General features: G+C 46.7%; 298 protein-coding genes across 298 annotated transcripts, besides 6 other annotated features; 142 read left to right on the top strand and 156 right to left on the bottom strand.

The window, feature by feature from the left end:
* Nucleotides 1-1,394: 1,394 nt before the first annotated feature.
* On the top strand, nt 1,395-3,938 carry N7487_011444 (putative transcription regulator BDF1; the record flags this gene model as incomplete). The annotated part of the gene is made up of 3 exons (XM_056879174.1): nt 1,395-1,498; nt 1,560-3,552; nt 3,606-3,938. The coding sequence occupies 3 exons, from the start codon at nt 1,395-1,397 to the stop codon at nt 3,936-3,938; spliced, it is 2,430 nt and encodes an 809-aa protein (XP_056724493.1).
* Nucleotides 3,939-4,586: 648 nt separating this feature from the next.
* N7487_011445 (uncharacterized protein) lies at nt 4,587-5,934 on the top strand (the record flags this gene model as incomplete). The annotated part of the gene is made up of 4 exons (XM_056879175.1): nt 4,587-4,730; nt 4,814-4,912; nt 4,988-5,571; nt 5,655-5,934. The coding sequence occupies 4 exons, from the start codon at nt 4,587-4,589 to the stop codon at nt 5,932-5,934; spliced, it is 1,107 nt and encodes a 368-aa protein (XP_056724494.1).
* Nucleotides 5,935-6,222: 288 nt separating this feature from the next.
* On the bottom strand, nt 6,223-6,471 carry N7487_011446 (uncharacterized protein; the record flags this gene model as incomplete). The annotated part of the gene is made up of 1 exon (XM_056879176.1): nt 6,223-6,471. One exon carries the CDS (start codon nt 6,469-6,471, stop codon nt 6,223-6,225), a length of 249 nt encoding a protein of 82 aa, XP_056724495.1.
* Nucleotides 6,472-6,772: 301 nt separating this feature from the next.
* On the bottom strand, nt 6,773-6,988 carry N7487_011447 (uncharacterized protein; the record flags this gene model as incomplete). Its single annotated transcript, XM_056879177.1, has 1 exon — nt 6,773-6,988. One exon carries the CDS (start codon nt 6,986-6,988, stop codon nt 6,773-6,775), a length of 216 nt encoding a protein of 71 aa, XP_056724496.1.
* Nucleotides 6,989-7,606: 618 nt separating this feature from the next.
* Nucleotides 7,607-8,031, top strand: dph3 (CSL family zinc fnger-containing protein). Its single transcript, XM_056879178.1, has 2 exons — nt 7,607-7,835; nt 7,919-8,031. The coding sequence occupies exons 1-2, from the start codon at nt 7,641-7,643 to the stop codon at nt 7,973-7,975; spliced, it is 252 nt and encodes an 83-aa protein (XP_056724497.1). The 5' UTR covers nt 7,607-7,640; the 3' UTR covers nt 7,976-8,031.
* A 790-nt stretch (nt 8,032-8,821) lies between these two features.
* Nucleotides 8,822-9,613, bottom strand: N7487_011449 (frataxin family protein; the record flags this gene model as incomplete). The annotated part of the gene is made up of 2 exons (XM_056879179.1): nt 8,822-9,097; nt 9,251-9,613. 2 exons carry the CDS (start codon nt 9,611-9,613, stop codon nt 8,822-8,824), a joined length of 639 nt encoding a protein of 212 aa, XP_056724498.1.
* Nucleotides 9,614-10,288: 675 nt separating this feature from the next.
* N7487_011450 (uncharacterized protein) lies at nt 10,289-10,677 on the top strand (the record flags this gene model as incomplete). Its single annotated transcript, XM_056879180.1, has 2 exons — nt 10,289-10,521; nt 10,566-10,677. The coding sequence occupies 2 exons, from the start codon at nt 10,289-10,291 to the stop codon at nt 10,675-10,677; spliced, it is 345 nt and encodes a 114-aa protein (XP_056724499.1).
* A 2,784-nt stretch (nt 10,678-13,461) lies between these two features.
* On the top strand, nt 13,462-14,259 carry N7487_011451 (glycoside hydrolase family 128 protein; the record flags this gene model as incomplete). The annotated part of the gene is made up of 1 exon (XM_056879181.1): nt 13,462-14,259. One exon carries the CDS (start codon nt 13,462-13,464, stop codon nt 14,257-14,259), a length of 798 nt encoding a protein of 265 aa, XP_056724500.1.
* A 683-nt stretch (nt 14,260-14,942) lies between these two features.
* Nucleotides 14,943-16,814, top strand: N7487_011452 (uncharacterized protein; the record flags this gene model as incomplete). The annotated part of the gene is made up of 2 exons (XM_056879182.1): nt 14,943-15,966; nt 16,036-16,814. 2 exons carry the CDS (start codon nt 14,943-14,945, stop codon nt 16,812-16,814), a joined length of 1,803 nt encoding a protein of 600 aa, XP_056724501.1.
* Nucleotides 16,815-17,275: 461 nt separating this feature from the next.
* Nucleotides 17,276-18,750, bottom strand: N7487_011453 (uncharacterized protein; the record flags this gene model as incomplete). The annotated part of the gene is made up of 3 exons (XM_056879183.1): nt 17,276-17,314; nt 17,395-17,418; nt 17,476-18,750. The coding sequence occupies 3 exons, from the start codon at nt 18,748-18,750 to the stop codon at nt 17,276-17,278; spliced, it is 1,338 nt and encodes a 445-aa protein (XP_056724502.1).
* Nucleotides 18,751-23,012: 4,262 nt separating this feature from the next.
* Nucleotides 23,013-24,858, bottom strand: N7487_011454 (DUF3176 domain-containing protein; the record flags this gene model as incomplete). The annotated part of the gene is made up of 3 exons (XM_056879184.1): nt 23,013-24,333; nt 24,421-24,679; nt 24,702-24,858. The coding sequence occupies 3 exons, from the start codon at nt 24,856-24,858 to the stop codon at nt 23,013-23,015; spliced, it is 1,737 nt and encodes a 578-aa protein (XP_056724503.1).
* Nucleotides 24,859-25,160: 302 nt separating this feature from the next.
* Nucleotides 25,161-26,450, bottom strand: N7487_011455 (uncharacterized protein; the record flags this gene model as incomplete). Its single annotated transcript, XM_056879185.1, has 1 exon — nt 25,161-26,450. One exon carries the CDS (start codon nt 26,448-26,450, stop codon nt 25,161-25,163), a length of 1,290 nt encoding a protein of 429 aa, XP_056724504.1.
* Nucleotides 26,451-26,860: 410 nt separating this feature from the next.
* N7487_011456 (uncharacterized protein) lies at nt 26,861-27,808 on the bottom strand (the record flags this gene model as incomplete). Its single annotated transcript, XM_056879186.1, has 1 exon — nt 26,861-27,808. The coding sequence occupies one exon, from the start codon at nt 27,806-27,808 to the stop codon at nt 26,861-26,863; it is 948 nt and encodes a 315-aa protein (XP_056724505.1).
* Nucleotides 27,809-29,560: 1,752 nt separating this feature from the next.
* On the top strand, nt 29,561-31,189 carry N7487_011457 (cytochrome P450; the record flags this gene model as incomplete). Its single annotated transcript, XM_056879187.1, has 2 exons — nt 29,561-29,871; nt 29,929-31,189. The coding sequence occupies 2 exons, from the start codon at nt 29,561-29,563 to the stop codon at nt 31,187-31,189; spliced, it is 1,572 nt and encodes a 523-aa protein (XP_056724506.1).
* Nucleotides 31,190-31,362: 173 nt separating this feature from the next.
* On the bottom strand, nt 31,363-32,805 carry N7487_011458 (fungal specific transcription factor domain-containing protein; the record flags this gene model as incomplete). Its single annotated transcript, XM_056879188.1, has 4 exons — nt 31,363-31,841; nt 31,896-32,122; nt 32,191-32,619; nt 32,675-32,805. 4 exons carry the CDS (start codon nt 32,803-32,805, stop codon nt 31,363-31,365), a joined length of 1,266 nt encoding a protein of 421 aa, XP_056724507.1.
* Nucleotides 32,806-35,755: 2,950 nt separating this feature from the next.
* On the top strand, nt 35,756-36,157 carry N7487_011459 (uncharacterized protein; the record flags this gene model as incomplete). Its single annotated transcript, XM_056879189.1, has 2 exons — nt 35,756-35,826; nt 35,881-36,157. The coding sequence occupies 2 exons, from the start codon at nt 35,756-35,758 to the stop codon at nt 36,155-36,157; spliced, it is 348 nt and encodes a 115-aa protein (XP_056724508.1).
* A 349-nt stretch (nt 36,158-36,506) lies between these two features.
* On the bottom strand, nt 36,507-38,121 carry N7487_011460 (sugar porter family MFS transporter; the record flags this gene model as incomplete). Its single annotated transcript, XM_056879190.1, has 2 exons — nt 36,507-37,174; nt 37,239-38,121. 2 exons carry the CDS (start codon nt 38,119-38,121, stop codon nt 36,507-36,509), a joined length of 1,551 nt encoding a protein of 516 aa, XP_056724509.1.
* A 1,161-nt stretch (nt 38,122-39,282) lies between these two features.
* Nucleotides 39,283-40,610, bottom strand: N7487_011461 (putative LPS glycosyltransferase; the record flags this gene model as incomplete). Its single annotated transcript, XM_056879191.1, has 4 exons — nt 39,283-40,042; nt 40,107-40,177; nt 40,229-40,372; nt 40,431-40,610. 4 exons carry the CDS (start codon nt 40,608-40,610, stop codon nt 39,283-39,285), a joined length of 1,155 nt encoding a protein of 384 aa, XP_056724510.1.
* Nucleotides 40,611-41,427: 817 nt separating this feature from the next.
* Nucleotides 41,428-42,855, bottom strand: N7487_011462 (FAD-dependent oxidoreductase; the record flags this gene model as incomplete). The annotated part of the gene is made up of 4 exons (XM_056879192.1): nt 41,428-41,727; nt 41,789-42,574; nt 42,632-42,669; nt 42,735-42,855. 4 exons carry the CDS (start codon nt 42,853-42,855, stop codon nt 41,428-41,430), a joined length of 1,245 nt encoding a protein of 414 aa, XP_056724511.1.
* A 363-nt stretch (nt 42,856-43,218) lies between these two features.
* N7487_011463 (MFS transporter) lies at nt 43,219-45,060 on the bottom strand (the record flags this gene model as incomplete). Its single annotated transcript, XM_056879193.1, has 5 exons — nt 43,219-43,446; nt 43,506-43,596; nt 43,677-43,923; nt 43,977-44,587; nt 44,642-45,060. The coding sequence occupies 5 exons, from the start codon at nt 45,058-45,060 to the stop codon at nt 43,219-43,221; spliced, it is 1,596 nt and encodes a 531-aa protein (XP_056724512.1).
* Nucleotides 45,061-47,075: 2,015 nt separating this feature from the next.
* Nucleotides 47,076-48,988, top strand: N7487_011464 (PAS domain-containing hybrid sensor histidine kinase/response regulator; the record flags this gene model as incomplete). The annotated part of the gene is made up of 2 exons (XM_056879194.1): nt 47,076-48,506; nt 48,557-48,988. The coding sequence occupies 2 exons, from the start codon at nt 47,076-47,078 to the stop codon at nt 48,986-48,988; spliced, it is 1,863 nt and encodes a 620-aa protein (XP_056724513.1).
* Nucleotides 48,989-49,204: 216 nt separating this feature from the next.
* On the bottom strand, nt 49,205-51,011 carry N7487_011465 (uncharacterized protein; the record flags this gene model as incomplete). The annotated part of the gene is made up of 5 exons (XM_056879195.1): nt 49,205-49,240; nt 49,308-50,347; nt 50,428-50,555; nt 50,636-50,786; nt 50,834-51,011. 5 exons carry the CDS (start codon nt 51,009-51,011, stop codon nt 49,205-49,207), a joined length of 1,533 nt encoding a protein of 510 aa, XP_056724514.1.
* A 415-nt stretch (nt 51,012-51,426) lies between these two features.
* Nucleotides 51,427-53,044, top strand: N7487_011466 (Zn(II)2Cys6 transcription factor; the record flags this gene model as incomplete). Its single annotated transcript, XM_056879196.1, has 4 exons — nt 51,427-51,715; nt 51,770-52,053; nt 52,130-52,254; nt 52,306-53,044. 4 exons carry the CDS (start codon nt 51,427-51,429, stop codon nt 53,042-53,044), a joined length of 1,437 nt encoding a protein of 478 aa, XP_056724515.1.
* Nucleotides 53,045-53,727: 683 nt separating this feature from the next.
* N7487_011467 (SRPBCC domain-containing protein) lies at nt 53,728-54,293 on the bottom strand (the record flags this gene model as incomplete). Its single annotated transcript, XM_056879197.1, has 3 exons — nt 53,728-53,961; nt 54,026-54,175; nt 54,240-54,293. The coding sequence occupies 3 exons, from the start codon at nt 54,291-54,293 to the stop codon at nt 53,728-53,730; spliced, it is 438 nt and encodes a 145-aa protein (XP_056724516.1).
* A 498-nt stretch (nt 54,294-54,791) lies between these two features.
* N7487_011468 (uncharacterized protein) lies at nt 54,792-56,540 on the bottom strand (the record flags this gene model as incomplete). Its single annotated transcript, XM_056879198.1, has 4 exons — nt 54,792-55,750; nt 55,825-55,978; nt 56,038-56,457; nt 56,484-56,540. The coding sequence occupies 4 exons, from the start codon at nt 56,538-56,540 to the stop codon at nt 54,792-54,794; spliced, it is 1,590 nt and encodes a 529-aa protein (XP_056724517.1).
* Nucleotides 56,541-60,598: 4,058 nt separating this feature from the next.
* On the top strand, nt 60,599-62,308 carry N7487_011469 (uncharacterized protein; the record flags this gene model as incomplete). Its single annotated transcript, XM_056879199.1, has 3 exons — nt 60,599-60,743; nt 60,796-61,104; nt 61,182-62,308. 3 exons carry the CDS (start codon nt 60,599-60,601, stop codon nt 62,306-62,308), a joined length of 1,581 nt encoding a protein of 526 aa, XP_056724518.1.
* A 752-nt stretch (nt 62,309-63,060) lies between these two features.
* On the bottom strand, nt 63,061-64,486 carry N7487_011470 (FAD-dependent oxidoreductase; the record flags this gene model as incomplete). Its single annotated transcript, XM_056879200.1, has 2 exons — nt 63,061-64,096; nt 64,188-64,486. 2 exons carry the CDS (start codon nt 64,484-64,486, stop codon nt 63,061-63,063), a joined length of 1,335 nt encoding a protein of 444 aa, XP_056724519.1.
* Nucleotides 64,487-65,107: 621 nt separating this feature from the next.
* Nucleotides 65,108-65,345, bottom strand: N7487_011471 (uncharacterized protein; the record flags this gene model as incomplete). Its single annotated transcript, XM_056879201.1, has 2 exons — nt 65,108-65,155; nt 65,205-65,345. 2 exons carry the CDS (start codon nt 65,343-65,345, stop codon nt 65,108-65,110), a joined length of 189 nt encoding a protein of 62 aa, XP_056724520.1.
* Nucleotides 65,346-66,096: 751 nt separating this feature from the next.
* Nucleotides 66,097-66,464, bottom strand: N7487_011472 (uncharacterized protein; the record flags this gene model as incomplete). The annotated part of the gene is made up of 2 exons (XM_056879202.1): nt 66,097-66,321; nt 66,453-66,464. 2 exons carry the CDS (start codon nt 66,462-66,464, stop codon nt 66,097-66,099), a joined length of 237 nt encoding a protein of 78 aa, XP_056724521.1.
* Nucleotides 66,465-68,507: 2,043 nt separating this feature from the next.
* On the top strand, nt 68,508-69,937 carry N7487_011473 (hydroxymethylglutaryl-CoA lyase; the record flags this gene model as incomplete). The annotated part of the gene is made up of 3 exons (XM_056879203.1): nt 68,508-68,944; nt 68,996-69,470; nt 69,641-69,937. The coding sequence occupies 3 exons, from the start codon at nt 68,508-68,510 to the stop codon at nt 69,935-69,937; spliced, it is 1,209 nt and encodes a 402-aa protein (XP_056724522.1).
* Nucleotides 69,938-69,956: 19 nt separating this feature from the next.
* Nucleotides 69,957-70,271, bottom strand: N7487_011474 (uncharacterized protein; the record flags this gene model as incomplete). Its single annotated transcript, XM_056879204.1, has 2 exons — nt 69,957-70,053; nt 70,186-70,271. The coding sequence occupies 2 exons, from the start codon at nt 70,269-70,271 to the stop codon at nt 69,957-69,959; spliced, it is 183 nt and encodes a 60-aa protein (XP_056724523.1).
* A 532-nt stretch (nt 70,272-70,803) lies between these two features.
* On the bottom strand, nt 70,804-77,725 carry N7487_011475 (type I polyketide synthase; the record flags this gene model as incomplete). Its single annotated transcript, XM_056879205.1, has 10 exons — nt 70,804-70,854; nt 70,930-72,432; nt 72,458-73,276; nt 73,342-74,964; nt 75,024-75,108; nt 75,162-75,280; nt 75,336-75,359; nt 75,418-75,996; nt 76,055-76,408; nt 76,463-77,725. The coding sequence occupies 10 exons, from the start codon at nt 77,723-77,725 to the stop codon at nt 70,804-70,806; spliced, it is 6,420 nt and encodes a 2,139-aa protein (XP_056724524.1).
* Nucleotides 77,726-78,545: 820 nt separating this feature from the next.
* Nucleotides 78,546-80,263, bottom strand: N7487_011476 (cytochrome P450; the record flags this gene model as incomplete). Its single annotated transcript, XM_056879206.1, has 4 exons — nt 78,546-78,955; nt 79,008-79,601; nt 79,652-79,991; nt 80,045-80,263. 4 exons carry the CDS (start codon nt 80,261-80,263, stop codon nt 78,546-78,548), a joined length of 1,563 nt encoding a protein of 520 aa, XP_056724525.1.
* A 440-nt stretch (nt 80,264-80,703) lies between these two features.
* Nucleotides 80,704-82,147, top strand: N7487_011477 (uncharacterized protein; the record flags this gene model as incomplete). Its single annotated transcript, XM_056879207.1, has 3 exons — nt 80,704-80,903; nt 80,957-81,694; nt 81,745-82,147. 3 exons carry the CDS (start codon nt 80,704-80,706, stop codon nt 82,145-82,147), a joined length of 1,341 nt encoding a protein of 446 aa, XP_056724526.1.
* A 230-nt stretch (nt 82,148-82,377) lies between these two features.
* Nucleotides 82,378-83,389, bottom strand: N7487_011478 (uncharacterized protein; the record flags this gene model as incomplete). Its single annotated transcript, XM_056879208.1, has 2 exons — nt 82,378-83,326; nt 83,358-83,389. 2 exons carry the CDS (start codon nt 83,387-83,389, stop codon nt 82,378-82,380), a joined length of 981 nt encoding a protein of 326 aa, XP_056724527.1.
* A 706-nt stretch (nt 83,390-84,095) lies between these two features.
* On the bottom strand, nt 84,096-85,806 carry N7487_011479 (uncharacterized protein; the record flags this gene model as incomplete). Its single annotated transcript, XM_056879209.1, has 4 exons — nt 84,096-84,339; nt 84,402-85,241; nt 85,295-85,536; nt 85,591-85,806. 4 exons carry the CDS (start codon nt 85,804-85,806, stop codon nt 84,096-84,098), a joined length of 1,542 nt encoding a protein of 513 aa, XP_056724528.1.
* Nucleotides 85,807-86,390: 584 nt separating this feature from the next.
* Nucleotides 86,391-86,820, top strand: N7487_011480 (DUF427 domain-containing protein; the record flags this gene model as incomplete). Its single annotated transcript, XM_056879210.1, has 3 exons — nt 86,391-86,471; nt 86,521-86,707; nt 86,786-86,820. 3 exons carry the CDS (start codon nt 86,391-86,393, stop codon nt 86,818-86,820), a joined length of 303 nt encoding a protein of 100 aa, XP_056724529.1.
* Nucleotides 86,821-90,582: 3,762 nt separating this feature from the next.
* N7487_011481 (uncharacterized protein) lies at nt 90,583-91,804 on the top strand (the record flags this gene model as incomplete). Its single annotated transcript, XM_056879211.1, has 2 exons — nt 90,583-91,558; nt 91,620-91,804. 2 exons carry the CDS (start codon nt 90,583-90,585, stop codon nt 91,802-91,804), a joined length of 1,161 nt encoding a protein of 386 aa, XP_056724530.1.
* Nucleotides 91,805-92,494: 690 nt separating this feature from the next.
* Nucleotides 92,495-93,739, top strand: N7487_011482 (uncharacterized protein; the record flags this gene model as incomplete). The annotated part of the gene is made up of 1 exon (XM_056879212.1): nt 92,495-93,739. One exon carries the CDS (start codon nt 92,495-92,497, stop codon nt 93,737-93,739), a length of 1,245 nt encoding a protein of 414 aa, XP_056724531.1.
* A 1,586-nt stretch (nt 93,740-95,325) lies between these two features.
* Nucleotides 95,326-99,622, top strand: N7487_011483 (tetratricopeptide repeat protein; the record flags this gene model as incomplete). The annotated part of the gene is made up of 4 exons (XM_056879213.1): nt 95,326-95,410; nt 95,471-95,621; nt 95,678-99,341; nt 99,497-99,622. 4 exons carry the CDS (start codon nt 95,326-95,328, stop codon nt 99,620-99,622), a joined length of 4,026 nt encoding a protein of 1,341 aa, XP_056724532.1.
* Nucleotides 99,623-102,078: 2,456 nt separating this feature from the next.
* On the bottom strand, nt 102,079-102,312 carry N7487_011484 (uncharacterized protein; the record flags this gene model as incomplete). The annotated part of the gene is made up of 1 exon (XM_056879214.1): nt 102,079-102,312. The coding sequence occupies one exon, from the start codon at nt 102,310-102,312 to the stop codon at nt 102,079-102,081; it is 234 nt and encodes a 77-aa protein (XP_056724533.1).
* A 317-nt stretch (nt 102,313-102,629) lies between these two features.
* Nucleotides 102,630-104,225, bottom strand: N7487_011485 (uncharacterized protein; the record flags this gene model as incomplete). Its single annotated transcript, XM_056879215.1, has 1 exon — nt 102,630-104,225. One exon carries the CDS (start codon nt 104,223-104,225, stop codon nt 102,630-102,632), a length of 1,596 nt encoding a protein of 531 aa, XP_056724534.1.
* Nucleotides 104,226-104,630: 405 nt separating this feature from the next.
* On the top strand, nt 104,631-105,792 carry N7487_011486 (Zn(II)2Cys6 transcription factor domain-containing protein; the record flags this gene model as incomplete). The annotated part of the gene is made up of 2 exons (XM_056879216.1): nt 104,631-104,670; nt 104,723-105,792. The coding sequence occupies 2 exons, from the start codon at nt 104,631-104,633 to the stop codon at nt 105,790-105,792; spliced, it is 1,110 nt and encodes a 369-aa protein (XP_056724535.1).
* Nucleotides 105,793-105,958: 166 nt separating this feature from the next.
* On the bottom strand, nt 105,959-107,713 carry N7487_011487 (TPR domain protein; the record flags this gene model as incomplete). The annotated part of the gene is made up of 1 exon (XM_056879217.1): nt 105,959-107,713. One exon carries the CDS (start codon nt 107,711-107,713, stop codon nt 105,959-105,961), a length of 1,755 nt encoding a protein of 584 aa, XP_056724536.1.
* Nucleotides 107,714-108,110: 397 nt separating this feature from the next.
* Nucleotides 108,111-110,220, bottom strand: N7487_011488 (uncharacterized protein; the record flags this gene model as incomplete). Its single annotated transcript, XM_056879218.1, has 9 exons — nt 108,111-108,426; nt 108,486-108,725; nt 108,801-109,029; nt 109,094-109,161; nt 109,217-109,310; nt 109,381-109,468; nt 109,530-109,694; nt 109,758-109,859; nt 109,921-110,220. 9 exons carry the CDS (start codon nt 110,218-110,220, stop codon nt 108,111-108,113), a joined length of 1,602 nt encoding a protein of 533 aa, XP_056724537.1.
* An 810-nt stretch (nt 110,221-111,030) lies between these two features.
* On the top strand, nt 111,031-112,354 carry N7487_011489 (uncharacterized protein; the record flags this gene model as incomplete). Its single annotated transcript, XM_056879219.1, has 4 exons — nt 111,031-111,118; nt 111,211-111,312; nt 111,374-111,534; nt 111,593-112,354. 4 exons carry the CDS (start codon nt 111,031-111,033, stop codon nt 112,352-112,354), a joined length of 1,113 nt encoding a protein of 370 aa, XP_056724538.1.
* A 3,168-nt stretch (nt 112,355-115,522) lies between these two features.
* N7487_011490 (uncharacterized protein) lies at nt 115,523-116,272 on the top strand (the record flags this gene model as incomplete). Its single annotated transcript, XM_056879220.1, has 1 exon — nt 115,523-116,272. The coding sequence occupies one exon, from the start codon at nt 115,523-115,525 to the stop codon at nt 116,270-116,272; it is 750 nt and encodes a 249-aa protein (XP_056724539.1).
* A 649-nt stretch (nt 116,273-116,921) lies between these two features.
* Nucleotides 116,922-118,852, bottom strand: N7487_011491 (serine hydrolase domain-containing protein; the record flags this gene model as incomplete). The annotated part of the gene is made up of 4 exons (XM_056879221.1): nt 116,922-117,708; nt 117,758-117,992; nt 118,148-118,261; nt 118,327-118,852. The coding sequence occupies 4 exons, from the start codon at nt 118,850-118,852 to the stop codon at nt 116,922-116,924; spliced, it is 1,662 nt and encodes a 553-aa protein (XP_056724540.1).
* Nucleotides 118,853-122,516: 3,664 nt separating this feature from the next.
* On the top strand, nt 122,517-122,795 carry N7487_011492 (uncharacterized protein; the record flags this gene model as incomplete). The annotated part of the gene is made up of 1 exon (XM_056879222.1): nt 122,517-122,795. The coding sequence occupies one exon, from the start codon at nt 122,517-122,519 to the stop codon at nt 122,793-122,795; it is 279 nt and encodes a 92-aa protein (XP_056724541.1).
* A 90-nt stretch (nt 122,796-122,885) lies between these two features.
* On the bottom strand, nt 122,886-123,776 carry N7487_011493 (uncharacterized protein; the record flags this gene model as incomplete). Its single annotated transcript, XM_056879223.1, has 2 exons — nt 122,886-123,536; nt 123,630-123,776. 2 exons carry the CDS (start codon nt 123,774-123,776, stop codon nt 122,886-122,888), a joined length of 798 nt encoding a protein of 265 aa, XP_056724542.1.
* A 125-nt stretch (nt 123,777-123,901) lies between these two features.
* N7487_011494 (uncharacterized protein) lies at nt 123,902-124,210 on the bottom strand (the record flags this gene model as incomplete). Its single annotated transcript, XM_056879224.1, has 1 exon — nt 123,902-124,210. One exon carries the CDS (start codon nt 124,208-124,210, stop codon nt 123,902-123,904), a length of 309 nt encoding a protein of 102 aa, XP_056724543.1.
* A 10,293-nt stretch (nt 124,211-134,503) lies between these two features.
* Nucleotides 134,504-136,184, bottom strand: N7487_011495 (peroxidase family protein; the record flags this gene model as incomplete). Its single annotated transcript, XM_056879225.1, has 7 exons — nt 134,504-134,834; nt 134,895-135,069; nt 135,135-135,455; nt 135,512-135,661; nt 135,717-135,747; nt 135,799-135,917; nt 135,971-136,184. The coding sequence occupies 7 exons, from the start codon at nt 136,182-136,184 to the stop codon at nt 134,504-134,506; spliced, it is 1,341 nt and encodes a 446-aa protein (XP_056724544.1).
* An 8,677-nt stretch (nt 136,185-144,861) lies between these two features.
* N7487_011496 (uncharacterized protein) lies at nt 144,862-145,717 on the top strand (the record flags this gene model as incomplete). Its single annotated transcript, XM_056879226.1, has 3 exons — nt 144,862-145,244; nt 145,300-145,367; nt 145,431-145,717. Coding segments are annotated over 3 exons (738 nt in total), but the record flags the coding sequence as incomplete, so codon positions are not given.
* Nucleotides 145,718-146,759: 1,042 nt separating this feature from the next.
* Nucleotides 146,760-148,914, top strand: N7487_011497 (GMC family oxidoreductase; the record flags this gene model as incomplete). Its single annotated transcript, XM_056879227.1, has 3 exons — nt 146,760-146,815; nt 146,879-147,307; nt 147,375-148,914. 3 exons carry the CDS (start codon nt 146,760-146,762, stop codon nt 148,912-148,914), a joined length of 2,025 nt encoding a protein of 674 aa, XP_056724546.1.
* A 438-nt stretch (nt 148,915-149,352) lies between these two features.
* N7487_011498 (uncharacterized protein) lies at nt 149,353-150,963 on the bottom strand (the record flags this gene model as incomplete). Its single annotated transcript, XM_056879228.1, has 1 exon — nt 149,353-150,963. One exon carries the CDS (start codon nt 150,961-150,963, stop codon nt 149,353-149,355), a length of 1,611 nt encoding a protein of 536 aa, XP_056724547.1.
* Nucleotides 150,964-151,679: 716 nt separating this feature from the next.
* On the bottom strand, nt 151,680-153,230 carry N7487_011499 (sugar porter family MFS transporter; the record flags this gene model as incomplete). Its single annotated transcript, XM_056879229.1, has 1 exon — nt 151,680-153,230. The coding sequence occupies one exon, from the start codon at nt 153,228-153,230 to the stop codon at nt 151,680-151,682; it is 1,551 nt and encodes a 516-aa protein (XP_056724548.1).
* A 3,093-nt stretch (nt 153,231-156,323) lies between these two features.
* Nucleotides 156,324-157,473, top strand: N7487_011500 (telomere length and silencing 1 family protein; the record flags this gene model as incomplete). Its single annotated transcript, XM_056879230.1, has 3 exons — nt 156,324-156,673; nt 156,734-157,113; nt 157,178-157,473. 3 exons carry the CDS (start codon nt 156,324-156,326, stop codon nt 157,471-157,473), a joined length of 1,026 nt encoding a protein of 341 aa, XP_056724549.1.
* Nucleotides 157,474-158,274: 801 nt separating this feature from the next.
* N7487_011501 (actin family protein) lies at nt 158,275-159,973 on the top strand (the record flags this gene model as incomplete). The annotated part of the gene is made up of 3 exons (XM_056879231.1): nt 158,275-158,437; nt 158,541-159,036; nt 159,097-159,973. Exons 1-3 carry the CDS (start codon nt 158,395-158,397, stop codon nt 159,971-159,973), a joined length of 1,416 nt encoding a protein of 471 aa, XP_056724550.1. The 5' UTR covers nt 158,275-158,394.
* An 821-nt stretch (nt 159,974-160,794) lies between these two features.
* N7487_011502 (ADP-ribosylation factor-like protein) lies at nt 160,795-161,668 on the bottom strand (the record flags this gene model as incomplete). Its single annotated transcript, XM_056879232.1, has 6 exons — nt 160,795-161,068; nt 161,143-161,214; nt 161,266-161,328; nt 161,393-161,412; nt 161,464-161,536; nt 161,619-161,668. 6 exons carry the CDS (start codon nt 161,666-161,668, stop codon nt 160,795-160,797), a joined length of 552 nt encoding a protein of 183 aa, XP_056724551.1.
* Nucleotides 161,669-162,682: 1,014 nt separating this feature from the next.
* On the top strand, nt 162,683-166,689 carry N7487_011503 (DNA-directed RNA polymerase I core subunit RPA135; the record flags this gene model as incomplete). The annotated part of the gene is made up of 2 exons (XM_056879233.1): nt 162,683-165,623; nt 165,680-166,689. The coding sequence occupies 2 exons, from the start codon at nt 162,683-162,685 to the stop codon at nt 166,486-166,488; spliced, it is 3,750 nt and encodes a 1,249-aa protein (XP_056724552.1). The 3' UTR covers nt 166,489-166,689.
* A 57-nt stretch (nt 166,690-166,746) lies between these two features.
* N7487_011504 (uncharacterized protein) lies at nt 166,747-167,147 on the bottom strand (the record flags this gene model as incomplete). The annotated part of the gene is made up of 2 exons (XM_056879234.1): nt 166,747-167,031; nt 167,055-167,147. The coding sequence occupies 2 exons, from the start codon at nt 167,145-167,147 to the stop codon at nt 166,747-166,749; spliced, it is 378 nt and encodes a 125-aa protein (XP_056724553.1).
* Nucleotides 167,148-167,340: 193 nt separating this feature from the next.
* On the bottom strand, nt 167,341-168,972 carry N7487_011505 (MFS maltose permease MalP; the record flags this gene model as incomplete). The annotated part of the gene is made up of 1 exon (XM_056879235.1): nt 167,341-168,972. The coding sequence occupies one exon, from the start codon at nt 168,970-168,972 to the stop codon at nt 167,341-167,343; it is 1,632 nt and encodes a 543-aa protein (XP_056724554.1).
* Nucleotides 168,973-169,976: 1,004 nt separating this feature from the next.
* On the top strand, nt 169,977-171,713 carry N7487_011506 (glycoside hydrolase family 13 protein; the record flags this gene model as incomplete). Its single annotated transcript, XM_056879236.1, has 1 exon — nt 169,977-171,713. One exon carries the CDS (start codon nt 169,977-169,979, stop codon nt 171,711-171,713), a length of 1,737 nt encoding a protein of 578 aa, XP_056724555.1.
* Nucleotides 171,714-173,542: 1,829 nt separating this feature from the next.
* N7487_011507 (Zn(II)2Cys6 transcription factor) lies at nt 173,543-174,765 on the top strand (the record flags this gene model as incomplete). The annotated part of the gene is made up of 2 exons (XM_056879237.1): nt 173,543-174,577; nt 174,643-174,765. The coding sequence occupies 2 exons, from the start codon at nt 173,543-173,545 to the stop codon at nt 174,763-174,765; spliced, it is 1,158 nt and encodes a 385-aa protein (XP_056724556.1).
* Nucleotides 174,766-175,706: 941 nt separating this feature from the next.
* Nucleotides 175,707-177,073, bottom strand: pre2 (proteasome core particle subunit beta 5; the record flags this gene model as incomplete). Its single annotated transcript, XM_056879238.1, has 6 exons — nt 175,707-176,042; nt 176,100-176,209; nt 176,277-176,325; nt 176,405-176,560; nt 176,640-176,747; nt 176,942-177,073. The coding sequence occupies 6 exons, from the start codon at nt 177,071-177,073 to the stop codon at nt 175,707-175,709; spliced, it is 891 nt and encodes a 296-aa protein (XP_056724557.1).
* A 474-nt stretch (nt 177,074-177,547) lies between these two features.
* N7487_011509 (Eisosome component PIL1/LSP1 family protein) lies at nt 177,548-178,973 on the bottom strand (the record flags this gene model as incomplete). Its single annotated transcript, XM_056879239.1, has 3 exons — nt 178,766-178,973; nt 178,065-178,571; nt 177,548-177,982 (listed from the first exon to the last, which is right to left on the bottom strand). Exons 1-3 carry the CDS (start codon nt 178,826-178,828, stop codon nt 177,548-177,550), a joined length of 1,005 nt encoding a protein of 334 aa, XP_056724558.1. The 5' UTR covers nt 178,829-178,973.
* Nucleotides 178,974-179,484: 511 nt separating this feature from the next.
* Nucleotides 179,485-181,499, bottom strand: N7487_011510 (uncharacterized protein; the record flags this gene model as incomplete). The annotated part of the gene is made up of 3 exons (XM_056879240.1): nt 179,485-181,059; nt 181,126-181,386; nt 181,464-181,499. The coding sequence occupies 3 exons, from the start codon at nt 181,497-181,499 to the stop codon at nt 179,485-179,487; spliced, it is 1,872 nt and encodes a 623-aa protein (XP_056724559.1).
* An 876-nt stretch (nt 181,500-182,375) lies between these two features.
* On the top strand, nt 182,376-184,274 carry N7487_011511 (putative MFS transporter; the record flags this gene model as incomplete). The annotated part of the gene is made up of 6 exons (XM_056879241.1): nt 182,376-182,571; nt 182,638-182,671; nt 182,740-182,904; nt 182,993-183,464; nt 183,542-183,869; nt 183,961-184,274. The coding sequence occupies 6 exons, from the start codon at nt 182,376-182,378 to the stop codon at nt 184,272-184,274; spliced, it is 1,509 nt and encodes a 502-aa protein (XP_056724560.1).
* Nucleotides 184,275-184,886: 612 nt separating this feature from the next.
* On the top strand, nt 184,887-185,233 carry N7487_011512 (uncharacterized protein; the record flags this gene model as incomplete). The annotated part of the gene is made up of 2 exons (XM_056879242.1): nt 184,887-184,987; nt 185,044-185,233. 2 exons carry the CDS (start codon nt 184,887-184,889, stop codon nt 185,231-185,233), a joined length of 291 nt encoding a protein of 96 aa, XP_056724561.1.
* A 136-nt stretch (nt 185,234-185,369) lies between these two features.
* On the top strand, nt 185,370-186,562 carry thiA (thiamine thiazole synthase; the record flags this gene model as incomplete). Its single annotated transcript, XM_056879243.1, has 2 exons — nt 185,370-185,715; nt 185,809-186,562. The coding sequence occupies 2 exons, from the start codon at nt 185,370-185,372 to the stop codon at nt 186,453-186,455; spliced, it is 993 nt and encodes a 330-aa protein (XP_056724562.1). The 3' UTR covers nt 186,456-186,562.
* Nucleotides 186,563-186,828: 266 nt separating this feature from the next.
* N7487_011514 (inositol phosphosphingolipid phospholipase) lies at nt 186,829-188,319 on the bottom strand (the record flags this gene model as incomplete). The annotated part of the gene is made up of 1 exon (XM_056879244.1): nt 186,829-188,319. One exon carries the CDS (start codon nt 188,317-188,319, stop codon nt 186,829-186,831), a length of 1,491 nt encoding a protein of 496 aa, XP_056724563.1.
* Nucleotides 188,320-188,638: 319 nt separating this feature from the next.
* N7487_011515 (WD40 repeat domain-containing protein) lies at nt 188,639-190,299 on the top strand (the record flags this gene model as incomplete). The annotated part of the gene is given in 4 exon segments (XM_056879245.1): nt 188,639-189,164; nt 189,225-189,388; nt 189,446-189,859; nt 189,877-190,299. 4 exon segments carry the CDS (start codon nt 188,639-188,641, stop codon nt 190,297-190,299), a joined length of 1,527 nt encoding a protein of 508 aa, XP_056724564.1.
* Nucleotides 190,300-191,585: 1,286 nt separating this feature from the next.
* On the bottom strand, nt 191,586-192,164 carry N7487_011516 (helix-turn-helix domain-containing protein; the record flags this gene model as incomplete). The annotated part of the gene is made up of 1 exon (XM_056879246.1): nt 191,586-192,164. The coding sequence occupies one exon, from the start codon at nt 192,162-192,164 to the stop codon at nt 191,586-191,588; it is 579 nt and encodes a 192-aa protein (XP_056724565.1).
* A 2,308-nt stretch (nt 192,165-194,472) lies between these two features.
* N7487_011517 (transient receptor potential ion channel family protein) lies at nt 194,473-196,674 on the top strand (the record flags this gene model as incomplete). Its single annotated transcript, XM_056879247.1, has 2 exons — nt 194,473-196,300; nt 196,373-196,674. 2 exons carry the CDS (start codon nt 194,473-194,475, stop codon nt 196,672-196,674), a joined length of 2,130 nt encoding a protein of 709 aa, XP_056724566.1.
* Nucleotides 196,675-198,113: 1,439 nt separating this feature from the next.
* N7487_011518 (uncharacterized protein) lies at nt 198,114-201,236 on the bottom strand (the record flags this gene model as incomplete). The annotated part of the gene is made up of 6 exons (XM_056879248.1): nt 198,114-198,247; nt 198,348-199,371; nt 199,435-199,598; nt 199,663-199,703; nt 200,854-201,132; nt 201,196-201,236. 6 exons carry the CDS (start codon nt 201,234-201,236, stop codon nt 198,114-198,116), a joined length of 1,683 nt encoding a protein of 560 aa, XP_056724567.1.
* Nucleotides 201,237-201,668: 432 nt separating this feature from the next.
* Nucleotides 201,669-203,899, top strand: N7487_011519 (GTPase-activating protein GYP1; the record flags this gene model as incomplete). Its single annotated transcript, XM_056879249.1, has 9 exons — nt 201,669-201,692; nt 201,763-201,778; nt 201,852-201,861; nt 201,942-202,058; nt 202,132-202,601; nt 202,654-203,048; nt 203,101-203,535; nt 203,586-203,678; nt 203,735-203,899. 9 exons carry the CDS (start codon nt 201,669-201,671, stop codon nt 203,897-203,899), a joined length of 1,725 nt encoding a protein of 574 aa, XP_056724568.1.
* Nucleotides 203,900-203,980: 81 nt separating this feature from the next.
* Nucleotides 203,981-205,390, bottom strand: N7487_011520 (dimethyladenosine transferase; the record flags this gene model as incomplete). Its single annotated transcript, XM_056879250.1, has 5 exons — nt 203,981-204,671; nt 204,752-204,816; nt 204,873-205,094; nt 205,151-205,188; nt 205,246-205,390. The coding sequence occupies 5 exons, from the start codon at nt 205,388-205,390 to the stop codon at nt 203,981-203,983; spliced, it is 1,161 nt and encodes a 386-aa protein (XP_056724569.1).
* Nucleotides 205,391-205,596: 206 nt separating this feature from the next.
* N7487_011521 (U4/U6-U5 snRNP complex subunit PRP6) lies at nt 205,597-208,599 on the top strand (the record flags this gene model as incomplete). Its single annotated transcript, XM_056879251.1, has 2 exons — nt 205,597-208,365; nt 208,456-208,599. 2 exons carry the CDS (start codon nt 205,597-205,599, stop codon nt 208,597-208,599), a joined length of 2,913 nt encoding a protein of 970 aa, XP_056724570.1.
* A 611-nt stretch (nt 208,600-209,210) lies between these two features.
* On the bottom strand, nt 209,211-210,759 carry N7487_011522 (TADA1 family protein; the record flags this gene model as incomplete). Its single annotated transcript, XM_056879252.1, has 4 exons — nt 209,211-209,884; nt 209,981-210,089; nt 210,152-210,426; nt 210,552-210,759. 4 exons carry the CDS (start codon nt 210,757-210,759, stop codon nt 209,211-209,213), a joined length of 1,266 nt encoding a protein of 421 aa, XP_056724571.1.
* A 338-nt stretch (nt 210,760-211,097) lies between these two features.
* Nucleotides 211,098-214,504, bottom strand: N7487_011523 (FUSC family protein; the record flags this gene model as incomplete). The annotated part of the gene is made up of 6 exons (XM_056879253.1): nt 211,098-211,198; nt 211,261-211,422; nt 211,476-212,576; nt 212,636-213,044; nt 213,102-214,409; nt 214,460-214,504. 6 exons carry the CDS (start codon nt 214,502-214,504, stop codon nt 211,098-211,100), a joined length of 3,126 nt encoding a protein of 1,041 aa, XP_056724572.1.
* A 359-nt stretch (nt 214,505-214,863) lies between these two features.
* N7487_011524 (WD40 repeat domain-containing protein) lies at nt 214,864-216,816 on the bottom strand (the record flags this gene model as incomplete). Its single annotated transcript, XM_056879254.1, has 3 exons — nt 214,864-216,594; nt 216,655-216,743; nt 216,801-216,816. The coding sequence occupies 3 exons, from the start codon at nt 216,814-216,816 to the stop codon at nt 214,864-214,866; spliced, it is 1,836 nt and encodes a 611-aa protein (XP_056724573.1).
* Nucleotides 216,817-217,202: 386 nt separating this feature from the next.
* On the bottom strand, nt 217,203-217,980 carry N7487_011525 (mitochondrial 37S ribosomal protein bS18m; the record flags this gene model as incomplete). The annotated part of the gene is made up of 3 exons (XM_056879255.1): nt 217,203-217,409; nt 217,502-217,737; nt 217,842-217,980. The coding sequence occupies 3 exons, from the start codon at nt 217,978-217,980 to the stop codon at nt 217,203-217,205; spliced, it is 582 nt and encodes a 193-aa protein (XP_056724574.1).
* A 235-nt stretch (nt 217,981-218,215) lies between these two features.
* On the top strand, nt 218,216-220,645 carry N7487_011526 (uncharacterized protein; the record flags this gene model as incomplete). The annotated part of the gene is made up of 2 exons (XM_056879256.1): nt 218,216-220,422; nt 220,477-220,645. The coding sequence occupies 2 exons, from the start codon at nt 218,216-218,218 to the stop codon at nt 220,643-220,645; spliced, it is 2,376 nt and encodes a 791-aa protein (XP_056724575.1).
* An 869-nt stretch (nt 220,646-221,514) lies between these two features.
* Nucleotides 221,515-223,747, top strand: N7487_011527 (uncharacterized protein; the record flags this gene model as incomplete). The annotated part of the gene is made up of 4 exons (XM_056879257.1): nt 221,515-222,211; nt 222,239-222,612; nt 222,666-223,022; nt 223,079-223,747. 4 exons carry the CDS (start codon nt 221,515-221,517, stop codon nt 223,745-223,747), a joined length of 2,097 nt encoding a protein of 698 aa, XP_056724576.1.
* A 500-nt stretch (nt 223,748-224,247) lies between these two features.
* N7487_011528 (cytochrome P450) lies at nt 224,248-225,967 on the bottom strand (the record flags this gene model as incomplete). The annotated part of the gene is made up of 5 exons (XM_056879258.1): nt 224,248-224,705; nt 224,759-225,331; nt 225,387-225,766; nt 225,841-225,904; nt 225,958-225,967. 5 exons carry the CDS (start codon nt 225,965-225,967, stop codon nt 224,248-224,250), a joined length of 1,485 nt encoding a protein of 494 aa, XP_056724577.1.
* An 841-nt stretch (nt 225,968-226,808) lies between these two features.
* Nucleotides 226,809-227,836, bottom strand: N7487_011529 (amidohydrolase family protein; the record flags this gene model as incomplete). Its single annotated transcript, XM_056879259.1, has 2 exons — nt 226,809-227,731; nt 227,782-227,836. 2 exons carry the CDS (start codon nt 227,834-227,836, stop codon nt 226,809-226,811), a joined length of 978 nt encoding a protein of 325 aa, XP_056724578.1.
* Nucleotides 227,837-228,368: 532 nt separating this feature from the next.
* On the top strand, nt 228,369-228,593 carry N7487_011530 (Glucose-methanol-choline oxidoreductase C-terminal; the record flags this gene model as incomplete). Its single annotated transcript, XM_056879260.1, has 1 exon — nt 228,369-228,593. The coding sequence occupies one exon, from the start codon at nt 228,369-228,371 to the stop codon at nt 228,591-228,593; it is 225 nt and encodes a 74-aa protein (XP_056724579.1).
* A 427-nt stretch (nt 228,594-229,020) lies between these two features.
* N7487_011531 (uncharacterized protein) lies at nt 229,021-230,529 on the bottom strand (the record flags this gene model as incomplete). The annotated part of the gene is made up of 7 exons (XM_056879261.1): nt 229,021-229,070; nt 229,136-229,274; nt 229,374-229,408; nt 229,480-229,902; nt 230,019-230,099; nt 230,177-230,289; nt 230,348-230,529. 7 exons carry the CDS (start codon nt 230,527-230,529, stop codon nt 229,021-229,023), a joined length of 1,023 nt encoding a protein of 340 aa, XP_056724580.1.
* A 499-nt stretch (nt 230,530-231,028) lies between these two features.
* Nucleotides 231,029-232,787, bottom strand: N7487_011532 (MDR family MFS transporter; the record flags this gene model as incomplete). Its single annotated transcript, XM_056879262.1, has 3 exons — nt 231,029-232,060; nt 232,116-232,260; nt 232,321-232,787. 3 exons carry the CDS (start codon nt 232,785-232,787, stop codon nt 231,029-231,031), a joined length of 1,644 nt encoding a protein of 547 aa, XP_056724581.1.
* A 1,064-nt stretch (nt 232,788-233,851) lies between these two features.
* On the bottom strand, nt 233,852-237,639 carry N7487_011533 (uncharacterized protein; the record flags this gene model as incomplete). Its single annotated transcript, XM_056879263.1, has 15 exons — nt 233,852-234,177; nt 234,232-234,323; nt 234,380-234,497; nt 234,568-234,787; nt 234,852-234,910; nt 234,966-235,050; nt 235,111-235,471; nt 235,529-235,555; nt 235,608-235,780; nt 235,846-236,024; nt 236,082-236,137; nt 236,189-236,235; nt 236,280-236,687; nt 236,756-236,805; nt 236,862-237,639. 15 exons carry the CDS (start codon nt 237,637-237,639, stop codon nt 233,852-233,854), a joined length of 2,979 nt encoding a protein of 992 aa, XP_056724582.1.
* Nucleotides 237,640-239,509: 1,870 nt separating this feature from the next.
* On the bottom strand, nt 239,510-244,046 carry N7487_011534 (uncharacterized protein; the record flags this gene model as incomplete). The annotated part of the gene is made up of 8 exons (XM_056879264.1): nt 239,510-239,635; nt 239,706-239,855; nt 239,906-241,652; nt 241,720-241,985; nt 242,069-243,104; nt 243,172-243,412; nt 243,478-243,775; nt 243,825-244,046. 8 exons carry the CDS (start codon nt 244,044-244,046, stop codon nt 239,510-239,512), a joined length of 4,086 nt encoding a protein of 1,361 aa, XP_056724583.1.
* A 450-nt stretch (nt 244,047-244,496) lies between these two features.
* N7487_011535 (SDR family NAD(P)-dependent oxidoreductase) lies at nt 244,497-245,381 on the top strand (the record flags this gene model as incomplete). The annotated part of the gene is made up of 3 exons (XM_056879265.1): nt 244,497-244,542; nt 244,595-244,837; nt 244,891-245,381. 3 exons carry the CDS (start codon nt 244,497-244,499, stop codon nt 245,379-245,381), a joined length of 780 nt encoding a protein of 259 aa, XP_056724584.1.
* A 54-nt stretch (nt 245,382-245,435) lies between these two features.
* Nucleotides 245,436-246,512, bottom strand: N7487_011536 (fungal specific transcription factor domain-containing protein; the record flags this gene model as incomplete). The annotated part of the gene is made up of 1 exon (XM_056879266.1): nt 245,436-246,512. One exon carries the CDS (start codon nt 246,510-246,512, stop codon nt 245,436-245,438), a length of 1,077 nt encoding a protein of 358 aa, XP_056724585.1.
* Nucleotides 246,513-247,591: 1,079 nt separating this feature from the next.
* N7487_011537 (zinc-dependent alcohol dehydrogenase family protein) lies at nt 247,592-248,700 on the bottom strand (the record flags this gene model as incomplete). The annotated part of the gene is made up of 2 exons (XM_056879267.1): nt 247,592-248,433; nt 248,487-248,700. 2 exons carry the CDS (start codon nt 248,698-248,700, stop codon nt 247,592-247,594), a joined length of 1,056 nt encoding a protein of 351 aa, XP_056724586.1.
* Nucleotides 248,701-249,315: 615 nt separating this feature from the next.
* On the bottom strand, nt 249,316-251,790 carry N7487_011538 (Zn(II)2Cys6 transcription factor; the record flags this gene model as incomplete). The annotated part of the gene is made up of 2 exons (XM_056879268.1): nt 249,316-251,476; nt 251,552-251,790. 2 exons carry the CDS (start codon nt 251,788-251,790, stop codon nt 249,316-249,318), a joined length of 2,400 nt encoding a protein of 799 aa, XP_056724587.1.
* Nucleotides 251,791-253,446: 1,656 nt separating this feature from the next.
* On the bottom strand, nt 253,447-253,773 carry N7487_011539 (Cytochrome P450; the record flags this gene model as incomplete). The annotated part of the gene is made up of 1 exon (XM_056879269.1): nt 253,447-253,773. The coding sequence occupies one exon, from the start codon at nt 253,771-253,773 to the stop codon at nt 253,447-253,449; it is 327 nt and encodes a 108-aa protein (XP_056724588.1).
* A 60-nt stretch (nt 253,774-253,833) lies between these two features.
* N7487_011540 (Cytochrome P450) lies at nt 253,834-254,625 on the bottom strand (the record flags this gene model as incomplete). The annotated part of the gene is made up of 4 exons (XM_056879270.1): nt 253,834-253,892; nt 254,039-254,118; nt 254,178-254,393; nt 254,435-254,625. The coding sequence occupies 4 exons, from the start codon at nt 254,623-254,625 to the stop codon at nt 253,834-253,836; spliced, it is 546 nt and encodes a 181-aa protein (XP_056724589.1).
* A 42-nt stretch (nt 254,626-254,667) lies between these two features.
* On the bottom strand, nt 254,668-254,963 carry N7487_011541 (Cytochrome P450 oxidoreductase; the record flags this gene model as incomplete). The annotated part of the gene is made up of 2 exons (XM_056879271.1): nt 254,668-254,841; nt 254,916-254,963. The coding sequence occupies 2 exons, from the start codon at nt 254,961-254,963 to the stop codon at nt 254,668-254,670; spliced, it is 222 nt and encodes a 73-aa protein (XP_056724590.1).
* A 36-nt stretch (nt 254,964-254,999) lies between these two features.
* On the bottom strand, nt 255,000-256,320 carry N7487_011542 (NACHT and TPR domain protein; the record flags this gene model as incomplete). The annotated part of the gene is made up of 5 exons (XM_056879272.1): nt 255,000-255,208; nt 255,248-255,401; nt 255,605-255,790; nt 255,821-255,997; nt 256,045-256,320. 5 exons carry the CDS (start codon nt 256,318-256,320, stop codon nt 255,000-255,002), a joined length of 1,002 nt encoding a protein of 333 aa, XP_056724591.1.
* A 137-nt stretch (nt 256,321-256,457) lies between these two features.
* N7487_011543 (tetratricopeptide repeat protein) lies at nt 256,458-256,989 on the bottom strand (the record flags this gene model as incomplete). The annotated part of the gene is made up of 3 exons (XM_056879273.1): nt 256,458-256,650; nt 256,698-256,761; nt 256,782-256,989. The coding sequence occupies 3 exons, from the start codon at nt 256,987-256,989 to the stop codon at nt 256,458-256,460; spliced, it is 465 nt and encodes a 154-aa protein (XP_056724592.1).
* An 85-nt stretch (nt 256,990-257,074) lies between these two features.
* N7487_011544 (NACHT and TPR domain protein) lies at nt 257,075-260,069 on the bottom strand (the record flags this gene model as incomplete). The annotated part of the gene is made up of 5 exons (XM_056879274.1): nt 257,075-257,340; nt 257,449-258,031; nt 258,086-259,363; nt 259,581-259,711; nt 260,012-260,069. 5 exons carry the CDS (start codon nt 260,067-260,069, stop codon nt 257,075-257,077), a joined length of 2,316 nt encoding a protein of 771 aa, XP_056724593.1.
* A 1,428-nt stretch (nt 260,070-261,497) lies between these two features.
* On the top strand, nt 261,498-263,759 carry N7487_011545 (uncharacterized protein; the record flags this gene model as incomplete). Its single annotated transcript, XM_056879275.1, has 11 exons — nt 261,498-261,718; nt 261,772-261,859; nt 261,918-262,055; nt 262,119-262,213; nt 262,278-262,483; nt 262,546-262,637; nt 262,699-262,743; nt 263,057-263,174; nt 263,230-263,494; nt 263,559-263,604; nt 263,667-263,759. The coding sequence occupies 11 exons, from the start codon at nt 261,498-261,500 to the stop codon at nt 263,757-263,759; spliced, it is 1,407 nt and encodes a 468-aa protein (XP_056724594.1).
* A 1,176-nt stretch (nt 263,760-264,935) lies between these two features.
* On the bottom strand, nt 264,936-265,349 carry N7487_011546 (uncharacterized protein; the record flags this gene model as incomplete). Its single annotated transcript, XM_056879276.1, has 1 exon — nt 264,936-265,349. One exon carries the CDS (start codon nt 265,347-265,349, stop codon nt 264,936-264,938), a length of 414 nt encoding a protein of 137 aa, XP_056724595.1.
* Nucleotides 265,350-266,719: 1,370 nt separating this feature from the next.
* N7487_011547 (uncharacterized protein) lies at nt 266,720-266,978 on the top strand (the record flags this gene model as incomplete). Its single annotated transcript, XM_056879277.1, has 2 exons — nt 266,720-266,755; nt 266,802-266,978. 2 exons carry the CDS (start codon nt 266,720-266,722, stop codon nt 266,976-266,978), a joined length of 213 nt encoding a protein of 70 aa, XP_056724596.1.
* Nucleotides 266,979-267,936: 958 nt separating this feature from the next.
* On the bottom strand, nt 267,937-268,185 carry N7487_011548 (uncharacterized protein; the record flags this gene model as incomplete). The annotated part of the gene is made up of 1 exon (XM_056879278.1): nt 267,937-268,185. One exon carries the CDS (start codon nt 268,183-268,185, stop codon nt 267,937-267,939), a length of 249 nt encoding a protein of 82 aa, XP_056724597.1.
* Nucleotides 268,186-268,734: 549 nt separating this feature from the next.
* Nucleotides 268,735-269,088, bottom strand: N7487_011549 (uncharacterized protein; the record flags this gene model as incomplete). Its single annotated transcript, XM_056879279.1, has 1 exon — nt 268,735-269,088. One exon carries the CDS (start codon nt 269,086-269,088, stop codon nt 268,735-268,737), a length of 354 nt encoding a protein of 117 aa, XP_056724598.1.
* Nucleotides 269,089-270,252: 1,164 nt separating this feature from the next.
* Nucleotides 270,253-270,771, top strand: N7487_011550 (putative integral membrane protein; the record flags this gene model as incomplete). The annotated part of the gene is made up of 1 exon (XM_056879280.1): nt 270,253-270,771. The coding sequence occupies one exon, from the start codon at nt 270,253-270,255 to the stop codon at nt 270,769-270,771; it is 519 nt and encodes a 172-aa protein (XP_056724599.1).
* A 194-nt stretch (nt 270,772-270,965) lies between these two features.
* Nucleotides 270,966-273,119, bottom strand: N7487_011551 (threonine/serine exporter family protein; the record flags this gene model as incomplete). Its single annotated transcript, XM_056879281.1, has 1 exon — nt 270,966-273,119. The coding sequence occupies one exon, from the start codon at nt 273,117-273,119 to the stop codon at nt 270,966-270,968; it is 2,154 nt and encodes a 717-aa protein (XP_056724600.1).
* Nucleotides 273,120-274,423: 1,304 nt separating this feature from the next.
* On the bottom strand, nt 274,424-276,250 carry N7487_011552 (glycoside hydrolase family 5 protein; the record flags this gene model as incomplete). The annotated part of the gene is made up of 5 exons (XM_056879282.1): nt 274,424-274,971; nt 275,040-275,350; nt 275,414-275,724; nt 275,823-276,110; nt 276,176-276,250. The coding sequence occupies 5 exons, from the start codon at nt 276,248-276,250 to the stop codon at nt 274,424-274,426; spliced, it is 1,533 nt and encodes a 510-aa protein (XP_056724601.1).
* Nucleotides 276,251-278,154: 1,904 nt separating this feature from the next.
* N7487_011553 (sugar porter family MFS transporter) lies at nt 278,155-279,930 on the top strand (the record flags this gene model as incomplete). Its single annotated transcript, XM_056879283.1, has 3 exons — nt 278,155-279,016; nt 279,083-279,202; nt 279,296-279,930. The coding sequence occupies 3 exons, from the start codon at nt 278,155-278,157 to the stop codon at nt 279,928-279,930; spliced, it is 1,617 nt and encodes a 538-aa protein (XP_056724602.1).
* Nucleotides 279,931-280,502: 572 nt separating this feature from the next.
* On the top strand, nt 280,503-281,297 carry N7487_011554 (alpha/beta fold hydrolase; the record flags this gene model as incomplete). The annotated part of the gene is made up of 1 exon (XM_056879284.1): nt 280,503-281,297. The coding sequence occupies one exon, from the start codon at nt 280,503-280,505 to the stop codon at nt 281,295-281,297; it is 795 nt and encodes a 264-aa protein (XP_056724603.1).
* Nucleotides 281,298-281,879: 582 nt separating this feature from the next.
* Nucleotides 281,880-283,131, top strand: N7487_011555 (uncharacterized protein; the record flags this gene model as incomplete). Its single annotated transcript, XM_056879285.1, has 3 exons — nt 281,880-282,406; nt 282,441-282,984; nt 283,072-283,131. 3 exons carry the CDS (start codon nt 281,880-281,882, stop codon nt 283,129-283,131), a joined length of 1,131 nt encoding a protein of 376 aa, XP_056724604.1.
* A 315-nt stretch (nt 283,132-283,446) lies between these two features.
* N7487_011556 (glutamate dehydrogenase (NAD(+))) lies at nt 283,447-286,835 on the bottom strand (the record flags this gene model as incomplete). The annotated part of the gene is made up of 5 exons (XM_056879286.1): nt 283,447-283,581; nt 283,642-285,721; nt 285,781-286,471; nt 286,527-286,673; nt 286,721-286,835. 5 exons carry the CDS (start codon nt 286,833-286,835, stop codon nt 283,447-283,449), a joined length of 3,168 nt encoding a protein of 1,055 aa, XP_056724605.1.
* Nucleotides 286,836-292,024: 5,189 nt separating this feature from the next.
* N7487_011557 (uncharacterized protein) lies at nt 292,025-292,243 on the top strand (the record flags this gene model as incomplete). Its single annotated transcript, XM_056879287.1, has 1 exon — nt 292,025-292,243. The coding sequence occupies one exon, from the start codon at nt 292,025-292,027 to the stop codon at nt 292,241-292,243; it is 219 nt and encodes a 72-aa protein (XP_056724606.1).
* A 1,493-nt stretch (nt 292,244-293,736) lies between these two features.
* On the bottom strand, nt 293,737-294,693 carry N7487_011558 (TFIIIC subunit 6 family protein; the record flags this gene model as incomplete). Its single annotated transcript, XM_056879288.1, has 2 exons — nt 293,737-294,579; nt 294,631-294,693. The coding sequence occupies 2 exons, from the start codon at nt 294,691-294,693 to the stop codon at nt 293,737-293,739; spliced, it is 906 nt and encodes a 301-aa protein (XP_056724607.1).
* Nucleotides 294,694-295,346: 653 nt separating this feature from the next.
* Nucleotides 295,347-297,185, top strand: N7487_011559 (uncharacterized protein; the record flags this gene model as incomplete). The annotated part of the gene is made up of 2 exons (XM_056879289.1): nt 295,347-296,690; nt 296,748-297,185. Coding segments are annotated over 2 exons (1,782 nt in total), but the record flags the coding sequence as incomplete, so codon positions are not given.
* Nucleotides 297,186-297,900: 715 nt separating this feature from the next.
* N7487_011560 (WD40 repeat domain-containing protein) lies at nt 297,901-299,882 on the bottom strand (the record flags this gene model as incomplete). The annotated part of the gene is made up of 3 exons (XM_056879290.1): nt 297,901-298,052; nt 298,121-299,477; nt 299,547-299,882. The coding sequence occupies 3 exons, from the start codon at nt 299,880-299,882 to the stop codon at nt 297,901-297,903; spliced, it is 1,845 nt and encodes a 614-aa protein (XP_056724609.1).
* A 544-nt stretch (nt 299,883-300,426) lies between these two features.
* N7487_011561 (STIMATE family protein) lies at nt 300,427-301,583 on the bottom strand (the record flags this gene model as incomplete). The annotated part of the gene is made up of 2 exons (XM_056879291.1): nt 300,427-301,099; nt 301,164-301,583. The coding sequence occupies 2 exons, from the start codon at nt 301,581-301,583 to the stop codon at nt 300,452-300,454; spliced, it is 1,068 nt and encodes a 355-aa protein (XP_056724610.1). The 3' UTR covers nt 300,427-300,451.
* Nucleotides 301,584-302,583: 1,000 nt separating this feature from the next.
* On the bottom strand, nt 302,584-303,308 carry N7487_011562 (putative pre-mRNA branch site protein p14; the record flags this gene model as incomplete). Its single annotated transcript, XM_056879292.1, has 5 exons — nt 302,584-302,684; nt 302,757-302,884; nt 302,944-303,000; nt 303,111-303,134; nt 303,277-303,308. 5 exons carry the CDS (start codon nt 303,306-303,308, stop codon nt 302,584-302,586), a joined length of 342 nt encoding a protein of 113 aa, XP_056724611.1.
* A 976-nt stretch (nt 303,309-304,284) lies between these two features.
* On the top strand, nt 304,285-308,571 carry jhd1 ([Histone H3]-lysine-36 demethylase; the record flags this gene model as incomplete). The annotated part of the gene is made up of 2 exons (XM_056879293.1): nt 304,285-307,626; nt 307,693-308,571. The coding sequence occupies 2 exons, from the start codon at nt 304,285-304,287 to the stop codon at nt 308,569-308,571; spliced, it is 4,221 nt and encodes a 1,406-aa protein (XP_056724612.1).
* Nucleotides 308,572-309,708: 1,137 nt separating this feature from the next.
* N7487_011564 (uncharacterized protein) lies at nt 309,709-310,439 on the bottom strand (the record flags this gene model as incomplete). Its single annotated transcript, XM_056879294.1, has 3 exons — nt 309,709-310,079; nt 310,158-310,208; nt 310,256-310,439. 3 exons carry the CDS (start codon nt 310,437-310,439, stop codon nt 309,709-309,711), a joined length of 606 nt encoding a protein of 201 aa, XP_056724613.1.
* Nucleotides 310,440-311,800: 1,361 nt separating this feature from the next.
* N7487_011565 (uncharacterized protein) lies at nt 311,801-313,686 on the top strand (the record flags this gene model as incomplete). Its single annotated transcript, XM_056879295.1, has 2 exons — nt 311,801-312,767; nt 312,878-313,686. 2 exons carry the CDS (start codon nt 311,801-311,803, stop codon nt 313,684-313,686), a joined length of 1,776 nt encoding a protein of 591 aa, XP_056724614.1.
* A 1,617-nt stretch (nt 313,687-315,303) lies between these two features.
* On the bottom strand, nt 315,304-317,004 carry N7487_011566 (putative hexokinase Kxk; the record flags this gene model as incomplete). Its single annotated transcript, XM_056879296.1, has 5 exons — nt 315,304-316,179; nt 316,251-316,658; nt 316,711-316,736; nt 316,790-316,912; nt 316,965-317,004. The coding sequence occupies 5 exons, from the start codon at nt 317,002-317,004 to the stop codon at nt 315,304-315,306; spliced, it is 1,473 nt and encodes a 490-aa protein (XP_056724615.1).
* A 542-nt stretch (nt 317,005-317,546) lies between these two features.
* On the bottom strand, nt 317,547-318,687 carry N7487_011567 (SIR2 family NAD-dependent protein deacylase; the record flags this gene model as incomplete). Its single annotated transcript, XM_056879297.1, has 2 exons — nt 317,547-318,512; nt 318,565-318,687. 2 exons carry the CDS (start codon nt 318,685-318,687, stop codon nt 317,547-317,549), a joined length of 1,089 nt encoding a protein of 362 aa, XP_056724616.1.
* A 431-nt stretch (nt 318,688-319,118) lies between these two features.
* Nucleotides 319,119-321,613, top strand: N7487_011568 (Golgi transport complex subunit COG4; the record flags this gene model as incomplete). Its single annotated transcript, XM_056879298.1, has 2 exons — nt 319,119-320,351; nt 320,402-321,613. 2 exons carry the CDS (start codon nt 319,119-319,121, stop codon nt 321,611-321,613), a joined length of 2,445 nt encoding a protein of 814 aa, XP_056724617.1.
* Nucleotides 321,614-322,481: 868 nt separating this feature from the next.
* N7487_011569 (ammonium transporter) lies at nt 322,482-324,332 on the bottom strand (the record flags this gene model as incomplete). The annotated part of the gene is made up of 3 exons (XM_056879299.1): nt 322,482-323,747; nt 323,827-324,158; nt 324,221-324,332. 3 exons carry the CDS (start codon nt 324,330-324,332, stop codon nt 322,482-322,484), a joined length of 1,710 nt encoding a protein of 569 aa, XP_056724618.1.
* Nucleotides 324,333-327,414: 3,082 nt separating this feature from the next.
* Nucleotides 327,415-328,077, bottom strand: N7487_011570 (uncharacterized protein; the record flags this gene model as incomplete). Its single annotated transcript, XM_056879300.1, has 2 exons — nt 327,415-327,903; nt 327,955-328,077. 2 exons carry the CDS (start codon nt 328,075-328,077, stop codon nt 327,415-327,417), a joined length of 612 nt encoding a protein of 203 aa, XP_056724619.1.
* Nucleotides 328,078-328,837: 760 nt separating this feature from the next.
* Nucleotides 328,838-332,098, bottom strand: pmr1 (Ca(2+)/Mn(2+)-transporting P-type ATPase PMR1; the record flags this gene model as incomplete). Its single annotated transcript, XM_056879301.1, has 3 exons — nt 328,838-329,412; nt 329,468-331,964; nt 332,069-332,098. 3 exons carry the CDS (start codon nt 332,096-332,098, stop codon nt 328,838-328,840), a joined length of 3,102 nt encoding a protein of 1,033 aa, XP_056724620.1.
* A 1,102-nt stretch (nt 332,099-333,200) lies between these two features.
* Nucleotides 333,201-335,020, top strand: N7487_011572 (kleisin alpha; the record flags this gene model as incomplete). Its single annotated transcript, XM_056879302.1, has 2 exons — nt 333,201-333,464; nt 333,518-335,020. 2 exons carry the CDS (start codon nt 333,201-333,203, stop codon nt 335,018-335,020), a joined length of 1,767 nt encoding a protein of 588 aa, XP_056724621.1.
* Nucleotides 335,021-335,818: 798 nt separating this feature from the next.
* On the top strand, nt 335,819-338,304 carry N7487_011573 (MFS transporter; the record flags this gene model as incomplete). Its single annotated transcript, XM_056879303.1, has 10 exons — nt 335,819-336,234; nt 336,301-336,410; nt 336,476-336,510; nt 336,566-336,843; nt 336,895-336,981; nt 337,031-337,440; nt 337,510-337,621; nt 337,699-337,832; nt 338,027-338,099; nt 338,238-338,304. The coding sequence occupies 10 exons, from the start codon at nt 335,819-335,821 to the stop codon at nt 338,302-338,304; spliced, it is 1,722 nt and encodes a 573-aa protein (XP_056724622.1).
* Nucleotides 338,305-340,578: 2,274 nt separating this feature from the next.
* On the top strand, nt 340,579-342,804 carry N7487_011574 (Zn(II)2Cys6 transcription factor domain-containing protein; the record flags this gene model as incomplete). Its single annotated transcript, XM_056879304.1, has 3 exons — nt 340,579-340,804; nt 340,866-342,724; nt 342,787-342,804. 3 exons carry the CDS (start codon nt 340,579-340,581, stop codon nt 342,802-342,804), a joined length of 2,103 nt encoding a protein of 700 aa, XP_056724623.1.
* A 628-nt stretch (nt 342,805-343,432) lies between these two features.
* fmn1 (riboflavin kinase) lies at nt 343,433-344,338 on the top strand. Its single transcript, XM_056879305.1, has 3 exons — nt 343,433-343,573; nt 343,674-343,883; nt 344,001-344,338. The coding sequence occupies exons 1-3, from the start codon at nt 343,466-343,468 to the stop codon at nt 344,301-344,303; spliced, it is 621 nt and encodes a 206-aa protein (XP_056724624.1). The 5' UTR covers nt 343,433-343,465; the 3' UTR covers nt 344,304-344,338.
* A 2,529-nt stretch (nt 344,339-346,867) lies between these two features.
* On the top strand, nt 346,868-348,442 carry N7487_011576 (dienelactone hydrolase; the record flags this gene model as incomplete). Its single annotated transcript, XM_056879306.1, has 3 exons — nt 346,868-347,243; nt 347,342-348,031; nt 348,102-348,442. The coding sequence occupies 3 exons, from the start codon at nt 346,868-346,870 to the stop codon at nt 348,440-348,442; spliced, it is 1,407 nt and encodes a 468-aa protein (XP_056724625.1).
* Nucleotides 348,443-350,136: 1,694 nt separating this feature from the next.
* N7487_011577 (uncharacterized protein) lies at nt 350,137-350,508 on the bottom strand (the record flags this gene model as incomplete). The annotated part of the gene is made up of 1 exon (XM_056879307.1): nt 350,137-350,508. The coding sequence occupies one exon, from the start codon at nt 350,506-350,508 to the stop codon at nt 350,137-350,139; it is 372 nt and encodes a 123-aa protein (XP_056724626.1).
* Nucleotides 350,509-351,679: 1,171 nt separating this feature from the next.
* On the top strand, nt 351,680-352,782 carry N7487_011578 (putative multicopper oxidase; the record flags this gene model as incomplete). Its single annotated transcript, XM_056879308.1, has 2 exons — nt 351,680-352,084; nt 352,141-352,782. 2 exons carry the CDS (start codon nt 351,680-351,682, stop codon nt 352,780-352,782), a joined length of 1,047 nt encoding a protein of 348 aa, XP_056724627.1.
* A 414-nt stretch (nt 352,783-353,196) lies between these two features.
* Nucleotides 353,197-353,736, top strand: N7487_011579 (cupin domain-containing protein; the record flags this gene model as incomplete). The annotated part of the gene is made up of 2 exons (XM_056879309.1): nt 353,197-353,490; nt 353,566-353,736. 2 exons carry the CDS (start codon nt 353,197-353,199, stop codon nt 353,734-353,736), a joined length of 465 nt encoding a protein of 154 aa, XP_056724628.1.
* Nucleotides 353,737-354,142: 406 nt separating this feature from the next.
* N7487_011580 (putative MFS sugar transporter) lies at nt 354,143-355,900 on the bottom strand (the record flags this gene model as incomplete). Its single annotated transcript, XM_056879310.1, has 2 exons — nt 354,143-355,038; nt 355,102-355,900. The coding sequence occupies 2 exons, from the start codon at nt 355,898-355,900 to the stop codon at nt 354,143-354,145; spliced, it is 1,695 nt and encodes a 564-aa protein (XP_056724629.1).
* A 2,004-nt stretch (nt 355,901-357,904) lies between these two features.
* Nucleotides 357,905-358,652, top strand: N7487_011581 (uncharacterized protein; the record flags this gene model as incomplete). The annotated part of the gene is made up of 4 exons (XM_056879311.1): nt 357,905-358,130; nt 358,192-358,318; nt 358,372-358,499; nt 358,552-358,652. The coding sequence occupies 4 exons, from the start codon at nt 357,905-357,907 to the stop codon at nt 358,650-358,652; spliced, it is 582 nt and encodes a 193-aa protein (XP_056724630.1).
* A 527-nt stretch (nt 358,653-359,179) lies between these two features.
* N7487_011582 (pseudouridine-5'-phosphate glycosidase/carbohydrate kinase family protein) lies at nt 359,180-361,960 on the bottom strand (the record flags this gene model as incomplete). The annotated part of the gene is made up of 7 exons (XM_056879312.1): nt 361,739-361,960; nt 361,453-361,661; nt 361,304-361,403; nt 361,207-361,248; nt 360,919-361,149; nt 360,566-360,866; nt 359,180-360,494 (listed from the first exon to the last, which is right to left on the bottom strand). Exons 1-7 carry the CDS (start codon nt 361,929-361,931, stop codon nt 359,180-359,182), a joined length of 2,391 nt encoding a protein of 796 aa, XP_056724631.1. The 5' UTR covers nt 361,932-361,960.
* A 32-nt stretch (nt 361,961-361,992) lies between these two features.
* Nucleotides 361,993-364,990, top strand: N7487_011583 (dolichyl-diphosphooligosaccharide--protein glycotransferase subunit OST1; the record flags this gene model as incomplete). The annotated part of the gene is given in 6 exon segments (XM_056879313.1): nt 361,993-362,213; nt 362,228-362,563; nt 362,665-363,706; nt 363,766-363,887; nt 363,941-364,022; nt 364,202-364,990. The coding sequence occupies 6 exon segments, from the start codon at nt 361,993-361,995 to the stop codon at nt 364,988-364,990; spliced, it is 2,592 nt and encodes an 863-aa protein (XP_056724632.1).
* A 365-nt stretch (nt 364,991-365,355) lies between these two features.
* cef1 (putative cell division control protein (Cdc5)) lies at nt 365,356-367,930 on the bottom strand (the record flags this gene model as incomplete). Its single annotated transcript, XM_056879314.1, has 4 exons — nt 367,883-367,930; nt 367,794-367,827; nt 367,381-367,721; nt 365,356-367,327 (listed from the first exon to the last, which is right to left on the bottom strand). Exons 1-4 carry the CDS (start codon nt 367,906-367,908, stop codon nt 365,356-365,358), a joined length of 2,373 nt encoding a protein of 790 aa, XP_056724633.1. The 5' UTR covers nt 367,909-367,930.
* A 284-nt stretch (nt 367,931-368,214) lies between these two features.
* Nucleotides 368,215-369,647, top strand: N7487_011585 (ribosome biogenesis protein NOP53; the record flags this gene model as incomplete). The annotated part of the gene is made up of 3 exons (XM_056879315.1): nt 368,215-368,348; nt 368,432-369,376; nt 369,431-369,647. 3 exons carry the CDS (start codon nt 368,215-368,217, stop codon nt 369,645-369,647), a joined length of 1,296 nt encoding a protein of 431 aa, XP_056724634.1.
* Nucleotides 369,648-369,957: 310 nt separating this feature from the next.
* Nucleotides 369,958-370,921, top strand: rex4 (putative 3'-5' exonuclease; the record flags this gene model as incomplete). The annotated part of the gene is made up of 2 exons (XM_056879316.1): nt 369,958-370,235; nt 370,318-370,921. 2 exons carry the CDS (start codon nt 369,958-369,960, stop codon nt 370,919-370,921), a joined length of 882 nt encoding a protein of 293 aa, XP_056724635.1.
* A 464-nt stretch (nt 370,922-371,385) lies between these two features.
* N7487_011587 (ribonuclease H2 subunit C) lies at nt 371,386-372,136 on the top strand (the record flags this gene model as incomplete). The annotated part of the gene is made up of 4 exons (XM_056879317.1): nt 371,386-371,539; nt 371,622-371,696; nt 371,788-372,005; nt 372,083-372,136. 4 exons carry the CDS (start codon nt 371,386-371,388, stop codon nt 372,134-372,136), a joined length of 501 nt encoding a protein of 166 aa, XP_056724636.1.
* Nucleotides 372,137-372,563: 427 nt separating this feature from the next.
* On the top strand, nt 372,564-373,697 carry N7487_011588 (putative mRNA decapping hydrolase; the record flags this gene model as incomplete). Its single annotated transcript, XM_056879318.1, has 3 exons — nt 372,564-372,645; nt 372,703-373,380; nt 373,456-373,697. 3 exons carry the CDS (start codon nt 372,564-372,566, stop codon nt 373,695-373,697), a joined length of 1,002 nt encoding a protein of 333 aa, XP_056724637.1.
* A 194-nt stretch (nt 373,698-373,891) lies between these two features.
* On the bottom strand, nt 373,892-375,307 carry N7487_011589 (putative integral membrane protein; the record flags this gene model as incomplete). Its single annotated transcript, XM_056879319.1, has 4 exons — nt 373,892-374,352; nt 374,425-374,489; nt 374,562-375,064; nt 375,155-375,307. The coding sequence occupies 4 exons, from the start codon at nt 375,305-375,307 to the stop codon at nt 373,892-373,894; spliced, it is 1,182 nt and encodes a 393-aa protein (XP_056724638.1).
* Nucleotides 375,308-378,120: 2,813 nt separating this feature from the next.
* On the top strand, nt 378,121-378,937 carry N7487_011590 (ubiquitin carboxyl-terminal hydrolase; the record flags this gene model as incomplete). The annotated part of the gene is made up of 2 exons (XM_056879320.1): nt 378,121-378,169; nt 378,237-378,937. The coding sequence occupies 2 exons, from the start codon at nt 378,121-378,123 to the stop codon at nt 378,935-378,937; spliced, it is 750 nt and encodes a 249-aa protein (XP_056724639.1).
* Nucleotides 378,938-379,187: 250 nt separating this feature from the next.
* N7487_011591 (uncharacterized protein) lies at nt 379,188-381,166 on the bottom strand (the record flags this gene model as incomplete). The annotated part of the gene is made up of 5 exons (XM_056879321.1): nt 379,188-379,559; nt 379,623-379,955; nt 380,003-380,159; nt 380,228-380,737; nt 380,940-381,166. 5 exons carry the CDS (start codon nt 381,164-381,166, stop codon nt 379,188-379,190), a joined length of 1,599 nt encoding a protein of 532 aa, XP_056724640.1.
* Nucleotides 381,167-381,674: 508 nt separating this feature from the next.
* N7487_011592 (MT-A70 family) lies at nt 381,675-383,189 on the bottom strand (the record flags this gene model as incomplete). Its single annotated transcript, XM_056879322.1, has 1 exon — nt 381,675-383,189. One exon carries the CDS (start codon nt 383,187-383,189, stop codon nt 381,675-381,677), a length of 1,515 nt encoding a protein of 504 aa, XP_056724641.1.
* Nucleotides 383,190-383,855: 666 nt separating this feature from the next.
* Nucleotides 383,856-387,370, bottom strand: N7487_011593 (putative RNA binding protein Jsn1; the record flags this gene model as incomplete). The annotated part of the gene is made up of 2 exons (XM_056879323.1): nt 383,856-387,147; nt 387,213-387,370. The coding sequence occupies 2 exons, from the start codon at nt 387,368-387,370 to the stop codon at nt 383,856-383,858; spliced, it is 3,450 nt and encodes a 1,149-aa protein (XP_056724642.1).
* Nucleotides 387,371-389,585: 2,215 nt separating this feature from the next.
* On the top strand, nt 389,586-391,987 carry N7487_011594 (putative signal transducer; the record flags this gene model as incomplete). Its single annotated transcript, XM_056879324.1, has 3 exons — nt 389,586-390,935; nt 391,019-391,556; nt 391,614-391,987. 3 exons carry the CDS (start codon nt 389,586-389,588, stop codon nt 391,985-391,987), a joined length of 2,262 nt encoding a protein of 753 aa, XP_056724643.1.
* Nucleotides 391,988-393,787: 1,800 nt separating this feature from the next.
* N7487_011595 (uncharacterized protein) lies at nt 393,788-395,204 on the top strand. The gene is made up of 3 exons (XM_056879325.1): nt 393,788-394,076; nt 394,208-394,267; nt 394,419-395,204. Exons 1-3 carry the CDS (start codon nt 393,868-393,870, stop codon nt 395,140-395,142), a joined length of 993 nt encoding a protein of 330 aa, XP_056724644.1. The 5' UTR covers nt 393,788-393,867; the 3' UTR covers nt 395,143-395,204.
* A 674-nt stretch (nt 395,205-395,878) lies between these two features.
* Nucleotides 395,879-396,718, bottom strand: N7487_011596 (uncharacterized protein; the record flags this gene model as incomplete). Its single annotated transcript, XM_056879326.1, has 2 exons — nt 395,879-395,905; nt 396,068-396,718. 2 exons carry the CDS (start codon nt 396,716-396,718, stop codon nt 395,879-395,881), a joined length of 678 nt encoding a protein of 225 aa, XP_056724645.1.
* A 4,565-nt stretch (nt 396,719-401,283) lies between these two features.
* N7487_011597 (uncharacterized protein) lies at nt 401,284-401,791 on the top strand (the record flags this gene model as incomplete). The annotated part of the gene is made up of 2 exons (XM_056879327.1): nt 401,284-401,384; nt 401,575-401,791. The coding sequence occupies 2 exons, from the start codon at nt 401,284-401,286 to the stop codon at nt 401,789-401,791; spliced, it is 318 nt and encodes a 105-aa protein (XP_056724646.1).
* A 1,687-nt stretch (nt 401,792-403,478) lies between these two features.
* On the bottom strand, nt 403,479-403,772 carry N7487_011598 (uncharacterized protein; the record flags this gene model as incomplete). The annotated part of the gene is made up of 1 exon (XM_056879328.1): nt 403,479-403,772. One exon carries the CDS (start codon nt 403,770-403,772, stop codon nt 403,479-403,481), a length of 294 nt encoding a protein of 97 aa, XP_056724647.1.
* A 2,892-nt stretch (nt 403,773-406,664) lies between these two features.
* Nucleotides 406,665-408,710, bottom strand: N7487_011599 (asparagine--tRNA ligase DED81). The gene is made up of 3 exons (XM_056879329.1): nt 408,645-408,710; nt 406,878-408,538; nt 406,665-406,802 (listed from the first exon to the last, which is right to left on the bottom strand). The coding sequence occupies exons 2-3, from the start codon at nt 408,482-408,484 to the stop codon at nt 406,676-406,678; spliced, it is 1,734 nt and encodes a 577-aa protein (XP_056724648.1). The 5' UTR covers nt 408,485-408,538; nt 408,645-408,710; the 3' UTR covers nt 406,665-406,675.
* Nucleotides 408,711-410,524: 1,814 nt separating this feature from the next.
* Nucleotides 410,525-412,792, top strand: N7487_011600 (putative differentiation regulator (Nrd1); the record flags this gene model as incomplete). The annotated part of the gene is made up of 1 exon (XM_056879330.1): nt 410,525-412,792. The coding sequence occupies one exon, from the start codon at nt 410,525-410,527 to the stop codon at nt 412,790-412,792; it is 2,268 nt and encodes a 755-aa protein (XP_056724649.1).
* An 817-nt stretch (nt 412,793-413,609) lies between these two features.
* N7487_011601 (Iwr1 domain-containing protein) lies at nt 413,610-415,471 on the top strand (the record flags this gene model as incomplete). The annotated part of the gene is made up of 3 exons (XM_056879331.1): nt 413,610-413,757; nt 413,898-415,181; nt 415,281-415,471. 3 exons carry the CDS (start codon nt 413,610-413,612, stop codon nt 415,430-415,432), a joined length of 1,584 nt encoding a protein of 527 aa, XP_056724650.1. The 3' UTR covers nt 415,433-415,471.
* An 11,171-nt stretch (nt 415,472-426,642) lies between these two features.
* On the top strand, nt 426,643-427,470 carry N7487_011602 (uncharacterized protein; the record flags this gene model as incomplete). Its single annotated transcript, XM_056879332.1, has 1 exon — nt 426,643-427,470. One exon carries the CDS (start codon nt 426,643-426,645, stop codon nt 427,468-427,470), a length of 828 nt encoding a protein of 275 aa, XP_056724651.1.
* Nucleotides 427,471-430,602: 3,132 nt separating this feature from the next.
* N7487_011603 (uncharacterized protein) lies at nt 430,603-432,240 on the bottom strand (the record flags this gene model as incomplete). The annotated part of the gene is made up of 4 exons (XM_056879333.1): nt 430,603-430,678; nt 430,735-430,844; nt 430,902-431,768; nt 431,935-432,240. 4 exons carry the CDS (start codon nt 432,238-432,240, stop codon nt 430,603-430,605), a joined length of 1,359 nt encoding a protein of 452 aa, XP_056724652.1.
* A 675-nt stretch (nt 432,241-432,915) lies between these two features.
* N7487_011604 (cytochrome P450) lies at nt 432,916-435,026 on the bottom strand (the record flags this gene model as incomplete). The annotated part of the gene is made up of 6 exons (XM_056879334.1): nt 432,916-433,029; nt 433,088-433,870; nt 433,928-434,046; nt 434,105-434,345; nt 434,397-434,729; nt 434,961-435,026. 6 exons carry the CDS (start codon nt 435,024-435,026, stop codon nt 432,916-432,918), a joined length of 1,656 nt encoding a protein of 551 aa, XP_056724653.1.
* A 171-nt stretch (nt 435,027-435,197) lies between these two features.
* N7487_011605 (glycosyltransferase family 69 protein) lies at nt 435,198-436,775 on the bottom strand (the record flags this gene model as incomplete). The annotated part of the gene is made up of 1 exon (XM_056879335.1): nt 435,198-436,775. One exon carries the CDS (start codon nt 436,773-436,775, stop codon nt 435,198-435,200), a length of 1,578 nt encoding a protein of 525 aa, XP_056724654.1.
* Nucleotides 436,776-437,356: 581 nt separating this feature from the next.
* On the top strand, nt 437,357-437,947 carry N7487_011606 (uncharacterized protein; the record flags this gene model as incomplete). Its single annotated transcript, XM_056879336.1, has 1 exon — nt 437,357-437,947. One exon carries the CDS (start codon nt 437,357-437,359, stop codon nt 437,945-437,947), a length of 591 nt encoding a protein of 196 aa, XP_056724655.1.
* Nucleotides 437,948-440,109: 2,162 nt separating this feature from the next.
* On the top strand, nt 440,110-442,186 carry mirC (siderochrome-iron transporter MirC; the record flags this gene model as incomplete). Its single annotated transcript, XM_056879337.1, has 5 exons — nt 440,110-440,330; nt 440,388-440,518; nt 440,581-441,315; nt 441,369-442,030; nt 442,091-442,186. The coding sequence occupies 5 exons, from the start codon at nt 440,110-440,112 to the stop codon at nt 442,184-442,186; spliced, it is 1,845 nt and encodes a 614-aa protein (XP_056724656.1).
* Nucleotides 442,187-444,388: 2,202 nt separating this feature from the next.
* Nucleotides 444,389-445,543, top strand: cdc42 (Rho family GTPase CDC42). Its single transcript, XM_056879338.1, has 4 exons — nt 444,389-444,500; nt 444,579-444,698; nt 444,800-445,178; nt 445,260-445,543. The coding sequence occupies exons 1-4, from the start codon at nt 444,481-444,483 to the stop codon at nt 445,320-445,322; spliced, it is 582 nt and encodes a 193-aa protein (XP_056724657.1). The 5' UTR covers nt 444,389-444,480; the 3' UTR covers nt 445,323-445,543.
* A 1,089-nt stretch (nt 445,544-446,632) lies between these two features.
* Nucleotides 446,633-448,007, bottom strand: N7487_011609 (agmatinase; the record flags this gene model as incomplete). The annotated part of the gene is made up of 3 exons (XM_056879339.1): nt 446,633-447,618; nt 447,680-447,806; nt 447,879-448,007. 3 exons carry the CDS (start codon nt 448,005-448,007, stop codon nt 446,633-446,635), a joined length of 1,242 nt encoding a protein of 413 aa, XP_056724658.1.
* Nucleotides 448,008-448,232: 225 nt separating this feature from the next.
* Nucleotides 448,233-450,262, top strand: N7487_011610 (putative beta-ketoacyl synthase (Cem1); the record flags this gene model as incomplete). The annotated part of the gene is made up of 7 exons (XM_056879340.1): nt 448,233-448,284; nt 448,731-448,897; nt 448,972-449,079; nt 449,132-449,203; nt 449,261-449,614; nt 449,674-450,042; nt 450,101-450,262. 7 exons carry the CDS (start codon nt 448,233-448,235, stop codon nt 450,260-450,262), a joined length of 1,284 nt encoding a protein of 427 aa, XP_056724659.1.
* A 418-nt stretch (nt 450,263-450,680) lies between these two features.
* N7487_011611 (deubiquitination module subunit SGF73) lies at nt 450,681-452,096 on the top strand (the record flags this gene model as incomplete). Its single annotated transcript, XM_056879341.1, has 4 exons — nt 450,681-450,708; nt 450,823-450,936; nt 450,992-451,630; nt 451,693-452,096. The coding sequence occupies 4 exons, from the start codon at nt 450,681-450,683 to the stop codon at nt 452,094-452,096; spliced, it is 1,185 nt and encodes a 394-aa protein (XP_056724660.1).
* A 776-nt stretch (nt 452,097-452,872) lies between these two features.
* N7487_011612 (mRNA guanylyltransferase) lies at nt 452,873-454,117 on the top strand (the record flags this gene model as incomplete). The annotated part of the gene is made up of 1 exon (XM_056879342.1): nt 452,873-454,117. The coding sequence occupies one exon, from the start codon at nt 452,873-452,875 to the stop codon at nt 454,115-454,117; it is 1,245 nt and encodes a 414-aa protein (XP_056724661.1).
* A 435-nt stretch (nt 454,118-454,552) lies between these two features.
* Nucleotides 454,553-456,503, top strand: N7487_011613 (NuA4 histone acetyltransferase complex catalytic subunit ESA1; the record flags this gene model as incomplete). The annotated part of the gene is made up of 6 exons (XM_056879343.1): nt 454,553-454,635; nt 454,722-454,749; nt 454,853-454,917; nt 454,980-455,014; nt 455,078-456,264; nt 456,340-456,503. 6 exons carry the CDS (start codon nt 454,553-454,555, stop codon nt 456,496-456,498), a joined length of 1,557 nt encoding a protein of 518 aa, XP_056724662.1. The 3' UTR covers nt 456,499-456,503.
* Nucleotides 456,504-457,596: 1,093 nt separating this feature from the next.
* N7487_011614 (F0F1 ATP synthase subunit f) lies at nt 457,597-462,970 on the bottom strand (the record flags this gene model as incomplete). The annotated part of the gene is made up of 10 exons (XM_056879344.1): nt 457,597-458,493; nt 458,538-459,329; nt 459,398-460,845; nt 460,905-461,072; nt 461,121-461,376; nt 461,428-461,696; nt 461,828-462,138; nt 462,192-462,219; nt 462,654-462,719; nt 462,775-462,970. The coding sequence occupies 10 exons, from the start codon at nt 462,968-462,970 to the stop codon at nt 457,597-457,599; spliced, it is 4,431 nt and encodes a 1,476-aa protein (XP_056724663.1).
* A 19-nt stretch (nt 462,971-462,989) lies between these two features.
* Nucleotides 462,990-463,472, bottom strand: N7487_011615 (uncharacterized protein; the record flags this gene model as incomplete). Its single annotated transcript, XM_056879345.1, is given in 3 exon segments — nt 462,990-463,082; nt 463,093-463,208; nt 463,295-463,472. 3 exon segments carry the CDS (start codon nt 463,470-463,472, stop codon nt 462,990-462,992), a joined length of 387 nt encoding a protein of 128 aa, XP_056724664.1.
* Nucleotides 463,473-463,494: 22 nt separating this feature from the next.
* On the top strand, nt 463,495-464,277 carry N7487_011616 (ETC complex I subunit; the record flags this gene model as incomplete). The annotated part of the gene is made up of 3 exons (XM_056879346.1): nt 463,495-463,730; nt 463,793-463,903; nt 463,968-464,277. 3 exons carry the CDS (start codon nt 463,495-463,497, stop codon nt 464,275-464,277), a joined length of 657 nt encoding a protein of 218 aa, XP_056724665.1.
* Nucleotides 464,278-465,531: 1,254 nt separating this feature from the next.
* N7487_011617 (deoxyhypusine monooxygenase) lies at nt 465,532-466,592 on the top strand (the record flags this gene model as incomplete). Its single annotated transcript, XM_056879347.1, has 2 exons — nt 465,532-466,001; nt 466,070-466,592. The coding sequence occupies 2 exons, from the start codon at nt 465,532-465,534 to the stop codon at nt 466,590-466,592; spliced, it is 993 nt and encodes a 330-aa protein (XP_056724666.1).
* A 12-nt stretch (nt 466,593-466,604) lies between these two features.
* N7487_011618 (DNA-directed RNA polymerase I core subunit RPA12) lies at nt 466,605-467,414 on the bottom strand (the record flags this gene model as incomplete). Its single annotated transcript, XM_056879348.1, has 3 exons — nt 466,605-466,747; nt 466,813-467,044; nt 467,117-467,414. The coding sequence occupies 3 exons, from the start codon at nt 467,412-467,414 to the stop codon at nt 466,729-466,731; spliced, it is 549 nt and encodes a 182-aa protein (XP_056724667.1). The 3' UTR covers nt 466,605-466,728.
* A 165-nt stretch (nt 467,415-467,579) lies between these two features.
* N7487_011619 (putative sister chromatid cohesion protein Mis4) lies at nt 467,580-473,089 on the top strand (the record flags this gene model as incomplete). The annotated part of the gene is made up of 4 exons (XM_056879349.1): nt 467,580-467,739; nt 467,801-467,990; nt 468,043-468,179; nt 468,237-473,089. The coding sequence occupies 4 exons, from the start codon at nt 467,580-467,582 to the stop codon at nt 473,087-473,089; spliced, it is 5,340 nt and encodes a 1,779-aa protein (XP_056724668.1).
* Nucleotides 473,090-473,683: 594 nt separating this feature from the next.
* Nucleotides 473,684-476,023, top strand: N7487_011620 (putative NADH-ubiquinone oxidoreductase 64 kDa subunit; the record flags this gene model as incomplete). The annotated part of the gene is made up of 5 exons (XM_056879350.1): nt 473,684-474,503; nt 474,566-474,906; nt 474,961-475,111; nt 475,174-475,905; nt 475,973-476,023. 5 exons carry the CDS (start codon nt 473,684-473,686, stop codon nt 475,987-475,989), a joined length of 2,061 nt encoding a protein of 686 aa, XP_056724669.1. The 3' UTR covers nt 475,990-476,023.
* A 537-nt stretch (nt 476,024-476,560) lies between these two features.
* On the bottom strand, nt 476,561-477,809 carry N7487_011621 (glucose-induced degradation complex GID8; the record flags this gene model as incomplete). The annotated part of the gene is made up of 4 exons (XM_056879351.1): nt 476,561-477,070; nt 477,283-477,478; nt 477,663-477,742; nt 477,795-477,809. The coding sequence occupies 4 exons, from the start codon at nt 477,807-477,809 to the stop codon at nt 476,561-476,563; spliced, it is 801 nt and encodes a 266-aa protein (XP_056724670.1).
* A 417-nt stretch (nt 477,810-478,226) lies between these two features.
* Nucleotides 478,227-479,966, top strand: N7487_011622 (uridine kinase family protein; the record flags this gene model as incomplete). The annotated part of the gene is made up of 8 exons (XM_056879352.1): nt 478,227-478,397; nt 478,454-478,581; nt 478,637-478,781; nt 478,837-478,879; nt 478,927-479,040; nt 479,096-479,137; nt 479,192-479,423; nt 479,483-479,966. 8 exons carry the CDS (start codon nt 478,227-478,229, stop codon nt 479,964-479,966), a joined length of 1,359 nt encoding a protein of 452 aa, XP_056724671.1.
* Nucleotides 479,967-480,363: 397 nt separating this feature from the next.
* On the top strand, nt 480,364-482,582 carry N7487_011623 (pre-rRNA-processing protein ESF1; the record flags this gene model as incomplete). Its single annotated transcript, XM_056879353.1, has 2 exons — nt 480,364-480,430; nt 480,508-482,582. The coding sequence occupies 2 exons, from the start codon at nt 480,364-480,366 to the stop codon at nt 482,580-482,582; spliced, it is 2,142 nt and encodes a 713-aa protein (XP_056724672.1).
* A 1,176-nt stretch (nt 482,583-483,758) lies between these two features.
* N7487_011624 (uncharacterized protein) lies at nt 483,759-487,373 on the top strand (the record flags this gene model as incomplete). The annotated part of the gene is made up of 1 exon (XM_056879354.1): nt 483,759-487,373. One exon carries the CDS (start codon nt 483,759-483,761, stop codon nt 487,371-487,373), a length of 3,615 nt encoding a protein of 1,204 aa, XP_056724673.1.
* Nucleotides 487,374-487,748: 375 nt separating this feature from the next.
* Nucleotides 487,749-490,342, bottom strand: N7487_011625 (putative sugar hydrolase; the record flags this gene model as incomplete). Its single annotated transcript, XM_056879355.1, has 6 exons — nt 487,749-488,885; nt 488,945-489,222; nt 489,282-489,937; nt 490,005-490,068; nt 490,125-490,239; nt 490,310-490,342. The coding sequence occupies 6 exons, from the start codon at nt 490,340-490,342 to the stop codon at nt 487,749-487,751; spliced, it is 2,283 nt and encodes a 760-aa protein (XP_056724674.1).
* Nucleotides 490,343-490,992: 650 nt separating this feature from the next.
* iml1 (GTPase-activating protein IML1) lies at nt 490,993-496,493 on the bottom strand (the record flags this gene model as incomplete). Its single annotated transcript, XM_056879356.1, has 2 exons — nt 490,993-493,636; nt 493,747-496,493. The coding sequence occupies 2 exons, from the start codon at nt 496,491-496,493 to the stop codon at nt 490,993-490,995; spliced, it is 5,391 nt and encodes a 1,796-aa protein (XP_056724675.1).
* A 3,641-nt stretch (nt 496,494-500,134) lies between these two features.
* Nucleotides 500,135-502,564, top strand: N7487_011627 (putative C6 transcription factor; the record flags this gene model as incomplete). The annotated part of the gene is made up of 4 exons (XM_056879357.1): nt 500,135-500,508; nt 500,566-501,402; nt 501,476-501,589; nt 501,634-502,564. The coding sequence occupies 4 exons, from the start codon at nt 500,135-500,137 to the stop codon at nt 502,562-502,564; spliced, it is 2,256 nt and encodes a 751-aa protein (XP_056724676.1).
* A 419-nt stretch (nt 502,565-502,983) lies between these two features.
* N7487_011628 (transcription factor domain-containing protein) lies at nt 502,984-505,650 on the bottom strand (the record flags this gene model as incomplete). The annotated part of the gene is made up of 6 exons (XM_056879358.1): nt 502,984-504,411; nt 504,468-505,029; nt 505,086-505,178; nt 505,279-505,295; nt 505,358-505,407; nt 505,473-505,650. 6 exons carry the CDS (start codon nt 505,648-505,650, stop codon nt 502,984-502,986), a joined length of 2,328 nt encoding a protein of 775 aa, XP_056724677.1.
* Nucleotides 505,651-506,003: 353 nt separating this feature from the next.
* Nucleotides 506,004-507,712, bottom strand: N7487_011629 (putative MFS transporter; the record flags this gene model as incomplete). The annotated part of the gene is made up of 6 exons (XM_056879359.1): nt 506,004-506,113; nt 506,165-506,296; nt 506,352-506,748; nt 506,811-507,037; nt 507,103-507,163; nt 507,215-507,712. 6 exons carry the CDS (start codon nt 507,710-507,712, stop codon nt 506,004-506,006), a joined length of 1,425 nt encoding a protein of 474 aa, XP_056724678.1.
* An 812-nt stretch (nt 507,713-508,524) lies between these two features.
* On the top strand, nt 508,525-510,280 carry N7487_011630 (uncharacterized protein; the record flags this gene model as incomplete). Its single annotated transcript, XM_056879360.1, has 4 exons — nt 508,525-508,647; nt 508,707-508,853; nt 508,938-509,480; nt 509,555-510,280. The coding sequence occupies 4 exons, from the start codon at nt 508,525-508,527 to the stop codon at nt 510,278-510,280; spliced, it is 1,539 nt and encodes a 512-aa protein (XP_056724679.1).
* Nucleotides 510,281-510,721: 441 nt separating this feature from the next.
* On the top strand, nt 510,722-512,971 carry N7487_011631 (tryptophan synthase; the record flags this gene model as incomplete). The annotated part of the gene is made up of 3 exons (XM_056879361.1): nt 510,722-510,857; nt 510,939-511,255; nt 511,307-512,971. 3 exons carry the CDS (start codon nt 510,722-510,724, stop codon nt 512,969-512,971), a joined length of 2,118 nt encoding a protein of 705 aa, XP_056724680.1.
* A 1,597-nt stretch (nt 512,972-514,568) lies between these two features.
* Nucleotides 514,569-515,855, top strand: N7487_011632 (uncharacterized protein; the record flags this gene model as incomplete). The annotated part of the gene is made up of 2 exons (XM_056879362.1): nt 514,569-515,643; nt 515,851-515,855. 2 exons carry the CDS (start codon nt 514,569-514,571, stop codon nt 515,853-515,855), a joined length of 1,080 nt encoding a protein of 359 aa, XP_056724681.1.
* Nucleotides 515,856-517,299: 1,444 nt separating this feature from the next.
* N7487_011633 (uncharacterized protein) lies at nt 517,300-517,539 on the top strand (the record flags this gene model as incomplete). Its single annotated transcript, XM_056879363.1, has 1 exon — nt 517,300-517,539. The coding sequence occupies one exon, from the start codon at nt 517,300-517,302 to the stop codon at nt 517,537-517,539; it is 240 nt and encodes a 79-aa protein (XP_056724682.1).
* A 401-nt stretch (nt 517,540-517,940) lies between these two features.
* On the top strand, nt 517,941-518,323 carry N7487_011634 (uncharacterized protein; the record flags this gene model as incomplete). The annotated part of the gene is made up of 3 exons (XM_056879364.1): nt 517,941-517,948; nt 518,050-518,226; nt 518,263-518,323. 3 exons carry the CDS (start codon nt 517,941-517,943, stop codon nt 518,321-518,323), a joined length of 246 nt encoding a protein of 81 aa, XP_056724683.1.
* Nucleotides 518,324-520,049: 1,726 nt separating this feature from the next.
* Nucleotides 520,050-520,819, top strand: N7487_011635 (M35 family metalloendopeptidase; the record flags this gene model as incomplete). Its single annotated transcript, XM_056879365.1, has 2 exons — nt 520,050-520,662; nt 520,728-520,819. 2 exons carry the CDS (start codon nt 520,050-520,052, stop codon nt 520,817-520,819), a joined length of 705 nt encoding a protein of 234 aa, XP_056724684.1.
* Nucleotides 520,820-523,803: 2,984 nt separating this feature from the next.
* Nucleotides 523,804-526,695, bottom strand: N7487_011636 (putative C6 transcription factor; the record flags this gene model as incomplete). Its single annotated transcript, XM_056879366.1, has 1 exon — nt 523,804-526,695. One exon carries the CDS (start codon nt 526,693-526,695, stop codon nt 523,804-523,806), a length of 2,892 nt encoding a protein of 963 aa, XP_056724685.1.
* A 3,779-nt stretch (nt 526,696-530,474) lies between these two features.
* N7487_011637 (hydrogen/calcium exchanger domain-containing protein) lies at nt 530,475-532,826 on the bottom strand (the record flags this gene model as incomplete). The annotated part of the gene is made up of 12 exons (XM_056879367.1): nt 530,475-530,487; nt 530,548-530,636; nt 530,697-530,750; nt 530,817-531,050; nt 531,130-531,440; nt 531,503-531,538; nt 531,600-531,847; nt 531,904-531,945; nt 531,998-532,045; nt 532,105-532,168; nt 532,237-532,761; nt 532,823-532,826. 12 exons carry the CDS (start codon nt 532,824-532,826, stop codon nt 530,475-530,477), a joined length of 1,668 nt encoding a protein of 555 aa, XP_056724686.1.
* A 4,438-nt stretch (nt 532,827-537,264) lies between these two features.
* N7487_011638 (glycoside hydrolase family 72 protein) lies at nt 537,265-538,884 on the top strand (the record flags this gene model as incomplete). The annotated part of the gene is made up of 1 exon (XM_056879368.1): nt 537,265-538,884. The coding sequence occupies one exon, from the start codon at nt 537,265-537,267 to the stop codon at nt 538,882-538,884; it is 1,620 nt and encodes a 539-aa protein (XP_056724687.1).
* A 921-nt stretch (nt 538,885-539,805) lies between these two features.
* N7487_011639 (mannitol dehydrogenase family protein) lies at nt 539,806-541,350 on the bottom strand (the record flags this gene model as incomplete). The annotated part of the gene is made up of 1 exon (XM_056879369.1): nt 539,806-541,350. One exon carries the CDS (start codon nt 541,348-541,350, stop codon nt 539,806-539,808), a length of 1,545 nt encoding a protein of 514 aa, XP_056724688.1.
* A 936-nt stretch (nt 541,351-542,286) lies between these two features.
* Nucleotides 542,287-543,695, bottom strand: N7487_011640 (uncharacterized protein; the record flags this gene model as incomplete). Its single annotated transcript, XM_056879370.1, has 2 exons — nt 542,287-542,623; nt 542,683-543,695. The coding sequence occupies 2 exons, from the start codon at nt 543,693-543,695 to the stop codon at nt 542,287-542,289; spliced, it is 1,350 nt and encodes a 449-aa protein (XP_056724689.1).
* Nucleotides 543,696-544,522: 827 nt separating this feature from the next.
* Nucleotides 544,523-547,515, bottom strand: N7487_011641 (WD40 repeat domain-containing protein; the record flags this gene model as incomplete). Its single annotated transcript, XM_056879371.1, has 3 exons — nt 544,523-546,406; nt 546,464-547,415; nt 547,439-547,515. The coding sequence occupies 3 exons, from the start codon at nt 547,513-547,515 to the stop codon at nt 544,523-544,525; spliced, it is 2,913 nt and encodes a 970-aa protein (XP_056724690.1).
* A 90-nt stretch (nt 547,516-547,605) lies between these two features.
* Nucleotides 547,606-548,664, bottom strand: N7487_011642 (uncharacterized protein; the record flags this gene model as incomplete). The annotated part of the gene is made up of 3 exons (XM_056879372.1): nt 547,606-548,044; nt 548,095-548,165; nt 548,497-548,664. 3 exons carry the CDS (start codon nt 548,662-548,664, stop codon nt 547,606-547,608), a joined length of 678 nt encoding a protein of 225 aa, XP_056724691.1.
* Nucleotides 548,665-550,141: 1,477 nt separating this feature from the next.
* N7487_011643 (GMC family oxidoreductase) lies at nt 550,142-552,022 on the bottom strand (the record flags this gene model as incomplete). The annotated part of the gene is made up of 2 exons (XM_056879373.1): nt 551,791-552,022; nt 550,142-551,737 (listed from the first exon to the last, which is right to left on the bottom strand). The coding sequence occupies exons 1-2, from the start codon at nt 551,995-551,997 to the stop codon at nt 550,142-550,144; spliced, it is 1,803 nt and encodes a 600-aa protein (XP_056724692.1). The 5' UTR covers nt 551,998-552,022.
* A 625-nt stretch (nt 552,023-552,647) lies between these two features.
* N7487_011644 (uncharacterized protein) lies at nt 552,648-553,778 on the top strand (the record flags this gene model as incomplete). The annotated part of the gene is made up of 2 exons (XM_056879374.1): nt 552,648-553,291; nt 553,358-553,778. The coding sequence occupies 2 exons, from the start codon at nt 552,648-552,650 to the stop codon at nt 553,776-553,778; spliced, it is 1,065 nt and encodes a 354-aa protein (XP_056724693.1).
* A 2,170-nt stretch (nt 553,779-555,948) lies between these two features.
* On the top strand, nt 555,949-557,573 carry N7487_011645 (uncharacterized protein; the record flags this gene model as incomplete). Its single annotated transcript, XM_056879375.1, has 5 exons — nt 555,949-556,068; nt 556,130-556,391; nt 556,460-556,651; nt 556,703-557,094; nt 557,150-557,573. The coding sequence occupies 5 exons, from the start codon at nt 555,949-555,951 to the stop codon at nt 557,564-557,566; spliced, it is 1,383 nt and encodes a 460-aa protein (XP_056724694.1). The 3' UTR covers nt 557,567-557,573.
* Nucleotides 557,574-558,479: 906 nt separating this feature from the next.
* On the bottom strand, nt 558,480-559,404 carry N7487_011646 (pirin family protein; the record flags this gene model as incomplete). Its single annotated transcript, XM_056879376.1, has 2 exons — nt 558,480-558,994; nt 559,056-559,404. The coding sequence occupies 2 exons, from the start codon at nt 559,402-559,404 to the stop codon at nt 558,480-558,482; spliced, it is 864 nt and encodes a 287-aa protein (XP_056724695.1).
* A 1,837-nt stretch (nt 559,405-561,241) lies between these two features.
* N7487_011647 (S66 peptidase family protein) lies at nt 561,242-562,303 on the top strand (the record flags this gene model as incomplete). The annotated part of the gene is made up of 1 exon (XM_056879377.1): nt 561,242-562,303. One exon carries the CDS (start codon nt 561,242-561,244, stop codon nt 562,301-562,303), a length of 1,062 nt encoding a protein of 353 aa, XP_056724696.1.
* A 2,234-nt stretch (nt 562,304-564,537) lies between these two features.
* On the top strand, nt 564,538-565,034 carry N7487_011648 (3CxxC-type zinc finger protein; the record flags this gene model as incomplete). The annotated part of the gene is made up of 2 exons (XM_056879378.1): nt 564,538-564,945; nt 564,966-565,034. The coding sequence occupies 2 exons, from the start codon at nt 564,538-564,540 to the stop codon at nt 565,032-565,034; spliced, it is 477 nt and encodes a 158-aa protein (XP_056724697.1).
* A 1,471-nt stretch (nt 565,035-566,505) lies between these two features.
* Nucleotides 566,506-567,863, top strand: N7487_011649 (E3 ubiquitin-protein ligase; the record flags this gene model as incomplete). Its single annotated transcript, XM_056879379.1, has 3 exons — nt 566,506-567,314; nt 567,373-567,614; nt 567,679-567,863. 3 exons carry the CDS (start codon nt 566,506-566,508, stop codon nt 567,861-567,863), a joined length of 1,236 nt encoding a protein of 411 aa, XP_056724698.1.
* Nucleotides 567,864-568,464: 601 nt separating this feature from the next.
* On the bottom strand, nt 568,465-572,804 carry N7487_011650 (ATP-dependent helicase dcl2; the record flags this gene model as incomplete). Its single annotated transcript, XM_056879380.1, has 8 exons — nt 568,465-570,892; nt 570,954-571,422; nt 571,729-571,970; nt 572,039-572,174; nt 572,229-572,481; nt 572,534-572,582; nt 572,638-572,666; nt 572,730-572,804. The coding sequence occupies 8 exons, from the start codon at nt 572,802-572,804 to the stop codon at nt 568,465-568,467; spliced, it is 3,681 nt and encodes a 1,226-aa protein (XP_056724699.1).
* Nucleotides 572,805-573,263: 459 nt separating this feature from the next.
* Nucleotides 573,264-575,327, top strand: N7487_011651 (uncharacterized protein; the record flags this gene model as incomplete). The annotated part of the gene is made up of 5 exons (XM_056879381.1): nt 573,264-573,462; nt 573,513-573,726; nt 573,785-574,351; nt 574,496-575,013; nt 575,101-575,327. The coding sequence occupies 5 exons, from the start codon at nt 573,264-573,266 to the stop codon at nt 575,325-575,327; spliced, it is 1,725 nt and encodes a 574-aa protein (XP_056724700.1).
* Nucleotides 575,328-576,417: 1,090 nt separating this feature from the next.
* Nucleotides 576,418-577,634, top strand: N7487_011652 (D-alanine--D-alanine ligase family protein; the record flags this gene model as incomplete). Its single annotated transcript, XM_056879382.1, has 3 exons — nt 576,418-576,789; nt 576,840-577,415; nt 577,482-577,634. 3 exons carry the CDS (start codon nt 576,418-576,420, stop codon nt 577,632-577,634), a joined length of 1,101 nt encoding a protein of 366 aa, XP_056724701.1.
* Nucleotides 577,635-578,600: 966 nt separating this feature from the next.
* N7487_011653 (GNAT family N-acetyltransferase) lies at nt 578,601-579,379 on the bottom strand (the record flags this gene model as incomplete). The annotated part of the gene is made up of 2 exons (XM_056879383.1): nt 578,601-578,860; nt 578,926-579,379. The coding sequence occupies 2 exons, from the start codon at nt 579,377-579,379 to the stop codon at nt 578,601-578,603; spliced, it is 714 nt and encodes a 237-aa protein (XP_056724702.1).
* Nucleotides 579,380-580,166: 787 nt separating this feature from the next.
* Nucleotides 580,167-580,572, bottom strand: N7487_011654 (uncharacterized protein; the record flags this gene model as incomplete). The annotated part of the gene is made up of 2 exons (XM_056879384.1): nt 580,167-580,425; nt 580,508-580,572. 2 exons carry the CDS (start codon nt 580,570-580,572, stop codon nt 580,167-580,169), a joined length of 324 nt encoding a protein of 107 aa, XP_056724703.1.
* Nucleotides 580,573-581,475: 903 nt separating this feature from the next.
* Nucleotides 581,476-582,529, top strand: N7487_011655 (oxidase ustYa family protein; the record flags this gene model as incomplete). Its single annotated transcript, XM_056879385.1, has 5 exons — nt 581,476-581,713; nt 581,776-581,876; nt 581,942-581,975; nt 582,031-582,161; nt 582,221-582,529. The coding sequence occupies 5 exons, from the start codon at nt 581,476-581,478 to the stop codon at nt 582,527-582,529; spliced, it is 813 nt and encodes a 270-aa protein (XP_056724704.1).
* Nucleotides 582,530-583,747: 1,218 nt separating this feature from the next.
* N7487_011656 (ankyrin repeat protein) lies at nt 583,748-587,200 on the top strand (the record flags this gene model as incomplete). The annotated part of the gene is made up of 2 exons (XM_056879386.1): nt 583,748-584,190; nt 584,245-587,200. The coding sequence occupies 2 exons, from the start codon at nt 583,748-583,750 to the stop codon at nt 587,198-587,200; spliced, it is 3,399 nt and encodes a 1,132-aa protein (XP_056724705.1).
* A 2,106-nt stretch (nt 587,201-589,306) lies between these two features.
* Nucleotides 589,307-590,939, bottom strand: N7487_011657 (FAD-dependent oxidoreductase; the record flags this gene model as incomplete). Its single annotated transcript, XM_056879387.1, has 4 exons — nt 589,307-589,619; nt 589,727-590,067; nt 590,125-590,693; nt 590,801-590,939. The coding sequence occupies 4 exons, from the start codon at nt 590,937-590,939 to the stop codon at nt 589,307-589,309; spliced, it is 1,362 nt and encodes a 453-aa protein (XP_056724706.1).
* A 2,067-nt stretch (nt 590,940-593,006) lies between these two features.
* Nucleotides 593,007-594,404, top strand: N7487_011658 (uncharacterized protein; the record flags this gene model as incomplete). The annotated part of the gene is made up of 2 exons (XM_056879388.1): nt 593,007-593,294; nt 593,349-594,404. 2 exons carry the CDS (start codon nt 593,007-593,009, stop codon nt 594,402-594,404), a joined length of 1,344 nt encoding a protein of 447 aa, XP_056724707.1.
* A 2,385-nt stretch (nt 594,405-596,789) lies between these two features.
* On the top strand, nt 596,790-597,713 carry N7487_011659 (uncharacterized protein; the record flags this gene model as incomplete). The annotated part of the gene is made up of 1 exon (XM_056879389.1): nt 596,790-597,713. One exon carries the CDS (start codon nt 596,790-596,792, stop codon nt 597,711-597,713), a length of 924 nt encoding a protein of 307 aa, XP_056724708.1.
* Nucleotides 597,714-598,002: 289 nt separating this feature from the next.
* On the bottom strand, nt 598,003-599,974 carry N7487_011660 (uncharacterized protein; the record flags this gene model as incomplete). The annotated part of the gene is given in 2 exon segments (XM_056879390.1): nt 598,003-599,444; nt 599,461-599,974. The coding sequence occupies 2 exon segments, from the start codon at nt 599,972-599,974 to the stop codon at nt 598,003-598,005; spliced, it is 1,956 nt and encodes a 651-aa protein (XP_056724709.1).
* Nucleotides 599,975-600,827: 853 nt separating this feature from the next.
* On the top strand, nt 600,828-601,619 carry N7487_011661 (uncharacterized protein; the record flags this gene model as incomplete). Its single annotated transcript, XM_056879391.1, has 1 exon — nt 600,828-601,619. One exon carries the CDS (start codon nt 600,828-600,830, stop codon nt 601,617-601,619), a length of 792 nt encoding a protein of 263 aa, XP_056724710.1.
* Nucleotides 601,620-601,629: 10 nt separating this feature from the next.
* N7487_011662 (serine/threonine-protein kinase) lies at nt 601,630-603,663 on the top strand (the record flags this gene model as incomplete). The annotated part of the gene is made up of 1 exon (XM_056879392.1): nt 601,630-603,663. One exon carries the CDS (start codon nt 601,630-601,632, stop codon nt 603,661-603,663), a length of 2,034 nt encoding a protein of 677 aa, XP_056724711.1.
* Nucleotides 603,664-604,582: 919 nt separating this feature from the next.
* Nucleotides 604,583-604,733: a sequence feature (Protein overlapping with rRNA (N7487_011663, KAJ5394022.1) was converted to a misc_feature.).
* A 31-nt stretch (nt 604,734-604,764) lies between these two features.
* Nucleotides 604,765-604,852: a sequence feature (Protein overlapping with rRNA (N7487_011663, KAJ5394022.1) was converted to a misc_feature.).
* Nucleotides 604,853-604,866: 14 nt separating this feature from the next.
* Nucleotides 604,867-604,876: a sequence feature (Protein overlapping with rRNA (N7487_011663, KAJ5394022.1) was converted to a misc_feature.).
* Nucleotides 604,877-605,179: 303 nt separating this feature from the next.
* On the bottom strand, nt 605,180-607,027 carry N7487_011664 (uncharacterized protein; the record flags this gene model as incomplete). The annotated part of the gene is made up of 8 exons (XM_056879394.1): nt 605,180-605,436; nt 605,503-605,532; nt 605,589-605,703; nt 605,765-605,852; nt 605,906-606,170; nt 606,222-606,576; nt 606,629-606,717; nt 606,769-607,027. 8 exons carry the CDS (start codon nt 607,025-607,027, stop codon nt 605,180-605,182), a joined length of 1,458 nt encoding a protein of 485 aa, XP_056724713.1.
* Nucleotides 607,028-608,618: 1,591 nt separating this feature from the next.
* N7487_011665 (uncharacterized protein) lies at nt 608,619-608,819 on the bottom strand (the record flags this gene model as incomplete). Its single annotated transcript, XM_056879395.1, has 1 exon — nt 608,619-608,819. The coding sequence occupies one exon, from the start codon at nt 608,817-608,819 to the stop codon at nt 608,619-608,621; it is 201 nt and encodes a 66-aa protein (XP_056724714.1).
* Nucleotides 608,820-609,581: 762 nt separating this feature from the next.
* Nucleotides 609,582-611,522, top strand: N7487_011666 (GMC family oxidoreductase; the record flags this gene model as incomplete). The annotated part of the gene is made up of 1 exon (XM_056879396.1): nt 609,582-611,522. One exon carries the CDS (start codon nt 609,582-609,584, stop codon nt 611,520-611,522), a length of 1,941 nt encoding a protein of 646 aa, XP_056724715.1.
* Nucleotides 611,523-612,035: 513 nt separating this feature from the next.
* N7487_011667 (uncharacterized protein) lies at nt 612,036-613,169 on the bottom strand (the record flags this gene model as incomplete). The annotated part of the gene is made up of 1 exon (XM_056879397.1): nt 612,036-613,169. One exon carries the CDS (start codon nt 613,167-613,169, stop codon nt 612,036-612,038), a length of 1,134 nt encoding a protein of 377 aa, XP_056724716.1.
* Nucleotides 613,170-613,648: 479 nt separating this feature from the next.
* Nucleotides 613,649-613,840: a sequence feature (Protein overlapping with rRNA (N7487_011668, KAJ5394027.1) was converted to a misc_feature.).
* Nucleotides 613,841-613,927: 87 nt separating this feature from the next.
* Nucleotides 613,928-614,037: a sequence feature (Protein overlapping with rRNA (N7487_011668, KAJ5394027.1) was converted to a misc_feature.).
* Nucleotides 614,038-614,133: 96 nt separating this feature from the next.
* Nucleotides 614,134-614,296: a sequence feature (Protein overlapping with rRNA (N7487_011668, KAJ5394027.1) was converted to a misc_feature.).
* Nucleotides 614,297-614,361: 65 nt separating this feature from the next.
* Nucleotides 614,362-614,544, bottom strand: N7487_011669 (uncharacterized protein; the record flags this gene model as incomplete). The annotated part of the gene is made up of 1 exon (XM_056879399.1): nt 614,362-614,544. The coding sequence occupies one exon, from the start codon at nt 614,542-614,544 to the stop codon at nt 614,362-614,364; it is 183 nt and encodes a 60-aa protein (XP_056724718.1).
* A 685-nt stretch (nt 614,545-615,229) lies between these two features.
* On the bottom strand, nt 615,230-616,682 carry N7487_011670 (uncharacterized protein; the record flags this gene model as incomplete). Its single annotated transcript, XM_056879400.1, has 6 exons — nt 615,230-615,453; nt 615,511-615,577; nt 615,638-615,925; nt 615,995-616,080; nt 616,150-616,213; nt 616,284-616,682. The coding sequence occupies 6 exons, from the start codon at nt 616,680-616,682 to the stop codon at nt 615,230-615,232; spliced, it is 1,128 nt and encodes a 375-aa protein (XP_056724719.1).
* Nucleotides 616,683-617,454: 772 nt separating this feature from the next.
* On the bottom strand, nt 617,455-619,073 carry N7487_011671 (uncharacterized protein; the record flags this gene model as incomplete). The annotated part of the gene is made up of 8 exons (XM_056879401.1): nt 617,455-617,537; nt 617,601-617,649; nt 617,705-617,895; nt 617,962-618,028; nt 618,086-618,328; nt 618,414-618,499; nt 618,556-618,619; nt 618,714-619,073. 8 exons carry the CDS (start codon nt 619,071-619,073, stop codon nt 617,455-617,457), a joined length of 1,143 nt encoding a protein of 380 aa, XP_056724720.1.
* Nucleotides 619,074-619,780: 707 nt separating this feature from the next.
* N7487_011672 (uncharacterized protein) lies at nt 619,781-621,434 on the top strand (the record flags this gene model as incomplete). Its single annotated transcript, XM_056879402.1, has 8 exons — nt 619,781-620,182; nt 620,243-620,306; nt 620,367-620,452; nt 620,521-620,805; nt 620,868-620,934; nt 620,990-621,207; nt 621,263-621,311; nt 621,376-621,434. The coding sequence occupies 8 exons, from the start codon at nt 619,781-619,783 to the stop codon at nt 621,432-621,434; spliced, it is 1,230 nt and encodes a 409-aa protein (XP_056724721.1).
* Nucleotides 621,435-623,612: 2,178 nt separating this feature from the next.
* N7487_011673 (uncharacterized protein) lies at nt 623,613-625,375 on the bottom strand (the record flags this gene model as incomplete). Its single annotated transcript, XM_056879403.1, has 4 exons — nt 623,613-623,924; nt 624,062-624,606; nt 624,664-625,060; nt 625,124-625,375. The coding sequence occupies 4 exons, from the start codon at nt 625,373-625,375 to the stop codon at nt 623,613-623,615; spliced, it is 1,506 nt and encodes a 501-aa protein (XP_056724722.1).
* A 2,771-nt stretch (nt 625,376-628,146) lies between these two features.
* On the top strand, nt 628,147-629,698 carry N7487_011674 (purple acid phosphatase family protein; the record flags this gene model as incomplete). Its single annotated transcript, XM_056879404.1, has 2 exons — nt 628,147-628,279; nt 628,338-629,698. The coding sequence occupies 2 exons, from the start codon at nt 628,147-628,149 to the stop codon at nt 629,696-629,698; spliced, it is 1,494 nt and encodes a 497-aa protein (XP_056724723.1).
* A 318-nt stretch (nt 629,699-630,016) lies between these two features.
* Nucleotides 630,017-631,441, bottom strand: N7487_011675 (uncharacterized protein; the record flags this gene model as incomplete). The annotated part of the gene is made up of 5 exons (XM_056879405.1): nt 630,017-630,463; nt 630,546-630,754; nt 630,811-630,950; nt 631,011-631,237; nt 631,307-631,441. 5 exons carry the CDS (start codon nt 631,439-631,441, stop codon nt 630,017-630,019), a joined length of 1,158 nt encoding a protein of 385 aa, XP_056724724.1.
* Nucleotides 631,442-632,131: 690 nt separating this feature from the next.
* N7487_011676 (GMC family oxidoreductase) lies at nt 632,132-634,055 on the top strand (the record flags this gene model as incomplete). Its single annotated transcript, XM_056879406.1, has 3 exons — nt 632,132-632,162; nt 632,335-633,048; nt 633,106-634,055. 3 exons carry the CDS (start codon nt 632,132-632,134, stop codon nt 634,053-634,055), a joined length of 1,695 nt encoding a protein of 564 aa, XP_056724725.1.
* Nucleotides 634,056-636,027: 1,972 nt separating this feature from the next.
* N7487_011677 (glutathione S-transferase family protein) lies at nt 636,028-636,681 on the bottom strand (the record flags this gene model as incomplete). Its single annotated transcript, XM_056879407.1, has 1 exon — nt 636,028-636,681. One exon carries the CDS (start codon nt 636,679-636,681, stop codon nt 636,028-636,030), a length of 654 nt encoding a protein of 217 aa, XP_056724726.1.
* A 482-nt stretch (nt 636,682-637,163) lies between these two features.
* N7487_011678 (SRPBCC family protein) lies at nt 637,164-637,646 on the top strand (the record flags this gene model as incomplete). Its single annotated transcript, XM_056879408.1, has 1 exon — nt 637,164-637,646. One exon carries the CDS (start codon nt 637,164-637,166, stop codon nt 637,644-637,646), a length of 483 nt encoding a protein of 160 aa, XP_056724727.1.
* Nucleotides 637,647-638,920: 1,274 nt separating this feature from the next.
* N7487_011679 (uncharacterized protein) lies at nt 638,921-640,001 on the top strand (the record flags this gene model as incomplete). The annotated part of the gene is made up of 4 exons (XM_056879409.1): nt 638,921-639,353; nt 639,412-639,620; nt 639,676-639,746; nt 639,974-640,001. 4 exons carry the CDS (start codon nt 638,921-638,923, stop codon nt 639,999-640,001), a joined length of 741 nt encoding a protein of 246 aa, XP_056724728.1.
* Nucleotides 640,002-640,084: 83 nt separating this feature from the next.
* N7487_011680 (uncharacterized protein) lies at nt 640,085-640,990 on the bottom strand (the record flags this gene model as incomplete). The annotated part of the gene is made up of 1 exon (XM_056879410.1): nt 640,085-640,990. One exon carries the CDS (start codon nt 640,988-640,990, stop codon nt 640,085-640,087), a length of 906 nt encoding a protein of 301 aa, XP_056724729.1.
* Nucleotides 640,991-641,458: 468 nt separating this feature from the next.
* Nucleotides 641,459-642,098, top strand: N7487_011681 (hemerythrin domain-containing protein; the record flags this gene model as incomplete). Its single annotated transcript, XM_056879411.1, has 3 exons — nt 641,459-641,545; nt 641,604-641,747; nt 641,814-642,098. The coding sequence occupies 3 exons, from the start codon at nt 641,459-641,461 to the stop codon at nt 642,096-642,098; spliced, it is 516 nt and encodes a 171-aa protein (XP_056724730.1).
* A 423-nt stretch (nt 642,099-642,521) lies between these two features.
* Nucleotides 642,522-643,033, top strand: N7487_011682 (uncharacterized protein; the record flags this gene model as incomplete). Its single annotated transcript, XM_056879412.1, has 2 exons — nt 642,522-642,606; nt 642,654-643,033. The coding sequence occupies 2 exons, from the start codon at nt 642,522-642,524 to the stop codon at nt 643,031-643,033; spliced, it is 465 nt and encodes a 154-aa protein (XP_056724731.1).
* A 424-nt stretch (nt 643,034-643,457) lies between these two features.
* Nucleotides 643,458-645,657, top strand: N7487_011683 (uncharacterized protein; the record flags this gene model as incomplete). Its single annotated transcript, XM_056879413.1, has 2 exons — nt 643,458-644,012; nt 644,101-645,657. The coding sequence occupies 2 exons, from the start codon at nt 643,458-643,460 to the stop codon at nt 645,655-645,657; spliced, it is 2,112 nt and encodes a 703-aa protein (XP_056724732.1).
* Nucleotides 645,658-646,472: 815 nt separating this feature from the next.
* Nucleotides 646,473-647,567, top strand: N7487_011684 (NmrA/HSCARG family protein; the record flags this gene model as incomplete). The annotated part of the gene is made up of 3 exons (XM_056879414.1): nt 646,473-646,646; nt 646,767-647,178; nt 647,239-647,567. 3 exons carry the CDS (start codon nt 646,473-646,475, stop codon nt 647,565-647,567), a joined length of 915 nt encoding a protein of 304 aa, XP_056724733.1.
* Nucleotides 647,568-648,123: 556 nt separating this feature from the next.
* On the bottom strand, nt 648,124-648,494 carry N7487_011685 (uncharacterized protein; the record flags this gene model as incomplete). Its single annotated transcript, XM_056879415.1, has 2 exons — nt 648,124-648,248; nt 648,305-648,494. The coding sequence occupies 2 exons, from the start codon at nt 648,492-648,494 to the stop codon at nt 648,124-648,126; spliced, it is 315 nt and encodes a 104-aa protein (XP_056724734.1).
* A 2,022-nt stretch (nt 648,495-650,516) lies between these two features.
* Nucleotides 650,517-652,507, top strand: N7487_011686 (uncharacterized protein; the record flags this gene model as incomplete). Its single annotated transcript, XM_056879416.1, has 2 exons — nt 650,517-651,172; nt 651,247-652,507. 2 exons carry the CDS (start codon nt 650,517-650,519, stop codon nt 652,505-652,507), a joined length of 1,917 nt encoding a protein of 638 aa, XP_056724735.1.
* A 586-nt stretch (nt 652,508-653,093) lies between these two features.
* On the top strand, nt 653,094-654,482 carry N7487_011687 (lactonase family protein; the record flags this gene model as incomplete). Its single annotated transcript, XM_056879417.1, has 2 exons — nt 653,094-653,485; nt 653,642-654,482. The coding sequence occupies 2 exons, from the start codon at nt 653,094-653,096 to the stop codon at nt 654,480-654,482; spliced, it is 1,233 nt and encodes a 410-aa protein (XP_056724736.1).
* A 477-nt stretch (nt 654,483-654,959) lies between these two features.
* On the bottom strand, nt 654,960-656,800 carry rfeD (uncharacterized protein; the record flags this gene model as incomplete). The annotated part of the gene is made up of 5 exons (XM_056879418.1): nt 654,960-655,640; nt 655,709-656,122; nt 656,197-656,348; nt 656,417-656,585; nt 656,687-656,800. 5 exons carry the CDS (start codon nt 656,798-656,800, stop codon nt 654,960-654,962), a joined length of 1,530 nt encoding a protein of 509 aa, XP_056724737.1.
* A 2,288-nt stretch (nt 656,801-659,088) lies between these two features.
* On the bottom strand, nt 659,089-660,099 carry N7487_011689 (type 1 glutamine amidotransferase; the record flags this gene model as incomplete). The annotated part of the gene is made up of 1 exon (XM_056879419.1): nt 659,089-660,099. The coding sequence occupies one exon, from the start codon at nt 660,097-660,099 to the stop codon at nt 659,089-659,091; it is 1,011 nt and encodes a 336-aa protein (XP_056724738.1).
* Nucleotides 660,100-661,407: 1,308 nt separating this feature from the next.
* N7487_011690 (TauD/TfdA family dioxygenase) lies at nt 661,408-662,796 on the top strand (the record flags this gene model as incomplete). The annotated part of the gene is made up of 4 exons (XM_056879420.1): nt 661,408-661,710; nt 661,774-662,039; nt 662,114-662,374; nt 662,433-662,796. The coding sequence occupies 4 exons, from the start codon at nt 661,408-661,410 to the stop codon at nt 662,794-662,796; spliced, it is 1,194 nt and encodes a 397-aa protein (XP_056724739.1).
* Nucleotides 662,797-663,809: 1,013 nt separating this feature from the next.
* N7487_011691 (uncharacterized protein) lies at nt 663,810-664,058 on the bottom strand (the record flags this gene model as incomplete). The annotated part of the gene is made up of 1 exon (XM_056879421.1): nt 663,810-664,058. One exon carries the CDS (start codon nt 664,056-664,058, stop codon nt 663,810-663,812), a length of 249 nt encoding a protein of 82 aa, XP_056724740.1.
* Nucleotides 664,059-665,013: 955 nt separating this feature from the next.
* N7487_011692 (anaphase promoting complex subunit 2) lies at nt 665,014-667,829 on the bottom strand (the record flags this gene model as incomplete). The annotated part of the gene is made up of 2 exons (XM_056879422.1): nt 665,014-667,278; nt 667,338-667,829. The coding sequence occupies 2 exons, from the start codon at nt 667,827-667,829 to the stop codon at nt 665,014-665,016; spliced, it is 2,757 nt and encodes a 918-aa protein (XP_056724741.1).
* Nucleotides 667,830-668,405: 576 nt separating this feature from the next.
* Nucleotides 668,406-668,909, bottom strand: N7487_011693 (V-type ATPase assembly factor PKR1; the record flags this gene model as incomplete). Its single annotated transcript, XM_056879423.1, has 1 exon — nt 668,406-668,909. One exon carries the CDS (start codon nt 668,907-668,909, stop codon nt 668,406-668,408), a length of 504 nt encoding a protein of 167 aa, XP_056724742.1.
* A 1,209-nt stretch (nt 668,910-670,118) lies between these two features.
* On the top strand, nt 670,119-672,047 carry N7487_011694 (uncharacterized protein; the record flags this gene model as incomplete). Its single annotated transcript, XM_056879424.1, has 5 exons — nt 670,119-670,644; nt 670,721-671,205; nt 671,260-671,605; nt 671,662-671,738; nt 671,802-672,047. The coding sequence occupies 5 exons, from the start codon at nt 670,119-670,121 to the stop codon at nt 672,045-672,047; spliced, it is 1,680 nt and encodes a 559-aa protein (XP_056724743.1).
* A 432-nt stretch (nt 672,048-672,479) lies between these two features.
* N7487_011695 (uncharacterized protein) lies at nt 672,480-675,104 on the bottom strand (the record flags this gene model as incomplete). Its single annotated transcript, XM_056879425.1, has 3 exons — nt 672,480-672,971; nt 673,032-674,726; nt 674,787-675,104. The coding sequence occupies 3 exons, from the start codon at nt 675,102-675,104 to the stop codon at nt 672,480-672,482; spliced, it is 2,505 nt and encodes an 834-aa protein (XP_056724744.1).
* Nucleotides 675,105-675,627: 523 nt separating this feature from the next.
* Nucleotides 675,628-677,809, bottom strand: N7487_011696 (glycoside hydrolase family 15 protein; the record flags this gene model as incomplete). Its single annotated transcript, XM_056879426.1, has 3 exons — nt 675,628-675,840; nt 675,907-675,971; nt 676,045-677,809. 3 exons carry the CDS (start codon nt 677,807-677,809, stop codon nt 675,628-675,630), a joined length of 2,043 nt encoding a protein of 680 aa, XP_056724745.1.
* Nucleotides 677,810-678,857: 1,048 nt separating this feature from the next.
* On the top strand, nt 678,858-680,732 carry N7487_011697 (putative nucleotide-sugar transporter; the record flags this gene model as incomplete). Its single annotated transcript, XM_056879427.1, has 2 exons — nt 678,858-679,310; nt 679,377-680,732. The coding sequence occupies 2 exons, from the start codon at nt 678,858-678,860 to the stop codon at nt 680,730-680,732; spliced, it is 1,809 nt and encodes a 602-aa protein (XP_056724746.1).
* A 478-nt stretch (nt 680,733-681,210) lies between these two features.
* N7487_011698 (DNA-(apurinic or apyrimidinic site) lyase APN1) lies at nt 681,211-682,998 on the bottom strand (the record flags this gene model as incomplete). The annotated part of the gene is made up of 5 exons (XM_056879428.1): nt 681,211-682,060; nt 682,110-682,244; nt 682,303-682,422; nt 682,484-682,520; nt 682,581-682,998. 5 exons carry the CDS (start codon nt 682,996-682,998, stop codon nt 681,211-681,213), a joined length of 1,560 nt encoding a protein of 519 aa, XP_056724747.1.
* A 416-nt stretch (nt 682,999-683,414) lies between these two features.
* N7487_011699 (putative checkpoint protein kinase (SldA)) lies at nt 683,415-687,225 on the top strand (the record flags this gene model as incomplete). Its single annotated transcript, XM_056879429.1, has 3 exons — nt 683,415-684,404; nt 684,511-684,943; nt 684,998-687,225. 3 exons carry the CDS (start codon nt 683,415-683,417, stop codon nt 687,223-687,225), a joined length of 3,651 nt encoding a protein of 1,216 aa, XP_056724748.1.
* A 1,763-nt stretch (nt 687,226-688,988) lies between these two features.
* N7487_011700 (uncharacterized protein) lies at nt 688,989-690,959 on the bottom strand (the record flags this gene model as incomplete). Its single annotated transcript, XM_056879430.1, has 1 exon — nt 688,989-690,959. The coding sequence occupies one exon, from the start codon at nt 690,957-690,959 to the stop codon at nt 688,989-688,991; it is 1,971 nt and encodes a 656-aa protein (XP_056724749.1).
* Nucleotides 690,960-693,012: 2,053 nt separating this feature from the next.
* On the bottom strand, nt 693,013-694,939 carry N7487_011701 (cytochrome P450; the record flags this gene model as incomplete). Its single annotated transcript, XM_056879431.1, has 6 exons — nt 693,013-693,449; nt 693,568-694,179; nt 694,239-694,307; nt 694,379-694,481; nt 694,518-694,649; nt 694,715-694,939. 6 exons carry the CDS (start codon nt 694,937-694,939, stop codon nt 693,013-693,015), a joined length of 1,578 nt encoding a protein of 525 aa, XP_056724750.1.
* A 903-nt stretch (nt 694,940-695,842) lies between these two features.
* On the top strand, nt 695,843-696,706 carry N7487_011702 (putative pyroglutamyl peptidase type I; the record flags this gene model as incomplete). The annotated part of the gene is made up of 2 exons (XM_056879432.1): nt 695,843-695,956; nt 696,017-696,706. 2 exons carry the CDS (start codon nt 695,843-695,845, stop codon nt 696,704-696,706), a joined length of 804 nt encoding a protein of 267 aa, XP_056724751.1.
* A 459-nt stretch (nt 696,707-697,165) lies between these two features.
* N7487_011703 (MOSC domain-containing protein) lies at nt 697,166-698,317 on the top strand (the record flags this gene model as incomplete). Its single annotated transcript, XM_056879433.1, has 1 exon — nt 697,166-698,317. One exon carries the CDS (start codon nt 697,166-697,168, stop codon nt 698,315-698,317), a length of 1,152 nt encoding a protein of 383 aa, XP_056724752.1.
* Nucleotides 698,318-698,789: 472 nt separating this feature from the next.
* On the bottom strand, nt 698,790-701,988 carry N7487_011704 (DNA-directed DNA polymerase POL5; the record flags this gene model as incomplete). The annotated part of the gene is made up of 5 exons (XM_056879434.1): nt 698,790-699,686; nt 699,736-700,035; nt 700,093-700,901; nt 700,970-701,549; nt 701,617-701,988. 5 exons carry the CDS (start codon nt 701,986-701,988, stop codon nt 698,790-698,792), a joined length of 2,958 nt encoding a protein of 985 aa, XP_056724753.1.
* Nucleotides 701,989-707,545: 5,557 nt separating this feature from the next.
* Nucleotides 707,546-709,389, top strand: nimT (putative tyrosine protein phosphatase MIH1; the record flags this gene model as incomplete). The annotated part of the gene is made up of 5 exons (XM_056879435.1): nt 707,546-707,796; nt 707,866-707,933; nt 707,986-708,208; nt 708,275-708,915; nt 708,938-709,389. 5 exons carry the CDS (start codon nt 707,546-707,548, stop codon nt 709,387-709,389), a joined length of 1,635 nt encoding a protein of 544 aa, XP_056724754.1.
* Nucleotides 709,390-711,093: 1,704 nt separating this feature from the next.
* On the top strand, nt 711,094-712,567 carry N7487_011706 (uncharacterized protein; the record flags this gene model as incomplete). Its single annotated transcript, XM_056879436.1, has 2 exons — nt 711,094-711,203; nt 711,415-712,567. 2 exons carry the CDS (start codon nt 711,094-711,096, stop codon nt 712,565-712,567), a joined length of 1,263 nt encoding a protein of 420 aa, XP_056724755.1.
* An 891-nt stretch (nt 712,568-713,458) lies between these two features.
* On the bottom strand, nt 713,459-715,252 carry N7487_011707 (CwfJ domain protein; the record flags this gene model as incomplete). Its single annotated transcript, XM_056879437.1, has 2 exons — nt 715,220-715,252; nt 713,459-715,166 (listed from the first exon to the last, which is right to left on the bottom strand). The coding sequence occupies exons 1-2, from the start codon at nt 715,231-715,233 to the stop codon at nt 713,459-713,461; spliced, it is 1,722 nt and encodes a 573-aa protein (XP_056724756.1). The 5' UTR covers nt 715,234-715,252.
* A 366-nt stretch (nt 715,253-715,618) lies between these two features.
* N7487_011708 (uncharacterized protein) lies at nt 715,619-723,475 on the top strand (the record flags this gene model as incomplete). Its single annotated transcript, XM_056879438.1, has 1 exon — nt 715,619-723,475. One exon carries the CDS (start codon nt 715,619-715,621, stop codon nt 723,473-723,475), a length of 7,857 nt encoding a protein of 2,618 aa, XP_056724757.1.
* Nucleotides 723,476-723,866: 391 nt separating this feature from the next.
* N7487_011709 (DNL-type zinc finger protein) lies at nt 723,867-724,487 on the bottom strand (the record flags this gene model as incomplete). The annotated part of the gene is made up of 1 exon (XM_056879439.1): nt 723,867-724,487. One exon carries the CDS (start codon nt 724,485-724,487, stop codon nt 723,867-723,869), a length of 621 nt encoding a protein of 206 aa, XP_056724758.1.
* A 229-nt stretch (nt 724,488-724,716) lies between these two features.
* Nucleotides 724,717-727,453, top strand: N7487_011710 (cullin family protein). Its single transcript, XM_056879440.1, has 4 exons — nt 724,717-724,800; nt 724,857-725,243; nt 725,297-727,167; nt 727,236-727,453. The coding sequence occupies exons 1-4, from the start codon at nt 724,756-724,758 to the stop codon at nt 727,405-727,407; spliced, it is 2,475 nt and encodes an 824-aa protein (XP_056724759.1). The 5' UTR covers nt 724,717-724,755; the 3' UTR covers nt 727,408-727,453.
* Nucleotides 727,454-727,841: 388 nt separating this feature from the next.
* Nucleotides 727,842-728,722, bottom strand: sld5 (putative GINS DNA replication complex subunit Sld5; the record flags this gene model as incomplete). Its single annotated transcript, XM_056879441.1, has 2 exons — nt 727,842-728,477; nt 728,546-728,722. 2 exons carry the CDS (start codon nt 728,720-728,722, stop codon nt 727,842-727,844), a joined length of 813 nt encoding a protein of 270 aa, XP_056724760.1.
* Nucleotides 728,723-729,439: 717 nt separating this feature from the next.
* On the bottom strand, nt 729,440-730,000 carry N7487_011712 (resistance to Congo red protein; the record flags this gene model as incomplete). The annotated part of the gene is made up of 3 exons (XM_056879442.1): nt 729,440-729,749; nt 729,810-729,920; nt 729,975-730,000. 3 exons carry the CDS (start codon nt 729,998-730,000, stop codon nt 729,440-729,442), a joined length of 447 nt encoding a protein of 148 aa, XP_056724761.1.
* A 563-nt stretch (nt 730,001-730,563) lies between these two features.
* On the bottom strand, nt 730,564-732,635 carry N7487_011713 (uncharacterized protein; the record flags this gene model as incomplete). Its single annotated transcript, XM_056879443.1, has 4 exons — nt 730,564-730,605; nt 730,660-731,649; nt 731,705-732,290; nt 732,376-732,635. 4 exons carry the CDS (start codon nt 732,633-732,635, stop codon nt 730,564-730,566), a joined length of 1,878 nt encoding a protein of 625 aa, XP_056724762.1.
* A 2,116-nt stretch (nt 732,636-734,751) lies between these two features.
* On the top strand, nt 734,752-736,752 carry N7487_011714 (S10 family peptidase; the record flags this gene model as incomplete). The annotated part of the gene is made up of 6 exons (XM_056879444.1): nt 734,752-735,205; nt 735,289-735,529; nt 735,590-735,605; nt 735,664-735,831; nt 735,886-736,039; nt 736,115-736,752. The coding sequence occupies 6 exons, from the start codon at nt 734,752-734,754 to the stop codon at nt 736,750-736,752; spliced, it is 1,671 nt and encodes a 556-aa protein (XP_056724763.1).
* Nucleotides 736,753-737,171: 419 nt separating this feature from the next.
* Nucleotides 737,172-738,885, bottom strand: N7487_011715 (unc-93 family MFS transporter; the record flags this gene model as incomplete). The annotated part of the gene is made up of 3 exons (XM_056879445.1): nt 737,172-737,439; nt 737,499-738,202; nt 738,265-738,885. 3 exons carry the CDS (start codon nt 738,883-738,885, stop codon nt 737,172-737,174), a joined length of 1,593 nt encoding a protein of 530 aa, XP_056724764.1.
* An 801-nt stretch (nt 738,886-739,686) lies between these two features.
* On the top strand, nt 739,687-741,056 carry N7487_011716 (N-acetylglucosamine-6-phosphate deacetylase; the record flags this gene model as incomplete). The annotated part of the gene is made up of 2 exons (XM_056879446.1): nt 739,687-740,055; nt 740,142-741,056. The coding sequence occupies 2 exons, from the start codon at nt 739,687-739,689 to the stop codon at nt 741,054-741,056; spliced, it is 1,284 nt and encodes a 427-aa protein (XP_056724765.1).
* Nucleotides 741,057-741,609: 553 nt separating this feature from the next.
* Nucleotides 741,610-743,292, bottom strand: N7487_011717 (GMC family oxidoreductase; the record flags this gene model as incomplete). The annotated part of the gene is made up of 2 exons (XM_056879447.1): nt 741,610-742,991; nt 743,046-743,292. The coding sequence occupies 2 exons, from the start codon at nt 743,290-743,292 to the stop codon at nt 741,610-741,612; spliced, it is 1,629 nt and encodes a 542-aa protein (XP_056724766.1).
* A 964-nt stretch (nt 743,293-744,256) lies between these two features.
* N7487_011718 (betaine-aldehyde dehydrogenase) lies at nt 744,257-745,837 on the top strand (the record flags this gene model as incomplete). Its single annotated transcript, XM_056879448.1, has 2 exons — nt 744,257-744,738; nt 744,823-745,837. The coding sequence occupies 2 exons, from the start codon at nt 744,257-744,259 to the stop codon at nt 745,835-745,837; spliced, it is 1,497 nt and encodes a 498-aa protein (XP_056724767.1).
* A 558-nt stretch (nt 745,838-746,395) lies between these two features.
* On the bottom strand, nt 746,396-747,988 carry N7487_011719 (uncharacterized protein; the record flags this gene model as incomplete). Its single annotated transcript, XM_056879449.1, has 5 exons — nt 746,396-747,265; nt 747,328-747,476; nt 747,545-747,606; nt 747,672-747,704; nt 747,897-747,988. 5 exons carry the CDS (start codon nt 747,986-747,988, stop codon nt 746,396-746,398), a joined length of 1,206 nt encoding a protein of 401 aa, XP_056724768.1.
* A 782-nt stretch (nt 747,989-748,770) lies between these two features.
* Nucleotides 748,771-751,884, top strand: N7487_011720 (putative beta-N-acetylglucosaminidase; the record flags this gene model as incomplete). The annotated part of the gene is made up of 4 exons (XM_056879450.1): nt 748,771-748,820; nt 749,027-749,145; nt 749,210-751,722; nt 751,774-751,884. 4 exons carry the CDS (start codon nt 748,771-748,773, stop codon nt 751,882-751,884), a joined length of 2,793 nt encoding a protein of 930 aa, XP_056724769.1.
* A 3,286-nt stretch (nt 751,885-755,170) lies between these two features.
* Nucleotides 755,171-757,044, top strand: N7487_011721 (uncharacterized protein; the record flags this gene model as incomplete). The annotated part of the gene is made up of 3 exons (XM_056879451.1): nt 755,171-755,319; nt 755,416-756,679; nt 756,751-757,044. 3 exons carry the CDS (start codon nt 755,171-755,173, stop codon nt 757,042-757,044), a joined length of 1,707 nt encoding a protein of 568 aa, XP_056724770.1.
* Nucleotides 757,045-757,828: 784 nt separating this feature from the next.
* N7487_011722 (cleavage/polyadenylation factor CFT1) lies at nt 757,829-762,348 on the bottom strand (the record flags this gene model as incomplete). Its single annotated transcript, XM_056879452.1, has 7 exons — nt 757,829-758,912; nt 758,978-759,053; nt 759,108-759,306; nt 759,366-759,731; nt 759,784-759,951; nt 760,004-760,317; nt 760,377-762,348. 7 exons carry the CDS (start codon nt 762,346-762,348, stop codon nt 757,829-757,831), a joined length of 4,179 nt encoding a protein of 1,392 aa, XP_056724771.1.
* A 564-nt stretch (nt 762,349-762,912) lies between these two features.
* On the top strand, nt 762,913-764,794 carry N7487_011723 (uncharacterized protein; the record flags this gene model as incomplete). The annotated part of the gene is made up of 3 exons (XM_056879453.1): nt 762,913-763,462; nt 763,523-764,530; nt 764,610-764,794. The coding sequence occupies 3 exons, from the start codon at nt 762,913-762,915 to the stop codon at nt 764,792-764,794; spliced, it is 1,743 nt and encodes a 580-aa protein (XP_056724772.1).
* Nucleotides 764,795-765,157: 363 nt separating this feature from the next.
* N7487_011724 (uncharacterized protein) lies at nt 765,158-765,826 on the bottom strand (the record flags this gene model as incomplete). The annotated part of the gene is made up of 4 exons (XM_056879454.1): nt 765,158-765,222; nt 765,289-765,353; nt 765,412-765,470; nt 765,524-765,826. The coding sequence occupies 4 exons, from the start codon at nt 765,824-765,826 to the stop codon at nt 765,158-765,160; spliced, it is 492 nt and encodes a 163-aa protein (XP_056724773.1).
* A 419-nt stretch (nt 765,827-766,245) lies between these two features.
* On the top strand, nt 766,246-767,894 carry N7487_011725 (Atg14 domain-containing protein; the record flags this gene model as incomplete). The annotated part of the gene is made up of 2 exons (XM_056879455.1): nt 766,246-766,873; nt 766,939-767,894. 2 exons carry the CDS (start codon nt 766,246-766,248, stop codon nt 767,892-767,894), a joined length of 1,584 nt encoding a protein of 527 aa, XP_056724774.1.
* A 538-nt stretch (nt 767,895-768,432) lies between these two features.
* Nucleotides 768,433-769,805, top strand: N7487_011726 (putative ZIP family zinc transporter; the record flags this gene model as incomplete). The annotated part of the gene is made up of 2 exons (XM_056879456.1): nt 768,433-768,574; nt 768,637-769,805. 2 exons carry the CDS (start codon nt 768,433-768,435, stop codon nt 769,803-769,805), a joined length of 1,311 nt encoding a protein of 436 aa, XP_056724775.1.
* Nucleotides 769,806-770,377: 572 nt separating this feature from the next.
* erg10B (acetyl-CoA C-acetyltransferase) lies at nt 770,378-771,819 on the bottom strand (the record flags this gene model as incomplete). Its single annotated transcript, XM_056879457.1, has 5 exons — nt 770,378-770,893; nt 770,957-771,449; nt 771,507-771,582; nt 771,642-771,691; nt 771,755-771,819. 5 exons carry the CDS (start codon nt 771,817-771,819, stop codon nt 770,378-770,380), a joined length of 1,200 nt encoding a protein of 399 aa, XP_056724776.1.
* A 289-nt stretch (nt 771,820-772,108) lies between these two features.
* N7487_011728 (U5 snRNP component Snu114, putative) lies at nt 772,109-775,287 on the top strand (the record flags this gene model as incomplete). The annotated part of the gene is made up of 4 exons (XM_056879458.1): nt 772,109-772,128; nt 772,196-772,335; nt 772,397-774,625; nt 774,725-775,287. The coding sequence occupies 4 exons, from the start codon at nt 772,109-772,111 to the stop codon at nt 775,285-775,287; spliced, it is 2,952 nt and encodes a 983-aa protein (XP_056724777.1).
* Nucleotides 775,288-775,574: 287 nt separating this feature from the next.
* N7487_011729 (iron-sulfur cluster assembly protein CIA2) lies at nt 775,575-776,263 on the bottom strand (the record flags this gene model as incomplete). Its single annotated transcript, XM_056879459.1, has 2 exons — nt 775,575-775,948; nt 776,053-776,263. The coding sequence occupies 2 exons, from the start codon at nt 776,261-776,263 to the stop codon at nt 775,575-775,577; spliced, it is 585 nt and encodes a 194-aa protein (XP_056724778.1).
* A 2,141-nt stretch (nt 776,264-778,404) lies between these two features.
* On the top strand, nt 778,405-781,396 carry N7487_011730 (Zn(II)2Cys6 transcription factor; the record flags this gene model as incomplete). Its single annotated transcript, XM_056879460.1, has 8 exons — nt 778,405-778,459; nt 778,516-778,560; nt 778,610-779,119; nt 779,187-779,528; nt 779,584-779,865; nt 779,937-780,490; nt 780,552-781,003; nt 781,072-781,396. The coding sequence occupies 8 exons, from the start codon at nt 778,405-778,407 to the stop codon at nt 781,394-781,396; spliced, it is 2,565 nt and encodes an 854-aa protein (XP_056724779.1).
* Nucleotides 781,397-782,493: 1,097 nt separating this feature from the next.
* N7487_011731 (CDC26 family anaphase-promoting complex subunit) lies at nt 782,494-782,724 on the bottom strand (the record flags this gene model as incomplete). Its single annotated transcript, XM_056879461.1, has 1 exon — nt 782,494-782,724. The coding sequence occupies one exon, from the start codon at nt 782,722-782,724 to the stop codon at nt 782,494-782,496; it is 231 nt and encodes a 76-aa protein (XP_056724780.1).
* A 196-nt stretch (nt 782,725-782,920) lies between these two features.
* N7487_011732 (uncharacterized protein) lies at nt 782,921-784,064 on the top strand (the record flags this gene model as incomplete). Its single annotated transcript, XM_056879462.1, has 2 exons — nt 782,921-783,050; nt 783,151-784,064. The coding sequence occupies 2 exons, from the start codon at nt 782,921-782,923 to the stop codon at nt 784,062-784,064; spliced, it is 1,044 nt and encodes a 347-aa protein (XP_056724781.1).
* A 210-nt stretch (nt 784,065-784,274) lies between these two features.
* Nucleotides 784,275-785,212, bottom strand: N7487_011733 (ribosome-recycling factor; the record flags this gene model as incomplete). Its single annotated transcript, XM_056879463.1, has 2 exons — nt 784,275-784,622; nt 784,751-785,212. The coding sequence occupies 2 exons, from the start codon at nt 785,210-785,212 to the stop codon at nt 784,275-784,277; spliced, it is 810 nt and encodes a 269-aa protein (XP_056724782.1).
* Nucleotides 785,213-785,614: 402 nt separating this feature from the next.
* Nucleotides 785,615-787,867, bottom strand: hscA (putative Hsp70 chaperone (HscA); the record flags this gene model as incomplete). The annotated part of the gene is made up of 7 exons (XM_056879464.1): nt 785,615-785,883; nt 785,942-786,422; nt 786,492-787,199; nt 787,258-787,423; nt 787,524-787,650; nt 787,707-787,757; nt 787,822-787,867. The coding sequence occupies 7 exons, from the start codon at nt 787,865-787,867 to the stop codon at nt 785,615-785,617; spliced, it is 1,848 nt and encodes a 615-aa protein (XP_056724783.1).
* Nucleotides 787,868-788,262: 395 nt separating this feature from the next.
* On the bottom strand, nt 788,263-788,852 carry N7487_011735 (uncharacterized protein; the record flags this gene model as incomplete). The annotated part of the gene is made up of 2 exons (XM_056879465.1): nt 788,263-788,696; nt 788,756-788,852. The coding sequence occupies 2 exons, from the start codon at nt 788,850-788,852 to the stop codon at nt 788,263-788,265; spliced, it is 531 nt and encodes a 176-aa protein (XP_056724784.1).
* A 138-nt stretch (nt 788,853-788,990) lies between these two features.
* Nucleotides 788,991-792,397, top strand: N7487_011736 (alanine--tRNA ligase; the record flags this gene model as incomplete). The annotated part of the gene is made up of 6 exons (XM_056879466.1): nt 788,991-789,216; nt 789,308-789,453; nt 789,516-789,542; nt 789,619-789,654; nt 789,714-792,122; nt 792,224-792,397. Exons 1-6 carry the CDS (start codon nt 789,003-789,005, stop codon nt 792,395-792,397), a joined length of 3,006 nt encoding a protein of 1,001 aa, XP_056724785.1. The 5' UTR covers nt 788,991-789,002.
* A 224-nt stretch (nt 792,398-792,621) lies between these two features.
* cyp3 (putative peptidyl-prolyl cis-trans isomerase) lies at nt 792,622-793,348 on the bottom strand (the record flags this gene model as incomplete). Its single annotated transcript, XM_056879467.1, has 4 exons — nt 792,622-792,813; nt 792,883-793,020; nt 793,070-793,215; nt 793,303-793,348. The coding sequence occupies 4 exons, from the start codon at nt 793,346-793,348 to the stop codon at nt 792,622-792,624; spliced, it is 522 nt and encodes a 173-aa protein (XP_056724786.1).
* Nucleotides 793,349-794,536: 1,188 nt separating this feature from the next.
* N7487_011738 (E3 ubiquitin-protein ligase RNF103) lies at nt 794,537-795,979 on the top strand (the record flags this gene model as incomplete). Its single annotated transcript, XM_056879468.1, has 2 exons — nt 794,537-794,723; nt 794,800-795,979. The coding sequence occupies exons 1-2, from the start codon at nt 794,575-794,577 to the stop codon at nt 795,977-795,979; spliced, it is 1,329 nt and encodes a 442-aa protein (XP_056724787.1). The 5' UTR covers nt 794,537-794,574.
* Nucleotides 795,980-796,682: 703 nt separating this feature from the next.
* On the bottom strand, nt 796,683-797,703 carry N7487_011739 (DUF3844 domain-containing protein; the record flags this gene model as incomplete). Its single annotated transcript, XM_056879469.1, has 3 exons — nt 796,683-797,270; nt 797,331-797,474; nt 797,533-797,703. The coding sequence occupies 3 exons, from the start codon at nt 797,701-797,703 to the stop codon at nt 796,683-796,685; spliced, it is 903 nt and encodes a 300-aa protein (XP_056724788.1).
* A 33-nt stretch (nt 797,704-797,736) lies between these two features.
* Nucleotides 797,737-798,096, bottom strand: N7487_011740 (uncharacterized protein; the record flags this gene model as incomplete). The annotated part of the gene is made up of 1 exon (XM_056879470.1): nt 797,737-798,096. One exon carries the CDS (start codon nt 798,094-798,096, stop codon nt 797,737-797,739), a length of 360 nt encoding a protein of 119 aa, XP_056724789.1.
* Nucleotides 798,097-798,587: 491 nt separating this feature from the next.
* N7487_011741 (uncharacterized protein) lies at nt 798,588-800,068 on the top strand (the record flags this gene model as incomplete). Its single annotated transcript, XM_056879471.1, has 4 exons — nt 798,588-798,823; nt 798,887-799,200; nt 799,251-799,386; nt 799,438-800,068. The coding sequence occupies exons 1-4, from the start codon at nt 798,693-798,695 to the stop codon at nt 800,066-800,068; spliced, it is 1,212 nt and encodes a 403-aa protein (XP_056724790.1). The 5' UTR covers nt 798,588-798,692.
* Nucleotides 800,069-801,001: 933 nt separating this feature from the next.
* N7487_011742 (cyclin-dependent protein kinase regulatory subunit CKS1) lies at nt 801,002-801,504 on the bottom strand (the record flags this gene model as incomplete). Its single annotated transcript, XM_056879472.1, has 4 exons — nt 801,002-801,038; nt 801,090-801,148; nt 801,208-801,352; nt 801,401-801,504. The coding sequence occupies 4 exons, from the start codon at nt 801,502-801,504 to the stop codon at nt 801,002-801,004; spliced, it is 345 nt and encodes a 114-aa protein (XP_056724791.1).
* Nucleotides 801,505-807,916: 6,412 nt separating this feature from the next.
* N7487_011743 (bromodomain-containing protein) lies at nt 807,917-809,847 on the top strand (the record flags this gene model as incomplete). Its single annotated transcript, XM_056879473.1, has 6 exons — nt 807,917-807,994; nt 808,188-808,363; nt 808,415-808,676; nt 808,741-809,242; nt 809,321-809,383; nt 809,432-809,847. 6 exons carry the CDS (start codon nt 807,917-807,919, stop codon nt 809,845-809,847), a joined length of 1,497 nt encoding a protein of 498 aa, XP_056724792.1.
* Nucleotides 809,848-876,056: the final 66,209 nt, after the last annotated feature.

An 876,056-nucleotide genomic window follows, 5' to 3' on the forward strand; every position in this document is an offset into this window, starting at 1 on the left:
CACTAAAATTTTTATGTCGTATAGTTTAAAGCATCTGGACTCCCATTGGGCAGATCTTTGAGATCAAAAGTACCCCAGGTCCCAAATCATGTGACATCCGTATATATGCCTAACCTGTAAGGGTCGAGGTGCAGCTAGCTGCCCATCGATGTAGTAAATGCAAAGTGCTGATTGGAAATTTCCAGGATGCTAAGCGGGGAATCAGGTAGTGACTAGCCTACTATATCATCTATAGGTGTTTCAAGATTCTAACACATGTTCCTTGCGCCGAATATGTACATATCCAAAAGTGATGTTATTGCTTATGTATGTATCAACTTTGGAATGATGTACAATACGTGTACTCATCATGATATAGTCACGTGAATTCTTGAGTGGTGACGTGACTCAGACTCCCGGCCTAACCCGGATGTAGACAGAACCCTAGGGCTTTGAGTCATCCGAGATATGCGTCCACTGGACTTTGACAGTTTTATAACACCTGCATAGAAAAAGCTGAAACGAAGAAAACAAAAAGAAATAAGGAAATAAATTATGTATGACTTTCATTTTATCATAACATATTAACCTTGATATAAGGGAAAGGACAAAGTTATGAAAAGAAAAGAAAAGAAGGAAAAAAAAAAAGTTCCAGGGGTATAGAACCAATCAAGGGGTAAGAAAGTCACAGAATCGGGACTAGTGTGGCTGGTGGAACTGGGTAAGAGGAGAGTGCAAGGCGGCCGTTTGTACTTAAGGATTCTGGCATCCCCTCCCGACCATTTTTCTGCTTCCGTCCTGGTTTCTCCTATTTTTATTCTCCTGACCGCCCTACAACATAACAAACGCGTCTTCGCGTCATTTCTTCCTTTTAACCGCCTTCACCCCCGAATTCTTATTTTTTATTTTTTTATTTTTTATTTTTATTTTTTATTTTCATAATCCCCTTTTATCCTGATCTTGCCTCAGGCAATCAATCGACCCGGGAACTTTTAGCTCTATCTTGGTCTATCCAAGTCATCTAGACCTGGCTTCAATTCTACTACATCACGTGACAGCTTTTATACCGCCTTCTTGGCAGTATAAATACCTCGTCTCCGATCGCATTCTCCACTCTTCCTATCTCTCGATCATCTCTGACCTCACTCTTCTCCCCCCCGCCCGTCGCGTTTTATTTGCGCCCACACGTTTGATATCAAACCTCATCAACCGTTGAGTCCATACTACGTGACCTTGGTTGCTGCTAGTGTTTGTTCACTCGAGATTGTTTGCACGCGGCAAGATTGTTACGCGGAGAGATCCCAGGGGTGTTTTCAGTTGATCACTAGCTTTCAAAACACCTTGCTATAACTCTCACATCTTCAACTCCCTCACTTTTCCCTAACTTGTATTCTTGCTTATCCAACGCGACCCCAATGGCGACTCCGCCTCCCGAGGTTCCTCCTGTCACTAAGGAGGACAAGCCTCAATTGCCTCCGTCGCCCACTGGTCCTTCTGCACTTGACTTCGCACCCACTAGGTAAGTGAACTAGCTTTATATCTGCTCTGTTCTTGATCTGACTGGTATGACGGCTACGCAGCGCACAAAATGTCGCAGTGAATTCCAGAAGCGACGCATCCGCGGATACCGAGGTTAAATCGCCTGCTCTGAATGGCCACACCCCTGTCGCGCCTTCGAACACCAATGGTACAACCGTTGCCACCTCACCGCCCAAATCCCCTGAGCACCAGACCGCCCAAGAAATGACCCAAGACAAGACATCTGCTGTGGGATCTGCTCCCCCCGCGGAGTCACAGCCGACCGAAGAAAAGATCAGCACTCCGCAAGGTCACGAATCTACCACTCCTGCTGCAGCCGGCGCTGCGGCTGAAAGTGTCGTTTCATCTACCCCACAGGCTGTGGTAAACGCTCCCACACTTCCTGCATCCACAGATGGCCCTAATGACACACCCGAGCCAATGGCCATTGATACCACTCAAGGAGTTTCGACTCCCGTGAAAACCGACCTTCCTCATCATCCTACCCCGGCACCTGCACCACCTGTGCTCACCGCGGCACAGCCCGTTGATCAGGAGATGAAGGACGCATCAGAGGCCCCGCTATCCCCTTCCAAGATTTCCCGACAACGGGATGCTGATCTCAGCGAAGAACCAGCCCCCAAGCGGACCAAGGTCGAGGGTGACGATTCGGTTATTAACTTTCAGGCACCTGGATTCAACTCCCCATCTGCTGCAACACATGGTCCAATCCGCACTAGTGGCGGACCGGGGCTCACTAAAATGCAACATAAGTTCATTTCAAAGAGTCTCACAAGCCTCAAGCGCATGCACGATGCACGTTTCTACAAGGAACCTGTGGATGCTGTCAAGTTGAACATTCCGCAATACCACACTATTATCACCCAACCCATGGACTTAGGAACCATGGAAAGGAAGCTCAAGAACAACCAATATTCTTCTCCTCAGGCAGTCGCAGATGACTTCGCACTGATGGTCAATAATACGATGGTCTTTAACGGTGCAGATCACTTGGTCACTCAAGAGGGGATCAAACTGAAGGCGACATTCGAGAAGCAGATGACTAACCTCCCCAAGCCCGACGAGGTTGAAGAGAGGAAGCCAAAGAAGAACGCTGAGAAGACGTCTGCTGCTCGCCGGGAGCCTCGGACTTCTCTACCAAGTCAGCCCAAGGCTGCTTCCCCGCAGTCTCAAACATTTGCACTAGGACCGGAAGGCCTCCCCGTCATCCGGCGCGATTCCTCCAACCCCGATGGTCGTCCGAAACGGTCCATTCACCCCCCAAAGCGTGACCTTCCGTATTCTACCAAGCCCAAGAAGAAGAAGTTCCAATGGGAATTGCGCTTCTGCCAGGAAGTCTTGGATGAGCTGCACAAGCAAAAGCACTACAGCTGGGTCATGCCTTTCTATTATCCTGTGGACCCTGTGGCTTTGAACATTCCCACATACCACAGCGTCATCAAGAAGCCCATGGATCTGTCTACTGTTCAATCGAAACTTAAGACCGGCCAGTATGAGAATGCGAAGGAGTTCGAGAACGATGTCCGCCTCATTTTCAAGAACTGCTACCGCTTCAATATCCCCGGTGACCCTACTTACATCTGTGGCCAGCGGGCCGAAGAAATCTTCAGCGCAAAGTGGAACCAGAAGTCGGACTACCTCGAGGCGCATGAGCCACACCCCGAGCAGAACACAGATTCTTCCGATGAAGACAGCGACGAGGATGCAGAGGAGAGCGAAGAAGATGACGAGAAACTCACCCTGCTTCAGAAGCAGATTGCCGAGATGTCTCGTCAGGTCGAGGCTATTACCAATAAGAAAAAGAAGACACCTCCTTCCTCCAAGAAGGTTGGCAAGACGAAGCTTGCCAAGAAGGATTCCAAGAAAATCAGCTCTGGAAAGAGAGACAAGAAGAGCAAGATCTCTCAGCCTGGCAAAACCCGCGCCATCACCTACACCGAGAAGCAGATCATCTCGAATGGTATCAGTAGTCTTCCTGATAAGAGGATGCAGCAAGCCCTCCAGATCATCCAGAACAATGTTCCTCAACTCAAGGTAAGATTTTCACGCGTTTAGTACACAAACAAATTCTAATATAGATTTCGCAGGGTACCGATGAGGCCGAAATTGAGTTGGATATCGACGAGCTTCCTAACGATGTTTTGCTGAAGTTGCTCAACTTCGTGAAGAAGCACGTACCGAATCTCATGGATGATGAAGAAGAGGAGGATGTCATCTCTAGCAGCGTGGCACCTCCCAAACCCAAGAAGAACAAGCCAATGAGCAAGTTCGAGCAGGAAGCCCAGATCAACATGCTCCAGAACAACCTTTCTCGTTTCCAGGGTGGCGCTCACTCTCCCGATCCAGTGGCCTCGGTTGAACGCAACGAAAGCAGCGATGATGAGTCTGATTCGTCCGAGGAAGAGAGCGAGGAGGAGTAAACATACTCTTCCAACTCAATCCCGCCATTTCCCCCCCATACGGATGATGGCTCTTCACTCTGACTTGCGTTCCAAGCGTCGTTTTTCCCCAGTGCCTATCTGAACAGTTTCTCGCCATATCTTTCTTTTTCAGTCACTCCGCTGATCCTGACGGGCTGCTTGCAATGCGCTATGCAATCCCCGCCAGCAACGTCTGTACATACTTTGATTTTGAATACCCCTGCACCAACCAAGGTTTCCACTGCCACCAACGAACCTTGCTCTCAAAATTGGCCGAACAGGATTCTATTCACTTAACCACTTGAATTTCCCTTTCCCTACGCCTGAGTGTACACTTTCCTCCCGTTTCGTTTCACAGCCAGGATAGGTGGATGGGGTTGCTTTATTTCCCCCGACGACGTTGCGGTTGGAAGAGGTGAACCGAAGCTTTGGCTTCAACTTGTATGATTACGAAAGAAACGCGGAAATGCAAAATGAATATGTACTTGTAATAGTAAGGTATCCGATTTTCTATTTAGTATGTAGTTTGAATATGTGAAATATTGTATTGCGAACCACCTCTTTCTCTTATTCTGTCATTGGTCGTGACGCGTCGGGTCTACATCGGCGTTCGGCGGTGAACTTCCCCAGTTTCTTTGCAACATCAACATGATTCCTCCCTGCGACCCCTCAATTCTTGAGCATAATCCCCAATTCAAACGACTATATGAGAATCTGACAATCTCCCTCCTTAATCCGGATGCCTCAACGCGTGCCCACAGCGCGAGCCCAGCGCGCACAGCTGTGGAGGAAGTAAGTTGTCGACACGCTGTTGCGCAGCATGTACTCGACAGATCCAAGCACAAACAGAGCTCTGACAACACTCTATCCACTAGGAGCTGAAAGAATGCCAGACCCAAAATGCGAAAAAGCGAATCAAAGAGCAAATGCTCCGGCAATTGGCCTTTGCCCCAGACAGCAACCTACCCGCAGAGGTCAGGACAACCCCGCCATAGGGCAGCAATCCATCGGGAGGAAAACAACATCCCTAACGAACCTACTACGTCCAGTGCCATGATAACCTCGCTATTATAACCCTCTACCTAGAGACCCCATCCAGCGCAATCGAAATCACCACCCCAAAGCCAGAAACCGAGCCCAAGAAACCAGATGAAGCACTCACCCTCCTAGCACCAGACATCGAAGCCTTCTACACCAATATCCCAGCCTTCATACTGCCTTTATCCAAAGCCCTCTCATCCGCCATTCAAGACCTACGCGCTCTATCAACCACAAATACAGACCCAGCCTCCGGGCCCGACGCAGATGTCCCCGCCCCACAGCACTCGAACCACAATGCACGTGCTCGAGCGCGCGACCGCCGAGTCCGGACCTCAATGGCGCCAGTTCCGCCGCTTTCGTCACAGCTGCAGGCGCGGGTGCGCTTGTTGCGTCACACACAGCTGTCCGAGTTGCCAGTCGCTCGGCGGAAGATGGCTGCTACGGCGGCGGAGGTTGTTGCCGCACGGGCGCGAGTCCTGGAGCGCACTGTTGTGATTCTGGAGCGGGCGAAGCATGGGGCTCTGGCGCGTGCGACGAAAGCTAAGGCGGAGCATTTGGCTGTTGTTGCGCAGGGCCTGGAGGGGAAATTAGAGTATGTTTTGTCTTTCCAGGTTTCAGGTTTCAGTCTTGCTGTTATATTTTTGGTAGGATTGGTCTTTTTAACAATTTGGACAGGGTTACGAAACTGGAGATTGCGGCTACGCTCTATACGCCTGAAACACTTGCTGCTCTTGCTCGGTATAGGCAGCATCTCAGGCAGACGAAGGAGCGCTTGCAGCACCGTCGGAAGATGACGATTCAAGAGCTGAGAGCTTATGGTGATGTAGAGGTGTCTGACCCGGTTACTGATGTTGATGTGGATGAAGGGTCTTTCGCGGATATTGCTCGTCGGTATGGGGTTTTGGCTAGAGAGGTTGAAGAAGTAAAGATGGAAATTGCACGATTAGAGAAATGAGCTATGACTACATACCTCAGGTAGTGCATAGTATAATTAAGATATTAAGATCCGGCTTCAACACATGCAGTGTTAGACCTGTGATCCGCAGACCACGGTAGCCCTAGGGACCTCCTTGGTGACCATGTAAGAGAGCCCAGGGCGCCCCAACCTCGCTTCTTCCTACAGTCCCTAAGCCTAATTGTACAAGTCTGGTTTCTACAGCTGCCATAGAGAAAACGCCAGGTGGCTGAGCTTAAAAACCCCGAGGTCTCAGTTCGTTATCATTCTCTCGCTGTTTGCTACCATTCAATCACCGCAATTCATGTTGTCGCATACTGCACCCTCATATTTGTCTGGCGCTAGGCACGCAAGAAGCACAATAACTGGTCCATACCCTAGAGACTCACACAATTCTCCCGTAGGATGGGTTTTGACGTCAATGAGCTTTGCTCTTTCGGCATCGATGTCATCGTTCGGTACCTTCTCTTCATTCTCGTCCTTATTGGGTTTCAAAACGAAAGTGGCGGCCTCTTCGTTTTTCTCGGCTCGAAGCATCGCCACGGTATGGTACTACTGTAGATGTCCATGGTAGTCACCCAATTGCATGATAATTGGGTCACCACTCCGGAGGGAATGAGCTATTCAAATGTGGAAATGCATTCCATGAGGCCAATGCCATCGTATCTGGAAAAGTCATTGTTAAGAGGCTTGGGGGATTGTATCCGAAACGCCAACGCAATTTTGTGGAACGAAGATATTCGACTTCCATCTATTTCGTGCCTTCCGCATAGTTGTCAGAGCTCATGATTGCATAGCCATTGTCGCTGTCCGTGAACAGTTCAACTGATAGTTGTTGTTATATGCTCTGCTGTATCTTGATGAGCCACATGGTTTCCTGAACTGCTGCGTCGAATGCAATGTACTCGGCAGAAGTACTTCTTTTGGCGACAATGTTTTCCTTCTTCGAAGCCCAGTTAACAGGACACCATGCATAAAAAATGACAGAAGTCTCAGTGCTCTTACCGTGTTCACAGTCATTGAATGAAGCGTCCATAAATATTGCAAGACCCATGTTTGGTTCAAATCTGGTGGACAGTTAGACAGGGGTTTCGTAGATCTAGACCAGAGATGACAAAATAAAGAACTTCCCTCTTAATCATTGCTCACGGGTCGATGATTCAGTATCCCACATGCCTGGGTATATGTGCTCAATGCCCAGTTCGTTGCCGCCTCTTTCGCTTCTAACCTCTTCCTCGCAAGTGCTTGACGCCCGGGGAGGACTTTGCGGTTGCACCAAAGTGGCTATAGATAAGCTGGTCCTTACCTCAGCCGTACACGGCAGGTGTGGCTTTTGGAGACCACCTTGTCGCTGTCATCGCTATCATCGCTGTTGATAGGATAGGGTATATGATGTGGCCATTGATACCCACGAGGTGAATTTGAAGATGATCAGTCAGGAATGACGGGTGTCGTATGAGACTAGTATATCCAAGACTCTTAATCAGAATAAGAATATACTGAGTATATAAGTCCGAGTATATAAGTTCGCCAAGATGAAAGTTCATAGTTCATTAACCCGCCAAGTCTTAAATCCGGGGATGTCCCCTGGCTTAACCCCGCGAATCACATGACCGCGCCAAACTTTTTCTGCCCGAAAGAGTCAACGCTACAAGATCTATTCATTCGCCACATTTCTCTTTGAAACATTCTGAGAATTATTCAAAATGGCCGACGAAGGACTGAACATCTACGATGAGATCGAGATCGAGGATATGACCTTCGACCCGAATATCCAGATCTACACATACCCTTGCCCATGTGGCGACCGCTTCGAGATCGCGATCGACGATTTGCGCGACGGCGAAGAGATCGCCGTGTGTCCCAGTTGCAGTCTAATGATCCGGGTTATCTTCGACTTGGTATGTGTTCCTATCGCAAAACCAAACGTATGTCGCTTTATGTGTTCAGTGGGCTAACTATACACCCTGCGGGGTATCCACAGGCCGATCTTCCCAAAGCCGATGCGCAGAGTACGAGCGGGGTGGCTGTTCAGGCTTGATTGTGCGACAACAGAGATTATGCAAAATACCCTTGAACCGATTCGAGTCAACCTCAACCCGAAGTGAAGGATCATGTTGCTGAATTTGGAAGTCAACTTGGCCGTTCTCATTACTTTGGCGGATGTGGTTCGAAGGATTGGATATTTTGCCATCCCATTGCTGCGACTGCTCTCCATGGACTGCATAATGCGCTTTCGTCGGGTCAAGCGGTTTTGATCCACCGGACTTCACCCCAAACACCGGATCGCGCGAGCATGTTCCATGCTCTGCTGCAAGTGCGAGTGTCGTCTACCTGCATCTTGCCAAGTGACTGGGTGCCTCTGGGGGGCTATTGGTCTCGGTGACTCGCACCAGGGTACCCGCCGTACCTCCTCAGCATATTCAAGATTGACTTGGTTGCTTGACTTTGCCTAGTGTGAGTTTTGCCTTGGGCAATAATATCACTTGGCCAGGCAAAACACCATTTCATTCATCACGTTGAGACTGTATTTTGGCTATGTACATGTTGCGTTCATTCAAAAAGAAAGAACAACACTTTGATACACCTTTTGAATTGGCGATAAATTGACTCTTTCTCCGCCTTCGAATTGTGTTCTCGCTACAGACAATCATTCTATACCTACCTAGTGCATTTACCTCAAATGATACCCGCAACTATGCTCCCAAATTATTTGTTCATCCCCCTCCATAGTAAATCTATGAGAAAGTAGCAGCACGAGAAAGATTTCAATGCAACCGCATCATAAATAAACACTAAACTACAGTATGTAACATCCCAAACAAAAGCTGGAACGGCAATAATCCTCTTCTTTCTAGGTAATCGATAGCCCAGCAAGACGGCTCACTCACTCAACAACCTCACTGTAAATATCCTTAGGCAAACGCAAGGTCAACTCAGAGTTCAACAGCTCAGTCAAGTTAGATCCATCACGCAGGTAGATCCACTGCCCACTAACGAAAGGCCGGGTATCCTGCTTCTCATGCATGTAATCGCCCTCGACAATCCAGTCATACCGCTTCGGCCCAGAGATGGGCGAGCTGAGCCAGATCTGCTTGTTGGGTGGTTGCTTGTTGAGTACATAAGTTCCGAGTGCGGGAACGGAGATGTTCAGAACACCAGCCTAGAAGAACAACGTGGGTTAGTATATTTTTATAGTTTATATGTCATGCCAGCAGAAGGTCTTATGCAAGTTAAGAAAGATAGGAAGAAGGAAGATGAAGAAGACCGGGCAAGATATAATATATAGAAAAGAAAAGAAAAAAACAAAACATACACTGTACTCAGCCTCAACATCCGATCCCTCCTCCTGTGCCTTCTCCAGCTCGCTTTGCAGGACGTTGAAATAATGCTCCGCGTACTCATAGTACTCCTCCGGTGTCAACGGCGAGGGCTCAGTGACATGAGCCGCAGCTCCGGCAACAGAACCCGACTGGGGGTTCGGGGCTGGGGGGTTTGCTGATTCTGGATGAATGCCTTTGCGGATTGCCGGGGAGGACTGGAAGGAGCGAGTGAATTGCGAGGCGGAGCTGGCGCGGATGGCGCAAGCCCGGGGAAGCAGAGTTGAAGTTGTGGTTGTTGTGCGGATGGATGGGCGCACGGAGGCGAGCAGAGCTCGAGGGGCTGTGCGGGATAACATTGCTGTATGAAGGTGTTTGGATTGGGACTGTGGAAGATAGTAATTGAAGGTTGGGGGAGCTGTTCTGATGATGGATGCGGAGAGATGGGATAATTTACATCATCGTTGTTCACCGCCTGCTCCATTAGGTGTGATGACGGGCAGTACTTATGATTGGATGGAGGTATAGATGACAGTTGCTTGATGTGGTATTTTATTTACAAAAAGTGGATTACAGATCTTGTGTACATATGATGATTTAGCTTGTGAAATACTTGGGTTGATTTGATGGTTGGCCAAGTTGAGGATACACTGGCTTGTGCAATAGGTCTGTCGCCACCACTGAGACTGTAGCATCTAAGAACTTCAAAAAGTAGGACTTGCGGTATATATTCGAATTTATTTCCTTCATGATAGAGTACTTGAAAATTTGGATTGGAAGATATGTGATATTTGCAAATGAGATTTGTGATTTCACTCCAGGGTTAAGAATGACCATTTCGCCTTCCAGTCATGACCTTGGATTGAGGACCCCGGTATAATCATAGGGGTGTATATTTTTGGGAGTTTAATAACAGCATATCCCCATCATTTTGTAATCTAGGTTATTGACGAAGCCACAGCACAGAGCTGCATATTCCGTAATGTTTACGTGGTACCTACATTTTCGAGTACCTATTTAATGGGCGGTAAACAATGCGAAGACAACAGGCTGAAGTTAGCAAAGGAATGAGAGGCCTAGTGTATGCTGTCGATGACACGATTTCTCATAATAACGCTGGCACGCATGCAGAGAAAATGGAATGCACCCAGGCAGACATGGAGGCTGCTGCCGCTGTAGATGTCGGAACAGCCATACCAAAGAGCCTGATGCCCACAGGAAGGAGATTGGTGTATAGTGAAACTGCGAATGGAGGAGATGTCCATGAGTGTGCATACTTGTCTGGAATCAACAAAAATAATGTGTCAACAGTGGTTCTAACATCAACACTGACAACGATATTTCCCGCGCTATTAATGATGACACCAAGGAGACTTGCATCGCGCTCGCCCTCGTTGAAAAACTGAAGGCACAGCAATGGTGAATATCTCATAGGAACACGAGGTAGACTTGTTATATCAGCCATATATGCATGATCTCGCACTTTCTTGAACCAATGAATGAGATCCTTTGAAGACATCTTCGCATAGGCAGCAATAGCTACCTAAACATGCCATAGAATCGTCTGGTGTCTTCGGTATATGCCCAGCGCCATAGGTGCCTGGTGTGCAAGACCACGCGTCACAATCTAAAAATGGCCCTCGATAGTTAGGCTGCTTGATCATTTTGAGGCCGGAGACTAGCCGAAACTAGCAGGGATAGGATCCTAGGACGTTCGTGTGAACAAGAGCGGGAAGATCCCCACAGAACGAGATTGTTAAGTCATGAGTGATGAATTTCCCGTATCTCTCCTATATTCATTTTCAGGAACTGTGAGATGTGTACGGAATACAGCGTGCAAAGCCAGCAGGGCTGCGCAGTAGGATGACGTGGGCAAGGCGCCGGGAAAGTGGGACCGGGGCTAGAAGCGAGTCTACGTTGTATCGAGACAAGCCACATTACTTGCCAACGCGGCCAGAACAACCCTAGAATGCGATATTTTCTTTTTTTTCTCTTCTCGGAGAAAATAATTATTAATATGATAATCCGGGAATTAATAGTCCGAAAAGTATGTTGTATAGTCTATATCTTTGAATGGGAACAAATTTATAGAGTCTCGGTTCACGTCACTGGGATCACAAAGAGATCGGTGGAATTTAGTCTGTTTCAGATCAGAGGAACCCTAGTCTTGGTCATGGGAATTATGGGAATAGAGATACAGACATGCATATGCCTCGGGACTATGTCCGGGACCTTGCGGTATAGGCGGGAGGTGACTGAAGTTTGATCTCATAGCGACCTTGTGATTTTCGCTAGTGGCAACTATTAGTCTAAGGGGAGTTACAATGAAATCAAAGAATGGATCAAACCCGGAGAATTAGTACCAAAGGAGACTCCGGATGATATGATCGAAAAAAAATTGAGAAATTGCTTGGCACGTAAACCTTGTGCTATCTGCATTCTGCAGGGTATACGGAGTACTTGTGTACCGACTATGTTTTGACAGCCTATAGGAGAATTGGGAGTAAGGGCATTGATCCCCAGTCATTATTCCAAGAGAATCACTCCTCCGTCAGAGGTGGCACAAAGCAACCAGAACCAAAACCGACGAAAAAGAAAATTAGGATACGCCTTTGTTGGAGAACAACGGGCGAAGAACATTCGAATGGGGCGCCAATCCTAATTGCGATGGATGTACCGGAAGAAACACCGGCGTGTAGTCCGGCAAGGCTTGTCATGGCCGTTTTTCGGCAACTGATCGGCAGGGGTGCTGAAGAGGGGTTGGTTTCAGACCGCGCCCCCTCTTTCTTCTAGCCCTAGAACAACGCCCCCAGTCGACCCAGAAGTAAGGAACGTACCGGACACCGGTGAAAGGGAGAGACGGTCTGGATCTTATGTTGCATGTGAAACATGGCGTTGATCGGGGGTTGGTGTCACTATGAGTGGGCGATTCGATCCATACTGTTTTGATGTGGTGGCGCCTTCATAGTCGGTGTGTCATATTAGTCAGTTTTAGTTGACGCCTATGATTGTGTTGTGATTTGTATGAATAGATGAGTGAGATTTTTTTTTTTTTTCTTCTTGAATCTGAGCTATTGAATCTTACAGTCTTAGAATCTCACACTCAGACCTTGGAACCAAGTTAAATTAATATAGTGCAATGTTTGGTGTTTTTATTGTGTTCCTAGGGTTGTGTTCAATAACACATTGATATGATAGGTTACCCAAAGACCCAGATGACGATGTACCTAGGGTGCACCTATCAGAGATGCTCCCCTGAATGGGAGCCAGGGAACCGCGCGGTCGAGTGCATGGCGAACCATTGAATGATGCAACGCCATCCGTGGTACGTTCTTGCCCCCACTGCACCCCAATTTATGTCGACTTTTTGTCATTGGGCTTTAAATCTCCCAAGGTTGTCTCTCATTGCATGCCTTTATATTCTGCCAGGGGCAAGCCAATTATTGTCCAGGCAAAGTTACAGGTACCAGGAACAGGGTTTCAATGTATTTCCTCGTCACTGCAAGTCAATGTCAAAACTCGATGTAACAAACACCACTATTGTTACCCCATTATGGTCCAGGCTATTGTGGAGTGACCTACGGATCTTGGCTGTGGAGTTAGACCAGATAGGAACTTATTTGATACCGAAGAACTGAAAGAATTAGTGTCAATTAGCGCCTTGGAGAGTGAATTCTTATTGTAAATGTAAGAAATGCCAGAAAAGACGCTCGGTTCAAGCCAATCACCGTGGTTCGAATTTCTGTCAACGGGCCATGGAGTCCATTCAGACCCATCCCTGCTTTCCCCCGCGCCAATGATATTTTTCATGCAACGTTTGATCTGGCCAGAGGCATGGATATGAGGTAGAACCCGCCTCCTCGGCCCCCAATATCCAATAGCCACTTCCTATCTCCACTCCACCGTGAAGAAATGGAATATCTTCCAGCCAGCGAGTTGGGCTGGTAGGTTTGACACACTGATGCCTGGGGGATTTAAACCCTCCGCCTCCCTTGATCTTTCTTTTTTTTCTTCTCTCTCCATCCACCCAACTTTCCTTCATTTATTTTCTGGTCTTCTAGTCCTGTGCCGTGCACGGTCTGAGCCTCACTTTCCTTCAAGACTACATTCCTTTTCACACAAGGTCGAGAACAGGTTTCTCACTCTTCCCCTCCTTTCTTTTTACAAGTCCACTCCTTTTGTGACTTATCTTTCGAAACTATCCAAAATGGTCTCTTTCACCAAGCTTTTCACTGCCGGCCTCGTCGCCACTTCGGCTATGGCCGCCCCCATGCAGGCCAAGCGCAGTACCTCCGGCAAGCGCGGTGCCGCCTACAACGACGTCACTACTGTGTCTGCTCTGAGCACTAGTGGCACCATCTCGTGGGCCTACAACTGGGCCGGCTCCCTCTCTGGCTCGCTCCCCTCAGACATCGAGTACGTCCCTATGCTCTGGGGCCCTAAGATGTTCAGTGGCTGGGTGACCGCTATCGAGACCGCTTTGTCTAGCGGCAGCAGCTACATTCTCGGATTCAACGAGCCCGACATGGCTTCCCAGGCGAATATGAGCCCTACGGATGCTGCCAGCTACTACCAGACCTACATCACCCCGTGGTCTGGCAAGGCGAAGCTGATTTCCCCCGCCGTAACCTCCTCTACCGAGACCGGAGTCGGCCTTGACTGGTTTGAGTCTTTCATCAGCAGCTGCAGCAGCTGCGATATTTCCGGTCTGGCCGTTCACTGGTACGGCGACAGTGCCGACGATTTCAAGACCTTCGTCACTAAGGCCGTCGACACTGCTTCCAGCTACAGCCTCTCTGAGGTCTGGATCACCGAGTTTGCTCTCAGCGCTGATATTAACGGCTCTGCTGACCCCGCTACTACCGCTGCTTTCCTTGAAGAGGTTCTCCCTTGGTTGGATTCGCAGACTGGTGTTACCCGCTACTCTTACTTCATGTGTGCTGAGAACTACTTGCTCTCCGACAGCACCCTCAACGCGGCTGGCGAAGCTTACGTCTCTGCGTAAGACTGTGCTTGTTTGACATGTTGAAAATAACAAAAATTAAAATCACGCAAATAAGAGAGCCCGAAGCGGATTCGAGCAATTTACATACCAAATTTACATTTCTTCTATGGGTTCTGCTGGCGATTGGTCGCTTTGGAGGGTCATGTCTGTTCATATTTTTAAGGAGTTTTTACGCAAATATCCATCACGCCATCTGATTTTTTTTTCCATTCCAAACCATTCCCCCGTATAAACGTAATTCTGTAGTATTAATTTGATGAGGTGGCGGGTTGGCAATGGCCACAATGGGATTCATGGCAAACGAGGCCCGCCACAATACATCACTGCAGGCAGATCTAACAATGCGACATTTAGCCTTAAGGTCTCAGTCCCATTAAGCTAATAATAATGCCGAAACTTGAAACTTCGCTTTCATGTCTATTCTTTGACTCTTAAGTTAGTGCCTGCTATCATATCTCATATCCTGTTCTTTGTTCCTTTGTTCCTTTGTTACTTTATGTGTCTCTTTCAAGTATTAACAATGCATATTGAAATATCGAGTTTCAAGGTCACAATGTATAACAGCTCTTTAGCCACAAAGAGAATTTCCAGTATTAAATAGTGGACATATTCCCTCACCGTCGAATTTCTAACCATCCAAGCATTCAAAAGCATCAAATCTAGCATAATTGCTCAAAGCTAACATGTCACTCCAGCCACCGTCACTCAAACATTGGCCACACTCCTTCGACGAGAGATATATATACAGGCGTTTTGACATAGAAGATAGCCCCGACGACCATCAGGTTCTCCATGGCTTAGCACAAGAGGTCTTTGATATTGTAGCGGTTGAAGCCCTCGACGATGGCAGAGCTATCAATAATATTTTCCGATCAAGTTACTCACGCACTAGAATCCAATTCGAGTGGCGCAAGCGAATACCGAGGTTACCAGCCGCTGTTAGAAATCACGTCACGGACGTTGATATTCTCACTGGGGCGCTTTATAAATACCTCAATTGTATCCAAGATGACTTACAAAAGGAGTTTGAGAGACAGCTAAAAGAAGAACGAGCAGCAAAAGCAGCAGCACAAGCAGCGGGCGGAACGATGGTACCTGGAAAGACAGTAGGTGGAAAGGCAGCAGGTGGAAAGACAGCAGGCGGAAAGACAACAGGAGGACAGGCAGCTGGAGGACAGGCAGCGGAACCAAGTACTGCAAAGCAGCCATCAGAAAGGTCAGTACAAAAGCAACCAGAACAACCGAAGAAATTTGACTATTGTCGGCCCTACATAGTCCCCAATGGTGATGTCCAGATCATCCGGGCAGATCACCCTGACATGCCGATTGCCATTAGGGTAGGTGACTTTTTAACTGAGAGAGAAAATCCACAGGATGTATGCCCAGATGGGGATTGGATCAACATCGCCAACATCAAATTCGACGTGTTCAGAGCAAACCTCGTCCAAGAAGGCTATCTGGTAGGCGGGGACACAATTTGGCTACACCATCTCTCTCTGGACCAAATTAATCCTGCGTTGATTGCTAACCCACAGGCTGGCGAGGTACGGCTGGCATCCTTCAATCTCGCATCTACACTCCTGCGAACTATCCGTGAGCATTGGCCTAAACTTCGAAATCCCTCCCCTGATCCCTATAGAGGTACTAGACGCTCACCTTTGCCTAGACCAAATATGACTATTATCATCCGGAGTGGAAATATAACAGGTAAGACCTCCTTTCTAATTCAGTGCTATTATTCAAAGAGATAATGCTAAAATTCTTCTTCTTCTCTAGGTGGTGCCCTATCTGCTAAACAACCAGCATTAGCTCGTCCCACTGAAAAAGTAGGTAGTAACACGCTCGCTCCTAACCGCCGTTCTGAACAGGTAGCCCGATATGCGGCCAGTAGACACGCCAAAACCAAGCGAAAGAGGGCAGAGGCGGAAGCAGAAGCAACAACAGGAGCAGCAACAGGAGCAGAGGTAGAAATGGCAGCGGAGACTGGAGCAGAAACCGAGGCTCAGATGAATGCTCCAGAGGCCCAGAGAAGAAAGATAGGGGTAGCACCCAAAACTGTCACCGTCCCCGCTGCTGGCCCTGCCCCTGGTCTTAGTCCTGGTTCTGGTCCTGGTCCTGCTTCTAGTCCTCTTTTCGTCCCTGGACCTGGCCTCAGTCCTGGTCCCACTTTCGCCCCTAGTCCACCTTTTGCCCCGGCCCCTGGCCTTAGTCCTCTTTTTGGCTTTGTCCCTGGCCTTAGTCGTGGCCCTGGTCCTGCTTTCGCCCCTGCTCCTGGCGAGGAGCAACAAGAGGAAGGAGGCGACCAAACATCTTCTTTGTTCGAGCTTTTACGTCCTATAATCGTTGAAACGGGACATGGGGGCGATTATGGCCTCGAGCAACAACCCCAGGAAGGTGGTTGCGATAATTCTTCTTTCCAGGCACTTTTAGATGCTCCACTCTTTACCACAGAAGAACTCACAAGCGATGATAGAGCTGCCATGCAAACATTCCTCGAGGAGAATCAATGGGCCGAAGAACCGATTGAAGAGGGAGACCCGATGGAGGAGGATTGAAAGGAGCAATGGGGACAAAAAGGTAAGGAGAGTAAACGACGTAAACGCCGACAGAACTCATTATTATTGTGTTTCCTTAATGCTATACTATGCGAATATTGTATTTTTTATCCATCTAAACTGCCATTCTCTGATCTTGCACAGCAACAAAACTCACGAAGATCATTCTTCCCCCTTGTAAATATAAAAATCCCAAAGAGCCCTGGATCTCAATGTAACTTGACTTTAAATGAATTCAAAGTCTCGCACTATAGTATATGTTCCTGTGGATGGTAATTTAGATCTCAAAAGCCACGTTTCCCCCCTCCATTCTGAATCCGTTTCCCTTGACTTTGAAGCCGTATGCTGTTGTTACTGTCCTTCCAAATATGGTAGATAGTGAGACTGGAAATGAGAGAAAAAGAGACTTCAAGAGTTATATTGAAATGAACAAAAGCCGTCGTCGTTCGTAAGTTGAATTTTTATATAACTAGAACCACAAAGCTGGGGTCTTCGAGAGACTGTAGTCATTGGGAAGGCAGAAAGACAGACATCACCATGTTGTTGCGATATTTCAAGCGCAGGTAAATGGTTTACTTACTGACCCCGACTCAAATTTATCGACCTACGAAGCATAGAGTCAGCAATCTTCCCTCGGAAGGTGAAAGGAATAAGGGCTTACCAGTTCAGAAATGCTAGCATAGGTGCCGCATCCAAAGATGATCATGCCCACCAGGAATACCACACCATTCAAAATTGCAGGCTTCAAATTGTGCTTTTCATACCATGCACCCTCTCTCAAAAGCATATACCACATGATTGGCGGGATATAGAAAGACAGACCAGACACGAACAAGGAAGAAATGATAGAAAGCAATTCAGAAAAGATGGGGATGGCCTCAGCAATGATCCAAGCTAGGAGGGTCACAACAAACACAAGACTAAGCCATGTGCTCCAACCCTTCGCGGTATTGACGAAGCGAACGACTGAGTCCTGGTATATCTTTCCATGGATATATCGACAGACAACAGTTGTATTGATAGACCCAGAAATGAAGATGACTGGAAGCGCTATGCCGAAGACAACCCTTGAGATGACGGGCCCCGCGGACAGCAAAGCAGGTGATTGCACCTCCTGCCCAACAAAGGCATAGATAATTGACCCCGTCAGGGTGTAGATAACAATTTGGATACCTCCTAGCCACCATAGCGTCTTGACATAGTCCTCGGGGGTATGCATATCTTCCATGAATGACGGTAGGCAACCAGCAAAGGAATATGCAAAAATAATATTATTGGTGGCTACGATAGCCGCAGAGAAAGTGAGACCAGGCTTCGGCCAAGCAGACCACGGCGAGAGATCCCCAGAAAGGTCACCCGAGCCATTCGAACTCTGAATACCAGTCGCAATTATCGTAACCCCAATGGCTATGACAATCGACGCGAAATCAATATAGCCCAATATCGCAATCTCCGCAAATGACGGAGGAATAGCGAGCAACATCAGGATTGCAGCAGATGCAACGCTAAAGATAATCGAGCACGAACTGCTCTGAGTAATATTCTGGAACGCGATCGCACCGGTCAAGCAATGCGACCCAATCACAAAGACAAGAAGGGCAACGAAGCTGCCCACGAAAATTTTTGATCCCAAATTCCCCATCAGAAGTTGGCCGACATCTGCATAATGACCAACTTGTGGATACCGCAGCTTGACTTTGCCGATATTGTAGCCCGCGTAGATTGCGACGAAGCCGAGCCCGACAGTTAAGATTACGCCTGCGACCATTCCCAGAGCTGCGAATGCAGATGGTAAACCTAGGCTCCCCAGGGCGATCGCCTCCACGATCGAAATGACAGTGAGTCGTTTCCAGCCCAAACGGCGGAATCGAGCATTTCCTTCTAAGATTCCTTGTAACTCAGGGTCCTGATCTTTAGGGAGAGCTTCGCTGGGCATTGTGTCGAGATCTCGTGGGAAGTTTATCGATGACTTGGCGATCTGTATATCGGACTGGCATAGGCGTAAGTGCAGCCTGGGGAAAGGAAATTTAACAGAAAAAAAGGAAAAATCAAAATGAACAAGAAAGGCGGATCAGATAAGATCAGAAAGGTAAAACCGACCGAAGGTCGGACCAGCAGAGTGGAGTAACCCCCTCAGTAACATGACACTCTACGGAGGATTCTGTACCCTTATGGCCTTATGAAGGCTGTCTAGATGTGGAGCACAGTGGAGTCAGTCAACACGATGTTTATCAATCACAGGGATTGAGATACGGGGAGGGACTGGTGATTCGCAAGATTCCTGGCGCTAGATTCGGTTAAACTATATTCTGCAGGAAAAAGATAGGCCGTGTCGGGGCAAGCCGCAAGAATAATGAGACACTGGCATCCGCTAGGCTTGTACTGGATAAGCACCTGAACTTCCAAGGCTCCTAATGAAAATTTGAAGGTCCCAACTCCCGAAGGTTGTACGTAATTGTTTTAGTTCGTGAAGAATATTTCTTACTTCCCAGGTCGTTTATGGGAAAGGGATTTATCTTTCTCCAGGTGATGTTGGTTTCTACCGCCCTTAAATATAATACAGGTTTGTCGATTTTTTCTTGTCATCTCCGGCTTGTCTGTCTGTTCACGAAACCATCTTCTCGAGATTGGTGATAGGAGACAGCCATGTTGTCTCCTGATTCCGCATAGTGAATGAGTAAGCACTTGATTTCTGATGTGTACAAAAATGGTATCAATAATGAATGAAAAATCCGATAATTGAGTGCACAAGGAATCGGGGACCACATCGCTTGTACATGTGAATGAAGGTCTGTAGAGTGGGAGCCCTGGAGGCCCCGCGTGATTACGTGATCATATCTAAGTTCCGGGAATTGCTACAGACACGGCACGTTTTGCTAGTAGCACGGCACATTAGGTAATATTCCCTTTACATAATCAATTTTGACCGAGATCGTTACCATACATTACCACAGCAACTACATTACTTACTACTGTAGCAACTACATTCTATCTACTACTGCTTCATTACTATAAGAACCCGACCATGAATCAATTCTCTCTAGTCAATCTTATTGTGCTTTTCATCTTATTTACATGCTTTTCACACTCTGCAGGAGCGGATTGTATGGCCAATTTCTCCACAATTTGAGCACTTCGAGGGTGCTTTCTTCTTAGTGACCTTTTGGTTTGATGTTTTGATGTTTTGATCTGATATGTTCTCTTGAGCTGATCTGCGAGTTGGTGGTGGTAATAGAGGATCTAGTATTGGCAGATACATAGATGACTCATTACTAAGGCCAATCCTCCAAAATTGATGGATATCGCTTAGTGGGATTGGTTGATGTTTTGTTAATAAACTAGCGATTCGGTGGGCACACGGAAGGCCCATTGTCCTAGTGAATATATTAGTGCAGTTTGATAAAGGTGCTTCGGGGTAGCTCTCTTAGCTATAGCAGCTTGATTAGAGATTAAAGATATTGAATATCGTGATGTTCTCTTTATAATATTCGAATAGAGAAAGTGGGAGCAGAAATTTAGTCTCTTAATCTTATCTTCTGTAAGATCAGATTCAAGTCGCTGATACTGAGCCTGTAAAGCATTATTAATTCTCTCAAAAACATGAAGCATATCACCTGAAGATCCCCCTATATACTTTTTTAAAAAAGCGTGAGACCCCTCCACTCTTGATGTAGCCCAGTTACCAAGATGAAGATATTGCCCTACCCAAGCCCTAATAAACATCTCTTTATAGGTTAGCCAAGTACTTTGAATATATCTAAGAGCATTAGGGGCAATTTGATTAAACTGCGTTGTGAACTTAGCTAATTGAGCATTATATTCATCAATATTTGATGAATTAATTAGCTCTTTCTATGACTTGATAAAAGCCTCAAATTCCTCATTTGAAGAGAAATATTGCTTTGTCTTTGCCAGCACATTCTTATTAATATGCCAAATGCATAGTAGATGTGGGCTTCTAGGACAGATAGATTTAATTGTACCTAATAAAGCAAGATCTCTGTCAGTGCAAAGAACTGGAGAAAAGGGTAAGGGGTCAAGCTATGAAAAAAAAGTCTGTAAAGTCCACTTATAGCTTTCTTCCTGCTCATTTTGCATAAAGCAGAAAGCAATACTATAGGATGAATTCGATGGCGAGAGACTAATAATATGTAAAAGAGGCATCTTATACCGATTCGTCTTGTAAGTACAGTCTAATAAAAAGACCCTATTATATTGATTAGCATACTTAATTGATTCAGGGTGAGCGAACATAAAAAATTGAATATGACCTTCTATATCTTGTTTAAATGCATATTTCCATTGATTCTGAATTAATATCTGTTGAAGAAGTTTAAGAGGTAAGTGATTCCTAAGCTTTTTCTGTCTTATACTACCTCTTATATTATAAATATCTTTTGGTCTTATTAAGATATCAGGTTGATCCTTTCTTAATAGACTTATAATATGCTGCGGTCGAGATCCAATATCTGATAGATGTTTAATAGTTTGATTTTGATCTTTAGTAAGCTGTGGACGCCTTGCCATAGGATGCCCTATCATATTATTAGTAGCTGCATGATTATGATTAGGATTTCTTACCTGGATTTCCCATTGATTAGTATCAACAAGCTTCTTTGCATAAAGGCGGAATGGGCAGTTCATCCGTCTAGTACTTGTCTTCCGGCGTTTTGCCCCTTCTGGGGCATCAATATGATCATGGTATATACCGCCTCTATCACAACCAAGACAAATATTCCTCTCCTTAGCGGAGTTGATGATAGTGATAGCATAACCATGAGATAGGGCATGCTGTCGTATCGAAGTAAGGAGTTGCTCTCTAGTCTCAAAGACTTGCTCAATTGGTGGCTCCATGATTAGGTGAAATCAAGTATCAATTGGATGAAGTAAGATCAATTGGATGAAGTAAGATCAATTGGATGAAGTAAGATCAATGAGAAGATAGAGTGGTTCTTATAGCAGAAGTAGATAGAATGTAGTTGCTACAGTAGTAAGTAATGTAGTTGCTGTGGTAATGTATGGTAACGATCTCGGTCAAAATTGATTATGTAAAGGGAATATTACCTAATGTGCCGTGCTACTAGCAAAACGTGCCGTGTCTGTAGCAATTCCCTAAGTTCCATGTTGCCGAGGTTCCCGACCTCGGGAGGTCAATTTTTCAAAAACTAAGCTAACCCAGATAGGCATAGCTGATTGATCTATGTATCCAGGAACGGCCACACTGGTGTAGACACCAATCTTCAAGCTACGCGTCTGAAGCTTGGAATATATCGAGTAGCTATCTAGGCAGAGGGGTGTGTTCCGTGGGATCCGGCAGTGACTATGGAACCCAAATGCTCAGTCATGACTTTATCAAAAGACTCGCACGAGAACTGGTATTCAATCTTGGTTGGGATCGAGTATATGGTATGACTTTCAGTAACTGGGTAATGCTGATGTCTCTCCATAGGTGTGCACATACCATGTGCTACGGGACCCTCCGCTTGCACTGTCTCGTGGGGGTTACGGTGAGATGGCGGTCCAGAGGATTGGGAGAGGAGAAGAGAAGAGGTGGAAGGGTGGGGGGAGGCCATTTATACCCCCAACGTCCCGTACCTTCCTAAAGTGGACAGTCTCCTGGCACCTTCCCTGGTTGTCAATGTGACATGTATCTAGAGGCCGCACCTTCCCGTAATTCTCTTCATTTGTATCAGCGCAGCCTGCGCGTGACAAACCTGAGAAATGCCCAATCTTGATCAGCTTATAGTGTTCAAGAGCACGCTATGTAGAGAGTTCTGTAAACTTACGGAAAGGCTTTACGAAACTTATGGCGGATCGCTTGGCCCGGCGCTATGAACAAGGGAAATCATAGTGACAGGAACTCTAGAAATCACAGTTGACTGATGTCTGCGCCTCTATATGAGATTTCTCAAGCTACAAGAATCGTTTACTCGCCACAGGTAGTATGATATTATGAATTTGGCTCACGAAGCAACACGGGCAGAACGTGACCCTCAAAGATATGATATAGCACAGGTCTATAGAATTGCAGGCAACACTGTTCGAGGAGCGCATGGAGGTAGATGAAACGTTTAAACAAGGTCAATAATCTCATAAAAGTCTGCTACTATACCCTGGATTGCCGGGCTTCGCATAATCGTGCATGATGCACATACAGATGAAAGTGAGAGCCCATAGCCATTGTGCTATATTCAAAAACTACGAACTCGGATGAGTTTTTAGACTGACTCCATTGGAAGATGCCTCCAAGCAGACATGCATATCATTTGATGCACTCTCCATTCCCTTGAGAGTCGGATCGGACTTGAACGGAAGTGGCTCGTCAACATGCACATCCGAAAATAATAAAGCCAATGGCGACGATTTCCAAATATACTGATGTCTCGTGCGGATGACCGTGACAATAAGAAAGACAATAGTCAGCACCACGAGAGCAATAGGAAGGCTCATCCACGGCCATCGCACATGAACGAAAGACTGGTTCGTCCAAGCTACACCATCGATAGTTCCGTCGCAGACCTTTGACCGGGCATGGGTTGTAAGCGAAGAAGCTAAGGATTTGAAAAGCGAGTTGATATCGGCATAGCCTCCTGATTCACCATACAATGCTTCAATGATATCGGATGGCCCATTATCGGATCGCCAGGCTGGCCTTCCTCCAAACGTATAGCCGTTGCCTTGGAGTAAGGGACCGACGGAGTTATACATTGCTAGAAGGCTCTGCCAGGCAACGTTGTATGTGCAGTTTTCGTTAGCTTGATATGGAGGTTGATGTCGTGTCCCATTCACGTAGCAAGTGTCCGGGGTCAACGCAGAGTCTTGGCCCCCAGATTTGGATAACAGATAATTTGTTTTGCTAGTAGTTAGGGTGCGCGTTTCTTCGAACTGGCCGTTTTTCACTGATGCGTTGTATGTATCGACGCAGAAGTAGAGCGCGCACTCCGTTGCGGTGATCGGGGGTGGCACCTTGTAGCCGGTAGCGCTGATGGCGGTAAAATTGATAATCAACGGTAGGTTTTGTGCATCCAGCTGAACTAGATCCAGCTCGGTTGATGTATTTATGGTAGTCATCGTCATTCCTGAATTCGTGCTGAAATGTAGTCCATTCGGCAGAGTGTAATTATAGACGAGAGTAGCGTTCAATGGAGGAGGAAGTGAATAAGGTGCATCTGCATGGACGGAATCGGTGATATTGATGCAGCGACTACAAAATCCAAGAGATTGGTATGGAGAAAAGGTACAATTTCCACTGGCACAGTCCATCACGATGGTTTTGCTGTCGGGGCTCTGGCTCTGGAAAATGCCTGTGTATATAGCGCCGAGAGTCACGAGGGGCACTTTCTCGGCGCCGGGGGCGGCGCCTGCTCCGACATCGGTATACAGACTCGAGTTGCAGATTTGTATTGACGATCGGCCTGGGGTGTGAATGGCCTGTTCGTTGATGGCAATCACTTGCTGGACGAATGGATCTGTGGCAACCGCGACAACGAGGATAACACATCCAAATGTGACCAGGTGCCTGTTAATATTAGCATGTTTCTACAGGTATGCACTTCTGCAGTATACCTTTACCAAAGAATCAACCGAACCATCTGTCAGAACTCACCTAGGCAGGAATCGGAAGAGTACCATCGCCGCCCCTAGTGGACCCCTACTGGCAGCATCCAACAGCGCCATATCGCCCAGATTTTTTCTCCGAGTAAACCATGACCATTTGAGTTGAGACAATCCTTCCGTGACGGCGAAGGCCATGGCGGCCTTCATGAAAGTGCTCAGCACTGATACCAACGCGTTGAGCGTGATACCACAGGGCCAGTCTGGTATTGGTTTTCCATCGTAACTCGCAAGCACAACGATAATCGCAACTAGAAAACCCAAGGATAATACACAGCTGAGGACTTCCAGGATCCAGTTGGAAGTCCAGCTCCCCAGGGGGTGGGGCGGCTTCGGGCTCGGGTGGAGCTAATGGGAGCTCCCTGGCATCTCGGAGCCTGTTGAGTTTGATATAGGGAAGTTTGGATCTGTCGTTAGGCCCCATGGTCATGGTACTCGTTCATAACGAAGATTTGGAGGGGCTGACCCGACACAAAACAAAACATGGACTAGTGGAAATAAAAAGGTTTAACGTGTGGCAATTAGTAGCGTCAGTAGTTAGCAAATCAGGGCTGTGCTGACCTGCAGGATTCCGGGGTGGGTTTGCACCAATCATAACTTATTTGGGGGCCATAAAATTGCTGATATATAGGAGAAAGCCCATGGCTGTATGAACCATGTGCACAAATAATGGAACAAGACATATAGATACAACAAAAAGTGTCGTACGGTTGGTCTTGTCATAGAAGACCTCTAATCCCGGAGCAACTCTTCATATATCGGAAGCTTCCAGCCCTTGACAGGATCCGCAGAGAACCTACTGAGAAGATCCAACCTCAAAAAGGCAGCAATTCCCATAAGATGGTTCATGAGAGCAATACCGAATGCCGTGGCCGAAATCCTATCCCAAAGCCCTCCGTCATCGGAAACACCTTCCTGCACCTGGCTCATAAAAGGGCGGAACTTCTGTTCATATGCCTGGAGTGCAGCCACAACAGGGTCTGTCGTATCGGTCCCTTCCACAAAATACTTCTTATAAGGTCCACCACAGTGCCTCTCAATCTCTCCAGCCAAGACATAGGCACCAACAATCCCAGAAGTGGTACCCATTCCTTTCATTGGCGACGGACAATATGCAGCATCCCCGACGAGCGTGACACGACCGCGAGACCAACAAGCCAACTTGACAAGGCCCATACGCTCACAGTAGAAGTTGTCGGCATCTTTGAGGGATTCCACGATCTCATCCGTTTTCCACCCCGCCCCTTGAAGCATCTCCTTCAATGCTTCCTTTTGCTCCGCAACATCACCCTGCAAACGGCCTTTGAGCTGCTCTGAATCCGCCCGGCCGCCAATATATGCCTGAATTTCGCGCGCATTGTGTCTTCGAGTCATGATACCTCGTCCTCCAGGTGCCCTGTAAGTTGTAGCAATATAATCTTCGCCATCTTTAATTGGCCGAGGGAAGGTAAAATATCCGACATAGAGACCGTTGAGGGGATGGAATGCATCGGGGGCTTCGCTTCCGAACATCATCTTTCGAGTACGCGACCCTTGGCCATCGGCACCAATCACCAGGTCAAAACGGCCTTCAGTGGCATTTGCAAATCGAACGTTGATCGATTTTTCCTCGTCGTTTTCCTCGAAGCTCTCAATTGATGTGCCGAAGATATAGTTGGCCCGGCTCTTTGTTACATCATAGATGATTCGACACAGATCGCCTCTCATGATCTCGAAGTTGGTACTAAAGCCCAAATTGACATTTGCAGAATCGTTGGCTGGGAAATAGGCTTGCCGTTTACCCGCTTTGTTGACTATTTGCATGCCCTGCTCTGGGATGGAATGGGCCTTAAAGGCCTGTTCGAGACCCATGCGTTTCATAACTTCGACTCCGTGGCTGCGTAGATCGATTTGGAGTCCCGAAGCCCGAAGGAAAGGAGAACGCTCGATGATTATGACGTTGTGGCCTAGCTTTGAGAGCCAGAAGGCGAGAGAATTGCCGGTGATACCTGCACCGCTGATGAGGATCTTCATTGGTGCCATGGTATTTCAAAATGTGGGTGGTCGACTTGTCGTAAAACAGAAGGGCAAGGTGGTCTCAGCAAGGCCAAAGGATATTGGCTCTGAGGAGTTTAAATAGTGAGTCCGGTATCAGTGTATAATAGTTGAGACCGATTATCTCCGCCCCGTATTAAGACCGCTGCTTCAGCCGATTATTGGAATCAGAAAAGGTTAGTGATAGCTCAAGGAAGACTTACTCGCGCAGTACAGATATTTTATTAGCATAATTGCGATTAGTTACATATGTAAGTTCTTTTTCCAGTATTACTGAGTTAAGATTGTACACGGAGTGGCAAAACTAAAAAAAATTACAAGGCCCCCTAGAAGAACAATATATATACATAGGACATAGGCCAGAAAGAGAATTACTATTGTATGAAGGTATGAAGGTATCAAGGAAACCCAGCATCTGGCAAAAGAAAGCCCCAGTCCAAGTCCAAGTCGTATCCAGAACCAGGACTTTCGGACCCATCATCAAGACTTGACCCGGATGCAAATCTACCATTGTCGGCAATTCCCAACAGTGAAGAGTCAGCCTGAGCTAATAAAAGGCCATGGCAGAATTCAAGGCTGTCTTTCGCACTCCGTGCCATAGCCAATTCACAATCGGCGCCCGTTTCCACTGCCTCGACCTTCGCCAAGATCATGCTGAGAAACATATGGCCCTTGATATTTGTCTCTCCATAGCGAATCCGCTCAGAAGAGAGAGTAATCAAGTTATTGACAGACTGCTTGAGAAGAATAATATAGTCGCAGTTGCGGTGCAATGTTCCGTCCATGTGTTGAGCTTCGAGCTGGGCTAGGAGCTCAGTGGTAAGGACAGCCATCGCGCACCAGATACCCTCTCTGAATAAGCCCCCACCATTGACCATTAGTTTGGAGAAGCCGTCATCTGGTTCAGGCGACATGATAGTCATGGCTGTTTCCAGGCTGACTTTTAATGAGAAGGTGAATAATGGGTTTGTGCGGGCTTTATTTGTAAAGTGACAATGCAGAGGGATCATGAATCGACGCACGAACCAGTCAAGTAGGTTTCGGTGGAATGGCGTTATGCTGGAACTTTGATTATCCTTCATGAAACTGTGGTATGCCTGAGACACATTGCTGAGTTCTGAACTCAAGGCAAGGACATCCAAGTAAGAGATTTGTGTGTTCAAACTGGTCAAGAGATGGAGTATCCGGAGGCGGACTGGCAACGAGTCAAGCAGTAAGATTTGGAATGAGGTAGTGGTGTAAGTGCCCTTGGGGTGAGGATGAAGTATCGTGGTAGTTTCCTTAATTTCATCGTCATTGATATTTGAAGGGGCTTCAGTGTCAGACTCAGGGATTTTGGCTGGCATGGCCGAATCTAAAGATGACTGCGCAGTCATTTCAATAATTGTGGTCCATAGCCTCCTACGGATTTCGGCCTGCAACAAAGATATCCCCGAGAGATGCTTGGGATCTCGGTGTAGGTTTATTTGCATAGCTTTGTGGACGAGAGTTCCCATGGAGGTCCACACAAGATCAGCGCCGATGGAGAAAATTTGTCGAGCTATAATTGTGAGGCAGTCGATTTGCAGCGCGGAAACACTCAATCGGTCCTTTTCCAGTGGCCCAGAAAGCCATGCCTGAGCAGCATATACCCATAGATGAACCGCTTTTCGGAGTCCGATCTCTGTAATTTCATCCTTGTGCAGACTTGACCCTAAGCCAATCACGAGAAGAATTTTAAGGCGTAGCTCATTGGAGGCATTATGCGGATCGTCCCAATATCTTTGGTAATCAGCCCAAAAGGAAGGTATATGAAGTATCCGGTGTGTTGACTCGAAGGATTGCAGATATAAGGTTACCATCATATCTGATATCTCGCGAGACGGGAATTCAAGGCCAAGCTGGGGATTCGATAGTGATCTGCTAGGCCGCCAGGTCTTGATACTTCTCGCTATGTGTTTGCATTTTTGAAGTAGATCACCGACTTGAACAAGAAGGGCTTTGGTTTCGGCACTTTTGAATGTTTTCACTTCACCTTTTCCAGTAGCCTCGGCATAAAATTCCAGAAAAGGCTCAAACTTGCGATATAATTAGTGGAATGATTTAAAGCGCATGTCAATGCATATCGTACCTCTTTAGCCGTACCCATCCACATACTCCATCGCATAGCTCTAGTTTTTGTGAAAATCCACTGAAGACCTTCTGGTTGGGACGGGCGGCCAAATATTTCCCGACCCGTCTCGGATAGGCCATGCACAGGTGTTTGTGCCGAAGATTGTTCTAGGCTCCGAACCCGTTGTAAAAGGTCTGTAATGGCTGATTCTGAGTCTTGGATTCGCCTTTGCTGTTCATTATGAATTTGACCAGGGAAAACCGAACCATGATGTGGTGTTCTTGCTGGTGTCGGAGTCCCTGTCGCAGTAATGCGAGGCTCTAATAGCTGGTCATGATCTCCAGATGTTAGGGATTCTCTGATTGATCGAGCATTTGGCGATGGTGAAGGTTGAAGGGTACCCAGTGTTGAGTGTCTTGAGGTGCCTTCTAGAGACTGTGGTGGGGACCTGGGTTGATCGCTGTAAAGTTTGTAGGTACATCGGATGTGGATGGAGGCACAACGCGTGCAAGGGTCATTTCGGTCACAGCGGATTTTGCGACGGCGACACTCAATGCAAGACCGAGCTGGCCTTCGGCGCCGATGGGGTTGAGACTCTTGAGACTCCATGGAGAAGTTGTTTGGATGTGATTTTGATAGAAAGAAAGTCTGCGAGAGCGGAGATTTCGGTAAATGAAAATGCCGCGTTATGGCCGCTTATCCCCGTTGACAATCAACCATCGAGAACAACTTTGTAATAATTGACCAATAAACCGTACTTGAATTCGGTTGTCTGTTCTTATTATCCAAAGTCTTGTAAGGTTAATGACCTGCAGGTTCTATGGTCCTTGACTCCTTGTGCATCGAACCTGCATATCTGTCTCATCTCCGACGGTGTTGCTTGTGCTCCGTCGGACGGATAGGGAACATGTGAAATCTGAAGTGCAACTGATTTGATTTAAAAAAGAGGAAGATAATGCAATGACCTTTAGTTCATCAATTTATTCAACTTTGATCAATCTATCAAATGGCTCTCCTATCCCTTTTATTCTCGCCATGGACTATGGCCGTGGCCATTCCCGTGTGGTTCGCGTTCTACTACATATACCCCTATTTAGTATCATACGGGCACTTACGTCAAGTCCCGGGGCCTTTTGTTGCTAAATTTAGCAACATATGGGTCGGATTAAGTGCCAGACATGGCCAGAAATATGCGGCAGTTGATGCGGCGCATCGAAAACATGGCAAAGTCGTCCGTATTGGTTTCAACCATGTGTCTATCGCCGATGAACGGGCTTTGAATGTTGTTTATGGGCACGGAAATGGGTTCCTAAAGGAGTAGGACATATTTCTTACCAGAATTGAGGTTTACTTGTGTTAACGAAACATCTCTAGTCACTATTATGAAGCATTTGTGGCGCGAACCCCGGGCATGTTCAATGTTCGCGACCGCGCCGAACACACTCGCAAGCGGAAGATTATATCCCATGCTTTCTCTCCCAGATCAGTCGCTGAGTTTGAGCCATTTATGGCAGAAAACCTACAGCGATGGATAACCCAGCTGGACCGGATCGCGGCTTCTCAGCCACAAAATAATGGGACGGGATTTGCTCGATACAATGCAATGCCCTGGTTTAGTTACCTTGCTTTTGACATAATCGGAGATTTGGCATTTGGTTCACCATTCGGAATGGTGAACAAAGGTAAAGACGAGACTGAGACGCAACTTGTGACCGGAGGACCCATTTCATATACCCCGGCAGTCGATGTGTTGAATAGACGAGGCGAGATCTCCTCGACATTGGGCCTTCTTCCAGCACTACGTCCATGGGCCCGATACCTCCCCGATCCATTCTTCAGCAAGGGCGTAGCGGCCGTGGAGAACCTGACAGGGATTGCTGTCGCCGCTGTCGCGTCACGACTGGATGCTGCGGAGAAGGGAATGATCGATTCGCGCAACGATATTCTTTCGCGCTTACTACAAGCAAAAGATGCCAATGGAAGGCCAATGGAGCGGGATGAACTCATTGCAGAGGCTCTGACGCAGCTTATCGCTGGCTCTGACACAATATCCAACACGGCCTGCGGGATATTTTACTGGATTCTGCATGGAGAACGCAGTGCACCGGGCACAATAATCCCCCGACTACGAGAGGAGTTGGACCGAGCAATTGACCCCGAAGCAAAGATCGCATCTTATTCTGAAATCAAAGATCTCCCATTCCTGCGAAGATGCATTGATGAAGCGATGCGACTTCATTCTACCTCAGCTATTGGTTTGCCACGTTTGGTTGCCGATCATAGTCCCGGTGTCGATTTCGATGGCTTCCACTTCCCCCCTGGAACTGTACTTTCAGTACCCTCGTACACTATCCATCATATGAAAGATATTTGGGGAGAGGACGTCGAAGAATTTAAGCCTGACCGCTGGCTGAACCTGACTGCCCGACAGAAAACTGCTTTCAACCCATTCTCATATGGTCCCCGGGCATGTGTTGGACAGAACGTTGCCATTATGGAGCTGCAGCTGATTATTGGAACTTTGTTTCGTCGATACGAATTTGCGTTGTACCAGCCAATCATGGAGTCACACGAAGGTTTCTCGAAGAAGCCCAAGGAGTGTCAGGCAGGTCTTAGACTGAGAGAGTGTAGTTGAAATCCCGGTTTTTTTAAATTTATATATGGAGTTGATAGGAGCGAATGGATCATATCAATATTTGTTAACTAAATTCAAATCACATTACCAAAGAACATATCTTCAAGTGATGGAAACTCCTGCTCGATACTCCATTCGTTACAACCCCAGGGATCAGTGAAATTTTGTACTGACTACGGCATATAGATCTCTGTGCTATTTTCTCCCATCGAAGTCACGCAGTCTTCTTGTTCAATGCGGTCTGCAACATGTTGCTTCATGATGTTTAGAGACCACCGGCTTACAGGTTCGGCTTTGCCTCCACATTGAATATGAGAGACAGCTTGTTCCATGAGAATGATTATACTCCCCACATCATCTAGATGAGCCACAAATTCGGCCAGTGTCACCATTGCAAATGAACAAAGCACGTTTTCGTAGGCAGGATGGATATAAGTGGTCAAATCTGACATGGAGACAAATAGATTCAAAAGCTGATGCGACTGGCTAATCGCGAACCGAATTAAGGGGAGTGTTGATTCTTCTGGTGTGATTCTGGAATTGCTCGTTTCCTCGGGTTGAGTTTCACTCATAGTATGTTGAAGTGCGCGACGTGCCAGGATCAAGTAGGTGCAGGAGTATGCAAACCGTAGTGGTTCAGAGGAATCAAGCTCTATGAAAATTGGACTTAGCATTTATGTAAGTAGTCATATTTGAAATTGCATACTGTATATGTTCTCCTGGGACTTGCGTAAATTGTCGATTTCGGGCCAAACGGCACTTCCTCTTTCTATCACGTTGGAGCTTATAACTTCCCAAAGGAGTCGGTATAACCTGACTCCAGCCAGTACGAGTTCATCGCGTGCATTGTATGATGGAAAATCTAGGACTTTGATGCATTGGTCAAAATACTGACTGGATATGATCGGTGGACGACCAGAGCCCACCGAAAACCTGAGATCGGTGTTAGAGATTCTTGACATAGACATCGAACGGATGGGAAGTTGGTCATTGTAACGCACTGTAACTGACAGAGACAAATCAGGTTCCACGTGCGCATTATTTCTTGTGCTTGGGCTCGTTCGCTTTCGCCGGCGTCGGTTGTGTTTGGAAGCTGCCCAAATGGAGTAGTCATAATCACCCGCATAGCAGCCGTGCCGCTGAGGAGCCACGAGGTACCATGATCAGGGCCTAAAGTTGGTCGCAGGTCCCACATGGAAAATATCAACATCGACTGTATTGTGTCGAGCGAGGCAGTCGAAGAAAGATGTGCCTGGCCGAGCAGTCCGTGAACATGGCGATACAAAGCTTGATGTGTTGATGACCCATGCAAAGAGGGAGTAATATGAAGACCTGCCAAAATGCAAGTACCAAACAGGAGTGGTGATTTGGTGCGTAGCTGGACGGGGTCTGTACTCATGAACAACCAGCGGTTGGATAGTTTCGAGAATCTGGAAAATCAGCCTCGGAAAAGGTTCCAAAGAACTGTATTGATAGCATACTCACCCTTTAAGAAGCATGATAGCAAGTTCCTCGGAAACCATACCGTTGATTATAATGTCTTCAGTGCTATCATCGCCGGCCGAGGGTTGTTCATGCAGCGTGATGTTCTGTCGGATCTCTTGGATAAGATTCATGGGTGCATCGCGTGCAGTTCGTTCAATAGTTGATGAAGTTATCTATAGTACCCAATCAATTATATTGCCAAGATGAGCCGTAGATATCCAAAATTACCCCTGGTTTATTCCGGCAGTCGCTATCACTGCGGACAGATAGTGATGCTTGGAGTTGACTCAAGGTAGTTTCCACCGCACAGAGCCTATTTTTCATCAGTATATTGCAATAGAATCTACAAAATTCAATTATGGGAGGATATACCGTGTATTGTACTCATCACGGCTTGTCATAGGATCCACCTCCGCGTCTACCAGCGGTTCGGGATGACTGCGCGAAATGGCCTGGAAAGAGCACTTAATCCTAAATATGGTCAGATATGAAATCCCAGTAACCCGATTTCTCAATCTGGCTTGCTACCGGAGAACCTCGCAGCGATGACATCGGTCAGAGTTGCCTGTTTCGCATCGCGTTTTCAAGCGCCGACAAGCCTCGCAGGATCGCGCTTTGCTCGCTTTTGGCTTGCCTGGAGCATCTCTATTTCGTCTTCGCTTCTTAATACATGGCTCGGGAAAAGGCATAGTTAGGTAATAATATGAAGTTAGTTAGGTGACATGGATCAGAGAGGAACGAAGATAGTGTGTATCCCACTCTTGGAGACGAGGAGACTGTTGGTTTCATGTTTGCCTGCAGATGCGGGCATATGCGCCTTGTTTGTCAGGCTCTTATGAACTGATCGACTATATATTACTACGTAATTCTCCCACTTGTGTAACGCCCATTGAAAACACATGCTCTAATATGTATGTTGTTTATGTGGATACCTACATCGCTGGCTTGAATCTCAACCCCCACCTTTGGCTTGCTATCACACTGATAACCTCCACTACTCCACTCAAAGTCTTCAATCTAAATTAAAGTCTTTATCTGATTACATCCACTGTGCTGTCATAGTGGGTGGGCCTAGCAAAATGGTAAAAGATCAAAGTATGGGGAGCCGAACTTTATATCCGCTGCCGGAACAATACAGCAACTTCACTATGAAGATTTTACTCGGATACAACATCTGCGAAATAATATTTGGTAAATGAATTCGATTTATCAACTTGTTTAATGAAAAACGCCAAACAAGTTACTGCGTAAAATGTGCTAATAGCGCCAAAGACCGAGCAGCCTCACCAACATCAACATCCAGTAAAATACAACCGAAATCCAAGCCTTTTGACACCCTACCTAATCCAAAGACTACCATCACCAACATCAGTATCCAATAAGACCAAGCCTTAAGCCATTTGACACCGTGGCCGACCCAAAGAAAAAAAAAACCCCCTAAATTAGACTGTATTTCCTGTTGGAGCCCCGAAAAAATACCCCGTGAGGGTCTCGAACGCTTCGGATATCGATGTCTTGTTGTTCAATTCGTAAAGATCAGAAGAGTGTATCATAAGATATTTTGATCAGGAATCAAAATAGGACTCCAATAATCGCGCATGCCTTCCCGCCAATGAGATAAGTGAAACCTATAGAATATCCCGTCAGAAATATCAAAAGATACAATGGTATAGGGGAAATGGAGAATAGAGAATTACCGGTGCTATTTGATGGTGGACCAAGCGCACTTTGCTCAATTGGCCCAACACCAGGCGAAGGCTGATCAAGACCTCTCCACGGAAACAAGTGTTACTGTCGGCCTCTAAGTCATTGTATATGACTGCTTTGAAATGCGGAAATTCCCTTCCAGCACTAGCCATCGTCTCAAAAGCGCCAAGTGAGGGGAAGCCAAGTGCGGAAGCACCATACTGATACAAGTCCTTGTAAGGGGTATAGTCGCCAGGACTGTTGAATGGCATTAGACACGACAAACCGACGGACCGACATAACTCCAAATAGCGGTGGACTTACTCCTTCGAACGCCACGGCCCGTAATCATTGAGATCTAGTTGGTGGAAAGCATAAGAGCTCCAATCAAGGTGAATATTGCATGCAAGAGAGTATGGGTCTGAATGAGCTGGACTATCGGGTGCACAGGCCTCCTTAAGTATCTCATCGCTGGGTTTCGGGAGGTTTGGTCTTGGCACAAAAAAGCGGGGCTTGAGCTCTGAGTTTTGATCGAGACTTAGTGGCAGAGGTTGACGTTAAACTCCTTGAGCCGTGTCGCATCAAGTTTGTGCTCTTTAAGGGCCGCTATGGATTCCTCAAGTTCTATTAAGAACCAACGCTGGTTTAGATGCTCGTCTGTTTCGTGGACTTTATTCTTTGAAGGCATGTTTTCGTAGATGAGAGGTTTGAGGTTGTATAGTGATCAATAAGTTGCAAAGGAGTGGTGGGTTTGAATAAGTAGAACCAGATGCCAGGCAGGGTTTTTTTTGGTTGGAGATCCCTGGCAAGAGCGTGGAGATAAGAGTGGTGGAGTGAAGGAAACTTTGCCATTGCCCGACACTACCAGCGCGAGGTTGTAAAGACCGAATCTGAAGTCAACCCTCAAGCCTTTGATACGCCTATTGCGGCTCGAACCCCTGCAAAAAGATCCCTCGCTAGCGAAGGGAATGGGTGGACTTAGGTTGGATCCCTTTGAGACTCCAACTAGAGAAAAATCCAACTCGTCATCTAGCAAACAGCTTCTTCTCTTGGACGATGAGAGCCCAAGCCCAAACTCAAGCTCGGATCTAAGCCTAAGCCTAGGCCTCAGCCCGCCAAATACAATCTTGCGGGAACTGGATAAGATTTTATACCCACCGACGAAGGACGAACAATTTGTGAACACAGCACTGATAGCATTTCTCAATGCTCTGACCACCCACTTCGATTTCTACTCGAACTGGACCTTGCACAGAAATCCATTTATCGCTACCTTTGAAAACGCTCAGTTTGAAGCAAGGACGGACGGCTATCTTGATAGTCCTGGTGGGGAAGACTAGGGTCCTAATCGAGGTCAAACCCGTCATGATATTTCGATATTCTACATAAATTCAGATGCAGGAGAGCGCCCAAATGGTCGCTTGGATTAGAAGTGATGACGACCTAGCCCAGAGCACCAACACCACGTATGCATTTATCTTTTCTTGGGTCAACCACGAATACTGCTAACATCATAATAGGCGTTTTCATATATCCCAAGGTCGACATCAGATCTTCGTGACCGTTGCTGAGTATGGTGAGAAATATCTCAAATACCTGAACGATAAAAACCCTTCACCTTCGGATGACCTTTCGACATTCTTAACTATGAACCAGTACGGTCCATGGGATACCTCGAAGAAATCATCTGTAAAAGAGATAGGGACGATTATATTAGCAATCACCTTGCGAACTGAAAAAGAAATCAAGGAAGAGATTAAAAAAGAGATCAAGAGGAAGGAGAACGAAGAAGTATAAGTTGCACATCACGTTTGTACCCATGTTGTGAAGGCGATTAACTACCTACTTGTGCATATCCTCCATTGTTCGTGATTTCTGACATGGCGGTTCTATTTATTCTTATTGAAAGTGTGTTGTATGTCTTGTATTTGCTATCTACCGCGCATAGAGCATTTAAATCAACTCCTAAAGATCTGATTTTCATGTAAACAAAAGCAAACTGCATCAACAGCGCTAATCTTACAGTTGATTCAATATTGGGTGTTGGCAATAAATACGACCGAACTGGAATTCTCATCATCATATATCTATTGTTAATACTATTTATTCGTTGGAATTGCATAGAACCCCAAATCTCGAAAAATGTTCAAGGCGAATATACCTCGCGAAGCTGAAGCTCCGGGCACTTGAAGTTTGGATCAAGTTCCTTCTCCGACAGGTCAATTGGCTGTTCGTGCTGAAGCAGCCGAGCAATTTTGACAGCATCCAAAACACCCCGCGAAAGAGTGAAAATCTTATCCATTTCCTCAAGACTGCGCCCGGCGGTCTCGGGAAACAGGTAATAAATAACAGGTATCATCAATGCATTGCAGCCGGCGAAAATGACAAAGTATGTCTGTCCCATGCTGTTGAATGCAATGGGTGTGACAGCAGTGAGTATGATGCTGACCGCCCAATTTATGCTGATGCTAAAACTGTTGATGGTCGTGCGTAGATGCAAAGGCGCAATCTCCGTGGCATAGAGATATGGTATTGCGCCAAACCCGATGATGTAGCTGAAATGAAACAGGAAAATGAAGAAAACAGCACCGCGCATTGCGAGTGGATTGTCCGCCTGAGTTCCGAGGCCAGCTACTAAAGCCAGACAGACGACATTTCCGATTGCACTGCCTAGAAGCAAGACACGGCGACCAAGCCTCTCGATTTTGAAAACACAGAAGATCCCACCGATGGGACCGACTAACTGATAAACTGCTGCTAGAACTGTAGATGTTGAATTACCTAATGAAAGGTTGTTTTCGAAGATTGCGGTTGCTAACGGGCACACAATTAGTCAATATGCCATGGGAATAGGGCATAGATGATTAGGAGTACGTACTGTAAAATGTGATAACCGTTGAGCCGGTGAGTTGTAAGAACAACATCGCCAAAGCAGCAATCATGGCTCGGTGGAAAGATCTTTGTGGGCCCATGTGGAATATTTGTCCAAGTGACTTTTCCTCAAACAAGTCCAGTGATTTTTGGACATCCTTGATTTTTGCTTCCACGACTTGATCACCGACAGATGTATCTTCGAGAGCTGCCAGGACTTCACTAGCCTCCGGGAGTCGACCTTGTCGGATAAGCCACCTGGGGGATTCTGGTAACAGGCAGATGAACACCAGAATCGCGATAGAAAGAAGCATCACAAAAGCGAAAGGAAACCTCCAAGCAACGTTGCCTTGCGTGAATGACATCCCAAAGTCGAGAAACAGGGCAAGGGCACACCCCAAACCGCTGAATATTCCCTTCATGCCGACGTGAGCACCACGCTTATTGGCAGGTGATATCTCAGATTGCCAAAGAGGGATTGTGGCTAGTAGAACACCAGTGCCTACACCTAGGATTACCCGAGATGTGACAAGTTGGGCGAGTGAGCCCGCACTAGCCATCAAAACAGCTCCAATGACTTGGACGACGGCTCCTGCCATTATTGTGCGTCGGCGGCCAAATAGGTCACCAAGCCATATGCAGGAAAGAGTTCCGAAGAAGCCTCCTATGGTGTAGGAGGCTACAACAAGGCCTTGTATTGTTGACGCATGTGGTTTGTTACTGGCTGCAGCAATGTTTATTTCAGGGAACTGTTCCTCGAAGCTCTTCAGTGTCAAGACACCCCCGAGTAGTGATGCATTGTAGCCTACTGTGAGGATGCCAGGCATGAGAACTCCCAGAATGGCTGCGATATTGAGGCTATTGCCCCGAAGGCCGAGGAATCGTTGCATATGTAGGAGTGGATGAGGATCAATGGGTAATATAATTATGATGGATCGGCAGGATTGGGATCGACACTGATCAACAGATCGACAAAGTCTTCTGTAGCCGCTGCCAACTTGATGAAATCCCCGAGATTTAAAGAAACTGGGGACAGTCAAGAACCGGGTATTTCGGCTCGTTAGTATCAGGCCCTAGACATTCCATCCTGTGGTGCATTATCTTTTCATCGCCATAGAACCAAAGTAGGATGTTTAAGCCACATGACCCAGAAGAGGACATGCAAGGCTAATGAACTCATTCTTCTCGATCCGCTCTAGAACCAATGGCTTTCAGTAGCCAGGCCGACAATATCGGGAGGGAAAGAGAAACACAGAACAGAAATGGCCCTTGTGACAGGGCTAAAGAATGTACAGAAAGGGAGAGTAGTAGGAGAGGGAAATGAGGGATTGGTAAACGGCTTGGTATGGCCGTTGCAGAAGACACCAAAGTCTGGAGTAACTGGCACCCAAGAGCCGACGCAAGGGGAAAGCTCCATATGAGGGCCTAGGCATCTCCAAACCAACGCGCTGAATTTTTGATGTGCTAAACCGTACGGAGTAGGTGGTCGTTTACTCTCACGTTAACCTTCGGCCTACAATAAAAGAAAAGTAAGGCTGCTGCGTATTGTAGATCACGCATGAAGCATTTGCTGTCAGTCCTTTATGGTAGTGAATAAAATAACATGAACAGATATATCCCTCGATTACAACAATATTCCGATGAAAGCCCGCCCGGGCCGACCCTAAAAGACCCCGGTTTTCTAAGTTCGTATGAAATAGAGCATAAAAGCCCGAAACTTACCCCAAATGCCAAGGGATCAAGAATTCCACATGGAATGATACCGTACAATTGGGTTACAATTCCTCTATGTGGTACCTTCCAAGGCTAACCTCTCATTCAGTTTTACAAATTGAAACTACACCTTTTGCAAGAACTCCTTTGGGGAGTAAGGGGATTTGAAATGATTTTGGTAGCCAAGATCGAAGATACACAAGTTGACCCAGTCCTCTGACCAGCCAGCTTTAACAAAGCTTAACCCTAGAGAGCAATGGTATTGTACCAATGTCTATAAATGTATAAATATTGCATAAAATCTAACTAGCACTTTTGAAATATGAGCTAAGGCAAGGTTAATTGACAAGATATCCAGTAGGATAAGCAAACTCCCTGTGCTTGATCGCTTTACTCGACCATGGCACATCCTCATCCTTCCATTGTGAGTAAACAGTTTCCCCACCAGCGACCAATTGGTGGATATTACGCCTGGTGCTGTATACCATATTCCAGGCCAGCTCTTCGTGGAATTCAGCCGCGTTGTTGCTCTCGATATCTGAATCCCGAGCAGCCGAGCCGGCCTTTCTATATGTACCAATCAAGTTGGGAAACGGGGCCCAGCATTCAATCTTTTCACGCCCATTAGCACCTGCGCACAACTCACTCAGGGCATCATCTACCGGCTTATCCAAATGATCGATGGAAAGCGCGGAAATAATTTTTCTAGCACCCTTAGTCGTAACTGCATAGCCAAACATGCAGCAGCCCATTTCAGCACGATAAATAAATCGCGTCGAATCCTCAGCCAATTCTGGATATTGTTGCTTCCACTGGTCGGTGGGTCCGCCCCAGGTGGCTCGGTGGTAGGCCTTTGGAACTGTGGGGTCCATGGGGATAGCGTAGAAGCTTGTTTCGTTGGCGTTCGGTCCCGAAGCACATCCACCAATCCAGAGGAGATCCCAATCTATTCCGTAAGGAGCTTCCTGGGATACGAATTTGGTTCCTTTCAAAGAGTGCAGCCCGCGTGCAAATTCCGCAAGCTGGGGCTTGAGGTTCACGTCCCAGTCTGCATCATCTTCCATAATCAAAGCAGTCGAGTAACCATTGCTTATCACACTGTTGGTTTCCACATCCACATGTTAGTACGGCCTCTGGATAATGGGGTGAATTATGACTGTACTTGACCAATGCGTTCATGTGCGCACGCCAACATGCCACAACAGTGGGCTTCACGAGTGAGGGGTTCAGTCCCTAAGAAAGCATCAGAAGATTCTCTGGGGATTATTAAACTGAAAATCGTACATCAGGCATGGCCTTGGGATGTAGATCATCCGGTCGCACTCCATCGAGCCATTCCACCTTGAACCCCGATACCGAGGCTGCCAGTGTCAGGAAATCGCGCTTGTCGGTCCGCTCTTTCATACTGATGGCATAGATATGCTCAAACTAAAATTCAATGTCCAAGTCAGCAATTAAGTCAATTATACAGTAGGCAAGGTCTCACCCCAAGAGTGTTGTTCTGGATATGTTCAAAGACACTATCGGCCATGTAGTTCCGCGAAAGATCGGGAAGCGAGGGAGACCATGATATATCCCCGAAATCTCTGACAAGCAGCGTGCACAGGATATAAGCAGTAAGAGCCGCTGCCACGGCCACTTGAAGGACGTTTCTCCTAGCGATCATGGTGGGCAGCGTGAACAATAATGAGGAATGATGAGAATCAAATAATTCACACCACCTCAGAAAGATCGAAGTCCAAGTAGATGAAAAGCATTGCGATAGAAAATAATTTTTCCTTTTACATCCCTCAAGTGCCGGAAACAGCTATGGATGCATCGCGATCGAGCTTGTCCAAATGCGGATCTGACATACACGTGACAATGTAGATCGGTGTTCGTTGCCTTACGTATAAGGCCTCTAGTGGCAGCTTGGCAGCTTAGTTATTTACTTTTCACGGTACATGGCCGGCCAGAATGAGTAAATGCACAGAAAACCTTTGGCACCGAGATAGATGTATGTTAGGATATGAATCGTATTATCGATGCTTCAGATAAATGGATATGGCGCCCGGACTTGATGCATAGTCCGTCCGTCAGCATGAGAACGTTCTCTTTTTGAGGTCGAATGCGCGTAAGGATTTTGATGGTTAAATTTGTTGAGCATCGGTATAAATCATTTTCATTGACTGGTTTGGATGCGCTCGATGAAGCAGTGGATGGTGAGGAAAGAGGCCCGATTTCGCTCAACCACATTATATTGGATAGAGGAGAATATTCCGGGGAAATTTCAGCTTTTCTCTGTAAAGCGACTTAGAATTAAATAGAAATCATTAAAAACGCAAAGTATTAGAACAAATGCAAACTATTGGAACAGAAGGTTTTCTATAGGAAGCGATGGTGATGTGAAGTTCACGATATCTGGTTTGATGTGTCCCCTTGGCCCCTTGCACGTGATACCACAGGGATTCCCATGTTTATTCTCAGGTCTAACACTCTCTCATCTACTTAATCTTGACTCCCAGCCCCTGTTTTGTCAATGGACTTTGCATAACACTTGACCAATCATGCAGCTTTACCGTGCTTTCCTCGCTTAAACGAACCTCCTCGCCTGTCCGCATGACCATCTCCTCCTCGTACGCCTGTATAGCCGCGGCACGTTCCTCAATGGTGAAATCACCACTGTTCCAGAATGACTCAATTGCCTTACATGCGGTGTAAGCGTCCTTCATAGCATGGTTGAGCCCCTGGCCACGCTGGAAAGTCATCGGATGAGCAGCATCACCTGCTAGAGTTACCCGGCCCTGACGATTATCCCACCGATGCTCCAACAGACTCGGGTCCCAGTTTCGAAGCTTTGAATACCAGACCTCGTGATCGGGGGGGCATCCACTCAAAGACACTGCGCCAGGGGTCGACAAACCGACGGGCCAACTCCTTCTGGTGTGCAACATGTTCTCGCATAGTTCGCTTATTGACATGGTCGCGTGGTTCTGGGAAGGAGATGTAGTGGGCGAAAGTCCAGTTCTCCGGGTGATCGATATCGTCCCCGTCATGGAGGCTTAACCAAGCACAATAACCCTCGGGATGAAGACCCACTTGGTACAACGGATGGTGGGGTTGAGTACGTAAGAATATGGCATGCTCTCGCGTATGCTGGGTGTAACAGATGGTCGAGGCGAAATCAGTCGGCGTGACTTTGGCAGCTTGCTCTCCAACTAGCAGTGTACGGGTAGTCGAATGCGGACCATCGGTGGCAATTAGAAGACTACCAGTGACTTCTGTGCCGTCTGTGAACTTCGCAGTGACGTGTTTGCCGGCATCAGAGTAAATAATATCACAGAGGGACTTCCCCCAATGCACGTCGAGGCCTTGGAGCAACAGTGCCCGGAATTTGTCTCGGCGCAGGCGGTACACTTTGGACGACTGGAGCTCAGCGATCAGAGCTCCATTCTCACCATTAATCATGGGGAGTGGACCATTTTCTGCATTAGAGATGTGCGGGTCAACCTGTGCCTGCTCGAGTCCAGCCAAAATGTCCGCGGGTACGAGGTATTGCAACGGCTCATAGCCCCAGTGCAGTGCTATACTCCAGCTTCGTTTGCGATTCGGTTCTTCTTCTTTTTCAAAAATTACAAAAGGGATTCCGGCCTAAAGCATAGTAGTCTTGTTAGAGAGGCAGATTTGACATAATTGTAGTCATCAAACCTTTTTCAATCCATGGGCCAGCGCGAGACCTGCCGAGCCTAAGGAGATACCAATTATTAGTTCCGAATTCAAAATGCAGATCAGGAAAAGGAAGAAGGCTTACCAGCGCCGATGATGATGACCTTTCTATGGCCGCTGATGGCAGATTGAGATGTGTTCAGAGGGACATGGGTCGCGCTGCTCTCTGCTCCCTCGTGTTTGGTTCGCTCCTCAGTTCCGTTCATGATGGTGATTTTTGTACTGATACCAAGGGAGGTAAAATTGCTAAGATTGCCAAAATCGAACTGCAGCTGCAGTAATGCATCAATTCCTCATGAGACCCAAAAGTCTTGGAATTCAATATGCGGTACTTTCTACATTCGGTCAAAGCGGGGTTAGAGCTATACCGAGAACTACATCCTAGTCTGCGAGCCTTTCGATATCATGAACAAACGCTTTCTATAGATTTATCCCCCTCATTTCCCATCATGACAACTAAACGCTAAATTCAACATGATTAAAGATGAAAATCAAAGAGAAAACAAAAGAACAGGTCTATCTATAATCTATCTATAAGAGAAAATCTCAAACCAAGTCGTAAAACGGATTTAGATAGCAACTGGGCCAGCACCCAATCTATCTTTTGGTCCAATACCTTTGTGTCGAACCGCAAACAAACCAATTACCAGCCCCAGCCCAGCTAGACCGACAGAGCACCAGAGACCGGTCGCGTATTGCTCCGCGAGACTGTGTCCTTGCTGGATGTCGACAGCATCGGTAACAGCCGCCGAGATAGCCAATGCAACACCAGAGCCAATTTGGAATGCAGTGTTGAGCTAGTTTAGGATGTTAGCATGTAAAAGCTAGATTACAGGAAAGGAAAGGAAAGACTTACCATTCCGCCAGCAAGACTCTTGACTTCGACTGGTACACTGGTAAGTACCACAGTACTTGTTGTGACGAAGATGAAAGACACGGATGAGATACTGATAAGGGATGTGGGGAGAACATTGAGCCAGCTGTGAGAGTTAGTATAGTTTATGCAAAAGGAAATGGTGATACATACAAGCCTGCTTCAGGATTGGAAGTCAAAGCACTTGAGATAGGGGCGACCACAGCCAGAACCAGTCCTATAATGAGGAGGTGCTTTCCATTCATGAATTCCAGAAGTTTTCCTGTTCCAAGAGAAACAATGAAGCCAATTGCTCCCATGGGCAAGAAGCGAAGTGCAGTATCACCAGCAGAAAGCTTGTCCACTTCCTGTGCCATAAGGACGATATAGTAAATCACGTTTTGGTAGGTACCATAGCCAGCTACTTATGATTAGCATTGCCCGAGGCATAAATTTGGGAAATAGGCAACTTACTGAAACCAATAACCCACAGACCAGCAAAATTGCGAATCTTCCACAAAGAAAGCGGCATGATAGGGTTGCTGACGTATTTTTCAAAGATTGTGAATCCAACAAGAAGACCAACGGCCAAGATAAGCAGCACAATAATGAACGGCTGGTCCCAACCATAGGTTCCACCACTGGAAAGCACGAATTGGAGAAGGATCAGCCCAGCTGTCGACATCACTGCGCCAATATAATCCATTCTTTCATGCTTCTTCTCGGAAGGAACATCGCTTGGAAGGACGATAAAGCCCAAAATTCCCAAGGACCCAGTGATTATGACGATCAGATAGAAGATGTACCTCCAACCCAACGATGAGGTCAAGAAACCGCCAAAGATGAGGCCGGTGCAGAACCCTAGGGTCCCCGAGGCTCCATAGATAGACAGTGCACGGGTGCGATCAACACCACTGAAGTAGGAGCTGATGATTCCAATAGCCGATGGCACAGTCATCGCAGCTCCAATTCCTTGGATGCCACGGAATACCGTGAGTTGAATAAAGGACTGCCCGAATCCAATGGCCAGGGTCCACACAGAAAGCCAGGCAAGGCCCAAACAAAGGATCTTCTTTCGTCCATAGCTAAGTAGGTTAGCATCGTGTCAAGTTTAGAGACAGTGGAAGGAAATATCATACCGATCGGATAAAGCACCGGCTAACAAAAGGAAGCCACCAAATGATAAAGTGTATGCAGAAATCATCCATTGCAAATCGGTACTAGACACATCAAAGTCTTGTTGAATTGACGACAAGGCAATGTTGGCGCTTGTCATGAAGACATTGTCTAGAAATTGAGAACCGGAGGTGACAAGCAAAATCAAAGACCCTTTCCAAGAACCGAGGCGGCCAAACTGATGAGGGATCTTCTCAAAAATAAGAGCATCTTCGCTGCCGGCTGGGGAAGGAAGCATGTGTGCAGGTGTAACAGCGCCCGAGAAGTCCGGACTAGAGATTACATTAGGCTCGATTACTTTTGGGGCTTCCATGGTAGGCGTTTCAGCACCACCATGTGCCTGAAGGCCACGCGGTCGACTGAAATAGTCAACAATGCCCATTCTGATTGTAAAAAATAGAATGAAGATGAAAACGGATGGCCAGGGTAGCACTGGCACCTACTTTCATACTAATATAGGATTTACTATCATACTAAAAATCAAAATCTTCAATTGATCCAGTTTAAAAAGTGGAGTGAGGCTTCTCGGATTACCCTTTCGAGTCAGATCTTAAAATGGAGCATGTTCTCTCGGGTTGCCTATTTGAGATAGAAGACCCACGATGAACCCACGAGGAGTGGAGAGGAGAAATCACTGGCCTTATCATTCGCACATGCGAGATAGTATAGGATTATTATGATCAAAATGTGGCTCTGATAACGCAATGCATATGCTTCGTGGCCCTGTTGCTCATATTTCAGAAAGCCAACGCATCAGCTGGCGTTCTAGAGATGGCTATCAGTTGATATGTTCAAATCTTCAATCTCCGTAAGAAAACTTAGCGCCAAACGTTATCGGGCCGAGCGCTAAGACCCACGGGATCCCGATAGGGCTTGTTGGCGAATTTGATGTTTTTAGGGCTACTTGATATTTTCCAAAGCTATATGGCCTCGGATATAACAGCTATGTAAAATTTCGCTATAATTTAGTCTTCACTTTATAGAAAATATACTCTATCTCTACTAATTTTGGTACCTGGTCGAAATTTGAGATTCGCCACGCCGAATCTGATTTTTACTCTCCCGCCCCGACAGCTCGTCCCACATACATCACCCACAGGGCGTCTTCTAGGCCTCTAGTTTTCCCCGAGTGGGGGAACCGGTCTTCTCCGCTGGTGAAAATTTCAAAATCTCCCCGATTTTCCTTTTGGTAGGTTGCGTACTCCGTATAGAGTACGGCTCTCTAGCTAAGGAGGAATTGCGGTTCCCACCCATTCTATAACGTGGCTACTGATAACATATTTCTCCATATTTACCGAACTTCCAAGGTTCCAACCTTGTCAAATCGATCAACTATGGATAAACTATGGTATCTACGTGACTACCCCTCCAACCCTCGGATTACCTTTGCCAAGCAAAACGTAAGCAAGAGGAACATTCTCTCCTGCATTGCCAAGCGGATCGCCAGTCAAGCAAAAGCTCTGACCACTTGGGCAGCCATTGATGATTTATAATAATCAACTGTTAGTCAACTGTTAGATTTACGAAGTAAAATTGGCGAGTCTTCATGTCATAAGAATACCATATCATAAAATTTGCGGTGCTGGCACTTGGCATGTAACTCTTACTGCGGGTGCTTCAGCACAGTTCAGCTTTTCTTGTGCGGTTTATCACTATGTTGTAGTATTATACTACATGCTTCTGCATAATCTCAAGGACCTAGCTTCGCACCAACCCCTCAATCTACTCTCTTGTTCGTTGAACTTATGAAATGCCTGACAGTCAAACTACCAGTAAATAGAGATTATGGATACAACAAAACCCCGAGTCTCATGACATGAATGAAGCAGAAAAAGCAATTACTGCTACACAACAACCTCAAACCAAAGAGAAAGCCCCCCAAAAATGCCAAATAGTGCCCGCGAAAACGTGCAGAGATCCGAGATTCGTCTAATTCGGCTATTGAAGTTTAAACGAATGACGTCAGTATGCAGGGCATGTGCCAAGCATCCAGGGTCACTGCCTAGTGGACACCAGGGGACATCACTCTGGTCTCTTTTACCAATCACAACAACCTCTGGGGGAATACTTCCTCCACATTGGAAGTATATCGAAGGGGCACCCCACAATGACGTACAGTATTATATATCGTCATATCTTTTCTTTTGACAGTTGCGAAATCTCATATAAACTAGCACATATTTAATGGCTTACATATTGGCTGATAGTCACAAAACATCCTTGAAATTTGCAGACTCGGGGAGCATCGACGATCGCGGTTCAGCCTCATCTGCCATGCGCGCCACCCGAACCTTTTGCGGGTAACACATACTCGAGCGGTCATCAAACATTTTCTATCAGCGTCCGACGCCTCTTCTGTTGATATTGGAAGAAGCCCGCCTCGGCGCAAAGAAATAGATGACGTTCACTTTCAATCAAAATGTCTCGGCACAGCAGCTGGCCGACCTCCTACCGAACGGCGTCGCCATCCTCACCCACCGATATGAACTAGTCTCCGTGAATCGCCGGTTCCGAGAACTCATACCATGCCCAAGCGTCAACTTCTCCGAGTGTTGGTTACACTCGGTCCATCCGGACGACTACGAGCGTGTGTCCAATGGATATCGCGAGGTCGAAACCTCCAAACAGCCGCTACGTCTCGAATACCACACCCGTGACCCGGACTCGATTTGGTGTGTCATGACTTTGGATCGATTGGATGATAAGGATGTACAATGCTTTGGGCTAGGCGACGGTGGGGTATTCATCTGTACAATCGCAGATATTACCCCGGAGAAAAAGGCGGAGCTCCTACAGAGGCAGGCGGCGGAAGAGGCACAGGAGCGCAAGAAGCAACAAGAGCGATTCATCGATATGATTAGCCACGAAATTCGTAATCCTCTATCTGCGATAGTTCATTGCACGGAGGATATTCAAGAGGCAATCTATAACAAAAAACCAGAAGAAATCTCAGTCATGAACATCAGCGAGGCAGCCGAGACAATTAGTCTCTGTATCAGGCATCAAAAGAAAATCGTGAACGACGTTCTCACCTTTTCGAAACTTGACGCGTCGATGCTGCCACTGTCGCCACGAAAAGTCCAACCACAGCGACATCTGACCATTCCAATGGCGATCTTCCGACCCGAGCTCCGAAAGCACAGAATACATTTCGAATACAAGGCCGATGTTTCCTATGCTGAATGTGGCATTGATTGGGTCATGGCAGATCTGGATCGAATGGGACAGGTTCTCGTCAACATACTCTCGAACGCTATCAAATTCACCGCCCAATCAGAGAGTGAGCGATCGATCCGAGTCTCCGTGGGTGCTTCGGTCGAGCGTCCAACTTCATACCCGCCAAATATTGTCTTCTTCGATTCCAGCGAATCGGCTCTCCGCAGCGACGCGACCAGCAATTCCGAATGGGGAAGTGGGGAAGTGGCGTATATCATGGTCTCCGTCAAGGACTCCGGTATTGGAGTCACCGAGGAAGCACAGAAAAGGCTTTTCCAACGTTTCAACCAAGCAACCCCCAGAACCGAGAGCATCTACGGTGGCTCTGGCCTTGGCCTCAACGTGTGTAGGAAGCTCTGCCACCTCCATGGCGGTGAGATTGGCGTGAGTTCCAAGAAATCTCACGGAAGCACCTTCGGGTTCTTTTTCAAAGTACGCAGAACAACCAACGATGGTGTCAAGGGAGATGAGAGCTTCGGTGTTTCTGCGATCGATAAACTTTGCGTTGATATCCAGACACTGGGAAATAGAATGAGCGGTGTCAATCAAACGACGGAAGATCCCCAGATGTCGGAAAACCCCCTGAAGATATCGTGTTTGAGGCGCAGCCAGGTGGCCCGAAGGACAAAGATACACTTCGTACCCACGAAATAGCACGCCAGGTCGAGAACGATCAGATCCAAGAAGCGAACCAGAAACTAACCGGTGATGGTCAGCATATTCTGTTGGTCGAGGATAATGTTATCAACAGGCGACTCATCTCGCGCAGGTTGAGCACACTGGGCTTTGACGTATCGGAAGCTAGCAACGGGAAAGAGGCCGTGGATGCGAATCAAAATACGCCATTCGATTGCATTCTCATGGATCAGCAGATGCCTGTGATGGATGGCAACTGTGCCACGAGAGCAATTCGTGATACTGAAAAGGAAAGTGGAGGACATGTACCTATTCTGGGAGTCACGGCGAATGCCAGAGACGAACAACAACAGGAAATGATCGATGCTGGGATGGATGATATCATCTATAAGCCTTATGCGACTCATGAGCTTGTTGAAAAGATCAATCGCATGGTTTCAAAGGAAGGCAACCCATGACGACCTAAGCCGAGGACTGTGAGGACTTTTGCACATTTTGAAAGCACACCAGATATATATTTGTACAGTAGGCAGAGAGAAAAATATACCAACATGATAAACACGATCGTCCATGCCAGAAGTCCTACAGCCGCCATCACAAAGGGCATCATTATACTGTGAAGGCCTACAAGATGCGGAAACTCAACTCTATCCCAAGAAATGCAACCAACGCATCTATGAACGTTCCGTAAACACCAACGGGCAACCATCCTATGTCAGTGGTTAGCACAAGGTACGAGGGAAATAATGCTAGAAGTGGGTTAATAGGGGTACTAACCATGGGAAATAGGGTAGCAAAAACTCGAATCTCCTCTGATTTGTCCGTGGCATGATGCTTCCAGTCAAGTTCCAGCGCGGCTTTCCCTATCATGCCAGCCATAGACAGCGGCACGTATTTCTTTGCGAGGCAATCGTGTGGTCCCGCGCCAAATACTAACCAATTCTTAGTCTTGGACCCGGCATCCCCGGAGATCCAACGCTCGGGATCGAAGTGATCAGGATTAGGGTAAACATTCGGGTCATGTAAAGCCGGATAACATGACGGGACGATCATGGAGCCCTTAGGGACGGTATAGTTAGGCGTGACAGGAAAATCCTTCGTTGCCAGATATGGGACCATAATAACGGGTGGACGGTGGCGGAGAAGCTCCTTGATAACTGCATTGGTGTAGGTGAGTGACTCGAGCATGGGAAGATCAAAAGACTTGTTTTTATCTCCACCGCGAGCGTCCAGATTTTCTTGGCGCAATTTATCGAGCACGTCGGGCCGCTGGGCGAGGATTTGGAATAGCCAGGTCGTGGCACTACTCGACGCATCCTGAGAAGCAAAGAGGAAAGTAAACAGCGTCTCTCCGATTTCCTCATTCGTGAACTCGCGGATTATGTTCGTTGGCTTCTTGGCGTCTGTCTCCCCTGCGGCGATTCTTTCGTGATATCGCTTGGATTCCATCATGTGGAGCACCCAATGGTCTACGATGCACGTTGGTGTCGCACCAGTCGCCATGTTTGCTTTGCATGCAGCTGCGCATTTTGCAAACTCGGCGTGGACGGCGTCGGCTGTGCGCTTTCCGAGCCAGGGCTTGGTAAACGGAATGTATAGCGACAAAGGCACATTGACTAGCTCAAGGGCAGCCGTAGCAAGGTAGAAGTCATCTGCAATCTTCTTGACCGCAGCCTGGGAGATATAATCGCCGAAAAATGTGCGGCATGAAAGTGCGCAGTTGATCTCGCGGAACATAGTCATGAATTCCTGAGGCTGTCCCCGATTCGCCTTGCTGGTGGCGACAAACTTGCCGAAGTAATCAGCTAACACCTTCTCTTGCACCGGCAGGTAAGTAGCCATGGCCTTGTTGGTGAATAGGGGGCCAGCCCCCTGCGGTACTCGACGTGATCTTTACCCTGAAGGAAGACCCATGCTTTGTGACCTAGGATATCCTTTGCGACCGGCACTATACATGGCTCGGCGTATGCGGGCGACTTGAACACTTTGTGGGCTATGTCTCTGTCGGAGGCTAGAACAACAAATCTATAATAAATTGTGTTAGTTTGGACGGTGTTACGGGTTTCATGGAGCCCGATCAAATGGTAATAGATGTGGGCGCTTACTTGTGGAAGACAGACACACAGCTGAGTGGTCCACTTGCCCACTGTGCAAGATACCCCTCAAACTTCGGGTGCAGGGCTTGTATAAATGGGCCCATGAGCGGAATCTTGAGTGGAGGTCCAGCTATAGAGCCTTTTCGTTTGATATACATCACTAGAGGGGATCAGCAAGATTCTTATCGGATCGAAAGCTTTCCTTACCCTGATCATAAACTAGTATGGCAATTGTAATAGTCACTGCATACTGCCATAATGAAAACCTCATCAAGGACGCCAGCAAGTAGCTTTGAGACTGGGCATGGTTGGCAGGCCATACCTGGGGCAGCGCATTCTGAGCGGTGGAGATGTTGGCCATCTCAAACGCCATGTTGGAGCCCATGATGGTAGATGGCAGGGGCAAGTTCCCAAACTGTTCCTTTTTTTTCAAATGGGCAGAGAATACCTACATAAGTAGGACATGTTCTCTTAGGAATGGCATGATATGGATGGATACTGCCGAGATATCCACAGCTTATTCATATTACCCGATTAGGACTAGACTCCGATGCCAAGCAGGGGTAAGGCGGGGTCTAGTCCTCTTTTGATTTGGGCTCGGGACATTAACCTGAGGTCCCCATATAACGAAATAATCGCCTGGGAAGTTCAACATTGAACCGACCTTCTGTCACTTACGTTTGCGACGTTCCAACTCTTTGTACCGTGTCGTAACCTCAACAGCGGTGTGGGGTTCTTGTTTGAGCTATTCCTAAAGCTAACACGTTCCCCCTTTGGGCGCCCACCAATATTCTTCCAAAATGCGTCAATCTCTCCGCCGGTCCTGTGCTGCATGTGCCAGGTCAAAGTCCAGCTGCGATCTCCGTACTCCGCGCTGTTCGCGCTGTGTCAAGCGGCAAGTCGAGTGCGCCTACGCGAATGAACCCTCGGCCGGTCCGGCAACTTCCGGATGGCAGAATAGGGCATCAACAAGCCCGCTAGATAGGTCCGGCGCTTTAACTAACTACACATTCGGGTCTCTTGATCCTTTTGAATCGTATCCACAGACTAGACTCCCCCGGGAACACGTTCAACGTCTGATTTACACCTGTGTGTAGGCCTCCAATGAAGCATTGTCGGTGAAAGCCTAGCTTACCTATTTAGTCCTCCACAAGATCGCCTTCCAATACTACCCTCTTGACCTTAATGCGACTTCAAATCCATTTCTGATCTCTTGGTGGCCACTTGCCCTGGGGGATCCTGCACTATTCCACGTCTCTCTACAGACGGCATGTCTCGACGAAGAGTTGTTGGCCCAGAAAGGCTTTCAGACCTCCGAACTTCTCATGGCAGACTCGGTGGCCTTGTTACGACGCAAGGTTGAATATATGTCATTAGCTGTTCAAGACGGGACTATGAACTCAGTCATAACCTTGGCAACCATTGAGGTGAGATACTACCATAAGCACTCTCTCCTCCTACTGTTTTTCTAAGAACCAATCCCTGATTATATGTAACTCTTAGTTCGGGAAAGGAAATATAAAAGTCGGCGAAATGCATGTCAATGGATTGAAAAAACTGGTCGATATGAGAGGTGGCATCAACGCAGTAAGGCAGACAAGCCCGCTTACCGCGAGAATGATCAGCTGGTAAGCCAACCCCGTTGTCACTCAGACGATGTATATTCACATGTTTCACAGGGTATCGATGCTCATTATGGGTCATCCTCAATTCGAGACCCAAGATGACTTCGGCATTGGAGATGGCATCCCTCCAATCCCAGAATGGCAATTTGACTCGACCGCGCTTGACGATCCGCTATTTGACCTCAGCACCATGGAAGTGGACTATGCCGTTAAAAATGTCTTCAATCGTCTGCGCAGCATCTTTCAGCGAGTGCGCAATATACCTTTCCCAGCTACACAACTTCACGACCTTACTTGTTTTGTTATCCACCGACTCCTCCTCTCCGCTCCAGCTACGACAATACCTCTGCCATCACCGATGACGGAATCCATTCGCTATGGAATTATACTTTACATGTTCATCGCTCAGGGGCCAACATATTACTCGCATGCAGTCATACTAAATACAATTCTCACTCGATTCATGGAGAACCTCGAGCATCTTGAGTCAATTCCTCATGTATATGATTCACTTGATGTGTGGTTTGCTGCGGTCGGGATGGTGGCTTCAGCTGGGACAGCTCATCACCAACAATTCATGAAGAGAGCACGAGATGTAGCTACCGCACTACAAGTGGGAAATTTTGGTGACACGCTCATTCACATTAAAACTGTCTTGTGGTTGGAGAGACCGCAGTGTGAGGATCTCTTTCGATCACATTGGGGCACTATCTTTAATCCCACGGATCAATCGGGAGTATCAGACCTTTCAGTGTCAGTTTCGCCATACAGTAGTAGCGTGGAATATATATGAAATACAGTTTCATTCAACGGTTTTTATGGACAGAGCACAACTTGTGTAGAAAATCCTTGATCACCGAAACAATCTTTCATACGCGATACCATCTATGGTAATGAGCACCACGACCCAAAAGACGATGGCTACGTCTGAAACGCAATCTCTACTAAATGGGTGTTCACTTAGCCCTTGGCTGGTCAGCCCTTTTCGAGGAATATATTTTGTTCCATCATGGAGGAAGTGCTACACTCTCTCAGTATGGTTCAATGCCACGAGTGTGGGGTGTAATGAATCATTCTGGCATCAATCTAACGACATGCCACAACTGCACTACCGTGTGAGACCCGGCCCCGACCAGCTCTATCGCGCCATTTCGGGCGAGCCCATCGCCGTAATATAGCGGATTTTATTTGAGACCGCTCATTATACAGTCACTTTGGTAGTTTAGATGGGAAGACACGACGTGTTTTCTATTTCTTTTCCATTAAGCTTCCAAGTGTCCATACCTCAAATACGATCAAACCGTGACCAAGATATATCTATGCGGCCATGTCCCAAAGCCAATCCCTTACCTACAAATATGTGTACATCGTACGCACATATGTAGTAGAGGCAAGGCGTCGATAACACAAACTGAAACCAAAAGTGCGTGTACAAAACAGCCAACTGTGCGTGTGCAACAAATCCAGCCCCCCAAATTATGCCCGTTCAGCGCGGGCCTTGAGATCCCTGTGGAAAATATCGAAATGGGCACGCATTTTCTTCCCAAGTAGAGAAGGACTCATAATGAACGCAAGGAGACCCTTGAGATCCTCACTCTGCGTGAAAACAGTCGAGGCACCCTCATTGGCTGGTTCGATATGGAATTTATGCAAACCAGCAATGGTAAACACGGGCGGGCCTTGCCAAGAAAACAAGCTCTCGGTATTCTCCTTTAGTGTTGAGAGTCTTCAGCTTACTTTTCTTTCTTTGTGTTTGGGGAAGTGTTATTCTCACCTTGACTTCAGCGACGAACTTGAAGTTCTCAATGTTGACTTCGATTTTGTCTCCCGAGGAAAGCTCTTGCGGGGTCTTGGTGGTGTCCTTGAGCTCGATCCCCTTGAGCCATTCCGTGTGCCATTCCGGGTATGCTGAGAAGTTGAGCAGCTAGGGGCGCGATAACTGGTTAGCTTGTTTCGCCAAGAATCCGGGTCCTAGGGCTGGTACATACAATTTCACGCACTTTGGCAGGCGGCGCGGCTATTTCGATTTTGCTTGTGATCATTTTGGCGGTGGTGTGGTTAGGGAGGTTGGAGGCGCGAGAAAGAGGGGATACAAATAAATAGTGTCAATATGAGAAAGAGTGCGTGGATGTAGGATAGTGCATATCCTTACTGCATCCATCGTGTGTCCCCACTCGACCTGCAGATAACCTCAACCCTTCTGTGTTTCTCATTCGTTTGATATCTTTTTCTCCAGTTAAATATGGATGCAACGAAGGCTAGATCAGGCTACATCCAAAAAAAAAAATATGAATGTTGAAAGAAGTTGTCTATTTTTTGGGTCTAGCGTCTAATCAACTTGCTGCAATATGAAACAAAAATCCAGCCACAGGATTATGTAGCAGTCATGAGATATGGTCAAGAACAAGATAATAAAAAAATCCTCCCCGGGGCTATGTACCCATGACGAGTCGTATATATACATAACAGACATGAAAACAAATATACATGCAAATCTTCATGTACTTCTAATAAGGCACCCGCATGTTTCAGAACAAAGCTCAATAGCCAGGCTCCGTGCTGATCCTGCTGACGCGCCGGCCATTGTTTTGCTCTCTGTCGGCAGCAAGCGTAGAGGCGAACTTACTCTTCGCGCGAAGCTGCGGTCCCTTCCAGTAGAAAACGTAGATGGGAGTCACAACCAGACAGGAAAGACAAGCCAGAATCGTCGTTGCATATTCAACATGCCACTTGTTGCCGATATTTGTGTACATAGGCGTCGCGTACATGGCCGAGATACCAGCGAGAAGATCACGCGCGAAAGCGTTACCACCCGTCGCAGAAGCGGAGTAGACACCATAGGAAGCGACCATGTAATCAACAGAGGATAGGTAGATGGCAAAGTTGGCGATACCGACACAGCCGGAGAAAATCATGGATCCGATCCAGTGAACGTTTTTCGAGTCGCCGAAGGATGTCCATGCGAAACCGAATAGACCGATAGGTTCGAGTGGTGCAAGGAAGAGCAGCCACTTGAGACGGCGCTCGGGTGGGATGGCGGCGTCACCATGTCTGAGTCGAAGCTTTTGATCACGCATGAACCACGGGAAGTAACTGAAGTAGGCGATGAAGTAGGCCGCGTTGATGGGAATAACTGCCCACGCTTGTGCGAGGGTACCGAAACCCCATCCCTGCTCGTAAACGATGGCGAAGCTCTCGAGGAAGGTGAAGATCAGAGCGTCGGAGAAACCGGACAGAAGAGATAGACAGAGGACGATGGGCTCGCGCAGAAGCATGTAGAATGGACGCGCCCAGATCCTGCCAGCTTCCTTGAGGGAGACACGGGGGCTCTTCATCTCGTTGGGTCCGTAGATATTCGGGTCTTCTCCGGTCTTGCGGCGGCGCTTGGCTTCTCTGTCCATGATAATAGTCGAACGACTCTCAGGCATGAAGAAGATGATGATTTGGGTGACTCCTCCGAAGATGAGTTGAATCCAGAAGAACCATTGCCAGTCAAGGACTAAGATCAAACATAAATGTTAGCAATAAGTCGCAAACCGGTACATAGTGACCTCGGGGGAAATGGTTGCTTACATCGCGCAATTGGTCCTCCAATCACACCACCAATACTGGTACCAATACAAGATGACAAAACGATGAATGCGAGAGGGAACTGTTGCGTTTCGGGCTCGTAGATGTCGGCAATAAGACCGAGAGTGACACTACCACCAGCAGTAGAGAGACCACCCTATATTATGTAAGTTTACCATATTACCAAGACGCTAGCTTGCCGAAGGAGAAACTAACCAATGCACGAGCGACGACAAGACTGCCCCAGTTAGGAGCAAGGGCTGCGGGGAGCTGCCAAATGTTGATCAAGAACATAGAAAGCTGGAGGATGGGCCAGCGACCGAATTCCTCGGACCAAGGAGCCCACAGCTCACAACCAATAGAATAAGTAACCAGGTAAGCCATTTGACCAGTCCGAGCATGTTGCTCGCTAATGTTAAAGGCCTCAGACAGATTTTTGACAGCAGCAGGATAAACCGAGGTATTGAAGTTCATAGAAACCTGAACGAACGCGACCGCAGCCAGATAAGTCCATTTCTTCCATCGTGGCCAGCAGTATCCCAGGATTTCATAGCAATCTGCTTCCTTCAGCTCGCGCTTTCCGTCGGCGCGTTCGCTCTCTTTTTCTCCAGCGCGGCGGAGATATCGACGGGGCCGCTAGATTCACTGTCCGTGCCATTGACAGATAGAGGTCTACTTTCGCTATGAACAGCTTCGGTGTCTTGATCTGGGGGAGACATCCTTGCGTGCGGGGGAAGGAGCAAAAGGCGTGAGAGGGAAAAGTTTTGTGGACCTTCTCCAGGTGTTATAAGTACGGAGTCCCTGGGTATGTACGGAGTATGCGCAGACTTTTTTTTTTTACTTAGGACTCCACGGGCTGAAACCGGATTTATAGTGGATCTACACTGCAGAGTGGTGGCGCCCGTGGCGTGCAACGCCGTAAAGATTAGATCTAGCGATGATAATTGCTATGATTGAAGGGTATAGGACATTTGAAGCTTTATATATATTACAACACATTCAGATAATCACAATATTGATTGTGTTTATCATATTCATAATCATCTTAATATCCTATGTGGAAATATCAAAAAAGAAAGAGAAAAAAAGACAAACGCTTATGGATTGATCTGCGGTATCCCGAGGTCCCTTCCCTTCTTGGCATTCCCCACATAGCCTGACGTCAGAGCACTCTTCTATGGTCCATACATATGTTGAATTTTGGTTATAGAAGATTCTAACGTTCGGGTGCCACTTATACTCTACCAGACCCAAACAATGAGATTTCTAGGAAGTCTTGGCTGAGCTGAGGGAATGTTGTTTTTGGCTCTTGTAAGTTGAAGTGTGTTATACACCTTACGATATATGTACAGAGTACAGACTCGATTACTATGCAGCGTATGAGGGGAAGTAGGAGGCTGAGAATAAGACATCGGGAAATTGACGTGAAAGCCACGTATGAAGTCATATCTGCTGGTTCCAAGGGTAACATGAAGTTAAGAACTACGGGGATCTCAAATAACCAATCAGGGCATATATATTCGTGTCAGCCGGGAGATCTTCGGGCATAAACTGAATTCGTTCATAATTGATGCACAGACCTCTACGAGCTCACCTCAGTTATTGAATCAGGAATCTTGAGTGATTATCACCTCTTAATCTGTGCAAGGTACATTCATAAGTGGAGGTCATTGTTGACTAAACATCGTGCTATCCCTAAGGTGGGTAGCGGTGGGCCAAAATGACATCATCATCCTGATAGGGCAAAATCCATGGATAGCGACATCGTCGGTGTGGACCAGTGCGAGCGTGGTCTCTTATTGTTGTGGCTATATCAGAACTAATAATAATAGGAAAGCCTAAAAAGGAAAAATAAACATGCCCCAAGTTTGAAACTCGATAAATAAATAAACAATGAGTCCATATTGGTTGGCAAGCTAGAAACAAATCCTTGGAGTGATACCACCTGGGTAGAACCGTGGAACTAGAAATTTGTGTGTGATAAGTGTTAGCATGTTCAAATATTCCAGATTACCAATCTAGGCAAAGGGGCAGATACTGAAAAAGGGGATGAACGAAAACAGTCAAGTTGGCCACTTCACCCGCCCGTAAGTAATGTGATGCATGTGACAAGGATATGCACTTTTTGAACGCAACATGGACTTTGCTTCACAAAATGCACGCACGCAGGGCTTACGGGATCCTCCAACCTAGGTCTTATCTACGCGCTTGCAATATTAAACTCGTTGCATCATGTCTTCTATTGCAGATTGTTGATATACCCAAGATTTTGATATTGGACCTCCCGCCAGACGCGTGCATTTTCAACATCTGTTCCGCCCTGGTCGCATGCAACCCCTGTCATACAAGGAATCTCCACGTTAGACTGTGATGAGAATAACCTTTATCACTACACATCGGGATGCTGGCTTTGGAGTGAGAAGGAACAGCTTTCTCGCCACTATATTATGTTTAGCCTAATAGACTTTAGCAGGAATGCGCACAGCGACCGAGTAATGTGCCCGGATATTCGCCAGGCTTCATCATACAAACGTCTTGGATCGATCTGCGAGTGTTGGAAACCCTCCAAAGGCAAAATTTATTTATCCCATCGCAAAGCACCGAACAAAGGAAACTTGCCAGGCCCTGCGCGGGCAGCGTTGAACCCACCTAGATGCTTTCTGGGCCGCGTTTAGCAAGACCATAACCTTCCAAACAGGCCACGTCAGTGGCACGGTTGTTCGATATATTCTCTCGCAGGCGTGAGACTTGCAATGCAATGGAAAGTGGGCCGAGCCTACAGAGCCTTCGCCTGCAGCACGTGCACACAATAAGCCAGGCGATTTCGATCTCACTTTTCTCAAATCCATTCTGATTTTGTGAAGAAAGCAATCGGTCCTAAACAGCTTAGGATAAGGATCAAGACTCGTGGAACACCACAACACCCTGTAGCTAGCCCGGAGGCTGGAATTGTCGCGCTCAACCCCGATGTGGCATTTCCGCTAGCAATTTCTTCCGGGTATTCACGGCAATGAATCTTTACGGCCCGGTCTAGTAATTCAAGCCAAATAAGCCTGATGCTCAAAGGAGCATCCAGTTTCACGAGTCCCATCCGCAGGGGAAAATCCCATTCAGAGTTGCTCGTCTTTATGGCTGTATGCTGGATAGAGCCTATGGTTGGGACGGATATATATTTGTCCAAGCCAGGAAGTGAACCAAGAATAAGAAGGGAAAGTTAGCTGAGAAGTGAGAGTTAAGAAAATCTTCAATGGCAAATACTTACTATCGTCACCATACACCTAAAATATCAATTAAAAGGAAATACAAGAACACAATTAGTTAGCAGCCTTAGACTAGGAAGATTGCCGACGCCCTATAGGGAAAAGGAGGGGAATATCTCTATGACAACCTTTCAAGTTTTTATTCGCAGGAATATTGGCGAATTCCTACTATTACTTTATGTAATTCCCTTTTTTAATTGAATTGCCCTTCAATTCTGCAACCATTTCCAATGTTCGCTATGTCGAGCGAGAAACTCATCGTTACTGAATATCTTGTCCCGAGCAGTCATATAGGAGCACTGTCACCCGGGAAGATGTACTGAAACTGAATGCCAAACAATGCACCCCTAAATACGAAGGTCCCGTTCCAGCTGGTGTAATTACTTTCATTGCCGATAATGGAGCTGGTCTGCTGAAGGTGACCTTTTCTTTAACCAGATACCTCATTTGACATGCTTAAAGCTTGGACACAAAAACTGTATGAGCCGCTGTGGGGCGAGCTGTTGGAACAAGCTGCTGCCTTGTGGCTTAGAGTGGGATAGAAAACGAAAATAAGCTTGGTATGAATTATATGCGATCACCATTTTATTCTTGAAAATCACCACAATTTCACCAATTTCCTAGATACATTGATGGATTTCGCGTGCGACCTCTTCCTCATGGCCAACCATTTTCGTTAGCAAATTTCACGTCCTGTAGTCGGAATTTCCCGCAGCTTTGGCGGAAATGTCATATTCATGACAAATTGACACCTCTCAACCTTCAGTAGCAACGTAACTACTGAAAATTTTCCAGGACAAAGCCAGGCTCGAGTACTCCGTACACCCATGTAGGTAATAATAGCCCCAAATCTTGGCGGTGATCCTTACTGGTTCAGTTGTTAGCGCATTAGAAATTTCGGTTATATGGGGCCGAATGGCGGGCGGCCCCACTCAACTCGCCCGCACATCGCCCAGGCCCCCGTATAGACCCGATATTATTGACTTACATTTAGATTCTCATCATTCCTAGAGAGGCACTCTGGGGCTGTATTTGGGTGATAGATTTTAATCCCTCTTCATATGAGGACTTGGTCTAGCATTGGATGGATAATAGCACTGGAGAGATTATAGAATGTTACAACTATCAACGTTGAGTCTGGCAAGGCTTGTCTTGACGTTTTTTTCTTGCGTCGTATCGCGCCTCTACACCGACAGTCCATATACATCCTAAGCTTTTTGTATTGATTGGTCAGTTCTATAATCCCTGCTAGCATGGTATAGTTCTGGGCCAGGCTCATTACGGAGAACTCCGTATTCCGTACTCAGGGAAGTGCCCAGGCAACATAGTAAACCGGTTGTTGTGGGGCGTAGATTATCAACAAATTCTTCGCCAAGCGTGCTACTGCTGGAGCTTTCTGAGGTTAAAAGGACACCCGTCCCCTGCCCCTCTGACTTTCTTCGGGAATTATCCCCCCATTCCCATACATATAAGTTTTTTATTTTTATTTTTATTTTTATTTTTGGTTTATTTGCATTATGGTCGAAATTCAGGACTATACAAAGGCTCTAGAGGTCCTCAAGGAGTATCCTGGGGACGGTCTCCACGTCGATACTCTCCTTGACTCGGATAGTCATGGAGCCTTGACCTACAATGACTTTCTCATTTTGCCCGGTTCTATCAGTAAGGCAACCAACCATGGTTGAGTGGGAGTTGTCTCTAATCTTCTGAATAGCTTTCCCAGCATCTGATGTTTCTTTGGAAACAAAAGTAACCCGGCGTTTCACCATCAAGGCCCCTCTCCTGTCTTCTCCCATGGACACTGTGACCGAACACAACATGGCCATCCATATGGCTCTTCTGGGTGGTTTGGGTGTTATCCACAATAACTGCCCGCCAGACGAGCAGGCCGAGATGGTGAGGAAAGTGAAACGCTATGAAAATGGCTTCATCCAGGACCCTATTGTTCTGTCCCCGGATACGACAGTCGGAGAGGCAAAGGAACTGAAGACTAAATGGGGATTTGGCGGGTTCCCCGTGACTGGTTAGTTGAATTTCTCCTGGGACTTTGTCTTTTATGCTTTGTTTTGTTTGGTAGTTCTTACCTTATCCCGTTCACAGAAAAGGGAACCCTCCATTCGAAGCTTCTCGGCATCGTCACTAGCAGAGACATCCAGTTCCACAGGAACCCCGAGGATCCAGTCACGGCTGTTATGGCGACAGACCTCGTCACCGCACCGGCAGGTACCACCCTCACCGAAGCCAACGAGGTCCTCCGGAGTTCGAAGAAGGGCAAGCTGCCAATCGTGGATAAGGATGGATCCCTGATTTCCCTACTCTCCCGAAGTGACTTGATGAAAAACATTCACTATCCTCTTGCATCGAAGCTCCCATCCAAGCAGCTACTCTGCGCTGCGGCCGTGAGCACCCACGATGCGGATAAGGTCCGTCTCCAGAAACTCGTCGACGCGGGTCTGGATATTGTCGTCGTGGATAGCAGCCAGGGCCACAGCAAGTTCCAGATTGCCATGATCAAATACATCAAGCAAATCTTCCCCGATATCGACGTTATCGCGGGTAACATTGTTACCCGGGAGCAAGCCGCAGCGCTGATTGCTGCAGGTGCAGATGGTCTACGAATTGGCATGGGTAGTGGCTCGGCGTGCATCACGCAAGAAGTCATGGCCGCTGGTCGTCCTCAGGCTGCCGCCGTGCGCAGTGTGTCTGCTTTTGCCGCTCGGTTTGGTGTTCCTACCATTGCTGACGGTGGTGTCCAGAACCTGGGCCACATTGTGAAAGGACTTGCGCTAGGTGCCTCAGCAGTTATGATGGGAAGCTTGCTTGCCGGTACTACCGAGTCTCCTGGTGAGTACTTTGTGAGCCGCGAAGGACAGTTGGTCAAGGCCTTCCGTGGTATGGGCAGTATTGCTGTCATGGAGGACAAGAGCAAGAGTGGCGCTGGCAATAATGCCGGTGCTTCGCGGTACTTCTCTGAGAATGATAAGGTCAAGGTTGCACAGGGTGTTGCGGGCTCCGTGATTGATCGTGGCTCTATTACTCAGTTTGTCCCTTACCTTGTTGCTGGTGTGCAGCATTCTCTCCAGGATATCGGTGTCCAGAACCTTGATGCCCTGCGTGACGGGGTGAACAAGGGATCGGTTCGCTTTGAGATGAGAAGCGCGAGTGCACAGACTGAGGGTAATGTCCATGGCTTACACACTCATGAGAAGAAGTTGTACTCTTCTTGAATATGGGAACTCTCTTTTCCTCGCATATTGCCTGGATTTCCTCCTGTCTCATAAATTACCAAAAGTCAAAATTTAGTCAATACACTCATATATATCTACGTTTTGTAAATTTATTATCTTCTAAAGACCTTTGAAAATGGGAGCTACGAGAACTCTTCATGCGTGATGCACGCCGAGCCACTACCCATGTAAGTGCCCTATATATTAAAGGAATTGGAGTTGTCGCCAACACGCCTCCACGCACAAATTACGGCCAATGAATTTACGAAACTAGACCCGGAATAAATGGAGCTCCCCTCAATCCAGATGAGCAGGAGATTCACGAGGAAAGCGGGTCTGGGGAGCGCTATACTAGTCATGCTCTACATAATGAACGAGAGAAAAACTCGTCAGACGAGTGAAGTGCCCTGATTAATACTTCGGATAGTAGTTGCCTGGAACGATTCAGGTTAATAAATGTACTAGTAGCTTTGATGGTATAATTGAACCGTACTCTATTAGTACGCATTACCAATCGCTTATTTTTGGATGCTTTAGTATTTAATCCCCCTTAATTAACGAGTGAAAGTTAGTAAATATAGATACGGGTGGACAATACGTTTTATTCTATTTTAAGAAGAAGAGAAATAATCGATGGCATGTCCATGATTATGGTCGCTATTAATTCGAATTACGGTATAATTTCCCCTTGTTTGATCTATAGAATAAGGAGAGAGATCGCCTAGAAAGTCTTTCTGAACTACACTATGTGTCTATTCGATTGCCTTCTCTCGCAATGGATGTTCCCACTCAACCGATGCCAAGAAGGGTTCGTCAACATGAATATAATTCAGTACCAACGATTTCCGAATCTCTTTGGCGGCAAGTGAGTTCAGCGTCCAGGTCAATAACCAATCGTAAGATAGAACATATCGACTCATAAAGTAAGAGAACCAATTTGCCCAGGCATGCATGCGGGAGAGGTAAAGAGACTGATCCCCGTCGGACTTCACAGGAGCTGATCGGGTCTGCTGGTAGTCTGCGAACATCTTACCCAGAGTGAGTAGATCCGGCAAATCGGCCTCGGATCTCGTTTCCAGTATCTCATGAAGTCGGTTGCACAGGGCCACCACATCCTGGATCCCATTGTTAAGGCCGCGTCCCGCGTTAGGCGTGAATTTATGACAAGCATCTCCAGTCAAAACTATTCGGCCCCAACTCCAATGCTTCAGGATGCCTTCCTCCAAATTTGCCATACCATCGGTCAGACGAGTATCATACACGTCCTTGACCTTTAATTTGTCGGTCACCGGGAAATCAGCAAATTTAGCTGCAAAGGCTTGTCGATCTTCCTCGGTATAGTCCATGCGGGACGTCGTCGGCTCAGACAGTCTCTCGTAAAGAAATATCCAACCCCTTTCCCGACCAGCTAAGAACATGGTTGACATATCCTGGGACTGTGTATCAGTGGCTTGTCCACAGTCGCCGACCCGAGGAAAGCTGCACCACATGCATTTGTAGAGAGCCGGGAAGGGAACAGCCGCATCCCAATCACGCTTAGGGTCTTCCTCCAGCGCTTGTTCGCGCATTATTCGACGAGTCTTGCTGTGTACGCCGTCTGCCCCAATGACAATAGATCCGTCGTAGGTGCTTCCATCGGTGCAAGTCACACGCACTCCGGTCTCATCGGATTCAATGGAATCAACCTTCTTGTTTAGAAGGTAGCGACCCTTCGCCACTGTGGGCAAGCTCTCGAACAGAGTTTCAATGAGCTGGGCGCGATGAAATGCGACTGGTGCAGTCCCGTGGCTGATAAGAGGTGATTAGCATATATCTCTTTCCACAAAAATATGAGAACCATAGAGCGGATTCCTTATCAAATACACCATGGGAGGCTTACTTCTTTTTCAACACTTGGAAGATTGCTTGAGAGCTAACAAATTCATGTCCGTCTCGTGTCATAGACTGGGTGTGCTGAAGCTCTCCTCCTATCTTCAACAGTCGTTCCAGAACTCCCAACTGATGCATGATTCTGAGACTTGGCGAAGATAACACAAGACTGGCACCTTGGTCTATAACTGCAGAGCTCCTAGATTCAAGGATTATGAAATCGATACCCGCGTGATGAAGGGCATGGGCGGCGGTTAGACCGACGGGGCCACCGCCGACGACAATCACTTTGAATGATTTAGGTACCATTGTGTTGACTTATATTTTTAGTGTACGAGACCAAAGGGCGTGAGAAGAAAATTGTATAGAATAATGTACATCACGAACGATCCTTGTTATTTGGACAAGGCTTTATAGTTGTTGTTTTTTTTTGGCTTTTCTTTTTACTTTCAAATATACTTTTATAGATCCACAGGGCCAACGGACCTCGGGAAGAAACATATCCGGTTTACTCAGCGGAGGTACCCGCACCACCCTGTCTTCAGGGCTACCTATGTGTAGGTAGCACGTCAGCGTCAGACTCCGCTGAGTCATCAACTAACGCCCCTTTTAGTGGGGCTATGCATCAGAATCGTGATCATAAATATATACGTGCCTAATAATCAGACTCGTTCTTGCAGGCGACAATTGTCATTGGACCTTAGAACCCGGCCATTTCAGAACCTGAGACATCGGGAGGAGTCACGTCCCCCTCCCGGTGGCTTAACTTTTGGTTACTATATACAGACGTCAATAAGGTTTAGTCTCCACCTTGGCCATGCCATGTTCGTACCTATTTCCGCCTAGTAAAGGCTGTACTCTTCGGAACTTTCTTATCCGACCTCTTGGAATGGGAGAGTTATTCAAGAAGACGGATAAGGTGGCTACAATTTAGTTAAGGCATACAGGAAGAGCCGTGAAAACGCCCACCTTGACATACTATGATGAGGTCCGAGGAAATGAACTGATATTTCAGTGGTGTAGTGACTTCATCGTCTAGTATGGCAGATTTGACGGGGTAGCCAGGTGGCATAGTAAGATCTTCAGAACTTTTAACGATCATATTTGCTAGACCGAGATCATCACAAATACGCTTAGACGGGCCTTCGTCGAACTCTGGCACGGTCATCTCTGGAATCAAAGATTCTAAACCCTTTAGCAATCTATATCGTAATAAAGCAGCTGTCTCTCCAGCGACCGAATTTGATTGATTTTGGGGCTATTGCCAGTCTTTCCCTAGAACATAATGGAGGTATTGCCAAGTGGTGGGGGATTCCTGCCTATAATATAAATGTGACAAACTATAAATATATTCGGAGTCTCGGGATATATAAATCCCAAAATTTTTTAAGCCTCCTGTCCGTAAGATATCATGAGCTTTCCAGGTGAGCGTACGTGTAGACACAACAAAATTGGTAGTTATTGCAGGTAAGCTACCAATCCGGAGAAAAAAGTCGATCTTGAATAGTTGAAGCATGATATTGGCCATCTGCCTGTATACCATTTCCATTGTATCATTAGAGATATCATCTTTTAGCACCCGTGAGCCATTTGAAATCAGAATGTCTTTGAGATATTTACCGTCGATGAAGATTATCAGTATGAATGGGCCTAAATCGAGGGGGTTCATATCGGCTACACCCTGGACCCAAACTTCTAGGACAGGTAGAGCAATTTCCTTGCGTATAAGATAGAGAGCCTCATTTTCCATGGGAACCTTTTCGTTTGCATTTCTGTGAGAAACACTGATAACCCGAGGGAAGCAAAGTGGCAGAGCGGTGCTATCTTCAAACAAAACCTTTTGGACAGGATTGTAAGACCCGATCAGAAAAATTAACATCTAGACGGCAGCTCATTTGCTGAGGGTGCAAACTTGAAGCTCAGGCGCAAAGGCTTCCATCAGAGCGGGCATTTACAACCTTTTCAAACCATATCTCTTCTGCCTCGCGTAGAATATCAATACGTTTATTATATCCCCTTGTGAAAGAGGTGAGATGTGAGAAGTGTGAAATGCAGAGGTGTGTGGATGGAAGAATGCGGCCATCTTGATTTGCACCCTGTTCTCTCCATGGCTCTCTTCCTCTCCCTGTCTGCTCCTCTTCAGCCTTTTGAGATTTATCGTTAAAAACTTCGTTCCACTAACTCCGGATAATTGCACTCAAGTTCGATTTTCTAATTGGCAGCTACCCATACCCCGGGCCCGCGTATAATGTGGGGTTTAAGAGGAAGTTCTTACCCTGCCGACCATGGGTCATCATGCACTAAGATAGACGGTAGATATGACAGCATCACTATTTTAACCACATAGCTGTCTGCATCTTAACATTCTCTCCGGCAAACAAGACAGTACATACGACCATAGGGTGTGGAAAACAGGGCTTCCCGTCCGCTCAGCCGTACTTAAGCCACACGCCGGTGAGTTAGTAGTTGGGTGGGTGACCACCAGCGAATCCTCACTGTTGTATGTTTTTGTTTTTGTTCTTTCGTTTGACTATTTATCGTAGAATTTTACTTTGTTAAATTGGGAAAGCCCCAGATGTATGCTGCATGCATGTAGCCTGGGAATGCCACAACGAGATGCATACGATATAAAATATTATATGTGCGGAGAAGAATTAAAAATCGTTCTAAACCCAATTATGGTATTGAAAATTATATGGAATATTTACATATGTATCTACGTAGATGTATCTCCTCTATCCTGACTAGTTGATCATCAACCCTAAATCCTCTATCCTCACAACCACCAGTACCCCCGGTACTTCTGGCAACTACTACTCAGGCCACCGTTTACCAAAGTACTCCTGTTGGTCACGGAACCGCTTTGGATGGAATGAATTCGTATTCCATGCTGGGTTCCTCATTCGGTTGCAACGATAGCGGAATGAATAAAGAGTAAAGAAAGTATGGACTCTGGTGTCCTGTGTCAGAAGGCATTGCAGGCACGTGAAAGAATATACAAAGCTCGTTGATTTGGTAATAAAATACTCATTCCTGTGATCATGTTCAATATCTGGTTGTTGTAAATGAGAATCTTCACAGAACATGATTTTGGATATTGGCGTTTCTACAGATAACATCGAGGACAAGAGCTTCTTCGCAGGACACTCGGCTCCCCACAAGATGCCAGTGCAAAGCAACGAAGAGCCTTTGGGTTATCCACAGCACGTGCGCTAGTCTGTAAGCTAGCATGTGAAGGTATACTATGTTTGAGTGGAGCATGGCAACTATGGGGACACCTTTCGAGCAAAATTGAATGTCTTAAAGCAAGAAGGATGTTCAAAGGGTCGATATAAGCAACAACACGGCCGCTTGTGGCGATCAAAATCAATCTCACGTGGGGTCCTCTATGGTCTTAAACAGTTCAATCCCAAGATAATTTAGAAGATATTGACAGGTTGAAAGAATTCCGGCTAAGTAGGTAATATTTTTGGACTTACAATAACCCGCAATATAGAGATGCAGTAATTTGTATGGCGCCAAAAGCTTCATACGGTTCTAACCTACCTACAACGCTAGTAGAACCAAGGTACTTTGATTATCAGGAGAATTTTCATAGTAATTCTAGTATTTTATCATTCTAAAATAAGCCATTTAGGCATCTCATTCCCCGGCAAAAAGGGGGGGGTTGACCTGTGAGCGCTATGGGTCTTCGTAGTGTCGGGTCTACCACTCCCCCTAGATCTAAGAATGATGAATCGGCTGCCATATTGAGGATGGCAGATATAATTTCCTAAAAATAGAGTCATCTCAGGATAAAATTACACCGTTGAAAGTTGTAGATCGACGTGTGAGCTAAGAAACCCACACACGCAAAGAGGTTTTAATTACTTCCTCATTTATTGATTGATCTGTATATAGTGATCAAATGCATACTGATGATATCATATATGATAATTACATTATACATATGCGAAGTATAGATAATATCAATTACCATGTGGCTTATTACGATATACTGGAATATTTGGATAATTTGGACCCACTAATAGCTGTACACCAAGCGTTGGAAGCACCAGAAAGAGTTATCTTACCTCGTATTAATAGGTTGTTTGATATACAACCTCGTTCTCCATTCCCATAGTTCTCCGGCCCAGCACGGACCGTGTGTCGGTGGGAGCCTCGTCCCGTGGGGCAACTCGATCCGGCCGGGCCGCGACTAGGTTGCATCCATATCTAGGGTATGATGACATTCGCCGAGGTCTAAATTGGTCCTCATAAATGTTTGATTAAACCAAGCCCCCCCAGATATTTCCATTAAAGTTATCTCCATCCATACTGCCGTGGCACAATGACCGTGCAAGACCTTCCGACCGTCCGAATCGTGGAAGTAGGACCCCGAGATGGGCTACAGAATATTCGAGATTATATCCCTACACCAACAAAACTGGAATTAATCAGGAGGCTAAAAGAGACAGGTCTGGGTACTATTGAGTTAACATCTATTGTTTCGCCTAGAATTATTCCACAGTTGGCGGATTCTCGGGAGGTGCTCGGAGATGAGGAGGTTAGGAGGATGGGTGGGAAGGATTTGAGGTTTCCTGTTTTGGTGCCAACTGTTCGAGCGTTGGAAATTGCGGTTCAATATGGGGTTAAAGAGATTGCTGTTTTTATCAGTGCTACTGAGGGGTTCAGTAAGGCGAATATCAACTGCTCTGTTGAGCAGGGCATAGAGAGGGCGAGGAATGTTGCGTCTTTGGCATTAAAATCAAATATTGCTGTTCGAGGGTGAGTGCGTACACTTACAGTTTCTCAGAATTATCATCCTGACAGCGGCAGTTATGTCTCATGCCTCTTCCTCGACCCATACGACGGACCAACGCAACCAGCGTCCGTGCTCCGCTGCGTGAAAGAACTACTCGATGCAGGATGCTATGAAGTCAGCCTAGGCGACACGCTGGGAGTTGCCTCTCTATCAAATGTACGAAGCCTCATAAGCTTCCTTTTTGATAATGACATTCCCCGCGAGAAACTCGCAGGGCACTTCCACGACATATACGGCCAAGCAGCAGCAAACGTGTGGGAAGCATATAACTGCGGGCTGCGAGTTTTTGACTCAAGCATAGCGGGTCTTGGTGGCTGTCCTTTTGCACCTGGAGCTAAAGGAAATGTAGCCACAGAGGACCTGGTTTATATGTTCCACAATGCGGGTATCGACACTGGTGTCAATCTATCGAAGCTCGTTGATACTGGAGTTTGGATATCCGAACAGCTTACAAAGGCGACTGGCAGTTGTGCTAGAATTGGCCGGGTCGTGAGCGAGTTTAACTGAAGCATTTTGTGCCTTGACTCATACTGAACTTCAATAAACTCCGGTAGAGAGCTATCTTCATACGTCACCCGAAGCGCGTCTTATCGACCAGGAGGGGGAAGACATCGGCCAGATGTTTCACAACAGGCAATTTTTCAATGGTCTTACGCTAGTCTTTCACGGAGTCACAAGACGCCGAGCTTAAGGTGACGGCGTCCAAGGCGAGAATCATTGCCCCGAGGGCTCTACACCATGAAATCACTCGCCACCAAAGCTCTGGCATAACCGTATGCAAATATAAAGAGGTCTTCGGTGTTTCGGAGTCGGCCGGTTACCTCCAATTACCCGCCACCATCGCCTTGCTGAGTGGCCTAAAGGCTTCGGGCCAGACTGCGGTATTCTCACCCGGTTCTCCCCTCGAGTCTCACACTTTCTATTACACCCTCACCCTTCTCACCTTTCGCATCTAAACTGCCAATTTATTCTCAATCAATTGACTTTATGATCCTCTCCCGCATTTAAAACGATACATACGACCATAGGGTGTGGAAAACAAGGCTTCCCGTCCGCCCACCCGTACTTAAGCCTATTATTCTGCACAATCCATAGTTAATGCACCCTTAGCACCTAAGCGGCACTCTAGGGTGAGTACAGGTGATATGGGTGAGAAGTCTCAATACTGGGGTGAGAGAGGTGAGAACGGGGTGACAATTCTCACCCTTGGGCCAACTCACTCTCAACATATGCCCGTCCCAAGAAAAAGACATAAATACAAGCCCCGAGGACCTTCTCTTGCTTTTCCATGATTTTCTTTGAATTTATTTGCCATTCAAAATATGTTCTGCGAAAATAATCTCCAGAAAGCACCCCAGGAGCGTATTGTGATACCAGGAACTAAGTGTATGTTATCTGGAGGGAACCCTAGCTCGATGAATTGCTTCAGCACCACGCGGCGACCAAGATAGTCAGTGTGGGTGCGAAATTGCTGCCCAGTCATCTTCATCCAAGCCGGACATGGTGACTTGGGCATTTGAGAGTATTTGAAGAGCCAAAAAGAGTTAAACAAGTGAATAATCGGTTTAAATATTGGCGTAGAAATGGATTTGTCTGTAGCAAGACATTTTTACAATACGTGTCGAATTCACTAGTACCGTGTATTCTCTGCTTTTTAACGTAAGAAGGACACCTACTCAGACTACAGGAAAACCCTGGATATGGATTAAAAGAGCCATGTATTCAAGAAAACCAAATATATAGACAGGTACAATCAAACCATCTGACGCCCAAGTTCCCCAAGTAATCCAATCTATTAGACATAACAGATGACCGGCATCTGCTATTTGGCGGAAGCTAGAATGAACTTCAACTTCTTGGAGAGCTCTCCAATCTACAACCCGTAAGTTAGCATTTGGAAGATGACAAAGAGTCTTCAAAGAAGTACTGGAGAAGGGAGAATACTCACATTTGAAGGTTGCATCATGCTGAAATGATTCCCGGGGACAGAGAAGGAAGAAATTTTGTTGGTCGATAGAAGGGATTCCCATCCTCGGGGACCGGAATCAGTGCGTTGGTCTAGAATCCAGCTCGCAGTGGCATCGGCAGCTAGTGAAGGGTTTGCTTTCCGCCTTGGGTCATTCAATCCATCACACACACCTTCTTGAGCCCATATAATGGATGTCCGAGGTGATGAACCAACCGATACTGGGGATCGAGCTGGATCGTAGACACCTAGGTTCTTGACAGTCGCGTCAAAGTGGTCAAGAAGGCGGCGTTTTGAATCTGGAAGTGCGGAGCCATCAGTTTGAGTTTGGCCCAGCACGCCGAGAGAACTGAGAAACTCGATAAGCGAAGTAGACATGGGTGCTAGAACTGTGGGACATGGTGAGTCGATAAGAACCAGGTCGTGCACTCTCTCGCCGGCGTCTATAAGTTGCTTGGATGCTTCATACGCAAGAACACCACCAACAGACCAGCCACCAAGATGGTACGGACCCGAAGGAGTGTTCCTTCTGATTGTAGACAAATATATTTTAACAACGTCCTCAATACCGTTGGTGTAGAGATTCGGATCGTTGACGAAAGGGCAGATTAGACCATAAACGTCAAAGTCCGCGTGAAGCTGTTCTAGTCCCGCATAAGACGCTGGGGATCCTGACCCATCGGGAAACAAAAACAGGGTTTTGCTGCTTGCTGGGTTAGACCGTCTCTGGAGAAGAATAGACTTTGCTTCAGGGCCTTTCGAGTCAGTGGGCGGCAAAATGTCTTCGGGCCGCGGAACATCGTTGCCGCTAGCCAGAGCCAGTGAAACTTCGTTCATTGTCGTGTGATGCAGGAAAAAGTCCATAGGGAGTTCAACGCCCTCTTCTCGAAGCTTTCCTAGGACGGCCAGGCTCATCAAAGAATCGATTCCCAAAGAGGCAAGGTCTGCGGTTACTTCTAGCTCATCCTCGGAGAGACCGGTCTCTTCCAGGATGATGTGTCTCACGAGATGTAAGGCATCGTCGGCTGAGCTATCTGGTGTGATGACCTCAACAAAAGAAGACCCTGAACTTGGAGAAGAGCTGTAGTGAGCAGCAGCCTGATCATTCAAGGGCCTCTCGCCCACTAGATCGTTCGAGGTAGCATTTGTCACCTCATTCAAAGAATCCAAAAGTTGAGAGATGGTAGACAGTTCAAGAAACCTGCTGTGGGTAATATCAAGGTCCATCTCCTCGCGAAGTCGGCTAACCAGTGTCAAAGCCATGAGGGAGTCAACTCCGAGCTCACTCAGGTTATCGCTGGGAGATATTTCGGATGCCGCTAGACCAAGCTCTCCGGCGATCAAGTCGAGCAGGGAGTTAGCTGACTGTTCAGATTGTCGTTTGACCTTCTTGGTTGTGTTGCTATTGACCTGCGTGAGTGGAGCTTGAGCCTTTGTAATAACCGGCTGCGAATGTTTCTTGTTCGGTGCGACTTGTTTGGCGGTCTTTTTTGGCGGCATTAACTCCAACCTGCGGGAGAAGCATGTTAAGAATGCTTCGTGGGACGCGTTGGAATCGAAGATCTTCGATCACACCGACAATTTCTCCCTCGTGCAAAATCCAGACGTCGCCCCCAAACATCGTTTTATCAACCGGTAACATTCGAACGTAGGTTTGGTATTGACCCCCAGAAACGAGGTTCTTAGCAAAGCGCATACTCTCCCATCCATGAGATATGTAAACAGCATCCTGGTAGTTGATGTTCTCATTGCCATTCATGACAAATCCTGACAAGTGGGCCAAAGAATCAATCCAGTAAGGACTGCATTGGAACGAGGCGTCATCGCCCCGTTCATCTAGGCTGACTGTGGCGGAAGCTTCATAAAGATTGCTCGCCAGGAGAACCTGACTCATTCGTTGGTACTCAGGTGCATAGTCCACCAGGCTGCTGAAAAGTCGATACGCCAGACGACTGGTGACTTTGCTGATTTCTCCCAGATTCGCCTTGTTTTCCAGTTCCTTGATGTGTCCTTGTACCAAATGAAGGCTATGCGACCAACGTCGAAGCCACTTCTCTGGCGAGCCATATTCGACAACACAATTGGCATGCTTGATTACTGCCTTTTGCCCTAAGGCAGTAGAAGTATATTCAAGACGTACTTGCTGCGATATTTTGTCGACGTGTGCAATCACTCGCAAGATGCGATTCTCGAGCTGTCTGGGCGACTTAATAATCAATGGCTGTGTTACCTCCATACCAGTAACGTTTAGACCGGGCAATTTAATACCGGCTTGACTCTGCTGCTGGATGTGATAGGCGATAGTCTGAGCAACATCTGCGTAGATGGACTATGTATCCGTATTAGTTATTGACATTTTGTTTGGGAGTTTCTTCAAAGAGAGGATTAACTGACAGATGGACAAAGAGCGGAACCATTGACACGATGTCCACTAACAGCGGCGTGAATTTGGGGATCCCAGAGATCAGTTTCGAAAACCGTGATCGGATTAGATCCATTATAGTTCTCTTCCACGACCCGATGAACAGAACTTGTCAGCTTCTTCGGAGATGGTTCAACTTCGTGCTCGGAGGGTTGAATGGTGGGCAAAACATCCCCCTTGCGCAGCGTCCAGTCATTTCGGTATTCCTGCCAGTATCGCTTGTTGTCAAAGGCATAGGAGGGAAGAGAGAGAAGGCGATGTGTGTGGTCGAAATCGCGGTGATACTCGGACCAGTTTATTGAGAGTCCCTGGTCATGCAAGGAAGCTAGACCGCTCACGATTATTTTCCATGGCTTCTCCTTTCGCTTCAATGTTGGAACTTTGAGATGTGTGTCGCCCAATACACTTCGAATCATGCCCAGACAAATTGGATGCGGGCCGATCTCAATAAATACCGAGGCTTCATGGACCAGACCCTGATCTTGCGATGACTGCACAGCATTGGCAAATTGGACCGTGTGCCGGCAGTGTTGGCGAATATAATTCGCATCAATTCGTTCATCCGCAGCGAGAGGACGGCCAAGATAAGAGCTCAAGATAGTAATTTGCGGTGTACCGAAATTAATCGCCTTGGCAACCTCTTCTAGATTGTCAAGAATGGGATCGACTTGGGCTGTGTGGAACGCAAAAGGAACTTGCAGCTTAGTACAACGAATGTTTGCTCCAGATAAATGCACCTCCAACTTATCGATCACTTCTCTTCTGCCGGCAAAGACGCTTTCCCGGAGACTGTTAGAGCAAGCAATTTCAACTTCTTCAGAGAAAGTTGACAGCAGCCCCCCAACAACAGCTGATGATTCTGATACGGCCAGCATAGATTGGGTATACGGCTGACAGTGAGTCTCTAGCAGACGCGCCCGGTGGCCAACGAGGAAAATGGCATCGCTGATAGAAAGGACACCAGCCACTTGAAGAGCAGCGTACTCACCGAGGCTGTGACCGATGACTGCAGTGGGCTTCACCCCCCATGAACGCCAAAGACGAGCGAGCGCAATTTGAATGGACACTAATCCGACCTGGGTTTGAATAGCCGATAGCTGATTGATATCGGAGACCGTCCCATCAATCAGGGGAATGAAAGACGGGTATCCTTGCTGCCTTGCAATCCCGTCAAATAGCGAGATATCAGCGCGGAATTGAGTAGACGTTGCGTGCAGCTCCTGAGCCAGGGCAGCATAGGTTGCACCCTGGCCAGTGAACAAAAAGATCACTGAGAGTTTGTGGCTTGACAGAAGTGAGTTATGTGGAGCCAGTCCCTGTTTGTTCTGCAGAGCCACTCGGATTCGTTCAATGGTCGGCTCAGCGACTGTTACTCGAAAAGGGTAATGGGTTCGACGAGCAGTTGTTGTATAGCTCAAGTCTCCTGGCGAGATATCTGGGTCGCTGATGGTGTATGCAATCAGTCTTTCGAGGTTGTTCTTTAACGCAAACGCTGTATGCCCGGAGACTGTGACTGCATGCGAGGGACGAAGGTCCTCTTCCTCGCAGGCACCGGGCTTGGGGGGTTCTTGAATCAACAGTGCAGTATTGCCACCCTGTTTAATTTTGTGGTCAGCATATGTGACTTTTTCTGTATTTCAGTAGAGGAGCTTACAGCGGCGCTGAAATTATTGACGAGCACCGTTTGCTTCGGGCCTCTAGGTGCCGGCAAGGGGGTTTTGGCCGTCGCGATTCGGACACTGTCAGAAAATGTCAGAGATGGCCATGTACATATTGTCAACGAAAGTCTTACTTCCTTGCTTCGAGATCTGGAAACCCCTTGTTGATCTCATTTTTGATCCCAACATGTGGTGGAATAACCCCTTTCTTGAACATCAGGATGGACTTTATCAAGGATGCGACTCCAGATGACTGTAGTCGAATTAGCCTTCCTCAAATAAAAATGGGAGAATGGCGCAGTGCTTACAGCCTCTCCATGCCCTATGTTTGCCTGAATTACGGAGTTATTATCAGACTCAACCACCAATATGAGAATTGGATCGACTCACCTTGATAGCCCCCACATACAATGGATTATTTGCTGGTCGGGCAGGACGAGCAGGAGCAAATACATCCGTCACTGAGCGCATCTCTGTTCCATCACCGGCCTGCGTCCCAGTGCCATGCATCTCAACATAACCAACATCGAAAGGGTCCACACCTGACTGCTGAAGAATCTCACGATACAAGTTAGACTGTGTTCCAGCATGTGGGTGCGTAATGCTGATTGCCTGTGCCGAATGATTCGTAGCAGCACCGAGAATCACTGCAAGAACATTGTCATTGTCGAGCTCAGCGTCACAAAGCCTTTTAATAACAACTGTTCCGACGCCATCTGCGCGACAATAGCCGTCGGCATCATTGTCAAATGTCTTGCATGGCCCGGTTTTCGAGAGGAACTGGCCTCGACTCAAGCCCGAGAAGAGGTCGGGCGATGTGAGCACGCTCAATCCACCAGCTACTGCTGTGTCACAATCACCGCTCCAGAGAGACGTACATCCAAGCTGAATTGCGGCCAAGCTGGAGGAACAGGCAGTATCGACGTTGAAGCTTGGGCCCTCGAATTTAAAATAGTAATTGATTCGTCCCTAAAAGAGTGAGTCATCTTAAAAGGTAGAAGCAACGAATAAGTATTCGGACACTTACAGGTCCAAATGCGCGAATTCCACCAGTGATGAAATAAGTTCCAATATCCTGTGATGAGTTCACATCACGGTAGTCATCACTAGTCTGGCCATAGAAGGTTCCAATGCGATTCAAAGCCGTTGATCGTGTTCTGTTGGGAACATATCCGGACATTTCCAATGCCTCATAAGCTGTAACAAGAGCCAATCTTTGCATGGGATCCGTCTGCAGGGCTTCTTTCGGGGACATGTTGAAAAATCGAGGATCGAAGTCCCCAGGTCGGTCAATGAAGCAGCCGTATGGCGTCCAACTGGTGTTCTTTGCCTTACCGTTCGTGTCTACATGCTTCTCAGCATCGAAGCGGTCTTTAGGAATCTACCTTAACCCATCAGCGCCTCGTCAATGTGACCAACTGCGAGGTGTACTTACCACTCGATGCATGTCAAGACCGGCCTCCAAAATACTCCACAACTCTTCAACACTTTCTGCGCCAGGGAATCGACCCGACACACCAACAATAGCAAGGGGGGCATTGTTGTATGCGCCCGATGGCTGAAACTGGTCCTTCCGGGAATCAAGTGTGATCAAATCCCGAGTAACGACGGCAGCTTCCGTTCTCGACCTAAGTACCGATGCAAGGCCCTCGGCTGCTGTATTTGGTCCAACCACATGCAACCCCACGGAGGTGGTGCCATTTGCTTTGATTCGGGCGACGAATTCGTCAGCCACCAGGTCGAAGCGCAATGGTGCTTGTAATGTGTGATGTACGACACTCTTAAACAAACCAAGAGAGTTTGGAGCATCGACCGGCCTTCCTGTCAAGGGACAAAGGAGAGTCTTCCGCATTGGGAAGCTAGCCAAAAATTCCGGGTTGACACCCGCTCGGTTGAGGAAACTGGGAAAGTCCAACACTGCGTGTATATGTGAAGCATGGTATGCTCCGTAGATCGGGAGCTCTCTCACTCTCTTGTTGGGATCAGACTTTGTCAAACTTTCCGTGAACTGACGCAAGGCAGGTGGTGATCCACTGACTGTGACACCGTTGAGGCCAATGGCACTGATAAAACATCGATGGCGGAGAGATAAAAGACCACCGGCGTCATAGACCTTAAGAGCCGAAAGTACTTCATCCTCGCTCATTTTCGAGATAGCCGTTGACCAGCTTTCCAGTGTTGTACCCTGCTCATGCAGCATACTGCTGGCAGTTGCTACCTGCAACCCCATCTGAAAGGCGATGGAGACTGTAGGCACAGCCAGAGCTTTGAGATCGTCAAGTGATGCGCTGCAAGCATATGCTGCAGCAACCAGTGATCCGGTGCAGAGACCAACGACTGAGATTTCATTATGATTCTCGGGTTGACGAGCCCTTGCTTCATAATATCTAAATAGTTGCAAGAATTGAACAATGGCCAGAAGAGTACTGGAGATAGCAGGATGACACGCCCCATTGCTTTCCTGATATATAGTTGCGAGATTGTGGATAGTATCAAAGCGTGGTAGGTGTTCCCGATGAAACGGACGAAGTCGATCACTTAAGAGGCTCAGCGTGGTGCTCACATCTCGAACAAAATCGCTCTGAGCAACACTCTGGGGGGCGTCTAACAATAGTCTCTTCGCCAGCGAAGAAACATTGCCCACTTGATCCCCGAGGAGAACCAGGTGACATTCTTGTGTTTGATTTGGCCGACGCATGGTATGTGCAAAATGTACAAATTGTGATGAGGGTATTGATGCTGGTGGTTCAGCTCCTAATTGATCTTAGGCCATACGCTGGGCTTTATAATAGAGTATAAGCAACATTGGCCGTCGGCACAACTATCATCGTTATCTCTTAGCTTCGATTTTCATCTCGAGTCCAGAGCTCGTATTCTGCGCATTGGACTACGTTGTGCCACACGCCCTTTCGATTGCATTCGCTCCGTTCTTCACAATGAAGTCTAGAACACCTGTCAAGCCAACCTCCAAGGGCAAAGAATCGTATAGACAGCGCTTTCGTTGCAATAGATCATATCACCTCATCCACGTGTCGCACGATCTTACGCATCGCTTGTGTCATTGCCTCTCCCTGAAAGAGGGGCCGCAATTTCACTGCTTGATGATGGTATCGGAGGATAGCATGAGGTAAATAACAGGAGATGAAACGAGGCGTTTAAACCCTCCGAAAGTATAATTTTAATCGGAATCTACTCTTCGTCCGTGTCGAACCTTATCCGTACGTTCCCTTCAGTTCCCTTCGGGCCGATATTTGAGTTTCTTGCACAAAGGTTTTCCTATTCTATTTCGAGGTGTACCCCGCCTACAGAAATACTCAGTCAATTACATACTAAGGCACTGGTTGTGGGGGCCAGTGGTTTCCCCAAAAAGCATTTAGGATCTACGTATACACAATGGCATGACGACTTGGAACAAAAAATGTTTCAATTTGCTGTAACTTGGAATAATATCTCTCTAGAAGCGGAAATTCAATCTAAGGCAAAGAACGTCAAAAGGACCAGCAGCATCGGGTTAAATCTTAACGACGGCGGAAAAGAACACGCGCGGTTTGGTTAGGCTTTCGAGAACGATCAAACCAAGAACCCTCAGGCAGCGTAGTTGGATCTTCAAGTCGTATATCATATTCCTTCAAAGCATGAGCCAACAATAGTTTTATCTCCTGTGCTGCAAAGAAGCGTCCAGGACATGCATGCTTGCCATGTCCAAAGTTGATGTGTGTCGGAGATGTAGTCACAAACTGGTGTCGATTTTCGTGGCCGGGCTGTTCTCGAAGCTTCGAAAAGCGGAATGCATCAAAGGTAGATGCATCTTGATAGATATTGTTATCCAAATACATCGCATACATTGGTGCCAGAACGTAGGAGCCTTTAGGGACTGTGGTGCCGTCAGAGAATGTAAAGTCTTGTATCACCGCGCGAGTCAGTTGGGCTGGGAAATAAGATGTTAGCTGTGAACTTTGATCCAGAAATATGAAGCTCACAGCTGGCAAGAGGTGAAAGTCTCTGGCTTTCAGTCAAAAAGCTGTCAAGCTTCCGCATTTGACTCAATGCTCGCCCCGACCATCCGTGCTCCTGGACTGCGCTATCAATCTCGGTTCGCAGCTCTTCATGAATTTCAGTATGGAAGGCCAAATCCAACATGGCGTTGAGATAGGTGACACTGGTCGTATGCACTGCCGCCACATTCAAGTGCAATAGACGAAACATCAGCCGCTCCGGGTCTCTTTCGCCGGAATTCGGTGCCGCGTCCATGACCCATTGAAGGGAATCAACAGGAGGCTTCTCAATAAATCCATCACTTTCTTCCTGTAATCGAGCTTTGATGTACGGGATGAGATGTTTTCGAGCTACTCGCTGCCGTTCCTTGACGTTGGTCACAAACTGTGTGACTGTTGAACGGAGGAACTTAGGCCACGCGCGAAGCTTGTCAGCTCCTCCAAATACATCTATCGTATACTTGATGGACATATCGAGATACTCCTCATTCCGACACAACGGTGCCCCGACGAGTAGTCTATTGGCAGTTCGGGTTGCGATCCGATGAGCTGCTCTAGACATCACGACCGCCGTCCAATCTACATAAAGATGAGAAAAGGCCTTTGGTTGACAGGGTCTGGAATCTCACCAGTTGGGTTTCCTATCTCGTCACCAAATGACAATTTGATTTCGTCGCGAAGATCATCGATTTTGTTCTCCAGGTTGGGCGTGAGATGTGTCTTGACAATGTGGAAATGAAATTTCTCTGCCTCGACGATTGGGGACACTGTGTATCTAGTTTGAAGCACCTGGCACTTTGGTGAGCTGAGTTCCCTCATTCTGTAGGCTCTGCTCACATCGTTTGCCGACTCTTTAGCGCTCAAATGCGTTGGGGGTGCGGTACGAATCTCATCCACAAGTTTAGGCGGCACAACTACAATCCACCGAATGGGCGTCCGAAGTTGAAAGAACTGCCCATGGCGAGAGAACTGAATTGATGGCTAGTGAGTATCAATTTTCTGCGACGACGTTTTGAAGTTACCTTTTCATAGCCAGCTCTCAAAGTTCCAGCACTGTCGTGAAGATAGTGCAACGAGTCTTTCCAGCGACCTCGCCAGCCCGAATACCTACTATAGACAGGAATATTGGCTCTCCGAGGGATCAATCGGATGCCAATGGTAATAGCGACAGATACCAATAATAAAATTGGCCAGTTGCCCTGGAAGAAAGCCCTAACTGTTGCATCTCTCACGATAGTCATGTTGATCTCAATTGCAGAAGAATCGAATGCATATCAACCGGGGAGTCACTTGATGTATACTCAGTATACCCAGTATACTCTGTTTGTTTCTTTTGCCGCGATACTCGCCATGTTTGTCTCGAGCGCCACAATTCCCCATGGAGGAATGAATGGATGATCGCCTCGCTTTGGCCTCTCGCGATTCACAAGATAGAGTTGCCCCTACTCAGGAGCCCTGCAAACGCTATTTTGGGCTTTTGCTGATGCAGATTATGAAGAATCCTGATGATAACATTCATGCAATCATTTGTGACATCTTATTTCCCCTGTTGGATTGGGATGGTACTTGCGGGACCTTTCTCGATATATTTCTTCGGGTTGTAGTTCAATTCATTATCCCATCCCGCATTCTCAACTTCCCGACCGAACACAGCAACTCAGCATTGAAGACAAAAAAAGGAATGGCCGACTCTATTCAAGAAAAGCTGTCAATTAAACTTCCCGATATTGAGGCAAACAGCACCCAACCGTCTGATGCGGAAGGAGAGAAAGAAGCCAGCCCATCTCCACCACCAGGTCCTTTGGTCTCTCCTCCACCAAATGGCGGACGTAAAGCATGGCTACAAGTAGCAGGAAGCTTCTTGATTGTTTTGAATACCTGGTGAGTGACATCATGTTTAAGATTGTTTAAAGCCAATTGTGCTGATAATTTAGGGGACTTGCAAACTCATTCGGCATCTTCCAAGCTTACTATACAACAACACTCCTACCTGAGTCCACCCCCTGCGCCATCTCATGGATTGGTTCTATTCAAGGCTTCTTGCTTCTTTTCGTCGGAGTTCTATGCGGACGTGCATTCGATGCTGGGTACTTTTTCCCGGTCTTGTCACTGGGTATCTTTCTCGAAGTGTTTGGAATGATGATGACCTCCCTGAGCACAAAGTACTATCAGATTTTCCTCGCTCAAGGCCTTTGCGTTGGCCTTGGATCTGGATGTCTTTTCACACCCGCCATATCGCTGGTAGGCACTTACTTTTCGACTCGACGCAGTCTTGCAACTGGAATCGCTGCCAGTGGGAGCAGCGTTGGCGGTATTTTGTATCCTATCATTATTCGCCGGCTAATTATGCAAGTCGGGTTCCCTTGGGCCGTTCGCGCTATGGCATTTATCATGCTGGGTACTCTGGGCATCGGACTTGCCCTGCTCAGACCAAGATTGCCGCCTCGTCGGTCGGGCCCTTTGGTAGAATTTGCAGCGTTCAATGATCCCGCCTACGCTACCTTTGTTGTTGGGTTGGCTTTGGGATTCACCGCGTTTTTCATTCCGTTTTTCTATGCGGAGAGCTATGCGCTTGACGTCGGAGTCGACTCCGAGCTGTCATTCTACATCCTGAGCATTATGAATGCTGGAGGCATGATCGGACGAATGCTACCCAATGCTACCGCAGACAAGTAAGGTTATATTTCCCTTCAGCTGTTCAGCCAGAAACTAACAGTCATAGAATCGGTAATTTGAACGTCATCGTGCCCTGTGGCTATATATCTGGTATTATCGTGCTGGCCTGGGTGTCAGTAAAAAGCCAAGCCAATCTCATCCCCACTTCCTTCCTGTACTCCTTATTTTCGGGAGGCTTGATGGCGCTACCGCCAGCCATTCTCATTGATTTAACGCCTGATCTCAGTCAAATCGGTGTGCGAGTTGGCATGGCTCTCACTGTTGGGTCATTGGGTGTACTGATCGGCTCTCCCATTGCGGGTGCCATTCTATCCAGCGAGAGTGATCCAGAAGAGCGCTTGGACTTTACAGGAACTCTAATCTTCACAGGCATTGTACTACTTGCAACCGGGGTTTTTATGAATGCCACTCGCTTCTTCAAGCATGGATTCAAGTCAGGCAAAGTCTGAGCTTCGAGCCGCAGACTGTGAGGACGGACGTGGGTAGATGACATCTATGTGTGGGCAATTGAATTAGACGGATACTTGACAGCGGTATATGGGATCAAAATATGTTCAAGTGATATTGTCTTAAATCGATATTATATAGACAGCAGAATGTACTGGGTACCTTTCAGTATACGAACGAAGAAATTCCATGAAAATCGCACCGTTAGTTCTATAATTCTATCTCAAAAATACTATGAATGTATTTCTGTCATTACAACCCGAAAATCAGCTATCAATGAGCTCCGCATCATATTATAAAGGTCCAAACCGTCCGTCTCATCAAGATTGCAAGCCCTCTGATCGAGTCTCTCCAACAATCGGGGAACCTTTCCAACATCGAGGAGAAAGATTTGCTTTTTCAACGACCTTTCATCCGCTTCATCTAATTGATACGAGCCCAATGTAAGTCGAGTAGCCTGAGGTGGACTTTCGAGGTGTTTCTCTGCATGTGGATGAACCAAAAGGTTGAAATAATCGGACTGGCCACTTGACGTAGGTGAAATCGATAAAGCCGGATTGGCCACGTGTATAGAATATGGGGCTGACACGGGATCCATCTCTGGTGTATTGATGGACTTCGCACTGAGTCGCAGATGGAAGATTATTTGGTAAAGCTTGAGGGATTTTCGAAGAAGTATTAGAATGAGGAGTCGGGTAGTGCTGTCATGCGAAATAGAGCATTTAATCGAGTTGCAGACTGTAAGCAGCGCATCCTTGTTATGTCGGAGCGCAACATCCAGACCCAAAGATTGTAGATCAGTTCTCTGGGCCTTTTCCAAGGCTTGCAAAGTTGATCCAAAGCATGCGCAAGATTTCTTATCATTGCCAAAATTGTTAAATTGCCGATCGGTGGGCGTTGAGAACGGTAGTCTCGTTGCGAACTCAGGAAATGCGATAACTGACTCTCCATAAAGAGCCTCGCTGATTGAAAGAGGATCCATAGAGACCCATCCGTTCAATGGTGTATCGAGTGTTGCCGTTTCAGGAAGAACATCGTCGCCAGTGAGGCCCTTTAGTGACAGATTTAAGTCGCCAGGCTCATCGTCCCCTTCGCCCTGAACCGGAGTGGACGTGGTTGACGCTTCTGGGTTGAATAGAGGATTCCTCGCAATTGGAACTCGACCCGGTCGACCGGGGGGACTGTGAAAACAGGGAGAATTCAAGCTAATACATCTTTGGCATCCAGATGGTGTTGGAACGCATTTTACTTTGGCTTGGTAGCAGTTATCGCACGCAGCCCGCAATGAGGGTTTCGGGGCGCTCATATCGAGACAGATATATCTGGGAATTCCAGAATAAATTGTGTTGGATATGACCTTGGCTTTTTTTTAAAGTCTTGTTCTTGGTACCCTGCGACGCTATAAACAGCAAGATCTTTGACCACACACAGAATGTCGTGCTGGAACAGGTACGGGTTTCAAATGAAGCTAAATCGTATTTTTATCACGCATTGCATTGTTGATGCGATATATATCAATGTTTATTGGTCTGTTCCCTGGTTAATATGATTTAACTCAAGGCTAATATCATAGGCCAGGGACAAAGAGGTTAGTGGTATGTGTAGAAACTGTTGAGGTATGTGCGCCCTATCTTGAATAGATTTATCAAGATACGAATGACGCCATAATAGCCCCCAATGCCATTCTGCAGCTGAATACGAGAAATGGAAATTCAAATTTAACTATGATCGATGTTTGATTGCCCCTGGTTGAGGTTTCTTGGTTTTTACTAACAATCTAGATTGAAAATGGCCAGGTTGAACATTCCGCTCATTCGTAACTTAATATTATATCCCACACCCTGAAAATCAAGTGGGGTATCACCGTCTATCTTCTACGAAGCAATCTCAAACCTTTGTCCATCACTAACATACCCTCCCAGCTCTTCCGTGCAATTTCACTTTCTCCGCCTATTGCGCTCTCTTCCCGCGACTTTCGAAAGGCAGTAGCACGCTGAGAATGATAAGAAGCGCGTACAGAGCAGCACAGACGAAAAGAGGCGTGGTTGTTTCGACGTTCGCGTAGCTTCCCACAATAACTCCGACAATTCCTCCGACGCGGTTGAATATCACACAGATGGCATACCCAGTGGCGCGGTGCGCCGACGGCAAAATCTCTGGAGTGTACGCATACATAGTTCCATAATAAATGTTCCTGTGACCAGCTAGTTAGACATGGTGAGGGCAAACAGTAAAACAAATGAGCTTATCACTTACGTTGCAGCAGATATGGCAGCGGACACGCCGACGTTTTGGGCTGGGGTCTTAATTTGGGTATACCCAAACTGTAAAACCATTGTCAGGAGTGCGCCCAAAGCCATGGTGCCTCGACGGCCAAACAACTTGGTTTCAACCAAAACTCCAGCAATGACAGGACCAACCAGGCCAACGACTTGATTGATGGCATAGTTTCTCCAAGTAAGATAGTTGGAGCTGCTATTGACTTTCACTCCCTGGGATTTGAGATAATATGGAAGGAAAACATGATACAAAGGGCTGACAATCCCAATCACGAACCAGTTGAGCATGATCACAAAGAATGACCAAGTCAACCGCTTGGTTTGAAAGAGACCACTGAAGTGTGCCTTGATCCGGACCACGGACCAGACTGACTCCTCTGTGTTCTTCACATCCCCTTCGCTACGGAGTTCTTCCAGAGTAAGATCAAAATTTCGGTTATATTTTACCGACAAATCTCTCAAGAACTGTATTACCTCTTCATCACGATTTTGAGAAACGAGCCATCGAGGCGTTTGCACGATGCGAATTAAAAGGACTCGCAATAAGCTCAACACGAGCGTAACGCCACCAATGGTGAAATGCAAGTACCGCCATCCCATATTATCTTGGTAGGCACATGTCCCTGGCGCCGCAGAAGAGGAACAAGTGTAGTTGCTCATGAATGCCCATGCAAGCAGACCTGTAATGGTGTATCCCACTGCCCACCAAATGGACATGAAGGTCACCAGCCAGGATTTATTCGCGGGCAGAAATTCCAGGAGAGTAACCGAGTCCAGGATGTAATTCCCGCCAACCGCCGCGGAGTAGAGCGCAACCCTATTGATAACATTAACAGACCATTACGGTGCATGAAGCAGGGTAAAACCAACAATGTCGCGAACGAAATGTATCCCGGCATCCCACCCGCGATAATTGTAAATATTGCCGCCAGTAATAAGGAAGAATTGAAAGCAAGTCGGCGACCGATGATATCTGCCGATAAACCCCAAATAGCCGCGCCCACCAGAAGGCCGATTTGGGATGCCAGGGCAATCCCCTTCAGGCTTTTGTCTGGGCTGCCGTATTGCATGGTAACTGCAGGCATTGCTATGGACTGACATATTACCAAGAGCTGGAAGATATTGTTAGCGGTCTTTTTGTCTGACCATGAATGCAAGGCTCTTACTGAGTCAACCGTGTAGCCAAAGCCGTTGAGGAAGAAAAGTTTCCATTGGAATGGAGTCATGCCAATTTTATCGATGGCAGTGTTGATAAGTGCCAACTTTTTAGCCAAAACGGGATCAAAGACGGCACTATCGAACACATCTTTGGATTCGACGACATAGTTCGTAGCTTCCTTGCTGGCTGGCTCCGAGGAGACAGGTTTTTCAGTTCCTGGCATGTTGTGCCTGTGCTTTCGCGAGTAACAGGTGTTAAACAAAGAGTGAAGCTTTTCAGAACACGTTCAATGGTTCTAATATATGTCTTCCATGAAGCAATATATTAACCACCCAGACGCGCGTGGAGCAACGCACAAGCACACTATAGCGCCATCGAAAAAGTCTAGCTTAACCTTAGATTACTTCCGCGTCTTCGCACCATTAAGCTATCCTAGTTGAAAAAGTGACATGTGAAGAGAAAGGCGCCATCAACGCGCAACATGAGTACTAGATTTGTTAGTTTAAGCCTTTTCGATCCCCAGACGCTATAAGATAGTGCCTGCAGGTCGTTCCCATCCTATCCGCCGTCGGAGCTTTGAATCGGAGGGTTGCAATGGCGCCAACGGGGGATTCGCATTGGCCCGCTCTTAGCGTGGGCACTGTCCCTCTCCGATGGCACACCTCCATTATGTTGAGTTGTATTCAAGAACAACAATATAGGAGAATTTCCATATAATTTGCCGTACTATATTGAAAATTCGAGATTCCGCCACTCGATAATCTAAACCCCAAACCGGCTTCACCTTCCTTTTCCCGAATCGTCACCATGCCCCGAGCACTCGCCAAAGTAGGCGACCGCATCATCGCAGAGACAGCGAGTTGGAGGACTGTGGAGAACAACATATATGTAAGTTTTCCGATATCCAATTCGCAATATTGGCTAACTTCAAATATAGTTTCCCCGCTCAGCAATTATCGATGATTCTATTTTGCAAGACTCCGATCATTCGACCTTTTGCTCTTGGAAAGGCTACGCCTCTTACTGGCATGTGAGGGTGGACGGGCAGACCCTTGAAAATGCAGCATGGTATTACCGGGAACCATACGATGCAGCGGCGGATATCAAGGATCATGTTGCTTTTTGTAAGTCACTTTTCGTCCTTTAGTTGGTCTTTGGTCGCGATTTCTTGCTATATCTCACACTCTATTTTGGATAAACAGATGGTAACAGTGTCAAGATATCACAAGAGCCTTGATAAGGAGGAATAGCATATAGTAAGGTTGGTTGGTGTGTGAACATCAATGGTGAGCATGCTGCATTGGAAGTTTTTCATTCCGCAGACTGGCCCCGGCGGCATTATGAGGGCTAGGACAATCATGTATAGAAATCTTTGATGTACGTCCCTACCCTATCTCTAGTATCGCTGGTTTCCTCGCTATTGGTAGCTTTGAACTTAGTGTAGCTTTTGGCAGCCGGTACCAACAATTAGCAGTTTTTAGGCATCTTATTTGGTCTCTTTGGAGAACCGGCATTTTTGTACTCCGTTTGACATGGAAATAAATATATAGATTAAAATACTAAGATGTGTTTAAACCGCTATGCCACATCTATTACCGAGATCTAACAGGGTGAGAGCTCTTGAGCGGGTGCAAAGATGGGAAATGGTGGTCATATTGTGTGTGAGAACAGTATCACTACACGTAGAAAAAGATGCGTGATTCATCCCCCTTCCCTTTCTCGTGATCAGCTGTCTATTGATAAAACTTAGATAGAAATTCACCATAGATATCCTTGGGCCACAGCTCACCAGACATATTGTGAAATCAACGACAACATCTTCCTCCCTCTCAATAAGATCCTTTTGTTTGGCAGTGGGTTGACCTTCATCGTATTTCTTTTTTAGCTCGGTCAAAATTTATCCAAACCACCCTCTCTGGGTATCTTTAACAACCATCATATTGCCTGGATTTCACGTCTCGATGTCGTACTAGGACTTTGGTTGTTTCTCAGGTATCCTCCACGTGATTATTTGCCCGTTGCTGTGTGTAATTATTCAAACTAATCATCTCCAGGTAGGCTATGTGCTCCAAAATATGGCATTAAGGAGGTATTCGTCTTCTAGCAACATTTTCAAGTGAGATTGACACAGTGATGGATGAAACTTTCTCATAGAGCCCAGGAAGTTCGGCACAATTCCTCAATCACAAAACCCTCGATGGTTGAGTCGGGTGTAAGCAGTGCATTCAAATACATGAAGATCCAATTCACGACATTCAGGTTTATACCAGCGTCTGGGTCCTCTTCCATGGTGCTTCTTTTATTAGTACAGTTAAACAAGGCCGCTTGTATCCACCCGACTTACCACTTTCATAACACATGCCTAATGGCGAACACTGGCTACACTATCTAAGGCGGCACTCAGCTATAACCATCTCAGTGATCCCAAATCAATTAACTTCATGGTTTTCTCTAAAACGTAGCCTGACACATACGACCATAGGGTGTGGAGAACAGGGTTTCCCGTCCGCTCAGCCGTACTTAAGCCCATTATTCTGCACAGTCAATACTCAATTTGGCCCTAGCACCTAAGCGGCGCTCCAGGGTGAGTACGGGTGATATGGGTGAGAAGTCTTGAGACTAGGGTGAGAGAGGTGAGAACGGGGTGACAATTCTCACCCCTAGGGTGATAAGGGCCAACTCATTCTAAGCCTATGCCGGCCCCAAGAAAAATATATAATACAACCTCTAAGGCTATTTTCTCACTCTGCCATGATTTTATTTGAATTTTTTTACCACTCACAATATGTTCTCCGAACAGAATATCCCGAAATCACTCTAGGAGCGTCTCGCACGTGCCATATCACGTAGCTTCATACGTGAATATTAAGACGAACAGGAAAAAGAGGGTAATACTATCTGCTACCCTAAGCTAGCGCCTGCTACGCTAGAGAAATACGATTATACAGTTAGCAACTGGGCCCTATAAGTTTAACCTATACTTCACCGATCTAAGTTCCTAATTATCAGCAGATGGAGAATTTCTCGAAACGAGTCTATAGACCTAGATTTTCCTAACCTACCTGTTCCGACTCCTGAACGTCTGAAACTTTTCGCAGAGTTTTATATTAAATCTTATAAAAAGCTTCCGTCTTAAAGATCGGCTTATGGTCACTTCACTAGCTTTACGTTAAAGTGGGAGCGTAAAAATTCTCGATCCCTTTCTAAGGAAGTTAAGGACGACGTTCTTAACGTAAGGGATAGCAACTATCCTTTATAGAGCTTACTGCTAATAAGAAAAACAAAAGTTTATTAGAACCGAACTAACAGTAAGATATAAACTCCCTACAAAGCCTAGAGAGCGCTTCCTAGTCAACAGAAAGGATATAGATTACCTGCTTCGACACCTTTTCGTGGATGACTATCACGATTATATATATAAAAGAGTACGTATACATAGACTGCGACATCGCCCGTCCATGGGCACTAGAAAGTGTCCACGGCCCGTGGGCCTTTTGAAATTCGACGCCCATCGCCCATCCTTATGCAAAAATAATGCAAAAATTACCCTATTCGGCGATTTTATGTACATAACTAGTTCTTGGCAGTACCCACCGTGCCAAGAGTGCCCGCATGTGTCTTGGCGACGCTAAAAATGTCTCCACAAAAACGGGCGTTGTCGCAGTCTACGTACACAGACTGGAAGTTCTCTTTCTTTATTTACTGGCTCGGGTATAAGAGCAGGGGCTATCATCGAATTAAGTACTTATCGTAAGTCAAACGAATGCTTATATTATAGGGTTTGTATCTTAATAATTATTATCTTTAATTATATTAAAACTGACTTATGTGTGACGATTGAGACTGAACTGCACTATCCTTTCTGCCAGATGTCTCCGACTTGTAGATGTTTGCATGGTTTGTATGAGGAGACAGGACCAGGACCCACAAAGGTCCTGCCAGGCAGGTTTCCTTTCTTCTTCTTTCCTTTTACTCCTTGTACTTAGTATTCTCGTTGAAATGCACTCTTTTGTTTAAGAACTGGCTGGTAACACTTTGTAGGCATGGTTTTTGGTCGGGGCGTGCTCGGTATGGGAAAATGCACGTGATCCTTTTCTTGCAGGGCGATTGGTTATGAAAGATCCATTCGATAGTCGCCGCCCTCACATTACTGCTTCTATGAATAATTCTCGGTTCAACCGCATCAACTTATAAATGTCAGATTACTCCCCTTACATCTAATCTAATTTGAACAGGTTTTTTAGTCTTTTAATTTTTTTATTTCTTTAGTCCCGCTGTGTTGTGGGGTCTTGACCTAGGCTAAGCATGCAGAATCGTGACTGCCCTCATTATTCGAGAATTAGATGCTGATCTTTCCCCTAATCTGGAATAGTGACTCTTCGTGCCTAAGGAATATCATTGGATATTACGTAGGTTGGATGGAGCGGATTATGATATTTCCCTAACGGGAGATAACACGTGACCTAATGAGGCAGACCAAGGCGGGGTTGATTTGCTATTGGTGCCCCTTCCGGTTGAAGTGGGTCCACGAAACTTGGCCTTGAGGTTGTTTCGGTGCGGCGCGCCCCGTCGCCAATTCAGCAGAACAGACTTCCCCAGGAATGGGGCTTCATGGAAGGTTACACTGATCGGATATCTCTGCCAACAACTGTCAATTGCATCACACAATAAATTGGACAAGATGAGTGCATTCCAAGGCTGATCTTGGCATTTCTTTGCTTCGATGGGGTGGAGAAGACGGCTCCTGCCAATAGCATCTCTTCTCTAACCGCCCGCTGCTGCACGTCGTGTTCATCATGAGGCTGAGCCTCTCCGGTTGGCAAAAATTTCCCTGGGTCTTAGAGGGTTTATTCCCTTCTCTCAAGCCTCCTCCGCTCTCCTTTGCTCATAGTGGCATATGTTACCCCCATGAGTTAGGCCTCTATTGCACACTAGACGTCAGAGCTTTAGAAAGGTCACGCTGGTAACTCATTCTCCGGGTTTTTCTCGCGTTGAAGCCATGTCAGATCCTGGGAACTACACTGTGGCCTGGATCTGCGCCTTACCCGTGGAATACGTTTCCGCACAAGAATTCCTCGATGAGGAGCACGACAAACCCCGCTTTGTGTCGCCAAGTGATACCAACGACTATACATTGGGCAAGATGGGAGAACACAACGTTGTCATCGCCGTCTTACCCGATGGTGAATATGGAACAGCTTCTGCCGCTAGTGTAGCGACAAACATGCTCAACAGTTTTCACAACATCAGGATCGGCCTCATGGTTGGGATTGGCGGGGGTGTACCAAGCGAGAGCCATGATATTCGGCTGGGCGATGTTGTGGTCAGTGCACCTCGCGATGGCGAGAGTGGTGTGTTTCAATACGATTTTGGCAAGTCGATCCAGGACCAAAGCTTTCAGCACACACGGTTCTTAAACCAGACACCAGCTATTTTGCGCGCTGCAATAGCGGGTATCCGAACTCAATATGAGAGAAAAGGGCATCAGCTTGAGGAGGCCATCTACGGTATTTTTGGGAAGAACATGAGACTTCGTCGGAAGTACAAACGGCCAGAACCAATCACGGATAGGCTGTTTCTCCCCGAAGTTATCCATCACCAAGCTGACTGTGCTATGTGTGTGGTTGATCCTTCCACGTTGGTACCACGAAGCGAGCGGGCTAACGACGAAGATAACCCTGCCATTCACTATGGCCTGATTGCTTCTGGCAATCAGCTGATGAAGGATGCTTTGATTCGAGATCGGCTTGCCGCGGAGAAAGACGTCCTTTGTTTCGAAATGGAAGCCGCGGGGCTGATGAATACTTTTCCATGTCTGGTCATTAGGGGTATCTGCGATTACTCGGACTCACATAAGAACAAAGAGTGGCAAGGGCATGCAGCTATGGTGGCAGCTGCATATACGAAGGATCTCCTACAGAGAATTCCTCTTAACAGAATTGAAGCCGAGCAGAGGATAAGTGCTGTTGTGTCTGGTTAGTCTAGCGCAGTCTTTTAATGATTTTGTCAGCAAATATTGACTTGGGCACTACTCAGAGGAGCTGAAAGGCATCCAACATCGCTTAGATCAAGCATACAGTCAACACGAGCGGCACTTTAGTGAACAGAAAGCAAGAGTCTTAACAGATCAACAGCGTCGTTGTTACCAAGTGTTCAAGGTCGTCAACTACGCGGAGCAAAAGAACATAAACCCTAAACGAGCTGAAGGAACCTGTCGATAGGCTTTCCGGAGCTCTGAATACATCCGTTGGTGGGAGAGCAAGTGCAACGACCTTCTCTGGGTATCGGCTGACCCAGGCTGTGGCAAGTCTGTCTTAGCCAGGTCAATAATCGATGATTACTTAGAGACCTCTCATCCAACTGTGAGAATATGTTACTTTTTCTTCAAAGACAACGATGACCAGAATAATCTTGCTACAGCACTATGTTCGGTACTTCATCAGCTATTTAGCCAGCATTCTGATCTATTGACATATGCCATTCCGTCTTGGGAAAAGAATGGGGGGACGCTCCGACAAGAAGTTGACGAGCTTTGGCGGATTTTGATAGCGGCAACATCAGCCGACATATCGTGTAAGACCATTTGCATATTCGATGCACTTGATAAATGCCGTGAAACGGATCAGCGCCGATTAATTGAAAAGCTCCAAGCGTTTCATCGCCAGCCATCTTCATCAACAGAGCAAACCTGTTTGAAATTCCTGGTCACCAGTCGTCCCTACGATCATATACAGGATAGCTTTCGAGCAATCACCAATTCTTTCCCACATATACATATCAAGGGGGAAGAGCAGAATGATAAAATCCATGAGGAGATTGATCTGGTGGTGAGGACTCGGCTGAGAGAACTAGCTGAAACAGTGCCACTGTCACCAGAGCTTCATCATCGACTTGAACAACAGCTGCTTCAAATGGAACATCGTACATATCTTTGGCTACACTTAGCCATTGATGATATCCGTACTACCTTCAAAGACAGTCTCCGGCCTACAGAGGATTGGATCACACTGATTCCGCCTTCTGTGAATGCCGCATATGAGAAGATACTCTGTCGAGTCCCAGCCTGTCTAATGGATAGAGTCAAGAAGATCCTAGAGATCATCGTGGCGGCACGACGTCCTCTGACAATACAAGAAATGGCTATGGCGTTGGGAATTGCCACTAGCTCAGGATCACCAACAATTAAACAGGCTGGGCTAGATCCAATTGGGTTAGACGGCAAGCTTCGGCGATGGTGTGGCCTCTTTGTCTTTACGAACAATTCGAAAATCTATCTTATCCATCAAACAGCGAGAGAATTCCTCATTGAGAAGGAAAATTCCAGCAATCCGAATTCTGCATACTGGAATAGCCTGACTGACGCGGAAGATCAGATGGCTAAGATCTGTTTGAGATACTTGTTGATGGAGGATTTAGAATACGATAAAGACGAATCGGGCTCCCTTACTACATGTTTCTTGGAATATTCAGCAGCACATTGGCCAGATCACGTACGAAAGATGGGTTTGACTCTAACCCAAAAAGAAACCTGCCGAGTGCATCGATTATACGACATAAGTGGGAAATCGTTCTCAACGTGGTATCCCATTTTTTGGAAAGCAATCCGACCATACGAGAGAATTCCTGTAATGAGTGCACTGCATCTGGCAGCCTTCAATGGCCATGAACATGAGGTACAGTATATACTTGGTGTGGATAAAAGTGATATCAATACACCTGACGACACAACAACATACCCGGTCATGTGGGCGTCATTAAATGGACATGATAGGATCGTGCAACTACTACTAGAGCGAGGAGCCGACGCCAACGCCCAGGGTGGAGAGTACGGAAATGCTCTTCAGGCTGCTTGTGCCAGAGGACACAACAAGATCGCACAGATGCTGCTAGAGCGAGGAGCCGGTGTCAACGCCCAGGGTGGATACTACGGAAATGCCCTTCAGGCTGCTTGTGCCAGAGGAGACGATAAGATCGCACAGATGCTGCTAGAGCGAGGAGCCGGTGTCAACGCCCAGGGTGGAGAGTACGGAAATGCTCTTCAAGCAGCTCGTCGGGGAGGATACCACCATATAGTGAAACTTCTCCAGAAACATCAATGTGCTGATCAGTCGACCTCCCAACCTCCCCCTTCCAAAAGGCTGAAGGTTTCATCATGATCCCACATCACCATTTTCAACTCAAACTTCTTAATACCTCCATATCGTCATTATTATTCTCTACCTAGGTAGTTGTGCTATAGTCCTTGCTCTCAGTACTGGAATACTTCGTCCATGATCCATAATCCTTGATCCAGCAATTCAAACAACAATGGGATAAGAAGCACACCAAATAAACCTGCTTGGTTTTTTTTTCAGTCGACCTAACCTTTGTTTAACTCAGTAACTACTTGGGCCGGCTGTCTGTTGCCCTATCCTACTTAAGTTTTGGACCCATGTGACAGGCATCAGATCAGGCGATATTATAGGATCCTCAGATAAATATGAAGCTTTCTGAATTGCTATACATATGCAGTAGAATGTATAAGCTAACCTTTTTTAAAGGGACAATTTTCGAACACTATCAAGCTAAGATATGTGGATTACTTGACCTGGAACCAATCAACGTACCCCTTGTGACAACAAATATAAGCTCTGATTGCAAGAGTATATGTTTGATTTATTTGTTTTGTTTTATTGGTAAATGAGCTGTTTGCACTGGGATACTGGGATGTATATGTAAGCATGGGCAAATCAGAAGGGCTGTAGCGAGTCTATAGGGCGACAAAGCCATAACAACGAATTGAACTAAAGACCTATCTCTTTTGGGGCTGTGTGCATATGCCAAGGGTCCAAACGTTTCAGGTTCAACTTGTAATCCAATTATATCACGCTCCGTGTCACTTTAGGAGGTCAGTGCGGGCGTCACGCTACCTACGCTTGGTATACAGTATTTTACGACATTCAGTCGTTCTAGAGCAGGAGGTAGCCCTGACCCAACCCGCTTACTGGGTCATCTACGTTGGATTGAAGGACTTGCTAAATATCAAATCACGGATCATCTCTAGTTTCAATTTTGGGAGGGTCGGCGCCATTTCGCTGAACGACAGTGCAAAGATCAGGTTGTTGGTGGTGGAAGCCTACTGACTGGTTGACCGATGGCGTAATAGGGCTTCTTTCAGTGAGCGTGAGCACGGGAAATATAATAGAGTAGTGAAGAAGGAAGATAAATGCGAAGATATATATAGTGGTTTCACACAAAACATGAAAATAAATCCTCTACTGCACCTGAATGTCCAGATGAAGAATATTCAGCTGGGTGAACGGGGGTGCCCTGATTCCCTTAAGAGTGCCGCTATAGCGCCGAGCCGCCCACTGCCTCGATTCGTGAGCGCTAGGTGACCACCACCATACTTATTGTATGTTTCTTATTTTCATAATCAAATTTTTTTTTGATTCGTCGCGGATACTCCCGTTGCGCCTTAGTATTCGATCCGTTCAGTCCTTTCACCTGAATGCCCTGCACACCACTACTTTGCACCTGAAGCGCTGACGTGTCCTTCCCCGCCCGTGCTGATTCTTTGTGGGCGTCGCCCAGGTGCGTTCGATACGAGGGTATCAGCGACGCCGCCACATTAACCCTCCTCGCGGCACGTGCAAGTCAATTTGATGTGTCAAAAATGGGCTGACTTTCACCATCTGCTGGGACTCCGCAGGCTCCAGACAATCGAGCCCACTCCTCTTTTGGATCATTCATTCCCAATATAATGGCCAGCATTTCTTTTGGGGACATAAACAGCGGTTATCAAGTTGGAATTAACAACGGACAAATATACGCCCCCGGTCCTATAGGTAAGATAAAATAGCATGCGAGGACACACTCATAATATTCTAATTACGACTACTTCCTAGAGCGACCTCATACCCCCACCAAGTCCGCTTTCACAGTCCCATTTTATCGTGATGGTGATTTCGTTGTTAACCAGCAGCTGCTGGACTTAGTGACTGAAAAGCTCTCAGCTTCAGGGTCTTTGATAGCCCTTGTTGGGTGTGGTGGTGTGGGGTATGTTAACGAAATCGAAGTATCCATTGACAGTGAGCGGGTACTAATTTGAACAGAAAATCTCATTTCGCCATAGAATACATATACCGAATTCGTCATCTGTCACCTACAACCTTGATATTTTGGATCTATGCGAGTAGCGCAGCTCGATTGGATCAATGCTACCGCGACATAGCTGACCAGTTTGACATCCCTCACCGCAATGATCCAGACACGAATATCTTCCGAATTGTCCACGATTGGCTCGAGGTGAACGAAGAGAAATGGGTCATGGTGCTTGATGGTATGGACTATGATTTTGATTTCTTCGAAATGTCTACACCGGGAAATCAAGAGGGTGGGTCGAAAGATGACAATGGCCGCCAATCTAAACCCCATCGAACTTATACTCCTCAAAGTGCACACGGTTCAATAATTGTGACCACAAGAAACCTAAATGTCGCAGAGAAACTTGCTCCTGACAGCATAATTGAAATTGGGCCAATGGAGGAGTCTCTCGCAATGACCCTCTTCCAGTGGAAACTGAGGAGACCTGCCAAGGAAGATGATATTATGCCTCTTGCAAGGCTGCTCGGCTTCCAACCACTTGCAATTGTACAAGCAGCCGCTTCTATCAAATCCAGATCTCCTCACTCGAGTTCAAGTTTATCGCAGTTTCATGAAGAGCTAAATGCCTGTCTGTCAAATATGGATGATTCATTAATTCATTGTACAATTCGTGCCACTTCACAGATTGCCTTCAATCATATAAGGCAGGACAGCCCGACAGCTTGGGACTTACTCTGTTTAATGAGCTTCCTTGACCCACAGGAGTTCTCTCAAGGCTTACTTCGTAGCCTGAGTAAAGGGCACTCCTTTTTCAGTGGAAATGCAATACGGGTTTTCAACAACGACCACTTTGACAACGAGATTGCAACACTACAAGAGTTTACGCTGATACATATCAGACAGGACACACAAACAATAGGGATGAGCAGCTTAGTTCAAAATGAAGTGAGAAAGTGGGTTGAAGCCCACGGGCAAGCCGATCGTTGGAAGACACAGTTTATCAAAAATCTTCTTCTTGAATTTCCGAGTGACCTCGAGAGCCAGAGAAAGTCTCGGTCCTTGTTTCCACATGTGAAGGCTGCAATGCTCCAACGCCCCAATCCGCTCCTCGAGGACTCACTTCTGGAGTGGGCTACTCTCATGCATGGAGGTGCACGTTATGCTGGGGAGATTGGTCAAACTGGAGACATGGAACACATGGCTTTAGAAGCGATGGAGGTTAAGAAACACCTATTAGGTCCTGATGACTCAGAAACGATAGATGCCTCGATGACATTGACATTGGCATATCTGCTGGAGGGTCGATGGAAAGAGGCAGAGCATTTGGCAGAGGCGCAAGCCGAGAGGTGCAGCCGAGTGCTTGGCGTGAAGCACCCTACTTCATTCTCAGCTACTGGCTACTTGGCATTGTCAAAATGGTATCAAGGGCGATGGCACGAAGCAGAGCTACCGAGTTTGAAGCTCCTTGAGATAGCCCAGCATGCCTTTGGCGCAGAACACCCAGACACATTGACCATCATGAGTAACCTTGCAGCAACATATGAAAGTCAAGGGCGAGGGAAAGATGCAGAGGAGATGAACACCAAAGTGGTTCAGGTACGCAAACGCACGTTAGGCCCGGAGCATCCAAGCACCTTGACTAGTATGAACAACCTGGCAGTGATCTTCCAAAATCAAGGTCGATTGGAAGAGGCGGAGAAGATAAGCCTGGAAGTACTCCAGACACGCATTCGTGTTCTAGCTGCTGAGCATCCAAGCACTTTAGCTAGTATGACAAACCTGGCGTCAGTCTACTACGCCCAGAGACAATTCACAAAGGCTGAGCAGCTCTACATCAAAGTCCTTGACATCTTCAATAAAGATCGGGGGTCTGAGCATCGGGATACATTATTGGCAATGGATAATTTGGCAGCAATATATCGAGAACAGGGACGATGGGCTGAAGCAGAGGTTCTCCAAACTCAGGTGCTTCAAGGCCGTCAGAGAATTCTTGATACTGATCATCCCGACACCCTGAAAAGTATGGTAAACTTGGCAGAAATCTATTGGCATCGAGGCTGGTGGGAAGATGCCAAAGCCATCCAGAACAAAGCGATCGAAATTCAAAAGAGGGTACTTGGTCACAACCATCCAGGTGTTCATTCGAGTATGGACTTTCTAGGGTTGATCTACAGAAGTCAGGGAGAGCTACTGAAGGCTGAAGCAATCCACCGCCAAGTGATAGAATATTGCCAGACATTTCTGGGGCCAGAGCATCCAAGCACGCTGGGTAGCATGGCGCAGTTGGCTCTCGTTCTTCTTGGCCAAGGCCGGTCTGAAGAGGCCAGAAAGATACAGACGACTGTATTCGAAAAGCAGACCGATATATATGGCGCGGATCATCATGCGGTTCTGTCGAGTTTAAATACCTTGGCTCTCATTGATAGAAGTGAGAAAAGATTGGAAAATGCTGAGAAGACTTTACGCAAAGTGATAGACTGTCGTCAAAGGATCTTCGGGTTGGACCACTCATATACGCTGGCTAGTATGGAGGATCTGGCATCCGTGCTATTCGAATCGAACCAATTGAAAGAGGCAGAAGCACTAGCGAGAAAGGTCAACCAGACACGAGGGAAGCTTCTACGAGAGGACCACCCAGATACACTGAGAGTGGCTAAACTGCTTGAGCAAATTTCTGAGATGAAACTCGCCAAATCGATATTCGATGACGAGGATGACGGTTCAAGCATGTCAGACTTTGGGTCTATCGTTAGCAGCTTCTCTTTAGCAGCAAGTCAATCTTCTGCTACAACACTTGATAACGCCACTGTCTGGTCTGCGGTTAAACTTTTCACGGATTTACTTTTGGAGATGGACAGTTTCAAACAGTTATGCAGGATTGCGCTTGAGAGCGACATATCGAAGGTTCGTATCCAGAGAAACCTGGGGAAAGTTCTTCGACTTTTTGCGTCTCATTTGTCTCACGAGGCAAAACTTGCCGATCATGCAAAAGTTATCAGATTTGTTCGCGGATCGTCGTCTAGAATCGCAAGTCAAACTATACTTAGTCTCGGCATTGCAAGCACCTCGGGACTCGGGGAATCTGATATTCGACAGGTCAAACAGGAAAGCTCAAGAGCCAAAATACTGGAATATCTTGGAGGGCAAGACACAACTAAGCCTGCCTTATTCGAGAACGTCTCCAAAGTTGGTTCAGAGGAAAAAACACCAAAGGAACCGGGGGGGCATGAGCAGGTCGTTTCCGATTCTGACTCCGATTCTGACGCGAATTCGATTCAAGATGCATTAGAGACACAGCAACCGACAACAGTGAATGATCTCCAGAGTATAGAGAGTATCATTTTCAAGACGAACGCTTTTGAAATCATGCAAACTGAATTTTTTGATTTTCTTTTCCCATCCCTGCGATCCATTCTGATGAAGTGGATTTCCAAGCAGCGGCGAGCTGGGGCATTAACGAGCAAGCAGCTACGGGACCTTGAGATGATAGTGAGTGAGTTGCAACACGTCGCACATCACCAAATATCCTTCACTCTTCATGATTCTGGTTCGATCATCAACAGTATCAAGGGTAAATGGGAAGGTTTCACATTAGAAACATGGGATTGGTGGCCCTTGAGCCCGTACATGCGCCCTCTCGCAAATGAGGAGGCTCGCATGCAGTGGCGTTGCGTAAGTTTACCTGACTCTCTAATATTTCATCACTAAGGACCAAGTCTAGGGTTGTGGCCGAGCTCGTTGGGCCGAAGTCCCTATTTCCTTTGCCAAGCAGGTTATCAATGCTTCCCCAAATTTAGACGCAGCAAATAGGACCCAGAATAGCCTAGGGCTTCAGACCCCAAGCCCTGCACCAGTTGAGCCAGGTCAGTCGGGATCCCAAACCCAGGGAGGTGATGATAACCCTTCGCCGTATCCACCTCAAGCAGTATCTCGATTTACCTCCTGCCGGTTAACACCAGAAAGAGAAATGAATCTCCATGTATTTCTCGTTGTCACGCACTCGTCGCTCTTTCGGAGGTCAAGACGCCTTGCCCAAACATCCGTGAATGATATGAACGATGAAGAATTTTTCTCGTGGATTCGCACCTCGTATTACCGTCATCGAGGTTTTTTCGCAACCTGGTTTGGGGTCCACAGATACTCGCATTGCGAATTTTTCAAAGTACGTCTAGGTTCATATCTTAAATGAACCTAATTTTGTTTCAATCACTAAAATTGGAGCAGTTTGAAAAATACAAACAGGATGGCTATGCCCCTTTAGTTCCAGAATTTCCATCTCCGCAGGAAATATCGTATCACTTTTATCCAAAGCCTATCTCTCCGGAACCACCTGTCTCCCCACACGAGTTTAATGACTGGTTTCTAGATCAAGTTTGGTACATTGTGCTTTTCCAACGTATCTCTAAAAGGATATCGAAGGCAATGTCATCCAATGCAGGATCTGAGTATGCTGTTGTTGATGAAAGGCTTCCAAAGCGGGATAGGCGTATTGAGGAACAGGATTCCGCACGCGAGGTTTTCTGGGGGTTGTACATTGTCGAGCGTCGGTCGACATTGATGTTGGTACTTTACAGCTTTATTTTTCTGGTTCCTTCGTTCTATTTTTTCTTTGCGTGGCTGTTTCAATGGGGTCATTCTGGTGATCTTCAGAATGCTTCCGTTCCATTTACTGTGGCATTTGGCTCACTGGGCACTTTTTGGGTAATTATTTCTTTGAAGTCACCACGCTTTGAAGGACACCTGAAAATCGACTGAATATAACGAGTTTGTGGACCACTGAGAAAACTGAAAAGAGGAGTAAGCATAACTGACACGACGAGTCAGTAATTGCAAACCAGAATTGAAAGTTTTGTGGTATGAATGACATTATTAGACTAAGAGGTAATTCGATTAGTTTTCTCTAAAACATATCCGGATATATACAACCATAAGGTGTAGAAAACAGGGGGTTCCCGTCCGCTCAGCTGCATATAAGCCCATTATTCTGCACAGTTAATACTCAATACGCCCTTAGTACCTAAGCGGCACTCTAGGGTGATTACGGGTGATATAGGTGAGAAGTCTTAAGACTAGGGTGAGAGAGGTAAGAACGCGGTAACAATTCTTACCCTAAAGGTGATAGAGGCTAACTTACTCTAAGCCTATACCCCCTCTAAAAATAATATATAATATAAACATAAAGGCTCTTTTATTACTCTACTATGATTTTCTTTGATTTTCCTTACTACTTAAAATATATTCTCCGAATAGAATATCCCGAAAGTACTCTAGGCGCGTCTTATATATACTATATTACGTGGCTTTATGAATTCTAAGACAAGAAGGAAAAAGAGGGTAATACTATCTGCTACCCTAAGCTAGCGCCTAGGGAACTCGGTTGAGTGAAACCGTAGTCTTTCGCGATCCCCATCACAGCCTCCTTTGCTGCATCTTTGGTAGCCATAATGCCTTTCCTGGGGCACTTTTATTGCATGGGATTTATTTGTAGGAAAAATGAAAGTCACCAATGACGGAAAGTGCTTCTACAGGAGGAACGAGGAGATCCAAAGGACCCCTATTTAGTTAGCCAATTTACATGCATATAATACCTACCTAGTGATCAACGGGACCATATTCCTATCACCCATTCCTACCTCAATCCGAACGCCCAATCAAGTCCTTAAAGCGAGGACTTCACCCCACCTAAAGCACCAAGTAAGCGCCGCCCGGGATCAAATTCAGCTAACCCTCATACCCCATAAAAATTCAATAAAAATACATATTAATCCTCCCTAGGGAGAACCAAAGTGAATCAGTCATGATTGGTGCGGGGCACGGCTGCATATCCACCACCAAACTCAGGCGATGACGGACACTAGATATATCGTATAGCTTCCTTCTTGAAATCGAATGACAGCTTGCGGTCTTACAGTCTTACAACTACTTGAGGTGGTGGCTTACGCGCAGGCATGGTTACGTGCCATGAACTCATAGCTTTGAGAATATTGGCCTCTCCTCCAGTACGGGAGATGATGTACGTCCCAAGGGGTCTGCATTTGCGATGGTAGGGATCCCACTGTCCATTGGGCCGATAATGACATCCAAGTTGAAGTCGGCAAGAGTCTTGTCGATCTCGTTGACTCTAGCTACCCCTTCGAATCATCTTGGCCCCCTCAGCATATTTTCCCTCGGACATTGTGTCATGAAGGGCCCCCTCCAGGAGCTGTTGATTGGGGCGAACTGAAGATCCCGTGGTATGAGTGAGTACCCGTTTCTTACATGCAGTCAGAGTACTTACCTGGAGGCAAGGTTTCGTCAGGATGCTGCTTGTTGAACTCGACAACGTCAGCTAATGAGTGGATTTCGGTGTCTTCATAACCCTTCAAGAACACATTCTATGGTTTCTCAAAGTCGTGATCTGGACTCATGATCAGCCGAGTTCCAACTTTAACCGCGGGTCCAGAACAAGGTGCTCACTCCACAGCAGCTCCAGAGCATCGTCGCCATCCAGAGTTAGTGGTTGCTGATTGATGAGGGTAGGATCTGGATCACAGATGAAGGGAACAAAATCCCACAATGTCAAGTCCACAAACCCAACTCGCTGTCCTTCCCAGGAGCCAGTAAGGGAACTTGCGAAGTGAGTCTCATTGGTGAGAACACTCATGTTAGGGGTCGATCTCAGCGCCGGGGCCCCACTTCGAATTTGTTTGGCTACCCCGCGGACATTATACTTGATCGGCGACTAGCATCTAAGACGAAACAATAGATCGCGGGAGCACTAGTCTCTTTGAGCAAATTGCCGCAGAACGACACAAAAAATAAGAGGCACAATTCAATGCGATTACTCTCTATCTCCTAGTCCTAGGGCTCATGTTGGACAATGATATCAACAATAGGCCAAGAGGCTAGAGGGAAGCATGAAGTAACTGCAGACCGAGCTCGAAGGGGAGGAGATACGTCGAATTTACCGACCATCTTTGATCAAGACAAGTTCCCAACCTCCCCACGTGTGTCCCGCACAACGTGGAAACATGCAACCCCATCGTTCGCTAGTTGTGCGACAAGCCCATACTCCCAGTCGAGATACCCTTGCATGTCCTTGCGAGCATTACTTGTTCCTTCATACGGCCTTTTATACACATCGATCGGCCGCGAAAGCCACCGCGATTCCGTCTCGAGGGGGTGACCGGCAGCTACCCAGGCACTTGTCCCTCCCGCCAAATACAAAATGTCTCGAGAGACTGACTTGCGTGCATCGTCAATATTCATAGCGGCAACGTCACCATCGTCCGAGGTCAGCACGATAGGGCCGTCGCCGTTGATAGCTCTCAGATCCCGGGTAAGTTCAGGTCCAGAAGCAAACCAGGCACCCGGAATGTGGCCCTTGCGGTAGGAGGGACTGCGGGCGAGATCAACGACAGTTGCGCCTGCGAGATTTTGAAGGTCATTGATTGTGATAACACCCTCATTTGAAGCATTCCATGAAGCGGTTTTGGGCCACGGAAGTCCATCAGGCACTTGGGACTGTTCTTCAAAAGCATACACGTCCCACCCGAGCTGTACGAGCCAGCTGGCAGTCATACGCGCTCGCACACCGTCCGTGTCGTATAGAACAATGCGAGCTCCTCGAACACCGACCCATTCATCGGTCGCTTGTACTAATTGACCACCAGGGGCATTAAAGAAGCCGGCCGGGTGTCCAAGGGCGTACTCCTCCGGGTCTCTTACATCCAGCAGGTACAAAGTCCGATCTTCCGACTCTGCGGTAAATCGAGTGAGCTCGTCGCCATTGATAAAGGAGACTCCGACGTGATTTGCCCATGATTCAGCGTATTGTCGTGCCCTTTGTGATGCGTCCACTGAGGGACTTGGAACACGTTCCGTCTTTTTAGTCTCCAGCTCCAAGCCCTCTAATGTCCACCCGATCGTCCCATTTCGGAGCGCGACCACTTTATTCGGGATCCCAGAGTTGATCAAAGATTGGGTTCCAACAATACTCCGCGTTCGACCTGCACAGTTAACAACGACTGTGGTTTCCGGAGAGGGTACAGCCTCAAAAAAGCGATACAGAAGTTCTCCGCCTGGACAGCTCCGGCCACGAGGGATGCTCATAGTATTATATTCCACAAAACGTCTGGCATCCAAGACAACCACATCAGCTTCACTCTCCAGGATATCCTTGACATCCCGCGCGGATAAGGATGGGGTGTGGTTGATGGATTCGACAAGCTCGCCAAACGCCTTTGATGGCACATTGACATCGCGATAAACCTCGCCAACGAGCGCATAGCCAGAAAGCCCCCCTTCCAGTACAGCAACATCCCGATACCCCAGAGCTAATATCCGGGCGGTGGCCCGATCTGCATAACCTTCGCCATCGTCGTAGACGACAATCGGGGCCGACAAGCGAGGAACTAACGGAGGCAACTTCTTCTCGATTTCTGAGACTGGCACACTTAGTGCAAATAGAGGATGAGACTCGGAATAGGGGCCTTCTTCGCGGACGTCGAGGAGGGCAATTTCATGGTGATTTACCCAATGTTGGCGCAACTCGCGTGCGGTTATAGATTTCGCCATTTCGCTATTCAAGTCCCAGAAGAAATAATTCTCTGATCATTTGAAGTTGAAAGGAACGTGCCGATCGAAATAACGGTGGAGCGATCTTGCACGATATCTCGGGTGTTTTTTCTCGGAGGTTTTTGGATGAACCCGCAACCCACGACAGCCCCAAACATTGATATTCAGAAGCACACGCAATCCTGGCGCTTTTATTATTCTCTACTGATGCATTTTATCATAATTCTTGATTTTGAATGATGCCTGGAATCTGTTGCTCAAGAGGCTGCTGTACCCCGCTCGAAGCTCGGTTGACGCCATCTCAGCGCAGGATGACCAATCGTGCGATTCCACCTGGTGGACATCAACTCCCCGACCTCGGGCCTTGTCTTGCTTGTTAGATCAAACTGACACATTCAACAGAGTATGAACCCCACTCGACAACGAAATTCCTGCGAAGCATGCCGTAAGCCGAGCCGTCCTCCAGTCCCTTGAATGTGTAACTAATGATAAAATAGGGGCACGGAAGCTCAGATGCTCAGGCGAAAAGAGCGGTTGCTCTCGTTGCCGAGGATTAACATTGACTTGTAAATTCAAAGACAAAGGAGCACCTGGAAGGCCGAGAAAACGTGCACGACAAGAAGAGCCAGACCATGATTTGCCGGACGGAGAGGAGCAAATAGGATCCTCAAGCTCCTCTCACTTCTCGCCCGTCGTTTCTCAATCACCTTTTGGTCCTCATGAAGCCGGCAACGTGCTAATGGCAGCCGGTGAATTTGACTCGTTACCATACGAGCTATCCGGGAACTGCGGATTTGATTCCTCCCACTGGGAGATGCTCGGGAACGGCGACATGTGTTCCTTTCCCCTTGGGTTATTGCAGACATCCCGCCAGAACGCATTACACGACCCCGAAATACCTCCAATAGCCTTAGAACCATACATCTCTCCCATGTCGTTCTCACAGTCATGTAAATGCGACGAAGAAGTCTCCGATCTAGTTCGGAACTTGAGCCGCGCGAATATGTCACACGATATCATTCCGATGCTTCGAACGGGCGTGTCCCTCACAGAGCGGCTACTGATCTGTCCTATGTGCTACGATGTGTCCAAGCCGCCCCGAGTAACGGTTCAAAATGTCCTTCTCATCGGCCAGCTCATGTTCGAAGTAACAACCGGCTACCAGAAGTATATCCGCTGGCTGGATAAACACTGCACTGAACTCGATGCCAGCAATGAGACTAGAACCGTCTATCTTGACTCCGAGCTTGGAGTCCCGTCAGAACTGAATTTACAAATCGGTGGAGAGAAACTCAGAGATCTCGTTGTGCACGGCCTCCAAACAGATGCCGAACGGCTTTTGGTGCTGGGCAAACAGTTTGCGCAGCGACAACGCAATCGGCATATGGTCGGCCATGAAACTTGTCCCAATTCTGAAGGTCGTTGTCGGAGCAAGGAGGATGCTGTTAATCACGACCCGCTCGATCTTTGCCCGCATGATCCAATAGCGCGGAAGTTGGTTCCGTGTTTCCGTATAGTTGATGAGGTTCGCGGGATGATCAAGCAAGTTGCAGATGCCGTTGTGTGATACCCCGTGTTTATAACATATTATATTTAAGTGTGGTCTTAAAGATCATGAAGGGGCGACATTACATTCGTTGTTTCTTTCAGTTGCCCGAGCCATCTCTTATGTCTTTCTGCATATCTAGAACGAGAAGCCAGCAAAACAGTATTAATTTAATCAAAGTATTCATCTAACCCTTACACGTTGACCCCGCACTGTGGCAACCATTCACTTTAGGCTTTCCACAAAACGAAGGCAATTTCCCAAGTCGGCAAAAGCATGACGATGTGATTTCAACATCTGCTTCCACAAGGGCAAGGGAAAGTTGTTTGTTGATAATATTTGCCTCCGCATGGCGACCCAAGAGTTCAAGGCACTCGTGATAGCCATGCAAAGCCCAAACGTTATTCGGGTGTTGATGGGCACGTTTATGGGTCGGATAAAGTCCCAAATCTTCAGCATAAGCCTGTGCAGCTTGTTCAACTCTACCCTGTTCCAATGAGAGGGCTGCATATGGATGCCGAGCTGGAAGCATCCACCCCCACGGCTCTGCGAAAGGCAGCTCGTCTTCCAGAGTAATTGCTTCCCGTAATCTGGAAAATGCTTCGTCATAATTGCCTCTTCGGTACTCAATTTCACCATCTAACATAGCAGATGCAACTTTGAGAATGTCGGTGATTTTGTTAGGGAAGTCGAGGCGTGTGGGAGGGACGAGCGTGGAAGCAATCTTGAAAAGCTCCCGTTCTTTGTCGGCTTCCTCGAGCTGAGACGTGGCTGCATACGCGATGGCCTTTCCATAGTGTCTCATAACATTCGTGACACAATATAGATCCTTATCTTCAAGCGGGTCGAGCTTCTTCAGTTCTTCCCACATCCCAAAGCGAATGAGCACATGGACTCTGACAGCCTTGAAAAATTCCATCCAATTTGCAAGTGCAGGCGTTTCGACTCGAAGAATTTCTTCCGTGATAGTCGCCTCCATTCGATCCGTCGCTGACAACGCCGCCTTAGATTTCCCACCAAGCATCGCAGCGTAGATGAGAGAGTGGTAGTCGTGTAGACGGTAGTAGCTGTAGAATGTCAAGCCGCCATTCTGTTCAAAGTATCTATCATCTGCGAGGGTCGCTTTCAGATTGTATTCGACCGCGCGGCGATAATCGCCCACAAGAACATCGATATGAGCAGGCATGTGGAAGGTGTGGCCTGTGTCCGGGAAGATTTCCCGGATCATCTCTGCTGCCGGCAGAGCAGCCTCAGGAGTTGCGGACATTTCCATTAAGTGGATATACATGTGCGCGGGGCCAGGATGGAGTTCGACTTGCGGCATCTTCAGAGCACGATCAAGCAGATCTTTCACTTCGAAAACCGGCGATGATGCTATCGGGAGCCCCGTGGAGGCATCGTATAACTTTCGCGGAGCACAATTCATCAATGCATCGGCGAAGAGTGTGATAATGTCGAAATCTTCGCGACCAAAATTTATATACACCTCTCTCATAGCATCGGCGTACGCTCTGCTACATCCGGCAAGATCCCTACTTGGATCATCGTTGGGGTAACGTTCTGCAAGAGCATTGATGAGCGCTTGCTCCCAATCTGATGCATTGTTTGCCCGCCTCAGCGCTTCTTGGGAAAATATATAACACTGCTTGATCGCATTTAGCCGATCTCTCTGATCGAATAGCGCCCATGTCTTGTTGTAATTGGAGCCTGAGCAAAAAGATATTCCCCAATAGGCCATGGCGCAATTCTCGTCGTGCGCAATTGCTTGCTTGTAGCAGGTGATTGCTTCATCATGATTAAAGCAATATGTCCATACAAGTGCCCTGTTGAACCATATCTGGGCTTCCTGGGAACTCGTGCTGACCTTGCGACCGAATGTGCCCAAATCAAAGTAGGGGTCGCTGGAAGCCCTTGTGGGTGGCTGGGCGTCAGCAATGTCCATTGTGCAAGCTAGATGAGCCGAGGAATAACTGTGCTGTGTCAGAAATCGTTCTGCGAATAAGAAATAATGTCGAATCTAAAATAGCACATGAAGAAGTTCCCACAAATTATGAGGGGTATGTATGGAGTCGGAGGGTTTTGATTAGCGGCGGTTAGATCGCTCGATTTTGATTCGACTCCTCGGACCTTTTTTTTAGAAGCTCATAGTGCGGAGTAATTGAACGTTGGGGTAAATAACATCATTTTCATATAATATCGTTTTTTATGAAGAACTTGTGTTATGGATTTATTGACTTAAGTTTTGTTATGAAAGGTTGGGATTTGGGCTCTGGTCTATGGGATAGAACTTGTATACAAGGTGGCCGCAATATATCTAGACTTCTCTATAGGTTTCCAGTTTAACGATTCTTCAAGTCATTGTCCACGACATCCTCCAAAATAGTCTCGCCTCTTTTTTCGGCCGCGATTTTAGCTAGCTTCAAGCGCCTTGTGTCACGCTCTGTATCCTGAGTTACCCACCATGTTATCACCGTCAAGATCGCGCAAGTACCCACAAGACCCATCGCCACAGAGAAAGGCACTGTGTAGTCTGGTGCGTACTTGCTTTGGAACAACTGTGGGCCAATGGCACCGCCAATCTGGCCATAGCTGTTGACGAATCCGATAGAGAAGGCAGATCCCGTAGCCCGGGATGTTGTTTGTACGCGCCACGGCCTATCACGTTGTGAGCTATACATGAACGTCTCGATCGGGGTAGGGTTTAGAAAACTTACCACATGACAGGATACCATCCTGAAGTCAAGGCATTTCCGATCAGCGTTACCGCGTAAATTGCACCGTTACTTGGATGGGCAACAAAGACTCCGTAACAGACTAAAATAATGAGAAGGAAGGTGAGTGGGTACAATGGCCGGGGAATCCGGCTGCGATCTGCCATAATTCCTGTAACTGCAATAAACAGGAGACCGCAGACCGTGATAGGGATATTGAGGAGTTGGGCTTGAGCAATGCTCCTGATAGACTGTCAGCAATCCTCCTTGAAGTCATCCTTGTCTTTCCATCTGAACGCCGAGGGGTATGCAACTTACGTGTAGCCGAGGTTTGCAATGACTGTTGATTGGTAGAAGGTGACACCGTTGGTTCCAACAGTAAAGGTAGCCCAAATGGCCGTAAATAGCCACAGCCTGCGATCTTTCAATGAGTCGATAACTTCACGTAGCTTAAAATTTTGCTCGCTTGCACGAGGAGCATTAGATGGCAGTCGGGCCTGGATAAACTTCTTCTCCCGTTCAGTCAGCCATTTGGCTGTCTCGGGAACTATATCGCATTTTGTCATGTTAGCCTCTGTGTTGTGAAAGCAAAAAAAAAAAGGGACCCTTACAATCTGGGAGCAGCAACCAAATCACAACTGAGAAAAGAACGGTTGCAATGCCTTCTGAGAGGAATAACCTAGAATAATTTTAGCACGTATTGAAGAAGAGGAGTGGATATAAAATTTGCTTACCATTGCCATCCAGAAAGTCCCCCTGCGCCAGATACGGTGTCAAACGCATACGCAAGAAGACCACCGAAAATACCAGAAATATTTCCGCAAATATCTTTATATTAATTGTAAGCAAAGTTTCATGCAGCGTGAGTTGATTTGGGAGCAGATCTTGTGCAGCTTACAAAAGTAGAGTAGTCGCAAGGACATCTCGTCCGGGCGATACCAGTAAGTCATTTGGAGAATAACACCAGGAAACTGTCCAGCCTCGGCCTGTTGCTGGGTTAGTGTGTTTTATTCTTAAATAATGGGACTTATTGGAGCTGCAACTTACTACACCTAGCAAGAACCGTGTCGCATATAAGCCGCCCTTATTCTTCACTGCAGCATTGCACATTAGAGCGATACCCCAACTCAACATAATCCTTGATTGCCATTTTGAGGGAGAGCATCTTTTGAGCAGTAAATTTGAGGGTGCTTCTAACACAATGTATGGAACCTAGGACGTTCGTGATTAGCGGCATGTCGCGGCCTCCAAGTCAGGACTTCGTCAAAATCTTACATAGTAAAGGACAGTCACAAGATTGTACTCGTTGGATGTAATTCCGAGCTGGGTCATTATATTTTGATCCGTTCCCTTGTTCATGATCCGAGCATTCGATGCCTGTGAGGCTGTAAGTTCTTCTGTAACACACGGGTATCCTGGAAGGGCTGTTCATACGCACATTGTTGCTGTCCAGGTTCTTGAACATGAATATGAGTGAACAAAGCGTCATCAAGCGCCAGTCAATCTTGCGTAGCAACTTTTTCTCTTCTGCCGCCGTGAGCAGTGTCCGACCACTCATAAGCTCCGGGTCGTAGCCATCGATGCTTTCCTGACTGGATGAGGCTTCAGCAAGAGCTTCACCACGTCTGGCAAAATGAAGATCATTATCGGTATTGCTTTCACTGGTGGAAGTGATATCAGTGGCTGTGGTTTTACCCAAGTCTTTGGATGAAGGGTGCCCATGTTCTTCGTCTGCCATTGTCGCAATGTTGCTTTCGGCAGTACAGTGCTAAAAGATCACTGTTGACAGTATGGTTAAACGCGAGCAGTCATTACTAGATATCAGTGTCTCTCCTTTATCAGCTCGGAAACCCTCCGAAAAACATTATCGAAGCTTAGACCAAGCTCCAAACCTAGCACAACAAATATTGTATCATAGTCCACAAGTATTGCAATTTATATGGCCTAGGCCATACTATTATTGAATTTGTAGATACAGCATCTACTCAATTGGATTTAATCTAGAGGACGATAGTCTATTCCAATATTTCGAAAACAATCCATAGTTTTTGTCTAATTATTCTCTTCCAGCAGGAATTCAGTCAAGTCCAGTAGTTAATTTAATTTAGTTAAGCATATTACTGAATAAATTATTAGTCATTTTGCAGGATATTCCAATAACACCCGGGAATAAATTGAATGGAGTGAAGTTGTGATTCACGGCAGAGTTCCTGATCACGCAAACGGAGGATATCATGATGAGATCTAAAATCCCACGTGCCGCACAGTGGAGATCCACCTACACTCGCACTCATAATCTCACTTTGTATAGCAACCTTGTGGGTTGTTAGTGGAATAGATCTTGAAATTGCCCGATTGGAATAGATCAACAAAGGATCAAAGGTCAGTCCCGAGACTGCTGTGAAGCCAAGGATATTGTGATATTGATAAACCCCCCCCATTTCTCCTGTATAGTGACGCGATTGTCTCCATAATAAAACCGTTTCACTCCAAGTTAGTGTGATTGGATTCATTTTTGCATATTTTGTACAAATCTCTTGCACAAACTATGGCAACTTTAGCTCAACCTCCAGCCCCAGTTCCTTCAGGATCTGATATCCCGACGTACAGTCAGGTCCCAGAGACTTCTTTTGATCGTATGTTTCCGTGACCTCTATTTATGCTCAATTGCATACTTTGGCAAGCCTTATACTTGAAATCCCATAACTAATGTGTGATGTGTATACAGTGGACTGGGCGGACCTCGCCACCTTGGATCTGTCACTGTTTGACCAACCTGGTGGTAAAGATCAGTTAGCCAAGCAGCTCTTCGATGCTATCCAGAACATAGGTCAGTATCATACGGCTCAGACCCTCTACTTTCCACTCTTGTAATACTTACTTAGCTCCAGGGTTCTTTTATATTACCAACTTCGGTCTCTCGCAGGAAGATGTTGATCGACAATTCTCTATTGGCAAGGAGATTTTTAAGCTCCCATTAGAGGAGAAACTCAAGTTCCGCGCGGAGCTTGAAAAAGGCGGCTACAATGGCTACAAGCCAATGGGTCTGCGGGTGAGTTGAAAATCGATAATATAGGGCAAAAAGGATCATCTCTAATATATTAGTATAGGAAATCAGTCCGGGTGTTTATGACAACACAGAAATTTACAATATCCCGAAATTTATCCCAGCCCTTGAGCTTCCACAACCGGATATTGTGAACCACAATCGCCCCATCATCGAGGGCTTCGCCCGCCATATTCATGACCAAATTGCAGCCAAACTCCTCACGCTCTTCGCCATTATCCTTGAGCTACCAGAGGACTATTTCCTGAAGGTGCATCGCTATGATGAAAAGAGCGACTGCCACCTACGGTACATGAAGTACCACAAACGTACAGCTGAAGAAAATGAGAAGGCCGCCGGAATTTGGTCCAAGGGCCATACCGACTTTGGCAGCTTGACCTTGCTGTTCCGCCAACCCGTTGCTGCACTGCAGGTTCGTACGCCAGAGGGCGAGTGGAAGTGGGTCAAGCCGTATCCCGGGAGCATCACGGTGAATCTTGCGGACTCGCTCCATTTCCTTACCAACGGTTTCCTCAAAAGCAGCATTCACCGTGTAGTGGCACCGCCGCCGGATCAGAGGAACATAGACCGTCTGGGTGTTTTGTACTTTGTTCGACCGGAGGATAGCCTCGAGCTGCGGCCGGTTGTGAGTGAAGTGTTGCATCGCCTGGGATATGATCAGACGGCTGATAATAGCGCGGTTGGTATCACTGCTGGTGAGTGGGTGAAGGCAAGAGTCGCCAAGGGAGTTGACAGAGGTGTGGCTAGGAGTGAAGTCGGAGATCAACCTATTATTGGAGGCGTGGTGGCTAAATATTATGATTAGAGATTCCAAGGTTATGTACATATTTATGTTTTATGTTCTTTATGTCATCGCAAGTGAGTACCCGTGGACGGTCGTGAGTTCCTCAACGATGTCAATCTTTGGGGAAGGAGCGGTCTTGGCCCCGAATAATTTCTTCCATCTCCCTACCTATTTCTCTTCGACCTTCTTTACTCCCTTTGTCAAATATCATCCAAATCCCAAAGGCACTTCCGCTTCATTTTGGCAATGGCCAACTCTATCCTCTCGTGCCACTAATAAGTAGCACGACCGCGAGATTGGGGAAATTCGGGTACCAACTTGAGCGAACTTGATTCATTCGACATCCAAAATGACCGAATAGAAGCTTTATGTGCACTGGTTCCCAGCGTACGTCAACATTATTTACAACAGAACAAAATTCCTTGCTAATCGTAGAAGTGGGTGCCTTTCCCCTTGTTATACAGTCCTAAGTTAAGATTCACGCATTCTATCGGCGCTCGACTTAGGCCTCAAAGCCATTGCTACCCATGTGATACCATCAAGTGGTTCCTCCATTACTCTCTAACATCCCTGCTTTGAGGGTTGTTAGAACAAGCAGAGCAGACCTCGGGACAGACATGTCAAGAGACCGCAGAATTGGTGGCATGGATCATGCACGACAACACCGGATGAGTTTTTGCTTTCATTCGTAATTCAAATTAGACTATGCATCTTATCAAACATACTATTCTAACCAGTTTTTATAGATTCCTGCTTATCTCACAAGACAACCATGAGATATTCCTGGCAGTTTGTCCTGGTAGCACGTCCCTCGTCGTCTCTCGTTACGACCAGTGCGTTATTCGACCTCGGGACGCTTTGCCCGCCAATATTTTCTCGAAATCACCCGATTGACGACCCCTGAGCGTTATCCCGCGCTGACCCCCTCGCAGGGGCGGTGGTTGACCAATTATCGCACCACGGCCACCCCAACTGTCAACCAAATCCAAGATTCAATTCAGACGGTGATATTTATCTTGAGAAAAAGCCAGTAGGTTACAGGAATACCTGCGTCCCCCCTTCGGCTCCTTCCTGTCGTCACAGAAGTAGGGGTATCAGAGTCAAGTTCCCACCTCTGGGCCTCTGCTCGGCGAGCGGGCGAAACAAAGGTCGTTGTATTCTTTTACATCACCAAATGTGGGTTGTTTTATGATGATTCAATTCTTTTACAACTGGCACATTTATTCCTTGTCTGTCCTAGCGCCTTTGTGGATGTCCATCTTGGAGGTACCCGCTCGGGACTCTGAGAAGTTATAGCAATAAACAAAATTAATGCACATGAGCACACATGATCATGTCTGCCTTAGCTAGGGATCTAACACATAGCACATATATTTGCTCTATGGGTGACCTATGGGCAACGATGTCTAATCACTTGCCGCTGTCCTAGAGAGTAAGAAAGTAGCTAGTTACTGCTTTGAGAAAGGATAGTAAGTATTGTCAACGCCTTGAATCCAATAATATTTCAAGTGCAGATTTGGGTATATCATTAATTTACTCCATGAGTTATCTCTCCTCGAGAGCTCCGTAGCACGCAATAGACTGGAGTCACGCACTCTAGAGCTGAATCTGAAGAGTTCCACGGGCCTGCCTATGCAAACTCGGAAGACGACGATCGAGAGCCCTGACCACGACAAAGATACATTAGACACGTAGTCGAGAGACAGTATTCGACTATCCAAGAAATTGATTTGCTTTTAATCCATGCAGGTATGGAAAAGTTGTACGAACTAGTTCCACGATGATACATCTCTAGTCCTCCCACAGGATAATCAAGAATACATTCTTAGCGGCGCGCATTGTGTTTGTAATCGATGAACTCTTTCCTCTGTGATTCCTTGACAGAAGTGGGCTACTGTCTTCATTCTACTTGATAGATACGTGGAGCCGAGCTTATTGTCAAAGCGCTATAGAATTACCCACACTAGCTGCTACAACGTGCATTCTACAACTTCTCTATCAAATCAGGCACCCAAAGCCACGATGATCGGGATTTCTCTTCAGCAGTTTCGCTGCCTTTTTACTTGCCAAAGTGGGATTAAATAGGGAGAACTCTGTCCAAATGGGCCGCCGTAATTGATTTTCTGGCATTGCATTAGGAAATAAGCATCCGCCCCAAAAGACTTATATTAAAATGACATTATATGATTTCATCCAATGCACTTGCGTATCTCACATTAATTGCGGAGTACTCCGTACTTACATGCTGTATAGAGCCCAACCTCTGAGTATCAACTGATTGGTTCGAAATCCCTGCATAACCATCACTTTTAGGCAAACTCGCATATATTCTCCACGTTTCAGCCTGGCCATACTGGAGCATCTCACGCAACAAGTATATATACTAGAGTGGGGCCTTTCAAGACTATTTGGCCAATTAAAACACGTTAAAAGCGAGCACACCAATCGGATATTGCCGTCACTAAGAATTAACTCCGATCAGCTCGATGTAACCCCATGCCAAATACACCAACTGGTGGGTCCCGAGGTCTTCAGTAGATCATGCAACTTTTCATACATAAGTTTGTTTACTATGAAGACAAAAAAATGTCTATTTAAATGTGATTAGGTTCTTCTGAGATCAAACAATCCACATCCAGTTCATATTGAGCTCTTTAGTATCACCATATCTGCGCTATCGTGAGGTAAAACAGAAGTATCATAAAGTCATCACACTCAGGGTAATGCCTAGCTGGTAAGGATAGGTGACATTATGCAGAAAGGCGCAGTTAATCAACTTGGATGAGCTAGCTGGATATGCAAGAGCCATTCTGCTCAGCTTTCAGATCATTCAGCCAGCCTTCACTGATGCATCATGCATCATACATTATCACCAATGGAGTATGGAGTACTCCGTATGCATCGATAGCTGAGCATGCACCTTGCACCAAGCGTATTCAGTGCGCAAAACTGAGGGCGTCATTCAGAGCTGCCCAAAATTGACTTGGATATCCGACGAAGAAATCATCTATAAAGCAGCTGCTATTTCCCATACATTCCAATATATCGCTTCAGTCAATTACGAATTCTTCCCTCAAAGCATCAGAAAGTAACAATCTTATCCAAGGTCATTGATATAAACTGAACTGCAAGGTGAGTAGCGTCCTCTTCAAGAGAACAACACATATACTTACTGCCTTTTGTTTCCAGATGGTGTATCAAGTTTACCTCAACTGGACTGGAGACCAATACAATGGTCGGGAAATTCTCGTCTTCCCAAACAGACACTATGCGGATGAGTTCTACAACCGGTGTATCACGACCACAGCTACCGGAACTGCCAATCCGCTCGAAGATATCGTGAGATACAGTCCTCAGTTCTGGACGTTCACCAAGGCTACACCAGAGTCTCGCCCTTTCTATTTCATTGAGTCAAATGCCAAGGATCTCGTTCCAACTATCATGGCTGCCCGAATCAGTGGATACGACAACAACCATGCCACTGGCGCCATGCCAATCATTCCCAACGACGCGACATCCAACGTGGAATATGTGTCAGGTGGTGCTTATTACATCCGCACCAAGTCGACACCCCACTTGTACTGGTTCCTTCAGAATCACGACAATGGAACAATCACTCTTGATCCCAGAAAGGCAACCAAGTTTCAAATCAATCGAGACGACTCTACCAAGCCTTCGCCCGCACCGGCAAACGATCGTCGAGTTCTTGAAAGAAAAGACGATATCCAATTGGTTGCACTGGGCCCAGATGGAACTCAAACCATCGGTGTCTCTGACGACCATCTGTCAACTGCTGCGGCTTCCTTCCGGTTCGCTTTTGGTAGCTTTTACAATGGAGACTTCGGAGTTAATTGGAGTGCTACATCCAACTACACCGGTGACCCAGCTCTGGCTTACAAAGTCCAATATGCCGGCCAGGAGTGGGAGCTTGTGAACTAGGATTGAGGCCAAGGCATAGCCAGATTCAATCCCTTTGATTCAACATCTTTAGGTCCTGTGAATATGGTTGACCACAGCAAATATTACCGTACACGATTGTTTATTTGTTGTGTTCTCAAATTGAAATTTACAAGCTAGTAGCAATTCAGATTTATTGATAACACTCTCTTGGGCAGTTTTGTATGAAATAGTATACCTAGCCATAGACGTTTTCTCTTTTGCGAAGGAGGCTAATTGAACTTTAACACATGTGATAAATATCATAAGCAACTAATAGTGTATTGGGCTTCAAATTTCCCTCCGAGGACGCGGCAACTGCGGCGGCAGGAACTGTACGGGAGCCTTGAGCTTTTGAAGTCTCCAAAATAAGTTGCCGTCTGACGCATAGCCGTCTGACACATGACCTTCTCGCCATCTATGTACAGGGTTAGACTAAAGGCTCTAAGTATTCTGAGACTTTGAGATAAAAATCTAAGAACGATGGTATTCGTGACAACCATCTCTTTTCCCTAGCGTATGCTCAGAAATACCTAGGTAGGCAATAAACATCCCAGGGCTGGTACGTAGAATAATTATATACAGAAACAAAAATACCGCCAAGTTCGATACTTAATGATGAATCATGCACCAATGAGAGCTTGCCGGTACATTAAACTCTAGCAAGAGTAACACGCAATGCCTGAAGGGATAAACTCGTCGCATCCCCATCATGATCAAGCGCGAACTCAAACTCCGGGAGACCAACGTTGCCATACACCATGGAATCAAGCAGAATCCAGGAAAAGCAGGAGCCAACAAGGGGTCCAACATCTTCCGAGACATCAAGGCTATAAATAACAGCCAAGAAGGAGATCCGCCCCGGAGCCTCAAGACCACTAGGCTGTAGACGAATGCTTATCGCAGATCTATCTGTCACCCCTTGCAAAGTCATCAAAGACTCGATCATGTCGACCGAGTTGCTCGTCCATGCTGAGACTACCAAACCAGGCCCGTCATCTGCCGTGATGGTAATGGAAGAATTGGAGGAGCCGCTTTTCAAGGCATATGTGCCCCCAAAGCGTTCAAGGGCTTGGCTTTTGGCTACTTCGTCAAGTGCAGGAAGCATAATATCGGCCACCATCTCCCCGATGGTGGATGTCATCGCGTGTGAGTTACCACCAGCGACTAGAACCGTGAACCCAGTATTGTGATCTGGTGAAAGGGCGATAGTACTGGAGTACAGTCCAATATCCCCAGCCTTGGTGTATAGGTCAACCCGACGAGGTGTCAAAAATGTATAGATTTCCCAGGGGGCGCCCACGGAATGTTGCAGGGATGATGTGTGTGCTATGGGCTTCATCCACCTTCTTGTCTCGGCAGGGTGAACAAGGGCGCTTGAAAGAACGGCACGGCCGAATGTGGCCATATCCTTTGCTGAAGAGAAAATGTTTCCAGCACTAGTAATGTGTAAGCTATGGGTACGTCCACTGGCGTATTGGCACTCACGGAGATTCGTCGCCACACTCATAATTAAACCAACTGAAAGTCTCATTGTGGGGAATCACCGCGAAGCTGGGGTCCGGGACATGAAGACTGGACCGAGTCAAATTGAGCGGCTTGATAAGACGGTCTATTAATATGTCTTCATAGTCGGCTTTTGCGATTGACTCCAATACATAGCCGAGAATTTGATATCCCGCGTTCGAGTATATCGGTGTCTGTGAAGTCGGAGTCAAGGGATCTAATAGACCATGTTAGGGGTATATCCAGATTCATGGGAATTACCTTACTCACGCGTTTCTAAAATGCCGTGGAAAAATTCTTGAAAACATTCCCTCTATCAGCCAAACAATTCGCGCGATAATGTAAGCAAACACAATTCCAAGGTTGACTCACCTTCCCTATCGCACGTATCCTTATTCCCACAAGTCAGTTGCTCATTTTTTGAAAGCGAAGGGAAACCCAAGCTTTGAAGAAGGTCCGACTGGAATCCAAGGTCTCCAAATGCATCTAGAATCCAGGGTTAGTTTCTTTTTGTATTGCGCATTTGGATCATCGGGGTATCAGTATCATACAGTCTCTTGTAAGGCCAGCTTGGTGGCTAGCCAGCTCGCCAATCGTCACATCGCGCCATTGCAAATAATTAATTTTGTCCTTTTCTTGTGCTGGGCTATACTTTGTTTGCAGCTCAGGGACGTATTTCGAAACAGGCTCGTGGAAGTACCGTGTTCCTCCCAAGGCCATGAGGAGAAACATAGTCCACAACTTTGATATGCTGCCAATGCGGAACACGGTATTCTCGTCTACCTCTTGAACCCCCACAGATCCTGTTTTAATTGGATCATCTGTGTGGTAGAAACCGAAGGCGGAATCATCCTCCTCGCTGCTGAAGACCTGCACTGCGAAAGATATGGAAGGCAGAGTTCCATCCTCAATGGCACCATTGAGCTTTGAGGTCAGCTCCTCAGCTTTACTGAGAAATGTTGGATCCTCTGACAAAGCGGTAGGGGCAGGAAAAGCTGGTCCCAGAAGAGGACACCCACTTGTTTTGACGGCTTGGGCTGAGAGGGCGAGTGCCGATAAAGTCCACAACACGCGCATTGTAGAAGAACGATCGATGTGCTGACCAGCGGATAGGTGTGTACAGATCCGAAACATCCAAAGCCGGGGGGATTGACACTCATATGTAGGTTCAACCGTAAATGTCTACAAAAAATGGACATAACTGGGTTCCTATTCGGGTTCTAGGGATGTCTTAGGTTACACTCCGGCAATCGTACTTTCGAGTAGTCTAGAATGCTTTGGCGCCGCGATCAAACTCAATTAAATTCATACAAGTTGACAGAATCACCCACGGGCAAATACACAGAGACAGCCCCAATATCGGAATCAAAGTTCAGGGCAATGAGCCCCACATAGTTAGTCCGCGCACTGCCCTGATACTAAGCAATCCTAGTCGTCCTAGCGATCATAGCACTCAGAGCCGTCCATTGATTTGTAGATAGTTCGTATCCCTCAGACGGGCCATTTGTTGTCATTACGAGATACGCACGATAGCTTAGAGCTATCTCTTAGTTGCATGAGGTGGTTTGTCCTTGGTATGTCATTGGCCGCATCACCTAATTAGTTCTCGCACGCGATATGCTACTTATATTTAGCCGGGCCTAGTGACCTTGGCGGATGAGAGTTCTTTGTTTGATTTTGTACGGAGTACATTGTAGTGCAGTGGTCCACAGCACTAGCGCGGGGCAGACCCCAAATTTAAGAGCTTCTCTTTCGCTTCCTTTCCCTCTCGAATCCAATCCCCAACTTTTGCCAACCCCTCCTTCGGCTTCAAATGTCAAGCTCGTGGTTCTAAGATATTCCCCACTTGGCGCCTACCGCTGGAGACAAGCAAGGATAAGCTCTGCGGTAGCCCCTACCAAGAACCCGATCTCAGGTATGTACCGAGACAATCACTAAATCGCACACTCGCACTCTGTCCCATAATTCCCGTGTTTTTTTTTCGCAAGGGCAGCTGTTCTAGTTTCAATATGGTGGATTTACGGGCTTGGCAGGCTGGTTTGTTTCTTTTGGTAAATTCTTGGGCGTTTTATGGTATGTGCATATTTTAACAACATTCAAGGAGTAATGGCAAGAAAACTCATCACTATCTACGGAAGGCCAACTAGAACAAATTGTCTCTGAATTTGCGGCAATCAGAGCCTGTGGTCGTCAGGTATTTTAATGTTGACCCCTGCGACTCCTGTAACAAAAAGACAAAATGTTGAGAGGTTACAAATGCAGGGGCCAGAAAGTGTGGAGAGAGAGTTGAATTCTATGTAGAGCTCCGCAAAGCCCAAAAAGCCTCAGCCCAGCCCAACCTGCAAATGGGCTGGGCTTTGGGCCCTACCTTTGAGCCCATCGGTGGGCTATAGGCCTAAGGAGAAGCCCACTGCGAATTAATAGGCCCCCAATTGGGCCCCAACAATACAAATATACCGAGAATCCAGAAGTTGAACCCCCTTTTTAGGATTTTAAAATTACCCTTCGTTTTACCCCCGTTTCTGGGCTTTATTTTAAAGGTAATATTTTATTGGTTTAAATTATTTGGAATCAATTGCTACTCATCTCTTTATATCATGTTAAAAAACGCGAAAAAGCGCGTTATGTACATAATTTATAAATTACAGAAGTTTACCTAGAAAGTGTGGTACTCCTATCTAGATCCTAGATATATATATTAAGCAATAAAATAACCATTTTTGTAGTATCTTGATCTCTGCTAGTCGAATTCTCTTTAAAATTGAAATATATACTTCTATAGCTAGTACTGTTATTATTAACACTAAATTTGAAATTTATATGATTCGTGAAAGGGTCAGAATACAATATTGCATAGCGATAACAAGATGCCGGTCGAGCCCCTTTTAATAGACTTCAATGGGGGCCTTATGGGCCCCGCCCCTATTGATAGGCTGTGGGCTGGATTAGGCTTCGAAGGTTAGACCCACAGCCTACTGCGGGTTGGGCTTTGGGCCCGGGGTTCGGGCCCATTTATGGGCTTTGCGGAAGACTAGTTCTATGGGGGCCGATCTGCTGACTACATACTATCTGAGGTGTTGATGTCTGAGACACCAACTATGGTGGCCTAAGGCCACCACAACACAAGAGCTATTGGACTATGTCCATCAGCCGAGCACTGAGCGTCTATTGGGTGATTGTCCTCATTGGCTCTTCGGTTCCGGTTCAAAGCCATGTCAAACGTACGTTAGGTCGGCTTGTCATTTGCAACGACTCATCCTTATATACCTTCGCTTCAAATTAGGAGAAGATTTCCCTTCGCTTGCCACAACTGCTAGACAATACTTGCACTATTGCAGAATACTAAGATAATGCACAACAGTCCTTACAAGCTATAATTGAGGCTGAAGGTTTTGATGCACAGGTGGCGGAAGAAAGTGAAGAAGGACGCAAACTCGTGGCCCGTGGCCGGGATTTTAATCATACTACCACATGCAGCTAGTCATACAACGCATTCACGTCCTTGATGCAACAACGCTTGCTTCCGAGGGCCCCATTGCAAGGACAGTTCTTTTCGTATAGAACTGGAGGATTCATCCCAATGTCTCCAATCCCATACTTGACGAATTTCGTGTTGGGCAAATGCCTAGAATTGCCACTCTTCTGAATGGGGTGGCCCCTTAAGACCTCTCTATGGTGAGGATGATGGGGGAACTTCTAAGTAGCAAATCACCTTAGTGAACCTCGAGTGTAGTCTTAAATATCGACCCCTTGTAGCCTAATCCTACAACTGAGGCAGGTGTACCAGACTAATATGAAAGCCGAAGATGAAAGAGTTTCACTCTTATGGCACAAAGCCCCCTCACAGCACTTTCGATGGCGCGCAACGTCGTTTAGCTCACTGCGAGGTTTCTGAAGTAGAAGCTTCTGGGCCCTACTCACAATCAGCAGGTATACTGTATTATTTAGGTAAATATACTCGTCTCTTTTATCTCATGTCTTCGTCTCAAAAATGTAATTGGACTAAATTGAAGAAGCTGAATCCATTGTAATTTTATTGCAGGAAAAAGAAATGCCAAGTTCAGAGTAGTGAATCAGTTCTGACATGTAAATCGGCCTCCACCTCCCGCAGATTTATAGGTTCCTCATACCTCGCGGTATTTGAGTGATCCATAGTTTACTCCGGCCCCTCCTCATAAGCTCTCATATAATAAATAATAACCTTGGGAATAGTAACCTTTGAAAAATATTGTAAATACATAACAGTTAGATTACTAACCAAATAAAAAGATAAAAAATGGGGCTCAGCCGGGAATCGAACCCGGGACCTCATCTAAATTAGGTAATTTCTTTTGAAATCAGAGATTTCTCCCGAAAGATGAATTATCCCACTAAACCACTGAGCCGCAGTGTGGATAATTTGACACTTCTATAATCATCACGCAGTCCCCAGAACCACTAATGCAGACGACACCAAGATGCCAACGTTTAGAACTACCATAGTTATGCAGGTCGCCATAAAATACTAACCTAAATAACCTTACATATTCCTAATATAATCTCTAAAGATTTATATTTCCCGTTCCCATCTACATTTGCTGGTCCCTAGTGTCTTAGAACAGCACCCCCCCTAACTACATATACCCAGCTCAGCATTTCACAGGAAGACAAGTCGAATTCTATTAGTAACATATGACAGAAATAGACGAGTACGACTTTCGATTCACTATATAAGACACTACTCAATTAGAAGCAAATTACCATGAGTAGTGTGGAACTTGGTCTAGCGATTATTGCTACTGTCGATCTCTATTTGAAGTGGGTTCAAGTCACTGGCTCACTGCTGAGAATCATGGTCTTGCGATACGATTGCAGAAAGCTGATCCTGGATTTCATCTTAAATTCCATGGAGTGGTTCGAGCAGAAGACCGCAAAACACAGAAGCCCCTATCCTATGGCTTTATCTCTTGGACACCCCAAGGCCACCATTATCCTCAAAGCCTTCGAAGTAACCTCCTCTCTCAAACAAGGTACTCTCTAAATGAGAAGATTAGTCTTGCAAGACAGCTTGCGATATCGGTTACCTATGTCCATATCCTTGATATTGTGCATAAGAATATTAGACCCGAGACTATATTGATTTTTTGAAAGTATGGGCATGGAAGATACTAGCAGAGGAAATGTCCATATCTTTCCACCCCTTTGACGCTTCTTGGGACACGGTAGAAGCTTGAATTTGATCCCCTTCAGAGTCCCTTCTCTCATATGATTCTGCGGTGGGGCCTTTGTTCAAGCTGAGTGGGCTCTCTGGACTAGTTCCTAGGGGGGTTGGATCTGAGACACATTCAAGCCAATCACTTCCAAGCGCCTCTGCAGCGGATGATCTCGAAGACGCATCCACTGCCAGCAGGGATGCTAAGAAACCTTGGGTTTTGGTGCTCAAATTATAGAACATTGCTTGAGTATGCGAGGGTGGGAAGCAGTGGGGCTTCTGCCTAGTATATGACCACAAACTGCCGAGGCTGGGGAACAGATAGGTTGAAGAGAGGATGTAGTAAGTTATGATACCCAGTGCCCATATATCGACTGCACTTGTATAATGGGGCTGGGCTTTGGAATCTACTCCGTGTTCAGCTTGAAAGATTCCGATGATTTCAGGCGCTTGAAACAGCGGTGTCCCCACCTTTGACCTTAGATCAAGGCTTTCGTCGTAACGTTTACTGAAGCCGAAATCTCCAATCTTGACCCACCAAAGAGGACCAGCCGACATTACAAAAACATTCTAACAAATTATTAGTTTTCAGTTGTCTTTCTGTATGAAAAGACATAAACAAAGAAACGGAAAGTGTGCCAGTTGCGCCGGTTGCTGACTTACTGCAGGCTTTAAATCTCGATGGACGAAGTGGTTGGCATGAAGGTGATCTAGACCCCGCAGAATTTGGATCGAGATTTGTTGTGCCTCATATTCCGGCATTGGACCATTCAAATGAGCAGATAGATCTCCTAGCTTGATATGTTCCATTATAATCGATATCGAATCTTCAGTCTCGAACCAGCCCAATGACTTGACAAAGAGCCCCGTGTACTGGTACACGTTAGTATTTGTCGCCTGGCATCAATAGACTCGGGCATATGTCTTGCCTTTTGTTAAGAGAACTTCGCGAGCGCTTCTAGTTCTTGAGTCAGGTAATCCGAATGGGAAGTATCTTTCAGCTTTCTTATAGTCTTCACGGCGCGGAACTTCGTTTTTGTTTCACTGGCTGTGTACCGTTCAAGCCATACATCTCCATACGTTCCGTGGCCTAATGGCCTCTCCTTCTTCCATAATTCCTTCCTCTGTGACCACCGCCCACCAGTACCTCGACTAAAGACTGGCTCGAAGGTGTCATGGTAAGTACCCTCCGCTGTAACCTTCGCGCTAAGCTTCATATCATTGACCAATTCCTTCGCCGCCATTATAGCTTATGAAGGCCAAAGGCTATGGCTATCGGGATGGTAGCAAAAGAAATACCAGAATAGTTGGTGAGTAATTCAAAGTGAGCCAGCTAAGGGGCTATCAAATTGACAGAAAACTACGGTATGGTATCACTGACAGGTGAAAAGAAATAATACTAGGGACAAATCGCGGGGTTGTATTGTCGGATTGGTCTGTATTGTAAATGTAGGGGTCCAATCAGTGGTATTCAACTCTCTGTATTTCTGTATCGGCTCTTGGTACAATTTATATGGAGCCATGATTACATAACATTAATTACAAAAATGTGTAGGATTAATAAATCCCCCGGTATGCCGGTCGTCATGCTCCGACACACCCCCTCAGCTATCCCAGTATGGGATTGCTGGACTTGTTAGATCGGCATATTGATCTCCATGGTTTAATTGACTAGGCCATTAGATAGCCTATGTCCACCATCCTGAGCATCCTTAGGAAGCTCTCATGCTTCTGGCGAGATAGCATCTTTGTGAGTCCATCTGCAACCATGCTCGCCGTCGGCACCCATCGCACCATTATGCGTCCTTCTCTAACCTCTTGCCGAAGCCAATGATGATGAATATCGACATGCCGAAGCTTCGTTTCGAAGGCAGTGTTCTTACTAGTAAGTAGGCTGATCGTTCTCTCGTTGTCGCAGTCGATCGTCATATTGTGGGAGGGTTCAAAACCGAGGCTTTTTAGTAGTCGACGCTACCATTGAAGTTGCTTCCCTGTCTCTGATAGGCCTAGCAGCTCTGCTTCAGTGGTTGACGTTGTCACGGTGGGTTGCTTACTCGCTTTCCAGTCAACTGGTCTACTATAAGCTTGACAGATGTAGCCTACAGAGCTCTTTCGATCTGGGTGATCTCCGTATGAAGTATCGCTTGCGAACTGTATGGAATCGATTCTAGTGCTTACTGCGTCTGCACTATATTCAATAGCTAGGTTCCGGGTAGTATATAGGTAACTGATGACCCGGTCAGCTGCTTGGTGGTGCTGGGGCCCTGGATTCGTCAAGAACTGAGCTAGTCGAGCGGTGGCCTTTGCAGTATCTGGCCTAGTGATAGTGGTGGCATAGCCTGCGGATCCAACCTTCTTTTGATAGAGAAGGATCTCCTTCGGGGTGGCTACGCCTTGGTAAGGCGTTAATTCGTTAACTGGTAGTGGCGTATAGACAGGTGGTCGATCTGTCAAATTGTAGCGGGTAGCAATGCTTGTTATATAGCTATCTTGATATAGCTAGAGCTTCTTCTGCTTCCTATCGCGAATGATTCGGATATTGAGAAACTATGATGCTTCTCTATGATCTGTTAGCTCCCAGTGGGCTTCTAGATCTCGCTCCAATTACATAGCTCTTGCCTTAGTATTTGTATGGCTAGCAATTAAGATATTATCTATATAGAAGAAGACTATTAGCCCTTCTCCGACGAAGATATAAGGGTCTTCTGGTGCTTGTTGCAGACCTAGTTTTCGGAGTACACTAGCTGCTTCTTGTTGCTAAAGACGTGGCGAGATCCGTAAGCTGTATAATGCTCGACGAAGCTTCTAGTATTTACCTAGGGACTGGAACCCTTCTGGTATCTGCGTATACGTCGGTTTCTCTTGGCTTAGCTTGCTATTCAGAAATGTAGTGACAGTATCTCGCTGACGGAGGTCTAGGTTAAAGGTAGCGACTAGTGTAAAGATTATTCTTACTGTTCTTGCTGCTAGCGTAGTAGCTCTCTTTTCTTTATAGGTAATCGTCTTAAGATCCTTACGAACACAGATTCGAGCCTTTAATTTTAAAAGGTAACCGTCCTGGTCGAATTTGTATGTAAAAACCTATAGTAAGGGAAGGATTTGTATCCCTTGATCCTTTGGCTTTTTAATGACTTCGAATGTCTCTTTTTCAGATAGAGAGTGGATCTCTTTCTTTATTGCTACGAGAAAACCTTGCTGAAAAGGATGATTTATGATATCCTTCCAGTACTTGGGTGGTGGTGGGAGATTATCTCGATGGCGGCGAGCGTTTGGTTTCTCGGCGTATAGACTAGCTGCAAATGTATGTAGTAGAGCCGGTGGCTCTTCTTCGTCAATACCCTGTACTATAGTGGTTGTATATGCAAAATCGTTATCTTGTTTTGCTTTGCGTATTCGATGTCTACTTAGTATGTTGCTGGTATCTATATTGCTGGAGATCTCTCTGCTTGGTGCTAGCAGTTCTGCCTGGAGCTGTCTTTCTAGCTCATTTTCTACCTCTCTATTGGGTTCTTTATTAGGTTCTCTATTAGCTTCTTCATTGGCTTCTTTATAGGCTTCTTTATGGGCCTGATCTTTACTGAGCAGTTGATTATCTAGATTATGCGTATCTACCCCCTGATCAGGGCCAGTTTCTACCCCTTGCTGTAAGCCAGTTTCTTCATTTGGTGGGGTTAATGGTGATGGATCTTGATCCTTCTGTATGTCCTGGATCTTACCGGCTTCTTTTCTGACCGAGGTTAGAAGTATAGGTGGTAGGCTTATTGGGGTAGGTATTAATACCTACCTGCTTACCCCCTGAAGTGGGGTGATCTCTCGGTAGTCAACCTCACTTAGCTGAATATCTTGTGAAGTATCTGGTAGAGTATCTGGTAGAGTATCTGGAAGAGTATCTGGTAGAGTATCGTCGGTTTCATCTTGTCGGTTTTGATGCTTACTTTCCGGCGTACTAGTTGCTTCCTGGCTAGCGATCTGATGGTTGATGATTTGCGCTACTTCGTTGGGCGTAATCTCTTCTGGCTCTCTTACTAATGGTAGTGGAATAGGCTGAGATTTCTTATAGTCTGGCGAGTATTTACGTGCTTTATTAATGACTGCATCTCGTATATACCTTACTTTCCTACTGTGTGGAAACTAGATTTTGTAGATATTAGATGCTAAGTATCCGACTAGGAAGCCGACCTCTGCTCTTGGATTCATCTTATCTGACTAAACCTGCTTCTTAATACGACAGTACGCTAAGCTTCTATATAATCTAATATTTGCTAGATTGATCTTTGGGGCTGTTGGAGCAAATTCTCTTCTTACTTCTTCCTATGGTATTAACCACTTGTTCTCAGAAGTAATATATATAGGGGTACGATTTAATAACCATACTGCAGCGCTTATAAATTTAGGCTATAGGTCTTTCGGAAGCTTGCCTTTAAGAGAGAGTATACGTATATGGGTAATAATTATCCCGCTAGATCTCTCGGTATACCTATTTATCTCTGAGTGGCTGGGTAGAGTATGATATATTAAGATACTATCGCTTGTCAAACTGTGCTCCGCTGTTTTGCCTGCTGCAGCTTTATTGTTATAGTAAAATGCCTTGATAGGTAGATTCTACTGATTCCTTACTAGCTATACGAACTGGTTGATCGCTAGCTGGTATTTAGGCTTCACTTTATATATTATTATCCAATGGAATCGTACTCCTTCTATATAGAAATGAGATATCTATCGGTATCTATTGTATACTAGCGGCAGTTATATGAGATCAAAGTGGATCCTTCTAAATCGTCTAAAAGTACGTCCTATTGGCCGGCGAGAGATCTGTTTTAGTGCTCTCCTAATATGATAGGTTTAGTATAATAAAGCTTCTTCTTACTCTACTTCCTAGAGGACTATACTATTACTATAGTAGTAAGCTTAGCTATAGTACGGGGCTTAATATAAGTAAGTCTTCGGTGCTAGACGTCGGGGGATACCTCTGATTTCTGCGGCTTTACTGACGTTCTTGATACTCTTAGTACCGGTACTAGTGAGCTTACGCTTACGGTATATGCTTGTTGCGGTAGAACCTCTCCTGGTTTATCGAAAATCCAGAGGTTAAACTAGTCCTATAGATATATATTAACAATAGGTAGATCCTTTGGATCTCGGATGTAGTTTGTACGTTGATACTAGGTGCCCCCCCTTCTTCTTTAGTATCGCGTACGATACTAGATTTATATAGAAGCTAGGCGAGTAGAGAGTATTACTTAATGTGATTTCTATTCTCCCTTTCTGTGGATGCTTGCCGACTAGTCGAACTTTGCCTCTCCCTAGTACCTGCGTAGTACTGTTACCAGTTGTCAAATCTATGACTTCCGGCGTAAAATTAATAAACAGTGCTCTATTATTGTATATATATGAACTGGACCTAGTATTAAGAATCTATCGATTGCGGAGAGAGAGCTCGCCAGTCTTTACAGCTGAGAGTGTATACTTGCCAATCTATATAGCTTCACTTAGTAGCTTGCCTTGGTGCTTACCCTGGGGCTTGCCCTGAGGCTTGCTCTGAGGCCTACTCTGAGGCCTGCCCTGTTGCTTACTCTGGTAGGTGGTGGCGAAGCTAACGTGGTTTGTAGATTTATGATGCTTTGATTTAGCTTTATTGACAGCTTTGTCGACCTATTGCTTCCACCTTGGATTATTTGCTAGCTTCTTTCTAGCTCTCTCTAGCTTCCCTTCGTTTAGGGTATATCCTTCTGGGCGTATAGCTTCATTTATAAGCTAGCAGTTGGCTACCTTGTGGTATGGATAACCATTACCATATAGACATTTTCTCTTCTCGAATGGAAGCTTCTCTTACTTCGCTTCCGGCTTTGCTTCTCGATGACCTTGCTAGGTTGAAAAAGCACTTTTTGGAGTATTAGTTGAGGTCATAGTTTTGACGCCTATCTCCCGATTTATTATACGGAATAATTCAAGAAGATCTCGAGTGTTATATTTCTTCTTATCTATAACAATCTCTTAGTATTTTCCTTGCCACTAGATTGGCAGTACCTCTTTAACTACATATAGGAAGTCTCGATTGGAATCTATATCGCTAATGCCGAGGCTAATAGCTTACTCTCTTAGTAAATTCTACTTTTGAAGCCACTACTCAATATTACCGGTTGGTTTCTGCATAGTAAAGACCTTCCAATTTATACGGATTTCTTCTTTGTACGCCGTTGACCGAGCAAATCTAGTCTTTAGGTATATAAGCCTCTTATACGGAGTACGATATATAATCAGAGCAAGGTAATACATTGGGTCGAGGTAGGTAAGGATATACTCGTTGACATCACTTAGTCCTTTTGCTTGCTTCTCCTACTTCGTGTACTTTATTTTATACACGTCTATTCGATCTCGCCAAATCCTTCGATCCTTGTCATCGCCGTCCTCTAGGTATTCCGGTTCCACCGGTTCTTAGAGAGGTATAGATCTTATTGCTTAGGATTCGGTTGTCGTCGGGGGATCTGGGTTGCAAAGGTCCCATACGTTCTTTTACATAGCATATAGCTGCACTTTTGCAAACTAAGTGAGCCACTACGGCGAGTCCTTCAGTTTTTCGCCCTTCATGGCGGAGAGAATTGATACTGCCTCCATTACTGGATAGACTGCGACATCGCCCGTCCATGGGCACCTAGGAGGTGCCCAAGGCCCGTCCACGGTGGGCCTTGGGCTATTTGGATTTTCGAGTGCCCGTCCATAACGCCCAAGGCCCACGGGCATGCCCACGGCGGGCATGCCCACGATGCCCACCATTGCATAAAGTCACCCAAAATGGACGTATAACTCGCTGACTTTGCATAATAAATAACTGTTATTTACACCTGTTTTGCCAACTCCATGTAAAATGGCAGTTTTAATCTACAACATCTATCAATTTTACTGAAATATCTATGTATATGAGAAACTAGTATATATATGATACGAATTGGAATAAAATTTTAATCGAAATACATCATGTTGTGTGGTATTTTTATTAACTTATCAAATCATACTGTAACAGCTTGAAGATATATATTCAAGTCAGTGGTATATGCCTGGCATTTTCCATAAGTAAAATACTACTTATGGATTCTACTTTATCTCTCACTCTGGTATATTTCTTATAGGTAGATCGAAAGATAATTAGTATAATTCTTATTTTATAAGCTTATATCACTAAATTCTGTCAATTATATCACTCAAAGACTTGTGTTATTATTCTGGGAGTTTTAAATCCTTCGATTGTAACTTAAGATGGGCGTTTAGGTATATTCCCATGGGCGTGCCTACGGGCGTGCCCACGGGCATGCCCATGGACAAAGACACTTATAGCCAATCAGCTTATAATATATAGTGGGTCTACACTCAATTTACGATCTATCAGATCTATACAAAGCACCCCTTTTACTAGTAATCCTCGTTTTACACGGTCGCAAGTTACCTATTATAAGTTCAGATCACTCACTCTCCTATAGTCGTTATATTATCCCTTATATCACATTAACTATGTCCCAACCTAGTGCCTATACCGCAGGGCCTTCTTCACTTCCTCCGAGCTCCTAACCAGACCTCTCCTACGTCGCCGATATATTTGATCCTAACCTTAATCCAAATATTGATCCCAGTCTCTTCAACAGCCAACAGACTTCTATCTCACTGATAGAGTCCGAGTTCACTCAACCGGCTATTCTTAATTACTCTCTTAAACGCGTCGGCCCCGATCGGAGAAAGCAGTTTATCCTCTACGACGCGATGAACAACGCGTCCAAAGTAAAGTTTATCGAGTGGTGGCGTACCACAGTACGCGGCAGCAGTACTAAGACATAACAAAGGCTACGATGGGATGCAAAACACATATCAGATATCTAGGAGAACTTCGACCAGGTAGCATATCATATTACAGGCGAACCTTTAGTCATGTGTCGGACGTGTGGGGTTACATTGCCTCATCCAAGTACAAAGCAAAGCGGCACCAATACACTTAAGCGGCATCTAGCCTCAGGCAAATGCCAAAAGGGTAGTAAAAGCAAGTCTACACAACAGTCGATTAAGGAGACTATACAGCATATACCGGTAAGTCTTATATTATTATACCCTTCAAGATAACTAACATATTACATATTAGGCACTGGAGTTATCTTATAACTCAAAATTCTCGAATGATGAATAGGAAAGAGAGCAGATTGAATATCTTACCAGTCTGAACCTCCCTTTCCGGATACTTAAGAGGAAGCAATTTGCTTCCTTAATTCGAATGGCACAAAAGGCTCCAGCTGAACCCACTTTACTCCATCCTCGCACTGCTCAACGCCGGCTCAAGAAATTGGTCGACGAGGAGCAACATTCAATTCTCGCTACCTTACCACAAGATGCGAAGCTCTCAATTGCCCTCGACTGCTGGACATCGCCTTTTCAGCAGGCATTTATGGCAATCACAGGGTACTTTATCGACCGAGACTGGAATTACCGTGAGCTCCTACTTGGTTTCGAACCACTTAATAGGGCGCATTCTGGTATAAATCTAAGTGAAGTACTTATAGAGATCTTTAAGAAGCTTGATATTACTGATCGTGTGTTAGCGATTACATCAGATAACGCGTCAAATAACACAACTTTAGTACAGGCAGTTCAAGACTCTATTGACTCCCTTGAACTACCGAATAGCCCGGTGGTTGTTCGAATCCCTTGTCTTACATATATTATCCAGCTAAGCCTTCGCGAGCTACTTAGATCGGTGAAGGCCGATCCCCAGAACGATACCACAGATCGGAATGTTTCAGATGTCCAAGCCCAAGCCCAAGCTCGATCGCTCCGTACTTCACAGAGTGAACAAGTCATTGTACAAACCCTTATTAAGGTAAGTGTATCACTTTGTTTATCACTTAATATATCTAATAACTATCTAGATTCGAGGGCTTGCTGTGTTTATTAATATAAGCCCCCAACGTCGCGATGATTTCTTCCGTCTCCAGACCAATAAAGCAAAACTTACGCCTATCCAAGATGTCCGCACCCGCTGGAATTCTACCTTCTTAATACTTCGTCGTGCGAAACGCCTCAGCAAGCCCTACGATGAATACTGTGATAACATTGGGACTCAGAAATACAAACTCAGTAAGGCAGAATGGCGGCAGGTCGACTACCTCCTGTATATCACAGAGCCGTTCTATCGCTTTACCACAGTGCTTTCAAAGACCAAAGAGATAACAGTACATCATATTTTTGGTATTTATAACGCCCTCTTTAAGCACTTCGAGGAATCGATTGCACGACTCACTCCGAAAACCATACCTTGGAAGAAGGCGATGCTACAAGCCCTCAATACTGGGATAGCAAAGCTTACCTCTTACTACACAAAGACGAAAGAGATCCATAGTAGTCTCTACGCGATTGGAACAATTCTTGCACCCCAGCATAAGCTTCACTTCTTCTCAAGTAAGGCGTGGGGTACATCGGAGAACGACACAAACTGGAGTGATCAGTATAAGGAAACGCTTCGCCAGTTCATAGCTCCTTACGCCCAAAGACACACTCAGACACGGTCCTTACGAGAAGAGCAACCCCCCAAGCGTCACTCAGCCAGTACAAGTGACCTAGACGCCCTCCTTGACCTTCTGCCTCACATCCACTCTGATCCATCAACGTCGGAGCACGAACTTGCTAGATACCTTGAAAAGCGTACGTTATATTCACTGTTATTACGAGCAGGAATACTAATACCTATAATAGCAAGGAGAAAGGTCGATCCTTTACAATTCTGGAAGGAATATAAGAATGAATTCCCAATTCTTTCCAGTATTGCTCGCGACATTCTCTCTATTCCTGCAACAGGCGCTGGAGTTGAACGTCTTTTCAATTCAGCACGGGATGTCTGCCACTACCGACGTAGGCGGCTGAGTGCGAAGACAGTCCAGGATATCATGATGTTCCGGTGTAAAACCCAGTTCGACATTGAAATAGAAGAACTACCCGATAAGGATACGTCCTTAGATTCAATGCAAGAAGCAGACGAACAGAGAGAGGCTGAGCTTACCACTGATATGCCTGAACCAATCAGCGATAGTGAGGATTCCGAGGATAATGATCCTGTTGGACTGATCGAGTATGAGTTTATAATAGAGAGTCAGCTTCCTCGTCCTTCTATAGTGCTAAGTACGCGGAAGCGACAGAGAAGTGAGCTAGTCGACAGCGAAGATGAGAGCAGTCCTCATCTCCCTTATTATAGAGATAAGGGTAGCACTCAAAAGCGCCCTGGTTTAAGAGAAGCAAGGAAGCGTGGCAAACCCAATAATGATCAATTTGTATCGTATTAGTGTGAATGTATGAATATAATGAATGCCTAAGTCATTATGCAAAGGCTTCCAAGGCTCATTTCTGACCCCGGTCAAAAAAGTGACAATGTGTCAAGTTGTTGTATAAAGGCTTCTAAAGCTCATTTCTGACCTCGGTCAGAAAATTGACAGTAGTATCAAGTCATTGTTATCAAGTCATTGTACATGTAATCGAATTACTCAAAAATACAGAGAAAAAATGCACAAATAATGCAGGTCACGAGGTCAAGAAATTCTGCTTACTAAAAAGGCCCATGGGCGCCCACGGTGTCCATGGACAATGGGCCCTAAGGGTAGGGCCCGTCCATGGGCGTATGGATAGTGCCCATCGCCCGCTTACATAAGGCCCGTGGGCACTGCCCAGCCGCCCGTCCATGGGCGATGTCGCAGTCTATTACTGGATTCAGGGGTAGCTGGGAATAGCTTCACAATTGCTAATTCAGGGGTAGCTAGGAGGTTTCAAGGGGTAGAAAGCAGGCTTCTAGTAGTATACTAGATACTATATCTCAAATAGTAATGCTTTCTTCGATGCGAACCGGGCTTATAACTGTCGGATTGGTCTGTATTGTAAATGTAGGGGTCCAATCAGTGGTATTCAACTCTCTGTATTTCTGTATCGGCTCTTGGTACAATTTATATGGAGCCATGATTACATAACATTAATTACAAAAATGTGTAGGATTAATAAATCCCCCGGTATGCCGGTCGTCATGCTCCGACATGTATTGACAGCCTCAATCCGCCCCGTCGGAGTGAAGATTTACGGATATTAGATGTTCCGACCAGTATCAATGTTCTCCAGCATGCAAAATGCAACTGGTGACTACTACAATAACATACTTTGAGTGGACAATTTTAGTATGATTCGAATGCTGCTATCCAGTTAATTTTCTGGTTTTATTTTCTGGAGAATCCTTTCAATTGATGGTAGGAAAGGCAAAATCCTCTCCACTAATAGAAACTCGGACGAAAAAGGGTCACGTATGGCAACATCTAGAATACCCACTACGAGTACTAGAACATTTCTCCTAGTAGAAGAAGAATAATCTATTTAGGATACTACTCCAGTGATCACCCCTACCTATTACGACCCACTTAGTATTTTCTATCCTGCATTATGCATAGTAATTGACAACATATCCTATTTAGAAAATAATATCTCAATCGTTTCTAATACCACCAATAATCCAAGTAATCCCATAATATCTAAAGCGAACCTTTGCTCTTCAGGGCACCGGGGAAGTCCTCTTGAAGCGCCTCCCATAGCGGCTTCCCTCCGATCTGAAGATCTTGGAATGCCGGGCAAGTAAAGTTGAGCAAAGGCACAGCGAGAATATTAGTGACAAACTCCAACGGCTTAGCTACGGTCGAATATATCCCAGCAAGCGCGTTGGGGCTGGCAAACTTCAACACTTCAGTCACGAAGCACAGCAAGTTATTATCCTTCAGCAGGCCGGCCAAGTTCAAGACACCACCTGTCAGGTCCCCTAGATCAACTCCGGCAAAGCTGTCTACTTTGCCCGTATTTCCTCCAATACTGTATTCAGATTATTGTTAGAAATTGCTCGATATGGGCGAATCTGACATGGGCTCTTACCTGCCAAGCTCCGGATATCTCGATATGAAGCCAATGATATCCAAGTTGAGTGAGATGAGTCCGTAGTCTACAGGTGTCTTGTACCAGTTCTCGGGTATCCTCTCCCAGCCTTCACGGTAGGTGAGATTATGTTCCGGGCCGTAAATGCCGTAGAAATTCCGGAGGTGGCTCTTAGCTAGCGTGGGCGTTAGCAAATCTCGCATAACCAGTCGCATTTAACAATCTATTGCATCAACTTACTCAGTGTTCCCTCTGGATTTTCGGTTGAGTGATTTCGAAACAGCCGACCTGCGAAAATGTAACCGGCGTTGCGTGCAATGAGCCCAGTCACAGGTCCGTAGTAGAAATCCGGGTTTGTATGGATGGTTTGATCCATACGGATCTTTGCGCGTTCGGCCATAAGACTCATATCGTAAGTCCCATCAGAAGACATATTGTACCAAGTCATGAACTTTTCCATGTTCAGCGCCCAGCTGTTGCCCGTAACGTAAATATCGTCTCGCGTGTTGGAGGAGTCTGCTTCGATAAAGTTGTGCGAGCCGATCAGGCCCTGGGGTTCACCTGCAGGTAATGTTAGCGGTCGATAAAGATATGCAACTAAGTAAGGAAGTTCTAACCGAGCAGACCGCCCAAGTTATTGAGAAGGTTGTTAACGCCAGTATCGGGACCCCCGATGGAGAAGCTGGGATCGAGAGACAGCACGTCCCCAGTCCAGACAGTACCCATGATCGCGAGGACAGTAGCCAGATCAACTCCCATGCCATAGACTATAGAACAAAGGTCAGAATATGCGACATCAGTACTTTCATGGGGCAATTTTACCTTTGTTGATCGCAGCAATCACATTTGCGAACTTTTCACGTTTAGCTTAGGAGTTCAAACCAGTTGCATAGGAATAACCTACCGATACCACTCCACTCCGCGGGATGTATCCATGGTTTGCGAGTGCATTGAGACCTGGACAGGGGCCTCTCTGGTCACCGTTCTCAAAGTTCGGGGGTTGGAATGTATGCTCGCCGGTAACTAGAGTTATTTCGTTACAAATTGTGACAGCGTAATAGGATTCTAGGACATACTATCAACAGGCGATTTCATCAAACTGAATAGAAACCGCTTTTCATGTTCCATCTTCGGCTTGCCTTGGTCCTGGGTGTTTGCGTATGGGCAACGCTTGTGCATGCCTTGATGTCCTAAGTGTCTATCGTGAGCGTTGATCGACCCTGGGAAGGCTGATACTAGATTGATAAGCGACAGTGGCCAGAGCAACAGCCCTGTAGTGAAGATGCGCATGATGAACAAATTTGTTGGTCCTCCACTAGAAATGTCAACTTCCCCTTGAGGTCGAAAGAATGATCATGTAACGAGTGGCCGACGAACACCGTTCTAGAAGAGTGGAACAATGTCTCCCTTAGATATTCCGCGGCAATTACGTGCCTAGGTAAATCTCCGAGTTGTACACATGCTGAGAAATGATGATCCCCTGAATGGCCCGTCCTAGCGCTGGAGTCCACTGTAAAATATATTCATTTATGGCCCAAAGGGGTACATCGTAAAAACAACTCGGTAGCCGTATGGTAGTTGTATTTCTGCCGCGAATAGCACGGCACAGACCCCTGATTTCTGCGCGGCTATCCGTGTGGCTACATCGCGGGTGGATTATGGATATATTTGTGTGTTCATGTTGATCGGACCTGAATTGGGAAGGAATGTTGGAACGCTCTTGTAGCGGACAACGAATCTCAGCGCACGCCTGGCGGCGTAGTCAAATCTTAGTGCAATGACAGTGTCGATCACGGTCTTGGGGGTTTAAGCTACATATGCGTCAAAAGTGGGTGTAGATCGTAAATATCGAAGGGGCCTTTCCCTCATGTAGCAGGACTGTAGACCCGCTACGGATAATAATCGGATGTTCTCCGTGGGGTGTAAGTGACAATGGGCCAGAACAGCCATTTTCCCGGAGCCTGTCCCGCTTGTGGGTCTTCCGAAAGACGGCTAGGGTCAATTATAGGAATGGAACGCAGAAACCCGTTCCGAGTGGGGGTGGAAGTGTCAAAATCCGAAGTTAAATCGTCGACTTGTCAAGCTCTTTGGTTTGCTGGATAAACGCTCGACCGGTATTTGCGGGCCCTTAAACGTCTAGAGAGGGCCAACAGCTGGGAAAAGCCTCGTACAAGTGCAGATCCCAATTTTCTAAATCAGCCACCATGTCCACGAGAGACAACTTCTCAATGGATCCCAAAAGACGCTCAAGATTACTGGTTGTATGGCGGTATGGAAAGTGCTTGTACGGAGAACCTGTGTCTTTTACATCAGGAACTCCTGAACCTGTAGACTAATTTCAGACCACGATGTGATGCTTGGCAGGGAGCTGAAACAGCGCCCGAAATGCCGACAACAACAGATCTGGTACCCAAATACCTGATCAAGTGGATAGGTAAGTTTTCAGCCAGGACGAACGCGGCATTTAAACTTGTGGTGTTCATACGCTAACAATCCCAACGGAGAGGCAGGACAACCCTTATATCCTAGCCAAGAGATCGTCATGAATCTCATAAGATTAGATTCTCCTGACTCGCCTGATCAAATTTGGCCAATGTCTTCTCTGTCAGTCTCTTGATCGCAAATGCATCCTTCCCTGTAAACTTCACCATGCGTTTGTTCAGTACAGCAGCCCTCGTGGCCGCCTTGTTCGCAACAACCGTGATAGCAGGGATGGAACAGTTGGCGGCCGTTTTACCCTCCTGCGCGGTAGGTAGTGCAGTCCTTCTGTCCCTCTTTTGGCGCGAACTGATAACCCTAATCCTTCAAAGCTCGACTGTATGATGACTTCGGTGTCACAATCATCCTGCGAGACAACCGACCAGGCATGTCTATGCAATGATGCACACTACACAGCTGTTCTACAGAAATGTGTTGTTTCTAGTTGCACAATTAAAGAATCTCTGAGTGAGTTCATAGTTTCATCTTTCATCCCACTGGTCATCACTCCTAACATACACAAGCTACAAAAAATGTCACAACATCGGCGTGCGGGGCTCCTATACGGGACCACACCAAGATTGTTTCTTATGCAGGGGTTGGAGGTGGAATTGTAGCCCTTATCGCATTCATTCTCCGGATGCTGACTCGATTGAGCTGCTGTGGTGGCGTCTTTGGTGCGGATGATTGGACAATGATATTGGCAATGGTATATACAACCTTCCCCTTTGCTCGAATCGAATTTTCTTCTCACTGGAAGTTTACAGGCTTTTCTCATTCCACTTTCAGCACTCTCGGTTGTCTGTATGATTCCCTTTGCAGTTGGTTAAACGCACGCTCACTCGACTAACCGTTCTATATAGTGGCCAATGCAGGTTTAGGAAAGGATATGTGGACCCTTCCCTTCGACAACATCACCCATATTCTTTATGTAAGTATGTTACAGAGAAGGCCAGGGACTAGTAAGTACGCTGGTAAAATCACTGTATTGCGCTAGAGAGAGAAAAAGAGAAGAAGCTATCTACAGATGCTAAGACTAATGTACTGGGAGCAAACAGTGATGGTCACGTGACCTTCCAACACCCCCCACGACTAGTGCAATAGTCGTCACAACATAGTTTAAACAACTCAATCCTCCAGTGTAAAAAAAAAAACCAGGTTTTGACTTTGAAATAACCCCCCATTTTTTGTATGTAAACCAGAAATCATGCAGTTTTATAGGGCACTAGACCCATCTGCAAGATCTATCTCCGGAACATGATCTTTCCAAGGGGCTTTGTCAATCCATCTGCTGCTATGTCGGCAGTGGGAATCTTGACGAATTTCACTGAACCAGCTGCCACTTCTTCTCGTAGGCGATGATACCTAATGGCAATGTGCTTAGTATTGATATGAAACTCTGGATTTGAAGCCAAAGCAATGGCTCCGTTGTTATCGGCATAAATGCAAATCGGCTTTTGTAGAAACCCAGCAATCCCAATCTCCGTCAATAATTGAGTGAGCTAAATAGCTTCCTGCGTAGTAAGCGCTTCAGCAATATACTCGGACTCGGTAGTAGACAGAGCAACACAAGATTGCTTCTTTGAAGTCTACGAAATTGCTCCACCGGCCATCATAAAAATGAAGCCAGACGTAGAGAGGCCTTTTTCACTATGGGGGCCAGCCCAATCTGCATCGCAGTACCCATATAAAGCATCATTTCTATGAAACGAAATAGATAGATACTTCGTGCCAGCAAGGTAACGAAACACTCGCTTCAATGCCTGGAAGTGTAATGGGCCTGGATTCTTGGTATGCTTCGCCAATTTAATAACGACAAACGAGATGTCAGGACGGGTCGAAACTATTAACTAGATCAGTATTCCGATTTTGGTTTGAAACTCTTTGATCTCTGCTTTTGAAGCGGTGCCGTCAAATACTATTAAAGGTTGCTTCTTATCCATTAGAGTAGCAACTGCCTTACAGTTTTTAAGACCGAAGCGAGTAAGGATTTTGTTAACGTAGTCGTACTGAGAGAGGTAAATCACCCCTTTATTGTAGTAGATATTGATAGTAAGGTATCGTTTAAGGACACTTTTGTTAGAAGTATCAAAGTGCTTAGCGATTGCGATCTTGAACCGTTGAATTTCTTGCTTAGAGGGTAACAGAATAAGTAGATCATCGATATAGATTATAATAAATAACGGAGCCTTCCCAGAGGCATACTTAATAAAGATTGAATAATCTAACTAGATACGGGTGAATCCTATAGAGATCAAGACATTGTATAGCAGTCTATACTACTCTCTAGGACTTTGTTTTAACCTATAAATCGTCTTTATAAGGAGACTAATATCGTCGGGATATAGCTCTCTTTAACCTTCAGGAAGCTTAATTTCAATTGGTTCTTTGAGTTCGGTATAAAGAAAGGCCGTTACGATATCGATATAATGAATTGGCTAGCCTTTAGCAGCCGTAATGGCTACGAAGATTTTGAAAGATATCGGCTTAGCGACGATAGTATAGACTTTATAAAAGTCTAGATCCTTAATCTGACGAAATCTACGAGTAATAAGTCTTACTTTATACGTGCTATTATACTTAATTTTGAATACCTATTGTAAGGAGAGAGGCTTTCGGCCCTTCGTATTCCTAGATGATCGAGGGATTCGACGCTATATACCGTTTTTGATCTGTCGAGTAAGTTCTTTATGAGTAGCATCTAACTATTTATCTTTCTCGATATAGGCTATTACTTCTTTCCAGCTATTAGGTTCGAAACCAATGTTATTAGCTGTCAATTTGGAAGATGTATACTGTGGCTCTTTAGAAGTAGCTGTAGAAAAAAGATTGATTAGTACCTCTAGGGTATCAGCTAGAAGCTGGAGGACGTTACTGTTAAAGAAAGATTGGCTAGCTAAGCTGTCAATATATACCTAGCTAGGCTTTTTAGGCCTTATCGATCGACGTACTGACCTAGGATCCGATAGATGCTGAGTAGACGGGACGTAGTCAGTATCGGGTAAATCATCTGGAATTGGGTCCAGATAGGAAAAATTAATTGGTAATTCCTAGTTAATAACCTGCCGAGAAGCTGGTTATAGCTCTACGAGAGCCCCTGCCTTACCTACGTTAAAGTAGGGACTATTATCCTTCCGTTGTACCTCCGTAAACCTGCCTAAACTACCCGCTATTTTATTATCGTCGCCGGGTAAATCGAAGGTATCGGGATCGGGGAGGGGAACGTCGATTATTGGAAGTAAAATACTTTTAATTTCTAGAATACGGTCAATTTCTGGAATACGGTATTCTAGAATTGAAGGGTTTGAAGGATCGAGTAGAGGGTTTACCGGAGTAAGAACTGTATTATCAATATTATCCTTAATAGAGAGAGGGGGCGGAGAACGAGAGTCACTCCGTATATTATATAGATTGTTAAGATATTGATGTATCTTACGACGATTATCTTCGTCGTAAAGGAAGTCAATTGGAACGTATTGTTTAGGTGATTAAGAAGCTAGTTGTTTATCCACCGAGTCGAAATTGAGATCGTACTTAGGATCTAGAAGTGTTGCTGGTGAGGGGTTCTTATTGAAAATGATATTGCGAGAACGCTCAATCTTTTTAGTGCGTATATTATATAATATATAGTTATTACCTTTATCGTAAGCGATCAACCTAGCTTCTTCTATATATAGATTAAGCTTTATAGGACGCTTTTCCTTTGGAATTAAGAACTAATATTGACAACCGAGAGTACGAAGGTTAGATAGGTTAGGTTTCCTGCTATATAGAGCTTCGTAAGGTAATATCTCGATTTTTGAAGCGTATAAACGATTTATCGTATAGTTGATTCTACTAAGTAAATAACCCTAAAGGTATTTCGGGAGTTAGTACTCCGCTATAATCGTAATAAGGGGTTTAACTAGGTAACGATTTTTGATCTCGGCGATACTATTTAGTTGCTTAGTATAGGGAGGGGTAGGGTCCTAAATTGTACCCTTCGAAGTAAGATTAGACTGCGCCAAAACCCGCAAACCCGCAAACCCGAAAAAACCCAACCCGCAAATGGGTCGGGTTTCGGGTCGACTTTCATAACCCGCAATGGGTTTCGGGTTTGTTTGGGTAACCCGCGCGGGTTTGCGGGTTACCCATGCGGGTTACTAAACAGTGCAAACATAGGAAGAGTCGTATCTACATAAATTATGCATTTCTTACCTGTATCTTGTTGTATTTCCTTTTCACCTCAAGGGGGTAAAAGCTCCTACAGCCCGCTCTAATTCCAATATACCACTACTATTTCTAACGGCTGTCAGAAATTACTTATGCGTGAAAAGCCACTTTGCCTATACTATTTCTGACCGCGGTCAGAGATAGTAGTAGTCTGAAGGGAGTTTTCAATGTATAGATAATTTCTGACCGCGGTTAGAGATAGCAGTAGTCTGAAGGGAGTTTTCAATGCATAGATAATTTCTGACCGCGGTCAGAAATAGCAGTAGTCGAAGGGTGCCTTAGACGTATAAACAAAACCGCCGTAGATTACTGTATTTTATTAGTATAAATCAGCATTTTTATACACTTCGCCATGGCTTAATTGGGAAAATTATGCAGCCGCGGGTTTTTGCGGGAACCCGCGCGGGTTACCCGCGCGGGTTGCGGGGCGGGTTGCGGGTTGGTCGAGTCTACCCATCGGGTTTGCGGGTTCGGGTTGCGGGTCGACTTCTCTTACCCATTCTCGGGTTTTGGCGCAGTCTAAGTAAGATAGGTGGCTAGTGGTTTATACTCTATTGTATCGTCACTATATACCTTCTTGATCGTGAACCCGAACTAGGTTTTTAAATAATTCTCTAGTTGAATGTAGGTTTCAGTAACCTGCGATCTGGATTAAAGAAGAAATAGCTATATAAACCGGCTAGTATCGTCAGTAAAGGTGATAAAATATCTCTCTCTACCGTACGAAGTAATTGAGATTGGTCCCTATACGTTAAGATAAATAAGATTACTAGGTTTTAATCTGATCGATCTCTCTTTACCGAAGGGGAGGGCATAACCCTTACCTTTAATGTATAGGGTATATAGAAAGGTAACACCGGCACCTTTCTTTAATTTGATGCTATTACTATGAACTTCTATCTTCTGTACCCTGTTCTCGCCAGCGTGACAAGCTCGACGATAAGCTAGATCAACTGAGATAGGCGTAGGAGAAGAACCTTTCTTTGTAGCAAAGACGGAATTAGGGGAACCCGAGACTAGATTGGAATCTAGCATAGTATCAATCTTATTAATACCAGAGCAGTTTAGCTAGTAGTGCTCTCCTTCGTAGGTAGCAAAACCGATAACTGATTCCGAGGACGTATATTGATCCTATAACTTGAACGTTATTAGGCCGTTCTTAACCTATATACCAATGTCTTCTTTGTCGAGAGCGGATATTGAGATCAAGCTAGCTTTGAGATCTAGAGCAAGCTATACCTTATGAAGGGTAAGCGAGCTAATAAGATTATCTGATTGTTTATTTGTCATTCGAAGAATGATATCTCTATATCCTTCTGTGTAGAAAACATCACCTATCGCTATTGATACAGGTAATATACATTGACGGAAATTAATAAAGACAGATTTGTGTAGAGTTATATAGGTGCTAGTGCCTGAATCGACTATCTATCGAGAGATATCGTCGTTACTAGTACGAAGTGCCTCGGTAGAGACTGTGTGTACCCTATATTCTTAAGTCTATTAAAACAAAGCGTTCGTGAATAATATATTGTACTTAGTAACTGGATCGTCAGAAGGAGGTCCTTGCTAAGGTAGTAGGTACGATGCCGGAGCATATACTGCATTAGCAGTGCGAGGTTGTTGATAAACCGGGATAATCCGTCCTTAGTTGTCAATCTGACCGATGATCTGGCCGGGTTGTGGGACAGTCACCTGCTATACTTGTTGTTAAGGAGGTTGTATGATTGCATTAGTAGAGCTAGTATTGTTCTTCAATGAACAGTTCCTCGAGTAATGATTACCCAGAGTATTATAGAACTTGCAGAAGATGACGTTCTCTTTACGTTCGAAGGGCTACTTCTTCTGCTTCTTATCCTTAGAGGACGAATCGTTAGAATCCTTATTCCTAGACTAGCCTCTAGATTTGTCATTGTTCCCTTTCTTATTATCCTTCTTCTTATTATTGAAGTTGTTAGAAGAGTTGTCTTTGTTAGACGACGACGAGGTAGAATTTGCTGTGTGTAACGAAGCATTGACTAGGCGGTTATATGTCTCCGTCTCTATAAACTCGATATATACCTTATCTATCCAGTTGGATTCCTTCTTATTGATTCGAAGGTTCTGAAGGAAGGCGGAATATCGTAGATTTTCGAAGATTGCTTTCTTAAAGTGACAGAGTTCGAGTATTGGGGATAGAGGCCTAGATGTAGCAGTCACATCTCGAAGAGCTTCCTGAAATTTGCGTATAAAGTCGGATACGGATCCACTCTTATAGCGAAGGTCAACCTACTTAGCAAAGTAGGTATAAGACTGTTGATACGAGGAACCGGCATACGTCTTCCGGAGCTTGCGGTATACTTCCTGTATATTAATAATTTGTGCTATAACGGATGTGGCTTCAACACCGAGGGTCTTACGAAGGTTGAGGAGTATCCTTATATTGCAAGATTCCTAGTTGTTATACTGGGAGTCATACTTCTTCTCTAGCCGAGAATTAATCTCTTGAAGTTCAATAGTCCTCGTGCGAATTTGAGAAGGTGTAATGACAATGTCAGCTTCAGAAGTAACTGCCTGAGCATCTTTAAGAAGATCTTCAGTGACTCCCTTTACCGTAGTGTCGTGGTATTGTGGAGGGGATGGGATCGGAATCCCGTAGGTGAGTATACGTGCATAGTAGCGATTGTTGGCAGTAAGTGCTAGGAACAGGGCGGTTTCCCAGTCCCTAAAATTGGACTGTCCCTTCAATTTAGGGACGGAGTCATGAAAATCAATCTCTGATCGATTGATATCGAAATTTTCAATATTAAATGAGCCAGCCATAACGTCTTCTTCGGCACCGGAGTGCTCGTCAATAGCTGTGGGGTATGTGAACGGCGGTCGACTGGGTCGAACGGCCAATGAGAGACGGCGGTCGACAGGATCGAACGGCCAAGTGTGGATAGTCGAAAGACTCGACCAGTGAAAACTCTGATTTGTGCGATCAAAGCTCCACAAAGTGGGGTGCCACGCAAAGCACTAAGGATTGGAGGAAAGATGGGGCGTGAGGCATACAGTGATGCAGAGGCTTCGACGGCCAGGTGCTCATAACCTGTTACAGAGAAGGCCAGGGACTAGTAAGTACGCTGGTAAAATCACTGTATTGCGCTAGAGAGAGAGAAAGAGAAGAAGCTATCTACAGATGCTAAGACTAATGTACTGGGAGCAAACAGTGATGGTCACGTGACCTTCCAACAAAGTACTACTATACCCCATGACTTGATGCTATTTCCAAGGCAAATTTGTCTAATTACCCTAGGTTTATTTTTGGGATGAATTGCTCTATTTGAGCATTCTCCCGCTGACCAAAATATCAATTTGCTGTTTCTACCTTCGTATCTTCCCTGATCGGACGTTCCGGAAAGCAACTTACGTGGCGATTGCATTGAATGTGGGCTACTGGATTGCCTTTGTCTTGATCTCGGTGTTCCAGTGTCGACCTCTACCCGGAGCGTGGCACCGCTGGTATGAAGAGGAGAAGTATAAGTGCAACCATATCAACGCACAGGGCTGGGCAGCGGCAGTGCTCAACATGGTCCTTGATATAATTGTCATGGTGCTTCCACTGCGCCAGCTATACCGTTTAAACCTTTCGGTCAAACGAAAATCATTTGTGATATGCATGTTTAGCCTGGGTATTTTGTACGCTTCCCTTCCAGCCTGTCCCACAATCTCATTGACTAACGCATGGGCTCAGTGTCACTCTTGTCAGCATCCTGCGGCTTAATTCACTCATTCACTTTGCTTCCACCACTAACCTAACATGTGAGTATTCCTTCTCTTTCTCTTTCCTCTTTCGATATATGCAATTTTATTGACATCTGTAAGGGGATTACGTGACAGTTGGGTATTGGAGTACTATTGAATGCGATGTTGGCGTTATATGTGCGTGTCTGCCGGCCATTAGATCCTTACTACGACGTGTATCCCCCGGACTCTTTGGCGATACTGAGCCGGCCAAATCATCATATGCTATGAACTCCCATTCCCGTGGGAATGGGTCCCAATTTGCAGGTATCCCTGCGCAGAGCAAGAATGCTGACCGGCAATTCTACCCACTTGATGAAGTGGACACGTCTGATGAAGCCCGGCTACATCACCCCCACCCGGTGTAGCTTAGGGGTCAAAATGGGGGGTGTCTTTTTACGTGGGGAAATGAATGTCTTTGATATTTCTCCATTTTATTTCTATTTTTGTATTTACTTATTTACTCCGTACAGTTATTACATTTTTGTGTCTCACTCTAAGAGATATGCATTCAACATAAGCATGATAAAAACTCTAGTTATTCACGAGTGTAATACTTTCTCTTGATATTGAATTAACCCCATATAATATAAGAGGGTGTCTCAACAGGCGTTAGTGAATAGGAACAAAGCAAGATAACATCGCTGCAGCCCCGATTCTGCAACAATAAGGGGCTTTAACTTTCAGGCACGGGGTAATCCTTTGCATGCCTTTTAACCGAAGGGTGGAGCAATTCACCGGTGGCTAGCTTTGGGGTCTCACATCCAGTATACAAAATATCAAACCCTAATATATTTATTCCGTAATTTCCCCGACAATGTGGCTTAACGGTACATCCGTATTCCGTACAACATATGTAGTCCGGATGTCCCCTGAAACTCTAAACTAGGGGTGTACCTTCACCGTTAGATTGGTGGCTGTTCGGTATGATCGGCATGTCAAACGGCATAGAGAAGACGCTAGGAGCTCGGCACGAATGGACAAGATCTAGAACATATTGATTGGCCGGCCAGCCCCACAAGCTAAAGGTATTCAACGTTTATTTCTACTTTGCCAAGGCACGGCTGCGCTTCGACCTAGTTCAATACGAGTGAGAGCTATTTCTATGTACTCCGTACAGAATAGTCTGTTACGGGATGGATATCCATGCGTGATACAGGCTAGTTCGGAAAGTGGAAGCTTATGTCGATCACTTGTAATGAAAAACGATGGAACATACTCAGTAGACAACCAAAGATTGTATTATGGGTGCTTGTGGTGCTTTTGCTTCTATGGCGGTCTTATATTAGAGCCAGGAGAAGGGGTCTGCGGGCATCCATATATCCCAAATAGCTCATTTTTTGTTTGCTTAGGATTTCTTCTTGGCTTTTTTGTTTTGGTTCTGGAGCACCCCGTCCTTTCTCTTTCGTCATGCGTCTTTCTGCAGTAGTTGGACTACTGTCCACCTTTTCGGCTGTCTTGGCTTCGTATGTGCACCTTCAGTCCCTGCTCAGACCTTAGTGACACAGAAGACTAATGCCGTAATACAGTGATCATGGACCAAATCATCGATATCATGACACGCACAAGCGGTCTTCAAATAACGAGAATTCCACCACTAAGTATGATTATGTCATTGTTGGCTCTGGCGCTGGAGGTGGCCCTGTAGCGGCACGATTGGCCATTGCAGGATACAAGGTGCTTCTTCTAGAAGCAGGAGATGACCAGGGGAATGCGACCCAGCAAGTTGTCCCCGCGCTTCAACTCCAGTCCACTGAATACGAGCCGATGAGATGGGATTATTTCGTGAACCATTACTCAAACTTGACTCGTCAAAAAGAAGACAGCAAGATGACTTACCGGACACCTACCGGTGATCTCCATGTTGGAAGCAATGCGCCCGATGGCTCCGACCCTTTAGGAATTCTATACCCTCGAGCAGGTACTTTGGGTGGATGCTCTGCTCACAATGCCATGATGTACGCCATATTTTCTCCGTGTTTTCTACCAGGCATGGCTATCGTATGCTGACCGGTATCTTGATAGCACTATCTACCCGTACGAAAATGACTGGGAGCAGCTGGCTAGTCTCACTGGCAATGATTCATGGTCTGCCTCAAATATGCGACAATACTTTCAGAGACTAGAACGCAACCGATATCTCCCCACCAGCATACTGGGCCACGGATTCGACGGATGGCTTACAACAAGTCTTACAGATTTGCGTCTCGTCATTGAAGATCAAAAGCTTCTGTCCTTGATCCTGGCCGGTGCAACCGCCGCGGGTCAAACACTGTTGGGTAAATTGATCACCACGGTCACAGGCCTTGCAGGAGTCCTACTACGTGACCCAAACAACCCCCTTCCCTCGCGCGACTATGAGGAGGGTCCATACCAAGTTCCTCTCGCGGTGGATGTTCCTGAGTACAAGCGTACAGGTCCTCGAGAATTCCTCATGAAGACAGTCAACGCTGTGAACTCCGATGGTTCGCGAAAATATCACCTTGATATCCAGTTGAACACCCTAGTGACGAAGCTTCGGTTCGATACCACCGGAGCCAAGCCACGGGCTACCGGTGTTGACTATCTTCGGGGGCAAAGTCTCTATCGTGCAGACCCTCGGGCTTCCCAGACATCGTCTAATGGGACACCAGGTAGCGTTAGCGCTGCTCGTGAAGTGATCCTGGCTGCAGGCTCGTTCAACACCCCCCAGCTGCTGAAGCTGAGTGGCATTGGTCCAAAGGAGGAGTTATCCAAGCTTGGAATTTCAACTCTAGTAGATCTCCCCGGTGTCGGTCGCAATCTTCAGGACCGATATGAGACAGGCACAGTGGGCAAGTCACCTACCGATTTCGTCCTCACATCCAAGTGTACCTTCTTGTATTCTCTTCCCGACCCATGTCTGGAACAATATGAGAACGATCCCCTCTTCAAAGGCACATATACCACCAATGGAATTGCCATCGCCATCATTCGCAAGTCTTCTGTCGCAGAGGATGAACCCGACCTTTTGATTTCAGGAGCACCCGTCAACTTCCCTGGCTATTACCCTAACTACTCTTATGAGGGTCTCAAAGATGCCCAGTACTGGACCTGGATTACATTGAAGTCTCGCTCCCGTAACAATGCTGGCACGGTTGAGCTCCGATCTACTGACCCGCGTGATACGCCCCTTATCAACTTCCACTCGTTCGATACCGGAGTGACCACGGACGGTGCAGATGATAAGGACCTTCAGGCTGTATACGAAGCAATGCAATTCTCCCGCACAATCTTCGATGACCTTATTCCCCTCGATGGAGGATTTGAAGAGGTCTGGCCGGGGCCCAATGTCACTACCGAGAGTGAAATGAAAGACTTCATTAAGCAAGAGGCATGGGGCCACCATGCCTGCTGTACAGCTGCTATTGGAGAAGATGGAGATCCTCAAGCTGTGCTGGATGCTGACTTCCGTGTTCGTGGTGTTGACGGCCTACGCGTTGTTGATGCTTCGGTCTTTCCCAAAATTCCGGGGTACTATATCGCCCTGCCCATTTATATGATCAGTGAGAAGGCTGCCGAGGTTATCATTGCCGATGCTGTATGATATTAGTACTGGTACTCTGTTCGCAAACATTTGCAAACTTCATGGCTTGTGTTTATTTTTTTGGCCATCTGTGACTGTGTCCATCTTCCATTCTTGTATAACTTCTTGACTTGAACATTTCTAAAGAGTTCCCAAAAGCATCCAGGCCTCAAGCCGTTGCGTAAAGAATACCATTGATAATTGGTTTTGTATTTTTCTTTCCTTCAAAATGATAGGATAGGATATGGACAATGCTAAGCTTAAAAAGTATCCCATTTGTATGATGTATGAGCGACCCAACTAACGCCTACTTTTTTGAACACAATGTCATCTACCATAGTAGGGATCTAGCATATCATCGTAGCAAAATGTGAATTTCTATGTATATAAAAAAGGTTCCAAAGATTAGATACCAACACCAGTAGATGCAATTACATCTAATTGATCAAATCATATAGATCATGCAGCTGTAGCCAAGGCAATAGGCGAAGCAATAACAGGTTCAATCTCAAATCGCATCTGCGGTGCGGTCGAATTGCACCAAGTGACAATACGAGTGATCTTCATCGTGCCCCTGGGGAATGAAGAAAGGATAAGACAAGCCGTAGCTTTACCCAACTTTGTCCCGAGGAGCTCTTGATACTCAGCACTACCATGCTTAAATACCATACAATCAACGCTTTGTGCCTGGGTCCATATGACACCCCATCTGGGGTATAGCTCATAGCATATATATGGGGCTGTTTCTTCATTCTCGACGTCAGTAAAGATAACATGTCTCAGAGTTTTCAAGTTAAAATCAAGCAGATATTGAGCTCGAGCAACCTCATTCCAATGAGGACCGTCTTCTCTGTAAATTCTCTCAGCAACAAGAACGCCACGAGCGACCCGATGTTCAAATTCATTAGCTTCGAGTGTGGTTGGCCCTGGATCCCGTCGGAGGTGTGTGTAGCGCCACCGCGGACCACCGCGAGCAATATTCATCGATTCGATATCGCCGCCTTCTAGTGCCATTTGCTCGACTGTGAAGTACGATTCATTGACTGCCCAAGGGATCAGTTGTGCTTCGTCGGTCATCTCCTCTATAGTTAATGTTGCTGGTTGAATTCGGCACCCTGGCGCTTGGGAATCGTCGATCCATGCTTGGTATTGTGCTCCTATATTTCTATACCTGGTAACATCCTTCGCTGTCGGTTCGATGCCGGTCCTCACCCTCCCGGTTGAGGTGTCGGCCGAGTCTTCAAGACGCTGGCGCTTGCTGCTGGCGCTATTGCCCCTCGATCCATAAAGGCCTCTGTGTTCAGCATCGGCTTTGGCTTGGTTATCTAGAGAACGCCGACGCCTCCTGTCACTAGAATCACTCGGCCATTCTTGGCTGGGAGTTTCGGGTTCTTCGGACTCTCCCGGGTCTTCGTACATTTCTTCATCATCATCTTGGTTCAGATCAAGGCTTTCTTCATCAGCTCCATTATAGTCATCTTCATCGGCATTGTATTCACCTGCACTCACGAAAAGAGAGCTTTCTCCTGATTCTGGGAATGATTCATATTGGGACTCACTGAGGCCAGCATCACTCATCTGGGGAGTAATACCTTGGTGTGAATTTCTTGTTGCGACAGAGTAAAAGTCATCACCAGATGAACCCTCGTTGGAATCAGTATCACTTACCTTGGGCGGGCTGTCTGTGTGCCGATTTCTTGATGAGAGGGAATATGGGTCATCACCAGATGAAGAGTCATCATCGAGATTTGTCTCGCTCATCGCGGGTGATATTCCTGTGTGAGAAACCTGGTCGAACATGGAAACCTCGCTGGGTGGGGGAGCTGGAGGATAACCATCCTCACTGCTATACTCATATTCACTGCTGACTTCACCTTCACTGTCAGCTTGGGGTTGGCTAGCTGGAGCAGCGCCTGCCACTACGTTCGTAGGAAGTGGTTGACGTAGGGCACGCTTTGGTGCTCTTTCCCGTGGGCGGTTAGGTTGGGCTCCAGAAGAATCGGTGTCGTCGTCACAATCGCACCGGCGTCTTGGAAAACACAACAGCGAGTGGCGAATCCTCTTCAACATTGTACTGGTATTTTGGTATAACTAAAATAATTGAAGTTAGGTTTAATCAAGTGTTAGCGTTGAATAATGTGCTTGGAAGGAAGAACATAAGACATGCATAGAGGGGTTATATAGGTAGCTTTAGACATTCGAATGGCCTTTGTTGGAGTTATTGTTAGCCTCATCGCGATCAAACACCAGAATTGCCATAAATAGGATCAAAGAAAATAAAAATAAAGGATGAACAATCAACAACAGCCCGACGACATGGACAAGGGATCCAAACATAGCCTTGGGAGACAAAAAACTCGAAGTGGAGCGGATAGCTTTGAGAAAACAATTGGAATGAGAATTTGTTCATGACAATGACATAGAGAATCAATTTAAAGATAAAAAGGCGAGAGAGTTGCAAGAATAGAGAACAAAGAACCTCACTTGAAGTTCTTTAAGAGCGTTGCCAATACGGTCTTTTGCATCAACTGGACAATCTCATTATATGGAAGAAGTGTGTAAGTATATCATGCTACCATGGTGAAAGAGGCTACTGGTTATGTTGGATCTCTAAAATCGAGGCGATATTAAACTATAGGGTAGAAGTTATAAATTTTTGAAATTTTTGACAGGCTCAATATGATGGCCTCATCTATTTGGAGTTGTACTCTAGTACAACTCATTTAATCATCATCGTCAGATATAGTATATACAGTTCGCAAAGTCTCAACAAATTCAATCTATATTTAAGCATCCTCCTTTTGTTCAATGGCGCCCTTCTCCTCGGTCCGCATCCAGACATCAACCTCAGCAGCCTCACCCTGGGGCAGGTGACGAGCCATGGAGACAATATCCCATGGAGTCTGGGCATCGCGGAAGACATGGTTCAGAGCCTCTAGGTTGCGGTTCATGGTCTCGGGGAAGAAGAAGTAAACCGAGATTGGAATGCAGGCAGAAATGACGGCGTACACGATGTAGTACTTATATCCAATGGTGTCGAGCGCAACGGGGGTGATCATGACAACCACGAAGTTCCACAACCAATGATTACCAGTGGAGATGGCGGACATGGCGACACGGAGACGCATAGGAGCGACTTCGGTACAGTAGAGGAAGTTACCGCCGAGGAATCCGACAGGATAGAAGGAGTTGAAGAGGAAGATGAAGACGGCCGAAACAATCGAGGCGTTTTTGTTGTCCTTAAAGCTGTTGGTGATGGCGAGGACAGTCATGCAGACAGACATACCAGTACCGCTGATCATGAAAATCTTTCGGCGGCCGAGTCGATCGATGGCGAAGAAGGAAATGAAGCTGCACAAGAACTTCCAAGTCATGGCACATGAAGACAGAATGCGAGCCAGGTCACTGTCCATGTTCAGGTTCTCTTCGAAGATTGTTGACACGTATGTCGAGATCAGGTTACCACCACACATCTGCTGGAAGAATTGCAGTGCGACACACAGACAGAACCGGTATAGAAGGCGTTCATCGTCGGGCTTGCTGAAGCTGAAGATATCCATGAGGGAGGTGCTGTCAACCGTGCTCTCGAGCGAGGTCTCAATGCCGGCAATTTCGACGCGAACGGCCTCATCCTCATCAGAAAGACCCTTGTAGGCAGCGAGACTGCTGGTAGCCTCTTCGATGCGGCCAACTCGCACGAGCCATCGAGGAGACTCGGGAAGCAAAAAGACCGAGAACACGACAACGAGGGAGAAGAATAGGGAAATAGCCAAGGGGATACGCCACTGCAATGCGCCCGAGACTTTGCTCAAGCCGAAATCAATCCAGTTACAGAGAACGTAACCCAAACAGATACAGATACCGTCCACAACAACGTGTTGTCCACGATGTTTGGCCGACGTGCACTCTGACTGCCAGACGGGGACGGCAACACTGAGTTGGCCGACACCGAGACCGAGGATGATACGGCCGACGATGAATTGTGGCAATCCATAAGCCGCAGTCTGCAGCACTTGGCCGATGATAGTAAGGATAGCACCCAAGAAGATAGTCTTGCGGCGACCGAGGCGGTCACCAAGGAATGTACACGACAAGGCTCCGAATAGAGCACCGAGCTGGAAGGATCCGATCACGGTACCCTTGCCTGTGGAGTGTTGTGCGCGTTCAGCGCCCGTGGTGTTGATTGTGTCGATTTCCGGGAAAACACTGACCCAGCTCTGCAATGTAGCCAGAGGGCCCAAGCCAGACTGGTTGTAACCGAAGACGATGAAGGCTGGTGCTACGATGAGCAATGCCTGCGCTACGCTCAGCGCCTTTCCTCGGAATAAGCTGACCATGTTGGAATGTGTGTAGAGAAGGTCACTCTGAGGGATGAGAGAAACAGAGAAAAAGGGCGGGTCTCTCCATGAGTTTATACCCTGCTTCGGTCAACATCCTCGTGGAGACCCCGCATCAGAAAAATTAACACATACTGTACTCGGTACAGTATGTATTCTGTACCTGTGGGCTGGAGAATTCCACAGTGGATAACATATCTCCACCATGGTACCACTTTTTTGGTCAAATTTCGACAAATGTCCGGCTGTGACTCGGCCATATCGCCGACTCCACGGGGTAGGTTTGGTCCCGGTGTGCAAGGATCCCGCCCCTGTGCCACTCCCGAGTGAAAGACCACTTTGATCCATGGACTTAGGGCCGAAAATCAAAGTTAAGTGGCGGGCCCGGGGGAGATGATCTTGCTGACCGTCTAGGATTGATTGGAGGAAATGCCGAAAATCGGAGCACAGACGGGAGCTCTGATCCCACCTGGGCATCTCTCTCATATTACCAAATATGGAATGAAGAGAGGGCAGGGGCAAAACCTGTTTAGGGTAATTTATTTTCCGACGAGTGCCGGGCATTAAATTTCAGAAATTTCCCACCTGAGCAGTTATTCGGTTTGGTTCCTGGCCACTCATTGCCTAGCTCGGGCCGGTCTCGGCATTCATAGGTCAAGAAAAGGCTTGAGCTAGCCTCAAAGGCTTGTCCACTTCTGCCAAGCGCCAAGATATCAACGAATCTAACCTGGGGATACCGAGGGGAAATGCAATGCACCCCACCATCTCGGTCACTCTCCGGATTTGCCCGTATTGTCATACACTGTTTCTTATGTATTCAAATCGTGGGGATTGTGTCATTGAGATGTCGACGAAAAAGAAAAGGAAGTCATTCTCGTTAAGCGAAGCCACCTTGTCCTTGACGATGTACATCGCATTTCCTCGCTGGTGGATCCCTTCCCGTGTTCCCCGAGAGATTTCCGAGTAGTATTGTTGAGAAAGACTCGGTCAAGATGACACACCTCGGTCCTCCACACCGTGGACGTATTCGGCTCACCCGCAGTCAGAGATTTCAACATTATTTGCGGGGTCTAGCGGATGTCTATGATAAGGGTAAAAAAGCTGACCAATAACTAAATGGATGTATTGAGCAAACCTATGTCAGCGGGTTTTGTAACGGCCAGATTGAAAGAGCACTGCTCACATCTACACCGCATAGCATAGAGGCTCAACCACCCTAACCTAGGGATCTTCTCGGCCTTTCTCTCCCGTAGTGCCCTGATACACTTTGGTTGTTTCCATCTATCACTTCCAATCCCTAATCAGACCAGACGATAGACCCCCATCCGACCCATCCGGTGTCATCTTGCAAATTTTTTTCATGGATAGCATCGGCAAAAACTTACATCGGTTAGGCGCGGAGTACAACTTTTCGTCTGAGAATCCCCGATCTCGGGAATCCTGCCCAGCTGAGCTCTGAAGGATTGCTATTATTTTATTAATAATATTCGAATTGGCTCTAGAAGCGAATTGCCCGCTAAATTAAGCGCGTCATATCCATGTGCCTTTATCGGGACGCGTGACCCAGCTTCCCGCCCGCCATAGACTACGACATTTGAAGATCGACCTTCCCTCGCGATTCAAGAGGTTCACATTTCACTTCGATAAAAAAAAAAATGTAGTTATCTTACCCTCGTGTCTCAACTCATCTGTGGTTAACATCCGAAATAATGTTACCTACTACAAGCTCAAGCTCCTCGGTCTTCTATGGGAGATATACTTGGTCCGAATTGCGAACCCGAGAGCCAAGGTATTATTAGTGTCCCGGGCCTCTTGATGAGGGTCTCTGCCAAGGCACATATAATGTACTTTTATCTCGTACGTAGTAAATCTGGTATATTATTACCTTGGGTAACACCATGGCTATTCGGTTATAATATTAATTAAGAAAATTGGATAATTGGGTAATTGGATTTAGGCGAGGCATAGGAAACCTCTTTCCGAGAAAAAAAAATCCACTGTCTCAAGAAGGCTAGCACCACTTGGGCACTTCCAAGGTTAAAAGTCTAATATAAACTTTGATCTCATACTTTATCCTCCTACAACACACAACACACAACACACAGTACATGTGTAGAGTATATTGACAGGGATTTCAAACTCATGTTACTAAAAGGAAATCAACCAAACATATGTTCCTGCCATAAAACAAACATTCAATCTATCTTTTTTTTTAAATAAAAAGATAAGACTAAAAAAAAAAGTGAGACCATCAGCTACAGGATTCAACTGTGCACATGAATATAACAGCTAGCATATGCACAGGAGGCCAAGACACCACATGGTATACCGTTTGGAGGCTGACACCTTAACCTATTATTGGGGAAACTGGCATCTAAGAATTGATGCCCAGTTCTACTGTGAAGCTAATATTATGACTGGATGGGTGGATCCTGAGATCTGAGGCTCACCGGACAACCTTCTCGACAATATCTCCGGTCTTAAAAATGATACTCATTTCGGCTCTCCACTGATTGAGATTGAGTATGCAAAATCATTTGGAAGACCTATTTGGTCACTTGGAGCTGGAAATTCCTGACAATTACCTTATCTGACCAGCTCAGTCATGGTAATATATACTTCAGTTATCTCCACTTGGTCTCACCTAGCTTCGTTATAGATATAAAATCGGCTGCATCATCGACTATATTTGAACTATTATATTAGCTACACCCTCGTGAACCCCCGATAACCATCATGTAGGCCTTGACCGCCTACTATATCTCTATTATCGCGGCCTCATATGCCTGGATTATTACTATAGGGGCCTGCGGTTCCCTCCAGTTGCTAGAAAACTAGGCCAGTCTCAGAAGGAGTTGCAGATTTATATTCTAAGATCATATTATAATTTCGATTTAAATTTGCACAAACAAGGGAGGTTACATGTTATGATCTCATTTTCATATACACAAGCCCGACATGGTAGGCAGAATAAAAGGCGGTCGGTAATGGGCGAATTGTCGTTTGTCTTCACTGCTGAATGACCTCACCTTGACAATTAATTTCCCGCTCGTCTTTCCCCTATCACCCGAGTTCACGTTGTCGCAAATCACAATGGACCCGCAAGAAGATGTTGCGCCAACCGAATCCCTATTTCGCCCAGCAAAAAAGCGCAAGTTCATGCGACGACGTCCCGATCATGACACCCCAGACACCGAAGAGGCCGATAACCAAAATGACAATCATGGCGCGTCACAAGCTCCTGGGGGCAATAATATCCGGCGTCCACGCGCAGTTAGAAAGGGTGGCATTGGATTTTCTACCGCATCACGACTAGGAGACTCTCAGGGCCAGCAACTAGCGCTCGTACCACCGGCCGGAGAAACTGAGGATGAGAAGATACGAGCAATGAATGAACGTTTCACAGGATATACTGGTCAAACAGTGGATGTTGACAAACACATGTACGAATCCTTTGCTACAGCTGATCGTCCAATTTGTTTGATATAGGCTAACGAGATAAGGATGGCATTCATAGATTCCGAGATGGCTAAGCGCTACCAGCCTCAGTCAAAAGTGGATCATTCAGATTCCAACCAACCGACGCAAGAGGAAGTCGCCGAGGTGCTGTCGCTGCCTGGGCATCAGACGCGCGAGCCTGCATCGCTAGGCAAACTCCATGAAATTGACCTCGGCCACGAAGCCACATTACGAAACATTGCGCGGACAGAAGCTGCGACTCGACAGATGGAGAAGGGAGAGTTGTCGACATCAGTGGATCATGCTGCGTCAGAGACGGGTCGCCCTGGCCCAGACGGCAAGTCATGGCGCAATCGCAAACAGAGGACAGAAGCAGACATCGCAAGAGATCGTCTTGTGGAGGAGGTACTACGTGAGAGCAAATGTGCGTGCCATTTCAATGTGAAATCCTATACGATCTATGTCTTTGCTCACACCAGCTGTTATAGTGGAAATTTATGATGAACACGAGGAGGAAACACAGCTTGATGACCAACAGGCTGCTGACGACCGAGTTGCTGAGCAATTCAGGCGAGACTTTATGGATGCGATGCAGTCTCGCCGTCGGACTCGGCCTGCAGCAAAACCGGTGGCCAATGTTGAAGCGCCTCGGGGTCCAAAGCTCGGAGGCAGTCGCAGTGCAAGAGCTGCAATGCGGGGAAAAAGAAGCACAGGCGGGAAAGAAATGATTGTTTCTCTCATCCAAAACGGCTGGTTTTCCTCGATATGGACTTTATGTACTTGATCCTCTGCGACATTTGTTTTTACTCGATATGCATACGATACCATAATGATTTCTGCGCCAATGCTATTTCTGACGGTTCTTTTCAAAGGGCTACTGACCAAGCACATGCACTACTATCAACCGTGGGTGACCTGCGATTTGCGGCCAATTACATGTATCCTTCTCGTTCCAAATATTAATATGGAGTAGAAGTATTGTAGTTTATCTTAGGTATAAGGTCTGCGATATTATTCCAAGCTAGCTAGATATTTAGTTCACGAAGTTTTTACATTCCCAAGGGCATCGGTGGTCTATTCTTTGGCATATATATATCCAGAGACATCCTAGATGGTCGATGCAGTTATTCCAACAGTTAAATGTTATTATTGCCCATACCTTGGAGCAGAATACAAGGGCAACAAGACACGAAAACCAAGCATGAGAAAAGAAGGGCAAAGGAAATGATATCTTGTTTATTTGGTACATCTTGTCCGGTATAACTAGATGGAACCTTTTTGCCTCGTTTCGAATTATAGTAAGCCACCTCACCAGTTTATCTTTACTTTCTTGTACAGCCCATTCTCTTCAAACACTCCATCTATCTCCAATATTTACAAATTTAACTATCAAAAAGATGCGAATTTAAGGAGGGTGATATTCGTGAATCTAATGTATTGAAGCGCTGCCCTGGTGAGTCAGCACAGCTGTTGAGCACGGATGACTAAGCCAGATCTTGAACTGCCCGTTTAGGTGCTAAAGCCAAAGCTACACCCTCACCAAAAAGACCCGCCCTTCTCCTGCCTCCAACCAGCCCCTCTAATTGTCCGTCCGATACGCATGGTCACGTCTTGATCTGTCTTCAGGCGACTCAATCCAAAATATCCACATACCCCTTTTGACAGCTACGACTCCCTTCCCAGATATACCCGCACAACTTTCGCGATGAACCCTTCCAACCCACCTCAAGCTGCCGAGTACGGTGGAGGTATGTGATCCCAGATATGCCATTCCAATCGCGCCTGCCGTTGCGATTCCAAAGAACGCTTGAGACCTATTCACTGCGCAAGATGCTAATCGCACGACTACAGATGAGGTGTCTGCTATTGTCCTAGACCCGGGATACTCAACCACTCGCGCGGGCTTTGCCGGTGAAGATGCTCCAAAGTCACTAATCCCAACCTACTATGGAAAATACAATGCCGATGGCCAAGAGAAACTCGTATTTGGCGACGACATATTCGTTACCCCACGACCCGGTCTGTCTATCCACAACCCGATTGGCAAGGATGGAATCGTCGAGGATTGGGATATGGCAGAGAAGGTGTGGGAGCACTCATTTACGTCGCGACTCACCGGCACGAAAGCGGGCAACCCCTTCCAGAACGGATTAAACGATGTTTCCGCAGACGAGCTCCCTACAGAAATGGAGGTGGAGTCAGAGGAGAAGCCCTTGTCGGACAGCCCATTGTTGATGACAGAGCCTGGATGGAACCCAGCGAAGGCACGCGAAAAGACCATTGAAATCGCAATGGAGAAATGGGATACCCCGGCCTTTTATCTCGCGCGCACTGGTGTTCTTGCGGCGTACGTATCACAGGCCCACTATGATATGTCTACCATTTACTGACCCAATTCCATGTGCAGTTTCGCTTCCGGCAAGGCATCCGCCCTTGTTATTGACATTGGAGCTTCCAATATCTCTGTTACCCCGATCCACGATGGCATGATTCTGAAACGGGGCGTGCAGCACTCTCCGTTGGGCGGTGATTACATCTCGTCGCAGATCAAGGCAATCTTCAAGGCCAACTCCCCACAACCCATCACAATCACGCCGCATTACCTTATCAGCTCGAAGTCGGCTGTCGAAGCTGGCCAACCGCCCCAAGCGAAATACAAGACCTTCCCGGCCGACAAGGCACCCGATGCATCGTACCGTGCTCTCCTTGAGGAGCGCACACTGTCCGAGTTCAAGGAATGTGTTGTCCAAGTTTGGCCCGGACCTACAAGGCTCTCAGCTCCTAGCCCCACAGGCGTCTCCAACGAAGATATGGCTAGAACTACCCCCGGTCGCCCATTCGAGTTCCCCGATGGGTACAACCAAGTCTTCGGCGTCGAACGTTTCCGCGCCGTGGAATCCCTCTTCGATGCCAAGGCTGCAATTCCAGACCCCGACTCGTCTTTCCCTCCCCCAACACCCGCCCAGACTATCCCAGAGCTTGTCAAGGCTTCTTTGGCTGGTGTTGATGTCGACCTCCGCCCCCACCTGTTGGCTAATGTCGTTGTTACCGGTGGATCCAGCTTGTTGTATGGATTCACTGATCGTCTGAACCACGAACTGATGCAGATATTCCCTGGCCCCAGGGTGCGTGTCACTGCCCCCGGTAACACCTCTGAGCGACGCTTCGGCTCCTGGATTGGAGGAAGTATCCTGGCTAGTTTGGGAACTTTCCACCAGATGTGGATCTCCAAGAAGGAGTACGAAGAACATGGGCCGAACATTGTGGAGAAGCGTTGCAAATGATTATTCATGTCTTCGCATTTCACTCGTGTCGGTTTTCGTTTTTTGATGTTTATGGGCGTTACTGCGCTATCTTGGGCGCTTGAAAGGGGGTTTTGAGCAACTCCGGATCTGGCCTGTCTGCAAGGAAGGACCTACAAAACTGATCTAGATATTTTGTGTACGACTAATGCCACTTGATTTGATTTGTCTGAGAATAATATGCAAGCCATGAAGGTGCACAGCAGTGTAGATCAACTATGTAAAGACAAGGCGTAGTAACAAGTACTAGTAATGATATCGGAACTATTTGAAATGGAATTATTTTTCTGGCTTTCATATCATCATCCACAATATGTATTTAATGCGAGATGTCCATTGGTGGGCATGCTTTATCCTTCTGCATCGATGTGTTGGCAGCCAACACATCAATGCCGGGGTGGTCCGTGTTTGGTTTATTTATATTAGCCATCCCTGCCCAAGTGGACTTTCTGACAATTTCTTTCCCCATGAGCATTGCCAAAATACTCTAATACACATCAATTCAGAAATGCGACCAAGGAGGGGGGAAAACGATAAAGAAACAGAACAGGGATCAAACGAAGCGCACATGACCATTAACATACATCATCATCATGAATACTCGAATTCATGAGCACAAGAAAAGAAAACAAGACTACATCAACATCGTTACATCCGAGGCTGCGGGCCAAACACGCTAGAGTCTACAGGATATGAACACAATCAAAATGCGAGACAGTCAAGGGTATGAAAATGAAAACGAAAGGGATATCGCGAGTCGAGGTCAAAGGTCAAAGCAGGCAGATACACAAGGGACAGTATCCTCATCGGTTAGCTCGGGCAATGAGCCAATGCAGGACAGCGTCAAGATTGGTCTCCTCCTTGGCGCTGATACCATAACAGCTTACTTCGCGATGAGTGATGGATTTCAGATCCATGGCCTCGATGATCTCATCAACAGACAGCTTGTCTGGAAGATCGGACTTGTTCCCAAGGACTAGGAGGGGGATACTATCCAGTGTGGGCTTTTTCATCAGGTCGTGAAGTTCTTCTGTCGCTACTGGGAGTGCGGCGCGGTCTGCTGCATCCACAATATACCTTTATTGACATTGGTTAGTATGCTGGAAGGGAGAGATGACCCAAGAAATTAGGAAAAAATAAGCCAGTCTTACACGATCGCGTTGACGCCCCGACAATACCGTTCCCACATCGGCCGAAATCGAGGTTGGCCACCCAGATCCCAGCTGCGGGGATATATTAGCGCCGCGGTGCTTGATCGGGAAGGATGAACATACCATTTCAATGTCACATGGCCTTTCTGCACTCTTTTGGTGTTGAATCCGATTGTCGGGATGGAGCTATAAGGGATTAGAGCCTGGCTGGGACAGAATGACCTCAGATGTGAGATCATCTATAACCTACTCAATAGTGAATTCTCCACCCTATTCCCTGTCAGCAACCGGGACCCATCAGGACTTATCAAATCGACTTACCGCCAACACACGCAGCAGAGAAGACTTGCCGGCATTCTGAAGACCGATCATGGTGACATCCATCTCGCTGGCCCTATATGGAGTTCAGCATGGCTTCATCTGCGGGGACGGGCCGTGGTCTCCCGAGAACTGCATCTATCAAACGGCCCACTTACCAGAACATCCTCAGAAGCCAGTCATAGATAGCACGAAATATGCCGGCCATAACGAAGAGAGGGGAATATGAAAACGAAAACGAAAATGAAAAAAAGGAGAGAAGAGAAGAAAAAAAGTGAGAGTATAGTTGAATAGAACTAAAAAAAAGAAAGCCAGTAGAAAGATTAGGAGCTGAGAAGTTGCCTTGTGTGTGGAAAAAGCTCAGGATGACAAAAGCCAGAGAGTGGGGTCAACCTTGTAACTGCGCAACAGGTTGATATTCTTGATATTCTTGGATTTCTGGATTGGATGAAGAGATAAAAGGTAAAGAGGGAAAAACAGAAGAAAAGAAAAAAAAAAGAGCAAGATCGTCACACCGTAACAAGAGATCAACCTAGAAGCAATAATTTTAAAAGGCCTATTATTAGAGGGGATATTTTAAGGGGATAACCGCCGGCAGATATCAATAAAAGGATATTCAAGGATATTGAATCTACTATTTTTCCATGGAGAATTGACCGATCTACCTACACACATGACCCGAGGGCGCTTAGGCTCCATTGGCCTCAAGGAGGGGGATGAACAGCGTTGTGCAGCATACCCAGCCCGTGTGGCGCTAGAAAATTTCCACATTTCTGGGTCGTTGGTGTTGTAAGTTTAATCAGGCTAGAGTTTACTAGGATTAGGGGTTCAAGAAAATGTCAGGAACTTGCAGTTGAGCTAAAGTTTTAGTATATTGTAGGGATATGAACGAGATGAACGGCAACCTCTTGAACGTCGAACATTCCGGGTATCGAAGCCTCAATTTGGCCTTAGGCCACAATGTATATCACCACGTGAGGATAAGCATCCGGATCCACCCTCGAAAAATTTCCCCAAGCAGAACAGACCTCTCGTCTTCGTTTGGCAGCTGCCATTGTCGGTTCAATTCCTGTGGTCTAGTGGCTGATATAATATTGGGCGGAGGAATCGAACCGATACCGTCGCGCTTTTATCTTTACATTGACGGTCGCATTTATTGTGCCGTTCAGTCTTTTTTTTCTATACCGCATCAACCGGCTTTTGAGAGCTGCGAATTTCAATCATGGCGCCCGCAGCCACAGATACCCAGTGGTCAGTCGAATACGACACCCTGCGCCGGGAGAACCTGTTCAAGAATCCTCCCACGGATCACACGGCTTATCCATCGCTGGCCGAGTCGATTCGACCGCATATCGATTCCTTCAATGCTCTCTTCGACGACAGCAAGATCCTGGAGGCAGGATTGAAGGATATCGGTATTAAGACCTTCCTCGATGGTGAACTCGAAACCTACGAGCAGAAGAAGGCCCGCCAAGCAGAAGGCGTTCGCCCGCCGAAGCGGAATCGCTTGAACGTCCGCGTGCGTGAAATTTTCCTCGACAAGCCTACCCTGCCCCCCACCAACAAGTACACTACCCGAAACCGTGAAATCTACCCCTCGGAATGCAGAGAGCGTCATGCGACGTACCGTGGTAAGCTCCGCGCTCGCCTCGAGTACCAGGTCAACAATGGAGACTGGATGGAGTCTGTCCGCGAGCTCGGTAATGTCCCAATTATGGTGCGCACCAACCGGTGTCACCTCGAAAAGGCTACCCCCGATGAGCTTGTTCGACACAACGAAGAATCGGAGGAGCTGGGCGGTTTCTACATCGTTAACGGTAACGAGAAGCTCATTCGTATGCTGGTCGTCGGCAAGCGCAACTACCCCATGTCCATCATTCGTGGCTCTTTTGTCAAGCGTGGTCAGACCTACACAAAGTTCGGTGTTCAAATACGATCGGTCCGTCCCGATCAGACTTCGCAGACCAACGTGCTTCACTATCTATCCGATGGAAACGTCACCTTCCGTTTCTCATGGCGCAAGAATGAATACCTTATCCCCGTGATGATGATCCTCAAGGCACTTGCCGAGACCAATGACCGCGAGATCTTCGAGGCCATTGTCGGTGGTGCTTCCTCCAAGGGCATGAACAACACTTTCGTCACAGACCGTGTCGAGCTTTTGTTGAGAACCTACCACGCCTACCAGAAGCACAGCCAGTACGATTGCCGATCCCACCTGGGCAAGGCTTTCCGTCCTGTGCTCGGAGTCCCCGCTGATATGCCCGACGAGGAAGTTGGCACAGAGTTCCTCCGCAAGGTTGTTCTCCCCCATCTTGGAAATGAGAATGTCACCGAGACTCAAGACTGGGACAAGTTCAAGTTGATCACCTTCATGATCCGCAAGCTTTACTCCACAGTCGCAGGAGACTGTGCACCTGACAATCCCGATGCCGTCTCCAACCAAGAAATTCTGCTTGGTGGCTTCCTTTACGGAATGATTCTCAAGGAACGTATCGAGGAGTGGCTCCGTTCATTTGGTCCCCTTGCCCGAGACTGGTCCATCCGCAACAATGGCGCAAAGTTCACGGATGAAGCATTCGAAAGAGACTTCCTCTCCAAGATCGTTAAGCGGTCAAACGAGAATATTGGTAATGCGCTCGAGTACTTCCTCTCCACCGGTAACTTGGTTAGTCCTACGGGTCTTGATTTGCAACAAACTTCAGGTTACACCGTCATTGCAGAGAAGATCAACTTCTACCGTTTCATCAGTCACTTCCGCATGATTCACCGTGGTAGTTTCTTCGCCCAGTTGAAGACTACAACTGTCCGCAAACTGCTACCAGAAAGTTGGGGTTTCCTTTGCCCTGTTCACACTCCTGATGGATCGCCTTGTGGTCTGCTCAACCATTTGTCGCATAAGTGTTTAATCTCTACGGATAACCTGGATGTATCTCATCTGCCCCGGACTCTGGTTCAGCTTGGTGTCAAGTCTGAGTCTTCTGTGGCTCTGGACGAGAGCGTGGTTGTCCAGTTGGATGGCCGAATCATCGGTTACTGCTCGCCCAAGCAGGCCCAGAGAATCGCCGATACCATCCGGTACTGGAAAGTCGAAGGCAAAAACAACATCCCTCGTGAATTGGAAATTGGATATATTCCCAACTCGAGCGGCGGTCAGTACCCAGGTATCTACATGTTCTCTCAATCAGCGAGAATGTACCGCCCCGTTAAGTATCTGGCGTTGGATAAGCTGGATTACGTTGGACCCTTCGAGCAGCCCTTCATGGAGATTGCCTGTGTGGAATCTGACCTGATCCCCGGTCTTTCGACCCACATTGAGTTCACGCCCACGAACATCCTCTCTATCGTCGCGAACATGACCCCCTTCTCCGACTACAACCAATCTCCGCGTAACATGTACCAGTGTCAGATGAGCAAACAAACCATGGGTACGCCAGGTACCTCGATTGCCCACCGTACCGATAACAAGTTGTACCGCATCCAAACGGGTCAAACGCCAATTGTGCGGCCACCTCTCTACAACGCCTACGGTCTGGACAACTTCCCCAACGGTATGAACGCAGTTGTGGCTATTATCTCCTACACCGGTTACGACATGGACGACGCTATGATTATCAACAAGTCCGCACACGAACGTGGCTTCGGTCACGGTACAGTCTACAAGACCAAGGTCGTCACTCTTGCCGATAACGACTCCCGCCGGACCAAGTCTAAGCGTGAGGTCACCAAGCTGTTTGGATTCGCCCCTGGCGACGAGGTCAAAGAGCAGGTGCGCCACATTATCGACGAGGATGGAATGCCGCACTTGGGTGCTCGCGTCAAGGAAGGTGACAAGATCGCTGCTTGGCACAATGTCCGCTTCGACCCTGCCTCCGACTCGTACGTCAATGTCGATGGAATCACCCACTACATGAAATACAAGGATGCCGAAGAAGGTTACGTCGACAGCATCCGCATTATGGGTTCCGAGTCTGGTAACGAGCCCGCTCAATCGCTCAGCGTCAAGTACCGCATTCCCCGAAAGCCCGTCATTGGTGACAAGTTCTCCTCTCGTCACGGTCAGAAGGGTGTTTTGTCTCAACTCTGGCCTGCGGTCGACATGCCCTTCTCCGAGAGCGGCATGCAGCCCGATCTGATCATTAACCCTCACGCTTTCCCATCCCGTAAGTTTCCATTGCTCTTAACATAAAATGTATACATTCGTCTAACATATCCCCAGGTATGACAATCGCTCAAATGATCGAATCCATGGCCGGCAAAGCCGGTGCCATGCACGGCCTCCCACAAGACTCTACTCCCTTCCAATTCTCCGAAGAAAACACCGCAACCGATTACTTCGGCGAGCAGCTCCGCAAAGCCGGCTACAACTACTACGGTAACGAGCCGTTGTACAGTGGTGTCACGGGCCGCGAGTTCTCCGCCGACATCTACATGGGCTTGGTCTACTACCAGCGTCTGCGTCACATGGTGAACGACAAGTTCCAAGTGCGTACTACTGGTCCCGTCAATGCGCTCACGGGCCAGCCCGTGAAGGGTCGTGCCAAGGGTGGTGGTATCCGTGTCGGAGAGATGGAGCGTGATTCGCTCATTGCTCACGGTGCGGCCTTCTTGCTGCAGGATCGTCTCATGAACTGCTCCGATGCCCAGCACACCTGGATCTGTCGCTGCTGTGGTTCCTTCCTGTCCACGCAGGTTGCTGTTTCCGGCTCGTCCCGCTCCCGCACTGCTATCAACCCTGGTGCTGCTGCTGCCGCTGCCAAGGCTGCTCCTAACCAGCAGAGCACCAATGCTCATGCTGGTGCTGCTATTGGTGCCGTTGGTGGTGTCAACGGTGTTGTGCGTTGCCGTCGTTGTGCCCGTGAGGCTACCTTCGATGACTCCCGTGCTGAGGTCTGGGAGGACGGTAATGGACAGCGCTACGTCGGTGGTGACAATGTTACTATCGTTGCTGTGCCTGGTGTGCTGCGGTACTTGGATGTCGAGTTGGCGGCTATGGGTATCAGAATGAAGTTCTTGGTGGATAACTGATATATCGGTCTCTGACTGGGGATCTCAAAAATTGTTTCCTTGTTTCAATGTCATAGGTGGCGTATACCTGGTTTAATGATTATACTCATCTGCTTCTTGTCTTATTTATTTTTTGCAAATATTCCTTTGTGTACGAACAGCATTTCCTACCAAAATCAGAAGTATTATAAGAGAATGGTCTTTGTATGGGCTACTGCCAGCTATAATCTTAGGAAGATATTCCATGCTGTGATTACTCTTACTACTACATCTTTTCTCTCATTGGTATACTCCTTCAGATGAGCTCTGAATTTGCAAGAAACATGTAAAGTAGAGTTCTGCATGGTCACCAGCTACAACCAGTAACCCTGAGAGGTAAAAAAGGCATGAGTGAAGGGCCATCCATTTTGGGAAGGTCCCTGGGACGTGAACATATAAAAGGCCTCCCCGCACCCTTCCACACCTTCTCTTCTTCTTCTTCTTCAACCTCTGGACCTCCATCTCACTGTAAACCCCACGAGACAGCGCAGGCAGAGGGTCCCGTAGCACATGGTGCGTGCACACCTATGGAGGGACATCAGCATTACCCAGTTGCTGAAAGTTATACCATATACTCGATGCCCACCAAGATCGAATATCAGTTCTCGTGCGAGTCTTTTGATAAAGTCATGGCTGAGCATTTGGGCTCCATAGTCACTGGCGGATCCCACAGAACACACCCCTAGTTGAAACAAGTTTACCAACGGATTCAAAGATCTTAGGATCCAATTATAACAAGATAAAATATTCATTACACTGATAAGTGTCGTACTACATGTCAATCTCGTTATACTTCCAATCCTTCCTCCAAATATTATACTTCATATATTAACCTCAAACTGAGCCCTTCTCCCCATCGAGGTCACTCTGCACCAAACCGGTCTTCGCAGACGGGAACTCCCTTGTGCGCACCTTGTTCTCAAACAGAACATCCAACTCCGCGTAAGAGCGGCCCTTGGGCTCAGGAAGTCTGAAGAACGACCAAACAAAGCAGAGAACGCACAGTCCACCCCAGAAGAATCCAGACTTCCCCCTCCAATTCCACGCATCCACGTTCAGCATATAAGGAATAATAATTCCAGTCACCAGATTGAGCACGTTATACGTATTCCTCGCCAGCACAACCGTCTTAGTACGAAGTCTCGACGACGGCATCTCCGAAACCAGCGAGAAACACACCGGCCCGATAGTCGAATCATAGATGAACGTATACACAAGCAGCATGGACCCCGTCGCCCACGAGAGCGAGGAAGTTGCCGGCGGGATCGACACAAATCCAATAACAAACAGGATAACAGCCAAGATCGACAGGCCACCCACATATAGCGTGCGACGACCAAAGTACGTCATAAACAGCCAAGAGCTAAACGTACCAACAACACCAATCGCATACTGCGCCAGCGACATCGTAAACGACTGCGAGTCTGCCAGTCCAGCACGCTGGTAGAAGACAGTCGAGTAGCCCATCAAACCGCTACCGCACAAACTCTGCACTGCCCAGACACAGCACGCAATCTCCGTGCGTCGCAGGTCAGTCCCCTTAAAGCAGTCCATATAAGAAGCACCAGTCTCGGCCTGCTGTTCCATGGCATTCGTATACACAATCATGGAGACCGTTTCCTCGGCGCTGAAATTGGGATCTGCGCGCGTGAGCCGCTTCACAGACTTGATAGCGTCTTCGCGTCTGTCCTTCCGAACAAGCCACCACGGACTCTCAGGTGCGAGATAGACTCCAATAAAGATTGGCACGGGCCACACCCACTGGATGGCGAAGGGAATGCGGTATGCCCACTGGTCGGTGTGTCCGACAAGGCCCTTCAGCACGCCTGAGGCGATGAGCTGTCCGAAGACCCAGCACAGGTTGACGTAGGTGGTGAGATAGGCGCGCAGAGCGACGGGACATACCTCCGAAGCGTATGTGACTGTGAGAGTCTGGTAGACGCCCAGTGGGATACCCATGAGGAACTCGCCGGCGACGAGAGTCTGGACGTTTGGCGCGAAGAAGAGGATGAAGATGAAGCCGACGGTTGTGGCGAGACAGGTCATTAGAGTTTTGCGGTATCCGTAGCGTTCGGAGACGATACCGTTAACGAAGAGGCCTAGGATCTGGCCGACGCTCATTGCGTTTGTTAGGCCTGCTTGCCAGGAGGCGGCGAGACCGTATTTGCCGTCTGACATGAGTTCGCCGTATTTCATGTTGAAGGCTGGGAAGGCGAAGAATGAGCCGATCAGGACTACGTCGTAGCCTTCCATGATGATGGCGCAGGAGAGGAGGAGAGACCAGGCTACGGCTTTGGGGTAGAGCTTTAGGGCTTGCATGGCGGTCATGTTGTGTTCTTTTTCGATGGCGGCGTGGGCTTCGGTGGTGGTTTGGAGGTCTGAGTAGCCTGGCAGGACATGGCTTGCTGGTTCGATTGAGTCGGCATGTCGCTCGACATGGTCGCTGGCTTGCTTTTCAGAAGCCATTGCTAGGATAGGGGTTGCCAATGGTGGCTCCGAGGATGATTCCAGATTGTTACTCGATGTGAACAGGACTGGATAGAAGAGAAGTGTTTCATGCGGGCATCGTCGATCATTTATATACAAAATTGTGCTAATGGTCGTCGATGGTCGTCCATAATGAGCGAGGATGGGGCCGGGGTTCCATTGGCCCACTCGTCCGTCGAGGTTAATCCTTGCTTAGTTCTTGCAACAAGCGAGAGGAGTGGCGTGAGAAGACTTTCCCCGGTTTTATTTGCACGGGGTAGGCTTGGGCTAGCCTACTATCCCCGGATTTTCTAGGGGTGTCGTGATTGGGCTGATGTCGGGCCGGGCAGAGATGAAGAATGATAATTTGTTCTCATTGGCCTTTTCATCCAGCCGTGCTTCGTATTGGCCGTTTTAGGGCTGTCGCTTCTCCCAATCCAGTTAGAGGGAGCCGGGGGATAACACGGGTTTGATTGGTGAGATGTCGGCCCGACTTGCTCCTTTCTTCCCCTCATTTCTTGTCGATTGAACTAACGGAGGTCAGTTAGGCCCGGAAAGAGAGACGAATCGGCATACGTACTCTCGGCATTTCACATGGTCAGACATTTGGTCTGTTCGGTATGTTTTCCGGGTCGTGGGATTAAGTGGAATTCAGTGGAATCCAGTGAAATTCAGTAATAATAAGTGGGAATCCCCTATCATACTGAAACAGCCCCCAACCATCGTCCAACATTAAGACACCCCGCGGGAGAAATGAGTGGCACAGAGCGTTCCTGATAATGATTGTCGGCCCGACATTCAGTCAATGAGAGCAATGGCCCTCCCTACATGATATCGGATGAGCATGGACTGCATCGTCGAGTCTTGGAGAAGTACTTAGTGCATTGATTATCTAAAATCTAATGTTTTAAGCATATATATATGGCCTCCTCGCATTCTCCTATTTTGGGATTTTATTTTCTCTTCTATTACCATTTCTTGAATTGCAATCTATTACATCCACCATGTCTCCCGCTATAATTAGCGAAAAGTGGTGGAAAAATTCCATCATCTACCAAATCTACCCCGCCAGCTTCAAAGATTCCAATGGCGATGGTATTGGCGACATCCCAGGGATTATCTCGTCCCTCGATTACATCACAAGTCTTGGTGTAGATGTGATTTGGCTGTGTCCCATGTACGACAGCCCGCAGATTGACATGGGTTATGATGTTGCCGACTACCAAAGCGTGTATGGCCCATACGGTACTGTCCAGGACATGGAGACCCTCATCGATGCGTGCCACAAGCGAGGACTTCGAATTATTCTGGATCTAGTGGTGAATCACACTTCAGACCAGCACAAATGGTTCAAAGAATCCCGATCTTCAAAGACAAACCCCAAGCGCGACTGGTACATCTGGAAGCCAGCGAAATACGACGCCGATGGGAATCGTCAGCCACCAAACAACTGGCGCAGTATTTTCGGAGGCAGCGCGTGGGAGTGGGACGAGCCAACACAAGAATATTATCTCCATCTCTTCTGTGTTGAACAGCCCGATGTCAATTGGGAGAATCCTGAGACTCGCCAGGCAGTCTACGAGGAGGCGATGGAATTCTGGTTACAGAAGGGCGTGGATGGTTTCCGCGTTGATACGGTTAACATGTACAGCAAGCACCCCGAGTATCCCAATGCTCCAATCCTTGATCCAAAGTCTGACACACAGCCTGCTTTCTCGCTTTTCTGTAACGGTCCTCGCATTCACGAGTACATGCGCGAGATGAACGACGTGCTTTCCAAATATGATGCCATGACGGTTGGCGAACTACCAAACACACATACCGTGGAGGGTGTTCTGCGCTATGTCTCAGCGGCAGAGAAGCAGCTGAGCATGGTCTTCCAATTCGATCTTGTGGAACTCGGCCAGGGCAAGGACTATAAGTTCCTGACCACTTTGCCGGGCTGGAACCTACGAGAACTGAAGACTGCCGTCCAGAGCACACAAGATATCATCAAGGGCACCGATGCGTGGACCACAGTGTTCATGGAAAACCACGACCAAGGCCGCTCTGTGAGTCGCTTCGGCTCTGATAAGACACCAGAGTTGAGGGTTCGGTCTGCAAAGATGCTTGCCATGATGCAGGGCACACTTTCCGGCACGCAGTTTATCTACCAGGGTCAGGAGATCGGAATGGTAAATGCGCCCCGGGAGTGGACGATTGACGAATACAAAGACATCGATAGCACCAACTACTATCGAATGACAAGAAAAATGTCTGGCGACGACCCAGCCGCGTTGAGCGTGGTTATGGACTCGCTGCAGCATTTGGCGAGAGATCATTCCAGACTTCCCATGCAGTGGAGTGCTGAGGCCAATGCCGGCTTTTCGCCAGCCTCATCGGCAAAGCCGTGGATGCGCCCGAATGATAATTACCCCGAGATCAATGTGGAGCTCCAGGAGAAAGATTCATCTTCTGTGCTTTCCTTCTGGAAATTCATGAATGCGCTGCGCAAGGAGTATGCCGATCTTCTGGTCTTTGGAGAGTTTGAGATCATCGACGAGCCAAATCCAAGTGTCTTCACCTATACCAAGACAAATCACAACCAGACTGTTTTGGTGGTTCTCAACTTCTCAGATACAACACAGAAGTTTGAGAAACCGGCTTCTGTGAAGGGTGAAGATTGGAAATTGCTGGCTAGCAATGTAGATGGGCACAAGGAGGACTTACAGGCGTTTGAGGGTAGAGTGTTTTTGGTTTAGGGCTGGGATATACTACTGGTTAGATAGCTCATACTCAAATTGGTTTAGATATCATTATGGGAGATTACAATCAATTTTCCTTCATGAATGATTCGAGTCAGACCTTTCTATCCAATTTTCTACGTAAATACTACCTGTATGTATGATATACCCGGTCTGAAGACACTGTGCACCCCAGTTTCACCCCGGACCACCCCGGATTCCCCCAGATTTATTAAGCTTTTAATTAATGCATCTATGTACGGATTAGGACTACCTTGGTAAGTTGCACATGTTAATTTCTCATCGCTCCCAACGACCAACTCCGGTCATACGGAAATCAACCCGGTGGCGCTACGCTGAAAGAGTCCTAAGTGCCAAGCCTTGACTCTTCAACGTCCAACGCGGGGAAAAGATGTACAGTGGCGTTGCATGAGTATTTGCACCCCAGTACCTCGGAAGGCTTAGGCCCCACTTATTTTCTGCCGTTTAAAACTTCTCATTTAGAAACACCTAACTAACTAGCTAGTAACTAGTATGCCAACCTTCGTATTTAATAACCTCTTCCACCCGGTGCGGCATAGTCTCTGCTAAATTTACAAAGTGGTGCACTGTCAGATTCTCCCATGCATACTGCGCTGCATCTACTAGCTCGGCCCAGGTCTCCTGATTATTAGGCATCTCTCGTAACCAAGGCCTTAGCCTTAAGATATCTGCCTTTAATAACGCCCAGAGGTTCTCAATCGGGTTTAAATCAGGTGAATAAGGAGGCCAATCCATAACATTTACACCTATCTCGCGTAGTAGTTCTTGAACTATATACGCAGTGTGTGTAGGTGCGTTATCATGTTGGAAGATAGCATCTTCATTTGCAAGTAAGGTAGGAAGGATACCACGGTAGAGACTATAAATAACCTCTTTTGTAATACCCTTCCGCTCTGCATTTGGATCTCCGTATAGAGGAATAAGGCCAGTTTTCCGTGGAGCACCTGAGAAACAGGCCCAAAACATCTGTTTTGACTGCTTCCCTTTCGAGAGTGTCATTTGAATACCGGAATTCCGATTTTGAAGCTGATCTTTAGGAGGAATAAAAGTCCACTCCTTCCGAGCACCTTGTCCACGTTCAACTGTAGTCTCATCCGACCAAAAGACCCTTTTCCAGTCCTCAGGTGTAAAGTGGCGATAGGTAAGGGCCCAATTAAGACGTTGTGCAGCGTGAATAGGCGTAAGATAGGGTCGATTCATCTTCCGCCATTTTCGAAGGCCCATTTCGTGGGTTAAACGCCAGATTGAGTGCGCTTTAACCTTATAATCGACCTCAGCAAGTAGATCCTCACGCGTAATATCAGGACGGGACTGAATAGCATCATACACACGATCTCGGTCCTCTTCAGTAAGCTTCCTTGGACCACCAAGGCGAGGCATTGAGATACCATGGGAGCGCTTTGTTTCCTGGCGTAAGGTGTAATGAATAGTTGAAAGAGGGATATGAGGGTACGCGTGCTTTTGAATACGTTTAGCACCCCATTTTGCTGAGCGTTTTAGCTCACATATACGCTCGCGAACGTGCGGTGGAAGCTCTGGGCCACGGGCCATAGTAGTAGAGTATAGAGAAAGAGTTAGAAAGGTAAAAAAATAGGAAGAAGAGGGGGTAATAGCCTGTATAATACTAGTATACTGCGCGCTGCGCGTAGTCGCGTAGTATACTAGTAGGAATAGGTAGGCGGTATAGAATAGCGGTGAAGTGACGGAAGTACTGGGGTGCAAATACTCATGCAACATGACTGTACATGTTTCAACTAAACATCAATCTACCCCTGGCCCTTGAAGTCCTTGAATTTGAAAAAGAAATGACTAGTCCAAGTTCCCAGTCGCGAGTGCCAAAAGCATGCGACCCATGTAACCGCCGCAAAGTTCGCTGCAACGGCCAGCAAAGATGTCAGCAATGCGAGCACCTGGATCTCATGTGCACATACACAGAAAACCGTTTATTGCGATCAAGAAAACACTCACTACGCCGAGGAGCGGTTATCTCAAAATACAAGAGCGCCAACCCCAAAACCACTAGTCTGACACCACTTCTCTCTCCACCAACAACTTCAGCAACTTCAGCCTCACCCCAACTACCAACCTCGTACTTTGAAAGTCTACTCCCAGCGTACATGTCCTATGTATACCCCTTCAGTCCAATAATCACCGAAGCAGAAGTGCGCGAGTCCCTCATAAAAATGAACACGGAAAGAGAGCACGCAGCCTTCATCTACGCCTTCACCGCAGTAACGCTGGACGTAACGCGCTCTTTTCAAGTCACGACAAAATCCAGCACCCAGCCAGCCTCAGCACAAATAGCCGACCTAATGCGCCAGTCCGTGGAAACCCAACAACCACTAGTAATAGGCTTCCGGCCCTCGATCCTACGCGCCACAACAAGCATCTTCATCCAGATGTGCGCTATGAGCCTGGGCCACTACGATCTGGGCTTCTTCCACCTCCGCGAAGCAATCAGCATGATTCAGATGCTTCGCATCAGCGACAAATCCGTCAACGCAAGCCTCACCACGGCTGAGCGAGCCCGCCGCCAACGACTATACTGGCAATGCTTCATCCACGAAAGATTCATGTCGATCGTGAATTTCTCTCCCGTGACACTTCCCCCGCACACGCAGTACCCAGAAGAAGATGCATCCTTGGGCGCAGAAATCCAGCAGGGCTGGACGCAAGTTATCAAGACGTTCTGCATGCTTGACGCGTCGTTTATTAGTCTGTGGATTGGCGACCGGACGCAGGTGACTGCGTCGTGGGTTGAGCGGAAACACCGCGAGCTGGACGATGCGTTGTGGGAGGTTGAGGTTTCTGCGCTGTCGGAGTTGCAGCAGGCGGATTTGGTTATTACGCGACAGTGGATGCGGACATTGTTGTGGCAGATGGCTATGTCGAATTGTTTGCTTAGTTCACATGCGTCATGTCCGTCATTGGAATTGGAGATGCCGTTGAGGTTATCGAGTCAGCTCAGGCAGTTTTTGACGAAGATCTCGCAGAATACGATTCGGGTGCATGGATCGTCGATGATTAGCAAGTTGTTGGAGATTGTTAATACTATTGCTGATGTGGTGATTCATGTGCCGCAGGCTACGAGGGAGGAGACGACGAGTCGGATTGATGATATTGTTTTTATGCAGGGGGTTGTGCTTTCTTTTCATAATTTGCAGGTTATGCCGAAGGATATTCTGTTAGATAAATTTCGAGTGATTAGGGGGAGGTTTCCGCATATTGAGGTGGCTATGAAATTAGCTGTTTAGTTGGTGATTCGAGATATTCTGTGAAGGGGACAGGAGAAAGACAGACCTACTACTAATGGGAGATGGATATAAGTTGAACCCGAACCCAGCATTCACACTTGAAGACTAAGCATAATTCAATGACATACATCAATAATATATTTAGAATCCGAAGATCCACTGACTGTATGCGTATGAGAACTTGGATTTAATGTAAGCAAAAGAGATTCACATGAAGATCTAATAAATCCAATCTCATACTATAGTGGAGTATGTGATATATATTTATCTCGGAGTAATAGTACACCACCACTAAATTTAGCTTGCTAATATAACATTTCATGGTGCTAGACAATCAAATAAGGAATCTCCCATTCATAGTTGATCCAACGAAATGGGAAAATTGCAACTTTACATGTACCCTACTTTATAGTTACCGTAATAAGTCCCTGGAACCCTTTTTTTACGGGCCGAGGATCTCTCAACCTCTTGACCCTCTGGGTTTCGACCTTTTTGCCTAAAGTCAGCAGAAGTGTTTCTATAGAGTCCCTCATCTTACCCAATTACTAGCCTTATACGATGAATATGTAGGAAGAATGGGAAAACGAGAAAGGAGAACCAGTCTTTCAAGGAAGTTTGACGGCTTATTATGTTAAACCTCAAAAGGCAAACCCAACTAGAAAAGGTAATTCATAGGTCTTCAGTTTACATACACAAATTCATTCCTCTAACCCGTTTACAACGCAGATGTCACGTTGGAGAACTCGCCCTTCTGGAGCTTTGTCTCCCAGAAGATAGGGTTCATGTCATCGAATCCGTGGTGCACCCATCCCTCTTCCTTGACGTGGTACAGGTTAATGAAACCACCGGAGTAGGCATCACGGTGCATGGCAGCCAGAATGGCTCGGCGGCCAAGGTTCAATGCCTCCTCCTCAGTCAGCTCGTATTTGTACTCGGCGTCCAGCACACCATAAGCGAAAGTCTGACCGGATCCAACACAGAACAGGTTACCGGGGAGACGGGTGCCGTCGGAGTCGATGTAGTACAGGGCGGGTCCTTCTTGGGGCGTCATCTAGAGCTCATTGTCAGTTACCGAACCTCGTGGCTATGTATGATGTATGGGACATACTCCTGCTAACATAGTTCCCATGCTAAGTCCGTATCCCTTGTAGGCGTAAGTGAGGTTGGCAAGAATCTTGGACGCAGCCGCAACAGTGATACGGCGCTTGTGTCGGATTTCTATATAGAAATTCATTAGCAACGTCCTTCCACTGCTCGCAAATATTAAGAACCGAGCTGAACTTACCATGCAGAGTGCACTGTTGACTCAAATACCGCAACCAATATTGACAATCCTAGCCATCCGCAACAACCATCAGCAACCAACATCCATCACACCATCACTCGTCATCATCGCTTGTGGTCCAAACTTACAGCTGCACCACCGGCCATCGTTCCCAGGAGACCTGGTGTAGGCTCGTTCGACTTCTTGTCCTCGCCCCGACTCAACCGCGATACGGGAATGACCTTCTTGACTGTCTGACTGGCAATCCAGTTGCCGGCTGTTGCTCGCGAATCAGTACACACGATCTAACCCAATATATCCATTAGCTCAACATGCTCCGAACCCAAGAAAAGCATGATATAACCGAAATATAGGAAAACGTACGATACCACCCTGGAATCGGAAGGCCAGGGTTGTTGTGCCGTGAGCGAGTTTGATAGGACAGCTGGGATTGGAGTGGTCATCGGTCATGGCACGCAGGAAAGCAGAGTGCTAGATAGAAGAAATCAGCGTCAGTCCATTATTCCGCTTGCCTCAATTATAGATAGGTTCTGGCGAGCGATTCTCTTGGACTTAGCTGTGATGACGGTGCAGCTTAGGTTGACGTCAGGATAGACGTACATCCCGCGACCGAACCACCATCCAGATCAAAGAGAATCTGCCCCCGGTATTCATCAGGAACTCACGTTGTCGACAGGAGGAAGGCTGAACTTCAGTGAGAGCGGAGGGACGCTCGCAGTGAGGTCCTGCTGCTCTTGCTCTGAGTACATCTCATTCTGATGGGGAGGGCGCGAGTATTGGGCAACAAGTTTATCCATTGTGTGCTGAAGTAATAGAAAATAAAGGGAAAATTAGAAAAAGATGCTGGAAAGACGTGAAAGGGATTCTGGTGAGACAGGCAAGTGATGGTTGAAGCTCCGCTGGAGCTCGGGGTTTCCGCGTCACTCTGGCGCCTGTGGTCACGTGCATCCTCTACAAATCGCAATACGGAGTATGCATTTGATATCATTTATCAGTTTTTAGGAAGAAATTGGAGGAAATTAGAATGAAAAGAATAAAACAAACGAATTAATGAATTAACGAATTAGCGAATTAAACTTTACAATACACAATTTGCATATTTCCTGAGTATAGACCCCCCATGTTCAGTGCCAGCCAACGCCTTTCCCGAAAACACCTCTCCAACGTTTGGTGCCCAATCTGAAGCGAAGAACCGAATTTACACATAACAGCTGAAGTATGTCCGTATCAAACTAAAAAAGAGACTAGACCTCTGAGAAGGATTGAAAAGATCACGCAGGCGCAGGCTCAACCACCATCTTCGCGGGCAAGGCACCGCTACCCACTGGTTCGGTGAAGCCCTCAGTCACAGAGACATTCTCGAGAACATCGGACTGACGCTCCGACGCATCATCGATTCCATTGACACCGGCACCGTTGACACCACTGACACCGTTTGCGTGAACTGGAGACTCCCGGCCCGCGGCGGTGCCGATAGGCTCAACGCTCGGTTCCCATTGACGGAGATCATTCTCAGCATCCTCGAGGATCTGGCGAGCCAAGGGCTCATGGTCATATGCCTGGCGTGCGTCGCCAGGAACAACAGGAGTGTCGTCAATGTAGTTGAGCAGGCGACGAGCATGGCGAGCCAGAATGGTCTGCTTCTCGGCGCGCTCAATAACGGCCGCCAAGTGGATATCATAGGCCTCCTTCAGCTTTTGGCGAGTCTGCAGATGGTATGAACGTTAGCCAGTCCAAACTAACCTCACACAACATACAAGGACAGGACGAAATCAGAATCAAACGTACGATGTTAGACAGCTGTGCCTCAGCAACCAAGTTCTGAGCCTCAGCTCGGACAAGCTCATGCTCCAGCGTAACCAGACGCTGGCTCGAAGGATCCTTGTACTTGAGCTTGGCAATCTCATCAGTGACCTTCTGGCGCTGCTCTCGCGATGGCTGCACTGAGGCCTCCATGTTGCGAATCTCCTTCAGGATACCACGGTAGTCCTCGAGGTTCTGCGCAAAGCTGTCTTCCTGTTCGCCGATCTCAGCAAGCAGAACGCCGAGCTTGTCGGAGATGTCGGAAACATTGTCGTCTTCAGTCGACTCGCCCCATTCAGAGAGCTGGGCGGCGATCGAGGTGCGCTCACGACCGGCAGCTTCGTGGGCGCCGATGGCGGTGTTTTCGCTCTTGATCAGCTTGGTCATCTTGCGGCTAAGCTCTGGCGCTTGCATCCCACGGAAGGTGGAGATGCTAAACCGCTGCCGAGGAGGCTCTCTGCGCGAGCGGAATGAGAGGTTGCGATTCCTAGACTTTAGTTTAGCCAAAGTGACATGTTGAGAATGTATAGTATACATACATATTGTTTCTTGTATGTAGATATAGTCAATACAAGTTAGGGTTATAGTAGAGGGGATATGTTAAGATGAGAAACCGAGAAAACTGAATCTGGGGGAGGTTATGATAAGTCGGCAGCGCCTTCCTATAGATGACGATGGTGACGAACCCTATTTCTCTCCTCGTCTCTTTTCTTTGCCAGAGGAAGTGCAGTCCCGGTGGCTGACGTCATGAACGGGGATGGGCGGATGTCAAGTTGAGCTGTTCATGCACGCACCTTTCCGATTGCGGACATTTCAAGTTTAACGTTGTAGAATAGTCGTGAGTGGTGATGGTCTTTAAATTTCTTGAGTTATATGGATCATGGTATCATGAAAAGATCTAAGGTTGATCGTCATTCTCCACCCTTGGCTTATATCAACGTACTAACAGTACTAGATCTGCAGACTATTAATTAATTATGATATTATATCCATAGATATTACATGAAATTCATAGGAATAGGTATATGATCATACACAAGGCATTAGTGTGCTCTTTTGATTTTCAGATTTTGAAAATGCGGCACAACTGCTACCTTCCTAATTGGGAAACATCTCATTCGATTATTCCTAAAGTGGAAGATGAGGTGAAAAATAGGGATTAAATTCATGAGAGATCCCACCCTCTATCCTCTCAATTAGAGGCAACTAAAAAAAGAAATTCGCAGGGCCAGAGGAAGCAGAATTCCTTCTGGCCAATCTTATGGTACACAACCAGCTAATCCTGCATAAAATCCAGACCCCCGAACAGCAAGCCGCAACGCCTGAAACAGACCAGAATGACTGATCCGCAGAATCATTCGTTAAAAAAAAAAACACTTTCACGTGAAAAGATCTCGGGGCCAGACTAGGAAATGTCGTCCGCATCAGGGTTGTGGGAGTGTTCATTGTCAGATGCATGGAATGCGTCGCCAAAGGCTGAGTTATCCAGATCTGGCAAGTCAAGACCATCGTTCTGCTCGCTATAAGCCGCCAAGGCGTCTCCGGCGCTGTCGATGTTGGTGAAGTCGAAGTCTTCACCGACCGGGCCATGGTCTTTGCTCTCATTGTTTACCATGACCCAGTCGTTGGCCTGGCCATTGGTACCAGCGTGGAGCTGGTCACCCAAATCCATGTCAACATCACCGGACATATCAGCGCCGTGAATTGGTTGTCCATTGACAGAAACACTGGAGACTGCGCCTACACCGACGCCTGGGCTGCCAAATTGGTTAAGTAGGTGGGAGTCATCGTCCATGACCATATCATTGGTAAATGTCTCAGGCTCGTCCTTGTGTTCGGGTTCAATCTTCTCCAATAAACCGCCCTTCTCGACGCAGGATACCTTGGGCTCGGCAACGATTTGGTTATTCCAGGCAGTCTCAACTTCCCGGACTATCTCGTCAACCCTGTATTTGGCCTTATCTTCAATGTAGTCCAATTGCGGGGTTTCATCCTCTGTTGGGATGACCACTCGACCCTCCAGCCTCCAAATTTCTGGGCCCTTTTCGGTGGGGTCGGCTGCAGACTCTCGGAGGCGCAACTCGGCATCCTTAAGCAAGGAGCTTCGGTTGAAACGTTGCATCCGGCGAGCATGCTGTTTCTTCAAGTTTTCGATTTCGGCGGTCATGTCAGCCACCTTTTTAGACACCCGCTCAGCAAACTCCTCTGCCTTGGCCGGCTCCATCTTGTTGGCCTGCGGGGCGTCACCCGCCTCCTGGCCTTCTCCCCCAGAGGTTCCAACAGGAGCATCGAAGAAGCCTGCAGTAAGAGATTCAAGCTCTCCCTTTCGGCCCAGACCCAAAGAAACTGGTGTGATTTGGGAGACGCTGTATGGCGACGCGAAGATTTCCTCCATCCACTCGTGATGTTGCTGGTATCGCATCTTGCTAACATCGCGCGGCGTTAAAAGATCCATAGCGTCACCACTAGATACGTCTTCATCTTCAATAGCGAAATCAGCAGTTGCAGAAGCGATGGCAGCCGACGGCGCACGGTGTCCGCGCGGCCCTTTGGCTACGGGTGCATTGGGCGCAACTGCACCTGGATGACCCTGGGGAGGGTAGAAACCAGGTCCACGAGGCGCCGCGGCTGGGTAAGCACCAGGTTGGGCGAAGTTCTGCTGAGCCATTTGAGGGAAGTTGATAACTGGCCAGTTGTTGCGATCATGAAGCAAAAAGTCCTTGCGGGCCAATTGACCTTGACTCTGAAGGAAGCGGCGCTGGCCCATCATGCCCTGGATTTGCGGTGTAAGTTGGATTCGATTTGCTGGAGCATGGTCCTGGGGCGCTGCGCGGGTATAGTGCACAATCCACAGTGATGGATCGGGCTGGGGTGCATTGGGTATTTTGGACGAGGTAATGCGGTAGCGCTTGCGGCAGTGTGTTGCCACGGGCTCATTGGGAGGATGGAAGCCGCTTCGGTGAAGGTACATCTCAACAGTCTGTATCCTCACATATTAGAATGGAATCTACGCGGAGGAAGGGAAGCTTCATTGCTGGATGCATACATAGCCGCGAGATTCAAAGGTAAAGGCTTGTTCCTGGTCGGCCCAGATATAGCCATCACTAGCAAAGTTATTGCCTAGGTGGTTTTGCGGTTGCCATGTAAGCATGACAGTCCCATCCGGGGGACCATCGAGGAATGTCCAATGCATTGGCTGGGACTGGCAGATCCGGGGTGCGCTCGTCAGATATTCGACGGCGGTCTCGGAGGGCATCATGTGCATGCTTGGGTATCGGTTGCGCGAAACCAGGTGCATGTGGGGGAGCTATCATAATTGCGACAAGGTTAGTGGGGGGTTACAGATCATGGGGCAATCGATATAGGAAGTTGTTGGGGTCTTACCAGCTGCCCCGGGATGCGTGTGGCCGGGTCATCCATATTGGGCGCTTGATTGCCAAGTGCAATCAACTTTGGGAAGGTATGAGTAAATTAGATTCAAATCAAGCCAGGCAATTGGGATGCGATGGAAGTAAACAGGGCGAGAGCAATGAAGGATGGGGGTGTTCAATGAACGCGACACTACGCGGGAGATTTTTGATACGGTAACCGATATGGACCTAACATGCATAACACCCGAATTTCCAGGCACCAGTTATTTTTTACCTATTGTCGCTCGAAATTCGTTCAATCATTTATTCTTGTATTTTTATAGAAGTAGACTGAGATAATGAATAATGAATGAATGATTCTCCTCAGTTTCAATAAGGAATTTTCCAAATTAGATGTTGACAGATGGGAAAAGGTGTGCTCTACTGTGCTCTACACCTTTTCTGGATTATACCCTTTTTTCGTTTTTCTTTGTTAAATAGTCAAATAGATACACCAGCCAAGAAAAAAGAGACACAAAAGGTACGATATATACGCTTTCCCCCTTGAAAGGAAACATACAAAGTGAACCAGCCTCGGCCTTTCACACCAAAGCGGCAGCTCTCCACCTAAGCTTTTGCCAATTCCTCCGCATTCTGTTTTCCAGTCTCCAACTTCTCCACTCAAAATCCCCCTTCAGCCATCCCAGTGACCAATAAATATCAATAGTTTCTGCAGTCCCACCAATCTCAGCTGAACTGGCCATTAGTTCCTATGTGATGTAGTACACCTCTGCCGATCCTGGCCTTTTTTCTTTCCCCTTTCACCCCGCGAATAAGTATGCCTCCACCCGGGAGTTCTGTCCGATCTTTTCTTTCTTCTCTCCTATTTTCACCTTAAGATCAGTATTCTATTGTCCATTGTGACATCTGATATCTCCAATCCACCATGGGCTTCTTGGAAAGGCAGGAGCCGCCAGATGATGTAATTCAAACAGCCCCTGATGAAGATGTTGAGAAGATTGCCGTGCCCGCTCACGAGGAGAAACCACCCGCTGTAACTTTGCCGGCTATTGACCCCGAGCTAGAGCGAAGAGTGGTAAGGAAATTGGACTGGCGTGTTCCAACGTTATTGGGATTTTTTTGTATGCTTCAAACTCCAGGTCATTAAACGAACTTATGCTCTAACCATGTATTTCTGAGATATCTAGATCTCCTCGCTTTTCTCGACCGAAGTAATATCGGGTTCGTCCGCAATAGCATATTTGGACCTGCATGCAGAATAGCATATCCGCTGACAATGTAAACCATAGCAATGCTAAAATCGCCGGCATGGAAGAGGACCTCGACCTCGATGGAAAAAGCTATGCTTGGCTCTTGACAATCTTCTATATTTCATATACATTGTTTGAATTCCAAGCACTGATGTGGAAGATTGTCAAACCGCATCAATGGGCTGCCTTTGTGGTGTTCTCCTGGTATGAATCCCACGTGCAATGCTGTCGATTAGCCGAGATGGCAAATGTATATGAGTCTATGGATTATGAACTGACGACTGATGGAAAGGGGTTTGATGGCAACGTGCCAGACAGCGGTCAGCAATTGGCAAGGCATGATGGCGCTCCGGTTCCTGATGGGCGCCTTCGAGGCTGGCTTCGGTCCCGGTGTGCCCTATCTGCTGTCATTCTTCTACCGTCGCCATGAGCTGGGTCTCCGTTGCGGTTTATTTCTGTCTGCTGCGCCGCTGGCAAATACATTCGCCGGTGCCCTAGCGTATGGTATCACTTCGGGACATGCGGCGTTGGCAAATTGGCGATTGTTGTTTCTGGTTGAGGGTCTTCCAGTCTGCGCGGCCGCCATATTGGCGTGGTTCTACCTGCCAGATAGCCCGCTGGACGCGAAGTTCCTGACCGAGGAAGAGAAGGATGTTGCGCGTGCCCGTGCACTTCAGCAATCCGGTGAACCAAATCGCACGGGCAAGATCCAATGGAAGGAATTAGCCATGACGCTGCTCGATGTGAAAGCGTGGCTTACAGCAGTAAGTCAGACATCATCGTCATTGTATCATCAGGGATATTGTACGGGGGACTTGCTAATGTTGAACCGCGTACCTAGTTGATGTACTTCAGCTGTAACGTCAGTTTCTCGTCTCTCCCGGTCTTCCTACCCACCATTCTCAAGGAGATGGGCTTCACGGCCATCAACGCTCAGGGGCTCACTGCACCTCCGTTCTTTGCCTCATTCCTGGCGACGATCGCGACCACCTGGGTGGCGGATCGCATCCAGCAGCGTGGATTGACGATCGCGGCTTTATCATTGGTTGGTGGCGTGGGGTATATTCTTTGCGCGACTTGCACATCAGTGGGTGTACGATACTTTGGTGTGTTCTTGGCGGCCTGTGGAGTTTTCCCCTCGATCGCCAACATTCTGCCATGGGTTCTGAGTGAGTCATTTCCTTTCCTGGTCATTAAGGTTTTTTTTTCTTGTGTAAAGACCATTTACTGACTGGACGTGTTACGTTCTGTGTTGTGCAGACAACCAGGGCTCCGATACTCGCCGTGGTGGAGGTATTATCCTGTTGAACTTGATCGGCCAGTGTGGTCCTTTCCTGGGCACCAATATTTTCCCAGATGAGCAAGCCCCAAGGTATATAAAGGGTATGACAATCTGTACTGCTTTTATGTTCTTCACTACATTCCTGGCTTTGTGTCTGCGTGTGCTCCTAGTATGGGAGAACCGGCGCCTTGACAAGAAGTATGGGCCTCGTGTTGATGAAGACCCAACAAAATGTGTGGATGTCCCGGTAGCGGAGGATAATTATGGTGCTAATTATCGTTTTGTGCTTTGATTTTTGCATCCAACAGAGATCACTGTATATTCTCTTGCGTTTTCTTGCGTTCTCCTATATATGCCCCAGCTAAAGGCTGTGATGACTATGATGTCAGAAAGCCCTCACAGGGCCTTCGAAGAGAAAATGAAATTTATTTCCTGTTGAATTCACGAACGCACTTAGCAACTTCAAGTGGATCTCATTTCAAATAAAAATTGCTCCCATTCTGTGATCCTGGTAATTTGGCCCCATCCTAGTCGCCCATACAAAGTACATCCGATGTACCAAGAGTCATGAAAACGCCCAATCTATATATCCAGACAAGCTGGAAACCAGTGATCCCACAGTATAGGAATTCTTGATCAATGTACTATGTTACTACCTGATAGTTTCCAAGAATTTATTATGTAGTTTACATATACTTATAAACGGTTGTACTCACTAGAAACCTAGTCCGTGGGGCAAGGAGGAGAAAGACCGGGGCAGAACGCTCCGGCCACTCGTGAAGCAACAAGCTAGAAAGACTAGAAACGTCACTTGAGAGCGATTTAATTCGTGCAACGTAGCTCACCGGGGAGCTCACCGGAAAACCGGAGAGAGTCGGAGCAGTATGACATCTCGATAGGTGGGATGGTGGGGTATGGCTGTTGGCATATAAGGTTGAGATGCCCGCACTGCTTTCTCCCTTCTTCTTCTTTTCATCATTCCATTGACGAATTTACATTACAACAGTAACTATCTACTACCATGTGTACTTGTTATACCCTCAGGGCTGACTCTCGTTTAGATCCCAAACGGACAAGTACATACTGCCCTTCCTTTGGGAGCCATGGATACTCTTTGGCTGGGCACATTATCCCTTAGGGATCAAGGTATCTCAGGTAACTTCTGGGTATGAGCCGGTGTTCGTTCTTGCGTCGGTGGTGGATCCAATGTCTCTCGGCATCAGATTCATCTTCGGCGTGGGTTCGTTCTGAGATTATACGGCCTTTAACTTGATCTGGATAATACCAGCGAAAGGATCATGCCCTCCCCCCTCCCTCTCCCCCAAACTAGAGTAGACAAACTAACCAAGGCTCAAAGTCATCTCTTCGACTTGATCTCTGAACCATTATGTCTCCTCCCGCTGCCATGTTTGAGTCTGCTACTGTTGCCCCTACCGGCATCAAGGGCAAGGTCATCGTCCCCGAGTCGGTGACCACCACCCTGGCCGGCCAGGGCCAGTCCAACCTCCTTGAGCAGTTCGGCAACAAGTGGGATGAGTTCAAGTTCGCCCCTATCCGCGAGAGCCAAGTCTCGCGCGCCATGACCCGACGCTACTTCCAGGATCTGGACAACTACGCCGAGAGCGATGTTGTCATCGTCGGCGCTGGTTCCTGTGGTCTGAGCACTGCCTACGTGCTCGCCAAGGCCCGTCCAGACCTGAAGATTGCCATCGTGGAGGCCTCCGTGTCACCCGGTTAGTCTTGTCCCATGCGAGCAGACTATCACACACTCTCGTAGACTTCCACCACAGAACCAACACAGTATCACTAACAAACATCTTGTATAGGCGGTGGTGCCTGGCTAGGTGGTCAGCTCTTCAGTGCCATGGTTCTCCGACGCCCCGCAGACGCCTTCCTGACCGAGCTCGGCGTGCCCTTCGAGGAAGAGCCCACCAACCCTAACTTCGTGGTTGTCAAGCACGCCTCGCTGTTCACGTCGACTCTCCTGTCAAAGGTCCTCGCCTTCCCCAACGTGAAGCTCTTCAACGCGACCTGTGTTGAAGATCTGATCACCCGCCCAGACGGCGATGACATCCGCCTCGCCGGTGTCGTCGTCAACTGGACCCTCGTCACCCTCCACCACGACGACCACTCCTGCATGGACCCCAACACTATCAACGCCCCTGTCATCGTCAGTACCACTGGCCACGACGGCCCATTCGGCGCTTTCTGCGCTAAGCGTCTCGTCTCCATGAACGCTATTGACAAGTTGGGTGGCATGCGTGGTCTTGACATGAACGCGGCCGAGGACGCTATTGTTAAGAACACCCGTGAGGTCGCTAAGGGTCTCATCATTGGTGGTATGGAGCTGTCTGAGATCGATGGCTTCAACCGTATGGGCCCCACCTTCGGCGCTATGGTTATGAGTGGTGTTAAGGCCGCCGAGGAGACTCTACGTGTCTTTGAGACCCGTAAGCGCGAGTGTGCTGAGTAAATTCGCACGCTCTTGTGCTAGCTCGCTTTGTCGTTTCTGCCTGCTTCTTGTTTGATGCTGGTGGACTCGGTGAAGGTTTATGCAGCTTTGATGATGATGATTTCTTGAATGCACTTCACACTCGTTTCGTGAAAATACTCTTCCGTACTCCTTTGTTTGAATGCGTAGAACAAGTACCGTATTACTGTATCTCGAGAAGTTGATCTTGCTTTCGAATTATGAATTAGTTTTGCCAGTTGAGCGTAATACTAGCCACGCATATGTTATACTACACTTTCGTAACCTAATATAAACAAGATAAGCCACGCAATCCAGCCACGTCCCCCACGTATAATCAATCTTTTTCCACAAACTAGCTTGTAAGAAAAAACAATCAATTATCCTTCTGTTCTCTCGCCGTTTCTTCCGATGCAGTACCCGCACTAGCCTCGGCGGCAACCACCAAGCTCCTAGCATTGCTCACCTCCCACTCAAACTCCTTCAAGGCACGTAACTCACCCGACATGAACAGCCCACCAATCAAACCATCCAAAATACCAGCGCCGAAGTTGAGCGTGCTAACTAGGACGAGGATGAATCCGATGTACGTGCGGCTGCCAACCCACCACACACCAACCATGCAACCAATAGAAACCACAATAGACACTAGGAAATGTGCCAGACGCCAGCGGCGCTGAGAGCGTTCACGGGTCACATATTTGTGGATGATTTCAATAATGTGGTCGTATGTTTCTGGTGAAAGGGCGGCATTGGGGGAGACGGGCTTTGAAGTTGTTTTGTGCAATTCAGGAGAATCAGGAGAGATTGGGGCAGACTCTATGGGGTGAGAAGGAGGGTATGTTGGTACCGAAGAACGGGTGATGACAGCCTCGACGGCGAAATGGTCGCTCAGGGAGCACAGCAGAGTGGGATGGCGCTGTGTCATGGAGATTTGAACTGACTCAACGGACCAGGTAGACGGCGGGAATGAAGGCGGGTAGCCACCGTCGCCGATGAAGATATAATCCAGACGTTTACCGCGCGGGTCTGGGGTATCCTTATCAATGACAATATCCTCACCCTTGGCCAGACGCTTGCGCATCTCCTCAGTCCAGCGCCAGGTATTAAATGACCCGTCGCATGTAGCTCCATTTTCGGCGAGATTGAACTCGGCGGTGGGAATAGGCCGATTCCGTGCTTTTTCTACAGGATCGATTGCTGCCGCCAGAGATGAGTCTGGATGCAGCTCGCGCCAGGCATCGCGAACGGGGCTCTGAGCGGTGATGAGACGGTGCGCGAAAGAGGAAGGCAGCATGTTAAAGTCGCCCAGGCCGATGACTAAATGGCCGCGCTCCGCAGCGCCGCGCATTAGCTTAGCGATCTCCCATGCCTGCGCAGTCCGGTGACAGAGATAGGAGTCGTTCGGTTCACGCTCATACGGCGCATGCAGGTGAGTGCAGAACACCTCGGCGACATCAGCGGTACCAGGGCCGAACCGAACACGTGCGCTGGCCACGCCCTTCCCAACGAACCAATCTCCTCTGAAGAATGCTGTTGGTCGGCCATTCAATGGGTAGCCGAACATGCTGCTTTCCTCGATGGGCCATTTTGACAGAATCGCCAATCCCGCGCCAAATATGCCCCCGTAATAGAATTTGCCATACGGCAGGATGTGTCGAGTCTGGTCGCGAATGCTTTCATAATCCTTCTGTGTCCAACATTCTTGCAGTCCAACTATCTCTGGCGGCGGGCTGGCTACTGCCAACTGCCGCCCAATCTCCGACATGCGTTCATGGCGGTACTTGGCGATGTATTTGAGACCCCAGCAATTGAAAGTGAGAATGCGGATGTCACTTGGAGCTTTGGATGGGATAGAGCTAGCCATTGGGCCTGGTATTGACCGGGGTGGGCTTTGAAAGCTAAATTTAGGGCTATTGATCGACCAGGAAGAGCTCAATAAAGTGCTAAACAAAGATCGATGTTGTTCCACCTGACAGTCTACGAGGGTGGGCCAGTTAGTATGACGCAGCCAACAAAGGGTGCCCTTGGGCTCACCGCTCGGAAAATACCACACCGCCTTGGTATTATGCCTCGCGACGCGTCCGATTAATTTTCATATCGGGGCTCGAAATCGGTGATTGTTGACATATTTTCGTCGCATTTGCTTCTGTTTCTTTGGATGCTTTACGCATCCCTCTTGTACAATGGATCCCCAGCCTCGCCGCCGGGACCCTCGCGCCCAATCTCCCGCCGAGTCCTCATCCGATGAACTCGCCGCCGGCTCCGACCATGACGAAGCCGAACGCCGTCGCGCCAGCTGGACTATGCAGAAGGGCTTCACCCCACTTCGCCCCAAGAAGTCCGGCCGCTTGTACAGCGAGTCCGAAAGCCCCGACGAGCTAGCTGTGGATGCCGACGAGTATTGGCGTTCCTCACGCATGCGCAACCGTCGCCGAAGCGCTTCGCCAATCAACCGCACTCCCATCCATGACGACCATTCGCAGGGCGGCTCGGATGATCATGTGGAAGGCGACGTGACTGGCTCCGATGAGAACCAGGCTGTCAATCCTAACGACAACTGGTCCGACCGTTCTGCAACGCCTCTTGCTGCTCCGCCACCTCCCAAGCCCGAGCATCTAAACTACAAGGAGAAGTTTGTTATGCGCGGTCACCTACGCGGAGTGTCGGCTGTTCAATTCTCGCCTGATTGTACTATGATCGCTAGTGCTGGTATGTTTTATACTTATGATCTAGCTACTACGTGACTTGTAAACTAACTTTGCACAATAGGCGCCGACGCAGCTCTCAGGGTCTGGGACACTGCGAGTGGTAGACTTATTCACGTCTTTGAGGGACATCTAGCTGGTATTTCTACCCTTGCTTGGACCCCTGATGGTGGTTGGATTGCTACCGGTTCCGATGACAAAACTATTCGCTTCTGGAACGTGAACACTGTAAGAAACCCATCTATTGTTTTTGTCCTCAGGTCTTTTACTAATACTTGGATGCAGCTCAGGCCCCACACAAAGGTCTTTGATGGTCACCATAACTATGTGTATCAAATTGCATTCGCACCGAAGGGTAACATCCTTGTCAGTGGTTCCTACGACGAGGCCGTGTTTATGTGGGATGTTCGCCGAGCCAAGGTTATGCGATCCCTTCCCGCTCATTCCGACCCTGTTGCCGGTATTGATGTTGTACATGATGGAACCCTCATTGTGTCGTGCGCTCTGGATGGACTCATTCGTATCTGGGACACTCTCAGCGGCCAGTGTCTCCGCACCCTGGTCATGGAAGATAACCCGCCTGCAACATGCGTCAAGTTCTCCCCCAACGGCAAGTACGTCTTGGCCTGGACCCTGGATGGCTGCATTCGGATGTGGAGCTATGTTGAGAGTCGCGTCGTTAAAACTTTCCAAGGCCATGTCAACGATAAGTACAGCTTGTCGGGATGCTTTGGTACTTATGGCCCCCCAACGTAACCTACGACCAGCCTCTGTGTTTCGCTGTCAGCGGCAGTGAGGATGGTTCTATCCTCTTCTGGGATATTGTGAGCAAGCAAATTCTGCAACGCCTTACTGGTCACTCGGGTGCTGTGCTTTGTGTTCATACGGGTACACTGAACGGCAAACGTATGGTTGTGAGCTGCGGAGTGGACAAGACTGTTCGTGTGTGGGCAGAGGTCGATGAGAATGCCACCGAATCTGACGATGATGCGGCCAGCGATGGTGTTACCCCTACCCCTGAGTCTCACTCGCAGAAAAGCACCCCTACACTTGATGCAGATGGTGACAATGCTATGACTGATGTTTCCGTCGTGCCTTCCACTACTGCCACTCCGGCGGAAGATGTGATGATGGAATGAGCTGATCTTTGTCATTTATCTAACGATTTTTCTTTCTTTGCATGGCGATTGCTTTTCGGGAAAAGGAGAATACCCCGGCGTATGGTGTTGTTCTCATATGGACAATTTGTGTTTCCCTGCTGTTTTGTCGGCATGGGCTTTTTATTCTTACGATGCAACCTCATCTGATTGATAACTTCATCTGATTGATGCTTGCATTGGATCCCAACATGTGACATATCGAGCGAGTGTAATTATCCTGAGTCAGATAATTCAATATTTCACTCCTCACATTGAGCAGCAGAGCTTAGTCTCTCTTTAAATTGGTAAAAGAATTACATATTTTTGTTCGCCCTACTCTTCCTGCGCCAACATTTAATTCCCCATTCGATTATAGGGAGCGGAAGGGAGAGTAAAGACTGCAAGCTTGGAAGGAAGTCAGACGTACAAGGCATGAACACAATGTTTGCGACAAACATAATCGACTAAAATGAAAGAATACCTACACTTGTACCTCAAAATAAAGACGAACCACATGGCTGTAAGTATGTCAATACTTGTCCTGCCCGTGCTACGTCCCGTTGCGTGACTATTTATAGAACAAAGCCGAAGCCCTACTTGGCCCTCATGATCTTTCCCTCCATATAGAATACCCCGGGAACTACTTAGGCAGGTACATCCAAGGGCAGAGATAATGAAGTACCGCTCGTTTGTAACCGTTTCTGGAACTCAAGACAAAGATCTAGCAATATTCATGTCATATTCTATTCTTGGGTCCGCATATGCCGCAAAAATAACTCCATTCTCGTATTTAACCAAAACATTTACCCCAAATGGATATGATTTACCCAGATCTTCGGTCTGACTACATAGTATGCTCCATTTTCTGTCTTAGGACCATGAACGGGTCTATTCTACTAGCATGTTACCTGCAATTTCTCACACTTTATATCTGAGACAATTAGCATGATACAAACAAGCCGCCCAAAAACAAAGACCCGACAAAGGCTCCCGGAATCAAGAAGTTACGTATGCTACCGGATTGATAATATAGTAATGTTGAACACACTGTATTTTAGATACTAAATGCAAATTGGGACTAATTGTCCACAATGTGACATTTGAAGCCATATAATAGCTTGCACAAAACCAATCCTACCACAAAAGATTCACTCCAATGCCCGTATGTCCCATATAACTTATATTTGTCATGACACGCTAAATAAAATTGGTTTGATAATAGAGCAGGTAGCCCCAAATGAACGCACAACGCCGAAAATCACAGGGTATCTCTTTCAACAAGTCGTCTAATTGCCGGCAATTCGACTCGCTGTAGCAGACGCAGAATCTGACTCGTTGGGTACTAGACCAGATCCAAAATCACCAGCCCAGCCAGCGGGAGGTGTGTCATATGACTGAACAGGGTGGGCCCCATCAACTTGTTTGGTAGCTCCTTTCCCAGCCAAAGAAGACCGACCAGGCGTCTGAGTCTTCCTCAGACCATCATCATTCAAAAACCGACGAAGCGACTCTTTGCCAACTTTATAATCAACCACCACAAGCAGTTCATCGTATGTAACTTGAGGATTCGCATGGAACGCCTCACGGATTCGGGCTCGATCTTCCTCCTTCAGTTTGGACGGTCGGCCAGAGCGGGCTTGTGAGTGGTTATTGACACGATTGCTCTCTCGGAGAATGGTTGATTTGATGGTTGAGAGGGGAATATGTGGATATTCATTTTGGATCTGTTTGTATGTCCATTTGGCTGTGGTTCTGAGCACACAGAGCCGGGTGCGAAGGAACGGATCGAGTTCGGCCCCACGTCGACGAGATTTTTTCTCGGGTTTATCTGGAATCTCAGGCTTCTCGAGCCCCTCAGGCCCCATGGTAGCAAGCTTGTGCCTGAGGAGAGAGGTGATGAGGGGGGTGGAATAGGAGTCTTTGTTGGTCACGATGTAGCAGGCGGTATGGATATCACATTTTCTGCCGGGTGCTTGGCTCTCACAGGAAGGGAGTACGGAGCACGAAGTACGGAGGACCTACGGAGTATGTCTCTCTCATTTCTGTCTCTGTTGTATACATTACAGGTTACACATGGTCGTTTGTAAGAATTATGCTTAACGTCACGAATATTCTGTCGTTTGCGATTATTATTAGTTATTTCAACGTTTGGGTATTAACTGTAAAAGAAAACAAGACATTGAAACATATATTGCAGCATGATCTTAGACATTATCTCGAGTTTAGATACGGAGTACATATTTAATATTAAAGTCATCAAAGTCCTATGTTGTCGTGCTTAGGTGAAACACATTGCTGGATAAGTAGTATGTTGTAGGCTATTCTTACAATATTTGAATCGTTGAGGAGTTTAAGAAAAGCATCTACGATTTATCTTAAATTTTTACTCTATACTTCGTATTTAACCCTCAAGTAGGAAGTTTTTCACGTTTCTTTCATTAAGATTTTCTTGGTGGACCTCTTCCTGGGGATGGGCCCCTATTTTGTAGTTGCTCCATTTAATATCATCTAAGGGTTTGTTCTGTTCATTGGTAAATAATTAACCTGAAACCATGAAATGAAACCAATCCGATAAATATCTGCAAAGTTTTCACGGATTACTCCGTAGCTATTCTCTAGCAACAGTGTAGTGTAGAATTATGTATGGATAACGAGTAAGCATGGTAGGAGGCTGTCATCGTGATAATAATCATAATTATTATTATTGAGGTGTGCTATAGGCTCTCAAAAAAGACAAGAATAGAATACCTGTGATTTAGGGCGGCACCCCAGCGCTTGGCCCTGTCTCACATTGATGATCGGACCATAGGGTGAACCCACACAGGTCTCAAATTTTATGTTTTACACCTTCATAGTTTCTGAGATGTGTGTGCAGTGCACACATAAATGTGATTCATATGTTGTTTGTGCCGGTAGTGTTCTGGACTCGATTGGTCGCGTGCACAATAACAAGATTTTCACCAAGAACATTATGTGTCCATCCAGAAGCCTGCAAGGGGCCCACCAAAGTAAGTCTAGAACTGGGATTGTGCGAGGATTTTTGATCGGCATTTCAGCCTGCTTGAGCCCTGCAGCTTTTTGTTCTCATCGGGGGCTTACGTGCGACACCCCGCGAGGGGCACACGTCATACATAAGCAGTGATAGGGATGTTCGATTTACACCTGGACCATATGAAGAAGCGGACCATGGCTACTCAAGTTTCGGCTCTGCAGGTACCATCGAGTTGGGCGAACTCCGTGATATATTTGGATTAATTTGAATGGTCGAATCATAATTCGCAAGCGCTAGAGATAATTGACATCCCGTGTGGCTTGGTGTGGCGTTATTTAGGGAAATTCCTCGATTGGGTGGGGAGGAATGCGTTTCCATGGGTGGGTGACCGGGAGAACTTTTAGTGCCACCTCCTTTGGGCTGATTCTTAGGCTGGTACCGTGGTAACTGAAGTGGTAAACCTTGGATCTGATCTGGAGGAAAGCTTTAAATCCCCCCGGGCCATTATGAGCTTCCAAGGTTCAAATTGTTTGGTTATGTACACGTCAACTCCTTTTATTCATATGGGAGCAGAACGATATTTTGGGTAAAATAATAAAGACAAAAAAGAGAATAAAATTAAAGTATAAATACCAAGTCTAATGGAAATAGTAACATACCGAGTGTTAGGTCTAGACTGAAACGGGCCAGAGCCAATCAGTCCCAAATTCAGGGGCCAAGTTTAGACTAATCGTAAAGTCGTGTAATCTACGGTCGAGACTTTCCTCCCTCTCTCTTTTCTTCTTTTCACAGATCATCGCATTGCGAGAGGGGGAAATTCCATTCACTAATCTCCAATCGCTTCCTCTCTCCAACCACCCTCGTTTAATTGTCTCTCGTTATTTACAGTTCCTGGTTGCTCGAAAACCAGTGTCTCACAATCCCACCTCGTCCTCGCGACCCCCTCGACTCATTTATTACTATTGATCTTTTGATTTCTTTTCTATAGCGGGTTGATCCTGCCTTTGCTTTTTGCTTCCCCCCCCTGTGACTTACCCACAGTCGCTCCATATATCGTTACCAACCCGCCCGATCATCGCGCCAATCGATCCCTACATCCTGGATGAATACGCGCCTCCTTGGTTCAAACTGTTAGAGTCAGATTGGTATATCGTATAGAATATTAATTGTGCTTGGCCAACATGCAGAACTTCGTCTGGGCTCTGCTAGGCCTGGCCATCGTGCCTCAAGCCCTGGCAGCCGACACCCTATCCACGAACGGATTCAGCCTATGCATGACCGATTCCGCAATCAACGTCCAAAAGATGGATGTTACCTACACTCGCTCTACTGGAGTAGTTGTCTTCGACGTGGCTGGTACCAACGCGATGGAACAGAATGTGTCGGCGTCTATCACCGTCACTGCCTATGGCAACGAAATCTACAGCAAAGAATTTGATCCCTGCGGCACGGAAATTCATGTCGACGAACTTTGCCCCGTCCCCAAGGGTACTTTCAAGGCCAGCGGATCCATGGAAGTTCCGTCTGAATACGCTAGCCAGATCCCTGGTATCGCATTCAGCATCCCCGACTTGGATGGTCAGGCAAAGCTTGTTCTTAAGTCCAAGGCAGCCCAGAAGAACGTGGCGTGTATCGAGTCCTCACTGTCCAACGGCCACACCACCAACGTCGGCGCGGTTAAATACGCATCGGCAGGAATTGCGGCGGGCGCTCTAGCACTGAGCGGTGTCTCTGCCATCGGCTCGGCGGGAACTGCTGGATCACCGTCTTCCAGCCCTGGATTTGGCGATGTAATGGGCTGGTTCCATTCCATGGCCACCAATGGCATGCTCAGTGTTGCCTACCCCCAAGTCTATCGCAGCTTCTCCTCAAACTTCATGTGGAGTACTGGTATGATCTCTTGGCCTGGTATGCTGCAGTCCATCGACAAATTCCGGGCGTCTACGGGTGGTAACTTGACCACGGAGAGCTATGACTACCTGAAACGTTCCCAAAGCACCTCGTCATCTACCAACACAACGAAACGAAGCTGGGATTACACCATCGAATTCGGCACGATGGTTGCTCGCTCAGTTGAAGCCTCTGCCGATGCTAGTGTTTCGAACAGCTCTTCGAGCAGCGACGAAAGTACATCCTCGAGCACGGTTAACGACCTGAAGCAAGTCGCTCAAGAACTGATGGTTCCTTCTGCTGACGTCTTCATGACTGTTCTCCTGATCTTCGCCATCGTCATCGCTGTGGTTGTCGTCGGTATTCTTTTAATGAAGGTCATCCTGGAACTGTGGGCGCTGTATGGCAACTTCCCCAACAAGCTAGCCGACTTCCGGAAGGATTATTGGGGCTTGATGGCGCGGACAATCACCAACATGATTCTCGTGCTATACAGTATCTGGGTGTTATACTGTGTCTACCAACTCCGAAAAGGTGACTCGTGGGCAGCAAAGCTGCTGGCTGCTATCACCCTTTCTCTCTTCACGGCAATTCTTCTTTTCTTCGCTATTCGCATTGTCTACATGGCTCGCAAGTACAAGAAGGCTGAAGGAGATGTCGACAGCCTGTACGAGGACAAGGAAACTTGGAAAAAGTACAGTCTGTTCTACGATAACTACAAGAAGGACTTCTGGTGGATCTTCATTCCCGTCATTGTGTACGCATTGGTCAAGGGCTGCATCATCGCCGGTGGCGAGGGCCACGGTCTATTCCAAAGCGCCGGCCAGCTGGCTTGTGAAATCCTTCTGTTGGGACTCCTAGTGTGGAGCCGTCCGTATGCCACAAAGGCGTCAATGGGAATCAACATCGCCGTCCAGGTCGTCCGTGTTCTGTCCATTGCTTGCGTCCTAGTGTTCGTCGAAGAACTCGGTCTTTCCCAAACAACAAAGACCGTCACTGGAATTGTCCTCATTGTCGTGCAGTCCACTCTCACTGCAGTCCTCGCCATTCTCATCGCAGTCAACGCCTTCATCACCTGTTACCGCGAGAACCCACATGCTAAGCGCAGAAGAGAAGCTGGTAAGTCAAGGCTACCTTGTGATCCAAGTCTCATCCCAAAATGTGCACATACTAACGATTCCTTTCTTATAGAAAAAGCAAACCGCGACATCGACGACCTGACCCCCTTGGACGCCCGTGACTCCCTCCTGATGGACCACCCACAACGCAAGCAATACGCCGAGATGAGCAACTTCAACTTCACCGGCCCTTACGAGTCTTACCGAGACGATCCCAAGCAAGCCAGATCACTAGGCAGCAACGAACGCGATGGCCTAGTCCGCAATGACTATGGCGTCGCTCACGGGCGCAGCGCAAGCCCCGAGAGCCACCACTCGCGAAGCTCTATCGAAGGTCGTCGTCCCACAGCTCCGGGATACGGAATGGCATATTAAAAAACGAAACAAAAAAGAATAAAAAACAATCAACGACAGCGTCACAGACTTGATATGACGTTACAATCCTTCTTGCTTCTCTCTACATTTTTACCTCCCTACTCGACAATCTTAGATCGGGCGCGCTGTGGTTTGGGAGTTACTTTTTTTGACGATCTTTTTAGCGTGCTTGAAAATGGCGGCTGGGCATTTCTTGATCTTCCCGCCTTTAGATGCATCTTCTTGTGTGATATCACTTCCATTCTTTTTTCATCTTGTCTCTATACATACCTCATTCATTACCATGTTTACCATCTATCATTTATATTACCGCTTGCAATTGATGAGCATTTCTTCCATATCCAGTTTCTTAATCTTGTTCATAGTCTTATAATTGGCAAAATGTATATATTGCAACTAAATAATCTCATGGTGGGATATATATCTATCCTCTTGGAAAACGGTCCTTGGGACAGTCCGGGGTTGAGATCGAGTATTCCCTTCTTCATATAAGTATTTGAACACAATCTCTTATACTTTTGAATGCGATATAACTTGTATTCTTAAGATTTTCCGGTTAAGACAGGTATGACAAGATAGAAACGTTGATTTGCATGGTGAAAGCGAGATGGATGGATACATAGATAGGGCAATCCGCTTTGCGGAGAGTCAACAGTCTGAACAAGCTTGTGAGCAAACACTCCTTGGTAATTCAATCCTTACATAGCATAGCATGTTGGAAGTTGGGTGCTTACATTATAAGGCCTAGTAAATCTTCAGAGATATATGTGAACTGGACAATCGCCAAGTCACGTGGATTGCGTGGCCCTATCTAGGAGACGGCCCAGGCCTGTTGCGCTTGTTCCCACTCATAGTTAGTTACCATGGCTGGGGAGCCTTGTAGGCCCCTGCCGCTTGTATTTAGAATTTCTAAGTATCCAACACCGAAAACCCTACGCCCTACGCCCTATGACCTAAGTCCTACGCCCTGCCGCCTACGGGACCACCTACAAATAACTCCTTGAGCACTTTCGACTTTTGATTGTGAGGCTAACATCACAACAAAAAAGTAGTGTATCACCGAGCTCGAACGAAGGCTGAAGACTCGCTGTCACTGATCACCGAACGATTTCCCCTCCTGCTTAGCACGGATAACATCAACCCAAGCTTTCCAAGGCTGACTCTCGAACCTCGCCACTCGCGAACAAAAGCACGAAAGCACCGTACCAGATAACCTTGAATCGAATCGAAGGATAGGGGCACCGCCAATACAACCAGCTCAGGGGTTTCCACTTCGCCTTGGCTGGCGGCCACGCAATTATCAATTCCTGAGGCCCAAAATCGCTGGCCTCGGGTAAAAAAAAAAGACTTAAAAAACACATGAAAGAAACGAAGTCGTATCTGAAACGAGAAGAGACTAGATGCTAGACGGGTCACTCGAAGGAACCACAACGGGCAGATTAGCGTTGGTAAGGGTGGTAATTGCGGTGTCCACCTCGGCCGCCACCACGGTAGTTCGCACCAGGCTTGCCGGCGTTACGGGGTCCAGTTGGAGCATTAGCAGGAGCAGTACTCTGGGGCTGAGGAGTAGTTCCTGTTTGAGAGAAGGGTTAGTTAATACGAGCCAATAAAAGATAAGAATGGAATTGGGATGAAAGAGGCACAATATGCAAAGACTCGTAAGAATCACATACCACTACCCGAACTTCCATTGCGTCTCATACCTGCTGGTCCAGTCGGGACGTGAGGCTGAGGAACTTCATCGTACATGCCCTCCCACGAAGTTGGGCCACCCTGCTGCTGGTAAGGAGAGAAACCGCGAGGATCCATGGAGCGGTTCATCTGCTGCTGTTCGTACTTCTGCTGCTCGAAGGCAATCTGTTCGGTCGCGTTGTATCCAGGTCCGGTCTGTCCTCTGGCTGCGTTTGGAGTTCCGTTGTTGTAGTTGGCGGCCATACCGGCGGCGTGGGGCACAGGGCTGGCGGCATCGCTGCCTGGACCAACGGGGGCATTGGCTTGGTTAGGCTGCATCATGGAGGGGTTCATCATGTTGGGCATGGCCTGCTGAGAGCCAGGGCTCTGAGGGCCGGGGCTCATAGCACCTTGCTGTTGGCCACCCATTTGCTGTTGCTGCTGACGCATCTGCATCTGCTGCATCTGCTGCATCTGTGCGATCATAGCGGGGTTCATGTTCATAGCGCCGCCCATGTTCATACCGGGCATTCCTCCCTGACCGGCGGCCATCTGATGCTGAAGCATAGTGAAATATTGTTGCATGCGTTGCCAGTATTGAGCCATCATTTGAGGAGTCATCGAACTACTACCTTGTCCTTGCTGAGGGGCTTGCTGCTGCTGACCTCCATCGTTCTGGTTCTGGTCGCGGTATCCTCCGTTGCGGTGGCCGCCTCCGCGTTGATCGTTGTTCTCACGCAAGTTTCCGCGGGGCTGTGCCTTCTTGACCTCAATTGGCTTTCCCAGAATCTCAAGAGGACGGGAAAGAGCCTTCTCAACAGCAGCATCACCGTCGAAAGTGACAAAACCGAATCCGCGGGGACGTCCGGTGTCCTTGTCCATCATAAGAGTGGCATCCACAACACGGCCAAACTGCATAAAGAATTGCTTAAAGTCCTGCTCAGTAGCCTCCTGGCTAACACCGCCAACGAAAATCTTCGAAGTCTTCTCCTGTTCGTCGCGGGGAATAGCACGCTTGGGATCAATCTTCGACATTGGTCAGCAACTTTTCACGTTGTCTAATTGTCCCAATTGCGAGGTAGCTCTTACAATCTTTCCATCCAGATAATGCTCCTTCACCATCACAGTGTTGACAGTCTTGGCGTCACGGAAAGTCAAAAACCCGAAGCCACGAGAGCGTCCAGTGGCACTATCCCGCATGACAGTGCACTCCTGAACCTCACCGAATTGAGAGAAATAGTCACGGAGGGACTCTAAATGAGGATCAAGATATGTCAGCCATATGACGCGTCTTCTGTGTAGAAAAGATATATTTACCGTCTGTAGTTTCCCAGTTCAGACCACCGATGAACATCTTTCTAGTAGACGAATTGTCATTGGTTAGCGGATAGTCATGGATCAGCGCATCTTCAGCGAGAGTGGCTTCAGCGAAAACATAATGAATTGAATATCAAGGGATATCACATTCAATGAACGGCATGATGAAAATAATGAATGTGGGAAAAAATGATAGTGGGGGAGGGTAGAGGAAGTAAATCAAGGTGCAAAGGTGGGTGGGGAGGTATTGCTATTCATGGGCTATTCGACTGTGAGAAAAGCCTCGCTATTCTGGTCACAACTGCCCTCGAACAAGCAGGGAACGTGCTAGGTCGGTACATAATCTTTGACCCTTGTAGCCACGTCAATGTATACTTGGATGGTCTTGAGCAATTTTGATGTTCATGACCGGGATTTAACGTCAAGCCCACTGGTTTACATGGGCCTGGATGCAGAATTCACGTCCTCCTCTTTCTGGATTGCTCAAGCCGGAGACAAGCGAGATGAGAAGCGTGGAGGTGCAAGTATTTCAGTCGTAAAAAGTGAATTGTCACTGTCTGTCTGTCTGACTCGTGAAAACCTTTGCCTTGTCTAACACAGAGTCTCAAGCTAGATAGCTACTTCTTGCTCTGCCCTATCAAGGTATATCGACAGGAAACTATATAGTATCGGCTGTACTATATATGAATCGTTTGTGACAAAGGTCCGTGGGTGGCGTGTGGCTGATTTGCGCAAGCAATTATCTTGACCAAGGGCTCCAGGGGATGTATGTGCCTTTTGAGCCTTTGCTTCTTTCCGTGGGTCGAATGTCGGAGCATCCCAACATATGATCTGTAGATCACCTTTGGTAGACGTTGATGGTTGTGCGATAGGGTTCTTCGATCAGACAGGTTGATTGGTCGCCGGCCCGCATTTTTTTTGTTTTCCCTCCTTTCCAAGGTTGAAACGCGCGCGTCGCCCACCAACCGGCTAATTTTTCCTCAAAACAGCCCACTGTCCACAGCCCAAAGAAATCTTAACCCGTAGCTAGGAGACTCCTTCCTGCACCCAGAATTGTAGTCGAACCCATGAATAGCAATTGACGCCACCTAGGCTTGTATCGGCGAGGTAAAGCCCGAAACCAAACAGATACATGCGATTGGGGTAGAGTTTGAACATAAGAGGCAAAAGAAACACAGTTAGTGGACTTACCCGTCTTCTTTGATTCCTGTTCCGTGAGACTCGGGCTCGACAGGAGGGGGTGCCTGGGTAGTGGCAGGGGCGCCATAAGCGTTTCCAGAGCCATTGTGATAACCTGGGTCAAACTCCGACGGCTGAGCAGGGTGCGATTCATATGTGGCAACAGGAGCAGGTGTGAAATCCTGCCCAGCGGATTCTCCAGCAGGTGCAGGGTTGGTCGCGCCTAGATCAGTAGGCTTCGGCGCCTCAACTGCTGCAGTGGTACGATTGGTGGAATCGTCAGCATCATAGCTAAAATGAGAAAGTCCAATTAGAATTTCATGATTCAATTTCAGGGCGAAGTAGAAAACATACAGATCAGCAAAGAGATCATCTCCGTCCTCTGGATCAGCCATGATGAGATAGTGAGCGGTGGATAAAGGGATAACAGAGGTAGTCACGGGAACACGTGTAACCCTAGGAAATCAGAGTAGAGTAAAAACAAAAGTAACGAGAAGAGTAGAAAATGTGAGAACAAGCGAAGAAGAAGTTCAGAAGTCCAGGACCGCGGGAATCCCCAAGCGGAGCGCTTACATAATACGTTGTTCTTCATGCCGGACTCGGGATGAAAGCTAGACATTTTGTATCTATACAACGTTAGAACCTACGAATTTGCTTTGATTTGCCTTTCATTTCGAGTCTGTTTGTCTCAAATATGCTCTATTGATCTTCTATTCAGTCCCTACATGGCCTGGCTGCAGGATATTCGGCATTCATTCTATTACAGTGCCACCCCGCACGTGTATTAGACTCCCGCATGAGCACACCACTCTCGGAATCCCCACACGATGGCGAACAAAAAAGGCCAGCAGGTATGTTGATCTTCCTAGCTCTAAGGCTATCTTGAATCCTTCTGAGACATTGAGCTGACTGTATCGCCAGGAAATGGTCCAGGTTGGTTCGTATCTTGTCCCTCCCCTTGCATTTTAATCGCAGCTATAGCTTACATGGTCTTTCTCACCATTTCACAGACAAGTCGGAGTAAGTGAAAGCTTTATATGCGCTCTTCTACAGCTATAAAAACAGCTGCCAGGTCTGTTTAATGCTAATGTCCTTTGAAGACGTGCTGAATCGCCCTTCTGGGCTGGCCGAAATACGTCTTTAAACCAGGGATCATCGAAGTTCTATGGCTCGAATACTGTTGTTGGCGCATCATACTCACATGCCAATATTGTACAGTATGTTAGCAATGCATCCTACAGATCTAGCAATTGATTGGGAACAATGGCTGACAAGTGTCTTCTTTCGCAGACCTACCTCCTCCCACTCAGCCCCGAGAACACCACCGAAGCCATCGACTACAAATTCTGCATCAAACTTGTCTCGCAGGCCAGGAAACCTAGTCGCCTCACCTCCCCGGCAACCCTACCCCGGAATTATGACTGAAGGGGTCGATGAGTGGAGCCGTGACCCCACGGAAGATGACGAAGATGATGATGATGACGACGAGATTGTGTACGATGACGATGAAGATGAATTCGGACTTCCTAGTCTTGCTAGTATGAGGAGGAAAAAATCTGCACCTTTGAAAGCTCAGAATATTGATTTCAGTGGTGGGGCAGCAGGAAGCTCCTCAACACTTGGGTATGGATTAGCAGCCGCAAACAGGCTGCGCGCGAACAGCGCAGATATTGCGGAAGAGCGTGGTGCTCCACTGTATCCAACTGCTCGCAAGGGGGATGGGAAGATCCTTCGACCTCAGTACAAGGACATCTTACAAGGTATGTATGAGTAGATGGCCGAAAAAAGGTAGGATCATGCTGACATTTATAGACCCTGCCAATGCTTTGAATCTCATCAACCACTCCGCACCTCCTATAGATGCTTCACCCAAAGAGAGGGACATCCATTCGAGTCGCATTACGCGAATTAACAAGTTCAAGCGCATCTTGCAAGCAAGTACAGTATCTCCCACCGAGCTGCGGGATCTCGCGTGGTCAGGTGTCCCCGAGGAGGTGCGGCCAATGACTTGGCAACTTCTCCTTGGCTACCTTCCTACAAACAGTGAGCGCCGCATCTCCACCCTGGAACGGAAGCGCAAGGAGTACCTTGACGGAGTCCGGCAGGCCTTTGACCGTGGTAGTGGGGCAAGCTCTGCAAACCCCCCTTCAACCAAGGGCCGGGGCAGAGGACTTGATGAGGCGGTTTGGCACCAGATTAGCATTGATGTTCCACGCACCAGCCCCCCACATTCCGCTTTACGGCTATGAAGCCACCCAGCGGTCTTTGGAACGCATCCTTTATCTTTGGGCTATCCGACACCCAGCAAGTGGTTATGTTCAAGGTATTAATGATCTGGTAACACCATTCTGGCAGGTCTTCCTGGGCGTTTACATAACCGATCTGAACGTCGAAGAAGGCATGGACCCAGGTCAATTGCCTCGGAGTGTGTTGGACGCGGTGGAAGCGGACACTTTTTGGTGTCTGACAAAGCTACTGGACGGTATCCAGGACAACTACATTTATGCTCAGCCTGGAATTCATCGACAGGTCAGGGCACTACGAGACTTGACAGTGCGCATAGATGCAGCACTTGCAAAGCACCTGGAACAAGAAGGTGTAGAATTTATGCAATTTAGTTTCCGGTGGATGAACTGCTTGCTCATGCGGGAAATGAGCATCAAAAACACCATACGCATGTGGGACACGTACATGGTACGTTTCCCCCAGGAGACTGTTTTGGATGATACTGATCGTCATTCTAGGCCGAGGAGCAGGGCTTCTCTCGATTCCACCTTTATGTTTGCGCCGCATTCTTGGTCAAATGGACAGATCAACTGGTCAAGATGGATTTCCAGGTACGATTTTGTAATCGAATATCACCACTATTAAACATGAACTAACATTCTTTCAGGAGGTTATGATGTTCCTCCAGGCATTGCCAACGAAGGGTTGGACCGAGAAAGACATTGAACTCTTACTCAGCGAAGCATTTATCTGGCAGAGTCTGTTTCAAGACTCACGTGCTCACCTCCGGCCTGCTGGTGATGAACCTCCTGAAAATGGTATCTTTTATTGATAGTAATCATAATTCATGATCCGAATTCCCAACTCCTATTTTCGGATGCTTTTCCCCCAGGGCAGATATGGCCTTTCCCGCTCAGTTGAAATGGATGCCCTTTTGGTTGAATGCCCACAGCAGCTTCAAGAAATCGTTCTCATCACACATTCTCGCGCGCCTATCCCCGAGCCCAGTGTCATCCTCCAGGACCTGGCGCACCTTCTCACGAACTAGCTCTGCAACCTTGCCACGCTTCTTGCGCGAAGCTCCATTCTTGAGTGCTGCTTCGAGGCGGGCATTTGTGCTCTCTTTGAAGAAATCAGGAACATCGTCATCGTCCATCTCCATGACCTCGTCGGCTGGTTCCTCGACAGCCTCTTCTTCTTCCTGCTCCTCGCCCATGTCAAGTGCCATGGCATCGTCATTGGCGACTTCGACCGGGCCATCCTCCACAGGAATGTCATGTTGCGCACACCATGTCCGATAGTTTGCCTCTAGCAATTCCATGATGCTTGACGTACCAATGAAACTGGACCGGAGAGTCTTGTTCTTCCGTACGAAAACAATTCGCAAAAGACCATCCCACTCCTCGTAGTTGATCTGTGGCCGTGGGTTCTTGGGGACCATCCGAATAACGCTTGACTCAACCTGAGGCGGTGGCTTGAAGTTGTTCTTGCCAACCTTCATGATATGATCAATCTTGGCCCACATTTGAGCATTGACTGAAAGTCGACTGTAAAGTTTGTCGCCGGGCTTGGCGAATAAACGCAGAGCGAATTCACGTTGGAACCTGTGTGGTAGGTTAATATGTAAGCTTTCAATTACACAGAACGGTTCTGAAAACTTCTAGCCTTGGTAACGGGGACTTACATGAGTACGCAGGAGCGAGGCGCCGGAGATGTAGCGAGGAGCTTGAATGTGAGAGGAGAAGAGATCTTGACCCTGTTAGACTCAGGAAGAACCTTTGGGAAATATATGGAGTTGTATGTACCTGGTAGGGAGTATTACTGATGCAGACATCAAAGTATGGGAGCTCCGTCTTCATGACATCTCCAAGAATGACCTCCAGGCGTTTTTGGTATGGGGTAGACTGGAAGCGCTTGGTGACTTCTGCAGCCATACGGGGATCCAATTCCACGGCAATGCATTTCTTTGCTTTTTCTAGAATCTTGGCTGTCAAGTTACCAGTACCGGGTCCAATTTCGAGGACGATCTGTTGATTCACACTATTAGTGTTTGTTAAACCAATCCATGTCTTTTGTAACTCACATCGCTTTGCTTGAGCTCGGCCTTCTCCACAATTGCAGCTAGATTCCCAATCTATTAGCTAGAGTAGATATAATGCAGTGAAGGTTAGTCCCTACCAGCAATACCAGGGTTCTTCAGAACGTGCTGGCCAATATCAGTGTTCATCTTGAAGATGCTGTGAGCAGCTTTTGTCTTGGCAGCAGCATCTGATAGACCCTGCGAAGCGGCGCTATTGCGCTTTGGCTTGTTAACTTTGGGCATCTTGGAGTAATGAGCCTCTGGAATTTGACAATTATCCAAAGAAACTAGAGAGAAAACGTGCAGCAACGAAGCACATGGACTTCAATGTGGGCGGGAACTTTTTTTACGATAAGATTGCCGGCGCCGGAATTACATTCCTCCGAGCCCGCCATTGCCTTCTGCGCCGTCGATGTCGAGCCAGCCCTTTGACTTGTGTTGTGCCCAACATGGCGTCCGGACGACAGGATTTCCTAAAGCAGGCCGCGCCCGAGAACTACGTCGCTGGTCTAGGTCGTGGTGCTACTGGTTTCACCACTCGCTCCGATCTTGGCCCGGCGCGTGAAGGACCCACGCCCGAACAGATCCAGGCTGCTCTAACCAAGAGAGCTCAGCTTCTAGGAGCTGCTGCACCCACTGCCTACGGCGCCACTACCCGCGAGAAAGGTGGGAAGGAGGAAGATAAGGAGGAGGAAGATGAGCGATTCCAGGATCCCGACAATGAGGTCGGACTGTTCGCATATGGACAGTTCGACCAAGAAGACGACGAGGCAGACCGCATCTACCAAGAGGTAGATGAGAAGATGGACAAGCGCCGGAGAGCTCGCAGGTTAGTTATATCCCTCCCGTTCCCCCTCCGAAACCATTTGTTTATCGGGTTAGCCCCGGTTGTTTGGACAGAGTACCGACTTGAATCGCTCGCCACCTACAGGGAAGCTCGAGAGAAAGCCGAACAAGAAGAATACGAACGCAATAACCCGAAGATCCAACACCAATTTGCCGATCTGAAACGCACACTCGCCACGGTATCCGAAGAAGACTGGGCCAACCTCCCGGAAGTTGGAGATTTGACCGGCAAGAATCGACGAGACAAACAGAATGCCCGACAGCGCCACTACGCCGTCCCAGATAGTGTGCTTGCTGGCGCGAGAGACTCAGCTCAATATGGCACGACAATCGCCGAAGATGGAACGGAAACGGCTATCGACCAAGGAGAAAGCGCCGACAGCACCATGACGAACTTCGCAGATATCGGTGCGGCGCGTGATAAAGTTCTGAAGGTCCGACTTGACCAGGCTGCGCTAGGATCTGGCGATAAATCCGGAACCTCTACGAACATCGACCCCAAGGGTTACCTCACCAGCTTGACACAATCAGAAGCTAAGGCCGGTGAAGTTGAGGTGGGCGATATCAAGCGAGTCCGTACCCTATTAGAATCCGTCACCAAGACCAATCCTAAGCATGCTCCTGGTTGGATTGCCCTAGCTCGTCTGGAGGAGCTTGCTGGCCGGATTGTTGCTGCTAGGACTCTTATCGCTAAGGGATGTGAGCTCTGCCCCAAAAGCGAAGATGCATGGCTGGAAAACATTCGACTCAATGAAGGCCACAATGCAAAGGTTATTGCAGCGAATGCTATCAAGAACAATGACCGTTCCACAAGATTGTGGACCGAGGCCATGAGATTAGAAACGGACACCCGTGCCAAGAAGAATGTTCTTCGACAAGCTATTTTGCACATTCCCCAATCGGTGCAAATTTGGAAAGAAGCTGTTAATCTAGAAGACGATCCGGCCGATGCGCGCTTGCTGTTGGCTAAGGCCGTTGAAATCATTCCTCTGTCAATCGAGCTGTGGCTTGCCCTTGCTCGCCTCGAAACCCCCGAAAATGCACAAAAAGTCTTGAACGCTGCTCGCAAAGCCGTTCCTACTAGCTATGAAATCTGGATTGCTGCAGCTCGACTCCAGGAGCAGATGGGTACATTCGCCAAGGTCAATGTCATGAAGCGTGCTATTCAGTCTCTAGCCCGAGAGAATGCCATGCTGAAGAGAGAGGAATGGATCACAGAAGCCGAGAAATGCGAAGCCGAAGGCGCTGTACTTACATGTGGTAGTATCATCCAAGAGACTCTCGGATGGGGCTTGGATGAGGATGATGACCGAAAGGATCTCTGGATGGACGACGCAAAGGCCAGTATTGCTCGTGGTAACTACGAAACTGCCCGGGCAATCTATGCGTACGCCCTGCGAGTCTTTGTGAACCGCCGATCAATCTGGCTTGCGGCAGCGGATCTGGAGCGCAATCACGGCACCAAGGAAGCTCTCTGGCAGGTCCTGGAGAAGGCAGTCGAAGCGTGCCCCCAGAGCGAGGAGCTATGGCTTCTCCTGGCCAAAGAGAAATGGCAGTCTGGAGATATTGATGATGCTCGACGAGTCCTCGGCCGTGCCTTCAACCAAAACCCCAACAACGAAGATATCTGGCTGGCTGCTGTCAAGCTAGAGGCCGACGCCAAAAAGACCGACCAAGCCCGAGAGCTTCTGGCCACTGCCCGCCGTGAGGCCGGCACAGATCGCGTGTGGACCAAGAGCGTTACTTTCGAGCGGCAGCTCGGCAACATCGACGACGCTTTGGATCTAGTCAACCAAGGCCTGCAACTCTTCCCGAAGGCCGACAAGCTCTGGATGATCAAGGGCCAAATTTACGAAGCGCAGAACAAGTTCCCACAGGCGCGCGAAGCATACGGAACTGGCACCCGAGCCTGCCCCAAGTCCGTTGCGCTGTGGCTGCTTGCTTCGCGACTGGAGGAAAAAGCGGGCGCCGTCGTCCGGGCTCGATCCGTCCTCGACCGAGCCCGTTTGGCTGTTCCCAAGAGCGCAGAGCTCTGGACTGAAAGTGTGCGCGTCGAACGCCGCGCCAACAATATCGCACAGGCCAAGGTCCTCATGGCGCGCGCGATCCAGGAAGTCCCAACATCAGGACTTCTGTGGAGCGAAAGTATCTGGTATCTCGAGCCCCGCGCTCAGCGCAAGGCACGCAGTCTGGAGGCTATCAAGAAGGTCGAGAACGATCCGATTCTGTTCATCACTGTCGCGCGCATCTTCTGGGGCGAGCGTCGGTTGGAGAAGGCGATGACCTGGTTTGAGAAGGCGATCGTCTTGGATAGTGATTACGGTGATGGCTGGGCTTGGTATTACAAGTTCCTTATGCAGCATGGCACTGAGGTTAGTTATCCCCATCTCCCCCCTTTTGTACTTCATTCCTTGGACTCTGTGTTATCATTGGAATATCCCGCTAATATCTATATGTTACAGGAAAAACGAGCAGATGTCATATCGAAGTGCATCTCGATGGAACCCAAGCACGGTGAGATCTGGCAGTCCATCGCGAAGGACCCGGCCAATGCCTACAAGACTACCGAGGAGATTTTGAAGCTTGTCGCAAATGCAATCAACTAGCTGGGATGTTCTTTGTGGGTGTGATATCTACAGGCGTTCGGGGGCAAACCGCCCATGGAATTCAATATTTGACGGGGATGTGTCTCTGTTAGACTTACGTCTAAAAAACCCAGTGTTCTAATATGTAACTACATATGCATGTACGGAGTAATGACTTCTCAATTAACTTAAGATAACCAAGTTGTAAAGTAGAATTCATGGGTATAGAACAAGCTTGACCTCATCTTCCAAATAGGGGTCATGGCTATTCAGCTTTTTAGTTTCTTTGTTTTCTCTGAGCTTTCCCTTTATCCTCCAGATGTCGACCGTTTCGCCCTGTCCCTTAAGAAGTGATACTGTACATGACCATAATAGGGAGAAGATGAAACAGGGGACAAGGTAGAGGCGATCGAGAACGGATAAGACAATATCTTCAAACTCCAAATCCGTATGCAAATCATGTGGCGTCACAAAATAGTGACAGCCTCCCTTGGTAGTACCCAGACGCCGTGAGCCACCATCCAAAACCGCGAGTATAGCAAAAAAAAAAAAAAAAAAAAAAAAGAGCAAAAAAGCATATAATGTGGCATGTATGAAACGTGGAAAAAAAAGACAACGGGGGTATAAAATTCTCATGCGGCCATGGACAGACACTCGTCGAGTAAAGAGCTCAACTGATCTCGATCACCAAGCGTGCCGCCTTCCCAGTCTAGCAGAGAACCGTCTTCGTCTTCATCTTCGTCCAAGTCCATCTCGTCTTCGGGTTTGATTTCCTGATGTGGCTCACCAACGCCATTCTCTAACCGCTCGTGTCTTTCAGTCTCGAGTTCGTCTTCGAAGTACCCGTTCATGATCTGGTCTACAATGAGTGGCATGTGGCCGAGGACACCACCGCCCAGCTCTAAAGTTAACCGCAGGTCTCTGACGCCCAATGGTTTTCGAATGTTGGCCTCTCTCGCTTCAACGGGGAGTAGACCGGTGGCAGCATCTTTCGCAATTTCTCCACGCGTGTATGCAAGCTCTTCGACTTCCAGTTGGTGTCGGTATTGACGCATCATCATGTTGTTGATTGTACCGGACGGGCCATTCGAACGGGTGCGCGAGAATACCGCGGACAAAACTTCCTTCACGAACGTTTCCGTCGCGATGGCCATGAACTCAGCGCATGGGAGCCCGGCACCGCTGGGTAGAGATTCCTCGTAACATATGGGGACCATGCGGGCATGGATGGATTCGGCATCGGGGAATTCGCCTGTTTCTGCGGCGAGGGGCTGGGCATAACGTTTTCGGATTTCCAGTTCCCAGTCTGTAATGGAGGAGAATGGTTAGGGATTATTTCCTGATAGGGAACCACGGGAACGGAGAGGATATCTCGAGTTCGACGCGAAGGGTTTCGCCTTACTAGTTTTGTTCAACCCGCCTGCACTTGCGGGAACCTGGCTGGGCAATTTGAATTGCTTAGCTAGATGGCTTTCTTCTAGCTCGGTGGGTACCTTCTCATTGGGATCTCGCTGGTGACCATTAGTTGTCAGTTCTGGGGTGAAGGTATTCGTCATCCTTTGCGACTACATACCTCTGGGATTCCCTTTATGCGCCGACGGTCCCTCGGAGGTAATTTCATAACCTCCGTCTTCAATCTTTGTTCCGCAGCATCTCCGGAGACGGGCTTCGACACCGTTGATGGTTTATCATTGGCCGATACCCAGTTTGCGACGCCATGATCGGGGAGGTCTCGCGTGAGGTTTCCGATGAGCGCGCATACGAAGTTGTTATGTAGATGTTCGTTTTTAGGGTCGGCGCACAGGAAGTAGTCGACTCGTGATGAGTATTCGCTCTGGTTGTAATGTCCTATCGGAAAACAAGAGGTCAGGAGGTGATCGAACCGAGGTCAACGCGTAGGATGGAAGGGGGAGCAGTCTGCGCGGAGCTCAAGTAATCGCTCTCCGAAGAAATTATTGCGCATCATGACACACCTAGTAAGAACAGAGCCGTGGCCTCTTTATACTCGGCCCACTTGTCTCCGATGGCGGCCTTCAGGTCCGTGTAGGCATGCTCGAGCTCTAGCCGCGGCACCGATATCAGAGCTCTGGAGGTCTTTGCGGATACTGAGCCGTTGGGTACGGCGCCTTTTGGATTTGAGATAGAGTCACTGCGACTCAAAGCCGCCGGATCAATCTGCATGGTTGCTGAACTCGCGAGAGCGCGACGGGCGACGCCGAAGGGCAGGGAATATTGGCACCTACGCCTTCATCAAGGAGGATTCTAGGGGTTCAAACTAGAAATAGAGGAAGAGAGGATGTTGTCATAAGAGAACCTGATGAATTGAAGATGAAAATTGATGGAGTGAAAGAGATGGCGATGGGTTTGGGTGGAAGGGGAGGTTCCGACGACGGTTCCCCGCCAGACGCCAGAAACGGATACATCGATGTGCGCCAAACTTAGCAGCGTTGTCTTGAATGTTTACATATATTTCTTTACATTGGAATTTTAGATGCTTTTCAAATTGATTAGCTAGATTTTCAAGCTAGCTGCACTACGTCTTCACTTAATACTCCAAATAGTTGTCCGATCTCCGCAATGATCTCGGTGATCTCGTTCGATAATTGGCCTGTCACCAAAACTAGAAGTACAAGGGTTAGTATATTGTACTGCATGTAACCCAGAAACCAAAGAAATACTCACTATAGGCATAAAGCAAAGCACAGTCCTCATCTGTGGTTTGTTGAGATGCTTCACGATCCAAGCGATAGCGATAGATGCGAGCAAGCAAGCGGTCTCTGGCATGCTCAATGCTAGGAAGCACATCACTCAAAGGGTACTCGAGTTTCATTGATGAAGCAATCACTGGAAGATAGTCAGCACTGTATCAAGTGAACGATAATTACAAGAGGACTGACCTGATAATAGATGGCTCACGCGGGCAGATAGCTGTTGGCGTTCTAATTTTGTGTATTGAAGAAGGCTGATTTCACCTTCAGTGGCCACATCATTCTTCATCAGCTCGATGTTCATAGTATGGAAAGAATTCACCATGCTGCGTGTACGGCGAACAATGTTGGCATAAGAGGCCTCAGGGAATGCACTCTTCAATTCAAATTCAGAGCCCGCCGCAGCTTGAAGAGTCTCCAACCGAGACAAAAATCTTTCAATCTCAAGCTTCTCTCGGGGCGTCATATATAAAACAGACCTTTCACCTTTAGCCATAATGGATAGGGGATCGCGTTTCCAAACAAGACTAAGGTGCAGCCAGATAAGACTTAGGCTCTCCTTGAGCCTACTTCTTGCGCTGATGGGCCAGATCAGTCGAGTGATGATGATTCCCCAAATGCATCCAGAAAATACAGCAACAACTCGATGAAGTGCAATTTCGGTCATGATTGGATGAGAACCACCTTCGTCTTCGTCCAGATTTGCTGCCTTCTGGGTGAGGGAATAGCCGTATAGCACGGAGAGGTTGTACGTGAGCATGATAAACCGGCCCATGGGCCCATTCCCACGAACAATGGTGATGTATCCAGTCCAGACCGCCATTATCCATCCCAAGAACGCAAGAGCAAATACATTTCCAGCGGTGATGTTCCATGCTAGGATAGCAGCTGCTGCTCCCAAACAAGTACCAAGGAACCGGGCATACCCTGTCGTGTTCGAGGCCCCGATTGTCATTGAGCAAACCAGCATGTAAGACAAGAGACCCCATTCTCCCCGCCAACGTCCATAGAACGGACGAGTTGAAGGAAGGAAAGCAGGCAGGGCGTAGATTGCAGCTCCTGCCCCAACCTTGATCGCGTATTTTGTATCATCTCGTCGGAAGAACCCAAGACATTTCCATAAACGGTAACCGAGTCTTTGTTTTGTTGTATCATGTACTGAAGGGCCTTTTTGTGTTTGAATATTGACAGGGAGTCTATCATGTGCAATCAAGCCGTCTGATGCATGTCTAGCATGTCCATGGAGGTGCTGCTCAGTAGCGGGTGAATTGGAGGGTCTGAAAACTGCTTCTGTAGGTAGTTAGCATCATATCCAAGTCTCAACGATTGGTATATGGAGATATACGTACCAGCATCAGAAGAGGTTATTTTAGTGGTTTCCGTATTTTTCGACCACTTCCAGACTTTGAGCCATGACCAGGTTCGCCCACTAGGCCGCTCTTCGACTTCCAACTGCAGCTCATCTAAAATGGAAAGCATCTCTCGGAGCTGCTCGCCAAATTCGAGGAGGGAAAAGCTGAAATGGCCGCAGCTGGCTGAGACTTCCTCAAGATCAGCTTCAGCTTCGCGTGTCTTCAGTTTCATGGTTTCCTTTTGTTGGTACAGTGCTGCGAGTGTGTTCTCGCGCGATTCTTTGTAAAGATCAAGCGCCCGGTCAAGACTGATTCGCAATCGACCATTCACTGAGACTTTGTAGTCCGGTGCAGGCCCAAATGGAATCTCCTTGAAGATTTCTTTCAACGTAAAGGCCAACGATCGCTGCTTTGAGTCAGCCTTGAATGTACAGTACCAAATACTTATCGAGTTCCAACTTACCATTGCAGGACCCAGGTGAGAGATGAATATAGTGAAGACATCTGCGGGAAGAAGTGCGGGTCTGGGTGTTGATTCAGCACTTCCAAGATGGTGGGAACCGCCGGGAGATAATTCCTCCTCTGGTCGCTCAACAATAGGCTCTAGAAACGACCCATCGGGGAATGACCAGGATCGCTCGAGGGGCGTGAAATAGTCCACATGAGTCGAGCTAGACTGCTGATCTTCCGGAGAGGCAGACTCACGCGCGATAGTCTCACGAATCAAACTGAACTGGAGGGAAGCTGCATTACGCAGTCCTCCCATGTTATGGGTGATATCTTGCACCCAGCGGACGAGGTTCTTTTCGAGCCTGTACTCTTTTTCAGTGCCTGCCACATAGTGCTCAAGTTTAGCTTCTCGGACGAGCCTGTCCAGCTGGCTATAGGCCTTGCGATGCCTCGCCTCTGCATCAAGGAATTCGGCCGATACAAGGACCTCCTCAGTCCCACTCAAGAAGCTTTCCGTGATAAGTGCCATCATGAGAGCTAATGTATCAGTCACCGTGACGAGGTTCGAGCGTAGCTTTTTACGCGCAGATATGGGGAAGACGAAAAAGGATACGACCATGACCGCGAATACGCCCATCAGGACCATCTTCAAGACTTGGAAGATCTTGGCAAGGGACAAGTCGCCGCTTTGCACAGAACCTTCCTTGGTCAAAAGGGTGATTGTTGACAGCGCAGTGAGTGAACATGCAACGTTCACTAGAGGATCTCCCAGTCGTTGCTTGGTCCAGCCGACAAAGCCAAGACCACCGCCACAAAATACTATCAGAACCACCGCATGACCAAGGGCAGGTGATTCCAATGTGTCCTGGAAAAACATCTCCACGAACATGCTGGTAATAGTCAAAAAGGTAGAATAGCAGAACGCCAGGAACGCGCAAATCAAGGCCTTGAACATCGCACCCTGAGATCTGGCAGGGTGAAAGTAGACCGTAACTGTAGCCACCATGTGTTTCCCATCCTGATGGCCCAGCATGGCCGAGATCGCGGGGATAAAAGTTGCGAGAGATCCAACCAAATACGCAAGACTGTACTTCAAGACCCCGATTCCCGGTTCTGACCTAACGAACTGATTTGTCTGCGTCCATTTCTCATGTATACGGCGCGTGAGCGCGTCGAGGTACCCCTCATAATGTTGGATCTCGTTTGTGAGCAGCCCACGCCTTTCCTCGGTGTCGTCGGATATGGGTGTGGAGTTTCGGAGGTTAACGAGGCCTTTCAGGCGCTGGCCTGTTTTCGGGAGAACAAATGTAGCCTGGCGGAGCTTCACCGACAGTTAGTATCTCTCAAGTCAGAAAATGCAAGAGTACATACCGTTGGGCGCGAGCGGCGGGAGCTGCTGGGAGTTCCAGACGGCATCTTTCAGGTTTCACGTACTTCGCGTGGACTCAGGGCGTTGTACAAGCCCCATGGCACATGTTTTGATGACTCGCCCTTTCTCCGCTATTTAAGAAGACGCCAGAGGGTTGTGCGGAGGTGCAGAGAGCTATGCAGGTGAATTTGTTGGCAGCGATTGGAAGGTAATTACGGCCACCTCCCATCTGCCATTGCCACGCACCTCTTTTTTTTGCTTTTTACCTTTGTCTAACTACAACTCGGACGGCTTGATATTAATAGATTTGATTCTCCATACTTTCGAATCCCTTTGATTAACAAAGAAAAGGTTAAGCTTGATCTTTATAATTTCGCAGCAAAATATAGCCACAGCTACTTCACAATTATTTCAAGCCTTCCACTTTCCACACCTTCACCGCTGCATCAGCACCAGCTGAAATGATCTTGGATCCTCCTGCAACCCATCCGACGCCATGGACACCCTCCTTGTGAGCATTCTGTAGCTCAAGCCAGTCGCCTGGCTTAGCCAAGCTCCAAACAAAGATGTTTGTATCCAGCGATCCACTCACAACGTGTGAGCCAGCCTCGTTCCAGGCAAGTGATGTGATTCGTGCAGTATGCGCCGTCCAGCGGTCCGTAACCAGACTGCCATCGGAAACCTTGAAAACCAGGACACGTCCCCGCAAATCACCCACGGCCAAGTGTGAGGCATCAGGGGAGAAGGCAAGAGCAGAGATCGCATTGCGAGAGGCATTGATGTCTGCCCGGGGAGAAAGCCGAGAGCTGGAGATGGCACAAATCTGAACAGATCCATTCTCACCTCCAACGGCTGCCTGAGAACCGTGTGCGGCTACAGTTGTAGCTGCAAAGTCGGTCTTGTATTCTCCGGTCTTCTTGCCATCCTGGAAGATCTCGACGGTTTCGGCTTCGCCAACAAGCACGGTCGTGCCGCCAGACGCAACATCCTTAGGCTGTCCATTGAGCTTGGAAGCGCTGCCAGTGTATGTTTTAGCAGCGACATCGACAGAACGGAGGGTGTCGTCCCAGCCGACACTGTAAATTCTACCGCTTCCCTCTGATGTGGTTGCAAGCCCGGCGACGTAACCGGGGTGGGCATCTCCTTCAATCTCTTCGGCCTTTCCTGAAGCTACGTCCCAGTTGCAGACTCTTCCGTCAAAGCTGCCTGTCCATAAAGTTTCCTTGTTATCCACAGTAGTCTGTGCCAAGGAGGTAATGCTCTTCTGGTGACCCGAGACAACCTGGCGGGGTTCGGGGGTTCCCTCGACCAGGTAGTTCAAGTCTCCGCTGAGAGACAAACTGATGAGCAGGTTATCGCTTCTGCCTGGGGGCCAGACCACACCAACTTGGTGGTCGCGAACAGCCATAGCACCCTCCTCTCCCAAGGTCCAGGTTTGTGTTGCTTTGCCAGCTTCCACATCCCAGATCTTGACAGTCCGGTCCGCACTTGCAGTAACAAACTTTCGCGAGTCCTTGGCCCAGGATACACCAAAGATACTGCCCTTGTGCTCTCCTTCGCCGATTTGACCCTTGGTCTCACCAGTCTTGCCGTCGTAGAGCCAGATCTTCCGGTCTGCGCCAACACTGACTAAGTGCGAACCATCCGGGCTAAAGCCAACTCCGTAGATGTAGTTTGAGTGTTTATCGGCAATTCCGTTGTTGAACTTGAAAGGCGCTCCGTGGTAGAAGACTGTCTTCCTGTCGTCACCAGCAGTAGCGGCACGCAGAGGCCGCTGCTGCCTAATTGACACAGTGTTGAGCTGTTGCGTATGGCCGTGGATCTCTCCAACGGTATTTCCACTATCCCAGGTAATACAGTGTCCATATCGCTGCTTGCCATCGCCGACAGCAATAATGCGCTGGGAGTCGCCATCCCAGGCCAAATCGTTGATTCGACCATTAACAATGCTGTATTCACCCTTGGTGATTCCTTCACCGACACAATCCCATACTCTCACGATTCCAGCAGCGTCGCCACTTGCAACGTAGAAACCAGAGGGGGCGAAGCGTGCGACAGTTGTCTGCGCCTTGTGTTCGGTGTACTGCCTAGCGACTGCGGGGTCGTCGATTGAACGCAGGAAGATGGATTTGTTGGACTATAATTGTTTGTGTCAGAACAAGGCAGTGTGATTGTAGAGATTCTTAGAATCACATACTGCATAGGCCAATCGCTCGCCTTTAGAATCAGAAGAGAGCTGGGTGGGTTGGCCGCGGGTGGTGGAGGGGCTAGGAGCCCAAATGGACTCTTTGGATATGTCAGGTCAGGATAATAAAAGATAATATGAGGTTGTCAGGTTCTCACCATTCGTAAGTGACATTGCTAAGGTCTGCACTCTCAACCAGAGGAGTTGGGAGAAAGCAGAGGGAAGTCCGTTAGTCCACTGTTTATTGACTGACGTACCCGGGCCACAATAGCGGGGAACACAGCCACGCCTTGTCTACATAAAACAAGCATTCGAGGATATGCAGGAAAAGAGAAATATCATGATCAACACATACAAAATATCTCTGGTAGCTCCAAATATTCTAGCACAAAGGAAGTTGAAAGTCGTAGCTCTCAATAAAATCAATGCATAGCGCTAAGAGTAATAATACACTAAGTCGTGCCCCCTTCCACCAGGCACCGGCCTGTACTTGTACAAGGAAATCTCCCCAAATCTGTCTAGAATCCCAAAAACAATGACTCCAAAATAGTATGTGCGGCTTAGAAACCTCCAGGGCCCTCCATACGTGCCCGCATCTCGGATGCGAGGATTTCAGGGTGTCGGTGGACACTAGGCATAAGACCCATGCCGATGGCTCTCCGGAGTGCCTTAGCAATTTTGCGCTGGTTGACAGGTCGGAGACCGGTGATGGATCGGGGTTTGATACGGCCCATGCTAGTCATATATTCAGACATGACGGAGAAGTTCTGTGATAACAAAAGAGCCAACAATTAGCTGCTGTTCATCATGATATATACTCCATCAAAACAATGGTTCCATTGGCTCGAGGACTCCGTACCTTGTACAAATCGATGGGATTGAGGTTCAATGCATCGAAAGCATCTGTCTGAGGGTTCTGGCGCTTTCCCCATTTCTTCATCTCGGCCGGGCTAAGATCGTGAGGGGAGTAGACATCTCCAGCCTTGAAGTCACGGGTTTGGTATCTCTCAAGGGCTCGGCTCTCGCCTTGCGCCTTCTGGTCCTCGAGGAACTTCAGGCGACTGGGTAAACGGCGCCGTTGAACCACTTGGGAGGCTATCGCAACACATTAGTCGCTGATCACACTCAAATAAATGTGTTCCATATCATCAAATGTGACAACAAATAGATCATCTGGGTGTATCGGGTCCATCACATACTCTGTGAGCTTGTGGCGCGCTGGGAAGTGAAAGCGCTCATGGCAGCGGTAGAGCTCCAGCGACAGAGCGACAGGCCAACATTGGCTGTGGTCGCAGCATTGCGGAGAAATGACGACGAGGAAAAGAGGTTCAAAGACATCTTGACCTTTCAATCCCCGATTAGTTGTAGATGTTGAAGACGGTGATAGGGAGACCGGGCAACGCGGAGATGAGATCTTTTTTTGCCAAGCCTTCTTCCGCCTCCAGGTCTCTCCGCGTCGCGAACCCCCATTTTTCATGATTCCATGCGGATTGCGAGTCAACTTGGGACCACACATTTCTATCCAATTCCTCTTGTTTAATTTGAGCTATAAGCTCACTCCACATCATCCATAATGCAGTCCCATCTCACGAGGCGGGTCTTCCGGGCAATTATCAACAATGAACCACTTCGGTTCTCCCAATGCCATCGAAATCGCCTATTGCACACAATCACTCCTGCCCGAGTACGACCTGCTATGTCGAGTCTCCCTTATACATCACGACGCAACCTCTTTGTCTTCAGCTCAGACCCCGAGCGGTCACAATCTACTTTGCCCTCTGAAAAGGGCCTGAAACCAATGGCTGACTTGATGAGGGCACTCAAAGACAGAAGCAGAACTCCTCCGAGCGATATTCTTGCAAAGGCATTCCAAACTTTTTTCACAATGCGGCTTGAGACACCAATGCTCATCAGTCATTTCCAAGCCCGCGCGCTGATCGTCACCTTCAAGCATTTAAGGGCCCAGCAAAACGAGATGGAGGAAGAAGACTGGCAGAATGTTTTCTCGACTGAGAACCTCGAAAAAGTGTTGGATGTACTCTCTGAGTCTGGCTGTGCCCCGCAGGCTCGTGAGGTGGTCATGAACCTTGCCCGATACGCATATCAAGAACTAAACCTCGATCACGGATTTGGTCCGGGGAAGATCAGCCGGCCGGCCCTTGGCCTCTATATCAACATCTTGGCTATGAATGGCAATCCGGAGGATGCTAGGCATACCTTATTGAAGTTTTGGGGTCAAATGAGCAAGGCTATCCCGTCACCGTGGCTCACAATTATGAAAGGATTTGCCATGAAGGACGATCTACGACAGGTGCGGAAGATTGTTGATGAGTGGGGAAACCACGGCAACAAGTTTGACCAAGCCTCGCATGGAGAGATCGTTAGATTTCTCGTCGACCATGGTCAATGGAAAGCGGCTCAAACTGTGTACGACTCCCCAATTGCCGGTGACTCAGAACCCTCTATGGCTGCGAGAGAGGCTCTCATCAAATATTATCTCCTGAATTCGCGGGTAGAGGCGGCGGAGGAGATCTTCAAGTCTCTCCCCAATGAGCCCACCGAAGATACTGCTGGCATAATATTGCTCTGGGAAGCAGCAAAGGGGAGCAATGCTTCTGCTCTTGCACAAAAGGTCCATGCATGGATTGCGAAGGATTCTCAACTCAAGGGCTCCATCAACATTGACCTTGTTAATAACCTTATTCAGTATGCAAATGCGACGCAAAACCCCCAGTTGGCTTCTGATTTCATGGCGCTGGCAGGCCAGTGGGGTCTCACCCCAGATAGCCAAACCCATATCTTAGAACTGGAGTCACGCATCCAGGCCGGCGATGTCGATGAGACCTTGAAGATCATCGAAGAGAAGGTTGACGCGGCTTTCCTCACAAGCCACAACCTACCAATTGCAAACAAGCTCATCGCGATGCTCTGTCGATCCGAGGAAAAGGACGCCTTATTCGACCAAATATCCTCCCTTCTAGACCCGCTTTTCCAAGAGAACGTGCGTCTAGAATCTGCAACCATCGCCGCATTGACACACATGCTCCTTTACCGCAACGACCTCGATGCTGTTTCGGAGTTGCTACGTCCACGACTAGGCAGCTACAGCGACGAACAGAAGATGCCGGTGCGCGATGCGCTCGCCGAGTACATTATGGACAAAAGCCAGCCCGATACAGACGTGTGGAATGCATACGAACTTCTGAAGATTGCATTCCCGGAAACGTGGGTCTCAGTCCGCACCAAAATCATGACCTCCTTCTTCAACCGGAAGCGCAGCGATCTTGCCGTCTTGGTATTTGGGCATATGCGTCAAGCCGACGAACCCGGCCGACGCCCTAAGGCAGATACTTATGCGCGCTGTTTCCAGGGCCTGGCTCGCACGGCAGATGGGACCAACCTGGAGCTCGTGCACAACATGTTGAAACTTGATCTTGAAGTGGATCTCAACACAAGAATCCTAAATGGTCTGATGATGGCATATGCCGCGTGCGAGATGCCAGAAAAGAGCATGGAAATTTTCAAACAGATTCTTCAGTCGGAAGAAGGCCCTTGTCACAAGACTATCACGATTTTCTTCAAGGTCTGCGAGAAGCATCACAATGGTGCCCAGGAGGCTATCAAGATGATGAATAAGGTTAAGAAGCTGGAGATCACTGCGAATCGCCCGCTCTATTCTGCGTACATGGAGGCCTTGGCAGCGCAATGCGAGTTTGACCTGGCCGTTGAGGCTATCAACAACATGGAAGCTGAGATTGGGCTTCCTCCTACAAGCAATACGTGCGTACATATTCATTGGCCCTCTTATGTTCTGATCGCTAATATATATCCTAGTATCGGGCTGTTCTACAACGCTATCCCGTATCAATACTGGAAGGATGAGGTGGAGAAATGGGCGAGTGAGAAGTATCCCGAACATTGGGAGCATCTGATGACGATCAAACGCACCGATCAAGAGGAAGGACTGGAGTTTGACGGCATCTCAAATGAAGTGTCGGTGTAATAATTTTTATATTTAAATAGCAAGCGAATGTATCATAGTCCCATAAAAGCACCGAGAAATCGTACTGTTTGAAACCCCCTTCCCTATTGGTAGTGTCTGTAAACAATGGGGGTGCTCGTGGCGGATATAGTGGACCCTTTGAGGACATAGCGGCATGCTGGACAACAAAAATAAAGTGGGCGAACAGGGAGAGACAAATATCATCAAAGTACACTTGTGAGAAAGATAGGTTAATAGACCTTTAGACATCCATCACGCCCAGACTCTGAGTTAAGATGGCCTTGGTGTTCTCCTAAATATATCGCTCTCTCCTTCATCGCATATATATAGTTCCCCCACGTAACAATGTTTGGGATTCTCCCAGTCTCTGCACCCCTAACCTTGGAAGCTAAAAAATGTTCGATGTGATTTCCCCCAAAAGTCACAATCTGCCTTTTGAAGCGGATGAATTCAGCACCCAAAGAGGGGCCAGACCAGGTGGTTGTTTGTCTTGTTTCAGCCGCATATTCTCGGCAGAAACCCGGGTCCATTGGATCATTCAACAGTGTGGGACTCCAGTGATATTGAGAAATCGGGATGAGCCATTTAGCGCTTTGGACTGGTCAACAGAGCTAGTATTCCTAACCAATTCCACACGGTCTATTAAAACGCCATCACAGGACATTCAATTGGCTGGGGCGCATGCATGCAGCACTGATTAGCGCCGAGAGGCACCAACCAGCTACGGTCAGCTGGGATTAATAAATGCGAATGGGTTTGCTTTTTATTGCTCCTTATTGAGGAAATATCTTCACCAAAGTGCAGCTGGCGTGGTTTAACCCCAGTATTTGTGAGTTTCTTTTTTTGATGCTATAGAACACTCGGGCACTATGGCTGATTCTTTCGTACGCTCGCCCACTGGCTTGACTCGTTCGAGGACACTTATCGATCTAGAAGACTTGGCTGCGCAAACTGTTCGTGGCAAAAGACAGATTCGGCCAAGGAACCACGGTCTCGCTAGCAGGATAACTGGACTTTTTGTGAGCCACCTCCCCCAAACAAAAAAGCTTCTTCAGAACGATAATAACAAAAACGTAAAGTCCCGACGCGATTCCAATTTTGATGAGATACTTAAGATTATCTCTGAAAAGGAGTCCCTGAAGAAGGACTACCTGAAAATCACCGGACGACCCAACCTAGGCCTAGTTGAACAAACCTTCACGTATAAAGCGACTGATGCGGAAGAACTTACATTTGAGAGAAAGGATACCTGGGACGTGTGTTTTGAGCGGTTACGCTCTGCTGCAGAGAAAAATGAGAATGAGTTGGAAATCTGTCTCGTTACCTCAGACACCACGCATCTTGGCCGCACGTTTTCCTTTATTCACCGAATCTTCTTTGTCGGTCACGATCGTTTTCAACAAGCTTATTCCCTGCCGAGTCAAATAGTCATTCGTATTCTCCACAAACAATGGATATTCAGTGATGAAATGATGGCTAGGATTACGGAAAGCCTATGTCCAAAGGAGGGTTCTCTCTCGGCATGGCAACCAAAGCTGCCATCTCAACGTACAGTACCTGACCCATGTAAGCTCTTATTTCCATACTAACTAGGCATAGAAGGTAATACAGCGCAAACAGAGGGCTCCGTCCAGGTGCCATTGAAATTTACGTTTAAATGGATTGATGCTCCGTACTACGCGACGGACCTTTCAGTTTATGTGCTTCGGCCATACGGAAGACATCCCCAAGTAAAAACCTTGGATGTTGTTTTAACCTCGATGCAATACGACCAGATTCGGCGGGCGATTGTGGTTGTCAACTCTCACAACACCCTAGCAGAGTTACGCAACTTGCTCCCCGAAGTATTTCAGCATGAAGTTTCCGGGCTTCCTTACATATTGCGGCTGTTCCGAGCTTTCTGTGCTAAGACCACCGATGAGACCGTCACTTTTCTAACAAAGGCATGCGACGATATCAATTATATGGTGAGCATTGCCACCCACGACAAAAAACCCTGTGCCGGGGCTGATTTGCTTAGGTCTACGAAGGACGGCTTCGTCCCTCTGGAAGCAAGATGCAATATCTTCGGCACCTGGAAGACTGCCACTATGTCGCTAAAGATTGCTGTCAAAAGAACCGATGTACCCTTCAGGTGCTGCTCGACCAAGTTCATTTGATTCAAGGACCACGCACTGATGACGAGACAAGCCTAATTAACGAGCTTGAAATGGCGAGGAATGATCTAGAGTACCTCCATGACGAAATTGAGTCCTCGTTGCAAAGAGTACCGGATGTATGTCGAGACATTCGCGAGCAATTGGATTTGGTCCAAATACGTCGAACAAACATCTTGGGAATTCTCGCTGGACTATACCTACCACTTGCGTTTGTGACCGTGAGTTCTTGATGTGACCCCCTTCGATCCATTTATTCTGATTCAATCAATTCCAGAGTTTTCTAGGTATGAATCTTGAACAATACACGCAGCTTCAACCATCTTGGCGCAATGTCACCAGGATTGATCCAACCAACCCGGACAACATCACCATCTCCCATTCCGAGATTGTGGACTCGGGAGCCAACCAAGCATGGTCTTTGGAATTATTCTTCGAGATTGCAGTGCCACTTATGGTTGGTACAATACTTATACCCCTTGTCATCGGAAGTATTACTCGAGCGTTTCTGCGAGCGGTTGGACATGGAAGAACTTGGTGGCGTCTTATATTTGCTTCTTTGGTCGTCTGGTCAGTTACCATCACTTTGAAGAGCTTCGGTGCCCCGATCGCTAACAGCCGTTGCCGCAGTTATTCCACCCTTTCATCCCTATATGCACCATACGTCACGGTGGGCCAGTTGATGTTTATACCGTTCTATTTGTTTATATTGCTCAATATTGCTACCGTGTGTATCCAAGGGAAGAGGATAAATCCGATTCCTCTCATCTACTGGTACATGAACACGGGCTTCATGACAGTGATTATGCTTTCTCCGGTGGATGATATAGGTGCAGCGATCATGGGGGCCATCTATGGCCTTTCTCTTTTTGTTTTCTGGTGGCTGAAGCCGGATCTCTATTACAGATGGGATCAAGGAAGAAGGCAGAAATCGAAGGAAAGCTGATCAAAAAGGTGTCCGGCGATTGTTCCCCTGTTCTATGCAACTTCTGACCTTGGATATAGGGGCCCAAATTAGAAAATATCTTTTGAGATTGGGAGGCCGAGTCTTTTGGTTCAGAGTCAATGGAAAGAATTCATGTCCTTGCCATCAAAATTGCGGATCTAGTCCTAGATGGACGATATCAACGGTAGAAGTCTATAATTTCCTTATAGATATCAAGGATCTCTGGCTATACAACAAAGTGCTCAGACGGCTTGAGCACAAATGAACCGACGTTGCTTGCTTGCTGCAAACCCACAGAACGCTGCCAATGGGCCATCCAGATATTTTAGCTATGGCAATAGATAAGACCAGACTGGAATTGAAGAAAGCTATACTAAACCCATACCGAGTATTGAGAGCACCTGGAAAAAGAAAAAGAACAACAGAAAAGAACATCCGATCATTCCCTTCCCTGACCACATCTCCATCAATGATTTCAATTCGTCTGTTCTGACCCTCAACTATCCCTCAGTGAACTTAGAAAACACATCCGTCGTCGCAGTGGCATATTCCCTCTCAATCGTAGCCCGAATGATCTCGTTGCGTACCACAGGTCGACAAGAATAATCTTTGGCACAGTAAAGGAAGCCGTGATGATATCCACTCACCGGATCACTATCCACCGGACCCTCTCCCGGCTGGAAGTCAAACGCCCACAGCAGTTTGGCAATGGCCAGGAACATGTTGCGCTCGGCGAGGTGGATGCCAGGACAGATCCGGCGCCCAACGCCGTAGCCGTAATGGTCGCGACGTTCCCATGTTCCCGCCACATAATCGGGAGCTAATTGAGGATGCTTGGCAAAGCGCTCGGGGATGAAAGCGGTTGGGTCATCCGGTTGGGACGGATCCATGTGCATTCCCCAGGTGTTGATTAAGACTGTTGTGCCTTTGGGGAGGAATTTGCCATCAACCCAGTCGTCTGGTAGAGGTGTTAGAAGTTGTGCATAATTTGAAAGAATGAAATATCCTTACCTTCTCCAAGTGCGTGAGGAAAACAGAGTGGAAGTATAGGCCTCCACCGGTGACCTTCCTTGACAATCATATTGATATAAGGAAGACGCTCAAAGTCCTCCCAAACAGGTGACCGGTTGTGGCCGACCACAGCATCAATCTCAGCATGGGCCTTTCGCTGGACATCGGGGTTCAGGATCAATGCTTGCACGATAGTTAGGGTGAGACTGGAGGTAGTGTCCGAGCCACCTTCCATCAGAACACCGCCGATAAAAGCCAGTTGGTGCCAGGGGAGATTATGTTTCTCCTGGCTATCCAAGACCCTGTCCATAAAAGTACCATTGTTGTGGCCATCCTCCCGTCGCTTGATCACCTTGTTCAAGATATTGTCGTAGAGGGTCTCCATCTGCACACCGATAGACTTGGCCCGGTCGATATAGTTGTTAAACATCCACTGTGGTAATAGTTTCAACCATGGGAACAAGTCTACTGGTGGTGTTGCGCCGGTTTCCATGACTTGCGACCATTCCTCCATAAGCTTATAAAGCCGTTGCATGTTTGATCCCTTCCGGTTGGCCGTGCGGATTCCGAATACTGTGATAGGGTTTTAGGGGTTGTTCACACAGTGAATCTATTATGGGAGACATACCGATTGAGTTGGTGATACTGTTACTGTACCGCTTGGGATGGGCCATATGGTGCTCCGGGTCGATCATGTAGTCCCGTACGAGTTGTATAGCTTCGGCGTTGACAATTTTGGTTTGGTGGGTTTCCACCATTGTCTCCATGAAGTGCTGGTGAACTAGTCGTCGGAAGGTGCGCCACTGGTCGCCATAATGCATGACCAGTAGGTGATTGCCCTTGGTGATGAGGTCGTGCGAGACGAAGGAGTGGGGCCGGTGGCTATAGATGCCACTCTTGCGATCGAGAACTTCTTTGACTAGTCGGCGATCGGTGATGACGGCCATATTGCCATTTCCGATCTTGAGCATGTATAGCCCGCCATACTGGGCAGCCCATTCGGTGAATCTGAACCCCGAAAGACAATGGCGGTGAGAATTTCCTGCGTGCTTTGAAGGAAAAGGGGAGGTCATTGGACATACTTGATATGGGTGTACTTCTTGGTGATCTGGTGAATGTTTCCAATAAAGGGTAAAGTAGGTGGACCTACCCCAGATGAGTAAATCCACTCTCGTTCAATCTTGAAACTGAAAACTCACCAGTGGGCATCGTGCTAGTCCGATGACCGTAGGTGAAGGCATATCGTATGAGCACGATGACTGGTAACAATACCAGGAGGGATAGCAATGATGGTTCCATAGTTAATGAGATCTATCCGGGTTGAATTCTTTGGGCGCTTGGATTCTTATGGAGACGAGTCCACCTGGGCACCTGGGCAGTGGGGTATGCTGACTTATAGATCGAAAGCGAGGGGCTTATGCCAAGGACCAAGGTGCATGCATAATGGAATTGGTTGTGATCGCCAAAGAAACTCGGGTACACATAGGAGCCCCAGCTAATATTCCACTTGGGGAAACATTCTTCTCTTTCATCATGTAGAATTAGCTCGAATATATCATAAAAGACGATTCTAGAGTTAGCTGACAACTGAAGGGAAGGAATTTGATATCCTAAACAAGTGCGTGGTTCGAAGCTCTGATGTCGTGAACGAGTTGACACAGGAGGCTGGGGCCCTCTATCTGAAGGGTGGATTTCATGGTCATCTGGCAGCGAGCGTCTATGTCTGACACAGAGTTTAGGAAGAATGACTGCATCATCCAGGAGGAAAGCTATCGATTCGGATTGTCTGGGTGTTGGATGGAACATGAAGTTATTAGAACTTGCTTGAGTGAATGAGGCCAACAAAGCCCCAATTTAGCATCCACAGACATATTGACCATACGTTGATAGTTTTCTCGACTGTATGATGAATTAAATGCGAATGGTTTTACTATTATATCCGTACTGTGCTTTATAAACAATCATAAGATTATTAGCAATATAGATTGATGAGCATCGGCCCCAACACTCGTCCAACAGCTTATCGTGTACAGCTAGGATTGGCCCCATTTCAGAGTTTTGCTTTATCCAGAACCCCCTTTAACCGCGGAAACAACTCTAAAGCTGCCCCGCTGTGTACCTGTCGTTTGGTCTCTTCTGGAAGCTCATACGCCTCCAAAAAGTCCGTGAAGCGTTGGATTGCGTCCGGCGGTGCATTTGGGAAGTCACTGCCGAAGAGCACATGGCCTGGTGCAGCGAACTCGAACAACGCCTTCAATGTGACTGGGTTTGATGAGATGGCAGTGTCAAAGTAGAAGGTCCGGGCAGACTCCACCAGCTCTTCGGTCGACAGACCGAGCGTGCGTGGCATCAATGGCAGCATGGTAGCCGCCCGATGGATGAGGTATGGCAAGGTTCCGCCCGCGTGAGAGAGGATGATCTTGCATCCTGGGTAGTCTTGCAAAATGCCACTTGTCAGCAGATCCATCGCGGCCCGGCCAGTCTCATGCGGATAGTCAAACATGGGCTGCGGGAGCCAGGTGTTTATGAGCTGCGTATCGACTGGATGGGTTGGGTGTATGAAGACCACGGCACCGCGGCGGCTGAGATCAGCCCATATAGGCCGAAAGTCTGCATTTCCCAGGTAATTAGACCCCTTGCCATAGCGGGTGAATAGTGTCACTCCATCCGCATGGAGAGTGGTGCAGGCGTAATCAATTTCCTTCAACACCGCCGCTGTATCAAACAGAGAGGGGACTGAGGCGAAGAAGCCATATTGGCGCGGCTGGGCGTCCCGAATGGCGGCCGCAGACTCATTACAGCTGCGCGCTAGGGCAGCAGCTTTGGTAGGATCAGGCTCGATACCTGGCCCTGGTGCGGTGACGGAGAGAATGGTGGTGGTCACCTTCATCCGTCGTGCCATATCTTGATCTAGCTCCAGCGTCCAGGGCGGCGTATACCAGCCCGAAGGATCACCACCTGCACGATCCAGGGCTATTAAAGGTTAGCCAATGGGGATCCGCTCTAACATGCGTGAGACTGACCTTGACGCATGGCCAGAGGATAGAAATGGTGGTGCACATCGATTTTCGCCATCATGGAAATCGATAGCCTTTGAAAGGTCAGCACTTGGTGGGCATTTCTTCCTCAAATACAGATCCCTGGCAAACATGCCATGTGCGACTGGCCACCTGCGGTATTCCCCTTTCCCTTGCATTCAGCGACCGTACCACCCTGATTAGCGATCATCATGATACCAGAGCAGGATCTTTGAACGCGGATTATTTGCAGGGGTTTCGGAATACTCCGAAGAAACGGACACATCGAGAAAGGAGAATTACGGTGTGTGCTTACGGTATCTGCACGCATATGTGCGCTTCAAAGTGGTGGTCTTCATTTATGGGCGCTTAGTCCTCTCATCACCCTGTCCTCTGCCTCCGAAAGAGGAAATATCCCTCCGAAACTCCTTTGGGGTGATCATCTTCCCTGCAGCAACAGTTTGTCCTTCCACTATAGCGCCTGATCTTAATCAGGCCTTGGCAGTGTCACCTTCAGGTGCTCGTCGAATACCCAGATGACTAGCCAGAGGTGGAGTTCCTGAGCATGGGTGGATATTTCGGCTATTAGAGAAATGGCAATCCCAGTGAGGGCTAAAATTAAGCTTCGCTTGCAGTCGCGCTCTCTACGCCGCGCTCGGGGAAATGTCACAATGGCGTTGTCTGACGCTGGCGTGCCACCGGTTATAAACCCCAACTGGCTCACCGATTCCATGGATATCGAACTCGCGGCGGCGGCTTTCAAGTGGACGCGCGACTTCTTCAATACCACTGCTAAAGCTCACTCTCATTGTTCCTGAATACTTCCCTCGTTCTCAGGTCGCTGCCGATGTGGAAATTCTGGATCATGTCCGGAAAAGCGTTGGTCCTCCATGACTCCTGTACCTGCCCGATGGGCATGGAAAATAATACCTGGGCGATTCTTGACTCCAAAGCTTGAGTCATCGCCGCTCACGCTCTACGGGTTGTGGATGCCTCGGTTTTACTATTACTACCACCAGGCTAGCCCACGCTTTGTAAGTCTTTATCATCCATTATAAGGTTATACATACATCTTTCAAATACCAAGTGGAGGTAAATACTCAATCTATCATGCCTTTCACACCTTTCACGCTCCATCCTATGCAGATTTCACACCTTCCCACCTTTCATACTCCTTTCTATGCAAATGCTATCAACATGACAAACATAATGGGATCTGTCCCTCATATGCTTTCTCATTCCTTACTACATGGTGATGACGGCACGGAACCGTACACTTCCCTCCATCATAGCCTCTGTAGGAAACAGGAAAGCACGTCAGAGAGAATAAATCAATTAACAAAGGAAGAGGATATCATACCGAATGCTTCGTTGCACTGTTCCAAGGGAAACTCCTTCACCAGACAGTTGATGCTATGTAGGTTGGCAAACGCGATGGCTTCCTCGGAATCGGTGGCATGACCACTGGGCCAGCTCCAGATGGATTTGCCCTTTCCGACCTGAAGTGAGATCAGTACACATTATCTCCATCGCTCAAATCCTCTCATCGTCTGTCTTCCTTTGCATCTGATTTTCAAAGGTAGCGAAATCCCACTCACCAACAAGCCAGTATGCACCTCAATACCGCCAACAACTATACTCATCAGCATCCAATCAAATACCCAGGGAACAAAATGCCTCAAGACTACCACCAAGGAAACCTACTAGATAGAATCAACAACTTCCCCATCACGCCGAGGCCCTGAATCAGCGGGTTAATAATCTCCGGCACAGGCGCCGTAGACACAATCAGCGAAGCGCCACCAAGCTTCTGCAAAGCAGCAACAGGATCCTCTTTACTCGTGTCAATATACTCATGCGCTCCCAACTTCCGTGCGAATTCCTCCTTTGTGGAGTCTCGCGAGAGCGCCACGACACGGTAGCCAAACTTGTTGGCATACTGGAGCGCCAGATGACCGAGTCCGCCCAGACCCTGGATGGCGACCACTTCACCGGGCGGGATGTTCATTTTGCGCATCGAGTTGAAGACGGTGACACCGGCACAGAGCATAGGTGCGTATTCGGCGGCATTGACATGGTCGGGAATGTGCACGGCGGCTTCGCGGCGGATGAGACAATATTCGGCATCTACCGGAGTAGAAAGGGTTATATTAGTATTGAGATATTATTCCAGTTAATGGAATAATAGAATACTGATATATCATGGGAGAAGGGAGAGAAGTAAAAAAAGGACAAAGACATACAGCCGCCATTTCGGGAAATTCCGTTGAACTGCCCGTTATCGCACATCTGGAAGAAGCCCTTCTTGCATGCCCCGCAGGTACCTGTCCAGTGTATCATGTATCAGTATGGTCTCGAAGGAACCGGCCGTTTGAAGGTCAGGAATGAATAGTATACGTACCATCGTGCCCGCCGTGCCATGCACCTCCTATCCGATCTCCTTCCTTCCAAACGGTCTCGCCCTCCCCAACGGCTGCCACACGTCCGATGATTTCATGACCGGGAACTATGGGACTGTACAAGAGCCAGAAGTTAGGTAAAGATTCATGTATTCCATGATGGGATGGCTCACAATCCTCCTCCCATGAGATTCGTTTGCGCAAAGTGGTCCGAATGACACACGCCGCAGGCTTCGACTTTGACCAGAATCTCGTCGCGCTTGGGAAGATTCAGTGTAACCTCTTCCAGGGTTAAGGTCCCGCCTTGTTCCTTGAAGGCCGCCTGCTTGTAGGTGCTGGGAATCGAGGAGCCCATGGTGTGTATTTTGTTGAAGAATTGATAGATGCGCGAAGTAATTTGTTTCTTCAACTTCAATGCGAGGTGAGAAGGTAGAAAGATGAGGACTATATATATGTTTATTTGGTCTTTGATCTATCTTAACTACTAGGTAGGATACGGAGTCGGAGTTTCGGAGATCAGTCTATCCCGAAGTCAAAGTAACAAATATTGCAGTTGATTATAAACCCTGTAAGGTATTCAGGATACCTGGAGCTTTATCAGCCGCACCTGAAACATGCCCAGGAAAATATCGGCCGTTGAGATCAGGTTATCTCCTATCTCCGGAAGATATTTTGATTACACTAGCTGGGTAAATTATGATTTATAAACAAAAGAAAACGAGGCACAGACCTAGAGACTTACCTCGCTCGAAAGGGAAAAGAAGAAAGGAAATCCCATTACCAAATACATCCTAGTGACAGATCCAAAGGGAGGTTTCCTCTTTCATTGGTGCTCCTCCCGCCGTGGAACGATTCTAAAACCGACGACGAGGCAACAGGCAGGATGCAACCACGTACAGAGCGCCCGCCGAAATCGCCATTACGTAGACATCACTGATTGAACTCACAATCACCTTCAGCGCTGCCGTCTTCAATGCTGGGGGCAGCCGCTCCATCAGAGTACTCTGGGCACCGGCAACGGCACCCTGGATGTCAGCCTGCGAGTATCCCTTATCGGCTAACAGAGAAGTGAGCCCACCAAGGGTCTTGGTCTGGAAAATAGCACTTGCGATGGCCAATCCCAGGAGCTGACTCTGGCCCTGGCCGATGTTCATGAACTGGAGACACTCAGCCACGCGATCGGGGGTCACAATGGCCGGACCCACCGCGTAAGCAGCCTGCGTTGTGGTCATACCAAGTCCCATCAGGATGGAGTACCCGTAGACATTGGCGGGCCTAGTATCCAATTTCACGGTGTACATCAAAACGGCTCCAATGAGCATGAAGACACCGCTCAGCAGGTACCAGATGATAAAGTAGCCGGTCTTGGGCATGACATAACCGCAAAGTAGAATTGTGGCCACATAGAAGCAGATAAACGGCAGTAAACGCACCGCTGACATGATGCCGGAGTCGCCGTGGACAAACTGGAAGTAGAGTGGGATATAATAAACTGCCACAAAGAGGGCTGCACCACCACAGGCCATGATGACATATAGGAGGATCATTGTGGGGTCTCGCAAGAACTCGCCGGGGAACAATCGGTCGTGTTTGGTGGTTCCCACGCAGAAATACTGACTGGCGAAGAAAGCAATAGTGCAGACGGCGGATACCACGTACAAAGCGATATTCCGCCCATCCGTCCAGGACCATTCGACACCGCCAAATACGATGAACAAGATGATGGAAATGTGCATTCCTGCGGAAAGGACGGTCCCAACCCAGTCTAACTCCACAAGCTTCTTGAGGAAGCTGCGGCCTTCGCCTGCTGGGCGTGGTAGAGAGGGCAAAAGGAATACATAGATGGGTGACATGACTCCAAAGATGACCAGATTGAGATAGAATGACTGTCCACTGCAGTTAGCATACTTGACCGGAAATTGCGAAGTGGATTCTACGTACCCATCGCCATGTGGCCGAGCTGTCGGAAAAGGCACCGCCAATGATAGGACCCAGAATACAGCCAGTGCCATAGATCAATCCAACCAGGCCAACATACACAGGCTGCTCCGTGGGGGTGGTCAGGATAGTGATCAGATTCAGATTTCTAGGCAATCATCGTTAGTCCTCACTCTCTTCCTGCTCTGCCTATCACGATGAAACTTACCCTAGATACATGCCCGCTCCTCCGGCTCCCGCCCATACACGCCCAACAATGATGGCATTCATACTAGGGGCAGCACCACAGAGGGCACTGCCAGCCGCAAACATGGTCAGACAGCCAAGGAAGAGCCATTTCGTGTCGAAGATAGCGTAAGCTTTTCCCAGCGGGAGAATGAAAACCACCGATCCCAAGGTGAAACCCACGCCGAGCCAACCCAGCCGCGTGTACTCATTAAAGTCACCCGCAATGGGAGCTTGGATATCCGCCACAATGGTATTATCCAGGCCATAGAGTAGGTTGGCGGAGAAAACGGCAATACAGACGAGCAGCCAGCGGAAGCCTACAATTTCCCTGGCTGGAGCTGCATCCTTCTCAGCATCCCTAGCTTTGATCGGGATTGATTCGTCCACGCGATCCAGGGGTTGGCTTTCGAGCACGCTCTCACTTGGCGTCGAAGTGTCTATACTCATGGCGGGAAGGGAACTGAGCGGTACTTAGTCGGCTGTTTGAAGGTCCACGGATTCAACTATCTAGGCACTTACTCAATGGAGTCGTAATAACGTGGAAATGATAGGTAGGAGTATAAATATCCGCTGGAGGACGTTGGCGAGAGTATTGATGTCCATATTGTTCGACTATGGGTGGTTATTTAAATGCTAGCACTGCTGGGAGAGGATATTTTGGTGACAGTTCATTACCTCTTTGGGACATTCATCTTTGTCAGTTGAGGACCTGACCAATCGTAGCTTACCATTTGACTTACCAACTCCGAATCTCCTTTGGGAATCCGAGTGGGACCTCGGGAATTCCCGAGATTACCCAATCATTTTCGGAAATGCCCAAGTGGGCCCACCTATAAAATTCAATTAAGTGGGTCGGGCTGGACCTGCATCTATGAATCGGCACTTGAATTTCTAATCGTTTCCAAGATTTTTTAAGATCGGAGACCTTGGTTGGTCATTAGTAGCTATAATACAAAACAACCTTAGAAATGTGGCACCGCCGAGTACTGTCCTCCACAGACATAGGTTGTTGTATTTACACTAATGCAAAAACCTCACTCAACCCGCCCAAAAAGAATACAGCACACTAACTACATCTTCACAAAAGATAACCAAAAACAAACATACAACAGCATGTGGAAAAGCGAGGTATCCATCATTACAAGGTTCCACCGAACAAATCCAACTGCAATTGCAAAGAGGAGGAGATAACGTGGGAGAGGGAATTGTATATGCGAAATCGCTGCTTATGGGTGGTTTCTTGTTAATGAGACCGATGCTTATTTTTTGTGGCAGTATGACTTGGAGTATCCTTGTCCTGCTAGCTGTTCGAAGACGACTAGTGGCTCTAGTTGCATATATTCCTCTATTTGGTATTTAAGATTGTATAATCTGGGCTGTCTTTACGTTACATGCACATGAAGTCAAAAACTGGATTCAATCACAATTTATTCGTCGAGTTATAATTTGAAAGCTTGTCTGAACTGCGTTTCCCCAAGAAACACTACTTTCCATAAAGTAAGGTCCATTATTCAGTCACTGCGCGCATTGAGCTGTTGGGCGAATCCCTTGGTATCATCAATAGTAGCCTGTCCACTCCGAATGAGGGATCGCAGTTCATTCGCCAGTGCAGGTGCCCGCTCTGCCTCTGGTATTTCTCCTTCATTGACTACCACAGCTTGGAAGTCTAACACTATGCCTTCTATCTGGTTATCAATTTTTTCTTGTAGTGACCCGAGGCTTTCGGCCATGAGTCCACCGTAGACATTCTTGGCATGTATAGAGTATTTGGAAAATAACCTGGAGTTTCTCAAGTGGTCTTCCATGTGACTCTTTCGCCGTTTATCACTACCTGATCCTGATATACGGTTAATGACTAATAACGATGTTGCCAAGATGAATTTTCGCGTACCTCCCTCACTGTTACAATGATTATAACATGGCTCCATGAGCATCGAGATAAATGAATCATTGTGATGCTCTAGCATGTCTCGCTTGGTAATTCTGGGAGATTATTAGACCCATTGCTTCACTCTATGTTCAGGTGAGGTTTGCCATACTGTGTCTTTAGGATGAGGTTTCTCATCTCATTCTTGATGTGCGTATTGATATTCTCTCGTCTATGTCCTATGTTGACAATAATGTTTCGTAGCGCGTGGGGTGCAAGATGCTGATGCTCTGTAAATATGCAGGATATTAGAACGAAACATTAAAAAACGAGTATTTTCAAAAGAGAATAACGACTTGCCTTGGATCTCGGAACGTAGTAGTTGAAATGACTGGTCAACTTCATCAGTCAAGGTTTCAATTCTTGACTCCAGCCAATCCATTATGTCTTCCCATGCGGGATCCAATGCTTCACGAGTTCGCTGCATGAGTTGCTCATTCCAGGGCCGCTCATTCTTTTGTGCGTTAGTGCTCCACGTGCCGTAGTGTCGACAGAATGCAGCGTATGAGGTGTGGTGCCACTAAAAGATCATTCAGTGATGTGCGACATATTTTCCAAAATATCTATCAAAAGGTGAGAATTACCTTTACCCAGCGCTGGCTGACGTTCAGGCTTTCTTGTTTCCACTGAGTTCGAGACGTATCTGTTTTATGAAGATTTCAGAGCTAGTGAAGGTAAGGAGAGGTGATTCTGCTTACCGATACAGAAGATAATAGAATTGTCAAAACGCTCTCTCAAGTTTCGAAACATGCAAGCTAAATGGTCTTCCGACGATTGGAAATCCTGTTAAATATCAGAAAAAGAAGCCTGAGCCATTCAAGGCATTCTTATTTCTAGGCATACCCGATGAAGAACATCTTGAGAATTACGCAGAACACGGCGAAGCTGTGCGGCCTTTTCTGCAGTGACCGGGTCTGTACCAGAAAGGGCCCATTGAAGAATTGAGCCCACCATTGCCGGGACTTCATCTTCCAGGAACGCTGTTGTTGCACGCATTTGAGCTTCAGCTGGGACTAGCTGGCAATAGCGGCGCAGCTCTCGTATACCAGTCAGCTCGAGATACCTATCTGCCTGGGTTGGGTCACTGTTCCGATGTTCAGAGTATAGTGTGTTGCTGACACAGAATACCTGGATGTCGTCATATTTCCTGCGAAGCTCGCGTGAAACGTTGAGGTTTCGCCGGTGGATGAGGAAGCGCGTAATGCTGCGTTACAGGTTAGTATCAAAGTTGGTATAATTGATGATCAAGGTATTGACTTACTCAAACTTCAATTCGTCTACCTGGTCACTGTCCTGGAGTCAACATAGGTGTTATGGCAATGAGGGAAAGCGATAGTCACCTGAATTCCGACTCCTTCAGGAACCATTGGAGCTGAACATCTCCCCGTGATTTCATTCTTTGCGACTTAGCTTTCACCTTTTGGGCATTGACCCTCTCGAGCTCATTGTTCATTTCCCGGACGCGTCGGCCGTCTGGCCCTTGCTCACGGGAGACCTCTTCTGGTGAAATATCCTATAGATACAGTCAGAAGGATTTGTGCAGGAATAAATGGGCGAGATTAGAGAGACTATACACACCTCTGAGTTTGTGCAAATAATTCTCCGAGGCTGATCCTGTCTACATCTTCTCATGATGTCACCAACAGATTCGTCAGTTCCAGCTCGAGAGATGTTTGCCACAATAAAAACCTCATCGCATTGATGAGCAAGGTATCTCTCGGTTGCTCGCACTCTTGCAAAATTGAGATCTCGGAGTCCTATAACGCATTAGTCAAGGCCAAAGTGTGAACCTGGTATATAGTTTCAACACATACCAGGCAAATCAGTCAAAACTAGCCCAGTCCTTAGGATAGGTGAGCTGAGATATACCCTGCAAAAGCATCAGATCAAAGCTCGTTATAGAAGACAATGCTTAGCGAACCTAATCAACTTGATAAAAGGCCATAATGCAGGGCCACCCCCTCCGGGCTATCATCAGCAAGATGGTCGAGAACAGATTTACATTTTTCGACGTCATCGGCAATGACTGAGTAATTAAGCGCATCAGACCCAACTTGTCGGTTTATTAAGCCGGCATATGCCCAGTCTTCCAGCAGCGCAAGGATCCCAGAGTGTGCACCCTCAGACTCATCTGATAAGAACTCAATTGTAAGTCTTGGCTGAGTCTTGAAAAGCGAGTGAAGTGTTTCCCATGACTTAACCGCTGCATCGTGGCATTTTCGTTGCTCCTCGATTGTCTTAAGCTCCCTGTAGATGGAACTAACGTAGTATTTTCGGAAGTCTAGCAGGAGATGCTCAAGCAAGTTCCCCCTTTCCTCTCTGTTCATGAAATCTGCTTCGATGCTAAATGGACCAGGATGGTCTTGATTGGTGTGACGGAATTCCGTCACCACACAGGTGCAGGCCGATCCCTCTCTGCTCTGTGATTAGGTGTCAGTGAAAGTAATTTCAGGATAAACAGAGAATCGAAATGAAAGCATTTACATACGGATCGTGCTATCTTTTGGTCAAGTAGTGAATTGATCAGCGAACTCTTGCCTGTAAAAACATTAGAGACGGTACCCAAATATGAGAATGCCCGAAAATTTCCATACCAACTCCAGAGTCTCCAATAAAGCCCACAGTACGTGTGACCGGATACTGGAATCTGCTCATCTTTTCAGTCTGCTTATACAGAGTGTACAAGCTCGTCGATTGATCTTGTGTCAATTCCGAAAGACGCATTGTGCTGGCGAGACTGGCCAGGTGGCCCTTAACGGCTTTCAGTCCATCCTGAAGTCTATTATTGTAGATTGGGGCTGGGGGAAGAGTTTCGTCCCGGATATCATTGGATATCCTCTCGTTCTCGTCCTCGTTCCCGTCCTCATTCTCATGAGATGAAGTAGCTGCTGAAGTACTGCCACTAGCTGCTGGAAAAGTTCCGGGAACTTGTGCATCTTCGGTATGCACAGAAGCAGCTACAGATTGTAGGTTTGAGCTACCCAATCCCCTACCAACTTGGTTGGTACTTAATGACCGAGAGGTGTTTTCTCCGGTACTTCGTCTCGGACGGCAAGGGTGTATGCGTCTCGGCCTTGGGCTTGGGGAGGCATTGTGTTGATCAGCATACGTGGATGGCGACCGACCGGGACTCAATTGTGAATTTGGTGAACTTCGTCGAGGGGTGGTGATTGATGATGCTTGATCTGGCTGCAGATTTTGAAAGAGACTTATCGGTGGTTGAGCTATGGGCAAGGTTCCAAGTACGCTCGAGGCTTCCCGAATTGGCAAACTTCTCTCACTGCCACTGCCGTCTTGAGACGAGGTTGGTGTGAGTATTATTCCCGACTCAGAAGCAGTAGCGAAGGTGCCTCCCGATGAAGTGACACTCATTTTGGTTGAAATGGGTTGGGTCTCTTGTCAACTACGTTCTTGGGATCATGGGGACTATTAAGTGAAATCTTTGTGATAAGGCTAGCATTCCCTGGCGTCTATTTCCAGTAAATGTAACACCGGTGCCCCGCCCCCCCCTTCATGTACGATGCTGCGCTCTCGGTTGGCGCGGTTTTAGTCGCAGATCACAATATACGGCTACCTTAGGCCTAGGGATTCACTTGAACTTGGGCCCTTCTTAAGATAATCAAAACAGACCGCCGCACTCCCTCTTTATTTGAGTAATTTTGCGTAGTGAACAGATGCTATAATCGGTTTCATCAATTTGTAGGTCCCTTGGGCCACTTTTAGCCCCCACGAGTTGGGTGACGCGCGCGCATTTCATCCCTGTAACAAAAGGCCGCGAACTCTTAAGTGCATTGTTAGTGACCAATGGATCCCATGAAACTTGAAACATAAGAGACATTGTTTCCTTTTGGAGACAATATAGATGTATGATTGGCCATATTGTATTTTAAAATTTTAGCGATTTTAACCTGCCCCATTACCGAAAAACATGTGCTTTCACTCGACGTGTTTTTGACTTAGCCAGCGTAATACTAGTTCTGTCCTCCTTTTGATCATCCGAAGAAGTAACCCTACAGTTTTGAGCCGCACGATGGCCTGGAATACCCGGAAGTCTTCTCCAGGAACCGAACTCAATCAATATTGGAGCAAAGTTGGGATGATCGTTACGAAAGAAGCTAAGGGTTAAATGAACTTCGGAACAGCCGGAAGGTGGACCCTTGCTCTGCTAACGCTGGTATGGAAATGGTCAAATAAGAAGTGATCAGCCAAGTGCGAAATTCCGAAGTTATAGATTAATAAACTTCTCCCTGACGGGTTACAACACGCGACCATCTCTCGATGGCGCTGCGCGGCAGTCTAAAACCAATAAATTCTATAACTAACATCCCTTTTGACAGAATCACTTTTTTCGTATTATCCTACTGGTGGCTCAAATCAGAATTGCAGCCCCCGGCTAAATACTCTCCCTCAGTTAAACCCCGCTCATGGTCGGCGGTTGCGCTCAGACCTCACGGCGCTTCTGATCATCGCATGAACTCTATTAAGCTGGAGCTTCGGTTAAGAAAAGCCATGGTAGAGGTTATACGTCTGTATATGGATAAATGGCGCCAAGTCTTACTCCACCTAACCCACTTAAGGCCTACATAGGCGTCTCGGCCGGTGGAGGCTTGACCAAGATGCAACTGACTACCTACGGACACGCCATTTGCCCTCCAGGGGGTTTCTCCGGGAGACTACGGAGTGTATGTCAAGCGAGTCCTGGCTAATACAGGACCGGTGTACTTACTGGCAGCAGGTCGAATTTCGATGAACTAGCTAAGGCAACTGGACAGTTACCTGGACCTGGACACCGTTCATGTAGCTTAAATTAATGATGATTATACACCTATGATGTGACTTTATCTAGTAGATACCACTGGTTATTTCAGTATAGGCTGTCGAAGAAACCTGTAACACTCGTCACGGCATATCATGTTGAGAATCGCATTTAACTTTCATTAATTCATTAATTACCACAGAGTTAGGGTTGTCTTAACCCTAACCCTGATCCTAAACCAACCTGGCTCTGTATACCCTCTTCGTTGTCATACTAGCAATATATTTTACAACGAGATAGCCTCCATTAAATCTCGCGATCACTCTAGTACTATAGAGTCAAAACTGACACCCCCAAAGCTTGGACATTGATTGCTCTATCGATCTATGTATTTTTTACTTTTTCTACTACCAAACAAGAAAACAACACCGAAGAAATGTCCTCTTCTATAGCCTGAGGCTGCAGCAGAGCAGAGTACATCTTCCATCAATGACGGCGCGTTTTGGTGAGATAGGTCATCACCAGAACCATGGTGAAATTGAACGCAATAAAGCAGATGAAAACGCCGATATTGCGATGCCGATGAGCAAATTCATAACCATATTGTTGAAACTATCGAATGATTAGTTTCAAGACTAAATGCGTTACCTTGATTTCTTCTGTCCTGATCAGAGCTACTTACGTATGATTGTCCGTCGCGATACCGGCAATATTGACACTCCATCGTGCTTTCTGGATTGAGCAGATATCCCGTCGCGGTTTTCAGAAAATCCTGAGCATACTGCCCACAGCTTGTGCCATTTACCGCGTAGAAGATTGAAACCTCCGACCCCTTACACCGTATAGGCAAATCTTGCAACACATCCGCAGTGACGCCCTCACCCAGGTAGAAGAGGGGGAGATATTGTAAAACCAATGCCAACCCGAGGGGGTCACTGGCTTTGGCGAAAGAGTCCCCGCGAAGGTATTGCAGAACATGAAGAAGAATCCATTGGCGGCAAAAGCTGCCTCGATGCTGGGCATCAGAGATGCGCACAGCTGAGCCAGACTGGTGGCGAATACCCCAAAGAGCTCGTACATAAGAAAGCTATACCCTGCGCGCGAGGGGGTGGTGAAATAGCCAACGGGGAAGTACCACAGCAGCCAATAGACCAACGAACTGAGAAATGTAAAGGGTAATTCCACGATAAATGAGGATAAGACAAACGCCATCCAATGGTAGGTCAAACTCTCTCGCTCCCGGTGGACAAAAATATCCCGCAAGGTCACAAAGCGTGGCTGCACCTGCAGTCCTAGTGGGGGGCCTACGATGAGTGACATGAAGGCAGAAAAGACCCTATTGTACGCCCCTCGCTCGGTGTTTGGGGACTGTAGGTACGTTAGAGAGTTAAGGAGGGAATTTCCAACGCTCATCCAGAGCTTCGACGTGACATAATCCGGCTCTCTCCAATAATACAACCACGTTCGTTGAACAACCACCCACAGTTGCACATGGAACGGTACTGAGTACATCGACTGTTGCTCTAGCTGCGGTGCGTACCCAGCGGCGGGGATTAAGCTTTGTTCTGTTTTCTCTTGCTCCTTGGTCAGTTGGCTGTTACGCCAGAGACCAGCCCAATCCATATGGGCGTCATTGCGAGATCCAGCCCCAATAACCGCCAGGAAATACTCTGCCGGGTTCTCCTCTGGGCTGCAGGGGCGACTCCGTGGGCGAAAATACTGGATTGCCTCCTGACAGCGTGTTCCCAGAGGACCGTCATAGACCAAATTCCCTCCGCGGCTTAGCAGATACAACTCGTCAAACTGGTCGATGAGCTCGGCTGCCGGTTGATGGATCGTGCACAGGATGGCTTGGCCCGAGTCCGCAAGACGACGAAGTAAGCGAGCGATCAACATGGCGGATTGACCATCGAGACCCGAGGTTGGTTCATCTAGGAAGAGGATTTCTGGTTTCGACGCCATCTCCACGCCAATACTAACTTTCTTCCGCTGTTCGAGGTTGAGTCCCGCCCCTGGAACACCAACCAGGGCATCTGCGATATGTTCCATACCCAGCCATTGAATCACCTTCTCAACGTAAGCATTCTTGTCTGCCACAGTGATGGACTCTGGGCGTCGAAGTCGTGCCGTCATTTGCAATGCCTCGCGCACTGTTTGAGTGGGAAGATGAATATCCTGCTGTTGCACGTATCCCATTCTACTTCGGAAGAAGGTGGGAAGCACTCGGCCGTTCAGTGCTAGTGTTCCTGTGAGATTCCCGATAGTGGAACGACCGGCGAGTGCGTTCAGGAGGGTAGTCTTCCCGGCCCCCGAGACACCCATCAGAGCCTTGAGTTGTCCACTCTTGACCAAACCACTCAGATTGCTTAGCAGACGTTGATCGCCTTCCTTACCTTTAATGTCAAGACAGAGATTGGTCCATGTAAGATTGTGGCTCTTGTCAGGATACTGATGTTCTTGTAATTGATGCAAGTCATTGCTTTGGCCAGCCGATGTCTCCAAACTTTCATTTCCGCGGTCCGATCCTGTTTCGCTATCGATTTTATCACGTCGGTGTACTCGTGGGCCTTTCCTGTAGAACACGGTAGCTAATTGACCCGCGGGTGTTTTCAGCATTTCCATCCCGATCCTGTTTTAACTGCAGTGTCAGTCATAGAAGGTCCCCATGAACAAGACTTAAGAACATGGTGACTTACCCAGAGCAAAGGGCAAAGAAGACGAATAGGGCCGCGTTAATCCCTACATTCCGCCAGAGGTGGGAGGGTTTAAATCCGTACTGAGCATGAATGTACGACGCCCCGGACAGGAGACGATCTCCAGGTTGCGATCCCACTACCGCACAGACCTGATGGGCCATGTCGGTATATCCTAGCCCCGATGGGACCAAATCTGAGGCACTGCACTGATAGCTTAGGTCTCTAAATTCGTTCACCATCACCGATTCAAATGCATAATATAACGGCTGTCACATATTAGCATGATTTGTTCAAACCAAATGACATGGTCTCCACTTGCATTTAAATATCTCAACCAACCGAGCCATACTTGCATCTGTGGTGGGGGCACGTAGAGCCCCGTGTAGAGGACATACATATTGAAGAAAATCCCCACCGGGAGAACAGCTCGATGCATATTGGGAGAGAAGATCGCCACCGAGCGGAAGAACATCGACAGGGTAAGATGCTCTATGTAGATAATCAGGAACCAAGTGAAGAAATTGCCAGCCGTACGTTGGAAGCCCGTCAAGAAATATAAGGGAATATTATAGCAGATGGCTGCCACCTTCCACACAACATCCGTGGTAATCAAGCCGAGCGCATAGGCAATCGGTCGAGATATCTGGTATCGTTTCTGCTTTAGGATGAGCGGTCGCTGAGCAAATCCGTTACCAAATTCAGCCATAGACTGCAGAGCCGGGACTAGGACCGAGTAGAATAAGGCAGATGCAAAAATGAACAGGGAATTAGTCGTCCGCTTCTGGTTTCGGAACAACGTACCCAAAACCAGACTTTGGACGACTATAGTGGCGAGCTCCACCGCCCACAAGCTGTAATCACTAGTGACGATACGAAATTGGCGGGCTGCGCAGTACCAGATCTGATACCAGATGGGTAGAGCAAATGCCGATGTCTTCACGAGGGGATTGGGGTGGGCTCGGGATTGCTCCTTAGCCACTCGCACAGACTTTTGCATTTCCTGGTAGATGGGACTCGCACTAAACGCACGCTCAAACTCCTCCGCTGTTCGTGGGACCTGGTTCTCCCTATTTTCCTGGGCTCGTCGCACGTCTGGATCAGCGGACATCACATTGAGGAAGTCGGTAATGGTGGTGGTTGATAAGCACTCAAACCCGAGATCCTCAAAATATGCCTTTGCATCCTGGACTGGGCCGTAGTAGATCTGACGGCCAGAATTGATCACTAAGACTTTGTCAAAGTAGGAGACAATCGCATCACTTGCTTGATACACACTCATCGCAGCGACACATCGAGTTTGTGTCGTCCACTCGCGCATCATCTCCATGAATTCGACCGCCGTCGATGAATCAAGTCCATGGGTTGGATTATCCAGGCAGATTAGGCTGTGAAGATGTATTAGTCGATGAATCCCAAATTTTGGTACTTAAATGAGCAGGAGAGATCACTTGCCGGGCACATGTGGCCAGGGCCTCGGCCAAAGACACCCGCCGTCGCTCTCCGCCACTGACTCCTCTAATCTTCGCATCTCCCACCTTGGTGTTCAGGACATTTTCCAGACCAACTAGCTTAACCAGCTTCACCACCATCATGTCAACTTCCCGGACCGAGACTTGGGGACCAGAACGTGCTCTAGTCGCAAAGCGCAGGGTCTCTGCCACGGTCAAGGTAGGAAAGTGGTCATCAGACTCGGCTAAGAGAGACCTTTCTGTCAATTTTTGTCCAACAAGCACCAAACAGCAAAACGCGAGGACTGACCACAAAAGAGAATATCTTGGGGCCGCTGCTTCATCACATCTAGTAGCGGATGACCACCGAGAGTGAGTTCTCCCTGGATCTCTTTGTATTCATCCCACAGGCCCGACAGCGTCTTCAGGAAAGTTGTACACCCACTCCCCGGCCTACCTAATACCAATAACATTTCTCCGGGGTTGATAGTGCCTGAGAATCCGCTGAGGATGGGTCGAGAATATTGCTTCCTTTGTCTGTTTTGCAGAGGACTCAACAGCCCAAAGGCCGACTGGGCTGCCGACGTGACGGTGGGTGCATCTTGCGACTATCAACCGTTAATAGTAATACCTTCTATTGAAATCAGTGGTACTCACTCCGGTTCCGCTTCCGACTGCTGATATCTTGTCGAAGACCACCCCGGCGTCGTCAGGAATGGTGGCCTGGCGAATTTCAAGGAAGTTCCTAACACTGTCTGCAATCGATTCCCCTACCGCTGCAGTTTGGGACGACTTCGACGACGGCTCGTCGGTTTCAACCTCATAATTCTGCATGGGTGTCTTTGTCTCATCTGATGACGGATGGTAATTATTTATCATTATGAAGATAGGAAGCGCTGCAAGACTATCACAATCCCTTCATTAACTGTAGAAGAATCACACTGCGGACTAAAAAGTGGAAATGGACGGGTTCAAAAGGAACATAGAAACAACAATCCATCTCTGTTACCTCCTTTCGCTGTCCAATCTAGATATATGGTTGTTCCCCAAAGGAGTTTCGGAGTTTCGAGACAGTCCCAATCGGGTAAGTGTTCTGGGCTCACTTCTAACTTGTGGCCCGAGGGAGAATGTTAAGGTGGATGGCCTAATGTATCTCTCAAATTGTCTGAGAGCCGATAATTATTTCTAACTTATAAAGCACAATGCTGCAAACTCTGAAGGGGGCCAAAACATATTTCGCCGTTGTCACGTCGTTTTGCTTTATCTATTTTCTACTCGTTCCCGTCTACATTCACATTCCAATTCCAATTCTCCAATTGATTATCAAGTATGGTGCTTTTGACCGGTCTTAAAGGCGCCCATGTGCTCATCACAGGTACGAAAACAAGAAAATAGATCAAGCTGCGTGCAACTAACGCGGGAGCTAGGAGGCACCCGGGGTATGGGAGAGGCAATGGTGCATAAATTCCTCCAGGAGGAAGCAAATGTATCCTACTGTGCCCGGACCGTCACCAACACTGAGTATGATGACTTCTACCCAACGCTCGCTCAGGGAAATACCGCCCGCGCTGTGGGCACGGCATTCGATGTTGCTAGCAAAGACGCTCTCGTCAAGTGGGTCGAGAGCTCTGCTGAGCGCCTCGGGCGAATTGATGTGATTATAGCCAATGGTGATTGCTTTCCCTGACATATCCTGGTTCGAATGCATACTAACTAGCCCTAGCGTCGCCAATGCATATGGAAGGCGAGACGGAGCATTGGGAGAGCAGTTTCGCGATCGATGTCATAGGCTTCGTCGAGTTGGCCAGAGCAGCCACCCCGTACTTAGAAAAATCTCCCCTGGCATCCATCATCGTGCAGAGCTCCTTCATGGGGCGGGAATTCTACCGCTCCCCTCCGGCGGCCTACGGGCCTTGCAAGGCAGCGCAGCTGCAGCATGTCCAGGAGTTGTCCCACTTTTTGGGACCGAAGGGCATCCGGGTCAATGCCATCTCGCCAGGACCAATCCTTTGCAAGGGCGGTCCTTGGGAGCTTTATTCAAAGAGCAACCCGGAATGGGTGGAGGAGCAGCGACTGAAGATTCCTCTTAAACGGCTGGGGGACCCGACAGAGGTAGCGGCCGTTGTAGTGTTCTTGGCTAGTCCTCTGGCCAGCTTCGTAACGGGCACGAATGTGCTAGTCGATGGCGGAATTCATGTTGGCACCCAGTTTTAGAGTCTAGAACACAGAATGAGATCAATGAAGCATATTTGAAACTCAGCCTAGTTGCTATGTCAAAAGAAGATCATCGCTCTGTTGACCCACGATATCCTGCCAATCTAGTTGGTTACTTCCAAACCCCTGGGATCGATGCTCCCATATCTCCTCCAGAACACCCAACGCGCGTTGTATATTCTGAAAATTGCGTTTTTTCGCCATGAGGCTTAGTCGAATACGGATCGTATCCATGTGGGAGCTATGCGTTGCCTCAGCTCCGACCAAGAACAGAGGGAAAAGAAGGGCAGATTCGGGAACATCATTCAGAGGGATATTGGCCACGTATTGCAGAGTTGTAGAAACCTCCACTGCAATTTTTGAGTTCAGAGAAAGCGTAAGATTCTCGCGTAGCTCCCAGGGGGTATCATCATGCATGGGCTTCAAACTGCGAAAGGTCTGGCGGTAGAGATGAACCAACGCAGCGCAGCGATATGCGTATGCTAGTGATTCTAAATTTTGCAATGTGCCTGGTGGGCACCTCCAGTTCTTTATTTTCTGCTCGATTGCTGACCACAAATTTGTCAGGTCTGGATTTTCCTCGTCTGATGAGAGGTAACCGTGTGCGAGGCTCGAGGTGTAGTGACAACTGATCTCAGAGATAAAGATCAATATCTCAGAACCAACCCCTATATATGTATCAACAACATCTGTGATTTCTTCCAAATAACTCCCTGGGATTAAAGGAGGTCTTCTGAGAGTGACACTGCCCAGAATATCGTGGTACGCGAAATTTCGTAGGACCCACCGCCCTTCTGGGCTTTGCCTCAGAGCCTCAGGTCCACAAAGCACAAGCCCATCCGCACCGACTGGTGATCGAGAAGATTCAATAATTTGCTGCACGCCTATAAGATGGTTGTACCACTTGGTATGATCTCCAAGGCACACTTCGGATGTTAGAAGAACAAGGCTAGCCGCTGCGTTCGTCTCCCGACTGGCAATATCCTCTGAGATTAAAGCCTTTGCTAATGCGCGGAGGGAAGTGGCTCGCGCCTCTAGAGCCGTTATATGATAGGCACTGTCATAAGCGGAGAGGTGGCCCGATGACCAAGCGATCAAGGCATCTGCTAGGGCGGGGGATTCTACCGCCATTGGGAGGAAGTCTTGGTGGAGTTTAGCTTTGAAATTATTTCTTGGTCATATGAAATGGAATATACCAGAAAGAAAAGAGTTGAACTGTTGGCTTACTGTTAGCAGCTCAGCCAGGATGTCGATGTAAAATTTCATTGCATATCGTCGCTTAGAGGATTCAGCCATTCCGGATGCATGCAGAGAAAGCGAATTGAGTGAATGATCCGAGGGCCTAGCTAAAGATAGACTGGTTTGCTCATATTGAGCTTCATCTTGCTCAAGAGATATCCTCGAGCGAGGTAATATCCGGAGAACAGGTTCGCGGACACACTCGAGGTTAAGGCGTCTGCATGCTCCACAAACAGGAAAGGTATTTTGAATACATTTTTTGCGTCTATATTCACATTAATTGAGCTTCTGTCAACCATTGCATTTATTGGGTCGAGGATACCTATGTCGACAGGTCAAGCAGCCAGTCTTGTCGTGTTTGGAGCCGTTTCGCCGTTTCACATTCTGAGCACTATCAGGCATGATAGTATAAAGATGAACAATAGTTCAAGTATGTAGTGCTTCTGTGCAAAATGCTCTTATACTATCTTCCGTCTGCATTCGCATTACTAGTACCAGATAGGACTGGGATAACAAGAATTGTTGTCATTGGGTGTTGTCATAGGGGCCTCGGGGCCTCGGGGCATCAGCCCCGAGCGGAGCGCTGACAAATCATTCCTCCTGTCCACGGGTCCACGGGTCCCTGCGGGTGTCGCTGTGTATATTTCATATTGTAATTACCAGTAGATTACCACTAGAACCCGTTTCGGACAGGGTCCTGAAAGCCCTAATGGCAAGAAGAGTTACATGTAGGAATTACTTGCAGAGCATAACGCAAGCATATTTGTATTTAAAATAGATGGCTAAAGAGACTTGGTTCAAGAGCAACTAGTCTGTAGTAGTGATGAACAATTGCTCTACGTACGAGGTCGATGGACATGAACTAAACTTGGTTGCAATTCAACAACGGAAAGTAAGGCGAGAAATAGTATTGATTGCAGGATGCAAGCACACTGAGCCTGAAGGCTATATTAGTTGCCAGTCGGGCTATATTAAGAAAATCGGATAACAACTTTCCCCGTATGCGTCGCACTCCACAAATGCTCATATGCATCCCTCGTCCTTCCAAAATCAAACACACTGTCAATCACAGGCCGAATAGACTTGGCTTGGAAACACTCCAACATATCTTGCAACTGCTCCTTGGAGCCGACCACCACACCACGCACAATGCACAACCTATCCAACGCCAGGAAAGCAGCATCCGGGCCACGGAGCTCTTTGCCAGCGCCCAAGGGATCCGGGTTTGTAATATGCCCGATACAATGTATAAGGCCGTGCATTGCGATGGCATCAAAGGATGCCTGTAAGGTGAGAGTCCCGCCAACTTCAATAATATGGTCGACACCATGCCCGTTTGTGATTCTCTTGGCTTCAGCCGCCCAATCTGGATTCTGTCGGTAATTGATTGTGTGTGTTGCGCCTAGCTGTTTTGCCTTCAATAATTTGTCATCGGATGACGAGGTGACAATGGTTGTTGCACCGGCTGCATGGGCGATCTGCAATCCAAATGTCGATACTCCTCCCGTGCCCTGCAAGAGAACAGTTTGGCCTGGTCGAATAGGGACCAGCCCGTAGAGCGCGTTCCAAGCCGTGAGAGCTGCACAAGGCAAGCAGGATGCCTCTTCGAACGAGAGGTAGTCTGGGATGTGAACGACTCCAGTCTTCGGAAATATAAAGTATTCGCCCAATAGACCTTGGATTTCACCTCCGAGCTGGGACAAGAGTGTTTGCGCATTAAGTCGGCCGGCTATGTGGTCTTGAGTGAAGTTGGCAAGAACCCGGTCGCCGACTTTCCACTCAGTGACACCTTCACCAACATCTTCCACGATACCTATCAGCACGTTAGACCAGTCTATGAATGCAATGATAGGCAAAGGATCATACCGGCTCCATCACTACCAGGAACAAGAGTATCAGGCCCAGGGAAAGGGTAAGTTCCCATGGCAATAATACCATCTCTCCAGTTCAGGGAAACTGCTTTGATTCGAACTAGTATCTGGCCGTACTTGGGAGCCATTTTGGGGACATCACGAAGGACCAAGCTATCAAAACCGGTCTTGTCGGGGAGAAAATATTGCTTGAAAGTTGGCTGAGCCATTTCACTAAACACTCGAGAGAAACAATAGAGGATTTGGTGTACGCCTTCTAACATTGCAAGAGACCTGATATTTATACATCTGATTTGTCGAGAACTGCATTTTGATTACGCCCATTACGCCCATTACGCCCATTACGCCAATTACGCCAATTACGCCCCGCCCATTGCGCCAACTACGCCAATTACGCCGAACACCCCCACGCTCCACTGAGCTACATGTGTAGAAACATCTGGTTGGGTATTTAAGGGAGCCATCGAGTAATTCATATTCCTAGTAACCTGCAACATCTTGATTATTCTGCGAGTCAGACTTGTAAGATCCCCTTGACATGTACATATCGATCAAACTGAGAATTTAAGCTACCTTTTTACAGTGAAGCGTGAAACGTTCAAAGCGAGGTATCATAGAAGATTGAATTGTGTAAGCAATATATAAATATGTACTATAAATCAGTTACCCATCTAGTTTATGTTTCTATTTCTCTCCATCTAGCAGGGCCCGCTGCTAGTTAGATACTATGTATCGATTAGAGTAAGACAAGGCAGTACTCTAAGTCAGACAAAATGTAAAATCAGCACCAAAAATCAACAATGAATGAAAAAGTAAAAGGAGAATCATAAGTTGGTGGTCCAGGAATCCATGACCATCGCACTCGCATGCAGCCACTGGGCTTCAGTGCTGATAGCCAGGTCAGTAGATGTGGCAGAGGGTATCGATAGAGACTCTGTCGTCCCTAAAGAAGGAGATAATTCTGGTAATGATCCAACAGGCATCATTTCCATTAAGTGCATGCGTGCTTCAAAGTTAGGCATTGGCTGATGTTGCGATACCTCCAGGGTGGCTGGTGGCAGCGCCCGCTCGAGTGGGTTGGACTGGAACTCCAGTTGGCCAGGGGTGAGGAACGAGTTTTGGTTCGACGGCGGCCTAGAATTCTGGGCCCTGGTAGACGCGGGCTGGCTGGCACGCGGTGCTTGTCTCCGGGTGAGACCTTGTTGGACTGTTTTGATGAGTCGATCGGCCTGGCAACTGACTTCGCGCACGACCTCTGCCGCATTTTTGGCTGCCACAAAGTGATCACTCACGAGATCTAGCGTGCGAATCGCCGTCTGCAGCGACTTGCGGGCAGAAGGGGTTGGTGGGCAGACTGAGTTGGCGAGCACAAATCCTAGGGTACACAGGATGGCATCCCACTGGTACTGGAAGATGGGTGACCAGCCGCGCAGCAGATCTGTCTCAGAGAGCACTTGGTTTAGGATACTTGTAATCGCCATGGCGTGATTCAGACAGGATATATTGTAACCGTCGGTCAGTGGGGTCACAGAGGAGCTCACAGGGGGAAATCGGATAAAGGGCCGCAATGTCGATATGACAAGATGGTGGTAGTGGAGCTCCAGCAGGAGGCGTTGGCGCTGCAGCCAGAGCGGGCTATACGGAGACAGATTCAGCGCATCCCGGTTGGTGGAGAATGGTTCCCCGCCCCCCTTGCGAGGATTACATAGTGACTGCGGCACATTTTGAACCCAGCTATGAATGGCTGTCATCTCCTGTCCGAGAAACTCGGCCAAAGTCTCGAGGAGGCGCGGGTCATCATATAGATCCTTGGCTTTATCCCCGTTCAGCAACTGCGAGCATTTCCGGTGCATTGCTGTCTGCACACCCTGGACGAGAAATATGAGCTTCGTGCACTGGACGTGGAAGCTAAGCCAGCTTATGTCCTCATGATTTGTGAGAAGAACTGTGCCAGATAGATGGGCGTGCTCGCGATCATCTCCGGGTAGCCCGCAGCTTACATTAGACATCTGAATGAGTGGCGGCCTACCCAGGGTCATTGAGAGCTGGCTGTCAATCCGATAGAGCGTCCACCAAATTCGGCGCTGTAACTCCTGCTGTGCGGGGGAGATCCCGTCCAGCGGGCGGATATGCAGCCGCAGCGCGTGGGCGATTCGCAACGTGGCACCCAGGTTAATATGCGCCGTATTCAACAGGGAAGTGTTGTACAAGTACACAATCGAAAAGATGTGACTCTGCACGAGCATGATGGTTGGATTTTCGAGCTCACTCTGCAGCAGCCTCTGGGCCCTCTGGTAGTAAGTTCGACTGGCTAGATTCGCGTGCTTGGCCTGCCATCCAGCATCGGAATCTCCCTGCTGGTTGTCATCACTAACGAAGAAAGTGCTGCTGTACTGCATACAGACCGCCAACAACACATCGACTAAGGCTGATGGCTTCCGGGAAGACAATCCATCTGTGGAACTTGACCATAATGAGTCATAATATTTCTGAAACTCGCGTTCATCGAGAATAGGGTATACACAATGAAAGGACTGCCAGAGCAGATTCAGAAAGTGTTCCTCTTGTGACCGATTCAGATCCTCGGCCTCTTCGGTTCCGTCTGGAAGCTGATCCGCCTGGCTGGCCGGACTTGCATCCCATCGAGACGGTTGATGGGTTGGGGCAACATAATGAAAGCGTGCAATGCATGCTTCCAGCTTCGAATCTTCTATTGGCTGGTCAAGTGCTTGGGAGAGATAGCGACTGATTCGGGAGACAAAATACGAGGACGACAAGGGCCCATAGTGAATCTGCCCTGTCTGCTGGAGGCCTTGCCATCCTTCTGTGGTATTGACGAGCTCTGCAAAATCGAACGAGGTGTGGGCAGCATCTGACACTGGTGGTGTCGCAAACCCCGTCTGTGCTTGGATTTGCGCTCCATCTTTGAGTTTCGCGATCTGATCCTGAAGGTCCTTGACTTTATTCCGTAACCGGTGCATCTCTCTATCGATACGGATCAGCGGGCCATTTACATTCATCCCGATGTGATCCTGAGGGAGATGTAGGTTGGTTTCCTACCGGTTTGCAGCCGGGAGCGAGGTGGCCTCCTGTGGCTTTGTGTTACTGCAAGAGGCTCCTCGATTCAAGCAGTTCTGACATGGCTGCTTGTCATCGCATCTGATGCGATTGAGCCGGCACCAGTTGCAGGCCCGAGCGACCTGGTTGCGCTTTGGTCGTGGAGCTGTAATAGGCGCGGCTGGTGTGTCATGGGAGGCGTCGATCGTGGTATTGAAGTTGGCGGAGAAAGTGGAGTACATGACGGAGGCGTGGGGTGGGAGAACAAAACAAATCCGATATTCATTCAGACCAGTTTCATTCAACTCCAAATGGCGGTCGGAACCTTAAAAGGAATTTCCCTCTGGACTACTTGAGAGCTTGACAAGGAGGGGGTGGAGGGAAGCGATAGATCGCGCAAAGGGAAGAGTTGTGCAGGGGTTGTGTTGGCGGCGGATGCCTGAGGTTGCATATCTTGGCCTGGACAAAAGTACCTGCAAAAGCAGTGATGACGGGCTACCCCTGCAAAGCATGAGACTTGCATAAAATACCAAAAAGGGAATAAGAAACGAGGAGCAGAGCGGGATGCTACCCATTTACATAGGTATACACCCCCATAATCCCGTTAGTGTGTTATCTTGTCAGCTCCAGGGCTATTCTCATGAATCCTTGGCTGAATTCGTCATATCACCTTGTCGGAATAATAAGTGTCTGATTCTGTCATTGGTCCAAAGTCAGTCAGATAAGATACGTAATGGACCTAAGATCCTTCTATGCACCAAGGTTGTAGTCAACAGGGAATCCAATCCTGCTACTTCGTATAGATGAGGGACGCTTTTATGAACCTATGATCTTGCCCAGCTTTTCAGGTATTAATCAAAAAGCTTGGCTTTATTTTCATAGAATTTCCAATGGTTGTATACATGGGTTCGACGTCTATCTTGCCATTGAGGTAGAGAATGCGCTAGTACTATATAATGAAAATATATATAATCCCGGTCAATACAGAACGTATATCATTTATGGTGAAGAAATAGACTTAATAAGCGGAAGAAACGTCCATAAATGATCCTGAATGAAAAGAATAAATTATACAATAAATTAAATGAAATGAAACCCTAGTGTGAGTCCTATTATGCTATGTACCTACCGTCTAGCGCTAAGGAATTCTCCGCGTTCACAGCATACTCACTCCCACATCCGATCCAGATACGGTGAACTCCAACTACATCCCAAAGGCGTGCTAGGGTAATCAACTTATCTCGAAAATTAGCTCCAATCTGTGAAGGAACCGGGGTGGCGTCCGTTATTCCGCTGCTCTTCTAGGCGGCATGCATTGGCTGAAGAAAACGGAGTTGCCATTATACCATTCCGTATAATACTATCTGCATTGGCGTACAGGGATGAAGATCCTTTTTTGCTAGATTTGGTGAAGGGTCCGAATTGCTTGTTCCAGGTACGATATAGTAACCATATAGGAAGACGAATATGCACCCGTGCACAACTGGACTATAATTTCATGTGGGACCGGAACAAACACTGAGTTTATGGAACACAAGGTTGGCTAGCCGCTTGCGGCTTTTTAGTGGCTTTCTAGGGGCTACGGACTGAAGCCATCCACCGCTGCAGGTAAAGTAGCCAATTTATTGAAGCGTGGGACGTAAGATGGATGTCAAGAAACGGAATACCACACCAATCAGGGACTTTGAACAAATTGAATAGATCCACGTGAAAAGCATACGACATTAATTATACGGATATGGATGATCTGATCTGCGTACAAATAGGGACTTGACGCCGAGCTGACATATACACAACATAGTAGCTTCACTATTCTCACGGGACCTTTTCAAAGAACGCACGATGGAGAGGGGGAGAGGGGTTGATGACCGCATTCCAGTGCATATCATTTAATCTAACTAATCAATTCCAGTGAAACCCTCTTGCGCCTCGGCAAATTCCCACATAATCATGTCCCACTTCTCTGGAGGGCGAAGACGAATGACACAGTCATAAGCCTCGGGGCAATGAAGAAATCCTTCACTAGCGCCGGAGTGAGCTGGAATATGATTGTCGTTGCCGGCGGGGTTCGAGGAACTCAAAGGTCCAGAACAGCTTGGCAACACAAATGATCGAGTTGTGTTCCGCCAAGTGGATGCCCGAACAGATGCACCGGCCCGCCCCGTAAACCAGATGGTCTCGGCGTTCGGACCCTGTGCAACCCGACGCCAAGGCTGGCGAAGCATTCAGGCTGAACAGTGAATCTGCTCTGGTTCCTCCTATCACTCATTATCATGATGCATGGCCTAGACATTAAGAACGATGCTTGATCCTTGTGGAGTGAGTTTACCATCGATGCGGTCATCTAAGGGTTGTTAGCTAGGTAATATCTTTAGGTTTCAGATTTCACAGCACATCATCTGTGATGACAGGCTTGGCAGGAGAGAAAATATCCGATTTAACCGCCTTTCAGCGACGGCATGAGGGAACACCCTAAAGGGCTTCATTGACGCCACCGGTGGGACTCTTTGATGATCATGTTGATATAGGCCACTTTGGGCCACTCACACCAAGCCGGGGAACGGTCATGGCTAATAATTGAGTAGATTTATGTCTGTGCCCTGCAATACCACCCTATTAGGTTTCTCACTTAACCAGATTAGGATGAAATACCCGATCAGCACACTTAGCCTGCACTTCTGGATACTCACTCATGGCCTGGATGATGGTCAATATGAGCGAGGACAAAGTATCGGAGCCTCCTTTTATCAGAACAAATCCTCGGAATTGGGGTCTGTTCTGGTGTATGCAGAACCCGATCCGTGGAAGAGTCGCGCTGAATACCGAGTTGATGGCGCTCCTTGACCTGGTTCAGTACAGTCTAGTAAAGTGACTGCATTAGATCACCTACCGCACCCACTGCGCCTGCCTGGTTCTGCCAGTTGCTTAGCAGCCATTGGGGTATATAGCGCAGCAGAGCAAACAAGTGGACAGGCCGGGTGGCGGCATTTCATGTACTCCTCGCAGACGATTTTAGCGCAAATACCAAAGATAAGCAATTTAGTGATGATGTTACTGTACCGTTTGGGATGCAGCATGTGATCATCTGTTTGTCCTCCGCTTCTTGGGCCTTGCAATGCTCAAGCTCGCAGCGAAGTTCCATGAAGCATTGAAGTATTGTTTACGTAATAAGCGCCATCACTGCATATACACTTCATGGCCAGGAGATGTTCGCTCTGGGTGATCAGGTGGGATACCAATGATGTGGGTCGGTGGGAATATGTGTTGCTCTTCTTCTCCAGTAGTGACTTAGTCTGTTTGAGAAGAAAAATACGGAAAACTACCAAGGGTCCTCATGCGCCCCACAAGGAGAACAGAGGAAAGAAACCAACCCTGTCCCCATAAGGCCTGCCCGTCTTAGCGCACACATTCCCATTTCTCTCGCACAATCAATAAACTCTATGGAACAATCTTAACTAGCATATCCGTCCTCAGAGTCAGAGTCCTCAATCAAACCATCTCCTAACAGCATAGACTTCATATTCCGAAGATCAAACTGAACACGTCTGTTCACAGCCTTGATATCCGCATACGCGGTCAGCGCCGCCGCAAAGTCACTCATGCGGTACACAGCAGTCTCTTGGAGAGGTGAATGATACCACGCGTAGTCATACGAAGGTCCTTGGCGGGGTTATACAACGTACGAAGCCGGGAGGGGACGGTCAGCGTTCTTTTTCTTTGCGGAAGCAGGTGTGCTTGTGGGATTCCGTTTCTTCGTGGTGGGATGTGTTGTGTCTCTGACCGATGTTGAGTATGCAGTATCACCAGGCTGACTATTCTGTTCAAGCGCAAGTAGAGCCTGTGTTTCTATTTCCTGTAATGAGGAGGGAGAGGAGACTGTTAATATAGCTACGCAGAAGCAAACTCTCCCTGAATTGCCGTTTGCTCCCTTTGGTAACCTGCACTGCAGCTTTTCTGCTATTCTGCCACTAATATATACAATTTCCATAATCGGTAGTAGCATCTTAGAAGGCTTTCTTGTGAGTTGGGCTAGAAATGCCCCGCGAAGGCCCATACATACTCAGCGAGACTAATTTGGCCGCCATCGGTAGAGTCCAGTTCCGGCTTGCAATCACCGAGAACCCATTCCTTCTTTAATTGATTCAACCACGCCTTAAACTCCATTTTCTCGCCGTCAACCAGCATGCCTCCGCCAGAAATTTCTTCTATTTGCGAGGGAATGCAGATGAAGTACTCAACATGCTAGTAAATATTTATCTTCTTGGGCATCACACCCTCCTCTATCTTTACGCAGTCCGCACACAATTGTTCCAAACAGATTGGGCAGATAGAACGTTCATTCTGAATGGCTACCCTTCGCTGGCATGGGCCAGAACACATATAAAGGGGGTCGGTGCCGCCTTCCGACCTGTGGGCAATTGAAACAATATTTCTGAAGTCTCCTGCTCTCTACAGAATAAAGTATAGTTCAGAAATAGTATAGTCTCTAGGATTACCATCGGACAGGATTTTAACGCTTCGTTGCATGGAGGGCCGGAAGAGAGCGCGTGCCCATCCGTCTTGCCTCGGAGGCGGCAGTAGATGCCCAAGTAGACGTCTGTCACGAATGCGCAGCTTAGTGAGAGATACTTCTGGCTTTCGTGGGCAAGCTGCTCAAGTCTGATCACATATTCTTCTGCCTCTGGGGTGTCGACTCCAACTTCGACTGCGTTACACAAAAACACGTGGGCCAATTTTGAGCAGGCGAGCTGTCTGATAATCCCTATCAACATCTTGGGGGAAGAGGAAGAGTATCTATCCATAATATTCTCTCAACACCTGATTGCCTTCGGGTGGTCAAAAAGGGTTCATCATATATTCGAGCGATAGCCATATCGAGCACTGCGGCAATCAACGTCCTCGATTCTCTTCAAGCTACCTTGGTCGTCATCTGCAGGCTCTCCAATGCGAATTTCAGGTCATAGGTGGCCAATGCGGCATCCGCAGCAAGCTTTGCCTTACCTTCCACACCAAATACGCTGCCTAGGAAGAATTGAATTAATTCCGAGAAATCCTCTTCCGGGACCGGAATTTTGCTAGCTTTCTCAACAATTTCATGGTAACTTCATAGGCACGATTGTCGTTAGGGTATGCAGAGGGGCTTCGATACAATTCCAGCAAGAGGGTGCATATTGATATGCCTCTTGGATGACCTCGAATTGTTTCTCCCGGTCCTCTTGTTCTCCAGAAACACGACCCATATGCTCCAGGTATATATGCAGATGCTCTTTTAGTGGCCCGTCATCTGATGACTCGGAAATTGCGTTCAGCAAACTTAGCCGAACTCGTCCCAAGAGCTCAGTGGATTTCTGCCAATCATTTTCTGAATCATATGTTTTTGCTAGCTCACACAGGGTCCGCCAATTGTCTGCATTGAGTTCCATTGCCTTGTTGAAATACATTAGGGACTCTGATTGGTACCCTGACTCACGCAGAGCGATCGCACATTGGTGAAACCACTGACTGGTCTTCACGGGGCCACCAAACTCAGCGGCCCTCAACCTCATCGTCCGCCGTTAGATCCCTATATTCATCATGGACCTCCTCGCCCTTAACCAACATTTGGTAGTGCCAGACTATAGAGACCATGCGAGTAGGACTAGCTAGGTCTTCCTGCATCCAGGCCTTGGCACAGAACATTGCCATTGGTTTGAATAAATCCATTGGATTCTCCTCCGTTGTTGAGATAAATTCCTTCTCTTCTGGAGAGATAAACTCGTGGACGTCTTGATCTTGCCACCATTGCCGAACAGCTTTGATGATAGTGGTAGAACGAGCAGATTCATTCCCCCAAATTCACCTTTGCATTGATTCTTTCGATCGAAAGGCTAACAGTAGCATTTTCGCAATTTCTCGCCTACTCTCTGGCGAGATTTTGGAGGAGAAACTTGTGAGCAGGAGACTACACCAATTCCATGCAGCGTGGCCGAGCATGTTCCCTGAATCATTGACCTTTCTTGCAAAGTCGGTATCGGTGATTAGCCTTAAGTAAGTCTTGAGCATATGAGCTTTGGCTTCGTAGTAGTTTACAATGACGCCAAAGCGGTTCCCTCTAGCAGACACCTTGCCCTCCGACTCATCGCGGAAGAAGTCACCAATGGATGCATGGCAGAAGGTAACGGTAGTTGTACGTTTTTTTGAGTTAAACTCCATGAAATAATCCTCCTCGGAGCTCTGATATTCATCCTCCCTTTCCTGGTTCTCGTCCCAGCCAAACACATCCAGATGTGCTGGGCCATTATCTAGCTCGGCGGTGGTAAGCCCATCCTCTCGGTGCAGGGTAAAGAATAACTCCCACTGGCACCGTAGGGCTCCTTCGAGGTCAATCATGCCATCCCCTTCGGGTGATCCCAATCTGGGGATCGTCTCTAAATCGGCAAGTTTCCATGGTTGGTCCGCGCAGGTAACCCAAAGCAATGTTTCATTGAGATACTCGAGCTCCTCCTCGTGAGATCTTTCAGAGAATGTGGCCAAAACATGTCAGAGCATCTCCTTAACTCCCCGAGGAGCCTGCTCCAGTGCCTTCCGCATACTACTCTCATTTCGTTTCTTGGTTAGCTCTTGTAGCATGGGATTCACCCAAAGGAACATGCCTTCTGCCCCAGCCGACAGATTATTAATGATTTCCTTTCGTAGCTTTGTCGAGACCCTTCGCAAGACTAAGGTCTTTCTGATGCTAGCGTGGATATACTGGGTAATATCGGCAGAGTTCTTCTGTTTGGTGACGTGAAGGGTTGGCGCCTTAGCCTCTAAGCCTTCGAGCAATTGATCACTGATATAAGGTCGGTCAACGATGGCTAGTTGCAAGCATGACTGGTTGCCATACAACTGCTTTGCAAGATTGATGAAGATCCCCCGGTCCTCATCTAGAGTTTCGTCAACTGCATCTAGTAGAAGATAGACGGTACTCTCGGTATTGGGTTTCTTCAGAAAGTTTTCAAAGGAGAGACGCCACGCACTTTCAAGGGTGCTAATCTTCTCATATTCCTCGATAGACCGGAGATAATCTCGGTAACCTGGTTCATTCTTGCTTATTTGAAAGGCTAGATCTCGTAAAGCCTGATGACAGGACCTTGTCTGGGGTTTGTCATCTTTGAAGAAGAAGTAGCCAATGGAGACCAGCGGGCTGCGCTGAAGGCCCGGGGGAAACTGCTCGAGAAGGAAATTGACCATGTTTGCCGCCAAAAATGACTTGCCCAAACCTGGATTTCCGGACACGAAAATGACGGGTGTTTCCTTATTGATCCAGGATTGGAAAACATCATCCGTGTGAACCCAGTCTCCTGTCCCATATACACGGGCCTTTTGGACCTTGTTGAACCATTCCTGTGCTGGATCAACTTTGGATGGTCTAAGAACGTGCTTTATGAGTGTTTGCAGGACTTCTTTATCCTCGCCGGTATCCTGTCTTTCCTCAGTCGAGGAGGTTATCAGCTTCTCTACCATCCCCTCTACTTCCAATACCTGTGCACTCATCTGGTTGACCGTCTTCCCGGTTTCCAGAAAATTCATATTGGTGGCGTTGACGGTCACAGATATACCGTCCACTACACGGCCGGCTCTCTTCAACTTGGTCAGGGTGTCAGCTCCAACTAGCTTGGCCTCGACCTGGGTGAGCTTGTCAAGTCTGACCATCGCGGCTTGAATGGCATCATCGTTACCCAATAGAATATTCCGGGCGTACTTAAGCAGTCTGCCCCGTCGAATGGTCTTGGATGACAAGGCAAAATTTTCGATCAGAGTAACGATGATATCGCTCAGCTTGTCGCTTAGAGCCTCAGAAATAGTTTCTTGTGTATGCACTTAGTTAGACGGTGAAATCCTACATTTGTTCAGAGCTCTGTCTTTTCCCATGTTATTATCTTCATGTGACTACATCGTAACCGCAGCATCTACATCAAGTCTTGAATCGCATCACACGAGGCCGATATTCCCTTCGCAGCACCAACCAAATACATCACGGCCCCGAATACCACACTGCTAGGGGGAATACCATCGACGCCGCTTCCCCAGCCGCAAGGTTGCTGAACAATTGCACGGGAATCAGGGCCGCTTCGAGAGCATCGAAGATAGCGCTTCGCTTTTCGCGGAACTCGCGGAAAGTGATTATCTTCTCGTCAATCTCTTTCGTGAGATCTAGTTAGACCTAGTCTCTGTATAAATTTTGGCTATAGCACCGGTTCTGCGGGACTTGTCAAGGCCCACTCTTGCGCGTACTGATTAAGGCGTACTTTCGTAAGGACTCGATTTTATATCTCTAGTGTTTGCGTTTTCGGCCGACTAGGGCAAGGAGCATCAATAAGCATAGTATCGGAAAGATTCTCACGACCGACTCCGGATCGAAGCCCTTTTTAAGAGCTCTCTCATAGATATGATTAATCATACGCTTCGAGAGGTCTAATTATTAAACGAGAGTAGCAGTACTAGCACCGGTAGCTTTGCCAAGCACTACAGCTACTCGATTGGCAATATTGTGGCCCATAGTGACAGTGGTAGTGGCAATAGTAGGGTAGGTAGACAGGTATGTAGGTAGTATATTGTAGGGAGGTTGAAGAGCAGAGAATCCAGTAGGGGGAGGGGTAGTGACAAAAGTACTATACAGAAGCATTACATACTAGTGTTTAATTCGAAGAAGCAAATAAATTGAGGGGGCAGAAATTTGGCATCAACCTCCGTAGTCAGATACAAAATAACACCAGAACAACTTTCCACTCCAATCATCAGTTACACAGTCACACTGCAGCCCCCACTATTCAACTACCTCACATCTACTTTTCAGCTGAAGCCACCACATCAAATCTCTAATGACCTTAGCTATTCGCATTCTGCTTTTGCTTGTCGAGTAAATCTTTCATTCGCTACTTCTTCATATGGGAAAACTACCTGATTTGTCGTACTTCATAGCATGGGTATCATAGCATGGTTCGACATAACACGTAATATCAATTCATCTCCTTTTCGGGGCGGCACGGGCCGCAGCGGTGAACAAAGTCGAATGTTGGGGACAAAGTAGCTCCTTCTGGTTTATGCATATTTAGCAAATCGTGTTGCAGATAAAAGTTCTCCACCTTAGCAGCTACCTATGCATACCGAATCCTCTAGTATTACCCCAGACCCCAGATTTACTCGTCAGCTAGAGCCACCATCAGACCCTGCATTAGGCCCACCGGGTATTATTTTTGTACAATGTCCTTCAGTTAGTTACCTGTAGTGAACCTTACTTGAGATCTACCCATCATTCTGCGTAGCTGCCTGAAACAGAGTCCTTTTATCGCCCTTAGAGAATAGGCTAATAGGTTTGTCATATTTCCTAGCAGCAAGATACAGTATGGATCAACCTGTAATGCACAATAATTAGTTGTGTTTCATTTATATCACATTCCTTTTATCGCCAGTTTGTCTATGTTGGTCGATATCGAGTGTTTCTCCATTTGACACAAAGCATGGATTGACGAAAAGAGTCGATTCTCAAGCATGGATAGTAGACTTGAGAAGCTTCTCGCCACACAGTACTGGATGAACAGAATATCTAGAGGAGAGTATAGGTTACATGATAACATGACGATAGGAATTCGGTACAAAGGTTGTATGACTGATCGACTAGCATTACACATACATTTGATCTACATTCCGACGCAACTCCTGATATTATCAAGCACCTCAGAGGTAAGTATTACTAACACCGCAATTTGATCACTCACTTTAGTGTCCCTATCGCATTCAAACTCAATTTGTCTGGTGTCTCAGCTCTTTCTTGGCTTAATGGTAATCTTCCTAGCCACAAGGCCGGCCAAATTAGTACTGCATGAAGTACTTATACAAGACTTGCTGCCGCAGCTTTTTAATGACCTCAATTAACTCTTCTCCTGAAAAATCTCAAATAACATTTAACATTACAACCCAATCAACCATGTCGTCTATGACCACTGATACCGCTGTTACATCAGTTCCAAACACAGCAAAAGACGAGCTTTCTATTTTACGTGTGCATACCTATGATCGAACTGCAGGCATAGCAACCCAGGAACGCGTTCTCCAGGTGCTGTCTGCGGAGCTTCAAAATGCCAAAAATGGAACATTGAAGGAGCTGAGGGGTGTTTTGATAGCAAAGAATGTCTTCAATTCTCGAACGTAAGATTTACAGAGTCGGTCGAGAACCAGCGCGGCGGCTTAAATCCTTTTAGCATCTCAAGCCCGTTCTGCGATATGAATGGGTCTGAAATGGACGATGATATTTTGACAAAGACTTACATCAAACTCGTTGACAGCGAGGTATGAAAATATATGATCCAACCTCTACAGGGAAGACTTTTTCTGACGTCACCAAAAGACGCATACCAAGATGACTAGCCTCGAAGACTCCCAAGTAGCCCCAGATGAATTGAGTGTGTACTATAAGAAGCAACCCACCGCAATGGATGATGCAACAAAGGGATTCCTCGACAAGCCACTAGACCTGGATCTTAAGGTGGGTTATCGGGCTACTTAACCCCCTCATAGTCAATAAATTATCTGCTAAATTGGTTCAAAGGAGGGTCAACAGTTGTCCAAGACGGACATTGCGCAGATCAAGTCTGCGTTTGAGGCAAAAACTTGGACAGCGGCTGAGAAGAAAACTTCGTTAAGGTTAGTGCTCTTGTTATACTTAAGTTTTGGTACAGATAACAAACTTATGAACCTATCTACTTAGTCACGCTGCCACCCTCAGTGAAAAGGAGTGGGATATCATTACCCGTACAAACTGTCTCCTCAGTGGCCACAAAATAGTTCAATTTGAGAAAACGATAGGAGGCTCCACGCCAGTCACTCCTAACAAGCCGGACAAGCCATCGAGTAGAAGTAAGGTTCGCGGCAAAACGGTCAAAGACTTGAAGGTTGAACGCACCCCCTACAACGGTACGCAAAAATTACATTCTGTGATAAGTCAAGACGAGTGGCTACTGATTAATAGCATCTAGCTTTCGCGCTGAAGAAAAGAGATCTTAAGTTATCAAGTTATGGCGCACAACCTTTTATCTCAATCCCTTCGGCAAAGGAAGGGGGAGCTAAGGTGAGATAAAGGGCTCTCTCAACTACCGCAGACTTTCGCTGACGATGTGTATGGCATCTAGCTTCAGTATCCGATCCCCCGATTCCGAGTTGATGACGACTCATATGTGAGTGTTTATGAGACGCAAAACAATCTAGAAAAATCACTTGCCAGCGGATCGTTTTCTGAGCACTCACTGGAAGCATCTGCGTAAATATAATGGAATGGTACCCTCATTATTGACGGTGGCTGACTTAGCTTTCATTATAGCGGTGCTAGTTTCTGGGGGGTATCTGCTGCAGCCAAGGTTGGAGGCGCTTGGAACAGCCAAGATAATGACCTCCATGCAGCATCTAGTGAGAGCAGAAACATGAATGTCAACTACAAGGCACGTTTATACCAGATATAGTCTTCAAACAACAATTGTTAACCATCAACAGTTTCCACGTGTTACTGTGTACCTTGACAAAGATTCTCTTGTGATCACTGACGAATGCAAGAGAGATATGGAGAGTGTCAAGACCAAGCAGGGGCTGATAGCTTTCAGCAACAAATATGGTTCGTAATTTATACCTATCCACTACGCAACCAGCCTGCTTATTGACGCTTAAAGGTGATATCTTCGCCCAACGGGTTCAACTTGGTGGTGTCCTCTCCGCGAGTGAAAGCAGCAATGCCACAACTACCCAGGACAAGGAAAAGCACGCCAATTCAATGAAGATCTCTGCAGCTGTCTCCTTCTCAGCATCGTTTGCTCAGGCTTCTGTTGGCACAAGCCACGGCGGAGGTTCCAACTCTGAGACTAGCACAACATCCCAGGACCGCACGAGTGCGATGGCCTGGGAAGCGACCGGGGGCGATACATTGTACTGTAACAAGTAAGTTATTCAGGAGCTTGGTGGTCAATATCGAAGAGAGCATATGTTAATGACGATATTACAGCCCTGCACAGTGGTGTGGAACTGTGGGTGACTTCTACAACTGGAGGGTGATTGATGCAAGTCAACCGATGTTTAGTATGAGTATATGACTTACTAACCGCGAAAATAGCAATGCGACGTGCTCCCACTGTCCAAGGTTATTGACTCCATCAATGGTGACGACAAAATCACCAAACAATTTGAGGCAGCCGCGAAGAATTAATTGCAGATTTACGCTGCTGAGGACCTGCAAAACAGCTCAGGTGCTTACAACCCTCAGTCGTCGCCAAGAGTAGGTCGAATCTTGATTCAAAGCCGGCTTTTTCGTGAATCCCTGTTAGACGAATTAGAACAGACAAATAAATATCAAGGTCTAAATCAACTAGGTCCCAAGTAGTTCCGTTAAACACCTCATCGGGAAAATGTTCTTCGTTCAAATCTACCATCCGGAGTTCATCAATTTCTACAGAACGGAGTATTTAGATGATTGTCTAGCCGTCAAGCCAAGTATACCATGCGTTGAATACTACTACCCTATATACAAATATCCAGCCGCCTGTTGTTGGTCGTAGCAACCAAAAAGGAATCGTGTTTTTGATCGAATTGGGAAGGTCTGGCAAGCCAGAACGGGGAATTACAGGCTCTGAGACCGTTTTTATAAAACACATACAAACCTTTTGCATGTAGGGCTGCCAGCTTGCCGGGAGCGAGAATTTCGCATTAAAAACTTGGACTTGCAGAGTCATATGAACTTGCGATATATTCAGACGGCGTCAGGACGAGGGCTCTACTGAACTACCCGACGCGGCTCTTAGTGAGGTAGCTATAACAGAGTAGGAATCAATCAGTAATTCAATAGTTCGATTAATCAAAGATGACCAAAGCAGAGTACAGACATCATAGACTAGCACTTATCATCTACATAGGTGCTTGGCAATAACTATTGCATTAAAGTTTTAAATCCAACTGAGATAAAAGTTGAGTTCAGAGCTTGATTGACTTGTAGGACTTCTAACATGGAAAAGGGATGATCAAGTGAAAATAATGGCAGGTAACTTGCAGGATATGCTTCATTGGTACACCTTTACAAGGGCTCATCAGCAGCCCTTGTAAATTAAAGCATATGTTGTTGAGCGAAGTTGCAGGATTGTCCGCCCAGTTTCAAGAGGCTATTAAACCCAATACAGCGAAGACCACTTGTCATGCAATAAGAATGGGCTACCTATCAAAGTATCATTGTCCTCTTCCATTTTAATCCGTGCGTACCGATCTCCAGAGAAAAAATAATAGGTACCATCATAGTTGTCAAGAATCGCGTCAACTGTTTCGAATTTGGCCTTGACAAGAGATGGCCACGATTCGGCAATTGTGCCATGGGAGACAAGCCGGTCATCCCAGCTCACGTCAATCCATTCCTTCCCCGAAAGAAATACATATTTTTCTCAGACTTCGGAACAACCATTGCCGCGTCGATTCTATCCCAACCTGCCCTTCCCAGGGTTTGCCAGCCGTTCGTAATTGGTGTGAGTCCGGTCTCCACTGTCGTCACAAGAGACTCGGTATCAAGTTCCAATTTCATGTAGTTGGAGCCAGAGAAGACATATAGGCGTTTTTCGTTTCCTGGTACTGGACAAACGGCATCAACGCTACCAATATCCTCATTGGCGAGGGCGGTCCATTTGTCTCGAACTCTGGAGGGGCCGGCCACTGTTTCGTCACTACCACCAGGTGTATACGTGACTCTGGCGTATTGTGTGCCTGACCAAAACCAGGCTTGGTTTCCCCCATGAATGTGATAGGCGGCTTTAACCATGATGGAGAATCAAAGAGGGTTTAACTTGATTTGGAATGAGATGGTCTCGGAAACAAGAATAGAGAATCTGAAATGGGTTTTTGAATATCAAAGTTTTTGGTCAAACCAAACTTGCTAATTCTATTACTACTTATAAAGATCTGTTTCGTAAGATTCATCGATTGAGCTTTCTGGTACGTGACGAAAATGAGTTCACCGTCTTTTCATATAGCTGCGGTGAATATGGAATATGGGATATGTATGCTATAATTGCAGAATTCCCCAACAAAATGCATTTTCCATTAGTCGGGTAAAAAGTCCCCACACTACCCTACAAATTAGGGCGCTGTTAGATAGTGGAGCAATCCTGCAGATGACTAGCCCTAGCTGTGTGATGAATTCGTTCAGTTGCTGATATTTATGACGAGGCTTAATGGTACTGGGTACCTATGTAATTACCGACAGTATTACCCCTCACCCCGCTAGCTCTGACACTCTAAAGTTTTCTCCACGTACAGCAGCGCTTCTTTTCACTCAGCATACACTGCCATGATTATGACTGTTGGACAGAAGCCAGTACGACTATGCATGAAGCAATAAAGTGGACTAGAAAATCTCTATATGCGCTAAGGAGAGAAGAAAGAACTATCTACATGTAGAAAACTAAATGTAGTGGGAGCAAACATATAGTGGCCATGTGATCATTTCTAACAACCCCTACAACTAGTATCGTGGTCTAGACTACGACATCACCCGTCCATTGGCACCTAGGAGGTACCTATCGCCCGTCCACGGTAGGCAGTAGGCTATTTGGATTGTCAAGTGCCCGCCTACAAAGCCCACGGCCCGTGGGCATACCTAACGCGGAGATACCTACTATGCCCACTATTATCAATTTACCTAAAATTAGACTTCGGCACAACCCACTCTAACCCGGACCCAACCCAAAATGGGTTTTGGGTCTAGGTAACCTATTAGGGCCCTAATATAGTATAAACTAGATAAATAGACTTCTAGCGTATAACTATATAATTAATATATTTTTCGCTTATAATATTAACTATTTCACTTATAGCGCTCTTCTAGAATAAATCAAGAATAAATGAAATAATTAAATTAGGATATATTTCTCTAATATCAATTAAAATCATAAGAGACTACCACGAGGTTAACTACCTGTTGGAAAATTGGCTACTACTAAGGTGGGGAGAAAGCAGAGGAAGAATCATGATGTATTCGATCTAGCAATTCAAAGTTTATATACCCTTGTAAAGCCATCTAAGCAAGGCTTAATCTACTAGTAAACAAGCTGTTGAATAGGAGATGGCATCTTGATAGGATTTCAGAGGATATCAAGATTGATGGTAATAGTATGCGAGTACTACCGATTGATGTTTGCGCTCAAAGAGTACGTTATTTCGGCCCCAGTATGTGTACGTGAATGTAGAATTAGAAGGTAAACAAGATCGGTAGGCTACCCTGGTTGCACCGGGTAACTCGACGGTCCCAATAGCACCTGCACCCTCTGATATGTTGTGCAGAGAGAGTTTGTCGAGCGAATCGAACGCAAAACTCCGCCGCGGTGCATACTGGTGGAGGGTCACTGTTATTGATTCCTTCGTCAATGGAAGAATGCAGCGAGCCTTGTAAGGACTGATTCTTATCATTCGTGTTACAATCCTTGCACTACCGAGTGATGGGGGTTGAGCTCGTCAAAATCCCCGTACTTCTCGCTGAAATGAATCCATGACCTTCCGTGGTTCTTGCACCAGCACCAGCAGGTCCAACATCCTCATTTTCACCCTTCACACTTTGTAGTCATCTTTCGGGTTGTCCTTGCGATCCTTGCCATTTTGAGGTGACTGAAATCATGAAGCAATGGAGAGAGGGACAAGAGTTGGTTCCGCTTGGAATATAGGGTAACAATGGCGTTCGAAGCTCGGGCTGCAGTTCATTCAAATTGCTGGAAACTTCTAGCTGTGGAGGCCCAGCTTCGGGAGCTGCCTACCTACGTCTGTAGGTAGTGGGCCTTGGCTTGATAAATTCGTTCTTTCTCCAGTCTATCATCCCGGTGTATAAGCAGCAGCTCGTCATCCGTTTTCACAATGATCATTCAAATTGATGCTGAAATAAACAACGGCTTTTTATGGAAAAGTTCTCGGTTTTAAGGGCTATGTTCCACTTCTGTGATGTAATATATCAGCGACACTCCTCAACAGAGACAGATCACATCAATAGGAAAGAGGATTAACCCACTTAAATATATGCAAGATCCCACACGTTGGAGACTCGACACTCTCAAGGAAGAATGGTAGCCAGGGGGTTTTGCATCCGGATTCAACATCCAGCGAGGATTGGAAACGGCAGCGTCACAAGCAAGCTCTGTTTCTTTTTGCGGTAACCAGCACTATCTGCCAGATATTCACCAGAACCTTGAACTTCCTGGAGAGAATATTCAAACTCAAGGTCAAAGTCATTAACCCTATTCTTTCTTGTGGCATCCCCGATAGCGAGCCATCGTAAGAGTGGAACTTGCCGAGGCGCTGATAGCTTACTAGCAATGCATGGACTTTATCTTCCATGCCTGGAGTCCTCTCGTTGTGACATTTCATAACATCTTCACAAGGTTTCTTGGCTTCGCAATTATCGCTTCGCGGTTTGCTTTCTCGCTGTCAGGTCGTTGAGCTATTTCTTCCGGTGTCGTCAGTAAAATGTAATTCGGGGCTGCACAGGCAGCAATACACACAATACCGTCAGTAGATAGATCCCCAATACTGTAGTAACAACTAAACACTCGAATAACCGGAAAGGTCTTGTTTTTGGGGCCTGGCAACCCCGTCCCATCAGACAATGCCATGTTTGCAAGCGTGTTTCATCTCCCGCAATCAACTGTTCCTCAAGGATTGAGTTTCGTGATCCCAGACTAGCAGTACGTATCGATCGTGCGATGGCTCCAACGTGTGCTCGAAGAAAGGGCGGCAACGACATCTTGCCCGAAGCTTTTCCATGCCATAAGTTCGCCCACGAAATTTCACTTGTAGATTTCCCTACTATTGGCACATTTTGGCCCTACTCGCAAGCGCGTGAGAGATTCTAGAAGCAGTTCTTGGGCTGCTAGAGGTATGATCCAAGCCATTTCTCTCAGCCTCCTCGATTTAGCGCAGTTGCTCGTTGTTAAGAGGTGTCTCTTGACAAAAGCCAGGCCATGGGTTTAGTTTTTGGGGTATTGTACCAGCGGTGTACCTCATCCCTGTATTAAGGCCTCGTTTAAACCAGATAAGGCTTTCAGGTTAAGGTGTGAATCCAGGATATTTGTTGCCTTGGAATTATCCAACGAATATATGCCAGCGGGTCTCAAACCAGGACTGGGGGTCCCAGCCGAATGATTTCCGGTTTCCCTTTGATGTCAGTTTTGTCTCTGGCACCGCCAATTCCTAGTCGTGCGCACTGCACTGTGCTCAACGGCACAAGGTCGGCGAGTCATGCTTGTTTCATCTTCTTTTTGGCCCTCTGGGGCATTGCCGGTAACCGTTAGGCTGAGCAGTTTTGCCTTCCAACACACAACAATATCGGTGCAACTGTTGACGAGGTTGATGATGATGCAGGGTGATAATGGAGATCTTGACGAGTTTTCCATATCCTGGATCTGAGCGAGTTTGTTTCGATGGAGGTCCGCCATCTGGTCACTGAATTCGACGAAGTCGCCGAAACGAAGTCGGCTCGCCGCCACCCAGTCAAGGTAGAATAGGAAAGGAAGCATAAGAGAATCTCAAAGAAAGACCAAGGGGCTCCGAAACCCATCGAACCGGCATGGCATTGGGTGTCGACTTCCATAATTCCCAGTCTCAGGGGAGTTGGTTCTACCCTGCGCAAAAGCTAGCCCATAGGGCTAGGTCGTCGGTTCATTGTATTGATTTGGTGCTTCCCTAGTATTGATCGGGGTGTGGTTTCGACCGCTTGAGTGCAAGGTCTGGATCCCGTATCTGTGCTGTCCTTTGGAATTATCCAACGAATATCTCCAGCTTGCGCATTCCATTCGCTATGTTGGATAGTTAGATATGTGACACCTGTTTAGGCTTCTCACTTACTATTTGCACCTTACCTGTTGAGGGAAACAGCTGCGTCTCCTTTCTTCTCGTCTCGGACATCTCTCTCTTGAGAACTTCCCCTCATGGGACCATATATAGCACATCTCCCTCGTTCACTCTGGTATTCGTGAAATGGAATTCATCAACAATGTAGTGTGAAGATCACTTCTACTCGTTTCGATTAGCGGGAGGGGTTAGTTATATCCTTGGATTTCAAATGATATGTCATCGTAGGTTGTGAACTCACCTGGCGGGATGGTGGAGACAGCAAGGTCACCTTTGGTCCAAGAATCAACCCGGAAGACTGGTGGGTTGTGGAGTCCTTCAGTCAATGGTCTTGCTGAGAGATGGGCGTAAGAGAAAGTAAGAAGATGGTTTAAAGAGGCAGTGATAATTTAAATAGGCAGCCTATGATTTTTTCATGTTTGGTTTAATGCCAGAATGTTCGAGGTTGATGAAAATGTGAAGTTGACGAATTGTGCTAAGAATATATATGGAGCTGGGAGATCAGATGGAGTATGTGAAAGAGATGTTTGACTATGAAAGGGGAATTCATGTGACCACCAGAGCAGCAGATAAACAGGAATGACAAACAGGTTTCCATAATTTATAGAGATAGGACGCCAATGCACTTTCATCAATGGACTGAAGGACTGAAGGATGTCTTACAAACCCGCCTCCACCCCCGCCAAGTCCGGAGATTACCCAATTCAGCCCCCAACTTGGAAGTCCCTAGCCCCCCGGGGGCCAACTACATGTTAATATTCTAAGATATTCTAAATACCCTCACTTAACCTATCTAAATTCTCCCAATCACCTAACAAATCACCTCCAAAATGGCCTCGGGTCTAATCCTAAACCCCCACCTCCTCCTCCAAACCCTCCCATTGGCAACAAGCACGGGAACCCTCGCGCACGCGCTACTAGAACTGACAACAAACACTGGCTTCCTCCTCCCCTCCCTACAACCCACCTCCGACAAAGTTCTGCCAAAATGGTACTCCCACGTCTTCAATCGCGCAGTATGGACAGTCCTCGCGCTGAATCTGGGCACGATAACCTCAGCCGCTGGCACGCTCTTCTTAAATCGCTATTACCCGCGCAAGCCGCTGCAGACGACGGCGTTTTATTGGATCGGACTGGCGGGCGCGATCGGACATTTGGTTTTTGTGCCGTTTGTCGCTGGCCCGGTTCAGAGGATTGTGGATGATGTTGGTGCTAAGGAGGATTTGGGGGAGAGTGGGGTTGGCGCGTCAGTTGATATGGCGCGTTGGGTGGGGATTCATCGGATTCGGATGGTTGTTGCAGATTTACCAGCTTGGATTGCTTTTGTGGGGGCTATATTGACCTTGTGATCTTAATGCTGGGTATTGGAATTGATGTTAATGTTAAAGTATATTGTGATGTGTTGAGATATGTAGTATGTCTGTTGGTGTAAATTGAACGCTTTCTCTGCCCTCTAAAATATCAACACGCTAATGCAAATGATACAGTATAAAACAAACAAAATATATCGCTAGATCAAACAAATACATGTACACGCCCGAATCTACAAACTAAAGATCCCACTCCTCTTCTTCCCATGGGGGTAAACAATCAGAGCGGAGATGAACAGCCCAACAGAAATACCAATAGCTGTCTGGATCATACCATATCCCAGTGAGGTAAGCGAGGTATTAGAGCTCGTACTAGTAGTACTAGAGGCATTTCCAGATGCAACAGCTTCGGCGTACTCCAATCCGGAAATAATCGACCCACTAGATGCAAGACCCGACGGGACGAGGGTAAAGATACCCGGAATAATAGCAGCAGCCGCATGACCATGCCACAAGCGACTATACAGGTTAGCCAGAAGGCCAATAGTGAATGCGCCAACCGTATTAGCGACCTGATTTGATCCGAGCTTCTTCGTGCTAAAGTAATTTGCGACATAGCCACAAACACCCATGAAGATCGTAATGGGCAACTGTTTCGGCTTGGACTGATTAATCAGCGCAGCGAAGAGACAGAATAGCGCAACGAAGGGGAAATGCTGGATATACTCGTTCCCCCAGACCTCCGGTAGATTCGAACATGTCGACTCCTTCGTAGCGTTGCGGTCCATTAGCCCGTAGATTGTCGTGCCGACGGTAACGCCGTACCCGAGGAAGAGCGAGTAGATAATCGTGAAGACGAGACGGATTGAACCCGCGTTCATCTGATGCGACTGTAGCTCGAGACTACTGCTTAGCACGGCGAAGCCTGGTAGGATCATTGCGATGGAGGACTGTGCCATGGCTGAGAAGCAGAAGACACGCTCGCCGTTGTGTTGGATGCTGCCGAATGCGCGCGCAATGAAGGAGGTGAGGACCGCGGCAATGACTTCTAGTACGTTGGAGTAGGTTGCTGAGCGTGGCGCGAGGACGTACTGCATAAACCCTACTAGACAGCCTAGTATGAAGATTATGGGTAGGTCCACGGGGCGAGCGCTGAAGGCGTATGGGCCGACGGCGACGCTGGCACAGCCGGTTAGGAAGATGAGAAGCCAGCGGTTGTAGCGTGGTTTGCGTTGCATGATCTCATCCAGGTGGTGGGTTGCTTGTTCGACGCCGATGACGTCGTGGACGACGCTTTTGAGGATGTTATGTGTCTCTGCGAGACGGGAGAGGTCTAGACCCTGCACTACGCGGATGATCTTTACCTCGGCGGTGCGGGTTAGCGGGTCGTCGAAGGACATGAACATGCATCCTGGGATGTACATGAACTGGGCTTTGATGTCCAATACGTTGGTTGTCATCATCATGTACTCTTCAAGGCGGTGGGTTGGGGCGCCATATTTCATTAGAGCACGACACAGTTGCATGATGTACTGTTGGCGGGCTAGGATGGCGGCAATGTGGACGGTAAGCTTGATGCTTTTCTTGCTTTGGCGCTTTTTCTTCTTTCGTTCTTTGGGATTCGCGGGTGGGGGACCCGTGGCTCCGGGGACCCCAACCCGACCCAAATCCATGGATGCATTGATGAGGGAGGAAGTATAGCTGTGGGTTGGTTTGTTGGGGTGGCTGCTGTTGTACCATTTCAATTTCTCTTTCTTTCCACCCGGTGTCACTGTGCCGGACGGTGGGATGCTTTCTGTATCAGGGTCGGTTTCTGAAGTCGTAGAAACAACACTCATCCGGCTTGCAGCCTGGAGGTTGTTAGCGTATACACGGAGCAATTGTGACAGAAGTCCTCCGGGTGGACTGCCGGGTGTTGCTGTCCCATCCGGGGTTCCTGGGGTTGTCCAACCAGAACGCGGTTCCTCGATGCGTGGAGGCCGTGCCTCGAACTGTGACCCCATTCGTTCCACCAAGAGCCGAGCTTGCGAATCATAGTCTGTTCCTGGGAGCCGGGCTTCTTCATCGGCTGCCTGGCGGGCCTCGAATCCTCGGATATCATCTGTTGCTCCATAGTCCTCTGGTAACATCGGCGAATCCAAGCCATCAGCCTCTCTTTCGTGAGGTCGGCCGAGCTTCTCGGCTATCGTGGCAGCCCGATTTCGAACCCGTTGGCTTGCTGTCCGCCATCTTTGGGAAGTCGAGATACTAGGCCTCAGGTTGGTTTCGTCTGGGTGAAGGGTTTCTGTATTGGTATCGGCATTGTCCTTGTCTTCAGCTCGGTCCCTCTCGGGTATCTCCGCAGAAGGACGACGGATCGGCGGAAACTTTTCTTGCTCCTCCGACATGGCGGGGCCGGCAAACTTCAATTCTTTCGGAAGTTGGCGGAAGTGTAGTGGCTTTCGTCCTTTCAGATATAGGATGAATAGGAAGTATCAGAGTAAGACTTCTTCCAGCGGACCCCCACAGCAAAGACTTATGTGGCAACGGTCTACCTACAACATAGGTAGTAACAGAGGGCCCCACAAACGGTCGGAAATGATATGTTGAGAAGAGAAAAAGAAATCGGGGAAAGTGGGTTCCTTTTGTCTGAAATGAGGAGAACCCGGTCTAATTTGCAGGCTCCACGTAATGCAATTTATGCATTGGAGTTTATGCCATCAACACGGCACAGAATTTGTTCCTGGCCTGACCCAATTAGGAACTGAACATATCCCAGTCTCTGATAGGCTGACTTAATTTATATGTGACACCCGTGGACCTTCAAGGAACTACCTACCCGGTGACATCTGACATCTCGCATAAGAAAATAAAAAATAAAAAAAATAAAAACAAGCTTCTCACCCAGCCACTAAACCGCACTAACTTCCATTTCTTGCTGATCTCTACTTTGTACATAGCATGTGCTATTAACACATTAGCACAGTTAGACTAACTACTTGTATAAAATTTTCAAAATATCCTATATAGAAAGCAAAATTTTTTCTTTAGTCTGGACTCTAGAGTCTAGACTGCGCCTCTCTAGGGCTATTATTAGTATATGGACCATGGTTCCACCTGAAGAATCAAGATGGTCATGCTGAAGATTCTAAATTGGCCCAGAGAGGCTAAGAGATTCTAACCAAATAAAATATGTAATATTGAATTAGTTATAGGTATGGTATAATAATGTTCAAAATGAGTTTACCTCTCTGTTCTTCCTAATCCGTACTGGGCGATTCTTCCATCACCATGTACATGTGGCACCTTTGATTACATTAATTGTATCTCCTAGCGATCTAGTCTAGAATATTTTTGCTCTTCTATCATTTAATAATGATAGCTTAGACATTTTAACTTGTACTATTTTGTCATGCAAATGACTGTCGAATACTACTAGTACGGAGTAATAGGTCCACGGGTAGTAACCCCGGGGAAATCCTCGGACCGCCACAATAGCGCCCGACATACGTATTAAGCTTAGTCAGTAGATTCTACCCCCGGGCCCCGGGCCCCGGCACCCCGGCGCCCCGAGTCCCCGACATCCCGACGTCCCGACTGCAACCGATTTTACCAGCGCTAATGTGTGAAGCAGCACGTCCAGAGCCGTAGAAGTTTGGAAATTACTATCTAGGACCTTTGGTTCTCTGAATTTTGAGATTAAATAAAACATTTATTCTGTTCCAAGAGTTCGCTTCTTCCTCTCCTTCTCCTCTGGTGACAGCTCAAAGACACCCTCCGTGGCAGAGTCCACACTAGGCAAGATGACGTTGCCGACCAACCGCTTATCGTCGGATTGCATTGTCGAGTAAAGCTTCAGCTTCGTATTCAATTCATCGCGGATCATGCAGTTTTCGAATTTCCAGCTGGCAGCAAGTGCATCCAGTTCTTCGAAAGACTTGTCGCGGAAGTAGTCTGCCCATTCTGGGATCATGTACTCGGCCATGGTGATACCGCGGATGCCCCGGAAGACATGCATGTTCATCCGCCACTGCCACGGATACTTCTTCCCATATTGCGCAGGGACGTTGTCCTCAAACCATTTGTGAAGAGGCCCAAACAACCCTTCCTGAAGATGGGCATCGTCGTAAGCCCATGAATCCACCGCCAGCTGTCGCTTTTTCTTGATAATAGGGTCCAGAAGATTGATCCAAGGCGTATTCGACTGCATATGCACAAGGCCCATGGTGTTCAGATCCTTGTAGGTCCATATGCTCCAAGCTACTCCATGGGAAAGAAAATCACAGTTAATGGGATGGTGCTGTGCGTATAATTATGATGGTACTTACCAATGGAGTCAGCGGTGTAGATCTCAAGCTGCTTCTCTAGCATGTTGTAGCGCTCCCGATTATGGACTTCCCAATCTGGATTTGTTTCTTCCTTTTCGTATATAGGGCCGAACTCTCCATTCCAGATAGGGACATTGTTCTTCTTCATAAATTCCACTTTACGGTCATACATCTTGCGAATGTACGCATCTTGTTCAGGCTTGCCTTGGTATCTTCCGATCCGGTTCGGGAATCCAAAGCCACAGTAATCATGGACGGAGTAGACCGCATTGTCGTACATACGGTCAAATCGAGAGAAGTCCATGCTAAATCTACCAGGGAATTAAAGTTAGCCACCCAAGCAAAAGAGAATGAAATCAAAAATCAAAACATACGTATTCCCTTCCAGGAACAGGATATGGTCGGGATCAACCTCACGAATGGCCGGGACCAATCGATCATAAAACGACAAGAGACGCACCCATTCTTCGTCCGCGGGCTCATTTAGTGGATTGTACCCAGCAACCCATGGATTACCTCTATACCTAGCGGCAATGACTCTCCAGAGATTAATCACTCGGTCCTGAAAGTGTTTATGATCCCAAAAGGCCGCATAGCCGGTGGGGTTATCGCAGTGCCAATCCTGCGACTGGCCGCCAGGGGCAGCATGAAGATCTAAAATGACATAGATCTTGTGTTTAGCACACTGAGAAATACAAGCAGTTAGGTCAGTGTTTCTTCGGCATCAAAAGGGAAATAGCTAGATTTCGGAACTATGTCTTGGATTTAGCATCTCAGACTTACAATGTCGATGACGCGGTCAAGGTGTTTGAATCCTTGTTCTTTGATTTCAAACGGGGCCATGTCATCCTCAAAATGGCGGTAGTTGAAGGGAAGGCGCAGGGAATTAATCCCTAGCGAGACCAAGAACTCGGCGTCCTTCTCTGTGAAGAAATATTCGAGAAACCGGTCGAAAAAGTACTCGTATTTCTCTACACCCAGGACATTCAAGAGTGCCTTGCGGATCTGGCTCTCTCGGCCAGGGAAACCGTTGATGAAGTTCTCCATCAGCATCCAGCCTCCCAGCGTTGTCTAAGTAGGTCTAGTTAAAACCGTAGAAAATCAAACGGGGGAAACTGAACATGAACATGACTTACACCTCGGAGAAGAACCACATTTCCCTTGGCATCCAGGATCTGGGTTCCCTGCGTCTTAAGAATTTCTGACGACATGGTGGGAGTGAATGGAGCTCAACAATGGATGACAATGCTTCTTGTGAAACTGTTGTATTCCCATTCCAAGGAGGGATTTGGAAGTTTATAAATTGATCGCCTGCCCTTTCCCCATCCCCAAGGCCCAGGACAACACTCACTAGTGGGGATGAGGGAGTGTAGCAGCCGGCTAAATCAAAAGATTCTACCTCTATAATTCTTACAACCAAGACGTCATTCGTTTATTTTTACTCGCTCACTACATTGCCTCCGTGTGAAGTTCGTGAACCCCCACGCCCCACGACGAGAGCTCCACCAAGTTCTCGGCTTTTTAACCTTTCGGGCTTGATGTTGAGTCCGACGATTGTAAAGCAAATGGATAAAGGCCAGTTTGCGAGCGCGTAGTGGTTTCTTTTCCACAATTAGGCTATTATGTTGAGTACCATACAGCATAAATGGCAACTAGGTAAATATTACCAGGTATTAACGCCCGGAATACAGATGGGCCGCCATGAGGGCGTGCTCCATACAAGAGTGCATACATTGTTCAATCAGTGTTGCCCGCACAGATTGTTAAAGCAACGGATTTTGTCAATCTAGGCAGTTAGAGAGAATCTTATATATGTCAATTTATATCATATTATACTCGATAAGACGCCATAAAGTATGGTAGACATCATATTAAAAGTCGAGAATGACTACGGAGTACCGTCAAAGTAGTTTTTACCTCCGACACACAAAGACTAGCTACTTTTGGTAACTCTGCCGCTGGCCACTATTATCAATATGCAAGACACTATGGAGGTAACATAATAACTTACACTAACCGGGTGATAATAGTGGCCAACGGTGGACTTACCAAAAGTAGCTAGTCTGTTGGTCGGAGGTAAAAAACACTGTCGGAGGTAAAAACACTGTCGGAGGTAGAAACACTGTCGGAGGTAGAAACGCTGTCGGAGGTAGAAACGCTGTCGGAGGTAGAAACGCTGTCGGAGGTAGAAACACTATGTCGGTAGTCGTGCTATTAAAAGTCCAATAAATAAATACCTCCGAGACAGATTCGTGGGGGTCATTGAACTCACCCCCTCAACACTCAGGTTCTCACATTCTCATTATCGATCCCGCAAATCAGGTAGAAGAGTACATTTACAAGCATGGTATATCTCTAAAGCCGCAGATATCGTAAGTTCTCATCAATTCATCTAGAAAAGGAAGAATGAAAAAGCATTCTCAACCAAATCGGACATTAATGAGCCGGACATTAGGTGAGCAACACATCTACGATACTTTCCGACGTAAGACCCGGACTCTATGTGCCAAGAGAGTAGGATCAAGAACACTTTGGCTAGTAGGCCCTAAGTTCACGCCTAAATGCTCACCGTATCCTTCGACTTGGACTCACCACGAGAGTCAAAGACAATGCTTTTCTAACAATAAGGTGGTATCCACGCATCAGGATCAGCATATAACATACAACATACCTAGAAGGCCTCCTGTTCCTTTTACCTCAAGGCGGAGGTGCTAACGCATGCGGTCACTAGTGGATCTCTTTAGCTTTAATCTAGTCGGCCTGGAAACACTATTTTAGAGTATTAGTGAGAACTTTAGGCTGATTCTGCCCTCGGGGTGGGGGTACTGCTGTATGCAGTCACTAGCGGATCTCTTTCATTTTCATCTAGCCGGCCTAAAGATACGGCCTTTTTCATAGGTATGTTAGTGAGATCTTTAGGCTAAATCTACCCCAGAGGGTGCCCCATTCTTTCTTCTCGATTTGTGGAGTTTTACAGTTTCCTCTATGATAATAATATGGGGTTCATCTGTCTATAGTAACTCGATCCTAGCATATATATTTCACTTCCATCGCCCCTGTTCCATTTGGTTGGTATTTTCTATCGTGCCCACAGCATTCCCAATCAGTCAATGAGATGGACGCCCTTCGAATGAGACTGCCTGCTCCCAGGCAAGCAAAGCTGGAGAAGCAATCCACGGTCAGACCAAATTCAGACCCCGTGGAACAGTCATTGGAAGCCACATTCGCCTCTCTAACGAAAGCCGAAGCTCCATGGTATCGAGTTGCGAGTCGCATCAAGTTATACAGCCTATTGTTCCCGGCAGCAGTAATGGCCTATGCAACCAGTGGATATGACGGCTCTATGATGAACTCTCTCCAGACCGTGTCGTACTGGGAAGATTATTTTGGGAACCCAGAAGGGTCACAGCTCGGTTTGATGAGCGCCATCATGGCACTGGGTAGTATCTGCTCCACGCCGTTAGCCCCGCTAGCTGCAGATACCTGGGGTCGGCGATGGGGGATCACCATCGGCAGCATCATTATGGCGATTGGGGCCATAATTCAGTGCGAAAGCAAGAACTACGACACTTTCGTGGGCTCACGATTCCTTTTGGGATTCGGATTAACTTTCTGCACGACCGCTGCCCCGAGTCTGGTCGCCGAGCTATCCCATCCAAAGGAGCGTCCGACGATCACGGCTATCTGTAACACATGCTGGTACCTAGGCAGCATCATAGCGGCATGGGTCACATTCGGTACTCGGAACATCCCTAGCACCTGGTCTTGGCGGATCCCTGCGCTACTCCAGATAGTACCAAGCGCGCTGCAACTGTCAACCATCTGGCTGCTACCGGAATCTCCGCGGTGGCTAGTTTCACACGATCGGGCAGAAGAAGCACTGGAAGTCCTAAAAAGGTATCATGGTGATGGCCGTGCCACTGAGTTGGTCATGATGGAATATCAAGAGATACGAGAAGCAATCGATCAGGAGAAAGGTCCGACTCTTTCCGCTTCAGTGTATATTCCTTCTCACTGACCATGACCTTTTACTCTCTCTCTAGTGTCCGAACAAACCACTTGGAAGTCGATGGTCCAGTCCAGTGGGAACCGCTATCGTATCTCTCTTGTTTTCTGTATGGGCCTCTTCTCACAGTGGTCCGGCAACGGTCTTGTTTCATACTGTGAGTGTTTTCTTTACCAGAACTGTCTTTCTATTTTTAATTCCTAGTGCATTTGTGTTGCATGTGTGCTAACTCATTACCTTTGTCAACCAGACCTATCTCAAGTGCTCAACACAGTTGGCGTGAAGAATAAAGACACTCAGTCCTTGATCAATGGATTGATCAACATCTGGAACTGGGCGATCGCCCTCTTCGCTGCGAATATTACAGACAGAGTAGGTCGCCGACCGCTTTTTCGCATCTCAACAGTCGGCATGTTAGTGGTTTTCACCGCATGGACAATTGCATCGGCGCTATTCGCACAGGAGGGGACCAACGCAGCAGGAATTGCCGTCATCGCGCTAATCTTCCTCTACCAAGCATGCTATTGCGTTGCCTTCTCCCCGCTTCCTGTGGCGTACTCGGTGGAAATCTTGCCTTATTCGATCCGCGCCAAGGGGATGGGGGTTTATGTATTTTCGACCAAGGCGGCGATCTTCGTGAATCAGTACGTGAATCCGATCGGGCTGTCGAGCATTGGGTGGCGGTTCTATCTTGTCTATGTGGTGATCTTGGTGATCGAGAGCATTATTGCGTATGGGTGGTTCGTGGAAACTAGGGGCCGATCCTTGGAGGAGATCAAAGAGATATTCGATGGAGAGGAAGAAAGTGTTAGGTTGGATAAGGGCGACGATGAGACCAAGGAAGTAGTTTCTCATTCGGAGAATGTGTCGGCGTCACTTCGATAGGGCTGGGGGGATTAGGCCTAAATATATGTACATAGTGAAAAGCTCCCTGGGAAACAAGAAAGGAAGAACACACTAAACTCTGAGGAAGCTAATAGTGTGCAATTAATTAGGTAGTACTCCATATTTGTTATCAGCATTGTCGTCTATATGACATCTCATGAAATTGGGGTGTTTATAGGATTCCAATTAGCCCTAGAGATGCTAAGAGATTCTATCTAAAGAAAACAGGCTATATTATTATGGGTATAGTACAGTCAAATTTGAAATCAGTTTTATTGTTTTTCTGCCAGAGCCCCTAAGTTGCGCTAATCCGTATCAGGGGATCCATGGATATTTTGGCCCCCATATATCGACGTACCTTCGATTACATTCATTGTATCTCCTACCATCTAGTCTAGAATAAGCTCACCCTTCTATCATTTAATGATATCCTAGCCGTATTGCATAATACGATTCTGTCGAATTGATTACAATATATTTTGTCACATAAATAATTCCCAAGATTATACGCCTGGCATCTTTATCCCCCACAGCCTCTACCAACATACAAGCTTCGTTCCAGCACTCTACAAATGGCGGCTGAATACCCAATCTCATATTTAAGTTGGAACGAAAATGGGCCCGCATCCATCGTTCTTATCCACGGCGCTTTCGTGACTGGCAGTTGGTGGGACCTCGTCGTCCCCCATCTCTCAACCAAATATCACATTTTGGCCCCCGACCTGCCAGGCCACGGCCAATCGACACAACAAGAATTCTCAGTTCAGTCTGCCGCAGATTTACTGGCACAACTTATTCGCGACAAGGCGATTGACTCGCACGCACACGTTATAGGACACAGTCTAGGCGCTCGAATAGCCATCCAGCTCGCATGTACCTATCCCGACCTGGTGCAATCAGTGTTTGTATCGGGATTCGTGTCAATTCCTCGCACCGTCTTCACACCTTACATTCCCCGTGCGATGTGGGCGATGGAGCATGTCGAAAATCTAATACCGAGGTCGGTGGTTCGATGGGCTATGGACGGCACCGATATTCCTCACAACACAAGTACTCCCACGCTCAAGCTTTGTCAGCAAATTGCGAATCCTTCGCCTGAATTGCAATGGCCGGAGCCTTGGGCTGCTAGGACTTTGATTGTGGTTGCTGCAAAGGGAGGTCTAGTACCCAGTGGTGATAGCAAGGAGATTGGCCTTCGGTTAATGGAGACTGGTCGCGAGGGCAATCCTGAGACGATCGCTTACTTCCATTCGGAGATGCGACATCCGTGGAATCGGCAAAATCCGAAGCTCTTTGCGGATACCGCCAAGGCCTGGATTGGAAGGGAAGATATTCCTGATGGGTTTGAAAAGCTTGTACATGAATAACCTGGGAAACCAGGTTGTCCGCTAAGTTGTTATCATAGATAGACTTGAGGGGCCTGTCTTTTGTGTGGTAAATCCAGTTTATTAACTAGCGAGTCTGGGCTGGAAAAGAACTATAGTATCATTAGTATGGCAGGTCAATAAGCAAGGAGGCCATGTGATATACAATACCATACATGGAGTCTAGAATTACGTACTTTAAAGATACTGAGGTAGATCGCCAAGAGATCTACTATAATTTAAGCTGATCGAAGGTACCTCGGTAAATCAGCGAATGTGCTATATCCGTTATGTCCGTTAGGAAACCTTGGATGCATTAGAGTTGCTTCAATCTTACTATTTGTATACTACATAGCCCACTTGAGGATTATAAGACTCGAAATTGAAAAATATTGTACAGCCCCTATCTATTCTACTGTTTATATATATCGCACTCGTAATTGGTGACCTCAGTGCTGTCATCTCGACACTTATCCGACACTCCCGACCCCACATCAACATCATGTCTCTCCAACTCTTCCCAGATCTTTACAATCTACACAATCTATATTATAAACCACCAATATTTACACAAAACCAAACCCCATGCCCATCTCCAAATCAAAATCAAAGTCTAACCCCCTCACATCCCCCGCAACACCAATAGCCCTCCACCCCAACCACCTTCTCTCCCCACCCGCAGACCTCCTAACCAACACCGCAACAACCCTAACAATAGCGCCCACCCAAGAAACCAAAATCTCCTCTCCCACATTCACAGTCCACCGCATCCGCGCACACGAAACCCCAGACAGCCCAGACCGCACCGTCCTCCTCTACACCGTGCACGGCAAATCATGGCCGAACACAAGTCGGGTGATCTGCGACAACGAGGACGTGCCGGTTCTCGTACTGCGACGGGCTTGGTTAGCGCGTAAATGGACTGCCAGACTTCCTGACCAAAATCAGGATTTATTGGTTGCTTCTGTGCCGTGGGCTACCGATGGACCTAGCTCGAGGGTTGGCGTTGGGGGTGGCGGGTTTAGGCTTGAAGTGCAGTTTGCAAATGCGCTTGCAGCTACGCCGGGGTCAGGGGTTGTAGGAGGGGTGGGAGGGGGAGGAGTGGGGGGTTGGTGTGTCTGGTTCTGACGAGCCCCCGCCTTATAGTGCTGTTTCTGGGGTTGGAGGTGAGGAAGGTAGTGGGGGGAGGAGTGCTCGTTGTGAGGGGAATGCGGGGATGGTACAGAGAAACGACAAAGTACATCCACCACCCCCCAATTCACATCCTGGGAGTCCAATAGCATCAACGCCAAGGCATACACAACACCCCAACTCTCCTTCCATTCTCCCCTCTTACGACTCTGTCCGTCGAGAATCGCCTAATCCTCTACGAGATCTGCTCGATGCACTCGAGCCACCGCAGGAGCCGGCGCCGGCTGCATTGTTCCCTGCGTCTGCATCTGCATTACGAAATGCCAATACCGGTCCCAGTTCCAGTTCCAGTCCTGCTGATGCAGATGCCAATGCAGCCCCCGGCTCAAAAGTGGAGTTAAAAATGGTGCATCAAGCTGCCTCGGGTACGGGTGTGATGATGGATAACCGGAAGATCATGCAGATCACGCGACACAATTCGATGGACTACAGTAAATCCAAAATGCAATTGAGGCCGAGGTGGGAGGTTGAGGTTTCCGAAGGTGTTGATTTGTTACTGGTGAGTTTTCCTTTTCGTTTAATTAGGAGCTGTGGGCTTCCCACGGGTGTTGGTCCTATTGATAGGATATACTGACATCCCATGTAGGCAGTGAACATCGTGTTGATTATGGCTGAGTCTGTGTCATCTCAGAATAGATGGAAGTAAGCATTGTTCAAGGGAGTTAATTGGTGTAAGCTGATGGGATTTGCATAGAGTTATGTAGGACTAGACTGCCTGTTTCCAATGGGTAAGAAATTCTGATTCTAAAGGATCATCTTGCCCAAACGGCCTTCTCTTCTCTCGCTCGCCAAACTTTTTAAACCATACATTCGTCAAGGGAACAAATCTTCTTTTGTTCCGTATTAAGTATTTCGTTGACTCCAGGAAGTCTTTCTCGTCACAAAAAAGGAAAAACAAAAATAATGTCAAAGCAGTGTCAAAACCAGCACTTTCGCATTAGGCATATCCAATTCCAAAAGCTTACGACTGAAGCTTAGCCATGCGCTTGGTCATAAAGTCGAAGAAGGAGAACTGGCTGGGCTGGTTGCCGTACTCGTACACGAAACGGCTAGCCAAGTAGCTGCCGAAGATGGCACGGAGGTAGTTCTCAGGGACCTAAGGATTGATTAGTGGGGATTCAAATTTAACATAGAAAAGAAAAGAGGGGAGACATACACGTTCCAAGATGGTTTCCAGACCGATCTTCGCCAACAGACGACGGGGTAGAGCGTCACCAAGAACAGAGCGACGGAGCGCGACATTGTCCCAGAGCTCAGTCATCTGAAGTTCCTCATCAAGCTTGGTGATAGCCAAGCTGAGACGGTCACTGAGTACACTGCGAAGCACACCAGTTTGCTGGTGTTCGCGCCAGATGGCCTCGAACTCGAGAGCGGCGTTCGACTGGATGACATCCTGCACGTCACGGACGTATTCCTTGTAGAACTCGGGAACGGTGCCGTCCTCACGGATGCACATGTTCTCGACGAACTCCTCGTCGTTGAAAGACAGCGAGGCGAGGACTTCCAGGGAGGAAGATGTCACACCACCCTTGTTAGCAGAGGCATCCTTGTACAGGATGCAGCCAGCCTTCTCGAGGCGCAGCTTGGCGTCCTGGGTGATGAACAGGTTGGCACCTTCGACGATGTAGGGGATGATGGCCTTGTTGTCCCTAATGAGCTTGCCGACGGATGCAAGATCGATGGACTCAGGGCGGCCACCGCAAGGCACGAACACGTCGAACTTCTCCTGTGAGCGCAGGTGGTATGTGTTACGGAAGATCATGCCGTTGTGGACGATCTCGCCGCTGGGGAGCTTGACGTTCTTCTCGTCGACCAGGACACGGTAGCCCTCGGGGGACAGCTTGGTCAAGTCAAACTGTGAGATCATCGCACGCTTCTTAGCCAGACGGAGGAGCTCCTCGTGGTTCAGACCGTTCGGGTCGTAGATCACACCGGATCCATCAACAATGGCTCCGTACTTCTCGTTGGAGAGAAGAATCTCGTTGGAACCAAGATCGCCGTCGGGACCACCGGTCTGCAGCTTGAGCTGTGTAGAGGGGTCGATGTTCAGCTTGCGCTGGATTCCGAGCACGTATTGGCGGACTGAAAGAGTGGTCATGCCGTAAGCGTCGTGGGGAATACCACCCAGCTTGGGGCTCTTGCCAGTGAAGAACGACTTCCACCAGGGAGCGCCACGGCTGCGAGCGTGCTCGGTGGCCCAGTTGACGAGCTCAGCGGTGTTCTCGTCAGGGCCCATGAAGAGGATCTCGTCCTTGCCGTGCAGGTCAACGATCGGATCCTTGATACCGGGGCTGACGGGGGGCAGGAGCAGATCGAGAATACTGTCAATGTACTTCTCGAAGGCGACCCGCGCCTTATCCTGGTGGTCAGCATCCAAGAGGATGACACCCTTGGCACCGCCTTCGGGGATATCCTTGTTCTTGCGCTGTTGGGTATTGGCCAAGTTGTAGTTCTCATCGAACAACGAACGAGCGTTGATGTTGTATGCTTCACCGTTTCGACTCTTCACAATACGGATACCACCACGAGCAATGTCGCGGAAGCGCAGGTGGAAACCGCGGAACTCGGAGCTGATAACCAGGAACATGCCGTAGAGGGGCTGGGGGTATTCGTGCTCTGGCAAGAAGTCCGGCTTCAAGCGGAAGCTGAGAGCCACCTTGGTCGGGGTGAAGAAGTTGGTCTTGAGGATGGAGGCGTTGAACACGCGGAAGGAGGTCATAACCATCTCGTCGTGCTCGTTGAGGGCGGTGCCACGGATGAGCTGCTTCAGCTTGGCGCCATCGAGGACCTCGTCGACCTGCAGACGCAGGTAACTGAGGGTAGGGAGGAAGTCGTCACCAGACCCCTGGGTCTGAACGTAGTGGGTGTTGGCGAAGTCAAGGTAGAGCTTGTGGATGAGCTCGGGGTATTTGTTGATAATCTCAAAGATGTAATCAGCAGTGAAGGTCTCTGTACGCAGACGCTTCTTGATCTTTGAGAGCAACTCTGCATGCACACTGTTGTTGCTGTCCAAAAGAGCAGCCAACGAAGTGTATTCTGAACCCAGACGATTGAGGAACTGTTGTACGAACACCCAGGCGCAGTGAGCGTAGATTGTCTCCTGCAAGCTCAGACGACCAGTGGCGAAGTGGCCCTGGAAGCGGTTCTGAGGGATACAGTACAAGAGGGAGACCTCCTTCATGATCTGGTGGATAGCAGCCTCAATGGGGGGAACTTGGCTGAGATCTCGGAGTTGTCTGAGGGGCGCAGGTAGAGCGAAATCACAGTGATTCCGTTGGAGAAGTTCTCCAGGTACTTGCGCGAGCTGGTCAAGCGGTAGTAGTGGTACAAATCTGACAGGGCACTGAACAAGCCCATAGCGGATCCCTGGCGGTACGCAATAACCAGACGCTTTTCCCGGCTTCCCTCGATTTCGAACATCTCGATGACGGGACCGGAGCGACCAACGGCTGTGGTGATGATTTCCTGGTAAATCGCCTTGGTGTTGGGGGTGGCCTTCTGCAAGAAGCGCTTCTCGCCAATAATATCGATGTTGGTCTCATTCGGTGAGGGGTTGGGGTTGGCAAACAGGCACTTGTACACGAAGTAGCAGCGGAGCTGCTGGCCGTTGTCGCCTGGCAGAGTGCTAGGCGAGCGGAAAGTCTCCACACGGTAGCTGTTGGCACCCTTGGAGTGGTTGATGTACTTCTCATCGATGCGCTGCTCGTAGCGTGGACCATCGACGGAAACCGTACCGGGCCGGCTGGTATCGATGTAGACAGCATGGTCCTCGGCCTCTTTGTCCAGACGAATCTCCAACTGTTTATCATCGCGGGCATAGGCGGCGACTTTGGCGGCGTAGAGGGACAGGATCTGGGTCACAATGGCATCCACAGACTCGGTCTGGAAGTATGTATCATCGATGCCAAGCTTGTTATAGAACCAGGTGGTTTCGGAGATGACAAAGTCACTAGGGAAGAAGCCCTTTTCCTCCAATATGTCCATAACTGCTGGGAATTAGCCAATTGGATCATCTCAATATTATCAATCAATTCTACTGACCTTGTTCCATCTGTTTCTGCTTGCCCTCGAAGGTAGCCGCGATATAGCCTGGGTCCTCTTCGGAGAGCACACGGTGCGGGGTACCGGGAATCCCCAAGTGAGTGGGCTGCGGGGACGGCTGTCGCAAAGCACTTCCAACGGCATGATCTAAGTGCTTGTTGTGGGGGGGAAGCGTTGGAAACCGATGGGGGTACCGGAGCCGGAGCTTCCATCCTGGCTCGCAAAGAGCTTAGGCTGGGGGCGAGAAGGCAAGCTCACGCCATTGCTATTGGGAGTCTCCGACTGCGGGGTAGATGCGGGAGACGACATGGTGTAGTATGTGAGAAAAATCTCTTAACACGTAAGAGCGAGAAGATGAAAGAAGCTATATTAAGTCAATTAGTAGCTGAGATGAATCATCGAGTCGGCACGTGTGAAGATGAGATAAGGCGACACAAAGAATGTTCTTATCTCAACCAGGTAAAGTTGAGATAGCAAGCAAGGAGGGAGAGACAAGAAGGAGAATGACTTACTTGCAAATACAATGATCACCGATCGTCGCCATGGACTGAAGGTGATGAGAAAAGGGAAAGATGGTTTTTGGATCAGAGCGAACCAGAAAATCCGGGGAACCCTAGACCTTTTATACAGAAACCTGATTGTTAACTTTGACAACTCTTAATAGTAATTATGTCTATTAATTCTATTATCTCTATTAATAAATTAATACATACCTCAAAATTGATTTCTATTATTATTCCATTTATGTCCCGCAACCCCTTGACCAGTTATAGCCGATGGTAGGCGGGAGGTTCTACCGTATAGAGGTCTCGAAGCCCACTGCGATCCGCCAGTTCCACTTTGTTCCACCCCAAAACGCTCATTCTCTGTCCACTTTTGACTAAGAAGCGGCGATACATTGCACGCTGATTGGAGCTTATCGCCCCTCCTTCCGAGCTCAAGCCGATAGAAAATCCCGCTGCGTCATGCGGGCCGATATGAGGGAAAAAAATTACCTCAAAAGCCTGGAACGTGGCTGAGGCGAACTAGTTCACAGGAACAGGGGCAAAAGAGAGGTGAGCGGGTGACCTGCAAGAGACTTGAACCTGAAAAAAGAATAGTCACCTGAGATGTCTTACTAAAGTGCATGGACAATAACTATACGATGGACGATGTATACAGGAGGACCTTGGAATGATGCGATCTCTATCGAACATCGTGGAATGCAATGTGTCATAACCCACTCGACTGGGATAAGAAACTTCGGGGTTTTTTTTTAGTTATGCTAAATGCCTCATTCTCAATGTTCCAGCCCAAATGGCGTACACCCCCAGATCGCATCGTGATCGACTACCCTACTCATTTTAGATCCACTGGTGGCTGTCTCGGTCCGGGGGATTTTCGCCATTAAGAGATAGTTTGACGAGTTTGACACGTTTTGCCAAGGTCAATTGCAATTCGATGCGATCTTTGCGAATGTCACCGGGCCGGTGATAGAAGAGCCGGTGACAAACAGTAATATCTTTCTCTCCATGTGTATGTCATATATCTCCAACTGGAGGGGCTAGGGCTGGTACCTGGATGACTTGCGGGGTAAACATAACCATTCATATTCTACTCAGTGCACAGTCTTCAGTTGTACCTCGTTATTCGTTAGAAATGGCGCATTGGAACCTCTTTACCCCAACAACTATATCGTCTACGTTTTTTTTTACGCATCCCAAGAAATTCATGGCGGGGCCTTTACGTGATAGCGGACTCTCGGCGGACCTGCGATTGGAAGGGTCCGCCGGCCACCGAGATATGAAGTAATTGCTGTCCTCTAGGGGAAATGATATTCCGTTCCCGTGACGTAAAATTGATAAGCCTCAGGCATTTGGATCGCAATTTTCAAGTCTAAAGACCCGGGAGACCACTCCAGCTCGGATAGCCTTCCGATCCCCCAGGTTTTCTTCAATTTACTTGGTTTTACCCGAGTTTGCTTGACACATAGAAAGTCTTCCCCATGTTTCCTAAGGTTTCCCAAGGTTTCCCAAGGTTTCCTGGTGCTTGATTGGTGTTACCATCTGACACGAGCTCGGGCGCTAAGTTCACAGCTATCAGGATATATTTTCACCGTTGGCAGTTAAGGAGAAGTTCGTGCAGTCAACTTCCAGGACACGGGACACTAGCAGGTCAGAAGATCATCTAGAAGATAGTCAGCTTGCATTTTTGAAAGCATATTCTCTGCAAGGTTGGAAGTGGCATAAAGTTCAGGGTTGCAGGTCCAAAGTAGGGCTCTCGTTCCCGAAAGATCGTGACAAGCCCAAGGGATACCTTATAATTAGATAAAGATCTTCGAAGACGTGCAAGGGCCCAAATAAAACGCGATTCCAAATCCGACAATTCGTCAATGCTAATCTGTAGATCAGGCACCCTTCCCAACAGAGCACAGAGTCGATTATCTGGTCTCGATCTTTTCCGATCGAAGTATCCCCTGCGTATCGATCGCATCAGCCCTGTATTCGCCTTATCATATATATATATATATATATATATATGTATGTACTTGGCTGGAGGGGTACACCAAGGTACTTATTGTAGGTATGCCCAAGACTGCCTACTACTAAGTCTATCACCCACGAGGATACCCCGTCTGTCGATAAGGCAGACAAGTTAACCTGAAGTGTTGGGTAGACCAACATTGATTCAAATATGTATGTTCAAGTAGTCCGAATAGCTAGTAGCCCATAATCACGTCAGCTCATAACCATGCATCCATGATGCATGGGATGTGTTGTACATCTTGTACCTGACGAATCCATCCCACAGTTAGCGCCACAAATGTCGAAAATGGTGTATCTAACAACACACTGGGCAGCCAGCTCATCAGTCCCGCTCTTTGGCCCTATCTTTACAATCTATCCCAAGTACATGGTCAAAGGTATCTCTAAACGAGCGGTGAAAGGGACAAGTCACCACGCCGAGAGCTTATCTTACGTGGTCACTAACGGACGGAAAGAATGTTATTATCTACCACATTTCACGGGGTACATGGTGCGCCCCGATACGCAAGTATATTAGACATAGCGCAGAGGTTCCTGATACCGCAATATGATACTCCGTGCTTTGTAGTATGTTAATGTTACTATTATTATACGCAGATACTACAACATACGGGGAAGCCCATCCGCGATCCAAAGAGGTCCAAAATTCCCGAGAAATGCGCCTTAGATCACCGTCGGAGACCCGGTACCCAGGAAATCAGGAAATTATAATCTGTGGAATGGACATTCTGGAGATTCTAGAGTAACACTCCCCCCTTTCCCCCAGATAACTATCCATTTGTGAGTACGTAAGTACCAGTAGAGTGGAGTGCATTGCATATTGAAAATAGTCAAATCGCTACGGTGGCCCCTTGAATCCGGGGGAGAAGAATTGTGGAGCTCTTTATTCGGACGTCGATCAACGGTTGAACGGCCAAGGGGATTTTGGTACTTTTGTTGCTCAACGTTTGTTCCCCTGAATTTACCAAGGAGGTGACGGTGAATCACTGGGGGGAAAAAAGCTAACCCCGAATCATGGATCGTATCCCTGAGTTGGGCATCGCAAACCCTTCGGCATCGACTTCGTATACGATGTAAACACATCTCAAACAAAGGATTTGATATGCGCCTCAAACTGTTTCGGCCCCTGGCATGGTCCACTACTCTCCCTTGTGATTTAAGCGAAGTTCCGAAAATATTACAGGTTTATTTGTGGCGCTATGCGATATACTACATATGTATATCGTACAAGTTTTATCGTGTGTTGGATTGGTGTTATACTATAGACGGGTCTACTGGTGCTTGAGATGCCCCTTTTATCACATACAGCCCGACGCAAGTGCCTTTGGTCAATCTTAATCAATTTTTAGAAGATCGTCCTGATTAAAAATGCACCTCGGGAAACGGTGAGCACGACAAAAGAGAAAAGGCCCTGATTTGAGTGCTTTCAATAGACGGTGAAAATGGAAATGCCTCTAAAATCGGATGATACCTTTTCCCCGGCAGAGCACAATACAAAGTATACAACAACACATATAATTCAGGTCGTATCAAATAATAGCTCCGATTCCTGTCGCCACCCCCAAGCCGATCCCCTACACCGCAACGGACAAATCCCTTCCATAACCCCGACGATCTGGTCGCTGGGCCCCAGTTTTTGTTCTCGAAAGGATCGCCCGTATCCGCTCTCGTGCCGAGGTCAGCAGCGAGGTTCCTCCGGGAAACGCTAGAAGGCATAGAATCATAGAAAACAACCCTTAAACTAGCACTAATTCATTAGTTTTAAATAGAGCCTTGCCGCTTCAACCGGTTTAATCGGCTTTCGCTAGCTGTTCCCGTCTTCCAAACTAGTTGTTTCCAGGGCAAATAATGTCAAATAACACAACACATAATATCAATTGATTCATCGATTCTCACCCCCTGGGTCCTCTCCCCCACACTAACGCGTCAGGCCCCATTTCCTTTGTTTTGTATTTCTCCCCGACAGGCTTTCCGGGTTGGGCTCCCGCTGTTCCGATGGGGAATGTTCCCCATCCCTACCTCGATAACTGGGTTATTGGGCGGTTTAGAATGAGGCGAATAGGCTTGGCGGGCAGATCTCTAGGAGTAAGCATTAGGCCTGGCCAGGTATGCGTGTACTGGGTACTTTCGTGCTTCCCCAGGGAATGTACTCCGTACTCCTCCACACTTTTACGGGGATGGCTTTTTTATTTTATTTGATTATCTGTTTTGGGGTGTCTCATATCTTTTTTTTTTTTTTCAGATTATTATTTATTGATAGGAGAAAAAAAAATATAAACGACCCGTTGACCCTGAAATCGTCTCACCTTTTTTCTCGTTTTGTTCATACTCCTGTGAAATTAATTTTCAAATACTATATATCAAGCACTGTCAACAGCTTTGCTATCATCGTTCACTTTGATCGTCTTCAAGTCTTCTACCGGAGCAATACTATCACTGCAATAATCAAGCTCCTCGAGCCTCTTCACAATCGTCACAACTACACCCTATCACCCAACGACCACGACTCACTTCTCGCCTCCCATCAACACTTGTTACTATTACATCTCGCAAATATCCGAACCTAATAATTCCTTTGATCCTTGTAAGTATAACTTCCGTCACCACTTGCCACCTCATATCGCTCTCTCCGATCCGATCCACCGAAACCGGGCCTCGGGCAACTTCGGAGCCACAAGCTTCATCTATACCGGAGCATATGCCAAATCCAAGTACAAAGCACAAGCACTCTGCACAAACAGAAAGCTGACCTTCAACCTCGTGAATATAGCTCTAATACTCTAGCCTTATACATTCCTCAAATTCCAGCCGAGGTTGCCGATCAATTCCATACTTTCCTCAAGTATAAAATCCAACAAACCAACAACTACATTCTTCAACATATTTAAACACCACAACTCAAAAGAGTCCTACTCTATCCTCTCAACCTCTACACATCTACACCTTCAATAAATCAAATTCCAAATCAATACAATGGCCAGCGTCGCAACCAAGACCGCAACCCCCGTTATGCCTCCCTCCTTCTCAATGTCGCAGGACATCTCCCGCGCCATGACAGCCTCAAACCAAAAGACAGAAAAGAACCGCTCAATCCTCATCGACGGCATGCCTCCCGCGCCTCCGCCATCGCCCGTCGCCTTCTCCAAGGGCAAGACCTGCTACAATAATATCCCCAGCTTAAGTCTGGAGTGATTCAACCTCTTCTTTTCTTTTCTCCGTTTCGGGTTCCATTATCGCCATCATTCTTCAATACCTCTTCTTCTTACCCTTCTCAAGAAGAAATCATTGTACCATCATCCAATATTCTCTGATAATGGTCTTACGCTCTTGGACTTTCGGGACTGCTGGGCGAATTCGCTCTCTCCTTTCCGTTGTTCTCTCCCTTTCCTCTTTTGCTATTCGTTCTTGACTTGATATCCGCGATGCTTGTTAGCATTATGTCTTTCTCTTTGGGTCTTTCCCTCTGTCTATCTTTTTTGTGTCGCCTATTGGATTTAGCGTGTTGCATGGTGGCGCGGACATTTATTATCTGGTTCTGGTTTTGCGCGATGGGACGCTTTTAAAAGTCTGGGGAATTGGTGTTTTTTTATTTTAATTTTTGGGGTTCCCTGGGCTTTCCAAATCAGAAATGAATATTGGATATTTTTATTATTATATACTACTTTTGTATACCTTTGTGTGTGACCTTGATAGGGATAATCCACATCATTTTTGTTTATGATTATTCCCGGTATATATTAACCACCGACTCTATGGTAAACTGTTCTGCTTTCAATGGCTTTGCTACTAAAATTTCTGATTGCTGTAAAATAGAATCCAAACAGCCCACTATTTGGACTCGACCTCGGGAAAGTCGAAGAAACGGTGTGACCATGCCTCACATAATGGTTACTAGAACACTACTTTCGTGGGAGACACAAAGTACCAGATACATACGAAAATAAACAGCCTAGAACCTGTAGTCCGACGCGAGCAACGAACCATCGACTTGGTGCATGTGAAGATCTGCCGATCCCGACGTCACCAGTCTCGCATTGAGGAAGGAGATGGGATCGCACAACCTGACGTGGTGTTCTATGGAGACGTTCTAGATGCCAAAAGGGGAGCACTGGATACAGGATATAATTGGTTCAAAGGGCAATATATGTCTTACATACTGTATCATAGTTTGCGTGATCTGTGATTTTTTGAAGGGCAATAAGGATTTTCATTCCTGCATTGAGTTTATGGATGACGTTACCCTCTAGATCCACCTCGACAATCAACTGGGCTTTTTTTTTAGCGTACTTTGTAGCTAAGATGGCTCCATCGATGGGCTGTTCCCTTGGCCAAGTTGGGTGGGGCTTATTTCCAATGATTGCTTGTTTTGAGAGGATTGTCCCGGGTTATGATGCCATTCCTCCGATATCGTAGAAAGAGAGAGTGGTGTCTCTCCATCATGAAAGTAGCCTCTTTACTTCCAGCAAGGGTATCAATATCATCTTCGTCAGCTCCTCGGTCCCGGCACTTCCACGTGACAATACAAGTCGGCTACGTAGCAATAGCGTAGAGACTACAATGCAGATCCAGTGAGATTCCGACATCCGGTGGTTTGCTCAGGGCTCCGGATGGTGGACTCAAAGACACAGGGTCTAGACCTAGACCCGAATTCTGTGTCGAGGTCAGCACACTGTCGATCTGCACATTCATGAAGTAAGATCATCGCTGTCAGATGTTAACTCCAAGTCGGAATCAGACTCTGCCTCTGCCTCATCAGGATTGAGCCCTTGAATCAGCATTTCAAGAGTCGCCTTGGCCCCCAAGTCCCCTCTCGAGGCACGTTCGTTCAGCTGCTCGATCTCAGCAAGCTGCGCCTCGGTACGGGCCCAGCCTTGCTGTCTGTCTGCCATATTCACCTGCCGACGTGTACTCATGACCGTGCGAACGGTATCACCCTCTCCCCTGGCGTTTTTGATCTGCTGCAACCTGTGGAGGAACTGTGCCTGGTGGGATGGCGCTGCGGGACGACGGGGGACACTGAGGGGTTCGGCGCCCTGAGAAGTCGCGGGATCGACGGTAGAACCTGTAGTTGAGGGTTCCTCGGCAGGGCCTTGGGCTTGTGCTAATCCAGCGCTGGGGGCGAGCTGTGCTTTCCGACCGAGGATCTTCACACTGTTGGCGGCTACAAGCTCGTAGGAGGGTCCACGGTGTAGCGGTTGAGGGAAGTGGTTGTCCGGGTCTGTTTCTGCGTCTGGACTAGCGAAGACTAGCTCAGTGCCAATTTGATCGGCCCAGGAGCAACTGAACATTTGGTTGTGGTATGAGATGATTGGGTTGCTCGTGTGGAGGTCGAGAATTTGGATTCGTTCGTTCGGGAGATTACCTGCCTCGGCGCTCTCGATCGGAGGATAAGCTTCGCTTGGAAAACCTTGGCTCATTTCATCTGCAGGGTTCTGTGTATCCTCCAGAGAAGTTGCTTCTTTTGGACGGCGGCGTGGAGGGCGCACTGGGCCATGGTGGGCGGTCAGGTCCAGGTTGAGATAAAAGCTCTATTTAATTGATTAGCGATATAGAGAGAAAATAGGGTTAAGTATTCCCACTTCAGTCTCTGTGCCATATTCATATTCATATTCTCCATCTTCGGAGTCAACCATTGCATCCATGATGAAATGCAAGCCAAGGTCTGGGATGATAATCCAATGGTCTGGAACGAAAATCGCAGATAAGATAAAGATTAGTCAGCTTTCTGCAAGCGGTGAGATAGCTGATCTTCCCCTCTTTTCCCAATTGGGACAAAATCAACATCCACCTGGTGGCAAATAATATGAGCAACATGTGCATTTTTAGATGTTTCAATTGGAGGGGGGAGGGTTATCCCTACAGAATTGACTTTTTTCTTTTTTCAGCCATAATACATATTAAAAAAAAAAGGATTAGAAATCATTTTGGAAGTACATTCATGTACATGTCCAAGACTATATGTCTAGAACCAAGAAAGTAGGTGCCCAGCCCTTCAGCCTTATGAAAAAAAAATAAGCCCACTATCTCACCGCAACAACTCCAAGACAATGAGAATGGGATCATCACTTTGTAAGTTCCCGTCGCTTCCGCTCCGGCTCTGGACGGATACGCCTGCACTCGGTATATGGCATCCGGCTTGGCTATGACTTTTGTGCATTTCCGCTTGCTCCCGGTCTGACAAGGTCAAAATATTGATTCTTGTTGTCGCTCTTTCCCTCTTTTTTTTTCCCTTTCTAGAAATTCTTGATTGGGATATATCATAGGACTCGGAACACCGGGAGTTCGCTAACAAAGGGACCTGCGTGTTTTTTATATAGGTAACCCCGCGGTCCTGTTGTGCGTCCTCCTTGTCCCAACTCTCGTTATCTCTCGTCCCACCATAGTTTCTGGGGAATTCCCGACCGCTGCAGCCCTACCACTTGAATCCCACTGCATTGAACCCCTAGCCTCGACTGCAATTCCCGAAATCGCAGTCTATGAACATACCCCACATAGTTCTTCGACCCTGACAGTCTATGTCGACTCGCTCCAGCAGATGACCCGGAAGGCCAAGGCAACAATTGCCGTGCTCTCGACCCTGATCGCTTATGTATCCATCAACAGCATAATCCACGTACTCCGGCCAGCTGCTTTTGTCTGGTCTGCGGAGGACTGGGAGGAGCGGAGCTGGATCGCGAGCTCGCGCTCGTGGTTCGACCGCAAATCCTGCCGATGGCTCGGCATCTGTGGTGCAGCCCATTTACAAACCGTACACGGCGAATTCGGATATCGCAATCCAGCGGAGTGGGGAAATGCGCAAGATGCCGAGCCAGAGGCACCATGGCGGTCCTTTTGGCTTAGCGGGGCTAGTGAGTCCGAGTGGGATGCCGAAGAGCGGGCTCGGCGGCAAATCCCGGACTATGTTTTCCACTATGCCCCACTCGTTCACCTTTATTCTGGCGAGCAGTTCTGGCCGGGAGACATCGCAGAGCACTTGCATCATACTACTCCGACCTTAAATTACACTCCGATTCAGGCCCAATGGGACCATCCGACGCTGGCCGATCTGGATGAATTGAACAAGTGGGGGCCCAGACACGTTTTCTTGACGAGCAATGATGATGTACAGACGCGTCCACCATGGTTGGAGGGTGACAGGAATATCCCGCAAACAGACGGGAACCACAAGGAAGAATCCTGGGCCGATTGGGATGGTCGAGTCGATGGTGACATTCCTGGTGACACGGAGGAAGATCGAGCCAAGTGGTACGATTTTCATCAATTGCAACAAGAGGCTGCAGATGCACGCGAACCAAACACCGATGAACATTCCCAAGCTCAGCAAATACTTAGAGAGGAGATCCGCAAACGCTACGGTGGAGAGCAGATCTACGATGGTGGTGCCGGTGGCCGAAGCGATGCCCCTGCAATCCTGGTGGTGATGGACAAAGGCAATGGAATCATCGATGCGTTCTGGTTCTACTTTTACAGCTTCAACCTTGGTAACACTGTTGTCAACGTGCGGTTCGGCAATCATGTCGGCGACTGGGAGCATTGTCTGGTGCGATTCCACAATGGCAAACCAAAAGCGCTCTTCTTCAGCGCCCACCAAGGTGGCGAGGCGTATAGCTACGAAGCTGTTGAGAAGATCGGACAACGGGTAAGGACTCAAATAACACAAGTAGCAAGTATAACTTGACTAACTTTACCTTATCAGCCCGTTATTTACTCTGCCGAGGGCAGCCATGCCATGTACGCCACGGCTGGAGTGCATGAGTACCTTCTCCCCTGGGGTCTGCTGCATGATGTAACCGACCGCGGTCCACTATGGGATCCCCTCCTCAACTCGCAGGCCTATACCTATGACTTCGACAGCCAGAATCTGCGAGCCTCTACCTTCAGCCCCTCTGCCCCAACGGAATGGTTCCATTACAGGGGCCACTGGGGTGACAAATTCTACCCACTAGGCGATAATCGTCAGTATCGATTTGCAGGCCAATACCACTTCGTGAACGGACCTCTTGGCCCGAAGTTCAAACATCTCAACCGCCACAAGGTGTGTCAGGGCCCCGATCGTGCTCCCTGCATCATCAAGAACTATGTCGAGCGAGGGAAGCGGCCTCAACGATGGGGCGTAAGCAGACCTGGAGAGTAGCCTTTTGTGGAGATCTATTCAACCTTGGAACCTCTTATGTCTCGCTCATCCGTTACGGCTATGAGCTATCTGCCCATCTCCCCTTCAACTGCCCTCGGAATCTTCTGAAACCCTCCAATTTATACCCAACCCCAAATTTAGCAAAACACCCTGGAGATGACCCTTGCTGAAATATCCTTTATTTCTTTTGCTGCGCTTTTTCTTTGATGTTTACCCCAGATACCCCCTTTGTTACTGAAAATCCTTAACCAAGGCCAACAGTATAGAACCCTCTCACGAATGAGATCATGACCCTTCATTTGATTTGACCCGACTTGCATGTGCTATGGCGTGTTTACTGGCTTTGATTCCCACCCTACTCTTATCTTTCTGATCCTGGGCGTTCTGCGTGTTTATTTCTCTTTGCTAGAAAGCTATGAACAATCTCAAAAAAACGATTGGTCTATTACGAAAGTACCATTGCGTTTTATTTTGGGTAAATCTTAGATGCTACCCTGCTTTTTAAAAAAATATATTGCCGTAGAACGAGGTTCGGATGATGCTTGGTATGCAGGCCAAGGCAACGGTTGAGATCCAACCCTAACTCTATATCAACCTTAAAGGACTACATGGATTGTAAGGCTGCAACAGTACAACAGAATGAAAGACATGTTCCACTATTGGGGTAGTAAATATATGACAAGAAAACATAAATATTTTATTCAGTACGGGGCCTCTATCCCCGAATTTCCCAGAGTCGGATACCACCTTGCTCATTACCAACAGCCAACTGCTCCGAGTTTGGTGAGATAGCTACCGAGGAAATGCGACCCAATGGCGTATTGGAAGTAGGCCAGTTACGGTATACCGTGCAGGTAGGAAGATGAACTAAAAGAAACACAGTTAGCAAAGAAACACGCAAAAAAACAGAGCACAAGTAGACTCAGAAAACATACCAAGACGCAAAGCATCACGCTTCCACCGACTCGCCATAACCATCATCTGTCCATCAGGTGCAAAGACCAAATGGCTAATGGGGGTAGTGAGCTGATCAAGCACACGCACCGGGTCAGGGTTACGCGGGATACCCGACTGAGCGGGAGAATCCTTCTCAGCAGCAGAAGCCTTCGCATACGCAGCGGCCCATTCACGACGATCATAAACGTTAACGATACCACTGGAAGAACCAATCGCAACCCAACGATCTCCACCAAGTTGAGTCCGGCCCGAGCGACCACCAAGACTGAGAACCGTCGTGCCGACAGCACCGGCATCGACCCAGCGCGCAGTAACACGGCCTACACGTCCATCCCACTCGGAGACCTCACCGTTCTTCGACACGACTGTCATACCCTCGCCGTCAGACCACCAGGCGAAGTCTGCGACACCGCCGCGGCCGTCGACGCGCACCTGTGCGATCCACTGCGCGGTGTTGGCGTCCAGGACGTTGATCAGACCGCCGCCCTTGCGGGCTGTGCCGACTAGGCCGACGAAGCGGCCGCATGGAGAGAGCTTGAAGCGCTCCATGGACTTTTGCTCTTCCTTTCGGTCGGAGGAGCCGTTGACTTTGTCCACTTTGCCGGTGTCCAGGTCCCAGATGTGGAAGTAGCGTCGGCGGCCCGAGGCGAAGATTTTGTTGCCCGTGGGTGCGGCGAAGGCGGACGTGTGGATTGGTGTGCGCTTGATGTGCAGGGAGGTGAGGAGGGGGTTGGGTGCGGGTGCGGAGGGAGAGATGTGGTGCAGGAAAAGGGTAGAGGCTGGTCCGGAGGAGAGCAGGAGCGGGTAGTGCGGGTGGAAGGTCAGGGAGTCGACGGACGAGGGTTGGGATTTGCCGATGTCCTTCAGTCTATGGATGTCGATGACTTCCTGGCGCAGCTTGCGCTTTGTGTTGGAACGCGCGTTGTCTTCTATGCGCGTCAGGTCGGAGGCGTTTTGGAGGAGCTTCGCGAGAGGCTGCATGGAGAGGTTCTCGTTCTCGTCGTCCGAGTCGATTTCCTCCTCGCTGCCCGAGTCTGAGTCCGTCTTGCGGCGCTTGAGCTCAGGCGTGGCCCACTCCGGTGTCGGGTGCAGGCGTGTGAACTGTCTGCGCAGTCGTCGGACGTATTCCTTGCCGCTGACGACATCTTCGGCTTCGGTGTTGCGCAGTTTGCGGAGTCTGGCTTGGCTTGCTAGCGACACGGCGAGGCGCTCGTCGTCGCTATCGTACCATACTGCGGGTTCGTCATCTTCTTCGTCGTCCTCGGCGTCCGACGGGGTTTCCGGGGATGGGATAAAATCAGTGGTGGGAGGTGCACCGGAGTCAAGGAAGAAAAGCTAGATTAAAACAAGATTGTTAGATCGAAATCCAGAGATCTGTAAACGCATGGGAGTAGAGTCGCATACGTCTGAATCGGCTAGAGCAGCCAAATCCTGGCCCTCGCCTTCCTCGGCATCCTCGCTAGCATCGCTCTCATCATCACTGTGCAGAGTGAGAGCCATACCAGCCTCGCGGTCCTGCTGGTTCTTCAATGCGCCCATGAACCCCTCATCGTCGCCAAAAAGCATACGCTCTAGCTTCTTCTCCGCCTCATCTTTCTCGGGCACATCGTCCTCATCCGAGCTAGTTTCGTCGCCCATCTCGACATCTGAGTCCTGCGGGCGGATATCGGCCGTAGTGTTCTCGAACGGAGACCGGGTGGTCGTCCGCTTGGACTTTTCTTTTAGCCCTACGTTAGGCATGGTGGTTGGTGTGAGGATATCTGCCAATCAAGCACAGCTGCTTGCAGACTCGGTCACCGAATTAGATACTTGAATGCAATAATGCAATTCTAGGCTGCGAATGTTCCTCAGGCGGAGCTTGAATATTTTTCTTCTTTGATTTTTCCAGAATGGGCAGATCAGAGCGGTGTGGAAGGCGGCATATATTATTGCCTTTAATTTAAGGCGACAATTCAGGATGTCAAAGGCCACCCAAATGACCTCTTTTTCGTCCTCCTTAGAAGAAATTGATGGGAAGAGACATACTATGAGACAAAGAGTGATGTTTTTCACATGAAAAACGTGGCAAGAGACATAATATCTCAATGGATGTCCAAGGTTCGATTACGAGTAATAAAACTAACAGTTATCCAAATGCGCAACCTAAATATATGCATGCACGCTATATAGCAGAGGAAACGGTGTTAATCATATTAATATTCAAATATTCAAAAGCGAAAAATCGTATACACGTTAAAGACTACTAGTAGCACCAAATATTGAAAACGAGGCAGGTATGAAAATTCCAAAGTCAGAACACAAAGCAATATTTAGCGATGTGTTACACTAGCTTTCGAGTCATGTTCATCAGCACTGCTACCCAAGCTCGGAGGTTCATATGGAGGAACAGGATTGTGATCCTCAGTAAGTAAATGCTCGGATTCCTGGAGAGCGTCCGCAGTAGCTTTCGGTTGCGATGTGGTTCTCGGAGATTTCCCGGGTTCTTCATCATCAGAGTCAGTTGAATATGACTCGTCCAGGCCAGCAAGAAGAGCCTCCCGACGATGAGCATCATCGTCTGTGGTAGCATCTCCGACCGTGTCATCCACTGTGTATTGCGAGACTGGTTTTTTGATGAATATGTCGATGATATAATACTGGATGGCGTTCATGATGACGGGGAAAAGAAGCATGACGAAGAAGATCTGGACAGCAGTGTTGCCTTCTGTCCACCTTAGAGCCCAGTCGCCGACCTTGACAATGAAAGGTAGGAGCTCGATGAGGAAGAACACGCATATCTTCATACCGAGCAATCCCATGAAATAAACGATGGCCTGTTTGAGCCACCATGTTACGCGTGGGGGTTGGCCATAATTGCCCGACTCTATCGATTCTGGGGGGTTTGCAAGAGGTGTGTAGGATACCAAATAGTTGAGAACACGGAGAAGGAGAATCAGAATGGGGATACCGAGGGTTGTCTGTTGTATCTGTTAGCCAGAAGCTCCACAAAAAGATATCAAAGCAATATTAGGAGAAACTCACGTCGATCCCCAGGTTTAGTAAGTAGAATGAGCATGGGTTCGGCTTGTATGAGCTTCGAATTTCCAGTTGACCCGCAGAAAACATCGACATGACCAGATTCAGCATGTGAAGCATTACAGATCCGAAGACTTGTTTTGAGACGTCAAAGGCCCAAATCTTCAATGGGCGCTGCGGTCGTTCTCTCCATCTCTTATAGACTAGAGATAATAATGCGAGGCCACCAAGGGCAATCTGAACAAACACAGAGAATGGACCAAGTAGTTTGCATTCACCTCCTTCGTCATTTGGATCCTGCCCTGGGCTTGAAGAATTTGTTCCATGATAGTATATTGTGTGTACACCAGAGGGAGTTGGAGTGGTGGCCGCGATGAGTGCGGTCGTCGCTATCGAAGCTAACGAGCTGGTCGCGGTGTCCATCATTTCTTAGTCTGGTAAAACCAGAAAGATAGTGAGGAATCTCAGTTGGAACGCGACATATGCTGGAAACCAGATGGTAGTCACAGTAAGCGCCAATCTTGGAACTTGGAAGGTTTATCAAAGGCGGAGACAGCCGAACGTCATACGCGTGACATCGAGGTGAGTGGCAATGAATCAGATGAGCGGATGAGTAGGAACAAGCCTGAACTTGTAAAAAGGATTTCCTTTCTGAGGGGGTAAGAAAGAAAAAAAAAAACAGGATATGGAAACAGAATAAGGGTCAAGTGAAAGGGAGTTTGCAGGGTGCTGCGCCCTAGGCGGTGTCAGGATCCCCGCAGCGGGATCGACAAGGCCGATAGCATTTCCCTTCCAGGGTTTTTGGATGCCAGTCCGGCTATTTTAAGGGTCTTTAGTCTTGGCATGATATTCTTATTTTATTATTTACTTGGATCTTGGATTTTGATCTGTTTTATACACATAGTCCAAGTCGATGCCAAGCTTAAAATTCCCCTGCAGAAGAGTGGGTACCTCTAAGTGATGCGCCAGCCTTACCTAGATAGATGGACCCTAGATTTAGCTTGATACCGTAGATTCAGATGATACAAAGCTCGAAAACAGCTCAAGACTCGACTACTTTGTCACTTCCAGTAGTATGGCACACGCAGAAACCCTCGCACCTAGCATCTAGCTATGGCACACAGAATGTTGGAGCAAAGTGGAGGGTCGAATTGACGAAGAGAGTAATAGTAGTAATGGTTAAATAGAATAAACATAAGAAGAAATCAGATCTCGCCGGCGTGTTGTAACACGATCATTTCTGGGTCAATATATGACGACCAGAACCAGCCTCGCCCACCATCAAACCCTCTGAAATAAGAAAAAAAAACCCAGGGAATAAAAACGCCGGAAACCCCTCAACCAATCCGCGGTTGAATAGTAAAGCCGTTGCAATACCACGCGCAGCTAAATGCTAGCAGAGGGAAGAGAAAAAGAATTCGTCACATCATTCTATCCCGTGTTGCTGTTTGAGCCGTTCTAAATTCTCCTGCCTTTCCGTAATGTCCTCTTTCGTACGGACCATCTTCTCTGGCTGATGATACAAGACTATAGATAACACCCAAAGTTAGTCATCTCCAAATAATCTCAGTGCTCATTGGATCCATATGCAATACGTACCAACCAAGTATCTGTTCTGGAAGTTGAAACCATTGAGTTTATCGCATGCCTGTTTGGCGTCGTGAACGTCCTCGTAGACGACAAATGCGGTTCCTTTGGAAGTGTTGGCGATACCCTGGCGAATTTGACTGCAAATGGAATGGTATTAGATCGGGTTCCGACACACGAGACTATGGGTGGCTATTACCGAATGGGGCCAAATTTGCCAAACAGGTCGAACAGTTGCTCCGCTGTTACGTTGTAGCTATTGAGAAAGATGTCAGCGATCTGGTCGCGATTGTAAATGGCGAGTTGCAGGTTTGATCCGCCGGAGAAGCGAGCCGGAGCAAAGCATCGAAATGATCAGGTACGTACTTGAGGTTCTTGACGAAGAGAATCCTGTTAAAGAAGAAAAAAAGGTTAGCGCTAGTCACTTCTAAATGACAGGGATCTGCAAGACCCAACGATCAAGCAGTTGATGGCGAAATGGCACTTGTGTCGACGATCGGGGGAGGGGCATGGAAAAAGTATTCTCACGTACCGATTGGCTTCGGGGGCGAGCTTTCGGCTCATTCTCAGAGGCGAGAGAGTCCTAGAATATGTTGAATGAAAGTGTTGACAAGAAAGATACGCAAGGTATCAGTTGCAGTGTTGGAATAGCGAAGAGACAGAAGATCCGAGCAAGGCGCAAGGACAACCACGAGGTTTGTCTTGGCAGTGCGCTTACTTATCGCGGCTTAGTGGCAGTTGGTTCGTAAACCGTATGTGACCAGGTCATGTGATTGATATGAGTGTAGTGATCGGCCAAACTTTGCACGTGATGGTATCGTGATGGTATCGGACTGTATCATCAAGACGGACGCTCTCGGCGTTGCCAACTTCTTTTGGACTACAGAGAATTGAGCATCGGGGGGAAAACAACCAAGTAAACGCAATCGCATGTTATAATGAGTACCTTTTGATCTTCATCTCTGATATATGCAATTTAAATCCTTTATAGTAAACAGTGCTAGTAGGACACAACGTAATGTAGCAGCCCGCAGCTGTACCGTATACATACCTTCAAAGTTGCTACTACTCGACTCCCGCTTCCTCCTTTGCCCCAACACCTCGCGCTCATCCGCTTCTCTCTCGCTTTCGGCGCTTCATCCATTCGCATATTTGTCATTTCCCATCCAGTTGGCAGGAAACGATTCCTGGCTACTGGACCTCATTCGATTCCCTTCCCTACCTGCCCGCAGGTTGCGGCGCGACTCTCGGCGCCTTTGTCCTCCCGCCGCTCGATTTGAACCCCCTCAACGCTCCGCGATCACCGTCGACCACCTACTTCGCCCTCAATCTTTCATCAAATATCAATCATAAACTTGCGGTCCGTTGTGCGCATGCTCTCCTGCCAGGAATGACATTCCCTTCGCCTGCGCCGGCCTCTCGCTAGCCCGTGTGGTCCAGTATCCCCGCTTTGCACCCACCTACCGCAAGCGCATCTTTTCGCACCTCCGACACTTCATCTTTCATTTTCTTTCACCTACACTTTCACTGGGTTGCGAAAATGATGAGCGCGGCATCATTCGCGAATCCCATCGGCGGTCGCCCGCCGCAGTACCGTACTCCGTCCCCTCCTCTACGCGCTGTCGAACCTATCACTCCATCCACAACCACGGATTTTCACTCCTCTTGGGTCAACCGCGGCCCTCCTCGAGCTGCCAGTCTCGATCGCGATCAGCGTCCTTCGAATCACAATCGACATGTCGCCGCAGAAGGTGGTTCACACCAGCGATCGGGGCATGGCCGCTCAAGTTCGACCATCGACACACTTGCGACGATCGCCCTCGCAACCAGTCCTACCTTCGCATCACTCCCTCCCAATCCTCCTTCCCCCAACCTTCGGTCGACAATTCCCTTATTTCCACCTGACTCCGCAGAGTCTGAACGACCGGCGAAGCGGGCACGGTCGGCGAGAAATCCGTCGCCCTACCGCCCGCGGTCAGGAATGCTGACAGAAAACCCACGCCCTGCTGGGCTTGAAAGCATGACAAGCATGACAACCGATGCAGAGCTTTTACTCAATCTCGCGCGGCCTACCAATTTCCACCCGGGCAACCACACTAAACGAGTCAGCATCGACGAGACCTACCACCATTATGCAGGCGATGCAATTCGTCAATCTCGAGTTGGTTTTGCTGCCGTTGGACACCCTGACCAGGGCGATGTCAAGATGAATCACAATTCTGAGGATATCCCTTACGCCCGCATGCGCTCTCGCTCTGACGGGTCAGCCTTCATATCTCGTCCTGCGATCCGTGGAATCCGCCCAACTACTAGCTCTGGCACTTTTCCGCCAATCGTTTGGGAGGATGAGCAGGAAGGCAAAGCTTGGCACTCACCAGCTGATACGCCTCATCATACTGCTTATGGCGCCCATCCTCCGGCCGACCCCCAAGAACCTCGATTCCCCCCAAAGCCCCTACCCATTCCACCAAAAGTGGAAGAGGAAGAGGGCGATACCAACCAAGCAATCTGTGGGGCATGTCATTTAGTGCGCATCCCAGTTGAGACCGAGGAACAGGACGAAGACACGTGGATCAGTTGCGATGGATGCAAACGATGGTTCCATATCATTTGCGCCGGCTTCAAGAATGATCGAGAGGTTCGCACAGTCGACAAGTTTATCTGTCGTCAATGTCGATCAGTTCATGGGCAAACAACTTTCGTCCGCAAGTCCTCGCGGGCCCGGACAGCTATTGACTACGCAGGCCTGAACCAAGGCCTCGTCAAAGCTGCCACTGACTCGTTGGAACATCACTACCTTGAGCCCATTCGACAAGGGAAGATCCGATTTCAACCTGAGAATTTTCCCCGAATGAAGCCTGAGCTGGTCACAGCAGAATACTTCGAACGAGGAAATGGGTGGACGGAGCCTATTGTGATACCTGCCTGCTGGAACTCCTGCGAGCCTGTTTCCTCGGAGAATTCAGACTTTGAATCTCTAGTACAAGAGGCTTCGTCTCAAGAAATGTTCGATGATCTTCTTGAGAACCACCCAGGGCAAGAGACCCATATTGAAGAAACTGTTGATTGTGGTCAAGACCTTTTGGGTATGGTCATTCCACAGGGTCTCACCGTCCGTGCTGTAGCAGAGCTTTACGGACCTGAAGAAAGGGTTGAAGTGATCGATGTCAAGTCTCAGCAAGGAGAGGACAAAAGGTGGAACATGCAGAAATGGGCCGATTACTACGAAAGCAATGAGCCTGACAAGCCTGTCCGGAATGTCATCAGCTTGGAGGTATCGCAGAGCAAACTTGGCAGACTCATCCGGCGACCGAAGGTTGTGCGTGACTTGGATCTGCAAGATGCTGTGTGGCCCGAGGAACTGAAAGCAATTGGCGAATATCCCAAAGTTCAGTTCTACTGCTTGATGTCTGTTGCCGACTGCTATACCGACTTTCACATCGACTTTGGAGGATCTTCGGTATACTACCATATCCTGAAGGGCAAGAAGACTTTCTTCTTCATTCCCCCCAAAGACAAACACCTCAAAAAGTACGAGGAGTGGTGCAACTCTCCTGCTCAGGACTCGATTTTCCTTGGAAACCAGACCAAGGAATGCTACCGCGTGGATCTCTCCGAGGGAGACACCATGCTGATTCCGTCCGGCTGGATTCACGCAGTTTGGACCCCAGAAAACAGTTTGGTTATTGGTGGCAATTTCTTGACCAAACTGAACTATGGAATGCAAATCAAGATCCTCAACATCGAAAAGGAGACCAAAGTCCCCAAGAAGTTCCGATACCCTTTCTTCCAAAAGATCCAGTGGTATACGGCTCATAAGTATCTGGAGGATGACCCCGTCCCGCCAAATGTGATGGAAGCATTCATGCAAGATGAGAACTATCGGTTCCACCGTCAGTATCCAATCTACTACGAGTTTGGAGAACGCGCCAACCAGGAACCTCCAGGTTCTCCCCATCACAATGCACGGTTTTATTCACAGGCGGAGTTGGAGGGCTTACTTGAGTTAACTAAGTATTTGCTACGGACTGCACTCATTGCAAGTGGCTATACCGTTGATGGAGTCGTTTCCATGGACGTTCGAAACGCAGTCAGACGCTCCATCCCCAAAGGCACGGGAGATCCCGTGGACATGATCAGGAAATTCGGAATTTGGGTCGCCTGGAAGCGTGGTAACGAAAAAGCGCCCCTCTGGACTCGACCTGGCGTCATCGAAAGCAATCACAAGGTTTCTATTGCGGACAAGAAGCCTGCAGGGCGACCAAGCCGCCGATCTGAACGCAACGTCGACAACCAACGCACCTATGCCGAGAGACAAGCGGTTCAGTGGCCTTCAGAAGAGGCCCCTGCAACTCCAAATCTCCCATCCAGCAGCCTTGCTTATACACAATCTGATGGAAGTGCAACACCTGCGCCATTATTCAGTATTGCTCCAGAAACGAACATCAAAGATATTGCTACACCCAAACCCCGGACTGTGCAGCGAGCGTCGGGTCTTGGTCCCAAGCGAGTTGCATGTGACGCCTGTCGCAAACGACGCATCCGATGCCGACACAAAGATGAACCCGGTGATATGATGCTCAATGGGCAAGTTGCAGTCAATGCCTTCACACCGGGCTCTGGGGTGAGCACGCCATCCTCCTTGGCACAAGATGCTGTCTCTGCTTTGAATTCTTTGGCAGCGATTGCATCGCAAACTGGGTTCCAAAACAATGCGCATCTTGTTGACCTGGAGCGATTCGAAAGCTCGGCACGATTTCAATCCGCGGTTATGGGCACCTCCACGATAGCTGCCAATCGTCTCGTTGATGTGAGCCCTGACGGAGCCAATGGAGGGAAAAAGGGCCGCAGCAAGGCGTGCGATGATTGTCGGAAGAGCAAGGTTTGTGATAGCCCTTCCTCCCAAACGCTTCTTTCACTCCTTTTCGTTTTACTAACCTAACACCAGCGCCGTTGCATCCACGATGAGTACGGTCGGATAGATCCAATCAAGGCTCAGGAGCGCTCTAAACCTCGTGCGAATGCTTCCGCCAAACGAGCACGCCCTGCCGAAGAGGATGACATGCCTTCCACGGCCAAAAGAACGAAGCAGGAAAGCACATCACCCATGACACAGCCTGCTGTATTCTTCGATCATGATGGTGATGAACTAATGGCGCAAGACGACCTGATGGATGCTTATGATCACGAGCCTTTCAGTCAAATTGACTCAGCTAAGCATCTGCCTGAGGCAGATCAGGCACCTCAGAATCAAGCATTGTACGCATCACCACCTGCTTTTCAGGCCGAGTCCCTGGATGCAAAGGAATTAAACTCCGTGTCTGTGTCTTCATCCAAGCCAAACACCTCCCTGGTATCACCGCCCACGTCGCTGGCCGACGAAATGGATGGGGTCCAAGAGGGAGAGGCCGTCCAGTCTGTGGAAGGGGAAGTGTCAACTGCTCTTCACACACCCAACTCCAGTTCTCGACATTCGTCTCGCCAACCTCGACACGTCGATCGGTTCGCGCCTGATGCAACTACAGCCCGGGCTCCGAAGCCGGCGGCACAAGCCCCATCTTCCACGATCGGGGCACGCAAGACCACTCCTGTTCCAACATCGACAAGAAAGCCTTCATCACGTCCCTCATCTTCACATGCGAAGAAGAGCTCTCCGATGTATGAAAAGCACTTCCATCGTCATGCCCCTACATCTTTGTCTCCGCGTCAGCACAAGCATACTCAACACCTCACTGGGGACGAAGATGCAGACGAGGAAAGTCTTCGTTTAATACGAGAGCTCCAGGAACAAGAATTTGGTCTGCGGAAACGATCGACAAGGGTTTAGTCTCGCAGAAGGGACGACCGGTACAGATGGGAGAAGTAGAATGGATTCTGCTTTATATTTTTCTTGTTATTCGGGATATCAATTTACCAAGGGTTCGGGATGGGAGATCCGGTGTTTTTCTTTTTTCCTTTTTTTTCAAGAATCACGTTTTCGTGTTATTTCTGGCGTTTTCTGGGTCTGGGAGAACTGGGGAGTTTTGTCTTTTGGCTTTTGATATCAATTGTCGTTTGCATCAGGTTCTTTCTTTGTCAATCTGCCTTGCTTTGCTTTCTAGGTCTGATTTCACTTTTTCCCCTAGTTTCTTTATTCTATTTTATTCCCTGTGGATTCTTTGTTTCATGCCGGGGCCTCTTCACAACCAACACTTTGCTTGATAATCGTTTGTTGGGCTTTCTCTCTCCCTTGGGCTACGCACAGCAATGGGGCATTTTCTGCAAGTCTCGTATATGTATTTCTTTCGTTTGTCTAACACAATCACAATCTGTGCGATTTATCCCCATGCATATATCAGCTATAGGGTTATGTAGCAATTTGTTGAATCTACGTTCCTTGGTATGTTTGCTATTGGGTTCTCATGTCGGTTGCTGCCCGATGATATGTGGTTGGTACTTGTCTATGGAGGTCTATCTATTGATTCGGCTTTCATTGCCATATCCAGCCCTTGATTTCTACTTGCAATTCCAAATCGAAACTTCAAGTAAGTGCTATATATTTTGGCTTACATGTAGTGAATGGCCGAAGCGCCATCGGTGCTTCTGAGATTGGCGTTTTCCAATCACATATCCTTGGAGAGAGAGATATTTCCAATTGACCTACATCTAACAATTTAGAAAATATGGGACTCCCATGTTCTGGAATAATCGAATGCAGCCTATATGCCGGATATAATATAGTAAGCGCTGGTTAAACCCCTGTCTTCCCCTCCCCCGCAATGTAGCCTAGACAACATAAAGACATGATACGTGGTAGCAAATTACTAACTGCATGACATCGTATTCAATATAATCTCTGGGTAGGTAGATCCGAGATCGATCCACTACATCGCCACACACCATACCACTTCCCGCTACGCATCGAGAACCCCCTTCTCCTTCCCCTCTGCTCCCCTAAATCCCAAGATATCCAAACCCAGCTCGGCTAAGTCAATACAGAGGCCGTCGCCGGCTCAGTAGTCCGTAGCACTAGAGGTATAGTATCCGTCATCGCCTCAGCCGAGCTACTCCAAAGCAGAGAGTACAAGCCGTCCGTGCCAGTTTGTCTTGCGTAAAAGTTGGCCCCGGTCACGGTGACTAGGACGTAGCTCCCATACGTGGACCACACGTTGCTAAGCCTAGTTGTGTTGGATTGCTCCCTTGCGGGTGCGCCGGTGAATCCAACTGGGTTGGAGTCGGTATTGCCTCGGTCTAGACACAGCATGTTGGTATTGGTCGAGAGGGTGGTGAAGTCCTCGGTGGAACTGGTGCTGTTACTGGGGTGTGCAACAAAGGTGTTTCCAGTAGCGGCAGTGACTATTATATGTATATGGTTAGATGTATATCTGTGGATTCCTGTGGTTTTCCAATGGGGTGAAGGGCTTCGGTTCCTACAGTTGATTGGGGTCATTGCGGCCATTGTGGCTGTGTCTACTTTAGACTCATCTGCAACTTGAGCAGTACCTGTCAAGGTGATATGGATCAGTCAAGACTGCTGATTTTGGTGGTTTGGGAGGTGGATTTGATACCATTCCTATAGAAGACAGGCAGTCCGCTAATGCCTGGGCCATACGCATACAGCTTGAAAGGCTCGGTTGTCCTTAATTGTCGCTCTTCAAGTGGGTGTGTAGAGCAAACTAGCCCAAAGGCTAGAAGAAGAATAGAAAGAAATAGCATCTTGCGATAAACAAGTCATACAATATGTTGGAAGGGGGTGTATACGGCAGTATGTCAGGATTAAGCAAAACTTATAGAACAGAAAGAAGTCACGAGGGCATAGTTGATGAGATAACAGTTGGTGTAATTAGAAGCAGACAGCACATTAGGAATTATCCAATGACATGTGTGGCTCCCATTGCTGGTCCTTCTCTTTATTTCCCAAGATTGTGATCCAAGCCTCCTTTTGTGATTTGGACCGGTACGAGCTGACGATGATACGTAATTTGCAACCTCATTCCCATGATCCCAGTCAAGGAGAAACACCCCCGTTGTCATCATCTGGCTGTGTTCCATGTTGAAATGCAGACCCCGGCTATTACATCCCCAATGGTCAGATCCATCATCCACTCACCATGCATGCGCTGCGTCAAGACTCTCACGATAATCAACAATCCTAGAGAGACCAGCTGAAATCTCAAAAGAAGAAAAAAAAATACGGAAACATCATGCGAGATAGCAATATTAATTCGCAAGCCACACACGTGGGGCACTCGTATACTCTGAGGCTGAAACGGGTTACACCAAGATATAACAGGACAGCGCGTCGGGGAGCATAACCCTAATACAGGCCCTGCGAACCGATCTGACTGCGATCGAACTAGGAAATAAGATTCCCGATGTTCAATCTCCGTCATTGGCTCTCTTTACAAGCTTTTGATTTGACAATCCGAGACACACAGCCCTAGTTGCATGGAATATCCACGCTCTCCATCTTCTCGATAGTACTCTTACGAGAGAACAGGCAGTAGCGAATATCTGCAGACTCAAAACAGCCAGTGCGCATGTGGTATGATAGACAGCGCAACGATCCAGCCGCTGGGAAGACCCCCGAACCGACCATATTCCTACGGTTCGAATGGCGGATGGCCTACGGGGCGTCTTGATCTTACTACCCGGGTATCCACTGAGAAAATAGCCTCAACACCCGAGCAGAACGATGAGGATGACGCTTCGCCATTCCTATTCGTCTGTCAGGTCGCATTGTGTATCACAAGATCATGTTTCCCACGGCATCACCGGTAGGGCTGCCCGGCCTATCCTAGTGAGGAGGTACGAATGCAGGACACCTCGTAAAAAGAGACATGGCGTTCTTGATCCTGGCCAAACCTCCCCTTTTCGTGCTGTATGATTCTGATATATAAGATACTGGCTTAAATAGAGGACAGTTCTCTTGATTGTGTATCAGCAAGTCTCATTTGTTTTCTTATACTCGAATTCTTTTGGGTTTCCGGTCTTGAAAGCTCTAAATAGAGCTTTATTCGTGACCCAAAGAGAATTGAGCGCTATACAAGTGCCCTGCGTGGGTAAAACTGGCAGTCATGAAGTTCCAAGCTCTTCTCCTAGCATTTAGCCTGAGTGCTTCTGTCGCGGCCATTCCACATGATCCTGTTGATTCAGTGAATATCCAACCACAATACCATAGACCCACGCCAACCAGTACCAAATCCAGAACCACCAATATCAACAAGCCAACAGGAAAACCCTGTGCAGGCAATACACCCCGAACACGGTCTAAATGGTGCCAGTACGATATCAACACCGACTACACCCAGATAGTACCAAACACAGGAGTAACCCGGGAGTACTGGCTCAACCTCGAAGAGCTACAAGCCGCACCAGATGGATTCAGCCGACCAGTAATGGCCGTGAACGGGACCATCCCGGGCCCAACTATCTTGGCCAACTGGGGCGACTGGGTCGTGATCCACGTCACAAACAGCCTTCACAAATCCCAGAATGGAACAAGTATCCACTGGCATGGAATTAGGCAGAACTTCACGAACGGCAACGACGGTGTGGTCTCTATCACACAATGTCCCACAGCCCCCGGCTCAACCATAACCTACAAATGGCGGGCTGCGCAGTACGGTTCATCGTGGTATCATTCGCACATTGGACTGCAGGCGTGGGAAGGGGTGTTTGGCGGGATTGTGATCAACGGTCCTGCTACAGCGAACTACGAGGTCGATAAGGGCAGTTTGTTCCTGACGGACTGGTCGCATCCCACTGTTGATGAGTTGTATTTGGAGGCTCAGACAGTTGGACCACCAACTTTGGATACTGGCCTGATTAACGGAACAAATGTCTTTGGGAATGGGACCAATTCTACAGGCACACGGTTCCAGATGAAGGTTGATCAGGGGTCTTCGTATCGACTGAGGATTGTTAATTCGGCTGTCGATACGCACTGGAAGTTTATGATTGATAATCATACGCTTACTGTCATTTCGGCGGACTTTGTGCCGATCAGACCGTATACAGCGAATTATATAGATATCGGAATGGGTATGTGATGTTTTATTTGTTTGATATCAAACCCCCATCTCTAACACCAACCCTCCTCCTCTTCCAAACAGGCAAAAAAAGCAACAACTAACAAAAAGGAATCCCCCCAGGCCAACGCTACGATGTAATCGTAACAGCAAACCAACGCCAAATCTCCGACTCATTCTGGATCCGCGCAATTCCCCAAGAAGCATGCTCCGAAAACGCAAACCCAGACAACATAAGAGGAATAATGTACTACGGAAACAGTCCAAGCACACCACCAACAACAAACCCCTTCACCTTCCTAGACGAATGTATCGACGAGCCCGTCACCAGCCTCGTACCACAAGTTCCCAAAACCGTCTCAGCAGCAGACTGGAACAACCTAACAGACGTGACACTGGGACGCAACAGCGCGAATCTCTTCCGGTGGTATCTCAACAGCACAACGATGCAAGTCGTCTGGGAAGACCCGACTTTACTGCAACTCTTCAACAACGAAAATACACCCAATTTCACGACATCGAGTGGCGTGATTGAGCTGCCACGGGCGCACGAGTGGGTGTATCTCATGATCAACACCAGTTTCCCGGTGTCGCACCCGATTCATTTACACGGACATGATTTCTTTATTTTGGCGCAAGGGTCGAATCCGTGGAATGGGAGTGTTGCGACTAATAACCCGCCGCGGAGGGATACGGCTATGTTGAACGGGAATGGGTTTTTGCTTATTGCGTTCGAGACTGATAATCCCGGGGCGTGGCTTATGCATTGTCATATTGGGTGGCATACAGATGAAGGGTTTGCATTGCAGTTTTTGGAGAGGGAGGATGAGATTGAGCCGTTGATTGATCGACAGGCTCTTGGGGAGAATTGTGATTCTTGGAATGCTTACGATGCGGCTTTTAATATTGATCAGGAGGATTCGGGGGTTTAGGGGGGATGCTAGGGTGTAAGGATGTGGTTTTAGATGGGTTTGGTTATTATATAGGTGTGTCTCGTATGTAGGTAGGTCGTGTTCTGATGTTTTATATCTTCAATTGATCATGTTTTGGCCATTTGTAGTTTCTTTCTTTGTTATATACAACCTGATAGTGGAGGCCAACTCATAGCTGAAATAAATATCAAAGTCGGTCCTCCCACCCAAATGTAAATTGCTGGGGAATACTCCTGGTATCACGAAGATTGGTATCCGAGAGGTGTCTGCCATGAACTTCTTCGAGATTATCACAAAGACCGTTTGCTATGGTTAAGTCGAACAACTGGCTCTAGATTCGAGAGTCATATGCCAATGCGAGCAAGTGAAATACATTGGCGACTAGACCAAGATCATCGCATTGACAAGCTGAAGTAGTCGGTAAAGAAAGCTCAAATGCGGAGGGCCTTGCGTAAGCCGGGCCTTCTTCTGGATCTAGCCACTTCAGCTAGAGATTCCACGCTTGCCAGTAGTAATGACTATATTGTAGATATCCATGTTCAACGTACTGCTTTGCACAGTACCTGATGTAAACTACCCAAGCCATAATGCCAGCAATAACAAGTAGCACGAGGCTAGCTATGATGGTAGCAATGTAAAGACAGTCATTCCCTGGTGCTGTAGCGAAGGGCACGTGGTTGCGCATCCCAGGCGTCGCATAACCCAGATGTGTAGCTCCCACGGTATATGGCTTCACAATAAACCGAGGTGTATGTCCATGAGCGGTAGTTGCCACTCACCCGTGGACGTGCCCGTTTATCATCATGATATGTATGGCTTTCAGCTTTGAGCAGGAACACGGTTTTATTTTTGATATTGTTTGCAATCCAGCATGTTCTCTATAGAACAGTATAGTGACGACAAATCTGTCTGTTCGGGTAACAGAGTTTCGGGGTTTTATACCGCTTGCATTCTTTTTATTCTTTGCATGTTATTAGTGGTTCTTTGGCAGTCGATTCAAAATAGTTAAGTATCTTGTAGAGATGGGAAGAGAAGGAAGCAAGAGGTGAAGGGACCTGGGCATGGGTGGATGAAATCATGAGATGTCTTTTGGGCTATCTTTTGAGATACATAACTTTTGAGATATATACACGAGGGATGTTTAAAAAAAAAAGCCCACTAAGCGAATGTTGCCGAAGAGAAAACGATGACATGACAATGCAGAGCTAAAACAGAATGTTATCCATGGATGTCTTATGCTTAAATCATACAGGCTGGTGCCAATTAATCTATATGAATATAAGTAGGAAAGTAGGTCAGGCAACAGATGATCGAGACCATGTGATACTGGCTACAATACATGGTTACCAAGGGGAATAATAGCACTATGAATATTCTATGGCTACAATACATGGTTACCAAGGGGAATAATAGCACTATGAATATTCTATTCACAAAGCCTTCCAAGGCTAACATACACAGGATTGAGATATCGTCAAAACGTTCATCAAACCCCCCGAATCAGATGGCACCACAATTTAAAAAAAAAGATATACTCCAACCCATCGGTAAGGGTTTGTCTTGTCATGGATCAGATAATAGTAATAGTCACCATCACCACTACAAAACTAGTCCCACTCAAAGCAGGGTCTTCATGTCATCCATATTACGGACACCAACGAGGTTACCGGCCTTGACACGCTTGAGTGTCAGGGCAGCAATCAGGGCAGCACCAACACCGGAACCATCCTCGGCAGCCAGGATGGAGACCTTGTCCTTCTCGGTAGGGGCCCAGTCGAGGATCTCACGCAGAGCCTGGGCACCACGCTCCTTGAAGAGGGGGTACTTGGTGAAGACGGAGCCGTCAGCACCGACGTGGCAGGACTCGATGTTCTTCTTGGTGCAGATAGCGGCGACTCCGCACGCGGACAGACGAGCGGCACGGGTACCGATCAGCTCGGCGAGACGGCGGATAAGCTCCAGTTCCGGCTCTGTGGGGCGGATGTTCAACTTGCTGTCGAAGAGATCCAGGGTCTCGGTCAAGTTCTCATAGGGGTCCTCTTCGATGTGGGCGAGGAAGGAGGCATCGAGCAGGTAGGGCTTGCGGAGCTGGGTGACATCCTGGCCGTTGAAGATCAGACCAGGGCGGTTGTCGACCAGGTCAATTAGTGCGAGACGGAAGATCTCGCCGAGGTACAGACCAGCGGTCATCTTCTCGAAGGCTTGCTGGCCGGGGCGGGGGGAGTCGCGATCGATGATGTCATCGTATTTGGTGAGGGGCAGGACCACGTGCTCATTGTCGAAGGCTCCGTATTCGCAGTTGATGGCGACGGGCATATCGGCGGGCAGGTTCATGTGGGCAATCTTGGGAATGGATCCTGCGTTCTCCATGTATGCGGCGTTGACACCGGTACCGAAGATGCAGCCAATCTTCATGGCGGAGTCGGTGTAAGAGGAAGCAATGAGGGTACCGGTGGTGTCGTTGATAAGGGCTGCAACTTTAATGGGAAGACCCTGTAGCCTTGTAAGTCTTCTGAACCTAGATCTGAATGGGGAGGGTGGCACCATCCCAAGGATATACATACCCGCTTCTTCAAGACCTCCTCCAGAGGGGGAACGACATCCTTACCCTCGACACCGTCAATGTCAAAGCCCTTGGTCCAGCGCTGCAGAATACCGTGATCGATGTACTCCTGTGTGGCGGGGTAGGAGAAAGTGAAACCAAGAGGCAGCTTGGTGAGGTTTTCTCCGGCGTGGTGGGTCTCGACGAATTGCTGCAAGCAGTCGGCGATGTACTCCCACAACTCTTCGGCAGTTCCAGTCCGCAGCTCCTCGGGCATCTTATACTTGGATTGTGTGATATCGAAGGCGCCCTTCTCCTCGGTCAAGGTAATCTCGCAAACACGTAGGTTGGTGCCGCCCATATCGAGGGCCAAGTAGGTACCCCGCTCATGTCCATCGGGGAAGTCCAGGACCCAGGTAACGTTCATGGGCTATTGTCTAGGTCAGTGGATGTTAAGGTCGGGATAATGAAGTCGTTCTCACAATGTTGCCGCCCTCAACGCTCAGACCTATTTTTGTTAGCGATGCGTATAATCGGGGAGCTGCGGATAAGTGATCTCACCCTTCTCAAGCTCCTTGACGAAGTGGTTCACGATCTCCTTAAGCTTGGAGCGATCGACGGTGAAAGCCTTCTCGAATTCCTTAATAGGCTCCAACAAGTTCTGGGGCAGCTCGTGCATGGACCCTGTACAACATAGTTAGTTTAGGAATATAGCCAGGGATTGGAAGAGCCTCACCCTTCCGGGATTGCGGGTGCTTAGGGCCAAGTCCAACCATGATGAATATGAAGTATATGGGACGAAAATAAGAGAAGAAAGAAAAAAAAAAGGTGGGAGGGGGGAAGAATGACGATATGGAGAATATAACGTGGGGCAAGTGTAGATGTCTTGTTTTGGACTGTCGGAGAGAAACTGAGAAAGTCAATTGGGGCTAAGGTGGGCTGATGGGGACTAAAGGGGGGTGTTTTGTTTTTTTTTTTAATTAGTAGACATCTTTGGACTATAAATATTCTACTTATTCCAGTCGAATATTATAAATAGTATCAATACCGAATTAATTGAGGAATATTAGTTATTTAAATCATCCATCAGGTATGTTCCGACTGCAAACGATTGCAAACGTGATGATCGGCGAGATTAATCTCTTGGCGCGACTATCTCTACGTTATCCTCTACGTTATCCCTACTATACGCATACGGAGCACATAGCTCCTAAATATCTACACACTCCATATATGTACATAATACACACTGTAATAAAAGAAGATCTCTCCTATTTCTGCCTTATTCTGCATATCAAAGTCATTTCATGAAATCATCTCAATGTGACAGCTTACGCGCCAAATGGGGAAAAACATGGCCGAGACCCTCAGATTGGCGGTGTGCCTTGTCGTGTGACTCCAGCTTTTCGCGTACTTTATTCTGATACGCATCTGTCAACCCCAGAGTTCGATCGACCTCCTCCGTTAGTCGGTCCACTTCGTCCTGCAGCCGTTCATCTCGCGTCTGTAGCGGGGCATTCTCCTCCGCTCTTTTCTGCGGGTCTGGATTGCTTTGCTCCCACAACGCCTCCAATTCCTCTCCCCATCCCATAGCCTTTGCAAACTTGCGCACACCAGCATCACAGTCCCCAATCACCAACACATCGTCACTTCGCGATCCAAGGCCACCGACACGCTCCATGTTGATGAGAACGCGAGGCACACCCTGACCAACGAACGAAGGCAGACTGGCAAATGGCTGGACGGATAGACTAGTTCCCATGACAATGCAAAGATCGGCTTCCTCTGGCAGAAAGCGGCTATCAAAGAAGTCGGATGGTAGAGCTTCGCCGAAGAATACAATGTCCGGCTTGACTAGGCCATTGCACTTGTGGCAGTGGGGTACCTCGCCCGTAGATACCATCTGATGCATCTCGTCGTCCGGGAAGGTCTCCTTGCATTCAATGCAGCGCTGTGACGCGAAACTGCCATGGGCCTCGACGATCTTCTCGCCTGGCACACCTGCCTGGCGCTCGAGGCAGTCAATGTTTTGAGTAAAATGCTTCAAGAGCATCCCTTTGTCGTAAAGTAGTTTCACAAATGAGTGCACAATGGTCGGGCGATAGCGTCCGGGGTAAAGCTCGTGCGCCAGCGCATAGAAAGGCTTGGGATTCTGCCGGAAGAAACTAATATCAAAGACTGCCTCGGGTTCTGGTAGATCTAGATTTGCCAGGTTGGCGTAGATTCCCGTGTCAGGTGAGCGAAAGTCTGGTATGCCTGCTGAAGTGCTGATGCCCGCTCCCACCTGCATTTGGTTAGCTTCAATGCACTGTTTTCTGGAGATTCACGCTGCATACCATTACCACAACTTTCTTCACATTATGCTGTTTAACATATTTGGCCACCGCCTCGATGTTGCGCGCCTCAAGCACCGTGGGGGATGTGGATTCATCCACCTGGGTCGATGATTCGTTGCCCATGGTGCGCCGGTTTGGACGTCTAGGTTTGCGACGTCCGATGATGGCGGTTGAGGGCTTGACAGATAAAAAGTCAAATCTTGAGACTTTTAGATGAAGGTCGCTAAAAGAGCAGCAGAGAAGGATAACAGGGGAAAAAAAGGAAAGGAAACAGAAAAAGAGCAATTGATATGGGATCGCGCGCGTGGGGAAAAATGACGTCGGCCTGATTCACAACGACATCAAAACACCAGATAAAAGGACAAACAAAGTACAAAGAAAAAGTCCAAGGCACGTATGGCAAGTTCTATTTGTTTTAGCAATTCAGAGTCCCAAACTCCCGTTGGTCTTGAAGTAGCACAGTAACTTCAAGCTTGAAGCTGTAAAACCAACTCTCACCGCCTGCAACCTCCCTACAACTGGCGTGGCATCAACAAACCAACTTGCGACAACCAATGGCGCCCAGAATGGCTGCAACCGCCAATGGGCATGATGCCATATCCCAAAGCCCTCCAGGCATCAATACCTCACCCACAGGGACATCCCCTCCGCCACAACCCGACATATTCAACGCCAGCTCCGTCGCCGAGATCAAAGCCACGTTGTCCCACCTACACACCCAAGAAGCGTCTGTAACCGCCCGCCTCGATGCCCTGGTAACATCCCAGAAAGACCTCTCCCGTGAGCTAGGCAGGCTGGACCTGATGCGCGCCAACATCGGAACCCACGCCAGCACAACCCGCTCCATCAGCCATGGAATGCTCTCCGAAGCCGCCGGCACCGCCGACCGGATCTCCAGTGCGGTCCGCCGGCTAGATCTCGAGCAGGCGCGGGTGAAAGCCACGCTTGAGGTTGTTGAGCAGGTTGCCGAGCTCAAGGCGTGTGCGCTGGGCGTGGCAGGGTCGATGGGCGCACCCCAGGACTGGGAGAACGCCGCCAGCTACCTGCACCGTGCAGCTCAGATCCCGGCTTCGGTAGTCAATGGCGCATTTGCTGCGGAAATGGTGCCTACAGCCGAAGTGCCAGACCCACCAAGTGTGACGCTTGATAACGCGGCGGAGTCGCTGTGCGGGCTGTTCCTGCGTGAGTTTGAGAAGGCGGTTAAGGAGAATGATGGGGCCAAGATTACGCGGTTCTTCAAGCTTTTCCCGCTTATTGGTCGCTCTGAGGTTGGACTCGATGTTTATGGTCGTTATGTGTGCCAGGGAGTTGCGGCTAAGGCTCGGGCTAACCTTAACGGGGCTACCGGGGGTGCTCAGACTAAGGATGGGTTCTTCTATGCCAATGCGCTTACCAAGCTGTTTGAGCATATCGCGCAGATTATTGATGGCCATGGCGGACTCGTTGAGCACCACTATGGTCCCCGTAAGATGGGGCGAGTGATCGAACGGCTCCAGGTCGAGGCTGATGTACAGGGTGGTATCATTCTTGATACCTGGAGCGATGAACGACACGTGGATCGCAAATTGATGGATATCAAATCCTATGCTTTCACTTTCTTGGTGCAGAGCTTCCTGCCCGCGCAGCGACCAGGCCCAGCTCGTTCACAATCCCCTGCCATGGGGGCGAGCACTGCTGCCGACGAGGAGGGAGTAGATATGAAAGAGATCGATGGTGTCTTGAATGAAATGGCTATCATGCTGGGTCGGTGGTCACTGTACTGTCGATTCCTGGCTGATACATGTAATGTGAGTTGTAACCTCTGCCCCTGCAATACCAATACTAACAATTTCTCTAGTCTTCTGGTGAGAATGAAGCAGACGACGATAAGCGGTTCGAGCTTCCCAGCTTCTTGCGAGAGTCACCTCTCGCCCAAAAGATCAATGACCGCCTAGTGTCCCCCTTCAACGCAATGACAACCTTCTTCTTCCGCCGTTCCGTTGAAAAGGCTTTCCAGCTAGACGAGTCCCCGTCAGGTCTCACGCTGAACCCCCAGCGTCCACTGAAAGCCGACCCACCACACATCACCTCAGCCATCGACGACATAATGTACATCGTCAACAAAGTCATCCAGCAGTCACTCGCTACTTCCCAAGAAGCAGTTGTGACAAACGTAGTGCCGACACTCTCACGAGTCCTAGGCTCCGATTTCATCGGCATGACCCAGCGCAAGATGCGCGACGAGTGTTACCCACGCTCAATACAAGGTGGACCTCCCGCCGAACAAACCACAATCTCCTTCCTAGTCCAAATCAACAACCTGGACCTAGGAGTCGACTACATCCGACGGATCGTGCAAAACAACACGGGTTCAAAACCCGACACCACAACCACAGAAGCAACCTCCCACCTCCTCACGATCTTCGCCAGCCCAAGCACCGCTAAAAAAGTGCACCAAACCCTCCAAACCCTCTCAACAACCTTCGAAAGCAAAGTAACCGACCTCCTAACGGACGGAATCCAAGTAATCTTCAACAACACCATAAAACCCCGCCTCCGCCCAATCCTAGCAGACGCATTCCGAGACATCGAATACACGCCAAACCCCAACACCCTCGAACCCGACAGTCCAAACTCATCCTTCGACAACAAAGAACTCGTCAAGCCACGCTTCACATCCTTATGGAACGACCTGTTAACACCATTCGCGCGCATCCTGACACCATCCGCCTTCGACCGCGTCCTCGGCGTGACGATCGCGTATCTAGCCCGTCTCCTGGAGAAGAGACTTTGGTCTTACGGGTCTCGGATTAATGCGCTGGGCGCGGCGCGACTTGAGAGGGATGTTGCCGGGCTTGTTGGCGCTGCTGTTGATGTTGGGTATGTTGCTGGTGCGCCGGGAAGATATAAATATCGTGAATGCTTTGCGCGGTGTGTGCAGATGACGCTTGTTATGGGGATGGATGAGGATGAGTGGGATGAGGTTCGGAGGGGTGGGGTTGCGGCCGAGGTGGTTGAGAAGCTTGGGAGGGAGGATTTGATTAGGGTTAGGGGGATGGTTAGAAGGTAGAAGGTTGGAGAGAAGCGAAGTCTTTTTTGTTTCAGGGTTGTTTTGATGGGGGGGATTCTGTAAAGATTGATGTTTTGTTCATTTAACTGGTTTTCTTTGTTTCGATTCTGATTTCATGTTTCTGTTGTTTGGGCTTTGGGATTTTATATTATAGTTATCGAGTTCTAGACTGTATGTAAGACTCGCAATGGACATGTTATTTTCCATATTTAACTACATATCCACATATCTTACATCCATCTACATAGAGAATGAGCTTTAAAAAAAAATAGTCTTAGATAATAGATAAATTTGTAAATCAGGCTGTCTCGCTCTATACTGCAGACGCAAAACCAGAAAACATAGACAAAATAGCAAGGTATTTCCCTCGCAATTCAATGAAGCACGAAGCAGTTTGTGTACACGTACAAAACCCAGTTTAATATCCCCGGACCATTACCAGGCCATAAAAAAGAAACAAAGAACCATGGAGCGCCAGGCCAAATTAGACCATAATTCAAGTTGCTTTTCCCGAGGGAGGTGTAGTTTGGTTTGAAGTTGAGGTATGTTTGGTAGCGCGGGAGTTGATGGGGAGGGTGAATAGGAGTGTGAGATGTTGGATGATATGTGAAGTCGGTAGTATAGAGTTGGTTGTGGAGGTGATCGAGGAAAGTCGAAGAGTGGGTTTGGAGGTATAGCAAAAGCCCCAGGCTTTTTATTGCAAAAAAGGAAGCACGCTCAAGGGATATCGAGATAAAGAAGCGAAAAAGCGAAGAAAGTCAAAGCTTGCTGGACGGAATGGCGTATGCAAAATTTATGCCATGCAAAATAGGAGGGAAAATGAGTTTGGGGGAAAAGGGCAAGAAGCAGGAGAATGTAATAGAGCTGATTAGTTCTCCGTCTTCTCTTGGACCGGTCTTAGCACAACAGGCTCAGCACTCTGTGCCTCGGCAGGATGCTGCTCAGCAGCCTGGCGAGGAGCAGGAGCGATCTTGATTTCGTGCAGACCGATGTCACCTTCACTGCCGCCACGGCTGCTCTGGCTGATCTCGCCATTGGGCGAGTGGCCCTCGAGCATCACCTCGCGCGGGGAGCTACCGAGCATCATCTCGCTGTGTTCGCCGATGCCGTAGCGCTGCGCGGCGGGGACCTGGTGGCCGTCTGCGAGCTGGTCGTGGTTCTGCGGGGTCCAGGCGAGGTAATCACGGCGGACCTCGACGTAGTCGTAGGCGAACTCGCCAAGCTGGTCGTCGTCCATACCGAGGAGCTCTGCTTCCTCAGAGGCGCGCAGGTTCAGGCCGGGGATGGCGTTGATTCCGTAGGCGATAATGGCGGACATGACGAAGGAGTAGGAGGCGGTAGCGACGATGTAGGCGATTTGAATGTACAGCTGCTTGTAGTTGTGGATAACCCAGCCACCGACACCGGTGCCGGTGTTGACACCGTCCAGACCAACAATAGCGTCATCACCGAAAAAGGCGTTGAAGAGCAGACCGACAATTCCAGCGATTCCGTGCTCTGCCAACACATCCATAGAGTCGTCGATTCGGATCCAGTACTTGATCTTAGTGGAGTAATTGCAAACGATACCAGTCACAATTCCGAGAACGACACTGGCCCAGGGAGAAATAAATCCAGAGGCGGGTGTTGCAGCTACCAGTCCTGAGATAGTACCGGAACACCAGCCGACCATCGACCACTTGCGAGCCAGACGCCAATCGAGGAGAACCCAAGTGATGGCTGCAAAGGCGCCAGTCAGGTTGGTGTTCCAGGAGGCCATGGTTGCGCGCAGGTTAGCTCCGAACGAGGAACCACCGTTGAAACCCAGCCAACCGAACCAGAGGAAGACTGTGCCGAGAAGGATGAGAGAGACGTTGTGTGGGCGGAAGTTGAGCATCATGCGTTCCTGTCGGCGACCGAGGACCATCGAGTAGGCCAGAGCTGTGAAACCGGAACCGATTTCGACGGGACCACCACCGGCATAATCCAGCACGCCGTACTTGAATGCCCAACCGTTGACGTTCCAGACCCAACAGGCTAGCGGACAGTAAACGATAGTAGCCCAAATGAAGACGAAAACCATGGCAGGGAGAAGCCGACCGCGTTCAGCGACAGCTCCCATAACGATAGCTGCAGTAACACCACAGAATTGCATCTAGAGATTAACAATTAGCACCCTGAGGACCAAGAAAAAAGAAAAACCAGATCAATGATTTCCCAATGTTCAATCGTACCTGATAGAATGCATAGAGCAAGTTAGGAATTAAAGGAGAACCGGGACTGGGATCAGCCAATGTGTTCATTAAACCGAAGTTGCGCAGGTTGCCGATATAACCATTGGTCGCGGTTGGGGAGAAAGCCAGTGAATAACCCCAGAAATACCATTGGAAGGTCACGACCGAGAAAGAAGCCATACAAGCCCAGATCATACTAAGGGCAGACTTTCGACGCGCCAATCCCGAGTAGAGAAAGCCGAGACCGGGGATCATGATCATGACCATGGCCGAGGCCACGATGATATAGGCCTGGTCACCCGATTGAAACCATTTGTTCACATTTTCGGTGCCTATAAACGAGGGAATCCATGTTAGACCATTATTCCCTTAATAAGATAGGATAGACGCATACGGGAATCGCCGCCCAAGTCTGCGTTGGTCGAAAGGTCGTAGTTGGCAGGAGCTCCAATCCAGTTGTAGGAGGCATAGTCCGGGGCGTACGGGGCTTTCCCGCTAAACGCCATTGTTAAAGGAGCTCGAAGATTTCAAGGATCGCAAGATTGGGGGGATATAACGAAGGTTGTCGAATGTCGTGTGGAGAGGGAAAAGAGAAAATAAAATAAGGATGTTCCAGAAGTTAAGGAAAAGAGAAGAATTCGCCACGAATATAAAAATAAGGAAACCCGAACTCTTCTGAACCAAAAATCCAAAGATAAGTCGAGATCGACACTGGTGGGTCAAATCAAATGGTAAGCAGAAAAAGCAATTCAGCACTTTCAACACAGATATTCTCTTCTTTCACTAGTCAAAAACCACTGCCTAGCACTGAAAAAGTTAAAAAGGAGATGAAACAATTTCCCCGTAATAAAAATATTTGGTAGGAAGGCGCGGCTGGGGGGAGAAAATCGGATTGGAAAAAAAAAAAAGGAAAAAAGTGGTTAAAGTGGTCTTGGGTCAGAGATTGTGACAATAGCAATGGGATAATCCCGATAATACTATATCACTCTCTCACTCTCTCTCTGTCTCTGGTTCTCTCCGTGTTTTCAAGTCTTGGATATAATATAAACTTTGCATTTGATTTCTGTATACATCAATTAACATAATAACACAATTGCTATGACCCTCGTCATCCCGGCGTAGATGGCCGCAAGATAGGGTGGCAAGGGATGATAAGTATGGGGTTTCCCCTGCCAATAGTTCAAGTCTTGGCCTTTTGAGGGATATACTTGCTCTCACAATGGGGAGATTACATGTAGATTATGATCCCATGTACCGTAGTCCAGGTGACTCAACTCCGGGGAATAGTTCCTGGGGTTTCGGGGGAAGTAGATTCCACAGCCTCCGCGGACATGGATCTACTGCTTATATATTTATATATTCTTCAGAAATGAACTCCTTTCATCTAAATAAGAATAGATAGCTTATCATAAGTATCCTGCAGTGAACCCCTCTCTTTTTTGCCTAGGGCATACGGAGTATACCTATGTTGTAGGGGGGATAGAGTCGGAGTTCCATATTGTAGAGATATCGGAAGAGAAACAAGGGAGCTTATCTTGTCTTTCGGATATCAGAGCTTCAAATTCCATAAAATTCCTATCCGCCACCAGCAATTGGACGAGTGTCGCTGTATTCTGATGCATCTGATTGGCTACAGATAAAGTCCAACTTGCCACTTGCACTAAGTGGGTCCAGACCGTAAGCTAAGCCTTTCCCTTTTTGTATTAGCGTATCGAAGTGGGAATGCGTCCAACGATTGGCGACAGATAAGGTCTCCCGTTTCGCCTCTTGGTTTCTCTTGGCTTTCCGTTTTCTCCCGAACGGGTCCGGCAAGGCATCTTCCTACTTTAATTTTTTCTTCGCCGTGTTCGGCTCCTCACCACCGATGCCGGAGTTTAAACCCTATCTCCAGAATACTCAATGTATTCGATGTAAACTGGGATGTGCGATTCAAATATTCAAATTCTATGCAGAGGAAGAAGGGGGAACATTGTCATATTTACGTGTTTCTGTTGATCTTCTATCTGGATGTTCGAAGAAATTACCTTATTTCCCTTATCAGTGACTTTCTGCAGTGTCAGCTAGGTGATCCACTCCCAGGGTCTTCAGCCTCCATCGGGGCCGAGACACTTCTCCATACATTTCGCACTTGGGGTATTTATAGCGAGGCTAGCTTGGAAAATTTTCATGTCTTTGGTATGGAGTAGACTCTCTACGGAGTATGCTGTATAGCTTGATTATATACAGACTTCGAAGTATATGTACATTCTCGCTTCTGGGAATTGCTTAGAATCCAAAATATGTAAAGCACGCGAGTATATATATATTGCTTCAAAGACACTACAATCCTCACAAATCCCAATTATACCCTCAACACCAAAGCAAAAATCAAAACCCAGGACATCACCACTACTACAATAATACTAAATAACGTATACTAAACCTGGATTAACGACTATATGACCAGTCCGCCGTGTATGCGGCCTTCTCATGTCTTTTCTGTAGTCCTCATAGATGTCTTTTTTTTTTTAGATATCTTCTCGCCTTTCTAATACTTACCTCTTCTCCTCCACCTCTCAAGGCTTCAATTGAATCCCTTCCCAGCTAGACAGCAATAGGTTTAAATCGTGCGACTTTCGATACCTACCCTACACAGGTAGATAACCTAGGATGAATGCACCAATGAGATGCATAAAAACCGTCAAAAGTGGGTCCACATTTTGCCTCGCTTACAGCGCACATTTTGACCGAAAGACCATAACAGCATGGCCGGCTGGCCCAATGGCAAGGCGCTTGACTACGAATCAAGAGATTGCAGGTTCGATCCCTGCGTCGGTCACTACTTTTTTCTTCCCAGGAGATAATATCACCAAAGAATATTTGTTTTTACTCCACGGGCAAGGGAACCACACCTAGGTGGTTCAATTCTTCTTCGATCACAGTTCAATAACCACATAAAAGGCCATCTTGTCATATTAACCCTAAGTGGCTTCAAGTCCAGATCATGATAATGTATCGAATGGTTGTCTTGTCCCCGGGTTCAAGTGAAGAACCAGAGAGGCCGAGGTCTACTGAAGTAAGGATTATCTTCCGTTGTTTTATCCTACGAAAACCAAATCTTTTTTTTTCTGGCTAGCTCGAGCTCGGAATATTTTCTTTCATATACCCCAACTAACCAAGTTTCCTTAAGGCAAACATGGTAATGAAAGAAATCCCTATTTTAATGCTACTGCGGGCATGTGTTTCTTTGTATAGCCACTCGGCCCCCCGACAGGACGAATGATCAAGGAAGGTATCCCCCAAGACTTAGAGGTAAATTGCAATTGGCATCAGCCGCACGATGACAAAAAGGGAGTATTTTCCCGCTAAACAGACATTCTCAAAAGGAGACATTGATGAAATGGTGCAAAAGCCTTTGATTGCCAAAACATTGCGGCCCTTGAAAGTCACTCGAAATAAATCCCCCGCGTTTCTTTATACTTCCCTAGCTTATGGTCTCTGCCTTATAATTGCAAAAAAAATAAAAGAAAAAGTCAGCCGGAAACTTGAAACCGAATTGGGATTGGCAAAATTACCAAAGCTTCCACGAAGGCACCCATGAATTCTTTTTCATTGGCAAAAAAATCGGGGGCGTTCTGAGTGCTTCAGGCCAAATATTCGAGCAAGTTCGTAGTCGATCCAGAGTCCCCGATCCGAATCACCCTGAATCAACATGTTTCGGGGATAATGATCAAGGTGTACAATCCCAGCCTCGTGGATTTCAATTAGGAGCTGATGGAGCTTGCGAGCTCTTTCCTCTGTGTAGTTATAGATATCAAACATGTTCACATCAGGAATATATTCCATCAGGACACCACCATTTGGGCGAGACTGGGGATCAAGACTCCGAGGAAAAGTTGCATCATAGAATTTCTTGAGGTGAGGTTGCCAGCCCTTCGCCTCGGGGTCGATATTCTCAACCACCCCATAAAAGCCAGGCACAGATCCTCGTTCACAAAAGCCTCGAGCCTTCAATCGACTATATGCGCCGCTCTCATTTTTGAAAAGATCGATAGAACGGAATGGTGGGTGGATCTTCTCCCATTTATAAGGAGGGAACTACCAGGTCTGTTAGCTATCGCAGGCGTGCTGTGTGACTTCCTCGCTTACCACTTTGAGCACGCAGTCTTTGTCTTGCCAGCGGGCTCGGCACAGAAAGGCCCTATCTATGTGTTTGATGATCTCAACGAGTTCCACGTCAGCAATGTTAATATTGGGTGCATCATAATCCATAATCCGAAGATATATTGTTCTCAAGGCAAGAGGTCTTGAAGCCAAGTGGGATAGCGAAAGAGAGACCGGAAGGGATATATAGTGATGGATGTCTTTCAAGGAGGCGGCGGCAGGACATAGTAGAATGGGGCATCTTTTCCTACGTCCATCTCGTATAAGATCCGGAGCTCAGTTGCGTTTGGCTTATGGTATCTGGGAACGATGGCTGCGAATGACAATCTATACCACGCCCCCTAGTGATATTGCGGCCTCGGCCAGTGTTGCAATTCTCTGAAAGAGTGCATGAGAAGATGTGATTGTACCTCATCTGTATGGTTTAAGAAGGTGGGACTGGGAATAATTGTTGAGTAGTGTGTCTATATAGTAGGAAGACTATCGAGAAATCAAGGGAATGGATTGATTTTCTTCATTAACACGTGTCTATCTGAAGTCCTAGAATCTCCTGGACAAGACTACCCAGAGGTTTTATAACTAGAATTCCAGTTAGTGGGGGATAAGTAACACTAACGTTATGATTTATGCAAGAGATTTCTCTATATATAACCTTTGACTTTGATGTCTAAAATACCACCAAAACAAACCACCAAGAGATAAGCAGCCGACTACATGGGAAAACACGACATATATGCCGACAACCGACAATTCTATTATGTATATGGGGGATATCAATCCAAATATGATAAACTACACACGCCTATGCCATAGACACCTCTAAAATCGTAACAGGCAATCCAAACCGTACACTCGTTGTATCGGTATATCAGACATTGACGCTATAACCGGAACCTACACCACGCCGGCGACGGATCGCATGCAGATACTTACGGCCTTCATCCACCCAGAACACCGAACTGGCAATGAAGACCAGCTTGACTAAGGACCCGAAGCTGAGAGCCTCGGTCTGGAAGATGCGCTGCAGGAAGGGCAGGTAGATCACGCAGGCCTGGCCGGCCAAGGATCCAAGAACAGCGTAATTGAACATTTTGTTTCCGAACAGAGGCATTTCACCGCGCAGGACGGACTTACCCTCGCTGCGGCAGCTCAATGCGTTGAACATGTCGAAGAGAACGAAGCAGGTGAATGTCATGGTGGTGTCATGCGCGGTGACGACGCGGGAGCGCTTCTCGACTGGGCTGCCGTCGGTGATATCGCCCATCTCGTGGATGTAGATTGACAATGTACCGATCATGATGACCATGGCTGAAGTGAGGACGCGCTGGATCAGGGGTTTTGTCAGAACACGGGCTGTCTTGGGTCGTGGTGGGCGGTTCATGATGGTAGGGTCGACGGGCTCGACACCTAGGGACTGGGCGGGCGGGCCATCCATGAGAATATCTGTAATAATTATTAGAGAAATACAGGGGATGGAATCAGATACAAGAGTACTCACTGATCCACAAGATCTGCATAGCATTCAGCGGATTCTTGAAGCCAAGAGTGGTGCTCAACAGTACAAGACTGAGTGCAGCCACGCTGGTACTAAGCTGGAACGTAATGAAGTTCTGGATGTTATAGAAGATGCCCTTGCCCTGTTCAATTGCCCGCAAGATAGTCGAGAAATCGTCGTCCGTCAGAATCATGTCTGCTGCCTCCTTGGCAACGTCGGTGCCAAGCTTGCCCATGGAAATACCTATGTCGGCTTTCTTCAGAGCGGGTGCATCGTTGACACCATCGCCGGTCATGGCAACCACATCTCCGCGAGCTTGAAGTGCTGTCACAATTTTCATCTTGTGGTCTGGGCTCGTACGGGCAAAGATTGAAACCGTTGAAATCGCCTGGGAAAGTTCGGCAGCAGTCATGCGGTCGAGTTCATCACCCCCGATGACCGAACGTGAATGTGGGGAATCACTGACTGGCATCCCAAGCTTCTTCGCTATAGCCACAGCTGTTGTCTCGGCGTCGCCAGTAATCATGATGATTCTGACACCACCAGTCATCAAGCGTCGAATGGATTTGTGAACATCTTTACGCGGTGGGTCATTCATACCCACAAGTCCAGCGAAGACCAAGCCGTTGTATCGCTCGTCATCATCACCATGAACGATTTTCGGGGATGACCGACTGCCAAAGCCTCTGCCACCTCTAGAAGTGTCACGAACAACACCACTGGCAAAAGCGAGGACCCTAAGACCCTCTGATGCCATATTCTCTGCCGCTTCCCGGATGATTTTGCGACGGGGTTCGTCTAGAATTACTTCCCGACCATCCTTGGTGAGATAGGTATCTGATCGCGCCAGGACCTGTTCGAGAGCACCCTTGATATAAGCAACATGGGGGCCTCCATTTGTACCACCAGAATCGCCGATAACAACACCCATCCATTTCCGCTCTGAGCTGAACGGGGTCTCGTGGACACGAGCGCTGATACGATCGCGAACATCATCTTCTCCCAGAGTATCCATTAGATCCAAGATTGCCACATCGGTAGGCTGACCCACCCACCGACTCTTGGCAGCAGCCGAATCACTGTTGATGGTCGAAGAAAGTACTGCGGCAGAAGATGCGCTGGCGGGCGAGTTTGCGTGCATCCGTGACAAACGAGAGTTGTTTGCAATATTACCAACGCGGAGGATTGTCTGCGCTGCCGGACCAGAAGGAATCACCGAAGTCGTTTCTCTTTGCACCTCGAATGGCTCTGGACAGTCGAAATGCCACATTTTGGTAACTGTCATGTGGTTGAGAGTGAGAGTTCCAGTCTTGTCCGAGCAGACGACATTGACAGAGCCAAGGGTTTCAACGCTGGGGAGTCTCCGCATGATCGCCCCCCTCTTAGCCATGCGCAGGACGCCGAGAGCGAGTGTGACAGTGACAATGATAGGCAAGCCTTCCGGGATCGCTGCGACGGCTAGAGACACGCCGATTGTGAACATTTCGAGAATCTTACGACCTTGGATAAGACCGATGACTACGATCAATCCAATAACACCGAAAGAGATATAACTCAGCTCCTGGCCCAAGCGATCCATAGATAGTTGCAGGGGTGTTCGAGGGCTCTCGATTTCTTGTAGCGAGGCCGATATACTACCAAACTCCGTCTTGGCGCCGGTCGAGATGACGATGCCCTGACCGTAGCCTGAGCGGACTAGTGTACCCATGAAGGCAACATTGTGCTGCTCGTTCAACCGAATATCAGCGCCAACAGCGCCGGTAGCCGGTGCATCATAGAACGGAGATCGAGGGGGTTCTATTCCTTTTGGCGCTGGAGTGGCCCTACCAGATGCGGTGCGCAAAGCTTCCGCATACTTCGCTACAGGCTCGTTCTCTCCGGTCAAGTTCGACTCATCAATGCTGAGATCTGTTGCAGCGGTGATTCGAATATCGGCGGGAATACGATCTCCGGTAGTGAAAAGAACCAAATCTCCGGGCACAAGTTCGTTCGCGGGGACAGTTGAAGAAGCCTTGACCGCAGCAGACGCTGAGCCTGGGCTTTTGCTCCGAATTTCATCCATTTCCATAGATGAACCCATGGGCGACGTACCGCCATTCTCAGTTGCCGTGGAGGAAGCTGTTGGAAGATCTCGGATCAAATGGGCATAATGGGGCACAAGTCGGCTTAATGCTTCCAACGACTTCTCCGACCGATACTCTTGAACAAAGCCAACTGTCACAACAATTGTTACCGCAAGAGTAATGCTGATGGCATCGTCGTAGTTGCCCATCACAAAAGAGATTCCAGCAGAGCCGAGGAGGAGGAGAATCAGCGTCTCCTTGAATTGTTTAAGGAACCGCAGCCAGAGGGGTTCTGGCTCATCGTGGGGAAGCTCGTTCGGTCCATCTCTAGCCAAGCGTATCTCTGCCTCAGCGGGTGTCAGGCCGTGTAAAAGGGAGGTCCGCAGTCGCTCGGCAGTTTCATGAGGCTCGAGCCACGAATACGTTGAGGTCGATGCCTAGAAAACAAGACCATGTGTTAGAAACTCCATTGTCTAGGGGTGTCGAGAGGTGGAGCAAGGATATAGCACACGTAGTACATCAATCAAGCAAGTATACTTACCGACGATGGAGCATTTGGCGGTCCGGTCATGTGTGTTGTGGAGGGAGGCCGAAGAAAGTCGGCGTTTGATGCATTATGCAAAGGCAATGAAGGTGTTGCGGACCTTGACATTGCTCATGCTTTGGGGGATGAATTGTGAAAGACAAGAAAATAAGACTTTAGATATCCCGAGAAGTAATTTTCATCCCGTCTCGATAAGAATTGACTATGCTTCGACAATTCACGTTAGTTGCGATCTGGCAGCAGCTTCACACGGGGGGGCGGTTAGACTAACGGCTAGATTTGCGGAGTTGGCGCAAGTCGGCCGACAACAAACAAGGGACGGATAGATGACTTGAGACCAAAAATCCAACTCGAGAGAGCCTTTTGCTATAATCCAAACCGCAAAATAAGTCCATTCAGAGTATCGAATCCACTTGGAAGAGGCTAAGTCCCATGATGATGCTTTACCCGTTGCGGCCTAGCTATTTCGGGTATGGAGTTTATCCGGATACTACATTTAGATTAGCGCAAGATATCACGTGTAGGGCAGAGTATTAGGATGTACTCTATAAGAGCGATGATTTATATAAGAGTTTTTTATGGTTTTCTGAGAAATATTTCTGGAAATTTTATTCATGATTGTTTTTTTTTCTCTATATGCATCCTGGATCACATAGTTTATTCACCAATAAAACTCATTGTTGTGGTACTTCGTCCTTCGTACTGCTCTGGTATTCCTTTGTGTACACTACACGTGACTCGACATTCCCAGCCCCCTCAATTACATCAGCAAAAATCCCGCCCAGGCCACAGCTGCCGCCTGATATTCCCACCGACGCGCATCTTCCGTTCCTCCTTGGTTTCTCAGCCAACTCCAAGATATCCCTCGCGCGCACATACCCTTCCCATCTTCATCGTCTTCGATGTCTTGAATTCACGCGATCGAGTGATAAACTTTTTATCCTTTTAGCTACACATCTATCTTTTCATACGATTACCGAGTGCGATTCTTCGCACAAGTCATTGTTTTCCCGGCTTCAGCGCGTCGCCCATCTGCACCTCACCCCCGCGCCGGGCGGGTCCTTTCCCCTACTGGATTTGGTGAAAGAAATTTTGCCCTTGTAAAGTATATCGTTGCGACAAAGACACCATGTTCTATTCCGAGACCCTCCTGTCGAAAACCGGGCCGTTGGCTCGCGTTTGGCTGTCGGCTAATATCGAACGCAAACTTTCGAAGTCGCATATCCTGCAGTCGGATATCGAGAGCAGTGTCAATGCTATTGTTGATCAGGGTCAGGCCCCTATGGCTCTGCGATTGAGTGGCCAATTGCTGCTCGGTGTAGTTCGAATTTACAGCCGCAAGGCTCGCTACCTCCTCGACGATTGCAATGAAGCTCTGATGAAAATTAAAATGGTACGCACTCTTTTGAATTAGTAATGATTTGATTCAATCTAATCATATACTAGGCTTTCCGTCTCACAAACAACAATGACTTGACTTCGACTGTCGTCGCCCCAGGTGGCATTACTCTTCCCGATGTACTCACTGAATCTGATCTTTTCACCAACCTCGATACCTCTCTGCTCTTCCCTCAAACCCTCGACCTGGAGCCTGCTGCGAAGCGCCCTGGTGGCATGGATTTTGGAAGCCAATTCCTCCCAGACAGTAGCTTCCGCCGCTCTGTTTCTCAGGAACCCGCACGCCTTGAAGACCCTTCCCTTGTTGATCTTGACTTGGGTGAGGATGAATTACCCCTTGGAAATGACCCGACTATGGAAATTGGTCGAGATGCTCCCGCGCCTCGCCCCGTGGAGGAGGATCTTTTCAATGACGCTGGAAAATTCAACGACGACGACGATCTTGGACTGGACCTTGGAGATGATGACGCTCTCGACAAGATGGACCTTGGCGATGATGTCCACGACAATCTGAATGACCTACTCCCAGATGCCCCCATGGACTTCAACAACGATGACGACTTTGGCGGTGGTGGCGAGACGCCCCGTGCTGCCGACAACCGATTCGACCGTGACTCCGAAAGCCCCCTTTCCGATGCTGGTTCTGATCAAATGAATCAACTGGAAGAGGAATTCAACCGAGATGTATCTGCAACCCCCGATGCCGTTAGCGCCCAGCAGGGTCAACGCACCAAGCGCCAGAAGCTTATGGGACTCGACAAGGAAGTCGCAATCTCCAGCTCTAAGATTAAGGACCAGCAAAACGATCGTTCTTCGATTTTGAAGCCCGCGTCATTCTTGCCTCGCGACCCCGTCTTGCTCACCCTTATGACCCGTCAGCAGAATGGCAACTTCGTGTCTAGTGTGTTTGGCGAGGACCGTGGACGTGGATGGGCACCCGAGCTGCGCGGCATGCTCTCTTTAGATTCCGTCAAGAAGGCCGGTGAGCTGAAGCGCAAGCGCGACAGTGGCATTTCCGATATGGATGTGGCTGCCGTTGACGTTCCTGCCCTGGAGCTTGGTGACGAGGAAGCTATCGTCCCGATCGACGAGGGCATTGCTCTCGATACGACTATGAACCTTCGCTCTGAAATTGAATTCCCTGGAGATGACGAAGATCACGTCTTGCACCTGAGTGATGACGAAGGCAACAATCAGCCCATGGACGAACTGGACGACACTATGGCACACACCGTGGATACCGAGCCGGTCTCAATGGGCACCAAGCACGCTGTGCATATTCTCCGCGAGAAGCTCGGTAGCTCAACCACCCAGCAAAAGCAGAGCGTGTTGTTCCAAGATCTCCTTCCCGAGCAGCGGTCTAGCAAGGCCGATGCCACGAAAATGTTCTTCGAAGTCTTGGTGCTGGCCACGAAAGATGCTGTTAAGGTTGACCAGGGCTCTAAATCTATTGGTGGTCCCCTCAAGATCGCTGGCAAGCAGGCACTCTGGGGCTCTTGGGCCGAGGAGAACGCTTCTGGTGCCATGAGCCAGCTTAGCCAGGCTCTGTAGAGGATGTGTCCTCTTGACCAAAATTTCCGGGATCTATTGGCGCATCTTTCTCTTCTTGTACAGCTCAACTTTGGGATGGAATATCTCGATTTGAGATCAGGTGTTTTCTTTGGGGATAGCGTTCAATTGAATGACTATCAGGAGTTTAGGGCTGGCTTGGAGACATAGGACCTTGGTTACTGTTAGGGTTTTTGTTTGGGCACCTGGTCCCTTGGGAGCGTTGATGAATTGATTCTGTTGCGTAGTAGTGTTAGCTCTAGCTTAATTGAACATATCTCTATCTCGAACATGTTTTATTTTTGTCTAGACCGTCTCGGGTCGGAGAATTATGGCTCTTACCACATGGTGCAACGTTCCCACGTGCTTTGTTCTTGGCGCCCGATAACAACCAAATGTCACAGTTAAAAGACAATGTGTGTTGTAGAATTTAGGTAGAATCTAGATATAAGTATCTATTGTTAGAATTATACTTGGCCATATCCAAGGCTACCAATCGGCTATTAATTATTAGCTATCGGGATCACCCCCGAGGTCGGCTTCGAGAAAGCGGAATTAGGACCCCGTGAACTAGTTTATCCCCGGGATCGCCTTGATTGATCAGCTCGGACTTTCGATTTCCATTTTAGACGCTAAGAATAATTCCCCTTCTCTTGCAATATACTGACTCACATATCCACCAGTCAATACATATACCTAGGCAGCTCCAGATCGATTGTTTTGTTTTCCATGACTTCATCGCTAAAACAAAACAAACCAGATGAGCAAGTCTGACGTTTGACCGCCATATGCCAATCAACCATGTCTCAGTCAAGTACAGACACATCGCAACCGGATCCCGGCGAAGAAAAAGCCCACATTGGCCCCGAAAGACACTCTAGCGATAAGAGTGACGACGAATTCGACCGAGTCAAGTCCGAGGACGTAACTTATGCCCCGATAAGCTCCCCGGGTCCCCACAATGAAGGCAGCGCACCACTCCAGAAACAGCGCTCAAACGCGTCTAAATCAGTCACATCCAAGTCCCTGGAACGCAGCTGGTCATTGAATGACGGTGTCAGCATTGGCGGCCATGAAGTCGACGAGGCCGCAGTGGCGAATGAGGATGAAGCGTATACTGTGGGCTGGGAGGAGAACGATCCTATGAATCCGCGCAATATGAGCAAAGCCCGACGGTGGTTGGTTGTCATTATTGTCTCAATGGGTTCGCTTTGCGTGTGAGTATACGGCCGGTTTCGTCTTGCTTTATCTACATCGTATACGTGCTGATCTACTGCGTGCAGGACTTGTGCCTCTTCGATCTATACTACGACATATGCCCAATTGATGAGTGAATTTGGGTGTTCGCAAGAGGTTGCGACGCTTGGATTATCTTTCTTTATTTGGGGTCTTGGTTCGTGCTGATATCGTCGTCTTTCTCGGGCTGGACTGTACTGACTCTTTTCGATTTACTTATAGGCATTGGGCCACTATTTCTCAGCCCATTATCGGAGGTAAGAAAATGTTTCGCAGAGAGATATTTGAGTTACCGGTCTAATTTTTGCTTAGTTTTATGGTCGGAGAAACATTTACATTTGTTCTTTCAGCTTTTTTCTTATTTGGATCATTCCATGCGCATTAGCTAAGAATACCCAGACCATGATTATTGCTCGGTTCTTCAGTGGACTGTCAGGCAGTGCCTTTTTGAGTGTTGCTGGAGGTACTGTCGGTGATATGTTTGATCGCCATGAGCTTGCATTCCCCATGATGCTCTACACTGCGAGCCCTTTCGTGGGACCTGAAGTCGGGCCTCTGGTTGGTGGCTTCATTAATGCATTTACCACATGGTATGTTTTCATATTGAATTCCGGTATCGATTGAAACTTATACCCCCGCAGGCGTTGGACGTTTTATGTGCTCCTGATATGGTCGGGAGTGATGCTCGCCTCGATAATATTCCTGGTTCCGGAAACCTATCACCCAGTGTATGTATCTCCAGATCCTGGAACGATTGCCACGCTAACTATGTTCTAGACTTTTGCGGCGTAAAGCGGAGAAGCTGCGCCAGGAAACCGGGGACGAGCGGTGGAAAGCTCCGATCGAAAAGTTGCAGCGTTCTGTGAGCCAGACTGTGCTGCTTTCCATGAAAAGACCAGTTCTGCTCTTAGTATTGGAGCCAATGTGTCTATGCCTTTGCATTTTCTCGGCCATCCTGTTGGGTATTCTGTACCTCTTCTTTGGCGCTTTCCAGCTAGTCTTTTCGGAAGTTTTCGGACTAGTAATATGGCAGCGTGGGTTGTGTTTCCTTGGTTTGTTTGTCGGAATGGTTATAGCCATTTTGTCAGATCCTATCTGGCGCCGAAATTACGTTCGCCTGGAGCGTAACCATGAGAAAGCCACGAAAAAGCTCGATGACTTCCAACCGGAGTGGCGACTGCCCCCAGGTAAGCTTGCCAACAAATTGTTCAGGTGCCAAGGTTCCAAGAAATCAATGGCTGACTTTGACGGAATAGCGATCCTGGGAGGACCCTTGGTTACTATAGGACTTTTCATTTTTGCTTGGACAATCTACCCTAATGTCCATTGGATTGCGCCTATCATTGGCAGTGCTGTTTTTGGTGCAGGGTAAGATCACCGTTGCAATCTCACCTGGCTGGACGATTATCCATTGGTATGATGCTAATGGACTGTGTTACTGTTAGGACAATCCTAGTCTACTCGGGCATTTTCACATTCCTAGTCGATGCGTATCCAACTTTTGCCGCCAGCGCTCTGGCGGCGAATAGCTTCACTCGCTCATCCTTTGGAGGCATATTTCCACTATTTGGAATGCAAAGTAAGTTTGTCTGTACTGTCTCGGCGCAGCGACAAGAATTAGATGCCCGTGCTTTCCATGCAGTGCATCTAACGATGCGGGTCGATGCGTTCTATTCTGAACAAGCCGATCTGTAGCTCTTCCTCAATGCTTGACACCTATGTTCTTGCCTGCACACAGTTGAGACGTAACGATTATGGCTAACGGCTATGCAGTGTACCACAACCTCGGATATAACTGGGCAACTTCCTTGTTAGCGTTCCTGACCCTTGTCATGACCCCTTTCCCGTAAGTGCTGATTTTGACGTACTTGGTTTACTCCTAAGTTACGGCCTACCGATCTACTATTCCAGTTGCATGTGGCCCTGACGACAAAGAACTCAACATAAGCTGTTCTGTCCACTGTTGTACTGACATCCATAATAGGTACCTATTCTTCCGGTATGGCAGCTGGATCCGAAGTAAGAGCCGATTCGCGAAATCACAGGCGTGATCGATCCTTCCGTGCATATATAATACCCGTACATACATTAATCTTAAGCGGGTTGGCTGCTGGCTGGATGGCTCCTTTACGAGGGGAACCACATGTCTACCCTCGGTGCCATTGCATCTCAACAGTTTACCAATCGGTTTCATCTGAATACGGCGTGCTGTAGGCGATGAACACGGCATCCCATGACCGGATGTTGGGGACCTCCTGGGCTGAGACGTTTTGTCTTGGGGATGGACCAGCACCTGGCCTGCAACCATAGATCAAGACCTAACGCCTGTAGCTGCTGTACCGTCTGCAGTTCAAAAGCCAATGCAGAAAACCATAGTTAATAATACGCATGATCGGCAAGGATCTATACTTCATATCCTAGCTTTACTTGATTCCATCTGTAAACATCTTGCATATTCGATCTGGCGGTTCCTAATCCCAGGCAGACCATGAATCCTTTGATAATACTAGCGTGCTTGACACAGAGATAAATAGATCCCACTCCAAGAATAGAAATTGGACGGACCTGGCCCGGGCTTTAATTCTCCGACGGCAACCCCCAGTCTGCCGGACCAGTTGCGAAGCATACGAGCGTCATGTGGTCTTGGAATACAGTCACAGGCAATCATCCCCAACAAACTTAACCCCCCCGGCTACAGACAGACATGACAATCCCTTCTTTGGAGGATAGCAACCGTCATAGCTGAGCGATATATTGAGAGCTTTCTAGCCTCGGCAGAGCCAACCCCAGCTCAGCCTCGGAACAAAACGGGTCGGAACACCATGCCGAGAACCGTGGAAGGTCTGGAGCGGGGTTTCTCGGAATCAATTCGCCTGTGGCAGAGGAGTAATGACTCAATTGGAGATACTTGCATTCAACGTTCATGGTAATTCAAAAGAGAACAAGGTATACAATCGACTTGGTTCCTGCACGTGCGCAATTGCCCCCGCGGGGTTACTAATAGTATAGGTCATCTGGTATGCGCGGAACCCGATCCGGTGCAGGATTCCAATATAACCAATCAGAGTCCATGAACGCGCTTAAATTACCTGTTGTTTCCGGTAATGTTGTGAAAGATGTAATACTTGGCAACATCAAATGCCGGGCCTCCAGTGACGGTTGCCCTGAACGTCAGCATGTGAGTATGATGTACATGTATATAGCTCTTTAGTTATTTTCTATTGAAGACGTTAAAGGACAATACTACTCTACGCTCTAGAAATTCATAATCAGAGATAGCTATTAAATGAAGTCACGCCCAACGAAGGATTAATACGTTGGGTAGCAAGAAAAAAAAAAGCCCCCAGTAAAATTAATTAGGTAAAATAGTGGCTGTTTTACGAAGTATAGCCAGCCCTGCCCAGGTGCGCCTTTTTTAGAAGTGCGAAATATAGCGCGAAAATTCTAAAAGAAATTGGGAAATAAATATTTTAAAAAATAGAGAAAAAAATATATATTAAAAAATAGTATTCCGTCACTCACGCGAGTCTCATTTAGTCCTTTACCAATCCTTTACAATTGGACTGTGTCGTGCTAACCTTGGGAAGTGTCTTGCTTAGACACCCAGTCACGGGAACACTCTGATCGAGAGCCCTTCTTGGGAGTCATCCACTTCTTCTTCGACCTTCCCCGCGAATAATATTTGCCTCGACTTTCATTTCTTTCTCTAGCTTCTCGGCCTCGTATCGGCACGGCTCTCGCGTTTGGAGAGAAATTTATATCTTCCCCGCAGCCGAACGAACTCCCTCACCTCTCCACTCCCAGTTCAGCCCCGAATCGTTGCGGGATTTTTCTGTCAGCTTTGCGCCAATTTCTCTCCATCTACAACCCACATTGAAATCCTTCAATGTGTCAGATTATTGTACATCCGTCGCATCTCCAGTCGATTGTCCCCCGTTACACCCGTGACTCGACTCGCCGTGATTCCGGTTCCGATTCCCCGCCAACTGAAGTCGCAAACGCGCGATTATAGGAACTACGAACTGGAGACTCCTCTGACCTTCGAGAGGTGACTTGGGTGGTTTTCAAGTCTCAACACGGACGATCAGCATTTTGCGATCGTTCTTTTTCCTCTGTCACAAGCTGGACCGAATCCTGTGCACGTGGATCCGCTGGCCCGCCGAGATCGCAGCGCGGATGGTATCATCGGTATTGTCGCCACCACGATTTGTTTCTTTAGATAAACACAGGAAGGCACGAGAAGTGGTTTATTCGGTTTGAACCACCGATTTACCTCACTTTTGTGGACGTGTCCATAGATCACCGTTCTCGGGATACATGCCGAAATGAACATGGAAGCCAAGCACGGCTCCCCGGTTCCTGCACGGGACTACAGTGGGGATCGCGACTCCGCTGATATCACGGAACACGAACAATCGGACGTAAAGCCCAAGACTAATGGCGATAGCAAAGCGGACCGCAAAGCCGCCAATGCCAAGGATCCCTCCCGACCGCGACGGAAGAAGGCCCGGCGAGCTTGCTTTGCATGCCAACGAGCTCATTTGACTTGCGGTATGATGATAGATTGATCGCAGCCCTTGTTAGATATTTGACTAATATATATTGGATCTAGGCGACGAACGACCGTGTCAACGTTGCATCAAACGTGGGCTTCAAGATGCTTGCCATGACGGTGTTCGCAAAAAGGCCAAGTATCTCCATGATGCTCCCGATGGGGCGTTGATGCCAGCTGTTAGTAGCAGCAACAACTCCAATCTATACAACAACACGCTCCGCAATAATCTGCCTATATCTAGAAATGGCACAAATGGTGTCAACTCCAACCAGCAACATAGTCAACAACACAGCCATCAACATAACCAACAATCAACCAACCCCACGAATAACAACTTTTATCCTACGCCTCAGACGCAGGCATCATCTTACAATCCCTACCAAGAATCCTCCATGAGCCAAAGCCCGTTTACCACGCAATCACCCGTTTCACCCACTTTTAACATGAAGAACAGCACCAATGGTCGAAACCCGAGTCTTTCATCGACTGTAAACCAGCAGCCTACCCCAGGTGCCCTATCTGGGGATACAAGTCAGTCTCAAAATCCTTTTGCAGGGCCATTTTTTGATCCTAGTGATCCAGCGCTCTTCAACTTCGATCTATCAAGCATGAATTTCGAAAATCGATACGGTGCTCTGGAATTCGGCATGCTTGGGCATATGGCCACGGGGGCAGCCGGTGACTCCCCAACCGATTCCGCAGGACAGCGAGGGTCGATCGGCCGCAGTGGGTCTGCCCAGTTCTCCACTCCAGCTCCTGGCTTTGGAGAAAGCCCAGGGAATCAACCTTTCATGTTCGGTGATCCTCTCCTAAATGAATGGTCGACCGGGCCGGCCTCGGGCCAGCATGTGAATGTTGGCGGTGTGTATGGCCAGAATGCTATGCTCCCCGACCACATGAAAGCAAACGCACCACATGCATTTGCAATTGAAAGTGGACCAGCAAGTTTCACTAGCCCTGGCTCGGCCCCAAGCCCGAATATTGCAACGGCTGCATTCGACGACGGCCCATTCAATAATATCGCTCCTGCTCCCAAGTCCAACAGCCTGGTGCCGAATGGACAACGTCAGGCGACGTCAGCATCGATCTTGAAGCACCCAAATCTGCAGGTTGGTCCTAAACGGCGCCACCGCAATCCTTCCTCAATATACGAAAGCGTGAAGGAGCCCTATGCATACACAAGTGGCTTCCACAATCTGACTGCTTTCATCCAACGTCGCTTTTCGCCGCAAAAGACCGTGCGAATTGCCAAGGCGCTTGCATCCATTCGACCCTCTTTCATCGCAACTACTAAGACCCTTAATCGAGATGATCTCATTTTCATGGAAAAATGCTTCCAAAGAACTCTCTGGGAGTACGAGGATTTCATCAACGCATGTGGAACGCCGACTATCGTCTGCCGACGCACTGGCGAGATCGCCGCCGTAGGCAAGGAGTTCAGCATCCTAACCGGATGGAAGAAAGATGTGCTTCTAGGAAAAGAGGCAAATCTCAACGTCAACACCGGTGTTTCGGGCGGACCTCAGTCCGGAACAACGTCGCGCGGTAGTTTTACACCGCGCGGCACAACATTAGAGAATTCTGGTACTGGACGCCCCCAGCCGGTATTCTTGGCCGAACTTCTCGATGATGACAGTGTTGTGGAGTTCTACGAGGACTTTGCGCGTCTGGCTTTCGGTGATTCTCGTGGTAGTGTTATGACCCGGTGCAAGCTGCTCAAATATAAGACCAAGGAGGACATGGAGGTTGCACAGTCCGATGATAACGGAAAGTGGAGCAACCACCTCCGCAAAGGTGGCATTGCTGGGGAGGCTGGCATGAACCAGCTCGGTTTCAAGGACGGAAAGGTCGAATGCGCGTACTGCTGGACAGTGAAACGCGATGTGTTCGATATCCCGATGCTCATTGTGATGAATGTAAGTCTCTAAGATCACACAACCTCTCAGATTTGTGCTCATGCTAACCTGGTCTCTTCTAGTTCTTGCCATGCATTTGATTTCATTTTTTTTTTTTTGAATTTGTTACCTGCTCTTGTTTCAGATTACCCTTTCATACCCTTGACAGGGCCTAACATCAGGCCTGTCTTCTTTTCTTCTGCTGTTCTACCTGGTACATATTTCCTGGTTCTGGGATTGTATGATTCCCTTTGATGTTGATTTCATTCGGGCCACTCGCCGACGGGGTCTTTTTTTGTTCTATGTTCTCGTATATACGTTATGCTTCTTGGATTCCTGGAATAAACTCCAGGATTGTCGATATGCTTTCTTGTTTTATTTTCTTTTCGCGGCGCTCAAAAGGGACAAAAGAGATATCTCTGGGACGGGATCGTTACTGTATGCGCATAATGCCATGATATTGAGTGGGGTCATTTCTGACCTCGTTGAACCCTGGACCATCCATGAATCTAAATTTAAACAAAGAAATAAGCTTAATCCAACCTTCAATCCAACATTGGAATTGCATGTGAATTGACGCCTGATAGACAAGGCACCTAATTAGGTATCCTTATCGCGATAACCCCCACCACACCAGGATTCGGTCATATTCAGACACACTCAACGCCGGCATCACGCCAAACCATTGCTAAATCACACAATCAGTACATACCTGTCTGTGCCAATATTCACGATTCACCATACCCTCACCCGAACATAATCATGTCCAAGCCGCGCGATCCGGTAGCTGGTCCCGACTCCCCAGAGCCTCCTTTCCCCATAAGACTGTCAGGCCCAGTAATCAAGGGATTTGGCCGCGGGAGCAAAGACGTAAGTCTATGAACCTGGGAACTCAACCTCGTTGCTAGAATCGTACAGCGCAACGGGCACAACAAGCTTATCGCTGACTCGCTCTCCCGAATGACTACAGCTCGGAATCCCCACCGCCAACATCCCCGCGGATGACCTATCCGAGAAGCACCCCGAGCTGACAACCGGCGTCTACTACGGCGTTGTAGCGCTCGACCCGAAAACATATCACCATGGGACATCCGAGGGCAGCACATCCACAGCGGTGGTTCTGCCTGCTGTGTTAAGTATCGGATATAACCCTTTCTATAAGAACACTGTGCGATCTGTGGTATGTGATATGGATATATAATAAACCCGACGAAAGGCCGCCAAATGTTGAAACCCGCATTTTGGTGGGATCTCGGTATTGGTATCGGTATCAGACTGACGTGGTTGCTCAATCCAGGAAATCCATATCATGCCTGCTCTCACGGAACCATCGCCCACTGCTGCGGGACAGGAGGGTCAAACTAAATTCAATCGCTTGCCTGATTTCTATAAAACGCGACTCAACCTGCTAATTCTGGGTTATATCCGGCCGGAGTTTGATTATGTCTCGCTGGAGGCGTTGGTGGAGGATATTCGGGTGGATTGTGAAGTTGCGCGGGAGAGTCTGCTGCGCGAGGCTTACAAGTGTTATATTGTTGACAGTGGTAAAACATCTGGGAAAGTCAGCGAGGATCGTGCGTGGTTGGTGAGCTTTGATTAAGTGGGGTCGGATATGGATATCATGCCATTCGGGAGTTGGTGAAATGATTATCCTGCATTGCGATTATTCTTATTCTTCTATAACACAGATCATATTATTTCGCTGTATAGACATAGAGGAAGCATCTTTTTGTTGATATGTTATCTGATTCTACTCGATGCATCTTCCATGCATGAAGATGTGCCCAGGTGCAGATTAGGGAGATTTCTTTTACTTTCACCCATTCGAAATACATAGACCGATAATAAAATAAATTTATCTTATGTTCTTTATACCCTCTGGTCATTTTTGGATCTTCGGCAGGTTCGATATGCCGGCCGTCACTGTTTAATAGCATTCTGTCAACTGCTTTTATAGAAATTACTCCCTTCACATAACGTTGAAAAATAGCCAGTGTGTAGCTTCTACTATAACGTAGCAATCTAAAGAGAAGAGAATAACCTGGTGTCTGTCAATAGGAAAGTTGAAATGAAGCCGAAGAGACCCTAAGAGCGGGTATGAATTGAGGTGTGATCAATACGGGGCAAAGTATGGACCGAATTCTTCACGGCGACGTTCTGACTTTTCTTCCCATTTATTTGATCGACAGGGCAGGGGTTTGGTTGGAGTTGGGTGCCTTCTTGTATCCAGCGGTATTCTTGATGAGAGCACCAACAACCTTTGCAACAACATTTGCGTTCTTGGATCCGGTAAGCCAATGATCAGCAAGAACAAACAGCTTGACACATGGGTTAATAATAGAATTCTTCTAGGCGTGACAAGAATTGGAAAGACTCAGACTTCACTATAGCACAGGACGGGTGTGGGTCACACACGTGACAATTCAACAAATTAAGACCAATTAAAACACAGTCCCAAGGACCCACATAGTATAACGTCAATATAGAATCTCGAAGGAAAAAGAGTTAGGTCATAGTGCATGGGTTTTGTTAATATTTTTTATACATTTTCAGTTCACTCATTATTCAAACTCCGCGACAACGTAGGGAGTCGAACGGCGATGGCACGTGACTGTCACGCAACGCCTAGTATAGATCAGTGTAATGATATGGTTGTTTTTACTCCACCACCCTTTACTCCGCCACCTTTTACTCCGCCTTCTTCATCAAGCTTGCGTGAATTAAAAAAAATGGGTAGCTTCTCTTTGATTGAGCGTGTCATCCTTAGTGCAGGGACCATGCTAATCTTCTTTGTATATTTTCATTTGACCATATGCCCCGAAGGACGAAATATCTTGCATTCGGTTCAATATAACCCCACTTTCTGGGCAGAAATAGACCGCCTTCCTAATTTAGCAGAAGTTATCCTTTGGCAGAATCAGACCGCCTATCAGCTCGGTCTTGACCTTAGCTACCTGCAAAACATGCCCAGGTGGGTTAGACCTCCGCAAAGCCTACAAATGGGCCTGGATCCTGGGCCCAAAGCCCATCTATGGGGACCTGTCAAGGCCCCTATCAAAGCCCCTATCAAAGCCCATTATTACGCATAACTACAGTCTAAGCTGATTAAAAGCTGTTTTCTTTTTACGTTTTGTTTCAGCCTGCATATACTAGGCATCGAAGAGCTAATGCTATACCTCTGTAAATTAAGGTTTGGCCTTAAGGCGTAGGAAACGGAGGAATTTAAGCAGTTCTTTACTTCTGATGAGGTCTAGGCGTCAATGGAAGAGAAGGATGGGAGGCTAGATACCGGGAACCAAATCGGTAAACTTGGGGTCAACGGCACTCCGAAATTCAGCCATCTTGACTACCCAGGTGGCATCACATAGTACCAGGTCCTCTAACGTCAGCTCTCTTTCCCTCTTTCTCCCCCCTGTGCCTTTTAGTCCACACCGAATACGCTGTTTTTTCTCTGATCTCTACCGTGTTACAATCAGTAACAACTTTTATCAACGCATTGACTCACTCTATTGGAGATGCCACAAGAGATAATGCATACTACCAGCCCGCATGTCAACCTCCCTAGGGCCCCCCACTGCAACCAACCGCCCGCGCGTCAACCTTCCCGGGCCGCCTAGCTAGCCGAGCGGGGCCTGCCAATGCTCCATCAGGCCCCACTCGGCGAGGGATTGATGCCTTGCGCTGGGCAAACATAATTCTCCTCCAGCACCAGCCTCGCCGCGAGAATGCCAATGTCTTGGAGTCGGGTAACCGGATGCTTTGGGTGGTGTGGATAGCTTTAATTTACAGTATACGGCTAATATTGGGCATAATCCAGGCATATCAAGGCATCAGCCCTACAAAATTAGGCTTTCGGCCTTTGACCGCTATGCCTCTCCGCACGCACTGTTTATGTATTTCTTTCTTTCTTTCTTCCTTTTTTTTAAATTCTGTCATCAAATGTGGACCCGATCACTGGTCTCCTTTTTCTTCCCCCAGAATAGACCAAGATGCCCACATGTAATGGCCTGTACTTGATGACGTCACCCAAGAACCCTAAGCATTGGCAATGTAATACCAAGAACAGCAGTCCGGGCATTCCGAACTCCAAGCTGATATTTCCACATATAAACAGAGATAATTGTCCCCCTGATTTAATTTAATCAATCATCCCACATTCAGACTATGGTCAACGTATTCCAACGCCTCACTCGACGCCGAGCCCAAAGCTCCGGCAGTAACCCAGCAGACATAGATGCAGATTCTACCGGTCCGAATTCCGCAGTATCTCATCCGCATGGAATACATCGGACAGTGAGCACCAGCTCCGCTAAACGCAATTGGCGATATGAAGAGCCAGCGCCCCGACACTTATTCCTGATTTCCGACACCGTGGCGTTCGATACCCACGTAGTCCACCGCTTACAGGCTGAAGGATTCGATGTGATCTATATCCCATTCCTCGGTAGCGGGAATGAAGAGAAGGACGCAAAAGCACTGAAGAAGGCCGTGCATGATAAAGAAGACGAACTCGAGAATGGAGAGCGGTATGCAATAGTCGGTACGTCTGCTATTCGGCTTTCTTTGCTTCGTTATTCGAATCAGATACCTCATTCCTTGCAATATATAACAGAAACTCAACTAACCTTATACTTACAGCATATCACCGACCCGCCTACCTCCTCCTAGCCCTGCACCACACGGTATCAACAAACACAAACCCATTCCCACACCTATGCGCCTTGATAGCCTACTATCCCCTCTCCTCAACAGACCAATTCACCTACAGGGAAAAAGACAACTGCGAAGCGCCAGGCTGCTCAGACACAAGTTCAATCTTTGGCCCAGCCTCCAAGTCAACATATATCCCAATCCAAATTCACATCCCAGGCCCACGAGTCCAGCCCTGCGCACTGTGGCCATGGATCGGTATTAGTCTCACAGAAGGCGACGTCACATACAAGAAAAAACATCGATGCTACGTGTACACGTACCCGGGGTCCAGAGCCGGGTTTGCAGAGCGGGACATTACAGAAGAGAAAGAAGGCGAGGTGGATCCGCAATTGAACGTCGAAGATGAAATCAGCTCACAACTGGCTTGGAGTCGGATGCTGGGATGTCTGCGACGCTCGTTTAATGTCGGGAGTCACTGGGCTGTTATTGATATCGAGACTGTCTGGGAAGAGTATTGGGATCGTGTGGTTGGTGAGCTGGAGTTGCGGAAACGGCATCTTGAAGGTTCTGGCTCTGAGCCCGCGGTTGAAATGTTGACTGGTCATGGCCATTATGGTGAGATGGGATGTCCCGCTGGTGAGGTTTTTGTCAAGTGTATTCCTACCGATGCTGGAGGTGAGTTCCCCCCCCCCGTTTTATTTTATCCACGATATGATTCGGGGATTTACTGATATGGATATTGCAGGCTCTGATATCTCAACCTTGAGAGATTTCTTCGCTCATGCGTATATCCCTGCTGGGCCGGTTGATCAGAGTGTCCGTCTCTTATCGCGCACTGTAGGTGTGGATCGCATCGTGGATGAAATGTTGTTTACTTGTCGACATACTGCTGAGATTCCATGGTTGTTACCTGGTGTTTTACCAACCAATCGAGAGATCAAGGTAATTGTTGTCGTGGTAGCCAGCTTCAGTGCCCGCCAGATTACACGTCAGAGTCTTTATTGGGATCAGGCTGGTGTGCTTGTGCAGGCTGGATTGTTGGATCCGGGACTTGTGCCGAGGTCAAAAGCCGCCAAAGGATATTGAGTCTTAGGTGGTGCTTTAATCTGTTTCTTTGTCTTGTAGATGACTGCATGGAAGTCAATAGGTGCCACCAAGATAATAGACATACTCATAATCAGCATTGTTTTTCTATTTATCTTGGTATCTGTCCATACAGCCTTTTGGGCGGCACCCTGTTCAACCGCTTCAAGAAGCCGATAGGAGCTTAAGGTCCCAAGGATGTGTAGTTGGCAAAGCCATCCGGTCGCTTCGACTGGGTCGACTCGAATGGCACTGTATAAGCTCTACTCTTCAGACTCTCTTTGTCTGAATTAGGCCGAGTGCATCTCAATTAGTGTAGGGAAGCGAGGTGGGAAAAAAACCGTGGGTTAAATCGAGCTAATGGCTCAGATAGAGAGAAGGAAGAAGAAGCAAGATAAAACTAGGTGGGGAGCAAAGGTCCTATCTGCCTTAGACAGCCTTGCTGCCTTGGCAATTAGATAGATGGGATTACTATTGGCAATCATTTCTTAAATCCCGAGTATATAGTCGAATACTTTTGGAAAGTGGTATGTATATTTGTTTAAATCCCTAGGAATATACACTTGTACTAACAAAAAGAAGAAAAAAAAGAAGAAAAACACTAGCGGCTCTGCTTTTGATTGCATTCAGGGGCAGGTCTAAATTGCCCAGGGAAATTTGAAAAACAAGGTCGCTAGTCTAGGCTTAGATAGATCTGGTTTGTGGTAACATAGGCGCCACTCTGATTGGCTTCAAAGTCAGGCGTGCATATTGACATACTTGCGCTCCAATGATACGCCATGTCTACAAAAATCACCAAAACAGGCAGTTATGCCTACATTGGGAAAACATAAAACCATATATTTACTCTACTTTTTACCTTCCAGAAAGCATCCAATTTCGACTTTCTCATCCCCTTCTCAAGTTTTTACTTGACCACCCTTTTGATGCAATTGCAGGCTTCTTGCCTCTAGTGTCTTCTACACCACGCTTCCCGATACAATGGGTCTCTCCGTCGAAGCTATTATCGCAATCATGGCATTATTTGTCGCTTTGATCCAACCTCTATGCGCTCTTTGGAAATACATGTCAAGACGGAATTCCAAGCGAGGTATGCCTAAAATTATGGTGTTCCAAGGTTCTTTTCATTGGCTTACTTTCTGTTTCTTTAGAGGCTCTGCCAATACATACCATCCAAACTACCTCATCTCCACGCATTTCGCAAGATCCAAGATGGCCTCATGATAGACACGGTATAACCTACCCAAGCGTGGGATGCATCCTTAAGACATGTGGCTAATCTATACCCCGTATGATCTAGATAATCCCCCGGGACTATACAAAGCGCGGAAGTGGGAGTGGGAATATCATGCATAGCTATGAGCGAAGGAATATACCACTTGGGACTCAATTATTATTGGCTTATGAATGGTTGGGATATCAGTTTAACCCCTAATGTTTCAAGGTATCTTCTTATTGTACGGGGTATACAGCAACGCGATACGTAGCGCGGAAAGTGTCGTATATAGAATTAGAAGAAGCGTCGCCCTAAAAAAGATTATTGATTTCATTTTCATAGGCTTCAAGATCAATGTTGGGTCGCCTAGCTGTTACAGTGAGGTGTAAAATATGTATACAAAAAATGAAATTAGCGCAAAGTATACAAATGGCATACGTGCTTGGAGAAGGCGGTGGTACATAGATTTCTATGTGATATATCACCTTTCCATCTCTTCCCTCCATTTCTTCGCATCCTTTCCCTCCATCTCTTCGCATCCCTTCCCTCCATCGTTTCCCTCCATCTCTTCGTATCCTTTTTCTCCATCGTTTCCCTCCATCTCTTCGTATCCTTTTTCTCCATCGTTTCCCTCAATCTCTTCGTATCCTTTTTCTCCATCGTTTCCCTCCATCTCTTCGCATCCCTTCCCTCCATCGTTTCCCTCCATCTCTTCGTGTCCTTTTTCTCCATCGTTTCCCTCCATTTCTTCGCATCCCTTCCCTCCATCGTTTCCCTCCATCTCTTCGCATCCCTTCCCTCCATCGTTTCCCTCCATCTCTTCGTGTCCTTTTTCTCCATCGTTTCCCTCCATTTCTTCGCATCCTTTCCCTCCATCGTTCCCTCAATCTCTTCGTATCCTTTTTCTCCATCGTTTCCCTCCATCTCTTCGCATCCCTTCCCTCCATCGTTTCCCTCCATCTCTTCGTGTCCTTTTTCTCCATCGTTTCCCTCCATTTCTTCGCATCCCTTCCCTCCATCGTTTCCCTCCATCCTTTCCCTCCATCTCTTCTCATCCCTATATCCCTACACCGCTACCTCACCCCATCTCAATCTATGTTTTTATTTTCATTTTCGGGTTAGCATATATATATGATACAATATGGGGGATAGCCCGAAAGTGTTCAGCATCTCTCTTTCTCCCTAATCAGAACCGCTAAAAAGAGACTTGACTTGAAGGATCTAGAAGCAAAAGCCGACACCTAGTCTTCACACACGTAGGATTGAATAGTCTTATATATAGATCAAATTCAGTATATAGGAAATAAATCTAGATAGAGAGTAAGAACCGATAATAGACTAAGAACTTATAAATTCAGCCCTAAAAGCCAAGCCCTAGACCTACATTCTCTACCACGGTAGTGGCAGTTCTCTACCATGGTAGACAGCTGTCACCACGCATAAGTCTTGGCACCTTTGGCCCCCATTCAAGGTGTGCTAACTAACACTTTGGGAAATGTTCTTAGTCACATCATCCTACAACTTGTAGGCAAACTGGACGGCACAGAAATCCCGATCTGGGGGCGAGATTGAAGCGATATCCTCGTGATGAGCGCTTTTCGGACGCCACTCGCCCGAAAGCATCCACGAGACGCTGCTTGTGACACCTATTGCATCATGTCGATGTCATAAATATAATAGCAATCATTACGATCAGTATCCCTCGGGCTTCGTCAATCATGCGAAGACGGATGAATATGTCGCGAATTATGTCGAATTTCTTCCCCAAACCGGTGGTAGCCAAGCAGCACCGCGCTCTTAGCGCCCTAAGAAACAAAAAGTTATTCCATCCTTCGTCCTATGCCCCATTCCAGCCGCCCCTTTTGCAAGCTGGAATCAGACAGACCAGGTGGATTTCGACAGGACAATCCAAAACTAGAGGAAATAGTCATGCAGGATACATTTCATCAAGATATTTTCTTGCTCTATCTGCATCAATCGTGTTCAGTGGGCTCCTATATTTTCAACACCAGGGCACACTCAAGATGGACTCGGCCAAGACCGAGCAAGCAAGCGGGTCAGACCCAATCCTGGTGCCCCAAGCAAATGAAGCATCGAGATTACACTCGGGCCCTTGCAATATCTCCGAAGAACGATGCAAAGACATCTCAAACCTCCCGAAAGAGAAAGCAGTGCTCACATCTGCACCAAATGTCCCTCCATCGATCACTCGAGACTACCCTGTTCTCCTCGAGGTGCCATTGACAACCTCCACCAAGGTGAAACAATTGACTAGTCAGTACAAGTACGAACAATGGAATTTCAATGGCACTGTCCCTGGCCCGTTCATACGAGCTCGAGTCGGCGATGTCATGGAGATATCACTGACAAACCATGACGAAACCGGCAACCCGCACAACATCGACTGCCATGCAATCCAGGGACCGGGGGTGGCTCTGCATTGACAACAGCAGAAGAAGGCCAGACCAAGACAGCAAGGTTTCAGCTCCATTGGCCAGGTCTTTATGTGTACCATTGTGCAGCAGCACCGGTGCCAGTGCATATTGCCAACGGCATGTATGGGCTCATGTATGTGCAACCAGCCGAAAAGGATCTCGCTCCGGTAGATCGCGAGTACTATGTGATGCAGAGCGAGTTTTATCACGAGCCGCCGGAAATCGAGGACGACGGAAAACCGTCGTCGAAAGTGGAGTTTTCGTATCCAAATGCGATTCGAGAGGAGCCAAGTGTGGTTGTCTTCAATGGACATGAGGCCGCGTTGACGAGGGATAAGCCCCTCAAAGCTTCCGTGGATGAGACAGTTCGCATATTTTTTGGAAATGCCGGGCCAAACCTTACGAGTTCATTCCATGTCATCGGGAGCAACTTTGAGAAGGTCTATCGCGATGGCGACGTTATTAGCCCCCCTGGACAGTTTGTTCCGACCGTTAGTGTTCCCCCGGGCGGCTCTACGGTTGTTGATCTTAAAATGCAGGTTCCTGGGACGTATACGCTCGTGGACCATGCCATATTTCGTCTTGAGAAAGGTGCTGTGGGATATTTGAACGTAGCCGGGGAACCAAGGACTGATATATACCACAGCGAAGAGCCACCTGCCCCTTGTGTTGGCTGTAAATTACATCCTTAATATCGTGATTTTTTTTAAACCCACAATTTACTGTTCAATTGATGACAATATTTTTTGTAGTGGATCAATGACGGTTAACTTTATTGATGTCCAAGATATATATGTTGCCAATGCGTATTGAGTGTCTGACAAAAAGACGATTTTACCTAGTGCTGTACGCAAGCGTAGGCAAAGGTTGTTAGAATTGTTTCAAGATAGTGAACAATCAAACCTATGTAAGTCTGACATCTTGGCGTGGATAGAAAGTAAGCTGATGTATCGCCGCGCTGAGATATGATTTGCTTAGAAGCAATGTAGACTATTAATATCGTATACTGACTCATCAAGGGTAAATATACTCCGTATTTGATTGTCATCTCTTTCCCGCTTTTGACTTAACCGTAAGCCCATCTTCACACCATCATTTTTACCAGCATGGCGAACAATCAATCCGCAGAAGAGATTATCAAGCTATTGAATCTCTCTCCACATCCAGAAAAGGGATACTACGTCGAGACCTTCCGCGACCGCAATTCATCAAACGGTCGCTCACATAGCACCTGCATTTATTACCTTCTCGAGGGAAAAAGTGGCCTCTCTCAATGGCACCGTGTTCTTGATGGCGTCGAGATATGGCATTACTACGCTGGCGCCCCCATGCAACTCTCACTATCCTGGAATGATGGAACACCCACCCGGGACACGATTCTAGGGATTGATTTTGCAGCGGTAAGTTATTTTTCTATTGTATATTTTTCTATTATGTGTATCGCGGCCACTTGACAATGCTTAATTTCTATACAGGGCCAGCAGCCTCAAAAGGTCGTTGAGCGCCAAGAGTGGCAGCATGCCCGAAGCCTAGGGGCTTGGACATTAGTTGGTTGCACGGTTGCACCGGCCTTCTTATTTGAGTCGTTTGAGATGGCTGAAGCGGGATGGGAGCCTCGCTCAGACAAAGATGCTAAAGACGAGTGAGAAGGGATTCGGGGACTTAATGATCTGCCAGACGAAATGGAAGCGTTGGGATGGATAGGACATTCCGCCTAACGGAATGTCAAACACCGTTAAGATTACTTGTCCATCCATCTATCCTCTACTAAATTTATCTTGCGATTGTCTCCGAGTCACTGCGCTGGTCAGATCCAGTGCCTCGGAAGGCATCAACGTCGTCCGAGGATTTTAGCACCAAGAGCAGGGCGACCAAGTCCCCGTCTGTCAGACTTCATAATAATATCATGGTAATGGGTTTCTACGTCATTTAACAGGCCTACATCCTGTAGTGGGTAATATCTAGGTAATTTAACAATGTGAGTGCAGGTGCTAAACATATCATCATGTCATAATGTACATATATATCAAGGAAACTAAACAACACTCCTCATCACCACATGGCGGGCAACTTTTGACCCTCATCCGGCACGCTGAAATACCCTCTACTCGCCAGGTGCCGCTGAAGTTCCCGGAACTTGCTGGTTTTAGCCCGCTTTTCAAACAGGATATCAATCTCCAAATAACTTAATCCAAATGTCTCCGGGAGTCGTAGGTAGCACCAAATGAAACACACGGCGCTAAATCCCAGAAAGAAGAAGCACGATTTGCCCTTCCAATCCCATGCTGTAGGATTCAGCATTCGTGGGGTAATGACATTGGTCAAGATAGAAGCCATATTATAAACGATACGGGCGAGGATAACAGTCTTGATGCGCAGCCGGGTGCAAGGGATCTCCGCAACAAGCACATAACATATAGGCCCAATGCTGAGGTTGTATATGAATGAGAGGAAGGTAATGAGGCCCCCAAGAGCCCATGACTGGGCATTTGTTGTAGGCAGACACCCGATACCACCTGCAACCGCGAGAATCACCATTGAGACCGCGAGTCCAACGAGATAGATCCTACGGCGTCCGGCTCGCCTCATCCAGAACCACGACAAGATCGCGCCAACTATAGCTATGCCGTACATACCGATAGAAAGGGTGAAGGAATTTTGAACGCTGAGACCGGCTTGTTGGTAGAAATATGCTGCGTAAGTCCCCGAGCTGGAGAAGGAAGCTTGCTGTGTAATCCAGATCATGCAGGCAATCTCCGTGCGTCGGAGATTAATCCCTTTAAAGCAGTCCAAGTATGTAATTTGACCGTTGCCCAGATGTTTTTCCGTCTCATTGGTATGTGTCATCATCGCTACCACCTCGTCAACGTTGAAAGCATCATGTGCTGTGGTAAGGCGTAGTAATGTCCTTCTGGCTTCCTCGGGCCGCTCCTTGCGAATCAGCCAGCCTAATGGCAGCGTAAGACTCAAATAATCGATAGAAGAATTGGGTTAGGGGGAACACCTCATACCTGGGGACTCGGGTGCGAAATAAACTCCGATTATAATTGGAACGGCCAAGGCCCACTGTAAGGCAAGTGGCATGCGATATGCCCACTCCGTTTCATTGCCTGTTTGGCTGCGGACTACTCCAACAGCACAGAGCTGTCCAATCAACCAACAAATGTTCATACTGCTTAGAATATATGCCCGAAGTGCAACTGGCATCACCTCTGCTGCATACGTTGTGGCTAATGTCTGGAAGATTCCCCACGGAATCCCACATAGAATCTGGCCAGCTAGGAACATCTGGACATTCACGGCGAAGAAAGGCAAGAATATAAAGCAACACAAAGAGACCAAGGCTGTCAGTATTGTCCGGCGATAGCCAAACCGATCTGCGAGGAAGCCGTTCATAAATAGCCCGATGATTTGGCCTACCACAGCCGCAGAGGTCAGGCTCGATTGCCACTTCGAGGAAATTTCAAAATTTCCCGGTTGAGATGGGTCTGGGGCTCCATATTTCTGATTGAAGACCGGGAATGTATAGAAACTGACGAGAAGTGTCGTGTCGTAGCCTTCCATAATGATCGTTGACGAGAGGACAATTGACCATAAGATTGCCTTTGGATAAAGTTGACAACCGGTGAGCAGCGACATCTTTCGCTCCGACCTAGTGGCTGCTCTGGCACCCGATGACAGCGGTTGTAGGCTGGGGATGCGCGCCGACAGATCGGAAAAGATGTCACCATCGTGGGAATTTGACCCCCGTTCCAGGGGAATCTCATCAAAGGAGACTTCCGCTAGGTCATCGCGAGCTTTGGATGCCATCTGATGACACAGAGGAGGGTTTACGAAAGGATGATCCCAAATATCAGGTTTGACGTTTATTCAAGAAATTGTTGTCATTCTTGGATTGAAAGGGGGAAGTTCAATGGAAATGGAAATGGAAAGGGGAAAGTATTTGGCGGGTTTTCCCCAATGGTCACTTTGGAATAAGCCCTGGCACACGTTGATGAGTCTCCGGGTACCACCCGTGGGCGGTTTGACTAGCCAAAGTGTGATGATTCGATATGAAGTGAGGAGCCATCGTCTTCCCCGGTTCTCTGAGAAAGAGGGTTTATCGACCAGGGCTAGACCATTTTAGACCTCACTAGAGTTTTTATTAGTCTTCATTAGTCCTCGCTAAAGTCTGGTCTTTGTGGAGTAAACCCACGTGAAAATGTGAAAATGTGAAGATTATAAGGTTTCCCCAGAGTTCCGCCGGCTCCGGAATGAACGGCTGTCCCGTGCCCAAGGTAGTTAGCCTCGCATTCTTCTGTATATTCCTATTTTAACAGAACTACCTAGGTATGTTGTATGTCGTACTTTCGCTTTCTCCTACTCTCGAGCATATGCGAACTGCCGAACACTTTCAAACTTGATCCTTCCTCGATTTGACTAATGGAAAACGTACCAATTGAAGCAACAGGCTGGCAGAGCCCTTATTCTAAGTAGCAGAATCCGGGGAAATTTCGGCGCTTGATTCAATCCAATCCCTTTATTACTTGTTGAGATGTTCGCTCTGAAACATTCTTGACTCTACGATACTTCGAATGTTTAATAGACCTGGATATGGAGAATTGGAGGGTTAAAAGAAGGCATCCATTACTTGAAAGACATGCTAGAGCGCGTCTTGAACGGGCTTTTCGAGCGGCGAAATTGGGATGTTGCTTGCTGGCATACAATTATAATGCAGCATTGATGATTTCCGCTCAACCATTAAGGCGAAAAGTAACGAAATATCTTCATAAACATGTATAAGAAGAGCATGGGAAACAGTGAAATGGTCTATCCGGGGCTACAAATCTGCTAGTCTAGCAGAATACACCTCCAAGCGCACGTCAACTCCGAGTCCCGGCTATAATAACAAAGTCTCACACCAAAACCTAATGGTATCGCGTGTGACGCGTGGCCGACGGTCACATGTCGCCGTTGAAGATGGTTTAGTTGTAATGCGACAACTAGCAGTTACCCAGAACCAAACGCTGAAGATGCAACAAGATGCTGAACGGGAAAAGGAGTTCTACTTTATACATCAATAACTCCAACATCAGTCTCATCTCCGGAGGTGTGGTTATTTCATACCGAGAATGTCACGGAGTCTCCCAATGCGCCTATCCAATTGCCTATTTGGGCTAATAGTGGGCGGGGCGGAAGGATTGTAGGATCTCCGCAGAAATCCGAAGTACCCATTTCCCCAAGTACCGAGTTGAGCTCCTCTTTACCCCCACATTATTATTAGTGTATAGTTGTTTTCACCCTGCCGACTACCGCATGGCATCCTTCTTTGTTATTTAGGTTACTTCGTCAATATCCTTCTCCGGTCAACCATTGACTCGTACTCTCTACTTTCGAGTCCAATTGTAATACCGCCTCATGTTTACTCCTTTGAGCTATTACCAGAGATCTCGGGGCCAAGATCCTACTTGAAACAGCCCGGTTTCATTGAGGAAAGATTTACGTGCACTGGGATGAGCATTCGATTCCAGATCAGGAAATGATCCGGGCATAGACAGGAAACGCAATTTCGCATAGTCCAAGTTAACAAGGAGAATAAGCAGTCTTCTCATAATACCCTTACGGGGTGCTTGAAATGAGGTGATCTTTTCCTATTCCCACACGGTCGTGAAAGAGCACCCCGATCACTCCCATTTCTGTTGCTTAAGCTATATAAAATATCAGGATATAAGAAGGAGCTTCTATCCTCCAGTTTCTTCCTCCATCAAAATCAAAACCCCCAGTCCCATTAAGAGCAGTCAAACCACAAAGCCTTTTTATCCATCCTATTGCAAAATGCAGCTCCTCTCCCTCGTCGGTGTCATGGCACTTGTACCTGCAGTGTTCTCATCTCCAGTGACCGAATTCAAGAATATCGCAGTCCGGGCTGATGATCGGGGTACCGAAACCATTTCTGGCCTGGGAGCCCGCAAGCAGGAGGTAGTTAACGCTGGCGGCAACACCCGTGACCTTGCGATTGCGATGCTGGAGACGACGACAATGACCACCGATTACACCTATGGTATGTACAGGTAGCAACAAGCTTGTGAAAACCAGTAGGGTGTTAACAATAATACCTACAGGTGATGGAAAGAGTGGCGACGCCACCAACTTCGGTATCTTCAAGCAGAATTGGTACATGTTGCGGCACTCTGCATCCGAATTCCTCGGACAGACCGTTGACGATGTTGATAACGGCGCAATCCTCAAGTAAGTCCTCTGGTTTATAGACTGCCACGACCATGTTGACTGATATGTGCTAGCTCCGATCTGGGCAAAGATATCCAAGCCCGCCACGATGGCGAGGAATACTACGGATATGAAACCTGGTTCAGTGGCCACCGCAACGGAGAAAGTGGTGTTAACAACCCCGGCACAGATGACATTAATGGTGAGTTTTCCTATTCCATGAATCGCTTGACTTATTCTTACATCGTGGATAGCGTACATCGATGCTGTGGCATGGATTCAAGAGCAGATTGAGAGCGATGAGAAGTATCAGTCTGATGATACCCGGTTCTGGGTTGATGTCCAGGCCATTTAGGGTGCTTGAGAAAGCACAAGGATATCCCCTTCTCCCTCTGGTTAGGGTCACAAGGGACACATTTGGCTTAGCTCCTCTGGAGATTTTAACTTGTGACACTCGTTTGGTCATAATACTTTTTGCAACTTTTATCACACAAATACAATTGTTTATCAATCAACCTTTCCTACCGTATCGTAAGGATTCTTACCATGGAACCGGTTCCTTTTTGTTGAGCTTTAAGGCAACCCAGCTGTATCGCCTAATAGGCTCGAAGGTTAGCATATCATGACTATGAATGAAGAGCTATTACCCCACAGTGGACCGCAGCCCTATAATTTGAAAGAACCGTTGCAATTAATCGGCCAAAACAGTGACGCCCGCTCAATCTTATGGCTAGGGGTGAACACTAAAATGGAAAGGTAGAGAGATATCTGAAATCCGATGTATTTTTACATTAGTCCGGAGACCCTAAGGCGCCCACTTCATATAGAGAACCTTTAGATATCAACGTTATTAGTCCTAAGGCCCTGTAGCAGCTACATCTATTACAACCCCAATAGGCCCCGCAGCTCAACCAAGTCCTTGCTCACACCTCCAGCGCTAGCCAATGTTTTACGGCTCGCCTCCTGAGCAATAGGAATGACATCCTCAACGCGCACGGAAGAGTCCTTAGCCAATCCAGCCACCACAACACCTAGCAGTGTATCACCCGCCGCATTGACACTGACAATGTCATCGGCACCTAGAATAGCAGCAGGCGGGAACAGACGCATGTAAACACCACCGAAAGGCACATCCGATGCAGGCGACGCCCGGGAAAGAATATACGGCGCAGACTCCGGATCCGTAAGACGGGGATCACCAGGCGGCAGAAGCTGGGTGAGCAGAGCACCCGCACCACCAAGCTTGGTAACGATACAAGGAATGAAAGGAAGAAGCTGGACAGTCTGCTGCGGAAGGCCCTCATCGACGAGAGACAGTGAAGTGATTGCAATGAGACGCTCACGCGAGCCCGTCGGAGACATATTCATCGTGTTAATGATATGCCACCATCCTGCAGACTCGAAAAGAGAAGATTCCCGCGCAGCAGTGTACATAGCCGCCAGCTCAAGACGGTTTGGACACGCAAGGCTAATAGCATTATCTGGCACAGTCTGGTTGGGACCGATAGTTGCGCCGGTGCTGTTTGCACCGCTGCCGAACAGACGTCGGGATTTGGCGGTTGAAACGGGCTCGAAGGCTACGCGTGCGCCGTGTTTGCGTGCTACAGCACTCCACTTGGCCATCACTTCGGGCCGCCAGTTTGCGTCGACGACGACCCAGTTTGGCTTAGTGCGTTCGAGAAGAGGTTCCCAGAAGCTGTCAAAGTCGAGTTGGGATTCGGGTAGCTCGACGATGCCCATGTCGGCCATGGCTACTAGGAGGTCCTTTTTGACGTCGTTGATTGCAATGTATTGTGCTGTGCGGGTGGACGGCGTCGCTGGGAGGACTTGAATGCCTGCGGTGCTGAGGCCTTCTTTTTCAAGGGTTGATAGTGCGGCGCGGCCGCTGAGATCGTCTGCAACGACGCTGCAGAAGAGCACATCGCTACCAACGTAGTTGGCGGCAACAGCAACGTTGTGGCCAACGCCGCCTAGGCTTTGGCCGATAATTGCTGGGTTGGAGGTGTGCGGTACTGGTGCAACCTGTGTAGGTTCATCTCCGAATGGAGTGTAGTCGCAGGATAGATCGATGGCTAGCGAGCCGGCTACCACGACATCTGCCTCTAGGGTCGGAGTAATGGGTGCCTCGGTGATGGCTGGTTTTGGGATATCTTCAACTTGACTTGGCAAAGCTACACCTGGGATTGATGGCATGTGTCTATAGGGAAGGAGATCTCCGAACTTAGCATTGATTGAATCTCGTATCTCGTATCTAGAAACAAAACTCACCGAGACCCTGTTCCTAGGTCAGCTTGTTCAAGCTTGGCAAGTTCCACGGCTACTAGGGTTGCACGCTTGACATTGGATTCAACCAAGGCCCGGTTAGCGACTACGCTCTTTCCACCGCTTAGTTCCTTGATCTTAGCAAGCACAAATGGCGTGTTGTCACTGCCGTGGTAACCCTCTACATGGGAAAGGCGGATAGCCTCTTCAATCACAAGATCCATCTCGGCTTTAGGGATGGAGTGCTCCAGGGGGACGGGGTTGGCGAAGTGGATTCCGGAGGCTACTGGTAGCTTTGATTGCGCGTCTGGAAAGTTTGTCAACGAGGTTGTAGCTTTCGACGCATGGGGTAAACTTACAAACTATGGCAGCAGCTTCGGCTTCATTTTGAATAACTCGGGGACTGCGGATGCCGCTCTCTCGTGTAAAGAAAGCAGGGAAGTCAACGGGGCCATCTCGGCCATCAGCAAATGTACCAACGCAGACACCTTCGGTCTCGAGGTATTCGAGCGTTCGAGGAATGTCCAAGAAACTCTTGCATCCAGAGCTGATTACCGTCACCGGGGTACGTCCAAGCTCGGTAAGATCGGCTATAATCATTTGTCAATAATTGGGGGTGCTGGTTTTGTTTCCACGGTTTTCCCTACCAGAGATATCCATTGAGTTTTCTCCTCCGCGATGCACACCACCTAGAGCAAGTCAGATAGGCTACATTTTCGATTGAACTTTGATCATTGGACTTACCTAGTCCACCGGTACCAAAGATCTTGATACCAGCTAGTTCTGACAGGATCATAGTGCCCGAGATTGTAGTACCGCCGTACATAGGCTTACCAACCATGCCCTATTACAAATCAGCTTCAGTCCTCTAGGCCATTGTAACAATGACTCACCATGCCACAGATATATCCGAGATCTCTACGAGACACTTTCAGAGCGCTCTTATCTTGAGCTGTCGAGGCCAGCTCGATAAGCTCTTCCGTACTCAAGCCAACTTTGGCCACACCACCAAGGATTCCTATCGTCGCAGGAACTCCACCATTGGCTCTCACAACAGACTCCAACAAGGCGGCGAGAGCAATATTATCGGGATAAGGAAAACCTACAGCCGATCAGTCTTGGCTTCCCCGCTTTTGAGCGAAGCTCTTCAATCGCAGGAATGAAAAGAGAAAGACTCACCGTGTGTATAGATTGTCGTCTCGAGTGAGACGACTGGTTTCCCTGTAGCAACTGCGTCGCGCACCTCCTCGGACACCTTAAAAAACTTGCTCTGGGCAAGACCATGATAACGACGAGCAGACGACAGTTGGGTTCCCTTCCAACAGCCGGACTTTAGAGCAGCTCGAGATGCGAACATCGTACGTGACAGCATGATGATAGCTGAAAAGAAGATCCAGCTATATCTCTAGCCAATTTGAACCTGCACGTCAAGTATGCAAGAAGTAAAGAAGCAAGACGAGGAGAAGCTCCCGAGATCAACTAGGCCCTTATCAGTGATAAGCCGGAGTGCGCGATGTGGCCGCTCCGGCGACCCTAGTATACAATGGGGACCACGTATCATCAGCTTCGCAAGCTTCCCAAGGTTCATCGACCAGACACATTCACAACTTGGATTCTTGAACCTTTTGAATCTTGGAGAAATTGAGTCCTCCAGGTATTCATCATGAGGTTTTTCACCGCCACGGTGCTCGGGCTGCTCGCGCCCAGCCTGTGCGCCGCAACCAACCTTACTACGCCTAGTCGATTGGATCTTCCGTCCGGCTTCAAACCACCGCAGGTTTTCAGAAACACAAATCTGGTTCGGAATACCAATTTGGAAAAGAGCTATGTGAGGGAAACAGTCAATGTTGTTGTGGAGAATATCGACAACAAGCCTCAGAGCGACTACTACATCCCCTTCTCTGCTGAGGTGTTCGACCGTATTGCAGGCTTCGAAGCGAGGGATAAGAAGGCCCCCGAGAAGGGACGCTTCAATGTGGACTATACTGAAGCTGTGTCATCTGAGTGAGTACCAATTGGGAGGCCAATGGCCATACCAAGGGTCTAGCCTTGTAATCGGCGAGGCACATACACCGTGACACCAATTCTAACATCGATTGAAACAGCGGCAACCAATACTTCGTCATTCACCTTCCCGAGCCCTTGGCCCCGAAGTCGCAGACTACCCTTGGAATCTCGTACTCGGTGCTTTCCTCTCTCAGCCCGCTTCCCGCAACCATTGGACAGGCAGACAAGCAATACCTCACCTACTCCTTCTCCGCCTATATGCCCTCCGCCTACACGACAGATACACAGAAGTCCAAGTTGAAGTTCCCCAGCACCAATGTGCCGGATTACACAACCACTGATGGTCTCAAGCCCGGCCCAGACCCCGAGCGCAAGGGCGCGACATACACCTACGGCCCGTATAACACGGCCAAGGTGGCCCCGGGCACCGATCACCCAATTACCGTCCGGTACGAGTTCACCAAGCCCGTAATCACTGTAAACCTTTTGGAGCGTGACTTGGAAGTCTCGCACTGGGGCGGCAACCTTGCAACCGAGGAACGGTACTGGCTTCGCAACAACGGCTCGGAGCTGACCACTCAGTTCTCGCGTGTCGAATGGACTTTCACCAGCTACCAGAAAGCCCCTACTTCAGCGGTTCGTGAGCTGACATACCCGCTTCTTCCTGGCTCTGTCGACCCTTACTTCATTGATGATATCGGCAATGTCTCGACCAGCCGCTACCGTCCAAGCGTTGGTAAGAGCGCAGGTAGCTTGGAGCTGAAGCCCCGTTACCCGATCTTCGGAGGCTGGAACTACAGCTTCCGCATTGGTTGGAACAACGACCTTGCTTCGTTCCTGCGCCGTGCCGCGGGTGTCGACTCCGACTCCTATGTCCTCAAGGCCCCGCTCATTGAGGGACCTAAAATGGCTGAAGGTATCCAGTATGAGCGTGTGATTGTGCGTGTTGTTCTCCCCGAAGGTGCTCACAATGTCCGCTTCGAAATCCTTGAGGGAGCCAACAGCAATGGCCTCCCTGGTGCGAACCACATTCACGCTCATGTCAGCTCTCTCAAGACTTACATGGATACCCTGGGCCGGACCACATTGACCCTGGAGGTTGACAGTCTGACCGATGAAGCGCGTGACTCCAAGTTCGTGGTATGTATTGATTTGTATTGTCACTTGTTTATCTCGCAGTTATGCTAACTTGCCATTAGGTTACTTACGATCACTCCATGATTGATGCTCTACGCAAGCCTTTGACTATCTTCGCGGGGCTGCTCACAGTCTTTGTCGCTGCCTGGGGCATTGGAAAGATTGATGTCAGCATCAAGAAGCGGTGAACTGCGTGAAATGGATTCATATTGATATCATATTGTCACTTTTCTATAGTCGTGTCCAAGAGGTCTCACCAATCGACTTGTATGTTTACAAAGTTTCCAGCTTTTCTTCCAACGTTCCTTCCAAAGTCCATGTAATCTTGAAGTTAGGGTCGCTCCTTCCTCTGAACGTACTCGCCAACTTGGGCATACACTATCAGATCGCAATTGTAAACAAACCTCCATATTGACTCAGGTATTTCCCTATTCTCCTCTGTGACTCCAATCTCCTTCTCTCTCCTCGCGCGTTCCATCCTCTGCAACCATGCTTGAGATAAAGGAATCGCCGAATAAACCTCGTCCACCCCCGGTGGACGACAACACCACGCAAAACTCGCCATCCAAAGCAAACCTAGCTGGCACGCGCGACCGCCTCGGCCCAGTAGTGTTATTCATCGCCCGAGCCTCAAACCTGACCGACCACGGCTATCCAAAGGCAACCCTGACCACCAAACAAATGCATGAATACCTCCGCTCACTTCTGGTGATCACCGTCACCGAGCACCGCAAGCGATTCGGTGTCCTAGGTCACCGTCCCCACAAGACGCAGACAATCATCCAACCCGGCCCGAACCGAATCTCAGGCATCAGTCGAATCGGCAAGTATCTCGCAATGGTCCTCGAAGAAGCCCGTGCGGCCAAGACTGAGTGCATCTTCGTCCTGCATGGCTGGGATGGCTTGACAACTGACAAGATGTCCATCGCTGAACTCTGCGAGCCATTCCGCGACGTCACTTTCTCCTTCCATATTTATGCCAACCGCGGCACGCCTCGTGAGTTCTTTGAAGTTAACGGTCACAAGGTCAATGCGTACTTCAGACACAGGGTTCGTGTCGATGATCCGGCTATTGTTGGTGATCGTTCGACCGCGCTTTTCATTCGCATGCTAGAGGTTCTGCCTACCTTGGGATATGGGAGATACTACCCTGTTCTTTCAGCTGCGGAAAGGGATACCCTTGCCAAGTACGATAAGCGGATTTCTGGGATTTACGAGCACGATGAGCTCGAGGGTTCTTCAAAGGTTGAAGATGCAAAGCCCGAGACACCAAGGCCCGGCGTTTAATATGGCATCGGCAAGTACGAACAGTAATACCCGGTTTGCATTTTACCAATGGATTCTAACTTTATTCTTCTCGTGTAGCTTGATATTTTCCAGAAGCATCTAGGAAGGATGACATTGATTCATGAAAGCGAAGCTGGAGAGGCTTTGGGGTGTTAACAAGTTGGAAGCCTTCAATTAGCAAGCAGCTAGTCCGATACGAAATCTTTATGAAAATCTCCATTGCACACGATAATTTGGGTACATATGTATGTCAGGTAACCTTCCAGCAAATGACCGCGTACGGTTCGTCAAATTAGACTGAGGTAGTAATTGTACAGAAGAGCAAGATATTGTGGTCATGACGCAGAACAAAAAAAGCAAACTACCTAATGCCATCCATTGACCGTACCCGTCCCAGCAAGAAGTTCATCAAGCTCATCTTTTCGGATCTTGTACAAATCCTGAGCCTCCCGCTCACGCCGCATAACGAACGACACCGCTTCGCGGAGTCTCTCAAGTCGCCGGGTCAAAGCTGATTCCTCAGAGATCTGGAGTGTACGGAAAGCGTCTAGCTCATTTTCAGCTGCGGGCAAAGCAGCACCAGCCTCCAAAATCTTCGACCGCAGCGTCTTGGCACGGTTCTGGTATCCGCCGTAGTGCAACGACAGTTTCTTTTCAAGCTTGTTTCCACGCTCAGCAGTAGCAAAGAGGGATGTTTGAACGGTGTCGAAGGCCGCAATCATGCGTTGTTCTTCTTGGAAGGCATCCTGCTCGTCATCCTCATAATTCTCAAGACCGGGCAGAGACTTGGCGCGAGCTGACGACCAGCCATCGTCGAATTTCTCTTGCCATTCCGACTGCTGTGCTTCAGCGGAAGCAATCTCTGCGGCGATAGAAGCTCGTGCTGCGTCCAATAACCGGTCATCCAACCGAGTCAACTTTGGTGCTTGGCCCTTAACCTGCGCGTCGGGGACGGGGAATTTGCGAGAGTCATGTGCAATCAGGATGGCAGCTTCGTTGGCAATCAGGCCTTCGATGGTGCCGGTGGCCTGGGAGGCACGTTGCAACAAAGCGTTTAGATCAAGAACAGCCGGACGGGGCAGGCCTCGCTGGTAAACTTGTGATTGACGCTTAAATTCAGCCTTGGCGGCCTTCTCCCGTGCCTCTTTATTACGGCGATCACGCTCAGCCGCGTCCTCTTCGCTGATGTCCTCAGATACGGCGGGCTCAGCGGTCTCAGATGGAAGATCAAAGTCCCACTCGGATTCTTTGGGCTTAGGAAGCGAGGCCAGCTTGCTGCGCATCTGTTGGCGAATGAGGTTCTGGTGCATTTTAATGTCTCGGGGTGTGCTGCCAATGAGCTGGGCACCCTCTCCCTCCCGATTCAAAGACAGATGGTCTCGCGGGGTGCGCAAGGGCGTAGCACCGACTCCAATACCGCCAGGCATAGGTGTTGCACCCAGGCCATTCGCCTGGTGGAATGGCGTGGCCATGGGGTTGGGAGTGACAATCGCCTGCCGCCGAGGAGCAATCCCATCAAATCCAGTTGATGAGCTACCCTCATGGAGAGGTGTGTTATCCCCTCCCAGGAGGGAAGATTGAGTTTCAGTCAAAGCTCGAATGTTCTTGATTTCGTTGGCGATGCGATCTTCCTCGGGGGCAGCTCGCGGGGTTCTGATGGGAGTTCCTCCAATAATAGTCGAGTAATCTCCAATGAGTTCCTGGGTGCCTGCATCATCGTAGCCCATTCGACTAGCTTTCTCCCCAGCCATTCCCATCTTGATAACATGTTCCAGTTCGCTTTCGCTGACCTGCGGTGCTGGCAAGTTCAATGCCCGTCGCTTGTTGCTCTGTTCAGCCTCGCGAATCTTCTGCATTTGTCCTGCTCGTGCAGCTGCAGCAGATGCGGCCGATGCGCTGCTTTTATCGTTCTTGCGCTTCTTGCGCTCCGCGTCATCGTCTTGGTCACCCTTTCTTTTATTTGCAAGTTGCTGCTTCCGAGGATCAAATGCTTCTCGTTGGCGTTCATTCTGATCTTTCTCTTCAATTGTATCGTAGAATCCAGGAGCAGCTGGCTTTTCGAATGGAATGTCTGCATTGTAATCCATCTGACCAGGCTTCCGCGTGACGACCTTGACGTTGATACCGGCATTCTTGAGTTCGCGACGCTTCTGGAGAACGGCCAGTCGACGTGACTCTTCTAATTGACGCTCTCGGGCCTTGCGTTTGGCCTTTTTACCCTGTGTATTGGCGAGACGAGCACGCGCTTCGCTCAGCATTTCTTTCTCGTCTTCATCCAGATCGATTGTATCGGGACGGGCAGGCTTAGATTCAGGGTCGGGATCGAGTTCACCGGGTCTAAAAGGAATCAGCAACACGAAAACCATGGCATTTCACAAAAATTCACGTACCGTAGGCGGCGGACATCGTCCGCACTGGGGGCGGCGCTCTCCTCGCCAGGTCCTCCCAGACCAAGCTCGTCATTTTCGCGAGATTCGGCTTCGTCCAAAAGTTTCTGGTAGCGTTCGAGACATTGTGTGGCAGTGCGCCCGACGATGGGAGCAATTGTGCGCCATTGCGTGGGCATCAGCTTTGCGAGGTGGAGCAGTTTCTCATCCTCTTCCCGCGACCACTCAACCTTGCGAATACCCGGGTCCAACCATTCAATCCAGCGCGCCTTGCATTGCTTTGGGGTTTTCCGTGCGAGCAAAGAGGAGACTCGAGCCCACTGGTTGAGACCATATTTGGATACCTACGATCGAGTCAGTTTCTGCTCTATCAAACCTTGGCTAGGGAGGTTCCCAGTGAGTCAAAAATAACGTACCGCTGCCCGAAGCACTTCATCCTCAATGTTGGTCCTAAAAGAATGTTAGCGACCAAACCTCGTGGGCGGATTCCACTGGTGGCACTTACCAGACACCTCCTTTGACGACAGGCATGACGTGCGATCGCGCTGAGCGCAGTGTCAAGCCTTTTAAAATCGATAGTAAAAGACCAAGGGAGCCACCAGAAAGATGGAGAATGACAACCCACTGGCGTATAGGGAGTTCACGCGCCGTAAGTGATGACAGCTTGAAGCGGAAGAAAAGCGAGTTCGCAGCCAAGCGCGGTAAACGTGGTAGCCGCGATCACCGCCCCCGCGCGTGATGAGATAAGCAGATCCAGAAATTTTTTGGACCGGAAAAAAGATAAGCCAATATTTTCATACTATCATCGTTGACTGTCTGTCTTTGTTGTTTTCCACAATGTCGACCTCAGTGGATGCCCCCCAGCAATTCAAGCAAACTTCCCGTAAGGGTAAGAAGGCGTGGCGCAAGAATGTCGATATCACCGCCGTGCAGGAGGGTTTGCGCGATCTGAAGGACGCCGAGATCACAGGGTAGGCCTATCTTCACTCTTTTTTCTCTTTTTTTCCGGCTCTTTGACTTTTGGACTGAGATTCTAATACCATTTGCCTGCTAGTGGTCTTATCTCGGAAAAGCCTTCCGACGAGCTTTTCGTTCTCGATACTGTCGGCAATGAAGATGTGCGCAAGTCTATCGCCAAAAAGCAAAAGAAGCCCCTCAAGTCAGATGAGATCCTTGCCCAACGGTCAATGATCCCCGCCCTGGACGGCCGGAAGCGTGTAAACCCGAACGTCACCGACGGAGTCATTGAGCCGAAGACGAAGAAGCCCAAGAGCGACTGGGTTAGCAAAAAGGAATACCTCCGCCTGAAGCAAGTAGCAAAGGAGGGAAACCCTCTGGGCAAGAAGACCGAAAATGACTTCTACGATCCGTGGGCGGAAGATGCCGAACCCACGCTCACGTACGACGACCCTCGCTTTGATTTCCTGCAAAAGCCCAAGCCCAAGGTTGAGCCAGTCACATTAAAACGTGCTCCGATCTCGCTTGCTGCCAACGGAAAGCCCATCCCCTCTGTTAAGATGCCTCACGCCGGAACCAGTTACAACCCTGTGTTCGAAGAGTGGGACAAACTGTTGGAGACACATGGTGCCAAGGCAGTCGAGGCTGAGAAGCTGCGGTTAGCAGAAGAGGCCAAGGAAGCTGAGAAGCAGCGTCTGATTGAGGAGGCCCAGAACGACAACGGCGAGGTGAAGTCGGATGACGAGAGTGCCTGGGAGGGCTTCGAAAGCGAGTACGAGAAGCCCGAGTGGCTGAACAAGAAGCGCCCCGAGCGAAAGTCCAAGACACAGCGCAACAAGGTCATCCGACGCAAGGCAGCAGAGGGGAAAGCGAAGTGGGAGGCCGCACGGATAAAGAGAGATGAACAGGCCCAGCATATTCTCAAGATCACCGAGGAAATCCAGCAACGGGAGCTCGAGCGTGCGAATCAGTCAGATGCAGATGATTCTGAAGAAGGTGATGACACTGCACTCCGCAGGAAGCCCTTCGGTGGCAAGAAAGCGTACGTTTCTGTTCATTTTCTTATATCGATTTTATAGCTAACAAGTCATTTTAGTGTACCCGAGCAGCCGTTGGAGCTGGTACTTCCTGATGAGCTGCAGGATTCTCTACGTCTCCTGAAGCCGGAAGGCAATCTCTTGGATGACCGATTCCGAACATTGATCGTTCAGGGTAAGCTCGAGTCCCGCACACCCATTACCCAGGCACGCAAGGCCAGACGACAGATCACGGAGAAGTGGGCTGCGAAGGATTTCAAGACTGGGTACGAATGATTTTGCATATTCCCTCTAAAAGCGCGTGCATTTTGTTATCTGGACATATAATGTGGTCCTAAGGTTAGATGAGTTAGGATCAGGTTTCATTTCAATATTTTTCAAGCACTCAAATCAGATTAATCGTTCTATTGGTAATAATTGTATACGTATATATTGTAATATAAATTGGACGTACCGACAACATAGTAAAGTCCAGTCGCTACCTGGTCAACTATCAACCCCAAAATAAAAAGTGGGTCCGGAAAATTTACTTGCTTATCGTCTTTTTTTATCTTTCCCATCTTCTCTCCCACCCCCAGAACACAGAATGGACAAGACAGCGCTTTCCAGTAATTGGAAGAAGCTGCAGGCGACGTTGAAGAAAGATCCTACTGTCAAGCGCAAGCCCTCCGACCGCGAATCCGGAGATGGCATCGTGAAGAAACGCAAGTTGACAGAGAAGCAAAAGCCATATAACCAAGACGCCAAACCAACCTTCAAGCGCAAGAGAATGTCTGATAAGAAAGAGACTGGCGATTCAGCCGCTGTACCCGCCAAGGTCGAGACGAGTTCGCGTCACAAGGAAAATGAAGGCCGTTCATCAACGTAAGTGCTAGATCACAGATCATACCGCCATACTATTTTGAACTTGTCCTTTGACTATCAGCTACTAACTATCCACCTCTAGCGCCGAACTAGGAAAATATGTCGCAATGGATTGTGAAATGGTGGGTGTCGGACCAAACCCGGACAGCGACTCCGCACTCGCCCGCGTCAGTGTGGTGAACTTCAACGGCGACCAAGTATACGATTCCTACGTGCGCCCGAAGGAGATGGTCACGGACTGGCGCACGCATGTGAGCGGCATTGCCCCGAAGCATATGGTGGAGGCACGAACCCTTGAGCACGTCCAAAAAGAAATTGCAGATATCATGAAGGACCGTATTCTCGTCGGCCATGCCGTCAGCAATGATTTGGACGCTCTCCTCCTCAGTCATCCCAAGCGCGACATCCGAGACACGAGCAAGCACGCGCCATATCGGAGAATTGCGGGTGGTGGATCACCACGGTTGAAAATGTTGGCTGAGGAGTTCTTGGGAATCACGATCCAGGAAGGATCGCATTCTAGTGTGGAAGATGCTCGGGCTACGATGGCTTTGTATCGTCGGGAGAAGGATGCGTTTGAGCGGGAGCACTTGAAGAAGTGGCCCGCTCGCATGATTGCCGACACTAGGGAGAAGGGCGAGGGCCAGAAAAAGAAGAAGAAGAAGAAGACCACACGCAAGCGCTGATGTGGTTGAATATTCGATATAGCTTTCGAAGAGACATGCTTAGATACTCTGTACATGTATACCCCGATCATTGCCAATTGAATTGTTTTGCATTTCCACGAGAATTTAAATGTCAATAATTTCTTTTACTATCACGACTTCAAATGTATTCAAACATGTATAATATACTTGTAGACATGACTAAGTAGATATTCGTACCTAGGTAAGTAGTCGTCTGTCCTCGAATTTCCACTTAACGCGGAGAACGGGAGAACGCGTCGCGCCTCACCTTCAATCTTTTGCAAGAATCAGCGCAACCACCCAAGACCGCAGAACCAAGGCAATACCTCTTCAATTACAGACTTCAACGACATAAGAAAAGACTGGCAACCAAATAATCCCAGCAAATATTCTGGATTACACTGTCACTGCCCCGCTAGCCCTCAGACCAGAATATCCGTCCTCTACGAAGAACAACCGACACAATGCCCGACATGTACGCCATCCAGCCAGCGAGCTCACAATCCGAAAAGAACCAATCGACTCTAAAATGCACACCTAATATCATTCCATGCCGGATTCACCACGACGGGCCAATTGATTCGTTGAATCGGTATTGGACAGTGAAAGACGAAAAGGGTATGCAGGACAGATAGCATTGGCTAGAGAAATCCAACCGGACCAATGTACAAACAAAAACTAACATCTCTTTTATATCCAGATAACACACAAACGGTGCATTTCCGCGGACGCAAACTTCGAGGTCGGCGCGTCGCCCTTCCTGATGGCTATCAAGGTACGAGAGAATGTCCAAATCAGCTCCCCAAAAGTATATAAACTGCAATTGAATTATAATTGGCTAACTATATACCATTGGGTATATATAGGTGTAGTCGCAACATCCACAGACCGTGTGTTACCCACAACTCAACGGGCAGACAGTGACGGCGCTGAGGATGCAGAGACTGAGCCCGAGGAACCGGTGAAGATTATGGAGATGCAGTCAACCTTTGATGAGTTTGTAGTATGGGGGCATGAGGCTCTTCCTGCGGCAGATGACACTTTTGTTAAGGGAGTGGAGGAGTGGCTGCAGTTTGCGGACGCGGTATGTTTTTCCCCCTCCAATCCTAGTCTATCTGGGGTGTTCTTTTTTTTCTTGATTCATTTCTGATTGTCTATTAGATGCATACAACCCCAACATCAGTGACGAATGGAAAGGAGTCTGCTGCTGCTTGAGGAAAACTTGTTGGGTTAGGATGGAGTTGGTGGAGGCTTTTTATGGGCTTTTTATGGGATCTAGGCTGTATATCAATGCATCTGATGGCTTAATTTTGTGGTATATACTTAATTTTGCTTGAGACTGAGTACTGAAAACTCCTTATATCCTTTATCAAATAAGAACTATGAACTGAAGATGGCTTGAGAGCAATTGCTTACAGTTCAATGGATATACTTGGGCTTCATGTATCAGAATACCAAAGCAACTCCACAGTCATATATAGATCATTCCTAACAATATAAACTAGATACTCGCATTGCAACAGAATCCATCTCACAGATCTACACCAAAACGATAAGCCTGACCGCCCCGCCCGATAAAGCTGGAATAAATCATACAAAAACATCTTAAACTTCGCTACAACCCATCATTAAGCCTCCAAACATGGCCGACACCCCAGAAACCGAGAAGCTCGCCCCGGAGGCCCTAATCAGCAAATTCCAAGTGACCAAGCTCCTCAAACAAGGTCCGCCTCATCCACCCCTCACCCCGCAACCAAAAGGCTAAAAAAAACCCCCTCCAGACCAAAACGGCCGAAGAATCGCCCTCCTAGGCACAATCGACAACACACAAGGCATCTTAATAGCCGAACGAGCCGTATTCGCAACCGAATCCCTAGAAATCCTCCAAGCCTTCCACGCCGCAATCTCCCGAATCAACAACCTAGGCGACAACGACATCTACCGGTGGTACCTCGCCTCGTCAGGCGGCCATAACAACGACCCAACACCCGCCGAAGCGGCCAACCCACAACAAGACCTCAAACTCAACCTTATCTGGCCTTGTACTGCCCGACACATCAAGAAGTACTCGGACCAGCAGCTGCGCATGGTAACCGAGACGGCGGAGATATACCGCACGCACGTGCGGCCGTACATGCAAGCGAAGCGCGAGGAGGGACATCTGGACTGGGTGTTTAATATTCTGGAAGGTAGAACTGAGCAGGAGGATGTGATTATGCGGGATGAGGGACACGGGCCTGAAGATGGGTTTTTGATGTTGCCTGATTTGAACTGGGATCGGAAGAGTATGGGGTCGTTGCATTTGTTGGCTTTGGTGCAGAGGAGGGATATTTGGAGTTTGAGGGATTTGAAGAAGAGTTTTGTGCCTTGGTTGAAGTATTTGAGGGAGAGGGTGCTTGAGGCTACGGTTTCTATGTATCCTGGTTTGGAGGAGGATCAGATTAAGCTTTATGTTCATTGTGAGTTGTTTTGGGGATTGCATTGTGTTCCATTTGGATATTGGATGGTGTTTTTCTGACTTTGAAATATCGCAGATCAACCGACTTACTACCATTTCCATATCCATGTTGTCCATGTTATGCTCGAAGCTGGTGCAACGCAGGCAACGGGTAAGGCCTTTGGATTGGAGAATTTGATCTCGCAGCTTGAGACTTTGTCTGGAGATGGGGATCCTAGTCTGGCTGATGTTGATTTGACATACTTCCTGGGTGAGGCTAGTGAGCTGTGGACGGATATTTTCCTGCCTTTGAAACAGGGAAAGCTGCCTAGTCGGTAGAGGGGAGGAGTTTTTTTTTTAGACTATCTCAGATACATATTGACTGAAAGCTCTAATGACTGAATGAATCAAATACAACCCATTCATGACTGTAACGCTATACATTATACAAAATACCGAAAAGAACGAAAAGAATTAATGGTGATAAAATATTAATATATACATTTTTTAAGTCATATCTACATTTTTTTCAATCATACATGTTCCCGCACAACCATCCGTTCAGCATCATCCCTTTCCGTCGAGGTCTGCGTAACCTCAAACGTGCGATGAATCCCCAACCCCAGATCAGGCAATCGAGGCGAAGGCCGATCAATAGTCAACCTCTCCTCACTGCTACTCGGGCTCGTGGAATAGGTATCTTCAGGATCTCTCTGGCTCTGGATAGTCGTGACAGTGACAGCCAGCTTGTCCGGTCTCAAGCGAGCCTGCCCGCTGTCGTCCAGCGAGCCTAAAGGAAAAGGACGATTTTCAGGTCCTCCTAACGGGCGAGAGGCAGACCGTGAGCGTCCGCCGGGAAATCCAGATGAGTAGTATGGGTCTGAGTGGGAGCCAGTCCAGATGCGGAGGAGGGGTCGAAGGGTCGCGAGACTCCCGGCTGTAATGCCGAGGCCTGCTTCCACGTTGGACCAGATGGCGATTTGGTATGTTGCGTCTAGAATGAGGGGGAGTTGGTTAGTTTTTCTTTAGGTCTTGAGTTATGATTCGGAGAAGGTAAGGGACATACAGAGGAAGTCGGGGTCATAGAATGTTGCGACAAAGGGAACACGGACGATAACCGCGGATGAAGCACTATGGAATCTCTTGTCAGTGACCTGGAAGAATGGAAACTCTAAGATGAAAAAAAAAAAAAGAAAAACATACATGCAAGCCATGCCTAAGATTCCCATGACGGCGATCTTGGTCTGGCGCTTCATGTGAAGTTTGCGGACGAGGAAGATGGGCAAGATGCCGACGGTGAAATCACACAATGCGGCAAATCCACTGTAGATGTAGGTCATGATAACGATGATCTTCATATCCATGCATTTTCCTATAATAGTAGGATCGTGGGCCAACTTCGTCCAGAAGTATTCCAGTGGCTTGCACTGGAGGAGCATAAGGAACATGAAAACCAGGCCGGCTATGACGGTCAAGGCCATGACGGTATAGAGGATCCAGATGTGGAGGGGTTTGATAGTGATGCGCATTAAGAAGATGCAGACGGAGATCTTGCATCCAACCGAGGCGAAGCAGTAGGCGATTTCACAGAGCCACCAGTACTTCATTGCGGTGAGGCGATTTTCGACAGTGAGGCTTTCGAGTTTATAACCCGTACCATAAATCGAGCCTCCGATCATGGTTCCACAGAGCATGGCGTACCATAGCTGTGGTAGATTGAGGTGGTTAGATTTCTGGTTATCAACTCCACCAGAACAGGTTCGGGAAGTTCGGAAAGGATTCAAGATTGAACATACCAATGCTATTACCATAGCTCCATCATCCCATCCAAATGCCTTTACGATCCAACCGCGCACATAGATGCGCAGCATTACCGTTATGGTGGCGATAGGCAGGAAGACCGCGGCGATGGTCTGAACCGCCGTCTTTCTTTGCTGTTCATCGGTCATATCGGCAGTGGTTTGACATGCCGAGAAGGATTCAAATGTGTGGGGGAGAAGGATTCTTAATAAGAACGTTCTCCTGTCACGACCCGCAAAAATCTATAAAACACAGGGGCAAACATCGAAGAACTAGAGCCTTTTTAGCCCTTGACCGGCCAAAAATGGGGTTTTGGTTGACCCAAGGGACTAACGCAAAGCTAACCCTGAGATGATCGACGACACGGCACACCTCATAGGTTTATTCAGGGTCAATTGCGTTGAATACGAGCTAGACCATATTCCCCATTCAAGTCATGCAAAACATAGGATATTAATTAACAATATATGATTGCAAACCGTTAAAATATTAAAAGGACCCTAGCTTGCCATGTGGGAGTGAGACAAGAAAACGGACATTTCGGCATAAGGAATTCCACTAGGGTTTCAGGAGGAGCCGGTTTGGGAAGTTTTCGGCAGAGAGTTACCACGCCGTTGGGTTCCATAAAGTAGCTTGATTTTGACTTCCCCCCGTTCCCATCCTCTTTTTTTATGAGCTCCGAAATTGACACGGGATCTTTAGTGTGCCAATCCAGCTACTACTAGTGGACGCTAGATGTTTTCAGAGAGACTTGCCACTCTTTTACCCGGTCTGTTAAAGCAGTCAAAGTGGCGATCATGATTAGACTGACGCTAACGGCTGACACTAGTCTTCCAAGGGAACAATGGCCTTGTCAGGTATCCTCACGTATCCGCCTGCCTAGGCATTTAGCGCGTAGCTTTGTCATAGCCCTGTTATCGTCCACTCTTATTTGTTCACATTCCCTCAACAGCGGGGACTCGTAGTGCCTCGGTAATTAGAGTTCTCCTTTTGGGACGTTGAGCGAGGTAAATCTTGATTTTATAGCAGGTCAATGCGGAAGTGTCAAATTTTAACGTAGGAGATTGCTGTTGCTATTAATACCTAGCCTACAAGGTATGTACAGTGGTGTTCCATGAGTATTTGACCTTGGGTACTTCGGCCGTGGGCCCACTTTGTAGGCCCACTTTTAATATTGCCAGGCAGAAACCTCGAAAATTCAATCCAATTTAATAGCTAGTATGCCAACCTTCATATTTAATAACATCAGCAACTCTATGAGGCATAGTATCAGATAGATGCTTAAACATCTCAATATCTAGCCCCTCCCAAGCTTCCTGGGCAGCGTCGACTAGTAGATCAAGCGTAGTTTCGTTATTTGGGAGCTGTATTAGCTCAGGGTGTCGCTTCAGTATTTCGGCCTTTAGGAGCGCCCATAGGTTCTCAATTGGATTTAAATCGGGCGAATAGGGAGGCCACTCCATAATATCACATCCAAGCTCATTAAGAGTCCCCTGAATGATATAGGCAGTGTGTACCGGTGCGTTATCTTGTTGAAAAATAGCATCTTGATCAATACTATTAAGAAGTGTTGGAAGAACACGCCGGTAAAGCTCTTCAATAGTCCGAGATGAAACACCACCGCGGCGAGACTGAGGATCACCAAATAATGGAATTAAACCAGAGCGTCGCGGAAGACCAGAAAAGGCAGCCCAAAACATCTGTTTAATCTGTTTTCCACGGGTTGGTATCATTTGGACTTGATGGCCCTCTTCTTCGTGCTCCCAAAGCTGGTCCTTTGGACGGGTAAATGTCCATTCTCGACGCTGACCGATACTACGTTCAATAGTACACTCATCAGACCAATACACACGGGCCCAATCCTCAGAAGTGAAGTGCTCATATCTTCGCGCCCAAGTAAGGCGTTTTTCAGCAGATAGAGGTGTTAAAGTAGGCCGTTGCATTTTCCGCCACTTTCGAAGGCCCATTTCATGGGTCAGCCGCCAAATTGAGGTACGTTTAACCTTATAATCGACCTCTGCGAGTAGGTCTGCGACTAAGATTGACGGGTTTTGTTGTATAGTCTCATATATATGGTCACGGTCGTCTTCAGTAAGCTTCCTTGGCCCCCCTGAGCGTGCTAAAGACTGTTGCTTTTGACGCTTTGACTCTTGAGTAAGAGTATACTGAATAGTTGAGCGTGGAATATCTGGAAATCGCTTCTTTTTTATAGTTGTTGCACCCCAACCATTGGTACTATGCAGTTCACAGATCTTAGCTCTAGTAAGACAGTCAAGCTCTGGGCCTCTTTTCCCACGTATAGGAGGCATGTTTTAGTATATAGAATAAGAAAACAGTGCGAAAATCTCTTCAAAACGCGTTAATATACAGCGCATATGCTAGCGTGTTTAGGACGCGCGAGATTTAATATACTAATACAGTAGGCGGTCTAGAATGGCGGTCAGATCCTAAGGTGGGACCCGAAGTACCCAAGGTCAAATACTCATGGAACACCACTGTAGGTATGTAGGCCCGTACATATATGTAAGGGCGAACGTACCACGTGAAAACGGCAAACGGCTGCAAACATGTTCTGCCTTGAATAACCTTATTTTTCAGGTTTCCAAGATCCTTACTCCAATTGCACAACCCGAGTACATAAAATGTTTCATATTGATTCAGTTCATCTATCTCTTTTCGAGTCCAACATCAAGAGTTATCATGGATTATACTGAACTGTAAAAGTTCAATTAAAGTACAATCGAAACTAATTTAAGCTGCAATTAAAGCAATCGAAGCAATTAATATCGGCCCCCATAGAAAACGTGGAAGCTAACGGACCCCGCAATCCTTCGGTCCCCTCTCAAACCTCACCTTATCCCAAAGACATACAACAACACATACAACAACACATACAACAACACATACAACAACACATACAACAACACCATAACCATAATCACCACCGAAACATCACAATAAAATGGCCCACGTCGATGTCCCAGCCACCCAAAAGGCCTTTGTGCCACTAGGTCCGCGCTCTCCCCATTCCCCATCCCCCAACGCCAAACCCCAAACCCCAAACTAACCCCTCACCAGAAAACAACCCCGAAGTAATGTCCCACCTAGTCCACCAACTAGGCCTGGCCCCAACCCTAGGTTTCACCGATGTATTCTCCATCGACGAGCCAGACCTCCTAGCCTTCGTCCCACGCCCCTCCCAAGCCCTCCTCCTCGTCTTCCCCGTCTCGCAAACCTACGAAGCCTCCCGCGAAAGCGAAGATGCCTCCAAACAAGCATACACAGGCTCCGGACCCTCCGAGCCCGTAATGTGGTTCAAGCAAACGATCCGGAACGCATGTGGACTGATCGGACTCCTGCACGCGGTTTCAAATGGCGAGGCCCGGAAACATGTCATCCCCGGCTCGGATTTGGATACGTTACTCCGTGAAGCTGAGGGGCTGGAGCCGATTCAGCGTGCTGATCTGCTGTATGATAGTAAGGCGCTGGAGAGTGCGCATGCTGATGCGGCGAAATTGGGGGATACGGCTGCGCCGGCGGCGGAGGATAATGTTGATTTACATTTTGTTGCTTTTGTGAGGGGCGTTGATGGGACGCTTTGGGAGTTGGATGGGAGGAGGAAGGGGCCTTTGGCGAGGGGGGTTCTTGGGGAGGGGGAGGATGCGCTTAGTGAGGCTGCGTTGGAGTTGGGGGTTAGGAGGTTTTTGAAGATGGAGGCGCAGGGTGGGAATCCGGATCTGAGGTTTAGTTTGGTTAGCTTGGGGCCTTTGTTTGATTAGATTGGGATGGATTGGGGATGTTTCTGGATCTGGTATTCGGATACATGGGATGTCTTTCTTGAGCTGTGCCTTGAAGACAATGAATGGTATGTTATTAAGTAAATTTAATAATATGTGTCTGCGTCTGACATTCCGCCAAAAAAAAAGTTATGATATATCTGAGCTGCGATATTTCCAGATATCGCAGACATTTTTGCTCTTCAATCCCAATGCCGACTCTCTTCGAGACTAAACAGGTCAACCCAGTAGGCTACCTCTTCTCGTGCTCGGTGATATCAACAGTAGAAGAAATAACAGAATCCGTATTAGGAGTATCAGCTGTCTTCTCGCCAACCTCCTCTTCGGGAACCAACTGCTCATTTTGCGGGACAGAGTTGCCCTGTTTACCGATTGTCAAGAACGGCACCAAAAGCAAAGATGCTCCCGAAGCCGCAGCCGCAAACCAATAAACTGAGAGGTAAGGCCGAATCGCAGGTGTGGAGGCGGTCATACGAAGAGCGACCGAGCTCTGCACGGAAGTAGCAATACCAACCCCCAGGTTGCTACACAACTTGATGACGGTGTTGAAGATGCCGCCGGCGACGGATTGCTGGGATGGCGGGAGGGTGGACATCACGTACATCTAGATGAAGTTGGTCAATACTCTCAAAGACAAGGAATGGAAATAGCATAGGGCTGAACGTACATTTGTGACGTTGAATTGAATGTCAGCGCCAACAACGACAAGAACTAGCCCTGGGAAAATAAATGCCCAGTAGCTAGCTTCTTGCTTCATGAAGCTCAGGATAAGGAACGCGGCTGTATACGCCAGTGCTCCGATGCCGGTTAATATTTTATTGCTTATGCGGTGCAGGACCAGACCGCAGACGACATTGACCAACACTCCGCTGACAACCATTGGGAGTAGCTGGACGGTAATCTCAAGGGCAGCCAGATGTTTCAGGTTTTGAAGGTAGAGGGAAAGGAAGAAGCTGACGGCCGAGAAACCCATGAAGCCAAGGGAGCAAGTTCCAATGAGCTGAGCAGTTAGTTTCGATATATATCCTGGAAAGTGAGCACACATACAAGAGAGAAGTTACGATCTCGCCAGACCCAAAGAGGCATGAGAGGGTTTGTAGCAACGGACTGCCAATACAGAAACACCATGAGCAGGAAGAACCCCACAATAAACAGAGCAAGGACATATCCCGTTTTCCAGCCATGCGGAGCATCTGCAGCCAGCCTATATATAAAAATAGTCAGCAGATATCCAAAGAAGAACATGTATCCAATTCAGGGGGAAAAACATACGAAAGCGAACTCGAAAAGAACGCAAACCCAACAACAACCAACCCCATCCCAAGAATATCAAACTGCTTCAAAGTCTCAACATTCAAAGGCGCCCTAGAAAACCCATCAGCCGGCACCGTCCAGACAGTCAAAACGGTAAAGATAGCATAAACAACAGCAAGAGCCCAAAAGGAAGCACGCCAGTTATACAAATGCGCTGCGACACCAGAGATGATCATTCCGCCGACAAAGCCCAGCGGATTTCCCGCGCTGAAACAGGCAAAGGCAAGGTTCTTGCGTTTTGAAGGTTTCTCGTAAGTAGCACCTAGAGCGCCGACCGCGGGTGGGACGACAGCAGCTGCGAATAAACCTAAAACTCCAGAGAAAACATCCATGTAGATGGCGTTTGTTGCGAAGCCGGCAATGAGTAGGGAGATGGTGAAGCCTCCCATACCGATTGTGAAGAGAACTTTGCGTCCGAACATGTCGGCTAGCTTTCCGAAGGTGAGTAGGAAGGCACCGCTTGTAAGGCTATTTGGGGTAAGTGCATGGTTAGATAGTGTATAATAATATATGGTGTGTGACGTCCACGGGTATGTTGTATGATGTACAACATATACGGGATGGGAACTTTGGAAGAGATCGAGATCAAAATCAGATCAGATCAGATCAGATCAGATCAAGATCGAGGGAAACTCAAAATTGAGTAGAAAAATGCGGGGGAGAAACGTACGAAGCACCGGCATTGATCCAGGTAATCTCAGCGGAATTCATATGTAAATCCTTGCCAATTGATGCTGTTACCCCCACAATACAGCCCTGGAAGAATGACTGCTGGCCAATGGCCATCGTGGCAGTTAGGACGAAGAGAACTTCTTGGAATGTGCTATTGAAGCATTTGGGGCGTTCCGAAATATTGACCGCTGAATCATTGGCACCATTTTCTTGATCTTTCGCCATTTCTGGAAGATCTTCCACGGAGTTTGGAAAATTCTGTCTATTTAATGAGGCTTCGTTCGGCAGGTTTAGGGGGTTACATACCTCAATCTAAGCGAGAGTCTTTTCCCACGTTTTCTCAAAGAATATATATATTGCAATAGAAATCAGAGATGCCATTTTATTACTTATCGAGTGTTACATTCGCAATTCGAACCAAAAATATGAAAGTCTTTTGTCAGCGCGGAAGGCCGCCGCGCTGATCGTGGGATTTGGCCCCCATTGAGGAATAAGGATGCGGTGTGCTAGGTCCAGACTCAGACTGCTCCGATGTATACACCTGGGCATGCATGTACAAATATGTAAGCGCCACACATCATATGTACCCTGCACCGAGTATGAATCATCCATCCATGGGTGAATGACCTCGTACACATAAGCGCTGAGTCAATAGGCAATCCCCGCTTATTGACAGCATTGGAAATCACCCAGCGTAACGCATGTGGCCGACCTAAAAACATTATTTGCATGGTTATGCACATTCATGTAGGTCTGCCTCTCCCTCGCCCCCAAGATCGACCCAGCACTCACGAGCGTTGAACCGGAGGACCTCATTCCCAGCAGCCCACCAACCAGCGGTCAAGTTGCGCGCAAAGACCTCGAGTGCAGAATACTCCTGGAGTTGACCATTCTCCATGAAAAACACATCCTCAAAAATAGATTTCAAGTTCGGTTTTCGAGAATGCAAGTCCGGAACCGCAGCGATGACCCGTCTCATCGTAATGGCCTCACTCACCCGTGTCAGATCATCAATCTGAGACAGGGGTAGTGTATTGTCTGCGTTTCCGTTTCCGTTTCCGTGTCCGCTGACATTGGCATCATGACCACTCTTGCGCCCAATGACAAGAATCTCATATGGTTTTCGCCAAAGACTGTCCAGCGCTGAAATGGGTTGCCCGTCCCACGTAGTCTTGACCCAGACCCATTCCTCGCAGATACAAAAGCCCGCGCCGCTCAAGGCCTCGTATGCTGCTCGTCGGGCCTTTTCTGCATTCGTGATCCATATCGCAGCTATAGACTGTTCGCTTTGGATCGGGGGTTCCAAATGGAGCTCAGATGGATGTAGCCCCTGCTTTGTTTTCGTGTTGTGCGAGTGTACACGGAGTATATCTCGTAACCCTTCGGTAAGCACATCCATCTCTGAATAGTGATGTGTTTGGTAGTGCTTACTGCGTCGCACGGATTTGTTTGGCCAAGGCGGGTCCATGAGGATGAGATTGAATTTCTGATGATGGGGAAGTCCGGGGATGGGATAGTTATGAGATGTAGATGGACGGTCGACTTCGGCATCAAATAGAGGTAGTGTACAAAGCACAAAGCTCGACTCCGGTGGGATAATATATTCATAAGGAGGACTTTGCTCATCACCGTACCCGCTTCCAACCTTGATTATGGCGGGCTCTGGTGATGGATTTTTGACGATAGCAAGATCTGATAAGGCCTCAAAGTCATTCGGCGAGGTAGTTGATAGAATCATTGGTGGTTCATTTTTAGTCGAGACATGGCTATCTGACGCAGACCCCAAGGGCGTATAATCGTTTCCCCTCCGGCGCTTCCGTGGATGCTGATTCGGCGTTGTGCTATCATGAGGTTCAGATTCACTAGGCACTGCTCGAGCCTCACACCACCGGCGATCATGGGAAAATTCAGCCTTGATAGCTTCGAGGGAATCCCTTACGAGTGGCAGTATCAGTTCCAAGTGGAACCGCCTCTCAGACACAGGAATGGTGTCGAGGAGCCTGGCGAGAGCAGCGGGCGTTTTAGGCTCGGTAGAGGGGAATGGCTCTTTGATAGGTGAGCATGAAAGTAAGTTCAGTGTCTTTCTGTGTATTCTCTTTTCTGCTCCTGAACCGGATTCTGGGGCTGGTTGTTGGCGTAGTGTTGGTCTTCCTTCTTGCGCGAGCGTAATTGAATGTGGAATGTCGAGTAGGTATGTATTTGTATCCTGGAAGAGAATCGCAGTCTCCTCTTGGGTACTATTGCTCATTTCTGACCTTGTATCTCTGTTGTTGATGATGATGGAAATGAGTGACGGATTTCACCGGGTAGTTGTGGGGGTTTTAGCTCTCAGCCTCATAAATTCAACATCGGAGGTATTTTGGTATAAAATTGTTTCTTTTCATTTTGATTGAATTCGACTTATTTACATTCACTACAATGTAGTCTCTTTTCACATCTGCATCAATTCACTATGCTCCACTAGGCAGCCAAAACCTCGATCTTAAAACAATAGGCAGAAGAGAGAGAAAACCCTATCGTAAGATCACAAGATACAAGGTCATCCAAAAAAAAAAAAAAAAAAAAAAACGCTGAAGATACAAAACTGGGCCTCCACCCAGAAGAGACACAAGACTTTTTCACCACCGATCCCCCATGCATCCAGTTCCTCCCCGGTCCGATTCTCCCCTGCCGGCGATCCAGCGTCCGATCAGGGCGAAGAGATAGGACAGTGAAATCACAACACGTAGCTAGATAAACCCGCTTGGTCTCCATGAGAAACTTCAAATATGAGATAAAAAATAGAAGATAAGATGATCAAGAAAATTTATACATGTAGATGGGAAGGGCAGATCGATTAGAAAATCATACGCGAAGATGGCATCAACGCTGGGCGCAAAAAGGCATGTACGTTAGTATTGCCGCATTACACGGTTTAGGGACGATCCGAGAATGAACTCACCCGTCCACGTCGGCCTCCGCCCGACTGCCCCTGCACAGGCTGCGCCTGGGGGTAGTATTGCGGAGGGTATTGATACATCTGGGCAGGGTTGCCAACGGGGCTGAACTGTTGGTAGTTGTTCTGGGGAAGCATCTGGTTCGGTCCGGTGGACAGCGGGGGAGCCTGCTGCGGTTGCATAGATCGCAGGTTATCCACAGCAGGCGAGCCAGCTGGGTAGCCATAGTTGGCGCCTGGCATGCCGGGATAGCCCGGGGAAACCCCACGAGCCTGTGCGGCGAGGAAGGCTTGGTATTGCAGTTGTTGCTGACTCAGTGGTTCCTGGCTGTATGCGCCTGCACCACCAAGACCGTTCAAGTGGCTTCCGAGTCCGTTGCTAGAGTATGGATCGAGGGGCGGGGGGTTGGACTGCTCGGCGGAGATAGGACGGTTGTCGGCGTTCTGTCCAAACGCGTTGGGAGTAAATTGCCCGTTATACTGTCTGTCCATGGCCGGTTGGGCTGGATAGCCTGTGCTTCCGTGGCGAGAGGATTGACGGTGTTGCGATTTCTCCGGGGTGGAGTGCTCACGTCCATGGTGATGCTCCCGACCGCTACCTCGTGAGGAGAGGCCGACTTCATCCATCAGACGCTTATAGCCTTGGCTTGGGGAAGCTTTGAGCTTTGTGAGAACCTTAGACACATTCTTCACGACTTCAGTCCGCATAGACTCGTCAAAGAATGGGGTGGTCAAGACCTTGAAGATCAGAGTCGCACCAGACGTCTGGTCGCTCAGGATCTTCTCCAAAACCTCATCGCCAGGGCTGAAGAAAAGTGCCTTTAGAACAATGTCGCGAGCATCCGGCTCGTTGCGCTGGTTGATCACCTTGAGGACAGTCAGGTAGGCAACCTTGTGGGTGCAGAGGTGAACAAGGTGAGGCACGAGTCTCGGGGCCAACACTGTGCGGCGGTGAGGGAAAGTGCACGTATCAAGGAACCAAGTCAGCAAAAGAGCTCCGTTGGCATTGGTAGCCAACTGCACACTGTGAAGAGCGATAGCAGATGCAAGCATCCGCTGCTGATCCTTGGTGGCATGGTGGCTTTCGAGACAGGCTCGCATCGCTCGGGCACCGAAACGTCCCTGGGCGATTTCCCACATGCGGCTGAGCATAGACTCAAAGATAAAGCTATTGAAGGGGCTAGCAAATCGCAGACAACACTGCAAGACATAGTTTCCATACTGATCCAAGAAAAGAGGAACAGTATAAGGACGGAGAGCATCAACAATCAATTGCATCTGCGCAGGAGTCTTCGCAACATCAATGATCTTCTGTGCAGCCCAAGTTCCATTCTTGTGAACACCAATTTCGGAGAGGTGGGGTGCAATGTGAGTCAGCATCTGCTCCTTGGTAGATTCAGAGCAGAATTCAAACAGTTTCTGAACAACGGTGTTGCCCAAGTAATCGGACGCTAGCTCTGCAACTTCAGGAAGCATGGCCTCTGCAGTCTCCTCAATCTCTTGGATCGAGCATGCGCCATTATCAATGCGCTTCCGGATGTCACGGAGACGAGGGGCGTCGAACATCCGGGACTGGCTCGTTTCCTGGACCGAGGGGATTTCATCCTCGAAAGCTTGGAACGCGATGGAGGTCTGGATGCTTGCCGTGATGTTCTTCAAGTCATCTTCACTTGCGCCGAATTCTTGCACGATTTGCACCATCTCAGGCAACAGATCAGCCAGAGCAGGAATCTGAGGGATAACGTTAGCGTTGTCCGCTCGATCCGCCCCATCTGCAGTTGCAAGATTTGATCTGAAGTTTTGGTCAGGGGTTGGGGACGACTGGATGCCATTTGCACCAGGAGTGCCGGTGGCTGATGCACCGGGAACCTTGGCATAACCAATTCTAACAGGGCCTGCGCCTGGGAAAATCTCTTTGCCATTGAGCAACGACTTGGCTTGCACGGCGCTGTCAAGGCGATCAAAGTTGACAAACCCGCAGTTCTTGTGGGTTAGAACACGAGTCGACTCGATCTTTCCGTACATGCCAAAGATGGCCTCGAGTGACGTGACAGTCGTGGAGACGGGAATGCTACCAATCCAAAGTGCCCGGGTAGGCCCATCCTGGTTGTTCTCATCTGCCATTTCACCGGCCTGTCGGCCACCCATGGCTGGAATACCGTTACCGCCAAGATGCATCAGTTGAACTGCCTCGGACAATTCGTCATATTCTCCATTCTCCGGGATCTGCAGGTCAGCAGCACTGAAGCTGTTGTCGAGGCGGGAAGGTGTGGCGAGGTAGTTGCGGATGGATGATCGCTGGGGAGGTGCCTCCAAAATGCCAGCAGTTCGCGCCCGGGGTCTGCTAACAGAGGCATGGCTGGCGAAAGCCTGGACAGCGAGATTATGCTGGTGAATCTGGGCCTGTGTGGCGGCAAGTTGCGCGGCAGTTGCAGCGGCGGTTGGCGTCATAGTGCCGGAGGGAAGTTGGGAGTAACGGCTCTCATATTCAAGATCCTCGTCATCCGCGTACTTCTCCTTGGCATTGACGGAGTATGATCGGAATCGATTATTGTTCTTCATCATCGCCAACTCAGCCAGGAGTGGCGGCAGCGCAGAAGCTTGCTGTTGCTGCTGCTGCTGCATCAAAGCTTCCATCGAGGGACGTGCAAGAGAGGACATTCCCTGTTGGGGGGTCTCAGCAAGCCCCAAGTAATCCAAGGTCTTCACATCGGTGTCCGCAAGTCCATCCCTCGAGAAAGCAGAGTGGCTGGGCGAAGTCGGCCCTTCCGAAGATCGAATGCTGGTTAAAGGTGTGGCCCTCTCACGACCCGTCGACCAGTTGGTTGAAAACAACGATGGGCCGAAGGGGCCACCACCTCCCAAGAAGTTGCTTCTTTGCGGCATCGAACCAGCTCGAAGGCGAGAGAGCGACGCCGGGTTGGACACACTGGTTGTACTCGCGATCTTGGAACTTGTATCTATACCGGAAACGCCGGGAGGCCTAAAGGGACTAGTTGAGGGTGTTGGCCGTGAAGTCTGCGGCATATAAGGCTGCTGGAGATCCATCTCATTCAGTGTGCCCATTGGAGGGAAACGGGATGGAACCGTTCCAGCGCGAGCTCGGCGACCGGGGCTGTCCATTGAGCCATTGGTGGTAGGCATCAAATCGGGGAAGCTATCTTGACTCGGCGACTCGGGGATATTCTCGCGGAGCGGGGTTGAATGACCGCTAGTAGGAGGTCCCCAAATACTAGGAGAAATGCCTTCCTGGGCTTGAATTTCACGGGCTCTGCGAGAAGAGTCAAGATGTCAGCCAATTGTCGCGTTTTCATGTCCCATAGGAAGCAAACCTACCGCTTCGAGTATAGACGTGATGCTAAATCATGAGAAGGGGAGCCAGCCCCCGGCCTCGAACTGCCAATGGACCCCGGAGAAGGTCCAAACGGCATTCTTGGGTTCCCAGACCCGGCCAGTTCACTGGGAGAGCTGCGCCCCGTCGAGGTACCCGACATGGGCTGGGTAGTTGGAATGTAATTGAAATTCATCTGACCATCAGGTCGCGAAACCGGCAACATTATGGATTATCACTTTATGCCTTCAGCAAGGCAGTGCCCGGATCTGTTCGAAAGTATGACCTCCGCGCGAATGCCAAAACGGAGTAAAGTCGGAAATTAAATGTAGCTTGATCGTTCAGAAGTGCGGGACAGTAATCATGGGATAAGGATAGAGTGAAAGATCGAGGACACTAAAAACCGAACTCGAAATTAGTTGATGTTCAAAATATGTGTTGGTATCGGGGGGTCGCAAAGTGGGAGGGGTCGACAAAGCAATTCCACACAGTTAAGATGAATTATGGGAATATTTCGTACCGAGTCCGATGCTTTTCAAGTGCAACCACCACTGTGTAGTGTCGAGGGTCTTTGATGACAATCTCACCGTTTGCTCGGGGTGTATGACAATCTGCGGGTGCCCCAAAGCAATCGAGTTGAGCTAAAGAAAAAAAAAAAAAAAAAGACAAGTCCTTTTCTATGGTCGTCAAAGGCTCAAAAACACGGCGAATTCACAAGGATGGTCTGGCACAAAGTGCGTCAAGTGAGAAATAAAAGATGGAAAGGATGATCTGGGTCCAAAGGGATCGAGGTGGCTGGAAGTTGAGTTAGTGTTGCGCTCGCGAGAGTGTCATTCAACACTAACCGAAAGTTGAATTCACCCTAAGAATGCAGAAAGCCAAAGGAAAAAAAAAGAAAGGTGAGAAAGAAGTCAAAGGGAGGATGAGAAGGGGAGATGAAAAGAAGGAGAAGAGATGTTGGGGAGCTGGCCGGATGCCCGAGGAAGATGGCTGTGGTTGGTGGAGGGCCCTCCTTCAGCTTCACCCACAATTCGATTGTTGATTCAGATGAATTTTGGGTTCAAATACGGATGACTGAATGATTGAATGTAATTGGATCCATTTACGCTATGACTCTTATGGTTGGTTTCATTTTCTATCGATTTCTGGCATATCCAAGGTACATAAGTACCTAGACGGATATCTAGAAGGACTCCCATAATGCGTCTTGTGTACATTCAAGCATCCGAACATCCAAACGAGAATAAATATCGGGAATCGGCATCCTCCAGGCGTTTGGCATTGGCACAGCCCCATCGATGTCATTGATTTCAGGCAGACTCCATTCGGGTTAGACATGGGGAGGTATCAACAAATCTAGAAGAGGTATGTATATCCATATCCATGGATGTTTAGTACAGATACAACACCTTTATAACCCCAGCATTCCCTCCAGAAAGCCCAATTCAAGGTTCTGTCGGAAGAAAAGCGATCATGGCATGACCACGAAAAGAGAGACAAGAGTGGAAACGAAAAAAAAAGCCCCGCATTCCAGTGCGTCATGCCTTTACGCTTGAATCCTTGACAGTTTATAGATAAAATAGGCTCATCGCGAATGCAAAGATATCGTCCTGGCGTATGGGATATGGCACAATTGGTCATATAAGGAAAACATTGAATTGACTGAGGTTTGAACCTATGAGACCACAAAACTATGTTTTGGGTGCGCGCAAGGGATATGGGTCAGGTACGTGTCCTCGTCCTTGTTCCCTACTAGAGGCGTCAGGCCTAGAGCCCTCTCGGGCTGGTCAATAGTGGCTGTGTTGGGGACGTAATTAGACCAGACTCGATCTGTCGACTGCTAGCTAGCTTGAAGAACTCCAGGGAGCTTTCTGGATCTTCAGGGTGTTCGCCAAGCTTCGAGAAGGATTCGGTATGGCGGAAGAACCGGGAGATTCATGGCATGGTGATACATAATAAGATGAATTGTCACTTCTAGGATACTAGTTGAAGTAGTATCAGTCACTATGCAGTGCAGGTAGGACCAAATGAACTATCAAAGAAACCTTGTGTCGTTGCTTCAAGGTCGATGTACTTTGTAAACACGTTAGTCAAGGCCATTGGTCAGACCATTTCTTCTCGCCTGAGGCACCAACTTTTCTTTCGCGCCACTACCTGTTCAAGCCACTCTCCTTGCCAACTTGCCCCGGTATTTTTCCATCACTTCAACTGCTCATATTTAAACGTGTGGCAGAGTCCACATTCTATATGTTATAGTTTTCCAAATTTGGGCTGATCATTCATACGCGATTCAAGCCTAGTTTGTCGCGCGCGCGTCCCCTTCTCGCGTCCGATGCTTAATCGTCCACTTTTAAGGCACCTGCCACCCCAGTAACACCATGGCCGATATTATGGAAGAAGACCCATCGTCTGGGCTTCAATCGTCGGAAGAAGAGGAGATGCCCGTGGAGTCATTGGTCAAAGGGCGCGCGAAACGAAGTACCGCAGGACTGCACATGTCTGCCCTTCTTGAGGCCGCCGCGGATGACGACTTGGCGCTTCTCTTTGAAGAAGTTGAAGACGATAATGAGTTTGCGGATGAGTTAGACCCCGACGCAGAGGATGAGTTGCTTGAATCGTCGGACGAGGATGAAGACCAAGGGCCGAATGCGCAGAACGACTACGAGGGCGAACAGAAACTACAAAAAGACGAGCGCAAGAAGCGCAGAGCCCAGAATGACCTCCGGTTCCAGACCTTGCGCAAACGAGTCAAGATCGATCCGACCGCCCCATCCGCCATGTCCGCCGCTCCTCGCCCGAAGAAAAAGTCGGAGCGTATCTCGTGGATTCCTACTGTGGAGGATGGCCCTACTCGGCAATCATCGCGTCGACAGACCATGGTCAACAAGGAGCTTACGCATGCTCGTCTCAAGGACAGCCAGGAAAAACGAGTCCGCATCATCGCTATAATGAAGGAGGCAGAGAAGCGGAAGGCCCATCTCAAACCGAAAGAGATGACCCAGGAAGATCATCTTGCGGAAGCTGCAAGAGTGGAACGGCTGAATAGCAAAAGTTTGAACCGCTGGGAGCTATCGGAAAAAAGAAAGGCGGACGAAAGACGAGCGAGGATCGAAGCACTACAAAATCGCCGTCTTGATGGTCCGGTGATTTCCTACTGGAGTGGTGTGGCTACATGGACGAACGGACGTCTCACAAGAGTTGGCAAGATCGACATCAAACCAAAGGCAGATAAGGAGGAATCGAGGAAGAAAAAGAAAGAGAAGGAAGATAAGGAGAAGGCTGCAGCAGAGGCAAAGGCCTCGGGGTCTGCAACCATTGTTGGACCCGCCTCTGTCTCTACCACAGGCACATCACAACCGCCACCAGACTTCCATGCAGTTTCTGCTCCCACGAATCCAACTAATCCCGCTCTACATCCTCCCACCTCCACACTAGACCAAAAGACGCCTGAAAACAAGCCACCCGAAAATGCCGCAGCTCCGACAGCAGAGAATACAGAAACCCCCGTGGTATCTTCTGAGGCGATCGTCAACCAACCAGATGTAAACTCTTCAGAGACGAAGACCATCACGACACCTGCCGAGCAGAGCAAGGACAATGCTGCGGAAAGCAAAGCTCCAGAGGTTGACGCAAATACACTAGTACCACCCTCTGGGCAAGATCAGTCCATCGCCACCGAAAAGCAGTCCTCAGAGTCGTCTAAACAATCGGACAGAAAGATGTTTGCTGTGGAAAGTTCAGCGTCTCGTCATGGATTAGATTCCGCGGGCAATGACCCTACTCAAAAATTGCCCGAACCGTCCCCCCCAAGAACGACGATGCTATGGATATTGATCAACCTCCAGCGGCTGCAGCGGCTGCAGATTCTACCAAGATTGATCAAAATATTCCAGAATCAGCAGACCAGGCAAGCTTGGCCACTCCACAGGTTGCTGGTGCCCAACCGACTTCCACAGAGACGCCTACATCACATGCAGCGGGGACGGTTGTACAAGAACCGCCAGTGGACGAGTCTCGGCCAGTTGAATCCGCCACTGCTATCAGCCCTGGGATTGCACTGGCCCCTAAAGCCTCGCCGGCCACTGCAGCACCTGGTCAAGCCACGGTGCCCGAAAACGCCCCAGTCCAGAGCCTAAACCAACCCTCCACATTACAGTCCGAATCACAATTACCAAATGGAATGGTGAATGAACCCGCACAACCACCACAACCCGATATTCCAGAACCCCCTCCAGTGATCGAGCATACGGGGCGCTGTCTCACGATCTTGGAAAACTTTGATTATGCGACCGTCAACCATCGCAAATACAGCATGTACTTCAACGCCAAGAAACCTGCTCGTTTGACCAGTACGTATCCTTTCGCTTCATTCTTAGGAACCTGTTAAGGCTAATCTCACACAATAGAAATCTCGTCATCGCTTTGTGTCATCACCTCATTGCCTTCGCGTTACCGCGATCCAGACACCGCTCTTCCCTACGCCAACTCATACGCATATGGCCAAATCCGCCGTCTGCTGTCGGAAGGGTATATCTGGAGCTCGATGCTTGGATGTTTTGTCGGCCCGGCCCAGGCAGCCCGCGGAGTGCCCGAGCGTTTTACAGGCAAGCCGGGTCCAGGTACAGTAAAACTGCAGACCGATAAGGCTGAGGGCCAGGCCAGGTCTACTACAGGGAAGAGCATAGACAGAATGGCTATCAACAGCGAGGTTCCCTCGACGCCTACCCCGTCCGCGACTCGCGCAGCGCCTCCAGAGCCAATGGAGATTGATAAAGCATGAGAGATTATTTGTACGATATTTAGTAGATACCCAGATAGAATCGAGACCTAATAACCCCAAACGTCAGAATCACCTCTACTCCACATTAATGGACTTTGTCTAAGACTCTATAGACTTTTCCACGTCAAAGCTTCACTCCTATGATGTATTCTATGTTGACAGATGTCACCGGCCCCACTGTAAAAAAAAATCAATCTCAAATTCGCCCTGTGATATTTTATACCCCAATCTGGGTCATCCAAGGAACGAATTCGGGATCCGGCGGAAAGCAAACGGGAAAGAGGAAAAAAGACCACAAACAAACTCCTAATATAAGAAGGTTATCTTCTGATGTAAACAAGTCGAAGAATATCTTCCGGGAATTGTTCTCGAAAGCCCCGGTTTTCTCCATAGACCCGAAACACGGAAGATCGACGATTAGCAGCGTCTCAAGGCCTGGAGTGATGCCTAGGCAGTCCCACATCTCTCTGACGAGGCCCCTGCAACACTATATCGTAATAGGTAGACGTGTCCAGGGTGTGTGTCTGTGTGTGTGTGTGGCACTTAATATCCTATCCCCACAGAGATTCTCGATTGTTCGATCGATTTTGGTAGTCGCCGTAGCCGGCAGTTATTCTCTACCATGTATGGAATTCTAATTATCTTAGACTATACTTTGTACAAATGTTTTTTTTTAAAAAAAATAAGGTGTGTTTAATGTAAATACTGGGGCGATGATGTATTTCATACCCACCAGTTCACGCCATCTGGGTCTTTATATGAAATTTGAAATCGTCGAGGCAGTTATGGCGTCATTTAGAATGTAGATTTTCTTCCATGGCATATGATATATGGTATGTACAAAATTTATACTCCAAGTTATTAAGTAGATTGTGAGGAATGCTGTCTATCGATCACGCCAGATCCGATCCCCTCCGGAGATATGGTCCCTGCGCTACTGCATGCATATACTTGGAAGTGCGCATCTGTGCTTTTAGGACTAGGATCTGAGAAAAATGCAACATCCCTAATGAAGTGAAGTGGAGAATGACAGATCAGATCCTAAGAGATAGAAACATGCCATATAACCAAAATACCAAAATACAAGACCGACTAATTATGGACAGCCCTAAAGGTGCTCGTCACAAGTGACTCAGCTGGTCTAGATCGGGGATTGCGTGTCGAGGGGCAAGTACCCTGGGAGTACCCGGTAAGTACCCGGTAAGTACCGGGGAAGTATTATTTTGCCGGGAATATACCTATAAACTCAATCGGGAGTGACTTACAGGGTACTTGATGTCGAATTATGTTTCAGAGAGTCTAGACGTGATCGTCTCATCCTACCGCAACAGCACGTTTCTCCTTCTCTTCTTCTTCTTCTCTTCAGGGCTGGTTTTCCACCCATCCACTTTATATTTTATGTTTATATATATTCCAATCCATTCCCCCTCTTTTTTTAATTAATTCCTTCTGTGTCATTCACTTTCTTCAGTCTCAAGTGCAACTTTATAGACTTTACAGACCTTTCCCCTTTGGTATGTCACACCTTATCTCTATCTCCACCTTATCTCTCCCCACTCACAGGCTAAAGATAGCCCCGTTGCATCAACCTTGGAAGTGCTCGTGTGTGTGTCAGATGCTAACGCCTTATCAGCATCGACTTTTCTTCACCCCACGTTTCTCAATTATACATACTCCGGGATTTCTTCTATTTTCTCCCCAAGCATTTTGTATTCCCAATTGCACCGACTCGGCACATTCCAGTTGAAATCAATACTTTGGACACAAATCCCTCAGTCTGTGCTCCCCCAGGGGTCCTTGTGCTCCACACTGGCTCCAGTCTCGGCGATAGAGTCTTCTTGATAAGATAGTGAGGCATTTGAAAGCCTTCACCGCCACCCATGACTCAAACAGCCCCCTTTCAACGCCGCTTCCCTTCCTCTCCTCATGCCTCTAAGTCCAAGTCTACTCGTCCAGCTTTACATCGACGGGGGACATCCAGTGCCAACGTCTCAATCTCCAAATTGGGCTCGGGACAAAAGGGAGCGAGCAAACCACCGACGTCTACGGACGATATCGAATTTGAGATGGCCAGTTTCTTGAACTTTTGGTATGTGATCAACCCAAAACCTCTTATCTTTGAATCCTGCAGGGATCATTTCCCTCGCATGCCTGTTGCCGTCATTTGTGTTCCATACACCGATCTTTTGTTCAATGGACATAAAGCTGACCCAATTCCAGTGCCATGTGTGAGAACCAAATTACCGTTCCCAACAACACTTTATTATATTGTAGCGAAAGGTATGTGACAATTGCTCCCCCGGCCTATATTTAGATCCATCGATATCCTCTCCTTTCCTCTCTTTCCTCCCTCCCGATTCTTTGTTTGGGACCTGCATTCATTCATATATCTTGGTACTCGAATACTTATCATTTCCTTTCATCTATATAGTTGCCGCCGCAAAGACTCCCGCAAACCACTCTCAGCATCATTCCCATCCATGTCCTCAATGTCTTCCAACACTACACCTCCCACATCTCCTCCTCTCTCTCCACGCACAATCGTGGCCCCATTGACCCCAACCAGGGTGCCAAGCCACCCCATCCCTGCTATGCGGATACCCAGCCACATGCATGATGCCAAGTCAGATCTTGACCCCACCGAATGGAAGCCCGTATTAACGCGCAATGCCTCATCCCTGGCCTCCTCCGACGCATGGAACTATCTCTCCCAGTTCCACCGTGGCAGCGGTGAGCCCATGCTCTCCCGACCCACCGTCCAACGCAGCAGCTCCAGCCTTCCCGCCCTGGCCGGAGGTGTGGCCCACAGCCACAGTCACGTGCCCAGTCTGACCAACACCCCGTCCACCGTGGCTTCGTCCTTCAGCAGCACCGCCTCCGACTACCTGGGCAGCATGTACGAGGCTCGCCCGCTGCCCCCGCGCCACAACCCGTACTTCTCCGGTACGAGCGTGACCAAGGGCGTCGAGCTGGTCGTCCCGCACATCGCTTCTGCGCATGAGGATCTCGGCACCATCGGTGTCTCGGACAGCGGCTCTATCTTCCCGGCCAGCAGTGCTGTGTGGGAAGATGGCTCGTATGAGAAACGCTCTGCTCCCATTTGCATGGCGCGGGGTATTGGCGGCCGGCCCGTCGAGACTTGCGTGAAGAACTGAATTGAACAAAGAAAAAATGGACTTGTTTGCTGTCTCGTAAAATCAGATGAACTTATATTTGCTCTTTTTGTTTCTTTTTCGGTTTATTTCTCGCGCTCCCCCGTGTCCGTTTCTCTTTTCTTCTCTTTGAATTCTGGATCTGAGCGAGGTGTGGCTCTTCAGCGTCGAAAATGATATGATCTGATGGATTTTGCTGCTTACTTTTTTATTCCCTACTATCTATCCGAGCGAATATAGACTTTTTTTAATGCGGATATCTCTGGTATCTAGATCAAATGAACCTCTTGAGATTATTTTCATCCATCTCTGTCTCCGCCGAGATCCAGTAAATTAAGCAATGTTAGTCTGGTTCTTTAATTCAAGCTTATTTATTTGTGGATACATCTAACACTAGATCTAAGGTGCTTATCTACGGTACAGATGTACTATATGCATGTAATGTACTATGTAGTTGGGTTCAGGCTGATAGGCCGGTGGCGTAAATTAGGGCTAGTCAATCTCAGCGCCGGTGAACCTTTCTATCCTAGTCTATACATCCCATTCTTAGTTCATCTAATGAATAAACACATAACAAAACGAAATAAATATATTCTAAGAAAGGCGGGCAATACTAAAATATCGACCAAGAGCCTCACAAAGAAGTATAAGAATCAAAACAATAGATAGATATCCTGAAACCTTCGAGATCCATCTCATTTATCATCGCTCTAATGAGAACACCAAATAAACCCATCTCTCACAGCCCAATATCTAGATCCAAACCCTAGAAATCAGAAGTAAAGCAGCACATATAGCACCCCTTAGCCGGCTTATAGACAGCCGAAGACTAAGAAGAAAAGTATTAGTAAACCAAGATACACATATTTACCTCTATATACCTGTATCTCATACACAGGAAGAGGAAAGAAAGAAAAAAAAAACTCACATAAGGTTTCGCACACTTCGCCTGACTCTCCTCCTTAAAACAACTTCCAGTACAGAAAGTATTCCCCTCATCCTTCCCAAACTTGGAGTTCGTGAACAGCGCAGGCGGAGCAACCTGCGGTGCAGCACCACCCGATGCTCCGGCCGAAGCATCCTCGTCCTCGTCCTCTAAATTGAATGGTAATCCATAGGACCGACGGGAATCCCGGGACTGGTCTTGGTTGGATTCCGGGTGCTGGGGAATATGAGCCCGAGCTGGAGCCTGCTGGACTGGCTGTGTGGCAGGTGGTTTAGAGACAGCCGGGGCTGGGTAATTGTACTCGTATCCCGGTGCTGGGGCCTGATACGGAGCAACGAATGCCTGGGAAGGGCGCACGACGAATGTACTGTGGATCGGGGTTGGCGATGATGCTGGGGCTTGGATTGGGGTGTGAGGACTCGGGAGGAGGTTTTCATAGTCGTTGTGGTCGGCGTCGTAGTTGCCGAGGTTGCCATTGTGGTCGGGGTTGTAGTTCTGGCCCTGGTTTTGGTTTTGGTTTTGGCCGTTGTTTGCGCCGTTGAGGCTTTTGAGGTATTCTAGTGCCTCCGGGCTTGGGCCGTATTGTGCCGAAGCGAGAGAGGCGCTGAGGAGGAGAATAGTGGAAAGATGCATGTTTAAATTGATCTTTCTGTTTTCCTTATTGCTGCTGTTTTTTGTTTCTTTTCCCTGTGTTTTTAGGTGTATAGATTGCGGCCGGTTGTCGGTTGTTGTCGTCAGTTGGCGTTGGTTGTCGGTTGTCAGAGGCGAAAGTGGAATCAACGCGCGGGATAAGGGCTAATTATTAGTGTTTCACGCGTACATTGGGAATGGAGGGTTGTTCTTAGGTGTTGCGCTGGTGGCATTTTTGGGTGGCTGTGGAATGTGGAATTTGTATACATTGGCATGCACAGCATGACTATATGATACAGTGTATAAACTAGAGGTTGTCGAATTGAGTAGTTAATCTATTGGTTTGTTTAGCCAGTAGTTAATTGTTATTCTTATATTTGATTCCGACCTGGCAAGGAGTATGGACTTGGCTCATGATAGTTACATATCAAAGTTCGCGGAAGTGGATTGATAAAGAGGACAACTAGGGGTCCCTTGATTAGTATCACTGGGATTTTTAAGGCACGTGTGTAAATTGAGACAATATATATCGGAGATTTTATGGTGGAAATAAAGTCCAGATCCGTGTAGCCCCGTAGAGATAGGTGTGGATTATATGCAAGGTTATTAGAGTCCATCCATGGTACAGTGAACTTAACCTAAAATCACTGCCAAATCATCAGGTCATCTGCCCAGTGGCAGCCCCGGCAGCCCTGGGACATCGGGCCCCGGGACCTGTCATGTTCACGTAAGAATTTTACGTAAGGCTTCTAGGCTTCCCAACTTTGCAATGGGCTTGATGCTCTTAGAGGCTGACACAAGGCTGGAAAGTTAGGTAACTCAGGGCTATGATGAGCCACTGACTCACTCTCTTCCCCTCATCGATGTAGGTAGCGTAAGCTCTTGCTGGGTTTCAAGGTTATGTTCTATGTTTTGTCAGAAATAGGAGATCTACTAGCCCTATCTATTTCCCCTTGAGCTGTGGACCTGAATAACAAATTCGTCAAAAGAAAACTGAAAACTGAAAACAACATGAAATGAGAAATGAGACAACATTAAGACAACATTGGAAACCACCTAGATAGATCAAGATGACCTAGCCACGGAACATTTGGTGCCACTGACGCATGGATCCTCATCAAGGATCGACCGCCATGTTCTTACGGGGTCATCAAGAGCCTCCATATTCTGCTGTTCGTGTTGGTTCCGCCACTGCATTGGTGGTCAGAAGTGAGACCTAGACCTTGAAGAAGACCCGTCCCGGCCCGATCACAGGACATTCTCTTGACGCTTGTCCTCCATGAGAACTTCTTAACACACCCTTCCACCTTCGCATATCGGCGGAGCTCGATCTGGACTCCAAACTCCTCGTGAGCCATCAATGTACATTCTAGAACGCAAGTCTGACACTAATAAGCGTATTCCAATATTGGGGTTGGTGGAGCCCCCATAACCTCGCCAGGAACTATTTTCCTCGTTATGGGTGGATCCAATTGGACGGGGTGAAGGATAGGGCTTTCCCTTCCAAGTTGTCCTTCCATCCCCTAGGGAAAGCAGACTACCTTTCTTATGGTGGCTGCTCGTGTCATTTCAGGGAGAAATGACAATTGGAAAGTCTCGAGGTGTACTCTCGAGATGAGGTTGTACCCGGGAAAACAGCTGACATCGCTTGGTGACAGGTATCCTTCCAAGATTACCTCAAAGTGATGTCGAAGGGGTCAAGCCTTCCGCTTCGAAGTCGGTAGACCTCACACCTGCTTTCTCACTCAAGTTTGGTATCTATCCTACCCCTGATACATCACCATTACCGACAATAAAGCCTCATCTTGACGAGAAAACAACCACAAGAGGACCCTGCCCCGGTCATGCATCGAGCTGACCCAATGGGGTAACTGCCTACCTACCTTGGAAGGTTACCGACCGTGTCGTGTAATGACTGACTCGGACAGATCGGATGTTACCCATAGGCTACAACGGATGAGGACAGGGCTGCTTGTTCTCAGGGTTCCTAGAAAACACGACAACACGCTTTTTTGGGCTGTGCACAGAGCCACCGTCAATGCCCATCACGGCCCCCATCGAAAGCCCGACAACACCAAAGCAATCTTTGACTTGGCCCGAATGAAACGGCCTCGAATCACCGATCAATGCTCCCCTTATTGGTATGGCTCAGATGATCACGGGGTTCTTGTACTCCGTGACGATGGGACCTCGTGCTCAAGTTGACATCTGACCCGAAGATGGTCTTCAAACATGGACTTTTCCGTGGCTTGCAAGATTAACAGACATAATTCCCCTTGACCTGAACCGACATGAAACCACACACGCTTCATCGTTGATGCACAAAGATGCCCCACGACAACGTCCACAAAGAATAGTTTTGTGACGGTGCCTTTGGCCCCGTACTGCACTACCGGTCACTTACCTTCGTTCCAGTTCCCGTTCAGTTCCGCGAAACACCTCCATCAAGCCCACATGCCCCATAAATACCCGGCAAATATCCTGGAGTCGACGGAAAGTGAGATGATCCACCGGACTCAAGACACGCTATACTGCGGCGGTAAGGACGTGCTTCATATGGCCAATAACCGGAAGCGTTGGTGTAAAGGACTGGTACCACATCATGCTCGCAGAGAAGGACATGGGAGCCAGGGGTTGGGTTGGGTTGGGTTGGTATATCATACCATAACCAACGCCAGACTCCGCATCAAATGCTAGTTCCATGTCAACCCCCCAGAGATGTGGTATTCAATCCAATACCCAGGCACTGCCAACTGAATATTACCATGGAGTGTTGGTGAATCGGTCCTTCCGTCTAGCCGCGTCCATGGCCCTCATAGCCGGACGGCCATATCATTATAACCCTTGTTCTGGTTTCAGCGACCTGCAATCTATGCCTAGACAGTCTTATAAGACATTCAAGGCGTGATGCTCAAGTTTCAACCCCTTCGGAGGTCGTGGTGCCGGGAACGAAATCTTCGGGGTCATGCAATGGATGTTTGGGGCGAAGAGCCAGCCGTGCTCTCTTTATAAGTGCGGCCGAGTATACAGAAATGTATACAGTGTGAATATGGAGGATTCGATTGTCAAAAAGACAAGGAGAGGGAGCAATTGGCTTGAAGGGTCTCGACGTTGGAGAAAGGGAATGCGGCGCTAACAAAGGGTCCTAAACGGAAAGAGCCAGTCAGTACGCGGTTTCTGTGAAAGCTGAATGCTGTTCAGACAAGATTGAGAGAACATTACCTCTCCAATATGTTTCCTTGAGGGGTGAAAGAAAACAGAACCCAGTCCCAGCGATACCTAATAACCCGTTCGGGTTGGGAGTTGGCAAGACAACGTTTCGGCAGATTGTCCACAACCAGGATCCACAGCTCCAGCTTCAAGGTATAATGAAAGGTCCGTCTCAACAAGTCATCGAGATGGAGGGTCGAATTCCATCTTTGCTAAAGATACTTGCAGTCAGTCTAATCGCAGTTAGTTCGAGTCCACTTGAAGAGTCCAGCCACCCCAATTGGCTCCCGTGTCCCGGGGTCTTTCTGGAATAGTGGAACAAAACAGTGCAAAGTGCTGTCACTGCACCCCTCGACCCCTCGACAAACAAACTACTTTGAACAGAAAGTCCAAATTTGCCATGGATGCAAGAAAAAGAATGTCTTTTGCCTCTTTGGAATCAAGGATCTATCCGGAGAGAGATATCGGCAACCCGAATACACATGCGAGGTACACAAATCCGAATACATGGCCTCCAAATTCGCATCATTTTCCCAGTAAACCACCGACCAGGACCAAAGCTCAAAGTACAAAAACCCGGCGAAAAAAAAATTATGATCAAAGACGTGAGCTTAGGTTGGACGAAATATAATGTTTGAATGGTTTCTCTATGGAGAAAACTACGGTTGACGATTGGCTGGCAGTTTTATCCGGCTGATTCGACGATCCTGAACAACTACAATGCAATTCTTCTTTGATTTTTTGGAGAGATCTTTTCTTTATTCTAACTCCGGGAATTATCCAGTGATTGTTAAACCGATACAACCTGGAGAGCCCTAACTTGAGGATTATACCATTAATATTTCCCGTTTCCAATTCCCATTTGGGGTACGGCCTAGTACCTAAAGTACCCCCCCAAAGGGCCTTTAGGTACCTTCAACTGCCCTTTTAAAAGGTCCCACATTTCCCTCTTTGACCTTCTCGAGTTCCATCTCCGAATCCCATTTCCCCCAACCTTTCTACGAATTCTATGTATAAGACTATCTCCCTCCAAGTTGGGTGACACTTGCCTATAAACACGTATGGCCGACCGCTCTGTGCCCCCACCCCTCATATCTTGTCAATACTCATACTTCGCCCTCTTAAACCCCATTCATCCTTTAGAATCCGTCGATTTATCCCCCAAAATGGCCAGTAGTCCGGTTGCTAATTGTTAAGAAGTTGTGATATTCTATAGGTAGACACAGATCGGATACCAGGAATCCTTCTTGATCAGCTTCGAGCAACGATAGCCCAGACTATCCCCAAAGCCATTTCCCGCATAGGAACAGCACCCTTCCCTCTGACAGCACGACCCTGACGCAGTCCCAAACTCCAATATGTCAGATCGGACCGCAGCAAACTCTGTCGATGGCCAGGGAGGCCAGGGAGGCCGCAACGAAGTCCAGCAGACTGACTCGACAAGCGAGAATGCAACACGGTGAGTAGTCATCTTTCCCCGATCCCCCCCCAAATTGCAAAAGAGACCTTCCTTCCATTTTCTCTCTCTTTATCTCTCGTTTTTTTTTCTTTTCCACCCAAACGCATCTTCCTCCGTAAACAAAAAAAAACCCCCCTTCCAACAACCCTTGAATGATCGAAAGCTGAGATCTCGTGACCTTCCCACGCAGCCTGAATTGGGAACACAACGACTCACCTGAGCGCCGCCAGCAGATCCACCAGCAGGAACTCGACCTGAACTACTACCGGAAGTTCCTGGAAGATTTGGTCGCCGTCATGCGTGAGGCTCATAGCGATTCTGTCGCTCATCTTGTTTCGCTTATTCGCTCCGGGGCGTCGAACGAGGAGATTCACAACACCCTTCGACGCGTCCAGGATGAGAGCTGAACAGAGCTGAACGGAGCTAAACGCCACACTCTTCAGTACTCGACTTTGCAATGAGAGCCTACGCCGTGGTCTGTGGCTTTGGGTGATTTGCCTTGTTGCTTTCTTGGAGCGTGGCTCAGTGAATTGAACCTTGGGAATGGGGGGGTCGACATAATCATGAGCTGCCCATGCATGTTGATGCCTTCTAGACGAACGATCATGAGAGAGCCCTTATTTTTTTTTTTTTTTTTTTTTTTTTGGCCCAGGTCTTGGAAAGGACATAGGACAAATCAAATCCTGCAAGTCGGATGGTAGTCGATATAGCTCCCCACTCTTTGAGCTATTTTGGGCCATCTATGTTCTTTTCTGGGGTGGTTTGCCCTATGTGATTTGAATGTATGGTGTGTCGTGTTCTGTCACATGTCATATCGCTCTAGTATTGTCCGGGGGTATGCATGAATAGGGTTATTGAAAAGGAGAAGAAAAAAATGACCATGTGCCCGACTCAAAAAGAGCATGAAACACTAAAAGAAAAAAGTACTTGTACCCAGTGGCAACGACCTCAGGCGATGCTGAACCAACAGCTGTCATTTCGTTGATATGGGAACGTTGATATGCCTCCGAGGTCCAGGATGTCAAGCTGCATAATATATACCATATCCCGGTATCAAAAGTGAAACACGATCAGTGACGGCACAGCTTACCACTAACCCGAACTTGTGTGGGACCCGATGCAAGCCAATCGACCAGTACACGACAAATTGTCATTCCCGGCAATGGGAATAACATCGGAACGGGGATGAAAAATGATGTGAAGATCAAGATCAACACCTTATCCCAAAGAACCCGACGGGGACGTGTCCCGGGGGTGAATGTGGACTGCGAAATTGAGTGTCTCTATGGGGGCGAGAGTTGCGGTCAAAACGGACAGAAATCGGAGGGGAGAGGTAAGCTGTTGAGGTAAGCCGTTGACGTTGCGCGCGTCTATACGATGAACATGAACCGTCAAAAAAAAAAAAAAAAACACGGAACACGGAACACCGATCAATTCTCTGCTCCCTTGGACAATGGAAACGGAAATATCCTATAGAGACCTAGGGCTGCCTAGTGGTTTCCTCGAAGGAGCTCAAGTGGAATGGGAACCCTTGTGGGCTCACGGATTCTATCTCCGTGCAGTTTCGAGCAATGGAAGCACAGGATGTAGTGGATCACCCTTACGCGCTTGTTTTTCTGTAGACGCCTCTTCTCTCTTACCCGCATAAGGCAATCCTGGTGCCCAGGGCACATTGCTAGAGATGTCCTCAAGGCTTTGGTCTGTTTTGAAAAGAGGGACTCACCCCATCCCAGAGATCGATTTGGGGGTTCATCCTTGCTCTGTCCGTTTCTGTTTCCTTTAGACGGAGAGAGAGACCCAGACTCTCTTCGTCTCTCACTCCCTTTCCTAGAGGCAAGTATGACAAGAGTACACAAGAGTCCCAAGTCCCTGTCCAATTCTTTCCAATGAAAAGTCCGTAGTAATACATCTCCCATGGTTGACTGTGGGAGATGATGAAGAAGAGGTGGACCAGGGAGAGGGTTTCGCGCGGCCCGAGACGATGACAGTAAGACGACACCACGCCGATTCGATCCCCCGTGACCATGACCAGACTTCGTCGAACTCGAACTCGATTCCGATCTTTTTCTATACACAAAATGACAATCCTATATCCTATCCTCGATCACAGCCGTGCCGTAACAATACCTGTTCCCTACTGATCGCAAGCCTGGTTCGCAGCAGGCAAGCATCATCAGCATCATCAGACCAGACAACTGGATTCCATCGGTGGGTCTGGTTGTTGTAGCTGGAAGATGAACGCAAAAAGCCAAATCTAACGCCAACGCCGACGCCAACACCAGCACCAGCACCAATGTCGAGGCCAATGCCAACGCCAAAGTCCACACCAAAGCCAAAGAATGTCAAATCCAACACCAAATTCAACATCAACATCAGATTTACCTTCATCTTCACCTTCCCTTCCTTCACCGGTCAGGGGGCAATGGAGAGGCAGAACGCACAACAGATCGTGTCACGCGGCGCGTGAACAGTCATGTTGTGAATCTAGCTAAACATCTATGCAGACAGGACTCGGTTTGAGGCTGTATGCGCATGCATGCTTCCGTTCTGGATGGTTTTGGAATCCCAGGTGACAGGGTCTTGGGCTGGGTTTCGACGGCAATGGCAACAGCAACGGATTCGGGATTGATCCTTGGGTTTGGAAACTATATTCTCGGATGTCCTATAAGTCGAAGACTGCTCAAAGGGGGGGCTATGCATATGTCAGAGGAGGGAATAGAAGACCTCGGGACTTGGTATTGTTGGGGGGGCTGTAGCGTGTTAGTATATCACGTCCACGGGTTAAAGAATTTTGCAGTGGCAGGCCTAGGTCGGTATCCATATTATCAAGGAGACAAGCCAAATCTACGTGAATACTGCGTACCTGGGTACGTAACAAAGAAAAACAAAGAAAATAGAAACAGAATCGTTCTTATTGATCTGAAGGAAATCTCATTCTTCATCCATTGTAGCACCCATGCCACATTCCCGTGCCTATCGTGATCATGCTTACATAACTTTTGTTTTTTAACAGGGAATTGCTACAGACACGGCACGTTTTGCTAGTAGCACGGCACATTAGGTAATATTCCCTTTACATAATCAATTTTGACCGAGATCGTTACCATACATTACCACAGCAACTACATTACTTACTACTGTAGCAACTACATTCTATCTACTACTGCTTCATTACTATAAGAACCCGACCATGAATCAATTCTCTCTAGTCAATCTTATTGTGCTTTTCATCTTATTTACATGCTTTTCACACTCTGCAGGAGCGGATTGTATGGCCAATTTCTCCACAATTTGAGCACTTCGAGGGTGCTTTCTTCTTAGTGACCTTTTGGTTTGATGTTTTGATGTTTTGATCTGATATGTTCTCTTGAGCTGATCTGCGAGTTGGTGGTGGTAATAGAGGATCTAGTATTGGCAGATATATAGATGACTCATTACTAAGGCCAATCCTCCAAAATTGATGGATATCGCTTAGTGGGATTGGTTGATGTTTTGTTAATAAACTAGCGATTCGGTGGGCACACGGAAGGCCCATTGTCCTAGTGAATATATTAGTGCAGTTTGATAAAGGTGCTTCGGGGGTAGCTCTCTTAGCTATAGCAGCTTGATTAGAGATCAAAGATATTGAATATCGTGATGTTCTCTTTATAATATTCGAATAGAGAAAGTGGGAGCAGAAATTTAGTCTCTTAATCTTATCTTCTGCAAGATCAGATTCAAGTCGCTGATACTGAGCCTGTAAAGTATTATTAATTCTCTCAAAAACATGAAGTATATCACCTGAAGATCCCCCTATATACTTTTTTAAAAAAGCGTGAGACCCCTCCACTCTTGATGTAGCCCAGTTACCAAGATAAAGATATTGCCCTACCCAAGCCCTAATAAACATCTCTTTATAGGTTAGCCAAGTACTTTGAATATATCTAAGAGCATTAGGGGCAATTTGATTAAACTGCGTTGTGAACTTAGCTAATTGAGCATTATATTCATCAATATTTGATGAATTAATTAGCTCTTTCCATAACTTGATAAAAGCCTCAAATTCCTCATTTGAAGAGAAATATTACTTTGTCTTTGCCAGCACATTCTTATTAATATGCCAAATGCATAGTAGATGTGGGCTTCTAGGACAGATAGATTTAATTGCACCTAATAAAGCAAGATCTCTGTCAGTGCAAAGAACTGGAGAAAAGGGTAAGGGGTCAAGCCATAAAAAAAAAGTCTGTAAAGTCCACTTATAGCTTTCTTCCTGCTCATTTTGCATAAAGCAGAAAGCAATACTATAGGATGAATTCGATAGCGAGAGACTAATAATATGTAAAAGAGGCATCTTATACCGATTCGTCTTGTAAGTACAGTCTAATAAAAAGACCCTATTATATTGATTAGCATACTTAATTGATTCAGGGTAAGCGAACATAAAAAATTGAACATGACCTTCTATATCTTGTTTAAATATATATTTCCATTGATTCTGAATTAATATCTGTTGAAGAAGTTCAAGAGGTAAGTGATTCCTAAGCTTTTTCTGTCTTATACTACCTCTTATATTATAAATATCTTTTGGTCTTATTAAGATATCAGGTTGATCCTTTCTTAATAGACTTATAATATGCTGCGGTCGAGATCCAATATCTGATAGATGTTCAATAGTTTGATTTTGATCTTTAGTAAGCTGTGGACGCCTTGCCATAGGATGCCCTATCATATTATTAGTAGCTGCATGATTATGATTAGGATTTCTTACCTGGATTTCCCATTGATTAGTATCAACAAGCTTCTTTGCATAAAGGCGGAATGGGCAGTTCATCCGTCTAGTACTTGTCTTCCGGCGTTTTGCCCCTTCTGGGGCATCAATATGATCATGGTATATACCGCCTCTATCACAACCAAGACAAATATTCCTCTCCTTAGCGGAGTTGATGATAGTGATAGCATAACCATGAGATAGGGCATGCTGTCGTATCGAAGTAAGGAGTTGCTCTCTAGTCTCAAAGACTTGCTCAATTGGTGGCTCCATGATTAGGTGAAATCAAGTATCAATTGGATGAAGTAAGATCAATTGGATGAAGTAAGATCAATTGGATGAAGTAAGATCAATGAGAAGATAGAGTGGTTCTTATAGCAGAAGTAGATAGAATGTAGTTGCTACAGTAGTAAGTAATGTAGTTGCTGTGGTAATGTATGGTAACGATCTCGGTCAAAATTGATTATGTAAAGGGAATATTACCTAATGTGCCGTGCTACTAGCAAAACGTGCCGTGTCTGTAGCAATTCCCTTTTTAACATATCTAAGGAGTGCAACGGCCAGTGTACCGGGGGTACAGTGAGCAGTCACGGACGGTATAACGAGCGCACAGCCAGGCCAAGAAACGCTCGAGACCGAGACCGTAGCCACCGTGAGGGGAGGTACCGTACCTATTGTTCGAATGTTAGTATGGACGAATAAACGATGAATGAAGAAAAAAACAAAAGCAAGATATCAAAACTTACTTGCGCTGGTCAGTGTACCAGTAGTAGGGAGAAGGGTCCATGCCCTCGTGCTTGTAGGCGGCCATCAGCTCATCCCAGTCGTCCATTCTCATACTACCACCAACAATCTCGCCAACACCGGGCATGAGCACGTCGACACTCTCGGTGACACGGCGGTCCTCGGGAGCCTTCTTCATGTAGAAGGCCTTGATATCGGCGGGGAAGTGAGTCAGGAAGATGGGCTGGTTGATGATATCAGTCATGCGACGCTCAGCAGCCTCGGCAATATCATCACCGAACTGGTGGGGCTGGCCCTCCTCGTTGGGGATTTCGTGCTCAATCAACCACTGGATAGCATCGTCGTACTTCATGCGACGGAAGGGACGAGACGGGGGCTTGAAGTCCGGGTTGAGCTGCTTGATATATCCAGCAATCTCAGGCTCAGCCAGAGTGTAGTCAATCACGCGGCAGATGATATCCTCGAGGTGGTCGAGCAGATCAGTGAAAGTGATGAAGTCCAACTCGGCTTCGATGTGCGTGTACTCAGACAAGTGGCGACGGGTCAGGGACTTCTCGGCACGGAAAGATGGGCACACACAGTACACATCACCCAGGGAGGGGAGACATGTCTCGAGGTACAGCTGCGAGGACTGGGTCAGGTAGGCGTTTTCGCCGTAGTAATCGAATCCGAACAGAGTGCTGCCACCCTCAACCTGGGTCTGCACCATGGCGGGAGGGGTCACCTCCAGCATGCGGGTCTCCTCGAAAGCCTTGCGGAAAGCACGCAGGGTAGCGGCGCGCACCTTCATGACGGAGGAGGAGGTCTCACCACGCAGAACCAAGTGGCGGTTGTCGTAGAGAGTCTGCGGGTCGGCGTCCGGCGCCACACGCGTGGTAATAGCCTCCTTGTCACCAGCGGCCTTGCCGATGATCTCAAAGAAGTCGGCGTGCAGCTCGCGGTCGTTGGGAGCGTGCTGCTTGGGGGGCACGGCGCGCATCTCACCGTGGATGGACATGGAGGTTTCGAGGGTGAGGGTCATGATGTCGTAGGTCTTGACCATGTCGCCGGTCAGGACACACTGCAGGTACCCGTAGCCGTCGGTGAGAGTGATGAAAACGACATCCTTCTGGGCGCGGGCACGGTGAACTCGGCCCAGAACGCGGACTCGGGTGCCAGCCTCCTCGGACTCGGGGGTGCGCAGCTTGATGATGGCCGGGTCAGTGACGTCCAGACGAACGCGCACAGGCTTAGGCAGCGAGGTGTCCTCCTTGATCACGACCTTCTTGGCTTCCTCAAGGACCTTCTGGCGCTTGTCGGCCTCGGCCTTCTCGCGGATGGCCAGTTCCTGTTCCTTGGCGGCCTTCTTCTTGCGCTGCTCCCAGAGGTTGTTGGCCTTCTTCATTGCCGACTTGGTGGCGGGCTTCCACTCCAATTTGGCTGCGGGGTCGACATCCTCACCGGCGGCGTCGGTCTGGGACTTGCGTGTGAGGTACTGAATGCCTTCGGTGGTGGGGGGGTGTTCCACGTAGGCGTGGACGAGGGTCTTGTAGGGGGCGGTCTCGGTGCCGTTGGCGGGGGACTCGTCTCTACCGACGTCTTCGTCGATGTAGATGGTAGTGGACGCCATGATTTTTGGTCTAGTCCTTGTAGACCGAGGCTTTAATCGAGTTGCGGAAGAGTTCTGTGGGAGCGATAATTAATATAGGGTCTAATCTGTGAGTCATACACTGCAAGGCTAAAAGAATCCAGGTAGGACAGATTAGAATGTGACAAAGAGCCGACCTCACCTGATAACGCAGAGAATGGAACTCTTATCTCTTCCCAATTGCAAGTTGTCCAAGGGAGGAATCGCACATTGAGGTAGAGGGGTAAATTTCCGATAGATGCGGAATTCCCCACGGGTGCCTGAGGCATTAATCGGACTGTATATCTCGGATATCGTTCGGAGCATATTTTTTGGGGGGTTTGGTATGATCCATGGCTGACTTGATTTACTCATAAGTATCAAATATCAAACACAGATTCCAATCTGATTTGAATCTATTCATCTATATCATTTTATTACTCTCACCCATACGATGTAAAGTATATATATATAAGCTTATAGTATACCAAGGGATATACCACTTAATTGAAGCAGATCAACTTTTTAAACTCATCCACGAGTTGAGTCAGAACCTTACCTAGGCAGATTCCCCCTATCTAGTTCGTGCTTATGACAGAGCTGATATAGAATATTGCAGTTCCCAGGTAGTCATTGGATAGATGTATAAAGGAGGCCACGGGACATGGACTCCTAGTATGTTCCCCGGAGAGACTACGGAGATTAAAAGAAGAGTATTTAAAAGACGTACTATCGGTAGTACTACTTGGTACTCCATATAATTTCTATTAATCCCATGAACATGTCAGGGGTAGAAGATTGAGTCCTGATCCAGTTCTGCAGGAGCCACGGGAACTCGAAGTTTGGGGAACCCAAACAGTTTTGTATATTTTATATTTTATATTCTTATATTCTATATTCTTATTTTTTTATATATATATCCTCCATATATTATATTCAATATACAATATATTCAACATCAATCAGCATAAATATACAATCTAATAGAGGACAACTGCATATCTATAAATCCAATATCAAGAATATACTGAAGTTAGTCCCGCCCCCCCTTTAACCCACTCTCCTATTATCTTTCTTCCCCCTTTTAATGGTTTTTTTCCCCTTCTCATACCTTACGTGGATTCACTTCCTTGCCTTTCATTCCTTTTCTCTACGCTCTTTTTTTAACCCTTTTTATTTCTGTTTCGTTTATTTATTTTTTAAGGATTATTTTCTAATTTTTTTGGGTCAAAAAAAAAAACTAGTCCAAGCCTGTCAACTGTAAACTCTTCCCCCAATTTCCCCCCAGTCTTACCCCCTTTTTTTTTTTTTCTTCAGGTGTTTTTTTTTTCCCTTTTGGATTTCCTAACCTCTTTAAGCTAATGGTTTTTGTTTGTAGTCTTGCATCTTGAACTTGAATTCTTCTTCTCTCCTCTCTCAGGAAGTTGGATATACTTGTTCTGCATGGGGGATTGACATATATATGTGGCATTCTCTAAGAGAAGAGAAAGAAAAGGACAGGTTTGTCTTCTATCCCCATTCCCCAATTCCACCCTGATTGAATGAAACATTCCAATTGACTTTGCGAACTTCATTTAGACACGTCTCCATTTGAAGAGCTTCGTCTTTTTTTTTTTTGTTTGATAATATTCCTTCTTCTCCACCCGACTCCTCCCTATTTTTCCCTCTTGGCTGTGGAGTCATCTCCTGAATGGTGATCTGATACTCCCTTTATTTTTTATTTTTTATATTTTTTTCCTTTTCTCTTCCTCAGAGCTTCTCAGTCTGGTAGTCAGGGCCTCTTATCCCCGACTAAGGCTAGGTTCTTGTCTTTGGACAAGTGTTGGATCTATCTCGCCATGCAAGCCTCGGATGTATCGAGCATCCCGAATAATTCGCGTCTAATCCCCCCCCGGGTCTAAATACGCGCTGAACGGTGACACTGGCTTTTCCCACGGAGCTTACAACAACAACCACCCCAACCCTATCCAAGGATTCTCGGATCGGAACGCTCGTCGCGCCAATATCCCCGCTATAAACACTGCCGCCGGCCAACACTCCGATATGGCATCCGGCTTCGATATGAACTATACCCCCCTTCTCCCCTCCCAGCTGCTAGTAGGCAGCCCTTTCCAACCAGGAACTCCCTCAGCTTTTGCGTCGCCTCAGTTTGCCAATTTTGGTGGCTTCCCGCAAGCCAATGGCAATGGACACGCCCAAAACAACCAGAACCATGTGCACAGCCCAACGCAAGGTATGCAGAACCACAGTTTGTATGGGATGATGTCACCTGATGGTATGGGTGCCTCTCAAATGATGGGACCTCAATCGCCAATCAATGGTCTGGGAGGTATGGGCAATGCGGCTCTCGGTAGCCCCCAAGCTTCCGTGGCCCCGGGCATGTTGTCGGGAACCAGCCGTACCGTGTATCTTGGAAACATCCCAGCTGAAACATCTGCTGAGGAGATTTTAAATCACGTGCGTAGTGGTCAAATTGAGTCGGTGCGCCTGCTCCCTGATAAGAACTGTGCCTTTATCTCCTTTTTGGATAGCAGCTCCGCCACTCATTTCCATTCAGATGCCATCTTGAAGAAGTTGGCCATCAAGGGAAATGATATCAAGGTCGGTTGGGGCAAGCCTTCACAGGTTCCCACCTCTGTTGCCCTGGCTGTACAACAGTCGGGCGCGTCGCGTAATGTTTACCTTGGAAACCTGCCGGAGGAAACATCTGAGGATGATCTGCGGGAGGATCTGGGAAAATTTGGGCCCATTGATACCGTGAAGATCGTGAAGGAGAAGGCGATTGGATTCGTCCATTTCCTGTCGATCAGTAATGCCATGAAGGCCGTCACCCAGCTCCCCCAAGAGCAACAATGGCAAGCGCCAAAGCGGGTGTTCTACGGCAAGGACCGTTGTGCGTATGTGTCCAAGACTCAACAGCAAAATGCTGCGCAGTTCCTTGGAATTGCACCCGGATATGCCCACGTGCTGAACACCGCGGATCGTGATCTGATTTCTAATGCGCTTGCGCAGCAGTCTGTTGCCGCGGCCGCCGTGGCAACCACAGCCGGCGGTGTGAACAATCTCGGCAACCGCACCATCTACCTTGGAAATATTCACCCCGAAACTACTATCGAAGAGATCTGCAATGTCGTCCGCGGAGGCTTGCTGCACCATGTCCGATATATCCCAGATAAGCACATTTGCTTCGTTACATTCATCGATCCCACCTCGGCCGCCTCCTTCTACGCCCTGAGCAATCTGCAGGGGCTGATGATCCACAACCGACGCCTGAAGATTGGATGGGGCAAACACTCCGGCCCTCTCCCGCCCGCCATTGCGTTAGCAGTCAGCGGTGGTGCCTCACGCAATGTCTATATTGGTAACTTGGACGAGGCCTGGACGGAGGAACGCCTTCGCCAGGACTTCTCGGAGTACGGTGAGATCGAATTGGTGAACACACTACGCGAGAAGAGCTGCGCCTTTGTCAACTTCACAAACATCGCCAATGCCATCAAGGCTATTGAGGGAATGCGCAACCGGGAGGATTACCGGCGATTCAAGATCAACTTCGGCAAGGACCGCTGCGGAAACCCACCGCGTCAAGCCGGAAACACCCAGAACGGACAGCAAAACCGCAACGGAACCGGCATGGAAGGCCAGTCACCACCATCTGTTCTCAATGGATTCCAGCAGAACCTCAGCCAGTCTGGCTCCCAGTCCAGCCCGACTCGTCCTGCCCTTTCCCCAGCATCGGGATCCACCGGCTCCCAAAGTGGACAGCTCCGCCACCCGCTGCAGAACGTGACCTCTCCCTCTGGAGTTCTGAATGTCGGCTCGAGCAATCCGCTGACCATGTACCTGAACCAGATGTCTGCTCATCAGGCACAGGATCAAGAGAACCAGCTCAACGACTCCATGGCCCTCTCTAGCTTACAGTCCCAGTCACAGCAGTCGCTGTACAACAGCGTCAGCAACGGCGACATGTCAAATGGACACATGGACCCGCCTATGCACCAGCATAAGTCCACCAACAGCTACCTGAGTGTGGCAAATGGATCAGGGCACGGTCACCACGCAAGCACCAGCAGCCTTAGCGTGCCCCGTGCTTCGCATTCACGGGCTGTCAGCTTGCCTTCATTCTCCCAGGAGCCCTTTGGACCTGTCTCTGGTCAACCCAGCCACACTCGCGCAGGTGCGGCCCACCAGCCTCAGAGCAGCTTCTCCAGCTTCTCTGCCCTTGGTGGACTCAACCACTCAGGATTTGGCCTGGCCATTCAAAACGAAAACTCTCTGCCCGGCTGGGCTGAAGAGGAGATCGGAGCTAAATAATTATCTGCGCACGCTCCAAAGGATTCAGCCTTTGACTCATTGTCCTCGGTGAACCTAATGCCACATTATTCTCTTTTCTTACATATAGTCCCTTCTTGATTGTCATGTCTTTCCTCCCCCATTCTGATTTGATTCGTTTCTTGTATTGGTCATAATCTCTTTTTTTCACTTTGGACTCTTTGCCATTCACTTTCAACCCTTGTCTTTTCTTTACTTTTTTTTGGCTTTTTTGGATTTTCCCCCTTCATCCGGACATATTCCGTTCGCAATGATTTTATATTCCCCTATTAATCCTTTTCACGCCATATTTTCTCCTTTTACCACCTTGTATTGCTAGCTGGCCTTGAGTCTCTTCCTTTTTTCATCTTTGACTTTTTTTTCTATCTCTTTATTTTGACTGGGGGCTGTGAGTACGCTGCATGTTTCACTGGATGATGACCATGGAGAGGGACGAGCGTGGCGGCGATTACCACGTTGCATAGCGACTACTTTCGATTTGGTCCTATTGGCTTTTATTGCTAGCAGAAAAATGGCCATCTACCCACCACACTTGAAACATTAGTTAGAAATGTAAATGATCATCTATCTATAATAGAAATCAGCCAGATTTTACACATGAAAACGTTGGGTCAAGGCACATGTCTTTCTATTGTATTGTCCTATTGGATTCATATTATGTATAGATACAGCCAGTCTTATTTTTGATTGGTTTCCCCTCATTTTGCTCTCACGTAGATATCTGTCGTTAACATATACAAAACCAATGTCACGTGGTTGATAAAACCAAATCGGGTAAAGATCGGACACATGAAATTGGATGCTTCAAACCACCTCATCCATTCGTCTCTCCTCCACAACCCCAAGAAAGCCATCGCAAAATCTACGTTATCTTTGCATCATGGCGCTTCCACCAGAGCAAATCAATATCAAGCGTCGGCGCGAGGAAGAGCCGGTCGAGACCCTATGTACGAGAACAATCCCCTTGTTTTTTTTTGCCCCGCAATATATACCCCTTTAAAGAGATACATAATCCCATGGAAATGGTTGTGCCTCGAGATGAAACTTCGACCGACACATTGACAACAGAAACTAACTTACTCCGCAGTCATTCAATCTGCACTGCACCAAACCAAGCGGCGCTTCACAGACTTCGTCTTCCACAGAGTCACTCTAAAAGCCAGCGAGAGCGCGAGTGGAGATGCATCCCCAAGTCCACCAACAACGCCAGCTGTGCAGCGGCTCCTGCGGAGCCCGCGCTCAGTAAGCAGTCTTCATGTAAACCGGCGCGCGCCAGCATCCTCGATGGGCGTGCCCATGGTGCGGGCCACCTCACCAGGAGCAGAATTCCGCGAAGCGCAGCGCATTGCAAATGCACGCAAAGAAGCGGAAGAAAAGCACCGACGTGCCGTTTACGGGGGGCCCTCTCCTTTCACTGATCTACAGCCCAGCTCTGATGTCTCCCACCAACCCGTGGTGCGTGACAGCAGCCCATCATCAGAGGCATCCTCCAGCCGCGCGCAAGCCTTGCGTCGCTTCCAGATCTCGCGCTCAAATCTCGACTCACTAAGAAGTTCCCCTGGTGGAATCCAGAAGCGACGCGCTGGTGGTCCCGCTCCAGGTGTGGCCGTGCTCGTCGAGCAGCTGCAGCGGAATGCGCACTCGCGCAAGGCATCCATGGTCTCGGATCTGGTAGCGGAGGCACGGTCTCTTTCGTTGAAGCCCAAGGAATTTGTCCAGGACATCGACGCCAGGCCCCCGTCACCAGTTAAGCCACGCAAACGCCCTGTCGTTAACCAGGCCGAGAAACGGTGGCGCGAGGAGCGCAAGGGTGCCATCTCGGCTGCGAAGCAGCATCTGTCAGATACCTTGGAGAAATCTGCTCAGACACAGCAGAGGAGCTGGGATCAGGAGTCTGAACGTCTGGCCCATGATTTGGAGCAGGTCGCGCTGGAGCTTGAGCGCGAGGCTAACCACGACCATGGTATGGATATCGATGTCCCTGGAAAACCGGCCCCTCCCCCGCCTGCATCCTTGCAGCATGCTTTCGGCGCAGCTCCCAAGCCCCCGTTGAAGCATCAGCCCCGGCAGCCCAAGGGACCGAGAGTCGCACCTACACCACCGCAACCTGCGGAGCAAATTGAACAGGCTGTAGAGGAAGACGACGAAGGCGACTATGTCTACGATGTTTACGTCCGACGTCCACTATCGGAAGCTGAGATGCTGAAGAATCCACTTGCTGAATACGAGTCCGACCAGCAGCAAAAGGATATCGCCAAGGCTCAGCCTGGAGTCGGTGTTATTGTCATTACCGCTGAGGACGAGGAGTACTGGGATGATTTCATCGAAGATGACGAGGAGGAGTGGGATAGTGAGGATGCGGACTCTAATGGTATGTGATGCGTTCCCTCCTTTTGCCCCCTTTCTATCCTTTTTGCTTGCCCTCGTCCTTTCCCTCCCATAGACTTCCGCTAACACTCTTCGGCTACAGCTGAAAACCACCCGGCCAACGATTACCCAGATGAAGAAGCGTCGTCTGATGAAGACGAAGACTTTGACTTTGACGATTCAGCGAGCGAGGATGGCGGGACTGGGTACATGTCTCGCTACCGTGGGCACGTAGACTCGGATGAAGATTACTGATTCCTGATTTGGTTGTTTATGGCTAGCATCAAAATAGTCCGCCGTGCAACACTGCCCTTTTCCCACCTCTCTCTCTATCTTTGTTCTTGCTTTAGCAGAGCTCTGTTGATCGGGCATTTGCTTTGATTTACCTCGGATACCTCAAGTTCATATTTCGATCAAATAAACCAAGCTTCGTTTGTCCTTCCTTACCTGCTGCGGCTACTAAAAGTCAAGACTTGATCAATCAATTAAGATGATACATTGAGAGCATCAGCTAGAGACGGGGAAAAGGTGTCTGGGACTAATATTGAAACGCCTAGCTCAAGGTATCTACGGGCTATCCATAGTCTACATGCCCCACACACTGTCAACTGAAAGAGGAAACTGGTACCTCAAGTACGGGCAAACGAGCGCTGCATAGATGTTTAACGGCGTATGATCCCTAGATTAGACATGTCGTATACCTGTCCTCTATACCTCCTAAAACATTAACCTACCATACCTAACACGCATGTGTTCTCGGTGGAATAAAGAGTCATCCCCGGACCTAACAATATCCCCGAAACAAAGAACCAAGATGAAAGAAAAACCCCCTCCCCCCACCGCCGATCCTGCATTGAAATTGAAATATGAAACGAAGCCACTACAAACTATACAAAATACCACCTTGCTATCCAGTATCCCCAGCCGCGTAGGGATGCATACATACAAGACACGCCTTGGCAACCAGTAGCACCAAACTCCCCCATCCAACAGCGTCACAAAAACAACCCTAACTTAACCCATGTCTCCCCACCACAACCACGCATTTACCAATTCCATACCTATCCCCGAACAGCATTCCACGCATATCCCGCCCCCTCCCACTAAAACCGCAAAAAAAGTATATACCCAAAAGTACTCTGCGTAAATGCCCCTCGTTCAAGGGGTGTCGTCGGAATAACTCCGTGCATGGAAAGTGATCAGGCAATCGAAGTTAAAACCGCACGAAGGTGTGTGTGGGCCAACGTTCAATTCTCCGATCTACCCCGGGCGAACCAACCAAGGGGCACGGGTTGTGTTGGGGGGCGGTGCGGCTTTTTCGTTTGTTTAATGTCGAGATAGGAAGGAGTTAGTTATCGTGCCACGTGGGTTAGGTTTTTGGTGCGATGCAGTCATCCCAAGATGTGATGAGATTTAGGGATGGGCCGGGGGCCGGCGTATTGCGGGGTAGATATGCAGATGAAGTCATTTGGAGGGTGTGCTGGGCGGGTAGAGAAGTTTTGGTGTTGGAGTTGGTTTGTTGAGAGATGGTTATTGTTATGATTGCGTTGGTGATGATGATTGTTGTTAGGTCAGGTGTTGAGATATACATGTCGGTGTGTCGATCTTGTATCTAATACGTGATAGGTATGGAGTTCATTGGCTAGAGAATATATTTACTGTTGGTCATTTCTCTAGTTGGTTGGTTTTATGACGATTTATAGTGATCATCTATATTAACTATAGTTATTGTATACATGGATGTATACATCCATGTAGTGTACATCTTGCTACGGATTACTCCGTACAGACCGGAGTTTGGTGTAGCCAAAAGCCGAGATATTCTTCGCTGTACGAATCAGTCTACCTGCATACCCCGAAACAGTGAACTCTGCATGCTGCAGGAGATCTATCCTATAGCGGTCACTAGTGTAGCGCTATAAGCTGTTGAGTGCAGTGACCTAGTAACCCAACGAACGACGAACAACTTCTATTTGACATGAAATAGAATTCAATAAATAGTTTTATAGTTGCATTTTCACGTGCTCACGCGTTCCAACGGCGCTTGGGAAATGTATAATAGCCTTTCAGGCAAGGCTGCATATCAGTCTACATGCGGACACTCAAAAAATTTAAGACAAGGCTACCAAACCCCACTACAACCTGCAGAAATAGCCCCATGCCTGCCGGAAACGCGGCCTAACACATGCGAAGTGTCGAAGATCATAAAAAGATAAAATTCGGCACGAAACCGGGAAGATCCCGGTGCACGATGCCAGATGTCTTGTAATCTTCACGCATTTACCTTTTAGGTACCTTTAGACGACAGGGAAGATCAACTGAAGAAAATACGTAGTTTTCCGTGTTCTCCGGTTTCAATAAACCCACATTGATATTATTCACGTTTCGGCTACCCCGAAGTATTTCCATGGGTGGACACAAAACTATGTTATAGCTCGGTCTTGTTCCATGGTTGACTTTAATCTACTGCAATCTAATATCTCAATTCTGGTTGGGCGGATATAACAGGCAAGAATCTTTGTGAAGAGGTGAGGCTCTGCAAAAGGAAATTCAAAAATAAAAATAAAAATAAAAAACCCGTCACGCCAAAGGTAATTTATTAATCCACGGAAAAATATTACGTGTTATGAAATTACATAGTACTACACCATAAAATACAAGCACAGATCATTTTACCCCGAAATCCTTCAGCCCCTTCGTTGATTCACTGATGTACTGTGTACTGCGTACTCCGTCTGTACGTTTCCAAACATGAAATCAACCGTGCAACGTTCTGACTCGCAAAATGAGACTTTATGGGCAAGACCAACGTCACTCCCGAAGAGAATCCACTTTATTCAAACCTGTGCCCCCCCCTGCAATGACCCAATGGGAACATTAAATATCAAAAGAAGGCTGTTGCCAAACAGAGTCAAGATATGCGAGTTGTCGTCAGGTTCATGTGCTCGGGCAATCTCAAGGTATCCGCTATTAGTTGGGCTTGAATATCCTGCAGCGGTCGGAGGAACATCGGAGAGGACAATTCGTCCCATTAACGAGGATAGATACACTTGGTATCCATGTGATGTTGCAATCTTTGAAGCGATCCTTGAAGACTCATATCTATGGTGGTATTGAATTACCTGAAGATCAATGCCAAGTCTGCTATACGATAGTGCCCGATTATTATACTTTGGCAGGTGCTAATAATATTTGAAGGGGTAAATCGACCTGCCAAAGTGGGTGTATATGGAGTAAAATGGATCCTTTGAAGTTTGGGACCTCGTACGGAGTACTCTGTACGAAGTACTCCATAGATAGTATGATGATGATTATACTTCAAGCTTATTATTACTCGTTCTGAATTTGACCCAGAGCTCGGAGAAATCCATGAATCATCAAGGGAAAAAAAAGACTATCTAACGACCTGCTAAACTAGGTATAGTTTCCTTGATGCAATCAATGTCTGATGTCTCCTTCCAAAACAAATACGACCTCAAACTTCAAAGCTGAGAACGAAATACTACACACCAAAGACCATAGTGCGCCCCTCCCCCCTCCTTTTGAACCACTCACCACTCAGACGAATCCCGAAGCGACACATTCCGAAGACCAGTATCTGATACCCGACAGGCTCGCGAATTCAATCCATCAGCTGAAACATCGAAGTGCAGAAATAGCTCACGCCAGAAGGCCCGATCCCGGAGCTAATGACCCGGGTCTCTGGCTTCGGTGTGATGATGGCAGCATTAGTGCTTTGCCTTGTTGTCCATGCCCGGGGGCTGATTGGTGTGGCTGGTGCAAGAAGTACTACGCACGTGCGGGCATTGACTTGATCGGTGTACTCACCGATAGTTTATAAAGGACGCCGTGCATTTGACTGTTTACTGCTTTAGGGAATCGGGGGTGGTCCAAAGGGGGTGTACAATGTCCGAATGTCAACGCGCGTGCATTCAACCCATGATCTCCGCGGTCGCTCATGATCATAAGTCAAAGATGCTATTGTTGTTAATAGTCTTATTCATTCTGACGAATGGGAGATGATTCTAACTGTTGGTTTCTTGGAACTTTTTTTTCCCACTTTTCTTTTTGTGGGGGGCTTTGTTTTTTTTTTTTTTTTTCTTTCCTTTTCGAAGGATCCTCCATGTCACATCTCCCCATACGCCAACCATCCACAGACACACACACCCTGGTCACCCCCTTCTTTCCTGACCCAAACCCACATCCAATCCAAGTAGCGTTCATAATACCTTGCAGTGAAAATCTCTTTCTCGTTAAATCATAGGCTGTGGTCCATCGTAGATATGGCGACATCCCATCGTTTCACTGCATATCCTTCGATCGGGTGCCGTGTAACAGATTCCGTGCCAGATCAGGCCGCCAGGGCTGATTGAATGAATCCACTCTAGGAAATTTGATATTCTACAGGATTTAGTGTGTATTCACGGGAACCAGGGTGCCTTTTGCAATACCTTATCCCAGAGTAATCTTCCATAGAAAAAGAGACGATAGGCCAGAATTATCCTATCTGGATCTGACATTGACATTGTTCTCCACATGATGGATGAACTTTGCATATACGCCCTATCAAATCACAATACAAGACGGCTATGTTTAACCGGCAGTTGGTGGGCCGATTTAATTTAAGGTCTAGAGACTGGTATACGCTACTCTGTACAATATGTATATAACTATGTATGCTCATACGACCGTACTGCACAGACCAAAGTTGAACCAGACAGATCGTGTTCTCTGGAGCTGAAGAGTTGTCTGCAGATCAGAAATGGTAAATAAAAATAAAAAATAAAAATCTGTTTCGTACTATGTACAATATATTGTATGCCGTGTAACCATCTCCTACATATATATCCGTGGACCTCCGGGTGAATTATGCACACTTGGGAGGCCTAAGATAAGGCAACTCCCCCTATACAATCACGAGATTCTAGAACAATAACCAGGACCAAGCTAACGACAACGTAAGACGAAAAGAAGAAATAGATCATCTAAAAAAGGGAAATAAGCACAGCCTCCGTGAGTTCGTGACGAAATCCCACGTGTCACTAGTGCTTATGAGTACTCCTCATCTCTCCACAGCCAGGATCAAAGCAGCTTCTTGGCTTGGGGGGCCGGACAATGGTGACTATGACACCTAGAATCGGGATTATACACTCCAGAATTATGCCGCACAATATACGGAGTATATTGTACTCCATCTTGATAGCCACTAACCCCCAGGAAGGGAAAGGTAGGCGAGAAACAAATAACCTTGGCACGGAAACTGAGGTTATACCCACTATGCCCACTCGTGAAGAAGATCGGCAAGGGAAAAATAGACATCCAATAGTCGACTGGAGATTATAGTATTATCGAAGGACGGGAAGACATCATGCAATAGCTATTTCTTTTTTCCTTTTGATTCTAGAATTCAATAGAGGGTTTCTTGTGGATATCCCGCGTAGCGGATTGGTGCGTTTTGACAATTCTTGTATATTAATGTCAATATCGTGACTGATGTTATCCACGTTATCGACGCAGAACAATGTGCCATACAAAAGGAGTATGGAGTACAAAATACGAAGTACAGTCAAGCTGGTTGATAGGTAATATCACACAATATACTCCGTACCTAGGTACTCGTAGCCTTACTTTCCATCATTATCCTAATGCGTACTAGTGTAATCCACTATTTGCCCAGTAATGTGTAATTAACGTAATGGAAATATAAAATACACTGACATCTAAGACAGCTTATGTATGTACTCCGTACAACCAAAAAAACTTGAAGCTAACCTTGTATTTTAGTATTTCCGGCCGGAGATTCTCATTCGCTGCTTCGCTTATCATTTCGTTATGATTTGCGCGTTGATCGATTCTAGAAGCGTAACTCGGAGTCTAATCCTTTGAACTGAACTGTGGTAATTTCTTTTTCAAACCCAGAAAACTGGAAAAAATTCCGCCTTAATTCCGTCTTCCGTCTTTGTCCTTGCATTTGCCGCAAAACCTACAGACCCTCTTCATGACTTGCCGAAAAGTTAGATCTCCCTTTAGACAAAGGTGACAAACAAAGGTGACAAGAGTACGGAATACTCCATATCTACCTCCCCCTAGACTAGATACGGAAAAAGAAGCTGGAAGCGCTAGTAGATACTGGATATTGAACTAGCTTGGCATGTCATTTTCTCTAATTATGATTCGTGAAGCTGGCATCCCGTACCTGGTCCAATAATATAATGTTGCAGGGATGTATTAAATTAGTATGATGCTAGCATGACGATATTGAATATCCAAGGCCGAGTGCCGAACTAGCACAGACACAATCAAAAACCGGAAGATGATCGTATTCAATTTCATTGCGGGTGAGCAACGATGGATCGAACCGTGCAGGATTGGGCCGGCCCCCGTTTAATCGTTTTTAGTGGGAATGATGGCATGGGGTCCAAGAAGCGGAGATATGCGGATATAAGACCTTCCACTAATATCTATTGCACATCAACCATAGGCTAGTCTATCTGCATCTATTGTATTAAATGTGTAAGTATATCGCGGACACGATTACGGAGTATGTATACTTTAGTTATACTACTACATGTAGTAAAAACGCCTAGTTGATGTATGGGATATACAGCTAATGCTTCTACTAATGTGGGCGTCGTGTCTAGCGCGAGAGGAGTCTTGCATTGGTACCATGCGGCTGAGATATACACCGAATCTGCGTGGGTGAAAAGGTAGAAGCTGAAGCTACGCCCCCCTCCCCGTATGTAGTTAGATAGGCGGACTCGGATCCGAATCGGAAGGCCGAGAGGAGTTACGGGGTGTTCCCAGATGGGACATAGTTGATTATTAATTCTTATTTTTCCCTGACAAATTTCCCACCCTATGGATTCTAAGGTTCAAAGGAGAATAGCCAAGAGATAGTTCGTTGGAGATTACCCGAGACCCATGATCTGATGTTGCAACACTGGCGCCCGGCTTTTACGCCTTTAGCGGGCCCCAACTGCCAACTGCCAACAGCGCACAGCCAACAACAGCCAACACTTTGCGGCATTACCGGGGGTTTCGGGATGGTCGCTCTTGCATGCAGGAGGTCACTGTCAGGTGTTCTCACGCCAATGCAGGATTCTCAATGCGCTCAGCACTTGTTTTTAGTGCAATCGGTAGCTTGTTAGTTTGTTGGCTAGTTGGCTAGTTGGTTAGTTGTATAGGTATTATGTACTCCGTAGCCAACAATGTAACCAATGTACGGAGTACAACGTGCATGCTCCACTAATCCAGATTAAGCACTATCCTGCGGTCTTAAACGCTCAAGGCCAGTAAAAGTATCATGCCACGCGTTCTTAGATCTGACAGTTCGGCGTAGTTCGGAGGATCGACTCCGATCCAAAGTTCGCTTCGAAAACTATGTGAGCCTCAATAAGCCCGATCCATGGTTGGAAGATGAGGGGGTTTTGAGACCTGAGGTCCGAGTAGGAATTATCCCTAGCTAGAAAATATTTGGAATCAGAATCTCCTCGGAGATGTACCAGGCAATATCGGTATCATTGTAAACCGACTTCCACATGCATCAAGGGGGATTGCCTACTTCTACAGAGTACAGATAGAATTACAGATTGGAGAACGTTTTGTCTTGTCCGTTGCGGGGGAAGAGGAAATCTACGTATCCCCCCTTCCTCTCTAGGCAACGATTCTACCCGCTCTGAGATTGTGATTGTGGGTTCCCCCGAGTGTTGCGCAGTCACTGCGCGTCTCCGGTCCAGGGCCTATCCAAGACATGTTGGATCCTGATATCCCTACCATGCAGCATCCATGGTGCATTTTTCGGAAATTTGCGCATCAAACGAGTCATTTTTACCCTTGTCGGGATTACCCCGTTTCAAATGTGGGAATTGGAGATTTTCAGGAAATGAGCTCGAGAGTACTCCGTAGAGTCCAGAACTAAATGGGATTCTAGATCGAGGTCGAAAAAGGCCCCCAATTAAACTACAATCATATCTACGGAGTAACAACATGCACAAGCAATCTCGGATAACATAATAAGAAACTGGCACCCGATATTACCGAATTAATTGCGTGCTTTGGTCGTGGGGCAATCGGCGGCTATCGCTAACGTTTAGCAACAGGACATAGCGTTCTTAGGTTGCTGACTTGGGCCAGCTGCAGAAAGACCTGGAGAAACAGACAAGAATTTGGAATTCAGAATCCCTGCATATACTAGGTTCTCATAATTGAGGAGCTATAAACAAAGGAAACTAAAATAATAATAATAATAATGACAAAGAGAGAAAAAGTACAAAAAAAAAGGGAGTTTCGACACATCTGATCTACGCGGCTCAGACAAAGAAAAAGAAAATATGAAATCATCAGATATTTAATGATAGGAGAAGATAATTGGTTAGATACATATGAATTTTGGACCAATCTGCCCACGTTCTGAATTTTAAATGAAATTTAAAATTAAAAATATATCAATTTCATTTTTTATTATTATTTTAGTTTGGACGCCCTAACTGATGGTTGGCCGTTAAGAGTGCTAGGACATGCCAATCATGCACAACATGACTCGCGCGAATGTGACGATAATTAAACTTGAAAATTACCATGTTCTTTTGCTGCAACCGTGGATTGAGCACCGGCGATATGTCACTATTCAGGAAGGAGATGATCACTGGGTCGCAGGCGGGGGGGTCAAGCGCGATGCATAGTATGTGCATATACGGCTTTAGTGTACCACTTTTGCTACGTTGTCTGATGGGGATCCAAAAAAGTAAATATGAGGGAAAATGTAACCACTGGGACTAGTATTGGACTAAAACCATTATAATACCACTATAACCTCACGTGATTGAAACGGGCTGCGGCTACGCGACTGACGAACGCCAGAGGTATTGTGATTGGACTTGGTGGAGAGCGGCAGACAAAGAAACCAGAGTGGGGGAGGAGGGGGGGAAGGCTGGTTTTAGTCCCGGGGGGAGCCATGTTGATCCGATCTGCACGGAATCGGGGCTTCAGGGACTAGGATTGTCTGTGAGGAGAGGCTTGCCAAGGGGGGGTCTCGGAAATAACGGGCCATACAGAATGGGTGGACGACGCCCTAATTGAGTATGGATTTCACGCTTGCGCAAGTTGACTGCGCCGCAGAGATACGATCACAACGCTTCTGCCTTTGCTTGTCTTGTTCGTTTCTGGCCAATTTGAGGAGATTGCGTGGATTAATGTCTCCGAGTGATTAGAACATATTTATATACCTGATACAATAACTATACTTGGGAATACCTAGGAATACTTAGGAATACTTAGGAATACTCATGAATACCTACATAGATCCTATATTATACACTTTTATTTTTTTAAAAATTTTTTTTAAATAAAATAGTCTAAACGGTAAAACCGTGAAGAAAATCCAAGGAAACCGTTGGCGGCTGCAGATGACTGACGATCGACCTGGTCAAGGCGCAGATCGAGGGCAAAAATGGCGCAGAGGAAAAATATTATCACGCGAGTAACATCATATGTAGTAAACAGGGGCGGGTCCAGAAGTGGACATGTATCGGCACGGATTTGATATTCTGTTTGAGGCAATGCAAGTTGACTGCGCGGGAAATCCGCTCTCTGTATCGGCTGCTGCCGAGTTGACGCTGGAGCCCATTATTGGATCTCCCCAATTCCCCCCGCGTCCGGTGTTTGGAACAAAAAAACAAACCATGGTTCGGTATATCTTGGTCAAGATATGTGATAAGAACAAGTACATAAGGTATAAGGTAATTATGTATAAGAATCTCGAAAGCGCCGTAAAAGGCCCTGAAGAGGATAGTAGAGAGGGAAAACTATGTGCTACGGTCAAAGATCTCATCCCTCTTACCTCATAATGCGCCTGGCAACCTGGGAAAGACAGATGTGTTGGCAGTGCCAAATTGAGCTTGCATTAGCTCCTCACGCTCATTCGTCCTGGCATCCCAGGGCCATGGCGTACGTCGCAACAGATGACTTTTGCGTCTACCAATAGACGCCGCGCGTTTGTGTTGGTTTTTTTTTCTTCTCTTTAATTTCTGCACTCTCCCCCCCTTCCCTTCCCACATCCATGACCCTCGAAAAAAAAAAGAAATGGAAGTAAAAAAAAACTAAAAGAAAAACATAGTCAACACACCTGACTGTATCAATTAGTCTATCCACTTCTCACATGAACGGGTACTTAGTAGCGTTGGACAGCGCAAATGAAACACTGTCACTAAAACAGATAATGCACACACGATTTCATTTCTCCATTTCTCCATTTTCTCCATTTCTTCGTCTGTTTATTTCTATTTCTGTTTTTATTTTTATATTAACTCATATGTGTCCCCAAAGTTGAATCTCAATCGAGCCTATCACCTAACCGCTCATGCAGTAGCAAGGCTGCATCCTGTACAGAGAGAAAGAATTGATGGGAAATCGTTCATTTACCCTCGAATGTTCTCGGGTAACTACGTTTTGATATTCGACAGCAAACCAAATCCGGGATTTGTCATTCATAAACTTCGCCTTGGCGCTAAGATTGCAAAAGGCTAAAGGTAAATTGTAATTTTGGTTACCGCGTGGCCCCCGTTTTTTTGTAACTTGCATATATACAATACACGAAATGAAAAAAAAAGAAAGGAAAAAAAGAAAAGCAAAATTAGAAGATCGTCCAGATTGTGTCATAAAGCTAGAGGAGCTATCAACGGTATAGCCAAAATTGCCGCCAAACTTTACTTTACAAAGAAAAAGAAGGACTCGAAATAAAAGAAAATAAAAATGTAGGAATCGGAGTAGACCGATGCCATTGCCACAGCAAAAGATATCACATTAAATTCGTGGCGAAAATAATAATATTAATCACCCTCCATACGGTCTCTCCACTAACACCGAACACGGAGTAACAGTCCGGTTCACCGGTCCATTTAATTCCCTTTATTATTATTTTAATATTTATACATTATATATATTATATTTTATTATTTCGAATAGCAGTCTCTCTGGGGGTGGAACCGAACCTCCAAAAAAAAAGGACCCCTGTTAGCCCAGGAGCCTTGTGTATCCGCGGTACACAACTATACAGGGGGCCAAAGGAACACAACCAGACCCAGGCAGTCGGTCCAGTGCACCCAACAGCGCTGTTAGTCTGAGAACTATTTTATTTATTTTTTTGGGGGAATTTCGGAATCCTTTTTTTTTGCTCTCATTTAAGACCGAGTTGTATTCCAGTATCTTTTCTTTTTTCTAGAGTTCCGAGATCTATAAACCTTGCCCGTTACCCCAAAGGCATATTATACTTCCTTACTTTCTGTACTTCACATCATCCATTGGCTCTCTGATATAGAACCTCTATATCCCCACATCTATTATCAGACCTGGTCTGAGCATTCGGAGGGTTCCAAAGCTTGGTCTCTATAAATTTCATCTTCAGCCAAAACTTCCTACGTACTGGCAACAACCCAAAAAACCCCCCCAAAAAACCCATGATCTCCAAAATGGCAACACACACAGAATCATACTCAACACTGCCATCAGCTCGTCAAAGCAAAATGAAAATCGACGCCTTACTCAACCCAGGCGATGGAGAAATCTCTCCACGAACTCAACACGCCTCAATCCCACCATCCCACCGCCACAGCTATCACCAGCAACCCTCACCAAGCTTCCCTCCAAGCCCAAACTACTGGTACAACCGCTCTTATCACGACACCAGCTCAGGCGCACTCTCAAGCACAACAACAACCACCACCCAGAGCACTAGCACAAACGCCAGTCACCACAGTGTAAACCCTTCTCAATCCCACCAGATGTTCTTCACCTACCGCCCCTCAAACAGCGCAAACGCACACCGCGCAAGCGCAAGCACAAACCAAAGCTCGTTGTCCGCGCCCTCTTCGCCGGACCCTTACCATCCCCGCGAGCGCTACTCAAGCGTCTCGAGTTCGTCTTCGACGAACGGCGACCGTCGTCGTCCTCCCCGTCCAAAGTACGAGGAAGAGGAAATGTACTTCATCTGGTACCACCGTGTCGATCTGTGTCAGGAGTGGAAGGAGGTCCGGGAGGCTTTCAATCGCCAGTTCCCGGACCGTCAGAGACGTGGCTTCCAGGGTATCCAGTGCAAGTTTTATCGCTTCATTAAGGAGAAGAAGTGTCCGACTCTGCGTGAGCAGAGGCGGATGCGGGATGGGGAGTTCCTGAGAGAAGGGGCTTCGGCTGCGCTTGCTGGGGATCATGGAGCAGCGCCCAAGTTTGGGGTTAGGGAATATACTAATGTTTGGTATCCTTGGATGAGGAAGGAAGGGGATGTTGCGTTGCGACGGTGATTTTGTCTTTTCTTTATTTTGGGGATATGTTGGGATATGTTTTTTTTTTTGGGAGGTCAATTTGTGTTCTACTGTCTATGTTTTTGCGTGGGTCGGTCTTCGTCTTTATTTAAGATACCTTCTGTTCAGCGTGGGAGGTCTGCTTGTCTTTTTGATGTTCTCTCGTTGTTCAAATCTTCCACCGGGGTTCCTGTCTTTTCGTTGTCTTTTGACACTCTCACTTCCTACACCCTTTCAACCTTGGAAGTTTGTTTTCTTGGGTATAATATCTACAATACGCCGTATGGAGCAATCCATACCTGTGAGAATCACATTCAGATTTAGATCTAGATATTATGATACTATAAAGATTCGTTGAATTCGAAATTAAAATCATTCCCTTTCTAGTCAGATATTCGGTATGACGAATCACACATAATCTCTGCATTATTGTTCAACCACATCCACATCCCCAGATAATAACCCTTGCTTTTCTTGTCCTTGAAGTATGCATCTATGCATTCCAAATCTTGACGCACATGGTCCCTTCCTCACCTTCGATATTTGGCTCAGCCCGGGCCTCATCTGGCCTCCCAACTCAGGAAGGATAGCCGGAGGAACCGTTGAGTTCAACCCGTTGAGATCATGGATTATAGATCATAGATCATACATATCATACATATCATACCAAGCATCGCATCTGCTTGGTATTTGTTACATATGCAGCACCAACCACCCACAGCCATTGTGTGATTCCCACTAGAACAAAAGAATATTTTATTTTGAATTCCGAACTCCGTTCTCTGTACGGAATTCAACCCGCTAATCAGCACAGCCGGCCGGACCGTACTAAGAAAAGAACTTATTTATCCACAGCTCGGCCAATCCATCAGATCCGTCGATCGTGGGGGTCCTGATCCTTCACGCCATATTTCGTCTAAGTGCTCCATATCCGTACTAAGTACTCCGTATGAAGATCAGGTTCTATGGATTCTCTCCGTGCGAGCTTGACCATTTCTACTACATTAAGGGGGTGGGTACTTTTATTTTATTTTTTGCAACACCCTCGTATTCTCTTTCCTATCTCCATTCTTCGACTTACAGAGTATGCAAGAACGCAAGAACGGCAGAGCAATGTACCTGTATGGATTAGTACTTCCCATTGGAGCTTTCCAAAACCGAGGCTACAGGCATGCTAGGGGCTTAGGCTAAAGGATTGTATTGTTAGTTCATGGTTCGTGGTTCATTGGTACTTATGTACAGTTCAATATATACATTGGGGGCTAGTTGTCATGCTTTTAACCGGATAATCAGGGGTGTTGTTTGATATAGAGTGAGTTGTTACTCCATAGACAACCAATATATAGATACCTATTAAGGAGAATCATACTCCGCACGGAATACTAGATTGTAGAATCTATACATGTTCTAATAGTTTATATTCTCGGCGACGAGTCTAGCAATAATAGACAGACTAAAACAGAATTGACGTGTCGCACTTCGGCATTTGCTTTCTTTGCTTTTGTTTTTTGGCGATTGTCTCCTTTTTGATCTTATCTACTTATTTTCCTAGTTCGATAACTATGGATTGTAAAATAGAGATCGTCGAAAAACGAAGAAAAGAAAACATGAATGTAAATGGGGCCAATCCTGCCAATTCCTAGCGTGTCCAGTTTCAGGGATGCACCTGTGGGCTCCATGAGTCCTTTTTTTTTTTTTTTCTTTTCACTCTCTGACAGAAAGATAACTTCCGATCCGATGTCTCAGCCTCATTGTTTTTGGAGATTGTTGGATGGTTGGTGGGTGTTATTCCGGGCTGTGGGGCTACGAACGCAATAAGGGGGCCGATATGTAAGTGAGGCGTGTTGAGTATGTTGTAAATGCGCCCATAGGAAATGCAAAAATGTGTTATTATGTGTACTAACGGTCTATAATGGAGAATCTATGAATTGCCGAGGTATTGATATTTAGATAGTATGATAGTATGTTGTACCTGAGGTGATTGGTGGCTTTCCAGGGGAAAATTCAGGCGGAAATGTACTTGGGGCTATTGTATGTTTTGTATTATACCGAGGTACGATCTAGCTGTTTCAAGCGAATTGTGGATTTATGGGTTTTTTCATTCGATTGCAACATTTCCACACTCGGTGTAGAAGTATAGAAGTGTAGAAAAAAAAAAGACTAGGCTCTGCATTATAGAAGTGGTACAGCCTATTGTGTGACAGTGCTGCGACACAGGAACCAATTCGAACGGAGTAATACTGCATATGGGGCAATTTGCATGTATGTTTCAAAGGTTGAACTGGCCTGGATTGGCACTCTAGTACAGCAAAGTGGTGTATAATGTATAATGTATATTGTTTATTGTACTCTGCATACGGAGTACATACTAATATACTACAATACCAATCCATCCCAGAAAAAAAATAAAATTTAGACAATTCGAAAGCTATCCACCTCGGTTCGACATCCCCGGCACTACAATTCGCACTAAATTCCCAAAACTCCACAATAAGCTCCAATCGACCACTATCCATCTTTCGCACTGTCGAATTCCATCAGCACTAATATGGAAAGAGCAAGAGGGGCACTACAAATGCCGATATAGTTTGTGACTAATCTAATTTCATTCGGCCAATTAAGTAGGGCTTATTATGTATATGCTTCTTTGGCGCAATTGAGTTCTTTGGTGTCGGATATTTTCCTGAGACGGCATTGAGGTTGTGCGAGAGTGTACTGCGTAGGGATCTAGGTGGTACGGCTAAGGTTGTGTCCACAGGTGTATGTCGGGCTGTGGGCATTGTCATGGTTGACCTGCATGTCGATGTTGGATTGCTCCTGTAGCGGCTGCTGTACACCGTGTATGGTGGGGTGGAGGGGTTGGGTTCTACAATATCTGGTGGCTCCTGTGTTCCCATCAAATCCTCAATTGAATGTTAACTTGTATTTCATTGATTGGGCTACGCTAGATAGAATCAGGTCCTAACAAAAGGAAGAATCACTAACTGAAGACCCATCGAAAACAAATAGGAAGATCTGAATTCAGAAGTGATAGCTTTTAGCTCCCTATCTCCTTCACTGTGATCAAATCAAATAGTCAAAATGACTATCGACACCGCCGGGGCTGTCGATGAATATGGAGTTCATATCCAACTACTCCACGGCGAGGATTGCAGAGAACATCAAGTTGGGCTCATCCATGAAGTGGAATCCCTCAGAAAGAGCGCATCTGGTGGAATAATTAGTAAAGAACTCACGTGGTGGAACTGTAAACCGGTAACCTACGGGTCAACTTCGAAGCTGGCAATGCAGTCGTACGCTCCTTCCTTGATGCTATGCAAGAAGTCCCAACCGTCGTGGAGGTCATAGAAGAAGACTTGAACATCAACACCAGCCTTAAAAGCTAAGTTAGTAGGGACAAAAAGCATAGAGACACTGGCATCTAAACTTACCTCAGCCTGTTTGATCAGAATATGGTCAAAGCCCTTGCTGCCCCAGATAGGGTCAGCGGAAATGCCCAAAATATTCTCGTTGTCGCTAGTCCTGAAGCCAGTTGCAAGACCTGAGAGAGAAACGACACGGGACGCTCCCTCTTCAACACGACTCCAAAGCTCGGCATTGTCCGGCAGACCTTCCTCCGGCATGGTAACGGAAATGATGAGGTCGTCGTCACCATCTTTCAACTTGATGCCGTCGGAGTGGTTCTCATGGTATTTGACACAATCGTCTTTCTGAACAAACTGCACAATGACCTTGCCGTTCTCACTCCAAGCGCGCTCGATAGCACCGCCGTAGACAAGCTGTAGGATGCTAGAGGTATTCGCCCACTCGGGAAGATTTCCGAAAACTATTCGTCGAGGAGGTCCAGCAGGCGCAACCTTGGGTGCCATTTGCTTCTGTAATTGAAGCAAACGGAATTGCTTCATGAAATCAGCAGGGGCAGTAAGGCCTCTGGTCTGCTTGGGAGAGCCAGTGGACTCCTTGTCTCCGGTGGACTCAAGCTTCTGGGATGCCTTGGAACTACCAATAGAGACATTGTCTGCATCCTTACTCTCGGTATCAGCTTTGGCAGGAATTACCTTCTTAGGTCCAGTAGTCGCCTTGCGAGGAGTACTCTTCACAGGCGCATGAGCGACTTCATCCTTGGGACCAGGGGCCTTGGCGGTGGTTGCAGGAACAAATGGCTTAGCGCGAGGATCAATAACAGAAGTCTTCTGAGCATCGGGGGCACGCGAAGTGCTGACACGAGAAGGGGCATCCTTCAGAGTGACAACGGGGGCACGGGAGTCAGGAACACGAGACGCAAGGGCTTTCTTGTCCTATGAAAGATCAGTGTGGGACAAAGTAACAAAGAGACAAGAGTGTTATTCTCGAGGGTGGTGGCAGTTGAAGGGGTCGATGAACAAAAAAAAGAGTGCGTCAAGAAGCACACGAACATATAGTGGAAAATATCGAGGTGTGTATGGGGAGAAGAGTGCGACATACCCTGTTGAGCTTCACGGCCATCTCAATATCCTTCGAGGCATCATAGAGCTTGGAGGGGATATCCATCTCCAGCTGGGCGAAGCGATGAGCCTTGAGGCGAGCTGACACTGTCTGCACTCCAGCAAGGCGATCGGCGCGAGCCTGCTTGCGAATAGCAACAGGGGCATGGATGCTCTCCTCCAGACTGATCATATCGCAGTTGGAGATCACGTCGTAGATGACCTTGGTGGTGATACGAATATCAGCTTGCTTGTCGAGAGTGATTGGAGCAAGACCGTTAGGTCCAATAACCTTAGGTTTCTCCATGATGCAACAAAAAGAAAGAAATCAGGATGAGGTGGAGAAGAGGAAGAGAAGAAGAGGAGGAAAACAAAACATTTTATTTTGGGAGGTTGGACGCGCGTAGAATGTTTTGGGGTGGTTGTGTCTTTGACTTGAGAAGGCACGAGTCTTGCCTTTTGAGTTGAGGGAAGGAGCAGTCAACTTCATCTATACTAGTCCTACTAGTCCTACTAGTATGGAATACTATGGATGTTACTATAACGGGTACTGCCTTTCTCATTCTTCCAAGACCAAGTCTGAAGATTCGGACATGGACATCAAGATATAATCACCCAGGCATATATCATGTATATACCCTTAACATGTTTAATGAGAACAGGTCTCTAGAAAGACAAACTATTAGCACGATATCTAACAAAGAAATCTCCCGGTGTGAACAAGCAGTGCTCCTGGTTACTCTTCGGGAGGTTACTGGTGCTTTCATCAGCCTGTCTCATTGTGTTTTAGGTGAATCTTGTTCGCCAGGCAACTAAACACCAGAAGGATGGTTGTGATATCTTTTGAGCTCGCTAGCAAGGTAGCTTCAGCTATTCTTATCTACAATATAAAACCTGGTGGGTAAATATAAACGGAAATTGTATTGCCCTTTCAACTTAATTTTATATTCCTAACATTCCCTCTTCACGCCACTGCCTTACCTCATGATCTTGCTATAACCTCGTTGTTATGTGTCAACCTCACGTCCATGTTCTTTTGTCTCACAAACCATGCATTAATAATCTCCCATTCTGCGCTAGGATCATTGAATTCAATCTAAGGAGCCCCAGTTAGTGTCAGATCCCAAATCTCGGTTCGAAAGCCGTATCCTCACCTTGTATCTTAGAAATAGCGACGGAATCAACTTATATATCTCAAGCAGACTGATATTCTTGCCAATGCAAGTCCTCGGTCCAGCCCCGAAAGTAAATGTCGCACGCATCATCTTCTGCTTCCTGTCCTGGAAACTGGTCTCAGACTCAGTATCCATCTTAAGCCACCGCTCTGGGACAAACGACTCAACATTCTCTCCAAAGACGTGGCTCCGATGTACTATCCACGGATTGGCACCAACTATCGTCCCAGCTGGCAAAAATGGTCCGCCACCAGGAAGTTGGAGTCCCTCAGCGGGAACGACCCGCTCAAGCATTAATCCTACGGCTGGGTGAAGACGTAGTGCTTCTTTGATCACCGCATCGAGGTAAGGGAGTTGCTCTTGGCTTTGTTTCCACGAGACAGGTAAAGAGATCTGATTTTCTTCCAAGGCGGTGGTAAGCTCTTGCTGCAGTTTCATACTTGCTCGCGGGTTCTTAAGGGTGTAATAAAGAATTGCTCGGAGAGATATCGCCGTTGTGTCGGAGCCAGCATTCATATTGCTGATTGTGTATGAGAAGACTTGGTTATCGCCCACAATATTCGGGTGCTCATTTCTCGCTTCCAAGAAACGATCGAGAAAGTCCTTTTGCTTATTGGCCACGGGTGATGTGATTTTCTGGTTCAACCGTTCGTCTAGTCTTGCGCGAGCAAAGCGAGCCACAGCCCCAGTTGAACCCCCTCCGAAAAGACTCTTGAGAGGGTTCTTGATGAAAAGGTAGTCGAGCCATGGCATCTGCCCAATCTATGCCCCAATCTCATTAGCTGTGAAGTCAATTATCTAATACGTCGCAATGCCAACCTTTCCGGAATAGTCGAGCATATGCTCCAATGCGACGATGATTCCATCGATATCTTTCCCTTTTTCGAGGAACCCAAGTGGCTTACTGAACGTCAATTCTCCGATGACATCAAATGCATCTTTTGAGCTATGTTAGATCCTGCTCTCATGTCACATGGGAAGAAAGAGACCACTTACAGTATTGTAGCCAAGCAGCAATATCGCAGACTTTTGCTTCAGCTACAAACTCATCCAGTTTTCCAAATAAGGTATGAATGGTCTTATCCACAAAAGGCTCGAACTCGGTCAAGGTACTCATTGAGTAAGCTGATGAGATAGGTCTTTTAATAGCAGCATGGAAAACCTCATCGGTTGTAGTAAATAGTGTAGGTGTCGGTCTGCCTTTGGCAAGCTGCTGCTGAACAGAGTAGAAATTTGTCTTGCGAATGTTAGCGAAAAGATCAATTTACTTCTTGTAACTTGAACTGACCTTTTGATATCCCTTATTAATGCCATATATCGTTTTCAAAGCATCCAAATTCTGCACACTGACTACGTTGGGTCCTAGTCGAACGTAGTCCCCATGTTTTTGGTGAAGATTGTAAAGGGTCACTTCTGCGCGACCATTGGCGACATCGATAAACCTCCAAAGGTTTGTTAACTTAGCCAGTAATGGCCCGGGAATTGACGTTACTCCTGGTTTGAAATAGTTGCGAGTGAAGTGAAATAAGGTAAGAGTGACAAGGATGGCTGGTAGATGTGACCAGATTGAGATCAATACTTCCGAGATGATAGCCATGGTGAAGTCCACAGGTATTGTCTGCTAGTGTCCTAGTATACCTAACTAATAGGCATACTATTTATGTATACACCGTCGATTTGGGAAATGCGGGGAAATGCGGGGAAATGGGAGAATTCCGCTCTTGTAGCTACCTAAGTACCTGCGGAATGAGTCTCGCCTGAAGAGTATAGCCGTAGTAACTTAGGAGCGTACCTACATGGGTAACTATATATCTTTATATGTAGGTAGTGTCGGAGGATGACTGCATGTAACAATGCTGCCCAGGTGAACGGACCCGGAATAGTGGTGGTACAGGCTGGTGGCTCCAAAAGCGGCCATTTTTGTCAACGCCACAGGTGCTCAGAGATATAAACATTGGTCCACATATTATTCATTTATCTAAAGCTCCTAAAGGTCTCTCCAACAAAGCTATCAATACACCAAAGACACCAAAGGATAAGGAAATCTATATAACAAGAATGGGTAGAGTGGGTATTTGATTCCAGAACATTAAAGCTTCATCGATGGGACAGGAATACTCTCGAATCCTTTCTGTCCGGGCTTACGGTTTTCAACAATAACTTGAAGACCACGACGACCACAAAAGCCGTCATTGCCCGCAACTCGATCAACAACTTGGAAAGAGCCGCCACCGTTGTGTGCAGCATTTGGAACCCACACAGTCTCCTGCACAGTTTGACCGGGGACTTCCGTGCGACGGGGATTGTGCCAAGGTAGACCGACAAGGTGGTTTCCAAGGTTATGGAGGAACGCATAGAGCCCCTCGAAACGGCGGGTGATTCCCAACCAAGAGAGAGTGCGGTGGTCATAGGCGGTTCGCACGAACGGGTTCATGTAGATGCCCGTATCGGTTATCTCGTCAACGTTTGTTGGCGGGTCTTGGATGTCCGCGTGGATGAGGCAGCATTCGGAAGCCTCCCAGAAGAGATCGGGACCGGAGCGGAAACGTGCTGGGTTGGGGGTTGTAGGCGGCGGCGATCCTTTTTGGAAGTATTTGGCATCAAATGCCACCATTCCGCCCCAGCAGCTGCGAACACGCACTGCGTCTTTGCCGGCCAGGACATCTCTTCGGCTCTCACCTTTGCCGGATGTAGTGAACCATGGGTAGAAGGGGAGACCCATGCTGTAACCTTCAAGATCGCGGGTGGCATATGTGTCGTAGAATTTGATGGGGTTGTCGAAATCTACAGCACAGGCTGCACGGTATTGGGCAACGCCATCTTCATTGGCATTTGTTGAGAATAAGAGCTGGGGGACCTCGGAGGGGTGGAAGAGGATATCGTTCAGATATAGAAGCTTATCGAATTTCAGCTCCGGGTGGTCGGTCAAGGGCTGTAGTGCTCGGTTCCGAGCCTGGGCTAGATATTCGATGCGCTTGATTCGCTTTGATCCACCAGGAATGGTCACAGTCGGCATACTCTTCAGGTCCAGGTGCTTTTCAGACACAATTGATTTCTGGCACTGCACTTTCTCCTCTAACGCGCGTAATGCGCGCTCTCCCTCCTCACCGCTGTCGTTCTCGTAGATACTCAGGAACACATTGTCAGGCCCAAGCAAATCAATCAACTCCAGGAGTTGTGTTCCCCACTGGCCCTGGGCAAGCTTGCCACCACCATCATACAGACTTGCTGCAATAAAGACCTTCTCTTGGCGGGGATTGCCTCGTCCGGGATATGAGCTTTCGAGTATTGATTTGCGGAGTGTAGAGTAATGCGTGGGCAGATGGGTATAAGATGGGAAAAGCATCGAGGTGAAAAGCGCGAGTACAAAGACAATACCGGCGACAACGGGGAGGTAGCAACAGCGGCGAATACAGAAACGTCGAGAACAGCTCGGTCGTGGTGTGCCTGCGAGGGCCGGTCTGGAAGGGTTGTTCAGGCGGCGATAACCTGCCGATGCCGAAGAGAGAAAACGGGATAGCCAGGGCAGTTGGCGTTCGCCAAATTTGGATGAAGAAGGGACTTGGGCTTCAAAATCAGCCTCGTCGAGGTTGAACGTCCCCTGCGAGTCAACTGAGGACCGTGAGGCAAGTTCCCATTCATCGGGATGGAGTAGTCGCGCAGTCATGGTGGACCGTGTCACCAAATGGGTATAAACCCTTGGGACTATCTTCAACTGCAAATTGATCCAATAAGATGGCCCGTTGCAGCCATTATTGGTGATAATGAAAAGCAACCTGTTTGGTGATTTCGCCCGCGCCGGGCCCCATTGAGATCTTACATCATCAATATATCACGTGATACCAACAAGTATATGATAGATGTACAATGTGTAGTTCAAATATTTCTGGGCTTAAATGAGTATGATTGTAGATAGGGAGATAAAACACCGAACAACAGGTTTAGATGGAGACCCTCCTTGTATATTTCATCATTTGGGTGACTCCAGTAGAAAACAAATGTGTAACGTGATTTCCCGATGGAGGTTCCGATATGTAGTGACGTAGCTGTAGTCGGGGCACCCGTGGACAGCCAGTTCTGTTCGCGCCCAGATGAAATCATTCATCCTCCCATTCACTCTCTGTGTTCACTTGCTTTGAACTGCCCCATCTTACACTTAACCTACTCACTTGCTCAAATATCTGCGGCGTGGTGACTGAACATACTTCATCTGTGATCATACTGCTTCCCCGCATTCCACAGCCCACCATGTCGCAATCGCAATTCAAATTCGTCAACTCAGATGCTGAAGTCCCAGGCAATGGTACTCCTCCCCCAGAGTTCACCATCAATGCGCCAGCTTCCACAGATATATGGGCCAAGCCGCCCTCCACCACCCGCTTCTCAGCCCCGATCTTGTACAAGTCTGTGTCGTTGAAGTCATTCAAGCGGATCCGCGTCGCCTTCAATGCCCTTTGGGAGAAGAACTATGACCAGGGTGGCATAATTCTTGTCCTGAATACCGCCGACGGTGGCCAGAAGTGGGTGAAGAGCGGCATTGAACTCACCAACGGCAGACCCCACCTCAGCGTTGTCGCCAAAGACAACTGGGCGGACTGGAGCTTGCTTCCAGTGCCCTCGGGCGGTGGTGCAGCAACTCTTGAGTTGGTCAAGGAAAAGGACAATAGTCTGTGGATCTATCTTGTTGAGGGCTTGCAGAAGTCCCCTATCCGGGAGGTCACTTGGGTCTTTGCGGAGGAGAATGTGAAGGACTTCTGGGTTGGTGTCTATGCTGCCCGGCCATCAAGCGAGGGTGGGAAGTTGCCTGTCAATTTTGGTCATTTGATTATAGAGGAATAGATTAGTGGGATGTTGTTAGTTATATGCCCCAATAAGTAGATGGCGATGGCCACTACGAACAATGATGATATATGATGAATAGGATGATTCGAATGAAGTGAAAGTAAGACTACTCTTGACCCTGGAACACAGCAGGACATTCACGATCTATTCAGGTAGAAATAAAGATACCGGCTTGCTGCAGATATACTACGGCTCCACAGAGTTTCAGGTCCACCTCTGCGCCAAAGATGACTGAAATAGTGCAGATCAGCCGATGTGCGAATAGGTTCCAATAAATTGATTACATTTTAGATTTATTGTTCGACCTTTGTCATGATAGATGATTGGCTATGCTGCGGGGTTACTACCTAGGTTGCATGAACACAGCAATTAATGTTGATTTATACATGGCGACAAATGTTGGGCTTTCCAAGTAGTACATTGTGCGCATTAGTTAAATTACTTGTGAGTTTGGCTTTATCAAATGGAACTTACAATATGAGTAGTGGGGTGTCTGTCTACCTTATACGGACTACTTCTGGACCTCTACTTATATGTGGCTATATATGTAGACTCTAGGATCCTCTTTCTGCTCATGTTCTCATTTTGATATTAAACCAATGTTATCCTATATTTGTACACTACCCGCTAGAGACCATAAGCTTACACCTTCCCAATCGGAGTTATCTGATCCTACTATATGGAGTACCTAGTGCAGTGTAATCCCGACAATCGGGTGAATGCGCCGCACAAGACCTATTTCGGATGCCGAGGTCACACCAGTCGCGTGTTAGTATGACACAAGTGGAGAAAAAGTAAATTGGATATTCCTTCCATTGCTTCCGTTCTTCCGTCCCTTTTCCAAATTCCCCTTTCCACTCCAAAAGATATCAGATATTGTTCATTAAATGGAGAACGGAAAATGATATAACCCCTGGTCAAGTGACCGGGTCTGTCATTCCAGCAGTGATCTAATGGGTTTTCCCTAGATCGAAGTCAACTGACAGGGTAGCAATGCATGTTGCTGCCAGATAGTGGAGACCGTTTAAATATATTATGTAGCTATGCAGTTAGTTCCCTTGGTAAAAAAAACAAAAACGAAAAACGAAAAGAATGAACTTCCATAAATCAATAGATATAATTCCAGATCAAAAAAAAGGAGGATCAAACTTCCATCTTATCTGATGAGGTGAACCAGGGTCAAGTGACTTGGCAGTACCAAAGACTCAGCTCATGCCACCAAGTGAACCCAAGTGAGCACAATGTATTCCGCGGGTAGCCCCTCCGATTGTAACAGTCCCCGTGCCCCCAAAACTCCACCTTCTATTTTTTTAATTTTCATCTTTGACACATCTTTACCTTTCAGGGAAAAATATATACTGGGAAACACCTGGGCCTTTCCAACATCCTAGAATGATGACTGGGTCAGGACTGTGACACTGTTTTCTTAAACTGTCTTGGTGCATAATCCTGGAATGCAAGAGATGAGCTGAGATCGGACCTCAGCCTCTCACCTCACCTCTTACCATCATCGACCCCATCCACGTGCATAAGTGCGACTGACGATCGGGTTTGGTGTCATTTTGCGCAGAAAACCCAAGACTTGCAGACCTAAAATCTTCAAGGCCTGCTTTCCCCTTACATTTGGGCGTCTTCCTCCGAAGCACGGCGGATCTACCCATCCGCCAATCTGCCCCATATCTGCCTACGGGATCCTTCTTACAATAGCCCTTCATGGGTTGACCCCCGAGGCAAGCGCGCTTCAACTTTATTTTACATATTGCGCCCCATATTTATTTCCTTCTTGTCCTGGCCTAATCCGGTCTCCGATTCGCTGTTGACATCTCGTGTTGTCGTTTCTTTTTCCCGGTGGACCTGACTGGCTCGGGTTACCTGAAGAGCGCCGAAAGTACTTATTAGAGCAGGCTTTCATCCCTTTTATGTGATACGCCTGCCGCTACTTACATCTGATATCGCATGAACTCTTTTTTCTTTTTTGATGACCTATTTTCCGCTTAATCGCCGCTTTTAAGATCACCGTCTTTTGTATATGGTTTCTACCAATCCCAGACCGAACTCCCTTACCGGTTATTCTTATTCTTATATGGACGCTGTTCATTAGAGAATAACCCCGTTCAAAACGTATACGATCTTCGTGGTCACCGTGCATCGGTCACGAGATGCCACTTCTCGATCCACGCTCAGGACCGTCCTACGGCACTATCGAACACGAAACCGCCGGAATGGAGCATGAAAGGGATCAACTGTTGCAGGATGATTACGAGATTGAGGGCCAGCCCAGTGGACTGTCTACACCGGATGAAGTGCAGGAGGGAGTTCAAAAGATTGAGGCTATCAATCTGACTTGGACAACTAAGTCTTTAATGGTAGCCTACGTCAGGTTCGTGTGGCTTGCAGTCCCATGCTTTTGCTGAACCCTTGCTGACTTGGCGCGAAGTATATTCCTCATGGCATTCTGCACATCGCTGGAAGGTCAGACTGTGATGTCGCTGTCTGCATATGCGACGAGTGCATTCAGTAAACACGCGTTGATCTCGACTGTCCTCGTTGTCCAGAATGTGGTTAATGGTGAGAGTTTACTACCCCGCTTCAAATCAATGAGCGGCTGCTAATCTTTTATCGATCTCTAGCCGTCATTAAACCCCCTATGGCTAAGATCGCCGACGTATTCGGTCGCTTCGAGGCTTTCTGTCTGAGCATCCTTATATACATTCTGGGATATATCCAAATGGCCGGCTCCACCAACGTCCAGACCTACGCCTCTGCCCAAATATTTTACTCCGCCGGATCGACCGGCTTGCAGATCCTCCAACAAGTCTTCATTGCCGACAGTAGTGACTTGCTGAACCGTGCCTTCCTCACCCTTCTGCCCCAATTCCCATTCTTGGTTACGGTCTGGCTCGGACCGACCATTGCGGACGCGGTGCTGCGCACTAGTTCATGGCGATGGGGCTATGGAATGTGGGCTATTATCCTGCCTGCATCCTTCCTGCCACTCGCTCTCACGCTGCTCTCCAACCAACGCAAGGCCCAGAGATTGAATTTGATCAAAAAGCGGACTAGAAGACGGACGAACTTGGTTAGCGTCATACGTCGGACCTGGTACGATTTGGACGTGGGCGGACTAGCCCTTTTGTCTGCTGCCGTCACATTAATTTTGGTGCCTTTGACTCTTGCGGCCAGCGCAAAGAACGGATGGAAGAATGTCAATATTTTGGTCATGATCGCGCTTGGTGTTGTTTGCCTGTGTCTGCTACCGCTCTGGGAGTCTTCACGGAAATTGGCCCCCAAGCCCCTGCTATCTCTACACCTCCTCAAGCAGAAAACTGCTCTTGCGGGATGCGCATTGGCGTTCTGGTATTTTAGTAAGTTGATAAATTCTCTTGACGTCCGAGGTGTCGTTGCTAACCTAACCTAGTGGCCTTCTACTTTTCGGTTCAGCCTTACCTCTATTCCTACCTGCAGGTGGTACATGGGTACGAAGTTGCCACTGCTGGCCGCATAACCCAGACATTTTCTTTCACCTCAACCATTGCCGCATTCAGCGTATCACTTCTTATCAAGTATACCCGACGATACCGCATCTATATCACGATCGGATGTGTTGTGTACATGACCGGCCTAATCCTGATGCTCCTGTGCCGAGGACAATCAGCCTCGCACTTCCAAGTCCTCGGCACACAGGTCATTGTCGGCATCGGTGGCGGTCTGATTAATGTGCCCGTCCAACTGGGCGTCCAAGCATCTGCCAGCCACCAGGAAGTTGCAGCAGCCACTGCGATGTTCCTGACCTCCATGGAAATGGGTGGTGCAGTCGGTGCCGCTATCTCAGGAGCTGTTTGGTCCTCTGCCATCCCACGCAAGCTTCTTCAATACCTTCCCGAGGAAAGTAAAGGTCAAGCTGCTGAAATCTTCGGCAAGCTGACCACCGCTCTGTCGTACCCAATGGGATCCCCAACTCGCATTGCTATCAACCGTGCGTACCAAGAGACCATGAACCGGCTGCTGACGCTGGCTGTCATTGCCACCCTCCCTCTCATTCCGTTGAGTCTTCTTATGGTCAACTACAAACTTGACAAGGTAAGTTGCCAATCAGTGATTTCCAGCGATCCCTTCTAACTTCATTTGACTTCATTCTAGATGGGCTACGGTAGTCCCAAACATCAGAGCGACCCAGCTCTAGTTGAGGGAGAGGCAGAGCCCAACTCGGATGATGGACACTCCAAACGAACATAACCCCCCAGCATTCCTGTGTGCATTCACCGCGCACGACAATTACGATCTTACGAACTGAACTTTTTTGTGTAGTTTTTTACGACTTAACTTTTTTTTTTTTCCCTATTTGCATCTCGACACAAACCATCAAGCGGCGTTTTCGGTTGTTTGAGCAAGGTACAATACATCTTCGATATATTCTGTTCATCCCGACTGGTTGACGAGCCAGTCCACCATCTGCATTCGGCGTTATCATTTATGTATTCCTGGGGTTGGATGTATCTATCTTTCCAAGACTGTGACAGTTCAATAGACCTAGATAGGTATCAATCCTGAAAATTTGAATAGCCAAGCGGTAAAGAAAAACTTGCCCTACTACACTGCACTGCACATTATAGTACTTTGTATCGTCGACAAAGATAAGACACCCATGCTGACTCCGGGCCATAACCCATAACCCGGTCAAGCATAATCCGTACCCAACGCACTCTGACGGGCTCAATCCACCAAACATCAAATTTCCACCAAAACGAAGCGATTGTTCCGATCCGGCCGGCTTGCCGCTCTAAGACCCTCGAGCTGTGACATGTTTTTCTCCTACAGTTACAGCCTAGTGGGTTTCATTTCCCTGCAACGGTCAGGAATAGAGTTGGTTGCCCCTGTTTTTCACACTTGACAAGGTACTTTATATTGCTTATACCAGCTCATATCCCAGTCTAGTCCAATTCAAACTTCACGCATCGCGGCCTTATATCCACCATCTATCCGCCAATGCGGGAAGGGTTTAGATTTGAATTTGGATTTGACCCTATTTGAAATCTCAAAAACCTTAGCTAAATTTGTAAATATTGAATTTTGTCTTTCCCTTTCTCTTTTTCTTTTCCTTTTCACTCCGTACTAACCCCCTCTCGTCTCTCCCCTTAGCCAACCCCAGTCCTTATTCAGCTCGTATACCACGTATATTACCCGTGCACGTACCTGCATATATGCATGCATGCATACCAGATACCGCAACGGAAGGGCTTGGGGATACATGAGATACGAATTGACCCTGCTTGGCCCCCCTGGTATGTGCATGTGCTTACTGTGTAAATGTATACCCCGTACTGTCCGGAGGTACTCCGTATGGAGGAACGCGCAGACTGCAATATCCGGATATCAAGTCAGACCGTCAGCTATCGGCTATCAACCATCAGCACTGTGTATACTTGGTTAGTAATGTGAGTCACCTACCTGGACAATGACCTCAGCCACGCTGTGAAGGTGAAACTTGTGGAGAGATTGGATCTGGATCTGGCTGCCAAGCTGTGACGGGAACAAGCCACTTACCAATAACGGGGTAGGTTAGAATTAGAGTGTTCTGGGTTGGATTTGGAGTGTACGGAGTGTACTATGGATTGTATTTTTATTGTATCCAACTAGGTCCTAGATCTCAGACGTAAAACGGCGGTTTGCGAAAGGGGAGATTTAGGGCCGAGGGGAGACGGGAGACCGGGAACCCGTAAATGGTGAAACGGGATTGAAATTGGGGACTTTTTTTTATTAACTTGCTTTTTTTTTTCCCTTTTTTTTTCTTTTCTGTGTCACGGGAAAAGGGAAAAGGGTGAAAGAAATGAGTTGACTCGAAGAGAAAAGGGGGTAAATACTCCGGTAACCTCTCTCCTTTTGTTCCTCGACGGCATTTTAGACGCTTATCTTCTAAGACTTATACTTGGTATTATTGGGGTAATAGGTGTTTAATACTTCTGTACTGCTGTACATATGTAGACAGGTAGACATGATGGGTTTTGGTTTAAGAATGTGATCCTCCTATAAAGAGATCAGATTCGAGTCTAGAGATCACAGCGCTTAGCCGACAGCGGCTGGCCGTTTATTATAGAGTATTTATAATACTTTATAGTATTTATAGTATTGGTAGTATTTATAGTATTTATAGTATTTTTTTTATAGGAGGTCGAGGGAGAATGAGGAGATGAGGAGAGATAATGATACCGTTCTCTTGGCAGTCAATGACACAAGAGATATCATATTAATCCATGGAGATGATCATATATAATTGTACTCCGTAAAAATAAAAATAAAAAGGTATAAAAAGATCTATTTCTTTTATATATCTAAAAATATTAATAAATACCATCGAGACTGTTAATCAAGCGAAGAACTGTACAGACCGTGTATCGAAACTAGCACCGTGTCTAGACTCCATACTCTGCGGGTTGCCCCATTCAATCCAGACCACAGCTTCTTCCTCCCTTTTTGTCTCCCACACTCTTCTTCTCTATCACTCTTACATCAATACTCCTCATTAATTCAAAATGGTCGTCGCTACCATCAAGTATGCTATCCTTATTTCTCTTCATCCCCCCTTGCCGAGGCGAAAACCCCCCAGATCTCATGGCTAACCCCAACCCAGATGTGTCGTGGTGGGGGACGGTGCAGTAGGAAAGACCTGTCTGCTCATCTCATACACAACGAACAAGTTCCCTTCGGAATATGTCCCCACCGTCTTTGACAACTACGCCGTGACCGTGATGTAAGTCATCCTCCGAAAAACCCCCTCCCCCGAGAAAAAAAAAATTATACGTCAGTCCAACCTCAAAGAAAGACTTCTGACCGATCGATCTCCAAATTCAGGATCGGCGATGAGCCTTACACCCTGGGACTGTTCGATACCGCCGGTCAAGAGGATTACGACCGCCTGCGCCCGCTCTCTTACCCACAGACTGACGTGTTCTTGGTCTGCTTCTCCGTCACCTCACCTGCCTCATTTGAGAACGTCCGCGAAAAGTGGTTCCCCGAAGTCCACCACCACTGCCCCGGTGTTCCCTGCCTGATCGTCGGTACCCAGACTGATTTACGCGACGATGCTGGAGTCCGGGATAAGCTTGCCCGCCAGAAGATGTCCCCCATCCGCAAGGAAGACGGTGACCGGATGGCAAAGGAACTTGGCGCTGTTAAATACGTCGAGTGTTCTGCCCTGACACAGTATAAGCTCAAGGATGTCTTTGATGAGGTACACCGAATCTTCCACTTTTTTTTTTGCTGCCCGATATCTCTACACCGCTACTGACACGTTATTCTTTCTACTTTCTAGGCTATTGTCGCGGCACTCGAACCCGCGCCTAAGAAGAAGTCAAGGGGCTGCCGCCTGCTGTGAGCTTATCCTTCACGGACTTATCGCAACAGGTTGGTCCGAGTGCGACGGATATGTTGCACTTGGGTTGATGCCTAGTTGACGCGCGCCTTGAAGCTACGATGGAATGAACCTGTTTATTTCTCTTTTTTTCCCTACTCTTTCACGTTCTATTGGGCGGCAAATATTTCTGGCTGGACTTTGTTTTCTGGGATATCCAAATTCAGCGACAAAAAAAAGGGGGGAGTGTGGTCTTGTATTATGGCTAGCGATGCTATCTGAAGCGTTCCATATCTACGTTTTCCAGTTGAAAATGGCTTCTGTGCTTTCTCTTGATCCCCTTTTTTCTCTTATTTTTGTTTCTGTTCGCATATCCCAGTTCGAGCTCTAGCCTCTCTAATTTGCTGTGTCCCTTGTCTTTTGGTTCTGCTTCTTCTTTTCTTGCTTCGCCTGGCTGCGTCTATCTGCCGTCTTCAACGACCTGGTCTCGAGTTACTATTGGTACTCGTCTCCTTCTCACCTTTCAATTTCCCCGATCCTCCACCCTCATTCCTCTCCTTCACGAACTATAGCGACAGCAATTTTGACCTTCTTCTCCCCTTTTTGTCGCGTCGACTACACTCCCCGCATCCTACCTATTACCTTCTCCGCACCCGGCTCTTTCACCTCTTGGACCGTCTCTCTCGGCGTTGGACGTCAGGGCGTCGTGTTTTGGCTTTTGGCTGGTGGACGGTTTCCGTCACTGTGATCACTCCCCCCATATCCCCCCATGCCCTGTCCTTTTTTTTTTTCTTTTTCACGTGCTATTTATGTACCCCCCAGCTTTGCGAACAACCCGGACTATGATATTGAGCTTGCTGTACCCTTCTCTTGCAGATCCGGCTTCTCGTCGTTTTTCCCCCGCCTCTATGTGATTTCGCCTGTTCCAATCTGATCTACTATCGCCATTACTCTCTATGCGCGCGCTCTCGATACAAGCATATCCATTCATGTTCTTTCTGTGATCTCTTGCAGTCTTTCGAGTTATGTCTCACTGAAGAGCTACGTTGTTTCTGGTTCTTAGACAGTCGCAGATAATGGACTCCAATTCAATCAGTTCTATCAAGCTATTTTGGGGTTGAGAGTGTATTTGTTACTAAGCTTGTAGTATTTTGATATTGCTTTTCCAAGGTTCCCGAGCTCTAAGTCTCTGATATCATAGGCTAAGCTCACCTAATTTGTACTGTGTCATGACATCACTCCAGTTTACAGATATCAAGACATCATTCAAGAAATTATATGTCATTCATTCTTCACTTCATTCCACATGCATCTCGTAGACCTTATCCAAAAACTCAAAGCTCATCCTTGCCCTCCTTCTCCTGAGCTTCCTCCTCCTGAGCTCCCTCCTTCTCCATCCACCCATACCACCCACCAAGATCCTCATCAACACCAGACTTAACAAGACTAGTAATAATCTCAAAAGCAACCTGCGCGGCCGCAAGAGCAGTAGTCTCCCCCTTATTATCATAGGCAGGCGAAACCTCCACAATATCCGCACCCACAATATTCAACTTCTCAAGTCCACGCAGAATCCGAATAAACTCACGCGTAGTCCAACCACCAGGCTCAGGAGTTCCAGTGCCGGGCGCGGTCGACGGATCCAAAACATCAATATCAACCGAAAGGTAAACAGGCTGCTCGGGATCAATCCCCGTACGAGCAAGAATAGTCTCAACAATACCCATAGGCCCAAGCTCATCAATATCATCAGCATGAATCCGAATAAATCCCTGCTCAGGACCCGGGTTCGTATAATCCCCAGCATCAACACCAGTAAGACGAGTCCGGAGTCCAGCATGTGCAGAAGTAGCATTACAAATAAGTCCCTCCCGACTCGCCTTGTGGAAGAACGACCCGTGGTTAAACTGCGTCTGCTCCGATTGCCAGTACGCGCTGTACCGCACGGGGTTCCAGGTGTCGAGGTGCGCATCGAAGTGCACAACCGTAATGGGCTTCTGGTAGATCTGGTGCAGAGCGCGCAGAGCAGGCAGCGCAACGCTGTGATCTCCACCAAGCGTTACGAGCTTGGGGTGTTTGGCGCCGATCCCGTTCGACTTGGGTGCTTTGTTCACGATGCTGCGTGAGCCAAGCTCAAGGAAGGCTTCGTACATCTGGCGCTCGGCAAGCCCGTTGTCGAAGGGGGTGATGGGGATGTCGCCGCAGTCCGTGATCTTAGCCCAAGATTGGTAGGGGTTGATTCCGGCGCGCGTGTTGTAGCTTGTTGGGGCCATCTGGCGCGCGCTGGCGGCGCGGATTGCGCGGGGTCCGAAGCGGGCTCCTGTGGGGGATTTTGTTAGTATTGCATTTTGACTGGCATTGGGAGGGGTTTGCTTTCGTACCTGGTCGGTAGCTGACGGCTGTATCGAACGGCGCGCCAATGACGGCGATGTCGTAGTGCTCATCGGGCTCGATAAGACACTTGACGGGCTTCAGGTGGGCGAAGCTGGCAATGCCGGAGAAGGACCACTGGATAGGTATGTGTTAGGGATTTTTTGAATCTCATTTCTTGGATATTGTAGCATTGCCGCATTATCATACCTCCTGGTCCCATTTCTTGAGTAATTCCGCCCGCTCATGTTCGGGGACTACCTCGCCGTTATCGTGGTGCGCGCATGAGGCCGCAGAACCGGCCAAGGCCAGTGTAAGGAAGGTTTTCCAAGTAGGCATGGCTGGAGTTATTTGGGAAGTAAAAAAAGGAAAAGTTAGAAATGAAGATATTTATTGTCTTTTCTACATGTCTCTTGTCTCGTCAAGTTTCCTGAAGCAGTAGTGTTGTAAAGGGAAAGACGAACAGATAGGGTCCCGATCGTGCAGACTTTCCCTTCTTGGCTGTGGCCCGCTTTTCGGTTTTCTTTCTTTTGACAACTCCTCAGCTTTGATAGCTACAATGCAATGCGGCGAGTTGTTGTAACCGGTCTTGGGGCGGTGACACCGCTAGGTGTAGGTGAGTTACTTTCTCTCTTTTTTTTTTTGGTTATTCTTGTTGTTATGTTGGCATTGATAGCTCCAAGGTCGTTCTTGGAGCTCATCCGAGAATGTTATCGGGTACAATGCATGCATGCAATTACGCAATTCCACAATTCCATCTGCCAGCCAAGCAAATCCCTGCCGGTGTGCCCTACCCATGTCTGATTGTCCGGGAGTCCATGCGTGATATCCGATATCCCCAGACTCTGGGCTCTGGGCTTTCGAGCTCTACATTCCCCACTTCTCACTCCGGAAGGGGAAGGTTGTGACAGCCAATGACGGAGGGCATACAGACCAGTGTGGGACACTTGACGATAAGAGACAGTACCCGCTGTATACTGGGTTTCATTTTACGTGTTTGATTGTACTTTGGTATTTGGTATTTGTGAATGCTTCTGTGACTAACACTGTGCTTGGCTGCAGGCATTCGGCGTACATGGAAACGCTTACTAGATGGCCATTGTGGTGTTGTTAATGTGAAAGATCGCGATGAGCGCTATGCTGAGCAGCCCTGTCAGGTGGCTGCTGTTGTGCCAGAGGGCAGTCGCAAGAATGGGGGGTGGACTGCCTCAGAATGGTTGAGTCGAGTTGTACGTCTTTTTTCAACTAACTTCAATTTTCGATTTGTGTTTTATTTGCAATGCTGATAATTTGGGGTGGATAGGAGGAGCGGAAGATGGCCAAGTTTGCGCAGTATGCTATGGCGGCGACAGAAGAGGCGCTTCAAGATGCAGAATGGAAGCCCGAGCCTTTTGAGCAGAGAGAGGCGACGGTATGTGTAGGAATGCGTGCTAGTGTGACGACTATACTAACCATTTTGATAGGGCGTTTGTCTAGGATCAGGCATTGGCAACTTTGATGAAATCTACAACACAGTTATTGCCTACGACAAGGGGGTAAGGTCCTTCCATCGTACATGGGCTAGGGAAACCTACAACTAACATGTTGCACAGGGCTACAAGAAGGTCAACCCCCTGTTCGTGCCAAAGCTGCTGATCAACCTTGGCGCTGGTCATATATCTATGAAGTATGGGTTCATGGGTCCGAGCCATTCCGCAACGACAGCTTGCACGACTGGTGCCCATTCCATCGGCGATGCAGCCCGGTTCATTGCCTGCGGTGATGCTGATGTGATGGTCGCCGGTGGTGCCGAGTCATGTATCCATCCTTTGGCCATTGGTGGCTTTGGGCGTGCAAGAAGTCTATCGACAGGATTCAACGACGCTCCAGAGAAAGCGTCGCGCCCGTTCGATGCCGACCGTGCAGGATTTGTGGTTGGCGAAGGTGCAGCTGTTATGATTCTAGAGGTATGTATCCTGTCTCTTGTGCGCATACTACCACCTGATACTGATGTCTCAAAATATAGGAGCTAGAACATGCCCTCGCGAGAGGGGCGCGGATCTATGCAGAACTCAAAGGATATGGCTGCTCCAGCGATGCATACCATATGACCTCGCCCAAGGAAAATGGTGAAGGCGCGTTTATGGCTATGAAAAAGGCGCTTAAGCAGGCTCAGTTACGCCCTGCTGCAGTTGACTATGTTAATGCACACGCAACTTCGACTATTGTTGGCGATGCTGCTGAGAACGCTGCTATAAAAGCACTTCTACTTGGCCCCGATGGCAAAGGTAAGGCTGCTGAGGTGAACGTTAGCAGCACAAAGGGTGCCCTCGGCCATCTGCTTGGTGGTGCTGGTGCTATAGAAGCTTTGATCAGTGTACTTGCAATCCACGAGGTGAGTTGCAGCTGTGCACTATACATACTGTGTTAGAGGTTTTATTAACAAGGAACAGAATACTATGCCACCTACTATCAACCTAGACCGCTTGGCTGATGGGTTTGATTGCAACTATGCGCCAAAAGATCCCCAGTCACGACAGATTGATGTTGCCTTGACAAATAGCTTTGGCTTTGGTGGTACCAACAGTAGCCTTTGCTTTGCACAGTATTCATGATCTTTTTTCCAGCATACAATGTACAATATTTCTGTTTCAGCTACAACATAGCTATGTGTTTTTAGGGCCAGAAGCTTGGCAGGTACTGATTCACCCAAAACAATCGCTGCCTGATTCATCTCATCGACCAACGATGTACTATATTAAGAGATATGTTGAAAGAACATCAATACTCCCACCCATTGGTCATTCTCAACAATAAACTGAAAATGTTACGCCCAAATCATAATAGAGGCCAAAATGCCTATTCAACAGATCAATAGATGGCACGTGACCTATCCTAATGCGGAGCCCCAGCCCGACCTTGACTCCGGAGACCGAACTCATTCCTTGATAACCAACCCCACGCCATTTCAAAGGCTTTCCGAGTGACAAGAAAGCGTTCTGTCTCTCGGTACTCTCTCAGTTTGCGCTCACCATGGCGAACAATGGTGACCCCGGTCAAGGTACGCAATACCTGGTTCCTGTCAAAAGCGCAAAACACCTGGAATACTTTGACATCAAGCTCCGCGCATCTAAAGTCTATGAGTGGTCCAAGCTAATTCTATGTTTTTTGACAGGACGGGGAAGTCTGGTTGATGCGTCCGGGTACACCTTCACGGACAAGGATACCAAGCCCGGCAAGATCAAGGTGAAGAAGACATCCAAGGCGTCCACCAAGAAGAAGGCAGATGGTACAGCTCCCTGGACATGCTTCCACGGGCATTGAAGATACTAACAAACACACAGAGGTCAAAGATGGACCCATCGATACCTCCCCTGCCGCATCTCCCCTCCCCACCCTCGACAGCAAAGTCGTCTCCGTGTTCCCGACCGGCAAGCCGCGTGAAGATGACCTCCTCGAAACCGTAATCTGCAAGCATTGCAAGCGACCTACTCTCAAACAAACCGCTGCGGATCATGTCCGCGGCTGCTTGAAGGCCAAGCAGGAGAAGGCGCGCAGGAAGAAGGAAGCCCGCGACGCGGCCAATCGCCTGAAGGCTGGCGACGATAGAGACGATGACGGCCCCGACAAGGCCGACGGAGAAACTCACAACATGGGTCAGAAGAGCGCCAAGAAGAGCGCTACCAAGGGCACCGAGGATGGCAACAGGAAGGGCAAAAAGCGCAAGGCTGACGAGGACGACGGCAAGGAGTCAAAGAAGAAGAAGAAGAAGGACGAGCCCAAGCAAAAGACGGCTAAGCCAAAGGGTCCTGTCGATGTGGAAAAACAGTGTGGTGTTACTCTCCCCAACGGCGCGCAGTGCGCGCGTTCCCTGACCTGCAAGAGCCATTCGATGGGTGCTAAGCGCTCGGTACCTGGCCGCACACTGCCGTATGATATGCTTCTCCAGCAGTATCAGAAAAAGAACCAGGCTCGCCAGCAGAGTAAGTTCACTATCATCTTGTTTAGTATAGATCACGAGATGACTGACCCGTTCGAACTACAGAGGCTGCTATCGATGCCAACGCTCCTCTCCAGGAAGATATCGAGAATAGCGGTCCTATTGACTCGGATGAAGAAAGAGATGCCGTCATGGCCGCCATTGCCCGTTCTGCACCCCAACCCCTCGTTCGTCACCCCATCATCACCACTAAGTCGAAGTACCGATATGTCCGCATCAAGGAGCAGATGTCGCATGCCATGGGAGTTCGGAACGGCGGTGGACTTTTCTCCAACGACGACAGCCAACCCCTTTTCGGTGGCATTCTTTTCTCGACTGTCGCAGCCGATTTGGACTCCTCGTCTGTTGACGCCAATGGAGAAGCTGATGTCTCCACTGGCGGAATAGATGCAGGCAAGAGATCCTCTATTTCAGGTAACCGCAAAACTCCGGTCACTGGGGCCTCTTGATTGACGTCTCGGTCGACTTCCGCATATCAGGCGATGATTTATGACGACTCTCTTTTCGTTTGTGGTTGGGTTTGAGCTTTAACCGGTTGTACTGGATGCTGGCGTTCATGGGTGCAGGAGGGCTACTGACCATCGCACCATTCTTCTTCGATTTCTTCGCATCATTTTATTTCTTCGATTTCCCTGGATAGGCCATGGGTACAGGCTGGTTCTGTCTGCTTTGAAAGGTCACGATATGATACCCCGGCTGGCGTGATATGTACATTTGAAGTTTCGAGAGCAGTTGCAATTGAATACTTTCCACTTTATTGAGTTCTGTCTGGTATGTCTGTAAACATACATACTACATGTAGTCATCTAGGACATTCTAATGAATGCGCTATGCAGGATCACCTAGCTCTATAGCCCAGTGAAGCTATTCAGATTACGTTATATGTGCCTGAGGCATCAGGACAGGCCATTCCGTTCGCCGATCATGCATTGTCTTTGAAACCTAACAGCATGAGCAAAGCGAGCCATACTAATATAACCCTTGGGTGAGCTTCTTTATTCATTCTCTTCAAAGCCACCTGCAGCTGAAAAGCATCTGGTTTATATTGTCGCGATTGCGGGCGAGCGCCCTTCGCATTCGCTATCACTCCACCAAGCTCTCCGAGTCTTATTGACCGCAACTCAACCCCCCCTCTCACCTCTTGAGGAAAGTCTGAGCCTTTCAAACTCATTCTTGAGTTTCTTATACCATTAGCCCTACCCCTCTAAACCTTCGGCCCTTCACAATGGGCCACGCTGTCCCCGATCTAGACGCGATAGGCATCAAAGCCGAGCATGACCTAGCTGATCAGTTTCGCCGCGAAGTCGCCAACCTCCTCGGGCGCAACAATCTCAACTTCCCTGGAGCACAACCAGTCAGCTTCTCGTCGCGACACCTCACCGAGCTGCAACGGGAAGACTACTTTGTCTGCGAAAAGACCGATGGCATCCGCTGCTTGATGTACTTTGCGCGCGGAGATCCCGACTCAGACATGCCAGAGATTCACTACCTGATCGATCGCAAGAACGACTACCGCTATGTACCCGGCCTACACTTCCCCCTACCAAACGATGAAAGTTTCCAGGGATACCACGTCGACACCCTGGTTGACGGCGAGCTTGTCAACGACACTTACGAGGATGGGACCACGCAGTTGAAATATCTGGTATTTGACTGTCTGGTCCTGGACGGACAAAGCTTGATGCACCGTACCCTGGACAAACGGCTGGCGTACTTCAAGGAAAAGGTGCTCAGGCCATACAATGCCATGTACCGCAAATTCCCAGAGGAGAAAAACCACCGCCCCTTCGCAGTCGAGGACAAATCCACACAATTCAGCTACGGCATCGAGATGATGTTCCGCGAAATTATCCCCAAGGTCAAGCGCATCCACGGTAACGATGGTCTCATCTTTACTTGCCGCAGTACTCCGTACCGCATCGGCACCGACGAGCACATCCTCAAATGGAAGCCGCCCCAAGAGAATACCGTTGACTTCCGCATGCGCCTCGAGTTTCCTACTCTCGAGCCAGATACCGAGGACGAGGCTGAGGGTATCACCCAACCCTACGTGGACTACGACGCTATCCCAACCTGCCACCTGTTCGTCATGCTCAATGCTGGCGAGTACCGTCTATTTGGAGAGATGTTCCTTGAGCCGAAGGAATGGGAAGATCTCAAAGCCATGCAGATTCCTCTTGATGATACTATTGTTGAGTGTGCCAAGGATACGGAAGGACGCTGGCGCTTCTATCGTATTCGTGATGACAAGAACGATGCGAACCACATCTCCACTGTTGAAAAGGTTCTTGAGAGTATCGAGGACCGCGTCACTGAAGAAGATCTCATCCGTCTTGCTCCCGTCATCAAAACAGCTTGGAAACAGCGTCAGCAAAACATGGCTGCCGGGGATGAGGAGAAAAAACGGAGAGCCCAGGCTATGCCACCATCGGCGAATCCGAATGGTGTCAAGCGGAAGTTTGAAGGGTGAGGAAGATGTGTGTAGCCTCTTGGTTACATGTGGCTTCTTTCTCAACTTCTCTTCACCTCCGATTCATTGCAAGGCGCTTGGCGTTGGTTTGGGCTTTGTATTTTATCTACAAGATCATGGCATGGCAACATGGAAGGGGATGCAAATCCCGAAAACAGGAGACGGTGTTTATGGCATTATTATTTGGACTGGATCAAGCAATGAAAAAAAAAAATTTAACCTCCCTCTCGTAATCTACTTAAATCTTCAGCAAAAATAGGTGTATAGCAAGTCCTGTATAGATTCGGAATGCCCGATGCGGAACAGCTTACATAACAACCACCCAGTTTGCTCCCTTTCCCGCATCATTTCCCCCATCAAATGACCACAGAATCTGCTCGATTCCATCATTCCCATCTCTGATATTGCTTCAGTCCCTATTGCTAGTCCAACAAGATGGGCGTCCGAGATTCCCACGGGGAGGCGACGGGGACGCCCGACCCCGTTGACAAAGGGTTCGCCACACTCAATACTATCAGGTAGGTCGCTTTTTATGTCTAGAATAATTAGCTTCGGGGTTTTTATGTCTACTTTTATCGGTCGCAAATGCTAACTAGCCTTATAGAATCGGTGTGAAGGCCATGGTGCAAAAGGTTCGTTTTGACCGCGTCGCAGATTTTGGTGATCGTGTCACGTGATTATCAATCACCGTGGTCATCCTCCAACTTGGACTTTGATACTGACTATTCTGTATAGGATGGGGAACTGCGAAAAGCTGAAATTCTGTCCATTCGACAGCGGAAGGATGGCCCCTCCTTTTAGTATGTTTGCTTCCGTTGATATCATGTCTGCTTTTTGAATTGGTACTGATATAGAATCCCAGCGTACACTATGTCGATTTCAACAAGCGTCTTGATGGTAAGTTCTCATTCCAGCAAGTGCACTGACTCGCGTTGAATTTTCTCTGACTTCTCTTTCTAGAATGGGTTGCGGCTGCTCGCATCGATCTCTCTCAAGAAGTTGAGTGGCCCCAGCCAGACAAGGCTGATAAGAAGAAAACTGCTGCTGCCAGCAAAGCAGCGCCTAGCAAGAATGTGGGTGCGAATAAGCGTGCCCGAGCTGACAGCCGTGACTTGTCACAAACACCCGACATATTGTCTGGCAAAAACATGAATGTCGGCAAGATATCACGGCCCTCGAAGGCTGGAGGGAAAGAAAACCTCGGTGCTGATACACCCGGAGGAGACACCTCGTTGTTCCCATCTGAGGCCGTGTCAATAGTCGGCACGCCAAAGGCCACTGAGTCAGAAGACTTCGAGATGGCAGATGCTGCAGCGGAAAGCAAATCAGTAAAAGAAGATCAAGTCCAAACGGCAACAGGTGAGGTTATAACGCGCGGGGAGGAAATCGAGCGACTCCGTACAGGTGGTAGTATGACACAGAACCCGACGGAGATCCATCGCGTGCGAAACTTGACCCGTCTCCAGATGGGCAAGTACGACGTCGAGCCATGGTACTTCTCACCGTACCCGGATTCCTTCTCGGACGTCGACCTTGTCTACATCGACGAGTTTTGTCTGAGCTATTTCGACAATAAGCGTGCATTCGAGCGTCATCGCGCAAAATGCACGCTGACCCACCCACCCGGTAATGAGATCTACCGCGACGACTACATCTCCTTCTTTGAAGTCGACGGCCGTCGCCAGCGTACCTGGTGTCGGAACCTGTGTCTCCTGAGTAAGCTCTTCCTCGACCATAAGACACTTTACTACGATGTCGACCCGTTCCTGTTCTACTGCATGACCACGCGTGATGAGACAGGTTGCCATTTCGTCGGCTACTTCTCCAAGGAGAAGGATTCTGCTGAAGGGTATAACTTGGCGTGTATTATGACTTTGCCACAATACCAGCGTCGCGGCTTCGGTCGTCTGCTCATCTCGTTCAGTTACGAGCTTAGCAAGCGCGAAGGCAAGCTCGGCTCCCCCGAGAAGCCACTCAGTGATCTGGGTCTACTTGGTTATCGACAGTACTGGCGCGAGACGCTGGTGGAGTTACTGATCGAGCCAAACCGGGAAGCTATAAGCGAGAACGAGCTTGCGGTGCTCACTTCCATGACTGAGAAGGATGTTCACGAGACTCTGGTTGTATTCAACATGCTCCGATACCACGTAAGTTTGATTTTCCACGTGTGCACTGCAATGCAGCACATACAATACCGTGCAATTTACTAACTCTCTTTGCAGAAGGGTAATTGGGTCATTGTACTCACGGATCACGTCGTGGAAGAACACGAAAAACGTCTCAAGAAGGAGGAGATCAAGGGGGCGCGCAAAATCGATCCTGCCCGTCTTCAGTGGAAGCCTCCTGTCTTTGCTGCTTCCAGCCGGACCTGGAATTGGTGAGAGGGGGACTTTTGTGCTTACTTTCCTTTTGTTAAATTTCCTGCGAGCTGATTTAAATATGCGTGGTTATCTAATGGATATTAGGGCTTGGTTTCGGGGCGTTACACGGACGTCGAAACAATGTTCATCTTCGGACTTGTGGTATCACAGATGCCACCATGTCTATTGATTCGGTTGTTTTGGCATTGCAGATGATCGGGGCGGCGTATTCGAGGGACAAGGCGTTTTTTTTTTTCTTGAGCCTTGTGAGGGCTTTCCTCGGTTGATACCTATCATTTGTGTAAATTATTTGACTCTCTTCTACTTATTTTGAACCTTTTTTTTTAATTAAAAACCTTTCATTACTCGAATATCAAATCATCAAGATCATATCTCCATTCCTGCTGCATGCTTCATATATATCCCTGGCAAAGTGGACGAAAGCTCCCGGGAACAAGAGATCTCCCAGGGCCAAGATGTAGGTGCCTAGCAATTCTGATGTCCTAAGAGATTCTCATTGGGCACTCTGTGGAAATAGTACATTGACGGGATATACACGTGATTCGGGGGGTGAAGGCACACTACAGCAAGACAGGCTTCTTTACCTATGTTAGGAGCTGGAGACTACATCTACACTGATCAAAGATGAAATTGTGTAACAATGGAATTCTCTTCGTAAGTATCGGTGCGGATTTGCTTGATACTCGGCAACATGAGGCAATGTGATACTGCTAGGTCGGGACAAGCATGCACCACTCGGGAAATGACCGCGCAAACAGGACGTTTAATCGGCAGACGATGGTCATCCACACATAGAAAGCCAAAAGAAAGGCCGCAGTCCTAATTGAGTCGGGGGAGGGGACACAATAGGCGAGAAATTGAAAATCACAAGTACATGAGAAACGCAAATGCGTGAAGGGGGGTAGAGGAAGGATCTGAATGGTGAGCCCAGCTCCAGAAAAGAGTACCGGGTTGGGCGGCAACAAGAGTCGGAAACAAATGTTGATTAGGAGTTGGCGAGAATGACCCCCAGGTTCTCGCCTCCGAGACAATATGAACCAGAAAGAAGATGCCGGAAACGCTTGAAGATAAACCATATGATTGCAAGACCGAAACTTCTTAACGAGAAGTGGGCGGTTCTGGGCTCCAGCCCGACCGCTGACGGGGTTGCTGTCGTGGGACGGTGTTAGAGGTAGGCTTCTTGTTGCCATTACCAGAAACTTCGCCAGACTTGTTGATTCCCTTGCGGGGTCGGATATTGGTGTTAGAATTGCGGCCTCGAGGCGGGCCAGACTTGCGTTGGATGAGCACGACTTTGGGCTCAGAGCCGCCTGGAAGTAGAATCGAAGCGCGAATATTCCCATGATTGTCCCGATCGTTATGACCAACCAGGAACGGCTGAATGGTCTGCGCTTGGACCGGCTTGAAGTTCTTTCCACGGGTTCGCTCTGATGGACGAGTTGCGCTCCAAGAATTTTGGGGCGCCATATTCGGCACACGAACGGCAGGCAGCGAACCCGGTTCACGGTCTTCAAACATCTCATCCTGTTCATTGACTTGTCGAACAGCGAAATCGCCATCGCCAGCCTGTGAGCTGATCTTGATCTGCGGAATAGAAACAGATACGGCAGTAGCATGAACAGGAAGAGGTTCCTTGGTAGCTGATGTCACAGCTAGGACACTCTTCTTCTGCGTAGGGGTGGTCTTGCCGAAAAGTCCATTGATCTTGTCCTGCCACGACAGCGCTGTGGAAGGAGGCACCACGTTACGCGGTGGCGCAGCTGCCATAGAAGCAAATGTTGGCGGGGGGACGGGAGCACCAATGGCCTTTGGGGGTAGCTTAACAACGGGCTTCGGAGGCTTAGGGGCTGGAAGATTAACGTGGGGTCGCTTCGCGTCTCCGTAGTAGGCAGGGTGGCTAACTTCCTCGGGAGGAGGAGGCGAAGGACTGCTGCGCTCCTTCTCAGCGACCTGGCGCTTCGACTGTTCAGATGCCGGGGGAAGAACCGGGAGCTCCTAGTAGAAACGTTACCAGCTGGGCGAACGCCGATGTCAGACACATTGAGACTGTCCATGGGGGTATCGAGAGTCGTAAGAGGGTTGGATTGCTGGTTGACGGCCGCCTTGGCTTTCGCGATGTCGTCCTCATTATTTACCACTCTTTCGGTGACCCGGGTGACGACTCGTCTGCCATCTTCAGTGGCACGGGTCTTCTTCCAAGTCTCAGTGAAAACCACGGGCGCAGGTGGAGGGGCTGAGGCTCCCTTCTGTCTTTCATTAAGTCGCTTTAGGAACTCCTTGGCGTTCTGAGATTCCTTCTCCAAGGCGTTCTCGTGGAAGTTATTCCAGTCGTTGATGGCACGAGCATTCCGTGTGCTCGGCGGTCCGATTGGGCTAGGGCGTCCAATTGGATTGAGGGGTTCAAATGAGGGGTGACGTGCCTCAGGTGATGGCAAAGAATCAGTTGTCTCCTTAGGAGCAGAGAACTTGGGAGGGGCAGGCATATTTGATGAATCTAAGCCGAGTTGGCCTAGAGGGTTTTCACGTGATGTAAAAGTCCCTAAGGGTTGGTCAAAGATGCCGTTACCGAGAGTTGGGGTGCGGTCACTGCCAAACGGTTTCCACAGATTTTTCGCGGATGTAGATGGCACAGCAATATTAGGATGAGACCAAGGCGAAGTAGAAGTTAAATTGCCTTGCCACTGAGTACCGTGCTCATCGAGCTTTGGATCAGATGCCTTGCTCTGGACAGGTGAGTGAGGTTCAGGTTTGAGGTGTGAGGTAGATGAAGGCGCAGAGTCACGATGGGGTTCTCGGTGGGGTGATGAGACACGTCGGTTGAGATGTTTGCTCTCAGATGTCCGGTCATGCGCACCAACGAGTTTCTTGACAGAGTCGGGATGATGCACTTTCATCATACCATACTGTTTTGGTTCCCTATTGGGTTCTGGAACAGGAGGTTTGGGTGGTGAAGAAATAGAGTGGATGGGTTGGATAGGAATTTGGGAAGGGGTGGGAGGAGGATGAAGAGGGTTGGAGTGAGGTTGGGGTTGGGTTTGAGGTTGAAGAGAGGGGGGTTGCGCGTTTCGGGAGCTTTCTTCTCTGGCGCAGGACCCATTGCGGCGAGACGTTGCCTAATCCTCTCCTTTTTAGCCGCCTCCTCTTTCTCCTCCTGCTCAATTCTTCGTTGCCGCGCCTCTAGACGTTTCTCCTTCATAATCCGCTCTTGCAGAGCAACAGGGTCCTCCTGAGGTTCTTGCGAAACTTGAGGGGCCTGAGGAACCGCTGGCTGTGTTTCCACGGGAGACATACCTACCTCGACAGCTGGACGAGCTGTACCATTTGGACCAGACGGAGCAGTCTCGTCTTTGCCATGGTGCTGCTCGTGGCCCATTATTGCTGAATCACCCAGGCCATTCACTTGAGAGCCTCTTCGAGCATCATTGTATCTCGGAGGGGGATCAAATCGGCCAGCTGACATCCTACGGCCAAATCCTCCGCTTCCTCCGCTCACGTTTGATGATGTGCGACGACGGCCACCCCAGCCCATGCCATCCTGATGGCTAGACCTGTGCGTCTGGAATGCAGCAGATGGCTCTGCTGGTCCACTTGGATGGTCGTTTGGTCTTTGCAAAACCGCAGGAGCACGGGGGTGTTGGTCATGACGCCAGGATCCTCTCCTGGTTTCTGCTACCGGCTCGTACTGGGAAGATCGAGGATTGAAAAGCTGAGGCAAATCTGACTGATCTTTCCATGCACGGTTGAAATCATCAGCTGCAATCTCCTTGGGTGGTGCCATTGGGGCATGATGGCCGTCGTCTCTCTGGGGGTACCTCGCGGGCATACGCTGTGGGTGAGGCTGAACCGGGGCATTCACTGGAGACACTCTTTCGACAGGAGGCAGAGCGGCCCAAGGAGACTTGGATGGCGGTGCTGGACTTGTAGAGCTAGATGGAACTTTGTCATTTGTGCCGTTAGAAGAAGCACTCGCAGTTCTCGCTTGTCGTTCAGCGTTCGCTCCAACCTTGAGCACCATAGCCCGAGGTCCCATTGATATAGCCGGCTTCGGCGCAACCTTGACAGGCTCCTTCACAATGCTCGGCTCTACGGGCGGTAGCTCTTTCTCTTTAGGCTCCCGATGACTAGGAGCCGGCGGGGGTTCAGTGTGAGGTTGAGTAAGATTAACCTTAGTTCCATCTGTCCACTCAATCGTCTCAGGGGCCCAATCATCTTCATCGTCATCAATATCCGCCCACTTTGCTTCGGAGCTAACTGCCCCATCTTCTTGGATACGAGAAGTCATATGAATTCCGTATTGTTGTTTCAATTCTTCGTCGGTCAAGTGTTTCGGAGGAGCGGGCACAACAGCTATACAGATATCAGAGTCAGTTTAAGTGATTCCACTGTAAAGAATGACCTATACATACGTCTGTTCTTATTCCACACCTGATTTGGATCAGGCCCTGATCCACCAGGCTTGCCTCCACCTGCTCCGGTCTTCGAAAACGAATCACGCATCCCGAGTGTAGTCTTCGCAACCAAGCGCGGTCGAGAGCTTGGCTGTGGGGTGCCGAGTGGTGTTGTAGAGGTTGGCGCTAAACAGGTTAGAACCAACTATCATGAATGTTTGACAGAGAACATACCTTTTTCGGGCACCTTGGGCGGTGCTGGAGCCCCCGGGACCTTGTTTACCGAAAACTTAGCAAATGAGACTGGCTTGAATCCTGCGGATTTTTTGACTGAACCACTGCTAGTTGGATTCCTGCCTTCTGATCGGCTCGCATCCGACTCCGAACCACCTTGTGATGCTGTGTCTTCTCCGCCATCCGATGCCGAGGCCAATCCATTAAGTTCAAGAACTCGAGTCGCAACAATTCCGGCGCCCTGCCTAGAATTATCCTGCGTCCATATTAGCAAGTGCCTTGGAGCGCATCCAGAAGCAATGCTCACCGTCGTTGGGCCTCCAGCGTCCTTGTCACCGGCGGCTTTTTCTCCCCGCGAGTCAAGAGTGTTCGTTTTCTCATGGCTTTGCTGATCATTCAAGTTTGAGTTATTCGATGTAGTGGTCATTGCGATATGTTCGGTCTTCCCTGCGTCCCCTCCAGCAGATAGATTGTCGTTGGTGCTCGCAGGAACGTCGGAAGGCGAAGACTCGCCGCCCGACAGGGTCTGATCTACCACATCGCGGTTGATCTGCTCTGCCATAACAATACTTGATTCTGTTCCATACAATAATTGCGACGATGTAAGCCAAGTGCCCTGACAGTGGGGAGATAGTTCCGGGGACGTAATAGGTAGTTGCAGATCGAACATGCCAGATTCCAAAGAAGACATACCTATCGTCAGATACCAAGGATCGCCACAGTTGCACTGGTCCCTTGACTGGTTGCACCCTGAATATATGGGATATCACAACCAGCGATAGTATCGAGCAACTCTCTCGGATGTTGATGAGAAAGCCCGTGTGAGGTTGGGCTCGATGTGGAGCGAACGATCGCGGAATCGATAGGCGCGTGTGTCTTGGGAAATCCGCAGCCCAAGTGGTCCCAGGATGGGAGTAGGGCAAAGAGGGAGGGAGTATGCGTAAGGACGGTTGATGATACAAAGATAGGGAGGATGATACGGGATTCAAGAGTCAACTCGGGTTGAAGCTGAGGGTCGCTGCTTTCGGTTTAGCGTGGCCCGTACGAAAGTTGTAAAGTCTGCCCACACACCTTGAGATCTCACTTCGAAAGCGCTGGTCTTTTAATATTTTGATCAGTTTAGACGATGATTTCGTTGGGTGCTGTCGTCACTTGTAAATAGTAAATTGTCCGGACGTTGTTGATTTTGGTGTGAAGTTTGTACGTGATGAAAAACTATGGAAAGAGCCCGTCACTCAAGCTTCTATGTTATGTGTTATACTTCCAAATCTACAACTACGACAGAATGACAAAGTATAGTAAATCTGAATATTGAAACACAGTGAGATTCTAAGACTCTCGCTAAAACCACAGTTTTCCCTTGCACTAGGACAGAGGATCCAGTATATACATCAATCCTCCACCTATTTGATTGAAAAGAAAAGCTTAGTGGGGGTGGTTCTTGTGGTGACCTAGTCAAAAATGAAATAAAGTCAGTGATGTCCCAGCTATAAAGAGGGTACATAAGCAGTGTAATAGCCGGAAAACACATACGCAGGTGGAAGTAGTACTCCATGCTGTAACCCAGGATCAGGATACCGCCAATAGCGTGGATAAGGGCTGGATCACAATTAGTACCTGTATCGATACAAGGGGACAGGTGAAGAATACGTACGAACACCGGAGGCGTTCTTGCCGTTGAAGTAGCGGGCCTGGTAGCGACCGATGAGGCCGGTAGGCTTCACGGGAGCGGCAGGGCCACGGGGAAGGCCAGCGTAGAAGGTCACAACACGCTCCATGCGGGCGGCATCCTGGGCGGCACCGATGGCCTGAATTGATAGTATGTCAGTTATGAAGGCGGAAGACAACATTTTAATCAAATCGCGGGCTTCACGAAAAAGGCTTCGGGGCGGGACGGGTGCGGAAGGGATGCACTCGGTCAAAGATGGCAGCGCGTGGGTAACTCACGTTAGGGGAGGCGACCTAGAGGAACAATTAGCATTATTTCAGGAGTCGGAGGAGTACAAATAGTCATCAATGGGGGGCTGCTCTTACCTTGGGGGGGGATCAAGGTCGAGAGACCTCGGCGGGCAATGTAGCTCATCTTGTCTAGGCTGAATGGGGTCAGAAATTGGTCGCACTAAATAAAGCGACTCTCAATGAGCATTCGTAGGGTGGTAGATACGTGGACTTACGTTGATTCGCGACGCAAGTGAACCAAAGAAAGCTGATGGAGGAGGAAGGAGGAACAAACCGAGCCCTGCGGGTGTTCGGCTTGCCAAGCCCGGCTAAACCCGATTCGGTGGTGTCGTGACCTGCCTGTAATTCGCAACCAAACCACAATTGAAGGGAGTCCTCACTGGCAACGACCATTTCCCGCATCCAAAAAGACACAATGTCGCTCTTCAGAATCAGGGGTGCTGCTGGCCTTCGGGTCAGCCGACTTTCTGCGCCTGTCAATGCCCGTTTCCTCTCGAACGCCCCCAAGGGAGTTCCTTCCGTGAAGACCACCACTGCGGATGCTCCCACCACGCCTCCCAAGGACAGCTCCCTGATCACCAAGGAGACCCCCTCCGAGGCTATGGCCCGTCACCAGCCGGATTATGAGGCCACCATTGACCACGGCACCTCGTACGACATCCCCCTCTGGTTCCGTCGCAGATCTTTTCACTAACCCTTCGGCTTCAATTAAGGCAATTTTCCCCAGTGCCCAAGCGTGTGATGGATGGTAGCGAGCCAGGCGACACTCTCCCCGCGGCCGTCCTCTCCGGAGCCCCTACCGATCTCCAGGCCCGCAATGTCCGGTACGTTAGACAAATTTCGAGCAGTATCACCTAGCTCTCACACACTAACCCATGACTCTCACAGTATCTACCGCCCTACCAAGGCCGCAACACAGTCCGGTACCTGGCACCAGCACCACTGGCGCATGGATTGGGATATCTTGCAGCGGGGCCACCGCTGGGAGAACTCCCTCATGGGCTGGCAATCGTCTGCCGATAGCATGCAAGGCACCAACTTGAAGTTCAAGTCGAAGGAAGACGCTATCGCTTTCGCCCAGAAGCAAGGTTACGAATACTTTGTCCAGGAGCCGAACGAGCGTCGCTTCGTGCCCAAGTCCTATGCCAACAACTTCGTCCACGAGCCCAAGAAGCTCAGACATATCAAGACCAAATGATCTGACTTCGCGCTGTATTATGTACATATTTGCCAGTTTACCACTCGAACTCAATTTCAAGCACTTCCAAATGTCGCGTTCCAATATAGGTTATCTCTAGACTTCATGAGTTAGGGCTAGCAACTACGAGTCAACTCCTATTTAACAACCAGGAGCAGAGGGGAATCATGTCAACTCTACATCTGTGCGGTGACATAGTATTATTATTTTTTAAAAGGTCTGCAGATTTATATTCCTCGTGTGGCATTATTTATAAAATTCATGTTCAAATTAATGTGTTCGCATTCAATGTAACTACGGCATCATGGCCCTCTTTGCTAATTCCAAGGCAGTATGCTCATTATATCAATTACACAGCATCTTCAAACTTCGTTTAAATAACATGGTCTCTGTGAGGGTATAAACAAAGACTGGGAAATCTTTAGATGTGCAATATAAGACTACAATCAAGAAATCGAGTTCCAGACCAATGGCATTGTACTGTGAGATGAGCATAGATGGGTGAGGGTCTACTGGGCATAACGCGACATCATTACTTGGTTTGTTCAATATTTAATTTTAGTTTATGGCATTGAACAAAAGTTGCCTAGGGAATTCTGTCAACCAATGCTTGTGGCTCCAACCGCCCGATATTGCTCGAAACAGCTATGCTCGGATCTCGATGTGCTTTTTATAGAATCATACAACCACTGAGTTCATTGCATCAGCATGGTTCGACAAGCAACAATTGCTAAAGGCTATAAAATAGGGCTAGTTTTAGTTACGTGGTATTCTGAGCTGACCCATTTGAGCTTCTATTTCGATATGGACTACCAAGTATATATTTTGGGACATCTAGATGTCTCGCGGTATGTATATAACAAGCGTGAGGGCATATGTTTAGTTTTTAGTCAATTTTTATCTTAAAGCCTAAGGGTCTCACTAGATACACAAGAAAAACTAGGTTAACGTTAGTTATATATACTCCAAGATCAGCGCTCCCATCTATGAGACCCCACATACTCGACCCTTAAACTCACAACAATACATGATTATTTAAATGTAAGGGTATTTAAACCCGCAATTATCAATAAATTATGGCTTGGGCTTACGCCGGAAGCATGGAAGACAATAACGTACGAGCAAAAAAACCCCTGCGTAACTAAAGCCTGAATGGGCCCCGCCACCCCCCACTCTAAAAATTGATAAGATCAAAAAGATTAACAACTTTTCTTTTTCACCTCTATACTCCCCTGTCCAACTACACCCCTTAAAATGGCCTCTGAAACCGATAATACCGTTCCTACTCTCCGCAAGGTGCTGGTCTCCGAATCTGAGCCGCTTGCTCGCCGCTTCCGCGCTCTTTTCTCCCTTAAGCACTTGGCCTGTCTACAGCCCACCACAGACCAGACCCTCCCCGCCATCGAAGCGATCGCCGCGGGTTTCGCGTCGCCCTCAGCTCTGCTCAAGCATGAGCTTGCCTACTGCCTCGGCCAAACTAAAAACTTCGAATCCGTCGCATACCTGCAGCATGTAGTGAAGGATACCGAGGAGGATGCGATGTGTCGCCATGAGGCCGCCGAGGCGCTGGGCGCTCTTGGATACGCGGATAGCTTGGACATCCTCAAGAGACTGAGGGATGATACAAATGAACTAGATATCATTCGCGAGACCTGCGACATCGCCGTGGATCGAATTCAGTGGGAGAACTCAGAAGAGCGCAAGGCTGAGAAATTGAAGCCTAGGTACGATCTGCGCAGGAGATTATTTACCATGAAGAGAAATGCTGACATTGAGATCTTCTGATTTACAGTGATTTCAGTTCTATCGACCCTGCCCCGCCTATGCCCCTAGAGGCCAGCGCTGAACCTTGCATCCCAGACCTGGAAAAAACACTGCTTGACACAAAGCTCCCTCTGTTCCAAAGATACCGTGCGATGTTCGGTCTGCGCGACCTTGCTTCGCCCCCAGATCTTCCCACAGCAGTCGACGCCATCAATGCGTTGGCCAAGGGCCTCAAGGACCCCTCTGCTCTCTTCCGTCACGAGGTTGCCTTTGTGTTCGGACAACTCTGCCACCCTGCCTCAATCCCCAGTCTCACAGCCTCGCTGAGTGACCTGTCGGAAGTAGGAATGGTGCGACACGAAGCGGCTGAGGCCCTCGGCAGCTTGGGCGAGGAGGATGGTGTAGAGGAGACCTTGAAGAAATTCTTGAATGACCCCGATCAGGTGGTCAGGGACAGTGTCATCGTTGCTCTTGACATGGCAGAGTTCGAGAAGAATGGCGAAACCCAATACGCGCTGATCCCGGATAGCGCTGCACCCGTTGCTGCATGATGGATGTCTTGCAAAAAAAAAAAGAAAATTGTCTCGTGACGGTCGTGATTTTAATACTCTTGTCCCGCTAGTTATACAGCCTTTCTCCAAAAATAGACTTTTCCCCACATCTTTTGTACAATCTGTGATTCCAAGATTAATTGTTGGAGGTTTCCCTGTAAAAGCAATTAGTAATTGTCGGGCAGGCATAATTATGTGCTTTCGAGGTGGGTGGGCATACTTGAATCCGCAGACACATCTGTAGAACACGGTACTTCCTTCATCGGCACTGCGCAGTTGCACTGTAGTGTAGAACATTTCCTTCCTCCCGCATTCGTTACATGTACGATCGATGATAGCCTCAGTCTTCCGGTCCTCTGCTGACAGGGTCTGGACTGCCGATCGTTTGGCTCTCAGTGCTGAGGGGAATGCGGAGGGCTTGGACTCGGACACGATTGTTTGGGGGATTGTATCTGCAAATTGAAGGTTAGAGAGGAATCTTCTAGTAGCCTGGTAAGAAATGAGAAAGGCTTGTATTCACTCACCTTTATTCCGAGTGCCGCAGACATCACAGTGCAGAATCGCATCCGCATTGCCGGTAGATTCTCGTAGGAGATTACCACAATCCGTGCAGAAAATTAAGGAACCGATGACAGACATGTTGATAGAGTGTAAAATGAACTTGAGGGTCTGAAAGCTGCAGAAGACCAACGGTGTAAGCAGAGTGACAACGAATCGGACCTTATGCAGCGAATAATCTATGCAACTTTTTTTTGACGCACGAGCCTCTAGATAAGCGGTCACAGGCGGCAGTAGGGGTGCCGTCACCCATACGGAATTCATGAACGCATTTGATCGTAGCTCAGTTCATTTTCTTTCAGATTCTGGTCTTTTCATTACTTAAATGATCTAGGGATGTCATAAGGCGCCTGCCTTCTTTGCCATGTCTCTACCAAGAGCATGTCAAACTTATGACTCGCGCCTACTTCTTTTGACTTAACCTTGACCATGGACCATAATGGACAACCCGCCGTGCAGGTGGTCATCAACGGCCATGATCAGATGCCACCATATGGCTCCAATATGCAGTTTCAGAATCAAAGGCCGCTATCTGTGGATGAAGCACTCCAGTACTCATCCATGTCCAGCGCGCCTGTCTTTGGTCTCGGTTCGTTTGTTCTCTTTATCTCTGCTGTTCTACCCAATTTACTAATGGCTTGTATGCACAGATTGTATCCTACGCCCCGATGTTGGTCGACCTTCAAATACCACTTCTATAAACCATGTCCTCCAAGAAGGCCGCAAAACACTGGGTGAACTTGACGCGGAAATGCAATCTGGACATGATGATTCTAGTCGCTTAGAAACGTCTCGAGAATATATTCAACAGTTGCTGGATGGAGACCAGCTGACAGAATTGTAAGGAAACTTCAAGTCTTTCAAGCGCAGTTAACTAATTTGGATTTCATAGCAAATTCAAGCTTCCTCGGGTTCCTTCGCGAAGTCAACAGCTGCGCCCAAATGATCCTGATGATGCTACTTCCGGTCGCAATAGCCTCGGTTCCTTCGCACGGATGATGCTTAACTCTACAGACATTGCATTCAGATGTAAGCCCTAAGATACCACAGAAGTCTGTACATAGTTAATTGACTGACCGACCACAGATCCCGAAGCACCCCCAAAGACAAAGCCCGAAAATAAAGACCTCATCCCGAAGACGACTACTTCCTTGAACCAGCGCGCATATGCTGCGAACAAATCGAACTCGGTGTCTTTCTCGGCCTCTGTTGAGCAGAATCGCCCTCCTTCATCGAGCCAACTATCCGTCGTTATTCCAATCAAAACCGTGCCTCAACATAGCGATTACGCAAATGCGCAGAAGCTTCAATTAAAACCCCATGGCCAAGAAGCTATGGCGGCGGTGCGACTCAAGGACCAAAAAGAGGAAGCAGATGCAGCTTTGCAAAAGCTCCAAGATCTCCTTCACGAGGTTTTTGAAGCAGAAGACCAGATTGAACCCGACACTTCGACTCCCCCAACTTCTGACATACCGAACCCCATTTTCGTAGCCCCAACATCTCTAGAGGTGCATGGGTTGATACTATCATCTGATACTCATACTCGCCTCCAGAAAGCGTTTCGGAAAGTTGCAGGGTTTGACCGACTCCAGGACATACCGTCTGATTATCTCAACCGTATTCAAAAAATGTGCGAAAAGCCAATCATTGCTGCACAGTCTCTCGACATAGGTTTGGGCGATTCACCCAGTGAGCTTGAGTCCCAGGAGTGGCTGAGTAAGATCGAGGATGATTTGAATGCACTATTTGCAATCGGAACGCTACTGCAGACGATGTCTGGGCGTCAGACTGAGCGAGATCTTTGTCCAGAAGATCTAATCGAGGCCATTCCCACCGTTCTCAATCAACTATTTGATCATTGCATTATTCCCGCAGTGGAATCGCGTCCCGGTGGTAAAGACGGCCAGCATTTTCACTTCTTCTCGGCCCAGAAGCGGATCATTGGCACTCTTGTTCACCAGAGCAAGAAAGTTCTCACTCTTTTTGCAGACTTTTTGTCTCGCATCGATGTCTCTGAAGGGACGATCACTGCCGCGGAATTCTTTGCTGCAAAGCTAATATTTGTGGAAAATGCACACAATGACAAAGACTCCGCTTTAGGGTATCAGAAGTATGAGCCTGCGAGACGTGGTGCAATGGATGTGCTTGCAAAGGTGTTTTCCAAATACCCTGAGCAGCGACCCTTCATTCTGGATGAGATTCTGGTCTCATTGGAGAAACTTCCGACCACACGGCAGAATGCCCGACAGTTCAAAGTTGCGGATGGAAAAAACATCCAGCTACTCACCGCACTAGTCCTGCAGCTTGTCCAGACAACTACGTTGGAGACACCTTCGCGATCAAAGACCAAACGTCGAATCAAAGCACAAGCCGATGACGACGACGAGCTTATGGGCGATGGTGAGACCCATGCCAACGGCGAGTCTGATGAAGATGAATCAGACGAATCGTTGGAACGCCTAGCGAACAAGGCCAACCGACTCTACGACAATGCTATGCGCTCCGCACAGTACATCGTGAACTTCATCGTTCAGCGTGCTATGAACTCGACGAAAACTGGTGACCAGCCATACCGCAATATTTTGGACCTTTTCACCCAGGATCTAATCAATGTACTGGGCTCGGCTGATTGGCCTGCTGCAGAGCTGCTTCTTCGGATCTTGGCCTTGCGCATGATTCAAATTACCGATCAAGACAAGAGCGCGGCCACTGCGAAGAGCATGGCACTTGAGCTTCTTGGCTGGATGGGTTCTGCTATCTCAGATCTGATAGCAACCGCTCAGCACATGCTCCCAGCCCTGGAAGATTCCGACAGTGAATTGACCGATTACCTCAAACAACAATTTGAAGAATTTTCTTCTGGCGCATTGCATCACCAAGACCTCATCACACCGACAGGTCCGTATAGGATTGCACTCGAGCATCTTTTGCAAGACAAGAATTCCGACAATTGGCAATTGACCAGCGCACGGGGCTACTACTTGGCTCAATGGGCCAAAACAGCCTGCGCCCTATATTACAACTCCGAGGAACAGGAAGAAATTACACATGACGAGGTGACTGACGATTTGGTTACTCTTTTAACAAGATCGTTCTCAGACCCACGCTGGTTAGAGACACACAAAGAATTCGACAAAATCCCCAATGTCCATGGCAAATTTGCCTATATCCTCACAGTCTTGAATTCCAACTTCGGAAAAGCATTCGACGCCATTCTCAAAGTTCTTTTGGCCTCTTTCCTTGGTGACTCGGCCAAGGTTCGCAGCCGCAGCTTGAAAAGTGTCATCTACATGCTCGAAAAAGACCCGAACCTTCTTGACAGAGATCCTTCCGTTTTGCGCGTAATACACCGGTGTACGACAGACGCCTCGCCCATGGTTCGAGACTCTGCATTACAGCTGATCGGACAATGCATTGGGCTGAAGCCTAAGCTCGAAGAAGAAGGATGCCGAAGCATTTTGGCCTGTGCAGCCGATCAAACAGCCGGTGTCCGGAAACGTTGCATTGGGCTTTTAAAGGAACTTTACCACAAAACTTCTCGAAAGGAATTGAAGCTGGCTATTCTCGACAGTTTCCTCCAACGCACAGGCGATCTTGAGGAGAGTGTGGCATCCTTGGCTCGCCAAACCTTCGAAGAAATATGGCTCGTTCCATTCCACGAATCCATTGATTCCTCGTCCGAGGGACCAAAGTTGAAAATGGCTCTCGGAGAGCAGGTAGGCCTCATCGTTGGCCTGACCGAGCGCAGTGAAGCTGCCCTGGAGTCCCTTAGCGTCTGTCTGAAAGCTGTCCTTTCGGACAAATCCAAGTCCGCTGCATTGAACTTCAAAGTTTGCAAAGCGATGGTCTCTACCATGTTCCAGAGACTGGTGGAGGATTCAGATGGATCCAGCAAGGAATTCCAGCAAGCGCTTTTACAGACGATCACCGTCTTTGCCAAGTCAAATGCGAAGCTGTTTACCCCAGATCAGCTGGAGGCTCTACATCCTTACATCGGACACCTTTCTACCGCAGATGACCTTTTCATATTCCGATCGGTTGTGGTTATCTATCGTTGCGTCCTGCCATTCTTATCCTCGTCCCACAATACCCTTCTGAAGGAAGTGCAGAATGACCTTTTCAAGAGTGTTGCCAAGCTCGCCCGTTCAGAGTTGAACGAAGTCATGGCTTGTTTGTGGACCATCAACGGTGTCCTGCAAAATACGAACAGACTGGTCAAATTGACAGTTTCTGTACTAAAACCATTGCAACAGTATAAGAGTGTTGATCTCTCCTCAACTACACATGCTGCAATTTTGGCTCGTGCCAAGAGTTACATTCGTATTGCAGGTTGTGTTGGGCGGCATTGCGATCTCGAAAAGTATGCATCTCATTTCAAGAGTGAGTTTCCCACCTGGGGCGGTGGCTCGGTTGCAGGGCTGATGGTTGACTCCATTATTCCCTTCACTGCATCAAATTCGCCCTTTGAGTTGAGGGTCATGGCACTTGAAAGCCTGGGATCTATATGCCAGTCTTGGCCTGGCCAATTCGGCAGAGAACGCACACGGCAGACTTTCGCTCAGGCTTTCAAGGAAGATGCCCCAAGCCTACAAAATATCGTTCTCCGATCATTTGCAGATTTCTTTGCCATCCATGAAGGAAAGTCCGAAAAGGCCGTCATGCCAACTGCAGAAGCCGCCGCCCAGGAAGACACCACCAGATTGGGTGGTTCTTTGAGAGCTAGCGACAATGATGGCGCTGCTGCTTTGATCGCCCAACACTTCCTCTCAAACATGCTTCAGGTGGCACAATCGCGCCAGGATACTTATTCACTGACTGCCATTGAACTCATTGCGAGTATCAATAGGCAGGGCTTAGTGCATCCAAAGGAATGTGCTGGTGTTCTCGTCTCCCTAGAGACTTCTACCGTTCCCGCAATTGCGAAAATCGCGTTCGACACGCACAAAATGCTCCATCAACAATACGAATCCATGTTTGAGCGAGAATACATGCGGGCTGTGCAAGAGGCGTTCTATTACCAGCGTGACATTGTTGGTGACTCCAATGGCGCTACTGCTCGGCCCTACGTCTCGAAGCTCGCACCGTTGTTCGAGATTGTCAAAATCAGCAACAGCCGTTACCAGAAGAAGTTCCTCGCAAACCTTTGCTCCAAAATCAACTTCGAACCGAAAAAATTGGATATAACTGGCAACCCCCCAGAACATCTTCTATTAGCACGCTTCATCTCCCAAAACCTGGCCTTTTTTGACTACGGTCAATTGGCTGAAGTGGTGCCAACCATTGCGTGTATGGAGCGTATCGTTTCTTCAACTGGTACTATCATTGCACACGCGATTGAGACGGACATACCCTCCACCCCGATTGGTCCGCCCCAGTTAGATGCTTCAAATGACATGATGCCAGGGTTTGCACCTGAGATACCTCAATCAACAATCATACCGCGGCAAGCCAACCCTGGGACACTGAGATTGTTAGCAACTGCCGCTGCATCATTGTCAATGCTTTGGGAAGCTCGAACTCACCTTCGTCGTCTCTACGGAGTTAATGCCCACAACAAGAACAAAGAAGGGAAACCTGTAACGAAGGAGCTCAATAAAGCTGCCACCAAGGTGCACGGTGTGACCGGTGACAAGTTCTGGGAAGCCATTGCCAGAAATATGACAGCCTTAGACAGCGAGGAAGCGATGCACCAAAAATGTCGAGAATTCGCCACGTTACTCTCCATCGACGAAGAGTTCAGGGTGGATGGAGACGAGGACGCGGAAGGGGACAGCCTGGATGCTGCCGGAGATGTCGATGAAACGGTGGCTCCTCGGCCCATGAAGCGCAAGAGCTCCGTCTCCAGCTCAAATCTCAGCAAGCGCCCTAAGAGCCGGAAGAGTTCAACTGGAAGGAAGAAGTCCAGCGCTGAGCCGGACGAGGATCTGGATTGGGACTGATTTCACGTACCCACATCATCCATCATACAGGTGATTTTTATTATTATTATTTGCATGTCAAGCGAGGTCGGCGTTTATTTATTTTCCTCTGCACATGAAGCATTCCGCGGGGAATGACCTTTTTATTTTTATTTTCGAGACCGAAATGGGTGGTTATGTTTACACCCTTTTTCATACATACTCCGAGCTTTTGAGGCTTTCCTCAAAGCTCGGCCCGATATCCACACCCATTAATTATGGGTATATAATAGAATTCCACGGATTCATTTCCATTGGTACACAAAAAGAGTGACTTATCTAGATATAGTTGTCGGTGAATCTACAAATGGAGCCCGGAGCTGTCGTATGAGTTCAAAGTTTTGATGCCGGGTTCCCGAGTAGCCCCTATCACGTGACTGCCCTTAAGATGACGTCGCCGGTGATAGTTGGCGTCGTATTCTTGTCCTGGGTTCTTAACTTTTGTGAGATAGACTCATTTTTGTCTTAGATTGCTTCAAGGTCGCTCGTTATTTGAGTGCACGGGAACGGATCATGAGCTTCTTCGTCTCGTGTTTCCATCCCTGAATATCCTCTACGCAAGCTCCCCTTCTTGTTATGACAATGCTAAACGCGATGTTACGCCGGACCCGTGCGGACGGCGCCGCACTGAAGTCAATGGGGTCATTACCAGGCCGAATCAATGTCTCGAAGGCATTATTTACATCCCGCCAACCTCTGTCCCGTTCTATACACACTGCTCGTCGCCGACCAGCCCCCCAATGGCGAGCCTTGGCGCCGGTCTCCATGCCGATCCGGTTCAAATCAGAACTCGCAGCTAAAGTTGCACCTTTGAGACAATCCCGTACTTTAATTGCTATACGCAAGGTATTTACATTCTGCGGGTTCTTCATCATCACCACCGGCGCTGTGGTCGTCGCTTTCTTTATCTACGATGCTAGTACATACCACGAAGGTGGCAGCGGGATGGATATCCCAGTCTCGGAATTGGCTCTTAATCCTCGACTCGGAGGCCCGAAGAACCTGCCTATCGCCGATGTACTGGTTGGCGACTATGACTCGGAGGCTATGCTTCAGCAGAAGGATAAGCCTCGTCTGGTTATCCTGGGAACGGGCTGGGGTAGCATCGCCCTCCTCAAGAACTTGAATCCTGGCGATTACCATGTTACTGTTGTTTCCCCTACCAACTATTTCTTGTTTACTCCCATGCTACCTTCCGCCACGGTTGGAACTTTAGGTCTGCGGTCGCTGGTTGAGCCCGTTCGGCGCATTATTGACCGGGTTAATGGTCACTTCCTCAAGGCTTCCGCGGTCGATGTCGATTTCTCTGCGAAGCTGGTGGAGGTATCCCAGGTTGGTCAAGATGGTCAGACAAAGAACTTCTATCTTCCATACGACAAACTCGTTGTCGGAGTCGGTATGTTGTGCCAAAGAATAAGCAGGTTCAAGTTCACAAGTATTGACGTTTCTATGTACTAGGTTGTGTAACAAACCCACACGGTGTGAAGGGCCTTGAAAACTGTAACTTTTTGAAGACCATTGATGATGCTCGTCAAATCAAGAACAAGGTTCTAGAGAATATGGAGTTAGCCTGTCTCCCTACCACCTCTGATGAAGAGCGCAGACGCCTTCTATCCTTTGTCATATGTGGCGGAGGCCCAACGGGTGTTGAATTTGCTGCCGAGCTGTTCGATCTCTTGAATGAAGATCTGCTTCATTCTTTCCCTCGCATTGTACGAAACGAGATGTCTGTTCACATCATCCAAAGCCGAACTCACATCCTGAACACCTATGACGAAGCACTCTCTAAGTATGCCGAGGTATGTTTTCTCCACATTGAAAGCCCCCTTAGTTCTGGTACTGACGCATTGTAGGGTCGATTCACTCGCGATGGTGTTGAGGTGTTGACCAACGCCCGTGTCAAGGAAGTCCGCGGCGATCGGGTTCTTTTCTCCCAGGTGGAAGACGGCAAGACCGTTGTAAAAGAAATCCCAACTGGATTCTGCTTGTGGTCTACTGGAGTCGGTTAGTGCACTAACGCCATAACCCAATATACTAGTTCTTAACAACTACTAACATATCTTTAGCACGAGCCGAGATCTCAGAAAAACTCTCTGACAAACTCGAGGGACAAAATAACAAGCACGCTCTCGAAACGGACTCCCATCTCCGCGTGATTGGCGCTCCCTTAGGTGACGTCTACGCAATCGGCGATTGCTCAACAGTACAGAACAATATCGCAGACAATATCATCAGGTTCCTCCGCACTGTTGCCTGGGAGAAAGGCCGCGACCCTGAGAAAGTGCACCTTACTTTCTCCGAATGGACCGAATTCGCTACTCGTGTTAAGAAACGCTTCCCGCAAGCCTCGAACCATCTCCGTCGCCTGGATTTGCTCTTCGAGCAGTACGACAAGGACCACTCCGGCACTCTCGACTACGGCGAGCTGTCCGAGCTCCTGCACCAAATTGACACCAAGCTCACGTCCCTGCCTGCCACTGCCCAACGCGCTAACCAGCAGGGCGTGTACCTGGGCCGTAAACTGACCAAAATTGCCGCCGCGCTTCCTGGTCTCAAGGCCAACGAAATCGATTACGGTGACCTTGACGAGGCTGTCTACAAGGCATTCAAGTATCGACACCTTGGAAGCTTGGCGTACATCAGCAACGCCGCCATCTTTGACTTTGGTGGTATGAGCTTTAGTGGCGGTGTCATTGCTATGTACCTTTGGCGTAGTATCTACTTCGCTGAGAGTGTTAGCCTCCGCACGCGGTGTATGCTGGCCATGGATTGGGCCAAGAGAGCGTTATTTGGAAGAGGTATGTCTTTTATTTCCTTATTACTGTTCTATCAATGTTCGTGTTTTGCTAATACTTCATTCTCCAGATCTCATGAGCTTCTAAGGAAGCCAACGTTGTTTCTCAATTGTGTTCTGTCATTGGTTCATCTAGAGACATTTCCAAGCTAGAGACATTTGTGATTGATTTTGATTTTCGATATTCGGCAGGCGTGAGTCCGGAGCCATTTTGTTTGTTTTTAAAACTCATAGATCTTTCTTTTGTTGCTTCTTTATCAGTTTTCATAGCCACGCTTGATTCATATTTGCGGTTTGGATTTTATGGTGTGAAACAATTATCTTTCTCGCTCCACTGGGTGACGCTGCATACATGGTACTGTTCGTATCCATTCTATCAATACCATTCTCAAATAGTATAACCAAGCAATATTATGCTATAGAACTACCATGTTTAGGATCAAGGTACGTGACCATAATTCAGAATTAAAAAGCCATTTGCATTGGAAGGGGCCGAGATGCCCATATTGGAGCTAGCGAAATACCATCGCCTGAACACCTAGAAATGTGGATCCAAGACGCCGCGCTAGAAGAGCAAAGACAGAAAAAAAGAGGTTCTGCCGAGACACGACAAGGGAAATTTGAATGACAATCAAGACCAGCTTGAGAGGAAAGTGGGATCAAGAGATCATTGGATCAATGTCACTGTTGTTCGACATCAGAGTGTCACGAATGTTAGTAGCAAGGTCATTACTATTACTGTTGTCGCGAGAATCGCCGACCAAGCCAATGTCCAGGGTTTCTGGGATGTCTTTTTTGGTCTCTCGTGCCTTTTGCTCGGCGTATGCCCGGGTCTTCACAAGATTGCGCAGCCGGGCCTCTTTACGAGCACCCTGGTTCTGCAGAATTGCCTCGTTGACTCGGGTTGCGATTTCTTTACGAAGTGCAGGGTCCAGGAGCGACGCAAGCGAAGGGGCCAGTTTATCACTGGGGAAAATCAGAAGGGCAAGAGTCCGCTCGAGGTCGGCCAAGAACTGAGGGTTTGTAGGAGCGCGTGGTGCAAGTTGTGCTGTCGCAAAATCCAGGGCAGGAGTAATATCGCTACCGGGGGTGTCCATGCAGGTGCGGATCAACTCAACCAGCTGCAGACGCAGGAGGGCGAAATGCAAGGATGGGTCTTCGTCAAGGATCTATTGAAGTCTTGTTAGCTATGGCACTTGACATGAAGTGTGATATGCTGGTAAAATTCAATATTTGGCAGTTGCTCATACTGAGGACTGAAGATGTTTGTTTTTCTGCAAATGTCCCGGAAGGGAGTTTAAGAGTGGTGCATGAAACTTGGTATAATCATAGCAAGTGGGGCCAATGGATGTGAAGTAGACTAGTGGGAGAAATCTCTTACCTGAGGATTCAGTTCGTTGATCTTTTCAACGGCCGCCTGGATATCACCAGAGTGAATCGCAGTGCGAATTTCAACCCGCTCTTGGATGGCTTCAAGATCCGTTCTGAGTTGAATGTTGGCCTCCACTGCGAATTTCTTCGCAGCAGCGGGATAGCCGTTGGTGATGAGGTAATCCATGACCAAATAGTTGATATCACTGTATTATAAATTGTCAGTAACCATTGATTCAACGGATTATTGAAAATTTTGCAGTGGTGACGTGAATCAGAAGGATAAGTCAATTTGTTTCTCCTCACATGTTTTCAGAGAGATTCCCAACTTAATTTCAAGAACATCATGTCACGGCGGTGGGCAGGTGGGGTTGATCAGAGGTAACTCACGTTTTGGACGGCTTAACCTCCTCGAGCTTCCGCTCGAAGTGATGCCAAGTAGGCGTCGCAGTCGAGGGAGTGCGAGACATCTGCATAGTGTTAAAATGCCAGCAACCACGGGTGTCAAGCCGAGAAGCATACAAGATTAGCAGACATTATGAGCTAGATAGCCAGTCTTGAATCTGATCTGAAGCTATCCGTAAAGCTGGAAGTCAACCCAAGAGACGACGGCCATGGGGAAAGGCAAATCGCTGTGTGGGAGAAGACCGGGTTGGATGAGGAAGAGAAAAGGAATTGAAAAGCTCGCGGCGGAAGAAGTAGCTTAAGCGAAGGTAATACGCTAGCCCCAAACGGGCGCTTATGTCATACCCGCTTACGCAGCACGTGAGCAGCCACAACAATCTTGGAACCTTCCAGGAAATGAACCTCGACTAACCCGCTTTTGGACTAGAGCTTAGGTAATTATTGTGGGTCCCGCATGGGCAGCTTTCATGGCTATCACAATCGATATCAGAGGGGTGGAGAGGGTCAACTTGGAAAATACCTACAGCGTTGTATGTCGCACACATAGCCATGGAAACAATTTCACCTTTATACTCTTTGCCCACCGAAGTGCGATACTCTCCACCATGGCAGGACTTGAGCATTATTGGCATTGCTGGCAGCTCTGGCTCCGGTAAGAGTTCTGTGGCAATGGAGATTGTCAAGTCTTTGAACTTGCCGTGGGTGGTGATCCTTGTAATGGTATAGCTTGTGGGCTGTGGTACATCTACCTTGTTGTTCTAATATATCCCCTGCAGGACTCTTTCTACAAAACCTTAACTCCCGAGCAACATCGCAAGGCCCATGCAAATGAGTATGACTTCGACTGCCCAGAATCGATTGACTTTGATATTCTGGTGGAGACCCTCCGTGATCTGAAGAAAGGGTAAATTTTTTATTCTTCCAGGAGTCCCTATCTTCGACCTGACTGGATACCACAGAAAGAAAGCGAACATCCCAATTTACTCATTTTCTGAGCACCAGCGACAGCCCAATACGACCACACTCTACTCCCCTCGTGTGATTATTCTCGAGGGAATCTTGGCGCTCCATGATCCTAGAATCGTTGAGATGTTGGATGTGAAGGTATTATAGCTACTTCGCTATCCTTATGCTTATCGGTGCTAATACGATGGCCTAGATCTTCGTTGAAGCAGATATGGATGTGTGCTTAGGTCGCAGGAGTGAGTTGCCTCGATCATGCTACCTTAGTCCCACTAACAGTATATAGTCTTGCGCGATGTCCGTGAGCGAGGGCGTGACATTGAAGGAATCATCAAACAATGGTTTGAATTTGTGAAGCCTTCTTACACTCGATTTGTGGAGCCTCAACGCCCTATCTCAGGTTGGTATATGAGTTTACGAAGCGTTAGAGACTTTTTGTTGACTTGAAATCTTAGACATCATTATCCCGCGTGGTATTCAGAACACGACCGCTATCGGTATGCAGTCCCCTGAATCTGCTGGTTTTGAGAGCTGTACACTGATTGATTTAGACATGGTGGTCAAACACATTCAACGCAAGCTGCAGGAAAAATCCGACAAACACACCGAAGCGCTTCGCAAACTAGGGTTGGTTGCAGCAGCAGTTGAGCTGCCTTCAAATGTGCATGTCTTGCCCTCGACGCCACAGTTTGTTGGTATGAACACTATTTTGCAAACCCCAGAAACTGAGCAAGAGGATTTCATTTTCTACTTTGATCGACTGGTTTCGATCTTGATTGAAAAGTATTGCGCTCCCTCTCAATATCCACCTTATCCTTACTTTACTGACATCACTATTTTAGGGCCTTGGATATGACATCGTATGTATCCGCAAATGTGGAAACACCACAAGGGAGCACATACCTCGGTTTGCATCCCAAGGGTACTGTATCAGCCGTGGCTATCTTGCGGGGAGGCTCTTGTATGGAGACCGCACTTAAGCGATCTATTCCCGACTGTCTTACTGGTCGTGTGCTCATCCAAACGAACGAGAGCAATGAGGAGCCAGAGTTGCATTACTTGAAACTTCCCTCGCAGATCGAGGAGCATGCAACTGTGATACTGATTGACTCTCAAATGTCCAGTGGAGGTGCTGCACTTATGGCTGTTCGCGTCTTGATTGATCATGGGGTGGAACAAGGGAGGATCGTTTTCGTAACTTGCGCGGCAGGTGAACGGGGCCTCAAGAGGCTTACTGCCGTGTATCCCAGGATCAATGTGATTGTTGGGCGCATCGAAGAAGAGGGAGAACCGCGCTGGATAGAAAAGCGGTACTTTGGATGTTGAAATGTTTACCGAGTTGTTTTTCCTCTAACTATATATATTGATCTGCTCACTATGATTTATTTTTGAGATTAAGCATTGCGTTACCATGATTGATACTTAACAAGAACATATTTATACACACATTGAATATTTACTGAAATCTAACCAAATACTATTACGATTTATGTTGTCAAGTTGTCTTGCATGACAGTGGCCTCGAGAAAGTACCAAAGATAGACTTGCCGTTTTGAGAATGCATGTCTGACCGCCCTGACTTCGGCGGGCAGAAAAAAGAAATAATTTATCGGTCTCGACTATTTTCACTTGCAGAATCCGACGATCTCTACTGATACTCAGGCATTGGAAATATTTTCTTGCGCGCTTGTAGTGTGCAAAGTGAAATTTCTCAGCGCTCACAATGGCAGGCTCAGACAAGAAAAAGTCTAAGGCCGGCAAGCCCAAAGGCGAAGTTGGTCCAGCGATCAGTACGTGCAGTGGAAACTTAACACTTATTTTCAGGAAACCCCATGACCATGATTACTGACTATTTGTGTCTCTGCAGCGGATCCTCGATTCGCCAATATCCAGACCGATCCCCGCTACCGCCTTCCTAGCAAACGCCAGACTCATGTCAAACTCGATAAGCGCTTTGCGCATGTGCTTAACGATAAGGATTTCTCTAGCAATGCTCCCGTCGATCGCTATGGACGAAAACTCAGAAAAGATGACACCAAGGAAAAATTGAAGCAGTTTTACCAGGTGGATGAGGACGAGGATGAGGAAGAGGATGACGACAGTGCCGACGACGATGAAGAAGTCCAGAAAGAATTGAAACGGGTCAACGCTGCCTCCTATGATCCTGCCCGTGATGGTGGATTCGAGTCCTCGTCATCCGAGGAAGAAAGCTCTAGCGAAGAGGAAGACGAGGCCGAAGACGATGTGATCGAATTCCCGGACGAGCAACGGTCCGATGTGCCGCTTGGCGAAGTGACGAATCGGATAGCTGTCGTCAACCTTGATTGGGAAAACATTCGTGCGGAGGACTTGATGGCAGTCTTCTCCAGTTTCCTTCCGTCTGGAGGGCGGGTGTTGAAAGTCACAGTCTACCCCAGCGAATTCGGAAAGGAGCGTATGGAGAGGGAGGAGGTTGAAGGCCCCCCGAAAGAGATTTTTGCTTCTGGGAAGAAAAAGAACACCAGCGAGGATTCCGAAGAGGAGGAACTCGACTCTGATGAAGAAGAGGAGGAAATTAAGAAGTCCATGCTGAAGGCTGATGACGGCGAAGAATTCAACTCTACACAGCTACGGCGTTACCAGCTCGACCGACTGCGGTATTACTACGCCATTGTCAAATTTTCTTCAAAAGAGGTTGCCAAGCATGTCTACGATTTGGTGGATGGTGCCGAGTACCTCTCTAGTGCCAACTTCTTCGATTTGCGCTTCGTACCCGAGGACACTGACTTCTCTGATGACAAGCCTCGGGACGAGTGTTCCCGGATTCCCGACGGCTACAAGCCTACCGAATTTGTGACGGATGCTTTGCAGCATAGCAAGGTCAAATTGACATGGGACGCGGATGACAAAACAAGAAAAGAAGCCCAGGCACGTGCCTTCCGGGGCTCACGACAGGACATTGACGAGAACGACCTGAAAGCCTACCTCGGTAGTGATAGTTCCGACAACGAAGATTCAGATGACGAGGACGGAGGCGTCGAAGTTGTCGATAATACTGCAGGAGAAGCCACAACCACAAAGCTGTCCAAAAAAGAGGCCGAGAGACAGCGTATGCGTGCGTTGCTGGGTCTGAGCGCCGAGCCTACCCGCACCAAAGCCGAACGCCCCGTCGGCGAGATGGAGGTTACTTTCACATCGGGCTTGGCTGGTGGCCATGGCAAGGATACGATCTTTGAAAATGAACCGGAGATCGAAGAAAGTACAATTGACAAGTACGTGCGGAAGGAGCGTGAGCGTAAAAAACGCCGAAAGGAGAAACTCAAGGCCTCCAAGCCATCTGGAGAAGAGGGTGCCGCAGCGGACAGTCAAGACAATGAAGCTGCTCCGGCCGAGGTGCCACAGCAAGAGGAAGAAGAAATGGGATTCAATGATCCTTTCTTTGATGACCCTGATGGAAAGGCCACAGCGGGCTCTCGACGCAAGGAGGAGAGGCGCAAAAAGCGTGAGGAGCGTGCTGCCGAGGAAGCCGCGTCAGCTGCCCAACGGGCTGAGTTGGAGCTGCTGATGGTAGATGACAAAAAGGTTAACATCAAACACTTCGACATGAACGAGATCGAAAAGGCCGAGAAACAGGCCCGGAAGAAGGGCAAGGGCAAGAAGGGCAAGAAGGTGGAACCTGCACAGGCAGATGACTTCCAAGTCAACGTCAGCGACCCCCGTTTCTCACGTCTGTACGACACTCACGATTTCGCCATCGATCCTACCAACCCCCGGTTCAAGTCGACTTCTGGTATGAAGGCCTTGTTGGACGAGGGCCGTAAGCGCCGACGTACCGGTGATGACGCGGAGACTGAGGCTCCAACAGAGAGCCGGGATGTCAAGAAGAAGCAGAAGAAGTCCTCCAAGGAATCTAGTTCTGAGGAGTTGAAGCGATTGGTTGCAAAAGTCAAGCGTTCTCACTGAGAGTATAGTGCTGAAATGATTTGGAAGTTAATGTACACTGGAGTTCAATGAAAGGAATTGAACTGCGAAATATGATCTCTTTTACATATGTACATCGACAATATAAAACTAGATACTAGTAACATGCTATCTAGAATAACTGACAGTCAATGTGACGCCTTGTGTCAACTTACTACGATGGGAAAAGGACCGGCTGAAGGGCAAAACCTCGTGGAGAGAACAGCTTCAGCATGAAGAGGATCCCTTCCCGCTAGGGTCGGGGTATTTAGAAACATGATTACAGGGCCTGTCAAGAGGTGTGGTATCTGGGGTTGCAGGCATGGTGCTTGTATCACACGAGGTATGAGTGACGGTGTAGAAATGACACATGTGCCCATAATGAGTAATATTGGGAGATAAACCATTTCCCATCCAATCCCAAATTCATATCCGTCTCAAATCACACAAATCAGCGCCCCTCGAGTAACACGATTTCTTGCAAATCCGACTATGCGGTGACACGAGGACGGTAGAGAATAGCGACATGGTGGCTTGTAGTAGTGATTGGTATACGTATCATTGGATGTAGTTCCGGTATTCGGCAGTACCTAGCCAAGGTAGGCTATTCCTAGGTCCAAACTGTGTACCGCGTGATGATTTCCAGGGCTGCATCCATCCAAGTCAGAGCATCAGATCTATGAGAGAAGACCAAAAAGGCCACTATCCTCTACCGTTGATCGTGAGGCTGAGATCATGTGACTTTCTTCACCGCCCTTTCGCGTTCCCTCTCCACTGCCCCCCGGGTGGTTTCTCTGTTCAAGGAACTGGGTCCCTTAAGAAGCTCTGGGATTATTTCATTATTTGACTTCCTGGGTCTCTACACAATTTTGATCAGACAGTGGAGTCCTCGTGGGTGCAAAGCCAATTCCTAACTCCTAATTGCTGATCTAAGCCCCACTGCTGCACCTCATCCCACCTTCCACTCCCTCCCCTCATAACTCTGGATATTCTCAATTCCCTTCATCGTTTGATGATGATTCTTGCTTCGTTGAATTAAGCTATGGGTGGATGCAGCCTAGATATTCCTAGCTGCTTGATACCCATCGTTACACTGCGTGAATTCGACCGGCCCGTTTTATTTTCCCTGCATCCCCAAGTACCTGTTCTCTCTGCGGGTTTCTCCCGTTCTCATTCACCATGCTTGGCCGACTCTTGAGTACCGCTGCGTCGACTTTGAACCCAGCGGCATATTCTGGACGAAGCAATGGAACGCCTCTTGAGTCCGTAACCGAAGAGGAACATACCTCCGGTCTTCTTTTCCCCGACGCCAGCCTCCTTCGACGTTCCAATACCCATGCCTTCCCATTGCAGACAACCTTCAATTCCCCGAATGCCTCGACTGCTGGTGCATACGATGATCGTGGGGGAATGGAATTGGATGCAATCAAAGATTTTCGTGTGATTGTTGCACAAAATGCATTGGGTGACCGAGATGCATGTGTCTTACTTGACACTCGTGCGTCCGATTCTTCCCCCGCCGGTCTTGGAATCGACCCACAAGGCAATGAACAGCCTGGTCTTAGACATACTCGGGCGGCCTCAAGCCTTTCTCGTGGAACACGTCGCACTCTTCTCACCCAATCCTCCCTCGTCGAACCGAGTCCACTCTCCGCAGCTGCAGATGCACGCAGGTCGTCACCAGCCGGCCCGGGTGCTTTTTCCCGGGCCCGAGGTCGTAGCTCTACACTGGCACCACCGGGCACATGGCATGATCCTGGTCTATCCCGTCACTCATCTGATTCCAATGATACCGGCCTTCTGAACTGCATCTTCGGTAGCAGCGCCTTCAGTTACCGGGGGTCGTCTACAAAAATGCACATAATTTCCGCCGATGAAAGCCCGGCAACTGGAGTAAGTGCATCACCTGCTGCCCGCAGTCCACTTTCCCGGGCCTATACCACAGGGAGTCCATCGGCGCCGATAGGAGTAGCTCGAGGAGTGGATGACAAGCCGCCTGCCAAAGTCACAGTTCTCTTGACTCGCATGTTTAGCGTGAATCTTCCCGAAGGAGCGGAAGCATCGGCCGAGCGACATGACTATGCCAGTGCTCTCTACCAAGAGTCATTGCCCGAGATGGAGTTCCCATTCCCGGATGTTTCTAAACGCAAGAAAATCAAGGAGAAGAAAACACCCATGTACGCGGTTGCAATTACCATTCAGATCCCCTTGCTGCCACGCAACACCGGACGTCCTGTATCGAGATTTAGTACTCCAGGCCCGGACTCTCCTCGGCCAGGGTTTTCAAGCTCGCTGGATTCTGATCACCGTTGGCCGGGTGCATTTTTTGATGATAGCCTATCTTCTGCCTCGCCCCCGGCTAGTCTGGATGAGCGTCTGGACTTGTTAGTTGATCATTGGGACGTCATTACTCGTACACTCTCTCACCTCGAAAGACTTGTTCGCAACGAAATTCTGTTTCTTCTGAAGAAGGTGGATTCTTTATCCGGGCCGCACCCAAAGCCTGCGAAGCCTCCCAATATGCAGCGAACCAATCAGACCATTGTGCATTTACCTGCCAACATTCTATCGGTCAATTCAAAGCTCAAAGAAGAAGCCCTTCGCAGCTCCCGCCGGATCAGCCTTGCTCTTCAAACCCCATATGTGGTCACTGGACAAAGTCGTTGGGGCGTTTGGCGGGAGGAAGGACGCTCGATTGTCCGCGGTTTGGGTGACAAAGAGCAGAACTTCTTTTTCTTAGTGGCTCTCACAGCATTTTTGGGAAACCACACCGAGTGGCTTAACAGCCTTGGCCCGGAGTGGTATCGTCGCCGCCATAACCAGCAACACAAAGCTCAGCAGGATGGCGAACTCATTCTTTCAAACAGAACAGTCATTATATGCCCAGATAAGATGACTGCTCGTCGCCTCGTGTTCTTACTAGCCGCTTTCTTGCCCTCCAAACAACGCTTGGAGCCGTTACCTTCCCCTATTAGACCTGGTACATCGGCCTCAATGCGTGCCGTCTCCCAAAGCCCACCGACTGTGCCTGTCCTCCGCCAGGAGTCTCTTCGGAGAGCGATCGAACGACGAGCTCGTGCTCAACGAATGATCATGGGCGATAATGATCACCACCAGCGATCAGTGAGCGTTTCATCTCAGGAGACCGCCCAGCGGTCGATAGATGGAGCCGAAATAACCCCGCCGGCCGAACATCTGGCCTCGGCCCGCAGAGGGTCTGATGCTCGCTCCATTAAACCCCCTGGCGCAAATATCCACCCAAAGGATGCCCGGGTTATGAATACGAGCGGAGCAACTACTTCTATGACCACTCAGAGCAGCACTGTTCCTGTCCCCCATTTTACTTCTCAGCCAAGCCATTCTACCCAGGCTGGAACAGAGCGCAGCACAGCTGAAGGCAACGATAGCCTAGCATCGGAGACTCTACTGAAGAGCCTCCAACGAAGTGACAGCTCCGCAGTGAGCACAAATGGCAGTCTTTCCTCGGCTGGAGGCCGCTGGGGAGGTCTTTTCTCTGGTCTTTGGAGCTCTCGTCAAGGCTCATCTACCGAAAGCAGCGAGCCATATTCCTCATCTGAAGCTCGCAGAAGGTCCACCTCTGCGATATCTGGTCCTGCTAGGCGCGGGTCAACCACTTTGACTCAAATGGTCAAGGAAGTCACAGAACATGAGGATGAGCATCGGCCCGAAACAGCTCCTAGTGGAAACATCTCAATTCCAAGTGCTTCTGCTACCGCTCCTCACAACACCGAGCCTGCCTCACCAGAGCCGTCATCACTCACCAGCCAAGTTCGGGAGTCGCCTTTGAAGTTGTCAGTCCGAGCAGAGGAAGGCGTGGTGGATGTTGACCTTCCACTTCCTGGTTTCATGTCACTTTCTTCGTCCGGCGATTCGACTATTGCCTCGCCAAAGAAGACTCGAACCTCCGTCACCAGCATGGATGCAGTTGCTTCTACGCACAGCAGTGGCTCCGGATTTCCTGGTACGATGAAGGATAGCGATGGACCGACTTCCCATGTGGCTGGTTGGTTGAAATCTTTCCACCAAGATTTCTCGCTCCAAGCGGTCCGGCCTTATGCTTCTCTTGAAGCAGAAATCAAACAGGCAATGCGAGCTGAACCCTCCCCGTACATCCCCTCTACATCTGACGTTGACGGATCAGAGAAATGGGTAGATGTTGCAACAACATTGATTGCAGATACCAAGGCTTCTACGGTGAAACGACTCCGCTTGCGACGCAAGATTATAGTCGGCTACAGCTCTGGGGCTCCTCATACACCTCCTTCGCCTGCCGGCGCTACCCCCCGTGGAGGTGCCTCGGCCTCGCAATTCACAAACTTCTTTTCTGGACATGAGAAACCCCCTCACTGCCCCTCTGCCGATGAGCGGGACCAGAGCTTCGTGGAAGAGCGGTTCGTCGAAGAGCCTGTGATGGACCTTGACGGAGTTCTAGTTGATGCTGTCGAGCGTGTCTTGGGACAGAGCGGTTACTCGTCAATGGCACAGTCACGTGCCCCTTCGCCTAACCGCGCTCGTAGAGCCGAAGACAAAGGCCCCTCTTCTAGAGGTGATGAAGTCCCTCCCCCTGAGGTGCCTCGTGGTGAATGCCGCAAGATGGTGCTTGGGGCCCTCGAAGAAGTTGTCCGCCTTGTCACCGCCGAACACTGCCGTGAAGATGTGGACAGCACACTCGGGATTGCTGACCGCGAGCGGAGAAGAGCACTAGCAGGCGCTGATAATACATTGCGTGAAGGAATCCGAAAGTGGCTCCTTGACGTCGAAGAGGTTTGGTGATTCCATTTTACCAAGCTTTGATTTCTTTACATTTGCTGATTGCATATCCATGCATATTGATTGCACTCATGCATTATTCTTTTTTTCATTCCCCTGCCCAATAGTTCGTGATTTGGTCTCGCCTGATACGGTAGCAGACTTGGGCTCTGAGTTTTCTTTTTTTTTTGCTTTTTCTCTTCTTTGCCTTTTTTATTTTTTTTTTCCGGCTTTGCCTCTTGCATTGCGACCTGATTTGAATATGATACCCACCCACTTCATACTGAAGTTTAGTTCTGCCTGTGGGGGCTCTTCCCCTACATTTTTAATATGAATCCTGACCAATCTGACACCAAATGACATACGTTCCATGAAGTTCATTCTCTATTTAATACGGATCTAGGCAACGTAAACCAATTTCACACTGTGACCACTCGCTTCAACCTTTCCATCTTCAGTAGGAGAAACTCGGACAGTCTTCAATATCTCATCTGCCTGAGCCGAGTTGACAATTTCGACCGTAGTCTCAGCCCGCAGACGCCCATTGACCAACAACTCAATTCCCTCCAAGGCATCATCATCAGGGGCCTTGATCGTAGGATTGGTGACAGTAACAGAGCCGGGACGGATCAAAATGGGCATGGTATCAAAGCCGTGAGTCTCCGTGTACCAACGACCGGACTCATAAGACTTGGAATGATCAAACCACGAGATCCATTTCCCAGCCTCATCATCAGGAGACCGAGGAACATAGAAAGTAACCTCACCCTCCTCGGTAAACACCGGCGCAACCAGCAAATTGGGGCCAAACAGATACTGTGTATCAATAGCATATGTGTTAAGATCCTCAGGGAACTCCAAGAAAAGCGGCCTCATAAGCGGCGTGCCGTTTTGATGTCCCTTAAGCGCTTCTTGCAGAATATAAGGAGTAAGCAAGATCTTGCGCTTAACGCAGTCCCGCAGCACATCGGAGCAATCCTCTCCATAGATCCACGGCACACGGAATGAAGACGATCCATGCAGACGCGAGTGCGTAGACAGCAGACCAAATTGCACCCAGCGCTTGTACAGCGCTGGTGGTGGTGTACCCTCGAAGCCACCGATATCAGACGCCCAGAAGATATATCCAGACAGCATCAAGCTAAGTCCGCCGCGCAGCGACTCAGCCATAGCCTCGAACGTACTCTCACAGTCACCGCCCCAGTGAACTGGGTATGCTTGTCCGCCTGGTGCGGTACTGCGCGCGAAGAGGAGACCCTGGTTGCGTCCGACGCGGTTGCTGAGTGTCTCATACACGGTCTTGTTGTAGAGAAGGGCGTAGTAGTTGTGCATGCGCTCGGGGTCGGCGCCATTGTGATATTGGACGCCTTTAACTGGGATGCGCTCGGCAAAGTCGGTCTTGAAGCTGTCGACGCCCATCTCTGCTAGTCGCTCTAGGTGCGCGTTGTACCACTTGCTGGCGGCGGGATTCGTGAAGTCCACGATTGCCATGCCGGCTTGCCACAAGTCCCATTGCCACACTGAGCCATCGGTGCGCTATGAATTGTTAGTGGGGTTCTTTTCTTCTGGTATCATTCTCTTGTGTGCTAACATACCTTGATGAAGTATCCGTTCTTCTTGCCCTCTGCAAACAGTGGTGATGCCTGGGCGATGTACGGGTTGATCCAGACACTGATGCGGAGACCGCGCTCCTTAAGACGCTTGAGGTATCCCAGCGCATCTGGGAACATCTCCGAGTCGAAGTCGAAGTCGCACCACTGATAGGACTTCATCCAGAAGCAATCGAAATGGAAGACGCCGAGGGGGATATCGCGGTCACGGAACCCATCAAGGAATCCAGTGACGGTCTCTTCGTCGTAGTTGGTTGTGAAACCTTTGAAACAAAGTCAGTTTCTTTTATTCATCACATAGCAAATTATATCTCGAACTCACTAGTAGTAAGCCAGAGGTTATAACTCCACGATGGAACCAAGGCTGGCCGGCCGGTCAAAGCAGTGTACCGGTTGAGAATGTCCTTTGGCGTAGCTCCATACACAACAAAGTACTCAATCTCCTCGCCAGGCACAGAGATATTGACGCGAGTAGTGCGCTCAGACTGTACCTCCAGACTAACCTTGCCAGGATGATTGACGAAAACACCATATCCCTTGGAGCTGATATAGAAGGGGATATTCTTGTAGGCCAACTCGGAAGAGGTACCGCCATCCTCATTCCAGATATCGACCGTCTGTCCGTTCTTGACCAGAGGCCCGAACCGCTCTCCAAGACCGTAGACCTTCTCACCAACGCCGAGGTCAAGGCCCGCGAGCATATATCCCTGACGCTCGGCATACATGCCGTCCTCATAGCGATGTTTTTCAGTGCGCTGGTCGCGCACGTATCCGATAGAGCGGAAGGATTGACCAGTCAGCTTCTTACCGGCTGGAGACTGGAATTCTAGGGCCAGTTCATTGGCGGAGGTGTTTAGAGCCAGGTTGAGTGACCCGCTTGTGTAGTTAAGTTTCTTTTCGGCCTTGTCGTGCTGGATCTTGGTGTGTCCGGTGGTCTTGTTCAGGTGGTAGTGAGGACCGTTGTCGTTTTGGCCCGCCCTGGATGCTGTTAGTGGTTGCAAACATCAAACTTGAGAGCTCCGGTTTGAGCCCTTGGGGTAGTTACCAGTGAACAAGCTTCACGCCGATAATTCCCTCTACCGGTGAGGTGAGCGTCGCGGAGACAGTCGCTGTATACTTTTGTTAACCTTTGAATTTCTATATCAAGGGAGGATTGAAAGCGCACGCGAATTGAGAGTGTGCCCTCGGTGTGCCTGGAACTTGTTCAACAGTAGATTGACCGAGTCGTCTTCAATTGAAAACCGCTCCACGTTGCTCATCCACTCGATGTTGACGCCTTCCTATATGGTCCGACTCTGTGTCAGTATTCATTCCATGCCAACTTTATTAACCAGAAGGGATTGGAATTACCCGCAGGAGCCACATCCCGTCGGTGAACCTCATCTTGAGAGAAAAGGCAGGTAATCCCACTTGAGTTCCTTCTCCTTGGAATCAGTTCTGTATAAGCTACCCCAGAGATATCTGGTGGCTATCTCTCAGCTTGGGATAGAAGAAAAAAGTAGAATAGAACAAGGAAGTGAATGATAGAGAGGGCAGTCAAGCTCTTTTTGTTTTACGTCGGTACGCCATGGGGAAGCTAGACTTGCTTCATTCGACACGGTGTATCGTCCGCGATGGCCTGATTCTGAATAGCGCATTCGCCAGCAGTAGAGCTCCGCTATTTTCTGGAGCTCGGGGTAGCACATAAGGCGGGGCTAAAACCTCGGGGATTTGGGGATGCCGTTGGATTGGGATATTGACCAACCAGAGCGTGTGGTTAAAATGGCGGCTGAATGGTTGATATCAGGCTAAAATGCTTGGTGGCTTGCTTTAGCCTGGATGAGGGGCTATATTCATATGAAAGACTGGATAGGTTTTTACTCCCCCCAAATCAATATCGAAATTTGTAAAATCTGTACGGAACTACGCGGGTTCGAATAAAATAAAGTGACTTTTGTTTTTCACACACAAAAAAAAAAGACAATAATGTAGCTAATATCGTATTCCACTTGGGTACAAAATCATCAGAGCGTCAAATGGGTATCTTCGAATGGTTAGATCAAGGGTCGTAAGCTGCCACTCCTAGGGCTTGCATTGTAGCTGAGACTTTCCCCTCGAGCCCTGGCCCGTGTAACTTCCGGTGACATCAGTCCCTCACGCGACTCACGGGTGATCCGGGATGGTAATCCTGGCGGCGGTGATATGTGATGACTGACTACGCTCGCAGGAAGCTCAAGCGACGGGATCGATGCATCCATTACATTTGTGGTAGTCGATTCCACCTTCGTAGATGACGGCCGAGCATGTGACTCCGAGTAGAACTGTTCTAGTTGGACTGCATCGCCGCAGAACTCGGCTAGGGCGTTAAGAACGTTTTCCGGTGCGCGGTATAGGTTCGCCGAGTCGATGCTTGCTGATCCGGATGGGGTAAGTGGGCTGCCGATACTGCCAATGTCATGAACGGGCCGGGCAATTGGAGAAAGCCGGGGTGAGACACGGTCAAGCCCGTCGTGATTTGCCGCACGGCCCCGGAAGTCGGACCGATTGTGGCTCTCAAAACGGCCTACGTCTCGAGTCACGGCGCTGCGGGTACTCACCAGCCGATTGGCAAGGAGGAGGAAATCGCCCTCGTCGGTGATCTGCGCGAGAATGCTTCCAGTTCGGTGGATAAATTGCGGGTAAATGTAATCGGGCTTTCCCCAGGAGTAGGATACTTCAACGTCTGCGGGGAATGCAGAGGCGGCTTCGAAGTCCAGTACAAAATCAAACTTCCGTAATATGGCTTTCTGGTAGTACAGGCGATCCGGCGGACCAGGTTGCGCAAACGACGCATTGTTGAACACTGTGTGCAGTGGTCCCTTGGGTGGCGGGACCTTGAGTTTGATTTTGTAGGGTTTCCGGAATGGCTGCGTCTTGTCGATAGCACATGCTTCGGCGATCGGCACCTGTACTAATTTCAGCCCGAATTTGTCGGCAGTCGAGGCCCAAGAAAGCACGGTATCTTCAATCAACTTGGGAGTTGTGCTCATCCAGCTGAGTTCGATATGGAAGCAATTCTCGGGGTTATGTAGTCGGTCCCAGTGGAGATCAATCACTTCCGGCCGATTCGATCGCTTGCGTGGATCAACATCGAATTTCATAGATTTGGACAGCATGATTGCGACCTTGTTCTTCGCTTTGGAGGGAGTGTTGGGGGTTTGTGGTATACGCTCGTCGATGCTGTCTGATCGAGCTTTGAGACTGGCGGGAGAGTCCTTGGCAGTCCCAATGGCGGGTGTTGATGGCATCGATTTGTCTGGTCTCAGTTGAGGGAACCAGCTTCCCCGGGACTCTGGGCGAGTGACACGATAATCGGCACAGACTTGATAGAAATAGTTGCCATCTCGGAAATTGTGTCTCTTCTCCACGTGTTGGAACAACCCATGATCGATTAACTCGTTGCCAAATTTGACTGCTTGTTCACGGGTATCGATATCACGTATGTTTTGCAACAGCCAGGTTGTGAATTCAAATCCGATAAAGCAATTGTAGTGCAACCTCCAATGCCACCGTCGGTCCATCATCCGGACACCCTTTTCGCCTTGGATAATTTGCGCTAATGACATAAGACTGATGCTGGATCTGTCCAACAGTTCTGACTCGGGTAGGAGCTGAGCAGGGGCATTGTCGAGCCCTGGATCTGTAAGCAGCAAACGGTCCAGCTCTGCTGTAACAATCTCAGATGGATTGCGCGTTTGGTACATGATGTTCAAAGGATTCTGATCTCGCTTAGGATTCGACTTCTCGAAAAGCTTTTCCTCGGGCGAAACGTATTTGTACCGTTGCCAGATATGGGTTAGTTGGCTGATCCCAAGCAAATGAATTTCTTCCTCATTATCCTCATGGGAAGTCTGCAAATTTCGCCGAGAATTGGCATGGAGTTGGAGCGGAATCAAGACGTAACGGACTCGCCAGAAATGCAGCTGCTGGGCCGGGTTTTGGAGATAATCTCGATGACCAGCCACATAATTATCGGCATAGTTCCAGTTGTATTCTTCGGAAGTTGGATCCAGCTTGATATTCTTCACTTCATATTCGGCGCTCAATATTGTTTTCATCGCCGGTTGATATAGAGTAAAGGTAGGCTTCTTGGGAGAAGTGATTACCGCAGAGTTTTGATGCGTAAAGCGGGTCACTTCAACTTCTCCCCCTTGGATGCAGACAAGGCGGTGGATCGTGTTGCCCTTGGATAGAAACAATGTGAGCCCATCGCGCTCTAGACCTCGGAAGTCGAAGACGTTCAAGGATTCAAGGCCGGGCTGCGCGGAAACTTCGGCTACATGCTTTCCAATGATGATTTGGAAGCCATGAGAAAGCCGTAGCGAGATCATTTCTCGTAGAAGTACTCCGCGTGTCTTTGGTGCGTCAATGCCTTCAGAATCTTCATTTGGAAAGACACGATATGGTGTCTGTAGATAGTCCGAAGCAAGCTCACTGGCTGTTGGGAATTCCTCCGTCGTCAATGGAAGCACTGCAGGAGACTTTAAGCTCTTCCACTTTACGACCGCCACATGTGGAGGGCGAGGATACGCATGTTGCCAACGGCCAAACCAACTAGTATCCCGCAGCACATCTTTAGGGGTATTGCATGGATTGACAGATCGGACCCATGGAGACAAGGCTTTGCTTGGGGAGTTGCGCATATGTAGCTCACGCGGACTATGGTTCAGAGTGATTTCGATCTTGTGATCGTTCGGATGATCTTCAGCATGGTCCCGACCGACTTCATTCGCTGGCGTTTCCACCAACAGTGATCCATGGGGGCCCACCTGCTCTGGCGTTTCGGATTCCTTTGATGGATTTTTGGGGGCATTTTGATGGAGATCGGCTTAGCGGGAGTCTGGGAAGGCTTGGAGGGTGTTGACGACGGCGAAAGTATCTCGAAGACTGACGTAGTCGATGCTGTCTCTGACGGGCTTAAAGAAGTAATGCTCCTTGCATCGGAAATTGATGCGGCAGGAGTTCTTTGGTTTGTCATGGGCATGGCACTGGCATGTTCCACATTGACCCCTGTGCTTGCCACGGCTCTAGGTGGAGTAGCGCTTAAGCCTCGAAGCGCAAAGCTAATCGTCCGGGAAATCCGTGAGGCCATTGGCGCTGGCGCCTTTTTTAACGCTGGTTTGATGGGGGACATGCTATTGCCCGAGCTTGGGCTTCTTGGTGTGGTCATATTCGAGTCAATTCTTCGAGGCCCAGAGTGCAGAGAATCATTCTCGTCCGCTGGATTCGTTTCATGATGGCGGAGGCGCGTGATGGAGCGAGCAGATAACCGTTCATGCACTCCGCCCCCAGCAGCCTGGACTTCTGATTCACTGGGTCGCTTTGCCTTGAGCGCTTTGGTGGCCTGGCGTCGTTTCGGAGAGACGGTGAAAATGTTTTCATCGTATTGGTCCATCCAAGACATCACTGCCTTGCGTGAACTCTGCGTATCTTGAGTTTTCGACTCATTTTGGCCGGCCGCGTTTTGAATAAAGGATCCCGGGCGGAGACTATCGCTAAGTTGCCCTTTGAAAGATGAAGGATTCGCGAAACGGGTTTTAGGAGGAGCACGACCACTTGAACTGTAACCGGGCCAAGATCCACCTGGTCTTGTTACACCGCGGCCTTCAGTAAGGTAAGGGATTGTGATGTTTGCTTGTTCACTTTCCATGACCCCCATCATTTGGATCTCATACATACGCACTCGTGGCGTGAACGCCTTTGAAGGCCGAGTGACAGTAAGAGAGATGGGCGCATTGGGGTCCTTTTTCAAGATTCGCCGGGCCTCTCGGTATGTTTCAGGGTTCCAATAGGAGATGTCAAGCCAATGAGGAATACCAAAGCTCCAGTCTTTGGCTTGAGGTGTTGCCCGTTCCCTCATTCTAGTTGCAGACAGGTATGAGCTTGGAGAAAGATATGATGATCTGCTCACAATGCTGGAAAGGGAATGATGGATGTCAGAAGACATCATGTCCCTGTTAACTCTGCTGGATCCAGGCCCTCCCGAATCCCCAGGATGTTCCACTGGCTCCCGGTATTTGAAGAGTGGGACAGAATGAAGAGGCATCGGACTCAAACAGACCAAGTCAATCGCTATGCCTCGGTTCGCAAGGGCTTCTGTTGTAGAAGCTAAGGATTCGTAAGAGACCTCGAAAACGCCGCTACCAGGGGTGATGACAATGATCGAGGTACCAGTGTGGACCATGTCTCGATCGATATGATCGAAAGCCAGGTGAGCAGAGGCGAGATGAATGGCCTCTAGGATGTTTCCTCGTAGAGCCGAACTTGGGTGTCCGGCAATGGTGGCTATATTTGGCTTGGAAGAGCTCTTGATACCACTGCTAGATACAGCATCAATGTCGTCCAGTTTCAAGATTGACACATCTCGCAAAAAGGTCCTGAATTCCCTTTTGAGTTCGTCTAGGATGGTTGTCCAATAGCCACTTGCCATATCATTTACTACCACACGGTAGAAATCTCGAGTCGGAACTTTGTTCGGCCCAGACTTGCTGTTGAAGTTCCCAGCACTAAATTTAGGTTGACTTGAATGGGTGGGCCTATCATACTCGACTCGGGTGAACAGCACAATGGTCACCAAATGTTTTGCATCCGAACTAGCCCATCTCTTGAAGAGCTCCGGTAGGAAACCATTGATAACCCGACTGAAGAGGATGTCACCAGTTCCCTCCGCGTCGAAGTTCCACATTTCTTTCGACATTTGGATGAATAGGACATATTTGGCGGACTCGCTTCGGAAAATAGGGATCGTTTTTGGCGAGAAATATCCCGAAAGGCATTTCTTCTCTCGGATAAAGATGTTCTTGACAGTGGCTTTGATGCTCCCCATAAACATGATCTTTTGTCCTTTGTATATGATTTTATCTGATAATTCCGACATGACTAGTCTCCACATGTCCGATCGGACCATGTATTGATCGCGAAAGGCGATGTCGACATGAGATGCCGCACATTGCTCTCGATCCACAATCGACAATAGAACCTGTGTTCTATTTTTGAAACCAAATATGTTGGCAATGTTGTTTGTCACTGAAATTTCTAATTGAGGGTTCCGAGCCTTGGTTTCTGGTGGTAAGGCCTTCACCACAAATAGACAGCGGTTTTGAAGTGGAGTCTTGAATTTCGAGGTGTTATCCGCTTGAGACGCCGAGTTGAGTTCGGCATGACTCTCGCGACCAGCCTTCGACGCCGCATCGGGCTTTAAGGTAGAATAACCAGTATCGCCAGATACCCGCATAGGCAGGATCTCGACAACGTCACCAACTTGCACCTCAGTTTCGCCGAAAGCCGTTGGATTCAACAAAATTTCTTCACGTGAAAACGTCTCATCATGCACCCAAAGCGTGCATTGATGTCGTGTCCAGCTTGCCGAGGATAGCCTGACGGTCCGGTCATCTGTAGCTTGGTCGTGGTCGTGGCCATGGTTCGAGGTCTCCAGTGAGTGGGTGGAGCTGCTCTCCAAGCTCGCCGCGCTCACTTGCCTCAAGTGCGACCGCCGCATGGGCCCACGCAAAGACATTTCTTTATGCCTTTATGCTTGCATTTCACTGCAATTAGTCAATTCAAATATCAGAATACGTTCATAAGTTCTTGCGAGAGATAACCTTTGCAAAGGGGAGATACCAAGATCACGTGAACAAACTTGGTCACATGATATTTATGCCTAAGGCAAAATATACACCTCAATCCATGACGCATACAATAACAGCCGTTGATTTCTAGGTATCATATGAATTGAATCAATGAACTTGATGGATAATAAGTTCTTTGCTCTCCCGAAAATCCATTAGGAAATAATGTCGAAAATGGTTGAATTCTGGGGGAAAACTAGTTCTGAGCCCTAAACCGCATGTTTCTAGAGTTAGCACTGTGTATAAAACAACCACGGATGCACGACTGTTCCAGCCGACAGAGTGGCACATATTTTGCTCCCCAACTATAGGCATGAAAAATTGAAACTTGATTTTATAGCCTACACTATGATGGGTAGATTATCTCTCGGGTTGAGCTGGATTCATAACAATAGTCAGTTGTAGAACCGAACAATCCGCTGAGACCGATAAAGTCAACAAAGAAAAACAAATCCTGTGACTATGACCTTTGAAGATCTCTTTTATGCCCTTTTGTACCGGTAGCTTTTGCCTTGGGAAATTTGACAATTCGACCATAATATGTTGAGACCAGTGTCGGCTTACATGTCAGCAGAGGGCTTGGAAGGGGTGCCTGGCAGATCAGGCTATAACCCAGGATGGGGAACAGATCGTTTGCAGATAGTTTTGGAAGCTTGTCTCCCCTAATACAACTCTCTCCTCTCTCTGCCCTCTCGCCTTGTAGGCTCAACATAACATCATCATCATAACCCGGTCAAGTGTATGTATGCCCGGGCGGCATTGAGCAGACAGAAGTGAAAAAAGCAGAAGAAGATTCTTGGAAAAAAGAAAGTCCAGCGAGCATCGTATATATAAATGTTGTATAGTAGCATATATCAGTAGCAAAAAGTATGATTGCGCCGCGCACGGTGCAGGTTGTGATTATTGTAGGTGCGACTGAGCCCACCGATTGTACTCTGTAGACTCAAATGCTCTGCCTTTTGGGGTCAGCAATTGTATAACAAATCAAGTCATTCGTTTTGTAATCACATAGACACGCACACGAAACCCTCCGGAAGTGGAATACCTAGCACGACACCCCTCTCAGTGCAATCTTGACCAAAGAGGCAAATTTAAACCCCCAATCTCCTTCTTTGGTGTTTGGCATGGTTCTCCGCCTGCATCAAAGAGGAATGGAAAGCTTATCTCGTGAGTTTGGGTGTACTCCGTGCTTGGTCGTGGTTCCCTTGAGCAGGGTAAGACATGGCTTAATTTCCGTAATCCACAGGATTTTCCATGGCGCAATTGATAGGCTGGGATCGACAATTCGAATTTTGCCTGAATTACAGGGGCGGAAAAGCTGCACAGGCGATGTTGATCTCTTCTATGGGACCCTAATTGGTTCGGATGCCATTCGGAGTTGGTTTCCGGGTTGCCCCCCCGAGTCTTTGTTTATCGCCTCCGCCTAATTTGAACGACACCTCTTGTTACCCCTAACACCGAGCTTGAGGGAATTTTTTTTTTCTCAATTCGTCTCTGGGATTTCCCTAAAAGAATGACTCTGAATGATGGCCAGCGAATTTGCATATGTTGCACTCACAGGAAAAGCAAGAGCAACGGGCGCATTGCTCCCAAGTCCATCCCTATCCTCACATATTAAAGCACCTTGAGGGGCCAGAATTATAACTGCTAGTACCCGCTGAAAATGTCTGGTGTATATTTCATACTCGATGGTCAAAGTTGGTCGTTGAGGCTTAGTTCATGCACCGATGCACTGTCACGGAGGCTGACAGTACCGTGAAACCCTGGGGATCAAAGCTTAGCGCCTCGAAATTAACCGAAATCACGAGGCGCGATCAACGATTAATCTCGAAACCTTTCTTATGGAAGTGAGGAAGTCCATTTTTCGTTCTGGTTTGATTTCGGTGATAATGATGATGAGGATGGCCATTTCCTTGCATCGGAGCCCTCTCGGTGTGATCTAATCAGGTGGTGGGCCAACCTTGGTTCGACAGTATCACAGAATTGCTCATGCTTCATGCCATCAACATGTCCCCGGGGCTTGGGGTCACTCCTATAGCCTCGTGGCTCGTTAAAACTGTATAGCACAGCTGCAATGGGGTGTAAACACCAAGACCGTTGCTTTCGTTCACGTTTGTGTCATCTGTCTTGGCTGGTTTAAATGCTCATTGCAGAGTTTCGGTTCTCGAAATGCCTCGCAGATCATTATCGCGTATTACTAGAAACTCGAGCATTGCAGCCAGAAAAAGGGCTATGGTTGGGCGAAGACTTCTTGATGAGCATTGTCCAACTATAGACAGGTCCGGTCCTTTGGGCCCGTGCCATAATTTTACCACCAGAGTTAGCATCACCGTTGATAACGCATAGGATGAGTGCCCTCTTCTCTTCCCTCGAAGGCCTATCGCGTTCTTGGATTACTCTCTTCGCTGCAATGCCGCAGACATCCGACTGCTGATTATCTACCGTAGGATTCCACAATCACACACGACCCGCCGACTCGTTGGTATACAAGAGTTCCGGAAATCCAGCAAAAGTCACAGCAATCAATAAGGTCATGATTATTTGTCGTCTTGTTTGCCTCTGGGGTATAATGAGCGTGTCGACATTGGTGGGTCTTCTGTTTTGCTGGCGAACGAGTACCAACCCACCGAAACCGAGGCAAGTCAGAAGGGCAAGAAGACTATTTGATTGAAAGAAAAGCATTGACATTTTACCTAGTCATGCCTTGTTACAAGCTTCAGTTTTTTTCCGGGGGTTTGAAAGCACAGCAACGATCCTCTTGCAAACTGTCCCAAGAGCCCTGAAGGGAGAGGAGATCCGACGGATAGTCTTGCTGCCGGTGGTATCTGGTTCTGATCACCAAGACAATGTTGCCTCGTGAAATAGATTCATGATATATCCCGCCAGGTCCTCGAACAAAGATGGTCGTTTGAATGCCAAGCTATCATCGATATTTGGAATACGGGTGATTCTCGGACCGAAAGAGGGCGATACGACTCAGAACGTTCCACGTCACTGACCTGTCCCTAGTACAGGGAGAGAGTCAATCTCTCGTGGCATATCGGCGAGCAGGTTTCATATGGAAATTCTATCCTGGGTGCTTCAAGGCTTGTACAGACCACATAGGCCAATGTTCCTGCGATACAGCACAGCCATATCCACAGGAAAGGTTTACAATGACCATCCTCATGCGTTCAAAAATACCAAATTGCAGAGCAAAGCGCTTATTTTCTTTAGCGCTACTCTTAGTGGCAACCCGGCAAAGACCTCCAGCATACCAGAGAGCTCCATTTCGGTTGAAACCCCACTTGTGAATACCCACAGGAGGGGGATCTACTATGTTGTACTTTGTACTTGGTATTTTTTTTTTTTTTTTTTTTGACTTTTCGTTTTTTTATTATTAAACTCTTGTGCAAGGGGGATAATTCTTTCTCAGTTCTGCTAGTGTGGCTTATGAGTGTTCCGCTAGCGTCTCACGTCGCGTCTGGCGACAAAACCCTTGATCGTATCCTTCCTATGATCAAATCCTTTCGAAGATTATATCAACAATATGAGTGAGAACTTTGGTACTCCGTATTCCGAATATCCGAACGTGGAAAATGAAATCAATTATGACTGGGCCGTGCCTGGATACCCGCAACCTTCTCCTTTCGAGTTCAATACCGAAAATATCCCTCTTCATGATATCCGTGATAACCGTGATATCCGTGATTATCTTTCAAACGACCGCGTGAATGCTAAGGTGGCTATCCCCCGGAACGCACAACCCAGTAGTTGGACTAGCAGTGGTCGAGTCAGTCGGGCTTGTGAAAATTGCCGTGAACACAAGGCCAAATGTAGTGGCCATCGTCCAACCTGTCATCGATGCCTAGATGCCGGTGTCCCGTGCTCCTATGGCGATCGGAAAAGGGAAAAGATGGTGAAGTTGGTAACCCTTTCGCTTAGTTTTCCAGTACTTTTTTTTTCTCTAACAGGTAATAGGCAGTTGAACGATCTAACCACACGGGTTGAAACCTTTGATGCCTTGCTCCGCGGTCTTTATCCCAAACTCGATGCCTCGTCGGCCCAACAGGTCGATCAAACATTGAGGGAGCTAAATGCACGCACTCCGCTCACCCAAGTCAATCCCTCTACCCCTATCCTTGCCTTATTCACCAACCCATCAAGCCCCATCAACCAACCAGTGCTTTCTTCCCGTACAGATGCTAGTCCTATATCTATTCCCTCAGGTACTGTAGACTACACTGAAGAGGACTTCAACCGTGATGAGAAAGCACAGGCGACGGGATTTGTGGGTGAACATTCGGAGATGGTATGGTTGTACAGACTCAAACGCGACCTTGACCATAAAAGTTTGAAAGGACTCAAAAAGACCACCGAACTTCCTTCCATCTCTTCTGTGAACTACTTCCAAAACGACTCGGAAATTTTGTTTCTGGACGATATCGACCTCGCCCATCGGCCTCCACAACAAATCGCTAATAAGCTCGTTGAGACCTACTTTCACGTCGTCCATCCTACTTTTCCGATTATTGGAAAAGCAATATTTCTAAACCAGTACCGATCCTTCTACGCGAATCCGAACGTGCGACCTGGGAAACGATGGATTATAGTGTTGAACCTGGTGTTTGCCATTGCGACCAGACATGCCTTCCTTGCCGATCAACCCCAACCGAATTGCGATGACCATCAGATTTATTTTGCACGGGCATGGAGGCTAAATGTAGGTAGCGTGTTGCTCCATCATCCCGACTTGCAACAGGCACAGGTGGAGGGCTTGGCTACTTTTTACCTCCTATCTGTTGGCCAAGTTAACAGGTTGGTCTTTCCTTTTCAGCCCTTATCTATTTCTTTGTGATTTATATCTGACCTGTCGGACTTCTTCATCTAGATCATGGAGACTCATTGGACTTGCAATTCGATCGGCGGTGACCATGGGTCTCAACATTCGAAGCGAGAGCGAGAGCATCACCCACTCTTCGAAAAAACTTCGATATCGGGTTTGGTGGGCGCTCTTTACGTTGGATATTATGCTATGTGAGATGACAGGCCGTCCACCTGGCACGGGGAGATCTTTTGCTCTACGCCCCTCCCTGTGCCCTTCGCAGAAGAGGATTTCTGGGATAAGCGTGTTGCGCAAGTTATTACCGACCAAAGGACTCGAAATGCCTTCTTCGCCTCTTTAATCTCCGATACCGTGACGGCTTCACCAGAAGAGAGTACAACTTTAAGGATACCGGAACGACATGGAGCAGACAAGGGGAAACAAGAAGAAAGGGCCAGCCAGACGGGCGCAGAGAATCTGACACCCAACTCTTCTCTGTACTTTTTGTATGCAGTGGACTTAGCTCATATCTTACGGGAGGCGATTAATACTCTGTATGCTCCTAGAGCAATACGGCAGTCATGGCATGATATCGAAACCGCCATTCCCACGCTAAACAACCATGCTGACAACTGGCTGTCTCGTCTCCCGGCGGAGTTTAATTTCACAATGCTAGACACAACTCATCAATTTCTACAGCAGCGTGCTGGTCTTGCTTTTCGATTCTACGCTACTAAGCTGATAATCTTGCAACCCTGTATCCAGCGTCTATTTCAACAATCTGAACCAAGCTCCCCGGGAACAGTGTGTGATCAGATGGCATCCTTGTGTGTTCAGATAGCAGGTCAAATGCTCGAACTGTTGCCCAAGGAGCCAGACTCGACTTGGCTGTATGGCGTCGCTCCATGGTGGTGCATCCTGCATAATATCATGCAATCGACTACCATTCTCCTCACCGAGCTCCTCACTCGCACCCATGTAGGCACCACCAAGGCTGTTGGTATCACTAAGAAGATCAACAAGGCAACTCGCTTCTTGAAAGTGATGTCATCCAAAGACCTTTCTTCCAAGCGAGCCTGGCTTATCTGCATGGACCTTCTTTCACGACATGGATCGAAGTTTGGGTTCGATGTTGACGTGGAAACCGAACTCTAAGCGCTCGGGTTCTTCAACGTGCCTCATATCTCATGTAGTTATGGAAGTTTGATTAATACCCTGACTTGATTGGCGAGGGAAGCGGCCTTGGGCGATGCATTTGCTTTTGCCTGCTGGTTTTAATGACATATAAGATGCAACTCATTCTATCTATCATGCGTCCCTTGTCATGTTGGAAATACGTGTTCATCTGACGTCTCAATTATGATTTCAGTTTATCTTCGTCAATACGCTTCTTTAAGTTGGCTGTGTCTTATCACAACAGTCTTGTATATTTTCATAGTATTGTGTCCTGCATTTGCTCACAAAAATACCATCTTTGAGTATTAGAGTGTCGAGTCGCTCAGCTTAAAGCAGAACAACTAGGTCTAGAACGTGCATATACTTATCGATGACTCATTCGCCCTGATTAATCCCGGTCAAAACTCATGGCATGTATATAGATTCTCTGCCTCGTTGAAGAATGTATCAACAGGGTGCAACAGCCCAAGATCGATATCTGACTGCGCCAGGAAATCCTGCATGGTCGGCTCTAGAAACGCCATTTCGGTCGTGTACCCGCCGACGGTATCCCTCAAGGGATAGGTATATGTATCGATGTCATAGTTGTGGACAGTCTGGGTGGCAGAAGAAGCAAGGACATCATGTGTTGTGGGTATTAACGACGGTGGAGGTATAGATGCCGACACCGATGCCGATGTAGATGTGGGCGGATTCAGCGGCAAAGTGTTCAAAAAAGGAGTAGTAGCCGTTGCCAAATCGGATGAAGGCCCAGACAAAGCTAGCGCACCAGTGCCAGAGCGAGCATTACCACTAGCATTAGCGTTGTTATTAGGTACCACTCCTCCACCAGCAGCCACATCAGCACTCCCCTCACCCCGCCTCAAACCCCGATACGCAGCCAAACAAACCTTCACCTGCTCGAGGTTATGGTAGAATTCCGCGGCAGCTAGATTCCCATTCTCGGTCATGGAGCGTAGTAGATCTAGTGCGGAGTCAAATCCGGTCATATCAGTCGGGTTGCCGATCGGAACAAAGCTGGACATTGCCAAGATCAACGCGGAGGAAAAGAGGTAGTGGGCGTGGAAATAGCCGAAGGTCGGCATGGATCCGTTGATCCACCGTGTCAGGATCATGGAATGGGAGTGCCGTGCTGCATGGATACATGCTTCGCTCAGAGTGAGAACGGGCTGGGAAACAGATAGCTCTTCGCCTTCGGCTTCAGCCCCGGCCCCACCGGTATTATTGGTGGTATCGGGCCGGGGTTTGCTTTTTTTGCTTAGTGTCATTAGGAGGTGCAGTAGCGTTGGCCGCGTAGTTAGGATCACGCATTGGTTGAAGGACAGATGGAGGGAGACGATGGGTTTCTTGCTCGATTCCAGGTCTTCCATGTTCAGTCTCAGGGATTCGGGGAGTGTTTCTACCCAGTGTTTCAGGGCTTTGAGGATTTTCTGAACGCGCTGTAGGAAGGTCTCTTGGTATTTTCGCCGGCTGTATAGTTTGGTGATTGTCTCGCCGACTATGCGTGCCAGCTTGATGTTGGCGGTCATGTAGTCTGAGTCGGAGAGTTCCTCTTCGTGGCGCCAGCGTGGAGAGATGGTTGAAGGCATGTCGACATGGATATCATCATCGAGGATTTGCATTGGGAGGCCCATTTTGGATCCCCACATCCGGTCGAAGATGTAAATTGTCCACCATATTTGGATCCGGTGTTGGCGCTCCACTGGGTCGATGACCTGTGATTCTAGGATATTGTGATTCAAGCCGATTGTCAGCCCCATCCGCATGGCATTTCCGATCAGCACGTACGCCGAATGACGCCGGTTGAGATAGTATGAGAAAAGAGACTTGGGATATGGTAAGTACTGTGATGTCCAACAATAGTACATGCTGAGCCACATACCAACAACAGCAGGGTTTCCAAGTGTGTAACACTAGTTCTCTCCGGTAGGATCTGGACCAATCCCATTGATCGAGCAAAGTACGATGTGCCCGGTACCCTAGAGCCGGAATTGGGCTCAGACCGGATTGAATAGGCCTGGCCAAAAGCGAACAAGGCGAAGAATTTACACTTGTTAGCCGCGCAGTCAAAGTCTTGTGTCCTGTAGATCTCTTCTAGCTTATCTAACGTTGACTTGCGCATCATGAGGTGGTATAGATGCCCAATCTGGTGGATCGCTATTCGAACCAACAACCGAGCATGGTGGAGACTCGGCCACTGGATATCGGATTCATTCGCCGTGGCGATTGTCTCTTCGCGCTCATACTGAGTTCGTGGAATATGTGGCATTGCACTATTGCCTGACAAGAAACGTCGGAAGCGTGTTGCGAATGCTGAACATGCTGCCTCGCCGATGTAGATGGGTGGCGAGGAGGGATCATACCGGTGGAACCAGGCACGATCTCCAATCAATGGATTTTGAATTTCTGTTCCATCAGGAGCATCCGCTGCCCTGGAAGGGACTCTGTTTTACGTCTCAGCATGTTGCGGGTCATCTTTGGGAAGTCAAAGGATGTCTACCTCTGCGCCGGGTCGTTGATCTCGGCAACTTGAGCCGAGCTGATCGACCGTTCCTTGAGCCGCTGATTCTCGGCGAGGAGCTGATCTAAATAGCTAATTGGAGAAGACAGTTTTAGCCTCTGGCCCGACAAGTGCAATAGACAAGCTTTTTATAAGGCTTGGTCTAATAATAGGATGCGGCTTAATCGCATACTTCTCGCTAACTTTCACCTGTCGATCCCGAGTAGCATAGCTACATTCATCAGCGAGTCCGACTGTACAGCATTTCCTACACGGCTGATCTCCAGAACACTTGATTTTATGCGAGTGGCATCTTCGGCAGCTGTTGATACCATACGTCAGTGCTCGGTGGCTTCGGCGTGAGGTATATGCAGGTGGAATACGCACGCAACAAATTTCCTTTTTTGAGACTCCCGACCTTCCTGCTCTTGCTCTTCTGTTGGGGCACATCTTTTTCGCGCCATCTGATACTCCCCCTCTTCTCGCTATCATCGGGCTTTTCAGATTGTGCAAAAAAAGAAAATCGCCGGATGCGGTCGGAGAATTGAAGTTCTTTGCCGATCATTCGGTGATTTAGGAGTTTGGCCGATGTATAGCTGACTAATCAATTTGCTGGTGCCCACCTGGGCACCCAGGCAGCAACCTTGAAGGCCCAACCTTGAAAGTGTGCCCAGACGAGCCTAATATGCTGTATACCTGCATTAAGTAGGAACGAAGAAAGTGTATTTGAATGTCTTGAAGCTGATTTCTCGAGTCTCTATATGTTTAAATCTATGTATTATATTCTAGGAAATCATTGAGCCATGTCTGTCTATCGCGATCTATATAAGCTAACTCTATCATGCAGGCATTTCATATCGCCTCGTATGCAAAAACATAAATCAATCAAAGTGAAAAAAAAGCGTCATTTTGTTGCGGTCAAGACTTCGCATCAAGGCTGAACTTCCTTTCAGACCATCGCTGCATATCAATGCCCCATTTTGTGATAGCAAGCACAAGGAAGCCTCCTATTATAGCGAAGAATACGCCTGAATAATCGTTAGATATGTCCCATTCATGATCTCGTCAAGAGAACTCACAGATTGTAAATGTCCACCCTACCCCGATAGCGCTGATTAACGGCTCAACGACCGCTGTCGCTCCGGCAGCAAAGATATACTGCACTACATACTTTGCGCTGATGACCTCCGAACGAACATGTGGTATAGCCTCTGCAAGATATATGGTTAGCTCGGGGTACTTGCATATCAAATAGATAGCACTCACCAGCCGTATAAGTATTCAGTCCATTGAAAGAACCCATAAGCCCTACGCCTGCAAAGAAAGCGGCGATAATTGGCACAACCATACCTCCCACTTCTTCCTCTAAGGTCCAGCCGTAGATTAATGTTGCAATCGGGAGGACCCCAAAAAGAGTGGCAATACCACTGTTCAATCGGTCCTGAGGCAGGCGCACCCCGTTTCGTTTGATAATCCATTTCTTCACGGCGCGGTCGGATAGCTTGCCACCGACCACACTACCGACCAGAAAGCCTATTCCCGGGGAGAGGTAGAATAGGCCGCTGATGAGGGGAGACGTCAGGTTGAAACGTGGATTGAAGATTGAGCGGGCTGATGTGAGAATTGTGTATTGGAACGTGGCAAGGAGACCACATGTGAGGCACTGTTGCTTGTTAGTCAATCACTTGACAAGGTACAACCCCAGTACTGGAAGATGATGCTTACTGCAAAAAAGACATTGGGATACACAAAGTGACGGAAGACGCGCATTGGGTTGAACATGCCCATAACAGTGCAAAACTTCAAGGGTTTCTCGGAGTCCCGTTTCTTTTCCTGGATACTTGGCACAAAAAGAAAAGACAAGATGAGGCCGAGTAAAGTCATCGCGAATTGAAGCCAGTAGATAATGCGCCATTGAGCAAATGTGACGATGATTCCGCCAATACAGGGTCCTAATTAAACAATTAGCCACTTGGGTCCGACGACACCCATAGAAATAGTGACAATTTAAACATACCGATTGCAGGCCCACTCACAGATCCAACCATAAAGCAGCCGACGGCCGTTCCACGCACAGTCTATCAATCCCGGTAAGTAACCGGCAAACAATCGGAATGAAACTGACATACCGGTTCAAAGATATCCGCAAGAATAGTTTGCCCAGCAACCATGAAGAAGGTACCTGTAAAGCCTCCCAAAATGCGCATTGCGATAAACATATGCAAATTGATCGCCGCGGCGGTACCAGCCGAGCATGCACAAAGCACAAGTATAGCTGCATTATAGGCATTGCGACGCCCGAATAGGTTGGTGATAGGACCCCAAATAAAAGACGAAAAGCCCATGGCAATTAGAACACCAGCATTGGTAACATTGAGAATCTCCGATGTAGTAGAAAACTCGGTAGCGATCTCCGGGGTTGCGGGCAATAGTGAGGTACTGGAGAATGTGACAGCCAGTGTCATCCAGCTAACGATAAAAAGGATGAGGCATTTTCGCCATGTCGGGATACCATAGGCGTTTGAGAGCTGCGGTTTTAGGGCCAGGCCGTCTTCTGATTCCGAGTCGTGGGGAGAATCGACCTGTGGGGTTGGTTTTTGGGACTCAAGGTCTGGTCTGGATTCCATGATTAGGTATTGAGGGGGATTAGATGGTATATTGTGGATGTAAAAGGTTGATTGATGATTTCCTCATGTCTAAAGTAGTAAAATGATGTACACAGAAAATAATTTAACAGGATTCGGTGGACATTTTGTATGAAAAGACCCCTCGGCGTGTTGAGGTTGTCGCCGAAGCCTGGTTTTTTTGCGCGTGGAGCTTTTTCCTCCGATGTGGATCGATCGGATAGGGCAATCGGCTTCGGTGGCCGACATCTGTATTTTGCATATGAAGTTGTGAGTCACGTCAAATCGATCGGGCATAACGAGATAATGAGATAACAGGGGCAATGCCAATGATTGCGACTGTGTGAGGCTGAAGTTCATCTGCCATTTCGGGTTTTGATCCCTGAAATATCAGGCGTTAATTTTTTCCCCTGTCCACCTCAGCACCGATTCAACAACACACAAATTCAAGACAGTCTTCAATACAATTGCTCATAATCTGTTCTAGATGCAGAATATGTTGGGGAACATTCTCATGCTTTATAGACTTGCTCCATGTTACGCACCAAACAGCCCACAACTGACCCCAGGGCCAAGCTGACGCGTCCCCATGCAAGCTTTCCCCTGCTCGTACAAGAAGATCGGCGAAGAGCTTGGCAAAATTAAAGCTTGCAAGCTAGCCCGCCAAGATATCTTGTGTCGCACAGCTGTAAAAAAAAGGGGAGACACCAACGCAACAGCGCAAGGGATAGCAAAAAGACACACCCCAGCTCTTGGGAGAGGCCCTTGATCACTAGCCCTAGAGACACAATATACTGACATAATATAAGTCAGCTATGGACCACCAGGAAGTAAAAGAAGCCGAAGCATCCCCTTCCTTCTTACCCCCAATGGAAAAGCACCATACAGCTCACCTTGTCTTGGTCCCCCGGCCTAGTGCTGACCCCCGTGACCCTCTGGTATGACAGTAGACCCTCGAACATCATTCGTTGAAACCGAACTGATCAAATCCTTCCAGAACTGGCCTATCATTCGCAAATATGTACTACTGGCCGTGTTATGCCTCGCATCTTTCTCCGGTGCCATCGCGCCCTTATCGGGACAGCTTAATCTGGCTGATCAGGAGAAACTGTACAACAAGACGAAGCTGGAAGAGTCATATGCGGTAAGTCTACAACTTCACTTTCTTCGAGACTCTAAACTCTGCACGGTTATCAAATCGAGTTATCACCCATCTAACATCCACTAGAATTCAGCCGCCCTAGCTGGCATGGCTGCGGGCCCATTCTTCTTTGCCCCGATATCTCACATGCTCGGTCGCAGCTCTGTGATCTTCTGGTGTGTGCTATTTACGCTAGTATGCCAGATCTGGGGCGCCGTCATGACCGACCCTAGTAACTATATTCCATATGTGATCTCCCGGCTCTTTGCTGGCTTCTTCGGTGCCGTGCCTACGGTGCTTGGCCCTCGCATCGTAACCGATATGTTTTTCTTGCATCAGCGTGGCCGCGCTTTTACTGCGCTGCACATGGCGTTTTTGTTCGGAACGATTGCCGGTCCGACATTCTCGGGTTTTGTTTCTGCGCACTCTTTTTTCCCCGTTGAGTTCTGGTGGACAGTCGGTCTGCTGGGATTCACGCTTATCTGTTGCTTCTGTTTCCTCGAAGAAACTGGATTCGATCGTGAATGCTTTGAAAGGAACCCAGATGTTCCAACTGGAATTCTGGCCAATAGATTCGCTACTTTCTTCTTCGGGCAGAGGGTTGTCTTGCCGACTACCTGGAAAGAAACGGTATGTACATGGAAAGCCCGATGCTGTGTCCCATATCATAAAAAAATGGGTTCGATCTAACATTAGTCGAACAGGTCAAAGTTGGAATCACCCCATTTCTAATTGGAATGTGTCCGGTGACGATCATCATGGGAATATTCACACTCATCTCCTTTGGATTTTACGTGGGCGTCAACGCACTCACGCCGGTATGGCTCCAGAAACCCATCTCCGAAGGTGGCTACGGGTTCTCATTGGAGCAAAATGCGGCATTCACATTCTGCCATTGGATTGGCATCATTGTCGTCCAATTCTACGGTCACTATCTGAACGACTGGCTGCCTCTGGCACTGGCACGACGGTACAACGGCGGTGTCTGGAAGCCCGAGTATCGACTGCATGTCCTATGGCTTCCTAGTCTTGTGGTCAACCCTATTGGCCTAGGGATCTTTGGTGCCGCTTTGCAATATCATTTGCACTATATGGTTCTCGCGCTGGCTGTTTTTATTGTGACTATTGGGTCGCTGGCCAGTGTTCCGGTCACAGTGAATTATGTTGTCGAGTGCTTTACGCGGTATCCAGCTGAGGCAGGTATTGTTATTGGTGCTTATCGCATTGTCTATGGATTGACTATTAGTTTCTACATCAATCCTTGGGTTGAGGCTGTTGATGTTGGCTGGGTTTATGGTATGATGGCTTTCTTTGCAGTTTTTTCCTACATGTTTGTTATGTTGCTCATGTGGAAGGGACATGCTATTCGCAACATTCAATTTTCGAGTCTTGGATCTAGCGAGGAGGGTGAACAGTTGGTAGGTAAATAGCTGAACTACTAGGTAGGCTGGGGGGTCGGAACGGGCCACTATGCTTCACTTGGTAGTGCGATCGTTGATTCGCCATGGCACATATAATCAACAGTCTATACTCAAAATTCAGAGCCTTGCAAATATACTAATAAAATCAAAGCCATTGGGAGAAGATATTTTGAATGAATGGGTATAGACGAGAGAAAAATGTTCTGACCAGACGAGAGGATATGGGGAACAAATAAGCAGACATTAGACAAAAATACCTCCCCCACAGTATATCGAAGTGAGAAGCTGAGACTGTAAGATCAAATAATTCCAAGTCACCTCCCACCTCTCACCCCTCGCCTCTGTTTCTCTCTTTCCTTCTTTCATCTCTTCCATCCACTATATTGTGACAGTGCGACAGCACCTTCGACTCAACAGGGTATCCGTGTTATCTTCTTAGTCTACCACAATATGGAAGTCATCAAAGAAGCCTTTGCAAAATGCAAGGCCAAAAACCGCGCTGCCTTGATCACCTACGTGACAGCTGGCTATCCCACTGTTGGCGAAACACCGGACATCATGATTTCCATGCAGGCCGGAGGTGCAGGTATGTATTGTTTACTCCTCCCGTCTTTTGTGACATGTACCATCCCATATTCAATACCAGCTAATTATAACCCCTAATCAGACATCATCGAACTTGGGATTTCCTTCGCCGGCCACCCCATGACTGAAACCCCAATCATCCAGCAGGCCAATGCCAAGGCTCTCGAGAACGGCGTGCAACTTTCATACATCCTACAGATGGTCAAGTCAGCCCGTAAACGAGGTCTGGCTATCCCCGTTCTGCTGGTGGGGTACTACAACCCCGTGCGTGAATACCCGTACGGAGAGGATAAGCTACTTCGAGACTGCAAGGCTGCTGGTGTAGACGGGCTCATCATTGTCGACCTTTCTCCCGAAGACGCGGTGCGGTCCGGTGACCTGTGCAAATCCAAAGGGTCTGTATATCCATCTTTCAGGCTTACATTTGCATTTGGCTAATCCAGATCCCAGACTATCGTATATCCCCTCGTTGATCCTTCTACCCGGAATGCTCATATGGAGATGCTTTGCAATATCGCTAACTCATTTGTTTGTATTGTATCTAGTATGGGAGTTAGCGGAACTCATGAGAAGCCGTATGGGAGTACGGGGGATCTGGTCCATCATGTGCATGATTGCACTGGGAACTCAATCCCAGTAGCTGTCGGATGCGGTCTCAACACCCGACAAGATTTTATTGATATTTCTCGTGTCGCTGAAGGAGTCGTCATCGGCTGCCCAATCGTCCACGTACAGGGAAATGCAGCTCCTGGAACTGGTGCTCAGACGGTCAAGGAGTATTGTCTTCGAGTTGCTGGACGCACTGAGAATCAAATTGTCATACCAGAAAGAAAGCAAGCTAACCAACCCATGTCTTCCACTACGGTCTATCTTTGCTATGATGGCGCAGGTGATACACCCGAAGACACCGACATAGTCACCAATCTCAGAGACACATACACTAGCTTGAGAAACTTCGGCGGTCAATACATCCCAGGATCCCTCACGGAAGGCCTCACAGAGCTAGAAAATGGCTTCAACACAGCAAATGCAGACCCAGCCTTCTGGGCCGAAATCAACTCCTACGCAGCATACGCCAACCGACCCTCTCCCCTCCACCTAGCTTCACGCCTATCAGTATACGCAGGCGGAGCAAACATCTGGCTGAAACGCGAAGACCTTAACCACACAGGTAGTCACAAGATCAACAACGCGCTAGGCCAAATCCTTCTCGCACGACGACTCGGCAAAACCTCCATAATCGCCGAAACAGGCGTTGGCCAACACGGCATCGCGACAGCAACTCTATGCGCACAATTCGGCATGAAATGCACCGTTTTTATGGGATCCGAGGACTTTGAACGCGAGACTTTGGCTGTTATGCACATGCGCATCCTCGGCGCCGTGATTATCCCCGTTGATGCCACATACGACGGCGGAAAGGGTACCATCCGCGACGCAGTCAATGAGGCCTTCCGTGTCTGGAGGGAGGAGCTGCAGACCACGCATTTTGTTATCGGCTCGACATTTGGTCCGCATCCGTATCCGACTATCGTGCGCACGTTCCAGACTATCATTGGCACCGAGACTCGAGCTCAGTTCACTGCGATAAATGGTGGTAGACTGCCTGATGCGGTTGTTGCTTGTGTTGGTGGTGGATCGAATGCTGCTGGTCTGTTCTACCCCTTCCTTGATGATTCATCTGTTGCTCTTATTGGCGTTGAGGGGGGTCGTGGGTGCATGGCGGGTCCGAGTGAGGAGTCCATTGGTATCGTGCACGGGTTGCCCACTTTTTTACCTTGGCACGAGGATGGAGAGAATGGCAAAACACATTTTGTCTCTGCTGGGCTTGACTATCCTGGTATTGGACCTGAGTTGGCGAGTTGGAGGGAGTCTGGTCGGATTGTCATTTCTCCGACAACTGATGCGGAGGTCCTGAGGGGATTTTCGTTGCTCAGTCAGCGTGAGGGAGTAATGCCTGCGCTTGAGAGTTCTCATGCTGTTGCTGGGGCTGTGCGTGCTGCGAAGGAGTTGGGGCCTGGGCACAATGTTGTTGTTTGCCTTAGCGGACGGGGGGACAAGGATGTGGAAACTGTGGCTCATATTTTGTCTGCTATCAGGGTTGATGATGCCTAAAGGTTTCTGTTGACTAGGTGGAACAGAATTGTGAATTGAAGTCTGAATTCTGAAATCTTTTGACCTTTCCCTGATTGAGGTTGATCGTTGAAAATAACTACCATGTCCGATACAAAATGAAAAACTGTTGAGAATTGTGAGAAGACGAGCCATCGTAATAGTAGATGGAGATAATCCAGGGTTCAGTACAAAGTACCACGTCAGGTAGGAAGATCATTTTCTTCCCAGACTCTGAACTTAAGAAACGCGATAGACATGTTTAGCATGAGAGTAACACCTTAGCGCCTGAACAAATACTAATTGGTCAATGGTTGAACTGACGATGTGCGGTCATTCTATTCCGCGCTTCAATATTTGAATATTGCTGTATCTATATCACTATACATATGAATTGCTATTTCTTGACCTGATTAAATTCTGACATCACATTTTAGCCTCGCTCCTTCCCTACCATTGCTTTCCATGTAGTCTACAAAACAATTCCATGCGCGCATGTAGGAACTTCACATTCAAATAATTTTGAAACGTACTACACGATCAAAATGTCGTTTTATACTGTTTCTTTTATCTCCTTTTTTTCCCGCGTGCTGGCCGGTAAGTTTGGACTCCTTTTGGGGCTTCTTTTGGGAACTCTTTCTGACATGTTTGATAGCGCCGATACGAAAAGGCGCCGGTAACGACAATGAAAGTTAGGTCGGAAAGCTAATTCGTTTGGCCTCTAAGAAAAGCCCACAAACCATGGCCTCCATCATGCTTACAGTGGTGGGAGGGATGCTGCTGTACTAATTTAGGCGGCAGCTCGTCTACCTGTTTTGTTGGGCTGTTCGGCAGGAGATTTCGAGGTATGTTACCTGGTCGCTATGTGAGATTAGTTGGAATAGCACGTTGGCATATGATGTAGGCGACGGTAGGGCAGCTAGCAGAAGAACAGTAATGGGGTCAGCATAATGGGGGACAGCGGAGGTTTGATCCCTTTATTGATCTCTCTCCGTCTTCTGACATATTTTCTAGATGCGAGGCAATTTCCCACTCTCAAGAAAAGCAAGTTGGAGAAGAGCTGGATGGCTGCCAGAAGTTGACCTTCACATCATTTCAAGGTGAGTTTCGGTCAGGCTGCGCACGACGACGCCATAGTCATGAGCGGGGAATGTGCCCAGGTGGGGGTGTAAGAACGTGGGGGTGTGGGGTGTGGGGGTACTTCCAAACCTTATCGAACCCATTTTCGAAGCGGAGACCTGTGGCCTCGACGAAAGCCTGGATTAATTTTGCACATTCTCAACATTATAGTTAGTAGCTATCTCATAAGTTTGATGTTTCTCGTTTCATTGGTGAATATCCTTCATGTATGTATGGCTCTAAATGTATGTATTTAGCTTTGCTAGATCCGGTAGGATACCGAAAACCTAGTTTTCCGATATGACGGGCGTGGCGTGGTTTGGGGTCACCATCTACGACCGGACAAGTTTCCAAATCGGGAAGATACGGTATGCCGACTAAAGCCGACATAGCCCCTCGTTTATTTCCATTAACCGACCACCCTTATATTCTCGGTGGCAAGCGACATTACCTTGCCAAGTTACCTCTACTATCGTTCACAATGACCAGAATATCCAAAGATGAACACCCTACCCGGGCCAACAAGTCCCAGAATGGGGAGGCACTCTCAATGGAATCACTCAAAAGCCTTGACGAGTTTGAATCTCTCGCCACAAAGCAAATAAGCAAAAAGGCTTGGTCCTTCAACTACGCGGGCGCTGGAGACCTGATCTCCAAAAGGTTGGACCAAGAGGTCTATCGCTCAATCCTCCTCCGGCCACGCGTCCTCGTCAATGTCAAAGAATGTGACCTGTCGACGACAATCATCGGCGAGAGAGTCGGTCTACCTATCTTCGTATCGCCTATGGCAATGGCCCGGTTAGCCCACCCCACAGGCGAAGCTGGTATTTCAGCCGCGTGTGGAGTGTTCGGTGCCATGCATATGATCTCGAATAATGCATCGATGACTCCCGAGGAGATTGTCGCGGGAGCCACACCTGAGCAGGTGTTTGGATTCCAGCTTTATGTCCAGACGGATCGCACTGAAAGCGAGGCTGTCCTAGCGAGGATCAATAAGCTGCCCGCGATTAAGTGCATTGTCCTCACCGTCGATGAGCCCGTCCAAGGGAAGCACGAGCTCGGGCCGAGAGGATCTGAAATATACGACGATGCGCAGACCGAGGTTTCAACTCAACCAGAAGAGTCATCCCAACCAAGCACAGACGTCAAAGTGGCCATCCCATCGGTCTCCGGGGCGGCTTCTGACGCCGAATGGGAGATTACGTTACAATGGCTCGCGAAACACACCTCGCTACCAATAATCATAAAAGGCATTCAGACCTACGAGGATGCTGAAGTCGCTGCTACGTATGCTCACGTAAAAGGCATTGTCTTGTCGAACCACGGGGGACGTGTCCTTGATACTGCGCCGCCGGCTATTCACACCCTACTCGAAATCCGCAAATACTGCCCAGAGGTTCTAGAGAAGCTGGACGTGATGGTCGATGGGGGTATTCGACGCGGGACAGATGTTGTGAAAGCGCTGTGTCTCGGTGCGAGGGCAGTGGGTATTGGGCGACCGGCGTTCTGGGGTCTTGGTGCCGGTGGTATCGCTGGGGTTGAAAGGACGCTCCAGAGTAAGTGCTTCATTCCCGCATCTATTGTAGGCAGTGTGTGTAGTGATGCTGATTTTTCTTTTTTCTTTTTCAAAAGTTCTAGCACAGGAAACGAGAGCTTGCATGAGTTTGTTAGGTGTGCGGAGAGTCGCAGATCTGGGAATACGCCATGTAAGTCTAAGTTGTCTTTGGTCACACATGTTCTTAGGGCTAACGACTATCTTACAGGTTAATGCGAGAACTGTAGAGCAGCAGATTTATAACACGGATTTGATTTGAAAAGGACTTGAAAAGAAAAGCGACACTAAAGTGTAGCTACAATATATTTCACCTATATTTCGCCGCTCTTCTTCCATCTAAGTATCTGATATAGCCCGTCTAGGTCCATTGAGTACCTCTGTACGTTCCCCAACTAAGTCCAATAAATGTATACAAACTCATCATTCTCCCTATCCGTCAAATCCATAAACGAACTCCCACCAAGCTGCTCCCCGCCCCTATTTTCATCCGGCGCATAGTTCTGCATAGACATAATATATAAACTAATCGAATACATTATGCAGAATCTAAAGGCACTTTTCAGATCAACAAATAATTTCAGTCACTGCTGGCAGAGTAGAATATTGGCGAACTAGATTCAGGCCCGATCTTTTTCTATTTCCTTCGATTGATTCGTCGTCTTGCTTTCCTTCTGGTCTTCATTTACCTATCGATGAATCATACCGCTAATTATATTTCTCTCTACCATTCTCTCCCTTTCCCTATTTTTCTTCCCCTTAGAAAAGCCTACGAGCAAAGCTATATCCCACTCTTACTTCCCCCAAGTCCTAAGATTTGATTCCTACCTCTACCCCATCAACTAACTGTGTTCTGTTTGACTGTAACTACTTATATCTACCTCTTGGACTAGCGTCCAGGGTTTCCTGCAAAGAAGTGACAGCCAAGCTGACAATTGTTTCCCTCAAACGCAATGGGATGAGCTCTGTCAAATTAATTCAGGTCTTGCTAGCCATATAGAGTGCGTGACATTAGATTAGGCTGCTAGCGGGGCTCAATAATATTGTGCATTTGCTAGAATTCCCCGACATGACTCTTATATGTGACTACTAGCCAGAGTGAATTTACTTTGAGATCAAATCTAATCAAGCAAGGCTTCAATGTGAAATAATTAGGTCATCGTCAAACCTTTCTGGTGTCGGAGGTGTAAGTTGACATCACTCTCGATCAATTTTATTAGACCAAGCACAAACCCTCAAGAAACATTCTTCATCCTCAAATTCAGTTGACACGTTCCAACATCCGAGATGCCGATTTCTTTCCCCCGTCGTAAGAAAAAGCCGAGCCGTAATCGAGCACACAGAAAAGCACACGGGGCACTGAGGGGTGATAAAAACCATTGGGAAGTCGGCCTTGAACGATCTGGCGATATAAATAATCTCCAAAGATACCGCTTGCATCAATACTTTGCCGAAGTCAAAAGAGACAACCTTCAGCCTCCTTTTATCTCGTATAAGCTTCTCTTTACAGAGGAAGATATCCGGGAAGTTGTTCAAGAAGAGATATCTATCAAAGAGGGACTTGCCTTGACCAAAGATACTAAAGAGAGACTTGGTATCTTAAATGCTAAATACTGGCTTCTAAAGCAAAAGTGGTGGCATTATTATGCCCGTCTAGAAGATGGGTATCAAAGAAGAGCCTTTGATCTATGGCGGTCGCATCCTAAATGGTATATGCACCGTATACTTGTTGAAGATTGTGCTAGCCGACAAGGATGCTGTGCTCGTGGATGTGGCTGTTGTATTGACCGCAAGATTGATCCTATACGTGGACTTGGAGTCGGACATTGCACTTTTAAATGTGGATGTTGTCGGAGAGCTCGAGGGGTTGATATTTGCGACGAAGAGACAAACGTGTTAAAAGAACAATGGCGCGAGGAAATAAACTATCTTCCTAGGCACCGGATTATGCGAGTTTCAATATGGAGGCTTGTCGGTGATAGCTATGAGAGCCCGTTTGATATGATTGATATACCATGAAGCAAGTTATGGGCAGGTTGCAAAAGATGAGGCTTCTACAAAGAAGAGTGATAAGACTCGCTGACTGAATTCGACCTATGAATATTGCTGTATCTTGATGAATGTACCTACCTGATTAAGCTCTTACATCATACTGCAGGCTCATACCTTCCCTACGAACAATTATAATCTTGTACTTTCCTTGTAAGCTATTGCCCCCTTCCCCTATGTACAAAACGGTTTCGTAGTCCACGTAGGAACTTCACGTTCGCATCATTTCAAAATATGAGTACTGTCAGCAACATGACTCTGTTAATCGTTTTTTTATCTTCTTTTATGGCTCTGCCCTGGCTAGTAAGTTTGGTATCTTTCCAGGTGTCTTCCCAGACCTCTTTCTGACACGTCCTTTTAGCCCACTTCCCCTCGCCCACAGTGGCAACGATGATGGAGTCGTCGTGGAGATTCTGCGCATGGCCGCTGAGAAGGGCGTAGATACCGCCCTCAAAATCGGCGGCGTTATCTTGCTGTTCCTCTTTCTGAGGGACCTGATCGCCTTTTGGTTTTGGTGGGGACGTTCGGAGCTCTCGCGGTATGTCACTTAGTTTCCATATTAGCTCTGTATCAGCAACATTCTGACCGTTGAATCTGTGGTATATTGCCCGAGGATTGCCGGCGCCGCTGGTTGAACCGGGAGGAACTCTGTCTTGGGCAAGGGGACCGCGCCCCAATTATAAATAATTATGATAGGAATGTGGATAGGCAGAGAGGAAACATCGGTCGTCGAAACCATACAACCCGCTAGCTGAGGTTGATGAAATGAATAATATGAGATCCAAGTTCCCCAATGATTCATCAAACCACGAACCAAGAATCGCAAAACAACATTTCCCATCCCCCAAAATGCCTCTCACCTCACAATTTTCCCGTCAATGCCAACCCCTACGAAGACGTTTAATTTAGATCCACTCTCACTTTGCAAGTAGAAACAAATTAACTACATGGTATTACTGGATCGGTAAGTGGGTGAATGGTACCATGGATACCAATCCGACGAAAGCTCAGATCGAGAGATTACTACAACTCTCCCACCAAGCATAGGGCGTCGCCGTTAACCCCCCTCCCCTCCTATAAAATCCTCCCTTTACCGCTTACCATTTCTTCTTGCTGGCGATTCTCAACTGGATTCTCATCCCTAGTCGCGTGATGTTCGCACTTCCGCTTACCATCTGCTCAATTGTACACTGTGCTATTTGACGAGGTAATCAATGGAAGGCCAATTCCGATCATCAACCATACATGGTTATTGGGCCATGAGCGTTTGAGTTGGTTTCTGGGCACTTGAACCAAGTTCATTCAATGCCAAGACAGAGCTAAAATCCGCGAAAATACCGCAGCGTCGTAGCTGTGTGGAATATAATAATGACGACGTTTTCGCAACCTTCTAACGATTAGAGCGTGCCTTTCTGCAGCAGCTCCTCCTTACTTACCAAATATGCCCGTCTGCAGCACTCCGAAACGTTAGGGCCATATTTCGTACTAAATTTTGTAATCATTGGCTAATATGTGTTAGACGAACCCAACAGTCTCTGCCTGTGTTTGAATATGCAGAGATCTTCTTAATAACTACCCGCTTAGTATTCTCGGAATCAAAAACATGAGAATCATTTAACTGCTCAAACCACAACAGCCTAAGCCTATGTCTGACACTAGTATCACATCTGATATATATTTAGGGCCGAGGAGGTTGCGATACATCGTTGAATTGCCGATGGCACTAGGAGGGGTCCATTGCCGAGAGTACCCCTGAATCTCTTGGCGAACGCCGATCACGTCTCCACTTAAAATGAGCTTCCAGTCGACGTAGGAGGCTGGTGCTTAATAGTGTATAGTGGAATCAAAATCTTTTTGCGTCCCTGGATCTCGCTGCCCGGTGGGCCACTAATTCAGTCTCGACACTCCTATTACCTAGGGTGGATTCGTGTGCGACTCGTTGGATCTTGGCTGGGGTCTGTGGGGGAAAAGACTCTGCCTGTGAAATGCTAAGAAAACTCGCTTATTCGGAAACAGGGTGTTGAAACCATGTCATACCTTAGGTGACTACAAGCACTATGCTGATTGGCCACTGCATCAGGGGCTAGGTATATATTGCCTCGCTTATAGGATGGATTCATTTAGATTAAATTTAGATTTAGTTACTCCATGGGTTCATTTAATTTCATCTATTCAGACCTACGACAAGGCTTGCCGATGGAATGAAAGAAGATGAACTAATTAACTCCAAGCCCTCATGGATAATGGATCTGTTAGTCGTATAAATACCTTAGTAACCTCTTCCTCTCTTCTACTCACCAGGAGGTCCATTTGTCCCTTTTTTCAGTCACTCTTTAGCCGATACCATAGTCGCTCTTTACAATGCAATTTCCTTTCGCCCTGTTCACCGCAGCTGCGCTGCTGACCCCTGTCTATTCCAATGGAATCACCCCGATGAGCCGCCGCGAGACTGGCCTCAAGCTCGAATCCTGCACTACCAGCCAACAGGCCGTAGTCGAAGCCGCCGTTCAACGCGCCGCCTCTCTCGCCAAGGCCGCCGCTGACGCCGCTATCAATGGCGACGCTAGTATCTTCGAGGAGTACTTCCGCACCACTGACACCGCATCCCGCCAGGAGGTCGCCGCCCGCTTCGAGGCCATCGCCAACGAGGCCTCTAACCTCAGCAGCGGCATAGTGACCTACAACTGCGGCAATGGCACAACACAGAGCGACTGTGGCGGCAACGGTGTCCTCGCCTACGCTGTCTCTGGCAACAACAAGATCGTCAACTGCCCGGACTGGTATAAGATTGTACCCGCGATCGACGACTGCGGTGGCACTGATCAGGGCCTCGCCATGGTCCACGAGCTCTCGCACATAAACGACGTCTACAGCCCACCCACCCAAGACTTCGCGTACAAGTACAACGCCCTCGTCGAGCTTCCCAAGGAGCAAGCTATCCTGAACGCCGACACCTACAACCTCTACGCTGGTGGTGAGTTTTGCTTTATTCCCCTGCCCATCATGACATGCAACTCGCTAACCGACTTCATCATCCAGCCATTGATCTTGACTGCCAGATTGGTGAGAGCAAGGGCGTTGAACTCCCGGATTGGATGGTCACTGAGATCATAAATAACAACAGTAATTAGATACCTATTTGTACACATCATCGTCTGATTTTGCTAGATAGATGCTATGGGAATTATATATGATTTCTTTTTACTGTCTCATATTAGTTCGTTATCATTAGGTTTTGCTAAATCTAGGGCTTTGTTGCTTTGTGGTGCGGAAAGGAGCAACGGCAAGCCAATTATATTCCTATCCTGGATCCTCAGTATCATTTCTCCAGGAGTAGGTATGCAGGAACCCCGCTTGCGAAAGGCGCCTTCGGCACAACCTGCTCTCACCCAAACCTAACCCAACCCAACCCAAAACCTACTGGGTAACCCATTGGGGCCACCATGTAGTGTGAACCAGCCAAATAGGCTGCTAGCGTGTGACTATAATATATGCATTTTCCAACTCTAATATTAGGATTTCGTCTTCCCAGCTTCCATCATTCGGGAGATATATCTACTCAAAGGAATAAAATACAGACAACAGACCTGGGTACGGTAACTCTACACTAAGTGACAAGTTAGCATAATCGTTCATGGATACTAACAAATAGATAGCTGACAAACCAAAGGTCCATGCCCATGGCGTCCCCAACCGACAAGCACCAACCAGTCAATATCGGGCCCCAAGATTTGGTGCCGTTGGTACAACAGAAGAAACGCCAGGCTTCTAGGCAAAACGTGCAATTGAGTGCGAATAGAAGCGGGGGTTGACAGCCAGCCTTGCACAAGGCAACCTGCTATACCGCCTTGTCAGAATGCCGCTTCGAAGAGGCCAGTCTTACAACTCAACAGTAAGAACTATTGGGATCACCTGATCCTATTTGTCAGGACTGGCAGCTACAAATAGCTTCTTCTCCCTCTTCTTCTCATTTCCCCCTTCAGCAGTCAGTAGCTTCAATGCAGTCAGATTGCCTACTCTCTCTTCTCCTCTTTCCCCATCAAGAACCTCAACAGGAGGCCATCCAAACAGCAGCCAGTTTGACCGCCAAATCGGGGCCCACAAAACAAATATCGAGGCACTCACTGGTAGGACAAGCGCTGGTAGGACAAGCCATTAGGGAATTGGTGGACGAGAACAACTGCTGTGATAGCTACGCCAAGCTGGATGACAAGTTTGCTAACTGTGTCCCGGTGCCCGGAATGGCAGCCTGACCGAGTTGCTACCTATTCTAGTGGTGTTTCAGGTGCAGCTTCGCAAAGGATGCAAAGGAAGGGCAGCAAATCGATCCTAAGGAAGCGAGGCCTCGAAGTCATGCTTGAAGAGATGAGCGACCTTTACGACCTCGAGTGCAAAAAGTTAAAGTAGGGTGAAACTCTTCATCATATCACTATTGAAAAGCATGGTCTGGTATAGGCTATCGTGGAGGAAGACGAAGGGGTTGGATACATTTGAAAATCAATCCCTAGCAGGGACATTGCAAGGAACATATATATACTTCAATCGGATCTTACAAGAACCATTTATACAGCCCAAATATTCGCATTCTATGATCCTTTCCTGCACGTAAAATGATACATACGACCATAGGGTGTGGAAAACAGGGCTTCCCGTCCGCTCAGCCGTACTTAAGCCACACGCCGGTGAGTTAGTAGTTGGGTGGGTGACCACCAGCGAATCCTCACTGTTGTATGTTTTTATTTTTGTTACATTCAGTCTATCTAGTTTTTGCTCTAGAAAGTGGGATGGGATGGGTGTTGGTGTATAAAATAGCAAGAGTAGTCTGCGGCTTATGGCTTTGTGATGTCTTTTTGGTGATTTTTTTAAATGTCTTTCAAGTGTATATAAAGGCGGCGAAAAAAAGCACACTCTGTGCAAGAAACTTTTCTATGTCTAACTTTTGAAAATAGTCGGCTAGCTAATTTTGTCACCTCTGATCCTTGATAGTGACGATGTATGACGTGTATTTAATATTAAGAATCCAACCTCGGGGATTGGTACATAGTCCGGCAACAACCACAGAAGGTCTAACGCTTAAGACTTGGCGCGGATATCAAGATATTAATGACATCCGTCTTATATATTTATCCCATCCTTCGGACGAAAAACATTTAGCCGAGGAACGGCATAAAGTCCAACAACAACACCCGCGGTCCGCACATAACCGACGACTGCACATGTGGATACTAGTATCTCGTCGGTATTTGCTCAGGGCTACAGCAGTGACGTTTACAACGAAATTTAGATTAGGTTTACGTTGAAAAACCCCCAAATGAAGAGTAACAAAAGCAGCCATAAAGGCAGATAAATTGACCCAAGAGAATTGCAGTGTGCAAGACAGACAAGTTCAACGCCTAGGCTATCATAACGCATCTCCAAAAAAAAACATACCTCGACCTTTGAAAGGTCGGAAGAGGATACATAAAAACATAAGAATCGACACGGAGAAAATAGATCAAAGTCGAAAAAACCCGGGCACACTGCCAGGTTTGCTTGCCATCCCAAATTTCGCTCGAAACAAATCAATAAAGAAAAGGAAAACCATTTGACGGTAAATAAATAATCAAACCCGGGTTTCACGGCCACCTTGGCTGGAAACCTCAGGCAACGCCTTGCGCGCATTTTGAACTGCATAACCCAAACAAAGAAAAAAGCATGTGGCAAGTAAACAATATCAAAAAACCAAAAAAGAAAAAAGAAAAAAGACGAGGTCGCGCGCACTGGGTATAGGTGAAAATCAATCTTCGTGATCCCGTTTTCCACTCCCGGTCTGAACCGATACATAGGGTGGTCAGACCAGGAAAGGAAATGATTGGATTTGGAGTTCAATTCGCCTGCCTTCGGGTACTCAGGGGATTTTCCGCTGGCTTGAATGTCCCATTTTTTGGAGTCACCGGCGATCATAGATAAAAGAGAGAGAGAGAGATAAAGAGATGATCGTACAGTACGTAAGACGTAACGGACGAGATAAGTCGTAAAGAGTAATAATACAATGAAGCACGGCGATTGGTGCCATTGCTTCGATGGGCGCCGGCCGAAGAGGTGCGACAGAGATAATGGCTCTCTGGTGGGAACTCTAGCGGCTGAATGGAGACCAGACCGTGCTCAGCCAACCGGCGGGAATACCGATCTCAGAAGGCGCGAGCATGGACAGCTGACTCCATTCAGACCCATCTAGGAAAGCGAGGACATCGTCTCCGCCGAGACTTGTTGATAGTAAGTTTGAGTCTGGGAATTCGGTTGAGGTCAGAGGCGGGGAGGGGGCCAATTGGGTGACGGATCCCGGTGGGGGGAGGACAGGGATGGCGTGTGAGGCGGCTGCGTTGATGGGAGGGAGGGATTGAGAGTACGGCGGGGGAGGGGCCTGTGGGCGGGCCGGGAGCCAGGTGTTGATGGGATTCAGGCGGTTGCCTGTTGCCGTCAAATACTGGGAGGGGGATTGTGTAGGTGCAGATAGAGAGGGGAAGCTGGGAGATGAAGTGGTGTACATCGGGCCGTCTGGGTGATGTTGCTGAAGAGATGGAAGAGAGTAGGGGGATCCGGATGGCATTTGGCGGCTGTTGGGAAGTGGTAGGCTGGGACGGCGATCGCCTTCATGTCCAGGTAGCGACAGACCGGGGCTGTTGACTGGAACCCATGACTCGCGACGACCACCAGCACCGTCGAGCATCTGGTCACCGGGATCACCGGTTTCACTCCTGACGGCGTTGCTTCCAGCGTCACTCATGTTGGTGCGCTCGTACATAGACTCGCTGGCTGCAGGCACTGCGATACTGTCATCGTCCATCCCAGGCTCTGCCAAGTGGTCCTCGATGCTTCCAAAGTCTAGGAAAAGCTTTTCAAGCAACTTGAATTCCTCGAGGCCACCACCAGCGCCGCCTTCACGAAGGGGGCGAATCCCATTGAGGCCGTGGTCAGAGGCATCCGACATGCTATCCAGGCGATTCCGTGAAACCCGGCGGAAATCACGCTTGACTTTGGAGAAGTAGCTGTGAAGGCGGTTCAGAGTGCGGAACCAGCCAGTCGCCATCTTCAAACGAGGCCGCATTTCCCGAATGATATCCAAGGCTTTGCGTGCTTGTGCGACACCGAGCTGGTGGCTATCATGGCTAGCAGGGGGCGGCTTGGTTCCCATCAATCCATCCGGATCCATGTGTGGGAAATGTGTTCCATAAACACCAACAAAAGCGGCATTGTAGATGGCAAATCCGACCAACGGGTTCTCAACAAGAGCACCGCGGGCTTGACAGGTAGCCACAAGGTCGATCATCTGACGCGCTGCCTTGAAGAGTTCACGAGCACTATCCCGCCAGAAACCGTCAGGTGGGCCGTTGACCTTGTCGACAGGGAACAATGGCTCGTCCAGGGGGCCAGAAGGCTCATTGCAGCGGATAGGTAGAAATGGGATATAAGCACGGTGAAGGACAATCACTGATAGGAAGTAGACAACATGCATCACGGTATATGAAGCCAGAGTGGTCTTGTACATGATATGCGTGTCGGTATTTCGCAGGGAATATTGCAGGTTGCGAGAAAGACTATCCTGGAACTCATTCAGCCGCAGACGGAGCGAGGCGAAGTGAGATTCAGGATGCCAAGGGGGGTATTGCTCTGTGCGTCGACCGCCGGCACAAGACCATTTGGCGATACTTCCCCAGATACGAATGATGCGAATAACTCGACTGAGGACCGACTCCTCGGCGCCAACCTCCCATCGATCAACCTCCTCCTCGCTCGAGTCCTTGCGGCGAGAGATAGGTGACCAGGGCTTGTTATCTGGAGTTCCATTAGGCCCTGGAAGCTTTTCTTCGCCAAAGCCTCCTATACTTTGGCGGATGCTGGGGATTTGCATGCTTTGGGAACCAAAGCTCTGCGGGCGCCGAACGGTCGGTTCGTTAAGTCGGGCCGTTCGAACCCGCTCGCCGAAAGCAAAAGCATTGTCGCTCGGAAGCTGAATTCCGAGTTCCTTAACTCGAACCATCCGAGGCCGGTACTTTCCACTGCTGAGGCATCGGTCGAGGATGAAACAGGCCCAGAATGTCCGGCGTTTGGTCTCTTGCGCAATGATATCATCGGAGGTCGGCTCCCTGAGCTCTACACGCCGCGGCAGACCAAAATGATCTGCTTCGGTTTTGAAACCGGGGGACGAGCGTGAAGGATCTCGAGCAGGGAATTCATTCTCAAGTTCAAATGGCAGACCCATGGCCTGTGCAAGCCGGATGGCCATACCCACGTAGACCCAAGCACTCTTACCTCGGCACATCCCCCACTCGTGCAAGGCTAACATCAATAGCGCCTGTACACGCGCAAGATCAGGTTGAGCGAGGCAGGAGCCATCTAAGCCGGCCAGCCGGCTGCGGAGGGCTGCGGCATAGTATTCCGATGCGGCAAGCGGGTTCGAAGAATGACTAGGAGATGCTGGCGAGTGAGCTGCGGCCAACGGAGGGTGAAAGCGAGCAGTCAGGGCTAGTACCCCCAGCGGAATGAGTGACGAAGACGGATCCACCTTGTATGTGGGATTCCGGGGATCTTGTCCATCGAAGGTCGCGGGAGGAGGAGCGGGAGACGAGAGCTGTCGAATCTGGCCGAGAAAGGTCGCGGGATGTAGGAAAGGTAGAAGAGTTGCAAAATGCGACTGGAAGAGATCGAAAACGGCCTCCCAAACTTTTGTTGTAAGTATCGATGAATCAAGCGCATCCACACCAAGCTTGGAACCAGCCGATGAGCCGGACATGCCTACCACCTTGCGTGAACGATGTCGTTTGGGGCCATCCCAGTCTCCATTTCGATCTTCGCCTTCCGCCAGGGTAGCCAGATCTCGTTTGGCGGCGCTCACTCCGATTGCCGGGGTTGGGTAGACACATTCGCGCCCGGATGATTCGCACGCGCGGCAGGTTGTATCGATGCCAGCATTGACGCACTTAATTTTACTGCGCCGGCATCGAGCGCAAGCGATACTGGACCGCATGATGTATTGGATAGACCCGAGGCCTGCAGATATCCGACAAGTCGATTTGTGCCAATCGCAATTCTCCCATTTACCGTCGGTATTAGGGTCAAACGTAAGTTATATTTTGCGGGGGAAGAATCTCGGGGATATAAGCCAAGGGAGGTTCTGTTTCTGAACGGTTAGCATTGCATATGCTAGGGAGTAGCTTGGGTGAACTTACTAGCTATCCAAGCGTATGTGAAAGGAAAAGGAAGTAAAGAGAACGAAAGAGGGAAAGGGCCAAGGGAGAAGAATAACGGAGTTGGCGGAGTGTGGGGGAAACTCAAAGAGTCGGGGCACCGGACCGGGAGAAACACAAGTCGGGAGGGAACGGGGAATGTCTCTCGACCGGGGAAATAGAGAAAGGGAAAAACAAACGAAGTCAGAAAAAGGGAAAAATGGGGAAAATAATAAAAAATAAAAAGAAAATGGAGAAAATGGAGAGAGAAAAAAAAGTGTGAGAGCCGCTGAAATTGCGGAGGACCCAAAGTATGCAAGGACGCGCTTTTTCGTGGAGGTGGAGCCCCCCAGTTTTCCTGCCGATTTAGTTCCGTATTGGACTTATACGGATATTATAATATTATAAATTATATATATATATATATATTATATGGAGTATAAAGTACATAAATACCAGACATATATATACATATAGAAAATATATAGAAAAAATAAAGATACAAATACATATCTCAGGTTACAATCCCTCGTTCATCTAATATAAATATACCTTGTATACCTTCTCGGCACGGGAAATAATACTCTGAGGCCTGTGCGGCCTACATAGAGAGACCAGAGAACATACCCCAATCCTGACCTCTGATCTCATGATCGTCATTTCGCATCTCTACCCGACTCGGGTCAGCTCACGGTCCGAAAATAAGAAAAGAAAAAAGACAAAAAAGCAATCTGGTCTGTCAAGTAGGACAGTGTCTTCACTACTAGACCAAATCCAGATTCAAAGTAGTTGCAATAACAATACCCGTCCACTCGCCGGCCGGTTGTCCTCCGGCCATTTTCCGGCATTTTTTTTCCATATTGGGCCGTCAGGAGGAAATCTGGGGGATCGGTGGATTTGGGACATCATACGTACAATATCGTACACCCTAGTTCCATGCCCGCCTAGAACTCTATCCCGACTAGGGTACAAAAGTACCCTTCACCCTCTACCTAGGCTATTGACCAGATCTTCCCCGTGGCAGCTGATGTCCGATCGGCATTTGTCTGGGCGGGAATCCATACACCGTCTCTTCCCGCGTCGGGAACACCAGAATAGGCAAGCGAGAAAAGTGTACACAGATGGGGGGGGGAACATTCTCGGAGAGTACAGCGAGAAATCCAGAATTGGCGAGTCATAAGAAAAAAAAAAAGAGCGGAAATCCGAACTCCACAGGATTGCCCAGAAATTCCAGTGGACCGGACCATAAGGCTTTTGCTTCCCACATGGTATTTTCTTTTCTTTTTTCCCCCTAAGAGGGGTATCTCGGCCCATTTGGATCCCTCGGGTATAGCTTCGTCCCCAGAACATGGATAACCTGCCATCCACGCAGCCTATCAATCTGGGGGAGAAGGGGGTATAAGCATCCAATCACCGATTTCCAAGACCAACCCTGGTCGGAGCTCCCCGCAAAGAAAGCGAGATCCTAGATCCTCACAGGAGTTACATTGAAAAGTTACCCTCTTGATTGGTGTCGGCTATGAACCTTCTCATCTAGCACACCCGGTATTCGACGGACTCCGTGTGACGTTCCTACAATGGGGGCTGGTTGTGTTTCCCCCGCTTGCCACCGGTCACAGGTGAAAGAGTCGGGGAAGGGATCAGGTCGCTCGGCAGAGGGTTGAATGAGTTGCCATCCCTTCGGAAGAACACGCATATTTCACGGGATAAGGAATTGGACTGACTCGACCCAGTCCTTACCTCCGTGCTTCTGCTGCCATCCATACAATCCTTTTATTCTTAATTCCACAATTTGTATCCTTGTAGAAGTACAAACAGGCCGAGGCCGACTGCATGATCCAGAGGTTTTATGTTTCATCCCTTACGGAATCCATGGGAATCCAAACCTGGTGTAGTTCCGAGGTTATACACATGCTCAGGAATGTCACACATCGGAAAAGTTCATACACCGAGTTTTTCCCCGGTCACATTTCGGCCCCATCCGATTCAGCGATTGGACCGCGGTCTCCGAAGCACAAGCGATTGGACCCCGGATAACCCCGCATTTACTTTATATTAGGTAAGAAGTTCGAGTCTATTTTTTGGGGGGGAGGAAGAGTTTTATAAAGTATGGAGTAGGTAGTATTCGATGGAATTATATATCATCTAGTAAGCGAGACTATACGAAGTAGTATTTTATATTATATAGTAACCTTAGAAGAGGGCACCAATAGTCATGTGCCCAATATTTTCCCTTACAACAGTAAATCTCCGACTTTATATTTTGTACCCCGGTGGATAGTAGTGGGGAAGCTTAAAAGGGAAATTGAACAGTTTTCATGACACTTGATTAACATTGCATACCCCGTACCCATTGGTAATCTGTACTCTGTACGGAGTACTTGTGCATACGGCATACGGCGTACAGTCCTTTCTGTCCTTTCAGTCCTTTCCACATTCTTGGCATTTACCCCACATATGGAGTAACTTCTCAGGTGACAAAAATTAATAAAGGAAACTTCCTTGTCCATCTTTTTCTTCTCGCCTTTCCAAACTTGATATTATCCGAGACATCCCGTGCCGCGCACCGGATTCCCGTATGGTTTTGGAAAAAAAAAAGTAAGAAAGAAATTAGTCCAATCCAATTCATAATACAAAGCCTCCAGCGCCATAGTGGCTTTAAGTAATATTTCCCAAAACCAACGGACGGGATTAAATCTTCTTAATTTTCCTTTCCTGTCCCATCTCGGCGCGGAGCAGTTGCCGACATTCGGCACGTGGTTCTACTAATTTCATGATATCACCACACACAACATGATATTTTAGTGTTGGATACTAGCCCAATGTCTTAATTTCTTTTTTTTTCAGGCTAAATGCTTCCAGAAAAGGAATTTAAAACCCGGGGAGATCCCGGATTCTATTATTCCGTCCGGAGTCTCCGTAGTTAAAACGAAAAGGATTCGAAAAGAACCAGGAACCTAGCCTCCCCACATCGGCTCGGTCAGAACATCGAACATCGGTGGGATACCGAGTCTCCCGAGTCCGGATTTGGATAGCCTACCGGTGCATGGGACTTTTTGCCCGGTAATTCCCCGAGGGCTAAATGGCGGAGAACTGTGCCTTAATGTACTGTGATAATTAGCATAATTGCTCCCTGCTTACTGGTGCACATCTGCTGATTTCCCACAGTTTCTGAATTCGTCGGGGATTCAATCCCGAGTGGCCAATCCCCCCACTCGGGCATAACTTACCGGGTTAGTCAGATTTGCTCTTTAGCCTGATCTGAATTGATCTGGTCCGGCTAATTAGTGGTACTTTTTTTTTACTATGGATTATTGTGAAATGCTCTTATGGAATCACCAGTCAATTTTATCTATAAAGAGTCGGAGAAACGAAATAAAATGCGTCGAACATGAAAAGCACCGCCGTAGTGGGTATATTATGAGCGATCATAATAAAAACCAAAACCAAAACCAAATAAACATTGTATAGAGAAGAAGAATAATAATAACCAAAAAGAGTCCACAGGATGGTAAATTAGAAGATCGATATCGTATCGTCAACGAGGACCCAGCCCGATGACTATAATGAGTGTAAGGGGTTAAACAAAGAACCTAGAGACGCAATTAGTAAGGGACACGGACACTTGTCAACAATCGCGAATAGCCACATACCAAGCCGCCAGAGCGATAATCAGATACATCATCATCAACAAGACACCCTCGAGCCAGTGAGACTTGCCATCGCCGATGAGGTAGTTGACCTATGAAACAACAGTCAGTATAATGAGATCCCCTCCTCGCCCTAAACAAAATCCACTTACCAAAAGAACAGACATGAATAGCACAACCACCTGGAAGCCATCAAAGTTGAGAGTCTGTCGTAGCTGCAGTCAGTACCAGCGTCTAATTCCAAAGGCTTTTTTCACAGGGCTTATCCATACCATGCCGTCCTCACCAATAATCCACCCAAGAACAACAATCAGCGGCAACACAAGCAGCGCAATCTGCATGCTGGATCCAACAGCAACACCAATCGCAAGATCCATCTTATCCTTGCATGCGACAGTCACCGCCGTAGCGTGCTCGGCCGCATTACCAACGATAGGCAGAAGAATCAACCCGACGAATGTCTCGCGAATGTTACCGGTAGCCGTCAAAGCATCGATGGATTCAACCTGCACAGAAAAATGAGCTCATTGCAACACACAAAGCAAAGATCTACGACAGATCGGAGAGAAAACTGCAAATACATACCATGAACTCAGCACACACAGCAACAAATGCAGTCGAGATAATCAGCGTAAGAATGGCAGTCACAACAGACAACTGCGGCTCCTCGGTTTCCTCCTCGGCTTCCTCCATCTGCATGTGGTCGGGACTCTGTCCAACCAATGGTGCGGCAGTCATTTTACCGATCTGGGCAATACCCCGGCTGGCATCGCCTTCACCGACCTTCGCGTGGCGCCGTTCGACCTTCTCGCTGGGTCGGTTGTATATCTCGGCATGCGACTTCAGCTGGAAGAAAAGGTAGCAGCCGTACACGATTAGAAGCAGGACGCTGGTGCCTGTGGTGTGGTGTGAGTAAGAAAATAGGTAAAGCGATAGACACAGACAGGCTAGAACGTACCTCGGGACATAGCTGCGGTTCCGTCGACTTCCTTAACTATAATCAATATTCTTGTTAGTTCTCGTGTCGACGGTCTTGGGATGGAGCCATAACTGACTGTTGGACCACTTGTGGTAGGCAGTGGGGATGATCAAACTGCTAACAGCTAATGCGAGCATACTCGCGGCTGTCTGGGCAACTGTTACGTTGAAATTTTGCTCTATGCGAGGGATACCGCCGAGGAAAAAGCACATGCCCATCACCAGGAGCAAGTTAGACAAAATACTTCCGATGAGCGAGGTCTGCACGATGAGGGTTTTGCCCTGGACCAGTGCGATGATTGCGACGATCAGTTCGACGGCGTTACTATATGGGTTAGAAATGCTGCTGTGGAAGGGGATAATGGATAGTGTGAAGCATACCCGAACGAGGCATTCAGCAGACCACCGATTGTTTCACTCGTGCTAGAAAAGATATCAGTATAGATCGCATAGAATCGGATACATTAAAGCATACCGAATAGCAACCTCTTCAGTTGCGAAACTGAGCATAGCAGCAAGGGGACTAGTAGATGGTTGTTAGTCAAAAGATCCTCGACCATGACCGACGTATAACTCGCTTACATGATAGCAATGAAGTTAACCACAAAGACCGCAATTGGATTGGCTCCAACGGCATAAAGCGCAACTGCACAAAAATAGAATTAGCCCATGCACTTCCATACATGAACAGCCAACAAGAGAAGCAAGACATACTTCCAACAGGGGCAGCAATCAAAAGCACATTGATCCACGAGTTCAAGATAGTAGCCTTTAACTGCGATGCAAAAGTGAAGCTCTTGTTACTCGAAAGCGACTTCTTATCCTCCCACTCATCGTTATCATGACGATGCTTGAACTTGCCCAAAATACCACCTTTCCGCTGACGCGCCTGCGCTTGCACCGATCCAACAGTGTCAGAGTCAACCCCGTGCACTGACGAGACATTGATTGGATCCTGGCTAGCCATGGACGGTTCAGGCGGAGACTTATGTGTTTCATGCTCGCCGCCAGCGAATTCCGGCGGGAATGTGTTCGAGTACTCTGGGACGGTAATGCCTTCGTTCATTTCCTGTCGACGTTGCTGGTCTGCTGGGAGCTCGTCCAAGGTCTGGGCGTGAGATAGTCCATCCTCGAGCTGCATGGAGTTCGATCGAGTGGGCCTGCTTTGCATGCGCTTTTGGAATGGGTTGAAGGAGGGGCCGTACCATGCTGAGGTGCGGGCCGCATGGCGAATTTTATCTAGTGGGATTATTAGTATGGCTGGCCAGTTGAGAGGTTGAGTATTCATAGATGTACTTACGCATGATGGCGGTGGGTTGATATGGGCTTCTGTGGAGAAATGGGTTTGTGAGTAAGCGTGGTCTTGCGAGATGTATTTAAATATCAAATGAAAGGACAAAGCCACAGTGATTGAGTGAAAATAGAGCAGCAGTGAGCCTTGGAGGTTATATTTGGCCCAAATAACACGCGCCACAGAGCGTGGCTTGGACCCGCGACGCTTAGGATGGATGCCTATTGAGAAGAGCTGAGGGAACACGTACCTACTAACGAGTTCGAGATGTGGGTAACTCGGCTTGTTCACAGGCTGAGGCGGTTACGGCAGTTTAAGCGCTAGATGTGGATTTGCCTCAAAAATACAGCCACAGCAGAATGATGAATGGCGGATCCGTGGTGTTCAAAGGGGATCCAAAAATGGAACGCGCACAGGGGAACGGTGAGAATAACGCGCAAAGCAAGGGGTAGACTGGAAGTCAACAAAGACTAAACGAGTGACAATTATGAAACGAGGACGGTGAGGAAAAGAGCAAAAGGAGTGACTCGAAAATGAAGGGATAGAAATTGCCTGGTAACAATTTCCTGGGTGTCCTGAAGGAAACAGACTTCGAGAAGACTTGAAAAACACAGCCACACTGATGGTGCGTACCTAGGTATTGGTATAGTGTGTATAGTGGAGTACCTAAATACTATAAGCTTGGCGTCTAGAAAAACAAAAAACAAAGCTCGGATCGCGAGACTTGTTGGTATAAAGTGTAGTTGGTAGTTGGCAAAGAACCGGTCAGAATAAGTATTTGTTTCAAGCCCAATTTTATAAATCCTTGTGCAGACTGCGTCAGACATCGTGAAATGGTGAATTTTGATGCGCTGGATTCATGAAACTCCAGCGCCACTCAAAACCTTGGAACCGAAAGCTTCGTCAGTGGAAGCTTTGTTCTCTGTGCTTGGGTGACTTGGCATAAACTTGTTTCTTTGAGATCGGCCATTCTGCTGTCTTCAAATAGCATGGTCACACCGCATTTATTGGATTTCTTCGGGCATTCCTGCAGATGTTGACATACGATGTAGCGGTGCAATCGTGGCACAGAGACCAGGCCACAAATATGGGGCTTCCGTTTATTGGGAGCAAATTTCATCCACCGCAAATTGTGTAGGGGGTGTTGACCCGCTCTTGGCAGTGTTTGGATCAATCAAATCTCGAGTATTGATTTCCACAACACGCCTAAACGCCACAACCCCCTTTTCCTTTTTGTCATGGTGTTGCTTCCCCAAGCCAGATGCATGATGAAACAATCACGTGTTGATTTTCAAGGTGTGGTTTTCAAGGTTGTTGGTTGGTGCCCATGTAAGCACGCACTGGGCAGCGCCGGGGCTCCCGTGGTCACCTAAGCAGGTGCCCTCGACCCCGGGGAGCCCTTAGGGTGTCCTATTAGGGGGGCACGCTCCCCCCAACAAGGGGATTGTAATCCTATCATAAGGCATCTCGAGGTCAATATTGACACTTGTTATAGGCTGACTCTTCGTAATGGGATCATGATCAATGATCAAATGGGCCTCGAGCAGATAGTGTGGGCGTCAGTGGCTTGCACTTGCTCTTTGACCCTACCAAAGTAAATGGCCACCATCATCCCGAGGAGATATATATCCATGAAGACTCAGCTCACTCAGCTGCACTGCCGACGTAGTTGGTTGTCATCCTTCCGGTTCTGTTGCGTCGGTGCCTGCGCCGTAAGCTTTGCGGACGGATGGCGAGGCGAAGTGTAGAACGAGGCAGAGTGAGAAGGAGTAAAAAGAAAGTCAAAAGCCTCAAGAGCAGCTAATGTGCTAAAGAAATTCACCGAAAAGGAAAAGAAAAGTTCAGCCCTATGGATTTTGGGGGAATGTTAAAGGGTCGAAAGGGCCGAAAATAGTTGCTGCCTACCTCGCGCTAGCCGCTTCGAGCCATGAGCTCTCCACCTGGACCTAGACCTGGGCAACCTAGGGCTAGGCAGGGCTGGAGGGCTTTGTGCCTGTTTCATTTGAAATCTCTCTGGTTTAATCCGTAGATTGTTCGCATTATCTTTGAGATAGAGGATAAATCTCACTTCTTCAACCTTTGCTTATTGGAGCTTGTGGAGAGCCCCCCATACCTGCTAGCTTGTAATATGCGTGGAAGGCGCTTAGGCTTCCCATCCCTAGTTGAAGTACCCCGTAGACTGCGAAACTACGACGCCCCAAGCTTTGGTTGATGACGTGGGGGTGAAAGGGGGTTCCTGTTTCTGTTGGAATCGAGCATTGCAGGAAAATTATCACAGCCAAACGGATGGAATCTACTCCCAGGATTATATGATGTTGCAAATCCCGGAGGTCTTAGACACTAACCAGGTTTGGTCGTTGATTAGCCCGTGGCTCTTACTCCCCGCCTGATAGCACGAACGGGCATCGCTTACAAGGCACTTATCAAATGCCTACCTACCATCTTTAGCGGTGTGGGGGCGAGCATCGCATACAATATTGCCCGGGGATACTAGCTTGATCCCACTTCCGGCTATAACGGCAACGAGTCAAATAAACATATTCTGGACTTTGGATATAGTGTACCTTTCACTGCGGTAGGTCGGTCCATTACAACGCCGTAGAACATATTATCAATATCCGGGATAGAGGCCCTGTACGGAGTATGTGCTGTATATATATGTATTTAACCGACATGTTCAACGTGTACCCCAGTTTAAACGACAAAGGGGGATTAGTCTGTATTTGTCCGTAGAGAAAAAAAAGAGTCAACATCTATCTACCCTGTACCACGTAAAAAAAGAGTTTTGTCTCAGCCCCAGTAGCCCGAAAATATCTCATACAACATACTGATAATGGAGCAAAGAATCCACCTGGACTCCATACAAAACGGGTTATTCAGTCGCCACAAAGCTTGGTAGAGCAAAATATGTACGATGAAGCCCCGAATGGGAAGGGACCGACTATCTACTCCGTAGTACCCCCGTATATCGTATGCTCAAACTGGACCCGCTTTTGACGTGATCTATGATATTCAGGGGTGCAGCTACCCCTGAGTTGCACTGCCTAGTCCTAGCCTCGAATGGGATGGTCTGCGTTTAGCTCTACAGTATGCTGTACTCCGTAGATTGTCTTTTTTTTTTTTTTTTTTTAGAAAAAGACCCGGGTTATGCAATTATCCCTACGGCGTTTACAACATAGAGAAGAGAGCTATGATAACCAAACGGGTGGAAATATCGGTGCCTACTCTGCCGTCTGATCGCCCCTGTAAATTTGAGGATGTGATGGATATCGATAATTTTTGTCCTGAGTGAAATGAGATGAATAGAAAGTTACTGGATTGTACAATATGCGTAAAACTCCGTACAATGGCTATGGTATTGAGAGATCCTAGAATATCTAATGTTATCCTCCGTATACGGAGTATTCGATGTTGAAAAGTAGTCCCTCTTAAGCCTTTTCCCGGCTTTTTCTACGGTCTACCTATGAATATTGAGAAGGGGGGGAAGATAACTAAGAAAACGTCATATTAAAAAAAACCATGGATAAGATATAGCAAGGCCGCATAAACAGCCGACTATTTTTGTCACAACTCATGGATACTCGTAAAGTGAGACATTGGGCTAAAATGTCCCAGAAGTACGGAGTACTTGGAACACAAACTCTTTAGGGCGTAGACTTTGATACCAATCCTACCATGAGGCCTGTATTTCTGTTTCAATTGACACAATTGACAAGCCTTAGCCAAGGATGCCCAGAATTCATGCCACACCACGTCATAGCATGGATCGCCCTTGGCAACGAACAAGCTTTCCAATGTTGAATATCGTGTCAATAATACAACATTGTATCCTATACACCTTGCGAGCCGTGTCTGAATGAGCAATAAGACACATACAGAGTAGATTAATACCAAAAAATGAATGTGAGATTCCATACCCTCCAGTCAGGGTTCACCAGGGTCCTTAGTGCAGCATCGGCCGTCCACGGGTTTACTAGCGCATACGCTTGTTTCAGGGGCAGTGGCAAATAAGCAAAGGATGTAACGGAAAAGGCTTGAAAGAAGGGAATAGTGGAGGATAGTGGAGGGTAGTGGAGGATTAGTGGTGGACCAGCGCAGGGACAGTGGGGGGGATGTGGGAGAGAGGTGGAGTATCAGGGCCAATGACCGGGGGAATATCAACTTCTTCCACTTTGTTTCTCTTTATATTGCCAATCATATCTTTCATTTGATTTACTGAAAACAAATATAGAATAAAAATATAATATGATGATATGCAACCCATATACCCACATGAATGCGCGTACACACAACCCCTTGGGTCCTCCACTTCCCCCTTCCAGGGTCTCTTTTCTTCTCTTCTCTTCCTACCACCTATATTTTCTCTTTCTTTTTTTCTTATTTACATTCGCTATTCTTACAGACGGTGTGTACCCGTCAGACATTCTTTAGGATTTCATTTTCCTTGCACAATGAAGGCCTCTATCATCGCTGGTCTCTCCCTTCTGGGAGCGGCCATGGCTGCTGATGTCCCCTCTATTGAGATTAAGGGCAAGAAGTTCTTCTACTCCAACAACGGCACCGAATTCTTCATCCGTGGTGTTGCCTACCAGCCCAACTTCACTGGTCGCAATGGTGCTTCCGGTACTGACTCATACACCGACCCTCTCGCCATCGACAGCTGCAAGCGCGATATTCCCTACCTGACCCAATTGCGCACCAACGTTGTCCGTACCTACGCCGTCGACCCCAGCAAGGACCACGATGAGTGTATGACCGCCCTCGCCGATGCCGGTATCTACCTCATCACCGATCTGTCCTCGCCCAGCGAATCCATCGTATCTGACGACCCTACCTGGAACGCGGATCTCTTCACTCGCTACTCCCAGGTCGTCGATGCCTTCGCCAAGTACCCCAACGTCATCGGCTTCTTCGCCGGAAACGAAGTCGCCAACAAGGTCAACAACACCGACTCTATGGCATACGTCAAGGCCGCCGTCCGCGACATGAAGTCCTACATCAAGCAAAAGAATTACCGTAGCTCCCTCGCCGTCGGTTACGCCACCGATGACGATGCCACCGTCCGCGAAGCCGTCTCCAACTACCTGATCTGCGACGAAGCCGCCGACTCCATCGACTTCTTCGGTTACAACATCTACGAGTGGTGCGGTGACTCCTCCTTCAAGACATCCGGCTACGAGGAGCGCACCAAGGAATTCGCAGACTACCCTGTCCCCGCCTTCTTCTCCGAGTACGGTTGCAACGAAGTCCGTCCCCGCAAGTTCACCGATGTTCCCGTCCTGTACAGTGACAAGATGACCGATGTCTGGTCCGGCGGTATCGTCTACATGTACTACGAGGAAGCCAACAAATACGGTCTCGTCTCCGCCTCCGGCGACAGCGTCAGCACCCTCCCCGACTTCAGCAACCTCTCCAAGCAGATGGCCTCGGTCACCCCGACCGGCGTGCAATCTGCCAAATACAGCGTCTCCACCACTGTCGGCCGTAGCTGTCCCACCGTCGGCGCGGACTGGAACGCCGCTAGCAAGCTGCCCCCTTCGCCTAACGCTGACCTCTGCGAGTGCATGTACAACTCCCTCGAGTGTGTCCCCAACTCCGATATCACCGACAAGCAGGTCGGAACTACCTTCGGCTACCTCGGCGGCGAGGCTGGTGTCATGAACGGAGTCCTGTCCAACGCTACCTCCGGTGTCTACGGTGCTTACTCCATGTGCTCGGCTAAGCAGCGTCTGGCCTGGGCTATGAACGTCTACTACCAGAAGAACAAGGCCAAGGCTGGTAGCGATGCTTGTGGCTTCAACGGTGTCGCTAAGACCAAGAAGTCTACCTCTGCCTCCGGCTCCTGTGCTACTCAGATGAGTGCTGCTGGCTCGGCTGGTACTGGTGCTGTCAGCGGTGGTCTTGCTGCTAGCACTGGTGCTGCTGCTTCTGGCTCTGCCTCGGCTGGCGGTGCTACCTCCTCCGGTATTGCTGCTGGTACTGTTCCCCAGGCTGTGCACATTGGTGCCTGGCAGGCCGGTGCTTATGCCGTCGCTGCTATTGCCTCTGGTGTCTTCATGATCATGCTGTAAACTGGTTGATTTATTTGCATATTCATGATTTAGACTTGGCTTTTTTTGGACTTTCTTACATAGCCTCCCCTATCCAAATTGGAATTGTGGGATTTGCTTTTTTTTTCTGTAACATTGTTTATACATACTCCTTATTTAAACTGCTAGCGGGTGTTCTATTATCCCGGATACTACTCCGTACTTCAAAATCTACTGATGAGATATTTTAAACAAATCTTCCTTTTCTAGCTTTGTATTTGGTAACTACTCCGTACTCCGTATATAGTTATAGGTTTGAATTGGCCACTTAATATGTATGAATTCTATTAAAATATAAACGCGATAACTACCGACTACTTGATTGGTTATGGATTTCGTGTTGTCATTGAGCCATGTTGATAGCTCATAGAATAAGACGATTGGCTTGAGCATGTCCAGGTGACGTCCTCCAATTTTCCTGGGTCTCACTTTGCTTTTTTTTTTTTTTTTTGAAGCGCTCATCTCTATTTTCCAAGTAAAATTGAGCACGCTCATCGAGAGGAAGTGATCCCCGGGACCACAAGGTGTCTACTCCACATCCCAACAATTGGAAAGTTGCTCCCGAAGTATATCGAAAAATTGTCAATGTAATTATTAAGATTCACGTTGATCTAAACATCATAGACCTCCATGGCTATATCCCCGCCCCACAAAATTCGTAGCTCAAACAAACACACCTAAAAAAACAACTCGTCCCAACCAAATCTGACTGGCCTCTCCAAAGCGTGAGATCCATTCCAATATACAAGTACATACATATAGTTAGATAGATTTTATCTACCGTCTATCTTTATGCCGTATTTTCTCCAAGGTATATCCACTCCTCAGGAGGCATGTAAACAAAATGTAAAAACAACGCTCACAAGACGCAACATGTAACTTTTTCGCCAAAACCAACAGCGATTAGTTGGCGTCCTCAGGGAAGTACTCCTTAAGTGTTTCCAAGACGCCCTTTTCAGAGATGTCTTTCATGGCCTGCTCCATCTCATCGGTGAACCGCTTATATCCGCGCAAGTCATCACCGAAGAGGCTCTTGATTTGGAGCAGCCCGTGGGGGCCCTTGTCATCCCCAGCTGCAGCCAAAAGCTCATCAAGCATGGGGTCAACGACGTCGAATTTCGCGCCGTGGTCATCAACACCTCGGATGTATAGGAACCAAGAGGCCGCGACGAAACACAGGCGGCGGAAGGGGTAATCACGTTTCTCTTCCTTGCTCGCCATGATCGCCTCGGCAATCGATGGCATGATAAACTGTGGGATCTTGCCGGAGGCATTGAGGCAGACGCGAGGCAGCTGGTCCATGATTGTGGAGTTGGAGAAGCGCTTCATGAGAGTTTTGCAATAGTCGTCGATGTTGACACCTGGAATCTCGGGCAAGTGCGGCTTCACCTCCTCCTGCATCATCTCCCACACCAACTTGCGCAGCTGTGGGTTGTTCATGACTTCGTGGACGTATTTGAAGCCTGCCAGTTGACCCGGGTATCCGATGGCCGAGTGGCTGCCGTTAAGCAGACGGAGCTTGTGCTTCTCAAACTGCTCGACAGCGTGGACGTTCTTGACAACCTGGACACCAACCTTCTCGAAGTCTGGACGGCCGTCGGAGAACTGGTCCTCGATAACCCATTGCATAAAGGGCTCTGTGACGACGGGCCATGCGTCCTGAATTCCAAAGTCCTTTGCTAGTGTATCTTTGTCATTCTGTGATGTTTGAGGGGTGATGCGGTCAACCATGGCGTTGGGGAAGGCGCCTTTCTCGGCAATCCAATCCGCGATCTTGGGGTTGTGCAAGCGCGCGAATGACACTAGCATGTTGCGTGTGATGGAGCCGTTCTTCTGCATGTTATCGCACGACATGACGGTGAAGGGGTCGCGTTGTTCATTGTAGCGTTTTGCCAGGGCAGCGTATAGGAAGCCGAAGGTTGTGGACGGGGCGTTCACGTTTTTGAGGTCGGCCTCGATATCGGGGTGGTCACTTATCAGCTCGTGTGTGTTTTCGTTGTAGTAGTAGCCGCTTTCGGTGATGGTGAGCGACACAATACGGGTATCAGGGTGGGCCATCTTGTCGATGACGGCTTTGCGGTTGTCTGGGGCAAAGAGGTAGGAATTAATGCATCCAACAACGTGGGCAAAACTTCGTTTGTCAGAGCGCTCTATGACGGTGTAAAGGTGGTCCTGGTCTCTCAGGACATCACGCATGCCAGCATCGAAGGGTTGCAAGCCAACGCCGCAGATTGCATAGTCAGTTTCGCCATGCTTCTCCATCAATTGGTCGACGTAGACAGCCAGGTGAGCTCTGTGGAAGCCGCCGACACCGACGTGGACAATTCCCTCCTTGACTGGGACATTGCGGGTGCGATTGACCTCACGGTGGATTGGGATCTGGATCTTTCCTTTGCCTAGCTTCCCAATGGCTGCCAGGTTCTTGGTGCTGAGCTTTAGGGCTGCCATTGTGATCAGAGGGATTGGGGGAAGAAAGGAGTGAGCTTGCCAAAAAAAAAAAAAAAAAAGATGAAAGGTTTGCGGCTAAATTAACCAGCATGCGAGGGTGACCGCTGGTTTTGACCGCTGATCCTGGAAAATGTGCTGGGCGAATATTACATCATGTGGACACAAACCGCCACCCCTGAAGGTGTCCACCTTCCTGCGAATGCAAAGAGCCATATGGAATAATCCTTTTGGCATCTGATTAGTTTGTTTTTGGTAGTGGACCAGTCTGCTCCCAGCTTTGGAAAGTTGTGACCGTCTAATAATAAAAAGCGCCTTGCGTCAGAGCTATCCGCTTCCGATCTCGGGGCCGAGAACGTTCTTCTGCCGATGGCACTGGCCCCTTTCGGGAATTTTGTGCTCTCGGGAATGTTTTTTAAAGATCAGGACAACCTGGCAAGACATGGCATGGGGTTTCCCTGTACGGAGTAGAGCTGAAGGATGAAAACTCTGGCGGACTGAAAAGTACAGTTTCAATCTATTGATCCTATCTGTGAGATCATAGCTGAAATGGGAAAGCCCCACCCGAGACAATCCGGTCTGGACTTGCCACTTTTGTTTTGGAATTTGGAATGAAGGGATGAGATGTAAATCATTACCAGCCACCTCCTTTCATCATCACTGGTAAGATGGCCGAGTTGGTCTAAGGCGCCAGGTTAAGGTATACCTTGACTCCATAACTAGCAATAGTTTCCTGGTCTCGCAAGAGGCGTGGGTTCGAATCCCACTCTTATCATGTCTTTTTGTTCTTTCTTTTTGGTCCTTGGTTTTGCTTCTTTTCTTTTCCCATAAGAGGGTTGATTAAAAATATTACTAAAAAAAAAAACTTTGTAGATGAATACAATCTCTAATTCCTATTCCTTTTTTTTCAACCCATCATACATAGTCGCAGCTCCAAATCTATATATGCGGGATGCTAGACAACCAATCCGGGGTAATGTAAGAATCAGCTGGAAGCGCCCTCAACGACGAGAGCATAAGCGCAAGGGTCCCAAAACGTGCTATAAAATACACATACAATGATCCATCGGCAAGCACAATCTCGAGCATTGTGACGGGAGAATTCGGATCCCCCAGGCTCTTCACGCACGAAGGGAGCAGTTTCTTTTCCGCAAGCCACACGGCGATCAGAGGCCCTTGGGCAACAACCAGTGGGATGAAGGATGATGAAATTGCAATTAACGTGAAAACTCGCCATGCTATCTTTTCAGCTTCTGTGGGGAATGTGAAATTCCATCTATCAATTTTAAGTATTAGCCCTAGCCAGACCGAGGTATGAATATATATATCGCTTACCCAGCAACATGAATCCCACTAAAAAAAATAGCAATGAACGTGGCAAAGACAGCAGTTAAAGCTTTCCCGCCATGAGATAATCGCACTGCACTATCTTCACTGGGAGAAGGAAACCGCGCCGGTCCATCGGCAAAGAAAAATGTGAAACGCCCTGAGCTATCCCTTGGGGCGGGCGGAGGTGTACTCTCAGAAGGAAGACCTCGTAGGTGAATCCAGCTCTGCGGACTTGCATCCATAGCCCGCCTGATTTCCTCCGGGATATTGCCTCGACTATATCGTAAGGGTATGTTGATCGTGGTAGCCATATCCTTGGGCTTGTTCCACCAGAAGCCATAAAGAAACATTCCACAGGCGACATATGCGACCGTCCCTAGCTCAAGCGGCGATATAGACAGCGAGTAAGCCGCTCGTGTTACGATATTGCACATCGCCCAGAGGCTCTGTAAAACCGTGACCACCATACCCAGGGCATCAACCTTCGCTCGGTCTTGGATGTCCTCATCATGAAAATCAGAGCAAGTAATTATCCCAGCTCGGATAAATACCAGTATATTCCTTGGTGTGATGGTATACAGCCAGTCATCCTGCGTCTGTAAAGCTAGACCGCCCATTTTGACACAATACCCCTGAGTAATACTCCAAGAGGGCACCGGTTGCCTTTGGACTTCGTCTTTTGGCTCATTCACCAAAGACTGAGCAGAATTGCAAGAAGTAGCTATACTCCTCGCCATAAACATCTCGACTACCGCACCCCAAGCTATCACTTCGGGACAGAGCACGGTTAGCAGCCATAGGGTGATTTTGACGGCGTTGCGCTGGACTCCATTCCAGCTGCGGGGTGGGACATCGATGCGGAGAACAGTCCACGTGCAGGCGAGGATCGTAGAAAAGCATGTCCACACTATCGTCCATGTTGATCGGGAATTGTCATCGAATTGCCAGCCTTCGAGATTAGTGTTCGTGCTGGCTTGCGAAGGTTGCACGAGCAGACAAATACCCGGGAGTAAAAACATTGGAGGCACTCTTATATAAAGCTCATCTTGGCCAAAAAGGGGGAAATTATTAAAATAAACATAAGCACCGAAGAAGTGGGGGGCTTTGACGTTGCTCCACTCTAGGGCTTATGTAGTAGGGAATAGTGTCATGCGGGTCAATACGTCTAGATATGTCCTCGAGAGATAAAGAATATAGAGACCAGCGGAAAAACAAAAACAGCCTGAAAAACCTGTAGATATGCCAGGAAAAAAGGGACTTACAATGTACCAAGCAGAGATATTAGACAGAAGCCAGTACGACTATGAAACAGTAAAGTGGATTGTAAAAATCTTTATATGCGCCAAGGAGAGAAGAAAGAACTATCTATATGTAGAAGACTAAATGTACTGGGAGCAAACATGCATATATCACGTGACCACTTCTGACAAGAGACTAACTGTAGTTATTTATACCTAGATAGCCTCAGAACTGGGTAGCAAACATCAAGGTCATATGACCTACATCTAAACGGCGTTTTTAGCTGTGCGTATGGGGTTATGTTGTTACCATACCGCAGGAGAGTCCATGTATTTCTCTTGTAATGATAATCTGATAGAAATAGAGATATACTTTGGGGATGGCATAAAAGGGAATTTTGATTGTAGGTTGGATATAGTGCTATATGCTATATCTCGTTCGCCAATACTATTGTTATTATATCTGGTCAGACTGGCTAAATATTGACGTAAGTTATGAAACCAGACCAAGATTAGATATAAAGAAAATGGACGGATAGGTTCAGAGACTTCCAATTGTAAGGAGGAGTGTGGAAAGTATGAACATGGAAATCATTTGATGTCTACCATTATCGAAATTTCATGTAATAAATGCGCCCTGATCGACATCCCAAACCTAGTGTTCCATCTCCAATCGCCGAACAATAAGGCCGAGCCTCAGGGGGAAGCCATAATAACTTCTTCCCATTCAGGGCTACCCACTGTTCCTCCCGTATTGATACCTCTAGACTCGTCTGGGATGTTTCAGAATTATAATGCCCACTTCTGGGCTGGATATCGAGGGATCCAATATTGGTTCTTAAACACGAGCCATCACCGGAGAATTCCATAAAAGTCACCACTTCGTCGGTTTTTAAGGTCTGTTGCAGGGCCCATGTCGTGGTGTCCCAGAGTTGCACTATGTGTTTGGTATGGGCGGCTAGTAGGCGGCTGTCGGACGAGAACTTAACCGATGAAGCCCAAAGCCAAAAGTCCCCGAGAGTGTGCCGTAGAACCCCTGTCGTGGCGTCCCAGAGTCGGATCGTATGGTCACAGGAGCCGGAGGCTAGTAGCCGGCCATCAGGCGAGAATGCCACCGAGTTAACGTCATATGAATGACCCTCAAGAGTCCGTTGTAAGACTCCCATGGCGGTGTCCCACAGTTTGACAGTATGGTCGCCGGAGCCAGAGGCTAGGAGGTCACTGTTAGGTGAGAATGCTACTGACCAAATCGGCATTGAATGACCCGTTAGAGTCTGTTGTAGTGCCCCTGTAGCGGTGTCCCAGAGCCGGACGGTGTGGTCTTTAGAACCAGAGGCTAGTAGTCGGCCATTAGGCGAGGATGCTATCGATATAACGAACTCTGAATGGCCCTCAAAAGTCTGTTGTACGACTCCTATCGTGGTATCCCAGAGCCGGATCGTATAGTCATGGGAACCGGAAGCTAGCCGCCCATCAGGGGATGATGCTATTGAGGTAGTACTGCCCGAATGACCCTCGAAAGTTTGCTGTACGGTCCCTGCCACGGTGTCCCAGAGTCGGACTTTGCTGTCACCGGAGCCGGAGGCCAGCCGGCCATCAGGAACGAATACGAGCGAGCGAACATCGGAAGAATATACATGAAGAGTCTGTTGTAGGACTCCTGTCGTAGTATCCCAGAGCACGACTGTGCCATCGGTAGAGCCGGAGGCTAGCCGGCCGTCGGGCGAGAATGCTACCGAGTTAACAGTATCTGAATGGCCCTCGAGAGTATGTTGTAGAGCCCCTGTGGCGGTGTCCCAGAGCCGGACTGTGTGGTCCCATGACCCGGAGGCTAGTAGATGGCCATTAGGAGAAAATGCGACGGATTTAACAACTCTAGAATGTCCCTCAAGAGTTTGTCGTAGGACCATTGCTCCTATTGTGGTGTCCCAGAGCCGGATTGTGTGTTCAAATGAGCCGGAGGCTAGTAGCCGACTATTCGGAGAGAATACTAGGGAGGTAATGTTGCAAGAATGACCCCTAAGAGTCTGTTGTAAGACCCCTGTCGCGGTGTCCCAGAGTCGGATCTCGCTAGACGAGCCGGAGGCTAGTCGGCCATCCGGCGAGAATGCCAACGAGTCAACTTCGTAAAAATGGCTATCTAGAGCCTGTTGTAAAGCTCCTGTTGCCATATCCCAGAGTAGAACCGTGTGCTCATGGGAGCCTGAAGTGGCTAATAGGCAACCGTCGGGTGAGAATGCCACCGATCTGACATCGGATGAATGGCCCTCGAGAACCTGCAATTCTGCACCCCATGTATTCTCAATCCATGGCACCTGGGCCATCCACTGTGGAATATCTTCATTAAATTGTTTCCGAATTATTGAATTTAAGGGTGCAAATGCAAGCCCTGAGCAGTAAATTTGCAGTGGCGAATCATCAACAATCCTATGGGTTTTCAGAACAAAGCGTTTTGCATCCCGTAAAAACTCTGACATTGTGCCATGGCTGCTCTAAATAGGCATATTTATTAGTGCATGTAGTTTTATATACTTGTGCAAGCAACTTACAGGTAGAACTGTTCCCAAAATATTAAGAATACCCACCACTTCTGCTCCGAGACCTAATAGGTTCATTGCTTCCATCCAATGTAGGAAATGTCTCTGGAGAAATAACAGAGCATCGTGCAGTACACCAAGCGAGTCCATGCAGTGCATTAGATGATGTGCCCAGTATCGACAGGAGTACTGCAGTTCTGGAGAAAGATAGTGATCGATTGTCTCCTGATCAACCTCCGCACGTTGTGTTCCATCACTTGGTAATTGGCATATATTTTTCCTTAAATTTTGACACATAAGGAGGCAACGAGTGGCCAACATATAGTGCACTTTCTTCTCATCTATCCAAAGTGGTGTCTTCTCGCGTGTTTCCGGATCAAGAAGATAGTCTCGGAATGATAGATGGAAGGGCCGTACTGGCAAATTCTTATCATCTGGTACACTCAGAACCGAGTGTAATAGGCTCAGTCTGATATCAACAAGACGCTGAGGGAGGCCAATAAGGTTCGAAAGTGAGATGGCTGAGAGGGGACTCTGTAATATCACGATTGCACCGACCACTTGTTGAAATTGACGAACCATTTGGTTTAACTGCCTTTTGCTTTGGTCACACAAAACCCGTTTGAGCACAGGAAGGTACGTTCCATCAAGCTTTGATGTATCGTTTTCATGTGTCAATATCTCATTGAGGCTATCCTTTGGGTCCCAATAAGGGTCCTCAAGGATACGGCATATAGTGGCGGCGAAAATAAACAATGGTACGGACAATGTCACCAGATATTGGAAATTAGTATTTCCAGGCCAATCGACAGGTAGGGTGCGGTTAGTCCGTATAGCTGAGAGTCGGTGCTTCAAGAACAAAGATATGTCGTGCTCTATCACTGGTTTGGGAACCTCATGAAGGATCAAATCTTGGTGTTCATCGGGGATCCTTGAGAATTCTTGAAAGATTGGCCATTCAGGCCTGCTTGTCAAGAAAATACGTACATAGACAGTATCAAGCTTCTGAAGCTATGATAGCAATCCGAGTATGAGTCGCATATCATCGTCCGAATCACATTCATCTAGTGCGTCGATCACTATAACCACAGTTGGGAGAGTGGATAAGACTAAGCCTTGGAGTGGCTTAAGGAGCAGTTTATCAAATTGTTCCTTCAGTCCTCTTTTGAAATGTCAGAGTTGTCTTGAAGTGCTTTCTGGACACCGGGGAATAGCCCAGTAATGCTCCTCACTAGTTGTCTTGTAATCGTCGGCAACAACTTTGTCGCATTCCCCCGATCCCCTTCACCCCTTTTAAAGAAGAAGTTTTCTCCGAGTAGATTGGTCTTGCTCAAAGTCTGTGTTATCGTTCTCGAGATGGTTGATTTGCCAGTCCCAGCTCTACCATTCAACCAGAAAATGCCTTTTCCGCTCGGAGAACTAGCCCATTCCTCAATTTGACGCAGGAGGGCTACTCTGGTGCCCGGAAGACAATAATCCTCATGTTGGTTCTCATACGAGTCGAACTGGGCCCCCTGTGCCACTAGTAATTGGCTTAGGCTTGTACGATAGTCGATTCGGTCGGTAGTCTCATGTATACCGGCGACGACGGCTCTAAACAGGTGTCAGCTAACTATTAACTATTGAACGGTTTTAACACCTACACTTGATCAATATTTAAGGATAACGTGAATGTTGATTTGTATCCCTGAAGATCTGATACGATTTCTTTCACCTGTTTCTGTTTGATAGGCCATGCTAGCGCGCGAAGCCCTAGTCTCTTCATCGCCCGCTTTTCTTTTCCTGGCCTAATCATCGTGTTACAGAGAAGGCCAGGGACTAGTAAGTACGCTGGTAAAATCACTGTATTGCGCTAGAGAGAGAGAGAAAGAGAAGAAGCTATCTACAGATGCTAAGACTAATGTACTGGGAGCAAACAGTGGTGGTCACGTGACCTTCCAACACATCGCTTGCAAGCATTTAAGAGTTAAACAGCAACGAGTGATAGAGCCAGAGATGGTCTGGGAACTAGAAATCCTAGAGCCGTTGGGCCCTTGGAGAAGCACATTCAGCTCCCGGAGAACTCCTTCGAGATCCGTGACGGCTTGCTGAAGCTCTAAAATTTCGTCCCTAGCTTTTTTTACCTCTTGGATGTAGTCGCCGCAAATCTTCACAATACTCCCCGCCAGTTGTATGACCGCGATAACGCTGGCTGCAGATGACAGTCCATCCATTGAACAAGGTGGATATAACAGAAGAAACTGGCAGGTTGGATGTGGTGGGATAAAATGGAGACTAGAAGGGATGAAGTGCAATACCAGAGGTATCGAGAAAGTGAAATACTGAGAGAATGATATAGAATAGCAAATGGTAAATTGGGTCTGAGACAGGAAAACCAGGGTGGATCTGGATCATGGCGGTCAACAGAGATTACGGTTGGTATTTTATGATGGCCTGCATTTCCGGCTCAGTCTAAAAAAAATATGTGACTCGAAATTAATCGGGCTTTTTCCTGGGCTGTTTGCACTGCATTAGATGACACGAGGCACTATGCATGACATGCATGACGTATGACTCGGCGTCTTAACAAATAATTCTGCCAATAAAGTTTTTGTTCGATGTAAGAAATTACAAGAGTTTAAAATACATCGAGGCTGAGCCCAAGAGCAGTAGCTTTAACTGCCGAAAAGAAGAGTAGCCGCCGAGAGTGCGCCCAAGTGACTACGATGCATCCAAGTGCCGCAATATAGGACCAATCATTGCTCGCCTTTGCTAAAAGCCTTGTATAGATAGAGACATGTCTGAAAGAATACGAGGTTCATCAACAGTACAAGTCTCAACATTGAAGCTAAGGCTATTTCCAAAGATGTCACACTCCCGCTCTCCCGATTTCTGGACTGAACAATTAGAATTGTTGGTTGGATCGTCGGCCCGAGCCGACCGCGTTCAACCATGGAAAGCTTCTATCATTATGACGGGTCTAGAAGGCGGTATTGTGCTTGTCTATGAAAGACAGTCAATAATATCTCTACGAAGACAACCACCTATCTATCCTTTGACCTGTGGACTCCTTTTGTTCTTTCTTCCGTAACGCCAGGTGGTGGAGCATCCTCGGGTGAGAGGTTTCCGTCGCTAGCGCCCCGTCTAGGCAGAAAACAGAAAGAGGGATATTATGAAACCCCTCTCCAGTTCCCGTTGCTATTCTTAGTTCTTTATCCAATCAACCAACAGCACCAAAAATTTGATTCGCCTCGAAGTCGGTCTCGTCACCTCAACCTGTTCTTAATCCTTGCCTAGGACCGGTATAGAACTTAAGTGTTTGCTTTGCCGCAGACCCACCTGGGCGCTTCGAGCCTCATCGAATTTGATAAGTCACGATTAAATAACTATGGAGACAGGGGGGAGGGTTGTGCGTGTGCGTTGAAAGAAAGGTGCTTGGATGATTGTAACGAGTAAGTTGATCGAGCTTCCAAGGGCCATCATCTGTCAAGAGAGGGAGACGTCGCATGGTAATACGTTAGAGGACTTCATTGTATGTCACCTTTCTGAACTATCTCGCTGTAAAACAATAGTTTCAATTTGCCTATAACTATACAGTCTAGAGAAAAAAAAAGTCGTATGAAAAGTCGTATGAGGGAGGTATTCACAACCAGAGGTCATGACTCATATCCACCAGCCATGCAATATGAAACCTCAAGCCCAAATTTGACTTCAAGGATTAATCAAATCTGCCGCCCGCTCTGCAACCGCATAAACAGTAGCCTGAATATTGCCACTAGGCTCAAGCGGGAAAACACTAGCATCGACAACCCTCAAGTTCTTCGTTCCGTAAACTTTCAGCTCAGAATCAACAACGCCCCCAATCTCCCTCGGCAACATAGCACACGAGCCCGCGGGGTGGAAACATGTATACAAGCGATCCTTCACGATATCCTTCACGTGGTCCAGATCACTCAAATCGGTCGTACTCTCAGGCATGCGTTTCCCGGCCTTGAGCAAAGTAGAGAATGGCGCAGTCTCAGCAATGCGGCCCACGAACTGCAACTGCCGAGCCATGATCTCAAGATCGAGCGGGTGCGAGAGCAGGTTCGGGTCGTAGGTGGGTTTATCTTCACTATTTCCGGAGGAAATATGGACCGAACCGCGCGAGAATGGATGGTTGTGCAGCACCATGACGGCGATGTAGTTCTCCGGGAGAGTTTTAACCAGGACATCGGCGAGTGTTGTTCTGCCTGGGTTCATTTGGAGTTGGGCAGGGAGGAAGAGGTAGTGTGAAGATGGGCCATCGCTTTGGAGGAGCATTTTGCGGATATGAGAATACTGCGCTTGCAGGTTGGGTGGGGTATTATCGTTGTCGAGGTATTTGGAAAGCAAGGCCTCGATTTGTTCTTTCGGAACGGCACCAGTTCCATCCATCAAGGGGAGGTAGGCCATGCTGAGGGGCATGCCTGCCAGCGGGCCTCCGTGTGTCTCCTCGTAGAGCTTGATGAGTGCCTGAACGACGTTTGGATCGCGCAGGATATCTCCAGAGACCTGGTCATCGGCGACCTCAAAGTTGATGCTTGTGATGGCATGGTCTTGGAGGTTCTCGCCTACGGCCGGGTTGTCAATAATTACCGGAATGCCATGGGTTTGGAGAAGATCTGCACGGCCGATGCCCGAGAGCTCGAGCAATTGAGGGGAATTCAGGCTGCCTGCGCAGAGAATCACTTCTTTCTTTGCCTTGATCTCGTATGAACTGTCTTTCGTCTTGACCTGCACGCCTGTAGCTATAACCTCTCCATCTTGTTGAGTGAGGAGGATTCGCTCAACCATTGTCTCCGCAAGAAGTCGCAGGTTCGGCCGCGCCGCGACCTCGGGGGAGTAGTATGCCGCTGCGTACCCTCTTCTCCCCGTCTCGGCATCGACGCTTAGCGGGGAAGTAAAAGCGCCCAGCTTGTGGCCATCAAGAGGATCGGCCTCTGATTCCCAGCCCAGTTGGGCAAATGTCTCATCCCAGGCTTTGTTAAACGGCCCATACACATCTGGTAGAGATACAGGGACAGGACCATCACACCCTTGGTTATTTACTTTCATGTACCGGCTTGTGCCGAGTAGTTCTGCCGTCGCCTCGCTGGGCGCGGTGTACGAGTGGAATTTGCGAAGATAGGGGGCCATATCCTCGGCGCCCCAGCCCTCATTTCCCAGGGCCTGCCATGCGGCAAAATTTGATGCCGTAGGGTATACAACTGCAGAGAAATTTAAAGCGGAGGATCCGCCGACGACGCGACCGCGTGGCTGGCCGATCTGGCGGTTTTTTGCATGAATCTATTCATGAATTAGCTTTAGATACGAGATGACGATGTTGAGAGCGGACATACTTGCGGAACACTCATGTAGTCCCAATCAAAGTCTGGGTTGCCATACATCGTGCCTAAAAATCCAGGGGTCTCGATGCGAGGATCGCCCATCCGATTGGCACCAGCTTCAATGAGGAGGACCTTGATGGAGACATCTTGGCTTAGACGATTTGCCAAAACAAGTCCGCCGATTCCTGCGCCGATGATAATGTAGTCGTAGTCATCCATCTTGCAGCTTAAGAATCTTTAATTAGCATGGAGGGGAAGTGAAGATTATAGGAATATTTTGGGAGGATCCAGAGCGGACTGACTACTGATTGACTGACAGCGGATACGCGGCACTTACGGAGTACAAGATTCCCAAATCTTGTTAGTTTCAAGTTAGCTGTTACATACATTGCTAGCTTCACACTCAGTAATTTGCTCAGAAAAACGCTTATACCCCTCAGTGAGGCTAGTACCCACCCTAGGGACAAGTGAGGTAGTATACGGAGTATTATTTGATCATAAGCGAGCCAATGGATCCAAAAGGGGAAATGGCATTTGCAAGTTTGACTTGGCTTCAACTAGTTGAACTAGTCGATACTCTGTCCAATGACAGTCGATTTCTTCAGCCTTCTAGTCCGAGTCCGGTAAATTAATTTCGGTCTAAAAAAACGGCCCGCTATAAAGATCCATAATCCCCTGCTGATCTTTTTACCTGGTCAGTTAATAGTTAGTCTGGAACTCTAATGTGTAGTACTTTGTACAGTAGATGGACACAATCGGGATTGTTACCCGGACACTGGCAGCTATTCACGGCCCTTAAAGTTTCTTCACCTTTTATATTTTACAAAGTATATATACAGACCAAAAATTCAGACTTTACGAATGGGAAAATGCAATTATATAATGTCTTCGCCTTCCCCATCGTGCGCGACCAGCTCATCGCCAACACAATCTTCGTCGCACTTGCCACTGTTCTGGTGATTTTGCGTGGCATCTCCCGACGAATTCGAAAAAACCATATAGGATGGGACGATGCATGCTGCGTCGCAGGGCTATTTCACACATATGGAATGCTCGCAATGCATTTCCACTATGCTCGTGTCGGGATGCGACACCACATCAAGACTATCCCACCGGAGAATGCTGTGTTGATTGCCAAAATGCTCATGGTCTACCAAATCGTCTACTACAACGCCATGGTCTTGGCTAAGTTCTCCTATCTTGCCTTCTACCTGCGGATATTTGTGTCAAGGGAATTCCGCATCCTGACGTGGGTCTGTATGGGCTGTGCGGGCGCGTACTGGACGGGGAGTATGCTTCAGATTTTCCTAATCTGCACACCCTTCGAAAGGAATTGGAACCCGACACTGCCTGGTCATTGTGCAAGTCAGAATGTGGCATTTTCGACGATCGGAGCCTTTAACCTTCTCACCGATGTGATGATCATGGCATTGCCAATTCGCTTTGTCTGGAAATTGCAGATGTCTCTTGCGACTAAGCTGGCGGTGGTTGGAATCTTTGGACTGGGTATCTTGTACGTTTTTTGGCTCTCCTTTTCCCCCAGGGTCCCCGTCCCACAATTTTAATCAATACCATGCAGTATTTCCTCCATCACCATCATCCGAATCCGTGTCCTCACCACGGTCGATTTCACCGATTTGTCCTACTCGATGATCTGGGCTGCCTTCTGGAGTGTCACGGAGCCAGCTCTTGCCATTTCAAATTCTTGCGCGCCCATGCTCCGACCGATTCTTAAGGCCGCTTTCCCGTCCTTGTTCTCTAGTGTCCGTGCTCCATACTCGACACAGCCGTCGACGGGACCCGTCCTGAGCAAGAATAGTACGACGAAACGGGCGTATGGCATAGATGAGATGGATAGTGAGTTTCCACTCACGCAATTGGACCAGAGACCTGGATCGGCGGATGGAGGGTCGTTGAATGATCAGTCGCAGGATGGTCGCTTGCACTATACGGCATATCATGCCTCTAGGTCTGTCATTGGGATGCCTAAAGGGTTCTAATAACATTGCGCACTATCAATCAAATTTCTTTTGTACATTTTCTCTCGGTCTTCTTGATGATCGTGCCTATTTTGCCTTCAAACCACCCCACGCTCCCTGCGTCGATGGACTATGCATTCTCTTCTTCCTAAGTTAATGCGCATAGTGGTATGCGATACGGAGACTCGGCAGCCTATCAGGCGTTTTAGTGTGCGTCGAGCGAAAGGTTCGAGCGGGGTTGGGATGGTATGATGATGGTATGATCTGTGACATTTAGCGATGTAGCGCGGCGTGGAAGTCAGAAATTGACAGTATAAGATACCGTGATGAATTGATGACCGATGAGGCGAAGGCTTGACTGCTGCACTGAGAAAGAGCTATGTGGGAGGAGATTCCTAGCCTAACGCCCAAGGCACCGGGCTCTCAAACAATCGCGTTAGTGTGCTGTCGTTTCGCTCTCAATAGAAACCCCTCATTTTTCTCTCACTTTAGATATCTTCCAATTTACAGGTATTATGACCGGACAAGGGAAATTTCAATGAGACGGATCAGAAACTGAATTTCCCAGGCCAGGCACCGAAAGGTGCATACATCTATGGATGCGATGAGGTCCCATTCTTGGCTGGATGTAGACTTTGGACGACTCGAGCTGCGATAAACATTTTAGTGTTATTTGCCTCTCCTGCAAGACCAACTCCCAAAGTAAGAATGGCGATAGAAATGAAGGTAGGCCATTTCCAGCCGAAGATATTAGACATTTGGCCGAACATAGGCTGAACCGTGGTTTGACTGGCAAGGTAATCATTGACCGCCCAAACGTATAGCAACTTGGAGTCTAGAATGTTGGAGATTGTGGGTAGTACTGTTGAAAGTACTGAGGAGTCACAACGCATAGACCGGGAAAGATGGCCTCAAACCGCCGCCCGTAACCCCTCTTGATTCTTGATTGGCCTCGGCCTTCTTACTTTGTAGTTACAGTTTACTGATAAATGTATAGTTCGGCTTCGGCGAGGTATACCCAATACCTAAATTGGCCAAACCTCACCGAACGGTTGCTACCAAAGAGAGAAGCAAAAAAAAAAAAAAAAAAAATGTGAAGGCATAAAAATAAATGCCTGGTGACCACGAACAGTATTTATGCATCTGTGCTTGAGAAACGAAGTCTCTCTGGGATGTGTCTAACCGTTATTTTTGTATTGGAGATGGCGGCTCACTTGGGGTGGCGGCTCGCTTGCGAAATAGATTAACTGGAAGCGAACAGACCCCTAAATGTGAAAAGTTCAATTGTTTCCCTTACATATGATAAAATGAATTTCGTACCAGCTTGAAGGGCGGGGATCTTGAAAAGTTAGCACATACCCGACCGTCTCACCTAAAAGGATTAAAAGATGCGGAACTCCAACCTTTTCGCGGAATAAGCACATTAAACTAAGAAATACTTAAGCCACTCAGTGGAAGTCACTGGTTTGCGCCACCACTAACGTATTTCTCTTAAAATTTTAGGTAATGGTAGATTATGGGTTGGTCTCCATATGCGGCCCTAGGTTTGTCCGAGGGAAGGGGTCTCACAACGGGGCGTACAATGGGGGTCAATGACACGTACTCCAAATTTGAACGGTAAGTCTAGAGAAGTCCAATTGGCCAAAGTATGGAACCACCTTCCGAGAAGGGATAGAAAAGCCACCCCCAGATAATTAGTGGGGATATCCCCCAAGAAGATTGAGGGATTTGAGAGGCAAAGCGACGTAATTTTGAGTTTCCCCGCATTAAGAAAAAGTGGGTAGACCTCGGGAGGTTGGGGGTTGGACTAAAACGTGTTGTGGGGAAAATGTCTAGGATCCTAAATCCGGAAATACTACTGCCTCACACTACTTCATCGTAGTTCAGATAAATATTTCATAGATAAAGATGATTGACTAAAGAGCAAAAAAAAAATTGAGACTAGTTACAAGCCAAAGATAAACAGTCAAGCCTTTAGTTCTGCACGGGTGGCGTGTCGGAACGGCTCACCCAATCTCAAGATCCCCCTGAACGCCCCTGAAGCCTGAAATCTTGGCTGATGACGATAAACACCGCACTAGTCTGGGCAGACCGGGCAGACCGGGAAATCTAAACTTAACCGGGATAGAAGGTTTAAAGGGCCTCATCCCCGCCCTAATTACCATTATCTGCATTTTGCAATTATTCCACTATGGCAGAGAAGCAAGAGAAATCATTAAGTCCTGTCCCTTCACGTGAAGGGGAAGTCCTTGAGGCTCAACATGATGCCGTTTTTGGAGAAATCACCGAAGAAGGTCCAAATTATCGCGATGTATGTTGCCTAACCTTGTAACTCTTTTGGTGCCGTGTACTAATCACTCAATACAATGTAGGTAGGATGGCTAGGAACAGCCGTCTTGATGATGAAAACTCAAATTGGTCTCGGTGTCCTTTCAATCCCCGTCGCTTTCGATTCATTGGGCATAGTTCCTGGCGTAATATGCCTATGTGCTATTGCAGCCATCACAACTTGGTCTGACTACATAATCGGTGTCTTCAAACTTCGACACCGCGAGGTTTACGGTATTGATGATGTGGGCGAGCTGTTACTCGGCCCCACGGGAAGAATCCTGCTCGGAGGTGCATTCGTTCTCTGTGAGTTGGATCCTAAAAGAAAATCACAATGCACGAAGTCATAAGAGCCACTTGCTGACCCACGATAGGGTGGGTTTTCGTCGCCGGCTCGGGAATGCTAGGAATCTCTATCGGTCTCAACGCTGTCTCCGACCACGCTGTTTGCACGGCAGTCTATGTTGCCATTGCTGCTATTGTAGCATGCATACTCGGTAGTATCCAGACATTAGGCCGTCTCTCTTGGCTCGCCTGGATTGGTCTGTTCTCAATCTTGACTTCAAGTGAGTATTCCTCTCGTGCTCTTTACGCCTAATCTAACATGATCCTCCTAGTCATGATCGTCACCGTCGCTGTTGGTATCCAGTCTCGTCCAGCAGCCGCACCGACAGACGCTGTCTGGGTTTCTGACTACAAAATTGTCAACAATCCAGACTTTACCGAAGCCATGACAGCTATATCTACTATCGTGTTTGCATACGCCGGTACTCCAGCATTCTTCTCTATTGCAGCAGAGATGCGGGAGCCCCGTCATTTCAACCGATCGTTGTTCCTCTGCCAGGGAATTGTCACAGTGTTCTATCTTGCCATCGGCATTGTTATTTACTACTACTGTGGATCATACGTTTCATCCCCTGCTCTTGGCTCTGCTGGTCCAGTTGTCAAGAAAGTGAGCTATGGGTTTGCTCTGCCAGGCCTGCTGGTCAGCACATTACTATTCATTCACGTATGACTTTCTATGGATAACAGCAAATCATCTACCTAAGCTAACAGGTATCTAGATCACTGGAAAATATGTCTTTGTCCGCATACTACAAGGTTCCCGCCATTTGGCATCCAACACTATCACCCACTGGGTGGTCTGGCTTAGCTGCACTATCGGAACTGCTTTGGTCGCTTATATCATTGCTAGCGCCATTCCCGTGTTCAGTGATCTCGTCTCTCTTGTGGGCGCTTTACTAGGTACTCCCATGTGCTTCCAGCCAATGGGTGGTATGTGGCTGTATGACAACTGGAGCCGTAAAGAGGGTCGCCGGTCGCCCAGATGGATTTTGATGGTCGGATGGTGCTTCTTCATCATAATAGCTGGAACTTTCTTGATGATCGGAGGTACTTATGGATCTGTTGTCAGCATTATTAAGAGCTACCAGAAGTCCGGAGGTTCGGCTGCCTGGTCTTGCGCCGATAATTCCGCTTAGATAGTGGTATTAGATTCTTTTTTTGAAATCAAATTTCTTTTTCCTCACATATTAAAATACTATCAAACTGAATAGTTGGCGATGCACATATGTTCTAGTAAGGTAAAAAATGCTTTCAACCAATTGAAGTACAGCGCCGCATCTGACCAAATCGGGACCTTCATCGTACCCCACTTCTTCTTCTAAATATTTGCTCTTTTCCTTATACTAGCAGTCTTTTGGTTATCACTCTCGATTCTCAGCGTCTGTCACTTACAGTAGGCAAAGATATGGTATCGATTGGACAGTTGGCAGTTTTAGGGCTCACTGGGTCTGATTGCGATTCTGCGAACAGCCTTTGTAGAAAGGAAGAGAGTCAACCTGCCTCCAGGGCCAAAGCGTAAATTTATTATCGGCAATTTATTTGATATTCAATTGCCAGGAGCACAGGAATGACAAGATTGGTTGAAGCACAAAGACCTCTACCGTACCGTCTTATGTTCGTCACTTCTGACCAGTTGACCAGATCTAATTATTCGACGACGTCACCCAGATTTTGGCTCACCTGAGCTATTTGAACTTAAGCTGTGCGACTGTAGCTTCGTTGTCTGAATTTCCTCACGTTTTTACGTGCCTAGACAGGTCTGATCACAACAAGTCAATCAATCAACTTCAGCACCCACCAATTCAACTATTTTTAGCCAACAGGTGTTGGTTTCTGTCTGCTATCACTCGAAAGAATGACACACTGTAGATAAATTCACAGCTAAGAGCAAGGGCTTAGAGGCCTTGTCGCAAAGAAATGCGAAACAATACACGAGAAGATGAACAATGTAAAAAGCTGATAAAGAGCACAGATATTTCATGTTTGCCTTTGAGTTCCTACTATACATAAAAGGTCATCACCGAAAGCTCAGTTCGAGAGAGATAATTCTCAGTTGCTATCCAGCACAATAACCTCCGCCTCTACTTCCCCGACACTCTCTACACGGAGCGCATCTCCAGCATTTACCATTGTAACAAAGGCCCCATCGCCCTCCTCAAGAACGGCATCCTCCCTACCATCGATCATAACCTTGGACTTGCCCTGTTTGGTCATGGGCAGGTGAATGTAAACATTCCGCTTCTTCTTAGACTCGACAGCTTCTCCGGCGCCAACAGTCCACTTAAATGTCGAGGCCGGCTCAATAATTCCAGCTCCCATGACGAAATCGGCATGAATGGGGATAGTACCGGGAATTTTGGGCACGGCAGCATCTTCCTGTGCTGGGGTAGCTTCGGGTCCTGCAGCAAGCGGAGATAAAATAGGAACAAATGCTTTGCGCTTTGCTTCCTCGCTAAATGTCATGGTGTGGTACTGTGGCTTGAGGCCCTGCTTCCAGGGAAGTGCCCAAATTTGAAGGAAGTGAACCGACTTATTGGATTCGTTCTGCTCCGAGTGTGCGATCCCTGTGTTATGTTAGCTTCAATTGACTAACTATCGGGTAAATTAGAGGTTTGAGAGACTTACCCGTTCCGCCTGTGGTGAATTGTACATCTCCCCGCTTCATTCGGTAAAATTGTTTCCCTTGCTCCCCCTCGGAACCCTTCTTAATCATACTATCCCGGTGCGTGAGCTCACCATTCAGGATGTAGCTGAAGATTTCCGCATCGCGATGCGGATGCGTTGGGAATCCATTTCGCGCTGCAACACGGTCCTCATTTAGAACGCGCAGGCTTCCGAAATTCTGGAATCGGTGATCGTAATAGCTGGCGAAGCTGAAAGTATGGAAAGATTTGAGCCAGCCGCCATGTTCAGCGTATCCACGTTCACTGGATCGGCGGAGAGCAATCTTGGCGTGGGCGAGTGGGTTCGTCATTGTTTTAGTTTTAGGTCGGTCAAATAATAACACTATTGAAATGTGATTGAGGTTATTCTTTTTTGTGATTAGAAAAAAATCAGACGTGGGTCTGAGGGTTTATATAGCTTGAGATCAAGTCGTCTAGACGGCTCAAGAACCTTGGAAATCCATCTCATCGGGATTATGGAATCATTAGCCATCATCAATAAGAGTGACACTAGTCCCAAATAGGTTTAGAGCTGGATGTAATCACTGACATTTGGTTAGAAATTTCTGAGTCATCCCTTCATAGCCTCAGGCATCCATCCATGGATAATTTCTCGAATTGTGGTTCTTCCCAGACAATTGAAATAGACGACAACTCTGTCTTTTATTAACTCTAGTTTCTAGCAATTTGTACCTCGTTATACCTAGGTAGGGGCTATAGCTGACTAAGGACAAAACATTAACAATAAAACCATGGGCAATCTCGATAACTTCCCTTGACATACTCCGTAGAGTCACTGTTCACAAGTCTTAACACCCTATTTAGTCCCACATATTTACCGCCGTCTTAGTTGGTAGATCTAATTGCAGGTTAAAACTGGCCTGCCCCATTACCTTCGGGCAAAGTTTCGTCCACATATGAAGCATTTATGAGGACGAGAGTTGGTGTGCACCATGATATAGCGATTGAGATGCTCTTTCCGCAGGAAAGATTTGCCGCAATTGAGATTGGTACACATATAGGGAACCGAAGGCAATGAAAGAATTTGACGAGGGGGTATAGAATCCATTTTTGTTGACAGTCCGGTTGGGCATTAGTGAGAAGGAATAAGTGGTGATTGTTGGTGATGGCAAGGAAGCAATAACATGTAAGGGCCACGCAGATCAAGCAATTGCTGATGCGGACAATGGCAGAGTAAGGAACTTGGGTAGCTAGCTTCTAGAATGAGTCGATAGAAGTGTTCTTGCATATGCCTCGTTCTTCCGCCGGGCTACATCGGCAGAATTTACATACATAATACTGCCTCCTGATACTGTTTGTTAAGGGCCTTGTCGTTGCATGTACGAGCAAACGCTTCCAAATGCCTAAGAGGACTTTTATGGCGCAACCGCCTTACGAATGGGCCTATTGATGGATGAAGGTCAGTGCAGCACGAGGGAAGATCTTTCTCTCCCTGAAAATTCCGAGAGGGGAAACATGCTACGTAGCTTAGGGTTACATCGTGCCGTATAGTTGATCAGTGGCGGAATTTCCATTGGGTCAGGTGGTTTTTTATCTATAACTATTTGTATTACAACTTTAATAGTTCTATTATTTATGTTTATGCCTAAAGAATGATTACGTATGTTTATTTTTTTTACCTAGTGCGTTCTTTTGCGATTGAGACGACATTCAACTGGCTAGTAGTTTCGCCCAGTGAATTTACTGCTCTTATTTGATCATATAAATAAAATCAGTTAAGAATTAACCCCAGGTCTTGTTCCTGATATTGAAAGTCGGTATACAGGTTTGATTGTTGAAAATACTTTTTTTGGACATCCAATGCCCGATGAAACCATTGACTAGCCGCTACTACCAGTTAAGGAGCGAGCACGCAGCGATAGGCAACTAGCTGGACCGGATTCAGGCTCGGAAGATCCCTGCCTGTGGGAAGTGTGGAGCACCAATGCGGATAGTGCACCACTTGGTTATCGAATGTCAAGCATGACAGCACTAGCTAACTAAGCTTTACAAGGCGCTATATCGAGCTGAAATCGCGAGACCTGCGGCTCGTTAAGTACATTAGTTACCATAAGACTCCCTATCAGATTTCCAACCATTCCCTCCTCCTTGACTCTTGTGTTACAATATCTACTCAGCGCCCCAAAAATGGACACAATTATCCCTAAAGCTTTAAAAAGAGGGGACACAATCGCCTTTATCTCGCCCTCCGCGCGCCTCAATGACATCCTACCCACTCCCCTCGCGCGAGGAAAAGCTTGCCTGGAGTCCCTAGGTTTCCGCGTGCAGATCATCTTCACTAGCCTAACAACAACCACTATTACACAATCAGTTCGCATTCGATGCGAAGAATTCCATGCCGCATTCCGCGACAATACGATTGCGGCCATTATTTGCACAATTGGTGGCTCTCACGCCAATGAAATGCTGCCTTTTCTCGATTATTCCCTTATTAAATCGAATCCGAAGATATTCGTCGGCTACAGTGACACTACCTTCCTCCATTATGCGATTCAATCTCGAACCGGCTTGCGCACATTCTACGGACCTAGTGTTCTAACAGATCTTTCTGATTTCCCCAAGCCCATACAATTCACAATCGACCACTTCCTTCGTGTGCTGACTGAGGTGGGGAATCCGGTGGGGCCACTTCCTCGATCGCCTATCTGCTCAGTGGAGCACAGCGACTTCCTTCTTGGAAATGAGACATCCGACAAAGTGCGCGAAGTCATTGAATCGCCGTCGTGGCGGTGGCTCCGGAAAGGCCGAGCTACTGGAAATCTATATGGGGGTACTATAACCTGTGTAGTGCGACTTCAGGGGACTAACTACGCTCCTGCCTCCTGGAAAGGTAACATACTTTTTCTTGAGTCTGCGATGGGCGATAATCTGCAACTTCCGTACTCTGTGTCTGGGTTCCGCAATAACCTTGTCGATCTTGCTCTGTCTGGCATGTTACATGAGATTAGGGGTCTGGTTGTTGGACGAGGATACAAATATGATGGCCTTATGCAGGATGAGCTTGCTGGTGTGATCGAGGAGGTTTTTGATGTGATCGTCGGTCGAAGTCGTGAGGAGGAGCTACCGATCTTGATGAACGTCGACTTTGGCCACACAAGTCCACTCCTAACTTTACCCATCGGTGCACTCGTCAGACTAGACTCTGATATGGATAAGTTTGAGATCATGGAGCCTGGAGTGCAGGCTTGATGACTATGGCCGGGCCACACTGGTCTATGATTCGACGAGTAGCAAATTCACTAGTTCTAGTAGTGATTTACTACGTCAACTATAAGAAAAGATCCACTCTTATAAGCCATGCGTTGACTGGGACATTCGAGCGCGTGTGGGACTCATCACTCATTTTCTATGGCTCGTATGTGTAATACATAAGACCGGGCACAAAGAAGAGAATATTTGACAGAGTATATATACCACGTGCTTAACCTGAGTATCAACTGCATAATACAGATAGCTCGTTGGTCGTTGGCAAACTGACTCTCATCACACAGCTCTCGGGGCTCTTACGTTCATTATTGCTATAATCCTTTTATGGCGCAAAAGATATAAGCTTAACGACAAGTTAGATGGCACATTTGATGCTTATATCAACTAATCACTGGTGTCACAACAATCCGGCCTAGCATTATGAGTGACTTCCAGTACAAACCACCGCTCTATCTATTTAAAGCTTGGGTAAAACAAAGATCTCTCTCTGCGTAGCAGCGTGTACATAAATGGGGATAGCAAAATAAAATAAAAACATACAACAGCGTGTTCAAGGTAGTAGTCACTTAGCGGCTCGCCACTCTATTTATGGCACTTAGAGCAGATATTCAGCCCGTGTAGCAGAAGGTACATTTTCTAAAATTAACCAAGGATCCTATAAGTATCCTTCTTTCCCCCTCCGTTCTCGTCTCTCTAGCCTCGCTTTATCTCTCTAAACTAGCCTCCTTACGAGTAAGATACATGGTAAGTATAACCTAACGTTAAAATATATAGCTAGTATTATAGATGTCGGGGAGTCCAGTAGTTATAAAATCTAGCATGTAGTACTACCGCGAATAGAATCTCGTTATAGTTATAAGTTACTTATTTTCAATAAGTCTTAGCTAGGCCTTGACAAGTCCCGCAGCACCTAAGCAAGTTTGGTGATTATTAATTATTAATTGTAACTTATAGATTTTTTAAAGGTTGAGAAGGGCATGTGTCTTAATTTTATCCTAGTCGTGATTTGTATAGGATGATTTCCAGTACAGGCAAGAGAAAAACAAGCCTCACCATCACGCAATTATACACGTGAGACTTAAATAATGGGGCTGGAACGTAGACAGCTGTCTGCTTTGTATCAAGGGAGATCTGGGCAAAGGCAAAACAATGCTCCTATGCAACAATCATTGATGAGTGACCTCAATAAAATATTGAGGCCGCAAGTATCCCATTTTTCTTTTTCTAGTTTCCCAATATCCGCATAAATAGCGCAACAGCTGTTCTGTGTGACGTGATCTATTCGCTTGTCGACAAACAGTCATCTCTTATCTCTCACACGCGTCGACCGTACTATCGCAGGCAAGCAAGTTTTTGAAAATACAAACGTGTGGAAGGCTTTGTCGAGGATCCTTGCAGATATTCTAAAGCTCTAGACTCGAATCTGCCGAGAACTTGTCTAATAATAAATGTGCTCGATGAGTGTAACACTGGTCTTCTCGCTGTAGTTGTTGACTGGCTATTCGAGATGTACGCTTTTCCCTTTCTGGTATTATAAACAGAGTGGTGTTTTAATTCAATTAGGAAATAGATCTGCAACCTGAACGTTCAGCATCGAACCACTTCCGCTCGGCGTGTCTAAAAAAAAAAAAACGCATTTACTAGATAGTTTGTCCTTTGATCGGCCACCCCTTCAAAATGCCGACCGGGCCTGAGGATGAGCAATAAACTTGGAACTACACGCTTTCGAACTATTCCGTAACCCCCAACCCCACCGTAATCATAAATTTAATTTGACACGTTGTGTAATATGCATACCATAACAACACTGCTTACTTGTGATATAATTTGTTCAATCTAGTTTTTTTTTTTTTTTTTTGCGTTTCCCTTGACACTACGCTTCCGCATCGGGGCTTGTAATTAGCCTGCTTTGATATTGTTAACCCTGGGGAGTTCACAGTAATTAATTGGCATTGAAGTAAGTGACAGGGTCATGAGCTATGTGCGTTGGTCTGGAGCATTCGATTGTGGGTATATTGGGCTATACGATTTAATGCAGTGCAGATACTTTATGTCTGATAGTAAAAGTTTGTTCCCGCCCTTTTTAACTATTACTATAACTATATCCGCCTCCTCCTGGTCTTGTGTTTTTTTTTTTTTCAACACGAACGCATCATTTATCTCTTTTCTCAAGTGGGGTGTTCATCCGATTTCCGAGGTAAGACCACTGCCTCACCATGGAAGACAACGCCGAGCTTGAATTGTTCCGCCGACAGTGGCGGGAAGAGGTCGCACGTCGATTGAAACCCAAAGCCTCTCCTACTCCGACTGCGGCCCCAACTGCTCTACCTATTACTAGGAGGGAAAAGCCTATCGCAACACCTATTACGAAGAGGGAAAATCCTATCGCAACATGGTCTATGTATCCAGACCTTCACGATGAAGTATCTAGTTTGCTGGCCGAGACAGATCTTCATCTTGGATTTTGTGAAGATGATGATGAAATAACTTTCACTCAAACGCGTGACACAAACATTATGGGCAGTTTTGTGTGCCATAACCGAGCATGCAAATCCAAAGGATGGTCGAGCAAGATGATCGCCATCACGATACGTCTATATCCAGGGCAAAACTACAACGCGAGGGTATATCACCAACGCTGCAGAGTTTGCAAGTCGCCCAGTCAACCGGTGTTGGATCAGTCATACGCCGAGAGGATCGTTTACTGGATTAATAAGTGGAACGGAGTACGGGTAGAGAGGCCTCCAGTATCCAACGACAGCAGAGGTCCGCATAACCGTCAACTCTGTGAGGGATGTAGAGCTGGGCACTGCTCTCAATCTGGGGAGGATTGGGTTGCTCGACTAGATAGGTTTGTCAGTCCCAAGCCAACACATATGATTGACTTTCTAACCTATTATCAGGTTGACTCTGTAGCTAGCTGAAAGTCTATCGCCGATTTAAAGAATGCAAACAAGTGGAAATCCTTTCGCAATATTCCTCTATCGCAGAACCACACCAGAATATGGGCTAGAAGACCACCAGATGTCGCTAAGACTAGACCATTTTGGAGTATACAAGAGATTCCTAGAGCTTTGAGCTCCCATAATTTACCAAAGCCCCCATTTTTTAGACGTTGTCACTCATGGATATATTCTGCCGGTAGATTCTATTGATACATAGGCTTCTCTTGTCTCGCGAATGGCATACTGGAATTGGCGATTAAACCCTAATTCCCGTTACCCGTTACCACTATGATAGGCCACAATCCTACCGGAAAATTAATAGGATAGAAATTTGACTGAACCTCACTGGCATGAGGCTCTCAAACTCCGAAGGTTGTTGACGTGAAATGAGGAACGCGGTTATATAACTAGACATAAGCTTCACTGAATATCCACCAACAGTATAAGCATCCTCACCGGGCTTTCGAACAGTTGTATACGAGCGGAGGTTTGCCCACCAAAATTCGAGTTTTATGGAATATTGAAATTTCTCGCTGGAGGTATCTTCTTGTCCGGACAATCTTGGCAGATCATGTCAAGATTGCACTGAAATCATATTCCGGGCAATGCCTAGAGTTTTTCCACTTTCTTCGATTCTGGAAAGGAGCCTGAGAAACGGGTACCATATCTAAGGAAGGCAGCAGGCGCGCGAATTACCCAATCCCGATACTGTAAGGAGACATGATCATTGTTGAAGCCTCTGACGTTTTACGGATCCTGTAAAATAGATCAGTCCCTAGTCATCCACCCCTTGCTCGCATTAGTGAAGAAGATAGCCGAGACTTCGAGCCAGTCTGGTACCGGGCGGGGTAAAATCGATAGTCTTGTTCTTTTAGTTGCCAAGATGAGCGCCCAATTGGGCGGAAGACGTGAATGGGGCTATACGAAACTAAGGCGCCAACCTGCGGTGAATGTTTGGGCTTCTTCTTATAATAAATCCCAAAGCTAGTGTTTTCAACGATCTTCATCACTTAATGCTAAGATTATCTACCTCATATCATTCAATTTGTCACGACGGCCTACTTGTTAGAAGTGGACCAGCCTACAGCTGAGTTGATCGTTCAAATACAACTCCAAGATGCTGGCCGTTATTCGGAAATCTCTAAAGGGAAATCTCGGGATCCTACCGACGAGGAGTTGGCCTTTCAGTTACAAAACGAGCAGTTGGAAGCAATTTCTAATTTCCTCAAAGATAGGCGAATGGCCAAGAGTTTCGCAGCTGCAGTTCAAGCCGATAGACATATCCTGGCTCAGACAAAAGTGGAAGAAGAGAGCGCGTCTAAAGATCGAGGTATTGCACGTCGATGGACGGACGATGAGCATCTAGTCTTGAGCAATGACTTCGAGGCAGAAACAGCAGGTTTAGATGACGAGACTCTGGCAAAACTCGAGATCTTGTATGTGTCCGGTTTGGAGGGATACTACGACACAGAGGATGGGGGAATAGCTGGGGCTGAAACTGAGCAAGCCGAGTCATCTGCTTGGGCAGCTCGACGACCCCGTCAATCACGACCACAACTTCGTCAATGTGTGGCCTGTGGAGATGATACAGAGTTTTTCAACGTGGCGCGTGTCCCCTGTCAACACGAGTATTGTCGTTCTTGTTTGGAGGATCTTTTCAAAGCCTCAATAACAGACGAATCGTTGTTTCCTCCACGATGCTGCCGGCAACCCATCAATTTGAGCACGGCTCGGATATTTCTCAAGTTTGATCTCGTCCAACTGTACGAGAAAAAGAAGGTTGAATTTGAAACGCCAAACAGAACGTACTGCTACTCTACCGAATGTTCCGTTTTCATCGGGGAATCTCATATCGAAGGTGAAGTAGCTACATGCCCCGACTGCCAGCGCACGACCTGCACAAATTGCAAAGGGCGAGCCCATACGGGAGATTGTCCAAACGACTCTGCTATGCAACAGCTCTTGTCAGCTGCACAAGAGAATGGATGGCAACGCTGCTATTCATGTTGGCGACTAGTGGAACTGGATCATGGTTGCAATCATATGATGTCTGTGCCCCCTTTCTTTTCTCTCACAACTCTGATTTCTGACGGAAAATGATGATAGATGCCGCTGTGGTGCCGAATTCTGTTACAATTGTGGGGAAAAGTGGAAGAATTGCGCATGTGAACAATGGGACGAGCATCGTCTCCTTGCGCGTGCATACCAAATAGTCGATCGAGAAGTGGCCTATCTGCCTGCCGCCAACCCCCCACCAGATATTCCTGAACATCGGCTGGAGGATCAACTTGAACCAGACATCGACGAACCTCACATTGAAATTCAAGAGACACAACCAGATGAACCTCGTATATTCGCGGAAGGTTCAACATTGTCTTTGACGCAGGGGCATCGAGATACTTTGATCGCAAGAACGATGCAAGAGCTCAGAGACAACCACGAGTGCTGGCATGGTCGATGGAAATATGTACGGGGACCCCATCGATGTGAAGAATGCTCTCATTATTTGCGTCAATATATATTTGAATGTCGTCAATGCAGGCTCCAAGCTTGCAACCGCTGCAGAAGGAATAGACTCTGATACAGCCATTCCGTGAATTAACTATAATACCATTGTCTTCCTACTGTGGCTGCTGCTTAATTACTAGAATAAAGCAACAATCGAGCTCAGAAGCCAGGGCTCATGAGTCTCGCTCACTCGAATAATTGAAACGCTAAAATCCATCATCTTTACCCGAGTATAGGTTGAGGTAAGTGTTGACCGGTTCTGCGTTTGGTTTTCTGAGCACTCATTCCCGCCAGTGACTTATAAGTAGACTGTGCTAGGTAAAAAATACCAACGACACCAACGAGATGAGCATATAGCCCTTTATTCTCTGGCAAATATTCATTCATACATTGATATTAACGACGAGTCACCCAAAGGACCTACGCGTCTCTCGCCTGAGTAACGGTTTCCTCTAAGCTATTTGGATGTAATATATTGATATTAATCCCCTGCTTAGCAGCGAATAAGACTCAAGTCAAGTAAGGTAGGACCCAGAAACAGCGGTGGCGTTTTCCTTGATAGCTATATTATTGCTTTCTCTCACGAAAGTAAACTACTCGGGCTATGCGATGGACTAGTAATACAAGGGACTCGATGATCAACACTCTTGGAATTGGTCTCATCAATTCTTCCTTTCCTTATAATCAAGTTCAAGTTCGTGACAAAAACAACACCGTCGCATCGGCGGCTCGCACCAACGCTTCGGCTTTTGATGAACAGTGATTGATGGACGCCACTTCTTCACCTTCTATCCAAACAGAGATATCGTGCGAGCTACTCTCGGTTTCTTTCACCCGAAATTCGGCTTTGCGTGTACCTATGAGACGATCCATAGCACTCTTTGGGTGTTCTACCTCCACATCATGCGCCACGAAACGCTCAAGATAAGCCATCAACTCGATACGTTCCAAGAAGCGTTCACATGCTTCCAGGTCACCTCCACTTTCAACAAAAATTGCCCCAATAGTGCTCTCAATGAGGTCTGAGTAGAACTTGGATGCTCTTAGCTGGGCAAGCAGGGCCCAAGGATATGAGCGCCCACTTTTTAGGGGTTTCTTGACTGCATCTCCAAGCATGCGATATATCTGACTACACGATGCCCAGATATTACTAACATCTTCAGAGTCATGTCGCATGAACATCCATAATGCGGTATTTCTTGGTTGAACGGTCATCCCAAAATTGCCTGCCGTTATCTCCTGCCCATAGTAACATGTCTCGGCGAGAGCGAAATCCATGCAGAGGAATGCTAAGAAATCGGCATTTACCAAAGCAGCTCGGATTTCCGTCATTCGACCTTCCGAAAGCTTTGGGACCTGATTGTGCAATTTTCTTGCAACGAGAAAGTCCAAGACCGCATCTCCTAGGAATTCAAGTCGTTGGTAAGACCCAGTTGTTTGGTCTCTTTGCCATGATGGGTGTGTGAGCGCCTCCCAGATTAGAGCCCGATTTTTAAACTTGAAGCCAAGAAGTTTGTCAAGCTTGATTTCCAAATGGACCGGAAATTGGCAGTTTTTCTTTGGTGGTTCGTGGGGAATTGGCGTGAAGCCGGAAATCTCTGGTAGAAAAATGTCGACAAGATTTCGGGAGAGCGAAATTCCACCATGTTCATAAGCAGCCGCTACGAGAGCTTCTACCACATCGGCATATACTTTTCTCGGAATCTCTTTCTCCACGGTGTTTCCTTTATTCTGCCAAAAGATTGGATGTTTTCGCGTGATGAAATCTGCGCAGATAAATTGTTCCAAGTGAACACTCACGGCCGCGCGCGTGAGTCTCTCGTTTGAAACCAGCAAATCTTTCATCTTTGATAAGTAGCCTTCATGCCATCGAGGATAAGTATGAAAGACATGCGTAGAGACCAAGAACTTGATCAGAGAGTCACCCAAAAATTCCAGTCGCTGATAATTTACCGGCCATTGAGAAGAAGGGGATGTGATTGCCTCCGCTAGAGAACTCAATCCGATTTCAGGCACATCTCCAAAAATTTCAACGCGTATAGACTGCGCCATCAAATGCTGATGCAGGCATTGTATGATTGGCGGAATCAGGAGGCTGGTCTGACCCAGTTCCCAAGGCAGGAAATCAATGGTGCATTCAGTGGCAGCTATACAGGTTGTTTTGAAGAAAGTTTGTGTGGAGATTTGATCTGCCAATATTGCTTGCCGAATGAGGTTCCGCCTTTTTTCAAATGGTCGACATTCGATCGCAAATCCCTTTGCATCCAGGTTTCGAATCCACCTCACAAAGATGTGGGGAGTGAAATGAAGCCTAGGGCTTCGGATGAAACCATCAACTGAAAGAAGGGGCACACGAGTTTGCTCCCTCCGAATAGCAAAAGATCCTCGGTTGATATCAAGCCAGTCTTCTAGCTCTTCTAGGGGGAGGTCCGGAGTAAAGAATGGAAGATACTCTGGATAATCTTCTTGCGGCGATTTTCCTCGAGTCGAATGCAGCAATAAGGTCGTTATCTCAAGAATGACGGACCTTAAAAGAGTTGATAGCGTTGTTTCAAGGTTGAAGGGCTGCAATTTTACCGTAAAAGTTGTTTTATTATCCCAGTATAGGTCCACATTTGCATCAATTGGTAGCTTTACTGGTGTAAAAAGAGCCATCCCAAGATCCGGTTGTACTTCCCCATTCTTAGAAACCTCGATGCGACACCTGTACATTGTTCGTTCGGTCCAATGGCCTGGAATGGCTTTCCAGAAGCTGACAAAGTTCTCCACTACGGGCAGTTCGGCAGCCACTGTTTTTTGTTGATTCATCTCAGCCGATGAAAAATCTTGGAACAAAGGAAGGAAATGGTCATTGATTAGATTTTGGCGATGCAACGCCTGAACGGCCTGGAAAGCCGCATCCTGTCGTGCTGACTGCTTTGTGGCCCACCAATGGTGCCCTTTCGCTACTCGTAACGAAGTATCAACACCACTCGGCAGATAGACTGTAGATCGAAAGTGATTTTCCTCGTTACTCTCCAATGAGAAAGAAGGAGAGTTTTGGCCTGGTGTGTCACTTCGCAAAGTTGTGCAGAAATGGTATATATGGGATATGGCATTCTCTGCTGTCAGCAGCGCCCTGAGAACAGAATTACCTTGTGTTAGCCATTGGGACAGAAATTATGACAGAGTAGACAAACCCTGTGTCCAGAGATAAATGGAGAACTATTTTTTCAGATTCTCCATCGTCTATCTCCACTATTTGAGGACGTCGATGATGGTCCAAACAAAGCTCCTGCATTCTCCTTTCAAGCACATTCCATTGACGTGATTGACGTGACACTAGGGATTCATGATTATCTTCTTCCATAATGACAAATTCAGAGATACCCTGTCGTGCTCGGCCCCGGCGTTGGATGTAGGATGTGATGTTTTCTGGAAGTTCGAATGAAATGACTAGATGACATGCTGGAATATCAATACCTTCTTCCAGCACATTGGTAGCGACAATCAAATTATTTGTGCCGCAGCGGAAGTCATTGACTACTGCCTCACTGTTCTTTGAGATCGAAGAGTTATGTGTCGCCCAGTGATCTGAGTGAGTAGAGCTGCTCACACAAGGCGCGCATCGAAACAGACCGTGGGTCAGTGGGTGCTCATTAAGCAACGCTGATAGAATGTAAGCGGTCGCTCGCTCTCGAACAAAAATAATCCCCGAGAGGCTTGCACAGGCTTTTTCCTTCAGAAAAAACAATAGTCGCTCAACTTTATTGGACATGTTACCGGGCGCTTGCATACTGACGCTAGTATCGTCAGAGATATTTCTCAGCAAAGATATCAAGCTTGAATATCTGTGGCTAAGCCACCAAACCGAGGAGGGGCTCTTCGGCCCAGCAATTCGCCCGGAAATATAATGCCAAATTCTAGTGAGAAAGTAACTAGAAGCCCAATTGCCCAATTGATACCAAATCATACAGGCTTTTGTATGGAGGCTGGAAACCTCGTCCGGGATGGTATGGCCCTCGGTTTTGCTGTCTTCACGCAGTTCCATCACAATCTCTTCTAATCTTTGTAAATAGAAAGGTAAGTCTGCTGCACCGTTGTAGTCTCGAGAATAGACAATCCTGATTAGATTCTGGTCAGAAACATGCTCCGCTAACTCCTGGCGCTGGACCAGGGGTGCGCGACAAGTTGCATCCAAATTCTTTTCAAGTTCCCTTTGAACCTCATTAGTATGATTTATATTTAACTATTATCAAATCTTTTTTTTTTTTCATTCGCTCACCGGGCTTTCTTTGGATCAACGGAAGCTGTCAAGCCAAGAATGCTTGGAACAGCTGCATTGCTGTTCTCGGTTTTAACTCTGTGATAAAAATCACGCATGATACGGTTTCCTGGATGTGATTTCACGCAATGATGAGCTACGCTAGCGTCAGTTTTATTAGATATCAAAATAAGTACTTTTGATTTCTCACCCTCATCAAAGACCAGCAAAGCCAAGTCTTGTAATTTAACAAAGCCGTGCGTGAGCGCATCGGCGAGGACAGCATGAGTAGCAAATACTACCTTCAATCCCCGAAGAGCGGCATCCCAAATCTCTTGACTGCTCCAACATTCCACTCCATCGTCCCCTGTTAGCATTCTCATGCTGACTGCGGGCATGTGACGCGAAATGTATGTCAATTGTTGAATACATAATACCTTTGTTGGAACCAAAAACCAGACCATCTGAAGACGTGTTTAATAGCAGTCGTACTTGGGCCTCGAAGCATTAGCTTACCTGGTTATCTTGGCAGCGCTCCAGTTCTGCCATAATCCTCATGCTAGCTCTAAGAATCGTTATTATCTTTGATATTGCTTGGTGGGATGTCAATTAATCCATACATGTAGGTCTTTCCACTTCCAGTGGGCATCTAAATTAGAAACATTAATGTAGGGGTCAATAAATATCTCAGAATTTAAAATGCAAGACTCACCACGGCGACAATATTTTCTTCCATGCTCATCTCAAACATTTCGAGTTGATAGCTACGTGGCTGGAGATTATCCATGTTTGGGACAGTGTCAGTAAGTCTGTTTGTTTTGACAACGGCGAGCTGATGTTTCAATTGCTAGGAATTACCCCCCTGCCGACCCCCTCCTTTTAACCTTGACATATGCCTGAAACGTGGTTATCTTCTATAGCCTGATTTTCATGGGATGTGTGTACTGATGCATATGACATGTCGAATATGCATTTAAATTCCTAGAGCTCCTCATCCGAACACCAATCAGGCTATGCGACGTGGTGCGCACTTGTATAAACGATAAATGCTCGCTGTCCAGATGCACGGTCGCCTTCACAGACCACATCTTTCATCGACAGCGTGGGAATTTGAATATAAATAATTTATCCACTCTTGTCGAAAGCACCATGAAATGTGTTAGGTTATCATCATAATCATCATCATTACCATCAACAACAACACTATCTTCTCCATTGTCATCATCTTATTCTTCACTTATTAAGCATGGGCGAAGCATCCAGGGATTTCATCCGAAGGCTAGTCGGATGTCAAGAGTTATCGGAATCGGAAATCCATATTGCTCTTACCGCAGCCGGAGTAGATGAACTAGTGCCAGACGGAAACAGAAAACTATCTCAGTTGGGCCTGGGAGCCACTGGATTCCTACTTGATTTCAGCTGCGCTTTGATGGCGTTATCTCGAGGTAAAGATTGCCCAATCCACTACGTGCCCTACTATATTAACAACCTCGAGATTTTACGTCGAAGCTCAAGTTCCGAGTCAACGGCATTCAACACCGCGCAGATATAGCCAAACGTACTGGCATTGACCAGCACTTAAGGTTTGATTCTCGGCCCGGTGGACGCTCATCAGGTGTTCTTGCTCTGGCGACAAGTGCCATTATTGGAGCTATATACCTGAAAACAAAAAGTTTTGAGTCAGTGGCCAGGGCTCTGTATGCTCTCGGGTGAGTTCATTCTGACAAAATCAAAATATATGGAGAATGAATTTCTAATAATAAGTAGCGTCCTTGATGAGAATCTCGACAAGCTCAACTTGATGGAAATATTCAAGGACGAGCAAGGCGATCTGCTGCCTATGACTTCCTTGATTGAAAGTGAGCCTCCCCAGACTAGCGAAATCTGTTTTGGGAGTCAAGATGTTACCCCCCTTCCAGAGTTTGTAACCCCCCCAGACTTAGGGGGCGTATCAAACTTTGAAAGCTTTTACAATGAAAGCGGGGAGCTTGAGCAGTCTTTTCAAAACGGAGTTTCCATCACCGACCTACATTCGCAGTCTCCGTCAACTGGGGAGTCAAATCTGGCGGTAGAGGGGAGGCAGATGCTTGACGTTGATAGCCGGGTTCATCCAGAAATGCATGTGGGAAATTTCCATGATATTGGAATATTGCCCCGACCAGCAGAACAGCATGCCATCCCTACCGAATTCAATGTCGCTCTCATGGTCTGTGAAGAGTTGTGCCAACCACATGGCTCCCCAGGCCAGTTTGCGAATCAGAAGTCCTCAAGTCAGCATTCTCCAGGGAAGCGAAAAAATACTAGCACTATGGAATTACAAAAGAGAAAATACAAGTGTGTTGACAGCGAATTCAGATCATCACTGTGTCGAGAAACTGCAATGAGTCTCACTCTGGGGTTGCTAAGCCCGAAAGAAACTTATTTCAGGCCTGATATTGAGAACAAGTTGCTAAATCTAGATTCAAACTTGTTTTCTAGGTTGTGTATGTTTTTAATTGAGGTGGGCAGCTCTCAATCACTTATTGCTCTTCGAGCGGCCCTTAGATATACAAGAGAGATGGGGGACCAACTACAGAGCGTCCAAAGCCGAAGATGGGTATCGCGTGATCTCACCAACAAAGAACGATTCAAAGTCATCGGTGAAATTGAGGAGAACACAGCTTTTCTTCAAATATTGCGATATAACCACATCTTACATTTTTATCGACACAGCACCGGGCCTGTTGAGCGTACCTCGGATTTCGCTATAATGGCAGCGCCACACAATAACCTTACCGGCCAGCCGAGAACAAGAGGCAATCCAAGGAACATTGAAGTGGCTACAGCAGTCGACAAAACTATGAGGGATATTTTCCCCGACCTGGAGCGCAGCTCAGATATTTACAGAAGGAAGCGTCGAGCTGTTTTGGATTGTCGCAAATTCGGACAACGTCTACACATTTTAGCTGAATGCTTCGGGCATGCTGTTTTGGGCCTAATTCATTTTGATCGGTCTGGTGAAGTGGCCAGCTCCATGATTAGCGAGAAAATGTGAGTCAATCTCACCGATGAGAACTGTGGCATAATACAAACTGATTATCCAGGTATTATTGCTCCGGCGGATGAGGCGTTTGGAAATTTCGTGAAGATCCTCGAGGACTCGCAGGGAGATCCTCTTCGGATGATGAGCACGGCAGCGAAGCCAGCCTTTGAGCATATCCTTTACGAAGATATGAGGCAGCAGAATCTCTTTGCATTGGAACGGCAGATACCCGGGGATATTCTTAAGTTGCCAAAAGGCTCCCAGGAGCTCCGAAATCTCTTGCAATAGCCAACAATCCTGTTTAGCTATAGTAGCTATGCCATTCTGGGGTCGTAATACCTAACTGCGAAATCACAAATAGTTACGTTCAGGATCTAAAGATAAAGTCGATCTTTTCTACTTTGGGTGTACCGTAGCATGAGGCCAAACCTAGTTTCAGACTTGTTCATTTTCTGTCTAGGTGGCGTCTTCTTAACGCAAAAAAACATACAACAGTGAGGATTCGCTGGTGGTCACCCACCCAACTACTAACTCACCGGCGTGTGGCTTAAGTACGGCTGAGCGGACGGGAAGCCCTGTTTTCCACACCCTATGGTCGTATGTATTATGTTAGTTCTTATAGAAGATTATAGAGCACAAATGTTTTAGGATCAATTGATCAGAGATGAGAGCGTGCAATAAGTAGAGAGTGAAAACTAGTTTCAACTAAGTAGTTATACTAATTTCTAACTTTATAATAATACAACACCCTATAAAGATAAGATTATTTTTTTTTAACCCGGCACATGTTCCGAATTGGCCTTTTACAACAAGTAGATCATAATAACTCTTAGGATACACCTCAGAAAGGAAAGGCTTAAATATTAATAATAAATGCATAATTAGTTTCCGACCCGCCGGTATACCTTTGCATATGTACGTACCTGTAAAGTGAGAGTGGATCTAAATTACTGCCCGGCAATTATGAACCAGTGTCATACTTAGGTCGCCCGTACCCAACACCCGAATGGGGGGCTTGCTTGACAAGAACTGGGCAGAGGACCCTTGTTATGTGAGGGTCTATCGTTTTCAGACAAAAATGCAAGGACCGGCTACTACATCCGAATTCCATGCATTCTTTGGCGTTATTCACATCTCAAAATTGATTGTGTCACCTTCCTAAAACTAACTAGGGATCCAAAACCGGCGGTCCAGCATATTTATGCTTATAGAAGGCTGCGGTCTCTCATGTAACTCTTCTGCTGTACGTCTTTTTCAGATCGAAACTTAAAATGATTGAACTTAATCCCTAATCAGACCTAATCTACGACTAAACCTATCTTATCCTGTTCTTCTGCTTTCTTACTATTATTGGAACGTCTTTTCTACCGCCCACAACATGACTAAGTACAAAGAACCTATCAGTCTAAGGGTAGCTCTGATCTCCGAGCAGCGGTCAAACTATCTTGAGCGCGGGTACTCCCAGGAGGAATGCGCAGCACTAACGCACGACGGAGAAATCCAGGCGGTCTTATCAACTCTCGAGAAGCTGGGCCATCACACCACCCTAGTTCTAGGCGTCGAGTCCCTGGTCCAGCAGCTGGCGATCGGGAAGCATAAGGACTGGGACCTGGTTTTCAATATGGCGCAGGGCTTCTACGGACCCGCGAGAGAATCTCACACCCCTGCACTCTTAGAGGCTTATCAGGTTCCCTACACCTTTTCGGATTGCGCTACGATGGTGTTGTGTCAGAACAAAGCAAACACAAAGGTAGACATAACTGGCTCTTTTTCTATTATGAGTTGGCTAACAATTTTTAGATCATCTTGTCCCATCATGGGATTCCTACTGCGCCCTTCCTGGTGATCCCGGCCAACGAACCGGCTAGCAGCGCGCCCAAGTTCACCATGTCCGGGCCCCAATATCCGTTTTTCGTGAAGCCAGTCACTGAAGGCTCATCCAAGGGCATCGACACGTTCAATAAAGTAAACGACTCGGCCGAGCTGACTTCCGCCGTGCAGGAGCTGAAATCGAAATTTCCAGGCCAGGATATCTTAGTGGAATCCTATCTACCTGGTCGTGAGCTCACCGTGGGCATTCTAGGAACGGGCGAGGATAGTCGCGTGATTGGCGTTCGAGAACTAATCTGGAAGAACCCGACTGACTCTACCAACGAAGTCGACGGCAATTCCCAGTTGGAATTTGCCAGCAGAGAGAGCAAATCTAGCACAGGCAACTTGCTCGTCTATCAGGATCACGATTTGACCCACCCACAAATCCAAGCAGCCTGTCAGGTTTCCCTGGATGCGTGGAAGCTCCTTGGCTGTCGGGATGCTGGCCGTATCGACCTTCGGTTTGACTCAAACGAGCCGGACGCCGTTCCAAATATTATGGAGGTGAGTATGATGATGCCCTCCTTTTTGTTCTTGTTGTAGAGATTTACTCATATCTTAATTGCGCAGGTGAACCCAATCTCCGGCCTACTTCCGGTCCATTCTCCGTTGCCAGGCAGTGCGGAGAGCAATGGGACCTCATATGCGGAGCTATTGGAAGCCATTATTGAAAGTGCCCTCCGACGATGCCCTCCCGCGACTCTTGTCAATGGTAGCTCATAGGTTATGTTTTGTGCTTTGTTTCAAAGGCTGCTCTACCTCAAGCAGAGATCAGGTGATTGTCCTAGGCTAGCAGAGGTCGAAATGACGTCTCCTTCTAAATAATATTGCTCAGGTGACTATCTTGTGATGCTTAATCGGCTTATGTGTTGGAAAAAACACAGCGTATCCTACCACTATACCATAACAAAAGCCAAGGTTCTTTGTTTAGGGCCTAGAGGAGTACCAAAGTTGACATTATATAATGATCTGAGAGCGGGTCAGAGTGTTAGGCAGCTTGCTCAATTTTACCCTGTGATCAAAAAGCGGCAAGAGGTGAACACTAAAACGGAAGGGAAAAGGTCTCGAGTGTCAGACATTATCCGGTACATATAAAATGCGAATTCTGAGAAATGTTAAGCCTGCGTTATCCTGTATTCCAGGGGGTAGCATAGAAGATGTGAAACGCTCTGCTTGAAAACATTAACTTCCAAGTCATATATATATATATACCGGTTTTGAAAATTTAGATTTGAAGACTTCTATCTAAAATTTCTTTTTGTACATCCGAAGATTGAATATCGTTAAATTAAAGCCTTTTGATCTTCGAAACTTGCTGCCGGTGAGAGTATATAGTAGTATATAGAGGTTTCATAGGAGTAGAATGTCTAGTAGTATTAGGCTTGAAAGTTTCCGAGCTTGAGAAATAAAGTAGCTGAGGCATGTTAGGAATCTACGCTAGGCTATGTCTTCTTGGTTCTCCGTGGTAAATAGTGGTAGTGAAATTATATATATATTTCGTATGGAGTAATGTAGCTTCAAAACCGGCTGCTATACAAGGTTGTCTACAAAAGAGACCGTTTCTCCCTAAGCCAAAATTGGAATTGATATTGAGAATGTATGAAAAATTTGTCCTGGATCTATGGCTCTTCCTGAACGAACGCCAGTCGTACTTGCTGCTTTGAATGTTTCGGTTAAGGGTTTAATCCATCACTTAAACGAGCTAGCCTCACGATACAAAAGCCCATAGGAATTAACATCTCCCTTTGAACCACCCCATTGCTCTAGGTCAACTGTCACCCGATCAACCTCTTTAAATCCATGCTTGAGATATAACCCCAATCCTTCTGGAGATGCCTCAGTGTAAGCAGGTAAACCAAGTGTATCCGCTTCATAAACACCAAATTCCACCAGCAGACCCCCAAGCCCCTGGCGCTGATAATTCGGAAGAACATATAATTCTTTCAGTTCTACCAGGTTCAAGTCATTAATCGTGATGCTCGCGTAAATTCAGTGGCCACAATGAGCAACTTACGGAAAAGGTCCTTCTCCCCAAGCAGCTCTGCTCGCTTCAGGTAACGTACTCCTCCCGTAGCATCCATCAGCGCACCATTCATGGTCGGCGGGCGATATCGGTTGCTATAACCCTCTGCCCATTGTGCTGCTGTCTTGCCCTTAGAATGAGCCCAGCATGCAAATGCCACCGGCTTGTTGGTGGCTTCTTCCGTTATCAGCAGGTATATGTTTTTAGGATCTCCAAGCATCGGGATCATGCGGCGGATTTCGTCATCTTGTCCATCTGATGCTCTCTTTGGGCCCTCAACCTTGGGCTGAAGGTGAGCTGGCCAGAGTAAGGCTCCAATTGAGCTATTATTCTTCTTATTGCTGTCATTCTGCGCGGCCATTTCAATGTCCCAGATAGTGCGAGCTCCTTCCTCAGTGGCAGGAACCCGGGTTACTTGAAAGCCAGGCTTTTCTGGTAGCACCATGGTGTTAAAAGCTAAAGGTTTTCATAAGATTATGAGATATGGGGAGAGGCAATGGCCGATTTGTTGATCATGGTGCGAGGGCGTAAGATAATAGAGTAAGAAATGAGTGGTAGGTACGCCACGTTACCTCCCGCGACAATTCCAAATAAAGCCACAGCTGCTGTAGTCAAATACTAGGCAACCAGATAAGAAACAGGAGCAGGACTTGATACGGGCTTTCGAAAACGTCGAGGACAGGCATTAAACGTGGTCTGCATACGAGTGGTCGGACTCCGGATAGCTCCCCGATGTTGATGTTACATGTGTTTATCTTTACCTGGCGGCTAATCACCGAGGCGGAAAACAAAGATAGAAAGAGGGGTAAGTTATTGGTGATAGCAGGAGAGGCACTGGATCATTGTACATCATAGATTGATATTCGGAGTCTAAAGAACTTCCGAGGGGTCAAAGTGTAATTAAAAGTGGCCCTGGTATATTATTATGGTCAGCTCTAAAGCTTGTATCCCCCACTGCAAATGGAAAATACAAAAGGACCCTATGTACTAAAAATGGATAAAAGTGCTTCTACCATTTCCATAGGTATCCACTTAATGCGTGATGGACGACTCACGAAAGCTTTCATACATAGCTTAGAAGTTGAAAAAATAAAGTATAGGATCGGCAGCACAGATTACTTGGGGAGACCAGAATACAGTATCAATCCTTCATCACATGGACATCTAGATTTTCCATTTTCTATCAATTTACCCTCACTGCTGATGTTTGTCGGCCGCTATCCATTAGCTTCCTAGTCATAACGGTCGTACTTGACTTTGCTGCTGTCGCGCGCATCGACATCGTGGACCTCGTATCGGTCGTACTTGATTTTGCTGCTGTCGCGCGCCTCGACATCGTGGACCTCGTATCGGTCGTACTTGATTTTGCTGCTGTCGCGTGCATCGACATCGTGGACCTCGTATCGGTCATACTTGATTTTGCTGCTGTCGCGTGCATCGACAGCACGGGCGTCATATCGATCGTACTTGATTTTGCTGCTGTCTCGGGCCCTGATGTAAATTAGAGATCTGTATCTTACTACTCTGCTTCTCATATTTCTTTTAAAAGAAAAAAGTGTCATAAATTGCTTACACGAGTCCAAGCACGGTGTTGGAAGCAAGCCCCAGGAGGATAACAGAAAACTTCGAGAAGTGCATGGCAGCGAGATCGATATGTTGATCTGGACTATGCAATATCCAGAACAGTAGGCTTGGGTTCTTGAGAAACCTTATACTAGGTATGAGGATTGTGTCTGGTATTTAATAAGTAGCTTGTTGGACGGGTTAACTGGAAGACGGAGAAGAGGAGTACCTACCGATGAGGCACCATTTTCCTTTTCTGTCAGCACGCCCGTATCTCTTATATTACAGCGCAGGACCCACCTCAGCACATCATCACAGTGCAGAATTAGCTCAATGAACTTGGTCTAATTGTCACTTTGTCTGGATTTGGAGTGCAATTGCCCTTATAGTATTAGTGGTTTTGTTAGAGACGTAACATGTTAAAGTAGGAGTTGAAGAATAATCCAAGAATCCCATCTGTATGTTTGTATATGTTTCCGCTATCGAGGAAGGCAAAGGATCGCCTAAGTCAGAGCACTCGAGTGAGAGTGCCCATCTGTCGGCAATATACTTGAAAGCTATGGTGGAGGCATATTGAGGGTATACTGTATGAGTACTCCGTAGTCACATTCAATTTCCTCCGTAAGAAGATCCCATAATCTGTTTTGCAGTGGATCATCTAGAGCATACTTCTCTCAACTAGGCTCTAAATCCGCTCAATTTGCATATACCGATGTAACATAATGCAGAGGCGGTGGTCACTCCCAAGAAAGGTCAAATGCCCGACAGCTCACGTAGCAAATCATGGATTTCTTTCTATTATAGATTGGATGGAATGAGTCTTTGAGGGGATGTAACATTGCGATATGACATGTGAAAACTTGGTTTAGAACTGGCCATCAATTATCCAGAAGAATTCTCTCAATCGCTTTTTCATTTTTATCCCAACACTCACTTCCATTGTCACTTGAAACCCCCATGTCTCTACCGAACACAACCATGAAAGAATCCTATACTCCCCTACGGGCTGGATCCGATGAATACGAAGGTACACCCGAAAACCTAGCTTTTCTACCAGAATCACGGCAATCGTTGAAGCCAGTTTGGAAGAAATCAGGAACTCTTCTCCTCATTGCCGGTAACCTTCTTCTCTTTGTGGTCTCTCTTGGTTTTATGGCAGTTTCCTTAGCGAAGGGGTGCTCGGAGCAATATTGTGCGGCACTTACCTCGAGCTATTGTAAGATTTTGGGTAGTCTTTGTTGAAGAGAACATTTTACTAAAAGATCCCTTCAAACACAGCACCCCTCCTAGAATCTACGGCAGGCGTCATTGAATATGAAACTGTGATGTTTCATGGAGCGCTGGAGTATGAGAATGTGTATAAAGGCAGTCCGAATAAGGTCATACGAACAGTCTGAACCTATCGTATTCCACAAACCTTGTCAACTGATATTGCTTAAACTAGGCCTTGGACGACGCATGGTCTTATATCAAGCACAGTAAGTTGGAGTCGAATTCTTCGTTTCCGTCAAGCAGCAACTAAAATCTCTCTAGTGGGTTCAACTCAAGTTGATGCTGAAGTCCTTCCACGAATCAACAAGTCTGATATTGCCGTCAAGTTTCCAGCCGAATATGGAGGGAAATATATGAGTGGAATTGAAGTGTTCCATCAGCTACATTGCCTGGTAAGCTGTCGCCGCTCGAAAGTTCTCGGATATCCAGGAGCAACGCTAACGAGAATCAGGACCTTGTGAGGAAGTACACCTACAGAGAATATTATGATCTGTCGGAGAATAGACCAGAGGAATTCACGGACTCAGAACCAACACTCAGGAAACATGTTGATCACTGCATTGACATGCTCCGCCAATATCTCATGTGTGCTGGTGATGTGGGAATCGTTACCATGAACTGGGTAGAGAAGTTTGGAATCTACCCTGACTTTAGTACCCAGCATAAATGTCGCAAGTTTGACAAAATAGTGGAGTGGGCAGACGAACACGCTGCCCCGTCTCTACCATACAACGGGGGGGGATCCGACCTCGAGTGCTGATTCGGTTTTTTTGCCAACACCACCTCCTTAATTGTTTAGAGCTTGTTATATCAATTTGTTTGCGACTGAGACGATGTCACAATTACTGTGAAAACCAAAGTCTGAAACTTGCATCTCCGACAAAGTGAGGTTAGACATTTGTACATACATGAGTTGACCCAAAAACGCCTGGCTAAGCCATTTCTGCTTTATATCTCCAATTTACATGACACAGACAAAAGGGGTTTCAAACATCCTCTTACATATACCATGGAAGAAAAGCCCTGCTCATTTGTTCACGGGAATTCATATGGCATCAAACCCAAAATGATCTCAGCGTCATGTAGTATCTGCATGCTATAGATTGCCGGGGGAAACGGCCACCACCGTTGACTTAGTAAAAGAGGAAGAGACGAAAATTTCAAAGAAAAACAAAAACATACAACAGTGAGGATTCGCTGGTGGTCACCCACCCAACTACTAACTCACCGGCGTGTGGCTTAAGTACGGCTGAGCGGACGGGAAGCCCTGTTTTCCACACCCTATGGTCGTATGTGTTATTTTATGTGTAGAAGAGAGTCATATAGGTTTTTTTGGCTAGGGGTGACAATCCTTGGGGGTAGTACGACCGATGCACTGACCCTCCGCGCCTGGGGTCCGCTAAGAGATAGTAAACGTAGGGAGAACGTAGGTTGAATAGTTAAATAGCAGCTTTTGATCTAAAACAATTAATTGCTTGGCAGCTGCATACAGCCATCCTAGCTACACTAACTCTGTGAAACCCTTTGATAAACTTAGCGCGAGCTATCCCGAAACACTGACTAGCATAGCTTAACCTAGTAGTTAGATGGGTAACCGCTAGCAAGCCCCTACTGTTGTATGTTATTTTTGGTGTTACTGCTGCCTGTTCTTCTGCTTTTTTTTTTTTTCTTGTTGTGCATGAATACAACACTGTATTTGCAGCTATGCGGGCTGATAAACTATATCTTGTAGATAAACCCTTGGAGTAAATTAGCATGGCAGTTCCATGGTTCTAAGGTTCCAAGGTTGCTGGAGAGGCTTACATAACCTAGAGCTGACCCCGGGCCCCCGGGGCCATTTTGCCGCCATTTCCCATCTGTGTCTGTATTTCCCAATGTGCATGTATCAGCCCCCCCCCCCCATGTGATTTGGCGCTAATCATCTCAGCCCCCCCTCAGCCCCCCGCAATGTCTTGATCCTTCATGTCTCAAGTCCCCCATGGACCCGATATCTGTGGTCGGGTTTGCTTCGGCAATTGTTCAAATTCTAGGCGCACTTACTTCAACTATTCACGGCCTCTATGAACTACATGGGAAATTCAGCGATGCCGACTTTACAATCCACTCGCTTATTCAGGAGCTGAGCTGTATCCAGACAGCACTCACGAGTCTAAAGGAATGGCATCGGTTCAGTTCTTCGGATGTAATGGTATCGGAGGAATTCAATGAACAGCTCGTTACAGCCATGGGTGGCTGTCGAATCATCATGGAGGTTCTCTCTGAGGATGTGATGAATTTGGTTCAGGGCAGTCGCAATGATGGCATAGTTGGATTTAGATTGCGCATTAGAGTCATTTGGAAAGAAGATATTATGAAAGGACACCAGGAGAAACTACATGCGCAAGTGATGGCATTGCAGCTATTACTCCAAGTCTGTCAGTGGTGAGAATATCCCCTCATGCCTGGAAACCACACAGGAACTTATAAGCCTTCAAGTCATACATCACAAGAACAGGTCCGCTTGTTGAGACAGGCAACGACTCGTCGCATCATGCGCAGGGTTCGCGACGACACCGAAACACTAGTATCCGCACGGAGTCAGGCTACATCTAGCACGGCAAGCATCTCGCAGAACAGCAGTTTCACAGCCACTGACCGAGTTTTTGATTTCAACGATGCTTTCACAGATTTGCCGGTATATCGCAGTTCACCCCAACAACTCGTACCATCGATCAGGACCTCTATTAGCCAGACCGACAGCAATAGTGGCCGAAGTGCATTCACAGATGAAGGTTATGCAGACACACCTACGCGTAATAGCAGCATTACAAGGCCATCGGTTGATGCTACTCCACCCCGCCAACATCATCTTCTCTTGCCCACTAGTCCATCGGCGCCAGTACATCCAGTTCACAAGAGGGCAACATCCTACCAAGATGCACCGCGTCCAAACTTGCAACATATTTCCCGGAGCAAGTCAGATACTAAGACATCGAAGACACCTGAGAGATCTGCCTCTAATCTGGAAAGGATATCTTCTCTACTTCGCTTGAATACCTCTAGTCGTCTAAATCTTGCCTCTTTGTCCTCCAAGGGCTCACCGAAAGTAGGCAATGGCACAGCTTTCACAAGAGTAAAGCCTAAACGAGAGCAAAATCCCCATATCAGCATTAATCTGACCGGCGCGGATGCTGTGTCTATTCCACAGATTGTGAAGGCCGCCCAGGCCGGTTCCCAAAGTGAGGTGGCACGGCTCATCGAATATGGCATTAACATTGAAGAGCGACATAAAGCATCAGGTCGAAATGCATTGCTTGTTGCTGCGCACTGCGGAAAAGATGACGTTGTTGAGCTTTTGCTTCGACATCATGCTCGACTAGATGTGACCGATGGGTCTGGCTGGACCGCACTTCATCTTGCAGCTTCGCGTGGTCATTGCGGTGTAATAAGCTTACTCATGGAGGAGAGCAACATTGCCGAAGTTCCAAACTATCAAGGCCGTACAGCACTGCGAATTGCCGTTGACCGAAGTCAGCACGAAGCCCTGAAAATGCTGCTTATGCATAATGCCAAGGTCAACACTCGTGCTGAGAATCAAATGACAACTTTGCACGCTGCAGCAAAGCAGGGCGATGCTGAAATTGTGTACATGCTTGTGTCAAATGGCGCTGATATCGAGGCCAAGGACGCTACCATGATGTCGGCATTGCACTATGCATGCGAAGCAGGCCATGTCGAAACCATTGCAGTGCTTCTGGCCCACAAAGCTAATATAGAAGCTGCCGGTCGTGATCGCAAGACACCATTGATATGTGCTGCCGAAGCGGGCCGGTCACAGGCCGTCGAATTCCTATTGAAATCTAAACCAAAGGCTTCGTCAAGTGGTACGGACGACACCGGGATGACTGCCTTGCATTGGGCTGCGTACAATGGCCACGAAGAGACAGTTGAAATTCTTAGTCAGAAGAAAGGATCTCTGGCCAAGGTTAATGCAATGGGACGAACAGCTTTGCACTTATCCGTTATCCGGACCCAGTTTGCTGTCGTCGAGCCATTACTACGCAAGGGTGCCGACCTCAACAGCCAATGCGCAACAGGTCTTACTCCGCTTCATTATGCCTGTATGGCGGACAGCATCGAGATAGCGACGCTGTTACTCTTAGAAGGCGCTGACATTGAAGCGCCGGAATATCAACACCAACAAAGACCTTTGCATATCGCAGCCGCGCGAAGTTCAATACACCTTCTGGATCTTCTTTGTGACAAAGGAGCTTCTTTAGACGCTCGGGACAGCGTCGGAGACCGGCCTCTAGGCGTAGCATGTCGCTGTGGACATGTGGCTGCAGTACAAAAGCTGTTGGATCGAGGGTCTCCTCTCTACCAGAAGCACCAAGCTACGTCACGCAATGACTCTCCTTTATGCTTGGCTGCTATGACAGGCCACCTACCCGTGGTCTCGCTGCTGCTAGAGCGTGGAGCATCGGCATCCAAAAAGGACGAGGGCGGCTGGCAGCCTTTCCGCTATGCGGCATATCATGGCCATCTGGATGTTCTTCGGGCGCTCTTGGCTCGCACTAGGATACCCGATATGGATGTCCCAGATATCATTCGCATGCCTGAGACAATTGGGTTCTCGCCAGATGCCATTATCTCTGAGGACTGCAAGGCTCGGGTGGGAGAACTTCTCAACCAGGCTTTGGCGGACTCTGGTTTGATGCCTCCAAGTCACACCCCAAGTATGCCCCAGAATGTTAATCAGGGGAATTATCCAGCTCAGTATTCACTGCCCCCCAATTCACGAGACCGCGAAAGCTTTTTGCCTCAGGAGCTACCTGCAACTCTAGAGCATGGCCTGCCTAGCAGTCGTTCAACAACTCCTGAGCATGGTTACCGGGCTGAACCTCCACAGTCCATCGACCCCTTGTCGCATATTCGTATGCGACCCGGTGAGCAAATTTCACCGCTGGCAAACGCGCAAATTGCTTCCGTTCGCGATGGCTCTCGTGGGGTATCCCCTATACGTCAACCCGAACAGGGTCCTACTAGGAGGATTCTTAGTCGGCCTCCAGCCAGAGCAGAATCACCGATGTCGGCCACCTTCATTCCTCGACCAATCTCTGTCTTTTCCTCTCAAATCCCCCAGAGATCTTCGGGGATATCGTCTCGCGCCCCGAGGGCTGGAGGCTCTGCCACTGAAAACACGCCAGTACAGTCACATAATCATAGTCAAGAGAATAGCATTCCTAGGACAATTCTTCCTCGGCGTGAAAGAGACATTCCGACTCCGAAGCCCGAAGGGCCATCTGAGCGTACTCAAGATACCGTTGGTGATCCTTCAGACTCAGATTCAGACTCGATATCTTCAGTATACACGGCACCTGAAGGGGATATGGACGCCGGTGCTATCTCGAGGATGAATGATCGAAGCGGGCCATATGAAATGACTGCATAAATACCATCATAGAAATTCCAGATGGTGTAAACTCTTGAAAGTGTTGAAAACCCAAAATAGGATTTGCAACTGTGCCTTAGAGAAACGTAGCGCTACTGCTACATGTTTCTGGTATATTGTTTCAGATTGTATCACGAGTGGCTAAACCGGAGGCCTCGACTCAAGGTCAAATTAAATATGCCTACTAAGTGAGTACTTGCTTGGTCCTAACAAGTTGTCACTCCGTTCTCACCTCCTCTCACCTATATATACCACTCACTCACCCACACCTAAAGTAAAAACAAAAACATACAACAGTGAGGATTCGCTGGTGGTCACCCACCCAACTACTAACTCACCGGCGTGTGGCTTAAGTACGGCTGAGCGGACGGGAAGCCCTGTTTTCCACACCCTATGGTCGTATGTATCATGTTAGGTCTAGAAGAGAATCATAAAAGCAACCGACTGAGAATCAATTGGGAGTTTAGGATGAGAATGGTGAGTGTGCAACAGACAGAGTGAGAATCTAGGTGAGAATCACCTGAAGTCGGGCGACTACTGCACTAACCCTTTTAACCAACCAGGAGTGGAATATTATTGGGCAATATACATCCCTGGGTTAGTAGCTTGCTGCTGTTATTCCCTAGTAGACCTCCGCAGAGCCCATAAAGCCCAAAGCCCAACCCGGGCCCACCGATGGGCTATGGGCCTAAGGTAGAAGCCCACTGCGGGTTAATAGGCCCCTAAACAGGCCCGAATTTAGATTCTAAGTAAAGTTGAACCTCCTTTTAGGATTTTCAAAATTATTATTCGTTTTACCCTCGTTTCTAGGCCTTATCCTAAAGGCAATATTTTAATATTTTAAATGATTCTAGATCCGACACCACTACAAAAGCGGTACAGAGTCAACATTGATTGGTATTGGTCAGTCATTGTGGAACGACCTGAGACAATTGACAACAGAAGTCCACCACACACCCGTGGACCCTAGTCCCGCTTATTAATGCTCATGTAAACCTCAAGGGCATCTATTTTAGAAGATTGGGCGCAGGCTTTCCCGGAATGGTGATATATAGAGGATATCAATCTAAAATCTTTGTTATCTCACTTCGGATGACAGATGACGATGTTGGTATTCTCAACACCCCGCGGTTCCCCACTACCATGACACTATGCCGTAAGCAAACTGCTTCCATGATATAGATCGCAGCATGACTCCTGATCAATACTGTTGGATGCCTGAGGCATCACCATGTGATAGAACCCATAGTAGATAGTATACCTGCTCTCTCTCCTCCTTTCTCTCTCCTGTCTCTGTCCCACTCAATACATACAGTCTTTTCTCTATGAGTACACTCGCACTGTATCAAATACTTATATTTACGGGACTTCTTGGGGTATATATTTCACACACACATGGCGCAAATACAGGCCAAGGGTAAACTCTTTTTGTCAATCGAGATCGTAACTTCAACTGTGCTCCTCAGTACTTTGATTATATCGTCCCATTGATTCCAATTTCTTTACCATGATTTCAACCCAGAATAATCGTCCGAAATATTTAATCACTCAGTCTGATGTGGAAGGATATACCCGCATCAAGCATGCTTACGTTCCCACAGGGGACAGGATTGAATTATGTACCGATCTTTTGTTGCTATTCTCTGCATCCCAGGATAACACAAAAGTTCCTGTCATTTGCAGCATGGGTCCTTCTTGTATAAATAATCATGCTGCTACATTCGGGTTGCCGCAAACACCAATCTATGCCGAGATGTACAAACAGATCAAACCGCTAGGGCCGGACGCCTGCTTCGAGTTGTGTGGGTCTACTATCTGGGCGCATAGCTGATTTGACCCTTATCTCAAACCATTTATTTATCAGGCTGACAATAACTAGTGAAGGAAGTCCGGATATGCCTATTTCTAAGTTGATTCACGTGGTATTGGAAGCAGTTAGGGGAAGTTGGATTCCTTTGTTCTGGAAAGACTTTGCCAAACGAGAATGCCCCTGTGCTCAGTTCACTCTACTATTTTGAGATGCCACGTTAAGAAAATAAAAATTCCGAGCTATATCTTGTCTATCAATTGTAGTATCTAAGTTTTTGTGACAAGTTCACTTTCTATCTAGGACCAGTCTCCTTCATCTTGAACAGGGTTGCCACTCTCTGAAGCGTCCAGGAGCTCTTGAACAGTCCACGGCTTGTACTTGTAGCCAGGAACGGAATTCGTGTTCTCGAATGGTGCACCCCTGAGAAGGTGCTCTGCACACTTAGCGTAGTTCTCATTTGCATACTGCGCTGGGTCGTGGTGGATCAGCCAGTTTCCGACCATCTTGCCCATTACCTCCGGGTTCTTGGCAACTGCATCCCAATCAGTGTTGTGGAACAGCTCGCGGTTCTTGAATCCGAGCTTCTGGGCGCAAGAGACCCGTTCGAACCTATGACAGGAGCATGTATGATCAGCCTCTGTAACACGTAGCATTCTTCTGTCCCCATTCAACCCAGGACTAGCTACTAAGTCCTAGCTTCATGGGTTGTTACATACCTCAAGTGGTTGTGCACCTTCGTTGCGAGGGATACATCGTTCTTCCCGGCTATTTGTAAGCATGCAGCTAGGGAGTACGCATCTTCCATGGCCATTGTTCCGCCGCTGGCCGAGGTCGGCAGAAATGGGTGCGCGGCATCACCAATTTGGACGATGCGGCCGCTGGGCGACGCCCACTGCTGTTGAGGGTTACGCCAAACCAGCTTCCATTCAAGAACGGTGTGATTTGGTGTCGCATTGATAAGCTCAGTCATGAACGGTTCCCAGCCTTCAACGGCCTTTAGAGCCTTGTCAATCGACGTGGTCTTGGCCCAATCTTCTTTGTCGTCACCGCCATCCTCCTGGGTGACATTAGTGTCATATCAGATAACGGAGGCTTGAAGTATGAGTGAACATACCCTGCGAGTGAGCATCCAACAAATTTCGTTTTCCGATTTGCAAGTAACCACATGCGCCCCGGGACCGGCATGTAGGAATGCGCGGTCCCTGAATCCTTCAAATTCCTTCGCGATGACTGGGTTCTCGAGCGCCGGTGCCGCGGGGAAGGTGACTCGATACAGGATGAATCCCGAGCTAATGGGGGCGTCTTTGCTGCCGACTACTGATGCCCATGATTTGGTCCCAACCCCATCAGCAGCCACCACTACGTCTGCCGTGAGCCTGCGGCCGTCAGACAGGATCACACCGCCATGGTCCTCTGCCTCGAAGAAATCCGCAGCCGTCGCAGAGAACTCGACCGGTATTCCGAGCTGTAAGACATACTCGTGGAGAACATTATGCAACTTTGATCGGTAGATAGCTAGGGAAGGGACCTTGGGGTCGCCAATTGGGAACGTTCCGATCAGTGTGCCATCGAATTTCTTCATATTGAGCACTGGAGCAACCGCCTCTTGCCTCGCCCGCTCCATGAAGCCCGGCCATTTCTTTGGAGTGTGGAGAGCTGGAGTCGTGATTACGATCATTTCACCTGCATCAAGAATCCATACGTCACTTGGTCAGCCATATGTTCGATTTTGGGGGCTCCTGTCCAGAGGGAGGAAGTCCACTGCCAGCTCGCTTCTGTTCCGTGCTTACCAAAAGTCTCTCCGCGAGGTCGACGTTCGATTACCCGGACATTGTGACCCTTACGATGAGCCTCAATAGCGAATGATAGACCCGCAATGCCACCTCCAACAACGAGAATGGAGATTCCTGTGTCTTCTTCTCGCTTCATGGCTGATCTTGACAATGCTGACCTCTGGATCTTTGAAGGAAACCCGCTTGATTCAAATACTTACTTTCTTCGGGGTATGCTCAAATATATATAGCTCATGCGCAGATGTATCAAGCCGGATCTCACGGGAATGGATGGATACGGAGCGGACGAGCCTAGCTCCGTACCCGGGCAGGCCTCGACCTACATAGATCATTAGTGCTGGCCAAGGCCCGGGGCTGAAGATCTCCATTGGCTTAGCCAGGTACCTTGGCAGCGTTAAAAGCAATGATTATACCCGTACGGACAACTAAGAAATCAGATGAGAATCCAAGACTATCTACTACTATCCTGAGCTTGGGAATGGTGATTCAGATGTGAATAACCAAAGGGAAGTGTTACTGCCGTAGCAAATGAAAATAAATGGCATGGCTCATTCTGCAGATAAAACGTGCATGCTCTCAACAGGTACATCTACCTATGTAATAGCCTAATAAGCTATCGGTCCGCTCCTAGCCTCGCCCATGGGGCGGCCCCGGGGGCACCCATTTGTTAGTAAGCGGCATTCGGAACACGGAGGTCACAGTTAGCAAGGACGATCAACCTCCTGTTACCTACCTAGGGAAGTCTCAGGAGAAACAATATCGTCATGGAAGAAGCTTCTCGATTTTTTCTTGAAGCTAGCCCAGGGACTATAGTACTATTTTGATCTGCTCCACTTTGGGTGAAAGAAAAGAAAGCATGGCAAACGGCGATCACAATTACGGGCGACTAAGTATGCCACCGGTTCATAACTCTGACATTGGATATTACCTCCCGTCTTCATTCATCGCCAGAGGCATATACAAGAATTGCGATCAGCCGCTTACCTTGTTATATTCATTTTAGATGTCATTTTAGATACATACGAGGGCGGTAAAAAAGTATATTCTATATAAAGGGACTTTCCCTTAACTTTCTCCATGTAACCTTTGACTACATAATTAATCAACTTTATAATAGTACAACCAACCATTAATCTTAAACCCTATAAGGATCAGATTATATCTCTTGTTTAAACCCGCGTTATCTTCAACTATGTAATTAATTTGTTTCTACTGTAAAGTGAGGGTGGATCTAAATTAATGCCTAGCAATATGAACCAATGAGAGAGTTATGAACCAGTGGCATAATTAATCGCCCGTACTCAAGAGTCAAATGCACAAAGGTGCAGCTAAAATTGTGCATAAAATAGTCGGAAAGTTCCAAGGTTGTTGCCTATGTCGTCTGACCTACATTGCTGCCTGGTTCTTTAGGCTATCGACTGCATGTGTGTTTGCGTGTTTGCCGGGGTGAAGGTTCTACCTTCCTCCCTTTCTCTTTGTTTTCTTCTTCAATTCTCTGTTGGCTTATATTCGAATGATCATTGGCTGTGCTCCCTGTTTCCTGCTTCCGGCTACTGGCAAATATTTGCCCTTGTCCCAACCATCAAACATTTTCTCTTCGCCAGGTAATAAAATACCATCATAGTTTAGGACATGAAGGCTGAACTCCGATCCGCCTATGTACTTACCTCCATATGCGAGGGAAATATCACAGCCGGCGCAGCACTGAAAGTACCTCAGGACCTGAGTTACTAGAAGCTCGGGTTTCAGGCTTACCAAAATGTGGCTCCGGGGGTCAAATCAGCTTACCCCGAATCTCGGATACGATAAAAGATTATTACCAGGCCTACATTAGCTAGCCCTGGAGTTATCCATGGAGTTAACCTGCACACTCTAGGTCCAGTGTCTTCCATGGTTACTAAGAGTCACTACCTAGTGCCCTGGTGGATACCTTGCCACATTAGCGCCTTGTCAGGTACCTCTGATTGGCCAAGTCAATAACTGAACCTCGATCATTCCACGCCCTGTGGATGATTTCTCCATATAGCTTGGCAGCTTATATTTGTTTAAACTGGCCCCCGAAAGCTTCCTGCAAAATGTATGTTATAGTGAGCTGGGGATTTACTAAATTTTATACTCATCACAACATTTGAAAGCTTCATCTACTAGGGCAAGATTTCCCTACTTGTTCTTCCTTTTGTCGTGGTCGACCTCGGCTCTGAGAATGGAGGAAATTACAGGCTCACATTTGACAAATGAGCCTGAGAAGGGGCTGGGGACCCCAGCCGAGGGAATGAGAGGCGGCACTGATATGTCAAATGTTCGTTATGGGACGCAACTCCCGCCCATGGATGGTGGAATGAATGCCTGGCTGTTCCTCGCTGCGTGCTTCGTTATGGAGGCTCTCGTCTGGGGGTTCGCCTTCACCTTCGGTGTCTTCCAAGCGTATTACAGCGACATGCCTCAATTCAAGGACTCCGGTAATATCGCCGTCATTGGAACCTGCGCTATGGTAAAATTGAACATTTCATGCTCCAACCCGACGCGAGCTAACTCCTATCCACAGGGAATCATGTATCTCGACCTCCCTCTTGTGTTCGCCGCCTACAGACAATGGCCAAAATATCAACGCTTCGGCTGCGCCCTAGGTGTTTTACTAATGTGTGCGGCTCTCGGCCTGAGCTCCCTCGCCACAAACACCAACCACCTTATCGTCACTCAGGGGATATTCTATGCACTCGGCGGCAGCATCGCCTACGCTCCATGTATCCTCCTAATGGAAGAGTGGTTTGACCGGCGAAAGGGCCTCGCGTTTGGTGTCATGTGGGCCGGCACTGGAATCGGCGGTGTTGTTCTCCCTATCGTCATGGAACAGCTGCTGGGCAAGTATGGGTTCCGGATTACCCTACGAGGCTTCGCAGTCGTGTTGTTTATTCTCACGGCACCGCTGGTCTATTTCGTCAAGCCGCGTGTACCTATCCCAGATAACCGACCCAGTCCGCCTGCCCCAAACTTCCGGTTCATGTTTACATCCACCTTTGCTATCTTCGAGTTTTGCAATATCGTCGAGGCGCTCGGCTTCTTCTTGCCATCTATCTACCTCCCGACTTACGCAGGCATGATCGGTGCCTCGACTTCCCCCCAAGCACTGACTGTTATACTCTTCAACTTGGCCTCCGTCGTCGGCTGCGTACTTATGGGTGCCATCATCGACAAACTAGACGTGACGCTCTGCATCCTCATTTCAACTGTCGGATCCTCTATCGGCGTTTTTCTCATCTGGGGCTTCTCTACATCCCTCGCTCCTCTGTTCATATTCTCGATCATATACGGTCTCTTCGCAGGCTCATACACCAGTACCTGGCCTGGTATTATGCGCGAGGTAGTCCACAACAAACCCTCCGCTGAATCAAGCATGGTCTTTGCCTGTCTTGCGGCCGGAAGGGGCGTCGGGAATTTGGTTTCCGGTCCCCTTAGTGAGGGTCTTATCAAGGGGTTGCCGTGGGAGGGGAACGCTGGGTACGGTTATGGGAGTGGATATGGAACCTTGATTGCTTTTACAGGCGTTACAGGCGTTGTGGGTGGTGGGAGTTACGCTGCGAGGCGTATGAAGTGGTTGTAAACCCTGCTAACCTACCCCTACGGCCTGCAAACCTGATAGATATTGGTAAATTATCGTGGATTACCGGGGATTATCCGACAACAGTTGATATACGAGCGCCACTACCTTTTAGTGAGATTCTAAATTGCACAGCCAAAAATATCTGTTCTTCCCCGTGTGTCCAAGTAATAATTCTATGGACTTGATGACACGAGTAACAATTCTCAATGAACTTGAGTAATCATTCAGCCATCTCTGTTTCAATGTCATTTTACGGGCGACTAAGTATGCCACCCGGCACATAACTCTCTCATTGGATTATATTGCTAGACAATAATTCAGATCCACTCTAACCTTACAAAAAGTATAGTCTTTATAATTGTATCAACTTGCATGCCATATATATGCATTTACTTAATACCTTACAGGAGCATTTAATTGATAACAAATATTAAAGCTTACTGGGTATACTTCCACCGTACCTAGTTAGCCGTATTGAGTAGACGGGCCCCAGGGGTTCTTAATCAGCTTATATGATTTACTATAGGATGGATCGCCCGGGCAGGTAGGTATCCATAGATAGATCTATAGGTAGATAGATCTTTGAATCATCGACCATACCATAACACCATTCTATATTCTTCGTCTTATTTAATGATTTCACTTTATATAAACCATTATTACGAGATATAGGCACTACAGGATTGTGGACCTTATGGAAGGGATTTGGTACGAGGAGTCAAGATCTTTGCCTCGTCGATGGTTCCAAGGTAAATAGTCAAGGGTGCAAACTACTGGTAGTTGATCTTTATGGTAAAATGATAAGAACAAGAATTTCAACAAACTGTGAACTTTTGTATGAGATTCAACCATTGTATTTGACAGATTTTGACAGAAACTTTAATTTAATTGCGATCTATTACTATGTAGTTACACCTACTAGATACCGGGAGCAACCTTGGAAGTTATGGCATCGTCTCGTTTCTTCCTGTTGTAATGGGGGCACTACAGTGGGGAGATAGATGGAAGAAGAAGAGTTGTTATTTGTAAGAACTAATTAAATAAAGGGTTTAAATACCCTTAGCACCAAACATCATCTGAAGACTGCTCAGTCTGTCAAACATCCATGCCTGCATGTTCAACACTTCCTTCCATACCAAATGCTCTAAAGCCTATGATGAATCCTCTCTGGTCGGGCAACGAACTACTCCATACCTAGACATTCTAGTGATCCTAGCAACCGAGACCACAACACACTTTCTCAGGACATGCTTCAATTACGCGCTACGTTCAACTTACTCAAGAGAGGAAACGAGAGTGTTTAGGCTCGTATTTCCTCCAATTCGACCGCCTGGGATACCCTTAATAACACTACTTCCGTCCTCCTCACCCAGCAAGGCCGTATCCTACGGGAAAGGGACACCCGCGATCTAAAACGCGTCGCCCAGCGGTGAAGGGCCCACAGCCAGACTTTGCAGACTACCTTGACCACTGTGGATAGTCTACAGGAGGAAATCGAAGGGATTCTTATCCGCATGGAAGAACGTATTCGGCAGTTCCGCGGGTAGGCATCTGAGACTAGCCCCGCGTCGCCAGACCAGCGTAACCACCTTGAACAACGCATAGTATAAGGAAATTAAAGAGCCCTACCGTGTTTTATATTTTTATCTTCTATTTTTGTAGGGTTTCTGGCGTCTGCTAGTCTAAATAGAGCCCCTGTGGTTGAAACGCAATAAAACACATTCTTTAGTAAGTATATTATAAGCGATAAGTAGAAACATAAGCTGCAGAAAAGGAGGTATATATCAATAAGAATTTTCGCTTAGGGGTTATACTGGGGCTCTAGAGCTGGTGTTTAATAAAATTTGATGGAACGAGAGTGATTGGTTGCTATGTAGTTGTAGCGGTAAGCAGGGCTCTCTCCCGAGGTGGCTAATCTATGGTTGCCGAGCTCTGGGTATTGTAGCCCCAATTTCTCTAAATAGCTTTCAGCTCTCCACCCCAGAACCATCGTGGTCCGCTTTTCACCTGTTTAGTCTGGATATTCATATGAAATGGCTGATTCAAAGAACTTCGGTTTGTTCTTGATTATAAATGTATCTTTGCACATAACTTTTTACTGGAGTGTACAAGATATTATTCAAATAATAAAGTAATTAATACTCAGCGCGTCTTGGATGTGGACCCAAAAGGAACACGCTAAAACCTCCGAATTCGTGGCCTTCCCCAATAGATATCCATCTCTCCGTCTCCACTACTCGTGAGATTAAATTTGACAGGGTCTGTTACCCCTTTCCCTTTAGGTATAACTCGGCAGGACTGTGCGGATGACCGTTCCTGTTTAAATATTAAAACTTTTCCCCACTTTTGGACATGATTAATTTCTTACCTACGCTCGCTACCATCATGATGGCTTATTTCTGGGTCTCTATTGTCCTATTAATTCCACGGGCTCTAGCAGTCCTTACTGAATCCATAGCAAGTTCTGCTACAGTCACTACCTCTACTGCCGCGGCACCAAGCTGTACATCCTCCCTCATCGCCAGTCTCTGCAGCTACTCGAAACCGGGCCCAAACTTTGCCGTCGCCAGCGACAGTAGGGCCTCCTGCTGGGACTACTGTAATGCCCACCCTCCCTGCAACTTTGTTATCTTCGTTGCCGGCAACCCTTACACGGGCACCGGCACGTGCTGGTTGTACCCTGGTGAAACGTTCGATGCGAGTAAAGGTAGTTCGGATTGTGCCAATCCCAGCCTGTTCGCCTACAGCCAGCCCGTGTGTGCTGGCGGGAGCGCAACCACCACTGCTGGCGCCTGCGCCGCCACCGCGACCCCCTCTGCTATTGCCTCGGTCTGCGGGTACCCGGCGCCTGGTGACTGCTTTAACGATTGCATTGCTAGTACGGGTGCATCGAGCTGCTTGAGTCAATGTGCAGAGGCCGATTCCTGCAGCTATGTCGTCTTTAATCCGCATAATCCAAGCAACTCGCCGTATGCCCCGGGCAATTGCTGGATCTTTCCGAACGGCACATTTAACGCTGGGTCTGTGACCACTTGTAGTGGCGCCCCTGAGCAGTTTGTGTATAACAACTTGTGTCCCAAGCCATCGTCCTCGCTTTTATCATCTGCTACGGAACGCTCTAGTGGCAACGGAACTGCATCGACAACTCCGGACTCCACTACTAGCGCCGGCACGGGCTCTAATGGCACTGAAACCGCAGTTAATACTACGGGCTCAACTACTACCAGTGAGAATTCTGCGCCTGTCGGCCTCTCGCCTACTAATGCATTAACTGTATGCATGGCTATATTCATATGGCATGCCCTTTAGCGATATCCTTGTATGCATTTGTTGTTTCCTCTTTGTTCGGCTAAACAAGCTATTGGAAACGATATATTATTAATGGACTTCGTCCGATAACTTCTAAACAAGCCCTATGTCTCAGTTCAGTTCCAAGTAATAAATGAAGAAGGCTTGCCAAAGGTGTCAGCTAGTATATCTAAGCCAGATAAAAAAATATTCCCACCCTTCGTAACATCATGATCGGGCCTGCACCAGGTCCTTTGGGATAGCACGTAGCGCCTTATTGGAGAATATTTTATGTTCTCCGATCGGCTAACTATAAGGGGTGACTAGAACTCATTGCCCTTTCCATATCACCCAACTTCCTCACGATGTTCTGCTCTAGAGTTCTCTGTAGTCGAACTGCTATCGAGGTTCCAGACTCTCCATCATAGACTGGTCTCTCCACCTCATCAGCGCGCAAACACAGCTCGACAATTTCCCTATATGAGTCACCAAGTTTACTGGAAATTTGTTGTAGGCAATTGTCAAAAACGTCCTCTTTGAGCAACCGCTTTTGGACAGCGATCAATTCTGAAGGCCTGGCAGAATCCAAATTATCGAAATCGAGGAACTCATGAATTGGCTTCCAAGTTGCTATTTCTATCAGCAAAATACCGAGGCTGTATATGTCGTACGATTTTCGGTACTCTCCGCTGTTTTGAGAAGACTGTGCGAACGGGTGTCGATAGATATCCTCACGGGGATTGAATCTCGGCTTCTCAGACAACTCATCTAGGATATTAGGTCGAGACAGCTCGTATCCTAGCACGAACGGTTCTTTAAGATCAAGATTCAACAGTGGTTGTGAAAAAAAGACGATTTTCTCACTCCGCAGCCCCTTGTGGACCCAGTCAACAGCATGGAAGGTGTGGACACACCCAGCCAGGGTAGCGCATAGAGAGATTCGCATGGAGAGTGAGGGTACTGGTTGTTGCTGGAGAAGCTGTCGAAGTGTCACAACTTGCGTTATAGGACGATGTGGAAGCTTCTCGAAAACAATCCCGAACCACTTTTGGTCGTCGTGGTTAAACGCAAGGTACCCAAGACAGGGTGGCAACCGAAAGGCTGCTGGTATTTCGTCGCAGAGGAGATCGGTCAAGAGACGAATTCGATCCTCAAGTCTGGAATTGGCCGAATCGTCATGTGGCTGGTTGGAATGGTAGCTGCTCCATTCAATCCAGATATTTCGGCCGTCATAAGTCGCAGAAATATGGCTTTCGGGGAAACCCTGATCAATGGCTGGAGAGTTGAAATAAAAATGCGAAAGATCCAACGGCTTCCGGCCTGATATAACAGTCTCCGCGCCCATCTGACCGCCAATCTGTTTGTACTGTATCTTTACCTCGGTGAGTTTCTTGAGGTACCTTTGCTTCTTTCTTTGTGCTTCCATCTCTCGTAAGAGTGGTTGCCGAATATGATTGTCGTGCAAGATATCTCCACCTAGCGACGAATCTCTCTCATCGGCCCCATTACTTAACGCCTCGACCAATCCAGATAACCCCTTGATATCGTCACGAATTTGCAGAATCTCGTTATAACTTATATCCATAGCAAGCTGCAATCGTTCGACTCGCGCACTGTCAAGGAGAGATATAAGAAACGAGTTCAGAACTCCAAGCTTCGCAATGACGTTCTCGAAACTTGATTTATCCACAGTTGCCCATACTAAACGTTTGGGCTCCAGTGCAATAGTGCGAAGGTTTTTTCCAGTTTGTACTATCCCTTGCATTACCTTGCGAAGTTTTTTCAAGCGCTGATGTTTTTTTCTCGTCAGAGACAAACGAGGCACCGTCTGAATCGTCCAAAGGTAGGCAAATTAGAGTGACCAGGTCAGTCTCCGGTTCCCCCTGATCACCCCATCTAGTTTCACCTTGAGTTTCCTCATATTTTCCATTCCTTGTTGCATAATCCTCAAAGAGCGTCTTTATCTCAGCAAGCACTGCCAGAAGCAAGGAACTGTTGAGTCGGAGTGTTTCACACAGAGTGCCATCAGTATAGAGGACTCCGGCTTCAAGCCCAAAGTTTAGGAAGCGCTGTTGTTCCGTTTGGAGGCGGATCTTGCAATAGCGGTATTCATCTGGCATGCCTACCGCCTTCGCGTAGTACTGATATGCTGGTGAAGAAGTTAGCCGTGATGGTACAATAACAAATATCATGCTTGTACCTTTGATGCATTCGTCTAATGTCTGAATAATTAAAGATGTTACACCCACTGCCGCACCCAGGATAGATAGAGGGTCTGCCATGATGGAAAAATAGAAACTAATCGAAACTTAGATTGGACAAAGCAATGAAGAAGGCAAATTTGAAATTATTTGTGAGAGCCAAAGGGATAAAAATAATCCATTAAGCGTGAACTATTGAAGATATTGGTTATTGCGTGCGGGGTTGGTGTTAACCCTCCCCTTCTACGGAGGTCCACGGGTCACAATATTGCTTATTTCTTAGTTTCCACTATCCCGAATTCAGCCTAGCTAATACATAATACACCCGGCCCCTGAGCCCGTGGGTCTACCATCGTCTCCACGCCTTCTACTTCTTAGCCATAGCCAAAATGGCTATCAATAGCTCAATACACACGTTGTATCTAACCACCCTTTCTGAAAGGACTTTTGCTGCTCGAGTGGCTTGAAATACTCAAATATTCCAGAGCGCAAATTATGTATAATAAATAATAAATTACACTCAGCTGAACCATCACACAGCGTACTAGTAATGTAGGAAAAAGCAACGTTGTTTTTTTTTTTCTTTTGGCCCCCCTCCGTACATACTGGCTGTGTGGGTGATTAATATTGGGCAGAAATATTATGACATAAGCATGATTGGTGTGGACAGCTGAATTCCGATTGTCAACACTCATCAAGATGATACACGATCGAGTACTACAACGTGACTGTAAGTGCTTCCTGGAGATATGATACTGCTGTGGGCTAAAACATGTACAATAGACTTTGGAGCCCCGACCAAGCTTCCCGACCGTTTTTCCACACCCGATCCCTCGTGGAGAATAACGGGTACTTCTTGCCCCCGCTTTACCGCATACCACACGGCGCCGTACTGTGATTAGAACCTATCAGGGAAAATTCACATTTGCACATAATGGGCTCGCCCGAAGGAATACAGAAACAGGCAGAAAATCTGTATGGTCAGAAAAAATACAAGGAGGCCGAAAAGCTGTTCGACGAGGTAGTACATTATCGGGAGACGACCCTCGGCAAGGACCATAAACGCACGCATTTCAGCAAGGATCGGCTGGCACAGACGCTATATCATCAGGGAAAATATCAGGAGGCAGAGAAAATGTACTACCAGCTAGTACAGGGACATGAGAGGGCCCTCGACAAGGACCATGAACACACGCTTACCGGCAAATATTTGCTGGCACAGACGCTTTATCGGCAGGGAAAGTACCAGGAGGCACAGAGGACATTCCAAGAGCTAACAGATACCCGTGAGAAAACTCTGGGCAAGGACCACGAACATACGCTTACCGGCAAATCCTGGCTGGCACGGACGCTATATCAGCAGGGAAAGTACCATGAGGCACGGAGGATATTCCAAGAGCTAGCAGATACCCGTGAGAGAACTCTGGGCAAGGACCACGAACATACGCTTACCGGAAAATCCTGGATGGCACAAACGCTATATCAGCAGGGAAAGTACCAGGAGGCACAGAGTATATTCCAAGAGCTAGCAAATACCCGTGAGAGAACTCTGGGCAAGGGCCATGAAGATACCCTTGCCAGCAATCAACGATTATTTCAGACAAAATTGGCTGAGCGGCAAGAGTCCCAGAAGGCTGGAAAGCCATTCGATAGAACAGTATACGGACAGGAGAAGATAACAGGCAAGTACCATGGGGACACACCTAATAGTCAACAGCTAACGTAGGCTGGCAGGGATGCTGCTAAATGAGAACAAATACCGCGAAGCAGAGGAAGCATCGCGCCGGGAAATACGAGCCCGTGATGCGTTTCTAGGCAAGGATGATAGGATCACGCTTGACCTCAAACTTAATCTGGCACAATCACTACTTGAGCAGAATAGACACCAGGAGGCAGGGAGTATATTACAAGAGGTACAACATGTTCGTGAGAGAACTATGGACAAGGACCATAAAGATACGTCTGCCAGCAACCAATTTTTACTTCAGACAAAGCAATTTGAAGAGCAATACGAAGCAGAGGAAAGATTGCGCCAGAAAATACGAGCCCGTGATACGTTTCTAGGCAAGGATGACAGGATCACGCTTGACCTCAAACTTAATCTGGCACAATCACTACTTGAGCAGAATAGACACCAGGAGGCAGGGAGTATATTCCAAGAGGTAGAAAATATCCGTGAGAGAACTCTGGGCAAAAAGTCTCCTGCAGATTCTGTATCTCTTGCACGTTCATTGCCTCTGGTGTATGGCACTACAGCCATATCGCAGAAAGTACAGTCTCCTGCGGACTCACTGCCTCTGGTGCATGGCACTACAGCTATATCGCAGGAAATGCAGTCTCCTGTGGACTCACTGCCTCTGGTGCATGGCACTACAGCCATATCGCAGGAAGTGCAGTCTCCTGCGGACTCACTGCCTCTAGTGCATGACACTACAGCCATGTGGGGAGCCGGGTTAAACACCTTTTTCCTAGCGCCAACGGAAAGTCGAAAGCCTTACAATGACTCTGAAATATCTCAAATATCTACACTACTACGACAAACTAATTCCGCTTGGAGCCGTGTCCCTCGCACCTATATCATACTACGGACGATTGATTGCTTGCATCACCTCGACGAACTAATTGATCTTGGGTTTTCTGATTATTGGCTCCCTGTCAATCAAAGCAGCGTACCAGATTGCCTATCACCCAAGATGCGGAGCCTCTTCCTAGGTACTCAGAAATTGATCTTAACGCCATCAATAAACCTGGAGAAGGGCGCAAAGGGTCATCATTGTCATTTCGAAAGGGGCGAGTCGCTTCCCTTCGAGAGCAGAGGAGTCTTAGGTAATGGAGGGTTTGGTCAAGTTGACAGAATTCTGAGCCGGATCAGCTTCAGGGAATACGCGAGAAAACAAGTTCCGCGGAAACGAGCGTTTGGTAGACTGGACGTTGCGGCCTTGAAAAGTATTATTGGGGAGATTGAGGCAATGAAAAAACTGAAGCATCATCATATTGTGGAATTTGTGGGAAGTTACACAGATCCTAAATACCTTAGTGTGATAATGTATCCAGTTGCCGAGCAGAATCTTTTTGACTATTTGAAGGCAGCCGGTAGTGCAAACCATGGAGAGATACGAACTTTTTTTGGTTGTCTCGCCACCGGGCTTCAGTTTCTCCATGACCGCCAGATCCGACATAAAGATATCAAGCCACGCAATATCCTCGTTGACAAAGGGCAAATTTACCTCACTGACTTTGGCCTGTCACTGGATTTTGAAGATGCCACCGGTAGTACTACTGTTGGGACGGTGAATTTCATGACCGCACGATATTGCGCTCCCGAAGTGGCACTGTGGGAACCTCGAAACACGTCCTCCGATATCTGGTCTCTGGGCGTCGTCTTCCTGGAGATGATAGTTGTTCTGAAGGGCAGGACAATAGACTGGATGGATGACTTTCTCAGAGCTCATGGGTCACATCAGACCTTTATCCACTCGAATCTAACTGGGCTTGAAAAGCTTTTGGCTGAACTGAAACAGACGGTGAATCTCTCTGACAATGTGGCCCTGGTCTGGATACAGCAAATACTGCAGAAACAACATAAATCGCGTCCAACTGCAGCAAGCCTGGCTACATCAATTACTCAGCCTTATATTCATGGGGGCCCGGATACTATTTTCTGCGGGATATGTTGCCTTACGCCTGGTGACACAGATTCTGATACTTCCGATGACCCCGAGGCGGAGAACTTTCTGCATGAATTTTCTTTACGCACGTGCGTACAGTAATTGGTGTCTGCTGAATACATACTTGACTTCGATGTTCACAACTTGAAACAGTGAGGTCATTTTATTTTTTTGCACATGGGTAGAAAGGGCTTCAATTTTTGTGGCCTCAAGTGCCCTCCGCACGTCCCAATTCAAAACTCTTATAATTATTGGCGAAAGAACATATGTCCTGATTAGATCTTTCGTATTTCATCCTTACTGCCTGTCGTGGACGTCCCCTGGCAGTTCACATGGGTCATAGGATGGGACTGTGGAAAGTTATAAGCCAAACCCTGCATTTGCTATTACAGATAACAGAACCTTAGACAGAAGAAACATGCGCCAAATGACCCAATAACCAAGGCAGGTCAACAGATCACACAAATGAAGGGTATGGGTATGTGCTAGGCTGAAATCCAGTCCAAAATTTTGCCTAGATAAACCAACATCGCACGTTGCCTTGACTGTCATGTATTCACGCAGCTATCGCTCGCCTCCAGTGACATGCTACAATCAAGCGTTGAAGTGCTTGCAACAGATTCACAATCGGGCACAGGTAGCAGCACGGACATACACACATTTACCCCGAATCCAATTGATATTTCGCCTCTCCTATTTAAGGTCGCAGATCGTAGTGGGGGGGGCTCTGTGTTGGTCGAATATGTAGAGTTCGATTCGAGGCCTCCAAAAAACATATGCCGAGATCCTCAGGACAATTTGAAAGCTTTATCATGACTTAGAAGATTGAGAATGTCGATATCTTCACGAAGATGGACACTGCCACTTTGGGGGGCCCGGACAAGAAGGGACTACACCAAGGCGGTGGCCAGCTAGCGGATTGACAAAAAAGGATGAGGCAGTACAACTCTCGAAGATTCTGTGTTTTGAATCACAACAACTGACCTAAATGCATTATCTATTTCGTTCCGCAAAACACCTACTACCACCATAGCAACTTGGAAATACTTATTGAGGTAAAAATAAAAACATACAACAGTGAGGATTCGCTGGTGGTCACCCACCCAACTACTAACTCACCGGCGTGTGGCTTAAGTACGGCTGAGCGGACGGGAAGCCCTGTTTTCCACACCCTATGGTCGTATGTATCATGTTAGTTTTCACAGAGGATTATAGGGTAAAATAAATCTAGGACTCTTGGTGAGTTTAGCGTCGCGGGTGAGAGGTGAGTGAGCAACAGGAAGGGTGAGAACTAAGGTGTCCTACCAATTTTCATATTTCCTGATCATATATATCTATGCGCGCCGGGGAACGAGCGAGAGACCGAGAAAGATAAAGAATTATTGAATTTTGAGATTAAATTGAGGTTGACTACCAATTATATATAATCCAACCTAAGAGGCAACACAATGACTGTGGCCAATTGCATAGTCATACGCCACTAGTTAGACTGCAGCAGGTTAATTGAATTTTGATTGATTGATTGAATGACCGTGGCCAAACACTTCTTTGTCACTACATGCCAGGAGTTTTCTAATTGATTGCTCTGACTGAGATTCTCACATGGAAATCTCCAATATTACTCCTCAGTAGGATACACAACCACCCGATCCAAATCCGCACCCTTGTGATCAAACCCGTTATATAGTCCCCCGACTGTGATGGTATTCTTCTTCCCTTTGTTCAGTGTTAACTGCAGGGGTGTAGAGAGAATGATACCTTTGTGTGTATCTCGTTGGTATAGAGTCTGCATGCTCGAAGGGTCTCCGTTGACAACCACGCTACTAATTCGACGTAGCTGCCACGAACCACCGATTCTGTCCGGGGTACCTCCAGCTATTGAACGTATTAGAATATCGGAACCACAATGTAGCTCAAGGCAATATGTTGAAGGCTACTTACGTTGGTCGCCGAAACCCAAGTCGTCAGTGTCTAATCGTAATGTTAGTATCGTTCAGGGAGACTAAAATTAAGAACAGCCGGCGCACTTTGATAGTAGAATGACACCCATTGCGGTTTTCCAGATCCCTCAATATTTTCAAACGTAACAGTGCTGTCATTTCCGTATATTCCAGTGAGAATAATGCCATCGGTAGCAAAGTTCTTCCAGCAAATCCTATTAGCCAAGATAGTCCGATGCCTGAAATGTTATAATTATACTCACAGCCTCCTGCTTATATGCATCACCGTGCGTTTTTGCCTCTTTCGCAGGGTATGTTGTTCCCTTGACAGGTTTCCAGTCCCCGGTTTTCCTAAATCCAGTTAGTATGGATCACACGGCAAAGGTAGAAGAAAGCACACGTACACGTCAAGATCGTAAACATCGTGCCACTCTAACTCAAGAGTCTTCTTATACTCATCAGTCTGAATTGGCAACCAGATATAACGACTGTCCCAGACAGAATTGGAATCCCATTGATCTCCGATGTATAGGTGCGTTGTCCTTTTTGTACCATTTATTCTGAGCGTGTATCCAGACTGCGAGTTGAAAGTCCGTGTGTTTAATGGCGCGACAATAAACGGCTGCGACCAGGGACCGCTTAGTGAGTCAGCCCGAAATGCCACCACGTCTGAAAGGTTAGCCAAGCAATTCATACATCTTCAAGAACTAGGCATCTTACTATTTGGTCTATATCCAGTTTTGTGGCTCATAAGTGCCCAGTAACTCTTCTCTGTTTGCATGATAGTAGGAGCCTCAAGATCGAATTTTGGAAATCGGTACACGACCTTTTCGAGAGCCGTGAGGTTATTATTCATGCTTGAGAGATACACATCTCGTCCATCTCGACTATCTCCGTTCGAGTATAGGGCATATGACTGGCCATCCTTGTAGTCAGTGAACAAGCCGAAATCCTGGGACCAGTTTCCAAGGGGCGCTGTTGCGTCAACGAAAGTGTATGGCCCACCGATTGTGGAGGATACTGCGTGGCCTTGGAGAAGGAGCCCGTACGTCGAATTGTCTGCATGCCACCACATCTGTTTAGTTAGTCTTGGAAGGCAAAACATTGAGGGAGGTCTGCATGCATACATGATAGTCCCCAGTCTCGGGGCTGTAAGCCACTTTAGGTCGTTGGATCACGCCACCAGGAGCAATGTATGGGTGTCCCTTGATCGGGGCTGTACATGTTAGATTATTCATTGATCTCTAGTATAGTGATAGAGAGTTACCTAGGGCCAGTCCCCCCGACTTCCAGGTACTCAGATCTTCCGAACTATAAACAGAGACACCTCCACCTTCTGGCTCCTCTTCTGTCTTATGTTCGCCAAACCACCAGAAAAGGCCAGACTTCTGGTCAAAGGTAATTCCGGCACCGTGCGCATTGATGAAGTTCCCATCTGTGTCGCGCCATCTGCCCCCAGGGACAATATATTTACTTTGCGCCGAGACAGCCAAAAGGGTAGCCAGAAAAGCTGACAACAGTCGCATATTGACGGTGTTGTGCCAATTGTTTTTTGGGATGTCAGAAATTATGCCAATTCGTCAAATTGGAGTTGATTTATACTCTCATCTAGTTGTCGGCCTCTATTGTACCGACATTGCGGGGTAAAAGGAAGACGTTATATCCTTCATCTTGGCAGGAATATTTTGTAGTTTGGTGTTTAAAACATTCCCTTTCATGATTTTGTTATGTTATACCCTTCGCGCGTCTAGGAGGTATGTATTTAGTACATATTTGGACTATTTGATCCACCTAGGTTTGCCATTTACGTATACTACCAACTATCCTAGTTCTATGAAAATTATCATAGCCTACACGGCCCTCAAATGCCAAGAACCTTGGTAATTTCACTTCGCAACCTTGGAATAAACCGGGGAAGCAATAAAATAATGCGGATCTCCTATTGGATACCCTGAAGAGGCTAACGGGCGACGGAAGTTGATTATCCGTCTATTCCATGACAACAGGGACTACCTAGGCAAGGACTGGACCATAGGTAAACGCTATCCTTTGAGGTTAAGCAATCTACGCCAGTGGACAGTTCTACTTCTAAATGATTGCAGTGTTCAAAGCCAGTCTAGTAAGAGAAGAAAGAATAATTCAATGACTGTGGAATAAAGAGAGCTTAGACTTTGGACAGCAACATCTCAGCAATGCATGCCTTTCATGTAGTGGTTTAGTCTGAAAATAATCGCACCTAGGGGTTCATCGAACATAAAGGTCTAAGAGGTGTAAGAGGTACTATTAAAGATACATAGGTATTTACGTCTATTTTCGTCTTAGATTTGAGCCAAACTACTTGTCAATAATTTGACTAGATTACAGGTATTTATGGCGTAGGAACATCTCTAGCCCCTCCTCTCTACTCTGAGGGATGGGCAGTCTAGAAGTAGCAAGATACTGCAAGGACGAATGAAAGTAAATTAAGAACATGAGCTTGCGTTGGCTTCAAAAGGCTACTAGTCAACAGCACCACGTAGAGGTCCAAGCTCGTTGCTGTTGGATCCCCTGAAATGCCCACTGCAGTCCTAGGAGACCCCGGTCTTCCGCAAAGACCGGTCGGATTATTTCTCCTTGGAGCTAACCCGTTTGTTGTTGGATAATCTCAGTCGGGATCGGGATCGGGGTCGCCACGAGTCGGGCATTGCAGACACACGTCTTGTAAGATCTCAGTTGGATCGGGGTGGATATATAGTTTGAAGATTTATTTACTTTCCCTCTGATGTACTTCTCGGCTATATTCTATTTACCACTATATACATAGTTTTCTCTATGTATGTGACGATCTTCCGTATTTCTACAGGAAGTCGGACATCCATGTCACGTTGACAAGCTTTGGCAACCTACTCGCATAGCGTAGATTTCATGTGATACAACGCTGCAATGACATGAATGACGCTGCATCTAGGCACAGAACAAGCTCATAGATGGTGGTCCATTTTGCCAGGCCGGACTTGTCGTCTTTGTAGTCAGTTGATCTTCATCCTCTTAGTTCATACGCCCGGACTTCCGTCGCGCAAAGCCCCTCGTGGAAAGTTGGCTCATTTCGCAGTGTTTTTCTCGAATCCTATACTATAGCTACCAGTCCTTCTCAACAGCCATGCGCACATTGTGCAAGTACATAACCTTGAATATATCGAAGCTGACATTTTGACTGTAGCCAAGTTCGTGTAGTTGCTGATCCAAATACACTCGCGTAAAGTTCGTCACGGGCCATGCTGTTTGTGTTGTTTGTGTTGCTAGGGGATCTTCATCCTGTTCAAGGCCTAGGGTGGCCATATTCCTAGTTGGACCAAAAAACAATAGGAATGCTACACGAGATGTATCCACACATACCACAAAAATTAGAGAAATAAGTAGTGTTGATTGTTCTCACAATGTACTAAATTCTCGTAAATAGAACGCTGAAAGGATCGATTAAGTTCGGAAGGAATGATATAGTTGTGCCATTGTCACATGCTAAAACGGTATTTGTTTGCATTGTTTGCAAAAGTGGGGTTTCCAACTTCCAGGGCTTTACCGCTTTACCCTCCAGGGTTGTCCCTCCAGTTCTCACCCTTCTCTCCCCATCTCCAGTATCTTCAACTGATCAGACTCTTTTTAATCAGACCTGAAACGCCACATTATTGAACCTCCGAATGATAGGGATTTCAGTGAATCTGCTTACGGAAAACTCACCGCATTGTCTTGGCAAAATGAACTGACACCCAGCCTTTGTTCTGGAAAGGAGAAACCCCCGAAATAATGTGGATCCATTTTAAGGATCAGCAGGGGTGTACATACGGAGTACATATGCAGTACGAATTAAACTACCGATGATCGTTCGGGAATTGTCCCTGGAAAAGTACTAGGCCCAACTGTCTGCGGGTAGATCGCCATGAACTAGTGACAGCCGCGGCACACCGGCCTTGTCTTCAACGGCTTTTGTAAAAATGGAGAACAATGCGGACAATCCCGTTGTTCAGGGGGAAAACGGTGCATAAAAGCTGGCAGGATTTCTCTTTTGGAAGCCCAACTCACTCATAGTCATTCTTTGTCAATATGATTCTTTCTTATATCTTTGGCCTGCTGGTCGCCACGTCCGGCCTGGCCAAAGCCGTTAACATCACTGGTTATGAATATGTGGTTGTGGGTTCCGGTGCTGGTGGTGGTCCTCTGGCTGCCCGCCTCGCTCTGGCTGGCCACAAGACATTGCTCCTTGAGGCTGGTGATGATCAGGGTGAAAACTACAACTACACCATCCCTGCCTACTCCGCCAGAGCCTCTGAAGACGAGAAGCTTTCCTGGAATTTCTTCGTTCACCACTATGAAGATGAGGAGCGTCAGGCTCGGGATTGGAAGGCTAGCTACGACACGCCTGATGGCGGGATATACACCGGCCTAAACCCTCCCGAGGGCTCGACCTTGAAGGGAACCCTCTACCCTCGCACGGGTACCCTCGGTGGTTGCACTGCCCACAACGCCTTGATTGCAGTCTACCCACACCAGTCTGACTTTGAATACATTGAGACTATCACCGGCGATAACTCTTGGACACCCGACAACATGCGCAAATACTTCACTAAGCTGGAGAACAATGGTTACTCCCTTCCTGCAGTTAAGGGCCACGGTTACGACGGCTGGTTGTCGACCGAAACCGCGCCCCTTAGCATCGTGTTGAAGGATACCCAGCTGCTGAGCATGCTCACCGGCGGTGCCTTTGCGCTTGGTAACTTGACCAACAGCATCATGAACATTGGCACTCTACTACTTGGCGATGCCAATGCTGATAAGAAGACCCGTGACACCGAGCCCGGCTACTACCAGATCCCTATTGCCACCGATGACGCCCACCGCAATGGTCCCCGCGAGTTTATCATTGCTGTGCGCGACGCTAAGAATGACGATGGCTCAAAGAAGTACCCTCTTGATGTCCGTATGAACACCCACGTCACTAAGGTGACTTTCGACGAGACCGAAACCCCTCCCCGTGCTACCGGTGTGGAGTTCCTTGAAGGCGAGCACCTCTACAAAGCTAGCCCTATGTCCAAATCCGCTCTTCCCGGTACCCCCGGTTCCGCCACCGCTTCTCGCGAAGTCATTGTTGCCGGCGGAGTATACAACTCTCCCCAGATCCTCAAGTTGAGTGGCATCGGACCCGCCGAGGAACTCAAGAAGTTCGGTATCAAGGTCATTAAGGATCTCCCCGGTGTCGGCACCAACCTGCAGGACCACTATGAAATCTCCGTCCAGGGCAAGATCGAGGAGGACTTCTCCTGCCTGGACAAGTGCACCTTCAGCATTCGTGACCAGGACGACCCTTGTATCAGCGACTGGGAGTCTCCTATCCTTGGTGACCGTGGCATTTACTCATCCCCCGGTCTTGCCGCCACTATGCTGTACAAAAGTTCCACAGCCGGCGATGACTTCGATATCTTCGAATTCGGTGGTCCCGTCAACTTCCGTGGTTACTTCCCCGACTACAGCATCAACGCGACTGACGAACACAACTGGTTCACCTGGGCTATTCTCAAGGCTCACCCCCGCAACTCCGCTGGTACCGTCGCTCTTCAGTCCGCTGATCCCCTTGACATGCCTAAGATCACCTTCAACTACTTCGACACCGGTGTCGGCGACTACGATGCTGATCTTACTGCTCTCTATGAAGCCATCGAGCTTGCCCGTGACGCGTTCAAGCGCCAGCTCGTCAACGTCACTGAGGTTCTCCCCGGTGCTGATGTCCAGTCCAAGGAGGATGTCAAGGATTACATCAAGGATGGCGCTTGGGGCCACCATGCCTCCTGCACTTGCCCTATTGGCGCTGACGATGACCCACGGGCTGTCTTGGACTCCAAATTCCGTGTCCGCGGTGTCTCCGGTCTTCGTGTTGTTGATGCTTCCGTTTACCCCAAGATCCCCGGTACCTTCACCGCTGTGTCTACTTACATGGTTGCCGAGAAGGCTGCTGATGAGATTCTGAGCGAGCTTAAGGCCAGCTCTTAATTGATTCGGGCGTGCTTATATATGTGAAGTTGCGAGCTTTGTGATTCTTTTGGATGGAAATGTGCTCGGTGCTCTTGCTGTCAAGCCATTCATTATTATGTGTGCATATGTATATTTAATCGATCGTTGACCAAATACAAAGATCTTGTATATAATTCTACTGGATTGATTGGTATTTCTTTACTCACTGCAACTAGCTTGCTAGACGGTTGATTCATTCGCCATCCAGGCCTGGTGCGCCCTGGCCAGGGCCAACTCTCAGGTCAGGCTACTACTTACTGCACTACCCCAAATTCAACCATCCATCTAAAACGGGATTTGTGCATTTGTTCTATCAGAGTTCCAACCAGCTCAGGTATTTATGCTGATCAACATCACATATAACAGCAGGTCTATCTCTGATTAATTAGAAAAACAGGAATTTCATTGGTTCGTGTGTAGTTCGTGTGTAGTTCATTAAACGATAATTCATACCAAAGGCGTCATTTCATAAAGCAAAAATGGCATACCCATTCAGTGTTTCCATCTGCTCCTACATGTTGGACATGTGGAAGCGTTGTCTGTTTCTAGCCATTGGTCGATGCATTGTTTGTGGAAGTTGACTCCACAGCGCGCCTTGCACCAAACCAATTCTTCAAGGTGTTCATGACCATCCGCATCATTATCGTCAGCATCGGAATCCTCATCGTCATCAAAATCAGAATCAAAATCAGAACCATCATAATCATCCTCGTCATCGAGGTCATCGCCACTACTACTCTCGCTATCCTCCTCTTCGTCCGAGTCCCCATCTTGCGAACTATGCAAATCGCACAAACAGATACCACATTCTCCTTCGACCTCCCGGCGAGTTGGCTGCGGTATTCCATTCTGGCTGACCGTGTTACCAATTCTACTGGAGGCGCGAGCCACAGTTGGTGTGCTCGCTGGTCTTTGACTCGAAACAGGAATAGCGCTTGTTTGACGGCTGGCCTGGGTTTGGACTGGCCGAGGTACTGGGATCACTGACTGATTGGTAGAAGATTCCGTCGAACCTCTTCTCAATGGTTCGTTAACATGATGTACTGGAATATTTTCGCTAGATGCGCTTCCCCCGCTACTGGAATTGACGACCGCACTCGTGTTTCTTCCCTCGCGATGACGAGTGTTTGTAGTAGTCGGTAGGACAGATTGAGCAGCCTCAAGGCGTCTGATCTTTTCCTCGGCCTCACGGAGTCTTTGCTGAAGAACGGCAATTTTCTCCTCCATTTCTGCAGCAGCAGTCTCTGAGATCATTCGGGATGATGCTCTTGCTGGCCGTGTATATGGTGTTGAAACAACCTGCGAATCGAGGTATGTACGGACTTGTCTTTTCCAACGACGCACGAGATCCGAAGCCTGGTTCTGGTGGAACCTTGTGCATAAAACATGAGGAGCCAGATCCTCTAGCAGTATATCGATGTTCCAACCTGCTTGCAGGTCTTTGGTACCCTCGTTGAGAAGCATCATTGCCGAACGGCGACCGCGTGCATTTGTGCGCATGTGACAACGACGGCCCTGTGAAGGAGCGTAGCCGGCACACCAAGGTTCTTCCTCCGGTTCGAGTTTGATGATAGCGGATAGAGGAGCCATGGGGAAGGTTGCGACACGGGAATATCGTGAAGGCATTATGGATTTATAGATTTGGGGAATTTAGAAATAATCCATCGAAATATGCTGTTGGGCACGGAGGGGTTCTGTTCGGTTGCTATATAGCATCCGGGGGAGAGCCATTTGTATTAATCGCTTCAGGCTGCACATTGAGCCTTGCAAGTATCCCTGTAGACATGGCAGGGTTCTATGCCACAACAGCGTGGCTCAGCCCCCAGAATAGAAACTAGACAGCGCTAAAGGATTGAATGAGAGATGCCTGAGGACGGACACCAATGAGCACTGACACTATGAGGTATAGTGCATAGCACTATCTTGGGGCTGTGTTTGCGTTGGGATTAAAAGAGGGGTTATCAGACCACTGTTGGCTCCCAGCGGCTTTTGATAGGCTCTGAGAGACAGATGCAAGGAACTTTTGTCATACGCAGGGACGCTAAGTTAAGTACCCTCTTCATTATTGGCTACTATAGTTTTATGACTATGGGAAGCACATGGGAATGCGGGCCGCGCCACCAAAGCCAAATCGCGATTCTCGCCTTCTCGTCCTGTCTATGGCGGACTTATCTTTTTATATGCCCATATCAGCTTTGACTCTATTATGTTCTCCGACACATAACATGATACATACGACCATAGGGTGTGGAAAACAGGGCTTCCCGTCCGCTCAGCCGTACTTAAGCCACACGCCGGTGAGTTAGTAGTTGGGTGGGTGACCACCAGCGAATCCTCATTGTTGTATGTTTTTGTTTTATCTTTTTTGTTCTTTGGAAAGAAAGTCCTTCTTGCCGCCCTACTCTTCAGTCCATTCAGCCCATTCAATTCACCTGAATGCCCTGAACACCACTATTCTACACCTGAATATCCTGCACGCCCCTGAACCGCTGACGTGTCTTTCCCCTCCCGTACTGAATTTTTTCTCACAGGTGTGTTTGATCACAACTCTCTGGTACTGATTTCTACCGGTTGACACATGTCCACCTAGGATTCAAATGACAGTAGGAAAGAAAAAGAAGGAGGGCCACCTAGGAGAATCAAACTTGATATTGAATATAAATTCGCTGGAGGTCACCCACCACACTACTAACTCACCGGCGAGGGGCTTATGTACAGTCAATAAATTAGTTTGGTGGGTGTCGCCAGGGTGAGAAGTGAGTGAGCGCCGCCTTAGCGTCGCGCGACCGGAGGGGGACTGCGAATTACCCTCTTAGGCTTAGTCTTGACCCTTTTGGTTTAGCGCTTTTCGTGTTCGGTCTCGAACCATGGAACGACTGGTGAGCAGAGCCCTGTTCAAATCAGTGATGGTAATACTGGGTGCAGAATAAAGCGCAGACATGCAGTTATCCAGGAATCGTAGCATCATTGTGGTATGATTCGGGGACGCGGTTGCCCGCATCTTGGAGATCTACGCAGCCCTGATCAAAGGCGCCTTGTTGTGACAGAAATTGTCGTTGCCTTGACGGTTGATTAATATGGAGGATGAGATGAACGGATAAAATGTGGTTTATTCTGCTGCTACTGCTGCTGCGTCATATAGACCGGGGATAATGAAATTTGTCTCCGTGATGCTCTGTTCTGCGCGTTTGCCTTTTGTACCAGTATCTAACTGGGAACAATCCTTCGTCATTTAGTAAAGATAGATAGGTATCTACGTATCCATTGGCGCCATGTACTACTAGAATTAGAAACGATCGTAAGTGCATTCCATCGGATGCTCTGACAGAAACTTGCAAAAGACCGGATAACCACTTGGAAGATTGAGATGCGTAGATCTCTGACCTGTTAGTCAATACGTGATGTTCTCATAAACCCAGGAAAATGAGATGTCACAGTCCACAGGGCCATGTCCCATTTAGCTAGCATCCTCGAGTCCCTTGGCATACCCATCCAGGTAAACAGAGAGCGCGGAGTCTGCTTGAATTAGAAAAATCTCCAATGGTTGCTGGTCAATAAAAGGGTTACTAACAGATTGAAACACTATGATCTAGGTTGAGCTTCATATACTCTGGGAATTTCTGTCATCCATTTCATCAGTCAATCGGAACCAACAGCTCTTCCAAACATCAGTTCAAATCATTAAATCATACCGCAAATTTTGCACCGCTTTTGAGCCATTTTTCAACCTCACGAGCGTCAGCGGTTGTTCGAGTCCAGTAGCCCGCAAGGAAATTCATCTTTTCCGTGAAGACTTTCAGTTTGTCATCCCCTAGCTCCACAAGCTTTGCGCGTGCCTGCTGGATTATCTCAATCTGCTTTTCATAATCGGCTTGCTCCTTTTCCTTCGCACTTATTTCATTGGAAAGCACTGAGGTTCTTGTCAGATAAATTCTACTAATGAGTTAGTTCCTGGAAGCAGACATACCAGACATCTCGGCAATAAGTCCTATAGCAGTGGCAAGCGAGGCTCCAAGGAGGAAGATACCTCCAGCCTGGTGTTTCTTGGGTTAGATATTCCAGTTCTCCGAGAGATTAGGCAAGTGAAACCATACAATAAGTACGATACTCCAAGGTCCGGGGACCGCTAATCCACCTGCTAGAAGGAAACCACCGACAGTGGTACCGCCAGCGCCGACCCCGATTAAAGATGCCTGGACCTTTGCCAGTTTCATTTTCAACTCTCCAATTTCCTTGATAAGGCCTGTGACCTTTCCATCCATTTCGCCTTCTTTTTTGGTGGCCCATGACGCGAACCCTGCGATAAACTTGGTAAAGTCGGTGATAAGATCCTGGAATCGTTCCTCCATTTTGCTTGACCGTGTCTCGAAATCAGAGGCTTGCTATTTAATAATTAGCATCAATGGTAGTTTTGATCATTCCCCGTGACCGAAGAATAGGGGCGTAGCAACCTGAATAAATCTCTGAATCTGTGTAATCCTGTCTTCAACCTTGATACTTTCGTCCGCGCAGAACTTGACAATAACATCGTCAAACTCTAGTATTGGATAGATGTGTTAATTCAAACGTAGAAATAAGGCCAGTATATAACAGAAGCGAGACGCACCCTTTCCATATTGACTGATGTCCGTAGCGAGGAGTCGACTGTCGCTGACGAGAGTATTAAATGACTTCAGAGAGCAGCCTTTTTAGCAACACATTCCAAAGGGGCTTATCGAGCGTGGAGTGGTATGGTCCAACCTTTTGATGGGTTTCCAGCTCTGGCATGAAAGTGGACTGGTGAATATTGTCGATCTCAGTTATCTTGAATATGAGGTCTTGAAAGACGACCTTGATCTCTTTGACTGCCTCAGTAGCCTTGTTTGCAGCTTCTTTCAAGTGCTGCTGTGCCTCGGCCGTGGATGCGGTCTTCGCAACACCAAGGTCAAATTTAGCCCTATCTTCTTCATTGTAGGTAGGTAGCGAGTTATCCGAGTGCTCTGCGGCAACTACCTTGAGATCAGTGGTGTTTAGGGTCCCCACAGCCTGTAAGAACTTCTGGGGATCTTTGCTGTCCCCTAGCGTAGAGCTGAACTTTTTGATGACTTCATCGTAAGATGGGGGAGCAGCTCCTTCGGAATACTCAGGTGCAGAGGGCATGATATAGACTCGGTATCGAAACTTCAATGTTGTGTCAACTATGGATATTCTGAGACGAAAGAACGGAAGAGGGGGCTCATATATAATTTACCTGTCTTCATTAAGACATTGCTAGCACTAGAAATGCATCGCGGTGTGATATCATAACTACACCGGCAACTTCCTATTGAAGAAAGTTACATCTACGTCTATGCAGAGGAGATGTGGACAGCTGAGAAATTGGGCTATGGCCTCGTGTTTTTGTGAGATCCTCTCTGTCTCCACTGTGGACTGCAGATAGGGGCCGTGTGGGTCTCATCGATCGGCATCTGGGAGCTAGCACGTAGGGACGGTCCGCCCGAGGCAACCAGCCAGGTTCCACCATCTTTCATATACGTGTGCATACATTATGCCCTTAGAAATCCATGGCTGAGATCAAGAAAGTCTTTTCCTTAACGAGCTTCCCACAGAAGTAGTTGACGTTCGAAGATGCATGTGCAAGGTCTCCAGCTCAAGTATACTTTCAGCTACGCCACGCCAGCAAAATTTGACAGTTCATCACAGGTCTACGGGTGTCCACCATGTTTCAACTTCAAATACTACCGGTTTATCACATACTAACATGTCACCCGTGCGTCTACTGACTATGAACACCCCCTTCTACAGCAACTTGAACCGGTTTCCATTATTTTTAGTTATCACATTGTGTAGATTTCGATACAAGATACGGTATGTAATCAATGCAACATGGCCAGCTGTATTGAGATATTCTATGAGTGGATTGTACTCTCCATCACGCATCTAGTCTCCACTTCTCCACATGCATTTCTTCAATTCCTTGCGCATACCCTTGAAGATACTTTGCCAAGGCGGAGTCTGAAGTAACGTGGGTCAGCTATCGACGAGCACTTGGCTATGAAAGAGCGGGTGGATACGAACATAATTTAACGCTCTTGTCGACGTTTAACTTCATGTATTTTGGCCACGCCTGTAAAACGTCGTCAGCACCCAAGTCATGCTTGCCTCCGAATATGCAGACGCACGGCCATACGAGCTCCACTATGGAGCCAATCTTCAATCTCTCGAGCATCCAATATACTATTGAGCCAGTATTGCCCCACTCCATCCAAGTTTTTTCGAAAAGTATCCAAAAACTGAGCTGCCGTGTCGTTGAGGGTTGGCGTAGCTGACGCTTGCGTCATGGACACCTGCAGCTTCTCACTGGGTTGCGCAACTATACATGTAGTAGTATGCGATGAGTTTTTTCCTTTGTTTTATCAAATCGGAATCATTCACTTACCAGCACAACTGACGGCCAGACTCGCATTTAAGGCGGCGGCAGTGCCAAGACTAGAAAGGCCTCCAATCTGTTATGCATAAGTCAGTTTACCGCGGATGTTACTAGTGTGATATCAGCTACCTACTGTCAAAAAGGCAGCCAGAGGTCCATAGAGAGAAAAGGCCAAGGATAGAATCGGCAAGCCCAAGTTCACATAAGGTCCAAATTTGCGGACTGGATCTTCGTGCGGGGTTTCCTCGACCTTTGAGAGCACGAAATTCAGCCCAGCCGAGCCCTTGGCCTCTGCAATGAGGTGAATGAATGACGAACGGAGCTCTTCTATTTGAGCCTGGATTTCTTTCGATTGTTGCTCGAACTCTTGGGTTTTCTGCGATATCAGTGGTGAGTACCCATTCAATGTTGATGTCATCACACATCGTTAGAGGAGTTTTAGTTTCAGCCAAAGGACGCACCGAAATATATTCCGCGATGATGGCTTTACGTTGGTCAACGGAATAGTTCTCATTCGCACAGAGAGGAATGACCTCGGAATCGAATTCTATAGAAGCTTAGAAACCTTGGAATGAGCAAGACCTGGCTAGTGTCGGTATTTACTCTCTCCGTACTGAGCAATCTCTCTTGATAGAGGAGTGCTTTTTTGAAGTATTCTGGCATAAGTCTGTCTGATGTCAATCATGGATATTTTCTTTCACCCCCCAGTCGCCACACTCAAAGCCTATATCCATACTCCAAAAATACAAAAGCAAACTTACACGCACAATCGGTATCATTTGATACGCAAACTGCGTACGGTACCATTGGTCAAAAAGAAACAGCGCAAAGCTGGCTTGCATGAATTCCATATAAACGTTGTGTGCGTTTTGGTAGGCGTCCTCCGCAGCCTTTTTGACGACATCGTCAATTGTGCCGGATGAAACCATCTGTGCAATACCACAGATATACTGCTCTTTCTCTGTATCGGTGAGATTGATCTTGTTTGAGGAGTTGATGATCGTCTCTGCTTCTGCTTTGGACAGCATTTGCCCCGCCCCAATGCACCTTTGAGGGGTGGGATGCTTGCCAATGAATCCGGAAATATCCGCCAACACTTGAGCAATGGGAGTCGAAGACATTTTGGATAGACTTCTTACTTGGTCACTATTGAAGAGTAAGTTTTTGAGTAGAAGTTTGGAGTATATAGGTAGTGAGAAACTGTTTTTCCTTCCCACACGAACAATGCTGGCTTAAATAGGGTTAAATAGACACTCCGTGACTTACACGTAATAACATTTTTTTGACTTGTGGAAATTTTGAAAGAGCCCTTGGAGGTTTACCATCGCGCTAGTATTTACTGTGAAACGTCCTCCTGAGCGTCACAGCGCAACTGCATATGCGCGTTATAAAATATTCAGGTTTTAGGGGGTGGGTTCTGTAGCTAGTGAGAGATGACCCACCAGTCTGAACAGGATATTGAGTCGCAGTGAAGATCCTGTATCAATCTCGTCAATAGCTGAAGGATCTACATAGTTTAGTACAAGATTCACAAACCTATCCCTTACAAGTGTTGGGATGTTACTGGTTGCTGCTGAATTTCACCCATGTGCTGCCAAGATGTACTCCTTTTGAGTACATATTACCTATGCAGTATTGGGTTTGAATGACGCCAGTGGAGATTGTACTCAGCTGAAACTTGCGTCATGCTAGCTAAAGACGATAATCATTTGATCTCAAAGCGCTGGGTGTTGAGGATACCCTGGCTGCTTGGTACCGGGTATATAAATGAAGTTAGCTAACTACAGGGTTTCCTCAGATTGATACAGTCATTCATCTTTATTTCAATATGGCCTACCTCGATGAGTATACGCTTGCCAGCCCTCCACCCCCCTACGAGGAAGTAGAGAAAAAGGTTAACGACCTTATTGGACCCAACCCAACGGTGGACAAGGTGCTCAATGCCACCAAAGGCCTTTCTCAAGGGGATCTCGTAACCCTCATCAAAGAATCCGGTAATGAGAAGCGCTTTCCTTTAAAGACTGAGAAACAGAAGGAGCACTTTGCCATCGCACTTTCTCAAACTGTGTCATCCCCGGATTTCAAGGACAAAGTCAAGCATTCTTCTTCGTCCGCCTCTCTAGCGGCAAAGGAGATCAGCGCCATTTTCCAGCGGCTACATGTGAAGGTTGTTCAGATTGATCAAATTCACAAGTCTACCTTTCAAAAGCCATTGCGAGACATTCAAGGGGTATGTCTGTGGTTAAACTCTTGCTAGCTGGCATTAACTTATAACAACACTTTTGAATAGACATACCATACTCTTTTGCGGGACAGTCGTACGACTGCAGTCGAGATTGCTCAGTATGGAACTTGTGAGTCACTATTCCATTATGTTCACGAGAACTGAATTCAAGAGTCTTACAATTACTTAGTATTCGATGAAGTCATTATAAAGCTCTGCGCTGACGAGAGCTTGTTAATCGAAGAGCGCAAAGTATCAATTAATGACTATATTGCGGTAACAATTACTCTTTCTTTCATTTGCCAATCTCATTATTGATAGAACAGGCTGACAATAGTGTACAGAAATCGAAGACGTTCAGCGATGAAGCAAGTAAGCTCGACGAGCGTTTCAATAACCTAATTCAGACCTTTTCTGACTTTGTCGACACTTTCTCTACCTGGGCACAGGACAAAGAGAAGGAGATTTCCGATGAAATTAAAGCGCTGAATGAAGATTTGAAGAAACTGCGAGCAAAATTAACAAAACTCAAGATTGCGAGGGATTCCTTCGTCACCGTTGGGGCTGCTGTTGTCCCTGTAACAGCCATATTAATCGGGGTCTTCGATAAAGTCGCGATTCCGCTTGTGGTATGTTTATACACGGTCTGAAATTGATCTACTGAGGATTCGCAGCTGATTACATTGTACAGATCGGAGGACTTATCGCTGCTGGCGTCACTCTCGCGATTATAGTTGGCCTCAGCGCTGCTATCACTGGTACGACCCCCATGCCAAATACCCGCTGAGATTTATGGATATTGACAAGCCACAGTAACGGAGGGTGAAATAGACGAGAAGACAAAAAAGAAGGAAGAACTCGAGACGCAGCTTAAGCAGATCCAGCAGGCTCGACAAGAGCTTGAGACACTTGGAAACAACTCTCTCCTATCGTTCAAGCTATCTGCCGGAATCCTGGCAGGCTACTGGCAGACCACCATGAAAGATGCAAGGGAAATCCAGTTTTGGCTTAACGACGGAGCCAAGAACGCGGTATGATAAGCCTATATTTTCATTTAGAATGGAATACTGACAAGTGAGGCCATAGGATCAACCCCAATACATGAAGCTGAACTTGAACAAGTCCGTGGCAATCTGTAAGTGCACTCTACCAGAATCTTGGTATTTTATATTGAATTGTGTCTTTTAACCGTGCCATAGACAAAACCATCGCGGAGTACATGAGAGAATATGCTCGGGGTGTTGAGCCGAGCGGATAACCTTGCCGGGTTGCTACTGAAGCTAAATACACCCTTAGGACTTAAAGTTCAAGAATGGAAGTTGAAGTAAAAGGCGATTGTTGCTCAGAACGGTGAAGGATCTTGGTAAAGTTGTTTCAAATGTTCTTTCAAATGTTCAATACGGAGATTATATCGCTGTAGGGTTCAGCTTATATCAGGCGGAGGGTCAACACTATCAGAGCTTGATGACTGGATGTAGATGACCGTGAGGTATTACGTTTTCTGTTGACCATGGCCGGCTGTGGACACAAGGCTAAAGCCTAGACAGTTTAAATTAATGAATTTGAGGTGAATGTCGAGATGAGATGAACGTTTACGTCCTGGTGGAGGAGTGGCACGAAACGGATAGCGGCCTGACCCCGCTTCCTTACAGTGCGTCCCAAAGCGACGAAAAATGGAGCAAAATTGGTATTCGGATTTCCACACTCCAATGGAGATTAAATGGAAGATAGAGGGGTAATTATTTCAAAAATCAACTTCGGTTCCACTCAGACTCCTAGCGACCTGATTTCCAGTTTTCTAATTCACTAATATTAGATAGAATAGATAGATATAGTATTACTGTAGATCACTAGGGGATATGCAAATTTTAGAATATTAACTCTCCGGGCTTTAAGATTGTTATTATCGCTCTTAAGCGCTACTATATAGCTATACTAGTAAGGATTAAGGAAAGGCTTATAAAGAGTGTGATCTCTCTAAGAAAAGAAGATACGAAGCTATAGAGCTTGTTAGGGAGTCACTAGTATCCCCTATATCTTTTGTCTCGAACATTTCTTCTTTTTCGGATATGTCTTCGTTGTCGGATATAATAAATCGGCTGAGAATAAAAAGAGACGCTAAGAGGTTATCTTAGCCTCTCTATATATATGATTTTAATTTAGCTGTATCTTAATTAATTAAATAAGCTTCGTAATAATAGGCTCCAATCTCGCTTTCTGAATTGATAAATTGAGTCCTCCTACCGTTAGCGAATAGGAAAATCTACTAGTATATAATTAAGTCAAAAGTTTAGCGTATTTTATTAATATTACTAGTTTATATTCACTTTAAGTCAAAAGCTATAAGAGAATTACTAAATATTATAGGCAAAAAATATAGTAATTATAAAATCACGTAGAACTAGCATTATTTATACTAATTATTAGGGAATAGGCCCCTAATAGGACCCTACGATAGGCTGTGGGCTCAAAAAGAATCCTAAAGCATATTATAGGTCCAAGAACCGGGCCCAAAGCCCAGTCTATTCGTGGGTTGGGCTGGGTTAGGCTTTATGGGCTCTGCAGAAGCCTACTTGTCAAGGCCTAGACCTACTTATCGAAAATATGCAACGTGTGTCTATAACGAGATTCTGTTTGTAGTAGCACTACCTGCTAGATTTCACTGTTACTATACTCCCCGAAATCTATAATATTCGCCATATATTTAACGATAAGTTATGATTAGTCCGCATTTTGCTCGTGATAAAGCGAGGTCAGGTTAGAGTGATGAAGCGTGGTTGTAGTGATAAAGCGAGGCTAAAGAGATAGAAACGGAGGGGAAAAGAAGGGTACTTGTATCTTTTTTGGTTATGATGGGAAATGTGCCTTTTGCTATACGGGCAGAATATCTGGGTGAGCAATATTTAGGTAAGTAAATATCTGCGCTGAGTGCCCTGAATAGAGCGGCGAGCCGCCCACGCCCAAACCGTGGGCGCTAGGTGACCACCACCTTAGACATGCTGTTGTATGTTTTTATTTTCTTTTTGCGTACATTTTTGCTAGCTCCATGTAGGAGGGAGGAGATGGATGGGGTTGAAGGAAAAGCCAAAATGACCTGTTCCATAATTCAATGCCTGACAAATTTGCAGCGGCTCCCTACATCCGTAGGACTTTAGGAGGCGATCTTGTTTGAACCATGTGCAAGGCAAGACACGCATAAAAATAGGTATGGACCGTCTAGAATAAATTATCCTGTATACTAAAGTTCACTCACCCAACTAGGGAGGACATTTCTTTATCTGACGGGGTTGTTTCTGAATATTTCGAGTACTTGGACACTAAAATGAATATATCTATGTGTATATCTATCTCCTGGGTTTGCATTGTCCGCCAATACTCCAATCTAGACCTGCAGTCATCATATGAAAGCGCATAGTTGCATCGTGACACTTTCCCCTCAATATACGTACTCAAAATTCGGGTTTTGTATATCAGTCAAATCAGCGAAGGCCGTGGAATCGGCCATTAGCTCAGAGTCGCCTCCTCTCTCCCGTAATTCGTCGCGCATCTTCTCCTTTCGTCGGTTCTCCCAGATAAAGGCGTAACGGAGCACAAAGAAAAGCATGAGCTCAAGGCAGTTGGCAACCAACAGAGAGCCAATGCCCAGGGGATATGCCGGCGCTTGCTCAGATTTGTAAAAGAAGGGACTGGCAATGTTGCCAACGCACGCTCCAAACCATATCATACCAGATACAATCATTTTCTTGGACTGCCCACCGGTATTAGAGGTAACAAGGGAAAGGGATATCACAAAGGAGGCTTGATATGACCCAGTGAGATAGCTGTATATTGGGTGATTGATCAGTTACTGCCTTGTAATCAAAAACGTCAGTTAAATAGACTTACAAGCAGATCAATCGGCCGACGTATGCATTGTCGGGGGGCAAGCAAGAAACCAAGGGCTCCCGCAATAGTCGGGACCATGAACAGTGCGCAGACCAGGGTACGGCTATTCTTCGGCATATATTGGTTGGCGTATCCTCCAAGCACAATCCAAATGACGACGATTACTCCCTGGGGTATACCAAGAAGTGCCGTATTGAGTGTATCGAATCCGAGACCTTGAATGACCAAAGTGGAGAAATTGGAGATTCCACCGTTTGGAACGTTGGCAAGGAAACCCAAGATGGTGAATAGCCAAGTCTTATAATCGAGGTACGCCTCTTTGACCTGGCCCCAGTTAATTTTCCGTCCCTCAATACCTGTTTGATTGGATCGCAGTCGCGCAATCATCATGAGCTTCTCGTCACGGTTGAAGCCCCAGAATGTTGCTGGCGAGTTGGGCAATAGGAGAGCCAGTGCAATTCCCCAGGCTGCACAAACAGCGCCGATAATGAGGAACTCGTAGCGCCAGGATTGAAGGCCTCCTTTGATATTACCGATTCCGTAACCTAAATAGCGCAATCAGCGCGTGCTACTTAACCCAGTGCAACAATGAATGAACCTACCAATAAGACCGCCGCCGGCGATACCGATACCATTCCATAAATAGTATGCCGAAATACGCCAAGGTTGCTCGGCACGAGTATAGTATGTAGAGACGACAAGCATGAATGCAGGGTCAGCAATCGCCTCAAACGCACCGGAAATGATCCGGAGTGCCGCAAGTGTAGCGAAGTTATGTGATGCAGCCTCACACATGAGAATCACGCCCCACATGAAGATGTTGAAGGCGAGATACCAAGCCATCCGGCTGCGTTGCATGAGGAGGTTAGACGGGATTGCCCAAACTAACCATCCAAAGTAGAAGATACTCGACAGCCACGAGTATTCTGAGCCGGACAGATTGAGGTCATCTTTGATGCCAAATATTGCTGCATACGAAAGTGTCGTCTTGTCGACATACTGTTAGAAATGGGGGATGTCAGTTGTGACCTAGACAGAGCGAGCTCGAGACGATCAACATACGTAGAAGAAGTAGCATATACCAAGAAGTGGAATGAGGTGCATGTCGAGCTTTCGTTTCAACTTCTTTTCTGCCTCTTTGTCGATAGCCTCATCATTAGGATATCTCTGAATTGCTTCAAGATATAATTCACTGTCCTCTCCTTGGTTGATTTTGTCTGCCATCGATACCTTCAGGTTCTCCTCTATGTGTTGGACATCATGTCCGCTTTGCGGCTCCAGTACCTCGGCGAGGTTTTCCTTCTTGTCTGCCATACTAAAGCACCGGGTTTCTTATTCAAGGTCGGTATTAATCGGTGTAATCAGTGGAAGGGGTATTGAAGAATGACGATTTACCAGTAACAATATATAGGACGACAAGCGTAATATAAAGGCATTGCTTGAAAAGCCGGCAATCGGCAATGAAAGTTGGGTCGCATGGCCATTGGTGGAATAAATTTTGCGGGGATGTGGGATTAGCGCAAGATTTGGGGTCAAGTCACTAGGGCGACTCTGTTTGACTGTGTATACTGTGATGGACTATATGCATGGAACATGGAGTGATTTGACGGCTTGCAGGGTTGATGAATTTCCTTGAGTTTGTGCTTGTGCTATTCAAGGCAAATACTCGTGATCATGAGAGTAGAATAGGAATTTATATGTGCTGGGGTTACAAGCTGTAGCAAGACCGGACAATCTCCGAGTATTGATGTCAAAAAATGGTTACAATACGACAGCCGACGATGTCATTCCTCCTCGTACCCATTCCCGGCTTTATCCGGTGATTGAGTACATATTGTAGCTGTGTGCTCCGCTAGGATATCTAAATGATATTGGAATAGGTGTATATTCTTCGATAAGTATATCCATAGCACATGGAGGTAGGAAACCCGCATACGCGGCCTTGAGCTGCTATAGGCGGCCACAATGTGATACAAAGATGTGAATTCTGTGCCTATGCGCTTAGAACCTCTTGGGTTTCCGATTGTGGATCGGGTACAAATATATATATCTGTGGGGGAATGGGGGAATGGGGGAATTGCGTCGGAAAAAGCAACGTGGGGGCCGTGAATTCCCCAGGGTGGGGGCCACTGCCGAGCAATGGTAATGACCGGGATAATTGCCGAGCAATAGCTTCGTGCAGCCACAATATCCATAATGAACCTTTTTGGAAATTGGTGGTAGAGATCGGCATATGAATCAGCCCTTCGGCATTTGGGTGCTTCCAAAAGTCACATGAACTGGAAACCAAAGTACATAATAAGGGATCCACCCGATATACCACAAGTGAGTCCGAAGGATCCAACATGGTCACTAGGGAATTCAGCAGACTGAGGAAATTACCTTTTAGCCCTGTTATTGGGCCGTTTAAGGTTCCCAAGGTTGCCTCAAAAAAAAAGCCAGCTAACCTTCCGGGGCCCTGCCCAGACATGGGGCTCAGTGGCTGGTCCTCGCCAAGAAACCAACCCCTTTATCCCAGTTTCTTGGCGAGGGCTGGTTAGAGGCTTATCTCGCTCTTTCGCACTTTGGATCGCCTTTAGATCAGCATCAATACGGGAATGCTGTTTTTGGGTTTGGTCATCTAGGTGCTTCTACGCTATATAGTTTGCAACAAGGCGATATCTGATACCATTTCTGGATTGCTCGATTTATACTGGCGCCGACAGCTGGGATGCAGGATGCGATGGGTAGATGCATGTGATTGAACTTCATGGATGGCAGATCTTCTGTTGTGGGGTGTCATATCTCCCTGGGCATCCAGAGATATCGAGTTGCCGTCCTGACCGTCGAAGAGGAAAACTGGCAAGGAGATCGAGAGGTATAGATAGGGCCGGCTCCGTTTAATCTTTACGACATGCATGCTTCTTCGGTTGCTCGGGGCATACAAGCTTCTAAATTGAACATTTAGCGTGACTAAACAGCCTAATTCGGGTGTTGCAAGAAACTCTCCTTTCTTCTGATACAACCAACCCCCAAGCGTCCATTAGTTGAAGATTCCTGGAACCTCCTAGCCCGAGATCAGACCTATATTTGTTGTTTATTGTCTGCGAGCCTAAAAAAGCCTGGGGGAACCCAGACCACGTGATGGTATAGATATTGATACCTTATTTATCAGGCCAGAAGAATAATTTTTGCATGTGCTTATGAGGGTGGAAACTTCTTCTCTTCTTTTTTTCCCCTACTTGATAGACAGACCTGTTATTCCGGGGACCTAAAATTTGAATCCATAAATCTATATATACTACCAGCCAAGTATGTATACGGTCGGGAATAGAGTGACGATCCCGCATTTTATGCATCCCCGGAGTTTCTGTGTCGGGAATAGACTTACAAAAGTAGAGGTTTAGTAAGGCGTATGAATATCAGCTCTACTTTGTACGAGACGAGTGCACAAGCATCAGAATTAGATTAGTATCGTTTGCGCCCCGAATTGCGCGAATTTTGTCATATGACTATGGAGTCCTCCGTTTCCATCCCTTTTACTCTTCTCATTTCTTGCTCTCTGGACTGCAGTAGACACCACGTGCATTAATTTTTCAAGTGCCAGCAATGCACATTTCGTCAGGAATTCAGAACAAGCAATCAGGTACTCCGTAGGTAAATTAACCAATTTAACGATATTTTTCTATACTTTTCGATATTTTCTGGAAACCCAACCGATCTGCCATGTTGTTACACGTGCACACTAAGCCAAGTCGGCCAATAAATAACCTCCGATATCCAAACCACCCGTCGCCGAAAGTTGATCCATCTCCGAATTTTCGCTCTCGATTTTATCTGCCCTAAACCTAAACTGCTATAGTGGTTTTTTGTGCCTAACAAAACCCCTGGATTAAGGTGATAATGCATAAAAACGATCTGCAGGATGACCGACGTGCGTTACATTTCGGGCATGATTGGCCCTGATGGCATTTAATCAAACGCGAATACGTGATGTTTATGGTACCTGAGCCGAGGCTCAAAATTATATATAGAGTCGAATCAAGAAGCTTTTGTGATAGAGTGCTGAGATCTCGGATTCTGTAAATAAATTACATTATTCAGCCATGGGTGGAATTTCGTCGCTCAAATTGCTGCCCCTTGTGGCTAGCTGCGCCTTTGCTGGTGTGAAATATCCTGAGATTCCGACAGATTTGACTACACCATTCCAACAGCGATTGTCAGTCTATGGACCTAATGGTAAGATGACTGCTAGATATAGTGAATTTGAATGAGGGCTTACATTATTCGTCTTTAGCTGTCTCTGTTGGTTGGAACACCTATGGACAGCTAGAACAGAGTTGCGTCAGTTATGGCTTGTCAGAGAGCAACCTGAACACCAAAGCTTGCTCGTCTTCGTCGACCACCTACGACCCCTCCCGGACGTGGTCCAATGTGGCTGTCCTAACAGGCCTGACACCCGCAACAACCTACTACTATAAGATCGAGTCCACCAACTCGACCGTAGGCCATTTCCTCAGCCCTCGCACGCCTGGCGATAAAACTGCGTTCAACATGGACGTGGTCATTGATCTAGGTGTCTACGGCAAAAACGGCTTCACATCTAAAAGCGCCAAGAAGGATACCATTCCAGTGGTCGAGCCAGAACTAAATCACACCACAATCGGTCGCCTCGCGAAAACGATTGATGACTACGAGCTTGTCATCCACCCAGGAGACTTCGGTTACGCCGACGACTGGTATCTCAAATTCGCAAACTTGTTCGATGGCAAAGAAGCCTACGAGGCTATCATCGAACAATTCTACGACCAACTCGCACCAATTGCAGGCCGCAAGCCCTACATGGCTAGTCCAGGAAACCACGAAGCAGACTGTTCCGAGATTCCATACTTGAACGGCCTCTGCCCCAAGGGCCAAAACAACTTCACCGAATTCATGCACCGTTACGAGAAAACTATGCCGCAGTCTTATGTTTCCTCGTCATCCAACACAACAGCCCAAACCCTGGCCCGAACGGCCCGTAACCTTTCAAACCCGCCATTCTGGTATTCCTTCGAATACGGCATGGCCCACGTTGTTATGATCAATACCGAAACAGATTTCCCCGATGCACCAAGCGGCAAAGATGGCTCCGCCAAGCTGAACGGTGGGCCATTTGGCACTCCGAACCAGCAGCTCGATTTCCTCAAGGCTGATCTCGCCTCCGTTGACCGCTCTGTCACCCCCTGGCTAATCGTCGCTGGACACAGACCATGGTACTCAACAGGAGGATCGTCGAACATCTGCGGTCCCTGCCAAGAGGCGTTCGAAGGCTTGTTCTACCAATACGGCGTTGACCTCGGTGTTTTTGGCCATGTACACAACTCGCAGCGATTTGCGCCTGTTGTTAATGGCACTGCTGATTCCAATGGCATGAAGGACCCTAAGGCGCCCATGTATATTGTTGCTGGTGGCCCGGGTAATATTGAGGGTCTAAGCTCCATTGGCAGCAAGCCTGCTTACACGGAGTTTGCCTATGCCGATGACTATAGCTACAGCACACTTAGGTTCTTGGATGAGCAGCACTTGCAGGTTGACTTTGTGAGGTCTTCTACTGGCGAGATCTTGGATTCTAGTACTTTGTATAAGGAGCATGCGACTGATTTTGTGGATCAGTGATAGAAAACTGGGGATATATCTCGCATGTGACAAGCTAATTTTGTTTTAATGAAATGGTGGGGGAGGGGGGTGTATTTTAAGGGAAAATATGTAATATGAAGACTTATTCTGGCCATGAAAAGCAGTCCAGTTCTACAAGAAAACTAATTTGCTCAAAAAGATACCAGAGAAATAAAGTAGGAAACGCCGTGAATGCCAATATCCACAAAAATCCATCCCATAATTATATACACCTTGGCCAATATCTATATTCTATGTTCATCAAGGATCTAAAATAACCAATTATACAAGTATAACATCTCATGTTATATGACTTTCTTATCGCTGCGATAATCGACTCCTCCATTCCTGCGGGGGTGTCGTCGAGGTACCCGCGCCGGACCCCTCTTCGAGGGTCCATGGCTCACTGCGTACCACAGTCTCTGAGACCACAGTAATATCCTTCGAAGAAGGCTCAGACTGGGCGAGAATATGCTCATCACTGCCCCAAGCAGAAGTTTGCATATGAGTTGGCGCAGCAGCGCTCGTCTTACTCTTCTTGGTATCGCCTTCACCGCGGTTTGTCAAGGTCTTTATACCTCGACTGGAGAGCTGGTATGGGTGTCCTGATATCTTTCCCGAGGAACTGAAGACGTCGGAGAGACCGATCTTCCTGAAGCCCTTCCGGATAAGTGGTTGGATGATGGGCAGGTTGGAGACAACAATTGAGACAAAAGTCTCACGACAGGCCCATTTAGAGCCAGATACAGCGCCATCGGCGGTCCCCTATAGTATATATGTTAGATACGTGGCAAGTGATAAATGTGTGTGTTTCTGTAGGGGTATAGTATCATTGCATGGTACATACCCTCATAATTGTAGCGGCCCGAATAACACCCGCTATCATGACAAAGGTGGCACCGGAAAAAAGAACCATGAGAGGGACTTTTCGTTTCAGGTTGAGGTTAACAGTCCAGAGAAGGGGGAGCGGGATTGAGAGAAGGTAGATGTCCGTGAGAATGTTGAGTATCACGACAACGAAAACATAAACATGTGAGTGAGTTGGCTGACAGAAATCTGTGCAAATATAGTAAGATAAGAATGCCATTATATCTGATAGCGGAGGAACTCACTACCGGGGTCAGGATAAATCTGCCAAAATGCATGGAATGGCTGGCATGATAGTAGGAGGGACAATGCTGTTGCGATGTATGTCACACCTAAAATAAGATATCCCACCCGAACTCGCGTGGGGAGATGTTGGAGGCCAGTCCTGTAATATGGTTAGCGCATTGGTTCATATTTTCAAGTTGATGTGTGATGTGAAGCGCACGTCAATCGGGAGTAGAAAACTGCCAAGCTGAATTTGACTAGCCAGAGAATAGCCACGTATAATGACCATCCAATTATTTGGATTTTGGATCCAGCAACACGATGGGACCACTCAGTCGAATTGGGGTCAAGCGTTGCCCGCTGCTCAGGTGTCATGTAGCTGTTAGTTAGGCCCTCGAATTTGGCACCGACGAGGTACGCCGCTACTGTTTCGAGGACAAAGAAGATCTGTGAAATAAAATTATGTTAATTATAAATTCTTTCAATGTTGCTTAGAAGACATTCGAAACAACGTACTCCTGCCAATGGCATAAGATAATCATCAAGTTGGAAATTGGCCGGCCCAACAAGCTTCCATCGTACACCGACACGCACTAAGATTATAACAAGAGCCAGGGACAACAATGTCCATGCCTCGGCGTTACTGGCCATTCTAGCAAATCCTCAGCAAAGCAGAGCACAGAATAACGGAAGATGAACGCGGGAGTTGGAAGGAATTAAAAAGAAAAGGATCCAGCCAGACCGGCCCACTGGGAATCCTCAGGACGCAAAGGTTTACTAGGTACTCCATAGGGAGTATCATGTAACGTTATCCAACTAGTTTGTCAGGCTAACTACATAGTACGAGTACCTAGGTAGTCAACCCCCTGGAAGATCATCCATGTAAATTTGCGTCAGTCCCACCCTGACTCCACCGAACCCACTCCGCCCAAGACCTCCACGGGAGGGGCGGACTCTGTAATTGGTCCGGGCCCGACGATCCGTGTGCCCGACACGGGAGGCACCTGCGGGCATGTCCCGACCCTCGGTCGTGGCTGTGAAACCGTTACAAGACGTTGTGGGGATCTATTACGAACCAACATCCAAAGTTATCATTGGGCAATTCATGAAGTAGCTTGTTCAAGACGTTATTCTGCTTCAAGAATACTTTAGACTACCACATTGGGAATAGATCCCCCCTTATTGTCATCTCCGCTGTTCTCCGATGGGAAATCATGTATTTATTTATTCTTCCATCCCTCCTAACATTTTCAAACTCAAGATTGGTCTTTGCTGTTTGTATTTTCGATTGATTCCACCTCTATTCGACATCTGCGCCGTCTCGTCAGGTCATTTCGCAACATGTCCGCCTTTGACTTTATCGTTGTCGGGAGTGAGTGATCTTCATTGAGCCCTAACTTCGTTGGGCCTTACCCCCACCACGGACCTCATTATCGCAAATGGAAAAATCCAACTTCGATAATAAGACCTAACCCCCCCCAAAAACAAAGCAACCAACCATTCACTCAATCCACAAACCCAACACCATCTAACGCATCTCACAGCTGGCCCATCCGGCTGCGCCCTCGCCTCTGGCCTCGCTAATTCGACTGCCAAACCCCGCGTCCTCCTCCTTGAAGCAGGTGACAACAAGGACGATCGCAATCTTCGCATTGATGGCCAGCGATGGCTCACCTTCCAAGACCAGTCGATGAATTGGGGATTTAAGACTACTCCGCAGGCGGATTGTAACAACCGTGAGATCGATTATAGTCGCGGCCGGTGCATGGGCGGCTCGAGCTCCATCAATTTCGGCGTGTATAGTGTTGGTGCGCGCGATGATTACCAGGAGTGGGCGAGAATTGTTGACGATGAGACTTTTGCGTGGCCAGGTGTTCAGCAAAAGTTCAAGGAGCTGGAGACGTTCCATGGGGAGATTCCCGAAGGCATAGATAGAAAGTATGTGGATCCGAAGATGGAAAACCATGGAACTGAGGGTCCGTTGCATGTGGGCTTTGCACGGGAGTGGGAACGGGATTTAACAGACGTCTTGGATGTCTTCGAGCAAGCTGGGTTCCCGTTGAACCCAGATCATAATTCAGGAAATCCGATTGGCATGTCGGTACTGATTAGCTCGGCGCACAAGGGATTGCGCTCGACTGCAGGAGATTTGGTCAAGGAGAAACTGGATAATTTGACTATTATTACTGGTGCCCCTGTACAACGTGTCCTCCTGGAAGGCAAAAAGGCCGTGGGCATTGAGTCGAATGGGAATAAATGTGAAGATGCGACCTACCCTTCCTGCGAGTCAACCAGATACTAATAGTTGCGAACAGACTACGCTTCAAAGGAAGTCATTCTATCCGCCGGCTCGCTAAACGATCCCCGCATCCTGATGCACTCAGGCATAGGCCCCGCCGCCCAACTCCAACAATATGAAATCCCCGTCGTCCATGACGTACCCGCCATCGGCCAGGGGCTCCGCGATCATTGCTTCGTGCCGATGGTTAACACTCGCACGGCAACCAGCACAGACCGAAAAGCCTTTTACGGTGACAAAGCCGCCATGGATGCTGCACAGAAGCAATGGGAAGAAGACGGCACAGGCCCTTGGGCCAAATTTGCCTGCGAGTTGGGCATTGGCTGGTTCAAGCTGACCGAGCAGCTTGTTTCTACTCCAGAATTCAAGGCCCTCCCCGCAGACGAACAGAATTATCTTCTACAGGAAACCGTGCCCCACTACGAGATCCTCACCCATTTCCCCGTTCACTGGGTCATTCCTGATTTCCCGACCGAGGCATTGAACTACTCCTGTCTGCTCGTCTTTTTGTTCAACGCACAGACTCGCGGAGAAGTCACATTGCAATCATCCGATCCTGACTCTCCGCTCTCTTTTAACCCTAAGTTCCTGGCCCATCCGTTCGACCGTCGACTAGCGATCGAGGCCTTGCGCGACTCGTTCCGTGTCGCCAAGCATGAAGCCTACACAAAGGACAACGTGGCAGAGCTAGCAATGCCTAAGGGCGAGTCAGACGAGGAGCTACTTGAATACTGGCGACAGAACATCTCATCGAGCTGGCACATGACGGGAACCGTGAAGATGGGCATGAAGCACGATGTGGATGCAGTTGTGGATCCGGATTTCAGGGTGAAAGGTATTGAGAATCTGCGTGTTGCAGATATGTCAGTTGTACCGGTGTTAGTGAATGCGCATGTGCAGGCTGTTGCGTATGTCACCGGCGCAATTTGTGCAGAGAAGTTGGTGAGGGAGTATAACCTTTCTTAGACTCAAACCTTCTACCAGTGTAAGTGGGCACTGGATGGTACAAATACCCACTTTATGGAAATGGTACATTTTATATTTTATTCTTATATAAAAGGTGCGTAGAAATAACATAGACCCACACATAGGTATTTTGGTTAGTCTCATTGTTATCATATCACTTCGGCATGCACATAAAAATTTGAAACTATTAGGAGACCAAGCAGGATGTTGATCAAGAGCTTTGTTGATATCGGTATCGATGTTATTGGAGGAAATGTTTCCAATTGTCTCGCTGTGAAACGAGGTTTCAGTTTTGTTGAAAGCCAAACTTGGAAACTGGTGTTTTTTTCGAAGGTTGTTATCAAAAAGTGGAGAATGTGCCGGTAAACTTAAAATTATAATTATTAACTTTGGAACCCTATTAACTTTGGAACCCTATTGTTGTAATATAAAGTGGGGCAACATACCTAGGTAAATACATACACCAAATTAGACCGCTAACTACTTATACCAAGGAGCTATATGTATGCACTAGCGTGGCCACGGCGACTTACCAATTGAGTAAGTGGTATGAAGTCGCATGTCGTCGGAAGTCCACGCGTATGCTCATCAATCCACTTAAAATCATAGGATCGTCAGGGAGCAAAGTGCTTCGAAACCCTTTGGGTTCCTAAGAGGTTGATAAACTAGTGAGCTTGACATTTAGGGATATTCTCGGATGACTAGCATTACAGAATTATATTTTGGGGCCTCTCCTACTCAAATTTGCTAATGTCTAAGCGAATCAACCCAGGAGCACAAATTCAACGAAATTATCGAGCTTGACAAGCAAGTGGGGTTGACTGTGCACACGTAGTGGGGCCAGTAGGCGATCTGAGAGTTCTCAATAATACATTGTGCTTGTCGGCTAAGCACAGTACGGAGTAGTTTGCTCACGAGTACATGTTTTGTAGGCTCATTATAACTAAGAGTAGGGGGTTCGATAATAGTCCGTCCCCGAGTGCCTAACCTAGGGAATAGTACGGAGTATGAGAACTCCTAATCTCCGTTGCCTATAATTAGACTGTAACGAAACCTGAATATATGTTGTATATGTCAAAGACCCCCACCTAGGAACGAACCCAAGGCCCGCTGTGCGGGCTCGCCCCGTTAGGCATATGAAGCTCAACTTTGCACAAAATTTAGGTCTTGGCAGCCATGAAACTGTTAATTAGTCCTGATAAGATACTTTTATTTACCATTATTCTATACTGTAGTCACGTCATCTCTATCAAAATGTGAAACTAAATCACATAGGAAATCAAAGAAAATTATTTTCAATCGCGATAAAGCACAAATTATGGAGAAGAAGCCAAGTCATGTGCTTTGCATAGTGCCTTGTGCCATCAAATCCGGTGTGAATAGCCCAGCAAAAAACAAGGCCCGATTAGGGCTACCTACCCTACACTCACCTATATATCTAGGCCACCATAGAACACAATAGGCTATCCAGATTGCGATAATATATTATTTCCTCTAATTCCACTGATTGCACATCATAGATCTTGTATTCCAAGTCGGCTGGTATACATATCCCCCTCCATTATATTCGTGACATATACAACAAGTCATATACTTGATGATCGTTGTTGTTCGTATTTGCTTTGTTTTCTCCTAATAAGCCATAACTGCGGGCCCACCTGGGCAGGTGCTTGATTGGCTTGACGAAGTGGTTTGCTACATCCATGGGTTCCTCTCACATGTAGGTCTAGCGGCTACCACCAAAGTAGAAAATGTTAACAAGGTGCCAAGACGTAAGAAGCAGACAGTGGGCTAGTTGTTAAGTATCATATCAACAAGTATCGAGACCTATGGAATTATACACAGGAGCTGCAGGCAGGGCTAAATAAATGTGTTGCAGAGTGTGATGGGCTAGTCCCTCCGAAGTTGCTTACATTTTTCATAGTACCACTATTCTGTACAAAAGAAAACTTGTATCGACATAAATGACCTATCACAACTTCTTGGGCGCCTCAGACTTCGCACCTAGCCCAGCGATCACCGAAGGCCGCAACTTCAACCTGTTTAGCCACGCATGAACATTGGAAAAGTCCTTCTCTAAGTTAATTCCATCGCCTGCCACCCAAGGCACAACTTCAAACCATGAAACAAAAACAAGATCCGCATAACTGCACTTGTCGCCCACCAGGTACTTGCGGTCCTGCAAGACTCCATTCAGTACACCTGACACACGGCGAATCTCATTGATGTAACGATCGACAGCAGACTGCAGCTGTTCTTGATGATGTATCTTGAACCACACAGCCTGGCCGAAATACGGGCCCTGTCCCGACGCCTGGAAATGGAGCCACTGTTTGGCATGGTAGAACTCTGAGGTATCGGCTTGGAAGCTGATCACTTTGTTCTTGTCGTATTTCTCGACCAAATATTCGATGATTGCTCCAGATTCCCATAGAGTAATACCCGTGTTAGGATCTTCAATCGCGGGGACTCTTCCGTTGGGGTTGATCTTTTCATAGGTAGGTTGTTTCATCTCCGGAAATTCGAGGAGCTTAATTTCGTATGGAATTTTCAATTCTTCCAGGACCATCACCACCTTCTTAGGGTTGGGGCCTGCGTGGTGGCCGTAGAGGATAATAGACTTCATGTTTGGTAGGGGAGGATAATTGATAGCAATTGTGTAGATGTAGTAGGTTGAAGTTGGTGGGTTTTGGACTCAGCAATTCAACGTTGTTAATTTATTCCTAATCCGCATTCTATATACTATTCTTCGGTCTCGCCCTCGGGGTTGTATTATGCAACAGACCGACGCTGACAAGAACCTTGGCTGGTTCTAGCTTGGGTTCAACCGTGGTATGATTGAGAAAATGGTATTTGATTGGCCAGTTTCCTTCCAGTGGAGCTCAAAACCTTATTCGCGGATTAGTGTTCAGACCCGAGCTGTGTCATTCTTCGCTCCTCCGTTCACGGGGCGACCTTCGAGGTCATTCGATCTTGGCAATGCCTTAGAATCTTTTTTCTCTACATAAATATATCACCTTTCAAATCTCCAAACTCACCCATTTCACACATCTCACACATCTACTTCACACATCTCACACATCTACTTCAGATATTGACCATATCATCATGTCTACAAATAACATCGCATTCACTGCCCCCATTAACCCTGCTGGTGCGAGCCCAAAGCTCCATCAAGACCAAATTTGGGCGGGGCTTCGCTTGAAAATCCGATCCGCAGAAACCTTCGTTCCAAAAGCCATCCAATCAACCACTGTGATCTCCGACTCAATAGATCCAACCACGGGGAACGAAGTTACTGTTCGAGAGGTCGTTTTTGTCGAAAATCAGCGCAAAGTCCAGGAGACCGTCACAGCATATGAGCCTTCCAGGGCCGTCTTCATCCAGCCTGATGGTAGCACCATTGTCAATGTGGTTAGCGAGGACGCTGACGGGGAACTCCACATGACCTACACCTTTGAATGGAGACATCCTGGTGCCTCCAAGGAGGAACTAGCGGCGTTTTTGGAGAAGGAGAAGAAGATGAGTCGGATGGCTGTGGAGGGGACAATTACTGTTCTGCGGGAGTTGGCCAAGAATGGGAAGATCTGAGAGTCAAAAAGTTGTATTTGTCTGATTATTGGAGTTTGTCACATAATACATGGATTGGGTTTTTCATGGATGATTCTAATAAATGTAGAAAGCCTGTCAGGATTGAATAATTGTTTTTATGTATATTTGCTAGACGACCGGCCGCTAAGTCCTTTACCGAAGCGTCCTGCCATGGTCAAATGTAATGAAATTTTTGTTTTTCCTTTCGCCAATGTGTTCTGTGTTAAGGAGTACATATGCTTACTGCAAGGTGGCAAGACTAGATACTAATACTAGTGCATCAATTGCAATTCGTCATTGATTGTTCTCCACTGTGGTCACGTAAACGCATGTAGTAGACTGTCAACCATATAGTAAACCTTGACTCAACTTAAGAAACTCACAACCTCATCCCCGATAAGACATCTTGATAGCTCCATCCTACCATACTACAACAAGCAAAAGCGGAACCCGTCGGCATTGAGGATCGCTAATGATCTCGGCATTGGCTACAGCCCCGAGGGGACCGATCTGTCAGCAAGGCGGGGCTCACAAGCCCCGACTCTCCGACTCATGCTATACAACGCAGCGTATATTATGCAGTCCCACCACTATGCCAATACTTTCGAACCAACACCATGGGCTGCAGTTAAGAGAGACTCTGGAGAATGGAGTTTGAAGAACCCGAGAAAGGTCAGTCGTGGGCTTTCGCCATATCTCGAAGAATCGACATCGGGAGTGAGATAGGTCTGTCTGTTGGTGCAGTAAAACTTGTAGAACCTAGAGAACCTCAGGTATGTTAAAATCCTGAATTTGACTCCACAAACTTGAAAATCTTACTAAGGAATCCATGCCATAAAGTTACCTAGGTCATTATCTATCTCTAACGTATTACATGGGTGTGTAGAGTTCTTCAGAGATTCAAGTCTGTTCAACTATGGCTTGGCCTTGTACTAGTTCTCGAATACCGTAACAATTTCTAAAATGCTCTTGCGATCGCTGTGGACTATCAAAGTTAGTATCCCCTTCCAAATATATCAATCGAATAAGAAGAATTCACATCTCTTCATGCCAACCACAGCAGGGTCTTAGGCGACGGGTGCGACAAACTGGGACGTATTTTCCAGATTAAATAGTGGCAGTACAAATTATGCACGTATTATTGAGCTCCTTTTTAATGTGGCATAGATGACTGTAGTAATGATGTCATTTGGCTGGAAACCTCCCGCATATAAAGAGACTTCACTGCCCTCAAAAAAGTTCAATTTCTATTTACTTCTGATACGTATTCCATAATGCCAAGATCAATTGCAATCATTGCTGGTGCAGGGCCAGGAACCGGTAGCGCTATTGCCCGCCGTTTCGCCAAGGCCTACCCAGTGGTACTTCTTGCTCGATCGCAATCATCCCTTGACCCTTTGATTGCTCAAATTACGCAAAGCGGTGGCTCTGCCATTGGTGTCCCCACGGATGTCAGCAATTCCGCAAGCATGACTTCGACAATAGACCAAGTCAAGGCCAAGTTTGGTTCTGATGTGACAATCGCCGCCGCCATTTACAACGTGGCGAGCAAGTTCACGAGAAAGCCCTTCCTGGAACAAAGCCAGGAAGATTTCCTCGGGAGTCTTGAGCCATCCGTCAAGGGTGCTTTTAACTTTGCCCAAGCTACACTGCCCCTAATGCTCAATCCCGAAAAGGGACAGTCTCCACCCACTCTCATTTTCACCGGTATCGCATCCTTTCACTTAAATTTTTTATTAAGATATTTCCTTACTGATTCCGATAGGCGCAACGGCTGCAATGAAAGGTGGCTCCGGACTTTCCGGATTTGCGATGAGCAAGTTTGGAATCCGTGCTATGTCCCAATCTCTCGCGCGTGAATTCGGCCCGAAGGGTATTCATGTTTCACATGCGATCATTGATGGCATCATTAACACTGAGAAGACTAAGGGTTACCTTGATGATGTTCCTGATGCAAAAATTGATCCGGAAGGGGTAAGTGAAATTAAATCTCATTGCCGCCAATTCTCACACTAATCAACAATCATAGATTGCGGAATCTTACTGGTTTTTGCACTCCCAACCTAGGACTTCGTTTACTCACGAAATCGATCTCAGACCGTATGTAGAGACCTGGTGAGAGACTAGAGATCGAATAGGACGATTGTCTTTACAATCGGTTGTTCTTGGTTGAGAGTGGTATAGATATAGGGCGATCACTGGAAAGCGTATACATCTAGAGCTTGATATATGCTATGCCAAATTAGGATAAAGACTTCAAAATTAAAGTAAACAATATGGTATCTTTCCAGTAGCGAGAAACCCGAGTAATCACTAACCCAAGCCAGCGCCGACCACGGTATCACCCGCAATTAACAGAATGCCGTCTCTAGTTGGATAGATATCCAAGCGACAAAAATATTCCAATTACCTCCTCCCCTTAACAATTTGACAGCCACTCATGCCTTGTTCTTGTGCTCTCGGAAGAAATCCTCGAGTTTGGTCCAAGTCACGTCGGGATATCGGTTATTATCGAGCGGGTCGAGTTTCCCGGCCCCAGAAAACATATTCGCCATATATTGCATGCCCTGCCAAACGGGGAACACATCATTCTCACCACCAAATAGGCGCATAACCCAGATCATGAACTCCATGAGTCCCACGGTGCCCATCCAGCCGGGCTTGTATGGCACACCTTCGACATTGCTCTGTGCCTGGGCGATATCCTTCACAGTGACAGTGTCACTAGCGATGCGGAGGAAATTGGGCGTGGGGTTGGGGTCTGCAGCCACGGCCGCAGTATATGCAGCCGTATCCACCATAGTGGTAAAATCAAGCAGTTGCGTGGTCTTCCCGATATAGGCGACCTTGCGGCTCTTGTGATTGATCATCGGCGAGTCGCCAACCATGAGATCCATGAAGCCGCCGTTGAGGATACTCGTCCATTTGATACCGGAGTTTATCAACTGGGCATGAAACTCGCGGCGTAAATCAAGGTTGCGGTTAGATCCAGGCTTTGTCTTGGTGAAGTCCAAGGAGAAATCCGAAGGGATGAATCTCGGCACCTTGGCGGCTACAGAGGCCTCGAGGAGCTTGCTCTGAACGCCGTGTATGACATCCCTCAACCCCTGGAGCGTAGACACAACACACATGGCCCCATCCAGTTCGCGGGTGAGAGCCGGGACCGCGGAGAGATCCACCGCAGAGATGGTCACGCCGGCGTCGCGGAGCTTTTGGGTACGGGAGGGATCGGTGTTGGGGCGGACGAGCGCTTTCACGGCCACGCCTCGTTTGATCAGTGCCATTGCAACAAGTTGGCCTAGACCACCGGCAGCACCGGCGACGGCGACAAATGGGGAAGTCATTTTGCTTCTCTTCAATCAATTAAGAGAGATAAATATTTTTGGGAATTATTGAAAGGAAAGCATTCTAAGAGCGAAAGGACTTTGTTTTTATCTGTATCAATAATTTTAAGCTACTCGATTACCACGCAGAATTTCCTTGGAATTCTCACCAACTCCAAAAAGGACTGTTAACTTAGTCATGGCGGTGGTTCGGGACTGAGATGAACCCCGGCGGCCCACCCGAAGTGGGCACCATCAGAGATAGAAATCTCTTGGAAAATAGAAACATGGAAATTGATGCAAAATCTGATTATATCAACTCGGCTTATCGCCCTTATGCGATTACCGATTTACCAATCCCATTCTCGATTCCTATATCAGGCCCCCAGGACTGGGATACAAAGACCTGGATATTACATTACAAAATAGGCACACACGAGCTAAAGTACCGACAAGAATTATCCCGACTATCTATAAACTTTCCTAACGATGGCCGGTCACTCCTCTGGGCTTCCACCCCTAAGCGACTATGAGTTTAAGTTATACAACCGCATGGCAGAAAAGATGGAGGGATTTGTGCGTACCCTGTTCGCAGCGTTGGTGCTTTAAAATATCATGCTGATTAACTCCACAGCATCAATGGTTTCGAGCGCGATGGAACATAATCTACGACGTCGCAGAATCATCACAACGCCCCGCTGGTATGTCTATCAAGAGCTACCTTAACATGTGTTTGGAATTTTGTGAAAATCTCGAGACACACCACAAGATTGAAGAGGTAAGAGTTCGTAGAACCAAGTCCCACTCGATTACACTTGGCTCGGTTTGAGTGACAGTTTTGCAGATCCGAGTTTTTCCATACCTCGCTACGCGGATGCCTGCTTTTGCCAACAAGGATGAGTTGATTAAGCAGCATAGAGTGATTCATAAAGGACTCGAGAGATTCGAGTCGCATGTTCGCAATTGTCTACGGGGTAATGCTGATCTACGATGGGATGAGATCAAAGATATCTTGGACTCGTTTGGAACGACACTCTGGGACCATTTGGACGATGAGGTCAGGGAACTGGGAGCTGAACAGACTCGGAAGTACTGGTCAAAGGAGGAAATGATGAGGATGCCGATGTAAATGGGTTATATTATTGTATTATTGTATTATTATTAAATATTAGATATGCTAAAGGGATTATCCTAAGTGGAAATTTTGCATCAGCTCCTCATTAATTATCTACGAGAGGGTAGCTTATCAACTGCGATGGGACGGTGCTCGGTGTTTACTGCGTGATCTTACATACTATATGACCAGCCTATACCGGAACACGTAATTTTGACAGTGATTTTCGTGGCAAGGGTCTGTAACTATGGTAATCATATTACATAGCCACCGTTACATATAGTCGGCGCTCGGCATTGCCCATGAGGCCGATATATTTAGGGTCCACCAAGACCTTTACCACCATTGATAAACATATCCCCGTTCTAACTTATATCACTCTACAATCACAAGTGGATCCAGGGCAAATTTTCCATGTCACTTCCAATCAAAAATATCATGAAGCCTATCCCAATTATAGTGTGCGGCAAGTCTGCGCACGTCGCCGTTGGTGTGAAGGAAGGCATCAGACCAGCATATGAGGGTGAGCTATCGACTTCCAGATACTGTTGTTTTAATTACTGCAAATAGCTGACCAACTGCAAGCACTTCATATCGTTCAGTCTTTGGAAGCTGGGGTGAGGGACATTCCATCCCTTTTGGAAGGACTCGCGCCTCCGTCCAAGGAATGGGCAAACCTTGGAACCCAGGAGTACGGGAAAAAAGTCGCAGCAGTTGTCGCTGGAGGTGGATATGACGATGCAGACTTCGAACAGCTACGAAAGGCTGGGGAGGGCAAAAACAGTATACCGTGGCTGCGTCACGACATAAGCAAGGATATTGACCCAAGGCAACCTAGGCCCAAAGCTGGGATTGAGTATGGAGAGCAGCTTGCAAAGAAAATAGTGAAATGCTTACAAGACTTGGAAAAAGATAAAAAGATGGACAAGGATGGGGTATATTGGTTCTAAACGATATCATAAAACACATTCTGATATCAAAAATTGTGTACCTGCGTTTATTACCGCTTATTCCTGTGAATCTTGTGAGAAAGCAAAGAAGAACAGGAGGTTAAGATTCAAATGGATCTAGTCTGGTTGTGTATACCCGGGGATAAATAAATGAGGCAATAACATCGGGGGTATTATTGTGTATATGATATTTCTTTGAATAGTAATGGGTATTTCAGTTCGATTATGGGTGATATATATATACCTCTCTCTACATAACTAATCCGTTGAGGGAATCGGAGGTGAAGATCCTCGGGCTCCATTACATAAGCAAAAACGGGGGCACAAACGTCATGAAACAGATTATTGCAAGAAATTATGTTTGGCTTTGCAAAACATCTTGAGCTCTCCTGAATTCCAAGGTTCAAATCATGATGTCTACCAAATGGCTCAACCGGCAAATCCTGTGAACTCCAGTCTTCCTCGCGAAGGAGTATCGACCTTGATTAATCGCAGTTGCAATGCCTGCAATCGTAGGAAGGTCAGATGCAACAAGAAATCTCCGTGCGATAACTGCGTGAGGCTCGGATATGAATGTAATTTTCCACCACCTGGGCGGAAGGCCCGGACTAGGCCAACAAAATCATCTAAGGCTGAGTTGATCTCGCGATTAAGCCTGTTGGAGCGGGAAGTCCAGAAGCTCGGCGCGCAAAAAGTTGGGGCTGATATCCCTGTGGACAGCCTGGAAGATCAGGACATCGAAAAGAGCCAGGAGAGCAGCCGCACTGCACCGTCATGGCCGCCAAAGACCCCTGCGCGTGTAGAAGCGGAGGTTGATGAGGATGGAACCGGGATTCATGGGGGTCAGATTGTACCAGAGCTGAACCCTAGCACATCGGAAAGCACGCTGGGACACCAATTTGGACGGTTGGTCATCGACAAAAGCAATGGGACAAGCCGGTACGTGGACCATCGGGTCCTAACGGATCTAGGAGATCAGGTAAATTGTGCCCCTCTTTTTCTACAGATTAACCCGGTTGGGGCTTTACCAACAACTTGCTGAATCCCTTTCGCGCTTGTCTTTAAAGATCAAGGAACTCCGTGATGCTGTCGAGTGCCCGCCATCGCCGACATCATCATCCGAGGAAGAAGATACTTTATCTCCAGGTTCTACCGCTACATACTCGGAAACACATAGTCCTTTTATATTCGGTTACCGTTCTTCGATTTCTTCACTACATGAATACCATCCGTCGGCCGCCATCAGCCATCTACTTTTGAATGTGTTTGAAGAGAACATAGCACCTATTATCATGATTATTCACAAGCCAGCGTTGAGGAGCCTTATCCAAACATTGTGGACAAATCACGAGGAGCTTGATAAAAGCTCCGAGGCATTGGTCTTTTCTGTGTACTTCGCTGCAGTCTCGAGCATGACGCCAGAACAATGCCTCATCCAGTTAGGGGAAGACCACGCTGTCGTGGTGAAGCGATACCGCTTCGCTGTCGAGCAGGCACTAGCGCGCGCAGGCTTCTTCCACACCCACAAACTGCTTGTGTTGCAAGCAGCGGTCCTCTTCTTGACCTGTGCCTGTAATCCAAAAGATACTCAATTTGTGTGGACCATGATAGCTGTGGTTACCCGGCTTGGGCTTGGCTTAGGGCTACATCGTGACGGCACCCACTTTGGTCTCAGTCCCTACGAAACCGAAATGCGGCGCCGAGTCTGGTGGTACATTTATCTATTGGATGTTCAAACATGCGAGTTCCAAGCAACGAGTCCCCAGATTCGGGAAGGGGACTATGATACGCGATTGCCGTTGAATATAAACGATGACGACCTGTCTCCGCATTCGGTGGATACTCCTCAAGAACGGACCGGCTTTACGGAAATGACACTAACCCTGGTCCGCTGTGAGATTCTAATCTCCCGTCGCAAGTCTATGCAAATGACATGCCTAGGGCCTGATGGCCCGAACGTCTTGTTCAAGAACCGCAACCTTGCAATAGATGAGTCCAAACGGCTCCTTGACGAAAGATATCTCCAATTTTGTGACCTCAGCATCCCTATCCATTGGGTTGCAGCAACAATTGCACGAGTTGCGCTTGCACGGCTATGGCTGGTCTCCCATTTCTCACTCCTAACCGCGCAAGGCTTTGAAGCAAACAATTGGCCCGACCGATGCGAAGTTCTTATCTTAACGGCCATCGAGGTCCTTGAATTTGTCTATCTGCTTGAGACCAATGTGAACACCGCCAAATGGTCCTGGCTGTTCCAGGGATATGTTCAATGGCAAGTCTTTGCGTTTGTTCTATCGGAACTCTGCGTGCGCCCGGGCTCCTCGTTGTCTGATCGTGCGTGGGCGGCTGTAGACCGGGTTTGGCAGCGGTGGAATACGACAAGGACTCACAAGGATAGGTTGATCATGCGATCCCTCGAACGTCTGATGAAACGGGCTTCTGCGAGCCGGACTCAGCTAATTGGATCGGAACTGGCTCCTCCCATTGAGTCCAACCTGACCGAAATGGAAATCGCAGACCAAACAATGATGGGCCAATTAGAGGACCTACCTGGGGATCTGATGGCTATGGATGCTGCATCTTTGGATCTTTTTAGGGACGTGGTGACAAATTTGGGTCTATAATGAGGCCATGGGAAATCCACTGGATCATGGTTTGAGTTTGGGGTTGGGATAACGAAGGAAAGGATCCCTAGGAGCTATGTACGTGGGTGGGATACGACGAATACCCTGGAACTGGTTGGCTTTGGCTTGGTGCCTCGGGGCTCTGAACAGCCCCGACTGTACTCCACATCTATGACCGATCCCGAGGTCCCCCCCAATATACCAAATTTAGATGTATTTTCCTCGCTATAACGCTATTCAATTCATAAAAATCACTGTGTATGTCTCTCTGGACATGTCTCTCTTCTATGTCCTAGTTCAGACATTCTGGCCTAAGGCACGATATATACATACGTCATCGCTGATTCTGGGCCGAAGAGCTCAGAGCGTCTCGGTGCTCGGGACTGACCACAAACCCGGGGTGGTGACGGAACAACTAGTTTATTTCCCGTGGGTCTGCTTCACCACAACATCATAGCTATACCAGGTATCTAGGCCAGGTGCCTAGGTAACCATGGGCTTTTACTAAGGCATTGCCACCTTTTCGGGTGTCCGGGGTCCCGAATTCTTCAGCCTTCCAGAGTTACTGTACGATTTTACTAAGGTGGTCGGTTTTGACCTGATGCCGAGCTTATTCACCGCGTCTTTGTCTCGAGAGACCTCATTCGCCTGTGGCCAAATTTAAAGATTCAGAGTTGAACATTGAAATTATAAAAGCTTCCTCGATTCCTCGACAATCTGGAATATATCATCAACCCAGACTTCATTACTACATTCCTCTGCCTCATATCACTCAATTTTCTCTCTTCTCAAAGCAAATTTATCCATCCTTCACCATGTCCAAGGTCATTACTATTTTTGGCGCCACCGGTAACCAAGGTGGTTCGGTTATCGACGCCATTCTCGCCGATCCCAAGCTCTCCAAGGAATTCAAGATCCGGGGTATCACCCGCGACACCACCAAGAAAACCGCACAGGACCTCGTCAAGCGCGGTGTCGATGTTGTCTCGGTAAGCTTGTATTTTTTCTTGTATTTTGGATTTTTTTTTTTTTCGTTGCCTTTCATTTCCCTGCTCTTCCTCATGAAGTGATCATATAATCGTCATGGGTAAAGACTAACATTCCAACAGGCTGATCTGGACTCCGTCGACTCTCTCACCGCAGCACTGAAAGGATCTCACACCGTCTTCCTCGTCACGAACTACTGGGAGACTATGAACGCCGACGTCGAGTACTCTCAGGGCAAGAATGTCACCGATGTCGCCAAGGCCGTTGGTGTTTCCCACTTGATCTTCTCGTCTCTCCACCATGTCACCGAGGAGACCAAGGGCCGTCTCACCAATGTTCCTCACTTCGATAGCAAGGCCAATGTCGAAAAGTACATTCGTGCTTCGGGCCTCGGATGTAGCTTTATCCTTCCAGGTTACTATATGAGCAACTTCACCCAGATGCTCGTCCGTGCCGAGGATGGCTCGTACCAGCTCTTTTACCCCGTTGGAAAGCAGGCCAAGTTCCCTCTCTTCGATGCTGCCCAGGATACAGGTAAGCCCCCTTCTTGGCTCTTCCTACTTTTTGATATACATTAACTCACATATCCCCTAGGTCTCTTCGTGAGAGCTGCCCTCAAGCACGGCGACCAGCTGAAGAACAAGCAGATTTTGGCCGCTGCCAAGTACTACACCCCTGATGAGATCGTGGACATTTTCTCCAAGGTTACCGGAAAGAAAGCCGCCTTCATCCAAGTCTCTCCCGAGCAATACAAGGCCTCCCTGCCTGCTGCTATGGCCGATGAGTACCTCGATAACCAGCTGTTTGTAGAGGAGCCTGGCTACTACCTCGGAGAGCCCCTCGAGCCCAGCCTGAGCCTTCTCGATGGTAAGCCTACTACCTGGGAGGAGTTTGTGAAGAAGAACATCTCCGCTTGGAAATAGGTCGCTTGGAACGAGAGTGGTCGCGTTAAATAAGAATCATCACTTCAAATAAGAGTTTGATCTTGATTCGTATATATCTATCGTTTTAAATGAAACTCTTCGATATCGAATTTTCTCAAGTATGGGTTAAACCTTTAAATCAGAATGTCTAAACAACCATGGCTTGTTAGATACTATATTTCTATCTATATACGTACCGTTCCTTTCTCGGTAATTGAAAATAACTACCAGTGGGACGCCTGATATATCATAATCATAGCGCGATCGTGTATCCGTCAAGATCAAGGGCCCAATAGACCGAAGATCTTCACTGGGATGCTTTGCATAACTTTGAGATCTATTGTTGGCTTTATATTCATTGCAAGGCGAAATGTAGATCGTAACAGATATAACAAATTAATTTCCGAGAAGCAGATATCAAAACTACGGCTAAATAATAATACCAAGGTAATTCAGCAAGAATGTGTCGGAAGTAAAGAAAAAGAATGTTTGTTGTCGGTCTCTTCACAAACTCAATGTTAGCAACCCGGTCACTCCGGCAAGCACGATGATCCTTCTACGTGCCAACAACCCAGTCAGTATCTTGTTGCTTCTGGCTAGGTTGCTCCTTTGCCCCGGGGTGCTTTCCCTGGTGGTGTGGCCATCCCCAAATGTGGTGCTTCTTCGGAGTTGCAACATTATCTGTATGATATTGTTATTATATAGCAGACACGAAAGACGGGAAAGTAATATTATACCAGTTGCTACACCAGCGAAAGCTTCATTAGCGTGAGATTGAGGCTGAGCAGACTCGGACGTTTGATTCTGCGGCTCTTGCTCGAGAGGCTTTGCCGCGCTGGGAGGATCAGGGGATGTAGGGACATCCGTTGAGTCGGCTGAGGATCGACGACGGAACGCGTCAGATGCTCTACGGATGAAGTCCGACATAGTGAGTATAAATGCTTGCGGTATTGTTTGTGATAATTGTGATAATTGGTTGGACGATATTTCTTGGTATCCGTACAGAGGCAAATGACGATATAGAATTTCTGTTCCCTAAAGCTCTCTATATAGTTGAGCTATAGCAAGGCGAATGATGTCATACGGCCCCATTAGTACAAAGATCTCATGATCACTCTGTCATTGTTTTACAGGTATAGGTCTAGCCCATAATGGCTATTAGGTATATTGAACGGTAGGTGAGGTCATGACATGCGACAACCCCGGCGCAGAAGAGTTTTAATTCGTGTTCCATAGTGATTTTACCGCGGGGGTTAGGAGTGAGTTTCGTATTTCTGTGCATATTAGGTTTGATAGGCCATGCCTAGGTAGAAGGGTTTGTAGAACCATGGTTGAGAATTGAAGAAGGTCACTTGAGTTAATTCCGATTTACTTTTGTCCTTTCCCGTGGCCATTTGTTCATTCGCGCTGGATGCAATCATAACGGTCTCTAGAAATAAAGCGTCCATTCTATAGACCTATTGCAGTGCAAGAAGTTTAGATTGGCCCTTCTATCTCATCTTTACTGTTTATCCTTCTCCCCTGAATTTAGACCTCCAAGTTTCAATTTATAGGAACGGAAGGCCAAAATATCAGTTTCGAAATATTTGACCGAATACCTATAAGAAAGCCTCCGCTAGCCGATTAGACGATTGCCTCATTGCCGAATAAGATTGATATTGGGTACGGTGATAGTTACTTGGAGGTTTCTTACGGTACGGAATGTCCGGCTTCGTTCAAGGATGATTTGCCAAATATATTGGATATAGCGGATAAGGGGCACTCGAATAAAAGAAAGCTTAACGTACTATTTCTATTGAAGGCTTGCGCACGTCGTCCGCAAAGGGCGAATAGACGAAATACACTCGAAGGAATGGCGCGAGAGAGCTATATGTACAATTTACAGTGCATCTATAAACTTAGTCTTTATTACGATGCTGATTTGAACTTAAATTCGTCTGGGACCTCCTCAGCCGCGTAGTTATGAACCGGTTGCATACTTCTTCGTAGTTGCCTCATGCACCAAGAATACGCAAACCATGCAGATTCTCTCGGGAGCATAAATGGTCCCTGAAACACTCTTATGAAGCGTTATAGGATTCCCTCCACTTTATCAGCTTCACGCGCAGGGTTTAAGATTAGTGGTTGGTCGTACTATTATAAAATTAGTTAATTATATAGTCAAAGGTTATAAGTAGAAAGTCTAGGGAAAGTCTCTTATATAGAATATAAGAGTTTTACCACCCTCGTATATATCTAAAAAGATAGCTTTAAAGATACCCCAAAAGACATCTAAAATGAATACAACAAGGCCGTATAGGTGGCTGATCGCAATTCTTGTCTTGTATATGCCTCCGGCGATGAATGAAGCGGCGAGGTAATATCCAATAAGGGAGTTCTGAACCGGTGGCATACTTAGTCGCTCGTACTTTGTAGGTAATCCATGTAGAAATCTGGTAAAGTAGCCTAAATAAATAAACATTCTGCGAGTTCCTCCGAACTGTTTCCGCGACAATTCCGTAGCGAATCCGAGCCGAAGAGCGTTCCACTACCCGAACTCCCTCCGCTGTAGAGTAGATCCTAAATTTACTTCTCAGAGGCATTATATTGACTTTGGTAACGATAAAATGCAGTCATTATATCCACAACTCTTTCTTCTCTTGAAGGCTCATACCAACGATGCCAGCTTCTGGTGGCGGAACCCTAACATATACAATGACCTTGGGATATTATAGTGCGATCTAAGTACGTAGAAGACCTACTGATATAAATCATGGTAAATTCCGATCTTAAATTAAAATAAAGGACATAAAGAAGGCTATACTCGACTCTCGCTATGGTGATATTTTCCTGAATAAGCCCACGCCTTTTCCGCCGTCCACGTCATATCTACATACATTTTATATACCAACAGACATATCTGCATTGCCATCTTCCTCCCCTCATACTACTCCTACCTATATCTCCAATATGGGTGTTAAACCCAGAACCGACCGCCCCGTCGTAGTTGTTGGTGGCGGTGTCCTTGGCCGCCGTATCGCCTGTGTCTTCATCGCTGCTGGCTACCATGTCCACATCCGGGATCTCTCGCCGATGGCTCTCCGCGACGCGGCAGATTACATTGATCGCCATAAAGCCGAGTTCTCGTTGATGCCACGCATTCACAAGGCACGCGAAGAAGATAATGGGGAAAAGACGGATGGAGCTAAGGAGGAGGCCACCATTTCCCAGGTTAATCTCGAGTCGTATACTTCCGCGCCCTACGGTAACTGCAAGACTTTCACCGAGCTCGAACCCGCCATTTCCAACGCTTGGTTAATTGTCGAGGCTGTGCCTGAGATGCTACAGTTGAAGATTGATGTTTTGGGGGAATTAGATAAGTACGCTCCGGCAGATTGTTACATCGGCTCCAACAGCTCCTCGATGAAGTCAACCTTGATGCTTGTTAAGGTCTCTCCCAAGCGTCAGCGCAAGGTTTTCAATATTCACTTCGCTATGCCTCCTTCTATCCGCATCGTCGAGCTGATGACTTGTGGAAAGACCGATCCCGAGATCTTCCCTTACTTAGAGACTGTCTTGGGTGAGTGTGGCATGTTGCCAGTGACAGCCCGCCGCGAATCGACCGGGTATGTATTATTCTTCCAAAAACAAAAAGAAAATCCATATATCATCACAGCATACTGACTCAAACCCCGTATAGATTCATCTTCAACCGCATCTGGGCGGCTGTCAAGCGCGAAATCATGCAAATTCTCTCCGAAGGCGTCAGCGACCCCAGTGAAATCGACTTACTCTGGGAACACATGTTCAGGAATGGCCCTCTCCCATGCCAGCTGATGGACCAAGTCGGCCTCGACACCGTTGCCTTCATCGAAGAAAACTACATCCAAGAGAGAGGTCTTCCCTCCGCCCAAACCGTCGACTGGCTACGCAAGGAATATATCGAGCAAAACCGCCTCGGCAAGAAGAGCGAAAAGGGTGGCCTCTACCCCTCGCTCGCTAAATCCGCTTCCGCAGAAGCAACCCCAGCAAACCCGCACAGCGCGGCGAAAGACATCTACCTGCTGGATTCCGGACTCGGCGGAAATGCCAAAGATGTCTCGCAGGTGCACTCCAATGGAAAAATTCTGCGTCTCAATCTCGCAACACAGAAACTCACCCCCGTCGTTGTCGGTCTGAACATGCCCGACGGTATCGACGTATCATTGGAGACGCAGCGCGTCTTCTGGTCGAGTATGGGCCGCAACACGGCAGCCTGTGATGGCTCCGTCTGGTCTGCTGATTTCGACGGCGGCGATATGATGTGTATTGTCCCCCTTGGAGGGGTACACACACCCAAACAGCTCGCTGTTATCGAGTCGCGGAAGCAGATTTACTTCTGTGACCGTGAGGGCACAAGCGTGCATCGCTGTGACTATGATGGTAGTAACCATGTTATCTTGGTTCAGCGCTGTGTGGATCCTTGTACCAGTTTGTTGGAGCAGATGACGCTTTGGTGTGTAGGTGTTGCTGTCGATGCTGAGCGTGGTCTTTTGTACTGGACACAGAAGGGGCCTTGCAAGGCTGGTCGTGGTCAGATCTTCTGTGCTGGCTTAGATATTCCTGAAGGTGAGACTGCCGAGAATCGGACTGATATCCAGTGTCTGTGGAAAAACCTCCCCGAGCCCATTGATATTGAGTTGGATGGCGAAAGTCGGACTCTGTGTTGGACGGATCGTGGTGAACACCCTTTCGGCTGCACGCTGAACCGCGCTTATGTTGGTGGTGAGGAGATGGATTTCCAGAAGGTTATTCTGGCGCGTCACTTCCACGAACCTATCGGCTTGAAGTTGGATAAGGCGAGCAACATTGTGTATGTGGCTGACCTGGGTGGTAGCTTGTACTCGGTGTCACTGGATGATGGAGTTAAAACTGAGCTTGTGCGCAATGATGTTTGCTATACTGGATTGACTCTTGTTTAGATAAATATGTGAATTACGTATAGAATAGATTTCCTTTCGGTCTACCCCCCTATTCTAGTAATGAATAACCCCCACGCAACATGGGGTGAAGGTAAGCTAAGAAAGTCAGAAATAGTACTCCGTACATTGCATAGTATGTTGCAGTTGCATTTGAAATATTATGCATGTACTCTGTACTCTCGCTTTATGACGATGTGGCTGGGGGGAATAGATGCGATCATACCTAATTGCCCCCTTAGCCCTAATTCATTAATTCCCGCTATATCTCCGTCTTACTACGGAGCACTCTGTACGATATGAAACTAGTTTGCATATAAGCATAAGCACACTATAAGCACAATATACGGAGGACAATATTGCACAACTGAAACAGACTAAAGCAATACTACCTAAAGACAATGTCACCCTTTCTCCCCGTTTCCCCCTCGATCCATTCCTGCACAGGGACCGCCGATCCCCCATCGCGTCTCTCACATTCCCCTCATCGTCCGGAGTTCATCTACTCCGTACTACATCTACTATTTACATACAATTCCATCCCACATCAAATCTCACAGGTAGCAACAACCTATCAATTTTCCCCAAAATGCACCTTCAAACCATCCTTCCCATCCTATCCGCCATAGGAACAACATCAGCAGCAATTGCCTCCAAACCAGCCCACCTCTGGGCAACCCACTACAATGGCAATGTCTACAGCCTAACATTGAAAAACAATAACCTTTCCCTATCACAAACACTCAACACCTGCGGTGACATGCCAAGTTGGCTTACCCTAGATCCCCACACCCGCACTGTCTACTGCTCCGATGAGACTGGCACGGCCGATGCTTCCACGCACGGCTCGCTGACGGCCTTACATGTCAAGCCAGACGGCACACTACATGAAGGCGCTGTCGCAAAGACGATCGGTGGCGGCGTGAACAGTGTGATCTATGAGTCGGATGCCGGAAAGAAGTTTATTGCAATTGCTCATTAGTATGTTTTTTCTTTCTTCTTTTTTTTTCTTTGTTTTTTGTTTTTGTTTTTTTTTTTTTCCCTTACTTCTTACCTACATTCTTTTCCAAGATCAAGGTTTTGCCTTGCGTTGGTCATGATTGTAGTGAATGTGGGCCTGTGCTAACAATCTAATAGCGAAGGATCGGCCATCTCAACCTTCGCCCTACCCATTAAACAAAACCAACCAGCCCTGCAAGCCTTCCATTTCAACTTGACCAGGCCGGGTAAAGTCGCCCAGCAGGACTCCCCACACCCACACGAAGTCTTCCTCGACCCGACGGGTTCGTTCATCCTCAGTCCGGACCTGGGCGCGGACCTGCTGCGCGTGTACGCGATCCAAGATGGCCCGTCGGGAAAGCTCTCGGAATGTCCGAGCCTGAACATTACCTACGGTAGCGGCCCACGACACGGTGTTTTCTGGACAGATGGCACTGGCCGGTCGGCTGGGGCTGGGTCGACGCATTCGCGGAAGGTGGCGGCTGTCGGCGAGACGATGTTGTATCTTGCTAACGAGATCGGGGGTACGGTGATGGTGTTTGATGTTTCGTATTCGAGATCTGGCTGTTTGTCTTTCGAAAAGACACAAACCCTGGTGCCGTACCCCGGGGGTGTTATGCCTGAGGGTGCGACGCCGGCTGAGATTAGTAGGATCGGGAATGAGTTTTATGTTTCGATTCGGACTGATCAGGGGTTCAAGCCCAATGATTCCATCGTTGTGCTTGATCGGTCGCCGGTGGATGGGTCGGTGGAGTTGCGAGACTCGTCTTCCGCATTTGGGAAGGTGCCGCGGACTTTTGTGATTAATCGGGCCGGGGATCTGGTTGCCATTGGGAATCAGGCTTCTGCGACGGTTGCGATTGTGCGTCGGGATCCGGAGACTGGGAATCTGGGTGAGGAGGTTGCTTCTCTACAGGTTGGTGAGCCCGGGAAGGTGGGGACTGCGGAGGGTCTCAGCAGTGTCATCTGGGATGAGTGAATTGATAGTTATATAAATCAAGAATTGGATGGCGGGGGAGGACAGGTTGCCTCCCACAGCCACAGCTCTCTTCTATAAACAACGCGGAATCATTGCAGTACAAGTTCGCATCACATGAAAGACTTGAAAAAGCATCAAAAGCATGTACCTCATGACCAAAAGAGTATGTCCACATGAACCAGAATGCGGAGAGAACGAAAATGTAGACCTTGAATGTTGAAGACCAGCTTCTTCGGGATTTTGACTGTCGGAAACCTGCACCGAAAAGACCTGGCCTGGAAAAAGCAACTCCTGCAACATCGTCTGGGTGATGGATCCTAGAATCCTACCAGATCGCAATGAAAAAAACCCCCCACAAAATCAAAAAAAAGCCGATCGAATGATGAAGAATAAATAACAATGTAAGAATGAACGTGGATCAAACATCAGTCGTAAAATGCGTAAAGCCAAAAATGTAGGCTGTCTTATTGAAGTCGTTCACTTGATGTCGATTTGGAAGGCCTTCCATTTGCCTCCGACCGTTCGACATCGTGGACATCCGCGAGGGCCAGGGTAACTTGTTGGTCCTTGTGGCGGGGCATTATTTAATGGGCCATTCCCCGGAGTTCGGAATGAAGCGGGCGGACTTGAAATGAACATGCCCACGCAGTCGCGGCAGACTCCACAGATGCACTCCGTACAGGCATAGCATTCGTTCAGTGCCGAGGGTCGTTTGCACTGAGCGCAAAACACCTGAACCTCTTTGTTGCGGAAAGACGCCGGGGTAGGATTGGAGAATCGGTGTTGTTGGCGCTGGGAAATGGACGGGATAAGATTCATAACTGGGCTGGAATCAGAGTTTATGGACGGCGCGACTCCCGAAACCGAGGATGCAAAATTTCTGCCGGATGCTGAAGACATAGAATCCAGCGATGATTCAATTGATGGGAATGGTTCCAAGTCGCTCTCACGGCTGCGGTGGTTCTCGTATGGTGGTGGAGTCAATGATTTGTGCAAAGGCGAGGCGGCATATGAATGTGGTGGGAATGGCCGATGTGAAGAAATAGGAGGCAATCCTGCGGATTGGAAAGCGGGTGGTAGCGAGGATCGATTTTTCGCTCCAGAGGGAGCAGACGTCACGTTGGAAAGTAGTGGGGCAATCGTTGGGGACCGACCAGCCTAAATTTGGCGCATCAGCACCGGGGAAAAAAGAGAGAGAGAGAGACCAAGATTGTATTCAAACTCACCTCTGAATAGGGCTCATCGTCTACTTCGGTTGCTGACGTCGCAGCTTCAATCAAATCCTCCCAGCGCTTGCCTTGCGCCCAGGCCGCGGTTTGTGGCTCTGCCGAAAGCGCTTTGCGGTCACCGAGGCTGGGTCGCCGCCCGAATTCTTTTGACTTGGGGCGATCTTGCTTGGGTTTGCGGGCAGATTGAGTGATGGACGATTTGCGCGGGCGGCAAAATTTGTCTCTCCGCTGGATTGGCGGTAATGTGGATGAGCGACCGGGTGGGGAGTGATTGAGGATGGATGGAAGAAGCTCCCGGGGGCGAGGCGTAAACGGTGGAAGAGATTCCTGCTTGAAATGATCGCGGAGCGGGGGAAGTTCAATAGCTCCGCGCAGGCGAGGATGACTCAAGTCGGTATCCGAATGGGTATCCTGGGGAAATGCGGGTCAGTGCCACTGTGGAGAGACTCAGGCCTCGAAGCCCACAACAGTCTGGAGCGACAAACCATGTCTGTATCCCAGTCCGAGGCCAGTCGATGGTGGTGTAGTTGTGCCAGAGCAACTGCTGCAGTAGCCGCAGCTGGGTGGGGTTCATCCAGAGCTCGAGGGGTAGCCGGGGAACCGTCAGCGACATAGATGTCCCTTTCCGGTGCCACATCTGTAGGTAGCCGTCAGTATATTTAGCTATTTAGAGAGAAAACAGAGCAATCAAAGTAAGAAACTCACCGTGGGGTCGTCGGGGTTGAGCGGGTTCGGGGGGTGACAGCTGCACCCGTTGCTCGAGCGGGGTGTTCACCATCATCAGGAAGCTCTCCTCGGTAGCCGGGAGCTTCGGGATGTAATGGTTCGGGTGCGCACGTCGAATGTGCTCCTGCATGGAGCGATAGCGTTTCTCCTAGAGCACCAACCAGATTAGTTCAAGTTGAACTCCCAAGTTGTACGGGTATAGCTCTCGCAAGCAAGGTGGTAGGCGGGGGTTCCAGGGCAAATACTCACACCGAGGCATCGTTTGCGACAATTGGAATTATCGTTGTTCTTCAAGGGACAGACCACCTCATTATTAGCATCGGTTACCGAGAAGGAGCTGGTCAGTGAGCTTCGAGGAGGCATGGTGCATATGTTTCATCCGAGAGAGAAAAAAAAAAGGAGGGGCGAATGAAGAGGTCAGCCAAGCACAGACAGGGTTTATGTGAACAATAGACAAAAATGCAGTTCAACATGCTCTGGTAAAAGAGAAGAAGGGAAGAATTGGAAAATGGTAAAAAAAGAGGAAAAGGATGAGAGGGCGGCTCATACATTCAGAGAGGTTACTTGGAGTGTGGGAGTGCACACTGGGGGTATTACGGGTAATTACGCAGACTTCGCCTTATTCTATTTTTTGCCCCGTTCTTGTTCTTGGGGGGTTATCGGGGGATTTTGATTTTGATTTTATTTTCTTATAGTTAAATTGGAATTTAATTCTATGAATTCTAGTCAGGAACAGCTCTATTCTAACCTTTCTATATTAGTTGTACTCTAGTTAACTATGAGCACGCATACGTGGCTATCGTTCCCTATCGAGTATCGATAACCAAAAAGAGGGGCGTGCAGCTTTGAGCTTCCCTTGTAAAAAAATCCCCATTCTTGGAATGTTCCACGCTACATAGTACATAATATTACTGATACTATTTAAAAAAAAAAGGGAGAGAAAAAAAAATTGAGGGGGAAAAAAAGAGAGAAGAAACCGTACGGTACGAGTATTTAAATACCGAATAGCACGGCTTTTCGGAAACCCCGGTGGAACACCGAGCTTCTAGCGATTTTCATTGCGTTTACTTTTTTTTTATGCGACATCCTTAAATGCTTCTAATTTCTTATTCGAACTATTATTCAAACACACCAACTTCGGTAGCATATAAACATATAATTCACAGCTTCGGGCAAAAGGAAAGAAAAGAAAATTACGTCGCGATAGGCGCTATCAGCGGCCCCTCCGAAGCTCTCCCCAGCTCCTGAGCTTCATTCCAGAAGGGAGGGAAGCTCCGGGTGGCGAACTAGCGCCACGTTACAGTGTAATATTACGTGTGGTATTATTGGTTTCCACGGTTTGTTAATTGTTCTAATTTTATAGAACGTCCACGGGTATATATATTGTCAGTGTACCTCTAGAGAGCTATTCTAAGATCGAATATACAACCTTGGAATAAGTACTCGGTATAAGCATGTACATAGTAGTAATGCAGAACAAAGAAGGGGCCTCGGGAAGGTATTCTCAGGCACTGACAGTGCTCAGGTATAAGCACGCGCGTGACTGATGCCATGAGAATTTTCACTCTTATATATGTTGTACATCTCTCAAATATTTCTCAAGTTCCTGTCCCAGCTCCGATCTCCTCCGTTTACCCTTAACTCTAATCGAATAAAGGCACAGCTTTCCAGATTACATGAATGCCTAAATACGAAAATACCCCCTAATACACTGTATAACCAACTACCGATGAAGAGCATCCCAAAGCAGCCTGATTGGCCCCCAATCCCCACCGAGTCACCAATTACCTTCATTCTCATTGGTGTAACTCTTACGCCATCCCGGTTCTGGGTGGCCGTGCAGGGATCAACGGAAAAGTCTGAGATTTTCAAGTTCGAGGGTTTTGGTTTTGGTTTTGGTATTCCGTAGACGTATATAACTAGTAATATCTGACAATAATATATGTATAATATCTGTAATATATGTTAAGAGAATATTCACAATACAATATGTATGGTATAATATAGTTGTTATCAGACTTATACACTATCTATCCGTACACTGGAAATGTCAAGCATGTCACGCTCCACTTAATTTGACGAGGTGGAGAGCTTGCAAAGTCGAGACTTTCATTGTCGTGGGCTGTGGGCTGACAGTGTATCTGATCTTAGAATTCATCTAACGTTTAGCTTTCATGCAGTCTATAATAAGTACTCCATACATGGGACAGATCTAGGAACTATGATCATTGTACTCCGTACTCCGTACCTAATTCTATTTCCATCCTTGTACTGCATTGATCCCTTCCTGCAGACCAACATACCACGTCTCAGCCATGCAGGGTCCAACATCATCATGGTAACCCAGTGTGTCGCCACTAAGGGGTGGCTGAGAGCTGAGCACGAACTATAATTGTACGCAAATCCGATTCGTGTTCCATGCTTAGCATCATCCGAAACCCTTGCCGCGCGGTTTGCCTTACAAGGGATTCAACCTGAACAAACTCGCTCAACTGCAGAATGCTGAAATACGAGAATGCAGAAACCAGCTTGGACCCAAAGTCACCAATAACAGGTCGAAAAACGTAGCTCTCCAGTCGATACCGCTAAGTACCATACACATCCAAGCATCATCACACCTCACCCCGACCGTAAAAAAACCCCCGGCCCAATCAATCCAGCGGAGGCGTCATAATACCAGTACCACCACCACACTCCTTCAAGTTCTCATCCTCCCCAGCGAAGAACAGCAAAACCGCTTCAGCAGCAGCCTTAGCATCATCGTCATCATCCTCCAAACCAGGAATGCGCGAGCGATAAATCTGCTCCTGATACTCTGCCACAACAGCCGCTGGCCAACCCCCACGACGCCCAAATTCGTGCATTAGCTCCCCATTGGCAAAGGTATCAAATTCAAAGTGACCCTGGTACGTCAGGACCCGACCGGGGTTATAAAGACCCTGGATAGCACACTGCGCACTACTCCCGATACTAGACCATGGGGCCGGCAGCGAGACTCCCGCCTGGTCCGCGGCAGCTTCAGTCTCGAGGGTCGGTACAACTGCATCGCTGTGGATGAGCTGGATGCGGAATGGGTTCTCAGCTGTAGCGCGCGCAAGAGGTGGGAAGCGCGCAGTGAAGGAGGGCTGGAGGGTTATGGGTTGGATGCCCATTTCAAAGCCGGCGGGAGACTGCGCGACGTGGAATGTTGATGTTGGTGAACTGTTAGGGTTTGCTTTGGTGCTGAGGAGGGATTGGGCGATTATCTGGTGCCCGAAACAGGAACCGAAGAGCTTTATGTTTGGGTAGTGGGCGTGCACTGTTTGGATGTAGGATTGCATTGCGTGGATCCAGGGTTTGTCTTCATAGGCTGAGGATGCTGAGCCTGTGATTAGGATTGCATCTATTGGACTCAATGGTCCGCCAGCATGAAGCTCGGCTGAGGACTGGGGGTTGGTCCGTAGAGTCTCCAGAGGAGGTAGGGACCCGCCTACGGCATCAAAGGCCGTTACATGGACGGCGAGAGGTCCTTTTTTTAGGGTTCCTGGTATTTTGTTCAGGCGCTGAGCGGCTGCTTGGAGCAGGACGCGGAATTGCGAGCTGTATAAACCTCGCGCCTTGTATACCGAGAGGCAGGGAATGTCGGCGTCTAGCACGGCCACATGGATCTTGTGTTGAGCCATAGGCTTGGATATCCTCTATTCAAGTGAATGCAAAGTTATAAAAGAAAGAATATGATATGTGAGTCTACAAATATAAAAATTGAAGTTGTCAAAGGGCGCTCGCATCGCCACTCCCGATAAGGATTTGGGTAATCTGGTGGGGCATCCCAAAGAGGAAAGGCAATCCTTGTCTGCAGAAGATCTGAGGATCCGTGGATAGCACCAGGAACATCAGGAACATCAGGAACATTAAAAGAGAACAAAATCATGAAATGGTTAGATTGATTAACGACCTTGAAAGAGACAGTGAACAGGAAAAGAAAAGAAAGGAAAAACAGGTTAAAATAGTGCATTCAAAGAGCATGAAGAAGTAAAAAAAGTAAAAGTTCTAGAGAGCAAGAACAACATGCCGTATTCGAAGGTACATATGCAGCTATATCAGAACACAAGTGCTTGGAGATAGATCCATGGGTATAGTGTGAATTATCAACTGCGACAGAAGAGAACTGTGTGGTTAATAAGGAAAAAGAACGGATTACCATGTGCTCCTCCAAGCCCTAAGACCAACCCATATTTAAGGTAGAACGCGAACAAAACTTAAACCTCTCGCCCGATAGATTATTCACATGTATGGGTTCGAAGATTGACGGATGAGATCTACCTAGAGTGTTTCTTCTTTTGGATCTAATCAACCCGACTAGCCGGTTCATGCACGACGTACACGACTTGCTGGTACGGTTGTGGTCAGAATATGTTGTGCTAGAGGATAATGGATAACCTTAGTCTATCGGCCGAGACTGTGACTGGTTGAATATTAGGGATGTGCAATGTATATTTTAAAGATATATTATGTGAATATATCTATACATTACTAGAATCCTCTCCCTTGCCCTTATTCCAATGTGAATAGCTATATCACTACTTTACAACTAATCTATTTACTATACTCCTACCTCCAATAACTACTCATCAACTGTCCCATCTTCAATATCTTCAATATCTCAATTATCACCCAATCTCTCCCAATATACGTGATCCCCCACTGTCATCACAACATCCTACCCCGCAAATTGCGCCATCCCGGCCCTTCAACTTCCAATCAGCTTCATTTGTTTGGTAGCGGCACTCATTCCGCTATACAAGAAAATCCTAAGAAAAGACCAAGAAAAGACTAAGAATGCTCTTGCGTAAAATTATCGGATCTCGTCACGCCATATAATCCACTACATTGCTCACCATCTACATAGATCAGACAAAATATAAATAACCAACGACCCTGCATTTTAGTGCTTCATCTGTACATCATATTCTCTGTAATAACTGTCCACCATGGCTCCCGCTGCTACTTCTTCTCTCCCAACTGCCCCTCACAACCTCGCGGGGCCCGTCTCATGGGATCTGTTCCCCGATGGACTGAAAACCACTGGCCAACATCCCCCACTATACGACCACATCATCCCCTTCGACAAGTTCCCCAAACAAATCGACGGCCCAACAGTCTGGAAGGCCGAGGATTACCGCGAGAACCCAGAAAAATGGACGCATGTCTTCACCCAGGACCAGATCGATGAGCTGAGCACAGCATCGGATGCTTTCCTCGCATCCAAGACCCCGCTGACCGGAATCTCAAAGGTGAGAATGTCACAGTTCATATCTAGAAATCTATTAAATAGAAACTAACCATCCTTCCAATAGGCCAACTTCCAGCTCCCCAACCTAGCCGCCTACCTGCACGACCTGCGCGCAGACCTCATCGACGGCAAGGGCTTCATCCTTTTCAAGGGTTTCCCCGTCGAGAAATGGGGTAACCACAAGTCCGCCGTGGCATACATGGGTCTCGGTACATATCTCGGCTACTTCGTCAGCCAAAACAGCCGCGGCCACGTCCTCGGCCACGTCAAGGATCTCGGCGAGGATTCGACCCAGATTGACAAAGTGCGCATCTACCGCACCAATGCTCGGTAAGTTTCATCTCTCTCCAGTGAATACACAAGCACAAAAAAAGAAAATCAATCAACTAACACCCCCATCCTAGCCAATACTTCCACGCCGACGACTCCGACATTGTCGGCCTCCTTTGCATCGCCAAGGCCCTCGAAGGCGGCGAATCAGACCTCGTCTCCTCACACCACGTCTACAACACCCTCGCCACCGAACGCCCAGACGTCCTCAAGACCCTCACCGAACCAATCTGGTACTTTGACCGCAAGGGTGAGACAAGTAAGGGACAGGAAGATTACATCCGCACCAGCGTGATCTACCTCGAGCGCGGCGAGAACCCCCGTGTCTACACAAAGTAAGCCCCATCAGCACCCCTCCCATCTCCAATCATCAGTATCTAACAATAATACCAGATGGGACCCATATTACGTCCGTTCCCTCGGTCGTTTCAGTGACGCAGGAATTATCCCCCCGCTGTCAGACGCACAGCAAGAAGCCCTGCGCGTGCTGGAAGAAACCTGTGTGCGCTTGTCTCTGCACATGATCCTCGATATCGGTGATATTCAGTTCTTGTCGAATGCACACGTTCTGCACGCCCGCACAGCATACACCGATCATGCACCCCCTGCCCCCCGTCGTCACCTCATGCGTCTTTGGTTGGCAACGCCTGAGAGTGAGGGTGGCTGGAAGTTGCCTTTCTGGGATAGTAATGAGAAGAAGAGAGGTGGAATTCAGGTTGATGACCAGGTTCCTGTTGCTCTTTTGGATGCCGAGTAAGATTTAATTTGCTTTGGTTATGGTTATAGATTTTAAATGATACCTTTTTTTTCTTCCTTCTTCATTTCTTTTCTGAGTTATTTGGGGCTGGGTTGGCACTTAGTAGGGCTGTTGTATGTATATATAGGAAGGCAATGAGCTTTTTCCATATCAGCGCTGTATATACCGGTAGCTTCGATAACATTTAATAGTGCCCCTGGAGACTTTTGGAGACAGCTGAAACCCTTCTTTCCTAATAATTAATTCTAACTCGACGCCTCTGCCGTTCCTCGAGTCTTGCTTTTTCTTTGTTTTCTTCTGACGCCTCTTATCCTATCGCTACTATAAGAATAGTCGGCCGCATACCCAGATCCCTTTGACTCAAGATGATATCCGAAACGTTATATTTGACATTATATTTGAGAAAGTCCTCAGTTTTCTCTTTGTATCTAGGAAAAGCAAGAAAAGGAAGAGCAAAAAGACAGCAAGACATGCACCTAGTCTAGTGGTAGGCCACTCCACTTGGGCCAGCCCTACGTCTTTTCTGTGATTGGTCCATGGCACGAAGAAAGAGAGTGAAATCGCTACTTCCATGATATGATATGATATTAGTAGCAACTTCTAGGAGGTTCAGCAATGGACAGGTTATCGACCCCTTATTCTTTATCTTGTGCGCTTCGTTCGCGATCAGCCTTCTCAAGCCATTTGATGCTGCCCGGGTTGGTTCGTTGGCAATAGCACGATGTTGCAACGATGTTCGGGATTTGTGTCTCGTAGGACTTCGTGCAGTTTGACCGACGATGCCGCTGTCATGACGGTGTGTGAAGAGTGGCGTTGCGGTGATTCTGCCCATCACACAGAACAGCATATGAGTGACTTACTGCGTGTCATGGAATAAGCCAGATGGTGGTAAAGATGATCCTATCACTATGTAAGAAGCTAGGTACATGACGTTCCTTGCTTAATAATGGATGCTTAGCAATGGGAGACCCTGGCCCCAACACTGCGAGAATACCCCGTTCTGCACGACTGGCTCAGGTCACATCTTCTTCTCCACAGCGTATATTGCATGCCGATTTGAAGGCGGCCATCACCTTGAGAATCATTTGAGACGTTGCTTGGACCGCGGAGAGAATCTCAGAGTTGGCTGAGTGTGGTGAATTGGCGTTTACGGATTGCTCGGGGCCTTTTTGCTGAGTCTGGGAGTCATTACATTGGTTCTTCTGTGCCGAAGTTTGTTTTTCACCATCTATGGCAAACCGTTTCGACAAATTGACAAACATGTTTCGGACCGGTATCCTCTGTGCAACGATGCTTCGGCGCTTTCTCTTCGCCCGCTGGGAGTCACGCTGGGTTTGACTCGCTGCCCAGGCAGCTTCTCTCTCCTGTACGACCTGCTCTTGGCGCTTATCTTCCGCGGTCCGAGCTTAACAGCAACCCCTGCATATTCAAAGCGAGATCGTGGAGAGGAATCGCCAGAGCGTGTCGAGGAAATGACTAGAACCGGGACCAAATTCTTATAGAAGCCCCCACCAAGCTATCGGAGAAGCCCTCATCACCCGTTGTAAACTCCGATTTTAATCCCAGCAGGAATTCAAGGTTGTATAGAGAGTGAGATGAGTGAAAGGTGAATCAGGATAAGAAGCCCATATCGACATGCTACCAGCTGTAAGCGCTGAAAGCTGAGAGGAGAAAGGAAAGAGGTGAGGAAGCGGAGGTGACAGGAACTGACAGGAAACTGACAGGAAGCTGAGCGGATCTGAGGGAGCTGTCCAAGTTAGGAAAGAGGTATCATTGCATGTTAGACCCTCCCGAGAATAGGAATATATCTCCATAGTTGGTTCTTGCCGTAGGAGACACTAATCGGATAATTGATGCGGTCCAGTTAGGTTTGAAACGAGGTTCGGGTCTTGGTCCTAGTTTTGGTTTAAGGATTGTGGGGGACTGGCAAGTCAAATTGCCTGAAGAGTGGAAATTGTGTCTGAAGAATGTGAGGAAAGATGGTTTATGGTTTACGGGAGGGACGAGGAAGATATACAGAAGGGGAGAGCGGGGGGGGGCGCGCGTTCGAGAAATGCGAAGATGAGGAAGCCAATATGACCCTCCGCTGTATGCATTTACCTAATTGGTCCCATCTATCATTCATAAATCATATTCTTTCAAGGGTATTCTTATACATCGGTTCCAGCAACGCCAAAAGAAGAAAAATGCCCACACTCGACAGACGCCTGGCTGATACTAATGCAGGATCTTGTAATTACCGCCGTTAACAATCTCTAACTTGCCCTTTGAAACCATCCCGGCCAAGAACTCGCGCAACTCTTCGTTGCTGAACGGGAATCCGCCTGGAACGGCTATCTTCAACATCATGACAATACGGTCCAGAGCCATAGGTCCTTGATTCGTAAGCATGCCCACAATGAACTGCCAATGCACATTCATTTTCTCCATGGCAGCCGCCTCCGCGGATTCCTTTGCTGCTGCGGCCGCCGCTGCTTCTGCCGCTGCCGCAGCGTTGGCCGTATCACCGCCTTCGCTGTCCGAGGCATCGCTGAAGTCGCCGGCTGCGTGCGCATGGTGTTCCTCGTCTTCTGTGGGGAGAATTTCCAACACGCGGAAGGTATCGCGGTGGACCTCGGTGAGAATGCGCTTGCTGACCCAGAAGAGACAGGCGCTGCGCACAAGGGGAGGTGTCATCTCGAGCTCGTCCGCGAGTTCCGGGATTGTTTTTGTGGCGGGTTCGCTTGAGTCGGACTGGAAGGCATAGATTACGGTTGCTTGCCAGGTTGTCACTTCGTCTTTGAAGGTGTGGTTCTCTAACTCCAACTCGACGGTGACCTGGCCCAGGGCGTTGCGCCACATGAGCTTACGCGAATCCTTGCGCCTTTCGAAGCATGCCGCGTACCGCTCTTGCAGTTTATTAATTTCATCAGGAACCTTAAATTCTTGTTCTTGGAACTCCGGCCAGAAGAAGCGTGATAGAACCTTGGCGTGGAGTTTTCCGACACCTGCTTGCTTCCGATATCCGGACAATATCTGATCATTCCGCATGGTGAGATCGAGACGTCGCGAGTCGGAGATATCTTTCAGCATCACCTCGCATGCCTGTAGTGCCGAATCACCGAATCGGACCTTTAGAAGCTCCAGTACTGTAATCTCTTGGTCGTAGTTCTGGCGTTTCTGGATAAGACGGTCTGCAAGAAGAGTCTGCATTTCCTTCACGAAGGTCTCCTTCGAGTCGAACAAGCTAACCAGACTGTCAATGACATCTGCACTCTTCGATTTTTTGTAATCAGGGGCGGCATCAACCGGATCGGGCACCCAGTACAAATCGTCATAATCTAGCTCGCTCCTATTGTTTTGCATGGAATGCTGGTGGACCTTGGTCAGCTCTGCCGCCAGCTCTGACAAGGTGTCGCCGGTAGCTGTCGGTCCGTCGGTTGCCGCGGGGTCCGCCAATAGACCACTAACAATCACCTTGACGGTGTCATCGCGGTCTCTCAAGTATCGCCGGATTGGTCGAGCGATACGATCTAGCAGAACACCTTTAGGGTCCAAGATATGAAATGCTCGAATGATTGAAATGTAAACCTGCAGAATCTCGACTGTAGAAGCACCGGGATGCAACAGTCGCTGGAGCAAGTTGATAGAAAAGAAATGCGTCACGTATAATCGTGCTCCAGACGAGTTGTTTGTGAAACGTCGCAGATCCTCCACCGCCCCGCTGCTTGCAGGCCAATCAACAACCACATCAAAAAGCTCGCTGACTCGAAGCTTGCCCAACCGGGCAATACCCATTGCTCGCCACTTTTCCACGTCGCGCAAGCTCACTTCCATTGCTCCAGATTGGGTTCCAGTGGGGTCAGAATGGATGATGTCCAGAACCTGTACAACGAGCCGTGCATAAACGTTTTCAACCCATTGTTCCAGGTGCTGCGGCGCCGTTGAGGGCGACTCCCATTCGCCGGCGTAAGCGGCACGAATGAAGTCTCCCATCATGATGTTCATCACATTGGCGAACACCTTCTGGGCCTGGTCTCCGCCGAGCCCGACAAGCTGCAGCCCGTTGAGAAACGCCAAGAGTCGATCCCGTGCAATGGTCACGGAGCCACTTTCGCCCTTGACCATCATATGTGCCTGGGCTTCAGGTGATTCTTGCCTCCAATCTTTGTACGAGACAGAGTATGCCCGTTCCATCTCTGTTCCATCGAGACTCATCCTGTCCGCATCGGAATCTTCATCCAGGGTATCGATGCCCAAGATGATCACAGCATCTTGCGTAAGCTCTCTGGCGAGAAGTGGTGAAATCTTTTTCCAGGGTAAACTGTATTGAACCACCGTATGAAAGGCACGCTGTAGTTGAGCCAAGAACCCTCCTTGGTGGGGAGCAGCTATTAAAGGAAGCAGATGGTGGACGACGGGAGCGAGGTAAATTCGACGCGCAAGCTGTAAACAGTCCACAATTGTCCGGAGCAGACCTTCTTCCCCGGGGGACTTTAACAACTATAAGACCATTAGCACGGACCTACCCACCAAATTCAAATGATGCACAGCGTCCATACCTTAGATAGCCCAGTCCGAAGATTGACCAAGAAATGCCTCCTAATATCATTCCCATACCATTCAAACAATGTCCACGGAGAAGTTCGCATAAGATACTCCAGCGCCTCGGCTGTCTCCTTCGACGGAGGGCTGAGCCGGTTCCATTCTTTCAATACTTGACTTCCATCGGTATTCCGGAGTTTGTAAAGCAAGTCGAATCCCAGATTGGGTACAGATAGAAACTCTTTCGCCGTCTGCCGCGCCTGGTTCAATGTGTCTTCCTCTGGGGATGCAGCGTCCGTCGATCCCCCAATCGTTGCGAATGAGGTTGATTGCGAGTCTGCTTTGAATGTTGACGTGGAGTCGATTGATTCTTCGAATGACGCGACTGGGGTCTGCTCACGTTGGGAATCCGAGGTCGACTTCGGCGGATGAGCTTCGAGAGACGCGGGGGAGAAGACGGAGCCGCAGACGCGCCTACGTCCCACATTGAGGGGTACGGTTGAGAGCATTTTGATCAAGGGACATCGGGCATTGTGAGATGCAGCTGGTATTTTTGGTTGCTGCGAGGGTCGTGTTTGATGGGTGTCTCTGTTATGTTGCGACGGAGTTCAATGTTTGGATTGGAGGGTGGTCACGTGGATGCTTTGAAGCTTCAACTCCGATTCAATTTACTTTGCTTTGTACGGTCGATAGAATAGTTTTAAAATGTTATTGTTAATGGATGTATTCAAAGAGAAGGAGGATCTTAGGTTCCTACCAACATCAAAATCAAGCGCGAGCTACTGTAAATTGCACCATCTACATAGTATGGGGTATCGCTCCGAAACAAACAGACAAGAGGGCATGCGTATGTACGCGGTCAAATCCAAAATCAAATCCAAAAATCAAAGCCAGATCCTAGCCAGATCCTAGCCAAGGCACGCAAAAGGTCGACATAGAGTTTGTATCACCATGAACGCGTCCTACGCATTCGTTGAGGGGTCCAGGACCTGGTACACATGCAGTGTGCAACCATGTTCCACCAAGCTGAGAGTGTAGATATTTCGAAGCAAGGTATATGTGTATGCTTGAGTGCCAAGTGTCCCTCAAGACTTAGTATCATCAACCTTCTCCCACTCGCTATCGGTGCTTCCATACCCGGACCCCTCACCACCAGTGCTGAGCCGCTTCTTCGGATCGCGAGCTGTGGGCAGCAACCCGGACGTTACACTCCCGGTCGCAACGGCACTAGACTTGCCATCTGTCTTCTTGACATCGAGAGCTTCGGTCTCCGTATCGCTGTCGGCGCTTTCTCCCACAGCGGGACTTTTCCGCGTCTTCGCGTCACCCCCCTCAGACTCTTGTTTTTCTTTTTCAGCTTCCTGTGCCTGCTGGGCAAGTTTTACCTCAGCAGCGAACCAGTTGATAGACCACCATAGTCCAGCACTAATGATGGATAGGGCGACGAAGTGAAGGCTATAGGTGGCTAGGAGGAGGGCGAAGAAGATAAGCTGGAGGGCGGCGAAGGTGACGTTGGTCGCGATCAAGAGGGTCGGGGTGGGTCCTGGGGTAAAGATGCTGGACCACAGGTCTTCCATGAAGGAAGCCATGATTTTCAAAAAATGAAGTTGGGAAATCCGGAGGTTGGAGAGGAGAGGGGTCGGGAACTGGAATCCGTGGGGGGAAAATGGTTACCGGAATGGACACACCAAGACACACCAAGGGACACCGCTTAGGCAAAAGTGGACAACGAATTCCGAGGTTTTTGATCAAAAAGGTAGATTTGGGAAGTTTTGTTTATCGTGGGAAATCTGTTGTGGATATTATCTGGGATGGTATTCTACTTTGTGCCTATATTCTATCTATTCTTTGTATTGTATCTATTGTATCTATTCCTGTTAATTCAGTCAGATGAATCCTATGTCTTACACCTACACCATCACGGGATAGATCGGCTTATAGTCACTTGACTTTCCGAGTGTCCGGCCCGAAGTGCCCAGAGGAGAACTTGGCAGGTTTCGTCTGGAGTATCCGGTATGATATAGTTTGTAGTGACATTGCTACTTGGATTGTGAAGTATGGGGTAGAGAGAGAGAGAGAGAGAGAGAGAGAGAGAGAGAGAGATATATATATATATATACATGGGCACGAATAGAAGGCACAGAATTAGTTGATATCAACATTGAATGGAGTTGGATACTAGATAGTTATTTAGTTGGAATGACATGGCTATGATTCAAAAGGAAACGGATCTATATTTCCTTTGATGTTGCAGAAATCAGCTTTGTCGATCTTCCATAAGTTGACCTATGCCTATTTCGTATACATACCCGGTCTGGCCAGACACACAGTTATGGCTGCATGCCTTATTTCTCAAAGGCCGAGTATAGACCCAAGAGGAAGTTGAAACGTTGAGCTATGCCGATAGCCGCCGCCAATGGAAGACGTGCTATTATGTCGCTTCTCCGTGTTTTCCCCACAATCGCAATAGCGCCGATCTTCCCCAAACCCGCTGGCCGAACCGTCTACGACTCCGTCATCTACCCCGACTTTCATCCCACACCTTGGTCCTCATTGGCTTTCCTGACCGGGGACCCCCCCCGACTTCCTATCGGTCCCGATTTACGGAGGGAACAGACCCCGGTATACTACCCACAGCGAGGTAACCCGGGGGAAAATGGGAAAATGGGTATAAATATCCCTGGAGTGCCTCCGGAGGTAGGGTTTGGAATATCAGAGTGTTTGCTGCTTCAATCAAGGAGTTCAAGAACTTTTAATTTTCAAGTTTCTTTTAACTTGCTTCTCAATCTCCATTCATAATGGCTGATGATATCCCCGCTACGAAAAAACTATCCCATGATCCAACGGTAGAAGGCTTCTCCCACCATGCCGACGACATTTCCTCAGACCGTGAGCCTTATGGCCCACCCGGTCTGCGTGGTCTCGCAGCCAACCCGTTCGTGGTCCTGTGTGCTGCCTGCTCGACGTTGGGTGGTTTGCTTTTCGGTTATGACCAAGGTGTTGTGTCTGTGATTCTGGTCATGGATCAGTTCTTGACGGAATTCCCCAGGATAGACGAGGGTAATCCGGGCTCAGGCTTTGCAAAAGGATTGTTGACGGCGATGATTGAGCTAGGCGCTTTGATTGGTGCTTTCAACCAGGGTTGGATTGCGGACAAAATCTCGCGACGATATTCAATTCTCGTCGCTGTTGCTATCTTCACTCTTGGCTCTGTGCTCCAGACGGCTGCCTATGGTTATCCTATGTTGACAGTAGCTCGGCTGATTGGTGGTATCGGAATCGGAATGTTGTCTATGGTTGCACCATTGTACATCTCCGAAATCAGTATGTCTTCCTACTCGGAGGGTTCTTTTTTTTTTTGAACCTTCCTCACACATGTGATATAAAATACTTATTCCAGTCTCTTTTATTAGGTCCCCCGAGTGCCGTGGAACCCTCTTGGTTCTTGAAGAATGGTGCATTGTCCTCGGCATTGTGATTGCCTTTTGGATTACCTATGGCACACAATACATGGTCGGTGAATGGGCCTGGCGTCTCCCTTTCCTGCTCCAATTGATCCCGGGTTTTGTCCTCGCCGCCGGTGTATACGCTCTTCCATTCTCACCCCGTTGGTTGGCTTCAAAGGGTCGTGACGAGGAAGCTCTTGATAGTCTTTGCAGACTCCGTTCCCTACCAGCCTCCGACAGACGCATTCGCCAGGAGCTTATGGATATCCAGGCTGAAGTGCGCTTCCACCAGCAAATTAACAGGGAAAATCACCCAAATTTACAAGGTGGTGACATAAAGAGCTCCATTCTACAGGAGCTTTCGTCGTGGGCCGATTGCTTCAAGAAGGGCTGCTGGCGCCGGACTCACATCGGTATTGGACTAGGATTCTTCCAACAGGTCAATTATTCGTATGTCAAAGACATAACCAACACATGCTAACTATATGGATAGTTCATCGGTATCAACGCTCTTATTTACTACTCTCCAACCCTCTTTGCGACCATGGGTCTCGACAGGAGCATGCAACTTATCATGTCCGGCGTTCTCAACGTTGTACAGTTGGTAGGTGTCACTACCAGCATCTGGACCATGGACGTTGTCGGTCGTCGCAAGTTGCTTTTAGGTGGTGCAGCCCTCATGGCCATATCCCACATTATCATTGCTGCTTTGGTCGGGATTTATTCTGTTGACTGGCCGTCCCACAAAGCAGAAGGGTGGACCAGTGTTGCATTCCTACTATTCTATATGCTTGCCTTTGGAGCTACCTGGGGTCCTATCCCGTGGGCTATGCCTTCTGGTACGTATTCTTTATCCTTTCATCATGTTTACCAGGCTTCAATCTGACATATCCAGAAATCTTCCCTTCTTCCCTTCGTGCCAAGGGTGTTGCCCTTTCAACTTGCTCCAACTGGCTCAACAACTTTATCATTGTAAGTTTTTCGTTACCATTCTCTGGTCACTGAATGTATCGAGCGTACTAATTATTTCTGAAGGGTCTCATCACCCCTCCTCTTGTCCAAGACACGGGCTACGGTGCTTACATCTTCTTCGCCGTCTTTTGCTTGCTCGCCGGGGTGTGGACTTACTTCTTCGTGCCAGAGACTAAGGGCCGAACCCTCGAGCAGATGGACCATGTGTTCAAAGACAATTCTAGCGAAGAAGAAAAGGCTAAGAGGCGTGTGATCGAGGCCGAGCTAATTCGTGCCCAGTATGAGAATGTGCATCAGGAGTTTGCATGAACCAATCTCCCTTTCCTTGAACATATCAATTGAACACTAGCGTACCCTCTCAGATACCCATTGTTTTACCTTACTTAGCATAAACAAGGCAATCCTACGATATTATGACTTACATGAGTGAAAATTAGAATAATTAATCATCAACCCATTATTCCAGTAGCTGTAGCACAATTTACCGCTCTCGGCGTTAAGCAAGTTCTCGAGTGTCCCTTGGTAGGATCAGATGTACAATGGATACCTAGGTAGGTATGTATCGTAGTGACAGTGACCCATTCAACCTCAGAAATTCAAAAAACATGTCATTCCAATGTTGATAAATAACCTTAGTGCTAAGTTAAAACAGCCATGGTATCCCGTTAACTCTCTGTTCCCCCTTAAAACTCCACAAATAGTCCAACACCCGCGCATATAAAATGCAAGCCCAACATAAGATCACAAAACACCATGACGCGCCTTGAAAATGGATACCTTTTCGTCGTAAAATAGAATCTCCTGTAGCCGGTACCGAATCCGAGAAGCACCCTGTTCTTCTTCGGGCTCGGTGTCGTAGTCATCCGGGTCACTGGAAAGGAGATCTGTGTCAACTGCCCCTGGGCCATTTTCGTCGGAATCATCGCTGCCTTCATTGGATGCGTGGTTCGGATCAGCCCATCCTTCATCCTCATCTTCGCTATGCGCCGGAGAATGATCAATCGTGGGGTGGTCGTCAAAATCTAGTGGGTTATCGTCGTGTCTTGCTTCAAGAATTTGGTAGCATTTGACGTGAAGACCAATGTAGGCGATCTTCAGGTCTGGGCGTATGCTGACAATGTCCAAAACTTGCAGCGCAAGCTCTTTCAGGTCGCGTTGGACGGTATGGTGAATGCGAGGTAGATACAAAGCACGAAGCTGGGGCATATTCGGCAATCTTTGGAGAAAGAAATGCTGCAGAGTCATTATTAGCACAAGGCCTCCCGAGGTTGAAATATTCAACGCTTCTCTTACCCAATCGCGATAGTGCATCGCCATTCCCAGCTCTTTCAACTGCGGCATCTTCCCACTCGTGACAAATGATACCATGTCGTGGTTGAACATCCACTTATGCCATCGCGTGCCTGAATATCCGTTGCCAATGATACGGTCAGTGGCATCAATCAGCACCTTTCGCAGACTCTGCCTGTGCTTTCGCAGAATATGCCTGTAGATAGCGTCGATCTGTACAGCAGATTCGTGACCTGGAGCTTCATGCAAATAAACACTTTCCAGGGTATTCGGAGCCAGAGCATCCTTGATAAACAGTATGAGATAAGGCGAAACAGTGTCCGTGCGAATGTGTTTCAAGTTTAGTGAGTATTCAGCTGAGCTGGTACTCGCTCGATGCTCTGCGTCCTGTGGGCGTTTTGTTGGCATCACAGGAGGAGCATACTTGCGGCGGAGAGCCCTCCACAGCTTTTCATGATCCTCGCATCGCATGATGGTGAGGGTGGTCAGTCCAGTCCAGTCAACAGCCGGCAGTAGTGTCGGCACAGAAAGAGGTACACGTTCCAACTCGAGTATTTTGAGATAGAGCATCTCAGAGTCAGGACTATCGGAAGGTAGCGGCGAGCATGCACTCCGATTAGGTAAACCAGAGCCTGGCGGGGGCTTTTTGCTTTTAGTGCTGGGAGGCTGTTGCTCGCCATTTGTGGTCAATGGATATAAGCCCTCGGTAGAGTTTGGTGACTTGCTTATCGAATTCTCAGATGGCAGCGACTTCTCGTCAGAGGAGGCGACTATAGCATTGTCCTGCTTGTTGTCAAGATGCTGCTGTTTCAAGATCCCAAGTATGCCATCAGCTCTAGGCCAACTCGTTGAACCATCTGAGTCCTTCCCACACAGCAGCCACGCACTCATATGGGCCTTTTCGGCAATACCAATTCGAAGTTCGGACAGACGACAACGAGACCGCTCAATGAGAAGTGCCAGCTCCTCCACGTAAGCGGGTTCATCTATGTCAAGAACAGCCACACTCTTGAGGGGAGGCAATACCGAAAAAGAGGGATATTCCACGTGTTTGTACTTTTGGAAGAGCCTCGTTGCCGCTGCTGACGAACTGCGTAGAGCATTCTCTGAATTGTCATGCCAGCGCACCCAAATGCGCTCCAGGCGACAATCGTGACCTGGACGCTCTGCCAATGATGCAAGCGCCAGCCAAATTTCACGGACTACTCCAGTCGGCATATCCCAAATGAAGGCTTCAAGATTCACCATCCGTGCAACTGCTAAAGCTACCAGCGTCCCTAGCATCTTACCCACTTCTTTGGTCACCGAATATTCTTGTACCCAGCTAAGCGGACCATTTCCGATAGAGAATGTGCGGGTATACTGTGCATAGTGATTGCCTCGTCTCGACCGGAAGCGAACTCCGTTGTCCGCAGGGACCGAGTCCGGCTGATGATGGAGGTTATCGCAACCACAATTCACACAGCTATTTTTAACTTGACCAGATGGAAACAGCGGCAGATGATTGAATACATCCTCGCCCATGACCAATGTGGAAAGACCATATGACAGAGCATCCACCCCCGAGTAGTCATCTGTTGATGGGTTTAGCGACTCGGGCCAGACGATATCGAAACGGGAGTACATGTGCGGAATAGCTAGTGAGTGAAGAGCAGAGCAAGTAAGGGCGAGTGAGGTCAGGTCAGTCGTATGGGTCACCTATATTGTACATTAGGTCTGTTTGCTATCTATTCACGATCTGCGGGGAAGACGTGTTACCTCTTTGATGATCTCTTTCAAAATATCCAAAGGTAAGTCTAGCAGCTGCAGAGGGTTGTTGGCCATTTCAAATTTTGGAGGGGTTTGATTTGGGCCTTCGGTGCGGGGAGTTGTTGGAGTCGCGTCCTGTTCGGAGGATTGATTCAAGCCCTCTTGCTCCAAACGTAGCTTCCCCAAAGCTAGTGTCAGATTTTGCTTAGCAGCACCTTCAAGCTCCTTAGAAGCAGTACTTGGGCTGGAAACAAAGCCCTCCTCATCCGATGACAAGGCGAGATCGGTGTTAGGCTTATCAGCCCAATCCAAGCTGGCGCCTGCCATTAGACAAGTGGGGATTCCTGTAAGATCACGGGGGTAATAAGGCACGATCGGTTGGCGAAGAACATCTCCAGCTAGAAGCTGAAGAGAAACACACCCCGACAGTTCCTTTGTTCAGATATGTTTGTTTTGCACAAAGACAGTCAAAGATGATAATAAAGGGAATCTGGGGTAACTGCCTGGGAGCTGCCGGGTGATCATCCGTTCGGTTATGTAAGCATCTGTCTTCCAAGGTTCCAAGGTTCCAAGGTTCGCTCCAGGCCTGGATCATCAGGATGGTTCACGACGTTTACTACATTGACTACATTGACTACATTGACTACATTGACTACATTGACTACATTGACTACATTGACTATACTATAATTTATGATCGAAATAACAAAAAGAAACAAATTTGTATTCTGTTTTCTAACTGTAAACAAAAAATTATAGAATTGCATCGAACAATCTTTTTTTTTTTCCAAAAACAAAGTGTCATAATCAGTCTATAGTTAGCTGTCACCGATTGAGCGAGACATGACTTCTAGTCACCAACTCGCCCAATTCTTCCCAGATTAATTGCAGCACTGATACAGGCCAGGTGACTGAAAGCCTGTGGGGAGTTGCCCATCTGCTCACCAGAAATGGCCACTTCTTCAGAAAACATTCCTAGGTGATTCGCGTAGGACAGGATGTTATCAAAGTGTGAAAGTGCGAGTTTCCAGATATTTGGAATAGGCACATCATATTTGGCAGCCTTAATTTTCAATTTCGGCCTTGGTTAGCATAGTTCGTTCATTTTTGTGGGTTCCATAAAACTTACACGAGCCATGGCTTCGACAAGCCAGAAGGTTACCATGATGAAGGCACCCTCGCCTCCTGTCATACCTGTGTAACGGGGGCATCAGCAATTGTTCTAGAGTTTGATAACCCAATATTAAAGACCACAAGAGATGCCTACCATCGTTGGCCTTCTGGTGGTCATATCTGAACACCATCTTAGCGCTGGACAAACCCTCCTTCTCGGGGCTTTCCAAAATCCTCCTCAACGTGCTGATGAATCGTGGATCATTGGGTGCAACGAAGAAGACCAAAGGTGCAATCAGAATAGATGCATCTAGGACCTCGGGGCTCTCATAGCTCTGACAGAAATGGCCACGCTCTTCGTTGTACCCCTTGGTCATGATTTCATCGTACATGTCGTCACGGACCCTGATCCAGTCAAAGCGATCGGGGCATGGCAGGCTAGCACGTTTCTCTGCAAGGCGGATTCCGCGATCCAGGGCCACCCACATCATGATCTTCGAATAGATAAAGTTTTGGATCTGGCCGCGCGATTCCCAAATGGACATATCCTTCTGGTTCCGAACACCGACGACGTAGTTGATCATACGGCGGATAGAGTTCCATTGGTCATAGGTGATGGGGTTGCCGTGCTTGTTGTACAGATAGATACTGTCCAACAATTCACCGTAGATGTCCAACTGCGTGTGGAAGACGGCAGCATTGCCAATACGAACAGGCTTGCTGCTTTTGTACCCTTCGAGGTGGTCCAGTTCCACCTCTGGAATGTCATACTCGCCCCGAATAGTGAACATCAGTGGCAAGAAAGGCTTTTTGCTGTTGGGATCAAGGTCTTGGGAAGCATGCGGGAAGACGCGCTCGAAGATGAAGTTGACATACGCTTCCGCTTCTTGGCTGTATCCCATTTTGAGAAAGACATACAGCGTGAAGGCTGTGTCACGCACCCAGGAGTACCGGTAATCCCAGTTCCTGGCGCCTCCCACATTTTCGGGAAGCGAGAAGGTGGGCGCCGCGATAATTGCACCCGTCGGTTTGTAGGTCAACAGCTTCAGAATGAGGAGACTGCGTTCGACTGTCTCTCGGTAATGACCGCGGAAGGCACACTTGCGTGTCCAATCAGTCCAATAGTCAGAAGTCTCCTCCTCCATTTTCAAGAGGTAGGCAGCCATAGTGGCCGAGCTGGGAACAGCCTTCTCAGGGCTGTGCAACACCAGATGAATGGTCTGACCCTCCGACAGACGGATCCAGGCTACAAACCCGCGGCCACGGAGGCCATCTCTTTCTTCCAGTTTCAAAGATGCCGAGGGGTAACCAATCTTATCTGGCTCCCGTGAATCGGCAAAGATCTCCAGTTGCAGCCGCTCTGTCTCACTCTCAAAGTGGACGGTCTGCAGCCGGTGCTTGGACATGTCGTTTTCCAGCTTTGCGCGGGTGTTGTGCGATTCTCGTGCATAATTAAAAGCTGGGAAAAGCTGCACTTGCAATTCCATGGAGCCACGGCTACACTCCAACTTTCTGATCAGGCCCGAGTGCTGCAGTCCAGACTTGAAGCGATTGGTGCCCGGTTCATTGCAAGGACAGTATCCTGACAGCAACCGGGATGACTGCGCACCCTTTTTAGGTGTGACAGGGAAGTAGTCCAGCAATGTCGCAACGCCATCCTCGTTGGTCCACCTGGTTTCAAGCAGGTTCGAGTACGGAAGATACCGCTGCTTGCTGTGGGCATCTACCACCGTCTTGTAGGGCTTCACGGAGAAGAACCCTCCTTTCTTCTCGTCTAGCAGGCGACAGAAAACGGTAGGAGAGTCAAAGACTGGCCAGCACATGTAATCCAAACTACCGGCCTTGCTGATCAGGGCACATGTGTGCATGTCCCCGATCAGGCCGTAGTCCTCAATGGCATTGTACGCAGGCTCACTCATGATGGCAAGGCCAGTAAAGTAGTTAAAGAAAACCGGTGAAACTTTTGATGAAGGTCAAATGCTATTTTGCAGCATCGAGCCAGGGAAGAAGATGATGAAGGAGAAGAAGAAAGAAAAATTGCAAGCAACGAGGTAGACGCAATGCCTCCCGTTGTCACTTGTCATCCGCATCCTCCGACATATATTATTCCCGGAACTCATGGGAGACACCACGACATGATGATGATAATGGTTAGATCTGAGGTCATGGCTATGCCGGGTGGGTATAGGGCTTCTTCTTCATGGGAAATAACCTTGACGAGTTCGGCCAGAGACAGATTGTCGTTTCACCAATAGACTCATATTGAGACTAATGAATATCTGGCCTTTTCTGTTAACAAGCTGTGTCAAATATGAGGCCGAGGTAAGTAAAATGATCAATGGAGTTGGGCTTTCGTATACAACTCCAAGTCAAGGCCGGAGGTTCCAGTCCACCAATCAGAATCAAAATCAGAGAAGATCTCTCAGGCGTGTCAAACCGCTCGACCCAGTTCAAATATCGGGGAAATATTGAAATATTGAAATATTAAATATCCTAGTATCCAGATATCCCACATTATTTCCCTTGACCCCGGATCGACCGGACAGTGGAGACTCGATATAAAATGTGTAACCAATGAGAAGGGGGTGTGAAGGGAAAAAGGTGAGGAAGGAGAAGAGAGGTGAAGAGGAAAATGAGCATCACCGCCCTTCAATTCCTCAATTTTTGCCATTTGAAATTCCCTTTGGACTACAATTTGACCCTTTACTCTCATTTTCATCCCTTTTTTTCATTTCATTTCTTTTGGTTTCTGATCTTTCAATTTCTTGACACGTCCAAAGGGGGTTTTCCCTTATCAACCGGATCCCCTCTTTATTTCTTTGTCAGCATATTCCCCTGTCAACTTTCCCCCCGAGGCTTTTGCCCTCGTGCACTGTTGTGTGACGAACTGGTTCCATCCACGTTAATGGAGATACATCTCACTTCCGCTCTTTTACTTTCTACCTCGTAACTGTCCCAGTCATTAGGATGGGGCTCTCCGCCGGCGCCCATCACCGTCGGCGAAGCTCCATGCTTACCGGGACAGGGCGAGCCTCACAACCAATTTCGACAGAGCGCAGAGATGACACACTCCGGTCGCATGGAGACGGAGGGAACAATAAACGCGAAGAACAAGAACCTTTGACCGCCGAAGATGACACTGATGCGTCCGATGTTTTATCCGCCGCAGAGACTCTGGAGTTAGACCCGATGAGTTCGGATGATGACCAATATGACGAGGAAACCGGACTCACATCACATCAAAAGCGTCAGCGACGTCGACGGCGAAAGCAGCGCCGCAAGTTGGATGCTCGAATCGCAGATGTCAAGGGCCAGGGTTCTATTCGCGAGATTCTGTCGGACAGAAACGTTGTCAAGAAGCTACTAATCAACGGTGGGCTAATCCTGCTGTGGTATTTCTTCTCGCTGTCCATTTCAATAGTAAGTGGTTATTTGCAAGCCGTATTGAAAAGTCGAGAAATGTACTGACAATTGTCGTGTTTGCAGTACAACAAATGGATGTTCTCCGAGAACGATATCGTCTTTCCTTTCCCTCTTTTCACCACGAGCTTACACATGGCTGTCCAATTCTCTCTCTCTGTTATAATACTCTGGATCTTCCCATCGCTTCGTCCGCGACAACCGACAGGGTCTGCAACTACATCTCCCATCGATGGCCCTGAGGAACCACAGCCCATCATGACCAAATTATTCTACTTCACTCGCCTCGTTCCGTGTGGTGCAGCAACCTCGCTTGATGTTGGTCTCGGGAATATGTCCTTGAAGTTCATCTCCCTTACTTTTTTAACCATGTGCAAATCATCTGCACTTGCCTTCGTCCTGTTATTCGCCTTCCTTTTCCGTCTCGAGTCACCTTCGACAAAATTAATCATCATCATTGCCACAATGACAGTAGGTGTCGTGATGATGGTCGCTGGAGAGACAGCTTTCAATGCGCTTGGCTTCGCACTCGTCATTGCGTCTGCGTTCTTCTCGGGCTTCCGATGGGGTCTGACACAGATTCTCTTACTTCGCCACCCGGCTACTTCAAATCCATTCTCAACTCTCTTTCTCCTGACTCCCATCATGTTCCTTTCCCTTATCACCATCGCGCTATCTATCGAGGGTCCTCATGAGATTTACCAAGGATACCTCGCGCTCGCCAGCAAACATGGGAGCCTATTTGGCTCGTTCCTTCTGATTTTCCCTGGGGTACTTGCATTCTGCATGATTTCCTCTGAATTTGCACTTCTAAAGCGTTCCTCGGTTGTCACATTGAGTATCTGCGGTATCTTCAAGGAAGTAGTCACAATTAGTGCCGCAGGTATTATCTTCCATGATAAGCTCACAGCGGTTAATGTGACCGGTTTGGTCGTCACCATCAGCAGCATTGCAGCCTACAACTACATGAAGATTTCAGGTATGCGCAGCGAGCTACCGGAAGATGATTCATCAAGTCGCGAGTCGAGTCCTGCATCTGACACCGACGAAGGTGAGCATAGCAGTGGCGATCCGGGAGGTTATCGCCGAGTTGCCCATCAAGACTCTAGCATCATTAGCCCTGCACCGGGTGGTTACATCAACGATGATTACCAATCATCATCATCATCATCAGCCGGTGACCAACGGCGCTCATTCCGAGTGCGCTCTAGTGGTGCCAGGCGCGGTCTCTCAATCTCGACTTCTATCATTCTGGAAGATGATGGCCAGCCTTCTCCTCTTAAATCAGCACCTGCGACTATCACTACAATGGCCGAGGCAGGGTTCCCTCACTTACATGCCCCTGATCGTGAAGCATCGCCGGGCGTGCATTCGAGCTCGTCTGTTTCGCCCGTTCGGAGCCAAAATTTCACTCAGCACTAGCATTTTCACTCATTCTTAACTACTCCTCTCTTATCTTCTTTTACCTATATTGCACATCCATGTGATACTTTTTACGTCGCCTATACTCTCTTTGATGTTGGAGGGTCTGTGACCTACTTGAAGAGAACCTAGTGTGGCTCTTAGAATCGCAACTCTACTCTTCACAGATATGATTTGGTCGAACTCTGGATTGGCCAGAACACGATTTTCTATTTCTGTGAGCATGAAGGGGGGTTGTTTGGATTTTGGCTTTGGCTTAACTGATACCATCAATTGAATTTCCTACTTTCAACACCTATATAAACGTATCATCTTTGCTGATTTATATTTCGAGACCTTTTGAATTGTTGTTATGATTTGGTTCTTTATTATTATTTAGTCTGAAAAATGACATAGAGAAAGTACACAGAAACCTAGCAAGTATTTTTCATTGTACTGCCAAACTTTTACTCTGAGCTCAAGAAAAAAAAATACACGTCTACTCCTTCGTAGCACCACCCTTCATCATGTCCTTAAGACTCTTCTGTCCTTTGGCTTTTCCCAGTCCCTTGGCTTTCTTTTTCTCGTCCGCCTCGAGCTTACGCTCATACTGATCCTGGTGTTTCTCGCGCTCCGCACGACCCTCCTCTGAAAGGCGAGCCTCAAGAGCCCGGAACTCTTCGCCCTCGGGGTCCATACCAATTAGCGACTCAAGTAGTTTAATCTCGCCCGCCCATACACCCGGGTCGGGAACAGCAGCTGCACCCGCACCAGCAGGTCTCTTGGGTCCCTTCTTTGGTTGTTTCTTCTTCCCAGAGTCGCTATCACTGCCCTCGGCTGCATCGTCTCCAGTGGCTGCATTCTGTCCCGGGACACGGTCAATAGGTGTCTCAAGGACCATAGGTAGCCCCTCAAACCGTGGCTCGTTCATAACATTGTGGAACGCGCGCAGACCTAGGAATCCCGTGCCGATATTAGCATGGAGGTCGCGTTTGCTTCCGCGCGGTGCTTTTGAGTCATTGAGATGAAGCGCTCGGAGGAATTGAATTCCGATTAGCTCGTCGAATTCGGCGAGGAAGGCTTTGAATCCGGCCGGTGATGTCAAATCGTAGCCGGCTGCGAAGCTGTGGCATGTGTCGACGCAGATGCCGATACGGGAGTGGTGCTCTTTCGGGATTAGAGCTAGCAGGTCGCGGAATTCGGACAGCGCGCCCCCAATTGAGTTGCCATGGCCGCACATTGTTTCCAGGACGGGAACTACGGTCGTCGTTTCGGTGATGGCCTGGACTAACATCTCTGCCAGGCGGGCAAGTGCTTCGGGAAGGGGTGTCTGATTTGTACTTCCGGGGCTTAGAGGGGTTAGTATGGGCTGAGATGGTTGGCAGAGAGTCGACTCACTGGAAGTTGTAAAGTGTAATGCCAAGTGCCTCGCACCGGCGGAGATCATCCAGAAAGGAGGTGTATGCTTGCTTGGATTTGGCTTCATCATCTTGTGCCAGATTGACAAGATATGAGCCATGAGGGAGAACGTGTCTGGGCAGTAGATGTCAGTGATCCATTCGGGTTCAATCAGACAGGGGGGGTTATTCACTTGGCTGCATCATAACCCTTTTCTGCACAAAGTTTACGGAATTGATCGCGATGGTCGTCCTGGAGAGTTGGATTTTCCCATTTGCGCTGTGACTTCAAGAACAAGGCGAATGCATTTCCTCTAATTGTAAGGTTAGACCCAATTTCAAACTTGGATGTACTTGAAGGACCCTCAAACTTACCCAATGTTCTCACTATTATGTACGGAATTAAAGACACCTGCTCGATAAGCATTGAGTTATTATCGAATTCAGACGATGGGGTGCCGAGAACACTGACCTTTTGCAGCACTAACGTGAGCGCCGACGAACATACGCAGACCCTTAGTCCGCGGCGCCAAAGGCATACTCTCAAGTTCTTGGTCTTTCTTAGACTTTCTCGCCTTTTTAGGTTTGACGTCTTCCTTGGACTCCTTCTTAACTGGGGCCTTTTTAACTGGAGCCGTCTTTTTTTTCTCCTTGGCAGTATCAACCAGAGGTTTGTCGTCAGTCTCTTTTTTCACTACAGGAGTAGATTGTTTGACCTCTGACTCTGAGGTTTCTGGAGAAGAGAGTTCTTTCAAATTCGTAGTGGATTTCTGTCGTTTGGATCGTCTCGGTGGCGAGAGCTCAGATGTTCCATTGCTGAGATTTCGTTTATGGTTGACCTTTGACCCAGAGTCTTCGCACGCTGGCGACTCAGAATCTTGGCAACACATGGCACTCAAAGTGTGTAGAGCCTCTTGAGCTGAGTGGGTACCCTGATCGAAGACCCGAAGAAGTTGATATTGCCAAGCCTCGAGGATCAAGATAGGATCTTACACACTGTGAAGACTCAAAATGACCGAAATACGGATGAAGTATGTGGTCATAAAATCAAATTGAGCTTGTGGAATAGTTTATAACTTGAGTATTCTATCCTCTGATGCTGTCAATGAGAGTATAACGCAAGGAACCCAAGGAAGAAGTAAGAGCCACGTGACTGTCTCCCGGGCAACAGTCATGTGATGTTTATCGATAACCAAAGAATCTCCTTGCAGCCCCGCCAGAGTAATTACTTGCCCTATTTGAACTTTTGGTCCTCGACAGAATCTGGGATCTGTGTGATCTCATCTCATCTGTCGTTGTCGCTAACATGGCAGCCTCTGATGACTTGGTCGATTTCGATATCATCGAAGCACAAAAGGAAAACGTCCAATCACTCCCCGGTGGCCGATCAGCTAGAGAACTCGCCCGGATATTTTCAGCCGGCAGCAATAGCGATAAGATTCCCTCCCCATCACCAAATGGCACCAGGACCATCAACGATGCTATACGCCAAGAATTTGAAAGTGAATTGCAGTCGATAGGAGAATCGGACGATCCGCTCGATGTTTATGACCGTTATGTCAAATGGACCCTGAACGCGTATCCGTCCGCACAAGCGACCGCAGAATCTGGCCTTCTTCCCTTATTGGAACGGGCAACCAAATCATTCCTTTCATCGTCACACTACAGGAATGACCCTCGGTATCTACGACTATGGCTTCATTATGTTCGACTCTTCTCAGATGCCCCACGCGAAACCTTCGCATTCCTTGCGCGCCATCAAATCGGCGAAAGTCTGGCTCTTTTCTATGAGGAATTCGCCGGGTGGCTAGAGGGTGCTGGTCGGTGGTCACAAGCCGATGAGGTATACAGGCTCGGCATGGACCGTGAGGCGCGACCAGTCGAGAGGTTGGCACGGAAGTACAGCGAGTTTCAGTTACGATACGACCAGCGTCCGCAAGATACCGGGCCCTCGTCGCCTGCTTTGCCAAAAGTCCGTCCCGCGCTGGCCGCCAAGATGAACCCGTTCGCAACATCAGATGCCTCTGCTGACCCACAAGCTTCACGGATCCCGCCTCAGACGGGCAGTACCGCAAAAACCAAGTCTGGAAAGCCTAAGATGGCTATTTTCTCGGATGCTGACTCTGCTGCGCCGGGCCCTGCAACTGGTGGATCGACAAAGGGATGGGAAAGCATTGGGTCGATTCGGGACCGCAAGAAGGAGAACGAAGTGGAGGCAAAACCATGGGCAGGAGAAACATTGAAGGTTGGGAAGAAAGCAGCGCCAACACAAAAGATGGCCATCTTCCGGGATGAGGTGAGTTCCTATTCCAGGATGCCCTTTCCCTCTTCAGACCTCCACATATTTACGATCACAGGACTAATTGCTGGCATGAACCTATGGTGTTTTATTATGTATTCAGTCCAATCCAGATATTCCCTCCAAACAACCAATTCCACCCAAAGAAGTACCCGAACATCACGTAAGGGAAGCGATTAACCCGCGGACCGGCCGGCGCGAACGTGTATTTGTCGACCTGGAATCTGTATACCCTGACCGCACCAACCCTGCGCATGAGATGAGCTTTGAAGAGCTCAGGGCTATCAAGCGTGGTTGGATGGACAAGAATTGGCGGCAACAAAAAGACCCCTTGCAACAAATATCTGGGAACGCAGGCAGTACTGAGTCCCTACTAGGGAAATCTCATTTGCCAGAGGAATTGCCAGAGCATTTAGGTCAAAATCTCACCGCAGCTAGTCACGCTCAATCTCCATATCAAGACGATGGCCATGGAGGCAAATCTGGCAAAGCGAGTCGCACCAAGATCAAAGGGGAAATAACACAAACACAAACAGGTGGGTAGCAGCAGATTTTTATTCTTTGGGCAGGTTAAGCTTACACCTGTGCAGTCAAAATGAAGTTTGACTCCCCGTCCAATAACAAAAAGGTCCGACGAAAGAGTACTCGGGAGCCGACAATGACCATGCACACTCGTGCAGCGACAGATGAGATCTATAGCATTTTCAATCAGCCATTGAAAGCCGAGACTGAAGAAGACGCAGATAGCTTCTGCGGTAGCGATTATGAAGATGACGACTGCGCCAGTGCTGGGGATAGTACAGGGACAGGGCACATATCAGCGGCTTCAAGCGACTTTGGAGACGAGGAGACCCAAACGTTCCACAAATCCTACGATGACACCGACTATGCTAACACCACACGAGCTGGGAGCGTCGATGGCGATGGCAGCGATTGGACAGAGTTCAACCCAGATCGTGATATTCCAGATATTGCAAATTCGGAAGTCACTTCACATTCTGTCGTCAGCGATGGGGCGGAAGGTAGCTCGACACATGGAACACCGGAGAGAAAAGGATTCATACCAGAAATGCCCGAGGATTATGCTCCTCCATGGGGGACCTACCGTGACCCTGCGATCATGGCCCAAAACCGCCTTCCCTTTATGACACCTATCGTGGAGCGAACGGAATCCATTCCTTCTTTGACGGCCGCTCGAAACAGCATTTATAACGCGAAAACGCCTTCAAAACCTCGATCACCGGCCGGTAACCTTCTGCTTTCCAGTCCACTGGGAACAAACACACCGTACCAAGGAGATCATACTGTTGGGTCTACGGTCGATGTACCATTCAGTCCCATGGCCTTCAAGGCCCTCGCACCCATACTTCGGAGAAGGGAGCCAATAATTAGGGATGCACAGTGCAATCCGACTGACAAGGGCATTCGCAACACGATTCTCAATTCCCTGGAAAAGCCACTTGCAACATACACGGGTTATCACGGTCATGTTGAAGATAGCAACTATGCTTCGATGATCCAGAAATTCGTCAAAACTAACACCAGGCGATCAAAGAGTGGCGGGGATGATGCATTTGACACACCTATCCTCGAATTCCCAGGAGCGGAACGAAGCTACATTATCAGGCGTGAGCTAGGAGCTGGTGCATATGCCCCCGTCTATCTCGCCGAGAGTGTCGACAGTCTTGAATCCTACGACTCCGACTCTGACGATAGCACATGCCCTAACGGCAAAACTTCCCAACTGAGAAAGTCGAACGCTTATCAGACTCCCCGATTCCCCTTTGAAGCCGTCAAGGTCGAAAATGGACCATCAAGCGCGTGGGAGTTTTACATGATTCGCACAGCGTATAACCGCTTACGACAATCTACGGAGTATTGTCGCGCCACTGATAGCATTGTTCGCGCACACGAACTGCATGTCCATCAGCGTGAAAGTTTCCTAGTGGAGGACTATCGAGGACAAGGCACCATACTCGACCTCGTCAACATCGTCCGCAATGAAGCTATTAACTCTAACCATACCTCTGAAGGCGGTCTCGAGGAAGTCCTTGCAATGTTCTTCTCTGTCGAGCTGTTCCGCACTGTGGAAGCACTCCACGCCAACGGTGTCCTCCACGGCGATATCAAAGCCGACAACTGCCTCGTCCGCCTAGACGACCACAATCACAACGAACCACCCTCCAAGGCCCTCTCCCTGCTCGACCTCGGGGCCGATGAAACCGGCTTTGATCCTCGCGAAAGTATCCACTACTCCCCAAGCGGCTCCCATGGCTGGCAAAAAAGGGGCCTAGCTCTGATTGACTTCGGCCGCAGCATCGACATGCACGCCTTCTCGCCAGCCGTGCAATTCATCGCCGACTGGGAAACCGGTACGCACGAGTGCAACGAGATCCGTGAGATGCGCCCCTGGACCCACCATATCGATCTGTACGGTATTGCCGGCGTGATCCACGTCCTGCTATTTGGCAAATACGTCGAATCAACTGCCATCGATGGTAGCGACGGCAACCCATCATCCCGCACCTATCGCATCCGCGAGTCCCTGAAACGATACTGGGACCGTGAACTCTGGGCTGGTGTCTTCGATCTCTTGCTGAACCCTGGCGCTGAGCGCTGGCAACGCATTGAGCGCGAGAACGGAGTCGATGCGGGTATGTCCTCCGCGCCTATTCTGCCTGTCTTGCATTCCATGCGGCATGTTCGTCGCGGCATGGAGGAGTGGCTCCTTGCCAATGCTGAGAAGAAGGGTCTTGCTCTTCAGATTCGGAAGATTGAGGTTCTCCTTGCGGAGCGGAAGAAGAAATTGGAGAAGTGATTATTTTTTTAGCCCGCTTCTTTGTTGTGTTGAATTGCCTCATTGCAGATATCTTTATAACTTATACCCCCATTTTATTCTCATGTTACCTGTTGCTTCTTATTTTCATTCTGGTTTACTAGAGTTTGTTAATATGCCTGTCTGATCTGTAGATAATATCTAATATTCATTCTTCATCACACTAAAGCCGGCTATTATTCATTGACCGTCCAAGTATCTTGTGCTCCTCTTCCTCACGTAGCATGTGTTCCAGGACAGAGTATAGGGATCTATCTACTGCCAATGATGCCTGCAAAGTGCACATTGAGAATGATCAATGTGAGAACTGAGGGGATCTGCTCCAGAATCCAGGTACGAAGTCACCAGCAATTGATGGCCTACAACCGAAAAAAAGGGATAAAAAAGGTAAAGGTGATAATTCAATTGGCGGGAGCAAATCGATCAAACAAAGCCATTGCTCTAAAAGATCAACCCACGCGGAAAGATAAATCAGAAGAAAAATAGATAAAACGGCCAAACTCTCACAAGCTCCAGAGGAAGATCACAAAGATCCAGCAATAAAGGCTCTGAAGAAAAAAGATAGACATCCATACGCCATGAGACGCAGAAGAGGCAGGAAAAAAGACCGGAGAAAAAAAGACACGCGATTATCCGGATGCAAACCCAATAAGGCTCGCCACAAGGGGAATCATGGACCGCGAGCTGAATCAAATGGAGAATCGGAAGCATGGGGTAAATCGTGGATCACCAATCGAGAAGGAGAAATATCCGGGGAAATGAGCTTCAAGATTGAGATCATGCATGCAAATTAAGAAGAAATGGGGATCGCTGGCAAAAGAAAACCAAACACCTCGCTTGCGTATAGGGATGTCGTTGGTCAACTGCAATATTCATGCGCGTTCGTTTCGTTTCAGTTCGTCTATGTACTTGCATATGTATCGTTGCACATTCGCTTTTTGGGGGGTGCATTGCCATCTACGTTGACTGACGAGGGTCAACATAGAGACAGGGAGTCGTTTCCATGTGTGATGGGTAATTCGAAAGACGACCATTATCAAGTCGGGTAGCATCTCCAGGGGGACATTGTGGGAAAGGTGTGTTGTCACATGTAGGAGATCCAGGGGATGAACGACTAGACAAGGTCTGGGAAAAGAAGATAAAAGAGAATATGTAAGGAGCGTGGGTCGCAAAAAATAGCGAATGGTTGCTGATTGGTGACAGCAGATATGGGGTTTCGGGTTGTTTTCAACTTTTTTGGGTGTATTTGGGTTTTTTTTTCGAGGTGAAACCCCGTTGGAAGAAAAGGAAATGGTGTGGTGAGTGAATGAATGATGAAACTGTGCTGGTTTCACCGAGTAAAATGGGCCAGAACCACACACACAAGGTGGTTGTTGATACAAGACCAACGAGGTCAATGTTCGTAGGCAGGTAACCAACAGCCAGATATCGATGTACTGTGTGCGGATTTCGACCAAATGGAAAGTGGAAAGACCCATCACTTTGTTTTTGTTTTTTGTTTTTTTGTCGTTGGGGTTTCAGTATTGTGATGTTGAAGGTTGAGCGTGAGGAAAACATCTCAAACGTATCGTTACAGTCGTGGATGGTGTTGCTGTCGTAAAAAAAAAGGCTGGAAATGCAAGGGCCGTACCAGGGCCATGTCGGTATCTCGTTCAAGTCATAATGCAAAGGGGATAAAATCTCGCAGAAATCGACGCCACGATGAAACGGATACTTAGGAATTCGACAGCAAAAACGGTTGCAACTTAATTGCGTGTGAAAGGCATATTCAATATTTGCCGGCGGATGCGCTCAGCATCAGAAAGGCCGTCCTCTGAAGCATTGTATGGCAAAGTATCCGGTGCTTTATCATGTACTTGAGCCGGAGAAACCTGCATGGGAGAAGTACTGTCATCAGGTCTGACATAAGAAGGACCACCGCTCGAGAATGGGTCAGACAGTGCAGGTGCTTGTCTGAGGACTCGCTTCGGGGCTTCGCGACGCTTGTGTCCTCCTTCGATCCGGAAGGGTGAGCCAAGTCGTTTAATGTTTTCGCCAAGGTCCAATAATGGGTTCATAGGGGGTTTCGGGATGGGTGTCGTCTCTTCGGGTTCAATTGGGCCTGAGTTGAGGGACGAGGGTGGAGAAAAGAGTTGGTCCATATCTCTAGGATTGACAGCGCTAGTGGTAGCTCCACGGTTACGAATGCGGACCCGACCATGGCCCATGTCTTGGAATTTGTTTTCACGAACATAGTCCTCCAAGCGACGTTCAACTTCTTGGTCGGAAGGATTCTTCTGTTCCCTGGATACGCTCGCGAAGACATCGTCAGTACCAGGCAAAGACTGGTCGAAGTACGTGTTCCGTCGGGCACGGTAGCCCGGAACATGAACGGTCCCACGTCGGGCAGTGGGATCATGAACCTGGCGATTTGATCCACCGGGCCCCCATGTGCTGTACACGAACGGAGATCCCAGACGAGGTATGCTAGGAGCAGATTCCACACGAAGATGCTGACTGGGAGTCTTGGCCACTGGTGGCTCGACATGAGCAGACACTGGGTTGTTAAACCAATCCGTCGTCTGCGGCAAGTCTTGTGTAACTTGAGAAAGCCGAGTCGGTTCGGATGGTGTGACAAGAGAAACGCCGAGGTCACGAGTAGTGTAGGCCGAATTATCAGCGAAGTCTTTGACGCGGGTATCCGTAGGAGGGCCGAACATCTCCGCGACAGGCTCGGGAGTGCGAGACTGCATGATCCGCTGATAGTGGGGAGAAATTGAAAATTTGCGTCGACATAACATTTTGAGGCGTCGTCGGGTCTTGGAGTCAGACTTGGGCCAGGCTGGCTGCGACCCTTCGTCCATAGCCTTGGGTGTAGAAATTTCAATGGGTTCAACAGACTTCATCGAGACAGATTCAATAATACGACTGCTCTTTTGAGACCATGTCTTCTTGGCGCGTCTCGCAACACGCGATGTGACTCCTAGAGGGGGGATGCTGCCAGGTGTCATTTTGAATGGGGTCATAGTAGGATCCTGGAGGTAAATTTGATAGGTATTCCACAAGTGGGTATCCATCTCACGAGTCCAGGACTTCTTGGACACTTTGATATTTGCCGACTGTTTCTGAGGTCGCGAAGGCGACTCGATCTCAGGTTCTTTAGACATCTCCAAGGGGAAGTATGAGTCAAACAAATCGCTCTCGACACTGGTGAAACTTCCTACAGATGGTCGCGATGCGAAAGTTTCAATGGATTCAATTGAAGAATTTGACAAGGTCGAACAGACTGAGTCTGGGCGCTTGATGCTGTTTGGGCCAGGTGTCTGATCCCACGATGGCCACGGGTTACCCGTGTCGCAGGAATCAAAAGGTGTGCCGCGGATCTGCGCAGGTGGCGTCTTAAAATCCATTCGCGTGCGAGGAGGCGCGAGATATCCCTCATCATTGGCGAAATCACGGAATGAAGGCGCCTCTAATTCAGTCGATTGGGGCACTTCAATCGAAGGCAGTGGAACATCGGAGCCGTGGAATTGGAACATGTCCATGTCCATGCGAGCGCAGACATTAGTACCAGCGCGAGCCCGAACTCTAGGTAGACGGCCACTAGATATTGAGTGACGAGGTGGCGGGGGTACATTCATAGTGGTGCGAGGGCGCTCGGGAGTCTTGGGTTCGTTGTCGCCGAGAGAGAACGTGAAGTTCTTGGGAAGAGTGCGCGAAAGTTGACGTTGAGCCATACTGGCAATCTTGCAGTCTTGCGAACCGCAGAATGTGGGTCAATGCGACTTCTAGGAAGAACTCGAGGACGTGTCGGGGGTGGGAGTTGAGAGAAGATGAGTACGGCGCGAATTCGAGTCGAAGCGCGCAGCGTCGCGTCAATGTCGTGAATCGTGAAGGGCAGAAAAAGGAAGGAAAAAAAGTGCAACGAGAGCAAGAGATGTAGGAGTAACGTGAAAATAGAAGGGAAAAAAAAACCGAGGTCTCGGTCGTGGTGTGCTTCCTGAGGAATGCGGCAACTTGAAATCGGGGATCACCAGATCACATCTGCGGCTCCATCCCGTTCGAGTAGTAGGGAATGAAGGATTTCGTCATTACCCGAAAAAAAATAACACACAAAAGAAAAGAACTTCCTCCTCAAACGGAGAAAGAGTGCGAGAAAATATCTCGCGATAATGGTGGAAAGGGTTGGTAGAGAGAGGGAGAGAGAGAGAGAAGGAAGAAGAGGAAGAAGATGGGGGATTGGGCGTAGGGTGAGGCGGGAGTGGGAGGGGGGTACTTGGTACCTGCGCTCCCCGTGGTGAACTGCCTACTAAACTTGGTACCCTATACTTAGTGGACTTGGCCCACTGCGAAAATCTTATGCGTTGTTAACTACGGAATTTAAAAAAAAATTAGTATTATTATAACAGTCTCAAGTATGAAGTCTTCAATTGATTCTCTCATTTCTCTCTCTTCTTTACAGAGTTTTTTGTTTGGATTTTCCTCAAGTCTTTCCTATATAGAATGACTGTGGACACATCCGGGCCTTGCTTGATGCATGCACTGTGGACAAATAATTTAATCACAGGACTGTGAAGCGAACCGCCTTGGGAGGTAAGGACACCTGGAGCAAAGAAGGTGCTTTTCTAGCTCTAGGGTTTGTAGGTATTAATAACTATAGGCTGTACGGAGTACAGCTTACAGCTTACTCTGTACTCCGTGTTGTAGACTTGATAAATGAGGGGGGCTGGTGTTTGAGATCAGGTACCATGTATGGAGTACTCAGTCCTATGTATCGTAGATCGAGTCTCCATCTTCAAGACATTGTCTCCAGCCGCTCACTTCATAGCTGCAAGGGCTTGTACAGAACAGAACGGAGAACGGTCAGCCTGCGTATAGAAGTGCAGCTGATGGTCGTCTGCACTGATATTCTTGAGCTCATTTTTCCTCTTTTTTTTAAACTTCCAATCACATAGCTGTAGTCAAGCCTTGAAAAGTAAAGGTTCCTTTCATAGTGAATTAGTTTGTTGCGTTCAAAGAAACGGAAAACCACCTTGGTACGGGTACCTGAGTACCGTAGATCAGCGGTCACATTTTCTCATTGTGCGGTCTGGATCTCTGGAGCCCTGGAGCCCGAGCTACCCAAAGAGACAGGGCCAAACAAGACCCATATAACCCCATTGGGGTGGTGGAGGCGTGGAGGCGTTGCGGTTGGAGAAGCTTCACGTTCATCTTTCTCCACTGACGCGTGACGCGTTCAACACACGTGTTGAAATATTACTGTATATTGACTGTGTACTGACTGTATAATTACCAGTCACGTGGTATCTTATACTGTGAACCCTAAAAGGGATCGACTTTATATATGTGGATATGTATACGGAGTATGTATATATGAATGCTACAGACTACGGAGTATATGGGTGACTTAAGGCACTGTTAAACATTCTACATTGAAATTTGGGTTCTGAATTATCCGATTCAGAGATCCATTCTCAACAGATTTAGTACTCCGTACTCCGTACCAAGGTCTCATCTCGCTTACAATGGATAGCCACAGTATACCCGCAGAACTGTGGGCCAGATGCCAATCAACTCCACTTTCGAGGAGCCAAGTTATATCTACCTCGAATACTTGAACTTGACCTTTTTCAAACTCGATAAGATTCAAATGGGTCCAACAAAAATCCAGCTTATCCCACAACATGTAAGTCACATCATATTGCCGTGGTGACAAAACCCCACAAAACGTAGCGAGTATCCAATATGTATAGAACACAGAGGGGGGAGATCGTTGCTTACATCCATCCACTACTCTCCTAGGAAACCTAGGTCAACCTCTGACTTACGGGACCGAAACAGAATCTGAACTCGTGGGTCGGTGATAGACTCAACCCCGTTTTCAATGTTTGGAGGTCGACCACCGCTCTGTAGTTTCCAATCGTACTTCAGAAGCAAATGAAGGAGCATGATTTTGGTTTCACTGGCAGCGAAGAACCGGCCCGGGCAGGCATGAACACCATGGCCGAAGACGAAGTGCTCACTTGTCGTCGCGACAAACTGATGCTTGTGTTCGTTGCCAGGCTGCTTGCGTTTGTTGTAAAACCGGTAACCATCATAACTGGCAGCATTAGGGTAGATAGTGTCATCTTCCAGTATTTTCGTAGAAACGAACATGTTGGCGCCTTTAGGGATCACAGTTCCATCAGAGAGCACAATTTGCTTAAGGGCGAGGCGGTTCATGGAGGCTGTTGTAAAGTGTCAACAAGTCATTCTTTCAATAAAGAATGGGGGGAAATTGGGTTAAATGAATAAAAAGAATCGAATAAATATCAAAAGAGTACCGAAAGAACGTGGGTAACTTACTCAAGGAGAGTGGGTTAGTACGCTGCGATTCCTTCATCACACTGTCCATCAACTTCAACTTGAGCAAACTAGTCTTCTTCAGAGTTCCATCCTCAGCAGCAACCGCACAAATCTCATCACGTAGCGGCTGGATATACTCCGTGTACGCCGCGAGGTCATATATGACGTTGGTTAACAAGTTTGACGTAGTATGGATAGCCGCCAGTGCCAATCCAACCTGTGCGCAAGACTGATCAAAAGTCATGTTATTCCGGGCTTCGGCGGTTTCACGATACCAGTCCAAAGCATCAGGTTCACGGGGTGGATCATCTGCAGGGAGCCTGCCCGCGCGGATCAACGCTCGCCTGTCTATCTCGCCACTAACGATGGAGCGAGCCATTTCCAAGTGTGTGCGTAACTTCTGGGCAGAGGGCAGGAACCAGTGGACGATTGGATGAAGAATGGATGGCCATTCTCGTAGATCGCGCATAGCCATAAACGCATCGATGGCATAGTTCACGGAGACATCAATCCACTCATCGTCGTGGGAGATGGTCTCTCCAACAAATATCAAAGAGGAGAGGCGGGCGACCATGTACGGTATCTTGTGCGCGATGTGGTAAGGCTTCCATTCTGGCAGAATCAGAAGTGTCAGTGGGAGGATTTTATGCAAATGGGGTGCTTAAGCATACCATCGGTGGGGGGCAAGTGTTCGTTCAATATCGCACCTGACTCTTTTGAGAGCCGAAGTGAAATGGACCCTATGTAAATGGGAAAGATAAGTCAATTGTGTCGGTTGGGTGAGATCTGAGGTATATATATAAAGACATACCGAGCGCCTGTGTCAAACTGGTCCGCACGATTTCCACAGTAGCTTTCAAAGCAGTACCATTATGAAATGGTCCAAATCCAGGAATGCGATCATTAAAAAATGTCTATACGCAAGTTAGCCATGGTCACCAATTATTTACAGCTTCATAGCCTGCCTTTTTGATCGAGTCATCAAAACTTAGGTCTGGGTTGCTCTTGATTTCATCGACAAACTTCGGGTGCAATACAACTATCGGGCTTGTGGCTCCGATGATCTGAAAGACATTGACTCCCTGCGAAGGTCTATTAGCATATTTGAGGGCAGAGAATGCTGTCATTGACCTCTGTTGAGGCTCACCTTTGCAAAGCCTTCGGTAATAAGTTGACGACATGACCGAGTGAAGCGTTGCCGGGCCTTTTTGTTGGTAAGCTCCCACCAGGTCTTTCCAACTAAAGGAATGTGCCTATGTGGAACCCCGTTTGCTATATCTGCCCATACACTTGTTATGAACACCGCCATTAGGGCGATACACACACTCTGTACAACATAGGGAGTATTAAGCAATTCAGTGATGACTGCCATAGTCAAGGTCAAACCCAAGGCTGAAAAAGGGAAGAGGGGACAAGAGAAGCGACACCCTAAATTTCCAAGACCTGATATTCTCCGAGGACTTACTCATTTATAATAGTTACCGAGCCACCGGCCAGTCAGGAAAACTCCATTTCTCCCCCAACCGACCTTAGACTGGATATTCAAACCAGTGGGGCCCACGTAGGGTATCAAATGCTGTCCAGTTGAACCAAACCGAGCCAAAGCCAATCGCTGGAAAGTTACAGGTCCAATAAATTCTAAGCGAGCAATTCTATTCATCCAGAATGTCAAAGCTTCGATCAACAATATTCTTGGCCTACATCGATGTATACCTAGCCTGAAATGCGAGAACGAGAGCCAAATTAAGCGATCCTTACCCGAACAGGCAATTCTTGAATGGGGGTTTCTATTTCACCTGGATCCACTTGCATATGCAGATGTTTTCCAATTTATAAGCGTTCCAATGATAATAGAGGCCTGCAAATCCTGCAAGTTGAACGGTAGAATCATTGAAGGGGAAACCAGCTCTGTACTCCGTAGTACAAGGATAAGAAAGCCTCGGTAGCCTAACACCAGAAAAGTTCATTTTTGGGGAGGAACAGATGAAAACCTAACAAGTAACACTAACAAAAATATTTCACATCTAATAGCTAACAAGCTAACTAGCTAACTAGCTACTAGCTAACTAGCTACTAGATATCATACATAAGCCTCAAATAATATAAAGCCCCTAACTGGTCACCTATATATATATAGCTTAACGGAATTAGGTTAGTAAGATCCATGGGTTGCATCCCGCCAAGACCCCGCATTCGTCTGAGTGTCTTCCAGGGTTCACTTCCCCGCTTCGCAATTCATCTTCTTCTCAACTTCACCTCAAGAATAACCGTGAATATGGGTGATTCCGGGGCTAATGCTCCACATATACTCTCCACTCCAGTCGGCAACAGTCCGCCACAGCCCTCGGCCTCGCCTAATGAGATATCCGTCCTAATAACAGGCTTTGGGGTAAGTGATCTGCACTTCGGATGCTGCTAGTATCCGACCCGAAACTAACTGTGTAACTAGCCCTTCAAGACCAACCTTGTGAATGCGTCATATCTGATCGCTTCCTCCCTTCCATCATCTTTCCTTTTCCCATCACCTAAAGGCCACGACTCGGACCCACGTCGCGTTTCACTCCATGTGCATCCCACTCCGATCCAAGTGGCATACGCCACTGTTCGAGAGGCTCTTCCGTTGATGCTGGAGGAGTTTGCGGCCTCTCACGGTGGCCGCAGACCCGATCTCATTATTCATATCGGCATTGCAGCTCCACGGCAATATTACTCCGTTGAAAGTTTAGCTCATCGAGATGACTATAAAATCACCGATGTCAATGGTCTCCCCGGTTATGTAGACGGCGAGAAGCGATGGAAAGAGCTGGGTCTGCCACCGATACTCACACCAGGGCGCGCTGCAGATGATCCCTCCTCTTCTTCGCCCTACCAACCCGACAACCAGTTCCTGGAGACGTGGCGTTCGTTTGCTCCCGAGTCGGATCTCCGGATCTCTCAAGATGCGGGCCACTACCTGTGTGACTTCATTTTCTACACCAGCATGTCTTTGGCCCAATTACAGGGCCAGGACCGCAATGTTCTGTTCCTCCATGTCCCTGGGGCATCTGACGATGCGAATATCGAGCAAGGTCAGATCGTCACACTTGCCCTAATTAAGGCAATGGTCGCGTGTTGGCTTGATAAAAAGCATCCGGCATAACCAGATCGCATCACGGTCAACTTTATCTTAGGCATATACCCCCTTCAGGTGGCCTACCTAGGTACATGTTGTTGGTCTTGTTTTATATCCAGTATTTGGCTTCAAGGATTGCTTTTCCTGGACTTGTCTGCATTTCTAGTTTCCTTTCCCTTGGGTTTTTGTGGGTTTCATATATGCAAGGTGTTTGCATGTGGTATTTCCTACGTACCATGTGTCTAATTCATACCTCTGGGTTTTTCTATTATTGGACCTAAGGCAACTACCATATATAAAATAGCAGGATAAGGCACAACATATCAACAACGCACTTTAATAACAAACTGAATGTGCCACATCCCCTTACTCAAAGCACCTCAAAACTAGGAGTCATAACATCATATGAAAGGCGGCATCCCATGGCAAAATTGACTTATCACTTCCAGGACTGTATAACCCGAACATCTTCCCAAAGTAGCAAACATGCTTCAGTCGCACAACATGGCATCAGCGGTAATATTAGGCCTCATAATCCTAATTCCAATTCTCCTGATTACTCGCTTCACAGGATGGCCCAACTCAGCCCAATCGCCAACCAAACTTCTCCGCATATGGCCCCGCCCGAAACAATCCAGCGAGATCATCTCGTTGCGCATGTACCCCATTAAATCTTGTCGTGGCCTAGAAGTCCAATCAACATTCCTAAAAAAGCATGGTCTTGATCTCGACCGCCGCTGGATGCTCATCGACTCATCTTCAAATACTTTCATAACAATCCGCCAAATCCCCGATATGACACGCATCCGCACCGCCCTAAGTGTCGACGGCGACGAGTTGGTCGTGAGTATCCCAAATCCCGAAGCAAATGAATCCAGCCAAGGCCAAGGCAAAGACCAAGACAATCAATTCCACACAATCCGCATCCCTTCCCATCCATCCCCGCAATGGCTAGCGGAAAATACAAATTTGGGCCCCGCCCACATCTGGGACACGGAGACAGACGGATACAGGTATAGCGATGAAATCAATGCCCCCTTCTCTGCCTTCCTGCAACGTGATGTCGCCCTCGTCTACAAGGGCCCAACCCCACGCGTGCTGAAGGGTAACGGCGCTCCACGTCGTCTCGGCCGTGTCCAGACTACCGGTTTTCCGGATGTGCACCCGGTATTGATTGCGTCGGAATCTTCACTAGCAGAGCTCAATGTTCGTCTGGGAAAGGTGGGTGTGGACCCGATTACTGTCGAGCGGTTCCGTCCGAATATCGTTGTTCGCGGAGGCGCGCCATGGAGTGAGGATTCGTGGAAGTTGGTTCGCATTACTGGTCGGGAGCCGAGCGGTATTTCTGGTGATTCTTCTGGTTATGGCAAGGCTGTTATCCAGTCGCCGCTTGATCTAGATATTGTGGCTCGCTGTGCGCGCTGCCAGGTGCCTAATGTCGATCCAACTACGGCGCTCAAGAACAAGAAGCAGCCGTGGGATACGCTTGTTTCGTACCGTAGGGTCGACGAGGGGATTAAATACAAGCCTTGTTTCGGGATGTTGAGTGCGCCGCGTAATGAGGGCGCTATTGAGGTTGGGATGAAGCTGGAGGTTTTGGAGGAGACGACTAAACATCGATACCTTACTGGTTTTTAGAGGGGGAGAAGGAGGAGGTTTGTTCAATGGATCATTACGATCTGAATAGAATATGGCAATGTAAGATTAGATGTTGAATGGCGTGAAAAATATATATATATATATATATATATCTATTTCCCACACTGCATTCTCCACTCTCCTTGATATATTTTAGAAAAATGTCCATGGGCATCTCTTTTCCAACTCGATACTAACACGCAACAAGAAATAGTGTATGACTCTAGGCATCTTCGTTCGAAATCCAGAATGTCCCGCAGAAAGTTGAATATAGGCTAGACGAACACGCCATCCTCAAGTAGTGCATGAATGACACTGCACATAGGCCCATATATGCGATAGATCCGATTCAAAAAGTAAGGTGGTAGACTACATGAAACCGTTGAATAAACATGATAATGACATTGATGACATTGACATTGAAAACTAGCGACATATCATACTCGCAATCTCTATACAAAAGAACCCATCCTCACTTCAACTGTTTGCTTGCAGAAACACACCAGTTATTCCACTCCGAAAAGAACGACGGCTGCACATGACACTTGGTGCTCATAAGTTGATCCTTACGAGTAGCAGCATAAACATCCACAACACCCGCAATAGAATCCTTATCATGCGCAACAAGAACCTTGGTAACAAGCAAACTAGCCTGGCTGCAAGCAGTCGCATGGCCCATAGGCCCACTGTGGCTAGCCTCCTTATGAACAGATCGGAGCAGCTCCCAGAGCGCCTCCGCCTGTGCATCATCCTCGATCTTCGGGAGCGAGTTGCCCTTGCACACCTTCGTGTACTCGCGCAGCACTCCGTTGGCCTTGGTGGCGATCTGCTTCACGCTGGTCCGACGAGAGAGTCGGAGCAACGGCAGGAGGATATCCAGGGCGAGGGGCCGGGTGTGGCTCTTCTTTACAAAGATCTCTAGCAGGTCCAAAACACGGTTCTTGAAGTTCACCATGTTCTCGCGTGCGTCTTTCTTGTCTTTGCGGTGGGAGGTTTCTTGGCGACGCGCACGGAATACTTGCACCAGTTTGTCGTCTAGTTCGTCCATCTCATCGTCGTTCATGTCGGCATCGGAGTCCGACTCATTTTCGTCTGCGCGGTGGGAGCCGAGAGCTGCGGCTAGTTTGGCTTCGAAGGCGGCGACTTCCTGTGCGTCTTCTTCGTTATCTTCTTCTTCTCCCTCCTCCTCGTCGTCGTCCGAGTCGGAGCCGGAGCCGCCGGCTTCAACGACCTCAACATCGCTGTCAAGCTCATCCTCGTCGACATCCATCATCTCCTCATCATCATCTTCTCCTTCTTCCTCGCCTTCGTCGTCTTGCTCTTCGAACATCTCTTGCTGTCCGGCAAGACTCTCCTTGGCCTCGAGAATCTAGATCTAGTTAGAAAATGCAAGTCGGTTAAAGGTTGAGGCAACATACCGAGGTCAAAGATTCCAATCCGTTCTCGGTGATCTGGTTGGCAAATGCACCAAACACCTGCTCACTCATACGACGGAAAAGCTGCGATTGCTTAGATGCGAAACTGAGAAGGATCTCAACCAACGCATCCGAGGCATCGCCGGCATCTTCCGTTTTGGTCTCCTTGTCGCCCAGGAACTTGGTGTAGCAGAACTCCAGCTCATCAAGCATGGATACCGCGTCTGCGTCTCCATTGTACACCTGCATGATAGTCATAGAGTAAAGCAGCTTAAATGCGGCCATGCCCTTCTCTTTCTTCTCCTATGTGGTAGTCAGTATAAGTGGTCAAAAGATCGACGCAGGGGGGGGGGATCATACCCTGCTGGACAGCTTCTTCAGAGATTTGAAAGCAGCCTTCACTGATTCTGACAGCTTCTCATCGATAGCAATGATGAACTTGCCGAATTCACCGGACTTGGCTGCATCGCGAATCTGCTTGACCACAGCATATGGGAGCGTAGCAGCGAACTTTTGGTTGGAAATAAGGCTGTTCAAGCAGGAGTTAATTCGATTGCGCAGGAGTTCTTGTGTTGCTGATGAGAGAGGAGGCTCAGGGGCAGTGGAGCCCTTGCCGGTATCCATGAAGTATGCAAAGCGCACGAAAATGGACAGAATCTGCTCAAGGCTTGCTTGGAGGTCTTCAGCATCATCTTCATCGGCAGAAGCCTTGGACCGCACAATTGTCAACAGGAGACCAGCGACAAATTGACGGTTGGATGCGGCGGTTTTCTCCTCGGTTGTGCCGGGGGTCTGAATGAGTTGTTCGAAGAATGGGACAATCTCTTCCAATGCCTCGAAGTTGGCTTCGGCAACAATCTTCTCAACCGTCTTGGTCTTTGTGGCCTGGTCGAAATTCAGCGTGCCGCTAGTTCCCATCAAGCCACGGATGGCCGCAGCTGCGAATTCGGGTTCCTTGGACACGCGGGCCTGGATTGCCTTGGCCACTTTAACGGCCATTCGGTGCAAGTACCGGTCCTCCACGGCAAGCTGGTTCGTCAAGCATCGCATAAGATTCTTGGTGAAAATCTGAGAGGCTTGCTGCGGTGCACCATCGTTGAGAATTCTGTTGAAAAGAAGGAAGCCCCAGTATTTGCGCTCGTCCGAGGACGCAGCAGCAAACAATCCATCTATAAAGAGTATTTTTTGTCAGTTCCATATGTATCATGTATCAGCCCATCGCTAGATAGGTACTCACTGTCCACAACCTCAGTCCAGAAATCAGCGAAGGTCATACGAGACTTCTTCGACTTATCCTTAACCTCAACACTGGTCCGAGACAAAACTGCATCCCAGGCGAAGTGAAGCTTGTTGTTCCAGACGCCAGATGACTTGGCAGTGTTCACCTTGGTCTCACCGTCGCTGGCCGCAGCACCCGATTCCTTCATGATCTTCGACAAGCTGCTGCGCTCCTTCGTATCCAGGGGATCATCATGCTTCCAGACCTTGCTCGGGAAGGTAGCATTGGGGAACATATCCTTCGTCGCCAACCAGATAGCAACACCCTCGGGCGACCGGGCGAGGTCGCGCACGCAGAGCTGTTCCAGCGCAGACTGTATGTACTTGGGTTCCATCTTACGTGCGGCCAAATCGTAGACACACTGGTAAATAATCCACCCACACTCTTCACGGATCCATGGCTTCTTCTGTGCAAGCTCGAAAACAAGATCGACGACCTGGGTCCATTGCTCGAAGGGCACGGTGGGCTGGAACAGAACGGAGGATTTGATGATCGCTTCAGCGCCAAAAAGACGGCCGAAAAGGTGGTCGCGTTGTTCCTATATGAAACGAAAGGATACCCCAATTAGCGCATGCGACGTTTTTAAGTCATGTGTGGCCACCAACCTGTCCCGACTCGCTGCCGTAGGAACTGGACTGAGACTCCCAGAGGTTCAGCGCATCCGAGAAAGTGAAGCGTGATGTCTCTCTCGGCGATGAGAAGACTTGTGTTAGAATCTCTGTCAAGGCAATTGAGAATCCGATTCGAGCAGCTTTGCGGCTACTGCAGAGACCGCGGAAGAGCCTCGATAGCACCTTCTTGATCTGTTCATCGGCAGGGTTCTGGTCTGGAGTGAATTGTGACACTAGGGCTTGGGCAGCCTTGAGCCGGATATCATCTTTTTCACTAGCGAGATCCTCGTAGAGTTCCACCAGCTTCACGTCGACATTGTGAGGTTCGCGGCGGCGCTTCTTTGAACCGGCGAAGGGGGGGCCCATTGCTGAGACTGGTGGGATTTTGAGATGGCAAATAGGTGCGAGGTTCAATTAGCGATCAAACTATTCGTTCTTAGGCCTTGATAATGGAGATCTGCAAACCAAAGGCACGTTCAACACTCCTTGCGGCCGTTCAAGTTGCTCAGAAAAATTCATGCTTTAGCCTATTTAGGGCTAGCGCGTCCCGATAAGCCGATAAGGATTTTGGATGCTCCCAGAGACCGGGGTTGAACAGCCAAACGACCTCATCAAACATGGATTTTTTTCCCCCTCTAGAGGCTTCAGAAGAGGATATCTAGAACTTATGATTTACTGACCATTTCAAAAAAACCGAGAATGGTGGTGTGGAGCTATATATCCAAAGCTTCCAGGCATATATATATATATTGTAGTATCTGACTATTCTCCGCAAAGACGTTAGGACCTCCAGCAAAACCAATTTTCATCTGTTCATTGCAATTCTGAAGGGAGATTCAAAACCACTAAATCAAATTTCATGAATAAACCTACGATCCTAGCCAAGAAAAAAAAAAAAAGAGTACAGCCCCCAAGGCCACAAGACTATCTCTAAGTATACAGAGTACTCCGCGGAATATTCCGTATCTCAAACGTAGCCCCTGGAAGCCACAGCAAAGATACCTCAAAAACCACGCAACAGATCGGGCATGACAACATGCAACCAACGTTTCAATAGACGGAAGAGCATGGTGTATTCGAAGCTGTCAGAGAGACCGGGATCCAAAAAAAGGACTGATTCAGGGGTAATGACGAATCTCAAAAACGAGATCAGGTTCCAGACCATTCAACCTCAAACCACCAGTCCAGACGCAGAACCATCCTGTTGTCAAAGGCAACCGGGAAACCAACGCCCATTTATACAATCGCATGTCGCCGAGGATAATCCGCTAATTGCGCTGGATCCGAGCTTCAGGATCCGGGCTCCGCTTGCGCTGATTTCACGGATGCACCGACCCGCCCCGGGGGCTGATCTGTATACGAGTAGACCGAACAAAGCGTCATTTCTTGGTATGTTGTAGGTAGGAAAAAGTAGGAACCATGCATCGAACTATCAATTTGGCGCGGGCGAGACCATTTTGATATCTGACAGAATCAATATTATGGAGCTTGGAAGAAAATTACCTCTGTATCAGAATTGATGTGTTGGAACGGATGGGATCGTCTGCCGCGGATCTGCATGGTTTAAGTAGTTTTAGTTTTAGGTAGTCGTCGTGCTGGTAACAAACATGTGGGAATGGATTTCGTGGGAATTGCCCAGGTGGTTTTGATGTAGGCGGATGGGTCTCGGAGTGAATAATATATGGAGTCCGGCGTCTTGGTGGGCCTGGGAGTCCTGGCAACCGTTGTGATAGATGTAGAGTCGGGTGTCAGATTTTGACACGTTTTCAGGGGCTTGCCTGATTATGCCACTATCACCATATTGGACGGCTTTGTGTGACCTGGGAAGTTGTACGGAGTACAAAGGTTCGGAGTGGAATTTGGTTGAGTACTAGGATTGGGGAGTGTACACGGTGTTTAAGTAAAGACGGGGTTGGCCACAGGTTTAGCTTAGGGTGATCTGGATACAATTGTTATTTTTAAAAAAACAAAAAAAAAAAAAAAGAATATACATTAGAGTGATCAAGAGAGATTATTCTGTGCGACAAAAGAAAGTCTAGACCGGTAAAAAAAGATGGTAGAATCTACCAGTCCAGCGGCGCCTAGGTAAGCCTCTTGATCTATCACGGGTGTGTATTTGACAGAGATACGACAATCGGAGCTGTGTGATGTGGGGAGTCACCAGGTTCCAAATATGGAGGTAGGGCGTCGCTAATACGTGATAGCACGATTGAGAGAGGGGAGCTGACAGGCACGAAGCCGATGAGGCGCGCATAAATGACCGGGGGTACCAATAGCGGCGCTGATCGGGGACTCCGAGCCGGGAGAATAATAATTTGACAAATATAGAAAAAATCAGTGGAAATACATTTAGGGGTAAGGGTATTTCCAGTATTGAAGGAATGTATAATACCCAAAATACAGAGAGAGCAGGTTCCAGTTGAGGAAATCCTTGGGGAAAAAATATCTTTGTTGATGTCAGGCGTGATCACGGGACAACGCATTAGTTTCGTGTAAGAGTGCTTGGAAGCTTTGCTTTGTTTACCTGAAGTTTGACCCATATGGGTATATCAACAACATCGTGACATCACATTGGACAATAAGAGGGTAGAATCTTGAGAGAGGGGAAAAGGTCTGGCCCTAACCATGCAGGGAATATCGGGGACACGAGGAATGTGATGAACCCCGCAGCGAAGAAGTCGGCTGGAGAGCTGACATGACTGGCCCCATCGCACATGGCGTTGTGATGCAATTGACCGGTCACATCATCGGGGTGCTCTCCGACCCCACCTTAGCTGCGACTCTGCAGCCGTGGCGCAGTGAGATAGTTAGATCGGGGCAATTGGGCTGATACGGTCAGCATTTCAGAGAGTTTCGCATCTGCAACCGCCTGGAAAGAGGATGCTGATTCGTGAATGTGTGTTCCAGTGTTATGGTCAACACATCAGCACATCAGCACAACTCAAAACAACGCGATCAGAGACATCCCTCGAAGGTTTCAAGACGGCGTCTTCCAACTTCCAAGGCTAATAATGGAGATCTATGATTAGTACATCAGGTTTCCAATGTGCACGGAGCACAGATAGGTTGATGTTCAGTAGATATGACGTAGCATCGCGGGCCAATAGAATCCCCCGAACGCGTCGTGGGAGTTGCACACCGCATCCCCGGCCACGGGGGGAGGAGTGGTGTAACAATGCCTTTGAGAGAGAGAGAGGGACCTACATCCTCTGTACAGAGGAGAGGGAAATCAATTGTTAAAAATTCGAAAGGACAGGGGATCGATGCAGCTCGGATCGGATATACCAGGATGACGCAGCGAAGGTCGAGGGGTTTCACGAGACGGCTTAGAGTAGCACGCCGTGGGGTACTCCGTACAGTGGTGAATCATGAGCCGAGTGTCCACTATGACTGGGCCACACTAAAGCCGACTCCAGCGGCTAGTAGTTTCATATGCCATGCTTTGTACAAAGTGGAAACCATGTAGCAAATCCGAGATCTTGCTGTGGACTCCGTAGTAAATATCGCATCTGATAGCCCAAATGAGATTGAACAGAGATCTCTGTTGATAAACTTGTTCAAGGTGTGGACGAACCTTGATTTTCGCGCGATTCCCAGGTTTATCGCGTTCGTCGCATGAGTTTGGACCCCGGGCTCATCCTTACTGTTGTGATTAGTAGCCCTAGCCCAAGAGTGGCAAGTGAGATGCAATTGAGATGCCATTGCTTTTCGTCGGTAAAAAGTGCGCCAAAGACCACCAGAGATGAAGGTTTCAATAGAACTACCCTTAGGCAATTAATGTATATTGAAGTCAAACATCCTACCAAGGGGGATGGAAGGGATGCGCGACATTGGAGACCATCGTGAACCCTTGATCAACAAGAATGCCCACGCAAGGGCAGCACGGGTATGTATGAGTAGAGCACTATAGCGCCTTCAATCTCAAGAGGAAGAATGAGATTATCTACCATTCCTTACTCAATACTACGTTGTACGTTCCGATCTTGCAGCCATTGAATGGCCATCTCTAATTCTTTTGTCTGCCACCTTGTATTCCATACTTCGCCCAACCGATAGAGATTCCAAAGTTTGATCGGCTCTTGATATCACCCAATGGGGTCTAGATAGTGCGAACTCTTTGTTCATTTCGGAGATGAGGAGATCTTGAGATTCCACGCCTCTCTGCCGTGTGGCCAATCAATACCTCGGTAAGATGATCACAGGGCTTCTTATCGGGCTAGTAGAGTCGATCGAGCACTACCAAATATATTAGCATATTAGCATATTAGCATATTCACATCGGATATTAGCACTAGAATCAAGTCGGGGTATTTAGGATGAATTGAAGCATATCGTGACGTTATGTCAAAGCAATAAAGAAGCCGTTCTCAATCGAAGCGCCCTTGCTTCCTCATCACTTGCTTCCCATCACTTGCAGAAGCTTTAAATTTTTTTTTCTCCCGAGACCAGGAAAAGTGGATATCTTTTTTTTTTTTTTACATTAGACTCGATCTCTTTGGGGCTCCGTTTTTTTTTCAGCTCACCTGTGGTTGACGCACAGGTGACGGACACACGGGAAAGAAAAAGTTTTTTGGTGGATACTATTTTGTAAGCCATTGAAGAAATGGATAGTAGACGGACTACTCTCTGTACGGAGGTAGAAGAAAGGTAATAAATACAGAGACAATCCTCCTTCCATAGAGCAGGGGAGTGAAAGCTAAACCCAAGACATACCTAGTATAGTACCATGTACTCCGTACTCCGTACTCCCGGAAGAAAATAGGTGATGAGCTCTGATAGGCGCTGGGTTGCTGCGGCAAGGGAGCCCCGGGCAACCAAGATAAAAAAAGTATTTGACCCCCTAGCCAGAGCATGGGGAGTGTCTATCCTTTACTCTCTCTGGTTACTGCCATTTACTTTAGTATTGCATACCTATTTCCCCCATACAACAGATATAATAATATATTATATATATACGTATACGTATATATGTATATTTAAATTCAGATTTCCTTTTTGGGTCGTCATTGTTACCATACAGGTTCCATATACAGGTTCTTTGTACAGCTTCTTCATGCAGGTTCCCTACCTAGGTATACTCTCTCTGAAGATGGAACTAGAGTGTTTTACCTTCCATACCTTGGAATTACTAGATATGTACATATAGATTACCTCCCAGTACTTCCAATTACCTCCCATTACCTCCCATTACCCTTCAATAATTACCATACCCCCATTTAACCCAAATTTAAATATTAAAAAATTCCCGATTCCATTGGAAAATCGGAGCCGCAGTAATATTCAATTACCCAATTTACCCAATTTACTCAATTACTTTTTGTACATTCGGAGATCCTCCCCACCTGCGTTGCCCATTGCAACAAGCCCATCCCTTCAGCTTCACGGTTTCTTTCTTCAAACCGCTTTATTCCTACTTCTTCTTCTTCTTGTTAACTACTCTCGACATTCCTCAAACCATTTGGGAGCTTCAATTTTGGTTTTCTATTGTCGACAAAGCCATATCATATTCTGGGACCTTCCCCTCAGTCCTGCAGCACCCACGAGCTTCCCCCGACCCCTCCAATCACGAACATAGTCACCAAATTCACTCCCCGTCAAAAAACCTCCGAATGCTTGCCATGGACCGATAAATCCTCGGACTTCACAAAATACAACTCTCGCCGTTGGTGGTTAGGGTCTGGGACCTAGGATTTTTTTTCCGGAACTGGTTGTCACGGCGATCGTGGGGACCCATAACGTTGAAATTGCAAACGTGGAGACCTGCGTTGAGACTTTTTTCTCTTTTTTTGAACCTCAGTTTGTAGGACCTAGTACTGGGTAGACTGCGGTCAGGGCCTGATTGCCTCTGTTCTATCTGTTCCGGTTGCTTTCCCAGAAAAACTGTACCACGTCGGCTTTGTGGTCCAGTTGCAATTCGTCGACCATGGAACACTCTTCACCTCTCGCTGCTATGCAGCCTCCATCTGTCATGTTCGGCCATTGCTTTCGTTCAGAGGCATCCACTTCTTATCCTCTGGGTTCAATGTCTGGCTTCACTGGGAACCCGTTCAATTTCAAGGAATTGTCTATGAAGAAGTCTAGTTCGGACTACTTTAACATGAAACCCATTCGAGGATCTTCCCCCACAGCCAGCTTGGCTGCTGATCTTTCCCAGAACTTCCATATTGACCAGAGGTATGTGGAGGGGTTTCCATGGGTCGTTTCATGATCAAAGGGACAAAGCCCGGCTAACTCTATATTTAGTCCTCAATTAGCCACACCCCGTCGGTCGTTGTTCACGGCCAGCATGCTCGGTCAAACCAATGGACGTGGTAAGTAAAGACCACAATGGAACGGTGGAGTAGTGACTGATTCGTTATATAGACGATGTGATGACCACACCGCCGCTCCCATCATCTTCTCCAGCTCCGGCTATGGACGTGATGGAAATGTCTCCACTGCCTCACAAGCCGGCGTTTTTTGTGACCGCCGAGATCGAGATACAGTCTCCGACTCCCGGGGGCAGTCCTATGGGATCGCCAATGGGGTCTCCGCTACCCAGCCCTTTGCAAGCGTCTCCAATGGAGTCTCCTCTATGCCCAACTGAGTAAGTGCACGTGATACTCAGCCAGCCACCATATCAGCTCCGCTAACATGAATTTCTATCTGGCAGGAGGAAGCGGCCCACGTTCCTGCGTCCTAGTCTGGCCAGGAGTAAGGCGCAGTCTTTCCAACTTGGACTGACCCGGCCTGCACCGGAGAGCAAAGCACCGCCCTTCCGATTTGGCACTGGAGCCAAGACATCTCTCAGCACGTCAACCTCTTTGGAAGATATGTTTGGGGACTCGCCTCCCCATGAGCGTCCCATCTCTCGCAATAGTTCTTCTACTCACCTGGCGCCGCCCCGTATGCGGCCATCACTCCACCATGCCCGTAGCAGCGGCTCGCCCGCCCCCAGTTCAATCCGCAAACCCTCTCATTCTTTGATGCGTCCCCGCAAGCAATGCCGACGATCATTGAGTATGTTTGAGAACCCAGCAGATGTTATTGCCGATAAAGAGGCCAAGGTAGCGACAAATACACCCGTCCAGTCCATTAGTGACATTTCGAGCCCGCCCAGCATGAAGCTGCCTCACTTCATCCCTGAGGATCGCGCGGACTCTCTGCCTCGCATCGACAAGAGCACTCTTCTGGAACTCATGAACGGCAAGTTCAATGATCAGTTCGACAACATTCTCATCATCGACTGCCGCTTCGAGTATGAGTATGAGGGTGGCCATATCACCGGCGCATTGAACTATAACGACAAAGAACGTCTCGCCGGCGAACTCTTCAGTGCCCCCCCAGGCCCGCACTGCGTTGGTCTTGCACTGCGAGTACTCTGCCCACCGGGCTCCTATCATGGCCAAGTACCTGCGTCACCATGATCGCGCCATCAATGTTGATACTTACCCTCACCTGTCATACCCCGATATGTACATTCTGGATGGCGGATACAGTTCATTCTTTGCTGAACATCGCTCTTTTTGTTTCCCTCAGAACTATGTCGAAATGAGTGCCAAGGAGCACGAATTTGCCTGCGAGCGTGGACTTGGCAAGGTCAAGCAGCGCTCCAAGCTGAACCGCGCCCAAACTTTTGCCTTTGGTGAACAATCACCTCAAATGGAGGACAGCCCAACTGGACGTTGCCGACTTGGCGACAACGAGCGAAACCGCTACCTAAGCTCTCCATTTTCTCAAAGCCCAGTCCCTGCCCGTACCCCCGGCCGCCGGATGCTTTCCTACTAAATCGACTCGCCAGCACCTTTCCTATTTTGATGCTCTACATTTTCTTGCATCTCATTTTTATTATTTTTTTTTCGTCTTGTCCTTGGAGCGTGGTGTTTGGCTGATGCATTCCAAGATGCTTTATGGCGGCATTTTTCTTTTCTTTTCTTTTGCTCAACTTCTCTCGACCATTTCCGTCCTGCTGAGGTCTGATTTGTGTTGGGGTGCTGGATCACCTGCGCTCTTCACCTTTTCCCCCCATCTCTTTGATACCTGCTATCAGTATCGTCCCCTCCTTCGCTCACCCTGTTTCCATCATGGGTTCCTGCTGTCTCCAATATTTCCTTGCGTGGCATGTTGCCACATCTCTCTATGACCATCGCCCACGATCTTCCTCGGGCAATCGACTCTCATGATCCATTCGAATCTGAGTGTCCCCTTTCATATGTCTATTTAACGACCTCGCAACTTCGAACTCGAAAATGCGCACGAAGACGGCCTATCCTCGCCAGATTTCCATTTTCTCATACCTCGTGGGTCTCCGCGAAAACAATACCCCCCCCTACGACGATCTTCTTCAAACATTCTGCCGACACTTTGGCATGTCCTTTTCTCCCCGAACATTCTTTTGACACCATTATCGCCCTTTAATCCACAATTTGGTCCTTCTCTGTACAGACTTTCTACTGTGGATCCATCGTCATTCCACGCTGTACCAAATTTGCATCTTGATGCTTCCACGCCAGTCATATTGGCTCAATTCTTCCGGAGCATTTGTATTTCAATGCATTGTCCGATAATATTCCCCCTTTGCCCTGTGTCATTGGGGTAGGAGGATATTGATGTAATATTGCATCGAGAGCGATTTCACAGCTGTACATAACGAGAATTGCCTGTGTATTACAGATGATTTCTCTCTGGATGTGTTTCCTGAGCTTTTAATTGGGTCTGGAAAGGGTAATCGGAGGAGACAACCAGTTCACAAATGTTTGATTTTTTGTTTCCTTTTGTGAGAATGAAAAAAACAATTTCAAAATACCTTCATATCCATCTCCTTAAAATGTAGAAAAAAGTAGGGGAAAAAAAGATCGACAGAATGCATTAATGAGGATAGTCGTTTCAGGTGTCTCTGATGAACGTGATAGGCGGAAAGCGGGGAGAACTATGGGGGCGGGTGGAATGTTCGTGTGTCAGCCCTCTCTCCAGGGCTCTCTCTCTCTCTCTGCTCTCCTCGAAACTGCTGTTTCAGCAATTTCAACCCACTTTCCTTCAAGGCTCGTTCAAGACTCCTACACTCTTTTGAAGCTCTTTTAAAGTGGTCTCTTATCATTTTGAGATCCTGCATTGTTTTGTTTCGTTCCTTGGATCCCCCGCTCTAGGGTCTCACTCTATCGTCTTTATCAAATGTTCTATTTTGGTAACTTGCTGCCTGTTCGATCCACCTTGAGCTAGCATCAATATTTTGCTACATCCTCACTTGATATTGAATCTACGCGGCTGTGACTTGAAATCTACTTTGTACTCTATTATCTCTACTATCGCTACACTCGGCATCGCGCCCCTCCCACTACCTCCGCGCCTGGGTACGATTGTACATACAGTTCAATCACACTGAACTAGGTCTTATTTCACACTGGAAGGCTCTGGCCGAAGGCTGTTCCGCAGCCATTGGCAATCGGATGATTCCTTTTCTCTCGTCTTGTGCACCCGCTATTCATTTCCAAGATGAGTCCAGCAAATATTACACTATGGGTTCGAGACACCGCGAGTGATCTCGAGTCGGTTCCAAGCACCTTTTCCAGCTGGGACAAATGTATGACTAAAACCTACTGCAAGTGAGTTCTTCCTGAGCGACGTGCACCCTCCTTTCCCATTTGCGCATGGTCTGGCACGATACTAATTCATTGGCGCAAGGTGGCCCGTAATTGTTGGTATCATCATCGGCTCAGTAGTTCTACTCGCCGTATTAGGTTGCATCATCAATTGTATGTGTTGTGGCTATCAATGCTGCAAGTGCTGTTGTAGCTGTTGCTGTCCATCGGGCAGGCGCAGAAACAAAACGCCTAAACACTTTGATGACCCTCCGTTCCACCAGCCTCCACCACCAGCTCCGAATCCGGTCTATCAAGCGCCGCCAGCACCACCTTCATTCCGCGGCGCGCAGCAGACTGCGCCTCAGACTGCGCATTTCGACGCGCCCAAGTCCCCGGCCGCTCATGTCAATGAGGACGCTCTGCCCGAGATGCCTACTTGGGCTGGTGCCGTTGATAAGCATGTGGAAGACCCGAATCATCATGACGATGTCGAAATGGAGCCATTGAATCCCCCGGACCGAAAACAGGGTGCCGGCACACCTGGTGCCGCTTACTCTGACTATTCACCCAACCCAGCCATGGGCGCAGCCGCGGGATACAGAGGATTTGGACCTACCGATCCGCGTGCACGACGGTCTCCCGGCCCGGGAGCAGCATTGAATCCCGTTCAAGATCCCTATGGTCGACGTTCGCCAGGCATGCCTTCCTCTGGAGCAACGATTGATCCTTATGGGAGAAGGTCCCCGGGCCCGGCGGCACTCGGTGCTGTCCAGGATCCATACGGACGACGTTCCCCCGGCCCAGCGGCAGCGTTGGCTGCCACTCAAGATCCGTACGGGCGTCGCTCGCCTGGTATGATACCTTCGGCCGCAGCAGGTGGCTATGGTGCCGCAGCGCACGACCCCTATGGTTCGCGGTCTCCCGGCGGAGCAGTTCACAATCCTTACGACCAGCAACCATACCAAGACTCCTATAACGACAACTCTTACGGCGCAGGCAGTGGTTACCACGCTGTGACCGCACCCTCGCCCGTGGCTGCATACAAGCCGCACACCAACTACAGCCCTGTGCCAATGGCCTTCTCCCCATCCTCGGAGATAGACCATTCCGCAGCCGCGGCCCCAACACCAGGCTTCCAGCGCCAGCCATCTTTCGGCTCTAGCCAGTATCCCCCATCCTACACTTCCCAGCCTCCATACCGCGGCTTCGCCCCCGGTGCCCCTTCTTCGCCCCCTCCTGCTTTCTCGGCTCCTTCGCCTTCGGAGTACACTACCTATAACCCCCACGCCATCACTACCCCAATTCCCGAGCCCGACAATACCAGACCTCCGAGTCTGTTGCAGAGCGGGAGAAGACCTGCTGTCAATGCTTCCAGCAACTTTTGAGTAGGACCCTCGTCGATCGAGGCGGTTTTATGAACAGAACGTTTTCTTTCTTTTTTCCTTCTTCATTCGCCGTTTTTTGATACCATTCTGAGGCTGTATTGTCTTCCTTCATCTTACATACATACCATGACCCCAGGCTAAATTTGGGCTTTGAATGAAAAAGAGTTCTTTTCTTTCACCATTTTTCTCACTTGCCAGTTGCACTCTTTTGCATCCCCAGGTCGGCTTTGATAGACTCGCTTGATACTCTTGTATGGCAGTCTTTGGAGGAAAATGCGCGGTTTGCCCTAGCAGGAAATGTCCCACCTTTGATCTACTTTGATATAATGGATGACCTCCAGAGTTATGAGGGGTTATAGATTGTTGATTGGGATATGTTGGGTTTGTACTATGTATACCCAGCAGAGGTAAACCATTTGACTGGCTTCATACCTATGAATCTAGCGTTAAGCTTCGAAAGGATCTTGATCTAGGGTTAGCACTGTTAGGCTGCGATGGGATGCTCGGGTATCTTAGCAATAGTCCCACAGTCCTAGACCTGGCAGTAGGGGTTTGGACATCTCAGCATCGAGCATCCGAGCACAGCCCAACATTGGCATCGGCACATTGTCGCACAGCTTTCTTGATGTTTCCATTTCCAGCCAAAACAGCCTAGCAAGACGCGTAAATATGAGTATCTCTTATATGCGTTCTGTGTGGAATCTGTAAAATTTGTGAATTTTGGATTTAATTTTGAACTCATTTGTCACATTTCATCGTACTTTACACAAAGGGGAGCTTTCCGAAAACGCTCCCCGTCAAAGGATCCCTCCAGGGCTTGATCACCATACCACACCGCACATTTGTCATGTATGAATCTGAAAAAGAAAAAAAAACTTGCCGACCAAGAATTCACTCCTCAGTTTCCATCGCGAAATCATGTTTCTTGAAAGCCTCCTTGAAAGCATCCGCGTCCATCGTCTCCTCTTCATCCGTTTGCACACAGTCCTTCCAGTTAATACGATCATCCAGATAGAGCACCTTACCCATAACCCGACGACCGAATTGCAAATCAAATCGGTTCTCCGGCAGGATTTTCATAATGATAACATTCTCTTCTCCAGATTCAGTCTTCCACACGCCTTTGTGCTCAGGTGCAGACCAATTATCGGGTTCAGCTTCAGCTTCAGTGCTAGGCGTAGGCGTCCAAATGAAGACTCGGAAATAATCGATCATATGGTGATTGTGCATTTCATCGGGATTTGGCACGGTCTTGAACGTCGAATATTCCAGGTTCGACGCTTCCTTCTTGAATGCCATTTCCACAAGCCGGGAGCGAATTTTCTCCACTGGCATCGGCAGGAATTGCCAATGTGTGTGGATACCGTTTGAGCGGCTGACTTCCCATGTGACAGCACCGAGCTTGCCACCTGATCGCTCGTTCAGCATCTGGTGCAGGGATTCGCGGTACCGTTGCATCTCCGCGAAGGTCGAGGCTCGGGTGGCCGGATCGAAAATTAGGTCGATGGTCGGACTGTGTTCGAAGGGGATGATGAGCATATGACCTGGGAAGCCCAGGGAAGGGTAGAAGTTGTTTGGGGGCAAAGGTCCTTTAGCAGTAGTGACATAGCTGTCATTGCCGATGGAGGTGATGAGATGGGTGGCGATGTTGGGGTTCGAGAGGCAGAAGAAGCAATTCTCTGGGCCTGGCGGAGGGGCACGTTCTTTGTGTCGGCGCTGGTGCCCCGGGTCTCTATCTCTGTCGGAAGGGGCGTAGCGCTGGTATGATTCATTTTGGCTTGGGAGCGTTTTGCGCCTGCTTTGTGCCGCCGACCAAGGGCAGATGGTGGATCCTGGGGGGATACTGGTTGGGAAAGGTGCTGTTGGGTCCAAGGTAAAGGCATAAATAGCATTTTTCGTCGAGCCGAAAGTAGGCAATGAAATAAACCTAGTGAGTGGGTAGACATCTTGACCCTCCTCCGTTGGCATGTGAAAGAAGGGTTCACGCTCGAAGAAAGCAGCGTCTGACCGAGAAAAGTGATAACGCGGTTTCAGAGTCGCGCAGACATCAGCAATGCATTGCAATTCAGCCGGTACGGTTGCTTTATCCCCAGAGACCTCGCAGCTAGATCCTAAACGAACATCCTTCGGCCATTGATTGGTAATGAGAATGTCGGTTTTGTGAATCCCGAACAGTGCACGAGCATCTGATTCACTGTATGTCGGCTGGAATTTGCCGCTAGCGTTGCTCTCGGGTTTGGATCTACCCTCTGCCTCTCCCATGGTTCCACCGAGAGCGACAATACGGATACCATCTGTTGTCTTCAAGGTCCCTCGCTTTCCCAGGAAGAACAAGTTGGGGCACACTTCATCACTTGCTTCAATCTTTTCGACCACTTGAGGGGGAAGTGGTCGGTTACCAAGGGTGAAGTAGGTTGGGCATGCCACAGTGATATTTCCCTGTATCAAAGCGGTAATATCTTGGAGCTCGTCTTCAGTAGAACCATCACCGAAGAGATCGCCAAGAATGATCGCAAAGGAGAAATCCTGTTTTGGCTGCAGCTTGGCTAGCTTAGTGAACACGGGCCGTATCTGACCGTTCAAGCTGCCAAAGACAATACTATGTATGGATTGGTTAGTGACTGGAATATATGCAGACCTGAACATACATACCATTTGGGAGCCATTTGGTGCTCTATCTTGGTGGTAGGTTGGGTTGGCAAAGGAAAAAGTTGCGAATTTTTGATGAAAATTGATAAGAAGATAGTGGAAAGGTGGAAAATAGGAAGACGAGAGACCCCAAAAAGGAAAACGATTTTTTTCCCCAAACACCCAAACTGTCCAAAGATGCTACCAGAGATCAACTACATGCGACTAGACGCAGGATAGAACATCTTGGGTTCTTGAAAGCAGGAGCTTGGGCCACCTTATCAGCACGTGATGTGAATAGATATCTTCATCGGAATAACAAAGTCCCGCCCCGAAGAACTTTTTTGTATTCCATGCGGATCAGCCAGAAAAAAGTGACCAGTACCTTTCTCACGAACAGTGCTGCTCGTCAGACCAGTCAAGATGGTGGGGACAGGCTCAAAACCGAAGCCTGTTAGGCGCCTGAAAACGGGCACCGAAACCACAAAAAACCATCGATTCGAGGGCTTTTCATCACGAATCACCAAGCTCAAAATCGACCCGATCCACCGCGTGCGCCGCGCCAGTTTCGGCGAAGATGAGGACGAAACATCCTCTTATTTCCGAGCGGCCCTCGATCACTGGTTCGAGATGAACCTTTCAGACAATTTTACACAATTCGTACGGCGTGTCAACCCTCTTTCCGAGAGCTTTGCGCAAGTTCTGTATCATGAAGAGAAGATCATGGGTCTATTGGTGGAATTCATCGAGAAGAGAGACCAGCTCTCCATGGAGCCGCTATTGAGCTTGCTTGCGCAATTTGCTCGGGACCTGGGCGTCAAGTTCGAAAAACATTTTGCTACGGCAGTGACACTGGTGTCATCTGTTGCGGCAACACACCCCGATATTGAGGTCGTTGAATGGAGTTTCACCTGTCTTGCATGGATCTTCAAATTCCTTTCTCGTCTGTTAGTGCCCGACCTGCGACAGCTGCTGAGTATCATGACCCCATATCTCGGAAAAGAACGACAAAAGCCATTTGTGGCGAGGTTCGCCGCGGAGTCGATGTCGTTCCTTATCAGAAAGGCCGGCCTTGTTTATTACAAAAACAAAGCACCCCTCGAGACCGCCGTCTCATTCCTCTTCGACGATATCTCGAAAGCCGCCGATGACAACAAGGATACCGAGAACTACAGGGAAGGACTGATGACCATGTTCTCCGATGCTATCAGGGGAGTCAACAACGGGCTTCACTCTAATGGCATGGATATCCTCAGCTGTGTTCTAAGTAAGATCCCGCCGACTAGTGAAAATCACAAGGATCCTGCAGAAGTTGTATTTGGTCTGGTCGTCAGTCTTGTCCACGCCACGACTCCCGATACTTTCGGACCCATCCTCGACACGGTCAAGGCTTATATCGAAGATCGCTCAGAATCAACCCCAAATCCCAATCTCTCGGAGTGCTGCCGTATAATGTTCCTACTTGTGACAACTCGTAAGGGTGTCAGAATCCAAAACTGGAAGATCGTTCATCAGATTCAAGTGTCCCTGCTTCAGCAGGTGTCGGCGTCTGATGTATCCTCAGAAACGATATCACAGATCCTTACAAGCGTCGCATACGCCCTTCAAATGTCCCCCATGGATGAGTTGCTGCCTTTCCTTCGCTCTATTATGGACCTGGTGTCCACAGGCCAGCTTTCAAAATATTTCCTATTCTTCTGCACAACATTCTCGGAGTGGGGATCAGAGCGATTCCAGAGCTTGCTTCTTTCGCCTTTCCAGAAGTATATCAACTCATCATGGCAAAAGTCAGAGTGGGAGACTTGTTTCACCTTGCTACGCCTGCATGAGGCTGGTTGCATCACCCCCGAGACCTCGCAACCTGGCTACATTTCATGCCCAGATGCCTTCAAATCTCGCATCACTGATTCATTGGAGTACCCCACAAAAGATGAAGCCTTCTTGAATGCGCTGGTGAAGCTTCCAACTGCTATCTCTTTGTTTGCAGATTCTGCTACATTGTCCAAGATGGTTTCTAAGTTGCACAGTAACCTCTTATCGGCGTTTCAAGATGGCGCAGCTGAAGGCAATACCGGCCAGACAAAGGGCCTGGTGTTTTTCCTTGGCCAAGGATTTAAGACGTATGTCGAACTCGCTAACAAAGTTGGAGAACTTGACTCGAATCTCTTGAAACCAATCATTGCCACTGCTACAAAATACTCCCGCTTGCCAGTCTTTTTGGAGGGTGCACTTGCTTTCATTTCCTCTCTCCCAGAGTCCGCGGACCTCGAACATCCCACCCTAGAAGACTTTGCTCAAGATTTAATTGTGAACCTGGCAAGCCCCTCGCACAGGCTGAGGCTGGTATCTCTTCAGCTTCTACGGGAATTAATTGTTCGTATTGCCAAAGACGACCCCTCGCCCGTGGAATTGGCCATTGAAGTCGAAGAGAGCCCGCTGACAATGGACTCTGTGAGAACCATCTCTATGCATATCCGCAAACTTGCTATTCTCTACCCCCAAATTGCTTCCCGCAGGTGGATGGCCACCCTGGTCCCTTACTTCTGCTTTGGATTGTTCTCAAAGAAGTTGGCCCCACTGTGGGATGACTCTGCTGCTGCATTGAAGACTATTAGCGAAAATCCTCAGGGAGAGAAGATTGTGTCCGATTTGTCCATCCAGTGGCTGTCAGAACGGGATACCGAAGCGCCCAACGATGCACCAACAGAAGACGACGAAAGCTCTTTCGTCAAGAGCCACTTCAAGTGTTACAATGTTGCGAAGGTCGAAAAAGTACTCGCTGCAAATACCAAGAGCACAGAGGATCCTTATCATGTCCTATCTCAACAATTCAACCAGGACCACACAGTCGCAAACATCCTTCCAGCCTCCCCACGAACCCATGCACTTCGTGTCTTAAACGCTGCCCCGGGCGTTGCTGAGAAACGCTCGCGCCAGATTGTGCCCTTGTTCTTGTCCTGGGCATTGCGTGAGGACCAAGATGACGCGCCCCCAACTGGCGAGGCGAAAATCGAAGACATTGGGACTGATGATGTGCAAGTGCGTTGGGGATTCCGGGATCGATTGTCCATGCTTGCTTTGTTTGCACGATTCCTCAACCCCATTGTGTTGTTCAAGGCCCCCGAGGTTCATGCGGCAATCCTAGGACTCCTGTGTCATGGTAACTCAGACCTACAGAAGCATGCGCTCAATGTCCTTTTCACTTGGAAAGATCCGAGTGTGCGCCCGTACCAAGAGAATCTACTTAATCTCTTGGATGAGGCCAGATTCAAGGATGAGCTTGCCGTGTTCGTCCATGTTGGCGACGAAGAAAGTCTAATTAAACAAGAGCACCGCGCTGTTCTCCTCCCCGTGGTCCTTCGACTACTCTATGGTCGAATGATCTCTAAGGCTGGCTCGGCCGCTGCTGGCCAAGCCGGCAGACGAAAGACCATTCTGCGAACCATCTCGCACCTCTCAGAACACGACTTTGGACTTTTCATGCAGCTGTCCTTTGGTCCTCTTGCAGATGTGCACGTTGTCAAAGACAACGGTGAGTGCGATCAGACTGCCTTCCAGGAAGAGTTGACCAGCCCAAGAAGACAGCTGGGTCTGCTTAAGCTGATTGATACTGTCTTTGACACGCTTCAAACCCGGATGACTGAATTTGCATCGCAGACGATGGATGTGGTTGTCTACTGTTTGGTACGAGCATGCCGGGCGATTTACAACGAGGGTAGCGACCGCCCTGATGAACGCCTCTTGCCTGTGTTTCAAAATATTCGTTCTGCGTGTATTCGCTGTCTCAATTTGGTCTTCTCGATTGTTCCGAACCACGATTGGACTCCCTACGTCCGTATCATCTTCAAGGAGATGATTGACAGCAGACTGGATCAGTTCCCTATTGAGACAGCACAGGGTGTTTCAGGCCTTCTACGATTGTTCTCCACCTGGGCCGCTGCCCCAAGGTCAACATTCTACTTGGTGCAGCACAATGACAAGGTCTTGACTAAGGTGATTGATTGTCTCGCGGTCGAGTCTGCCCGCGATGAAGTGAAGAACTTTATCCTGGATGAGGTTCTCATACCGCTGGTTGAGCAGTCTATGGGCAAAAAGTTGCAGGAAATCGAAGAGATGCCGGACTTCCCAGCTGAGCAAATTAAATCCGAAGTACTCTCTCCCTACCTGGAACACGCTCTCTTCCATCTCGGCCGTCTTCTCAAGAGAGGTCCCTCGAAGCCCGTTCTTTATTCAGGAGTCAATGCTCTTTCCCTGATCGCCCCCTGCGTCGAATCCTCCAAAGAGACCGCCAGTCTTGTCGGAATTACGACGTATCTGCTTCGTCAGCCCGCAGATCGTGTCAGCCCCAGAACCAAGTCTGGTTTGTTGAAAATTCTCGAGCACTTTTTGCCCTTGTGGGACCCCAAGGAAGATCCCGAGCTTGCCCAACAAGTGTTTGATGCGGTGTGCTCGATGTTCGACTACTTCAAGGATGACGCGAACAGAGAAGTACTGGCCCGGGTTTTTGGTGCTCTTGCTACGCACGACGAGAACCTCAAGATTGTTGCCGACTTGTGCGCAGATCTAAACTCTCGCTCAACTAAAAGACTCGAGCCCGATTATGCGAGACGTCTGCAGGCTTTCAGAATAGTCAGCGACGAGCTGTCTCAAACTTTGAGCGCGAAGCAGTGGAAACCTCTCCTCTACAACATGCTTTTCCATTTGAGGGATGAAGATGAGCTTGCTATCCGATCTAGCGCCTCCTTTGGTTTGAGACGATTCATCGACAGAGCATCCACGGAACCAGACACAGACTTTGAGGCACTCATCAATGATGTTCTCTTCCCCTCTTTGCAATACGGCATTCGGCAGAAGTCCGAACTTATTCGCTCTGAAGTTGTCGCTGTCATTGGCTACTTCGTCAAACTCAATCCCACTAGGCCCTCTGTGCAAGACATGCACGTTCTTCTCGTCGGTGATGATGAGGAGGCCTCTTTCTTCACCAACATTCTCCACATCCAACAGCACCGCCGACAACGTGCTTTGCGACGTCTGGCTGGAGACGCAGCTCAAGGCAGCATTCAGGCTACCAATCTGGGCACCATTTTCATTCCCCTCATTGAGCATTTCATCTTCGAGGATGCTGCTGATGAAAATGCCCACAACTTGATTGCCGAAGGTGTGGCGACCCTTGGTGTCCTTTCCGAATGGCTGGAATGGGGTCAGTTCCGAGCAAACTTCCGGAGATACCGCAGCTACATGACGAGCAAACCTGAAAAGGAGAAAAACATCCTCAGACTGCTCGGCCGCATGTCCGATGCACTGTCTAGTGCTATGAACCGAAAGAAGGGGACAGAAAACCAGGCCAATGATGAAGTTGACAAGATGGATGTTGTCGAGCAGCCCATGTGCACGCTTGCCAAGAGTGTTCCTTCTCTTGCAAAGGTCTCAACGGAATTGACCACCAACTTCATTCCTTTCCTGACCAATTACATCCACCACAAACAGGAGAAAGAGATGAGTATGCGCCTGCCAGCTTCGATTACCACTGTCAAACTTCTCAAGATTCTCCCCGAAGAAGAACTGGCGATTCGTCTTCCTCCGGTCCTGCTCGATGTCTGCACAACCCTCAAGAGTAAAGCACAGGATTCCCGTGACACTGCACGTAAAACCCTCAATGAGCTCGCTCTCCTTTTGGGTCCTGTCTATTTCGGCTACATCCTCAAGGAACTTCGGAACGTTCTCGCACGAGGCTACCAGCTTCACGTTCTCTCATTCACCGTTCATTCCATGCTTGTCACCACCACTGATCACTTCAAGCAAGGAGACCTAGATTACTGTTTGAAAGAACTGGTTGCAGTTGTGATGGACGATACCTTTGGCACAGTCGGCCAAGAAAAGGACGCTGAAGGGTACACCAGCAAAATGCAGGAGGTCAAGAGCAGCAAGAGCTACGACTCTATGGAACTTCTTGCTAAGATCTCCACTATCAGCCAATTATCGAACCTGGTTAGGCCTTTGCAGGCACTCCTACGCGAAAAGCTCAATTCGAAGCTCGTCAACAAGCTAGATGAGCTCATGCGAAGAATCAGCATCGGTCTTCTGAGAAACCCTGATGCCGAAAGTCGCGACATGTTGGTCTTCTGTTACGAAGTCATCAAAGAGGCCTATCGGGACAATTCCCCCGATGCGGGTCCAGCTCCGCCCAAGACCAGGTACGAGGAACGGTTCTTGATCCGACTGCAAGGAGCCAAGCGGGGCGAACACAGGGGTACGACATCTTCTCATGTCTACAAGTTGACCCGATTCTCGCTGGATGTGCTTCGTGCTATCCTCAGCAAGTTCAGTTCGGTCTTGACAGCTTCTAACTTATCGGGCTTTATTCCTATCATTGGTGATGCGCTTGTTCAGTCTCATGAGGAAGTGAAGGTTTCCGCTCTCCGTTTGCTCTCCACGATCATCAAGCTTCCGCTGCCAGAGATTGACGAGAACTCACATGTCTATTTCACTGAAGCAGTCAAACTTGTTAAGGAGTCTCCTAGCACCAACTCTGAAGCCGCACAGGCCTCCCTAAAGCTGATTTCCTCCATGCTGCGTGAACGAAAGGACACCAAGCTCCGTGACGGACATCTTGCATACTTGCTCAAGCGTCTGGCCTCCGACATCGAGGAGCCGGATCGCCAAGGTGTGACTTTCAACTTCATCCGCGCCGTCATGTCCCGGAAGCTCGTCGTTCCCGAAATGTATGAGCTTATGGACAACATCGCGACCATGATGGTGACGAACCAGACTCGGTCTGCCCGGGATCTTGCCCGTGGTACCTACGTCCATTTCCTGATTGAGTACCCGCAGGCAAAGAGTCGCTGGACCAAACAGCTCGCTTTCTTCGCAAAGAACCTGGACTACAAGCATCAGTCGGGGCGGCAATCAGTCATGGAGGCGATGCACGCGCTCCTGTCAAAGACTGGCCCAGAATTAGCACAGGATATCATCAGCACCTTCTTCCTACCTATCGTCCTTGCTATGGCGAACGACGAGTCGCCAGAATGCCGCGAATTGGCGGGTACATTGCTAGGAGAGTTCTTCAACCGTGCCGATCGGGAACAGATGAAGACTATCCTCACTCCCCTTCGGTCTTGGTTGGAGCAGACCAACAACATGGCTCTATGCAGTATTGGATTGCAGGCCATGCGGATCTACTTCGAGGCCGAGCAGACCGAGAAGGATAAACAGGCTCATTTCGTCATCGACATCCTCCCCGGCTTAATGCAGCCTGTTCTTGATGACCATGAGAATGGCAATTGGGAGGCTCTTTACTATGCCCTGCAACTTTTCACAAAGCTTTGCAAGACGGCTTCCTCACTTGCTCTGAGCCCGGAATGCGCTTCTATCTGGACTTCTGTCCAAGAGTGCTTGTTCTTCCCCCACGCATGGGTCAAGACTTGTGCTGCAAACCTCATAGGCTTGTGGATGGCCGATCTGGCCAAGACAAATGCTGCTACTGGTTACGCTTCCCTTCCCTTAACCGGAAGTTCCGGTCTCGCCATGGACAAGCCGGCTATGCTGCAGCTTCTTCGTGCCAGTCTCCGCAGTCTGCGCACCCCGGGCATTTCCGAGGAACTTGCCATGCAAAGTGTACGCAACACAGTCTTCCTCGGACGTTGCTGTTCCCAAAACGGGCTCGAACTTCCAAAGCTGGCAAGCGAGGATGTTGAATCCGAAGATGAAGACGAGGATGAGGGTGCTGATAGCGAAGCTGAAGGAGAGGCAAAGGAGAAAACCAAGGTGGAATACAACAGATCTGCCATCCACTACATCTTCAAGCAGGTCTCCTCCCTTTTGCGGCGGGAAACTATCTCCGGCCGGGCAAACGCCCTCATCCCCAAGACAGCCTCCATCACACTCCTTGCCGCGCTCATCCGCCACATCGAGGTTGAGCAGATCCGTCCTTCTCTGCGCGTCATTCTCATTCCCCTGCAACATCTGACGGATCCCTCGATCCCGGCGCCACGCTCCTCGGATGAGACCTTCCAAAACACATACAAGTCGCTCGTCTCCAACTGCCACGAGGTTTTGGATCTACTCCAGAAGAAACTCGGCACCACGGAGTATGTGGAGCAGATCTCTAGGGTCCAGGCGGCTATTAAGGAACGTCGTGAAGGAAGACGGGCTAAGCGTCGCATCGACGCTGTTGCTGACCCCGAGAAGCACGGACGTGACAAGATGAAGAAGAACGAGCGGAAGAGAGATAAGCGCCGTGAGAAGGGCTTGGAGCACCGTGGAAAGAGACGCGGTTGGTAGAGGATTTGGCATTTATTTGCATTTCTCATGAAATGGTGTTATTGGCATACAAAAAAATGGGCGTTTTGGTGGAATGGATGACTATATTATACTTGCATTGTATATACCTTTTCAGAACAATTCGATGTCTTCTGTACAGATCTTGTCTTCTCTTTTAGTCTTTTTAAATATCGAATTTCCCATGAAATTAAGGGGGTTGACTGAGAATTCAGTCGAAGTGATTTCTAATATACAAAGTCCCCAATATATCCTTTTTCTCGTCGATGCTTGGATCCTGCCATGCTGAGAGTAGAGAGTCTTTCATAATATACACGCCCAATGAGACAAACAAAACACCTCGTATGCACCGAATCCACCAAGAATCCATACAGAAACCTCACTTCAGATGGACTCAAGTCGACTTATCATCACTGGACTTATCATCACCGCGTGCTCCTAGGATCTCCTTGCCCTCCAAATCATAACTCTTCACAGATCCATCCTCCCAGAATTCCAGATTACCCTCGGTGTGGCCGTGGGTCAATGTCTGACCCTTTTCTTTCAGGATATCTTCCAGGGTTGTTTTCTCTTCAAAGAAAACACCAAGGTGATCACTCATGACATGGCGCGAGTTGCATGAGGGACACTGAATGAGGACAGTTCCACGGTGGTAGCCTTGCTTGGACATGCGGTGCGATGAGCGATTACCACACGGCTTGCAGGTGAATGTAATGCGGTAGGCTTCCTCATCTTTGCGACGCTCCTGGTTCTGCGCTTCCCATTCTGCCTCTTGCTCGGCCTGGCTCTTAGGTGATTCGGTGAGAGGGCGAGGAGCACGGGAGTTGTATCGGAGTTGAGTCTGCGCGAAGATTCGTTGCGGGCGAGGGAAAAGAGATGATGGGCGAGCTGAGTGTAGAGAAAGGGATTGTGTTGAGAGGAAGCGTGAAGATTGTGTACGCGCAACAGCAGTGGATGACTGCGCTTGCGACACAAGAGCGTTCAATGGGCGGAGACCCGAGGTGAAAGAGCGCATGACGATGGTATGTGAGGGTATTTAAAAGCTGACAGAGAAAGAAGATCAAAGATAGTAGAGATATTTGCAACTCAAAGAGAAACTCAGGGAAGAAGAAAAAAGAAGAAACAGTGAAATGACGATGCTCGGTCAGCGACAGGCGGAACTTTAGAATTTCCGGGGTTGGCCTCCGCGGAGAGAAGAGAGCAGTTCTCCTTCACCTTTTTTTTTTTTTTTACTTGAGATCTCTATTCACTCACATTCTCTTGGTTTTACTGTTGCCTTCAAGATGGCAGCAATGAGGGCTCGTCACAAGATTCGAGCTCCCCGAAGGGTTCGTTGACACCGCGGGGTCAAAACTATGAGGCTATCCACTAACTATACTTCTAGGGAGTCTCCCATGCCAATACTGAAGATTTCGATTCTATATGGACAGTCCTCTCGTCGTCCTTGACTGAAATTAATACTAAAAATGCCTCAACCCTGGCATTCGAAGAGATCTACCGCCACGCCTACAAGATCGTGTTGATGATGCGGGCTCCCGATCTTTACGAGCAAGTCAAACAACTGGAACAAGACTGGCTGAAAACCAACGTCCGAACCCTCGTCGTTGATTCAATTTCGTCGAGCTTAGTGCGTGCGCAAAAATCTACCGATGCGCAGGACCAGTCGAGTGAGAGGAGGGAAGCGGGGGAGAAGTTTCTCACTGTGCTGAAGGATGCTTGGGAAGATCATCAATTGGGTATGGGCATGGTTACCGATGTTTTGATGTATATGGTGAGTTTTTTACACTCCAAGGTATTGCTACAATGTTCTAACTTCTTACCCAGGACCGTATGGTAGCAAGTCGTACCCATCCACCTATCTATGTGGCCTGCATGGCTCTATTCCGTGACCATATCCTACGAGCTCCCGTCCGTGCCGGCTCTGCTTTGACTGTTATGGATGTGCTCGAATCCACGATACTATTCATGGTCCAACTGGAACGTTCTGGGCACATAATTGAGAGGCCGCTCATCCGCCACTGCATCCAAATGTTGGAGGGCCTCTACGAAACTGCCACAGAGGAGGAGAGCTCAAAGCTTTATCTGACTGAGTTTGAACCAGCCTTTCTTAAAACGAGTAAGGAGTTCTACCAAGCAGAAGGGCAACGACTGTTAGAAATGGGGGATGCTGCCACGTTTTGCCGGCTCGCAACCCAGCGGATCACTGAAGAGGAGGAGCGATGCCGTTATATGTTGTCAGTCACGACAGAGCCGAAGGTCCTTGAGCTGCTCGACGAGCAGCTAATCCGGAACAATATTGAAGAAGTCGTCAATCTCGAAGGAACCGGTGTCCGGCGCATGCTAGACCACGATCAGCTGGATGGGCTACGGAATGTATACATGCTCAATAAAAGAGTCGACAAGAAGAAGCAAGCTTTGACAAACATGGTTAACAAGCGGATTGTGGAAATGGGCAAAGAGATCAATACTTCGTCTATACTCCTTCCACAAGCCCCAGCCCCATCGGCAGAGAAAGATGGCGAAAAGGAGAAAAAGCCCGAGAAAGGGAAGGACAGAGAAAGACCTCAGAATCAGCAAACAGTGTCAGCAATCCGCTGGGTCGATGACATTCTCGGCCTGAAGCGGAAATTCGATGGCATTTGGGAGAATGCCTTCGCCTCCGACCAGGGCATGCAGAGCTCAATTGGGGCTAGCTTCGCCAACTTCATCAACATGAACTCGCGCAACTCGGAGTATCTGTCTCTCTTTTTTGATGAAAACTTGAAGAAGGGCATTAAGGGAAAGACAGAAAGCGAGGTAGATGTTCTCCTTGACAACGGAATCACACTTCTGCGCTACATCAAAGACAAGGATCTATTTGAGACCTATTATAAGAAGCATCTATCACGCCGTCTTTTGATGAAACGCTCTGTCAGCATGGATGCAGAGAGGCAAATGATTTCCAAAATGAAGTTGGAGGTCGGCAATCAGTTCACTCAACGCATAGAGTCCATGTTCAAGGACATGACCATCTCCGAAGATCTTACCACCAATTACAAGGAGCACATTGCGCGCAATGGTGATCCTGACCAGAAACCTGTGGATCTGGAGATCAACGTTCTCACCAGTACCATGTGGCCGATGGAGATAATGGCAAGCAAAGAGGGAACAGTCCAATTGCCTTGCATTTTCCCACGGGAAATTGATACACTGAAACAAAGCTTTGAGAGGTTTTATCTCGACAAGCACAGCGGCCGCAAACTGTCGTGGCAAGCCAGCATGGGCACTGGCGATCTTCGAGCCACCTTCGTACGCTCCAGTGGGAAAGTCCAGCGCTATGAACTCAACGTGTCAACATATGCCATGGTCATCCTGCTATTATTCAACGACATCGCAGATGGCGAAGCTCTCACATATGACGATATTAAAACTCGCACCCGGATCCAAGACCACGACCTAATCCGCAACTTGCAATCGCTTGCCGTCGCCCCAAAGACTCGGGTTTTGAAGAAGGATCCTATGAGCAAGGAGGTAAAACCCACCGACCGCTTCCTTTTCAACCATGATTTCCACAGTCCCTTTGTGAAAGTGCGTATCGGAGTTGTCAGCGGCGGTGCGAACAAGGTCGAGAATCAAGATCAACGCAAGGTCACTGAAAAGAAAATGAATGACGAGCGCAATGGTACTATCGAAGCTGCCGTCGTCCGCATTATGAAGTATGTGCCTTTCTCTCCTTATATCCTTTTATCCCTCGTATATGATCTGACCAACTAACCTCTGCCAGACAACGCAAAACGCTTACTCATTCTCAACTAATGACTGAAACCCTTTCGCAACTTTCCGCTCGCTTTGTTCCAGATGTGAACATGATCAAGCGTCGTATCGAGAGTCTGATTGACCGCGAATACCTGGAGCGAGTCTCTGAAGAGCCGCCTACCTACGGGTATGTCGCATAAAGTCAGACCATCTCAGTGATCATGGCAAGCTGCCCTTCGATCTGGACTACTCCTTTACTCTGGTTTCTTATGATTTTACGATCTGGGATGTCCTCGCATCTCGGTGTTTGTGTTGTTTTTCTTTTCTTTCAGTGCGTTTCTCTGAGCTTAGCGATTGGCGTCTTTTACGGGATTGAAATGAAATTCACCGAAACCCATCTGATTTGATGTTTTGATATTTACTGACAGCCAGGCCAATGGAAACTACCTTGGCAGGACTTTGCATCGTATCTCTCATCTCTCCACCAATTGTCTAGATCATAGAAATAAGACAATATATCATAAAAAAAAAAAAGAAAGAAAGAAACACCCCAATAACGCCACTCCGCTATGATGAAGTCGAATATCAAACCCAGTCCAAAAGGACTCCAAAAAATGAATGGAAAAAAATGAAATCACAATAACTCCACCTCCCCTCTCTCCCAAGCCCCCTTAACCCCTTCCCATCTCACAACCCAAACATCCCCCATCCGCATCGTAACCCCCGTCTCATATTGCTCCTCCTCCCCACCAACCACAACAGGAACTTCGGCCCCAAGACACCGAACAAAGACAACTTCCCGCAATTCCGGCCCCTGGATCATACTCGTTCCACCGGCATTATCATCTAGCCGCCTCAGCTGCCGCGGGAACGCCCCCATAAATGACCCCGCGTAGTGGCCCGCTAGGAGCGTCTGATGTGCATGCAGGAAGGATGATTCCGGTGCCGACAGCGGTGCCAGATCTGTCAACTCTGATATATCCGGTACCGAGTCCTCGGGCTGCTGGTTTGGGTTCTGCGAGGAAGCAGTTGATTGTGTTTGCGAGGCGAGGGGGTTTTTGTTGCGCGAGGCGAGCAGGACTAGGTAGTGCATGCTGTATTTTGTTATCTTGGCTAGTCGGGCTCGTAAAAGACTGCGCACTATGTATTGGCTGCGGGCGAGGTCGGTTTGGAGGATTGAGAGGCGGAGGTTGAGGTTGGGGTTGTGTGTGTTTGCGGTTGTTGGGAGGGTTGTGTCTGATGATGCGGCGAGATCTTCGATTGTTTCAATCTGTAAATGGCGAGATTGTAATTAGCAATCTGCATTTTAGGGAGCATTGCTGGGTAGCTGCTGTGTACCTGTATCCGCACGCGGTCCATTATGCGCTCCATCAGTGGCGCCGGCCATGGTAGTACCTCCGACACAGCACGTTCGGCTACCCAAAAGCGCGTGAGGAGCTGGTGGTCCAGCGCTGCAGACTCCGGACTGGCGCCTGGACCGTGGTCCACTGATGCGAGAATGTCATCGATATCCATTTGGAGGTTGTCGCATTGAGGAAAATGCAGGGCGGAGCGGGATATAGGGCGGAGATGGGGTGCCTGGGGCACTCATCCGCTATATCAAAAAAAAATATATCAATCAGAATACACCTATGGATGTTTACGGATGTTCACCAATCTACGAGGCTGATTTACAATTGAGAACTGAGTTGTTAAATGGACGAATCCAACCAATTCAGTCTCAAAACATTTGCCAATTGGGCCTTCTGTTCTGAAACCGGGCGAACAAATTACATAGTGTCCCAAAATGAATCAATTAAGAACCAGTCAAGTTTGAATAGATGGTGTAATTCTAATTAGGATCATTTTATTCAAATCCATTTGGCCGTTCAAGATATATATCATTAAGAGACAAACAATGTACGCGAAATCTCAGAACTTCATAAACCCCAAGTTCCATTCTTTCAGGAATCTCAGGCTGCAGACCAAATGCTTGAACTTTAGCTGAACTTCAGTTAAATGTGACATGGGAAACATAAGGAAGCATTAAGTGGTAAAAGAAAAATAAAGGGAAAAAAAAGATAAACTAAAACATCCACCCACGCGGGTATGCGATCAAATCAAAAAAAGGGCCATGTTTCGCAGTTGACAACGCCGTAAACCATTAACTTCCAGCATATTTATCGAGAGACATGCAATATCGGAAGACCTTCAAAGCCATGGAGATTAAGCTTTGGAAAGATGCGTAAAAGTTTAGTCCTTGTTGCCATTGGGCGGCGGGCCAGGGGGCGGCGCATATCCGTGGACACCGTACGCATTCGGAGGCTGTTGCAACTCGATACCTTGCTGCTGTGGTGGTGCACTTTGCGCACCAAAGTAGCCATGATGCTGAGGGTTCGGGCTGTATTGTGGGGGCGCATTTTGCTGGTAGTAAGGGTCACCATAGGGCGGTTGCTGGTAGATGGGTTGGTTTGGCGGAGGAGGACCCGGAGGAGGAGCCATCCACCCGGTTCCTGTGAGAGGGCGTTGACCATGATTTCGGCGGCGGCGTGCGTTGAAGCATCTGGAACAAGGCTTCATTAGGATCGAGAGGTATCGCATGGAAGACAAGGGTAAGACTCACGCAAAACTGAAGAAAAGTAGAAAGGCTACACCGACGATGACGGCGAATGCTACCCAGCGACCCCATGAGTCCCAGGTAGAATAGCAGTCATCACTTCCATAGTAACCCGAGCTGTGAGGGAATCAGTGAAATGTTGACAAGTTATCATATTATCATAGTACTTACCAGTATCGAGGGTATATGACTGGCATGGCTGATTATGAGAAGAGAGAAAAAGTGAAGAATCCGAAATCTGGGAGAGAAGAATGTAACGCCAAAAGATATGAGATGCTCGACGTCAATGGGGGAGGGCTGGTATGAAAGCGGTGGGTCCTTGGCACTTTAGGCTGCAGTTTCGGGAAGGAAGGTACTGTGACTTGTCTGCCCGCCCTATTTTGTATGGTGAGGTTGGTACTGGTACTTGGTATTAGAAATCCAGAAAATTGGATTCCGTTGAAGAATGTCTTTCAAATAAAAATAATAAAAAAATAAAAAGAAGAAGAAGAAGCAAAGTGAAAGAATTTCCAATCCAAAAAATGGGGAGACTGGGGTGGCGCAGTTGGGGCGCAGGGCTGACGCTATACGAATACCTCGGCAGGAGTCCAGAGTATACGTAGTATCGAGTATACTACGTATACTCCCGTAGTCTTCTATTAAATATCAAAAATTAAATGAATACGCACATGGCTGTGCATGTTAGGTTGAATTCTCTATAATTTTATATCTCTATATCTCTCTTATAATTGACACCCAAGTGGTGATGTACTACTCAAGCTTATGCACAGTCGATCAATCTAGATCGATGTTCCAATGCAATCTGTATACTAAAATCAGCAATGATGAATCTGCAAAATCCATCGTAATAACTAACCGGTGAAATGGATGGCGGCACAGCCGGCAACGCCGTGATACTCGACCCGAGTTCACTTTTTAAATCCAAACTCGCCTCTCTCTCACCTACCCCATTAGCTTCCTCATGCGTCATATGCACCGATAGAACATGGATCCGGGGTGACATGTCAGGTTTTGTTTTGAATGAATAGGTAGGTAATACGTCGAATGTCTCCTGTACCCAGGACATCTGTCTATCCAGGTCCGGCCCGGAGACGGTGCCGTTGCCGTTGCCCCGATTTTCTAGGGTAGTAGAAGACTTGGTTCGGAAGATGCTGCTGGGCCACTCTTTCGTCTTGGCGATCGGGAGGGTACAGCACGCGTTCTTGGATACGCTATCCCAGGCCTCGACTACGCGATCTGTCTTCAGGAACTGGGATATCTGTTCCTTCATGGTTTCTCGGCCGTTCGTGAGTTGGTTGTGGGCTTCCTGTCGCGCTTGTGTGGGTGATTTGACTGTGGATTGTCCGGTTCGAGGGCGTGGGGTGGTGCAGAATGCCCGGAGTTGTTCTATGGAGATGTTGCGCGAGAGTCGTGAGGGTTGGGAAGGTGCTGTTTTCGGTCGACTTTGGTCCAAGTCGATTTTCTCGCTGGCAGATCTTTTTGGTAGTAGGAAGGGCCTGGAGAGCCTGCGCTTGAGCCTTCCGGATGTCGATGGAAGGGGAGGTGGTGGTTCGTTGCTGGCGCCTGCGCTGGCATCCGCTATAAGAGCACTGCATGATCTGGCCCGGCTCAAGATCCTGCGCCGAAGGCCATCGCCCAGGATGGGTTGATCGGCGGGGGTGTCGGATCGATCTTTAGCTGCAGGGGGACTCTGAAACTGCTTGAAAGCTGTTGATGTCCTCTTTGGTTTTGATAATGGATCGCGAGGAAGAGGTTTTTCTGATGTCGGCCGTTCTCTATCAAACAGTCTTTGTTTGACTGACTTTTTTCGGTTTACAGCCTTGCTGGTCTGTTTAATAAACGATCGCTGTGTGATGGTTAGCTGGAATTGAACCCTCCAAGACCAAGGCTGGTGACCTCACCACATCCTTTCTACTCGCTATCCCCACCCGTCGCTGCATTTCTGTAGTCGCCAAACCAAGTTGGGCCAGGGCCTTTTGAAGAGCAGTGCCCCGTCGACGAAGCTTTGAGATGGCGACAATCCAGCCCTCCATATTATCCACCATGGCCTGCTGAAACGCTTTGAGGCTCTCGGACTTAAAGCAACCCTCGTCTGTAAGTTTGCGGAAGTAGAACCACAGGGCACCCAGGGCCTCCTTTGCCTTTTGTAGGTCCTTAAGTGAGTCTGTAATGGCAAGGGTGAATCGCTCAATGGAATGCTCGATCTGATCGTTATAGGCGACAACCGATAGCCGGAAATTCCGGTCTTCCAGCATTTCATCGAAGACATCGAGATTTCTCAGTGGTAGACCGAGATACTGAATTCGAGTGCGAACGTCTAGTCGGACAATCAAAAAGTCTTCGGTGGTCCTTTCCAAAAAGCCATCCAACTCATTCACATGTTTCTGTAGAATCTTCATGACCGAGACTTCGGATTTTGCCAGGCTCTTGGATAGGAGGTGGACTCCGAAGACCATTTGGGAAACCAGTTTCCAAAATGGATGATATCTGGATGGTTAGGTTAGTTCGGTTTTTTTGTGGTTTTTTTGTGGTTTTTTTTTTCTCATACTCGACGGAGTATGGGTTTGCTCACTTTTCAGAGGCCCTTTGGCGCCATTTCCGCCCACACAGCCGCTCATATTCATCATTCTCTAATAGATCGCGCCGCCGTGTTTGTGCGTCAATGTTGACAACCCATTTAGTTAATGAGCCATCGGTCGTCTCCACGATTGATTCTTCAAACGCGCCCTGAAGTTGGGTAATGGGATGGGATGGGTAAGGAGATGTTTTCTGGACTGGTTGCTCGTTCTCAACATCCTCGGGCGTGTGAAGGGGAGTCTCCGTAGAATCCATGACCTATCACACGTGCACGGTCGACGTTCCAGAGTATATATGTATAGACCGTCTCCAAATTCGGGGTGGCACACTTTAGATATATGAACTTCTCAGTTGCAAATCAGACAATAATTTTTGGAGGCTTTGATATAGTTGGCCTCCCCCCTATCCATTTATAAAATCACAATCGCAACCAGCCCAAAGTGACTTTGGTCATGGTGTAGATGGGCTGGACTGGAGATGGCTGGTGTTGGGATCATGCAAGGGTATTACTTTTGATATGGGATCAGAAGAGATCGAGAATCAATAGAAGTGGATCTGACTTACTTTGAATACTTTGCTCTGTTTGATGTCCTTGGAAGTCTGGAGACACAGTTTCACCAGTGAAACACCCCAATTTACATGTAAACAGGGAGCATTGGAGCCCCTTTCAAGTCAAGAACGTGTGTATCGGAGCAGATGCCATGAGAGGAAATGACTACAACCATTTTATTTTCTTTGTCCTTATTATGGGGCTGTTATTACGTGTAGCCAGGGGGTCAACGCCCATCTTTGTTCGGTATATTTCCACTTATTCGCACTTATTCTCACTTATCCCCACTTATTCCCACTTGACACACCAGTTGAACCAATCATCATCGATCGATCCATCGTGGAAATGAATCCAATCAACTGGGGCTGGGACGATCGGAGAGTCTGAGACCGCACCTAATTTCGGATCAACGGTTGTTCCGGGTTTAGCTCCAGGGGCCCTATGTTCTCTTCTGATCTCCCTCCAACATAGACAGGTCCTTTCAATATTGGTGTGAAACGTGGCGAAGATAATACGAGGCTTGGGTACATATGCATGATGTGGCTAGGCAAAGATGACGTTAGGGGAAAAGAACCTATAACCTCTTACTCCGTATTTTTAGTTCTAAAGAAAAGAGGAAAGAGGAAATAGGAAATGATAGGCAGAAATTCTAACCATTCAAGTCAGATCGGCAACTCTCCGGAGTAGAAGCAGTCGATTTGAAACCCCAATGGAGTATACTGTACGGAGTATACAGCACATAATACAGGAGACTTTCAGGTGCCTCAGGCTTCCACACATATGTCCTATATAACCAAATATATAACTAGTTGATGTCGAACCATCTCACACCAGATGATATAATTATATATATTATATAGTCATTATATATTATATTATATTATATATATACTCCGTATATTATCCCGCTTTGTTTTGTCTGCTTAGTCATCTGGATGTTTACCTAGGTAGGCACTCGAGTTATATAGGGGTCGGGTTCTTCCTCCACTTCTCTTCTTCCCATCTTCATTTTCAATTGGCTGTATTTGTAGAAAGATCTGAAAAGCATTTGGTTGGTTGACTGTACAATTCCTTTTTTTCAAGTCCATCAATTGGCCTATTGTGGGCTTATATCTAATTATATCCAAGACCCTTCCTACGTAGGAACCACAGCCGCAAGAGCTAGACTATATAAATATCGCTGGTTGTGGCTATAATCTACGGTCTGACCTATATGCTATGCTACTCGAGGCCTGTTCCTATTATCCAGAGTGCAGGCAACACCACGTTTCTATTAGCTCTATTAATGATAATTTCATAAAACACCAATGGATAAAGATATGTCTATGTTGGAATATTTTCCCATAAGAAAAAAAAGTCCATAAACACATAAACACAGCACGTCATAATAGTTTTCTTTGCCAAAAGGTGACAATCCTTGTCTCGTTGGAGCCTATAGCTCCTTGGCACCAATTGAGATCCCTGTTCTTTGGCGACGAGAGACACAGCCCTGTAGGCTGTCTCCAAGTACAATCTAGCGCCGTCGATCTTTCCCCTCAACACCCCAACTTCCAGTCGAATAAATGAGCCTCCAACAACTTTAGGTGGAGTTTTTACACTTTTCCCCTCGTAAAAACAATGCTACCTTCCTCCGGAACTCCAACGGAGATCGATCGAATGCGCCGTTTACATTTCACCGACCTTTTCCCTAATCATTGCGTGAACTGCTTATCATATACTCTGTACGATTAACTAGTTTATTTCCCCCTCTTCTGGGACTATAAGTATCCCCGCAAGCCCCCCAATAATCTGTACTTATAACGGTCCCCAAATAAGCCCATTATGCGTATCTCCCATTGGGTTCCACTACTGCCGGCTGTAGCGGCACTCGCAGTGCCGTCGGATGATAGCTTAGAAGCCTTCTTCCGTCGTCAGCTGCCCGAACACCCAACAGATGTCAAGACTATAAAGACAGCTAATAATGTCACCATTCGCTATAAAGAGCCGGGCAAAGAGGGTGTGTGTGAAACTACCCCGGGAGTCAACTCTTATGCGGGTTATGTGGACCTCTCCCCCACAGAGCACACTTTCTTCTGGTTCTTCGAGGCTCGCCATGACCCTGAAAATGCGCCAATCACTTTGTGGCTAAATGGCGGACCGGGTAGTGACTCTTTGATCGGATTGTTCGAGGAATTGGGCCCCTGTGGTGTCAACAAGAATAATGAATCGTATATCAACAAGAACTCATGGAATGAGGTCTCAAATATGCTATTCCTCTCTCAGCCACTGGGTGTTGGTATGAAAAACTTTTTTTTTTTTTTTTTTTTTTTTTGTTTTTCTTACTCTCTTTTTAACCATCGAACTAATATATAATCACAGGTTTCTCCTACGCCGAGAAAGCAGCCGGCACCCTTAACCCTATCACCGGCTCATATGAAGACCCATCATTTGCAGGTATCGATGGTCGCTATCCAGTCATCAACGCTACCGCAATTGATACAACTGTACTTGCTGCCAAAGCTACCTGGGAAGTCCTGCAGGGATTCCTAGGTGGTCTCCCCAAGCTGGACTCAAAGATCAAGTCGAAGAGCTTCAATCTATGGACCGAAAGCTATGGAGGGTGAGTTTGCTCTGGTTTTGAAAACACCCGTTGATGTATCTGATGATTGACTTCTTTTAGACATTATGGCCCTGCCGTAAGTCAACCGCCTGTCTAACTCATATTAGATCCGCTGAAGTTCTAACACTAGCAAGTTCTTCGATCACTTCTATGAAGAGAACCTTAAGATTGCCAACGGCACCAAGGATGGCATTCAACTCGACTTCAACACCTTGGGGATCATCAATGGTATCATCGATGAAGGAATTCAAGCCAAGTACTACCCTGAATTTGCCGTGAACAACAGTTATGGCATCAAGGCTGTAAGTCTTCGAAGGGTGCCATGATATAGTTTCACACTAACAAGGAATGTACAGATCAACGAGACAGTTTACAACTACATGAAATTTGCAAATGAAATGCCAAACGGCTGTCAGGACCAAATCACAACCTGCAAGCTCACAAACCGCACTTCGGTATCCGACCTCGCACTTTGCGCCGAGGCAGCCAACATGTGCCGAGACAACGTCGGTATGTAGATCATGCCCATATACCTCTACATATAACATCTACGCAAAGTAACTGACAAAATTCCCCCAATCTCAGAAAGCCCATATTACATGTTTAGCGGCCGAGGCACCTACGATATCCGCCATCCGAGTGACGACCCAACCCCAGAAAGCTATTACCAAAACTACCTCGCCAAAGACTCGGTAATGAATGCTTTAGGGGTCGATGTAAACTACACACAATCCAACAACGAAGTCTACTTCGCCTTCCAGCAAACCGGCGATTTTGTCTGGCCCAATTTCCTCGAAGACCTGGAAGACATCCTCTCCCGCCCCGTCCGCGTCGCCCTCATCTACGGCGATGCAGATTACATCTGCAACTGGTTCGGTGGCGAGGCCATCTCCCTCGCGGCAAAATACAAGCACAGCAAGCAGTTCCAAAAGGCGGGTTATGCGCCCTTCCTCGTCGATGGTGTCGAGTATGGTGAGACGAGGGAATATGGTAACTTCTCTTTCACCCGCGTCTATGAGGCTGGTCATGAGGTGCCGTACTATCAGCCAGAGGCTTCATTGCAGCTGTTTAACCGTACGCTAAATGGGTGGGAATTGCCCAAGGGAGAAAAGAAGTTAAAGCAGAATTCTGGCTCATCTGGGCCCAAGTCGGCGACTCATACCCAGTCTTCGGTACCGTTGCCTACGGCGACCAAGGCCTCTAGGTTTGGTGAGTTGCATTGAGTGAGGTCCATGGGTGGATCTGATTGAATATTATGAATATTCAAAAGCATTGCGGTTTGAGATTTACATTATCATGTACGTACGCATTTACCAGAACCATAGTAAACCTAAAGCATACCCCCGCGAATGAGAGTCACTGGCGCATAGAAAGTAGAGCCACCCCAAATAATGTACAAGATCATCAAAGGAAACAGAATTGACTGACATTAAGTATTCGTTGAGTATGGTCCTCACGACCCCTGGTGCACTTGGGGACCGGGATTTTCGCGAGTATGAAAAAAAAAAAAAAAGAACCCAGCACGCCTCGTAAATGCAGGTATTTCATCACAATGTAGCGAGGATAAAGAAGGTGATTAAATCAAATATTAACCGCGTGGTGATACATATCATCGGCGGGGATTGAGTCCCTCAATAGTTCATTATTGGGTGGTAGTCTCCTCGTGAGGGTCACGGAGAGTCTCGGTAGGAGTGTGGGTTTCGGTATGAGGCTTATCCATCTCAGACATTTCATTGGTATGGCCCAGGACTTCGGCGGCGGTTTCATCGGAGAATCGCAGATCGTCCTCGACGGCAGTGCTGTCCTTGACCTTGAAAAAGATCACAGGAGAGGCGAAAAGCATACTACCAACAAGAATACCCCAGCAAGAGGCGAATTCGGTCATGTATGCGGTCTCCTGTGCATCCAGGCTAGGCGTTTGTTAGTTACAGAAAGGACAGAGGGAAGAAAAAGAGCAGGGGTTGCTTACCTCCACATTCCAGCAGCGCCAGCAGACTGGATGCCCTTGTAGAAACCAGCAAAATTGGCCAACTTGCGGCTGTTGTTGGAGAGAGAACCCATGTACCAATAAGTGCAGGTCTGGAACGCAGCGTCATAGAAGCCGTAGAACATATACAGGAACATGGGTCCAATATAGTCGCTGTCAGTGAAATCCGTATCGAGGCCCTTGGTTTCCCTAGTATAGCGCTTTTGGAATGCATATCCTCCACCCCAGATGCCCATGGTGATCGCGAGCAGAACGCCAAAGTTGAGCTTGGCGCGCCACGGACGCGAGAGACCCTTCAAATCCAACAATTTGCCGAAGACGAACGCACCCACCATCTGCATCAGCCAGTATAGGAGACTGTTTAGGGCCCGAGTGCGCACGTTGAAATAGGCAAGATTGACTGCGTTGAAGTGGTACGCGTAGAACCAGTTGCTAGCCAGAAACATGGGGAACATCATGACAATGTACGAATCGTGGATCAATGTCTCCCAAAGACCCAAGAACTCGGACTTCCAGGTTGGGTTCTTGATCACAATCACACGCGAGCCGTCTTTGCGCTGGACGTGCTTGCAATCGACGAGACACCAGCAGAGAGCGAAGCCAATGGCCATTAGAACAAGGAAGGCGATGTAGGTGCCATTGTTGACGTTACCGGCGGTCGAGTGCATGTTTTGGCCGAGAGGGACCTGTTGATATATTAGTATGTTGTTTGGTTTGTGGGAGTTTCAAGGTGTGTAAATCAACATACCAAGCTACCAATGACACCCCCCAGGTTGAAAATCACCCAGAAGATAGCAATGTACTTTCCCTTCTCATGCTCATGTGGATAACTCAACATGACCGCACCTTGGGCACACCACAGCAGACCAGCACAGACACCTAGTAGGGCTCCGGCGAAAACGAGGAAACCCGCGTTTTGGTTGATATTGTACGAGAGAAGCGCAGCCACGTAGAGGAAGTACCCGAAGCCACCCAGGGAAAGGGTGAGTCGCAGACCAATGCGATTAGCAATGGAGCCGGCGAAGAAACCGACTACTGCGAAGGTACTGTATAGTGCAGTGTTGGCATTGTTCACATCGTGAGTGTTAATCTGACCACCACCACCGAGACCACTGACGGCATTGAACATGCCGGGACATAAAAAGCAGACAAATGATACCAGATATAGCTGCATCTCCGGTGAGGCAAAGTAAGGAGCCTGCCATTTGCCAATCTTGAATAGTGACTTGTACATCCATGCAGGGCCTATTACCGCTTGGTCCACACCTGACTCGGGATCAGGAGAAGACATCGAGGCAGCCATCGACGCATATTGTTCTGTTGGCCTCTCGGTTTGTTTCTCTTTTTCTTGCTTCTCTGGTTCAGTCATGGTTGTAGGAAACAAGATCTACAGGGGGGACGGGAAACACAACAAAGAAAATAATAGCAATCAACAAGCGAGCCAAGGGGCTCGAAGAATGTTCTCCACGTGAAAAAAACAAGCTGAAGAATGGTGAAGAATGTAGATTGATCTCTTTGCCAAGGCAAATTCTGAAATAGGAAAGGGGGTTTTCTTTCTTTTTTCCTTTTTTTTTCTGTTTTAGAAAAGGAAGCTAAGGCTGTTTCAGTAGACACAACGAATTAATATAACCGAGTCACACGAGGTCGGCTTATCTTAGGATCCATTATTTTTTTCGATCGTGACATACATGACTGATGTCGGTTGATTGAGGGATAAGAAACGATGGAGTCATTGATAATTTAGAGACAAATCAGAAAAGAGGAAGATTATACAACATAAGGAGCTTTGAGGATGTTCACTTTTGCCAATGTGACGGAAAAAGAGAGATGTTGCATCGAGAACCCGCATGCGGGTACGTCGCATGCGGGGGTGTGTAAGATCAGATACGGTATTGTCAACGGGTTCTGTAATTTACAGGCCGAGTATTTATCTGTATGGATACAATTTTATATACAAATTTGATACAAATTTAATACAAATTTATACAATCTTATAATACCAGTACTACAAATGTATACATGCACTATGCTATACCACATCGGCATGCCGAATGTCACACAGTCTACTGTTACATCATTGTAAGATCTTTATGTCTTTATGTACCTGGATTTTCCCTTTCTCCTTCGGTCTATTTTCTTTCCCATGCTCTAATCTGATCTAACATTCATAATGCCGGGCAAGACGTCTACCCCGCGCATTACCAAGTTCACCAACTGTCGCCTGGTGTGCGGCTTGAACTTGATCGAGCAAGATCTCTGGATTGACTCTCTGACCGGAAAGATCCTGAAGGATCAAGAGGCTTTCTATGGATTGCACCTGTCCCCCGACAATATCATCGACCTCGGCGGCCGTATCATTGCCCCGGGCATGATCGATGTCCAGTTAAATGGTGCCCATGGCTTTGATTTCTCTGTACCCTGTGAAACAAAAGAGAAATACGATGAGGGTTTGCGCGTCGTGAACCGTGGATTGGCCCGAACCGGTGTCACTTCCTACCTGCCGACCCTCGTGAGCTCCACCCCCGAGGTATACTGGAAGGTAAGCAAAGCGCAAGCTGCTCTAAGCAACTCGAACTTCTCCCCGAACGAGAAAAAGAAAAGAAATATTAATCTTGATTCTTTCAGGTCCTCCCCTCCCTCGGCCCAACAGCAGGAACTCATATTCCCCAAGATGGCGCCGAGTCACTAGGTGCACACGCCGAAGGCCCCTTCATCAGCCCCGGCCGCAACGGTATCCACAAGTCCGAAGTACTGCGCGCCGCGGAAACCTTTGACGACCTCGTCTACTGCTACGGTGCCGAGAATATGGGCAGCGCCAGTCCAATCAAGATGATTACAGCCGCTCCCGAAGTCGGGAACATGATGGCCCACATTCCTGAAATCGCCAAGCGCAACATCATCTACTCAATCGGCCACTCCGACTCAACCTACGAGCAGGCTGTTGCAGCCACACACAAGGGGGCCCGCATGGTCACCCACCTATTCAATGCCATGCGGCCCTTCTACCACCGCAACCCGGGTATCTTTGGTCTGCTGGGACAGAGTGAGCGCCGCAGGCCGTTCTACGGTGTCATCGCCGACGGCATCCATTTGCATCCTACTTCCATCAAGATCGCGTACAATGCGCACCCAGATGGGTTGATCTTGGTTACCGATGCCATGCGTCTGTGTGGTCTGCCTGACGGTGTCTATGAGTGGACAAATGGCGAGCGGATTGTCAAGACCGGTGCACGGTTGACGCTTGAGGGCTCTGACAAGATTGCTGGGTCTTCAGCTACCCTTATCGAGTGTGTTAACAACTTCCGCCGTTGGTCGGGTGCGTCGACGGCTGCGGCTATCAATGCCGTCACCGCTACACCGGCGCGTCTGCTTGGATTGGAGGGTGTCAAGGGGTCGTTGCAAGGTGGTGCTGATGCTGATCTCATTGTGTTGAGTGAGAGTGAGGATCCCTTCACTGGTCCGACCTTGACGGTTGATCAGGTGTGGAAGCTAGGTGCTAAGATCCACGATACTGACAAGGCGGCCACTGTGGGGGTATGAGGTCGTTTTCGATCTTGGATGCGATCTGTTTCTTTTCGGGGGTTTCTTCAGTTGACTTTTTTTTCGGACATACCTTTGTTCAACAGCTCTTCTATCTTTATCTTGGTTCCAGGCGTTTTGAGGTTATGGTTTTGCATTGAGCATAGAATGCAAGCGCATGGTCACAGCGCAACTCCATCTTCAGTTCGAATAATTGTTTTTAAGATTTTCAATTTCAAATTTCAAATTCTTTTCAAAAAAAAAAAAAAAAAAAGAAATATACCAACAAAACAACAAAACAACAAACAACAGAACAAAACTTATCATTGGATATCAAGTTTATCCAAGTCAATTGTATGTGTCAAGATAAATAAAAGATACAGGTCTGTCTCGCAGACGTTGGGGAGAACCAGAATTCGAAAAGATGCCCGCATTCAAAGGCGATCCCTCCACGACTCTGGCGGAGCTATGCGCCGCTCGCTCATATGCTATAATAAAACCAAAAATGAAGACCAAAATGAAGAAGTAACTTTTACATACATATCAGATCTTTGACGCGTAATAAGCCCCTGCTTTACAGACGGGGCTGGTTGCGAGACCAACCGGCCTCGCCAGCGATCAGCTCGGCAGCACGCTCACCAATGGTCAGGACTGTCAGCATAGGGTTGATGCTAGGCATATCAGGGAAGACACCGGCATCGGCAATACGGATGCCCTTCAGGCCGCGGACCTTCAGGGTGGGGTCCACAACCGCCATGGGGTCGGTGGCAACGTTACCCATCTTGGTAGTACCAGCGGGGTGGTACACAGTGTGGGCGACACGACGACCGTACTCAGATAGCTCCTCGTCAGTCTGCACCTTGGGGCCGGGGGCAACCTCGCGCTTGATCCACTCCTTGAAGGGAGACTGCTTGGCAATCTCACGAGCGGCCTTGAGACCTGCCACGATGGTGGCGGCGTCGTAGCCCTCGGGGTCGGTGAAGTAGCGGAAGTCTAGGGAAGGCTTCACGGAGGGGTCGGCGGAGGTCAGGAAGAGACGACCGCGGGAGCGGGGGCGGGGGATGTTGGGGGTCATGCAGAAGGCGTTCACGGGCTCGTCGTAACCGAGACGAGTGGTGTTAAGGGTGAAGGGAATCTGGTAGCAGTGCATCATCACGTCGGCGATCTTGCCGTCGAATCCAGCGGCGTCGGGCAGCTCGCGACGCAAGAAGATACCGGCATCAGAGTCCATGGTGGTCATGTTGTGATCCACGGGGCTGTTGAGCTCCCACATGATGATACTCTCGGGGTGGTCCAGCAAGTTCTCACCAACACCGGGGAGATCCTTCACAACGGGAATGCCGAGTGCGGACAGCTGTTCACGGGGACCAAGACCAGAGAGCATCATCAGACGAGGGGTGTCGACAGCTCCGGCACACAGAACGGTCTCCTTCTTAGCACGTAGAGTGTGCTTCACACCAGACTGCAGAGTAACATCAACACCGGTCACGGTATCACCCTCAACGTTAACCTTGCTAACCCAAGCGTTGGTGAGAATGGTCAAGTTGGGGCGCTTCTCATCACCACGGAGAATGGGGTGGATGTAGGCGACACTGGCACTGCTGCGGCGGCCGTCATCGGGGTTGTAGGAGATGTTGAAGAAGCCGACACCCTCGGTCAGCTCACCGGTCTTGCGGATGTCATCGTTGAAGTTCTCAATGACAGGGATTTTCATGGCGGTAGAGCAAGCCTGGATCCAGTCCTTGCACAGCTGGTTACGGTGGCGGGCATGCACTGGTTGGATAGTGTTGCGCAGGTTATCAATGATGCGGGTGAAGGTCTCAAAGTCCCAGCCCTTGCAACCCTTGGAAACCCATTGACGGCAATCATACTCGAAGGGACGGAAAGAGATGAGCGTGTTGTGGCTCGAGCAACCACCGAGGACCTTTGCGCGGGAGTGACGGATATTACTGTTACCTGGGGATAGTCAGCACAAGCTTATTTAGAATTTTAGGGAAATAGTCTCCTTACCCATGGGCTGCTCGGTGGTACCATAGTCATAGTCAAGCTCTCCTCCAAGCAAGCTGAGCCATTCCTTCAAGTTCAGAACGCGGTCATCCATGAAATCACTGGGACCTCCCTCAATAACCAGAGTCCGCTTGTTAGGGAGGTACTCAGCCAGGCGTGCCGCAATCACACAGCCGGCGGTACCGCCGCCAACGACAATATAGTCGTAGCTGTTAACATCGAGGGCGGGGAGCTCGTTAGTGGTGGCCATGTTGAATACCGGGGAATGGATAAAGTGTGTGAGGAGAAGATTGGAGAGGATTGGGGAAGATTGGAGAAGAAAGGACTGCCTTTTTCTAAAAGAGAATTTTCTACGTAGCTTCGGGGAGGGGGCGAGGGTGGTCTGATCGGGAGAAAGGCCTTTTTTTTTGACCCAATCTCTAGCGATTACCCAGCTTCCTTCAATTCTCTCTCTTTCTTTCTTTTTTTTTTTTTTGTCCTTTTTCCGTTAGACTGAACCTTTGAAGGACTCTGAGTGGTGGCGATCATTGGGAAGTGGAGAGAGCAAGTCAGACAATTGGCCCGAATACTAAGCTGGTCCACTACTGTCCACTTCTCTAAACGGCCAACCTTGGATGTGTATCAGAACCTATCAGCCCTTTATCGGCATACCTATAATTCCAATTTCAATCTAGATCTTGATATGAGGTCTAGAGAACAGAGAAGAGGTCCAGGATAGGAATTCCCGTCCGATACTAGTTTCAAGAATATATAATAGGTATAGATAAATACAAGATAGAGAGTGTACGTAACTTTTTGAACTTCATGGTTAAGATATGCCTTTCTTAGTATGAAATTCCCTAGAGGGGATATTCAAACCATAGAGAGCAAGAAGAAGTCCCAAAGCTACCTAGGTAACCCCCCGCGCAGAACTTTGTTCAGCCATTTTTCAGCCACCGTCAGCCGCTGACCGGATGGCGTACTTAGTACTTGGCAGTTACGTATAAATTATGCGTGGCAGCGGAGTACCGAGTACATACATACTCTACTCCATACATAATGTAATCCCCCCGGGCCCCCGGGCCCCAACGGGAAACTCCGGTTTTACGTCGGAGAAACTATAAGGCGGTGTGGATGATTCCGTATCACTTCTCTTATCTTTTTTTTTGTTCCGATTATAATCTTCTACCTATACGGAGTAGCTAAGCTTGGAATTCATATACCATTTTTCAATCATGTCCCTCTCCTTCCCACCTCGTCAACTGTATTACAACGGTAAGGTCCAAGCTGCGACCTCCGGCAAGTCATTCCAAACTATTAATCCCGCCACTGCAACTCCGTTGGCCGACATTCAAATTGCCTCCAATGCGGACGTCGATGCCGCTATTACCGCTGCCGATCGTGCATTCCCCTCATGGGCGCAGACCCCACTAATTGCTCGCGCCCGAATTCTTCACAAAGCCGCTGCTCTACTACGGGAACGGAACGATGAAATTGCCCGTGTCGAGACTTTGGATTCCGGCAAGGCCTTCACGGAGACTAGCACCGTCGACGTCACGACTGGTGCCGATGTTTTGGAGTACTATGCCAACTTCATCGGTGGTGGTGGTCTGAACGGCGAGACTACTCAACTCCGTGAGGACGCCTGGGTATACACTAAGAAGTCCCCTTTGGGTGTGTGTGCCGGCATTGGTGCTTGGAACTACCCCATCCAGATGTAAGCTCTTTCCTGCATTTTCAGTTGAGAAATAAAAGAAACCAAAAAAAAAAAAAAAAAATATTAGCTGACCTAGATACCTAGTGCCCTCTGGAAATCTGCTGCCTGTTTGGCCGCCGGTAACACAATGATCTATAAACCCAGTGAATACACCCCGCTTCACGGTCAGACCCTCGCAGAAATCTACACCGAGGCTGGCCTCCCCGACGGTGTCTTCAACGTGATTAACGGTGCCGGTGATGTCGGTGCCTACCTGACCAGCCACCCACTCATCGCCAAGGTCTCTTTCACCGGCCAAGTGGCAACCGGTATGAAGGTCGCAGGTGCCGCTTCGGGCAGCATGAAATACGTGACAATGGAGCTGGGTGGCAAGAGCCCCTTGATTGTCTGCCCGGACGCTGATCTAGAGAGCGCCGTTGATGGTGCCATGATGGCCAACTTCTACAGCACAGGTCAGGTCTGCACCAACGGCACCCGGGTCTTCGTCCCGCGCGCCATGAAGGCGGCTTTTGAGAAGAGCCTGCTCGAGAAGATCCAATATGTGCGGGCTGGCCCGCTCTTTGATGAGCAGACCAATTTCGGTCCCCTTAGCTCCAAAGCCCACTACGACAAGGTCGTTGAATACATTCGCCATGGTATTGAGTCTGATCGCGCTACCCTGCTTTGTGGTGGTGTCGAGAAGCCCTCGGTTCCCAAAGACCTGCAGGCCGGTTTCTGGGTCAAGCCCACTATCTTCACTGACTGCATTGACTCCATGAGAATCGTGAAGGAGGAGATCTTCGGTCCCGTGATGTCCATCTTGTACTATGACACCATCGAGGAGGCCGTGCGACGCGCTAACACTACTGAGCTCGGTCTCGCTGCTGGTGTCTTCACGAAGGATTTGAACCAGGCCCACCGCATCATTGACCAGCTGCAAGCTGGTATTACCTGGGTGAACACCTGGGGCGAGAGCCCTGCTGAGATGGCCGTCGGTGGCTGGAAGAAGAGCGGTCTGGGTGTGGAGAATGGTCGTCGCGGTATTGAGGCTTGGCTGCAGAACAAGAGCACTCTGGTTGATATGAGCGGTGCCGTGGTCAGTGTCTTCGCCAAGCTATAACGTTAATGTATCATGCAATGTACTCAAAAGCAAGGAGCATAAAATGTACAGAATATAGAACAATTTGAGCGCCAATTTAAGGAAGTATTTTAGCTCTTTTGACATCTTCATTCTATTACTTGCACATCTACATATATATATATTTCCATACTGAAAGCACTAACAAGATCCCAGCACTCTTAACGATCATATATATAGCATATGTTGGATGAGATCACGCTACACAAACACGTAAAAATTTTGAAAACCACAATTAATTGTACACAGCTTGAATTATCCACAGCTAAAATCTTTTGATAAGATCACTTGACTCCTAAAAAAAACGCACCGCATCTATCAAGTCACAAATAATCGAAATGACCAGCGAAACCCGTAAGCCAAAGCAGTAAAAGAGACCATGCAGATATGATTTGCAAAGGCAGAACGCATATTTCCGTTCTCCGTAAAAAAAAAAAAAAGAAAAGGAAAGCAAAGTAAAGTAAAGCAAAAAGAATTTAAATCGAAAAGGGAAAAAAGAAAACCCCGAATGAAAATGCCATGAGTTCGAGAGGTCCACCATCAGAGTGTAGTAATTCTTGTGCCCATGCGGTCAAAGATAAGGTCGCTCTTCAGTGCACCGTCAATACCCCCAATGGCCGAGTCGACAAGGCGCGAGGACATGCTATCCGGGGTGAGCTCATCCTCTTCCAGTGAGCGGCGTTGCAGCTCGGTGTTGATACGAAGATCCTTGGGCACCTTCTCGGGGGTGCCATCGGGAGTAGGCTGCTGGGACTTAGGCGTCCTAGTTGGCAGTGGGGCCGGGACATAAGTCCGAGGACGGTAAACGAGAGCCGGTCCTTGGGTGCGGGCATCGGTGCCGGCCTGCTCGATCGATTCGAAGTACCGCACGGTCTTGACCTTGAGTTCGAGAGTGGCGTCGCGATCGCAGACGACGAGCGGGTGCTGGTGCAGCTGCAGAGCAGAGAGGGTCCACATGTGGTTCACGCCATCCTCGAGGCCCTTCTGCACGGCAAAAGCCTTGTGCGCTCCGGTGGCTACAATCACCACCTCCCGGGAATCCATGATAGTCTGAATACCAACAGTCATAGCCATGCGGGGAACCTTGTCCGTATCGCCGCCAAAAAAGCGGGAGTTTGCCAGGATGGTGTCGTAGGCCAGTGTCTTGACGCGCGTGCGGCTGCTCAGCGAGGAGCCTGGCTCGTTGAAGGCGATATGGCCATCTGGTCCAACTCCACCTAAGAAGAGCTCGATGCCACCATAGCGGGCGATCCGTGCCTCGAAAGATGCACACTCAGCTACAAGATCGGCTGCGGTGCCGTCCAGGATGTTAATGTTTTGCGGTGGGATGTCCACGTGGGAAAAGAAGTGCTTGTACATGAAGCTGTGGTAGGACTCAGGGTGATCGCGAGGCAGACCGACATATTCATCCTGTATTGGGGGTTAGGGGGTGGTTTCTTTTTTTCCTCTCCCATGATCTTTGTTGCGCATACCATGTTAAAAGTCACGACATTCTTGAAGGAAATCTCGCCGGCGCGATGACGCTGCACGAGGATCTTGTAGATAAGCTCAGGGCTACTACCAGTAGGCACACCAAGCACGAACGGCTGCTCGGGTGTCGGATTGAACGCTTTGATACGGCCTAAGATGAAAGAGTTAGTCTCAGCATGGGTTACGCGCATCAGGGCGAGGATCGGGATTTCAGCTTACTGATGATGTAGTCTGCAATATAAACAGACACCTCACGAGGATCTTCTCTGATAATGACACGCCTATATCGAGAAGCCAGCCGGTTAGTATCGAAGGCAGGATGCGATATATAGAAGATGTCACGAACATAATTACGTCAGTGTTTGGATTGGGCGTAGGGCTAAGAAGTATGGGAGAAGAAAAAGAGAAGGAGAAGTTCTATCTAAGGGAAAGAAAAGAGAACAATAAGGGGAGAAGGGACCATATGGGTTACAGTGTGGAGTGTACGACAGTGACAGAAGAGAAGGTCGTATAGAGAGAGAGAGAAAGAGCCACGTGCAATATCCCCTCTATGCCTCAGATAGGAACTGACGTCGGGTTACCGCACAAGGAAGCGTTCAGATAGCCCATTGACTTCATTCCGATTCCACGGTTTCGACCAAGGTCCACTCGGGTGTATTCCATGTGGTCCAACAATCAAGCCAAAAAGGGTGACACCGGGGGAAAATAAAGGATAGGGCACTCTGATTGGAGTATGGAGCTCCATATTGCGCATGGTGTGTCTGAAGGTTCCATTTGAGAAGTGTAGGAGTTGCATCCGGTGATGTCGGTAAAAAGCTGAATGGACTGAGATATAGAGTGGCTCAGTGCAACCCTACGGAGTACTGATATGTAACGATGGTAGCATTGTAGCCGTATGGTATTGGTATTGGAGATGTCACATGACTGGATATTGCATCCGGATTACAGTTACATACAGGTCACATGATGACATACTGTATAGGTAATGCTCGGATGTATATGTATATGTCATACTTACCTACATACGTACATACATACATAGGGATGTACCTAGGTAACTACATATGTAGTGAAATATAAATATGTAATTATGGATATGTAGTTATTAATATGTATAATACAATGTAAATGTAGAAGATGCCAAGATATAATCCCGTGACCTCAGCGGGGGAACTAAGCTCCTATCTCGGGGCCCTTATCTCTTTAGTCCCAGTTCCTTTCCCCGACATTTGCGGCTCTGGGGGAAAAGACAAAGCTCCCGAGGTCCAAATTTTGACTCCTGCAACCCTTTTACCCCTTGTCACCTGATGCGTGCACGCGTGCACTGGTGCACTGGCTTCATATTTCTTACCTGTCAGACGTTTGCGGCCACACCTTGAATCTCCCGACACTGCTCCCTTTGCATCCTACCTTTCTGGGCCGCTGCAGGCATTCCTCCTCGGGCCATGGCCCGGAAAGAGGACATGCTGCCCCCAGGTTGGGAAGACCTAGATAGGTATGTCGATCTCCTTTTTTGCTTGGCTCATCCCCTATCGGCGTTAATCCTCGCCCCCCCCCCCTCTCTCTTCCCTCCCCCTCCTCAAATCTGCCTGTCGGGGTATTTCCCTTCATTGTGGAACGTAGTTGTCAATCTGGGGAGGGTATTTTAGATTATTTCCACTTTAGGAAATATGACACCTCGGGCGCGCTGACATGGCACAGGCAGATGGGTCAGCTCTTTATGATGGGCTTTGATGGAACTTCAGTCAATCCACAAATTCGATCACTCATTGAGAATTATCACTTGGGTGCCGTGTTGCTATCTGCCAAAAATCTAAAATGTATCTTTTTCAAAAGGACCCTCCATCGCCAGTAAACTTTGGACAGTCACTGATGCATTTACAGCGGCCGAGGATACAACCAGATTGGTTCTGGAATTACAAACTATTGCGCATGATGCAGGCCATCTCGTTCCATTACTAATTGCCCTGGATCAGGAGAATGGTGGGGTCAACAGTTTATATGATGAGATCTATATTCGCCAATTCCCTAGTACTATGGGCATTGCAGCCACTGGGTCCAAATCTTTGGCCCACGAGGTAGCTGTCGCGACAGCACAGGAACTCAAGGCCGTCGGGGTCAATTGGATCTTAGGACCTGTTTTGGATGTTTTGACCAATGTGCGGAATCAACCATTAGGTGTTCGTACCGCCGGTGACGATCCTCAAGAGGCGTCTCAATACGGTGTCCAGTTCATGAGGGGTTATCAAGAAGCAGGGTTAGTAACCTGTGGGAAACACTTTCCATCCTATGGTAATTTGGAATTTCTCGGCTCCCAGACGGATGTCCCAATTATTAGGGAATCTCTGGAGCAACTCAGTCTCAGCGCGCTTGTACCCTTTCGCAATGCTATAACCCAGGGCCTGGACGCCATGATGGTCGGAGGTGTTTCATTGTCATCTGCTGGGATGAACGTGATGCACGCCTGCCTGAGTGATCAGGTGGTCGATGAGCTCTTGAGAAAAGATCTTCAGTTTCAAGGGGTGGTCGTTTCCGAATGCTTGGAAATGGAGGCACTCACACATAACATCGGCGTAGGAGGTGGCACAGTGATGGCCAAGAACGCCGGCTGCGATATCATCCTTTTATGTCGGTCATTCCCCGTCCAGCAAGAAGCCATCAATGGGTTGAAACTTGGCGTGGAGAACGGTATCATCGGCCGCCAGCGAATTGAGCAATCGTTGCGCCGCGTTTTAGATTTGAAGGCGCGGTGTACCTCATGGGAACAGGCACTGAACCCTCCGGGGCTTTCTTCACTTACACAGATGCAACCCTCGCATACCAACCTTTCCACCCGAGCCTATAACTCTTCCATCACAGTGATGAGAGATAAGAATAATCTACTTCCGTTGTCCAATGTCATCGAGGCAGACGAGGAACTTTTGCTTCTGACTCCGCTGGTCAAGCCACTCCCAACGTCCGCGGTTTCTCTTTCGGTCGCGGAGTCTGCGCATGGGTCACTGGATCCATTGTCTTCGGAACGGACCTCCTCGATTCTGAGTGGCGAGGGGGTCTTCAAGGAACTTGGACGATCACTCTCGCGGCAGAGGAATGGGCGCGTGTTGCACACCTCCTATACTTCCAACGGCGTGCGTCCCATCCACGAAGACCTCATCCAAAGAGCGAGTGCTGTAGTCGTTGTCACGGCAGATGCCAATCGCAATCTATATCAGCAAGGGTTCTCAAAACACGTCTCCATGATCTGCCAATCACAGTATACCTCATCCGGTGAACGCCGCGAGAGGCCATTGATTGTGGTGGCCGTTAGCTCACCCTATGATTTTGCCATGGATTCATCCATTGGTACTTATATATGCACGTATGACTTCACGGAAACTGCCCTTCAAGCATTGGTCAAGGTCTTGTATGGCGACTTGACACCCTCAGCGGCCCTGCCTGGCTCCATTGGTCGAACGCAGAAGATTCATCAGTCTCGACAGCACTGGCTTGTCGAAAATTGGAACGAGGATCGCGACTCTTTCGCGTTGGATGCTCTGCTCGAGACTGTCCGTGCCGACTGCGCACTGGGCCAGCCATCGGAACTTCTTGGAGTTACCGCTAGCAGCTTCTTGCTACGAAAGGAGGATGTCGACGAAGCCCATTTCGTTGTCCGGAACAGTAGCACGCAGGCCCTCTATGGGTTCTGCGCGACCTACTTCTTTCGATCAACAGGCACCGGTGTGCTTGCATGTCTCATTGTGGACCCTTCCCGAAGGAAACTATCAATCGGACATTCCCTTCACAGCCGCGCAATTCGGACTTTACTTCAACGGGGCGGGATGAAACGCTTCCAGCTAGGATCCCGATTACCAGGGATCTACCTTGGAATTCCGACCGTCAACCCTGTTGAGCGCAAGCGGCTACGGCAATGGTTCGCGAACATGGGGTGGAACACCGGACTTTCACGACCAGTGTGCAGCGTGATCCTCCGCAACCTGTCGACATGGGTGCCGCCCGAAGGACTTACTGTGACCCTGCAGAGTGCCGAGGTCACATACGACCTCGTGTATGGCTGGGACTTTGCGCCCACCATCCTCGATCACATTAAAACATATGCGCGACAGGGTGTGGCCGATATCTACCGCATGGCTCTGGGTGGCGCGCCTAACTGCGGGATCATTCGGGCCAAGCGGCCCTCCGACGGGGTCATCCTCGGGAGTATCGTGATCTACAATGAGCGATCTGCTTTGGCGGAACACATGCCTATGTTGCGCGCCACCCAGGGTTCTGTCGGAGGCATTTCATCCCCGGTCATTTCTCCTTGCGGTGAAGATTACTCCACGGTTATGCAGGGCCTGATCCTGCTGGCTATCAAACAGATCCGGAAATTGAGTGCTAATGCCGTGGTTATGGACTGTGTACGTTTTTCGCTTCCTTCCCCCCTCCATTTATCCTCTAACAAAAGATAGGTCGACGGCGACAGTAACTTTGACAATCTCTCCATGATGGGCTTCACTATGCTCCACAGCTTTGAGGAAGTGAACTGTGACGCAGCTACGTGGACGATGATGCATACGTAGTCGAAGAGATCAGACTTGACTCGATTCCCCTTTTCATTTTCTCTTTGTACTCTTTTCGGCTCTGTTTTCCTTACGTCTATGATATCCATATCGCATTGGGTTTGGTATTTATTTTATCCTATTTTCTTTATTTCTTTCTTTTCATTGGATCCAGTCCATTTTCTTTGTTTCACACGATCCGGTAACGGTTTCTTCGGAGGAGTTTCTTTTGATACATATTGACTCATTTTTCATTTTGGGGGCACTTGGTCTGAGGTAGGACGGAAAGTTTGTCCTGGCGTCATTTGGTCCAATCAAATAAATACATCTATGATCATCTATGATCACAGGGTTCCCACTGGCGATCAACAGAGATATATGTTGTATATCTGCATTATAGAAGTATGTGTTCCGTAAATGTGGAATGTTGTATGGCTCGTGGGGATTCGAGTTGAATGAATTGACTTGGATGGATTCATGTATATCCAATATGTACGGAGTATGTACTCCGTACTTTGTACTTCTTACCTAGACTAACTAGACCGTCGGCTACGAGTTCCATCCATACTTGTTATGCAAGATTTATATTAATTTACGGGCAATATGAATTCTAATTACTTTTTAGCTTTCACAAGGCATCACGATTAAAGCTGTGATCTTACTGGACCGGAAGTCCGTTGGAGCTCGACCTTGGCTAAACTATAGATGTACTTCAAACAATGCGCTTCTAACTTCAGGGTCTTACGGGGGAAATTGTGGGAAATTGTGGGAATTGTGGGCTTAGAACGGAACTCCGCTTTGGCGCCGGGCAGAAGCCAAGCATCCACTTTTTGGGGGTCAAAGAGGAAAAAAGAAAGAAGAAAAAAACAGGGTGTTATGAGTGTAGTATTTTTGTCTTAGTCTTTGTTTTTTTTTTTTTTTTTTTTTCCTTTTCGTTTTTACGATGTGACATTAGAAGGGAATTAGTATATAAAGAAGAACCCTTCTCTCTTGCCCTAGTCGTTGTCTATATCTTCTAATCTTCTACTTCGTATAAAATCAAAGATTCAAACCAAACAGGTTTCTCGGGCCTCGGGGCCTAACTTTGACCCGGGCCAATGAGTTTTCTGCGTTCAGAGTTTGAACCAATTTAGTTTTCTGTTTGCGTTAATAATTCCCTCAGTTGTACAAGCGGAGCTTCTTTTTATTTTTATTTTTTTTTTGGGCTGAAGCTGAATTGGTCTCCTAGAGGTCTCTACATTCCTAATCTACGATTCCAGGAATGTTACAGAGATATTTCTTAGAATATAAGCGGTACATGATCCATACATTCTCATACTACATGTATAAAGCTTTTCGGGATTTCAAGCCCAAACCCAAAGGATAGATTGAGACCGTTGAAAGAGCTTCCAACCTTGGAACCTTGGAAAATTAAACCTTGGAACGAGCCCATAGTTAACCATGGATGGCTCCCGTGGTCAGAACCTTGGTATACATTTGTAGGCTGCATCGGGAAACGCGCCGGAAGAAGAATGAAAAAGGAAAAGAAAAAAGAATGAAAAAGAATGAAAAAAGAAAAAAAAGGAGATCATTTCGGTAATTATCAAAACGGGTAAATGCACATTACTCTTCATTGGTGCACATGCGAAAACGAGGAAGCTTCTCTCGCCACTCAATCTCCCAGTCTCTCTTACCGTCTGACATCCCCGCTGGACCATCCTGTATCTCCTTCCATAATGGATTTTGTTTTATTGAAATCTGGAGAGTTTCCCCAGATTATTTATTAAGACAGCTTTAAAAAAAAAAGGTGCACATTTATTATGGATAGGGAACTATACATACTACACTAAGAAAGTATATGAAGTATGAAATTTGAACCTTAGACCTTTGTACGGAGGACGGAGTAGATCCACGGACATCGCCGGACCTGAGGCCAAACAGCTCAACTCTCTAGGCTACCGAGGCACTTATCGCTCACAATATTACATGCATGATAACATTGCAGATTGCAGATTATTATTACCGTTTTCAGTGGGGCGCTAATAGCCAAAGTACAGGGTCCAGCAGAGTACGGGGGGCACCGGTTTCTGATCCAATGCGCCGCATATTCTGATTGGATGCCGGTTGGCCCCTACAGCTGCAGGTCAGACGGCCGATGATGATCATCCTTAAGGCGAATGTGATCACATTGTTGAGATGTAAAAAGGGAATTATGTGTAGATATATTGTAGAAAGCAAGCTTAGACAATTATATATTCATTCCGACCTTATACAGTAGACATACGAGAGTACCGACCTTTCGGTACTCTTCACTCCAATATTATGAATTATATTATTAATATGTGGCGTTTTCAGGAGGGGGGGGTCGACCCGAAGCAGCAGTACCTTAATAGGCAGGTGGGTATTCGTTAAAGGAATTTAATATTTTTAGATTATACCTAGGTACAGACTACTTGTATCAGAATTGCCAGACAAAAGTAATGGGAGTGATTGTACGGAGTAGATAATATCAACCTCCGTTGATCTTCAGGGCCCAGCGAGAGAGATGATTGCCGAGAGCCGGCGATCAAGTTTTACCCCATCAGTGCTGAGGGATTTGCATGTTTAATTGTTATTGGATATGAGTGTCTGAGATACTCCGTACTACTCCGTACCAAAAATGATTTAAAAGAAATTATATTTGATATTTGATATTTTGTATTTAATTTTTAATATTTAATATAAAATGCTAAATATTAAACAAAAGGTAAATCTATAAACCTCTAAACCTCTAAACCTCTACTCCGTGTACCTAGGTAAATTATATAAATTAGATAAATTATCTATAAAAATAAAATAAAAGCTGACTCAGCGCTGCGTTCGTTCTCCGCAAAAACCGCGGCTCCACTATTCCCCGAATCCGTTGATCGTTTGGGTGCAGAAGGTCGAGATTCCTCTCTTTCTCTCTCTCACTCACTCACTCTCTCACTCTCTCCGGTGATTTGTTTCTTTTCATTTCTCTTTAGGGACACACTTTAATACCTCTCGATACCATCTATACCCACTATAATCCTGACATTTCCATTTCCGTCTCAAATGTCCTCTCCGCCTTCACTCCCGCCTTAGCCTATCTTTCCGCTCCGTTGCTTGCAGCATTCCCCAGGTCTTGTCTACTCATCCTTGGGCTTCTCTTCGTCTGACCTCTTTCTCTTGCCCTTTCCCTCTCTTCTTTTACTTTATTCCTTTCCTCTCCTCTTTCTCTCGCTGTCTTTATATAAGAGACAATTCTATAACTATTCCTCCCCCGCATCGTCTACGGGTGTGCCTCCGTATCGCATAGGCTCTTACCATGGAGGGCTTCGATACTATGGCGATGCCGCCATATTTGGCCAGTCCCTTGTCACTTGGGAATTTGCAGAGTACCGACTATCTCAATGCCATGTCTGGCCTGGATCTACCGGATCACCGGTCCAACTTCGATTCCGAGACCTTTGTTAGGTGATTAGATCTCCAAGTGGGACGAGAGGGGGTGGATCATCCACTCCCGCTCGACGGTTGAAATTGTTTTTTTTTTGCTAATTTAATATACAATAGTGAGGATCTCGCTAACTTTGCGCCTCCTAATTTGTCACATCAACTGAGACGTTTCTCTTCCGCATACGATGACCCTTTCACCGAGATGGTGGCGCCCTTTGACCCAGCGCCTCAGGAACAACCCCAGGACTCGTCGATCGACCACAATAACAAGCTGTTAAGCTTTTCGGTACCGATATATCCCTTCACACTCCTGACCTATTCCATGCGCCAAATCCATTTATCGGTGGCGGCACAGTTGCACGGGATGTTCTTTCTCGCCGAGTCCCCCTACACAACATCCCCTTCGGAAAATGCCCCGCCACAACAAGGTGCCGAGTTGACGTGTTATCGTCGCAATCTGTTCCAAATTACCGGTTCAGTAACTCTGCCCCGCGGGATGCGCTATATCATGACCGACCAAGGCGACCGAATTCCCATCCTCGCACAGGAACTCACCGTATCAGCCACAGAATCCGTGGAAGGAAACCCGGTGAAGATTATCTCGGTGCCATGGAAGACCCCTTCGGCGGCTGCTGCTAATTCTGGCACGGTACCCGAGGAGAATAACCCTAGCACTGGCGCTAAGATCGAGAAGGAGCCTCCCCCAATTCCCTTGGACATCATGGCGGGTCAGGACATGGATTCAGACTACGCAACCTTCCCTATCGCCTGGAAGCGTCTACAATTCCGTGTCGCGACCGCCAACAACGGTCGCCGAAAGGAGCTACAACAACACTTCGTTGTTCGCCTCAAGGTGGTCGCGACTTTATCCACTGGTGTGAAGATCCCCATCTCGGAGGTGCAGTCAGGCCCTGTCATCGTTCGTGGTCGCAGCCCACGCAACTTCCAGTCACGCAAAGATCTACCCCTTAGTGGGAGTGCTGCCGCGTCGCGCAAGAATGCCCAGGCCAACTCCTCGAATTCCGCTATGAACCGCACACCGACAAGCGATTCCGTCCCGCGTCGTGCCAGCGTGACTCCCGCCAAGACGAAGCCAGGCGCCCAGAGCAGCTCTCCTGAAACAACATCCGTTCCCCCGCCGAGCATTATGCAGCAGACCAAAGCAACCCCGGATTGGACCCCCATCCCCCAGTCCGCATCAAACATTGTCATGTCTCATGCCCCCAAGTCCATGTTCCGTCATTCCAGCCCGGAGCAACTCTCTCAGGCCGACTCACATCGCCGTATCAGTTCCACAACAGCGGCCGCTGCACCGATCAATTTGTCGTTACTAGACGAGGAAGAAGGCAGTGACCCTAATCTCCATCTTGACCAGAAGATGGTGTCCCCTTTCGCTACCGAGTTGTCACATCAGCGATCGCTGAGTCTCGACCAATCTGCCCCCCTTCTAAGATGCGCAAGCTCTCTCATGCTGTCTCTCAAACCCCCTCGCGGAGCGTTGCTTCATCCATGCCGTTGCTAGAGACTGCCAACCTGCCCCAGTCATTCGCATCATCGCTCCCCTTTCCGAACGAAAGCACTGATCTTCTCTACGAATACTTCCCCCTCGGCATGGATGACTGGCAAGCCCCTGTCGATGCTGTCTACCGACCACATGTAGTGCATCATACCAACATGCCGGAGATGAAATTCGTGGCCTCTAGAGGCCGGAGCAAAAGGTACTTTGCCGCAGAAGACGTGTTCTAAACATCCCCAGTACTGGTATGTTGGGTTAATGGCGCTGGGTGGTGTCTGTCTCTTCCTTGCATCTGCATTGTCACACTGGGATGAGGTGTTTCTTGAATTTTCTTTTTTGGGGGGTTGTCATTGCTTTTTTATTTTTTTTTATTTTTTTAGATTTGGCTTTGTGTTTTCCCATAAAACACAAAGTACGAAACATGGTTGATTCCAAACTGACATGTCGAATGTGTTACTGATCTTGATGCTCAGTCGGGAGGGGATGGATGGTTTCAAGGATCTGATTTTAATCTTTGAATACGAATCGGGCAAGGCGAAAATGGCGAATGTGGCGTGCTTGGGCGTTTTCACTTGATTTACTCGGTTATTTTGGTTGAATTTTTTACATGTAGGAATTGGACGGGGATGGATTTTGGATGTACTTGGATTACCCACGTTGGGATTGGCACTGGGATTGGGGTTGGCACTGGGGTCTGGTTTTTTTTTTCCCTTCCGTTTTTGTCTTCTTTTTTTGGATGTGGTTTAGTGGTTTAGTTATATCCCATTGTGTTATGATATCACGCTATTTGATCGTGATGGGGCTTCTTTGGTGCAGCGAGAACCCTTCATTCAGCTATGTTCTCGTGGCCATACCCCATGCTATATATTGAAATCCTATCTTGGGCTGCCCACTTACTTCTCTTTTATGTTCCGGAGAATGTAGACATGATAGAATCAAATTGCAACAGTAAGCTCACTCAGTGAGTCGATTTTTGTCATTTCCTTCTAATGCACCGAAAAGGCGTTTCCGGCATCATAGATATCCGAGTCCATCACCGCCAATAGTCTCCAGATCAGCCTTGAGTTCCCATTCCGTCGCGCCAACTCGGCCCGCAATCTCAGTCTGTCGCTGCTTGCCCATATTCAGCCATAGACGCAATAGATTGCCATCAACCATACCACGGCCAGCAGCGCCATCGCTTTCTATAGCCCGGAAAGCACGCGGGTTCAGACCGGCAGGATGGTCGACGGTGTTGATCAACTGTGACTGTAGTGCTGATAGTCGACGGTATGACTCCTCAGCAACCGACGTCACAAGTGCCAAAGACCCATTTTGCGAAGCGATAAGAACCTGGTGTTTGGCGAAGGTCTCATCCACGTCCATTGCTTCTTCAGATGACTCGGTGAGCTCCGATGAAACTGCCGTGCGAGGCAGAAGAGTGATTGATGATGCGAAGTTGCCAGTGTAGAATTTGCTTCGGCTGAGGAGTCGATCGCCGTTGGAGGATTTGGGGTCTTCCGGGTCGTATTGCAGGACGTGCAGGTTGCAGTCGCTATCAGCGACTAGCATGTACAGCTTGTTCCCGTCCGGAAGGAAGTCGGCTGCCACCACCTCCAGGTACTCGGGGTCTTTTCCGAAGAGTGTCATTCTATATGGCTCCTCTGAGTAGCCGGCGAACCATAGTCCCTTCACGGCATCTCCTAGGATAACCATGCCGGTGCCCTTGAGCTCTTTGGCAACATTGACGTAGCATTGCATGTCCATAAATGCAACGGGAAGAAGGCTCCCATCTTCCTTGAGACCTCGGACCATGCACTTCTGTCCCTGGGCTACGATTATGAACCCTTGGCCACCGATGCCCGACAGGGCGGTCACTGCACCCTTCACGGACTCCTTGCCAATCAGCTTGAGTTTGCGGCCTGTCTCCGGCTTTTCGGGATCTGGGGCCACTTTGATCACATCAAAGACATAGATCGTCCCGCGAGCTGGCATATCTTCCCCCTTAGCAATGGCGGTTCCGACCACGATTAGATCCCTCCGTTCGTGTGTATTCTCCGAAACCTCAATATTCACGTTTTTCACCGCTGTCACCTGCTCATCGGGATCCAGAGGGTAACTAGATATATTAGTCTTCGGAACTGTCACATCTTGAGTTTATGGATGAATTTGGGGTGGATTTACCTGTCAATAATGGACCATGTCTTTGGACTGACGACCTTGATGCTACTTTCGGGGATTTTTGGACAAAAGGATAGCTCTTGAGATTGAATTAGCATAGCATGATGGGAAAACGCTTGAAGCAATCACGAACCTTCATTCCGCCACTCAGGGTGCAGATCATCACTCTCCGGCAACTTGAAGTCACCTTGGCGGCTTGTGCCGAGAACATAAGTCTCAGAAGAGGTCGAGTAGGCCAAAAAATCGACTTGCTCGTCAATCGGAACTTTGCGTAATGTCCACGGGTAGTCAAATTGAGTTTGAGAAGGTAATTGACAAGCCCGAAGACAACTCTACAATGACAGAATTAGTAAATGGAGATAGCATCACAACGGTGAACGAAAAGTCTCACCTGGGAATCAACGTAAATGAACCCATTTTCACAGCCAGTATCGGCCGAATCAAAGGAACTTAGCCAACGTGTAAAGCCTCCTCTAAGGCGAATGATGTGTGGTGAGCTCTTTGCAGTCTTAAATACAAAGCTTGATGAGGCTCCCGGCATAAAGATGGTGCTAAACCCCGAGACATTAGGAAGAACCCTCAGGGGTCTCAACCGCTGTTGTTTCTGTATTTGAGAGGATACTTCCCCTGAAGGGGTTTTTGGTAGAACATGATTTGACTCTCGGAATAATTGCAAGCGACGAGACGATGCATGACCAGCATTTGCCGGGACTAGGCTTGGTTTATAGAACACTAGATCGTCATTTCCGGTTCGAACCTAGGATGCTTGAGTTAGAGATCAGAAAAGCCATTGGCAAAAGGTTTCTTACGATCAGATAAGGTGAAAGGCTAGAACTATCACCGAGATTTGCAACAGCGAATTCCGTCAGCGTCTCCCGATTATTAGATCGTTTGGGCGGCTCGGTCGACAATATGGGTGGTAAGCAGTCGACGCCTTCAATGATCGCGATCAACTTCATGTCAGAAAGTCGGAAGATCTGTAATCTAAGTCAGAACCAATGCCTAAATCTTCTTTTTGCGGCCACCTACCGATAGCTTATACTCCAAATTCAATAGGAATAGAAGCACCTCGCCTTCTGAAAAGTCCTTCGACGATGAGCCTGCAACGCTGAATGACTGTGAATTATCATGATAAAGGCATCCGGAGCGCCATTGTGACGAGCTAATCTCATTTGAAAGCGGAACTTCATCGAGGTCACCACTTTCATCCGCCTGCAGAAGCAATACTGATGAATCATCCCGAATAATCACAAGATAAGGATCAATAAAGCTGGCGCTCACAGCCACACGCTCATCACTGGTGTCTTCATCCCAAACGGGGTAAATCTGTGACAATCCCAGGTCTGTAAAGTTTCACCATTAGCTTATGCAATGCTTGCCAGCAGGCTGGAGTAGAATGTACCTATGTCGTAGCTTCGGACTTCATTCCGCAGAACCTGAACTAGACGAGTATCGCCTGCTAAAGATCCAATATCAATTGTGGAATCTTCGTTTGGGTTGAACTCTGGTGCTTTAAAAGGGCTCAAGCTTTGTTCTTCCACGATGAAGACCTCATTCACCTCCTGCTCCGAATCTGTAGACCGAGAGATAACCACATATCGACGAGAGGGGTTGTCTATACTGAAAGGCCCTCTCCTTTTTTGGACACTGGCTGACCAAACACCATCCGCGTCATCGACTTTCAGAGACATGGCAGTCAAAGGATCAATTTCGCGTTTGATGACTACTAAGCCACCGCCTCTGTCTGAGCCCTGAGATGCCACCAACTCCAGTTCTGCGGCAACAGTTTCACTTGCAGTTTGGCCTTTGCGATCCGTATTCGAGAAAGCTTTGCCCAAAGTGATGTCCCTCAATGGACCAATGCTAGGAAGTTGATCGTTCAGTCGAAAGTTATAAAATTCGGGGGTTGAGTTGTCGGTCCCCATGCGATTATCGACTTGTGTCGGCCCAGGCACCGAGGAATAAAGGTCATCATCTTCCATCTGGTCATCATCATCCGACAGACCATCCGGACCATCCGCTGTTTGTTTCAACTCAAGCCGAGCTTTTTTAACAGAGGCGGATGAATGCGACCATTCTAGGAGCACCGAGTCGGCATCTTCGCTGCCAATGAAAACATTTCCATCCCCGAGACAAGTGGAGCAGGAGGCGGCCGACTTCAAAATATCCCCACCTGCATGCGCCGGAAGGGAGTGAACAGTGATACCGGAGACAGACCGACCATCAAGTTTGAATTTGATCAATGCCATGTCGCCGGATGCAAGTGCTAGGAGGAGGTCACCGCTATCACCACCAAGTCGTTCAACCACGCAGCCTTCGAGGCGGAACGCCAAGTCCGATTGGTCGGTCATTGAAAATGAAGAAACCTGCCTTGAAAACTCATTAACTCCCACCGCATTGGTTTTACCGGCTTGGTCCACATGAACAATTTCATTTGAGCCAAGAAGCAAGGCACCTCCTACAGGAAGTGGGAGTGCCACGACTTTGAATAGATCACTAGGAAGACGAGATACCGAAAGAAGAGTGGTAGAAGCTCGTTGCTCAAGGTCCAGTGTAAACACGGCGTAGAATACCACGTCCTTTCTTTCATGGAGAAGGGCAGTAGAGGTTGCGACTTGAGAATATAAAATTCCAAACGTCGGCTCCCTGTATTCGTATAAGAACGCAAGACTTATGGGGTGTAGCAATGAAGGGTCCAAGGCAGTCAATGGCAGGACGAAAGACGAGGAGTAGGGTGTTTGGTGTATTGGTCCTTCTTTGCTATTCTCAATTTGTGCTCCTCCACCAGAGTTCTGATTTGGGCGTTCTCCGTCAAGCTCCGAATCGTAGTCGTCCATAACCAAGTCATCACCTGCCTGATGAAAGGGCAAAATCGCAAGGTTGCGAATTCCAAAATTGTACACCGCGCATCTGCTGCTTGGGTCAACGCTCAGAATGCTCCCACACCGGCTCAGGTCAGGCACCCAGGGGCTGCGGGTCAGGTCATCCCGCTCGTAGTAATGGATGGAAATTGTTGAGATTCCATGACGCTCAGGGTCCCACTCAATCAAGCTGAGCTTGGCGTTGCGGACTGCAATCAATATGGCTTCTCCACCACTCTTGGTGTTCAAGATTTTGACTCGGCTTAAATCAGTCACGGTTCCGGAGAGCTGGTATTCTTTTTCCAGTACTAATTTCGTTTCTGGTTGAGAAAACTGCAAAGATTGGGGCTCTGGACTTTCCTGCGGTTGAGAGGAGGCCACTTTAACGAGAGAGAAAACTTGCAATAGAGAGGTTCTGATAACAATCAAATTGCTGGCGGTGGCTGAGGTGAAAGGAACTGCCAAAGCATGGGTGACCCCCGTGGGGGGTAATAGCTCTGTGTAGCACTGCATTTGAAGACTTTGTCCACTGCCAAAGCTTGCGAAAGGCCTGATACTTCTAGGAAATCGCCAATGAGCTAAATTGTGTTTTTGATATGGCCTGAGATGCACATTGCAATTGTAAACCTAGCGGCAGAAAACCAAGAATGTAAAGCCTTCCAAGCACCAAGAAAGATGGCACAAAGAAAGGGGTTTAAAATAGACACGAGAAGCGATCAAGATCAAAATCAAGATTGATCTCTGCCTTGTGCAGTCAAGTTTGTAGCTCCTTTGAAGCGGAATTAAAGCGGAGATGGGAGCGGGTCAGCTGACTGGCCTGGCAGAATTGAGCGGTTAATATATTCTGCTGGATAAATCCTACCGCCCTTTGCTGCATATGCCTCAAAATAGTTTAGCGTCAAAACAATCAATGACGACATAGGTGCCTGCGAGCTCCGGGGAGATCATTTTTCTTGATTTGATGTTTTTGATGTTATTGTAAGTCACATTCCTGGCATCATTCCTTCAGTATTTTGCTAGGAGTATTAATGCAGGCCCCACAACCAATGTGTACAGCGTGAACTGCTATCCTTCAATATGGCACTCCTTCAGACTTCCCTCATCTGGGCTGTGTATGGGGTGGTGATAGCTATTCTACTGGCAGTGGCGTCGGTGTTTATCTATGTCTACCAAACTCCTCGCGACCGCTCTCCTTCAGTTACTCTGACTTCCATCATTTCAATTACTAGTCTTCTTGCAACAGTGCTCTTGCTGCCTGTCGATGTCGCTCTGGTATCATCCACTACGTCGTCCAAGTTAGGCCAGCGAAAGGACTGGGCAACACAGGATGTAGTGGACAGGATCACTCATTCCTTGACCATTATCTATTATCTTCTCTACTCCTTGGATGCCCTGCTCTGTCTGCTCGTTATCCCCTTTACATATTTCTGGTATGAGGAATATGATGAAGTTGCGACCGAGGAAGGGGTCCAAACTTTGGGCCAACGAATTTGGGGTGCCCTGAAATACACACTTTCATTCGTTGCAATCGTCGTGATCTTGTTCCTGGTTGGTTTCTTCGTTCCAGTGTCACAGGGAAAGAATGATATGGATCTGGATTACTTCAGGCGCTTACTGACTGAAAACCGTGAGTATTTGAGTATTTTGGTGTTGAACAGAACTGTGAAGCTGATGTAATTCTGAAAAGATGGCGAGCGTGCTCTCACTTTTGCTCTTGGTCTGTTGATGACGATTGGGCTTTGTCTTTATGTCTTATACACATCCGTGGGACTGGCCCTTCTGCCAATCAGCCTGATCAAGACGGCACCATCAATCTCTAGTGCTACCCTGCGAGCGAGCACTACGCAGCAACTTGACACAAACCAAGAGCGGCAACGGCAGCTCGAGGGACGATGTGCCGGGGATCCCGAGCTTCTGTCTTCCAAGGACCGCCGAGAACTTGATACACTGGTGCGGGAAGAAAGGACCTTGATCCGGCGCCAGCGTCTAGCGGAAGAATCTCAAGGCGGGGGCCGCAGCTGGTTGATAAGGGCATGGTACAAAATCGGCGCAGTGTTCCGGCCATTCAAGCTCCTGGGAGGCATCTTGCTGCTATTCATTGCTTTCCTCACGTGGGTATCCATGCTCTTAACAGCAATTGACAAAGCAAAGAACTCGATTTGCAAGCACCGTTGTGGATACATCCTCGCATATGTCAATATCTTTAACCCCGTCAACTGGGCACTTGTCAAATCTGCCAGGTTCTTCCCCATTGATTACGCTATATTTACCGCACTTGTATTGCTATTCTTCTGCAGTTCAGTGGTTGGAATCGCTGTGGTTGGAATCCGCTTCCTATGGATTAGGATTTTCCAAATCAGAAACGGCCACACATCTCCCCAAGCTCTACTCTTAGCCACCGCCATGTTGATGCTGATCATTTTAGCCCTGAATTATTCCATTTCGATGGTGGTCGCCCCCCAGTATGCCACATTTGGCCCACAGACATTCTGTGATCGCACGCCGGGAAGCTTCATCGGACAGCCAGATTGCTCGAACAACAAAGAACTTATCAAGCCATGCTCAGAGTTGGCTGAGAATCCTGCAGCGCAGCAAGTTTGCACACCCAGTGTCGTGAGCACATTCTTGAACCGGATCACCCTGAATTACCCATTCTTTGGAGTGGTATTCTTTTGGGCTCAGTTCTTCTTCCTTGGTGAGTTTAAATCTTGATCCGTTCCTACCAGATTTCCATTTTCGTATTAACCTGTATTAAACTAACACCAACACCGCAGGCTTATATCTCATTGTCTTTGTCACCTCCCTTCTCCGTTCACCTCAGTTGGATGAAGCGCAACTCGATGAAGATGCAGAGGAAGCCGAAGAAGAAGGCTTATTGGCTAATACTGGTAGACGCTTCAATGCCAGCTGGCAAGACATCACGGGGAGAGCTGCCCGGAGTGAACGCTCTCGGGGCTAATAATCGAGGTCTTCCAAATTATGACTACCTAGGTAGAGCCCAGAGCCTCATGGTCACCAAGACTAGGAAATAAATCAACTTGTAATTCCGTTGCCTGCAATCATGGTTTGCTATGTCCCTAATAGTTCATTTTGAATGACTCCCAAGGATTCCAACTGTGTGATTCCAACTGTGTTTTTCTTTACTTGTAGTACATTTTGGGGGGAGGGGGTTTAAGCCATCATATAAGGGAGGAAATACATAATACATAATGGATGGCTTCCTGCATACTGGTTCCATTCCGGTCTTGGTAGATCGATTCTCATATAGAAGGGACTGGGTAACATAAACTCATAATTCATAAATGTCGTGTCGATCATGTGCTTAAATCTTCATTTGATCGTTCAGCAAGGCGAGAGCATTTTGGAAAGCCTTCACTACTTCCGCATCTTAAGACAGATGAGCAATCAGACCTTGTTTTCGTTTTCAAGTCCAATGGACAAAAAGGAACTTACAATGCTTTTTTTTGTTTTCCACAGTGACTTCGGAATTTTGAACGTGCTGCATTTGGGTCTTGAACCTGTAGAGGATTGATAATTCGTTCATCACATCTTAGGCCAAAGCTGGGTTGATCAAACCTTTTCAAAGCCCTGTTCTCATCTTGCGAAACGGTGGTTTCGGACCATGCCATGAAAACCTACCAGTTGCTCAGACATGAAATTGCAGGTAAGATGTGGCTCTAAAACTTACCTCAAGAAGCTCGGCTGTTTCAACACGAAGATTCTCTTCGACTCGGCCGTGTTCCTCCATCGCATCGGCATATTTGCCCTGCAGCTGTTCCCAGTTGCAGTCTTTGAGACCTTGTGTCAACCTAGAGACAAGTGGAATCTCATCATTAATAGGTGTAGATGTAAGAGCTTCAACTGGTGATTGGGAGCTTGTGTTCTCTTGGGAGCTCCCACTGCCTGGAGGGCTTTTGCCTTCTTGGTTAACACGGGGTGACATTGCCCCCGGTCGAGGGATTTTGCTGGTCTTGTTTGGTGTTGACTGCATACTGAATTGGCTAACTTGGTACGATCATGTGTTAGAATAAAGACAGATCAAAATCAATGATTCAGTAGAATTTGGACTCACTGTTGTTTTGGTGGATGTTATCCAAAATGAGCGATAAGATTGCGATAACGGAGTGTCAGGTGACGTCGACAAGTGCATGTGCACATCATCCCGTCCTTGCTTCTCTTCCATCCTCTGAAGAAAGATTGGCTAAAGGTGATGTCTTGAGGCCGGTCATATCCTTTATATCAACATATTATTTGAGTCATGTGGGATTTGCATCTCTTTGATGACCCCTTCTCACTCCTCTATATGGTTCTCGGCGACTCAAGTAGCTCCCATAATTATCCTGGAACGCAACATGGAAATGCCCCTTACCCTCCCAAAGAACAGCTGAAAATTAAATCGAATTGTCTGCGATGAGCTGTTCTATATGCTCACGTGCTCCTCATTCCCGCCTTTCTTTCCACTGTCCGACATGTGCCCGCAATCAGCTATACCAACTACGAATCGACAGCACGCAAGTTCTTCTAGAGAAAGAAGTCCTTGGGAAGCAAATCGAGACCGCTGTTACTTGTGATAGCTCCTGGGATAAGCCTTCCCCACCTGGACAAGAGCTGCTCGATACGGACAAAGCTTGCTCTCCTCGCTGGGTCCTCCAAACGATAAGCACTCGGCATGCAGTGTCTTTAGCAAAGAGAGAATTGGTTTCCCATCAGCTCAAGGCTTTGAAATTAGAGGTCGAAGCCAAAAAGACCCAAATTGTCAAGCGAAAGGAGGCCCTAGCACGCAGACAGTCAGATGCTGAATCTGCCAAATTTCAACTAGAAGAGCGGGAAACCGGAGTCCTGGCGGGCGTTCAAAATACCAGCAAACGAGTGGAACACGTTTGGCATTCCCTTCATAGCAAAACTGCGGAGTCACGTATTTATCTTTGTCGAGAAGTCGCCAATCTATATGGCCTGCGGAAGGCTACGAAGAAGGGCCAAGGTCGGGAAACATATGTGCTTGGATGTGGATTTATCGTTGACTTGAGGGATATGAATGGCAAGTTTCCACTATCACTTCTAAGCAGTTATTCATCTTGTGGCATACTAACAGGGCGGGTACAGGTATTCCACATGAACAGATATCCACGTCCCTTTCTAACATCGCTCATCTTTTGATCATTGTCTCGCACTATCTTTCCTTGAGACTGCCCGCCGAAATTACACTGCCTCACAAAAACTATCCTGTGCCTACGATCTACACCCTCTCAGCATCATATCGCTCGCGCGACGGTCACGATAGAGCTGATTACCAGGCATCATCAAGTCCAGCTGCATCAAGGACGGTAGACCCGCGCACCTACACACCACACCCACGGCCTCTCTTCATTGATAAGCCACTACCCCGGTTAGCAAAGGAGGATCCCACAACATATGCCTTCTTTCTTGAAGGGGCCACCCTCCTGGCATGGAATGTTGCATGGTTATGTCGAACTCAGGGGATAAACCTCTCATCGGACTCCTGGGAGGAAGTCTGCGATATCGGGAAGAGCTTGTGGCAACTGCTAGTTGCCCCGCCAGCCCATCCTTCAACTTTGATGCGAGCCTTTGCCGGCCGAGACACGCAGACACAAATGAAATCTGCCAAAGACTCTCCCAGAACCACGATTCAGCGAACAACATCTTTTCCCATGTTGGGTCACTATTCTCATGGCACGGCGCATTCTTTCCTGGGAGCATCGGAAGGAGTTGAATTCATGCGAATGTGGAAACTCCCAACCCCAACCAAGATTGTGGATAAATTGAAATCCAATCTTCTAGGGGAAATGGCCAGTGCGGAATGGGAATTGTTGGAAGAAAAAGAATGGGATGATGCGGCCATGGAGTCCCCTCGGCCATCTGTTTCGCAAAGCCCCAAGGTCGTTGTCCCGGACTCTCAATCCGAATCTATGGAAACAGACAGCAGAACTTCAAAAACACGTTCTGGGAGGACTCCAGGCCATGAGGATGCCTCTTCTCCGCGACCTAAAGGTACTAAAGGATGGACTAAGGTAGCAGGTAGAGGTCATGGATCAGTGTAATCTTTATTCCGTCTATCACATTCAAGGTCACTTCAATAAATCACAGGACTCGTATTGCCCACGTGGGACCCCCTCCGGCCTTCCAAGGCTTGGAGGTTTGTAGCATGACTAAGCGAAGGGGAGTTCCAAGGTTCCGAGGTCAAGACTCACTTTATCGTCTGTCCGAACAAACCACCCTGGTCTGGCCTTTTTTTTTTTTTTTTTTTTTTTTGAGGTTTTGCTTTTAAGAGAATACTTATACTTGTGATATTAGCTTCCTAGCTGATATATTATTTTGTGCAATCTCATCTTTGTCTTCACTCAATTGCGTGACTTTCCGTTCCCCGGCCTACAAACACTCATTCCCCTCTCCAACTGGGGATGTAGTTACAGCTCAACAGGTTTGAGACGATAACAAAAATGCAGAATGCCCAAGACTGGCAGACTGCAAATGATTTACCCTCAGGTTAGCAATCTCTACGAATTGATCAAGAGCTATCTCTAACTATCTTGCGAGCAGACTTGAAGCGTGCCCTCTCCGCAATTTCAGAAATCCCCGATGCTCTCTTGCGAGCAGAACTTCTTCGGCGCGATGGAGCTTCAGATGACACGCCGGCATGCGGGTCCAAACAACGGGGGGGCCTATAACACTCCGTTGCATGTTATGGCACTTTTCCTCATCCTTGGGCTGAGTACATTCGGTATGCACTAGCTTCTCCCAGATCTCTCCAGTTGGCCATTGCTAATGTTGAAACTGCAATAGCTTGCTCCTTTCCGGTTCTAGCGCGCCGTTTCCCTCGTCTTCCGATTCCACGTCGGTTCCTTTTTATATCGAGACATTTTGGAACGGGTGTATTGATTGCGACGGCATTCGTCCATCTGCTCCCCACAGCATTCGTCTCTCTGACTGATCCATGTCTCCCTCGATTTTGGAGTCAAACATATCGTGCTATGCCAGGGTTTGTTGCAATGATATCGGTGTTTGCAGTCGTCATTGTGGAAATGTTCTTCGCGATGAAAGGCGCAAAGCACGTGCACGGAAGCGAATATGATAATCTCATTGGCGAGGTTGGGCATGACTCAGGCAGTGATGGGGCAAATCTAGATCTCGACTACTCGAGGCTAGAAGCCCGGCAGGTTTCAGATAATATCAATTTAGATAGTATCGGACACAACTCCAAGTTGCGAACAACAAGAGCTTCTTCCGGTTCGTCCCATGAATCGGACCGTCTTCGCCTGGCGGACTCAACATCACCGGATAAAGAGGACGATGGGGATGACCTTGATGGGCTGGATGACTACATGGACGATGACAGACTCATCAGTGGACAGCCAGCCCATTCTGCGCAGTCACAGTCTGCTCGCCGGCATCGACCCCGTGTGAGCGAAAGCCACCGACAGCAGACCGACACAGAAGGGCCAATCCAGAATCCACAACGTCAGCTTCTGCAATGCCTCCTCTTAGAAGCTGGAATTTTGTTTCACAGCATCTTCATCGGCATGGCGCTTAGTGTTGCGACTGGCACTTCCTTTGTCGTCCTGTTAATTGCAATCAGTTTTCATCAGACCTTTGAAGGTTTCGCCCTGGGGTCTCGGATCGCGTCGCTCATCCCAGATCTCTTTGCACCGAATTCCATGAAACCATGGCTCATGTCACTGGCATACGGAACGACAACTCCCTTTGGTCAAGCTATTGGTTTGGTTCTACACAATTTCTACGATCCTGCCAGCGCAACAGGTCTGCTGATGGTTGGCATCACCAATGCCATTAGCAGTGGTCTTTTGCTCTTCGCGGGTCTAGTGGAACTCCTTGCTGAGGACTTCTTGAGTGAGTCAAGTTATGAGACCCTCAAGGGCAGACGACGTGTTGAGGCTTGTGTGTCTGTTGCCTGCGGTGCTCTCCTCATGGCATTCGTCGGAGCCTTTGCTTGAAAGCATTAATTATTGGGAATTATCGGTTATAATGTCTGATAGATTTAACGAAGCGAGCGGTCTTTCCTTTCTCTAAAAGTGTACCAAATTAATAATACTCTTCATTTCAGGCTTTCGAGGCTATACCCCGGGGCTTCTCACCTGGGCAGAGTGACTACTCTATATAAGTGTATAAGTATCTCTGAACCACTCTATTGAATATATTGATGCTGCCCAGGATTCGCGTAACCAATGAGTCGAAATAGAGATGGTAAGAGAATACGAGAGTGCCTTAGCTTTGAAATGCTGGAAGATCGGCCCTCAAAGCTGACTCGGTCTTGACCCGAGACCAATGTGAAACAACAAGTGGAAAGCAGGATATAAACACACAAGGATATCTTATTAACTATTCTAGATACCGAGAAAATGGTACTGATACTGCGAATATTCGTCGCTGCAGGATGGGGTATGTCTGTCAAACACCGAGTATCTTCCCCGTCAAAAATGAACTTGGTATTTCACATGCAAAGATCGAAGGTCGTTTCACATCTCCGTTTTTTGTTTCGTTAACAGAGTTTACTCTTTAAATGGATTTAAATGGACTCAATCACCAGGGCACTAGCACCGCCGCCACCGTTACAGATGCCGACGCAGCCAAGCTTGCCACCCTTGGCGCTTAAGACACCGAGGAGGGTAGACACAATACGGGCACCACTGGCACCGAGAGGGTGTCCAATGGCGACTGCACCGCCGTGGATGTTGACCTTGTCCTCGGAGAGACCGAGGAGCTTCAGATTGGCAAGAGCCACAACACTGAAGGCCTCGTTGATCTCAAAGGCATCGATGGAGTCCTGGGTCACACCGGCGTGCTTGAGGGCCTTGGGGATAGCCAAAGCAGGAGCAGTGGTGAACTTGCTAGGCTTATGCGCAGCATCACCCCAACCCAGGATCTTGGCAATCGGCTTGAGGCCGAGCTCCTTCACCTTAGCCTCGGAAACCAAGACAACGGCGGCAGAACCGTCGTTCAAGGGCGAAGAGTTGGGGGCAGTCACAGTTCCAGTGCCGGGGATGAAGGCGGGCTTCATGGCGCGGAGCTTCTCGGGGTTAAGCTATAGGCGAGGAATGATCAGTCAAAGTCACAATAATCTAATGCAGAAAATAAGGGTACTCACGTTCTTGGGCTCATCATCTTGGGAAACAGTCACACCAGGCTTGCCACGGAAGCCGGGGATCTCAATAGGGGCAATCTCGTAGTCGAAAGCACCGGCCTTCTGGGCAGCCTGGGCCTTCTCATAGCTGCGGATAGCATAGTCATCCTGCTGGGCACGGTTGAAGCCGTGCTCCTCGGCGCACTCCTCGGCCGCAAGACCCATAAGGTCCTGCTTGCCATAGGCATCAGTCAAACCATCCTTCTGGATACCGTCAACCAGGGTCTGGCTGCCAAACTTGGTACCGCTGCGAGAAGTTTGCAGGTAGTGAGGGGTGTTCGACATGGACTCGGTTCCACCAGCGACAACAATATCGGCATTTCCGGTCATGATAGTCTGAGCACCGAGAATGATGGCCTTCAGGCCAGAAGCGCAGACCTTGTTGACAGTAGTGCAGACGGTAGATTCGCTAAGGCCAGCACCGATGGCGCACTGTCTGGCGGGGTTCTGGCCAACACTAGAAATGAAAATATCAGTCTCAATTGCGGGATAAACTGTAACAAAGACAACTTACCCAGCAGACAAGACGTTACCGAAGAAGACCTCTTCGACATCAGAGGCATTGATGCCCTCAGCCCGCTCGACAGCAGCTATAAATTATTGTTAACATTGAAGATGGGTGTGGTATAGTTTGGATGATATTTCGTACCCTTGATGGCATGTGCACCAAGCTGGGGAGCAGTCAAGCTGGAGAGGGAGCTATAGTAATCAATGTCAGATTAGTCTTCAGGGGGGGGGGGGGAATAATATAGGAATGCTCACCCCAGGAAAGAGCCCACGGGAGTACGGGCAGTAGAAACAATGTAGACGGGAGGAAGAGAAGACATGGCTGTTAAAAAAAAGGGGGGGGTTGAAGTAGATGAGATACAATGAATATACAGAGAGAATAGAGAGAAGTAAAGAAAGATGGAAGAGATCAAAGAGGGAGGGGCATCTATAAGAGTAAATTGTATGGGTGGGGAGTGAGGAGCTGTACGGTGTAGGCACGAGTACTCAGAAAAGACGCTCGGACCAAGTGAAAGTTGAGATCCTCAACTTCTCCGGCATCACGCGTTTAGAGCTACGGTCCCCTTTTTTTTTTTTTTTACCACACGTACACGTCCTCTGTAATTCATTATGGACGACCTCTATGATGAGTATGTCGTTTTTGTTTTAATATCTTCTAACCCTCTCTAAATCCATGACCTTGCTAATTGTGCCTAGGTTTGGTAACTACATTGGCGATGCGGAATCCGACGAGGAGCATCATGAAGATGCCCAACCTCAAGCCTTCAAGTTCGATGAGGCGTTCGATGATGAAGAAGAAGAGGAAGTTAATGATCAACAGTTGATGGAGGTCGATGGTATGTCGACATGTCTTATTCACAGTCTGCAATCTTGCTAATATCGTGTCTTCTTCTGCAGAGGGTCCGTCGAATGCGGTCATATTGCACGAAGACAAACAATACTACCCTAGCGCACAACAAATCTATGGCGAGGATGTCGAAACCATGGTCCAGGAGGAAGATGCCCAGCCATTATCAGAGCCCATCATTGCCCCCGTCCAGCAGAAGAAATTTGCGATTTCAGAGACCGAACTCCCACCCGTACACTTCTCTCGGGAGTTCATGTCTGATCTGCTGAACTTCCCATCACAGATAAGGAACATCGCCATCGTTGGTCACCTGCACCATGGAAAGACTGCTTTCATGGATATGTTGGTCAAACAGACGCACGACCTAACAGAGCGACTGGAGAAGCGCACAGGACGGAAGAGAGAAGAACAACTGCGATACACTGATGTCCATTTCCTAGAGAGAGAACGCGGTGTCTCAATCAAGTCGGCACCGATGAGTCTCGTTCTCCCAAGCACCAAAGGCAAATCTCACCTGCTCAACCTCCTTGATACCCCCGGGCATGTGAATTTTGTTGATGAGGTGGCTGCCTCTATCCGCCTAGCTGATGGTGTGGTCCTGGTTGTGGATGTTGTGGAAGGTGTTCAGGCCAACACTGAGCAAATTATCAAGCATGCAGTATTGGAAGATCTCCCCTTGACCTTAGTCGTCAACAAGATGGATCGCCTCATACTCGAGCTCAAACTACCTCCTAATGATGCCTACTTCAAGTTGAAGCATGTGATCGAAGAGGTCAATACGATTATCGAAAACATTTTGCCAGGGCAAGGCGAACGACGACGATTGAGCCCCGAAAAGGGCAATGTTGGATTCGCCTCAAGCTCGATGAACTGGTGCTTCACATTGCAGTCATTTGCCCGGATGTACGCAGACAACTACCCGAGCTTGGACTCGACGGAATTTGCTGCGCGACTTTGGGGAGACATCTTCTACAATCCCCAAAGCCGAAAGTTCACACGCAAAGGAGTGGAGGAGAACGCGAAGCGGTCATTCGTCAAGTTTGTCTTGGAGCCAATCTACAAGCTCTACTCTCACACACTAAGCGAAAGCCCCGAGGATTTGAAACAGACTCTGGCTAGCGTCGGCGTCAATTTGAAGCCATCTCAACTCAAGACCGATGCTAAGGAGTTGCTCAGTCTAGTCTGCGAGAAATTCTTCGGACCAGCCACTGGCTTTGTGGACATGGTTGTTCAGCACGTTCCTTCCCCGGTGGAGGGTGCCCAGAGAATATTGGAGCGATACTACACTGGGCCTGTGGATACCAAGGTTGGGGCCTCAATGGTCGCTTGTAATCAAGACGGACCTCTGGTTATCCATATCACCAAACTCTTCAGCAGTACCGACGCCGGAAGCTTCTACTCCTTTGGAAGAATTATGAGTGGCACAGCGCGGCCTGGTCAGCAGGTCCGTGTTCTCGGCGAGGGCTACACGCCAGAAGATGAGGAAGACATGGTAGTAGCAACCATATCCGACACGTGGATTGCGGAAACGCGTTACAACATCCCGACCAACGGTGTCCCTGCCGGAAACTGGGTTCTTTTAGGTGGCGTCGATAACTCCATTGTCAAGACTGCGACGTTGATGCCTCTGAAGCTCGAGGATGACGAGGAGGCGTACATCTTCCGCCCGATTCGGCACATGACTGAATCAGTGTTTAAAGTTGCCGTTGAGCCGGTCAATCCATCAGAACTCCCCAAAATGTTGGATGGATTGCGGAAAATCAACAAGAGCTACCCCCTCATCTCCACTAAGGTTGAGGAATCTGGCGAGCATGTGGTTCTAGGAACTGGCGAGCTCTACATGGACTGTGTGCTCCATGACCTCCGAAGACTATACTCAGAGATGGAGATCAAGGTCTCCGACCCCGTTACACGCTTCTGTGAGACCGTGGTGGAAACCTCTGCCATCATGTGTTACTCAATCACGCCGAATAAGAAGAATAAAATCACCATGATTGCGGAGCCTTTAGATGATGGGATTGCAGAGGATATTGAAAGTGGTAAAGTCAGTATCAAGGACCCTATTCGGAAGGTTGCTCGATACTTCGAGGACAATTATGATTGGGATAAGCTTGCAGCGCGAAGCATCTGGGCATTTGGACCGGATGAAATGGGGCCCAATATTCTTCAAGATGACACTTTACCCTCTCAGGTGGATAAGAAGCTTCTCGGTACTGTTAGGGACTCTATCACCCAAGGCTTCAGCTGGGGTACACGGGAAGGTCCTCTTTGCGAAGAACGTAAGTGTTTTTTTTTTTAACCCCCCCCCAAAACTCTTATACTCCAATGATCTTGCAGTTTCGGCGCAGATGATGAATGTGATGCTAATTGAAGTTCAGCTATTCGAAACACAAAGTTCAGACTCACAGATGTGTCCCTGGCCGATCAGGCTATCTACCGCGGTGGAGGCCAGATCATCCCTACAGCCCGCCGTGCTGTATACTCGTCGTTCCTCATGGCATCTCCGCGTCTGATGGAGCCGGTCTATTCTGTCACAATGACAGGACCTGCAGACTCTGTGGCTTCCGTATACACGGTCTTGTCCCGCCGAAGAGGTCACGTCCTGTCAGATGGTCCCATTGCAGGAACGCCGCTTTACTCTGTACGTGGTTTGATCCCAGTGATTGACTCGTTTGGATTTGAAACCGATCTCCGCATTCACACCCAAGGTCAAGCTATGGTAAATCTTGCGTTTGATAAGTGGAGTGTGGTTCCCGGTGATCCACTGGACCGTGATGTCAAGCTTAAGCCCTTAGAGATGGCGCCTGCCATGGCCACGGCCCGGGACTTTGTCTTGAAAACACGGAGACGCAAGGGTCTGGCCGAAGATGTTACTGTGAGTAAATTCTTGGAGCCGGAACTTTGGAAGGGTTTGAAGGAAAGTGGTGTGCTAGACTCATGATCTTAAAATTTTCACTACACATGTACGCAAAAATAGGGTTGGCTACAGGCAAAGTGGGAGGAGTCCTTTGGTCCGGTGTCAACAATCTTAAGTGGTAGGAAAGTTCATATGTACTTTTTAATACTCATTCCAATGCAAGTCATTCAAACTCTAGGGAGTTGTTCGTCGTAGGCGGTCGTCACACACACGAGAGGGCCTGGTCTATTTGCCGGTGATAGGTACCTAGGTATTTTGCATCACCCATGCAATCAGACCCCGCTTATAGTACAAAGTGGAGGTTTAGAATTTCAGTGGCAAGTCTCCATCATTTTGGCAATGACCCCCATCAACGCACCATTCTCCAAGGCCGCGGCAACCCGCTCCTTGTCGGCGAGCTGCTTGTTGACTTCATCTCCGGTACTGTGTGTACCTTCCTTGATACGCACATCCATTCGGAATCTTGAGGGGAGAGACTGTTCCAGACGAACGCGGACGCCAAGACCAATGACGGTTGCCAGACTGCAGTGAGTGATTGTAGGTGTGATAAGCACGGTGACGGTTTGTAGAGGTGAATCGGGGACGTCGGGAAGGGTTGGCTTGATCGCAATATCTGGGAGAGATACCACGGCTAATTCACCGAGGGAGATAGGGTGTTCCGGGTCAGAGATCGACGAGATGAGATCTGATCATTTATTTTAGCGTACTGAGCTAGGCAATCATCTCCGGGGATATATATAGGTTTTCTTTTCTTTTTTTTTCCCCTAGAGATGCATGAGAGAGCCTTACCATATATTTCCTGTTCATCAATAGGCTCCTCCAGCAGGTTGTCGTCCTCTGAGTCAGATGACGGGGTACTCTCGAAGTCTACCGGGGCGAGGGGTAGGGCGGATGTGAAGATACCAGCATATTCGGACTTGCGAGTGGTGGTGGGTCGCAACCGCGTGGGGAGATCAGCGGCGTTGAGGATTGTGGGGTTTGAATTTTGCATTTCCGCCATGATGAAATCGGGGGTACAAGGACCAGGGTAAAGAGTGTAGTCACAGGGTGGTCAAGTGGTCAAGTGTGGCCAAGATGAGGGGAGGAAAATTGCGATAACGTTTATCAGGTTCACGTGCAACCTTGGAAGTCCTCGGTAAGGACTCCGTACGGAGTACGGAGTACGGAGTAGTACATACGCATATGTATTATATTAGATTAGATTAATAGGATTACAAGTGTATCCTTATGGGGATATATATGGATATATATGGATATATATGAATATAACATATATGGAGATATAAATGCAGTTATCCCCCCAACCTAAGTAATAGTAGGGATATCATTAATTAGTCTATACCTGCAGGCCTATCTAATAATCGGACTCAGCTTAACTCCGTACGTTCTCCGTATGTAACCTGACAATCCCAGCGGCTCGGGATGATCGACAAGCCGAGTTTAAAATCGTTTTTCTCTTTTTTTTCTTTTTTTTCTTTTCTTTTTTCTTTTTTGCCCGAAGTCTCCCCGGCAATTTTGGCCTAATTCTTCAAGGTTTCGTAGAACGTGTCTTTTCCGAATACGGAGTAATTGAGTTTCAAACTACTTTAGAATGGGGTTATGATATGTCTTTTTGACATGATTCCATAGGTTATACCTAGGTAGATATATACATACATACGTATGTAGTATGTACTCCCTGTACTCCGTATAACGCTGTACTTCCCTTCCCATATATAAGTACCTCTGTACATAATAATAAATCATGATAAATCATGGTAAATCATAATAATCATAGCATAAAACTCACAAGTTGCCTAGGTAGGTACTACTGATTCACTAAGGTAACAGTATCACTCTTAAGTGGAGACGTTCTCATCCCTTATTCACCAACTACTATACCTAGGTATAACCCCGACCTTATATATACCCATACGTTGTATGTTTTACACAACAAAAAAAACAGCTGGAATAATTCCTTGATGGTTCTAGAATAAATCTAGGATTAGATCTCAATCTAATATAAGAAAAATAAGATAGAAAATCACCAATATATCCGGATCGCCCCTCCACCGGTAAATCCACCACAGCGGGCGCTATTGGATCCTCTTCCACACTTGGCAGTACCTCCCACCCCTCAGCTTCGGATCTTCTCTCTCTCTTTCTCTCCCTCTCTCACACAAGCTCTAATTTTTCCCCTTTTCTTCTTTTTTCCCCTCTCCCAGACATTCTTAAAATACAGCTCATTCGCCAATGTCTCCATGTCTCCACTTATGATGGGTTGCTCTTCCTAATGCTTCGCGCTTCTTTCACATCTTCTCTCCCAATTGAGATGCAATGCGCCAGGCTCGTTGATTCGAATGTGGAGTACTTTGCAACATTGATATTGATGGATATGCACCCGAAACCTTTCTCCTTACCCGAATTGTAAGTAGCTACCTTTGGCGCACTCTCCATATTCTATGCGATCTTGTTTGATCTGAATTATATGTGTGGGAGCCAATGCTAATTCGCTTTCTACGTATTACAGCGATCAACTATTTATTCACCACATCCATTCGAGCTCCAAGACAACCTGATTTTCGCCCTGTGTCTAGCCTCGCGCAGTTGATATACATTGCATTCGGTTTGCCGCGAGCGCAAATCTTCCAGTCCACAGCAGCCTTACAAAACAACACTTGCACGTTTGGGGACTTTTGCGACTTGTGCCGATCAAATTTCCAGAGCCTCGGCAAGTTGGTCGCGGCATTTGGACAACCTGAAGTCATTGAACAACGCCTCCAACCCTTGATGCGACCATAACCGTTGTCTGTCCCCGATTAATCCACTTGGGCTTCGAGACTACTGCGGCATCCCACGATCCTACCTGTGCTCTTCATTCATCCTTATTGTCTCTCGGCGCAATTGGATCGCTCGCGACAAATCCCCTTCTCGCGGAGCGAGGTTTGACCTCTGCCTTCTCTTTCGCACATCGACAAACGTCCTTCAATTTCCCGAGGCAGGTCCTTGTGGATAGAACTTCCAGAACAGTCTTTTCCTTGCCTTTTCTTTTTTCCCTTTCTTCTTTCCATTTCTTGATACCCTGATAGTCGCTGAGTTACCTCTACCGTCACACTTTCCGCCGTTTTCAAACCCCCGATACTTTCTATCGAACCAGCAAGTATGCAAGGTTATTCATTTGCGCCCCCATCGGGCCCCCCAAGAGAAGGCCAAAAAAGTATGTTCCTCATAATCTATCACTTGCATGTTGGACTAACCATTCATCGGCGCTAGACTATGTATTTGTTGATGAGCATAACCGCCATAAGAGGCTGAAGGGTATGCAAAGCGTCCAGCACAAGCCAACAAATACTGACAAGTCGTTTAGTGATGCGAGCCTGTAATGGTTGCCGGAAAAGGAAAATCAAGTGTGACGCAGCCACGACAAATACGTGGCCTTGCTCTGCGTGCACTCGTCTAAAGCTGGTTTGTGTCCCTCCGACCATCGGACAAGATGGAGACTTTCTCCCTGATGGCCAGGGCGAGTCTACTCTAGAGACTGGAGGACCCTCCAATGCAGCGGAGGGCTCTCACACATTTTCAGCGGCCCCAGTTTTCAAGGACAACAGTCAATCAACCATGAACACTATCCCCCACTATGATCAAATGAGCATGTATTCCCAATTCGTCCCTCAGGCTCAGCCCAGCATCTACAACGATCTTCAGTCACCACCAATGGCAATGTCACACCAAACTTTCCAACAGCCTCAAATGTTCCCCGGGCCGCAAACTCCATCGATAGGATCAGATCGGAATGTGTATGTTGATAACGATCAGTCAACTGCAGAAAACCTCAGTGATGTACTAGGGGAGTTAAAGATTGACGAGAGTGGGATTGGTATGGCACATTGTTTTTCTACGGATTTTCCCGCGACTAATGGCTAACACCCCACCTCCTTCGATAGCCCCATACATTAGAAGGCAACGCACCGATCGAATTGAGCCCGATGCCCCTGTCCAGGACGAGGTTGAAGAGCAATTTCCACCTCTCAGAACCGGTTCGGGTGTGACGATTCGAATTCCCCCTGAGCTCATGCCTGCCGAAGACGACGTTATGACATATTTCAAGATCTACTTTGATGAGATACACCCCTATGTTCCTGTCGTATCTCGTGCTCATCTGTACTATCAATGGCAGCATGATCGCCATTCCATCTCTCCCCTTCTTCTCGAGGCCCTTTTTGCCTGTGCAGGCCGTTTATCTGATGAGCCCGCAGAAGGCGCCCAGTGGCTTGCCTTGGCCAATAGTGAGTCCATGCTGAAAATTCGTCCACCTCATCTTCAAAAGCTGACACCTCTTAGGGCACGAGACTAGCTTTATGGACGTGCCCCGTTTGAGTACTATCCAAGCATTACTTCTGCTACTAAAAGCAAGGGAATCATTGCCAAAGAAAGGGTACTATTACCGGTCCTGGCAAACTGTCAAGACTATTGTCTCAATGGCGAAAGATTTGGACATCCACGAACATTACAGCAATCACGCCGAAGGCAAGCCGTGTGGACTCAGCCCAATTGAATGCTTGGTGCACACCAGAGTGTGGCAGGCTCTCATGGTGGTTGAGGTGATGATCGGTGGGCCTCAGGGTAAGTCCATTCCGTCCCATCATCCGTGAGAAAAAAAAAAAAAAAAAAAAAGTAGCCTCTGATCAAAATAGGCCGTTCGGATTACGGGGTCGACCCTGAAACAGTGGACATGCGTCCGACACTAGATATCAGAGGCCTCGATCATTACGAGCTCGACCGCTCAAGACAATACGCCCATTTCGTTCGCAACGCACATCACATCCGCATCATCACAGATATCTACCATAAAGTTAAGAAGCAAAAGGATTGGGGCGCAGATGCCCGATTTGTACAAAACAACCCGCTTTTCTCAGACTGGCTTCGCAATCTTCCTCCAGATTTACAGGTCAATTACCCTACCGATGGTTCTCCGCCGTGGCTTCCATCTCATTTTGTGGGCAATATGCATTCTCATTGCCACCTCGCCATTATTATGTTACATCGCCCTCAACTTTTCGCTTCTCAATCTTTTGCAGCCGGTGGTGAATGGAAGATCCATATGTCACTGTGTTACTCCTCGGCAAAAAGCCTTTGTCGACTACAAGAAGCCATATTGCAAAGGTTCGGGCTATCTGGCCTACTTTACATGCAAAGAGGCATCAATTTTGCCATTTATTGTATCCTGACTTGTACGATGCTGCACCTGGTAAGCACTCAACAATATATGGGATTTTTCCCCCATAGCAAAACCATTCTAATCCGAGCAGGTTGCAATTACCTCCCCCGACCCTGAGTTCAATTCAGATGCTCGTGAATTTTTCACCCGTCATATGAGAATTCTCGAGACGTGCTCCACTGCTTGGCCCATGGCCGAGATTCAAGCTCAGATTGATTCATTAAGACTGGCTTTCTCCGCCGACATGCATCGTCCTTTCGAGTTGAAGCCCAGTTTCCCATACGGGAGTCCCTCAGAACCCTACCATCCCAGTCCACCTATGGATGCGCACTACCATCCGCACTTGAATCAACTCCAATCCAGAGTGCGTTACAATCCGCTTCCGGTAACCCCTCCAATTTCGACTGGTGCTGAAGACTCGAAGTCCGACGCATCTTCTCAGATACAATCCCTCGGAATGGTTGCCCATCAGCCTCCGACAACTCACCCTCTAGATCCTCCTTCGGTCGATGAAACCCATTGGGACCCGACCCGAATCATCACGTACGTACTGGATTTATCGACAGCTCGAGTATCCATTCGCTTAGTCTCTTACTAATCTCTCGCTCTAGTCAATGGGACATGGCTTTCTCTGTGAATCCCTCTACCGTCAGCGCAAACTCCCCGCCAATGCCTATAAACAATTCAGTGCCGGGTGTACAAAATGTTATGAACTCCCAATACCCCGTCCAGTACGAGACACCCAACAAAGTGCCCTCTGTCGCGTCTACCCAGTCTCTCTCGCCTCCCCAGTTCCAGGCCCCCCCAGTTGTGTTTTCAGCGCGAGACTGGCAGCAAAGTGTTGCTAGTGTTTATGATCCACAAGGGCTGAAACGGCGATGGAATTACCCAGTTGATGTTAGCCCCGACAATATATCCAAACGCCAACGAGGATGAGACGCACAAGTACACAAATCATCTACCACCCTCCAGGGTTGTCTCTGTCCCATTCAGTCGCCCAATTTTTCCTCTTTTGGCCTGCTAGCTTTTATCCAACTATCCCAGGCAACCATTGCTATTGTCACTCTATGCTACCTATTTTCTTTTTCTTTTTGGTAAAATCTCTATCTGTTCTTCTTTTTGCATTACAAGCGCCGGTGGACATATGCATAGCTCAACGAAAAAAGCTTGGGGGCAGAGATATCCAACCATCGTGACATCTTTGACCAGCCGGGACGATGATTGATGCATGAATCCCTTTGTACATCACTAGCTTGCTTTGATAGGTCTCTTGGGAACTGAATTTAGAAAGGAATTGACAGCCGTGGAAAAGACATTATTTAGATCGCTGGACATGCCAGTAGAGCAGTGGCAAGGTAGCATTTGTCTTATTTGGAAGGGATTTTTAGTTTATCCTCGGTGTATATGTTGCATTCCGTGTCCATTTTCAAGCTACAGTATCTGATCAAAGCAAACAAGTCTTCGAAATATGCCAAAAGAGAGGGGGGTCACTTAAAGCTTCAGTTTTGGTCGAGATGTCCCATAGGTGTGATCTTGATGAACAATGTACTATGCGTTGTTTTCTGTTTTGTCGAGAAGATATTTCAATGCGCCATTTCGCTTCCAGTATTGAATCAACGTCCTGATCAATGGACCACCATAGGCGAAATGGTGACATATGCTAAGGTATCAGTAGATATTGGCAGAGGGGAGACCCATATCATATCAATGTCATGATCATCTGACGCTTGAAAAGCACCACGCTCTATGATTACCCTATCACTCGCCGTAATACGAGGAGGATAGTGTATGATGATGCGTTGATGTATGGGACTGGTGTTGTGTTTTATCGCCAAAGATCCTATACTATTTGTTTCTTGTTAATGATGAATGATATGACTCAAAGAAAAAAAAAGAAAGCAGTCAAGGGCCAATAAACGCATGTGAGCATATCACAATTGGGTTATGTACCTCATATCCAAGCGTTGTGGTATGGAATAAGTCGTTCCAACATGCAACGGTGATCTAGGGACTCGAGATCACGGTATAGACAGTCAGCCACGCCGACTAATGCCTATCCTCTCTTCACGGGTCCGAATAATCCTAGCCTTGTCACCAGGGAGTGGTTTCAGCTCATCGCTGGGGTCAAGGTTGGCATTGGAGGACCCTTTTGCGTGTTGTTCTGGGTGTTTGTTTTCTTCAGACAGTTTCCGAAGTCTGGCTTCTTCAAAGGCAGCAATGTCTTCAGAAGTTATAGCAATAGCCGTTGGCTTTCGACGAAGCATTTTGGCAGTTAAAAGGTATTGCAATGAATCAAAAGGAAGACGTGACGATGGCTGTGTTTACTTGGTAGAGGAGCGCAGAGGAAGGCGGTGCATCACGTGATTGCAATTCTTCATTCAATCTTTCCGCGTCGAACAGTATTGAGTCTCTTTACCAAAAACGTTCTAGGGACACGACCTGGTTTGTTCAGAAGACAATATGTTTCGGCCACAGCTGAGGCAGATTTCGCTGCACTGTGAGCGGGCAAACTTCGGTCTTTCTGCACCCACTCGCCAGTTCTCCTGTACTCGTACAGTGGCCGCCGAAGAAGATCGAACCCAACCATCCGGTAGGTACATCCAGAAGGGCATTGAGCAGGATAAATCCGATTGTGCAATTGTGCCGTGGAATTTGGTTAGGGAGTTTGAATTCTAACACACGCTCATTAGACAACCGTAAACCCAATACCCGCCCTTCATCGGCTACACCTTCCCACCAGCCTCGCAATCCTAATGGCCCCCCAGCTCGCACCAACCAGTATCAAGCTCGTCCTCCTCGAGTGATTGATGCTAGATCTTTTGCGGCGGCGCGAGCTAGCGGGGGAGAGCAACCCAAGATTATCCGCAGCCCGAGATCACGCAACGTTCGAGGGGGCAACCAACCCCCAAATCGCAAACCCAAACCCTCCGCCAAAGCTGCCAAAGCCGCCAAGGGTAACCGAAAGGGCACACGCAGGAACGCAAAATCTTCTGAGAATGACGAGGGCGAAGATGCCGAAGCGGCTGCTATCGACGAAGTTCTGCAGGAGCAAATCATCAAATCTCGGCCAACCCCTATTCGCTATGAGCCCCAGGAGGTTAACTACTCTACTTTGAAAAAGACCTGGCCTTCGATTCCCACAGACGTGAACTCGCGTTCGGCTGCCATCTATGAAAAGATTTCCGGCCTGGGCGGCCGCATTGCCGATGGCTATATCCCGCCCCATGAGCTTGGAAGACGCTTGTGGAAGGGCCAGAGCGTTTTGTTCAACAGCGAGAATGAGAAGTCTGAAGCTTTGGAAGAGACCAAGCGACTGGCTCAGCTTCGTGCCGATCGAATTTCACAGCGCAAGGGTGACCTTGTGGAACCTCGAAACGTCGAGTTTAGTCCCATCGACGCAAAAACCACCAAGTCTCTCATGGCAACGTTCGTCCAGGGTGACTACCCCACGTGTGAAGTCGGGAAAGATGGGCATGCTGTATTGGGAGAGGTGTTGAAGAACCTCCGGAATAACGGGACCTACCAGACAACTGGGAAGACCTCACAGTTCATGGCCAAGATTGAATCTCTTGTTTCTGCTGGCCCCAAGACCAAGAGCACCTAAGGATATCCGAACTACTGCTAAGAAGTGATTTGTATTATATTTGTTTCGTTGATCGGGTTCATTTTCTCCATGTTTTCTCCCCATATCTTCCCCAATTATGCCTATGTCTGTACCTAGATTTACAAAGTCGTACTCTACAAAACGCCCATTGCCATAGGCTATAATCTTTTTTTTCCGCCGCCATTTCCCTTGGCTTGCGAATTGGGCTTCTCATGCCTGTTCCAATGTCTTCTTGGCCGCTTCAAATGCATCCTTCACCTCCTTTTGGCCCTGCTCTGTAACCTTCTCCATTTGATCGTGAGCCTTGCGCACGTCATCTGGTCGGGCGAGTTTCTTCTTCTGCATATCCTGGAGGCGTTTATGCATGGCACCCCTAGAGTCACGTACGACACCGGCAGCCTTTTCGAATGCTTGCTTGGCAGCTTGGATGTTCTTGTCCCGGGATTCTTTCGTAGGCGGTGGGATAGGGATATTAAGCTGAAGAGCGTTGTGAGGATCGGGCTGGGGGGTCAAGGAGAGGTTTGAGGAGACGATAGCTGAAGTCAGAGGTTTCAGGTGCTGTTCAAAATGTATTAGAATTGGTTCATTGGGACAGCGATAGCAGGCTCATGCCGCAACAAGAAAGAAGCTTTTTTTTTTTTTAAAAAAAAAAAGCCCCCCAGAGTGGTTGAGCATCATGAACTTACCTCCTCTTCGGCCGCCAAAAGAGTAACCATGCGTCCTCCCTTGGGCACAACCTGCGCCAGATCTCCCAATTTGGCCGAATCTTTGCTATCTTTGCTCAGCTGGACTCTCAAACTTTCTAGGACTGTAGTGTTGAACCGTCCTCCTGCGCGAAGCTTGGACAGATCATCTTTTAGCCGAGCAATAGCTGTGGAAATGCCATTGTGTAATTGGGAAAGATCAAAGGGATCTTCGGAAGGAGCACTAGAGCTTTCCTCAAGCTCAGAGGCAGAACCAGAAGCTTTCTTGGCCTTGTCCTTTTTCTTGTATAGGGCAGGTGAATTGGCAAACTCACGCCGATTGAGAGGAGTGGTGCGCTGGGTTCGGGGTAGGAGACATAATGGTCGAAAAGCCTGAGTCCCTTGAGGACGTGCAACAAGACGAGGGTAAAACGAGCGAATTGACTGAGTTATAATACGTTGCATGGTGGAAGCGATTGTTGTTAAAAGTTAACGAGCGGAGGCGCACATTTCAGAGGTATCTCTCCCACGTTACCCGGCCTTCCGCCTCGCGGCCCGAAAAGTCACTATATAGCAACGATGTAGAACTACGAAGTATTCCAAGTATTACAAGCATTACAATGAGAGGAGGATCATCACAATGTCATTAAATTGCAGATGGCGAACTTCGTCTACAAAAAACAAAACAAATCATACTTTTCAAGAAAAGAAAACTGCGCCCAAGTTGCCCGGCTTCATAAACAAAGCGTGACAGAGACCAACTCTGCCCAAGGTCTACATGGTGCAGATTCCCTGAGAAGTAGAGTCCCGGGAAAGAGGAAAATTCGTTGGCCATAAGTCTATGTTCATGTCTTCCCATGTATGCATTTACCGTGTGGCCATAGCCTTGGTAATCAGACGCTTGAGAGCAAGCTCCTTCTTCTTGAGGTCCTCGGGGGTGGAGTCCTCAACCTCGAGCTGGGCCATGGCGTCGCTGAGAGCAGACTCGATGCGCTCCTTGTTGCCGCGCTTGAGCTTCATGGACATGCTAGGGTCGGAGACAATCTCCTCGACACGGGAGATGTAAGACTCGAGCTGCTGGCGAGACTCGAAACGCTTGGTGAAAGCCTCATCGCTGGTCTTGAACTTAGCAGCATCTAAAAATCGTCAAGTTAGCATGTGGTCATAAGATTACAGTCTGCAGGAGAAACATACCGTCAACCATCTGGTCGATCTCGGCGCTGGAAAGCTTGCCAACAGCGTTGGAGATGGTGATGTTGGCAGTGCGGCCAGAAGTCTTCTCAGTGGCGGTAACCTTCAGGATACCGTTGACATCGACCTCGAAGACACACTCGAGAGCGGCCTCACCGGCGCGCATGGGAGGAAGGGGAGCAAGAGTGAACTCGCCCAGGGAGGTGTTGTCAGCACAGTTAGTACGCTCACCCTGGTAGACGGGGAACTGGACAGTGCTCTGGTTGTCGACAACAGTGGTGAAGGTGCGCTTCTTGATGGTGGGGACGGTCTGGCCACGGTTGACAACGGGGGCGAAGATGTTACCCTCCATGGCAACACCAAGGGAGAGAGGAACAACGTCAAGAAGGAGCAGGTCGGCGGTCTCAGCAGAGGTGGCCTTGCCAGAGAGGATACCGGCCTGAACGGCGGCACCGTAGGCAACAGCCTCATCGGGGTTGATGCTCTATATAAAAAGAAACGAGGTAAGTAACTGGGGTCTGACGGTGGATCAAATGGTGCGGTCTTATCTTACCTTCTCGAGCTTCTTGCCATCGAAGAAGTCGCTCAGGAGCTTCTGGATACGGGGAATACGGGTGGAACCACCAACAAGGACGATCTCGTCAACCTTGTTCTTAGCCATGCCAGCATCCTTGAGGACCTGCTGGACGGGGTCGAGGGTGCCAGAGAAAGCCTTGGCGTTAAGGTCCTCGAAACGGGCACGGGTGATGGAGGAGTTGAGGTCCTCACCGTCGAAGAGAGAGTCAATCTCGACGGTGGTCTGGGTAGCGTTGGACAGGGTACGCTTAGCACGCTCGCAAGCAGTGCGGAGACGACGGAGAGCACGAGCATCACCGGAGAGATCCTTGCCAGTCTTGCGCTGGAACTCCTTCTTGAAGTGCTCGAGGAGGTTAGTGTCGAAATCCTGACCACCAAGGTGAGTGTCACCAGCGGTGGCCTTGACGGTGAAGACACCACCCTGGATGTTCAGCAGGGACACATCGAAGGTACCACCACCGAGATCGTAGATGAGGACGTTACGCTCCTTCTCAGACTTGCCGGCGCCGAGACCGTAGGCGATAGCGGCAGCAGTAGGCTCGTTGATAATACGGAGGACGTTCAGGCCAGCAATGGCACCGGCATCCTTGGTAGCCTGACGCTGGTTGTCGTTGAAGTAGGCGGGCACGGTGATGACAGCCTTCTCAACCTTCTTGCCGAGCTTGATCTCAGCGACCTCTTTCATCTGTCCCAACTAGTCAGCAAACAAATCCCACAAAAGTGAAATATGTATTTCGCCATACCTTCATGAGGACCATGGAGGAGATCTCCTGGGGAGAGAAGACCTTGGTCTCGTTGAGGTACTCAACCTGGACGACGGGGTTGCCACCCTGGTCGATGACCTTGAAGGGCCAGGACTCAACATCCTTCTTGACGATGGGGTCCTCGAAGCGGCGACCGATCAGACGCCTGTTCCATTTGAGTTAGAACGAATGTGGAATTGTGGAGAATGCGCATATCTCGAATTGATAGACTGCGTCAGAAATTTTATCTTATTCTCAATACTCACTTGATATCGAAGACGGTGTTGGCAGGGTTCATGGCGGCCTGGTTCTTGGCGGCATCACCAATCAGACGCTCCTTGTCGGTGAAAGAGACGAAGGAGGGAGTAGTGTAGCTACCCTGGTCGTTGGCAACTGATCAAATGGTCAGTATTTCAGAGAAAAAAAATCGAATTTTAAGGAAACCGTACTGATCTCGACATTGGTGCCCTCGTAGTTGGCAACACAAGAGTAGGTGGTACCTAAAGAAAGAGAAAAAAGGCAATTAGCAGCTGTGCGATCGAGTTTAGTAGATCAAAAACGTACCAAGATCGATACCGACGGCACCGTCGTAAACCTCAGAATCGGCCATTATGAAATTGTAGATGTGATTTTGAGGGAGGGATGGGAAGAGGGATGGTGGGGGAGAGAGGAAATTTTTTTTTATCAAGCCGAGTGCATATTTTAGTCGGAGCCACAAAAAAAACCAGAAAATTTTTCGGGAGCGGTGAGTCACGTGGTTCTAGTTATTCTTAGTAATAATACCGTGTAGATTACATACTTCATACATCATGTACTGCATATTGTTGTGTACATTACCGGTTAACTACCCCTAGTTAACTAGTTATATCTAGTTATAACTATGACCTACGTAGATGTCGATGTACAACGCACCTTTCCCGATGTTTGCATGCCCAGAATATGCAAAAATTATACAATTCGCTATCCTAATTACCCATATTATACAGAGTACTCCGTACTCCGTTCTCAACTATCAATATCCATTGGATCATCGTATAAATCTTCCGAAACCTTGTTCTCTCTAGCGCGTGCTCGAGATTCAAGAATTGCCCTTCGAACATTATCTTTTTCCTTGGGAACCGTGAGGGAAGATGGTTCCGTATAAAGAACGAGTTCTTTACCTGAGGGTTTCGAGTCGGATAGAACGGATTGAGGAACCGAAAGCACTTTCTGCACGAATGGTGAAAACACCAAACCAGGAGAGTCGGCTTCCATTAATTCTTGGTCCAGGTTGTGAATATAAGTCGTATGCTTCGTGTCATCCAAGACCATTGCATCATTTGGGGGAGAGAGGTCTTGATTATGCTGATTATGTTGGTTATGGTGGTTATGCTGGATATGTTGGATATGCTCGATATGCCCCTTGGGTTCGGTCCGAGCGGAGATTGGCACGCTATTATCTACAAATATGTTAACTTGACCACTTCCACAACCTTCAATTTCAATTTCAATTGCCTACCTATTCGCAGGTGTCCAAATCTCTTCGTTAACGGTTGCGCGCCATCGGGGTCAGCTTCGGCCGGGCGCTTCTTCCCGTGACCTTCCTCACCCGCCATCCACTTTGCCTCTCTCTCTCTCTCTCTCTCTCTGTCTCGCTCTGTCTCTCTTGGGTATTTCACAAGTGATAAAAAAGAAGAAGAAGGAAAGTTTTAAAGGTGGTTGACCTTTCTAAGTGCACAGATCCGGGGGGCCAAGTTCGTTGCTCGATGCGGGTGTCTGGAGTGGTGACGAACGGGGAACGGGCTTTGACTCATCTCTTTCGCAGAAATCAACCCAGAACATTCTTTCCTTGCTTTGTTCGCTCTCTGTCAACCAACCCTCCCACATTCGACAGGATGACTTCTCTCGGTTCAGAGTGGACTGCTCAGCGAGTCCGAGATACCTTTTTAGATTATTTTAAACAAAATGGCCATACATTCGGTGGGTTGAGCCCATGCTCTTTTTTTTTTATCCTTACCCCTCCACCCCCGCCAACAACATGGACTGACCTGAGACTATTTTTTGTATACAGTCCCTTCTTCCCCCGTCGCTCCTCTATCGGATCCGACCCTTCTTTTTACCAATGCGGGAATGAATCAGTTCAAGTCCATCTTCCTGGGCACCGTTGACGCCTCGTCGGAATTTGGAAAGATGAAGCGCGCAACGAACTCGCAAAAGGTATTGGACATTTCCCACAAACAAAAATCCGACTTGGAACTGTTGCTGATACAATTGGATAGTGCCTCCGTGCCGGTGGAAAACATAACGTGGGTGTGCCTTAGTAAACCCTAAAGGAGGGACCTTGGAGGGAGGGGCTTTGGTTCACTGACTGACCTGATACAGGATCTGGATGATGTTGGCAAGGATAGCTATCACCATGTCAGTATTGAAACCCCATTTCTATCATTCAACAGAAGAACTGCTGACAGAGTCTCTAGACCTTCTTTGAGATGCTCGGCAACTGGAGTTTTGGCGACTACTTCAAGAAAGAAGCTATCACTTATTCGTGGACCCTGTTGACGGAAGTCTATGGGCTAGATCCCGATCGCCTCTACGTTACTTACTTTGAGGGTAATGAAGCCGGTGGGTTGGAACCAGATCTGGAAGCTAAAGAACTATGGAAATCGGTGGGCGTTCCTGAATCCCACATTCTTCCTGGAGATATGAAAGACAACTTCTGGGAAATGGGTGACCAAGGCCCATGTGGACCTTGCAGTGAAGTGCACTATGATCGGATCGGTGGGCGCAACGCTGCTCACCTCGTCAATGAAGACGACCCAAATGTGTTGGAAATCTGGAACAACGTCTTCATCCAATATAACCGCGAGCCAGATAGCTCCTTGAGACCCCTCCCCAACAAACATGTCGATACAGGAATGGGCTTCGAAAGACTGGTGTCAATTCTCCAGGACAAATCTTCCAACTACGATACCGATGTCTTCACTCCGATCTTCCAGGCTATCCAGAATACCACCGGGGCTCGGGAATACCGCGGTCACTTTGGCGCCGAGGACGCCGATGGAATTGACACGGCCTACCGTGTTGTTGCAGATCACGTGCGAACTTTGATGTTCGCTATCTCGGACGGTGTCATTCCCAACAACGAGGGCCGTGGCTATGTGATTCGCCGTGTCCTACGCCGAGGAGCTCGCTATGCCCGGAAATATTTCCAGGTCGATATCGGGAATTTCTTCGCTAAGCTAGTGCCGACTGTTGTGGATCAATTAGGTGAAATGTTCCCTGAACTGAAGCGCAAGCAGCAAGATGTTATCGAAATCTTGGACGAGGAAGAGTTGTCATTTGCCAAAACCTTGGATCGAGGTGAACGGCAATTTGAGCAATACGCCCAACAGGCCAAAGTCAAGGGCACCGATATGCTCCATGGTGCCGACGTTTGGAGACTGTACGACACCTTTGGCTTCCCTGTTGACCTGACTCGGATTATGGCGGAGGAACGTGGCCTCCGCATTGATGATGTCGAGTTTGAAGAGGCTCGCTTGAAGGCAAAGGAAGCCAGCAAGGGTCAAAAGAAGACCGCGGAGAATACAGTTAAGCTTGATGTTCATGATCTAGGCAAGCTGGAGAAAATGAACGACGTACAAAAAACGGATGATTCGCCTAAATTTGGCCGAGGTAACATCACTTCTCACGTCAAGGCTATCTACCACGGGAAAACTTTCCACGCTAGCACTGACGATGTTCCCGAGGGGGCACAGCTTGGCGTCATTCTCGACTGCACAAACTTCTATGCCGAACAGGGTGGTCAGGAAAACGATACAGGCAAAATCATCATTGACGGACAAGCGGAGCTTGAAGTTGGCGACGTCCAATCTTATGCCGGATACGTTCTACACACTGGCTTCATGAAATACGGATCATTTGCTGTCGGAGATTCTGTCATTTGCGAGTATGACGAGCTCCGACGCTGGCCCATCCGGAATAACCATACCGGAACCCATATCCTGAACTTCGCCCTGAAGGAGATCCTGGGCGATGGTGTTGATCAGAAGGGATCCCTGGTGGCCGCCGAGAAGCTCCGATTTGACTTCTCCCACAAGAGCGCAATCTCAGACGCCGAGCTCGAGAAGATCGAAGCCAAGGCGACTGAGTATATCCGACAGAACTGTGCTGTTTACTCCCAAGACGTTCCGCTCGCCACTGCCCAGCAAATTTCCGGCGTCAGGGCCGTATTCGGTGAAACTTACCCCGACCCTGTTCGTGTCGTCTCTGTCGGTGTGGAATTGGAGGAAATCCTGCAGAATGTCAAGGATCCCCGTTGGCAGGAAGTCAGCATTGAGTTCTGCGGTGGAACTCATGTGCAGAAGACAGGCGACATCAAGGATTTGATCATTCTGGAGGAGAGTGGCATTGCCAAGGGAATTCGCCGAATTATTGCCGTCACTGGAGAGGATGCACATGAGGTGCAGAGAGTTGCCGAGGAGTTCGGACAACGCCTTGATCGGCTGAATGCGTTGCCTTTGGGCTCCAAAAAGGAGCAGGAGGCTAAGCAAGTCCAGGTGGATCTCAACCAGCTTACAATCTCCGCCGTCCAAAAGGCCAAGTTCCGCGAACGTTTTGCCAAGATCAATAAGCAGGTCCTCGATGGCCAAAAGGCCCAACAAAAACTGGAATCGAAGAAAGCAGTGGACGCTATCACCTCCTATTTCGAAGCTCCGGAAAATCAAGACAAGTCGTGGCTTGTGGTCCAGCTTCCGATTTCTGCCAATGCCAAGGCAGTCAGTGAATCTCTCAACCATGTCAAATCAAAGATGCAGGGCAAGAGTGTCTATCTCTTGGCGGCCGACTCTGAACAAGGTCGGGTTTCACACGGATGTTACATCTCTCAGGTGAGTAACAGAACACATCAGTCTTACCTTGCTTGAATTTGTGGGAGGGGGGAAGCAACTAAAACATGACTTATGGGTTCTTATACTAATTTCGGACATAGGGACTGAGTGACCAAGGTGCTTCGGCAAGCGACTGGGCGGCTGTCGTCTCTAGCGCCGTGGGAGGAAAAGCTGGAGGAAAGGGACCTACATCCATTGGTAACGGCACCAATGCTGACAAGGTCGAGGAGGCTATTTCACTGGCTGCGGATTATCTAAATAAGTTCAAGCTCTAGATTTGAGGACAGGATTCTGTGAAGTCTTTTTTTCCCCTTTTTTTTCGGAGATATCACCTCTGTGTCGATCACTATGAAATATGCCAAAGAGCCCTGGTTAACTAAAGCCATACGAAATTGATATATTTCCATGATTCAAACTCTTTTCTTGCAATCCTAGGAGGCATGGATGTGTACGCTGTTTCCCAGATTTTTTAGATATCACCTCATTTGCGTAATTAGTATTACATCTCTCCACATTGCACAATAGTTACATCTTGGTTGGGCTTGTCTTTAGTAGTACGGGTGTGTTCCAGCATTTTAACAATGTCTATCCCATCAATCACCTGGCCGAAGACCACATGCTTGTTGTTCAAGAATGGGGTGGCCGTGGTTGTTATGAAGAATTGGCAACCATTGGTATTTGGGCCCGAATTCTGTTGTTGTTAGTGAAAAGTCCTGGGTAGGGTCCTGGGCAGTCCCCTTGGCGAGACGTTCAAACTTACAGCCATACTTAATAAACCAGCACGGTCATGTGTGAGAGTGAAATTTTCATCGGCAAATTTCGAGGTGCCGTAGATGGTACATGACCCAGTCCCATCGCCATTGATGAAATCTCCACCCTGGATCATGAAATCTTTGATCTGCAGCAAGCATTAGTTCTGTATCGATATCCAAAGCTAGACCACATACCACTCGATGAAATTTGCTTCCCTTGTAGCCCTGGGGTTGTCCCTTGGAGTTCTTGGTCTCACCGGTGCAGAACTGGCGGAAATTCTCTGCAGTTCGTGGGGTGACATTGGCGAACAACTCCATCTTCACTCGACCTAGGGACTCGCCTGTATGGGATTATATTACTTAGCAGAGTTTATGTGGGATGAGTACTTAGATGCCTGGACCAAAGCATGCCAATAAAGCCCACTTACCTCCAAGGGCAATATCAAAGAAAACCACCGGATTAGCTTCAGCCATAGTGGAACTGGATGTGTGCAGATGTGATGAAGAGGGAAGTTTGCATTTGGATAGATCTCTGATGTTCCCTTGTACCAGGTGGTTTTCGGAGGTACGGAGCGGTGTAACGGCCATATGAGACTTTTATTTGGTGCGCCTTTTGTTGCGATATTATATACCTGTATCTATCTATATTCTAGTTATCACAGCCCTTCTTTCAATTTAGATAAGAAGTAATATATTTATTTTTTCTATATTTCCCAGAAGGAAGAATTACATATGGAGTACTACAACCTCTCTTCCCTACATAGTACATAGTACAATATATAGGTAGGATCCAGTCCAAATCCATAAGAATTGACATTTCCTAAATCAGAATTCACTCGTATCTATTGTTTACAAATTGTGGGGTTTACACTAAATATTATATGTGATGCTATGTACTATGTATGTACATGGATGTGACCAACTAGTTAGCTATAGTTATGTACCTTTTAAAGCCATGCAATAATATGCAATACCCCATTTATTTGAAATAAATAGAACCAAAAAAGGGGGAGAGGAGAGAATCTTGATCTCATCCCCTGAATGTATTCAGAAATACCTTACATGTCTCATTTATTTCTGAACTCCTGTGAAACCCCGTGAAATTCGATGTATCCGAGACTTTTTTTTTTTTTACACAAGTCCCGTGATTTCCAACCTCAGGCAGTCAGTCTCTGCCGCATGCATCCTTAAATCAGGAGCCCTGGCCTTCTGCTTTGATCCACTTTCTCTCTATCTCTTTATCTCTCCATTTCTCCATCTCCCCATCTCTCCATCTCTCCATCTCTCCATCTCCCTCGCCGTCTCTCTGTTCCCCGTGTCCTTCTGTCTCTCCTCACCTCGCCTAGGTGTCTTCTACTCATTTCTACCAATAATGATATGAGATCGACTCCCGGCATTCACCTTCTCTTCTCAGGAAGGTCTGTGTGTTCTGCTTACAGATCATCTATCATAGGCCATCAAGTTTAATCTTCAAATATTCAGTCGCATGGGGTACATACCCTTGGATCGTTCACATCCACTTTCTCGTCGTCTTGGACTTAATCTGCTGGAGTCTAGCCCGAAATTTATCTACAGGGTTGCCCTGTACACCCAGCCCGAGGCATGAAGGATCGACACTGGGGCAACTGAGACTCTAGCAATAATCAAGCGGCCGTGTTCCAAGTGGGATCGGGTCATTTCCATATTCAATTGTAGTCAGAATGTCTTCAACACCAACATCAGCCTCGAGCAGTGCTGCCACCACTACTGCTAGTAGCGGCGGAGAGGGTTCGGGTTCAAATAATCCTACAAGCTCACCTTTATTATTCTTCGTCGCCCTCGGATTTGGTGTTGTGTTCACAAATCTATGGTATGTCGCTTCATGCTCCTGTCCAGGCCCGCGCGCTAGCCTTTCTTTCGGGGATGGCATCTAACGGTTGTCGCAGGATCATCGTTGGAGTCAAGTACTGCTTTCGATATAGCCAACGAAACCGTCAGCTCCGCAGTGAGGAAGCGGGGGAGCCCATAGACTTGGTCACTATGCCACGACCTCATCGCAGGAGAAGGGAGAAAAGGCTAATGACGATGGATGAAGTCAACGGGCGGTTTCCACTGGTCAAATACAAAGTGTGGAGGTCAACTCGCGCCAACCAGGGTCTTCCAACAGAAGGAGGTATCACAGCTCCGAATAGTAGACCCCAGAGCCTAAAAGATGAAAGTGATATCGTGACAACAGCGGTTGAGGACCACACATCGGCAATATCACCATCCACCAAGGGCCACGGGCGAGTGGATTCCAATGATACATCACAAACCCCCATTCAAGAGCTGCAAGATGGCCCTCCAGTGCAGGCTTTGGAGGGGAAGGGCCCTTCAATATCTGGGATGCCTTCTTCTACTCAACAGTCCAGTGGTGCAGGTATCCAGAAAGAGAAATGGCAGCATTCTTTGACCAGCGAAAACATGAACATTGATCTTGAGAACCATGATGGTGATGCCTACATTCGTAATGCTGTTCCTGCTGATCTTCTGCCCAACCCGGGCGATTCTTGCGCGATTTGCCTAGATATCATTGAAGACGATGATGATATCCGGGGACTTGCATGTGGACATGCTTTCCATGCCTCATGCGTCGACCCCTGGCTGACTAGTAGAAGGGCATGTTGCCCTCTGTGCAAGGCCGATTACTATGTCCCCAAACCCCGTGCACAGGCCGAATCACAGTCTGTCACAGATCACCAGGGTCGTCGTACAGCCTCGACCCACCCGGATGCAATTCTCAGACCTCCTCGAGTCGCTTGGAATGGTGGCAGGGCAAATGGATTTCGGGTCCAGATGGGCTTGCCTAGCCGAATATTTCAATCGACATCACCAGAGGAAAGAGACACATCTCCAACCCGAGAACAGCATGTGCGGAGTGGGCGAGATCAACATTTGGACCCAGTCCATGTCTCGGATTCTTCGAATCAATCTGCCTGGTCTCGATTGATTCCCACTCGGCTCCGCCAGTTTCCCATCCATTTTCCCTCTTCGAGGAGACAACCACCTGCAGTTAGGACTTCGCCTGTGGAATCCCTGCCTTCAGAAGGACGCACACCTCGTCAAGTCGAAGCTGGTACCTCATGATAGATCTTTGACTGCTATCCTTTTCATACCCCTTCACGATTTGGCTAATCTGCTAAATTATTTTCCTGCCGGAACCACATCTGGAATGTTGGCTGGAGTTTTATTTTCCTTGTTTATGAGTTGATATGTGTAATTTATCGTTCTTTTTTTATGCAACTTGGACTGGGGCGCATGTCGCTCATAGGGGCGTTGTTCTTTTTTCTTCTTTCGGCTGGAGATTTACGAATTGTCTTGTCTCCCTCTCACCCTACTTCAAGCTATGAGGAGGAACCTTGTCTTCTAACGGCCACTTCCCCCCAATTCTTGGTCCATTTAGCAGGCTGAATGGGTTGTGCATTGGTTGAATATCTATTTATCACTTGGTGCGCAACACCGGATTACATACATACAATGTGTTATTTTGTACATGCTATACAATACATTCTTTTGGTATAGCCCCATGCCCTCTAAAATAGTTTGCACCGCCTTACCATGTATGTACTGCTTGCTGCATAGATCTGGAAGTTCCCCCTGATGTAGGCCCGGGGAGGGATAATCAGAAATAAAGCAAAGTAAAACTTGCCTAAAAGCTGAGGGGTGAATGAGGAAAAGAACATGAAGCCCTGGCCCCCAAACGGACAGCCAAAAAAAAAAAAAAAGAAAAGAAAAGAAAACCAAGACAAAAACCGCACCCTAACACCTACACGGCTTTCCATATACTCACTCACATCTGAGACTTGGGACCTCCTACACCAGCACTGATGACACTGGGTAGCTCCTGTGAGCCCATACTGAAAAGCATTCCAATCGCACTACCAACCAGAATGATGGCAAGCAGACTAACACTCGCAACAAGGAAGAAAGGTGAGCTGATGTCTTTTTTCTGGCAAGCCGATCCACCCCACTGAATAGTTTTGGTGGTGCCATCGCTATTCTGAACAACACTTTGTTTGCATTGACATGCATAACAATTTCCTGTCGTTCCCTCAACGCCCGAACCGTATTTCAGATAGCAGGAACCGTGTCCAGAGCAATTATTGGTAGATTCTGCGCACGATGAGTTTGAAGCATGGCAGACAGGCGCTAGGGTCGACCGCAGCGCAGAATTCTGCACCGACCTCCTGAAGGTATTTTGTTGGGTGACTGGTGCCGATGATGGTTTCGCGCTTTGGCGGCTGAGTCCTTCTGATTTGACACCAGGGGGTAGAACAATAGTCGTGATCTCCCGGTTGCTGGTTGATGCTATTTTAGCTAGGTGAAGAAGCAATCTCTCTAGGAGCTCGGTTCTAAGAAGAGAATCACCAGACGCATTCTGCAATTGGTGGTGTGGAATTAGAAATCATTCACTAGTTAGGTAGGGGAAACTTGATACCTTGAGGGACAATTTCAAAGCTGAATCCTTGTGATCCTTGCTTATCCAGGATTCCACTGAATCAATCAGTGGCAGCGAGTCAGGGGGAAGCAAATCAGACCCATCGGCAAACATGGGGTCCCTAGATAGGCATTCCTTGGGAGTCTGATATAATTGAAAGATTAGCAAGGGAATGTGAAGTCATTCAAGTTGGCTTTGCTACCTGGGGTGTCGATGATGTAGCCCTGCTAGCATTGCTGGAGTATGTGCAGGTCTGTCCACGGTCCCCTTTCGCAGTGGGGTTGCTTTCAACAAATGATTCCAGGAGATCAAATCCGACAAAGGGCGAGGAAATTTGAGGGATATGAAGATGGTTTGGTTGGGCTTTTTGCATGACTAGAGCTGCATGGCATTAGCTAGATTCCAGTCAAGTGTGAGTCCGCTTCCACTTGCCAACTTCCTGGTTGATCCCTTCCAGAATCAAGATGCTTTTCTTGGGGGCACTCTCCCCAGTAGCTCCCCCAAAGAGAGTAAAATCATCTTGAGCGAACTGATTCAAGTAGTGCACAGTGTCTGCATCCACCACTCCGAGGACCGATGCTACGGAGGACTTCATACGAAGCTCCAAAACAAGCCGGGCCTCATCTTCTGATATTGTTTGTTGTTGGGGACTAGCAGATAAAGAGTTTGTAGTCTTGGAAGGAAAGGTGAAGATTGTAGCATCCAGTGCATTTGCTTGCAATGCACCTGTTAATGCCAGGGCAAGGAAGGCAGACACCCAGCGCATATTGCTAGAATCAGGAGGGCCGGAGTTAAGGGCAAGACTATTTTGGCAGACGTGGCAATACCCACATCAAGAGTCTCCTCTGGGAGTATCTGGAGATTTGTTGGGTACAACGGCGAGGAGTCAAGGACAGAATACCATTTGGTTAAGGACGACTTGGGGGCATCCGATAAGATATCACCTAAGCTATCACGTGATCTCTAGTATGTATGTCGACTGCTCACCTGAGTTAGCTAACTATTTACCTGTACAGGTAATATCCGTGTCATGAATTTTCTAGCCCAAGAGTTTGTTCTGGTAGTAATCCTATTGATCCCAAGAGATCATCAAAGGTACCTAGTTATCATGGATATGTACAATACGTATAACTACATTGTTAACTAACTATGGTACGGTACACACTGAGGTTCGGGGCCGGGCCTGCACCGCCGCATGTTACATAATCCACCAAACCACCGAGCCCATTTGCCATTGACCAACTCCCGAGGCCACAACACAAATCCTCGTGCATATCAGGCTTCAAGGATTCTGTCCATACCTTTTTATCTAAATTGAGATGATACTCTAGTGAGAATCATTGTAGGGATTGGCTTTTCCCAATGCTCCGGCTCAGGTATCTGCTTCGAAGTCCTCACGCACGCTCGTCTCTCTTCAGCCCTACACACGCTCGTTCCAACTTCTCCAGCCCAGAAAATGTGCGACATGTGAGGTTTAGGCGGCCCTGGATTAGGTAAGAAGCCCTGTTTGAAGTCAACCAGGGTCTCTTTGGTTAGACTGACGCAGAATTCCTCAGGTCGTTCATATCAAAATGTCTTCTGTACGGCACCGCATTCCACCTCTGGAGCACATTCGTGCTAGTACGATTTGACGACGATACCGACGATGTCGATATACCCCCTGTGGCCAACTCTGAGGAGATAGCCCCGCATGAAACCTCCTTAGGAAGCGGCAAAATCACTGGGAAGGAGGTCGAAAACGAAGGTGTGCTGTTCATACCGCTTGCCTGGTCTCGATTGCAACAAGGCGAGCTATATGCTACATCGGATCCAGAGTGGCAAGAATTTGTGAAGTTATCCAAGGATCGGAAGAAGCTCCAGAAGCTTAGGGGTGAGAAATCGATTCAATCCCCGCTCATCATCATTCGCTTACGAGTCTAGATGAACTTGCTACAATCGTCCTAGATAATGCGGGGAGGCAGATGTCACAGATACTCGGGGAGCCTCTCTCCCTCACCGGATTCTGGCTTGTTCATCAATTTCCCAACCGTGCCCCTCCTGGATATGTGCGATCGGGGTATGTGTTCCTAATCTCTAAAAGCGCAGTTCTTATACTGACAGTAGACAGGGTGGAGATTAAGAACGACAGTATATCATGGGTCGCAAAGCCCATGGACCCCGAGATAGGTGATAGGTTACAGACCTTCATGAAACCAGTTCATGTTGCTCTAGCAATTAGAGATGCGTATCTGGTACTATTACTAAGGCAACTGGACCGTTTCAAGAAACCTGCAGGGGAGCCACTGGATGCATTTGATTTCTTGAATGATTCTTCTGCCGCTCCCGGTGACGTGGGAGCGAACTGGATTGGCCGAAAAGACCAATCTAAGCTACAACCATCCCTGACCGATGGGCTCAAGGAAAACATGCCGCCTAATACTGAGAATCCCAACTATCATCCATCCTCCCTTATATCTTTGTTACAGCGGTTGCCGCTACCAGACCTCGGCCCGGGTTCAGATCTACACTTGGCGTCACAGGCATTCAAATTACGATTGAACCATGAACGGGCCCAGACACCAGGGTCTGCTCGCCGAGGATCTTTCTTTATTACGGGTCCAGTTGGGTTGAAGGGGCCTAATGGGTTTTGTCGATTTGAGGTGAAAGGCGAGTATGATCCAGCAAAACGTGAATGGCGAACTGTGGAAATGACGCTCAAAGATCTGAACATGAGGAGACAGAAAGCATTAGGAAGTTGATCACATATACCCAGAATTTTGAAGAGTTTTCATGTTAGGGCCTAAAGCATATCGGTCTCCTTTCAGTTCCACGAAATGTGTGCTGAGTCCAAGGCTCTTCATCTTGCCCTCTGTATGATTACTATACGATGTACGTACATACTTTCCACTGTTATTCAAGGGACCGACCTAAATCCGAAACCACTCCTAGATTTATGTAGCAGCCTTGGATATGAGGGCTATTAATACTTTGTGCCCGTGGATTGCTAAGGTGTTGATATTGTAAGAATTGAAAGGTTACTTGATTTGCTAACCATTGACGAGAATATCCAGGGAGGCAACTAAAGCTGAAACCCGAATGGCCAAGGACATTGAGTAGATGGTTCAGGTATGCATCTATCTGTCTCCCCCCTTTTGCAAACACTTGGTTTGTGTTTCCCTTCCAACATCGGCTAGAGGAACCAAGCAGAGAAGGCCCATGTCTCGCCCACAGTATTCTTCAAAGGTAACCTGACTAGGAAAGTATTTCAAGATGCTCACATCAAGTTCAGGGAGCGGAGAAGCGCAGCAGTAGCAGCAGTAGCAGCCTCACCGCTGCCCAGTAGGGAGAATGACTGGCCAAAAACGGGATTTGATGATCACCCTAGCATAGTCCGGGAGTCCATAACAAGACAGACGTTGGTCTTCCGTATGACATAATAGAGAGAGAGAAAGAGGGAGAGAGGGGAGAGAGAGAAAAAGAGAGCCTGGTCTAGCGTGTCAATGAAATCCCGGACAAGGAGAAAATGAAACTTGGTCTCATTCCAGAACTCAATCATGAAGCTTTTGTGGGCGCTAATGAGGAATATTGCGAACGCGCGTGTGCCCGCCATGAACGAACATAAAGGAACATAAAGCGATGTCTTTCTCAACTGCTCATATTTCCAAGCACAACGCCGCCAATCAATGACTAACCTATTGTTGCAGAGGGGGTTGGTAGTTAAGAGGGCGTCTGTAAGACGGTTAGTGACACAGCCAAGGGAGGAGTTCGTAAATAACCGACTTGAACAATAAGATATGAGGTTCGGGTTCATGCACCTCGTAATGCTCCCATCCCAAGCTCTGCGCGCACGTTGTTAGAACTAGAACCCATGGACATCCTCAAATCTTGTTCAACATACTTGTGTAATACCCAAAGCCCGCCATTCCTCCTCCCAGAGCAGTTTCAGAGTCCCCTTGGAGCTGTCGAAGTAGTCCGTGGGGATTTTTTTGAGCATATTCTTTGGGAGCTGCACATGGCGATATTCGAATTTGTCATCGTTGTATCTATATGGAGTCAATAAAGAGTCTATCACAATGGCATGGGGTCCTCACCTTGCCGAGTAGTGAATAGAGTCCACAAATTCATCAAGCTTCTCGCGCTCCGTCTCCAAGAGGAGACGGGGCTTCTTGTTGCGCCTAGCTGGGTCGATGTCCATTGGGATAGTGGATTGAGAAGGTCTCTCAGCTATACAGATTGTCAATACCACCCTCTTTCATGTGTTCAAGTAACAAGGCCAATAGATAAGTAGCCTGAGGATGTGGCTCACAATGTGGCTGAATGATTATCGCATGTAGCGACAACTGAAACGTACACTCACAGGACTCCTGTAGGGGCTCTAGGGTTGTGTAAAATGACTTGATATTGAGGAATCAAGGTACCGAGAATGGATGACCAGGTGAGAGTAAGAGTGTGTGACGCGATAGAGAAAAGAGTAGGTGTAAGTTGTAGAAACAACAATCGCCGGACTTGTTTTGCGGGACTCGGGAAAATAGTGGGGGGAGGGAAACAACCATTTGTCGGATTGGTCTGTATTGTAAATGTAGGGGTCCAATCAGTGGTATTCAACTCTCTGTATTTCTGTATCGGCTCTTGGTACAATTTATATGGAGCCATGATTACATAACATTAATTACAAAAATGTGTAGGATTAATAAATCCCCCGGTATGCCGGTCGTCATGCTCCGACACACCCCCTCAGCTATCCCAGTATGGGATTGCTGGACTTGTTAGATCGGCATATTGATCTCCATGGTTTAATTGACTAGGCCATTAGATAGCCTATGTCCACCATCCTGAGCATCCTTAGGAAGCTCTCATGCTTCTGGCGAGATAGCATCTTTGTGAGTCCATCTGCGACCATGCTCGCCGTCGGCACCCATCGCACCATTATGCGTCCTTCTCTAACCTCTTGCCGAAGCCAATGATGATGAATATCGACATGCCGAAGCTTCGTTTCGAAGGCAGTGTCCTCACTAGTAAGTAGGCTGATCGTTCTCTCGTTGTCGCAGTCGATCGTCATATTGTGGGAGGGTTCAAAACCGAGGCTTTTTAGTAGTCGACGCCACCATTGAAGTTGCTTCCCTGTCTCTGATAGGCCTAGCAGCTCTGCTTCAGTGGTTGACGTTGTCACGGTGGGTTGCTTGCTCGCTTTCCAGTCAACTGGTCCACCATAAGCTTGACAGATGTAGCCTGCAGAGCTCTTTCGATCTGGGTGATCTCCGTATGAAGCATCGCTTGCGAACTGTATGGAATCGATTCCAGTGCTTACTGCGTCTGCACTATATTCAATAGCTAGGTTCCGGGTAGTATATAGGTAACTGATGACCCGGTCAGCTGCTTGGTGGTGCTGGGGCCCTGGATTCGTCAAGAACTGAGCTAGTCGAGCGGTGGCCTTTGCAGCATCTGGCCTAGTGATAGTGGTGGCATAGCCTGCGGATCCAACCTTCTTTTGATAGAGAAGGATCTCCTTCGGGGTGGCTACGCCTTGGTAAGGCGTCAATTCGTCAACTGGTAGTGGCGTATAGACAGGTGGTCGATCTGTCAAATTGTAGCGGGTAGCAATGCTTGTCATATAGCTATCTTGACATAGCCAGAGCTTCTTCTGCTTCCTATCGCGAATGATTCGGATATTGAGAAACCATGATGCTTCTCCATGATCTGTCAGCTCCCAGTGGGCTTCTAGATCTCGCTCCAATTGCATGGCTCTTGCCTTAGCATTTGCATGGCTAGCAATTAAGATATCATCCACATAGAAGAAGACTATTAGCCCTTCTCCGACGAAGACACAAGGGTCTTCTGGTGCTTGTTGCAGACCTAGTTTTCGGAGTACACTAGCTGCTTCTTGTTGCCAAAGACGTGGCGAGATCCGTAAGCCGTACAATGCTCGACGAAGCTTCCAGCATTTACCTAGGGACTGGAACCCTTCTGGCATCTGCGTATACGTCGGTTTCTCTTGGCTTAGCTTGCTATTCAGAAATGCAGTGACAGCATCTCGCTGACGGAGGTCTAGGTCAAAGGCAGCGACTAGTGCAAAGATCATTCTTGCTGTTCTTGCTGCTAGCGTAGCAGCTCTCTTTTCTTCATAGGTAATCGTCTCAAGATCCCCACGAACACAGATTCGAGCCTTCAATTTCAAAAGGTAACCGTCCTGGTCGAATTTGTATGCAAAAACCCATAGTAAGGGAAGGATTTGTATCCCTCGATCCTTTGGCTTTTCAATGACTTCGAATGTCTCTTTTTCAGATAGAGAGTGGATCTCTTTCTTCATTGCTGCGAGAAAACCTTGCTGAAAAGGATGATTTATGACATCCTTCCAGTACTTGGGTGGTGGTGGGAGATCATCTCGATGGCGGCGAGCGTTTGGTTTCTCGGCGTATAGACCAGCTGCAAATGCATGTAGTAGAGCCGGTGGCTCTTCTTCGTCAATACCCTGTACTATAGTGGTTGCATATGCAAAATCGTCATCTTGTTTTGCTTTGCGTATTCGACGTCCACTTAGTATGTTGCTGGCATCTATATTGCTGGAGATCTCTCTGCTTGGTGCTAGCAGTTCTGCCTGGAGCTGTCTTTCTAGCTCATTTTCCACCTCTCTATTGGGTTCTTCATTAGGTTCTCCATTGGCTTCTTCATTGGCTTCTTCATAGGCTTCTTCATGGGCCTGATCTTCACTGAGCAGTTGATCATCTAGATCATGCGTATCCACCCCCTGATCAGGGCCAGTTTCCACCCCTTGCTGTAAGCCAGTTTCTTCATTTGGTGGGGTTAATGGTGATGGATCTTGATCCTTCTGTATGTCCTGGATCTCACCGGCTTCTTTTCTGACCGAGGTCAGAAGTATAGGTGGTAGGCTTATTGGGGTAGGCATTAATGCCTGCCTGCTCACCCCCTGAAGTGGGGTGATCTCTCGGTAGTCAACCTCACTTAGCTGAATATCTTGTGAAGTATCTGGTAGAGTATCTGGTAGAGCATCTGGAAGAGCATCTAGAAGAGCATCTGGTAGAGCATCTGGAAGAGCATCTGGTAGAGCATCGTCGGTTTCATCTTGTCGGTTTTGATGCTCACTTTCCGGCGTACTAGTTGCTTCCTGGCTAGCGATCTGATGGTTGATGATTTGCGCCACTTCGTCGGGCGTAATCTCTTCTGGCTCTCTCACTAATGGTAGTGGAATAGGCTGAGATTTCTCATAGTCCGGCGAGTATTTACGTGCTTCATCAATGACTGCATCTCGTATATACCTCACTTTCCCACTGTGTGGAAACCAGATTTTGTAGATATTAGATGCCAAGTATCCGACTAGGAAGCCGACCTCTGCTCTTGGATTCATCTTATCTGACTGGATCTGCCTCTCAATGCGGCAGTACGCCAAACTTCCATATAATCTAACATTTGCTAGATTGATCTTCGGGGCTGTTGGAGCAAATTCTCTTCTTACTTCTTCCCATGGTATTAACCACTTGTTCTCAGAAGCAATGTATGTAGGGGTACGGTTCAATAACCACACTGCAGCGCTTGCGAATTCAGGCCATAGGTCTTTCGGAAGCTTGCCTTCAAGAGAGAGCATACGCATACGGGTAATGATCATCCCGCCAGATCTCTCGGCATACCCATTCATCTCTGAGTGGCCGGGTGGAGTATGATATATCAAGATACCATCGCTTGTCAAACTGTGCTCCGCTGTTTTGCCTGCTGCGGCTTCATTGTCATAGTGAAATGCCTTGATCGGAAGGTTCCACTGATTCCTTGCTAGCTGTACAAACTGGTTGATCGCTATCTGGCATTCAGGCTTTAGCTCATGTGTCATGATCCAGTGGAATCTCGGCCCTTCTATATAGAAGTGAGATATCCATCGATGTCGATTGTATGCTGGCGGCAGTTGTATTAGATCAAAGTGGATTCTTCCAAATGGTCCAAAAGTACGTCCCACTGGCCGGCGAGAGATCTGCTTTGGTGCTCTCCCAATACGACATGTATGGCATAATGAAGCTTCTTCTTTCTCTGCTTTCTGGAGGACTATACCGTCTACCATAGTAGCAAGCTTAGCTACGGCGCGGGGCTCAATGTGAGCAAGTCGCCGATGCCAGATGTCAGCCGATGCCTTTGATTCCTGCGGCTTTACTGAGGATCTCTGTGTGGCATATGCTTGTTGTGGTGGTGGGGCCTCGTTTGGTTCGTCAAAAATCCATAGGTTAAATTGATCCCATAGATGCACATTGACTACAGGTAAATCCTTTGGATCTCGGATGCAGTTTGTACGTTGACACCAGGTGCCCCCCTTCTTCTTTAGCATCGCGTACGATACTAGATTTGTATGGAAGCTAGGCGAGTAGAGAGCGTCACTCAATGTGATTTCCATTCTCCCTTTCTGTGGATGCTTGCCGACTAGTCGAACTTTGCCTCTCCCTAGCACCTGCGTAGTACTGTCACCAGTTGTCAAATCTATGACTTCCGGCGTAAAATCAATAAACAGTGCTCTGTTATTGCATACATGTGAACTGGACCCAGTGTCAAGAATCCATCGATTGCGGAGAGAGAGCTCGCCAGTCTTTGCAGCTGAGAGTGCATGCTTGCCAATCTGTATAGCTTCACTTAGTAGCTTGCCTTGGTGCTTGCCCTGGGGCTTGCCCTGAGGCTTGCTCTGAGGCCTGCTCTGAGGCCTGCCCTGTTGCTTACTCTGGTAGGTGGTGGCGAAGCTAACGTGGTTTGCAGATTCATGATGCTTTGATTTAGCTTCATTGACAGCTTTGTCGACCCATTGCTTCCACCCTGGATCATTTGCTAGCTTCTTTCTAGCTCTCTCTAGCTTCCCTTCGTCTAGGGTATATCCTTCTGGGCGTATAGCTTCATTCATGAGCCAGCAGTTGGCCACCTTGTGGTGTGGATGACCATTGCCACATGGACATTTTCTCTTCTCGAATGGAAGCTTCTCTTGCTTCGCTTCCGGCTTTGCTTCTCGATGACCTTGCCAGGTTGAAAAAGCACTTTTTGGAGCATTAGTTGAGGTCACAGTTTTGACGCCTATCTCCCGATTCATTGCACGGAATGATTCAAGAAGATCTCGAGTGTCATATTTCTTCTTATCCATAACAATCTCTTGGTATTTTCCTTGCCACCAGATTGGCAGTACCTCTTTAACTGCATGTAGGAAGTCTCGATTGGAATCTGCATCGCTAATGCCGAGGCTAATAGCTTGCTCTCTTAGTGAATTCCACTTTTGAAGCCACTGCTCAATATCACCGGTTGGTTTCTGCATGGCAAAGACCTTCCAATTCATACGGATTTCTTCTTCGTACGCCGTTGACCGAGCAAATCTAGTCTTTAGGTATACAAGCCTCTCATACGGAGTACGATATGTGATCAGAGCAAGGTGATGCATTGGGTCGAGGTAGGTAAGGATGTACTCGTTGACATCACTTAGTCCTTTTGCTTGCTTCTCCCACTTCGTGTACTTCATTTTATACACGTCCATTCGATCTCGCCAAATCCTTCGATCCTTGTCATCGCCGTCCTCTGGGTATTCCGGTTCCACCGGTTCTTGGAGAGGTATAGATCTTATTGCTTGGGATTCGGTTGTCGTCGGGGGATCTGGGTTGCAAAGGTCCCATACGTTCTTTTGCATGGCATATAGCTGCACTTTTGCAAACCAAGTGAGCCACTGCGGCGAGTCCTTCAGTTTTTCGCCCTTCATGGCGGAGAGAATTGATGCTGCCTCCATTGCTGGATTCAGGGGTAGCTGGGAATAGCTTCACAATTGCTAATTCAGGGGTAGCTAGGAGGTTTCAAGGGGTAGAAAGCAGGCTTCTAGTAGTGTACTAGATACTATATCTCAAATAGTAATGCTTTCTTCGATGCGAACCGGGCTCATAACTGTCGGATTGGTCTGTATTGTAAATGTAGGGGTCCAATCAGTGGTATTCAACTCTCTGTATTTCTGTATCGGCTCTTGGTACAATTTATATGGAGCCATGATTACATAACATTAATTACAAAAATGTGTAGGATTAATAAATCCCCCGGTATGCCGGTCGTCATGCTCCGACACCATTTGAGTGCCTCAGGTGTCAGTCCAATCGCGGGTGTGTAAATCACGTGCATGTTATCAAGTTGTGCATGCACAATACGTAATTGGTATCAACGTTACCACTGTGTAAAATACGGTATATGAGATTTCAAGTTGTCCCAAGGTTGCTTCAACAGATACTATTACATATATGCCTAGGTAGTCTATATTATAGAGTACATAAACAAATTGTTAGTTATGTATGTAAGTACATGTAACAGTGAGGTCTGTACTCCGTATGTACCTAGGTACCCCTGGATCCACTAGTCTTCTTACCTAAGCCGAGACGATCCCGTGGACGCGTCCGCAACACGTCCCAAGATGAGGAATGTCTATGCGGATATCTCCCTTTGCCATACTCTTATCACTACTTGTAAATTCTTTCAACCAATTTGACCCTCTGTTTATTAAATTTGTATTTCCAGTTCACCTGTGGTCCTTCAGTCACAGATTTCTATCTTCAATGTGCGACTCGACTCGCGACTCGAGACGTTATCAGAAGTAATCCAAGATGACCTCAAAACGACGGGCAGCTGCCGCAGCTTCCCCAGATCTGAAGTTTCGTAGAACGAAACGTCAAAGGGTATCCGTAAGTATCAGTTTGTTGCATCAATGCATATTGATTGGCCCTTGACACTTGAATGGACTATTGCAACATTGCGAATATGGCAATTCGGCCTACGCTATTCAAATGTCTATTTACCACCATAAATCATTGCTTTGCGCATATGGGCCGGATCGCATGTTTCAATCGCTAATTCAAGCTATCGTGCGTGTGATAGGGCGATGATATCATGATTCCCGAGGAGTCCAATCGTGCGTCGTCGCATCAGGACTCAGAGGAAGCTGATCAGACACGGGAGTCGCAGGCCGAGTCTGAGGCAGATTTTGAAGGTGATAGTCTTCAGACTGCACAAGACAAGATTATGTCCGAGTTGACCCGGCTCAAGGATTCGGAGTAGGTATCACTGCTCCTGGTCTTTTGCGTAAGGCTGATGACCCGGACTAGTGGCGAGGACATTTCTTACCCGTTCATTGGGAAGCCAGATCGGAATCTGTACCGGGACTATTATGAGATCATTCAACATCCCGTGTCCTTACGGAGCATCCAAAAGAGAGTTCGCGGTACAGACAGCAGGAAGAATTCATCCAAAACCACCGCATATCCTACATGGCAGTCCTTCGAAGAGGAGGTCAGCTATGTATGGCGAAATGCTAGGGAATATAACGAAGACAACAGTGATATCTCTGTTCTCGCTGGAGTTTTGGAGGTAAACCGATACCGCAACGCTCTTGCTATCCGTCCCGTTCAGCGTGCTGACATTGGAGACCTAGGATCACTTCCACCGACGGGTTGCGGAAGCTAAAAAGCTTGTTCCTAATCCCCTTGAGGTACATCGAACCCTTGAGATGCCTCGCATCAAATTGAAAGTGGGCAATACTATGCCCCCAATGGCGCAGAGGTTAACCTTGAAAATGCCTGGGCAGACCTCCGATACACTATCCAAGAATGATGGACACGCCTCGGATGTCATATTCAAGAACGAATCCCAAGGCAATACGCAAGATATTGCCGGAGCTGGATTACCAGCAGGTCAAGAAATCAATGGATCTCCTCGGGAATTCTCTCTTGGGGGGCAATTCGGCAGCCCCAGGTCAAGCACCATAACCACACAATCTGGTTCAGAGCAACAACAGAACAGTTCCATGAGTGCACAGGGCTTACTGGAATCGATGTCAAACGCAGCTAGCCTAACAATATCCACTTCGCAAAATCATCCGGGTGCGTCTTTTGATGTGTCTTCGGATGTTCCTCGACATTCATCCTCGAGTTCAGGTACGTTGCGCTTAGTAGACATTCTGTCGTCTAGGAAAAGTGTTACTCGGTTCCCAGCGCTTGCTAACCCCTTGCCAGCCCATTACCAGCCGCATTTCGGCTACTCGCCCATGGATTCGCTTCTAAGGCGATCAGGCCAAGGTTTGACTCCCACTGAGATTTGCGGGACTCTCAGCTAACTAAAGCCAGACCCAAGGATGGCTTTGATTAGTAATGTTCGGATTCTTACACATGCCTCTTTATCGTTGCAACCGGACTTCTGCCTAGATATCCCCCCTTCGTCGCTTGTTTCACAACAGAATATCATAGTCCATCTTCCTCCGTCGCATAGTGTACTGACAGTCAGGCCTCGTTTAGCGGCTAGTACTTCCCAGCGACAGGTAAAGATCGTTGCACTCACGGGTATACAGCGCCTTCATTCATCTGGAGATGCTGCTACACTTTCATATGATATCCATCTGCACCCTGGCATGACAAGGGTTGACTTGGAAGCTATTGCTGGGCCGGCTAGAGGAGTCCCGAAATCCGGCCCCCTGGGTCGGAAGTTGATTATGAACGTGTCACTCTATTCTTTAATCTGCTACGTTAACAATGATGTCGAATAAATAGTGTTTGTTCATTAAAGGGGTGGTGCCATGTCCTAGCAGAGTCAAACTCTGAAGATTATTAGATATACAATTAATATCTATAATAACTCCCTATTAGTAGACTTCGGCACAACGCACTCTAACCTGAACCCAACTCAACCTAATCTAATCTAGCTAGACCTCATTAAAAACATTTAGAGGGCCGGCATCTCCCGCCCTCCGCCCTCTGAGGGCCGCCCTCGAGCGGCCCTCATCGGCCCTCATTTTTATAAAAAAAGTTGACCTTTCCTAATTGAGATGTATAAAAGTGCTAACTCATCACTTTAAATTACGGTTATTTAATAGTATTCTAGTTTATATATTAAATTTATACTCTATTTCTTTATTAGCGTTAAGAAACTTTATAAAATTGAGTTATATTACAATTAATTATAGTAGGTAATAATAATATTATATATTCCTAGTATCTTTAAGTATATTAGTTATTATTAATTATAAGGGTTATTAATTTTAGATAATAGAGTTATAGAAATATATATTTACAACTATAGCTAGATAGTATATACTTCTTATCTGAATACCAATTTTTTTAACTTTTATATTTCCCTTATAGGATATTAATATTTTAGTAAAACTAATAAAAAGAGCTTTAATTCTTCTACTTAGAAATATTTTAAATAAGATATTATTAGAGTTCGTATATTCTAAAGTTATAAGATATTTACTACTAGTTTTTACTAGATTTAGGGGTTATTGAATTTAGTAGAAAAATAAGGGCTAATTGAGGGCGGTTTAAGGGCGGCCCTTAATTAGCCTAGTAAATCTAGCTAGTTATAGAGATTATCTTAAGTTAAAGTAGGTTATATTATAATATATTTATTATTTACCGAGTAAGCTAAACTTTAGGGTAGTTAATCAATTCTATTTACTAGAACTTATTAATTTTCTTAGTATATCTACCTTCTAATTCCTATCCCGTTTTTAAAATAAACTCTATAAGTAATTATTTAGTTAATAATATCTTAAATTTCTTAGTTCTTAAATATCTATTCTTTATCTATCTACGATAGTAATCCTACGAATTTAACCGACCCTCTTCTCTACTAGACTTCGCCATAAACCGCAAAACCCATAAACCGCAATTGGGGCGGGTTTTGGGGCGAGGTCTATAAACCGCAATGGTTTATGGGTTTTTACTTTCAAACCGCAATGGTTCTTGGGGCCCCAAGTGGTTTATTAATTACAGGCCTAGTAATTTTGGTAAATCTTATACATATGTAAGTCTAAATATATCATTATTTTGGTAGTAAATTAAGGTCATAGGTAATAAAAATATTATCAGTACTGGTGGATTACAATACGGTAATTAATTATAATGAATTTTATGCAAAATTATGCAAAAATGGGGTTTAAATGGTTTTTTTGGGGCCCCAATAGAACCCATCAAAAACCGCAGTGCGGTTGCGGTTTAGCTGATTCCAAACCGCACCCAACGCGGTTTGGGGGTTGGGGCGAGGGTTTGGCCCCAATTGCGGTTTATGGCGAAGTCTATTCTCTACTTTCCGAATAAGTAATTCCTAACCCCTAAGATTTCCGAAAGCTAGTAGATATTTAATACTACCTTAAATTCTAGGTTTCTTACCCTAATTTCTTTACCTTTAATTCCTTCTTTACTTTAACGTATTAGTCTAGATCGATTAATAGCGTTTATTCTATATACCGATATATTAAAAGATAATTTTATTTCCTAATAGTTAGAGACTAAGTTTAGAAAGACAAAAAAACGACTAAACTAGAATAGTAACCGGATAGCCGCTTACTAGGACTAATTTAATTAGGTTACTAATATAAAAACCAGTAAATTAGGGGTAATATATCGTTAATACTATAAAGTCCTCGATTATCTAGTAAATAGGCGGTATAGAATAACTATACTTTATCGATACTTAGCTAGACTAACTTATCGTAAATCTAGTACCTAGAAGGGTAATATTAAAGGACTACTTATAAATACTATATATATTATATAATTTTTCTATTATTATTTACTAATAACTCTTTAGATTAATAGGCGTAGAATATACTAAATAAGTCAATAGTCTTTATATAAGAGGTATAGGAATAGAAGCTCTTATAATTATTTACCCTCTCCTATCTCCCCTTTAAGTTTATTAAATACCTAGAGTTTTATAAGGTTATTACCTTTACCTAACTTACCTTAATATAACTATAGATTCCTTCTATAGTTATAATACGGTCTCGACTACGACGGTATATCTAGGAATAGTAATAGTCTATTCTTAATAAGCTTCCTCCTAATATAAAGCTTTCGATTATATTAGATTACTAGATATCTTCGTTTTAATAGGCTTTTATAGCCGTTACTAGCTACTTCCTTAACTATTATTAGGAGTATCGAGAGGTTCTTAGATTTAAACTATTATCTAGCTTATACTTAGGTATTAACCTAAATAATATAGTTTTAAAGCTCCTCTATTAGTATAAGATTATAGATTGAGTACTTATAGTTACTACCGATAATATATTAAATAATAATACTATAATAGTAAGTATCTAAGAATTACTTTAGTCTCTTAAGCTAAATAATAGTACTATAATCGTTCGGATTCCTTATATTACCTATATTATCTAGCTTAGTCTAAATAATCTTCTTAGGAAGATAAAGGTAATTCTAAAGAATAAGAGTATAGAGATAGACTAGTCTAATAACTGTATTTGATCTCTTCGTATAAAGTAATAAAAAAGAGAAATTATTAATACTTTTAATAAGGTATACCCCTATAACCCTACTTTTTTTTATTATACTAATCCTTCTATTTTTATATAGATCCGAAACCTTACTATCTATATTAACGTAAGTCTATAACGGAGAGAGTTATTCTATAATCTTTAAACTGAGGAGCTAAGGCTTATTCCGATCTAGGATATCCGAACTTACTAGAATTCGATATTTTTAATACTCTAATATACTAAACGGCTCTAATTAACCTTTAATAAATTCTACGCTTAGTACGACTAGGAATACTTTATACTAAGTCTAGAAGAGTAGCGATAGATTAACTATCTTCTTTAGATTACCTAGCCTTTCTTTAAATTTACTACTCTTCTTTCTAAAACTAAAGATATTAGTATTTATCTAATCTTTAATATCTATAATAAGCTCTTTAACTACCTTAAAAAAGTTAAAGACTGCCTTAAAATAGAAGAAGGTTATATAGAAGTAGTTTATACTTACTTCTCTTAAGGTAGTAGAGAAGAAGCTTTTATAATATTATAGCTAGACTAATTAAATTAATAATAATCTTTATATAATTAGTACTATTCTCTTACCCTAATAAAAGCTTAACTTTTTTAAAGGAAAGGACTAGGATAATCCGGTTAATAATTAGTATATAATCTATCGAGTAAGTCTTAAGGAATACTTTCAGTCCTATAAGAAACTTTATTTAGATATATAATTATTATCTAGAGCTCGATTATCTATAATCGTAATTTTAGAGCTTAAAATAGAATACGGGGTAGAAGAGTCCTAGCCCTTAGTATTAAGTAAATATAATAAGCTTAAGGAATACCTTAATAGTAGTAAGTTATATCTTTTTATTATCTATCCTATATTAACTTATATTTAAGGTATTATACGAACGGCTACCTATTTATTTTAGAAAGAGTATTAGTATTAGTACCCTACTCTTATAAACCTTATACGCGATATACTTTCAATACTAGCTATAGGGGCGGGTATAGAACGCCTTTTTAACTCCACCTAGGATATCTATTACTACCGACGAGGCTCTCTAAAGGTATTAATAGTTTAAGATCTAATAATATTTATATATATATCAAAATTTGAGATCGAAGATACCTACCGAGCTTTAATTAATAAGTATCTTTTATATAAAGAGATATAAGTAGACTGCGGCACGATCCACAATATCCGCAAACTACGGATATAGGTATTTTTTGATATCTAAGATCCGTAGCCTTACGGATTTGGATATAGACCTTATATCTATTGGATATTTACGGATATCTAATAGATATCAAATAATATAAATATACCTAGACTCGTGACCTCGAGGGGTATATATTAATTTTATATTTTCCTCTATATTTTTCGTATAATAGTATATTATATCAAATAATCAAAATCTAGATCTTTTGGGGGTTATATAAATTTAAATCTTCTTATTTATTTATATATACTATTTATAGATCTAACTATAAAGGGCTACAGTCGAATTGAGTCAATTAAACGGCGTCTATATACTGTTTAGCTAAAGTTTAGGAGTTTTACTATATAGGAACTCTATAATAGTATTATATATTCTTAAAGTTATAGGGTAGTAAGCGCCGCCGGTAGTTCCTAGGCCCTAGAGCCTATTCTCTGATCTCGGTTAGAAATCCTCTTATAGTAGGGATCTCTCCCTCTTTTATAACCGTATTTAGTAACTTAGGCTAGGAGGAGACTAATAGCGTATATAGGTAAAGCCCGAGCTCTAATACTAGTACTAATCTATTATACTAATTAGAAGCTATTTAGTAGCCTTAGCTATTTTCGAATCCGCTCTAAACGGCTTAGTATACTCCTATCTACCGGTATCTCTAAAAGCTTATTATCCTCTTTAATAGCGTTATATAGTCGTTTTTAAGGTTATTTTTCTTTTACCTATCTATATCGCTCGGTACTATTATTATTTGAGTTATTATTACTACTCTTAGTATACTAGGTAGCCTCGAGTCTAGTCTCTTAATCCTCCCCCTCGTTATTACTAATAGGTTCTAAGACCTTAAGCTATAGTAATAATCTCTAGGTTTAATCTAGTAAAGTAGCTTTACTTTAGGATAGATACTCTTTAGCTCCTTATATCGAAGGTTAAAGTTAGTAGTAAACTAATAATCGGGTCGTCGAACGCGGCCACCAGGCGGTGTCCGGGTTCCCGGGCGTAATCTCAACCCGGGCGTAATCTCACTTTTCTCCATTCCACCAAATAATTCATTGAATTTAAATAGCATCGCCTTCTAAATCAATATAATAAAGATCATCAATCTATTCCCGAGGCCTCTCTTCATCATGATCTGACCCAATTTGCCCTATATCCTCGATTTCTCCGTCGGCAATTGCTTTTAAAATAGCTGCATCCCGCCAGGCTTTCTTCGAACGATTGAATGATTGTAGCCTTTCCTTATCAACCCGATCATTTATATGCTTTTTACAATCCTTAACCAAACGAGGGCCTATTTCCGGAAGCCTTCGTTTAGTCTTAGCTATATTAGACCGCTTCTTACGCCGTAGAATTCGCACGTTGTCTTCCGTAAACTAAGCCCCGACCTTAGCGAGAACGAGGCTACCCGCTAGTATCTAAGAGAGGCTTTATCGCACCTTCGGGGAGATTGTTGAGTCATTTTAAATATACTTTATAACCTTAGTACTTACCTTTCTTAATTTTTATACTGTCTCGGGCGGGGTATTAGGCAGTAAGCTTAATAATAGTAGTAGTATAGTTCCGGAAGCAATATTATAAATAATAAAACCGGGTATTATAGGTAGATTATTATCCTTAGTCAAAATACTAAGTTTAGTAAGGCCTTTATTAGAATCTATAGGCTAAATACTAGTTTCGCGGAATCTATATCGAATAGTACGCGTTATAAGTACCGACGTCCGGATATCGTAGATTCCCGCGAAGAAATTTACCTTTAACCGCGTATTACTACCCTAAAAGGCTTCCTTATTATTATACTTCTTATAATAATACTTAAGCACTTGAAATAGTATATTATCGAGCGGTTAGCAGCTATATATTGTATATAGGATAAAATAATAGGGGATAATTCGTTTTCTCTAACAAAATTCAATAAAATCATAGGTCAAGTATAAACTATAATTATCTATTAAAAGAAGACGATATTCCTCTTTTTTAATACGGAAAGATATAAATTCGTCGAAGACCTAAATCTAGGCAAAACTAATAATCTTATTAGTCTAGCCGTTTAGGGTTAGCTATATAGTATAGTCGTCGGGTAAGTTAGTATTAATAAACTAACTCTCTATATAGAATTGACCCTTAACTAAAAACTACGGTAGTATAACCCAACTATCGGCCGAGACGTATTCGATACTAGTAAGGGATTCAGCTTATCCGCCGGTATTATTTTTAGAATTTCCCCGGGCTAAAACAACGTTCTAGGCCTTACCTTCGCCAATTCGAAACCTAGTTTCGTCGAAATTGTATAGATTCTTCTATACAATTCCGTAGGTTTTAAGCGTAATTTATAGGCGATCGTACTAAGAAACAATATAACTAGGTTTATAGACTTTATATCGTGCCTTTTCTATCGGCTTTTGCTTAATAGTCTCAAAGCGTGAAGGTAGACGGGCGATAAAGTCGTACGCCCAGTTTTTTCCGAGCGTACGGGCGGGTTTATAACGTCGAACAATTTGTAGAGCAGCAGCCTGAATTTGCCCTATAGTCGGGGGAGAATAGGCCTGGTCTAAGGTATCAATCCATAGAATTAATGCCTTCTCTTGCTCGGGGTCTAATGCTTTGTTAGTTGGGATACGATCGTTTCTAGACTTATGACCTTTGAGGCGACCCCTCAGTATGCTAGACGTAATGCCAAATTCTCGGGCGATCGCTGAAACGTTAGGTTTCTGGGTAGCAGAGTATGCTGATAAGGCATTAGAGATGCGGGCTTCTAATTCTTGAGACATAATATAGAGAATTGGGGGTGTAGTGAATTAATGAAGAAGGTGGAATGGAGAAAAGTGAGATTACGCCCGGGTTGAGATTACGCCCGGGAACCCGGACACCGCCTGGTGGCCGCGTTCGACGACCCGATTATAGTATTAGGCTACGGATTATACTTAGCTTTAATTAACTACGACGGTAATAATAGATATTATAAATACAATTAAATAGTCGTTTAATACTAGTACTACTAATAGGGATAGATAGAATATCCCTTACTATCCTTACTAGGGTCGGGAAGCTCTACTTATATTCCTTCTAGAAAAGTCGAGGTTTCTATCGCTTAGTTCTATAAGTAAAATATCGTATAATCTTATTATTATCTAGTTTTATAAGCTCTTCTAATAGCTAGTTTTACGATATATAAGTAGTATTAAGATTACAGTTATTATTCTTATTAATAGCTACTCTAGAAGTCTCTAGTACCGCTAGGTTATTAATATTATAGGTAAGTATCTTCCTATATCGATCAAACACTCGGTTTAGGACCTCTTAATAACGATTTATATAATTAATATCGCCCTACTAATTAGTCGAGAAAAAGTACCGGACCTTCTTTAATAGAGAGAAAATTGTTACTACAGTATAGATATTACTATAAGACTTATATTCGGTAGTAGTATAGTACTTAGAGAGCTTTTTCTTTACTATTTAGAATATCTATAATATCCGTTTCTTCTAGATTATATCTTTATTCTTAAGCTTCGCCTCGGCTATATCGAGATAGGAGAAAAGCTTATTATAGATACTATAGATATTATATATAGTAATATCTTTAGTCTTTAATAGTATTATTATAAAATTAAAAAAGAGCTTTATTAGAAGAAGAAGATATTCGACTTAATACTACTCTTCTTAATTAAGTTTAAAATAAAGATATTAATAATTAGTATAATACTAATTATAGAATAGCTAGAGCTTTTTAGCCCGGTTAAGTATTAGAAATATTAAGTTCTATCGTATCCGAATATCTTAGATTAGAATTAATATAGGCTCCGGCTATAGGGCTATAAATATCTCCTAATATTATAGGCTTATATTAATAAAGACTACTAATCCTCGGATCTTCTATACTTTTATTAGTCTAGCTATTATAAGGATCTAGAGGTAGAAGATATACCTTTTTTAATATATCTATAATCTAGATACCGCCGGAGATATTACGCTTATTCTAGAAAGAATAGATTTTTTTATTAGACTACTCTAACTCGATCTCTTTATTACTTAGTACTACCTTAAGCTTCCTAAGAAGCTTATTAAGATTTAGCTAGATTATATAATATATAGGACGCGGAAGATCGAGATATCTAATAAATACTAAGACTAAAGGTTCTTCTAGATACTCTATATTAAAGTATTATTATTAGTTACGTTATCTATAGTTACTAATAAGATACAATCTGAGATACTATATTCTATTAGGATCTAGGTTATAGTTTTATTAAAATTTTTACTAGTATAGGAGCTATAAAGAGGCTTAAAGCCTAAAAGAACCTTATAGTAATCCTAGTTATAATCGATAAAGTAACTAGTAATAGCTATAAAGGCCTACTAAAAAGGAGAAGTCTAGTAATCTAAGGCTATCGATAGCCGGTACCCCTCTAGAAGTCTCTATAGAATCCCCTTTTAGTTATTTTAGACTATAATATCGAGATAATATCGAATAGTTCGTACTAATAGAATCGTAAGTTTAGTAGATAATTGTTAAGTAACCTCTAATATATAGTAGAATTAGGGATATTCGATTACTCGAAAGGGTAGATATATAGTTAAAATAAATCTCAGAATAATATCGGAGAGACGGTCTTAGATAAATAATATATTAGTAATACCTAGCTAGATTATAACGTATTTCACCAGTGAGCTGCGCACACCAACGAGCTGCGCACCCCACCTAAAACGCGTCAACTAATTTACCCCCTTCTTCTTCAACCACCCACTATGCCACCAATTCGTACTCAATCTTCTCAAAATTCAATGGAGAGAGAGGGTAGAATCTTATTAGCTATACAGGCTATTAAGAGGCAAGAAATCAGCGCTCTTCGCGAAGCAGCGCGCCGTTTTGACGTACCCGAATCAACCCTTCGAACGCGCCTTCGTGGGACTACCTTTCGCGCTGAAACACGCGCTAACAACCATAAATTGTCTGAAACTGAGGAGGAATCTCTTGAAAAATAGATTCTCTCTATGGATCTACGTGGAGCAGCCCCCGGCCCTCTATAGTACGAGAAATGGCGGATCTTCTGCTTTAAAAGCGTGGAACTACCCCGGTTCTTTCGGTCGGCCAAAATTGGGTTACGAAATTCGTAAAACGACGTCCTCTTCTTTCCTCTCGATTCTCGAAACGTTATAACTACGAGCGTACGAAATACGAAGACCCTAAAATCATTAGGGAGTGGTTTGATTTAGTTCAAAAGACAATCCTTCAATTTGGAATCGACCCTGACGATATCTATAACTTTGATAAGACCGGTTTTGCAATGGGATTGACTGCAACTACGAAGGTTATTACAAGGAGTGAATACTACGGTCGGAGGCCGGTTTTACAACCTAGAAATCGTGAATAGGTGACTACAATTGAATGTACGAATGCTTCTAGATAGGCCCTTCCTCCGTATATAATTTTTAAAGGCAAAGTCTTTATTGAATCATAGTTTGACGGCCTTCCGGGGGATTGGCGCTTCGAAGTCAGTCCTAATAGTTAGACCTCTGATAAAATTGGACTTCGGTGGCTTAAGAAGCTCTTTATTCCTAGTACTTCGCGTACAAAGGGGATATACCGGCTTTTAATACTTAATAGCCACGGAAGTCATTTAACACCTCAATTTGACGAAATTTACGAGCAAAATAAGGTAATACCAATCTGTATGCCTACGCATTCGTCTTATCTTTTACAACCTCTAGATATTGGTTGTTTTGCGGTGTTAAAACGTACGTACGGTCGGATAGTTGAAACTAAGATACGGAACGGGATCAATCATATTAACAAACTTGACTTCCTCGAAGTATACCCTCTCGCACGAATTGAAGCTTTTAAACCGGAGACTATTAAAATAGCTTTGGGGCAGCCGGTTTAGTCCCTTTTGAACCGGAGAGAGTGATCTCTAAGCTTAATATTCGGCTTCGAACCCCAACCCCCCCCAAGCCGGGGGGAGTGAATCAAGCCGGAATTTTACGCCAAAAACTCCATTTACAGAGAAAGATCTACGTCGATAAGCTTCGTCAATCAAAGCTTTACTTCGTACAAGATCTCGAAGCCCGCCCAGCCCATCAGATCGTGCATTAAACCAGCTTATAAAAGGCTTCCAGCTCCAGCTACAAAGTCATATTTTACAAGCGCAAGAAATCAAGGAATTACGCGCCGCCAACGAGAAGCATAAGCAAAAGCGTACTCGATCCCGAAGGCCTATTCCTACTGAAGAAGGCCTTTCAGTTCAAGAAGCCTCTGCATTAAATATGCAGCAACAGGAAGCAACTGAAGCACCTCCCCCTGGCGCCGGCATACCTAGAGAACTAGCTATACAGCCACGTATACGCCCCCCCCGGGCCTGTGGAATATGCAGATTGCCAGGGCATAGAAGAGAAACATGTCCAGATAGATTATGATTTTAGTGTATTTAATTTAATGGAGTTTTGGTTGACATATTTACATTTGAAATTAGTAGGCTGGGTGGGGTGCGCAGCTCGTGGGTGTGCGCAGCTCACTGGTGAAATACGTTAGCTAATTGAACCTAGGTAGTACTATTATTATAGGCGTATATAATAGCTACTCTTTATTTAGTGGAAAGCTACGCCGATTTGTTATTTTTTAGTCCTATTTTTATTAGATTCGAAGTAGTGTAGGTAGTATAGGAAGAGAAAAAAGAAATATAGGTTGGTTGCTAGGTCAAATTGAAGTGGGGTAGTGGGTAAGAATATATGACTAGTATCTGTATTATAATAACGGTACTATATAAAAGTATATATATTACTTAATTAGCTAGATTCGTATAGATTAGGAAAAGAGTAGAATTTATTAACCGAGTTAGAGAATTTTATATATATTACTTTACTATTACCGATCTATGGAGATTTTAATAACAGTTAACCTATAAATTATCGAAGTACCGCCTTCTTTCGAAGAGAAGATTATATATATTAACAAAAATCAATAATAGTTATTAAATATATAATAATATATACTATATCAAGCCTCTCTATAGCCTTCTTCCGCGTTACTTTAAAAGATATAGAATTATAAGATATATAGCTATTATATATTAATATAATCCGTCTCTTAAGGAGGAAGAATGTTCTAAATTAAACCTCCCTGAATAGATTATCTCTATTAAAGATACTATAAAAGATTATTTAGAATACTGGATTAATATAATCATACTTGAAGGTAGATTACCATATAAAAGATAGAGCCTATTAATTAAAAGTCTATAATAGGTATTAAACTTAATTATAGTAGTAATTAGATAGTTAATTAATCTTCTCTACTAATCTTTTGTTATCAATCTAATATTACATTTAGAGTTAATACCTAATCTCTATAAGCGATTTATATTATAAAGCAATCTTATATATAAAGCTGAGCTTTATTAATAGTAATAAAATCCAAATAGATACCTAGATTAGAATACCGATATTAAGAAATAGCTTCTAAATTAGGAAACGCTTTAATAATAGTATAAAAAGTAAAAATATTAGAAATAGGGGATACTATAAATTAATTCTTTAAATATTTATAATATTACTTAGATTCTATGAAATATAGGTTTTTAGGTTATAAGATAATAACGATACTTTAGTTATAATTATTTCCTTAACTCTTAATATTAATAAAATCTAAGAATTTAAAAGCGATAAGAGAAAAGTTAGTATCTAAGCGAAGTCTCCTACGTAAGTAGTTATAAAGTATCGCTTTATTCGTTAGATTTATTTATATAAGTTAATTAGAAGTTTTAGAGATAGTTTAGTTTTAATACTTAACTATTATATAATAGACGCTTTTTTTCTATTTTAGTACTTAGTAATATTAGAGTAAATAATTATATTTTTATAAATATAGCGACAATTTTACTACCTAGAAAGCGGTTTAGAATTCGGGTAGAACGACTTAATTAAAAATATCTAGTTCAAGATCCTAATAAAACCTCGAATAAACTAATTATCTATATTATCTATCTTGTAATATATATAAATAGAAGAATATGGTAATAAGTTCTAATATTAATCGCTAATTTTAGAAAATATAATATAATTCTTAGAAGAAAACAGTTTATAGATAATAATAATTTATTAGATTATTACCGAATAATCTAATCTAACTAAATAAGAAAATACTCTTTAATAATATATTATTAAGTAAGATAGTAAGTAGTATTAATACTTGCTACTATTCTCTAGAAACCGAAGTCGAATCCTAATTATTAAGCCGATACTAATTAATAAGACTATCTTCTTAGTCGAAAGGAATCGAAGATAAAGAACAGTTATAAATATATATAGGAATAATAATATAGATATTAGTAGATCGAAAAATAATAGAAGATAAGCTATAATTTAAACGATCAGAGTAAGATAGTAACTTTAAATATTTAATAATAAGAGGAGATATTACTATTAATTAATATTAGTACCCTTAGTAGTATAAGATTTAAAATAATATAGGAGGAGGCCACGGAGAGGCTTAATATAGTATATATTATTTATCTATTCGATATATCTAATCTTCTTTTCGAAGGTTATAGGGGTATTTCGACGATTTTAGGGTTAACTATTATTAAAACTACTATAAATTAGCGATAGTAAGATAAAATATAGTCTATATATTGGAGATAGATCTTAATTAGAATAAATCTAGGTTTATAACTAATATAAATAGATAGGTACGATAATATCTAGTAAATTTAATCTATATAAATTCTCTAAAACGATAAAATCCGCTGTTTTTTAATCTTAGCGGATATAGGTAATTAAGTAATATATATATACGTTTATATAGTACTATTATTATAACAGTCTATTAATTTTCCGGTTTTTAAAGACCTAGTAGTTTCTATTATATATAAATATGTGGTTCTCGATAGATATCTTTATTTTAATAGATTTTTATAGCTATAACTAGTTATTTTTTTTGGAAATAGTATTAAGAGTATATATATTAAGAGGTTCTTTTTAGATTTAAATTATTATCTAGTTTATACTTAAATATTACCCGAAAGAATATATTTTTAAAACTTTTCTATCAGTATAAGGTTATAGATTAAATACTTATAGTTACTATTAGTAATATATTAAATTATAATAGTATAATAGTAAGTGTCTCTAAGAATTATTTTAATTACTTAAGCTAAATACTAATATTATAACGTGATTCCCGGCGGGTCCGTCATCCCTGCCGGTCCGTCACCCCATCAAAATTTGATATTTTTACATATTTTTAAACACCATTTACACCACCAAAATAGAATTAAATTAGCAATTTAGATCTTCTGTAGACATGTAGTATACATATGCCCTATTCCTCCACATTTAGAATATTTGATTTGCCGCCGAATAGGGGGTAAAACAGGAAGTGTAGGCTCAACCTGGGGTTCTAGAGTAGGTGTAGTATCAGATATATATCTTACACTACTGCCTTCCTTACTACTAGTATTAGTAGTAAGGTCTGGAACCTCTGTTAAACTACCTATATTAGATATTTGCTTCTTTGATTTTGCCCTTTTTTTCGTCTGCTTTTGGTTTCCCTCTCGTAAACGCTTGATTTCATCCCGTATTAAGATATGCTTGTGGACCAGTTTGACCGACATATTGTAAAATTGTTGAAGATCACGTTTTGTAGGCGAAGAGATCTTATTAGTAGCTGAGTTGAGACTAGAATTAAGTCTAGATTTGCGTTTTTCTAGCTGCTTAGTCGTCCGAGGGATACCGGTAGAGATATTGCTACCTGATGTTGAGCCTTGTGATATTGGTCGATCTGGTAGAGGCGGAGATTGAAGACGAATGTTAAGCTTTGATAATACCCGATCGGGGTCTAGTGGTACTAAACCAGTAGCTGCGAAGGCACTTTGAATAATAGCCTCTTTGAATGAGTGATCACGAGCTACTGGAAAGATATTAAGGAAGTCATCTTTTTCGATAGAATCGATGCCTAATCGGGTATATTCGGCAACCCGTGATCTATAAGAGCGCTTTAATACAGCAAAACAACTAATATCAAGAGGCTGTAAAAGATAAGAGGTATACGGAGGCATACAGATTGGTATAATGTTGTTTTCCTGGCAAATCTTATCGAATGTCGCTGTAAGATGACTGTTATGGCCGTCGAGGACTAAGAGACAATGTTTCCCTTTTGTCTGACTTGTAGTATGTGGAATAAAATGCCTTTGGAGCCAATCAATGCCAATTTCATTACTCGTCCAGCCGTTTGGACTAACGTTAAGAGCCTAATACTTTGGAAGGTCATTAAACCATCGTTCTATAAAGTTTTTTCCCTTGAAAATAACGTATAGTGGAAGCGCTCGTCTAGAGGCGCAAATTGATTCAATAACAGTCACCTATTCACGGTTACCAGCTTGTAAAACGCCCCTCCGACCGGTATAAAATGACTCTGTAATAACCTTCGTTGTCGCACTGATTCCTATCGCAAACCCTGATTCATCAAAGTTGTAGATATTATCGGAAGTAATACTATATTGAGTAATCGTTCTTTCAATAAGCTTAAACCACTCAATAATAATATTTGGATCTTCTATTAAAGCACGTTTATAGTCATATTTGCGAGAGAATCGAGAAGAAAGCCTAGGATGGCGTTTGATATATTGTGTTGGCCAATTTTTGCTAACGGTCTTAGGGGTATCATCTCCACGATGCTTAAGCAATAAATTGGCCATATCTTTCAATATAGCGATTGTAAGCGCAGTACCTCTCTGATCCATAGAGATTAACCAATCTTGAATTGATTCCTCTTCTAGTTGCGTGAATTTATAGCCTGTGCCCCTTGCTTTATAGAGATTAGGAGTGCCTTTCAACCGATCTGGAAGAGTTGTACGGGGGACATCAAAAGAGCGAGCAGTAGCAGCGACCGTAGTAATTCTGCCATTTTGAATAGCTTTCATAGCTAACAACATCCTGCCCTCCTGCTCAATTGATTTTTGGGCCTTTTGACTGCGTTTTGGGGGCATGGTAGGCGTTTAAAGATAGGTTGTTGGGTTGGGGCAGAAAATTGGAGGTGGGATGACGGACCGGCAGGGATGACGGACCCGCCGGGAATCACGTTAATCGTTTAAAGTTTCTTATATTATCTATATTATCTAATTGAATCTAAATAATCTTCTTGGAATATAAAGATATATAAATCTAATAACTATATTTAATCTTTATTTAAGATAATAAAAAAGAGAATTTATTAATTTATTTAGAAAAGATATATCATATTTTAATACTAAACAGCAACTATCCCTAAGTAGCTACCCTACCTAAATTTATTAATTTTAAGTATTAATTCTTAACTAAAACTCTATTAAATTAAATATACTAATTAATTATCTATCTAGCCGGGTATCTATCTATTAAATCTATACCTAGTTTCTCTATACCTACTATACCTTAATACAGATATAGCTTTTAAGCCTATATTTTATATATATTAGTATCGGGAGGCGGGAATTTATCTACTTTTACTAGACTAGTAATTAAATAAGAAGCTTCTTAAACTAAGAGGCCTTTTTTAATAGGGATCTATCTTTTAAGATCGAGTACGCTTTTACTTCTACTTCTCATTAGCGGCGCGTAATTCCTTAACTTCTTAGACGAGTAAGATAGTATCTTATATTATAAGATAGAAGCCTTTTATAAGCTAGTTTAATATAAAATCTAATAGTTTAGACGGGCTTCTAGACCTTATATAAAGTAAAGCTTTAATTAATAAGCCTAACAATATTGTTCGTTTTCTATAAAGAGTATTTCTAGAGTAAAATTCCGTTTTACTTTACTATCATAGCTAGATAAAGGGGGTTAGGATTCGAAGCTAAATATAAAGCTTAGAGATTACCCTCCCTAATTTAAAAGAGACTAAATAAGCTATCTTAAGCTTATTTTTAATAGTCTTCGATTTAAAAGCTTTAATTATACAAAAGGATATAATTTGAAGAAGTTAAGTTTATTAAATATAATCAATCCTATTCTATATCTTAGTTTTAACTATTTGACTATATAATATTTTAATACTATAAAATAACTAATATACCTTTATAGGTATAGTTAACTATATTATAAAACTAATCTTATTAAAGTTATAGATATTATTAGGATCGATTCTAAATTAAATTACTCTTTAATAGTTTTAGAGTTTTTATTTTATCTATTTATATATTTATAGTTATATCGTTTCGAAAATTAAGAGGAAAGGAGAGGACACTATTCTATAAAGTTATATATCTATTTTTCGCTAAAATAACTAGAGTGATTTTATATTTTTAAAGAAGATCCGCTATTTCTTATACTATAGAAGACTAAAGGGCTACTCTACGAGAATCTATAGAGAGAATATATTTTTAAAGAGACTTCTCTTTAATTTCTATTAATTGAGACGAATTTACGTAATAAATCGCGCGGCTTTATACCCCCCCCTAAAGGCGGCGGAGGATAGTTTCGGGTATACTAAAAGGACGCGCTACTTTACAAATCAAAGAGATTTCTTGATTCTTAAAAGCCTAGATAGCTAATAAAAGCCTACCCTCTTATTCTATGGAATTGATAGAGGATTAAGAGCGAATTTATGGTATAGTAGGTGGTTGAACTAACTACGTACTAATTTATAGACGCGTTTTAGATAGGGTATACTACTCGCTTATATATATTACTCGCTTACCGAATACGTTAATAGATTCTTAATTAGTAGTAGGTCTATTTATTAGCTTCTTTTTAGATATCTAGTAATAATATATTGATCGTATCTAATACTAAGTTAAAGGTTCGTTTCGTTCAAATTACAGATATATTATTAGTATTTACTATACTTTATAATAATATATCAAGGAAATTGTTAATACTACCCCCCCTTAGATAGGACTAGACTGCGCCAAAACCCGCAAACCCGTAAACCCGAAAAAACCCAACCCGCAAATGGGTCGGGTTTCGGGTTTGCGGTTTACCTATACGGGTTACTAAATAGTGTAAATATAGGAAGAGTCGTATCTACATAAATTATGCATTTCTTACCTATATCTTGTTATATTTCCTTTTCACCTTAAGGGGGTAAAAGCTCCTACAGCCCGCTCTAATTCTAATACACTACTACTATTTCTAACGGCTATTAGAAATTACTTATATATAGAAAGCTACTTTAGCCTATACTATTTCTAACCGCGGTTAGAAATTATACCTAAAACCTTCTTCGACTGCTACTATTATACTATATTTCCTATATATACTTAGATTGTAAATGGTATTCCTATTTATCGTTATCCTACCTTATACGTTTCCGGGATCTAATAAATCTACGTACCTAAGTATTCCCTTCCTTAAGTATAGGTAGTAGGATATTATACTCTAGAACTTAATCCTCGTTACTAGTTAATAGAGTAGGCTGTTTATCCTCTCTTCTATTACTAATCTCTACTATTATCCTATCTTCCTTATTATCGCTAATCTGATTAAACTTATATATATAAAGACTATTATTCTGCTCTTCGTTAGCTGTCTCGACTTTATTATAAGAGAAGAATTCCTTTAGAAACGTGTACTCGGCTTCTTCGAAGTCAAACCTCGACGTATAAAGGTATATTATAAGATCCTAAATAGTATTAGTATTAAGTCTACCTCGGCGGTAGTAATAGATATCCCGAGTAGACTTAAATAGCCTTTCGACGCCCGCCTTGGTTACTAGAATCAAAAGTATATCTTAGGCTAGGCTTATAAGAGCTAGGAATCGATATTAGTTATCCTTCTAGAATAGAAGGGGGGATACATTAATAGTATCTATTATATATTAGTACTATATTTTATAATTCTAATAGTTATACTTTATATATACTACTTTTAAGATATTATAAGAGCTTATTACGCGATAGGTTATTAGGTTACTAATTTCTAAGTATTATATTAAGGCGAGACTCTGACCTTTTCGAAGACTAAGACGGTAGAGATATCTATATACTTCTAAGATATATCTTATATAGTATAAAGTAGTCTTAAAAGCTATATCGATATCTCTAAGTCTATTACTCTTTCTATTTATCGGTTTAAAAGAACCGAAGCTTATTAATAGGAGTAAGTATAGTTCTAATTATATAAAGATTACCTCGGATATTATCTATTTTAGTATAATAGTCCTTAAGTTTCTACTATATAGCTTTAAGAGCCTATAATATATTTATTTTCTAAGGGACCCTTTTATATCGGAGCTATATAATAGATTGCTTAAAGTACTCGAAGAGCTTATTATAGATCTTAAATATATAATAGGTAGTAGTATCCTTTATCTTTAATAGTTTAAGGGTAAATTTAAAGAAAGACTAAGTAATCTAAAGAAGGTACTCGATCTATTACTATTTATCGTTATTTAACGTAAGGTCTAATCGCTTATACTTATTATAAAATAGCGTAAAATAAGGGCGAAGCCGCTTTATATATCGGAGTATAAGAAAAGTAGAGTTCTATCGCGTTTTAATATCTTATATTAGCGTAAGTTTAGCTAATTTAGTCTAAAAGGTATAAAATATATCCTATCGCTAAGAGCTTATATTTATATATATAGCGAGGTTTCGAACCTAGTAAAATAGTTAGTAAGGTATAAAAAATAGTATTAATATTATAAAATTAGATATAACTAACCTTACTTAAAATATTAATAATCTCTCGCTTATACTACCTCGCGTTTATTTAGGCGGACTAAGACCGCTATTCTATCTACCGAGTCTCTATTAACTTATTTACTAGACTCGCTTTTATATATCTAAGTAACTTATTAAGAGATAGCTAAAGGATATAGATAATATATAGAACTCTAATAATAGTAATATCTTCTAGTATTACTTACTAGAGACTTTTAACTAATATTTTATTATTCGAAGTATTATCGGTTATAATCGTAAGTATCTTATATTTAATATTATATCTCTTAAGAATATCTATAAGTATAATACTAAGATTTATACTAGAGTAGATTCTATAGAGAGGTTCGAATCTAAAAAGGTTCTTATAATACTACTAGTCCTTATTAATAAAGTAGCTAGTAATTGCTATAAAGGCCTATATAAACGGTAAGGTCTAGTAATTAAGTATAACGAATAGTTTTGTACTAGGAGGTAGCCTCTATAGGATACTCTACTAGCGCTTTTATATAATACTTTAAAGACGGCGTCTAATTATTTTCGCGGAGGGGATTTTAGATAGGGAATCCGCTACTTATATAAGTATAACTAATATATAAAATTTAGAGTATTTAATTAACCGGAATAGGAGGCGAGCGACTATAAGAAATTATAGTAGCTAATCCTCCTAAGCTATCTAGTTAAACGTTATCCGTACTAAGAAATCCTAGTTCTAGAAGGTAAATATATTAGTAATAGTAAAGTACTAAATAAGAAAGATATAAGTATACTATAGCCTTTATAAACTAAGTAATCCCCGACTTCTAAATATAGTATCGAGCTACTTTAGTATAGTTAGTACCTTTAAGATACTTTCCTATCGTAGAGGTACCTTAGTATACTATTATCCTTAATAATAGGGATTAAGGATACTCTAAGATTACTCTATATCGCTTATATATTACTTTAGGTATACTATCGGAGCTATATATATAATCTAATTAAATTTATTCTAGGATTTTAACTAATACTTCGAGTCCTATTTAATCTTAGTATTACTAGGACCCCTATATTATATTCTAATCTACTAATCTATAAATTCTTTATTAACTATTTTATTATAAAGAATAAATACCTTTCTATAGTCCGGTCCTATATATATAAGACCTTTAGATACTAGGAGTAGAATTAGTAGGCGTAGAAACTTAGGGTTAAATAAATCGATTATAAGCTAGCTAGTAAAGGGTTCGGAAATAGTAATAAGCTACTCGTTCTTAGACGTAAGATAGGTAAGATTAATATTACTATTATATAGAGATAATAAAAATACGTTAGAATATTAGCTTTAAGATATAGTATTAGGAAAGGTAGAGTTGAAGATTTTAGTAGAAGGGCCTTATATATATAAAGAATTTTAAAAACCTTAGCAATCTATCCTAGGGTACTATATTATACTTAAATATAGGTTAATATATTATAGTACTAAACTTCTATATAATAATAATTAGCTTATCTAATTTAGCTTTAGTAGGTAGAGCCTATAGAAACCTATATAAAACCGCAGAAACCCGTATTAATACCTATAATAACCTATAAACCCCGTAATATAACCCGAATAACCCGCGAAATAACCTATAAAAACCCGTAGAAACCTATATAACCCGCGAAATAACCCGTAGAAACCTATATAAAAACCCGTAAGAACTAAGAAAATCACGAAACCTATAATACCCTATCAAAATATATATCTATAAAATATATATCTCTAACTCTACCTATAGTTTCTAGCTTATAGTATAATAACCCTAATAAAGACGTAATTTCTAACCGCGGTTAAAAATAGTAGTATTCTTAAGAGATCTTTTAATATATAGATAGTTTCTAACCGCGGTTAAAAATAGTAGTATTCTTAAGAGATCTTTTAATATATAGATAGTTTCTAACCGCGGTTAAAAATAGTAGTATTCTTAAGAGATCTTTTAATATATAGATAGTTTCTAACCGCGGTTAAAAATAGTAGTATTCTTAAGAGATCTTTTAATATATAGATAGTTTCTAACCGCGGTCAGAGATAGTAGTAGTCTAAAGGGAGTTTTTAATATATAGATAATTTCTAACCGCGGTTAGAGATAGCAGTAGTCTAAAGGGAGTTTTCAATATATAGATAATTTCTGACCGCGGTCAGGAATAGTAGTAGTCGAAGGGTGCCTTAGACGTATAAACAAAACCGCCGTAGATTACTATATTTTATTAGTATAAATCAGTATTTTTATACACTTCGCCATGGCTTAATTGGGAAAATTATGCAGCCGCGGGTTTTTGCGGGAACCCGCGCGGGTTGCGGGGCGGGTTGCGGGTTGGTCGAGTCTACCTATCGGGTTTGCGGGTTCGGGTTGCGGGTCGACTTCTCTTACCCATTCTTGGGTTTTGGCGCAGTCTAGATAGGACTACCCCCCCTTCGACTAAATACTATATAAATATACTAATTTCTCGTAAGTATACAAATAATATAGGAATTCCTAGTAATTCTAAGTATCTCGATTATATTATTCACTTCAAATTTAAGAAATTATTAACTCGTTCAGGTATATATTAATATATTATAATTAATTCAAACATAAACTAATAAGACTAATATATTATTAATCGGGTCGTCGAACGCGGCTACTAGGCGGTGTCCGGGTTCCCGGGCGCAATAATAATCCGGGCGTAATAATACTTTTTTCAACCTAGCTATCTTTATTAATTCACTATTACCCCAGATCTTTATATTATATCTTAAGAATTAGAAGACCGTATTATTAAGGGTTTAGAAGTATACTATACTACTAAAAAGCCTAAAATCGCGTCGATCGCGCGGGAATTTAGTATTCTATACTAAACCTTTAAAGGGTAAGTTTAGGATCGGAAATCTCGAGCGGCCTAAACCCTAGGTAATAAAGCTCTAGAACCTAAGTAAGAAAAGGCCTCAATTCTATAGATTGATACCTTAGATTAGGCCTTTTCTCTGCTATTAGTAACGCGAATTTAGGGTACTACCTTATAAATTATCTAGCGTTATAATCCTTCCCGAACCTTAGGAAAAAAAACTAGGCTTATAATTTTATCGCTCGTTTACTACCGCGCTTTTAAAATATTAAGTAAAAACCTATAGAAAGGGTAAGATATAAAGCTGTTTTATTAGGCTTTCTTATTATATAGTATTATTATATAGTACAATCGCCTATAAATTACGATTAAAATCTATAGAATTACTAAGAAAAACCTATATAATTTCGATAAAACTAGGTTTAGAATTAGCGAAGGAAAGACTAAAAAGATTATCTTAGTCTAGGGTAATTTATCGAATTCTACCGGTAGGTAAGCCGAATCGCTTACTAGTATTAAATATATCTCTATAGATAGTTAGGTTATACCGCTATAATTCTTAGTAAAGAGCTAATATTATATAACGTATTTCACCAGTGAGCTACGCACACCAACGAGCTGTGTACCCCACCTAAAACGCGTCAACTAATTTACCCCCTTCTTCTTCAACTACCCACTATACCACCAATTCGTACTCAATCTTCTCAAAATTCAATGGAGAGAGAGGGTAGAATCTTATTAGCTATATAGGCTATTAAGATATAATAAATCAGCGCTATTCGTAAAGCAGCGCGCTGTTTTAACGTACCCGAATCAACCCTTCGAACGCGCCTTCGTAGGACTACCTTTCGCGCTGAAATACGCGTACTAATAACTATAAATTAACTAAAACTAAGGAGGGATCTTTTAAAAAATAGATTCGCTCTATAGATCTATATAGAGTAGCCCCCCAGCCCTCTATAGTATGAGAAATAGCGGATCTTCTGCTTCAAAAGCGTAGAACTACCCCGGTTCTTTCGGTCGGCTAAAATTAGGTTACGAAATTTATAAAACGACGTCCTCTTCTTTCCTCTCGATTCTCGAAACGTTATAACTACGAGCGTACGAAATACGAAGATACTAAAATTATTAGGGAGTAGTTTAATTTAGTTTAAAAGACAATCCTTTAATTTAGAATCGACCCTAATAATATCTATAACTTTAATAAGACCGGTCTTATAATAGGATTGACTATAACTACGAAGGTTATTATAAGGAGTAAATACTACAGTCGAAGGCCGGTTTTATAACCTAGAAATCGTAAATAGGTAACTATAATTAAATATACGAATACTTCTAGATAGGCCCTTCCTCCGTATATAATTTTTAAAGGTAAAGTCTTTATTAAATTATAGTTTAATAGCTTTCCGGGGGATTAGCGCTTCGAAGTTAGTCCTAATAGTTAGACCTCTAATAAAATTAGATTTCGGTAGCTTAAGAAGCTCTTTATTCCTAGTACTTCGCGTATAAAGGGGATATACCGGCTTTTATTACTTAATAGCTATAGAAGTTATTTAATACCTCAATTTAACGAAATTTACGAGTAAAATAAGGTAATACTAATCTATATACCTACGTATTTGTCTTATCTTTTATAACCTCTAGATATTAGTTATTTTACGGTATTAAAACGTACGTACGGTTAGATAGTTAAGACTAAGATACGGAATAAGATTAATTATATTAATAAACTTAACTTCCTCGAAATATACCCTCTCGTACGAATTAAAGCTTTTAAACCGGAGACTATTAAAAATAGCTTTAGGGTAGCCGGTTTAGTCCCTTTTGAACTAAAGAGAGTAATCTCTAAACTTAATATTCGGCTTCGAACCCTAACCCCCCTTTAAGCCGGGGGAGTAAATTAAGCTAGAATTTTACGCTAAAAATTCTATTTATAGAGAAAGATCTACGTCGATAAGCTTTATTAATTAAAGCTTTACTTCGTATAAGATCTCGAAGCCCGCCCAGCCCATCAGATCGTACATTAAACCAGCTTATAAAAGGCTTCTCGCTCTAGCTATAAAGTCATATTTTATAAGCGTAAGAAATTCAGGAATTACGCGCCGCTAATAAGAAATATAAGTAAAAGCGTACTCGATCCCGAAGGCCTTTCAGTTTGAGAAGCCTCTGTATTAAATATACAGCAACAGGAAGCAACTAAAGCACCCCCCCCCCGGGCGCCGGTATACCTAGAGAACTAGCTATATAGCTATGTATACGCCCTAGATTATGATTTTAGTATATTTAATTTAATAGAGTTTTGGTTGACGTATTTATATTTGAAATTAGTAGGCTGGGTAGGGTACGTAGCTCGTTAGTGTGCGCAGCTCACTAGTAAAATACGTTAGAAAGCTGATTTATTAAAACTAATCTACTAGATAATTATATAATCGTTCTAACCCTAAATAGTTAGACTAATAAGATCGTTAGTTTTATATAACTTTAGATCTTCGATAAATCTATATGTTTCTATATTAAAAAAGGGGAATATCGTCTTCTTTTAATAGATAATTAATTATAGTTTATATTTAACCTATAACTTTATTAAAGTTTACTAGTAAAAATGAATTATTCTTTATTATTTTTTCTATATACGATATATAGTTACTAACTTTTTAATAATATACCCTTTTAAGTCTTAAAGTATTATTATAAATAGTCGAATAATAATACTATCTTCTAGAGTAGCAATCTAAAATATAAGGCTAAATTCTTTGCTAGAATCTATAATATACGTATAAAAAATTATTAATAAAGTATACTATTCGATATAGCTTCTAAGAAACTAATATTTAGCTAATTAATTCTAATAGAGGCTTTAAGAAATTAGACTTAGTTAACGATAGTCTTCCTAATATACCTAGTTTTATTATTTATAATATTATTTCTAGAACTATATTACTACTACCTTTAAGTTTACTACTAAATTTACTACCGGCGACTATATAAAAGCTAAGAAAAGCGAGTATTAAAGTTATAAAATATATCTAAAATAATACTACAATTTCTCTAAAGGTATAAGATAGTCTTCTCGGATTTTAGCGGGTAGGCTCGCTCTTATCGAGATTAGTACTTAATTCGCGGAGGATAATATATAGATTCTATAGCGGAAAAGGCAGTTAGATACTACTATAATAAAGTATAGACCTCCGGAACTAAGCCCTCGCTTAGTTAAGGACTATAAAAAGTATATTTCCGACCGTACCGACCGAGAAAGACTATAAATATTTAACCGGTCGAAGAAAGTATAGCGGGACGCCGCTATTTTAAAAGTAATTGAGGACGGCGATATTAAGGATATAGGTAAAATTTAGGAGGATCCCGATATAGAAATTATTTAGCCCTAGAATAGATAGATAATCTATATTATATTGATACTACTAGGGATTTTATTTAAATTTAATGAATTAGATAGATAGGTTAGAAAAGTTATTATTACGTCCGGGTTATTATTGCGCCCGGGAACCCGGATACCGCCTAGTAGCCGCGTTCGACGACCCGATTATCTATATACTTCCTTTTCCTCCGTAATATATATAGCTAAGTACTATAAATTAGTAATAGAGGATCGCTAGTATTATTATTATTAATATTAATTAAACCTTCCTATTCTTCTACATTATTAATCTATCTAAACTTAATATTTCGATCTTATTTAGAGAGAAGAATCTTTTAAGCTTTTTTACCCTATATAATTGAAAGTTAAATCTTAATATACAAAGGAATAGTATTAACTCTTTAATAGTCTTAACTTTTATATATAACTATAGCGATAATAGTAAATATTACGAGTAGTATTAAATAACCGTTCTATACTTATACTAAGTATTAGAATTATAAGAATATCCTATATAAGCGACGTAATTATAGGAAAATAGCTATAGTTCTCTCGTTAAAAGGTAGTAGCTTAGAATTAACGATATCTATATAAAATTAGTAACTAATATTTATTAAAATAATATTAGGAGAAGAGTATAACTTAGTACTGTTAAAATACTAGATTATCTTATTACTAACTAGCTTCGCTTTAAGTTTCTTTAGGCAAAGTAGATTATAAAGAGCTATACTTAGCCTTAATCTAAGAGAAGATGACAGAAATAGGCGGGTTCGACAATATATGGTAAATATGACATATATAAATTCTCTAACTAACTAAAATGATAAGATCCGCTCTTTTCCAATCTCGGCGGATATAGCTGATTAAGCGATATACATATATTTGTATGGTACCGTTATTATAACGGTCTATTGATTTTCCGGTTTGTAAAGACTTAGTAATTTCAGTATATATAAATATATAGTACTCGATATACCCCCTAGTTCTTAAAGCTATTTAAAGCTCTTAAGGACTATATCTCTTCTAACTACTTCGTAACTGATTCGTAAGTGATTCTAACTGACCTTACCTATCTCCTTACTAATCTTAGTTTAAATCGTCGATTTATACAGTTTCCGTAAAACAGCCTCTGTTTTTAGAGGTTATATAACGAATTATATAACCTATATCCCTTATTCTAACTAGGCCTTGACAAGTCCCGCAGCACTAAGGCAATTTTGGTGCTGCGATATGGTGCTGCGAGATGCTACGGGACTAAGCCGATTTTGGTGCTATTATATAGTACTGCAGCACCGTCGCAGCACTAGTTTTAGTACTGCGCTAGCATAATTCTATTAAGTATTACCTAAAATAGATAGATAAAATACTGACTTATTTTAATAAATTACTATTTTTTATATATATTAGTATTAGGAGGCAGTTATAGTCACTTACTACTAAGATTCGTATTAACTTACGTTTAAGAAGTAGATTAAAAGCTTTAAGTACTATATAAATATAGATTTAAAGTAAAATCAGCCTAAAATAGTATAGAATTAGTAGTTGATATTATCTAGAAGAGAATATACTAGTATTGTATATAGATATATATATTTACTCTATATATATACCTTCTAGTTTATACCTTATAGTTTCGATTTTATTTTTCTATAGTAAAAGCCTATATTTTACCCTTTTTTTAAATAGAATAGTACTGCGACCGGATAAATTACCCTATATCATATTTTAATCTTTATAATTAATATACTATATAGGCTTTATATAATAACTTAATATATTATTTATTTTCTAACCTTAGTTAGAAAATAGGACTTTAAATAGCTATATAGAATAAGGGGATAATATAGACCCCGAAATATATTATATTATAGTACTATATGTCAACCAAAACTCCATTAAATTAAATACACTAAAATCATAATCTGTCTGGACATGTTTCTCTTCTATGCCCTGGCAATCTGCATATTCCACAGGCCGGGGGGCGTATACGTGGCTGTATTGCTAGTTCTCTAGGTATGCCGGCGCCGGGGGAGGTGCTTCAGTTGCTTCCTGTTGCTGTATATTTAATGCAGAGGCTTCTTAAACTGAAAGGCCTTCTTCAGTAGGAATAGGCCTTCGGGATCGAGTACGCTTTTGCTTATGCTTCTCGTTAGTGGCGCGTAATTCCTTGATTTCTTGCGCTTGTAAAATATGACTTTGTAGCTAGAGCTGGAAGCCTTTTATAAGCTGGTTTAATATACGATCTGATGGGCTGGGCGGGCTTCGAGATCTTATACGAAGTAAAGCTTTGATTGACGAAGCTTATCGACGTAGATCTTTCTCTGTAAACGGAGTTTTTGGCGTAAAATTCCGGCTTGATTTACTCCCCCGGCTTGGAGGGGGGGTTAGGGTTCGAAGCCGAATATTAAGCTTAGAGATCACTCTCTCCGGTTTAAAAGGGACTAAACCGGCTGCCCCGAAGCTGTTTTTAATAGTCTCCGGTTTAAAAGCTTCAATTCGTATAAAAGGGTATACTTCGAGGAAGTTAAGTTTGTTAATATAATTAATCCCGTTCCGTATCTTAGTTTTAACTATCCGACCGTACGTACGTTTTAATACCGTAAAATAACTAATATCTAGAGGTTATAAAAGATAAGACGAATACGTAGGTATATAGATTGGTATTACCTTATTTTACTCGTAAATTTCGTTAAATTGAGGTATTAAATAACTTCCGTAGCTATTAAATATTAAAAGCCGGTATATCTTCTTTATACGCGAAGTACTAGGAATAAAGAGCTTCTTAAGCTACCGAAGTCCAATTTTATTAGAGGTCTAACTATTAAGACTAACTTCGAAGCGCTAATCCCCCGAAAGGCCGTTAAACTATAATTTAATAAAGACTTTGCCTTTAAAAATTATATATAGAGGAAGGGCCTATCTAGAAGTATTCGTATATTTAATTGTAGTTACCTATTTACGATTTCTAGGTTATAAAACCGGCCTCCGACCGTAGTATTTACTCCTCGTAGTAACCTTTATAGTTATAGTCAATCCTATTATAAAACCAGTCTTATTAAAGTTATAGATATTGTTAAGTAGACTGCGCCAAAACCCGCAAACCCGCAAACCCGAAAAAACCCAACCCGCAAATGGGTCGGGTTTCGGGTCGACTTTCATAACCCGCAATGGGTTTCGGGTTTGCTTGGGTAACCCGCGCGGGTTTGCGGGTTACCCATGCGGGTTACTAAACAGTGCAAACATAGGAAGAGTCGTATCTATATAAATTATGCATTTCTTACCTATATCTTGTTGTATTTCCTTTTCACCTCAAGGGGGTAAAAGCTCCTACAGCCCGCTCTAATTCCAATATACCACCACTATTTCTAACGGCTGTCAGAAATTACTTATGCGTGAAAAGCCACTTTAGCCTATACTATTTCTGACCGCGGTTAGAGATTGTGCCTAAAACCTTCTTCGACTGCTACTATTATACTATATTTCCTATATATACTTAGATTGTAAATAATACAGTTATCAATTTGAAGCTAATGGTATTCCTATTCATCGTTATCCTGCCTTATACGTTTCCGGGATCTAACAAATCCACGTACCTAAGTATTCCCTTCCTTAGGTATAGGTAGTGGGATATCATACTCTAGAACTTGATCCTCGTTACTAGTTGATAGAGTAGGCTGCTCGTCCTCCCTTCTATTACTAATCTCTACTATCATCCTATCTTCCTCATTATCGCTAATCGGATCAAACTCGTATATATGAAGACCATTATTCTGCTCTTCGTTAGCTGTCTCGACCTTATCGCGAGAGAAGAATTCCTTCAGAAACGTATACTCGGCTTCCTCGAAGTCAAACCTCGACGTACAAAGGTATATTATAAGATCCTAAATAGTGTCGGTGTTAAGTCTACCTCGGCGGTAGTGACAGATATCCCGAGCAGAGTTGAATAGCCTTTCGACGCCCGTCCCGGTTGCTAGAATCGAAAGTACATCTCGGGCTAGGCTTATAAGAGCTAGGAATCGATATTAGTTATCCTTCTAGAATAGAAGGGGGGATATATTGATAGTATCTATTATATATTAGTACTATATTTTATAATTCTAGTAGTCACACTTTATATATACTACTTTTAAGATATTGTGAGAGCTTATTACGCGATAGGTTATTAGGTTGCTGACTTCCGAGTATTATATCGAGGCGAGACCCTGACCTTTTCGAAGACTAGGACGGTAGAGACGTCTGTATACTTCTAAGACGTGTCTTATATAGTATAAGGTAGTCTTAAAAGCTACGTCGATACCTCTAAGCCTATTACTCTTCCTATTTATCGGTTTGAAAGAACCGAAGCTTATTAGTAGGAGTAAGTATAGTTCTAATTGTATAAAGATTACCTCGGATATTATCTATTTCGGCGTAATAGTCCTTAAGTTTCTACTGTGCAGCTTCAAGAGCCTATAGTATATTTTTTTTCTAAGGGACCCTTTTACGTCGGAGCTATATAATAGATTGCTTAAGGTACTCGAAGAGTTTGTTGTAGATCTTAAATATATAGTGGGTAGTAGTATCCTTTATTTTTGATAGTTTAAGGGTGAATTCAAAGAAAGGCTAGGTGATCTAAAGAAGGTACTCGATCTGTCGCTATTTATCGTTATCTAACGTAAGGTCCGATCGCTTATACTTATCACAAAATAGCGTAAAATAAGGGCGAAGCCGCTTTATACGCCGGAGTATAAGAAAAGTAGAGTTCTATCGCGTTTTAATATCTTATATTAGCGCGAGTTTAGCTAATTTAGTCTGAAGGGCGTAAAATATATCCCGTCGCTAGGGGCTTATATTCACGTATATAGCGAGGTTTCGAACCTAGTAAAATAGTTAGTAAGGTATAAGAAACGGTATTAATATTATAAAATTAGATATAACTAACCTTACTTAAAGTGTTAATAATCTCTCGCTTATACTACCTCGCGTTCGTTCGGGCGGACTAAGACCGCTATTCCGTCTACCGAGTCTCTATTAACTTATTCACTAGGCTCGCTTTTATATATCTAAGTAACTTATTAAGACATAGCTAGAGGATATAGGCAATATATAGAACTCTAATAATAGTAGTATCTTCTAGCATTACTTGCTAGAGACTTTCGACTAATATTTTATTATTCAAAGCATTGTCGGTTATAATCGTAAGTACCTTATATTTAATATTATACCTCTTAAGAACATCCGTAAGTATAATACTAAGGTTTATACCAGAGTAGGTTCTATAGAGAGGTTCGAATCTAAGAAGGATCTTACAGTACTGCCAGTCCTCGTTAATAAAATAACCAGTAATTGCTATAAAGGCCTATACAAACAGTAAGATCTAGCAATCAAGTATAACGGATAGTTTTATACTAGGAGGTAGCCTCTGTAGGATACTCTGCTAGCGCTCTTATACAGTACTTTAAAGACGGCGTCTGATTGTTTTTACGGAGGGGATTTTAGGTAGGGAATCCGTAACTTGTATAAGTACGACTAATATATAAAATTCAGGGTACTCAATTAACCGGAATAGGAGGCGAGCGACTATAAGAAATCGTAGTAGCTAGTCCTCCTAGGCTGTCTGGTTAAACGTTATCCGTACTAAGGAATCCTAGTTCTAGAAGGTAGATATATTAGTAATAGTAAAGTACTAAATAAGAAAGGTATAAGTATACTATAGCCTTTATAAACCGAGTAATCCCCGACTTCTAAGTACGGTATCGAGCTGCCTTAGTACAGCCAGTACCTTTAAGGTACTTTCCTATCGTAGAGGTGCCTTAGCGTACTGTTGTCCCTAATAATAGGGATTGAGGGTACTCTAAGATTGCTCTATATCGCTTATATATTACCTTAGGTACGCTATCGGAGCTATATACGACCTAATCGAATTCATCCTAGGATTTTAACTGATACTTCGAGTCTTATTTGATCTTAGTATTACTAGGACCCCTATATTATATTCTAATCTACTAATCTATAAATTCTTTATTAACTATTTCGTTATAAAGAACAAATACCTTTCTGCGGTCTAGTCCTATACGTATAAGACCTTTAGGGACTAGGAGTAGAATTAGTAGGCGTAAAAACTTAGGGTCAAATAAATCGATTGCAAGCTAGCTAGTAGAGGGTTCGGAAATAGTAGCGAGCTGCTCGTTCTTAGGCGTAAGGTAGGTAAGGTTGATATCACTATTATATAGAGATAATAAAAACGCGTTAGAATATTAGCTTTAAGACATAGTATCGGGAAAGGTAGAGCTGAAGATTTTAGCAGAAGGGCCTTACGTATATAAAGAATCTTAAAAACCCTAGCAATCTATCCTAGGGTACTATATCGTACTTAAATACGGGTTGATATATCGTAGTACTAAACCTCTATATAATAATAATTGGCTTATCTGATTTAGCTTTAGTGGGTAGAGCCCGTAGAAACCTATATAAAACCGCAGAAACCCGCGTTAATACCTATAATAACCCGTAAACCCCGCAGTATAACCCGAATAACCCGCGAAATAACCTATAGAAACCCGCAGAAACCCACATAACCCGCGAAATAACCCGTATAAACCCGTATAAAAACCCGTAAGAACTAAGAAAATCACGAAAACTACAATACCCTGTCAAAATATATATCTACAAAATATATATCTCTAACTCTACCTATAGTTTCTAGCTTACAGTACAATAACCCTAATAAAGACGTAATTTCTAACCGCGGTCAAAAATAGTAGTATTCTTAAGGGATCTTTCAATATATAGATAGTTTCTGACCGCGGTCAGAGATAGTAGTAGTCTGAAGGGAGTTTTCAATACATAGATAATATCTGACCGCGGTCAGAGATAGCAGTAGTCTAAAGGGAGTTTTTAATATATAGATAATTTCTGACCGCGGTTAGAGATAGCAGTAGTCTGAAGGGAGTTTTCAATGCATAGATAATTTCTGACCGCGGTCAGGAATAGCAGTAGTCGAAGGGTACCTTAGACGTATAAACAAAACCGCCGTAGATTACTGTATTTTATTAGTATAAATCAGCATTTTTATACACTTCGCTATGGCTTAATTGGGAAAATTATGCAGCCGCGGGTTTTTGCGGGAACCTGTGCGGGTAACCCGCGCGGGTTGCGGGGCGGGTTGCGGGTTGGTCGAGTCTACCCATCGGGTTTGCGGGTTCGGGTTGCGGGTCGACTTCTCTTAGACTGCGCCAAAACCCGAGAATGGGTAAGAGAAGTCGACCCGCAACCCGAACCCGCAAACCCGATGGGTAGACTCGACCAACCCGCAACCCGCCCCGCAACCCGCGCGGGTTACCCGCACGGGTTCCCGCAAAAACCCGCGGCTGCATAATTTTCCCAATTAAGCCATGGCGAAGTGTATAAAAATGCTGATTTATACTAATAAAATACAGTAATCTACGGCGGTTTTGTTTATACGTCTAAGGCACCCTTCGACTACTGCTATTCCTGACCGCGGTCAGAAATTATCTATGCATTGAAAACTCCCTTCAGACTACTGCTATCTCTGACCGCGGTCAGAAATTATCTATACATTGAAAACTCCCTTCAGACTACTGCTATCTCTGACCGCGGTCAGAAACTATCTATGCATTGAAAGATCCCTTAAGAATACTACTATTTTTGACCGCGGTTAGAAATTACGTCTTTATTAGGGTTATTGTACTGTAAGCTAGAAACTATAGGTGGAGTTAGAGATATATATTTTGTAGATATATATTTTGACAGGGTTTTGTAGTTTTCGTGATTTTCTTAGTTCTTGCGGGTTTTTATGCGGGTTTATGCGGGTTTATGCGGGTTATTTCGCGGGTTATGTGGGTTTCTGCGGGTTTCTGCGGGTTATTTCGCGGGTTATTCGGGTTATACTGCGGGGTTTGCGGGTTATTATAGGTATTAACGCGGGTTTCTGCGGTTTTATATGGGTTTCTGCGGGCTCTACCCACTAAAGCTGAATCAGATAAGCCAATTATTATTGTGTAGAGGTTTAGTACTACGATGTATCAACCCGCATTCAAGCACGATATAGTACCCTAGGATAGATTGCTAGGGTTTTTAAGATTCTTCATATACGTGAGGCCCTTCTGCTAAAATCTTCAGCTCTACCTTTCCCGATACCATGTCTCAAAGCCAATATTCTGACGCGTTTTCATCATCTCTATATGATAGTGATATCAACCTTGCCTACCTTACGCCTGAGAACGAGCAGCTCGCTACCATTTCCGAACCCTCTACCAGCCAGCTTGCAATCGATTCATTTGACCCTGAGTTTCTACGCCCACCAATTCCACTCCTAGTCCCTGAAGGTCTTACACGTGTAGGACCGGACCGCAGAAAGGCATTTGTTCTTTATAACGAAATGGTTGATAAAGAATTTATGGATTGGTGGATTAGAACACAATATGGGGGTCCTGGTAATACCAAGATCAAATGGGACTCGAAGCATCAGTCAAAATCCTGGGATGAATTCGATCAGGTCGCACATAGCTCCGATGGCGCACCTAAGGTAATGTGTAAGCGATGTGGAGCAATCTTAGAGCATCCTCAATCCCTATCATCAGGGACAACAGCACGCCAAGGCACCTCTACGATGGGAAAGCACCTTAAAGGTACTGGCTGTACTAAGGCAGCTCGACACCGTACTCAGAAGTCGGGGATCACTCGGTTTATGAAGGCCACAGTATGCTTATACCTTTCTTATTTGGTACTTTACTATTACTAATATATCTACCTTCTAGAACCAGGATTCCTTAGCACGGATAACGTTTAACCAGACAGCCTGGGAGGACCAGCTACTACGATTTCTTACAGTCGCTCGCCTCCCATTCCGGTTAATTGAGCACCCTGAATTTCATACATTAGTCGCACTTGCACAAGCTGCGGATTCCCTACCTGAAATCCCCTCCGCGAAAACAATCAGACGCCGTCTTCAAAGCACTGTACAAGAGCGCCAGCAGAGTATCCTACGGAGGCTACCTCCTAGTGCAAAACTATCCGTTGCACTTGATTGCTGGACCTCACCGTTCGCACAGGCCTTTATGGCAATTACTGGTTATTTTATTGACGAGGACTGGCAGTACCGTGAGATCCTTCTTGGATTCGAACCTCTCCACGGAACCCACTCTGGTGTAAACCTTAGTGTTGTACTTACGGATGTTCTTGAGAGGTATGATATCAAACATAAGGTACTTGCGATCACAACCGACAATGCTTCGAACAATAAAACATTAGTCGAAAGTCTCCAGCAAGCAATGCCAGAAGATACCACTATTGTTAGAGTTCCATGTATTGCCCATATCCTCCAGCTATGTCTCAATGAGTTACTTGGACATATGAAAGCGAGCCCAGTGAATGAGTCAACAGAGACTCGGTGGACGGAACAGCGGTCTCAGTCCGCCCGAACGAACGCGAGGCAGCATAAGCGAGAGATTGTCAACACTTTAAGCAAGGTTAGTTATATCTAATTTTATAATATTAATACCGTTTCTTATACCTTACTAACTATTTCACTAGGTTCGAAACCTCGCTATATACGTGAATGCAAGCCCCCAGCGACGGGATGCATTTTACGCCCTTCAGACTGAATCAGCTAAACTCGCGCCAATACAAGATGTCAAAACGCGATGGAACTCTACTTTTCTTATGCTCCGGCGTGCAAAGCGGCTTCGCCCTTATTTTACGCCATTTTGTGATGAGTATGAGCGATCGGACCTTGCGTTAGATGACGATGAATGGCGACAGATCGAGTACCTTCTTTGGATCACCCAGCCTTTCTTTGAATTCACCCTTGAACTATCAAAGACAAAGGATGCCACTACCCACCATGTGTTTAAGATCTACAACAAACTCTTCGAGCACCTTGAGCAATCTGTTACACAGCTCCGACGTAAAAGGGTCCCTTGGAAAAAAAATATGCTACAGGCTCTTGAAGCTGCACAGCAGAAACTTAAGGACTATTACGCCGAAACAGATGATATCCGAGGTGATCTTTATGCAATTGGAACTATGCTTGCTCCTACCAATAAGCTTCGGTTCTTTCAAACCGATGAATGGGAAGAGCAATGGGCTCAGAGGTATCGACGTAGCTTTCAAGACTACCTTATACCATATAAGACACGTCTTGGAAGTATACAGACGTCTCTACCGTCCCAGTCTTCGAAAAGGTCAGGGTCTCGCCTCGATATAATGCTCGGAAGTCAGCAACCTGATAACCTATCGCGTGATGAGCTCTCACAATATCTTGAAAGTGGTATGTATAAAGTGTGACCACTAGAATTATAAAATATAGTACTAATATATGATAGATACTATCAATATATCCCCCCTTCTGTTCTGGAAGGATAACCAACATCGATTCCCAGCTCTTGCAAGCCTAGCCCGAGATGTGCTTTCGATTCCAGCAACCGGGGCGGGCGTCGAAAGGCTGTTCAACTCTGCTCGGGATATCTGTCACTACCGCCGAGGTAGACTTAACACCGACACTATTCAGGATCTCATGATGTACCTTTGTACGTCGAGGTTTGACTTCGAGGAAGCCGAGTATACGTTTCTGAAGGAATTCTTCTCTCGCGATGAGGTCGAGACAGCCAACGAAGAGCAGAATGATGGTCTTCATATATACGAGTTTGATCCGATTAGCGATGATGAGGAAGATGGGATGATAGTAGAGATTAGTAATAGAAGGGAGGACGAGCAGCCTACTCTATCAACTGGTAACGAGGATCAAGTTCCAGAGTGTGATGTCCCACTACCTATACCTAAGGAAGGGAATACTCAGGTACGTGGATTTGTTAGATCCCGGAAACGTACAAGGCAGGATAACGATGAATGGGAATACCATTAGCTTCAAATTGATAACTGTGTTATTTACAATCTAAGTATATATAGGAAATATAGTATAATAGTAGCAGTCGAAGAAGGTTTTAGGCACAATCTCTGACCGCGGTCAGAAATAGTATAGGCTAAAGTGGCTTTTCACGCATAAGTAATTTCTGACAGCCGTTAGAAATAGTGGTGGTGTATTGGAATTAGAGCGGGCTGTAGGAGCTTTTACCCCCTTGAGGTGAAAAGGAAATACAACAAGATACAGGTAAGAAATGCATAATTTATGTAGATACGACTCTTCCTATGTTTGCACTGTTTAGTAACCCGCATGGGTAACCCGCAAACCCGCGCGGGTTACCCAAGCAAACCCGAAACCCATTGCGGGTTATGAAAGTCGACCCGAAACCCGACCCATTTGCGGGTTGGGTTTTTTCGGGTTTGCGGGTTTGCGGGTTTTGGCGCAGTCTAACTTCTCTTACCCATTCTCGGGTTTTGGCGCAGTCTATTGTTAAGGTCGATTCTAAATTAAAGGATTGTCTTTTAAACTAAATTAAACTAACCCCTAATAATTTTAGGGTCTTCGTATTTCGTACGCTCGTAGTTATAACGTTTCGAGAATCGAGAGGAAAGAAGAGGATGTCGTTTTACGAATTTCGTAACCTAATTTTAGCCGACCGAAAGAACCGAGGTAGTTCTACGCTTTTAAAGCAGAAGATCCGCTATTTCTCGTACTATAGAGGGCCGGGGGCTACTCTATATAGATCTATAGAGAGAATCTATTTTTTAAGAGATTCCTCCTCAGTTTCAGACAATTTATGGTTGTTGGCGCGTGTTTTAGCGCGAAAGGTAGTCCTACGAACGCGCGTTCGAAGGGTTGATTCGGGTACGTTAAAACGGCGCGCTGCTTCGCGAAGAGCACTGATTTCTTACCTCTTAATAGCCTATATAGCCAATAAGATCCTACCCTCTCTCTCTATTGAATTTTGAGAAGATTGAGTACGACTTGGTGGCATAGTGGGTGGTTGAAGAAGAAGGGGGTAAATTAGTTGACGCGTTTTAGGTGGGGTGCGCAGCTCGTTGGTGTGCGCAGCTTACTGGTGAAATACGTTATATACACCTAACTAAATACTTTATAATATAAAGTGAACTTTAAAGCGAATTATATATTACTATATTAGGAATAGACTGCGGCATATCCGCTCCAATGGATATCAGATCGATCCTTATATCCGCAAATTGCGGATATCCTTGGATATCCGCACTAGTAAAATCTCGCTAAAATTACTAGATCTAGTAATTTTTATGCATATCTCTATGGATTTTAGTCATATGACCTCCTAAATAGGAAGTTTCTTGGCATGTCTTAGCGTGTTTGCTCTGTTTGATATCCATTGGATATCCGCAGATATCCAATGGATATGAGGTCTATATCCAAATCCGCACTTTGCGGATATGGATTGTGGATATCCGCGGATATTGCGGATCGTGCCGCAGTCTAATTAGGAATACTTCGACTAGGTTATATACTATTAGACTAGATAGCCGATAGTACTTTATCGATAATATAGAAAGGCGATTCCTTATCTATTATAGTCTAGAGGTCTTTACTCGTTAAAAAAGTATTATAAGAGTAAGACTTATTAGTAAGGTAGAAGGAGTTCTTCTCTTTAGTAGATATTAAGGTAATCGCTATAGTTTACAGTAATATATACTATTAATCGGGTCGTCGAACGCGGCCACCAGGCGGTGTCCGGGTTCCCGGGCGTAATCTCAACCCGGGCGTAATCTTACTTTTCTCCATTCCACCAAATAATTCATTGAATTTAAATAGTATCGCCTTCTAAATCAATACAATAAAGATCATCAATCCATTCCCGAGGCCTCTCTTCATCATGATCTGACCCAATTTGCCCTATATCCTCGATTTCTCCGTCGGCAATTGCTTTTAAAATAGCTGCATCCCGCTAGGCTTTCTTCGAACAATTGAATAATTGTAGCCTTTCCTTATTAACCCGATCATTTATATACTTTTTACAATCCTTAACCAAACGAGGGCCTATTTCCGGAAGCCTTCGTTTAGTCTTAGCTATATTAGACCGCTTCTTACGCTGTAGAATTCGCACGTTATCTTCCGTAAACTAAGCCCCGACCTTAGCGAGAACGAGGCTACCCGCTAGTATCTAAGAGAGGCTTTATCGTACCTTCGGGGAGATTATCGAGTTATTTTAAATATACTTTATGACCTTAGTACTTGCCTTTCTTAATTTTTGTACTGTCTCGGGCGGGGTATTAGACAGTAAGCTTAATAATAGTAATAGTATAGTTCCGGAAGTAATATTATAAATAATAAAACCGGGTATTATAGGTAGATTATTATCCTCAGTCGAAATACTAAGTTTAGTGAGGCCTTTATTAGAATCTATAGGCTAAATACTAGTTTCGCGGAATCTATATCGAATAGTACGCGTTATAAGTGCCGACGTCCGGATATCGTAGATTCCCGCGAAGAAATTTGCCTTTAACCGCGTATCACTACCCTAAAAGGCTTCCTTATTATTATACTTCTTATAATAATACTTAAGTACTTAAAATAGTGTATTATCGAGCGGTTAGCAGCTATATATTATATATAGGATAAAATAATAGGGGATAATTCGTTTTCTCTAACAAAATTTAATAAAATCATAGGTTAAGTATAAACTATGATTATCTATTAAAAGAAGACGATATTCCCCTTTTTTAATACGGAAAGATATAAATTCGTCGAAGACCTAAATCTAGGCAAAACTAATAATCTTATCGGTCTAGCCGTTTAGGGTTAGCTATATAGTATAGTCGTCGGGTAAGTTAGTGTTAATAAACTAACTCTCTATATAGAATTGACCCTTAACTAAAAACCACAGTAGTATAACCTAACTATCGGCCGAGACGCATTCGATACTAGTAAGGGATTCAGCTTATCCGCCGGTATTATTTTTAGAATTTCCCCGGGCTAAAACAACGTTCTAGGCCTTACCTTCGCTAATTCGAAACCTAGTTTTATCGAAATTATATAGATTCTTCTATACAATTCCGTAGGTTTTGAGCGTAATTTATAGGCGATCGTACTAAGAAATAATATAACTAGGTTTATAGACTTTATATCGTACCTTTTCTATCGGCTTTTGCTTAATAGTCTTAAAGCGTAAAGGTAGACAGGCGATAAAGTCGTACGCCCAGTTTTTTCCGAGCGTGCGGGCGGGTTTATAACGTCGAACAATTTATAGAGCAGCAGCCTGAATTTGCCCTACGGTCGGGGGAGAATAGGCCTGGTCCAAGGTATCAATCCATAGAATTAATGCCTTCTCTTACTCGGGGTCTAATGCTTTGTTGGTTGGGATACGATCGTTTCTAGACTTATGACCTTTGAGGCGGCCCCTCAGTATGCTAGACGTAATGCCAAATTCTCGGGCGATCGCTGAAACGTTAGGTTTCTGGGTAGCAGAGCATGCTGATAAGGCATTAGAGATGCGGGCTTCTAATTCTTGAGACATAATATAGAGAATTGGGGGTGTAGTGAATTAATGAAGAAGGTGGAATGGAGAAAAGTGAGATTACGCCCGGGAACCCGGACACCGCCTGGTGGCCGCGTTCGACGACCCGATTATATCTTAAAACGAACTATATACTAATTTAATATATCTTAGTCTAAGTATTTTTTAGAGTAGAAGACTACTTTTAATACTAAGGATTAAGAACGAATTTAAATTAAATTAATTATAATATATTAGCTCCCCTTCTAGTTCCTCGAAAGGCCGGAAATATTTAAATTTATTCGATTTACTCGCCTTTTAAAAGATATACCTCTTATCTTAACTCCTAAAATAGTATAGTATAGCCTATAAATAATAATTAAGGGGGATTATTAAAAGGCCCTTTCTCTTTTACTAAAGAATACTAAGCTTTTAATAGTACCTAACTACTAGACTTTACCTTTTTAATAAGCGTTTATAGCAATTATTAGTTATTATATAGTCTAGTTAGAATTATTATAAGATACTACTAGGCTTTAAGCTAGTATATAATTAGTATCTTAGTAGTTACTTAAGTAAGATACTATAGGATATACTATAGCAGTATAATATTATTAATAGAGTACTTGTAGTAACTACCGATAATACCTTTAATAATAAAACGCTTATAGAGTACCTTTATTAGTTAATCGAATAGCTTAATCTCCTAGATAGTATATAAGTTATACGAATTCTATACCTTACTTATATAATTTAGCTTAGCTTAAAGGACCTCTTTAGATTAATAAAAGTTAATCTAAATAATAATACTATTAATACTATCTAGTCGGAGGAAGAGAATAAGTCGGCTCTTTAAAAGGCTAAATCTAAGAAAGGAATTATCTATATATTTATAAAGGTTAGTTATTTAAAATCTTTATTAAAGTATACTTATACTATTTCTAGATCTATATTTTTATAGTCTATATTAACGCTAGTCCCTAATAATAGGAGTTCGTTTTAATACTATAAGATACTAAGCCGAAGCTTATATTAATATAAGATATATATACCTACTAGAATTTAATATACTTAATACTTTAGCGTATAAATCGTCTATCCGCTATATTTAATAGGTACTATACTCTATATAACTAGCTTCGGTTCTAGCTAAGTATATAAACGTAGCGGTAGGTTAAATACCTACTTTATATTATAAAACCTTTTTATATATAGATAGTCGGACTGTTTAAGATTAAGGATATTACTATTTATTACGTATTTGAGGTATATAATAGACTATTTAGATATTTTAAAGACTCCTAAAAGCGCCTATACTGGAAGAAGGTCCTTTAGAAAAAGGCGATACTTTATACTTTAAAAGCTAGAGAATAGAAGCTTATAACTTACTATAAAGATACTAAGAAGGCTTATAGGTATCTTTATATAATAGGGACGATCCTTACCCCCCTATATATAAGCTTAACTACTTTAAGAGTATACTAGGCTAATAATAATATAGACTAGTATATAGTATATAAAAGCTCTCTATATTCCTACTTTAAGCGGTACTATTAGCGCTAGCTTATAATTTAATTAGTAGATAACGGTAAGGCTCTATAACGAACTAGGAGTATATCTAGTCTACTTATATAGACCCGACCGAGATTAGCTATTCAAGAGAAGATTAGGTAGCGAGAAGAGTTAATAGGTTATCTTAATCTTTATATATATACTATAGAACTTAAAGCTATAATATATACTAACTTCGTAAGGAACTAATAATAATAACCTATATTAATTCTAGAGATAATATAAGACCTTATTCCTAATTAGACTACGGCACGATCCATAATATCCGCGGATATCTACAATCTATATCCGCAGCCTTACGGATTTGGATATAGACCTTATATCTATTGGATATTTACGGATATCTAATAGATATCAAATAATACAAATATACCTAGACTCGTGACCTCGAAGGGTATATACTAATTTTATATTTTCCTCTATATTTTTCGTATAATAGTATATTATATTAAATAATCAAAATCTAGATCTTTTAGGGGTTATATAAATATAAATTTTCTTATTTATTTATATATACTATTTATAGATCTAACTATAAAGGGCTACAGTCGAATTGAGTCAATTAAACGGCGTCTATATACTGTTTAGCTAAAGTTTAGGAGTTTTACTATATAGGAACTCTATAATAGTATTATATATTCTTAAAGTTATAGGGTAGTAAGCGCCGCCGGTAGTTCCTAGGCCCTAGAGCCTATTCTCTGATCTCGGTTAGAAATCCTCTTATAGTAGGGATCTCTCCCTCTTTTATAACCGTATTTAGTAACTTAGGCTAGGAGGAGACTAATAGCGTATATAGGTAAAGCCCGAGCTCTAATACTAGTACTAATCTATTATACTAATTAGAAGCTATTTAGTAGCCTTAGCTATTTTCGAATCCGCTCTAAACGGCTTAGTATACTCCTATCTACCGGTATCTCTAAAAGCTTATTATCCTCTTTAATAGCGTTATATAGTCGTTTTTAAGGTTATTTTTCTTTTACCTATCTATATCGCTCGGTACTATTATTATTTGAGTTATTATTACTACTCTTAGTATACTAGGTAGCCTCGAGTCTAGTCTCTTAATCCTCCCCCTCGTTATTACTAATAGGTTCTAAGACCTTAAGCTATAGTAATAATCTCTAGGTTTAATCTAGTAAAGTAGCTTTACTTTAGGATAGATACTCTTTAATAATCCCTAGCTCCTTATATCGAAGATTAAAGTTAATAGTAAACTAATATAGTATTAGGCTATAGATTATACTCGGCTTTAATTAACTATAATAGTAATAATAGATATTACGAGTATAATTAAATAGTCGTTTAATATTAGTACTATTAGTAGGGATAGATAGAATATCCCTTATTATCCTTATTAGGGTCGGGAACCTCTATTTATATTCCTTTTAGAAAAGTTAAGGTTTCTATCGCTTAATTCTATAAGATATTATATAATCTCGTTATTATCTAGTTTTATAAGCTCTTCTAATAGCTAGTTTTATAAGTAGTATTAAGATTATAGTTATTATTCTTATTAATAGCTACTTTAGAAATCTCTAGTACCGCTAGATTATTAATATTATAGGTAAGTATCTTCCTATATCGATTAAACTCTCGGTTTAAGACCTCTTAATAACGATTTATATAATTAATATCGCCCTACTAATTAGTCGAGGAAAAGTACCGGACCTTCTTTAATAGAGAGAAGATTATTATTAGAGTATAGATATTACTATAAGGCTTATATTTAGTAGTAGTATAGTACTTAGAGAGCTTTTTCTTTACTATTTAGAATACTTATAATATCCGTTTCTTTTAGATTATATCTTTATTCTTAAGCTTCGCCTTAGCTATATCGAGATAGGAGAAAAGCTTATTATAGATACTATAAATATTATATATAGTAATATCCTTAATTTTTAATAGTATTATTATAAAATTAAAGAAGGGCTTTATTAGAAGAAGATATTCGACTTAATACTATTTTTCTTAATTGAGCTTAAAATAAAGATATTAATAATTAGTATAATACTAATTATAGAATAGCTAGAGCTTTTTAGCCCGGTTAAGTATTAGAAATATTAAATTCTATCGTATCCGAATATCTTAGATTAGAATTAATATAGGCTCCGGCTAAAGGGCTATAAATATCTCCTAATATTATAGGCTTATATTAATAAAGACTCCTAGTCCTCGGATCTTCTATACTTTTATTAGTTTAGCTATTATAAGGATCTAGGGGTAGAATATATACCTTTTTTAATATATCTATAATCTAGATATCGCCGGAGATATTACGTTTATTTATTCTAGAAGGAGTAGGTTTTTTTATTAGATTACTCTAACTAGATCTCTTTATTACTTAGTACTGCCTTAAGCTTCCTAAGGAGCTTATTAAGATTTAGCTAGATTATATAATATATAGGACGCGGAAGATCGAGATATCTAATAAATACTAAGACTAAAGGTTCTTCTAGATACTCTATATTAAAGTATTATTATTAGTTACGTTATCTATAGTTACTAATAAGATACAATCCGAGATATTATATTCTATTAGGATCTAGGTTATAGTTTTATTAAGATTTTTACTAGTATAGGAGCTATAGAGAGGCTTAAAGCCTAGAAGAACCTTATAGTAATCTTAGTTATAATCGATAAAGTAACTAGTAATAGCTATATAGGCCTACTAGAAAGAAGAAGTCTAGTAATCTAAGGCTATCGATAGCCGGTATCTCTTTAGAAGTCTTTATAGAATCCCTTTCTAGTTATTCTAAACTATAAAATCGAGATAATATCGAATAGTTTGTACTGATAGAATTGTAAGTTTAGTAGATAATTATTAAGTAACCTCTAATATATAGTAGAATTAGGGGTATTCGATTACTCGAAAGGGTAGATATATAGTTAAAATAAATCTTAGAATAGTATTAGAGAGACGGTCTTAGGTAAATAATATACTAATAGTACCTAGTTAGATTATAGTACTTTATATTAGCTACTAAATTATAAAGAATTTACCTACTATAGTAACGCTAATTAAGTAACCCGGTTAATATACTATTCTTTTAATAAGCTAGTCGATTCTCGGGCTACTTTTCTTTAAATATACTCTAGTTTTAAGATACGCTATTATAGGCGAAGAACTAGTACGCCGGAATCTTAGATAGTTAATTGTATAGAGGTATACCTTATATATAACCTTCGGCTTTCTATTTTTATTATTTATAACCTAGTAGAAGCTATTCTAGATATCCGATTTACTTTTTAATTCCTATCGAATTATATTCTTTATATTAGACTAAGATCTATACTTAGTTATAAGCTACTAACTAATAAATTTATTCCGTAAGTCCTCTATATTATTATATATAGAATTAGATAGATATAAAATCTAATACTTTTAAAGAGGAGGTCTAACGCGGGTAAGGGATAAGGGTATAAAGGTTAAATAAGTTAAATAAGTCGGTGATATCGATAGGACCGATATTTAGATACCTAAAAAATCAGAGAAGTTATTAGGATAAATCCGATTTAAAGCTAAATCTATATCCGAATTAGTAAATAAGAACTATAATTAAGATATTAAGAAGTTAACAATTATAATATATAATATAATAGGGTACTTAAACGAATAGAGAGGCTTATATCTAAACTAGTAGAGGTTTTTAGGGGTAAAGTAAATATACTAGGATATTCTAACTTAGACTTACTTTTAATATAGTTTACCTAGATAATTAGCTATATTATATATTAGTACGGATAATTAGAGGATATCCTATAGATCTTAAGGATATCTTATAGATATTTTATAGATATCTATAAGACCTCGAAACTTATAAAGTCTATATTTCGAGAACTTCTATCTCGGATTTCTTAAGTTTTAGTAGTCGGAACGAATTAAAAAAAAAAAATTAGTAGATAGCTAGGACTTTTAGCTTTTATTTGAGCCTAAAATTAAAAGATTTTATGTAATAATAATAGTTTTAATTTTCTATATTCTGTTTCCTACGAAGTTTATTGTAGCTAACAGTAGGTAAATATATATTTCTATATATAACTTACTATAAAATCGTTAATCTACAGCGACCTTTACAATATAACGTCGGACTAAGAAAACTATAAGACTACCTATAAATACTGTATAAGGAGACCTTCGATATATATCTATGTCCTAAAATTTTAAAGTGCCGACCGTCGATTTAAGGGGTTAGTTCTATTAGGACTAAACATACGTTTATTTCAGTGGTAAGGAAATATTAGTAAGCTGTATTGAGATTATATAATAGGCTATAAGGGGGAAAGTAAGCGAGAGTTATCCTAGTGCGGATATGGATATCAACTTATATCCAATATCCGCAAATTGCGGATATAAGGATCGATCTGATATCCATTGGAGCGGATATGCCGCAGTCTAGACAGGATAATAATAAATAGGAATACTATTAGCTTCAAATTAATAACTATATTATTTATAATCTAAATATATATAGGAAATATAGTATAATAGTAGTAGTCGAAGAAGGTTTTAGGGATTATTTCTAACCGCGGTCAGAAATAGTAGTAGTATATTAGAATTAGAGCGGGCTATAGGAGCTTTTACCCTCTTAAGGTAAAAAGGAAATATAATGAGGTATAGGTAAGAAATATATAATTTATATAGATACGACTCTTCCTATATTTATATTGTTTAGTAACCCGTATAGGTAACCCGCAAACCCGAAACCTATTACGGGTTATGAAAGTCGACCCGAAACCCGACCTATTTACGGGTTGGGTTTTTTCGGGTTTACGGGTTTGCGGGTTTTAGCGCAGTCTATTAGCTAGTAGTTTAATATTCTTAGTTAGGTAAGGGAGTATCTTAGAACCTGTTATTTAATGCTGGTATAATACTAATTATATAAATATAAATACAACTATAACCTATCTATAAATAGTACTGATTAAACTTTAATAGACTAGTCTTGAGAGAGGAAAGTATTTATTATTTCTATAGGATATATTTTTATTAAAGCTATTTAATAGACTTCTTAATATACTTCAATAATACAATTTTAAAGTTTTAAAAGTATAAGAGTATATTTATAGAATAGCTTTATAAAATAAAGAAGGTACTCGATTTAGTACTATTTATTATTATTAAATACTATCTCTTTATAGTTATAGTCTATATAGAATATACTAAGAAAATCATAAAGCCTTTTTTATTTAGCGAAGTATAAGAAATATTAGGTTCTATCTAGTCTTTATATATCAAAGTAATATAAATACCTACTTTAAGAGCTAAAGACTAATAAATACCTCGCGATACTAAGGACTGACTTATACTTTAAATAGTAAGTATATTATAGTTTTTACTTTAGGTATTTACTTTTATAGCTACTAATTTATAATTAGATTATTTAGTCTTAGTTATGTTATTTTGAAGGACTACTTTTAAGCGATTAAGAAGTTAGTTTAGACTTAATTAAATAATATATATAAGATAGGGTATTTAGATAATATAAATATCACTCGATAACGCCTATTATAGTCAGTTAATAAGGGTCTTATTGTTTATTATATTATCTATAATGAATCTACATATATAATCTTAGATATTATAATTAGTATCTTTAAGAGAATACTATTTAGGCAATATCAGTATAGATACTTTTAAAGTGTTTAAATCTGAGAAGTATCTCTTAATAGGATCAATTAATATTAATAAAATAGCTTTTAATTATTATAAACACTTGTTTGAATAATAAAGTCTAATAATCTAATATAATTAATATTTTTATATCTACTACAAGTAGTTTAGATATAGAATATTAGCATTCTGTAATATAAGTAGATATTCGATATCGAACTATATTAGTAAAGAGGATAGACAGGAGCTTAGAGCTAAATATACTTATAATATTATCTTAAAATACGTAGTTATAGTAATTATACTATAATATATATATCCTTATTTATGTCTTATTTTATAGTATAAGGATACTTAAGGATTATAGAGTAGTACTTATATATCACTTTTAAACCACTATCATTACTATAGGCTATTTAGATAATATAATCTTAGATATATAAAAGATAATTTTAAGTACTATACGACCTTACCCTTTAATCTATAACTAATTTATAACTATTACTCTATCTACTCTTAATAACTTATTCTATTCCATAAGAAGTATAACCTTTTCCGGTCGGGTCCGATATACTTAAATCGTTTAAGCTCAAGGAGTAAAGGAGGGTCGTCCGGTCGAAGAAAAGCCGGTATAGATATATTAAAAGTCTATTAGCTTATTAATAGCGTAGCTAAGTAATTAGAGGGTATAGGATAGGATAGCGTATTATAGTTACCTCTAGATTATAATAATATAAACTTAGACTACTAACTTTTAGGATATTATAGAGTTAATAAAACCTACAATAGGAAGGGCTTTTAAGAATATATAAAGAAGGATCGATATATTATAAGAAGCTTTACTATCTAAAAGTTTTAATTGGTTAAATTATATATAATAAGTAGGGCCAGCTTAAAAAAATTCTATAATACTCGATAAAAGCCTATGAAGTCTATTAATAGCCTATTCCCGGCTTATTTCTAGCTCGCTAGGACTTAATTTTCCTTAAATATTTTAACTAATTAGTTATGAGAAAGTTTTAAATATAGGTAGCTTATCTAGAACCATTAAGACTAGTAATATAAAAGGCCCCTAGAAATAATAATAGTATAGACTTTCTCTTAATATAAAATTCGAATAAGTTAAGCTACTTATGATTAATATTAATCTAAGATTAATACTCGACTATAAAGATGTATGTAGTTCCTAGCATAGAATATATATATATCTCTATATGTTTTACCTTATAAATAATAAATATAACGATCTAGATCTTTTCTACTGTGATTTACCGCCTAGAGGGATTTCTGCCGAGTATTTTCGTCTTAATAAAGTTTATATTATTTATTAACGAGATAGGACCCTATAAAGGTCCTACTAGATAGGTTTCCTTTCTTCTTCTTCTTCTTCTTCTTCTTCTTCTTCTTCTTCCTTCTACTCCCTATATTTAGTATTCTCGTTAAATATACTCTTTACTTAAAAATCTAGCTGGTAATATACTACTCAGTACTATTCTTAAATTCTACTAAAGTAGTATGGCTATATAGACTATTACTAGTTATAATTAGTTCTAGTCCCGCTTTACCTTACTTCCTATTCCTTAGTATTATACAAACTAAGACCTAAACTAACTTAAAATTCAGTCTAACTAATTATAATAATTATGACCAAAAGATACCCGACGAACTATAGTAAATAGCCGATTAGTACTATACTTTATATTAAAGAAACTCCTGGATATATAATAGATATTTATAAACTAGACACCAATTACTGAATTAATTAATAAGACTAGTTAAGACTCGAGAACTCGATAAACTTAATAAAGACGATAATAATAATAATACCAAGGAGGGATCCTTCTCTATATATAATTAATTATAGAAGACCTTAATGAAGAAGTAATTCTATGAGCCTACTTATTAATATACGAGACTAGAGGAAAGAAACTAAGACCTTAAGGATAAAGCTATAGCTATTTAAGCTTATAAAATTAAAACTAATATTATAACTAAGAACCTTCAGATTAAGTATAATAACGCGATCGCTTATTATAAATATATAATTAGAGCTTATAATAAATAGTCTTGTATACTAGCTTTTAAATTATATTGATATACCGATAATAGAGACTAGTCGAAAGATTATAAAGGTACTAACTAGATACTCCGATATTTAGTAATAATAAAGAAGTCCGATTTAAGACCTAAGAAACTATAATGTAATAAAAGCTTAAAGTAAATATTAATTAATATCTATATACCTATTATTAAGTCTCTACCTACCCGTATTTTCACCCTACCTATTCAAATATATATATCTATATTTAACTATATTCTATAATACTACCTATTACTCAATTTACTTCCAATAAAGATGGGGTTTAAGCCCTACTATCCCTAGTTAAAATACACTTAATATTTAGTATAATAACCCTTACTTAGCTCTTTATATAGCCCTATATCTCCACTCTATACTTAGAATCAGCCTATCAATTTTCGCTTATAGTATTTCCTCCTATATATATATAATATAGCGCTTAAAATAAGCCTAATCCTTCTTCGAACGACCTATATATATTAACCAAGGATATAATTCGAATAGCTTTACTTTTAACTATCTCTAGACTAATTTAATTAGGTTTAAATTAGGTAAGTGCATAGGCTAATCTTTAATATATACTCTATACTTTTCGAACTAACCGGCCCCTATGGTTTTTATACAAGAATTACGGACCCTCGTAAGCGAGGGTGCGCTACCTATATATAATATACTACCCAAATGCAACTTTTTTTTTAAATCCTATATTTTTACATTGATTACCAACTACCCTACTAAGTATACCTCAATCTAATAAAGAAATAGAGTAGTAAATTCAGCTAGTAATAGACTTTTTATCTAAGCAATTAAACCTAATATCGCGAAAACTGCGCGAGAATTCACATTCTCTATATATCGACTATACCGGCGATATATAAAGGTAGAAAATCGCCTTTTAACGATAACTTAATAGTAGGAAGCTTAGTTCTATATAGGAAAAGGTATTATATAAATATATTAATTACTCTAACGCGACTAGAGTATTAATAAATCGCCGCTAAATAGCTATTATAGCTAATTTAATTCTCTAAGAGGACTATTATAATATTTTCTTAAACGTAACCCCGATTACTATATATAATAGCGGCGAGCTTTTAATATTAAAAGAAGCGCTACTCTTAATAAATCGGTAGTTGGAAGATAGTTTAAAGACTATAAATATATAGTTGCGCAGTATAGGACATACTATTAAGATATCTACAATTTTAATAAAACTAGCTTCTAAATTAGTATTAGCCGGGATTAATTTATTATTACTAAGTATTTAAAAAAGACGCTACTTAATAGATCTATTATAAATCGTAAATATATTATAGTTTTAGAGATTATCTTAGCTAATAGTTTTACCTATCCTCTACTTATTATTTTAAGTATAAAATAAGCTTTACTATACTAATTCGATAATATTAAAGAGGAGATAGATATATATATTACTAATATAGGCTATACTAATAACTAAATTAGTATATTAATAGATTTAGCTCATCTATAAATAGATAATTAGCTATATAGCTAGTAGAAAGCGTCTTATTTTATACGATCGTCTTAGATCTTATTTAACTTATAAATCTATCTAATTTTATAAGAAGAATAATATTATCTTATTCTTCTTACTATTATATATAAGCTATATATTATAGCCTCTCAATATCGGTATATTTAGGGTATATAATATAAATTTAATAAGGCTATTAAAGCGGCTATAATAACTAGATACCGCTGATTTTTGAAGGATAAATTCCTATATTTAATAAGAGAAATCTAGCGAAAAACCTTTAAACTATATATAACTTAGCTTAGATTTAAATTAATAGGCCTTTAATCTATTAATTTTAAGCTTATTACTAATAAATCAGAGTTATATAATCTATATCATAATAATCGATCTCGGTTAAATATATCGTTAATTACCTTATAAAATACTAAGTTTAGTATCCTAAAAACTATTTAAAAAATTAAGAATAATTAGCCTATAGCTTAATTAATACGATCCTATAACTTAGCACTTTAAAGAAGGGTCAATGAAGCTTATAAAGGGTACTAAAGTATAGGCTACTTTAGCCCTCTAGCTATAGCGGGGGTACGACTAAATATAAGCTATTATAGGGACTCGCTACGCTAGATATAATATATCTTATCGTTATTTACGGATTACCGGTATTATCAATTCGAACTAAGTGAAAGTAATAAAGAGAAAGGAGTATAAATTGATAGAAAGAGCCGATTAAGAGAAAGCGAAGCGAGAAGGTATTAATCGAAATTAGGAAGTATAGTAGAGCTAAACAAAAGTAGAAAAGCTCTATAGTTTTATATACTAGTAGTAAATTAGTTAATTGATTTATTCCCTATTTTTAATTAATTAATCTACTATATTATATTATAGAAAATAGAGCTTGAGGTTAAATATATAAAAGAAGTTACATTTAGGTGGTAAATTACGTATAGGTGGCGGACCCTCGTACAAAAATTACAGGGGCCGGTTACTCTTTAACATTTTTTATAATATAAAGATTTATATTATCTTACTAGAAGATATAACCCAATCGGTAGTTCTTATTAAACTTTTTTTGAGCATATTAATATATAAGATTATAGTATACCCTTACCTCGAAGACTTAGGGTCTATTTTAACCTCCTAGTCTATTATAATAAGTAGTATATAACTACTAAGCTAGATTATACCCTAAACTATTTATAATATATCTTTAACGTATAATTTCGTATTTATAAGATCCCTTTAGTAGCCCTCCGACTAAAAATACTAGTCTTAAGTAGGTCCGAAGTTTAAGGTTCGTTAAATATAATATTTATCCGAAAAGATCTAATTTTAAATACTATTCCTAAATTAATTTCGTAACTAACGTTATATAAATCGATATTATCGGCGAGCTGAATCCTTTCTAATTAGGATCTTATGTTTTAATCGGTAGTTTTTAATTCCGAGTTAATTTAAAACCTTAATAATTACTAATCGTAATATTAAACTAGATAGATATATATACTTAGCTATTTAAACGTCTAATCTAGGTACTATATGGCTTTAATAAATAGATAATATAGAGTTCAATCACTAAATAACCTTAGCCGGCTGCTTCGACATAATAAAAAAGGCTAAGGGTTATTATACTAAATATTAAGTATATTTTAACTAAGGATAGTAGGGCTTGAACCCTATCTTTATTAAAAGTAAATTGAGTAATAGGTAGGGTGAAAATGCGGGTGGGTAAAAACTTAATAACAGGTATGTATATCGCGTTTCTAACCTGTATCTTACTACTAATTAATTAATAAAATAGATTAAGCTTCACTATAATCTATAATAATCTATCTATCTCTATAGTAAAATATATAAAGGTTATAGTATTTAATTCAATATATTATCTTTACTTAGAACTAATAGTAAAAATAGCTAACGTATTTCACCAGTGAGCTGCGCACACTATCGAGCTACACACCCCACCTAAAACGTGTCAACTAATTTACCACCTTCTTCTTCAACCACCCACTATACCACCAATTCGTACTCAATCTTCTTACAATTCAATAGAGAGAGAGGGTAGGATCTTATTAGCTATCTAGTCTATTAAGATATAATAAATCAGCGCTATTCGTAAAGCAGCGCGCTGTTTTAACGTACCCGAATCAACCCTTCGAACGCGCCTTCGTAGGACTACCTTTCGCGCTGAAATACGCGTACTAATAACTATAAATTAACTAAAACTAAGGAGGGATCTTTTAAAAAATAGATTCGCTCTATAGATCTATATAGAGTAGGCCCCCGGCCCTTTGTAGTACGAGAAATAGCGGATCTTCTTTAAAAGCGTAGAACTACCTCGGTTCTTTCGGTCGGCTAAAATTAGGTTAAAAAATTCGTAAAACGACGTCCTCTTCTTTCCTCTTAATTCTCGAAATAGTATAACTATAAGCGTATAAAATATAAAGACCCTAAAATTATTAGGGAGTAGTTTAATTTAGTTTAAAAGATAATCCTTTAATTTAAAATCGACCCTAACGATATCTATAACTTTAATAAGACCGGTTTTATAATAGGATTAACTATAACTATAAAGATTATTATAAGGAGTAAATACTACAGTCGGAGGCCGATTTTATAACCTAGAAATCGTAAATAGGTAACTACAATTAAATATACGAATACTTCTAGATAGGCCCTTCCTTTATATATAATTTTTAAAAGGTAAAATCTATATTAAATTATAATTTAACGGCCTCCCCGGGGATTAGCGCTTCGAAGTTAGTCCTAATAGTTAGACCTCTAATAGAATTAGACTTCGGTAGCTTAAGAAGTTCTTTATTCCTAATACTTCGCGTACAAAGGGGATATACCGGCTTTTAATACTTAATAGCTATAGAAGTTATTTAATCCCTCAATTTCACGAAGTTTACGAGTAAAATAAGGTAATAAAAGGCTTGTAGCTCTAGCTATAAAGTCATATTTCATAAGCGCAAGAAATCAAGGAATTACGCGCCGCTAACGAAAAGCATAAGCAAAAGCGCACTCGATCCCGAAGGCCTATTCCTACTAAAGAAGGCCTTTTAGCTTAAGAAGCCTCTGTATTAAATATTTAGCAATAGGAAGAAACTGAAGCACCTCCCCCCGGCGCCGGTATACCCAGAGAACTAGCCATACAGCTACGTATACGCCCCCCCCCGGCCTGTGGAATATGCAGATTGCCAGGGCATAGAAGAGAAACATGTCTAGATAGATTATGATTTTAGTGTATTTAATTTAATGGAGTTTTGGTTGACATATTTACATTTGAAATTAGTAGGCTGGGTGGGGTGCGCAGCTCGTTGGTGTGTGCAGCTCGTTGGTGTCCGCAGCTCGTTGGTGAAATACGTTAAGAGGCTTTTTGAACTAACAGGCCTTTTTAATAGGTATCTACTCCTAGGATGTGGTACGCTTTTACTTCTACTTCTCGTTAGTAATATATAATTCCTTAACTTCTTAGGCGAGTAAGATAGTACTTTATACTATAAGACGGAAGCTTTCTATAAGCTAGTTTAATATATAATCTAATAGGTTAAATAGGCTTCGAAATCTTATATAAAGTAAAGCTTTAATTAATAAAGTCTACAAATATAGATCTTTCTCTATACATAGAGTTTGTAGTATAAAATTCTAGCTTAACTTACTTCTCTAGTTTAAAGAGGGGGTAGATATTCGAAATTAAATATTTAGTTTTAAAATTACTTAATTAAGTATAAATAGTACTAAATTAGCCACTCTAAAGCTATATATAATAGTTTCGGATTTAAAGGCTTTAATTTATATTAAAGGATATACTTTAAGAAAGTTAAGTTTATTAATATACTTAATATAGTATATATCTTTATCTTAACTAACCGGCTATATAATCGTTTTAATACTATAAATCAACTAATATCTAGGGATTATAAAAGATAATATAAATATAAATAAGTTAACATATAAATTAATATTACTTTATTTTATTTATAAATTTTATTAAATTAAGGTATTAAGTAACTTTTATAGCTATTAAATATTAAAACTCGGTATATCCTATTTATATATAAAATATTAGAACTAAAGAGTTTTTTGAGCTATTAAAGTCCAATTTTATGAAAGATCTAATAAAGACTTTATTTTTAAAAATTATATATGAAGGAAAGGCCTAACTAGAAGTATTTATATATTAAAAGTAGTTATTTTCTCTCGATTTCTAGATCATAAAAGTAAATATTGATTATAGTATTTACTCTTTATAATAATTTTTATAATTATAATTATATTTAATCCTATATATAGTAAAATTACTCTTATTAAAATATATAGATATTATTAGGATCGATTTTATATTAAAGGATTATCTTTTAGACTAGATTAAACTAGTCTATAATAATGTTTTTAAGGTCTTTATATTTTCTATATTTATAATTATATTATTTTAAGAATTAGGAAGAGAGCAGAGAATATTATTTTATAAAACTCGATATCTAATTTTATCCGACTAAAAGAATTAAGATAGTTCTATACTTTTAAAGTAGAAGGTCTATAGATATACTATTTCTCGAACTATAAAATGACCAAGAGGCTACTTTATATAGATCTATAAAGAGATTCTATTATTTAAGAGATTCCCTTTTAATTTTAGTTAATTTACATGAATTAGAATAGCTATATTGTTTGAAGGTCACGTGACCACCACTGTTTGCTCCCAGTACATTAGTCTTAGCATCTGTAGATAGCTTCTTCTCTTTCTCTCTCTCTAGCGCAATACAGTGATTTTACCAGCGAGCGTACTTACTAGTCCCTGGCCTTCTCTGTAACATATATAGTCAATCTCTAAGAGTTAAATATAGTGTATTAAAACGGCGCGCCGTTTTACGAATTAAAGAGATTTCTCTATTTTTAAAAGCCTAGATAGCTAGTAAAATCCTACCCTCCTACCCTCCTTCCTATTCTACTAAAACTTTAGAGGATTGAGAGCGAATTAGTAATATAGTATGTGGTTAGAGAAGAAGAAATTAAATTAATTAACGCGTTTTAGGGTAGGGGTGGCCGGTTCGCCTATAAAATACGTTATCCCTAAGCCGGGTTATTACTAATAAATATATACTAAGAGAGATATCTATACTCGGAAGCCTACCTAGAGGGTTAATTAGCTACTAAAATAAATAGTATATTATTATTCCAAAATCTAGTCTTTTATACCTCTTACTAATCTTTCTATATTGTTATAAAGCTAACTCTGCTCAAAAGTATTGCTTTCTCTTAGGAGCGTCTAGTTAAAGGGATATAGGACTTTATCTCTACCGCCTATCTTTCATTTAAATTATTAAGTATATTTAGTTTAAAGATCTCATAGAGGTTATTCAGTAAGCCTAAAGTAAGGCTAATATCCTAGCTATATAAAATATATAGTATTATTCTAACTATATAGTCGAAGGTAATTAGAAGGAGATTCTTTAAAGGCTTCTAGATAGAAGTTAATTTTTCATAGACCTTAATTACTAAATATCCTAATTTTAATTAACATAGCTATTATAGATTCTCTCTGTAATTGGGATTCGAATTATTATATAAAGTTCCTTTTAGATTAAGATATCTATCTTTATACCTTATATACCGATGAAAATCTAAAACAATAATTTAGCTTCTTAACGTATTTCACTACCGAGCGGCTAGTATCCCTAAGTAGCTACCTACCTAAATTTATTAATTTTAAATATAAATATCCTAACGAGAACTCTATTCAATTAAATACACTAAAATTATCTATCTAGCCGGGGTATCTATTAAATCTATACCCGGGTTTTTCTGTACCTACTATACCTTAGTATATAGCCTATATACGCAGTTCTAAAGCCTATACTTTATCTACCTCTAACATCTAATACGCTTTTACTTCTATTTCTTATTAGCGGCGCGTAATTCCTTGATTTCTTATACTTATAGAATATAACTTTATAGCTAGAGCTAGAAGCCTTTTATAAGCTAGTTTAATATACGATCTAATAGGCTAGGCGGGCTTCGAGATCCTATACGAAGTAAAGCTTTGATTAACGAAGCTTATCGATATAGATCTTTCTCTATTAATAGATTCTTTAGCGTAAAATTCCGGCTTAATTTACTCCCCCGGCTTAGAGGGGGGTTAGGGTTTGAAGCCGAATATTAAGCTTAGAGATTACTCTCTCCGGTTTATAAGGAACTAAACCGGCTATCCCGAAGCTATTTTTAATACTCTCTAATTTAAAAGCTTTAATTCGTACATGAGGGTATACTTCGAGAAAGTTAAGTTTATTAATATAATTAATCCCGTTCCGTATCTTAGTTTTAAATATCCGGCTATATATATATTTTAATACTATAAAATAACTAATATCTAGAGGTTATAGAAGATAAGATAAATATATAGATATATATATTAGTATTACCCTATTTTATTTACAAATTTTATTATATTAAAATATTAAATAACTTCTATAGCTATTAAGTATTAAAAGCTAATATATCCCCTTTATATATAAAGTACTAGGAATAAAGAGCTTCTTAAGCTACCAAAGTCTAATTTTTATTAGAGGTCTAACTATTAGGACTAACCTCGAAGCGCTAATCCCCTAAAAGGCTATTAGACAATAATTTAATAAAGACTTTACCTTTAAGGATTATATATAGAGGAAGGATCTAATTAAAAGTATTTATATATTTAGGGGATTGATCCAGACACACCCCCTCTGGATACTGACACACCCCTTTGGATACTGGCACACCCCTTTGGATACTGGCACACCCCTTTGGATACTGGCACACCCCTTTGGATACTGGCACACCCCCATGCCTGAAATTTAAGGCCGCATACACCGCCTTCTACACCGCCTTCGTGTCAAACTACCTATATAATACGAGTAGGACAATAGGTACCTGCAATTTTTATATAAACCACTAACAAAATTAAGTCACTTTTGTCACATAACACCGCGTACATACATAGAGATGGGATCAAACAAATTGATAATCCAATTCTGGTTTACATACATTAACCTACCTTTTTACCACCCATTTTTTCATCAGTTTCTTCATCAAATTTATCTTCAAACCTATCAAATTCATCAGATTGATCGTCAATATAGCCTCCCTAGGCCTTGCATATCTAGATTCAGATCTAGATTCCGACCTGGAGATCGTTCCCGAGTCCCCACCGGCGATGCCAAGTACCGAGTCTCTCTCTCCCGCCATACCAAGTACCGAGTCCCTACCGGCTATACCAAGCTTTCCTACGATTTCAATGCCCCTTCCTCCCCTCGATCAGCTCTACAATTCCTCGGACGAAGGAATGGCGGCAATCAATTTGTTCGCACGTCCATATAGCTATACAGTCACAACCCGACGCTCAAAGAGTAGAAGAGGAGTAAAGAAGACTGTTTATCTTAGCTATAACCGTAGCGGTACGATTAAGGAATATACTGAGGAATCCTATATTCCTAAGAAGCGACAGACGACTATATATGCAAACGATTGCCCCTTTACTATAACACTTCGCCTCGATCACTAAACAAATATTTGGCGTCTAACTATTGAGAACCCTTCCCACAATTATAAGCTATTACCGCCATCTACCTATGCTGCTCAGCGGGCACTTGAGCTTACCTATAAGAAGGATAAGATTGAAAATGCACTTCGATAAGGCCGTACAACCCGCCAGATTCTTACTAAAATACGTAAGGCTAATCCTAAGAGTACTCTTATTGCGCGCGATATTTATAATACCCGGAGAAGGTTAAACCAGATATTTCTTACTGGAAGAACACCCCTTTAGGCCCTACTATAAGAGCTTCTAAAGGACGGAGATTGGATCTTTAAGTACGAACTAGACGATCAAAATCATATATCTGTATTGTTCTGTATATATAGGTCTAGTATCAAAATACTACAAACGAACCCCTAGGTTATTTCTATAGACTGTACCTATAAAACCAATCAATACGGGCTTCCTTTACTTGATATTGTTAGCTTTTCCTCGATAGGGTTTACTTTCTATCTAGACTGCGGCATATCCGCTCCAATGGATATCAGATCGATCCTTATATCCGCAAATTGCGGATATTGGATATGAGTTGATATCCACATCCGCAGTGCGGATATCAGTTGATATCCATATCCGCAGTGCGGATATCCTTGGATATCCGCACTAGTAAAATCTCGCTAAAATTACTAGATCTAGTAATTTTTATGCATATCTCTATGGATTTTAGTCATATGACCTCCTAAATAGGAAGTTTCTTGGCATGTCTTAGCGTGTTTGCTCTGTTTGATATCCATTGGATATCCGCAGATATCCAATGGATATGAGGTCTATATCCAAATCCTCAAGGCTGCGGATATTGGATATCAAAAAATATCCAAATCCGCACTTTGCGGATATGGATTGTGGATATCCGCGGATATTGCGGATCGTGCCGCAGTCTATTTCTATCTTAGATTTGTATTTATACGAGATAAGAAAGAGGGTACGTACGAAGTTATGCTTTCCTGCCTAGCTGAAACATATAAATCCCTCGGCCTCGATACTCTTAATATAATCCTTACCGATAAAGAATAAGCTTTAATAAATACTATTAAAACGATCTTTCCTTCTACCAAAAACATAATTTATATATAATATATCAATATAAATATTATAAAAGTTGCCCGCCTACTTCTTACTAATCAGCTTACTCAATTATATCCTAATCAACGTCGAACTTCCGCCTAGCGTAAAGAAGACTGTAAGAAAGTGGAGGAAGGTTAGAAGAAGATACTTAGACGATAGAACTAAGTTGTCTATACTTCTACAATTGATAAATTCAATATATAATAGGGGGTATTCAAAGAGAAGTATACCGATCCGATTTTCTAACCGCTTATTGACTATATATAAAGCGAATAGCTCGATAACTGCCCTAAGCGGTTCCTTTATTTCTATACTAAGCAATACCTTTATCTCTACGAAATTGCTACTTCTCGTACAGAGGGAGCCTACTAGTTACTTAAGCAGGATCTTCAAGTCTCAACAAACGATTTACTATTAATACTTCGCGTATTTGAGCGCGTAGTAAATCGTCAGTTCTCGAAGATTCAATATAGGATTGCAAATCAGAAGATTATACGGCCTATAAAAGCAGTCCTACGGCTTTACCAGCTACTCAGTAGGCGTGTCTCAGTACGGGCAATTACCCTTATAAGGGAGGTTTACGATAGATACCTCCCTAAAGGAGCAGAAGGTAAGCAACCAATTCCCCCTAATTGTGACTGTAACTCGAAGAATACCTCTAGAATTCTATGTATTCACATCCAACGGCGGTACGGCGATAATCATAAACAGCTTGAACCCGACCTTTTCTATCAGCATTAGCACTTATATGGCGTTGACGATACCCCGCCAATCGATCCTACCCTTCTTATCTAGGATCCACTTCGTACTCGTCGACGAGGACGCCCCCGAGGTGCTAGGAACTTGCCAAGCACTCAAAATACTTAGTCTTCCCCCGATCCATTGACACAGGATAGCTCTATTTACCGGGATCCATCATCATAGGAAGTAAGCCGAGGCCGGGTACGTGGTACAGGACGTGGACGTGGACGTGGACGTGGTATAGGACATGGACGTAGACGAGGACGTGGCGAGACTTAGGAAGTCGAGTAAGCATTATGGAGAGAAAAGAAGTGTTATGTAGAAGTAAAAAGCATAAAACCAGTCGAAATAAGCATTTAATTCTGACCAGAAAGGTGTATTCTTTACTATATAAACCAGAATTCAAAAGTGCAGAATTAAATCTGGCAGAATATATTAATGCCTAAGGAATCAGGCAGGATCAGGCATAAATTAGGCATGGGGGTGTGCCAGTATCCAAAGGGGTGTGCCAGTATCCAAAGGGGTGTGTCAGTATCCAGAGGGGGTGTGTCTGGATCAATCCCCTATATTTAACTACTATTACCTATTTATAATTTCTAGATTATAAAACCGGCCTCCGGCTGTAGTATTTATTCCGTATAATAACCTTTATAGTTATAGTCAATCCTATAGTAAAACTAGTCTTATTGAAATTATAAATATTATTAGGATCGATTCTAAATTAAAGGATTATCTTTAAACTAAATTAAACTACTCCCTTATAATTTTAGGGTCTTTATATTTTATACGCTTATAATTATATCGTTTTAAGAATCGAGAGGAAAGGAGAGGACGCCCTTTTATAAACTTATATACCTATTTTTCGCCGACCGAAAGAATCAGGGTAGTTCTACGCTTTTAAAGAAGAAGATCTACTATTTCCCGTACTATAGACGGCCGGGGGGGGTGGGGCTACTCCACGTAGATCTATAGAGAGTATCTGTTTCTTAATACAGTCCTCCTTAGTTTTAGTCAATTTATAGTTATTAGCGCGTATTTTAAGACGAAAGAGATTACCAGTAAGGCGGCCTTATAAAGTTATATGCGGTATATTAAAACGACGCGCCAATTCACGAATTGAAGAGATTTCTTTATTTTTAAAAGCCTAGATAGCTAATAAAATCCTACCCTCTTACTCTGCTAAATTACTAGAGGATGGGGAGCGAATTAGTAGTATAGTGGGTAGTTGAACTAACTAAGTGCTAATTCATAGACGCGTTTTGGGTTAGGTAGCCCACTAGCTTACATAGCCCACTCGCTTACCGAATACGTTATATATTATCCATAATTATAGATAATATAACTAATTATAAAGCCGATCGGATATTTTAATATTCAGACTTCTATATATTATATATATAATCTAGCTTAGCTTAAACAAGTTTCTTAAGAAGCTAAAGGTAATATTATATAATAAAGAGATTAAGCTAGAGTAATCTAATAAATAAATTTATTCGTTTTAAATTAAACGATCTACCTCTAGATAAATTATAGATATATTAATAAAGGTAAATCTCTTATTATCATAAGTCTTTGAGTTTATTCTGATATAAAAGTTTAAGACCTAAATAAAGTCTTATAGTATTTATTAATATAAGCCTATAACCATAAGATATATTTATAGCTCTATGAGCTAAGGGATTTCTTTGATTCCTATTTAGGATATCTAAACCTAATAGAACTTAACCTTTATATTACTAAACTATATGAAAAAGCTATAAATATTCTATAATTAATATTATATGGATTATTAATACCTCTACTTTAAATTTAATTGAACAGAGTAATAATACATACCTATTATTAAGTCTTTACCCACCCACATTTTCACCCTACCTATTCAAATATATATATCTACATTCAACTATATACTACAACACCACCTATTGCTCAGTTTACCTATATAGCCTTATATCTCCGCTCTATACTTAGAATCAGCCTATTAATTTTCGCCTATAGTATTTCCTCCTACGTATATATAATACAGCGCTTAGAATAAGCCAAATCCTTCTTCGAACGACCTATATATATTAGCTAAAGATATAATTCGAATAGCTTTATTTTTAACTGTCTCTAGACTAGTTCAATCGGGTTTAAATCAGGTAAGTATATAGGCTAATCTTTAATATATACTCTATACTTTTTAAACTACTCCTGGGTATTTTTAGCGATATAAATCTTCGTATTATCTTACTAGAAGATATAACCTAGTCGGTAGTTCTTAATTAAACCTTTTTCGGGTATATTAATATATAATATCGCAGTATACCCTTTCTTCGAAGACTCGGGGTCTATTTCAACCTCCTAGTCTATTATAATAAGTAATAAACGATTATTAAACTAGATTAGACTTCGGCAGAACCCATTTTGGGTCGGACACTCCGACCCAATGACCCAATAATAACCCATTTGAACCCATTTTTGCATGAAAATTCATAGAATTCATAAAATCCAAGTCTTGACATTTTCAAATATACATTTTTAATAGTATAAAATACTTTTTATATAAATTTGTTTTTGTTTTGAAATTGAGTTACTATACATATGTTCAATCTTTGAATTTCAGCCATATAATTTTTGGGTTTGTTTTGTTTGCACTATATTGGGGCCCCAATGGGTTACCCAATGGGTTTTGGGTTATTAGTTATAACCCCAAACCCATCGTTGGGTCGAAGCAATGGACCCAAAACCCACTTTGGGTTGGGTTGGGTTGGGTTGGGTTGGGTCCGGGTTAGAATGGGTTGTGCCGAAGTCTAAACTAGATTATACCCTAAACTCTTTATAATATATCTTTAACGTATACTTTCGTATTTATAAGATCTCTTTAATAGGCTATTTTCTACCGCTATTATAGCGTAGGAAGGTAGTGTAAAAGAGAAAACAAAATGACACCTCGTTGTTGGGGGTGATATTAAAGTGGGGTAGTGGGTAAAGACTTAATAACAGGTATGTATTACTAAATATAAATTATATAGTAATATCTATATACTTATAATAATCATTTACCTATTAAAGAAAACTCGATATTTTATATTATTCAACTAATTAAATAAAATTAATTGTATGAAATACTACTAGTGATCTTGAGGGCTGATTTAGCTAGTAGGTGCCCAAGGCTATTATATATATTTATTCTGCCGACCAGTCTATTCTGCCGTTTCTCAGCGGTGAAGGGGGGGATATAATTTAAGTTACCTCGCTTCGCTCCGCAATTATAGAGTCCTAAAGAGTTTATTAATATAAAAATATACTTTAGTATACACTTCCGCACAACCTAGTTTAGGTCGAAGATCTTATAAGACCCACAACTCAACCCAGACCCAGTAACTAGGGCCCTAGAAAACCCAGTTAAGGCCTAGTTTGACCTAGTTTCTACATAATTTATATATAATTTATACATGATTTTTGTATTAATTTATATCTTCGTAATCTCTAATACACCTAATATTATTTACTATACTAGGATTAATAAAGATTTTATATCATGAAGGTTAATACTATCATTACAATATTAAAATATAGTACATTTTTCATAAAAGTATATTTACACTATTTATAACCTAGTTTAGGGCCCCTAGTTCGACCTGAAACTTAACCCAGGCTAGGCTACATCCGGGTTAGATCTAGGCTTTACTGGGTTGTGCGGAAGACTACTTTAGTTTTAAAAAATAATCCTAAATAGGTTTTAGATAATAATTATTATAATTTTAATACCGCTTATACTTTTAGAACTAGCTATAAGATAAGCCTTTAAACTTTAAAGCCAATAAGATTATATATATAGGATTAGGAGATAGAAGCCCTGAATATTTTAAAAAGAGTATAAATATAAGTTTCCTATTCTTATAAAGATAGCATAGAATATTCCCCCTGTTCTAGCTAGTAATATAGGCGTTGAGCGATTATTTAATTATACTTATAACATCTATTATTACTATCATAATTCATTAAAACTAAATATAATTTAAAGACCTATACCTTATATTAGTTTACTATTAGATTTAAAGTTAAGTAGAAGGAGATAGATACTATAAAAGAATATCTTTCTATCAAAGAAGTTATATTATTAGATTAAATTTAGAAATTAATACTTTAGCTTTAAACCTTTCAATTAGTAAGTAATAACAAAGAAGAGGGTTAGGAGCCTAGTATTAATGATATATAATAAACAGAGAGCTATAAGAATAGTTTAGGTAATAGGAAAGCTAATCGAAATAGGTAGTTATAATATAACATATTTTACGGGCGAGCCGGCCCTACCTAAAACGTATCAATTAATTTTATCTCTTCTTCTTCGACTTTCTACTATACCACCAATTCGCTCTTAATCCTCTAAGTATTTAGTAAAATAAGAGGGTAAAATTTTACCAGCTATCTAGGCTTTTAAAAATCTAGAAATCTCAATTTGTAAATAGACTGCGACATCGCCCGTCCATGGGCACCTAGGAGGTGCCCAAGGCCCGTCCACGGTGGGCCTTGGGCTATTTGGATTTTCGAGTGCCCGTCCATAACGCCCAAGGCCCACGGGCATACCCACGGCGGGCATGCCCACGATGCCCACCATTGCATAAAGTCACCCAAAATGGACGTATAACTCGCTGACTTTGCATAATAAATAACTGTTATTTATACCTATTTTGCTAACTCTATGTAAAATAGCAGTTTTAATCTACAATATCTATCAATTTTACTAAAATATCTATATATATGAGAAACTAGTATATATATAATACGAATTGGAATAAAATTTTAATCGAAATATATCATATTGTGTGGTATTTTTATTAACTTATCAAATTATACTATAATAGCTTGAAGATATATATTCAAGTCAGTAGTATATACCTAGTATTTTCTATAAGTAAAATACTACTTATAGATTCTACTTTATCTCTCACTCTAGTATATTTCTTATAGGTAGATCGAAAGATAATTAGTATAATTCTTATTTTATAAGCTTATATCACTAAATTCTGTCAATTATATCACTTAAAGACTTATATTATTATTCTAGGAGTTTTAAATCCTTCGATTGTAACTCAAGATAGGCGTTTAGGTATATTCCTATAGGCGTGCCTACGGGCGTACCTACGGGTATACCTATAGACAAAGACACTTATAGCCAATCAGCTTATAATATATAGTAGGTCTACACTCAATTTACGATCTATCAGATCTATACAAAGCACCCCTTTTACTAGTAATCCTCGTTTCATACGGTCGTAAGTTACCTATTATAAGTTTAGATCACTCACTCTCCTATAGTCGTTATATTATCCCTTATATCATATTAACCATATCCCAACCTAGTACCTATACCGTAGGGCCTTCTTCACTTCCTCCGAGCTCCTAACTAGACCTCTCCTACGTCGCCGATATATTTAATCCTAACCTTAATCTAAATATTGATCCTAATCTCTTTAATAGCTAACAGACTTCTATCTTACTGATAGAGTCCGAGTTTACTTAACCGGCTATTCTTAATTACTCTCTTAAACGCGTCGGCCCCGATCGGAGAAAGCAGTTTATCCTCTATAACGCGATAAACAACGCGTTTAAAGTAAAGTTTATCGAGTAGTAGCGTACTATAGTACGCGGCAGTAGTACTAAGATATAATAAAGGCTACGATAGGATACAAAATATATATCAGATATCTAGAAGAACTTCGACTAGGTAGCATATTATATTATAGGCGAACCTTTAGTTATATATCGGACGTATAGGGTTATATTACCTTATCTAAGTATAAAGTAAAGCGGTACCAATATACTTAAGCGGTATCTAGCCTTAGGTAAATACTAAAAGGGTAGTAAAAGCAAGTCTATACAACAGTCGATTAAGGAGACTATATAGTATATACCGGTAAGTCTTATATTATTATACCCTTTAAGATAACTAATATATTATATATTAGGCACTAGAGTTATCTTATAACTTAAAATTCTCGAATAATAAATAAGAAAGAGAGTAGATTAAATGTCTTACTAGTCTAAACCTCCCTTTCCGGATACTTAAGAGGAAGCAATTTGCTTCCTTGATTCGAATAGTACAAAAGGCTCTAGCTAAACCCACTTTACTCTATCCTCGCACTACTTAACGCCGGCTTAAGAAATTAGTCGATAAGGAGTAATATTTAATTCTCGCTACCTTACTATAAGATACAAAGCTCTTAATTGCCCTCGACTACTAGATATCGCCTTTTCAGTAGGCATTCATAGCAATTATAGGGTACTTTATCGACCGAGACTAGAATTACCGTAAGCTCCTACTTAGTTTCGAACTACTTAATAGGGCGCATTTTAGTATAAATCTAAATAAAGTACTTATAGAGATCTTTAAGAAGCTTAATATTACTAATCGTATATTAGCGATTATATCAGATAATATATCAAATAACATAACTTTAGTATAGGTAGTTTAAGACTCTATTAACTCCCTTAAACTACCGAATAGCCCGGTAGTTATTCGAATCCCTTATCTTATATATATTATCTAGCTAAGCCTTTACAAGCTACTTAGATCGGTAAAGGCCGATCCCTAGAACGATACCACAGATCGGAATATTTTAGATATCTAAGCCTAAGCCTAAGCTCGATCGCTCCGTACTTTATAAAGTAAATAAGTCATTATATAAACCCTTATTAAGGTAAGTATATCACTTTATTTATCACTTAATATATCTAATAACTATCTAGATTCGAGGGCTTACTATATTTATTAATATAAGCCCCCAATATCGCGATAATTTCTTCCGTCTCTAGACCAATAGAGCAAAACTTACGCCTATCCAAGATATCCGTACCCGCTAGAATTCTACCTTCTTAATACTTCGTCGTACGAAACGCCTTAGTAAGCCCTACGATAAATACTAT

Source organism: Penicillium crustosum, assembly GCF_028827405.1.
Source record: "Penicillium crustosum strain IBT 35664 chromosome Unknown utg000005l_segment0_segment0, whole genome shotgun sequence".
Lineage (NCBI taxonomy): Eukaryota > Fungi > Ascomycota > Eurotiomycetes > Eurotiales > Aspergillaceae > Penicillium > Penicillium crustosum.

Coding starts and splice junctions, on each gene's coding strand:
- dph3 (XM_056879178.1), top strand. CDS start 7,641: ATGGCCGACGAAGGACTGAACATCTACGATGAGATCGAGATCGAGGAT. Junction 7,836..7,918: donor TCCGGGTTATCTTCGACTTG/GTATGTGTTCCT, acceptor GGGTATCCACAG/GCCGATCTTCCCAAAGCCGA.
- fmn1 (XM_056879305.1), top strand. CDS start 343,466: ATGTCCAAGCCGCGCGATCCGGTAGCTGGTCCCGACTCCCCAGAGCCT. Junction 343,574..343,673: donor TTGGCCGCGGGAGCAAAGAC/GTAAGTCTATGA, acceptor GAATGACTACAG/CTCGGAATCCCCACCGCCAA. Junction 343,884..344,000: donor AGAACACTGTGCGATCTGTG/GTATGTGATATG, acceptor TGCTCAATCCAG/GAAATCCATATCATGCCTGC.
- N7487_011595 (XM_056879325.1), top strand. CDS start 393,868: ATGACTCAAACAGCCCCCTTTCAACGCCGCTTCCCTTCCTCTCCTCAT. Junction 394,077..394,207: donor GCCAGTTTCTTGAACTTTTG/GTATGTGATCAA, acceptor ACCCAATTCCAG/TGCCATGTGTGAGAACCAAA. Junction 394,268..394,418: donor TTATTATATTGTAGCGAAAG/GTATGTGACAAT, acceptor TCATCTATATAG/TTGCCGCCGCAAAGACTCCC.
- N7487_011599 (XM_056879329.1), bottom strand. CDS start 408,484: ATGGCGTCCACTACCATCTACATCGACGAAGACGTCGGTAGAGACGAG. Junction 406,803..406,877: donor TGGTACACTGACCAGCGCAA/GTAAGTTTTGAT, acceptor TTCGAACAATAG/GTACGGTACCTCCCCTCACG.
- cdc42 (XM_056879338.1), top strand. CDS start 444,481: ATGGTCGTCGCTACCATCAA. Junction 444,501..444,578: donor ATGGTCGTCGCTACCATCAA/GTATGCTATCCT, acceptor ACCCCAACCCAG/ATGTGTCGTGGTGGGGGACG. Junction 444,699..444,799: donor AACTACGCCGTGACCGTGAT/GTAAGTCATCCT, acceptor CTCCAAATTCAG/GATCGGCGATGAGCCTTACA.
- N7487_011710 (XM_056879440.1), top strand. CDS start 724,756: ATGGCAGCAATGAGGGCTCGTCACAAGATTCGAGCTCCCCGAAGG. Junction 724,801..724,856: donor AGATTCGAGCTCCCCGAAGG/GTTCGTTGACAC, acceptor CTATACTTCTAG/GGAGTCTCCCATGCCAATAC. Junction 725,244..725,296: donor CCGATGTTTTGATGTATATG/GTGAGTTTTTTA, acceptor CTTCTTACCCAG/GACCGTATGGTAGCAAGTCG.